General features: G+C 37.1%; 6 protein-coding genes, 1 non-coding gene and 2 pseudogenes across 21 annotated transcripts; 4 read left to right on the top strand and 5 right to left on the bottom strand.

Moving 5' to 3' along the window:
* Positions 1–15054: 15054 nt before the first annotated feature.
* Positions 15055–204931, bottom strand: ADAMTS20 (ADAM metallopeptidase with thrombospondin type 1 motif 20). 3 transcript variants are annotated; one of them, XM_037847952.1, is made up of 39 exons: positions 204753–204931; positions 203836–204185; positions 185115–185277; positions 150942–151198; positions 133588–133671; positions 132899–133023; positions 131466–131506; positions 128051–128156; positions 126059–126205; positions 123489–123630; positions 121121–121225; positions 115549–115694; positions 114153–114334; positions 113915–114051; positions 104664–104781; positions 102226–102321; positions 99478–99644; positions 99196–99325; positions 96107–96233; positions 94782–94992; positions 94474–94638; positions 93790–93954; positions 92837–92956; positions 92108–92215; positions 91143–91307; positions 90743–91033; positions 89836–89997; positions 87913–88089; positions 61526–61693; positions 52754–52927; positions 52508–52678; positions 44175–44372; positions 43353–43482; positions 43035–43129; positions 42559–42653; positions 41891–42024; positions 36262–36353; positions 18904–19008; positions 15055–16581 (listed from the first exon to the last, which is right to left on the bottom strand). In XM_037847952.1, exons 1-39 carry the CDS (start codon positions 204841–204843, stop codon positions 16492–16494), a joined length of 5730 nt encoding a protein of 1909 aa, XP_037703880.1. In that variant the 5' UTR covers positions 204844–204931; the 3' UTR covers positions 15055–16491. The 3 variants fall into 3 exon arrangements, with proteins under 3 accessions (XP_037703880.1, XP_037703881.1, XP_037703882.1); XM_037847953.1 differs by having other exon boundaries at positions 114216–114334; XM_037847954.1 differs by lacking the exon at positions 52754–52927.
* Positions 125488–125594, top strand: LOC119543591. Its single transcript, XR_005218656.1, has one exon. It is a non-coding gene; the product is annotated as a U6 spliceosomal RNA (small nuclear RNA).
* An 88341-nt stretch (positions 204932–293272) lies between the features above and the next one.
* LOC119542987 lies at positions 293273–294086 on the top strand (annotated as a pseudogene).
* Positions 294087–383821: 89735 nt separating this feature from the next.
* On the bottom strand, positions 383822–437065 carry PUS7L (pseudouridine synthase 7 like). Of its 3 annotated transcripts, none has more exons than XM_037846929.1 (9): positions 437038–437065; positions 429422–430347; positions 425932–426091; positions 424096–424288; positions 417069–417167; positions 412292–412373; positions 400967–401247; positions 387770–387823; positions 383823–386754 (listed from the first exon to the last, which is right to left on the bottom strand). In XM_037846929.1, the coding sequence occupies exons 2-9, from the start codon at positions 430335–430337 to the stop codon at positions 386431–386433; spliced, it is 2109 nt and encodes a 702-aa protein (XP_037702857.1). In that variant the 5' UTR covers positions 430338–430347; positions 437038–437065; the 3' UTR covers positions 383823–386430. The 3 variants fall into 3 exon arrangements, with proteins under 3 accessions (XP_037702858.1, XP_037702857.1, XP_037702856.1); XM_037846928.1 differs by lacking the exon at positions 437038–437065 and adding an exon at positions 436914–436934; XM_037846930.1 differs by lacking the exons at positions 387770–387823; positions 437038–437065 and adding an exon at positions 436914–436934 and having other exon boundaries at positions 383822–386754.
* LOC119542304 lies at positions 388354–389773 on the bottom strand (annotated as a pseudogene).
* LOC119542305 (mitochondrial fission factor-like) lies at positions 412698–414147 on the bottom strand. The gene is made up of 3 exons (XM_037846931.1): positions 414077–414147; positions 413483–413962; positions 412698–413273 (listed from the first exon to the last, which is right to left on the bottom strand). The coding sequence occupies exons 2-3, from the start codon at positions 413920–413922 to the stop codon at positions 413258–413260; spliced, it is 456 nt and encodes a 151-aa protein (XP_037702859.1). The 5' UTR covers positions 413923–413962; positions 414077–414147; the 3' UTR covers positions 412698–413257.
* Positions 437066–437131: 66 nt separating the features above from the next.
* On the top strand, positions 437132–470066 carry IRAK4 (interleukin 1 receptor associated kinase 4). 5 transcript variants are annotated; one of them, XM_037847924.1, is made up of 12 exons: positions 437132–437233; positions 445636–445805; positions 455484–455629; positions 456121–456303; positions 456825–456985; positions 457885–457949; positions 460724–460838; positions 461281–461390; positions 465626–465809; positions 466661–466723; positions 468782–468940; positions 469066–470066. In XM_037847924.1, the coding sequence occupies exons 2-12, from the start codon at positions 445645–445647 to the stop codon at positions 469099–469101; spliced, it is 1383 nt and encodes a 460-aa protein (XP_037703852.1). In that variant the 5' UTR covers positions 437132–437233; positions 445636–445644; the 3' UTR covers positions 469102–470066. The 5 variants fall into 5 exon arrangements, with proteins under 5 accessions (XP_037703852.1, XP_037703850.1, XP_037703854.1 ...); XM_037847922.1 differs by having other exon boundaries at positions 437136–437407; XM_037847926.1 differs by lacking the exon at positions 437132–437233 and adding an exon at positions 437442–437978.
* A 4762-nt stretch (positions 470067–474828) lies between these two features.
* TWF1 (twinfilin actin binding protein 1) lies at positions 474829–487823 on the bottom strand. Its single transcript, XM_037847334.1, has 9 exons — positions 487708–487823; positions 486096–486173; positions 483803–483981; positions 482594–482689; positions 481181–481285; positions 479351–479476; positions 478942–479092; positions 478658–478779; positions 474829–476892 (listed from the first exon to the last, which is right to left on the bottom strand). The coding sequence occupies exons 1-9, from the start codon at positions 487730–487732 to the stop codon at positions 476722–476724; spliced, it is 1053 nt and encodes a 350-aa protein (XP_037703262.1). The 5' UTR covers positions 487733–487823; the 3' UTR covers positions 474829–476721.
* Positions 487824–533067: 45244 nt separating this feature from the next.
* Positions 533068–1049547, top strand: TMEM117 (transmembrane protein 117). Of its 7 annotated transcripts, none has more exons than XM_037845386.1 (9): positions 533374–533735; positions 541601–541905; positions 626733–626865; positions 804177–804276; positions 868575–868672; positions 972967–973126; positions 1036154–1036283; positions 1038296–1038339; positions 1039735–1040333. In XM_037845386.1, exons 2-9 carry the CDS (start codon positions 541629–541631, stop codon positions 1039837–1039839), a joined length of 1047 nt encoding a protein of 348 aa, XP_037701314.1. In that variant the 5' UTR covers positions 533374–533735; positions 541601–541628; the 3' UTR covers positions 1039840–1040333. The 7 variants fall into 7 exon arrangements, with proteins under 7 accessions (XP_037701312.1, XP_037701314.1, XP_037701316.1 ...); XM_037845388.1 differs by lacking the exon at positions 1039735–1040333 and adding an exon at positions 1047803–1047989 and having other exon boundaries at positions 533375–533735; XM_037845384.1 differs by lacking the exons at positions 533374–533735; positions 1038296–1038339; positions 1039735–1040333 and adding exons at positions 533068–533152; positions 1047803–1049547.
* Positions 1049548–1153433: the final 103886 nt, after the last annotated feature.

Raw genomic sequence — 1153433 nt, 5'->3', positions numbered from 1 at the left:
CCTAGTGCCCATGAAGGGAGGGGGCAGCAGATCCAGGGAGAGGTATCTGATGGCTTGTGGAAGAGAGGCCACTGCTTCATCTTCCAAAATTATAGGAGAGCTACTCCTTACTACCAAGGGGTTGGCCAGTACTGCAGGGTCAGAAAGTTCAAGGGAGTCTGTGGAGTCAAAATCTTCAGAGCATCAGCTCAGATGATTCCATCCAGGTGTCACAGTCCCTGAGCTTCTTCCCAAATCAGGTCCTAACCTTAGCTTTTTCTCCTTTTCACTTTCTAACTTTACTAATGTCTCTCTCCTTCACCCCTAAAAGGCTGTCCATATGTTAATGTTTGCAAATAATCAGCCTGTTGTTGCCCCTTTTGCTTTGCTTTTGGTTTATTGATTTTTGTTCTTTATCATTTCCTTCTTAATTATTTAGGATCAGTATATTGTTTAATAGTTTGCTTTTATCCCCCTAACTCTAACTTTATAAGCTAACTTATTAGTTTTCAATCTTTTTAATACATGCATTTAAGGCTTTAAATTTCCCTCCAAATAAGATTTTGGTCTGATCCTACAACTTGTGATAGTGTTTTGTTTTTATTCACTTCTCAGTATTTTGTAGTTTTTATTAAAGTCCTCTTCTAACTCACAAATTATTTATAAGCTTTGTTTATTTCCAAATTCTTGGGAGTTCTGCTCATTTTTCAAATTATTGATTTCTAATTTTAATGCACTGAGGTCAGAGAATATAATATATACATTTTTATTTTTTTCAGTATTTTTTGAGACTTCTTTGTGATTAATATGAGGATATATGGTCAATATTGGTTCTATGCTCTATGTGCACCAAGAAAGAATGTGAATTCTAGAATTGTTTGGTACAGAGTCCTTTAGGTTATATTTGCTAATATATGTGCTTAAATTTACTAAAATAATTCTTTCATGACTGCTCTATCAATTTATGAGAAAAATGTGTTAAAACTTCCTGCTCCTATTTTTATTTATACAATTTCTACTTGCAGTCCTGTCAATTTTGGCTCTTCATATTTTGAGGCTATGCATTTGGGTGTCTGGGTGCAGGATTGCTGTATATTCCTGGTAAATATTTTCTCTTATTGTGTGTAATCACTCTTTGTATCTTTTCCATTGTCTTAGCTTTAAATAATATTTTGTCTGATTTCAGTAATGCTATCCAACTTTGGGTTAATATTTGCCTAGTATCTCTTTTTAAACCCTTTATTTTCAACTTTTGCAGTAAATGTATTTTAATTGCATCTTTTTATAGCACATAAACTGGTCTTTTTAAACACCAAATTGAGAGCTCTTTTTATTAAAATTCTAATTTAAAATCTTTAAATTTCTAAAATTACTGCCATATTTTGATTCAGTTCTACCACTATTCATTTTTCTTTACCATGCTTTTTCTTTGCTCCTTTATTTTCCTCTATTTATTCTATTTTTTCCTATTCTCATCGCAATTTAGAACTTTTAGTGTTTACCCTTATAATTTCAAATGTTTATTTTACTAAAGTCTAAATTTTATCTTTCATCTACCTTCTTCCCAAACAAAATGATATTTTCATAAAGCTTTAATTTCAAATCACCCCCACCACTTTCTTTTTTTTGGGGGGCGGGGGAGATTCATGAAATTTTATTGAGCTATAATCACATAACATTCAAAGTGTACAATCAGTTGTTCACAGTATTATCATATAGTTGTGCATTCATCACCACAATCAAACGCTGAACGTTTCATTATCTAAAAAATAAAATAAAGATTAAATAAAAAAGAACATCCAAAATATCCCATTTCCCTTCTCCCCCCCATTGTTCATTTGCTTTTTTTAATACAGTTTAATTGAATATATTCACACACACACTACAGTCATCCACAGTGTAAAATCAGTTATTCACAGTATCATCATACATTTGTGTGTTCTTCACCGGAATCAATTTTTGAATCTTTTCCTTACTCCAAACAAAAGCAAAAAAGAACATCTCAGTGTTTCCATCCCTTCCATCCCACCCTATTTTTCATCTAATTTTTGCCCCCATTTCCACTCATCTGTCCATACACTGGATACAGGGAGTGTGAGCCACAAGGTTTTCACAATCACACAGTCACTCTGTGCAGTCTACATAGTTATAAAATTGTCTTCAAGAGTCAAGGTCACTGGGTTGCAGTTGGACAGTTTCAGGCATTTCCCTCTAGCCACCCCAACACACCAAAAACTAAAAAGTGATATCTATATAGCATATAAGAATACCCTCCAGAGTGACCTGTTGACTCCATTTGAAATCTCTCAGCCACAGGAACCTTATTTTGTTTCATCTCTCTTCCCCTTTTGGTCAAGAAGAGCCTGTCAGTCCCACAGTGCTGGGTCCAGGCTCATCTCCAGGAATCATTTCCCACGTTGCCAGGGGGACTCACACTCCTGGGAGTCACGTCCTACATGGGGGGAGGGTAGTGAGTTCACTTGCCAAGTGGGCTTGGGGGGTGGGGCACATCTGAGCCACGAAAAGGCTCTCTGGGGGGACTCCTAGGCACAATTATAAGTGGGCTTAGCTTCTCCCTTGCAGCAACTAGCCTCACAGGGGAAAGCCTCCAGACCGAGGACTCAGCCCACTAAATTGGCAGTCCTCAATGTTTGCGGGAAAATCAGCAATAACCCAGCCTCCCACCACTTTCAAATTTGTTGTCCAACATATTAATTTTGAAAATAAGATATTGGTTTTTTTGCTAATTTTTTGAAGTCAGGGCTTATTCAGATTTACACAGATATTTACTAAATTCTTTGCTTTTTACATTCGGAGTTCAATATCCTTCTTGCTGAAGTAAATGCTTTAATGATTGTTCAGCCAGGGCCCATGAGTAGGAAATGCAGTCTTCACCTGAAAGTGACTTTATTTCACTTTTCATTATCTTGTATCTGAGCCTACAATATTAGTTTCACCTTTCTTTTCCCTCAGCACTTGGAGCTTAGCTGTGCATTTTGTGGGTTCTGCTGCTCTCTCTCATCCAGCAGCCCTGCATGGCTGTAGTCAGGGGGAAGCCAGGCTGCAGTGGAGCTGTAACCCGAGTCCTTTCTAATGCTTGATCCTTTGAGTTAGCTTTCCTTTTCATTCCAAACAAAAACATCCTAACTTATAAAGTTGGCTTTATTTACTCATGTTTTAAGAATGTGAGCAGGCTTCATGAAGTTTCTCCACAACACAACCCCAAGCCCAAATGGAACAAACTGAAAAAAGTTCTCCTCTTCGTCCCATTGTACTCTGGACCAACTTGAATTATAGCACACCACTCATAAATTTATGTACTTTGTGTATGACTCGTACCCGCACTAGAGTGAAAGCATCCTGAGGGCTTAATTGATGTTTGTATCTCTAGTGCTTCACATAGAACTCAGGGCAAAGTAAGTACGTAAACACTGTTTCTTGAATGAGAAAATGAATGGATGAACAGATTAAATATTTTCAGGTTGGGAAATATTAGACCTACTTCTGAAATTCAGTGGCAATTCAGGTCTTTTTCAGACTTCCCTACTAAGGTAGGTAAAACAGAAAAAAAAATGGAGCTTTTGCCATTGACAACTATATTTAACCCAATAAAGAGAAATTATTTACAAATTTCCTTATAATAATAATAGTTGTAGTAGTAATAGTATAATTGTTCCACTATATGAGGAGCATTTATACTATGCTTGCATTTGGTATGCATCCTTAAATGAAATTGTAGAACAACTCTGCTTGGAAATGACAAGGCTGGAAACAGATATGTCCCACTGGAATATGCATTAGTATATTGTGTTTTTATTTTTCAAACAAGAACTCCATATGTTTTAAACTTTGCTAACACCTCTTGGAAACCAAGATTTTTATTTTGTGTGGTTATGAAATTCACGTCTTTATCCCAAAACTTCACTGAGGAAAGTAGTCTTAAAATGTCAAGGAAACCATATTGACTTGGAAAAGAAAATTATTTATGGAGGAGTATGAGTTGGTCTATGATTAGTGTTAGAAACCACCTACATTTCCATATGATTGAGATAACTACCTCTAGCAACACTGAACACAGATATTAAACAGAGCCTGGGTAGTACTTTTTTTTCCCCTGATCCCTGCTTCAGAAACTGATTCTGATTAATTCAAAACAAAAAATTAGTAAAGGATATCTGTTTGCAGCCAGGAAAAAGGACAAAATCCTTCCATAGAGTTGGCATATGGAAGGTTTCCTGACACTGTGGCTGGGTAGTTGACTCCTCAGCTTGCTCCCGATGGCATGCTGCCATGAGAACTCCCACCACTGCTGTCTCTGGGCTCTAAGTATAGCCCATCACCAATGCCATCATCTGTCACTAGCCTGGATTCTGTGCTGTCTCTACTTCTTGGAGTCACTAACCTCTAAAATCTCAAGGTGGTGCTTCTGATCAATGGAACCAAGGCCATATGCCTGTCTCCTAGCTGCAAGGGAAGTCAGGAAAGCAAGCGTCTGATATTTTCAGCCACTACACTTGGAAAAATGGTCCACCTTGTAAACTGGGGCATTCATGAAACATAAAAAGGAGCCTTTAGTTGCTGGACACAAAAATAAATGCCCTCTAGAGTATATATCCAGCAAGATTTTAAAAGAAATTATCTTTGCTTAGTTTCCATGTAGTTACAGTCTCCCATACCCTTTCTCCCCAAATCTGGGATTTGTCCCTCCTATACTTCAAAGAAGCAATACTTCATGTTTCATTTTCCCTGTCTCATCATAGATTAAAAAAAAAAAAAAACACAAAAAAACTCCACATTTGCTACTTCAGAAGTCTGGAAAACCAAACTACTTCTCTGTGGTGGCAGGGACCATGTCTACTTGCTCAATTGTTATCATAGCACCTGTGCCAGAGTTGGATCCAAAAAACGTATGCTGAATGGCTTTGGGGAACTCCTCTCTCCCTCTCTAATTACGTCAGTACACGAGGCTCTGGGAAACTCAACTCTGCCTGGCCCCATTACACCATTTGTTAATATTAGAGTCTGGTCTAGAAAGCTGAGACTGTCTCCAAGTCCCTGCTCCCATTCCAGGTATACTTTGTTTATAGCAAAAACAAAACAAAACAAAACAAAAACACCTTCTTTATTTGACCCTTCAAGTCAAGGAACACTGTTAAGAATGTTCTAAAACTGAAATAGTAAAAACAATATATGAATGTATGTCTGATATAAAGAAAAATATAGAAATATGGATACGGATACAGATATAGATATGGATATGATATGAATATAGATATCAATGTTAAATTGAGTTAAGGATGAGTCAGAGGTAGTCTGTCCAATGCATTGCAAGCAATTGTGCCTCAAGCTCACCAGAAATATGCAGAGGAAAATTAGTTTGGCAGTTTTTCTTTATCTTACTGACGTATAGTTGTGAGTGGCCAGCAGACACCACTGTTGTCAGTTGTAAATATTTTTTCAAGTTCAAATAGAGAAGATGAATTATAAAAAAAAACAAACACCAAAAGCAAAAAAAAACAAAAACAGGACAAGTAAAATATAACAAAAGTAATTCTGTTATCTTAAAAAAAAAAAGAGTGAAAGCAATGCATCACTGAATCTCATTATTTACTTTTTTTTAAATTTAATTTTATTGAGATTGTTCATACACCATACAATTATCCAAAGATCCAAAGTGCCCAATCAATTGCCCATGGTACCATCATACAGCTGTGCATCCATCACCGAAATTATTTTTTTTTCTATTTTTAGAACATTTTCAAAAAAGAAAACTCAAATCCTCCCATACTCCTAACAACCCACCCTCCATTATTGACTCACTGTATTGGTTTAGTGCATTTGTTACTATTGATAAAAGTATGTTAAAACACTGCTAACTGTAGTACATAGTTTGCAATAGGTATATATTTTTACCTATATATCCCTCTATTATTAACTTCTAGTTATGGTGTCATACATTTGTTCTAGTTCATGAAAGAGATTTCTAATATTTGTACAGTTAATCATGGACATTGCCCACCACAAGATTCATTGTTTTATACATTCCCACTTTTAACCTCCAACTTTCCTTATGGTGACATACATGTCTCTAAGCTTCCCCTTTCCACCACATTCACACACCATTCAGCACTGTTATTTATTCTCACAAAAAGCTATCATTAACCCTGTCCCTTCCAAACACTTAAGTTCAACCTAGTTGAACATTCTGCTCATAATGAGCAACTGCTCCCTATTCTTTAACCTCATTCTATATCCTGGTAACTTCTATTTCATGTCTATGAGTTTACATATTGTAATTAGTTCATATCAGTGAGACCCTGCAATATTTGTCCTTATGTGTCTGACTTACATCACTCAATGTAGTGCCCTCAAGGTTTCTTCATCAATCTGGTTTTCTTAAAGATGGTTTTGTTCACCAACCATACTTTCCATCCTAAGTAAACAATTGATGGTTCCCTGTATAGTCACATATTTATGTATTCACCACTTTCACCACTATCTATATAAGGACGTCTCCAATTCTTCCACAAAGAAGGAGGAAGAGTTAAAGAAGGTAGAGAGACAAAAGAGAAAGAAAAAGAGAGAAAAACATGACAGCTAAAAAGCAAGAAAAGGAAAGATAGAGTTAACCTAAAGTAGATTAAGAGAGAAAGACAACATCACCAATGCCAAGAGTCTCATAGTCCTCACTTATGTCCCTTCTTAAATGCATTTATCTTTGGTATATTGCCTTTGTAACATTAAAGGAAGCATAATAAAATGTTTCTGTTAACTATAGTCTCTAGTTTGCATTGATTGTTTTCTTCCCCCCAATATCACCCTATTTTTAACACCTTGCAAGGTTGACATTCATTTGTTCTCCCTCATGTAAAAACACATTTGTACATTTTATCATAATTGTTGAGCATTCTAGGTTTTACTGAATTATACAGTCCCAGTCTTTATCTTTCCTCTTTTCTCCTGGTGTCCCACATGCTCCTAACCTTCCTCTTTCAACCATACTCACAGTCATCTTTGTTCAGTGTACTTATATTGCTGTGCTACCATCACCCAAACCTCTCACTCCTGTCTTCCTATCTGTCTGTAGTGCTCCCTTTAGTGTTTCCTGTAGAGCAGGTATCTTGTTCACAAAATGTCATTGTCTATTTGTCAGAGAATATTTTAAGCTCTTCCTCATATGTGAAGGACAGTTTTGCCAGATATAAAATTCTTGGTTGGTGGTTTTTCTCTTTTAGTATCTTAAATATATCACACCACTTCCTCTTTCCTCCATGGTTTCTACTGAGAAATCCACACATAGTCTTATCAAGCTTCCTTTGTATGTAATGGATTGCTTTTCTCTTGCTGCTTTCAGGATTCTCTCTTTGTCTTTGATATTTGATAATCTGATTATGAAGTGTCTTGGCATAGGTCTATTCAGATCTATTCTGTTTAGGGTACGCTGCACTTCTTGGATCCATAATTTTGTCTTTCATAAGAGATGGGAAATTTTCATTGATTATTTCCTCTATTATTGCTTCTGCCCCTTTTCCCTTCTCTTCTCCTTCTGGGACATCATGACACATACATTCATGCATTTTATGTTGCCATTCAATTCCCTGAGACATTGCTCGTATTTTTCCATTCTTTTCCCTATCTTTCCTTTTGTGTATAGGATTTCAGATGTCTTGCTCTCCAGTTCCTGAGTGTTTTCTTCTGCCTCTTAAGATCCGCTGTTGTATGTCTCCATTGTGTTTTTCATCTCTTGTGTTGTGCCTTTCATTTCCATAGATTCTGCCTGTTGTTTTTTCAAACTTGATTTCTACCTTATGTTCACCCAGTATTTCCTTTATAGCCTTCATCTCTTTTGTTATATCTTCCCTGAACTCATTGATTTGGTTTTTGATTTGATTTAGCATATTTCTTTGAAAATTTTTAATAGGTTATTTCATTAATAGATTGTTTCATTAAAGTGAAACAATATCTCAACTGTATCTTGATTGAGGTGTAAGTTTGTTCCTTTGACTAGACTGTATCTTCATTTTTCCTAGTATAGATTGTAGTTTTATGTTGCCTAAGCATCTGGTATCCTTGGTTACCCCAGTCAGATTTTCCCAGACCAGAATGGGTTCAGGTCTCAGAATGGGGTTATATTCAGGGTGTATCTTAGAAGAATGACAGGCTTTCCTGTAAGGCCTCCAGCCATTGTGCTTTTCCTAACCTGCCCAGCAGGTGGTGCCTATCAGCCTGTTGCTCCCGACTGATGTAAGGAGATGTGGCCCCTTCAGTTTCTGTTTTGGCTGTTTTCCCCCAGGTTCTGGGGTCTGGTTCTGAAAGGAAAGCAGGGCCTCCCCTCCTTACTTTTAGGGAAGATACACCCCCTAGGAAGTTATCATTTGCATTTGAATTGACTCTGACTCTGTTATCACCAACCCTGTCTGGGTCAGAGCACTGTGAACTGAAAATGGCTGAGTCCCTCTCCACTGAAAATGGCTATAGCTCTCTCCTCTGAGCCCTTCAGGTTGAGAGGGAGAAAAAGGGACAGAAAGCTCCCTTTTAGAGCCAGTACATGGCCCACCAGATTCACTCGTCAGCCAGAGGTAACACCGGGTCTTCTGGGCTCCCCCTCCTGGGACAGATGAGTCTTCTGGTTCTTTAAGGTCAGTCATCACTAAAAGCCTCTGCCTGCCTGTTTGGGGTTTGTAGCTTGTATTCAGCAGTCCACATTTGTTAATTAAAACCCCAGTTGGGGCTCAGTTGAGCTATATTCACTAGCTGGGAGAGTGCTGCTCTCTACCACAGCAAGGTTTTGCAGCTACGCTTGCTGTGGGGTGAGGGGGCTTCCAGCACAGTTCTTCAGTTTTTACTTAAAGATTTTATGCTGCGATCTCAGGCATTCCTCGCAACACAGGTTGGTGCACAATGTGTGGACAGTCATGGTTGTCCCCCAGCAGTTATTCCAAATTATTTATTAGTTGTTCCTGGTTGTTCATTAGTTCTAGGGGACTAATAAATTCCACTCCTCTCTATGCCACCATCTTGCCATCCTCCCTCATCAATTTACTTTAATCTAATTAGATACCTGGCAACTAAAAGATATGAACTAAGTTGTTAGAAAAAAATAACATGGAAAACAGTATTGTTTTATGTTAGAGAATAAAATCATTCAAAAAATTAGATGTTGATGCAATGACAAATGTTGATCGATAGCTATTTTTAATAACCAAAATATATCCTATCCTGATCAGTGACATCAAGGAAGAATAAAATAAAATAAACCAATTGTGTTCCTTTGTTGTTGTTATTATCAGGACATCATAGAACAATTTTTTTATTTATCAAACCTGTATTCAAATGTGAATGAGTTGTTACTGCAATTTATTATTAATGCTATTACTATCTGTTCCCATCAATAAAACATATAAGTTAAATCAGACTTACATAACTGATTCATTGAGAAACAAAATATGCATGATGGTTATTGTCCTCTCCAAGGCCAGTCTCACAAATTGCACAGAGGGACTAATAAGCATAGCTGAACTCTCCAGAGACACCTGTATCTTCCTGAACATACTCCTGGGATGCCTCGGCATTTTAAATCAACAATGTCATCAAATATCCAGAAATTATAGTTCATATAGTTTTCTTATTCATACATTTTCATGTGGTATTGAATTCCTGAGCACCTTAATTTATTCATAATAAAATATTAAATTTATACTGTGTGGCAGGCACTTTAGTAGGTTTTGTGAGGGATTTAGAAAAGTATAAACAGTTTCTACCTTTGAGGGAAGTTCAGTAATCATAACGTACAGTAGCATGGATATAGTAAAACAAGGGGCTTTGTATCTGGACAGATACACACTGAGCTAAATATTTCTATAATTTCACAAACTCATATGAAAGTGGTGATTCCTCATAGGGTTATTGTAAGGATTAAATGAGATAAGGATGTAAAATACCTCTTTCAATGCCTGGCACATAGTAGTAATTGAAAAAATGCTGTTATTCAAACAACTTAGAGTCTTTGAAGAGCAGTTAAGAGGACTGGTCAAAACCCTATTTACACAAAAAGTAGAACAAATAAGTGACATAAGAGAGGAGGAATAAAATAAATAAAATAAAGTAAATGAGAAATTAGAATAAGAGTTTCCAGACAGAATGGTCAAGGAAGGATTTAGGGACGAGGTGGCATTGAGCTGATGTTTGAGAGCATTTCAAGTATTAAAAGTGCAGAATTGTGGGAAAATGTTATTTAATGTGGAGGAAGAGTGGGATATGAGAGCAGAAGAACTAATAAAGCATGACACTCACCCCCATCATCACTCCTTACCACTACCATACCCAAAATAAATTGTGTGTTTCAAACACTATTTAGAAATTAAGTGCTTAAGTAGAGAAATGTGTTCATGGGTTGGAAGACTCAACATAGTAAAGATGTCAATTCTCCCCAAATGTTTAATGCAATTCCTATCAATACCCTAGCAAGAATTTTTGCAGATATGGACAAATAGTTCTTAAATTTGTATGGAAAGTCAATGGTACTAAAATAGCTAAAACTATCTTGAAAAAGAAGAATAAAGGGGGAAGAATCACTCTACCCAATTTCAGCTACAGTAAAAACATTGTGTGGTATTGGGGGAGAGAAAGAAACATAGATCAAAGGAAAACAATAGAGAACACACAAATAGACAAAAACAATATGCCTAATTGACTTTTGACAAAAATGCAAAAGAATGTTACATGAGGAATGATAATCTTTTCAACAATATATACCAGAGAAATTGGACATCCACAGACAAAAACAAGTGAACTTTGACCTAAATCACAACTTATGCAATAATTAATTCAGAATGGATCAGAGACTTAAATGTAAAATACAAAACTAAAAAACTTTCAGAAAACAAGGGGTTAAAGCAATACAAAATTAAAACTAAAAATTTGTATAGGGGTTCAGAAGAGCAATGGACACAAGGAAGCCATGATAAACTGAATTCCAGAGTTAAGTAGCCCATCATACATCACAGGTGGACAGAGAGCTCTGGCAGCCTCAATAAAGGCCTATCACAGGAAAAATGACTTTGACAAGACTAGAGGAACTAGCCAGGCCTTGTATTAGGGTGGGGATTGAGGGATGGCTTGGAGTGTGGATGAGCTACAAATGCAAGGACAGATCGTGCTCCCAGAAATTATTTAACACACCCCCTCCTCAATTTTCCCAAAAAGGTAGCAGTGGAGAAGAGGAGGGCTGATAAGCAAATAGAAAGATCCTTAAAGAGCTGGAAAAATAACTCAGTCAAGCTAGTATACTATGTCTAGCAACCTTATGCTTCAAAAATTGTCAAGAAAATCTTCATGACTTGAGATCTAGATATCAGAAAAAGTAGCACTCAGGTCAAAAAGAATTAAATTCAAACAAGAAGTACATTTTGTTATTCTAAAAGCTACCATTTATAGTGAAGATTTAACAGTTAAAGGTATTCCTTAGACACCAAATAACATAGCAACCATATATATATATAAAGCAGAAAACCACCAGAGACACAAGAAAAAGCAGATCTAAATTTAAAACCACTAATATAGGAGAGTTTAATGCTAATCCCAGTACAAGACAGGTCAAATGGACAAAATACATTAAGAATTTAGAAGACCTGAGTATCATAATCAATAAGACAGATCTTATGGATATATACTGAACACCATACCCTGATAATGAAGAATATATCTTTATCACAAACAGACAGGGAAAATTTACAAGAAGTGATTCTATACTAGGTCACCAATAAAACAATAGCAAATTCCATAGAGTAGAAATATTACAAAAATTCCTGATCACAATGCTGTAAGAAAGAATTTTTTTTTAAAAATTGTAAAAGCCTCTTGTACGTGAAAATGTTTTTAAAAGTCTATTAAGCAACCATTGAGTGAAAGGAGAAACACAAAGAGAAATCACAGAACTTATGAAAAAATGATAATGACAACAGTACATTTCTATAGGATACAGTTATCAGTGGACAATTCCGAACTTCAAACACCTTTACCACTACAAATTAAAGAATTAATATAAATGAAGTAAAATGCCTCTTTCATTTATAGTATCAGTTTTGAGACCAAATTGATAATAAATATTTGAATGAATGAATGAATGAATGAATAGGGAGAAGAGAGGCTCTCTCTATGTTAAACTATTTATAGGAAAGAGCAGACTATTTTACTACAATAAAACATGGAGAGCGGAGTGGAGTTGGAAAATTACCATGATGTAATCAAAACAGTAAATATTCATTTATGCAAGATTTGTCTTTTGATGCTATATCTAAAGAAGAAAGTTTAATTTGGAGTAGAATATGTTCATCTCAAAATACCTTTCACAGATTGCTTATTTGTTGCAAAGGGAAAAATAATTAGAAAGTAGCAAAATCTGATTACTCTTTGGCTAGGTGATCAAAATTAATAACACCAACGAAAATAGGTTGGATGTGATACCTTGGAAAGACACAATATTAAGTAGTTTCCTGGCAAGGGATGCATAACTTGAATATAATTACGAGGAAACATCAGAAAAACCCAAACGGAGAAACATTGTAGAAAATAACAGCCTGTATTCTACAAAAATGTCTGTCAAGAAGCAAAAATAAAAACTGAGAAACTGTTCCAGGGACATGAACAACTAAATGCAATACATGATCCTGGACTGAATCTTGTACTAGAGTAAGAAAAGGGCAATAAAAGCTCTTACTTGGACAATTAATGAAATTTTAGTATAGATTGCAGATTAGATAAATCATTGCATTGATGTTATATTTCTGAAATTGATAACTTTATCATGGTTATATAAGAAAATAGCTTTGTTCTTAAAATATACATACCAAAGTATTAAGGGATAATATGTCATAAGATAATCAACCTATTCTCAAATTATTAAGAAAAAATAAATCATATGTTTATGTGTGTCTGTATATCTGCATCCACAATGTCTACATATAAAGCAGAGAGAGAATGAAAAAGCAAATGTGGCAAAACGTTAAAAATTGGCAAATTTCAGTAGAGGTCATATGGTAGCTATTTGTACTATTTTTGCAATTTTTTTGTAAGTTTGAAATTATGTCAACATATAAATGAAATTTTTAAAAATTAAGATGAATTAAGGACATTCAGATAAGTGAAACCTGGGAGAATTTGTGCCATTAGTTTTACAATTTAAGAGATTCTAGAGAAATTTCTTCAAGCTGAAGGAAAATTAAAACAATAGAAACTCAGATCTAAAGGAAGAAATGAAGAGAAAAAGAAATAATAAATATGTGGATGAATATGAAATATGATTTGATATTTTCTTATTTTCTTTAAAAGATACCTCATTAAAGCAAAAATAATAAGAATGTATATGGGATTTTATAATGTCCAAGGTAAATTGTGATAAGTTAGTGATATATACTATAATCCCTAGAGCAAACAAAAAAATAAAATGAGGTGGTATATATTAAAAGAAAGCATAAAATTGAATACAGAAATAATTAATCCAAAAGAAGGCAGAGAAGGAGGAATGATGAATAATGGAAGAAGGAATATATGAGACAAATAGAATACAAGTAACAAGAAAGTAGACATAAATCCCACCATATTAATAATTACATTAAATGTAAATGGCCTTAAATTCTTCAAGAAAATGACAGATTGCTGTGAAGAAAAAACGAAAGGGAATTTACAACATAGGCCCCAAACTGTGACAGTTCTCATTTTCATTCTAATCATAACTTTTAAAAGCCTTACTTAAAAAAATCCTAGTAAAAAACTGACAAAAGATTATGAATAAGCAATTCTGAGGAAAAGAAACCTGACAGCAAAAATATATGAAAGAATTCCCATCCACTCTAGTAATCAGGTAAATAATCATTTAAACAATGAAAAACCATCAGATCAGCTAAAAATGTCAAGAGTCATTGAGGACGTAGAGAAAATAAAATTTGTATACCCTGTCATTGATTTAAGCACTTTGGAGAATATTTTGGTAAATTCTGGGGAGGTTAAAGATAGCAGGGTAGAACATTACTTTTCTCAAGGGTGTGCTCCCTCTCTTGGAAGAGCTTGTTAAGCCCCCACCCATTTCCATGTATCCCACCATCCTGCCCCTTGGGTGGAGTACATCACCCTGCCCCATTGACTTGGATTTGATTATTATGTGATTTGGTTTGGCTAATGGTGAGCAGACAAGGATACTCCTGTATGAACAGAAGTTTTGAGAGGCACTACAAGATTCTAGCAGCCCTCCCACCCATAGGACTGCTGCCAGGAGAAGAGAAGAGTGTACACTGTAAAGGAGCTGTTTTCATCCTGAGTACTCCCTCACAGCAGTGGAGTCTCAGGTACCAATGTGAAATCCAAGTGAGAAATAAATATTTGTTATTGTAAGCCACTGCATTAGTCAGGGTTCTCTAGGGAAACAGAACCAACAGGAGGTACCCTTAAGTATGAGATTTCATAAAAGTATGTCACGCAACTATGAGGATGCATGAGTCCAAATTCCATAGGGCAGGCTGGAAGCTGGCAACTCTGATGAAGGTCTTTGATAAATTCCCCAGGAGAGGCTGGCTGGCTGAAGTAAAGGGAAATTCTCTCTTCTGACTGCTGAATTTATCATCTCTCTTTTTAAAAACTTCAACTGACTGGATTAAATGTCCTCATTGCAAAAGACACTCACCCTAGTTGATTAGAGATGTAATCAGCCATAGATGCAATCAACTTAACTGATGATTTAAGTCCACGAAACGACCTTGCAGTAAGTTAGGCCAGTGCTTGCTTGACCAGACAACTGGGCACCATCACCTGGCCAAGTTGACACAGGAACCATCACAGCCACTGAGCATTTGAAGTTACTTGTTTTGCAGCTTAAGTCCTCTAATTAGTGGATAACAGTCCACAGATATCAGAATTTTTATATTTTTGTCCTAAGAGAATGGGATTAAATTCAATATTTGAATACAAAATTTCTTAAATTTTCTGAAATGATTTGAAGTTATAGATGCTTACTGGTGAAGGACTTTATATATATATATATATACATAAGGAAAATGAAAACAAAGTGCTAATTTGCACACAAATATGTTTATTATTTAAATGTCTATAATGATAAGATTTTAATTATGAATCAAAACATTTCTTGAAAAATGTTACACATTTCATATTAATGTTTACAACTGGTTTAAGGCACATAGTGCAGAATACTTTTTTTCTGATACAGAGCTCCCCAAATGTTTATCTAACCACATTGGCACAAAATTGCTTTAGCACCTTATATTGTACAATATGTCCCTAATAAATATTTAGGGGAGAAAAAAGTTTGTGGGTAAAATTATACATTACTATATACTGGCAAAATCTGTTAGTAGATTCAGTTATATTTTTTGGTTTATAGAGATGGTACATAGAAAAATATTATTTGTCTGACCGTCTTTTAATATCACATTATTATATAATATACAACTAAATTATCCCCATGGGAAAAAAAAATCTCTTAATACCTGAGAATTTGTCCATAATAGCTAATTTTTATACTATATCTTTTATGTTCTGGTTTGAGAAACCTCAGATATAAAATAACTTGAAAGTTTCTAATAAAAATTTTTTCATATGTAAACATCATGCTATGTTTACCAAAACAGAATATTCAAAATTTCAAAGAATTCACACTTCGCTATTTTATTAATAAAATACAGTACATATTTTGAGTGAATAGAATTTTTAAGAATAGATATATACACATTATACACATACAAGAGTTATAAAGGCATAATAGAATAAACATCATAAAAACAATGTATTGCTCTTAAAATAAGTACAATCAAATTAGAGGTAGGCTTTTAAAACTCAAATTCCAATATATCATATCTTCTTCTGTATTATACCCACAAAATTTTATATTTAGTATTTAACCCAAGCATGGATTTTTAGTATAAAATCTGTACCATATTTTCCACAACTAAAAATAAAGGGAAAAAAAAAAAACACAAGGTATCTAAACTGTATCAGTAGAAAGTATAATGGCTATGTGCTTTTTGATGTGACTGTTAATTTGCTATTCATCTGACAGATACAATAATGTTTATAGTAGTTTTGAATGAGCTTAATTTCCTAATTTGTACTTCCTCCATTTTAACAGGAAATAGCATAAACTTTTTGTTGTGCACTAGGACACCTAGCAAAGATTAACATTTGTGGTTATAGGTATAATATAATTGTGGTCCAGTACAAACTGTTAACAGCAATATTATCTTGGTATAATTCATTCAAAATTCCCTGTATACTCTAATCCTAAATCATTATGTCCTTTGTAAGAGACCCTGGTTGAAGTCATATATATGTTAAAGACCTTGAAAAAAATTTAACAGTGACTTAAATCCCTGATAAGCACCCTGAAAAGAGACATTTTGGACATGGAAATCTTAAGAAGAAGGAGTGAGGGAGAAAAGAGCACCAGTTATCTGTATGTTCTAGTGAATGTCTCCTCCTTGGGGCATACATCCCACTTCTGAGTGTTCATATCACTTGAATTGGAAGACCAGTAGTCATATGTGGAACACACTTTCCACAGAACCCTCCACATCTGCCATAGACTTTGGTTCCATCCTGAAAATGGGAAGAGGCAGAAATAAAGGAGAATCCAACACAAGCTGGTATCTACATGCACAAGATAGAAAAAGCAAATGTTTTGAATCATGTGGCTTAAATCATTAGCCTAGGTTTTCTATAATTGTACTTGAGGTCAAAAAGCATCATTTCAGGATTACTTCAAAATGGTGGTCATGCATAAGTTAAGATTCTCATTAGGTACTTGATATTATATACTACACTAAAACTTAGACAAATTCATCTCAGTCATATTTTTCATCAATGTATCTATTTGTTTCAGTGAGCTTATTAAAACCTCTCCCAATTTGTTGTCCAATATTTACATTATTTTATATAAGATTCTCTTAGAATAAATAAAAGAAAGATGTTACATAAACTTGACCTTAACTGTATACAACTCATATTCTACCCCATTTACTCCAAACATCTCATAGAAACATTAAAAATACACTCAGAGGAAAAGCATAGAAGAAGGTAGTAAATGGGGGAAGATTTTTAAAATAGGCTGAAAGCAGTAATTATAATTGGGAAAGGACTAAAAAGAGAGATTGTTCCCTAAGCAGAGGCCGCGGTGAGGTGAAGTGGGAAGGGCCTGGTGGAGGTTGTCTACAGACTTCCTTCCATCTTTAAGTCCAAACTCAAAAGTCAGTGAAGACATTTTGATAGGATGAGACAAAAATATAGGTTGAACTCCCATTGTTTCTGGAGAAGGTAACGTATATTTGTTTAATCTATGGAGGAAGGGTAGAGAACACTGTGGGTTCCTGTAACATTTTCAGATGGAAGAATGTTCTGAGACCGGGGGCTTTTCAAGTTGCCTTTTCTTTCAGAAGCTCTTTTAACTCTAGAGAATCTTAGTAAAGAGATAAGAAGGGAATGGCAGTAAAAAATGCAACTTTATATAATTCCCTACTCCCACAACTGATTAAGTAAAAACTTAATCTTGGTTAAATTTACTGGTGAATGAAAACATATTTGTATTTCCACAAGTGTATTTTGGTTTCATGGGTCTCAGTTTCATATCTAGTAGCAAATTTCAAGAAGTATTTTCATGTACTATAGTTTTGACTGAGGTAGAATTTCTTAGTTAATTAAATAAACAACTAATATTTAGAATTGAAGCTCAATAGGAGCAAAGCAAATTATTTGGTTAAACATTTACTGGTGACCTCACCCAGAGTTCAGTCTTTACATTTAAGCATAAGATATCTAAAAGCTGTATAAATAAGGTTGATTTATTTTACTGAGTTCTACATTTATACCTGCCCCGAATATATTTTAACAAATTAATTTATTCCCATTCTTCTCCCAAAAAGGACTAGACTTAAATATGTTAATAAATATTTAAAAATAAGTAACCATTCTTTTTGAAAACCTACTAGCTTACTTGTATGAAAAATAATAAAATTTAACAGTATCAATTATTAGTTAAAGCACAAATACATAGCGTTCAGAGACAGAATGTTTTTCATGACTAAATGTCAGAATGTTAAACTGCATTTAAAAATAAAAATCATATAAATAGGAGTAACAGAAGTCCATTTTATCAAAAGAAAGAGAAGGGCAGGGAATGTTGATAGTGCAATATAGGTGACGGCCTAGATCCAGATTTACTATGAGATGAGCCATTCTCTCTAAGACACAATAACTGTAAATAATAGCAGCCATCTCGTAACGTGCACATTTTAGTGCACCGCACCAGAAGAAAATTAAAAATGGATTCTACTGTGGATAATGCATGTGCTATGGCTAAGAGCCAGATAAAAATGTTATCTAGATAAAGACAAACAGAAGAAAATGTGAGAACAACCATAAATAAATCATCCTAATTCTTGAAGAAACTTTAGAGGGTATTTTTGTTAAACAAAAATGGCTCCAGTACCACCACCATCACTAAACTGAAGAAGTAAGGTCAAAAAACCAAAAGTTTACTCCTGACTTTGAATGAGGAGTGTTTATAGATTTATCTATAAACTTTAATAATTAAACTGTAGCTGAAAACATTACCTCTTTCTGAAGTGCCTGCATTTCCAATCAGTAGCCCCTAACTTGACCTAGATAGTTTCTATAGTCCCTGGAATTTGGTACTTCATATTCAGATATTGGTAACCTCTGTATGAATTTGCATGTGTATAAAATCTACCTATGCACATTAATCAAAAGGAAATCAATTTCATAGTTTCATAATAAATTAATGCTCTGCCTCAACACTTAAGCCATGAACTTCACATAACATCAAATTTTAAGGTAGGGAATGTTTACTGTGAGTTCTTAGCACACAAGTATTTCAAACAGACTTTTTGGTCCAGCAGGACTTACTTGTGATCTGTGTATAATGACAGAGGCATAACTCCCCTGAGCAAGCCATTTTGCTGTGCTCGATATCTTCATCCCAGTTCCTGCCAAATTGATGCTGAACTGTCCCTGGATGGTAAACAAAACAAAACAAAAGAGAAGGAATTCATGAAATATTTAAGAATGCTCTTGGCTGAAAACATGTAAATGTGAATTACATAAATAGGCCTCAATTACTTTTCAAGGGTCTTCCTTTTGTAAAATCAAACTATATTGCTATTGCTAAAAAAAATAAACTGGCTAAAACTTTTTTTAAAATTATTACAAGTAAGCCTTTTCAACTATAAGAATCAACTAATGAATTAATACCACACAGAGTTTTTTGTGTAGAAGTGACTGTCCAACCCTGGGACTCTAAGACTCCGCAGCTAGAGGAACAGGGAAGCGTGTGAACAAAAGGGAAGTCATGAAAGAAGGGGTTTTCATAGTGGGGACACTCGCCAGACTATAACATTCCTCCAGTTTTGATTTCTGACATTGGCAAATTCTCTGATAAGTTACACATTGTTTAACATATTTTCAAGAAACTTCTGCTATTGTGGCCTGCTTTTTTGTCCTGACTATTATCTCCTTTTTAAGTACCCAGAATGTGTATGGACTTGTGATATTACATGATTTACACATACTATGGGGTGTGGGCCTCCTAGTGGCTTTATGATTTAATTGTTTTCAAGTACAAGGACCCTTTTATGTCAAAATATTTCAAGACTATCTTTGTATATAATTAAGCTTTAAATGTACATTGATTGAGAAAATGGGCAAAATCTGTATCATATTGAGATCATCTTACAGAAAAGAATTACACATTGAAAAACAAAAGTAAGCCTATTGGCAATGCTCAGTGTGCACACAGATTGAGAGCAGTAGTTAGGCAATCTTGGATCACATCACCATATCCCAATGGTCTAACATTCATAAATATTGAGCAAGACTGTGATGAAATACTGAAGGTTATAGTATATGAATTAAAATGTTATCTTTCTATAAAGCAAAGACAAATAGACTTCAAATGTATTTTTAATATGAATTATTACTGTTGCCAAAATCAGATATCAATTTACTTTATTAACTTTGATTTCTTACATATATTACATGATTGTATTTCTTTTTTAAAAACAAAATAAGTATTCAATCACATTTATAATAATAATAGTGCAATGAAAATATATGGAGAATTTTCCATAGCAGAAATATTTAGTTTTAGATAAATTCCAAAGAAAATTTCTTATAACATCCAACATCATTTGGCTAGAATATGACCTGGCATGTTTGCATCATTGCTGTATTCCCAGAGCCTACAACAGGGCCTAGGTACTCAATAAGTGTTTTTGAATGACTAAAATCAGTGCAGCATTATAAATATTAAACTGTAGTGTTATAAAAGTAAATATATAAATATGCATATAAAGCCCTCAGAATCCATTATAATGAATGGCATTAGCTCTAGAATCACTAGTATCTTATTTTGGTAAATATTTGAATTGAGAACTAATTCTTAGGATATACTCTATTATTTGACACTTAGTTGACGTGATATAGGGTTTTCACTGGAAACCTTCAACCCAAATTCTCACACAAATAGGGTCCTCATCAAATAAAATTCCACAAAAATGGAAATAGATTCTGTGACATACGTTTCTTCTGACCGGCCACTAATTGAATGCTTTCAGTGTTTTCACAACCTAATACTGTTGTTCTATTATTCCATTCATTGCCTACCTCCTTACACAATGTGACTTGGAAGCATTCAAATATATTCACATTGGAAGTGAAAAGGAAAGACTCCGATTAACTACTAAGAGACTATTATTAACACAATTATTTGGGTCTAGAAATATCTATTGCTCCCATTCTCTGGACTAATTGTCATGAGTTTTACTTCTGTTCTTAGCACTCATTTAAAAATGTACAAATACAGTCTCAAAGAAATGCTAAAACAATTTATTGGAAAGTTGGGATGATGTTAGTAAAGGTAAAAATACATTCCACTCACTTGTTCAAAATTAATTGAGTGGCAGACATGGTGTCAAGTACCATGGGAGTTTAGAGACAGATTTCTCTCTAAATTAGGTGAAATAGCTTATGTACATAAAAAACTGTATTGCAATATAGGGAATTACAGGTGCAATAAGAAAGATACTGATAAATTCTTATGAGACTTGAGAAGTAACAAATGAGTACATAAATGCATTAATTAATTACTTTAAACCCAATATTTAATTTAAAATCAAAATGTAAACCTAATCTTTCACTTGAAAAATTAGTTCAATGTAACAGCTGCAAATTTTTTTTAAGTATTATGAAGTGTATCTTCTCTTTTACCCTATTGGCATTTTTTAGAAGCCACTGTAAGTAAAATTCCAACAGCCAAATAACAAATGGAAGGTAAGGTGATTCAAAGTACCTGGGAATTCAACAAACTAGAATGTCTGCCCTTGAGTAACTGGCTGCATCAAAGGAAAAGAGTAACAGATCTCTAATTTGACTGTGGAGTGAAGAGAGTAAAAAATCAAAAAAGAGTCTAATGATATGCTTGAGAGCAGGGCCAGACTTACATATAGACTAAAAAGGGAATTGCTTGTGTAATTAAAAATAATGCAAATTTAATACCTGCTAATGAAATACCAAAACAGCAGAAGAAAGAAAAGTCCAGTGACCTCACTGGTGTAGACAAAAGCAAAATGACAAAGGAACAACCTCTTCATCATTTTGAGAAATAATAACTTTCAACATAGAATTCTAAACCTCATTAAATATCTGTAGATCAAACCAAGCACTGACCATAGTGTAAAAGAATATGAATGACTAACTTGTAGACGTTATAAAACAACATGAAAATAAAATGCTGGGGAAAAAAGTTATATAATATTGGGAGGAGATGAGAATTAAGGCATTTTAAAGTTCTTGTATTTTTTGGGAGAGGATAGAGATATGCACTAACTTTTGATTTAGCTAAGTCAATAAAAAAAACCTTTGTTTGTAGAGCTTTGGATTTTAATGACTCCTCAGATCTAGGAGACAAAGCATTACTTTACACTAACTTTAAGAGAGATATCAGCATACATCCAGGACCCATAAAGGGATACAAAATTACTGAAAGAATAAGGTAGAAAAATGGTTGGAGACACCTGGAAGAAGCAAATCAAAATCTTCTCTGGAAAACATAATCTCAAACTAGATCTCCAAGAATTCTTTCAGAAAAATTCCCTAGGAGTATGAGATTCCAATCAAAAGAAAAAATTAAAAAAAAAAAAAAAAAAGAGGAAACATGAATTATCAGAAATAAAGAAATAACAAAATTAGATAGTGACAGTATTTAGATAGTAGAAATAACTAATACAAAGTTTCAAAAAAATATGTTGTGGTGGTTTGGAACTGTATTTACCCCAGAAAATCAAGTTCTTAAGGCTAATCCATTCCTGTCAGTGTAAACCTATTTTAAGTAGGACATTTTGATGATGTTACTTCAGTTAAGGTATGGCCCCAAGGTGGGTCTTAATCCTCTTACTGGAGTCCTTTGTAAGAGAATGAAATTCAAACAATGAGAGAGAAAGCCACAGAAGCAAGAAGCTGAAATCAACAAAATCCGGGAGAGAAGGGAGAGACAAGCAGCCGCCACCATGTGCCTTGCTGTGTAGCAGACAGCCAAGGATGGCTGGCATCTGGTCTTTGGGAAGAAAGCATTTCTCAATGATGCCTTGATTTGGACACTTTCAAGGCCTCAAAACTGTAAGCTTGTAAGCCAATAAATTCCCATTTTAAAAGCTAACATATTTCATGGTATTTACTTTGAGCAGCCTAGCAAACTAAAACATATGTTTACCTGTCTAAAGAAATAAAAGAACAATTTATTTTTAATGTGGGCTAGAAATAAGAGACCATCAAAAAAAGATCAGGGAGTCAGAAATAAACCCTCACACCTATGGCTAACTGATTTTTGACAAGGGTGCCAAGTTCACTCAATGGGGGAAAAATAGTCTCTTCAACAAATTATGCTGGAAAAACTGGATAGCTATATGCAAAAACAAACAACAACAAATGGACTACTACCTCACACCATATACAAAAATTAACTCCAAATGGATCAAAAACCTAAATATAAGAATCAAAACTATAAAAATACTAGAAGAAAACATAAATAAGTATCTTCGGGACCTTGTTTAGGTAATGGTTTCTTAGACTTCACTCTAAAGGATGAGCCACAAAAGAAAAAATAGAGAAATGGGACCACATCAAAATTAAATACTTTTGTGGATCAAAGGACTTTATCAAGAAAGTAAAAAGAAAACCTACAGAAGGGAAGAAAATATTTGGAAATCATATATCTGAAAAGCATTTAATATCCAGAATATATAACTCAGCAACAAAAAGAAACAACTCAATTGAAAAATGGGCAAAAGACTTGAATAGATATGAAGATATGCAAATGACCAATAAACATGTGAAAAGATGCTCAATATAATTAGCCAACAGGGAAATACAAATCAAAACCACAATGTGGTTCCCATTCATGTAAAATGATATACACCTATGCATCTGAAAATGTGACCATGTGTAAATTCATTCAGAGATTTACTTATGGAAAAAGATGTCTGGGAGGTTTTTGCTAAAATTTCAGTAGCAATTTTCTCTGAGTGTTGGAATTTTTTTAGGATTTTTGCTTTCTTTTTTCTGTGTTCTTGAGTTTTCTATGACAAACATCTTTGGAAATAGAAAAACAAAAGAATTAAGATTTTTAAAAAACCACATTGAGATACCATTTCACATCCACTAGAATGGCTACTATTTAGAAAAAAGGAAAATACAAGTGTTGGAGAGGACATGGAGAAATAAGAACACTTGCTCATTGTTGGGTGGGAATGTAAAAAGGGGCAGCTATTGTGGAAAAACATTTAAGTATAGAATTACCGTATGACCCAGCAATCCCACTTCTAGATATATACCCAAAAGAATTCACACAAATACTTAAAAGAATTGAAAGTGAGGACTCAGATATTTGCACACCGATGTTCATATCAGCATTATTCACAATTGACAAAAGATGGAAGCAAACCAACTGCCCATCAACCAATGAACAGATAAACGAAATGTGATATATACATACAATCGAATATCATTCGCCCATAAAAAGGAATGAAGTTCTGATGCATGCTACAACATGGATGAACCTTGAAAACATCATGTTGAGTGAAATAAACTGGACACTAAAGGACAAATATTGTATGATCTTACTTATATGAAATAAGCAGGATATGAAAATTCATAAGTCAGAAACCAGCGTACAGGTTACCAGTAGATGATGGGAGTGGGGAATGCAGAATTAATGTTTAATTGGTATAGAGTTTTTGGTAGGGTGATGGAAAATTGTTGGTAATGAATGCTGGTGACAGAAGCACAACTTTGTGAATGTAATTAACACCACTGAATTGTACTTTTGAAAGTGGATGAAGTGAGAAATTTTAGGTTGTACATAATTTACCAAGAAAAAAAAAACACCCGTGGAATTTTACAACACGAAGATAAACCCTAATGTAAACTATAGGCTTTGGTTAATAGTATGATTATAATAATATTGTTACATCAATTAAAATGAAGGTATTACACTAGTGCAAAATGTCAACAATAGGGAAAGCTGGGTGTGTGATGTGGGGTTATATGGAAACTGTACTTTTTGCATGATTTTTCTGTAAACCTAAAATTGCTCTAATAATAATAAAACAGATCATGGATATTATTAAAGACCTAAATAGAACCTCCATAAATTAGAATTGTAAATTTGAAATTAAAAGGAAATTTGGTTAAGCAGCAGATTATCTAATAGATAAAGACAGAATTACTGAACTGGAAGATAAAACTGAATAAATTATCTACAATGCAGTACAGGGGGATAACAAAATGAAAAACAGGGTAGATTAAGTACATTTATTGAATAGCTATAACATGTATCTAATCAAAGTTCCAGAAGCAGATAATTGAGCGAAAGAGTGTGAGGCAATTTTCAAAGAAATAACAGCTTATCTAGTAAAATGTATGATCCTCCAATTCCAGAATCAAACTGAATCTCAAGGTCAACAAATAAAAGAAATCAATAATAATGATATTGCAGAATAACAAATAGAAAGAGACACATGAAAAGCCTTCTGAGAGAAAAAAATCAGGTAATCTACAGTTTACAAAGGAATTAGAATTAGATTGATAACACATTTCTTATAAGAAACAATGGAAGCCACAGACAATAGAATAATACCTATAAAATACTGCAAGAAAAATAATATCATGTGGACAAAATGAAGATATTTTCAGGTAAACAAAACAGAGAAAGTGTATGACAAGCAATATTGTTTATTGAAAGACCTAAAAGTAGACCTAAAAACTTCAATTTCAGTTAAAACAGAGTTTTTCATGAAACCTGACAAGCTAAAACTCATTTGTACTAAAAAGGGTTTAAGAGAAAAAAGAGAGACTTTGAAGAACAGGTTGGGGAGGGAGGTGGGGGTAGTATGTCCTACTACATATTAAGAAACTGTAAAGTTGAAGTAATTCCAGTTATGTTATTGGTAAAGGGTTAGAACAATAGGCCAATATAACATTTCTTACAAAGTTCCTATATCCAGAAACTGGAAATATCCCAGATGTCCACCAACAGAAAAACAGATAAATTGATTAAAGTCACACAACAGAAATCCTACTGTCAAACAAAGTACTGAGAAAAAATCCCAGAAGACAACTACTTATGCTATATAATTTTTTAAAATATGAAAACATGCAAAAAAAAGCTATGTAAATATACATTTATTAAGTAATAAAAGTACAAGAAAACAAATAAAGCAATATACATATAGAATAAAATTCAGGATGGCAGCTTCCTCTAGTTGTGGGTATGGATATAAGACAAGAAACACATAGGTAGATGTAAGTCATAATGTTACAGTTTTGGGGTTGAGCAGTTTGTTTATGTCTGTTCATTACATTATTATGTCCTAGAATTTTAAAATATGCTGTACATATTTTATTATGTATGTGATATAAGGATTTAATGCAATTCAATAAAAATACAAGCAAGAACTTTTGTAGATTAGATAGATAAGATGACTGTAAAATTTATATACAAAGGCAAAGGAATTGAAATAGTCAAATCTGGAAAAGAAGAAAAAAGTTGTAGAATTCATATTACCCTATTTTAACACTTATAAAGCTATCATGATCAAAAAGTGCAGTATGGCTAAAAAGAGTGATACATAGATCAATGGAACAGAATAGAGTCCAGAAATAGATCCACACAAATATGATCAATTGACTTTTGGCAAAGATTGGAAGACAATTAAATGGAGAAAAGACTGTCTATTCAAATTATAATGTTGGAACAATTGGATATCTGTATGCAAAAAAATAAGCCTTGACCTATCTCTCATACTTCATATAAAAATTAACTCAGGAAGGGGGCAAGATGGCGGAGCGGTGAGAAGCAGAATTTTGTCTCTCCCCTAGAGCAGCTGGCAATTACCCAAGAACTACATGAAACAGTGTTTTCGGGGTCTCCAGTAACCAGTCACACATTGGACACAAGTTTGGAATTGGAGGAAAAGCTGAGATCGCAGCGAACATTTGTCCTCTTCTGGGTGCTGAGACACAAGCAAGAACTTTTTAACCATTAAAACTCCCAGCAGCTGGCCCAGGGTTAGGGAAGTAAAGGTCCAAACAGAAGAGAAGGACATTTTTCCTTCAAGTTTCCTGACAATGATCTTTCGTCATGAACTTCTATGGGCAGAGGGTTGAAAGAAAAATCCTCTTTATGTCTCTTCCAACTAAAGCTTGGAACACTTCTATGCACTGTGTGCAGGGTAGAGAAGACTTAGTGCTGTTCAGTTACTACTGGATTTTTCTTGTCTGAATCTCCACACTACTCTGGAGTAGCCATTTCATGGTGTTATGAATTGAATCATGCCCCTCACAAAGACATGTTCATTCAGACATGTGAATTCAGTGTGAATTCAGGGTGAATCCAATCTGACTGGAGTCCTTACAAGAAAAGGCAATTTGGACACAGGAAGCAGTAGGAAACAGAAGGAGACAGACAGCCATCTGCCAGAAGCAGAGATGTAGTTATGGATTGCTGGAAAGCCACCACCAGAATGCTACAGAGTTCAGAGAAAGCACGGTCCTGCTGACAGCTTGATTTTAGACCTCTAGCCTCCCAAACTGTGAGACAACAAACGGTATTTGTTATAGCAGCCCTGGCAAACTAAGACACATGGGGAGTAGGGATGCTCTCAACACAATGTGGCTAACAACTGAAATCAGAGCAAAATGCAGGGCCTTACGGACCACCCAGCAATTTAAATAATATAGATCACACAACCGCTTTTTACTTAGTGAGTGGAAGGGCAGTTATCAGGGAGTTAAGTAAATAGTGATTGAATTTTATCACTTCAATAGTTTGGAATTAACTCATTTGTTTTAGGCAAAGTTGCTAAGGGAAGCCCCCAACAATGAGCTATAAATTACATTTGTTCTACAGTTGCCAAGGACAAGGTTCTCAGCTGCTGTGGGCACACTTGCTCTTCCTGTCTAGCCCCTAAAGTCACATTAAATTGACAGAGCTCTGAACACCAGACAATGACTCCAGTTGGTTCGTGAAGGACATTGCTCTCATGTTTATCACCCCCCTGCTGTCCTGACTACTTCAAATAAGCATGGGCTCTTCAATGAAAACTTCTTCCTCTTCTAATGGCTTTTTCCATTTATCTTGTAAATGAAACTATATCAAACAAGTGGCCAAGTGTATCTCAAGAATGTAAGTGTAGTTGAACATATGAAAATCAGTCATAGTAATACATCACATTAATAGAATGAAGGGGAAAAAAAAAATCTCAATTGATGCAGAAAAAGCATTTGACAAAATCCAACACCATTTCATGATAAAATCACTCAACAAACTAGAAATAGAAAGAAACCTCCTCAATATGATAAAGAGTATTTATGAAAAATCCATAGCTAACATCATACCCAATAGTGAAAGACTGAAAGATATCCTCCTAAGATCTGGAACAAAACAAGATTTGCTTTTACTACTTCTATTCAACATTGTTTTGGAAGTTCTAGCCAGAGCAATAGGCCAAGAAAAAAAAAAAGACATCCAAATTGGAAAGGAAGATGTAAAATTACTTTGGTTTGCAGATGACATGATCTTATATATAGAAAATCCTAAAAATTCCACAAGAAAACTGAGAGCTTATAGGCAAATTTAGAAAAATTGCAAATACAAAATCAACACACAGAAATCAAAGATTAATTTTATTCCTCTACACTAGCAAAGAACAATCCAAAAAATAAAATTAAGAAAGCAATTCCATTTATAATAGTATCTAAAATAATAAAATCATTGTGAATAAATTTAACCAAGCATGTGCAATACTGTACACTTAAAACTACAAAATATTGCTGAAAGAAATTAAAGATGACCCAAATAAATGGGAAGAAACCCTGTGGTCATGTTTTGGGAGACTTAATATTATTAAAATGGCAATACTTCCCAAAACTATCTACAGATTCAATGCAATCTCTATGAAAATTCCAAATATATATATTTTTTTTGCAGAATTGAACAAATTCTCTAAAATTCATAGGGAATTTCAAGGGACCAAGAATCCAAAGCAATCTTAAAATGAAGAACAAAATTGGAGGATGCACATGTCCCAATTTCAAAACTTCCTGTAAAACTCCAGTAATTCACATAGATCAATGGAATATAACGGGAAGTCCAAATTAACATACACATCTATGGTGAAATGATTTTCAACAAATGTGTTAAGACCATCCACTGGGGGAAAGAACAGTTTCTACAACAAATGGTGCTGGGACAACTGGAAATCCACATGCAAAAAAATGAAGTTGGATCCCATTGTCTCACACCATATACAAAAATTAACTCTCAAAGTTGATCAAAGACCTAAATGTAGGAGCATCAGCTATAAAACTCTTCGAAAAAAACACGGAATTAAATCTTCATGACCTTGTATATGGCAATAGATTCTTATATATGACACCAAAAGTACAAGCCAAAAAAAAAAAAAAAAAAAAGAAAGAAAGAAAGAAAGAAAAAAATTTAAGTTGGACTCCATCAAAATTAAAAACTTTTGTACATCAAAGGACATTATCAAGAAAGTGAAAAGACCCCACAGAATGGGAGAAAATAATTGCAAGTCATATATCTGAAAAGGGTTTAGTATCCAGAATGTATAAGGAACTCATATATCAACAATAAAAAGACAAATAACTCAACTAAAACATAGGTGAAGATTTAAAAAGACATTTCTCTAAGATACAAATGGCTAACAAGCACATGAAAAGATGCTCAACATAATTAGCCATTAGGGAGATGCAAATCAAAACCACAATGAGATAGTCTTTCATACCTTCAAACATGGCTAAAACAAAACACAAAAAGTAGAAAATAAAAAGTGTTGATGAGGCTGTGGAGAAATTGGAACACTCATACATTACTGGTGGGAATGTAAAATGGTGCAGCCATTGTGGAAAACATTTGGCAGTTCCTCAATAAGTTAAACATAGAATTACCTATGATCCAGCAATTCCACTCCCAGGAATATGCCAAAAAGAATCAAAACTAGGTGTTCAAACAGCAAAACACAAGTGTTCATAGCAGCAGTATTCACAGCAGGAAAAAGGGAAACAACCCAAATGTCCATTAATGGATGAATGGATAAATGGATAAACAAAATATGATATATCCATATAATGGAATACTACTCTACCATAAAAAGGAATGTAGTTCTGATACATGTTACAAGGTGGATGACCCTGAAAACATTAAAGAAGCCAGACACAAAGGTCATATAATGTATGATTCCATTTATTTGAAATATTCAGAATAGGAAAATATATAGAGACAAAGCTGATTAGTGGATGCAAGGGGCTAGGGGCAGGGAGGATGGGAAGTGACCTCTAAATGGATCCTGGGTTTCCTTTTTGGGGTGATGCAAATGTTTTGGAATAAAATAGAGGTGATGGTTGTATAGCATTGTAAATGTACTAAATGCCTCTGAATTGTACACTTTAATACGGTTAATTTTATGTTATGTGAATTTTACGTCAATTAAAAAACAGACAGATGCTAAAAAAAAAAAAAAAAAAAAAAAAAAAAATTAACTCAAAGTGAATCATAGGTCTAAATGTAAAACATAAAACTATAAAGATTTTAGAAGAAAGCATAGGAGAAAATCTTTGTAACTTGGGGTTAGCCAGAGAGTTCTTAGCTATGACACAAAAAGTACAATCTATAAAAGAAGAAACAAATTTTTATTTCATTAAAATTTAAAATTTTTGCTTTGAAAAAGACACTGTTTTAAATAAAAGTCAAGCTATAGATAAGGAAAAAATGTTTGCAAATTCCATATCCAATAAAGGACTTGTATCCAGAGTATATGAAATACACTCACAACAGTAAGAAAACCAACCCAATAAAAAAAATGGGCTATTCATTGAATTGTGCTTTGAAAGCCTTCATCTTTCTGTATATACCCTATATTGCATAATAAGGAAAGAAATGAAACTGTGGAACTGTAACCCATAATAATTTTTGAAATTACCTCTATAACTGCTTGTTGAGCTGTACATTGAAAGTTAACACCTTTCTGAATGTGTTATATTTTACAATAATGGAAATAGCTGAATTTGTGGAACCATAACCCATGATATTCTTTGAAATTTTGCTCTCTAACTACTTGTTGAATTGTGCTTTGAAAGTTATCACCGTTATGTATACATGACAAAGTTCACAATAAAAAATTCATTTAAAAAAACGGGCAAAAGATTTGAATAGATACTTCACCAAAGTGGATATACAAATAGCAAATAAGCACAAAAAAGACACTTAACAGCATTAGCCATTAGGGAAATACAAAGAAAGCCATGGTGCGACACAAGTAAAGATGGGAAAACAAATGAGCACATGAAAAAACTTGACAATGTCAAGTGCCAGGAAGGAAGCAAACCAATTGGAAATTTCATCTTTGCTGATGGGAATTGCAATATGGTGCAGCTGCTTTTTAAAACACTTTGGCAGTTTCTTATAAAGTTAATATACACTTACCATATAACTCTGCAATCCCACTCCTAGGTATTTATTCTAGAGAAATGAAAATTTATGTTCACACAAAAACCTGTACAAAAATGTTTATATGAGATATATTCATAATCTAGATCCTAAAACAAACAGTAGGACAAGTAAGTGCAGGACAGCCATAAGATGAAATACTACTCAGCAATGAAGAGGAACACACTATTGATACATACAACAACATGGATGAATCTTAAAGGCATTAGGTTGAGTGAAAGAAGCCAAACTCAAAGGGTTACATATTGCTTGAATCCCTTTATATGACATTGTAGAAAAGGCAAAACTATAGCAACCAAGAAGAGATCAGGGTTTGCCAGGAGTTAGGTGGGAAGGAGGGACTGACCACAAAGAAGGAATGTAAGGAAGTTTTCGGGGGTATTAGAACTGTTCTGTATTCTGATTGTCGTGTATGTAACAGGAATCTATACATATATTAAAACTCATAGCTCTGTATACTAAAAAAGCATTTTTAATGTATTATTTTTAAAAAATAAAATAATGTGAATGGGTATAACATCTATTTAAAGAAAAAAATTCCAATTTTGCTTGCAAAAAAAAAAAACAAAACAAAACCCCTAACTACATGGTGTACGAAAGAGGCACACTTAAAATGATTCAGAAAGGCTAAAATTAAAGTATGGGCTAATATGTACCAGACAAATGGGCTGAAAAAGAGAGCAAGGGTAGTGATCCTGGTGAGGTATGCTTTAAAATAGAATTGAAATCTCAAAGCATGAAGCGCAACAATGAAGTTCTAAAAACCACAACCACAATGAAGACATAGCACATTAATATTTATGCATCAAATACAATAGCAACAACCTTTATGAAGAAAATAATGGAGACGCAAGAAGACGTAGATACAAAGACCCTAATAAGAGGAAAATTTAACAGACCACTTTTAATAATATGACAAATCAAGTGGACAAAAATAAGTAAGGAGAGAGATCTATACAATATAATCAAAAGGTACACCTTTTAGATATATGTCAAAATCTACATCTTGATAGTAAAGTATGCCATTAAAAACATTTAACAACTGTCTCTGAACACTCAGAATGGATGCTGGCCATAAACCACTGGCATTGGCTGAATGTGATTATTTCTCTTATTCTTACATAATCACATATTAATTGCAATTTAGCCAAAGACTAATTTGTTTTTAATTTTTGTAGCTCTTTGAAAGGAACAAAACATTTTACTTTAACTCTTTTTTGACATATGTATTCTAAAGTCACATCACACTCCTTAACTTCATCTTATATTGCAATGTGGCAAAGTTTATTTTCCTTAAATAGCACCATATGTGTCCATTCCCTTTTTAGCATGCATGTCCTGGGATGCCTTGTCATATGCATACACAGAGGATGTGGTTTTGATGAATCCCAAACAACAGAATAAGTTCTTTCTGTGACATCAAACATCTGGAGAATATTCATGCAAATGCTGTGTAACTTAATGCAGAATTCAGTTTATATATTTGACAGACATCTCTACAGACACATGGCAGTTTGTATTTTTGGTAACAGTAGCCTCTGGCATATGAATACAGACTGAATGTAGAGTAGCATAGCTTCTTTTGACAACAAGTACCTATTCCCAATAACATCTAATTTTTTTTAAATAGAGCTTTGCATTCCAGAAACACCTACAGAACCATGTGAGGTAGTTATCTTATCCTAATGGACAGAGAGAAGCAATTGTCCTAAGGTAATGCAGAAAATGGAAAAACATTTATTCAAGAAATTCTACTCATTGTTGGGAAGAACAGTGAGTCTGTGGCATTTGAGCCACTGAACTTTTTCTTTCTCCCTCTTTAGTGAGATGGTGGTTCTATTTTCACTGTGTGTGGTCAAAAGTATAGGACTTCATCTCCTAGTCTAGGGCTACAGACTCCATCTCCTAGTCTACAGCTACAGTTTCTCCCCAGGAAGAGTAGACTCCAGTATGCCTTGTTCCACCATCTCTGCTTTATACGCAAGATTGGTAGAGAGGTCTGAGGCTTCCTTCTACTCAGTCACCACTAATGGCACAGAAGATTGACCCCAGGCATGACAGGCTAAGAATACTGGGCCCCATAATCCTTATGCCAGATCACTAGAAGGACAGAGGTACCCTGCTGGGGAAGGCAAGTCAAGAAGCCCAGGGGTTAACAGCCACTACTACTAACAAAAAAACATGAGCCACTACCTCAACCCCTAGATGCAGAGATTCTGCCCAGAAGGAGAGACAGTTTGTAAAAACAGAGAGCTGCATAACTTTTCCTAAGGGGACTGATTTTTTCTGTCATAGAGTAACGCAATTAAGAGGAGGGTGGTAGCAGCATGATAGCAACAAGCAAACTGGTAGGTCAGATTAAAATTTAACATACAGAGAAAGAGGATAAGAAAAAACTAAGACGATCTCTCCTGGGTCTGACCAAGTTTCAAAGACTGACCTCAAATACCTACCTGTAATACTATACCTGCCAAGGGGCCAAAATTTAATTGGATCAGACTATGCAACAATTTATGTCTCAGGATGCTGTCAAAAACAGTAGAGAAATTATCTGTTAATTAGGGGAGGCCAAGAACTGAGTATGATACCAATTGTGGCAGGTGAGCCAGAAACCGAGCAGGGTGATCAGGGAAAGAGAAAATTAAAGAGCCCAGCTAAAACCATGGCCAGACCTGGGGGAGGAGAAGATCAGGGTGGCTCTGTGCGTACCCAAGACTTCTCCTGCTGAACAACATCAGAGGCCGCACACTTGCAGTAAACAGGCTCCACTAAAATTGTCCAGTCAAGTAAATAAGTAAGCAAACAACAAAACAGGTCCCGGAGAAGAAGGGGGAATAAGTGCCCAGAGTTGCTATACTGTATTATCTAAACATCCAGTTTTTGACCAAAAACAAAAACAAAAACAACCTGAAACAGGAAAATATGACTCATATACAGTAAAACAAATTACAAATATGGCAACAGAACCTGCCTTTGAGAGGGCCCAGATGTCAGACCTTCAAAGCAGTTGTTATAAATATGTTCAGAGAATTAAAGGAAACCATGCTTAAAAGAGTACAGGAAGCTATGACGAACTTGTCTCATCAATTAGAGAGTATCAATAAAGATATAAAAATTATTCAAAAGGACCAAACAGCAATTCTGTGTTAAAATACAATAACCAAAAGGAAACATTCACTAGAGAGGCCAATAGTAGATTTGAACTGGAAGAAGGAAGAATGAGCAAATTTGGACAAAGATCAGAAGAGATAATACAGTATGAAGAACAGAGATAAAAAAGGATAAAGAACAATGAAAGGCCAAAGATAAAGGAACACGATTAAATGCACCAGCATATGCATAATTGGAGTGCCAGAAGAAGAGAAGAGAGATAAAGAGCAGAGAGTATTTTTGAAGAAATAATGGCTTAAAAATCCCCAAATTTGGCAAAATACATTAATCTACACATCTAAGAAGAATAACATATTCTAAGTTTGGTAAACACAAAGATATCCATATCCAGACACATAAAAGAAAAGAAGGTGAAAGACAAAGACAGAGAGAATATCTGAAAGCAGCCAGAGAAAAATCAAATGCCTCATACATTGGAACCCCAATAAGAGCAACATCTGACTTCTCATCAGAAACAATAAAAGCCAAAGACAATGGAAAGACATAAAGTGTTGAAAGAAAAAAACACCCTATAAACCAAGAATCTAATATTCAGAAATACTGTCTTTCAAAAATGATGACAAAATAAAGATATTCCAGATAAACAAACTGACAGAATTTGTTGCTGGTAGACTTGAATTATAAGACATACTAAAGGAAGTTTCTTCAGGCCAAAAGAAAGTGACATCAGACAGAAATACAAATCCATACACACTCACACACACAAAAGAACCAAAAAACCTAACAACAACTAAACAAAGAGCACTGGTAAAGGTAATTGTGTAGGTAATTGCAAAAGTCACTATAATTGCAGATTTCTTCCTTTCTTTCTCCTCCATATTTCTTCTCTTAACTGGTTTAAAAATAAGTTGTGTAAAATAATATGTATATAATTGTATCACTGGTCTATAACATACAGAATTGTAATATAAATGACAATAACAGCAAAGAAGAGATGGGTGGGAGGAAAGCTGTATTGGAGTAAGGAAGTGACGCCAGATGGCAACTCAAATCCACAGGAAGAAATAAGTGGACCACAAATGATAAATAAGAAAGTTCATCAAACAAAATCTAGATATATAATTGCTCTCATTTCTCCTCTCAGCTTCATTAAAAGACAAACAATTATAAAAAATAATTAAAACAGTATATTGTTGAGTTTTTAACATATATAGACCAAATATGTATAGCATAAAATATTGCCAGATCCTATTTTAGTTTCTGTACCTGTATTAAGATTTCTACATTTATTCATGTTAATTTTTTTCTCATTGATTTTAGTCCATAGTTTTAGTGTCTCTTGAGAGATTCTTTTCATTCTTCTTCCCTAATATAACAAATGTCCTCTACACCTAACATAAGCATAACTTCTATGTCATATGGTGGAAATTATAATTTGGAAATTCCAAGAGAGGTCTGTGGCAAACCATTAGTGACTTTCTTGAATTGATATAAATGTCAATTGGCTAGGAATTTACTTAACTATGCCATATTCATCCTTGCATCTTTGCATCTTATAAAAATGTTCTTCAGAACAATTCCTTGTTAAAAATGAGACAATAAATTTTCTTCTAGGAAGCATACTTGACTGGCAACCATGGAGATGAAACAAAAGGATACACCAGAAAGCTCTGGAAGTAAGGGATAAAAACAAAATAAAGAAATGGATATGCAGTATTTCACAACCAATGTTAGCAGCAGTGTATGAAAGTTACATACATGTGATCCATTCCTTACCCTTGTAATGCATATCAATTCATTTTCATGGACTAAGTGGAAAGATTAAAAATGATAAAGCAAATGAGAGGAGAAATAGGGCCTTAAAAATTCCAATTATTATACCTTCCCAAACAAATGCAAACTTGACCAAGATGCTTTTCCTCCAAATTCACCCATAACCTTTGAAATAAAAAATGTATAGGAAGTTTTTCATTTGCTATTTACTTGTGTTTCTTGTAATATTCTGGCCAAGAAAATGAATGAAGATAAACAGCATCAAGTATTTTTTTGTAGTGAAGGAAGAAAATATCAAATACCTGTGGGCACCTGGCAGCACTATAGCAATCTCCAGCAGTGGCAAATGGAACAGCTTTTCCAAATACTGTCTGGGAAAAAAGAAGATCTGTAGCTAGAAAATAAAAATTGAAACCCTTTAGCATTAGGACAATATTGCAATCTTCATTGCTTCATTGTAAAATACAGTCTTCATATTCTTTTCTTAAATATATTTTTTATATTTAATTCAAATTTTTACATAGAAATTCTGTCACAATATAGTACTTACCACAGACAGGCTCTCAATAAATAAAATTTCTTTGGTAAAATATATTCATCTTATAAATTGCCCGAAGAAGTGACAGACAACATTTGCTAACAGTTTTAGCAAACTTTCCTGGTTGGTAATAGTGCTAGGTATTCTACAAAGTGTATAAAAAATAGAATCATTAAATCAAACAGTTTGGAAGGAAACCTAAAGGTCAGCTGGTCTCCAATCACTTATTCATGCTTGAATCACTAAATAATATCCCAACCAGGTAGTCATCCAGTCAGGGGTTGTCATCTCCATGATGTTGTTTCAAATCACTTTACTTTCCAAGAACACTACAAGATCACCACATGCTACATAATGAAGCCAGTCCCCTGGAAGTAATACCCAAAGTTAGCATTTCTGGAAATATCTATCATACCTCCAAGGGAAGTTTCGAAAAGCAGAAGGTCTTCACTGGTATGCTAGAGCCAGCTTTAACTAGCGCATGAGAGCCTACTGTATGCTTCTCACTACAATCCATGTACAGTGAGAACATGGCGGTGGCTTGAAATTGACCATGGTGGGAATATGTATATCATAGAAATTGGCAAACACCACAAATCAGACTTTAAAATTTTTTTCTGGAGAGCTGGTTGTTCAACATTTGCTCATCAAGACTTATGGATGGCACTTAAGAGTTGGGGCTGGGGCAGAATGGAGACACAACTTTCAAATCATCTTGTGCTGGTATCTTCTTCAAAAGCATGACAACCAGCCAATATTTTCAGTTCCAAGAACAAATTACACAATGGTGACTCCCAAGTATATAGTCAATCCTGCTGTCTCAGATGAGTTCCACAACATAAATCAAACTCCTGTTGGACATCATTACCTGGATGACCCACAAACATCTTAATTTAATATGTCCAAAGCTAAATGCATTACCTTTTTCTCCAAACTTCTTTCCCTTTCTGTATTTCTCATGTCACCAAACAGAATAATACCACCATTCACCTGGTTACTTTGGAAATATTTCTAAATATTCCATATCACTATTCCTCATATTCCAAGTCAGAAAATCCTATAGAATCTACCTTTTTAATATTTCTCAAATACATCATCTCTCTATTCTAACCCATGTCATTAATTCAAGCCCTCATCACTTTCTACCTTCATAGCTAATTGTTTTCATGGATACAAATTTTTTCTCCCTCCAACCAAATCTGTTCTCTCCCCAACTTAAACTTTTATCCCAATGGTTCCCATAACATATAAGATAAACTTCAATTTCTTAGTTTAATATACATTGCCCTCCATGATCTGATTCCTGGGAACTTCTCTTATAGGCTATCATCCCCAGACTCCATTCATTTTATGCTTAGATCTTATTAGAGAGAGCCAAGTAATAAAATAAATATTATATTATGTTAGAGGTGATAATTGCTATGGATGAAAATATAGCAGGAAAGAGGATGAGGAGGAAGGGAATATAGGGATGAAGAGTGGTCTAGGATGACTTCATTGAGTACATGAATTTGAGCAGAGAACCAAAAGAAATGAAGGGGTACACAACAGAGATGACTGTAGGATGACTGTTTCAGGCCGGTGGAAGGGTAAGTAAGGCTTTGAAGCAGGGCATGCTTGGTGTGTTTAAGGAACAGCAGCAAGGTCAGTGAGTCTAGAGAAGGGTGTGAAAAGTGGAGGGGGATGGATGCTCAGAGATGAGACCAGAGAGGTAAATAAGGTGGGGAGTCAGGCTGAACTTTGTTGACCTATGAAAGGACTCTAGACTTGACTCTGAGTTAGATGGAAAATGATTGGAGAGTTTTGAGCAGAAAAATGACACGGCATGATATATGTTTTATGGGATCACTCAGGCTTCTCTGTTGTGAGATTCTAGGTCAGGAGGGTGGAGAGCACTATAATAACTGAGGCAGAAATATTGGTTGGTAGGCATAATAATCTAGGTGAAAAATAATGTGGACTTGGAACAAAGTGACAGCAAATTAGGTAGTGAAAAATAATGAAATTCAGTATGTATTTTGAAGATTGACCTACGGGACTTAATGCTGTGGGTGTGAGAGAAAGGGAAGAATTAAGGATGATGCTAGGTTTCAGCCAGAGTAACAGGAAGAATAGAGTTGCCATGTACGGAGATAGTGAAAATTTGCGGTAGAAGAAGCAAGTTTGGCAGAATATATTGGAAGTTTGGTTTTGGATATGTTGGCTTTGAGATGCCACTTAGATATCCTAAATAAAGTTTCTCATTAGGTTGGATTTTGGAAATCAGGCTAGCAGTCCAAACAGGAGACATACACTTGAGACTGCCATTTAATAGATTTTTTTGAAGCCTATAAATTGAATGGGATCTGTTCTAGTTTGCTAATGCTGCTGGAATGCAAAACACCAGAGATGGATTGGCTTTTATAAAAGGGGGTTTATTTGGTTACACAGTTATAGTCTTAAGGCCATAAAGTGTCCAAGATAATACATCAGCAATTGGGTACCTTCACTGCAGGATGGCCAATGGTGTCTGGAAAACCTCTGTTAGCTGGAAAGGCACATGGCTGGCCTCTGCTCCAAGTTCTGGTTTCAAAATGGTTTTCTCCCAGGACGTTCCTCTCTAGGCTGCAGTTCCTCAAAAATGTCACTCTTAGTTGCACTTGGGATATTTGTCCTCTCTCAGCTTCTCCAGAGCAAGAGTCTGCTTTCAACGTCCGTCTTCAAACTGTCTCTCATCTGCAGCTCCTGTGCTTTCTTCAAAGTGTCCCTTTCGGCTGTAGCTTCTCTTCAGAATGTCACTCACAGCTGCACTGAGTTCCCCTTGTCTGTCAGCTCATTTATATGGCTCCACTGATCAACTTAGACCCACCCCGAATGGGTGGAGCAATACCTTCATGGAAATTATCCAGAGTCACCACCCACAGCTGGGTGGGGCACATTCCAAAGAAACACTCAAAGAACTTCCATCTAAACAACACTGATGACATCTGCTCACACAAGATTACATCAAAGATAATGGCATTTGGGGGACACAATATATTCAAACTGGCACAGGATCTATCTCTGAGAAAATAAACAAGTCCTAAAGCTCTTCAAAATTTAGTGTTGTGGAAGATGAAGAGAAATGAGCAAAGCTGTGAAACAATGAAAAAGGCAGGAGAAAGAGTGGCTAAGACAGGCACTGAATCAAGAGAGGGTGGTGGTCTGGAAACCAAATGCTGCTGATAGGTTAAAGATGAAAACCAAGAATTTTTCATTGGATTTAGGGAAATAGAGGTCACTGATGATTTTGATAAGGTCTGTTTCCTGGGAGTGGAAAGACTGATTAGAGTGAATTCAGCAGAGCATGGGAGAAGAGAAATTGGAGAGTAAGAGCAATGAATCAAATAAACGAAAGTAGTGACTGGAAGGGAAGGAGGTCAAGAGGATTTCTCATTAATTAAAATTAAGATAGAAAAAATAAGAGCATGTTTCTCTATGCAGGATGTAAATGATCCAGCAGAGAGGAAAAATTGATGTAAGACAGAAAGTGGGATAAGCTGAAATGATGTCCTTGAATAGGTATGAGACAATGAGTCTGGGGCAAGGTTGGCCTTAGATGGGATCTTGGATGGTTCATCCACAGTAACAGAACAGAAGACAAAGTATAAGGGTATAGACAAGTGGGTTGGTAGATGTGGCAGTGGGAGCTTGTGGAAATTCTCTTTTGATTGTTCTTATTTTCTCAGTGAAATAGGAAGTAATATCATCAGCAATGATTGAATAGAGTAGAGAAGGTATCAGAAACTTTAGAAATTTGAGGCTAGAAGAGTACTTGAGTTACACATTTAGGAGCGTGGGAGAGTGAACAGACTAGGGAAACGCAATAATACAAGACAGCACTAAGGGTCCATCTAAGCCTGGCAGTCATGTGTTTAAAGTGAGACCAGTCGGATGTCTGAGTATCATTTGTTACATTCAGATTCATGGTGCAGGTACAGAGTGGATGAAAAGTTCAATTTAACCAAGACTGGATTTTGCAATGCAAATTGAGGAAGGAAAAGAAAGGCAAGATACTTGAAAACGTATATAATTGATCATGTACCCTCAGGTCCCAGAACAATGCCTGGCAAATAGCAGAAGAGTTTGATAAATTAATAAAAAATTACAGCCTAATAAGCAGCAAATAAGTACCAATTTTTCATCATATATTTAGCAATTACCTGACATAAAATGGTTATTAAATACTGACCAGTATTTATAGAATATGTGCAACACATTGACTGAACATATTCTAAGTATTATCTCTTAATCTTCACCAAAAAAGAAAGAAAAAGGAAAGGAAGGAAGGGAGAAAGGATGGGAAGGGAAGAAACAAAGGCAGGAAGAAAAGAAAAGAAAACCAAAAAACTAAGAGGCATCTTCTCATTTTACGAATGAAGTAACCTAACCTTAAAGAGACACGCCCAAGTTCACATAACTGGTAAACGGAGGCAAAGAATTTGCACATATACAGCCTGACTCCGGAGTTTGTGCTCTTAAAAATAGCAAAATATTGCTTCCCCACTGTAATAAATGGTGGATTCTCAGTAAATGGTAGTGATTACTACCAATAATTGTTCATAATTGGGTGAAAGTTATTTAGATATTATGCACTCATGCATTCACTCTCAAATATTTGTTCATTTCTTTTATAGTTCAGGAACTGTGGTAGGCATTGGGGATTCAGCAGCAATAAAGACAGACTCTGCTTCTAAAATAAGCTTTGCCTTTTCATGCAGACATTCAACTTGCCAGATGGCAGGCTACATTATTCTCAGTGTATATAGGGTTCTGTAAATATCTTTTGACTTGACTGTATTATAAATAATTACCCAAAAATGCAGCGTGGTCCATAACCTGGGTCTGGGTGGGACTTTATGTCCCCACAATGCCAGTTACCAACTGTATGAGATGGGACAATAACTTCTATATATGCAACTCAGTTTCATCATCTGCAATATTGTGATACAATACCTAACACAGGGTTGCTACAGAGAGCAAATGAGATAATGTATGTAAAATAGTCAGTAAATTATAATTTGAAATTAATGTTAATTTTTACTTTAAACTCTCTCCAAAATCTATGCAAGTATGTTGGAGATCTTAATTTTCTTATTCTTAATGTAACTGGAGCGTTTAAAGTTTTTATCTTCGAAGGGCAGCATATTGTCATTGTCATTACCATTACATTTTTTATTAAGGGTCCCTATGATCCATGTCATTGCACAGAAAGTAAATAGTAAATGACTTAAATATATATATATATATTTTAAACAATTATTGCAAAATGCTAGGCTGTTCTCTATACCCCGATTATCATGTACCAGCATTTTGTGAGGCTTTCATTAACAAATGGAGGATTTTCATATTACAAGTAGAAATTTAGAACTTACTTTTAATTTGCATAGAAGTGAGATCAACTCTTATTTTGCTGAAAATAGTATATCCAGCAGCCAGGTAGTCATTTGTACATTCACAGTCTTGCCTTCTACTTCCATTGAAAGGACATTCATATGGATTTTGTAGTCTGTAATAATATTAGAATATTGTTAATATTAAGCACAGGTATTAGGTCACAATGTATATAAATGGTAAACTTTGGAAGTGGGAAGGTAAAAGACACACTTCTGCTTTTTAACATTATAGCATCAACAATTTAAGTAGGAAAGTAGTAATAAATGACAACGTTAACAGAAAATTCTCAACCTTAAATTCAATAATAGTTTGTGGAAAAATAATTCGGCTATAATTCTCCTAGATTTTGTTACTGGAATTAATTTGACTTATAGGAAAATAAACATAGGTCTTAAATTCGTCCTCTCTCTGTTTTCCCACGGCTCACCCACAGTATTCTTCATATTCAGATGCCATTAGTCAGTCTCTCTATGTGCACAAATTAACACACAAGTCTTTATTATTGAGCAGGTATGGACAATATCAGGCCTTAATATTTCCCTCTGTTCTGAATTGCTTGTTCTATATGTGAATTCTTCAGGCAAGAACTTCTAATTCTCTTCAAGGACAATAAAAATGCACAGAAAGACTGAAACACAGTTTGTACCTAAAGCTGTACACTTCAGAAAAGTTGTCTTCTCCATCTTTGGCCAGTGATAGATATTCTTTGGGGTTCTCCAAGTGCATGCCTGCACAATGAATCTAAAGGAAAAATGCAAACATCTAGAACAGCTTCTCCAAGTCACTGGTCTAACAAAAGGACAAATATTCTATGATTCCACTTATATGAAATATCTCAAATAAGCAAATTCACAGACAGAAAGTAGACTAGAGGTTACTAGGGGCTGAGGGGAGGGAGGAATGGGGCATCGTTGCTTAACAGGTTCAGAGTTTCTATTTGGGGTCATAAAAAGTCTTGGTAATAGATGGTGGTAGTGTTAGCACAACATTGCGAATGCAATGAATACCACTAAAGTGTACATTTAAAAATGGTTAAAATAGAAATGTATGTATTATATATGTTAGCACAATAAAAATGTCAATAATGCGTGTTAAAATCAAATAGGAACAGTTTTTATGTACCTTTATTATTCTTCCGTTAATGTTAAGGTAATATTCACCATCCTTGTTAATGTGGTTTTTCACCTGGATTTCTTTGCAGCTTGTAAATGTTTCACCTTTAAGGCAAGTGAATATAACTTATGAGCACCAAACAGATTTACAAACACAGCATCAAATTAATCATAAAAACATTGCTACACTCTGAAAATCTGTATATTTTACTTGGTGGAATGTATACTCATTTATTTATGGAGTATATGAATATTTATTTTCAAATTTTAATTAGCACATCTTAGGGACACTTAGGTACTAGATAGATTTTTGAAGTGTATTACTTACAGTCATTGGCATAACATTTCTTTTGAGCATCTGGTTTTAAATGCTTTAAACATAAGTCACTGGACCAACCATTTTCAGCCATGCACTGCACTCTTCTCTCCATTAACCCAACTCCACAAGTCACTGAGCACTGTTAACAGAGTAAAATTTGAAGGCAAAAGATATAGTATGATAAGACCAGTAAATCAATGCCTCCTCTCAGACTAGGTCCATGTGAAACTACATGATGTTCAGTAATGGCTAGAAGTAATGCAGATCAAAAATATCCTGGAAAGGGAATCCTAGGCAACAGCCTGACTCTAGTATTTCTCCAAAATGGTTTCCTTTAATTTACTTTGTATAGTTATATCAACAGTACATTGTAAATACTTAATAAACATTAACGAATGATGGTTATTAAGACTGCTTAGTTTGTCCTCATTAATTTGCGTGTTAAAATTGCAGATCAATATTTACTTGCTTTCCATCAAGTAAACTGGGAATGGAATATAGTGCAAATAACTTTCATTACTCATATATTAGGTTTATTTACTTATTGATTAACAAATAAATATTTCTTAATACCTACTCAAAGTGCAAGCCATTGTACAAGGCTCGCACTTTGAATAGAAATAAGTATTAGTTATGGTGTCTGTTTACAAGCAGGTTATAGCAACCATGGGAAGGGAGATAAGGTATTTTTACAAATAACTGAAAAAGTGGTTTTTAGACAATAGGACTAAAAGACAGTTCTGAGGAACTTCTTAGACATGCAGACTGCTGGGCAAATCACACTTAGGAAGTGTCATTTGGAAGGTTTTAATTTCATAATTAAACACTGACCTTGCTCCATTTTCCAACTTTCCAAGTGGCCATGTGCAAACAGCTCCCAAAATTGCATTTGTAAACCTGAGGGGAAGGCAGCACAGGGCATTCTCGATAGGTTATAGGCCAAATTTCATGACGCTTAGTTTTCTTAGATCGTATCCCAATACAGTATGTAATCCTTTGTTGGTAACTAAATCCACAGCTTCCTGAACACTGAAAAATATATAATCACAAGGGGAAGAAAATATGCCATTAAATTTAGCAAGAGCTTAGTACATCCAGGTGCTTAATATACATTAAGTTATGCCATTCCCATAATCCCATCAATCCCATTTTTAGCCTCATTTTGCAAATGAGTAAGCAAAGTTTCAGCTACATTAGGCAACTTTCCCAGAATTGCACTAATAAATGGAAGAACCAAGATACAGCTTAGATTCTCTATCTGTAGAGTCTATGTTTTTATTGAATGAAACTTTATCTTTTGAAAGGTACAACTCTGGAGAAACAAAACACATTAGAGGTTCTTACCTGAAATGAAGGACACTTATTAGACTTAACTTATTAGCAACAGTGTATAATTTTGCATGCATTTATTTTAATACATATAGTGTGACATGTAACCCATCTTGACTAAAATAGGTAAGTGATTTAAATATAAAGTCCCAAGACAAAAATAGGTAAATAGACTTCTGATCCAGCAAATTGGAATAACAAAAAATAGATTTACCTTCCCATATGAAACAACCAAAACAACTGGACAAAACATGACTTTTAAGATACTAGACATCAGGTAATGAAAGACAGTGATCACTGACACATGGAAAACAAACAAAATGGCCATATAATTACCCCAGCCTACTGCTTTGAGAGAATTTGCAGGTCTTGGAACAAGGAGAGGGAACCCAAGGGGAGTGCAGTAGATTCCCTGAGATGAGGAGAGAGAGCTAAGAGTCTCAGGAGACCAAGTGAGCACAGAGCACCAAAGAAGAGGTGACTGAACAGAGAGAGAACTCCAGAGAAATGTAGAGGGTTTCCTGTCCTACCTTAGAATTCAGCAAAGTTCTGACCAGTGCAGTCTGTGAAGAAACCACATGAGGCTTGCAAAAGAACCACCCCAAAGAGAGAAGTTACTGGGTCTGTGTCATAAAGGGCTAACCACAGTGCCTGTTCCCTCCAGCCAGACTGAGAAACTTAGATATACATGAAGCATTGGGTAGAAGACTCAGAAGGGTCTTATTACAGTAGTGCAGAATAATTAAACCTAGATTAAACAATGCACTGGTTTCACCTAACAAATTTTAAAAGAAAGACGAGCAAGGATTAAACTGCTTCCAAATAACATAACTTCCCACATCAAAGCTCAAAATAAATGGATAGGATTAAAGAAAATCCAATAACCAAAAAGGCAAAATTCACAATTTCTAGCATGCAATAAAAAAATTAACTGGCCACACAAAGAAGCAGCCACAACCCCTAATGAGGAGAAAAATCCATCCATCAAAACAGACTCAGAAGGGTGACATGAGTGAAAAAGGCAAGCAAGGACTTCTGAAAATTCTCACCTCCATAAAAGCAATTAGAAAACAGGTAATAATTTCAGAACCAACTTTCTCAGAACTATGGCCATTAACCAAAGGCTTGCCACAATCCAAGAGATGTTTATTTAAGAAACATAGCTGAATCTCAGGAAGAACATTGAGCTTTGTGGCATTTTAACTTGCCCTACTCTTATCCCTCTCTTCACTCCCAGCTCCATGGTAGCCTTTAAAATTAATAATACACAGTCACAGTGAAAACCAGCAGCCGGGAAACCACCAGAAGGGCAGAGGCTCCTTCAAAGCCTCATTCTCAGAGAATTGCCATTATTTGACACATCTTGTGGATCACTGGAAGATCTCAGTTGCAAGGCTGTGTTTATTTGACTTGACTTGGAGCTGAGCCATTGTAACTTTTTACCCAGGGGCATTTGTTGAATACAATTAGAAGCAATTGTTTAACTTTGTGGCTACCTGAGGCAGTAGACAACATTTGGGTCAAACAATAGGCAGACCAAAAACTTAAAAGAAAAAAGCTGGGGAATGCAATGTCCACTGGGGCTCTGAAAAGCTCCAGTGTATTACTTGGATTCATAGGATTGTGAGGGATGTGTGCATGCTCAGGAAAGACCTGAATAGACAATCTCACTTCTGGCTGGAGGTTCTCCACAGGCAGGAAATTAAAACTAAGGCAGAGTTCTTCATTGCTTGACTAACTGTTGAATGTGTGCCCAAACATGCATACAGAGCCCCTCAGCAAAGGCTGGGAAACTTATTGGCTCCAAGTGCTTAAGGAAATCACTGTTCAATAATTAGCTGACCTCTAAATTAACTGAGCAAAGACTTCTGTGATTTCACATGGTCGAGAAGAGAGAATTTACAGAATTATTTCAGAAAAGTTTAAGGGGAGGCAGAAGGAAGAAAGGAAAATATAATTTCTAGAGTTGCCATATTATGTTATTTTAAATGTCCAGTTTTTAACAAAAAATTTTAAGACATGCAAAGAAACAAGAAAGTGTAGCCCATTCACAGGAGAAAAATAAGCAGTAGAAACTGTCTCTAAGAAAGCCAAATATGTATAAAGAAATGAAGGAAACCATGCATAAATAACTAAAGAAAAGTAAGAGAAAAATGTCTCACCACATAGAGAGTATCAATAAAGATATATAAATTATAAAAAAAGAACCAAATAGAAATTCTGGAGTTGAAAAGTAAAATAGATCTAAAAACATTTACTAGAATAGCTAAATAATAGATTCCTTTTATTGGTGAACTTGAAGATATTTTAATTCAGATTATCCATTTTGAGGAACAGAAATAAAGAAAAGATGAAGAAAAATGAACAGAACCTTGGCAACCTGTGGGATACAATCAAGTGAACCAACATACACATAACAAGAGTACCAGAAGCAGAAGAGAGAAAAGAGAAAAATGGACAGAACGAATAGTTGAAAAAATAATGGCCCCAAACTTCCCAACTTTGATGAATATTCATCTATGCATTCCAGAATCTCAGTGAGCTCTAAGGAGGATAAAATCAAATAGATTCATATCAAGACATATCAGGAACAAACTGTCAAAAGCCACAGACAAAGAAAGAATCTTGAAAGTAGCAAGAGAGAAGTGACCCATCAGGTACAGGTGACCCTTAATAAGCTTATCATTAGAAACCATGGAAGCCAGAAGCCAATGGATGATTTAATCAAAGTGATGAAAGAAAAAGACTGTCAAACTATCCTCAAAAATAAAAGAGAAATGAACCCTATCTGAAATACACAAAGAGAGAGAGAATTTGTCACTAGCAAACCAGATCTAAAGGAAACACTAAAGGGAGTCCTTCAGGCTGAAAAGAAAGGACACTAGACAGTAACTAAAATCCATGTGGAGAAATAAGGAACACCAGGAAAGGTAACTACCTGGGTAAATATAAAAGATAGTATAAATGTATTTTGGTTTGTAACTCTTGTTTTCTCCTATCTGATTTAAAGGATAACTGCAACAGGCAATAATTATAAATCTGTGCTGATGGGTAACAATATGTAAAGGCATAATTTGTATAACAGCACAAGGAGAATGGAGGGAACCGAGCTATACAGGAGCAAAGTTCTGGATATTCTTCAAATTAAATGGTTGTTAATCTGAACCATATTGTTATAAGTTAAGAAATTAATGGTAATCCTCATGACAACACTAAGATAATTTTTTTAAAGAAAATAAGAAAACAATGGAATTAAATGGTACATTGGAAAATATTTTAACAGAAAATTATCATTTAGTAATGGAGGAAGAAAGGGACAAAAAAAACATATGATATATAGAGAATAAATACCAAAATGGCATTGTAAATCCTACCTTATCAGCAATTGCATTACATGTAAAAGAATTAAACACTCTAATTAAAAGTTAAAGCTTAGCAAAATGGATAAAATATTTGATCCAAGTATGTGCTGTCTAAAAGAGACACAACTTAGATTCTAAGACATAAACAGGTTGAAAGTAAAATATGGAAAATTTTGGAAATTTGGAAAATTTGGAAAAAACGGAAAAATTAACCCAAACAAACTATAACCAAAAGAGAGCTGAAGTGGCTATACTAATATCAGACAAAACAGACTTCAAGACAAAAATTGGTACTAGAGACAAGGCAAGACATTTTATAATGACAAAAGTGTCAATCCATCAAAAAAGGCATAACAATTATAAACAGATATACACTAACAACAGAGCTTCAAAATACGTGAAGCAAAACCTTAAAGAATTGAAACGTAGAAAGAGACAATTCAGCAATAACTGGAGACTTTAATAGCTCGTTTTCAATAATGTATAAACAACTAGGCAGATTATCAACAAGGATATAGCAGAATTGAACAATATTATAAAACAGCTGGGCCTAACAGACATCTATAGAACACTCCATTGACCAACAAAAGCAGAAGACAAATTCTTTCTCAGCCCACACAGAAAACTTATCAGTATAAACCATATTTTATGCCATAAAAAACTTCAATAAACTTAAAAGGATTGAAATCATAAAGAGTATGTTGTCCAACCACAGTGGACAAAAAGTAGAAATCAATAAAAGAAGAAAATTTGGGAAATTCACAAATATGTTGAAATTAACCATACTCCTAAATAACCAGTGAGTCAAAGGAGAAGTTTTAAAAAATTAGAAAATACTTTGAAATAAATGAAAATGAATACATAACATACCAAATCTTTATGTGAAGCAGCTAAAGTAATACTGAGAGGGAAACTTACAACTGCAAATGCTTAAATTAAAGAAGACTAAAGATCTCAAATCAATAACCTAAACTTCCACCTTAAGAAATTAGAAAAAGAAGAGCAAACTAAATCCAAAGCAAGCACAAGGAAAGAAATGGCAAAGATTAGAGTGGAAATAAATGATAAAACAATAGAGAAAATAAAAGATATCAAAAGTTGATTCATTGGAAAGAACAACAAAATTGGCAAACCTTTCCAGACTGATGAAAAACAGAGAGAGAGAGAGAGAGAAGACTGAAATTTTTAAATCAGAAATAAAAGAGTGGACATCACACACAAATAGTAAGATTTATAAGGAAGTACCATGAATAACTACTGTATTCCAAAAAATTAGATAATTAGATGAAATGGACAAATTCCTAGAAAGACACAAATTACTGAAAGTGACTCAAGAACACTTAGAAAATATGAATAGACTTATAACAAGAGATTAAATTAGTAATCAAAACTCTCTCCACACAAAAAAACAAGAACAATAGCCTTCAATTGGTGAATTTTACTAAATGTTTAAAGAAGAATCAGGCCCTAATCCTTCATAAACTCTTACAAGACACAGAAAAGGATAGAACATTTCTAAATCCATTCAATGAGACTGATATTTCCCTGATACCCAAACCAGACAAAGACATCACAAGAGAAGAAAAGTACAGACCAATAGGTATTATAAATAGTTGCAAAAATCCTCAACAAAATACTAGGCTAATTTTTATTTAACATTATTCTAGAGCCAGGACAATTAAGCAAGAAAAAGAAAAAAATAAAATGCATGCAAATTTAAAGGAAGAAGTAAAAAAAATCTCTATTTGCAAATGGTGTCTTATGTATTTAAAACCCTAAAGAATTCACACAAACCTGAAAAACATTATTAGGGCTAATAAATATGTTCAGAAAAGTTGCAGGAAACAAAATCAATGTACTAAAATCAATTGCATTTCTACACACTAGCAACGAACAATCAGAAAAAATAAAGGAAACAATTCTATTTAAAATAGCAACTTAGAGAATAAAATTCTTAGAAAAAAATTAACAAAGGAAGCACAACATTTGTATAGTGAAGAGGACAAAATATTGTTGAAAGAAATTAAAGAAGTTCTAAATATTGGGAAGACATGGGACCATGGAATGCAAGACAATATAATTAAGATGTCTATATACCTAAATTGATGTACAAAATCAATCAACCCCTAAAAAAATCCCAACTGGATTTTCTGTAGAATTTGACAAGCCAATTCTAAAATTCATATGGAAATAGCTAAAACAATCTTGAAAAAGAACGAAGTTGGTTCACCTTCTCATTTCAAAACTTATTATTTGGTTACAATAATCAAGACAGTGGGGTATTGACATAAGGAGAGGCCTAAAGATCAAGGGAATAAATTGACACTTCAGATATAAACCCATACATTTATGGTCAAATTCTTTTTGACAAGGGTTTCAACAAAATTCAATGAGGAAAGCATAGTCTTTTCAACAAGTTGTGTTGAAACAACTAGATATACACAAAACACAAGAAAACAACCAGACCAACTAAAAATGGGTCAAAAACTTAAAGGTAATAGTTAAAACTATAAAACTCTTAGAAGAAAACATGTAAATCTTTATGACACTGGATTAGGCAATAGTTTCTTGATACAACACCTAAACAAGCAACTCACCCCCATCCCAAAAAAAGATGGATAAATAGACTTCATCAAAATTACTAACTTGTGTGCCTCAAAGGACACCATCAATAAAGTGAAAAGGCAGCCCACAAAATGGTAGAAAATATTTATAAATCACACATCTGATACAAATTAGTAACTATAACATATAAAGAACTCTTTCAACTCAACAATAAAAACACAAATCACCCAATTAAAAATGGGCAAAGGACTTGAATAGACATTTCTCCAAAGAGTATATACAAATGGCTTAAGAGCACATGAAAAGATGTTCAACATCATGAGTCACTGATTTGTGAATCAAAACCACAATGAAATACCAGTTCACACACACTAATATGTCTATATTTTAAAAGATGGACAATAACAAGTGTTGCCAAAGATGTGGAGAAAGTGGAGCTCTCACACATTGCTGGTAAGAATGTAAAATGGTGCCACCTCTTTAGGAAACAGTTTGGCAGTTTCTCAAAACAATTAAACATAAACTATGCATACAACCCAGAGAATCCACCCCTAGGTCTATACTGAAAATAATTAAAAACATACGCCCACATAAAAACTTACACATGAATGTTCATAGTAACATTATTCACAATAGTCAAAATGTGGAAACAACCCAAATGTCCATCAACTGATGAATATACAATCAAAATTTGAAATATCCATATGTTGAAATATTTTCAATCACAAAAAGGAATAAAGTGCTGGTACATGCTACAGCATGGATGAACCTTGAATACATGAAAGAAGCTGTGTGCAAGAGGCCATATATCCTATGATTCCATCTGTATGAAATGTCTAGAATAGGCAAATCCATAGAGACCAAAGGTAGATGAGTGGTTGTCAGGGCTGGTGGATAAAGGGGAATGAGCAGTGACTGCTAATGGCACTGTGCTTCTTTTTGAAGTGATAAAAATGTTTTGGAATCGGATGGCAAAGATGGTTACAAAAACTAGTTAATAAATTAAAAGCCACTAAATTGTAAAAATCAAAACAAAAACTTGCCAAGAATTGACACATGTTAGAATTAACCAAGAAGGCCATTAAGAGAGTTATTAGTCACTATATTCTACATGTTCAAAAAATTAAGTAGAGACATTGAAGATACAAAAAAAAAAAAAAAAAGACTGAAATCAAACTTCTAAAGACAAAGATTACAATGTCTGAGATAAAAAATAGACTGGATGGTGATTTATGGCAGATTAGACATTCCAGAAGACAAGATTAGTGAACATGAAGACATCCATATACTAGAATACTACTCAGCAATAAAAAGGAGTAAACTGTTGGTACAAACAACATGACTGAGTCACAAAATATGGATGTCGAGTCAGGGACAAAAAAGAGCACATACTATATGATTCCATTTAAAAACTCTATAAAATGCAAACTAATCCATAGTGGCATAAATAGACCAGGTGGCCTGTGGACATTGCGGGGAAGGACAGAGAGATAGTGGAGGCCTTATAAAGGGCCACAAGAAAACTTTTGAGGGTGATTAGGATGTTTTTTATTTTGAATATAGTAATGGCTCCACAAGTGTATACATAGGTTAACATTTACTAAGTTGTATACTTTAAATATGTGCAGTTTACTGTATGTAAATTATACCTCAATAACTAGGCAAACTAGTTGCACAAACCTTCTTGATGGCTGATTTTACAGTTGGCACCCATTAGCACTTGAGGATTGCTCTAGAGTTTATTAACACATGTGTTACTATTACTTTATTTGCCATCCAATGCCAGCAGTTTCATTCCTTAGACTGACATGCATCCCATCATCTGACCCATATTCAAATTTCAGACCCAGTTGTGAACGAAGTAAGTTTTGTTCAGGAACAAAAATACTCAGCTTCTTTTTGCCTTACCTGTGATGTGTCTCCCGTTAACACAATATACTTGCAGGGAGGCTCCCTGCACTTTTTAATGGAAAGAGGTCTGGTTGAATGATCACAAAAACTTTCATTCACTTGCACATGTTGTGCATCAATGCATTTCACTTGCCGAAACGTCTCTTTTTTCTTACATGATGATGAACACTGGAAATGCAATAGCAAAATGAATAACACATTCTCATATGTGGTGTCTTTGCAAGTTTATGTGTCAACACTTACATCTTGCCACTCTCCTGCAATCCAATGGTACTGCACGCAGTCCTGCCGCCAACATTGTCTCTGAAAATTAGGCCGGGTGGACTGATCACACATTTCTTCAGTCACCTGACCAACTTCTCTCAGTCTGCAATACACATCCCTTTGCTGAACTCCAGAGCCGCAGGTCACAGAGCACTTCAAAGGAGCCCAAATGAGTTAAGCAAATTAATTTAAACAAATTCAAAATTCTCTTAAAATAACAAGTAGAGTCATAATGTATTTTCTTATTTCTTTTAAACATAGCCTATTATATCACGCATGGAGCTTCTATCCAAATATACAAATAGCTTTCTTTATTTTGCAATGATACCTAAGACCTATTCTAGCCTTACAGAGACTATGACAGACTAATCATGTTATACCAGGCGTTCTATTCTAACCAGTAACTCTTTGTTCTGACTACAATGTATTTAATATCTTTAACAGTTTCATGTAATTAATCTACTATATTGTTTTAAAATGCCATTTAAATTCTTACACTGTATGCAATATTTCTTCCAAAAAAACAATAACTCCCAAGATTGGGTTACATTCATCTTTAGATATGTAGTACTTACTAGAGCTTGCATCTGTTGGGGATCCAGAGATTTGCTAATTTGTTGATTCATTATTATATTTCAATGGACAAGAGCTTTGGGATGCTGAACGGGTAAACATAGACAAAATTGTCTTAACCTCTCTAGCCTCATTTTCTCTTAACTGCACAAAGATTTTGTGTTATTAGCAAAATGTCATAGAACCCCTCCTATGCATTTAATCCTGCCAGCAGTTCTACAGAGAAGGTATCACAGGTGAGAACCCTGAGACTGAGACCTGAGATGCCACCACTAGCTAGTGGAGAAGCAGGGCTGAAGCTCAGGTATTTCTGATTCCCAGACTTTGAGCCCTCCCTGTGTTGTGTACCAGGGACGGAAAAGGACTTAGCAATCTCTTAGGGCGCTTTCAGCTCTAAAAGCTAGGTGTTCCAAAACCAGGTGCAAAACCATGTAACAACAGAACTTGACTACAACCAAGAGTAGTGATGTCAATCCTAATAAAGTATGGAAAATGTCCAGGGATATTTATTCAGTTTGTGAGTTTGATTGTTTATACTACTGGTTATTCCAGAAGAGATCTGGGGTGGTGTGGAGTTACATTGTTTGGAGACCACTGACCTACCAAGTGTTCCTGACTGTGATATTATAAGGATAAAACATCATGTTCATTTCTAGGTTATCTATTTCTGCAGGAGTCCCAGAGTAACTAATTTCCTTTTTCATAACAGAAAAAAAGCTGTATTGGCAAAATTTGGTTTTACCATGAATGAAAAATTTAACTCCAACAAAAGCTAAGAACTTAGTTCACATAGTAGACTCTAATTAATCTAGTAAATGGTTATAGCATATTTACTCTGAAGGCCATTTAAAATTTAGGTTTCTATCTCATATGTATAAGGAACCACCACTGACTTCAAAGAGAATTTTAATATTTTATTACCTATGAAGAATATGATAACTACCTACATTACTTAACATTGACATTCATTTTATGCTCAGGAAAAAAAATGGCAACAAATATTTTGTTTCTGAGTATTTGGTTTCTAGAACTAGTTTCTGGCAAGCAGTTGAACTTTGCCAACTTACTTAACATTTTCACAAAAAACATACAATTCTTCGTATGGATGCAGTAATAATTTAATTTGTGTTTTTTGCAGGGCACACTATTAAGTAGCCTAAAGTGTCAGAATGTAGTTTAGTTTATCTGAAACTTTTGTGAAAATATTTAACCTATAAAATAAGGCTCCAGCAAAGATTTTCCAGGGATAACTTCATAAATACATGTTTGGAAAATATCCTGCCTCCCAACCTAAAATAAAAATCTTGGAAAAAATTAATTCACAAAACATAACCTAGCAAGAAGTTCTATCAAAAAAATATAATTTTCTATAATAAACAAATTAGGTTTATTGGTCCTTTGATCACAGCAAGAGTTTAGAAAATCCACTGAGTTCATGGGTAGCAACTACTTTTTACTGTTAACAACTTCTCTAAAAGGGAAAAAAATATGAAATATCACATGGAAGAAAAAAGCAACTTTGTTTTTCAGAGATAAAAGTACAGAAGAATAATTGATAAGATTTAAAAATATGAACAAAGAATTTATAACTTAAATATTCCTTAGCCTGATGTCATCAACAACCCCCAACTGCCAAATCCAACAGAAAATTTTCATATCTTTTTTTAGTTAATCCCCCTGCCACATTTGACACCACTGACCTCTTTCTCCTTGATACATTCCAGCTCCCATGGTGAAAATCCCTTCTGGTTTTGTTTTCCTCTTACCTCCCGAAATGTTCTGTGGTAGACAATTATGCACCCCAATTTAGACGGGTTCTTAACCTTAATCCACATTCCTGTGGGTGTGATCCCATTGTAAATTGGACCTACTGAAGATGTTGTTTTAGTTAAGGTGGCCCAACTGAATGAGATTGAGTCTAAATCTGGATTACTAGAGGCTTTATAAAAAGAAAGAAACAGGAAGCCAAGTGAGAGAAAGCCATGGAGAAGCCAGAAGCGGTTTGTCAATGGAACCAGAAGAGAAAGGAGAGGACATCCCATGTTACACGAGGTGGGGATATAAGCCGAATAACTCCAAGGACCACCAGCAGCCAGCAACAGAATGTTAAAGGCTTTGGAGAAAGACCATTGCCTTGCTGACACCTCGATTTTGGACTTCTCCAAGCCTCAAAACCCTGAGTCAATAAATTCCTGTTGTTAAGCCAAAACCAGTTTGTGGCATTTATCACAGCAGCCTAGAAAACTAAGATATGCGCCTGCTCGGTGACCCTTCTCTGGTCATCTTTTAATGGTTAGTGTTTCCTAGTGTTCTATATATAATTTGCTTCTCTTTTTACCCTCCAAGTTCTCTCTGAGCACTTTCTTCTCTGTGCCAATATTTTATAAATCTATCTCCAGCTTAGATCATAATTCTGAGTTTCACATTTATATTTTCATGTATTTACAATAATCCCATCTCTACTTAGTTATGTCAAAGGCACCACAAAGTCACTATTTCCAAAGCAGAATTCATTACTTTTGCCCAAAGCTAGTTCTTCCTCTTATAGTCACAGACACAGTAAAGTCACTTATTAACCCCCCAAACACTCACCTTTAAGTTTTATAAATCTACATATTTATAAGCATGTTAAATTTTACCTTTTTAAGGGAATCAAGTAATTAATTTGAAGACAATGTGAGACTATAGCTACAAATACAATGTAAATAATTGGTGGGACTGCACTAATTCACCAACACTGCATAACTCAATTCATCATGAAAACCAGTCAAATATCCTATTTATATATACCATGACACTGCATAGACTGGTGTTTTAAGTCTTGACAGTGGAAGTAGAAAAGGTGAATTTTAGCAAATCCACAGGTACTGTAACCATTTTAACTACTGCTGGAGTAAAGTTAAAGAAATGCTAGAACATATATATTATTTTGCAAAAACAGATTCATCAAGTCTGACTCACTTTGCTGTTTAATAAATAATTCTTTAAAAATGAAAGTAATGAAAACTTCTTTGTGGATACATTATTTATACTTTCTTATTAAGAATTATGGTTTTGATTTCATTTTAGTCAATTATTTCAACTACAGTTTATTTGAAGTGAATAAAAAATGTAGCAGTAGGATTAGCAGTAGTATAGCATTTTGAGTTAGAAGAGACTCTAGGAACATCTCATTCAAGTTTCTCCTCAATTCTGGAATTCCTTCCACAGCAAAAGTGAATGGGTGACCGTCAAACCTATCTGTACTTACACAGCCTTTCTCAGGGTATGTTCATTATAACCTGATATCAGCCATTTACATTTTAGGATGTCTTAATGTTAGCAAGTACTCTCATATTGAGCTGAAATACTCTTCTTCAAACTTTTACCCACTGTCCATAATCTGCCCTCCTTACCAATATAGACAAATATCTAGCAACTTTCATATGAGAAAATAGAAGGTATGGGGTTTGGAACTGTGGCAGCCATTTTGTAATCAGTAGGAGTAGAAAAAAGAATCACAGAAATACCCATCCAGAATCCTGACATTGTGGAGCTTTTGAATCACACTTAGAACCAGTGACCTCCAGGTTTTACTATATAAACAACAAGTGTCTTAGTGGTCTAAGTCACTAATAAAAAGCAATTTTGTTACTTGCAACAGAACATGTCAGAACTGATACAGCATAGATGTTAGCCATTTGATTGCACTTCTTTGGGGACTTGGTAATTTGTCAAGACTTTTCTTATAGTGTGGATCCCAGAATGGACATTGCTCTAAATATCTGACCAGGTTCTATTAGTGACAACGATTTGGACATTATACCTCCATTGCCCTATATGTTGCTAGTGATTTAAATTACTATATCTTATTTAATATGTGGTCAACAAAAGCCCTTAGTTGTTTCCACATGGCCTACAAAACCTATACATATATATATATGATATTCATGCAGTTGACTTTTATTTTCCATAAATAAGCCTGCAATGAATTCAGAACAACCCAGAAATTGTACTTCTGTTGAATACATTATCATATGTAGTGCAGTCACAGCCTGCAATTGCTAACTTGATGTGCCCTTCTTGGCCAAAGGAGCAATGTGTTGCTAAGAAAAAATGAGGATGAGTTAATGCATAAAGAAATAGTGAAGTAATTATGATAGCAAGTACAGTGGAAAGCTCAAATAGACCTGTGTTCAATCCCTGCCCCCACCACTTCCTGGCCTGTGAGCTGCACAAGTTACTTAATCTCTCCAAGCTGCTGTGTCCCCATCTGTACAGTGAATGTAATAATACCTATAGTTGTGAGGAATAAAGAAGTCTCTCATCCAGTATCAGGAAGTCACTGTCCCTTGTTGCTCTCTTCCCCTTCCTTTTTTTTTTTTTTTCCACTTTTCTTACAGAGATACAGTTATTTTTGCCTTGAATTTTTCTTGAACCGTGCCTCAAATCAGAGTGCCAGTCTCCTTAGTCTACCCAAAGAAAGGACATATTACTTATTAAGAAAGATATTAAAGGAAAGGGGTTACTAGACACGATAAAATGCAAAAAAACAGAAATGTCGGAATTAGTGAGAAAAGATTGAGAAGTATGAATCACCCAGCCCTGACACAGAAAGGCACCATCCTTTTCCCTGGGCTTCAGTCTATCTTCATGGGTACAAACATCCTTACTAACCCGGAGATAAGACAGACAAAATTGAAAATGTAGGGATGAAGACGTTCAGGTTCTCAGTTGGGAGCTTTGGGGACTTCAGAGAATACAATTTATTTTTTTCTGATTTTAACATAAATGTAATGTCAGAAATTTTTGAAAGAGTGAAAACATTTATGCATTTATCTATTTTGTATTTTGGAAATATACAAAATATGGAGTATAAAATCACTTAAACATGCTAATGATTAGCAAACAGTTTCAGGCTTTATGTTGTTTTTTGTTTGTTTGTTTTCAAATTAGAGGCTTTGGAGAGGTGCCAGCCAGTAGATTAATAGGATTTTGGAATTTGGTTCACTTTTGGTGCCAGCTTTGATCTTAAAATGCTAGAAAGACAATGGGTCTCAGAGATGAGGTCCAAACAGCTGGCTGATTTCACCTGGATCTAGATGCAACAGGGTTTCTTTCTAAGTTGTCCAATAGCTTTACCATGATCAAGGAGAGGTATGAATTCAGGATTTTTTTTTCTTTTTCTGAGCATAAAGACAACACATTTGGGTGGCACTGAACTAAGTAGATGAAGCATGAGAAAATGAGGAATCTAGCACCACTTACAACTGAAGTTGGTATTACTGTAGAGAGAAAATTAAATGAAAAAAAAATCCTCCTGGTTCCAGGATGGGGGAATGTTTTTTTCTGTTGAAATGATTCAAGTATTTAATTTGCCTCTTAAGATACACCTTTGGACACAGAGGACAAATGGCCCTGCATGGCAATGTTTGTCCCTGTTTAACAGCAGTCATTAAAATACATTACTAAACCCTTTCATAAAAAACAAAATATCAAATACCAGATGAAGAGTGTTATTTCAAAACTCATTTGGGCATTTCCAGGGTCACAATTTACCAAATTAGTCTTTCCATTGGCAGTAAAATGTAAAATAGTAATAAAATGAAATTATTTCATAGCTAATGATTGTTTTAAAGCAATGGCAAAATTTATACAATCGGAACAAAGCAGCGAGCAGTGATTATCTTGTAACTGACTCTGAAATTGCACTTTTGTTGAATACATTATTATATGTAGTGCAGTGACAGCCTACCATTGTTAACTTCATGTGGGTACTTTTTATAGAATAAATCAAAAGCCAACAACTTCACAAGTGGTCATTTGTTTCTGGTAGAGATTTGGGGACTGTGTGGGTGTATGAAGCTAATTTCTATGACAAGGAAAGCCAATTCAGAGAGAAGAAAGCACACTTTGTACAGAAATGCCTATGTTTTTTATAGTCTTTGAATATTCATATCTGTACTATAGAAACCCCTGAACTGCATTCCTTCAGTGGCTCTTATATAATTTCATGTTTGGTGGCAAGCCAAGGTCAATTTGTTAGCACTGATGATTGATTCACTTTTGTGGGGCAGGGGCCAGGGGTCAAAAAGTGTCCCTCATGAATGCCAACCACAGCAGCTGCAGCTGTTGCAGGAGCAAAAGACGCCTTAGGATCAACAAGAACGCTTGTGGCCAAGAGCCAAAAAGTCTGTCCCACTTCCCAACCGCTGGCGGCTCTTGCCTCATGTCAGAATCGGGGGTTATCTCCCGCAGATGGGGTGGCTCTGTATCCGTGTTCAATGCCTTTACAGTGTGGCACTCTCCGGGGGGAAGCTACTTTGCTAATATTTTGGCACATCTTGGTCCAAATAAAGCAGGGGAAAACCACACTTTAAGCAAGACCACAATGATAAATATAAATAATAAAGACAGATTGAGATGGTGAGTCCTTTTGCAAATGAAATCACGGTATTCAAAGTAAGAAGTATTTAGGCAGACACTATGGCAGGTGAACAGTGAACAAGATGTCCATTGTTTCTAAGAGAGAAAAGGACTGTGGCTTGAGATACGGCTGAAGATACAGCATGGGGCTAGTTTTTAGACTAACCCGTTAAAGACAATGTTAAGTGCTAGAAGATATTAAGTAACACCATCATATTTGAGTTCTTCTAAGCTCACACTATACGTAGAGTAAATAATGGCAAAAAAATACTGTAGGAAGATCATCATAGGCCAGGGAACAAGTGATGATAATGAACCTGATAGTGATGGTTGCAATAGAGATTCAGGGGCTGCTTTGATAGAATTGCGAGAATCTGTTGAGCGACTCGGTGGGGGACAAGGGGAAAGACACAAGGATGAATCCAGTGTTTCTTTCTTTAAAATCTTAGTAGATAATAGTGACAGTCAATAAATAAATCAAGTTAACGGGTGAGGTCTTTTAAACTGTGAGCTCTGCTAACGCATTAAATACAATTTTATTTGACCAAAATGAAATGTAGAAGCAGAAGCAAATGCTCAGGAATACATCTTTTGTGGGATGAAAAACGGAGAAGTGTTTATCTCCAGTTTCTGTGAAAGATTAACCACAATTCCCAGCACATTAACCCTGGACAGAAGCTGCTCCTTCTACAAAGAAACCTGCATTTCTTACTCTCAGTTTGGGAGTGTTTTATTCAATATCAGTTGATGCACTGAAATAATGCCATTCAAAAACCTAGTGTCTGCACTGAGGCACTGACTTCCAGAAATGAATGATGATAACATAAGAACCCAGGGGAGATCCACTTCCTCTAACTCCTGTCTGAACTCCTATCTTCCCAATAGGCATAGCTCCAATATCAGACAGAAAGGAAGTTCCTTCGGTAGAAGATAGAGTCATTTTTCTCTTAAGAGGAATAAGCCCTTTAAGAATTCAATAGGTGCCCTAAGTTGGTACTGATGAGAACCACCAGAGGGCTGTGCTAAAAGCCAACCCCACTGAAATCATGCCTTTGGGAATTATTCCAGTGAACGTTTCTGACTTCATTCATGGCTTTTACATCACCTGTATTTTCCAAGCTGATCTTCGCTTGACAACCGCTTTCAAATGCATGCTCCCCCAGTTCAGATCATGAGGTCTCTTCCTTGAGTATGTCCTGGTGGGTATCAATAACCCTGCGCTTATAGACTAAGTTTTCAGCCTGGATGTCATCTTCATTTCTGCTCTGCCTTTGCAAGTGTGTCCACCCTAGTCCTAGCCCTGCCTATTCTACTGAGCTCTGACTCCTGCCAAACTCTCAATCTCCAATTACAACCCTGTCTTGGACTTGCCAGTACCTTCTCCGGGGTGCAATCACAGCTCAAATCCAGGATTTTGGGGTGGAAACAAGACAGTCACTAAATACATCATCATGAGTTTTTACTATTAAACCATCAAGGATAGTGTTGATAGTGTTATAATCATCCCATAGCTTCCCAAGTATCCAAGCAGAATTTCTGATAGTTTACTGCCACAAAAAAAATCAAATGACTAATTTGTTATTTAACAATAGAATTAGCAAATGTGTTAAAACAGTATAGTATTAATTCAGAGCATAGTACAAAAGAGTGTATAACAGAGTAAAGTACATGTTAAGGGACTAAAACTTCCAAAATTATTGAAAGCATACAGAAAAACTAAAATTTTTTTTTTAATGCAAAAATATGTATGTAATTATAAAATACATCACCTACCTCCTTCCATCTACTGACTCTCCATGAAGGACATCTTACAGATCTACAAGCTTTGTAGGTTCGAGGTTTCTGTAGATGACTGCAAGATTTTTCTTCTAATTTCTTTTGAAATTGACCAACACAAAGCACCTCACGGAATTTTATACCTTTGCCACAGGAAGCTGAGCACTAGGAAAGAAATATGAATGTACTTGATTTGTTTTACCTTTATTAATTTAAATTTTTCTTTAAGAAATATAAAATAAAATGATCAAAACTTTCAATCAAACATTGATCAAAATGATAATTCTTTAGCATTTGTATTGATATACCCTGGTATTTCTAGTTCGATAGGATTTGGTATATTCCAATCTGCCCTAAACCAGCAATTGACATTGACACCATAAGACTTCATTCATTCAATAAAAAATGATTGATTGCTTTAAAAATACCAGGCTCTTCTCTGGCACATAAATGCCATACAAGGTAAATGGGTTGCTTTAAATATTTTAAGGCTAAAGACTGTCCTCAGTGAATTCCTGTTTATTATGCATAATCCCATAAAACTTGCTTTCAACTTTATATAGAATCACCAACTATTCTTTATCTCTCCCATATATTTTTCCACATTGCAAAGTATATTTTGGATCTTAAAAATAGTCAGTGATCTCTCAATGCAGGAGAGTGTGATTGAGGAGGCAGAATATCTTTTAAAGTGCAATTTAGTTGAGATTTGTTTATTGTGTCAACCTGAAAGATATTTCTCTCCATCATAAACCCTCCAATATATTTATTAAAAACAAAATAACTAAAATCCCTGAAAATATATGGGTAAAACAATGATTTGGCTCCATTTTTCAGCTACTTGTCATTTTACAAAGAAGGCTAGTGCAATGTGGTAGAAAGAGAGTGGGTTCTGGCATTGAATATCAGCTCTGCCACTAAGTAGGTGGATGATTTTAGGCACATTTCATCTCTATATCCAAGCTTTGGTTTCTTCATCTATAAAATGAGGATGTTAACACCTACCTTACAAATTTGTTAAGAAAATTAACAAAAGATAAAGAATATGAAGTGTCTAATCCAGTCCTATTACATACGATGGATGTTCAATAAATAATAGCTTTCTCTTCTAACTTTTTCCTTCATGTAGTCTCAGGGAGGATGTTAGGAATTGTCAGCATAATACATGTACCAGAAAAAAGTTACACAGAGGAAAAGACATGGATTCCAGACAACCACTCTCATTCCTGTGATAGCTGTTGACATATGGTTTCATTTAGAAATTTATGCTGAGTTCTGCAAACATTGGATGTGTTATGCATTTTATATACATTATTGGTTCATTTTGACTATGTAATATATACCATTAGATTCTTAAAATATTTTAAATTAAAAAATAAATTATTTGGTAACAGTTTACCTTTTATTTTGTCTGCAATATTATATCCCACGTGTGTGGGAAATGAACAATTCAGCTCATGCCTCAATTATTAAGACTTATTATCATATCTGAGATGTTCTCATCTCCTCATTGAAGTTTATAGCAATTTTACATGCCACTTAGAACACATTTCTGTGAAAGTCTCTAATGGATCTTCACTGACTGTATTAAGCATGTATTCTTTCCTCTTACTGATCACTTTTAGATCTATTTATAGGCTCTGTTTTTCCTGCCCACTTACCTTCCCTGTTTCTTTTCTTTAGTGTTTATTTTTCAAAGGGTATAACTTATTTTACACCTCCAAAGACCAAATATTATAGACTATGAAACATTTATCAGGGAGCGTGCTGACTACTTTGGATACATCTACACTTTCACACGTGAGGAATGTTTTTTTCCCAGGTGCATATTGTTTTTTCTATCTTTTAAATTTTGAAATTTTTTTTTTTTTAACAAATGAAGCATTCTTTACTCTCCTCCTTAGCTCCTTTTAAAAAGTAACACTTGTGAATATTCATAATACCAATTCAGTAGTACTTAAGGGAGATGGGGAAATGTTTACTATTTTATTTATCCTATGAATATTATTAAGTGCCAGCCATATTTATCCTCAATGGACTTATAACCTAAATGTCACATACCATCTATAAAATGAATAATGCTATATTAATATTAAATAATATTAAATCCAATAAAGATCAGAAAAAAACTACAAGACACTAAAGGCATTAAAATGATACAACTAAAAAGTTATGATGTTATTAAGAAAATCATTAAATATAGCCATTTCTTTCTGGGATATTTGCTTGTGGAAAAGGTGGTATTTTAAACTCAGTCTTGAGGAAGTAGCTTACTGATGGACAAAGATAGATGATCATATATTTGGTTGAAATTTCTTATCTAGACTTACCCATGTGTCTCTGTTTTGTAAAATTCCTAGAGATCTTTTAGCAGTGCCAAGAATCTAAGAATCAGTCCGTAAATATACAGTGAATTCCTGGTATTTCTGATAAAAACGACCAAATCTTTTACAAAACTATGCAACATAAGAGGAACCAGATTAAAATCAAGATTCTACTTTAGAATTCAGCAATGTAATATTTTTCTATAAGCAATGTCTAAGAATGGAATGTAAACTCAGACATAGTAAACTATCAAAGTTAAGATCATTCTTTGCAAACTGAGCGTGCCACCTACACTAATTATAACTCTAGGTCATCTATGATTCTTTCTCTTCTTCATTATTCTAATCTTTAATCAATACTATTATTAAACTCACCAAATTTCCATCAGCATACTTTTCCAACTCTAGGTTTTTGGTTACTTTCCACTATGCAAACTTTGACCTACTTAGGCCTAATATAATTACCTTCTCTTTACAGTGACATATTCACTCAACAACAGGGTCTAACTCATGTTATTGCTTTTGCCTAGACAAATAAATTCCCCTGGTGCTTTCTAAACCTTACTTATCCTTAAAGCACAAAATCAAACCACACATCTTGGGTAAATACATATCAATCTTTCACTTTTCTGAACTCTTTTGCATGACTCCCACTCTGTTGATTGCACTTCATCATTTTCTACTTGTGTCACATGCTTTATCAACTCAGCTTCCTGGAGGTTGAGAGCCTTTTAGATCACCCACATCATGCACAAAGAGACAGGTACAACAAATATCAGCTAATTGATTGTGATCCTTGGTGCAGGAATTAAAATTTCCTTTATTTTATTTAAATGCTAAAATGATTTAATTAAAAAATTAAATGCCATTGAAATATATTTATTGGTTTATAAACTCACAGTCCTCTAGAAAAGACCCACAAAAAATTAAAACTCAGCAAAGAATTGCAAAATAAATTCTGCTCTGTTTACACTTCTAAAGCAAAGCTCTCTTTCCTCAAGATCCAAACAAGAATAAGTACATCATTTTAACATGCCTGATGAATTCCATGTGGGAATTTCTCTAATGTAAAAGAGAACATGTTATGCAAAGAATTATGTTTTCGTTGGAATGAGGCAGTTGTAGAGTAAACAACTAGTGAAACGCTACCCTCCTGCTCTCAAACCACAATACATTCTGATTTGTAAAGATTCCAAAAAACAGCCCCTCTGGCAAGAGTGCCCAAACATGGAAGTTTTTCTTCTGGTACCCAAGAAACCTTTTCTTTTTCCCTCTATTTTATATCTCTGATACCATCCTATTCTTTTGAAGTTGCATTAACACTGTATAATTCATTTCCAGAATTCCTATCAAAGAATTATTTTTTAAAAATCACCTCCATGGGCTGTGTTGACATAGCCTTAAACTGTCTGAGGGTTTTCTCTGACAATTATGAAACAGTAGATGTATGACACAATTTACTTCAGAAGTGACAAAATGAAATAAACATGCCAATAACTCCAAATTGACAATTCTTATAAATTAGGTTATAAGGTAGAACTCTTTTTAAGAAAAACAGGACACCTGAAATAAATGTAGAATTTGCAAGCTTTAAACATGAAATAGAATAGCCAATTGTTCAGGTTGGCTAGCACTTTTAATTCCAGAATGGAAGATAGGAATTAATTAGTACACACTAATATGGTTAACTTTGGAATAGGTCTATTCCTGTTTTTAGAACAAAGTTGAACATAATTATAAAACCAGATTACTTTGGTATATTTGAGGTGTGGCTTATGTTTTGTTTATATATGAGGATACTACAGAAGAATGAATGTATTCACTTAACTTGTCAGAAAGAGTCATGTTTAATAATTTAATTCTGGAAACTTAAATTACTAACAAAATAAAATGAAATTAAGTTTAACTCCAGTTCTAGGAAATGGAAAGTTTTGTGTTATTTTAGGCATTTTTTTTAATAAAACAAATGAAGTTCCTTCACTGCTAGATAGTAAAATATTTCATAAAACTACCATAATTAAATTCAGTATTGCTGACATAAAATAGACCAACAAACAAATAAAAAAGAATAAAAACCTAAAAAGTGACTCTACTATAAATAAAAATTTTTAATGATTTAGTAGGCACTTTAAATCAGTGGCAGAAAGATGGATTAGTCAAAAAATTGTATTGGTTCCAAAAGTTAGCTAAATATTCAGAAGAAAAGACAAACATCTCACTAGGTAGAGCCTAGGAAATATGTAAATCTTCTAGTTCTGAGTCAGGAGCTAGTGACAAAAGCCACCTACCTGCATCCACAGAGTGTCTTCCTTCTTACATAGACTTCCTATCCATCAGGCTAACTAACAGCAACCTCTCCACCGCTGCACTCTCACCTACTCAAGGTTATTGCTCCAGTAATTCTTCCCCTCTCTCTGGCATCATCTTTTCCCCCTCTCTCCATGGACCTCTAAAACAATTATAAAAACTTGCCTTTCCCCTGCTATATAGACAGAGATCTAGCTTCTGCCACTTTTCTCTTGTCCTCTTACCGCAAGTTACTTAAAATTTTGTCTAATACTTCTTGTGTCCAATTCCTCTGCTACAATTCTCTCTTGAACCCACTTTAATCAGGTGTTAGCCTTCACCATTCCATCAACACTGGTCTTACCAAGTTCACCAATGACCTCCATACTGCTAAACCCAATGGCCAATTCTCAATCCTCATCACTCTTTCCTTTTGGAAACACTTTCTTGACCTGGCTTCCAGGACACTACACTCCAGCCCCTCATTCCCTCTCTGAAAGAAATACCTAGTATTTTCTCCCTCGATCAATCTGCTCCAGGCCCACTGCTTCTTTGCTGTTCCTTGAGCAAGTCAGGCACGCTCCCATGCAGAGCCTTTGCAGTTGCTCCTTCGCCCAGAACTCTCTGTCCCCATTGGCAACATGGCAGGTCATCCTTCCCCTCCTCTCAGGCTTTGCTTAAATGTCATTTTTATCAGTGATGCCTTCTCTGGTGACTTTATTTAAAATTATAACTAAATTCTCCCCATCCCCATTAATCCCTGCTTCTTTCCTATCCACATAAGAGAGCAAATTATGTTTTAAATAGGTTAAAGTGAATATGAAAAATAAAATAAATGAAAAGAATGGGAAGGAAATATGGGTGAATATTTGATCTAGGAATGATCTAGGAATGAGAAAACAAGACTAAAACCATATGGACTGATCAATAAATAAAACACAAAAAACATGTTTATCCTCTGGCATTAAGCTGCTTATAAAATAATTTATACATTTTGTAACTAGTTAAGTTTTAAAAAATATATGGCTATATACATTCAAATATCTATATAGAAAAAAATGCTGCAAGAATATAAACCAAAGTGTTAGCAACGATTTTTTTCTGGGAATTGTCATTAATTCATTTTTATTTTTATTTTCAAAATTTTCTGTATTTTCCCAGAAAATGTTTATTATTTTTGTCTTGGGAAGAAACAAAACACTGATGTAATAATAAAAATACTACTTCCCAAAATTTTGGGAAGGATTATGAGATCAAGGAAGTGCTGTGAAAATTTGAGTATTTATATTTTAATTTTATGCTCTTAAATGCTTTAAGAATATACATCAATTCATAAAGTATTATAGTCACACAGCAGCATTATTATCATTAACCAGCTACTGAGAACAGAGATATTGTAGGAATCATGAAAAATAGAAAGAATCCAGGATTACTAGCTCATAATTTAATGCGCTGTCCATCATCTTACGTTCCTTTTTGTAAAAGGAGGAAATAATTCCAAAGCACCATGAATCATAGGATTTTGCATTCATTTACTGACCATTATTCCCTCCAAATGGTAGATATATCACTGGTGATACGTGAATTGATTCAACGTAGGTGGTATGTTTAAAATTCAATGGTTATTTTACATAATAATGACCATCCTCAGTTTTACTATAAAGCTACCTTAATCCACTATTGGATACAAAAGAATGAGGAGGCGGAGGAGATGGAGGAGGAGGAGGAGAAGGAGGGGGAGAAGAACCTTCTGAATTTGGATTATCCATAGGGCCTGTTCAAGTTTAACTAAAAAGGTAGCGAATTTTCCTTTCTCTTGCATAAGTGTCATTTCTGGATGAAGGTATTTGTTTTTGTTTCTATGTTCATCATGCACACTTCAGCTAAATTTCTCTAAAAGTAAACTTAGTATTAGAAGAGAGCTCTGACATAAACTATAAATTCAACATGAAATATTTTTATGAGTATCAAGATTAGCAGTCTAATAATGGGAGCATGGACTTTAAGGAAAATTCTAGCAATTCATATAAATTCTTGTTTTTTAATTTAAAATTTCCTAAATTCATTCTGCACATAGCTGAAATAGTTGCCAATTCTCTAAATGGACTTTTAGTGCATAAATTTTGCAATGACCTCATTGTTTTCAATGAGTAGAGACTAGAAATAATACCTGATTTTTCATAATCTAGGAGCAACATCACCTCTTTTCAAGGAAAATTTATCAGAACTAGAAGTATCTTGTGACAACTAAACTAGTGCCCCCTTAACATTCCTCCTCATTTGATAGTAAGGAAAATATTTTAAATTTAACAGACTATTTTAAAATTTTATAATCTTATTATAAACACTTTATTCATTATTACGCTTTCTCACAAACCATGTCATTTAGTTTCTCAGCTATCATAAATAAGCAATTTAACAAGACATAAACATAAGAGTCATAATTTTTCTCCCTCGGCCATTTGATTAAATTTTAGTTTTCAAATGCTGTTATTAAACAAAAAATAACTAGCAAGAAAATGGAAAGTAGCTATACAAAACTGAATAAAAATAAATGAGGTCACTATTATTCAGTTTCACTTTGCTTTTCAAAATTTTTGGAATTTTCTAATTTTTTTCAAAAGATAATTAATCCTTAAAAAGTCATCAAATGACTAGAGAGATGAAGAAGCAAATTTTTACTTTATTTCTAGATATCACATCAACTCTCATCTCTTTTTTGATAATGAGATCCATAAATTCATCTGTTGAAAATGTAAAAGCTCAAACCCTATGGCTGGATAGGACATCTATCCTATTGCCCATTGTATTACAGGAATTAGCTAATATCTCCAGGCAGCCAAGGAAATTCTACTACTGAGTGACAAGTGGGTTTACATAACCTTTTGGTTTCATGAGAGCTAAACTCACAGAAATGAAATTACACATTACAAATCCAAATCCAAATACCTCTTCTCATTACTAATCAGAAATCATTTCCATCTATACAAGTGCAAATAAATACGAATCATCAATTTACAATGTATATAAAAAAGAAAAGTTTTGATATCAGACACAAGCATATTATAATAGCTAAAGCATGATCAGGTGTTGGAAAGTCACTCTTGGATTAATGAGATTAGTGTTTTCCATAGTCTTAAGAGGCAATTCCAAAAGGATCCATGAATTTCTCATTATTGAAACATATTTATATTTGTTTTTATCTTTTAAAAACTAAAATATCTTATGCTTCTTTAGTGAAGTTAAATTAAAAATTTTGATTTTAATTATTTTTGCTAGGTAATTTTTCTAATGACATTTAAAAAAATATTTTACGTGTCCTTACAACAGTATTGTAAAACAAGAGTAGTCTATTAGATGACAGTAAACAGGGAAAAGATAAGAGTTTCATGGCAAAATGAACAAGAAATCAGATATTCTGGGGAATAAGACACTATTATGTGTATGTATCTATGAATATATGTGTATTCTTTTTCCTTGTTTTTTCAAGAAGCCTATTATAACATTCTCTAAATATAATAGAGAGGCTATATTACAACAGCAAGTTATTTAAAATCTTCAGTAGGCCAATGATAACTTATATGCATGTAAGAGAAAAGCCTGATTACTGTAAAATCTTAATGATGAGTTTTATACAACCAGTTAATAATTATGGATATTCTTTATAATGGCGAAAAACTATTTTCAACTGAGCTCCTCAATTATCAGTGGAATAAACATTAAAGTAGTTAGGATACAGTAGGCTGTCCCACTTTTTAAAACAAAACAAAAGACAAAAATATGCATATTAAGAGTGTCAACTCTATAAAACAGCACGATTATTATTCTTTTAATTTAATGCATATGTGCACCAAGGAGTAACATACTAAATCCATCAACCAGGACCCCATTCGTGGTGTTTCCTGAAAAAGTACACTAAATATTTAAAAGTTTAATGGGAGTTTGAAGATTTCCTTTTCAGCCTGTTGTAGATGTCCTGTGACTGTGCAGCTTTAATGAACCAAGACAGCATTTGTTTAAAAAAAATATTTAACACTAGAATACTTCATTCTATTGCACTGCATACAATTATATTTAAAACTTGAAAATGATTAATTTGAAAAAATTTTTGAGTCCAAACTAAAGTACAAAGAAATAGATGCTTAACAATAAACATATCCAACAAACTTTCACTGCACTCATATTATTGTAATAATTATAACTTTTTCTTTCAATTTCCTGTTCTTAAATTTTAAGTTTATGTACACACACACACACACATACATAATGGATTTACAGTTCTAAGTTAATCAGTGCAATATGAATGATCTCATGTATAATTCATTTGGCCAATTCAACTGGGAGTGATATTTAAAGATAATTTACTGCAATATAATTATTATTTTCTAAATGATGACTTTGGAAAAGTTTTGTGATTATTTTCATTTTCAAATATAAAAACTGAAACACAGTTGCAATAAATCAAGCACCGTGTCTACAAAAAATTCCATTTATCTCATCATATAGTAATATTTTCCATACATCAAATAGATATTTGAAAATCAGAATGAAAAATCTCCCCAGTACTGGTAATGAAAGGACTCAATTATTGGATTAATTTTATTCTATAATAAGACAGGATAAAGAATCATTCCATACCTATAAACCTACTTATTGAACTTAGAGTTATTTGGCTGGAAGATAATCAACAATAAATGCAATTCTAATTCAAAATCTAAGCACTATTTGTGGCAAACAACACTTTAGAAAGAAAACTGCCATTAGTTTTCTAATTAGTTGTTTGAACTTTCTGTCTGATAATACAGTTTGTACTACAAAGAGATAATGGACTCCTCTATAAAATCTGTTTAGCAAGTGGAACTCATCTAAAGAGTTCCTTTTGGGAGTTTTTATTGACTCATCAAGTAACATGCATCTTTACAACCATTTGGAGACAGGAAAAATGTGTTATGGTCAATAAGAGAATAATGTGAAGCTTGTCTAATTTTAACAATTCTATGGGGGCCAATATTGTGAATTTCTTTTTTGTGGATGTTTTTACACAAATCACAACAACCCAGGACATTGCCTTTGCAACAGTGTATAGAACATTCCATTATGAAAACCACACTCCTTTCTTTCCCCTGGGAGTCTACAACCAGAATTATGAGCATCTGCCTTCCCAGCAAAGCAGAAAACTATTCAGTGTGGGTTGACCATAAGAAGGTAAAGAGATCAGAAGAATAACAAAAGCATACCTTTTTTAAGAAATTTGACTTGTAAGGCATTACTTACTATGCTAACATTTACAAAATTCTTATGATCAGGTGCCAGCAAAATAGTAGGACTTACCATTTCAAGTTTCTACAAATGTTTTAAGTGCTATCTGTGGGAGTTAACAGAAATAAAGCCAAGAAGTTTGCTTTCAAGTAGGGTTATAAAGGTCTAAAAAAGAATATGCAGAGAATGCTTGATGAGAAATTTTTAAAATGAGCTCTACAAATGGTTTGAAAAGCAAAAAGTCAGAGTTAAGATGAAAAGGAAACCACCCATTGCACATATTTATGTCCATTTAGCATATGAAATAAAAATTCTGAGGCAAGAATGTTTTTTTACTAATTTTATATTTGTTATGTATAAATATATATTAATATTTCAGTGATTTTAACCTAACTTAAATTTATTATCTTAATCATATCAAAATAAATTATTTAGATTAAAGTTTAAGGTGAAGTTTCATAATTTTCGATATTGAGGAGAACTGGATGGAATAATAAAAAGGGAATGGAATTTGGGGTTAGAGACCTATATTTGAATCTCCCCATCACTATTTTGGCAACCTTGGGCTAGATGTTTAATGTCTCCCACTCTTGGTTTTCTCATCATTAGATGGCAATAATAATACTTGAACATCAGGGAAGTTGCAAGATTAAAGGAGATAATGCATGAATTGTGCTTGATACAATTAAATGCATATTAAACCTCCATCACTCCTCTTTTCTTCCTTCCTCAAATCCTGAGGAAATATAAAATATAGTGAAAATATAATTTATGACATTGATTTCTTTATTAAATACAAGCATGGAGTATGGTCATTGCTCAAGACTCATACATTTAGAAATCAATCACAAGTGAGTTAAGTAGGGAAATCAACCCAATGGAACTCCAGTAAAAGTCCATCTTGTTCTCCCAGAAAAGAACTCTGTTTACCTAAATGCTGAAAAATCTATTAAATAAACTTCAAACTATTTCCAGAATGGAAATAAGATGGAGACAGTAAAATAAAACATAGAACAAGAGGTTGAATAATCACCCAGCTAAAAAATAACACGTTTCAGTTAAAAACGGTGGAATGACCATATGTATTCATATCCTCTCACTCCCAATTTTTTTCAAAGTTAATGAAATAGATTTCAGTAACTTTGGAAGATGCAAATACGATGAAATTCATAGTGGAAAAGACCAGAGTGAAGCAAGACAAACTTGTAGCTGCAGAACCCTTGAGAAGCTTAGCACCTGAATGCAACAAATCATGCTGCAACTCCTCCAATCCTCCATGACCAGATTGCAGGTTTATTCTCTGGAGAAATTAAACTGCGGGGCACCAGGGTTAGGGAAATTAGGGGAAGATTAAGGGAAATCTACATATTGAACTCTTGCAATCTAAGACTTCGATCCCAAACTACAATCCCTTTCAGGCAATGCATTACAGGATGAAAATGAAGAAACTAAGTATCTAAGAGAAAAGACCTAAAAACATTGATTTACAGGGAAAACCACCAGTCAACAATCTCTATCCAAGTGCAGATCTTCAAATAAATTATTTAGTGTCTTATTCTTAAATAAGAAAGAGCTGCAGAGAATAATCAGCATTTGAGGAAAATCTTCAGCAGGAAAGCCAGAAAATCTATACTCTTCCTACCGTCCGAAGGAAGGATCTGAAGAATAAAAAGACAATAGAAAATATCCCCTCAAAAAAAAAAAAAAAAGCCACAGATGATATACAAAGTGAGTGAATGTTTTATGTATAAAAGCATAAAACAAGAATAGAATATGAAGACCAAAAAAAATCAGAAAACAAGAAAAAGCTTTTGATAATTAAAAATATAACTAAAATAAATAATTCAATAGATGTTTTGGTTATTGATAAAATTTCCTATAAAGCAAAACAGAAAGACAGGTGGAAAATAGAATAAAAAATATATTTAGAGGATCAGTCCAAAAAATACAAAGAAAATGGTTGCATAGACATTATCAAAGAAATAATACAATAAATTTTCTCAGCACAAGTTCCTTAAAGAAAGAGCCTACAAATTTCCTAGAAAACTGAATTTTAAACACACACACATACACACACACACACACACACACACACACAGAACTGTATCACTTAATCATGAAATATCAGAACTACAGGAACCATGAGAAGATACCAAAAGTTTCAGTGGCAGGGGAATGGAAACAAGAGCACACAGAAAAGATCAGGAATCAGAATCACAGCAATCACATCAGACCACTAAATAATAAGCCCAGAATGCTAGAGGATAGTAACATTACACCTTAAAAAGTCTGAGGGGAATTATTTTCAAAGCTAGACTATTACAACCAGGCTAAATTATTAACCATTTATGAGTATTGAACGAAGACCTTTCAGATTTGCATGGATGGAAAAATGTACCTTCCATTTTCCTTTTTTTAGGAAGATACAGGAAGAAGGGTTTTAGTATGAGAGAGTAAATCAAAAAAAGAGAAATACATGTGATGCAAGAAAAAGCAATCAAAATTGAAGAACGAAAAGACCACAGGAAGGATTACAATGATTCTTGCCACATTAGAGGCATCCTTTCCAGGATTCAAGGAAAGAACATGTATCTGAGCATTTAAGAAAATCCTTCATAGAGACTTGCATATTAATTCAAGCACTTGAAGAAAAATAATGATTAGAACTTAAAAAAAATAAGCAAAATATTAAATGAGACAAGAAAAGAGTTGTACATGAAGGGGCAATATTTCAAAATATTCTACTTGCCTCCACCTTGGCATAAGCACAGACTGTTGGTAAAATAAGCATTTATTTGGAAGGTTAGGTTGTCCTATTAGAGGTTTATGTAAGAGAGCTAAATTCTCATCCTCTTTAAAAGTCTGTAAGAAAAATAGGTACTTGTTGATACATCATGCTACATCAAGAAATAGCAAACAAATTTATTACTTTGAAATATGGAAGTAAATAAAACAGACATAGACAAAAAGGATTAAATATTACTTCTGGGGTAGGAAAGAATGTAACAGGAGATAGTTCTTTCTCTTTATCAGAGCCATTTGATTTTTTAAAAATATACACGTTACTTTAGGAAAACTAAATTTATAATTTATAATACATAATATTTGGTTTACTAGGGGAGATCAGTGACAATCTGGAGGGCCGTCTCTTGATGTATGTTCTAGAACTCTGGACCCAGCACTGTTGAAAAGGACACTTTCAATTACTTTAGAATACACAGACAGTATGCTTCCTGATTTACTTATTATATAAAAGTTGGGAGGACTTATTGAAAAGTTGGATATGAGAATTAAAATAAATAAATATAAATCCAGGCTATCAGGAAAAAATTCCAAGTCCTACACACGGGCTTAAAAATTATCTATTGCAAAGGATAAATAAAATCTGATAATAACTTTATCATATACTATACATATAGGTTTTTACTGATGAGAGATCACTATAAGAAAATTGGGTAACTGCTAACAAGTGAAGCGATACAATTGGGTACAGCATCCATAACAAAAGTGGCAGTATTCTCCACAGTTAAATTCTTTAAGACTATTGTCTTTACAGTTAGATCATTTTTGCTGATGAATGAAATTATAGATGTTACATTTTGAGACAGTCATAACAAAGGTGGTTGGATGGTTAACAACTCTTTACATATTTAACCAGGCAATGGATACATTTAACCAGGAAAACAGAGACAAAAAAATACCTGTCTTCAAATATTTGTCCTGTGGAAGAACTTATTCTTACTTCAGGGAGTAGAATGACAACTGGAGATAAAAAGTTTCATATATATGAGTTTCAGCTCAAAAAATAAGGAATCACAATCATTATAGCTTTCCTGAAAATGAAGTGGGCTCTGTTATGTTGTGGTGTGTTCTCCAACCTAAGAAAGATTCAATAAGACATAGAAGCTGTGTGCCCTTCAGTTGAGAAACTTGTTGAAATAATTTATGTTTTGTGTAGACATATAAGAAAGAGGAAGTAGGAAGTCTTTCCCAATTTTAAAAATACGGTCAAAAAAAAACACCTAGAGAAAATTGTATTTTAAAAATATTCCAAGAAGCACAATAATTTAGCTCTTAGATACATAATATTGATGGGTATAATATGCAATTCTGTACACTTGAAGTATGGGACATCCTTTGATAGAAAAGGCATTTTCCATTGTTCAGTTCTTAAAAATTATCAAATAAGTCTCAGTTTCATATTGCCTCTTTTACTACTACATCAGCTATTTGAATGAAATCCTGAAATTGTTCCTAGATATTTAAATTATAAAAGTTTTCCAAAGATTGAATCTTTTTGTTACTATTACAAGCTAAAAACTTTCCAAACAATTTCTCTTTAAAAACATTTTTAGAATTTTCCTTTACATATATATGGAAATATTTCCTAACCTCTAGAAAAGTGAGTTTAAATAGATATTTCAATAGTCTACACTTTATATCTAAATATTCACAAGTAGATACTACAAAACTTTTTTTTACAAAAATCCAATTTTATTATTGCTTTCTATTGCTTTTGACTAGGTGCTAACTTCCAGAAGTAGAATTCTTTATTAAATATCAAATTGATATTTAAACCATCTTAAAAAGCTATCAGTGTTGAAACAACTCTCAGGCAGAATAAAATGCATGGCTGTGTGTGCATGTATAATCAGATATGTATTATTTCATTCATATTTTCATCCTCCACACCAAAGGTTATCTAACACATAGTAACTGCTATGTAAATATCTACTGAATGAATAAACTCAACAGAAATTCTTGAGAAGCAAAAATCTGGGATTTCACAACTTTTTAAAGAACTGGGTCATGGATGCCTAATTGTCTTTCTCCTAATTAAACCAGCAGAATCAAGTGGAAAGTTTTCTCTCCAGCATTTAAACTCTTTTAACTCATTTAAAAGTAAATCTTCCCTACACACATAAGCCATCAGTTTTGCTCTTTTCTCCATATTTGTCCATTTTATTCCTCTCAGAATCTCCCATCTATCTTCTGAATGGGAAGAAATGAAAATTCTTTTCCTGTTACTACTCCTCAGTGGCTATGATTGAGTTAAAATGATATTAAAAGACTGAAATGAAAAGGTGATATTCTTCAAAATATATACTCAAAGTTACTCATATCCAGCATATAGAAACAACTCCGGCAAATCAGTGAGAAAAAGTGGGAAATTCAATGGAAAAATGGGCAAAAGACCCAGTATGCACTTCACAAAAGAGGATATCCCACGGGAATAAACATGAAAAGCCACCCAAATCCATTAAGTCATCAGAGAAATGTAAATTAAAACCCACAAGAATGACTAAAATATAAAGGTCTGATAATATCAGCATTGGCAATGATTTGGAGCAACTGGAATTCTCATACAACCACTTTAGAACACTGTCTGATGGTAGTAACTAAAACTGAACGTAAGAATACACTAAGATCCTTCAATTCAACTGGTTTATACCTCACACATAGGCATACACACGTTCATCAAAAAGCTTGTGGGAGAAATGTTCATAACAGCATTGTTTTTAATTCCCAAATTGGAAACAATCCCTAATGCTGGATAGAGCAGATAACTAAATTGTAGATTATTTATGCCATGAATGCTAAACTGCAATGAGAAACTACAATTATGCACAACATGAATGCTTCTCACAAACAATATTGTGCCTCTCACAGACATAACTTATGTAAATTCCATTTATATAAAGTTCAAAAGCAGGCAAACTAATCTATGATATTTGATGTCAGAACAGTGATTACCTTCTGGGGGAATGGTGACTGCAAGGAGGCTCACAGGGAATTTCTGGTGCTGATGTTCTTGGTCTGGGTGTGGCTACACAGGTGTCATCACTTTGGAAAATTTATTGAACTGTACCTTTATGATTTGGCATTTTTCTGGCTATTTGTTATATTTTCATTAAAGTTTATTAAATAAAACTAAACTCCAGTCCAAATTGGTTTCTTATACTAGCATAAAATTCACTTAAGGGAATCTTGTTTTTAGAATGTTCAGTGTGTTATCCTTATTCGGATTTTTAGGTCCTTGAGGAAAGGGAATATACACTTAATATTGGGTAAATGATAATGAAAAGCAAAATATACTGAGCTTTTATGTACCAGACCCTATACCATCAACTTTACCCAATTGTTCCATTTAATCATACCAAAAATATCCTTTGAGGTAACTACTATTTTTACTCAACTAAAGAAATGAAATCTTAGAAATGCTAAATAATTTGCCAAATGTCACTCAGCTCAAATACCAGCAGCCTAGATTCAAATCTGGACAGTCCAAAACCACAGCTATCTTACTCTTATCCGCAAGCTCTAAGACAGATTTAATATTTCAGTTGGGTGAAGGATGATCTTTTCAAATTAGTATAGTAAACTTTACATTTTCTTTGTGAAGTCAAGATTATAATCTCTTATGCAAGAATAACACAAAATCATATTATGCAACCTCAAAAGGGTCCAACACTGCAATTTATAATCCTACTGCTCTCGAATTGACTTCCAATTCACTGATCTCAAAACTATCCATCATGACTTTTCTCAACTTATTTCTCTTGACACTAAAATTCTGTCCATCTTTTCTTCCCATCTGCAGATGCCATCCCACCTTTTGACCAAGAGCAGTCCCATCAATCTATCTCCACTGGCTTCTTCTACTCTACCCACAAACATGTGAATGCTGTGAATGCATAATCCATAATTATGTGATGAATAACTGCACAAATGATCCCTGAGTCACCACCCTCTAGTCTTTTAGAAGAGATTTCTGTTAGACCTTACTCTCCAGCTGCACACATTTTATGATTAAAATTATCTATAGTCTTCCTGAAACACAGCTCTGATCCCCATTCAGTGATTTCTCTATATTTCTAGAATTTTAAAAAATCTCTTACATATGGTATTCATTGACCCTCTTTGATATGGCTCCAACTTATGCCCATCTCTTGTTTTTCACAAACCATCCATATCAAATTGAACTGCTTTCCCTGATCTCTGTAATATTACTCAGGATGTTCTTTCTCTCTGGTACCTCCTCTCCTACTCAAATCCTACCCATCCTTTAAGGCTTAGACTAATGCCTTCTCCTCCATAAATCCTTCCATGTTTCTCCAATTGAATGCATGTTTTCTCTCTCTGCCTTGTGTTAGTTATTTGTGTGTATATGTTATCTCCCCTGGAGCATGAGTCCTTTGAGGACAGCATGCTATTCTTATTCAACTTTAGTTGTCCAGAATTTTTAACGCACTGCCTGAAATATATGGAGACTCAATAATCTTGAATGTATTGGTTGATGGATAGATGTCTAGATGGATGCATGGATTTTTTTTTTTGGCAATTCAGTAGCCACCATTTCCTCCAAGTTACTTCCAAGGCCCTAAGTTCTCCTGGGTCACAATCACAAAATATGAAAAGCCTACAGAGATTAAAAATAGCTCAGTGCTTTGGATGATTATATGGTATGTGAATATTTCTCAATAAAATTGAATTAAAAAATAGCGCAGTGCACAATTTTCTAAGACACACCCTCAGGGAAACCAGATACTGAATATTTCTTCCCTCTGGGACCTGAGCCTTTTCTGGTCTGGGAAAACCTGATTTGGATAACCAAGGAAACCATGCCTAGACAACAGAAAATTACAACCTACACTAAGAAAAACAAAGTTATGGCCCAGTCAAAGGAACAAACGTACACTTCAACTGAGATACAGGAATTTAAACAACTAATGCTAAATCAATTCAAAAAGTTTAGAGAAGATATTGCAAAAGAGATAGAGGCTGTAAAGGAAGCACTGGACATGTATACGGCAGAAATCAAAAGTTCAAAAAAACAACCAGTAGAATCTATGGAAATGAAAGGCACAACACAAGAGATGAAAGACACAATGGAAACATACAACAGCACATCTCAAGAGGCAGAAGAAAACACTCAGGAACTGGAGAACAAAACACCTGAAAGCCTACACGCAAAGGAGCAGATGGAGGAAAGAATGAAAAAATATGAGCAACGTCTCCAGAAACTCAAGGATGAAACAAAGTACAATAATGTACGTATCATTGGTGTCCCAGAAGGAGAAGAGAAGGGAAAGGGGGCAGAAGCAATAATAGAGGAAATAATTAATGAAAATTTCCCATCTCTTATGAAAGACATAAAATTACAGATCCAAGAAGCGCAGCGCACTCCAAACAGAAGAGATATGAATAGGCCTACGCCAAGACACTTAATAATCAGATTATCAAATGTCAAAGACAAAGAGAGAATCCTGAAAGCAGAAAGAGAAAAGCGATCCATTACATACAAAGGAAACTTAATAAGACTATGTGCAGATCTCTCAGCAGAAACCATGGAGGCAAGAAGGAAGTGGTGTGATATATTTAAGATACTGAAAGAGAAAAACCACCAACCAAGAATCCTGTATCCAGCAAAGCTGTCCTTTAAATATGAGGGAGAGCTCAAAATATTTTCTGATAAACAGACAATGAGAGACTTTGTGAACAAGACACCTGTCCTACAGGAAATACTAAAGGGAGCACTACAGGGTGATAGAAGACAGGAGTGCGTGGTTTGGAACACAATTTTGGGAGATGGTAGCACAACAATGTAAGTACACTGAACAAAGGTAACTATGAATACGGTTGAGAGAGGAAGGTGGGGAGCATGTGAGACACCACAAGAAAGGAGGAAAGATAAAGAGTGGGACTGTGTAACTTGGTGAAATCTAGAGTATTTGACAATTGTGATAAAAGGTACAAATATGTTCTTTTACGAGGGAGAACAAGCAAATGTCAACCTTGCAAGGTGTTAAAAATGTGTTAAAAATGGGGAGGCATTGGGGGAGGGATGCAATCAGCATAAACTAGAGACTATAACTAATAGAATCATTGTATTATGCTTCCTTTAATGTAACAAAGGTGATATACCAAGGTGAATGCAGATAAGAGGGGGGGATGGGGAGGCATGTTAGACACTTGACATTGGTGGTATTGTCTGATTCTTTATTCTACTTTGATTTAAGGTTATTTTTCCTTTTGCTGCTTCCTAGCTGTCTTTTTTTTTTCCCTCTTTTTCCTCTCTACCTTCTTTGACTCTCCCTCCTACCTTGTGGAAGAAATGTAGATGCTCTTATATAGATAATGGTGAAGGTGGTGAACACATAAATGTATGACCATGCAGAAAACCATTGATTATTTACTTGGGATGGAATGTATGGTGAGTGAACAAAACCATCTTAAAAAAAAATGGGTTGATGACAAAACCTCGAGGGCAATATACTGAGTGAAATAAGCCAGACACATTAGGACAATTATTGCAGGGTCTCACTGATAGGAACTAATTATAATATGTAAACTCATAGACATGAAATATAAGGTACCAAGATATAGGATGAGGCTTAAGAATGGGGAGTGGTTGCTTAGTATGAGCAGAATGTTCAATTAGGATGAACTTAAATGTTTGGAAATGAACAGGGGTGTTGGTAGCAAGATGTGAGAATAACTAACAGTGCCGAATGGTGTGTGAATGAGGTGGAAAGGGGAAGCTCAGAGTCATATATGTCACCAGAAGGAAGGTTGGAGGTCAAAAGATGGGAATGTATAAAACTGAATCCTATGGTGGGCAATGTCCATGATCAACTGTACAAATACTAGAAATCACTTCCATGAACCAGAACAAATGTATGACAATACAATTAGAAGTTAATAATAGAGGGGCATATAGGGAAGAACTATATACCTATTACAAACTATATACTACAGTTAGTAGTATTTTAACATTTTTTCATAAACAGTAACAAATGTACTATATCAATACTACGAGTCAACAGTTGAGGGGGGTTGGTTAGGGATAGGGGAGGATTAGAGTTTCCTTTTTTTTTTTTTTCATCTTTCACTTTATTTCTTGTCTGGAGTAATGAAAAGTTTCTAAAAATTGAACAAAAATTAAGTGTGATGGATGCACAGCTGTATGAGGGTACCAAGGGGCAAGTGATTGTACACTTTGGATCTTTGGATAATTGTATGGTATCTGAACAATCTCAATAAAAATGAAAAAAAAAATAGCTCAGTGCAATATAAGAGGATAGCTTTCGAGCTCAGTAAACAACTGGTACATAAGAATTCTGTATATATTAAATAAGGACCTTATTAAGTGGTCTACTAAGTAATTTACCAAGAATTTTGCAATATTTCATTTAATTCTGACAAATATGTGGAGTTGGTATTTATATTTCAATACATTGTTTTATGCATGAAAAACCTGAGACCAGGAACTAGGCATTTTCCCAACTGCAGTTAAATATGGATATTATGGCTTTGCTGGGTACAGCCAGTGATGCTCTTATTCCATTGAGAGCTCAAATTAATTGAACATAGAGCCAGATTTTGGAATACTCACACACACACACACACACACACACACACACACACACACACACACACACACACTACACTGTAAGGAGATGAGGCATGGTAAGACAAGCAGGAAGTGGTAGTAGTGGTTTATTAAGTTTTAGTTTTAGCTTTAAGCAAACAAAGGTTGCTGGTTATCTTCAAACTACCAAATGGGCTTTCAGACTCAGAGATGAATTACTAGTTTGTTTTCGCTGCTATTTTTTTTTTTTTTACAAAAAGATGCTTGTTCCAAATTGGCTGATACATTTCTATGTCAATGATAAAGTGTGACAACTAAGAGATATTTTTAAAAAATAGATTCATAAATAGCCCCTTAAGGTTAAGAAGCCATTTAACAGTGGATGAGAACATAATTGCTTTTTGAAACTCCTGCTAAGGGAAAAACATTTTGAAATGTTTGGAAATGTTTCTGGTATTATGTGATTTTGTTGCAAAAGAATATACCAACTATAAAAACTCTCATAAAGAGATATTTTGAAAACTTGGAGACAAAATTTTCTGTTTAAATCTCCTGCAAATTGTCATTGAGTTTTAAACCTAGTTGTTAAAAGATAAAACTATGAACACCCTCTAGTAGTTTTATATAACTGACTGACATTGTGGAAACTGGAAATGTTTGAGACAAAAATTTCAATTAAAATTTTATGAATAATTGGTAATGAATTTAAAATCAATTACTATTATAAAATGAGTATCTAATGATAAACTTCACTATTGGGAGTTAGGTATTTTTGTGAGGTAAGTTTTTCAGTTATGGAAACTATTGAAACCATATATTGAAATAAACTAAATTTAGAACCAGATTTTTTAATTGCTATCGGATAGTGCTGAACCAAGAGTTTCAAAACTAATGAAGCATATTCAGGGAGATAAACATAACAATAGTTCAGTGAGAGAAAAGTTTTGTTACCACTCATAAACTAAAAATTGTATTTAATATATTCGTCTCCTTTTAAAATCATATTTTATGTTCTATAAATCACATAATATTTTATATATTACTTTATGTTTGCAATGTATAAACATATAAGAAAAATACATGGTTACATGCCCAAAAATTTTTACTGAGAGGGTATGCATGATAGAAAAAATCAGAAATCAAGTATCCAGAAAATGTCAAGCAGTATGATAAACTCTTGAACACTACTGAAAGTTAATACATAAAATCTTTAGAACAAAAATTTGGGTATCTAAGTGCCCTAATATAATCAATGCCTGTATTTCTTTTTTAAACCATCTTATGCAGAACATGTGTACAGAGAAGAAGGATAGTGCAATTAAGCCATTTTTCTAGAGTAGGGACTTAGGACATTGCTCAAATCTTCCAGGTTGTGATGGAATGTATCCCACTAGTTTAGGGTTTCAGAAGGATCAAACTACTAGTAGATTTATTTTGTTCATGTACAGTCCTCATCACTAATTTTTGTATTGTTCTCAAAAATCCCAAATATTCTGGGTCTTCAATATTGTAAATCACATGGCTGTTGCTAAAATGAAATAGGAATCCCACCCTGAATTCTGATCATCTGTTTATTTACTACATTCACCACTAAAACTGAAAATTCCCTGTACGGAGGGATTGTACCTGATTATCTCTGACTAGCAAGCTGCCTGACATGTAGTAGATGCTCATGATTTGGGGGAGAATCAATAGGATATGGTAAGATAATGATAATAAACATAATAAAAAGAAACATTCTATTTCAATACTTATTAATAGTTAAATATTTCTATGATAAATTTAGAATAAAATAGATTCCCAGCCTATTATTGTGCTTACATGTATCTTTTCAAATTTAAAGAAATAACTGATTACTATAAATGTTTCTACTGAACATTTCACCTTACAAAGTCAATATAAAGAATTGACAATTTCTTGAAACCATTTCACACACATTACCTTGTTCCCTTGGCTGTTGCTGGCCTAGGAGACAAGGCAGCAGAAACAAGTTTCTTCCTGAGTGAGTGAATTTCACCTTAAGTGGGAGCTACAGTGTTGTACAGACCCTCAATGTTTTGTTACACAAAGCTGTTAAAGTGACAAGCTCCAGATTTACTGGGTGTGTGCTTCTGCTGCTACCACATGCTCATTTCTGAAAGTGCCTCTGTTTGTTACATTCCATTCTATCATATTAGAGATTTAGTATAGTATGTAGTTTTTCTGCACAATTCTATAGAAGACATTAAAAATTTTTTTTAAATGGGGGGGGACACAAAAATAAGGAGGGTTTAAGTAGCAAGCTTTAGTTCTATAACAACAACTTTCTTTTTTTGTGATTAAAAAAACAATATTTAAAGGAAAAGGAAAATCTTATTGCATTTTTTTATCAGTTGAACCTTCCTAATGCCCAGAATATAACTGGGGTATACGTTATTTGCATTCTTTGCTTACTAAATATGATTTCATTCTACTTATGGAATAAAAACATTCTAGGAGAATGAGTTACTTCTTAAATGAGGTTTAGTGGAAAATACATAGAGAGAAATATAAATTTATTTAAATAGCATTTGCTAGAACAATTCTATGTTAAATAGAAGGTCCCTGACTGTATACTCAAGTAAAAAGAAAAAAACAAAACTTTTACTCACCTTTTTAAAGACTACCTTAGACATAAACACATCTATTTTTAACTTACAAAATAAATTTGTTCACATCATAAATTTTTATTCATTTTTAATAATACAGTAAAGGAAATGTAAAATTTTCTATATTTAGAAATTGATAACTAAACAATAAGTCTTATACTTTCAAATCCCAATGTTAGTTTCAAACAGAAATATTATGTGAAGAATAGCAATAGCATACTAAGCAAAAGTATGAAAACACACTATTTAATCATCAAATGTTTAATAAGAGAAATTAACAATTTGTTATATAAGAAGACTACCCCCGAAAGAAAGGAGGTATTCATTACAATACATGATCTGTTCAGTGACTTAAAACATTTTAGGTACTGATCCAAGGAGTAAAAATATAACATACATATGAATTATGCAAAGCACAGAGCCACAACAAATGTCAAATACACAGGGGTTAAAATACAATTATTTCACAATGATTAATCACAAAAATATAGTCATTAAATTAACAGACATAGGTTAAGATTTATTTAGACCTTTCTCGAATCATGCTTATAAGTTATTACAGAACAAGATTTCCCACAATATTGAGAAAATCTAAATGCATACTTATGACTTTTCTTTCTTCCTATATTTTAAAATGATTTAGGCTTCATATTGGTTTCTGAAATTTCATGTCATTTATATAACTTTTTCTTAATTTTCTAACTTATTGAATAGGATCTGTTGAAATTAAGGCTATTCATGAAGGAATATTAACCGGCTATGGTAATAATAAGAGGTATTCAGAAGTTTAGCTAATATGTAGCAACAGTGAAAGAGGTAAATCTGGTTTTGACAACATAACTTCAGATCCCTTAAACCCTTTTAATATAAAAGGGTAATTTAAGGAACAAACTTTCTTCATATAATGAAAGAAATCCAGGCATTCTAATGATATATATGTACTTTAAACATCTATAAGTAAATAAATGTACTTTATGGATGAATTTTCTGTAAACCTACAACTACTCTAATAAAAAAAATCTGAAGAAAAAAAGTAAATAAATAAGTCTGTAAAAAACTCTGACGTAAAAATTTATTTTGATTTTTTAAGGTTCATCTGCATTAAAAAAAAAAAAAGATATTACAATTCTTCCACTAGTGCAAAGATTGAATTCTTAAATGAACTCCTTTTAGAAGAGATACGTAGTAAATGATGAAGAATTCTTTACTTCTGTCTTACTATTTTGTAATTTGTGATTATTATTGTTTTCTTGGTCATTTGTTTCTGTGAAGTTGAAAAAGTCACCTATGCACAGGACTTCAATGAATATTCAAGTTCTTCACTTACAAAATCATTTATATATAAAAATATAGCATGACATAAATATATTGGAATATAATAATAGATACATTCCAATACAATATATAAAACTGTGTGAATACCATAGTTAATATGTAGAGAAGGCGAATAAATGTTTTAAAATACTAAACAAAGAATCAAGTTCATCTAAATCCGACCCAAAAGTAATATTTGTAATCTTAATATTCTATTTCATGTTAAATTTAAAAGGCATTATAATATTTATTAAATAGAACAAGGATCAGCAATCTTTTTCTGTAAAGGGGCAGATATTAAATATTTTAGACTTTGTGCACCATATAATCTCTACCACAGCTGTAAATTCTGCCATTGTAGTATGAAAGCAAAAAAAAAAAAAAGGATTAACTACTTTTGGTAAACAAACAAGCACGACTATAGTAAATGAATGAGCACAACTATGTTCCAACAAAACTGTTTTACAAAACTAAGCCGTGGGCCATAGTTTGCTGATCCTTGAAATAAAAAATCTGACTCATAAACATTTAAATCTAGGCACTTCAATACCTAGTACAAAGCAGGAGACATAGTAAATGTTTAAAGCTTTGTGAACTAATTAAGTCATGAATGAATAGGGGGAATAAAATCTTTGTGCTGAGACACAAACGACATTGTAATTCAGTCTCTAATTAGCTATTAAGAGGTTGCTTTCTTAACTGGGGCAAGATTCCAAGGAGACAATCCATAGCCTAGGCTTGCAAACTCAGACCAATGAAATGACTGAAAATGTAATAGATAGAGTGGAAAGAAAGTGAATTTCCAATCTAAGACAGTGTTAACAAAAACTTATGGCTTTTTATGGTGAGTTCCTATAGTATTTCAAATCTCCCCAATTTTGACTGTGAACTCCACAGGGGTTAAGAAATATGTCTTAATTATTTCTGTAGCAGAGTGCCTAGGATATAGCAGATGCTCAGTAAACATTTATTAAATAAACGTGAATGTTTTCTATGACAAAATGTTTTTGTGAGTTTCCACAAAGTAATGGCCCTATGAAGCAGCAATTTTATTTTATGATTTTCTATAGAATTAAAATGTTTTGTTGCTTTATATTATCAGTCACACTTTGACTATACAAATGAATTTCAGCCTGAACCAGAATTTGACCTACTCTTCAAATAGCATGACCTGAAATTTGGGTGTAATTCTCATGCTAAGGGTTTGACTTGGACAAAATCAACACAAGTGGAGACAAGAGTTGGTTATGAAAGTGAGTTACAATTATTTTCCAAATAAAGCTATGTTTAACTTTATAAATAAATTATAGACTCAAACCAGTATTTCCCCTGAAAGAAGCAAATTTGTTTGCTCATAATTTAAAAGATCAAAGGGGATCAAAATGCTAATTTCAAGTAATTTACATATTAATTATTTTTCAAAGCCTAGATATTGGAAGAATACTAGAAATAACAAACAATTCATGGACAATATTTATGAATTTTGTCTATGGCTTCAAAAAATAACCAAACAGAAATTAAAATAACCCCAAAACGCAGTTAACTCCACACAGTGGAAGAAATTAATATTTATATAAATTATTATATAAGTCATACTTTTCAATGATATATGTGACAAAGTAAATAATTTACTTTGTGTAAGTAAATTTCTCTATCTTTTCTTTAATATAATATTTTCACATTTCCAAACAAAACACTAAGTTTAACAATAATAAAAACAAAGTTTTAAAGATCATTATTTGGTACTGGATCAGTTATTGGACACTGACAGACAAAAGCCACATAAAATGATATTATGACCAAAACAAGACACAGCCTTAATTTGCCTTTGTTACATGCACAGTATTAACTTTATGTACAGATGCAAATTGTAAAATATTTCTGATTGATTAGAGGGCAAGCCAAAGATAAATGGGAAATAGTATTTCCATTGGAATAGTGCTATGGTTCAAAATTCACATATAAAACAATAAATACATACAGAACTATTATATATATTACAGTACTTGAAATTGAATGGATTCCTTTTCTAAATTATCAAATTTTAAAGCACAGGCCAAGATGGCCAATGGTGTCTTTACAAGATGATCAGAAAAGATGTCATACATACATTCCATAATTTATAAAGAGAGGAAATTGAAGCAAAGGGACATAGTGAAACAAAACAAAACAAAAAGAATAAGGAAAAGAATACTATCGTACCGATTTCCATGGTCCCCGATGCCATGAAACATCATCAGGGCAAGCATGCACATGACACTGTATCACACTGGGAGGCTTGTTTAAGATCTCACAGTTTTGCTCTTGTAACATTTGGCCGTTGGGAAACTGACATATTACAAATCTTGATTTTGTTCCTCCTCCACATGTCTGTGTACACTAAAAACAAAAAGGGGAAAATTCAAAATTACGTAGCTTTAAAGAAAATATCATTTGCTTTATTTAACTAGTTTAATACATAATTAGGAATGCTAGATTTTAAATTTTATCAATTTTACATAATTCTCTACATCTCTCCACAATAAAAAAAAAAATCAAGGCTTTAATTCTATGATTAAAAAAACAAACAAATTTTGAGAATTAATATCATAAGCTTTTTGAACAACATATCAGGGGTCTATAAAATACTGTTGGCAGCTTAAGTAAGAAACAAAATTTATTTAATTAGGTAATAAGTATTAACTATACAAACTCTGGTATCCAATCAGTGGATTACTATGTAGTCAAGAAAGCTAATAAAGTAGATCTAAATTTATACAGGTGTAAAGATATTCAGTATATATTACATGAAACAGCACATGGCAAAACACCATGTTTAATATGAGTCAATTTCTGGAACCCATGCAGAACAAGTCTAGCAGGAAATACATCAAAACATGAGTGTCTGACACTTTAGATTTTTTCATATTATTTAAATTTTCACAATAAGCATGCGTATACTCAGAAATTAGTTACCCGCATTTTGAAAAAACAAAAAGTATGTTTTAAAAATGTTCTTGTTATTTATTAGCACCTAGTAAGAGATGCATATCCTTAAATGATGATTTCTAAGTATCAATGGAGAGAAACATGTGCCGAATTTTTTATAGTTTTTTTCTTAATTAGAGATGTTGTGGGTTTACAGAAAAATCATGCAGAAAATAGAGTTCCCATATATTCCCTAACACTCAGTGTTTTCCCTATTAACACTTTGCATTAGTATGGTAACTTTGTTACAACTGATGAAACAATATTATAATATTAACTATAGTTCATAGATAACATTAGGGTGCAGTGTGTGGTACAGTCCTATGTTTTGTTTTTTTCTTTAAATTTGTATTCTAATAACATACAAACAACCTAAAATTTCCCCTTTTAAGCACATTCAAATACATTGTTTAGTGGTGGTCATTACATTTACAATGTTGTACTACATTACCTCCATGCAAGCAAAAATATTTGACTAACTAAAATAGGTGATTTATTTCATCCATCATCCAAAGCCAATATAAATATTCATTTCTTATTCTTTCTTACAGTTAAAGAAACAAATAATTTTAAGGCTCAAGGTAAAGAAACTAAGGCCCAGAACAGTTAAATAGACTACCAAAAATCAAATGCATACCAAAGATGGGATGGTACTCATAATGACCTTTTTAAAAATTATCTTCATATTCCCTATGCCTGGAAGAGTGCCTGGGTATGCAAAAAGTCATCAATAATTGACAACAACCTTGCTTTAAAAACAAAGCAAGATCTACCGAATGAATGGTTCAGTAATGGAATATAAACAAGGTCTTTTCTAAGAAAATGGAACAATAATATATTAATTTTAGAAAGGTATTAGTAGTTCACAGACATTTGGGCCAACATACCAGGTTCGGTTAAAGCATTTGAAATTTTCATAAAATGAATTTCTCATAAAATGAGTGACATACCAAGACTGATCATTTATGAAAAGAACAATGTTTTAGTCATTTAGTCTCAGTTAAAAAACAAAACAAAACAAAACAAAAAACAAAAATCCTCTTTCTATATAGTATAGTGAAGTAAGATTAACCAAGAGAATGCAACAGCATGAAGTGCTTAACTTTTGGACTTAGCAAAGTAATCATCTCCATAAGTTTAAGAAATATTATGACTTACTTCTCCCCAGCTTCCATAGTTCCACTGTGGACAAGGTCCCGAATCACAGTGCTTTGACTCTGGGGGCTTGGAGGCTGCATTACAGTTACTGGCACTTTGTCCATTTTCATCCTGGCAGACCACAACTCTACGCTGAAGTCCTCCAGCACAACTACTAGAGCACTGGCAAGGATAAAACACAGATTACACACTAACTACATCCACATCGTGAAATGACACAGTGAAAAAAATCAGAACGCCATCAAAATCAAAGTCTACATTAAAATTTCCTTTATTGTGATCACGGTTTGAATCAAGAAAATCTGCCAAAACACTTAGTTTCACTGGGGGCTTCATTAGAATTTGTTGATTAAGAGGTGAGGCTCTGAATCTTGCATTAGGAAAAGAGTCCAGTCCAAAGCATTAAGGGAAAAAGAATTAAAGTTTTAAAGTCTCATCAAGAAGGAATAAAACCCAAAAGATAGCATGAAGTTACTTAACTTTTACATTGGTGTTTGTCTTTATTTTATACCATTAATCTCATGTAAAAAATGAATTACAATTATACCTTTTGTAGTTTATCAGGGTTTTGCAGGCTTACTGCATTGCTATCTTATGATTTGATTTTTTTTTCAAAAACATTTGTAGTCTTACCTCTTAAAAGGTTTTCTTTTGTTTTTATTATAATGATGCTATCAGATTGCTTTAAAGTGCATATTTCTGTAATCATATCACACTAGTGTACAATTCAGTAAGAACTATGGGGATTTGTAATCTAAATGGAAAACTGCTTAATCCTTTAGGATTTAATTATCGATCTTCAGACAAATTTAGCATTGAAAGCATTTGATATCATTCTATACAGGCCTTTTAAGAGGCTATAAAATAACCAAACTACTGAATTAATATAACAATAAAGATGGCTTACTGATCCCCACGGTCCTGTTCTCCACTGGTTTCCTCTGATTGATGGATGGACCCCCTGATTTTGATTATCTTCTGGCTTGTGAGTTAATGGAAAATTCCTGTCTGGAGGATGGCTTGGCTGTTCAGAGGCACTAGGGAAGTGGTTGTACGTGGGTGGGCAGGCTGCCAGGTTACACTCTTGTTCTATCAAAGGGCGAACTTCAGGATCACAGTAATTCTCATTAATTGGGTGATGGTAGCTGATGCATAAAACTTGCCGAATTGTTTTTCCATTGCCACAGGATGCTGAACACTGATCAAAAATTTAGCCACAATTTATAATGAAAAAATACAACATGAATTTTTTTAAAGTATTATATTTAAAATTTTCATTTCCTTTTTTATCTCATAAGAGTACTTACAGGTGACCAGTTCCCTGCTTGCCACTCTCCACAAGGGCTAAAACAGACAGATACTTCAGCAGGTCGGGGCAAATGGGCACAATATGATTCATCTGCTATTCCATCATAAGCATCACGGCAACTTACATAGCGGGCTTGATTACCTCGTCCACAAGACACAGAACACTTAAAAAGAAAATCAGATTATACGAAGGCAGTATACAGTACCTCTCCCACTTCCCTTTGAGCTATACTCAAAGTTCTAAAACATCAAGTTACTTGAAAACACTTAAGTTACAAATGATACCACCAGGCATCAATTCTGACTGAAATAAAACAAGAGTAGTTAATCTCCCAATCAGTTTAGTTATAAATTTCACAAATTAGATATTGGGATTATAAGGACAGAACCCTCAAGATTTTGAAATAACAATTCTCTTCCCAAAGATAGTGAAAAACATTTTATGTAAGAAGATCTTAAGATATAGTTAAGATTACCGTACTTTGAAAAACCTAATAGAGATAGTAGATATGATCCCATAGTTAAAATACAGAATATATAAAGCTTAAAATAATACTCCACATAAGATTAAAGCAAAGTATAAACTCCCAATACATTAAAGTTGTCAGTTTAGAAAAACAAATTGAAAATGTTGGTAGTTTAAATAAAAGCTGATTAAAAGGCTAATATTGCATCTGATTCTTATGTAACTTTGTGACATTAGAATTAGTGTTATACCCATTTTGTAGATTAGAATTAGACCCAGAAAATTTAAATTTTTTGCCCAGAGGCACGGAGCTCTTAAAAGGCAGGGCAGGACTAAGCAATTAAATTACCTGAGTCTAAACCCCATACTCCTTCCACACCATCAAATTACTTGGGAATAAATGCATACATTAATTTTGCAAATCTGTAGCAACCATTTTGCTTATCTCTAAAAGCCTCCATAACAGAAATGCTGCACATCTCTAAGGAATTCACTTACTGGGGTCCAAGATCCATGTCGCCATTGTGCTGTCTTGCCCATGGGAACAGCAGGTAATGAAGTGGCCCCGATTTTAGGGATAATTGGGCAAGGTGTAACTATACAGTCCTGTTCAAAAGAAAAAATGGATCTTGTAAAGCATCAATGAATGAATCACTCTGATATATATTAATTCCTATACTTAATTTCCACTTCCACAGGTCTAATTTAAGAATAGCTGCTTACAAAATTATAAATAGAGGATCTAAAGGTTTTTATTTTTTAAAAGCACAAAGCACTGTCAAGTGCTAGTAGCAAACAATAAGACTCTGACTCCTAAAGTTTGAATCATTCTGTATGATGGTTGAAAAGTAAAAGCAACCATCTTTCTTATGTACCACTAAGCAGAAACATTCTGAATGAACACAGAGCAATACCTTAAAAAGTACAACACATTTAAAGATTCATAATATTCTGAATAATAGATATGACTTTTCTTTTACAGTTCAAAGAATGGAAATATATAAGTTAACTGAGTGATCCAATGGCAGTTAAAGAGTAAAAAAGTTCATTAACCAGAGAGATGGCAAAACCAAGAATGATAAATTATCTGTATATCCCACACTCATGCGTTTTTAAGACATACACGTTTAAGTGAAAAAATACATACGGAAATCATTTTAATGCATCTATAATCCTGCTATATCATAAATCTGTTTTGTTTATAGTCCACAAGGAAGTTTCCTTTACCTGCCTGTCACTTGGGCGACCAGCCCCACTGCACTCTCTATCATCCAGCACTGCAATCAATAGCTCGTTGACACATTTAACAGCACGCATCTGATACCCATGTCCACATGTGGCTGTGCACTGCAAGAAGAATATAAATATATATATCAAAGCCATTATCCACATACATAATTTTCTTAATGAATACCTAGTTAATAGTATACTTCCTTAAATCTTTTTATTAGGACATTATACCACATAAAAGACCTAAAATTAGCTAATTCAGTCAATAGGCATATTTACTCAAATTTATTACACAGCTATTAATAAAATGTTGACATTAACAAAATGCCCCATATTATTGTATCTTTCAAAAGTTATGCAAATCATTAGAGGTCCTGTTTTGGAGGCAGAGTCTATACAATTTAGGGGAACTAAGGACTTTTCAATCTCTACCTGGTTTATAACATACATTGCTCAATATGTTAAAAAAACTTGAAAAAGATAAAGAAGGAAGAGAATAAGGTGCAGTCAAAGATGAGGAGGTTTCCCAACAAATGTGGCATCCTCCTCAGGATAATAAGCTTCTCACCCTCACTGCTCATCCTGTAGTCTCCTAGCTGTCTGCTTTGACAAAACTTCTAAACAATGCCTACTTTAACTAAAGTAAACATATCAATCTAAATGCAGAATACGATAAAGTTTTCAATTGAAACAACCTTGATAAAAGCATAGAATTTGTAGCATTTTGTTTAACAAAAGTAATTAAAAAAACAAAGCTGAAATATTTATCATGGCAAAATTGCAGCACTGACAAAATTTTGCACATAAGGGTTTACATGTCAGGGATATATTTTCTAGTACACCAACTCAAATTTAGCTGCATCCACTAAGGAGGGAGTAAATATGTCACAATCTTTGTGCCATTCTGAAAAGGTGGATTTTATCAGAAATGCCTTATATCTTATACTCACAGATCCCCATGGTCCTACTTGCCAGGTGGCACATTTATTAACCTCACACGGTCTCAGCGATTCAGGTTTGGTACTTGGATTACAGAAGCCATCACTCAAGTGATCTTCATTCAGTTGACACCACACCTGCCGCTGCTTTGTTCCTTTTCCACATGTAACAAGACACTGTAAAAATACAATTGATCATTGTTTATTTTCAGTATTAGTCAACAAAAACGTCTTACAAAATGACACCATAATCAATATGCATATTAAAATACAGACGAAAGACTATTCCTAAGCATATCCTTAAGCATACTTTCCATCACTCCTCTGGAAATATTCACTAGGCAAAAGCAGCCACCCCAAATTTCTGTTACCGATGCTCCAGGACAAGAGTTATTTGCCCTAGAAACCAAGCTGCAAAACTAACCTTAGAATAAGTATGTATCTCAGGCTTCTGTGGACACTTGGACTTTCTCAAGAAAATGTCTATATATTAAACAACATTTAATGTCATTGTTAACTAAATACTGTAAATAGTTTAAGGACAAATCATTTTCAATTTTTTAATGCCTTGACAATAAAATTATTTACAAAATGATAAAACAAATTTAAATATATCTGAATTATATGAACTGTAGATTGCAAAGCTTTCCTATTCAAACATTATGACAGTTCTAAGCCTCATATGATGAATGTTACCTCACTCCACTCACTAGTAGCCCAAATGGGACAGGAAAATTCATTGCAATTCTCTATTGTCACTTGGGGAAGTTCTCGGCATTCTCTGTCAGCAAGATGATGACCAAAGTTATCTATACAATAAGATTCTCGAGACCTTTCCCCTCCTCCACAACTTCTGGAACACTGATTAAAAAAAAAAAAAGTGACACAAAAATTAGCAAATGAAAACTTACCTAATTTTTAACAAAAATGTATGTTTGAGTAACATAAATTTTTTTAATTAGAAAAATGGGCAACTTTTCTTAAGTAATAATTTTTATGTGTACCTGGGACCATTCTGAATAAAGCCATCTGGTTAAGACACAGTCACCACGGCAGGGTTCTCGGGTAGGAGGTTTAAGTTGGTCACCACAGTAGTGGTTATCTACTGGAACAGCCTGTCCTTTATAAATGGAATACTTCATGCAACGGACGTCCAAAGACCTATAACCTTGACCACAATGGGATGAACATTCACTTTTGCCAATGACGTGCCACCTAGAAAATTAAGATGTTAAAAAAGACATAGGAGATGTGCTAATTGGCAAACAGATTCAGAGAAACTCATGCATATGAGTCAATAAAATGATTTGCTGGACAAGCCACCTGCATATATTAGAGATGAAAAGTTATTAGGGATCATATAGCCCAAGCCTTTCAGCTAACAGATGAGAAAATGAGGTCCAGCAGGGTTGTTGACTTTTATTCATCAGAAATCTTTTTTTTCCCCAAATAAAAACCTTACTAGGTCCCAAGGTGTATAAAAATGGAGCTGATCAGGTTATGGATGGAACTAGGGAGGAGCCCCATACCTACTAGCTTTACCCTGGCATTTGGAAGCAGCTTTGGAGGTGCATCCAAGGAACCCCAAACTTCCTCTGAAACCTTTATAAACAACTGTTTTAGTCCAAGATTCCCCAACAACTTAGTGGCATATTTGAGACTATCCCTATGCAATTGTCATCCTTACTGAGTAAAAGAGGTCCTGGCTGTCCCTGGATGATAAATGTCATTTGCTACAATGTGAAAAAAAATCTGAAAGTCAGGATTATTGTCCTTGGTTTCACTCAAAGACTAACCATAAAAAACAAGTAACAAGATATTTAGATTAGAAGTACAAATTCCCTAGTCATGATCTGGGATCGTATTTCTCAAGATTTAATGGATAAAAAATGGGTAAGATATGAGAGAAATAAACCTACTGATTCCCTAATCATCAAAATTTATACATTTATTGGTTCTTGAGTTCAATGGAATTACAGAATCATTCTGCAAAATTTATTGGGTCAGATCTTTAAATCATGGGTTTTCAGATAAGCATTTGCTTATATTTATTTTACAGACAAATTTACTTCCATCTCCTATACAAAATCTTGAGGCCTATATACTGGTATTCAATAAAAACTATGAATAAAAATGCAAACCATTTCCTGAGTTCACCATAAACTAGTGAATCTGAAATTTTCTAATGGCAAGGGCAGTGGACGGGCATTAATGAATGTCTGCTTTGTGCCAGGCACTGTGCTAGATATTTTATGTTATCATAATCATCTCACTTATTTTAATATGGTTATATTATATACTGGTTACATTAAAATTACTTATCCTTTACCTTAGTTCACAGTCTGTATTGCACCTCTCAGTCACAAACAATGGAAGAGGTAAGTGGTCACATCTTTGATCAGACACTACCGTATGATCACTCTTACGTATGCAGGTGATTTTTCTTCTATGAAGACCTTGGCCCAAGACAATTGAAAATTAAAAATAAAATAAGTAGGAGTTCCATAATTATTTAGATCTGCAACAACCTAAAGGACCCAGCTAAGCAAACAAAAAATTCTAACAAGGCATACAGGATATACTAGTCAGGAATGACTTTCCATAAAAAGTAATGTCTAAGCTGAATCCTGAAAAGTTGAGGAGTTTGCTTAGTGAAGAGGCATAAGAAAGTGGAAGAGAAGTGGAAGAGAAACTCATCATAGCTGGACGGAGTGCCAGGGATGATGCTGATGCTATAGGGTAAATACTGTATTATTGTTTCTCATTATTTGTGTACCCTTTCTGGGTAAGCAAATCACACATCCCAACTTGCTACAATTTAACAGTAGGGAGGAACATATATCCCTGCCTGCTGACAGCTGAGGCCAACAGAATGCAAGGGAACGTGACCCACTCCAGTTCCAAGCAGAAGCTTTAAAAGCCTCCACAAGCTTCTGTCAGGTCTCTTTGCTTTATATCTCTGCTATCAGCACAACATTTCCCAGACTGAGTATGATCTTTCAACCTGGAGCGACGAATGAAAAAGACATGGATGCAGATCCAAACTGGAGTAGAGCCATGACCAATTAGCAGCCAATACATGGTAGGAGAGAGAAATGAACTTCGTTGTTCTAAGCCATTATATTCTTAAGCATAATCACAGCAAAAGCAAACTAACAGAAATAGTTACAAAGGACAAAAGTAGCTTTAATTTTGCACTTTCAGCAATAAGGAGACAGGAAAGAGTTTAAGAAGTCGGTGACAAGATCAAATTTGTTTTATCAAACTTCACCTTTGTACTTCCAGTTAGTTAATTATGAACATATATATTTATCTCTACTTCTTCCTAAAAACTCTCTGAAATAACTGGAAGGAATTTTAAAAAGGCATATAAACCAAGAAGAACAAAGAGAATAAGAAAAGAAGCACAGTAGCCAAGAAAAGGATATTCTAAATACGAAAAGTGGATGGAAAAAACTTCTTAACAAAGCCAAAGAAGCTGAAACTTAAGCCCTTGGAGGGGAAAAGTGAATAAGAAACAAACCATTCATGCCACAGAACCCACGAAAAGCCCAGGAATCACCAGGTCCAAGAAAATCACCAGGGTTCAAGAAAGACACTAGGTTCCTTTGAAGGGGTGAATGTGTTGGGGGTAGGCCCGAGAAAATGGAGAACTAGTTGAAAAGTATTTATGAATAGTGGTTAGACCCCTACCCTTCTATTTGAGAGCAGCACTGTTCTATAAGAAGAGAATATGAGCCACTTACGTAATTTTAACTTTTCTAGTAACCATATTTAAAAAGTAAAATGATACAGGTGAAATTAATTTAATAACATTTATCTTTAACCCTAAATTTCAACATGATAGCAATATAGAATTCTTGACATATTTTATATATTTTATATATTTTATGTATTTTCTTTTTTTATTTTGAGTCTTCAAAATCTAATGTGTATTTCACATTTACAGCCCATTTCAGTGGACTAGCCACATGGACTAGTGGCCATCATATTGGACAGCAGATCTCTAGATCTCTAGAGAAGCTGAACTTAAATGTGCAAGGCACAGCTGAGAGAAGTTGGCAAGCACTGTACTGAAATTAGGGTGATTAAGCAAAAGTCTCCATACTGAATGATGAGATCCTAGCCCACTCAGCTCTCTGTCTCCCTCTAACTCCAAGCTAACTTATACTGTGCACCAGTCTCTTCACTGCCCTTCAGCAGATGGAAGGACTCCTCTTGGGGAACTGTTCAGCCCAAGAAAAAAGATCAACTGACAATGACATGTGGGGCATCTTCGCCAAAGATACGTGAAAGAGTTATTTAATGACTCAATTACTCTATAATGAAGACCCCAGTTGACTTGCCTGCCCCACACAGGAGTTTCAATCAGTATTTTGGTACTTCTTAAATACAGACAAACAGCAAAGGATCAGCAGACATTTTAGGAAAGCATCTATTACAAAAGAGGCCAAAATAGACAAAGACAAAACAGAATTCATTTAGATAAAACTCATACAATTCATGGAGCAGAAGAAAACTTAAAGACTGATTAATATCCTCAGAGAAAAAATAGATGATATTACATCCATGAAAGAAAAGCAAGACAGTATAAAAGGAAACATAAGAGATCACTGTAAATTGAGAAAAGAAATTAGAACAGAAAAATTAATGTGAGGAAATTATCAAATAAATAATGTAATTAAATTTCTTAAAACAAAGAATCCAGTTTCTAAATTGGCATGGCATCCAAAGGACCTAGGAAAATCGAGGAAGAAATCACTCACATCAAAGGACATTATCCTGACATTTCAGATCACTAGAAGTAAAGAGAAAATCCACAAAACTTCTAGAATAAAAAATGTTCACAAGCACAAGAGATCATAATTTCTTGCAAGCCAGAAAACAAGGCTTTCAAAATTCTAATGGAAAGTGATTTTCTATTTTAGGATTTTATACCAGCTAAAGTATCAACCAATTATGAGAACATAATGCCATTTTCCCACTACGCTCCCTTCCGTTATTCATGCCATCAGTATAAATACATTAACTTGTGGTCAGGGAAAGAAAGCAAAAGAATGAAAGAATGTTTGATACCTCAACATAGGGTGTGTGGAGGAGAACAGTTATTTCATTGGGAGACAGTATACAAGTTAGAGCAATGATCTGCAACTGCAAGGAAGAGAAGGAAAATATGAAGGAAAAGGAATAGTAATGGAGAATATCTAAAAGGGTGGAGATAAGGCTAAGTATAGGAAACAGAAAGAATGAGTAGGGAGAAAAGCAGGAAGGGCAAAAAGACAGGGAATGTTTGTATGTCTATGTGTGTATATGCGCGGAAAGTGGGAAGGATTCCATACATAGCCAGACTCAAAAATATCTAAATTATAGCAGTACGAACTGTCAAAATGTTGTTTCTTCTATTCAATACCAGGGTACCTTGGCACATTTTGGTACAGTCTTGCCATGGTCCATATGGATCCCATGCAAATGGGTCACTCTTCTCTTCCATAGGGATATTGAAGGAATAACGTACATCAGGGTTGTACAAGTTACCTACACACAAAACCTCAATAAAAATGCAAAAGAGACATACAATTAACTCACAAAAGATATATTTTAAATACATTACTTTTATATTTAATAATAAATGCTATACTTCACCATCACAATTTACCAATATGATTAAAGCTAAGACATCATCAGCTACAGAGAATTTACCTGCAAAACAAGTTCTTCTTCAAGTCGATCAGTACTATTAATTCTTTCAATTGAGTTGTTTGAACCACTGTATTCAAAGATAGCTCCTTGTATGTTGAGTTCTTTTTTTGACATACTTACAACAAAATTGCCATTCAAAAGAAAATTCCCTTGAGTGTCAGATAATGCTGTAAAAGAATAAAGTATTACTTACAAAATATTGAAACCAGTCAACAGTATAGAAAAATAACCCATTAAACTTTTAAAATTGAACTCACTTGAAGGAAGTAAATTTTATTTTACTGTAATGTGATATCTAACTTATAAGTAGGGAAACTTCAGCACATCTAGCGACATTAAAATAAATTCACCCTATACTTTTCTATCTTGGCAGGCTGTCTTCTTTGATGAGGTAAGCATCTTCAGACAGATGGAGAGAGGAGGAGAAGAATGAATTCATGAACTGAGCAGACACATCCGCCAAATCAATCCTGGTCATCAATGGCAGGAAAAGAGAACAGCCAGCCTCTCATAACATTCCATTTATGCTTATCTTTGAAAAACTATACAAACCTTTAAATTTCTAGGGTCAATATTCTAAAATGCCATGCAATGACTTTAATTCTCTATATAAATGTCTAGGTCTTTTTCATGAGGGGCACTCTATTGCTGTTGACACATATGTTACATGATTGTTTTTCAGATTACCTCTCTAGATTTCCCTCTCAGTCCAAGCCCTCTTCTTGTTCTCTCTCTATTCCACTGACAGGTACTATTTACATAAACCTATCAAATATGTATTTGTGAATATATTTATTTATATAGCATATGTATAAATTACAATAATATAGTATGTATTCATTATTTGTTACTTTTAAACACAAAATTTCATGGTGTCCATAGTGTGGTAGTAAAAAGACAACCAAATTTTGTGATAGAACAATGGATTTAAGTTCAAGCTGTTTCAACTAATTGCTGCAGGATCTTGCACAAATATTTTGCTCAGTTTCCTAAACTGTATCACAGAGATAATACAAATTTTGACCTCACAGGCTTTTCATCAGCTCAAATATGGAAAACGTTTGTAAACATGTGTACATTGTAAACAAAGTGCTATTTATTTTTAATTTTCAAGTGGACAAACATAATATTTTAAATTTCCCATGAATAAAAAACCCAAATGAACCAAAACTTTTTTTTGCCTTTACTTACGCTGTACCAGAGAGTTTTTCAATGGATGATGACCTTTGTGGAAAACATTCGCTTGACATTCAAGGCACATAAGCTACCTATGGCTAAACTTCATCAAAAATATTACCCTTTCAAAAAAGGCAATCTTGAAAGTATTATTTCAGAATATCTTTGGTGTTTCTGCAAATGTATGTGTCTTTACATATATTAAACTGAATTTAATGAAGAACCAAAGTTCTATATTTATGCTACAAAATAGAATTTCCTCTACATAAGAATCTGCACATTATTAAATTGAGTGGTTAGGCATATTTAAGGGACTATTGCTTACATTCAAACTAAGGGAAATAAATAGTACCTTAGCGAGAAAAACTATACAGATTTCATGGCTTTTACAGTTAAAAGGAAAGTTCACAAATACAAATGTTTTATGAATTGCTTTTAATGAACTTGAATATTTATTTTGATCATTTCAAGTTAGATCTTGATAATTCCATTTGTAATTCTCTTACATTGACACTTAATTGGTCAGTATTTCTACTTTTTAAACTTGTGCAGAAGAAGTTGGCCATTCCCAGGAAGATACAAATATCTATATTTGGAACTCAATAGAAACATATTAAAATATTTATCTACAATATGGTAGTTTATATGTCTGCACATGTACCTAGTTACATTTATATTTTTAGCAAAAGAGAAATAATTCTAACTAAATGTAAAAGGATAATAAATCAGAATATTTACATTTGATTTAATAATGCTCAATGTGATTCATAAGACATGCTGTTCATTACAGATTTGGAGTCCCAGTTATAAGCACTGATTACTTGGGTCAAAACTTCACATTTTATTAATGTAAAACAGGTACTTTCTCAACATCAACTCTATACCATCACCTATTACAGCTTGGTTAAAAACAGATAAGTAAATATGAAGGTACTTCTGAAAAGAAAGAAAGGATTTGTAAAACATTTTTTTATGTTTTAGCCTAAGTAAAATCTTTAAATCTGAAAGTTAATTTCTAAAAATAAATAACATAAATGAAGCCGATAATGTGGAAATAACTAAACGACAATATACTGCAATTACATTCATTAACATCCAAAAACATGAAATCAGTTCTCTTTCAACATTTCTTTAACATAAGAGATTTTTTTAAGTTGTATTTGAACTCTTCTTGCTAAACTGTAGAAACTTTTAAGAAAACTGTATTAAGACATGGAATCTCCAAGAGGTCTATAATTAATTTCAGATAAAATACAGAAGAGGATTTTGTTCTAAATATACATGCAACTTAAACCGAATGTAACATTTTGTTATCTAAAACACTTATGGGTAAAACTGAAACAAATTTACTTTTCAGAATTTAGTTCAGTTTGGTTTCTTTAATAGGATATGATTTGTACAGCTCAAGAAAAACTCATGTATAAGGAGTCAGATAGGACTGAAGCTTAGTGTGCACTGAAATTGCATATTTGCTCAAACGGCTCTTGATTTACAAGAATTTAGATCAACCGCAGACCTCCATGAAATTGCACATGAACCACATATTGGCTAATGCTTACTAGAAATATTTACCAAGGTAATTGTCATCTTCTGGTTTTCCAGAATAGCTGTGCTGAAGAATGTCAATGTTTGTTGCTCCTGTGGGAATCTTTACTACAATGTTATAACCTGCAATGTAATTTGATACATGTTAAATTTCACAAAAAGCAGATGGCTATTACCGCTGAATGACTGAAAATTTGAATAACACGGTCATGGTTAATTTCATTTTATTTTTAAAAACATACAGCGCTTATGCTGCTTTTGAATCAAGGCAACTATACAACTTACTGAGCATTGAGAAAAAGCGGTTGCTGTCTACAAACGTAGTGAGCTCAGGATTCTTAATTTTTCTTATTTTTAAAATTCTTAACATAGAATGGGTATGAGGCTAGTATTTTAGCTCCTTAAACATAAAGTATACACATTCATTTTAAAATCTGACTAATATTTTTCACATTTTATAATTTCTAATGGGAAAAAAATTGCAGCATTTCATATGTTACTTGCATATCCAGGGAAAACAAAATAATTGATCATTGCTGTGATTAGTGCCCAGGGACTCATGAATAGCAAAATAATGAAAGTTAATGAAAATCATATTTTTTCTTAAGCTTTCAGTTTGCAGCATGAGCGGGAATGTATGCAGCTATCCCCAAAATGTTTACATTATTTTAAGAAGTCTACTAACAAAATTTGTCAGGAGAAACTAGTTTACTTGAGATGAATGGAACTATGTATGTTTTACAAGACCAAATTCAGCAATACTGGCATTGCTCAAAAGGTGAGGAAACACTAAACCAAAGTGCTTATACTTAACATATAAGCAAGAAAGGATGTTTTCCCAGCACTAAAAACACTCATATTCATAACTGTCCAAATGCTTTCAACAATGAATTATGCTTTAGCAATATTATTCTAAGTTTCTTATTTTCATTATTAGGATTTTTTCCCTTCTATTAAATACATATATAAAACAAGTTGCTATTTTTCTTCAATACAAACTTTGATAAAAGTACTCAAGGACAGGAAATTTCAAGAGTTTAAATTGCAACTTGGATTGAGATCACTTTGCATGTCTTTAAAGCAGTATTATTTGCATCTTTAAGGCAACACATTTTAAATAAAAGGTGATACATGTTATGTTATTCTGTTCACACTATATGCATACAAGTTTGGATTATAATTATATGAAAATAATTTTAATTCACCATTTTTTTCCACTATAAAATACTCTCACTACATTCACTATTCATGTCTGTGGTATTTTTTTCAAGAGCGAAAGCCTAAAGCATTGTGAAGATGACACAGTGAAGGCTACCACCAGGGGGCAGAATTGTGACAGAGGCTATTCAGACCCTGAAAATGAATTAAACACCTTTTTACATTTGACAATTGATTAATTCATAATATAATTTTGACAAGGTTAAATATTTGGTCCTAATTCAACTTATGTGGTGTTAGACAGAAAAAGTAATTTTCAATGAATACAGACCACACTTTAAAAAATGTGTGCCACTGGTCATAAAAGGGGAACAAATGTGTGTGCTTCTCATAAAATAATGAATCATAACCACTAGAAAAACAATGTCAAACTTATGTATTACGATTCATAAACATAAAAGTATGAAAAATGTACATATTTTTCATATAAATAAAAATATAAATTTTGTTTTAAATAATACTGCTTTAATTGAAGAAATTCATGCTAGTTTAAACAATTATATTTGAACACGTGAACACAATTTACAATTGAGCAATAAAGCTGTAAAAAACACACTTTCACTTTGTAAGGAAAGTTTTAAAGGTTTGGTTTGATTACCATGAAAAGAAAAAAATGTTTGCCTGGAAAATTTTAGAATGCAAAATATCTGACATTATATTCTCACAACATTTTTAAAAACAAAAAATGCAATTATGGCCAAATACCAATTATATCTGTGATCCAGATACTGCAGGGAAAATTAAGTGCAATAATTCCTAACCAACATTTAATGGTTTTATCTTTCACCTTCAGTTAATATTTTTAATATATCATTAATAAGAAACACTACAGATAAACTAGATTATATATAAGATATGGTTCAAATGATCAAAAATGATTGAAAATAAGTTTCCTAAAATATTCAAAAGTATATACATTTCATATTACAGAAACATCAGTAAAAGCATGTCACTAAGTAGAGGAATTATTTACACATCATTGTCAAATACCATTGGATTTCCTCTAATAAATGCACCTAATAATTTTTCAGAAAACAGATTTGCCTTGGCAGTGAATTCATTAATTCAATGATACATCATTGGCATAAGTTTTAATTTTTTATATTTATGAAATTTTTATTTAACCATCATTTCAGATTTAAGGGTACACAGTAGACAAAACAATAACAACCCATTACTAGGATATCTTCATTATACTCTCCATTATTGTATAAAAATATTTTTTTAAAAAGAAACTCACAGCTTACCATAATGAGCACTGTTGAAAACCCCTGTCATTGTCCTGCATGAAGAGTTATCACCACCACACACACCACATTTGTCTCTCCTGGCTTTGGAGTCTAACACATGATCACAACCAGCTTGCTTCAAAAACAAAATAATTAATAAAAATTATTAATTTTAAGCACGGTGATTTAAAATTTTCTTTCTTTCCAAAATTAGTCTTTCAATTTACGCAAGATTCAATATTACAAGATTTTTAAAAAGAATATTATCTACAGATTTCATCATCAATTTTTCACACATCTTTTCACGTAGTCTAAAGATCAGTGTTTTTCAAAGGCTTATCCACATACCTACTACATCAAAATCACGAGTGGCATTTAAGATTCCCATATTTCCTAAATTGATATCCTTGGAGGTGAAACCTAGGAATCTGCATTGTAACAAACCCTGACAGTGATTCCTATACAATCATTTGAAAACCATTCTTTAAAGAAATGCAATTCAAAGGGGCAAGTATGATGATGTAAGTAACAAATTAGATAGAATGTCTAACTCGAAAAGGATGCCTTTAGATGCCTTTCATGAGTTATTTTTTTAACTCATGACCTTAAAGTTCTGGGAATAAACTAAGCACATTTGAAAGAAAAAAATCTATTTGTACAAAATTAATCTCCAACATAAGTGGCATTTATGAAAACAAAAAGAAAATGAAAAAAATGAATAAAAGAGAAAGTAAATGGTTTATTCCTTTGGCTCCAAGGAACAAGTGCTACTGCTCTCCAGAAGCCATCCTTCTCATCTGTTCAATAACTCTTTCATTCTTTGGAATAAACCTCTAAATTTAAGTGAATAACAAAGTAAAAAAAATGTATAAAGTCTCATGAAATCTTTTATACATAAGGCCAAATATTTCCAAAATCCAGCCAGATATTTTCTGAAAGTATTATCTTTATAAGATTTTTTCATTTTCACGACACTGAATGCTGGGAGAAGAGGCGAGAGGGAGGGAAGGAGAGAAGGCTGGAGGGATGGAGGGGAGGAGGGAAGACAGCAATGCTTTTAACGCAGAGGAAGAACTCGCCACAGAAGGCTGCATTTAAGTAGTAACGGGACTTTACAATCCTTGTTTCCTATTATTTTCTATCCTTTTAGGAAGCTGACCTCATGCCTCCTCTGCTCCTGAGTGCCAAAAGCAAAACAACAACAGCAAACTGATAATAATGCTCACGAGTCACTCCTGACAACAGGGAAAAGCCTACTCAAAAGTCTCCTAAGCGAGGCGGGGCAAGATGGCAGACTGGTGAGCTGTAAGTTTTAGTTACTCCTCCAGGAAAGTAGGTAAAAAGCCAGGAACTGCGTGGACTGGACACCACAGAGCAATCTGTCTTTGGGCATACTTCATACAACACTCATGAAAATGTCAAACTGCTGAGATCAGCGAAATCTGTAAGTTTTTGCGGCCAGGGGACCTGCGCCCCTCCCTGCCAGGCTCAGTCCCGGGGGAGGAGGGGCTGTCAGCTCCGGGAAGGAGAAGGGAGAACTGCAGTGGCTGCTCTTATCGGAAACTCATTCTACTGATTCAAACTCCAACCATAGATAGACTGAGACCAGACACCAGAGACTCTGAGAGCAGCCAGCCCAGCAGAGAGGAGACAGGCATAGAAAAAAAACAACACGAAAAACTCCAAAATAAAAGCAGAGGATTTTTGGAGTTCTGGTGAACACAGAAAGGGGAAGGGCGGAGCTCAGGCCTTGAGGCGCATATGCAAATCCCGAAGAAAAGCTGATCTCTCTGCCCTGTGGACCTTTCCTTAATGGCCCTGGTTGCTTTGTCTCTTAGCATTTCAATAACCCATTAGATCTCTGAGGAGGGCCTTTTTTTTTTTTTTTTTTTTTTAAATCCTTTTTTCTTTTTCTAAAACAATTACTCTAAGAAGCCCAATACAGAAAGCTTCAAAGAATTGAAATTTGGGCACCTCAAGTCAAGAGCACAACTAAGAGAGCTCTGAGACAAAAGGCAATAATCCAGTGGCTGAGAAAATTCACTAAACAACACAACTTCACAAGAAAAGGGGGGTGTCCGCTCACAGCCACCATCCTGGTGGACAGGAAACACTCCTGCCCATCGCCAGCCCCATAGCCCAGAGCTGCCCCAGACAACCCAGTGTGACGGAAGTGCTTCAAATAACAGGCACACACCACAAAACTGGGCGTGGACATTAGCCTTCCCTGCAACCTCAGCTGAATGTCTCAGAGCTGGGAAGGTGGAGCAGTGTGAATTAACAAAGCCCCATTCAGCCATCATTTGAGCAGACTGGGAGCCTCCCTACAAAGCCCAGCAGCCCAGAACTGCCCTGGGGGGATGGCACTCACCTGTGACATAGCACAGTCATCCCTCAACAGAGGACCCGGGGTGCACGGCCTGGAAGAGGGGCCCACTTGCAAGTCTCAGGAGCCATACGCCAATACCAAGGACTTGTGGGTCAGTGGCAGAGACAAACTGTGGCAGGACTGAACTGAAGGATTAGACTATTGCAGCAGCTTTAAAACTCTAGGATCATCAGGGAGATTTGATTGTTAGGGCCACCCCCCCTCCCCGACTGCCCAGAAACACGCCCCACATACAGGGCAGGCAACACCAACTACACACACAAGCTTGGTACACCAATTGGGCCCCACAAGACTCACTCCCCCACTCACCAAAAAGGCTAAGCAGGGGAGAACTAGCTTGTGGAGAACAGGTGGCTCGTGGACGCCACCTGCTGGTTAGTTAGAGAAAGTGTACTCCACGAAGCTGTAGATCTGATAAATTAGAGATAAGGACTTCAATAGGTCTACAAACCCTAAAAGAACCCTATCAAGTTCAGCAAATGCCACGAGGCCAAAAACAACAGAAAATTATAAAGCATATGAAAAAACCAGACGATATGGATAACCCAAGCCCAAGCACCCAAATCAAAAGACCAGAAGAGACACAGCACCTAGAGCAGCTACTCAAAGAACTAAAGATGAACAATGAGACCCTAGTACGGGATATGAAGGAAATCAAGAAGACCCTAGAAGAGCATAAAGAAGACATTGCAAGACTAAATAAAAAAATGGATGATCTTATGGAAATTAAAGAAACTGTTGACCAAATTAAAAAGATTCTGGACACTCATAGTACAAGATTAGAGGAAGTTGAACAACGAATCAGTGACCTGGAAGATGACAGAATGGAAAATGAAAGCATAAAAGAAAGAATGGGGATAAAAACTGAAAAACTCGAAATGGACCTCAGGGATATGATAGATAATATGAAACGTCCAAATATAAGACTCATTGGTGTCCCAGAAGGGGAAGAAAAGGGTAAAGGTCTAGGAAGAGTATTCAAAGAAATTGTTGGGAAAAACTTCCCAAATCTTCTAAACAACATAAATACACAAATCATAAATGCTCAGCAAACTCCAAATAGAATAAATCCAAAAAAACCCACTCCGAGACATATACTGATCACACTGTCAAACGTAGAAGAGAAGGAGCAAGTTCTGAAAGCAGCAAGAGAAAAGCAATTCACCACATACAGAGGAAACAGCATAAGACTAAGTAGTGACTACTCAGCAGCCACCATGGAGGCGAGAAGGCAGTGGCACGATATATTTAAAATTCTGAGTGAGAGGAATTTCCAGCCAAGAATACTTTATCCAGCAAAGCTCTCCTTCAAATTTGAGGGAGAGCTTAAATTTTTCACAGACAAAGAAATGCTGAGAGAATTTGCTAACAAGAGACCTGCCCTACTGGAGATACTAAAGGGAGCCCTACAGACAGAGAAACAAAGACAGGACAGAGAGACTTGGAGAAAGGTTCAGTACTAAAGAGATTCGGTATGGGTACAATAAAGGATATTAATAGAGAGAGGGAAAAATATGGCAAACATAAACCAAAGGATAAGATGGCCGATTCAAGAAATGCCTTCACGGTTTTAACGTTGAATGTAAATGGATTAAACTCCCCAATTAAAAGATATAGATTCGCAGAATGGATCAAAAAAAAATGAACCATCAATATGTTGCATACAAGAGACTCATCTTAGACACAGGGACACAAAGAAACTGAAAGTGAAAGGATGGAAAAAAATATTTCACGCAAGCTACACCCAAAAGAAAGCAGGTGTAGCAATATTAATCTCAGATAAAATAGACTTCAAATGCAGGGATGTTTTGAGAGACAAAGAAGGCCACTACATACTAATAAAAGGGGCAATTCAGCAAGAAGAAATAACAATCGTAAATGTCTATGCACCCAATCAAGGGGCCACAAAATACATGAGAGAAACACTGGCAAAACTAAAGGAAGCAATTGATGTTTCCACAATAATTGTGGGAGACTTCAACACATCACTCTCTCCTATAGATAGATCAACCAGACAGAAGACCAATAAGGAAATTGAAAACCTAAACAATCTGATAAATGAATTAGATTTAACAGACATCTACAGGACATTACATCCCAAATCACCAGGATACACATACTTTTCTAGTGCTCACGGAACTTTCTCCACAATAGATCATATGCTGGGACATAAAACAAGCCTCAATAAATTTAAAAAGATTGAAATTATTCAAAGCACATTCTCTGACCACAATGGAATACAATTAGAAGTCAATAACCATCAGAGACTTAGAAAATTCACAAATACCTGGAGGTTAAACAACACACTACTAAACAATCAGTGGGTTAAAGAAGAAATAGCAAGAGAAATTGCTAAATATATAGAGACGAATGAAAATGAGAACACAACATACCAAAACCTATGGGATGCAGCAAAAGCAGTGCTAAGGGGGAAATTTATAGCACTAAATGCATATATTAAAAAGGAAGAAAGAGCCAAAATCAAAGAACTAATGGATCAACTGAAGAAGCTAGAAAATGAACAGCAAACCAATCCTAAACCAAGTAGAAGAAAAGAAATAACAAGGATTAAAGCAGAAATAAATGACACAGAGAACAAAAAAACAATAGAGAGGATAAATATCACCAAAAGTTGGTTCTTTGAGAAGATCAACAAGATTGACAAGCCCCTAGCTAGACTGACAAAATCAAAAAGAGAGAAGACCCATATAAACAAAATAATGAATGAAAAAGGTGACATAACTGCAGATCCTGAAGAAATTAAAAAAATTATAAGAGGATACTATGAACAACTGTATGGCAACAAACTGGATAATGTAGAGGACATGGACAATTTCCTGGAAACATATGAACAACCTAGACTGACCAGAGAAGAAATAGAAGACCTCAACCAACCCATCACAAGCAAAGAGATCCAATCAGTCATCAAAAATCTTCCCACAAATAAATGCCCAAGGCCAGATGGCTTCACAGGGGAATTCTACCAAACTTTCCAGAAAGAACTGACACCAATCTTACTCAAACTCTTTCAAAACATTGGAAAAAATGGAACACTACCTAACTCATTTTATGAAGCTAACATCAATCTAATACCAAAACCAGGCAAAGATGCTACAAAAAAGGAAAACTACCGGCCAATCTCCCTAATGAATATAGATGCAAAAATCCTCAACAAAATACTTGCAAATCGAATCCAAAGACACATTAAAAAAATCATACACCATGACCAAGTGGGGTTCATTCCAGGCATGCAAGGATGGTTCAACATAAGAAAAACAATCAATGTATTACAACACATTAAAAACTCGAAAGGGAAAAATCAATTGATCATCTCAATAGATGCTGAAAAAGCATTTGACAAAATCCAGCATCCCTTTTGATAAAAACACTTCAAAAGGTAGGAATTGAAGGAAACTTCCTCAACATGATAAAGAGCATATATGAAAAACCCACAGCCAGCATAGTACTCAATGGTGAGAGACTGAAAGCCTTCCCTCTAAGATCAGGAACAAGACAAGGATGCCCGCTGTCACCACTGTTATTCAACATTGTGCTGGAAGTGCTAGCCAGGGCAATCCGGCAAGACAAAGAAATAAAAGGCATCCAAATTGGAAAAGAAGAAGTAAAACTGTCATTGTTTGCAGATGATATGATCTTATATCTAGAAAACCCTGAGAAATCAACGATACACCTACTAGAGCTAATAAACAAATTTAGCAAAGTAGCGGGATACAAGATTAATGCACATAAGTCAGTAATGTTTCTATATGCTAGAAATGAACAAACGGAAGTGACACTCAAGAAAAAGATACCATTTTCAATAGCAACTAAAAAAATCAAGTACCTAGGAATACACTTAACCAAAGATGTAAAAGACCTATACAAAGAAAACTACATAACTCTACTAAAAGAAATAGAAGGGGACCTTAAAAGATGGAAAAATATTCCATGTTCATGGATAGGAAGGCTAAATGTCATTAAGATGTCAATTCTACCCAAACTCATCTACAGATTCAATGCAATCCCAATCAAAATTCCAACAACCTACTTTGCAGACTTGGAAAAGCTAGTTATCAAATTTATTTGGAAAGGGAAGAAGCCTCGAATTGCTAAAGACACTCTAAAAAAGAAAAACGAAGTGGGAGGACTTACACTCCCTGACTTTGAAGCTTATTATAAAGCCACAGTTGCCAAAACAGCATGGTACTGGCACAAAGATAGACATATAGATCAATGGAATCGAATTGAGAATTCAGAGATAGACCCTCAGATCTATGGCCGACTGATCTTTGATAAGGCCCCCAAAGTCACCGAACTGAGCCATAATGGTCTTTTCAACAAATGGGGCTGGGAGAGTTGGATATCCATATCCAAAAGAATGAAAGAGGACCCCTACCTCACCCCCTACACAAAAATTAACTCAAAATGGACCAAAGATCTCAATATAAAAGAAAGTACCATAAAACTCCTAGAAGATAATGTAGGAAAACATCTTCAAGACCTTGTATTAGGAGGCCACTTCCTAGACTTTACACCCAAAGCACAAGCAACAAAAGAGAAAATAGATAAATGGGAACTCCTCAAGCTTAGAAGTTTCTGCACCTCAAAGGAATTTCTCAAAAAGGTAAAGAGGCAGCCAACTCAATGGGAAAAAATTTTTGGAAACCATGTTTCTGACAAAAGACTGATATCTTGCATATACAAAGAAATCCTACAACTCAATGACAATAGTACAGACAGCCCAATTATAAAATGGGCAAAAGATATGAAAAGACAGTTCTCTGAAGAGGAAATACAAATGGCCAAGAAACACGTGAAAAAATGTTCAGCTTCACTAGCTATTAGAGAGATGCAAATTAAGACCACAATGAGATACCATCTAACACCGGTTAGAATGGCTGCCATTAAACAAACAGGAAACTACAAATGCTGGAGGGGATGTGGAGAAATTGGAACACTTATTCATTGTTGGTGGGACTGTATAATGGTTCAGCCACTCTGGAAGTCAGTCTGGCAGTTCCTTAGAAAACTAGATATAGAGCTACCATTCGATCCAGCGATTGCACTTCTCGGTATACGCCCGGAAGATCGGAAAGCAGTGACACGAACAGATATCTGCACGCCAATGTTCATAGCAGCATTATTCACAATTGCCAAGAGATGGAAACAACCCAAATGTCCTTCAACAGATGAGTGGATAAATAAAATGTGGTATATACACACGATGGAATACTACGCGGCAGTAAGAAGGAACGATCTGGTGAAACATATGACAACATGGATGAACCTTGAAGACATAATGCTCAGCGAAATAAGCCAGGCACAAAAAGAGAAATATTATATGCTACCACTAATATGAACTTTGAAAAATGTAAAACAAATGGTTTATAATGTAGAATGTAGGGGAACTAGCAGTAGAGAGCAATTAAGGAAGGGGGAACAATAATCCAAGAAGAACAGATAAGCTATTTAACGTTCTGGGGATGCCCAGAAATGACTATGGTCTGTTAATTTCTGATGGATGTAGTAGGAACAAGTTCACTGAAATGTTGCTATATTATGTAACTTTCCTGGGGTAAAGTAGGAACATGTTGGAAGTTAAGCAGTTATCTTAGGTTAGTTGTCTTTTTCTTACTCCCTTGTTATGGTCTCTTTGAAATGTTCTTTTATTGTATGTTTGTTTTCTTTTTAACTTTTTTTTTCATACAGTTGATTTAAAAAAGAAGGGAAAGTTAAAAAAAAAAAAAAAAGAAAAAAGACAAACAAGGAAAAAAAAAAAAAGATGTAGTGCCCCCTTTAGGAGCCTGTGGAGAATGCAGGGGTATTCGCCTACCCCACCTCCATGGTTGCTAACACGACCACAGACATAGGGGACTGGTGGTTTGATGGGTTGAGCCCTCTACCATAAGTTTTACCCTTGGGAAGATGGTTGCTGCAAAGGAGAGGCTAGGCCTCCCTATATCTGTGCCTAAGTGTCTCCTCCTGAATGCCTCTTTGTTGCTCAGATGTGGCCCTCTCTCTCTGGCTAAGCCAACTTGAAAGGTGAAATCACTGCCCTCCCCCCTACGTGGGACCAGACACCCAGGGGAGTGAATCTCCCTGGCAACGTGGAATATGACTCCCGGAGAGGAATGTAGACCCGGCATCGTGGGATGGACAACATCTTCTTGACGAAAAGGGGGATGTGAAAGGAAATGAAATAAGGTTCAGTGGCAGAGAGATTCCAAAACAAGCCAAGAGATCACTCTGGTGGGCACTCTTACGCACACTTTAGACAACCCTTTCTAAGTTCTAAAGAATTGGGGTAGCTGGTGGTGGATACCTGAAACTATTAAACTACAACCCAGAACCCATGAATCTCGAAGACAGTTGTATAAAAATGTAGCTTATGAGGGGTGACAGTGGGATTGGGAATGCCATAAGGACCAAACTCCACTTTGTCTAGTTTATGGATGGATGTGTAGAAAAGTAGGGGAAGGAAACAAACAGACAAAGGTACCCAGTGTTCTTTTTTACTTCAATTGCTCTTTTTCACTCTAATTATTATTCTTGTTATTTTTGTGTGTGTGCTAATGAAGGTGTCAGGGATTGATTCAGGTGATGAATGTACAACTATGTAATGGTACTGTAAACAATCGAAAGTACAATTTATTTTGTATGACTGCGTGGTATGTGAATATATCTCAATAAAATGATGATTAAAAAAAAAAAAAAAAAAAAAAAGTCTCCTAAGCATGTTCCTACAGAGAGCACGATAGCACCAAAGGTGCAAATCTGGTGGAATTGATAGCGAATATATGAAGGAATATCTGGTTAGAGAACTAGAAGAAAAATATGTTTAAGTAACTTTAAATGTAATAGAAACTTGTAATTGACTTACCCGACATAGCCCTTGAACACAGATGTCATTAGTTTCAGTCCCACAAGGAGTACCATCAGCTACCCTATCCTTCAACTGGTAGAAGTTAGTGGTTCCAGCAACCCGACAATAGAGCTTACAGCGATCTTTCATGGCAACTGTAAAAAAAAAAAGTCAAAATTTTGGTTTACTATAATAAAACTGTGGGTTTCTCTGTCTCAAAAAATGTCTACATCTAAGAAATATTACAATTACTTACTCCCACTGTACTTTGGAAGCCACCTCACATTGGGGGAAAGACCATTGATGTTGAAATGTTTACCATCAAATTCAGAGCACTGCTTCTCTCGAAAGTCTTGCTTGCCTTTTGGACATGAATCAGTATTACATGAGCGAAATTTCATCCTGCGGCCAACACAGTACTTGCCTCCGTTTCTTGGCCTAGTCAAATTCATTACATTTTAAAGCACATCAGTATAATATTATTCCTGCCATTTACTTCTAAAACTGCTCCACTCTCTTCCAGGATCTGGAAAACCACTGATATCCCACTGACACGTTTTCTTTTTTTTTAGTAGAAGCATGTAACAGAGATTTTTTAACCATTCTATCTCTGATAAACTGTAAAAATATCCACCTTAGGGTGGACAGTGCACCCTGGAAAGCAGACATGACAGCTTAATCTTGATTAGATTAACAAAGAACTAAATAATGATGGAAATTAAGTTTAAAACTTCAAAAGAAGATTTGCTCATTTTTTGGATCAGGAAAGACGTAATAAAAGAAGACAATAAAAGAGGACAATATTATGTTAAATAAAAATACATATTTGTCAGGTATAGCCCACTTATTATTCAGGTTAGAGTTTTGTGGCATCAATCTATATTCATAGCTATTTCAATTTATGCTGATAAAAACTTTTTAAAAGAATTTTTGGCATGTAAAGACATCTAGCATAATTTATTCTAAAATTCACATGAAAAAAGTCAGATTTTATTCAGAATGTTACATTTCTGTATTAAAAAGTTTAATAAGATTTTAAAGTATTTGAGGGTGTCATATTTCTTACCAATTTATATATCATACAGAACAGAAACACTATTTAAAAATCTTTATGGAATCTCTAAGTTCTTTTAAATATTTTGATGAGGGGGAGATATGCTTCAGTACTCATTCAGCTAAAGAGAATGATGCATCTATAACATGAGAAGCAGAGAAAGAGAATATGAAATGTCAAATGACCCAAAACTTTAGAAAACTGTTTTGTAAAAGCGAATGCTGAAAGGGAATATTACCTAACCATGTTTTGTTCAGGAGACCAAAAACATTGACAAAAGGAGCCATCAGAAACACAAAAATTCTGAAAATAGTATTACTGTAATTCATATTTATAAGTATTTCTCAAATTTAGACTAAATCAGATAATTAAAAATAAAAAGGCTCCTGTCTCAATTCAGATTCTAAAAATTATTTTAATACATTTTAAGATCTGAATCTACCAAGACATGAAGTAATATAGCTTAAAGTATTCCAGAAGCTTTCTGAATCTCAGAAACTTACAGACTGACCTCCAGTTTTAGAAGTGAATGAAACTGATGTTTACTTTCTGGTGCCTTGAGATTATCTTAATTTACAGTGACATAAAAAAGACATACTCGGGGCGATTACAGAGCCTGGTTGTGCTTTTGATTCCACCTCCACATGTTCTTGAACAAGAACTATAAGGTCCCCATGGTCCCCAATCACCATCTACAGGACGTGATTCCATTTCTTTGTTTACACATAGTCCATGGTGGCAATGCTATAAAGATAACAAACACAAGAAGATTAGAAGAAACGGTTGATGCATATCTAACTAGAACATCACATGAATTACAATAGCAGCATAAAGATCAATATAAGAACTAAGCATATGCAACTCAAAGCAAAAATATTATTAATTCAGAAATGCTATTACATTTGACACCTCTATGAATATTTCCTGAGTATCTACAGAATACAGTAAGATCTGTAGAATGCAAAAAGAATATAATATTTTCCTTGCCTTTGAGATTTAGAGTCATATTGCGGCAGGAAGACCTATAAGGTGGGGAAAAGTTGGAAAGTATAATGAAAAATAATGTTTTAAAAACAGAAACTAATAAATATTAGGTTAAAAGTATATATACACATGCTTCTATTTTTTATTCAAAGATTCATTCTCCACTCCTTTTGATAACTTTCTACTTTACCTCATCCAAAGTCTCAAATGATCACCTTGTGTCATATTTCATCAAGAAAATGGAAGGTTACAGAAGAACATGCCCACGATCTCCCACGATCCCTTATGACCAACTAACAGTGCCTGCATTGTGTACTTAGCCTTTTCGCATCATGTACTTAGCCTTCCTGGATGGTAGAAAATCCATGATCCTATCCAAAGCCAATTCCTCCACTACAATTGATTCTATCCCTTTTTATTACTCAAAACATAACTCCAGTATCCCTCTCCTACATTATCGCTCCTCTTCTCCCTCTCCTACATCATCATTTCATTCTCCTCTACATAACTGCTATTCAAAAGACTGCTCCATGTACTGATGCCAGTCTGTGAACTACTTGTTACCAGTCTGTGAAGAGAGAAGTACAAAAATTGAGAGTAAGCATTTAAAAACTTTTGCAGGCATTTGATGGAGTAATTCTATGTCTAGCAAACTTAATAATTAAAAATTTGGCTTACATTTTTAATTTTTTTTCCATTTCATTTCCTAGTCATTTTTATTATTTTATACAAATGTATCAGCTTTGAAATGATTGGAAATAAAAAGAGAACAAACTGATCCTTGTCTACAAATAGCTTGAGAAGTATTCCACTAGCTCATTCCCATTAACATACAAACATACTGTTATTTCTCCCAACCAAAAAGCACAAACCAAAAACTTTTCTTAAACCTCTTTTCCTTCACCAATTACTCCCCTGTTTCTCATTGAAAGAGTTGTCTTGCTCATTGTCTAACTTCCTCTGCCTATTCTCTCACAAACCCTACCCCAACCAGGCTTTTACAGCCATCTCTCCAGGAATCTGCTCTGGTGGTGGTCACCAACGGCTCCAGAATGTTATAACCCATGGCCAATGCTCAGTCCCTGCCTTCCTTGACTTATCGGCAGCAGGTGACACAGTTGCTCACTCTTCCTCTTTGCTACCTTTTCTTCCCTTTGCTTCTAAGTCTCCACACACTCTTAGTTTTCTCTTTTTCAGTGTCCTTTGTCGGTTCTTCTTCTTCTTCATGACCTCTTAATGTTGAAGTCCACAGGCTCAGATCTTGGTTCTATTATCTTCTCCATCAATACTCACTTCCTCGGTGGTCTCCTCTGCAACTTTAAATACCATCCATAACACCAATAGCTGGCAAATGTGTATCTATTTCCCAGTACATTCTCTCCTGAACTCTAGCCTGGTATATCCAGTTGCTTACTCACCTTTATTTCAAAGTCTAATAGTCATTTCAGACTTGGCATGCCCAAAACCAAACTCCTGCCACTCCCCCCTCAAAACCTGCTCCTCCTAAAGTCTTCTAAATTGATCAGAGCAAAATTGTAGAGACATCCTTTTCTCTTCTTCCTCTAACATTCCACATCTAATATATCAGCAAATGATGTAGTTTCTTCAAAAACTGACTTTTTAAACATCATCCCCACTACTACACGCTGGTTTGAGCCACCATCATCTCACATCTCTATTGCTGCAATAACTTAAGCGGAGCTTCTCTGTTTCTACCCTTGCCTTCCTTCAGTCTAGCCTCAACACCATTGCCAAAACTATGCTTTTAAAACTAAGTCAAATCACATCACTCCTCTGCTCAGTTCCTTCAATTATTTCACTTGGAATAAATGCATAATTGCCACAATGGCCTGCAAGGCCTTACATAATATTCCTCCAGTTACTTCCTGTAAGTTCCTCCCTTTACTCCACTCCAACCTCAGTGTCCTCGTTGCTCCTTCTTGAACGCTACAGGCATACTCCAGGAGCTCATCTTAGAAGCGTAGCTGTTCCCTCTGCCTGGAATGTGCTTCCCCCAGATGTCCTCATAGCTAACTCCCTCACTTCCTTTAAGACTTAGCTCATACAACTTCCCATGAGGTCTGCTCTGATCACCATCTTTTAAATCGCCCCATTCTACCACCAAACTCCCAAACCCTTATCTGCTCTTTTTCTTTTCTTATTCACAACACTAACTAAGTTCATGGTTCTATCATATTAGTTGTCTTTAGTATTCTAGTCTCTCCCTAGAATTTAAGCTCCATGAGGGCAGGGATCTTTTCTGTTGATAACCGATGTGTCCTAAGCACCTAAAATGAATGAATCCCATTACCAAGCTCATCAGTGGAAAAAAAAATACTTTGTTTCCTCAGTTAGAACATAGTATTCAATATGAACAAGCCACACTAGAAATGAACAAAAGAAATTAGAACATAATGCACTATGTGCATATTGTATGCATCAACTAGAAATAATTCAAATAATCCTTGCTCTTTTTTATAATGACCAAGAAATCAGAGCATGAAAAAGATAGAATAGGAAAGTATGAGTATCTGAACACAAATTTGTTATTCTGTTATATTATTTACCATGTAATGAAATTAATTCATCATTAGATGGGTTCACCATGAATCCATCCAAATGGATTTACTACCAAAAGCATTCAGTATAGTCTCACTTGTAAGATCTATCATGATCTCCATGTTGGCTACCCTATATGCCACTTCTCCTTTTAACTTGCACCAGTCTTATAACAGGCCTCATTATCCCATTACATTTATCTTGAATCCCAACAAATCCACTGCTACCATATGGTATCATGGGGAAATACTCAAGTGGTCAACAATCACATGAAAAGATGCTTAAGACTGATCATCAGGGAATTGCAAATTAAAACCAAAATGAGATACCATTATGCACCTACTAGAATGGCTGAAATTTTCTTAAAAGATTAACAATATCAAAAGCTGGCAATGAGTACAGAGCAACTGGAACTTTCATACATTGCTGGGGGAGTCTAAAATGGTGCAAATACTTTGGAAAATTGTTTGGCAGTTTCCTACAAAGTTTAATATACACCTACACTACAATCCAATAATTCCACTCCTACATATTTACCCTAGAGAAATAAAAACAGATGTCCACAAGAAGACTTGTACAGGAATGTTTATAACAGCTTTACTCATAATAACCAAAAGCTGGAAATGACTCAAATGTTCACCAAAAGAGAATGGATAAACTAATTATGGTATATTCATTCAATTGATTTATAGAATAGTAAAAAGAAATGAACTACTGATATTTGCAAAACCATGGATAAATATCTCAAAAACATTTGTTGAACAAAAGAAGCCAAACACACACACACACAGAGAGAGAGAGAGAGAGAGAGGGAGAGAGAGAGAGAGGGAGAGAGAGAGAGAGAGGGAGAGAGAGAGAGAGGGAGAGAGAGAGAGAGAGAGAGGGAGAGAGAGAACACTGTATGGTTTCATTTACATTAATGGCAAGAGCAGGTAAACTAATACATGGAGAAAAAAATCAGAATGGGGTTACCTCTGGGGAGAAGGAGCATGAAGAGATTGTCTAGAGTGATGGAAATGTACTCTTCTTAATTACAGTCTTGGCTACATGAGTATGTACATTTGTTAAAACGTACTGGGCTGCATTAAGATCAATGCATTTTATTCATATACCTCAATTAAAAAATTCATGTTTATACCTCAAGCAGATTAAGATAGCTCAATAAATAAAGTTACATATACTATCTCTCTGATGTTTGCAAACATATCAATCACTATTTTTGCCACATGCAATCAATCCCGGGGGTCCATGATGTAAAGTAACTTGAAAATTTGATAAGGCACAGAGTTAGCCCCAGGACTAGATCTGAATTAGGTGAGCACCTTTGGAGGAAAGATGCATCTTCTAGCTGACAGGCTAATATGAGAACAGCCTTCACACTTAAAAGGCACTACGTTTTTCTCTACTACCCTCAGATAGTCAGTAACTGTCACATGAAAAGGAAAAAAACCTCTCTTCTTTATGAAATGCCACAAATCACAAAGGCAGCTAATAACTAATATTGGTCATAGGAAGTGAGGAAAAAACTCCTTTTGATAATCCTTATCACCAAAATAGAAACTTTAGGTTAAGTAAAGACAAAAATTTAAAAGTCAGGGTTATGAACTGAAAAAAATCCACCAGAATTTTGATCCTGAAATAACAAAAAAGTAATTCAAGTGTTAAGACTATTTTGCTCCTGCAAAAATTGCTGAAATTCTAAATGAAACTTTAATTTCAATTTCATTTGTGATGCACACATGACTTCTGATGGAAAAGTGATTCAAGAGAAAGGCAGTAACTGATAAAAACATTTCAATGAAGCAACAGGTGGTAAAGGCACAAGTTCAGCTACTGAACCAACTTAATTTTAAGATGCTTTTATTTTTGCATAATGTAAAGTTAACAAGAGAGGCAGCATTAGTCTATCCCATTGCTGGAGAAGTGTTTTTTCTGCACTGAGGGAGCTCAGAAGAGAGGGACAGCCTGAATCAGTGTAGACAATACTAGATGCCAAGGTCAAAAGAATTTTCTTCATCCTGGAGCACAGCCTGACTTCTTCCTCACATTTAGTGTATTTTTTAAAATCATGATCAGCCTTATCATCCTTCAACATAGTTTTGGCAGATTTAAGATAAGTTTATGATTAATGTTAAGAATGGTCACAATGTAGCATGGTATGCAGTTTATTTTAGGGGTACAATTTATTTTATCATGTTCAGAACCAACAGATGTATGAAGAAGCCACTTAAATTTTTTTTCAATTAAATTTAACTGAATTTTATGGGAGAAGCTGTGTGCTATGCTGACGTCCAGAAATGTGAGGGATTTGACAAAATATTAGGACCTTTTTTTCTGTACTTATTTTTCATGACAAGGATACAAATATGCTTAGATAACAATACAGCTATGTAATTACATATATGATCATTTATAACTTTCATATTCATCTGCTATATCTTAATAAAAAGGGTAAAATTAAAGTTAACTCATTTAATAATCTACTATGTCAATCAAACTGAGAATGAAATTATTTCAACCAGCTGAACAAAAGTTGATAGTGGATAATGAACAGAGTGCCAAAATGCAGAGTAATCACATCCTTAGATAATCTCTTGCTACAAGACTCACCCTTGGAGAAAACCTACCATCCCAGGACCACAGTTTGTTCCATCTGCCAGGGGCATGTGTTGGGTGCGACAGCCCTTGTGAACTCCTTCTGCACTTGTGCACCAGAGACGCCTGCATTGTTTCTGCAGAGTAACAAAAGGCAAGCAAGAGTAAAACTAAGACACAGCCATGCTGATCAGTTCCCTAGAATGTATCAATTTATAAATTCATACTATTTATTTCCTGATTTAACCATCATAGCTGGAAATAATCTGCAAAAATCATGGCTAAATAATGAAATTCTAGTCATCAATTTTCTCTAAACACATAAAATGGCAACATTCAGTTTTCAAAAAGTTTTATTTATTGGTACACTGAACAATGGGAGAAATGAATTGGAGTGAAAAACTTCAAAATTATGTAAGACATTTTTCTCTCTTTACAGGATACTTTTCTAAAGGACTTTTTTTTATTGTTAACTGATATTCACAAGGAGTTTCCAAAAGCCCGTTTTGATCTAGTGGTGGAATGTATGAATAATGTGCATAAAAATACTGTATAATCTATACCGAAGTTTCCTATTTTATGCATTTAATGCACTCTTCCAACTTTTGAACAAAGGGGTCTTAAGTTTTCACAAGGAAATGAACATCCACAGAGGCACAGATAATTCCTTTCTTCTTCTGAATTTAAATTTAAAGTTTATTTAGTGTCCACTTTAGGTAGGAAAGAAGTACAGTAGGACTTCATTTTGCATGAACTCAACACATGCCAATTCAAATATATGCAATTGGTAATCCAAAAAAATAATGGCAGAGAGAGAATTAAAATTTTAAAGAATTATTTCTATGATTAATTTTGTTTACTTATTGTTACTAGAGTGTTTATTTGCTTTATTTATTTAAAAAATGTGTCACAGGCATGTTTGTTTAGGAAAAACTTATTAAATAATGGGGTTTGCTATTATGCAAGCCCTATACATAGCCTGGGAGCGTGGCAGTAGAGGGAGGGTGCGCAGGGGAAGGGGGCAAAACAATGACCCAGGCAGGGTCTCCAGGCAACACCACCCGAGTCTCGGCTGTCAGGTGCCTTCCTGGCCTTTCCAAGTCTGGGCCAATTTTCTTCCTCTGGGGGTGGAGGCGGAGGCAGAGAGACCTTGGGCAGTGCAGGCTGCTGAGGCACATGTGCGGGAGACAGAATTAAAATTTTTAAAAATTGTTTCTACGATTATTCTGTTTACTTATTGCTATTAGAGTATTTATTTGCCCTATTTTAAAACGTATGATAGGTATGTTGGTATAAGAAATACTTATTAAATATCAGGGTTTGCTATTACAGGCGATTTTCAACTTATGTGAAGGGTCTCCAAACCTATTGGTTACATAAGATGAGGTCCTACGGTATATCTCTTATAATGAAACATTAAAGTAAATATCCCTTCCTCATAGTGGATGCTTACAGGCTTATTAAAATTTGTGATTATATATTTAAGCTTTGGGGAATATTCATTTTGTGGAAAATACTTTGCATGTCTCTGCACTGACTGTCAAGTGGCTGCAATTTTTTCATTCATTCATTTAACTTTCAACAAATATTTTGTGGCACCTACTATGTAATACAAAAAGGAGATACATCTTTATTTAAACAAATGTATAAATCTGCGCTCCCAGCTCCATGATCTTCACAATCTAGTAGCTTGGCAAGAATTTGGCAGAGGTTTGTACAGGAATGCAGAAAACAGAGTGACTACTTTGCCAGGAAGAATAAGACATGGATCCACTGAAGCAGTGGTATTCATTTTTGACTAAATCCTAAATTCACTCCAAAACAAAACAAAATCATGATTACAGATCCAGTGCAAGTGTTAAATCAGCTATTCCAGTGGAAATTACAAGTATTTAATCAACGAAAAATCCTCAAAATAAATTATAAATAATAGTTTAATGAAAACTAAACAATATGCTCCAAATTTCATTCCCTTGGATTCAAATCTAGTGAATGAAAAGGACACCAATTAGATTCCCAGGACCTTTAAAACAATATCAAAATGCCAGCATTCCCCAACCCCTCCCCACCCCTAATACATCATTTGAAAATACATATTTCAATAATTTTAGTTGATTTTCAAATTATATAATCTCTTGGACTCTACTTTATAAATGAAAATACTTCATAGGATTTTGTGAGAATAAAGATAATTTTTTAAGTATCTAACACAGTGCTTGGCACATGAGAAGTACTCAAATTTTAGTTTTAGTCTATTTAGCTTCTTTCAGCCAAACACTAAATTTTTCTAAAGACGTATTTAGTTTACCTTCCTTTCAAGAGAAGAAATGTACATTTTGAAATATATTCTAACTGTAACTTTATGGTAGTTTTCAAACAAAAGGATAAAACTTTTCTTACCAAATAGGGACACACTTGAGATCCAGGACCAAACATAAGTTCACACTGCTTGTTTACATCATACATTAATCCAGGAAGTTGTGAAAACAGATCATATATTCTGCCATTTGGTTTGTCAAGGAGGCATTCCCCATGACCAGCACTGAACAAATGACAGAAAATAAAAATTGTGAATAAAATTATGCATATGTTTTGGTATATTTTTATCACATTTTCTATAGTTCTGCTCTCTCAAAGAGAATATCAGCATTTTTTCATAATTTAAAAACCAACTCATATCAAAGTCAGTACAATAATGTTCCTATACATAATGACAACCTCACAATTTAAAAAGGCCTTTTTATGTATGTAGCTTCATTTCGACTCCTACAACCATTCTTGAAGGTTGCAATTAAAAACAAAAAAGGTAAAAATGACAAATAATAAACATAAATTCATCAGAATATAATTTATGAAACATATATTCATATGTTATCACCCTATATTTTTGGCCTACTTTGCAATGCAATATTAATAAACTTTAATATCCAGATGGTCAAAATGTTGTAAAAATAAAAACAGCTTTTAAAATCATTTGAGAAAGTACATCTCTAATTCTAAAGGACAACAAAAAAGTAATTTCAAAATATTCTATGCCGTCTTTACCTTAAAGAGATTTCCCAAGGAGGGAGCATAAAACAAAGTTAGGGTACAGCTCTGGGAGCTTGAATTCTGGTTCCACCACTTCCCAAGCTGCATGAATGTGGACAAATTATTTAATCTTCCTGAACTGAACTGTTCTCATCAGTAAAATCAGAATGGTAATATCTACCTTATAAGTTGCTATTAGAATACATGATTAATATATTTAAAGGACTTAGAAAAGTGGTAAATAGCAGGGGAAATGTATATATTTTACTCCTACTTTGTCATGCAATAGATCCAGTCCACAGAAAACATTATGAAAAGGTTCAACAATCCCAATGAGGTAAAAGCAACAATTTGTTCCACTGCAGTGATCAAAAGAAATATTTTTGTGAAAAGTTTTTCTGGTTAAAAGGATGTAATTTTTGTCAATAAAATGAACATGTAATTTTTTTTAATTTCCATTAAAGAAAATCCTAACATTCTCCCCGTCTAAAGAAAAAAGAATACCCAACATTATTTTTAATCAACCCTTCAGTTAACCACTAAACAAACCTATAATGCAATCATACACAGATCAGCAACTGTGTGTTGCTCTTAAATTAAGTTCTCATACAAGGATAAATAATCACTGCAGATTACAATTACAGGGTACATTTATGAACACATATTCCAAAGCATGATTTTATTCATTTCCATAGTATTCATAAAGAGAGAGGTAACTACAAACTGCTAATATCGTTAAATTGGTACTTAGAATAGGCAGCAGAGGAGATGATGTGTTATTGCATTTACACAAAAAGATAACCCGAAAGGGCTTGGGCTTGCCTTTTTGCCAAGTTTTAATGACTAGGATAAAATCACCATTTGGATAAAAAGAGGTACTGAAGCCGAGAAACCTGGAGGGAGGTGGAGATAGGTAAGAGGAACCTCGATCTGCCTCCCTCCTCTTTTCAGAGCTGGAAAGGACCTCCAAGAAAGTATGTAAAACTTGCGGTTTTAGAGAGCTATGTGGATAACTCACAGTTTGACTTTATCTCTTCTCTGTCCTTCAGAGGTACCTCAAACCCGAGTCACTCAAACTCCTCACAAAATATTACCCAGTAGCTTCTGAAATTTTCAAAACCACACAAGGAAACTGTAGTTCCCATTAAGACTCCCCTTAAAAGGAGTTTTCATCACAATGAAGGATCCAAATAAAAAAGTGGTAAACTAGGTCTAAACTGCCACACACACAAAAAGATCATTTTATAATAAAAATATGTATATACAACTCTTTCCTTGTTTTTAAACATCAGTTTGTACAGTGAAAGTAAGCTTAAATTTAAACAAATGAAAGACTGATCATAAATTATACCACTTTGAAAACAATCAAGTGCTCGCTTCGGCAGCACATATACTAAAATTGGAGTGATGTAGAGAAGATTAGCAAGTCCCCTGCACAAGGATGACGGGCAAATTCATGAAGCATTCCTTATTTTGCGCACGTTTGCTGGTTACCACTGAGAAAACCGTGGAGTTAAGAGAGTTACCTAGAGCTTTCCCAGACAGTCGCAGATCTCTCCACCCGGTTCTGTAGTTCAAGGGGAGTACCCGCCTCGACTGCCACCCAAGACAAGGTACTAATCAATTATTAATTGTCACCCAGGTAAGCCTGTTATCCCAATTGGAATACATGTTTTCACTGATTAAAATCAGCTTATGGTTTGGCCAATTAATCAAATTTCTTATCACTGAAACTCTCAGATTTAAATTGGCCTTTCTGAGCTCTCTTAGGTCTACAGAACCGGAATGAGAAAGAAGACTGCTACTAACAGTTTTCCTTGGATTCTGGAATTTCAGAATCATCAGCCACCAGCAAAAAAAAAAAAAAAAAAAAGACATTGAATTTTAAAATTTAATAAATGTTCAGTCATTTAATTAAAGTAACATATACTTGAACTTACTCTAGGAATTCAGTGATATATTTCTGACTACATTTTGACCAGGTCCAAGGACTTGTATGGTAATTTAAAGTTGGGGCCATTACATGATACTGATGCTTAATTCCAGCTTCCTTACATTTGAAACTATCATCGTGTGGAACATTAAATCTAAAAATAAAAATAAACACTTTTAAAAAAAGAATGTTAAAATGATTTCAAAGCATACAGCATTAGCAACAGATCCCTTATATTTATACTACATTATAACACAAAGTATAGATAAATCCAGTTATGCTGGACTTTGTACTCTTCCTCTCTCCATAAAGCATTATGAAACCAGTGTTACCTTCATATTTAGGGGCAAATGACTTCTGAGACACATTAGATTATAACTTTTGGTTGGTAACACAGTCTGCCCATGTGACATCTAAGTCTAAACAATCAAAACATTTGGATTCTGGCTTACCATATCACAATGGACATAGTAGTCACAAGAAAATAACTGCAACTTTCAATACACACATCCTAGGAGATGTGTGTAGACATAGATTAGGTAAAGGGGATACTACACTAAATTCTAGATCACTGACTATTGCTACAGTAGCAAAAAGACTTCTTCAATCCCTAATTCCATATCATTCTGGAGCATCCATCTATTTTAAATGAAACAGTCTAAGTACAGTTTCTGGTCTTTAATCAATAAGTGGTTATTGACAGAATTGGAATAATAGAAACAGTCCTAAATGGCAGCCAAATAGTCACAAAAAGAAAAATGATATTAAATAATTAGCTGGTCAATAAAAGACCCATGCATTCTTTCAAGAACCCACATATATATTCAAATTTAGAAGAAACATTGCAACCACCAAGCCCTTGCCTGCTGAAATTTGTATTTAAATCATTCTTTCATTTCAACCACGTACCCACAGAGACACCTGAAGAGCTTCTCAGGAAGTAAATAACCATCTAAACAGGTACTTCTCTGCAAGAACAGGTGGTCTTCTACTAGTTAACAGTCTTGGAAACCAGCAAATAGTGCTTCCAAGATGTTGCTGCAAAGCTTCTATAGTTCTTGGATAGTCTCTTGATACTATGCCCTCACCTCAACAAGCAACTTTAAAAATGGAGTGTGCAGCTTGCTAATGATCATGAGATATAACCATGCTATAAAAGGAAGTAAAGAGGCACTATTTTACTAAAAATCATCTCTACTTCAAATTATTCCACCTATATGTTCCAAGGGTGCTTCAAGGTGTGGCCAGGTAAAGAAAATGTGGTCAAACTAAGAGCAGCAACTCTAGCCTCAATTCCGTTTAGCAGATAACAAAGAAACCCCAGGAGTCCAGGGGGCACAGTGGAATCATTTTTCAGAGGATGAGTTTGAAGCAGATTTCTGGCTTTTCATGGAGCTCTGAGAATATCAGGGAAACCATGGCCTCTATTCTTAGAGCAAAGAATTCCAGCAGAATTTTTAGTAATGTAGGATCAGATACGAGAATCCCAAATTTTTATGAAAAACTATGGAACTGAGGGGAAAACTAGAAAAAAAATTCTGTTAATGAATAAGAAATCCCCATGGGCCACAACCTCTGCTGGGGCTCTGGGCTGTAAGAGCAGGAAATGAGTTGGAATTACAAATATTTGTTGGGAGTTTCCTGGAGCCAAGAGCCCTTATAGGCCTCCGTACCATGTTATGGGAGGACAGCACCTTGTTATCACATGAAGGATAACAAGGGATAGAGGCCAGAAGTGTAATCCAATATAGTAAATGAAATAAAAGAAAGAATTCCCAAGTTCTAGTTCTTTGTTTATTCTGTTGATCTGTGCAGCCTGTCTGACCTAACACAGATCACAAAAGAGTAAGGGTTAGCATTTAAGGGATGAAAGTTTAACTAGAACTTTTTTTTAAATAAAGTAATGAAGGTGCTAGTTACTCAAGTGAAGATGGAATTTTGGGCATTCTGTGCAATGATAAAAAGAAGACACATTATTGAGGTGATAAGAGATACTCACACATGCCCCAGCTCGTGGGCTATAGTAAAGGCAGCACTGAGTCCATTCTCCTCACTAACAGAGCAGCTCCGTAAAGGATCACACAAGGTACCTAATTCTGCTAAACCTGAAAAATTTCACATTTGTATTTCATCACATGGGAAATAATACCAAAACCACAAAGAATTAAATTGTAAAGCATTTATCATTGGCATGACTACTTAGCAATGAAGGCAGAGTTGGCCCTCAATACTGATGAATGTTTAATAAGGCGAGAGAAAAAAGGAATGGAATTATTTGTCTGCGGGTGAACTATTTCTAGCAAATTCTTGAATGCTTTTATTCAAGAAAATAATCCAGAACTCTGGGGTAGGCAAACAATTTAAGGAAAGAGAGGAAATAGGAAAGAATATTTGTCACAGGAAGGATGAAGTGTTAGGACACATTAGCATAGTCAGTAGGAAAGTCAACAAATGTTGTCACTGGTAACAGAAAAACTAATAAGACAAGAAAATAGCTCAGAAGGTTGCATATCTATGATGTTTCTTTAAGTTTTTAAAATTTTGAAGCTGTATAAAAATATTCAGTTATCACATGATAAATAAATGAGTAAATTTATATTAAGTGCTTAGAATATGCCCGAATAGTTCATAAACAGTATGTAAGTTAAATGAAACATGATTGTGATATAAGAATTATTGTGAGTACTTAATAATTTTGTAACTCTTTCAGCAATAGGAAATGTATTATACATCAGGATCTAATCCCTCTTAAAGAAAGAATAGAGTGCAATGTGCTGCCAAAGCTGAAGGTTGTATGAACTGGCTGGAGACAGTAAAAATTACAATTTATAATAGAGTCAATTAAAACTAATACTGAATAAGACATTAAAAATAAATGTTCATTAAAATGATCTATATTCCATCATCAATCAAGTTAGTATTGCTGTCTGTCAATAGTTGGTTGTAAATTTATCTGTTCTTCTGTGAAGAATCCCTTTATAAAAGAGAAGGATATTTTTCATATACAGAATAATCAGTTCCTTGCTCTAAAATTTTTGCATTTAGAAATTTCTTAATATAGCATAAATACACCTGTATTAGCTACTGTGTTTTAGCTCTCTCCCCCAGTATATTCTCTTTATTCATAAAAACATGGATATTTTCCTAATCTTTAAGGTAGATTTCCTAACTGTTAAATGTTTTTGTTGTACTTTAAGAGAAATGAAAGTGAAGTTGAAGAATTGCAAAGGCTGGAAAAAGTTCAAAGCCTACTGAGTTCATTAGCCAACACTTTTTTTTTTTTAAAGGGGAAGATTTGTCTTCCTTCTGGCCCCCATGGCAAAAGGCCTTGATTGGGCAAAGACCCCTGTGCTGGTTTGAATCTCTTATGTACTCCATAAAAGACTATGTTCTTTAAATCCACTCTTGCTGGGCCCATTGTGTGTGGGATGTTTTGATTAGGTTGTTTCCATGGAGATGTGACCCTGCCAATTCAAACTGGGTCTTAATTAGTTTACTGGAGTCCTTAAGAGAGCTCAGAGCCAACACAGAGAGGCTTAGAGAGAAAATGTCCAGAGACACTTTGAAGATAGCTGTTGAAACTAGAACCAGGAGAGAAGCTAAGAGACGAAATCCAGAGTTTGCCACAAAGAAGCTGAGAGAGAACCCCAAGACACTTAGAGAGAAATCCCTGGGTGAAACAAGCGAGGATGCACAGGAGCTAAGAGAGAGGAGCTATTAGAAGCCCAGAGATATTTTGGAGAAAGCAACAGAAACCAGCAGCTAACCCCGGGAGAGGCCAGCAGACTCCGGCCATGTGCCTTCCCATGTGACAGAGGAACCCCAGATGCCATCAGCCTTTTTTTAGAGAAGGTACTGTCCTATTGCTGCCTTAATTGGGACATTGGGACACTTTCATGGCCTCAGAACTGTAAATTTGTGAACTAATAAACCCCCATTTTAAAAGCCAGTCCATTTCTGGTATTTAGTATTCTGGCAAATGTAACAAACCAAAACAACCCCCCAAAAGAGCTTTTTCTTAATTAGAATCAAGCCCAAAAGCAAAAAACAAAACAAAACAAAACACACACACATACAAAGAAAAAACCCTTTAACAGTCCTCTGTAGAAAGCCTGAGGTATTGCTGTTTTCCTCAAGATTCTAAAATTCTTGCTTGTACGTGCATTTTTTAGTCAATTCCCACCTTATTTTATATTTCTCTCCTGTCAGAATAAGTTAAAGCTGAACACAAAGGAGATTGCCCTCAGCAATGTGGGGAGTCTCCTCATCCAATTAGTTGGAGGTCTTAAAAGCCAGAACTGAACATTTCAGAGGTCAGAAAGGAATTCTCACTCAACGTCAGCACTGGCTCTTGCCAGAATTTCCAGCCAAAAACTAACCCCTTGTGAATTCGGTCTAAAGACTTCAGCTTCACCTTTATTGAAGTTTCCAGCTTGTTGCCTGTCTTATGGAGTACAGATTTGCCAACCCCCATGGTCGTGTGAGCTAATTCCTTACAATAAATCTCTTAATGTATAAAATATCATGCTGGTTCTTTTTTTCTGGAGAACACTGACTAATACAGATTTCTGGTGATGATCAGAAAACAATCAAAAGGAATGCTTATGGTCTACTGACAGAAGGGTAAATTGGTATAACGATTTTAGAAAATAATTTGTTATATCTTATAAAGTCTAACATTAGCACTCTTAATGTTGTAGCAATTTTAATCTAGGACTATAGCCTAACTCTTACAGAAAAGTTTATAGTAGGAAAAAAACACACAAAAAACTGGAATCAGCCCAAATATCCACTGATAGAATGTAGATATATAAACTGTGGATGGAATATTATACAGCAGTGAAAATGCATGAACTACAACTACAAGGCTAATAAAGAAGCAAAACCAAACAATTTCTTGTTTAGGAACACATACATAGGTAATAAAACTATTTTTCAAAAGATGGGAGGAAGCAGCAAATACAAAATTCAGGACATTGGCTATCTCTTGGGGAAAAGCAAGGAGATAGAATAAGGACTATGAGCACAGGTCATACAACAATATTGTTAAAGTTTTAGCTCTTTAATCTGGTAGTGGATTCATGGCTATTCATTTTATTATCTTGCTTTAAATCTGCATATAGGTTACACATATATTATTTTGAATGGATCAAGTATTAAATAATAAAACAACTTTTATTAATATGTCAAACTTTGCATAGCACCTGATATTTAATATTGAAAAATAAATATTAGTCCTTATTCTGTAAACTTTACAGAAGCAGACTCAAATAATAGTGACAACTGTAATCATTAATCAAGACAACTAATCAAAAATAATGAAAATGTAAAATAAAAGGCAAGCAGCCTAAAATTATTTTAAATAATTCAATAAATAATGATATGAGCTATATTTAATTTACAAAATAACTTACCTAATGTGTCACATTTCTCTCTGGTTCCACAAATGTCTTCCCTTAAAACAAAAGGTTTATTTTGAAGCATTTTCAAAAAATATTTTTGCAGGATTCCAAAACACAGATGAAGAAGCTTTAACTATGACATGTCTACTACCACAAACCAATTTCCAACATCAATTTCTTTTTAAGATCTCAATAAGTTTAAAGATAGAGTAATACATTATTGATTTATACAAATCAATAAGCAATTGGTGTTATATAGAAGTGATTGTTGTAAATAGTTGAAGCTTTAACCAAGTTCAATGAAAACCTTACTAATTGTATTAGGCACCTCTGCCATTGTTTAAACAATATATGCAATATAATTTATCCTTTTCTTGATGACTCAGTGTCATTATGAGCTTCCACTATTATTTTCTAGTGCAAAATAATGATGGTCTCACATGTTACCAAGTTGTTTAAGTTTGTTTGCTTCTGCATTACCTAGCATTCAAGATGATAGTTCTTATCTCTTTCCTCATGGTCTCCTCTCATGGCCCTTGAACCTCTCTCTTTAACCTCTTATCTCCAATCTTTCCAGCTCGGCTTCTAACTAAAATCCAAGGCAGAACCAAAGAATGATGAAGTACTGTCTATAAAATTAAGTCAACTCCATTTTCATTTTGCAAAAAAATAAAATACATGACCTACAAGTCAGCTATTTTACATGGGCTAAAGGTTTTTGTTTAAGGGTTGTAAAAAGATGAGATTTCTCCAAGTCTGATCCCTAAGTGAAGGATTTATTCCCTTTGGTCAAGCAAAAAAATAAACAACAAACCTAGGATTTAAATAGTCTGACAGTATCAGTGTTGCTGTACAAAGGTTTGAATTAACAATATATAGTAGTTCTTGTCAAATGAATAATCATTTTACTATAGCAGAAGCTGTTTTCATGAAAATAAACAGGGTTGAGAACAATCCTTTTAAAAAGCAGCCTGGAAACCACTACTTGCACTGAGCATCAAAACAAGGAGTAGACAGATTAAAAGTACAGGGAGTCTAAAACGTGGGCAACCAAATAAATTCAAAAGTTCTTCTTTCTTCTTTCCAAAGGATTGAAAGATCTAGAAGGGAATGAACAAGCCTGCTCTTGGTTCCATGCCCATTTCCTTTCCAGGTATTATTCCCGATTCTATCATTCTGTCACTGACATGATAAGGAGATTATTTTGTTTAGGTCAAACCACTGCTTTACAACCTGACCCTGGAAATCTAATAACTAACCAGTATTCTGGTCTGAAAAAATACAAGAAATGTTTTAATTCAGTAGCTTATTTTGCAAATAAAAGTACTCACAGAATAGTTCCATGTATTATTGATAAAGAATTAAGGTAACAAGAAGTATCACTGATCATGCAGGAGAGAAAAGATAAACAATTGCCATTGGAAAGATTCTTTTTAAAACTGTACCTAGTGATAAGAACAGCAGTATCATGGTGGGAAGGATGGGCATCATCAAGAACATTCTGCGTTTGTTGCCATAAACAAAAGTTGTGTAAAGTGGTAGCTGCATTAAAACTGATGACTGGTCCTTCCTACAGGAAAATCAGCAATTCGACATTACGTCAAAACATTCATGGCCTCTTTTCCTTCCAAGCTTATCTGCATCGATACAATTTATCAAACAGCATTTTCACAGACAAATGAAAGGATGGCATCATCTTTCTCATATATATTTACTGAAACATATTTCAGAAATTCTTAAAACATATGATCAAAATTGAACTCTAATTAGATCTTCTCAGTGTAACCATTAAATACCTAAGACCGAAAAACTAACTTTATAAAATTACCATATTTAAATCTTACTTCAACATTAGGTTTGTAAAACTCAATACTTGGGTGTTTCTGACCTTAGATTTTTTAATTGGTTAGTAAATTTTGTTACTTTCAATTAAGCTCCTTTTTTGCCATCCATCTATACACTTCCATTTTATTTCCATCAAAATAGAAAAAGGTAATGTCATTTCTTTTTAAATCAAGGTTTCTAAATTAAATTTTTTAAATCTTATTTTTCTAATAGTATTTCATGGTCTACATACAATCCCCCATAAATACTTACTACAACCAAGACAATTAACTTCAAACCTTTTTCTTACCTGTTCATTGTGAATTATAACTAATTTTACAACTACTATATTTATAAGATTTCCAATACTTGAGTCCTTGTAGATTGTTGCAACCTGCAAGGAAAAAAGATGGGATTAAGTGCCTAAACTTACTATTTCTTTTCAATAGTTAGCTGAAACTGGTCCTAGATAATTGATTCTTCAACTTAGCTAAATACTAGAATCTTCTGGGGAATTTTTGAAAATCCTAGTGCTCAGGTCACATTCCTTACCAATTAAATTAGAATCTCTAGGGCTAGGACCCAGGCATCAATACTTTAAAAAAATTCCCCAGTGTTTTTTTTTTTTTTTCATGATTTCAATGTGAAGTCAAGTTTGAGAATCAGTATCCTCACCCTTGTTACTTCAAGACTGGTCCATGGATCAACAGCCTTTATACCACCTGGAGCTGATAAGAAATATAGACTCTCAGGCCCAACCCACCCCTAGTGAATCAGAAACTGCATTTAAACAAAATCCCTAAGTGACGTGAATATACTCTAGAGTTTGGGGACAACTGTTGTAGAGGATGTAGCAAAAAATTAACTTCATGCCTTCTGTCAAAATCTACAATTTATGTGACCACAATACTTCATAAAAATATGTAAGTTTTACTGATTCTTTTCTAGTAATTTTTATGTAATCTTTTCCACCATGGTTGCATATTTAACATGAATATGATGATAGCTTTTTACTGTTTAGCACCACTGAAATCCATGGAGATAAATTCATCTAGAGTCATATAAAGAGCCATGGAAGAGATCCTTGTTCACAATCCTGTCCTCAACATATCAAAATGTTCCAAAATTGGAGAATGCAATTCTGTGTGGGCTCAGTTTGTGGTTCATGGTTAAGGTGCAATCCAATCCACTAATTCATAACTTCTTTGTGTAGCCATAATAGAGGTTACCACTGCAGTAGGGGCATCTCCATGGCCACTGCCTCTGCCTTGTGCAATGGAAGCGACTTCTGAAGCTTGGATTGCCATCTCCTGGGCCACTGCCCAAACCAAGACAGCAATTGTTTAAAGAGGGCTACATCTCTCAATGACACACAAATAAGGAAGAGGACATGATCCCTGATCTTGTGGAACTTAGATTTCACTAGAAGGACCAGTACCAGAAATACCACTCCATCAGCCAAAGCTACTTCAACACAATGTGTACAACATGACCATTGCCTCCTGCGCCAGAGTACCACCAGAACCAGAGTCAATCGCATCCCTGAAGCTGCTGACACTACAGGGTCAGCAAAGACATAAACACAAATTCCACCACCTATACTACTGTTTTAGCTGTACAGCCACAAATACTTACAGGTTTGTCATCTCTACCTGCAGTGATGCCTTTGGCTCTGGTGAGAGCTTTTTGGCAAGAGTTGGGGTACCCCAATGGAGTTGACAGCAACTTCGGTTATGACAGGGACAATCAGATGACTGGCGATTTTAAGAAGGTTTGTTAGCACTGCAGTATTGCCCCCTTTAAAATCGAAGCTATGGAAATTTATAGTTGAATTTATAAATATCTGTTTTACATGCAGCTTTGGGAAACAAAGAATACCCATACTTGTGACTTTAAAAGTAGATGCTCTTCTAAGACAAATTACAAGGCTCAGTAGACAGTTCATCTCAAAGGTATGTGCTAAGGTTCTAGTCCCCTTAAAAATGAAACACAGTTGGTTATGACTGCTATGTAACAGGAGAACATATTTTCCCAGTACTCCACAGAGAAAAGAGCTCAAACATTATAAGGTGTCTAAATGGCTAATTACTATCTTCAATGCTCCAAATAAATATATTGACTACATAATAACAATCTGAATGGTATAATCTTACCTATAAAATGTACAACCACAAAACTCCAACAAAAAAAATTTGTAGCTTCAGAGGGAAAAGGATACTGTACCTTTGCTGAAAAAAGATGCAACTTACTAGCTGGAATTTGGAAACATATTCCCAGTGTTATGATAGTAATTTTAAAAATATATTATCATACCAAATTTTCTTTAAAAAGTAATGTGAGGGAAAAGACAATTCAAATAATTGGTAAGCAAGATGGGTGTGGTTATGAAGCATAATCTTTTAAGATAATCAGACCCAGGTTCAAACTCCAACTGCTACTTTTTGTTGATACTACCTATATTTCAGGCTTCTATGTGGATTAAATGAGATGGCATATACAAAGCATTTAGAGCAGGACCTAGGTCACAGGTATCAACCCTGGTAGATACTGTTATTACCACTACTTATAAACTTTTTCAGAAGGAAAGGCATATCTTACATAGAATGCTAGTTCTATTACATTTGCTCCAAATTAGTTATCATAGTATGCCCAAATTGAAAGCAAAGTTTCCAAGATCCTTACTGTTTTGTTATTTCTTTCAATATTTAGAGTATCTGCTGCCTATCAAACACTACACTGCTTACTAGATATACAGAAGTGAATAAGGCATGATGATCTCTGCCCTTACAAACTCATAGTCTCTTAGGGGTGAAGGGCACAAAAACAGAGTGCTCATTATAAATAATTCTTCCTCCTACTCCCGCAAAAAAACTTAGCCTCAGAGAAGTCATATGCAATCAGCAAACCGGGTTTTAGTTCTAGCTCTACTACTAGTTACAAGACAGGTGTTGAACCCTGGAAAATGGATTTATCTACCCTTTGTCTCAGTGTCTACAACTGCATTTGGGCGGAGCTCCCTTGGCATAAGGTCTACATGTAATGGATTAGTACTGATCAGGGGCTCTGGGGGCAGTAGGAGGGAGACATTTGTTTTTAAAAAACAAAACATGCCACATTTTGGGAAATGCTGAGTAAAAAAGCATTAAATATGTATTTCCATGGAACACTGAATAGGTATGCATATATATGGTACAAGAATGGAGTATTGAATACAGCATTTCACTCCATTATTTGGCCATGGTACTTTTTTTTTTTTCCCCATGGATGATGTCACAAGTCTAGTATTCCATTTCATAGAATATACCTTAGGAAATGCTGGTCTAGTTTCTAAGGTATCTTCCTGTTTTTTAAGTCCATGTAATATATATATATATTTTTAAGTCCATGGATATACACACACACACACACACACACACACACACACACACACATATTTACAATTGATGATAGCACATTTTTATTATTATACTATTAACTATAGTCCATGGTTTAACTTTGAGTTCATTGTTTGTGTAGTGCAGATTTTTTTTTAAATTTTTATTCTCTTACCATACACACAACCCAACATCTCCCCTTTTAATCACATTCATATATATATTTTAATGCCATTAATTACATTCACAATGTTGTCCATGTAATATTTTTATATGGGACTAGAATCACTACATTTTTAAATGCTCCTTATTAGAACTTATATTGAACTAATTAGAATGTGTTTTATCTTTTAGTCTATAAATATTTGTTTCCTAGGCATAAATATTTAATAAAAGGTAAAATAGAAATGTTATGAGTTATATTGATAAAAACATTTATTTAAAAAAATTTGAGGCAAAATATACTTCATGCAAAGCATGAAACAAATTACTATCCCCATTAACTTACCACCGTTTTGAAAATAATTTCCATATAGAATTTTAAGAAATATTCAGGCATATTTAGAGGCCACCTTCATTAAGGAGGACAAAGTTCTCCTTAAAAAGATTTAACAAGGAAGTGAAGAAATTTTTTGTTTGTTTACAAATATCACTACTCTTGTTTAAAAAGATCTTTTTGTTTTTAAGTTGGAAAACAATAATGTTTGGCATGTACGCACAGTAAACTGAGCAAAGAATTAAGAATAAACAGAACACTGAGTTGAAGCAAGGAAAAGGTAACAAACGATTATATCTAAAGTATGAAAGAACATCATTAAACTTTTTTAAGTATATTTTCATATATCTATTGGCCTTTTGCATTTCCTTTTCTGTGACTGCCTCTTCACTTATTTCTCTGTTTTATATTAGCTTATGTGTCTTTCCTAATAGGGTTGAAGGAACACTTTATAAATATAATATTTATTCTTTATCTATCATATATATTGCAAACACTTTGTATTTCCCAAGTCTGTTATTTATCTGATTTATAAACAGTATCTTTTGCCATAAAAGCATTTTGAAGTTTTATGGAATTACATTAGTTTTTTTAAATGGCCTCTAGGTTCTCTGATTTCCTTAAGAAAACTTTGACAAGGAGTGGACACTTTGAATAGAAGATTTTACATACAAGTTCTCATATTTTTTTCATTTTGAAGAATTTATATTCTATCATTCAGACTTAAAAGGCTTATGTTGTTGACTGACAAAACTTCCAGGCTGGGGAAAGACTTTTAAAAGAAACTCCTTTTTTTTTTTTTTTTCTTTTTTCTTGTTTTTCTTTTCTATTTTTTTTTTTTTTTAAATCTAAAAGTAATATATGTGGTTATTTTCTATCGGAAAGCCCAGGCTGAGGGACTAGGCTGGGCTTGGGGGGAGACAGAGTACCCACAGTGTCTTTGAGTTCCGTATTCACTACTGAAGGCCTCCACCCCCATCTTTAATTGGCAACTCAGGCTGACCAAGGAATCTACCTGGACAGGCCCCAAAGAGGAGAGGGGAGAAGGGAATAGTGCCCCTGAGAGACAACTGGAGTTCTGAGGATTGGGAGAGTGGAGGGAGGTCCAGCTCAACTGGCAGTCCTCCTTTTGGGAACTCAGACCCTAGGGGCTGGAATTCAGATTCCGGCTTCAGTCAGCCACGCCCCCAACAGGATCAGAGTCACCAGAAGAACTAAAGTCTACATACCTCCTTACACTGGTGGGGGAGCTGCGGGCTGACAAGCACCACCTGCTGGACAGGAGAGGAAAAGCACCAATTCTGAAGGCCTCATAGGAAGGTCTCATTCTCAGGAAAACTCCATACCCTCCCAATGAGACCTGGGCCTCACTAGCCTGGGAAAATCTGACTAGGGTCGACCATATCTGAGGAGACCCACTCACAAAAAGGTTACATAGAGGCAGAGCAAGAAACAGAAAAAACAAGAGGGGAAAAATTCTGATCAACTAAATAGAACCTAAGTTAGAGGTCTAGAATAAGTTGAACTGAATAACAGAGACCAGAGAACAAAGCCAACCAACAAGAAAACCACTAGGTAAAAGACAGAAAACAAGTTCCAAAATAAACTAATCAAGAAAATTAGATGCCTAGACAACTTAAGATAACAAGCCATACCAGGAAACACGAAAACATGGACCAGCCAAAGGAACAAACTAATAGCTCAGCTGAGATACAGGAGTGGAGGCAATTAATGCTAAATAAATTCGATGAAATGAAGGAAGATAAAGCAAAACAGCTGAAGGATATAAAGAAGACACTGGATGACCATAAAGAAGAATTCACAAACTTTAAAAAACAAATTGCAGAACTCATGGGAATGAAGGCCACAATGGAGGAGATGAAAAACACAATGGAGGGACACAACAGTAGATTTGAACAGGCAGAAGAAAGGATCAGTGAACTGGAAGACAGGTCATTCGAATTCATACACACAAAAGAACAGATGGTGAAAAAAATGGAAAAATATGAGCAGGGTCTTAGGGAGCTGAGTGACAACATGAAACGCACAAATATACGTGTTAGGGGTATCCCAGAAGGAGAATAGAGGGGCAAAGGGGCAGAAAGAGTAATAGAAGACATATTCACTGAAAATTTCCCAACTCTTATAAAAGACAGAAAATTAGAGATTCAAGAAGTACAACGTACCCCAAATAGAATAGATCCCAATAGACCTACTCCAAGACACTTACTGGTCAGATTGTCCAATGTCAAAGACAAAGAGAGGATTCTGAAAGCAGCAAGAGAAAACCGATCCATCACATACAAGGGAAGGTCGATAAGATTATGTACAGATTTCTCTGCAGAAACCATGGAGGCAAGAAGACAGTGGCATGATATATTTAAGATACTGAAAGAGAAAAACTGCCAACCAAGAATTCTATACCCAGCAAAACTTTCCTTCAAAAATGAGGGAGAGATTAAAACATTTTCAGACAAACAGACACTGAGAGAGTTTGTGAATAAGAGACCGGCACTACAAGAAATACTAAAGGGAGTGCTACAGACTGATAGGGAAAGACAGGAGAGAGAGAGTTGGAGAAGAGTGCAGAAATGAAGATTATCAGGAAAGGTAAAAGGAGAGGAAAAAATAAGATATGACATATAAATTGCAAAAAACAAAATGGTACTAGAAAGTACTGCCCTTACAGTAATAACACTAAACATAAATGGATTAAACTCCCCAATAAAAAGACACAGATGGGCAGAATGCATTAAAAAACAGGACCCATCTATATGCTGTCTACAAGAAACTCACTTTAGACACAAGGACAAAAATAGACTGAAAGTGAAAGGTTGGAAAAAGATATTTCATGCAAACAACCAGAAAAAAGCAGGAGTAGCTATATTAATATCAGACAAGTTAGACTTCAAAAGCAAAACAATTAAAAGAGACAAAGAAGGACACTATATATTAATAAAAGGGTCAATTCATCAAGAAAACATAACAATCATAAACATTTATGCACCAAGCCAGAATGCCCCAAAATTCATGAGGCAAACACTGCTATCACTGAAAGGAGAAATAGATACCTCTACAATAATAGTTGGAGACTTCAATACACCACTCTCATCAATGGATAGAACATCTAGACAGAGGATCACTAAAGAAACAGAGATGTTGAATTGTATGATAAATGAACTAGACTTGACAGACATTTATAGAACACTACATCCAACAACAGCAGGATACACTTTTTTCTCAAGTGCTCATGGAACATTCTCTAGGATAGACCACATGTTGGGTCACAAAGCAAGTCTCAACAAATTTAAAAATATTGATATTATACAAAACACTTTCTCAGACCACAATGGAATGAAATTGGAAATAAATAAAAGGCAGAAGGTCATAAAATTCACAAACATATGGAGGCTAAACAACACCCTCCTAGAAAACCAGTGGGTAAAGGAAGAAATTACAAGATAAATTACTAAATACCTCGAGGCAAATGACAATGAAAACACAACTTATCAAAACTTATGGGATGCAGCAAAGGCGGTGCTGAGAGGGAAATTTATTGCCCTAAATGCCTACATTAAAAGAGAAGAGAGAGCAAAAATTGAAGAGTTAACTGCTCACCTGGAGGAATTAGAGAAAGAACAGCAAGCTAACCCCAAAGCAAGCAGAAGGGAAGAAATAACAAAGATTAGAGCAGAAATAAATGCAATTGAGAACAGGAAAACAATAGAGAGGATCAACAAAACCAGAAGTTGGTTCTTTGAGAAAATCAATAAAATCAATGGACCACTGGCTAGGCTAACAAAAAAAGAGACAGAGAGCAGATGCAAATAAACGCAATCAGAAATGGGAAAGGAAATATAACTACCGACCCTGCAGAAATTAAGGAGATAATGAGAAGATACTATGAGCAACTATATGCTAATAAACTAGACAACTTAGATGAAATGGACAACTTCCTAGAAAAGCATAAACAACCAACATTAACTCAAGAAGAAATAGATGATCTCAACAAACCAATCACAAGTAAAGAGATTGAGTCAGTCATCAAAAAGCTCCCAAAAACGAAAAGCCCAGGACCAGATGGTTTCACATGTGAATTCTACCAAGCATTCAAGAACGAATTAGTACCAATCCTGCTCAAACTCTTCAAAAAAATTGAAGAAGAGGGAAAGCCACTTAACTCTTTCTATGGAGCCAACATCACCCTAATACCAAAACCAGACAAAGATACTACAAAAAAAGAAAATCACAGACCAATTTATTTAATGAATATAAATGCAAAAATCCTCAACAAAATACTCGCAAATCGAATCCAGCAGCACATTAAAAGAATTATACACCACGACCAGGTGGGATTTATTCCAGGTATGCAAGGCTGGTTCAACACAAGAAAATCAATTAATGTAATACACCACACATCAATAAATCAAAGCAGAAGAACCACATGATCATCTCGATTGATGCAGAAAAGGCATTTGACAAAATTCAACATCCTTTCCTGATGAAAACACTTCAAAGGATAGGAATAGAAGGGAACTTTTTCAATATGATAAAGGCAATATATGAAAACCCACAGCTAACATCACACTCAACGGGGAGAGACTGAAAGCTTTTCCTCTAAGATCAGAAACAAGACAGGGATGCCCACTATCACCATTGTTATTCAACATTGTGCTGGAAGTTCTAGATAGAGCAATTAGGCAAGAAAAAGAAATAAAAGGCATCCAAATTGGAGAGGAAGAAGTAAAACTTTCACTATTTGCAGATGACATGATTCTACATGTAGGAAATCCAGAAAAATCTACAGCAAAGCTACTAGAACTAGTCAATGAATACAGCAAAGCAGCAGGCAACAAGATCAACATGCAAAAATCTGTAGTATTCCTATATACAAGTGATGTGCACCAAGAGGAGGAAATCAAGAAAAAAATCCCATTTACAATAGCAACCAAAAGAATCAAGTATTTAGGAATAAACTTAACCAAGGACACAAAAGACCTTTACATAGAAAACTATAAGAAACTGCTAAAAGAAATTGAACAAGACCTAAAAAAATGGAAGAACATACCATGTTCATGGATTGGAAGACTAAATATAGTTAAGATGGCAATTTTACCTAAACTGATTTACAGATTCAATGCAATACCAGTTCAAATCCCAACAACTTACTTTACAGAAATAGAAAAACCAATAACTAAATTTATTTGGAAGAGTAAGGTGCCCCGAATAGCCAAAAATATCTTGAGAAAGAGGAATGAAGTGGGAGGTCTCACACGACCTGACTTTGAAGCATATTACAAAGCTACAGTGCTCAAAACAGCATGGTACTGGCATAAGGACAGATATACTGATCAATGGAATCAAATTGAGTGTTCAGAAGTAGACCCTCGCATCTACGGACAACTGATCTTTGATAAGGCAGTGAAGCCAAAGCAACTGGGAAAGAGCACCCTGTTCAATAAATGGTGTTTGGAGAACTGGATATCCATTTCCAAAAGAATGAAAGAGGATGTCCATCTCACATTTTATACCAAAATTAACTCAAAGTGGATCAAAGACCTAAACATTAGCACCAAGACCATAAAACTCTTAGAAGAAAATGTAGGGCAATATCTTAAAGATCTTGTGATGGAGGTGGTTTCTTAGACCTCACACCCAAGGCGCGAGCAACCAAAGAACAAATAGACAAATGGGATCTCCTCAAAACTAAACACTTTTGTACACCAAAGGACTTTGTCAGAAAAGTAAAAAGGCAACCTACACAATGGGAGATGATATTTGGAAACCACATATCAGATAAGGGTTTAATATCCCAAATATATAAAGGAATCCTGCATCTCAATAACAGAAAGACAAACAATCCAATTAAAAAATGGGCAAAAGACATGAACAGACATTTTTCTGAAGAGGAAATACAAATAGCTCAAAAACATATGAAAAAATGCTCAACTTCACTGGCTATTAAGTAAATGTAAATCAAAACCACAATGAGATATCATCTCACACCTACCAGAATGGCCATTATCCAAAAAACAGAAAATGACAAGTGCTGGAGAGGATGTGGAGAAAGAGGCACACTTATTCATTGTTGGTGGGAATGTAGAATGGTGCAGCCTCTCTGGAAGACAGTGTGGAGGTTCCTCAGGAAGCTAAATATAGATTTGCCATATGACCCAGCTATTCTATTGCTAGGTATATACTCAGAGGAACTGAAACTTAAGACACAAACAGACATTTGTAAACCGACGTTTATTGCAGCATTATTCACAATTGCCAAGAGATGGAAACAGCCCAAATGTCCATCAAAGGACAAGTGGATAAACAAACTGTGGTATATACACATGATGGAATATTATGCAGCTGTAAGACAGAACAAAGACATGGATCAAAGACATGTGGATGAACCTTGAGGACATTATGTTGAGTGAAGTTAGCCAGAAACAAAAGGACAGATTCTGTATGGTCTCACTAATATGAACAGACATTAATGAACAAACTTTGGGAGTTAAAAGCTGACAACACAGGCGACCAGGAGATAGAAAGAGGGCAGAGACCAGCCATTTGATGCTGAAGGACTACAGAATGTTTAGGATTGATTGCATAGATCCAGAAATAGATCGCATAATACTGTGTGATGGTAGCAAAGTATTGTAAGTACACTGAACAAAGATGTCTGTGAGTAAAGCTGAAAGAGGTGGGATAGGAGAATATGACACCAGAGGTAAAGATAGATGATAAAGACTGGGACTGTATAACATGGCAAAAACTGGAGTGGCCAATGACTGTTACTAAATAAACAAATATAAAAATGTTTTTGCATGTGGGAAAGCAAATGAATGTCAACCATGTAGAGAGTTGAAAAGGGGATGGTATTCAGGAAAGAACATAATCAAAGCAAACTGGAGACTGTGGTCAACAGTAACATTCTAATATACCTCCATTAAATGTAACAAAGGCAATATGCCAATGCTAAATGTATATGAGAGGGGGATATAGGGGAGGAATATGGGATTCTTGGTAGTGGTGTTATTTGCTGTCCTTACTAGTATATTGTATTGTATGACATGTTATTTTTCTTTTTATCATTTTTTTCTTACTGCTAAAAAAAAAAACAAAACAATTTTTCTTGTAGTAATCAATATGTTCAAGTGCTGATTGTGGTGACAAATGTACAACTTTATGATGATACCATGAACAACTGATTGTACACTGTGGATAAATGTATGGTATGTGAATATAACTCCATAAAATTGTAGGAAAAAATATATATAGGTGTAAAAGTGTTGGAGAAAACATGGTGAGAGGGATGACGCCTCACCAATATGGACTAACTACAATGTGCGTTCTAGTTTGCTAATGCTGCAGAATGCAAAACACCAGAGATGTTTTATAAAAGGGGGGTTTATTTGGCTACGCAGTTACAGTCTTAAGGCCATAAAGTGTCCAAGGTAACACATCAGTAATCGGGTACCTTCACTGGAGGATGGCCAATGGCGTCCGGAAAACCTCTGTTAGCTGGGAAGGCACGTGGCTGGCTTCTGCTCCAAAGTTCTGGTTTCAAAATGGCTTTCTCCCAGGACGTTCCTCTCTAGCAAGCTTGCTCCTCTTCAAAATGTCACTCACAGCTGCACTGAGTTCCTTCTCTTTGAGTCAGCTCATTTATATGGCTCCACTGATCAAGGCCCACCCTGAATGGGTGGGGCCATGCCTCCATGGGAATATGTCATCAGAGTCATCACCCACAGCTGGGTGGGGCACATTCCAAGCAAATCTAATCAGCACCAAAACGTTGGCCCCACAAGACTACATCAAAGATAATGGTGTTTGGGGGACACAATACATTCAAACTGGCACAATGTGTAAACTCAGAATTGAATCTTAGAACATAGCCTAACATGGACATAATAATTGTAATAGTCCCTAGATTGTAAGCTCTTACGGCAGTTAACTCTATCCCTGAATTGTAATGCCTATCTCTAAACTTTGAGATGCTGATCCCCTAGTGTATAACCTGATTGGTCTCTGGAACAATGCATATCTCTGAGACACCTCAAACTCAGAGCTAGAGCTCGGCAGATATGAATGTCAGTATTAGTGCATACAGCCACTGTCAAAAAAAAAAAAAGCAAAACTGAAAAAGAGCCCAGACTTCAATTAGTGATATGAATGAAGCAGGTCTGGTTAAGACCAGGGCAAGCCAGGCCAAAGGGTAAAGGTTGAAACTGATTGTGTTTTAAAACTTCAACTTCCATATGAGACCAAGGGAAGAGATAACTATTTGGTACAGGATCTTAATTTTCTAAACGGTACAACTCTACAGTTGATTTGTTCAAACACCACAATTGCATGGAACTTTGAATAGGAAGTGAGATACGGTAGGTTAGTATAGGCTGGAGTGAAATAGTGACACATCCCAGAGTAATTTCGGCAGATAATAAAAAATATATTCACAGCCTCCCCCTCCCAAGCCCCGAGGATCTGGGGGAAGGTGCAGATGTGTTGGACATCCTCACCTGGACTGGTGTTGATGTTGTCACAAACATTGGGACTGGCGGTTTGATGTGCTGAGCCCTCGAGCATGAGACTTGCCCTTATGAAGCTCGTTACTGCAAAGGAGAAGCTAAACTTGCATGTAATGGTGCCTAAGAGTCTCCCCCTGAGTACCTCTTTGTTGCTCAGATGTGGCCCTCTCTCTCTCTAACTGAGCCATCTCGACAGGTGAACTCGCTGCCCTCCCCCCTACGTGGGACCCGACTCCCAGGGTTGTAAATCTCCCTGGCAATGCAGAATATGACTCCCAGGGATGAATGTGGACCCAGCATCGTGGGACTGAGAGTATCTTCTTGACCAAAAGGGGGTGCAAAATGAGACGAAATAGTTTCAGTGGCTGAGAGATTCCAAATGGAGTTGAGAGGTCACTCTGGTGGACATTCTTATGCACTATATAGATAATACCTCTTAGGCTTTAATGTATTGGAATAGCTAGAAGTAAATACCTGAAACTACCAAACTCCAACCCAGCAGTCTGGACTCCTAAAGACAATTATATAATAATGTAGATTACAGGGGGTGACAGTGTGATTGTGAAGACCTTGTGGATCACACCCCCTTTATCTAGTGTATGGATGAGTGGAGGAATGGGGATAAACACTAAAGGACAAATGGGGTGGGATGGGGGGATGATTGGGGTGTTCTTTTTTCACTTTTATTTTTTATTCTTGTTCTGGTTCTTTCTGATGTAAGGAAAATGTTCAGAGATAGATTGTGGTGATGAACGCATAACTATGTTATCATAATGTGGACAGTGGATTGTATACCATGGATGATTGTATGGTGTGTGAATGTATTTCAATAAAACTGAATTTAATTAAAAAAAAAAAAATTACAGTCAGTGGTGAAACACATAAGCTCAAGAAATGCAGGGCAACAAAAAAAAAAAAAAAAAAGGCTTACGTTGTATTTTCATTTCACTTGCTAACTTTCTCACAGAGTAGCCTCATCTTTTTAGGAAGCCCTAATGACTCATAACCTCAGATTGGCTGTGGCAGTTAATTTACTGCCTTTTAGTCTAAAATCTACTCATTTTCATACTACTTTGTGATAACAGAGCTAGACCCTATAGACATTTCTCCTTTCCAACTGACCTTTGACCTTTGACATTAAAGGATGCTAGAATGATTCTGCAGGAGTATAATAGGAGGAACTTCCCTTCCTTCTTCCCGTGTGACAGCCAACAGACTGCTGAGTGTGTTGGAGGTGGGTGAGGTTTGAGGTTGGAGGTATGCTCACCTAGCTGCCCTCATGGTTTAGCTGCAGCTCACATCCCTCAGCAAGCTTTTCCTCTACTCAGTATCAGGCTGCTCCCGTGGTTCAGCTGCAGCCTGTACCCTCCAGCAAGCTGATTTCCTACCAGTGAACTAGGTATTTTTGTCAGTCACACCTTTTTCCAGAAGTCTGAATCTCAGCCTGGGGAAATGGCTCCTGTAACTTTCTAAGTTCCTTCCTTTTTAGTTCTCCCTCAGCCCTCACTCAGTCCTCTCACAGCTGCTTCCTACAACTGCTACTTCTGTAAACCTTAGAATCCTCTTTTGACTCAGTTTAGTAGTTAACCACTCTACACTAACAATTTTTCATATTAAAATTTCCCTGTTCATATAACTGTTATAGCTTCTATTTCCTGACTTGACCCTATCTCCATCATTAATTTTTATTTTAGTGTGGTTGGAAATTTATTCCCCTTCCTGAATAACAACAGGTGCTTATTAAAATCAGAATAAGCATCTTAAAGAACTGGTAGCAATGATATGAAGTTAATATAATCCAAGCAAGGGTTTTTAAGTTGATATACAATGTTATTATGTAATTATGTTTTAATAAATAGGACTGGTTACTGAGGATCACACGATGCTCCTTAAATTTACATTATTAAATCTGTAACAAGGTGAATATTATAAAGTCAAACCTTTCTAAAACCAATGGAAACCTGTGACATACAGTAAATATTTCTAAGGTTAATTACAATAACTCATTGCATAGAAAAACAAACATGCTCTACTTTATATATATTTATAATTTAATAATGCATATGTAAATGCCATTTTAACCTGATACTTTTCAAATTCTGTAAGAATGAAAAGCTACTGAATAGCAGAAAATTGAACATCTCTGCTCATTTGACATAAACACTTATTGCATTAGATAAGCTATATATTACAGTTGTGGTTCTCACCCACTGATTCTAAGATTAATTCCAGAAACTTTTTGAATAATAGAGTTCACTAAGCTATTTTTTACAAAATAATTTGAAAATGCTGTAATTACAGCATTTCAAAAGTTGAATTATATCACACACATTATTTCTATATTACTGCACTCACATTTTGTTAAATTTTTGAAAGTAAAACAGTTCAAGAAGACAACATAATTGTTTACTTTGTTCAGGAGGAGTAATGGTAGATAATCTCTCCAAATTGTTTATATAATCCACTTGCTCAATGCTGAAAGTATTCCGCTATTTTCTCCCCTATATCCGAGTTCAGCACGTGAAAACATTTTTTCATCACTTTGAACTTTGCTTTAAACAGTTCACAACCATATTCCAAGTCTGTCACATCTTGACTTTTTCCTAAATTACTATTACCAAGAACATTATCATTTTTGAGAGTTTGTGCTTGAATTTTATGCCTATAATTAAGGCCTACTAAAAAAAATTAGGAAAAAAGGTACAAAACCTGAATGACTCTTTCCATTCCCCATCAACTGGAAACATCTGGGGACACTTACGTGGAGACAGCAGGCCTCTTACCTCTTAGAGCAATTTTGGAAATGGACTTCACAAGTGGAGATAAAACAAGTTGGACTATATTTAATTATCTCTAAGTAGAGTGACCGACTGCCCAGAACGGAGGGGTTTCTAGAGATACGGGACTTTTAATACTAAAACAGGGAAAGTCCCAGGCAAGACAGGAGAATTTGTCACTCTACCTCTAAGTCTCATCTTTAACCTTGTTTATATGCATGGAGATAGCAATGATCATTTTTATTCATCAATAACAATATACATAACCATAAAATCTGCTGGCCTACCTCTATTCTCATCTGACATTCTTTCAATAAGGGAGAACAAAACGAAGAAAACACTAAACACAAGTTATTTAGAAGTCATCTGAAGTTTGACCTCTAAGGGGGAAAAAGCATATACAAAGACCTAAACTACCTAAAAGGAGAGAATTTTCTCTTCTAAATTTTTCCTCCTGTCCCGTCTATATTTGGGATGTTCTCCTCCTCCTCCACTCTGCTGCAGTATCTCTCTCAATGCTTAATTAATGCAAAGCTGACTATATCTCAAATGTCTCTTCAACTAAATATCTGCTCTCCTAGTGGGACTAAAAATCTAGGAAACATGTATTATGTATTAGTCTGTTATTTCAAGCAGTCTCAGAAGCAGATTTGCTTTCCATGAAGTCAAAATGTCTGCTTTGTCCTCATGAAATGCTAATCACTAACTTTGGCTTTAAACTTCCATGGACTTCAGTTATCTCAAGGTATGCCACAATGTCCTCTAAATGGCAATGAAAGCTGTTTTCATTTAAAATAACATAATAAAACTTTTTGAGTGTAAAGATGTTGCCAAAATATGTGCAACTATTCCAAATACCCTGAAAATTACTTTTGTCTTCTTTAACTCCTTCTAGTCAATATTTCCCTTTTAAAGATTTGAGATCAGAGTTATCTGTCATTTACCATTCTTCAAAAACCTGTTGCATTTAAAAAATCTAATATTTTCCTTCAATTTCTCCCCCCACAATTTCTTTAATGAATATCATCTCCTTTAGCCATTTTTAACTGCAAAGTTTATCCAATAGTGTTCCATATTAAATGATATAATTTCCTAGAATCCCAGCTAACGTCCTCCACCTTCACTGTTCTCATTAGAATCCCTTCAAAATGAGCATGTCACATCCACACCTAGATAAATGCCAGTCATTCCTCCTCCAGATTCAGGAGAAATTAAGGAAAAAAAAAGTCATCAGGACGAATTTCTATACAGAGGTTTCTTGTCATTTAAAAGATTCAATTCAAGTAAATAAAATGAGTGCCTGTAATATACAAATTTTAGACAATCTTTTTGGATCGTCTCTGTTTTTTATCTATCACAATATCATGCATTCAAAAAAAAGTATTGCTTTTACTTAACCATTCATTCATTCATTCTCTCAATAAGTATTTAATGAATGCTGACTATGTGCCAGAGACTATGTTCAGAAAACACAAACCATGTAGTCTTTTATAAGAATTTAAAGTAAAATGCAATATATAAATAAGATGACAGGGTTTTACAGGATTTCTGAGTTACAAAGAACTTAACTGGGGATGTCTAGCTAAGGGAAATTTACTAAGGCTTATTAATGTGTCCTGGCCAAGTCTTTTCAACCAAATGGGACTGAAGTTCCTATATGTGAATAGTGGTATTTCCAACATGAGATATTTGGCAAATCCCTGAATCTGTATAAATAAATGATCACATAATCTGTCAACTAAACCGGGATACTTCTGAGTGTGATAAGGAATGCTTTTGGTAATTACTCGAAAACATCAGGCCTAAAGGTGGGACTGCCCTGGGCAGTATGTAGGACGTACAGTAACAACACACGTGAAGGCCTGGGAAAAGCTCTGTGTGCCACTCACACGGAACCAGTGCTCTCACCAGCGCTGAATTCTTTTCCGTGGATACAGCACCATCACTGTTTTAGAGACATGCTAACATCAGATCAAGGACTCACAGCTACTGTGAACTGACATCCTAAGTTTGCCAAGGCAGTGCAATTAGCGATATACTATCCCTTTATTCTCATAAATACATTTCTAACGTAAAAGATCACGTCTCCCAGTCTCTGATTTGGAAAATACAGCAGTGGTAAAAATAGTACCCTGCCTCAGAAATAGGGTAAAGTTTTAAAATTCAGATGCAAAAGGCCAAAGATCAATGTAACTAGACTCTTCCCTGTCACTAGGGGGCAGAAACCATTCATGTGATGAAGTAAAAAAAGAATTCAAACACTCTCTACAAGAGGTTTCAGAGATTAAGTGTTTTAGAAAGTTTTCCAAGCAACAGAATGAGATGCTATACATTTACCCAAACTAAATTTCAATGAAATATTATTTTTGGCTTAAGCCTGGATATAATTTTATTACATCCAGTGTTTGAAAATACATTTTTAAAATTAAATGTGAAAAAAAATTATTGAAGTCAAACATTTTAGGAAATATAAAAGCCACGTTAAGTTTACTTACAATTGACATTAGTGTTAGTATGTAGTGCTGCAAATTCTGTCCATGATGGTGAACCATTTTAGCATCAGCTGTAACCATAACTTCCACATATCTTGGAAACGATAAAAAACGTTTTTTCCTGGAATGTAATAGACGTCTTTCATCTTCCAATGATACATTTTTTGAAGGGTATTGCAAAACTATTTCCTTCTTTATATTATCTTCATTCATGTTGCTGTAGTTATGAAAAGGTAAAATGGTTTTCTTTATTTGACTTTCTAGAGGGAAAAAAGAAAATAATGTGGAACCATTAAACTGATGTAACTAAAAATATTGAAAAAATAAAAGTCAAAAATATTTAATACTTACACATCTGCTTCCAATGTGATAACAATAAAAGGAAAAAGAGAAATTGTTATTTAAAACACTGTGGTGCCTCCCTTTATCCAGTAGATGGACAGATGAGTAGAAAAATGGGGACAAAAATTGGATGAAGAATAGGGTGGGATGCAGGGGATGGAAAGACTTTGGTGTTCTTTTTTGCTTTTATTTTAATTTTTTTTCCTTTCTATGTGTGTTAATTTTTAACGCAATTTTATTGAGATATAGTCACATAACATACAATCCTTCAACGTGTTTTTTAATTTTAATTTTTCCTTTCTATGTGCTTTATTTTTCTAATGCAAATTTAGCTTTTATTTTTAATTTGGAGTAAGGGAAAGGTTCAAAAATTGATTCTGGTGATGAACGTAAAACCATATGATGGTGCTGTGCATAACTGATTGTACACTGAGGATGACTGTAGGGTGTGTGAACATATCTCAATTAAACTGTAGTAAAAAAAGTAAATGAACAATGTGGGGAGGAGGGGAAAGGGATGTTTTGGATATTCTTTTCAATTTTAATTTTCATTTTTGGAAGTAATGAAAATGTTCAAAGTTTGATTGTAGTGATGAAAACAACTATATGACGAAACTGTGAACAACTGATTGTACACTTTGAATGACTGTATGTTATGTGATTATACCTCAATAAAATTGCATAAAAAGAAAAAAACTGGGTACAGCATCATCATGAGCATTACTATTCATAGCAATGAAGTTTGCCCAATGTTCACATAATCAAAGACTATACTAAAAAGCCTGCATCTAAATCTTGTTTTAACCGATAGTACTTTTCAAAAACATTTACTAAGCATTAAGTAGAAAATAAAAATCAATCCAAGGGTCCTTACGCTTTTTTCAGTAGGTTTGAATCCTCAAACCATCAATAGCATTTAATTTCATTACAGAGTAATCACATTTTGTAGAGTGAAACTTCATGAAATATAGAACTAAACTGTCAATATACAACATGTGCAAAGTATGAGCAATAACAGAAATTAATCCATATAACAATGAGTGGTTTTTGAGAACCAGAAAGTAAAAATTTTGTAAATGCATTAAATACATTGTTTATAAAATACCTGATTATTTTTATTATGCTTGCTCATATATAAATACATCATTAAAATAACTGAACATCGGAAATTATTATAGTAACTATTTTAAGTCTTATGTTTTTATAGAAACCATTTTTGAATTATTGATTACTTGTGCTTCCGGGAAAAAATCCATAGACAGAATAGGTGACTATCCAAATTCCTTCTCCTTCACTTTGTTCCTCTTCTCTCTTCTCTTCTCTCCCTTCTTCTCCTTTTCTTTGCTAAAGTTCCTGCCAATTGTTTGGTGGAAGTTATTTCGAATAGAAAAATGGGTCAAAGGAAACAGATGAAAAGAAATAAGAAGTCCTGGATAGCTCATAAACCAAATAATCAATACCAAAACATGAAGACTCAGTTTAACTATAAGGATTAGGCATAAGTATAAGATAATATTTTTTTATTATAAAAATAATTCTTTTCATTTAAAGTAAGCAGTAATCCTATGATTATAAGAAAGGAACTAAAGTCTTCAACACAGAATCTCTACAAATGAAATTCTTTTCCTAATTTCTAAAACTATCCTAGCAGTTAATATTAGTTTGCTCTCAGATTTTAAAATGCATCTCACTGGGGAATTCTGTAAATTTGGCAAACTGATTGTACAGTTGTAAAATGTTTTCCTACCATCTTCCTGCTGGAGTGCCTTAAACACTAAAGTAACCATCACTAAGTACTGGGCCTTGGAGAACATCCTAGATATCTATGACATATCCAAATCCCAGAGCTATCAGAAAGAAGGCAAATATTCATGCATTGATTTGTTTATTCATTCATCTACTTCATTCATTTGATCATCCATTTCATTCATTCAAAATAAACATTTTTGAGCACCTACTATACAACAAGAAATGTTTAGAAAACAATAAGCAAATAGCAATCATAAAGGCTTATACTATAGGGGGAAAAGACAAAAATATAAATTAACAAATATTTAAGATTAAAATATCAGTAACTTTAAGTGCTTCCATAAAAGACAAAACTAACTAGACCTACCAGAAAGGCAAATTTCTTTTAAAAATCTGATAATACCAAGTATTGGAAAGGATGTAGAGTAACTTTGCTCACATATTGCTGGGGGTAGTTTACCCACATGAAAGGAAAATATATGTCCACAAAAAGACATGTGTAAGAATATTCATGGCAGTTGTATTCATAATAGCCAAAAACCAGAAACAAACAAAATTCCTATCCACAGGAGAAAGCAAGGAAGGACTGAGAACCAAGCTTCAGGAAAAGATGATTTCCCTCTGTGGCAGCTGTGTTCACGATATAGCAGCCCTGGAAGTGATTTGCAAGGCTACAGGCAGTCCCTCACCTGAGAGGGAAAAGTCTCCCTCCACACTCCTCAAAAAGATAACTTCCCACTTTTCAAACTGTTTATCACTGGTCTAGAGAAAAACAAGTCCCATCTTATTTTCCACTGCCTGTCAACATCCCACTGGCTGAAAATCTACCAAAGTCTGATCACTCTTATCTTATAGGATATAAGATATCCTATATCTCACTGGCTAACAACAGTAATTTGTAAAAGAACACAACTCTTTTAGGGAAGCAATGTGTATGACTTGAAGAAGTCAAACTGACAGACTAAGCTAGATTAGATGACTTCTGGTCAGGCAAAATTATGAAAGAAACAGACAAGAACTATAATTAAAATGCAATGGTAACAGTTTACATTACAGCATATACAAAAAGAGTTTCCAGAATAAAAAGTATGTAGACTTCAAATTTAAAGATTTGATTTTGGAGGAATTAATCAAGAAAAAAATAGGGGAAGAAAAAGTAACACACATCAGGATCCCATAAACATTAATACGCTTACAAGAACATATTACAAGAAACTTGACAAAAAAAAATTTAGAAGAAATGGGCACTGTGGGGTACTGTTATGTACCCCAGAGAAGGCCATTCTTTTAATCCATTCCTGTGGGTGCAGATCTTTTGGTTAGGTTATTTCAACTGAGATGTGACCTAGCCATTCAAAGTGGGTCTTAATCCTTTTACTGGAGTCCTTTATGAGGATAAAAAACAGAAAAAGCCCAGAGAGCTCAAAGAGAAAAGCCCCCGAGAAGCTAAGAGAGGACATGCAGGACACACAGAGAAAGCTACTGGAACCAGAAGCCGAAACAAATGAAACCCAGGAGAAAAGGACCAGCTGATGCCGGCATGTGGCACAGGTGTCCCAGATGCCAGCAGTCTGTTTTCAGAGTCCCGGCATCATCTTGTCAATGCCTTGAATTGGACAATTATTAATTAATTATTAATTATTAATTAAAAATTATAAGAACTATAATTTTTATGCTAATACCCATTGTAAAAGTCAACCCATCTCTGATATACTGCATTTTGGCAGCTTTAGCAAACCAAAACAGGCACATTCATAGAAAAATGCAACTTTCCAAAACTAACCCAAGAAGAATTACAAAGTCTGAATGGCCCTCTAACTTTTTTAAAAATTGAATACCTAATTAACCCTTCCAAAAAAAAATACAATCTCAAAAAGTCTTCACCAGAGAATACCATGAAACATTTAAAGAAGAAATAGCACCAATCTTACAAATACTCTTCCAGGAATTGAAAAAAAAATGAAAAAAATCCAAAATTTGTTTCATGAGACATTGAGAAAATGATAAAGCAGAACATCTTCATGATTTCAGTAAAAGAAAGATTCCTTAAACAGGACACACACAAAAAAATTAACTCCAAAGACTACTCATTTGACTAAATTAAGACTATGAACTTCTGTTCATTAAAAAACACTATTAAGGAAGTAGGAGAAGATATATAACCAACAAAAGGGCTTATATACAGATTACGTAAATAATTATTACAAATCAATAAGAAAAAAGACAAAAAAAATAATAAAAATAAGGGAGACTTGAATACCTCCAAAGGTAAATAAATAAATAAATGAAAAGGTGCCCAAAAATTATTGGTAATCAGTCAACTGCAAATTAAAATACAATGAAACTTCATTACACGTGCATTGGAATGGCTAAAATGAAAAAGACTGAGAATAACAAGGAGTGGTAATAAAATGGAGCACCTGAACTTCTCATATACTGTTAGAGACAGTGAAAATTGGCACAACCACTTTGGAAAATTTCAGTGGGGAAGGAGGGAGCTTGAATAGGTCACATATTTTAGTGAAAAAGGCACATAGCAACTATTTACTTTTAATACATCGCTCTATCATTATATATATAAGTGTATTTATAAGTGCTAAAAAAAAAGGCACATTACTAAAGAAAAACAGAGATACCTACCAGAACGTTCAACTTAATGGAGGAAATGGGAGAATGACTAAAAAAATTCAGCATATGTAAGAAAATAGGAAATAAAGAAGAAACTTCAGAGTATCATTAATAGGAAATACAAATAATAACATATAACATGTAGTGCTTCTTATAAGCCAGGAACTGTTCTGGTAACTTTACTTGTAGTAATTCATTTAATCCTCCTGAGAACCATATGAGATAGGTACTACTGTCAATCCCATTCTACAGATGAGGAATCTACAATATAGAGTGGTTAAAGAACTCACACACACAGTGATGGTGCTGGCGGTAAAAACAATAAAAGGAACAAAACTAAATAGATCATTTAAAGTAATAAAGGTGAATGGGCTAAATTTGCCTATCAAAAAACAAAAGCTATTACCAAACTGAGTTAATAAATAAAATCCAGCCATAAGTTAACAAATAAGTAGCACAGATGAGATTCAAATCCTAGGGATCTGACTCCAAAAGAAGATGAAAGGAAAAAAAAAAAAAAAGAGACCAATAACTGAACCAAGACACAGCATTAGAATAATTCTATAATTTTATAGTTCATCAACACAACGTGTTGAATGAGTGTAAGCAAACTGCAAGAATATAATACTAAGTGAAAAAAAATGTATTTTAATGTATTTTAAAAACTAAAATAAACATACATACTTTTACAAATACATATGGATGCAATAAGACTACATAAAAAGAAAACAAGGAAATGATGACTATGGAATTTAAAATGATGGTTGCCTCAGGTGAGGTGAGGCAGGTGGACAAAATGGAGGGGTGGGTAATGTGGCTGTCTGTGGATTATTGTCCAAGTCCTATATTTTGATTCATATATTCACAGATATTTATTACATTATTAGCAAATTCTTGGGAAATAGTAATACAGTAATGTAGCAGCCGTTAAAAACATAACATGCCAGTTGCTTTGTTGTTGGTGGTGATTTTGTTTGCTTGTTTGTTTGCAGGCAAAAGATTTTTATAACTAGAAAACCCAAGAACTCAAAAACTATTTAAACTAACAATCCTCTACAGAGGAATAGTAGAATAATGGACTCTTAGGCAGGTATTAGAGAACAAGTTGAGTGGGTGGGTTTTAATATGGAAGGATGTCCATGAGGCATTTTTAAGTAAAAATTTAAGTGGCAGAATAATATGTATAATGTGTATAATAATATGAATAGTATGATCCCAATTCTGTAAAACACAAACTCTCAAAATATGTAATTATATATTTATAAAAATACGTATATAATCAACCAAAAAGTTATGGGAGTGTACATCCCAAACTTAACATTGGCTATCTTGGAGAGGTGTAACTGAAGAGGAGCTTGTTTTATTATTGTGATTTTTAAAACTAAAATATTCTTTAAAAACAGCATAAGTAACTATTTTTTAGGCTAGATATTTAATCTCATTAAATCAAATGAAGCCTATTCTAGAACCATCAGTATTTCTTACCATTTGGTGAATGCTCCACAAAACTCCCAGTTCAAATAATTTACTGTGCCTCGAAACAAAGTGTGCTCATCAGATACATTGTGAAATGTAACTTATGTTTTATCATATTTAAACATTTTTCTGGTTCCTTTATATGCCCTATGTTGCTACACTATTGAGTTTCCTTATTCATACTACTAACAATTATAATAAACACATTTTCTGAGTGCTTATTATGTGCCAGATACATGTTATACTGATTATAATGGTTATACTGGTACATTTCACATGTTATTTTCTTTATTATTAACAGCAAATCTATAAGGTAGGTACTACTATTATCCTTATTTTATATATGAAGAAACTGAGGAACAGGAAGTTAAAGTAAACTGCCCATGGTAAAATAGCTAATAAAATATAATTCTGGAACATACTTAGTTTTTAAAACTTAGCATTCTGTAACATAAAAATGTATGAAAATCTAAGTCCTCTATGAATTTTCAGTATTATTAGAAATCTCAAAAACTATTTACTATAGAATTACGGCTCATAGTGTATAAAATACTTTATAGTGCTTATTTCAAAGAGTTTCACAAATTAATAATTAGGGCCCACACCTACTAGGAATAAATGTCAAAGATTGTGGGCTTGCCTGTGGCCAGCTGAAACTTGAAACATAACAGAATCATAACATCATCAGGCCTAACTGCATGCCTGAATCAGTTACTATTACTGTGCATGGGGGCATGTGACACAGGTTAACCAAAATATCAACAGCCACCAACTGAATAAATGGCATAACAGTGAAATGAATTCAGATTTCCTGAATACCAATTATTACATCTGAATTCCACATCACATGATTCTTCTAAAGGTCTTAAGTGGCAATACACATAGAATGTTGAGAATTTAGTAGTCAGGGTTATAATGGAAAATGCTGCTTCCTGGAAAACTAAAAGAGGAACTAGCTAGCTATAGTCATATGAGGTCTGCTCCTCCTTACATTACATTACAGAATGAAAAGGCTGAACCGAGATCTGAACATAGAGGCATTTTGTTCCATTCAGGATAAAGGTGTGAGACAAATCTATCACTGTCCTTTCATTCTAGTGCCCATGAAAAGAAAAAGAGGAAATGGAAACCCCTGAATTACTCCCATTAATCATACACCCAGCAAGAAATTCTTGTTTCTTCTCCTATATGTGCTGCAAGGACCAAGAAGTACTCAGGTCAAGTATCACAGAGTAAATACCCTTTCTTCCACATTCTCAAAAAAAAAACAAAAAACAAAAAAAAAACAACCCAAGGGGCTTGTTCCAAAGGAATATAAGACAGATTTCACTAATAATCTAGATCAGGGATTCTTACCCAGATACGGAGATGGAAACAGGCATCTATTCATTCATACATTCAAAGATTTTTTTTAAATATAAAGGCACATGTATATACTGTCTCTTTTCAGCTTTTATCATCCCAACATCTACACCTGAAGGGTTAAAAAAGGTGGCACATTTGTGTAACCCTGTACAAAGTGCCCACCCACATCTTCAAATCCTATCCTTTATTAGAAATCCTAAGCAAAGAAATGAGACTAAGAGAAATTCACCTACCAACCCACATGTCAAAAGAATTGATGTATACAGTATATCAATATGATAATCCAAACTCCAACTAATTTCTTGAAAAGATGTTCGAAAATCTTTTATCAATGAATTAAACTCATATTCTAGCATATTAATATATAAATGAAATGTAATATTTCATTCTTTAAAGAAAATTCGGAAATAACATGGAACACTGATACACAGTGAATTTATTTTGCAAATTTGTGTGCCTCCTGAAATTAGAATATATCACAACACTATTAAAATTTACAAGCATATTTAACTCTACCTTATCAATCATATCCTTCTATTTTGAGATGAGCCTTCATGGCAATCTATCACCAAACCAATGTGCACTTACTATGATTTATACCACATAACTCCCCTTTGATTTTGAAAATTTTGCAAGGGTTGATTCTGAACTAGAAAACCTCACTCATTATCTTACAATCTGCCGATGTATGCAGAATCATTCCATAAATACTTGAAGTAATTTTAAGTACTAAACATTCCAAAACACTTCTAAAAAACCCAAAGTTACTTCAAAGCAGGCATTTATGAAAGCAGGCAGTTATAAGTACTATAAATTCTCTAACTGCTCCAACAATTCAATTATTGATGTAATACTACTTTTGAAACTAATATTAAGTAATTTGATGCAGTATTAGTATGAGCACTTCCCATTATGTTATTTACGCTATAATTTCTGCTTTGAATATTTTTGGAAAATAAAGTTATAACTCATAAAACTCGACAATGGAATCTAAATCTACACTTTAACACATTCTTTACTCTAATGCTCTGTAAGTTATTTCTTAAACTACATCTACTCTTCTAGGCTCTGCAATTTCTGAAAGTTTTGCCTGAAAAACAATGGAATTCTCATGTGAAATGATCACCAAATCTTTAATATTTTTTTTTATAGTTCCTAGGTTATTTAACTTTTTTTTTAATCTTCATTTTATTGAGATATATTCATATACCACGCAGTCATACAAAACAAATCGTACTTTCGATTGTTCACAGTACCATTACATAGTTGTACATTCATCACTCAGATCAATCCCTGACACCTTCATTAGCACACACACAAGAATAACAAGAATAATAATTAGAGTGAAAAAGAGCAGTTGAAGTAAACAAGAACACTGGGTACCTTTGTCTGTTTGTTTCCTTCACCTATTTTTCTACTCATCCATCCATAACCTAGACAAAGTGGAGTGTGGTCCTTATGGCTTCCCCAATCCCCTTGTCACCCCTCATAAGCTACATTTTTATACAACTGTCTTCGAGATTCATGGGTTCTGGGTTGTAGTTTGATAGTTTCAGGTATCCACCACCAGCTACCCCAATTCTTTAGAACCTAAAAAGAGTTGTCTAAAGTGTGCGTAAGAGTGCCCACCAGGAGGCGGGGCAAGATGGCAGACTGGTGAGCTGTATGTTTTAGTTACTCCTCCAGGAAAGTAGGTAAAAAGCCAGGAACTGCGTGGACTGGACACCACAGAGCAATCTGTCTTTGGGCATACTTCATACAACACTCATGAAAACGTGGAACTGCTGAGATCAGCGAAATCTGTAAGTTTTTGCGGCCAGGGAACCCGCGCCCCTCCCTGCCAGGCTCAGTCCCGGGGGAGGAGGGGCTGTCAGCTCCAGGAAGGAGAAGGGAGAATTGCAGTGGCTGCTCTCATCGGAAACTCATTCTACTGATTCAAACTCCAACCATAGATAGACTGAGGCCAGACACCAGAGACTCTGAGAGCAGCCAGCCCAGCAGAGAGGAGACGGGCATAGAAGGAAAACAACACGAGAAGCTCCAAAGTAAAAGCAGAGGATTTTTGGAGTTCTGGTGAACACAGAAAGGGGAAGGGCGGAGATCAGGCCTTGAGGCGCATATGCAAATCCCGAAGCAAGGCTGATCTCTCTGCCCAGGGCACCTTTCCTTAATGGCCCTGGTTGCTTTGTCTATTAGCATTTCAATAACCCATTAGATCTCTGAGGAGGGCCGTTTTTTTTTTTTTTTTTTTTTTTAAATCCTTTTTGCTTTTTCTAAAACAATTACTCTAAGAAGCTCAATACAGAAAGCTTCAAAGAATTGAAATTTGGGCACGTCAAGTCAAGAGCAGAACTAAGAGAGCTCTGAGACAAAAGGCAATAATCCAGTGGCTGAGAAAATTCACTAAACAACACAACTTCCCAAGAAAAGGGGGGTGTCCGCTCACAGCCACCATCCTGGTGGACAGGAAACACTCCTGCCCATCGCCAGCCCCATAGCCCAGAGCTGCCCCAGACAACCCAGTGTGACGGAAGTGCTTCAAATAACAGGCACACACCACAAAACTGGGCGTGGACATTAGCCTTCCCTGCAACCTCAGCTGAATGTCCCAGAGCTGGGAAGGGGGAGCAGTGTGAATTAACAGAGCCCCATTCACCCATCATTTGAGCAGACTGGGAGCCTCCCAACACAGCCCAGCAGCCCAGAACTGCCCTGGGGGGACGGCACTCACCTGTGACATAGCACAGTCATCCCTCAACAGAGGACCCGGGGTGCACAGCCTGGAAGAGGGGCCCACTTGCAAGTCTCAGGAGCCATACGCCAATACCAAAGACTTGTGGGTCAGTGGCAGAGACAAACTGTGGCAGGACTGAACTGAAGGATTAGACTATTGCAGTAGCTTTAAAACTCTAGGATCATCAGGGAGATTTGATTGTTAGGGCCACCCCCCCTCCCCGACTGCCCAGAAACACGCCCCACATACAGGGCAGGCAACACCAACTACACACGCAAGCTTGGGACACCAATTGGGCCCCACAAGACTCACTCCCCCACTCACCAAAAAGGCTAAGCAGGGGAGATCTGGCTTGTGGAGAACAGGTGGCTCGTGGACGCCACCTGCTGGTTAGTTAGAGAAAGTGTACTCCACGAAGCTGTAGATCTGATAAATTAGAGATAAGGACTTCAACTGGTCTACAAACCCTAAAAGAACCCTATCAAGGACAGCAAATGCCACGAGGCCAAAAACAACAGAAAATTATAAAGCATATGAAAAAACCAGACGATATGGATAACCCAAGCCCAAGCACCCAAATCAAAAGACCAGAAGAGACACACCTAGAGCAGCTACTCAAAGAACTAAAGATGAACAATGAGACCCTAGTACGGGATATGAAGGAAATCAAGAAGACCCTAGAAGAGCATAAAGAAGACATTGCAAGACTAAATAAAAAAATGGATGATCTTATGGAAATTAAAGAAACTGTTGACCAAATTAAAAAGATTCTGGACACTCATAGTACAAGACTAGAGGAAGTTGAACAACGAATCAGTGACCTGGAAGATGACAGAATGGAAAATGAAAGCATAAAAGAAAGAATGGGTAAAAAAATTGAAAAACTCGAAATGGACCTCAGGGATATGATAGATAATATGAAACGTCCGAATATAAGACTCATTGGTGTCCCAGAAGGGGAAGAAAAGGGTAAAGGTCTAGGAAGAGTATTCAAAGAAATTGTTGGGGAAAACTTCCCAAATCTTCTAAACAACATAAATACACAAATCATAAATGCTCAGCGAACTCCAAATAGAATAAATCCAAAAAAACCCACTCCGAGACATATACTGATCACACTGTCAAACATAGAAGAGAAGGAGCAAGTTCTGAAAGCAGCAAGAGAAAAGCAATTCACCACATACAAAGGAAACAGCATAAGACTAAGTAGTGACTACTCAGCAGCCACCATGGAGGCGAGAAGGCAATGGCACGATATATTTAAAATTCTGAGAGAGAGGAATTTCCAGCCAAGAATACTTTATCCAGCAAAGCTCTCCTTCAAATTTGAGGGAGAGCTTAAATTTTTCACAGACAAAGAAATGCTGAGAGAATTTGCTAACAAGAGACCTGCCCTACTGGAGATACTAAAGGGAGCCCTACAGACAGAGAAACAAAGACAGGACAGAGAGACTTGGAGAAAGGTTCAGTACTAAAGAGATTCGGTATGGGTACAATAAAGGATATTAATAGAGAGAGGGAAAAATATGGCAAACATAATCCAAAGGATAAGATGGCCGATTCAAGAAATGCCTTCACGGTTTTAACGTTGAATGTAAATGGATTAAACTCCCCAATTAAAAGATATAGATTCGCAGAATGGATCAAAAAAAATGAACCATCAATATGTTGCATACAAGAGACTCATCTTAGACACAGGGACACAAAGAAATTGAAAGTGAAAGGATGGAAAAAAATATTTCATGCAAGCTACAGCCAAAAGAAAGCAGGTGTAGCAATATTAATCTCAGATAAAATAGACTTCAAATGCAGGGATGTTTTGAGAGACAAAGAAGGCCACTACATACTAATAAAAGGGGCAATTCAGCAAGAAGAAATAACAATCGTAAATGTCTATGCACCCAATCAAGGTGCCACAAAATACATGAGAGAAACATTGGCAAAACTAAAGGAAGCAATTGATGTTTCCACAATAATTGTGGGAGACTTCAACACATCACTCTCTCCTATAGATAGATCAACCAGACAGAAGACCAATAAGGAAATTGAAAACCTAAACAATCTGATAAATGAATTAGATTTAACAGACATCTACAGGACATTACATCCCAAATCACCAGGATACACATACTTTTCTAGTGCTCACGGAACTTTCTCCAGAATAGATCATATGCTGGGACATAAAACAAGCCTCAATAAATTTAAAAAGATTGAAATTATTCAAAGCACATTCTCTGACCACAATGGAATACAATTAGAAGTCAATAACCATCAGAGACTTAGAAAATTCACAAATACCTGGAGGTTAAACAACACACTCCTAAACAATCAGTGGGTTAAAGAAGAAATAGCAAGAGAAATTGCTAAATATATAGAGACGAATGAAAATGAGAACACAACATACCAAAACCTATGGGATGCAGCAAAAGCAGTGCTAAGGGGGAAATTTATAGCACTAAACGCATATATTAAAAAGGAAGAAAGAGCCAAAATCAAAGAACTAATGGATCAACTGAAGAAGCTAGAAAATGAACAGCAAACCAATCCTAAACCAAGTACAAGAAAAGAAATAACAAGGATTAAAGCAGAAATAAATGACATAGAGAACAAAAAAACAATAGAAAGGATAAATATCACCAAAAGTTGGTTCTTTGAGAAGATCAACAAGATTGACAAGCCCCTAGCTAGACTGACAAAATCAAAAAGAGAGAAGACCCATATAAACAAAATAATGAATGAAAAAGGTGACATAACTGCAGATCCTGAAGAAATTAAAAAAATTATAAGAGGATATTATGAACAACTGTATGGCAACAAACTGGATAATGTAGAAGAAATGGACAATTTCCTGGAAACATATGAACAACCTAGACTGACCAGAGAAGAAATAGAAGACCTCAACCAACCCATCACAAGCAAAGAGATCCAATCAGTCATCAAAAATCTTCCCACAAATAAATGCCCAGGGCCAGATGGCTTCACAGGGGAATTCTACCAAACTTTCCAGAAAGAACTGACACCAATCTTACTCAAACTCTTTCAAAACATTGGAAAAAATGGAACACTACCTAACTCATTTTATGAAGCTAACATCAATCTAATACCAAAACCAGGCAAAGATGCTACAAAAAAGGAAAACTACCGGCCAATCTCCCTAATGAATATAGATGCAAAAATCCTCAACAAAATACTTGCAAATCGAATCCAAAGACACATTAAAAAAATCATACACCATGACCAAGTGGGGTTCATTCCAGGCATGCAAGGATGGTTCAACATCAGAAAAACAATCAATGTATTACAACACATTAAAAACTCGAAAGGGAAAAATCAATTGATCATCTCAATAGATGCTGAAAAAGCATTTGACAAAATCCAACATCCCTTTTTGATAAAAACACTTCAAAAGGTAGGAATTGAAGGAAACTTCCTCAACATGATAAAGAGCATATATGAAAAACCCACAGCCAGCATAGTACTCAATGGTGAGAGACTGAAAGCCTTCCCTCTAAGATCAGGAACAAGACAAGGATGCCCGCTGTCACCACTGTTATTCAACATTGTGCTGGAAGTGCTAGCCAGGGCAATCCGGCAAGACAAAGAAATAAAAGGCATCCAAATTGGAAAAGAAGAAGTAAAACTGTCATTGTTCGCAGATGATATGATCTTATATCTAGAAAACCCTGAGAAATCAACGATACACCTACTAGAGCTAATAAACAAATTTAGCAAAGTAGCGGGATACAAGATTAATGCACATAAGTCAGTAATGTTTCTATATGCTAGAAATGAACAAACTGAAGAGACACTCAAGAAAAAGATACCATTTTCAATAGCAACTAAAAAAATCAAGTACCTAGGAATCAACTTAACCAAAGATGTAAAAGACCTATACAAAGAAAACTACATAACTCTACTAAAAGAAATAGAAGGGGACCTTAAAAGATGGAAAAATATTCCATGTTCATGGATAGGAAGGCTAAATGTCATTAAGATGTCAATTCTACCCAAACTCATCTACAGATTCAATGCAATCCCAATCAAAATTCCAACAACCTACTTTGCAGACTTGGAAAAGCTAGTTATCAAATTTATTTGGAAAGGGAAGATGCCTCGAATTGCTAAAGACACTCTAAAAAAGAAAAACGAAGTGGGAGGACTTACACTCCCTGACTTTGAAGCTTATTATAAAGCCACAGTTGCCAAGACAGCATGGTACTGGCACAAAGATAGACATATAGATCAATGGAATCGAATTGAGAATTCAGAGATAGACCCTCAGATCTATGGCCGACTGATCTTTGATAAGGCCCCCAAAGTCACCGAACTGAGCCATAATGGTCTTTTCAACAAATGGGGCTGGGAGAGTTGGATATCCATATCCAAAAGAATGAAAGAGGACCCCTACCTCACCCCCTACACAAAAATTAACTCAAAATGGACCAAAGATCTTAATATAAAAGAAAGTACCATAAAACTCCTAGAAGATAATGTAGGAAAACATCTTCAAGACCTTGTATTAGGAGGCCACTTCCTAGACTTTACACCCAAAGCACAAGCAACAAAAGAGAAAATAGATAAATGGGAACTCCTCAAGCTTAGAAGTTTCTGCACCTCAAAGGAATTTCTCAAAAAGGTAAAGAGGCAGCCAACTCAATGGGAAAAAATTTTTGGAAACCATGTATCTGACAAAAGACTGATATCTTGCATATACAAAGAAATCCTACAACTCAATGACAATAGTACAGACAGCCCAATTATAAAATGGGCAAAAGATATGAAAAGACAGTTCTCTGAAGAGGAAATACAAATGACCAAGAAACACATGAAAAAATGTTCAGCTTCACTAGCTATTAGAGAGATGCAAATTAAGACCACAATGAGATACCATCTAACACCGGTTAGAATGGCTGCCATTAAACAAACAGGAAACTACAAATGCTGGAGGGGATGTGGAGAAATTGGAACTCTTATTCATTGTTGGTGGGACTGTATAATGGTTCAGCCACTCTGGAAGTCAGTCTGGCAGTTCCTTAGAAAACTAGATATAGAGCTACCATTCGATCCAGCGATTGCACTCCTCGGTATATACCCGGAAGATCGGAAAGCAGTGACACGAACAGATATCTGCACGCCAATGTTCATAGCAGCATTATTCACAATTGCCAAGAGATGGAAACAACCCAAATGTCCTTCAACAGATGAGTGGATAAATAAAATGTGGTATATACACACGATGGAATACTACGCGGCAGTAAGAAGGAACGATCTGGTGAAACATATGACAACATGGATGAACCTTGAAGACATAATGCTGAGCGAAATAAGCCAGGCACAAAAAGAGAAATATTATATGCTACCACTAATGTGAACTTTGAAAAATGTAAAACAAATGGTTTATAATGTAGAATGTAGGGGAACTAGCAGTAGAGAGCAATTAAGGAAGGGGGAACAATAATCCAGGAAGAACAGATAAGCTATTTAACGTTCTGGGGATGCCCAGAAATGACTATGGTCTGTTAATTTCTGATGGTTGTAGTAGGAACAAGTTCACTGAAATGTTGCTATATTATGTAACTTTCTTGGGGTAAAGTAGGAACATGTTGGAAGTTAAGCAGTTATCTTAGGTTAGTTGTCTTTTTCTTACTCCCTTGCTATGGTCTCTTTGAAATGCTCTTTTATTGTATGTTTGTTTTCTTTTTAACTTTTTTTTTCATACAGGTGATTTGAAAAAAGAAGGGAAAGTTAAAAAAAAAAAAAAAAAAAAAAAAAAGATGTAGTGCCCCCTTGAGGAGCCTGTGGAGAATGCAGGGGTATTCGCCTACCCCACCTCCATGGTTGCTAACATGACCACAGACATAGGGGACTGATGGTTTGATGGGTTGAGCCCTCTACCATAAGTTTTACCCTTGGGAAGACGGTTGCTGCAAAGGAGAGGCTAGGCCTCCCTGTATTTGTGCCTAAGAGTCTCCTCCTGAATGCCTCTTTGTTGCTCAGATGTGGCCCTCTCTCTCTGGCTAAGCCAACTTGAAAGGTGAAATCACTGCCCTCCCCCCTACGTGGGATCAGACACCCAGGGAAGTGAATCTCCCTGGCAACGTGGAATATGACTCCCAGGGAGGAATGTAGACCTGGCACCGTGGGACGGAGAACATCTTCTTGACCAAAAGGGGGATGTGAAAGGAAATGAAATAAGCTTCAGTGGCAGAGAGATTCCAAAAGGAGCCGAGAGGTCACTCTGGTGGGCACTCTTATACACACTTTAGACAACCCTTTTTAGGTTCTAAAGAATTGGGGTAGCTGGTGGTGGATACCTGAAACTATCAAACTACAACCCAGAACCCATGAATCTCGAAGACAGTTGTATAAAAATGTAGCTTATGAGGGGTGACAATGGGATTGGGAAAGCCATAAGGACCAAACACCACTTTGTCTAGTTTATGGATGGATGTGTAGAAAAGTAGGGGAAGGAAACAAACAGACAAAGGTACCCAGTGTTCTTTTTTACTTCAATTGCTCTTTTTCATTCTAATTATTATTCTTGTTATTTTTGTGTGTGTGCTAATGAAGGTGTCAGGGATTGATTTAGGTGATGAATGTACAACTATGTAATGGTACTGTAAACAATCGAAAGTACAATTTGTTTTGTATGACTGCGTGGTATGTGAATATATCTCAATAAAATGATGATTAAAAAAAAAAAAAAAAAAAAAAAAAAAAGAGTGCCCACCAGAGTGACCTCTCGGCTCCTTTTGGATTCTCTCTGCCACTGAAGCTTATTTCATTTCCTTTCACATCCCCCTTTTGGTCAAGAAGATGTTCTCCGTCCCACGATGCCAGGTCTACATTCCTCCCCGGGAGTCATATTCCACGTTCCCAGGGAGATTCACTCCCCTGGGTGTCTGATCCCATGTAGGGGGGAGGGCAGTGATTTCACCTTTCAAGTTGGCTTAGCTAGAGAGACAGGGCCACATCTGAGCAACAAAGAGGCATTCGGGAGGAGACTCTTAGGCACAACCATAGGGAGGCCTAGCCTCTCCTTTGCAGCAACCGTCTTCCCAAGGGTAAAACCTGTGGTAGAGGGCTCAACCCATCAAACCACCAGTCCCATATGTCTGTGGTCATGTTAGCAACCATGGAGGTGGGGTAGGCGAATACCCCTGCATTCTCCACAGGCTCCTCAAGGGGGCACTACATCTTTTTTTTTTCCATTTTTTTTTTTTTTAACTTTCCCTTCTTTTTTAAATCAACTGTATGAAAAAAAAGTTAAAAAGAAAACAAACATACAATAAAAGAACATTTCAAAGAGACCATAACAAGGGGAGTAAGAAAAAGACAACTAACCTAAGATAACTGCTTAACTTCCAACATGTTCCTACTTTACCCCAAGAAAGTTACCTAATATAGCAACATTTCTGTGAACTTGCTCCTACTATATCCATCAGAAATTAACAGACCATAGTCATTCCTGGGCATCCCCAGAACGTTAAATAGCTTATCTGTTCTTCTTGGATTATTGTTCCCCCTTCCTTAATTGCTCTCTATTGCTAGTTCCCCTACATTCTACATTAAAAGCCATTTGTTTTACATTTTTCAAAGTTCACATTAGTGGTAGCATATAATATTTCTCTTTTTGTGCCTGGCTTATTTCGCTCAGCATTATGTTTTCAGGGTTCATCCATGTTGTCATATGTTTCACGAGATCGTTCCTTCTTACTGCCACGTAGTATTCCATCGTGTGTATATACCACATTTTATTTATCCACTCATCTGTTGAAGGACATTTGGGTTGTTTCCATCTTTTGGCAATTGTGAATAATGCTGCTATGAACATTGGCGTGCAGATATCTGTTCGTGTCACTGCTTTCCGATCTTCCGGGTATATACCGAGAAGTGCAATCGCTGGATCGAATGGTAACTCTATATCTAGTTTTCTAAGGAACTGCCAGACTGACTTCCAGAGTGGCTGAAACATTATACAGTCCCACCAACAGTGAATAAGAGTTCCAATTTCTCCACATCCCCTCCAGCATTTGTAGTTTCCTGTTTGTTTAATGGCAGCCATTCTAACCGGTGTTAGATGGTATCTCATTGTGGTCTTAAATTGCATCTCTCTAACAGCTAGTGAAGCTGAACATTTTTTCATGTGTTTCTTGGCCATTTGTATTTCCTATTCAGACAACTGTCTTTTCATATCTTTTGCCCATTTTATAATTGGGCCGACTGTACTACTGTCATTGAGTTGTAGGATTTCTTTATATATGCAAGATATCAGTCTTTTGTCAGATACATGGTTTCCAAAAATTTTTTCCCATTGAGTTGGCTGCCTCTTTACCTTTTTGAGAAATTCCTTTCAGGTGCAGAAACTTCTAAGCTTGAGGAGTTCCCATTTATCTATTTTTTTCTTTTGTTGCTTGTGCTTTGGGTGTAAAGTCTAGGAAGTGGCCGCCTAATACAAGGTCTTGAAGATGTTTTCCTACATTATCTTCTAGGAGTTTTATGGTACTTTCTTTTATATTGAGATCTTTGGTCCATTTTGAGTTAATTTTTGTGTAGGGGGTGAGGTAGGGGTCCTCTTTCATTCTTTTGGATATGGATATCCAACTCTCCCAGCCCCATTTGTTGAAAAGACCATTATGGCTCAGTTCAGTGACTTTGGGGGCCTTATCAAAGATCAGTCGGCCATAGATCTGAGGGTCTGTCTCCGAATTCTCAATTCGATTCCATTGATCTATATGTCTATCTTTGTGCCAGTACCATGCTGTTTTGGCAACTGTGGTTTTATAATAAGCTTCAAAGTCAGGGAGTGTAAGTCCTCCCACTTCGTTTTTCTTTTTTAGTGTCTTTAGCAATTCGAGGCATCTTCCCTTTCCAAATAAATTTGATAACTAGCTTTTCCAAGTCTGCAAAGTAGGTTGTTGGAATTTTGATTGGGATTGCATTGAATCTGTAGATGAGTTTGGGTAGAATTGACATCTTAATGACATTTAGTCTTCCTATCCATGAACATGGAATATTTTTCCATCTTTTAAGGTCCCCTTCTATTTCTTTTAGTAGAGTTATGTAGTTTTCTTTCTATAGGTCTTTTACATCTTTGGTTAAGTTGATTCCTAGGTACTTGATTTTTTTAGTTGCTATTGAAAATGGTATCTTTTTCTTGAGTGTCTCTTCAGTTTGTTCATTTCTAGCATATAGAAACATTACTGACTTATATGCATTAATCTTGTATCCCGCTACTTTGCTAAATTTGTTTATTAGCTCTAGTAGCTGTATCGTCGATTTCTCAGGGTTTTCTAGATATAAGATCATATCATCTGCAAACAATGACAGTTTTACTTCTTCTTTTCCAATTTGGATGCCTTTTATTTCTTTGTCTTGCCGGATTGCCCTGGCTAGCACTTCCAGCACAATGTTGAATAACAGTGGTGATAGCGGGCATCCTTGTCTTGCTCCTGATCTTAGAGGGAAGGCTTTCAGTCTCTCACCATTGAGTACTATGCTGGCTGTGGGTTTTTCATATATGCTCTTTATCATGTTGAGGAAGTTTCCTTCAATTCCTACCTTTTGAAGTGTTTTTATCAAAAAGGGATGTTGGATTTTGTCAAATGCTTTTTCAGCATCTATTGAGATGATCAATTGATTTTTCCCTTTTGACTTGTTAATGTGTTGTAATACATTGATTGATTTTCTTATGTTGAACCATCCTTGCATGCCTGGAATAAACTCCACTTGGTCATGGTGTATGATTTTTTTAATGTGTCTTTGGATTCGATTTGCAAGTATTTTGTTGAGGATTTTTGCATCTATATTCATTAGGGAGATTGGCCGGTAGTTTTCCTTTTTTGTAACATCTTTGCCTGGTTTTGGTATTAGATTGATGTTAGCTTCATAAAATGAGTTAGGTAGTGTTCCATTTTCTTCAATGTTTTGAAAGAATCTGAGTAAGATTGGTGTCAGTTCTTTCTGGAAAGTTTGGTAGAATTCCCCTGTGAAGCCATCTGGCCCTGGGCATTTATTTGTGGGAAGATTTTTGATGACTGATTGGATCTCTTTGCTTGTGATGGGTTGGTTGAGGTCTTCTATTTCTTCTCTGGTCAGTCTAGGTTGTTCATATGTTTCCAGGAAATTGTCCATTTCCTCTACATTATCCAGTTTGTTGCCATACAGTTGTTCATAGTATCCTCTTATAATTTTTTTAATTTCCTCAGGATCTGCAGTTACGTCACCTTTTTCATTCATTATTTTGTTTATATGGGTCTTCTCTCTTTTTGATTTTGTCAGTCTAGCTAGGGACTTGTCAATCTTGTTGATCTTCTCAAAGAACCAACTTTTGGTGATATTTATCCTCTCTATTGTTTTTTTGTTCTCTATGTCATTTATTTCTGCTTTAATCCTTGTTATTTCTTTTCTTGTACTTGGTTTAGGATTGGTTTGCTGTTCATTTTCTAGCTTCTTCAGTTGATCCATTAGTTCTTTGATTTTGGCTCTTTCTTCCTTTTTAATATATGCGTTTAGTGCTATAAATTTCCCCCTTAGCACTGCTTTTGCTGCATCCCATAGGTTTTGGTATGTTGTGTTCTCATTTTCATTCGTCTCTATATATTTAGCAATTTCTCTTGCTATTTCTTCTTTAACCCACTGATTGTTTAGGAGTGTGTTGTTTAACCTCCAGGTATTTGTGAATTTTCTAAGTCTCTGATGGTTATTGACTTCTAATTGTATTCCATTGTGGTCAGAGAATGTGCTTTGAATAATTTCAATCTTTTTAAATTTATTGAGGCTTGTTTTATGTCCCAGCATATGATCTATTCTGGAGAAAGTTCCGTGAGCACTAGAAAAGTATGTGTATCCTGGTGATTTGGGATGTAATGTCCTGTAGATGTCTGTTAAATCTAATTCATTTATCAGATTGTTTAGGTTTTCAATTTCCTTATTGGTCTTCTGTCTGGTTGATCTATCTACAGGAGAGAGTGATGTGTTGAAGTCTCCCACAATTATTGTGGAAACATCAATTGCTTCCTTTAGTTTTGCCAGTGTTTCTCTCATGTATTTTGTGGCACCTTGGTTGGGTGCATAGACATTTACAATTGTTATTTCTTCTTGCTGAATTGCCCCTTTTATTAGTACGTAGTGGCCTTCTTTGTCTCTCAAAACATCCCTGCATTTGAAGTCTATTTTATCTGAGATTAATATTGCTACACCTGCTTTCTTTTGGCTGTAGCTTGCATGAAATATTTTTTTCCATCCTTTCACTTTCAGTTTCTTTGTGTCCCTGTGTCTAAGATGAGTCTCTTGTATGCAACATATTGATGGTTCATTATTTTTGATCCATTCTGCGAATCTATATCTTTTAATTGGGGAGTTTAATCCATTTACATTCAACGTTATAACCGTGAAGGCATTTCTTGAATGCGCCATCTTATCCTTTGGTTTATGTTTGTCATATTTTTCCCCTCTGTCTATTAATATCCTTTATTGTACCCATACCGAATCTCTTTAGTACTGAACCTTTCTCCAAGTCTCTCTGTCCTTTCTTTGTTTCTCTGTCTATAGGGCTCCCTTTAGTATCTCCAGTAGGGCAGGTCTCTTGTTAGCAAATTCTCTCAGCATTTCTTTGTCTGTGAAAAATTTAAGCTCTCCCTCAAATTTGAAGGAGAGCTTTGCTGGATAAAGTACTCTTGGCTGGAAATTTTTCTCACTCAGAATTTTAAATATATTGTGCCACTGCCTTCTCGCCTCCATGGTGGCTGCTGAGTAGTCATTACATAGTCTTATGCTGTTTCCTTTGTATGTGGTGAATTGCTTTTCTCTTGCTGCTTTCAGAACTTGCTCCTTCTCTTCTGTGTTTGATAGTGTGATCAGTATATGTCTCGGAGTGGGTTTATTTGGATTTATTCTATTTGGAGTTCGCTGAGCATTTATGATTTGTGTATTTATGTTGTTTAGAAGATTTGGGAAGTTTTCCCCAACAATTTCTTTGAATACTCTTCCTCGACCTTTACCCTTTTCTTCCCCTTCTGGGACACCAATGAGTCTTATATTCGGACGTTTCATATTATCTATCATATCCCTGAGGTCCATTTTGATTTTTTCAATTTTTTTCCCCATTCTTTATTTTATGCTTTCATTTTCCATTCTGTCATCTTCCAGGTCACTGATTCGTTGTTCAACTTCCTCTAGTCTTGTACTATGAGTGTCCAGAATCTTTTTAATTTGGTCAACAGTTTCTTTAATTTCCATAAGATCATCCATTTTTTTATTTAGTCTTGCAATGTCTTCTTTATGCTCTTCTAGGGTCTTCTTGATTTCCTTTATCTCCCGTACTATGGTCTCATTGTTGATCTTTAGTTCTTTGAGTAGCTGCTCTAGGTGCTGTGTCTCTTCTGGTCTTTTGATTTGGGTGCTTGGGCTTGGGTTATCCATATTGTCTGGTTTTTTCATATGCTTTATAATTTTCTGTTGTTTTTGGCCTCGTGGCATTTGCTGAACTTGATAGGGTTCTTTTAGGATTTGTAGACCAATTGAAGTCCTTATCTCTAATTTATCAGATCTACAGCTTCGTGGAGTACACTTTCTCTAACTAACCAGCAGGTGGCGTCCACGAGCCACCTGTTCTCCACAAGCCAGTTCTCCCCTGCTTAGCCATTTTGGTGAGTGGGGGAGTGAGTCTCGTGGGGTCCAATTGGTGTACCAAGCTTGCTTGTGTAGTTGGTGTTGCCTGCCCTGTATATGGGGCGTGTTTCTGGGCAGTCAGGGAGGGGGGGGTGGCTCTAACAATCAAATCTCCCTGGTGATCCTAGAGTTTTAAAGCTGCTGCAATAGTCTAATCCTTCAGTTCAGTCCTGCCACAGTTTGTCTCTGCCACTGACCCACAAGTCCTTGGTATTGGCGTATGGCTCCTGAGACTTGCAAGTGGGCCCCTCTTCCAGGCCGTGCACCCCGGGTCCTCTGTTGAGGGATGACTGTGCTATGTCACAGGTGAGTGCCCCCCCCAGGGCAGTTCTGGGCTGCTGGGCTGTGTAGGGAGGCTCCCAGTCTGCTGAAATGATGGCTGAATGGGACTTTGTTAATTCACACTGCTCTACCTTCCCAACTCTGGGACAATCAGCTGAGGTTGCAGGGAAGGCTAATGTCCAACCCAGTTTTGTGGTGTGTGCCTGTTATTTGAAGCACTTCCGTCACACTGGGTTGTCTGGGGCAGTTCTGGGCTATGGGGCTGGCGATGGGCAGGAGTGTTTCCTGTCCACCAGGATGATGGCTGTGAGCGGACACTCCCCTTTTCTTGGGAAGTTGTGGTGTTTAGTGAATTTTCTCAGCCACTGGATTATTGCGTTTTGTCTCAGAGCTCTCCTACTTCTGCTCTTGACTTGACCTGCCCAAATAGCAAGTCTTTGAAGCTTTCTGTATTGGGCTTCTTAGAGTAATTGTTTTAGAAAAAGAAAAAAGGATTAAAAAAAAAAAAAAAAAAAATGGGCCCTCCTCAGAGATCTAATGGGTTATTGAAATGCTAAGAGACAAAGCAACCAGGGCCATTAAAGAAAGGTCCACAGGGCAGAGAGATCAGCTTTTCTTCGGGATTTGCATATGAGCCTCAGGGCCTGAGCTCTGCCCTTCCCCTTTCTATGTTCACCAGAACTCCAAAAATCCTCCACTTTTATTTTGGAGTTTTTCATGTTGTTTTTTTTCTATGCCTGTCTCCTCTCTGCTGGGCTGGCTGCTCTCAGATTCTCTGGTGTCTGGTCTCAGTCTATCTATGGTTGGAGTTTCGATCAGTAGAATGAGTTTCCGATAAGGGCTGCCACTGCAGTTCTCCCTTCTCCTTCCCGGAGCTGACAGCCCCTCCTCCCCTGGGACTGAGCCTGGCAGGGAGGGGCGCGGGTCCCCTGGCCGCAAAAACTTACAGATTTCGCTGATCTCAGCAGTTCCACGTTTTCATGAGTGTTGTATGAAGTATGCCCAAAGTCAGATTGCTCTGTGGTGTCCAGTCCACGCAGTTCCTGGCTTTCTACCTACTTTCCTGGAGGAGTAACTAAAACATACAGCTCACAAGTCTGCCATCTTGCCCCGCCTCTCACCAAATCTTTAATATTTTAAAAAGTATTTTTAAAATAAGAAATACTAAGGATATTTTCCAAAGTAAATTTAACATTGAAAAGCTTAGGTCTAATTAAAAGTTGGTCACTAAATGGATATAAAATGCTCAACTTAAAATTCTATGTTGTATCTTAATGGTACTTAAGAGATTTATTATAGAATCAGGTTTTTTATTCATATTGCTTGGCTTTTATTACATCCACTATTTCTGGATTTTGACAAAAGTGAGGGGAAATCAAACTTTAAAATTATTGCTAGATCGAGCTCTTATTTTCAAACACGTGTTATTTTATTTTATGCCACATTCCATTTTTTAAAATGAATATTTTTATGAATCTTATTTAACATCAGGAAATTTATTTGGCATCCAGGTACACCTGTACATGTGCAAAAGAAGTTGCAGACTCACAGCTCAGAGTGGGGAGGGAGTTTTCTGGTAGACCAACCAAAGTAAAGTGATCTAAAATTCTAGATAGAACAATCAGTATTTATGCCCTCCACAAATTTATTATTTTCACTTCCCTCCTTTACCTAGTGAGTACATCTAAATAAATATCAACCCTAAAACACAATAAAAATGATGTCCTTCCACAGTTTAAACTCCATGGTCCATCACTTTAATCATTCTCTTCATTATGCCCTCATTTTCCTTGCTCTTTTCCTATGCAAAAACAGAAAATTAGAAACCAACTTCACTCAAAAACACAAAAGCAGAAATTCTAAAGAAACTATTACCAAACCCAGTCTGGCAAGAACACAAAGTAGAATTAACAATTGAGAATCAATTAATCTAATTTATGACATTAACAGAAAAAAGAGAAAAATTATATGATCACCTTGATACATGCACAGAAATTACTGATAAAATTCAACATCCATTCATAATAAAACTTTTAGTAAATCAGGAATTTAAGGGGAACTCCCTTAATCGGATAAAGGGTACCTAAGAAAAACCTACAACAGACAGCAAATGTACTAGAAAAGGTTGATTGGGAATGAGGTAAAGACTTTCATTAATTGCCATTTCTATTCAACATTGTTATGGAGATCCAAATCACCTCAATAAAGCAAGCAAAGAAATAAAAGGTTGAAGGATTAGAAGGAAAGAAATGAAACTGTCTACAGAACTGTTCGTGTATAAAATCCAAAAGAAGCAACAGATACACTATTAGATATGTGAATTTAAGCAAGTTTGCTGAATACAAGGCGAATATAAGAAAAATTACCTGTATTTTATGTACAAATAATTTTAAAAATTGGAAAATGAAATTTTAAATATGATACCATCAAATACCAAGGAAGAAATCTAACAGAAGATGTGTAAGACCTCTAAAAATATATATGTATAAATAATATGTGGGAAATAAAAGAAAAATAAATTGAGGTTATACCATATTGGTGATTTCGAAGGCACAGTATTATAAAGATGTCAATTCTCTACCAAATTAATCTATTGAGCCAAGGAAATGCAATCAAAATCCTTTTTTTCTTTTTGTGGAAATAAGTTGATTATAAAATTTATAAGTAAATGCAAAAGGTCAAAAACAGTCAAGACAATCTTGAAGAAGAACAAAGTTGTGGGCTTCCTTTATCACATATCAAGATACCATATAATAGAGCTATAATATTTAAGAGCATCTGATATTGGCACAAGGATAGACAAATAGAGCAATGGAAGAGAATAAAATGTCCAAAAATAGATCACTATATATGGATTCTTTTCTGAATAAATGTTATACATGGTAAATTTTTTTAAATCCTATGAAAATATGTCAACTTTTATTAGAAAATCAGGTTTCATTCACATTGCTTTTGATAGTTTTATAAAGCCTATTATCTTTTCATTTTAACTAAAGAAATAAATCAAGGTTTGAAATTATTGATAGATTGAGCTCTTATTTTCAAACTGGTATTTAATACTATATCCCAAAACTTAATAAATCATCAGTTTTAAAATGAGGTCTTCATCCCAACAGGATTAGTCTACAACAAGAAAAGCTAGTTCATCTAGCTCTCCTTATGATACCTTAGTTTTAGTTTTATTCATGAATAAATTAGCATAGCACTTGTTAAGGTCGCCAATGACTTCTAGTTTGCAAAATCTAAGATCAGTTCTAAAGTTTCATGTTCCTTGAATTCTCAACACCATTGGGCCAACTAATCAGTCCACCTTTCTGAAAATCTTTTACTTGGCTTCGGTGCACACATTTCTCAGTTCTCTTACTAGTCTCTGGCCCTCTACTCTTCAGTCTTCCCAGATGATTTCTCATCTCCCCAATTTCTGAACTTCTAAGCTCAGTCCTTGGACCTTTTCTCTTCTTCATCGAGTCCCACCCCTAGGCAATTTCATATAGACTTATAACTTTAAATTTCATCTATATTCGAACCACCTCCAATCTCTGTCTACTGACCTTCTGACTCATCTATTCAATTATACTTGATTTCTCCTTTTGGATGCTTAATAGATACCTCAAACTCAAAATATCTAAAACCTAATTCCTAATAATCCTTCCTAAAAGTGTGGCTCCCAAAGACTTCCCCATCTAGTACATGACAACTCCATCCTTCCATTTGCCCAAGACCAAACCTTGGAATAACCCCTGACAACTCTCTTACTCTCAATGCTCCCCTCCCCCACCGACGAGTCATCAAGTCCTGCCAACTTGACCTTCAAAATACAGTATCTGACCATCTCTCACTACCTTCATGGCTTCCACCCTAATTCTAGACTTCGCCATTTCTCAACACAATCACTGCAGTGTCCTAATTGGTCTCCTTGTGTCTGCCTTTGTTCTGCTAGTCTTTGCTCCATATAGTAATCTGAGCGATCCCTTTAACATGTAGTCTGATCATGTCATCCCTCTGCTCAAAATTCTCCAGTGGCTTCCAACATCAGAGTTATAGCCTGAGTTATTAATATAAGCTACAATGTCCTATGTGTAGAGGTGGATTTACCATAAACCTAAAGAAGCTTAAACTTCTGATCTCACTTGCAAGACCCCCTTCCAAGGCCTTGGGAGGAACCCTAGAAATTGCACATCCATAATTCTGTATTATTTTTCTCCAAGAAGACCCACTCAAATTGTATAATCTTCAGTCACCATAAAACCTGGATCTACCTACAAATACACATAAGATCTGGTCTCCTGCTGTCTCTCTGGCTTCATCTCCCACCCTCTCTTTCCCTTACTACACTTGTACTTGCACAGCGTGACCCTGGAAAATGTCATGCAGGTCCCAGGACCTCTGTAATATTAGTCAAAGTTTGTTTCTTCACTTAAGATTGCTTTCCAATGTTACTGTATCAATAATACACACACACACACAAAAAAAAAAACAGATAAAGAATTCAGAAAATACTTTTATTTTCTCTATGCAAAATCAGACTTTGAAAGTCACAACCTGACCATCACCTTGGCTTTTCTATTTGCATTCTTCACCCTGCTCCCTTCCCCCAAAAAATCTGTCATTAGAGAATGCCAATTTGCTAAAATGCATGCAAAATTACAGAAGATCATCCCAGTGGAAAGTGGATTAACTAAAGATTTTGGACAGTTTTGGACTAAGCATAACGCTATTAATCATCTCTTCCTTTTACCACAGCCTGAATTTTATTTACAAATACCACAGTCCCCTACAAATTCTACCTCTCTCTAAATATAAAGAAAGTTTAGTTCTTGACCCATTAATGTCAAAAATATCTCCTTCAACCTGTACCTGTTATCAGTTATTGATATCTCCTTTTGAATTGCTAAAAGGCACCTCAAACAAACATTTTCCAACACCAGTCTCCTCTCCTCCATCTTATGGTTGTACTTGTTTCAGTTTTAACTACCAGCATCCATTCATCTAACTTCTCATAACAGCTCCCAATTTTTCTCTGGGCAACAATCCTTGTCCACTCTTAGTTCATATAGTTCTAGTTACATTAACTTGACTCTACCTGAAGGTAGCGTGAGACACAGGCATGGCCACAGTAATAGCAATTGGTTCAGGCAAAATTAGGTTAAGAGAAGCAGGAAGAATTCATACCGCAACTTTGTTTGAGCTACTGGGAGAGTAAACTCCCATATACACATTGTACTGGTGTTGAGAAAAAGCCCAAAGCCCTTAACAAGGCTTATAAAGATCTTCATGAGCTTGCTCCTATTTCTCTCTCTAATATCATCTCATCATCTCCTTGCATGTCATGTTTTACTTTAATTAACTACTTTTAGTTCCCTAAACGGAACACTGTCTCAATCCAGTATTTGCACATGCTGTTGCCTCTCTGGAATACCTCTTACCTCCCTCCCTTTCCCTAATGCCTACTCTGTCCTCCACCTCTGAGCTAAGTGCTCCTCCGAGGAGTCCCTAAAGCATATTCCGAATGAACTTCATCTTACACACCTGCCTGTGAGCAAAACAGCTTATTTTAATACCAACAATTCCTCAGCTATCTATACAGCAGGTATTATGTGCATAACAGTGCTAATCGCTGTGAAGAATGTGAAAAAAATAAAATGTAACCTTTAGTTTAAGGATCATAAAAACACAATCTTATATCTGATAATTGAGATAACAGAGGCACATGAAAAGTTTTAAAACAATGCAAGTAGTTTTAATTACGTGCAGAATAAATAGTACAGCCCCTAAACTGTGAGATAGTCTGTGGCCAGAAATTCTGAAGCCCACAATCTTAATATCATAAGATAGTGGAAGATACATTAACCACACAGGAAAATGACTAAGATGCTAATTATAAAATAATTGAAGAGCAATTTTCAGTAAAGTAATAAGGCATGATTAGTAAAAGAGCTAAAAATCAATTATTACAGGCACAGTTTTTTCTCTCTAAATGAAGAGTATTTAAATAAATACGTATTAAGAACAATGGAATTTTTCAAGAATTTAATGTCTCACTGTAGGAGGAAAAGATTTGAAACAGAAATTTCTTAAAGTAATTAAGAGTATGAAACAGACCAAACAAAATGCAACATAGCAGACACTGAAAAGTAGTGTTGTAAAGAAGGGTCAAATTCTAACAGTTGAGATATACATTGCTGCTACATAAGAAATCATGGCGACTTTATCTAGTTGCAAAGTGACTAAAAGTCCTATACAGAAATTTCAAAACAGGAAGTGGGCCAATCTAAAGCAAAGACAGACAATTCTTAAAAGAGGTAGAACAGAAAAACAGATGCACAGTATATTTCAAAGAAGGGTCAATAGTCTCAGTCCCTCCTGAATAGCAGATGTGATAAATACATGAATAGAAGAAGTTGACATGGGCCAAAAAAAAGACATCAGAATTCCTAGCAGCAAATGTGAAGTTCTAATTTCACAAAACAGTAGTAAGCAATCAATTTCTATACAGATGTAGAAACTTAAGCTAAGTCTTAAAAACACAATTAACAAGTTCATAGTTCAAAATATTTGCCATGACCATGGCCACATTTATCATCCTCTGTCCCTGGATTAATTAATGGCTCCTCCTTCTCCACCCCTAGATTTATAAAATGTTATAAATGGCAGGCACCTTAGAAATCATTAAGTAAGAGGTTGCAAATTGGTGGCTCACAGTCTAATCCCCATGTTTACAATATAAAAACAATTTTTATTAGATTTTTTAAAATCTAGATTTCAACTTCTCTATAAAATACTAAAAATAGGCAATACTGGCCCCACCTTCATCATGCTGCTCCTTTTGCAAGAGGCATGTACATCCCAGTGCCCTACGCACACCTCAATGTTCTAATGACACTTTGCTTAACTCATTTTTTGTTAACAGCCTGGTCCCTGCAGCTACAGGCATCTAGGTTAGAAACCCCTGAACTTGACTAACACATTCCTTAAAACAGGAAACAGATTAAATTCAATCACTACAACTCTAGGTAAAACCCAGAGAAGTTAAGCTCTCAAAGCCAGTCAGTAGCAGAACCATTAAGTAACCTCCATTCCCTGACTCCCAGCTCACTATGTGAACTGTAACCACTTTGCATGACATTAAAAACATCTGAATTTCCCCCAGAAAAATGCTGATTAAAATATTATCATTAAAGGAAAGGGAAATAATCTGTATTAAATATAACTTTATTCAAAAGGCAGTTCTCATGCATGTACAGAAATATTATCCAAATGGATTGCTCAAAAAAAAAAAAAAATCTTTACATCTCTTCAAAGTTGAGAAAGACACTTTAAGAAAATTATCCTCAATTTACTTCTTTGTGAGTACTTTACTTGTTTGACATTCAAATTCTTTGTTGACAAGATGGGTTTTTTCTTTGAGTCAGTCTCCCTGCCTTCAGTCGCTTCTCATTCAAATCCAAAATTACCTTTCAAAAAAAGGCTGCACGTCAGCTGACTGATGCATTAAAAAAAAAAAAAAGGCAGAGCAGATCTTGTGATGTCTCTGCTTTAAAACATCTTCGTTTCCTCAAAGTCTATGGGATAGCCTACAAAAGCCTTAGCTCAGCCTTTAAAGTCCTTTCACATCTGGGTGCTGTGCTTTCCCAGACACCTCACCCTCCTTTCTTCCCACACACGTGCACCTACTGTCCACACACCTCAGGGCTGAGGATGCAAATGCTATTCCCTCTGTCTACAGCCTGTTTTTGTTTTGCTTTGTTGCCTAGAAAATGTCTACAAATCCTTCATGACGGTTTAAATGGCTTAAATGTCACCTCCTTGTGAACTCTGGGGCACAGGGCGTTGCTCGGGCCCCTGAACTGCACATCCCACTGCTCCTAAAACGGAGCAGTCTTCCCTGAATTTTGCAATTTTGCTTTTCATGTTCTTTTGCACAAACTGGGCTTTAAGAACCTGAATGAACAGACAGACTCATGTCTTCCCCAGTGCAGTCCTTTACATATAATAGGAACTCAAAGAATGTAAGAATAAATAAATCGATAAAAATTGAGGAAAAGCACAGAAAATTTAAAGCTGGTCAACATCATACTAAAACCTTTTCAAAGACACTTCATTTTCACTCATATTGAATCCTGCTTTTTATTACTCTACAAATGCTCTACATTCCTTCCTGGTGACACTGAGATGGCAGGGGCAGAATCAGCAATGGAAGAAACATAGCAAGGCTCACTGGGTCTCCAGCAGAACGCAGAGCAGTTCTGAACTGCCCTTGGAACATACAGAACTATATGTAACAGAAGTCAGAGATTTTTTTCATTTGTCTCAATCTCTTAAGGGTTTCCCTCTCCTAGGGTTTAATTTATTTTGTTTTGTTTTGGTGGTGGTGTTTGTGAGTTGGTTATTTGGTGTTCATTTTGTGAGCCTTTTGTTTGCTTTATCTAAAATTTCCACTGGTTTTTGTTAGAATATATCTGATATCTGAGAGCCTAGCCTTCACAACTGCTAGGTTTGTGGCTCCCAAATTGTAATCTGCATGGCCCCAGGCACATAGTGAGGGATGACCTTGCAAACCATTTAATCTAATTCATCAAGGCTTTTACCACTTTGAATCACAACATTTTAGGGTCATAATGAGTTGAAACCACCAATAGAAATATGAAAAAAAGAAATCATTTTCCTTTTCCTATTAATCATTTTGGTCCATCTGTTAAATCTTTAGGCTACTTATTTGAAGAATTCATCTTTAAAATACATAAGATCCTGCAAGTTTTTCTGATCAACAGTGTGTGAATTGGGGAGGAAAAAGCCTTTGGTAACACTTTACTGATTACATTTACAATTCTCTATTTTTACCAATAAAATGATGAATTAACAGCTAATTATTTAGTTATTAATTGATACACTTTATTAGTGATTAAAAATGTGAATGTTAATTGTACCTAAAATGGAAGTAATTTAAGAATTGAAAAGAATGATGCTATCTTTTACATTCTGTAGATAAATGTTGTAGAAAAGTTTATCGTGATTAAAAAAAAAAAACAAACCCCATAGCATTCTCTTTGCTTTTTATTTGTAGTTTTTATAAGAAACCCTTTAGCATAAAAAAAGTTTTGAACCAAAGTGCCTGGCTTTTCTTGAACCACTTAGTTGCTGATAATGAACAATGATTGTGAATGCAAAACCCTGCATATCATTATCTAAAACACTTATGTATTCAGAATGCCTACTTGGTGGTTTTCTTCTTAAAGAAGCTAAACAATTCATTAAACAAGCTGCTTCTGAATAGTAGATCAGAACAAGCCTAAGCTGCCTTCTGTAGAATTCTATTGTGAAGCTGTACCCATTTGTGTTTTCTTTGAAGCCATAAAAATGAAACCCTTATGCTCATATTAAAAGCATAAGAAAGGCATCTATTATGTCAATAGATTTAAAACACGGCCTCAGACACAGTGAGAACCACTCCAAAATGGCAGTCTTATAATAGCAAAGGTTAAGAAGTGCATTCCCAGGGAGAACCTTCAAAGGCCTACATATCATTATATCCCAAAACAGATGGCATCACAGTGTTTGGAACTATAGTTTATGGACACCTACAATCTCAAATAAATCCTTTCTAATCCCACTCTTTTGTCTAGATTTTATACTTTGATGATGAACTGCAGGTGCCTTTTCTCTACCATGTCATTGCATGTCATTCTATGAAAAGTGAAGATACATGCACACGTTTAGGCACAACTCTTAATAAATACAACTTTTATACAATGTATAAGTAAACTATTTTACTAGTAACAGATTTAAGGCATGATCAAAATATGTGATTCCTAAATTCTGACCTATTATAAATCTTCAGTAGTCTGAACTTTATTGGAAAAAATTATGATGAAAATATACCTCTCTCATATACTGCTGGAGGTATAAATTGGCCAAACCACTTTGTAAAACAATGTGTAATTATCTAGCATCTACACATGTAGCCCAGAGAAACCCTCAGACACAGGCACTGTGAGATGGGACAAGAATATTCACAGCAGCAGTTTATAGGAGCAGAAAACTGCAAACAACCCAAAGTTCATCGACAGGAAAATGGATACATGAATGCAATATTCTCAGACAATGGAAAACTGTACAGAAATGAAAATAAATGAACTGCTGCTACCTGATGGACAAAAAAGAATTTCAGAAACAATGCTGAGCAAAAAGGGCAAGTCATGGAAAACTATATTCAATATGTTTCTGTTATATAGAGTTAAAAGCATGAAAAACTGAGCAATGTGTTATTGTTATTTAGGGATGGATTCTGTTATTTAGTTACACACACACAAACGCATATTTAATATGTTTAAAGCTAGCAAAATCATTAAAAAAAAAAAAAGAATGGAAAAGAAAACACAAAATTTTGAAAATGCTAGGGAAGGAGAAGGACTATAACCAGGGATGGAGACAACAGGGGATCAAAGTTATGGTTCTAATCTTAAAAATTATATTTGCTTCTGTTTGTAAAATATACTTATTGATAAAAAGAATATTTTAAAAGATATACATTTCAGACAACAGGATAAAAAATATTACCTTTTGGCTGAAATATTTTTAAATATCTCACCTACCTATTACTGAAAAGTTTAACTTCAGTTTTTTTTTTTTTAGTTATCTAAAATACTGTTGAGAAAAATTAAATCATACTAGTGTGACTAACAGATTGAAGTGAAAATTTGTTATGATTATTTGCTCTTATAGTGAATACTTTTTGGATTTAAATTGAGTCTACAACAAAATATTGCCTATGGACATTGGATAATCACTAACGAATCTTTACAGGTCAAGATAATTAGATTAAAATATCATATATGCCATTATTAAAGAACATATATAAATTAAACCTACAAAAAGATTTAAATAGTGATATAATTTAATTGAAAAGAGTTTTACTTTATAGAGTATACCTGAAACTTCACAAGTCTTGTGAGATTGCAGAAAACGGTTCCTCTTTAATTCCTGTCTGTATATAAGATGTGGCTTGTTGTGATCATCTTCATGTTCACTCCCATCCATCTTTATAATAGGTTCTAAGAAATATTCACCATCATGTGCTTTAAATGTTCCCATCTGCAAACAAAGAAAATAAAAATTAACTTTTTTTCCCAACAGAATTAAGAAGAAATGGCAATATGTGACACGGGTTAAAATGAGTACCCAGAAGCATATCAGCAAGGAGTCTGTTTACTAAATGTCACCAACAGAACATAAAAAGTTCTCTCTCCTTGGCTCACTTCTCTCTTCACTCTCATGTATGAAGTCATGAAGTTTGGATAGCATTCCAGTAGGTGGAGAAAATAGGCAGTCCAGATATGAAGAATGGCACAGACAAAGGCATCAAAATGGAAAAAAGCTGAGCACATTGTAGTAATAATGAAGCCAGTTTGCCTAAGTCTATGTAAGAGCACAGTGGGAGACAGGACTTAAAAGGTAGGTTGGTGTCAGATAAAAGAGACTTTGAATGTGATGTTATGAATTTAGAATTTATTTGGTAAGCAGTGGAAAAAATTTTTAACAGTCATGTTTTCTAAATTCCAGCATCCACCATCCATTTTGCTATTGAACATCTCCACTTGGATAACTAATAGCATTCTTAACCTTAACATGTCCAAAGCCAAATTCATGCTTCCCTTCCAAAACCTGTTGTTTCTGTGACACTCCTTATTTCAGTAAATGGCAGTCATTCAGGTTGTCAGGCCAAAAATAAATAAATGAATAAACAGATAATCAATCAATCAATCAAGGATGACTCTTTCATATCCCATATCCAATCCATCAGCAAATCTTGATGACTCAACTCCAAAATATAACCAAAATCTAATCACTTCACACAAATTTTTTACCACAACATCCATGATCCATTCTAGCATTCTCTCTTCTCTAAATCCAATCAATAATCTTCTACAGTCTAACCTCTACAAAGAAGTCAGGAGTAATTTTTTTAAAAGTCTGGATCATGATATTCATATGCAAATAAAAAAAAACACTCGAATGACTTTCCATGTCAGTAAGAATAAAATTAAACGTCCTCCCAATAGTCGACAATGTCTTACGTGTCCTATATGATCTTCTCACCCCTCTCCACCACCCCACCCCTGCCAGCACACACACTACCAACAGTTCTTTGACTTGACCTTCTACCATTTCCATCTTGGCTCACTCTACAGCTCCACTCTTGGCATCTTTGCTATTCCTCAAAAGTGACCAGCATACACCCACCTCAGACTTGTGTACTTAACTAAACTTTCTGCTACTAGCACTCCTTCCTGATAGCTTACCCTACCACTTTTGTCAGATCTCCGCTCAATACTCACCACCCTATAGAAAATGGCACCCAGACTCCTGTGTCTATCCCCTTTATCCTGTTTCACGTTTCTTCATAGCTCTTATCATCCCCTGATACATTTTTATTTATTTATTTGTCTGATACTATGTGTGAGATTAGGGCTTTGCCTGTCTGTACTCTTTTCTACATATCCCTCACGCCTGCCACATACCAGATGTTGGGTAAATATGTATTAAATGAATGAATAACTGAGACTGTGAAGTATGAAGTTTAATCTAGTGGCATTGTGTAACACAGATGGGAACAGAAAAAATACTATCAGTTTTAAGAAACAGACTGTGCCCCAGAAGAGAGGCAACAAAATCTGAGCTATGGTGATCACGATGCTGTGACAGCTGGAACAGAAAGGTGACCAGATGTTAACACCCGAGAAAAGCAGAAAAAGAGAGAAGTGAGAAAACTTACAGGTAATTTTCCGGCAAAATATAGTTTATCAAAATGAATACAGAAGTGTTAAAAATACAAATAGATCCTTTTCTACAAAAACAAAATAGAAAAAGATGTCAGTGTTACATTACAAAAGCTCCTGACCTTGATGATTTCAGAGAAGTTCCACCAAACCTTGAAAGAATGAATAATTCTATTATTTGAACTGTTCCAAAATATAAAATAAAAAAACTTCCAAATTATTTTCAGAAAACGAGAGTGAACCTATAACAAAATCTGGTAAAGACAGCACAAAAACAAACAATACAACCACCACCACCACCCACAGGACAATCTCACTGGATATCACAAATATCAAGGAGAAGACCTACACAATGTATTAACAAACAAAACCCAGCAACATATGAAAAGAATAATACATGAGCAGATGGCTTTTATCAGAAGAATATAAGGATGGTTCAATAGAAATAGATTAATATACTTCCTCACTCTCATTTATACAAATAGAAAAAATCACACAATCTGTGTGCAGAAGTAGAAAAGGCTTTTCACAAAATTCAGCATTCTTCATTCTTTAAACAATAAGTAAAATAAAAATAGATGATGCTTCTATAACATGATAAACTATATCTACCACACTACAAAAGAAAGCATCATACATAATGAAGATACAATAAAGGCATTCCTACTATTCAAGGATGCCAAGCACCTGTATTAGCCAAGAAAATTAGACAAGAGATTATAAATATAAAACACTGAAAAGGAGGAGGTAATACTCCTTCTTTGTAGATGGCACATAGATGATATCATTATATACTGTTTTTTAAAAAAATTAACTGAAAAACTACTACACACACTAAGTGAATTCAATGAGATAAAATATGCAGACTACAATCGTTTTCTTATATATATAACAATAATAAAAAAAATTTTTAAGTTTACACAGTCAATAAAAAAGACTAACATCCAAAAAATGGGCATGGGATATTAATATTTCACAAAAAGAGGGAAAATGTTAAACATCACTCAACTTAGGAAAAACATAAATTAATACTAAACTGAGAACCAATTTTCACCTAAAAGATTGATAAAAACCCAAAAGTTTTATAACACACTCCAAATATGTGCCTGTGGAAAAACAGGCACTCATTTATTACTTGGGAATGTAAATCAGTGCAATCTCTTTGCAAAGAAATTTGGCAATATCTATCACACCGTCAAATGCATTTGCCCTGTGACATAATGATCCTGCTCTGAGAATTTATCCTACAAATATGTATATTTGCACATGTGTGAAATAACTGTACACAAAATTATTAACTACAGCATTGTTTGTAAGAGCAAAATACTGGAACCAACTCAAAAATCTATTGCTAGAATCTGTTTAATAAACTATGGTACAACCACATAATGGAATATCATGTGGTTATAAACAAACAAAAATAAGGAAATGTTCTATGCAGTGATATGAAAAGACCTCCAATATAGATATTATTAAACCAAAATATAAAACTGCAAAACAGGGTATGTAGTCCACTACTACTTCTGTAATAAAGGAATTAAAACAAAAATAAATATTTCAATTTACTTGGTAGCTACTAAAGAAACTCTATAACGATTTATTAGAAACTGCACATGCAAGTGGGAGAAATTGAGTGGGTAGCCAGAAGATGGAATGGGCATTGCATGTTTCTTACTTCAGTGCTTCATATGTACTGCTCCCTCTACTTAAACCACCCTCCACCTCCAACCCTCACCCCTCAACATCTTACCCCTGCTTCATCATTGGCTGGCTCCATCTCATTCTTTAAGCCTCAGCTTAAATAGCAACTCCCCAGAAAGTTTCTCCTTGACCAACTACCTAGGTAACCACATCCCCACCCCTACTCCTGAAAATACATTATACCTTGTGTTTCTTAGGGTTCTCTAGGGAAACAGAACCAGCAGGAGATATCTGCAAATGTGAGATTTTATAAACGTGTCTCATACAACTGGGGATGCATGAGTTCAAATTCCATAGGACAGGATGCACGAGTCCAAATAACGTAGGGCAGGATGCACGAGTCCAAATTCTGTAGGGCAGGCAGCGAAATGGCAACTCTGATGAAGATGTTCGATGAACTCCCCAGGAGATGCTGGCTAGCCAAAGAAGTGAAGGCTCTCTCTCTTCCTCCTTAAAAGTCTTCAACTGATTGGATTAAATCCAGCTGATTGAATTCTCTCATTGCGGAAGACACGCACTTCGTTGATATAATCAGTCGCAGATGCAGTCATCTGACTAATGATTTAGTAAACCAGCCGTCTGGTTTATTAAACAGTCACAAATGTCCTTCCGGTAATGGTTAGGCCACTGCTTGCTTGACCAGACACCTAGGCACCATCACCTGGCTAAGTTGACACATGAACCTAACTATCACATACCTGTTTGATTTCTTCAGAGCATTTATCATATGTTGTACTTATATATTTTTACTATTTTCAATTATTCTCCCCATCTCAACAGGACATTTCATAAAGGCAGAGACTTACCCCTGAACTTTTGTTGTCTAACACAGTACCTGAGACACAGCAGTCATGGCACACAGTAAATATATGATGAACCATTAAAGCGTATCATTTCCTACTCTTTGTATGCTCAGCTTATGTTGAGCAGAGGTGGGAGGTGAATTTGAAAATGTAGGGTGCAGACCTTGCATGCTAGGAGTTTTGATCAGAGGAATTTATAAACTTGCATTAGGAAAAAAATTCCATCCTTACTATCATTAACCTCTAACTGAAATTTAGCATTTCCTTCAACTATGATTTAGGAACTTACAGATATTTTTATCACATGCAGGTGTTAGAGATATTCAAAATATTGTTTTTGTGCATCAACACTTCAAACTTAGTTATTAGACCTGCCATTAGATCTTATTATTTTATGTGTTAATAAAGACACAAATATATGTAACTATTTTAATAACTTGATGACTGTATTTCAATGTACTTGGTTTATTTTGTGTTTTATTTTAGGTGTTCTAAAACATTATTCTGAAAAGGGATCATAGGCTTTACCAGAAAACCAAAGGGATCCTGGCACACATGCACACAAATTGAGTTAATAATAAAGGATCTGAACAAAGGTAAGAGGAGGAAGGAAAGTAAAAGCAATAGCTTTGAAAGATTAAACGATGTCACTGTACAGTAAGGGGAAATTGGCTGCAGAGTGACCAGTAAAGAGACTGTTTTAGTGTAAATGTATGAAATAATATGGGCTTGCACTCTACTGGTAATCAAGGGAATGGAGAGAGGCCCTCAAAAGGTCACCTTATGTAGATAGAACCCCCTCTCCAATCAGGAGAGGCTAAATCATTCAGGGTACATGTTCATAATAAGAATAGCTAACATCAATATATAAATCAGGCATCATTCTTCTTTATATCTCACTTCAACCTAACAACTCTTTAAGGTAGGTAATTGTATTATCCCTATTTTACAAATGAGACAAATGAGGAACACAGAGGTTAAATAACTTTCTCAAGTCTCACATTTAGTAAGTGACAGGGCCAAAATTTGAACCCAAATAGCCTGGCTCTACAGTCCACACCTTTACCCTTTACACTAGACTCAATATCATACAGCAATTTTGATCTACTCTACAAAATAATCAACAAATATTTAATGAGCATCTACTATGTACCAGGCATAGTTCTTGGGGAGATGCAGAGTTGAACACAGCAAAATCCCTACCTTCAAAGGATTTGTACTCATGTGGGAAAAGACAGACAATAAATTAAAATGTAACATGCCAGGTGGTAATTAAAATGTAACATGCCAGGAAGTAATAAATGTCAAGAAAAAAATAAAATATGACAAAGGGACAGAATGACAAGGGGTGAGGGATGGGGTGGTGCTCTGGGAGGGGACATCTAGCCTGAGGTAGGGATAATAAGGAGGAGGCAGCCATGGATAATTCTGGGTGAAGGACAGCAACTGACAGGGCCCTGCAATGGGAAAAAGCTTGGCAAATTCAAGTAACAGAGCAGTGAGGCCACGTTGTGCAAATGAGGAGATAGGCCATGGGAGACAAGTCAGATATGCAGGAGCCAGTTGGGCTAATTATGCTTGACCTTGAAAAGCAAATATCACACTTCAGAACACATAAATATACATTTACTTACATGTAAAACTTTGCAATTTTCCACTTAGAGGAGCATTTTTCAGTTAAGAACCAATTCAGAAATTAATGAATCATTGGTACAATGATAAGGAGACTTTTGGTGAATGCGACTTCATTTCCATTTCTTAAATATAAATATCTTAAAATTACTTAGAGATAGTGACTGTTCTGCTTTGCTAGAGCCGCTGTTATGCAAAATACCAGAAATGGTTGGCTTTTAAAAAGGGAATTTATTCAGCTACAAATTTACAATTCTGAGGCCATAAAAGTGTCCAAACTAAGGCATCAACGATAGGATACTTTCACTAAAGAAAGGTCAATGGTGTCCGGAAAACCTCTGTTACCTGGGAAGGCATGTGACTGGCATCTGCCAGTCCTTTGCCCCTGGGGTTCTGGTTTCAACATGGATTTCTCCAAAATGTCTCTGGGCTTCTGTCTCTCTTAGCTTCTCTCTCTGACTCTGTGCCTCCCTGCTCATTCTCCCAGGGCATATTTCTCTTTAAGCGTCTGGAATTCCTTTCTTAGCTTCTCCAGTGCAAGCTCTGGGCTTCATCTCTTAGTTCAGCATCTCCAAACGTCTTTCTGTCTGCATCTCCCAGTGTCTCCAAGCATCAGCGTCTGTGTGGGCTCTTGAGCTCTCTTAAGTACTGCAGCGAACCAATCAATACCCACCCTGAATGGACAGGATCCACACTCTCCATGGAAACGATCTAATCAAAAGGTGTCACCCACAGTTGTGAGTCACCTCTCCATGGAAACACTCAATCAAAAGGTTCCACCTAATGAGATTGGATTAAAAGATCACAGCGCTTTTGGGGTCCATAATAGTTTCAAACCAGCACAATGACTTTGAAATACTTGTTTTAAATTTCATTGAAAATAATAAATAGATAAATAAACACTAATTTAACTGAATAGTCATTGAAAGGTGTTTAAATGATGATGGCAATCTCTTTACACTCAAAATTATAACTAGAACAAAACCTCCTGAAAAGTAAGAGTGTCTTTATTATTTTTAGTCACAGGACCTATAACTTCGCCTGAAACAAAACTGGCACTCAATACATATCTGTAGCAGTGTTTGAAACGAACATTTCTGTAACAAACAGGGTAAGTATCTGCTTTTCTTCCCATATCTCCATTAGTAATCCTTTATTTTTTTTTCTGTAAGATTCTTAAGTTATGGTAGTATGACTATTTGCCTGACATATATTTACTTGATGGTCTACTTTCAATACCGAAGATTAAAATGTTTAGGTACTGCTGGTTATGTTACACCTTTTTAAATGGTTTAAATATTATTGAAATTCCATCAGACATTCTGACTATAAAGCACTGAAATAAAACTATAAAAAAATCAAAGCCATAAATATTAAAAATGCATCTACTTCTTCGCTAGCTTTCTAGTGACCTATATCTTTATTTCATTAATTCTTCCAGGGTCTCTTTTCCAAAAATAACTACAAATCTCTTATTTTCAATACATAACAAAACTCTGAAATTATCTGCCTTCCCAGAAAACTAATTTTGATTGAAGTAACAAAGACACTGTTTTTGAAACCTGAGCAAATGGATCAATGGAAAATCTTTCTCTGCTCTTTTTTAAAAAGTATGCCAAAGATGGGAAATGTGATAGGATCTTGGCAAAACAGAAACAAATAGACATGAGAGTGTTTGTTACTTAACTAAAAGCACCCACAAAACCCGTTTGAATAATGTCACACTTACCTATCCCAAGCAATATTGAGGATATTTATACCTATGGATATTTTTTTGCACTCCTTTTAGATCAAAATCTGACTATGAGTTACTTCTATTTTAAAGTTCCAATAAAACTGCACATGGGTCCAACCTGTTCTTCCATATGAGCAGGAACGAATATAGTTCTATCCAGAATCCATCAACACCTCCTTTTAAGTTGTGCTAGAGCACTCTAGCCTGCTAGGAGTATTGCCTTCATAATTCAAAAGCCTTTTCTTAAAACAAAATCTTTCATGTGTTAAAATAAGTTCAAGAATAAATGGCAAAACCACCCACATTTTGGTTGTGCACCCATTCTTGCAAGATTGTGAATAAATTATTTTCTTCCCCACAAAAAAAAAAAAAGAATAAATGGCAAATAATGTGTCCTCAGAATGAGTTCACTGAACTGTACCTATCAATGAGGGACTTAAACAGTATTTTTACTTCTATCAATTTTCCCATAATCCACTCCATTGTAGGGACTTTCTCTTCAAATAATAAAAATACTAAGGTTTTGTCTAAAGGCTCCTTTGGAACGTAAGCTTTTTTTTTTAACTTGGAAAGAAACTTGCTAAGGAATTGGAGGACTTGACAAAACAGGTGGTTCATAGAATTATATTTAGATCATGTCATATTTTTAGCGACCTGCCTATCTGCAGATGAGCACTGAGATTTGATTCAAGAGAAATGCCAATCAAATTCCGAAAACTTTCTTTTGATGATGATTAAAAGCAGCAAAATTTTCTTATTTCAGCATTGTGGCATTCATCCATATATTTTGTGCAAAAAAGTACTCTCCTGATTTCACTAAAGGGTACCAAAAAAAGTACAAAATGCAATTCCTTTGGATTGTTTTCCCAAATCATTTACAATTATCACATTAACATTGGCAACTAGAGAACAACATTCAATAATAAGGTACTGTTGAAAAAAATTAGTAACAAATTACTCTCAACTATTAATAAAATTGGATTTCCATTTAAGAACTTAATCACTGTTGGTTACCACCATGGAGACTAAAATATTTAGTTTCTCAATCTTTAATCATAAATCATAAAAGACTCAGTATGACATTTGTAAGAAGGGAACTTGGATTAAGTCTTGGGCAAGTTATTTCATATCTCTGATTCTCAGTTACATCATCTGTAAAACAAAATAGAAGTAATTCTACCTATCTAATTACCTGAGAAAGGTAACATGTGACAAAATGATGTTTATAGCAGGAGTCCAATAATTATGTTTTGAAATCAAATTTATTTGGAAATGGAATGAAAAATTCTCTATTAAAAACATAGATGATATAGGCATTCTTTATACCATCGGCAGAGTATAAATGCTTTATGATAAAAGGCCATGAAGATTAACTCTGAGATACATTTTTATTTGCTCAATATAAAAATGTATCTCTCCCTGACAGTTCCTTATTGTAACACCATTTATCATGCCTAGGAAATAGTATATTACACATAAGCACAAACTGAGTGAATGAATGAATGATATGAAGAAAACATGAAAACTAAGTCCAGAGGCATAAAGTGGAAAGCTTACTGTAAAGTATTTGAAAATAGGAGTCTTTCTTCTCTTCTTTAACTTATTTATCCTCCCCATTATACGCAATAATGCCACATCTACAGTCTAAAAGTAGAGGAGACTTGTTGCTGATAACTTCATCAAGTATCCTGGTCCATGAGGATCAAGAAAATAAAACTAAGACGCAGCTCTCATCCACCCAAGATTTACGTAGCCAAAAGGCTCAGGTTTAAACAGTGTGTTCCAGAAACATCAATGAAAAGGAGTAAATTCTATAATATTTCTCTTTCTTGTAGGCACTGAGGTGTTTTGGAAGTCATATGAACTCAATAAAAGTGGAGAGAACTGTCAAAGAAATGGCTGCACTCTTGTGAGGTCTGGGTAGTGGTTTTGGGACAACCTCTCCGTGAAGACATAAAACCTAAAATCATTATGACAATGAGCAACATAAAACAATTATAAGAAATCATTAATATTATTTTGTAGGTGTATAAAGGAAAAATATTCATGATGAACTATCGAAGTGTTATAAAGTAATATTATTTTAAAAAGTCAAAAATACACATACTATCTAGAAAGAGATATGCCATACATCTGCCAGACCATCTGTCATACTGGAGCAAATATTTTCCTGGTTTATCATTTAACTTGTTTACAATTATTTTAACATATTATATTCTTTATTATTTAGGCAAAACCATCAGTTTTTTTCATGTGCTATATCTCCCTTTGCATTTTTCCCTATCTACAGTTTACAATACATAGTAATTTTCTCCATATTCTTAATGCAGCTGAAATTTTATTGGTTTATAGCAAGGTGAGAATCCAATAGTTTCTTTCTCTTTCTAATAGATTCTTGGCATTTGCAAATGTAACATAAATGCCTTGGCAATTGTCATAAGAAACTGACTTGAAGCAATTACCAAAACTTGATCTACCATCAGAAGCCAACTAAGTTTTTGAGGGATTATATTGCCAAAGAACACATAAGCCTCGACTAAAAAAGTCTTTTACCTATAAAACAACCTACAAACCCTCAGAATTACCCTAGCATTCCTGAAGCCCTCGCAGACAGCATCCTCTCCAAGATCTTATTTTAGATTTGGCCATGAAGGAGGACGGACAAGACTCTCCCAGAGGGCAGAACCTGGGATGTTGGAGACTGATGGACCAGAAACACGAATCAAGGAAGGTCTGATCAAGAACTTCTCTCCTTCCAGGGCACTGGATCTCTACGATTCCTCCCCAGGAGTCCAAAATTCCTAAAAATCAGTGCCTATTAGGTGTCTCCTCTTCTTCCTGAAGGAATTTTCTACTGTGGTTAAGGTTAGGGGTACAGACATGCTGATAACTGTACACTGGGTTGGAGAGAGGGACAGACAATTTGTCTTTTTAATTCATAAGTTGCCAAACCACAGAAAGCCACATCCGGACCTTATGAAAAAGACTGTGCATTACCCAGAGAACCTGGACTTGAACCAGGGGCAGTGCCTAGATGGTACTTGAGGCTGTGCCCTTTGACACAAGATGAGTATGTCTGACATGCAGGAAAAAGAGAACAAAGGGATGTTTGCTGATGGAAGGGCAGCCTGTGACAAATACTATTAGTGATCAGCAGTATCTCTGTTCCTCTCTCCTTCCTGGGCATTTCCCAGCCATTCTTCTATCTGGGTAGAGTTATACAATTTTCATTAATAGAACATACACAGAGGTGGTGTGTGTCACCTTTGGGCTGAGGCAGTTAAAAACAGGGATGCTTTCTCCAAGCTCTTACTATGGTAATAAATTGTTTAGCTCATGAATATACTTTTAATTAATAATATCAATGCTGTTCCAATAGGAAGGACATTACTGTATCTCTAATACCTAACAGTGGCTGGCACATAATATATTATTAATGGATAAGTATTTATTGAAAAAAATGAATGATCTGTTTCTTTCTCTGAATATTAGTATGAATCAGTACAGTTTAATTGAATATATTTTATGGATAACAGAAGTTACCATCAGAAAAAACAGGAATAAAGCTACAAATAACAAGGGTGAAATATAAGTTCATATGAATTAAGTAACTAAATGGAGCACAATTAACTTAGGTATTACCTAGAAAGATTTAATTAATGTAATTTTTAAAAATATATCCAAATAAAATTGCTTAAAAATTTTTCCTGCATTGAATTACTGATGTAAAGAATAACTAGCCTGAAGAATTGGCACATATTAATACAAATTAACTGCATTATCTCATTCAATCATATATGTATTTAGCATTTCCATACGCCAAGTACTATATTAGGTGCTAAAATGAAAAGGACTGCAATCCCTACACTCACAGTCTGCAAATGAAATACAGAAATTTGAATAAATAACTTCAATTAAATTTATGATGAGAGCTACATACAAAGTCCAGTGGTGGAACAAAGGAAGTATTCAAGAAGTCACAGACACTTCTTAAGTGGCCATCACCAGGTCCTCACCTACCCCACCATCTCCTTCTCTGAGGAAGTCACAAATACACACTAAGCTGCCACCCTCCAGCCTTAACCTACTCCCACCTCCTTTTCTATTGTGTCCATTCCACAACCCAGGGAAACGTTAAATCTAATGAAAAAGCCCTGTCAGACCTTAAACTGGGAAACCAAGAACAAGCAGCCCCAAAAGCTAATCAAGGCAAGAATTCTCAGTGGCAGGGCCCCTCTCCCAGAGGTGGATAAATAGCACACTAAGTGGGATAGATTTGTCTCTCTTCTCCAGTGCAAAGGGTGATGTGTGGAGCTACCATCCATTGACCACAACCCAGAGCAGTTTTCAACCATCCAGTGAGACAGGACATAATGGGACTTCCTCCCCGGCTCTTTTGGGCTTTTTGTGCTTGTAAGTGACAAGGAGGTTATTTGCCTTTCTGGACTCTACATGCTGTGCAAGTAATAAAGAGGTCATTGGCTGAAAGTTTCTGTTGTATCCATGACCCTGTGTTCCCATGACACGACGTTGTAGCAACTTGCTCCACAAAAGGCCTGGTCAGCTCTGCCTGGAGCAGATCAGGGAAGAGGAAAGACTCAAAATGGATATTGAAGGATGGGTAGAAGTTTAAGGGAAAAGATTGTAAACAGAGAGAAGAACAAATATAAATTCAAACAATTAGGAAGATTAAAGTAAACTTAGGATAGACTCAAACAAATGTTTCTGGAATTATCTCTTTCTCACCAGCTGTTCCTCTATCACTGCCTTTCTTAGTTAATAGCCACAAAAGTCATTAGAACCATTTTGGTCTCATTCTCTCACAGTCTAAAATTCTAATGGGTCTACACAGGGTTTCTCAACCACGGCATTATGGACATTTGGGGCTGGATATATCTTTGTTGGAGAGGGCAGTCCTGTGCATTGTGGATGTTCAGCAGCATCACTGGCCTCTACCCACTAGAGGCCAGTGGCACACACCTCCCCTCTGTTATGAGAACTGAAATGTCTCCAGACATTGCCAAATGTTTCATGGGAACATAACTGCCCCTGGTTGAGAATCACTGGTCTACTGCAGTGCACCTTCCAACCCTCTCTTCTCCATCCCCACAGTGACTAAATTACTTCAAACAGGCCGCTTCTATACTACCTGTGTATGGAGGACTACAACGATGGTTCTCTCGGTCCCTCAGTGCACCTGCACATGTGTAAGGAAAGAGCCCTTCTATCACAGCAAACTAACCCACCATCTACCATTCAAGCCCTCACTCCTTAGCAGTAGCCACCTGATTCCATTCTTACCTTTCACCCTTATCTCCCGATCTACCCTACTTTGCAGTTACACAGATCCACATGAAGTCCTTGCACTTTCATATCTACATGTTTATTCATCCTTCAAAGTCCATTTGGGAAGTCTTTCCTAGCATAGATCTAACAACTTTCTTAATCACTCCTTCCCTAATCACTTCTTCCTCAAAGTTCTCACAACATTTCATATAGACTTCTCTTAACAGCACTTAAATGGCACCTTTATTAAATGTGTGTGCTCCTGCTATCACTATTTGGTGGCTCTGAGATGCTGAGCATAACTGACCTAGGACTCGAGCTTCTGCGCTTTGTTCATGCTCAGCCATACCTCCCATGGTTTCTCCCAGGCAATAACTGAGTGCGGCAGAGATACTAAGGTAGACCCGATCTTGTGAAGCATGGGACTTTTCTCCCCACCAAAAGTTGCTCGAGGAGGGCTTTGCTGAACTGTTCTTAGGCTGCCCAGCAGCCTAGGATGCTTCCATCCAAAGTTTTCTTCCTCTCTCCTTCACCTGTTTCAGACTTACACTGCTATCGTAGCTCTCTATTTTGTCTTGCACAGACACTTCCTTGCACATTTAATCCTATCTTGGCATCTGCTTCTCAGATAATATACACTAAAATGTTAAAAGTAGAAACAGAAAATTCTTAATAATGCTGTTTTAGTACTTGAGTGAGTACATATATAATTAAAACGGGTCCTTTGGGATTTTTCAACAAAGAAAAACATGACAATAGGATAGCAGGTGTAATGATTCGAAGCTATACTAGTGCTCGGCTAATAGGAAGTTGAGAAAATAATATAACTTAAAATTTTGTCAGAAAAGAAAATCCAATAAAGACACTATTAATATTTTCCATATTTTTATTTCCTATCTGATCAAGAAGTCACTAGAACAACCCAATAATCTATCATCACAGAGCATTAACGTCTGTCATGATGCAAAATGGTTTGTAAGAGATGCTACAAAAATATACACACAGCCACTATAAGCTACTCCATGAGAATACTGCATAAGCCAGATGCAAATGTCTTGTTTTATGACATCTGGAAACTGTTTCCTGAAACCAAAAGACTGCATTGCTTCAAATCCTACCAAGAAATAGTGAAGTTAACTGTCTAGGCAGTTGGGTTAGTCCCTGAGGGCCTTTGGTTGAGGGAGCCCACCGGGTAATATAAGAGGGTTACCAGAGGCACAATGGATTGTTGGGAAGAGCCTTTGTAAGATTTATGCATACCATCCTGATAAGTATATACCAATAATATTCCAACTTATTAAATATTGACTTCTAGTTTGGCAAGAGTATTTATCAACATTAAGAGAAGAAGGATAACACGACCATCAAAAAGAAGTTTAGAGTTGCGCATTGGGAATATTAACACCTGATACCTATAAATTCTGTGGATTAATTCTCAATGGATTAAAAACAAAGAATTTGTTTAGCTATTAAACTATTTATAGAAAATTCTATGATTCAGCTCCATTTTCATATCTACCACGGGTTTTGGAAATGTGTAAGTAAACCTGTTTTGAGAAATGTTTGAGTAATGACGTAAGTAAATACTTATACCTATAGAAACAAAATTTACAGAGAAAGAAAGATCAGAAAAGCAAGAGTTATACACATGTTAAACAAAGAAAATTTCTGGCCGACTCTTAGCCCCCTTCTGCTTTTGGGGCCCAAAACACTTAGGAAAGAAAACTAAACAACAATACTAGTCATGGCCCAGTGATTAAGGGAAACAGAAAAACATGTAAATAACAAGACTTCTAAAAATGGAAAAAATAAACATTAAGAAATTAAAAGAAAACATTGGTTCACATAGTTTGGGTTAATCTCGACACTAGAAACTAAATGAAATCAATAAATATGGTGAGGTGTCAATTTTAACTAATGGATATACAAGGATAATATTTTAAAAATATTAATCTGATTTGTTTTTTTATTCCTTTCCTCTAAAACTCACATTCACCAGCAGCCACCAGAGAAGGGAGGAGGGATGCCATCTGATGTGGGAAGACAGAGGGGTATGGGTCAACTAAACGAGATGTGAAAGGAGAACTCAAGGGATTCTGGGAAGCAAAGGGAGATGCAGGCAAGAGAAACAGATGGTAAGAGGTGTGTGCACTAATTTCTCCACTGGGGGCTAAAATCCTGGAGACAAATGACATATTGGATTGTTTAAGGGGACTGCTAAGAGAGGAACTTCAGCATAGTGGCTATGTGTGACTCTGGGAAAGTATTCTGAAGCCCCACACACTGCAATTAGAGATATGGCAGGGTTTGGCAAACGGAGGAGCTGAGTACTGCATGACTCCCTAATGTCAGGGAGGATTTCAGGCCCTTAAAGGCATCTGGAAGATTACTAACAGCATAATCAAACCAGCTTACAAAGGAGGATTGCTGCAGCAAGAGCAGAGTGACCCTGTATCTGAGGGTTGTGCAGTGCATCAGCCAGAAAAGAAACCACACTGGAGTAGTAGCCAGAACTCAGAGGGACATGAAGCACCAGTGAGAGCCTGGGAGAGGATGAGTTAGCAAGCAGCACCACTAAGCCCTAAGTGAACAAAGAGAAGAAGACCACAAGTTCTCAGGCCCAGAATTCAATTGCTACTGCCAGGAAGGTTCAAGGAGACATGGGCACAACGGACATCACTAGAGACTAGAGATGCTGGAGGAGAGTACAATTTCCCTATCCTCCTCCTAAACAACAGGAACACCTCGTAACACTTTAAGACCATGTAAGTGGGTCAATTTTCATTAATGGCAATGAGTGCTTGAATCTAGCAATGTATGAGACAATACACATTAGCAGAAAAAAGGAGGAAATCATATGATCATATCAATAAATTTAGGAAAAGCAATTGATAAAACAGAATATCCATTCATGATTAAAAGCAAAAGCAAAAAAAAAGAAAAAAACTAGAAATCGAAAGAACTTCTCTAAATAAGAATGTTTCCAAAAATCTTTAGCAAACATCAATCTTAATGTTTAACAAATTGACAGATGTCAAAGCCAGATCATCATCATCAAAGTCAAGTGCACAAGATCACAAAGATAAGCCATAAAGCAGACAGGTGCATGGCCAGATTAGCATTGTTGAATTCCCTGGATCTATATCAAGGTTGATCTGCAAACAACCCAGCTATTCCAGGCTGTGAGTACCATAATTTTATCTGGATTTAAAGACTGATCTGAGACTAAAGAGAAGATTCTGGTATAATGATAATGAATTCTAAAACCTGTGAGAAGTTTTATTTTTTAAAGAAACAATCCATCTAAATAAAGTTAATGTTAGATCTAGGGTAGAAATAAAATATGCAAAAAATATACATATGTATATATATTTAAATCATACATATATAAAACATAGATCTATATGTTTTAGAGCTAATATCAGAAATGAGAAAAATAAAAAAAATCATTAATCTCATTAGTAATTTAGATTCATAATTGAGCATTATCAAACTACTGAAAAAAATTTAGATCCTGGTACCTCTAGTTACTTGCTACGTTACTGGGAAAATTTCCATCTCTACAATGACTAATTGTCCCCAACTCAACCTTACACAAATGCAATTAGACTAAGCAAGATAAAACTGAGTTACATAAGTATGAAAGTAAAATTCTAAATGTTAAAACAAAATTAATAAACTGATAATATGAATACATCTTTCAAAAGCAAAAGTGCCAATATAAATCAGATTAATAATGCATGATGAGTATTAGGCAACTGTATCCATGATACAGCGACAGAAAAAGATGAACTCCTACTATGACTCAAAAACATCAACTTTTTTCTGTATTGGAAAGGGGATGTTGAATAATAATTTGAACAATACCAACATTAGGAATCAACATGAACAGAAACATGATTCTTAATAATGCTTCCCATCTGGAATGTTTTTCTGTGCCATAAAACACTAAATCAAAAAAAACATATTGACCATGACAAATTTGTGGTAGTAAATCTAGGATTTACATTTTTAAACGTTCTAGAAAAGAGAACATTTCTCTCTCCTTTGATGTATAAGTACTGTGTAAATATTAGTGTGTTCCTGCCATTCTGATGTTGCCAGCATTTTATGCTATCTACAACAGAAAGGAAGGAAACTGTTCAAGGCATTCCTTGTGAATACAGTTCAAGATAATAGCAAGAAAGAGAGTAAAGAGATTTTCCAAGTTTGCTTAGTAATGACCAATGCTCATCACCCATGAAGGCTTCTTAATCAATTAACCTGAGAAGAAATATTACATTTGGTTTGGAGAGAACCATTAACAATTTTTTACTTAATCAGAAAGTCAGTAGTGATGGTGTTCTGAAAATGCCTTTGAACAACTTTCTAAAGGTATCATTTTTTAAACTGGCTAACAAAAGCTAGGGCACTTAGGAAAAATGCTGGAAACCTGAAACAAATTCCCAGTCCTTGTGTCTTATTCAATATGTATTTATCAGGAGGAGTTACTGATGAAGTGAGCTAGTATCTATTTTAAAACAAGTGTTCTTAACCTGGGGTTCCAAGAACTTGGATGGCAAAAAGTTGCATCTTTATTTTCACTAACCTCTCACTGATACTTAGCAAATCCTTCAATTATGAATTTAGGCAATATTACAGATATTGTGACTATAGTACAATAAAACGATACTTAACATCATATCAGAATTGATGTAACTAGCTAGATTGTTTATACTTGTCATCACTACAAAAGTATGGTAGTAAATAGACCAGCCAATAGATCTTATTATTTAATGCACTACAAAGAAGTAGAAATTATTCTATCACAATTGAGTTTTATAATATTTTTATTACTTTTTAAAAAATTTAATTGGCTTCCTTTATAAAATTATGTATTTTATTTTGCACATTTAAAAGTATTATGCTGAAATGTCCTGGGTTTCACCAGACTGCAGAAGGAGTTCATGGCAGAAAATGGTTAAGAATCTCTGTTTTAGAGTGAGTGAAGCAAATGAAACACATAGAGCTCAATATTTCATTCATTTCCTCTTTCCTAAGTGAACTCTTTACAGAATCTCCTTCTCTTATTCTAGTTACTCTAATGATCATTTCTCATTTCCAGGCATTTGGGTCTTTGAAGACAGACTCTACATTTTTAAGTGCTATGCATTTATTTAAACAGGCAAATTCAAGCTCTTCCCTATTCTGTAATGGGCTATCCCTACACTATCCTCATACTATCAACAAAACATCTGTTTTTCCTTTTGTTTATCCAACCTTCCCAGTGGAAGACCCATTTCACATTATTTATGTTCATTCTCCTTTTCTTCTATCATTCCAAATTCAAGGGACAAAATTAGTAAATTCAGTTGCAGAACTGAGAGGATTCCACTGCAATAAGTGGTTAGGTATGGGCCACACTCCACTTGTAGCAGAGGCCCTAAGAGCCACTCCCTGAAAGTGGCTAACATCTGACACTATCAAGAAAGATTCAGCCTTGCATGGAGCGGTCGATTTTACCCAGCAGGGAATGACATGCTGATCCTTGCATTCGCACCTTCCGCACCGCTCTCCCCACTGCTGGAGGGAGTGGCCTCAATTTGGGTGTCAGCTCCCTGGTGGCTCACCAGGAATTCCTGGATCTCCAATCAGTGGAGGAAATCCGCTTCCCCCCTCTCTGAACGCGGCCACTGACGGATTCCAAGAAAGTGCCAAGAGCCCCTCGCGCACTTACCAGACCTCCACACAGGCTGAACACTGCAGTGTGTTCCTCCCGAGCGTTGACCTGGCCGCGGTAGAAGCAGTGGCGCAGGTCCGGGGGTGCCGCGCTGCGCTCCTCCGCTCTACCCAAATGCACCACTGTGTAGCCCGCAGCCAGGAAGGACGCGTCGGCGCTCAGGTTCAGCTGGAAGAGCTGCCCGTAGGCACTGATGCGGTAATGGGTCCTGAACGGCGTGGGCTCCAGAGCCTCTGAGCTGCGTTTCTTCCGGCTGAAGTAGCGGCTCTGAGGGAACACTTCTCCAAACTCACTGACCCGCGCAGGGGTCACCACTTCGTAGGAGGCCAGTGTCCTCACCAGGGCTTCTGCAACCACAGCGATAAGCCCTGTTAGCCCCCACTCCTTCCCAACTCTTCAACCTCAAACTTCTTCAATCAAACTGTAGCGCCCAAGATCCCAAGTCCCACTACATTCGTGGGGGTGACTGCCACGACAAATGCACACATGTTGACTGGCACGCACACATACGCACGCACACACACGTGCCAACTGTGACTGTGCGTGCTCCGCTTTCTCACATCTCTGCTTGCTCCACCCTCCTCAAGCAGACTGCCACTCCTGACCCTGAGCAGCCCACCTGCTTCCCCAGCCTCTCGTCGCTTCCCTGCCGCCACTAACTCGGTGTTCTCGTAATGCACGCGCCGCGTGGCCCAGAGAGTGAGACTCGTCCCTGCCCGGGGCGCGCGATTCCTCGAAACCCAACACAGCTGCCCTTCTCGGGATGCTACTGGCTAGCTGATCCCGGAGTTCCGAAAGACCCTGCAGAGCCAGGGCCCCCTTAACGGGCTGAGCCGCTCGTCCCCTCTGTCCGAATGTCCCACCCGGGCCTCGCGCCCCACAGTGCCGCTCACGGCGTCCCGCGGTGACCTTACCTTGCCTGGGGTGGAAGTGAACTTCCCAAGACTTGGTGATGAAGAGCGAGAGCTGGTAGAGCAGCCCCGTCAGCCACTTGGCCACCCTCATGGTTCCACTCGGGGGATCTCGAACAGGGAGGCCAACCAGAGCCGCCGGCCTCCCAGCCGACCTCCCCCGCGCTCCGCTGCCTCTCCTCCCTCTCGCCCGAGGGTCTTGGCGCCGGCCGCTGCGGCGCCTCAGCAGCCTGCGGAGCAGCAACCAGGGCCCCGGGCCGGCCCGTCTCGCCACACCGCCAGTCTCCACTCCCTGAGCCGCTGCTTCATCGCACTGCTGCCCCGCAGCGCCCTGCTCGCTCTCAGCAGCTTCGCTCCCCTTCCCGCGCACGCACAGTCCTCGGGAACCCTCTCCTTAGGTCCAGCTGAAGACCAGGAAACTACTCGACCTAGCAGGAACGATGCCAATATAGCCACCCCCGGCGGGGCGAGCCCCGGGAGAGCCCGCCCCTAGAGGCCCAGCCCGGCCAATCAGCACCAGGCGCGGCCCGGGCTTGACCCACCCTTGCGCAGCTCCTCCCGCGACACGCGGAGTGCGGTCCCCGCTGGCTCCGGCTGAGGTGAGCAATGATCTGCGCAGCCCCGAGACCCGTCTGCACACCAATCCGGTACGTATAATGCCTAGAGTTGATACAAACCGCGATGCCAAGGTCTAGATAAGTGATAGGTGCCTAAGGTTTTTAATTCTTAAAATGAGTGACAAGAGTCAGATAGCAAGTTTCTGTTGTTTACGTTTCAAGGTAATTTTAGGCCTCTCAAATGTGATAAAATAAACAACAGGAAGTTCCTGTGGCAAAGAAAGATTTACCGTGATGCTAATAAAGCTTAATTGCCAGGCTTTTTATTTGCAAGGGCCCCTATGTGCGCTGGGCATTGAAGAGTGTTGTACGTGGGCGTGGGCGACGCAGAGGTTGTAATCAGCGAGCACTTCTGTATGATCATTTCTGGCAGTTGCCTAAAGAAAAGGGCCAGGATGAAAAGGACCTGATCTCCAGAACTCCAGCAACTTATTGTGATTTATTTTTCCTTCTAAATATTCAGTTTTGCACTTCATTTTGTATAACAGGCCCACAAAGTTCGGTAAGCATAAAAATCCACAAAGCTTATATATGCTCTTGCTGTGGGTCGTGATTTTTATGAAACTTTCTGCTTGTAGTTGCAGAACGTTCTGTTTCTGTATGTCCTTCCATAATATCCAAAGGACCCCTGTTCTGCCATTATCCTCCTCAACAATTATTCTAGCTCTGAATCCAGTTGTGTTGCCTTTTGTCTGTTGAATTGGATAAACCTCAGTGGCAGCAGAAAGCATTATTTCAGTACTACTTTCTCATTTTCCAAATTCACCTGTTTGATTTTCAGGGTCCATAATTACTTCTCTGTATAATCATATGAAAACAAAGGGGGAGAAAGTAGTCAGATTGTCTTGAAATCCAACCAAGGCAACAAAAGAATATGAGAAAAAAGTAAAGGTGAATCTTCATGAAGACAAAGGAATACATTTTCAACTCAACTCTCTGCCCTTTCTCTTCTGATCTCTCCACAATGGAAATTCTATTCTTTTTGAACTGACTTCTGATGACATACTTCTTCACTTTTATATCAAATACTTGTTCATTTGTTGTTCACTACAAATGTGCAGCAATCTTGTTCAAGTAAGAAAAGTTTAATCTTATATCCTCCAAGGAAATTACCCAGCATGGTGATGGTGATTAGTCCACAATCATTCCCCTTCCTCACAAGTGTCATTTCACACATCAGAGAATTACAGACTTCTGGTGTCTTTTTCTAAGTTAAGCATACTGTTGCTCTGAACAGAAATAAAAATGAACTTTTCCCACACCTTTCTGTTTTGTGATTAGCTTCAGTACATTGTAATTTAAAGGCATTTTAATTACATTGGAGCTCTGAATGTTTCTTTATAGTATGAACCATGCCTTCTCTCATAAAAAATAACAAAATAGAACTACACTTGTTTAATTTAGCTATCTGACTGCTAACTTCAGGCAAAATATGCATTTCATTTCCATCACTGATGTTAATTACTCAAAGCTGTATTTGCAATGGAGAATTTCATTTTCAGTCTGTTCTAATTTTTTTGGAAACGCTATTTAAAAAATAGGGCTATTTCTTTTTTTAAAGAAATGGGACAGTGTGTGGGATGTGTGTTCTATGTCTTTATAATCTTCACAATGTTCATTAAAAAGTATTATTTCTCTCATCTTACAGAAAATAAATGTCACATTACCATATGGCATCTAAATAACTAAATCTGGATTTCTACCAATCCTTTCTGACTACAAATGCCTTTTCATTATACCAGGCTATGAATGTTACCATACTCACATTGTTTGTCTCACTCTCTTTCTCCTTCTCTACTAAAGAAAATATCATGAATAAGCTAATTTATGTCATTTAAAACAATCATTTCCTCTGGCATGCCAGGCACTATATAAGGGACTTTAGAAAGGCTACTTATTTAATTTGCCCATTGCCTCCTTAGGGCTCAAAGAAATTAAGTAATTCACCCAGCAAGTTAGAGTGAAATCTCTTTGGTTTCAAATTCCATATTTTAGAAAATTGAACTCTTCATAACAGCTCAAATCTTATGCACAATTCTAAACAGCAAGAATTAAAAAATTGAAAAGCCATAGTTGTGCCAAATATAACCTTTATTTGATTTGTAATTCAGACAATCACCATTAATATAGAAGCTAAGCTATGATGTTGGCACAGTATGGAGAAAAAAAATTTCTATCTTGCAAAGCAGGAATATTCTTACTACACACAGGGATTAGCTACAACCTTATTCTCCTGCTACCTGCTATATGCAGTTGACAATTTACCTAAACTCCATAAGCATCCTTTTCGTCAATTGTAAAATGGAGGTAAAAATAGTAATTACATGCAGGTGTTAAGATGATTAAAAGCGACAATACAAGTAACATCTTGGCTTAGTACTGGACAGAATATGTGCTCAGTGCTTGTTCACTCAGATCATGATTTTTATCACATATACAGTAGAGAGACTGAATGCTCATATAGAAGGGACCAAATATTTGAAGACAGACTGCTTTCCTAATATTAGTAGATAGGTGATAGAGTGATAAATCTTCACGGTGTACCCAGGACTCAGAGGTGTCCCAGGATGCCGGGCTTTCAGAACGAAAACCAGGGAAGACTTGGGCAAACCAGGATAAGTTGGTCACTGAATTAAAAAGGTTTCTCAACCTAGGCACTATTGACTAGATGGGATGAATAATTCTTTGTTATGGGGGACTGCATATGCACTGTAGGATATTTAGCATCCTTGGCCTTTACCTATTAGATACTACTAGTACCCCACCTATTGTGACTGCCGAAAATGTTTCCAGACATTGCCAGATGTCCACTGAGGCCATAACTGCTCCCAGTTGAGAACAGGTGTCCCAGTAGATGGAGAGAACTGGGAAATGGTAAATGCATAGCAGTGGGTTTGGCAGCAGGTCCAGAGATATTGCTCCATTTTTAACTACAAATAGCCAATTACTTGTTAGTAACTATTTATTGTAGCAGGTGTGAAATGTTATCCATCATTGTAATTAAAACAGTGCAAATTGTGATAATTGTTTACAATTTTTTAAGCATTTGTTTTTTCCAGGTATGCAGAGAAGAATCAAATTCTTCTGCCCAAGTGCTTATAATCCTCTGGTGTAATTGCCTATTTGTCTTCATCAATACTAGATTACAAGGGTCATGTAAGCAGAAACTATGACCAGATCATTAGAGGCAGTATCTACAACAATGCATGCTCACTCTCCACGAAACAGAAATAAGTATTAGCTAAAGTAATAAATACTAAACTATTGAAAATTACATACCCTAGGGATAATGAGGTAAATTACCAGCCACTCTAACCATCTCTGCCTTTTAACTGGAATATTTAGATTGTCTGCATTGAATGTAGTCATTAATATGGTTACATTCGAGGCGGGAAAAGATGGCAGACTGGTGAGCTGTATGTTTTAGTTACTCCTCCAGGAAAGTAGGTAGAAAGCCAGGAACTGCGTGGACTGGACACCACAGAGCAATCTGACTTTGGGCATACTTCATACAACACTCATGAAAATGTGGAACTACTGAGATCAGCGAAATCTGTAAGTGTTTGTGGCCAGGGGACCCGCGCCCCTCCCTCCCAGGCTCAGTCCCGTGGGAGGAGGGGCTGTCAGCTCCAGGAAGGAGAAGGGAGAACTGCAGTGGCAGCCCTTATCAGAAACTCATTCTACTGATCCAGACTCCAACCATAGATAGACTGAGACCAGACACCAGAGAATCTGAGAGCAGCCAGCCCAGCAGAGAGGAGACAGGCATAGAAAAAAAACAACACGAAAAACTCCAAAATAAAAGCAGAGGATTTTTGGAGTTCTGGTGAACATAGAAACGGGAAGGGCAGAGCTCAGGCCCTGAGGCTCATATGCAAATCCCGAAGAAAAGCTGATCTCTCTGCCCTGTGGACCTTTCCTTAATGGCCCTAATTGCTTTGTCCCTTAGCATTTCAATAACCCATTAGATCTCTGAGGACGGCCCTTTTTTTAATCCTTTTTTCTTTTTCTAAAACAATTACTCTAAGAAGCCCAATACAGAAAGCTTCAAAGACTTGCAATTTGGGCAGGTCAAGTCAAGAGCAGAACTAAGAGAGCTCTGAGACAAAACGCAATAATCCAGTGGCTGAGAAAATTCACTAAACACCACAACTTCCCAAGAAAAGGGGGGTGTCCACTCACAGCCATCATCCTGGTAGACAGGAAACACTCCTGGCCATCGCCAGCCCCATAGCCCAGAGCTGCCCCAGACAACCCAGTGTGACGGAAGTGCTTCAAATAACAGGCACACACCACAAAACTGGGCGTGGACCTTAGCCTTCCCTGCAACCTCAGCTGATTGTCCCAGAGTTGGGAAGGTGGAGCAGTGTGAATTAACAAAGCCCCATTCAGCCATCATTTCAGCAGACTGGGAGCCTCCCTACACAGCCCAGCAGCCCAGAACCGCCCTGGGGGGATGGCACTCACCTGTGATATAGCACAGTCATCCCTCAACAGAGGGCCAGGGGGTGCATGGCCTGGAAGAGGGACCCACTTGCAAGTCTCAGGAGCCATACGCGAATACCAAGGACTTGTGGGTCAGTGGCAGAGACAAACTGGCAGGACTGAACTGAAGGATTAGACTATTGCAGCAGCTTTAAAACTCTAGGATCACCAGGGAGATTTGATTGTTAGAGCCACCCCCGCTCCCTGACAGCCCAGAAACACGCCCCATATACAGGGCAGGCAACACCAACTACACACGCAAACTTGGTACACCAATTGGACCCCACAAGACTCACTCCCCCACTCACCAAAAAGGCTAAGCAGGGGAGAACTGGCATGTGGAGAACAGGTGGCACGTGGACGCCACCTGCTGGTTAGTTAGAGAAAGTGTACTCCACGAAGCTGTAGATCTGATAAATTAGAGATAAGGACTTCAATTGGTCTACAGATCCTAAAAGAACCCTATCAAGTTCAGCAAATGCCAAGAGGCCAAAAACAACAGAAAATTATAAAGCATATGAAGAAACCAGACGATATGGATAACCCAAGCCCAAGCACCCAAATCAAAAGACCAGAAGAGACACAGCACCTAGAGCAGCTACTCAAAGAACTAAAGATGAACAATGAGACCATAGTACGGGAGACAAAGGAAATCAAGAAGACCCTAGAAGAGCATAAAGAAGACATTGCAAGACTGAATAAAAAAATGGATGATCTTATGGAAATTAAAGAAACTGTTGACCAAATTAAAAAGATTCTGGACACTCATAGTACAAGACTAGAGGAAGTTGAACAACGAATCAGTGACCTGGAAGAGGACAGAATGGAAAATGAAAGCATAAAAGAAAGAATGAGGAAAAAAATTGAAAAAATCGAAACGGACCTCAGGGATATGATAGATAATATAAAACATCCTAATATAAGACTCATTGGTGTTCCAGAAGGGGAAGAAAAGGGTAAAGGTCTAGGAAGAGTATTCAAAGAAATTGTTGGGGAAAACTTCCCAAATCTCCTAAACAACATAAATACACAAATCATAAATGCTCAGCGAACTCCAAATAGAATAAATCCAAATAAACCCACTCCGAGACATATTCTGATCACACTGTCAAACACAGAAGAGAAGGAGTAAGTTCTGAAAGCAGCAAGAGAAAAGCAATTCACCACATACAAAGGAAACAGCATAAGACTAAGTAGTGACTACTCAGCAGCCACCATGGAGGCGAGAAGGCAGTGGATTAAGGATTTAAAAAAAAGAATTTAAAATTCTGAGTGAGAAAAATTTCCAGCCAAGAATGCTTTATCCAGCAAAGCTCTCCTTCAAATTTGAGGGAGAGCTTAAATTTTTCACAGATAAAGAAATGCTGAGAGAATTTTCTAACAAGAGATCTGCCCTACTGGAGATACTAAAGGGAGCCCTACAGACAGAGAAACAAAGAAAGGACAGAGAGACTTGGAGAAAGGTTCAGTACTAAAGACATTCGGTATGGGTACAATAAAGGATATTAATAGAGAGAGTGGAAAAATATGACAAACATAAACCAAAGGATAAGATGGCTGATTCAAGAAACGCCTTCACGGTTATAACGTTGAATATAAATGGATTAAACTCCCCAATTAAAAGATATAGATTCGCAGAATGGATCAAAAAAAATGAACCATCAATATGTTGCATACAAGAGACTCATCTTAGACACAGGGACACAAAGAAACTGAAAGTGAAAGGATGGAAAAAAATATTTCATGCAAGCTACAGCCAAAAGAAAGCAGGTGTAGCAATATTAATCTCAGATAAAATAGACTTCAAATGCAGGGATGTTTTGAGAGACAAAGAAGGCCACTACATACTAATAAAAGGGGCAATTCAGCAAGAAGAAATAACAATCGTAAATGTCTATGCACCCAATCAAGGTGCCACAAAATACATGAGAGAAACACTGGCAAAACTAAAGGAAGCAATTTATGTTTCCACAATAATTGTGGGAGACTTCAACACACCACTCTCTCCTATAGATAGATCAACCAGACAGAAGACCAATAAGGAAATTTAAAACCTAAACAATCTGATAAATGAATTAGATTTAACAGACATATACAGGACATTACATCCCAAATCACCAGGATACACATACTTTTCTAGTGCTCATGGAACTTTCTCCAGAATAGATCATATGCTGGGACATAAAACAAGCCTCAATAAATTTAAAAAGATTGAAATTATTCAAAGCACATTCTCTGACCACAATGGAATACAATTAGAAGTCAATAACCATCAGAGACTTAGAAAATTCACAAATACCTGGAGGTTAAACAACACACTCCTAAACAATCAGTGGGTTAAAGAAGAAATAGCAAGAGAAATTGCTAAATATATAAAGACGAATGAAAATGAGAACACAACATACCAAAACCTATGGGATGCAGCAAAAGCAGTGCTAAGGGGGAAATTTATAGCACTAAACGCATATATTAAAAAGGAAGAAAGAGCCAAAATCAAAGAAATAACGGATCAACTGAAGAAGCTAGAAAATGAACAGCAAACCAATCCTAAACCAAGTAGAAGAAAAGAAATAACAAGGATTAAAGCAGAAATAAATGACATAGAGAACAAAAAAACAATAGAGAGGATAAATATCACCAAAAGTTGGTTCTTTGAGAAGATCAACAAGATTGACAAGCCCCTAGCTAGACTGACAAAATCAAAAAGAGAGAAGACCCATATAAACAAAATAATGAATGAAAAAGGTGACATAACTGCAGATCCTGAAGAAATTAAAAAAATTATAAGAGGATATTATGAACAACTGTATGGCAACAAACTGGATAATGTAGAAGAAATGGACAATTTCCTGGAAACATATGAACAACCTAGACTGACCAGAGAGGAAATAGAAGACCTCAACCAACCCATCACAAGCAAAGAGATCCAATCAGTCATCAAAAATCTTCCTACAAATAAATGCCCAGGGCCAGATGGCTTCACAGGGGAATTCTACCAAACTTTCCAGAAAGAACTGACACCAATCTTACTCAAACTCTTTCAAAACATTGAAGAAAATGGAACACTACCTAACTCATTTTATGAAGCTAACATCAATCTAATACCCAAACCAGGCAAAGATGCTACAAAAAAGGAAAACTACCGGCCAATCTCCCTAATGAATATAGATGCAAAAATCCTCAACAAAATACTTGCAAATCGAATCCAAAGACACATTAAAAAAATCATACACCATGACCAAGTGGGGTTTATTCCAGGCATGCAAGGATGGTTCAACATAAGAAAATCAATCAATGTATTACAACACATTAAAAACTCGAAAGGGAAAAATCAATTGATCATCTCAATAGATGCTGAAAAAGCATGTGACAAAATCCAACATCCCTTTTTGATAAAAACACTTCAAAAGGTAGGAATTGAAGGAAACTTCCTCAACATGATAAAGAGCATATATGAAAAACCCACAGCCAGCATAGTACTCAATGGTGAGAGACTGAAAACCTTCCCTCTAAGATCAGGAACAAGACAAGGATGCCCGCTGTCACCACTGTTATTCAACATTGTGCTGGAAGTGCTAGCCAGGGCAATCTGGCAAGACAAAGAAATAAAAGGCATCCAAATTGGAAAAGAAGAAGTAAAACTGTCATTGTTTGCAGATGATATGATCTTATATCTGGAAAACCCTGAGAAATCGACGATACAGCTACTAGAGCTAATAAACAAATTTAGCAAAGTACCAGGATACAAGATTAATGCACATAAGTCAGTAATGTTTCTATATGCTAGAAATGAACAAACTGAAGAGACACTCAAGAAAAAGATACCATTTTCAATAGCAACTAAAAAAATCAAGTACCTAGGAATCAACTTAACCAAAGATGTAAAAGACCTATACAAAGAAAACTACATAACTCTACTAAAAGAAATAGAAGGGGACCTTAAAAGATGGAAAAATATCCCATGCTCATGGATAGGAAGACTAAATGTCATTAAGATGTCAATTCTACCCAAACTCATCAACAGATTCAATGCAATCCCAATCAAAATTCCAACAACCTACTTTGCAGACTTGGAAAAGCTAGTTATCAAATTTATTTGGAAAGGGAAGATGCCTCGAATTGCTAAAGACACTCTAAAAAAGAAAAACGAAGTGGGAGGACTTACACTCCCTGACTTTGAAGCTTATTATAAAGCCACAGTTGCCAAAACAGCACGGTACTGGCACAAAGATAGACATATAGATCAATGGAATCGAATTGAGAATTCGGAGATAGACCCTCAGATCTATGGCCGACTGATCTTTGATAAGGCCCCCAAAGTCACTGAACTGAGTCATAATGGTCTTTTCAACAAATGGGGCTGGGAGAGTTGGATATCCATATCCAAAAGAATGAAAGAGGACCCCTACCTCACCCCCTACACAAAAATTAACTCCAAATGGACCAAAGATCTCAATATAAAAGAAAGTACCATAAAACTCCTAGAAGATAATGTAGGAAAACATCTTCAAGACCTTGTATTAGGCGGCCACTTCCTAGACTTTACACCCAAAGCACAAGCAACAAAAGAGAAAATAGATAAATGGGAACTCCTCAAGCTTAGAAGTTTCTGCACCTCAAAGGAATTTCTCAAAAAGGTAAAGAGGCAGCCAACTCAATGGGAAAAAATTTTTGGAAACCATGTATCTGACAAAAGACTGATATCTTGCATATATAAAGAAATCCTACAACTCAATGTCAATAGTACAGACAGCCCAATTATAAAATGGGCAAAAGATATGAAAAGACAGTTCTCTGAAGAGGAAATACAAATGGCCAAGAAACACATGAAAAAATGTTCAGCTTCACTAGCTATTAGAGAGATGCAAATTAAGACCACAATGAGATACCATCTAATACCAGTTAGAATGGCTGCCATTAAACAAACAGGAAACTACAAATGCTGGAGGGGATGTGGAGAAATTGGAACTCTTATTCATTGTTGGTGGGACTGTATAATGGTTCAGCCACTCTGGAAGTCAGTCTGGCAGTTCCTTAGAAAACTAGATATAGAGCTACCATTCGATCCAGCGATTGCACTTCTCGGTATATACCCGGAAGATCGGAAAGCAGTGACACGAACAGATATCTGCACGCCAATGTTCATAGCAGCATTATTCACTATTGCCAAGAGATGGAAACAACCCAAATGTCCTTCAACAGATGAGTGGATAAATAAAATGTGGTATATACACACGATGGAATACTACGCAGCAGTAAGAAGGAATGATCTCGTGAAACATATGACAACATGGATGAACCTTGAAGACATAATGCTGAGCGAAATAAGCCAGGCACAAAAAGAGAAATATTATATGCTACCACTAATGTGAACTTTGAAAAATGTAAAACAAATGGTTTATAATGTAGAATGTAGGGGAACTAGCAATAGAGAGCAATTAAGGAAGGGGGAACAATAATCCAAGAAGAACAGATAAGCTATTTAACGTTCTGGGGATGCCCAGGAATGACTATGGTCTGTTAATTTCTGATGGATATAGTAGGAACAAGTTCACAGAAATGTTGCTATATTAGGTAACTTTCTTGGGGTAAAGTAGGAACATGTTGGAAGTTAAGCAGTTATCTTACGTTAGTTGTCTTTTTCTTATTCCCTTGTTATGGTCTCTTTGAAATGTTCTTTTGTTGTATGTTTGTTTTCTTTTTAACTTTTTTTCATATAGTTGAATTAAAAAAGAAGGGAAAGTTAAAAAAAAAAAAGAAAAACAAGGAAAAAAAGATGTAGTGCCCCCTTGAGGAGCCTGTGGAGAATGCAGGGGTATTGGCCTACCCCACCTCGATGGTTGCTAACATGACCACAGACATAGGGGACTGGTGGTTTGATGGGTTGAGCCCTCTACCATAGGTTTTACCCTTGGGAAGATGGTTGATGCAAAGGAGAGGCTAGGCCTCCCTATAATTGTGCCTAAGAGCCTCCTCCCGAATGCCTCTTTGTTGCTCAGATGTGGCCCTCTCTCTCTGGCTAAGCCAACTTGAAAGGTGAAATCACTGCCCTCCTCCCCCCTACGTGGGATCAGACACCCAGGGGAGTGAATCTCCCTGGCAACGTGGAATATGACTCCAGGGGAGGAATGTAGACCTGGCATCGTGGGACGGAGAACATCTTCTTGACCAAAAGGGGGATGTGAAAGGAAATGAAATAAGCTTCAGTGGCAGAGAGATTCCAAAAGGAGCCGAGAGGTCACTCTGGTGGGCACTCTTACGCACACTTTAGACAACCCTTTTTAGGTTCTAAAGAATTGGGGTAGCTGGTGGTGGATACCTGAAACTATCAAACTACAACCCAGAACCCATGAATCTCGAAGACAGTTGTATAAAAATGTAGCTTATGAGGGGTGACAATGGGATTGGGAAAGCCATAAGGACCACACTCCTCTTTGTCTAGTTTATGGATGGATGAGTAGAAAAATAGGGGAAGGAAAGAAACAGACAAAGGTACCCAGTGTTCTTTTTTACTTCAATTGCTCTTTTTCACTCTAATTATTATTCTTGTTATTTTTGTGTGTGTGCTAATGAAGGTGTCAGGGATTGATTTAGGTGATGAATGTACAACTATGTAATGGTACTGTGAACAATCGAAAGTACGATTTGTTTTGTATGACTGCGTGGTATGTGAATGTATCTCAATAAAATGAAGATTAAAAAAAAAAAAAAAAAAAAAAAAGGAAAGATCCCACTCATGTTACTGATAAAATTGTAAAATTCATGGTAATAAATCTAACAAAAAGGAGATAGCACCTATTGAAGAAAATTATGCAGTTTTATTGAAGGAATTAAAATAACTGTGGTAGAGACATACCGTGTTTCCACATATAAAAACAAAAGTGTGTAAAAATAAAAATAAAATGCAATTGCAAATGGAATTCCAAGGTTATATCTTGGAACTGAATGAATATACTTTAAAAGTAATATGATAAAATAACTGTCTGAGAATAGTCAAAGAACACTTTGTAAAAGAATGTTTTAGGTGGAATGATTTAGCTCATCAGCTATTACAACTCACTAGAAAATTGCTTTAACAAAACAGTATAATATTGGCATAAAAATAATCACATTAATCAATGAAACAAAATGAAGTCCAGAAATATTAACATTTTCTTCTTCTTTGGCTTGTTTCACTTATTGTATTAGGCTGTATTACTTCATGTTTTCAAAAATCTAATAAGGATAATTAAATAAAAATCCAATGATGTATTTTTATTTATGTACATTTTAATGTTTCTTTAGAAAAGCAACAGTATTTTTGTCAATGACTTTCTCTTTTACTGCATGTGTTCTTCTTTTCAAAATTCCAACACTCATTGTCAAGTATCCAATAACACAGAAATGTATTGAGAAAAATATGCAAGTCCCTCTTCAAGATCAAACTCAAGTTCCCTCCCCGGAGGCAATTTAGGGAGTATCCTTCCCATCGATTATTAAGATTGTTTTGCATGGTTTCAGCTTGCACAGTCATTTTTATGTTCCCTCACTTCCATACAAAGCAAGGACTGTCTGTCTATATATTTAAGGTGGTGTACTTTCAAAAGAATCATTCTGTGCTTATTGTTCTTCAACTTCTGATTTTTTAAATATAAACTTTTTAAAAATAATTCAACAGAAGTAAAGATTATTAAATGTCAAAATTCTTCATTCCCAATGCCAATCTTCCCACCTCACCTTCAATTTCATTTTTCTTGCCAGAGTAACACTTAGATGAGACTCATTCTGATTCTTTTCATTGCTAATAACTCACAAAAACGATTCATTAAAAATGTATTATTTTGAGAAAAAAAAATATGGTTACATTCAAGTCTATCATTTCGCTATTTGTTTTTTATTCTATCCGTTCTTTTTTCCCTTTTTCTTTTCCCTATCTTCTTTTGGATTAACTGGATTTTTTGTTATTCCATTTTATCTCCTTTTTTGGCTGATTATAATGCTTTGTTTTATTTTAGGTGGGTTTTTTAGGGTTTATAGTATACACCTTTAATGTATCTCTACCTTCAAATGATATGCCAATTCATTTCTTCTCTCCTAATCTTTGTGCTGTTGTTCTCATACATATAACTTTTGCATATGTTGTAAATCCCATGTTTCATTGCTGTTATTTCCACTTAAACTGTTAATTATATTTTAAGAGATATTTAAACAATAAGAAAAAATCTTATATATTTACACATGTAGTTACCATTTTTGATGCTCTTTGTAATTTTATGTAAGTTCACATCTCCATCTGGTATCATTTTCCTTCTCCCTGAAAGGCTTCCTTTAACATTTCTTAGGAAGCAGGTCTGCCAGTGATGAATTCTTTCAACTTTTGTATATCATAAAAAGTCATTATTTTGTCTTTATTTTTGAAATGCATTTTTTTCTGCATATAGATTTCTAGGTTATACAACACAATCAGTGAAGCTTAATGTAAACCATGGACTATAGTTAGTACAATTATAAAAATATTCTTTCATCAGTTGTAACAAATGCACCACACTAAAGCAAGGTGTTAATGATAGGGGGAGTATACGGAAACTCTGTATTTTATGCGTGATTTTTCTGTAAACCGACAATTTCTCTAAAAAAAAGTATATAAAAAATTCTAGGTTGAGATTTTTGTTGCTCTTTTAGTACTTTAAGGTTGTTACTCTACTCTCTTCTCACTGAATTTTTTTCCAAGAAGAAATCTTCTATCCTTATTTTTGTTCTTCTGTACAGATGGTATTTTTTTGTTGTGGCTGCTTTACAATTTTCTCTTCATTACTGGTTTTGTGAAATTTGATTATGGTGCGTGTTGTAATTTTCTTCATGTTTCTTTTGCTTGTATTTCACTGAGCCTTTTGGAACTATGAGTTATTGTTTTCATCAAATTTGGAAAATTTCTGGCTATTTTTTTTTCAAATACATATATTTTATTACTCAACTATCATCTATTTGAATACTTATATTGGTTATTTTACCGGTTTGTATGTATTATGTCCTCCAGAAAAAGCCATGTTCTTTGAAGCAATCTTGTGGGGCAGACATATTAGTGGGGATTAAGTTGGAATGTTTGGATTAGGTTATTTCCATGGAAATGCGCCCCACCCAACTGTGGGTGATAACTCTGATTGGATAGTTTCCATGGAGGTATAGCCACAACCATTCAGCATGGGCCTTCATTAGTTTACTAGGGCACTATATAAGTTCAGACAGAAGGAGTGAGCTTGCTACAGCCAAGAGGGACACTTTGAAGAATGCACATGAGCTGAGAGAGAAGCTGCAGATGAGAGACAGTTGATGACGGCCATTGAAAGCAGACTCTTGCTCCAGAGAAGCTGAGAGAGGACAAATGTCCCAAGAGCAACCAAGAAAGACATTTTGAAGAGGAGCTGTGGCCTAGAGAGGAACGTCCTGGGAGAAAGCCATTTTGAAACCAGAACTTGGAGCAGATGCCAGTCACGTGCCTTCCCAGCTAACAGAGGTCTTCCAGATGTCATTGACCATCCTCCAGTGAAGGCACCAGATTGTTGGTATGTTACCTTGGACACTTTATGGCCTTAAGACTGTAACTTTGTAACCAAATAAACCCCCTTTATAAAGGCCAGTCCATTTCTGGTGTTTTGCATCCCAGCAGTATTAGCAAACCAGAACAGTTATTAATGTTGTTATGGGAATTATGCTAAGCATTTTTTTTTCTAATATATTTTTGTACTCCTGTCTCTTTCCTCTTCCTCAAAGACTCCAGTTATACATATATTGGGCTGCATGTATTGTTCCACAACTCTCTGAAGCTCTATTAATTTTTTTAAAATTCTTTTCTCTTTGTGTTTCATTTTTTATAATTTCTATTGCTATGTCTTCAAGTTCATTAATATTTTCTTCTACAATGTTTAATCTGCCATTAATATTAGCCAATATATCTTTCATCTCACACATTACAGTTTTTATCTCTATAAAATTTATTTGGTTCTTTTTTTTTTTTTTTTTTTTTTTTTTTGTATTTTCCATGTCTCTGCTTTGCTTTTTTGAACATATGGAATGGAGTTAACAACAATTCTTTTAATATACATTCTAACATCTGGGTCAATTCCAGCTCAGTTTTGATTAATTGTTTTTCCCGCCTCATTTCCCAATCACATTTTCTTGCTTCTTTGAATACTTGACATTTTTTTTTTTATTGAAAGCTAGACATTGTGAGATTACCCTTTTGCATGCTAGATATTTTCATATTACTATAAACATTCTTGAGTTGGGCTATTTGGAAGCAGGTTGACCATTTCCAGTCTTGCTTTTAAGATTTGTTAGGTGGAAGTGAAGCAGTGCTCAACCTTGGACTGATTATTCCCCACTTCTGAGGAAAGACTCTTCAGTTTACTCTACTCATTGGTTCATGAATCAAGAGGTTTTCCAGTCTGGCTAGGGGAACAGGCACTTTTCCTGTCCCTAGGAGAGAGCACCACTATTTCTACTCCTTTGGAGGAACTCTTTCCCCATTCTTGGTTATTTTCCTCACATATATGTGCACTATTTTAAGAACCATAATATTTCATTTTGTTGAAATGAGAAATAATCATTTTAAAATATGAATATTGCTCATGCATCAGGATAGTTTACCTCCTCCAGGAAATTGCTTTTAAAAAGGGAGAGAGAATGAAGAGGGGAAAGCAAAAGTCATTTTCAGTAAAACTATCAGACAATTATAATCTGATAACTCCAAAACTCATATAGTAGTTACCAAAAACAAGTGAGAAAATGTAGAAGCCACGTGGAGAAAGTAACAAAATACTCAGAGAGGAGCAAGGAGGCTCACTCAGCATGTATCAAATAATACTAGAAAAAAATAACTTTCTGAAAGTGAATGCTCACTCCTTTTTTCAAAAGCTGTGTTTCTTGTTTGCAACATTAGAGATTGAGTAAGTGAACAGGGTTCTCATCAGAAGTCCTCCTGTCAAGAGTTGCAGAGAAAGTGGGCTTCACGAGTAATAGTGAAGTGGAGCCAGTGCTGTAGGAAGCAGCTGTGTGTGTGGCAGCAGAGAAGGAGAGAGGCTAGAGGACTACACTGCACCTCTCAGCCCTGACAACAGTCATCCAGGAACATCTGTTCTAATTCATTCAAAGATGAGTTTTTCTCTAAAAGACTGCACATAATAAATGCAAATACACTATAAGAAAGTGGGAAAGAGCATCAAAACTCACCTGCAGATGAAGAAAGTACAGCAGAAAATTTTGCCATGAAACACATAAAAATTGTGACCAAACATTTTGTCATGTATTTAAAAAGGAAAAAATTAATAAAGTGATTACTTTTGAAGGAAGGTGTCAACACAGAAATATAGAAATTCAGGGAAGATATGGAAAGATACAGGAAGAAATAGAATATGCTCTGGAAGAACTCAAGAAAGAAGTAGAGGGAAAAAGAAAACACTTATTATAAAATAAAAATAAAATTGAAAGCAGCATGAGGGAGAATAGAAAATATGAAGGACATGATAAGGAATAGAGAGAACATAGGGAAAGTGCATATACTGAAATGGAAATAAAGAGAAAGAAAAATATGGAGAAAACTATAAGTAAAAAAGATATGCACTGGAGATCTATATACACATGTTTGGAAATCCCTGAAGAAAAAATAAATTAAAAAAAAAAAAAAAGAACAGAACAAATATTCAAAATTATATCACAAGAATGCCTTTGTTGAAATAAAAGAATTGAATCCATACAGTGTGAAAAGACACACTGGTACAAGGGAAATTGACACAAAATGGTCAACTTCAATACATTTCCTAGTAAAATTATTGAACTTTAAAAACAAAGAATACTTTTTTTACATAGCTGGCCCAAATAAATATTATTTAAGAGAAAAAAAGCAGATTATGTTTCTCCACAGTAACATTCAACATCAGGCAGTGAATTAACACTCAACTCAAGGAAAGAAAACATGAGCCAAGTATTCTGTCCAATCAAGCTGTCTTTCAAGTACAGACTCTAGACTAACAGTTTTGGATATACAAGAACAGAGAATGTTGTTCTGGAGGCTAAACTTCAGCCAACTAAGGAATGGAGAAATGATGGCACAATGAGTGATGGAGCTTTCAAGAATTTTAACTGTAGGACTAAGATTGAGACAAATGTTGGGTGACAGAACAGAATATAAATGTTTTAGAGTAAAATACAAAATAAAGCTATAAAGATAAGGCAGTTAAAAATACATAAGTGCCTAACATGACAACCATCTCCACATAGCATAAACTGCAAATATTATGAGCATATATAGAAAAGAACAGATTAGTAGTAGGAGATTTTAATTCAACTCTTTCAGTTCATGACAGAGTAAAAGGACAACGACATAAATGAGAATATAGAAGACTTAATTAATAAAGTAGTTGTATCTTGAAAAAAAACCTTTTATATAAGGGTTTGTAAAACATTCATAGAAGTTGACTATACATCAAGTCACAAAGAAAACCTCCATAAATTTGTAGAAATAGAACTATTTCAGAAAATATTCTCTGATCACAGTCTAATAAAACAAACAAAAAAACTAACATAAGCAGAAAAAATTAAAGGTTCTTTCAAAGGGAGTTTTGAAAAAATGTTTGGATCAAATAGAAAATGCAAACATATTGAAACTGTTTTAGAAAATCAGCAATAATAAAAAAGCTACACATCAGAATATATGAGATAGAAATAATATAGGACTCAGAAGAAAATTAATAACCTTACATTTTAGATCTGTTTAAAACCAGAATGAAAAATTGATTCAAACAACTCAAACACTGGTAAAAAAAAAAAAGTAAAGCAGAATAGAGGAATTAATAAAGATACAAGCAGAAATTAAAGGAGTTTGAAGACAAATTATAGGCCCTCATATTATACTAAAAATAATGTGTTTAAATTTGCTGGGGAAATTGCCACAGAAGAAGGAAAGCTCAGAAGTCTCCTTGGGAGAGGCTAAACCTGCTTATAACCTGCCTAGGAGTCTCCCCTTGAGTGTCTCTTTGTTGCTCAGATGTAGCCCTCTCTTTCTCTCTAGCTGAGCCACCTTGGCGGGTGATTTTGCTGCCCTCTCCGCTACATGGGACCTGACTCCCAGGGGTGTAAATCTCCTGGCAACGCAAGATATGACTCCCGAGGATGAGTCTGGACCCAGCATCATGGGATTGAGAACATCTTCTTGACTAAAAGGGGGATGCAAAATGAAAAAAAAGACTCAGTGGCTGAGAGATTTCAAATGGAGTCGAGAGGTCTCTGGTGGACACTGTTACTCATTATATAGATAACACTTTTTAGGTTTTAATATACTGGAATAGCTAGAAGTAAATACCTGAAACTACCAAACTCCAACCCAGTAGCCTTGACTCTTGAAGATGATTGTATAACACTAGCTTACTGGGGGTGACAGTGTGATTGTGGAAACCCTGTGGATCGCACTCCCTTTATCCAGTGTATGGATGGATGAATAGAAAAATGGGTTCAAAATCTAAATGAAAAATAGGGTGGGATGGGGGAGGGGCAGTGATTTGGGTATTGTTTTTTTATTTTTATTTTTTATTCTTATTCTGATTCTTTCTGGGTTAAGGAAAATGTTCAAAAATAGATTGGGGTGATGAATGCACAACTATAAGATGGTACTGTGAACAGTAGATTGTACACTATGGATGATTGTATGGTATGTGAATATATCTCAATAAAACTGAATTTTTAAAAAAAAGTCTCCTTGTAATATATGAAGCTTAAAATAAGAAGACACATTATCCTAGGGACAAACTATTTTTTGTTTTCATTTTGTTTTATTGTTTTGTTGTGTTGTGATTGTTTTGTTTTGTTTGTCATGAGGTTATAAGGATGAGGTTACAAGAAAAAGAACTAGAAACCTTGTTCTTGATTTACATAGCTGGGAGTAGGAAAAAATAAGTAATGACTTTTACAACAATAGCACTAAGTAGTAAAACTAAAAAAGAATAACAAAAGCAGTGTGTGGATAGATAAATACCACAGTGTCAACAGTGGTATCCTACCGTCATTAGATACCACCAAGGTAACCTCTGCTCTCCACATTTCTCTACAGTGAGCATATATTCCATAGGTAATAATAACTAAGCTGATTTCCTATCTCACAATATACCCCAAATTCGGGTCCAGATGGATTGCAGATATAAATGTGAAAGATAAAGCTATATCACTTTTGAAGAAAACACAGGATAACATATTCGTGATCCTGAAGTAGGCAAACTTTTCATAATACAAAAATTGTCAAAATTTTTAAAAGTATACACACAATTATGTAAAATTAAGAACTTCTGTTCATTAAAAGACACTATTAGGAGAGTGGAGAATTTGGAGAAAATATTGAAATTCATATATGTGACAAAGGACTTATATCGAAATTACACAAAGATAAAAATGATGCATGAGACTATAGTAAAATTAAGAACCTTATCATTCTCTTAAAAGAGTGAAAATGTGGGATAAATTATTTACATTATATTTATCTGACAAAGACTTGTGTCCAGAATATAGTAGAAAAAATTCCTGCAAATTAGGAAAAGACAACCAAATAGAAAAATAGTCAAAAGACTTTTTAAAAAGACTCTTCACAATAAAGGATATGAAAACCAATAAACATAGGAAAATGTGCTCAACATCATTATTCATCAAAGAAATGCAAAAAAAAAAAAAAAAAAAAGAAGATATCTACCAAAATGGATAAAATCAAAAGAAGGAAAATACCAGATGTTAGCAAAGAGCTCTCATACACTGCTGGTGAGAGTACAGATTGCTACCACCACTTTGGAAACTGCCTGGCACCATCTTCTAAAACTGAATATATGTAAGATATATAACTTGTAAATCCTCACAAGAATTGCATTAATAAGTTCAATGAGAGACATTTACAAAAGTGTTCACAGCAGCACTGTTAACTACAAAATATACCAAATCCAATCAACAAATTGTGGCATACACACACAATAGAATACTAAACAGAATGAGAATGTAAAAGCTGCAACTACATGAAACATGGGCAAATCTCACAAAAATAATGTTTAGGGAAAAGTTCACAAAAAAAAAGTATATACTACATGATTCTACCTATTTAATATATAAAACAGACAAAACTAATCTATGTCATTAGAAGTTAGGGTTGTGCCTATTTCTTGGGGTCAGAAGATTAGAGATTGGAAGAAAGATGACAGGCTTATAAGATGCTGGTTAACATTCTGTTTCTTGATCTGGGTTCTATATAGTTGTACCAGTTGGTTCTGTTTGTGAAAGTTCATGGATCTGCACTCTCATGATTTGTTCATTTTTCAGTATGAATTTATACATATGCATGTTTTATACTATAATAAACAGTTTTTAAAAATTAAAATGTTACTATGAAAAACTAAGTTGTTAACTATATGGAAAAGGCTTAAAAGAACTCTGGTAATTAAATGTTAAAAATAATCTTTGGGGGGTAAATACGTTTTTCCAGTTACAATTTAATTCAATAATTGGAGCCCATATCTAGAATCTCACAGCCAAACATAACAAAAAAATTCTGACAAACATGTCTTTCATGGCTATTCATTAGTCATGAAATGACATGTTAAATTCTTTTAAAAAAAGGAAGGAGGAGAACCTAAGATGGCGGCTAGGTGAGACGGCAAAAAAACACCTCCATGAAAAATACTAGATAAAAACCAGAAAGTGACCCAGAACACCAGTTCCAGCATAGCACCAGTCAGACAAGGTCTGCTAAATCCACAGGGACCGTGCATTTGGTGAAACCAGGAGTCTGCATTCTGAAACGAGTGAGTGAGCCAGCTGAAAGTCCGGCGGCCATGCTGCAGTATGGGGAAACTGTGAGCTGGCATTTGGAGACGGACTAGTTCTTTTTAAAAAAAAAAAAAAAAAAACCCAGGAGCAGCTGCAGATATGATGGAGAGAGCCGCACAGTGACGCACAGCAGGAGCAGGCTGGGCTAACACCTCAGTGTCTGGCATGGAGGAGATCCCTTCTCACACCCGCTGTTGATTGTCTCGGGACCAGGAGAGCAGAGGGAGCCAAAAGCAGAAAAAAGCCACACCACTTTCAGCCATCTCCCCAGCAGGCTGGGGACACTCCTGCCCAGGGCCGGACCCACAGCGCAGAGCCGCGCCAAGAAACCCAGTGTGATGGAGTCTTTCCCACAGCACCATGCACACACCACAATATCGGCCGTGGACAGTGGCCTTTAATACACCCATGGCTGATTGTCCTGGAGCTGGGAGGGTGGAGCTGTGTGAAAAGGGGGAAGTTAACACGTCCCATTCAACCATCTTTTAAGCAGGCTGGGAGCGCCCCTGCATGGCCTGGCAACCCAGGGTTTCAGTGGCGGGCCAGCACGTACTTGTGACGTGGTGCGGCCCTCCCTCAGCAGAGGTCCTGGAAGAGCACAGCTGGGAAGGGGGACCCACTCAGAAATCCCAGGGACCCTATGCCAATACCAAGGACTTGGTGGTCAGTGGCAGAGACAATCTGTGGCTAGACTGAAATGAAGTCTTAGACTCTTGCACAGCCTTAAATCTCCAGGAACACCTGGGAGGTTTGATTATTAAAGCTGCCCTGCCTCCCTAACCACCAGACACAAGCCCCACATTCAGGGCGGACAGCACCAACAACACACCCAAATTTAGTGCACCAATTGAGCCCCACAAGAATCAGATCCCTACATACCACAAAGACAAAGTTGGGAAGAACTGACTTGAGGGGAATAGGTGACTCACAGACGCCATCTGCTGGTTAGTTAGAGAAAGTGTATACCACCAAACTGCAGTTCTGTCAAATTAGGGATCAAGTAAAGCAAATGCCAAGAGGCCAAAAACAACAGAAAATCTTAAAGCATACAATAAAACCAGACAATGTGGAGAACCCAATCCCAAACACCCAATCAAAAGATCAGAAGACACACAGTACTTGGCACAATTAAAGAACTACAAACAGGCAACGAGAGCATGGCACAGGATATAAAGGACATGAAGAAGAACATGGCACAGGATATAAAGGACAAAAAGAAGACCCTAGAAGAGCATAAAGAAGAAATCGCAAGAGTAAATTTAAAAAAATAGAAGATCTTATGGAAATAAAAGAAACTGTAGGCCAAATTAAAAAGACTCTGGATACTCATAATACAAGATTAGAGGAAGTTGAAAAACTCAGCGTCCTCGAGGACCACAGAATGGAAAATGAAAGAACGAAAGAATGGGGGAAAAAATGGAAACAATCAAAATGGATCTCAGGGATATGATAGATAAAATAAAATGTCCAAATTTAAGAATCATTGGTGTCCCAGAAGGGGAAGAGAAGGGTAAAGGTTTAGAAAGAGTATTCAAAGAAATTGTTGGGGAAAACTTCCCAAACCTTCTACACAATATAAATACACAAAGCATAAATGCCCAGCAAACTCCAAATAGAATAAATCCAAAAAACCCACTCCAAGACATATTCTGATCAGACTTTCAAATACTGAAGAGAAGGAGCAAGTTCTGAAAGCAACAAGAGAAAAGCAGTTCACCACATACAAAGGAGACAACATAAGACTAAGTAGCGACGACTCAGCGGCCACCATGGAGGTGAGAAGGCAGTGGCATGACATATTTGGGGTTCTGAGAGAGACAAATTTCCAACCAAGAATACTTTATCCAGCAAAACTCTTCTTCAGATTTGAGGGAGAGCTTAAATTTTTCACAGACAAACAAATGCTGAGAGATTTTGCTAATAAAAGACCTGCCCTACTTCAGATACTAAAGGGAGCCCTACTGACAGAGAAACAAAGGAAGGAGAGAGAGAGAGAGAGAGAGAGAGAGAGAATGTTAACAGACATACAGAATATTACATCCCAGGTCACCAGGACACACATTCTTCTCCAGTGATCACAGATCTTCCTCCAGAATGGACAGTATGCTGGGACATAAAAACGAGCCTCAATAAATTAAAAAAAAAAAAAATGAATTTGTTCAAAGCACATTCTCTGACCACAATGGAATACAAATAGAAGTCAATAACCATCAGAGACTTGGAGAATTCACAAACACCTGGAGGGTAAAAATGAGGGGGAGATGAAAACATTCCCGGATAATCAAAAGCTGAGGGACTTCATCACCAGTAGATCAGTCCTATAAGAAACGCTAAAGGGAGTTAAGCAGGCTGAAAGGAAGGGACACTAAACAATTGACTGAAACCACATGAAGAAATAAAGATTTCCAGTAAAGATCACATGGTAAATATAAATACCAATACTACTGTATTTTTGATTTGTAACTACTATTTACTTCCTACAGGATCTAAAATACATAAACTGTAATGATAAATCAGTGGTTTGGGACTCCATGTAAAATATGTAATTTTTGACAAGAATTACATAAAGGTGGGGGAATGATGGAGTATAGGAACATATTTTATGTGTTATATTGAAGTTAAGTTGGTATCAAAGAAAAACAAGATTGTTATAGATTTAAGATGTTAAATTTAAGCCCCATGATTAACACAAAGGAAGTATCAGAGAATATGACCATAGTGATGAAAAGTACAGTAGGGGTTCCGAGAAGTGGGGGAAGGGGCAATGGGGAGTTAAGAAATGAGTGTAGGGTTTCTGTTTGGGATGAAGGGAAACTTCTAGAAATGGATGGTGGGAAGGTGATAGCATTGCAACATTCTAAATGTGATTAATCCCATAATAGAATGTTATGGAGGGGGTGGAATGGGAAGATTTAGGCTGTATATATGTTTCCACAATTGAAAAAAAAAAAAAAGAAGGAAATTTAAAGAATGAGAGATAGTGCTAATATATCTTTCCTTCAAAGAACTTGTTTGTATTTAATGAAAATACATTGCTACCTATATAGTAGTTGACTCATGAATTAAAAAGAAAGAAAAAAATTAAGGAAAAAAAGGAAATCTAATAGCTCTCCTTTGAGTTTAAGGAAATTCATTAATTACTAATGGCTTTTTTTGTTAAATTACATAGTGCTAAATTTACTCAGAATTTAGAATATTGATGAGTCTAAACATCATTTTACATCTCATTTGTAACTTTCTGAACTTTCAAACCCTACTGTAGATTACAGAAAACCTGTTTGTTGTAAAAGTATTGTAGGATTATTTGGTAAAAGTTTGCCATTTCTTGACACCTGGTATTTTTCTAAAACAATGGATTCATACTGAACACATTAATTGACTTTCAATAAAGAGTGATGTAAATAGACTTTGAAAAATGAAATATATTTGGGAGAGTCAACTGCTTTAAAAGGAAATGCTGTAAGTTTCTCCAATTTCATAATTATTTCTGTTTAAATGATTGTTATATTAGAATTCTTCAAAGCAAGATGAACTGATGTGTCTTGCTCCTGAATTGGCCTTTTAGTCAAATGTTCCTGCAAACAAGTTCTTGATAATTTATTATCTAAACTCCATATAAATAAAATGCTTACTCCTAGACAAAATATTTAATAAATGGTATGTTCAATTCTTCACTTTGCTAATGAGACAAAATTCTAGCAATCTATTTTTTAAATTAGGATAGAAAAGATATATAACTGTTAAGAATTATTACCACTAAGATTTTTTTAAAATTCTACACTAAGGGAAAGATACACTTTATTTAGAGAAATCAAAAATAGCTTTCTTTTAAGGTGTTAAATTGAAAATGGACACTATGTGGCATTTAACCAGTAGGTTTTGCCAGGAAAAAAAAAAGCAGGAGATCAGAGAACACAGGAGCCAGTCTTGGAGTTACCCCAGTGACATTACTGAATGCCAAATAAGGTGGGATACCACCAGTACAGGGTGAAAATAAGGCAAGGAGCCTTTAGCAGGCCAATGAAGGAAAAGATGGCATCATTCCAAGGGCAGAAAAAGAAGAAAGGAGCTGCTCTCTCTTCCTATCCAGCTTGAATTACAAAACCCTGGAAGCAATGGGAGGAGCTAATAATACAACTCTGTTCTAGCTGGGGAGTTGCCTGGAAATCCTTCAGGCTAACATGATGATGATCAAATGGTCTAAATATAAGACTCTAATGGTGTTGTTTGAAAAGGGCCAAGTAAATGTCTGCACTCAGGAGAATATGACACCAAGCAAAAATTCACGCAAGCCTTTCATTCTATAAATATTATCACATTTAGAAAAATTATAACCATTTATTCTATAAAACCATGGACTAGTTAGCGTGATGCTCAAGGGCACTGTCACACAAAGGACAAATATATCAAGTCCCTTAGTCTTTTGGAGTCTCAATTTGTTTTTGTTTTTCTATGAAATGAGAAGATTGGACTGGATATGTGACCATTTGAAAGTCTAATATTTTATTTCTCTAAAATGGTATTATTTTGAATAAAATATAAAATACGCAAGATCACTGGGAAATTGAAGACGTCAGAGGCTGTAAAAGGCAATATGAATATTGGATCTTTATTATAAGGTAGATTAGCAAAAATGGGTATTGCACTTTGGGATATAAATAGGAGTTTGAAGAACTTCTTCATTTGTTGGATGAACCAAAATATGGAGGAAACCAAAAGCTGAAATGAATATTTTGACATCCAAAGGAGGTCTATGGAGCTCAAATGAATTATATGCAATCAACCAAGTTTTATGGAAAAGTTAGAGAGAAAAGTCTACATTACATGTTTTTTTGTTTGTTTATTTGAGATGCTCTAATAGAATTTGTGCTCACTGACTTCTTTATTTCCATCCTTTATACCGCACACATGTATAGGAAGAATTCCTTAGGCATACGGGTGATAAAAAGCTGAAATGGACTCTTAATAGAAAGGTAGTCTCCATAATTGCATATTTTTATACATGCACAGACATGCAAACTGAGATAAAAAATAGTTTTTATGCATAGATAGACAGATAGATGGATAGATAGATGGGTTGATAGATGGATTTATAGATGGAATGATAAAGCAAACGTAGCAAAATGTTAACATTCTTGGATCTGGATATCTGAGGGGATAGGGATTTGCTGAAGTTCTCTGTGTGGGGTTTGTATTATTTTTGTAACTGCCCTGTATGTTTGAAATTATTTCAAAATAAAAAGTTTTTTAAAATAGCTTTTATGAAAAGGTGAGCACAACATTAGAATATTAAAATGAGAGGCATTTTATGAAATAAGTATATGCAATATTGTTTTCGAATTGTATTACTTTTGCCTAATTTCATTTGTGAGTGCAGGAAAAATGGGTATGAAAGTGTACCTTTTAGAGCTCAATTAGAAGCAGTGCTGGTCTGGATATATTATGTTCCCCAATATGCCATGTTCTTTGATGCAATCTTGTGTGGGCAGACGTATTAGTATTGATCAGGCTGGAATCTTTGAATTAAGTTGGAGATGTGACCCACCCAACTGTAGGTGATAACTCTGAATTATTTCCATGGAGGTGTGGCCCCACCCATTCAGTGTGGGCCTTGATTTAATCACTGGAGTCCTTTAAAAATGCTGGCACAGACCCAGATGCTAGCTGACTTAACTCAGAGATGGTTGGAGTTGTGGACCACTGACGTTGGCTGCAGCCAAGAGAGACACTTTGAAGAATGCAAGGAGCTGAGAGTGGAGCTGGAATACAACCTGGGACCAGCAGATGCCAGCCACATGCCTTCCCAGCTAACAGAGGTTTTAAACATAACCTGGGAGCAAAGGAAGAAGATGCCAACCACATGCCTTCCCAGACAACAGAGTTGTTCCAGACGCCATTGGCCATTCTTCTGTGAAGGTATCCTATTGTTGACACCTTAGCTTGGACACTTTTATGGCCTTAAAACTTTAACTTCGTAACCAAATAATCCCTTTTATAAAAGCTAATCCATTTCTGGTATTTTGCATAATGGCAGCATTAGCAAACCGAACAGATGCCTGTAAGGAAATCACTTTGCCTATTTTTGCCACATACTTTTTCTTAACCCATTGCCCAGCTTGCACATTTATTTACTAGAAATGCTCCCAGTTGAGTATTGAATGTATCTGGAGCTCAACTATGTCCTCAATTACTCCACTGATAACATTTAAATTTTTTTGGTAATGACTGGGAGCAATTCTAAAAGAAAAATTCAATGTTTAAAGAAAAAGCAGTATATTTGGAATACCTATTTAAAGAGAAGGCTGTTCATTTAGGCTCATTTAACATATTTCTTAAAATATCAATCCATGTCTTATAAAATTTCTCCATACAAAGCTTTTTCATGCTCCTCCAGGTAAAGTTTCTTGTGCAACTTATATCTTGGGTATTTCTTAGCACTTTAGATCGTAGTTATATGTTTAAAATGTGCTAATTTGTTGAATTAATATTACAACTGAAAATATTATTATATTTGGGTCTATGAGCATTATCTTTATGGTATATAATCTGGTTGGCAAATATTATTCAGTCATAGTAAAAATAAGATTATCTCAATCTGAGATAGCTAAATTAAGTGAATTTTCATGAATTCCTTTGAAAGTATAATACATCAGCTTAAAGAATGTCTTACATAGTATTTCTTTACTTACATGGTTTTATAGAAGGAAGTTCTATTCTTAGGTTCATTTCAAGATGCTGTCTTAAAGAATCAGGGTAGAGTGTTGAAATATGAGTCAAAGTTAGATTACTGAAGAACCAAAGTACTTCCAGAAAGAGAGGAGTAGTCAACGAAGAAGAAAGGAGAGGTCAAATAGAATGAAGAATGAAAAATATCTACCAGATTTCACAAAAGGAGATCATTGATGACCTTGGTATAGCCACTGGTGTGGAACTCAGACTGGAGTGGAATGAAAGTGGGCCTGGAGGTGAGGAAGTAGAGGAGGTAAGCATCAACAACACTTTCAAGTAACATAGTTATGAAAAGAGAGTGTCTTCTGGGAGACATAGAGTTGAAAAAGCAGTTATATTTTCTAAACTTTTAAAGACAGAAGTGTCTTGAGCATATTTAAAAACTGATGGGATCCTACCCTGATCAAGATGGTGGAGTGAGAAGCTTCAAGGCTCTGTGTCCCCATGGACACTTTGAAGAACCAGCAAGAACTGGCAGAAACATCTTTCTGAAAGCACACAGAAACACACACATGCAAAGTTAAAAGACTGCAGTAAAAGGCAAGCACTGAATCAAGAAAAAGGCAACTTAAAGGTGGTAGCATCTCATGGTGCCATCCCCTCACCAGCTCAGAGTGGAGCCAGCCCACACTCCCAGTGTGAGTTCCTGGTCCCAGTACCAGAGGGAGCAGAGTAATCTTTCTGTGCCTACCATACTGTGTGTCTGGTGGTGGCCTGAGGGACTGTACCAGGACACTTGTCACAGGCTCACCATCTCATAACTTACCCTGTGTGTGGAAAGCAGATCACAGAGTGAGTTACCCTGTGTGTGGAAAGCAGATCACAGAGTTCTCCTACAGTGTTCTGTAGTCAAGCTGCAGCTGTCTGGGGCAAGGGATTGCTTTCTGTGGGTCATATAGTACAGTGCCCAGACCATGAAGAAACTATTTCCTAGGGAAGAGGTCACATTCATAGACATGTCAATGGTGGAATTCCTAGGGCCACAAGTGCATGCTCAAGACAAGAAGTATGCTCAGAAAGCATCAGGGAGGCCCCTATGCTTTGGCCTATAGCTATTCTCCAGACTCTTTGTGTGAATAAGTCCTGAAGGAAAGCACTCACAAGGTCAGTCTTCAAAGACTGGGAAAGGAGTTTTTTTTTTCCCTTTCATTTTTTAAATTCCAGGCCAGATTTCAAAAAAAGATTACAAAACAGTCAAATAAACAGAAAGTGATGGCCCAGAAAAAGGAGAAAATTCAAACATTAAAAACCGTAAATGAGGTGGATCAGACCTGGGGCATACGAAAGAGTTTTTTTAAATGGTGTTCAGTGTGCTCAAACAGCTAAAGGAAAACGTGGAAACAATAGATGAACACAGAGTATGAATAGAGAGTTAGAAATTGTGAATAGGTTCCAAACAGAGATGAAGACAACAATAACAGAAATTTTAAATTCCATAGAGTGGTTCAACAGCAGATTGGAGCTGGCAAAAGAAAGAATCAGTGAACTTGAAGATAAGAAAACTGAAATAATCCAGTTTGAGGATTAGAAAGAAGAATGAAGAAAAGTGCATAGAGGCTGAGGAACCTGTGGGACACCATAAAGCATTCCAACTAATGCATTTTGAGAATCCCAAAAGGAGAAGAAAGAAAAATGAACAGAGACAATATTCAAAGAAATAATACATTAAAATTGTCAAATGTCAAAAACAGAGAATTATTGTCAAAAATAAATAGAGGCGGCGGGGCAAGATGGCGGCATAGAGAGGAGTGGAAGCTAAGTAGTCCCCCTGGAACAACTACAAAAAACCGGAAACAACTAGTAAATAATCCAGAATAACTGCAGGGGGACAAACGAGACCATCCACTCATCATACACCAACCTGAATTGGGAGGAATGCCCGAGAACACAGCATAAAATCTGTAAGTAAAACCTGCGGATCCAGGTCGTGAGACCCCCTCCCCCATAGCCTGAGCTGCAAAGCCTCGTGGTGCCAGAAAGAAGCTCTCTCCCAGCAAGCGAATACAGCTCAGCTGAGCTCCAACTGGGGTTTTAAGTAGCGAGTATAAACTGCTCACTACAGGTACGCATCCCCAAAAAACAGACAGAGGCTTTGGGTGACGACTGACCTTGGAGAGCCGGAGGGTCACCTTGGACTGGGTCTGAAGGGGACTATCTGTTTCTTTTTCAGCTCAGTGGAGAAAGCCCCAGTCATTTTCAGTTTCCAGGGCTGTGACTTCCGGAAGGGTGGAGACAGCACAAGCAGAGAGTGAGACCATTGAAATGCTAATGACCTCCCCCTGGGGGGTCTGTCTTCTCTAGGAGGAAAGAGGTGGGGCCCTTTCCATTCAGAACCAGACCCCAGAGCCTGGGGGAACACGGCCATACCCCCTCACACCAGTCAAGAATTATAGGCTAACAGGCATCACCTGCTGGGCAGAAAAGCACAGTGACCTGAGGCATCACAGGATGGAGCAATTTTCTAAGACACACCCGCAGGGAAACCAGATACTGAATATTTCTTCCCTCTGGGACCTGAGCCTGTTCTGGTCTGGGAAAACCTGATTTGGATAACCAAGGAAACCATGCCTAGACAACAGAAAATTACAACCTACTATAAGAAAAACAAAGTTACGGCCCAGTCAAAGGAACAAACGTAGACTTCAACTGAGACACAGGAATTTAAACAACTAATGCTAAATCAATTCAAAAAAGTTTAGAGAAGATATTGCAAAAGAGATAGAGGCTGTAAAGGAAGCACTGGGCATGTATACGGCAGAAATCAAAAGTTCAAAAAAACAACTAGTAGAATCTATGGAAATGAAAGGCACAACACAAGAGATGAAAGACACAATGGAAACATACAACAGCAGATCTCAAGAGGCAGAAGAAAACACTCAGGAACTGGAGAACAAAACACCTGAAAGCCTACATGCAAAGGAGCAGATGGAGAAAAGAATGAAAAAATATGAGCAACGTCTCTGGGAACTCAAGGATGAAACAAAGTACAATAATGTACGTATCATTGGTGTCCCAGAAGGAGAAGAGAAGGGAAAGGGGGCAGAAGCAATAATAGAGGAAATAATTAATGAAAATTTCCCATCTCTTATGAAAGACATAAAATTACAGATCCAAGAAGCGCAGCGTACTCCAAACAGAAGAGATATGAATAGGCCTGTGCCAAGACACTTAATAATCAGATTATCAAATGTCAAAGACAAAGAGAGAATCCTGAAAGCAGCAAGAGAAAAGCGATCCATTACATACAAAGGAAGCTTAATAAGACTGTGTGCAGATCTCTCAGCAGAAACCATGGAGGCAAGAAGGAAGTGCTGTGATATATTTAAGATACTGAAAGAGAAAAACCACCAACCAAGAATCCTGTATCCAGCAAAGCTGTCCTTCAAATATGAGGGAGAGCTCAAAATATTTTCTGACAAACAGACAATGAGAGACTTTGTGAACAAGACACCTGCCCTACAGGAAATACTAAAGGGAGCACTACATGGTGATAGAAGACAGGAGTGCATGGTTTGGAACACGATTTTGGGAGATGGTAGCACAACAATGTAAGTACACTGAACAAAGTTAACTATGAATACGGTTGAGAGAGGAAGGTGGGGAGCATGTGAGACACCACAAGAAAGGAGGAAAGATAACGACTGGGACTGTGTAACTTGGTGAAATCTAGAGTATTCAACAATTGTGATAAAATGTACAAATATGTTCTTTTATGAGGGAGAGCAAGCAAATGTCAACCTTGCAAGGTGTTAAAAATGGGGAGGCATTGGGGGAGGGATGCAATCAGCATAAACTAGAGACTGTAACTAATAGAATCATTGTATTATGCTTCCTTTAATGTAACAAAGGTGATATACCAAGGTAAATGCAGATAAGAGGAGGGGATAGGGGAGGCATGTTAGACACTTGACATTGGTGGTATTGTCTGATTCTTTATTCTACTTTGATTTAAGGTTATTTTTCCTTTTGCTGCTTCCTAGCTGTCATTTTTTTTTTCCTCTTTCTTTTGCCTCTCTACCTTCTTTGACTCTCCCTCTGCCTTGTGGAAGAAATGTAGATGCCCTTATATAGATAGTGGTGAAGGTGGTAAACACATAAAGGTATGACCATGCAGAGAACCATCGATTATTTACTTGGGATGGAATGTATGGTGAGTGAACAAAACCATATTAAAAAAAAAATGGGTTGATGACAAAACCTCACGGGCAATATACTGAGTGAAATAAGCCAGACACATTAGGACAATTATTGCAGGGTCTCACTGATAGGAACTAACTATAATATGTAAAATCATAGACATGAAATATAAGGTACCAAGATATAGGACGAGGCTTAAGAATGGGGAGTGGTTGCTTAGTATGAGCAGAATGTTCAATTAGGATGAACTTAAACGTGTGGAAATGAACAGGGGTGTTGGTAGCAAGATGTGAGAATAACTAACAGCGCCAAATGGTGTGTGAATGAGGTGCAAAGGGGAAGCTCAGTCATATATGTACCAGAAGGAAAGTTGGAGGTCAAAAGATGGGAATGTATAAAACTGAATCTATGGTGGGCAATGTCCATGATCAACTGTACAAATACTAGAAATCGCTTCCATGAACCAGAACAAATGTATGGCAATACAATTAGAAGTTAATAATAGAGGGGCATATAGGGAAGAACTATATACCTATTACAAACTATATACTACAGTTAGTAGTATTTCAACATTTTTTCATAAACAGTAACAAATGTACTATACCAATACTACGAGTCAACAATTGAGGGGGGTTGGTTAGGTATAGGGGAGGATTAGAGTTTTCTTTTCTTTTTTTCTTTTTTCATCTTTCACTTATTTCTTATCTGGAGTAATGAAAAGTTTCTAAAAATTGAACAAAAATTAAGTGTGATGGATGCACAGCTGTATGAGGGTACCCAGGGGCAAGTGATTGTATACTTTGGATCTTTGGATAATTGTATGGTATCTGAACAATCTCAATAAAAATGAAAAAAAAAAAATAGAGAATTCTGAAAGCCACACAAGAGAAGCAATGTTTCATATACAAGGTAGCCTCAATAAGACTGTCAATTTCTCATCAGAAACATGGAGTCAAAAAGGAAATGGGATGACATATTTAAAGGGCTGAAAACAAAAAATTACCAACAAAGATTTCTATATCTGGTAAAACTGTCTTTCAAAAATGAGGGTGAGATTAAAACATTCCTAGATAAACAAAAGTTGAGGGTGTTCATCACCACTATGTCAACCCTACAAAGAGATGCTAAAGAGAGTTCTGCAGGTTGAAAGGAAAAGACAATAACATAGACTGAAACCACATGAAGAGATAAAAATCACCAATGAAGATAACAACATGGGTAAATATAAATGTCAACGCTATTGTAGTTTTGGTCTGTAACTCCTTTTTTCACTTCCTGCAGGATCTAAAAGACAAATGCATAAAATGTAATGATAAATCAGTGGTTTTCTACTCATAATTGGTTTGGACCCCACCAATTACATAAAGCTGGGGGGCAGAGGGTTATATGTCTATATTACTGAAATTAAGTTGGTGTGAAAGCAAACAAGATTGTTATAGAATTAGGATGTTAAATTTAAGCCCCATCATAACTGTAAAGAAAATACCAGAGAATTATGCAACTCATAGAAACAGAAAGTAGAGTACAAATTGTCAGGGGCAGAGGGCAGGGGTTATGGGGAGTTAATGCATAATGGGTGTAGGGTTTCTGTCTGGGGAGTTGGGAAAGTTTTAGCAATGGAAGGTGGTGGGGGTACCACAACATTATGAATGAGATTAATCCTACTGAATGGTATGCTAGGGAGTAGTTGAAATGGAAAAGTTTATGTTGTGTGTATGTTCCCACAATTAAAAAAAGAAGAAAGAATAACTACAAAGAAAATGACAATTAAATGCAATATGTGATCCTGGATGGGATCTAGCAAGGGAGGAGAAAAGGCTCACAGGGACATTATTGGGACATATGAGAAAAATTGAGATATATAATGTTAGCTTTATATGTTAATTTTCTTGAACTTGAAAGCTGCACTTAAAGTGGTTGCATAAGTGTATATCCTTGTTTGTAGGAAAGGTACATGGCAGTATTAATTGTTCAAGGAGCATGATGGATACAACCTACACTCAGGTGTTTTAGAAAATAGTCTGTTAAACAGACATACAGAGAGAAAGAGAGGAGGGTGGAGAGAAAGGAAAGGAGGGAGGGAGAAAAAGGAAGAAAGATCGAATGTGACAAAATGTTAATATTGGTGGATTTGTGTATCTGGGAGTGCTGGAGTTTTCTATATGGGGTTTGTATTGTTTTTGTTACTCTCCTGTAAGTTTGAAAACATTAAGAATATTAAAAATTTTAAGAAAAAAGACAACAGCAGCAAGAAGAGCTGATGATACCAATAGAGAGGAAGCAGTTGATGATTCAGGGGAGAGAGGGAAGCAAAGATGAGATCCTGGGAAGTAGCAGATGGATTGGTCTCAGGCAGAGAAAAGCGGTATCTGCTCCATAAAAGGATGGGTTACAGTTCAAATAAAGATGTCAGTGTGGTGGCAGGAAGTTGAGGAAAATGCTGTTTCAGACTTCTGTTTTCTCTGTTATATAGGTAACTAGGTTATCTTCTGAGAAGGAAGGTGAGAATGTAGGGTAGGAGGTGTCAGGCAATTGAAAAGGTTTGAAATAACCCCCATGCAGAGCTACAGAGGGAGATAATTGGAGAAACATAAATGGAGGGCCAGGCAGTATTGACAAAACACCTATTGTTGGAGAACATGAGTTTATAGTGGCACCAGACTCATATTTGAGCCATTTTCTCCAGCAAGACCCACCTGCCTAGAAGAAAAGGTATTGAGGGAAAATAAAATGGCTCCCTAAGGATTCTTAAGATAACACCACTTAATGGAAATTGCATAGCTTTTGCCAGCCTTTAAGGCCAATTTAAATATATGAATACTGAAGCTTCCAGAGGGCACTCAAGGCTTCTCACACTTCTAGATAATATCTCTATTAGTTTATTGGAGGCAAAGATCACATCTTTCTCACATTTTATCCCAAGGACCTAACTGGACCGAACACATAATAAACTTGAGTATATGATTATTGAATCAATGCTAATGGCTGTCTTTCTCCAACCCACTGTAAAAAATAAAGCTCTGTCTCCTTGTCCAAAAGAAATTAGTATAAAGTAAAAGGAAAGTAGATTATTTACTGGCAAATTGCATGTGGAAGGACATAAATGTGCTTTCAACTTGTTACTTTTCCACGAGAAGATGTGTTTGCGAGAGACCCACATATGTTTACCAAAGGACATGATTGCATTTAATTAACATATCAGGTGAACAATAGAAGGCGGCAACCATCAAATGAAGGAGGATTGACCTTAGAAAATACAGTCAGTACAAATACAAATTTCACAGACTTAATTGACAGTCCATGAACTTATTCATAAAAGCAGAAATAGTAGTAATAATAATAAATAATATTCTGATGTCCTTATTATGTTCAGGGCTCAGCACTTAGATGAATTCTCTAATTTAATCTTCTCAACAACACTGTGAGACTGGTACTCTTATCATCCTCTAAAGGGATGAATACTCAGAGAGGTTAAATAACTTGCTCAAGATTACAGATCTCGTAAGTGGCAGAGCTAATACAAAACTAGTTCTGTCTGCTTCCAGAGTACACGCTCATTACCACACTGTCTTCCCTTCCAGCTCCACCCCTTCATTTACCAAATGCAGAAACTGAGGTCCAGGTTTATAAAATGAGTTGTCTATTCATGCACACTGTTAACAATAGAACCATAAATTGAATTTAGATCTCTTCAGCCCCAGTCCAGCAATATCTTACCCATTCTTAAAAGCCGTAAGCCCTGATACACAGATTTCTAGTATTTGAAAGTTTACCCAACTGTTATTTATGTTTCAATGAATGGAATCACCCCATCTTAATTATTTATTATTTATTATTTTCCATCTTAATACCTTTGACTTATTTGTGGGGATGGCATACCCATAAGGAAAGTCATCTGACAATTCACTCCCAAGCTGGATGCTTCCTAAAGTACATAAACTCTTTGACTCATCCTGGACTGATAGAAGAGTGAAGTGTGAGTCCTTGAAAAAACTAAACTAACTCCTGGAGTTTAGGGGCAGCAGAGACCAGATACGTGACTCTCACTGAGAGCATTCTGGAGGTGGGGGGATAGTTGCAGTTGCCCTTGGCTGCTAGGTGAAGAGAGAGAAGGAAGGAAGGAGGGGGAATGGCCAGGCCACAAATCCAGAATTTGGCAGCACCAGGATGCATGAGTTCTGGTGGACTAAATGAATGTCATGGAAGTAAGTCAAGCTCTAGCCTGAGGGAGTCATCTGCCTAACTCCTGCCTAAGAGAGCTTCTGATGGGGAAGGGAGCCAAACAGAGAAATATTACATGGGGTCTGCCTCCAGGACAGAAGTCTGCAAAGCTGAAGACTGCCCCTAAAGGTAAGCTAGGGAATGTATTAACCATGATGGGGAATGGTGCCATGTGGAGATCCTCAGACCTCTGGGCATGGGTCTCCAGAGGCAGCCACATGAGCCTCTGTCATAGGAAGAGCAGCACTTGGGCATGTGCACTACAGGAGGCACCAGAAACCTATTGTTATGAGAAGTAAAACAGCAGCAACTGGGTAACAACCCTTTCCTTCCTCCTGAGCTCCAGATTTATTTCCTGATTGACTCTCTCTGAAGTCAGCCTATTTCATCATCTGGTTTTGTAATCTCAATCTGAGCAGTGCCTTAACTAGTCTCCTTATCTCCAATGTAGCTGTTCATTGCTGTCAATGATGTTTTTCTAAAAAATACTACTTCCTTTCTCAAGCCCTTCCGGTGTCTACATGCTCCCTTCCAATTAAGAACAAATTCTTCAGCGTTCATGGATGAGACTCAAAAATCCTTTCTGACTTTACAACATTAAATGTTTTGAGTAATATTTGTACCCACTATATAGGGGAAAAAAATTAATGGACCTCTAAGAATATAGCTGGTCTCTCAAAATTCTGTGGTCCACAGAGTGCTGCTGACATAAGAAATTAAAGTCATAATCTATGACACTTTCCTTCAATTGTGAATTATCATAGTTACAGAATTTGGCCTTTACCCTGAAAAAAATCAAAATGTTAATGTCATCCTCAAAATAAAAGCATAAACCTTGGAAACTCTTAGTGAATTTTGGGCCCTTGAGAATATATCCATGGACCACAGTTTGAAAAATATTACACATATTTCTGTCACAATAACTGTGCACTTTCATTTCTCCAGACTTGCCATGTATTTCACAATCCTTTGCCTTATACCAGTCTCTCAATCTGAAATGCTTCTGTACCCCCAATCAAAATCCAACCTACCCTTCAAAGCTAAGCTCAAATACCACCTCCTCTTCAAATTGTCACCTGATTCTCCAGTTGCAATCAGTTAGTCCTTTGTTTGTATTCCTTTGACCCTTTCTGTATTCCTTTATTTTATTATCGTATTTCATTCTGTTTCATATTATAGTTAGTCACATAGCAAGGGTGCGAGACAAAGACCCAAAATGTGCATGCACTATAAATTTGTGACATGTCAAGGACTTTGGATATTCTAGTTGCATACAAGCTAAGCTCAAAGAGCCTGCTTGGAAGAACAGGGACTGAGACTCTAGAAAAAGTCTGGGGTCAGACAAACCTCCTGACCACCACTGAGGAGTAAAATCTTGAAATGGACCCAAGAGAGCATTATGGAGGTACTAGGGCTCAATTCTGGGACACCAGCAGAGGTTTGTCAGGGATGGAACTTTAGGGATCAGTAGTGAGCAGTGCCAGCTTCCAACAATTGGGTTTAGGAGGCTCAGTTGAAGACTGTTAAGAAATTGAGCTTAATAAAGTTTGTTGTGTTGTTAATCTCCAGATCATTGTAGGTAAAGGAGCCTGATAAGAATTATTTCTTTGGTAGGAAGAAGGCTATTACTTACCTCTGCAAAAGCAACAGATGAAAACAGAAAAAATATTGATGGGCATGTGAATATGTGCATGGTATTAAGGAGATGCGAAACTCCAAGTCTTGACGAAATAAGTCCATCGGAATGGAGTGTGTGGGGTTAGTGTGTGCATTGAGAAAGTGGAATCAACAGGGCAGCTGTGACCATGATGTTGTGAAGTGTCCATAGGAGGGGCCTCAAATGAAAGTGAGGAATTACAAGAAAAAAATCACTGTGGCTTCAGGGGGACACGCTAAGTCTCAAGAAACGTGTCCGCCACTCTGCCAGGGGAAGGATCTAGATTTGAGTTCCAGCTACATCCCACTCATATATGTCAGGACAGGGGCCGCTACATATAAAGGGTTGTAGTTATCGACTCTTAATAAATGTCTATTGAATAAATAATCAGCGCATTATCATCTCCCGTAGATCTCTTTACCAATTCTTGTGAAACAAATATCTAGCAATTCTCACTATACCTTAATTTCCATGTAGTAGACATCTGTATTTTTGACTGCTGAACATGTCCCTTTCCTGCCGCTTATGATAAATACAACTCCCTTCCTTTGGGAAACTGGCCCTTCCCTGCTCTAACTATTTGACACCAGAGACACTGCTAGGCATTGGCACATGAACCAGCCTCTTCACTCAAAGTGTCCCATTGTTTTAGTAACAGAATTGGGGTGTGAAGGGTGACACCAGATTCAAACTGGATTCAGCAGAATTGCTCCAAAGAAAAGTTATATAGAGAAGCAAGGAGAGAGAAACCTCAGAGTCATGAAGCCATCATACTTACAACCTTGGAGCTGCTACCAGCCATGTTCTTTTGAGTAGAGAGCCTGTTTGAAGGAGGAGAGGATGAAGGCAAGCAGAGAAGCTTAGATGTGTGTGTGTGTGTATGTGTGTGTTTATGTGTATGAGAGAAAGAGAGAGAGAAGGAATCAAAGTTGTATTAGGAGGGTAGTAATTTGCATATTTTTCTGTTCACATTTTTATTAACATTTCATGCTGTTTAAACAAAATTATTTTCTTAAATCAAAAGAAAAAATATATGTATATGCAAACACTTATTGGGAAGATGTGAATTTTATCATCATTTAGCTGGTCCAACATCACTATGCTTGCCTATTTTAGACTGTTTATTTCCACTCTATCACCATGTGAGATACTAATGAAAATTTCAGATTCATAGTTCATATGCTAGAAGCTGTGTTGTTTTATGTAACACTCTGGAGTCCTGCTATAAATATTTAAAACATCTTAAGTTGTTATCTACAAAAGAATTTCCAAGAAAGAATTGAGTTCTAAAGCTCTGGTAGAATATTAGAATGAGGTAAGAGAGTCATTAGAAAATCATAAAACTTTGTAAAATTCAGGCTGACTTTTCCTTATTTTAGAAGTTGTTTTTTATTTTTCTCATATATCTTTCTTTGTATGTCCTGTTTCTGACTAGATAGTCTTGCTTAATATTTCAAAAGCAGCTCACTACAATGATTCTTAAAACAAAAAAATATATATAACAAAAAAGAAAAGTAAAGCAGAGGGGAAAAAGCCTCAGGATGAAAACTAGACAAAGAATAAAATGTTGAAGAAATGTAAATCGAAATGGTTTTGAACCACCAACAGATTTGAAAGTTGAATTATTCAAGGCAGCAAATTTTCTAGATTCCAGTTCTGTGCTGCAAGAATTGGAAACAGATAACAGAGGCATTGTTATATACTTTTCACTGCCAGCCTTCTGCTGCTGCCACAAAGCATCCAGTCTGTCACTATTGCCAGTCGGCAATAACCTAGCTGGAAAATAATGAGCAGAGATTCTGGTTTTGTTTTTTGGTAATAAGATACACCTTTAGACTTCTCAAAGAAGCTAGTCCATTCAAAGCTTTACCTAATTAATTTGCCTAATAATTCTATCAGGTAAGATTTGCTTTAATCATTTTTTTCACCATTTGGCCCAATTGCAAATATAAAGATGGAATATAATAATGTGTATAGTTTTGTGAAAGATGCTTACAATTTCCCTCATTTCTCTCTGACTTATAATCTTTACATTGGCATTGCCCACATTTACGCTGAGCTTGTATAAATGATAGACTCTCTCCAACTCTATTAACTTTATTACAAAGTTTGATGCCTCCTAACACTATATATATATATACATGTATTTCTTAATAAGGGCTTCAACAGAACACCAAATTAACTCTTCTTTCTTTCTCTCCTTTTCAAAGAAACTCCGAATTATTTTTCTTTTTCAAACTTTCTACCCCCAGCCACAGCAGGACTTACTTCTTAAAAGAAGGTAGAACTAGTCTCTGTGTGGCTTGAGGAGCCCTGCCCACAATGCATATTGTTTCTCTCCCTGGACTACTTGGTATCAAGTTCTGCCTCTATAGAAAGCCACGGTCAAGCCGCAGGGAAATAGCTGAAAGAGGAGAGAGGAGGGGAAGAGAAGCTGGAGTGGACCCAAGAAAGGCCCAAAGTGGAGAGTATCGTGGCAGCTCCAAGCAAGTGGCCACTATAGGGGTGTAGAGTCAAAGAGGAGGTGAGTTTTTCTTCTGATTTAAGTGATGTAGCCTATGGGAAAGCCCTGCTACATGGCCTGATACCAAACTTGTACAACTGTTTCCTTCCTTTCCTCCCTCCTTCCTACTTCTCTGCATAACAGAGAACAAGACCGTTGAGGGTCACCACTAAGACCCCGCAAAGGCAAAAATGCCCACTTGTCCAACAAGAAATTGGATGTCAGCATCTCAGTACTATGCTTGCAGCGCACTTGTTCTATACAATGCACGTCTATTGAAGTGAGTTTGCAAGGACTAAAAGTTCCCACTATATCTCTCAGCCAAAATTACATACAGATGCTGCTCAGTGCTTGTATTAACTTGTAACTGTGAACAAATTATAAGGTTTTAAGATCACAGAAAAGTTTTTGAAGTTGAAAATAACCACCATTACAGGCAAAATAACCTGTCACTTCTTTTAGAGTTCAGGGAAATAAAATGTTGGTAAGAAAATAAAACCCTCTGGCTCTGTGCCAGAACATTACACTCTCTCATACACTTCTAAAGTGCTTATCTTAAGTGTCAGCAAGTGGCTGTTTGTTTAAATACATTGTCCTTAAAAATATTTAAGGTGTTTTTGATAGACAATACAGAGTGTTATATAGAAGATTACATGTTAGCTCTACTCTTAAAAAAAAAATAGCACCCAAACCTTTATTTCCTCTAAATCAAACTTAATATTAATTGCAAAACTCATCCACAAATCAAGGAAAGAAAATTTTGGTACATTTACTGAAAGAAGTGATAACAACTGTATGCATTTTAATTCTGCAATGTGCTTATTATTTTCCCAACTTTCGTTATTTGAGAAAAAGCAACACACAGAGCTTAGAATCTATGTATAACTTTAAATTTCTGGTACTTGAATCTATAGTCATATACGTCTTATAAGAATAGGGTTTTTTTTTTTTAAATATGCAAGTTAAGAAAAATGAGACCTAATTATAATTTTATTCTGAAGTCTCAAGAGTAGTGGTTTAATCACAAAGAATAAATAACTGATATGAAATTTTAAATAGAAGTTGCTTTTGTCAATACTCTGATTAATCAGAAAATATGCACCATTAGTTCTCAAAGGGGGGAGGGGAGGTGAAACAGTTCTCTTGAGATTTCTCCTCTGCAGCTGTATACCACAGAGGTCTAAAAACTATTGAAATGTATTGCGCCAAGGTTCAAACCAAGCCTTTTCTTTGAAGGGCACACTGAGGGTAAATTTTTGAGCTTAATTATTTTGCCACTTCAGATATACTCCTTCAGCTGGGTGGGTGGAGCGGAGTCATCCACACACAGCTTCAGCATCTCAAACATCTATCCTTCTAACCCTTCTTAGTTCCTTGTCCCATATGCCAAGGCATTCTGGCTTTTTTTTTTTTTCCTTTTTCAATCTTTCCTACTCTCAGAGATGTGAAAGAAACTGAACCACGGTATAAAGTGCTTGGGCATACAGATAAGCAACTATTTTTAATTTTCAATAGCAGTATGGGGTCAAATATGATATGCCAGAGAGTTCAAAATCTGTGAGTACATTCTAGAGAGTAGAAGAGATACATCACACCATTTATCATGAGAATTATAGTACAATTTTCCCTTTGTGTTAATAGATACTAATGTTTTTGGCTATTTGGGGACTATATTAATTGGTCTAAAGGTCAAGAGACCAGAGATCTAGTCTTTACTCTGCCCTTATAACTCAGTGTAACCTTCAGCAGTTCACTTAAATGACCTCTCCAAATGACTTGTTCCCTCATCTAGTAAAGTAAGGAATTTGGACCAGGTCAGTTTCTAACTTGTGGGTCAAAAACCCATTCAGGGCCATGGAGTTACTGAAAATAGTCAGATAAATCAAATGCACAACTGAATGAATACCACAATCACCAAGATACATGTAATACTAATGTCTTCACATGTATGGAGATACTATTGTTGTTAATAAAATATAAACTCAATTAAAAGGCTTATTGAATTTAGATAACATTTTGTTACTTTGCATTTCCATTCATCATCCAATATTAAGATTATAACTGGTTATTATATGAGAGGTCTGAAAAAAACTTTTATATTAAAAATAGAGCCACACTAAAATATTTGGTGAAATATGAGATTACTGCCAACTGAAATATTCTAGAAATCCTTGAAAAACAAAATCCATTCAAGATTCTGAGGCTGCTCTGTAGAAGAGCTACAGGAACTTTGAAAGACAGCTAATGGGCATCTCTTTGTCCTGTGGCATGTTTTCTGCCCCATTAGCCCAGGGTGGCTTTACTGTGTACATTGGTTTGCTAGGACTGCCATAACAAAGTAACATAAACTGGGTGGCTTAAAACAATGGAATTTTATTCTCTCACAGTTCTGGAGGCTAGAAGTCCAAAATCAAGGTGTTGTCAGTGCCATGCTCCCTCTGAAGGCCCTAGGGGAGAATCCTTCCTTGCCTTCTTCTCCCTTATGGTGGTTGCTGGCAATTCCTTTCCATGCTTTGACATGTAGACAAATCACTCCAATCTCTGGCTCCATCATCACATGGTCTTCTCTGTGTCTCTGTGTCTCTCTCTGTGTCCTCTCTTCTTATAAGGACACCAGTCATTGGCTTAGGGCCCACTCTCAACCCAAGATGATTCATTCTAGAGATTCTTAGTTATATCTGAAAAGACTATTTCCAAATAAGGTCACATTCTCAAGTCCCAGGTGGACATGAATTTTAGGGGGACTGTGTTCAACCCACTACACTGTATATAATTCTAACCAGAATGCTTTCAGACTAAAATTTAAACTAGGAACACTAAAAAGCTCAAAAAAAAACATGTCTATTTCTCATTCTCAAAGTTATCCACTGAAGATAGTTTAGCCTGTAACATCTGAAACATTTGACCTTGAACACAACTTAGGCTATGAAATTCCATATTAGAAAATAGTTATGAGAAATTTGTGATAATTCTGTTAGAATAAAAAACTAGCAAAATTATGTACTTCTATGGAGTTAGTCCCAGGTAGACTAGGAAAAAACTATCTTCTGTATCCATTTTGATGATTTGGGTAAAATAAAATAAGTTTTCTTTATTTGTTAGTCTTATGCTAAAATGTATGTGTCCAGAACCTAAAGTGGGTTCAAGTCCTTACTGGGTTACTGAGGAGACAAATTGATCAATTATCAAGATAATTAAGCTAATCCTTTCTTTGGATGATAATTCCATTGTCTTTACTTCAGTTGTCCTTATCTCTATTGTCTACACAGCCATAGAATCCATTCATTGGAGTTTGCTCATTCTCTCGCACCCTCCAGATCTCAGAGCTCCCCTGTCCCTTCCTCTCAGCTTTCAGGATACTGATGCTAACCTTCCATCTACACTTTCATCAGCAAGAGTTCTTGTTGTCTCAGTGAAACCACCTACTTCCCATCCCTGACTGATTCTAGGTCATTCCCCACTCAAATCCACACCACTCTTCCATAAGTTATTTTTCCAAATAGGTATACTCAGATTAATAACTGCTCCCAAGTTACAAACAAATTTAAATTTTCAATGACTCCTAATTACCTTAAAGAGAAAATCCACCCTACTTGGCATAACCTACAGAGTCTTCACAATCTGGATGTGAACCTACTTTTTTAGCCTCATCTTCAACCAAATAAGTTTCATTATTACTTCAATATACCATGAGTTTTTACAGTTCTTTGCCTTTGCTTCTGCTACCTATTACATCTAGATTATTCTGTCTCCAAAATCCCCCCTGACATATCTTTTCTGAAAGTTTTTCTGAACTAAATATTCCCTCCTTTGTTTAGATTTCTCTTAATCCTTGACTCTTAGTAGAATTAATGGACTCATTCATGTACCATTAACTAAACATCTACTGTGTGTTATATGTTAGATGCTGCCTTAATTTCCTAAGGTTGCCATAAAAATTACCACAAACTGGGAGGCTTAAGACAACAGAAATTTATTTGCTCACTGTTCTAGAGGAGAGAAGTCCAAAATCAAGATGTTGGCAGAGCACTGCTTTCTCTGATGTTTCTAGGAAAGAATCATTCTTGACCCTTCCTACTTCTGGTAGTTGTTGGAAATCTTTGGCATCCCTTAGCTTATAGATGCAATATTCCAATTTACACCTCCTTCTTTGCAGAGCTGTCTTAACCTCTATGTGTGTCTCCCTCTCCTTATACCAGTCATTGGGTTTAGGTCCACCCTAATCCAGTATAACTCATCTTAGCTTGATTACATTAGCAAAGACCCTTTTCCAAATAAAATCACAGTCACAAGTACTAGAGATTGAACTTCACCATATTTTGGGGGTGAATACAATTCAATCCACTACAGATACTGAGTATACAAAGATACCAAGACTCATTTCTTTCCTTTCAAGAGCTTTCAGACTAGTAAATGAGACAATCATGTAAAGAAATAAATGCCACTGAGATGTCAGTTCTATGAAAGAAGTGTTTCCAGTGCAGTTGGACACAAAGATGGGGGTCATTGGTTCTACCAGAGAGGAGGAGGAAGAGAGGAGGAGGAATGCATCGAGAAAGGATCATAGAAGAGATGTAATGTTTGAGCTGAATCTTGAAAGATCAATAGACAGACAAGTGGATAAATAATAATCAAGAGAAAGGGAGAGTCTTTTCATTCATTCATTAAACCATCATTTATTAAGGAACCACAATATGCCATACACTGCACTAGGTGTTGAGGACATAAAGACAAAGCACATTCTTTACCCTGAAAAAATACAAATTAGCAAATAAATGATTGTATTACAATTGATGTGCTAGACAGTCTCTAAAATGGCCCCCTGTAACAAATAGCCTGACCACATTTTTGATGTTTGACCACTGATAGCTTTTATCCTCCTCCTGTCCCCCTTTCCCTTTTGTGCCACATGTGAATAAGTTGATAAGAAAGCCTGGAAGCTCTTTCCCTTGGTGCCAGCAGAGATGTTCAGACCACACAAACCCTATGCCCACAGGAACCCTCATCACAGCCCTACCACCTCACCACAATAAAAACCAAAGCCGTTCACTCTTCTCTTCACTCAAGCTGTTCTAGACTGTCTTGAGCACCTTCTCTGTTCTCCCCAGAAAGTCCCATTATGTGACTAATAAACTTTTTCATATCCTCTTGGTGCATATGTGGTTCTGCCTCTACATCCAAACGAATTTTGGGTGGGGGATACTACTCTGCATGGAGCAACCACAAAACACCCCTAAAGATCCCTGCCTCCTGGTTACTCATGCTTCTGTGTAATCCCTCCACTCAAGTGTGAGCTGGACCTAGAAACTTGCTTCTAATCAATAGAATATAGCAAAAATGATGGGATGTCTCCTTTGAGATTAGATTGAGAAAAGACTGGCTTCCCTCTTGCTTTCCCTCTCTTGCACTCTCAGTTGCTTCCTCCAATGGAAACCATTACCAGATTGTGAGCATCTCTATGAAGAGGCCCACATAACAAGGAACTGAGGGAGATCTATAGTCAACAGCCAGTGAAGAACTGAGGCCTTCAGTCCATCATCCTGTGTGTAACTGAATCCTGCCAACAACCACATCAGTGAGCTTGCAAGCGGATCCTCCCTCGGTTGAGTATTCATATGAGACCACTGCTCTGACAGACATCTTGACTGTAAAGACACCCTGAGACAAAGGACCTGCTAAGGCATGCTCAGATTCCTGACCCACAGAAACTGTGAGATAATAAATATTTATCATTTTAAGCCACTGATTTTTGAGGCAATTTTTTACACAGCAATGGATAGCTAATACAATGGGGTATTGCAGTAGTGAAAATATGCAGAGATATTATGGTACTTTTGACTAGTGATGAGGTATGGACATCTTACCCAATCTGGACAACATGAGTTGGAGACGAGAATGCTGGTGATTTCATCTAATGCCGGTGCTTAAAATAATTCATTATGGCTGGAGTAGGGAGTCTGAAGAGGGTTTATGGAGGAGCAAGTCTGGATAAATTTAGTGAAGCAGCATAGGAGAGTGCCTTATAAGGCCATGCTAAGTGACAGTAAGAAGTCATTGAAGAATTCTAAACAGATAATAATATTATCATATTTGTGTAACTTGAACCTCAGCTGTTTTCTCTCTCGGGTTCAGACATGTCTGGACAGGTTTCGAGGGCTAGTGGCACAGGCCCTCAGTAGCCTATTTGCATGAGTAGTCAAGAAATTTTCTGGGAAATAACTCAATCTAAAAGAAGAAAGTGTTCCAAGGACAATAAGTCAGAGACAGCAAAGAGCAATGGTTCTAAGTTCAGCAATTCAGTATCTACCCCTCTGATTATCCTTCTTCCCAGTCCTCATGGATTGATTGAGCCCCAAGAAGAAAGAATTCCAATAACAAACAAGGAAATTAAAAGGACTATATCATTATCTTCCGTTGAGAATTTCAGATCCCAAGACAATATCATCAAATCGGCAGCAGTAGAGTCAGTAGTTTTGGCAGGAAGCAAGGTACTGGCTGTTTTGCAAAGACATTGGCGCTTAAACATTGGACACCAGCATTGGCAATGGTGCCCTGGCGAGGACCCCAGCTCTTTCAGAAGAAGACATTGTTGTCTTTTTTCTCTGAGAACCAGAAAAAGAGAGCAGAAAAACAGTGGACAACAAAAACACTAAAAAAAACTAAAGCACACATGAAACATCACCAACCTCCTCCCCCTCCCACTGCCCCAGCTCTCATATTTGGAAAAGAATTTGAGATCTAGAAATTCTTCAATAGAAAATGGGGATTAAAAAGAGATGTATTATGTTTTATTAATAGACTTTATTTTTATAACAGTTTTAGATTTACAGAAAAATTGAGCAGACAGTACAGAGTTCTCATATATCCTCTCTGCACACTGTTTTCCCTATTACTAACATCTTATATTAGTAAGTATATTTGTTACAATTAATGAACCAATATTGATATATTATTATTAACGAAAGTATATATAGTTCATCCAGATTTCCTTAGTTTTTACGTAACGTCCTTTTCCTATTCCAGGATCATTTCCAGGATACCAGGTTACAATTAATTGTCATGTCTCCTTAGGCTCGTCTTGTTATGATATTTTCTGTGACTCTCATTGTTTATGGTGATCTTGACAATTTTGAGGAGTATTGGTCAGGCATATTGTAGGATGCCCCTCTATTGGAGTTTGGCTGATGTTTTACTCATGTTTACACTGTGGTTATGAGTTTTGGGGAGGAGAATATTATTTTGATAGTGATGTTGTGCCCAGTTTTTTTTTTTTTTACACCCACAGGCTTTAGCCTGGAAAGTATACATTGTACATTACATTTATATTGTGGAAAGATCACTACTGTAGAGGAAATATATACAATAGGGGCAAGAAACCAAGCACGATGTCCAATTTGAAGATTATTGCAATGATCCAAGTAAGAGATAGTGAGCACCGAGGCTAAGACAACTGCAATATGAATCAAGTGGAAGGAAAGGATTCAAGATATGCTAAGAACTTAGAAATGGCAAAACTCTATAATCAATTGTATAGGATGGGAGGATCTGCAAAAGAAACTGAGAATAAATGGTTGAAAATGTGGAAGAAAAATCAGAAAAGAACAGTGTTCCAAAGCCAAGTGGATAAAAGGCCTCAGGAATTCTATAGTGAGCCAAATAAATAAGGACCAAAATGACCTTTGGAATTGGAAATTATTAAGATTATTAGTCAGGGGCAGCAGCATGATTAGAAAGGGCTGGAAAGTAAATTGGATGTAAGGAAATGAAAATATTGAGTGTAAATATTTCTGAGTATTTTGATGTGCCGGTCTGAATGTATTGTGTCCCCCAAACGCCATTATCTTTGATGTAGTCTTATGGGGCAGACATTTTGGTGCTGATTAGATTTGTTTGGAATTTGCCCCACCCAGCTGTGGGTGATGACTCTGATGAGATATTCCCATGGAGGCATGGCCCCACCCATTCAGGGTGGGACTTGATCAGTGGAGCCATATAAATGACCTGACTCAAAGAGGAGGAACTCAGTGCAGCTGTGAGTGACATTTTGAAGAGGAGCAAGCTTGCTAGAGAGGAATGTCCTGGGAGAAAGCCATTTTGAAACCAGAACTTTGGAGCAGATGCCAGCCACATGCCTTCCCAGCTAACAGAGGTTTTCCGACGCCATTGCCATCCTCCAGTGAAGGTACCCGATTACTGATGTGTTACCTTGGACAATTTATGGCCTTAAGACTGTAACTGTGTAGCCAAATAAACCCCCTTTTTATAAAAGCCAATCCATCTCTGGTGTTTTGCATTCCACAGCATTAACAAACTAGAACATTTGATTTAAAGAAAAGGAGAATGATAAGGTAGTATGCAGCTAGAGGGATAAATTGAATTGAGAACTTTGAATGAAATATAAGACATGAGCATATAATTGTAGATGATATGGATAGAAGAAACCAGTAAAGAAAGATTAAAAATACGGTAAAGTGAAAAACTGAACGTAAAGTAGATGAAAAGAAGGGATCATTTAATAATAATAAAAGTTACACACACCAAGTATTTACCCTGTTCCAGGCCCTTGTGAGGGCATCACATGCATTATTTGAATTAACTTTAAAAACAATCCCAGCAGGTTGGTGCTATGATTATCCACATTTTATGGATGAAGAAACTAAGGCATTCAACAAACACTGAGTCAGGATTCAAACTCAGACACATTAACTCCACATGCTTACTCACTGGTCTGTATTGCTTACTGAAAAGCCTTGGTGGTTAGCCTGAAACAGCGGAAAAGACATCTGTGAGACGGATGGAAAGCAATGAGTGTGGGTGGCACACGGTGATTGCATAGTAAATATTTTTAGGATGTATGGAAGAATAACAGAGTGTAGCTATAGAGATATATAGCCATAAGGGGAGGAAGTTGATGGAGGTCATACTTTACAGTGCTGATTACATCACCATCTATGAATGTTAATATACATAAACAGTATAGCACTTGTTTTATTATATTACAGTTCTATGTTTCACCTCTGTCTTCTCACTTATCATAATCCCACTCCTTCAGAGAGGAGGGAGGTTGGGACTAACTCATCCCTTGGATTTCTTAGTCCAGGATTGGAAAAGGATTTGGGACATGCCAGAGGCAAGGAGGAAGTGAAGCTCAATAAAAAGTTAAAATCCAGTTAGTTGCTTATCAAAGGTCTTCATAATAGAAGGGAGGAGCAGAAGCAAGTTTGGAATCCAAGGATGTGAAACCAGGGATTTGATATCCTGGGAGTCAAAAACTAGAGCAAGAGACCTGGAAAAATGATGTCAACTGATGTCACTCTCTGAGGCTTACTTTAAACTGTCAGTCATGGTGATGAGTGGTCAAACTTGCTAGTTTATAGCGTTGGGAAGGATCAGATACTTGAGGTAGTGAGTATCTTGGGGCCAGGAGCTATGCCTTAGTTATCATTCTATCTCTAGCTCCTGAGAAAACACAGAGATGTGTTAAAAAGATTTAATAGAACAGAATGCTGATCATCTATGGGTGTGAGATAAAAGCTTTTGTTATATTGTATCTGAATTTGAACTTGCCATTATGCTATAATGTCTCTTGCATCTGCATCTCACAGAGTGTCCCTGGCTTATCTTTGCATATTGTTGACATATATATTGTCCTTCTTAAGATAATAAATGATTACCCTTCAAGGGAAAAATAAGCACAATCGTGAATCATAAATTTATTAATCAGTCTTTCTAATTGTGGACAGTAAAAATGTTCCCAAACCTTTTTTCTGGCTACCTATGTCACCCAGATGCCTCTCTCTGGTCTTCAGGTCTCCCCAAGTGTTTCAGTTAGAAATTGATCATGGGAATAGAAGGATCATAAGTGACATGGAATAGGGGATTTATTTTAGGAATTGGGCCTGATGTAATTGTGGGAGCCGATTAAGAAGTTTATGGAAGGCTCTTGTGTTTGCCTCTGATGGTGAACCTGAAGTCACTGTATGTCCAAGGGCTGACAGAAAAGCTAGGCATGAAGTGGGGGAGAGTGAGGACAAACTGGGACCCATGAGTACAGATTAGAACCCACATCTGTCCCTCACTGTCTCCAATCTTGAGATGCAGGTGACCCACAGAAGGAGCTGGTGCCCTTCTCCATGGAGCTGCTGCACACCTGACCAGCCCAGACTACGAGAAGCTGATGGAAGAGAGGCCACCTGCAGCACCACAGCAATAAGTTGAGCCAGCAGATCAGCAACAACATGCAGAAGCTGCAACAGTGCCGGGCACCCTTAACTGGCCTTCAGAGTGTATCGCTGCTGCTTCACTTATGCCTTCCAAATCTCACACAAATTTTTCTTGTGGTCATATCCTGGAATATACAGAGAAGGGGATTCTGGGAAATAAAGTTTTAGTTTAGCCGAGTTGACGCAATACAAAGCCACCAGGCTAAATAATGTTCACATGCTATGCAAATACGTACTTGCCCCTCACTCGGGACTACCTCCACAAGAGCTTTGCTGATTACTTCCTTAGCCTTCCAAATAGCTTGCCAGGTTGTTGCAACTCACATCATCCTGTTTTAATTCAAGGGTAGGCACAGCTAAGTCTCAGCGGAAATGTTTGATACTCTGGCAGAGTGGAAGTATGACATAGCACTAGAAGTGGTTGTGACCAACAGGCGTCTTTTATTTATCCCCACCTATAGTTAGGTGTAGACATCAATCCCAGCTTCACTTCCCAGGTCAATCACCCAGAGTGCTAGAGAAAGGAGGAAGATTTCAAATTCCCAGCTCCATTCCCCAGCTTCCATATGCACCTCTGCTTCTCCCTCCCTCAGGGCCCACCTCCTTACCCAATGGGAACATGCCGTTAGGAATATACATTCCTTCAGGGAGAAAACCCCTCAAGGAACTGTCAGATGTTTTGACCCTGTGGCCCAGACAGGGAAATAGCAATGGTCAACCCAGTACATTTTCCAATGCTGTCTAAATTAGCCTTAAATAACACATCTTGTGGCATGCCAAATGAAATCAAGTTAGTGTTCGGCTAAGTGTAGCCTTTCCTGTAGTAAGATGAGAAATCAAGTCTGTACTTCTCTGCTGTAGTCTAATATCATGACTATCTGATAGCAATGCTTTGACAAAAAGAAAATCTCTCTCTCTCTCTCTCTCTCTCTCACACACACACACACACACACACACATATACACGCACACTTGTCCCAAGAATAATAATGCTTTTAGGCATTTAGCAGCTTAAAACCAGACTTGGTAGGAGGTGGAGATAGAATTCTCTGTCTCTAGCATGCAATGGTCCTGCTAAAAATATACCAAATATTTATTACTAAATGGAAGCTTTAACATCTCACCTGAATCACTGTCTTCCAAGTTTATGCTTACTTCATGGTTTTCTCCAAGAACAATAGTTCAATATTTGTCTTACACTTGTAGAACTAAAGAGCCTCTTGTGGTGATTCCCACAACCTCCACCACCACATGAAACTCTGTTCCACCGGTGAAATGACAGCTCCACCTCTAGAGACTGAATACTCCCAGCAACTTTTAAAGGACACTTCTCTAGTTAAAAAAAATTTAAGTTCAATTAGGCATTCCTTGCCTATCTCATTCACCTCCCCATGGTTTTAAGCCTCAGTTTTTGACATGGAGATAATATATTCCAAGAAATAATGAGATTTGGCATAATATTCTCTCTGCACAAACATGGCATATATTAACCATTCAATAAATACAAGCTATTATTATGAAATATTACCTATAATATGCACTTCCCAGACATGTATGTGTACAAACATATATGTATTTGTGCATGTATGAAGACAGATCCTTATATATCATGTTACATGTATTAGAAATTATAATTAGTTTCCATATTATGCACATAGGTGAATAAGAAAAAAAATGCATCTATATATGGAGTGGGAAGTGAAGTGAAAGTGGAGTGAGAGGCGGGGCAAGATGGCAGACTGGTGAGCTGTAAGTTGTAGTTACTCCTCCAGGAAAGTAGGTAAAAAGCCAGGAACTGCGTGGACTGGACACCACAGAGCAATCTATCTTTGGGCATACTTCATACAACACTCATGAAAATGTTGAACTGCTGAGATCAGCGAAATCTGTAAGTTTTTGCGGCCAGGGGACCCGCGCCCCTCCCTGCCAGGCTCAGTCCTGTGGGAGGAGGGGCTGCCAGCTCCGGGAAGGAGAAGGGAGAACTGCAGTGGTAGCCCTTCTCGGAAACTCATTCTACAGATCCACACTCCAACCATAGATAGACTGAGACCAGACACCAGAGAATCTGAGAGCTGCCAGCCCAGCAGAGAGGAGACAGGCATAGAAAAAAAAAAAAAATAACACGAAAAACTCCAAAATAAAAGCAGAGGATTTTTGGAGTTCTGGTGAACACAGAAAGGGGAAGGGCGGAGCTCAGGCCTTGAGGCGCATATGCAAATCCCGAAGAAAAGCTGATCTCTCTGCCCTGTGGACCTTTCCTTAATGGCCCTGGTTGCTTTGTCTATTAGCATTTCAATAACCCATTAGATATCTGAGGAGGGCCCTGTTTTTTTTTTTTTTTTTTTTAATCCTTTTTTCTTTTTCTAAAACAATTACTCTAAGAAGCCCAATACAGAAAGCTTCAAAGAATTGCAATTTGGGCACGTCAAGTCAAGAGCAGAACTAAGAGAGCTCTGAGACAAAAGGCAATAATCCAGTGGATGAGAAAATTCACTAAACACCACAACTTCCCAAGAAAAGGGGGGTGTCCTCTCACAGCCACCATCCTGGTGGACAGGAAACACTCCCACCCATCGCCAGCCCCATAGCCCAGAGCTGCCCCAGACAACCCAGTGTGACGGAAGCCCTTCAAATAACAGGCACACACCACGAAACTGGGCGTGGACATTAGCCTTCCCTGCAACCTCAGCTGATTGTCCCAGAGCTGGGAAGGTGGAGCAGTGTGAATTAACAAAGCCCCATTCAGCCATCATTTGAGCAGACTGGGAGCCTCCCTACACAGCCCAGCAGCCCAGAACTGCCCTGGGGGGACAGCACTCACCTGTGACATAGCACAGTCATCCCTCAACAGAGGACCCGGGGTGCACAGCCTGGAAGAGGGGCCCACTTGCAAGTCTCAGGAGCCATACGCCAATACCAAAGGCTTGTGGGTCAGTGGCAGAGACAAACTGTGGCAGGAATGAACTGAAGGATTAGACTATTGCAGCAGCTTTAAAACTCTAGGATCATCAGGGAGATTTCATTGTTAGGGCCACCCCCCCTCCCCGACTGCCCAGAAACACGCCCCACATACAGGGCAGGCAACACCAACTACACACGCAAGCTTGGTACACCAATTGGGCCCCACAAGACTCACTCCCCCACTCACCAAAAAGGCTAAGCAGGGGAGAACTGGCTTGTGGAGAACAGGTGGCTCGTGGACGCCACCTGCTGGTTAGTTAGAGAAAGTGTACTCCACGAAGCTGTAGATCTGATAAATTAGAGATAAGGACTTCAATAGGTCTACAAACCCTAAAAGAACCCTATCAAGTTCAGCAAATGTCAAGTGGCCAAAAACAACAGAAAATTATAAAGCATATGAAAAAACCAGACGATATGGATAACCCAAGCCCAAGCACCCAAATCAAAAGACCAGAAGAGACACAGCACCTAGAGCAGCTACTCAAAGAACTAAAGATGAACAATGAGACCATAGTACGGGATATGAAGGAAATCAAGAAGACCCTAGAAGAGCATAAAGAAGACATTGCAAGACTAAATAAAAAAATGGATGATCTTATGGAAATTAAAGAAACTGTTGACCAAATTAAAAAGATTCTGGACACTCATAGTACAAGACTAGAGGAAGTTGAACAATGAATCAGTGATCTGGAAGATGACAGAATGGAAAACGAAAGCATAAAAAAAGAATGGGGAAAAAAAATTGAAGAAATCGAAATGGACCTCAGGGATATGATAGATAATATGAAACGTCCAAATATAAGACTCATTGGTGTCCCAGAAGGGGAAGAAAAGGGTAAAGGTCTAGGAAGAGTATTCAAAGAAATTGTTGGGGAAAACTTCCCAAATCTTCAAAACAACATAAATACACAAATCATAAATGCTCAGCGAACTCCAAATAGAATAAATCCAAATAAACCCACTCTGAGACATATACTGATCACACTGTCAAACACAGAAAAGAAGGAGCAAGTTCTGAAAGCAGCAAGAGAAAAGCAATTCACCACATACAAAGGAAACAGCATAAGACTAAGTAGTGACTACTCAGCAGCCACCATGGAGGCAAGAAGGCAGTGGCATGATATATTTAAAATTCTGAGTGAGAAAAATTTCCAGCCAAGAATACTTTATCCAGCAAAGCTCTCGTTCAAATTTGAGGGAGAGCTTAAATTTTTCACACACAAACAAATGCTGAGAGAATTTGCTAACAAGAGACCTGCCCTACTGGAGATACTAAAGGGAGTCCTACAGACAGAGAAACAAAGACAGGACAGAGAGACTTGGAGAAAGGTTCAGTACTAAAGAGATTCGGTATGGGTACAATAAAGGATATTAATAGAGAGAGGGAAAAATATGGCAAACATAAACCAAAGGATAAGATGGCTGATTCAAGAAATGCCTTCACGGTTTTAACATTGAATGTAAATGGATTAAACTCCCCAATTAAAAGATATAGATTCGCAGAATGGATCAAAAAAAATGAACCATCAATATGTTGCATACAAGAGACTCATCTTAGACACAGGGACACAAAGAAACTGAAAGTGAAAGGATGGAAAAAAATATTTCATGCAAGCTACAGCCAAAAGAAAGCAGGTGTAGCAATATTAATCTCAGATAAAATAGACTTCAAATGCAGGGATGTTTTGAGAGACAAAGAAGGCCACTACATACTAATAAAAGGGGCAATTCAGCAAGAAGAAATAACAATCGTAAATGTCTATGCACCCAATCAAGGTGCCACAAAATACATGAGAGAAACACTGGCAAAACTAAAGGAAGCAATTGATGTTTCCACAATAATTGTGGGAGACTTCAACACATCACTCTCTCCTATAGATAGATCAACCAGACAGAAGACCAATAAGGAAATTGAAAACCTAAACAATCCGATAAATGAATTAGATTTAACAGACATATACAGGACATTACATCCCAAATCACCAGGATACACATACTTTTCTAGTGCTCATGGAACTTTCTCCAGAATAGATCATATGCTGGGACATAAAACAAGCCTCAATAAATTTACAAAGATTGAAATTATTCAAAGCACATTCTCTGACCACAATGGAATACAATTAGAAGTCAATAACCATCAGAGACTTAGAAAATTCACAAATACCTGGAGGTTAAACAACACACTCCTAAACAATCAGTGGGTTAAAGAAGAAATAGCAAGAGAAATTGCTAAATATATAGAGACGAATGAAAATGAGAACACAACATACCAAAACCTATGGGATGCAGCAAAAGCAGTGCTAAGGGGGAAATTTATAGCACTAAACGCATATATTAAAAAGGAAGAAAGAGCCAAAATCAAAGAACTAATGGATCAACTGAAGAAGCTAGAAAATGAACAGCAAACCAATCCTAAACCAAGTAGAAGAAAAGAAATAACAAGGATTAAAGCAGAAATAAATGACATAGAGAACAAAAAAACAATAGAGAGGATAAATATCACCAAAAGTTGGTTCTTTGAGAAGATCAACAAGATTGACAAGCCCCTAGCTAGACTGACAAAATCAAAAAGAGAGAAGACCCATATAAACAAAATAATGAATGAAAAAGGTGACATAACTGCAGATCCTGAAAAAATTAAAAAAATTATAAGAGGATATTATGAACAACTGTATGGCAACAAACTGGATAATGTAGAAGAAATGGACAATTTCCTGGAAACATATGAACAACCTAGACTGACCAGAGAAGAAATAGAAGACCTCAACCAACCCATCACAAGCAAAGAGATCCAGTCAGTCATCAAAAATCTTCCCACAAATAAATGCCCAGGGCCAGATGGCTTCACAGGGGAATTCTACCAAACTTTCCAGAAAGAACTGACACCAATCTTACTCAAACTCTTTCAAAACATTGGAAAAAATGGAACACTACCTAACTCATTTTATGAAGCTAACATCAATCTAATACCAAAACCAGGCAAAGATGCTACAAAAAAGGAAAACTACCGGCCAATCTCCCTAATGAATATAGATGCAAAAATCCTCAACAAAATACTTGCAAATCGAATCCAAGGCACATTAAAAAAATCATACACCATGACCAAGTGGGGTTCATTCCAGGCATGCAAGGATGGTTCAACATAAGAAAAACAATCAATGTATTACAACACATTAAAAACTCGAAAGGGAAAAATCAATTGATCATCTCAATAGATGCTGAAAAAGCATTTGACAAAATCCAACATCCCTTTTTGATAAAAACACTTCAAAAGGTAGGAATTGAAGGAAACTTCCTCAACATGATAAAGAGCATATATGAAAAACCCACAGCCAGCATAGTACTCAATGGTGAGAGACTGAAAGCCTTCCCTCTAAGATCAGGAACAAGACAAGGATGCCCGCTGTCACCACTGTTATTCAACATTGTGCTGGAAGTGCTAGCCAGGGCAATCCGGCAAGACAAAGAAATAAAAGGCATCCAAATTGGAAAAGAAGAAGTAAAACTGTCATTGTTTGCAGATGATATGATCTTATATCTAGAAAACCCTGAGAAATCGACGATACACCTACTAGAGCTAATAAACAAATTTAGCAAAGTAGCGGGATACAAGATTAATGCGCATAAGTCAGTAATGTTTCTATATGCTAGAAATGAACAAACTGAAGAGACACTCAAGAAAAAGATACCATTTTCAATAGCAACTAAAAAAATCAAGTACCTAGGAATAAACTTAACCAAAGATGTAAAAGACCTATACAAAGAAAACTACATAACTCTACTAAAAGAAATAGAAGGGGACCTTAAAAGATGGAAAAATATTCCATGTTCATGGATAGGAAGGCTAAATGTCATTAAGATGTCAATTCTACCCAAACTCATCTACAGATTCAATGCAATCCCAATCAAAATTCCAACAACCTACTTTGCAGACTTGGAAAAGCTAGTTATCAAATTTATTTGGAAAGAGAAGATGCCTCGAATTGCTAAAGACACTCTAAAAAAGAAAAACGAAGTGGGAGGACTTACACTCCCTGACTTTGAAGCTTATTATAAAGCCACAGTTGCCAAAACAGCATGGTACTGGCACAAAGATAGACATATAGATCAATGGAATCGAATTGAGAATTCAGAGATAGACCCTCAGATCTATGGCCGACTGATCTTTGATAAGGCCCCCAAAGTCACTGAACTGAGCCATAATGGTCTTTTCAACAAATGGGGCTGGGAGAGTTGGATATCCATATCCAAAAGAATGAAAGAGGATCCCTACCTCACCCCCTACACAAAAAGTAACTCAAAATGGACCAAAGATCTCAATATAAAAGAAAGTACCATAAAACTCCTAGAAGATAATGTAGGAAAACATCTTCAAGACCTTGTATTAGGCGGCCACTTCCTAGACTTTACACCCAAAGCACAAGCAACAAAAGAGAAAATAGATAAATGGGAACTCCTCAAGCTTAGAAGTTTCTGCACCTCAAAGGAATTTCTCAAAAAGGTAAAGAGGCAGCCAACTCAATGGGAAAAAATTTTTGGAAACCATGTATCTGACAAAAGACTGATATCTTGCATATACAAAGAAATCCTACAACTCAATGACAATAGTACAGACAGCCCAATTATAAAATGGGCAAAAGATATGAAAAGACAGTTCTCTGAAGAGGAAATACAAATGGCCAAGAAACACATGAAAAAATGTTCAGCTTCACTAGCTATTAGAGAGATGCAAATTAAGACCACAATGAGATACCATCTAACACAGGTTAGAATGGCTTCCATTAAACAAACAGGAAACTACAAATGCTGGAGGGATGTGGAGAAATTGGAACTCTTATTCATTGTTGGTGGGACTGTATAATGTTTCAGCCACTCTGGAAGTCAGTCTGGCAGTTCCTTAGAAAACTAGATATAGAGCTACCATTCGATCCAGCGATTGCACTTCTCGGTATATACCCGGAAGATCGGAAAGCAGTGACACGAACAGATATCTGCACGCCAATGTTCATAGCAGCATTATTCACAATTGCCAAGAGATGGAAACAACCCAAATGTCCTTCAACAGATGAGTGGATAAATAAAATGTGGTATATACACACGATGGAATACTACGCGGCAGTAAGAAGGAACGATCTGGTGAAACATATGACAACATGGATGAACCTTGAAGACATAATGCTGAGCGAAATAAGCCAGGCACAAAAAGAGAAATATTATATGCTACCACTAATGTGAACTTTGAAAAATGTAAAACAAATGGTTTATAATGTAGAATGTAGGGGAACTAGCAATAGAGAGCAATTAAGGAAGGGGGAACAATAATCCAAGAAGAACAGATAAGCTATTTAACGTTCTGGGGATGCCCAGAAATGACTATGGTCTGTTAATTTCTGATGGATATAGTAGGAACAAGTTCACAGAAATGTTGCTATATTATGTAACTTTCTTGGGGTAAAGTAGGAACATGTTGGAAGTTAAGCAGTTATCTTAGGTTAGTTGTCTTTTTCTTACTCCCTTGTTATGGTCTCTTTGAAATGTTCTTTTATTGTATGTTTGTTTTCTTTTAACTTTTTTTTTTCATACAGTTGATTTAAAAAAGAAGGGAAAGTTAAAAAAAAAAAAAAAAGAAAAACAAGGGAAAAAAAAAAAAAAGATGTAGTGCCCCCTTGAGGAGCCTGTGGAGAATGCAGGGGTATTTGCCTACCCCACCTCCATGGTTGCTAACATGACCACAGACATAGGGGACTGGTGGTTTGATGGGTTGAGCCCTCTACCATAAGTTTTACCCTTGGGAAGACGGTTGCTGCAAAGGAGAGCCTAGGCCTCCCTATATTTGTGCCTAAGAGTCTCCTCCTGAATGCCTCTTTGTTGCTCAGATGTGGCCCTCTCTCTCTGGCTAAGCCAACTTGAAAGGTGAAATCACTGCCCTCCCCTCTACGTGGGATCAGACACCCAGGGGAGTGAATCTCCCTGGCAACGTGGAATATGACTCCCGGGGAGGAATGTAGACCCGGCATCGTGGGACGGAGAACATCTTCTTGACCAAAAGGGGGATGTGAAAGGAAATGAAATAAGCTTCAGTGGCAGAGAGATTCCAAAAGGAGCCGAGAGATCACTCTGGTGGGCACTCTTACGCACACTTTAGACAACCCTTTTTAAGTTCTAAAGAATTGGGGTAGCTGGTGGTGGATACCTGAAACTATCAAACTACAACCCAGAACCCATGAATCTCGAAGACAGTTGTATAAAAATGTAGCTTATGAGGGGTGACAATGGGATTGGGAAAGCCATAAGGACCAAACTCCACTTTGTCTAGTTTATGGATGGATGTGTAGAAAAGTAGGGGAAGGAAACAAACAGACAAAGGTACCCAGTGTTCTTTTTTACTTCAATTGCTCTTTTTCACTCTAATTATTATTCTTGTTATTTTTGTGTGTGTGCTAATGAAGGTGTCAGGGATTGATTTAGGTGATGAATGTACAACTATGTAATGGTACTGTAAACAATCGAAAGTACAATTTGTTTTGTATGACTGCGTGGTATGTGAATATATCTCAATAAAATGATGATTAAAAAAAATAAAATAAAATAAAACTAACACATCAAAAAAAAAAAAAAAGAATGTGGACCCCTATCTATCACCATATACAAAAATTAATTCAAAATAGATTAACGACCTAAATATAAGAGTTAATACTATAAAACCCTTACAAGAAAATAAAGGGAAATATCTTCAGGACTTTATAGTAAGCAATGAATTTTTAGATTTTATATCAAAAGCATGAACAAAAGAAAAAATAGGTAAAATTGACTTCATCAAAATTAAAAATTTTTGTGCATCAAAGGACACTACCAAGAAAGTGAAAAAGATAACCTACACAATGGGACAAAATATTTGGAAATCCTTATATAAGGATTTGATATCCAGTATATATAAAGAACTCCTACATCTCAACAACAAAAAGATAAACAACCCAATTTAAAAATGGGCCAAGTCACAGTAGGCCATGCCCTTACCAAATTCCTAGGTCCCTCCCTACCTGAGATTCTATAAAAGTTGCACTCACTAAGTTTTATCTTTCAGAAACTTAAATCCACCAGAGTGTTCCTATACCAGACAAGTCCTAAAACCCAGAGGCAACAGCCTCTTTAAGATCAACTATCAGGCACGGCCGCTTTCCCATACTGCCAATACCCCCTTTCAATACAAACAAGTTACAATGCTCACTGCCTAGACATCCCTGAAGATGGAGAAAGATTAAGTGACAGGATGGGGTAACAACAAACAAGATTTAATAAAGGCCTATGAATAATGAAACTTTATATAATTATATATATTGTTTTGGATGCTGGGGTGTTGGAATGGCTGGAAGGAGGTAGATGACATGGTGGAACTGTAGCCTATGGCATCCTTTGGGATTTGCTCTGTAGCTGCTTGTTGAATTGTGCCTTGAGGGTCTTCACCTTTCTGTATATACCTTGTATTGCATAATAAGGAAAGAACTGAAACTGCAGAACTGTAACCCATAACAATTTTTGAAATTGCCTATATGACTGCTTATTGAGCTGTACATCAAGAGATGACACCTTTCTGTATGTATGCTGTATTTTACAATAATGGAAATGGCTGAAGTTGTGGAACTGTGACCCATGACATTCTTTGAAATTTGTTCTCTAACTACTTGTGAAGTCATACTTTTAAAGTTATCACTGTTACATATGTATGTTTAAGTTCACAATAAAAATGTGTATATATATATAAAATTTTTAAAAAATGAAAAAAAAAAAAGAAAGTGGAGTGAATGAAAAAAGTTCAATGAAATAAAACAGACACTCTAATTATAGCAAAATCTCACTCATTTTCCAATTTGGACTCACCAGCAGATATGCCTGAATAGTCTACATGATGTCAAGGCTGAAATTAACTAACCCTGACCTTTATTCTTACTAATTATGGAAACAATACTAAAACTTTGAGGACCGTGAGTTCTGACAATTTTCCAGAGTTTCTCACAAGAACAGATGGTTGTGTACTGTCTAATTTTTCACTTTATTTTAAGCTGCTAAATCATAGCATGTGTTATTTTTTATTATGCTTAAATGTGCAAAGTTAGGACAATGTTAATATTTTCCTAGCATTTCATACTCTTCAAATTTTTATTATTATTATTTCCTAAATAAGGCTATTTATATCATATGGAGGTACTCGTATTCACCACATTTTTCTCATTTAGCAAAATAATGCAAATAATAAATCATTTGACTTGTTGCAATGAATTTTTTCATGTGTCCCATTACTCACTGAATAATTATTGAGCTTCTATTATGTTCCACATATTGTTCTAAACCCTGGAGAAGCAAAAACAAGTCTCAGTTTCTGACTTTAACAGATTTATTAAATCTAATACTGGGGTAGACATACATTTTATCAATCACTACATGAGGGGAGCAGAGACAAAATACTGTGTGGTAAAGATGGAAGGAATAAGTACTCAGGGGGGTGCAGGGGGAAGTTTGAAAGTATAATACCAAGGAGGTGATTTTTGAATTGGGTATTAAAAAGGTAAAGAGGCACAGTTCTGGCAGAAATAGTAGAAGAGGATTCTAAGCAGAGAAAACAGCATGAGCAGGAGCACGGGGAGCTGAAACACCGTGGCTCATCCTGGGAAAGGCAAAGTGGTGCTGCAGGGCCTGAGCAGAGGAGCAGAGGAGAAACACACAAGGCAGGTAAATTTGAAAACACAACCTGGGACCAGGGCACAGAGGACTTTGGGTGCCACATAAAAGAACATGGACTTTGTCCTGTGAACTCAGGAACTTACATGGATTTATTTTCAAAATATTGGCTTAGCTCAAATATTCAAAAACCAAAACCAAATAAAATGATACAGAACTGATACTTTCCTCTGTATTTCCTCTTGAATTTCAATCTGGGCATCATAATATTTCACTAAGTTCCAAAGAATGTGGAATATATATAAAAGGTATGCTAATGGTTACATAACAAAGGTTCAAAGTAAAGAATTGCTGTTAACTATGCAAGTCTATAAGTAAGTGCAGAATAGAACACAGCTTTCAGTTTTCATTTTAAGGTTTGCTCTCTCTCTGTCATCACACTGTGGAATGATTTAGTGGAGAATCTAATAAAAGATTAAGAAGTCTTTTACTTCTAGCTTAACTGTTAGTAACTATGGCCTATCTATGAAGTAATGTTTTTACTGCTGTATTCCTCTAAAACTGCAAAAGGATACTTTAAAATGTTTTAAGAACAATATATTTCTTTGGCAGGAACATCTGCATAAGCAGGATGGAAATAACAGACTTGGGACTTCAGAGTCCTGGGGCTGATTTATCAGATGGGCAGATTTGCATGAGAAGGTTTATACTGATGCAGTCTTTGAATAAATAATAAATAATTCCAGTATTTGAAACAATCCCAGATAGAGAATGCAGGGGTATTGGGCTTCCCCACCTCAATGGTTGCTGATGTGCTCACAGACTTAGGGGACTGGTGGTTTGATGGGCTGAGCCCTCTACCACAGGACTTGCCCTTGGGAAGACTGTTGCTGCAAAGGAGAGGCTCGGCCTCCCTATAATTGTGTCTAAGAGCCTCCTCTCGAATGCCTCTTTGTTGCTCAGATGTGGCCCTCTCTCTCTGGCTAAGCCAACCCGGCAAGTGAAATCACTGCCCTCCCCACTATGTGGGATCTGACACCCAGGGGAGTGAATCCTCCTGGCAACCTGGAATATGACTCCCGGGGAGGAATCTCGACCCGGCATCATGGGATGGAGAACATCTTCTTGACCAAAAGGGGGATGCGAAAGGAAATGAAATAAGCTACACTGGCAGAGAGGTCACTCTGGCGGGCACTCTTATGCACAATATAGACAACCCTTTTTAGTTCCTAGTGAATTGGAGTAGCTAGCAGTAAATACCTGAAACCATCAAACTACAACCCAGAACCCAAGAATCTTGAAGACAATTGTATAAAAATGTAGCTTATGAGGGGTGACTATGTGATTGGGAAAGCCATATGGAGCACACTCCCCTTTGTCTAGTTTATGGATGGATGAGTAGAAAAATGGGTGAAGGAAAACAAACAAACAAAGGCACCCAGTGTTCTTTTTCTTTAATTGCTCTTTTCCACTTTAATTTTTATTCTTGTTATTTTTGTGTGTGTGGTAATGAAGGTGTCAGGGATTGATTTTGGTGATGAATGCACAACTATGTAATGGTACTATGAACAATTGAATGTACGCTTTGTTTTGTATGACTGCATGGTATGTGAATATATCTCGGTAAAATGAATTAAAAAAAAAAAAAATCCCAGAAGCTAACAGTCTCCAAAAAGAGGCAAGAAAATTGCTAGAAGGAATGCAAATCTGACATAGGTTTTTCAGAATGTCACCAAATCAAGGAAGGGAAGGCAAAAGATAAAATTTTTTAAAAATTTTAAACAGATTTTTAAAGCTCCAATGTCAGAATTCCAGAGAGTTAAAATAAGAATTATAAAAAGAATAAGAATGATTTAACTTCAACTTTACAGAAAATATGTATTTGAAATACATTTCAACTTATCATCATTTACAAATTGACATAGGTAAATTCTACATAGTTGTTATTAGGCTATACATTCAATATTGTATTTTTATTCACTATTTCTCCATATAACTATATTCATGCACAGTCATTTTAATTACTAAAATGTATTCTAATTAGGATCTCTTAATGGTCCAATGGTCTAGGTAAGAGTGAAACTCTACCATTTCCAAACCAAAAAATCACTACCATTTATAACTGAGTTGAATTGCATCTGAAAGCTCACTGGACCAGGAATTAAGAGTCCGGGTTTTAGTCCCAGCTGTACCATTAACATCCCATGTAGCTTGCTGCAAACTGAATTACCTTGTTGCAAAATGAATTACCTTGTTCAGACTCCATTTCCACAACAGTAAAATGAAATGGTTGGAAGGATGATCTAAGTATCTTCCAGCTCCCAGATTCTGAAATCCTGAGGAGTAGCCCAGATTCACTCATTTATTTATCCATTCAACAAATATTTACTAAGTTTCTCCTGTTAGTTGCTGTGCTGTCCTCTGGAGGTACAGCAGTGTATAGGACCATCAGATGTCTCTGCTCTCCTGGAGATTACACGTTCACCATGGAAGACAAACAATAAACCAACAAGAAATGAGATGCTTACAGATGGCTATACATGCTGGCAATGTGATTAAGACTATCTGGTGAGGGGTAGGGATTTAGTTTTGACACATTTGTCCAAACTGATTTTCAAAGCAGAATATACTTTGCCTCACCATGCTTCATATTTGGGTAGTTTCCTGCTCTCAAGTTATCCACTGGTACAAGTATTGATATACGCAAAAATAAGTGAAAAGATGAGGACCGTTTGCTTGTTCCTTTTTGAGACACCATGGTGGATCAGAAGATGGGTAATATTTCTCATGTCCGGAAGGGCAATGCAACAGTAAATCAAGGAGACTGTGAATCCGAGGTTTCCTTACATGATTTCCCTGAAACCATGCACATCTATGTTTCAATAATTTTTTCTTTCATTAAGTGACATAACTATTTGTCCCCTTCTATTTCATGGAGAGGCTGTAAAGACAAATTTATAATCTCCCTAAATGTGAGATGCTATTTGCTGCCCCAGGCACATTGAGTTTCCAAAAGGTGACTCCACCACCCAAACAATCTGCATCTGCATAACAGTCAAATAGAGCTTTATTAGGATGGATTTTGAAAGCATGCATAATGTCACTAAAGAGTGATTGTCATTTTTTGAAAAATAGAAATCAGCCTATGTTTAGATTATGAAGTCAGGAAATCCCTAACGTCAATTTCTCTTAGTGCATTTGGTGAACAAATTCTACACCTTTCAAGCATTTATAAAGTACTTTAAATAGTACTATGCAAAAGTTGCTGAATTATAAAACATGGAAAAGTAGTCAAACTATGGATGAACAAGAGATCCACTTCCTTGATATGTTTGTTCACATATGAGCTTCAGAAATAACATTAAATATCTCTCCCATTATCTGTTATCCATGTTCTCTTTTGAATTATTCTATATAAACTTCCCACATGCATCTAATACGAGCTCAGTTATCAGTTTGTCAGTTATGTCAGTTGTTAACACTTCCTAAAAACAGCAAAATTGCTTTTACCTCCTCAGTGTCTCATTAAACTTTTATTTATGTCATTGATAAATAAACGTGACTTAAAAGTGCTATATATCCTTGAAATGTATTTAAGTTTTTGAAGCCAGAGAAGCACCAACGGGAAATGCAAAAAGAAGAGAGAACAAACCCTGTGCTTGGGAGGGGAATGTCAGGTGTGAGAGGTCCACACCCAGCTTGCCACAGCGCTGCTGTGACACCTGCTGCAGAGATCTTATGAAGGTGGACAAGGTAAAAGCCAGTTGCGTGTCACCAATCTGGGGTAAGAGAAAAACTGGGCCCACCCTGTTCAGCCCATTCAACTTTGATGTTTGTTGCTGATGATGTTGCTGCATGCATTTACAGGGTACTTATTGATTAGAATCATTTGGTGCTAATTTAATAGTATCAATTTTAAAAGAAAGTGTGGGGGAGTGGGTAGTACAGATGTACAAATGCAGTTACCAATTCATGATCCAACAGGTAAAATTTCACCTGTGAGACCAAATGTGCATTTTTCTCCATCTATCCCATTAATGTAAGTATTTTCCAGATTTCAGCCTTCAATCCCCATTAATTCTCAGCCTTGCACTTTCCGTGGTGAAGAGCTTCTGCTCACTTGACTTCAGTTACACCCATAGACTTATTGTCCTCACTACTATATGTCCAGCTAGTTCTCTCACTTCAACTCCTGACTTATATACACAACTGCCTGCTGAATCTCCCACACATGCCCTACTTCACATCTCCAAATCTGAATTATACCTCACACTCTACCCACCATGTGTTTTTCCTTCAGTTTCTGTCCAGTGAATGGCATCACCATCCACCCAATATCAAGTCCAAAACTGGAGGTCCTGGGTTCCTCTCCTTTTTCACCACCCCTAATCCCATCATACCTGGTCCTCGCCGTGCTTGTTCTATCTAGATCCATCACACTTGACAACTACTTGAATGTATGCACTAATGTAGCACTCAGTCCTAGAATAGTACTGGGTATACACTCACATTAGGTTTTAAATAAATATTCGTTAACTGCATGATCACTTGGTTCACCAAATACAATGTAATGAATAGATCTAATATGAGTTAACTTATACATCCTATGAGTAGCTAGCTTTCTTTTACAACCATGATTTAAAAGAAATTTTTTATGACACTTGCTATATCATAAAATGACATTGATCTAATCTATAGTAAATATTTCTGCACTATTTACTCTAAGCCAAGGATGTATTTTCTGACTCTCAGGCCAAGGGAAAAATACCAAAGAGCGGAAGGGAATGAAGAGTGATGTATAGAGGAGAGGGTTTGGGGCTTATTTACTTACTTTTTCTGCTTTCTAAAGTTGGATTTATCTATTTTTAGTATAGCTTTAGACATACCAATTGTCATACAGTATTGAGAAAACAGACAAATAAGCAACAAATTTGGTTTCTGTAGCTATTGAACTGTAGCTGGTTAGAATGGTCTCTTTCTGTGCCATCTATGTCTTCAATACTTTAAATGTCAGTGGTGTGCTTCTCTTGTTGGCATTGATGTCATGCCAGAGTCGCCAATTCTTCATTTTTTCCTAACCTTTATTGTCCTCAATACACATGCACAAATCCACTCTAGGTATTGAGACTTTCTCCTTTTTTTCTTTGGACCATCTTTGTCCCTTGCCTTTTTTGGTGATGAGGAGTGTCAGGGGAAAATTTTGTGAAGGAGACTACATCAACTTTACTTTCTTGTTTAGTTCCAAAAGAAAGTGAGATTTACACCTATCTTAAACAGACTGTTGATCTCAATAAATGAGAGTACAAGAAAGGAGGGTAACCTGATTGAAAACATTTACTCATTGGCACTCAAACTGTGGTCTGTGGCCCAGCTGCACTGACATAACCAGGAACTTGTTAGAAATGCAGAATCTGGGGCCCTATCTGAGACTTACTGTGTTAAAATCCATATTTTAATAAGATAACTAGGTGATTAGAATATATATTACAATTTGAGAAGCACTGTATTAAATTATCTCAAGCAAAAAATGTGTTCAAACTGAAGGAAGATTGACCAACCATGAAAGTATTTTAAAAATGACAGTCTCGGAGGCAAATGAGCAGAGTATAAACCAGTATAGTTTCAGGGAGAGGAAGTCAGTCTTACAGTATTCGCATTGACAAAAACATCATTACTGTTAGCTCATCCTACATAAACATTTCTACAAAGGGAATCTATGCCTTATGTTCTAGCTGTCAAAAACCATAAATCCATTTATGGCCAAAGACCCTCATAGACCCAATATGGGCACCTTGCAACAATTGTTAAAGCTTATGAGCTCCTTATGGAGCTCTATATGATTATTCTTATTTTAGAAAATTCCTTATTCCAGTCCCTTTATCTTTTTTATGGGCTCAGCAAAGAACCTCATTTGACGATCTAATGAAACTATGTTCCAATCCTGAGTTCTTTTATTCATTTGGATAAATCTTATGTGGCTCTGTCTGCCCATGGAATTGTCACCTTGGTTATATCCAAGGTAGGAAAAGCTGAAGCCTGTAAAAATTTATGATAATTAGACTTTCAGTGGCTTGGTTTCTTCCCTCTCTTTCTTCCTCTTTACACGCTTTTCATTCTTTCCTTTCAGTCTTTTCACTCTTCCTTCCTTCCTTTTTACTTTTTTCCTCCCTTCCTTCCAACTACTTCTAAACCATTAATATAGTATCCTATAAATATCTCTTTGTTTGAACCACTGTGAAATCTGAGGAAATATAAGATACTGAGGAAACATAAGAAATTTCCTTGTACATTCTTCAAGCTTGACAGCAATATCCTCAGAAAGCATGACTGCAATTTTCCTTGTATCTAATGGGATGAGTTGGCATTAAGGAATGCCAAAGTGTCAGGATCAAGGCATAGAATATCCATGTGCGAAAGTCATTGTAGGAGTTATGAATAGAGCATATCTTTGTGTTGAACCCAGTGTCCATTCATAAGTAACACTTAGCCTTCTCTTTTGATGATCTAATTGTGGAAATTCCCTGCACTCCAGCCAGTAGTGAAGAATTACTGCTGCAGGATTACTGATGCCTTTAAATCATACCACATATGGCTGCTTATGTAAAGATGTAGCTCAAATAACAGAAAAGAGGGGGGGTCATATGTCTTGAGAGCAAGGAGGGTGTGACAGAAAAAGTATTAAACTACAATTGGGGACTCAAACTGCTAGTCCTAGTATCTGCTACTATCTAGCAAAAATGATGAGTTACTTCATGTCTTGGACCCTTATTTCTTCATCTGTAAAATTGGATTAGATGATCTTTCAAGTCCCTTCCAACTCTAATGTCCTTTGTTCTACAGGTCATCATGAAAACAATTTCCAAGAGGAAAACAGAGGGTTTAAACTAAATAAATGAATAGAAAAAAGAGGAATATGAAGAAAGGTAGGGTGAAGTGTGCAATGAAAGCCTTCCAAACTACTTGATTGAATACAGCTATTTCTTTATGAACAAATGAAATCATTTTAATTGACAAACTCCTGCCATGCTTGAGGTCGTGAGTGTACTAATTGAGGCAACTTTTTCCCACTGGTAGACCAGAACCTCTTTTGGTAACTAGCTGAATCTCAGCAGTGGGGTTGGAAGTCCACCGAATATAGCATGTTTGGGGGAGATGATGTGGACTTCTAGGAAGCCATCACTACAGAGGCAAGGTCTCTGTTTTGTTTCACAAGCATTGAACATATTACTTGCATTTTTCCATACTTTCCACATGAATGGTGGGAACTAAGGAAATAGAAATTATCAGCAAGAGCTCTGGTAACCCCAAAATAGATATTTACAATTTGATAAAAAATCAAACTTTTAATTTTATAATCTTATTCTCTGAGTCTCAGAAGATTGAGGGTTGAATGGGAAGACTGGCCTTCCTCCCTTTTTTTCTTTCAATGTAATTATTTTAGGAAAATTATTTTGCAATGCTGATTTTAAAACTTTCCCACTTAACTGCTCTTTCATTTCTGCAGAGCCTGAGCAACTCCCAAAGTTCAAAGATCACAGTTCTTCACAATGCTGTTCAGTATAACATGATTGTGTTCACACAGAGCAATGAACTGTAGTATAACATGCTCTTTCAGAGTGGTAACTGTTGGCAAAGCAAAAACTATTGGTAATCCTTTCCACAGCTGCAGAATAGCTCCTGTGTATCATATCACTAGGTCAAATGGCAATCAACACACACAATACTTAACAAATCTACATTTAATTGCATTATTGAAACTCAGAAATTCAAGATGAACAAAGTTTCACATGCTAACATCAAGTGATCTTATTTGTAGAGGGTGCATATTAAATTTGCTTGCAAAATAGCATGAAATATGCAATAAATTTAACTAATTTCATCTGGCAGTGGTTTATTTGGCTAAGATGCATAGTACTATATGTGTGCCAGGAAGATTGTTGTTTAATAAGCGGGGAAAAAAATGGAGCTCATAAATGTTTGTGGAGGACTGGAATGTTCTACACTGAGATTAAATTTCAGTGATGCATTATTTAAAAATTATAACAACACTTCAGAACTTGAAGTGTCTGTAATAATGTATACCATAAAACTGTATACAAATACACTCTGTTTGGAGACAAATTCAGTAGCTCAGCCTCTCCACTGCCACCTAGAGGAGTTATAGGTCAACAAACAAAAGGGAGAAATTCTCTAAGGAGTCAGATACTGTAAATCAGCATTAGGAGGAAATTATTTTGTCATAGGTCTACTTCTGGAGTTTATATTTGGGGAAAATCAGCCAAAAAAAAAAAAAAAAAAAAAATCAGAAAAAGTTTAAGGAAATATTTCAAGTGACTAACAGTTCCTCAAATGGAATTCCTACTCGGCAAATGTGCTGGGGGTGGGATGTCAGGTAGCAGCATATCATATCTTTGCTCAGTATAGGGCAGGAAATGGAGCATCTTTAAGCATGTCCCATTACTTAAATGCATGAAAATACTGCCTGGAACAGCTGGGTTTTTTCAAAGCTTTTATCCTTCAGTGAGTCTGTATGAAGTAACTCATTCTAAAGCTAATTGTAGGTTACTTTTAAATACAGTGCGAAGGGTCTCCAATTTATGATTCTCCTTTTTGTTTATTGCAAAGATAAAAGTGTGTGTGCTTGTTTCAGTTGAAAGGCTGTTACAAATTCACATCTTGAGAGTATTCTGGTACTTTTTTCAGTGGAGATATGTTTTTGTTCTATTGATATATTTCTGGGTAATTTTCCATTCTTTCTTCACCTTAGTATGTTTTACACATTTTCACCCTTTTCAACAATCTCCAGCAGAGTCTAAACAGAAAACTTGGGATAGCTTGCCCCTACCTTTTTTTATAGTCCAATAAAAGAAGTTTTGATAAAACGGGCATTGAGTCCATTATTGTCCCTGTACAAGGCCAGTGGAAGATAAAGGTTCAAAAGTTATGGCCTTTACCCCCTCCCCCAGGAGGGTTTACTATTTAATGTACACGATAAAAAATATGTATTTATCCCCAAGTACAGAAAAATATCCAAATTGACATTTCAGGAAAGATTTTATGTTCCAAGAGAGAAAACAGATCTAGCCATTTCTTGGTATAGAACTGTAAGAAGATGCCCATCAATATTGTTTTATTCTACAATAATTTATTAAGATAAATTAAGATAAAGTAAATACTTGGAGTCTACAATTTGATCAGTTTTGACATATGCATGCATCAGTGAAACCTTCACCACAACCAAAAAAATATTTTATCACCTCCAGAAGTTTTCACGTGCCCATAAGTAATTTATCCCTCCCTCTACCCTGTTCCCCAGGCAGCCAATGATCTGCTATTCTGTCCCTACAGATTAGTTTGCATTTTCTAGAATTTTATATAAATGCAATCATACAGTAGATGCTCTGTCTTGCCCAGCATTTTTTCATTTTTCATTTAAGTTATTTGTCTTATTATTTACTTGTAAGAGTTCTTTATACATTCTGAATACAAGTCCTCTGTCTGATAAATGTGTTGGAAATATTTATTAACAGTTGGTGGCTTGCCTTTTAGTTTTCTTAATGGTGTGTTTTGAAGAGCAAAAATTCTTAATTTTGATGAAATCCAACTTTGTTTTTTTTTTCCATGGCTCATGCTTTTTGTGCTCTATTTGAGAAATCTTTGGCTATCCCAAGATCCAAGACTCAGTCAATCCAGCACCACTATTGAAAAGACTTTCCTTGCCCTGTTGAATTACCTTGGAATCTTTGTCATAAATCAATTAACTATATATGTATAGCTCTATTTATGAACGTTCTACTTAGTTCTGCTAATCTATATGTCACTCTTACCACCAATACCAACCTGTAGCTTTATAGTAAGTCTTGAAATAGTGTAAAGTCTTCCAACATTTTTTTAATTGCTTTGTTTATTCTAAGGATTATGCCTATGCATGTAAAATTTAGGAAAATCTTGTCAATTTCTACTACAAAACATGCTTGAATTTTGACTGGGTTTGCATTCCATCTGTAGATCAATTTGGGGAGAATTGCCATCTTAAGAATACTGACCCTTCCAATCCATTAACAAAGCATATCTCCCCATTAATGTAGAACTTCTTTTTATTTCTCTTAGCATTATTTTTAATTTTAGTATAGATGTCTTAGACATCATTTGCTAGATTTATAACTAGGGATTTTTTTATGCTTGGAATTGGGATTTTTGGTGCTATTCAAAATGGTATTTTTAAAATTGTTATTCAGTTTTCTGCTGTAAATAATTAAGAACACAATTGACTTTTGTATCTGGACACTGTATCCTGTAATATTGCTAAATTCATTTGTTAATTCTAGTAGCTCTTTTGTGGATTCCCTATGATTTTCTACATAAACAGTCATAGCATCTGCAAACAGGAATGTCTTACTTTTTCCTTTCTGCTCTTTAAGTCTTTTATTTCCTTATTCTGTCTTGTTTCCAATGGCTAGGACCTCAGTCCAATGTTGAATAGAAGTGGTAAAAGCAACAGTGGTTTGCTCCATCTCAGCGGAAACAACTCAGTCTTTCACCATTATATACAATGTTAGCTATAGGCTTTTTTGCTGATCCCATTTACCGTTTTAGAAATTTTCCTACCATTCTTAATTTACTGATATTTTGTATCATGAATATACATTGAATTTTGGCAAAGGCTTTTTCTGCATTTATTGAATTGACCATATGGTTTCTCTATTTTGGTATGGTGAATTATATTGACTGATTTCTGAATTTTAATCAACCTTGCAATCTTGGGATAAATTCTATTTGACCATGATGTTTCATCATTTTCATATATTGTTGATTCAATTTGCCAACATTTTGTTAAGTTTTTTTGTGTCTCTTTTCATGAATGGTATTGGTCTATTAATTTCTCTTTCTTTTCTGGTAATGCCTTTGACAGGTTTCAATATTAAGGTAACGCCAGCCTCACAAAAGGATTTGGTCAGTGATCTTTCTACCCCTATTTTCTGAAAAAGTATGTGCAATATTGGTATTATTTCACCCTTGAATTTTTTAAAAAAATTCACAGTGAAACTGTCTGGGCTTAGAGTTTTCTTTTCAAGATTTTTTTTGATAAATAATTAAATTTATTTTATATTGAGAGAGTTATTGAGATTTTCTATTTCTTTTACTGTTGGTTTTGGTATTTTTAAATAAATTGGTCCATTTCATCTGAATTTTTTATTTGTTTGCATAATTTTGGTCATAATATTCTCTTATTATTCTTTGAATTTCTAAAATGTCTGTACTAATAATATCCTTTTCATTTCTGATATTGATGCCTCTTTTTTTCTTTATTCGTCTAGATAGGCATTTGTCAATTTTGTTGATCTTTATAAAGAACCTCTATTTGACTTTCTTAATTGTCTCTATCACTGTTTTCTTTTCCTTTAATTTATGTTCTTATCTTTATTATTTACTTTTTGCTATTTACTATTGGTCTACCTTGATCTTCTTTTTCTACATTCTTACAGTGACACCTTAGGTGATCGATTCTAGATCTTTCTTCTTTTCTAACATAAGCATTTAAAGCTACACATTTCCCTCAAAGAACTTCTCTAACTTTATTCCACAAATTGTTATATTTTCATTGTCATTCTGTTCTCAAAATGTTTTCTAATTTCTCTCATGATTTTTGTTTTTGACACATGAATTTTTCAGAAGTTTAATTTTTATATATTTGAGGGTTTCTAGATAACTTTTTGTATTGATTTCTACTTTAATTCTGTTGGGATCAGAAAATACACTTTGTATGATTTCGATTCCTTTAAATTTTTCGAGGCTTGTTTTATAGCCTAATTTATAGTCTACTTTGATAAATGTATCCTATGCGCTTGAAAAGACAGTGAATCCTGCAATTATTGAATGTGGTATTTTATAAAGGTCAATTAGGTCAAAGTGGCTGATAGGATTGTTGAGATCTTCTATGGCTTTACAAAGTTTTTTGTTTTTTGTTTTTTTTTGTCTAGTTGCTCTATCAATTACCAAGATAATGGTTTCAAAATCTTTACTATAATTGTGAAATTGTCTGTCCTTTAATTCTGTCACTTTTTGCTTCATGTATTTGTACTCTGTTATTAGAGGCATACACATTTATAATTGTTGTGTCTTACTGATGAATTATAATTTTAATCCCTATGAAATGTTCCTCTTGATCTCTGGTAATACCATTTTCTTGAAGTCTATTTTATCTGATCTTAAAGCTGCCACTTCAGCTGTTCTATGCATACTGCTTGCAAGTTATGTCTGTTTTCATCCGTTTATTGTCAACCTATTAGTGTCTTTATGTTGAATTCTGTTTTTTAGCATATTAGTAAGGCCTTGCTTTTTTATCCACTCTACCAATCTCTGCCTTTAATTGGCATGTGTAGACCACAAACATTTAATATAATTATTGATATGGTTGGATTTAGGTCTACCATGTTATTATTTGTTTACTATATATCCCCACTGTTATTTTTCCCTCTGTACTTTTCCTGCCTTCTTTTGGATTATTTGAATATTTTTAGTGTTTCATTTTAATTTATTCACATTTTGGCTATATCCTTTGGATTATATCCCTTGGATTGTCTACTGGAACACCCGCAGACAATGTTACAGTTTTTGCTTTCAACATTCATACATATTTTAAAGAACTTAAGAGGAAAAAATATTTTATATTTACCCAGATATTTGCTACTTCAGTTGCTACTTCATTCCTGACAGTACAAGATTCCCTTCGATATTTCTCCTCTTCAGCATGAAGAACTTCTTTTAAAATTTCTTATAGAGAATTTTTAATAATGTTTATTGTAAATGTTTGGAAATGGATAGAGGTGATGATAGCACATTACTGTGAGTGTAATTAACAGCGCTGAATTATGGGTGTGATTATGGTTGAAAGGGGAAGTTTAGGGTGTATGTGTCACTAAAAGGAAAGCTAGAGGATAAAACATGGGATGTTTAACATAGTGAACCCTTTGGTGGACAATGACTGTGGTTCATCTTACATGAACTAGAACAAATGTGCGTCACTCTTACAAGGTGTTACTAATAGGGAGATATATGGGAAAAAATATAGCTAATGCAAACTGTGGGCTATAGCTAACAGTAATATTGCAATCTTCTTTCATTAGTTAAAACAAAGAGGTTTTATATCAGTGCTAAGTGTCAATAATAGGGGGTTATAAGGGATATGGGATTTTTCTTTTTGAAGCAATGAGAATGTTTTCAAATTTATTGTGATGATGAATGCACAACTCTGTGATAATACCAAGAGCCATGGATTGTACACTTTGGATGGGTTCTATGGTGTGTGAAAAAAGCTGTTTTTAAAACATTTCTTGTAAAGTATGTCTTCTGGCAGCACATTTTCTTAGTTTATCTTGATTTGAGAATACCTTCATTTTACCATAATTCTTTAAGCATATTTTCACTGGATATAGAATTCTAGGTTGATAGTTCTTTTCTTCCAGCATGTTAAATAGGTTGTTCCACTATCTCCTCACCTCCATGGTTTTTGATAAGAAACTTCAGTTATTCAAATCATTTTTCCAACATATGAAATGTGTCATTTTTCTCTAGTTACTTATATGATTTTTTTTTAAATCTTTGACTTTCAACAGCTCATGTATGATTTTTAAAATGTAATTTTCTTTGAGTTTTCTTATTTATGGGTTTGTTGAGTTTCTTAAATGTGTACATTTATATCTTTCCCCAAATTTGGAAAGCTTCTGCCATTATTTCTTCAATTTTTTGCCCCAGTCTCTTTCTCCTCTCCTTCTGGAATTCCAATCACATGGGCATTAGACCTTTTGATATTGCCATATATGCCCCTGAATCTCTGGGTTTTTTTTTTGTTTGTTTATTTGTTTTTTCTCTCTGTTCTTCAGATTGGATCATTTTTACTGATCTGTCTTCAAATTCCTCTGTCATCTACATTCTTCCATGGAGCCCATTCAGAGAATTTTTTATTTTAGACATTATTTTTTTTTAGTTCTAAACTTGCCATTTAATCTTTTTTTGCAGTTTCTATTTCTTGCTGGCAACTTCTACCTTTCAATTGATTTCAAGTGTGTTTTCCTTTATCTCATGTAACATAGTTTTAATAGCTGCTTTAAAGTCTTTGCCCAATACTTCCAGCACCTGGGCCATCACAGGTAACTGTCTATTGCTTTTCCCTTGAGAATTGGCCACATTTTCCTGGTTGTTTGCCAAATAATTTTGGATTGTACCCTGGAAATTGTGAATGTTATTCTGTATAGAACCCAGGTCATGTTATAATCCTCTAGAGAATACTGATTTTTATTTAGCAAGTAATCAACATAGTTAGGTTCAGACCATAAATTCCACCTCATGTTCTATGAGTAATGGTTCAAATTTCAGTTCAGTTCTCAAAGCACTTGCTCTGCTCATTTGAGCCTGTGTCATGCACCCATAACTGAAACTTAGCCTGAAACTTCTTCAGGTTTATACACAAAATTATGGAATCTCCTTTTATGGCTTCTTTGCTCTGGGATTCTCCTTCACTCTCCAGCCCCCAGAGGCTTCTGTGCTGGTTCCTCCAGTTGTAAACATGGGATTTCTATTGGAGTTTTAGCCCCTCTTGTACTACTGCTGATGTGCTGTAAGTGGGGCAAAGAGAAAAAAGTAGAAAACTCATGTCATGCATTCTCTTCTCCAAATTTTGAATAATTCCTTCCCATTTTTGTTTATTTTTCAGTCAACAGGTAGTTTACTTTTGTTTTTGTTCATGTATTTTAGTAGTAATTAGTGGGAAATATGGTCTATAGTGGGCTTATGCCACCATACCCAACCCAGAATGTTCTTCCTTACTGTTTCAATCTTATTTCTCAAACTGTGAGTCAAGTTCATTTGTGAGTCATTAAGTCAATTTAGCGGACACTTTATTCATATATTTTAAATTAAGTATATTTGAGGACTAGACCAGATTATATCAGATTGTATCACATGTAATGGGTAACTTATTCTGTGAAATTTATACTTCTTTTTATTCAACAAATATTTATTGAACACCTACTAAGTGCCAAAGATTGTTTAAAGTTTTGAGAAATACAGCAATGAACATAATATACAAAACACCATGTTTTTTAATGAACTGGAGGAGATAAATATATTTTTTGAAAGTTATTACAATGTATAGTGTTTTAGATAAATATCCCCATTTAATAGACATGGAAAATTAGGCAGAAAAGTAAAAAAAAAAAAAAAAAAAATTGCCCTAGGTCACACTGCTAGCAAATAGTAGAACAGGTATTCAAACTTGGGCAGACAGTGTCCAAAGTCTAAGCTCTTAAACAGTACGATATGTACATGCACATGCAAGCAGCTGTGTGTGTATGTACTGGGTTTCTAAATGAGACGTAATTCTTACTGTGAGTGTTAGTTTAAAAAAAAGTTTGAATGTCACAGATTTAATGATATAATACAAATGTAACGCATGTATCAGCACTACTCATTTCCCCCACAACTGCTCTCAGGTTTCATGTTACTCCCTACTCCTTTCATCTTCCCACCAGGACATGTTGAGGGGAAAGGAGTCTGTCTTAAGTAAGTCCTGGTAAACAACCCAAACTGCAGCTATCCTTCTGTTTGCTCCTAGCTCTAATTTGCCTCATCACTCACATTGCTGCTGATCACTGCCTGGAAAACTTAGATTTCTGTTCCTTTTGATACGGTGACATTATCACCACATGGAGGTCAGTAGAGTGGTGAATTTGGGGGGTTCATCATTTCCCTTACTATTCATCCCAATATTCCCCTCAAATCCCTCCACACAAGACTAGACAGGTATAGCAAGTTTGTGAGGATGAAGACGGAGTTTACATCACAAGATAGAGTGGAAAGCCAGAATCACTGTTGTTAACTATTCTTCTTCTACCTCACAATCAGGAATTTCCTCCCAACCACATTTTTCTTTAGGTTGTACATCCATAACATGGCATTAGATCTTTCTCTTTCTTCTTTCCCATAGTCTCTTTTTTGCTACCTCTTACCCCCACATTCCTATTTATTTCTTATGCAGGACAGTGTCAATTTCCATTTTGTTTTTCTTGTTTGTTTTTTTTTTAACTTCATGGCTACAAAGGCTATTTTTACCTTTACATTTGGGTCAGGTAATATTTAGAGTCTTGGTGTGCCATTGGGGGGTTCTACTATCACCCCTGCACTTGGGAAAGTTGTGGATCAAGGCCCTATTATCCTCATGTCCAAGTAATCACCAGGAGTAAAGGTAGGAAGTTGGGGAGGGGGGGGACTCACTTCACATGCACCCAACTACTTTCTGAATAGTCAGTATCTAAGTTGATCAGAAAATAATGTACCCATACATAATCCTATTCTAAATTTTGTTGTTACTGACATGCCTATTTTCAGGAGAAAGTCTTCTCATTTATTTCTGATATGGCATTAACATTGACATGGCAGCTACATAGCAGGGACCCCCATTCCATGGATATAGCAGATATTATCAACTATAACCCACTTCCCCCAAACTCCAAAATTCTCAACACAGCCCTAAGACAGCCACTGCCAATGAATCAGGATTGAAAAAGGAGATGAACGGTTTTTGCCCTCTCTACTTCAGCTAATGGCAAAAATTTTCCCAGAAAGTTGTATTTTTGCCAATTTTTATAAATAAATTTTCACAAATAAATTGTTCCATAAGAATAGCCGACTAGAGCACAATAAACCCTGATGCACATGTCAACAGCAATGCCCATTCTAACTCTTTCCAAGTTCTCCAGGCAGCATTATCAGCCATATAGAAAATTAATGGAACATATGTAGCCAAAGAAAATGTTCATTTGGACAAAAACAAAGATTCTTTTTAAAGAACAAATTCTTTCTAGCCTGCCTGCTTTTTTTAAAGAAAAAGTACAGATCTGGAAGTAATTTAGTACATTTACTGCATGTAAATTGTAATCAACTTTGGACAGAAATCATTTGTTTTCCTGAAAAGAGGGAGATAAACTCAAAGACAAGGAGATTGGATTCAAATCTTAATCCCAGAGTTAAGTGAGGCAGAAAGAGACCCAATATGCAACCGACCATAAATATGTTAGGCTGTTTAAATTGTTATGTTACTGTCCAAAACACTGCATTGCTATTTTGCAGTAACAACATCTTACACATTTATGGCTTTGACTGCACAGTGATTTCCTGAACATTATCATTTTAATTCAAACTGCTCAGCATACAAAATTGAGATGAATTAGAATTCATATACTGCAAGCACAAGCCTAAATATGCAACATCAAAATCAGTCAAAGTTTGTTAATATGAAGGCTATGAAATAATATTGTTCACGGAGTAAAATGGATGAATTAAAGCAGAAATTAAAATTCTGCTTTTTTTAAAGGTGTTTTGGAATGTCTACTCTACTTATACTCCCTACCAGGAGGATTTTTGCTGCTTACAATCTTTGCTGAGTGAACAATAGACCCTATTCTTCTACCTTCCCCGTCTATAGATGGCTAGACGGGGGATCAACAATTAATTTTAAGGTAACCCAACATTCAGTAAACCAGAAATCTATACTACCACTTTGCAGGAAACACTCTTTCCAAAAGAGTCAAACCAAGCTAATTAGATTTCTCTTGAAGGCGTCTCAGTTTGCCAGGGCTGCTATAACTAAAATCCCATACTGGTTGGCTTAAACAACAAGAATCCTCTTTACAAATGATCCTCTTTACAAATGAGTTCACTTCCACAAGGCCAGGGATTAGGACTTGAGCATGTCTTTGTAGGGGACATGATTCAACCCATAATAGAAGCTTATGCTAAGAGATATAGAAGGAAATGCCAGTTGGTGGAGAACTGTGAAGTGGCAAGGTCAGTTTGACTCAAGGTTTAGAATAGCCATTTGGACCATGTGTAACATCAGTAACCCAAAGAAATTTTTGAGGGTAGGTGGGGATTGAGCAGAAACAGAGAAAAGCAGAGATGACTTAGCAGCATGTAAAATAGAAATATGGAAAGAGTTAGTTGCATTAGTTCCCATATTTTTAGTAACTGGGTCTAATTTTCATGAAGTCCAACTATATAGTTATTCTAGTCTTGAATCCCTATGAAATTTATAGATCCTCAAGTAAAGGCACTTACTAGAGATGGCTCAAGTGGATCTCTGCTTCTTATTTAGTGTATACTAAAGAATCCTGATCAAAGCAATACCAGCAGCACTATATTGAAAGAGTTCAATTTCCTAGTTCTGATGAGATATTCATCCTAGATATCTTTCTCTACCCCCAAAAAAATCATCTTGCTCAACTGAATCTGTCATATTTTCATAATTATTAATCTCATAACTTTAGAACCTGGTCAGAAGGAGGAATGTATGTCAAAAGTAACTCTCAAAGGCACCCAGTGTTCTTTTTTACTTTGCTCTTTTTCACTTTAATTATCATTCTTGTTATTTTTGTGTGTGTGGTAATGAAGGTGTCAGGGATTGATTTTGGTGATGAATGCACAACTATGTAATGGTACTGTGAACAATCGAATGTACGATTTGTTTTGTATGACTGCGTGGTATGTGAATGTATCTCAATAAAATGAATTTAAAATAAACAAATAAACAAATAAACAAACAAACAAATAAATAAATAAATAAAAGTAACTCTCTCCTGCTGTTCTGGGTCCCAGTCCCCTGGTATCCCGTAGACAGTGCCCTATTAAGTTATGCATCTCCTCCCTCCGCACTCACTCTTTTCCCTCAGCCTAAGTGTGTTATCATATGTCCCCTTCTTGACCTGTAGTTAAGATATTATTTTTTCCTTTCCTTCTCAGTTAAGCTTTGAAAGCCTACACAAGTACATTTTCACACCCTCATTTACCCCTCAGCCAAGCTGACTTCTACCCACATTCCAAAATGCTCCTCTCACTATACTCTTGATCACCGAATTCCCAAGGACAACAATATCTTTTAAAACCTGAACAGAATATTCTCAGTTTCCCCCTTCAGATATACTCTTCACCCTTTCCTCCCTGCTCCATACTCAGGAAAGCTGACCCACATGTACTGTATCACAGTTCTTTTTCCCTCTGGCATCCAGTTGCACCACAGGGGATCAGTGTGGGAGGTGTTCCTCCAGCTCCCTTCCTGCTCTGCAGTGGTTGGGCTGTGACTGCATTTCTCTACTCATGACCACAGCCTGTGTCTTTTAAGTTGAAGCTCTTTTCCCCTCCCCTTTTCCCCTCCCCTCCCCTCCCCTCCCCTCCCCTCTCCTCTCTTCTCTCCTCTTCTCTTCTCTTCTCTCCCTCTCCCTCTCCTTCCCCTTTTCCCCTCCCCTCCCCTTCCCTCTCCTCTTCTCTCTTCTCTCCTCTTCTCTCTTCTCTTCTCTTCTCTCCTTCTCCCTCCCCCCACCTCTCTCAGTGGTAACTTTTGACTGCCCATTCTCAATCTATTTTTTTAGTTCCTCGTTCTCCTTTCATATAACTGTTTCTTGGAGTACTAGCCTCCTAGTGTTGGCCATCTTTTCTTCATGATTTCAGTAGGATATCTAGATCTGGTCTAGCTTTACTCATCACCAAAAGCACTGCGCTTGGTATCTACTAGGTACTCAACAAATGTTTGCTGTATAAATGAATACATATGCATACTGATGACTACCAAATCTTAATCTTTCCCTCAAATCTCTCCCACGATATACTTATACATATTTCTTATCTCTACTGAACATTTCCATTTAGATGCCTCACAGACATCTGAGACTTAAATATGTTCAAAACTGTATTAATTACCTTTGTCCCCAAATCCTGGTTCTTAACTGTATCCTCTATTTTATATAATAGCAACCCTACCTACCCAGCGCTCAATTGAGAAAGCTAGGGATCATAATAGACACCTAATTTCCCACCCATGTTGCTCATCAAATTTTGTCAACTCCACCATGTTAACTTCTCCCTTTTCTGTACCTTGTTCTCCATCTACTACTGTCTTCATTAAGGTCCTCACGGTCTCTTCTGACTACTGCAGAGAGTTACCTGGATGTCCTTGTCTCCTGCTTTATTTTTTTCCAAACCACCCTTGAAATAAATTACAGAGTGATCCTTATATGTCTTTTCTTTACTTAAAATAATTTAATAGTTCTTCTTTGCATGGCCTTCTAGATAGGCTCCATACCTAATTTGGAAAAGTTTGATCATCTTCCAACATGCACATTACACTAAACAAACTTGACATTATTCAAACACACTTTACTGCTCTCCCTGCCAGAATTTGCTTTCCAACTTTATCTTTCAATCTTATTCCCATCATCCAAGACCTAACCTGAAAGTGATCTCCTCACTGATGCCTTCCCTCACATTTTTACCTCCTTTCTTCCCATACATAATACTTTGTAAATATTTACATCTTTGAACACACTGTGTTGTAATTACTTCCTTATTTATCTTTCTCACCCAAGAGACAGTAAGATCTTTGAAGATACATTCTTACTTAATTTGTTATCTTCAGTACCATATGGTGTCTGATATATATACTGCATTCATTAAATATTTGTTAAGTGAATTGATCTTTCAGTCACTGCTATTCTTATCACTGGCATTGCAACTCAGCAATAATACTTTATTCAAGCTTTTAAATTATCCATTTCCATTAAATCTCTGCTATTAAATCCCTCACCTGGACTCTGGGCAATTTGTACTAGTCCTAGTGTTGGCAATCATATCATTCTAAAACCTTTCCAATATAGTAAGTCAGAATACAGCTACCAAGGCACTCTTGTTAGATTTCTCCTCTAAAACTTTCAGTGGATCTTGACAATTCTTCATTAAATTTAAATTCACAACTATGTAACTTGAGACTTATTTTGCATTTACTCTGGCTGTATTATCTTTTCTCTCATGTATTATCTTTCTCTTAGATGTTCTCTCTAATTAAGTTCGTCAATCAATGTACTCTACATAACCTCGTCTCTCTAAACTTTCAAGCGTTACTCATTCATTTATGAGATATTGAGAACCTGTAGGGTTCAACAAACTGTTCCAGGTACTGAGGGTGGTAAAAGGTTGGGGCCACTGAATGCAGTCCCTGACTATAAGAAGCACATAATCTAACATAAGGGATAATTATACTAAGTCTTAAAATTAAGATACATACATTCAAAGATGTTTATATTCCAAATATCAGCATTTAATTCCATCAGTGGCTTTACAGTAACATACAAGCATTGCAGGGTTGTTTTCACAATTACGTAAGATAATGTATCACAGGAGAACAGCACTGTTGCAGTGTGATTTATAGGCTCCATGTGCTTGTCTAGACTTTCTTGCCTGCTCTATGACTCATGGACATATTAGCTTCAACACACTCATTCAAAATGACACCTCAGCAAAATATTCTTGTCATGAATGTTTTAAGTCTCCTTCAAAATCCTCAGATGCCAAGGTTTCCCTATATACACCATTTAAGGAGGAAGGGGAAATCATATCTGCTTGAGTTAAAGGCCATTGGGTTAAAGAAAATTAAATATTTATACAAGAATTTTAGAACTTTAATATGCTCATGTGAATTGTGACCCTTTCAGAAAGGATGTAATACATAGCATTTTTCCATTTTATGTAATTGCAAAGACCTTTTTTCACAGAAGATATCTGATAGGACCCTGCTGCTCATAGAACTCAGCTTGGGAAATTCTACCTTTAAGAATAAATTCCAAACTTCCTAGCACAAAACTTTCACAATATTGCTCAAGTCTACCTTTCTAGCATTCTCTCTCGTCATCCTCCCCTTTAATCTTCATCCTTGGTTCTAGCCCCAACGTGCTCTGTATTTCTATAACTTTACATTCTTATTCACATCTTTCTTGACATGCTCTTCCCTGTTCTTCAACCAGCCCCACACCCCACCCCACCTTCTCCGTCATTCAACAAACCAGACACTGAAGAAATTACACTTTTTTTTCCTCTGAAGTCTTCCTCTAATCCCCAGGCAGAAGTATTCCTTGTTGTTTCCTCCATACCGCAAATGGACTTTGAACTTATCTACAGTCTATCATATTTCACAGGTACAGAGTTATTTGGGCTGTTTTAACTTATAGATTTGACCTCAGGGGCAGTGACGAATCAAATTTCAATACCTAGCTCTGCACAGTTGCTGTTACACATTCTTGATACATGCTAATTGAATGAAAGGACAGCACAATTCAAGTTAAATATATATATATATAGAATTAACCAGCTGGGTTTTGTCTATATTTGACAACTGGAGAGTGGAAACTGTGAGAAGGAAAAGTGTTTCTGGAGATCAAGTAGGCAAGGGGTTTCAGAAAAGTTGCAAAAATCTCAATGAAACAGTTGGTCATGGGAAGCAGGCTGAAAAGAGAAAGAAACAATGAAAGAGATGATGAAATGAAAGAATTGAGGAAAATCAAAGGATTAGTGAATCAATGAGTACATGAAGGAAGTTTATTATGCCCCAGATATAGAAAGATAAAGTTCTTGCAGTCCAAAAAGTTATTTTTAGAGTTTAAGATTTAAAAGTGAAAGTAGGAATATGATAGTCCTGTGTGAAGGTTTAGCAAAAATACGTAATTTAGGATTAATCAATGGGAATTACTGGAGAAGCAAATTCCAGCTCAATACAAGAAAGAATTATTCAGATCGTATGCAACAGAATGGGGAAAATGGGGTGGAGTTGTAAGTCCTTGGATTTGGTGAGATTCAACTATAAAGCGATACACAGGTGTTGATGTCTGTGAGCAGGAGAAAAGAGAATAGAGAGGAGTGGTAAATTGTGACCTGGATGCTGAAATCATTAAGGAAAGTAAGAGAAGTTCCTAGAAATAAGTAGATGATGTCATTGACAATAGGAAGACAGTGATATAAGTAAATGACATGAACTTCAAAAGAGAAGTTGTTTTTTGATGGTGGCAAAGAGACTGCTACTTTCTTATTTGGGCCTGATGAATTAGATGGAATGAGGAAATAATTCAATTCCAGGGCTTATTTAGTCCGAGAGAAAAGAAATTCTTTGAGAAGGTGAGAAGAGAGGCAATGGATAGAATATGTGCAAATACACACAAAATGTTGGCAAGTTCTGTGTGAGTGGCAATGGGTGGATTTTCCTAGAAGAAGATGAGAATACTTCAGTATTCAGTAGCAGAAAAAAAAAAACTCAATGGCTAATAGTGTTACTTACATGTTATTCTAATTTATATCTTGTTTAAAAACTGAAACACTTGAATCCCTTGAACTATCTGATCTTACCCAAAAAAATCAGTTATTTTTAATGTAGAAAAGTCTTAACAGGGGACATAATACACATCTTCATATATCTAAGGGATTTATCTAAAGAGAGGTTACACTTCTGCAGGTTCCCAGAAGGTAGAACAAGAACTGATCAGTGGTAGCATCATTCCTTTAGGCAGATTGTGACTTGAAATGAAGAAAAAATTGTTGGCAAATAGCACTGGATAACAAATGGGCTGTCTTATGAGGTAGCTGGGCTTTATTAAGCAAGAGTTTTCCAACAAAGAATGCCACAATGTGAGCATTACATTATTATATATTACTCCTGCATTGAAAGATATTTAGATTAGATGACTTCTAAAGTCCTTTCAACCTCAAGTTCTAGGATCAGTATTATTGTATTTTTACAAATCTGCTCTACATTTTAAACAAAATTAACCAATTAAGGCAAGGGCTCAAAGGAGTACAGTACATATTTTATGCATTCCATTTAAAGTTAGTGATATATTTAAGCAGGCTGAAGTATAAACAAAAAAGCTTTTGTAAAAGATGCCTGGATCCTAAAAGAAAAACATTCGTGATTGTGGTTTGTTAAATGGATTTGGAAGAAATCGACCCATGACTCATGGAAATGAATTTGAAGGAGGTTGACGAAGGCTTTCCCACATTCTGTCTAGACTAAAAGCTTAAAAAGCACACCTGTGATTCCCCAAGCCTCAGATAAATCGTTCCTGGTAAGACAGTTTTGTATGAAGAATAAAAAACTCATCACCCACAATACCCACAACTATGAATCTGGACACTGGGGGATGCTGAGACTTGTCATTGTGTTGGGCACCCAAGTGCTATTTACATATGACTTCAACAGATCTTCCAAAGAACTTTTCCCCTTTGTGTCAGTTCGGAATATATATTTCAGGAGTAGCCCAGGGAGGGGTCATTGTGGGAAGGAAAAAAGTATAGACCATCTGTTAGTTTCCACTCCATAAAATCTCACCACCCTTCTCCATAAATCAATTCCAGGGCCCCAAGTCTTTCTCCTCTCCCCTGCTGCTCCCATCCTCCCCTCTCCTTGCTCCTACCAACACTGGAGATTCTGTCACTCTTAGTTCAGAGTTTCAAAACGACTGGCATTCAAGCAGGAATACTGAGTTTATTCACTGTGTTAAGAAAAAATGCAATCCAGCTCTTTTAAGTTCTCTCTTTGGGTAATTGATTTAGTCATTTATTAGAAAATTTTTCATTTCAAGCTGTTACAACACAGAAATTAATAAAATAATCTTTCAAGTAATTTAAAGTTTTGGTAGTGATTTTTGAACCCTGATTTTTAGCAGTTTAATTCTTTTATCAAATGAAATTGTATTGGGCCTCCCCAATATATAAAACAAAAACTGAGCACATCTGTGGTTAAAGTAGCAATGAGGGTCCCAAACCCCATCCACTCCATCTCCCCAGAGCCCTGCCTTTGAATCCCCCGTAAGTTCCAGAGGCAGCACTGTGACTTAATAGATGAGATAGAGATGTGAATAGCTAATACAATACAGGGTAGAAGCTGGCAATATAGACAAAGAAAAGACTAAATCCTATAGGGGTATTTGGAGAGACATCACAGAAGAACTGGCATTTACATTGTGCATTTAAAAATAAGCAGGATTTTGACAGAGAATATGGAGAGAAAAAGGGGGTAAGAAATAATGAAGGAAAAATGTGACCAAAATGCACAGAATATTGGACATATACCTGTGTTTTAAGAAGAACAAGTCACAAATTGTGGACTCTTGGTCTTTGTTGCCTAAAACATCTTTATTTCTCCCTGACTCATAAATAAACATTTGGTTGGGAAGATGCAGCACTGTGCAGAGGAGGTTCCCTGGTTGTAAACAGGCTTTACCTCTGTTCTAAATAAGCTTATCATCCAAGGAGGAAAATGAGAACAGTATACTAAACATAGGCAATGTTAATATAAATATACATACCCTTATTACTGAATTGCAAAAGTCACTCAGAGGAAAAAATTAGGTCCTCCAACTTGCTTTGATCATTTCTTTTTTTACCATTCCTACTCTCATAGTCACTGAAATTTTCCCACACTGAAAAGGCCAAGAAAATAAAATATATAGCCAGATCACAAACCACTCTGAAGCTTTTTGCTTCTACTATAAAATGAGGGGGGTTGATTAGGTCATAGACACCCTTTCTAGTTATAACATTGTCTGGTTCTATATAGATAAATGTAGCCAGCACATAATTCTCTCTCTCTCTCATCTTTCTCCTTTGCTCCCTCCTTCGCATCCTCTCTCACACATATGAAATGACATACACATTTTTAACAACAACTAAAAGCCCACTTTATTCTTAGGCTAGTTTGATGTTTTATCCTGAGTCATTTTCTCAATAAGTGAATATTCTTAAGTATATTTATTTATCTATATAATCAACTAATAAATATAAAAATATATGCCATGCGTATAAATGTGTGTTTATCATTGTACACATATGATTTGGTTGTGGGGAATTTATAATAAAAATACTTGTCAAATGTGGATCAATATCACTAATCAATCAGGAAAGAATATCAGAGACTGCCCCACAGAGCATAACGTCTGATAGGTTATTTCAGCAGCCTCCCTAAGGCCCACCAGAACTATAACTTGCCTTCAGGGTTCAGGTTGAGCAAGGTCAAGTCTAGGGACTTCATTCCAATGAACACTGATCACTCCATAACACTCCTTCAGATCTCTCAGGAAAACGATATAAATTTTGACCTCCCTTGAAGTTCAGCTGTGGAGATCCTGGTCCCAGGTTCCATGAGGGGCCCATGAGATTTCCAGGACTTCTTTCCAGGTTTTTGGTGCCTTGTAAGACTAGTATTAACCAAGCCCCAGGCAGACCCCCAAAGCCACTTCCTCTTAGAAAGAGGTCAATCCTAATAACTCATTCTACTAGTAGACAGGACCCCATGCACTCATGAGCTATTCTGTTACATATCTCTTATTAATGCTGTATGTTTGGAAGGAGGGTAAGAGTTGAACTGTGCAGGTGTGGAAATACTGATCCTTCCCATAAAGTAGAGTATAAAAGGGCCTGGAAGGCTGGCAAAGCTCAGGGAATAAGCACCTAAACAAGCCATGCAAACTGAATCTCAAATACTTTCATATTTCATACACATAAGGACATTTATCTCCTCTTAAATGTGTTAATTGTTAACTATTAGAACTATTTGGACAGAGAGGCGGTAGCGGCAGCGGCGGCAGTAATGGCAGCACTGTAAGGGGGTTTTGGAAGATGGTGCAGATTAAGGAATTCCTTGTGGTTTTGCCATGTTCAGGAATATTGGTTGGACAGCTTTATTCTGTGGCTGAAGCTATTAAGAATGAACCTGGTGGTGAAGAAGGAAACGAAGTCTTAAAAAATGAACCTTATGAGAAGGATGGAGAAAAGAGACAGTATACACACAAAATTTATCACCTAAAGAGCAAAGTTCCAGCATTTGTGAGGATGACTGCTCTTGAGGGTTCCTTGGTGTTTCATGAAAAAACCTGGAATGTATACCCCTACTGTCCAACAATTGTAACAAATGAATATATGAAAGATGATGAATTCATTAAAATTGAAACATGGCACAAACCAGACTTGGGAGCATTAGAAAATGTGCACGGTTTAGATCTTAACACATGGAAAACCATCAAAATCGTCCACATAGATACTGCAGATCGAAGTCAAGTTGAACCAGCAGACTGATGAAGACAAAACTGATGAAGACTCAGCATTATTCCAATCAGTCAAGACCAAGAGAGGCCCTTTGGGACCCAATGGAAGAAGCTGCTGGCACACAACCCAGACTACACAAAAATGTGTGACTATAAGCTGGTGAGCATCAAATTCAAGTGGTGGGGACACGTAACAAAGTAGAAAACTTCATTCAGAAGCCAGAAAAAAGGATGTTTATGAACTTTCACTGCCAGCTTTTTTGTTGGATTGACAAGTGGATTGATCTGACAATGGAAGACGTTAGAATGATGGAAGATGAAACTCAAAAAGAATTAGAAACAATGCTAAGAAGGGTTCTGTCCGAGGCATGTCAGCTGCTGATGTCTAGATCATGGTCAGAGACAGTATCAAACCATTTATGTAATCAAGGTCAAGTGAGGGGAACAAGTGCAGCCAGTGATGAGTAAAGAAGAATCTGACCAGTGTCTTGCAGTGTTGACGCTTCCCAGACATGTGCTTACAACTTTGTACACACATGCAGAGGTTCCCAACCATGTGTGTATATATGTATGTGTGTGCATATCTGTAGCTGTGTATAAAATGCATGTAGAGCTACAGATAAAGTACACACCCTTGTGTGTGTATATATATATATATATATATATACACATACATACATACTGAGATGATAAGTACAATAGCTCCAAAGTATGCTACAGCACTGTACCTATCTTTGGCAAGAATGCAGAAGAAAACATCTTCAATGTATGTACCTGGGACAGATTTTAATAATTATCAGAGTAATATCATTAATGGACAAATTGATTGCAACATAATACTAGCTGGCATGTTTCATAAATGTCAAGTTGTGGATATATGTATGTATATATATCCTTTTATTATCTTTCCATTCTTTAAATCAATCTTAAAAAATTTTTATTTTAGACCCATAAGCAAACAGACTCCCACAGAAAAATTCATTCTAAATTTTTTGGTATACTAATGAATCTGGGATGTAAACTTTGAATGTATTGATAACTGGATGGTCATTGTCTTACAGCCAAATTTGACAATATCTGTTAGTAAGGGTAAAGTCACAGGCCAATTTTCACTTATTTGCCCTGAAAGAAAAATCCTTTTTAAAAAAATTCTGGTTTTTATTGAACTTTTGTATTTTAAATTTCAAGTATTTTTCTACATCAAACCTAGCAAAAATGGAGATGACAGTTTCTGATTTATAATAAACACTATACAATTTTCACGTGCCTGATAGAAAAAGAAATTAAGAAATTAATTTTAATACTATTGTAGGCTGTGTAGAAAAAGTGGATGTATAGCGCTTCCGTGGAGACTTGTTTCTGAAAAGACTGTTTTCTGAAATTGTAGCTTGGAAACTATGCAAAGGTCTAGATTCCTCACAGCTTACACAATAGGATACAGTGATGCTTTGCTCTTTTCATGTTGAAACACACTTTAAGGTTGGGGAGGGGATGCTGACTTTGAGATAGGAAGAAAGACCCAGCAAGAGGCTTGCCTGCCTGTGGTTAGGGGGCCCTGCCGAGGGACTGGGGTGCCTCTGCCCTTTCGATGTGCTCTTAAGTACAAGGTCCATGGGAACGGATCCTGGATCGACATTATGAAAATGCCAGAATGCTGGTGAGAAGCTGTTGCTTTTTGGGGGCGGGGGGTTGGGAGTCTTTAAAAAAGGCAACAATAGCTAGGTAAGATTTTTTTTTATCATCTTTCTCTGTCTGAATGCAGCTTTGCTATCAGTCCTGCCAACTCGAGTAGAATATTGTGGAAGCCTTCAGGTCACAAACTGTCTTCTTCAACTTCTTGTGCCTTCTAAAACACGCCAGCCCCTGTAGTCAAATCACATTAGTTAATCTGATTTGCTGACAGCCCAACCATCCCTGTGCCTCGTTTTTCCACATATCCAACGTCCCCACTGCAGCAATTGCAGCGACTCAGGAAGGGTGTTTCGATCCCTCCCATACCTGCAAGGCCCTGTTGTCCTCAGCCACAAATCCCACATCTCACATGTCCTCTGTGTACTCAGGATAGAGACTCATGTTTACTCCCTGGCACTGTTGTAAGATAGGTCCCATCAAAGCTTAATCATTGTCTGCAAAGTGTGTGTTGGGAAAAGGAGTATTGCTAATTTTGTGAAATAAATAGTCTTACTTCGGTTTGCTAATGCTGTCTTTTCGCAAAACACCAGAAATGGATCGGCTTTTATAAAGGGGGGTAATTTGGTTACACAGTTACAGTCTTAAGGCCATAAAGCGTCCAAGGTAATGCATCGACAATCAGGTACCTTCACTGGAGGATGGCGAATGGCATCCAGAAAACCTCTGTTAGCTGGAATGGCACATGGCTGACATCTGCTTGCTCCCAGGTTGCATTTCAAAATGGCATTCTCCAAAATCTCAGTGTCAGCTTCCAACAGCTGTCTTCAGAATGTCTCTGTAAGCTGCACCTGCTCTCTCAGCATTCTTCAAAGTGTCCCTCTTGGCTGTAGCAAGCTCGCTCCTTCTGTCTGAGCTTATATAGTGCTCTAGTAAACTAATCAAGGTCCACGCTGAATGGGTGGGGCCACACCTCCATGGATACTATCCTATCAGAGTTGTCACCCACAGTTGGGTGGGGAACATTTCCATGGAAACACTCAAAGAATTACAATCTAATCAACACCAATACATCTGCCCACATAAGACTGCATCAAAGATAATGGCATTTTGGGGGATATAATACATTCAAACTGGTATAAGTCTAGTCTTCTCCTTTTAATGAACTTAACTCTCACTGGCATCTGTAGCATCATTGGGAGCTTGGGTGCACACGGAAACGAGAGCCCGGAGCATGATTTTAATGTTTTTCTAACAACTGTGGAGATTTGAGGGAATGTGTGGTGAATGTAAAAGACCTAGTTTACTTGGCAGTCTCTTGTATATATTACAGTAAAATAAAGTAAATGAAATTTACTAACAAAACACACACACACACACACACACACACACAACTATTTGGATAATAGCACAATGGGAATAATAAATAATTAACTTGGTCTAAATTAATAGTAGTTGACTATAACATTATACAATAAGCACCTACAAAAAAACACGGAATAATCTGTTTATAGAAAATTTCATGAACTTCAGAAAAGCCTATTTATTAACATTTGTACTGCTGCAGAAAAAAGAAATCATATGCAAGTCTTCTCTCAGTAAATCTCAGTTATCAGAATACTTGTAGATATCTTAAATTTTCTGACTTTCTGAGGGTTTTAACAAATTTTGCCTCATGTTCTCACATCTAGTACTTTGGTAATACAGATACTCCTAGGAGATATTTAAATTGCAACAGAGCAAAATAAAGAGAGCCTTTCTAATGAAATAAACCACACTATCAACATGTTTTTGAAATTAAACTAAATAAATTTTATAAATTTGTTGGATTAAGCTAGCCTTTAATATACTAGAACTATTAGTTCTATGATAATTAAATAATGAGTTGACAGCATTTTCTTTTAGCTCCTTATGTTTAGTAATTAATAACTTGATCATGAAATTTTACTTTCAGCTAACACTAGATATGAAATAGCCATAATTTAATTATGAAAGCAATAATAGCAAGACATAGAGAGCCAAATAGAATTATCTAGGGATTCAGCTTTGATAACTTTTTCAAGGATATGTATTTCAGATTTGTATTCATTAATTTTAGGTTGTTAGTACTTAATATAGATTCTGCGCATGTGTCATTTTTATAAAATCAAGTTTTAAAAAACCTTAAAAATAAGATTTTTATAAATTTCCTTTAACATTTTTGTATACAAAACTTGAAAGTCACAGAGGGATAAAGTACTATATATATATAGTGATTATAGAGAAATATATTACCAATTTGTTATTTCAAAGTCACAACCAATGCACTACTTAATGATGAAATTGGCTTTGAAGCTGCTGTTCTTTAAAAAACAATCGTTTGAAGGAGTCAGCATGGATTTGAAACAGATTACTATAACTCTTAAAGCAGAACCAATTTTTAAACTTTAAATGGCAGCATTCTTTTAAACTACTGTGGCTTTCTAGAAAATATATTTCAATTGCTTGTGAGTATATGAATAAATTATGTATTCTCTCAGGCAACAATTAGAGTGAAGTATTAATTATATGCCTTAAACTGACTTTAATAAGGATTCAGATTGCCTACTGAATGACAAGACTGGAACTATGTCTACAAGCAAGAAAAATTGTCTTTCAACTTTCTCTCCTTTAATACCACCATAATAGAAAACCATCTTACAGTACCATTAAGTACAGCCTTACAGACATATTAACTATGTTACATAATGTTAAATTATCTTACATTGGCAGTAAGATAGTGACTTAAATATCTAAATCTTAATAACTTTTGTGATATTTAAAATATGGCCAGCTAAATTCTGAGACTATATAGTTAATTCAGACAATTGAGTATACTGAACCAAATCATTCATGAAATGATATGGAAATGAGATATACAGTTTATGTCCCCTTCCCAAGACTTGCCTGATGTTTCTTGATCACATAGTTCAATTACTTCGCAATTTGGGGGAGACTAATTAAAGATGGTAAAGAGAAAGTCCTAGGAAGATATTTGTAAAATATACCATGTTAAAAGGATTATGTAGCTCAGGCTTGAAAAATGTGAAGTGACATCTGCTAGGACCTTTTGTAGAAAAAGATAAAGGAACTGGTTCATCAAGAAAAAAAGAATCCTTACCAGGAACCAGTATGAGGAACATAACATCATCTAAAGGAATGAGGCTAAGCAAATGATTCAGACATCTTGCTCATAGGAGATGAAAGGGAATGTTTTTTAATTCATCTTATGTAGACCACAGATAAGGTAATCTTCTAGATCAAAGCTTAGCAACATAAAGGAAACTAGTTGAATATAACTAGATCTAAAAACATCTGTCAGGGGTTTAATGTGTAAAAATGAAATATTTTGGTAGTACTAGATGGTCCTTGAAGACTCAGATCTACCGTTGTATAATATCATATTATGAAATAGGAACTAAAAGGATCTGTATCCCTTCAAAGTCATACTTTCTAATGGGGGAAAAAAAAAGAACACATCAGCCTAGCAATGAAAACCCTCTTAGGCTGTGGCAAATGGATAGAGTATAAAATACTTTATATATGAGGCTGTCAATGCTATATTTTTTAAAACAAGATTTTATAAGGTTTAATACTGAAAAGCACATTGGACTACTTTATTAATTATTGAAGAAAAAAGTTCAATATTTTAATATTAATTGGGTCATTGAGTCTATTAAAGCTTGTATTTCCAGTACTAGGCTTATTTCTTTGTGGTAATATTTTCCTCATTGTATTGCAATGGGCAGTGGGCTCCTGGAGGACAGCTCTAGTCTTATTCATGTCTTTCCTCAGTAACTCCAAGAGTGTCTGGTACCACAGCAGGTGTTTAATAAAATGGCCCTTTACTCACTGACACCACTGAACGGCTAGGGGACTTGCAGAAGAATGCTTAGCAGAAGGCACCCTCTGGTTTCCTAATTTTCAAAGCCCATAGGAGCCTACATTTTGTTTGCTTACCTAAGGTTTAGGACCCTGGTGTAAGACCCCTCTGCCAGCCAAAGTTTACTTCTCACCTCACCTGTGGTAGTTTGAGGCTGTTACGTACTCCAGAAAAGGTCATTTTCTTTTAATCTACTCCCATGGGGGCAGATCTATTGTGGGTGGGACCTTTTGGGTTATTTTAATTGAGATGTGACCTACCTCAAACAAGGTGGGTCTTAATCCCCTTACTGGAGTCCTTTATAAGAGGATAAAACACATACAGAAGCTAAGAGATGAAATTGAGAGAAGCTCATAGAGAAAAGCCCTGGAGAAGCTAAGAGAAGACCCACAGAAGCTCAGAGAGAAAGCCACTGAAGCCAGAAGCTGAAAGCAATGAAAGAAGGAGAGAAGGATGCCACCATATGCCTTTCCATGTGACAGAGGTATCCCAGGTGCCAGCAGCCTGTCTTCAGAGTCCAGGTAATACCTGCTGATGTCTTGAGTTGGGACATTTTCATGGTCTTAGAACTGTAAATGGTAAGTTAGTAAGTCCCCATTGTGAAAACCAACCCATTTCTGATATTTGCAGTCTGGCAGCTTTACCAAACCAAAACACCCGCTCTATCCTTACCTTATCACCTTCATTCACACTCAACCTGCACTTGTGGGAAGTGATGGGCTATGGCATAGACAGATAAACTGGGAAGTCTTAGTGTGGGGGGAGAAGTTCACATGCATTGAGCGAGCCCTTCCTTAGCTTCCATTGGCTTGGAAATTGACTGCCTAGGTAGTCCATGCTTAGAAATTTCGTTATCTGCCTACGACCAGGCAGAGAAATTTAGATGGGAGATTCCTGAAGGACATCTTGCCTGGAGCCTATAAACAATCTCACTCATAAAGTGTTATGCCCAAGTCCAAAGGAAGCAAATCCTGCATGAGTTCCACTTAGGAGAATCTTGTTTACTGGCTCCTGGAAATGGACTCTACCTTTTAATATGTAAGTATCTTGATCAAATTTTCAAACACATTTTCATATTAAATAAAAAAGTAAGAATGTCTTTAAAGACCTGCTGCTGGTTGAAAACTTTGGCTACACTGAGAGTTTTGTGTTAGAATAGAACATATTAAAAGAAAGAAGAAATCTATTGACTCAAGGTCTGGTGATATTTCTTATCATCTCAGGAATGTGTCCTTAGCCTTTTCAGGTTTTTTCACCTATCACACTATGCACTCATGACAACCAAATATTTGAGCCTCTGTCTCACAGAACAAACCACCTACTAGGTCACTTTTTTTTTTTTTTTTTTTTTTTTTTTTTTTTTTTTTATCATCATTTTATTGAGATATATTCACATACCACGCAGTCATACAAAACAAATTGTACTTTCGATTGTTTACAGTACCATTACATAGTTGTACATTCATCACCTAAATCAATCCCTGACACCTTCATTAGCACACACACAAAAATAACAAGAATAATAATTAGAGTGAAAAAGAGCAATTGAAGTAAAAAAGAACACTGGGTACCTTTGTCTGTTTGTTTCCTTCCCCTACTTTTCTACACATCCATCCATAAACTAGACAAAGTGGTGTTTGGTCCTTATGGCTTTCCCAATCCCATTGTCACCCCTCATAAGCTACATTTTTATACAACTGTCTTCGAGATTCATGGGTTCTGGGTTGTAGTTTGATAGTTTCAGGTATCCACCACCAGCTACCCCCAATTCTTTAGAACCTAAAAAGGGTTGTCTAAAGTGTGCATAAGAGTGCCCACCAGAGTGACCTCTCGGCTCCTTTTGGAATCTCTCTGCCACTGAAGCTTATTTCATTTCCTTTCACATCCCCCTTTTGGTCAAGAAGATGTTCTCCGTCCCACGGTGCCAGGTCTACATTCCTCCCTGGGAGTCATATTCCACGTTGCCAGGGAGATTCACTTCCCTGGGTGTCTGATCCCACGTAGGGGGGAGGGCAGTGATTTCACCTTTCAAGTTGGCTTAGCCAGAGAGAGAGGGCCACATCTGAGCAACAAAGAGGCATTCAGGAGGAGACTCTTAGGCACAAATACAGGGAGGCCTAGCCTCTCCTTTGCAGCAACCGTCTTCCCAAGGGTAAAACTTATGGTAGAGGGCTCAACCCATCAAACCATACTAGGTCACTTTTGATTCATTCCTGTTCATTCTTCAGATTGCAGTTTAATCACACTTTCTCTGATCTTCTAAGACTGCTTTGTATACCTTTCCTATGTGCATCTGTTTTATCCTTTATTGCACTCCTATCACAGAACTCATCTCATTCATTTGTTCATTCAATCCATAAATAACAATAAATAATTAATGAATGCTAAGTGCTTGGAATACAAAGATGAGTGAATACAGACAAATTCTGTAATAAGAAGCAGTTTAGTGTAGGAGAAATACAATTAAGCCAGCACCAAAAAATGTAAAATTACAATAATGATAAGTACTACAAAAGAGAAACACATGGTGTCATGAAGGAATAAAATATGGGTATTTAAACTAGTCAGGGCAGTCAAGGAAGGGGACTTGAAGAGGATAAGGATGAGGTAAAAAAAAAAAAAAAAGGGATCCTTGATGTAGAAAACAGTGTGGCTTTCTTTTTGTAAACACCTATTTAATTGTTCATCTCTCTCATTAGTTGAGAAACTCCTCCCCAGTAAGGATATTGCCTTATTTATAATTAAATTGCCAGTGCTTGTAAAAGTGCCTAACACATAGTAGATCCTCAAAAAATATTTGTTAATTCTAGGCCAACATCAGTGTCTAAGTGGGTGCTGGATGATGAGTGAGTTGCACCAACAGAATTCGAAATACTATTCTAGGCCAGTGTTTATAAATTGTAATCTACAGATCTCCAACCCAGATCTACTTAATCAGAACTTCTTTGACATATGAAGACATGTATTTTTTAGAAGCTCCCCAAATGGTGTTTAAGTATACTGTTGTTGTTTTTTAAGTCAAAAAGAAATCTAATGTTTAAGGCACTTTTACACGTACCTCTCTTTTAGATGTTTTAGCTGCAGATACCGTTTTTTTGAGAAGCTGATAACCTTCATCATGCGGCTAAACCTACACTTTGCTCAAGAATTGGAGAAGCCAAAGGAGAATATAGGGGAAGATGCATGTCAGCAGGCTTGGTTGCGACCCACTTTAGCTTCAGTTGAAGATTAACTTTGCTTTCCCTGCCAATGCTTTGACTTTTACCTACGTATATGCTTTGGTTACCTGCTGTCCTACCTTACTGAGGTAACTGAACCTTTCCTCTGGATCCCAGCCATTGGCTACGGTTCTGATTTGTATTAGATGCCTGGCATTGCCATTTGCTTGGCATAATCATTCTCAAATGTCTATTAGGTCAGTTTTGGTAATTGTGTTGTTCAAAATGCTTGGGCCCTTATTTTGTGTGTGTGTGTGTGTCCTTGTTCTTTGAATTACTGAGTGTGTTAAAATCTTCCACTCTCATTATGCATTTACCTGTTCCTCCTTTTAGTTTTATTAAATTTTGATTTATATATTTTGAGGCTATATTACTATGTGCATATAAATTTGAATTTTGCATCTTTCTGGTGGATTGACACTTCTACAATTGTGAAAGTAATATGGGGCATTAATAACAGCTACATCTTCTTCACTGTACTGTGTTGAAGAATGAGATGGTATATATGAAGGTGAAATAAAAGTGAAATAAAAATGATAAACATTTTTCAGATTACAAAACTAAGAGTTAATAGCTGAAAACATACTGTCCAAGGTCACATGACTAGCAAGTAGCAGAATCAGGATGTGAGACTGGATTCATTTTCTTTTATCACACAGCTGCCTTCGTAAAGCTTTCAAAAACTTCCCTTGCATAAGCCAGGATTAGTCCCAGAGTCTGGGACAGGATTAAGCCAAAAAAAAAACAGTAGAAGGAGCAGAGGGAGGATGGGGGGGGGGGGGAGGAGAGGAAGAGGAGCCCCAGTTGCTGGAGTGAAAAGGTCACAGGAGTGAAGAGTTAGGACAGTAACACAATCCTTCTGTTTCTAATCTAGTTCTCCCAGCCTCCTGAAGTCATCTCTGACTTTCCCTTCACTATTTATGACTATATTTCCAAATCCCACCATTTCTTCCTTTAAGACGTTTTCATTATCTACACCTTTCTCCCCATTTTCATTGCTCCCACGCCAGCAGAGCCTCAATTGCTTGATCACTGTAGAGCCTCAGGTTGGTATCTTCTCCTCTGCCCAGTTACCCTCAGCAATACTGATAGATGACTCCTCCAATGCCACTTCTAAGAGCCACAAGGGCTGCGATTATTATCCAGTGATGTGCTGGAGCAAGTGAGAGCAGATTATGCCCATCTCTGCTCAACTCCACATTTAATGACATCATGTTCATGGCTATAATTGGCCATAGTGGGTGTTTTTATACTGTAGAAATGAGCAAATGCTATGAATTGTGGCTTATTTATCCCCAGAGAGCCTGTTGATAACCATTTAGCAGCACATCATTGATTACATCTGACATGTTCTCTCCTAATAGGTACCAGGCACAGTATCTGACATAGTTGTACTCAATCTATATTTGCTAAATTAATTAAATAAAATCACTCTCTTGCTCAAAAATCCATACATGTTGTTCACCACAACATGTCTAACTCTTCTGCTTGGTTTTCTAGACCTTCTTAATTTGGTCCTTTCCTATGCAGTCAATAATGTTATCCACTCTTCTGTAAGGCCAGGTTCTGCTTAAGCCCATACAGCCATCACTGGCACTGACATGCACCACATTCCTGCCTCAGCTCCTGCTCCTCCTCCCACCTGGAAAGCCTTCTCTCTCTCTTCTTCTACTTTTCCAAATCCCAACAGTTCTTTATGGCCCAGATCAAATTTCACTTCTTCCCTGGAAGCCTCCCATTTACTGGCATTTAATTACTTTATAATTGTTTCATTCCTTTTAGTTTTATTTCTATAACTAGATCATAAACTACTGAAAGGCAATGTCTAACTTTTTTACTTATGTATATTTCCACAAATCAGGTTATATACGGGACTCAAGAAGCTCATTTAGTCCAGTGTTTTCCAAACACTTGTCTATGATCTGGTACTATTTCTCTGGTCTAAAACATGCCTCACTGATAAATTCTGGACTGCTCCCTTTGAATGCAGATGGTGGCCCCCAAATTCATAGTCCTCATTGTGAGGAACACCCTTGACCCCCTTCCTACAGCCTTCACTGGCCAGTGACCCAAACTGCAGCCAAAGACTTGGGGCATCATTCTTTGTAGTCTCTCAGTTTTCTCAGAATATTCCAAATAAAATAAAATCACATAATTTTTTCTATTTTTTTATCAACATTCCCATGTGAAGTAGTAGTTTCTATGTTAAACTGTGAAAAACAAAAATAACATAATATAAGGAAAAAGTTGAATGATCAAGCTATACTTTGTGATTCATGATCCCCTATAGATTCCCAAATGGACAGTGTTCAAGGAAATAATTATACATATTGTAATGCCACAAAACAATGTTTCAGTTATAAATTTATGCATTTTAATAATAGATATGTGTTGTGTGTGCATATCGTATCTTATTCATTGTGTCCTTCCTCCTCTTTTATTGATAAAATGCCTTTTGTTTTGTGAAATGATGTTGGTAGTTGAATACAGTTGTTGATCTAATACCTTTACTTGCTGTTCTAGTTTGCTAATGCTGCCAGAATGGAAAACACCAGAGATGGACTGGCTTTTATAAAAGGGGATTTATTTGGTTACACAGTTACAGTCTTAAGGCCATAAAGTGTCCAAGGTAACACATCAGCAATCGAGTACCTTCACTGGAGGATGGCCAATGGTGTCTGGAAAACCTCTGTTAGCTGGGAAGGCACGTGGCTGGCGCCTGCTCCAAGTTCTGGTTTCAAAATGGCTTTCTCCCAGGACGTTCCTCTCTAGGCTGCAGTTCTTCAAAAATGTCACTCTTAGTTGCATTTGGGGCATTTGTCCTCTCTTAGCTTCTCCGGAGAAAGGGTCTGCTTTTAACAGCCGTCTTCAAACTGTCTCTCATCTGCAGCTCCTGTGCATTCTTCAAAGTGTCCCTCTTGACTGTGGCTCCTCTTCAATATGTCACTCACAGCTGCACTGAGTTCCCTCTGCCTGTCAGCTCATTTATATGGCTCCACAGATCAAGGCCCACCCTGAACGGGTGGGGCCACGCCTCCATGGAAATATCTCATCAGAGTTATCAGCCACAGTTGGGTGGGGCACATTTCCATGCACATAACCTAATCCAAACGTCCCAACTTAATCCCCACTAATATGTCTGCCCCACAAGATTGCATCAAAGAATATGGCTTTTTCTGGGTGACATAATACATTCAAACCAGCACACTTGCAAAATTAAAAAGTTGGTAATTCTATAATTTTCCTCTACACTCACCCTCACTAATATCTTAAAATATGTAAACATACACACACCTGCATATATACATCTATACATATATATACACACACATAAATACATACAAATGTATGTGCAGAAAAGGATTAACTCAGCAAGCCTAGTTATCCAAACCCTGCACATTCCAAAGGTCTTCAAGACTGGCCTCTGAATGGCTCCTGCAAGATAACCTCTGTGGCCTTGGAACATCCTGCCTCAGGGTGTCTTTGTACACCTGGGGCCTTGGGCCATGCCAGATAGTTAATGCTAACCATGCAATTTATAGTGATCACATCTGCCCTTTTTTGCCTGGGACCCAGGTCCATACTGTATAAATTTGACCTCAGAGGGGTTGGAGAGAGAACAGGTAAGATCAGTCACATGGGCACACCTCACCTACAAGGCTGACCCTCGATGAAACTCTGGACACCAAGACTCAAGAGCTTCCCTAGTTGGCAACATTTCACACATGTCATCACATGTAGTTTCTGGGAGAAATAAGCATAGGACTCTATCCTATGTGCCTCTTCCCTTTGCTGATTTTAATCTGTATCCTTTTGCTATAATAAACTGTAACTGGGTATAAGAGCTTTTCCAAATTTTGTGAATCCTAGCACATCATCAAACCTGAGGGTGGTCTTGGGGACTCATACACAGTTTACTGGCTGTGAAATTCAAAGCCTGATAAACACTTATCTCAGCTGACCCTCCTCCAATACCCACCTTCACTTCCTCTACTCAACCCTACCTCATCCACCTCTATCTCTGCCTCTTTTTTTCCATTTATAAATGAAGGAATTAAGACTCAGAGAGTTGAAGAGATTTTCAATATAATATAATATTTAATATTATGTAATATAATGGTTGTATTTATAATACTTTTATATATAGCTAACATTTGTTTCATTCATACTAGGGAGCTACTTTTCTTGTTTAAATCATTTAATCTTCACAAAAATCCAGTAGAAACTAAAATATCCATTATAGGTGAGGACTGAAGCTTTGAATGATACACTTGCCAAAGGTAAGCAGCCAGTAAGGGACAGATGCAGTATCTGAGCCCTGGAATTCTGACTCTAGAGACCAACTGCTAACTACTGTGTTACAGTGTCTTAGTGAATGAGAGAAGTACTCACTGTAACTGAGTTCAGTTCCTTGGGAATTGTCCTCAATGAGGCAGTCAATCATAGTTAATGATTTAGGCTAAAAGATGTTAGCTTGTACAGGAGGACAATGCACTTGGCCTCATAGATTATGCCATTTGCCATTTGTGCTATGTGAACGGTACCTTTTGGAGGTGTACAATACAGTGGCTTTGCACTGAATCTAACTGCTGGGCAATTAGACAATCTGAGAAATTAAAGGCCTAATCCAGAGGCAAATGCAAGGTTTCTTACCTTGGACTATTAATCTATCTGCAAATAAGATTCCATTCAAGGCATAAACGGATAAATCCTTACGATATGCTTTGCTTAGAACTGAGAAGATTCAAAGACCAGAAAATGTTTCTGCTCTTATGTTTCTTATAGTCTAACAAAGGAGAAAGACCAGTTTTCTACACACCGATTACAATTCGGAGAATCACAATACACACTAAAATTCACCAGGTCATCATATTTTACTTACAACAATGTAGTAAATCATCATCACTTACCAAGAGGCAGCACATAGATTGGAAAGTTGAATCCCAACTCTTATCACTCACTAGAAGTTTTGTGAACTTGGGCATGTTACTTGGACCTCTCAGTGCTTAAATTTCCTCATATGTAAAATGTGACTAATAGTCATTGTATCTACTTCCTAGGGGTATCAGAAGGCTCAAAAGGAGTTAGCATTTGGAAATGTTTAGCACAGGGTCTGGCACATAGGAAGTGCTAAGTCTCTATTTGTTTAGAGGTAACTTCAAATATATGTATTATTTTATTTACTCTGGTTTATAGTTCTTAACATGACTTACATCCATGGAAGATTTTAGGCAATTTATGTCATTTGGGCTCATTTGGGGATAGTATGAAAGGATAATAGAGAAGGGAAAATCATCTGCACTGATATCATTGCTTTTCTTTGCCTTCAGTGGAATGAAGACTTCTCAGGGTGCAGAGTTGCTGGTTCCAGGGAGAATGTAAAATACACTGGAATTACCTCACTTCCCAGAAACAACCACGTGCAAACCTTTTATTAACTCTTAAACAACAGATGAGGAAATGAAAGTCAAGTTTAAAGTCTTGGTGGGAAAAGTCTCAAATTGCAATCCAAATTCAATTTGCCTTGACAGAATTAGACTACTTCAACAGAAACTGGAAATTTCAGGGGCTCACAAACAATATAAATCCAAAGTATCAGTTTACCTCAATTATATTCTGCTTTCAAAGCAGACTGACAGAATGAATCAAAACGTTAATATCCAGTGACATTTAATTACCTTGCTTAGATGGTTACAAATATTTTTAGAAATTTTCCCAGAATCAACTAGGAAAAAGCATTGCAACAGAAGAAAGACTTCTATATTTGTTGCATTGTCCTTATGCTAAGTTAATATAGAAAATAAGAACCAAGATGCACATAATTACATATCCACTTCTGAAGTATTTAAAGAAGTGGCCTTTTACATACTGATGTAATTATACGTACATTACTCCATTTCTATTTACTTCAGAAATAATATATTGGGTATCTTAACTTCATTTTCCTTACCTTTTTATTGTGTTGATTTGAGACAGACTTTTCCTGTAAACAGAACCTAGATCTTAACAATTCAGTGGTAGCAAACAGTCAAAATTGCCCCTTACCTACAAGATGTATCAAAAGTTAAACCTGTCTATATTACTTCTGTCACGACTCACAACTGTTTTGAAATATCCCTCAGAATTGTGATCTAAATAACAACCTTCACTGATATCACTTGAAGTTACCAGAAAATACTATAATAAGCTGCCCAAAATAACTTTTCAGAAACTATGAGCAAAATAGACAGTATTGTTTTTACAATCTCTATTTAAAAACATAAGGACAAGAAAAATGATTCCAGGAAAGTACAAAGTATACAGTGAATATCATTGATCATATTTTTGCTTCTTACACACTAAGAGAATAAAATGGAATAATAAAAATTACTTGATTAGCACTAAAGAAAGAAGGAAAGGAAATAAAAGGAAATATAAAATACAATAAATAAATAGATTTAAGCTAAATATACCAATAGTTATCTTTATGTACAAGAACCCATATGTTCAAATTAAAGCTCAAAGATTATTAGAATCAATCAAGTAAGACCTATTTGCTTACAAGAAACACAAGATATAAAAAACCAGCAAGCTAGAAAAAAGGGAGGGGCTATATGAAGATATGCCATGTGTGGTGGTTTGAAACTGTGTGTACCCCAGAAAAGCATGTTCTTAAAGTTGATACATTCCTGTGGGTGTGGACCAATGGTAAGTAGGACGTTTTCATGAGGTTACTTCAGTTAAATTGTGACCCACCTCATTCTGGATGAGTCTTAATCTCTTACTGGGGTCCTTTATATAAATGAAATGAATAGAGAGAGAGAAAGCCATGAAAGCCAGAAGCTGAAAGCAGCAAAATCCAGAAGTGACGGGAGAGACCAGCAGATGCTGCCATGTGCCTTGCCATGTGTCAGAGGAGTCAAGGATCACCAGCAATCAGCCTCCAGGAAGAAAGCATCACCTTGATGATTCCTCGATTTGGACATTTTTCTCAGCATCAAAACTGTAAGCTAATAAATTCCTATTGATAAAAGCCAACCTATTATACAGTATCTGCTTTAAGCAGCCTAGCAAATTAAAATACCATGTAAACAGTAAATATAAGAAAGCAAGTATAGCTATAATGATATCAGACAGACCAAATGTTAAGGCAGAGGACTACATGAGACAAAGAGGAAACTTTTATAATTCTAGAAGTGTCAATCCACCAGGAAGATGCAAAATTCAATTTTGTTTGCATGTAGGAATATAGCCTCAAAATATACAGATCAAAATTTAAGAGAACTAAAAAGAAGAACAGGTAAATCCACAATGAGAGTGGAAGATTTTAACACTCCTCTCGATAATTGAAAGAACAAGGGTACACATACAGGTACACAAAATAAGGGCATAAACAATTTGAACAACACAATTACCAAAACTGACCTAATAGACAAATGTAGAACACTGTATCCCCAACTTCAGAAAACACATGATTTTCAAGAGTACATAAAACATTTACCCAAAGTAACCATATGCTAAATAATAAAGCAGTCTCAACAAATTTTAAGATTGAAATCAAAGAAAAGTTCTCTTTTCTAGGATTAAGCTAGAAGTCAATACCGAAGATATCATGAAAAAAAACAGCCAGGTATTTTGAAATTTAGCAATATCCTTCTAAATAACCCATGGATCAAAGAAATAACAATATAAAATTTAAAATATTGATAATGAAAACATGACATGTGAAAACTTGGGCTCATGTTATCAGAAATAAATTAAAAAAACAAAACAAAACAAAACAAAAAAACCATGGAACTGCACAATACAGTGAACCACAGACTATGGTTAATAGTACAATTATAAAAATGTGTTGTCATCAGAAAACCAATGGAAGGTGTTAATAATAGAGTGACATAGGGAATCTTGTATTTTATGCATGATTTTTCTGTAAACCCACAACTTCTCTAATAAAAAATAAAGGCACTAAATAAGATAAGGAATACTGTATAAGGGTACTAAATAAGATAAGGAATACTGTATAAGAATATGGGGAAAACTAAAAAAAAAAAGATTTGATTTCTATAAAATAAATAAGTGCTCTAAATAACATGGCATCCAATTACCTAAAATAAAAATCATTAGAGATGGATGGAGACCTCTCTCATAGTTAGGGAGATTTAATAGATAAAAAATAAAAGCAGAGAACAAACAAACAAAAAACTATAGGATGCAACTAAAGCTATGCTTAGAGGAAAATTTGTGGCTGTAATTGCTTTTATTACCAAAGAATAAATGCTGAAAATATCATCTAAGCATCCATCTCAGGGAGTTATAAAAGGAATAGCAAATTAAATCCAAAGAAAGTAGAGAAAAGAAAATAAAAGAGCAGAAATTAATGAAATGTAAAAAAACCAATAATAGAAAAAATATACAACACCAAACATTGTTTCTTTGGAAATGCTGAAAAAATTGGTAAGTCTCTTAAAAGATTTATCAAGAAAAAAGAGAGGAAAAGTACAAATTACTAATATCAGAAATGATTTCTACAGCTCATACCAATGTTTAAAAGAAAATAAAGGATTATAAAAATACTATGCCAATTAATTTGAAATTTTAGATCAAATAGACAAATTTCTAGAGAAACACAACTTACCAACACTTACAGAAGAAGAAATAGAATCTCCAAATATTCCTGTTTGTTAAATATGTATTTCTAGGTTTATTTTTAAATGAATAGTAATTTTAAAAACTCCCCACAATAAAAAATCTAGTCACAGGTGACTTATCAGTGAATTCTACAAAATATTTAAGGAAGAAAAATATTAATCTTACCCAAACTCTTCTGCAGAATTAGGAAATAGGAAACATTTCCTAATTAAATAAAATTTGGTAAGGAGAAAGAATGTAGGAAGGAGGTTTTTAAATAGTTTAAGCATCATAAGCAAACTTTAAAGACACACATAATTTTGTAATTTTTAAAAATTCCTTTTAGTTTTTTTCTGATTTTGAACTTTAATCAGAGTTCAAAGAATTAATTGCTTCTTGGTATAACTCACTTTTTACTAATAGCATAAAGGAATTCACATATACAATAAATGTTTAATGATCACTTATGCATTATGCTCATATATACATGCTGTAAAATATACTTTAATAGACATCATACAATTGTACATCCAATGTAGAATTCTTGATTTTTCCCCTAAAAATTTCTCCTCTCAACCATGTGTTAATAAAAACCATCTTCATTCTTCCAAGTTCTCAGGCAGAAACCCTGGGATTCATTATGTACTCCTTCTAATACCTTCTAATGCCCCTTCCTCATTCAATCCAACAGCAAATCTTGCTAGCTCTACATTTGAAATGTGTCCAAAATCAGACCACTTCTCAAAACCTTCACTGCTACCACTCTCTCTCCCCTGGACAATTTCAATAGCCACTACATTGGTTTTTATGCTTTCATTTTTGCCTTATGCCATGCTTCCGTGCTTTTCAACATAAGATACATCAGGTCACTCCTATTCTTAAATGCTCAGCAGTTGCCTATATCAATCAGAGTAAATTGCAAACTCCATACAATTGTCTAAAAGGGCCTGAAATGATCTTACTCTTTTCCCAAATCCATCTTTGACCTCATCTCCCATTACTTACTCTCTCTTTTGCTCAGTCTGCTACAACCACACTGGCCTCCTGGCTGTTCCTGCCCCTCTCCAAGTCTTTGTTATTTTTTGCTCTCAATTCACTCTACATGATCACAGCCCCTCTGCCCCTCTATGTTTGCATAGTTCTCTCCTTTGCTTCCTTCAAGTCTGCTCAACACTCCCTTTTTTAGTAAGGCCTTCCCTAGCCATCGATATGAAACAACACTCCCAGGACATGCCATCCCTTTATCTGCTTTATTTTCCACCATAATATTCATCACTATATGACCTACTATATGTTTGATTTTGTTTTCTGTATTACTTCATTTAAATATAACTAAACACACCCTTTAATTCCTTACTTTTTGTTTCGCCAATTTAAAATCTAAACTTTCCATCTAAATTCTTAACACCACACATTCTCAAGGCATCCAAAACCTTGCTCCTTCTCCTCTTTCTTCTATATTTTTAACTTGTCCCCAACATGGGTTATTATTGCCTATGTATACACACGCTCATTTGCCTTCCTTCCTCAAAACTCTCCCTTAGCTCAGCAATTTTCTCTGCCACCCTATATCTCCCTTTCTAAACTCTCGGGACTTGAAAAAACTTAATCTTTAGACTTATTTTTCACTTCCGATTTTCTCTTTCACTCTCAGCAATCTGGTTTCCAACTTTGCCATTCAACTACTTTTGAAAAGGCCACCAATGAATTCTAAATCGCCAAATGCAATGTGAACTTCTTAGTCTTTATTTTACTGGATCTCTCTACTGCATGTAACACTGTTGACATGCACTGCTTCTTGAAACTTTACTCCCTTGACAACCATGACATTAATCTCTTCTGGCTTTCTAATCATTACGTTTCTGCCTCTTTGGATCCTTCCTCCTCTGATTATTTCATGTCTTTTCCTTATAGGTCCAAGATGTGTCCTGACAATATATGAGTACAGTTTCAATAAGTACATAGCCATTCAGAAAAACTTAAAGGAGTGCAAATTCACTGCATATATACATTTAGTAAAATTGCCTGAATATATTTCTAAATAGATGCTCTGTTTAACTTTTTAACATTTGCAATAATGTTAATTAGCAAAATAATTTGCATATTTATACTATCTGTGCTAAAGCTTTTAAAAACATCTTATTATTTAAGTTAGCTAAATATTGCCTCTTTTTCATATTTTTACTGTAAATTTGCTTAGTACCAAAAATTAAACAATATAAAAATAAAATTCAACATAGGCTAGGTGGTTATCAGAAATTATGATTTAATAAATTTTCCTGAATCTGAATTAATTAGGATTACTGTAAATTTACAAAATAAGAGTTATAACAAAAATAGACCTAGGACAATTTAGTATAGAGAATTTCCTTGCCTTAATGTCTTTCCTATCTCCCATTAGCTCTTCAGTCCACTTTTATCCACTTCCCATTGTATTAAAACATTTTAAGCAATTTTAAATTCATCATGATGAATTTCATTACTAATCTAAAAATAAATAACAGATTCAAAAGATAAAATAGCTAGCAGTTTAACCTCTTGTTTTGTTTTCTTTTGAAACTTTAAGGATCACCTTTTTGCTTTCAACATAAATCAGAATTTTCCAAGCTTAGAAGATAAATGACAAGGTTAATAAAATATACATTACTCCCCTTCAAAACATTCAAAGGCAAACTAATCACCAGGGCTTCAAATTCACATGCAACAAGGGGGCTGGAATAGATTCTTCCTAGAAGCACTTCACAATTGACCCTTTTCTACAAGGGAAATAAGAATACAATTGTAATCTCCACCTAACATCCAAAAACCCTTCTCTAGTAGTTACCTTGACCTGAATTAAACTTATCATGAACATAAAGTCAGTAATTAAAAGGACAGTATAGAATATTGGCCCAGAGAGCGTTGAGATTCTAGAAAATTATGACTTTTGTAAGTACAAGAAAGTATTTAAATTAACCTGCCCTATGGAGGGACAAACAGTTCAGGAGCAGTTTTTGCATTTGTCAAACACTTTTCTTGGATCAGGAGACAAATGTTATTTGTCTCACTACAAGCTGTTAGTATACTTTAAAGTCCAAATGTGTCCTCAAATTAAGGTGCAACTGTTTTATGCAAATAACCATGTATAAGCTTAACCTGCATGATCCGGGTAATTCCTTGAAAGTGGTATTTACAGCAAGCTCGGCAAAATTACAATATGGTATAAAATATGTTGAAATCACCTAAACAAATCATTTCAGCTATTTGTCTACAGATTACAATCACACATGATCAGTTATTGACTCATCTCACAAATTATAGATTACTGCTTAATAACTAGTCCACCAAAAACAGCAGAGGAAATCATACATCCAAATTTAGGATTTTTTTTTTTTTTTTTGGCATCTCCCAATCTTTCTAAAGATGTTTTAAAGATATAATCAAGGAGGCGGGGCAAGATGGCAGACTGGTGAGCTGTATGTCTTAGTTACTTCTCCAGGAAACTAGGTAGAAAGCCAGGAACTGCGTGGACTGGACACCACAGAGCAATCTGACTTTGGGCATACTTCATACAACACTCATGAAAATGTGGAACTACTGAGATCAGCGAAATCTGTAAGTTTTTGCGGCCAGGGGACCCGCGCCCCTCCCTCCCAGGCTCAGTCCCGTGGGAGGAGGGACTGTCGGCTCCGGGAAGGAGAAGGGAGAACTGCAGTGGTAGCCCTTATCAGAAACTCATTCTACTGATCCAAACTCCAACCATAGAAAGACTGAGACCAGACACCAGAGAATCTGAGAGCAGCCAGCCCAGCAGAGAGGAGACAGGCATAGAGAAAAAAAAAAACAACACGAAAAACTCCAAAATAAAAGCAGAGGATTTTTGGAGTTCTGGTGAACATAGAAAGGGGAAGGGCCCTGAGGCGCATATGCAAATCCCGAAGAAAAGCTGATCTCTCTGCCCTGTGGACCTTTCCTTAATGGCCCTGGTTGCTTTGTCTCTTAGCATTTCAATAACCCATTAGATCTCTGAGGAGGGCCCTTTTTTTTTTTTTTTTTTTTTTTAATCCTTTTTTCTTTTTCTAAAACAATTACTCTAAGAAGCCCAATACAGAAAGCCTCAAAGACTTGCAATTTGGGCAGGTCAAGTCAAGAGCAGAACTAGGAGAGCTCTGAGACAAAACGCAATAATCCAGTGGCTGAGAAAATTCACTAAACAACACAACTTCCCAAGAAAAGGGGGGGGTCCGCTCACAGCCATCATCCTGGTGGAAAGGAAACACTCCTGCCCATCGCCAGCCCCATAGCCCAGAACTGCCCCAGACAACCCAGTGTGACGGAAGTGCTTCAAATAACAGGCACACACCACAAAACTGGGCGTGGACATTAGCCTTCCCTGCAACCTCAGCTGATTGTCCCAGAGTTGGGAAGGTAGAGCAGTGTGAATTAACAAAGCCCCATTCAGCCATCATTTCAGCAGACTGGGAGCCTCCCTACACAGCCCAGCAGCCCAGAACTGCCCTGGGGGGAGGGCACTCACCTGTGACATAGCACAGTCATCCCTCAACAGAGGACCCAGGGTGCACGGCCTGGAAGAGGGGCGCACTTGCAAGTCTCAGGAGCCATACGCCAATACCAAGGACTTGTGGGTCAGTGGCAGAGACAAACTGTGGCAGGACTGAACTGAAGGATTAGACTATTGCAGCAGCTTTAAAACTCTAGGATCACCAGGGAGATTTGATTGTTAGAGCCACCCCCCCCTCCCTGAATGCCCAGAAACACGCCCCATATACAGGGCAGGCAACACCAACTACACACGCAAGCTTGGTACACCCATTGGACCCCAGAAGACTCACTCCCCCACTCACCAAAAAGGCTAAGCAGGGGAGAACTGGCTTGTGGAGAACAGGTGGCTCGTGGACGCCACCTGCTGGTTAGTTAGAGAAAGTGTACTCCACGAAGCTGTAGATCTGATAAATTAGAGATAAGGACTTCAATTGGTCTACAAATCCTAAAAGAACCCTATCAAGTTCAGCAAATGCCACGAGGCCAAAAACAACAGAAAATTATAAAGCATATGAAAAAACCAGACGATATGGATAACCCAAGCCCAAGCACCCAAATCAAAAGACCAGAAGAGACACAGCACCTAGAGCAGCTACTCAAAGAACTAAAGATGAACAATGAGACCATAGTACGGGAGATAAAGGAAATCAAGAAGACCCTAGAAGAGCATAAAGAAGACATTGCAAGACTAAATAAAAAAATGGATGATCTTATGGAAATTAAAGAAACTGTTGACCAAATTAAAAAGATTCTGGACACTCATAGTACAAGACTAGAGGAAGTTGAACAACAAATCAGTGACCTGGAAGATGACAGAATGGAAAATGAAACCATAAAAGAAAGAATGGGGAAAAAATTGAAAAAATCGAAATGGACCTCAGGGATATGATAGATAATATGAAACGTCCAAATATAAGACTCATTGGTGTCCCAGAAGGGGAAGAAAAGGGTAAAGTTCTAGGAAGAGTATTCAAAGAAATTGTTGGGGAAAACTTCCCAAATCTTCTAAACAACATAAATACACAAATCATAAATGCTCAGCGAACTCCAAATAGAATAAATCCAAATAAACCCACTCTGAGACATATACTGATCACACTGTCAAACACAGAAGAGAAGGAGCAAGTTTTGAAAGCAGCAAGAGAAAAGCAATTCACCACATACAAAGGAAACAGCATAAGACTAATTAGTGATTACTCAGCAGCCACCATGGAGGCGAGAAGGCAGTGGCACGATATATTTAAAATTCTGAGTGAGAAAAATTTCCAGCCAAGAATACTTTATCCAGCAAAGCTCTCCTTCAAATTTGAGGGAGAGCTTAAATTTTTCACAGACAAACAAATGCTGAGAGAATTTGCTGACAAGAGACCTGCCCTACTGGAGATACTCAAGGGACCCCTACAGACAGAGAAACAAAGAAAGGACAGAGAGACTTGGAGAAAGGTTCAGTACTAAAGAGATTCGGTATGGGTACAATAAAGGATACTAATAGAGAGAGGGGAAAAATACGACAAACATAAACCAAAGGATAAGATGGCTGATTCAAGAAATGCCTTCACGGTTATAACTTTGAATGTAAATGGATTAAACTCCCCAATTAAAAGATTTAGATTCGCAGAATGTATCAAAAAAATGAACCATCAATATGTTGCATACAAGAGACTCATCTTAGACACAGGGACACAAAGAAACTGAAAGGGAAAGGATGGAAAAAAATATTTCATGCAAGCTACAGCCAAAAGAAAGCAGGTGTAGCAATATTAATCTCAGATAAAATAGACTTCAAATGCAGGGATGTTTTGAGAGACAAAGAAGGCCACTACGTACTAATAAAAGGGGCAATTCAGCAAGAAGAAATAACAATCGTAAATGTCTATGCACCCAATCAAGGTGCCACAAAATACATGAGAGAAACACTGGCAAAACTAAAGGAAGCAATTGATGTTTCCACAATAATTGTGGGAGACTTCAACACATCACTCTCTCCTATAGATAGATCAACCAGACAGAAGACCAATAAAGAAATTGAAAACCTAGACAATCTGATAAATGAATTAGATTTAACAGACATATACAGGACATTACATCCCAAATCACCAGGATACACATACTTTTCTAGTGCTCACGGAACTTTCTCCAGAATAGATCATATGCTGGGACATAAAACAAGCCTCAATAAATTTAAAAAGATTGAAATTATTCAAAGCACATTCTCTGACCACAATGGAATACAATTAGAAGTCAATAACCATCAGAGACTTAGAAAATTCACAAATACCTGGAGGTTAAACAACACACTCCTAAACAATCAGTGGGTTAAAGAAGAAATAGCAAGAGGAATTGCTAAATATATAGAGACGAATGAAAATGAGAACACAACATACCAAAACCTATGGGATGCAGCAAAAGCAGTGCTAAGGGGGAAATTTATAGCACTAAATGCATATATTAAAACGAAGAAAGAGCCAAAATCAAAGAACTAATGGATCAACTGAAGAAGCTAGAAAATGAACAGCAAACCAATCCTAAACCAAGTACAAGAAAAGAAATAACAAGGATTAAAGCAGAAATAAATGACATAGAGAACAAAAAAACAATAGAGAGGATAAATATCACCAAAAGTTGGTTCTTTGAGAAGATAAACAAGATTGACAAGCCCCTAGCTAGACTGACAAAATCAAAAAGAGAGAAGACCCATATAAACAAAATAATGAACGAAAAAAGGTGACATAACTGCAGATCCTGAAGAAATTAAAAAAATTATAAGAGGATACTATGAACAACTGTATGGCAACAAACTGGATAATGTAGAGGAAATGGACAATTTCCTGGAAACATATGAACAACCTAGACTGACCAGAGAAGAAATAGAAGACCTCAACCAACCCATCACAAGCAAAGAGGTCCAATCAGTCATCAAAAATCTTCCCACAAATAAATGCCCAGGGCCAGATGGCTTCACAGGGGAATCTACCAAACTTTCCAGAAAGAACTGACACCAATCTTACTCAAACTCTTTCAAAACATTGAAGAAAATGGAACACTACCTAACTCATTTTATGAAGCTAACATCAATCTAATACCAAAACCAGGCAAAGATGCTACATAAAAGGAAAACTACCGGCCAATCTCCCTAATGAATATAGATGCAAAAATCCTCAACAAAATACTTGCAAATCGAATCCAAAGACACATTAAAAAAATCATACACCAAGACCAAGTGGGGTTCATTCCAGGCATGCAAGGATGGTTCAACATAAGAAAATCAATCAATGTATTACAACACATTAACAAGTCAAAAGGGAAAAATCAATTGATCATCTCAATAGATGCTGAAAAAGCATTTGACAAAATCCAACATCCCTTTTTGATAAAAACACTTCAAAAGGTAGGAATTGAAGGAAACTTCCTCAACATGATAAAGAACATATATGAAAAACCCACAGCCAGCATACTACTCAATGGTGAGAGACTGAAAGCCTTCCCTCTAAGATCAGGAACAAGACAAGGATGCCCGCTGTCACCACTGTTATTCAACATTGTGCTGGAAGTGCTAGCCAGGGCAATCAGGCAAGACAAAGAAATAAAAGGCATCCAAATTGGAAAAGAAGAAGTAAAACTGTCATTGTTTGCAGATGATATGATCTTATATCTAGAAAACCCTGAGAAATCGACGATACAGCTCCTAGAGCTAATCAACAAATTTAGCAAAGTAGCGGGATACAAGGTTAATGCACCTAAGTCAGTAATGTTTCTATATGCTAGAAATGAACAAACTGAAGAGACACTCAAGAAAAAGATACCATTTTCAATAGCAACTAAAAAAATCAAGTACCTAGGAATCAACTTAACCAAAGATGTAAAAGACCTATACAAAGAAAACTACATAACTCTACTAAAAGAAATAGAAGGGGACATTAAAAGATGGAAAAATATTCCATGTTCATGGATAGGAAGACTAAATGTTATTAAGATGTCAATTCTACCCAAACTCATCTACAGATTCAATGCAATCCCAATCAAAATTCCAACAACCTACTTTGCAGACTTGGAAAAGCTAGTTATCAAATTTATTTGGAAAGGGAAGATGCCTCGAATTGCTAAAGACACTCTAAAAGAGAAAAACGAAGTGGGAGGACTTACACTCCCTGACTTTGAAGCTTATTATAAAGCCACAGTTGCCAAAACAGCATGGTACTGGCACAAAGATAGACATATAGATCAATGGAATCGAATTGAGAATTCAGAGATAGACCCTCAGATCTATGGCCAACTGATCTTTGATAAGGCCCCCAAAGTCACTGAACTGAGTCATAATGGTCTTTTCAACAAATGGGGCTGGGAGAGTTGGATATCCATATCCAAAAGAATGAAAGAGGACCCCTACCTCACCCCCTACACAAAAATTAACTCAAAATGGACCAAAGAACTCAATATAAAAGAAAGTACCATAAAACTCCTAGAAGATAATGTAGGAAAACATCTTCAAGACCTTGTATTAGGCAGCTACTTCCTAGACTTTACACCCAAAGCACAAGCAACAAAAGAGAAAATAGATAAATCGGAACTCCTCAAGCTTAGAAGTTTCTGCACCTCAAAGGAATTTCTCAAAAAGGTAAAGAGGCAGCCAACTCAATGGGAAAAAATTTTTGGAAACCATGTATCTGACAAAAGACTGATATCTTGCATATATAAAGAAATCCTACAACTCAATGACAATAGTACAGTCGGCCCAATTATAAAATGGGCAAAAGATATGAAAAGACAGTTCTCTGAAGAGGAAATACAAATGGCCAAGAAACACATGAAAAAATGTTCAGCTTCACTAGCTATTAGAGAGATGCAAATTAAGACCACAATGAGATACCATCTAACACCGGTTAGAATGGCTGCCATTAAACAAACAGGAAACTACAAATGCTGGAGGGGATGTGGAGAAATTGGAACTCTTATTCATTGTTGGTGGGACTGTATAATGGTTCAGCCACTCTGGAAGTCAGTCTGGCAGTTCCTTAGAAAACTAGATATAGAGTTACCATTCAATCCAGCGATTGCACTTCTCGGTATATACCCGGAAGATCAGAAAGCAGTGACACGAACAGATATCTGCACGCCAATGTTCATAGCAGCATTATTCACAATTGCCAAGAGATGGAAACAACCCAAATGTCCTTCAACAGATGAGTGGATAAATAAAATGTGGTATATACACATGATGGAATACTATGCGGCAGTAAGAAGGAACGATCTCGTGAAACATATGACAACATGGATGAACCTTGAAGACATAATGCTGAGCGAAATAAGCCAGGCACAAAAAGAGAAATATTATATGCTACCACTAATGTGAACTTTGAAAAATGTAAAACAAATGGTTTATAATGTAGAATGTAGGGGAACTAGCAATAGAGAGCAATTAAGGAAGGGGGAACAATAATCCAAGAAGAACAGATAAGCTATTTAACGTTCTGGGGATGCCCAGGAATGACTATGGTCTGTTAATTTCTGATGGATATAGTAGGAGCAAGTTCACAGAAATGTTGCTATATTAGGTAACTTTCTTGGGGTAAAGTAGGAACATGTTGGAAGTTAAGCAGTTATCTTAGGTTAGTTGTCTTTTTCTTACTCCCCTTGTTATGGTCTCTTTGAAGTGTTCTTTTATTGTATGTTTGTTTTCTTTTTAACTTTTTTTTCATACAGTTGATTTAAAAAAGAAGGGAAAGTTAAAAAAAAAAAAAAAGAAAAACAAGGAAAAAAAAAAAAGATGTAGTGCCCCCTTGAGGAGCCTGTGGAGAATGCAGGGGTATTCGCCTACCCCACCTCCATGGTTGCTAACATGACCACAGACATAGGGGACTGGTGGTTTGATGGGTTGAGCCCTCTACCACAGGTTTTACCCTTGGGAAGACGGTTGCTGCAAAGGAGAGGCTAGGCCTCCCTATGGTTGTGCCTAAGAGCCTCCTCCCGAATGCCTCTTTGTTGCTCAGATGTGGCCCTGTCTCTCTAGCTAAGCCAACCTGAAAGGTGAAATCACTGCCCTCCCCCCTACGTGGGATCAGACACCCAGGGGAGTGAATCTCCCTGGCAACGTGGAATATGACTCCCGGAGAGGAATGTAGACCTGGCATCGTGGGACGGAGAACATCTTCTTGACCAAAAGGGGGATGTGAAAGGAAATGAAATAAGCTTCAGTGGCAGAGAGATTCCAAAAGGAGCCGAGAGGTCACTCTGGTGGGCACTCTTATGCACACTTTAGACAACCCTTTTTAGGTTCTAAAGAATTTGGGTAGCTGGTGGTGGATACCTGAAACTATCAAACTACAACCCAGAACCCATGAATCTCGAAGACAGTTGTATAAAATTGTAGCTTATGAGGGGTGACAATGGGATTGGGAAAGCCATAAGGACCACATTCCACTTTGTCTAGTTTATGGATGGATGAGTAGAAAAATAGGGGAAGGAAACAAACTGACAAAGGTACCCAGTGTTCTTTTTTACTTCAATTGCTCTTTTTCACTCTCATTATTATTCTTGTTATTTTTGTGTGTGTGCTAATGAAGATGTCAGGGATTGATTTGGGTGATGAATGTACCACTATGTAATGGTACTGTAAACAATCGAAAGTACGATTTGTTTTGTATGACTGCGTGGTATGTGAATATATCTCAATAAAATGAAGATTAAAAAAAAAAAAAAAAAAAAAAAGAGATTACCAGGGGCAGAGGGTGGGAGGAGTGAGAAGTTATTGCTTAATGGGTAGAGTTTCTGTTTGGGGTGATAAGAAAAAAGTTTGGTAAATGAATCTTGGCAATGGGGGCACAATGTTGTGAATATAATTAATGTTACTGAATTGTACACATGAAAGTGGTTGAGATGGGAAATTGTATATTGTATATTGTATATATGTTGTCACAATAAAATTAAAAAAAAAAAAAAAAAAAAGAAGCAATGGGTGCCACTAAAAGTTTTAAGGTGAGTGAGTGGTAGCTATGTGAATTTAGAAATAGCAATGGAAAGAAGACACTAGAAAGGTCTCAAATAAAATAACAATTCTATCGCTGAAAAGCAGCATGAGCCATTTTTATTATATTTCTGATAGTGTATCTTTTAAAAGTCTGGAAATGTGTTCTTAGTCTCCTTTCTCTGCTGCAAAAGCCTTTAGAGTCTGTGCCGGTTTGGATGTATTATGTCCGCCAAAACGCCATGTTCTTTGGTGCAGATGTATTAGTGTTGATTAGGTTGGAATCCTTTGATTGAGTGTTTCTGTGGAGATGTGACTCAATCAGCTGTGGGTGAGACCTTTGGTTGGATAATTTCCACGGAGGTGTTAACCCACACATTAAGGGTGGATCTTAATTGAATCACTGGAGTCCTATAAAAGTGTTCACAAACAAAAGGCTGTGCTGCAGCCAAGAGACACTTTGAAGAACACACAGGAGCTGAGACTGGAACACAACCTGGGATCAGCAGATGCCAGCCAAGTGCCTTCCCAGCTAACAGAGGTTTTCTGGATGTCATTGGCCTTCCTTCAGTGAAGGTACCCGATTGTTGATGTGTTACCTTGGACACTTTATGGCCTTCAGACTGTACCTGTGTAACCAAATAAACCCCCTTTAAAAAAGCCAAAAAAAAAAAAAAAAAAAAAAAGATATAATCAAACAAAAAATGGTGCTTTATTCTTTAGTTTGACTTTATCTCTAGTTCTCTTATAATCCTGTTCTTATCAAGTGAATACAAATCACTAAAGAAATGGAAATTTTCTAAATAGGGAAGAAATCAATGAATGGGAAAGAACTTGGGTAGAATGGGGATTCTATTAGAAAACTTGTATCTCAGGCTTTTAAATAATGTTTCAAGTTTTAATGGACATGAAGTTACTGAACTGAAACAGAATCTGTAACAACTCTACTGTATTTCAGTGTTAGGTAAAATTTCTTCACCAACACGAGGCTATTCTCGTAAGAATTCTCTCTTCCTACATAAAATGTTCAGTTGCCGTTTGGGTCACTTGAAGAGCGGGTCTATGAAAGGCCAGTGTGTGCATTGGCATGTAACCTGGTCCTAAGAAGGAGCTCACTAATTCCTTCAATTCAGAGTAGACTTCATAGAACTGAAGCCCGTTGTAGAAATTCTGGTGCCTTCTTTGAAAGAATCTGCGTCCTCATATAACATAATGACAGAATAAAGGATCCTATAATGGTGCCTAAAGTATCTGATTGAGATAAATTTGAGCATTTACATGAGGCATTTGGAATGTCTGTTTCCCATTAATGATAGAACAAAGCATCGAGAGGCAGCTCCTGCCCATTCCTCCCCACCTACCTTAGTTTGCCCCTGTCAATCTTAACCGCAACAGATTTTTCTCTTAACTGACATGAACAGACGGCTCCACAGTGTAACACTAGCTTTTGACAATGACTTACTGAAAATCTAGCTGAACCAGGATAAGATGAATGAGGCAGGAAAGAAAACTGAATCCAAGTATAGCTTTGCTAACCTTAGTCTTACCTTACTTCCTTCCATTCCAGGTTTCTTGTCCGGCTCTTAGCACAGTAGAGAGTGAACTAAAAGATTCCTTTTCATACCCTGTTAACTTCCACACTTTTCTCTCTCCCCATCATCCCGATCCCACGGCACCACAACCCCCTTCAAGGCAAATCCCTGTTTCCTATTGAAAGTGCCTTTCTCAGTTCTCAACCACCAACAATATCTAGTTCTTCTAATATGAAGTAAAAAGCTGTAAATGAATTAATCCATTCTAATGGAGATGGAAAGAAAAGCTTGAAATTACCCTTCTTCTCCAAAGAAAATAAGCACAGTTTAGCAATGATTTGTAGTGAAAGATAATAATTCTGACCAAATAAAAAAGAAGGCATTTTGCAATTAGGTGAAATCTGAATATCTTCCCCTCCCTTTCTCTCCTCTTGCAATATAATTTAAATCCCCTCTCCCTACCCTAAGATCGTCATGCTGTCATAGAAAAAATCAGGTACCAGACTTTGAGACCCTCTCTGCAACTCACCGGGTGTGTTTCCTAGGACAAGTCATTTAATTTTCCTGAATCTTAGGTCCATCAATTATAAATGGGATTTATAAAGCAATCGAATGCACAGGGTTGCTGGGTGAATCAGATGGACTCTTTTATAAACCAGAAAACACTACAAAAATGAAAAATAATGTTTTTGCTGTTTAGTTAGTCCCATCACAAACCCCACAAATCCTAATAACTGACTCTAACTTAATAATCATGGTAATTTTTCTAGTTTTAACTGGTGAGCAATCAGATAGTACACTGGCCACATTTTTAAAATGTAATACAGCTTTAACTCCATGCAATTGATAACGTTTTCCTAATGAACTACATGTGATTCATTCTTTATAATAGATAACCAGGCAAGAGTAACTAAAAGCAAGACCTTGGCATGTAGCCAAGCTGTCATCATTGAAGCTGGGTTTAGCCTATGTGAAGAGAAGATGGCTGAATTTCCAGACAGACAGAGAGCAAAAATATATTGTCCATATGCCAGGCAGGCAACAAAGAAATTAAAACTTAGTGACATAACTTCAACCTTTTGGCATTGCTTTGGGAAGCAAGGAAGATGTGGAACAGACCCACCAATTTCCATGGAAGCTATCAGAAAGGAGATTAATAATAAAGGAAGGTTTACGAGTCATGAAGTAGAAAAGTAAAATCACAAATAGTGACCAAATCTCTAAGTAGTCATAATAGTAATTACTATTGACAGATATCTGTTATGAAAAGACTGATGGTCATGAGTTAACCAATACAGCAACATTTACCGGCAAAATATAATCACACATTTTTTTAAAATCTCCAAGAATCTTTTTCTCAATATTTATTAATCTGAATGGTAACTTCTTTGGCAATAAGAAAGTAAAATGACTGACACACAGTTCCAGGATAACCTAAGAACCAGATGTCTTACAACTGTTTTTGAGGAGGCTAAAAAAGATAACTTTATCTCTTCAGAACAGCTCTCTCCGTTGGAACACATTCTCCACACTAATTTAAACATCTGTAGTCATACTGCATGTTGGCTTTCATCTTCAAAAAACAATCTGTTTTTCAGAAAAAAAATGTTATTCCATTCAAATGTCACTATAGATGAAAATTCATTTTTGAAGTAGGATCTTCCACTATTTCTTATTTCCGTGATAAAATCACTCACCTTAAGGGTCATATACTCTTTTATTAGAAAGTAGTTCATGATGACTCATGTCGTCATCTGTGACGCATTATCTTCTTGAAACATGCTGCAAATGGAATAATGTACTGACAACATTGTGTTGATTATGAGAGATGATTTGAAATATTTTTTAAAGGATATAAAATATAGGCTTGAATTAATGAAAAATGTGTGTGTGAATGGGTTTCTTATTGTCTTTTTTTAAAAAAAGAGCTAATTGTTTAATTAACATAATTTTTCTTTTCACGGAATCTTTTATCCAACAATTTCATGTTAAAAATTATTGGTTTGACTTTCTTTTTATTTCAGACTTCCTTTCTAACTGAGGTACAAGGATCTCTTCAGCTATTATTTCTTTTCTTTGAACTATGAATACCATCACATCACAAAAAGGGGTCCTGTTCTTTAATTGCAGAATTTCAGATTAGTGACTTAGCATTCCATTAATAAACTAATGAGTCATCAAAAATAGTGATTTCTTCCCAATAATTAAAAATGCATCTCTTCAAAGAATGAAAAAATATGAGCAACGTCTCCGGGAACTCAAGGATGAAACAAAGTACAATAATGTATGTATCATTCGTGTCCCAGAAGGAGAAGAGAAGGGAAAGGGGGCAGAAGCAATAATAGAGGAAATAATTAATGAAAATTTCCCATCTCTTATGAAAGACATAAAATTACAGATCCAAGAAGCGCAGCGTACTCCAAACAGAAGAGATATGAATAGGCCTGTGCCAAGACACTTAATAATCAGATTATCAAATGTCAAAGACAAAGAGAGAATCCTGAAAGCAGCAAGAGAAAAGCAATCCATTACATACAAAGGAAGCTTAATAAGACTATGTGCAGATCTCTCAGCAGAAACCATGGAGGCAAGAAGGAAGTGCTGTGATATATTTAAGATACTGAAAGAGAAAAACCACCAACCAAGAATCCTGTATCCAGCAAAGCTGTCCTTCAAATATGAGGGAGAGCTCAAAATATTTTCTGACAAACAGACAATGAGAGACTTTGTGAACAAGACACCTGCCCTACAGGAAATACTAAAGGGAGCACTACAGGGTGATAGAAGACAGGAGTGTGTGGTTTGGAACACAATTTTGGGAGATGGTAGCACAACAATGTAAGTACACTGAACAAAGGTAACTATGAATACGGTTGAGAGAGGAAGATGGGGAGCATGTGAGACACCACAAGAAAGGAGGAAAGATAACGACTGGGACTGTGTAACTTGGTGAAATCTAGAGTATTCAACAATTGTGATAAAATGTACAAATATGTTCTTTTACAAGGGAGAACAAGCAAATGTCAACCTTGCAAGGTGTTAAAAATGGGGAGGCATTGGGGGAGGGATGCAATCAGCATAAACTAGAGACTGTAACTAATAGAATCATTGTATTATGCTTCCTTTAATGTAACAAAGGTGATATACCAAGGTGAATGCAGATAAGAGGAGGGGATAGGGGAGGCATGTTAGACACTTGACATTGGTGGTATTGTCTGATTCTTTATTCTACTTTGATTTAAGGTTATTTTTCCTTTTGCTGCTTCCTAGCTGTCATTTTTTTATTTCCTCTTTCTTTTGCCTCTCTACCTTCTTTGACTCTCCCTCCTGCCTTGGGAAGAAATGTAGATGCTCTTGCTTAGTATGAGCAGAATGTTCAATTAGGATGAACTTAAATGTTTGGAAATGAACAGGGGTGTTGGTAGCAAGATGTGAGAATAACTAACAGCACCGAATGGTGTGTGAATGAGGTGGAAAGGGGAAGCTCAGAGTCATATATGTCACCAGAAGGAAAGTTGGAGGTCAAAAGATGGAAATGTATAAAACTGAATCCTATGGTGGGCAATGTCCATGATCAACTGTACAAATACTAGAAATCACTTCATGAACCAGAACAAATGTATGACAATACAATTAGAAGTTAATAATAGAGGGGCATATAGGGAAGAACTATATACCTATTACAAACTATATACTACAGTTAGTAGTATTTCAACATTTTTTCATAAACAGTAACAAACGTACTGTATCAATACTACGAGTCAACAATTGAGGGGGGTTGGTTAGGGATAGGGGAGGTTTAGAGTTTCCTTTTCTTTTTTACTTTTTTCATCTTCCACTTTATTTCTTGTCTGGAGTAATGAAAAGTTTCTAAAAACTGAACAAAAATTAAATATGATGGATGCACAGCTGTATGAGGGTACCCAGGGGCAAGTGATTGTACACTTTGGATCTTTGGATAATTGTATGGTATCTGAACAATCTCAATAAAAATGAAAAAAAAAAAAAAACAACAACAACAACAACAAACAACAAAAAATGCATCTCTTCAAATCTTGAAAATATACAATGAATTTGGAGACATTTCAGGAAGAGAAAGAAGCTGACCAACGGGAAAGGAAAAATGAAGAGCAACTGTGAGACTAAAGATGTTAAGATTAAGAACCAGGATAGATTAATGTAAAATAAATTAAATCAGTAATGTCATCAATAAAGTGAATACATACTATTCAATAATTCACAGAGTATTAGAGCAATGCCCTTGCAACTAAGAAGAGAAAATGTGGCCAGTTAAAACTCTGTTGGTAGACAGTAAGTCTTTTGCCCTTTTATGATGTACAGATTAAAAATATATCAAAGGTAAAGAAAAGATAAATCAAATATTGTAAATACATTATGCATTATTAAAGAAAATGTAGCATATTTGAGGTACATCTTTATTTTTAATGTTGCTATTAAAAAAAAAAAAAAACTACCATTCTTCCCTCACAAAGCCCATAGTTTCACTATTAAGGAAGCATGGATCAGATGCAGAGGTATTTAAAGAGGAATTTATAGTACAGTGAATTTTAACAGTAGTTGTTATATCACAATGATGACATTATGGGTAATCTGTTTCTCTTCTTATTTTTCCAAGTTTTCTCTAAAGTTCTACTATATGATTTCTTCCTAATATATTTTTTTAAGTTTAAGATTATAGAGTTGCCTGAGGCCAAAGTATGGTTGCATATGATTTATTTTTACAAATCAGTGCCTCTCTAAACTTCTTTTGAAATCTAAATTTAGGGGATGACAATAGGACTTTTTGGCAGCCATTAGATATACTGGCTTTAAATTTTGTAAATAAAAGTCAGATATATGGTCAGTAATTATGAAATGTCAGATTTTTACCTAATTGCAAGCGAACAAATTAGCATGCCATAGTTTCCCGGATGCCAGTAGAAGACCTAAGTCTCCTGGGTCAGAGACAATGGACAGTTTATTACTTATAGCAATAGCAGCAGCCCCAATTCCCATAGGCTATTATGCAGTGAGTCCGTGAGATCTGCACACAGAGTGGCTTGTTATTACAGGAGAAGAACCTTGAGCTTAAGAAACTCAAATCTTTTATAAATAAGCAGTAAGTCTGTCAGAACTTTGTCCCAAAAGGAGTTATTATATTTATTATATTGTACAATAAATAATCTGTCCTTTGCTCTGGAGGGAGACTATTTCTATCTTCCAAGTCGATTTGCTATACCAGGGGTTGGCAAACACATTTTGGTAAAAGGCCTGATGGTAAATATGTTAAGCTTTGTGGGTCATATGGTCTCTTCCCAGTTACTTTACTCTGCCTTTGTAGTATAGACAATACGTAAATAAGTGGGCAAAATGGTGTTTCAATAAAACTTTATTTACAAAAACAGGCAGCAAGTCAGAATTGACCATCAGGCCACCTGGAGTACAAACATCCTTAAAAATATGGTTAAAAATAAAGGCACTCAGTGCCTCTTTGCACATAATGTATAGAAACGTGAGCGACCCATGGAGAATTTACATCCAACATCATGAAGCAGTTTTCAGATCTACTTAAAGACTGGATATTTTAACTAAACTACATAGCTATTGATTCACAGTAAATACCAAACTACAAAGGCAGTAATAGATCATAGAAACTATCCTGAAAAATGACTATGTATATGCTGGCCCATTAAAAAATTTATTTATTTAATAAATGTTTATTGAGTGCCTAGCATTTGCCAGGCATTATTCTATGTGCAGGAGATACAAAAGTGAACAAACCAATAGAGCTTATATAATAATATAAGGAAACAGACCTTAAGCAAAAGAGAAAACTAAGTATATACAAGTGCTACGGAGAAAGATAAATAGAATAACTTGATATAAAAATATTTCACAGTACAGAATGAAGACCCAAGAAACAGAGGTATGCATATAAGCTAATGTGGTGTATGAAAGATGGGGTAAATGGGGAGGGCAGTATGTAGGATTCCATAGTGATTGAAAATTGGCTATGAAAATGGAAAAATAATAAAATTATAACTTCATTGCACATAATGCGTACAAATAAAGTCTAGATGGAATAATAATCTGAACAAAAATAGAAATATCTCAGAACATGAAGTGTAGATGTGATTGTGGGTAAAATTTCCTCTTTCATACTCTATTGCAACAGTACCCATCTGTACAGAAAGAAGCCTCTACTAGGATATTGTTTATGATGGCAGCATTGTTTATAACAGCAAAAAATTAGAACTAATTTAAATGTCCCTAAATAGGGGAATGAATAAAATGTGGTACATATTTAAAATGGAATACTGCAATTAAAAGAAATAAAGTATATTTAATTGTATTGGTGTAAATGTCTTAAAAGCATTTTGAGTAAAAAGAAGCCAATTTGTAAAATGAATAATATAGCTTGCTAACATTTCAGTAGCTTAAATTGTACATACACACAAAAACAATGTTATCCGTCTTCTGTGGATATGTACAAACAGAGATAAAGGTTTTTAAAAGGACTAGAAGGATAACAAATGAAACATATGGTAACTGCTGAAGAATGTAGAGAGGACTAGAATTGGGAGCATGGGCCAAATGGGATTTTAGCTTTATCTGCAACATCCTAACTTTTAGTTTTAAAATATGATATATTCATACATGTGGTAGGCTGAAAAATGGTCCCTCCAAAGATATCAGATCCCAATCCATGGAGCCTGGAAATGTTACTTTACATAGCGAAGATTCTGGAGATGTGACTAAGTCAAGGATTTTGAGATAGGAAGATAATCACAGATTATCCAGGTGGACCTGGATAAATGTAATCACAAAAGTCCTGAAAAAGCGATAGGCAGAGGGAAATGTGACACAACATGTAGATGAGAATGCAATGCAAAGACAGGGCAGAAAGAGATTTGAAGATGCTGGCCTTGAAGATGGGAGTGATGTGGCCACAAGCCAAGGAGTGCTGGCAGCCACCAAAAGCCAGAGGAGGCAAGTATAGGGCTCCCCCCCACCCCTCCCAAGGAAGCTCAGTCCTGCTGACATCTTGATTTCAGTCCAGTGAAAGTGATTGTGGACCTCTGGCCTCCAGAATTGTGAGTGAATACATTTCTGTTATTTTAAACCATCAAATTTGTGGTAATTTGATACAGCAGCTGTAGGACACTACAATAATATGTTACTTATGTAATTTTAAAAATAAGATACCCAGAGAAAAGACAAAAAGCAAAAAAGCCAAAATATTAACCTATTAATTCTGGGTCATGGGAATGTGGGTAATTATTAATGTCTTTCTTTCTGAATTTTGCAAATAACGGAAAAGGACAATCATGAAAATCAGGACCTGGAGAACACAAAGAAGAAAATTAGAGCATTTAGACAATTTATCTTTGGAGCTAGATTTCTCAGATTGGGTATCAAATATAGAACACTGATTTAAATATTATATATTATATATATTTCTGTAAAATGGACTACTATCACTAATACAAATGGCTATTACCTTTAGATTAATTTGGTTCATACACAATTCCAAAGCCTTTGGTACACCTTGAGAAAGTCTAGTTTCTCTGGAATATACTTGGGGCCTCTCAATAATTTCTAGGTATCTTGGAATTAGGATTCCACAGACTATGAGCTCATCATGGACAAGGGGCTTCTGAATCAAAGAAGATCCTTAATCCTCTAATGGGAACCTGAGGCTTGGGCTATGCTAAATAGCCAGAAAGGAGCAACCATGCACCAACCATACTAGCAGTTTTCAAAGTAGCTTATGCTTATCTGTGGGTATGTGCAAGGTGACACCAAGACATTCTTATTTTTAAGGAACTCAGTTACCATAATGACTCTAAAAAGTCCCGAGGTTCTGCCTGAGAAGGTACCTTTGATAAAGAAGGTTTTCCTTTCCCACAACTCCTTTCACAAAAGCCTTTTTGCCACCTTCCTTCCCACAAGGAAAGCCATAATTCTCACCCATCCTGAGTCCTTCTATGGTATAATGCCTCAGGAAATACTCGAGCAGTAACTAAACTTGCCTACAGATACATAAACTAATAAAGGAAACATCCCTATGTCTACCTCATTAAGAGATACATTACTAATAAAAGTTTATTTTTATATTTAACACACTTATCAAAATGCATAATATATTCATGCTTTTAATCACTTGTATTCATACAAGTTAATTCAGAAGTGTATTCGTACAATAATTCAGACATTTCTAAACTTACAGTTTTATGATCATAAAAACTTCAATCCCAATTTCAAACATGTTTTTATGGCAAATAAGCATGAGAATGTTAGTGTCTTAATCTGAGTTCCACAGACAAGAACGCTGAGGGACACGCTATCACTTTAATGAGGAGTCCAATCCCAGGGAAGAAGGAGAAAGAGAAAAGGAGAAAGAGGCAGGGATGAAGGGCAAGCAAATAACGAGGCCTAGAGTTGTTAAATGTCCAATGCCAAGGAGACACAAAATGCAGAAGGGAAATTATTGAAGCCCTAAACCTGGGCCATAGCAACACTAAAGTATCTGTGTACTGGCAAAGGGGTTGAATTCTCCTAATGCCAAGAGGCTTTAAACCTGACATTTTAAACATTCAGTTCAATTTTCTATTACTTAAGCCATAAATCTCTGTTATTTTTTCTTATTTAATGTCTTTGTTTTTCTAAAAAAAAAACAAAACTTAAGGAAAGTAAATATAGATCTAGTTTTAGTTTTACTCTTATAAATCAATTTATCCTCCTGATTGTAAAACTTTTTGATACAAAAAACTTCTCTGTATTAAAAGAACAAGCAAATCAAATTTATGGCCTGATAGTTGTTAAATTTAAGGATTTTTGGAATACTTTTTCATTAATCCTAACTTTACATTCAATTATCTAAACATTTTGAATTATGAAGGGCATTTTCAACAGGAAGACAAATAATTATATTTCCTTTATTCTGGACATTTGATCAAGGAATTTCCTGTCACAATTGGGCAGGAATTTCTATTTAGATTATCAGTTAGATAAATGCCCTGTCATCATTAATCAAGTTTACAACTCTTTGGTGAAGTCTACAATACAATCAAAACAAATACACAAACATATATTTTATAAGCAGGAAAGATGCAACTCATACCACATTGCAACTGTTTGCTCTTAGTAAAAAGGCTCTCACTGTTTCTTTACAAAAAAAAAAAAAAAAAAAAAAAACCAGTAAACTTTTAAAAACCATGCTAAAATTCATCTCAGTTATATCTTTCAGTCCGATAGAATGGTGCCTGTCTATAAGTAAATTCCCAGCCTATATATTAGATCATAAAGCACCTTAAATACTATCATGTTTATTAAATGATACCCTGCCCACCTTTCAGGGGCTGCACTGATTATTTTTTTCTGAAGAGCTAAATCCAAATTCATTAGGAAATTTTATGTTCAAAATCCCATTATGTGAGTCAGATCTCTCTAGCAGTTCTTAGTTAGACTACAACTACTTTTGCAGCTCTCTCATTAGCAGACCAAGGCAGTAACTATTATCTTAAAAAGGACTCTTCCACTCATGGAGATAGCCCTAACCCCAACAAAGCTAGACCTTGAACATTAGGCAGGCCTGCCAGGAAGGCAGATAGGGGAATGGAATAAATCCAATTTTAGTGTTGCGCTGAGTGTTTCAAAATTGTAGTATCAAGAGATAAAGCCGAGTCTCTCTTTTCCTACCACTTATAACTTAGCTATGGTTTTTGTGCTAAGAATTCTGTGGGCTGATTTTTATTAAAAGTTTGTTTTAAAATCCAGCAATGAAGTGCTTTCATTTTCTGGATGAAATGCTTTAAATTGTTATTTAAATAAACATTTTTATTTTCTAAGTGAAATAAACATTCAGGTAATTCTTAGCTTTGAAAAGAAATGTAATTATCAAGGACAAAAGCTCCATTTTTTTTTGTTGAAAAGCTGAACAATTTTCTACTGTGTTTCCTTTTAAGTAGAGGTCTTTCAATAATGTTCAACCCTCAATAAGAAAACCCACTCTGGGGTGGACCCATCGGCTCTGGGGACATCATTATTTTTCAGGATGATTGCTGATTAACAAATGCTTTATAGCATCAGCTTGCCATTTATTAAGTGCCCAAATGAACATAATGTATGCTGCATGCTGTATGAGAAAAGTTAAATAGACACAGTCCCTACCCTCTAGGAGGAAATTACTCCTATTTATCAGGAAGCAAGATGATGTAATCCATAGAACATTAAATGAACACAGATTTTATTCATAACAGTATCACTAACTCACAGACTCCCTAGATATTCTCTAGGAAATCAAAATTAACAACTGGGGGACTTATTTCTGGATTTGGCCTAGTGTTATGGATAATGACCCTAATTCTCTGCTTATGTCCCCAAGGGATATTCTGGCCACCAAGGAATAAATTTTAGGGAAATTTCCACTTCATCCAGTCAAGTTGGTTGTAGTCGAGCTTCCCAAAGAACAGTAAACTTATGATTACCTGTACGTGAAATAATTTTAGACAGTACATGAATAAACATATTTAAATTTTAATAGCTCTTTTCATTTAACTGTCTATTAGAAGAGACATGTATTTGCTCCTTAAAACTATGTTGTAAAATGTCCTTTTAAATAAATTTAAGATTAAAATGTAATTAGATAGTGACACATCCTAGAGTAATTTGGGCAGATAATAAAAAAATATTTTTACAGCCTCCCCCTCCCCAGCCCAGAGGATCTGGGAGAAGGTGCGGATGTGTTGGACATCCTCACCTGGACTGGTGTTGATGTTGTCACAAACATTGGGACTAGCGGTTTGATGTGCTGAGCCCTCAAGCATGGGACTTGCCCTTATGAAGCTCATTACCACAAAGGAGAGTCTAAACTTGTATGTAATGGTGCCTAAGAGTCTCCCCCTGAGTACCTCTTTATTGCTCAGATGTGGCCCTCTCTCTCTCTGAGCCATCTCGACAGGTGAACTCGCTGCCCTCCCCCCTACGTGGGACCCGACTCCCAGGGGTGTAAATCTCCCTGGCAACGCAGAGTATGACTCCCGGGGATGAATGTGGACCCGGCATCATGGGACTGAGAGTATCTTCTTGACCAAAAGGGGGATGCAAAATGAGATGAAATAGTTTCAGTGGTTGAGAGATTCCAAATGGAGTCGAGAGGTCACTCTGGTGGACATTCTTATGCACTATATAGATAACACCTCTTAGGCTTTAATGTATTGGAATAGCTAGAAGTAAATACCTGAAACTACCAAACTCCAACCCAGCAGTCTGGACTCCTGAAGACAATTATATAATAATGTAGATTACAAGGGGTGACAGTGTGATTGTGAAGACCTTGTGGATCACACCCCCTTTATCTAGTGTATGGATGAGTAGAAAAATGGGGATAAAAACTAAAGGACAAATGGGGTGGGATGAGGGGATGATTTGGGTGTTCTTTTTTCACTTTTATTTTTTATTCTTGTTCTGGTTCTTTCTGATGTAAGGAAAATGTTCAGAGATAGATTGTGGTGATGAACGCATAACTATGTTATCATACTGTGGACAGTGGATTGTACATCATGGATGATTGTATGGTGTGTGAATGTATTTCAATAAAACTGAATTTAATAAAAAAATGTAATTAGATATTTTTAAATATATTAAGTGGCACGCAGATATGGCAAGTTACGAAGTTGGTTGGAAGTTAACTGAAGTTTGGGAAACATTGGGTTAACATATGGGTTTAGCATGGAAGTAGCAAGAAAATAATGCCAAAATATACTGATTGCTCTGTTTGAAGTTCTGATGTCATCTTTCTTTGAAAGATTCATAATAGTTATATTGTTTGGTTAGAGATTATGAATAAATCAACATAACCTATCAAAACAAATCATCAAATAATTCAAAACTTTTAAACTAATAAAATGAAAAAATCCAATTACAATAGCATAAAAAAGAAGAAAATACTTAGCAATACATTTAACAAAAGAAGTGCAAGACTGCACTGAAAATCATAAAACATCTTTGAAAGAAATTAAAGAGCTAAACAAATGGAAAGTATGCCATGTTCATTGATTAGAAGATGTAATACTGTTAAAATGGCAATATTCCCCAAATTGAGCAACAGATTCAGTGCAATCCTTAACAAAATGCCATCTGGCTCTTTTGCAGAAATGGACAAGCTGATCCTAAAATTCATATGGAAATGCAAGTAACTCAGAATAATCAAAACAATTTGTCTTAATTTACCAGGACTTCCAAAACAAATATCACAGACTGGGTGATTTAAATAGGAATTTAATTTCACACAGTTTTGGAGGCTATAAGTTCAAAATCAAGGTATCGGCATGTCATACTTAAAGTCAGCTGCATTCTGGTGGTGGCTTGCTGGCAATCAATCTCTGCCTCTACCACATGGCGATCTGTCTCTTTAGCTATGTTTTTTCTACCGTGCCCAAATTTCCTTTGCTTCAAGGACTCCAGTCACACAGGATTCAGGCCCATGTTGATTCAATTTGTCCTCATCTTAATATGATCTTTGAAGATCTCATTTACAAACGAGTTCACATCCACAGAATGGGAGGCTAGGACTTGAACATGTCTTTATGGGGGACATAATTCAATCTACCACACATCCTTGAAAAATAACAAAGCTGATGGACTCATACTTCCTGATTTTAAAACTTAACTACAAAGCTAAGGAATCACAATAGTGTGCTAGTTGTGGGCAGCCAATTCAGCACCCGGCAGTCGGGCTAGTGGCACAGTCCCTGGGCCTTTAGTACACGTCGTGGTGACCGTTCCGCAAGGTGGAGCGTCGAGTGGCACCTATGACTCCTGCCTAAAAGGAATTTGTTTCTTATGCTGTTTCTTATATGTTTCTTATATTCATACTGCTTCTTTTTCCCATTTGGTGTCCTTTGGGCTCTGTGGTGGTGGAATGCTCCCACACCTAGCTACATTAATGAGCCAGCAGCTTACCCTGCATTAGCGTCAGCGTAGTGAAAATGCCTGCTCCTTTCTTAGAAGACAATAGGTCACCCTTTCTGCTCAAAATCCCCCTTCCCAAGCTTTGAAAGAGTTAGCTAGAAGAAATAAAAAGGTAATGATTAACAGACTCTAAAACATGAACACAAAAAATAGTTATAGGTTGCTGGGTACTCAATAATAGGAACTGCTATGCCTGTGCCCCAACACTGTGTCTTGCTACGCTTCAAGGAATCCGTCCCTGCAAACCCATTGATCACTGTGTAAGAATAAATAATGTCTGAAATTTAGCCAAACTATTCTAGTATTGTATGCCTAAATGCTAGTGTGTATGTTGTAGAAAATTATAAAAATAAAGCTCTGATGCTCTGCTTGGTCAGAGATTCCATCTTCGTACCCGGACACAACAAGGTGTCTGTCTCGTTTTTTCACCGACTCCAGCCCCCCATCAGGACCCTGCCCGTTGCTGAGGGTTAGGCCAGCCCTCGGCAGCTAGTGACATAAAGACAGACAGACGTATGGATTTAATGACATTGAATTGAGAGTCCAGAAATAGAAAAAATTCAATGGGGAAAGAATATTTTTTTCAATAAATGGTGCTGGGACAACTGGATATCCATAAGCAAAAGAAGGAATTTGGATCCATAACTCTCACCATATTCAAACATTAACTCAAAATACATCAAAGTGCTAAATGTAAGAGTTTCTTCACTCTTAGAAGAAAATATAGGTATAACTCTGTATGACCTTGGATTAAGCAATGGTTTCTTAGATATGACCAAAAACATAAAAGCAAAAGAAAAACATAGATAAATTGGACTTCATCAAAATTAAAACTTGTGTCACAAAGGACACTATCAATAAGAAAAGAAAACTCATGCATGTGAGAAAACGTTTGCAAATCATATGATAATAAGGTACTTTTACAGACTGTATACAAAACAAAACTCAACTACAAAAAGACAGATAATCCAATTTTAAAATGCATAAAGGACTTAAATAGACCTTTCCAAAGAAGACATTCAAATGGTCAATAAGACATGAAGAGCTGTTCAACATTATTTAGTCATTAGAGAAATGCAAATCAAAACCATAATGATATGTCACTTTACGCCTGCTATGATAGGTATAATTAAAAAAAAACAGACAATAGCAAGTTTTGTCAAGGGTGTGGAGAAACTGAATCCTCATACATTGCTGGTGATCATGTAAAATGGTGCAGCCACTTTGGAAAACAGTTTGGCAGTTCCTCAAAAAGCTAAACATAGAGTTACCATATGGTGCAGGATTTCAATTCCTAAGCATATACCCAAGAGAACTGAAAACACAATTCCACACAAAAACTTTGTACAGGAATATTTACAACAGCGTTATTCATAATAGTCAAAAAGTGGATACAACTCAATTTCCCATCAACAGATGAATGGATAAACAAATTGGGTTATAGCCACGCAACAGAATATCATTTAGCCATCAAAGAAGTATTGTACAATGCTACAACATGGATGAAGCTTGAAAACATTATGTTAGGTGAAAAAAGTCAAACACAAAAAGGCCACATATTATATGATTCCACTTATATGGAATGTCCAGTATAAACAAATTCATATGGACAGAAAGAAGATTGGTGGTTGTCACAGGCTTGGAGGAGGTGGGAATAGGGAGTGACTGAGAATGGGTACAGGGTTTCTTTGGAAATGAAAAAAAAATGTTCTAGAATTTGATAGTTGTAGTGGTTGTACAACTTTGTGAATATACTAAAAACCTCTGAATTATACAATTTCACAGGATGAATTTTATGGTGAGTGACTGCTATCTCAATAAATATATATATACACACATATATACTACTTAGTAGTATATAAATAGTATAGATTTATATACTATTTATAGAGTATATATTTATATACTATTTATATACATATGTATTTAAATACTACTAGTTCAGTAGTGTATGTGTGTGTATATATACCTATACATATATACATAAACCCACACATCCACTACTGAAATAGTAGTATTAATTTATTTTAAAAAACATGCTGCCTTAGTTTGCCAGGGCTGCTATGACAAATACCACACACTATTGACTTAACTGGAATTTATAGTCTCACAGTTTTGGATCCTAAAAGTCCAAACACAAGGTCTCAAAAACCATGCTTTCTCCGAGAGTCTGTAGAATTCTGGTGCTGGCTTGCTGCAGACATTGGGATTCCTTGCTTGCATTTCTGCCTTAGTCCCATGGCTATCTGTCTCCTTGATCTCCTCTTGTGGCTTTCTCTGACTGTATCTGAATTTCCTCTGCCTTTAAGAACAGTCTTAAGGAAGAAGGCCCAACCTCATTTAATTTGGCCTCATCTAATTAAATATTTTTAAAGATCTTATTCATGAGTCCACATTTTAATTAATAATAACATCTTCAAAGGTCCTATTTACAAGTGGGTTCACTAACACAACAATGCAGATTAAGACTTGAATATGTCTTTATGGGATCATGAATATGGGAGACATGATTCAATCCCCAATACATGCATGAGCTTTGCTTCTTCTTTCAGTGAAATGTTCAAAACTATGAAAATAAGCTGCATTCCAATTATCATAAATACCTAGCATAACTCATACTATATTTGTTTCCTATGGCCGCTGTAACAAATTACCAAAAACTTGGTGACTTAAAACAACAGAAATTAATTTACTCACAGTCCTGCAGGCCATAAATCTGAAATCAGTATTACTGTGTGAAGTCACAGTATTGTCAGGGCTACCCCGCCCCCCTCCAGACGCTCTAGAGAAGAGTCCATTTCTTGCCTCTTCCAGCTCCGGGGTTGCTGTCATTCCTTGGCTGGTGGCCACATCCCTCCAGGTTTTGCCTCTGTGGTCACATTGCCTTTTCCTCTCCTGTACTATGTCAAATCTCCTTCTGCTTCTTTCTTAAAAGTACACTTCTGATTGCATTTAGGGCCCACCCAGATAATCCAGGGTAATCTCCCATCTCAAGATCTTTAACTTAATCCCATCTGCAAAGACCTGTTTTCCCATATAAACCAACATTTACAGGTTCCAGAAATTATGACCTGATATATTTGGGGGCCATTAGGGGGTTAGCCTACTACAAGTACCGTTGCAGCTTTGATAAATTTTAGTGTGCGAGTATAATATAATATACTTCTTCTTATGCTATATAAAGGCATTGCCACTAAAAAATGAATCTTTTTAAAGAAACATTGCAAAATTTACTTATTTAAGTAAATGCTATCCTTCAAAACAGTCCTCCTGGGAAGCAGTATACTTATTACCATTACACAGTTTTTGCTCAATATATTTTTGAGCAAGAACTCCTCTGTGAAATGTCTTCAGACTCTCTTCATAAATCACCAAGAAAACCAGTCTTACTATTGCATGGTTACATGCAGTATGGCATTATCCTCCTCATCCATCAGACTTAGACTGAGATAACATCCAGCTCTTTTCAGATATTAAATCCATCTGGTATTGCTTAAGCTCTGTTGACTTCATATACAGATTTTAGAAAATAAGTAAGGAAAGAGGGAAACTATCCATTATCTCAGTCAAAAATTATTAACTGTTTTGAATAACTTGGTTTATATCCTTCCAGACATTTTTCTGTGTAGGTATATGTTTATAAAAGTATTAACCAAGCTGCACATACTGTTTTGTATCAAATAAATGCTTTTTAAGGATAAGCTATTATCATTGTTTCCATTCTTACAACATACATTTTCATTTAAAAGTATGTTATGAAAATATTTCCACACTAATAGAAATAGAATAATTTTAGTGACTCCATAGAATTCTACTGTTGGTTTTATCACAACTTATTTAACCAATTCTTTGTTGTCAGAAATTTTTGTGGCTCAGGTTTTGTTTTATTATTCACAGTGATATAACAAGCAACCTAATAGATAAATCTTTTTACACTTGTCCAATTATTTCTTTTAAAAATATTTGTGATAAAAATTACTGAGTTAAAGATGGAGCTTTTGATAAATGTTGCCAAATGCCTTCTAGATTATTTCCCAAAAATTGAGTGCCATGTACTGCCCTAGGTCCTAGAGTTCTGCAAGCTAGACAAGATGCTTATGTGCAAAGAATTTACCCTCAGTTAGGATGGGTCGGCATTGGACAAGTACACTGTGTTTATGAGAGAGGAAGTACAGGGTGTTTTGTTTGCCTAGAAGAGGGGGCTCTCACCTAGTCCAGGATTCAGGAAATGCTTGATGAGAAATATGTTTAAACTGAGATTCTGTAGAGTAGGGATTACACAGGGAAAGTATGTTTTAGAAAGACTGAAACAGTAAAATTGGTAACCCAGGGACAGGATAAAGTATAGCATATTGGAAGAGACAAATGAAATCCAGTATGGCTGCAGCAATATATATGGCTAAATAAGGGGTTGATATCTTTCATATATGAAGAATTCTTATAAATCAATAAGAGGTTGAATATTATCAGTGGAAAAATGGACAAAGGATTAGACAATTCACCAAAATATATATATATATGTATTTATATAATATTTTACAAGTCCAATCTTATTAGTAATTAAAGGATGCGGGTTAAAAAGTAAAAAAACATTAAAAAAAATTTTCCTACTATACCATCTGTCTTAGTTTTTCAGGCTACTGTGACAAATACCACACAACGTGCTGACTTAAGCTATGGGAATTTATTGACTCACAGTTTCAGAGACCAGAAGTCCAAATCAAGATGTTGGCTCGAAGGTTTGCTTTCTCCTGGGATTGACAGCTTCTGGCTGGCCAGCAATCCTTGAGTTCCTCGGCTTTCCTATCACGTGGTGATGTCCTCTCCTTTCTCTTCTGGCTTTCCACTGACTTCCAGTTTCCAGCTCTTCCCTGTGGTTTTCTCCGACTATGTCTGAATTTCTTCTGGTTATAAAGGACTCCATTAATCAAATTAAGGCCCAGCCTCATTCAATTGGGCCACGCCCTAACTAAACAACATCTTCAAAAGATTCCATTTACAGTGGGGTCACAGCCAAGGGAATGTAGACTGAGATCAAGAATATGTGTTGTTTGGTGGTACATAACCAACTTACCATACTGTCAATGTTTTAAAATAATTAGCATCCAAAATTGGCAAGGAACACTCTCGGTAATACTGCATTACAGTTAAAAGCTTGGGCTGGGAGCCAAATTTCCTGCCTTATCACTTATCATCTGTAAGACCTTGAGCAAGTTAATCTCTCTCCATCTTAGTTTCGGCATCTATAAAATAGGACTAACTCAACCTCATAGGATAGTTATGAGGATTAATTAACATGTGTCAAGTGATTAGAGTACTACCTGGCACATAATGACTGTCTAGTAAATGCTGTTAGTGTTATGTGAATTTACTCAATGATTTCATATGCCATTGTATTCATATGCTAAATTATTACAAATATTTGGACTTATTTCTCATTGTCAATTAGTATCGTACTCAAATAAGTATAATACTAATTTAGTTACATAATACATGTTAAATTCTGAAGCGTTAGGTCATTATATTAAAAACATATGCTAATGGGCTAATGATAGGACAAAATTCCCTGATTATTATTCCTTTTTGAAAAACTTCCTGGCTATTTTTGCATGATATTTTTTCCAAATGCACATTAAAATCCCTTTTTTATTGTCAAATTCCAAAGTAAAATGTTCTAAAACAAATCCTGGAATTGCTTTTAATTACAGATTGGTAAAGAGGGAAATAACATCCTTGGAATATTGAGTTCTCCTAACCCTCATTATAGGCTATTTACCCTTTTATTCTCCCACATAAATAAATATGACCACAATAACAGAGTTTTGGAATTTCATTCATATAGGTCATGCAAGGGATAAAACTTTGTGTGTGTGTTTGTATAATGAATTATGCAGGAAATTCAGTAATGCTGGAATAAGTATATCACTTTCAAAAATTACTCCATTAAAGGCAGAAAAGATTTATTTTGATATAATTATGAGTACATTTAGTTAAAAAAATTTCATTACCGTATAGTTAAACTTTGCATATTAGTAACCTACAAATATAAAGCTCCAAGAAATTCATTAAGTAAAAATGCCTGCTAAGCTGATGAAATTATCATTCACAGTCACACACTCAAACATACAAATTTATATTCCCTAGTCTATAAAGTGTTCATAGAAGCTATAGATGGGTATATTCTTTAGATTTCATAGCATTTGGACTTGTCCTTGAAATATTTTGCTTATACTTGATAATCAATATGTAGAGGATGAATGGAGACCATTTAAAATGCTTCTTTACAAGGAGAAAGTTCTTCATTAATCACTCCGCTTGCAGAAAAAGACCTTATGATCTCTTGTTAGAGAGAAAACAAAAGGGCAGCCTCTAGGATCCAGCCCACAGACTAAAAACAGGCTCTGCAGGATGTCAGACGCCTGGGCTGCACTGCCCAACTTTCAGTTCCGAGTTTTAACAAATCAAATCTTAGCCCGAGAAAGTCCACTAGGTCAAAGTGAGGGAGCAGGTGAAATGTAACATGAATCAACAGCAAAAACTCCTCGAAATACATGTGAAACAACCAGAGGGGTTTGTATGAAGCTAATGCATGAGCCACTTCCAAGACCCCAGGAAGGGTCCTATCAATGTAACCACATGGTCACTTCTTTTTAACTTGTAAAGATATTTTGTATTTTTATTTTTAAAGAGGAACCCCTCCCTCTCCCATAAACTTCACAAAACCTGAATCCACCCCCGCTCGTCACCCTTCTAAATTTTTTTTTGTGGGGGGAAACTTTTTCCCACTAAATGCAAAGGGAATGCATTCTCTTGGATTTGTCAGCATTGTGGTTCTTGGATGCCTGCATCCCATCACCCTGGCGAACCAAAGGAAAGAAAAAAAAGAATGAATAACTTCCAAATCATTTCAACTTCTTATTAAAAAAGAGAAAAGGATAGTTTGGGGGATGGAGCCTAATTTTTTTGCACAGAATGTTAATGGTGAACAGATACTACTTGTGTGCTACAAAATATATATCTAAGTTATAAATTCCTGGCTATAGTTGAGAAAGAGCCTAGAAAGCCCTCTTTGTATTATAGTTCCCCTCCCCCATTGTTCTAAAACACAGCTGCTTACAGAGGCAAAGAAAGAGGGTGGGCAGGAGATGCTTCAAACTGTCCCTAAAGTTTTATTTTGGTTACATTTCCATAGCAGGACAGATGAGAAAAATGCTAAGATTAATGGGGAAACATAATTATTTAATCAATGACACCTGTTTGAAAGTAACCTTAGAGAATTCAATCTCTTCAAGTGTAAAAGCACTAACAACACTTTAAGGTTCCCTTCACAAAGTAAAATATAATTGAGCATAAAGTTTTCAAGAGTTAAAAAAAAAAATAGCATGTTTTTTCATAACAAGTACAGGTATGAGAAAAGACTGTCAAAAACAAGTAATACTGTACAAACTTCTTGAGATCATCAAAGTTTAACATTCTTGAATTAATATCCTCTTTAAACTTACATGGAATATAAATTTCTGGACATTTCTTCCTTATTTTTTAAGGTATCCATTCACATTATGCAAATAACAAAAATGCAAGATTTAACATTGTTACAATCAGCATTTATTGCAAAATTTTTGTTCCGTAACACGTTTATGTCTTCCTAATTCTCTTTGATGCTAGCTCAACTAGCCCCCCACTTTCTGTTAAATTATGTCCATCAGGATTTCTAGTTAATTTCATCCTAACCTACTGCCCTATTTTCTTCTTTTCTTCAGTTTCAAAGCAATGATGTAGGAGTATAAAATTACTGAAATGCTACTTTACCAGGGAACTTTCTTTCAATTTCAGATAATTTTGAGAAATTCCTATCCATTATACTTGATTTGGTAAATAACCAATTAGAAGTTGATTGTTTTATTTTTACCATTCATTTTTTTCTATGCCTTATTCCCAGTGTGTTTAATTTGTCAAGTTGACAGAATACATGGTAGGTTATAATATGAAAACACTGCAATTTTTATGTGAAAAAATTACAGTGTCTACCTTGAGGTACTCCCCAATGAATAATCAAAGTAATTAAGTATTTCAATTTTTGTTTTCAGAGCATCTTTAACCCAAAGTAACTTACATATGGTGGTAGAGATTCCTACTTGCTTCCCAATAGTCCTTTTCCCCTTCTTCCATAATTAAAGAACTTATTATTTTTTAGTTTTTTCATGGATGCCAAGAACAAGAATTACATTTTCCAGCCTCCCTCATAGTAAATGAGAATTATGGCTAAATTCTGGCTAACGACATGTAAGCAAAACCTTCCTTGCCTACAACTTTCACTCCTTTCTTGGTCTGTTTTTCTCTTTCTGCACTGTAGAATGTGGGTAGAACAGCCAGTTTGGGCCATGGGGTAGCCTTGGGCATGGAAAGCTATGTATTGTAGAAGAATATAGAAGGAAACTGGTTCCCAAGGACTTTGTGGAACAAATCTCCCCTCTCAATCCTGCAGTGCCCATTTTGGATTTTGACTTGAGATGAAAATAAACTGCTCTCTTATTTAAAATACTGTTATTTGGGGTTTCTGTTATTGGCAACTAAATATATCCATATCTGAAACATGTTATTGCACCAGATTTCCTTGCACATTAGTGCCAAACACTAAGTTTCCACTTTTGTGTGAATGTCCTATGAAAAGTCTCATAAAAGGTACATTTTTTGCACACTATTTATTTTAACTTATAATTAAAGTTTACATCTGATATCTAACCATGCATACTGAAATTTCTACTGCTAAATAAAGGAAAGGCAGCAAACATATCCAAAGGAAAAATTCCTTTGGATCTATTCTAGGAAGTTAAACTTCATATGGCACTGCAATTAGGACTGAGTTTTTAAAATCACATTGATATTAAGTGGTCAATCTCCCTCATAACCTCTGAGAAAGAAATATACATAACAGTAGTCAGGTCTGAAAGCATACTATAAAAAAAGAAATATCATGGTTAGTTGAAACCATTTGTTCATTTATTCAATGAAATTTATCAACTTCTTTGTGTTATTTCCCATGCTAATTTTTTCATACAAATATAAATAAAACAAGTTCCTGTTGGTGTGTGGCATTTTTTTATATTTAGAGAAGAGCAGCTGCTTCATCATTGCAATGGAAGCTATTATAGCATGTTCCTTTATTGGTTATAACCAAAAATAATTCAGCTTCAGCATGATCTCTTGAAAGCCTTAGGTAAAGATGTAATGAGGCTATGTAAACAATTTATATTCATTAGTTGAATGAAAATTTCAATAGTCATGTTAATAAAACATTTCACATATTATTGCATTTAACAAGTGTGTTGATATGTGGACCTTTATCATTCTCTTGGTTTGCTATTTGGTGCTATAAATGATTAATTTACAAAGGCTGTACATTGTAGAATGACTGACTAGAGGGTTTCACCAGAGCTTAGATTGCAACAAGAGAGAATGGAGGCTGAGAGGCAGAACTAGAAATTTGGCTAGAAGACAGTAAATGCTCAGGCTTGTGACTAAAGAAGAGCCAAGCAGGCAAAGAAGCAAGTCAAAAAAACTTCACAAAGGCAGGCTGGAGTTGGCAAATACCTTGGATCCTGATGAGAAATCAGGTAGGTCAGGCATCTGGGACTCAAAGCCATGCTAGATGACTGATACCAAAGATCAGACATTCTGAGTAACAAAAGAACAGCAACTAAAGCCAAAGAGCCTGGCAGCAAGGGCTCAGGTTCCAAGGAGAAGGATGTGAGTAATAGGCATGGGTAATCCATGGTAAAAATGGGGCTTATTATTGAGCTGAAAACTCTGTGAGCCTGGTGCTCCTTACATGTCTAGCCCAAGGCTAGAATTTGTTTCATAGTAAGAGACCAGTTTGAATCTTCAGGTACCCTTGGCTGCGAAGAGAGAGTGAAAGAATGCAGAATAAGGCAATTACTGATATCAGGGATCCAAACTTCAAATATGCCAGGATTTCTGGAGCTAATTTATGAGCATAATAGAGTTTTATTAAATATGTAGCTGCAAATGAAGTTGTCACATTAGGATCCCTTAAAATCAGGAGGTGGACCAATTTAGTGGAGACTCTGACATTGCATTCTCACTCTGCTAGAATTAAGTATTGCTGACTAGTCTTGTGTCTTCCCAAGGATAATGTGTAATCTATGTTATTACTGTGAATTTGAAGTAAGATATTTGATTTCAAATGTGAGAATATGGATTCTTGCTCCATTAAGTTCTAGGGCTGAGGAAAGAAATGCTCCACCCAAGAGGCTGAGTCGCCTTGAGTGGTAACAGCCACTGTGAATTTGTTGCATGACAGAAAAGCATTCAGGATATGCAGTATTATGATCTCCCTACATTAACACATGGAGAGGCTCAAATCTTTTACAGACATAGAACCACTCCTTTATGCCAAAATTTGCTTATCTTGATGTAGGGTTGGAATCCAGCTAGTTTTTTTTTGTAGTTTTTCTATTTTACCCAAATTTTGCCTATTCCTGGAATTCCCTCATCATTTCTAAAACAAGGCCTCATCTTTTGATTTTGATTGATTAAAAAAGGCAGAGGTGGAGGGTTTTTTCCCCCAATCTGCACGTAAATTATAGAATGGACTCTAATCAATGATATATGTGATTATTAACAAGAGATAAACGTCAACTTATTCTGGTAGAGTCAGTATAGCCAAATAGTAAAAGTTTGAAAAAGTGATAGATAAAGAGATAACACTTTAAGAAACCCAGCAAGACAATATTTCTCAAAGGGAAAAAAGAAAGAGAAGAAGAAATCTAAAGCAAAGGGGTAAAATTACAAATGGGCTTTCACATAGGCTTTAAGTATGCCAGGCAATGAAGGATGATTGAAGACTTGAATTAAAAACAGATTCGGCCAACAAGAAACATATTTTATGAGGAAGGACAGATGTAATAGCTTGAGGGAAAGAAAGGAAGTAAGTGATGGAGCAATGAACATAAGAGTGCTTCAGCTATGTAGTCACAGTAAGGTGATCAAGAGATAAGGTTGGAAAGTCCAAAATGAATGAAGAGTCTGACTTTGCAAGTCACGCAGGAAATTTCAAATTAATTTCAAAGTTTGATTAGACATAGGGAGATGGTAGCTGATACAAAATCAAGCCCTCCTCCCCCCTTCTTAAAATTCCGTGAGGTGGGAATAGGGGAGTTTGCAGGAAAAGGAACAAAGAAGCTCAAAGAAATTAATAGCTGTCTACACAAGAGAGTCTGAGTAGGGAAAGATTTCAAGGAAGGGCCAACTCATCAATCATCTAACTTAGTACCTTCAGTATGCAAAACACTGTGAATGGTTGAATGGCCTTGGGCTGAAGCCTTACAATATCAAATCAAGCAAACTCTTTGCTTCTCTGAGTAAAATGGTCTCCATCTATGTCTATGAAGTGGGATAATAGCATATTTAATAGAATATTATCAGGATGAAACTAAATAAATTGTGATAAAGTGCTATGTACATGATACTTATTATTATTGAAAAATAGATATTTTTCAGATATTTCCTTTAGAGTATTTTCAAGTAGACGAGGTTGAGTAATATGCCCAGGGAAATAGTGACAGAGCAGGAATTCACCCCGAGGCAGTCCAGCTATAGAATCTTTGATTCTAAAAATTTGGCTGCCCTAACTCAGACCTTCATTTCAGGGAATTTACAGTCTAGTTGAGGGGGAAATATAAGGAATGCTGAATAATGAGACAACCAAAACATGTCACAAAGGAGCCCATGATCCCAGGTTAGATGAGTGCTAGAGATGGGGAGGTTTCTGCTAGAAAGTTCTTGGAAGATCTCCTGAAGGAGAAAAGACTTGAGTTATCGTTTTGAGGATGGTTAGATTTAGCTAATCAGAATGAGGAGTAAGAACAGAAGAAAACAGCAAAATAATGAGGCTAAAAATACAAAGCATAGCTATTCAGGTTATTTAGTCCTATTATAGTAGAGATACAATTATATTTAAAAAATTAAAACATAACAGACATATAATATGCTACTTACATTTATTCATTTAATTGAAATAGAGGAAAATAGGTGTAAATGAGTATTCACTTACAACATATAGAGTATAGCTTGTTAAACAATTCATTATTTACTATTTGAGGGATGTCTGAAATAAATGATTGTGGAATACACTAACCAGAGACCCAAAATCAATGAAACAAAATGTAAGCCAAAATAAAGACAATGATAATCTTTTTAAGGGAAGTATTTAATTTTTAGACAAAATAATACTATCAGGAAATACCCTTATTTTAAAATTGTACTTCCTAATTTTAATGCTTATTTCAGATTTAAAATTTAATAAAATTATATTTGGTTTCAAAAATGCTTGCTTTCATTGACCTTGAGAGAAGTCATAAAAAGAAATATTTAATCTTTAAGACTATTAAAAAGTCTATTAAAAAAAAAAAGCTGTTAAACTTTACCATAACTTGGGGTTCAACCTCTGGGCTTACAAAAGATAAAAACTACATTTTATAACTCCACTTATATTGCGGGAATTTTGAAAACACTAAGTTGAAACTCAAAGTGCAAACACAAAGACCGGGAATTTGTGCTTAAGTTAAAACTACAAAAAAATTAAAGGTGCTTTTAGGGTGCACAGATCTGGAACAAATTCCTGCTCTCTTTTTCTTGCTGCATCCCTCTCCTTTGCTATTTTGGTTTATACTGAAAGTGTAGGCTATAAATGCTATGCCTGTTGTGCTCAAGGAGTGAGAAATATTGTTTAAGACGGTCCCAAGGAAAGAGTAAGACATTACTACTAAAACATTTCTTTCATTAAAGCATGGGTCCTTCTTATGAAAATGCAAACAATATCTGGCAGAAATAATACATTCTTCTATTAAACCCATGATTAACATTCATTATCCGCTTAACTATTTTCCTATCAGGACTTATTTTTCCAAGAGGACCCATTTGTGGAAATGGTATTTTAGGTTTCCTACCTGCTAACACAAATACAAGTTGGTTTAAACAATGGGAATCAAGGCTCACGGTTTTGAGGCTAGAAGTCCAAAATTGAGGTGTCAGCAAGATAATGCTTTCTCCCTGAAAACCATGGCATTCTGGGGCTGGCTGCTGCTGATCTTGGTCCTTGGATTTTCTTTCACATGGCAACGCACGCTGCCGGGTCTTCTTTTTCTTCCGGTTCCGCCAACTTCTGGCTTCTGGCTGCTCCCTGTGGCTTCTCCATCTGATTCCATTCTGCCTACAAAAGACTCCGGTAATCTGGATTGAAGCCCAACCTGATTCAGTTGGGCCACACCTTAACTGAAGTAACATCTTGAAGAGATCCTATTTACAATGGAGCCACACCCACCAGAATGCAGACCAAAAACCTGTGCAAATGAGAGAACACAATTCATTCTACCACAAATGGAAATTAGGGAAGACCCTGGCAAAGGCTGATGTATTACTTAGGATTTTTTAGTACTAAGCAACGGAAACCAAATCTGGCTAATTTATATCCATAGAGTGAAAGGATATGAACAATTCATAGGACCTAAGGGAAGGTTGACCAAGAAGGTTGAAGAGAGTAGAACCAGACCACCCTAGAATGTCTTCCCAACCCCACCTGTCCATGACTGCTCATATATCAACTCTTTCTTCTCTCTGCATTACTTCTCTCTGGAGCCCGAGGCCGTCAAGCCGTCTGCTCACACCTCTCCCGCCCCCCGGTCTCACGGTGCCCCGGCTACTGCCGCAGGTTAGCTAACGGCCAATAGAAATATAGAGGAAAATGCATAACAACGAAATTATGAAGCCTGTCAGCAAAACTTCTCAGTAAGGTGCTTTAAAAAACATGCATGAGATAGCACACCAACAAATGTCCATGTTACAACTGCAGCTGATACAGATGAATGAGGTGCATGTGGCCAAAATCCAGTGGATAGAGTGAAAATGTGAGATGGCAGAGGAGGAACATAGGATAAAAATGGAAGTTCTCAACATGAAGAAGATGCATTGGGAAAGAAAGCTACCAACTTTTACCAGGGAATGGCCTCTTTCCTCATTCATCCTGAGACTTGGGGAGAGCCCCCTTGTAATTAATCTGTGTTGGCAAAGGAAGTCAAGGACATGGACACAGTCAGTAATCTGTAACAGAGCTACAACTAGGAAAATTAGAGTGGTAGTGGTCATTTATTTAAGAATACATTCTGGTAAACAGCTGCATCCTCTGTACCCCTTAAGTGGCAAAGAAGCTATTAGAGTCCTCTAAAAATTATCAAATTGCTATAATTCTGAATGTAGTGTCTCTTCAATTAGAATTCATACAAGAAAAAAAAGAGTCAATGTCCCGATATTCTAGGGTGACATCAATGATGCTAATGTAAGACATCCCTGGAAAAGTTACCTCTCAAAAACTACTAATATTAGGGCAAATCCCACTTGCTTGGAACTCTGGAAGACTAGAGACTGGAGAAAGACTCCACAAATGATGAATCAAAGACAGAGAAAAAGAAAACAGACCCACAAAAAAGACGGTAGGAGATCTATGACTCAGACATATTAGTCCTGACCCACCAGTCCGGATCCCTCCCCCTCACTCAGTACAGTGCAGATTAAGAGTCACAAAGCAGCAGCACTCCAGCTGGGGCACCCTCCTGCCATGTCACAGACCATGGAGCCACTCATGACAGCAAGTTAGAACTCCATGCACATCCAGGCACAGGGACTCAAGGTCACATGGACCCAGGCGCCGGGATGGAACCAAAGTAGTTGTTGTGCCTATACAAAGGGCCCCCAGGGAACAAACGAAACCCAGGTAGAATTTGGCAAGGGATCAGAAAGAGTCAGAAACTAGATTACAGGTCCCCCAGGTCTTGGGAGAGTAGGGAAGAGTTAATGCTTAAATTGTACAGTTTCTATTTGATTTGCTGGAAAAGTTTTGATAATGGATGGTGGTGATGATAGTACAACTTTGTGAATGTAATTAACACCATTGAATTATATATATATATATATATATATATATATATGAATGTGGTTAAAGGGGAAAATTTAGGTTGTATTTATGCTACTAAATTAAAATTTTAAAAAAATGCAATACTGTGAACTCTAATATAAACCATGGACTATAGTTAACAGTGCAATTATAAATATTTTCTTTCATCAACCACACTAATGCAAGGTATTAATAATGGTGGTGGTGGGGTTATATGAGAACTCTGTATTTTCTGCATGACTTTTCTGTAAACCTACAACTTCTCTTGAAGCATACCCACAGAAATGCAGATCAAGATTAAGAGCATGTTTAAATCATGGTACATATTTCGATCTACCACACTTACATATCCTTTAGCATCAGACCAATAGCTTAAAAAAATTAAATTCTATTGAATGTTTTTATTGGGATTGTAGTGAAGGTATACATTAATTTAGGGAAAATAGAAATAGTCTATCTTACCATTAGTTTAAGTTGTCTTCTGAATCTTTCAGATTTAAAGTTTTCTTCAGTTAAGTCTAGCACATTTTTCAATATTTTTTCTAATTTTTTATAGTTTTTGGTTGCCATTTTAAATAGGATCTTTTCTTCCATTGTATCTTCTAAATGGTTGTTATTTGCATATATGTATATAAATTCTTGAGTCTTGTATATTATATAACCCTCAATCCTATTATATATGCAGCAGTTTTTCAGTTGATTCTATTGGGTTTTCAGATATACAGTCATATCATCCTCAAAGAGTGATAGTTTTGTCTCTTCATTTTAATATGTCTGATTGCATTGGCTAAGATCCCGAGTCCAATTGTGAATAATAGTAGCGATAATGAGAACCCTTATTTTCTTAATGACTTCAGTAAGAATGTCTATAATGTTTCCCCATTGGAATTAGACTGCCTTTTAGAATGGGACATATTTTTTCATGTTAAAGTATCCATCTCCATCTAGTCTTTCTTTGTTAGTTTAAAAATCAAGAGCAGATGTTGAGTTTATCCAAGTTCCTTCTCTATACGTGTGGAAGTCCACCTACTATTTTTCTCAAGTCAACTAGTATGATGAAATATGGTAATGGATTTATGTATATAAATCATTTTTTCATTCCCAGAATAAAAATAATTTGTTCATAATGTTATTTTTTAATATTTCTGCATAGTTATTCTTAAGTAATATTGATCTGTAGTTTTATTTTTGTTCATTTTTTTCATTTTTTGATACTGTATTAGAGTGGAGGCAAAACACAGTACTGAATATACAATGAGCAACTTGTGTTTCTCACATGACAATTCTGAGGCAAGTGTTTCAAGTCCATTGGGACACTCTATTTGACTTGGTTATTTATGGACATAGGTTCATTCCAACCTGTTGCTCACTAGCCCCTAAAATGTTGCTCTTGTCGGTGTGGTTGAATCTGCATGGGATGCCACATTCCAGCACATGGAAAGGGGAAAAGGAAAAGAATGTTGAGGAATAACAATTCAATGTTTTAAGGCCCAAGCCTGGCAGTGGCATACATCCTCTTACTTGCATTTCATTAGTAAGAGACTAGTCATATGGCCACATGTAACTAAAAGGGAATCTCTAGCTGAGCATCCATGTGGCCATGTACAAGTATATTTCTATGAATGAAGGGACAAAGAGATTTTGGAAAGCAATTAGCAACTTCCATCACATCTTTCATTATTATCTTGATTTGTTGAAAGAATCTGGAAGTGTTTTTTTTCTTTTTTTTTTTTTTTTTACATTCTGAAATAAATTAAATAGCATTAAATTTTCTGTATTTTTAAGGTTTGTTTTAATTCCCTTTAAAACCAAGTGACCCCAGTACTACTGGGGATCTCTGACAATTTTATTTCTTTTTTATGGAAATGCTGTTTAGATTTATTATTCCTTCTAGAGCCAGATTTGATATATTTATATTTTCCTAGTAAGTTGCACGTATCATCCAAGATTTCAAATTTATATGCTTAAAACTGAGCAAAATAGTACATTATATGATTGTTTCCATTTCTTCTCATTTCTAATTCTGTGTTTTCACTGTGTTGTTAATTTTTAGCTTTATTGAATTGTGATTAGAAAATATATTTACTCTTTGAAAGTTTGGGGATTTATTGATTTGTGTGTGTGTGTGTGTGTGTGTGCGTGTGTGCACTCGCGCGCGTGAGCATGAGACTTAGTATATTGTCAATTTTCATAAAATGCTACAATGGCAATGAAAAGGAAGTTTTGTTCTCTATTTTCTCTGTATATAGCTGATATTATATGATATAATGTATCTGTTGTTGAGGAAATATAATTAAAAACAAAATCTCCCAACCCAGAAAATCTATCCACAAAGGTAGACGAGAAAGAAAAACAGTTTTGTTATTGAACAAGCATTGAGCCAAAATGTGATGCATCACAGGCAATCCACAAAGAGACTGCAGAAACAGACAGAGAGCTCTCCTTTTTTATGCGGTTAAGCGAGTACAACCCATTACATACAGATGCTCAAGATGTTTTGGAGATAGGTTTACAATTTGGGGCCAGTAGCCTCCTGGAAGTTATGCTAATCTCTCCCCAGGAAATGGTGAGATATCTTCCTCGATTACACTACAAAGAAATGAATTCCTTCCTTCAGTGGAGAAATTTGCAAGAGCCTTATTCAACTTTTCACATCTTAAATTTACATACATTTTTAAAGGACAAAGAAGAAGAGAATTTAAAATTACACGTTTTCTAAAGAGAGAGAGGAGGAAAGAGGGATTCTCTTCCCCTATGTTCAACAGTGAGAATTAAGCCCTTTATTATTATTTTAAATTTGTATTTGCCATTATACTGTCATATTAATTAACATAATTCTTCTATATCCACACAGATAGTTTTGTCCACTTACCCTATTTCTTCTATTCCATTAACGTGTCATGGATGAAGAGAGATACAGTTAAGTGTCCTAAAAGTAGTATGTTTCTATTTCTCTTTGTATCTCTAAAGCTTCTGCCTTTTAATTGTTGCTGCTACATTTTTTGGGGCATAAATGTTCAAGTTTGATTTTTATTCCCATAGTTTATTTTGCCTACTTTGAACTTTACATTAATGAAGTCATAGCATACATTCTCTTTTGCTTTTGGATTCTCTCATGCAATACAATGTTTTTGATATTCATTCATGTTATTTCATGTATCAGTAGTTTTAACAATTTTATTCCATTATATGAATATACCACCAATCGTTATCCATTCTCCTTTTATAGACATTTGGGTTGTCTTCAAGTTTTAGTTACTAAGGTTACTGCAAATACTTTTGTGGACATATGATTTTGTGGACATATGTTTTCAGTAATCTTTGGTAAATATCTAGGAATGGAATTGCTGAGTCATAGAAGTGTACCTTTAAATTTATGAAATATTCCTAGTTTTCTGAATTGTTTGTACCATTTCATATAAATAGCCATGAATTGAAGCTCCATTTGCTTGCAAACAGTTTGTATTGTCAGATATTTTCATTTTAACCATTAATTTAGCCATTCTCGTGAGAAGTGGCATCTCATTGTAGTTTTAATTGCATCTCCCTGGCAAGGAACAATGATGACCACTTTAACAAAAGTATTTGTTTTTTATTCCTATACCTTCTTTTCTGGTATCTTCTAGTCTTTTGCCTATTTTTAGTGACTCATTTATCTTTTAATTGTTGAAGTTCACCTTTATATATTCTAGTCATAAATCTTTTGCCAGAGACACATATTGCAATGTATCAATATTTTTTCTTTTTTGTCTAGAGCTTTATGTGAACTCTCTATGAAATATTTGGCTAACCCAAGGTTGCAAAGATCTACTCCTCTATTTCCTTCTAGATTTTTTTTTAGCTTTTACATGATATTAAAGTTTGTGTATTTTGTGAAATAGGGTACAAATGTTTTTGTTGTGATGGTAGTTGTTTTCCATATGGTTATATGGTTGTTCCACCACTTGTTGTTAAAAAGACCTTCCTTTCTCTTTTGCTTTGCCATCTTTGTCAAAGTTCAGTTGGTTTTTGTGTGTGAATCTATATCTGGATTCTCTATTCTATTCCATTAATTTCTCTGTCCTTATGTCTTGATTACTGTAGCTTAATAGTTAAGTCTTGAAACAAAGTATTATAAGCGCTCCAATATTGTTCTTTATTGAAGTGTTTCACTACTCTAGATCTTTGACATTTCCAATTAATTTTAGAATAAATTTGTTGATGTCTACAAAAAAGCCAACTGTGCTTTGGTTGGGATTTAATTGAAACTACATATCAATTTGTAGTGAACTAACATCTTAATAATACTGAGTCTTCCAATCATTGAACATTATATAGTTCTCTATTTATTTTAGGTCTTCTTTATTTTCTCTGAGAAGTGTTTTGCTGTTAATAGTGTAGAAGCCTTGTAATCCTTTGTTAAATATATTCCTAAGTATTATGTGTTTAACTTTATTGTAAATGGTATTGTATTTAAGATTTCATTGTTAAACTATTCATTGCTATTACATAGAAATGAAATTGATTTTTGTACATTGACATTGTAGTGTAATCTGGCTAAAATAATTTATTAATTCTAGCTGTTCCTTTGTTTTGTTTGTAGGTTCCTTTGGATTTTCTATGTACACTATAATGTTATCTGTGAAATATAAAATTTTATTTCTTTCTTTACAAACTTAATCCTTGTAATCTTTTTCTCCTTTATTACACTGGCTAGGACCTCTAATACAATACAAGTGGTGAGAGCAGACATAATTGCTTTGTTTCTGATTTTAGAGAAACTGCTCAATATTTCACTGTTAAGTATTAGGTGAGCTATAATTTTAAAAATAAATTTCCTTTATTAAATTGGTGAAGTTTCCATTTATCTCCAGTTGCTCAAATTTTTTCTTTTAAATCATAAATGGATGTTGAATTTCAACAAATGATTTTTCTGCATTTATTGACATATTATATGGTGTTTCTTCTTTATTTTATAAGATACAATGATTATATTGATTGATTTTCAATGTTATTGCAACCTCAAATTCTGGGGATAAACTCATTTGGTCATGATTATTATCCTTTCCATGCATTGCTGCATTCAATTGATAGCATTTTCTTAAAAATGTTTCACTGTGTCCATGAAAATATCATTCTATATTATTTTTTTCTTATAATGTCTTCTTCAGGTTTTGGTACTAGAGCTGTGCTGGTTTCATAAAAAGAGCGGGAAAGTGCTTTATACTATTTAATTTTTCTGAAAGTTTGTCTAAGATTGGCATTAATCATTCCTTTAGTATTTGATAGAATTCACCAATGACATTATTTGGGCCTGAAATTTTCTATGTGGAAAGATTTAAAATTCTGAATTTGAATTTTAAAACAGATATAGGGGTGTTCAGTTTTTCCTTTTCTTCTTGTATCAATTGTGGTAATATGTCTCTTTCAACAAATTTATCTACTCATCTAAGTTGTGAAATTGACTGGCAAAAAATCATTCATATATTCTATTATTATCCTTTTAATATCTGGGATCCACCAATGTCTTCCTATTAATTGAAATATTTAGTGTATTTACATTTAATGTAACTTTTTAAGGATTGGTTTAAGTCTACCATGTTATTTATTTTCCATTTGTCTTTTCTAGTCTTTGTTCCTTCTTTTATTCTTCCTTTCCTGCCTTTTTCTGGATAAATCAATTGTTTTTACTATTCCAATATATATCCTTTTTTTTTTTTTTATTTTAACTCATGTCTTAGAAAACTTGTTTTGTATTCTGTCTTGGATTATATTCATTATAAACACAGTAATCAAGGATGGAAAAATTTGTCTTATCAAAGAACACACTGGAATATTTCCCAATATTTCCTATAAAAGAAATTCTATTCAACTGAAATTACTAGAAATATTCAGCTGATTACCAAAATACTTAACTTGGTTTGTCATCTAGAAAGTGACTGCATGATAAAATAAGCATTCTAAAATGCCAGAAATAGGTAGAGAAAATTATAGCTTAGTTCCTAGTTTTTTTTAGAGCATTGAGATATGAAGAAGAATACCTGTAGAGTTAGATGAGCTATGAGGGGGTTATAAGTGCAAGGATATATTTCACTGTGAAATTAGAGTAGGCATTAAAGTTGAAGAGTGGTTCCTAGTGAGTTTTCTTTTGGGAATACTAAGTAATCATGAGTACAAAGATCACAGATGTATCTCATGAAGTCAACCACTTGTTATGACATTTTGTGGCTGTGGAACTGATCTGTTGAATGAAAACTGAGAGTATGGGGCATGGACCAAAAAGAATGAGAAAAGAAAATGTGAAGCAGGCAAGGATATAAATGTGTATAGTCATATATACATGAATACCATCTTTTCTAATTTTTTTTAATATAGCCTGAAAATGCAGAATGATTAAGGATAATAAGGGATTTTCCTTTACATTCTCTCCCCACTCTATCTGGCTTTGTAAAATGTAGTGCTTCTCAACTTTTTTTGCTCGCACATAGAAAATGATGTTTGTATCACACTGAAGTATACTGGAGAGGATGTAGGGATATGAGTGAAAAAATGTTTATCACCTTTATTTATATAATTGTGATTAGGAAAAGTAAATGCAAGTACTAAGTAAAAATTAAATGCAAGTACATTGGCTTTGTATAAAGCTTCAAAATAAAGTATTTTCAAAATTTTAATGAGAAATTTAAGCTTGCTTCTCTGAATATAATGTTTTAATAACAGATTTTGTGTGAGAAATGGCTATGCACATTTCCTGATCAAAACTTAAGATTGAAAGGATAATAAGCAAAATAATAAGAGGAATATGACAGCGTCTTGCAAATAGTAAATGTTATATAACTGCCACCTGAGTAAAACAAACAAAGTTTGAAAAGGTAACTTCATAAATTCTTATAGTCACCATGCATGCGAAACTTTGTGGAACAAAATTTTAAATCTTTTTTTTTCACAATCATTCAAAGTTGACAACAGTTAAAATTATGTTTGAAGAAACCAACAGCTCTTCCTCTTCCTGAAAAGTTAAAAGTTAAAACTTTTTCATGATAATAGAAATGATTTTTGTATTTAGTAAAACTTTCTCACATCAAGTATATCAAACTGATCATGAAGCTCTAACTTAAAAAACATTGTTAGAACAATCACTCTGAAGTGCTAAAAAGCACATAAGCCACACTCAGAAAAAATCTCACATATGTGATGACAGAGATCAGAGCTTCCATCTGGAACTGTACCTGCTCCAACCCTTTACCTGCTAGACTGTGAGCTTTTCCTATTGGCCCACATGCTCCTGGACAGCTTCCTGCTGAAACAGATAGCCAAGTGTTAGAGCAAGCCCTTGCCTGTGCTCAGAAAATAGAGGAAAAGCAGCAAGTGACATATGCCACTCATCATAATTGCCACCTTTGGTGAGTTCAGGATACATCATCACACCTTTCCTAGATGGTGTGTACACAGAGTCCTAAGTGAGGCTGTTTAAAAGGCTGAAGGGATCAGTATCTTGTTGCTTACCAGTATATTCTAGCACACCAGTTGGGGAATTGTAAAATAATATATTGCCCTCTTAGGCAATATATTTTCAATTGAACTGAGGCCTTTAATTCCTTAACACAATGTAATGAGTAATTATAGCAGCTTCTAATACAAGACAAAAGAGTTACTTTTGGTTATATTGGCAAGAAATTTGAAGTTGTTTTAGAGAATGCAGGCAATTGGAGGCAATTATAAGCTTAGTTTCAAAATTTGGAGTCACCTTTGGTTCTAAATCCTAGTGGCAAAATGACCAAATGTTTTTAATTTTGTGCCTCAATTCCCTACCCATATTAACATTTTATGTGTACCACAAATTTAAAATGTGCTTTTTTTTGTGTACCAGTGATTTTCAAACTTTTCTTCTCAGGGTGAATCTTAAAAATTACTGAGGACCTCAAAGAGCTTTCGTTTGTGTGAAACATATCCAGCAATATTTATTGTATCAAATTAAAACTGAGAAATGTTTAAAATATTTAAGATGACAATAATAAATCCAATGGCTGTGAAAATAAAGTATATTTTTAGGAAAGTAAAAGTGCCCAGACAAAAATAGTGAGAAGTGTGGCATTGCTTCACTTTTTTGTAAATTTCTTTAATGTTAGGAATATCTTTTATTAAGACAGTTGGATTCCAAATCTGTTTCTGCATTGATTCTGTAGTGATATTATACATCATGTAGTCTTTGGAAAACACATTAAAAACTGAGAGTGAAAAGGCAAGCAATATCTAAGTATCAATAAGAAAATAGTTTTGACCTCACACAGAGATGCAAAAAACTTAAGCAAAATACTAGAAAATAATATGAATGATCTCAGAAACAGTGTTGAGTGAAAGAAGCAAGACATAGCACAGATATGTATGATTCCATTCACATAAAGTCAAAAACAGGCAAAACATACTATATTGTTTAGGGATGCATGCATGGGTGGTAAAGCTATAAAGAAATGAAAGGATCTATAGAAGTTTAGATAATGGTAACCTCAAGGATGAGGAATTTGTGATCAGGAGGTGTTCACAGAGAGTTGAAGGCAATACTCTATCTTTTGGGCCTGTGACTTCATAAAATAAATTGGGGACTATTGCCACTTTTCTAATCTCTTGAAGAGTTTCTGTAGACTTGAATTATTACTTTCTTAATCATCTTGTAGAACTGGTCATTGAAGCCTTCTGAGCCTGGACTTTTCTATAAGGGAAGATTTTAGGCTACTGGTTCAAATCATTTAATGTTGATAGGATTATTCAGGTATACTATATCAACTTTGTTAAATTATATTTTTTCCAGAAATTTTCCATTTTATCTAAAGGTTAAATTTTATTAGCATAAAATTGTTCACAATATCCTGTTATCTTTTAATTATAGTGAGTTTCCTCTCCCATTTCTGATATTGGTTATTTTATTATTATTATTTTAATTCATTTTGTTGAGATATATTCACATACCATGCAGTCAGACAAAACAAAGCGCACATTCAATTGCTCACAGTACCATTATATAGTTGTGAATTCATCACCAAAATTAATTTTTGACATTTTCATTACCACACACACAAAAATAATATGAATAAAAATTAAAGTGAAAAAGAACAATTAAAGTAAAAAAGAACACTGGGTGCCTTTTTTTGTTTGTTTGTTTTTTGGTTGGGGTTTTTTTTGTTTTGTTTTTCCTTCCCCCGTTTTTCTGCTCATCCATCCATAAACTAGACAAAGGGGTGTGTGGTCCATATGGCTTTCCCAATCACATTGTCACCCCTCATAAGCTACATTTTTATACAATCATCTTCAAGATTCATGGGTTCTGGGTTGTAGTTTGATAGTTTCAGGTATTTACTGCTAGCTATTCCAATTCTTTAGAACCTAAAAAGGGTTGTCTATATTGTGTGTAAGAGTGCCCACCAGAGTGACTTCTCGGCTCCTTTTGGAATCTCTCTGCCACTGAAGCTTTTTTCATTTCCTTTCACATCTCCCTTTTGGTCAAGAAGATGTTCTCCATCCCATGATGCAGGTTCTAGATTCCTCTCTGGGAGTCATATTTCACGTTGCCAGGGAGATTCACTCCCCTGGGTGTCAGCTCCCACATAGTGGGGAGGGCAGTGATTTCACCTGCCAAGTTGGCTTAGCTAGAGATAGAGTGCCACATCTGAGCAACAAAGAGGCATTCGGGAGGAGGCTCTTAGGCACAATTATAGGGAGGCCTAGCTTCTCCTTTGCAGCAACAGTATTCCCAAGGGCAAGTCCCGTGGTAGAGGGCTCAGCCCATCAAACCACCAGTCCCCTATGTCTGTGAGCACATCAGCAACCATCGAGGTGGGGAAGCCCAACACCCCTGCATTCTCCACCAGCTCCTCAAGGGGGCTCTCCACACTTCCCTCACTGTTCTTTCCCTTTTTTCCAATTAACTCCCCCTTTTTGTTTAAATTAACTATATATAAGAAAAAAAAAATTTTTTTTTGATGTTTGGAGTTTGGATCAGCCGTCTGAGGTTTCAAGAAGAGTCGCAACTATAGTTCTCCCTCCTTGTTCCCAGCACCGACGGCCCCGCCTCCCATGAGACTGAGCCTGGCAGGGAGGAGCATGGGTCTCCTGGCTGCAAGAACTTACAGATTTCGCTGATCTCAGCTGTTCCACACATTCATGTATGTTGTATGAAGTATGCCCAAAGTCAAATTGCTCTCTGGTGTCTGGTCCACGCAGTTCCTGGCTTTCTACCTACTGCCCTGGAGGAGTAACTAAAACCTACACCTCACCGCTCTGCCATCTTGCCCCACCTCCAGCTGATATTGGTTATTTTTGTCCATACTTTTTACATCAATCTCACCAGAAATATGTCAGTTTTATTCGTATTTTTGATGAACCAACTCTTGGATATGCAGATCCTCTCTATTCTATTCTCTATGTTTTTATTTCATTATTTCTATTTTAAGTCATTATTCCCTTCTTTCTACTTTCATTGAGTTTATTTTGATGTTATTTTCTTACATTCGTTAAATTGTTGCTTAACTGAAGTGTTTTAGTTTCCTAGGCTGCTCAAGCAAATACCATGAAATGCATAGGGTTTAAACAAAGGGAATTTATTCACTCTCAGTTTGAAGCTGGAAAAAAGTCCAAATCAAGGTGTCATCAAGGCAATGCTTTCCTCCCAAAGACTGTGGCGTTCTGGGGCTGGCTGCTAGTTGTTAGAAACAAGCATTATACCTAAAAAAAATGCTCACCCGGTTCCGGAGGAGAAAATAATTTATTTACAATCTTGCAAGATAGGGCGCACAGCCAGAAACGTGGTGGGCTGCTGCGTGGGAGGAAGAACATGGCAATCTTTTAATCTCCTATTCCTAATGCCCAAGTCCCTCCCCTGTTTCCCCATTGGCTGGGTACTACAGAGGTTACAGCCTATTCCAGAGAGCCAACTAGCCCATCTTTGAGATTTTGAATTGTACAGCCTATCCAAGAGAGTTCATTCAGTTTAAATTTCCTACTGGGAGTTCCTGCCTCTGATTTTACCCCATATTTCTCTACATTCCAGTAACCATGGTTACTTTTCCATATAAGGAGCTGGCGCAGATGATCTCTCTCTTCCCTTTACCACAGGGCCTGTTTAAGCTGGTTCTGCCGCCATTTTCCTTATTCCATGCTGTCTCTATGTGAATCCTAAACTTAACCCTTTCTTACACTGGTGATCTTTGGTTCTTAGATCATCACATGGCCAGGCAAATGGCAGTGTCTCCTGTCCTCTCCCTTCTCTTCCGGGTTCCATTGAATTTCACCTTCTTGCTTCCATGGCTTCCTCTCTCTCTCTCTCTCTCTCTCTCTGAATTTCACTCTGCTTATAAAGGACTCCAGTAATAGGATTAAGACCCTTCCTGACTGAGGTGGGTCACACCTTCTGAACTGAGTAACTTCATCAAAAGGTTCTACTCACCATGGGTTCCCACAGGAATGGATTAAATTTAAGAATATATTTTTCTGGAGTACATATAGCTTCAAACCACTACAACTAGTTAATTTTCAGCCTTAATTCTTTGCTACTGTAAGTTTTATGGGTATAAACTTCCTCTATATGATGCTTTAAGTGCTTCTCACCAGTTTTGATGAGTAGTATATTTTACATTATTCAGTTAAAATGTTTTCTAATTTCACTGTTTTATCTCTTTGATCCATGGGTTATTTAGAAGTCTATTTCTTAATTTCTAAAGATAGAGGGATTCTCTAGTTATCTTTTTGTTGATGACTTCTACTTCTAGCATAATTTTATTTTGGCAAGAGAATATACTCCATATGGTTTCAGTCATTTGAAAATTTATTACATATGCTTATGGCTCAGGGTATAGTCAATTTCTGTAAATGTTCCATATAATGCTTTAAAAGAATCTGGGATTTGCAGTTGTTGAGTGTATTGTTCTGTATATGTCTACCAAGTCAAGTTGATGTGTTGTTCAAATCTTGTGCATCCTCATTGACCTTTGTCTGCTTTTATTAAGTGAGTCATGTAAAAAATCTATTTTTCCTTTGTATATTTTGTGGCAATGTTATGAGGTACATTAAAACATACAGCTGTTATAGCCTCCTGGTGAATGGAAACTAATCATTATGAAGTGCTTCTCTTAATCTCTAGTAATGCTTCTTGACTTAATGTTTTTCTTTGATTTTTTTTGTTCAGTTATTAATACAGCTATATCAGCATATTTTTTTTTCATTAGTAGTTGCATGGTATATCTTTGTTCTTCCTTTTACTTTGACTCTTTATGTTGTCTTATGTTTGAAAGGTAGCCATAGTAAAGAACTATAACTAAACTTTTAAAATACAGCCTGATCCTTTTTTAACTAGAGGATTTAATCCAGCTATATGCAATGCAATTACTGAAATTTCTGAATTTAAATCTACCACCTTCTTTTGTGCTAGTTTTTCTCTGTATTATAGTTTGTCTTCTCTCTCCTTTCTTGCTTTCATGCAGATTTTTAAAATTTTTATTTTGACTTAATTTCAAACTTGCAAGACAGTTGGAAAAAGAATACAAATCCCATACAGATATCCACATATCTCCCTCAGATACCCAGATAAACCAATTTTAACATTTTCCCCCTTTGCTGTATCACTCTATTTTCCTTCCTTCCTTCCTTCCTTCTTTCTTTCCTTCCTTTTTTTGCTTTCTACCTACCTACCTACCTACCTATCCATCTATATTTTTCTGAACATTTGAGAGCAGGTTGCACACATGATATTCCTTGAACACATAATACTTCCATGTATATTTCCTATGAACAAGCACATTAACTTATGTAATCACCTTATGTACAGTTATCAAGGCTGAGAAATTTAATGTTGATGTAAAGTTTACATTCCATATTCCAATTTTTTTTCTTTCCCAATAGTGTCCTTTTGAGCCTTTTCTCCTCCACTCTTAGATCCTATCCAATATTATGTATTGCATTTAATTGTCATTATCTCTTTAGTTGCTCATTTTTGTTTTCTTTTAATTGTGGAAACATATATACAACACAAATCTTCCCACCCAGCTCCTCCCAAGCATACCATTCAGTGAGATTAATCACATTCACAATGTTACTGTACCCTTACAACCATCAAAGACTATTACTTTCTCCTCACCCCAAACAGAAGTTAATTTTGCATGATCTCCCCATTTCCTCTGCCTCCCTACCCCCAATTCTTAGTAACCTGAATTCTACTTTCTGTGTCTGAGTTTGCATATTCTCTGGTGTTTTCTTGGTGGTTACCATGAGGCTTAGATTTAACATCCTAAGTCTAGACAATCTCATTTGCTTTGATAGTATTTTTATGTCAATAGAATACACAATCAATATTCCTATACCCCTTCATCCCACACCTTTACATTGTTTCCATGTCACAAATTACATATTTATGCATTGTGTCCCAAAACATTGACATATCATGACATTTTATCCATTTGCCTTTTAGATCCTGTAGGAAGTAGAAATTGGATTTACAAATAAAAAATACAAGAGTACTGGTATTTATAAAATTTACCCATGCCGTCATCTAATTTTCTATTTCCTTTCAACCTGCAGAACTCCCCTTAGCATTTCTGGTAGGGCAGGTCTACTGGTGACAAAAACCCTCCATTTTGTTCATCTGAAATGTCTTGATCCTGTCCTTATTTTTTAAATGCAATTTTATTGAGATATACTCACAAACAATATGTTCCAGTTTGCTAATACTGCCATTTTGCAAAATACCGGAAATAGATTGGCTTTTCTAAAGGGGGTTTATTTGGTTACAAATTTATAGTCCTAAGGCCATAAAAGTGTCCAAACTAAGACATCAACAAGAGGATACATTCACTGAAGAATGCTGATGCTGTTCAGAACAACTCTGTTAGCTTGGAAGGCACAAGGCTGGCATCTGCTGGTCCTTTGCTCCCGGGTTGTGTTTCAAAATGGCTTTCTCCAAAATGTCTGTGGGCTTCTGTCTGCATCTCCAAGCATCTCCAAACATCAGCATCAGCAAGGATCTGGGACTGAGCTCTCTCTTAAGTAGTCCACTGAACTAATCAAGACCAACCCTGAATAGATGGGTTCAAATTTCCATGGAAACATCCAAGCAAAAGTTCACACCCTAATCAAAAAGATGAATAAGTCTGCCCCCACAAGATTGCATTAAAGAATATAGCTTTTTCTGGGGGATATAATGTATATAAATCAGCACACCATATAATCTATCTAAAGCATAAAATCAATGGCTCACAGTTTCATTATACAGTTGTGCATACAGGGCCACAATAAATTTTCAAACATTTTCATTACTCCAAAATAAAAAAAATATATAAAAAATAAAAAAGAGATAAAAAAGAACACCCAAACCATCCCATGCCCCTTTGCCACCCCGTATTATTTGGATATTTTTGTCATTATTTTATTTCTCATCTGCCCTCCACTGGTTAAAGGTAGTGTCATTCACCAGCTTTTCACTATCATAACATCACACTTTAAAAGCAATACAGCTCTACAGTTATCATCAAGAATCAAGTCTTTCAGATTACCATTCAACAGATTCAGTCATTTCCTTGTAGCTATTCTTATACACTAGAAACAAAAAAGGAATATCCATATAACGTATAAGAATAACTTCTAGATTGATCTCACAATGCTATTTGAGATCTCTCAGCCACTGAAGCTTTATTTTGTTTCATTTCTTCCTCTTGCCTCCTTTTGGTCAAGATGTCATTCTTAATCCCATGATGCCAGGGGTAGGCTCATCCCCAGGAGTTCTATCCCTAATTGCCAGGGAGACTTATTCCCCTGGGAGCCATGTCCACGTTAGGGGGAGGGTAGTGAGTGTATTTGCAGAGTTGGCTGACAGAGAGAAGCCACATCTGAGGAACAAAAGAGGTTCTCTGGAGGTGACTCTTAGGCATAATTATTGGGAGGCTTAGCTTCTTTTCTTTTTTTTTAAATTCAATTTTATTAAGATATATTCACCAACCATGCAATCATCCAAATTGTACAATGAATTGTTCACAGTACCATTATATAGTTTTGCATTCATCACCACAATGAATTTTTGAACATTTTCATTACTGCATAAAAAAGGAATGAGTAAAAATTAAAGTATAAAAGAACATCCAAAACAACCCATTCCCCCATCCCTCCCTATTATTCATTTACTTTTTATCCCCATTTTTCTACTCATCTATCCATACACAAGATAAAGGGAGTGTGAGCCACAAGGTTTTCACAATCACACAGTTACACAGTGTAAGCTACATAGTTACATAATCTTCTTCAGGAATCAAGTCTACTGGGTTGCAGTTCAACAGTTTCAAGTATCTCCTTCTAGTCACTCCAATGCAATAAAAACTAAAAAGGGATATCTATATAACACATAAGAATAACCTCCAGAATGTCCTCTTGACTCCATCTGAAATCTCTCAGCCACTGAAACTTTGCTTTGTTTCATTTCTCTTCACCAATTTGGTCAAGAAGGCTTTTAGTCCAACAATGCTGGGTCCAGCTTCATCCCTGGCAGTCATGTATCACATTGCCAGTGAGATGTACACCCCTGGGAGTCATGTCCCTTGTAGGAGGGGAGGGCCATGAGTTTACCTGCCAAGTTGGCTTAGAGAGAGAGGCCACATCTGAGCAACAGAAGAGGTTCTCAGGGGGTGATTTTCAGGCACAACCACAAGTAGGCTTAAGCCTCTCCTTTGTAGTAACAAGCTTCAAAAGGGCAAGCCCCAAGATTGAGGGCTCAGCCTTCTAAACTGGTAGTCCCCAATGCTTGTGAGAATATCAGGAATTCCCCAGGTGGGGAAGTTTAATATTTGAACATTTTCCCCCAGTACCTCAAGGGGGTTCCATAAATACACTTTTATTCTCTGCCCAAATTACTCCAGGGTGTATCATGGCTTCATACTAACCTGTACAAAGCAACCAGATTTCAGTCCCTATTCAAAGTTTGATGCAATTATGGTGTTTGAATAAACTGATCATCTTTTCTTTTGATCTCACACAGAAGCTGAAGTGCCAAAACACCATCAATATTGTCCTTTACAGTTTAGTCTGATTTGCCTTAGCCTAACCAAGTCCAATTCATTCATATTTCTAATTGAAGTCTGACATCCCCCTCAGCCTCTTTAACATTTACTGCATGGGGTGATGCTGACATTCACAGCTGCTGAACTCTGGCTCTGAGTTTCAGGTGTCAAACAGATACCCAAAGTTCTAGGGACCGAACAAGTTATACATAAAGAGCTCAGCATCTCAGAATTTAGAAATAGGCAATACACCTTCAGAATAGATGTAATTGCTGTAGGATCTTACAATCTAGGAACCTTTAGAATAAGGTTTCCTCTGATAACCTACGCTCTCAGGTTCAATTCTCAGAGGTTGCTCATTGTACTTGGTCCATAGCAGTGAGGCATTATAATGTTTTTCTTTTCATTTTTGGTTTGTTTCACTCAACATACTGTCCTCAATGTCCATTCATCTAGTTGCATACCTCATGTTTTCATTCCTTCTTGTAACAGCTCAATATTCCATTGTACTTATACACCACAGTTCACCACTCCATTCATCAGTCAGTGTACCCTTAAACCACCTCCAACCATTGCAAATTGTGAATACTGCCACCATAAACTCCAATATGCAAATTTCATTCATGTCCATGTTCTCAGTTCTCCCAAGTACATACCCAATAACAGGGTTGCAGGATTGCAACCCCATACTTAGCTCCCTGTGAAACCACTGCACTGTCCTCAGATGGACTGTACCATTTCAATTCCCCACCAACAGTGATTAGTACATCCTTCTCTCCACATTCTCTCCAGCACTTGTATCCCTGTTTATTTTTTTAATTCAATTTTATTGAGATATGTTCACATACCATGCAGCCATACAAAGCATACAATCAGTTGTTCACAGTACCATTATATAGTTGTGTGTTCAACACCAAAATTAATTTTTGACTTCTGTTTATTTTTTAAACAGCTTTATTCACACTCCATACATTCCCAACTAAGTAAACAATTAATAGGTCCTGGTATTATCACATAGCTATGAACTCACCACCACATTCTATATGACATTTCCATTTCTTCCACAAAGAAAGAGTAAGAAGAGAAAAAAAGAAAAAGAAAAAAAGGAGAAAAAAAGGAAAAAATAATATAAAAACAAAATAAAATACAATAAAAAGGTCAGACAACACCAATGCCAAGAATCCCATACCCCTCCCCTATCTCCCCCTCTTATAGACATTTAGCTTTAGAATATTGCTTTTGTTACAATTAATGGAAGCATATTATAATGCTACTGTTACCTTTAGACTCTAGTTTGCATTGATTGTATTTTTTCCCCAATACCATCCTATTTTCAATGCCTTGCAAAGTTGACATTCATTGGTTCTCCATCATGTAAAAATATTCTTATATTTGTACATTTAATCAAAATCATTGGCCATTCTAGGTTTCACTAAGTTATACAGTCCCAGTCTTTATCTTCTATCTTTCTTTCTGGTGTCCTACATGCCCCTAACCCTCTTTCTTCAACTGTACTCACAATCGTTGTTCAGTGTACTTACAGTATTGTGCTACTATCACCCAGTATTGTGCTGTCTGTTTCTGGATCTATACATTCAATTCTATTGAACAGTCTGTACTCCTTCAGCACCAAATGCCCAATATCTCCCCTCTTTCTATCTCCTGATATTTTCATTTCTACACTCTTCTCCAAATCTCTTTCTCCTGTCTTTTCCTATCTGTCTGTAGCACTCCATTTAGTATTTCTTGTAGAGGAGGTCTCCTGTTAATGAAATCTCTCAGTGTCTGTTTATACGTAAATATTTTAAACTCTCCCTCTTTTTTGAAAGACAGTTTTGCCAGATAAAGGATTCTCAGTTGACAGTTTTTCTCTTTCAGTATCTTGAATATATCATACCACTGCCTTGTCACATCCATGGTTTCTACTGAGAAATCTGCACTTAGTCTAATCAAGCTTCCCTTGCATGTGGTGGACTGCTTTTCTCTTGCTGCTTTCAGAATTCTCTCTTTGTCTTTGACATTTGACAATCTGATTAGTAAGTATCTTGGAGTTGGTCTATTTGGATCAATTCTCTTGGGGTATGCTGTTCTTCTTGGACCTGTAATTTTATGTCTTTCATAAGAGTTAGGGGACTTTCATTGTTTATTTCCTCTATTATTTGTTCTGCCCCTTTTCCCTTCTCTTCTCCTTCTGGGACACCTATAACACGTATATTCATTCACTTCATGCTGTCATTCTGTTCCCTAAGCCTCTGCTCATATTTTTCAAGTTTTTTTCCCTGTCTATTCTTTCATGTGTAGGATTTCAGATGTCCTGTCCCCTAGTTCCCTAACTGTTCCAGTTTGCTAATACTTCCTGGAATGCAAAACACCAGAGATGTATTGGCTTTTACAAAAGGGGGTTTATTTGGTTACATGGTTACAGTCTTAAGGCCATAAAGTGTCCAAGGTAACCCATCAGCAACCTGGTACCTTCACTGGAGGATGGCCAATGGTGTCTGGAAAACCTGTTAGCGGGGAAGGCAACTGGCTGGCATCTGCTCCAAAGTTCTGGTTTCAAAATGGCTTGCTTTCTCCCAGAATGTTCCTCTCTAGGCTGCAGATCCTCAAAAATGTCACTCTTAGTTGCACTTGGGGTATTTGTCCTCTCTCAGCTTCTCTGGAGCAAAAGTCTGCTTTCTACGGCCATCTTCAAAATGTCTCTCACCTGCAGCTCCTGTGCTTTCTTCAAAGTGTCCCTCTTGGCTGTAGCAGCTTGCTCCTTCTGTCTGATCTTATACAGTGCTCCAGTAATTTAATTCAGACCCACCCAATGAGCAGGCCAAGACACCATGGAAATTATCCAATCAGAGTCATCACCCACAGTTGAGTGGGATGCATCTCCATGGAAACACTCAAAGAATTACAATCTAACTAACACTGATAGGTCTGTCCACACAAGATTACATCAAAGATAATGGTGTTTGGGGGGACGTAATACATTCAAACCAGCACATTCCACCCCCTGGATCCCAAAATGACATTATCTTTCCATATACAAAATACATTCATCCCACAATATCACAGAAACTTAAATCATTTCAGTAACAACAGTTAAGCACAAAATTCCATCAAAATCAAATATAGGCGTCATCAGTCCTAAGGCATAATTTTCCTTTAGCTGTGGATCTGTGAACATAGAACAAGTTATGTGCTCCCAATATACAAAGGAAGGACTTTCACAGGCTAAACATTCCCACTGCCATAAGGAGAAAGTGAAAGGAAAACAGGGTTCACAGGACCAAAACAGTTCCTAAAACCTGCAGGACAAACTCCATTAGATTTCAAAGTCTGAGAGTCATTTACAGAACGATGTTGCATCCTTGGGGCTTGAGAGAGTGGGAGTCTAACCGGTCCTAAGGGCCTTTTTGGCAGCCCTTTCCTCCCCAAACGCTGGGGTGAGTTCTCCAACATATCCACACATTGGGGAGACCACCTTCTCGGCCCCACACTCCTCAAACTTCAGAAGATTCCCTTCCATCTTTGGGGCACACACTCAACCCCTTCAGAATAGTGGCGTGGCAGCCAGGCTCTCCCCATTCCCCTGGGAATGTGCTCCACCCTCTTTGGGGCTTGGGGTGGTAAAACTCTTTCAGAGCATTGAGGCAGAAGGCCCACTGCCAACCTCTGGGGCAAACTCACCCTTTCCATGCATGTGGGCCACTCCGCTCTCCCAGTCCAAGGCCTCTTGACTCCAGACCTCAACCTCCACTGTCTTTGAAGAAATTTTTCCTTCACTTTGTTCCTTGTCTGTCCCCTCCAGTTCAGACCAGCAGCAGCTCTGTCTATAAAGATCTCACAAAAATTCTGTTCGCTTCACATGAAGCACAGAGGGGTCAAAACTGTCAGACAATAGGACTTTCCACAAATCCTTTCTGCTTAACTCCGTCTCCAATCTTGGCTTGTACTGAAATGGTGGCTGGGTTTCATGTTTGGTTAAATCCTCATGTTGGGCTGTAGCTTCTGGTGATCCACCCCCTGGAAGCCTGGAGTTTTCCAAACCATCAGTTTTTGGTTTCTTTGGATCCAAGAGTTCAGTTCTAAGTTTATCTCTGTCCTGTTGCATTTTACTATAAGTTGCAAGGAGAAGCCAGGATACATCCTCCACACATAGTCTGGAGATCTCCTCAGCTAAGTATTCCAGGTTGTCGCTTTCAAATTCTTCCTTCCTTCTGACACCAAGACTCAATTTTGCCAAATTCTCTGCCACTTTAAAACAAGGATCGCCTTTCTTCCAGTTTGCAACAACACATTCATCATTTCTATTCAAGGCCTTGTCAGAAGTATCTTTAGAGTCCATATTTCCACAAACAGTCTCTTCAAAGCAGTTTAGGCCTTTTCTATTAAGCTCCTCACAATTCTTTCACAATCTTCCCCACATCCATTTAAAAAGCCATTCCAACATGTTTGGTATTTGCAAACTCAGCAGCAAAAGCACCCCACTTCTCTGGTACCAAAATCTGTTCCAGTTTGCTAATGTTGCTGGAATGCAAAACACTAGAGATGGATTGGCTTTTACTAAAGGGGGTTTATTTGGTTACACAGTTACAGTCTTAAGGCCATAAAGTGTCCAAGGTAACACATCAGCAACCTGGTACCTTCACTGGAGGATGGCCAATGGTATCTGGAAAACCTCTCTTAGCTGGGAAGGCATCTGGCTGGCATCTGCTCCAAAGTTCTGGTTTCAAAATGGCTTGCTTTCTCCCAGGATGTTCCTCTCTAGGCTGCAGATCCTCAAAAATGTCACTCTTAGTTGCTCTTGGGGCATTTGTCCTCTCTTAGCTTCTCTGGAGCAAGAGTTTGCTTTCAACGGCCATCTTCAAAATGTCTCTCATTTGCAGCTCCTGTGCTTTCTTCAAAATGTCCCTCTTGACTATAGCAGCTTGCTCCTTCTGTCTGATCTTATATAGTGCTCTAGTAATTTAATTCAGACCCACTCAATCGGTGGGCCAAGACCCCCATGGAAATTATCCAATCAGAGTCATCACCCACAGTTGGCTCCATGGGAACACTCAAAGAATTACAATCTAATTAACACTGATAGGTGTGTCCACACAAGATTACATCAAAGATAATGGTGTTTGGAGGGACATAATACATTCAAACCGGCACACTAACCCTTTCTTTTTCTCTCCAAATCTTCTGTTGTATGTCTTTGTTCTAGTTTGCTAATGCTGCGGAATGCAAAACACCAGAGATGGATTGGCTTTTATAAAAAGGGGGTTTATTTGGCTATACAGTTACAGTCTTAAGGCCATAAAGTGTCCAAGGTAACACATCAGTAATCAGGTACCTTCACTGGAGGATGGCAAATGGTGTCCGGAAAATCTCTGTTAGCTGGGAAGGCACGTGGCTGGCATCTGCTCCAAAGTTCTGGTTTCAAAATGGCTTTCTCCCAGGACGTTCCTCTCTAGCAAGCTTGCTCCTCTTCAAAACGTCACTCACAGCTGCACTGAGTTCCATCTCCTTGAGCCAGCTCATTTATATGGCTCCACTGATCAAGGCCCACCCTGAATGGGTGGGGCCATGCCTCCGTGGGAGTATATCACCAGAGTCACCACCCACAGCTGGGTGGGGCACATCTCCATGCAAACAACCTAATCCAAATGGTCCAACTTAATCCCCACTATTATGCTTGTCCCACAAGTTTGCATCAAAGAATGTGGCTTTTTCTGGGGGACATAATACATTCAAACCGGCACATTCCACCCCCTGGACCCCAGAAAAACATATTCTTTCCAAATACAAAATACATTCATCCCACAATACCACAGAAACTTAAATCATTTCAGTAACAAAAGTTAAGTACAAGATCCTATCAAAATCAATTACAGGCGTGGTGGGTCCTAAGGCATAATTCTCCTTTAGCTGTGGATCTGTGAACGCAGAACAAGTTTGTGCTTCCAATATACAAAGGAGGGACATTCATAGGATAAACATTCCCATTGCCATAAGGAAAAACAGTAAGGAAAACAGGGTTAACAGGAGCAAAACAGTTCCTAAAACCTGCAGGACAAACTCCATTAGATTTCAAAGTCTGAGAGTCATTTGCAGAACAACGTTGCATCCTTGGGGCTTGAGAGAGTGGGAGCCCAACCCTTCCCAAGGGCCTTTTTGGCAGCTGTTTCCTCTCCAAATGCTTGGGTGAGTGCTCCAACATATCCACACATTGGGGAGACCACCCTCTTGGCCCCACCCTCGTCAAACATCAGGGCAGCTCCCGGATTCCCTTCCATCTCTGGGGCACACGCTCAACCCCTTCAGAACAGTGTGGTGGCAGCCAGGCTCTCCTCAATTCCCTGGGAATGTACTCTGCCCTCTTTGGGACCTCAGATGGCAAAACTCTTCCAGAGCATCGAGGCGAAAAGCCCGCCCTCGACCTCCAGGGCAAACTCACCCTTTCCATGCATGTGGGCTGCTCCGCTCTCCCAGCCCGAGACCTCCTGACTCCAGACTTCAACCTCCATGGCTCTGTCTTTGAAGAGATTTTTCCTTTAATTTTTTCCTTGTCTGTCTCCTCCAGTCCAGACTGGCAATGGCTCTGTCTATAAAGATCTCACAAAAATTCTGTTGGCTTTGCATGAAGCACACAGGGGTCAAAGCCATTAGACAATAGGACTTTCCACAAATCCTTTCTGGATAATTCCATCTCCAATCTTGGCTTGTACTGAAATGGCAGCTGGGTTCCATGTTTGGTTACATCCTCACATTGGGCTGTAGCTTCTGGGATTCCACCCCCTGGAAGCTCATAATTTTCCAAGCCATCAGCTTCTGGTTTCTTTGAACCCAAGAGTTCAGTTCTAAGTTTATCTCTCTCTGCTCGCATTTTACTATAAGCTGCAAGAAGAAGCCAAGGTACCTCTTCCACATGTAGTCTGGAGATCTCCTCAGCTAAGTATTCCAGGTTGTCGCTTTCAAATTCTTCCTTCCATCTGACACCAGGACTCAATTTTGCCAAATTCTCTGCCACTTTAAAACAAGGATCGCCTTTCTTCCAGTTTACAACAACATATTCATCATTTCTGCTCAAGTCCTCATCAGAAGTATCTTTAGAGTCCATATTTCCATAAACAGTCTCTTTAAAGCAGTTTTGGCCTTTTCTATCAAGCTCCTCACAATTCTTCCAGAATCTTCCCCTTATCCATTTGAAAAGCCGTTCCAACATGTTTGGTATTTGCAAACTCAGCAGCAAAAGCACCCCACTTCTCTGGTACCAAAATCTGCTCTAGTTTGCTGATGCTGCGGAATGCAAAACACCAGAGATGGATGGGCTTTTATAAAAAGGGGGTTTATTTGGCTATACAGTTACAGTCTTAAGGCCATAAAGTGTCCAAGGTAACACATCAGTAATTGGGTACCTTCACTGGAGGATGGCAAATGGTGTCCGGAAAATCTCTGTTAGCTGGGAAGGCACGTGGCTGGCATCTGCTCCAAAGTTCTGGTTTCAAAATGGCTTTCTCCCAGGACGTTCCTCTCTAGCAAGCTTGCTCCTCTTCAAAACGTCACTCACAGCTGCACTGAGTTCCATCTCCTTGAGCCAGCTCATTTATATGGCTCCACTGATCAAGGCCCACCCTGAATGGGTGGGGCCATGCCTCCGTGGGAGTATATCACCAGAGTCACCACCCACAGCTGGGTGGGGCACATCTCCATGCAAACAACCTAATCCAAACGGTCCAACTTAATCCCCACTATTATGCTTGCCCCACAAGATTGCATCAAAGAATGTGGCTTTTTCTGGGGGACATAATACATTCAAACCGGCACAGTCTTCATTGTGTTTTTCATCTCTTCTGTTGTGCCTGTCATTCCTATAAATCCTGCCATTTGTTTTTTCAAGCTTATGAATCTTCCTTATGGTCACCCAGTGTCTTCTTTATATCCTTCACATTTTGTTTCAACTCATTGATTCGATTTAGAAGATTTGTTTGAACATATTTAATTAGTGGTTTGAACTCTTGAATCTCAGTTGAGGTGTTAGTTTCTTCATTTGACTGGGCCATATCTTTATGTTTCCTGGTGTAGCTCATGATTTTTTGCTGCCTAGGCATCTGATTTTCTTGATTAGTTTATTCTGCAGGTTGTTTTCTCTCTTTTGCCTGCAGTTTTCTTGTTGGTTTTCTTTGATCTCTTTCTTTTCTTTGTTTCTCTCACTGACCAGTTGCAGATTGGCTCTGCTCTCCAGTCTTCCCCCTCAAATCAGGCACCCACCGTGGCCTGCCACAGGGATGGGAATAGGTGCTGGGAACCCCAGCAATTTCACTGTGTGTGGTAATACAAATCTGCTTGCTTGCAGTAGTGCTGTTTTCTGTCAGCCAGCAAGACCTGGGTTTGTTTTAGAGCCCTGCTTTAACAATTGGGTTGTCCATATTTCTCAGCCAAAATGGAGCTGGGTTTCTCTACAAGGTATGTAGACCAGCTCCTGTGGTCCTAAGGGTCTGGGGCATCTTTTTAAAAGTGTTTCAATTCTCTTGCACCTTCCAGACTGTCTAGCAATTGGTGCTGTTCAGTAACTTAATCATCCTTAGAAGCTGCTTTGCATCCAAGCACAGACTGTGTGTACACAGGTGTACTGCAACTGTGGGATTCCTATGCCCTCACTTTGCCAGCCACCATCTGGCTCGATGTGGGACCACACCTTGGGCAGAGTCCCAGTACTCCAGCCATCTCTAAGGCAAGGAAATGGCCACCGGCTGCTGCTTCCCTCAAGGGTGGGGGAAGGGCTTTCAGACCCAGGGCTGTAAACCCAATCTCTGTCCATTTTTTCTCAATCCCTTTGTCCCTCACTGACCTGGGCCTTCAAAAGTCTTCCCCTGCCCCCCCAGGTCTTCAAACAGTGGGGGTATGCTTCACTGCTGATAGATTTTAAAGTCTGTGTCCCAGTGGGAGGGGTCCCCTCTGCTGACTCTGTGCCTTTCCCAAATTGAGACCAAGTGCACGGGAGAGGAGAGGATCAGCTGGTCCAGCATGGAAGATTCCTACCTGATACGTCTTCTCTTTCTTCAGTTCAGCATTTGCAGGGATCTTCTCCAGTCTATATCCTCCTCCAGAGTTTCAAACAATTCACAATTATCCTTTTTTTTCATTGACTCTCTGGAGGGAAGTTTTCAGTAGCTCTTTACATCACCATTTTTATGACATCAGTCCTCTCCCTCAGTTTTGAAAGACAGTTTTTTCAGATCCAGAATTCTTGGTTGGCAATTTTTTGGTTTCATCACTTTAAATATGTTAATACATTGCCTTTTTGCCTCCATGGTTTCAAATGAGAAATCAGCACTTAATTTTATTGAAACTCCCTTGTATGCAACACATTGCTTCTCTCTTGCAGTTTTCAGAATTCTCTCTTTATCTTTGGCGTTTGACAGTTTGATTATAATATGACATGTTGCGGGTATATTTGGGTTTATCCTGTTTGGAGTTTGTTGAGTATCTTGGATGTGTATATTCATGTCTTTCATTAAATTTGGGAAGCTTTCAGCCATTACTTCTCTCTGCGCTTTCTTTCTTCTCCTTTTGGGACTCCCACAATGCATTTATTGGTAAGCTTGATGGTATCACCCAGGTTCCTCAGGCTCTGTTCACTTATCTTCATTCTGTCTTCTTTCTGTTCCTCAGACTGAATGCTTTCAATTGCCTTATCTTCAAGCTCATTGGTTCTTTCTTTTGCTAGGTCCAAAATGCTGTTGAACCCCTCTAGGAATTTTAAATTTCTGTTACAGTGGTCTTCACCTCTGTTTGGTTCTTTTTCCTAATTTCCATCTCTCTATTGATATTTCCTTAATCATCATTTTTCTGATTTCTTTTAGTTCTTTGTCCATATTTTCCTTTATCTCTGTGAACATATTTAGAACCATTTTTTAAAAGTCTTTTCTAGAAAGTCCCAGGTCTGATCCTCCTCACTGATGGTTTCTAATGCTTTAATCTTCTTCTTTTCCTGGACCATCGTTTCCTGCTTCTTTATATATTTTGTTATCTTTTGTTAAAACCTGGATAGTTTGATATTTTAGTGTGTTACTATTGGAATTTAGAACCTGATGGAGCTAAAAAATGAAAAAAGAAAGAAAAGAAAAAGAAAGAGGGAAAAAAGTAAACACTTCTCCCAATCTTTGCAGATTGACCTGTGTGAGTGCTCTTCCTCAGGATTTAACCATACAATGAGTTTGAAGAATAGCTCCATGACAAAGTGTAGGGGCCTCCCTGATCCTTTCTGCACATGCCTCTTGTCTTGGGCACATATATGTGACCATGGGACCATGGGAATTCCCCCATTTATACAGATACAAATGTCATCTCTTCCCTAGGAAAGTTTCTTCAGAGTCCTGGGCACTGTACTCTATGTCCTATAGACAGCAATTCCCTGCCACAGGCAGCATGACTTGACTGTTCCCTCACAGCTTTTTGTAGGAGAGCTCTCTGAGCTGCCTTCTACATGTAGGGCAAGTTCTGGAACAACAAGTCCCTTAGGCCACCACCAGACAAACAGGGTCCGACATACATGCTCCCATTACATGTATGAGGGTTACTTTGCTCCCTTGGGAACTGGGACCTGAGGAGCATGGGCTAGTTCTGCACTGAGCTGATGGGGGATAGGGAGAATGGCCAGCCTGAGTGCCATGGTCTTTTTCTTGAGTCAGCACTTGTCCTATTACTGCAATTGTTTACCTATTTTCTGGAGCTTTTAATAAGATGTTTCTGCTGGTTCTTGCTGGTAGTTCAAAGCTTCTGTAGGGTGACAGAGCCCTGAAGTGTTTCACTCTGCCATCTTGATCAGGGTGGGGTTGGACTTATTTTTTTATTATTATTATTATTTCTCTTCTAATGTGTTTGTTATTACTGTTTTTATTCTTTTACTGGTCATTATAGTGATTACAGTACACATTTTTATCATATCAAAGACTAAAGCTAATCAATAATGTGGTAGATTGGATTATGAACACCAATTTTGACATGTACTTAATCTTAATTCACATTCCTGTGGGTGTGAACCCATTGTAAATAGGAACTTTTAAAGATGTTAATTGTAGTTAAGGGATGGCTCAACTGAATGAGGGTTGGCCTTAATACATGTTACTGTAGTCCTTTATAAACATAAGAAATTCATAGTATGAGAAAGTCATAGGGAAGAGCTGGAAGACAAAAACTGGAAATCAATGGATCCTGGAAGAGAAAGGAGAGGACATCAGCATAGGATGGGAAAGCCAAGGAAGCCAAGGATTTTGCCAGTGAGCCAGAATGCTGCCAACTCCAGGAGGAAACAAGACTGTGAGACAATTAACTCCCATTGTTTAAACCAGCCCATTGTGTGGTTTTTGTCATAGCAGCCTGGTAAACTAAGACAAGCACATTTGCTCTTTTATAAAATATATAGGGAAATTAGATCATTAGTTCTATTCAGTTCTCTTCCAGGCCCTGTGCAACTATCTTATAATTTTTATTCTTTTTTAAATCTTAAAAGGAATTATAAAAATTGTCATTATAGTTTTATAAAGTCAGTTTTTTTATATTTAACTATGTATTTACCAATTTCCCTATTCTTCACTATTCTTCCACCTTAGACTTTTCATCTGGGATCTTAAACTTTCTGCAATTTCCTCTAGTAAGAGTTGCTTCATTGCAAACTCTCTCAGCTATTTTAATATACTCCATCACTGTTCTGTGAGTTAGCTATCATTCTAGTCATTCCTTGGAGTACAATTCTTTATGTAGCTGCTTTTAAATTTTTTTCTTTTTTGATTATGTTCTGCATATTCATTATGATGTGCCTCATTGTGGTTTTCTTTTTATCTACACAGCTTGGGATAATGGACTTTTGAATCTGTATTTTAGTGTCTTATTAGTTCCAGGTAATTCTCAGCTATTATCTATTTAAATGTTGCCTTTACCTTTTTCTTTCTCCTCTCCTTCAAGGATTCCAATTAAATGTATTTTGAAGCTTTTTACTCTATTCATCTCACTTTGTTTTCTTTTCTTTTCTTTCTTTCTTTTTTTTAATCTCATTGTTGCAATCTGGATAATTTCTCCTAACCTATCTTTTAGTGTACTAGTTTGTTTTTTGACTTTGTCTAATATGCAATTAAAGCCATCCAATGAGTTTTAATTTTTGATCAAAATTTTCATTTCTAGAAATTCTACTGGTTCTTTTTATATATTCTAGCTTGTGTTTTAGTTTCTTGCTCCTGCATTTTTTCAAGTTTGTCTCTCACTTCCTTAAAAATAGTAAATATCATATCCATGTCTAGAATTCTAACATCTGAAGTCTTTGCAGGTATATATATATACTGTCTATTGTTTCTGTTGGCTCTCATCATGAAGACTTGTTTTCTTCTGTGCTGCTTATAGACTCTGAAAACCTATTTGAAACCTCGAATGAAGGTGACTTCCTTTAGAGAACATTTGTGTTGGTTTCTGCCATGTGACTGGTGTCACTATCATTTCATTTCAACCCAAATTCATGGATTAAGTTCCCTGAACTCTAGAAATAAGAATCAGGTTTGAACTCTGGCTCCATGGTTTATATTTCTCAAGTTCTTAATCACACGCTATCTGTGTGTCTTCATTTATAAAATGGAATTAATAATAGTACTTGTAGATTAGTACTTGTTGATAAAATGTGAAATGCTTAGCAAATAGTAAATGTTCAATGATCAACAGCTATCAACATTGTCACTGAAAGTGAATCTTCCCCCAATTTTCTTTGATGTCATAAAATATAAGAAATAAATAGGTAGAGTCATATACAAGCAGAGATTAAATAATCACTTTGTTTTGCTTCACTACCAAAGTAGGGAATTCAAACACTTTGCATTAGGAATCAGCAGAACATAGTATCACCAGGGCCTTGAAGCCAAAAAGAACAAGGTTTAACTCTTTTTGCATCTTAGAGCAAGCTACTTAAATCTCTTCAAGCCTTCGAGTCTTCATATCTTAAATGGAGCTGTGAGTGGCAGCTGACACTAGAAAGATAAATTAGGACAGTGTACATCAATGTGTGCTATATTGAGGAATTTGGACTTTTATTCCATATGTACTGGGAAGCCACTAAAATGCTACATAGCTTGAAAAACAATGACAGGATCAAATTTCTATCTTTAGAAGGATAAGCAACATTAGTACGTAAGATGTCCATAAGATGGACGGTGAAGAATGGAGACTACCCAGTTAGAAAATTACTACAACAATCAAAATGAGAGAAGATAATGAACATAAAAACACAATCATCAAATGCTTCACTATGAAGTTTAATATTTTCTTTTTCAGTCATTGAGTGAATGCTCTTTGAACCTAGAATAACTGCTTCCTAGGTTTGCTATTGGCTCCTAAATGTGAAAACTGTATTATTTTTATTTATATAGCATACAAATATATTAAATTCCCTTAAGATATTTCATGGAAAATGCAATCTACTTTCCTTTTGAAAGCAATATGCAAAAATTCAATTTTATTTTAACCTAAGGGTATGATAATAGTTACTTAAAGAAAGACTCTTCCACTTCCCTTTCAGAAAAGAACACCAGCCCTTTAGGGCCACAGGGTCGGGAGTGTAAACAATAATCAGCCAAGATTAAGACCTTATTGTTGGTGAAAAATTCAGAATCCTGACTTAACCAGTCTAAGAAAATGCCAGTAAGGCTTATCGGGAAAGGGTGACTTGGAATAAAGCATAAAGAATTGAGTCCCTACCCCCTCCACTACTCACCCTATCCTGCTGCCCAAACACCTTAAGTTAAGGAGTGACCAGCTCTTTGATCTCTTCCCTTTAAAAACAAACAGATCTTGTTTTGACTGCACGACTAAATTTTCTTCTTGTAACAGAGGCTTTAATTCTACATTGTTAGTTGGGTTGGGTGTTTATTATGGAAACTTAAAAAGGAAAAAAAAATTAATATATCTTACATTTTGTAATATTTTCCAATATATCTAAATTTAGATAATGGTGATCCTGACCTCATCCCCAAAGTAAAGTTTTCTTTAATAAGAGATGGTCTATGTACACAGGTGGAGTAAATTAGCTCCTGCCTCAAAGTTGCTGAGAAAATGAATTGCTTAAGAAGATTAGAGTCATTTTCTTTACTCAGAGGTATTCTTGACAACCCACACTGAAATTACACAAGATTAACTCCATTAACACCATTTCCCATTCTTTAAACTAGTAGCTTTCTAGAAAGCAGCATTTAGTCTGAATAGTTCAAAGCATATTTTAAAAGGAGATCTCAAATTGCTTAGAAATGCTAAGTATCATTTAAGGATTCAGAATGGGGTGCTGAGAGGTCGAGTAACATATTCATGGTCATATATGAGTGAACCATAAGTGACAGTGACATGGAAAGACACTACCGATTTTCTTTTTGACCAACTAGTCTGCATATTCTTCTTGCAGGTGGCATTTCAAATCAAATTACATCTTAAAAGATATAACATTGTGGCCTATCAAAAATATGTAAAGCAGAAAGGCTTAGAAAAAGCAGATTTAAACAGTACCGTAAGACATCGAGCTACCTGGAAGACAGAATTTCTTTCTGAAATTTTAAGGTAAAAATCCATAGCACAGGCACTAAGATTCAAACTACTTACATTAACTGCTATTGGTGGTATTAAACATATATTTAACATATTTATATATAAACTTATACTGATGCTTTTAAAATGCACAATGCGTAAGTTTCTTTCTCTTAAAATCCTATATTCCTCACTCCACATATCTTTCCCCAACCTCTTTCCTACCCTTACATTAATGCAAGAAACCTTTGCATTAAGTTACACAGGACTTCATTTTCTTTTTGATGTCTTAATGGTAGTCCCCGCGTAGACAATATTGAACACTGATCTAGTCTAGATAGTTCTAAAAGATCTTAATTTGAACAAACTGCTGAATCTCCAGATTTAAAAATTGCTATTTCTACCTTCTAAAAAAAACAAAATCTAAAGGTGTGCCGAATTATATTCTTTTATGTTAAGAAAGAGTTACATCAGATCTCAAAGAAAAATCCTTAACCCTTCAATTGTAAAACTTTTACCAGAGGGCATGAAAATGTAATATTAACTATAATAACACTAGGTGACATGTCTTGAAGATTTACTAGGTGCCATACACTGTTCTGAGTGTTTCATAAATTTTTCTAAAAGTCAGTGGAATTTTAAGATAAGGCATGTGATCACCAGTACTTCTGTTCATAATATCTTGAATGTGTATATTTTTCATTATTTTATTTGATATAATACTGTTCAATTACTAACATTACTTCAAACCTGAGAATACCACCTTCAAACCTGAGAATTTCTGAGCCTGAAGCCTGGGCATTTTCTGTTAAAAAAGGTAAACCAGCAAGTGTTACTGATACATATAATAATTGATCACATAGCTTTCTCTTAACAAATGATTGATAAGAAGATTAAAGAGAATTGAAAAGGAACTTTCTAACTATGCTTTTTCAATGGTATTTAACATTTTGCTATGTACAGTCTAAAATAACCTTCTATGATCTTTATTGATTTTGCATATACAAATCCCAAAATATTTTGGGAAATACCCCAAAATGATTTCCTGAAGGATTTCTTTTATTCTATTTGGTCTCAGAATCTGAAATGAATCTTGTTTCTCTTAAGACATGCCCCAGTATGCCCATTAATCAATGGCAATAATATCAGGTTGATAGAAATGGTAGTAATTAACTGAAAAACTTGTTCTTAGAAGGCAAAAATTAGGTACATGAAAATAGTACCATCTAGGGAGAATAACCAAGTTCAACCACAAACTATACATTTGACCTTGGATAGGACAGTAAATTTTTCTGGTATTTTTCTCATCTGCAAAAAAGGGGAAAATACTACCTACCTACAAGGTGTGTGTGTGTATTAAAATGAGAGAAGTGGAAGTGACAATAAGTGGTAGCTGGATCAAGAATTACACATGACTTTCAGTTTATTACAAATCACAAAAAACTCCAGGTGTTTTTATCTTAATAAAAATGCTTATTAATTAATTAATAGTGCCTGATCCTGAGGCACTATTGCTCAGTTTCAAATGCAAACTTGACTATTAACACTATTCTAAAGATCACACTTCTGAACCCTTGACATGCCCCAGAAAAACTGCAAAAAACTGCAGTGACTGGCCCTCAGCTGGTACAAAGCATATTCAAGTCCATAAACTTAAAAAAAAAATTATTGGTAAATAAAATAATTTTCCACATGAACAATATCTGAATATATTATATTGTGACTTGAAAGACTTCAACGATCCTTTCTTTATACATGGTCAAAGTATTTACTAAACATATAAATGTGTATGTATGAATGATATCTGGAACTATGGTGCCATCTGCAGGCAATGAAAAATATCAATGATAACACATTTTAATGTTTCCATATTTTCTAACTGCTACTCAACATTAACAAGAAAGCCAGTTTTTAGTACTTCATGTAACATTTCCTAATTACATTTACAGGATATGATTTATCATAAAAAAGTTAAAACTTTTTCTAAAAATTTTTATTATTTCATACAGTATCTAATTATCAATAAACATTAAATCTATGAAAATAATTTTTAAAAATCGGTAATACCACAAGCTCTGATTTTTGTGTCTTGAGATTTATTTATTGTTAAAATGTATAATGACAGGAAAGAAACTTTTTAATATTTAAAAAAATCTTAATTCTCTATCACCTTAACAAATGACATTTTTCATTTTTTTCTGTTCCCTTCCAAACTTGCTATCTGCAAACACTATTTACAAAAACTGTCAGGCACTTTTCTAATGCTTTACATACATTAACTCATCAAATCCTCATGATAATTCTGTGATTTAGGTAATATTAAGATCCCCATTTTATGGATGTTTAATCTGAGACACACAAAACTTAAATAAGTTATCTAAGACCACAGAGTTGTAAGTGGCAGAGCCAGGATTCAAACTGAGGGAGTTTATATTTAATATCTATGCTTTTAAACATTATGCTGAGTTGCCTCTCATTTGAAAAAGCTGCACTCACTGTATATATTGCAGTCATAATATATACATTTTCTGCTTTTGGAGTTGGGGGCAATATTTTCTTACATAACTAATAAAATCTTCATCACCATTTTTAATAACTACATGCTTTGCTATCAAGTTGATAAATCACAATTTACTTACTTCAGTTATCTAATACTGGACTTTGAAATTATTTATAATTTCTTGAACTATATATTTTAAAATGCTACAGTAAGTAAAATTTGCATATCATATCACTTTTTCCTTCTTTTAAATTTTATTTCTTTATGCTAATTGTCCCTAGAAGGATTTGAGTGACTTAAATATATAAAAATCCCAGGTTACTGATATGCAATACTCTACATTGCTTTTGTTTCATCATTAAATAATGCTACCAGCAGTGAAAGAATACTCAGATTTTCCCAATTAATAACATTTCCCCCCAAATTCAACCAATATAAAACAGTTAAGGGTGCTTTATAATGTGGGATAGTTAAGCCAAATCAAATTCAAATTTTCAAATAGGAAGAATGTTTTCTTCCTCTAGCAACATTAAAGGTTAAAAATCCTATTATTTGTTGCTATAAGGTTGGTATTTTCTTGATTCTACAAATGAGCCTCAGAAAGAAATCAGTAATATACCAGTCACAAGTAAGTATCAGAGCTAAGAGTCTGATCCTAGATCTGTCTGACTCTAAAATCTGTCTTTTAGACAATAGAGAAAAATAAAGGTCAAGATGGCCAGCCAATGTATTTCAAGATACAGAAATTAAATGAAAAATTTGATTTCAATCTTCATTGAAGATTATTTGTCTCTTAAGGGAGCTACCCCTGGGGTAGCTATCATTAATAGGAGGAGGTATTTCCCTTGTATATTGTTCTGACTGAAAATATGAAAATAGCAAAGAATGACAATATCAATAGCAAGATACTTCACACCTCTCTTACTCTCCAATCAATCAAACATTTTCACTGCAACCTAATTTCACCTATATTCTAAGCAAGAAGTCAGAGGACATAAATATTACTTCATAATTCTTTTTTGTAAATGTTATCTTGGATATTATAAGTTTCTAATAGTTGAAAAAGACTGTAACTTTTATAATACAGAGTTAAAAGCCACTGGAGCATGATATAATAGAATATAGACTTTGAAGTTAGACCAGTCTGAGTTTAAATTCAGACCCTGCGACTTACTAGCTGTATGTCCTCTGGAACATTACAGCATCAAATTCCTCCTTCTTCAGGATGCTGTGAGAATTAAAGGAGATAACAATTTCAAGGTTCCTAGTACATGGAACTAGTAATAGCTCAAGAAATTTTAGCTCCCTTTCCTTCAAAGAGTGACATATATACAATTATATAAAGGGTATCAGTTTCAAACATCGTGCTTCATTATTTCCCTCAGACAAACTGTAGCATAACATGAAGTATCAAGATCAAAAGAGATCAAAAGAGATAAAGTTTCACCAATATGGGAACCTTCTGTTTTGACATCAATATCACGTTCTTCCATTAGTTGGTATGAGAAATTATGGGGATATTTCAAAATCTGTCTATAGCATCCTGGAACATTCAGTTTCAGAGTGGGTACTTTAAACCTACATGTCTGTAGTCCATCTCTGCTAAGTATTTCACGGTACCAGTGTCCTACTTTGTTCTTTGGGTACTGAATATTGTACCCAAGTACTGGAAGAACCACCTATGAAAGAGAGGGAAAAATAAAAACATACATAAAACAGCCTTCAGAAAGATACATGATCATATTCTACATTTACTTTTATGACTGGAACCTAGAAAACAGTGTCAGGATCTAAACATTACAATCAACTTAAAACATGCTATTGAATACACTATGTGGGATATTTTTAATGCTGCCAGGCAATGAAAAGGTGTGAACTAAATTGAGAAGAATTTTTACAATAACCAAGGGTACATAATAAAATCAGATATTAGTAGTCAAATTGCTGTTAATATATAAGAGATGGAACAAGTAGTTTAGGTACACTTAATTAGCCAACAAAGATGTAATCCCCATGTAATGATTCCATACTAAAAGCATTTTTTTTCTTTGTAACACAAAAACTGAAAACATTCTTTGTGCAAATCATAACTTGATGCTCAATTACATAACTGGTATTTTGGTTGACAATTTTAAATTCTTACTTGAAAACAAGCAAGCAAACAAGTAGCAGCAATTATATGTATTTTCTCATCTGCTTATGAATAAATACTGCAGTTTGTGGGGTTTTCCTCCTTTGCTGCTAATTTCTAGACTTTCTCTTGGCCAGTACCAAAAAAGTAGTCAGAAAAAGGAACAAGGTAAAATCTCAAATATACTCGACATGGGTGTTAAGTGAAAGAAGTGTGATACAAAAGGCTTCATACTGTTTGATTCCGTTTATATGGCATTCTTTCAAAGGCAAGAGTAAAGGGACATAAAATAGATCAGTGCTTGCCAGGAGCTGGGGATGGCAGTTGACTACAGAGGACAACTACAAAGGGGAAATATGTGGGAGAGATGGAATTGTGGGGGTGGGTGGGTGGGTGGGAGATGGAAGTTTGCAGAAGAAAGGAAATTGTCCTATTAATTAATTTTAAAATATGGTTAAAAAGAGGGGTGGTGGTGTTAGTGGAGGAACTGGTCAACATTTTGTCTTTTGGGGGCAAATGTCTATATTTAGATATAAGAGGTTCTAATTTTTAAGCAAATTTACCTGATGTATTACATATGCATTAGTTGATTCCTCTTCTTCAGTTACTAGGTGAACCTATTTTTAAAAATGAAGAAAACATGGGTGATTCCAAAATGTTCCAAATTCCTTCAATTGTCTCTGTGTTACATATAATTCAACTCCTCTACTGAATATACATAAATGCAAATAAGATCTTCTCACAATTTGCTTCTGGAGGAGGGGTCTGGATGAAAAGTAGAATGATTCTTCCTGCTTTGCTGATGACTGATGTTAGAATGCAGAGAAAATGGGGGCAACTTACATCTCTGAAGCAATACTTTCACCTCAGCCACCAACAATCTTTTTCTAAATTACAAAGTTGTTCTTTATTATTATGAGTGTGCTGGTTTGAATCGATTATGTACCCCAGAAAAGCTTATGGTTCTTTTAATCCAATCTTGCGAGAGCAGACCTATTGTGGGTGGACCTTTTGATTAGGTTGTTTCCATGGAGATGTGTCCCCCTCCCCCATTCAAAGGTGAGTCTTTTTCTTTTTTTTTTTTTTAACTCCAAAAACATTATTTCATTTAAAAAAAGTATTTAGAACACATAAAACAAGGCAACATTTACTCTTTTTTCTCCTCTTCTGGTATGGGATCTTTTCGTGGCTCCTCCACTGCTGCACTGTTGATCTCTGAGCCAGTGTTGCTATCAGTGGTTCCTTCCTCTGCCATACTGTTGATCCCCTCCTGCCCACTCTCCTTGTCCTCAGTAGACGTGCCTTCTTCACCATTCTGTTGGCCTTCTGTTGTTTCTTCAAGATGCGCCTCCTCTATCTCCACTGGAATGCTCTCATCTTCCTTCTTTTCTTCAGTTTTATTAGATGCTTGCTCTTCCTCGGGAACAATACTGCTCTGGCTGTGCTCAGCTTGTTCTGCTGCCTCTTTCTCCCTTTCCTCCTGCCTTTTGCGGGCCTGTTCCTCAGCCTGTACAATTTCAGCTGCAATTTTCCCCATATCCACTTCTACCTTCAAACCACACAACCTTTTAAGTTCATTGTTAAATGAATCTGCTTTCCAGGAATTTCCTCTTCTTTTCCTGGTGTCGTTCCTCTATTTCAAGTTTTCAAGTTTTCGATGATGAACCATTAAGGACTGGATCTGTCATTTGAGGACCTGCATTCTAGCTGTTGTGACAATGGACCAAACATCTGGCACCACATTCTCACTAAGGATTTCACTGATGAGGCGGGGGTTTCTCTGGAAACGGGCAGTGGCTGTACGCTTTATTGAAAAGCCACCAACATGGTTCTTTCTCCATGCGAGCCTATCTCTGTCGACTTTCTTCCTCTAAAGCAGCTTCTGCACAACTTTCTGCAAGGTATGCAAGGGAATTATGATAGGCCTTCATAGATTCCTTGTACTCTATATTTTCTGCTTCATATTCATTTAAATATTCTTGTTTTTCTTCATCAGTGAGATTTTACCAAATGCCACCAATAATCTTGCCAATTTCCCACAAATTTAGGTCAGAGTTGGAAGCCTGTACTTGGTCCCAGAACTTTCTGCTGTTTTTCATGCAGGGCATCAGCGGCTTATCTGGTTTTGGAATCGTTAATACCACAGGATACCGTGACCCAGCCGTTGGTGCTCAGGTTCCCTCCCAACCTATAGTTGTAGGCAGGATGACTGTATGGATTGTATCCCACGAATCCTGGTGTGCTGGCCATTTGTGTTGCAGGAGCTGGGGTGGGAGGTGATGCATAAGATGGTCTTTTTGACATTTTGGAAGATTAAGTTCTCAGTTCCTTAAGAATGAATACGAGACACCACGGGCAGAAAGAGTGCCTGCAGCTTCAACTATGCTCCCCTTTGTCCTACACGCGTCCCACTCCTCGTGTCTGGACACAAAGTGGGTCTTAGTCACCTTGCAGAGTACTCTATGAGAGGATAAAAGGCAGAGACATTTTGGAGAAGCTAAGAAATGCTTAGAGAGAAAATACCCAGAGACATTTTGCAGAGAGAAAGCCATTTTGAAACCAGAAGCCAGGAGAGAAGGACCAGCAGAGTTTGCCATGTGCCTTCCCATGTGACACAGGAACCCCAGATGACATTGGCCTTGCCTCAGAGAAGGTTATCTACCTTTTGATGCCTTACTTTGGACATTTTTGTGGACTTAGAATCATAAATTTGCAACCTAATAAATCCCCATTGAAAAAGCCATCCCATTTTTGGCATATTGCATTCTGGCAGCTTTAGCAAACCGAAACAATGAGTTAAGAATCTGCTTCTGTGAAACCACATCTCCCACCTCTGCCCTCAACCAATATCATAATACTCTATGCGTAAATAGTGTTTCTCAAGATATTCCACAGAATACTGATCGGCGTCATGTAAGAGAAAAAGAGATGCATGACAGACTAAGTTTGAGAAATACTGCTCTTGGATATCACAGAATGATTCTGATTTCTCTTCCACATAAAGCTCAACTATAAAGGAAACTATCATCTTTCCACCAGGACTAACATATAATGCTTTCATATTCCTAAAGCATCCATTATATAATATGTGCTGATATTCTCTGCCTGCTTGCTTTCCCCTCAATTCTCCCTTCTCTTATTATTATTTTTTATTGTTTTTCATTTTGTGTTTGTTAATTAGTTGACAACTTATGTTTTAACTGTTGCATTAAGAATTGGATGTAAAACTCCAAATGTGGTCTGACCAGGACAAAATACTTGGGACTATAATCTCTCATGCATCATCACTTCCAGCTTTTTTATCTTATATAAATTCATAAGCATAATAGTATACAGTAATGTAAGTAATTTATGAAAATACTGAACAAAACATGGTGAAGTATAGAACACCAGAATTTGTCTGTAGAGAACTCCCTCAAGGCTGATATCAATCAATGAACAAACATGCTTTGGCTCCATGGATGCTCCTCAACTATAAATTCACCTAACTTTTTAACTGTCTAACTCACATTTCTCTGTCATGCCCCCCCCCAAAAAAAAATTATACGATTCTACCAAGTGACTAGAATTAAGATACACCTATCAGTGTAGTAATCCTATCAAAAGAGGAAATATTAGTTTCCTCATTTATTTTATTTGTAGATGCATATTTCATGCCCCATATATCATTTCTTAAACATGTTCCTTTCTATATTTTAAGTTTTGAGTCTCTAAGTCTTGCCTTTTCTTTTCATAGTGTTAACTAAGAGAATACAAATGATTGGTCTTGAAATATATAGATACTTTTTACTGCTAGTAGAAGGAAACTCTGCAAGATAGGAAGGAGAAAATGTTCTCTCTTTGCTTTGTTATTTTGAACAAAGAAGTCTTATAAAAGACAAATGCATTTCAGAGACTGTTGTTACAGCTTATGAAAGTAACCTTTAGCCTCTAAAAATCTGAATCAGAAATGGCTGACTTACTAAATAATGTGTTGCCCAGGAAATAATATTTATATTGACAGGTCTTTTCTCAAGGTATAGAACCCTAAGATTTTTCATTATTTATCAAAAGAGGAATCCTGACATAGCTCTGCTTCCAATCACATAAGGTAAAATAAAAATCTATGACGCTGCTGAAGTTTTCAGTCTGTGTTTCAATTAAATTACCATTTTTAGTATTTTATGCTACCTACTAGTGATCACTTTCTTATCTAAAAATTCATAAACATGTAATGAAATGGTAAAGCAGATCTCTATTGTTTTGGCTTGCTCAGCCTTTGCTCCCTATTTCCTAGTAGTACCACTCTCATCTCCCATGGGAACTTTCCCTGCTGGTTCTCAGATGTGGTTTGGGTGAGATGGTTCCAGAAAGGTGCCTTTTCACCAATCACCCACTCCAGTCCACAATTATAGTTTGGGTCTGACCATATGACCCAAACCAGGCCATTCAAAGACACCGACACTGAAATCCTCGGCTTTTGTTGAAACTGTTGGGAAAGAAAAAGCTCTCTTTCCTCCAGGAATTGTGAAAAGTAAGTCTAGAGCTGTTAATAGCCATCTTGCCACCAAAGGAAAAAGCCAGCCTGAGAATGAACCTAACAAAGAGGAAAGCAGAGGTTTAAGGTGAAGAAAAGTAGCTCCTGGATACAGCTATGCCTGAATCAATCTGGACTTTCAGTTATGTGGTATAATAAAATCCTGTTTGTTTTTCCTTAGTTAGTTTGAGGTGGGCTTCTATTACTTGAAACCAAAAGAAATTTAACATTCATACACCTAGAACTCTATTAATTTATACATTTTTAAAAAACTGGGACATGTTCCTTCACTAGATGCTGATACCTTTCCTATGCCCTATGATATCTCTAGCAGAGGAGAAAAGAGGGTCTCTAAAATCCTTTTCTGCTGTAAAAGCAAGTATTTCATGATGTTACGTATGAAAGCACTACTCAAACACTTTCACTTTCCAATTTTTAAAACTTATTTGTGAGACTGACTTAAGATAATGTTGGAGAGTAATAATTTGTTCTTTTTGCATTAAAATATTATAAAATGGACAGTTGAGACCCTGTTCAATCAAGACAGCAAAGAGATGACAGAGCTTTGAACAACCAATAACCAGCATAAACATCTTTCTCAAAGCTCTAGAAACAGTCAAAGGACTGTAGCAACAGGACAAGCACCAAATCAAGAAAAAGGCTATTTAGAAGCAGAATGATCTCTTCTTCCCCACTGCTTACCAGCTTGGCCAGCCCTCACAACCTGTACAGATCCCTGGTCCCCGTTTTGGAGGGAGCAGAATAACCCATGTGCACATATTGGGAGCACATATGTCTGGTGCAATGTACATCCCTTGTATAGTGTCCTGAGAGACCCGACATCCCAGAACTTGCTCTGTATATATAGACAGTTCACAGAGCTCTCCTGTGGGAGAGCAGTCAAGTCGTGCTGCCCGGAGCAAGGGATTGCTGCTGAAGGAGGTAAGGTGCAGTGTGAGGGACTGTGAGGAAACTGTTTTCTAGGTAAGAGAGGACATTTGGAACCTCCTAATGTAAACAGGGGAATTCCTAGGACCACATGCACATGCCCAACACAAGATGCATGCACAGAAAGGCTCAGGATGGCCCCTACACTTTGGCCTTGAGCTATACTCTAAACGCATTTATAGAAAAGCTCTGAAGGTGAACACTGCACAAGTTGAGTCAGCAAAACTGGGAAAGGAGTTTTCTTTTCCTTTTTTATAATTTTTGTTGTTACTGTTATTGTTAGCTCCTAGCATTCATGGAAAGCTCTGTCATTACACTAGCTGGAAATAAGCTTAAAGAACAGATGCCTCAGAGTCTAAACTCCAGCACGAACACATTAAAATACCAAAATGTCCAGGTTTCAACAAAGACTACAAAACACAAAGAAACAAGAAGTGATGGCCCAGGCAAAGGAGAAAATTAAAGCCTTAGAAATCATCAATGAGGAGGACTAGACCTGGGAAATACCATTTAAAGACTTTTTAAAAGGTAGTCCTAAATATTCTCAAAATGCTAAAGAAAAACATGAACAAAGAACAAACGGAAATCAGGAAAATGATAAATGAACCCAAAGAGAATATCAATAGAGAGATGGAAATTGGAAAAGGAACCAAACAGAGCTGAAGACCACAGTAACAGAAATTAAAAATTCCCTAGAGAGGTTCAAGAGCAGTTGGAGCTGGCAGAAGAAAGAATCAGAGAACTTGGAGATAAAACAATTGATATAATCCAGTTGGATGGGCACAAAGAACAAAGAATGAAGAAAAGTGAACAGAACCTGAGGAACCTGGGGGACACCATCAAGCTTATCATTATACACATTTTAGGAATCTCAGGAGGAGAAAAAGAGAAAGGAGCAGAAAGAATAGTCAAAGAAACAGAGGCTGTAAACTTCCCAAATTTAATGAACGACATGAATACACACATCAAAGATATTCACGAATTCCTAACAGGTTAAAACCAAATAGACCCACGCCACGTATTATACTCAAACTGTTGAATGTCAAAGATAAAGAGATAATTCTGCAAGTTGCAAGAGAGAAGCAACATGTTCCAGTTTGCTAATGCTACCATTATTTAAAATACCAGAAATGGATTGGCTTTTATAAAGGGGGTTTATTTGGCTACAAAGTTACAGTCTTAAGGCCAGAAAGTGTCCAAGGTAAGGCATCATCAATATGGTACCTTCACTGAAGGATAGCCAATGGTGTCCAAAAACCTGTTACCTGGGAAGGCACATGACTGGCATCTGCTGATTCTGGATTGTGTTCCAGTTTCTCTCTCAGCTCCTGTGCATTCTTCAAAATGTTGTTCTTGGGGGGTTTTGTCCTCTCTTAGCTTTTCCAGAGCAAAAGTCTGCTTTCAATGGCCATCTTCAAAATGTCTTTCTAAGTTGCAGCTCTAAAATGTCACTCAGAGCTGCTCTGAGGTCCTTCTGTTTCTCAGCTCTTTTATAAGGCTCCAGTGATTTAATTAAGACCCACCCTGAATGGGTGGGGCAACACCTCCATGGAAATTATCCAATCAAAGGTCTTGCCCATAGCTGATTGAGTCACATCTCCATGGAAACACTCAATCAATAGGTTCCAACCTAATCAACACTAAGATGTCCACCCCCACAAGACTGCATTAAAAAACATGGTGTTGATAGACTCGGGCAAGATGGCGGCATAGAGAGGAGTGGAAGCTAAGTAGTCCCCCTGGAACAACTACAAAAAACCAGAAACAACTACTAAATAATCCAGAATAACTGCGGGGGGACAAACGAGACCATCCACTCATCATACACCAACCTGAATTGGGAGGAATGCCTGAGAACACAGCATAAAATCTGTAAGTAAAACCTGTGGAACCAAGTCGTGAAACCCCCTCCCGCACAGCCCGAGCTGCAAAGCCTCGTAGTGCTGGAGAGAAGCTCTCTCCCAGCAAGCAAATACAGCTCAGCTGAGCTCCAACTGGGGTTGTAAGTAGCGAGTGTGAACTGCTCACTACAGGTATGCATCCCCAGAAAACAGACAGAGGCTTTGGGTGACGACTGACCTGGGAGAGCTGGAGGGTCACCTTGGACTGGGTCTGAAGGGGACTATCTGTTTCTTTTTTGGCTCAGTGGAGAAAGCCCCAGTCATTTTCAGTTTCCAGGGCTGTGACTCTGGGAAGGGTGGAGACAGCACAAGCAGAGAGCGAGACCATTGAAATGCTAATGACTTCCACCTGAGGGGTCTGTCTTCTCTAGGAGGAAAGGGGTGGGGCCCTTTCCATTCAGAACCAGACCCCAGAGCCTGGGGGAACACGGCCACACCTCCTCACACCAGTCAAGAATTATAGGCTGACAGGCATCACCTGCTGGGCAGAAAAGCACAGTGACCCGAGGCATCAAAGGGTGGAGCAATTTTCTAAGACACACCCACAGGGAAACCAGATACTGAATATTTCTTCCCTCTGGGACCTGAGCCTGTTCTGCTCTGGGAAAACCTGATTTGGATAACCAAGGAAACCATGCCTAGACAACAGAAAATTACAACCTACAATAAGAAAAACAAAGTTATGGCCCAGTCAAAGGAACAAACGTACACTTCAACTGAGATACAGGAATTTAAACAACTAATGCTAAATCAATTCAAAAAGTTTAGAGAAGATATTGCAAAAGAGATAGAGGCTGTAAAGGAAACACTGGGCATGTATACGGCAGAAATCAAAAGTTCAAAAAAACAACTAGTAGAATCTATGGAAATGAAAGGCACAACACAAGAGATGAAAGACACAATGGAAACATACAACAGCAGATCTCAAGAGGCAGAAGAAAACACTCAGGAACTGGAGAACAAAACACCTGAAAGCCTACAAGCAAAGGAGCAGATGAAGAAAAGAATGAAAAAATATGAGCAACGTCTCCGGGAACTCAAGGATGAAACAAAGTACAATAATGTATGTATCATTGGTGTCCCAGAAGGAGAAGAGAAGGGAAAGGGGGCAGAAGCAATAATAGAGGAAATAATTAATGAAAATTTCCCATCTCTTATGAAAGACATAAAATTACAGATCCAAGAAGCGCAGCGTACTCCAAACAGAAGAGATATGAATAGGCCTATGCCAAGACACTTAATAATCAGATTATCAAATGTCAAAGACAAAGAGAGAATCCTGAAAGCAGCAAGAGAAAAGCAATCCATTACATACAAAGGAAGCTTCATAAGACTATGTGCGGATCTCTCAGCAGAAACCATGGAGGCAAAAAGGAAGTGGTGTGATATATTTAAGATACTGAAAGAGAAAAACTGCGAACCAAGAATCCTGTATCCAGCAAAGCTGTCCTTCAAATATGAGGGAGAGCTTGAAATATTTTCTGACAAACAGACAATGAGAGACTTTGTGAACAAGACACCTGCCCTACAGGAAATACTAAAGGGAGCACTACAGGGTGATAGAAGACAGGAGTGCGTGGTTTGGAACACAATTTTGGGAGATGGTAGCACAACAATATAAGTACACTGAACAAAGGTAACTATGAATACAGTTGAAAGAGGAAGGTGGGGAGCATGTGAGACACCACAAGAAAGGAGGAAAGATAATGACTGGGACTGTGTAACTTGGTGAAATCTAGAGTATTCAACAATTGTGATAAAATGTACAAATATGTTCTTTTACGAGGGAGAAAGCAAATGTCAACCTTGCAAGGTGTTAAAAATGGGGAGGCATTGGGGGAGGGATGCAATCAGCATAAACTAGAGACTGTAACTAATCATTGTATTATGCTTCCTTTAATGTAACAAAGGTGATATACCAAGGTGAATGCAGATAAGAGGGGGGGATAGGGGAGGCATGTTAGACACTTGACATTGGTGGTATTGTCTGATTCTTTATTCTACTTTGATTTAAGGTTATTTTTCCTTTTGCTGCTTCCTAGCTGTCATTTTTTTTTTCCTCTTTCTTTTGCCTCTCTACCTTCTTTGACTCTCCCTCCTGCCTTGTGGAAGAAATGTAGATGCTCTTATATAGATAGTGGTGAAGGTGGTGAACACAAAAACGTATGACCATGCAGAAAACCATCGATTATTTACTTGGGATGGAATGTATGGTGAGTGAACAAAACCATAAAAAAAAAAATGGGTTGATGACAAAACCTCGAGGGCAATATACTGAGTGAAATAAGCCAGACACATTAGGACAATTATTGCAGGGTCTCACTAATAGGAACTAATTATAATATGTAAACTCATAGACATGAAATATAAGGTACCAAGATATAGGACAAGGCTTAAGAATGGGGAGTGGTTGCTTAGTATGAGCAGAATGTTCAATTAGGATGAACTTAAATGTTTGGAAATGAACAGGTTTGTTGGTAGCAAGACATGAGAATAACTAACAGCGCCGAATGGTGTGTGAATGAGGTGGAAAGGGGAAGCTCAGAGTCATATATGTCACCAGAAGGAAAGTTGGAGGTCAAAAGATGGGAGTGTATAAAACTGAATCCTATGGTGGGCAATGTCCATGATCAACTGTACAAATACTAGAAATCACTTCCATGAACCAGAAAAAATGTATGATAATACAATTAGAAGTTAATAATAGAGGGGCATATAGGAAAGAACTATATACCTTTTACAAACTATATACTACAGTTAGTAGTATTTCAACATTTTTTCATAGACAGTAACAAATGTACTATACCAACACTACGAGTCAACAATTGAGGGGGGTTGGTTAGGGATAGGGGAGGATTAGAGTTTCCTTTTTTTCTTTTTTCATCTTTCACTTTATTTCTTGTCTGGAGTAATGAAAAGTTTCTAAAAATTGAACAAAAATTAAGTGTGATGGATGCACAGCTGTATGAGGGTACCCAGGGGCAAGTGATTGTACACTTTGGATCTTTGGATAATTGTATGGTATCTGAACAATCTCAATAAAAATGAAAAAAAAAAAATAAAAATAAAAAAATAAATAAAATAAAAAAAAAAGATGGGAATGTATAAAACAGTGAATCTTTTGGTGGACAATGTCTATGATTAACTACACAAATATTAGAAATCTCTCTCATGAACTAGAACAAATGTATGTCACTATAACTAGAGGTTAATAATAGAGAGGCATATAGGGAAAAAATGTATACCTATTGCAAACTATATACTACGGTTAGTAGTATTTTAACATTCTTTCATCAACAGTAACAAATGTACTATACCAAAACTATGAATCAATAATGGAGGGGAGGGCGTGGTTAGGGGTATGGGAGGATGTGAGTTTCCTTTTTTTGTCTTTCCTTCTTTTCTGGAGTAGTGAAAATGTTCTAAAAATTGAAAAAAAAAAACAATTGTGTGGATGGATGCACAGCTGTATGGTGGTGCCATGGGCAACTGGTTGTATACTTTAGATCTTTGAATGGTTGTATGGTATCTGAACAATCTCAATAAAAAAAGAAAATACATTTGGAAGATAAAAAAAAAAAAACAAAAAAAAACATGGTGTTTTGGGGGACATAATACATCCAAACTGGCACACGTGTCACATACAAGGGAGCCTCAATACGATTAAGTGCTGATTTCTCAGCAGAAACCACGGAGGCAAGAAGACAGTGGGATGACATATTTAAAGTGCTGAAAGCAAAAAATTGCCAACCAAGAACTCTATATCTGCAAAACTGTCTTTCAAAAATGAGGGAGGGATTAAGGCTTTCTCAGTTTTAAAAAAAGCTGTTGGACTTTGTCACCACTGGGCTGGACCTACAAGAGATGCAAAAGAGAGTTTTGCAGGTTGAAAGGAAAGGACAACAGACAATAGATAGAAGCTGCATGAAGAAATAATGATCTCTGGCACGGGTAATAACACGGGTAAACATAAACACCAGTACTATTGTATTTTTGGTTTGTAACTCTACTTTTTAATTCCTACAGGATCTAAACAGCAAATGCAGGTTTGAGCTCATAAGGTATAAACATGCAATTTATGACCAGAACTACAAAAAGGTGGGGAGTCAGTGGGGTATAGGAATATAGTTTGTGTATTATATATACCACTGAAGTTAAGTTGGGATCCAAGCAAATGAAAGAGTTACAGATTTAGGGTGTTAAATTTAAGCCCCATGGTAACTATAAAGAAAATATCAGAGAATATATACACTCATAGAGACAGAAATTAGAGAACAATTTGCTAGGGGTATGGTAGGGGGCAGAAGGAATGGGGAGTTAATGCGTAATGGGCATAGGGTTTCTGTTTGTGAAAATGTGAAAATTTTAGGAACGGAATGTGGTGAGGGTACCACAACATTGTGAATGTGATTTATCCCACTGAATGGCATGTTTAGGAATGGGTGAATTGGGAAAGTTTATGTTGTATATATGTTCCAGAATTTTTAAAAAGAGAGTGAGCAACTAAAGAGGCAATTACAATTAAGCGCAAAGTGATGCTGGATGGGAACTAAGAGTGGAGGAGAAAAGGCACAAAAGGACATTTTTAAAACATGAAAAACTTGAAATACAGAGTGTAAGCTTTATATCAATGTTAAATTTCTTGAACTTGACAACTGCACTTAAGATGGTTACATAAGTGAACATCCTTGTTCTTAGGCAATGTACACTGCAGTATTAAGTGTTCACGGAGCATGATGTATACAAGCTACATTCAAGTGTTCAGAAAATGGTTAGGTAGGTAGGTAGGTAGGAAGGAAGGAAGGAAGGAAGGAAAAGAAAGAAAAGCAAGAATGGAATGAAGGAAGGGAGGGAGGAAAATGACAAATGTGGCAAAATGTTAAAATTGGTGGATATGGGTATCTGGTGCGGGTAGGGGTATGTTGGAATTCTCTGTATGGGTTTGTATTATTGTTTCAACTGTCCTGTAAGTTTTAAAGTATTTCAAAAATGAAAGTCAAAAATATATATTATAAAATGAATATCCATGATTTAAAGAATTCAGTTTCATTTAGTCCAAACACACAAAGATAAAAATACTAGTTGGACAGGAAAGAAATGGATTAAACTCTTTTTTTGGAATATAATACCACAAATAAATCCCAAAGCATTCTTACATATACATTAAGCCAATAATGAAAACTCTCTCTTTTCATTTCTATAAAGATAATATCATACCTTCCCAGAGGACCCAGATGTTCACTCTTATGTTAGGTGGTTTCTTCAGTCTTATCATTAATGTATACTATATAATAACTATTTTTCTTACCTATTCCAAAAGTCTTCTTAAATATCTAGACCCAAGATGTCTGGGAAAATGGAAAAGGCCAGGTACTTTTCCTCAACTTTCTCCTATATAATCTAAGTCCTGTAAACTTTAGACATGCATCCAAGAAGAAAGAAAAGAAGCTATGGGCTCAATAAAACTTGATACACTTATATCAAAAACTACACAACAGTTCAAAGGAACAAGCTGGATTTATATATTATACTATGATAGATCTTGAAGACATTGTTGAGAGGGAAAAAGAAAGTTATGGAATTACTTTTATATAAAAGAACCACATGAAATATCCTTTCTGTGAATATTTACATACAAACAGCAAAAGGTCTAGATGGACACATGCCAAACAGCAAAGGTAGGTTCTCTGGAAGCAGGGGAGGGAATCATAATAGGTTAGTGGTAAGGATGTCAACCTTATCAATAATATTTTGATTTTTTGAAGGGAACTTTTTGGTGCATTATTTGTATAATTAAAAAAAAATGTTCTTTAAAGAAAGCTGTACTACCTTTGGGATATGTACTTCATACTACTGACAATTTTTATTTTTCCATTTGCTAACTTATGTTGAGCCCCAGCTGACAGTAAATAGGAGATGAGAAAATATAAGTGAAACACAAAGCATATCTTTAGTTTTAAATTGTTTCTAAAATAAGGTACAGAGTTTCTATCTGGTACAATGGAAAAGTTTTGGTAATGGATGGTGGTGATGGTAGCACAACATTGTGAATGTGTAATTAATAGCACTGAGTTATATTCTTAAATGTGGTTAAAAGGGGAAATTTTAGGTTGTATATATGTTATTAGAATAAAAAAAAAAATCAATGGAACTGCACAACACAGTGAACCCAAAGTTAAACCATGGATTATAGTTAATAATACAATTATAAAAATGTGCTTTCATCAATTGTAACAAATATACCACACCAATGCAGGGTTTTAATAACAGGGTGGTATATGGGAATTCTGTATCTTATGCATGTTTAATCTAATAGAGAAAAATAAGGACTCCTGGAAACTAATACTTTTGGTATGGTAACTACTTTTGGAAAACTTTGATGAAATGATACTTACTTTACTATTTGGTAAAAGCTCATCATCAATATCTTCATCCAAACAGACCAAATCACCCTCCACTACTCTTGATCCATAGGTTGCAAGTCTATAAGACACTGCCTCATTCCAAATTTTGCTGCTATATGCATGAACGTAGAATATGCGCATAGAATGGGGAAATGAGAACCACGCCCGGATGCAACCTTCCTCGGTCATGCCAAAGCGATGCAATGACTCCAACAATGCTTTTTCTCGAACTTTGAATTCAGGCATCATTGAAAGTGTGACTTTAGCATCCTCTGAAATAAAAAGAAAATATCACTTTTATTTAAAGGCAAGTTATAAAGACCTTTGTTATGCGCTCTAAATGAGAGACAAATGAACTGTGCTAACTCATAAGCCTGGACATAAAGACGATGCTAGGCACCAATTATCTGTTAAACCTTGCTACACCTGAGGAGTTTGTTCATTTGTTTTTAAATACCAGAGATCATTAAGCTTATGGCCTTCCTTTTACTTCCTCTGATTTAAAAAAAAAAAAAGTAAAAAAGTATATTAGCAATGGCTTCCCAAGTTCCTTACTCTACAATAGAGATAAGCTAAATTGCAGTTATTCAGATGACTTTCAAAAAAAAAAACACAAGGATTAAATAAACTGCTGAGATTGTAAGGACTAGAGACTTTTCAAGAGCTATTATGGACATTTACAGATGGAATTTTTTTGAAAACGAAAAGAGCTGTGATCTGGATCCTTCAACTATAGTATTAGGCCTCACTAATGGGATGCTTTTAAAAATGCAGATTACTGGATTCCACCACAAAGAGGTTTATTCAGGTAAGGTCTTGGAATTGGCATTTTGTGAATGTACCAGGTGTTTCTTATGCATGCAAGAGTTTAAGAATCATTGCCATGAGGAAATTATCTTTTTGCGACTCTACAATAGATAAAAACAAATAAGTCATTTTGAATTTTCTTTAGTGTTGTTTAGATTATTCATAACAATTAGAAAAAATATAATTCTCCTGTGAATAATTACATATGTGTAATATATACATTAAAAACAGATGCCTTATTCCTCTCAGTCCCAAGCCTAGCATTCCCATGTGGGAACCTGGGAGCCAATAGACTCTATCTATACACTGAGACCCTGCTGCGGGGCCCAGTACCTACCCCCCATCTCTGAGGTAGGCCACTGCAGGCGCCTGGACTTCGGGGAGTCTGGGAAGCCCTCTCCTCGGGAAGAGAGGGGACACAGAGAGAGCCAATCTGACAAATGGTTGGAAAGAGAGACAGTCTGGGTCCCACTGCCTCGATCCTTTATACACAGGGGCTCAGAGCACTCACTGCATACACTGACTCCAGAAAAAATAGAAGACAGCAACAAGTCAATTACAAATAAAGGGATTCAATCAGTCATCAAAAACCTCCCCCAAAAGAAAATCCCAAGACTAGATTGCCTTACAGGGGAATTGTGCCAATCATTCCAAGAAGAATTAATACCAATCCTGCTCAAACTCTTCCAAAAAACTGAAGAAAAGGTAACAACCTCACTCATTCTATGAAGCTAATATCACTCTAATACCAAAACCTGATAAAGATACTACAAGAAAGGAAAGCTAAAGGCCAATCTCCTAATGAATATAGATGCAAATATTCTCAACAAATATTTGCAAATCGAATCCAACGGCACATTAAAAGAACCACACATCATCATCATGTAGGATTTATCCCAGGTATGCAAGGGTAGTTCAACACAAGAAAATCAATTAATGTAACACACCACATTAACAAATCAAAAGGGAAAACCACATGATCATCTCAATTGACACAGAAAAGACATTTGATAAAATCCAGCATCCTTTCTTGATAAAATAGTTCAAAAAACAGGAATAGAAGGAAACTTCCTCAACAAGATAAATGGCATATATAAAAAACTCACAGCTAACATCGTACTCAATGGTGAGAGACTGAAAGCTTTCCCTCTAAGATTGGGAAGGATGCCCACTGTCACCAATGTTATTCAAAATTGTGCTAGACAGGATTGATTGTATAGATCCAGAAATAGATAGCATAAAACTGTGTGATGGTAACACAGTATTGTAAATACACTGAACAAAGATGTCAGTGAGTAAAAGCTGAAAGAGGTGGGATAGGGGCATGTATGACACCAGAGGTAGAGATAGATGATAAAGACTGGGATTGCATAACTTGGCAAAAACTGGAGTGGCCAATGACTGTTACTAAATGTACAAATATAAAAATGTTTTTACATGTGGGAGAACAAATGAATGTCAACTATGCTGCGTGTTGAAAAAGGGATGACACTGGGGAAAAAACATAATCAAAGCAAAATGGAGTCTATGATCATCAGTAACATTGTAATATGCTTCTATTAAAAGTAACAAAGGCAACATACCAAAGCTACATGTGTATGAAAGGGGGGATATAGGGAGGGATATGGGATTCTTGGTAGTGGTGGTGGTGTCTGATCTTACTATTATATTGTATTGTATGACATTTTATTTTTCTTTATATTATCTTTTTTATTATTTGCTAAAAAAAACCTTTTTTTTTTCATAGTAATCAATATGTTCAAGTGCTGACTGTGGTGATAAATGCACAACTATATGATAATACCGAGAACAACTGATTGTACACTGTGGATAATTGTATGGTATGTGATTATATCTCTATAAAATTTTAGGAAAAAATAGAAATAGGGATAAAAGTGCTGGAGAAAACATGGATAGAAGATGTACCAATTTACTGTTGATGAGAAGGCAGATTAGTGTAGCCTTTCTGGAGGTCAGTGTGGTGGTTCCACAAGAAGCTAAGTATGTGGGTGCCATAAGGTCCTGCAGCCTCACTATGGGGTAGGTACTTAGAAGATCTGAGAGCAGAGACATGAATGGACATTTGCGCACTGGTGTTTATGGAGGCAGTATTCATGATTTGAAGTGGGTGGAGGTGGCCTAAGGGTACATAGACGGAGGAACAGAATGGTGAACTGTGGTGTGCGCATACAATGGAATATTGACCAACTACTAGAAGGAGTGAAGCTGTCAGACACCCAATGAGGTGAATGGATCCTGTAGACAACATTTTGAGTGAAGTATTCCAGAAACAAAGGCAAACACTATAATGCCTCACCAATGTGGACCAATTGCAATGTATAAACTCAGAATTGAATCTTAGAGCACAGCCTATCAGGGGAACAATTATTGTAATGGTCCCTAGATTGTAAGCTCTTACAGCAGCGAAATCTATTCCTGAATTGTAATGGCTGCCTCCAAACTCTGAGATGCTGATCCCTTTGTGTATAACCTGATCAGTCTCTGGAACACTGGGTACCTGTGAGACACCTGAAACTCAGAGCTAGAGCTTGGCAGATATGAATGTCAGTATTAGCGCATACAGCAACTGCTAAAAGAACAGATGAAAAAGAACCCAGACTTCAATTAGAGATATGAATGAAGTAGATCTGGTTAAGACTAGGGTAAATCGGGCCAAAGGGTAAAGTTAAAAACTGACTGGTTTTTCTTTGTTTGTTTGTTTTAGTTTTTAATTTTTATTGAGATTGTTCACATACCAATAGCCAAAGATTCAAAGTGGACAATCAGTTGCCCCTGGTACCCTCATACAGCTGTGCATCCATCACCACACTTAATTTTTGTTCAATTTTTAGAACCTTTTCATTACTCCAGACAAGAAATAGAGAGAAAGAAGGAAAAAAAAGAAAGAAAAGGAAACTCGAATCCTCCCATATCCCTAACCAACCCCCCTCCATTGTTGACTCATAGTACTGGTATAGTACATTTGTTATTGCTTATGAATGAACGTTGAAATATGACTAACTGTAGAATATAGTTTGCAATAGGGATATATTTTTTCCCTATATGCCTCTCTATTATTAACTTCTAGTTACAGTGTCATACATTTGTTCTGGTTCATGAAAGAGATTTCTAATGTTTGTACAGTTAATCATGGACATTGCCCACCACAGGATTCAGTTTTACACATTCCTGTCTTTTGACCTCCAACTTTCCTTCTGGTGACATATGTGACTCTGAGCTTACCCTTTCCACCACCTTCACACACCTTTCAGCACTGTTAGTTATTCTTACATCTTGCTACCGACACCTCTGTTCATTTCCAAACATTTAAGTTCATCCTAGTTGAACATTCTGCTCGTACTGAGCAACTGCTCCCCATTCTTTAGCCTCATCCTATATCTTGGTACCTTATATTTCATGTCTATGAGTTTACATATTATAATTAGTTCTTAACAGTGAGACCCTGCAATATTTGTCCTTATGTGTCTGGCTTATTTCACTCAATATATTGCCCTCAAGGTTTCATCTTCAACCGATTTTTTTTTTAAGATGGTTTTGTTCACATGCCATACATTCCAACCTAAGTAAACAATTGATGGTTTCCTGTATAGTCATATATTTATGTGTTCATCACCCTCACCACTATCTATATAAGGGCATCTACATTTCTTCCACAAGGCAGGAGGAAGAGTCAAAGAAGGTAGAGAGGCAAAAGAAAAAGAAAAAAGAAAGAGGAAGAAAAAAAATGACAGCTAGGAAGCAGCAAAAGGAAAGATAACCTTAAATCAAAGTAGAATAAAGAGTCAGACAACACCACCAATATCAAGTGTCTCACACCCCTCTCCTATCCCCCCCTCTTATCTGCATTTACCTTGGTATATTGCCTTTGTTACATTAAAGGGAACATAATACAATGATTCTGTTATTTATAGTCTCTAGTTTATGTTGATTGCATCTCTCCCCCAATGCCTCCTCATTTTTAACATCTTGCAAGGTTGACATTCGCTTGTTCTCCCTTGTGAAAGAACATATTTGTACATTTTATCACAATTGTTGAACACTCTAGATTTCACTGAGTTACACAGTCCCAGTCTTTATCTTTCCTTCTTTTTTCTGGTGTCCCACATGCTCCGCACCTTCCTCTCTCAACTGTATTCATAGTTATCTTTGTTCAGTGTACATACCTTGCTGTGCTACCATCTCCCAAACCTCTCACTCCTGTCTTCTATCACTCTGTAGTGCTCCCTTTAGTATTTGCTGTAGGGTGGGTGTCTTGTCCACAAAGTCTCTCATTGTCTGTTTGTTGGAAAATATTTTGAGCTCTCCCTCATATTTGAAGGACAGTTTTGCTGGATATAGGATTCTTGGTTGGCGGTTTTTCTCTTTCAGTATCTTAAATACATCACACCACTTCCTTCTTGCCTCCATGGTTTCTGCTGAGAGATCTGCACATAGTCTTATTAAGCTTCCTTTGTATGTGATGGATCATTTTTCTCTTGCTGCTTTCAGGATTCTCTCTTTGTGTTTGATGTCTGATAATCTGATTATTAAGTGTCTTGGCGTAGGCCTATTCAGATCTATTCTGTTTGGAGAACGCTGCGCTTCTTGGATCTGTAATTTCATGTCTTTCATAAGAGATGGGAAATTTTCATCAATTATTTCCTCTATTATTGCTTCTGCCCCTTTCCCCTTCTCTTCTCCTTCTGGGACACCAATGATATGTACATTCTTGTATTTCATTTCTTCCTTAAGTTCCCGGAGATGTTGCTCATATTTTTTATTCTTTTCTTCATCTATTCCTTTGAGTGTAGGCTTTCAGGTGTTTTGTTCCCCAGTGTCTGAGTGTTTTCTTTTGCCTCTTGAGATCTGCTGTTGTATGTTTCCATTATGTCTTTTGTCTCTTGTGTTGTGCCTTTCATTTCCGTAGATTCTGCTGGTTGTTTCTTTGAGCTTTCGATTTCTGCCTTATGTATGCCCAATGTTTTCTTTATAGCCTTTATCTCTCTTGCCATATCTTCTCTAAACTTTTTGAATTGATTTAGCATTAGTTGTTTAAATTCCTGTATCTCAGTTGAAGTGTAAGTTTGTTCCTTTGACTGGGCCATAACTTCGTATTTCCTAGTGTAGGTTGTAGTTTTTTGTTGTCTAGGCATCTGACCTCCTAGGCCGCCCCAATCAGGTTTTCCCAGAGGAGGGCAGGCTCAGGTCACAGGAGGAGGAAATATTCAGTGTCCAGTTTCCTTGATGGTTTTTCTTAGACGATTGACACACCCTGTGTTTTTCTGCCCAGCAGGTGTGCCTGTCAACCTGTCATGGGTTGGTGTAAGGGAGTGTGGCCCACGGCTCTCCTCCCCCCAGGCTTTGGGGTCTGGTTCTGGTAAGGCAGGTAGTAGAGCTGGGCCCCTCCCTTTCCTCTTGGGAAGCTATGCCCCCTCCAGAGGGGTCATTTGCATATAAATAGATTCTTTGTTTCTCTGACCCAGAGTGCTGAGATTTTAAAATGGCTGAGGCTTTCTCTACTGCGAAGAGCTGCAAGCTGAAAATGGCTGAGGCTTTCTCCTCTGAGTTGCCCAGGTTGAGAGAGAGAGAAAGGGACAGAAAGCTCCCAGATTCACCAGTCGGCCAGAGATAGCACCTGATCCTCTGGGCTCCCCGCCCTGAGACAGATATGTCCCCTGACTCTCCCAAGTCAGTTGTCACCAAAAGCCTCTGCTGCTTATTGGGGATTTGCTGTCTGTATTGAGCAGTTAACATTAAAACCCCAGTTGGAGCTGGTCTGAGAGAGTGCTGCTCTCTAGCACCGTGAGGCTTCCGTGAGGGAGGGGCTCTCGGCTCTCAGCTTGGGTCCGCAGTTTTTACTTACTTATTTTACGCTGCGATCTCCAGCATTCCTCCCAATTCAGGTTGGTGTATGTTGAGTGGACAGTCATGTTTGTCTCCCCACAGTTATTCCAGGTTATTTACTAGTTTTTCAGTAGTTTATGAATTGTTCCAGGGGGACTAACTGGCTTCCACTCCTCTCTATGCCGCCATCTTAGCTCCTCTCAAAACTGACTGTGTTTTAAAACTTCAACTTCCATATGAGACCAAGGGAAGAGATGTTTATTTGGGGCAGGGTCTATATATTTTAAACAATATAACTTCTACAGTCAGTTTGTTCAAACACCATAATTACATGGAACTTTGAATAGGAAGTGAGATCTAATAGCGACAGATCCCAAAGTAATTTAGGCAGAGAATAAAAATATATATGCAGGACCCCCCTGAGGAGCTTGGGGAAAATGTGGAAGTGTTGGACTTCCTCACCTGGATTGTTGCTGATGTTGTCACAAACATTGAGGACTGATGACTTGCTATGCTGAGCCCTCTGTCTTGGGGCTTGCCCTTATGAAGCTTGTTACTGCAAAGGAGAGGCTAAACCTGCTTATAATTGTTCCTAAGAGTCTCCTCCTGAGTGCCTCTTTGTTGCTCAGATGTGGCCCTCTCTCTCTCTAACTAAGCCACCTTGGTGGGTGATCTCGCTGCCCTCCCCCCTACATGGGACCTGACTCCCAGGGGTGTAAATCTCCCTGGCAATGCAGGATATGACTCCTGGGTATAAATCTGGATCTGGAATTGTGGGAATGAGAACATCTTCTTGACCAAAAGGGGGATGCGAAATGAAACGAAATAAAGTTTCACTGGCTTAGAAATTTCAAATGGAGTTGAGAGGTCACTCTGGTGGACATTCTTAGGCACTACAGAGATAACCCTTTTGATGTTTTAATGTATTGGAATAGCTAGAAGTAAATACCTGAAACTATCAAACTACAACCCAGTAGCCTTGACTCTTGAAGATGACTGCATAACAATGTCACTTACAAGGGGTGACAGTGTGTCTGTGGAAACCTTGTGGATTGCACTCCCTTTATCCAGTGTAAGTAGAAAAATGGGGACAAAAACTAAATGAAAAATAGGATGGGATGGGGGAATGATTTGGGTGTTCCTTTTTACTTTTATTTCTTATTCTTATTCTTTCCGGTATAAGGAAATTTTCAAAAATAGATTGGGGTTATGAATGCATAACTATACAATGGACTATGAACAGTTGATTATACAGCATGGATGATGTATGATATGTGAATATATCTCAACAAAACTGGATTTAATTAAAAAAAGAAAAAAATCACACACACAAAGAAAATTGGGCTAAAGGTTCTAGTAGAGAAGTTAGGCAAAAAAAAAAAAAAAAAAAAAAAAAAAAAAAAAAAAAAAGAAATGAAAAAGCATCCACATTGGAAAGGAAGAAGAAAACTTCCACTATTTGCAGATGACATGATCTGATTTATAGAAAATCCCAAAAAATGACCACAAAGCTACAAGAGCTAATAAATGAGTTTGGCAAAGAGGTGGGATACAAGATCAGCACATAAAAATCAGTAGTGTGTCTATAGACTAATAATGAGCAAGCTGAGGAGGAAATCAGAAATAAAAGTCCATTTACAACAGCCAATAAAGAATCAAATATCTAGAAATAAATTTAACCAAGGATGTAAAGGATCTGTACAAAGAAAACTACAAAACATTGCTAAAAGAAATCAAAGAAGACCTAAATAAATGGACAGACATTCTGTGCTCATGGACTAGAAGACTAAATACTGTTAAGACATCAATTCTACCCAAATTGATTTACAGATTCAACACAATCGCAATCAAAATTCCAACAGCCTACTTTGCAGAAGTATAAAAGCCAATTATCAAATTTATTTGGAAGGTTAAAGGGCCCCAAATAGCAAAAATCATCCTGAAAAAGAAGAAAGAAATTGGAGGACTCACATTTCCTGACTTTAAAGCATATTACCAAAGCTATAGTGGTCAAACAGCATGGCAATGGCGTAAAGATAGATATACTGACCAATGAAATTGAATTGCGAGTTCAGAAACAGACCCTCACATACCCTCACATCTATAGTCAATTGATTTTTGACAAGGCTGCCAAGTCCAGTCAATTGGGACAGAATAGTCTCTTCAACAAATAGTGCTGAAAAAACTGGATATCCATATCTATAAGCATGAAACAGGACCCCATCTAACACCTTATACAAAAATTAACTCAAAATGGATCAAAGACCTACATATAAGGGCCAAAACTATCAAATTCCTAGAAGAAAATGTAAGGAAGCATCTTCAAGATCCTGTGGTAGAAAATGGTTTCTTAAACTGTATACCCAAAACACAAGCAACAAAAGAAAAAATAGATAAATGGGACTGCCTCAAAATTAATACTTTTGTGCTTCAATGGAATTTGTCAAGAAAGTGTAAATGGAAACCACATACCAATAAGGGTTTAATATCCAGAACATTTAAAGAAATCCTACAACAACAATCAAAAGACAAACAACCCAATTTAAAAATGGGTAAAAGACTTGAATAGACATTTTCCCAAAGAGGATATATAATTGGCTAAAAAGCACATGAAAAGATGCTCAACATCATTAGTTATAAGGGAAATGCAAATCAAAACCACAGTGAGATATCATTTCATACCTACTAGAATGGCCACTAAAAAAAACCGACAAATGTTAGAGAGGATGTAGAGAAATAAGAACACTCATTCATTGCTGGTAGGAATATAACATGGTGCAGCCTCTGTGGAAAACAGTTTGCCATATGATCTGGCAATCCTGCTACTAAGTATATTTATACGCAGGAACTGATAGCAGGGACGTACACAGACATTTGCACACCGATGTTCATAGTGGCATTATTCACAATTTCCAAAAAGATGGAAACAACCTAACTGTCCATCAATTGATGAAAGGATAAACAAAATGTGGTATATATATACAATGTAATATTATTCAGCTGTTTTAGGAATGAAGTCCTGGTTCATGTGACAACATGGATGAACCTTGAGGACATTATGTTAAGTAAAATAAGCTAGACACAAAAGGACAAATATTGTATGATCTCACTAATATGATCTAATTACAGTAAGCAAACTCAAAGAGTTCAAATCTAGATGATAGGTTACCAGGTGACAGAATGAGCGTAGGGAATGGGGAGCTGATGCTTAATTTGTGCAGAATTTTTAATTAGATTGTAAACATTTGGAGGTAGATAGCACATAGTGATGGTAGCACATTACTGTGATTGCAATTAACAGTGCTGAATTATGAGTGTAATTGTGGTTGAAAGGGGAAGTTTAGGGTTATGTATGTCACTAGAAGGAAAGCTAGAGGATAAAACATGGGACTGTATAACATTATGAACCTTTTTCTGGATGATGACTGTGATTAAAAGTACAAACATAAGAAAGTTCTTTCATAAACTAGAACAAATGTACTTCATTATTACAAGGTGTTAACAATATGGTGGTATATCAGAAAAAATACACCTAATGCAAAGTATGGACTAAATTAGTAATATTTTAATATTTTTGTCATCAATTGTAACAAAGGTACCACACCAATGCCAACTGTAATAAGGGGATATTTGAGATATGCATTTTTCCTTTTGGAGTAATGAAAATGTACTAAAATTAATTGTGGCGATGAATACACAACTATGTAAATATACTGTGAGCCATGAGTTGTACACTTTGGATGGATTGCATGGTGTGTGAATATATCTCAATAAAACTGCTTAAAAAAAAACAAAAACATAACAGATGCCCTTTATTTCAATGTTAATGGATTTCATTATGTACACATATGTAGATTAGATATTTGAATGTCTTGAATGAACCCAAAGTATGATTGCTATTACTATTATTTAAATACAAATAATGCTTACCCAGCATTTGCTATGCGCTGGGCATGATATTAAGAGAATTATATTATTATCTAATTTAATTATCATAACAGTCTTTTAGAGACCATTATTAGCCTCAATTTACAGATGACGAAACTAATACAATGAGGTTAAATCACTTGCACAAGACTGTTCAGTTGGAAGTATTAAAGCTGAGAGTTAATCATAGACAATCTGACTCGACCCACACTCATAACCACCTTTCTTTAATGTCTCCCATTAAGCGTTCTACATAAATATCATCATATTGATGTAAAGTTTTCAAAATTGACAGTCATGACTAAACGGCAACTAGATAGAAAACAATGCACCAAGTATTAAATATCACAGATTAATTAACTTTTAGTTTATTTTTGAGTCTCATCTAGTTGTAGTGAACCACCCTGCCATCAATACCAATTTAGAATTTGGAACTCCCATCTGCTCAGAGGATTTAGGCCAAGAAAAACCAAGAAACAAATGATATCTCCCCTCATCCCTATTCCCAAGCTATTGCTATATGACACAAATCACTTGAGCTAGAATTAGACCAGGCACAAGTCCTGAGATTTGGCAAAAAATGAAGTGCCTTGAACATGTAATAAAATGATTAAATGTTCTAATATCTTACAATATATTTCTTACTACATTTATATTACAATGAATGCTCTCCTGCTGACATAATGTTTACATTATATATCTGCATGGCCAGTATGAGGTAAAGAAACCTTTAAATACCAGTTTGAAGAAAATATTTCTTTGCTCTATTTACAGGATCATCCAAGTCTTCTGGTGTAAGAAATAATTTTACAGCCCTCACCTTTAAAAATCAAGCAAACAAGCATATGTTAATGAAAATGACAAATTACTTTTTTTTTTTTTTTTTTTTTTTTTGTAGAGAAAGCAAGAGTTTAATAATTACTCTATCAGAGGTAAAATATAGCTATATTGTATTAATAATTTCTTCCTTTCCACAATGACAACAATGAATATATAATATGCTCATCAAACAAAATTTCTAAATTAAATGGAAATAGTTGATTCTTAAAAAAATATATGGTTAAATAATGCAAGCATTTCACTGTGAAAATGTACATTAAATTTCCTGTTATTTTAACTACTAATATTAAAATCCTCACAACTTAACAATACATGAGATTTTCAATTTTGTCAAACATCCAGAAAATGCCATTAATATAAGTTAAAATAAAAGAAAAAAGAAGTATTAGCTACACTGTTAATCTTTTCTGTTATGAGGAACTTATCAGGTAACTGCAAAAACATCTGCTAGTCATCTACTCTAAATCATATGTCACTGGGGTGGCTTTCATACATAACAGAGCTGCTTCCTTTCTGTTTGGCTTAACTCGGTTATCAATAACATAATTTGTGAGAAAAAAACAAAGTGATGCTCTACTAAATTAGTCTTTTTTTTTTCCATTATCATGAAATGTCAAAATAATAACAGACCTAAATAAGGCGGCACATCTTTATATAGTAGAAAAATTTATTAGAAACCTTTGCTGCTTTAAAAAATACTGTTAAGTAGGAAAAAACTAAAGTCCTTAGGTGTATATTTAAGTATTTTGATAGGGTACTAAATATCATGACACTACCTTATCCATAAACTTTGTAGCCTTTTCACTATTTGTATGACATATACAGAAAAATCCTAGAAAAATGGATTCCGTAGGTCTACTGACATCACTGCAGACGGCACCTTCAGGGAAACATACAATTAAAATCACAAAAACAAAAGCAACTATTTCAATATGGTTGAATCTTTCAGGAAAACTCTTTCCTGAAGGAGATACATATGAATTTTAACTTATTATCTTTCTATATAACTCTTCACAATAACTATAGCTACTTGAGGAGACGTTTCAAGATTCTCCAAGAAATCAGAAGTGTTATATTCCTCCTTTGTACATGGAATCATTTCTGACCAGTTGTCCATTTTGGCGAACAGCATTTTCACTCATAGAACGCTCTCTTTTTAGCCTGCCAACTGCACGGATTTCTTCATTTTGAGGGGTTGAAGGAGGTCTTTCTAAATCCAGAAAATCTAGTGGTCTTTCACTTAGTGTAAGTACACGAGGTGGTGTTTTTAATGCCAAAGGTTTAAAGGGAGTTGACTGAATAAGGTCAAGATCTGCTGGTCTTGAAAATGGAATGTCTTCATTATTTCCTGCCACAACAATCCTCTCTGGAACCTGCATTGTTACACTAGCATTTGGAACTCCATCTTGGAATCCTTGTTCCACGTCAGCATTTGGTGGTGCCACCTTTAATTTTTCTGGGACCCTCATTCGCTGACTAATACCTTCGGTGTATTCCATTTCATACTGAATTCGACTAATTTCCGCCATCTCAGCAGCAGTGGGAGAAGGAAATGCTGCCTCACTTACCAAATGTGTACCAACTACTGCTTGCTATTTGGCATTATTTGCTTCTGTGCTTCATATTAAATCCTTTAACTTGCGTCAACGTGTATGTGTGATGGATTTAGAGCCACTTTTGTCCCCCTGGGCCCGCTGGAGGGTTCCCGGCGAGGGCCGCCGCCCACCGGCTCCCGGGGCGCCCGGGTGGGTGCTCTCAGAGGCCGTTAACAGGGCGCACGAAGGCGCCCGGGCAAGCACCGGCCGGACCGGCCTGCAGCGGGCCGGGAGAGCATGACAAATTACTTTTTAAAAATGCAAATAGGCATTTTAAGAGAATAGGCATTTAACAAATGATATTTGATGCTGCAATTCTCTTTTTAAGCTTTCAAAAATTAAAGTCTATGTTACATTTAGAAACAAAACTTTTGTACAAATCAACTTTATATACAGATTTAAAATATTATGGACTGAAAAAAGTCTCCACCCCATCTCATAACTTCCATGGTTCTACTTCCATCATTCTTTACCTGTATCATTGAGCTATGAACACAAGAGTAAAGTAATGACACATATACTCACTTGACCAACACACACAACAAAAGGGGAAGAGATAAGCACAGAGGAATGTCAAGCCATTAAAATTTCATTCATGTTCACAACTCCCTGAATTCTTTGATCACAAAATTAATTGCCAACATCATTAAAAAAAATGATTGCCAACTTTAATATTATCGTCTGGACCCTAAACAGATTAAAAGACTTTCCTTTTTATTTTTTTAATGATGTCTACCTGGGTCCTATATTTTATCACTGTCTCTAGTACTAAGATTTAATTCTAAGTGTTTGTCTTAGAGTAGGAAAGGATCTTAAAATAGGTCCTTCAATCCAATATCCCACTCAATCTTCTCTTATAATATTCATTCAAACAAGTATTTGTTAAGAAGCTAATTAATTCAAATAAACATTATTAAGCATCTCTCATGTGCTAAGCAACATGTAGAGTGCTAGCAATAGACACTTGAGCAAGAGAAACATGCTGCCCTAAACAGGTTCACTGTCTACTGGAAAAAATTGAATAAATAATAACAATAAAAATGTAATACAACCTAAACTGGGAAGCCCAGGATGCTATGGGATCACAAGATAAGCAAAATTCACTTTGTCTTGGGAAGTGGGATGAGAATGATATTCAAATTAGGACATAAAGAATATAAAGGCTGGGAGTGATGCTTCAAGGGAAGGAAAGAAAGCTTGGTGCTTTACCTATAGGAGCCATCCTTAAAGATGGCTGCCAGTGATCCCCACCTCCTGATACTCGGTGCAAATCCCTCCTACACTGTATCAGAGCTGGTCTGTGTGACAGGAATAATACACCAAAGTAAAGGTGTGTATTACTTCTGAGATTAGGTCATAAAAGGCATTGGGACTTCTGTTTTGGTCTCTCTCTCACTTCTTTGCCCTCTTGGACTCCTTAGTCTGGTGGAAGCCATGTTGTGAGTAGCTCTATGGCAAGAAACTGAAGCCTTCTGCCAATAGCCACATAAGTGTGCTTGGAGGCTGCTCAGAAACAGCCCTGACTGCGGCTCCAGACAATAGTGTGACTATAACCTTACAAGAGACCCTGAGCCAGAACCACCAAATTAAGCCACTTACAGATTCCTGACTCTCAGAAATTGTGTGAAATAATACATGTTTGTTGTTTTAAGCCTCTAAGATTTAGCCTAATTGTGTTATGCAGCAAGAGATAACCAATACCCTAGCAGAGTGGAGAAAAAAAATTCAAGCGGGTGGAATTTGAAGTTTGAAGAGGTAGTAGTACGGCCACTACACCCAGCCTTTGCTTAACTGCTGTGAGAAACAGAAAACTCCAGTTCTGGGGGAAAGGAAGCCCATCTTTTTAGATGATTGTTAGAAAAGTCTTTTTTACACTAAGCTAAAACCTGGCCCTTTGAACGTTTACCATTGTAAAAGCTCACAAAATTAAGTCTAATAGTCTAATTTTTGCTATTTGCCTGGAACTGCATGAGATGCTTTCACAAAAATTATTTCATTTAATCCTAATAAAAGTCCTATGAAATTCATGTTATCTCTATTTTACAGATGAGAAAACAGAGGTTTGGAAAAGTTAAGTAACCCACATATAGTAACATATTTAACAAACAATGGAACTCAAGTAGAACCCATGCTGCCTCCCAAAGACCCCGAACTAATAAATTCTTCTTCTGAATGATAAGATTTCTAATATATTATCAGCTAATTTCCTCTTCAGACTGAAGAAACACTGTTCAGTTAATCATTTTTCACCAACTTGATTTATAGACATTTTATCATCTCAGTTATTTTGCATTTGTTAAAATACCTCTTTAAATATGAGGTTCAGAACTACCTATAAATTTCCAGCTACAGATTAAAATAGCAGCTGCCCATCTTTATTCCATGTCAGCTGATGTTGACATGCACAATGCTTCTCACAAGTTCTTTTACTCTATACCTTTCTCTTCCACTTAAGAAACCAAACTACAACATGACACTATCATATGAATAAACTTACATTTGTTTGAATGTGTATATTTTTATAGTTTTGTAGTCTTCTCCCACTATGTGCACTGCATTCCACTGTCATGGAGTAATTTAACAAATGGGAAAATCTGACTTCTTTTGCATTTTCAGTTTCAGTTGAGACTAGTCAGATTTTATGATCCTGAATTTGTTGTTCCTCTTGGGCTACACTCCCTTTTGGTCTCTGGCCTTGGGAGAATTCCTATCTTTTATATCATCTGATACCTGATTTCTCAAATTGCAAAGTATAAACTTCGTTATACATAGCTCTACATCCACTATTCTGTTCACTGAGAATTTGGTGAGTGTTATTCAATTCTCTGTCAAGTCTCAAGTAAGCATTAAACACTAGGATATTTCATACAGTTTGCTTTCTCATAATATGGTACCAAGAATATAGTAACTTCAATAAATCCTCAATGGCAAAATATATGTTGCATATGTGTGTGTGCACGTGTGTATACATGCATTTACATGCTGTGGTCAGGAAAGCAAGGGGTTGGCTGCAATAAGTGAAACAGGTAATAAATACAATTGACAAGAATAGATAAGATCATATTTTTAAAAACCCATACCATTTCACTCTTCAGCAAAGCCAATCCAATTTGGTCTGTGTGTACTTTTGTTCCCTTCCCAAATCTCTGCGGTCCATAGTAATTCACAAAGCCTTTATCCTATTAACACAAAATACCAAATTAATTAAAAGTACATAAATACAATTATTGTGTCAAAGTATGCAATCAGGACTTTCTTATTTATTTAATAAAAGATTACTGCAGCAGCAATATTGAATAAAATTTAGAAAATAAGATGAGTAAAGAGGGTTGAAAAAATAAGTCACATATCCATTCACCTTACTGAGAATTTTCTGGAGATGCAGGAATTTCAGTACTACACCCAGGAAAAATTCCAGGCAAACTGAAAAGCTGAACCCCATGATACCAGGATTTGATCTAAGCCCTGAAGCCTTTGTTTATTTTGAGAATGTTATGATATCTGGAGATGCAGGGAATGAGAAACAGATTTATTTTCAAACTCGGAAAATCCTGGATCCTTTATTTTTAACAGTCAGTTCTTCAGTTTGCCTCTCTCCTATCACATTTTATCAAAAGCAGTGCAATGAAGTCAGGTTATACTTTCCAGAGCCAGTTCACCAAGTTCATTATGCACACTTCCTATTTACCACATCACTTCAGGTAACAGTGTTGCCAAACTTTGTGCCACAAAAATTAAGATCTTTTCTCCAGCTTTCAATATTTTCCTTAGAATTCTTTAAGCCCTCAATGACAGCCTCTTCAAGGCCCATATGCTTATGCTAACATTCTCCTGAAGGCGCGTCAGGCTTTCACTAGCACTCTTCTTGAGCCCCTTTAAACTTTCATTAAGACTTTTCTCAAAGCCTTTTGGTTCTGTCCACTGCCTAGTCCAAAGCCAAGTGCATATATTTCAGGGTTTTGAAACAGCAACATCCCATTTTCAGGTAACAAAATCTGTTTCAATTATCTATTGCTGCATAACAAACCACCTAAAACTTTGTGGCTTAAAATAACAACAATCAGTTATTTAGCTCGAGAATCTAAGATCTAAGCAGTACTCAATGGGGGCAGTTTGTCTCTACTCCACGCAGCATCCATTGGTATGAGACTTGACCAGGGCTGGAGGATCCACTTCCAAAATGGGTCATTCACATGGATGGCAAGTTTGTTCTATCTGTCAATTCCATCCCAGGGGTGGCTTGGGCTTCTTCGCAGCTTAGCAGCTGGTTTCCAAGAGTCAGCAACCCCGAGAGAAGTGAAGGCTGCCAGTACCTTAAAGCCTGGACCCACACAATGGCATGGCGTGGCTTCAGCTGTACTCTATTGGTGAAGCAGTCACAGTGCCTAGATTCAAGGGGAGGGGCCAAAAATCTCACCTCTTTTTTGTGGTTGTTATAACAATTTTTTTAAATTTGAAATAATTTGAAACTTACAGTGGAGTTGAAAAATAATACTAACTCCATACAGAGAACTCCAACATATCCCCACATCCCCAGATACACAGAACCCACCAATTTTAACATTTTTGTCACCTTTACCATATCACTTTTGTCTGCTTGTCTATATCTATCTACCTATCTATCTATCTTTCTTCTGAACATCTGACAGTAGTTTGGACATATCATACTCTTTGAATGCATAATTAATTTCATGTACATTTCCTACAAACTAGGATATACTATGTAACCACCTTAAGTGCAGTTATCAAGTTCAAGAAATTTAACATTGATACAAAGCTTACATTCTACATCCAGTGTATTAGTTAGGGTTCTCCTTGGAAACAGAATCAATGAGAGATGTCTCTTATTATCAAATTGTAAAAGTGACTCACACAACTGCGGGAGCGCACGAGTCCAAATTCTGCAGAGCCGTCAACAAGCTGTCAATTCCAAGGAAGACGTCCGACGAACTCCTCGGGAAACGAACCGACAACTTTGACGAACTCCTCAGGAAACGAACCGACAACTTTGAAGAACTCAGGAAACGAACCGACAACTTTGACGAACTCCTCAGGAAACGAACTGGCAACTTCGACGAGCTCCCCAGGAAAAGCTTCACTGAGCAGCTGAAGAAGAAGTGAAGGTTCTCTAACCGTCCGGCTTATAAGCCTCCAACTGATCACCCGGACCAAATCCAGCCAATTGCATTCTCTCACTGTGGAAGCACGCCCCTTGATGAATCATCAGTCAGCTGCAGTCAATTGACTGATGATCCGACAAACCAACCAGCCTCAAATAGCCTCACAGGAATCGTCAGGCCAGTGCCCGCTTGACCAGACAGCTAGGCCACCTAGCCAAGTTGACACATGAACCCAACCATCACATCCAGTATCAGATAATAACTATTTGTCATTATCTCTTTAGTTTATCTTTCTTTTTTTAATTAAGGAAACATACATACAACATAAATCTTCCCATTCCAATCCCTCCCAAGCATACCATTTAGTAGGATTACTTATATTCACAATGTTGCAGTACTCTCACCACTGTTACTGTAACTTCCCCTTCTCTCCTAACAGAAACCCTACACTCATTTTGCATGAACTCCTTCATTGCCCCTGCCCCTGCCCTGCCCCACCCCTGTGAACCTGCATTCTATTGTCTGTGTCTATGGGTTTGCATATTCTCTGTTATTTTCTTGGTGGTTACCGTGGGACTTAAATTTAACTTCCTAAATCTATAACAATTTTGTTTGCTTTGATATTAACTTCAATAGTACACATAACCTATGTCACTATGTCCCTCCATCCCCCTACCTTTATGTAATTCTGTCACAAATTATTTATTTATACATTATGAGTCCAAAAACATTGATTTATCATTACATTTTATGCATTTGTCATATAGATCCTGTAGGCATTAGAAAGTGGAGTTACAAATCAAAAATATAAGAGTATTTTTATCCATTTTTTTTTTTAAACCAGAGACCTTTATTTCTTCATGTGGTTTCAGTCAATTGTTTAGTGTCCTTCCCTTTAGCATTTCTTATAAGGTTGAATTAGTGGTGATGAACTCCCGCAGCTTTTGTTTATCTGTGAATGTCTTAATCCCTCCCTCATTTTCGAAAGACAGTTTTGTCAGATACAGAATTCTTGGTTGGCAAATTTTTAATTTCAGCACTTTAAATATGTCATCCCACTGCCTTCTTGCCTCCATGGTTTCTGTTGAAAAAATCAACACTTAACCTCATTGAGGTTCCCTTGTATGTGACATATTGCTTCTCTCTTGCAGCTTTCAGATTCTTTCTTTATCTTTAGCATTCAACAGTTTAATTATAACAGCATGGTGTAGGTCTATTATGGGTTTATCATGTTTGGAGTTCACTGAGCAAAGACCTCACCTCTTGATGGGAGGTGAATTTTGAGGCCATGTTTTAAAAGTGCCACAATATGCAGAAGAAATAGAAAATTGTAATTTTCTATTGCAATTATTAAATAAATTGGTCAGTTGTTAAACATCTTCTCGTGAAGAAAACACCAGGCCCAGATGATTTCTTGAAAGAAAAGAGTCCTCAATACTCACTTTATGAGGGTAGTATATTTTTATTCAGTCAATAATCATTATTGAGCACCAACTGTGCCTTAGGTACTATTCTAGGCACTGGAGTTGTATCAGTGAACCAAATAGCCAAATATCCATACTTTCATCACATTCTAGTGAAGAGAGATTGATAGTAAATAACCAAACATGTGATTGAGTAAGAGATCAGAAATGTAATAGGAGCCTGAATGTATGAAGTCATTTAAAGCCATTATCATGATTTTAGCTTCCACTCTGAGTAACTGGGAAACCATTGGAGAATTCTGAGATAACACAACACAATTTATGTTTTAAAATGATCATTCTGGCTATTGCATTGAGGATAGACTGTATGGAGGTCAAGTGCTAAAGCTGGAAAACAGTTGACTACTACAATAATATAGCATACCATTTTAGATATATATAATAATATTCTATATACAAGATATATGTTGTATATGTTACATGTATATACACATTGTATATACAGAATTATACATATTCTATTTTTACTATATTAATATATATAATACAATAAAATCCATATAATACAGTAATTATATAATGTTATACCGTATGATATACAATATATTGAATATTGTGATTTTATATATGCTATGTGTGTATATATATATTTAAAGCATAAACTTAATATAAGATCAGACAAGAACAGTATAAAAAAGTAAAATTACAGGCAAGTCTCACTCATGAACAAAGATGCAGAATCCTAAACAAAATATTAACAAACTGAATCCAACAATGCATTAAACACATACATACACACACACACACATATCATGACCAAGATAGGTTTATCCCAGGAATGCAATTGTGACTGAAGATTAGAAAATTAATTAATATTATTCACTGCATTAACAGATTAAAGGAAAAAAATTACATGATCAATAGGGGCAGAAAAAATCATTTGACAAAATCCAGCAACCATTTGGGATAAAAATTCAGTAAACCAAAGAAAGGAATGTCCTTAATATGATTAAGAGTAACAACTAAAGTCCTACAAGAAGGCTCATACCAAATGGTAAAATATTGGAAGCATCCCCTTTAAAATCAGGAAAAAGACAAGGAGACCCATTATCACCATTTCTTTTCTACACTATATTACAGAGTCAGAAAAAACAAAACTATTTCAGATGATAACACTAAAGAAAAGATCAAACTATCTATAAAAAACAATATTAGATTTTAAATTAAAACAAATTTAATAAGATTGCTGGTTGCAAAAATCATAAACAAAGTCAACTGCACTTCACAGACAACAAAGATAAAATAGTTTAAAATTTACAGTTGTAAAAAAATCTAAGCTAGCCAAAAATAACTGAAACAAAAGATAAAAAAAGCCTTTTAGAGAATTATAAAACCCTACTGAATGATATTAAAGAAAGCATAAATGAATAGAGATATATCATATTTGTGGATGGGGAAATTCAATTTCCTAAAGATGCCAATTTTCTCCAGTTTATTCAATAGATTCAGTGTGATATCAAATGAAATCCCATCAGAATTTTTCATGGAAACTGATAAAAGGATTATAAAATGCATATGGAAAAATTAAGGGTCAAGAACACCTAAATTACTCTGGAAGAAGAATAGGGAGTGAATGAGCAGGCCATGCCTACTGGATATCAAGGCTTATTATAAAGCTATAAGAAATAATATAAGGTGATACTGGCACAGGGATGAACCAACAGAACAGAAGAGTCCAGAAATTTATGCATGCAAATCTAGAAACTCAATAAGTGACAGAGCTATCATTGCTTTTCAGTGGGAGAAATGATGAACTATTTAAAAAAGATGTTGAGACCATTTATTATTGGCATGGTACAAAAGTCACTATATTTTTACCTCATGCCATTCACAAAAAACAATTCCAGATAGAACTGCAGTTAAACATATTTAGTTAATTCCAATTTAGAAAAATAACATCAGAGAGTATCCTAGAATAGTTGGAAAATTTTAACTACCCCTTTAGATTTAGAGTTAGATATAACCGAAGGTTTATGACCATCAAAGTTATAGTCCCCAAAAACAAAACTTTAAAAGACTCCTTGTTTTCAGAGCTTCTCAACTCCATTCCTTTACCATGAGAAGAAAATCTGGCCAAAGCTGAGAATATTCCTAATGTTTTTTTTTAAAATGCAATTTTATTGTGATATATTCACATAACATACAGTCCTTCAAAATGTACAATCAGATGTTCATCCTAATATGGTTTATGACAGGGCAGTTGTATATCCATCAGTGCCAAATGAGATACAAGCAATAGATGTCAAGAGTTCAGAGCAACATCCTCTCCCTTTTTAAAGGAAATCATTTAAATAAGAATTTTTTTTAGAAAACAAAATGTAGAATTTTAGGTGGGTCAAGAAAAAAAGAAAGAAGACACCAAACATGAAGAGCATACAATCAGGATACTCCTATACATGAGCAAGCAATGTTAGATTCAAAAGATCTGTACTTATAAGATACTTTCCTGCCTGTAAGACACAATATTGATTAAAAACCAGTTTTTTTGTGTATTTGCTTTCCTGCTAGAGAGGCATAAAATTGTGTAAAATGGTTTCATGGTCAAAATTTTAGGTCAGTGTTTCTCAATATTGGCTGCATACTAGAAACATTTAGGGAGTTTTAAAAAAATACTGATACCTATGCCCCAACCCTAACAGATTTTTATTTAATTGGTTTGGGAGTAGGCGCCAACCACTGAATTTTTTTTAAAAGTTCCCCAGGATTGAGAATTACTGGTCTTGACCAGGGGCTGGCAAACTAAAGCCTACTGGCTAAATCTGGCCACCATTTTTGTTTTCATAAATAAAGTTTTATTGGAATAGATCCACTCTAATTCATTTATATATTATCTAGGGTTGCTTCTGTGCTACAATGGCAACTGAGTAGTTATATAAGAGAACTTCTGTCAGCAAAGCAAAAAATATTTATTATCTGGCTTTTTATAGAAAAAGTGTTTTGATTCCTGGTCTAGATGATGGTGGTTTTGTGTGCATATTTTAGATGTTTGACAAATGTCATTTTAAAACTTAAATAATTTTTTACTGTAAGAGATAATGAAATGTATATGATTCATCACTGTACACAATGAAAAATTGTCAAAATTAGATTGAAAAGAAAAAACATTGATATAATTATGAAAAGTAATTTAATTATTTACTGAAAGTTTCTGAAAAGAATTACTGAAAAATTTTTCAAAAATAAATCCTTATGCTTAAAATGCTACACTGTATGGCAGATGTTAAAAGAAAGTCTCTTTTCCTATAAAGATAGTTTTTTTTTCCTCTCTGGGGAACTACATATACTGTATTTTTAAAAATTATATCACCCTTTGTTTTAACATAAAAATTTATTAAGAATATTAAAAATAAGCCAAATGGCTTTAACATTAAAAAAAATTATATGTTCACACAAAAGGAAAAGGTACAAAAGAAAAAGAAAAACCTTACTTCTGTCTCAAAGGAGATAAGACGAACTATGAAGATTTTCCTATAATATTTTATTTTGAAACTGGATTTTCTTACCTTAACATTTTGTATTGCCTCTGAAATCCTCTCTTTCAGATCTGCAGAATCATTTATTTGTTTTTTTAAATTTCTGATGATGATATCAAAGTGATTTCCTTTGAGCTGACCAAGTCTAAGGGAATCATCTACAGAACGAATATTAAACACATTCATTCTTTTCTTTTCAATTTCTTTTCCAATATTTTTCAACCTATAAATGATAAATCATATAGACTCAGTTAAATCTTACATTATAAAAATAGCTTTAACATAGGTTTTAAATGACAGTTACCAGGCAATCATTTATATTAGAATACTAATACAAAATTTTCTTTTGGAATGTTCAAAAGTTAATTTGCTATTTTAACAAATGTACACTAAAAACCCATTATTATAGGGTTATAGTAACAGAGCTATTTTAAGAACCTGAACATACTTTCCTAAAGCCAAGCCCTATCAGTGTAGACCTTCTGACTTCTCCTTAGTTCAAGCGATAGAACCTCCTGTTCTCCTGCCCTTCCTATTTCCAGAGTTTGCTCCTTTCCTCCTCAATCCCTCTTCCCCTAGCATTACCACAGAAAACCACCAGCACCAGAGGATTTTACTAAAATTCTGCTCTGAACACTTTCTCACTCAAACTTCAATTCTTTCCCAACATCTACAGAGTAGATTCCAATGATCCTAACATAACCTTTAAGATCCTGCAAGATCTGATGTTAATTTTTCTTTACATTCATATTTTCTGTAGTCCTTATAGGAACTATCTGTTTTATTAGGCAGATAGTTTAGCTTACTGCCCCTCCAAATAAATCTACAAATTTTCTACATCTGCTAAAATCCTATTACTCAAAGGTAATTAAACTCCCATACCTATAAGGTTAAATAAAAGTACACTTCCATCCCAGGAACTAATAACATTTATTGTTCTTGGTTGTGAAAAACTAACTTTTGCCTTAAATACCTTTTAACATCTAAAGGCCCTCTCTCTTTACCTATACTGAACTTCTTGAACACAAAGACAAAATCATATACATTTCTTTGTCCCTCATATAAGAGCTTTGAAGAGCTTAAAAGTGTCCACTTGCAAACAGATATTTGAATAATAACAGAGGATTAATATATCAATATTACATCAAATTAGACTGAATTTTGACTCAACAATTCATTAAATTTTTGAAGTTTATCTTAAAGTAATTATCCAAAAGGCACAGATTTAAGTATAAGAATATTAATTACAGCATTATCCATAGTGAAAAATTGGGAAGAATTTCTATGTCCAAAAGAAGGGAATGTTAAACAAAGTAGTGTATATTATGAACTATCAAAAACTATGATTTTTAAATATTTCATGACAAATTTTCATAAAACAATATCAATTATTTGCTTTAAAAGTAAACACTTTAAAAACCTGAGTTGAAAGTAGGCTAAAAATTTGAATACTTTACATTCTACTTAATAAGGATTTATTTCAAAATGTAAGGAACCAGGATAATAAAAGTATCAAAATATTGTAGTGATTAGAAAAAAAGAAAGATTTGTAAGATACTGTCCTGAATATAACTGCATATTTGAATATAATCAGGGTATTTAAAAACAACTTAGATAATTTTAAATCTGGCACTTGTGAAGGTTTCTATCCTGAAATTGCCTATATTTTCAATGTAAATTTAACACTTTATTTAGGAGATAACTGTATTAACACAGAATGTGCTGCTTAGTAAGCCTATAATCAATTAATTAATATTGATAATAGGTTAACATGCTTCCAGTCTTATTCTGGTTTCTTAATCTTATATTTATCTAGTTGATGCAATAAAAAAGTAAAGTTCTATCTTGTAAAGCAATGCCTATTACCTCTCTGGAGTCACTTTTCTAACAACCATTGTTTGATAGGTGATGGCTTTCTTGTCTTTAAGGCCTGCATAACTAAAATCCGAAGGAATCACACCAAGTTTATTAGCTAAAAACCCAACTGCTTCATACATTTCCAAATTTTCCTTTTGTAGGGTAAAAGCTGAAAGAAAAATAATTTTATATTACAAAAAAAACCTGGCATTTATCATACATCAGACAGATTAGTATAATGAATCAAATCATTAATTTCAATAAAGAATATTTTTGAATCAAAATAGAAAAACACCTTCAAAGATTTCAGCTAATGTTATTATACAGTGCTAGTTGGCTCATTAACAGCATTAATTGGGCATTCAAATGCCCTCACTATCTGGCTCCAATCTACCTTCCAGTCTCCACTGTGACACTTGCATTCCTGAGTTTTATAAACCTGACAGAGAGAACTTCTCACAATGTCTGGAAGGACTAGAACTTTCCACAGCCTTGGACCTTTACACCTTTTAGCTCTTCTGTCTGAAACATGTGCTTACTCCATTTATTACTTGCCATACTTCTATTCATTCTTCAAGACCCAACAGCAGCAGCACTTCTCCCTCAAATTATTTTCACGCTCCTAAGACTGAATGCTCCCAAAGCAGGGATCACTTTTGTTTTCTTCACCATTATATCCCCAGCCTAGCACATAGTAAATATCCAAATATTTGCTGAACTAAATGAATAAATGAACTCCACAAGGAGTTGATTACTTAATCCTCTGCACCTCCAGAATTAGTCATTATCTCCAGTATGACACTTGACACCTTGTATTATAATATCTCTCTTTATGTTTGTCCAACCCATAGACTAGGAGTTCCAGGTTAGCTATCTAGTATTTAAAACAGTGCTTGCTTCAGGGTAGATATTTAAATAAATGCCTATTATATGAGGGGTTGGGGATAGAATTGTGGAATTGGGGAGGAGGAACTAATACAATAACAGTAAGGACAAAATCCCCAAATGTGTTGGCCTATATAACCTGAAGGCACTGACCACAACAAATATCCCAATCCTCAATGCACCATGTTTACTTGTGTGATCCTTTGAAATACTGCCCTCTCCCCTCCAATTGTGAAAAGGAAATTCAATTTTTTTTTTTTTTTTTGCTAAATAATATATACTTTGTTCAACTGCTGTAAACTTCAGCAGCAGTTATAAGTGCCTCTCTGAAGAGTACTCTAAGAAAATGAACATTAAACATAAGCATATTCTGTGACCCAGCAAGTAGAAAGATGCCTGTATTTCACATCCTTCTATTACACATATATATGAAATGGCTAAACAAGAATCAATAATATCCATACCTTAGAATAACATGTAGTAGTTAAAAAGAATGGGGAAAATAAATATGTTTTGATACAAAATAATCTCTAAATATGTATGATATAGAAAGTTTCAGCATCATGCATATTGTATATCATATATGTGACAATTTTAAAAACCAGTAATGTATATTTTCAATGTTTTAATTTATATAAGAAAAATACACTCATGTTTTTTACTTACATGTTTAAGAATTAAGTGTAAACAAATACAATTTCTGAAGCAAATATAATTTCTGAATCAGAGGTTTCTGAACCTCTGATTCCAAGGCAACGTTATATAAACTCTTTGACTATTAAATGAAATGAAAATCCACATTTAAAATGTAAAGATATTATAACCTCAAGTATTTCAGCTATTGTCATGATAGGATTAATTACACAGTTTAAGTAAAATGATTTTGAAAGATGTGACAAGTAGTAAAATCAATGAGAAAGATAAAAATATCAAATATCTTAATATCCACAAGATTTGTTAAGTCTTTCATTTCAGGGGTCCACAGTGTGATTCTCACAAAAGGTTGGCTTTTGCAAAATCTGGGATAGGCAAAACGTATATTTGTCATTTTATCTGTTCTTGGACTTCCAGGTATCCCAGTATGTTCATGCTGCTCTCTGGTGGACCATCAATTTGTCCTTTTAACATATCCCTCCAGCTGGTCAAACTCTTAGCAAAACTAAAGTTAATCTAATAAAAAGTATCCACAATTTTTTGCTCCTTAATCCAAATTAACACTGCTAGAATCTGAAGTAGTAAAAAAATATATATAAGAATTCCTAGATCTACTAAAATCACATATCAGCAATTCCCTTCCTGTAATGCTAGTTTCATTTATCCCTCAAAATAGCTTTATTATTTGTTACTGTTTATTTCATGCCTAATGTGTCATGTCATATAGTAGGAGCTTTCACATAGAGAAGGCAGGTCACATAACCAGACAGAAATTTCTAAGAGGGAATAAGAAGTTAACTTTTGAGAATTTTTTATGTGCTAAAATTTTCATTGATTATTTTACCTAATCCTTAAAATATTTCTATGAATTAGGCATTATTATTAGCCCATTTTAAAAGTATAACCCAAAAGTTAATGAATTATTAAGTAACTTGCCCATGCTAATAGTCTTCCCATTTTTAGATTTGTGGAAACTTAAGTCTTATATGTATGAGTAAGGTCATAAATACTTTTATGAGCTAAAACCAAAATATAAAAGCATATCCACATAACTCCAAAGTCCAGGCTCCTTTCATTTACACCACAGACTCTCTACCTAGTGCAATCTTGTTTCTATACCACATATAGCTGCCCAAATTTTGGGTCACTTGTTTTATCTTACATGTTGTGCAGTATAAATGTATAAAACACAACCATTTGAAACACTAAGTCATCCTTCAAGTAGGATTTAAGACTAAGAATAAATTTGGTCAGACTTATAGAGTAAGATTTCATCAGTTCTATCCCATCCTAGGAAATGAATATATCCCCTTAAATAGTGGTTCAAAATGTGGGCCCAAGACCAGCAGAAAAAAGCATCAACTGGGAATTTGTTAAAGCCCCACCCAAAATCTTCTAAATCAGAAACTCTGGGAATGAGGCTCAGACATCTGTGTTTTAATACATCCTTTGGGTGATTATCATGCATGCTAAAGTTTCACAAACTCTTCTCTAAAAGATGGACAGAACCAAAGGAAGGTGTTCTCTGTAAAAATTTTCAGGTTCATACCTTATTTTGGGTAGGAAAGTTTGTTCGGGATTACAAGGTGTTCTCTTCACTTTCCCAACCATAGTATACATATTCTGTTTATCTCCAAATACTTAATTTTAATTAAGATGACTTTCAAACTATGAAATTAAGATTCAACTCCAATAAAGGTTATGAAAAACAAAATAACTGCTTTAACTTTATACATTTGTGATTATGTTAACTATACTTGTCTGTGTTAACCATACTATCATCAGTTAAGGCTAATTTTTACATTTGGTATAATTTGAAAGGCTTTATCTTCAATCAAGTAACATATTTTTCCAAATATTCCTCTGGCAAATTCTATTCAACCATTTGAAATTATTCACCTTTCACACAATTTTAAATTTAACGAAGCTTATCCAAGAAAATGAAGATTTACTAAATTACCTGTATATATTACTTTCCTTTCCTGGCATTCAAGAAGAGACCTTTTCCTGTGCTTATGTGCTTTATCCCGAAATCTTACTGTTATCACTACATTTGGATTACCAGCATTGTAATTCAGCTCAGAAAAGGATTTAGTTTCCACAAGGTTTCCAAACTTTTTGTTAACAAAATGGTGGACAGCTTTTCTGTGGTCTTTATTTGTATCAGGTTTAAAGGTAAATTTGGAATTTTCTTTCTTTGCATCTAAATATTTAAAAAATTCACATGCTTCTTCTTCAGATACCAGGTGACAGAGTTCTTTATACTCAAGATTTGGTTTTACAACAATTTCACTATTTTTTCCTATAGTTATTAAGAAAGGAAATTTCTGCCTAACAGCACTATGTAAAATAGCCCTCTGGTTTTTCTCTAGGATTCTGCCTAATGACAGTTCAGGAGATGATGGTCCAATTAGCTCATTTTCAGAATTCCACTTATCTTTTATTTCACAAGCAAATAGATTCAATAATTCATTAGTTTCTTCATCTAACAAGGAACCCAATACATCAGCTTTTTCTTTTTCACATTTGGAAGGTCTTTCATTGATAGTCTCTTCATTTTCTGTACCAGAATGATGGTTTTGGTCATCATTGGAGAATCTAATCAAAGGATTAAGTTCTTGGTTACTTCCATCTTCAAAGGGAAAATTCTGAAGATCTATTTTTACGTTTTTGGCAAGATTATTTGATTCAGGTAGTATTTTACTAATTTTGTAAATAGGCTCATCAATGGCTTTATTAACTAACTGTCCTTGTTCATCAATCTCAATAACCACAAAGTCACTTGGTGAGCTTTTTATAGTGCCACAAAATCCAATATGATCATTAATGTAACACAAAGAACTAAACCTGATTCTATAATCTGTATCTTCTTCCATTTTTAAATGTCTGCAAAAGAAACAAAGAGGTAGGTAGTTACCAGAAAGAGAAATTGTGGATAACAAAAAAGGAATAGGTGCGCAGGATTTATTTAATTTTGAGCCCCCTTAAATTATATAAGTAATTTATGATGTGCATATTGACTCTTCCATACCAAGATGAATAAACAGGAAAACTATTTCTCTGGTATAGTTGGTGAACTTGTGTCTTCATCCACCCCATACTTACATCTATCATCCCGGCTTAAATGGGTCAGTGTCAGACTTACCTTAAAAATACTATTTGTAGGCCCCAAAAGAAGAAACTAGATGGCAGGAATTTTTCCAATGATTTCTTCAAACTCTATCCCTAGAACCTAAAATTTCTAACTAATTCCAGAGAATCTGTCGCTACATTTTTTGAAAATCAGAGGGGGTGGGAGTTAGAGAAGAGACAAGGAAAAGACAGGAAGAAATAGCCTAAATTGATAAGTAAATACAGTTCTAAATACCAACTTATAATTTGATTATGCTTTAAGGTAGCCTTAATTTAGTCCTGGACCTTAAGCCTTCTCTAAAGCCCTCATTGGGACAGGTACAAACTTTTGAGGGTGGCCCAGAGGACATTTCCAACTACAGTAACATTGCCTTTAGAGAGAAGAGACCCTTATAGAGCTTACTCGAAGTAGTAGACAAAACTATGACCTCTGAGGAAACCTTCATTCACTCTTCACACAACCCAAGGCAACCTTATCACACGTTACTGTGGGAAAGAGCAGTTGCCCAAGGGCCCTCTATCATTTGGCTACCATCAGAAACCCACATGTTCCAGGTAATTTGTCATCATTTGGATCTCCCCCATTTCTACAACATATTCTACTAATCTGAACTAATTAATCAACACCCCTGCCTTCTGCCCCCTTCTCAATCCCTTCTATTGTGCCATGTAGAAATCACAGCAAATTCTCCATATCCTAATTTCCTAGTGAACACATAAGGGTATATTTAATTGCCTTAACTTCTTGCACATTCCCTTCAATTTCTTGTCCTAATTGAAACCCGGCTATTTTTTTTTTTTTTTTTCATTTTTATTGAGATTGTTCAGATACCATACAATTACCCAAAGATCCAAAGTGTACAATCACTTGCCCCTGGGTACCCTCATACAGCTGTGCATCCATCACACTTAATTTTTGTTCAATTTTTAGAAACTTTTCATTACTCCAGACAAGAAATAAAGTGAAAGATGAAAAAAGAAAAAAAGAAAAGGAAACTCTAATCCTCCCCTATCCCTAACCAACCCCCTTCAATTGTTGACTCGCAGTATTGATACAGTACATTTGTTACTGTTTATGAAAAAATGTTGAAATACTACTAACTGTAGTATATAGTTTGCAATAGGTATATAGTTCTTCCCTATATGCCCCTCTATTATTAACTTCTAATTGTATTGTCATACATTTGTTCTGGTTCATGGAAGTGATTTCTAGTATTTGTACAGTTGATCATGGACATTGCCCACCATAGGATTCAGTTTTATACATTCCCATCTTTTGACCTCCAACTTTCCTTCTGGTGACATATATGACTCTGAGCTTCCCCTTTCCACCTCATTCACACACCATTCGGCGCTGTTAGTTATTCTCACGTCTTGCTACCAACACCCCTGTTCATTTCCAAACATTTAAGTTCATCCTAATTGAACATTCTGCTCATACTAAGCAACCACTCCCCATTCTTAAGCCTCGTCCTATATCTTGGTACCTTATATTTCATGTCCATGAGTTTACATACTGTAATTAGTTCCTATCAGTGAGACCCTGTAATAATTGTCCTAATGTGTCTGGCTTATTTCACTCAGTATATTGCCCTCGAGGTTTTGTCATCAACCCATTTTTTTTTAATATGGTTTTGTTCACTCACCATACATTCCATTCCAAGTAAATAATCGATGGTTTTCTGCATGGTCATACATTTATGTGTTCACCACCTTCACCACTATCTACATAAGAGCATCTACATTACTTCCACAAGGCAGGAGGGAGAGTCAAAGAAGGTAGAGAGGCAAAAGAAAGAGGAAAAAAAAATGACAGCTAGGAAGCAGCAAAAGGAAAAATAACCTTAAATCAAAGTAGAATAAAGAATCAGACAATACCACCAATGTCAAGTGTCTAACATGCCTCCCCTATCCCCCCCTCTTATCTGCATTCACCTTGGTATATCACCTTTGTTACATTAAAGGAAGCATAATACAATGATTCTATTAGTTACAGTCTCTAGTTTATGCTGATTGCATCCCTCCCCCAATGCCTCCCCATTTATAACACCTTGCAAGGTTGACATTTGCTTGTTCTCCCTCGTAAAAGAACATATTTGTACATTTTATCACAATTGTTGAATACTCTAGATTTCACCAAGTTACACAGTCCCAGTCGTTATCTTTCCTCCTTTCTTGTGGTGTCTCACATGCTCCCCATCTTCCTCTCTCAACCGTATTCATAGTTACCTTTGTTCAGTGTACTTACATTGTTGTGCTACCATCTCCCAAAACTGTGTTCCAAACCACGCACTCCTGTCTTCTATCACCCTGTAGTGCTCCCTTTAGTATTTTCTGTAGGGCAGGTGTCTTGTTCACAAAGTCTCTCATTGTCTGTTTGTCAAAAAATATTTTGAGGTCTCCCTCATATTTGAAGGACAGCTTTGCTGGATACAGGATTCTTGGTTAGTGGTTTTTCTCTTTCAGTATCTTAAATATATCACACCACTTCCTTCTTGCCTCCATGGTTTCTGCTGAGAGATCTGCACATAGTCTTATTAAGCTTCCTTTGTATGTAATGGATTGCTTTTCTCTTGCTGCTTTCAGGATTCTCTCTTTGTCTTTGACATTTGATAATCTGATTATTAAGTGTCTTGGCGTAGGCCTCTTCATATCTCTTCTGTTTGGAGTACGCTGCGCTTCTTGGATCTGTAATTTTATGTCTTTCATAAAAGATGGGAAATTTTCATTAATTATTTCCTCTATTATTGCTTCTGCCCCCTTTCCCTTCTCTTCTCCTTCTGGGACACCAATGATACGTACATTATTGTACTTTGTTTCATCCTTGAGTTCCCGGAGACGTTGCTCATATTTTTTCATTCTTTTCTCCATCTGCTCCTTTGCGTGTAGGCTTTCAGGTGTTTTGTTCTCCAGTTCCTGAGTGTTTTCTTCTGCCTCTTGAGATCTGCTGTTGTATGTTTCCATTGTGTCTTTCATTTCTTGTGTTGTGCCTTTCATTTCCATAGATTCTACTAGTTGTTTTTTTCAACTTTTGATTTCTGCCGTATACATGCCCAGTGCTTCCTTTACAGCCTCTATCTCTTTTGCAATATCTTCTCTAAACTTTTTGAATTGATTTAGCATTAGTTGTTTAAATTCCTGTATCTCAGTTGAAGTGTACGTTTGTTCCTTTGACTGGGCCGTAACTTTGTTTTTCTTAGTGTAGGTTGTAATTTTCTGTTGTCTAGGCATGGTTTCCTTGGTTATCCAAATCAGGTTTTCCCAGACCAGAACAGGCTCAGGTCCCAGAGGGAAGAAATATTCAGTATCTGGTTTCCCTGTGGGTGTGTCTTAGAAAACTGCTCCACCCTTTGATGCCTCAGGTCACTGTGCTTTTCTGCCCAGCAGGTGATGCCTGTTAGCCTGTAATTCTTGACTGGTGTGAGGAGGTGTGGCCGTGTTCCCCCAGGCTCTGGGGTCTGGTTCTGAATGGAAAGGGCCCCACCCCTTTCCTCCTAGAGAAGAGAGACCCCTCAGGTGGAGGTCATTAGCATTTCAATGGTCTCATTCTCTGCTTGTGGTGTCTCCACCCTTCTCAGAGTCACAGCCCTGGAAACTGAAAATGACTGGGGCTTTCTCCACTGAGCCAAAAAAAGAAACAGATAGTCCCCTTCAGACCCAGTCCAAGGCGACCCTCCGGCTCTCCCAGGTCAGTTGTCACCCAAAGCCTCTGTCTGTTTTTTGGGGATGCATACCTGTAGTGAGCAGTTCACACTCGCTACTTAAAACCCCAGTTGGAGCTCAGCTGAGCTGTATTTGCTTGCTGGGAGAGAGCTTCTCTGTGGTACCACGTGGCTCCACAGCTCGGGCTATGGGGGAGGGGGTCTCCCGACCTGGTTCCGCAGGTTTTACTTACAGATTTTATGCTGTGTTCTCGGGCATTCCTCCCAATTCAGGTTGGTGTATGATGAGTGGATGGTCTCGTTTGTCCCCCCACAGTTATTCTGGATTATTTACTAGTTGTTTCTGGTTTTTTGTAGTTGTTCCAGGGGGACTACTTAGCTTCCACTCCTCTCTATGCCGCCATCTTGCCCAAGTCCTCCTGGCTATTTTTCCAAACTAGTTCTTCCATGTCCTCCCAAGTGAAGACTATTTTTCATTTGACACACTACATACCTTAGGACCTGGAGGATGTAGATATCTTCTATGTTTCTCATTGCTCCTTCCAAACCATTTATTTCCTCCTCTACCTTCAAAAATCCCAGTTCTTTTAAAGTTCATGCCACTGGCCTTTACCAAATGCTTTAACTCTCACTCTGACATTCTGAGGACTCCTCTTCATTCACTGATGACTTAACACCTGGCTCACTATCTTTGCATCCAACATGACTACCATGTTCATCCACCTGGATATTCCATTTAACATCATGGTCCCTCAGTTCCTCAACTTCCCATCTCCACTTCATCTAAGTCATCCACTCCCTTGGTAATACCAACAACTTTCTCATCACGAAACCATCCTTCAAAACATCAACTTTAAGCATCTAGTTCTCTGATCAACCCCACCATCCTTTCATCACCCCTACTTTAATACTTCCATTCCTGAAATTCTTCGACATCATGAAGCCCTCTAATCTCTGCTTCTGTAGCTCACTATTGTCCACTCTCCATATAGTTCCCAGAATGTTTTTAAAAATAAATCATATCACAACACTATTTAAAACCCTCTAACTACACTTTTAATAAATTCCAAATCCCTTACATTGGTTTTGAAAGACTTCTGATTCTAGATTCTGTTCATTCCCCAAATTCATCTTATATCCTTTCCCCATTACCCATTATACTCCAGCTACAATGGCCTTCTTCAGTTCCTTTGTATTAACTGTTTCTGCTGCTTAAATTATTCTTTCCCTAATCACATAGCTGCATCTTTGGGAATCACATCTTCAGAGAGGCCTTCCCTGACCAGTGTCTAAAAGTACCAACAATTCATTTTTTTTCACAAAACCCTATTTTATTTCATTTTTCACAAAGTATTTCGAAAATTTTTCTTCATTATTTATTCTCTATCGCCCCCAATTACTATGTTAGCCCCATGAGCAGGAATCTTGTCTCTCTCATTTATCACTGATTATCCCAAATTTGGAACAATGCCAAGTACATAGTAGGCATCCAATAATATTCACTTTTGAATGAATAAAACAACCAGAACAAAATAAGAGCTGTAAGAGCAAAAAGGAAGAAAGGAATCAGGAAAAGCCTAATGCATGAGGCAGCCATCTAAGTGTGGCCTCAAAAGGGCTCAAGAGATAGAAATGAGGCAGAGAGAATATCATAAGTAATATATAAACAAAATATGCAATGTGTTACAGAAAAATATAAATAGCCCAGATGCAGCAGTAGGGGAAAGAGTTTTCTAGTACAGTTTTGCAAACAGCTGGATTAGAACCAGGCTATGGAAGGCTGAATGCCTTGTCAAGGATTTAGAATTCATTAGGTGGTCAATGGGTGGTCACTGGATGTGCTTGAGTAGAAAAGTGACACAAATCATTAAGATGCTTTAGTATGATGATCCTGATGACACTGAGCCAAATGCATCTGATGGAATAAGACAGGAGTTGGGAAGTGAAATAATCAAGCACGTTGCTGCAGAGATTGGCCTTGGAAAGAAGAATGGTCATCTCTTTCTCCCGAAAAAGTAAGAAGATATGAAGGCATTCCAAGCTAGTGTATTAGGCAGAATAGGGGAAGAAAGTAACAATAAAGGGATTACAACCAACATTTTAGTAAAAGAGTGGGCAAATGCAGAGACCTGAGGCGGTTAATCAAGTAAGAAAGATTGCAAGTGGGAATTTGGAAAGTGCTAAAAGGGTCTAGATCCAAACTGGAAGGCAGCCCAGGAGCCCACGTGGAGTTAAGCTTTAATGGACAGGATTCCTAAACCACAGTTTGGTGATTAGAGGGCGGGACAGCGAATCGCAGTTGGAGAATTACAGGTTGGGGAAGCATCCTGGGAAGGTGGTAGAAATGGAGGGAGTTATTTTCTTCTTCACCATGCTCTTCCTCCACTAGCCGCCCAAGCTCTGCCGAATTCGTTCCCACAGAAGCTGCCAAGCCACAGAAATAAAGCCTCTCGCGACGCTGCCATATCACTTGTCCATAAAGTGCCCCCCAGACACTGCCAGCAGCTCCACTTGCCTCTCCCTCCGCACTCCCCGCCTACCCACGGCGCGACAAGCCCACGTCACCCTCCTGGGAGCAAAGGATCGAGGTCCCCAATGCCAACCTTGTCATACCCCCATACACAAGCCCCACACCGCCCAAGTAGCAATCCAGCCTACCTCCCTTCCAGGTGAAGGCGCGCCTCGGCCCAAAGCTCTGCGCATGCCCGGAAGTCTTAAATATTCAGCCTCCGACAAAGGCATATTTAAAGGGGCAGGCTCGCACGTAAAAGAGGCGCCTTACCCAAGACGGGAATTTCTCACTGAGTAGCGCCTAGGGACGCAGGGAGGAAGAAGCGGGGCAGGCGGGGCAGGCGGGGCAGGCGAGACGGGGGCGGGAACTGGAGACTTGCGCCTGCAGAATTGCTTCTCAGTGAGCTGGTTTTTAGGCCGCTTGCTCCGGGAAGTGGCGCTCAGCTGGCGCCCCGCACCCGGGGCAGGTAAGGGGTTCCCGCCGTCCACACCTCCTCCCCGGAGACTATCCTTCTGCTCTCGAGTTGTTGCGTGACCACTTCGGAACGCAAATCGTCTTAAGTCGTCTCTTCAAAGTGAGAAGAGTTAAGGAGGAAATAGGTTGCGTGGGCAGAAGGTGCTCCAGGATCGTGACCTGGGTGGTGAGTCCCTTGGGATCGGAAAGTTAGTCCAGCGTGAGGAGGAACCTGAGGCGCGGAAAAGTGTCACCCAGCTCTTCTGTGGCTCGGTCAGACCTCGCCTCTTTTCTCAGTTTCTAGGCTGTTTTTTCTCTGAACTCGTTCGCAAAATGAAATCTCGTTTCCCAATAGCCAGGAAGTAAGCCCAGCCCTCGGCAGAAATGCTGGTAGCATAGGAAGCATACTGAACCTACCCGCGATTCGACTAAGCTTTTTTCTCCGGTTTCCAAGCTTCCAGGAAATTAGAAAGTGGAGAGGAAATGTGAAGTTCGTATAACTACATCATCAGATGGGAAAGTGTACTTAAGCCTGGAGACGAGAGTGGAGACCAAGGGATTTAAATTAAAAAAAAAAAAGAAAAGAAAAGCAGAGCTCGGGAAACCAAGAAAGCAAGCACATCAGCCATTTAGAATGAGAACGAATAGCACTGTTAGTGCCTCAAAAACCTATCCATCCAAGGCGCCCTAAGAGCACAGGATATTAAAATCTGCCTTTCCCTTTTCTGGGGATAGTCCTTGGAAACGCCTGTCAGAAGGTGTCTTTTATTCTTCTTTGTTTTATTGTTCTGTTTCATGCTAAATATTCATTTGAATTTTGCTTTCTACTTTTCCCAGTGAAAGTGATCTTCTCCAAATTTGCGCCGCCCACAGTTTTCTCTATTTTGGTAAATTTCGGGAAACACTAGTTCAGGCCAAAAACCCCCTCAACATCCTTTCACTCCACATCAGCACATAGGTTCTGTTGGCTCTGTCTCAGAATATATCCAGCATCCAAGGACTTTGCATTTTCTCTGACTCCACTCTGGTCCAAGCCATCAGTGTCTCCCAGGTGAATTGTTAGTGTCTCTCTGCTTCTCTGCCTTTTCTCCAATGAAGTTTATTCTCAGCAGTACCCCAGTGTCCTTTTAAGGCATGGCCTTGGAAAGAACAATGGTCATCTCTTTCCCTGAATGAGGACATAAATATAGAGCATACATCTATTTTCTCAAAACCTCCACTATTTTCTCATCTCACTGAGAGGATAAACTAGCAACACAAAGGCTGTCAAGCGCTAGGAGACCTGCCCCCTTGCCTCTCTGACCTCATCTGCTACTTTCCCGCTTCTCCTCTCCAGCTTCATTGTCTCCTTGCTGTTTCTCGATGGCCCACTTCAGGTCTTGCATTTACTATTTCTGCACAGGCAAGTTTTCCCTCAAATATCCTAATAGTTGACTTCCTAACTTTCTTTCAGACCGTTTTTGAAATGACATCTTCTTATTCTTATTTGGGATGGTGTGTGAATGTATGCTTCAAGTAAGATTTTAAATTTTGAGATATAGAACTTCTAGGTATATAAGCGTGGAGGAGTTGTCGGATGTCCTCCTTTCCTGGCATTCCTACACTGTCACCTCTGCTAGACATACGGGTGCAGGAAAGCTACAGAATTTATCTCACTGGCCTTAAGGTAAACTGTTCTTATTCTCAGTCCCCTATATTTTAGTGCTAGCCTTTAAGATTTGTAACCAGTTCTACCTCTGCTAGCTTTGTCTATGATACCATGCTTTTTACAATGAAAAGAAATGTGGATAAGAAAAAGTAACTTGAAGGGAGCAATTGCAGAGTCTGTAGGCAGATAGAAATAGTAATAAAAACATTCAGTCTTAATTCAACACAAATGTTGAGCAGCTGGTAATGGTGAATTGGGTTAGGTCTCTGCCCAGGAAATCATACAGTCTGGCAGAGAAGGCTAACACATAAGCAATAGATTCTGAAAGTAGAATGGCCAGGTAACATTTAGGATCAAAAGGGATGACTATCAAGGAAAGCCATGGAGTGCTTTTTGAATTGAAATAGGTATTTACCAGGTGTCCTTCAAAGCACTTGGACAGTTCTTCTACCTAACCCTAGATGACCTCACCTATGTCACAGAGAAAATAACATTGCATGAAAACTCTCTCCCTTCGAATATTTCTGTATTCAAGCCTCTGCTTCCCTTTTTCTATATTCAGAGGAGGAAGAGGCTTCCTCTTGTTCAAGGTTCATCCCTCCACCTATATTCTATTCACTATTGCTTTTATATCTTCAACTAGCTTAAGTCTTGAAACAAACCCTTACACCAGCAGTTCTCAAAGCGTGGTTGGGATCTCTGAAACCCTTTCAGGAGACTGGTAAGGTCAAAATCATGTGTAGGTAGAAGATCCATTCAGAATGCAATAGATTTAATGTGACAAGGTTCATTGATATGGTTTCAGATTGCTCATTGCAGCTAACCGTTAGGAAGTTACTCCTTGTCAAGTTTTGGTGGCTCGCAAAGAAAATATCTATTGCTTTCTGAAATAGCTATTAAAATACTGCTCCCTTTTCCAACTATATGCCTTTATAAAGCTAGATTTTCTTCATATATGTCAACCAAAAAACATATTGTAGCCCATTAAATGCAGACTAGATATAAGAATCCGCCTGTTTTCTGTTAACTTGGACATTAAAAAGATTTGCAAAACTGTAAAACAATGTCACTTCATTTTTGTTTTGGTAAATATATTTTTCATTAAAATAGATTATGTATGCTAACGTAGTTTATTGCTGTCATCTTAAAATTAATTAATGAGTAAATAATTTCTGAATTTCTCTTATTTGTAATATATATATAAACCACAAACAAAACCTCTTTGAGATCCGCAAGTTCTGAAACCAAGTTTGAGAATCACTGCCTTCTTCCTCTGTTTCCCCTCTCTGTTCTCTTACTCCTCCTCCTCCTCTTCCTACTCTTTTTTTTTTTTAATCAGAGGAGTTGTAGGTTTACAGAAAAATCATGTGGAAAATAAAGTTCCCAAATGTCACCCTTATTATTAACACCTTGCATTAGTGTGGAATATTTGTTACAATTGATGAAAGAATATTATTATAATTGTACTCGTAACTATAGTCCATGGTGTACATTAGGGGTCCCTGTTTGTATTGTACAGTCCTGTTTATTTTTTTTATTTTGTTCTAGTAACATATATACAACCTAAAATTTCTCCTTTTAACCACATTCAAATATATTACTCAGCTCTGTTAAATTACATTCACAATGTTGCACTATTACCACCACTATCCATTACTAAAACTCTTCCATCATTCCAAATAGAAACTCTACAGTTTAAGCATTAACTTCCCATTCCCTACCACCACTTGACCCCTGGTAACCTATATTCTAGTTTCTGACTCTATGAATTTGCTCATTCTCATTAGTTTGTATTGGTGAGATCATACAATATTTGTCATTAGATGTCTGGCTTATTTCACTCAACATGTTTTCAGGGTTCATCCATGTTGTAGCATGTATCAGAACTTCATTCATTTTTATGGCTGAATAATCTTCCATTGTATGTATTATCACATTTTGTTCATCTATACACTGGTTGATGGGCACTTGGGTTGCTTCCATCTTTTGGCAATTGTGACTAAGGCCACTATGAACATCAGTGTACAAATATCTGTTTGAGTCTCACTTTTAATTTTGGGGGGTATATACCTAGAAGAGAAATTGCCAGGTCATATGGTAATCCTGTACTTAACTTTTTGAAGAACAACCAAACTGTCTTCCACAGTAGCTGATCCATTTTACATTCCCACCAACAATGAATGAGTGTGCTTATTTTTTTCACATCCTCTCCAACACTTACAATTTTCCATTTTTTTTAATAAGTAGCCATTCTAGTGGGTGCAAAATGGTATCTCATTTGATTTGCATTTCACTAATGGCTAGTGATGTTGAGCATCTTTTCTTGTGCTTTGTGGCCATCTGTATATCTTCTTTGGAGAAATGTCTGGTCAGATTGTTGACCTGCTTTTTAATTGGATTATTTGTCTTTTTGTTTGGGGTGGAGGATTTCTTTATATATTCTGAATATTAAACCTTTATCAGATATGGGAATACTTTCTCCCATTATCTAGGTTGAGTTTTTACTTTCATGATGAAGTCCTCTTTGAGGCACGAAAGTTTTTCATTTGATGAGGACCCATGTATCTATTTTATCTTTTGTTGTTTGTGCTTTGGGTATAAAGTCTGAGAAATCATTGCTTAATACAAGGTCCTGAAGATGCTTCCCTACATTTTCTTCTAGGATTTTTATAGTTCTGGTTCTTATATTTAGGTCTTTGATCCATTTTGAATTGATTTTTGTATATGGTGTGAAGTAGATGCCCCCCTTCATTCTGTTGCATATGGACATCTAGTTTTTGCAGCACCATGTGTTTAAAAGTCTATTCCTTACCAATAGAGTGGACTTGACACTCTTTTCAAAAATCAATTGACTGTGTATGTGAAGGCTTATTTCTGAACTCTCAATTCGATACCATTGGTCCATATATCTGTCCTTGTCGTGGTTACATGCTGTTTTGATTACTGTGGCTCTGTAGTAAGTTTTAAGATCAGGATATACGAGTCCTCCAACTTTGTTCTTCTTATTCCAGGTGGTGTTGGCTATTCGGGGCCACTTACTCTTCCATTTAAATTTAATGATTGTCTTTTCCATTTCTGTAAAGAAGTGCTGTTGGACTTCTGACTGGGATTGCACTGAATATGTAAATTGCTCTGGGTAGAACTGACATCTTGACTATATTTAGTCTTCCAATCCATGAGCATGGAATGTCTTTCCATATATTTAGGTATTCTTTGATTTCTTTTAGCATTGTTTTGTAGTTTTCAGTGTGTAAATCCTTTACATCCATGGTAAAATTTACCTCTAGATAATCGATTCTTTTAGTTGCTATTGTAAATAGAATTTTTCCTTCATTTCCTTTTCGGAGCATTCATTACTGGTGTATAGAAACACTACTGATTTTTGCTTGTTGATCTTGAACCCTGCCACATTGCTAAATTTGTTTATTAGCTCTAGTATCTTTGTTGTAGGTTTTTCAGGATTTTCTATATTTATAAATCTTGTCATCTGCAAATAGGGAAAGTTTTACTTCTTCCTTTCCAATTTGGATACCTTTTACTTATTTTTCTTCCCAAATTGCTCTGGTAAGTCCTTCCAATACAATGTTGAATAACAGTGATGACAGTGGGCATTCTTGTCTTTTTGGCAATCTTAGAGGGAATTTTTCAGTCATTCATCATTGAGTATGATGTTTGCTATGTGTTTTTCATATATATTCTTTGTCATGTTGTGGAAGTTCCCTTCTATTTCTAGTTTTCTAAGTATTTTTATCAAGAAGGGATGCTGGGTTTTGTCAAATGCCTCTTGTGTGCTGATTGAGATGATCATGTGGTTTTTTCTTTTCTTCCCTTTATGTGTATTACATTAATTGATTTTCTTATATTGAATCATCCTTGCATGCCTGGGATAAATCCCACTTGATCATGGTGTATAATACTTTTAATGTGTTTTTGTAGTTGAGGAAGATGACTCTGTCAGTTTTTGCTTAGTTGTTCAAACATTCTGTGAGGGGATGTCACCTGGGAGCATCTTACACCACCATCTTTGTCAGCTGGAAGTCCCCTTCTTCTCTTCATAGCCAGTCTTCCTAGAAAAATCCACTTCTTCCATTTACTCACTGCTCTGCCCAAACTGTTCTTAAGTCACCAGTGGGCTTCTGCTTTCCAAGTCTAACAGACACCATGAGTGCTTATTTGACCTCTCTGAGTCATTTATACCAGTTTGTCCCCCATTCTAGAAATTCTCTGGTATGTACTGTCTTGGTTTCCTTCTTACCTCCGTGACTCTGCCCTATCAATATTTTTAAAACTTCTTTCTCTTCATTCATTCCCATTTTATATATTCCTAACAGGTAACCTTATCTTTTCTTGTTGCTTCAACCAAGTCTTTTATTTATTGAGCATTCTTTGCCTAAGCTTCCTTCCGAAGCCACAGACCATGGATCTAGTTACCTGCTGCCACTGCCCCAGATAGTTCCAGAGATAGATATTTCACATGTAACATGACCAGAACTGAATGCTTTATTTCTTCCTTCTGTCATCTACCTAATTGCCCAAGCCAAAAACCTGGGAATCACCTCCCTTGTTCCCCTCACTCTCCATCCCTCCAATATCTGATCTCTCATGAAATTCTTTTGATTTAGCCTCCTGAATCTCTTGAATCTTTTCCTTCTTCTCCATTCCCCCACCCAATACTTTTTCTGGGCTCTTGTTTCTGCTCACCTAGATTATTGCATAATCATTCAGACTGGTCTCCCTGCCTCAATGCACAACCCTTCAATTTTTTATACAGAGGAATCCACTTAACTGAATAAGATCATATAATGCCCCTTATTAAATCTTGAAATGTCTCCCCTGTAACTGCATATGATGAATTGTCCCAGCCTCATCTCTTAGAACTTAATCACATGCAGCAGATTCCTTGCCTGAGACCAACACATGCCCTCACACGTTTTCCTGTGTTATTCCCTCTGCCTGGAACCTTTTAAAATTTATCTTCATTTCCTTTCACTCATCTTTCCAACCTCCCACCCTAACCAGATCTATCTTGATATACCTACTTCAGGCTGCCTTTGCTTTATGCTCCTTCTCTGGTTCTCTTAGCACTCTGCACATACCTCTTCTAGTATTCACCACTCACTGAATTGTTTGTGTCCCCTGCTAGACTGAGAAGCTTGAGAACAAATATTTCTCTTTTCTGTGCTCCCATTACTTGGTACAAATCATAACACATAGAAGATACATTTATTGAATGTATGAATAATGAGAGGAAATGAATGTTCTTTCCAGCAAAGAGGATGACATGAACAATACATCAAAATTATAGAAGGAGGCCATGTGACATGAATTTTGGAATCAGACATGGGTTCAACTCCTAGCTCTTTCACTGCCTTTCTGAAATAGAGATGATAAAGCTAGCTTACTCAATGTGAGGGTTAAATGAAAAATTACATGTAAATCACCTAACTTAGTACAGGGCAATAAATTCACACATTCCTAAAATTAACATTACCAACAATGTGCTGTTCACTAGGTATATATTAGTGAGTAAAGAGAAATTTCCTGAATTCATGGAGTTTATAGTCTACTAGGAGAGACAGATAGTAAACATGCAAGCAAATAAACATATGCTTACAAATACATTGTTCAGAGATAAAGGATAATTAGGTGGGGGGCAAATAGATATGGTGGTCAAGGAAGGCCAGAGAGAACAACAGAACACAAATACAGAAACCTAGGACATAGGGAGACTTCTCACTTCTTACTCTATTATAGCTTTTGAATTTTTTACTATATGAATATATTACTTATTCCAAAAATTAATTATATTTTATTTAAAAATGAAACTGTAGGGGAGCAGGAATAATTGGGAGAGGAATACCCAATCTAAGTCCGTGTTGACTAATTAGAAGGAAAGGTCATCATCTGCTGAGAATGAGGGACATGGAGATGAAATAAAAACCACATGGAGAGTAGTAACGGTTTGAGGTACTCTCTGAAGACAATGAAAAGACAAGTAAAAGGATTGATATCAATGTTGAAGGCCTAAAGGGATGGGGATTCCCATAAATTTCTACTTACACCAGTCTTCTCTACACTATATTCATTGAGCAGCTCTTGCAATTTTTCCCTGCTGCAGCTCTCCAGGATGAAGTGTCAGAAGAAAAAGGGACTAAGGAAGCAAGGTTCTAGCTAGAGAGTAACTGAAGTGGAAGGGAATGAATTGTGGTCACAAAGATATGATGGACTAAAAAAATGAGGAGAGATCAAGAAAGAGCATGCAATGTGAAAAATAAGTGAATGGACTATATGTTTTAACACTATACAAATGATTTTACTACATATTTGTTTTATGTCTACCAAAGTGTTGCATAAAATTGTGAACAGTAAATAAATACTGACTGAGATAAATATTTGATCTTTAGAAATAAATCTCTTTTATTAAAAGATTTGATTCCTGAATATGGTCACAGGAATTTTTCTGAAAAAACTAAGCTTTTTGCTACTTTGTGTAAATTTCACTTGGAAAATAGTGTAAAAAAAAGTGTTCATTTTTTTAATTGATGTGTGTAGGTGGGAGAAGAATGTAAACCCAGAGGACAATTATACAAATAACTTAGAATTTTAATTTCTTCTTAGAATACCAACTAGTTGGCTTTGGAGTATTTCTTTATTATGGTGTTAAGTTGCCAACATTTCATATGATATAGCAAAGTGTAATATATAAACTTACAGGTATCTTTCCTAAAACTACTGTAAAATTTTAATAAGAATTTTTCATATTTTAGGAATAGAAGATGAACAAATCCATAACCCCATCAACATATGTGCGCTGCCTCAATGTTGGACTAATTAGGAAGCTGTCAGATTTTATTGATCCTCAAGAGGGATGGAAGAAGTTAGCTGTGGCTATTAAAAAACCATCTGGTGAAGATAGATACAATCAGTTTCACATAAGGTAACATGAAATTCCTTTAAAAAAATTCTTATATCACAATCTAGAACAATTAATAGGTATAAATAAATTCTGCCCAGTGCTGCAGTTTAGGGAGTGGGCCTCCTCAGTGGAGATGAGGTTAATAAGTAATTGCTTTTTTGTTTGTTTACTGCAATTTTTGCTTCATTCGCTGGTATTTTGGCTGGGCTGATATTATGGTCTTGCAAATTAAGTTCTCCAGCAAGCTAAGTGCAATTCACTTTGCCTCGCACAACTCATTTCCAGATTAAGGTAATATAAGGATTTTGGAAAAATCTCTAGTGAAACTCTGTAACTTAAGCTTCTGAGGGCATGACTCTAATGCACTTTATTATTATTTTTTTTTAATCTTCATTTTATTGAGATATATTCACATACCACGCAGTCATACAAAACAAATCGTACTTTCGATTGTTTACAGTACCATTACATAGTTGTACATTCATCACCTAAATCAATCCCTGACACCTTACTTAGCACACACACAAAAATAACAAGAATAATAGTTAGAGTGAAAAAGAGCAATTGAAGTAAAAAAGAACACTGGGTACCTTTGTCTGTTTGTTTCCTTCCTCTATTTTTCTACTCATCCATCCATAAACTAGACAAAGTGGAGTGTGGTCCTTATGGCTTTCCCAATCCCATTGTCACCCCTCATAAGCTACATTTTTATACAACTGTCTTCAAGATTCATGGGTTCTGGGTTGTAGTTTGATAGTTTCAGGTATCCACCACCAGCTACCCCAATTCTTTAGAACCTAAAAAGGGTTGTCTAAAGTGTGCGTAAGAGTGCCCACCAGAGTGACCTCTCGGCTCCTTTTGGAATCTCTCTGCCACTGAAGCTTATTTCATTTCCTTTCACATCCCCCTTTTGGTCAAGAAGATGTTCTCTGTCCCACGATGCCAGGTCTACATTCCTCCCCGGGAGTCATATTCTACGTTGCCAGGGAGATTCACTCCCCTGGGTGTCTGATCCCACGTAGGGGGGAGGGCAGTGATTTCAACTTTCAAGTTGGCTTAGGTAGAGAGAGAGGGCCACATCTGAGCAACAAAGAGGCATTCGGGAGGAGGCTCTTAGGCACAACCATAGGGAGGCCTAGCATCTCCTTTGCAGCAACCGTCTTCCCAAGGGTAAAACCTATGGTAGAGGGCTCAACCCATCAAAACACCAGTCCCCTATGTCTGTGGTCATGTTAGCAACCATGGAGGTGGGGTAGGCCAATACCCCTGCATTCTCCACAGGCTCCTCAAGGGGGCACTACATATTTTTTTCCTTGTTTTCCTTTTTTTTTTTTTTTTAACTTTCCCTTCTTTTTTAAATCAACTGTATGAAAAAAAAGTTAAAAAGAAAACAAACATACAGTAAAAGAACATTTCAAAGAGACCACAACAAGGGAGTAAGAAAAAGACAACTAACCTAAGATAACTGCTTAACTTCCAACATGTTCCTACTTTACCCCAAGAGAGTTACATAATATAGCAACCTTTCTGTGAACTTGTTCCTACTATATCCATCAGAAATTAACAGACCATAGTCATTCCTGGGCATCCCCAGAACGTTAACTAGCTTATCTGTTCTTCTTGGATTATTGTTCCCCCTTCCTTAATTGCTCTCTATTGCTAGTTCCCCTACATTCTACATTATAAACCATTTGTTTTACATTTTTCAAAGTTCACATTAGTGGTAGCATATAATATTTCTCTTTTTGTGCCTGGCTTATTTCGCTCAGCATTATGTCTTCAAGGTTCATCCATGTTGTCATATGTTTCACGAGATCGTTCCTTCTTACTGCCACGTAGTATTCCATCGTGTGTATATACCACATTTTATTTATCCACTCATCTGTTGAAGGACATTTGGGTTGTTTCCATCTCTTGGCAATTGTGAATAATGCTGCTATGAACATTGGCGTGCAGATATCTGTTCGTGTCACTGCTTTCCGATCTTCCGGGTATATACCGAGAAGTGCAATCGCTGGATCGAATGGTAGCTCTATATCTAGTTTTCTAAGGAACTGCCAGACTGACTTCCAGAGTGGCTGAACCATTATACAGTTCCACCGACAATGAATAAGAGTTCCAATTTCTCCACATCCCCTCCAGCATTTGTAGTTTCCTGTTTGTTTAATGGCAGCCATTCTAACCGGTGTTAGATGGTATCTCATTGTGGTCTTAATTTGCATCTCTCTAATAGCTAGTGAAGCTGAACATTTTTTCATGTATTTCTTGGCCATTTGTATTTCCTCCTCAGAGAACTGTCTTTTCATATCTTTTGCCCATTTTATAATTGGGCTGTCTGTACTGTTGCCATTGAGTTGTAGGATTTCTTTATATATGCAAGATATCAGTCTTTTGTCAGATACATGGTTTCCAAAAATTTTTTCCCATTAAGTTGGCTGCCTCTTTACCTTTTTGAGAAATTTCTTTGAGGTGCAGAAACTTCTAAGCTTGAGGAGTTCCCATTTATCTATTTCCTCTTTTGTTGCTTGTGCTTTGGGTGTAAAGTCTAGGAAGTGGCCGCCTAATACAAGGTCTTGAAGATGTTTTCCTACATTATCTTCTAGGAGTTTTATGGTACTTTCTTTTATATTGAGATCTTTGGTCCATTTTGAGTTAATTTTTGTGTAGGGGGTGAGGTAGGGGTCCTCTTTCATTCTTTTGGATATGGATATCCAACTCTCCCAGCCCCATTTGTTGAAAAGACCATTATGACTCAGTTCAGTGACTTCGGGGGCCTTATCAAAGATCAGTCGGCCATAGATCTGAGGGTCTATCTCTGAATTCTCAATTCGATTCCATTGATCTATATGTCTTTCTTTGTGCCAGTACCATGCTGTTTTGGCAACTGTGGCTTTATAATAAGCTTCAAAGTCAGGGAGTGTAAGTCCTCCCACTTCGTTTTTCTTTTTTAGAGTGTCTTTAGCAATTCGAGGCATCTTCCCTTTCCAAATAAATTTGATAACTAGCTTTTCCAAGTCTGCAAAGTAGGTTGTTGGAATTTTGATTGGGATTGCATTGAATCTGTAGATGAGTTTGGGTAGAATTGACATCTTAATGACATTTAGTCTTCCTATCCATGAACATGGAATATTTTTCCATCTTTTAAGGTCCCCTTCTATTTCTTTTAGTAGAGTTATGTAGTTTTCTTTGTATAGGTCTTTTACATCTTTGGTTAAGTTTATTCCTAGGTACTTGATTTTTTAGTTGCTATTGAAAATGGTATCTTTTTCTTGAGTGTCTCTTCAGTTTGTTCATTTCTAGCATATAGAAACATTACTGATTTATGTGCATTAATCTTGTATCCCGCTACTTTGCTAAATTTGTTTATTAGCTCTAGTAGCTGTATCGTCGATTTCTCAGGGTTTTCCAGATATAAGATCATATCATCTGCAAACAATGACAGTTTTACTTCTTCTTTTCCAATTTGGATGCCTTTTATTTCTTTGTCTTGCCGGATTGCCCTGGCTAGCACTTCCAGCACAATGTTGAATAACAGTGGTGACAGCGGGCATCCTTGTCTTGTTCCTGATCTTAGAGGGAAGGCTTTCAGTCTCTCACCATTGGGTACTATGCTGGCTGTGCATATATGCTCTTTATCATGTTGAGGAAGTTTCCTTCAATTCCTACCTTTTGAAGTGTTTTTATCAAAAAGGGATGTTGGATTTTGTCAAATGCTTTTTCAGCATCTATGGAGATGATCATTTGATTTTTCCCTTTTGACTTGTTAATGTGTTGTAATACATTGATTGATTTTCTTATGTTGAACCATCCTTGCATGCCTGGAATGAACCCCACTTGGTCATGGTGTATGATTTTTTTAATGTGTCTTTGGATTCGATTTGCAAGTATTTTGTTGAGGATTTTTGCATCTATATTCATTAGGGAGATTGGCCGGTAGTTTTCCTTTTTTGTAGCATCTTTGCCTGGTTTTGGTATTAGATTGATGTTAGCTTCATAAAATGAGTTAGGTAGTGTTCCATTTTCTTCAATGTTTTGAAAGAGTTTGAGTAAGATTGGTGTCAGTTCTTTCTGGAAAGTTTGGTAGAATTCCCCTGTGAAGCCATCTGGCCCTGGGCATTTATTTGTGGGAAGATTTTTGATGACTGATTGGATCTCTTTGCTTGTGATGGGTTGGTTGAGGTCTTCTGTTTCTTCTCTGGTCAGTCTAGGTTGTTCATATGTTTCCAGGAAATTGTCCATTTCCTCTACATTATCCAGTTTGTTGCCATACAGTTGTTCATAATATCCTCTTATAATTTTTTTAATTTCTTCAGGATCTGCAGTTATGTCACCTTTTTCATTCATTATTTTGTTTATATGGGTCTTCTCTCTTTTTGATTTTGTCAGTCTAGCTAGGGGCTTGTCAATCTTGTTGATCTTCTCAAAGAACCAACTTTTGGTGATATTTATCCTCTCGATTGTTTTTTTGTTCTCTATGTCATTTATTTCTGCTTTAATCCTTGTTATTTCTTTTCTTGTACTTGGTTTAGGATTGGTTTGCTGTTCATTTTCTAGCTTCTTCAGTTGATCCATTAGTTCTTTGATTTTGGCTCTTTCTTCCTTTTTAATATATGCGTTTAGTGCTATAAATTTCCCCCTTAGCACTGCTTTTGCTGCATCCCATAGGTTTTGGTATGTTGTGTTCTCATTTTCATTCGTCTCTATATATTTAGCAATTTCTCTTGCTATTTCTTCTTTAACCCACTGATTGTTTAGGAGTGTGTTGTTTAACCTCCAGGTATTTGTGAATTTTCTAAGTCTCTGATGGTTATTGACTTCTAATTGTATTCCATTGTGGTCAGAGAATGTGCTTTGAATAATTTCAATCTTTTTAAATTTGTTGAGGCTTGTTTTATGTCCCAGCATATGATCTATTGTGGAGAAAGTTCCGTGAGCACTAGAAAAGTATGTGTATCCTGGTGATTTGGGATGTAATGTCCTGTAGATGTCTGTTAAATCTAATTCATTTATCAGATTGTTTAGGTTTTCAATTTCTTTATTGGTCTTCTGTCTGGTTGATCTATCTATAGGAGAGAGTGATGTGTTGAAGTCTCCCACAATTATTGTGGAAACATCAATTGCTTCCTTTAGTTTTGCCAGTGTTTCTCTCATGTATTTTGTGGCACCTTGATTGGGTGCATAGACATTTACGATTGTTATTTCTTCTTGCTGAATTGCCCCTTTTATTAGTATGTAGTGGCCCTCTTTGTGTCTCAAAACATCCCTACATTTGAAGTCTATTTTATCTGAGATTAATATTGCTACACCTGCTTTCTTTTGTCTGTGGCTTGCATGAAATATTTTTTTCCATCCTTTCCCTTTCAGTTTCTTTGTGTCCCTGTGTCTAAGATGAGTCTCTTGTATGCAACATATTGATGGTTCATTTTTTTTGATCCATTCTGCGAATCTATATCTTTTAATTGGGGAGTTTAATCCATTTACATTCAACGTTATAACCGTGAAGGCATTTCTTGAATCAGCCATCTTATCCTTTGGTTTATGTTTGTCATATTTTTCCCCTCTGTCTATTAATATCCTTTATTGTACCCATACCGAATCTCTTTAGTACTGAACCTTTCTCCAAGTCTCTCTGTCCTTGCTTTGTTTCTCTGTCTGTAGGGCTCCCTTTAGTATCTCCAGTAGGGCAGGTCTCTTGTTAGCAAATTCTCTCAGCATTTGTTTGTCTGTGAAAAATTTAAGCTCTCCCTCAAATTTGAAGGAGAGCTTTGCTGGATAAAGTATTCTTGGCTGGAAGTTTTTCTCACTCAGAATTTTAAATATATCGTGCCACTGCCTTCTCACCTCCATGGTGGCTGCTGAGTAGTCACTACTTAGTCTTATGCTGTTTCCTTTGTATGTGGTGAGTTGCTTTTCTCTTGCTGCTTTCAGAACTTGCTCCTTCTCTTCTGTGTTTGACAGTTTGATCAGTATATGTCTCGGAGTGGGTTTATTTGGATTTATTCTATTTGGAGTTCGCTGAGCATTTATGATTTGTGTATTTATGTTGTTTAGAAGATTTGGGAAGTTTTCCCCAACAATTTCTTTGAATACTCTTCCTAGACCTTTACCCTTTTCTTCCCCTTCTGGGACACCAATGACTCTTATATTCGGACATTTCATATTATCTATCATATCCCTGAGGTCCATTTCGAGTTTTTCAATTTTTTTCCCCATTCTTTCTTTTATGCTTTCATTTTCCATTCTGTCATCTTCCAGGTCACTGATTTGTTGTTCAACTTCCTCTAGTCTTGTACTATGAGTGTCCAGAATGTTTTTAATTTGGTCAACAGTTTCTTTAATTTCCATAGGATCATCCATTTTTTTATTTAGTCTTGCAATGTCTTCTTTATGCTCTTCTAGGGTCTTCTTGATTTCCCTTGTATCCCGAACTATGGTCTCATTGTTCATCTTTAGTTCTTTGAGTAGCTGCTCTAGGTGCTGTGTCTCTTCTGGTCTTTTGATTTGGGTGCTTGGGCTTGGGTTATCCATATTGTCTGGTTTTTTCATATGCTTTATAATTTTCTGTTGTTTTTGGCCTCGTGGCATTTGCTGAACTTGATAGGGTTCTTTTAGGATCTGTAGACCAGTTGAAGTCCTTATCTGTAATTTATCAGATCTACAGCTTCGTGGAGTACACTTTCTCTAACTAACCAGCAGGTGGCGTCCACGAGCCACCTGTTCTCCACAAGCCAGTTCTCCCCTGCTTAGCCTTTTTGGTGAGTGGGGGAGTGAGTCTTGTGGGGTCCAGTTGGTGTACGAAGCTTGCATGTGTAGTTGGTGTTGCCTGCCCTGTATATGGGGCATGTTTCTGGGCAGTCAGGGAGGGGGGTGGCCCTAACAATCAAATCTCCCTGGTGATCCTAGAGTTTTAAAGCTGCTGCAATAGTCTAATCCTTCAATTCAGTCCTGCCACAGTTTGTCTCTGCCACTGACCCACAAGTCCTTGGTATTGGCATATGGCTCCTGAGACTTGCAAGTGGGCCCCTCTTCCAGGCTGTGCACCCCGGGTCCTCTGTTGAGGGATGACTGTGCTATGTCACAGGTGAGTGCCGTCCCCCCAGGGCAGTTCTGGGCTGCTGGGCTGTGTAGGGAGGCTCCCAGTCTGCTGAAATGATGGCTGAATGGGGCTTTGTTAGTTCACACTGCTCCACCTTCCCAATTCTGGGACAATCAGCTGAGGTTGCAGGGAAGGCTAATGTCCACGCCCAGTTTTGTGGAGTGTGCCTGTTATTTGAAGCACTTCTGTCACACTGGGTTGTCTGGGGCAGGTCTGGGCTATGGGGCTGGCGATGGGCAGGAGTGTTTCCTGTCCACCAGGATGATGTCTGTGAGCGGACACCCCCCTTTTCTTGGGAAGTTGTGGTGTTTAGTGAATTTTCTCAGCCACTGGATTATTGCCTTTTGTCTCAGAGCTCTCTTAGTTCTGCTCTTGACTTGACCTGCCCAAATTGCAAGTCTTTGAAGCTTTCTGTATTGGGCTTCTTAGAGTAATTGTTTTAGAAAAAGAAAAAAGGATTAAAAAAAAAAAAAAAAGGGCCCTCCTCAGAGATCTAATGGGTTATTGAAATGCTAAGAGACAAAGCAACCAGGGCCATTAAGGAAAGGTCCACAGGACAGAGAGATCAGCTTTTCTTCGGGATTTGCATATGCGCCTCAGGGCCTGAGCTCTGCCCTTCCCCTTTCTATGTTCACCAGAACTCCGAAAATCCTCCGCTTTTATTTTGGAGTTTTTCGTGTTGTTTTTTTTCTATGCCTGTCTCCTCTCTGCTGGGCTGGCTGCTCTCAGATTCTCTGGTGTCTGGTCTCAGTCTATCTATGGTTGGAGTTTGGATCAGTAGAATGAGTTTCCGATAAGGGCTGCCACTGCAGTTCTCCCTTCTCCTTCCCGGAGCTGACAGCCCCTCCTCCCATGGGACTGAGCCTGGCAGGGAGGGGCGCGGGTCCCCAGGCCGCAAAAACTTAGAGATTTCGCTGATCTCAGCAGTTCCATGTTTTCATGAGTGTTGTATGAAGTATGCCCAAAGTCAGATTGCTCTGTGGTGTCCAGTCCACGCAGTTCCTGGCTTTCTACCTAGTTTCCTGGAGGAGTAACTAAAACATACAGCTCACCAGTCCGCCATCTTGCCCCACCTCCTGTAATGCACTTTAACAGTGTATTTTGGAAATCCTTCAAATTGACATTTTAAAGTTGTTGCTTGTAAGTGTACACATCTATGATCAGAATTCTTAGTGCTTTGCCAGGAGTTTTCAACACTTGGTTCAGATAATTTCCAGTCTTCCTCTCTGCTCATCTCTGATTGATTTAATGTAAAATATATATGCAGATTTTATTTTTTGTCAGTCATTGCTGCTGAAATCTGTGTCAAAATCTGTCCTTAGTAGCATGAGGAAAAAAAATTAACCTTCAATTTTCAGCATTAACCTGCTAAAGAACCTTTTAAAGTTTTGGTTCCTTTATTAATCCTTCCAAGAAATGTTTCCTTATTTGAAGGGTAAACGTCTTAAATTTCTTGAAAGAAGCTTACTTTAAACCTTGAGAGCCAATTTTTAAAGATAGTATGTTGAGATTATTATTAAAAACTTATGGAGGATAATTGAGACAGTGGTGAGAGGGAGGAAAAGTGTTTTACAGAAGAATGCCAGCCATTAATTGTTGACAGAGTGGTAGAGTTAGAAAATACTGGTTTATAATCACCAATGAATAAGGAACGCTTATGAGTGCTAAAACTGCCTTTGGAAGGACATATTATCACCTATGTAGTGTTCTTACCAAAAATTTTAACCAGAATTTAATCTTGAGAAAACAGACAAATCTAGATTGTGAGACATTCTATAAAATATCTGCCCTAGACTCTGAAATACGCATCGCTAGCTTCCACACAGGGCAAGAGTGCAAATGTAGCCAATTGTCATCAGTTGGTCAATTTAGTTGGTGAATCTAAGTGAATGGTAAATGGTTATTCACTGTAGTCTTCTTTCAATTTTTCTGTAGTTTTTGAAAATTTTCAAAATAAAATATTTGGAAGGAAAACAGAAAAAGCTATGTTAGTTAAGTTTTTAAATGTTACTTTTCAAAACCAGTTTTTAAAGAAATGGGTGAAAAAACTTGATTTGCCTTTTTCCTTCAATTTAATTGAAATATAGTTAAGCTCAAAGGAGTAATTTCCTATGGATATTCTATTTCTTTAATTTATTAGGCTTATTTATTAAAAATTGTATATCTAGAAGAATTAGTAAGTCATGAAGGAAAGTACTATAGCTTAGTAATTGTGAGTACACCCTTATGTCAAGTGAGATCTGAATTTGAGTCTCGGCTTGAATACAGCTTATTGGCTGGCTGACCGTGGGCTTGGTCACTTTACTTCTCCATGCCTGCTTTCTCATTATTAATATAGAGATGATAATCATAGCATCTTTGAGAATTAAATGAGTTCATGTTTGTGCATGCCTTAGCCCACTAATTAAATACTTAATAAGAATCATCTATGACGTCTTTTTTTCTTCTGTCATCTTTCTTGTCTCAACTTTTTGCAGGTTCTGTTACCATTTTCATTTACTATTATAGGAGGTGGGTTGTGAGGTACAGGGACTGGGGGAGTAATTCCTATTTTCATATTAATTCTATTGCTATATTAATTTTGTTTATTTGTTATTTTTAAGGAGATTTGAAGCATTACTTCAAACTGGAAAAAGCCCCACTTGTGAATTACTGTTTGACTGGGGTACCACAAATTGCACAGTTGGAGATCTTGTGGATATTTTGGTCCAAAATGAGTTTCTTGCCCCTGCAAGTCTTTTGCTACCAGGTAAACTAAGTTTGACCAGGGTGTCAATAGAGTGGAAAGACAAGTGGCAGAATAGGAACATTTCTTCTTATTCTTGCTTTTTTCTCATAATAGAGGAACTTTACCAGAGAGTCTTTTTCATTCGTTCAGCTCTCCTCAACTCTTTAACAAGCACCCCAGACACAGGACTGCAGACTTTGCTGCTGAGGTGGTGGAGGCTTCATGACGGAGTAAGATCTCACCATTAAAGCCGGGTAGTTTTGTACCAGTAGGAAGTTTTGAAGAATATCTACTTCAGAAACCTAGTTTAGGCTATATGAAATTAATTATTCTTATTTGCTCTTGCTTTTTTTCCATCCTAAGTGTTTACCCTGATGAGACCCTGTGATCCTGATTTCCTTAGATTATATTTTGCTCTATTGGAATATTTACTTGCTTTCCTCATGGACTTACTTTTTTCACAAACACTTTTCTTTATGGAAGGATAACTTGTATCTTATTTCATTTGGCAGATGCTATTCCCAAAACTGTTAATACACTACCTTCAAAGGAAGCTATAACAGTTCAGCAGAAACAAATGCCTCTCTATGGCAAGGACAAGACATCTGTAGTACCTTTGCAGAATCTTGAGCAGAACTGTATGTCACCTGACTCCTCCAGTCTAGAAAATAAAAATTTAGAAGTGAGCGATACACGTAAGTAACATTTTAGTGCTTTCTACTACTGGGCTTGTTGTTATCACTGCTTTAAAGTAAATATTTCTCTGTTTTGTTTGTACAATAGTCAAAGACACAGTGGTAATAACCCTTTGGTTTGTTTTTTTTTTCTCCTCCTGATTTACTAAATACTCTTCACTGTATTCATCAGTATGTTATCTGTGAGTAGAGGCAATAGGACATGCAAGCCACCATAGATGCTATGAAAAAATAAGTAAATATTTAATAACTTCAAAGGGTCATTTATTTTTTTAAAGAAAATATATAAATAGTTTTGGGTGGATGATGACATTTTTTCTTTCTACTGAACTCAACAAAGAACTAAACACAATCCTTAAGATAGAGTTGACCATTTATATTTAAAAAATGGTTTTATCATCTCCCACCATGCCTAATAAAAAACTGTAAAGAAGTTGCCTATATTTGAAATCTTTAAATTGAGAAAATCTTGATTATTACTAAAAACAGTTTCATTTTTCCTTATTTTATTGACATTATAGGTTTTCACAGCTTCTCATTTTACGAACTGAAGAATGTCACAAATAACTTTGACGAACGACCCCTTTCTGCTGGTGGTAATAAAATGGGAGAGGGAGGATTTGGAATTGTATATAAAGGCTACGTGAACAACAAAACTGTGGCAGTGAAGAAGCTTGCAGCCGTAAGTTATGCTTTCAGGGATAAAAAGAAAGGGAGAGCTGCTTCCTGCTGTGTTAAATGTTAAGTTTTCAATGAATCTTTAGGAAACATTATGTCATTGTGTATTTGTTTTCTTTAAGAGAACGTTATTCTAAGCTGATGGTTCTTACCATTTAAAAATCTGATCTAAAGCTATGGATCCCATCTCTAGGAAAATGTAGTTACACCTCCATACATGCTAATATACATATAATTTTGGAGGATCCACAAAATAAAGTTTAGAAGCCCAGCTGTAGATTGTACTTCATGCATAATCAAGATTAAAATGGTGAAATATTAAGAAAATTTTCTAAAAAGAATAACTTACTTTGCATTACTTTTCTCATTTAAAAATAAAGTTTAAAAAATATTAAAAAAAGAAAATTTTTCATTTGTGTCTGTTGGCCCTGTTTCTCTTAAGTTGTTTACCATTTACTTACTGATTTGTTGTCTTCTAAATCTGTTATATTCTAAAAATATTAATATAATAGATATTAAAATGATAAAAAATAGTCAAGCCTTTGTCATATGTGATGCAAATACTTTTGCAGAGTCTTTTTCCCTTCAAATTTGCTTATGTTTTCTTCTACAGAGAATTTTTTTTCTAAATGCTTAGGAGTAAAGTCTCAAATATTAGTTCATTTTTATCCCTACAACAACTCAGAGAGGTTTATTTGGTTCTTTCCTTTTTTCAACCAGTTGTGATACCTTGAGCAAATCAGTAATCTTCCTACATCTCAATTGTTCTATAAAATGGGGACAATAATGCCTTACTGTTTTAAAGAAAAGGACATCAGCCAAGCAATCTCTTGAGTTCCTTTCTAGCTTAGGAGCCATGGGGTTATAGTATTATATTTTGTTGTATATTATTTTATTTTTCAGATGGTTGACATTAGTACTGAAGAACTGAAACAACAGTTTGATCAAGAAATAAGAGTAATGGCAAAGTAAGTGTTAATCTGGCAGTATGGAAAGAACAAGGCAAGGAGTAAGGGACCTAGTTTCTTACCAAGAATATGCGATAAGATAGTTGTGTTTTCAAATATATAAAATGAAAATAAACAGTTTAGAATGAAGTAGCTGAAAGTACTTCTTGACTCTGCAATTCTGTGGCTACATGGGCTCATATATCTATAGATTAAGCAGCAGTCATTATTTTAAATCACAGCACAGTTAGGTAACATTCAAACTGTCTTATACTTTTCAATAATCATGTTTTCTGCTCCCAGAATTCATAAGAGATAAACTTTGGAGATACATTAAAAAACAGCAACAATAGCTTAATTTTAGAATAATAGGGCCTTCAATTTAAGTTAACACCATAAAGGAACCAGGGAAGTCTTTTATGCAAGTTACTTAGAAGGCATTGACCCAGTGTGAGGAAAGTTGTTGAGCATCATCAAATCAGAAAATTTATTCAAATAATGATAGTGATTGATATTTGAATGTGTACAATATGCCAGACACAGTACTATGTATTTTATGTGCCTTGTCTCATTTAGTCCTCACAATTGTTACGAGTCTTTCCCCTCTTCACTTTTTAAATTAGATTTAGAAACAGTAAGTAATGTGCCCAAAGTTACATAGCCTGTAAATGTTCGAGCTGGGATTCAGCCCCAGATGTGTCTATTCCAGAGTCTGCGCTTTCTATCTGAATCCTAATGCATCTAAGTCTGTAAAACTAATTTACAATCATTAGACCCATTTCCTGTAAATTACCCATTTTAGTTGCTAAACTTCAAGAAAGAAATAGACAGGTATTGATTCAGTCACCGTGAAATAATACACACTACAAAAAGACCAAAACTCCTTTTTTTTTCAGGATTTGTTTTCCCCACCCCTGCTTCCCACTCTCCAATCCTAGAAGTAACATGTTCAAAGAAGATAATATGGATAATACAGAAAAATGTTTTTAAAATAATAAATACTGTCTAAATTATTTCCCCCAGATATAACCATTGCTAGTATTTTTATGTACTTGCTTCATGATGCGTGTATAGCATTTCCCCCATATCATTAAAAATAATTTGAAAACCTTTAATATTATTATATAACTTTCTAGCATATATTGGTATCAGATTTTATTTAATCATTACTCTATTAGGTTTGTTTTCTCAGGTTTGCAACTCTGTTTCATCAGGATAGAGCCCTAGAAGTAGAATTACTGGGTCAGTCATGAACATTTTAAAAACTTTTGAAGTACAGTAGGACCTTGTTTTATGACCAATATGTTCCAAGACCCTTCGCATAAGTTGAGAATTGCACATAATAGTAAACCCCATTATTTAATAAGTATTTCTAATATGAAAATAACTATCACACTTTTTTATAAATTAGGGAAATAAGCTCTCTAGTAACAATAAGTAAACAATTAATCAAAGAAATAATTTTTTAAAATTTTCATTCTCTCTGTGCCTTTATTTTTGTCAACTGCTAATCATGTATACCTGAATTTGTGTGTGTTGAGTTCGTGTAAAATGAGGTACTACTGTATATGTCTAAATGGCTTTATGGATAAGTTATGGTAATTTATATTCCTACCAACAGTGTATGACAGTGACACATTTCACTACTATCTTACCCCCATTGAATTTTATTTCTGTTTTTAATAAAATTGCCAATCTCTGGACCTTACTAGCAGAATGACCTTGGCCAAATTTCCTAACTCTATTCTAAATACAACAAAGCAAGTAAATCATTTACTACATTGCCTTGTATATAGTATATACTCAGCAAATGTTAACTACTAATTTTAAAAATGTACCAATTTGGTAAATAAGTGAAATACTTAGTGTTTTAATTTATACTTCTTAAAATACTTTTGCAAGTAGAAGTCCAATTTGATATAATGAAAAGCCAAAATTGTAGATTATTTTGAATGAACAAAATGAATAAGCACTTGAATAAGCACTTATGTACCAGGTTTATTTCTAAGCTCTCGTGTATATTTGCTCATTTAATTCTCACAGCATCCATGTATCATAATAGGTATTATTATCCCCTTTTAGAAAGAAGCTGAGGCTAAGTGATGTAGTTGACTTGCCATGGGTCACACATCCAGGAGGCAGAGCTGTACTTTAAACTGAGGACTTTGTACTCTGAGTCCAGTTTTCTTTCTACTGTACATCGGATGCCTGCACTTTTGTTATACCACAGATCTCTTTAGTTTATTATTCTAAAGTATATAAAGAAACTCTAAGTTGGTTATACATGATCAGATATGATTAGTGAGCAGAAATTTGTGTAAATTATATGTGATTAAATATCAGATGTCTGTAAATCAGTGCTTTAGACATATTGGAGGATTTTTTTTTTAATGTTTTCATAAAAGTCTTAACAGACTTCTTGAAATCTTGTTTATAATATCATTGAGAATGTGCTAAACAAAGGTAAACATCACCCTAGTCCTTAACCAAACTATCACAAGTTCCAATGATCTGAATTTTTGAGCTTTTCTGTAAAATAGAAAGAGATTTTGTTTCTATTGTTGAATCGGTATTGACTGAAAAGAGAACTTTACAGCAAATTTTAAACAGTTTTATAATAAACACATGTAAACATTATAAAATATATTATAAATTGTATGTCACATATTATTTTCTTGCTCTTTTTTTCTATTAAAGCTCTAAAGTGAATAATTTCTAATCTGTAGCTGAGCATATAAGTATGTATTATAATAACTTTGAGGTATAAGTTTAATTATGAAAATTATTTGTCACAGGTGTCATCATGAAAACTTAGTAGAACTGCTTGGTTTTTCTAGTGATGGTGATGACCTCTGCTTAGTGTATGTTTACATGCCCAACGGATCATTGCTTGACAGACTGTCTTGCTTGGTAAGATGTTTCTCCATCAAATTGTTCGGCTTTCCATTTCTGTGTTGGGATACTAAGATTCAGTTTGTGATGGGATCATTTAAACCATGTTAAACTTAATAATTTCTCTTCTCTATAAAAAATATACAGTTATTATATAAAAACAGGGGTTTTCCATTCTCTTAGGTGATGATCTAAAAATATAAAATTATCAGTAAGGCTAGACTTTGAAGATGCTCTTACCTATTTTTATTTGCAAATAAGAAATGCTAATCCCCTATTTGACCTTATCTAGAGATTATTTTTTAACAACCTAAAAAATTGTGGTCCTGAGTTCTTAATTAGTGATATAGTATCATTTTTAATTGTTGCCTAGACAAATATTCTGTTATATATTTTCCATAGATTTTTTTTTTTAATCCTCTTTTTTTTTTTTTTTTTGGTTGGTTTGTTTCTTCACAAGGATGGTACTCCACCACTTTCATGGCACATGAGATGCAAGATTGCTCAGGGTGCAGCTAATGGCATCAGTTTTTTACATGAAAACAATCATATTCATAGAGATATTAAAAGGTAAATGCTTCTGTTAAAAAGCTTTTGGAATTCTAGCTTTAAAAATAATTTGTCCTTATTATTTCTATTCATTGTTCACATACATGTCTTAACCTAGAGTAGCTGGACTTTTTTTGCCATCACTTCATGAAAGCTTTTCTCTCTAAGGATATCCAGAATCTCCTTTATTACAAACCCTGTGACCTATCTTCAGTACTCATCCTGTTTGACCTTTTTTTTTTTTTTGTAATAGCACATTGTTCAGTTCTTGACCACTTTTCCTATCAAAATTATTTTTCTTTTAGTTTCTGAATCACCACTCTTTTCTGAATCATCTTTATCCTCCATGGGTACTTTTCAGTTATCTTCCTTCTTATTTATTTATTTATATTTATTGAGTGCCTACTATATGCTAGGCACTATGGATGCTATAGATAGCAAAAGTAGCATTTATGGAATTTGACATCAATTAAATAGTTACAAAATAATGTAGAATAATAAAACAATAATAATAAATGTCATAAAGAAAAAGTGACCAGTGCTTAAAAGATCATAATGGGGGTAACTGTTAGTCCTTGGGGGTCAAGGAGGTTTCCCTGAGAAAGTGATACTTCAGCTGAGATGTAGAGAATGAACTAGAAGTAAGTACAATTTGAGAAGTACAATTAGAAGATGCGGAGAAGAGCATTCCAGGCAGAGGAAACTGCATTTGTAAAACTAGTGTTGAGAGGAACATGGGTGCATGGTGAATTACAGAAGTGAAATAAGTTCAGTATGACTGAAATGCAGCAATTGATGGGATGATTAATTATTAATTGATGGGAGATAAAATTAAGGAGATAGGCAGAGAACTAGACCGTTCAGGGCCTTACAGATCAAGGTAAGGATTTTAGTCTTACAATAAGTGTAATGGGATGCTGTTGAAAATTCTGAATGTAAGAATGTGGCATCATATTTAAGTTTGGGGAAGATTACTTTGACTCAAGTGTAGAAAACAGTTTGTAAGAAGGGGTAGTTGGAGGCTATCACAAGGAGTCTCCGTGATGGTGGTGCATATGATGAGAAATGAGCAGATTCAAGAGATTAGGATGGCAGGACTTGCTGATATCTTTCCTGTGGAGGAGCCAGGGAGAGGGAAGTGTCAGGAATGATGCCTGGGTTTCTGGCTTCTAGACTTGCATTCTGAAATGATGATAGCATGATTCACTTATATAGAAAGCACTGTAAGAGGACCAGGTTGAGGTGGAGTTGGGAAGGGAAAAAACATGAGTTCTCTTTTGTACATTTGAATTTGAAGTGCTTTTAAGCTACAGAACTAGAGATGTTAAACAGGCAGTGTGATACAGGTTTGGAGCTTGAGGAAGTCTGAGCTGAGGATATGTTTGTGTATTACTTGCATACAGGTGAAAATGAAGAATTATCATATGATGCATCACTTAAGGAGAGATATAAACTAAGAAAAGGTCCTAAGATTAACTTCTGAGGAACCCTAGAATTTAATGACCAAGTAGAAGAGAATAGCCTCTTAGCCTAAAAAGGAATCTAAGAAAGTACATATAGAAAGGCAAGATGAAAACCAGGAAAGTGTCTTTTTCCCTGAAAACAAGGAAAAAGAGTGTCTGTTAAAAGGAAGTAGCCAGAAGTCAAGTACTTTTTAGAGGTCAAGATGACAGCTGAAAAATAACTGTATGATTAGCGCCATAAAAGTCCTTAGTGACTTTATAGAGACCTATTTCCATGTAGTGATTGGGTCAGAAGTTATCTTATATTGAAGAAAGACAGTGGGAGCTGGGGAACTGAGATATGAGTATAGACAAGTCTTTTAAGATGTTTACTTTGAAGGGTGATAGCTGGAAATAGATGTCTCATTTAGGAAACTTTTTTTTGAGTTGGCAGAAACTAAAACATGCTTATATGCCTCTGAGAAGGATCCAATAGATAAAAGGGAGAGTGTACAATAGAAAAGAGAAATGGAGTAATTTACAGGATAACTTTCCTGAAAATGTAGGAGGGAGCCCATGTCTAGAGGGACTGGCTTTAGATAAGAAGAGAGACACCATCTCCCATCCCTTAAATATTAGTATTCCCTCATACTCTTACCTCCTTCTATCTTCTATTCATTCTACATGTTCTTGTTGAGTGATATTATACTGACTTCAACTGCCTTCTCTATGTTAATGACTCCCAAATCTGTATCACCAGCTTCTAATCTTGTACTTTCACTATCTCCATATAAACACCTCTACCTGGATGTCCCTTAGGAGCCTGTCAGTCAACTTGTTAAAAATCAGACTTATTATTTCTTCCAGCCCAAACCCTCCCTCCTGCATTTCCCTTCTGATTCACTGAAGTCACTATTCATCCAGTTTCCCAAGCTAAAGGTTTATCATTCCTCTTATCCTACTATATACAAGGTCCTATTGAGTGTGCCTCAAAAGGCACTTTCTGTTTATCCCCCATGCTCTGCCTTTGTTTAGACCCTTGTTGTCTCTCATTTGTTTTCTTACGAAACTTCCTAACTGGTCCATCCTATAAGCAGTCTGTTCCAGTTCTTGTCAAGTTACCATACCACTGCCAGGGTTATGGACCTAAAAGTCAAGTCTTATGACATCAAGCACCTACAATGAAAACTTTAGTTGGCGTATGTTACTTCCAAAATCAAGTTCAAGTTCCCTCCATGTTCCATGCACACCAGTTTCTTGATGTTGATCATAGACTATTTGCTTTCATGTTTGCATCACTTTGTATATGTAGTTCCCCTTGCCTAAAAGGCCTTTGTTTCCCTCATTTACCCATCAACTCCTAAGTACCCTTAAAGACTAAACACACTTGTTAACTTCTCTTTGGAATTTTCCCCATTTTTTCCAGGCACATGGTTGTTCTCTCAGCACTTTATACCTAATATCTCCATTATTTAATACTTATTAATAAATTATTAAAATTATTTATTCATGTGCCTTTGTCACAGACAAGAGTCTAAGATTCCTCCCATGCCCGGTTCCAAGCTTAAATACTAAAACTAATAGGGATTCCTCAATGAAGTTAAGTTGCATGTAAGTATAAATGAATACATATAGTGAATGAATAAATAAATTTTTTTTAGCTATATTCTGTTCTTTTCAAAATAATCTGGATAATACTGAAAAAAGGAATAGCCTAAAGACATAAATAACTGAAATACTTTGGTTGGAAATTTATTTTTAAATGAATTAAGAAATGTTAGGAAAGGAATTTAAAATGCTGCTTTAGAAAACTGAGAGAGTTACCCTATAATAAATTATTCGTGGAGTAATGAAAGTATTTCTCACTAACATCAGATTTCATTTTTATTCTCCTAAATTTTTTTGTTGAGATACTAAAAGGAAAAGAAGACAGTCATTTCTCTTCAGCTGTAATCTGAATTCTAGATTTATTTACACAAATTATAGGCTTTTATGATATATACTATAAAGTAGTATATTCCATAAGTAAATAAATCTATATACAGACACACACATATATTCATTTATATACACATACATCTATCTAAGAAACTGTTCCGGTTTGCTAAAGCTGCCATTATGCAAAATACCAGAAATGGATTGGCTTTTATAAAGGGGGTTTATTAGCTTCCAAAATTACAGTTCTAAGGCATAGAAGTGTCCAGACTAAGGCATCAACAAGAGGATACCTTCACTGAAGAACAGCTGATGGCATCTGAAACACCTCTGTCAGCTGGGAAGGCACATGGTTGGCATTTGCTGGTCCTTTGCTCCTGGATTGTGTTTCAAAATGACTTTCTACATGTCTCTGGGCTTCTGTCTTCACTCCTCTCTTTCAGCCCCTGTGCGTCCTTGCTTCCTCCCGGGGTGTTTCTCTAAGAATCTGGGGGTCCTCTCTTAGCTTCTCCCAGGCAAACTCTGGACTTCATCTCTTAGCTTAGCATCTCTGAATGTTCTTCTGTCCACAACTCCAAGCATCTCCAAGCATCAGCATCTGTGTCAGCTCTTGAGTTCTTTTAAGTACGCCAGTGAACTAATCAAGATCCACCCTGAATGGGCAGAGTCCACACCTCCATGAAAATAATTTAATCAAAGGTCTCACCCACAGTTGGGTGAGTCACATCTCCATGGAAACACTCAATCAAAAGGTTCCACCCAACAAGATTGGGTTAAAAGATCATGCTCTTCTGGGGTCCATAACAGTTTCAAACCAGCACAGAAACTATTTCACTTCTTAGAAAGAAATTTTTTTTCTACTACTTTTTTTTTTTTCAGTGCAAATATCTTACTAGATGAAGCCTTTGTAGCCAAAATATCTGACTTTGGCCTTGCACGGGCTTCTGAGAAGTTTGCTCAGACAGTCATGACTAGCAGAATTGTGGGAACAACAGCTTACATGGCACCTGAAGCTCTACGAGGGGAAATAACACCCAAATCTGACATCTACAGTTTTGGTGTGGTAAGTTTCATATAGATAATTAGTAATGATATTTATTTTGGCTATCATTGTAAAATTGAAGTAGAATATTTTTAAATACATTTGTCTTGCTTAGCTCTCATCTGTAAAGATGTAGATTGTTCATTTTAACCATTAGTTAGATCAGGAAGTTAGAAAAACTCTTCCTAATGTGGAAAACTTTTGTCTGATTTCTGAAATTACTGCAAGAAATGGTATCCTTACCTCATGAATTAGCATAAAGCTTAAATTAAATCAGTGGATAAAGTAAATCATGTCATACAATATCTCTTTAGTTTCACTTTTTAAAAATGAAATTTTTAAAAGAGAATAAGCTTTGGCATTTTCTGATCTTCCAGTCTGTTCCTCATAACTTTTAAGATGAAGTGAGAAGTTCGTGGTGGTGGTTGGAGAAATCAGTGCTTTTTCTTCATTTTATTTTCCCATATGCTTTTCAAGTAGGACTGTTAGATTTAGGCATTAGGTTATAGGATACCCCTAATATTTAGAAAATAATATTCTCCTAAGAGCCAGAGAAAATTATTCTTGTGAAGAATCCCCTGCAAGGCGGAAAAAGAATTGAGAGTTCCCAGAATACATGCTGAGTGGAGCTGAACCTTCAGTAAGTTGCCAAAAGAAAAGAAGTGCTTATGGAGATCAGGGGGATCCAAGGTCTGTGAAGGAAGAGTGGTGAGAAATGCCCTCAGCTCATGTTCTTTCCACTTTAATACCCTAAAGACATAATGCTTTGTATGGAAATGATTCATCAGATTTCATTATCAAGGTTTATATTCCTTCTAGTTTCTGTATCTTGTCTTGATGCTATATTAATGGATTTTTTTTTGTCTTCATAGGTTTTACTAGAAATAATAACTGGGCTTCCAGCTGTGGACGAACACCGTGAACCTCAGTTATTAGTAATTCAGATTTTTTTTTCCCATCTTTTCCTTTTTGAATTTATATGGGTAAATTTGACATCTAGAAATGTTATTTTTCTAATGGCTTTCTTTCCATTGGCAATTACATGATGTCATCTGGAAAGAGCATAAATACTTCTGATCACCGCTCTGCCATGAAATATTTGTGAAACTTAGAAAAGTCACTTATTCGTTCTGTGTTCTGGTTTCTTTGTTGGGAAAATGAGAATAGAACTATATGATTTCTGGGTCCTACCCAGTTTATTTTGTTCCATTTGGGGTGGTTTCTAGTAGCATTTTCTGCTCAGAGAGGAGAAACAACATCACTGCCATTCACTTTTGTATCAGAATAGAATTGCTCTCTACATATTTCTATTATGGAGTATTTTATTTATAAAGTATCATTAACAATATCACCTAATTTGTTATATTAGACGTTCATTGAAAATTAAAGTGATTAGCTGTATACTAAAATGGGAAAATTATGCCATGCCATTTTTTTCCTGTATAGTAAATTTAAGAATTTAGAGGATCTTTTTGTAAAATTAAAGAATTACAGAAATAACTACTGTCATGTATAAGTTTTTCTTAAAATTAAATAACTACACTGACTTTATTCTAATTTCTGTATTTTCATGGGACAAACCAGTGTAACAATTCAGGTAATATCAGATTATATCCCTAGAACATGGATTAGAAAGTCAAAAGGTATATCTATCCACTCAGGGGTTTTGGTTCATACTCTTTTGAGAAAAGTTGTAAATACATCTGTATGTTATAATATTATGTACAGATATCTATTATAAAACTATACATTACAAAGCTTTCCATAATATACAGGAAATGTAATAATGCAATAGAATAATCACACTGAAGTATATTTATAGAACATAATTTTAAAGTTAATATAAAAAGTTATTGTTTTCATAATATTTAGATTTTTATAGTGGCACATAAAAAGTAAAAATTTGTCTTCATCCAAGAAATAAAATTCTCTGTCTCATTGTTTGTTGAAAGTCAGGAGAGAAGCCTAGAGTAGCAATAGTTTTTGAGCCATTAGTATACAGGCATACTGTAGATTTAAGAGTGGGTTGGATTATGCAGAAGTGGTGTGTAGATTAAATGTACAGAAGGGCATAGGGAAAAAGGTAGAGGAGAACTAAAAGATACAACCCAATATTTCAGTAACGTGCAACTTGTACTTTTTTAAGGCCTTCCTGTCTAGAGGCCAGAATTTTCCATCCTTTTGCCTGAGATATTTTTTCCCCCTTCAGAATGCATAAAAGGCTCAAAACTTTGGCTTGAGTAAGGATGGAATACAGAAAATTACAAAATCCATCTCAGTCATAAGTTTTACAGTTCAGCTTGTATTGGTGAAAATTATATAACTAGGGAAGATTATTATACTCTTCCCCTTATTCTTAAGGTTGAATGTGGTATGCCTATAAAGTAATAAGATTTTATTAAAAGTACAGGTAAAGAGAGTGGTCATTTTAAAGAGCCTTTATATCACTAAATTCTGCCATTGCGCAAACACTTTCAAAATCATCTTTTTGGTTTTACAGTCTCCTTCAATTAAGCAATATTTTCCATCCCAGTCTTTTACCTCTCTTTCCATTATTTTTTCATCTTGGCCTTCCTGCCCTTTCCCCTCTCTTTTTTTCCTTTGCTTCAACAATCTGAGCACTGCCAGAAAGAAGTTTGCTAGATGCAGGGAGTGTGAGACTGAGTCTGGAAGCTGGAAACACCTTATTAGAAGCACAGCAAGCAGCAGACAACTGTGTCTTTCTAATGAGAACATGGGAGCAATTGGTTCAGCAATATAAATAAAAATGAGAAGACAAATAGCTGAAGGTATCTAGGAGGCATAAACAAATAAGCAAGTATTTAGGGTTTCTATTGTATGTCTTCAATTCTTAATAAGGTTATAAAAGTGGCTAGTAAAATGAAAATACATATTACTATAAAGTAGATTAATTAAAATAATTTAAATTTATATTCTAATTTCTTTCACTTTTATTTGAAGCTCTTAACAAAGTTTTGACACTCATTTTAAAGTTAGATATCAAAGAAGAAATTGAAGATGAAGAAAAGACAATTGAAGATTATATTGATGTGAAGATGAATGATGCTGATTCCACTTCAGTTGAAATTATGTACTCTGTTGCTAGTCAATGTCTACATGAAAAGAAAAATAAGAGACCAGACATTAAGAAGGTATTAATTTTTTACACTTATATAAAAAAGTGAAGGAGGGGTGTGGTTAGTGACTTTTTCCTAAATGTGCATTTCAAACCAACTATTTAATGTGGTTCTGTTTTCTTTTTCTTTCTTTTCATAAGGTTCAACAGCTGCTGCTAGAGATGACAGATTCATGATTTCTTAAAACTTTATTGGAATAGACTTTCAACTTTTTAAATACAGCTATCAAAACCATTTGCTATAAAACTAAAATTTTTTGTAAACACAATTCCTTACCTTTAACAATGCATCATGGTGCAGTTCAGTGGTTTTTCGAAGCTCATATTGAACCCCAGACATATAGAATAGATATAAGTAGAGCCATGTAGTGCTTGGCCTCACCCTCTTAGTGTCACCCTCACTTCCTACAGTTATCCCTAATACTTCTCCTGGGAACTTTAGTGCTTCATTAAACACAATTTGAAAACAGGATTAACAAAAAGAGCACTGGGCTGGTTAGGGCCAAAATCTTTGGTCTGAAGCCAGACTCCACTACTTATTCGCTGTGAAGCTTTGGACAATCTCTTAGCTGCTTGAACCTTTTTTTTTTTTTTTTTCCTTATAATAGGACTAATATCTGCTTACGCTCTCTGACAGGTAGTCATGAGACTCAAGTGATGCAGAATAGCTAAAGCACTTTGTAAAATGTAAAGTGTTATAAAATTTAAAGTTTAGAAAGCCAGTTATAAAATCTATTATGGCCATATTTTTATGGGATCATGTTCACAGTTTCTATTTTAAGCAGTCACTCACCACAAACCAAATTTCCCCTTATGATACTCCCAGAATGATTTGCCTGTGATTAGATTGTTATGTGGCAAAGGTGAAGGAATTTTGCAGATTCAATTAAGTCCCCAAAACAGCTGTCTTTGAGTTAATCAAAAGGGGTATTATCCTAGCTGGGCCTGACCTACTCAGGTACACCTTCAGAAGAAGTCAGATTCTCCTGCTGGGCTTGAAGTAGTAAGCTGCCATGTTGTGAGAGGGCCATATTGGCCAGGGCCTTAGAGAACAACTACTCCCAGCCATCGGCAAGTAATAAAAAAAAAAAAACAATGGGGGCTTCATTTGCACAGCCACAAGGAACTGCATTCTACCAACAGCCTGAATTAACTGAGAAGAATACTCCAAGCTTCGGATACCACAGACCCAACTGACACCTTGATTTCAGCCTTATGAGACCCCAAATAGTGCATCTAGCTGAGCTGTGCCTGAGATTCTGACATACAGAACTGTGATATAATAAATGGGTTGTTTTAAACCAATAAGTTTGTGGTAATTTATTATGCAGTAATAGAAAACAAATGCAATACTCCCATGATGATACACAGTGTTGACATCTCATCACATTCACAGGTTCTCCTAACACTCAAAGGATGGAGATTATACACAGTGCATACACCAGGGGGTTGTAGTGAACTGATTTTCACCAAATTTTTCTTTTCTTCAGTCCTTACTCTTGTAATTTGTTTTTTTTTTGATTTACCACAGAGAGTTAAAGACCTCCAGATAGTACTGGGGAGTTGAGTTTGTTAAATGCTTTTAACTTTTTTTCTAAGTTTTAAACTCTCAGTTGTTTTATATCATTTGAAAATTCATTTTGCTGCTTTGGGCAAGAGGAAGTAATTTACTTAAGTGTAAGAACTGGTTGAAGAAAAATTAATATGTATAAAAGGAATACCTAGTGTCTGAATTATTCATTCATTCAATAACCTTTATGTAATTAGTTCTTTTATTAGCACACCCAGAACAAGAGTATGTAAAATATGCTATAGCAGAAGATGACCATAATCTTTACTGTATTGTTTAAACCTTCCTGTGATGATTTGAAGCTATGTTCCCCAGAAAAACAAGTTCTTAAATTTATTCCTGTAGGTGTGAACCCATTGTAAGTAGGACATTTTCATGAGGCTACTTCAGTTAAGGTGTGGCCCGCCTAAATCAGGATGGGTCTTAATTCTATCACTGCAGTCCTTTATAAGAGAATGAAATTCAAACACAGAGAGAGAGAGCCACAGAAGCAAGAAGCTGAAATCAACGAAACCTGGAAGAGAAGGGAGAGACCAGCAGATGCTGCAATGCGCCTTGCTGTGTGACAGAGAAGCCTAGGATCGCCAGCAACCAGTATTCAGGAAGAAAACATCGCCCTGATGACGCCTTGATTTGGACGTTTTCCCAGCCTCAAAACTGTGAGCAAAGGCTTATCTATTACATTAACCTTTCGAAAAACCAGTTTTGTCTTTGTTGATGTACTCTATTTAATGTTTATTTTTTGTTTCATTAATTTCTGCTATTCTTTGTTTTTTTATTCTTTCTACTTTCTTTAGGTTTTATTTTGCTGTTCTTTTTCTATAAATTCTTGAAGTTGGATTTCTAGCTCATTAATTTTTAGGCTTAATTCATTTCTAAAAATTTGTGTAGATATAGATGGACACAGATACATATTGATTTAGATACAGATAAGGCATTAAGTTCCTATAAATATGACATTAGCTACATACCCCAAGTTTGGATATACAGAATTATTTTCTCTGTCATTCAGTTCAAAGTATTTTCTCATTTCCATTGTGATTTCTTCTTTAATACATGGTATATTTACAAGCGTAATTCTTGATTTCCAAATATATCAAGTTTTCTAGTAGACTTTGTTATTCATTTCTAGTTCAGTTGCACTATAGTCAAAGACCATAGGATTTCATGGCCCAGTATATATTCAATTTTGTTAATGTTCCATGTTTGCTTGAAAAGGGGATATCTTCCCATATACATACTCGTTAGGTCAAATTGTTATTTGTACTGTCCGAATATTCTGTACCCTTACTGATTTTTCCCTTCTTTTTCTAAGTTACCAAGAGAGGCTTTTAAAATAGCATGTTACTGAATGGTGTGTGAAGGTGGTGGAAAGGGTAAGCTCCGAGTCACGTATGTCACCAGAAGGAAAGTTGGAGGTTAAAAGATGGGAAAGTATAAAACATTGAATCTTGTGGTGGACAATGTCCATGATTAACTGTACAAATATTAGAAATCTCTCTCATGAACTAGAACAAATGTATAACACTATAACTAGAAGTTAATAATAGAGGGGTATAAAGGAAAAATATATATATGCCTATTGCAAACTATATACTGCAGTTAGTAGTATTTTAACTTTCCTCCATCAGCAGTAACAAATGTACTATACCAAAACTGTGAATCAATAATGGAGGGGGTGGTGGTTAGGGGTATGGGAGGATTTGAGTTTCCTTTTTTCGTCTTTCTTTTCTGGAGTAATGAAAATGTTATAAAAATTGAAAACAAATTTAATTGCAGTGACGGATGCACAGCTGTATGATGGTACATGGGCAATTGATTGTGCACTTTGGATCTTTGTATAATTGTATGGCATGTGAACACTCTCAATAAAAAAAAATAGCATGATGTATTGCTGTCTTTCTACCTGCCATACTCCTATGTCTTAAATATGTCTCATAAATAGCATGTAGTTGTTTTTTGTAATTCAATCTGACAATCTGTTTTGCATTATTTTACATCCTGTTCACTACTATTTTTAGCAGATCTCTCTTCATGATGCCAGGTCAAAATGTGTGGGATTTACCAGAACTCATCCTTGGTTGGCCCTGGACTATAACTTTCGCTCCCAGCCATATGAAGTTGTTAAAGGGTCTTTTCAGTTTCTTGGTTGCTTCTTCCAGAACTGGCAAATGTTCCCAGGGAAATAGTGGTCCCCTAATGCTGAGTTTCACCTCAATAGATTTATATCTTCTCCCAGATCTTTACCCTGTATTTGTTTTCTCTTGTAAGCTTTCTGATGTCTTTAAGATTTTGCTCCCCAGTTTTCTTCAGGGGAAGGTTTGATCTCAATTGCCTGTTCTGCTGTTAGTGAAAGTAGAAGTCCCCTGGTTTCTTTTTCAATCTGGAAAGAATCCCACCCCCTCTTTCTTGAGGTTTTCTCCTTTCTTGACTTTTGGTTTTCCTTGTTCCTCTCTTTTTCTCAGTTTCTTTTGAATGTATCTCTTCCTCAGCCTGCTCTGTTAATGTAGATGATTTTATCCTGGGTGATCTTCTCTTTCTAGACATCTCTGTCGTATTACTTATAGAGTTTAAAATATCATCCATATTCTTATGACTGATTTTTCTAGTTCACATATTTAGCCACCTGGCCTAAAATATGCTATTCTCCACCAAACTGAAATTCTTGAAGTTTCTTGAACATGACATGGCTGTTCCAACATTTGTACACTCTCATCCTTCTGTTTTTCTGCTTGGAATACCCTTACGTCCCTCGTCAACTTGGGAAATTCTCATCAATTATTTAAGATTCAGTGCAAGTATCCACAGTCTTTTCTCACTCCCAAGGTAGAAATAGAAGACTTTCCGCTGTATTCCCACAGTAATCCCTATAATGATGATGACATTTTTAAAATTTGTAAACATTTATGATGCACTGTTTTTATTCAACATTTATTAGCACTGTTCAAATTGCTTTCCATATATTAACTTATTTAATCCTCACAACAAACCTATGAAGTTGGTAATATTATTATCCCCATTTTACAGATGAGGAAATGGAAGTGAACTAACTTGCCCAAGATTATACAGCTAATAAGTTGCAAAGCTGGTATTTGTAACTCAGGTATCTGGTATCAATCTGTGCCCTTAACCACTCCACTATGTCCTTGTCATATTAATCATTATGTCATTTGTTGAGGGCTAACTGTTGTGCCAAGCATTGTGTTAAGTGCTTTACATGTGTGATCTGATTATTAATAATAAGTAGGTTCTATTCTTTCCCTTATTTTATGTATGAAGAAATTGAGGCCCCAAAAGGTTAAGTTACTTCTCCCCCACATTGTGTTAGAGTGCAAAATAATTTTACTTCCCCACTCTTCCTTACATCCAGACCCTTTACAATATGACTGTAATTCTTCCCATCAAGAGACAGAATGGAGTCTGTGTCCCCAACCCTTAAAATTTTGACTGGTGGTATAACTTGCTTTGATTGATAGAACACAACAAAAGTGGTTTTAGTTCTAAGCCTAGGCCTCAAGAGCGCTTGTGCACTGCTTCTCTCTCTTGGTGGTCCCACCTGGAGAACAGCACTTTCAGTGTTCCTGAGGCAGTAATGTGCTTGGTCCATTACAGGAACATAAGCAGACCAATGATACAAAGCCCCAGAATCAGTATTTTTTTAAAAGAACCTCCCAGCCTTACAATCTATGGCTCTATATGCAAAGAAAATGTGTGAAAGGGTATACACTAAACTAGTGTTTACTTGAAGTATATTATTTTATTTTTGAGTAGAAATGTCTCAGCTTTTTAAACTCTCATCTCCTTCAATTTTTAAAATCAGCCCTCTTAAGGACATTTCTCCATCTTTTGTAAAACTGCTACCAAAGATCCATTTTATAACATAAAAGGGTCCATTTGTTACTGAATTGCACTCTCGCATTTATTTGTTGAATGAATGATAGAAAGTCTTAAGGGTTTAGTGTAAAGTAAGTTGGTCACCCCTATTGTACTGGGGAGCTTCTATCAAAGTAGGTACTATATAACTCAAGGTATTTTTATTATTCTTACAGCAGTGGGAAAACGCTCATCTAAATGAGGCACTCAATTGTTACAAATACTCTTGGCTCAGGTTTCTGGCATAATTACCTCAGGTATATTATCAAATATATTTATGTAATAGGTATATGTATATACATTATAAACTAATACTTTACAAATGACTGTAAATCCTTTTTGGACTTAGGTAGGCTAATTAACAAATTGTAACTTGTCACTAAGTGTTAATTATGTGTAATTATTCAAACTTTTTTTTTAAAAAAGGTTATAGTAGAAAACCAACTTGGGACATACAAAACTCAAAGAGAAAAATCTTTATTGTAATATAAAATGCACTTATAAAATGTCCACAGAAGGCATGTAATTCTTTACTGCTATCTAAATTTATCTGGAATACTTTATTCACCATCTAGATTTAGATGATGCCACCTAAAACATTCTGTAAACAATCAGTTATAATCTATAACAAATGCATCACTGATTTTCAGCAATCATTGGCTTAATAATAATTAGTTTAAGACTGTATGATCACATCTATATTCTGGAATGTCCATTTACCTTCTTGTAGTGTAGTGGAATTTAAAAGTGTAATTGCACATGGATGGTGCAGAACATTCACTACTGAATTATTTTATACCCTCATGACAGGTAACATTCTTCCTGACTGCAAATAACAGCTGCAGCTATGGTCTGCAACATAGCTTCAGGCTTCTCAATGCAATAATTTGTGCATATGTCACGTCTAATGAGTGTACCCATGGAACAACTTAAAGTGTTTATCTTGAGTAAAAAAGTGCAACATTACTGTGGATTATTTTGCATGTTTAAATATTATAGTCTGATTATTTGTAAACAAACAAAACCCCACACAAGTAGTTATTTCTACTTTTAAAAAAATCTGTCAACCCATAATTATTCTAATACGCTTTTTTACTTGAACACACATTGAATGTCAGAAAGGTGCATAAACCTTAGATAATAAGGTTTAGAAATGAGTGCTTCATATTTTATACTATGAAATGTACATGTCTGATATTCATTTTATGCAGCATAAGGTTTAGATAAAGAATTTCCAAATCCTGGATCCCTCAGTTCATTTAGAAAACAACTCTTCAAAATTATGGCTCTTGGAGCAGGTTTAGCAGATTAAACATGAAGTGTCTTAGTTCCCTCTATTTCAAGTATCAAAGAAAAATGAGGCTCAACATGTCTCTAGAGTTAAAACTGAAAATGCAATGATATTAAAAAAAACAGTTGTGTGTTTTGAAATAAGATCTAAATTGAATTAAAACAAAATTCTTAAACCAAATTTATAATCTTTGTTAGGATGATAAGTACTTAAACCTTAAAATGATTCTATTAAATCTGAATATTTGTTCTAAAGTGATAAAGAACACATTGTGCCTATAAATATATGGTTTCAGAGGAAAAAGTCAATCTTGATATTTAAAACTTTTTCAACATTTTTGGCTTTAGTTTTGTTTGCTTTAAATATTAAATTTCTATCTGAACATAAATATTTGGTCTCATGGTACTTAAAATTAAGTGACTTTAGATATGGAAAATTTTTAATGCACTATAAAGAGAATTTACTAAGGCTGTTTAAACGTTGTCTTTCAATATCAGAAAATCTGCAGTATAGAAAATATATGGGACCCTTAAGGTTTCAGAGTGAGCTGATCTGACATTTCAACGCCATTTAAAAAAATGTCAAATAGAAAAGACAGCTGCAATAGAGCACTATGTTTTTAAAAACTGCAGACATGATCCCACAATCTGAAAGTTAGCACTGCTCCTCAGAATAAGCAACTTTCCACCTTTTCCTAGGCACAGGAAATTCTGAGCTTAGAAAATAATCTAATCTGGTCCTTAACATATTCACTAAATAGTATGAATATTTTAAGGTATTTCTCGTTTAAGAATTACATGAATCATGTGAAAGTGTTGAATCATCACTCTATGAAAAGTGTGCCAAAATTAAATACTACTATGTTGAACCATTTTCTGGCTTTAACTCAAAAATAGAAATCATTGAATCTTCTATAACATTAATTTTAAAAACACAGAAGTGAAAAGTGCTATTTTTTAAAAATTACAATTTTTCCCTACTTTATATCAACGTGGAATGATTTCAGGTATCCTGTACTAAAAGCTAGACTTTTATAAAACTAGTAATGTTTAATATAATGATTTCAATCAGTAGTTGCTTCAGTTTCAGCTGGACCGCGAATTAGTCTTCGAATTCCTCTTTTTCCTGCAGGACCTTTTGGTTTCGCAAAACTTTGCTTATGAGCATGTTGCTTGGGGTGTACTTCTTCATAAAGGAAGTCTGCAGTCAATTCATCCCCATTATCTATCTCAATCTGTAAAAGAAGAGATTAATAATATAATGTAATATGAAAAAGCACAACATTCAGTTATTTCCTCATGATTAGATTTGGGTGATAAATCTTTGAACAGAGTATCACAGAAATGATGCTGCATTCTTCTCATTGCATCCTATCACAGATAGTACATGATTTCAATTTTTTCCATTACTCATGATGTGCCCTTTAATCATTTGATAAGGGTGGCATTTTTTTCTACTATGAAGCTACTCTTTTTCCATTTGTTTAATAAGTATTGTGGGAGAAACGTCTCTGAAATTATATAAACATCCCCTTCTTCATTAAACTTGTAATTTATTCATTGAAGTATACCTGTGTGATCTCATGGTTTCCTTTTTTATTCAAAGAGTTAGAATCTATTACTCTCATTATTTATTTTCATGCTCAAATTATCCCTGATTTGGCCAGTAAGTGCTTTTGTGTCCTTTTGATTTATGTTCCAGTAAATCTTTCAGCATTTTCTTACTTTTGGGTGTAGATATCCTGGGCTCGTCTTTTACCTCCTTTGACATATACCTAGAATTAGCCATTTATCTGAGGATACCTAGTTCCTTTTAGAGGAAAATGGTATTTGGAAATCAAGATATGGGCTCTAGATCAGCTAATGGCTATTGGGGTATTGCTGCTCCATGGCCCTCTCAGTGGGCAGAGCTGGGAAATATATGTATGTATAGATATTTACATCTACATTTATTTCTACATTAAAAAAAAATACAAACCCTAAAACAAGCAAAACACCAGGTTTGAAGTATGAAATGAAAATGAATGTTCACAAATAAATGCCTAATATCCATTTCACCAAGAAAGAATCAAGCACCATAGTAAGTAGTTTCACTTTCATCTTTTGTGGGGAAGTGGGGCTAAATGAATGGCTTGAATATTTAGCTAAAATCACCTCCTATTTCATTCCCTCTCATTGCTTCAGGTTGAATATATTTAAGAAACATTACTTGTGTCTCCTTTATCACTTGAGCCACTTGAAACCACTCTAGAGCAGGGATTGTCAAACTACAGCCTGTAGGCTGAATCCAGTCCAGGCAAACAATGCTTTTTTACATTTTTAAAGTGTTGTAAAAAATAATAATAATAAAACAAGGACAAACAAATATGCAACAGAGGCCATATGTGACAAAGCCTAAAATATTTACTGTCTGTCCCCTTTGTAGAAAAAGTCAGCTGACTCCCACTGTAAGATATCACGCTAAAGTTATTCTTTGTAACTTAAAATATTTGAAGGGTTCAGTACCTAAAACACTTGACAGTTTTAGAAATGCTCAAGAATAAACCATAGCTTTCTGCATGCCTCATCTGCATTTATGAAAGTGAATTTAAGAAAACTGGTACCTTACTACCAAAATTCAAATGTTTACACATTTTCTTCATTCCCCAACTACTATAAAGATCCTCAACCATTCTATGATTCAGTTATAAATGGAGGCTGTGGTCCTTTATTAATACAAGAGTCTACAAATAATCACAAGTATGTAGTTCTAGTAGCACTTTCCAACAGAACTTTCTGCAATGATAGAAATGTTCTATAAACTCTTGCAATGTCTGTATCTGTAGGAGGAAGGGGTCATGGTAGGCCATCCCTAGGCACCTAGAATACAGGAGATCCTAAGGATTTATGACTTGAACAAAATTTTTTTTCATTTATAAATCACAATACATCACACGCTTCATGGAAAAGACAAGAAAAATCTAGCAAAAACAAAATTTTCAAATATACAGATAAATCTACCTTTCTAATTACATCCATTTGTAGTTGTCGTTCTACAATTTCTAGCAGAGGGCTCTTGCAGCTAGAATACAACATCCGTTCTCTTATACTGCATGTATATCCAGGCATTGAATAAATAAAAACTGTAAGTTAAAATAATAATGAATAAAATTAGAAGCATATCAATTAAAGCAAGTACTAAATATTATAAAACTAAGCCCACTGGACAACAAGTCACTAGGGATATAGTGCTGAAATACTAATAAGCAAACAGAGTAATATGTTACAAACATTACATCATATACCTATGGACTCCAAATAGTCTCCTTCATGGGAATGTTTATACAGAAAGAAGTGATAACGTGCTGAATCTCTGGGAATCCTCTTTGGCAAATCTTTTAGTTCTGTATTTGTTGTGTTGGCCAAAATTATAATTTCATTTTTTATATCTATTTCCTGTCAATAAGAAACAAAATATATTCATTAGAACACATACACAGAATACATAGAAAAATAATAACAAAAAAACTAGGAGACAAGGGACATTACAGTTTTATATTATTTGACTTTTCACAATGAACATAAATCTCTTTTGTAACTTAAAAAAATGAATAAAAAATAATCAGCAAATAAAAAAGCATTCAAAATCCATTAAATATACAAGCCATAAGCTACCAAAAAGAGCGGCCATTTCATAATCATCATGACTCTTACCAACTGCACATAGTTGAGCTGTCTGTTATTCAATTTTTCCAAAGCCTGAAAAGCTTCCTGAGAAATAGGAAATGCTACCCCTTGTAGTGTTTGATGCTTAGTGTCCACACTCACATCAGTTTGTACCTAAATATGATAGGAGATTTAATTTATTGCTAAGGTTTTAGCATTCAGTAATGTCATTTGGCAAAAATAAGAAAATCAAACCCCTATAAAGTGAATATCATTCAACATTTGTCCAATCTAATATTAAAATAAACACTTAAAACACTATGAACTTAAAAAGCAAATTATTTTTCACATTTGTTCATGGTCCTGCTAGCACTTTGTCAACATGCAGAGTGCATGACACACCTTTGTGAAAATGTTGGTAGTTAAGGTTTGAGTGTACAGTGAGGCAGGGAAGGTTGGGCGTTTTGTTTATATGTTTTAGTTTAGCAAAATTTCAGTGAGCCATGTAAGTTCTTTTAAATGTTATCAGGTTTGACTTTTAATCACAAAATTTTACTTGATAAGTATTTATGAACAGGGAGATAAACATACAATACTGTACATAACTTTACTTTGTTCTGCTGGACATAAAATGAAACAAACACCATGCATTGAGTTGAAAGGAAATACGGACACTAAACAAAGACATGACATAGCTCAACAAGTTATACAGCTGCAGAAGTTCCAGAGGTAGAGCTTTCTTTACTAAGAACATGGGTGTGCATGAACTGGAAGGGGGGATGGATACTTGAAGAAAGCTTTCAGTGTATGTGTTTAAAATTTTTAGACTTACTAAATGTTAGCTAATACAAGGTCTCACTGGCAGTGCTGCAACAGATAGTCAAATAGAAATTTTGCTTTAAAAAAATGAATGGAGATTCTACAGCATAAATGTATTGGCTAATGAAAACATCATATGAATGTATGCAAATGCATACCCCAATATGATCCTCTGGGTTCTGATTGCAAGGAATAAAACAAACTATCAAATTTGTAAAAAAAAAAAAAAAAAATTACATAAAAAACCCTACCTACATAACCTGAATTTAAATAATGATAGATCCTTGCTACCATGTTAATATTAAGTAATAGTCAACCACTTTCCTTACTGTTTCCACTATTAGTCTGCTTCTTAGGCTAGTAACTAGCAGTTTCTGCTACTTGTTCTGTAAAATCTCAGTAGAAATATAGCAGCATCGCAACTCATAACTAGAATGGCTACAGAAAAAAAAATTTTTTAATATGATAAACTTTAATATGGCTGACATTTATTGACTAACATGTTAAACAAGTACTCAGATAATCATCTCCATATACATATATCTCCGTCCAATTAGTGTTTCTAGAAGTTAATTTCTAGAGCTTCTAGAAATCTTAAACATCCTACAGCATTTATATTTTATACTCATTAGTCATTACTACTCTCTGAAATAACATAACAAAACTAAAACCAAAACCAAAAACCTGCTTTGGTCAACCTTATTAGAAATAATATGCTTTGTATTTCTACTTTTCCCATTTATTTAGCTTCAAAGTACAAAGTTAAAAACAATTTGTACTCCCAACAGGAAAATTTACTATTCTGACATACATTATGAAGAGAGGATAAACCTATTTAGGAAACTGATATGAAGTTTAATACTCATTTTTAACTTTTTTTTTTCTGAAAACACTTTAACACATAGTCTTGTTAAGTCTCTGTCTCACTAAATCTTGAAATTAAACAGAATAAACCTAAACAATCTCACTTCTTATTCTCTACTTACCTATCAACAGCTATTAAGTATATGTATTTTCAAACACTGAAAATCTTACAAGGGTTTCAAAGCTGTAATTTACCTCATTAATTTTAATTTGTCGTAATTCTTCCTCTGCTGCAGTCAACGGGGCAGGGGAAGATTGTGATAGCAAATATTTTTTATATCCATGTAATGATACATCTTCCTGTAAGCACAGAAATGGACTGTTATCAGTTATTTTCTAGAAGTAAAACTTCAGTAAGGTTACTTTAGGAAAAACAAAGCTATTAATTTAATAGAAAAATATTTTTAGGTGCAAATGAATAGCTTTAAAATTTTACTATCCTTTCTTATTTTCCTTTAATCCTCTATTTTATAAGTTTTAAAACTTTTAAAGGGGATTATCTACTCTTTGTTTCCTAAAGTTTAATAATTACTAAATCTTTTGTAAGTTTGGTGGTGGTGGTGCCAGTGACATGAATACACATGGTCATGCTTCAAGTCTACAGGACAATTATAATTAATTTCCTGGGAAGCCTGCCTATAGTTATTCAATTATCAATATATTCAGATTCTGAATGTAATATTATAATGATTTATGTAATTTAGCTACAATTATTTATAGAAAATGATTATAGTTTTTTATTAAGAGAAAAAAAGACACTGCAAAAGTGGTCTATTTGTCATCATAATTTTGTGGTTTGGAAGACAGACTCCTATATTGAGAAACCAGCCCATCTGGCAATTAATGGTGAACAAGCAATGTATTCCCAGCTGGTCTTGTTTGCTATCCACTGCCTTACCTTACTTTCTGAATCAGAATAAAACCTCTAAAGAAAACACAAAACCTGTTCAAAATATATATTTCAATTATCTTAATTCATGTGTGTAAATGTATGTTGCATATATTTACTATATAAGTTTTGTCACAAAATAAAAGTTCTTTAGTTTAATTTAATAAAATGTATCTTAATCAGCTAATTATCTCAATTAATTAATTGATATTAATTCATCAACCAATTTACCTGCATCAATGTTCTGATTTAAATAGCATAGTTAATGCTTCTACAACATGGGTATAAATGTCCAAGATACCTCAAAATTACCCTTTTTCAAGCAGACTAATTTTTCTGAGCCTATTTCCTCATTCCTAAAATTAAAAAGTTGAGCTAGATGAAGGGGTTGAATTAGGTGATCTTCAAGGTATGTTCCAGTTTATGAAGTCTATGATCTATGGATTAACAAAGGAGATTTCCAATAAATTTTTAAAGAATAAGTATAATGTTTCAATATCACATATTATATATGTCAAATAAGTACAAATGAATGAATTCAAAGTTACATATACATGAGTGTTAACTTATTAAATGTTAACAATATTTCTCTTTTATTCTTATGTATATAGATTTATCAATCAGAATTCATATTATATATTACTTACTCATTACTTAGGAATTCTTTAATCACTTTAATTGGAACATATAGAATACACATAAAAATATAAGTTTTGTACCTTTACTGTTCCAAATACTTCATCTTTAATGTGGCCACCTCCAAACTCCTTCTTTAGAGTTGCTCTTGTTGCTGCATACAACATTTTCTGACGAACCTATTCAGTTTTCAAAGTTTACGTAGTTTACAGATGAAAACATAGCATTACCAAAGAAAGCACCTTTTGAATTTATTAAAATCTCTAAGCACATTAAAAATAAATTGTGATAAAGCTGAATGTAAAATGCTACAATATGTGTATATAAATAACCATGCTTAATCATAAGATGAGCATCTAAGTAGTTATATCAACAGCTATTAAGGTAAGATTTCAATCTATAGCATGTCATTTTTCAAAAAGTTGAAAAATCTAAATTTTAACAAATTCCTCACTTGTCCAAGTCAAAAGTTAAAAAAAAACCTACTACTACTTGATATTTTATTCAAAGCAAACCTAGCTCAGATATTACTAATTAAGCTGTTTAAGAATATTCATGATGTATATAGGGCATATACCATTCTATGAGGGACACAAAGATGAAAAGAAATACAATATATGCTAATATTAAAGACACTACTAGCACCTCCATAAAACTACTAAAGATAACTACCCACCAAGAGAAACAATTTCATAAACTTGCATGGCTGAATCCAATTATTTTTTTCAGATAGGATGTGTGGAATTACAGAGAAAGATGTTCTTTTTAATTATTTTGTTATTTTTTCTACAAGAAACACAGGAATTAATCTTTAAAATACTGGGCAGTGTTCATGTATTAATTTTATCTTTTGTCCTATTTAGCTCATCTACTGACCAAGTTTTCTTAAGAAATAGATGTTTGTATGGTATGTTCATCACTTGAATGGTAGCTATTAGTAATATATTATGAATACTAACAATGTTTAATATGTCCAATTAGTTCTCAGAATTATTACAGTCATCAATCTCAAAGCAGTTGGCTTTTTTCTTAAGAAGCCCATAGTCGCTTATACTTGCCACAGATTTTTAAATTTAAAATCAGTTAACTGTTCTTTTGTTTTCAAGGGTAAGACTTCAAATCTAAACACATTACTGGTGATTGCACATAATTAATCCAAGGACTTTCTCTATGATTGTCCCCTTCTGTGGGAAATGACTATTGCTTCTTAACCTTCGTTTAGTCTAGGAACATTTCAGGAAATAAATTCTTTCTAGCATTTAATGTCAAATGAATTACAAAAAATTACTCACATGAGAATGATCTGGAGACCATGCAATGAATATCCATTCATATCCCTGGGCATTCTGGGAATCTAATCTGAATAATATATAGCATGGTTGTTTGTCCTCCAGGAGGGGTAGAACAAAGGAATCATAATCCTTATCCCAGGAATCTGAAGGTTGACTACATGACCCAATCACAAGTTGCTCTATGGAGAATAATTTTTAAACAGACAGATGAATAGCTTGAAATCCCAAATGGTAGTGTGATTAAAGCATACAACTCTAAACTAATAGATGGTTATTTGCTAATGACCATTATTCACATCAAAAAGTTGAAAGAAAAAAGGTGCAACAGAAAATAATTATGATATAAAGTTAAAAACAGGTAAGAGATTTCATGAATAGTATGGTTACAGTAATGTATAAAAGCACAAGAAAAGAACATACAGAAATGATCAAAATAGTTGAGTTGGATTGTCAAATAATGGATGATTATATTTCTATTTTTCAAAATGTCTACGTTGTTAATTATCAAAAAGATATTTAAATAAATTTACTAACACTCAAAAGTGTAATTTCTGAAATTAACATTGAGTTGTATAGTAAGAAATAGTAAATAAAACCAGGTTTAGCTCCTATTTAGTTGTAATACTACAAGTTAAAAAATTTTCATTGAATCACAAATTGGTACAGCCTCTTTGAGGAGCTATTCTGCAGAATCAAGTTACATTGAAAACATACTGTACATAGAGAATCTCTTGTACATATACAATAACAATAAGCCTGTATGTTCATCAGTAAAGGAATGGATAAATATGTGGCACAGTCATATAAAATTCTATTCATATTTTTAAAAAATTAATGAGCTCCCTAGATATCAAAACTAATTTCAAAAATATTTCTAGAAAAAGGAAAGATGCAGAATAAAATGGTCTCTTGCAGTTTATGTGAATTTTAAAACTCAAAATAGCACTATATATTATTTAGGGATAGATATAAAACACAGATTGCACAAATATAAAAACTAAATATAGCTGCCTCAGGGGAAGGAGGTCAGGAAATGAAACTGGTTAAAAGGGATTTTCTTATATCAGAAAAACACTAATTTTTTTATAAGGCTTGAGCAAATATAAAAAGTGTTAACAGTTATTAATTTCAAGAGAGATTAGGTATTATTATTTATTCTTTGTAATTTCCTTATTTAAAAACTTTTCTCAAAGCAAAAATAAAGTAAAAACAGAAAAAGCAGTGTTTTCCTTCCATAAAGGTGCTAATTAGATAAAAATAAAATAGAAATTAGAACTTATCTTTAATTGGATATCCATTACGTTTCATTTTTTTTAGGTTTCTGTACAATACATTTTTAAAATGCATGGTATTTATAAGAGGAATAAACTTTAACTTTTCCATTTTAAAGAACTGATAGCATTTAAAATTTTTTAATATTTCTAAAATATGCTGCTTTACAGATGTTTATTCCTACTGAATGTAAAAGTTGTAATTCATGTAGAACAACTGCATATTCTACAATCTATTCTGGTATTCCTAATACCTAAGCAGAAATGGAAATCTAATTAGATTTACTTTCAGATTATGAAAGTTATTTTTCCAAAGCAAAATATTTCAAGGTATTTAAGGAAACAAAGCCAACGGAATATTTTAGCACATTCATGTGAAATCAAGTAGTTAAAATATTAATTGTTCAATTTCAAATCTACCACAAGTTTATGGTGTTAAAAGATCCTCCCACCCAACCAGTTTCACTACTTACAGAATTATTTTAAAAGAATCAATTTCTACTTTGTTACAGTCTAAGAACTTTCCCAAAATAACAAGAAAGAGTAATCATTTCTGTAGCTTATGCTGCAATCAGGTGGAGGAAATGGAAGATACTGAAATCCTTTGTTCCTACTTCAAAACAAACTTCACTGAATAATGAGTAACAAGTATTTATTTTTTGGATAATCACCATTTTACTGATTTCATTCCAGAGATGGGAGCACCGACAGTAGAAACAGATTGTGGTCCAAAAACTAAGACACAAAAGTAAAAGACGAAAATAACATGCTGAAAAACAACATCTTTCTGTTTCCCTGATAGTCAGATACTCAATTCAGAAGGAAAGCAGCGGCCAGTAGGGACAGTCCAAAGTCTGGCATCAGGATCCAAGTTACCTAAAGGCTGATAAGTTTACAAATAGCAAGCTTTGAACTTGAATCACATTAATTAATGGTTCAAATGTCTGACAAAGACTTAGAAGTTTAAAAATATGGCACCTAATAATTTAAGGAAAAACAATATTTTAAAATGTTTAACCAACCATTTTCAATAGATATTTTCAGAAGTCTGTATTTTCCATTTCTTGCTCTGGCAAAGATATCTTTAACATCTTCACTAGCTGTGGAAAAAGATATAAAAAAGTAAACCTAATTTTGAACATATATATTTTCTTTTGCTACCTAAATGATGGAATGAATTACAAAACAAAGTAAAAAATCTTTGAGTATGTAGCATCCTCTTATTACCAGTAATTTAAGTTAAAACTTGAAAACATAACATAGTAAAGAAAAAGAAAAACAAGTATATTTTAAAGTATATTAATATTAATTCTAATCTGGTTTAGCTAAGTAATTCCATAGCAGAAATGACACTGGAGTGAATTTATTTAAGTTTCTCGAACCCAAAAATAAACAAATTACAAGTTTCACTTGTTTGAAAATGTTAGAAATTTACTTTCATTCACTTTGTTCAATTCAACTGCTTTCATTAAATTTATGATACACAGACACCTCCTGTATTACTTCATTTTCTCAATTTTCCCACTGAAAACAGTAAATACCAGATATCCTAACCTGATCAAAGATAGTCAATAAAATGCATTTACTTCTATACTTCTGGTTATATTTTTCTAACGTGTATTTCTCAAAAAGCTGGAGTAAACTCACAGATCAAATATATGTTTGATAACCTAATCCTTGTGTTCCTATTAAAGCTTCAATTTCATCTTTCGCTAACTATTGACTATTATTTAAGTAGTGCTTGTTATAAAGTTTAAGCTTGCAAGTTCACTAATTACATATTTAAATGTCGAAATCAACCAAATAACAATGCTTTTAGGCTTGAGATACTTATTTTGCTGTGGGATGTTGGGAGTAGGGGCGGTTATCAAAGACCCTTTAGGAACAAAATACGCAATTTAAAGTGTTAACCTGGAGGAAGACTCATTTTGTATTAATCGGAACAGTTTAGGTTTATATTAGAACGCGTTAAGTGACTGCGAGTAACCCGTAATACACTTTTTGATTCTAACGAGGTGACCGCGTCCAGACTGCCCATTTTCAAACCAGGAAATATAATTGCACATTCAGCTGCTTGCACGGGATGATTAAACGCAGCCACATAGATCAGACTTTTCGGTTTCCTTGGGGAGTACACTGGTAGGATTTCTCAGAACATAATTCTGTTTCCATTTACGGAGAGGATGCGGAAGAGTTTGGGAAGCAACCTGACTGATATGGAAAAGGTTCTGGTACCTCCTTTGGACCGTGAAAACGAGAACACCCCAAAAGAAGCCCCTGTGGTCTCCAATGATCCAGCTCTTCCCTGACTAAAAGGGGGAAAGTTGGGCTAATATCAGGAACCGTGAAGGGCACGCCCCCTTCACCCAGTCCGCCTGGAAGACAAATTTCCTTCACTCCTCTGAATTTCGTGTCCGTCGGCTACGTGGCGGCGATCGGGCCGGGACTGGGAGGGACACAGGCCGGGAGCGCCCGGGAAACTGGAGTGCTGAGAGGTGCAGAGGCCCCGCTAGCCCCACGTCCCCGAATCCCCGCGCTCTGGCTCGACTCCAGCTCTACCCTTCCCTCAGCCCTCCCGGATCGCCCGGGGCCTCCGGGAGCCCTTTACCCACGTGCCGCGCTGAACGCCGTTACCTTGGATGCCGGTCTGGTGGGACATGGCGGCAGCCGCGGGCTCCGGGATCCGCCACTGACTGCAGCCAGCGGCCCCGGCCGGCGGTTCCAGGAAGTGGAGGCTCCTCTGCCGGCCTCCGCGCGTCATCTACCCGCGACCGGCGTCCGCCCTGCCCCGCCCATCTGTTGACGCCATTCTCCAGCGCCCCCGCCGCCCCTGCTTCTACTGTCAGTCTCCCGGCGTGGGGGGCGGTGAGGCGCAGTTTTCTGCCCCGACGTTTGAACCACTTTTCCCTCTCCACCAGACGGAAACGCAACGGATAGCGTAGGACACTTAATGCTCTGGTGTTTGCCTCCATCGACCCTGCCAGCACCGCCATTCGCTGCTTTAGCAAAAGGATGCTGGAAAACAGAAATGACAGTGTTGTCGAGCACACATTTTCAGCTTAAAATAAAAAGTTCACAACATCCTTCTTGGTTTACTCTTCCCGAAACGAATTCAATTTAACGTAAAGGGACGAGAAGAGCAACTGACTTGAGTGATTCATTCTTCTCTGGTTAATTCAACCATTTCGAACTATGATATTCCTCCGCTTTAGGGTTGCTTTTTATTTTTTAATCAAGTAATTATTCGAAATTCACTCGAGTGCATTTGTAAGTCAGATAGCAGATATTATTAAAAATTATATTCCCTACATTTAGAAACATGTGTTCACTTCCTGCAAGTAATTTTAGTAGTTATTTTTGTGCTTCATTTTCTATCACTCCTAGATTAGAATTTCCTGGATGGAAAACTGAGTCTTTTGTTTTTAGGACCTTGAATGATAATAAGAATTACAATCTGCTAATCAGCAATTACTCTGTCCTGTCTAATAAAATAAGTGCAAGTTAACAAAGTCACCCTTCAATATGAAGTATTTTTAGTCAATAACCAGCAGACCTGCAATTGTTTTTCTTTACAGGGATGACAAAAAAACAAGGTTGTTATGTTCTGTTCCTTGCTGTCTAAAGACAATTTCTCAAACAAGTCCTGATATTCAGGAATAAGCAAATTTTAATCTAGGTGTTATGACTCGTTTGGATTTAATAAATGTAGGGAGGAGTTCCTCCTGACATACAGTTCACCTTGATTTACCAGTTTTGATTGCGTTGTTGAACACAGAAAATCTCAGAGCTCATCTGCAGATTTTTTTTGACCAATTCACGTCCCGGTGACTAGCGATAATCGCTTAAGGAGGTTGGCATTCCGAAAGTTCCTAAGCAAAAGGGAATCTGAGAAGGAAAAAAAAATATTTAAGCTGTAGTGTGATCAAAGTAAACTTTTTGTTGTCCATTAACATTTATTCATATAATTAAATCGTTTCCTCTATTTTGTTATTGTCCAGGTATGTGCAAAAAGTGGATTTTTGATGCTTTCATAGGAACTATTGTTTTATGATACTGTTTCTGGCTGATACTGACATTATGCTTAAATCTCATTAATTTATTACATAACGATGTTTATTCTAGATAGGGTTTAAGATTGGCATTGTACTAACTTTAGAGAAATGGTTTGTTGAGCATATAAAGTGCATTTATTTTATCTAAGTGAACAAATTGTAGTAGAAAACCTGCTCCTTTGATTAATCCCTCTTGCTTTCATCTTCAATTTGACCCCAGTGACATGACTTACTCCTTTCAAACTTACAGGACAGTTACAAAAATAATAGAAACTCCATACTGAGAACTCCAATATATCTCTATACACACTGCTCCCTCCCAGTTATCCAGATCCACCAATTTTTAAATTTTGCCACATTTGCCGTATTATTCTTCCTCTCTCTCTCCTTCAATCCATTTTCTGAACACTTGAATATAGGTCCTACACTTCGCGTTCCTTGAACATTTAATACTGCCATGTACGTTTTCTAAGATCAAGACTATTCACTTAGGTAACCGTCTGAAGTGCAGTTGAGTTCAAAAGATTTAACATTTACAGTCTGTATCCCAATTTTTTCTTTTGTCCCAATAATGCCCTTTGAACCTTTTCTCTTCCCTTGCTTGAGTCCATCTAGGGTCAAGTGTTGCATTTAATTGTCATTCTCCTTTAGTTGTGCTCTCTCTCTTTTTTTTTTTTATTATTGTGGAAACATACATTCAACATAAACTTTCCCATCTAATCCATTCCCAATAATACCATTCAGTGGGAGTAATCATTTTCACAATGTTGTGGTACCCTCACCACCTTCTGTTACTAAAATTTCCCCATCTCCCCAAATGGAAGCCTTACACTTATTTTGCATAAACTCCCTATCCCTCCTGCACCCCACCCCTGGCAAACTATACTCTAATTGCTGTCTCTCTGAGCATGTATATTCTCTGATGTTTTGTAGTCACCATGGGGCTTAATTTTAACATCCTAAATCTTTAACAATCTCATTTGATTTGATACCAATTTAACTTAAATTGTATGCACAAGCTGTCTTCCTATACCCCTCCATCCCCCTACCTTCAGGTAGTTCTTGTCACAAATTACATGTTTATACATTGTGAGTCCAAAACCACTGATATATCATTTTATTTTAGGCATTTGTCTTTTAGCTCCTGTAGGAATTTAAAAGTATAAACCAAAAATTCAATACTGCTGGCATTTCTATTTACCCATGTTGTTACCTCACCAGAGATCTTTATTTCTTCATGTGGTTTCACTCTCTATTTGCCCTTTCCTTTTAACCTGCAGAACTCTCTTCAGCATCTCTTGCAAGGCCGGTCTAGTGGTGATGAACTCCTTCAGCTTCTGTTTAAGTGGGAATATCGTAATTCTCCCTCATTTTTGAAAGACAGTTTTGCCAGATATAGAATTCTTAGCAATTTTTTGCTTTCAGCACTTTACATCATCTCATTGCCTTCTTGCCTCCGTGATTTCCAATGAGAAATCAGTAGTTAAACTTGTTAAGCCTTCCTTGTTTGTGACATGTTGCTTCTTTCTTGTGGTTTTCAGAATTTCCCCTTTACCTTTGGCATTTGACTGTTTGTTTGTAATATGAAACAGAGTGGGTCTACCCTGTTTGGAGTTCGTTGAGCAATTTGGATGTGTATATTCATGTCTTTTTTTTAAAATTTGGAGGAGTTTTTAGCTATTATTTCTTTGAATATTCTCTCAGCCCCTTTCTCTCTTTCTTTTCCTTCTGGGACTCCCACAATGCATATGTTGGTATGCTTGATGGTGTCACCTAAGTTCCTCAGGCTCTGTTGAATTCTCTTCATTCTCTCTTCCTTTTGTTCCTCAGGCTGAATGATTTCAGTGTTTTATGGAGCTTTGAGAGAGATGTTTCTGTCAGTTCTTGTTGGTGGTGGGGGGATGGAGCCCTGATGTGTCTCATCCTGCCCTGGTAAGGGCTTCCCTTTAACTTTTTAATTATATCCTTGCTAATGGTTTCCTTCCCTGTGTTTTATGAAACTTCTTATAAATATCATCCATACTTTCTACATACACGTTCTCCCTCTGACATTGCACCAACTATTATCTTGAGATAGTTCACAGTTTCAAATTAGATCCTTTTCATTCCCATTTTCAGTGGTTGCTGTGATAAAAAACAAGTACTGGGTCAAAATTGATGTGGAACCGAAAATGACAATAGCTGTTTCCAATCAAATTTCAAGGTTTGAGAACTTGTATAGTTCCTCACATGTGCACCTATCCCACTAGTAAGTGATTGTGCTTACTTAAAAATAAAATCAAATATGATTTTTTTTCTATCAACTTATATGTGTTACTTTTACAAATAGCTGCTAAGTTGCTGGACATAAGTACTGATTAAGTTATTTGGAACTGTCTACTTAATAAATTGCGTTGTTAAGTATTTCTTTTGGCCTAGGGGCACTATGAGAAAATTACTGAGATACAAAAGGCACTGTTAACTGAGAAAGTTTGGTAACCTTTGTCTTAAATCCTTTGCGTATGGCTTTTCATAGACCACCCTGTTGAAACTATTTTCTTGAATGTCACCAATGTCTTCCTTCTTGATACAAAAATCAATTGTACTTCCTCTCAGATGTTGTATTAATGGCTGCTGTAAGAAATTACCACAAATTGAATGGCTTAGCAAAAAAAAATTTATTTTCTTACAGTTCTGGAGGCCAGAAGTCTGAAATGAAGGTGTTAACTGGGCTGTACTCTCTCTGAAGGCTTTAAGAGGGAATCCATTCTTTGCTCTTCCAGCCTCTGGTGGTTGTCAGCATTCCTTGACATGTAGCTGCATCACTCCAGTCTCTGCCGCCTGGTCACATTGCCTCCTCTTCTGTCTGCATTTGTCTTATAAGGACACTTGTCATTGGATTTAGGAATCACTCAAATCATTTGGGATGATCTCCTCACCTCAAGATTCTTAATTATACCTGCAAGGACTTTTTCCAAATAAGATAACATTCACAGGTTCTAGGGATTAGGAAGTGGTCATATCTTTTTTGGGGCCACCATTCAACTCACTACAGATGTCTCTAAGGCTTTCAATACTGTTGATTGTTACCTCTTATTGACAAACTCCTTTTTCTCTTTCAGATCTTCCTCTTAACCCTTGAACTTTCTGTCTCAGATCTTCCTCTTAACCCTTGAACTTTCTGTCTTCTTTACCTCACTTTGTCAACTCAATGTATGTAAAAAAATGAACTCACGATGCCTTTGGCAGTCCATCCCTATTCTGGATTTCTCTTAAGATATCATCACTTAAAGCAGACCCTTCTAATCCACTACACAGCAGCCTTGGGACCTGGGAGGAATCGCTTATACTACCCACATCACTAGTACCAGGTGTAAAAGTGACATAGACCATAATTAAAATATACAAATTTGGTACTGTAAAGTCTGATATTTCCATATTCAATCTATATTCAGTAAATCATTCTTGCCTATTATTTAGCAAAGGGCATTACAGTGTTGAATATAGAAAGCAATTAATGTTTGTTAAATAAAATAAACTATTCTGTTTATTCAGTCAATCCTTTCTAATCCTCACACCCAATTTTCTAAATCTTATAGATTCAACTGGTTTTGTTTCTGAAAGCAAAACAAACCCCTTTTGGTTTCTTCTTACCCTACTGTTATTACTTTACCCTATATTATTCTTCTATTTTTGTCCCACACTGACAAATCTACACTCAGTTGTTATGTTCATTTCCTAAAATGCTATTTTGACTGGTCATTGCTCTGTATGCTGATCTTCATTGCCTCCCTGCCTACTAAGCTCCTCAGCTTGGCACCCAATGCTCTTCGCATTGTCTTCTGTAAGTGTGCCCTTTGCTCCAGTCAAACTGAATATAGCTGTCCCTAAAAAATATACTGCATTTTCCTTATCATGCTGTTCTTCCGATCTGTGAGACAATGCTTCACTTCCCTAGCTGTACCTCCAACTCTTTTTCTGCTATACCCCCAACTCTTTTTTCTGCTGTTTTTCAATATTAACTCATCCTTTGGAGACATATCAACTTCCATGAAGCCTTTACACAATGTCAATCATATATGAAGTCTTGTTTCTTCAAATGCTTATAGTATTTTCTGTGCCTATTCTAGGACCTCTCTTTTTCCTGTATTCACAGATGTACGTGAGTTTATTCCTGTCTTCCTGTGAAACTGTGTAGTCCTTGATACCAGGGACTTATTGTGCCCCTTTTTGCATCTCATATTTAGTACTCACTCACTCATTCATTCATTTAATACATTAAGTGTTTTCAAATTGTGGGTATATCAAGATCACAGTACTCTAAACATTCCTGAAATTTAAAAGATTGTGATGAGGACAGTAAGATGGTGGCATAGATAGGAGTGGAATTTAGTTAGTCCCCTGGAACAACTAATGAACAACCAGGAACAGCTAGTAAATAATTTGGAATAACTGCTGGAGGACAACCATGACTGTCCACACATCGTACACCAACCTGTATTGGGAGGAATGCCCGAGATCACAGCATAAAATCTGTAAGTAAAAACTGCAGAAATGTGCTGGGATCCCCCTCCTCCCATTGTAGGCTTAGATGCAAAACCTCACTGTGGTAGAGAGCAGCACTGTCCCAGCAAGTGAATATAGCCCAACTGAGCTCCAACTGGGATTAACAAATGTGAACTGTTGAATACACGCTACAAACCCCTAACAAGCAGACAGAGGCTTTTAGTGACGACTGACCTTAAAGAACCAGAAGACTCATCTGTCCCAGGAGGGGGAGCCCAGAAGACCAGGTGTTACCTCTGGCTGACGAGAGAAACTGGGGGTGGTGGTGGTGGTGGTGGTGGTGTGTGAGTGTGCTGTGCACTGGCTCCAAAAGGGGTTTCTGTCCCTTTTTCTCTCTCTCAACCTGAGGGGCTCAGAGGAGAGAGCCACAGCCATTTTCAGTTTTCAGCACTCAGACCCAGAGAGGGGTAGAGATAACAGAGTCAGAGAGACAATTCAAATGCAGATGATAACTCCCTAGGGGGTGTATCTTCCATAAGAGTAAAGAGGTGGGGCCCAGCTTTCCCTTCAGAACCAGATCCCAGAACCTGGGTGAAAACAGCCAAAACAGCAACTAAGGAGGCCACACCTCCTTATAGCAGTCGGGAGCAACAGGCTGATAGGCGCCACCTGCTGGGCATGTTAGGAAAAGCACAGCAACTGGAAACCTCACAGGAAAGTCTGTCATACTTCCAAGATACACCCCGAATATAACCCCATTCTGAGACCTGAACCTGTTCTGGTCTGGGAAAATCTGACTGAGATAACCAAGGAAACCAGATGCCTAGACAACAGACAACTACAATGTATACTAGGAAAAATGAAGATATGGTCCAGTCAAAGGAACAAACTTACACCTCAATCAAGATACAGTTGAGATTTTTTTTCACTTTAATGAAGCAATCTATTGAAGATTTTCAAAGAAATATGCTAAATCAAATAAAAAAAACAAATCAACAAGTTCAGGGAAGATATGGCAAAAGAGATGAAGGCTATAAAGAAAACACTGGGTGAACATAAGGTAGCAATCAAAAGTTTGAAAAAAACAACTTACAGAATCTACGGAAATGAAAGGCACAACGCAAGAGATGAAGGACACAATGGAAATATACAACAGCAGATCTCAGGAGGCAGAAGAAAATGCTCTGGAACTGGAGAACAAGACACCTGAAATCCTACACACAGAAGAACAGATAAGGAAAAGAATGGAAAAATATGAGCAATGTCTCAGGGAATTAAATGACAACATGAAGGGCATGAATGTACATGTCATGGATGTCCAAGGAAGAGAAGAGAAGGGAAAAGGGGCAGAAGCAATAATAGAGGAAATAATCAATGAAAATTTCCCATCTCTTATGAAAGACATAAAATTACAGATCCAAGAAGTGCAACGTACCCCAAACAGGATATGAACAGGCCTATGCCAAGACACTTAATAATCAGATTATCAAATGTCAAAGACAAAGAGAGAATCCTGAAAGCAGCAAGAGAAAAGCGATCCATAACGTACAAAGGAAGCTTGATAAGACTATGTGAGGATTTCTCAGTAGAAACCATGGAGGCAAGAAGGAAGTGATGTGATATATTTAAGACACTGAAAGAGAAAAACCACCAATGAAGAATCCTATATCTGGCAAAACTGTCCTTCAAATAAGAGGGAGAGTTTAAAATATTCTCTGACAAATAGACAGAGAGTTTATGAAAAAGATACCTATGCTACAGGAAATACTAAAGGGAGCACTACAGAAAGAAAGGAAAAGACAGAAGTGAGAAGCTTGGAACCCAATTTTGGGTGATGGTAGCACAGCAATGGAAGTACACTGAACAAAGATGCCTGTGAGTATGGTTGAAAGAGGAAGGTTAGGAGCATGTGGGACACCAGAAGGAATGAGGAAAGATAAAGACTGGGACTGTATAACTCAATGAAACCTAGAGTGCTCAACAATTGTGATAAAGTGTGAAAATATGTTTTTACATGAGAGAGAACAAATGAATGTCAACTTTGCAAGGTGTTAAAAATAGGGTGGTATTGGGGAAAAATACAATCAATGCAAACTAGAGCCTATAGTTAACAGAAACATTGTATTATGCTTCCTTTAATATATCAAAGGCAATATACCAAAGCTAAAAAGCCTTTAAGAGGAGGACATAAGGGAGGGGTATGGGGCTCTTGGCATTGGTGATGTTGCCTGACTCTTTCATTCTATTATAGGTTAGCTGTATATTTCCTTTTGTTGCTTTTTAGTTGTCATGTTTTTTTTTTTTCCTCTTTCTTTTTCTTTTCCTTTTGTCTCTCTACATTCTTTGACTCTTCCTCCTTCTTTGTGGAATAAATGGAGATGTCCTTCTATAGACAGTGGTGATGGCAGTAAATACATAAACATATGACTATACAGGGAACCACTGATTGTTTACTTAGGACAGAAAGTATGGTGGGTGAACAAAACCATCTTAAAAAAGAAAACGGATAGATGAAGAAATCTTGAGGGCACTACACTGAGTGAAACAAGTCAGACACATAAGGACAAATATTGCATGGTATCACTGATATGAACTAATTATAATATGTAAACTCATAGACATGAGATATAAGTTACCAGGATATAGAATGAGGTTAAAGAATGGGGAGTGGTTGCTTATTATGAGCAGAATGTTCATCTAGGTTGAACTTAAGTGTTTGGAAATGGAAAAAGGTGATGGTAGCACATTATTGTGAGAATAACTAACAGTGCTGAATGGTATGTGAATGTGGTGGAAAGGAGAAGCATAGAGTCACATATGTCACCAGAGGGAAAGTTGGAGGTTAAAAGATGGGAATGTATAAAACAGTGAATCTTTTGGTGGACAATCTCCATTACTGTATTAGTTAGGGTTCTCTAGGGAAACAGAATCAACAAGAGATATCTATAAATATAAGATTTTATAAAAGTGTCTCACGCAACTGTGGGTATGCACAAATCCAAGTTCCACAGGGCAGGTAGCAAACTGGCAACTCCAATGAAGATGTTCAATGAACTCCTCAGGAATGAACTGGCAACTTCAATGAACTCCTCAGGAAATGCTTCGCTGGTTAGCCAAAGAAGTGAAGGTCCTCTGTCTGTCTTGCTTAAAAGTCCTGATTGCATTAAATCCAGCTGATTACATTCTCTCGTTGTAGAAGACATACCCTTCATTGACGTAATCAGTCACAGCTGCAGCTAATTGACTGATGATTTAATAAAACAGTCTTCTGGTTTATTAACCAGCCGCAAATGCCCTTGCAATATCTTTTAGGCCAGTGCTTGCTTGACCTGGGTACCATCACCTGGCCAAGTTGACACATGAACCTAAACATCACAGTGATTAACTGTACAAATATTAGAAATCTCTTTCATGAACTAGAACAAATGTATGACACTATAACTAGAAGTTAATAATAGAGGGACATATAGGGAAAAAAATATACCTATTGCAAATCATGTACTACAGTAAGTAGTATTTTTAACATGCTTTCATCAATAGTAACAAATATAGTATACCAATGTATGAGTCAATAATGGAGATGGTTAGGGGTATGGGAGAATTTGAGTTTTCTTTTTTTTTTGTCTTTATTTCTTTTCTGGAGTCATGAAAATGTTATAAAAATTGAAAAAAATAATTATGGTGATGGCTGCACAGCTATATGATGGTACTGTGGGCAATTGATTGTGCACTTTGGATCTTAGGATAATTGTATGGTATGTGAAGAATCTCAATAAAATTAAATTAAAAAAATGATCGTTGTGATTTCAGTTTTGCATGTGGAAATAGATGTTGCTGAGACACTTGTCTTCTATGAAACTATGAAAGGAGGATTGTGAACTATTTTCCAAGAATATTTTTTTCAGTTTTCAAATTCTATGATTCTTTGGTAGTTAAAATGATTTACATTCTCTTAGTAAAACAACTGCTTGGAAATAGTTTCAATTAGTTTATACAATCAAACTAAATTTCTTTGGCAAAATCTGCCTTGTGAGAGTTTTCTTACAAACAAAAATATTTACTAATGTATTTAATGTTAATTATGTTTTTAGCAGTGTCTGCTCAGATGGTTATAAAAGTTGCATCCTCAAATCCTAACATCTTTTTTTTTTTAAACTAACTGATGTATCAGTGGCACTTTACTGTTTGCCTATCCCAGCTACATACTCTTACTTCCTATTATTTGTATGTATGAATCCTCTATTCAACTGTGAAAGTTTTCTTTCCCTAATCTGTTATGTCTCCAGTTGCTGAACATTTTGCCAGAGCTGTCATAAAGTACCTTAGGTTTGTATAATGGTTCACAGTTTATATGTATATAAATGCTTTCATCAATAGTAACAAATATAGCATACGAATATATGAGTCAATAATGGAGGTGGTTAGGGATATGGGAGAATTTGAGATATATATATATATATATATAAAATCTCATTTGAACTTCAACATAATCTCATCTGACAGGCTGAATGAATTATTATCAGGTTTTATTTTTGAAATTTAAGAGAATTGAGGCACAAGGGAAATCAACAGGTTTCAAGGCTGGAACACATGTTTATAATATTTACTATGAGGAGACAGGGAAATCTCATAGAGCCAATGGTAGATTGAGTTACATATTCCAGGAAAAAAACTTTGTTCATAATCTTAAACCCATTCCTGTGGGTGTGAACCCGCTGTAAATGGAACATTTGGAAGACGTTATTTTTAGTTAAGGTATGGCCCATCCAAATCACAATGGCTTTTAATCCTGTTAGTGGAAGCCCTAGAAAGAGAAAGAGCCATGGGGAGGAGCCAGAAGCCAGAAGTTAAGGGAAAACTGAAGAGAGAGGAGACAGCATTGCTATGTGACAAGAACCTACCCAGAGAGCCTAAGGGTCGCCAACCTGCCAGGATGCTACCAACCCTGGAAGGAAGCAAACCCTTCCAGCTTCTGAAATAGTAAGCCAATAAATTCCTATCAAAGCCATAAACATAGCAGCCAGGAAACCAAGACATATCACAAGGGCCTGGCTTCATCTCTGCTTTTCTTTTTTCTCTCTTTCCAAATGGGATTTCTCTGCTTGTCCAGTCAAAATGGCAGAATATGACCAACCTACATTTTCCAAATTTACAATCACACTTGCAGAGTTAAATAATTTTTACTAAATCCAAGTTCTGAATTCCTAGGAGAGAGCATATGACTGATCCTGCTTGGCTCAGGTGTCAAATCATCTTTGGCCAGGTTGATTGGTGTACCCAGTGAACACTGCCCTGTGAACGAAAAGCAATTACCACTGGAAGAGGAGTGGATCTTCAGTTTGGAAAAGAGGCTTAAAATGCCTATGTTTTACAATTTGGTGGTGATACATACAGAAAGCAGTCAAGTAACATGAATGAATGAAGCGGCTGGATGGAGGTTACACACCCAGACCGGCGCACAAACAAGCTCTGTCTAAAGGGAGCTACTGTTACTCACCACCAGTAGACACGTGCTTGTCCGGCGCTGCCCCGCTCGGTCCCCGGTTCCCGGCCGGCGAGGGGAAACAGGGAAGGAGAGAGAGAGATGCAGACTGCGCGAACTAACCTGGTCATGAATCACGACTCGAACCACACGGCAGTTGTGAAAGCAAGCCCTTTACTACAGCTAGATGAACATTCTGTGTTACTGGTTCCCACACGGGGCACGGCGCCTCGTGGGAGAGCAGCCTCGATGTGGCCGTCAGGCACGGCTCCTTGTGGGCTGTCTCACCCTACCCCGTCCGGGTAAGACCTTTTATACACAATTAACAACCAATAAGCTTCTAGGCTAGTATCGCGTATACAGGATTTCGATTGGTAGGAGCGGGTGGCGGATACATGCGTCACTATGCGGAAACAGGATGCAGGCGCCATCTTGGCTCACTCGATGGGCGGGGGTAACTCTAGAGCAGGCTGCAGCGCATACGCTAGGCCCGATTCGGGAGGCGGCTTTCCACATCTCCCCCTTTCTTATTTATTTTTGACCCAGTGTCTCCAGTGATGAGCGTGCTCCCGTGAACCCAAATGGTTCACAACCTCTTTGGTGCTTTGGGGAGTCTGGACTAGGCCTCAGCCATCCAGCGGCAGAGCCTCTAGCACCAACCAGAATGCTCACGTCATATGGAGACCGGAGAGTCCGTAAGCTGGAAGCAACGTGACTCTCCCTGCAGTGCTTTGCCTGGCAACTGGGGAACAACGACGGGGGCAGGAACAGCAGTAACCAGAGTCGGGGGTGTCACTAGGTGTCTCTGTGCAATGGCTAGGGTCCAGTCTGGCCACAACTAGGACTCTGCCCTAGAGACCCACCTGAGACAAAATTATGACTACTGGTGTCGCCTTTTACACCCGAGAAACAGCCATGCGATTCGCTACAAATTTTGCTCCAAAGCGCCCCACCTGAGGCGACCAGGAAGGGGTATGGTTAATAAATCGGTCACTATCGGGGGTAACAGAGGTGGGAGTCATAGCCATCATAGTGGTAACACGCAATTGCTGCTGCGCTTGAAACAGGCGTTCTAGCAAACATTTAACAACGACTAATCCCACCAATAATCCCACTGCAATGAGGATCCAATTAGTTAAATTGGGCCAAGAGAACCAGGAAGAAACACTGTGCAATAGTTTCTGTAGAACCTCGCCTAACCCGGAGAGATCGACTTTAACGGGTTTTAACTTGATCCCCCCAATTGTGTCTAAACTAGATTCCACCTGTTGGGAGAGATTAACAAATTCAGGAAAATATGACCTTTTCAGCCAATCAGAGACTCTGGAAATGCTTCCGGTCACGTTGGCCCTGACAGGAGTGACACAGAGTTTAACCGTAAGCCACCGGGTGTCACATGTTTGCTGAAGCACTCTCCAGAGTCCATCTATTTCCAGTCCAAGTTCATCTATCTCCGCTTGGAGTTTCTGAATGGCCTGGAAATTTAAGTTCAGCATCTGATTGTGGCGGCGTAGCACGTCTCGGGTAAGGTTGACCAAGCCATTTACCGTTTCCATCGTTATGGCGAGCTGCCGATCTGTCCATGCTTGTAGCACAGCCTGCCCGATCGTTGGGACAAACAAAGAGGAAGCTACACTGGCAGCATTCGATAGCCATTCTTTTATGCCTCTTGGACGCCTAGACTTAGAGAAGGGGATATTGTTAAGTGAAACAACTTGAGAAACAGGGCCAACCCAGTCGGTTGCCTTGACGGGGAGCCAGACATAACTTGGGCGATACACTAGGATAGCGGGGCGGCGAGGCATCCGGGTCTTTGGAACGGTTGCAGACTGTAGGAGCAAGCCCTGGAAGGAAAAGGCACCTTTGAGTCTCCTTTTTACTCAAGATCCCTTCACAAGACTGGCGGCTCTTCCCTGTAACGTTAAGAAATTCAAGCAAGACTCCCTTACTTAACTCGCCATTACCAGTTTCACAAGTAGCATTCGCCGCAACTGTGGTGTTGACAACCTTGACAGAGAGGTTAGCAAAAGAGAGGATCAGTGTGTCATTGGTGAGGGGGAAGGACTCGTTGAAGCTTGTGGAGGAAATATAGTTCCACTAAAAAGAAAAAGGCAGATTAGAAGGATTGCTATAGGAGAGCAAAGAACAGAGTTACCGATCCTCTTTTTGGGCAACCGCGGGGTGGTCAGTCCTACTATTATCGTCTTGTCGGTCGTCGCCATCATCAGCAGGGTCGGAGGCTTGGTCTAATGGTTCAGGTTGTATATTCGTTGGCGTTTCTGACAGCTGTTCCTTGGCTTCTTCAGGTGATGTCACGGTTCTCACCAGTCTTTCCGGAACCCACACTGGTTGACGTCCTGGTTCCTGGGGAAAAACACAAACAGAGCCTCTGGCCCAGCTGAGCACCGGGTCAGGGCCTTTCCACTGCCCCGACAGGACATCCTTCCAACGGACTAGACCTCTATGCGGAGGACTCGGGGTGGTGTGTTGCAGGGCAGGTGTCATTCCTTGTGAATTTTCGTTTAAAAAATTATATGTGAGCAAGGCTACAGACAGTCGAGCTTTTGGGGACAGGCCGTGGCCTATACCCTCTTTCTGTTTTTTAAGCAAGTCTTTGAGAGATCTGTGCGCTCTTTCAATGATTCCTTGCCCCTGAGGGTTATAGGGGATGCCATGTTTTAATTGGACATCCATGTTGTCACAAAATTTTTGGAAGGATTTACTAGTGTAGGCAGGCCCGTTATCCGTCTTTAACGTCTTTGGCTTACCCCAAGCTGCCCATGCAGCAAGGCAGTGTGCAATGACGTGGGAGACTCTTTCTCCTGGTTCAGCAGAGGCAAATAAAACTTGGGAGCATGTGTCCACCGACACATGTAAGTACTTGATCTTACCATACTCTGAATGATGAGTGACATCCATCTGCCAAGTATCCCCTGGGGTGAGACCCCTAGGGTTGACCCCAACCGAGGGGACTGCTCTCTGCTCTGCACAATTGTTGCAGGCTCGGACAATATCTCGAGCAGCTGCACGTGGTATGCTGAACCGCTTAGCTAGGGTACCTGCATTGATGTGAAACTTGGCATGGAATTCTCGGGCTTGTTGATACGGTACCAGCGTCGGAAAGATGTGCAGCTGTCGAGTGGCTACATCTGCGCTATGGTTCCCCTGGGCCATAGGGCCAGGCAAACCTGTGTGGGCTCTAATATGGGTTATGTAAAAAGGGTGTTGCCTGGTCCATATAACCTCCTGTAGTTTGGCAAAGAACGTCCTTACTGTAGAGGAATGTTTAACAATGCCCACCGTTTCTAAAATTTGTACAGAGTTCACAACATAAGCAGAATCCGAGACGACATTTAAGGGCTCGGAAAGGCTTTCCAGGACTGCAATGATCAAATTTTTTGCTCTGTTTTGTGCCAGGATAACTTTGCACTCCTTGTTGCACTGCTCAAAAATCATTTGCTTAACCACAGTCTCTGCTACTCCTGGATCTGAGAAGATTCTCTCAGCTGCGGTTTGCATCCTGGCTACAAAATCCGCAAATGGTTCTGTGGGGCCTTGGTGTATTTTCCAGGCACCCACAAAACAGCGGAAGATCTGGGCATAGACCTCTTGTGGAAAACCCGTTTGGTTCTGGGCATGGGCGCCTCTCCCCAACAGCATGTCAGCATTCCACCCGCCACGTCTCCCCGCCGCATTCCTTGCGGCCTGCTCTTCAGCTAACTCCTCAAACCATGCTTTCCAATCTATGAATCGGCCTGACGGCAAGCAAGCACGGGCTAGCTGAAAAATATCTGCGGGTGTATGATTTAGAGCAGAGAGGTTCTCGACCATGTTCAAGGTATAAGGGGCATTGGGGCCATACTGATGGACGGCCTGCCTCAATTCCCTCAATAGTTTGTAATCATATGATTCGTGCCGATTGCCACCTTGGGGATTGATAATAACCGGGTACATTTCTGAGACTGGCTGCGGCTCAAGTGGCTGGTAGCCACCCAGCATGCCAAAAGGTCTAAATGTTGTGAAAGGGTTCCATCTCCAGAAATGTCTCCCACCACTACCTAATGGCAAAGGGTCCTGAGGGCCTGTATACTCGGGCGGGGGGTACGGCAAAGGTTGCCCCTCCCCTGACCGACCCATCGGGGTTTCCGGGTCTGGCAGCAAAGGATAATTACATTTACTGGGCATGGCCACTAGAGGGAGCTCTCGGCAAGGTCCTTTGGTGGGACCGCCCAAGGCGTCAGTTGGGAGCTGGGGTGTCCCTGGGGGTGCAGCGGTAGACATTGGCGGGGCGGAAGGCCGCACGGGTGTGGCGGGAGGCTCCTCCCACTCAATTAGCGGGGATGCTTCCGCCTTCTCGTCAGTATCGCTATCTGACTCTGAGTCAGAGTCACTGGACTCCGGCGGTTTGCCCTTACAGGAGCCGTCCGCTGACGAAACTGACTGGGTTTCTTGGAGCGCGCACCGTGCTTCTTGCAAGACAGAGGACGGGCTTAGGCCGGTAGCCGACTCCAGTCCAAGGACCGCACGGACGGTCTCCCATATGGGTACTAGAATCGGGTCCATACACACGCCCGTCTGGCGCGCTCGGTCTATGTCGCGACCGAGCTTCATCCAAGAGGGTAGGCTAAGGCTGCCGGTGCAGGCAAACCAAGGGGCAAAAGTATCAACATCATCAAGAAAACGCTGAAGGGAGCTTTTCCTGACCGAGATACCCCGTTGTTTCAAAAGGTTCTTTAAGGGAGCTAAGAGAGGTGAACTTCCGGACTGCCCCATGATTGCAGTCGGCACTATACTTCAGTCACTCGGAGAGCTCTTCCGAGTCCCCCGGGGTCACCTGAAAACCCACGGGCCCTAACTATCATGTAATAAGACGCACTCACCTTCTCGCGTTGATCAGGCGCGGGAAGTCCGCCGTAAGCTCGACGCGCAGCGCTGCTCTCCTCACAGAGGGACCGTCGAGAGCGAGGCAGGAGGAGGAGCGTCCCCGTACGGGCCACCACTTGTCCGGCGCTGCCCCGCTCGGTCCCCGGTTCCCGGCCGGCGAGGGGAAACAGGGAAGGAGAGAGAGAGATGCAGACTGCGCGAACTAACCTGGTCATGAATCACGACTCGAACCACACGGCAGTTGTGAAAGCAAGCCCTTTACTACAGCTAGATGAACATTCTGTGTTACTGGTTCCCACACGGGGCACGGCGCCTCGTGGGAGAGCAGCCTCGATGTGGCCGTCAGGCACGGCTCCTTGTGGGCTGTCTCACCCTACCCCGTCCGGGTAAGACCTTTTATACACAATTAACAACCAATAAGCTTCTAGGCTAGTATCGCGTATACAGGATTTCGATTGGTAGGAGCGGGTGGCGGATACATGCGTCACTATGCGGAAACAGGATGCAGGCGCCATCTTGGCTCACTCGATGGGCGGGGGTAACTCTAGAGCAGGCTGCAGCGCATACGCTAGGCCCGATTCGGGAGGCGGCTTTCCACACGTGCTCAGTGGAAATTTGGGCCCAGTGAAGCAGATCTTCTGATTTTCAAGTGCAGTCAGAAATTGGGATTTTATGTGAACTCTCTATGGGCAAATATTTCAATTAAAAAAAAAAAAAACTGCATGGAAAGCAAAACAAAACAACAAAAACAAACAAAAAGAACAATGCCTCAGGCCAGTTTGACCTTTGAACTGGTAGTTGGGGACTTCTGACTTAGATCTGTCTGGTCAATTATCAAATAACGATCTTTGAATCTTTTAAAATACACTTAACGCACAGCCTCCATAAAATCTTTATAAATTGTAAGAAAATATGATGTATGAAATATTAATCTTTCTGAGCCTCAATTTTCTCTTCTGTTATATGGCAATACCAATGTCTCAGGGTTGTGATGGAAATCAAGTGAGATATGACACAAGACTTTTGACATGGATTAGATACTCAACTTATGTTAGGCTTCATAACTGCTAGTTTAAAATTAGTCCAATACAATATATTATAATGCAGGATGTTTCAAAATGTGTTCTTAAAACAGATCAAATATAGCTAGACTGAATTGCCAAACATCAAAAGCAATGTTCCAAGAATGGTTTTTTATACCGATCTATAAAACCACAATATTACTATTGTAGTTAACTGCTGTTCTGATATAACATTTCCTCCAACTTATAAAGCATCAAATAAGAAAAATAACTCTTTTGGCCATAAAAAATGAGTATCAAACATTAAGCAACAAACCTTGACTGAAATGAACTTTTATTATATGTATGTAATTACAACTCCCAACAATCCCCAAAAAACATCTGTAAAGGTTGTTAAAACTTTGAGCAAAATAGCATACATCACAGAATAGTCTTCATTCAAGTCAGGCTCTGTGGTGCTCAAGTGAAGTCACTGGGGAAACAGATCAAAGAGTTTGGGTTAAATATCAGTTCAAGCAAATAATATCTCTTTCTTACTCTTGCCTGAGTGAAATACGGGCCAAAATAATAAGTGATATGTACTTTCTAAGGAAAGAAGCAGGAAGCTACTTTGGATCAAAAGAGTCGTTAATGATAAGGATGCATATTGGAATCAAAGTCCAGGAAAGCACAAAGCACCCTGCTTTTTAATGTATTATTTACAGAGAGATTTTCATCTTAGCAATAGCATCTTGAACCTCATTATCACCAGTTTCTTCTCTCCTGTTTCTCTGTCTTTTCTAGTGATGCTAATTAACATCTTAAAAAGCTCCTTTCCTTTAAAGTTTAAACAGCGTTTATTCAAATAACATCTCTAATATTGAATACATATGGTGGAAAATCTTTTATGCCCTTTAAGTATTTTTACAACTGTAACAAAGGCAACTCCAGCATTTCCATGTTAGAAAACTTAAGGTAGGAATCAGCAATCTAATTGGGAGGTGGTGACGAGGGACTGTGAAGTTGAGTTTGGGTAATATTTTGGTTTGCTTCATTTTTAAAAATAAATTTAAGAAAATCATTCATAGCAAATAATTGGGGGAGGGGGTTACTGAGGGAGATTGTGGGAGATTTAAAGCCCTTTCACCCTCTTCCTAAACTTTGGAAGGGCCTCAAAACTGTAGCCACAGGGTTGGGATCCAAAATGGATTAACTTTTTACTAAGTACTGTTCCATAATATAGACTTCATAATTAAGATTCAAAGTAACTATTCTGTTTTGTAGGGGCAGTCTGGATCAGTGCAGTGACCTTTATTCAGAAATGTGCCAATGAATATTTTATTGTTAAAATATACGTTAGTAATGGGAAGCATAGTGCAATGAATCCCAGACAAAGGATTTCCCAAGAGTCATTAAAATAATTATACATGTATTTTCATGCTTTAATAATAGCTTTTGGTGAAACTGATAGCTACCTATGCAATATTCTTATTCCTTAACAGCAGAACTCAGATTCTATTTTGTGTGGCAAGATGCCCAGATAAAAATTTGGATTTTTACCCCCTTTGCAGCTAGATGTGTGCATGTAATTAAGTTCCAGCCAATGAGATCTTTTATTGGCTTTTTTATTTCTCTGCCCCACATCCTCCTGTTTCCAACTAGAATGAAGATGTGATGGCTGGAGTTACAGCAACTATTTTGGACCATGAGGCAACCTTGGTGATAAAAGCCAAATTAGGATGGTGGCAAAGAAAATTCTATTTCCTTGGAATTTATGATATAATCTTGCAATGCTGGTTTGTGCTTCACTTGTTGTTACCTACAGCCTTAGATTTGACATTTCTTATCTGTTCTCTCTTAAATGAGTTCTCAGACAGCTCCTAAAAGAGAAACTCCTGGGAACAATTTCTTCCTGGGGTTTCATTTCAGTTATGTCTGACCTGTTGCCATTGGAGAATCAAAGCTTGTTGAAGGATTGAGAGAGATGAGACCATGGAGTTCCCAGGGTCATGATTCATCCCACCTTTTCTTTCTTTTCTTCCTCTTTATTCACTTTAGTGTAGCCCATTTTACTATAGTTAATATGCACCTCTTTACGCGCACTATCCTAAGAGGAAAATGAAGGCTCTATGTATATACTAATGAGACAAATGGGAAATACGTGCTTTTGTGCTGTTCAGTTATTAGGTTGGCAAAGGTTTCAAATGTTAGCCAGATTCTTCAAGGTATTTCTTGTTTCTGCCTCCCAGACCCTTGCACTCGGCAATTCTGATCAGTTTTATTAAATCAAAACAAGCGAGTCTGGGATCTCTCTTCAAGAAGAAGCTGAGTCTGTCAGTCTGGTTCCCAGGTCCAATGCCATCTGACCTCACTTGAGAGCTGTTCCGCTCAGCCTCCTCTGATGCTGATATGGCAAGTCCATTCCAGTTGTCCTCATAGTAATATTCTGACCAGCTTCCTGGTGATGTTGGTACTTCGTGTTTCCTTTAGGCTTTGTGAAATGATTTTCCTTCTTATTCTCACATCCTAGACCCTGCCTTCCTTTGTCTGAAATCACACCACAATGCATTTCTTCACACTGTGGCCCTTTGGGATGGCCAGTCCCCGTGGGTATCATCAGTCCATTTCTCTTGTGAGGTTCATTACACTCCCTTTTAGAAAAGCTTATTTCCAGTTCCTTACTCATTGACTATTGTTTCTTCCTAGTCTGTTCTTGCACAGAACAGTACCTCAGTTACAATAAAATCACTTTTCATGGCTCTAACCATGATAACGTCTAATCCACTATAACTTTGCTTTTGTTTTTTAAGATCTCCCTTGTTCCCACTCTCCTTCCCTCCCTCCCTTCCTTCTTTCCTCCCTCCCTCCCTACCTTTCTTCCTTTTATATTCCCTTTCTTCCTTTTATCTATATCAATGTTATTGTCCTGGCATTTTCCTTTTGACTGTTACGGCTTATGAAGAGTGGAATAAAGGGCAGAGATCCCCTGGTGGATTCTCAGTAATATCATTATTGCTACAGTACATTTTAGACATTTTAAATGGAGATGGAATAAAGTGCTCAAAGGGATACAGACCTTTCTGTTCTACAGCTCAGGTCTAGATTAGAAATACATTTGAAATAATGGGTAATATTTGTGAGAAAAAGACAGCTTAAAGTGAGATAAATTGCACTTTAAGACTTTAAAGCTTAAATGTGCACACAGAAGGCAGTATTTACTGCCAGTGGGAAATGCACTCGATTCTGACCTCACTTCCATGACTGCCTAGGTGTGTGATGCAAATGTGAGATGGTATGACGGAGAGACGGGATGACAACAGCAAGGTCATCCCGGAGCAAGAATACTAGCCCAGGATCGTTTTTGGTACTTCTTTGTCTTTGCTGGGCTGTTTCTTTCTATTCCATGTCAGTTCTTCTGCACACTTTCATATTGTTGTGGTTGTTCCCTGGTCTCTCTGGAGCCCGCTAATGCTGAACCTCTGCACCAGCCTGCACCTTGCCTTCCTTCTACCACAGCTAACTTGTCCAGGGTCTCACTTGTTCAGAATACCTGCCAGGTAACTGGAAGCCAATCTGGTAAACTAATTCACAGCAAGGTGCTCATTCACTGATTCATCAAACATTTATGGAGCACTCCAGCTCCTGCGGAAGGTGTGAATGACTGCCGAGGCCACTGTGCTACATCATCAATATACAATGTAGCCACCTCGGCTTCGGGTCAGACAGTCCTGGGTTTGAATCTCACAATGTGACTTTGCTAAATATGTTATCCCGGAACAATTACTTAACCCTGTTGGCAGTCTGGATTTCCTCATCTGTCAAACAGGAGTAATAATAACTTCTTGCAGGAGTTTTTGGGTCTTAAGGACGATTAGATACAGTGGCTAACTCAGTAGATGTTGAATATGTGCTATTACTATATTATCAGTTACCCTTTCCATAGAACATTCATGGGGATCTTTAAAGTTTTAACTGTGGATGTAAATTGTCAGTGCCTTAACAATCAACAGAGGTTTTAAGTCGTGTGGCAAGTTGGTGAGAGACATGTAGGAGGTCAGGGAGGTCTTCTCCTGCCTCTCACCCCCACGGGCTCTCTCAGTTCTGACAACAGAATCCAAGGACCAGCTGTCTGAGGAACCAAAGCAGAGCAAATTGCTGAAGACACAGGCGAGGCCTAATGAGGATACACAGAGGAACCTTTTGAAAGGAGGCTGCCCAGCTATAAAACGCCTGGAAACAGCAACTGCAGCTCACCAAGTGAAAATTAGGTCACTTGTTTGTAGTCAAGGTGTCAGGCAGCATACAGGGTGAAGAGCTCAAAGCCATAAACAGTAACAGGCTGTGAAAATTGCTTCAACAGCCATAAAAACACTGGCTGCCTTCCCCGCATATGCCGTATGAAAAGAACTGCTGGTTGTGCAGCCATCTTTTTGCCACACTTGCATACTTGGAAAACAACACAGTCAGCCATCAACATCATCGGTTTGAACATAGAGGACAATGATAAATAGACCAGACACCTGATTATGCACAAGGCAGGGGTAGAAAGAGCAAGAGAAAGTGGGAATAAAGCTCTCCATTTATTTTGTTTGCTACCTAATTTTTTTGGTTGCACTTTTTTTTTAGAAGTTTATGGCTTCTAATTTCAATGCATCAAATTTTAGACTGTCTGAATGAAACATCTGCTTGTTTGCATATTCTTGCACATTGAGTAGGCCTTCTACTATTGTGGGATGTTTTTGTGCTGTGAGAATTTTTGACATACTTATTTTGTGTGTAAGTTGTAATGTAGCTATCACCTCAACTGGCATTTGAGCAATACAAGTTACATCTAGGGTTGTCACCTTTGGAGGAAGGGAAGAGGTAGAGACTGGTGTCCTGTGCTGTTCCATTACATTCTATGTCACTCTACTCCACAATTCTCTCTCCCTACTTACACTCACCTCCTCTCTATTACCCTCTGGAGAGATGGCCAAGAAGAAAAGACAGCTTAGAGAAGAGAGGTTTTGGTAAATCCTGGATTTAGAAACTAATTGCAAAAAAAGAAAAGGCTCTTAGCCATCATATACTAGTGTTTCATTTTGATGATTTGATTCAAGCAGAATTCTCCAAATTTCTCAGGCTTCTAAAATTAACTGCACTATGTTTATTAACCTTTTAAAAATGACATCAATCATAAGATAAAGGTTCTGTAAAGTGAAATATTCATGGTGTTCAAGGCCCAATCTGATGTGAAGCTAGCATGAATTTCTCTGATGACTCGTGTATTTTATGCAAATTGATACAATTAAGACTTTACACAACCTTAAGTCCATTAAGAGTTTAGAAAAAAGTGAAGTTATTTGGAAACTGAAAGTTGTGAAAAAACACAGAAATATCCTAGATGGTCTTAGCCATTTTAGACATAAAAGAGCACGCTGAATTCAGGCAGAATTCTAACCGGATAGCTGGCTTTCAAAAAGCCCATAATTTAAATAAATATAAATACTGGTTCTTATATGTTCTTCTTAAAATAAGAATAAGTGATGGCATTGAATAAAAATTCATATGGTTTTATATAGTTAGGAAGAGCAATTTGAGGACAAAATGTGCCCGTTAATAAGTACTTGGAATAATAATCTTTATGGCTTTCTGCCAAAGGCACTGACCTTACCTGAAAGGATAACACACTGATTAGGGAAATGTATTCCTGAGAGCAAGAGTTATGTTTTAAAACATTGAATTTAAAAAGTGTGTTTCTTGGGAGAAGAATGAGAAAGAGTTAAAAGATACTCCCTGTGCTGTATGATTGAGAAGAACACACATATTTGTTTACTGCCATTTGGAATCCTGATTCAACAAAAGTAAAATTCGAATTTATGGCCTTAAATGACTGGAATGGACTTAGAATTTTATAAATTTAGACAGCAACTAAAAACTCTTCTATTACATTTGAAGACAGTAGAAACAATTCAAATATTTTAAAGCTGACTAACAAGAAACAGTATTAATCCCCGAGTTTTTAAAAAATCATCTTTTTATTTTCAGACTATAAATTATGTTAGTGTTTGAACACAATTGCCCCCAAGCATTTTTGGAGGGGCACTAGGTTGGATTGATTACTTCCATTTAACATCAACACAGACTAAATAAAATCACAATTTTTTTTCTAAGCCCAGACTTAGAAAAATTTTCATTATTCCTCACTTGCATAAAATTTACTTATATCAGCCATATTAAACAAGCTTAAGAGCTTTATTCTTCAGAAGTTAGCTTCACAAACTAAATTTAGAGCCACTTCTCAGTTTATCTCATGAGTGATGGTGCTATTTGAAAAAACACGTGGAAGCAAAAAGGCTTTATGCCAATTTTTTACTTACCTCACTTGAAAATGTGTACTTAGTTATAGCACAGGTATATGCTTGCATTTACCTAACACGTCTAAAATATGGGGCAAAAGGTTTCCCTTTTCAGGGATGCCTTTCTGATGAGTTTGTAGAATCTTAAGTGCATAGTCAGTTGAAAGAAAGGATTTTGGTTTTTTCTTACATGCACTTTAAAATCTGCAGATAAAGTTATACAAATAGATTCTCACTTCTACTCATTTATGTGTGATTAGTTCTAGTGTTTGAGTGAATCAAGTTTCCTTTGGGGAATAGAAAGCACATGAAAGTAAGTGCTGGCATTTTTTTTTTTTTTTCCATTCCATTTACTGGAGAATAAAATCAACTTAAAAAAAAGTTTATTTATTAGCAACCTTCCCTGCACCCCCTCTCCCAGCCACCTTAGCCTACTTCTCTTATGCTTTTAATTTGTATTTGTTCCCTTACTCTTAACATTTTAATATTCTTCTCCTGGTCTTGTTTCAGATTTAGATATATTTTTTAATGGAGTTAAAAATAGAGATTAGAGGACATGTATGTCCATAATATTTCAAAGGAACTACAATACCTTCATAAAACCTCTCTCCACTTTGCCTTTCTTTCCACCACTTTCCTCTTCCTTTCTTTCCATTTGTTCCTTCAATTTAAAATACCTCTCAGCATCACATCACTCTAGTACAAACAGTGGGGTTCCCATAATTTTCCATGATGGGCTGCAAGAGTTGAGAACTTGGTGTTTACATGAAGCTGAAGACAGAATTATAGGGGGAGAGGCTATATTATACCACAGCTACTGAATGGGTCACTAAAGACATGAGGAGGAGTGGATTTGTTTAACCAGTTGTTTGATTGTTGACAAATAATTAACTTCCTATGGAGTGGTATAGTTTATTCCAAGCTTTTACTGGCCTTCTTGCTTCTTAGCGCTGAAGGAAAAAACAAAGAGTAGGGACCTCTACACAGTTCCGAGTCTTCTTATTTATTGCAGGTTTTCTGATTTTAGATTTGAAAACTTGATTGTTGGCAGACTCCACTGTAAGACGAACTTCATTATCTTGTTCAGAACAGTATTACATTTCCCCTTATGATTCAGAAGGGATGTTGGGTCCCAAAGCATTGATTTTCTTTATTATCATAGTCCTGACTTGGTGAGTAAGTTGAAAAATGCATTATTACAGCATGTAACTCTGAGGGCTGATGCTGAATTGTAGAAAAGAGTTGCAATTTGCATGCTAATTTATTTTGTGGCCCTTTTCAAGATAAAGGTAGTAGAAAAAACATAGTAAAATAAAATCTGAAAAAAGAGAAAACCTCTGTTTTTCCATTGCATATATTTTCAGGTATTCCAGCTCTCTACTTCTTACCAACATAAAATCACAGGTATATTTTGCAAACAGAATCATATTCTGCTGTAGAAAAATATGCAGCAAGCATTCTTTATTCTGCAGATGCACAATTTCATGTGTCTTGACTACATTATTGCCCTTAAAATCAGAAGACAGCAGGGGAAGAACACTGCTCATACATAAATATAAGACAAATTAGTCTCAAAAACACACAGACAAATAAGTTCACCAAATCTGTTCATCTTTCTACCAAAGATATAAAAATGAATAAAATTTGCATTCATTGCTACTTGATATAAATTCTCTAGAACCATAGAATTTTAGGGATTAAATAGAAATAATTTTTAACTTTTTGTCCAATGCCCTTAATTTCCACATGTAGAAACTGAAGCCACAGAGATTAATTAATTAATCAAAGGTGATACAGATTGGCAGTGGCAGAGTTGACTAAAACCCAGGATTCCGGATTCCCACTTAAATTTTGTTTTCATTATACTTCAAATGTGATTATTTGCAAGGCTACCAAATGATTAAATCATTGCTTCTGTAGTGGGGCAGGTGAGGATTTTGACCCCTTCAACAGAGATAAACTTTTATTTTATTCTATCTAATTTTGCACATTTCCAGGGTGTTAGTCGAGAGGGCATAGAGCATCACTTTGAATTAGATGTGGGTGTTGGTATATGAACTTGTTTGTATCTCTACCTGCAGATGATCACAAAGTAATAAAAGATAACCAACCACTGTGCGTTTTTATAAACTTAGGTGATCCAGGCATTTTGGGGTATGTAATTAATATTCAATGTTTCATTCCATGTGCTTATATATGTTTTTACTAAGGCACAAATATGACCTCTATAAAAGACTGACTTCAGGAGGACTGCCACTCAGATCTTGGGTAAGCCTAGAGAACTGCCAACACCAATATCAAAACAAGATTTTTCTTTTTTTGCTGTGGACTCTTGCAGAGTAATTCCCAAGAAATAATAAAAGTTAGGTTTGTACATTTAGGTAAAGTCATGATTAATGCTTTGCTAGTAATGATTTATTGTAACAGTGCAGTTTAATGACAATTTTAATAATTTTATAAATGGTTATAGTTTAGTATTTATAAAATCTTTAATAATATTCAGAGTCATTTAACTTTCACCATTATGTCTTCCAAATTATTTTTGGAAAAATGATACATTATTGTGAAATTTGGATTTTTTTTGTTTTTTTGTTTTTCTTTGTTAGAGAAGAAATTATGCATAAAATACAGGATTGCCATACTCCACTCCATCATCAACACCTTGCATTGGGTATTTTGGAATTGAAGAAATCTTTTTGAAGTTCTCAGGGTACATCTCTCTTGCATGCAGTAAATCTTCTGTAGGTTAAGATATTCACACACAAAACAACCTATGGGCTTACAGAGCAGAACATACATTATATACAAGTTAATATACAAGTAAAATTCTATTAAAAGAAGTTCAAATTGCGATGGTACAAATTATTTTCATAGTAATTTTGTAATATCACATGCTACTTCTCTGTGAACCTTGTCACATCTTTAGGCAAAGCTGGTGGTTCAGTACCCTGTTCTCATAGGACACTTATTCCTCAGTTTTTATATTACAGTGTGACAATGCGTTTATCTGCCTGATTTTCTTTCTTTAAGATGAGCAGAGCTGATATCCTCTTAGTCATTTCTGTAGTAGACAGTAAATATTTGCCTAAAGGATGAATAAAATATTGTTTGAAATAAGTGGTCATTCATGAAATTTGAAAATCCTTTTCTCTACAGAGAATATTATTTAATAGTGGCAATTACGACAATATTAGACGTATCGTACAAATTGTACCCACATATGTACATTGGGAGATACTGAATAAAAGTCATGAACTCAAAGGGTATATGATGTTTTCCCATTAAAATTTTGGTGAAGTATCCATATAGGAACTTTATTATAAAAATGTGAGAACTTTCATTAGACCTGTTTTCCATGGAATGAAACTTAAAGATTGATTAAAAGGCAATAGAAGATGTGCCAGGATGTGTCAGGTGTTTTACTTATACTACCTCATTTAATTCTTATTTCAATCTATAAATTATATATCATTAGCCAAAAATTTTAGACAAGGATCTGTTTCAGAGAGGTTAAAAACTTGGCCAAGATCACTGATATAGCATGTCACAAAGTTGGATTTTACCTAGATCTGTCTAATTCCAAAAATGTACCTCCTTTCCATTACACTACATCTTTACACTTTCCACAATCAAGGAAAGGATAGCCACAATCTTTTGGGTAAGGATGAAAACCATTTCAAAATATAGGGAACAAAATTGTGTATGTGTGTGTTTAAATTTTTGTGTATTGATAGTCAATTAATTGAATGCTTTCCACATCAGTTCAAATGCAACTTTTCAGTTGCTTTCCTATTATTGCAGAAAAGAAATACTCTGTGCCCATTTGGAAGTTTTAAGTGACAAATTACTTATATTACTGTACAATTTTCACAGTAAAATTTACACGTAAATGTACAGCATTGATATTTTCAAAAATAAGGATCATTTCATTCATTAGCTAATGTTTGAGGATGTAAGGGAAACAGAAGAGTGAGGGCAAACTTCCCCAATTCCTCTCACCACTTCTGTCCATCTAATTCATGCATAGAATCCAGTCCTTCCCAGACCTAGGGAAGTTCTTTGGCTGAATAAGCCAGTGCTGCTCTCTTCCAAAGAAGAGTGATTTCATCGTGGTATGTAGTGTCAGAGAGCATGCTGAGGACCTGGGTGTCCAGCTAATTTGTGGTTTGTGGGAGTCTGTCCTGCTGGTAGAACACAAAGGTTTGAGGGTTAGTGTCACAGGTCACCTTGGCCTGGAGCGAGAGCTGCTTCCAGGGCACATGCTCCAGTTCTCTACTCGGGACCTCAGACTCTGGCAACTGCAGCTCCAAGAAATAGGCTCTAGAAGCAGAGATTAAAACCAGCAGATAAAGTGGGGACAGTTTCATGTGGTGTTCCCAAGTGACATGCCATGCTTAGAAGGATTTGGGAGTCTGCTAGGATGGAGCTGGCTTGGGGCCTTGGCTGCTGGGTGGGGGAAGCTGAGGTGATAAAAGCCCATGAGAGTGTACATTACAGGCCTCAAATGCCTTCAGAGGCCCAGACAACAACTAAACGAGTGCAGAAGACCATTTGCCATTAAAGAATATAGGCCCAGTGAGGCCAGTTCTTCCAGTTTTTAAGAGAAGCCAGAAATGTAGATTTTTATGTGAAATATGGTTTTTTAAGTCTTTGCAACTAAATCAAAGTTTTAAGGATGTGTGAGGGCCAAAGAACATAACCCATGGCCAAATTGCCATATGTGCAAGTTTTGGTGTGGGACAACTACTGGGGATTCTGGAGTGAAAGGACCCACCCAGCCCTCTCTGAGGGATCTCACTGGTCTGTGATGGGCCCCAGGCATCAGAATATCCTGAAGTGCGGTGGAAGCTGGGAGCTTATTAAAATGCAGATTACTGTGACCCACCTCAAGAAATTCTGATTCAGTTAGTGGGGTTCTAGGGTCTGCTTTTTTAAAATTATTACTTTTTATTTATTTGCATTTAGATCCTATGGGAAGTAAAAAGGGAAGTTACAAACTGAAAATACAGTTTTGATTACTATGGCTTTGTAGTATGTTTTGTGTGTGTGTGTGAGAACAGTTGGTGGTTTATGGAAAAATCATGCAGATAGTACAGTTTCCATATTACCCCCCACCCCACCCAGTTTTCCCTGTTATTAACATTTTGCATTAGTATACTACTTTTGTTACAATTGATGAAACTAGTATTATAATTATACTATTGAATATAGTCCATAGTTTACATTAGAGTTCACTCTTTGTGTTGTATAGTTCAATGTTTATTTGTTTTATATTCCAGTAACATATATACAAACTAATTTTTCCCAATTTATCTATTTTCAACTAGACAATACAATTGTGTTAATTACATTCACAATAATGTGACATGCCATCACCACCATCCATTAGCAAATCTTTTCCATTACCCCAAACAAACTCCATACCAATTGAACATTAATTCCTCATTCTCCAGCCCTTGGTAAACTGTATTCTCATTTCCGACTTTGGAATTTGCATATTCTAATTATTTCATATCAGAGAGATCATACAATATTTTTCCATTTGTGTCTGGCTTATTTCAGTCAACATGATGTCTTCAAAGTTTATCAATATTGTCTCATGAATCAGAACTTCATTACTTTTTACAGCCAAATAATATTCTGTTGTATGTATGCACCACATTTTGTTTGTCCATTCATTAGTTGATGGACACTTGGATTGTTTCCATCTTTTGGCAATTGTGAATAATGTCACTATGAAGACGGTTGTGCAAATATCTGTTCCAGCCCTGCTTTCAATTCTTTTGGGTATATACCTACAAGTGAGATTGCCGAGTCATATGGTAATTCTATACTTAACTTTCTGAGGAACCACCAAACTGTCTTCCACAGCGGCTGCACCATTTTACATTCCCACCAACAATGAATGAATTATATTCCTCTCCAACACTTACTATTTTGCAATCTGTGTTTTAGCACCCGTCTTAGTTTATTATAGTGCAGGTGGTCTGGAGACCACACTTTGGGAAGCAGTGACTTACAACTGATGCTGATTGATGGCACATCTATTATTTCAGCCCTAGTTTCTTGCACAAGTTACAGTGACATACTGGAAAGCTCTGCCATCTCTGCTTGGACATCTTGAACTTATCATTGCCTGAAACCAAATTTATTATTTTTTTCCAAGCCTGCACGCAGGCCTATATTCTTTATTTAATGGAAATGTATGGATTATCATCTACTCAATTGTCCGAGCCCAAAATTTGCATTTACACCTCTGGCGGGTGGAGCCTAGCAGTCAGGGCGCACAGAGTGTCTGGAGGCACTAGTGTGCCCATCAAGTGGCTACTTTCCCTTTCCAAGTCTTGTCGTATCAGTTATTCTACTTTGGCTTTCTAAGTATAATCTAGTTCTTCTGGGACAAGCCAATAATAATAACAGCTTTATTTATTGAGGTTTGCTCTGTGCCAGGCACTCTTCAAAGTGTTTCACATGCATTAATTCAGTCTCTTCTTGAAGCCACTCTCTAGTTTTTGGCAGCTCCATACCCTCTGAGGCTGAGTCTGTTCCCCATGCTTCCAACTGCCAGGTGGGAACTCTGTTTCAGAATAGATAATGTCATCTTCTCCCCCTCCATCTAACTACCAACCTCAGGGTCTGTGATCCCTGCTACTGTTTTCTCCCCATGATTCCATGAATTGCTGAATAGAAATCATATTTACCACATCTCCTTAGCTATTGTAAATCAGATTGCTGCATACTCTAAAACAATAGAGTGCTAGAGCCAGAAGGGAATTCAGAGTCCAATGTCCTTACTTCATAGATTGGAAACTGAGGTCTAAACCATAAGTGATTTGCTAAGGGTAAGAAAGAAGTGTGAGTTAGAATGAGGATCAAACCTCCATTTTCTGTCTTCAAGTCTAATACTGAATGCAAGCCCCATTTGAGAGGAGTTACATAGTATCAGAGATTTTTTTCTGAGCTGATCATTTCTTTATCTGCCTGCACCTAGAATAGTGCCTAGAATTCAGACATTGTGAATGGATAAACTGGAGATATGTCAGCCTGTTGTGGATTGGCAATGCAAATGACCAGACTACGTCTCTGACATAAAGGAACGTGATTATATTATTAAGCATTATTTGAGTCATATTCAAAAATAAGAATGATTGTGTTTAATGCATATATATGGACTGTTTTTGCCAACTCTGGTAAGAATGCAATGCAGGAAATAGAAATAAAATTGTAACAGCAAAGAGCTCTAGCTCTTGGAGAAGCCTATCCTGACCACCCTTTCTAAAATACCAACCTGTATCTTTCTCAGTTCTCTGATTCTACCTATTTTGGTAGTTTGAAGTGTATGTGCCCCAGAAAAACACATTTTTAAATTTAATCCATTCCTGTGGGGGTGAACCCACTGTAATTAGCACCTTTTGATGAGGTTACTTCAGTTAAGTTGTGGCCCAACTCAATCAGGATGCATCTTAATCCTACTTCTGGAGTCCTTTACAAAGCCAAATGAAATTGAGACACAGAGAGAAAGCCACAGGGAGCACCCAGGATCTGAAATACAACAGAACTCAGAATGGAACAGAGAGGCCAGGAGAGGCCGCCATGTGCATTGCCATATGACAGAGAAGCTAAGGATCACGGATTCCTGGCACCAAGCCCCAGAACTCCACAGTCTTTGGGAAGAAAGCATTGCCTTGATGATGTTTTGATTTGGACTTTTTCCAGCCTCAAACTGTGAGTGAATAAATTCCATTGTTTAAGCTGCCCATTTCATGGCATTTGCTTGAGCAGCCTAGGAATCTAGAACACTACTTTTCTTAATAGTATGTCTCCCTGTCTGAAATTATACGATTATGCATTTTATGTTGAGTGCCCACTCATTAGAATAAGAGCTGCATGAGGGCATTGACTTAGTCTTTTTTGCTACTGTATAAGCTAGGGTTCTCTAGGGAAACAGAACCAACAAGAGATATCTATAAAATAAGGTTTTATAAAAGTGTCTCATGCAGCTGTGGGGATGCACAAGTCCAAACTCTGTAGGGCAGGCAGAGAACTGGCAACTCTGATGAAGGTGTTTAATGAACTCCTCAGGAGATGCTGGCTAGCTGAAGAAGAAGTGATGGTTTTCTCTCTTTCTTCCTTAAAAGTCATCAGCTGATTAGATTAAATCCAGATGATTGAATTCTCTTATTGCGGAAGAATTCCCTTCATTGATGTAATCAGTCACAGGTGCAGTCAATTGAGTGATGATTTAATAAACCGGCTTTCTGGTTTATTAACCAGCCACAAATGTCCTTGCAGTAATGGTTAGACCAGTACTTGCTTGACCAGACAGCTAGACACCATCACCTGGCCAAGCTGACACGTGAATCTAACCATCACAGTCCACCCCTTGTCAACTTGGCAGTTAAACACATCACCTTAAACCATACTTAATCTCTAAATAGAGCACAGTAACAGGCATATATTTTGCCTAACAATACTCAACTGTCCTGCATACAACTGGAAATGCACTAAATCACTCCAGAATAGGGTTCAAGCCCTTGGGTGACATTGACTCTTAAACTTGATTCCCTATAACCCAAATACTGCAAAATGAACAATACACCTTATGTCATATGATAAGGGGATAAGATAGAGAAGAAAACAGATATTTGCTTTATGGACAAATACAAACATAATCGTAACAAAACAAGGAGGAAATATTCATGCCATCATGGTCCTCATTTTTGTAACTGGTCACATGGTCATAGTTCATATTTATCACTACCTTCTTCCACTACCCATTCCATGTTCCCCTTACCCTCAGCAAGCACTTCAGCTGGCCTTGGTTCTTTGCCTGGTGGGGTGACCCAAACCTTCATTCCAGAAGTTTCTGAGCCATTGGTAGTAGTGCCTGGATTGGGTTGTTGCAGTTTTCCATTGACTTTAATCACGGGGCATGGTAGTACTAAGAGACACCCTAGGGGATCTCCTATATTCCAGGAAAACTCTTCTTTACCTCCATTGTGTAGTTGCAGTGCTATTTCCCCTTGATAGTCCGGATCAATCACCCCAGCCAGTACAGTAATCCCCTTCCTTGCCTGTTGATTCAGAGACATGAGAAGCCCAAAGTGGCCAGGAGGCAGTTTTAATTGCCAGTTCAATGGCATTACTGTTATGTCTCCTGGTGGAAGCACTCTTCCTTTTGGAACAAAGACTTGTAGACCAGCCGAGTTTAAGGTTGCAGGGACAGGAAGCAAAAGTTTCCCTAGTGGATCACTTGGAGTGATAGTGAGGGGTGCCCTTCCTGTTTCCACCCTTGATTCCTGGACCCATGAATCCCGGCTATGGGAGAAATAGCACCATAGAGTGGATGCTGATTCAGAGCATATACAGCCTCGTGGAGAACACTGCCCCAGACCTACAACATATTGCCACCTAGTTGGCACCTGTGCCAGTTTGAATGTATTATGTCCCCCAAAACGCCATTATCTTTGACGTAATCTTGTGTGGGCAGACATATCAGTGTTGATTAGATTGTAATTCTTTGAGTGTTTCCATGGAGACATGCCCCACCCAACTGTGGGTGATGACACCGATTGGATAATTTCCATGGAAGTGTTACTCCACCCATTCAGGGTGGGTCTAAATTAAATCACTGGAGCCATATAAATGAGCTGACAAACAGAAGGAACTCAGTGCAGTTGTGAGTGACATTTTGAAGAGGAGCTACAGCCAAGAGGGACACTTTGAAGAATGCACTGGAACTGAGAGAGGTGCTTCAGCTTACAGAGACATTTTGGAGACGGCCTTTGAAAGCAGACTTTTGCTCCAGAGAAGCTAAGAGAGGACAAATGCCCCAAGAGCAACTAAGAGTGACATTCATGAGGAGCTGAAGCCTAGAGAGGAACGTTCTGGGAGAAAGCCATTTTGAAACAAGAACTTGGAGCAGATGCCAGCCATGTGCCTTCTGAGCTAACAGAGATTTTCTGGATGCTGTTGGCCATCCTCCAGTGAAGGCACCTGATTATTGATGCATTACTTTGGACACTTTATGGTCTTAAGACTGTAACTGTGTAACCAAATAATCCCCCTTTTATAAGAGCCAATCCATTTCTAGTGTTTTGCATTCTGGCAGCATTAGCAAACTAGAATAGTGCTGTAACTGAGTCTTCAAAAGGCCATTCCACCATTCTATCAACCCATCTGCCTCTGCATAATGGGGAACATGGAAAGACCAGAGAATTCCATAAGCAAGTGCCCATTCCCTCACTTCATTTGCTGTGAAGTGGGTTCCTTGGTCAGAAGCAATGCTGTTTGGAATACCGTGATGGTGGATAAGGCATTCTGTAAGTCCATGGATGGTAATTTTGGCAGAAGCATTGAGTGCAGGGAAGGCAAACCCATATCCAGAATATGTGTCTATTCCAGTGAGAACAAATTGCTTCCCCTTCTATGATGGAAGTGACCCAATGTAATCAGCTTGCCACCAGGTAGCATGCTGATCACTTTGGGGAATGAGTGTGTGTCTCTGCTGCTGGCACACTGGGCACTCAGCAGTGGCTGTGGTCAGGTCAACCTTGGTGAGTGGAAGTCCATGTTGCTGAGCCCATGCATAACCTCCATCCCTATCACCATGACCACTTTGTTCATGAGCCCATTGGGCAATGACAGGAGTGGCTGGGGAAGAGGCTTACTGATATCCACTGAACAGGTCATCTTATCCACTTGATTATTAAAGTCTTCCTCTGCTGAAGTCACCCTCTGGTGAGTGTTCACATAGGACACAAATATCTTCATGTTTTTTACCCACTCAGAAAGGTCTGTTCACATACTTCTCCCCCAGATTTCTTTGTCACCAATCTTCCAATCATGTTCCTTCCAAGTCCCTGACCATCCAGCCAAACGATTAGCAACAACCCATGAATCAGTAGGCAAACACACCTCTGGTCAGTTCTCCTTCCAAACAAAATGAATAACCAGGTGCACTGTTCAAAGTTCTGCCCACTGAGAGGATTTCCCCTCATCACTGTCCTTCAGGGACATCCCAGAAAGGGACTGCCATGCTGCAGCTGTCCATTTTTGGGTGGTGCCTGCATATTGTGCAGAACCATCTGTAAACCAGGCCAGAGTTTTCTCTTTCTCAGTCAACTGATTGTAAGGAACTCCCCAAGAGGCCATAGCTGTGGGCTTGGAAAGAGAAGGTAATGTGGCAGAAGTGGGGTCCATGGGCATTTGGGCCACTTCCTTATGTAACTTACTTGTGCCTTCAGGATGTGCTTGAGCTCTATCTTGTATATACCATTTCCATTTTATGATGGAGTGCTGTTGTGCATGCCCAGCTTTATGGCTTGGCAGGTCAGATAACACCCAGCTCATGATAGGTAACTCAGGTCTCATGGTAACTTGGTGGCCCATGGTTAAGCATTCTGTCTCTACTAAGGCCCAATAGCAGGCCAAAAGCTGTTTCTCAAAAGAAGAGTGATTATCTCTAGAGTATGGTAAGGCTTTACTCCAAAATCCTAAGGGCCTGCATTGTTATTTTCCTGTAGGAGCCTGCCAAAGGCTCTAAACAGCATCTCTAAATGCCACTGACACTCCCAGCACCATTGGATCAGCTGAATCATAGGTTCAAGTGGTAGAGCAGTTTGCACAGCAGCCTGAACCTGTTGCAGAGCCTCATCTTGTTCTGGTCCCCCCTCAAAACTAGAAGCTTTTCTGGTCACTCAGTAAATGGGCCAGAGTAGCACACCCAAATGAGGAATATGTTGTCTCCAAAATCCAAAGAGATAAACCAGGTGTTGTGCCTCTTTTTTGGTCCCAGGAGGGGCCAGATCCAACAGCTTATTCTTCACCTTAGAAGGGATATCTCAACATACCCCACACCACTGGACATCTAGAAATTTTACTGAGGTGGGAGGCCCCTGTATTTTTGTTGGATTTTTCTCCCATCCTCTAACACACAAATGCCTTACCAACAAGTCTAGAGTAGTTGCTACTTCTTGCTCACTAAGTCCAATCAACATGATATCATCAATGTAATGGACCAGTGTGATATCTTGGGGGGAGGAGGTGGGGAGTAATGATCAAGATCCCTGAAGACAATATTATGACATAGGCCTGGAGAGTTGATATACCCCTGAGGTAGGATAGTAAGGTATACTGCTGGCCTTTCAAGCTGAATGCAAACTGTTTCTGGTGGTCCTTACTAACAGCTATTGAGAAAAATCATTTGCCAGATCAATAGCTGCATACCAGGTACCAGGGGCTGTGTTGATTTTCTCAAGCAATGATACCACTTCTGGAACAGCAGCTACCATTGGAGTTACCACCTGGTTAAGCTTACAAGAATCCACTGTCATCCTCCAAGACCCATCTGTTTTCTGCACAGGCCAAATGGGAGAGTTGATTGGGGATGTGGTGGGAATCACCACCCCTGCATCCTTCAAGTCCTTAAGAGTGGCATTAATCTCTGCAACCCCTCCAGGAATCTGGTGTTGCTTCTGGTTTACTATTTTGTTAGGCAGGGGCAGTTCTAGTGGCTTCCACTAGGCCTTTCCTACCATAATAGCCTACACTCTATGAGTCAGGGAACCAATGTAGGGATTCTGCCAGTTCCTGAGTATGTCTGTTCCAATTATGCATTCTGGAACTGGGGAAATAACCACAGAATGGGTCCAGGGACCCACCGGATCCACTGTGAGACAGACCTGAGCTAAAACTCTGGTGATCACCTGACCTCCATAACCCCTTACTCTGACTAGTGGACCAGAGTGATGTGGGTCTCCTGGAATTAATGTCACTTCTGATCCAGTGTCTAATAATCCCCAAAATATCTGACCATTTGCTTTTCCCCAATGCACAGTTACCCTGCTGAAAGTCTGTAGGTTCCCTTGGGGAAGGCTGGGAGGAAGAGTAACAGTATAAATTTTTGGTAGTGTAACAGGGTCCTTCCCCAAGGGTACCCAGGCTTCCCCTCATTCAAGGGGCTCTGGATCTGTAAACTGTCTCAAGTCTGGGAATTTATTAAGGGGCCATGACTCTGTTTTTGTAATTTTGTAATTTTGTTCACTTGACCTATAATTCTTCTGCTTATACAGATCAAAAAAGAATTTAGTAGACTTCCCATCTATTTTACTTCTAGGTACTCCATGATCTACTCGCCAAGGCCATAAGTCTCTGTGAGTCATATTATTTTGATTGCTGCTTTGAGCCTGTTTTCCATTATGGTAGCCACGCCCACATTGTCTTTGGTGATTGACTGCTGCCACATGGCTTCTGCCAACTAGGGATCCAATTATCCCCATTGTGTTTAAGGATTCCAGCTTAGTGATAGCAGTTCTCACAGTAATATCTGACTTACAGAGAAGGGTGACTACAGAGCTCTTCAGGGCTGATGGAGCTAGTCTTACAAATTTATTCCTCACAGTCCTGGTAAAAACTGTGTCCTCTGGACATCCTAGGGGTGTGTGAGCAGGTCTTGCATGATAAATCCACTCTTAACATTCCAATCTCTCTAAGGCTTTGAATCCCCTCCTCTACATTATACCAGGGCAGTTTTGACATTTTTACCTCAGGTAATGTTGGCCAACTTTTGATCCATGGTTTAGCCAACCACCCAACCAAACTGTTAATGCCCTTGAGCTTTAACATTGAATGCAGAATCTCTGCTTAGTGGGCTTATATCAATAAATTCAGCCTGATCCAACTTTATATTACTTCCACAATTATCCCACACCCTTAATATCCATTCCCACACATATTCCCCTGATTTCTGTCTATATAAATCAGAAAACTCAGTTCTTTTGAAGTACAGCATACTTCCTCATGGGTCACACTTTGTACCTCACCCTTTGGGGCCTGTTGGGACTTTAGTCTAGTTATAGTTCTTGAAGAAAAGAGTGGTGGTGGAGGTAGGTCATGGAAAGAATTTGAAATATCCCTGAAGCCAATTACCTCAGGGCATTCCATTGTAGTTTCATTTCCTGAAACAGGCGTAACCTTTCCATAAAGAGGAGTGAGGCTGCTACCTCATGGGAGGCGATTACAGGTTTAGCAGGCACTGAAGGGTTAATCTCTTTAGGTGGGGGTTGGAAGGGAGGCTCCTCAGGGCAGACTGGAAGTGGGAAGCTATTTCCTCAAAGCAGGCTGGAGGTTGGGTAGCTGTCTCCTCAGGCAGACTGGAAGTGGAGGGGCTGTTTCTTCAGGGCAGACCATTACAGGTATATCTAGCAAAGACTCAGCAGAATCCAATATCCTCACTGCCATTATTATCAATCCTTATGTCCCTTTCCCGAGTTTCAGGATCCCATTCTTTTCCAATCAATGCCTTTACTTTAACAGCAGGCACCCTGAGAGGTTGAGATTTTAGTTTACATTGTAAATCTGCTACTTGCACAAAGAGACTCTGGGTCTGGTTTTCAAAAATCTCAAGTCTGCGGCCACAGGAAATAAATAAGATATTTTTTCAAGGCACATGTAGAAACCTTTACATCTGTCATATGGCGTTTAAATTTCAACTGTGAAGCCTTTAGCTTGTTCCTTTCTCTTATAACTTTATCCAGAGTATCTAAGAGCAACAGCCAACATTATACCTCTTAACTCCACAAAACTCTGTTAAGGTATCAAAAACACTGTCACCCAGAGCCTTGTTTCACACAAGAGTATAATTAGGAGAATCAAATGGTGATATTTTGCTTATCTCCACTGACACCTCATGCCATGGACTGTCAGTGCCATCTTGATTATTGGAAATGGAGCCATTACTGCCTTTGAATCTAGTCAGAGTAGAAAACAAATTGCAAAATCCCACTTTAAGATTCTGTTTCTCAAGAACCACTCCTGGTACCAAGCTGTATTAGTTGGAGCTCTTTAGGGAAACAGACTCAACAAGAGATATCTGTAAATATAAGATTTTATAAAAGTGTCTCACACAACTGTGGGGATGCATGAGTCCAGATTCCGTAGGGCAGGATACATGAGTCCAAATTCTGTAGGGCAGGCAGTGAACTGGCAACTCCGATGAAGGTGTTTGATGAACTCCTCAGGAGATGCTGGCTAGCTGAAGAAGTGAAGGTTCTCTCTTTTTCTCCCTTAAAAGTCATTAACTGATAGGATTAAATCCAGATGATTGAATTCTCTTATTGCAGAAGAACACCCTTCGTTGATGTAATCAGGCATAGGTGCACTCGATTGTCTGATGATTTAATAAACCAGCCTTCTGGTGTATTAACCAGCCACAAATGTCCTTGCAGTAATGGTTAGGCCAGTACTTGCTTAACCAGACAGCTGGACACCATCACCTGGCCAAGTAGACACATGAACCTAACTGTCACAGCCACCTTATCTTCAGAACCTGGAACTGTGTCTCACACAAAGAAGAGCTTCCTGAAAATGAAAGTTTTACATTTTGGAATTAATCCTTAAACAACACAATAGTTTGGCATTCAGAGACTTAATATATCTAGAGAAATAGAAGCAAAATTGAAAGCCAATGCTGACAATATTGGAGTATTAAAATATAAGAGATGTGGATAACATTTGGGAAGATATTTACAAAAAATAAGTTCTCTTTATCATTAAGTAAATGATGTCACCTATGTTTTTTACCTGATGTTAGGAGAAGAACCAAGCAATGTAAGCAGATATGACATTTAGACCAGGGATACTTGCTTATTCATAAATGTGATAATAGGGAATATTTGTTTACTTATAAATAGGAGGACAGTGCATTGTGCCACAGATAAATTAGTACACAATATTTTGAAGTTAAGTATTATTATAATATCTAACACTTACTAAATACTCCTTGTGAGCAGATAATGCTCTCTATGAGACTCATCTTTTTAATGACATCCTAAAACTCAAAGGAGTAGACCAGCCTGGCCTCTGGGCTTAGCAGCTATAATGGAGGAGGAACCCCAAAAAACTCCTAAGGCAGCTTACTGCAAGAAGGTAGTAGATGAAAATTGCTTTTGTTCATTTCATTGGCTACATGTAAACATGACCATTCGTCTTCAAAATACAGAAGAAAAAATTTTTGCTTCTTATTTAAAATTCCCGTGTCAATTATTTCTCTTATCTTCTGTTTCACCCTCCCCTATCCTTTCTGCCTTCTCCCACCCCCTTACTGCCAAAATGGCTGGAACTGAGAAGTCCATTCTCAACAAGGTAGTTTTCCCTACTTGTCCAAATGATATAATTCATTATCCCCCACAAACCCCAGCTTTTATGAACGGACTACAAAATTTCTATTCCTCCTTGCTCCTTTTCTTCATCCCACCCTCCTTTCTTTCCTATACTTCCCCTACTCCCTTCTCGCTGTCTTCCTTCCCTGCTTGAGCACGTTTTGTTGAGAACCTTCTGGGCAATGGGCCGTGTTCTGTGCTACTCCCCTTTGCCTGGGATTCCTTTCCCTCCTTCTTTTCTCCTTATCTAAATTCTCCTTATCCTTCAATGTTTGTCTCAAGCTTCTTCCTTCATCTGGCCTTCTCTAGCAACTCCCAAGGATGGTTTTATTTCTCCATTTCAAATTTCTATAACCCTATGGTCAGTAAAATTCAGTCTGCTCCAATTCTAAGTCACCTTGTATTGCTATTTGTGGTGATTATAAACCATCACTTGTCTTCTCATTTATATCCTGAGATCCTTAAAGATGGAACATGCTTTATCTGTCTTTGAAACCTCAGCACCTTACAGTGCTTTGAGAGACTAGTTGCTTTATGTTTATTGATTGAGTGGTGTATTTGGTACTTCAAATCAAGAGCCCTTGAAGGTCAGTTTATTTTTGTTTTCCCCTAGTCAAGCTCCTCACCTCCACCACGGACTAAGTCTATAAGCTAAGTGGGGCCTGCTGGAAATAGTTTTGAAGAAGGGTTAAAAGAAAACAACCAAAAGCATTAGCTTTAGGAAAAACCAAACCGGAAAGAAAGGGAAGGTCAGCCAGTAACCGTCTAAAGGCAAATTTGCCTTTTAAAACCAGCAGTCGCGTTACTGTGGATGAGGTCGTCACCAGTCCTGACCAAGCACTGCCTTCTGGAAGTGAGGCACCCCTCAGTTCTCGGAGCCTTCGGAGATGCTGGAGTGGGGTGGGGCAGAGTAGGAAGCCAGAAGAGGAGGTGAAAGGAACTGAAGGGCGTAGGCAGCGTAAAATAATTGTCCCTTTCAGTCATCATATGAGGTAGGGCCTTTTGAAAGTACTGCTGCCTTTAATGCAGCACAGTCCCATGTAGAATCGGGGTCGATGCTGGCCACCAAGTCGGGAGACAGTTCTACTCCCACATAACTATTAATGTGCCCTCTGTTTGCGGGACTCCTCTGCTTTTTAAGAAACTGCAGAAAAGTCCCTTTGCCCAGCCATTTAGAGGCTTGGGGACAGTAAATCTGTCCCTTAGTAAAAGAAACTCTGTGGGACATGCAGACTATAAGCAGAGCAGAGGTGAGATGAATAATAATTACAAGAGCCAATATTTATGGAGAATTTATTATGTACCAGCCCAAACGTTGAAAGTGTAACATAGATTACTTAATTCTTCTAATAACCTGCCAGTACTACTAATGTAAGGAGCTCAGAGAGGTTGAGTAATTCACTTAATATCACATTGTTACTGTTTGACAAAACCAAGATTCATGCCAAGCTTTGTCAGATTCCAGAACTCAGGCTCTTGTATTACAAGCAGTAGACATTTTTTCCTACCCCTAATTCAGGGCATATAATCTAAATTCTATCGCTGTAGATTGAGTTTGAAATGTGCATTTGAATTTGACTGTTGAGGAAAATCCTGACAGCAGAGTCAATGCCCTTTAAACATCAGAAGAAAATTATGGCTCATGTTCAAATTTTTATTCTTGCCTCTTTGGCAATATGGAAATTATGCTGTTTATGTGTGGAGTGTGCAAATAATATACTGATTGACCTATCAGAAGTTAAAAATAGTTTTGCTTGGAGTTCCTCAAATCACTGACCTAAGTGTTACCTGACTGACTTCCAGCTATAATTTCCTCTTGCTTTAAAAGGACCATTTGGAGAGGATGCAGTTTGGTCATGATCAAAGTTTTCACCAATTTTTGAAAAGTACATTGAACTTTTCTTTTTCTTTTTAAAGCACAGAGTAAACCCTATTATTAATTTATTGGGATAGGTGAAATGAATAGAAAAGCATCATATCTCATGTGTTTAATTCTGATTTTTGAACTCTTGGGTGAGGTTTTACAAAGGAATTATATGCATACAAGTCACATTTTAAACTGTTTGAGGATTGATTGACTTTATAGGCAGAAGTGGAGTAGGCAAATGATTGGATAAGTGTGATTTGAGTCTGGACTATTTAAGCTATTGCTGACATAGCCCTTGTGCTGGTTTGAATCTATTGTGTTCCCCGAGAAAGCCCTGTTCTTTTAATCCAATCTTGTGCGGGCAGACCTTTTGTGGGTGGGACTTTTGATCAGATTGTTTCCATGGAGATGTGACTCCACCCATTCAAGGTGGGTCTTAATCATCTTTACTGGAGTCCTCTATGAGAGGATAAAGGGCAGAAACATTTTGAAGAAAGCAGAAGGACTCAGAGACACTTAGAAAATGTCCAGAGACATTTTGGAGACAGCTGTTGAAACCAGAACCAGGAGAGAAGCTAAGTGATGAAATCCAGAGTTTGCCCCAGAGAAGCTAAGAGAGGACCCCCAGACACTTAGAGAGAAGTGCGCAGGGAGAACAAGCAAGGATGCACAGGAGCTGAGAGAGAGAGAAACTAAGCAGGAGCTAACCCCAGGAGAGGCCCAGGAGGCTCTGGCCATGTGCCTTCCCAGGTGTCAGAGGAACCCCAGATGCTATTGGACTTTCTTCAGAGAAGGTATTGTCCTATTGATGCCTTAATTGGGACATTTTCATAGCCTTAGAACTAATAAACCCCCATTGTGAAAGGCAATCCATTTCTGGTATTTTGCATTCTGGCAGCCTTAGCAAACTGGAATAGCATTGATACTCTGAAATTGGCCAATTTGTTGAAACCCAAATATATGAAAGAAATGGAGCAGTTTGTACTAAAATATGGATGGGGTGAGTGGGAGATCTGAAGCCCTGCCATCTTCATTTCATCCTGGGGTTTCTAGCTATACTGTTTGAAAACCACTGCTGGCCAATACTGGAGAAATGGCTAATTCCTGTGATTAAGCAATTGTCACCTGTGTACTGGACTAATAGATTTGGGCCCTGAGGTAAGATTTCATAGAATAGTAAGGTTTGATAGGAAAGGAAGAAGGGCCTTTACTGAGTACCTGTTAAATACCTGACCCTGTGTAGGTTGTTTTATACATGTCACATCATTTAAAACTCCTAACAGGTCTGTGTGTAGTGACTGAAGTGGAAAGAGACTAGATGATAGGTAGAACAGTAGCCTAAATTCAGAGCAGGATCTATTCTTGATCAGACTAAATGACCTATTTTGAACCCCTAACTCTCCATATCCAGATCTAATATCTTGCCACTTCCATGGTGATGAAAGGCAGATCCAGGGATTCCTACTGTAATTCTATAGTACCAATTTTCCTAAAATTGTAGCTATTAGGTGGTGGAACCAGAATTCACACTAATATCCCCTACTCTAGGTCTGCTAACTGTAAACCCCACAGGTCTTTCCTGGTACATAGGGAGGAAGTGTAAGAGGAGAGGTTAAAATGTGGGCTTGTGAGTCACATTACTCTACCATTCTGACTAGTGTGGGGTCTTGCATGAGTTAGACTTTCTGTGCCTCTTTCTTCAAATATAAATGTGGAGGTGATATTCATAGCAGCTACCTCAGAGGTCTGCTGTGAAGATTAAATGTCTTCATACATGTAAAGGGCCTGATATACAATAAGCTCTCAGTAAGTTGAGCTTTATCACTACACACTATTGTGACATATATCAAAGTGTAGAAGCTGTTCCTCTGCCTGGTCCTGAGTTAAGGCTGAACTGGAGGTCCTGGGTGGCTGCAGAAGCAAAGCGCACAAGCTTCTTGATCAGTGGTAAAAAGGGAACATTGATATTAGAGACAAATCTTGCCCATTGCTTCATTTTGCCTTGAGCTGATCCTGGAGAGCTATAGTCTCTAACCTTAGACTTCACAAATAAGAGCAAATAGTAAGCATTGGTTGAGTTTGTACTTAAGATTATTATTAAAGGAAGAGAGACCATATATTAAAAAGACAGGGATCTAAAGGAAGAGTGATAAACTCCATGTAACTGAGGCCAGAAATTTTAGTTCTGATTAATTCTAGTAGATACCTGTGTAATTCAACTGATCGTGGAGTGATTTTTTTCTCTCAAGTAGACAGAAGAGAAGCTGATAAATGATTTTTACCCCACTATCCTTTGAAATATGTGTTTTTTAGTCTATCTGTCAATGATAGGGAAAGTGCCTTCTGTTTTTGTTTGTTTTGATCCACAGACCTCAGCATTATACTATGTAGTTTGTTAAGCTTTAATATTTTCCAAGTTTAACTAATTGAAGAGCCCTTGTTTTAAATGGAGAGCCAAGGAAAGTAACATGAAACCCATGTTAAATAGTTATACAGTTTACTAATTCTTTGGAAAATAGACCTAATTATAATTATAAAAGCACAATAGAATCTAACATTAATCATGAGCTATAGTAATGGCTCTTTATTGAGCCATTACTATAGCTCACTATGTGGTGCTGGTGTTAAGGATGCAAAGATGAGTAAGATTTAGTCTCTGCCTTTGAAGAGATCATAGTGTAGTGAGGGAGAAAAAAGTTGTAAAAAAGCACAACAAAATGTAAGAAGTTTTATGGTAAAATGTGCAGAGTGCTAGATGATGCAGCCAAGGAAAAAACTGAGAAAACTAGTGAAAACCTCACAAAAGGGACTTCTGCTAAGCTAAGAGTTCCACAAGAAGATCACAAACTATAGTTACAACACAGACAGATATATGCAGTCATTCTTAGAGGCTAGAAAAGATGTCAAACTAGTGGGAAGTATGCCAGTGAACTCCCAGTTATCCCTGGGCAGATTAGCGGCGCTGCAGGATTTGGGAATGGCGCTCTCAATCCCACCTCAAAATCTGCTGGCATCTTTTCAGCTCTCCCTCCTGCTACATGGCCCCTTCTTGAACCATATCATCAGTCCAGGAGAGGAGTTCATTCTCCCCTCATAAGTTTGCTACTGTGGACAAATATGAATGATCCCATTTTCCACTTGACTATGCAAATTAATGATCACTTCCATCAGCATGGAAAATCAGCATGCTGGATAGTAGCTTTCAACACATCATAAGCATCTGATAAGCTGTGGTAACAATTGCTGTTGGAAGTGGAAGGAAACAAAAGCCTCATGTATTTTTGATGGAAAGGAGGTTATATGAGGGGAAAATGAATTGGTCAAGTGTGGTCCAAAGGTCTTCCTGCCCCATTCTGCAGATGAATCATTTAAGCACTACATAATGATAGGCTCCTGAAAGCCTCAGTCTGCAAAATGGTTCAAAATTGCACGTGTGTATGTATGTATGTGTATATGTTGTATGTATTGCATGTATGCATGTGTGTTCTTACGCATGTATGTGTATGAATGTGTGTATAAATGTGTGTGCATATGAGTGTATCGGTACTTCTATGTGTGTATTTGTGTGTCTGTATATTTATGTGTGCGTACTGAGTATGTGTAAGTATCTGTGTGTGTGTGAACATATTTCCAGACCGGCTGGAAAGTAAGTATGAAACTTCTCATACTCCTCGTGGGCTCTGTCTCCTCCCCCCATCAATCAGCAATAGACAAAAGCAGAAAGGATACTCTGTGACTAAGCCTGCATTAGAAGTTTGCGGCTCTTCGAGGATATTCCACATTGGAACCTTATTGGTTCTCTGAAGGATGGTGGGTTTTATATGAGCTCTGACAATTCCCCTAGGAAGAAGGCACTGCTACAGACAAGCTAGACTGAAGCCCGGTATCCCGCTCCCCACCCCCTCCGGTTCCTAAGTCGTCCCCGCCAGCAGCTGCGGGCTCTGCAGAGGCGGACCGGGCCCGGCCCGGGCAGGCTGAGCCACGGAGCGCGAGGCCCGCCGGCTGGAGTCGGCCGGAGGCGCCGGAGGGAGGGGAGGGAGCGAGAGGGCGGGGGCGGCGGGAAGCCATGCCTCCAGCTGTGGAGACTGCCGCACAGCTGGAGCGGTCGCCGTCACCTGCGCGGCGCCGTCACCCTTGCTCCCGCTGCTCGGCCCACGGCGGGCGGACTTTGCGGTGGGATTGCGGCGCAGTGAGCAGCGGGCGCCCGGGGCGCCCGGCGTAGGCGGCGGCAGCTGTGGGCCGAGCTGGTATTTATAGCTCGGTGACAGCGCCGCCGGGGCAACGCCGCGGGTCGGTCTAGCCGCGCTTCCCAGCGAGGCCGCCAGCGCGGCGAAGGGCTGTGTTCGACCCCGTCTCGCCTGTGCTGGCGCCCGGAGCCCCGCGGCCCTATCGGGTGAGTACGCGGACCCGGGCCGGGCGCGCCACCCCGGCTACTAGGACTCGCGGCAGCGGAGCCTCCGCGTCCGATCTTCCGCAGCCGGGCTGCCGGCTCGCCAGTGCCCGCGATAAGGAGGCGGCCGCAGAACCCGGCCGCGGGTCCTTGGTGACTTTTATCCTCCCTTCCAGAGGATGGTATCCAAAGAGCAAGGGTAAAGTGTCAGGGAGGGCGACGCACGCACCAACCCCTCTGGGTAAGAGCAGAGAAGGCTTCTAGGCGAATGCCTCGAGATGGGGAATCTTCAAACTCCCGGCCCCGGGGTAAGGGACACCACCCGAACAGAACTAGAACTTCTCTCGCTTCAGTGATTCCTGGGAGAGGTTTTGAGAACAAGCCCCGTCTATTGTTAATTAAATTAACAGGTTGCAGTTCGTGTGTATTCTCTAAACCAATAACAAAACAAAAGCAACCAACCAAACAAAAAAAAGAAGAGTCTTTGGGTGTTTACTAACTTCCTCGTGAACTAAAACTATCTTTCCATTCCTGTTTTTGAAAATGCCACAGGCCCACAAGTGTGTTTGACTCATGTGGTAACACTTTGGCTGCCATTATTCATTCTACTCACTCTAAAACAATAAACTCTGTGTGTGTGTGTGTGTATGATTGCAGTAAACATGACATGCTATTTTATTATTTATCTGTGCATATAAGTCTCCTGAATCAAAAAACAATTGAGTAAAAATGTGTTAAATATAAGGAAATGTATTTTCTCCCTAATTAAAAGATCTGTTGTCTGAAATCCAAGGTAGGACTTCTAAGGAATCTTTCAAGGTTTCATTTTGTCTTTAGAAAAAAAGTGTTTCTGATTTTTTAATTACAAAAAGTAGTAGAAAATTTAACGTTTTTTCCCTCAGATTTTGTAGGTTGGAGATAATTATGGATTTTGATATTTTGACTCAGGTATTCATCTCCCCTCAACCCACTCCTTATATGGTCCCTGTGTTCGGAGAAAGGGACTTGTCAGCTTTATTTAATTTGCTTCTTTGAACTGCCAATCATTTAAAAAATAATTTCAGAAGTGAGAATTATTATTTTGCTTATTGACTATTATTTTCTTTGGCATGTTGTGTTTATAGTATGCTCACAGAGATCCATTCTTTATCATAAACTGATATATCTGAAAACGACAACCACACATTTTAAGAGAATTCATTGGTGATTATATTTTTAACTTTATAACATGAAAGGGCTCATAAATATTTTGCCTTTCAATGAAAAGTTTAATAATGTCTTTGTTTTTGCTTTTGGATTCTCTATTTTGAAAACTTGCCCTGCTTCAGTGCTTGTTATCCCAAAGATTGGAAGACAAGAACAAGGGAAGAAAACCACTTAAAGGTTGAAACGATGTGTTGAGGAAGTCCAGGAAGTGATGTATGGATGTGATCTTCTAATGAGAGAGGGGACCACAGATACCATCCTGATATCTATGCAAAAACGCTTTTGGTGGTTTCATTGATTGACTTAAAAGGTTGCTTTTTATGTGAAAGGCTCTGTGGTCTCTTGTATTGGACTAAAAGAAGTTCCCAGTTTACTTCTGTTCTTATTGCTATTTGTATTTTTTAAAACTTGTGTTAAGCACTTGCATTATGTAAAATGCTATGTATAAGCTCCGCATACTTGTTTTTTGAGCAACAATTTAAAACAATATATTAAGACCTATTACCTCAGAGTAGGTCCAGATATGTTTTTTTTTTCCATCTTTCTACCATTTCTATTTTTTACAGACTTGGTTGTCCCATTATTTATAGTCTAAACTTTCTCGGAATGGAACCCTCAGTGTTCCCCTGTGCCACCCCTTGCCCAAGGCTGGTCTGTTACCCATCCATCATCCATCCATCTGCTTATTTATTGATCCATCTGCAAGTATTTATTGACTGCCTGCTAGGTGCAAGTCATTACAATGTACTTACTCTTACTTCCTTTCCCATATGAAATTTTTTCTGTTTTTTTTTTTTTTTTTTTTTTTTTTTTTTTTATACTAGTCAGTGTAGGGAGCACTGTAGTAATTAAGAATATTGACTTTGGGCTCCTAAAGAGGTAGATCTGCCCATTTCTGCCAGTTACTAGCTGTATGACCTTGTGCCAGTTATAACCTCTTTGAACTTCCATTTCTCCACTGGTAAAATCCAAAGGGTTGAAATAAAGAATAATCAAGATAATGTGTGAAAAGTGCTTTCCAACAGCCTGACATGTAAAAAGCATTCAAAAATGTTAATTATTGTGTTGTTTATGTCTGCTCCAACCTATTCATCTTCACATTCTCCATCTTGGAAAATGGTAAATCCATCCTGGGTTTTATCCAGACCACATCCAATTGATCAGCAAATCTTGTCAGCTCATCCTTTTAAATGCATACAGAATCTGAGTTTTAGTTCTACCAGCCCGGTCCAAGTTACTGCATTTCACCTGGATTATCACAACAGCTCCCTCAATAGCCTCCCTGCTTCTGTTCCTTGACCTCCTACAAAGTATTTTCAACCAGCAGAGAGAGTGGCCCTTCTAAACTGTAAGTCATATCATGTTACTCCTCTGCTTCCCATCTTATTGAAGATGGAAAGCCCATGTACACAGGATGTCCTCAAGGCTTCCATTATATGATTGCATACTACCCCTGGAATCTCATCCCCTTTCACAGTCCTCTTCACCCATGCCCCTTCACTTGCACCAGCCTCCTTGCTGCTCCTTAAATGCACTAAGCATGCACCTGCTTCAGGGCTTTGCAATTTGTGTTCTGCCAGTGTGGATCATTCTTTTCCCACATATCTCCTTGCTTCCTTCCCTTCTTTCATGTCTCTGTTCAAATGTCACTTTAGAAAGAGGCCTTCTTCAACTTCCCTCACTCCTGATACTCCCTATTAATTTTCCCCTACTTTAATTTTATCCATCAACTTACAACTTTATAAAATACTGTGAATTTAATTTTTGTCTGTTTAATGTCTGTTTCCCTCAACTAGACTATGAAATCTATGGCAATAGGGGCTTTCTCTGTAACCCCAGCACTTAGTCATTTAGTAAATGTTGAACAAATGAATGAATGGAAGTTATTATGGAATTAACAGATCTGGACTTGACCACTTTCTATGTATGATTTTGGACAGGTAACAATGTTTTTGACCCTCAAAACATCTGTAAAATAAAGATAATATTCAGGCTTTCCTCATTGAGTTGTTGTATTAAAATCTTTTAATGCTGAGTGTAGCTTATAAAAAACACTCAGAAAATGTAATATAAAGTTGGTATTATTTCATGCCCATTTTTAATGGGAGAGGAACAAAAGTCACTTGGATTTTCACAGTGGTCTTCAGAGTAAAGAAACACCTGGAAATGACCAGGCAACTTTATAGATGTAGTCTTCTGTAATCTCCACATCAACCCTACTTTCATTAGGATTTTACTAATGAAGAAATGGAGGTCCTCAAAGAGGTTAGGGATTTGCCCAAGGTCATCCACTATGATGGATCATATAGATTTTACTACATTATGCTGCCTTCTGAAAACAAATGTTCTTGATTGCCTCAGTCATTTTTATGTTATGCTGAGGGTGTGATTTTACCGATTAAAAATCATAAGAGGTAAAAAATGATATAAATATAGGCTATTATCATCAGTTATCTTTTTAGGAAATAATATCAAATAATTTAAACCTTTGCCCTTTGACCTGCAAATTTAAAAATGATGTTATCTTAAGGATTAAATGAAATGATTGTGAAGTATATCCTCATAGCTTTAAATAACTTTGCATGTAGTAGAATAACATTATTGCTAGCTTATTTAAGAAAATAACTTTTAACTTTGCCTGGTACTAATAAGGCCAAGATCTGTCCAAAACATAGCAGTGTACTTCACAAAGTGCATATCACACTTGAAATTGGATTCAAGATGCTGAAATAAAGTTCACAGAATACATCTTGGCAGAGCAGCAGGCACAGTCATCACTAGTTGGTCCTTTAATGGGAGGTAAGAGGGGTTATAGGTGAAAATACCAGCCATTTACAGCCAGGGACCTTCCAGAAATCCTAGAATAGTGCTTCACAAGAAAAATGACCAGTTCAGTAATCTAGTTAGGTATAACTTGCTGCTAAGACCTACATTAGTAGAGCTGTGCTTTGGGTCCTGCTTACTTGGCTAGTTAAAATGTCTTTTTTTTAAAAGCATGTCATTTCATCATGGACATGCCAACTTTTGGCAACCTTGTGTATAAAGTCATGAAGTGGGTAAAAGCAGAGGTTTTATCTAAGTTATTAGGTAGGTTTTTCAAATTTAGGACCCTTAAAATACATCATTTCAGCTTCTGGATTTTATGAGGCAAGAATAAATATCAACTGTATTTGGCATAACATAAATATGGAATCCTGTAGCTGTTTCATTCTGCTAGTATCTAAGTCACAGAAATTGTCAGTGGAAATAAAGAATAAGCTGTAAATATGACAGGAAATATCTTCTCGGAAGAAGTACTGTCATCTTTATGGTGTACTAGAAAGACCAAGAGCTATGAATGGATCTAGATTCAAATGCTGGATCTTCCATTTACTGAGTGTGTGAATTAAACAGGTAACTGCACCGAGCCTCCTGTAACATGAAAATGAAAGTACCATTCATGACGTAACTGTGGGAATTAAAAATAAGATCAGGAATTAAAACTAAGTTTCCTGGGCTGCTCAAGCAAATATCATGAAATAGGTTGGGTTAAACAATGGGAATTTATAAGCTCATCGTTTTGAGGCTTAGATAGAAGTCCAAATTCAGGCATCATCAGGGTGATGCTTTCTCTCTGAAGACTGTGGCATCCTGAGGCTGGCTGCTGGCAATCCTTGGTCCTTAGCTTGTCACATGACAAGGCACAGGGCAGTGTCTCCTGGTCTCTCCCTTTGCTTCCAGGTTCTGTTGATGTTCAGCTTCTGGACACAGAAAGCTCTGTGGCTTTCTCTCTCTCTGTCTGTATTTCATTCTACTTATAAAGGACTCCAGTAATAGCTTTAAGATTATCTTGATTGAGATGGGCCATACCTTAACAGAAGTAACCTCATCAAAAGGTCCTACTTATAATTGGTTCATGTCCACAGGAATGGATTAAATTTAAGAACATGCTTTTCTGGGGACATATGTCTCTAAAGCACCACAAAGTATTAGTGCAAGACTGTTGCTCAGTACTACATATAGCTCTCTCCTTTAAAACAATATTAATGCTGGAAAAGATCAGCCAGCTCCAATTTTTAAAAATGTTCTAATTCAGTTTGGGTATATGAACATTACATAGCCCACACAGCAAGAATTATGAAGTTAAAAACAAAACAGAACAACAACAACAAAAAACAAGCACATGCTAGTTCTTCACAAAGGATTTATTAATAAAATAATCAAGGTCATATATATTCATTGTTCTAAATCCTGCTGCGTTGACTCTGTGTGTGTGTACTTGTGTGTGTGCAGTATTAGCAACTACACCAGAATTTCTCAGTGGTAAGAGAAGCAACATAGTAACATGTTATGCATCTTCTTAAATGATACCACTGACCAGTTCTGATGGCATGTAGAAGCTATTTCTGCTTTAAGACAAGATATTTCCTGTTTATTTCTCTTGTGGTGGTAGGCTTTGTACATTTCCAGAGATAGTGCATGAAACTGAATTGGCAACCTACCCATTCTGGCATCCTTGCACATTGAATATCATGAAAATGCATGATGTTCATTTTTGTTCTTCACAACTTGCTCTGCTTTCTTTGGTGTGAGAACCACATAGGTAGATCTCTGCTGCTGCAGTTGGTGATGAGCCTCACTTTTAAAAAAAGAATCTTGCGAGAGTAACTGTTCCTAAGTGATCTGAGTGGCACTCCTGGGAACCCAGATATCAGAGTGTTCACGAACATCATAAGGGATTTGAAATTGCTTAGAAGGCTTTTGAATCTGTGGCACAGTGACTATTTGTTTTGTCAAATTTTATTGCCAGTCCTTTTGCATGTTTACATTGCTTTTCTAAAATAGTTTAGACAAATATTCACTAATTTAGATAATGGGTTTAATTGGCATTCAGTCAGCCCAGAATATTGAACTGGGACTTGGGAGCCTTGGAGCCCATTCTCAGATCTTCCATTGACTTAAAGTTACTTCATGCTCATGGCTTGATCTTTGTACTTTTAGCCATGTGTAAAAACGAGAGTGTTTATTGTTGGATAGTTTTCTCCTGCGGTGTTCATGGTTCATGAACTTACACGAATTTTCCTGGGCCATAAAAGCATAAATTACAGAGTTGATATAATTGTCTCTAGAGATGAATGTGTCTTCAGAAGGCATTCAAGGGATGAGTCCCTGGGGCTGGGCTCTATGATAGGGAAAATGCCTGCAGCCGATTTGCCTGCAGGGGACGATGATCAGACTGCTTGACCTCAGACGGGTGACTTTGGGCAAGTTATATAATCTCAGTGAGCCTCAGTGCACTCCCTTGGAAAATGAAATGATGGGAATGATAATAAGTGTTTCAGAAGATCGTTAAAACAATAATGAAATAAAGCTGCATGCAGATGGCAAGAACAGAATGTGTGAAGTATTGTAGGCTTTTAAGGGCGCTATGAATAATCACACCTCTTCTCTCACTGAGTTCTAAATATGTTGTGAGAGAAGACAAAAACAAATGAATAAACAAAACAAAATGGCAGATTACAATCAGTTGGTTGCCTTTATGATTATTTTTTATTACAGAATTTTCAGTGTATTTGCTGAAAAATGAGATGCAGCTTAGTTTGAGAGCCAGATGGCTTCACTAAAATTGAGCACTAGGAATACACAGACTTACCCATTCAGAAGCCCTGATGTGGCAAGCCTCCCCATATGTGGGATACAGCTTGTATTGTTTATGGGCAGGTAGGTTCCCAAAGAGGAAAGAGGGTAGAGCTGAGCAACACTTTTGGAGGTTGGGCCTGGACATCTGCATTTTAACAAATGTGCTTCCAATGCACGTTCAGGTTAGGACCCACTGCTACATATTTTACAGCTTCCTCTAATACCTCTTTGCTGTTGCATATGCCTTTTCCACTGCTTGGATTGAGCAGCTTTACCTTATTCACCTGGATGGGGCAGGGGGTCCTAACTAATCCTTCAACATCTGACTTGGGCCTGTCTTCTGTGAGATTTTCCCTGCTCCTTTCCTTTTCTTCCTCACTCGCCACAAGCCACCAAGTCCGTCCTGGGTACCACCACTCCACCATGGACTCAGTTCTTTCCTAAAACTTATTCTGTGTTAAAGTTAGTTGATAACTAGACTGTGAATATTTTTGTAAAAGTTTATGCACATGCACACATTTGTAAATGTGGAGAAAGATATGTGAAAGGATATCCACCAGATTGTTAAGTGATCTTAACTCCGAGGAAATGGATTTTGTCAGAGTTTATTTTTTGTTAATATGTACTCAGTTTACTTCTATATTGTTTTAATTTGTAAATGACTCTGTATCATGATTATAAGATAAAAATAACAATGTAAAAGAGGAAAAGCATTTTATTGGCTTTGTATTCTGCATTTCCTCCTGAGAGGACTTCTGAGAGGAGCCCAAGAGGACTTCCAATTTTGTTCTGACCTCTCATGTCCCTTCTGCTTCCCACACTCTTTTATTCTACTTGTTTCTTTAATCACCAAATGATCAGAGAGGTATGGTTAGAAATGGGGAGAGGACAATATTAACTTCCCCCAATCTCAGACTTGTCTTGGTACTTTAAGAAGGAACAAGTATCATCTTTATAATTAAGCTGTTATAAATTTGAAAGGATAGCAGGAGGAGAGAGACGACTTGAGTTTTGGTCTAATCATATGTTCTTTTCTCATACAGGTAAACTACAGAATTGAAGTTTTGAAGGATGGGTAAAGACTTTCGTTATTATTTCCAGCATCCCTGGTCGCGCATGATTGTGGCTTATCTGGTGATCTTCTTCAATTTCTTAATATTTGCGGAGGACCCGGTTTCTCATAGCCAAACAGAAGCCAATGTTATTGTTGTTGGAAACTGCTTTTCATTTGTAATGAATAAATACCCTAGAGAAATTGGCTGGAGGCTTTTGAAGGTGCTTCTATGGCTACTTGCCATTCTCATAGGACTAATAGCTGGCAAATTTCTGTTCCATCAGCGTTTGTTTGGTAAGTACCATAACCCTTGAATGTAAAGTTGCTAATTATTTAATTTCTATTCTCCAAGATAGAGCTTTTTTTCCTTTTTAAATTCCAATTTAGGATGCATTTTCGTTTGTCCTCCACCCTTAATTTGTAAAGCAGTGTTGGAACTGGGTTCTTCAATTATTTTGTTTAATGTTGTACTTTTTCTACTGCCGAAGGAAAATTAGTAGGAGGTAAAGTTAGAACCAAATTGCATTTCAAAAAATGGCTTTAGAGCTAAAATGAAATTTTGAGTGCATGTATTCTTATTTAGAGAAGGCATGAAAATAACCTTTTTCCCAGAAATAGTACCCAATTATGGTATAATAAAGAATTTATAAATCATAAAGAGAATGGCTCCATATCACATCACATTTTCATTAAAATAAGTTAACCATTGTCCATATTTTTACATATATTGTTCATTTAGGGAATTAGAATTGGAACTTTACTTTTTTACCCTCATTAACTTTTTGGGGAACATTTACTTTAGGATGTTTATTTGGAGCTTATTCAACCACAGAATAATATATTAGTAAGGAATCTTTCAGTAGTAAGCAACAGAAATTAAGACCAACCAAATTTGCTCAAGTTGAAAAGGTAACATGTAAGGATTTTGGGATATTTCACAGAGACCAGGGATAGAATTTAGAACCAGTGGCTTGAATTCTTTCAGGATGCTCTTTGTCTTGACCTCTTATTCATTCTCTTTTCACACTGAAGATGAGTTTACATCCTCTGGAGAGACTGGCTAGTTTAAACTCCCAGGGGCAGGACTGTTCCCATCTCTGGTCTAATTTGTTTTGACCAGGAGATGGGTGACGTTCATTCAACAAAAATTCATTTACCACTTACTACCCGCCAGGCACTATTCTGGATAGTGAATCAAACAGGTGAAGTCTCTGCCCTCATAAGAACTTACATCCCACTGGAGGGAGAAAGATACTAAACAAACAAGTACATAATAAATGAAGAAGTGATAAGAGCTATGGGGGAAAAGAAAGTAGTTTTAAAAAAGTTGCTGCTGGGTCTATTAGGAAGAGAATTTAATAATAGAGCTTTGGTTTTAGCAGTTATAAGATCAAAGGTGATATTATAGAGTTCAGGTTACAAACAGATGGCCAGAGATGAAGGCCTAAACAAATAAATATTCATATGTATATATAAGTATATCCATATATATTTTAAAAATATATTGTTTCTATTACATAAAATGTAAAATTAATGAATTTTATATTATATGTTTATATTTATGGATAATATACAAATGCATGTATATATGTACGTAGTTTCAAGAAGTTTGTAGAAGAAATGAAAAAAGGAGTTGGTACAGTAGCCTACAAATGGAAATAGGACCAAGCAAAGATTTTTGATGTTGTTGTTGTTTTTGGGATGGTGGTGGTGGTTTTATTTGGGGAGTGAGATTAATAGACCCCCTTGTTGTTGTAGGGAAAAGAGCCAGATTGAAGTGAAAATAAATTACAGACATAGAAGAATGCCAGTATCTCTGAAGGCTTCTGGGATCTGGGAATTAGGACACAGGTAGAAATGGTGGTCTTAAAGAGGACAGGAAGAGAGACCTTGATTCTTCAGAAATAGGCATGAGTGATATAAAGCTCAGTGCTCTAAAAGGTATGTATAAGTTGGAGGCTAGTGTGTGTCCTTCTAATGATCTCTGTTTCCCTATGTGAAGGAAGAGCTAAACAGAAAGATGGAGAAGTTGGAAGAGGCAAGAGATTTAAGAGAGTGGTCAGGCTTTGGAATAGCGATCCTAGGGATTGTGGAAGGGAACTTACTAAGGTCAAGTGAAAGGATTGCTGATTGTCAGAGAGCCATTGTGGTTAGCCACTGTATTAGTCTCGAGTTGTTTCTACTTCCTGCTCACTAGGTCCAGTCAGCATAATGTCATCAGTGTAATGGACCAGTGTGATGTCTTGTGCAGGGGAAAGGTGACCAGGGTCCCTGTGGGCTAGATTATGACATAAAGCTGAAGGGTAGATATGCCCCTGAGGTAGGACAGTGAAGTTGTATTGCTGGCCTTGCCAGTTGAAAGAAAACTGTTTCTGGTGGTCTTTACTAGCACATATCAAGATAAAAGCAATTACTGGATCAATAGTTGCATGTCAGCTACCAGGGAATGTGTTGATTTGTTCAAACAATGATACCACATCTGGAACAGCAGCTGCAATTGAAGTTACCACCTGGTTACGTTTACAGTAATCCACTGTCATCCTCCAAGATCTGTTTTCTGCATGGGCCGGATAGGAGAGTTGAATGGGGATGTGGTGGGAATCACCACCCCTGCATTCATCAAGTCCTTTATGGTGCCACTACTATCTGAAATCCCTCTAGGAATGCGGTATTGCTTTTGATTTACTATTTTGCTAGGTAGTCACCACCTCTGCATCCTTCAAGTCTTTACAGCGGCACTAATTTCTGTAATCCTTCCAGGAATGCAATATTGCTTTTGGTTATTATTTTCATAGGTAAAGGCAGATCAGTGGCTTCCACTTGGTCTTTTCTACCTCACTCCACAAGTCAGAGAACCAATATGGGGATTCTGCCATTTGCTAGTATGTCTATTCCAATTTTGCATTCCGGAACTGGGGAAATAACCATATATCCAGAACTGGGAACCCACTGTGAGATAAAACTATATTGGTCGTCCCACCTCTGTAAGCTCCTACTCTGACTGGTAGACTGCAGTGATGTTTTGGGTCTCCTGGCATTAATGTCAGTTCTGAGCTAGTGTCTAATAATCCCCCAAATGTCTGATCATTTCCTTTTCCCCAGTGCACAGTCATCTTGGTAAAAGTCTGTAGGTCCCTTTGGGGGAAGGTTGGGAGAAAAATTAGCAATATAAACTTTTGGCAGTATAGCAGGGTCCTTCCCCAAGGAGACTCAGTCTTCCCTTCATTCAAGGGGTTCTGGGTCTTTAAACTGTCTCAAGCCTGGGAATTGATTGAGAGTCTGTGACTCCATTTTTGTGATTCAAGTTAGACTTTTGCTTATACAGATCAAGTTAAGAATTTAGTAGACTGCCCATTTATTTCACTTCTAGGTACCCCATGATCAACTAGCCAGTGCCATAGGTCTGTGAGTCAGACTATCCTGATTACTGCTTTGACTCTGCTGCAATTACATTAACTATGCCCATCATGTCTTTGGTGATTAAGTGCTGCCACTTGGCTTCTGCAAATCTGGGATCTAGTCATCCCCATTGTGTTTAAGAATCTAAGTTCAGTGGCAGCAGTTCCCACAGTAATATCTGACCAACAGAGATGAGCAACCACAGAACTCTTCAGGGATGATGGAGCTGCTCTTGCAAATTTATTCCTCACAGTCCTGGTGGGAGGTGTGTTCTCTGGATATTCCTGGGGTGGATGAGCAGGTCTTACATGATAAATCCACTCTAGCATGCCAATCTCTCTAAGCCTTTAGATCCTCTCATCTACGTTATATCAGGGCAGTTCTGGCATTTCAACTTCAGGTAATATTGGCTGCCTTCTTGTCTATGCTTCAGCTAACTATCCAAATAGTTACAGCCCTTTCTAACCCCTCCAGCTACAACAGAATCTCTGCTTAGTGGGCTCATATCAATAAATTCAGCTTCATCCAACTTTATGTTTCTTCCACCATTATCCCACACCCTTAATATCTATTCCCACACATTTTCCTTTGATTTTTGTCTATATAAATTGGAAAAATCATGAAGTTGTTTTGGAGGGTAGTGTACCTCCTCGTAGGTCACACTTTGTGCATCACCTTTCAGGGCCTGTTAGGATTTCAGTCTAGTTATAGGTCTGAAATATAGGTACACACACACATATATATGTGTGTAAATATTATGAGATTTATTATAGGAATTGACTTGCCCAACTGTGGGGATTGGCAAGGCCAAATTCCATAGGGCAGGGCAAGCCAGGGCACAAGTTGGGAACTCCATTGAAGGTTTCAGTGAATTCTCCAGGAGAAGCTGGCTGGCTGAAATGGAGATAGAAATTCTTCTTCTTGACTGCTGAAATTGTTTCTCCCTTTAAGGCATTTAATTGGATGGGAGTTTTCTCATTACTGAAGGCAGTCTCCTTTGTTGATTGTAGAAGTAATCAGCCACAGATACAGTTGACTGACTAATGACTTAAATCCATGGCTTACCCTCACAGTAACAATCAGGCCAGTGCTTTCTTGACCAAACAACTGTACACCATACCCTAGCCAAGTTGACTTATGAACTCAACCATCGCAGTCATTATAAATTTGTGTGAAAACATTCTGCACTGTTAAGCAGTTTTCCCTGTGAGAGCTTAGTCACCTGGAACAGAATTTGAGAGTGATTCATCTAAGTGGAGACTGCTCAGTCTTGCTCTGTTGGTTAGTTAAGTGATTAGCAGACCATTCTGGCTGGAAGTGGAACGGAGGTAAGGGAGATGGTCTGGGAGGGGTTGGTAAGGGCCTGAAGATTTGAATGAAACTGAACAGGTGAAATGGAAGTAAGAGAAGGGAAGGATTGGAAGTGTTGATGCCATATTGCAATGGAAGTATAGCTGTTCTTTAGTCATGATTCCCAACTAGGGTGTGGTCTCAGAGAGTAGGTGCCAAAGCATAGTGGAGAGACAGGTTATTGACACAGAGGTTATCTAGGAACTGGGTGTGAGTTGAGACAGTCATCAAATTTTGAACAAGCACGGGGTCATGCATAGTAATCATATAGATGGAAGTTGAGAGAGTAGGGGTGGTGGATGGGAGTCAATTTCCAAAAGTGGGTAGTGGGTGCTAGGCAGACAGAACCATAGGTAACCATTACAAGCAATGGCTGGATATGTTTGTACCCATTCAGGAAATATGCTCAATGTTGGAAGCTAAGACAAACTTAGACCAAAATATTCACTCTGGAGAACATTTCTCTACCTATGTTAAAGATTTATTGAAAGCCTTAGAGTCAAGGTAATGGTATTAATAATAAGGGCATGTCATTTGGTTTTGTAATTGTTATATTTTGTTATTCTGTTGCAGGCTCTTATCTCTTACGTGAAACTCACATTTATAAGTCTCCTGTTGTTATAAGTAATTTAGCTTTGAAAAATCACTCTAGATTTCAGAGTACAAATTACTGTAAAATAATACAAAAGTGTATCCTAACTTTTTAATTTTTATTTTTGCTTGCAAGAAGGAAAAATTCTGTATTTATCATCTCTGTTTGGCAACTTCTTTCTTCTTTCTTTTCTTAGATAAAAGTAAGATTTTTTTCATAAAAATCTATGAAATTATGTGGGGTATTAGAGAAGGAATCATAGCCTTCTAACCTTCTGGAAATCTTGGTAAGATGATTAGACTTCTGATTGAATTTTCTAGTTAACTCCATACTTGTCTTCTATAGCCCTTCATTTCCCTTCATGGCCTTTGCTTCTTCCTTTGTTCAAGAACTCTTAATCATTTCTCTCTCTTTCTCCAATTCATTCTGGATTTTGCGACTGGAACAATTTCTCTAAATGGCTAAATGGCTCCTTTTGCCTACAGAGTAAAACCTAAACTCCTTCAGTTGACATCCAAAGCTCTTTATGATTTGTATCTGCCTGACTTCAAAACCTGATTTCTTGATATTCCACAATGTTCAAAATTATTTGCTGGTTTGCAAACATGCTATGTACTCTCATGTCTCTGTGCCTTTGCATATATGCCTTCCCATGCCCATAATGCTCATCCCCTCTTCGTCAACTTGGCTAATTAGTTTTGTCCTTCAAATCCAAGCATTATTTCCTCTGTGAAACTTTCTCTGAATCCCTCTTGTCAGACTTCAGTTGTCTTCCCTCCAGCTCCCACTGTGTCTGCTAACACCAGAGGGGATAGCAAGCTGCTTTGGAACTGACAGCCATGCAGTGTCAGGGAAAAGGATCCGACATTTAAGGTATAAGCATTCTTATTGGCGTGGTATGTGGTGAATATCTCCATCCTTCTTCCTAAATAACTAGCATTTATACATAATTAATTTTTAAAGGCCATATTTAAGCCTTTCAGTTTGTAGATGCAAGCTTGTGGTAGGTGGTGGTAATGGTTGTGATGATCTCTAAGTGTGGGGAAGGGGGTTTTTAATTACAAGCACAGAAATTTTTGCTGGTGAAATATTGGAATGGTTTACCAAATGATCAGAACCATTTTGTGAGATCACCTAAACAGTTTTGTCCTTTTTGTAATTCTCTTATTAAATGCCAAATAAAAATATTAAATAGAATACCATTACATCTTTTATTGCCCCTTTCAGTTCGCTGTCTTGTGAGTCTTCCTTCACTTATTCTTGTATGGAACATCTCTTCTTAATTTACTCCAAAAGGCAACACAATATTGCCAACATACAGCATGTATGAGGAAGAGTGAATGCCTCTGTGAACACATGATTTAATCCAGTTCATTTGTTTTCTATTTTATTTTTTGTGAGACATAATTATTACAATTTTGTGGCTATTTAGTTAGCAACACAAACCCTCTCCTGATCATAATTAGTTGTGGGAATTGTCTCAAATAAAAATGGTGACTATGTAATTGGAAATTACATATTATCAGAATCATAAATGATTAAATGTATTTCAAGTTACCTCTCTCTCACTTCACTGTAGGGTTGAAATAGCTGGAAAGAGTTTATTTTTTTACATATTTGTGCTAAATCTTTAAAAGTACTGACTGGTCACTAATCCCAAATTTCCAAAATGTGGAAAATAATTTAGGAGCACAAGAGAAATCAGAATTGGTACAATCAAAATAATTTCTCTAAGTTTCACACTGAATCTTGTGAGTGGAGCAGCATATTAGAAATTATGAAAATTAGATTCCTTTAAAAGGTCAATTTATACTCTTCCAGTGCCCCTCCTTACCATTTGTTTGGATGATTCTATTTTTTAAAAATAAACACTCCTTCAAATAATACATCAAAACGTTTTTTTGGGGGTGGAGGGAATTATACTTTAGAGATATATTCACGAATAGAGAAATCCAAAATTTCCATGCTGCTAGAAAAGAAATACGAAGGAGAATTTAAACTATGCTAATAGTAAAGAAATACAAAGGAGAATTTAATTTCTTGAGTTTATTCAATAGATCATCTTTATTCCAAAAAGGAGTTGGAATGATTAACAACAACAGATATGCTTAATAGAATAGGACTAGAAAATAAGAACCATGGAAAAGAGGAAGAATCAAATCTGCTTTGCTTTCGTGAGTTTCCTCACCTTGTTTGGTGTTGAGCTTCCTTGGAGCCTGGGCAAAAGGGGAAATATGTTACATTACATAGCTCTGATTATCAGAAATGATGAAAATTGTAAGTTCCACAGGGGATTTTTTCTTTGCACTAAATTCTAGGATTTTCTTTGCCCTAAATTCTTAAATTCTGGTCAAGAACTTTTTCCTTATACTTTGTACAGGAGACACTGAACAGTGAGTTGGCAAATGCAGAAATGGGTTTCATATTCTTGAGTCTTAAAACAAATTTTCATGAAGTTTAGAGTGTAACTTTTAAGCATAAAAGCAGTACTTGATGTTTTATTCCATGAAAGCAGTTCTATAAAGGGCAAAGCAATTGGGTCCACGTAATGCATTCTGATCAAATAAATTTAGCCAAGGATGTATCTTATTATTAAATATATTTCTCAAACAAACTTCTCCTGCTATTTGTCTTCCCTTTTTTCCTTTTTGTTTTTTAGCATGTGCAGAGAGCCTCTGTTAGTTGCAATTCTCTTTCTAACATGGCCTTTCAAAATGCTTTGTCAGATGATCTCCATCTGAGGCGGACTGTCACTCTCTCCCAAAAAGAAAGATGCTCTTTGTATCCAGAGGAGCAGGGCCTGGCTGAAACTAGAGCAGATGGATGGGAGGCAGATTCAGAATGAGTTGACAGATGTAACATTTGAAAATGATTCGTAACCTGTTAATATATCTGTTCCTTTTTAAAAAACATATATATTTGTGTACATAGTTATTTATATAATTGTTTCATTAATGTCCAATTCCCTGCCATACCATAGTCCCATGAGGGCAGGGATGATCCTGGTGTTGCTTACCATTTGATTCTTCATGCCTAAAACAATGCCTGGAATTGTAATATTTAGTAAATTTAAATGAATTAATAAGTTAATATTCCTTTGTCTATTATATGTTGTCTTTGCCAGTGTTGCCTTATTGTACACCACAGAAGGGTATTCATTTGTTCATTCATAAAATATGAGACATGGTCTCTGCTCTTAGAGAATTTAAAATCTGGTTAAAGTAACAAGATACATATGCCTGAAAAATTAAATACTCTGATAATACAAGGGAGTTCATATCAAGTATCAAATAAATAGTAAAGACTGTGAGTACTGTGGGAATTCAAGAAGGAGGATCATGATGGTTCAGGAAGGTGAAAGAAAGCTTTGCTGCTGACGTGGGATCTAAAATGAATCTGAAGAATGGGAGGGATTAAAGTAGTCAGATATGATGCAAAGAGTTCATTACAAATTTCAGGTTATGGGGAAGATGGTGTGATCAAAGGAGATGAGAGCAACTCAGCTTTTTTGAGTGGGGGAAATACTGAGGAGGACATTCTCATCTTGACTGGAGTGAAAGGTTTGTGTTATGAAAGAGCAGGAGATGCAGTGGGTAGGTTGTTACAAATTCTTATGTTTAAAACACCTGTCTTGTAACTGATACTGATTAAAAGTGGTGGGTTCTCTGCCTGATGTGCTCAAATTCTTGAGATATCAGGGCTTCAAAGAGAGAGAGTTTATTGCTAGATGTGAAGCAGATCAGATGGCCTATTGGCCTAAAAATCTGTCTCCTTGAACTGCTGTAATTCTGTTTTATGGTATCAAAAGATGGGCAGGTTTTAGGATAATGGGCACAGTGGCTCTAGATGATGTAATTAGTGGTGATCTAGTTATTGAGCATATTCAGATTGATTGCATGCTAAGTCACAGAATGTATAAAATGGCAGCTTTAATATGATAATGGGCATGATTTTTAGTATTATAATGAGGTATAGGTCAGTTATACGTTAAAGTTTAAGCTACTGTGCATGTCAGGAGGGCCCAGTTTGGTTAGCTCCACCTTCGTATATCAAGATAGCTTTGGAATTGGGGTGGGTTAGTTCTGGGCTGACCCAAGGCCCTTCATTAATAAACATTAGGTGCTGTCGTTAGTGATCATCAGACTCTAAAGTTGAAAAACCAGATAAAAGGAGGGCAAGTGAGGGTCGGTCACAAGGTTTTTACAATCACAAGGGCACAAGATAAAAGCTACACAATCATTATCAGAGATCAAGGCAGTTGAATTACAGTTCAGAGATTTCCGGTATTTCCCTCTGTCTACTCTAATACACCAGAAAGTAAAAAGGAATATCTATATAATGATTCAGTAATCATAATCAGCCCCTAACTCTTAACTTCTCTATTACATTATCTCTGACTTCATCTCTTCTATTGTGGTATTTCAGTGAAGGAAGGTATTTGAGCAAGGTGTGAGATGAAGACAAGGTTAACCTCGAAGCAGAAGATTGGGTAAATTGGAGAGAGAGAGAGAGAGATTGGGGGAGTAGAAAGGAAGTAGGGAGGTATTTTAGGAACCTCTTGCAGTAATTCAGGTTTGAGATTGGTCAGACTAGTCTGCAATAGGGGTGGGACAATGAGGTAGTAGAGCAGTTTGTGGATATGTGAGAGCTTGTGAAGAAAGACTAAATAAGCTTCAGCAACTGACAGCTTATGATGAGGTGAGAGTAAGGATGAAATTAAAGATTGGTAGGAAGATTGGGCTTGGTGACTCAGGAAGTGATTATCCTATTGAAAAAAAAAGAGAAACTCATCAGGAGAATACAGTTAAAGAAGAAGATAATGAGTTCATTAAATGATGGGTTCAGGTAGTAAAAACATAGGTGAGGGCTATTTACCTGGAATAGTGCTCTGAACAGAGCAGTATGTGTTTACTAAACTTAATTTCAGGCCCAACATTTCTTATCCCAAACCCTAAGGAAAGATGTGTTTCAGAATTCAGTACATATGCATATATTTAGTAGTTTGTGCTGTGGGACTTGAGGAAATAACCCATAATCAAACACATTCCTATTTCTGTGGTTGAATGTGTGCATACTCACATAAAGTGGGATAAAGAAAGACTACAGACCACCTCAAATTGGTTTGGACTAGTTTTGTTGCTAAATGAGTTCAGGTTTGGTCAGGTCTTGCCAGTATATCAAATACAAAGATCAGAGTCTTTGGATTTCATAATCAAGGAGACTGGATTGTGGGTCTGTACTTGACAACAAGAACATTTCATATGTATCCTTGGTTCCCCCAAGATATTCCAGATGCATGAGGATCATGATTCTTTTCTAAAAGGCTGTGATAGAAAAAAGAATGGTTTGACTGATAACTAGAAAGAAGAATAATGTGTTTATGTGATGCAAAATATGAAGGGGTTTGCTGTTTTCTGTGTACTTATGTCTGCTTTAGTTTTAAAGTTCTGAGTAAAAGAAGCATTCTCAATATAACTGGAGATATGAGAAGACACATTCTAGTTTATTCTTCTTTCATTTTATAAAATACCAAGTAACTAAAAAATGTTTTATCTTTTAATGGGTTGAGTAAAGCTAAATGCCTGTTTATTTTGTAAATTAGCTTAGCTTTAAACCTACTTTGAAATTTTCTTCCTTATGTTTTGAGCTATACATATAATTTTATCATTTCAAAATAGAAAAGATTCAGACATTCTGGAAAGTGTGGGCAAGATAGTCATGGTGATACAGGAATATAAATAAATGAAGAAAAGATTTCATCAAATATTTAGGAACTAGAAACCATTATTTTAATGCAAGGATATGGGCATAATCTGACCTCTTTTGTTTCAGTTTGAGATTTGAGTAGCTAAAGTTATACCTCAAATTTATTCTGGTTGTTAATAGTACATTAAAATGTATATTTATTACAGTTCAGGTGATTGTTGGTAATTGGTTATTATATGTATTTTATTATCAAGTTAATAATGGCCTCATTTGGGACAATTATTTAAACAAATCCTATAAACACAAATGCTACTCAGAATATAATTTTAAGCAGTGTCCTCTTATATTATGGAATTTGATACTTATGAAAGATATTATTTAAATGTTGTTACCACATTCATACTCAACCAATTTATACTGCATGCCAGATCTTTGTTTTTCTGGGCACTCAAACTGTCAACACATAATTCCTTTTCATAGAGTTAGAAGTGACCACAGAAATAAATTTAGAGAAAAATGTTATTCCAAAGGTTGGAGTGGCCTTCTAGCATAAGAAAGAAAAAAAGCAAAGTTTTGGATAGGGTATAGGTGAGGAAAGGTAAACTGGAAAGTTATTGATATTTAGCATTAAAAAAAAAATCTCTAGGGAACAGCCTTCTTATATAGGGAAATTTGGTGTGTGAGAATTATTGAATTTTGTAGCCCTTTACAAAAACTTACCTTATTACTGTAATGTTCTTTCTTTTAGAGCAGGAAAGGAAGATGAGGCTGGAAATTCCAAGTATTCAGCCATTTCTTCCCAGGCTGGCCTACATTAGCACTTAAGGGCAATCAGGGGCAGCTCTCAGTGTGCTAGGATCTTCTGGCTGCTCTATTTGCCATTGGAAAGAGGATACAAATTCTGCTGAAGGACACCTCAAGGACTTAATAACACGAATTCAATTCAGAGCATTATAGTTAAACAATTATTAACCAGGGTACATTTCTAGTTACTTTTTACTGTACTTCTGCAGATGAGTCAGTCAGGGGCCAAGGATCCATTCCCTACCAGGTCCAATCACTGCCTCCACCCCCTCTTCTCATTTCCTACTGGGGGAGGTAATGGTAGAAGTTTCTTATGAAGGCGACTCTCAAATCGAATTGCAGCAGGCAGTTAGTCCCACGCACATGGTGAGAGGGAAACCACTTCACTAATTAGTGAAAGGTAGCCAGCCAGAGTGGAACTTAAAAGCTGGTTAAACAATGTCATGTAAAATGGGAAGTGAAAGGTGCTTGGTAACTTGATTTACTTAAAGCCCTGTTGATAGAGGGCTTCTTGTTCAGATAATAGGGTAAAGAGTCCTGGCTAGGGGAGGAGTATGATTGAGAGGTCTCTGACTAATAAAAAATTTCCCTGGTTTGTTTTCCCTTTTATTAATTCCCATAACTAGAATCATTTCTTGAATATGTTTTCACTGGATTAAAGTATTATGCTGTTTGGGAGGTGTGATGAGCTAAAAGTATGTCAACAATTGGCGTCGTCGAGAGATGGATCCAAAGGGACTGGCACCCAGGTGAATAAGTGTTATTAGGTGAGAAGACCTGGAAGAATGTTCTCATATGGTAGGTAGCATGTTGCTGTGCAAGGGGTCTGGATAGAAGGGGGGAACTAGGGGTCATTAGAGGACCTTGCAGTACATACGCAGGAGAACAGACTGAAATAAGGGTCAAAGGGTTTTTACAAAGACAACCTGAAGCTGTGTATCTGATTTTGAGTGTTTGGGTAGTGGAGGCAGGTCCGTTGTCTCTGATTTTTCTTCTTCTCATGGCTGTGACCCAGTATTTATTGTTGATAGGTAAACAGAAATGTACAGTTAATTTGTCTCGCTCCAAGGTTCACTGCAATAGCCAGCAGTAAAATTGGAACATAAACTGAAGTCTCCTGATTCCCAGACGGGCGCCTTGTCAAGGCATCCCAGATGGCAAACAGGCAGCCTGCGAGCCTCCTCTGCCTTAGGACTGGATTGTGCTAGGCCACTCCCTGGACTTTGCTCCACATTGTCTGTGTTCAGGAATCTTTTCTGGCACTGCTCCATGCCTGACCAGCCCACTCTTTTGGGTTAAAAGAAAAAAAAAATATATATATATATGTATGTATGTATGTATGTATGTATATATGTATGTGTGTGTGTGTGTGTGTATATATAATTTGTGTGTATATATATATATATATATATATAATTTGGTTGACCCAGCAAAAAGTTGTATGTTTTCAGGCCAGTCTGTCATTGCTGCTGAGCCCAGAGAAACTCAGCAGCCCTTGTGGTCATCAGTAACCTGACAGTTTCTGCTGGACTCTGCTGCTTCATTTTAAGAAATGTGATTGCACAACAGGATTTTCCTAGGTTAGTAGCTGCTCGTTAAAATATTTTGTGTGTCCTTGAGGACATGCCCATTGAAATGGACAGACCAGCTAAGAGTTGACAAGTGAATACATATATAAACCTGACTTAGCACGTTTGAACTTACTCCCCAGCAACCCAGGAAAGTTAATGTTTCCTGCTGCTTCATCACTTCTTCCCTTGTTCTTTTATATACTTCCTTTGCAGATTGTTGAAGGAGATTAGACACAGACGTATGAAAATATAACTGCAATATAGCTGTATAACAGCATATGATAATTGCCATATGAGTGATATCACCAGTCCATTCTGAAATGGGTAAGAGGTCATTCCCAGTGGTAATGGCCAAATAAGGCTTCACAGTAGAAATAGGAGCTGAAGGGAAACACAGAATCCCAGGGTGAATGGATTTGTTGAGAGCTTCCTTCTTGGATTTTCAGCAAGTCTTTGAGCACCCCCATTAGCAGGGAACTCAGAATCTCCTAAGAAGTCTCTAAGTCTGATCACTGTTTCTGCAACATTTTTTGGGTTTGAATCTGAGCTAACCCTTGAAGTTCAAGTAGGATTTGGTTGGAGGGAGAGACAGGGCATTCCAAGCTGGAGAAATGGCAAGTACAAAATTGTGGGGAGGGAAAGGACAAAATGGCTTTGGGGTGGAGGGTGAATGGGGCAGTTTGGCTGGATCATCAGATCTGGATAGACAGAAGGCACCAGAGGGAAGCTTTGAGGGAAATTGTGAAGGGTCTTGAATTCCAAACTCAGGTGTTTAAACTTCATTCTGGAAACAATAGGAAGCCATTGAGCATTTCCTTTCCTTTTTAATTTTAAATTACAAAATTAGTAAAGCTTGTTGTAAAAATGAAACAAAACAAGAGTATATGAAATAAAAGAAAAAAATTAAAAGTATTTGATTCAAAAGGATGACAAGATCAACATAGTATTAAAGGAAAATGAATGCAGGATCAGCTGGCCTTGAGGCGAGGAGGAGGTGTGCCTGATGTCGGGGTGCACCTCACCTGAAGTGATAATGGCTCCATTTTGAAGTGATGGCAATGGAGATGATGTGAAGGGAGAGGGGAAGGAAGGAAGAGAGAGTGTGAAGGAGGATCTGAGAGTGCAAGTACACTTTTTTTTTTCCTTTAATAACATCTTCATTTTAAGAACTGTTCTCTGAGTTCATTCCCATCATGTATCGAACATAAGGCATATTATCAATCTATTTCTAAAATTGGACACTTAATTATCATTAGATCATCCAGCTTTCTTTTACATGTTTGCCAAAAGAAATGACATGTGTATTTGTGTTATTTGTAACACCAGTGGAGAATTTTTTAAAAAAGCATATTTATGTTACAGAGGCATGTATTTAAACTGTGAAGTTTATTTTAATAAACTGTCACTGTTTATTTTTTTTTGAGATTTACTGTTCGGCTGAACTTGTTCATTCTTTTGGATCATGCTCATTGATTTGTCTCAATTCTTTTTACAAAGTGTAGAGCCTTAATAATATGGTACTTGATTTTATTCGTTCAAGAATATTGATTGAGCATTTTCTTGGCTCTGGGTGAACTGCAAATTCCCTGCCCTGATGGAGCATACATTCTAGTGGGAAGAGGCAGAAACTAAACAAATAAATGAGTAATTATAATGTCAGAGAACAATGATGGCTGTGGTGACTAATAAAGTAGGGGGAATGGAGAGGAGTAAGTGGGGAATGGTTCAATTCCCTCTCTAATAAAATGACATTTGAGCAAAGACTTGAAGAAGGCAAAGGAGCCACCCCTGCAGCTTTCTGGGGGAAAACATCCCAGGAGGAGGGTGCAGCAAGTTTAAACAGCCCTGTGGCAGGAGTATGTTTACAGTATTTGATGAATGGCAAAGAGGCCAGTGTGGCTGAGCTGAGGAAACAGAAAAGCAAGTAGAAGGAAAAGTGGGGGTAAGGTGGGGTAGCAAGATCGTAGGCATTTTGTTTTAAAAAGTGCTTTCCCTTTAAGTAAAAGGGGGAAATTAATAAATAAATACATCTGTATAAATTCAATTTCTAATTTAAATATAGTATCTCTAAAATTGGTGTTTTAATGAATCCTTGAGCCTTTTTTTTAGTTTACTCTGAAGTAATGCACACAGACTTTTATTTCAGCAGTTTCTTCTCACATCCCCAGTAAGGCTTTTGTATGGGGTGCCCACCCCACCTTAGTCTCTTTAGTGGGGTGTAGAAGTGAAGAAAGTTGCTCTTTATGGTAGGCGAGTTATTTAATATTTAAAGTAATGTCTCTGCCCTGTCCTGTCAGTTACTACCTCCGTCCCTGCCAGCAGTGGAATTAGTGGTAACTCTGTACTGGTATTTTTAGCACTGGGGTTGGGAAGATGGTTCTGGAGCAGCAGGTGTGGGGACAGTCACACTTGTCTGTCTAAAGTTCTGACTTTCCCATCCCCACCCCCATATGGTAAGTAAAGCACCTTGCTTTCTCTAGGGATGACTAAATGTTCTCTCTGTATGAGGGGGTTTGTAGAGATGCAGTTCAAAGCCATTCCTTCCCAATTATTATCCCAGCAATGACTCTGTTTATCAACATGAAAAATAACTATCCATTTATTTCAGGCTGTTCTTGGGCTTCTATTTAGAGCCTCAACAGATTACTCATCTAGATCCCCTTCACTGAATTTTGTAAACACAGTTCTTAACAATCCATGTTTAAACCAAGATAGAGAATTTACTTAACAGCTGAATTCTATGTGGCAGACCAAACTAAATATGAAAAAAGAACATTTTTACTCTTCCTCAGAAAACTGTCAGTAGTGGGTGGAGGAAAATCTTTACTTTGAGAAAGTCTAGATGTATTTTAGCCTTAAATATGCAAGAAAGATTGCTAAAGATGTTATCCATCCATTTAAGTATTTCTGCAGCACTTGTTATGAGGCAGGCTCAGTTTTAGGTACTCAGAATAAACCAACAAAAACACTCAAGGTTCTTGTTCTCACAGGTCTTTCATTTTGGTGTGGGAAATATAGACAGTTGTGGTCATTCATGCAATTCACCAAACATGTTTCTGTCTCCACATCTCTGGCATGTGGTAGGATTGGAATTCCTGGTTTTGTGATTAACTCTGGCTGCTTAAATGTTAGCAAGGGTGATGTGTGTAATTTCTAAGCTCATGCATTTGATTGCACATGCAATCCCGGCTTTCCTTTTTCCTTGGCAACCAGCACTATTACAGAGAATGGCTGTTCTGCCTGGACCCCGGAGTAAGGGCAGTGTGGAGGAGAGCCTTTAGCTGGTACTCATTGGACGTGAGTATTAGGAAGGAATTAGCTATTATTGTTTTAAGCCACTGAGATTTTGGAGTTGTTTGTTATTGTGGTATAAAAAGAATTCTCCAAGGAAATTAGAAAATGTTTCAAACTGAATGATGATAAAGATTCAGTGTCAAAATTTGTGGGATTTAGCATAAGAGTGCTTAGAGATAATTTTATGTTTTAAATGCTAATTTTTAGAAAGAAGAAACATTAAAATTGTTGCTCTAAGTTTCCACCTACAGGAGTTAAAGAAAGAAAAGCAAATTTAGCCAAAAGTAAGTAGAAGAAAAGAAATAGATAAGAGCAGAAATAGATAAAAAAGAAAAAGACAAACCATAGAGAAAATTAACAAATCCAAAAGTTGATTTTTTGAAAAGGTTTATCTGATCAAGAAGCAAAAAGAGAAAACACAAATTACCAGTATAAAGAACTAAAGAGGAGATATCACTACAGACCTTAACAAGTAAAAAGTATGAAGAATGATGATTCATGTCAATCAAATCTCAAAAAAAAGGAAATAGAAAAATATTTGATAGACACAATTTAACAAAACTGACCCAAGAAAAAAAATATATAGTCTATATAGCTCTATATCTACTAATGAAATTGAATTCATTATCAATAACCTCTCCACAAAACAATTCCAGGCCTAAATGATTCCATTTCTTGTGGTCTTGAGGGCTGTTTTACTTCAGTAAACAAAAGGAAGATTCAAAGATTCATTTGTTATTTAATTTATTTATCACTTGTATAGTACTTTTTGTGAACCAAGGATTGTTCTAAGTGCTTTGCAAATAATTACTTATTTGTCAGAAATGTGTAGAGTGGTAAGGACATGAAGAGATGAAAGAAAATTCAGGAATAATTATTTCCTGCAATATATTAAAAATAATGTATACTCACCAGAACTGAGCACTTCTGGTTGTTTTCTCCACACTGGTGACAAATTTGTAGGCAAGATGGAGCCATGTTTTCAAATGTGTACTCTGATGGTGTGATCAACAGTGTCTCATTCTCATTTCCTCCCTGCCTGCAGAATAGAATGCAATTGTTAACACCTGAAATATGAGGTCCAATTGGATTGCTTTTGTTTCCTATTTTGCATCATCATTTTCCACCATTCAAACTCATGCTGTCTGTTTCCTTGCATTTTTACAGGTCAAATCTTATTTGTTCTTCAAAATTTATTGCAAATGTTATCCCTTATGTGATTTATAAAAACGCTTATCATCTTGCATATAGCAGGAGGTTAATAAACATTTCTTGAATGAATTGGATGAATAGATGGATGAACAAAGGCAGCTGTATATTATGTTATATAATTCAAAGAACTGGCATCCTCTTTGCAGCTTCATATTCACTGGTATTTGACTAGAAATTAACTCTCTATAAAATGTCAATATTTGGCTGCCTGCACAACAGTGACTGGTGTTTAATACAGCTATGTAAGCTATTACAAAGCAATTTTGCAGCACTTGAGAAGTGGACTGACTTGTTATCAATTTGATTTGCTAATTGATATACACCAACAGGAAGCTAATGTTTCATAAAGGATAAATGGTAGGTAATTTATAAGCATTCATTTATGAATCTTTTTTCCTGTGTTCAGAGCACAGTACTAGGTGCTATTGGGTTTTCAGCAATTCAACCAAGTATTGTTCTGACAAAAAAAAATATCATTTGATGAGCTTTCTGGTTCTATCTTAATTCCTTCATTTCTTGATCAATGTATTTGTTAGTTATTAACATATCATTGATTTTAATTTTAAAGGATAGTTGATCAAAGGTTTCTGATATAAAGGGATGTGGCAAACCCTGCTCTTTTAAGTTAAAAAAAGGTATTTCAAAACTCCCTTTCTTCATAACCACCTGCCACCCATCTAAAATGCAGGTTCATCATTTTCCATTTTTGGCTCATATCCTGTAATAATCAAGGATTGACTTGAAAACAGTATTGACACAGACCATCATTATAAGCACAAACACTATTCTAAAAATAAATTTAAAAAAAGTGTCTGCACCTCTAATCATAGAAAACCTATGACTAAGGCTTTGTACATATTTGGCCAACATCGAGCTCAATGACACGGCAGGTATTGAGAAGTAAGGAACTTCTGCTTCGCAAAATACTTTCTTTTAGGTGTCTTACTTGCTAACTTTTAGTTAAAAATTTCAAAATACTTTTTGTTACAGAGGTTTCATATGTACATTCTAATGTTAACAGAGAATTAGTCAGCTCAAGAAATGAGAAATCATAAATCATTACATGACATGCTATTTAGGAAGATGAACAATAATGTGTTGATAACCCTGAGTTACAGAGGTAATTTTTATTAACTTTTTATTGTGAACTACTTTAAATGCAAGACACTTACAAAAAATAATACAAATCCCACACAGAAAACGCTAACATAATCCTAGCCCTCCCCTCCAGATACCTAGACACACCGATTTTAACATTTTGCCACATTTGCCATATCATTCCTTTATCATCCATCCAACTATCTATCTATCTACCTATCTTTCTATCATTTATCCATCTGTTGGTCTATTTATCAATCCATTTTCTGAACACTGAGTGTAGGCTGTATACATCATGCTCCTTGAACATTTAATACTGCCATGTACATTTCCTAAAGACAAGGATATTCATTTATTTAATTGCCTTAAGCACAATTATCAAGTTCAAGCAATTTAACACTGATATAAACCTTACAGTCTGTTCTTTCATATGTCCCGATACTGTCCCTTTGAGCCTTTTCTTCTCCCTTTCTAGATCCCATCCAGGATCACGTATTGCCTTTAATTGTCAATGTCTCTGTAGTTACCCTTTTATTAAAAAAAACAAAACAAAAGAACCCCAAACAACTAAGGGAATATACATACAATATAAACTTCCCTATCTCAACCATCCCATGCATACTATTCATTTTCGTATTGCAGTACCTTCACCACCTTCCAACACCAAAATTTTCCTATCCTCCCCAACAGAAATGCTATAGTCTTTATTAATTAATTCTCAATTCTCACTGCCCTCTGCCCCTGGCAATCTATTCTAGTTTTGGCCTCTGTGAGTGTGCATATTCTCTGATTCTTTCTGGTTACCATGGGGCTGAACTTAACGTTCTAAATCTATAACAATCTTGTTTGCTTTGATATCAATTTAACTTCAATAGTGTAGACAAACTTTATGTTCCTCTCCGCCTCATCCTCCCACGTTTATATTCGTGACACAAATTACATGTTTATACATTATGCAAAACCACTGACTTATCATTACAGTTTATGCATTTGCCTTTTAGATCCTGTAGAATATAAAAAGTGGAATTACAAACCAAAAATACAATAGTACTGGCCCTTATATTTACCAAAGTCATTACCCTCACTGGAGGTCTTTATTTCTTTATGCAGCTTTGATCTATTTTCTAGTGTCCTTTCCTATCACCTTCAGAATTCTCTTTAGCATCTCCTTCTGGGCCAATCTATTGAGAGAGTTCATTTTGTTTATCTGGGAGTGTCTTAATTCTCCCTCAGTTTTGAAAGACAGTTTTGCCAGATATAGAATTCTTGGTTGATAATTTTTTGCTTTTAGCACCGTAAATATCTCATCGTCTGCCTCCATGGCTTCTAATGAGAAACTGGAACTTAATCTTATTGAGGTTTCCTTCTATGTGAAATGTTGCTTCCCTCTTGCGACTTTCAGAATTCTCTCTTTGTCTTTGACATTTGACATTTTTGTTAAAATAAGCCATAGCATGGGTCAATTTGTATTTACCCTGTTTGGAATTCCCTGAGTATCTTGGATGTGTATATTCCTGTCTTTAAATTTGGGATGTTAAATTTGGGATGTTTTCAGCCATTATTTCTTTGAATATTCTCTCTGCTTCTCTTTCTTTTCCTTTAAAACTCCCTCCCACAGTGCATGTATTGGTATGCTTGATGGCGGCCCACAGGTTTCTCAGGCTCTGTTCACTTTTCTTCATTCTTTCTTCCTTTTGCTCCTTAGACTGAACGATTTCAGATGTCTCATATTTGGGTTCTCTGATTCTTTCTTCTGCCAGCTCCAATCTGCTATTGAACCTCTTTAGGCAATTTCAGATTTTTTTACTGTGGTCTTAAAACTTTGTTTGGTTCCTTTTCATAATTTCCACCTCTCTATTGATATCTTTTTGTGTCCATCTGTTATTTTCCTGATTTCCTTTATTTCTTTGTCCATGTTTTCCTCTTTGAGCATACTTAGGACCATTCTTTTAAAGTTTGATATGGAATGCACCATGTCTGGTCCTTTTCACTGATGGTTTCTAAGGCTTTAATCTACTCTTTTGCCTAGGCCATTGCTTCTTACTTCTTTGTATGTTTTGTACCCTTTTGTTGAAACCTGGAAATTTTGATATTTTAATGTGTACTGCTGGAATTTAGACTCTGAGGCATCTCTTCCTTAAGTTTGTATCCAGCTAGAATTATGACAGAACTATCCTTGATTGTCATGAGCTAACAAAAAAGAAGAAGAAGGAGGAGGAGAAAGGGGAGGGGGTGGAGGAGGAGGAGAAAGAGGAAAAAAAGAAAACACCTTTCCCAGTCTTTGCAGATTGACCTGAGCCAGTGCTCTCTTTCAGGGCTTATCTATGCAATGAGTTTAGAAAATAGCTCCAGGCCAAAGCATAGGGGCATTCCTTCTCCTTTCTGTGCTTGAGTCTTGTCTTAGACATGTGTGTATGGCCCTAGGAATTCCCCCTTTTACACGGTTCCTAATATCTCCTCTTTCCTGGGAAACAGTTTTCTCACAGTCCCAGGCACTGCACTGTATATCCTACAGCCTGCAGTTTCTTGCCATTTCATTGGAGACCTCTGTGAAATGCAGGGTTTGGGAAGGCAAGTCCATCAGATCACCACCAGGCAGATTGGGCCAGGAATACATGCTCAGAATGTGTGTGAGGGTTACTTTTCTCCCTCTGGGACCAAGAATCCACACTGGAAGTATGAGCCTACTCTGCGCCTTGCCTGTGAGGGGTGAGGAAGGGGCCAGCCAGGGTGTCACGAGATTCTCCCTCTGTTAAGTAGCTTTTTCCTTGATTCATCACTGCAGTCTTTTAATGTTTTTATGAAGCCTTGAGAGATGTTGCTGTGAGTTCTTGCTGGTTGTTCAGAACTTCTCTGGGGGGACAGAGCTGTGAAGCATCTTCACTCTGCCATTTTGAAGGGGGCAGGCATGGAAGTGCAAAGGTAATTTCGAGTCTTCTCATCTTCCATTTATGACATTTAAGATAATACTGTGCTTCCTCATTCCACCATTAAGTAGTATATCTTGCTTCATAATGCAGAGATACTGTGTCATGAAATAAAATTTAGCCAGTCCTTCAGTTCTTAATACTCTTAATAGTATTATGCAATTTCTGTAATATCCACAGATTATAACTTTCTTTTTTCTCTTGATTCTGTTTTTGCAAAGAGAGAAAGAATAAATTACTATGCAAATGAGATGTTTTCCTGCACTGGAAAATATCTCAAAAGAAAAGTAAGTCAGAGTCTAAAATATAGGGGCAATGGTCAACGAGGATGGAGGAAGATTTGTAGAGAATCACATCACAGATGCCATGAGAAATATTTTAGAAGGTGGTGCTCAGTGGTGATAAATGTTGTAGGAAAGACAGAGTATGTTGTGAACTGAGAAAATCATTAAATGTGGTGATAATGATAATAGAGGAAACAGTTTCTAATCAAAGCTGTTTTCTTTCTGTCTTTTTATGGAATGATATTACTTCATGTGTTTGAATTCTCCAAGTATTATCCTACAGTTTAAATGTGACTGAAAACCTTATTTTTCTTCTTAATAGGCTTAGTACAGTATAAGCATGCACATTAACAAGTGCTGTGCAGGATAAGGATTATTTAAAAAGTTAATTAATTTTTGAGAATTCACTTTAATCAAGACCTTTTATTACATGAGAGTATATTTACATTTTACAAATGTATCTGAAATTCTTTTAACTCTAATTATGTTAGGAAGGAATCAAGCCCGTCAAACATTCAGATGTTCAGAGCTCTTGTTTAACAATTAACTTCGAACTGAAATGTAATAAAAACATATTGAATTTGTTATTTTCTTGCTTGCCATGGATATTAACCAGAATCTGAGGCTCATGCTGAGGCAAGAAAATATTTTATGTTAGTAAAAATGAAAAAATATTGCTTGCTTCTATTTTAATTTTTTCCCTTCTGTACTGTTTCTACCTATATTTACTATATCCTTTTCTCCAGTTAGTTTTTATTTTATTTCTTTCCTTTTATTTTCATTTTGTTCTTTCCTCCAAGAGGATATTTCTTGCCTTTTACCAGCATCAAAATTAAAGCTTTTGCTATTTTATTTTTGTTTCTTGCATTGTTTTTCTTGTACCTTAAAGTTATCTGCATTTAATTGCTTCCTCTGCCATTTCTTTTTTTTTTTTAATCATCATTTTATTGAGATATATTCACATACCACACAGTCATACAAAACAAATCGTACTTTCGATTGTTTACAGTACCATTACATAGTTGTACATTCATCACCTAAATCAATCCCTGACACCTTCATTAGCACACACACAAAAATAACAAGAATAATAATTAGAGTGAAAAAGAGCAATTGAAGTAAAAAAGAACACTGGGTACCTTTGTCTGTTTGTTTCCTTCCCCTATTTTTCTACTCATCCATCCATAAACTAGACAAAGTGGAGTGTGGTCCTTAGGCTTTCCCAATCCCATTGTCACCCCTCATAAGCTACATTTTTATACAATTGTCTTCGAGATTCATGGGTTCTGGGTTGTAGTTTGATAGTTTCAGGTATCCACCACCAGCTACCCCAATTCTTTAGAACCTAAAAAGGGTTGTCTAAAGTGTGCGTAAGAGTGCCCACCAGAGTGACCTCTCGGCTCCTTTTGGATTCTCTCTGCCACTGAAGCTTATTTCATTTCCTTTCACATCCCCCTTTTGGTCAAGAAGATGTTCTCCATCCCACGATGCCGGGTCTGCATTCCTCCCCGGGAGTCATATTCTACGTTGGCTAGGGAGATTCACTCCCCTGGGTGTCTGATCCCACGTAGGGGGGAGGGCAGTGATTTCACCTTTCAAGTTGGCTTAGCCAGAGAGAGAGGGCCACATCTGAGCAACAAAGAGTCATTCAGGAGGAGACTCTTAGGCACAAATACAGGGAGGCCTAGCCTCTCCTTTGCAGCAACCGTCTTCCCAAGGGTAAAACTTATGGTAGAGTCTGCCATTTCTTTTTATTCTCTTTATCATCTTTATTTAAAAATTTGTTGTGGTAAAAATTATATAACAAAATTTGTCATTGTAACCATTTTTAAGTGTACATTTCATTGACATTAATTACATTCACAATGTTGTGCTACCATTTCCACTATCTATTTCCAAAACTTTTAATCACCCAAGTCAGAAACTCTGTACCCATTAAACAATAACTCCCCATTCTCCCCTCCCCGGGACCCTGGTAACTGCTAATCTACTATCTGTCTCTATGAGTTTGCCTATTCTAGATATTTCATATAAGTGGAATCATACTGTATTTGTCATTTTGTGTCTGCCTTGTTTCACTTATAGTATTTTCAGGATTTATCTTTGTTGTAGCATGTATCAGTACTTCATTCCTTTTTATGGCTCAGTAGTATTCCATTATATGTATATACCATGACTGTTTATCCATTCATCTGTTGATGGACACTTGCATTGTTTCCAACCTTTTGGCTGTTGTGAATAATGCTTCTAAGTAAATTGGTTCATGAGTATCTGTTTGAGTCCCTGTTTTCAGTTTTTTTGGGGGAAATTATATAGGAGTGGAATTGCTGGTTCATATGTAATTTTATTTAACATTTTGAAGATTCACCAAACTGTTTTCCATGGTGGCTGCCCCATTTTACATTCCCACCAGCAATGCATGAGGGTTCCTGTTTTTCCATATCCTCATCAACAATTGCTATTTTCCATTTTTTTTTTTTTTTGGTAATAGTAATCCTAACGAGTGTGAAGTGTCTCACTCCGGTTTTGATTTGCATTACCCTAAAGACTAATGATATTGAGCATCTTTTCATGTTCTTACTGGCCATTTGTCTATCTACTTTACTTAAATTTTTATTCAGGTCCTTTTGCCCACTTTTAAATTGGATTGTTTTTCTTTTTGTTGTTGAGATATTGGTATTCTTTATATGTTCTGGATATTAAACCCATATCAGATATGTAATTTGCAAATATTTCTCCAATTCTTTGGGTTTTCTTTTCACTTTCTTTGATAATGACTTTTTTGCACCTAAATTTTAAATTTTTAAATGAAACCCAATTTATTTTTTCATTTTGTTGCTCATGCTTTTGTTGTCATAGCTAAGAATCCATTGCCAAATCCAAGGTCATGAAAATTTACTCCTTTGTTTTCCTCTGAGAATTCTTCTGAGAATTTTATGGTTTTAGCTTATATTTAGGTCCTTGACCTGTTTTGAGTTAATTTTTGAACACGGTATGAGGTAAGGGACCACGTTCAGTCTCTTGCATGTGGATAACCAGTTGTCCCATCCCCATTTGTTGAAGAACTGGTTCTTTCCCCATTGAATGAACTTGAAATCCTTGTTGAAAATTGGTTAGCCATAGAAGTAGAACTTTATTTCTGTTTTCTCAATTGTATTTCATTGGTCTTTATGTCTGTCTTTATGGCAGTACCACTCTGTTTTTATTACTATAGCTTTGTAGTAAGTTTTGAATTGGGAAACATGAGTCATCCACGTTTGTTCTTTTTCAAGATTATTTTGGCTATTTGGCATCCCTTATAATTCCACATGAATTTTACTACCAGCTTTTCCAATATGCAGAAACAGTTGTTGGGATTTTGATAGGGATTGTGTAGAATCTGTAAATTGCTCTGGTGGTATTGACATCTTAACAATATGGTCTCCCAGTCCATGAACATGGATGTCTTTCCATTTATTTAGACCTTCCTCAATTTCTTTCTGCAATATTTTGTGGTTTTCAGTGCATATGTCTTTCACCTTCTGGGTTAAATTTATTCCTAGGTATTTTATTAATTTAAATGCTGTTGTAAATGGAATTGTTTTCTTAATTTCCTTTTTGGATTGTTCATTGCTGGTGGGTAGGAGCACAACTATTTTTGTGTTTTATCTTGTATCCTGTAAATTTGCTGAATTCATTGGTTTGCTCTAGTTGCTTCTTGTGGATTCCTTGGGACATAGTATTTGTAGGATTATGCCATCTATGAATAGAGATAATTTTACTTTTTCCTTTGCAATTTTGATGACTTTTATTTTTTTATTGTCTTATTGCTCTGATTAGAACTTCCAGTACAATATTGAAAAGCAGTGCTTCTAACCATCTTTTACATATATACATACTTGTGTGTATGGACACACACACACACACACACACACACGCACACACACACAATAGATAATCCCAGCCAGTTATTTCAGCTAGTGAATTATAAGTATTTTTGTTACAGCTTGCTTTTAATCTGAAATGAAAAATCCATGTATTTTTTCACTTGCTGTATTCTGGTCTTCTATTTAACTTCCTTCTTCTCATTTCTTATTCTCTTTTTGTTTTCCTCTCCTAGTTTTCTTTTTTTCTACTTTGGTGATTATATTTTCACTTTGGACTAGTAAAACTGAATTTACTTCATAACATTGTAGGAAGAATGAAAATGATGAAGACAGGACATTCTGGTTTTCCATCACAAGAAATAGGAACAGATTATGGAACTTTGTTTTGTCTTTTCTTTGCAAGAATAAGAGGTCAAAAAGGCTTAGAAACCATAATAAATCCTGGAAGATAGCCTCATATAGTCTGTCTGTTTTCCCTAACTGTTATTCCCTCTTTCTGTTTTTAATCTACACAGGTTTTTTTTTTTTTTTTTTTTTTTTTTATCATTGATCCTGCATTTTTAGTGTTCTTTCTATTTTGACTTGTTCTTCAGTTTGAGTCCCTTTTAGTACTCAACATGCAGTAAACACTCTGTAAATAAAGGTTGAGTTAATTTGAACAATTATCTAATATACTAACTTTTCACTCATTTAAATCCCTTGTTTCTGGAAAGGTAATGGTGATATCAAATTGGACCCTGTGGGAAGGAGTGAAGCCAGGGTGAGCTAAATCCCTCAGGGACCTAGGTGGGAATTAAATTTTCTTACTAGTAAATAACATTTGATCTTTGATAAGTTCCTTCTTGTAGTTTCTCAAGTAATAAGAGATCCCCAGGGGGACTGAACTGGTTAATATAAACTGTATTAATTCTCCCTCTGTAGGAACCAGTGAGACTCAATCATTTTGAGTTTCAAGTAATAGATACAAGTTGATCTCAATTATTTTGTAAATGATGCGTTTTTAAAAAGTGATATACAAGTAGTTCCTTTGCAGCATTAAGATTTGTTTAAACCTAGGACAGTGTGCTGAAAAGGATGGCAGGGAAGTGTGTGCTTGAGTAAAATGAGTCTAAGTCAGATGGGGTAAGAGGAGAAGCAGAAAAAACTGAGCCCAAGGTTTCCTAGGAGCTGGCTTAATTCTACAGGAGATCCTGCAGCTGTGTCTCCTACTGTCAATACTCTTGGGTGTTCAGAACCCAGGATCAGATTTACTTGAATTTTGAGATACCTGGAAATCTGCCTGTGAGCTTTTGGAATATATTATTGCTTTATACATTCAATAGCTCAAGCAACTCAACTTGGCTTATATATTTATTATTTTTGTTCTAAGGAATCATGCCCAGTAGAATTTCTTTCATGATTTATTTCTCAATCCCTTGATTATTTTCTTTGCCCTTTACTCCTGACTGCAGTTTTCTCTAAATTGTTCATTTCACTGCTGAAAATTCAAAGAATCCAATTCGAGACAGCCTAGAACAAAAACATGTTGGACTGCTTTATTTATTGTTGAAAGGAGGAATGACAAATTATCACACTATTATTGGGTTTGGCTAACAATGAGCAAGGCAAAACATCTGGGGCCATTTTACCTTGCATCTTCATCCTACTCTAAGAGAATTATATATTACTTAGTTTTCCAGAATGGGATGGATCTACAAGGTAAAGTGCTCATTATCTCAGATTTCCTCTCCCTCTCTCTGCCCTTCTCTGAGATGTTGTCTGGGGATATGGGACAAGAGTGTGCCTTCCATAGTCTGCATGGTGTCCATTAGCTTATTCTGTTTCCATGGCATTGTCTCTTTCTTTCTGTTTGTTGTTCATCTTGCTAGTGTTTATTATTAAGATCAGCAGCTGGGATAACTCACGAATTGGTTTCTCCTGGCTTGGTCAGTGGTGATGTTTCCTGGCTGGTTTTTTTTAAGTGATTTTGGACAGACAAATTCAGGCTTCTTTTTTGCCTAATCACCCTGCTTTAAGTTTATTTGATGCTCCCCTCACCCCCAGATTGGTGCAATGTACTTGCAAGCCACTTTCTTTTTTTTTCTTTAAATCTTCATTTTATTGAGATACATTCACACACCACGCAGTCACACAAAACAAATCGTACATTCGATTGTTCACAGTACCATCACATAGCCGTACATTCATCACCCAAATCAATCCCTGACACCTTCATTAGCACACACACAAAAATAACAATAATAATTAAAGTGAAAAAGAGCAATTGAAGTAAAAAAGAACACTGGGTACCTTTGTCTGTTTGTTTGTTTGCTTGTTTGTTTCCTTCCCCTATTTTTCTACTCATCCATCCATAAACTAGACAAAGGGGAGTGTGGTCCCCATGGCCCCCCCAATCCCACTGCCACCCCTCATAAGCCACACTCCCATACAATCATCCCCAAGATTCATGGGTTCTGGGTTGTAGTTTGATAGCTCCAGGCATCCACCACCAGCTACCCCAATTCTTCAGAACCCAAAAAGGGTCGTCTAAATTGTGCACAAGAGTGCCCACCAGAGTGACCTTCCAGCTCCCCCCAGAATCCCTCCGCCACTGAAGCTTATCCCATCCCCCTTCACATCCCCCTCCCGGCCAAGAAGACGCCCTCCATCCCACGATACGGGGTCCACACTCCTCCCTGGGAGTCACACTTCACGTTGCCAGGGAGACTCACCCCCCCAGGTGCCCGATCCCACGCAGGGGGGAGGGCAGCGACCCCACCCCTCAAGCTGGCCCATGCAAGCCACTTTCATTCCTGAATTCCAAACATGGACAGGTGTGGCCACCACCACCCCCACCCCATCCCAGCCCCCTGGTTCTAACCAAATCAGAATGGAAAAATCAGGATTCCAGTGTTTCACATCTTGTCTCCCCTGCCTTATTCTCTTTCTACTTTCCATAATCATTTGAGACCAGAAGCATTCGTCTTTGGGACTTTCACTTTCTCTAAACATATCCTTCTGCCACAGGGCAATAAATTTCACAGCCATTTATGGAGCAAAAAGGGAATCTGCTCCAGAGTGTGGAAAAAATTCTGTGATTTGAATCAGCTAGGCTGCTTCCTGATATGGTAAAGGAGGAGATAATGAAATTTAGAAGAATTCCTTTTTTGGGCAAACTGACTTATAAGCCTCTGTCCAGCTGTAGACTTGAAATAATATATTTATTTTACCTTGAATTTGTGATATAATTAATCTTACCTTCCAGTCCTACCACAAAACCACAAAAGATGGAGAGCTTAGGCTGATAGGAAGTGGCAGTTTACCTGGAAATGCAGGAGGAAAGCACATTAATATTTGGGAAATATACTATTGCTATTACATACATACATAGTAATTTCCAAAGTTCTTTCATTTGCAGGTTCCTATTTAATCTCATAATAGCCCTGAGGGAGAAAATTATCTAACTTCCCATTTTATAGATTAAAATCTGGAGAGATAGAAGCTGCTCACCCCAGGTCACATACCTGATAAGTGGCAAACACAGAGCTCACCTCACGTCTTCTGACAGTATGCCATAAGGCTACATACCATACCAGATACCCATCCATCGGGGTGTAGTGATCCTTCTGTTTAAACACACGTTTGCAGTACTCTATATTAGTTAGGGTAATGCTGGCTGCTTTAAGAATTAACCCCCAAATGGAGTGGCTTATCAAAATTGTGATTTATTTCTCCCTCATGTAACCATCCAATGTGGTATTCTGAAAGAGGTTAGTAGGGAGCAGAGGGCAGGGAGGGGCTCTGCTTTCCACAGTTGAGGAACTTAGGCTGTTCTTCAAGAAGTGGTTTTCAAGGGCAGCCAGCTCACAGATGGGGGAAGAGGGGCTGGAGAAGGCCTATTTGCTTTTTAACCACCTCTGCTTGGAAGTGGCATACATTACTTACTTCTGCTTTTATTCTTTTGGTTTGAATATAGGAATCTTAAGATGTGAGTCTTTATTGTCTATCACTTCTTTGATCAGTAATCTTAGACAATTTATGTAACTCACAGTTAAATGGTCTTGTTAGAAGGTTTACATGATACAACTTAAAGTGTTTTTCTGAGACTTTGACCTGCCCTCTCCACCTCATTAAAGCCCCTTGACTTTTTCTGAGCCCCTATTCTCCTCCTGCTCCCCGCCCGACCCCGGTAGAATAATTTTCATTAAGGCGCTTTGCTCACAATGCCTAATATGAAGTGAAAAATCAGCCTTAACCTTACTACCCAGAAATAACTACAATTAGCATTTTGTTATATACTTTCCCTCAGCCTTTCTTTCTTGGAAATTTATTTTGCAAAAGTAAAATGAGATTATGTGTTTTTTTTTCTTTTTATATTTAGAAATATTTTATATACATCTTTCCTTGTCAGTGAATATATATTTTAATATTTTAATGCATACCATAAATCCAGTTTTAATGCTTGTTTAGTGTTATACTGGGTTTTCCCAGTATAATTTAATATTTTTGTTGAATTTTTGGATGCTTTCTAGTTTCTTCTCTTGTAAACAGAACTTATAAGAAAATCCATGTACACACATTAAAAAAATTCTATGTTTTCATTTGCTTGATTATTTCTTTAGGAAAAATTCCTATAATTGGTAGGAGAATAGGGGCTCTGAGTCAAAGGATATGCACATTTTCACTTGATGTATGCTGCCAAATTGTTCTATGAACATTGATTTTCAATTTGAAGGAATATCCATTTGTTAAAAGGTGGCCTTAATCTTTGAGCCATTAATTTGGGCAATCTATCTTACAGAAGTAAAAGTGTTCTATATAAATTTATATATGTAAACATGCATGGGGCTTGTGGCAGCAAATAGGTGAAATCAACCTGAAGGACCACAAATAAGAAAATTTGTTGAATAAAATCTGGACCATATGTGCTATATAATACCATGTAGTCATTGATCATATCTCTGTTGACCCAAGTACAATTTTGTTTTTGTAAAAACAAATAACAAATGCTTATATATGTGGGTACGTATGTGTGTGTGGTTTTGTTTTGTTTGTTTGAACATGGAGACAATTGCAAAAGGATATTCCCAGGTTATTAAAACTATCTTTGGCGCTGTGTATGAAAGCTTCTTTGTATTGTTTCACATGTTACAGTGAGAAAGTTTTAATTTTAGCATTAAAAATAAGTAACAAAAAATAAAGAAAAAAAAGATCGCATTCCTAACAAACTACCTAATTTCTTGCAAGCTGTATTATCTAACTGGAGAGCTTCAGCAACTCCCAGAGGAAATTTCAGGGCTTTCAAGAGCGTGCCTTTAAGTCAGGATGACTTTTATAGTTCACTTGGTTGGTATTGTTACAAGGTAACAGCTGAAGTATTGGGATTGCTTTAGTTACTGATGTTCTCAGAGGTAATCATCCTCAGAAAGGCTGCTGAAAATACGATCAGCTCACATCCTGGCCTGGTTCATGTCAAACAACCAATTTTTCACAAGAGGAAATAGAGGGTAAACTTGCAAATTGTATCAATTTAGAAAATTATTTTCAGCAAAAGTCTATAATTTTCTACAGATAAGAGGAAGAAACTTTTTTTTTAGCACCTAAAAATGTAGAATCAAATGGGTAGAAACAATAGGTTGTAGTTCAATGTGTGCTTTTGATCATTCACTAGGTTTTATGGTGATTTTGATTGAAATTTCACTTTTGGAAGAGAGAGCAGTATGTTTTAAAAGAAACCTTTGTATGTCAGAAATTTTAAAGTCTGGTGGCACTATATAAAATTCACTTTAAGAAGAGAAATTTTTGTGATTTAAAGAGCAAATTAAAAGAAGTAATTTCTTTGAAGAGTCAAGTTGGTTATTCCTTATGGATAGGATTTTGTTAATTGAATGCCCCGAACAGAAATGGCGACAGTGACTTAAATATAGTGGGTGATTAATTTATAAATGTGTACCAATGATATTTTGAAAATATCTAGTGAAAAGAGTTCCTGAGCAGCTGTGCTTATTTTATTATTCAACACACTAAACATATTTGCATTAAGTTATAAATGCTAATAAGTTTGTCAAACATTAATATATCTGGACTCTGAAAATTCTTTAATTTTAATATTTTAACAGATATATTTTAGATGCATATATAAATAGTTCTATCCAAAGTATGTGCTGTAATTATTCTATCCCCTTAAGAGTCTCACAATTTAACGTCTACTAAAATTTCAACCTAGGTCTGTTTAATATTTTCTAAAACTTTACAAACAAAAATTTAAAGCATTTTATTCAGTGTCAATGAAATTGAATGCCAAAATAGAAACAAAGACATCTCCCTGATGGTTATTGGTGACCACATCATATTTCAGTATATAATGCTGTATATGATTCCATTGTTCACCTTTGGTGAGGTCAATGGGAGTATGATGTGATTCTAAGCAGGTCCCAAACTAAGGCTGTTCTCATGTGGTTCTGGTGAAGGGCCTCTGTAAGTGTTAAAGCAGTAAACAAATACTGTTTTGTGTTGGGTGAGAAAAATGTATCTGTGTATGGAGCTAACAGGCAGAGAGATGTGGTTCCTGGCTCCTCTGATATGGAATGTGGCTTTTCCATAGAGAGTTTGGATTCTAAATTGTCACATTGTACTCATTTGCTATATTTGAAAAACAGCTCTGACTTCCTCTGCAGATTTCATTTGTGTATATTTTATCAATATGCACAGTGGAAAACATTCACTTATTGAAGTTTATCTAACTCAACTAGCTGCTCATTTGTTTCTGCTGCATTTAGGGTAATCTATCCCCATGCCTTTCTATGTTATTTTGAATAATTGAGAGCTTGCTAGTACACAGAGCCACAAGGCTACAGGAGCTGCTGCTTAGACTCCAAGAGGCTCCCTTCACTTGAGGATGATTGAAAATGATTCCAGCTGGCTAGGAAAAAAAAAAAAATACTTGAAGGCTGTAATAGACCCTTAGGAAGGAAATCTGTTTCCACCAAGAAAGAAGAATGATTCAAATGTGAGGAATAAAAATTAAGGCCTCCTTTTAGTAACTGGGTTATCTAATATTTTCTGGGTGGCATTTTCCACACTTCCTTATTTCATCAACTTTTAGTAGATCTTGTGAGCCTCAGTTTTCTCATTTATTAAATGAAGTAACAATACCTGCCCTCAATTCTACAATTTGGTGAAAATCAAATTTAGGGGAATGTGAAGAGCTCTGTAAATTATAAATTTGTACGCCACTCTAACGCACAGTGTTCTGTCTCAGTGTTATTAATTTTCAGAACTTCTTGAACTATACATTATACTTGAATACAACAGCATATAGCCAACCATGTTAAATGGTTAGAGGAGATTTTTGAATTTAATTTCCAACTAATATGAATTTTTATCCCTTTTATTTTTCCTATGCAGATAGAAAATCAGCCAGTCACTCGTGTCCAATTTCAAAATTATACTGCAGGATTAAGAAGTTGAGGGTTTGCAGAAGAATGGGGGAGCATAGTGAATTGCAGATGAATGGCAGCACCTTCCAGGTGCATAATTCCTAAAGAAAAAATTATTTTTTGCTTGTTTCAGTTAGTGGTGCCTAGGAACTGGTTGCAGGACTTCAGAATCATTCACAGACCCAGAGACAGTGCCTTCCTTTACCCATTCTTCCAGCAGAGCCTGAGCTGTGTGACCTGGCGCTGCTGCCGCTTCTCAGAGTGATTGTATTTCACTGCACTTATAAACACATCTTGTGAAAGAAACAAAGTTGTCTTTTAAACTTGTGAAAAAATAAACCCAATCTACTTTAAGGACTTTATGGCCTAATGAGAAGTCAACCCTTTGCATTTTTATTATGAGTGCTTTTATATCAACTTTCTATTCTTCATGTAGAAGTACAATATATGATGAGGGAAGAGATTTGGGATTGATAAATAAGCCATTTATGCTTTTGTTATCTGTGATTCAGAAAATTCTAGCTAGCTGATCTGGTTAAATAGAGAATTCCAAAACCCCATAATGAGGAGATACTTACTAAATCTACTTTTTAATGCTTGTTTGTTTTATAATACATGTACTATATTCAACTTAGAATTTGCCACTTTCGGTCTCTTATATCTTCTTATATATTTTATGCTAGACTACGTCAGTATCATAGATATTATTAACAAAGGTCTGGGTTTCTTTTATTTTGTCTCTTTAGACTGTTCTGCAGTCCAAAGATTATCAAGATATTATTAGTTAGTTTCACATGATATATAGTAAGAAAGCATTTGTGTGTTCCTTTTTGTCAATAGTAGGCATGAGGAAGAATCTATTTGCATTCTTACTTGTATGTGTTATGTGGTCTAAAACTAGACTGAATGTTTTGTTTTTAAATCAAAATTAAGTTTGATGCTAAGGGAAATAGGGGAAATCTCTAGACTTGTTCTGTCCAATATGGTAGCCATTAGCCATATGTGACTATAAAGCACTTGAAATGTGGCTAGTCTAATTTGAGATGTGCTATACGTATAAACTGCACACCAGATTTTGAAAACGTAGTACCAAGGGAAAAATAGAAAATGTTTTAGTAATAATTTTTATATTGATTGCATGTTGAAATGATATTTTGGATATATTTGGTGGAATAAAATATATTATTAAAATTAATTTCACTTGTTTTAATTTTCATCTTTTTAATAGTTAATGTTCTAGTGGCTACTAGAAAAATTTGAATTACAAGTGGCTCACATTATATTCTTTTGGACAGTGCTGCACTAGACCATCTTGAAATAGCCATATTATGTTTAAGTCCTCTTTACCAAGTTACCTCATTTTATCCCTGATTTTAGGACAAGTTTAAAAGGTCTGCACTTTCTGGAAGCATTAATTTTCATTGTCTCACATCATGAATTGCATTAGAATTATTTCAAACATTTCGCTTGTCTCTTAAATGTGTAATTTATAAATAGCCAACTTTAAATTCACCTGAGGTCAGTGAGCATAAATGGTGTGCAGTTTAGCTGTGCATGTAAAGCTTTCTCCTTAGGGAAAGGGCGCCTTCCTGTGGATTGTACTGAGTATAGCAACTTATTCAGTGAACAGTTGTAGATTTTAAGATCCAGAGTAGGCAAATAATTTATCAGATTATTTGGAGAAAAAAATTAAGACTAATGGTAGAGATTTTCACTTCCCTGCAGCATCTTCTTTCATAACTGGAGTTCCTATCCACTCTGTTACTTATTTTTCTTAGTCATGCAATGCTGAAGTTCAGACAATGTAATAAGAGCATTCTGGTTTGGAGTACTTTTTAAAAATGCAAAGCTCTCATTCCAGTCTTTAGATTATTATTTTTCCTCTCAAATTTCTAGTTGAGGTTCTTGTATGTTAATATAAAATGAAGCAGAGGTCTATATTTTTGCCATTTTTCTAAATAAAACCTGATGATGTTTTAATTAATCCATACAAGCAAGCTTCATTAGATAAATGAGGAAGAGGTATATGAGCAAGTCATATTACATTTTCTCAAGAATTGATTTTAGTTACTTTGGCAACATGCATTTTAAAAGGGAAGCATTGTCAAAAGGCTCTGGATCATATACTTCTTGTTCCTTGTGTTTCTTCTTGATATACTGTATGCATATATAAAGATTAATTATTTAATTCACATCTCTTCACCACCATGTTTCGTAATCAAAGCTAGCCAAAGATCATTACGAAAGCATTGAGAATGGAATAGATTTCTCATGATTTGCAATTACATTAACCAGGTCCCAACAAAACTAGATACTAACATCCAACTGATCAGCTAGACGAAATTCTCCACAGCATTTATTGCCTTTTTAGGCTGATGTAAGAGAGAGTAGTTACAAGAGTGGAAGGGAATGGATCAGTTGACTTTCACTTTCATGTGGAGATCCTGTCAGCCCATTTCTAAAATTGTACTTATTTTCAGACATATTACCTTCTCCTTTGGAACTCACTGATAATGTGAAAAACCATTCTGATTGTGAACCATAATGCAAATACCAGAACAAGACAAACAAAACCAAGGAGCTAGTCAACTAAATTTATCCTAAGGAAGTAAAATAATGGGTGGCCTACTCCATTAGCAAAAGGAACCAAAATTTACTCTTATTGACAGCAAGGAGCTGAAATAAATTATTCATTCTTGTGAAAATATGTTTTTTCAGTATTGCTTATTAATTAAAATGCTTTCATGAGTTTCTAGGAGGTAATAGATTTTTAGAGCTCTCTATTTAATATTACATAGTGTTACTTTTTATTATTTATTCGATAAATAAATTCTTGATGGAATAAAAAAATTCACTCCAACCCACTTTCCCAAAATCCAATAAAAAAATTATAGTATTAATTTTAGTGATAGAAATCATTCAGTTCTCTCTAGCATTTCCAAAAATCTATGCTTGTTCCATGGTCTCTAGCAAAGGCTTCTGTTGATGAGGGGTCTTGATCCAATGTCCTTTCAGGAATACAACTATTTACTTTGCAGGCAAGTATCAACTCCACTGGAAACTTCCAAGCAACTGCCTCTGCCGTCTCCCTTATTCCCATCTTACTGTTTTCGTTTTCCTCTTTCATTCCATTTATGAAAGCAAGGCAGTGAGCCAACAGACACCTCATGGATTTGTAGCAATCACAGTCATTTGAGAGCCAGGTGGCCATCTGGCCTCTTTTGGTGAGAACAATTCAGCTTTGTGTGGATGGGTCCTAGTCTAGGCGGACTCTGTAAGGACACTGTTTGAAATCAAGGTGCCCCAGGCCCGTGTCGACTTGTTGTCAACACGTGAGCGTTTTAAAGAGAACAGAATGCTGCTTCCCTTCTTGCTGTTCTCTTGCTTTCCATAGAGATTTAAGGGCCTCACCTATTTTCAATGAGGGGTCGAAGGCTGCACCTGCTGTCATTCTCTCCCAAAACAAGGAGTCAGAACTACCGCTTGGGACAGAGCTAGAATCTGGTACTCAAGAGGAAGTTTCCTAGCAGCAACTAGGGAAATAATTTGAAATAATCCTAATGAAATTCATGATGTGAGGTCATTATCCATGACACCTTCCATAATATGTAAATCAGAAAAATGAGGAAGGTAATATTTAATGTAAGAATATAGATTTATTTTCAGTGTTCTGTTCTTGAAGCACCTATAAAACTGTTTGGAGCTTAATTTTCAATATTTTCCTTTCAAATGTCAACAACTCCCCTTGCTCCTTCTATACTAGGTTGACTGTTTCAGTACTTTGGTTGGATTCTAAGACCATTATTGAAAATCTGTTGATAAATCTCACTGCATTCACTGTCATAGTACTTTTTCCCCTCCTAGTTCAAATGAAGGTCATTTATATGCAGTCATTCTGGATGGATTTAAGTTTAAAATGGTATATTTTGTTGTTGTATATTTTGTTGTTATATATTTTTGTTGTTTACAGGTAAGAAATTTGTCTAAGGGCAGTTTTCTTAAGAATACTATTAAAGGCATCGTTCAGTTCAGTTCATTTAGGTATCAGGGTTCTACGTATCCTAAAAGTATTTAAAACATTCATTTGGCTTTTTTTAATCTAAAGAGGAAATCTGGGTAGAAAGATAGTGCTTTATTTTTGTTACTCTGTTATTGATTTCTTAATCATTTATCCAGGGAGGTTGTCATGGGCATTTTTCTGTTCCCTTCAAGAACATCTTCCTCCACACCCACTAGCTTCTTGCTTTACTGAAAAGTCTGAGATAATCATATTTGATGTCTATTTCCTGCTTCTAGCCTTCAAGATGTGTCTATTTTTTTATATGACCCCTCTTCTTCCCTTACCGTTTGATGAGTATTTGTTGAGTGCCTGCCATCTGCTAGGCACTCTCTTAGGTGCTTGCATGTTTCAGTGAATAAAACACACACAGAGCCCTGTCCTCACTGAGCTTACAGTCTAATTTACATTTATGTTCTTGAGCGCATTTCTGTTCTTGAGCCCATCTCCTAACTTCCCTTTGGGAAATATCTTTTGACTCATCGAATTTTCCACCTGTTTTTTTTTTTTTTTTTTCTAAAAAAAAAAAACCTAGTATCTGTCTCTCTGGCATTATCTTCTCATAGTAAGCCAACCATATAACGATCATAATCCTCTTAATTTTTTCCTCCATTGTTTAAGAGTAGTCTGTATTTACTATCTGAGCTTTTTAGTTCCCTGTCATTCTTTAACCTCTTGTAATCCAGTGTCTTCCTTCAAAAATTTGCAAAATTGGCATCTAGAAAATATACATACAAATTACAAATTTATCTCTTTTTGCTTGCATTGCAACCATCCTTACCTCTGTCCTGGATCACTGCAGTAATCTCTTTCCTAATTGGCCTCTTTGACAATAATTACTCCAGTCTTCCTATAAGCTACTGGCGTAATACTCTTCTTATTGGGAGGTCCCTGGGACCACAGCCAGGTTTGATGATTCTCTAGGAGGACTCAAGACTCAGCATACAGCCATAGCCAGGATTTACTACAGCAAAAGGGTACAAAGCAAAATCAGTAAAGGGAAAATAATGCACAGGGTGAAGTCCAGGGGAACCAGGTTCAAGTTTCCAGAGTCCTCTTGCAGTGGAGTCACGCAGGATGTGCTTGATTTCCCTAGTAAAGACTTGTGACAGCACATATGAAATGTTGCCAGCCAGTGAAGCTTGTTAGAGACTTGGTGGCCAGTGTTTTTGTTGGGGGCTGGTCATGTAGACATCCACTCCCTAACAGACACCCAAACTCCATACTCCCAAAAGGAAAGAAGGTATTCACCATAAACCATATTGTTTGTAGTTGAGGCACAGTGAGCCATTCTTATCAGTTAGAACCATCCCCAAATCCAAGTTTCCAAATGCCAGGCAAGGCCCAACCTTGCAAACAGGCATTTCCAAGGATAGTAGTTCAGGCCTGCTACACAAACTGTTTTCTGTACTCTCTCTTCCTGAAGTGCAACTCTGATACTCATTTGTTCATTCATTCATTCATTGACTTAGAAATATTTACTGAACATCTATCATGTATCAGGCACTGTTTTGCAAACTGGGGATAAATGGCGAACAAAGCATACACGATCTATTTCCTTGTGTGGTTTTGATCTAGAAGGGGAGACAGACTATAAAATGATAAATTAAAATTTTGTAATATAAAGTATATTGTAATTTAATATGATGGTTAAGACTATGAAATCAAGCAGTTTAATTGGATAAAGAGCAATGGGATGCGGTGGTGACTATTTAAGATGGGTCCATCAGGGAAGGCTTATCTGAAGAGGTGAGATTTTAGCAGAGACTTGGAAGAGCATCCAGGCAGAGGGAACAGCACGTGAAAGGCCCCGAGATAAAACGAATCTGGTGTGTTCGAGAAACAACAAGAAGGCCAGTGTAGCTGGAGTGGAATGTGGAAGGTAGAGACTGGAAGGAAATGAGTTTGGAGAAATAGACAGCAATTAGATTATGTGGGGTCTTTTAGGAGGCCAGGGTAAGGAGTTAGGATTTTCTTCTAAGTATGATAGAAATCTCAGAGTGTTTTGAACAGGGAGGCACATAATCTAATTTATATTTTAAAATGACCATATTGGTTGCTATATGGAGAACTAAATGTAACAGGGCAAGAGTGGAAGCACAAAGACAAATCACAAGCTGTTCTAGAAGCCTTAGTTCTGAGATGGTAGTGGCTTGGACTACAGTGGTAGTAGTGGATGAGTGAAAAGACATGATTCTCAACTGCTTAAAAACTTTAATCAATCCAATTGGCTGCAGAATGTGGTCCAGATACCTGACTCTGATCTTCAAGGCTGTTTTTAATCTTGAACCAATCTTCTTCCTGCTTGTAATTTCTCAAAATTTTGTCTTATACACTCTATATTTAAATCAACCTAAATCTCTGGCTATTACCTAAACAATGCTGGGTTTTCTCACCTCTATGATTGATTTTATACTCATGCTTCCTTGTGAAAAATTATAAACCCCTATAGTCATTCTTTTGCATCTAAATGTTATAAATTATTCAAAAACTTTTCATAAACTCTTCCCTATTCTTCACTCTGTAATTAATTTTTCTCCCGTGGTTCCTTATATTTCGGTTTTCTATTGCTGCATAACGAACTATACCCAGTGTCTTAAAATGCCAGTTTTACTTTGCTTATGGTTTTGTGAGTCAGAAATTCAGGAAAGGCTCAGTTGTATGGTTTATCTGACGTGTCATCAGCTGGGACTGGAGGATCCATTTCAAAGGTGGCTTCCCCATGTACAAGTTCAGCAGCTCAGTGCTTCTTGGCCTCTCTCCATCACCACATGACATCTCATCCTGCAGGGCTGTGGTTTCTCACAGCACGACAGCCTCTTTTTCTTTTTAATGCAATTTTTTTGAGATAAATTCATATAACATACAATCATTCAAAGTGTGCAATCAGTTCACAGTATTGTCAACTAGTTGTGCTTTCATTACCACAGACTTTGAACACTTTTGTTATTCCACAAAATAAAATCAAAATTAAAACAAAAAAGAACATCCAAAACATCCCATTTCCCTCCTCCCCTATTGTTCATTTAGTTTTTTTATTACAGTTTAATTGAGATATATTCAAACACCCTACAGTCATCCACAGTGTACAATAACAGTGGGTTTTTTTGTGGATGCTTTTTATCAAGTTGAGGAAGTTTCTCTCTGTTCCTGTTTTTCTGAGAGGTGTTTTTGTTGTTGTTGTTGTTGTTTTTCATTCAGTTTTACTAAGACATATTCACAGACTATACAGTCGTCTATGGTGTACAATCAACTGTTCACAGTACCATCATATAGTTGTGCCTTCATCACCCCAATCCAGTTTTGAACATTTTGTTTACACCAGAAAGAATAAAAATAAGAATAAAAATAAGAATAAAAGAAAAAAGTAAAAAAGAACAGAATACCATCACTTCCATCACACTGTGTTGGTCATGGAAATCACAGGCCAGCCCAGAATCAAGGGAGTGGAGGAAAAGACTTCATTTTTTTTTTTTTTATGGATATACAGTGGAGGAAGGAATTAAAGGCTTTGGTCTTGGAGACAGTTATCACACCACAGTGTTTTATTTGAATCTCTACTTTCATACTGCTGCTTAGTATTATATATATTTGCACAGATGTCTCCTCTCCCTTATTACATTGTAAATTCTTTGAGGTAGGGGACATGACTGGCTTGTCTTTGTAGCCTTAGACACTAATATGTTGTCTTACATGTCACATTGCCAATTTCTTGAATAGTATTTATATGGTAATATTCTTAGAAAATATACTGGGATGAAAAAAATTCAGTTCAACAAATTGTTATTGTAAATGTACTAAGTTCCAGAGTTGATTAATTGTAGGAGTTAAAAATACCCTATATTTGAATAGTTTTTCGGTTTACAGATAACATTAATTAAAGTCTTGAAACACTTAACAGTGCAAAGTTCTGTGATGGGTGCTGTGGGGGATGCAAATGTGAATGACATCATCTTCAATATACATTATTTAATTTGATTCTCACAACAACCATCTCAGGTATGTGGGGAGAATTTGCTAGTTTCGTATTACAGGTGAGGAATAGTCAAAGGATTTGGCAGACCCTATAATTTAGTCTGTTTTCAGAACAGTGATATTTTCTACGTGATGCTGAAGGTCTAATTCCCTTAGTATTATATTCAAGGCCTTCCATAATCTGGCCATAAACTTACCTTTCCATTTCTATGTCTTGCTACTCTTCGAGTACTGGATATTCTTATTGTGTTCTGAACAGGTCCAAAACTTTCTCACAATTCTCCCCTTATTTATTTTCACAATTAGTATTAATTGAAGCCCTACTTGGTGGCAGATACTATACCAGGCACTAGGGATACTGTCCTCCAGGGGCTCTCAGCCGAGCAGTAGACACAGTGTCTCCTAGTCTGAGCCTTCTCCTTCTCCCTTTCCCCATCTCTTATTAAAATCCTGCTCATTCCTCAGAGCCAAGAAAAATATTACCTCCTCTATGAGGTCATTCCTGTGCCCTCTGGTCATCTTATCACTTTCATTTGGGGGTTATGTTGTTCATAACTTGTAATTGTACAGGTGTCCTCAACTTTGAATCTCCTACTCTATTCACTTTCAGGAAGAAACAAAATTTGGATTCAGCCTATAGTACCTTGTATATTGTAGGCACCCCCATGATTTTAACCACTGAGTAAATTGTATTAGTTACTTTCAGATTGTCTGAAACAGACAAAGGTGTGGTCCGCCTTTTCCATGCAGCCTTCTTGGATTCTGCCTCAGCCCATGGCCTCTGCTGAAGACCTGGGTGGCCATGATTCTACCAGGTGACTTGCCCCCCTGCAGGTGATTGGACTAGGAATGTTTGCATGACCCAAGGCTGGTGCACTCAGTGGTGACCCTCAGCTTATCAGCTTATCACATTCTCTAGTGAATTCGCACCAAGGCAGGAAAGCTTCTGTTTGTGTATGTACATTTCTGTATGTGTGTGTGTGTGTGTGTGTGTGTGTGTGTGTGTGTGTGAACTATGTCACAGTGTTAGCTGTTTCCTACTGTTGGTTATGGTCCAAACTCTTTGAAAGTCATACATTTCTGAGTGAGGCAACCATTTTGGCTGTGCACAAGCACTCAGGAGAAAAAAGGGAAAAGTTGAGACTCATCATTAGGCCCAACGAAGGTGGCCTTGGTCCCTAGTTGTTTCCCAGTCAAGTTCCTATAAAACTGTGGTGTACTTTAGGTTCTTTACCTATGAGATTGCCTCTCAGATCATTAAATAAATCTTCCTTTGCTTGAACTGCATTGAGTGTTCCTTTGTAACCAAAAGTGCTTTGATCAAAACATTGCCAGATTCAGTCTTCTGTTCTCAGCCCACATCTTCCTTGATCTCTCACAGCATTCTGAAACTGCTGTCCAGACCAACTTTCTCAAAATGTTTTCCTTGGTTTTTATGATACTGAATTATTCCTACTCCTCTCTCACTTAATAGCTCCTTCTGTGTTTGTCTTTTGTGGCATTTTATTTTTATCTTATTAAATATAGGTACTCTTTGCTTTTAGCCTTCATTTCCTCCATCCCTTACCATCTCTCTTGTTGTTGTTGTCTATTACAATGGTATCAGCTGTCCTCTCCATCAGTGTGGCTATTAAATATACTTCACACACACACACATCATAGTTTTGACTTATTTCCTGAATTCTACTGTTTGCTTATTAGCATCTGAAACTCAACAGGTCAAAACAGAATTCATTGTCTTTCCCTTCAGATGAGTTTGTATGGACATTGGATGATTTTTGAAGTACTGTCTACCTCGTAATCTTATGAATCTGAGTTTTCATGATGTTTTCTTTTCTGTTAATGGTACAATTTTTCTCTTAGTAATCTAGGCTGTACATTTTTCATACCCTCCTGAGAATTTCAGTGCCAAGCTAGACTTTCAGCTGGTATTTATTGATAATAGACCATATTTGAGTAATGCCTAAGAATAGTAAATCCTACTTGAACCCCATATTTCTAGACCTGACCTAGATCTACCTGTGACAGAGGAAGCTATCTGTTTTCATCTCATCTGTAATCCATTTTAGATATCTAGGATGCAGAGCTTTAAAAAAGTGCCTACAGAGTTAACAGGAGTGAGTCAGTCCCATTGACCTAGTATAGTGTCCCCTAAACGGTTTTCCATGTGTGAGAGGACCATGTGATGTTGGTGTTGAATAACACACTTCACAATGTCCAGCACAGTAGTTAGTTGTGCTCTAAGAGACTGCTTCACTTACATAACACTTCCCTTGAAATTCAACCCTGAACTGATTTGTTAACATTTGCAATAGAATCAGAGTCTAAGAAGATCTACAGAAAGTAGGATTGGCTCCAAGATGAAAGTAGCCTTACATGCAGTTGGAAAATTTGCCTATGTGTCTGATTTGAGAACTTCGAGATTCTTATTCCAGCCAAGAAAGGTAGCAGCCATCTTCCGGTTGGCATGGAACAGCTCTTCGTCAATCTATATCTATCAAGAATATGTTATATGCAAATATTATGTTATGTATGTTAACCTAACATATGATATATGTTATAACCAAGCCTTATGGCAAGATCAAAAGCATCTTTAAAACTCAAGCTCCTGCCCTCACACAATAACCTTCCAGACTATTGAGAATTCAATACAAGTACTAATCTAACTACATGAGAGCACCTGATGACTATGCTGTTTTGTTTAGACTCAAATTACTTGAAGTCTGATCTGAAATATGTTTAATTAGGAAATCCAAAATATTTTCCTTAGCTTCAATTGAAGGCATCCTGATATTAATGAGCTTTGAAAGGCACAAAGTAAAGGTTGGTTTATCTAGGGCTCAATTAACTGATGAGTCCTGTGTCTAGACCACAGTGGCAATTTATCTTCATAATTTGTGTGCCATTCATAACTGACTTCTGCACCATCCCAAAGGTAAATTTATTTTAAGTATATGTTAGGGGATTTTACTGTGTACATTGTAAAACATCGGTGGTCCATGTATGGAAATTCCAAGTAGCAATAATAACCAGCCTTATTTCTTGATCATTCTGAATAAGAAGGAATTTACTCTACTGAAAATTCTACATAAAAAGAGTCTTTTGGGAAATTGTGCTTTGTTCTCTTAACAAGCCAATTCGATTAACAGAGACCTTTCAAATACATTTTATGTGAGTTTCCCCCACATTTTAATTCTTTTTGAAGTGAGAATGTACAAAGGTCACTGACTTCTTGCAATTATAAAAATGGCTCCCATTTGTTGAGCACCTGCTCATTGCCCAGCTCTTTAATTGTCCTATCCTGAATTAGCAGAATCATTAGTCCTAAGCGGTGTATTAGAAAGAAAATGAATTTGGGAGTTAGGCAGAGATTTATTTGCCATTACTGAGGTATGAGACCTCTGAAGAGGTTTGTCTTGAGGATTCATGTATACTCATACATATATTAACGTAGGGCTGGTAAAATTGATAAGGCTCAGTAAGCATTAATGCTATCCATGGTCCTTTCCTGTTCAGCTGGTTGGTTTAGATTTGAAGGTGAGTTTTCAGTTTGATATTTGCACAGCTTTGGAACCCACTGACAACTATTTTCTCAATCTTTCTCAAACTCTCTGGTTCTCCTAATTGCAGTTAAATCTACTGGTGGGATTGAACAGCTGAAATTTGCCACAGAATATAGCATTTGAATAGGTGCCTAGATTCATTTTTTGTGTGTGTTAGTTTTTGTTTGTTTGCTTGTTTGCTTGATTGCTTTTTCCTAAAGATCCACCTTAGAGATCTACTGGGGCCATGTTCTGAGTTTAGGAGCAACCACCACAAAGAGGTAGACTAGGAAGTTATAGAAGCAAGCACAGCTCTTTTGAGAAATCAGCCCTGTTAATTTCTTTAGTGAATTAAAAGAGAAATCAATTAAATTACTTTATTATACTTGAAGTAACTCTCACATCCTTAAATTATTATACTTTCTCTCGAATCTTTTTTTCTGATTATAAAACCAATCCATGCTTAGTATAGAACATTTGGAAACTACAGAAAAGCAACAACAATGAAAAAATAAGTAATGAAAATTAAAGGAAAATTAAAATCCCCTGCCATTCAACTACTCTGGACCAAGCAGAATACAATTTTGTTTCTTGATTTTTTCCCCTATCATTAAGTATTATCAAAGGAAAGATGCCTAGAAAGGGCTTTATTGGGTCAAAATGAATCGACTTTGTAAAACTCTGGAAACAAATTATGCAATGGCTTTCTAAAGGAATGAAACGAATTACATTCTCTACAGTAGCATATGAGAGTCCCTTGTCTTCAAATATTTCTTTTTTCAACAACCGTTGCATATCCTAAGGTCTCTCCTAATATTCAACCGTTGCATATCCTAAGGTCTCTTTTTGAGTGTATGTGTGTGTGCTGTTCTCTACCGCCAACCCGGATCTTTGGTCCTTACAAGCTCACAAGTAGCAGAGAATGTTTGAAATGATAGCTTCAGCTGAAAGGCATTAGATGAGTTTCTTAGGCAATGCTCAAGCTAGAAAACTTGAGGATTCCTTATTCATTCTATTATCCCCATTACATATATATTTGAGTTTTTAGATATGTGATGGAAGGGTGGTGGGCAATCCTGATAGGAAATGAGAAGATAATCTCCCTCTTCTTCTTGGCAAACCCTGTGTGTCAAGGTTTTCTCCATTACATTTGCGTTAACTGTTAATTCACATGTACTTTGTAAAACAACAGGAAATTCTTTAATTCTTTTTTATTGTGTATGTGTGTGTGTGTGTGTGTGTGTGTGTGTGTGCCTGTAAGGGACTATGACACATGACAGTACTTCTGGGCTCATTGATCTGTGGCATAAGTGTATTAGAAATAACCTGATATGTTCAGAACAGAGGATAGAAACTAATTTACTCATTTAGTTTAAGAAAGTGACTTGGGCTGGAACAAGAACTTCCCTTTCCATGAACTTCTGGACCTGGAGTGTCCTTATACTTTATAGAGAAGGGATCAAAGTCAACCCCAGCCTGATGAAATCCTTATTTTCCATTGCCTCTATGATTTGTTATGATTTGGCACTCCCAAATCCCCAAAATATTTCTGTAGCTTTTTACTTCGGGTAGGTGAGTGAATATAGTTTAACAATATATTTTCTGAGACTTCTCAACCATATATTATCATTACTGGTTACTTATTTCCTTGTTTTGGTTACCATGATTCTGTTCACTTTTACCAAATATTTTTACCATCATGAATTGAATTGTTAAATGAAGATGGCAGAATGGAAGCTCCATGAGGGCAGGGTTTTTGTCTGTCTTATTAACTATGATATCCTCAGTGCCTACAGGAGAGCCTGGCATGTGTTAGACACAATAAATATTTGCTCATTGAATTAAAACAAATAAAACGTAATTCTCCCCCATTGGTTAATGTTGTCCTTAGGGCCTGATGTTTTTAGGGGTGCTATTCTATGTAATTTTAAATTAATATATAGCCTTTAATCTATTTTATGCCCCCAAGTAAATTATTTGCATTATTTTATATTTACATTTATTTTAACCAAAAATAAACTATGTAGTTTAAACATCTACCTGTCGTATCTCTGGAAAACTTGTCATCACTGAAATTATTCACAAAAGGTGACCTGGGCTTTGAAACATTCCAAAGGAAAAGATAAAAAGATGTTTTGAGCAATTGGAAATGTTTTGAGAAATGGAATATTTTGTATAAGCTCCAAGGCAGTGGTTCCTAAACATCTGCCCCTGTCAAATATACATACGAATATTTATTTAACATTTTGCATTTAATTTAAGGAGTTTGATAGAACTCTGGGAGCCCCTCCATAACTGTGTATGGGGCCTCCCCATAGCAAAGTGCCTTATGTTTAATAAATATTGATTGAGTGAATCAATATCTAGTAACAAAAAGTCATATTATTTAATGATCATATTTTAAACTTCTTACTATCCACATATTCATATAGAGTAATAAAACTTGTGTTAGGTGTCTGTTCTGTTACATTGTGGTATAAGAGAGGGACTTTTGCCTGGTAGATGCTGGGACTTTTTGAATGGCATCTGCAGAGGAACTGGACACAAGGGGGAAAGGAGCAGCAGAGGTTAGAGGTAATTCTGACTGTCCAACTGTTACTCTATTTAAATCTAATATCCTAATTTATTCTCTAGGTTTATGAGTCATTCCCATTTTAGCCAAAATATGACAAGTTGCCATTATAGTCTGCCCCATATTATCTCTAGAAAATAATACAAATTGGATTTATGCAAGGCACAAAATCATACAATACACTTTAATAAAAGAATAAAGAAACATATTGACATCTCCATTTAATTAAGTTCTTTGTTCACTTCATGGCAAAGAAAAATAACTATTTTTTATTTATGTTTACAGAAATATAGTTGAGAACAGCAATATTACAAGTGACCAAATATTAAATACATCTTGTCAAACAGGACAAAAGATCTCATGGAATCTTCCACTTTTACAGAGAGCATTTCTATAAATTTGATTCTCCCATTTTGGGAATGTTAAATATAAATGTCCAGATGTGAAAGGTAGAAATGCTTTATCCTTTCTGTATTCTCTCTGGGCATCCCAAGGTAGGCAAGGGATCACAGAGGATGCTTTGGCAGAATCCAGTCAATTTAGTAACAAGCCCTGGTCTTGCAGCCTTATGTGTGAGGGAAGTAGAAATCATGAAGGGGCTTGGAGAAGGGGCAGTCTTGGAGGGCTTGCTGCTAGGAACATTTCTCCACAGTGGAAACACTGAATTAGTAAACTGGCTGTGCTTCTGCTTTTATTCTGCTCCTCTTCCTCTCCATCATTACTTATTTCCCTCCTTGGACCTGAAGGTCTCCTATGAATCTCAGTGCTAATGAATACACTACTCATTCTTCCTCTAGATTTGATGTGCTCAGAAGCTGAGATCACAGTTTATTCTTCCTTGTCCTTGCTCCAAATCTGATATTGTGACATTTACCCAACGTACTCCACACTTACATTGCCCTTCAGTTAATAGTCCATTGTCACTCATTGGGCTCTAGGCTCCAAGCACTGTGCCAGGTGACTGGAAATGGAGAGTGGACCAAAATCAGCCCTCTTCCATAGACCCTGGACTTCTTATCTTAAGCCTGGTTCATCAAACATAGTTCTCCTTGCCCCAGATAATTTTTTTCATAAAGCCTATTACCCTTCCTTGCCACTTGACCTTGTCTGAGCCATCCAGGTCCAACCCCATAAATCTCCCTAACTTCAAATCTCAGTGCTCTTTATTGAAATTGATCTACATACCCCTTACCCCTCAGTGACCAGCTTTGCATGGTGAAACACCTTTGCTTGGTCAAAGATGAGTTTATTGCACCTTAGTCCCAAGACAATGGTTGTCTACTAGCCATTGAATTGCCTAATTTAGAAGACTATTCAGGTGAGGCCATGGCACACAGAAGTTTGTTTCTATTTTTATAAAAAAAAGAAAAAGCAAAACATTCCAGAAGTGTTTGCAATGTTCTAGAGATAGAGGAGGACATAAGGTTAAGGAAAGACTTTTTTTTTTTAAGATGGGAGAGACAATGACCACATTTCACTGTTGCCATTGAAGATGTTGCCTTTCTCTCAGACATTCCTCTAGCAGCTCTCTTGTTTGATTCAGAAAAAGACAAACTATGGCAATTTTTGGTAAATAGCAGCTTGGAGAGGGTGAGGGTGAATATGATAAAAGGTGAGGATAAATGCGTAGCCACTACAAACTCTCCTCGCCCTAGACATATTTTGAGCCAACCTGTGAATGTTGGATGCTAGCTATCAGAAGGAGGAAAGCATGGAGGGAGAAAGACAGAAGGGGGAATGGAATAGAGAGAGGGAAAGGGATAGATGGAGGAGAGGAGGGTTTCCTGTTATAACTGTTTGCTTCTCATTGTTAAATATTTTCAATGACTTTATGCCAATCATGTTGACCTCTTTCTTTTCTTAAAAAAATATTGCTTAAATTATTAAGCTAAAACAAGAACAGTGTAGAATTTAGAAAATGTAGCAAGATTCAAAAAAGAAAAAAAAGCTTCTGTAATCCTGCCATCTAGAGACTGTTCTTAGCATTTTGACATTTCCTTATTGATAGGTATTTACAAAAAATGAGCTTCCACTGTGTATTCAATTTTTATCCCACCTACCCTCTCCCAGTCATTAAATATCATTTATAAGTACATTTTAATGCCTGCATGATTTTGTCACTTTATTGTAGTATGATTTTTATTTGACTATATAGCATGTTCATAGGATGTTGCCTTTATTATACTATTTAAATCCCTCTATTTTGAACATCTTAGTCCATAAATCTTTGTAACACTGTCAAAAAGATAACACAGTGAAGGGTCATTGCTGCCAGAATAAGCAATTGCTGGGTACTGATGGTGCTCCCTCTTCAGCTCCTGGAACTAAAAATATCAAAGGGTATCTGTTGAGCCTTCCTACTCCATCGCAGGACTTTGAACTTCTTCAATCCCTAGGGCTGAAGGGGCAAAACCATAAGCCAGGTAGATATATTTTTCAGAACCTCTGGCTCTGTCCAATTTCCTGTTGCCCTGAAGAAGATTTAGGCTTCTGCTCTGAAGCTACAGTCTCAATATTAGAACCTACACAACCCTCTTCTACTGCCCCAGTGATACATCCTTCCTTTTTCTGCTATAATCAGATCCATGTTCAAGTTACAGCCCCCTAGGGCATATTCATATTATCTGTAGCCATTTAATTATGACCTACCTAGGCCCAATTGTAGATGTGCTGAATTACATGCAAAGATCAAATCTGATTTGTTGACATATTGTTAACATAATAATAATTATGATAGTAGTGTTAATAATAACCACTTGCCTTGAATGTATGCCAGGTGTGGTGGTTTGGAGTTGGGTACTCCAGAAAAACAAGTTCTTAATCCACTCCTGTGGGTGTGAACTCATTATAAATAAGACCTTTTGATGAAGTAGCCTCAGTTAAGGTGTGGTTCCACTGAATCAACATGGATCTCAATCCTATTACTGGAGGTCTTACAGAGAAGGCCACAGAAAGAGAAGTCATGGGGAGCAATCAGAAGCTAGAAGTCAAAGGAACCTGGAAGAAAAAGGAGAAGATACTGCCATGTGCATTGTCATATGACGGAAAAGTCAAGGAACCCTGAAGATTGCCAGCCAGCTAGATGATGCTGACCCGTGAGGAAGAAAGCCTTCTAACCACTGAAATCGTGAGCCAATAAATTCCTGTTATTAAGCCAATCCATTGTGTGATATTTGCCTCAGCAGCCAGGAAACTAAAACACCACGTAAGTGGCACTTTGGTAAGTGATTTACATTAATCACTACAGAATCCTCACAAGAACCCTATAAAGTGGTTGTTATCCTCATTTGACTTGACAAGGAACCAGAGGCAGGGAGAGGTTATGTAACTGGTTCTAAGTCACCCAATGGGCAGTGGCCAAACCATAATGAAAGCCTTGGTAGTCTGTCTCGTGAGCCCTCACCCTTACCCATTATGTGTATCATAAACATAGGTGTATCATTTGTAGTTTTTAGAAACTAACTTACTTTCTTTTTTAATTTCATGGAAAAAAATAAAACCAGGAAGTTTCATAATTCTTGCTTGAATTTTCAAATCAATTCTTATATTTATGTTTACTTTTAGGTTTCTCTTAGATTTTTATCAGGCAAGACCAAACCACATAGGATTTATAAACTCATAGAACGTTGGAGCTGGAGTGAGTGATCTCAGGGATCTCCTTAGCCTAACATCTAGTTTTATAGACTTATGTTGTAATTTAACCTTGGCTGGTTGAGGTTGATTTAGAGTTCTGTAGAAAGAGCGATCTCTATTCCAGTCACTTGGTCTGTGGTGTTGAGTCATCCACACCAGTTTGTCAGATGGATATCTTAGAGTTATTCTCTAGTGCATAGAGAAATCCTTCAGTTTCTGTTTCTGTTCCACCAGAACACTCTTATCATCAAGGACACAGCCTGTGATAGAACATCACTGTCAGACACACTAACATTATTTGACAAAAATATTGCTTACATGGTGCTGTAGAATTGCCTGCAGAGTTCTGTGATTATGGACATTATGTGGGAACATCATTCTCTTTGCCCAGAATATGTCTTTCTTTCTTTTGTTTTAAAAATAATTAGCATCGTTCCCTTTTTGTGTTTACAGGCTGCATCTGGTTTGGTCTGATTAAAATTAGTCATTATTTTTATGTCAACAATCTAAATTTTTTGTTTCATTTTTAGAACCTGACTTGCAGAGATATTTGAATACTTTTTTTTATTTTTCTTTTTTAACTTGTCACCAAATTATTACCAAGATTAACAACAAAATTTTTCAGTGCCAGCCTCACCTGAGGATCAACCACTGCCTAAACAGGTCATTTTACCATGCCAATCCTTTTGGGAAGCTTTGTATAGCTACGGAAATAGTTAATTTGTTCAATAGAAGCTACTTCTGATTTTATTTTTCATGATAAACATTTAATTGGCTCTGAACCTTTTTTCTTTGAATTTCTTTTCCTTTTTATTTTAACTAGCCCTTAGCTCTATGCCTGCCTCCTGGATCCTGGGCATTATTCTATGTTATTCTGAGTTTCACAGCTGCCTGCCATAACCAACGCTAAAAACCACTTTATTATTCTCATCATGGTTCTGAAAATGCTTTCTCTGAAATCTCAGTTGACCATCTAAACACCAAATCCTTGTAGCCTTTTCTTAATCTTCATTCTTTTTAACCTCTGTACAGTTTGATACTGTGAACTATAATCTTCTTGAAACTTTTCTTATTTGTTTTCTGTAGTGGCAAATATAATATCTATTATATTACTTGTTTGTCTCTTTAATCCAGTTTATTACAAGTATTAGCCTGGACATCATGACATAGCTATTTATATAGTCCAGAAGTTCCAGTGTTGTGTTCTAGCCGTCCACAGTTCTCTTTTGTTGAATTAAACCAGTGAGCTGAATGTATTGCACAAACTGTGGTTTCTCTCAACATCTGTTGTGCTGATTTTAACTTGTTATGTACCCCATAAAAAGCCATTTTCTTTAATGCAATCTTATGGGGGCAGACATATTGTAGGTAGACCTTTTGATTAGGTTGTTTCCATGGAGATGTGACCCCACCCATTCAGAGTGGGTCTTGATTAGTTTGCTGGAGTCATTAAGAGAGCTAAGAGCCAACACAGACCCAGAGCTTGGAGAAGCTTGGAGATGCAGACAGAAAGGCATTTGTAGATGCTAATCCAAGAGATGAAATCCAGGGTTTGCTCTGGAGAAGGCTAAGAGAAGACCCCCAGATGCTTAAAGAGAAATGCCCTGGGAGAAATAAGCAAAGATGCACAAGAACTAAGAGAGAGAAGCTAAGACAGGAGCCTGGAGAAAGCAATGAAAACCAGAAGCTAACCCCAGGAGAGGCCCAGCAGACTCCAGCCATGTGCCTTCTCATGTAACAGAGGAACCCCAGATGCCATTGACCTTTCTTCAGAGGAGGTATCCTCTTGTTGATGTCTTAGTTTGGGCACTCTTATGGGCTTAGAACTGTAAATTTGTAATCTAATAAATCCCCTTTATGAAAGCCAATCCATTTCTGGTATTTTGCAATTTGGCAGCTTTAGCAAACTGGAAAACCTGTCCGGTCTCTTAATTTCTTTGTATTAGAACTGGGTGAACATGCAATGGGTTCCCTTAATTAGAAGAGATACAAAGTTAGAGATTGGAGCAGTAACTTAACTTTCTGTAGAGACTGATCATGAGTTCTAATTTGCTTTATTGTTTAAATTTAAGGGCATTTTAGAAAATAAGGCATCTCCAATGACTTCCTGATAATGAAAGAAAACACAGGATTTCATAATTGTGACATTGATCCCCAGTGTGCTCCTGCAATAGAAATTACTGTTTTTATTTTGTGTTAATAATAAGCCACAGTAGCATCTAGCCTGTTATAATATCAATATGCTTTACCACTAGCTCATCATAACTTGTTACTTCCCTTAGGCAATGACAAATAACTATTTCTAAAACTGTACAAGAAGCTAATTCAAATGAGAATATATTTGGAAAGATTTTCCTACTAATCTCTCTGAAGTTGCTGGTTTGCATAGTTGATTAAGTACAAATCTATAAGATATTTTTTTCTGTTATAATTTCAAGTTGGTGTTCTATAAAAATAGTCAGTTACATTTTGAATAATTATGTAACTGCATCAAGGACAGAGTGTTCTTTGAATTGAAAGTATTGAGAAATACACCAATATTCTAACCACAGATTTTTCATGCCCTCACATACAAAAAAATAAATATCAGTAATATTCTATAGTGATTAATTCATAGACAGAATATATTAAGTTGTAGATAGGAAAACCATTTTCATTATATAAATATGGAGTATTAAGTTATATCCATGGAAGTTTAGAATAGTGGTTGAGTAAGTTACTCTTTAATAAAACACTTATATCAAAGCCTGAAACACCATAGCACAATACAATATCTTAAATAAGAACTAAATGAAATAGTGGTTTAGGAGTGATATTTTTAAGCAAAAGTGGTACTGTGGATCTTAATAGCTTTCATAATTTTATCTTTTTGTTGGCTATTCAAAGAGAGGGGTGTTGCTCTTCATTTGTTTTGATTTATTCATTCTGTATTGAGACAAGTTACAAATGTCAGTAGATTAAAACTTGGAGGCAATATTGCCTGAATGCTTACTTAAAGATGAAACAACCTAAATGTCTAAGTTATAATGCTTTATTATTCCTTTAGTTTGTGTAGACACTGATCCTGTAAAATATGCCTATTATTTTATTGTAGTAAATTCTGACTAAAAAGATATAAAATGTGATAAAAATATGATACATTATGTAAATCTCTAGGGTTCAAAAGAAACTGTCTTTAATGACATTTACTACACAAAGTCTACCCTTTGAAATTATTTAATTATTTCAAGGCTTTCATGCTATAAAGGTTATTTTCACAAAGGTTCTTTTTTTTTTTTTTTTAATTCAGTTTTATTGAAATATATTCACAAACCATACAGTCATCCATGGTATACAATCAACTGTTCACAGTATGATCATATAGTTATGCGTTCATCACCACAATCTATTTCTGAACATTTTCCTTACATCAGAAAGAATCAGAATGAGAATAAAAAATAAAAATGAAAAGAGAATACCCAAACCATCCCCCCATCCCACCCTATTTGTCATTTAGTTTTTACTCCCATTTTTCTACTGATTTTTTTTCAATTTTTTAACTTTGTTTATCAAAAAATTAAAAACAAACAGGCAAACAACAACCAAAAAAACCCCACAACATTTCAAACAAAGCAATGGATTAAGGAAAACAAATAACCTAAAATAACTACTTTGCTTCCAATATGTTCCTACCATACCCCAAGAAAATTAATAAACCATGTCCAAACAGAGGAGTAAGAAAAACAAATAATCTAAAATAACTACATTGCTTGCAACATGTTCCTACCATACCCCAAGAAAATTAACAACCCCTAAGAAAACAAAGGAATAAGAGAAAAAAAAAAACCTAAAATAACTCTATTGCTTCCAACATGATCTTACTATATCCAAGAAAGTTTACAAACCATAATCATTCCTGAGCATTCCCATAACCTTGAGATTACCCTCCATAGTTTATCTGTTCTTATTAGATTATCATTCCCCCTCCACTAATTGGTATCTCTAGGTCCCCTACATTCTACAGTATAAAACATTGTACATTTTTCACAGAATTCACATTAGTGGTATCATACAATATCTTTCTTTTTGTGCCTGGCTTATTTTGCTCAGCATTATGTCTTTTTTTTTTTTTTTTTTAATCTTCATTTTATTGAGATATATTCATATACCACGCAGTCATACAAAACAAATCGTACTTTCGATTGTTCACAGTACCATTACATAGTTGTACATTCATCACTCAAATCAATCCCTGACACCTTCATTAACACACACACAAGAATAACAAGAATAATAATTAGAGTGAAAAAGAGCAATTGAAGTAAAAAAGAACACTGGGTACCTTTGTCTGTTTGTTTCCTTCCCCTATTTTTCTACTCATCCATCCATAAACTAGACAAAGTGGAGTGTGGTCCTTATGGCTTTCCCAATCCCCTTGTCACCCCTCATAAGCTACATTTTTATACAACTGTCTTCGAGATTCATGGGTTCTGGGTTGTAGTTTGATAGTTTCAGGTATCCACCACCAGCTACCCCAATTCTTTAGAACCTAAAAAGGGTTGTCTAAAGTGTGCGTAAGAGTGCCCACCAGAGTGACCTCTCGGCTCCTTTTGGATTCTCTCTGCCACTGAAGCTTATTTCATTTCCTTTCACATCCCCCTTTTGGTCAAGAAGATGTTCTCTGTCCCACGATGCCAGGTCTACATTCCTCCCCGGGAGTCATATTCTACGTTGCCAGGGAGATTCACTCCCCTGGGTGTCTGATCCCACGTAGGGGGGGAGGGCAGTGATTTCAACAAAGGTTCTTTTACTCTACATCATAATATCAAACATTTATTAAGGTAAAATGTACATTTACACTATGAGAACTTTACTTTTAATTCTATTGTGTGGTGTCAGACATCTTTTTGTAAAATCATTTATCATGTTAGATTTTGATCATGTTATTTCTGTGCTTCAAATTCTCAAGTGGCTTCTATTTGCTTTCTGAATAATTATAGAGAATAAAGTTACCTATTGCTGTATACCAAATTTCCCAAAACTCTGTGACTTAAGACCATCATAAACATTTATTATCTCACATGGCATATCTGGGTGAAAAATTTGGGAGTAGCTTGGCTGGGCATTTCTGGCTTGGGATCTCTCTTAAAGTTGCAGTCAATGTATCAGCCAGGGATAAAGACATCTGGAGGCTTGACTGGAGAATTCCCTTCCAAGATGGCTCCGTCAAATTGATGGCAAGCTGGTATTAGCTGTTTCCTGGAGCCCTGAGTTCCTCACCATGTGGATTTTTTCATAGAGCTCCTTGATTGTCCTCATGACGTAATAACTGATTTCTGCCAGAGCCAGTAATTCAAGGAGACCAAGTTGGGAGCTGTAAGCCTCAGAATGCATGGTTATTTCAACCATATTCTGAATTGAACCATATTCTGTATGGGCCAGTCATAATGCAGTGTAGGAGGTAACTATGCAAGGGGAAAATAGCAAGAGGTTAAGCTCCTTGGGGATCATCTTGGAGACTAGCTACCACACTTTACAAAAGTTTGTTTTAATTAAAGTATTGATTTGGGTTAGAGGGTCACAACCCAATTTCATTGACCCAACCTCTCATTTCCAGCTGTCTTTAAAATCACAAACACTTTTATCTTGCAGTTCCCAGGGTTGTATGATGTGAACTGATGAAGTTGTCTGTGATATTCTGTTCTGGTGCCTTCTGTTGATGTCTGTTGCCCAGTGAGCCATTTGAAGCTGGTGTCTCATCACAGCTACTGCTTTAGGGTTTCACCTAGCCATTGCTGAGATCCCTGCGGTTTCCCAATGCTCTCAATTTATAAGCCCTCAAGCTGCTAAAAAGGAGATGAATTTAGAAGAATACTTCCTATTTCAAATCTTTTACTGATTTCCACCCAAAAGCAGAAAAAGTATCCCTTTCTCAGGCTCCGAATTATATATGTTATTCCCAAGTACTAGAAGGGTGCACTCATGTGTCTCATAAGGTCAGACATTCATCTATGCACTGATCTTCATCTTCATGTGAATCATCATGTGGTGCTTCAGATGCAGTGTTGTCTTGCCTGTTCCATTTTACATCCAGCCAGAATCCCTCAACCAAATAAATTATTGACATTACTGAAATTTTTTTCTCATCAATGCCCCAGACCTGTCTGAATCCAGCTTTAGACTCAAACCAGCCACCTACTACATCCACATAACACAGAACATATTAGTCTCTAACACTGTAGTAGATGCATTAAAAATATTTGCTGAAAAGATACTGAAGTTAAAAAATTGTAAATCTGTATACTCATTGGTGGAGATTTGGAGCTGTGTACCCCAGAAAAGTGTTTTAAAACTTAACCCATTCCTGTGGGTGTGAACTCTTGTAAATAGCACCTTTTGATAAATTGGCTTCAGTTAAGGCGTGGCCCACCTGAATCAGGATGGCTCTTAATCCTATTACTGAAAGCATTTTTGGGAAGATGGCAGAGAGAGAAAAAGTGAGAAGGAGTAGTCAGAAGCTGGAAGTCAATAGAACTCGGAAGAAAAATGGTAAGTCAGGGAAGTTGTCATATGCATTGCCACTGTGACACAAAAGCCAAGGATCAAAGATCGCTGGCTTCTGGGAGAAATCACCACCCTGATGACACCTTGATTTTGGACTTCTAGCCACAAAATCATGAGCCAATAAATTCTCATTGTATAAGCTAACCTACTGCTTGGTATTTCCTTTGGCAGCTAGGAAACTAAAACATCATTAAATATATGGTTGGAAAAATCCACTATGTCTAAGATTTGGTTTCATATATTTTGAAGTTATTCATTGCACACATCTATCAAGGAAACTACCATTTTGATGGGGGTAATTCAATGCAAAGTTGGCCATGTGAAACTCTTACTTAAGCTCAATGGAAGTACCCTGGGGGCTTCAATCATTAAACATTGGATAGCATGTTCCTCCCATTTATTGGCAATTGATTCCCCCTTATTTTATTATGTACAGTGCCATGCAAGAGTAGATTCAACACACGTCCCCACCTCAAATCAGGGTGCTGCTCCGAAGCTTCTCCCTTTTGGAAATTAAGGAACTTTTGTGCTTATGCTCTTCTGAGAAATGTTTTCATAAACTATGGACTACAGTCTGAGGAAAAAAGGGCAACATCTGGATTTCAGATATAAATTAGTATTGGCTGCCCTCATAAATACTACTGTTTTAAATAGTTCTTTAAAAAAAAAGAGCTATAAAATCATAGAGATGAGTTTGTTAAAGATTGGAATTATTACTTGAATGTTTGAAAGAACTCCTACAAAACCCTTTGGATGTGGTATTCTCTTCATAAAAAAGCATTTTAACTACTAAGAATATAAATATATATATTTTTTCCATTTTTATTGAGATTGTTCAGATACCATACAATTATCCAAAGATCCAAAGTGTACAATCACTTGCCCCTGGGTACCCTCATACAGCTGTGCATCCATCACACTTAATTTTTGTTCAATTTTTAGAAACTTTTCGTTACTCCAGACAAGAAATAGAGTGAAAGATGAAAAAAGAAAAAAAGAAAAGGAAACTCTAATCCTCCCCTATCCCTAACCAACCCCCCTCAATTGTTGACTCCTAGTATTGATATAGTACATTTGTTACTGTTTATGAAAAAATGTTGAAATACTACTAACTGTAGTATATAGTTTGTAATAGGTATATAGTTCTTCCCTATATGCCCCTCTATTATTAACTTCTAATTGTATTGTCATACATTTGTTCTGGTTCATGGAAGTGATTTCTAGTATTTGTACAGTTGATCATGGACATTGCCCACCACAGGATTCAGTTTTATACATTCCCATCTTTTGACCTCCAACTTTCCTTCTGGTGACATATATGACTCTGAGCTTCCCCTTTCCACCTCATTCACACACCATTTGGCGCTGTTAGTTATTCTCACATCTTGCTACCAACACCCCTGTTCATTTCCAAACATTTAAGTTCATCCTAATTGAACATTCTGCTCATAGTAAGCAACCACTCCCCATTCTTAAGCCTCGTCCTATATCTTGGTACCTTATATTTCATGTCTATGATTTTACATATTATAGTTAGTTCCTATCAGTGAGACCCTGCAATAATTGTCCTTATGTGTCTGGCTTATTTCACTCAGTATATTGCCCTCGAGGTTTTGTCATCAACCCATTTTTTTTTAATATGGTTTTGTTCACTCACCATACATTCCATCCCAAGTAAATAATCGATGGTTTTCTGCATGGTCATACATTTATGTGTTTACCACCTTCACCACTATCTATATAAGAGCATCTACATTTCTTCCACAAGGCAGGAGGGAGAGTCAAAGAAGGTAGAGAGGCAAAAGAAAGAGGAAAAAAAATGACAGCTAGGGAGCAGCAAAAGGAAAAATAACCTTAAATCAAAGTAGAATAAAGAATCAGATAATACCACCAATGTCAAGTGTCTAACATGCCTCCCCTATCCCCCCCTCTTATCTGCATTCACCTTGGTATATCACCTTTGTTACATTAAAGGAAGCATAATACAATGATTCTATTAGTTACAGTCTCTAGTTTATGCTGATTGCATCCCTCCCCCAATGCCTCCCCATTTTTAACACCTTGCAAGGTTCGCATTTGCTTGTTCTCCCTCGTAAAAGAACGTATTTGTACATTTTATCACAATTGTTGAATACTCTAGATTTCACCAAGTTACACAGTCCCACTCTTTATCTTTCCTCCTTTCTTGTGGTGTCTCACATGCTCCCCATCTTCCTCTCTCAGCCGTATTCATAGTTACCTTTGTTCAGTGTACTTACATTGTTGTGCTACCATCTCCCAAAACTGTGTTCCAAACCACGCACTCCTGTCTTCTATCACCCTGTAGTGCTCCCTTTAGTATTTCCTGTAGGACAGTTGTCTTGCTCACAAAGTCTCTCATTGTCTGTTTGTCAGAAAATATTTTGAGCTCTCTCTCATATTTGAAGGACAGCTTTGCTGGATATAGGATTCTTGGTTGGCGGTTTTTCTCTTTCAGTATCTTAAATATATCACACCACTTCCTTCTTGCCTCCATGGTTTCTGCTGAGAGATCCACACATAGTCTTATTAAGCTTCCTTTGTATGTAATGGATCGCTTTTCTCTTGCTGCTTTTAGGATTCTCTCTTTGTCTTTGACATTTGATAATCTGATTATTAAGTGTCTTGGCGTAGGCCTATTCATATCTCTTCTGTTTGGAGTGCGCTGCGCTTCTTGGATCTGTAATTTTATGTCTTTCATAAGAGATGGGAAATTTTCATTAATTATTTCCTCTATTATTGCTTCTGCCCCCTTTCCCTTCTCTTCTCCTTCTGGGACACCAATGATACGTACATTATTGTACTTTGTTTCATCCTTGAGTTCCTGGAGACGTTGCTCATATTTTTTCATTCTTTTCTCCATCTGCTCCTTTGCGTGTAGGCTTTCAGGTGTTTTGTTCTCCAGTTCCTGAGTGTTTTCTTCTGCCTCTTGAGATCTGCTGTTGTATGTTTCCATTGTGTCTTTCATCTCTTGTGTTGTGCCTTTCATTTCCATAGATTCTACTAGTTGTTTTTTTCAACTTTTGATTTCTGCCGTATACATGCCCAGTGCTTCCTTTACAGCCTCTATCTCTTTTGCAATATCTTCTCTAAACTTTTTGAATTGATTTAGCATTAGTTGTTTAAATTCCTGTATCTCAGTTGAAGTGTACGTTTGTTCCTTCGACTGGGCCGTAACTTTGTTTTTCTTAGTGTAGGTTGTAATTTTCTGTTGTCTAGGCATGGTTTCCTTGGTTATCCAAATCAGGTTTTCCCAGAGCAGAACCGGCTCAGGTCCCAGAGGGAAGAAATATTCAGTATCTGGTTTCCCTGTGGGTGTGTCTTAGAAAATTGCTCCACCCTTTGATGCCTCAGGTCACTGTGCTTTTCTGCCCAGCAGGTGATGCCTGTTAGCCTATAATTCTTGACTGGTGTGAGGGGTATGGCCGTGTTCCCCCAGGCTCTGGGGTCTGGTTCTGAATGGAGAGGGCCCCACCCCTTTCCTCCTAGAGAAGACAGACCCCTCAGGTGGAGGTCATTAGCATTTCAATGGTCTCTCTCTCTGCTTGTGGTGTCTCCACCCTTCCCAGAGTCACAGCCCTGGAAACTGAAAATGACTGGGGCTTTCTCCCCTGAGCCAAAAAAGAAACAGATAGTCCCCTTCAGACCCAGTCCAAGGCGACCCTCTGGCTCTCCCAGATCAGTCGTCACCCAAAGACTCTGTCTGTTTTTTGGGGATGCGTACTTGTAGTGAGCAGTTCACACTCTCTACTTAAAACCCCAGTTGGAGCTCAGCTGAGCTATATTCGCTTGCTGGGAGAGAGCTTCTGTCTGGCACCACGAGGCTTTGCAGCTCGGGCTATGAGGGAGGGGGTCTCACGACTTGGTTCCGCAGGTTTTACTTACAGATTTTATGCTGTGTTCTCGGGCATTCCTCCCAATTCAGGTTGGTGTATGATGAGTGGATGGTGTCGTTTGTCCCCCCGCAGTTATTCTGGGTTATTTAGTAGTTGTTTCTGTTTTTTTGTAGTTGTTCCAGGGGGACTACTTAGCTTCCACTCCTCTCTATGCTGCCATCTTGCCCGAGTCCCTAAAAATATATTTTTAGTAGATGTAGAGTAATTCAGGCTTTCTTTAATAAGTTTTGGCAAGTTACATTTTTCAAGAACGTGTCCATGTTTTATCCTTGCTGTGTTTGTAGTTATGTCTTCTTTTCCTTTCTAATGTTTTTTGATGCCTTCTCTTTTTCCCTCATCAGTCTAGTCAGAGGTTTTTTGTTTTGTTTTGTTTTGTTTTATAAAACTTAAAAAAAAAACAATTTTTGCCTTTATTGGTCATCTGTATTTTATTTTTGCCTTCAATTTAATTAATTTTTCTTCTTATTTTTAATATCTCCTTTCTTCTGCTTTCTATGAATTAATTCTATTTATTTCTTAAGTTGGACATTTAGATTATTGAGATTCATCCTTTTTTTTGGTAATATAAGCAATTTAAGACTAATTTTCCCACGTTGTACTGCTTTTGCTGTACATATTATGCATATTTGATATGTAGCATTTTGATAATCATTCAATTATAAGCATTCCTTAATTTCTATTATGATTTTGTTTTATGCATGAAATATGTTGAAGTGTGTTTTAAAATTTCTGAATTGTAAGATATAAGAATTATTTAACCTTTTGTTATTAATTTCTAACTTGACTGCGTTTGTTTGGAAATGTGGTCTATGTGATATCTTATCTTTGAAATTTGATGACTCTCTTTTTGTAGCATAGTACCTGATCAATTTTTTTTTTTTAGCTTCATCATATATTTTCTTTACTATCTATTTAAAATCCCTTTTTAAATTAAAAACAACAAGCATTAAAACAAACCATGGCATTAAAAGTAAAGTTTTTTAAAAAGGAAGAACACATAACACCCTCCTCTAACTTTATAAATATCTAATTTTGTATATTTTCTCATGTTTACTAGCATACGTTTTATGTCATCGCAGTCAGAGTTTACAGTAAATATTATAATCTGTTTTCAACTTAGTGTCCTTAATGTTTTTCTGTTTCCATATTCTCATTAGTAAAGATTGAAGATTAGTTCACCAAAATGATGTATTATACTTCAGTAAATCATTCAGTTATTGCTGAATCTTTTCTTAAATTATTGTAAACAACACTGCAGGGGACATTCTTCCTTTTTTATAACTTTTAGAATGCTCTCTGTTAAAGAGTATGAGCCAATTCTTATGGACCTTAATACATTGCCCAATTGCATTTCCAAAAGTTGTTCATCAATTTTGGGTTTTCAATCCCAAATCTGCATTACTAAAATGGTAATGTTGACACTTTTTACATGTTTTGTCAGAAAAATATATTTTTACCATTTTAAAATCACAAATTAATTCATGCTTAGTAGAGAAAAATTATTAAACATAAGAAAGTACAGAGAGAAACTGAAACAAAATTACCTTGACTTCAGGGCCCAGAATATCCGTTAATAATTAGGAATATATTGTTCTAACCTTTAATAGGAAAATCTTAAAACCACATTTTAATGTTGGTATTTTGGAACTATTAACATTACCCACTTTGTAATCTTGTCATCCCAATTACAATCCAAGTTTTTTCAGGGAGTAAGCAGCATTCCCTGTATATATTTTGAATCTGTACAGAGCAAATTATAGTTTTGTCATATGAAATTATGCAAATTCTTGAAAATTGTTAGGTCAGTTGTTTTTCTGGAAACAGTCATGCACATTTTTTCAAAATCCAATTCATTGGGACTGTAAAATATTAAGTATTAAATTTAATATTTTAAATTATGTTTTCCCCTAAATACAGTTTATTTATATATTTCTTCATTCATTCCAAGGACATTTATTAAGTGCTAATCAAAACAAAATGAGGACATGATCATTCTAATAAGGTGTGCCACAGGCTAATCAGAAAAAGCTTCATTGAAGGAGCGAAACTTGATCTGAAAACTGAAAGATAAAAATGTGTTCTCCAGGCTCAGGCAGAGAAGAGAAGGAATATTTCAGGAACAAGATGCAATATAACCAAGGCTCAACCGTATGACAGGATCATAACAGTGACAATAGCTTTGATGGGAGAAAGAGGTGTTAAGAAATGAGCCTGGAGAAGTCAGCAGGAGTCGTTTTAGAGGACATGGCAATCATGCTAAAGATAGTTATAAAAGCCTTCGCAGTGCAGGTGTTGACTTAGTAACAGGAAAATACCTAACTATATTCAATTAAGTAAGTTAGATATTTATTATGTGAAAATCCAAATCTCCAAAATTCCAAGACATGTTTCACCTAACTAGTCAGTATAAACAAGTGTCAGTGGAAATCACTTCTGAAATACTGAATTAGTCGTTGTTTCACATGTGTGCTCACAATTCAAGCAAATGAAAACTATCAGCTTCATGAACAGCTCCCTATAATGGTGAATATATGAAAAGGCAGTTTTATGTTTCATAAGAGTTTAACCCTCAAATCTCTACAAAGTTAGAACTATCATGGATGGTCAGAGACCAAAATATACCCCATGCTTTTCAACAATTTTAAGTGAAGTAATTCTATCAGACCAAAGGATGTGGCTCAGAGCATGCATCAGAATATACAGAGGTGATGTCATTTGTCTCTCCATGTGCATCAATGCTGAGTACAAATGTGCAAGAGCAAGATAATGGAATTCAATGTATCCTATTTGTAGTTAAACATTTCATGAGTAGTATAAATAGCATGTCTGAAGCCTTTGTAGGGTCCCTCAATCAAGAGTTGACTTCATCTGCCAGGGGATGAGTTGTTTCAGGCACTAGAAGGTGACACTGTGACTTTCTCATCTCTCAGACCACTGGGAATGAGGGTCAAAATGCCTTTCAGGGGATCATCTTGGAATAAGGAAAGAGGCTCATTGTTGTGCTGCCATCTCCCAAAATTGTGTTCCAAACCATGCACTCCTGTCTTCTATCACCCTGTAGTGCTCCCTTTAGTATTTTCTGTAGGGCAGGTGTCTTGTTCACAAAGTCTCTCATTGTCTGTTTGTCAGAAAATATTTTGAGCTCTCCCTCATATTTGAAGGACAGCTTTGCTGGTATAGGATTCTTGGTTGGCGGTTTTTCTCTTTCAGTATCTTAAATATATCACACCACTTCCTTCTTGCCTCCATGGTTTCTGCTGAGAGAGCCGTACATAGTCTTATTAAGCTTCCTTTGTATGTAATGGATCACTTTTCTCTTGCTGCTTTTAGGATTCTCTCTTTGTCTTTGACATTTGATAATCTGATTATTAAGTGTCTTGGCGTAGGCCTATTCATATCTCTTCTGTTTGGAGTACGCTGTGCTTCTTGGATCTGTAATTTTATGTCTTTCATAAGAGATGGGAAATTTTCATCAATTATTTCCTCTATTGTTGCTTCTGCCCCCTTTCCCTTCTCTTCTCCTTCTGGGACACCAATGATATGTACATTATTGTACTTTGTTTCATCCTTGAGTTCCTGGAGACATTGCTCATATTTTTTCATTCTTTTCTCCATCTGCTCCTTTGCGTGTAGGCTTTCAGGTGTTTTGTTCTCCAGTTCCTGAGTGTTTTCTTCTGCCTCTTGAGATCTTCTGTTGTATGTTTCCATTGTGTCTTTCCTCTCCTGTGTTGCGCCCATCATTTCCATAGATTCTACTAGTTGTTTTTTTGAACTTTTGATTTCTGCTGTATATATGCCCAGTGTTTCCTTTACAGCCTCTATCTCTTTTGCAATATCTTCTCTAAACTTTTTGATTTGATTTAGCATTAGTTGTTTAAATTCCTGTAACTCAGTTGAAGTGTACGTTTGTTCCTTTGACTGGGCCATAACTTTGTTTTTCTTAGTGTAGGTTGTAATTTTCTGTTGTCTAGGCATGGTTTCCTTGGTTATCCAAATCAGGTTTTCCCAGAGCAGAACAGGCTCAGGTCCCAGAGGGAAGAAATATTCATTATCTGGTTTCCCTGCGGGTGTGTCTTAGAAAATTGCTCCACCCTTTGATGCCTCGGGTCACTGTGCTTTTCTGCCCAGCAGGTGATGCCTGTTAGCCTGTAATTCTTGACTGGTGTGAGGAGGTATGGCCGTGTTCCCCCAGGCTCTGGGGTCTGGTTCTGAATGGAAAGGGCCCCACCCATTTCCTCCTAGAGAAGACAGAGCTCCCAAGTGGAGGTCATTAGCATTTCAATGGTCTTGCTCTCTGCTTGTGCTGTCTCCACTCTTCCCCAAGTCACAGCCCTGGAAACTGGAAATGACTGGGGCTTTCTCCACTGAGCCAAAAAAAAACAGATAGTCCCCTTCAGACCCAGTCCAAGGCGACCCTCCGGTTCTCCAAGGTCAGTCGTCACTCAAAGCCTCCGTCTGTTTTTTGGGGATGCGTACCTGTAGTGGTCGGTTCACACTCTCTACTTACAACCCCAGTTGGAGCTCAGCTGAGCTATATTCGCTTGCTGAGAGAGAGCTTCTCTCTGGAACCACAAGGCTTTGCAGCTCGGGCTATGGGGGAGGGGGTCTTACGACTTGGTTCCGCAGGTTTTACTTACAGATTTTATGGTGTGTTCTCGGGCATTCCTCCCAATTCAGGTTGGTGTATGATGAATGGATGGTCTCGTTTGTCCCCCCGCAGTTATTCTGGATTATTTAGTAGTTGTTTCTGTTTTTTTGTAGTTGTTCCAGGGGGACTACTTAGCTTCCACTCCTCTCTATGCCGCCATCTTCATCATGTATCTGATCAATTTTTAGAGTGTCCAATGTATGATGGAAGAGAATATATATTAGTATTGGCTGATGCATGGTTCAATTAAATCCATTAAATCAGAAATTTTGATAGTATTGTTCAAATCTTCTATTTCTTTGGTAAATGTTTTTGTCTTCATGACCCATCAATAAGTGAGAGAGGGATGTTAAAAATCTCATATTGTAGGTGGGGCAAGATGGCAGCATAGAGTAATGTGGAATTTAGTTAATCCTCCAGAGCAGCTAGTAAATAGTCAGAAACAACTAGTAAATAGTCTGGAACAACTGTTGGAGGACATCCATGACTGGATACACATCATACACCAGTCTGTAATGGGTGAAAAGGCTGAAATTTCAGGATAACTGTAAGTAAAGCCCCCAGACTGTAGAGCTCGCACCCCTCCCCCACCAGCATGGCAGGCTGAGTTGGAAAACTTCACTGTTTGAAAAAGAAGCAGGGTACCTGGAGCAAGGGACAGTAACTCAACCAATCTCCAATTGCAGTTTTAATTTACAAATTTGGACTACTGAATACAAGCTAGGAGCCCAGATAAACCCGAAGCAAGCAGGAAAGTACCCTGAGGTTGCTCCCAGCAGAGAGGAGGTGGGACTGATGCAAAAAATATATAAAAACAGAGGATTTTAGAGATGGCTGAGCTCAGAATATTGGCAATTGGCTGTGTCCCAAGAAAAGGGGCACAGAGAACCAGGTACCAACACTGGTTGATTGGTGAAACTGGGGAGCTGGGGACTGGCTCTGAAAAGGGATTTTCTCTTTTTCCTTTTTTTTTTTTTCTCCCATTCCAAGTAGCTCATTAGAGAAACCCTCAGGTATTTTCAGTTGTCAGCACTGAACTAGGCAAGGGTGGAGTTAAGAGAGTCACAGAGACAAAGGAGGAAGTTAAGTGTATGAGATAACTCCCTAGAGGGTGCATCTTCCCTAAAAAAAGAGGGGTGGGGCCCAGCTCAAGTGGCTGCCCTCCCTCAGAGAATTCAGACCCCAGGGCCTGGGTGTGGGGGTGGGAGACCAGAAACAGCTCAAGCTTGGCTTCTGACACCCTCGGCCCCTGGCCAGGTCAGGGTTTGCTGAGAATTAAAGGGGCTGCACCTCTTTATACCAGTGAGGAGCTGCAGGTTGACAAGTGCCACCTGCTGGGCAGGATAGGAAAAGCACAGTGTCTGGAGCTGTCACAGGAAAGTCTGACAAGCTTCTGGATCTCACCATCAGGGAAACCTGATACTGAATACAACCTCCTCCTGAGTCCTGGGCCCATCTGGTCTGGGAAAATGTGATTGGGGTAATCAATGAAACCAGATGCCCAGAGAACAAAAAATTATGAGTCACATTAGGAAAAATGAAGATATGGCCCAGTCAAAAGAACAAACTTACACTTCAACTGAGATACAGTAATTGAAACAACTAATTATTAATCAAATAAATCTAAACCAATTAAAAATCAAATCAATGAGTTGAGGGAAGATATGGGAAAAGAGATGAAGGATATAAAGAAGACATGGGGCAAACATAAGAAAGAACTAGAGAGTTTGAAAAAAGAATTGGCGGAGCTTATGGGAATGAAAGGCACAATACAAGAGATGAGACACACAATGGAAACATACAATAGCAGATTTGAAGAGGCAGAAGAAAGGATTCATGAACTAGAGGACAGACCATCTGAAATCCTATACACAAAAGAATAGATAGGGAAAAGAATGGAAAAATATGAGCAGGGTCTCAGGGAACTGAATGACAACATGAAGCACATAAATGTACATGTCATGGGTGTCCCAGAAGGAGAAGAGAAGGGAAAAGGCAGAAAGAATAATGGAGGAAATAATCACTGAAAATTTCCCATCTCTTATGAAAGACATAAAATTGCAGATCCAAGAAGTGTAGGATACCCTAGACAGAATAGATCCAAATAGACTTATGCCAAGACACTTAATAATAAGATTATCAAAGGGCAAATACAAAGAGAGAATTCTGAAAACAGCAAGAGAAAAGCCATCCATCACATACATGGGAAGCTCGATAAGACTACATATGGATATCTCAGAAGAAACCATGGAGGTGAGATTACAGTGATATGATATATTTAAGATACTGAAAGAGAAAAACTGCCAACCAAGAATTCTATCCCTGGCAAAACTGTCCTTCAAAAATAAGGGAGAGTTAAAATAGTCCCAGACAAACAGACACTGAGGGAGTTTGTGAACAAGATACCTGCTCTACAGAAAGTACTAAAGGGAGCACTGCAGGCAGATAGGAAAAGACGGGAAAGAGAGGTTTGGAGCATGATATTGCATGATGGTAGCAAAATATTGTAAGTACACCAAACAAAGATGACTGTGAGTACGGTTGAAAGAGGAAGGTTAGGGGCTTGTAAGACATCAGAAGTAAAGATAGAAGATAAAGACTGGGACTGTACAACTTAGTGAAACTTAAAGTGGTCAATGATTGTGATTAAATTTACAAGTATAAGAATGTTTTTACATGAGGGAAAACAAATGAATGTCAACTTTGCAAGGTGTTAAAATGGGGCAGTATTGGGGAAAAATGCAATCAATGCAAACTAAAGTCTGCAGTTAACATAACATTGTTACATGCTGCCATTAATTTTAACAGAGGTAATATACCAAAGCTAAATGTCTATAAGAAGGGAATATGGGGGGGGGGTATGGGATTCTTGGCATTGGTGGTGTTGTCTGACTTTTTTATTGCAGTTTTTTCATTCTTTATTTTTTTGTTTGTTTTTTACTATTTAGAAAGTTTATGTTTAGACTTGTTACGTATCTCAAACTTTCAATTCTGTATGCATTTTTCAGATAGTTTAAATTTCTTTTTTTCTTCTTTTTTTCTCTTGCAATTTTATTGAGATATAATCACATGCCATACAATCATCAAAAGTGTGCAATCACTTGTTCAGAGTATCATCATATAGTTGTGCATACATCACCACAGTCAATTTTTGAACATTTTCATTACTCCAAAAAAAAAAAATAAAGTAAAAATAAAAGTAAGAAAGAAGACTCAAAACAACCCTTCCCCTCCATGTCCCCTATTATTCATTTACTTTTTTGTCCCTGTTTTTCTACTCATTTGTCCATATACTGTAAAAGGGAGGGTGAGCCACAAGGTTTTCTACAATCACATGGTCATACCATATAAGCCATATAGTTATATACTCATCTTCGAAAAAACAAGGCTACTGGGTTGCAGTTCAACAGTTTTAGGTTATTTCCTTCTAGCTATTCTATTGCACTAAAAACTAAAAAGGGATATCTATGTAATGCATAAGGATAACTTCCAGAATGACCTCTTGACTCAATTTGATATCTCTCAGCCCCTGAAACTTTACTTTGTTTAATTTCTCTTCCCCCTTTTGGTCGAGAAGGTTTTCTCAATACCATGATGCCAGGTCCAGACTCATGCCTGGAATCATGTCCTGTATTGCCAGGGAGATTTACACCCCTGGGAGTCATGTCCCACCTAGGATGGAGGGCAGCAAGTCAACCTGTCAAGTTGTGTTAGAGAGAGAGGCCACATCTGAGCAACCAAAGAGTTTCTCTGGGGGTGATTCTTAGGCACAGTTATAATTAGGCTTAGCCTCTCCTTTGCAGTAACAGGCTTTGTAAGGGCAAGCCCCAAGATTGAGGACTTGGCCTACTAAATTGGTAGTCCCCAATGTTTGTGAAAATATAAGGAATTCCCCAGGTGGGCAGATTTAATATTTCCACATTTTTCTCCAGTCTCTCAAGGGGGCTTTTCGAATACTTTTTTATCCTCTGCCCAAATTACTCTGAGATGTATTAGGGCTTCACACTGTAAAAACAAAACAGATATCAGCCCCTATTCAAAATTCCATGTAATTATGGTGTTTGAATAAACTGACTGACCATACAAGTTAAATTATATAGAGTGCTACAGAAAATATTTTCTACCAATACATCTCTACCTTTGGTCTCACTCAAGTTAAAGTTTTAAAACACAATATCATTCTCTGCCCTATAGTCTGATTTACCTTAGTCCTATTCTAGGCCATTTTATGCATATATCTAATTGAAGTCTGATTTCTTTTTCAGCTTCTTTAACATTTGCTGTATGAGGTAATGTTGACATTCATAGCTACCAAAATCTAGCTCTGAGTCTCAGATGTCACACAGATATCTGAATTTCCAGGGACTGCCCAGGTTATACACAAGAGCTCAGCATCTCTGAATCTAGAAATAACCATTACAACTCAGGAATGAAGTTGTGTTGAATTGTAAGAGCTTACAATTTAGGAACCATTAGAATAAGCCTTCCCCTGATAACCTATGCTATCAGATTCAATTCTTAGAGTTTGCACATTATAGTTAGTCCATCCTAGTGAGGCCTTATAATATTTGTCTTTTTATTTCTGGCTTATTTCATGCAACACACTGTCCCTGAGGTCCATTCACCTACTTGCATATTTCACAACTTCATTTTTCTTGCAGCTGCTCAATATTCCATTGTATGTATACACCACAGTTCACCGTTCTGTTCATCAGTTGATGTACCCTTAGACTACCTCCATCCATTGTGAATTTGAATACTACTGCCATAAACACCAGTGTACAAATGTCCACTCGTGTCCCTGCTCTCTGTTCTTCCAAGTGAATACCCAATAATGGGGTTGCAGGACCATATGGCAACCCCATACTTAGCTTTCTGTAGAACCACCACACTGCCCTCCAGATGGGCTGCACCATTCTGCTTCCACACCAGCAGTGATTAGGTACATCTCACTCTCCACATTTTCTCCTGCACTTGTAGCCCTCTGTTTATTTTTTAAACATTCAATCCTAAGTAAACAATCAGTGGTTCCCGGTATAATCACATAGTTACACATTCACTACCACAAACTATAAGTGGACATTTTCATTTCTTCTGCAAAAAGAGAAGAAGAAAAAAGACAAAGGGAAAAAATGAAAAAAAAAAGATGAATAAAAAATAAAAATAAAATAAAATAAAATACATTAAAAAGTTCAGACAACATCACCACCACCAAGAATCCCATACCCCTCCCTTATATCACCCTCATAGATATTTAGCTTTGGTATATTACCTTTGTTACAATTAATGGAAGCATATTACAGTGTTACTGTTAACTATAGAATCTAGTAGGCATTGATTGTTTTTTCTCCAATACCATCCCATTCTCAACACCTTGCAAAGTTGACATTCATTCATTCTCTCTCATGTAAAAATATTCTAGTATTTGCACATTTCATCGCCATCATTGACCACTCTAGTTTTCACTAAGTTATACAGTCCCAGTCTTTATCTTCTATCTTTCCTTCTGGTATCCTACAGGCTCCTAGCCTTCCTCTTTCAACCATACTTGCACTCATTTTTGTTCAGTGTATTTACAATATTGTGCTACCATCACACAGTATCTTGCTATTTCTGGATCAATACAGTCTATGCTGTGGAACATTCTACACTCCTTCAGCATCAAATGCCCAATCTGTACCCTCTTTCTATCTCTTGATAAGCTGTGTTTTCAACTTTAACTCTCAAAGTTTGCTCAATAATGTTAGTTCACATTGGTGAGACCATATAGTATTTATCCTTTGTTTCTGGCTAATTTTGCTCAACAACATCCTTATGGTTCATCCACATTGTTATATGCTTCATGACTTTATTCTGTCTTATAGCTGCATAATATTCTATCAGATGTATATTCCACAGTTTGTTTATCCACTCATCCATTGATTGACATTTGGGCTATTTCCATCTCTTGACAATCATGAACAATGCCACTATAAACATTGGTGTGCAAATGTCTGCTTGTGTCCCTACCTTCAGTTCCTCTGAATATATACCTAATAATGGGATTGCTGGATCAAAAGGCAATTCTGTGCTTAGCTTCCTGAGGAACAGCCACACTGCCTTCCAGAGTGGCTGCACCATTCGACATTCCCACCAACAGTGAGTAAGTGTGCCTCTTACTCCACATCTTATCCAGCACTTGTAATTTTCTGTTTTTTTCTGATAATGGCCATTCTAGTAGGTGTGAGATGGTATCTTATTGTGCTTTTGATTTGCATTTCCCTAATAGCCAATGAAGTTGAGAGTTTTTTCATGTTTTTGAGCCATTTGTATTTCCTCTTCGGAAACTGTCCATATCCTTTGCCCATTTTTTAATTGGGTTGTCTTTTTGTTGTTGAGTTGTAGGATCTCTTTATATATTCTGGATATTAGATCCTTATCTGATATGTGGTTTCCAAATATTGTCTCCCATTGCATAGGCTGCCTTTTTACTTTTTTGGCAAAGTCCTTCGATGCATGAAAGTGTTCAGTTTAGAGGAGATCCCATTTATCTTTTTCTTCATTTGCTGCTTGTGATTTGGGTGTAAGGTCTAGGAAACCACCTTCTATCACAAGATCTTTAAGATATTTCTCTACATTTTCTTCTAAAAGTTTTATGGTCTTAGCTCTAATGTTTAGGTCTTTGATCCATTTTGAGTTAATTTTTGTAAAAGGTGTGAGAGAGTAGCCCTCTTTCATTCTTTTGGATATGGCTATCCAGTTCTCCAAACACCATTAGTTGAAGAGGCCACTCTGTAGCAGTTGCATTGGCTTGACTGCCTTAGCAAAGATCAATTGCCTGTAGATTAGAGGTTCTATTTCTGAACATTCAATTCAATTCCATTGGTCAGTATATCTATCTTTATGCCTGTACAATGCTGTTTTTACTGCTGTAGCTTTGTAATATGCTTCAAAGTCAGGTAGTGTGAGACCTCCCACTTCAATCCTCTTTCTCAAGATATTTTTGGCTATTCATGGCACCCTGCCTTCCCAGATAAATTTGTTTATTTGTTTTCCTTTTTCTGCAAAGTAAGTTGTTGGGATTTTACTTGGTTTTGCCTTGAATCCGTAAATCAATTTAGGTAGAACTGACATCTTAACTATACTTAGTCTTCCAATTCATGAACATGATATGTCCCTCCATTTGTTTAGGTCCTCTGTGATTTCTTTTAGCAATTTCTTGTAGTTTTCTGTGTGTAGGTCTTTTGTGTCCTTGGTTAAATTTATTTATAAATATTTGATTCTTTCAGTTGCTATGGTAAATGGAATTTTTTTCTTGATTTCCTCCTCAGATTGCTCCTTACTAATGTATATGTTTACTTCTTAATTACTTTATTTCAATTGATAGACTAAGACAAATACAGTCAGCAAAATAATTAAACATACTTCTACATTTTCTTTTGGATATGGGAAAAAATGAATGCTTAATGTTTTAAAAAGTTGTTTTAAAATTCTGAATTAATCACTTACTAGCTATTTAGTTATGCAGTTTGGGATAATTTATATAGTTTCTTGGAGCTTCAGTTTCCTCATCTTTGATTGCGACATCTTCAGAAAGACAGCTGCCGTCCATGTTTATTATCCTCATTGACGTTGCTGTTCTTTTCCTTTAGCTTCATTAACCATATTCCATGACATTTGCTATTTTCTATGTTTTTTTTCTGGAGTATTTCTTGACTAATACCTCTCTTTTCAAGATGGCCTTCACTTGATCTTCTTTCTTGTCCCCAATGACCAGCCACCAGCAAGCTTGGGCTCCTCTGTCAGACAGCAAAGCACATGGCAATGTCTGCTGGTCCTTCTCTCTGGGGTTTCATTGCTTCCAGCTTCTAGCTTCAGTGGCTTACCTATTGTATTTTATTTTAATTTTATTTTTTGTTTTGTTGCTTTTTAGTTGTCTTTCTTTCTCTCTCTCTTCTCTTCTCTCTCTCTCTCTCTTTCTTTCTTTCTTTCTTTCTTTCTTTCTTTCTTTCTTTCTTTCTTTCTTTCTTTCTTTCTTTCTTTCTTTCTTTCTTTCTTTCTTTCTTTCTTTCTTTCTTTCATCTCCCACCTCTTTCTCTTTCTTCATGGAAGAAATGGAAATGTCCCCATAGAGATAGTGGTGGTAAAGGCATAACTATGTGATTATACATAGTACCACTGATTGTTTAATTAGGATGGAATGTATTGTGTGTGTGGATAAAACTGTCTAAAAATAAAAAGAGGGATACATGTGCTGGAGAAAGTGTGGAGAAGAGTATGTGCCTAATCACTGTTGGTGGGGAAGTAGAATGGTGCAACCCATCTGGAGGGCAGTGTGGTGGTTTCACAGGAAGCTAAGCATGGGGTTGTCATATGGTCCTGCAACTCAGTTATTGGATATGTACTTGGAAGAACTGAAAAGAAGGACATGAATGGGCATTTTCACAGTGGGGTTTATGGTGTCAGTATTCATGATTTGCAGTGGATGGAGGTGGTCTAAGGGTAAATTGACTTTTGAACAGAATGGCAAACTGTTTTACGTACAATAGAATATTGAGCTGCTACAAAAAGGAGTGAACTTGTGAGGTGAATGGATGTTGAGGACAGTATGCTGAGTGAAATAAACCAGAAATGAAAAGAAAAACACTATAATGCCTCACTAATAAGAACTAACCATAATGTGCAAACTCTGAGAATTGAGTCTGAGAGCATAGGTTATCAAGGGAAGGCTTATTGTGATGGTTCCTAGATTGTAAGCTCTTACAGCAGTCACATCTATTCTTAAGTTGTAATGACTATTTCTAAATTCTGAGATGCTGAGCTCTTTGTGCATAACCTGAAACTTTGGGTATCTGCGTGACACCTGAGACTCAGAGCTACAGTCTGGCAGCTGTGAATATCAAAGTTACCCCATACAGCAAATGTTAAGGAGTCTGAAAAAAAGAGATCAGACTTCAATCAGAGATACAAACAAGATGGACTTGGTTAGGACTAAGTTAAATCAGACTAAAGGGTAAAGAAATGATATTGATGGAATTTTTAAAACTTCAACTTCTGTATTAGACCAAATGAAGAGATGCTTATTGGTTCAAAATCTAGATTTTTTGTAACACACTATATAATTTAACTTGGATGGTCAGTTTATTCCAACACCATAATTACATGGAATGTTGAATAGGGAGTGAAATCTGGTTGGTTCGTACAGGTTAGTATGAAGCTCTAATACATCCATAGTAACTTGCGCAGAGAATAAAAATGCATTTGCAAAGCCCTTTTGAGGGACTGGGGGAAAATGTGGGAATATGAAATTTCCCCAGCTGGGGAAGTAATGATATTTTCATAAGCATTGGGGGATACCAACTTAGATGGCCAAGCCCTCAATCTTGGAGCTTGTCCTCATGAAATTTGTTACTGCAAAGGAGAGCTAAGTCTACTTAAAATTGTGCCTAAGAGTCACCCCCAGTGAATCTCTTTTGTTGCTCAGATGTGGCCTTTCTCTCTAAGCCAACACTGCAGGTAAACTCACTACCCTCCCCCATCATGGGGCATGACTCCCAAGGATATAAATCTCTCTGGCAACATGGGACATGACTCCCAGGGATGAGCCTGGATCCTGCATCATGTGATTGAGAAAGCCTTCTCAGACCAACAGCGGGAACAGAAATGAAACAAAATAAAGTTTCAGTGACAGAGATTTCAAATGGAATTGAGAGGTCATTCTATGCATTAAATAGGTTTCCCTTTTTAGTTTTTAGTGTATTGGAATAGCTAGAAGGAAATACCTGAAACCATTGAACTGCAACCCAGTAGCCTTTATTCTTGAAGATGATTATATAATTATGTAGCTTACATGGTTTGACTGTGTGATTGTGAAAACTTTGTGGCTCCCACTCCTTCTATCCAGTGTATGAATAGATGAATAGAAAAATGAGGACAAAAAGTAAATGAATAAAAGAGAGGGATGGGGACAGTGTGGGATGTTTTGGGTGTTCTTTTTTACTTTAACTTTAATTCTAATTCATTTTTGTGTGTGGTAATGAAAATGTTCAAAAATTGATTGTGGTGATGAATGCACAACTATATAATGGTACTGTGAAAAATGAATTGTATACGGTGGTTGATTGTATGGTATGTAAGTATATCTCAAAAATAGAATTTAAAAAAATTTAACATCCTAAATATATAACAATTATGTTTGGTTTGATACCAACTTATCTTCAATAGCATGCACATAGATTTTGCTATACCCCTCTGTCCCTCCACTATTTGTTTTTGGTACTTGTTACCACTTATATCTTAGTACACTGTATTTCCAAAAATCTAGATTTATCATTCCTATTTATGCCTTTGCATTTTAACACCTGTAGAAAGTAAAGTGGAGTTACATACCAAACAATGCAATATAGTAACACTGGCATTTATAAAATGGTTACCTTTACCACAGGTCTTTATTTCTTTGTTGATTGGAACCACTATCTAGTTTCCTTTTGTTTCAGTCTGAATAATTCCCTTTAGCATTGCTTGTAGGAATTGTCTGGTGGTGATGAAATCCCTCAGCTTTTGTTTATTTGAGGATGTCTTAATCTATTCCTCTTTTTTGATAGTCTCACCCAATATAAAATTCTCTGCTGGCAGTTGTTTTCCTTCAACACTTTATGTATTTCAACACACTGCCTTCCTGCCTCCAGGGTTTCTGATGAGATATTGACAATCTTATTGAGATTCTCTTGTATGTAACACATTGCTTTTCTCTTGCAGCTTTAAGAACTTTCTCCCTGTCTTTTGCATTTGATAGTGTAAACAATATATGGCCGGGTGTATTTTTCTTCTTATTTATGTTGTTTGGTGTTCTCTGAGCTTCTTAGATATGCATATTCACATATTTTTGCTAAGGGGAAAGTTCCTTAGTCATTATTTCTTTGACTCTTCCTTCTGCCCCTTTCTTCTCCTTCTGGGACCCCCATAATGTGTGTATTCATGTGCTTGATGGTGTCCCATAGCTGTCTTAGGCTATTTTCTTTTTTAATATCTCTTTTTTCTTTCTGCTCTTCAGCCTGACTCATTTCAAGTGTCTTCTCTTCAAGTTCACTTATTCTTTCTTCTACCAGCTCCATTCTGCTCTTGAAACCCTCCTGGGCATTTTTCATTTCAGTTGTTGTGGTCTTCTACTATAGTAGTTCTTTTGGTCCTTTCTAAAATTTCTACCTCTTTACTTACACTCTCATATTGTTCTTTCATTGTTTTCCTGATACCCTGTAATTTGTTCTCTCTACTTTCCTTCATCTCCTTAAGCCTTTTTAAGATAATTTACTTAGAGGTTATGTTTGGTATGCCTACACTCTCATCTTCTTCTGTATCTTTATCCTTTTCCTTTGCATGGACCATCATTTTTTGTTTCTTTGTTTGTCTTGTACTCTTTTGTTGCACACTGCAGTATTTAATATTTTAAAATGTTAACTCTGAGATTTACTCCCTGGGATGTCTGTTTCCTGGTTTTATAACCAGCTGTGATGAGATAGAGGTTTTCTTGAACTTCAGGCCTCCTATAAGGAAGGTCTGCCCAAGGTGAATGAATTGTGCAGGGTTTTCCCTATCTTTCAGGGTCTCTGTTTTGTCCTGGGCTTTTGCTTGTTAGTTGTTTTGGAGTTTCCCTGTTTACAGGGGAGTTTGGTTGTCTCCTCTGTTTCCCAGGGGACAGACCTCCCTCTCCCAGGTTTCTGAAGCCAGCAAGACTTTGTCCCAGACTGTCTCCCTCTATAGTTTTACACTCCTTTCATTTTCTCATGCTGCTTTTGCCTGGAGGATAAATTCTGGGAGGAGGGCTATCCTGTTGAGGACTTTCCCAATTCAGAATTTCTCAGTCCAAACAGGGCCAGGGACTCATGAAGGGATTCAGAGCAGCTCCAAAGTGTCCTGGAAAGAGGTTCAGGAATGGCACGAAAACCTTCTCTGACAGCTTCCCACAGCTGATCTTTCTTGCCCTGCCCAGCAAATGCAGCCCTTCAGCTAAGTTTGCCCCACAGCCCTGAGGAAGCACTGTGTCTTTAAATCTCTACCGCTTCTGCCCCTGTCTGGGGAGGGTTGAAACACTGGCTGCTGCTGCCTTTTTTTGGGGGTGGGGTTGAAACAATGGTTGTCATTGCCATTGCTTTCTCTGGGGCGGATTGAAACAATGGCTGCCCTTAGAGACAGGACCCTGCGATCCAAATTCACTAATCAAAAGCTGTGATCATTGATTGGCTGTGCATATCCGTGTTCTTGGGGAAGAGGATTTTTATGTTCCTTTCTGTCAGCAGCAGCTAGCCAGGGACTGGACCCAAACATGGCCTGCCATGAGAGTGGGGGATTGGCAACAGTGGCCGCTATGCGGAGAGAGCAACTTAGAGTTTTTACTGTAATTTATCAGTTTCTTCCTCCCTCTCCTCTCTGGATGCTGTACAGTGTTCTTCAGGCCTCTGGAGTTTCAAAATAGTTGCTTCAGACAGTTCCTGCCTGCCTAATAGTTGTTTTGGTGGAAAGACTGAGTCCTGGGGCTCCCTACTCCACCATCTTCCCTGGAAGTCTTCCCTAGAACCTCTTTTGAGTTGCATGTCGTAATAAATATATTTAGTATTTTATGGAATTATATTTCTGTCCTCAATGATTATCACATTCAGTGAATAACAAACATTTTATGAGTAAGCTTCTGCTCCTAATAAGGGATGATAACCATCTGTTCAATGTTTTTAATTCTCTTTGTACACTGAAATAATGAGATTTGATCTGAATATTAATAGAATATGCCTTTGGGGTTCTAAAGTTTATCATCGTATATTTGTCTACCTGGAATATCCTTTCTCCCTAATGATATTCTGGTGTGTTTTGTTAGACAATTTTCTCTTTTGATGGCCTACCCATGAAATAACTCTCTTTTGAAATTTTTTTTGGTTATTTTCATTTTTTGCTTAGAAAACCTTAAATAAGAAAATCACATTCTGTTCTTACGAACTAGAAATTTACACAAATCTGTCATGAATATTTCATATACTTATTTTAGTCTGATTGGAAGTGAAATTCAGTTGACTTTCAATTACTGTGATCCAGTTTCATTTTATCCTTTATTCTTTTATCCCAGCCATAAGAAATAGGGCTTACATTCATTTTCAAGCATTCTAATATTTTAAATATTAAATATTAACTTGACCTTTAAAGAATATTATCAGTATATTGCTTTAGGTTCATTTTATATATTAGAAGGCACACAGTGACAGATAAAAGATAAGGAGTGACACCACTTTTTCTCTTAATGGGTAAAGATAGTACTTTTTAAAAAAACTAACATAAGAGTCTTTTGATTTAGCAGATTTTGAATTAATCCTTCACTGACAAAACAAATAACAGAATCCTAGGGTTAGACTGGATCCTAAAAGTCATGAAATCCAGCCCTTTAACTCATACCTGGCAAATGGCCAGCTGTTCCCCCTTGTCTGCCCTGAACAGAGCTTACTACCTCTCGAGAGAGTCCTTCCCATAAGCTATTTTTGATTACCACTCCAATTTATAAAATATGTAACAATGGAGACAACTTCCTGGAGGAGCTCATCTGTGACCTGCACTGAAGTAGGATATATATGGGTTAGTTGAGTGATGGGGAAGGAAGGATGAGCATTCCAGGCAGAGGGCTCAACACGAGAGTAGAAATCTACAACCTCTTTAGTGTAGATGGAACTAGTGAAAGGTAGGGAGCGGTGAGAGGGGAGAGGTAAACATGGGTCAAGTCAAGTGAAGCTATATATACCAAGTTAAGGAACTTAGATTTTAAACCATTGGAGATGGGGATCTTGAAAGATTTTAAGTGAAGGGGTAACATGGCCACATTTGTATCTTAGTTAGGGATGGATTTGAGTTGGAAAAGGTTGGAGTAGGAAAGATTAGTTATAAGGATGTTGGAATATTCCCATAAAGAGATGATGAGACCCTAATTATGAGAGAAAAATGTGGATATAAGGATGTAAAAGTGATAGGACTATTGATTGAAATGGAAGGTGTGCAGGAAGAAAAAAATCAAAAATTAATTCTACCTTAAGCTATTTTTAAAATGATGAGATAGAAGCTTCAGACGAACGTGTGAATTTTGGAGCGGGAAGGTCAGGGTGTTGGGGCAAGGAGTGAGGATTCTGAATTCAGTATTTGAGTACTGAGTTTGTCTTGCCAGTAGGACATGCAGGAGGATAGTGAGCAGGTGACTATCTCCTTCTGAAACTCAGGAGGAAGTGTCTATGCTGGAGATAAACCTTAAACCTTGAGAGTGGATGAGATCATGCAGTGATATGATGAAGACAAAGACTGAGGACAGACCAAGGATAATAATTATCATTTCAGGGGTAAGTAGAAGAGAGATGTCCAAGAAAGGAACTCAAAACAATCAGGAAAGTATAAAAATAAGAAGAAGTAGTTTCTTTAAATTGAATCCACATTATTTTCTGAACATGTATTTTAAGCAGAAAATTAATTACTTTTTGTTTAGAAAAGGGCATGAGAAAAAAGATAGAAAATGTGGGAAGTCAATAATAATAAAGAATATTGTTCTTTAAATATTATAATTTAAGCTGGTTTAGTTTTTTTGTCTTGTTCTACAGTTTTGTTTTTGTTACAGCAGAAGTCATTCTTACTGATATGTGGAATGCCTGCTATGCTGATTTTAATGATCTTTTGATCCCAACAAACTAAATACACTCCTTCAAATAACTGGAGATCACATTTGTTCGTGTATGTGTGTGTGTGTGTGTGTGTGTGTGTGTGTGTATGTGTATATATGTATATAGTGAGCAAACCATAGACAAGAGGGTTTGGATAGTCCTGTTAATTTCAGTTTGGAGTCCTCTTCAGTAAAGTACCAGATTTATTTGTCCCTTTATAGTTCCATATCAGGTTCTACCAAAGTGGGCAGATAGTACAATATTAGTAATTTTATTCAGATCATCCATTTTTTCTCTAAAATCTAACAGAAGTCTTAGGGCTTAAAAGGGGCTTAAAAATAAATCCCCCAGGGTGTGCTTAGCAGGCCTCCCCTTCTCCTCCTGTGCGGTCACCCACTGCTGCTTAGGTGATGGGCCTCCATCACTTCTTTGGCACTGTGGCTCTGAATAAGGTGGCTGGGACCCTATCCAAGCCGTCGTGCTTCAAATGGAGGTAAGCAGTGCCCCATTTCCTTGGGGCTGGCCCAGTCTCATTACCTAGACTTCCGTGGCCTTAATACTGGGTGTGCGCCAGCACCCATGCAGTCATCCCCAGGGGAGGTGCTGTCACCTTCAGGCCTTCCTCTTTGTATTCCACAGGAACCTGGACACCCTCTCTTTATCCAGTCCTCTGCTTTTATAACCTCCCGGGGTAGAGCTAAACCCATCTCATCCCTGGAAGTACAAACATTTTCACCCTCTCTCCTCTGAGATTCTTTAGTTTATTTCTTCCCCAAGGCCTGAAACATGAAAATTTATTAACCACTTCTGAAGAAAGGAGTCTAGAACTCGGGTCACAGAGGTCTGACTGTGAGGGAGAAGGGAAATGTTCCTTTCCGTTCTTTTGCTGATGAGTACACAGCAGGAAAAATCCCCAAGAGACTAAGTAGTTTCTCCATAATTTTGCCTCTCATACTTGTCTCTATTTCCAAAACATATGTGGGCTCAACATGTACTTTTAAATATGCTTCTAGATCAATAACATTGTTAGAATTGCATGATATCTAAGTGGTCTTAAACCTACTGTTTTCCAGGAAAGATTCTGAGATTCTAGGCCATTTTGGTTGGTATAAGCACAGTCAGTCTCTGTGCCTTCCAACCCTACCTGCAACCCAAATACAGGCTTATGTATCACTTTAATGCTTCTGATTGTTCTAAGATATATTTCCAATTACCTTGACCATAATCTTGTATAGAACATCCATACAAGACAGGAAAGACTATTAATAGCATAAATACACACTCTGATTTACAAATATATCTGTGATTAAAATAAAGGTCATTTATGATCATGTCAGAAATGTACCCCTTTTAGTGCTGACTTTTATTTCTGTTGACTTACAAGGCTTATTTTCACCCAGTCATCTCCTAAAATTCTTGTAAAGGAAAATGTTAGAAAATTTGGAATTCTGTGACTTATAGGTGAGGTGACATAATTTGTTATCCAAACTAGAAAGCAAGGGGACCCTGCTAATAATTGTGCCAGGACAACAGTAATACATCATTACTATTCTAGAGAAACCAGGATGTATGGTCACCCTACAGGGCAGACTGTATTTTCATATGACATCCTCAGGTTGCTCTGAGATTCTTAGTTTGATTTGATTGCATGGGAAGAGTCATTCATGAAGACCAGTCAATTGATGGCCCAGATGATGCATACATGTTTTTAGGATGGTCACTCAGGGAGTTAATCGTGTAGTAATTTATGGGAAATTTTTATAATGTGATTTAATTGAACATGTGGATGGCACCAATTCTAGCCTTATATATTGCAGCACTTTTATTGTGCTTTATATGTGAATTTCAAGCAGTGTTAACCTGCCATTTTGTTCTAATGACCATAATGGCTCAAAATTAGTGCCAGACAACGAGTGTGGCAATGACAACATAAGTGGTACTGTTACATTTTTTTTTTTTTTTTACTAATTTTGCATTACTTCAGCCAGTTTACAGTTAATCCACAATGTTTTACTTGCTAAGCACTCTTAAATCACCATTATTATTTGATTTTTAAAGAACATCCATTCCTGAATTTTTTGACATATGCAAATTTTAAGAAAAATTCACATTTAAACCTCAAAGGAATGCTAATTGCTGGTCTTTGCAGTTCTTCAATATAATGTACTGAGTTAAATAAATGGGTCTTGGTTTGAAGCTTAAAGAACTTGCAGCAAAGGGACTCCTGAACAAATAGAGCCCATGAATCTAAAATAAGGTCACATTTCCATTAAATAACCAAATGTTGATTGACTTTAAGCACCCTCCTACATTGCTCACAGTTGAATCCCTAGGACCTACAACCGTGCCTGGCATGTAATAGGCACACATTAAATATTTGTTCAATGAATGAATAATATTCTTTGCAGTTTGCTTTGTGATATTTATGACATGTTTTTGACTCCCAAGCATTCTGTGTTTAATAACTATTTATTACATTCCTGTCAATATGTTGTGTGGAGGCTTGCAAATTCCTGGCTTTCCGTAATTGTTGATTTAGTTAATCAACAAGTTCTGTAGGTTTGTAATTTGCTGTGCTAGTATCACTCACTTCACTGGGGAGTTTTTCACATTATTGCTTTAGACATTCACACCCCCACTGACTTGCAGATTTGCCCTTTGCTTCTCTTGTGCAGGCCAAGAAACCAGATGATATAACCAAATCTCTATTTTTTTTCTCCATCTCAAGTTTTAGCTAGGGTAATGTTTCAATTAGCCTGGTTTCCAAATGAAATATAAAGTGAGGTACAAGGGAATCTTAGTAGATAGCTCTTAAAAGATTATTTTTTCTTATGCTCAGTAAGCTGTGTAAGAGGTACCTGTCTACCCCTAGGGAGATAATTTCCAGATGGAAATATATATATGTATATTTGGCATATCACTGAAAAGGGGATATTTTCCCTTGTGAGAAATTCTATTGAAAAATTCCAGGCCTAACCTATTTTAATTGTAGTACCTATAAATATTTCATCTTCCTATCTTTATTTAGATACACTCTCTTAGGAATGGAAATAACAGACAAGTTATCTTGGGAGAAGCCAGGGTAACCTTTGTTCACTTTTTTCTCATTCCCATGGTTTTTCATCTTCCTTGTTTTTCAGGGTTCTAGTGCCCTCATTTGTCTTCTCTACCATGAGTCAAACTGTCTTCTCTGGACTAATTCTAATATCAGAAATTTTCGCCCTAAAAATTAGTAACTTTTACTTTAATGTTTTAGTAGTTTTCACTTTACTTTAGTGTTTCTTTAAAAACATTTTTGCTTTGGTGTATATCACGTTTTTCCTCCTGCAGTATTTGCATTTCTTCCTTACAGTGCTTGCATTTTACACATTCTTTCTAATTTTAGCATTTATATTTCTAAATGGAAGGTATGTTTTTCTGGGAGCCACATTGAGCTCCGTAACACACACATGCCCCATCCCTTTCCCTCACCACACGCACACTCATATGCCTTGCACATGCCTGTACATGGACATGGATTATTGCAGCCAGGAGTTGCCTTTTATGATAGAAACTTCACTTTTTCCCTTTCAAGTTTTCACGTACCTTAAACAATTGGATCTTCTTATAGGTGAGGTCAGCTTTGTTTTTTTTGGGAATGGCTCTATGGAAGCAAAAAGGGAAATAAATCAATTTTTGGAACTTCATCATTTGCCTTAGTTTTAGTATGAATCAAAAAACATATTTGTGAAATAAAAAGTAGTGAGGATTGTGTTGTAATTTATCCTGTTTCCATGTTAGCATTATAAATGATCTTTACCTACTAGATTCTTATATTAATACTACTTGTGGTAAGATGAAACATGATATCAGAGTTGTCTTGGACTTCATCCATGAGCGTTTATTTACAAAAGAACAAAAGAGACGTTATTTTGTTGTTTTACCCGTAAGACACCGCAATGGCAAAGGCTTCAGAATATGGTAAGATAATGAGATAATCAGGAGTCACTAAAATAGAGCAAAGGGGTATGAACTTTGAGTTACCATGTAAATTGATTTCTAATAATTTTTATATTTCAGGTCAGTTGCTTCGGTTAAAAATGTTTCGAGAGGATCATGGGTCATGGATGACAATGTTCTTCAGCACGATTCTCTTTCTCTTCATATTTTCTCACATATACAACATGATTCTTCTAATGGATGGGAACATGGGGTAGGTTACCTTTCCCCTTTCTACTGTGGTGATTGTTATGTTTGAAACTCATAAGACTTGAAGGAGCATTTTATAGTTTGAAGTAGTCTAAATTTCCTTTACAAATATCATTCCCTAAATAGGGATAATCTGTACATTTTTCTTATTTGAGACATTTAGAATACTTTTTCCAAGAAGCTTATAGCATTTTGCAATACTTGTATTGTGTCCCTTATTCTTTAGAACTTCTCTGTGGGATAGTTTAGGGCAGGTGATAGAGAATATAGAATCAGAAAATCTTATTGACTAACTTATATTCACTCCATTAGTTGAGCAGGGATAAGATGAAGTCTCCAGGTTTGCACTTCCGTTGTTCTATAATGCCTGGCTAAATAAAAGTATTTGATACTGGTGGCATTTTTTTCTCTCTCTTGACATGCACCACAGAGATGCCTTTGTTAAAATTGGGTCATTTTAAAAGTGGGCCACCCTGTATTAAATCCAGGGTTGTGATTTATACTTATCAAATCACTAGTCAAATCACCATGGTAAGAAGATATGCTAACAGGGAGATTGTAGATTTTTAAAAAACTTTCTCTAGCTCTTTCATTGTATAATGAAACACTAGGATTGATCCTTCAGTATACTTTCCTCTTGGCTTGCTCTCAGAAGTGCTAAGGGCAGAATATAAGTAGATTGGTTTAGCCACCAGCATCAAGATTTAGATTAGTGAAAACAATAAACCAGCTTAGATATTTGATGTGCTCTGAAGAACTTATTAAGGAAGGGTTTGATCTATCCTCCCCAGTAGATCTGAAAGCTAGGTAATATCCTTTTCAAAATGTAGACTAGGCAAGATTGTTGTCCAGTTATATAATGTGCAATTGTTTTGACATTACATATAGATTTTGGCTACCACTGTTCAACGCAATAACTTAACTAAAATTTTATTGTTCTTTTCTCCGACCGTTAAAGGAGATGAACAGTACAGAGAAAGGAGATATTTCACAAGGTTTATAATTTAGTCCGTACTAACCAGTGGTAAATCCAAGAATGTGATTTTAGATCAAATGTGCAGGCTTTAGGAAGTTATTAAAATGCTCTGTCTGTAATTGTTTCTTGGTCTAGAATGACGCTGTAAATAGTAGGTCTATTTTTAAATGGTGGAGTTACAGACTCTAACCTGTGACTACTCAGGATATTCCTCAGCCTTAAAGCAGTGCCTGTGCCGATGGAATGGATGATGACACGCTTGGAATCACCAAACACAACAAAGAGCTCTCCGGAAGGTTTTGCACACACTCAGCACTGGGGCCAGAAGGAGAAGACACTCATCTAAAAATTACATCTTTTTGAATTGTCGCTGGCAATAATACATTAAATAGTATATAAAATATACTCATTTCTTCAGAGGTTGACTTTTCATTTAATTCTATATATTTTTTTTACATCAACTATGCCAGTCAACTACACTAACCAGAAGTGTTTACTCTGAGGAAAAACCACAAATCTAAAAGCAGGAAATTAAATGAGATGCCTGGTACATTTTAAAGGTCTTAATAGCTAAAATGAAAATAATATTACTGATAATTAAAGGTTATTTAGCACTTAGCAAGTACCAGATATGAATTGTCTCAAACTTCACAGCCCTAGGCCATAGGTGTTTTTATCATCTCCATTTTCCAGGTCAAGAACTGAGGCACACAGGGGTTAAGTCACTTGTCCATGGTAACATTATAATTAAATCTCCATTTTAAATAACAATAAAGAAAAGGTTGAGCTATTAAGTAGTGAATTCTGGTAATACACTCCGCTGAAATACTAGCACAGAACTGTTTGATGGTTGCTCCTGTTGCTCATTCACCATATGCCTCACTGGCCTTTCTCTGCATTTTTATCATTCAAGCTGAACTTGAAAATTGAAAGAAGGAAGAGGTATGTGCAGGAAGTAGGAGAATAGTTTAGAATTCGTGTGTATGAATCTTAATTAAAATTAAAAGAGATTCTGTTTTATTCTCAGAATAAATGCAGTATTACATGTGCCTGTGTAATTCAAACTCATTGATATGCCTGAGCTTTGTGGGAAAAGGATCTTTTACTGAGGGGAAGTCTTAATGGTGCCACTTTTTTTTTCTTTTTTTTTTTTTAATTCCAAAGCAAGGGACAAATGGTTTAGTGTTACAGAGAAAAAAAGTTAAATCATCATTTCTGAAAGATGTATTGCTAACTTTCATAACACGCATCATTTGAAGTAGTACACACTTCAAAGTAGGAATGTAAACGTGAAAAAAAATCATTTCTTGGAGCAAATAGATGCAGCTGTGCTTTTGGGGTCCTTAGGGAGCTACCATGCTATCTGAGGCCTCACCTCATCCTCTGTAGGTCAGGGAACAGTGGAACCTGAGGCTGCAGGAAGGACAACGGACACACAGATGTGGATTGCCTTGCTTTATACCTGAAGATTGCTGGTTGTAGAGAGGAATTCAGGATTATTGCACTGAATGTGAATTGCATAGGGCGTCCCAGTGTGTTCTGGTTTGTGGATCTCTCTAGAAATACTGGTCCAGAACCATTCCCAAAAGGCTTTCAGGTATTTCCAATGATGGCTAGACTTGTGTTCAGGTATTTTAGGTCTTTCTTTTGCAGTTTTACACAAAGCCTTCAGGCCTAGAATGGGAGGAAGAAAGGAGTTTCCCTAGACTAGTCTGCTTCTTTTCCCTTCTTCCCTCCCTCTCTCCCTCCTTCTCTCCCTTCCTCCCTCCATCTTCCCTCCCTCTCTCCTTCCCTCCCTCCTTCTCTCCCTTCCTTCCTCCCTTCCTTTTTGACAGTTTCAAGATTGGGTATAAATTTAAGCAAGCTGGGATACCTTGAACTTATAAATAGAATCTCTAGGTTTATCCAGACCAGAATCTCTAGATTTTAGCCAGAATTGACTTGATAAGAATCAAGTTGCCTGGCTTCTGTCTTTTTGCAGTGAATTCCTTGAAGTTTCGTCAGCTCTTACCTCTGGGAGCCAAGCTGAGAGGCAGTCAGATGGAGAAGGAAAGAGGTACTTAGCTGGCCTGAATAAAAGGAACCAAGTTTCAGACCATCCTTATTTCTTAACCACTACAGGGAAAAGTCTCTTCCCACCTTCCATTATCTTTTGGTCCCTCTACACCTCAAACCACAAAAATGCTGCTCTTTGTACCTTCTTATATTCTTTGTCACCAAGATGAACTAAATTCATCTTTATATAAATGTTGGAGGTTGTAGATATGGGTTCTGTTGCAGGAAGTTCCTGATCATGGGGCTGAATTTTGTGTCTCCCAACTTTATGCACAACTTCTGTTTCACAAGTTGGCAGACTAAAAACCTGAAGCTGCTTTCATTACAAAAGACCTAGAATGCTGGAAAATCTGATATTGCCTGATAAACCCTTTATAAATGCATAGCTGAGCTTACCCAAAGGTAAGGAAAACCCCAGAGGCCAAAAATGAAGAAGGATCTGAAAACCAAGCAGTAAGCCTATGAGCTGACACTGCACTTACTGAGCTTTGACAAAGGCAGTGACTCAGAGATGTGAGTGTTAACTCCTATGTGGGGACCAGAGACAAGGCTTTGGGACCAGATTAAGTGAGAAATCGAAAATATAAATCCCCGTATTGGATGGTTGTATTGAGTGCTATAGAGGAAATGTGGACCAGAAGACATTTAACCACTAGCACAGGCAGGCATCAGGGAAGTTCGTCTTACTTACACTTAGCATTGGGTGGAAAAAAATCTCTGGGGAACTCATAGCAAGTATGCCCTCACAAGGTTTTGTGGTTTTAATATGCATTCTCCATTGGATTTTAGAACCCCAAAATATCCCTGATCAGGTTAACATTTCATTTACGTAATTGCAAGCTGCATTCAGTTCTTTCAATATAAATCCCCACCGGTAATGATAATTGTCAGCAGACATAATAAATGGTAGGATTAGTACCTTAAGACCTTGATAAATAGACTTTGGGATTGAGAATTAGAAAATAAAAATGTTTAAAGTAATTAAAACCCTTAAAAAGAATTCAAAAAGTGATAAAAAATTAAGACATTTTGGAAATAGAACAAGCAAATGTGAGAAAGGACCAAATGGAACTTCTAAATCTTAAAAAGCAAACAAACAATGAAGGAATGGTTAATACATATACCATCATTGATGAATCCCAAAATCATTATGCTGCCTGACAGAAATCAGAGTACGTACTATATGAGTCCATTTATAAGAAATTCAAAAAAGGCAAAACTACTTGGGACAAGGTGGGGAGAGAGAAGGGGGAAGGGCAAAAAAGGAAGTGATTAATGACAAAGGGTCAAGTAGGAATTTTTTGAGAGATGAGAAAGTTCTGTATCTTCCTGGGATGGTGGTTTTAAAAAAATCTCTCACTCACCTCTGGGAAGAGAGAGAGAGAGAAAGAGAGAGAGAGAGAGTCAGAACTCATCCATCTGTGCACCTGAGAAAGGTATAGTTGATTGTATGTAAATTTAAAAACAGAACCATTAAAATTAAATTTCAAATATTCAATAGATGGGTACAGAGCAGATTAAATATAATTGAGAGAATTAATATACTGGAAGATTAGCTCTCCAAATGACCAAAATATGGCACAGAGATAAAGTGGTTGAAAATATCAAAGAGGAAATAAGAGACATGGAGGATTAAATGAAAAGTTCAATATATGACTCATGCTGCAATGAGAGAATAGAGGAAATGTGGAAAATGCAATAGTCACAGAAATAACTTCTGAGATTTTCCAGAATTGATGAAAGATGTAAATCTTCAGCTTTAACAATGACTCCCAGGTAGGATAAGTAAAAGTACAACTGAGTGAGAAACATCCTAGTGAAATGCAGACAACAAAGACAAAGGGGAGATCTTGAAAGAATCCAGTTAGAAAAGCTTGATCTAGAAATGGAAACAATAATGCATAAATTGATCAAGTACTGGGCAATGAATTAAGTTTCAACAAAAGAATTGATATCTCACAGGCTACATTCTCTGTGTACATTTTCTGACCACAATGTATTCAAGCTACAAATGAGTAAGGGATAAATTTTACAATGGCATACATTTGGACACTTCTAAATAACTTATGGAAATTGGAAAAGTCTTAGACTTAGAAATAATGAAAAAATATGTATAAAAACTTGTAGGATATAGCTAAAGTCTATTTAAAGAGAAATGTATAGTTTTAACTTATTTTTTTACAAGAAAGTTTAAGAAACAATGAATTGTCTAATCAAGAATTTAGAAAAAGGAACTAATGGGCACTAGTAATATAGATAATATATCACTGTTTCTTCTTCACTGCTTTTTAAAGACCATGTATGGTTTGTAGAAGGCACATCAAAAGACAAAGAAATCAATAGATTTGGTTTCTAATATATTATGGTAGCTATGGTTCAACTAAATGACTAAATTATAAACTCGTTATCAGGCACCATGTCTTACTCATTATTTTTCTCCAGTGTCCAGCATTTAGTACCTGGTTAGTAAAAATTTGTTGAATGAATAAATAATAATATTTATTTGTCTTCTCAGGGATACATTTTCCACCTTAGCTTAATAAAGGAGTTAGCTTAGATACTTCTTGGGTGACTTCTCAATGGGTAATTGTGAACTTTTCTGATATCCATATAAGTCCTCTGAGATGATATTCTGAGAAGATGATGGTGCCTTTCATTGAGATGAAGACCATTTAAAATATAGTTGAAGTAATAACCATTAGATGAAAATTAGGGCTTGGAAGTAGATGTGTTTGCATAAAATGAATCTAGGCCAGAATTGTGAAGCATCCAACAATGAAAGATGAGGTGGAGGAAGTGGAAAAGGAATGATTATCAAGGTCTGAGAAAAACTGCAGTAGCAATACAATTAGAACTTGCAGTACTATCCATCATTGAGTGTTCTAGGTACATTTCATGTTATTATCTCATTTAATCCTTAACACACGTCAGTGAAGTAGAGGCACAGCATGCCAGTACGATATTATGCAGTAAGGGCTGAGGGAGAAGAGTGTTTCGAGATGATAGTAATTGACAAGATCACATGAAAGTAAGATAAAATTTGTGGAGAGTTTTTATTGGGTCTAGCAAATGGATATTCACTAGAGTCTTTGTAGAAGTAGCTTCACCAGGGCAGGGTGGGTAGCAGCTTGATGGCAGGAGTTTGAGGAGAGAGTGAGAAGTGAGAAAATGTACACCAAAAGTGCACAAAAGTTCTTTTAAAGCAATTTGTTTGTGAATGGGAACTGGTAGGGTACGGTGAGTTGAGGGAGGATGATTTTGTGTGATGTTTGAGCTTCCTGATAACATGTAAATAAAGATGAGGAAGACCCCATAAACAGTGAGATTTTGCTAGTGTATATGAAGTCACAATTTTGTTCAATTTCCAAAGAAAATTGCTTGATCCCATCCATGCAACTGTGGGAACCACCCAATATTTTTGAAAGTTCCTGGTGAGGGAGAGTGTTGATTTTCTCTCACCACTTTTCTAAATTTCTGCACCTGGTTCAATTTTCAATTTCCTCACAATATTTTCCTCTGTTACTACCATCTTTTCTTCAAAGCATTTCAACCCATGTGTAGATGAATTCCTACCCATTCTACTCTCTGAAGTACCACCCATACAATGTCATTGTGGATTTTAGATTTTTATTAAACATTTAGTGATGAAGGCAGAGCATTACAAAACAGCATAATGAAATTTGATTATCCAGCATCAGTGGTCTTAAAGTTCCTTCTTCATCCCCTCCCAAAGGCATTTCTCTTTAAAGCTTGATTCGCCATTATTTTTGGATGCCTCTTGAAACCTTCTTGTCCAAGACTGTTGTTCTAATTCTTTTCTTTTTCTCCCCAGTTTCAAGTTCTTCCTTCTCTCTGGAGCTCCCACTAACCTCCAGAATTCCTCTGTTTTGTTATAGAGAGCAGTTTAATTTGCTTTTGTCTCAACTTATCTTCTGCTTTCTTCAGAACCAAAACCACATTAATGCATTTTTCCAATCAAAAGAACCAAATACCCTGAGATGAATGCTGTTGTTTTCTTAGAATATGAAGGATATGCCACCATGGTGCTTTGCTTTTGTTCTGTTTACTTTAAAAATAGCAATTGTCCTTTTTCCCTTTCACTCTACTATCTGTTTAACTAGTTGTCTCTCAGGAGAAAATAGGTTGATACGTGAATTTACTAAAGGGAAAAGGGACAAAGCACTCAAGTAAATTTAAATCAGGGTTATATACTAATCGTAGTTGTACTTTTGCTGTGTCAATACAATATGTTGCATAAATTATATACAGGACTGAAACCTTGAGAGAATGAGAAATTAATAGGAAAGAAACATGAAACTATTTTCTTCTACAGCGATGGTGGTTAACTTGATGCAAAATGATTAAAAATATGAACCCCTCACAAAATATTTCTTTTTATTCCCTCTGTATTTGACTAGGTATCTTAAAACTAATCTATTTAGAAATTCTCTAAATGGACTGAAGAGAAAGAGCTCCAAAGTCTAAGCTGAGGTCTTTACTGACTAGAAACTGAGCTAGTCACATAGCGTTAGAAAGGATTTTTACGTTTTGGACACTTCAGACCCTTTTTTGAAGTTGTCTTTCTGAAGAACTTCTTAGTAATGTAATTTTTATAGCATCAGTGGTAAAAAGCCCTACTAAAAAAGGCTTGCTGGGTCGTTTGAAATATCCCTAGTCTCCAAAGGATAACACATGTATAATGTGCAAGGAATGAAAATGGTGGGAAAGCAAGATGAGCAGGGAGGTTGCTGTTCATAAAAATATTCTGAAAAGAACCACTTGATGGCAGCAAAAGGCATGTTTTCAGCATGGATTGTTTCATTTACATATTGTAGGTTTTCTCTTAGAAAAGAATCTTCTCTCAGATGAATCTCCAAAATTTGGTATTGAAATATTTGCCTTCCTTTTTGTTAATTGACTTTTTGAAGAAATCTATGTAGTGAACTCCATAATGAGCATTTATTGTTTTGTGACATGTTTTGCCTCTTTTCAATTTATGTTTTAAAGCAGGTTTAAATAATATATATAAAAACTTACATATATACATAGACATCTATATGTTAATATACTTATTCCAGTATAATAATCATAAATTTTGTGTTTAGCACTGAAGAAATTAGACATTTGACTCACTGGTAAAAATGCCCCCATCTGCTGGAATAAGGGATCTGTTTAGCAGGCCCCAAAGAGTGCACACTCCTTATGGCAGACTATGAGGAAGCTGATGTTTTCTAGTAGTAATCACAAGGAGAAGCTATATTTTTCCTGATATAAAGTCTTTTCCAGAGAAGTTTTACAAATATTAATTATCAATTCGTGTTAAGTTTTGGTTGGAGAGAAACTGAGAACTAAGACAAAGTGAATCAGACACTTTGCAAATAAGTGTTGGTATTCATATTCAGGACCTGAACAGATGAAGGTTAAGAACTAGATAGTGGGTTTAAATGAAGTGGAATATACTCTGTCTCTCTCTTCCATTTCTTCACTAAGTTTCAGTAAGAAATTAGGTGGAGAGCTCACCTGGCCACCTGTGTAGGGTGATTGTTCTCAGTCAGTGTGACCTGACAAGGGTGGATCAGGGGAAGTAATAGGGGGAATATTTGAAATGGACACTTTCATAAAATCTAAAATGCATTGTTTCTGTGTACAGAGGTGACAACAAAAGCAAGCCAGGATGAATAGGAAAGGCGAACGAGTCAGAGAGCAGTATGGACTTGGAGTGTTGGAGGAAATTGTTCAAGTTCTTATGCTTTTTTAAAAAAAAATTAATTTTATTGAGATTGCCCACATACCATACAATTATCCAAAGATCCAAAGTGCACAATCAGTTGCCCATAGTACCGTCATACAGCTGTGCATCCATCACCACAATTAATTTTTTTTCCAATTTTTAGAACATTTTCATTACTCCAGAAAAGAAATAAAGACAAAAAAAAAAAAAAGGAAACTCAGATCCTCCCCTAACCCTAACCACTCCCCCCTCCATTGTTGACTCATAGTTTTGGTATAGTACATTTGTTAGTGTTGATGAGAGAATGTTAATATACCGTTAACTGTTAGTAATAGTTTGCAATTGGTATATTTTCCCCCTCCATCCCCCTCTATTATTAGCTTCTAGTTATAGTGTCATACATTTGTTCTAGTTCATGAAAGAGATTTCTAATATTTGTACAGTTAATCACAGACATTGTCCACCACAAGATTTACTGTTTTATACATTCCCATCTTTTAACTTCCAACTTTCCTTCTGGTGACATATGTGACTCTAAGCTTCCCTTTTCCACCACATTCACACACCATTCAGCACTGTTATTCTCACAATAACGTGCTACCGTCACGTCTGTCAACTTCCAAACACTTAGTTTCAACCTAGTTGAACATTCTGCTCATGATAAGCAACCACTCCCCATTCTTTAGCCTTGTTCTATATCCTGGTAACTTATATTTCATGTCTATGTGTTTACATATTATAATTAGTTCATATCACTGAGATCATGCAATATTTGTCCTTATGTGTCTGACTTATTTCACTCAATGTAGTGCTCCCAAGCTTTCTTCATCAACTTGTTTTTTTTTAAAAGATGGTTTTGTTCACCCACCATACTTTCCATCCTAAGTAAACAGTCAATGGTTCCATGTATAGTCGCATATTTATGTATTCACCACCATCACCACTATCTATATAAGGACATCTCTATTTCTTCAACAAAGGAGGAAGAGTCAAAGAAGGTAGGAAGACAAAAGAAAAAGAAAGAAAGTAAAAAAATGACAGCTAAAAAGCAATGAAAGGAAAGATAGAATTAAACTAAAGTAGAGTAAGAGTCAGACAACATCACCAATGCTAAGAGTCCCATACCCCTCCCTTATGTCCCCCTCTTACAGGCAGTTAGCTTTGGTATATTGCCTTTGTTACGTTAAAGGAAGCATAACACAATGTTTCTGTTAATTATAGCCTCTAGTTTGTATTAATTATAATTTTCCCCCAATACCACCCCATTTTTAACACTTTGCAAAGTTGACATTCATTTGTTCTCCCTCATGCAAAAACATATTTGTATATTTTATCACAATTGTCGAGCACTCTAGCTTTCATTGAGTTATAAAGTCCCAGTCTTTATCTTTTCTCTTTCCTTCTGGTGTCCCACATGCTCCTAACTTTCCTCTTTCAACCATACTCACAGTCATCTTTGTTCAGTGTCCTTACATTGCTGTGTTACCATCACCCAAATTGTTTTCCAAACCTCTCACTCCTGTCTTTTCCTTTCTGTCTGCAGTGCTTCCTTTAGTGTTTCTTGTAGAGCAGATATCTTGTTCACAGACTCTGTCATTGTCTGTTTGTCAGAGCATATTTTAAACTTTCCCTCATATTTGAAGGACAGTTTTGCTGGATATAGGATTCTTGGTTGGCAGTTTTTCTCTTTCAGTATCTTAAATATATCACCCCACTTCCTTCTTGCCTCTGTGGTTTCTACTGAGAAATCTGCACAGTCTTATCAAGCTTCCTTTGTATATGATGGATTGCTTTTCTCTTGCTGCGTTCGGGATTCTCTCTTTGTCTTTAATGTTTGATAATCTGATTATTAAGTGTCTTGGCATACATCTATTCAGATCTATTCTGTTTGGGGTACACTGTGCTTCTTGGATCTGTAATTTTATGTCTCTCATAAAAGATGGGAAATTTTCATTGATTATTTACTCTGTTATTGCTTCTGCCCCTTTCCCCTTCTCTTCTTTTTTGTGGGACACCAATGACATGTACATTCATGCATTTCACATTGTCATTCAATTCCCTGAGACGTGGCCCATATTTTTCCATTCTTTTCCGTAGCTGTTCTTTTGTGTGTAGGATTTCAGGTGTCTTATTCTCCAGTTCCTGAGTGTTTTCTTCTGCCTCTTGAGATCTGCTGCTGTATGTTTCCATTGTGTTTTTCATCTCTTGTGTTGTGCCTTTCATTTCCAAAGATTCTGCCAGTTGTTTTTTCAAACTTTTGATTTCTATCTTATGTTCACGCAGTGTTTTCTTTATAGCCTTCATCTCTTTTGTTGTATCTTATCTGAACTTGTTGATTTGGTTTTTTATTTCATTTAGCATATTTCTTTGAAAATCTTTAATGGATTGTTTCATTAAAGTGAAACAATATCTCAACTGTATCTTGATTATGTTGTAAGTTTGTTCCTTTGACTGGGCCATATCTTCATTTTTCCTAGTGTAGATTGTAGTTTTCTGTTGTCTAGGCATCTGATTTCTTTGGTTACCCCAGTCAGATTTTCCTAGACCAGAATGGGTTCAGGTCGCAGAATGGGGTTATATTCAGCGTGTATCTTAGAGGAATGAAAGAGTTTCCTGTGAGGTCTCCAGTCGCTGTGCATTTCCTAACCTGCTCAGCAGGTGGCACCTGTTAGCCTGTCACTCCCAACTGGTATAAGGAGGTGTGGCCTCCTTAGTTTCTGTTTTGGCTGCTTTCCCCCGAGCCTCTGGGGTCTGGTTCTGAAGGAAAAGCTGAGCCCCACCTCCATACTCTTAGGGAAGATACACCCCTTTGGGAGTTTTCATCTGCATTTGGATTGTTGTCTCTCTGACTCTATTATTTCCTTCCCTGTCTGGGTCAGAGAGCTGGGAACTGAAAATGGCTGAGGCTTTCTCCTCTGAGCCCCTCCGGTTGAGAGAGAGAAAAAGGGACAGAAAGCCCTCTTTTGGAGCCAGTACACAGCCCCCCAGATTCATTCATCAGCCAGAGGTAACACCTGGTCTTCTGGGCTCTGGGACAGATGAGTCTTCTGGTTCTCTAAGGTCAGTCATTACTAAAAGCCTCTGTCTGCTTGTTGGGGGTTTGTAGCTTGTATTCAGCAGTCCACATTTGTTAATTAAAACCCCAGTTGGCGCTCAGCTGAGCTATATTCACTCACTCTGCTTGGAGAGTGCTGCTAGTTTCTACCACAGTGAGGTTTTGCAGCTTGGATCCTGGCTTGGATCCACAGCTTTTACTTACAGATTTATGCTGCAATCTCAGACATTCCTCCCAATCCAGGTTGGTGTACGATGTGTGGACAGTCATGGTTGTCTCCCAGCAGTTATTCCAAATTATTTACTAGTTGTTCCTGGTTGTTTATTAGTTGCTCCAGGGGGACTAACTAAATTCCACTCCTCTCTGTGCTGCCATCTTGCCAAGTTCTTATGCTTTTAAAAGTTCTTGTGCACAGCTGACCTAGGCCTTGTGTCTGATACACTGCATACTTTCATCTGTATTTTTTTAAAGAATGGCTAATACTCTGGTCCACACGTGTGTCCACACATTCTATCATAAAAGATTCTCTCTGGCACTTCAGTTTCTGTTGCCAGAAATGTAGTTTTCTGCATGCTGTTTTTTCTCAAGACTGAATTACTGTTTAATGGAAAATAATTCGGGGTAAAATCTCACTACAGGCAATACTTTTTTCTTTACTAAGTTCTCTATTTTTAAAACCTTCAATAATGTTTTCAAGTTTTGTAACTTTTTTTTTTTTCTCTTTCTTGTCACCACTGATCTAGAACCAGGAGTTCTGGCTTGTTTGTACTGTAAAGAACTGTGATTTTGGCTTGCAGTTGCTCTTCAAATAGAATGCAGGGAGCTCTGCTACCTCTGTTTTCTGTGCTAGCTTGGTTCTAAGGAAGGATATTCAAGTGTTTGTTTCTTTTTTTATTTTTAAATGTGCTAAATTAATTTGGGAAATGGCAAGAAACATTTTAAATGTTCGTTAATAAACTTAAAGTATAAAACTTTTTGTATGACCTAAACTGACAAAATTAGTGAAGTACAAAGCTATTAATTTGAGTTGTAACAAATAGAAAAAGCAATACAATGTTATTTTCAAAAGTCTATAATAAAGCATTGCATTTAGGGTTAGGTAAAGGATGGAGGACTGGGGCAGGATTGGGGGGTTGGGGTAGAGGGAGAACTTAGCTCTGGGCTTTAAGGAAGGTTAGAAGTACTGGAGTCAATAGCTGAAAAGCTTGATTGGCTATAAATTCAAGGCTGAATGCAAATTCTGCTGGAGTCGTGCTTTAAATAATTTGTTGGCTTCACTCTTAATTAGGCTAAACATTAACTTTCTTGTATTATTAATTCACAGTAATAGCACAATTAATTACCAAGGCTGGGAGTAAGGGGCATTGCTGGTTGCTGACAATGGGTTGGAGAAAAGAAAAGCAGGAAATGAATGGTGGATCTGGTTAGGAGGGCTGTCCCACTGGGGCACGAGTAGAGAGAGGGGGTAGACTGTGGGGGGAGAGGGGAGAGAGAGAGAGAGACTTATTTAGCCAGAGGCAGCAATAGAGCAAAATCTACTGCTTTTAAATACTGTTGGTTTTGTACTTTGGTTTTGATAGTACAAAGGTGAAACTGTACAGTGTATCCAAATTATCACAAGTTCACAAGTGTTGTCTGAATTGATAAAGTTTTACAACATTAATGAAACAAATAATAAATGTTGCATCTTTATTGCTTTGCGGGAGTGCACATTGTCTCTCTCCAGAATTGACATTGATTTGCCACACTTAAGAGGTGCTCTATGATCATCGTTCATAGTTGTTTGCTTTAACTCTACCATTAAATATTTTATAAACTTCTTGCAGGAAAAAATTTTGATCTAGGAAGTAGAATAGCTGGATTTTAAACCCGTCTTAACTACTAACTGGTAAAAATAACTTGGGAAAAGCCGAACAATTTCTTTTTGTGGTTTGGCTAGAAAAGGGGATAAATAATACTTCCCCTGCCTACCGCGCAGGGTTGTTGTAGGGTCAAAAGAAAAAAAAAAAACACATGTGAACGTGCTTTGCACAGGGGAAAAGAGAGTTGCACATGTTACTAATTATTCATGTTATTTGCATCAACATTTCCTCATCATTATTAATCTAGGGAAGCACAGGCTTCTTGGGGAAAAACTAAACTTCAGGTCATAAAAAATATCATTTGCCTTTAATTTTGCTTTGTGTAAAGGGCAGTGTGGTGTAGTAGGAACAGCTTTCATCCTGATACACTTTGGCAATGTGACCCAGGAAACATTTTACTTTCTGAGCCCCAGTTTCCTTATGGGTAAAATGGAGATATTAATACCTATCTCTGAGGGCTGTTGTGACCATCAGAGAAAACAGGGTATGCAAAGCAATTGGTAGAGTGCCCACCACATAATGAACTGCTAATAAATCTTAGTTGCTATTATCATAACAGAAAATATATAGTTTATTTTTTCAAGTACTTTGGCGCTCGATAAATATTAGTTACTATAATAATAATATGTACTTTGGTCAATATAATGGGATGATGCAATTTATGACAATATTCTTATTACATTTTTATTGTGCAATTATAGTAATCATTTTTAGTTTCATGCAAAATGCCCAAACAAATGCCTGACACCAGTAGGTCTTCAACAGATTTTAATTTCCTATGCCATAATATATAATCTTAAATATGCTTGACTTATAGAGTGAAATTAGCACATGGAATACTTGGCAGTGGACTCAAATGCTATTGGAATGCATCCCGATGAGTGCACATAAGCTGTTCCTCATTTCATCTTCTATCAGTGAAAAGTCAGTATAGAAATCTAATAGAATATTACATTAGGGTTTGCAAGAAAATTCAAACAGATTAAGTTAGTAAACAATTATTTGCTAATTTTGACCTTTTAAAAAAGAAAGGGGAAATTTGATGGGGTTATGAATGATATCATGGGAATTAATGACAATGATCCATGTGTTTCTACACGTGTGTGTAGCCATTTTCTAGAGATCATAGAATAATGAATACCTTTAAGTTCCATTTCAATTTCCTCTTCCAGTGCTGAACAGGCAGGAGATAAGTTCTTTCTGTTCATGGAAAATTGATGTATATGATAGCTCAAAGACTCAAGGTATATTAAAAGTTACATAGTTTAATCCAGTAAATTAATGAGAGATGGCCCATTACCCTCTGAGAAAATGAAATTTCTGTGACAGGTTGACCCATTTGTCATCTGTTGACCCAATAGTTATTCTTGAGGGATTGATGAAAAACAGTACACAGTTCTATTAATGAAATATTTCATCATTCAAATATTTCCCTGTTAAGTTTATAACAGGTTGCAGCATTATAGTATACACTGTTCTTGCCACTTAGGTGTGAATACCTAGAACCTCTTTGACCCTTTTTTGCACCAGGTCGGGAGGGTAATGCCTTTTCCTGGTGGAGGTAAGTGAGCCTGCTAGTGCTTTCTTCCAGGAGACGATCACTTTGGAACTGGTTAACTTTTCTCTATCCTGACACTCTACTTCTTTTATCCGTGCCCCTCCCCTGGAGAAGCAAATGTGCATAGCATAACTGATTTAAGCTAGTGTCAAAAGACATGAAATTGTAGGAGTTAGAAGAGCATACTAATATTTGCAATATTGAAATTCCTTAGAAATGGGAAATTCAGAGACCAATGCTGATTTAAGTAACATGTTAAATGAATACGTTTTTCTAACTGGAAAAATAATCTATTTTAGGTTCTTACAATAAAAAAAAATCAATGAAATAAAAATAAAATATGAAGCAAGAACGGGGGTATTGGATTTTGATGTGTACTTTTTAGCCTACATAATCTAATCCTTTCTCCCTAAAATACATATTTTAAAAGACTAGGAGGATGTTTCTAAAATTTATGCTAAGCATAAATTGTTCGGTACCCTGTACAGTATCAGGAATAAGTATGTATATATGTGATGTATATAAGTATGTTTATATATATATTATATATTACATATATGTGTTATCACATACACATATTTTATGTATTATATGTATTATAATACATATAAAGTGCTTACGTTCTTTTAGCAAAAAATTAATTGGTTTGGTTGTTTCAAAATTGTCCATATGCTATTATTTAGACAGGTATATTCTATTATTATATAATATGTATATTATAAATATATTATAAAATACAGTTTATATATAGATATTATATACACTCATATATGTCCATTGTCAGGTAGTAAAATCTATTTATTAATTAAGGCATTTTACTTTTATTATAGTATTGAGGTATAAACTTAAAATGCAGTATCCAAAATAAATCATTGATGGTAAAAAGTAATGAGTGGCTACACAGAGATAAGAAGTTGCGATAGTATGTATTTACTGAAACTTACTGGGGCATCTTAATTGGATAATGTGGATATACATAAAACAGAGAATTAAAAAAGATTTCATAAAGTCTTAAAGGAGCAACAGATGTGATATTTCTCTTGGGATCAGCAAAAAGAGGAGAAATAAGCTAGGAGATTTCAGCTTCTTAAACAATTTAAGTGTTTGGCAAAGGCAGCCTTGATTATCACTTCACTGCAGGAGCTAAGGGGGAGTCAGCTGAGGGTGAGTTTATGTAAATTCAATGACCTAAGCTATTAAAGAAGCTAGGTTTTCACACCCATTTGCTGAACTGCTTCCAGAGAATTCGGTTATTACTTAGACCTTTCAGGCTTTGGAGGGATTCCTAATTGAAATTCCCAATAACTATTTCTCCTTATGTTTCTTAGGAATAAGAGCAGCTCAGGCTCAGAGAGAGCCAGAGCTTTTGACACTGTGATCTCTCTGAACTTGGCCTCAATGATTAAAAAACATTTTCTGAGTACCTACTTTGGATACCAATCACCAGATATAGTTTAAAGGCTGAAGGTCTCCTTTAGATCAAACAAGTGTCCATAGCTGGTTCAGTAAGCAGATGATGGACCCATTTTGTCAAAGCAAGACAGTGGGAGATGATGAATTACAGAGATGAGGTAAGAATACAGGACTAGGGAATCCAAGGCACGACTGGCCACTAAAGATTACCTGTCATGGTTGTAGATCACTCTCATGGAACACTTAGGAATCAGCAACAAGGTAGAGCTAAGGTCAGAAGCTGTGGAGAATGTAATGAACACTATGGACTCCCTTCCTCCAACCCCCTAAATTTTGTGTATAATATGAGGGAGTTTATGAACTCCATGCTAAGAACCACAGAAGTAGGTGTTTCAGAATTAGGATATTAAGCAGAAGGCCCCAATAAGTAGGTCTCAAATTAAGATGTATCAGTTAGGATAGGCTAGATTATTGTCTCTGTAACAGACATAATCTTAGTAGCTTAAAACAAAGTCTGTTTCTTGCTCATGGTACATTTCCATTGTGAGTCAGCTGGAGGGCTCTGCTTCAAGACATCTTCCTCTGGGATCAAGACTGAAATAGCCTCTGTGTTGTAGGGTGTTGGTTATTGCTCCTGGGACTCTCAGAGCAGTAATTAAACATTCTGCTCACAGTTCTTTGACTAGAACTAATTAGTTGGCCCCACGCAAGCCCAAGGGGGCCAGAAAGTGTAATCATACTGTGCACCTGGAAGAGGCAGAATCAGAAATATTTTGGGAACAACACTAATGGCTACCCACAAAGGAGTACTCCTACCTCAACCTGGAAGCCCTTATATAGTTTCTGATACCGTCCTCCTCCTTCCCCCACACAGTGTCTTTAACATCCTCCTCCATCTTTCTATATATGTATCCTTCTTGGTTGTCCAGGCATCAGAGCCCTGTCCCATGCTGGTGATATAATGGTGTGAGTGAAGTGATAATAGAGGGCAGAGAAGGATGTATTAAAGTCAACTCCCACTTCTGGGACAGTTGGGGAAGGAGTTTGCTAAAGGCAAAGGATGAGGTCATGAGAGGAAGAATTTGAGAAGGAAGAGGAGGAAGAAGAGGAAGAAGAGGAGAAAGATGGAGAGGAAGAAAAAGAATGGGGATAGGGAGAGAGGAAAAGGAGAATGAGAAGGAGAAGAAAAATTGAGCCTGAGCTTAAAAGCTTTTGGACATAGTACTGCAGGCATCAATGTTTCTTCCCTGGCTTTGGTTGAAGTTGGAGTAGATAGTAAGCCAGGTTGTTGCATATCTACCTTATCTCTTCTATCACATTTTGGAGAAAGCACTCAATTAGTAAATTGTGATATGTGTAAACAGGATTGGAATGGTACAGCCTACTATGTGTATCATCTGCCTGGAGAGGTCAATAGAGAGTCAAAACAAGCTTGCCATATTTTTCTGTGGACTTAGTTTACTTTGTTTGAAATGTTGTCCTTAGGTGTATTTTACCCTTGCTGAAGATAACCAGTTTGAATTATGCTTCATGACCTGAGCCTTATCTACTTTTATTAAATGTGCAGCACTGCTGGTGAACTGAGAGAATGGGAAGAGTCAGCAATGAGCACTCTGCTCTTTTGATATCTATTTTCTCCTTTTCTGATCCTTTTCCAGTAGAAAGAGAAGAGGAGAAGGGGTGCTACCTCCATTCTACTCTCTATAGCTCCCAAAACAAAGCCCAGTAAAAAATAGAACAGAAATAAAGGGAAAAAACATACAATATTACTTAAAAATAGGATAACTCTGTAATTTATTATGCAAACCAAGATGCTTTTGAAAGTGAAGGTGAATGCTATTAATAATAATGTAGGATAAAAGGTAAAAAAACTGGAATGTCCAGGCAAAATTGGAACATATGGTCACCCAGTCTAATATCAGTGGGAGGGAATAAGGAGACTAGGAGAGAAAGAGGATGATCTGGGGATTCTCTAGAAGGAAATCTTGGCCCTGATGTAGACTTGCGTATTCATGGGCAGGTGTAGGTTATTTGTAGCCAAGTTCAGTTTCTAATAGGGACCATGAGATTATTTTAAGATAAAAGTTCCCATTGTTCTTTTCCAGGAAAAACCTGCATCAAGTTGAATATGTAATATAAAGGCGTTACTAGGAAAAAAAAAATCATAAGAATCCATAGTGAACCTCAGAGAAGGCTTTAGTGGTTGACCCAAGAATTGTCAAGGTGAAGTATTGACTGATCAGTGTGATTCCACCTTCTGTGACTGACTCTAGTTTAAGAAGATTCATGCCCTTTTGTGATTCCCTCCCCTTGAATATGGGCTGGACCAGGTGGCTCCCTTCTAATGAACAGAATATGATAAAAGCAATAGGATGTTATTTCTGAGATTAGGTTATGAAAAACTCTGGCTTCTTTCTTGCTCCTCTTCTTGCTCTGTCTGGAGCTGTTTCTCAGGGGGAAGCCAGCTGCCATGCTGTGAGTCATCCTATGGAGAAGCCCACAGGGCTAGAAACAGTCTCCAGACAACAGCCAGCAAGGACTGGAGGCTTGCCGACAGCCTCATGAGTGAGCTTGGAAGTAGATTCTCCCATAGTCGAGCCTGAAATTACTGTAGCCTTGACCGATCATTCTAGCCCTGTGAGAGACCCTGAGCCAGGGGCCCAGCTAGGCTGAATTCAGATTCCTGACCCACTGAAGCTGTGAGATAATCAAGGTTTGCTGTTTTAAGCTGCTGCTACATTTTGGGATAATTTGTTTTGCAGCAGTAGCTAACTAATACACTGTTTAAAATAGTGCATTCTATAGCTAGAAGTAAATACCTGAAACTACCAAACTCCAACCCAGCAGTCTGGACTCCTGAAGACAATTATATAATAATGTAGATTACAAGGGGTGACAGTGTGATTGTGAAGACCTTGTGGATCACACCCCCTTTATCTAGTGTATGGATGAGTGGAGGAATGGGGATAAAAACTAAAGGACAAATGGCATGGGATGGGGGGATGATTTGGGTGTTTTTTTTCACTTTTATTTTTTATTCTTGTTCAGGTTCTTTCTGATGTAAGGAAAATGTTCGGAGATAGATTGTGGTGATGAATGATATTAACTATGTTATACTGTGGACAGTGGATTGTATATCATGGATGATTGTATGGTGTGTGAATGTATTTCAATAAAACTGAATTTAATAAAAAAAATAGTGCATTCTATATGCTAAAATGTTCAGAAAGAAAAAAATAAATGTTTTTAAACACTTTTACACACACACACACATCCAGAGTGTCCTCAGAATCTATAAACCTGCTGGGCAGGAGTTTTTTTCTATGCTCTTTTCCATCCTCTGCATTAATTTCCTTCCTTATTTTCTTCTGGTTATCTTCTTCCGTGTTGATGGCAAGGAGACTTTAAAACAGTCCCATAGAATATAAACAATAAAGAACCCAATCTCAGACAGAGGCTATATATTATATTATATTTTATTATATTATTCAGTGTATATTTGGGAGAAGCACTACTGATCTTTCTTACTGAGACCAGAGAGAACATTTTCTTGTATTTTCAGAAAGAGGACCCTCTAAAATGCAGAGAACAACATCCTCAATGATATTCCTAACATCATCCTTACAATAAATAGAGCAATGAGTTTTAGTGAGCTGTTTCTTTTCAAGTCTGTCAGTATGGGCTTGATCTTTATTGTCAGTCTTAAGGATTAGCATAAATGTAGGTATAGTACCCAAGTGGAGCTTACTTGTCTTCAGGGAGAACGTTTTGCCTTTTTGACTTTTTTCAACAATATCAAACATCACGACAAAGGAGTTTGGAAAATTTCTTCTGCAGATGGATGGCTGTCGTTTGGAGAGAATGTAAAGTTCTACTTGTGATCAAGGAAAAAGCAGTTGGCATGTATCATCTTAAATGTATTACTAGCCACATAATTATGTGATTTTTTTTTTGTCTAAAACCTGTTTTTTTGTAGTATTTGTTACAAAAAATGTAACTGTTCTGTATGAAAAATAATGCTGAAGGAAGTTTAAGTCCAGGCTACTTCTCATACTATTCTGACTATAGGGGTAGCTAAAACTCTTTGCAGGAATTTTCTCTCTCTTTAGTAAAATACGGATTCTTAGAGTCATCAGATTATAGGTGCCATATACCACTTTAATTTAGGAATAATGGCGTAGTGCTCTTTCAGTTAGGCATGAGAAAGTACCTGTATTTAAAACTATTTCCAGACTTGGCAGCTTTTACTATAGCCTGCACATGGGCAAATAATTCTTACTAAAACCGCTTAACACTTACTTGTGAGCTTTGTGTGACACACAGATTTATATGTATATCCTTTTAGGAGGAAATGAGTTTGAATTTTACTTCAGGAAGCAAGAATTATATTGCAAGCTTAAATATAAAAAGATATGATAAAACCCTTTCAGCTAGTAATGTCACAGCATCCCAAGAAAGCACAACAGAGCCATAGGAATATCTTTTTACATTGCAGAATAAAGCAGAAAATTCTCTTTAATTTTTCAAGAAAAGACAGGAATAAAATTTTCTTTGTGATAGCTCTGCATGTGCAGTATAGATTTTTTTTATAGCATTGATTTTTTTTTATTAAATTCAGTTTTATTGAAATACATTCACACACCATACAATCATCCATGATGTACAATCCACTGTCCACAGTATGATAACATAGTTATGCGTTCATCACCACAATCTATCTCCAAACATTTTCCTTACATCAGAAAGAACCAGAACAAGAATAAAAAATAAAAGTGAAAAAAAACACCCAAATCATCCCCCCATCCCACCCCATTTGTCCTTTAGTTTTTATCCCCATTCCTCCACTCATCCATACACTAGATAAAGGGGGTGTGATCCACAAGGTCTCCACAATCACACTGTCACCCCTTGTAATCTACATTATTATATAATTGTCTTCAGGAGTCCAGACTGCTGGGTTGGAGTTTGGTAGTTTCAGGTATTTACTTCTAGCTATTCCAATACATTAAAGCCTAAGAGGTGTCATCTATATAGTGCATAAGAATGTCCACCAGAGTGACCTCGACTCCATTTGGAATCTCTCAGCCACTGAAACTATTTCGTCTCATTTTTCATCCCCATTTTGGTCAGGAAGATACTCTCAGTCCCACGATGCCAGGTCCACATTCATCCCCGGGAGTCATACTCTGCATTGCCAGGGAGATTTACACCCCTGGGAGTCGGGTCCCATGTAGGGGGGAGGGCAGCAAGTTCACCTGTCGAGATGGCTCAGTTAGAGAGAGAGAGGGCCACATCTGAGCAACAAAGAGGTACTCAGGGGGAGACTCTTAGGCACCATTACATACAACTTTAGAGTCTCCTTTGTGGTAATGAGCTTCATAAGGGCAAGTCCCATGCTCGAGGGCTCAGCATATCAAACCGCCAGTCCCAATGTTTGTGACAACATACGCTAGGGGATCAGCATCTCAAAGTTTGGAGATAGGCCTTACAATTCAGGGATAGAGTTAACTGCTGTAGGAGCTTACAATCTAAGGACTATTACAATTATTATGTCCACGTTAGGCTATGTTCTAAGATTCAATTCTGAGTTTACACATTGTAGTTAGTCCATATTGGTGAGGCATCATCCCTCTCACCATGTTTTCTCCAACACTTTTATTCCTATATATATATTTTCCTACAATTTTATAGAGTTATATTCACATACCATACATTTATCCACAGTGTACAATCAGTTGTTCATGGTATCATCATAAAGTTGTACATTTATCACCACAATCAGCATTTGAGCATACTGATTACTACAAGAAAAATTGTTTTTTCTTTTTTTAGCAATAAGAAAAAATGATAGAAAAATAACATGTCATGCAATACAATATACTACTAAGGACAGCAAATAACACCACTACCAAGAATCCCATATTACTCCCCTATATCCCCTTCTCATATACATTTAGCATTGGCGTATTGCCTTTGTTACATTTGATGGAGGTATATTACAATGTTACTGTTGACCATAGACTCGAGTTTGCTTTGATTATGTTTTTTCCTGAATACCATCCCTTTTTCAAATTTCTACGTGGTTGACATTCATTTGCTTTCCCACATGCAAAAACATTTTTATATTTGTATATTTAGTAACAGTCATTGGCCACTCCAGTTTTTGCCACGTTATACAGTCCCAGTCTTTATCATCTATCTTTACCTCTGGTGTCATACATTCTCCTATCCCACCTCTTTCAGCTTTACTCACAGACATCTTTCTTCAGTGTACTTACAATACTGTGCTACCATCACACAGTATTATGCTATCTATTTCTGGATCTATGCAATCGATCCTAAACATTCTGTAGTCCTTCAGCATCAAATGGCTGATCTCTGCCTTCTTTCTATCTCCTGGTCGCCTGTGTTGTCAGCTTTTAACTCCCAAAGTTTGTTCATTAATGTCTGTTCATATTAGTGAGACCATACAGAATCTGTCCTTTTGTTTCTGGCTAACTTCACTCAACATAATGTCCTCAAGGTTCATCCACATTATTACATGATCCGTGTCTTTGTTCTGTCTTACAGCTGCATAATATTCCATCATGTGTATATACCACGGTTTGTTTATCCACTCGTCCCTTGATGGACATTTGGGCTGTTTCCATCTCTTGGCAATTGTGAATAATGCTGCAATAAACATTGGTTTACAAATGTCCATTTGTGTCTTAAGTTTCAGTTCCTCTGAGTATATACCCAGCAATGGAATAGCTGGGTCATATGGCAAATCTATATTTAGCTTCCTGAGGAACCTCCATACTGTCTTCCAGAGTGGTTGCACCATTCTGCATTCCCACCAACAATGAATAAGTGTGCCTCTTTCTCCACATCCTCTCCAGCACTTGTCATTTTCTGTTTTTTGGATAATGGCCATTCTGGTAGGTGTGAGATGATATCTCATTGTGGTTTTGATTTGCATTTCCTTAATAGCCGGTGAAGTTGAGCATTTTTTCATATGCTTTTGAGCCATTTGTATTTCCTCTTCAGAAAAATGTCTGTTCATGTCTTTTGCCCATTTTTTAATTGGATTGTTTGTCTTTCTGTTATTGAGATGCAGGATTCCTTTATATATTTGGGATATTAAACCCTTTTCTGATATGTGGTTTCCAAACATCATCTCCCATTGTGTAGGTTGCTTTTTGACTTTTCTGACAAAGTCCTTTGGTGTACAAAAGTGTTTAATTTTGAGGAGATCCCATTTGTCTATTTGTTCTTTGGTTGCTCGTGCCTTGGGTGTGAGGTCTAAGAAACCACCTCCTTTCACAAGATCTTTAAGATATTGCCCTACATTTTCTTCTAAGAGTTTTATGGTCTTGGTGCTAATGTTTAGGTCTTTGATCCACTTTGAGTTAATTTTGGTATAAGGTGTGAGATGGACATCTTCTTTCATTCTTTTGGAAATGGATATCCAGTTCTCCAAACACCATTTATTGGACAGGCTGCTCTTTCCCAGTTGCTTCGGCTTCACTGCCTTATCAAAGATCAGTTGTCCATAGATGTGAGGGTCTACTTCTGAACACTCAATTCGATTCCATTGATCAGTATATCTGTCCTTATGCCAGTACCATGCTGTTTTGAGTACTGTAGCTTTGTAATATGCTTCAAAGTCAGGTAGTATGAGACCTCCCACTTCACTCCTCTTTCTCAAGACATTTTTGGCTATTCGGGGCACCTTACCCTTCCAAATAAATTTCGTTATTGGTTTTTCTATTTCTGTAAAGTAAGTTGTTGGGATTTGAATTGGTATTGCATTGAATCTGTAGATCAGTTTAGGTAAAATTGCCATCGTAACTATATTTATTTATTTATTTATTTATTTATTTATTTTTATCTTCATTTTATTGAGATATATTCATATACCACGCAGTCATACAAAACAAATCGTACTTTCGATTGTTCACAGTACCATTACATAGTTGTACATTCATCACCCAAATCAATCCCTGACACCTTCATTAGCACACACACAAGAATAACAAGAATAATAATTAGAGTGAAAAAGAGCAATTGAAGTAAAAAAGAACACTGGGTACCTTTGTCTGTTTGTTTCCTTCCCCTATTTTTCTACTCATCCATCCATAAACTAGACAAAGTGGAGTGTGGTCCTTATGGCTTTCCCAATCCCCTTGTCACCCCTCATAAGCTACATTTTTATACAACTGTCTTCGAGATTCATGGGTTCTGGGTTGTAGTTTGATAGTTTCAGGTATCCACCACCAGCTACCCCAATTCTTTAGAACCTAAAAAGAGTTGTCTAAAGTGTGCGTAAGAGTGCCCACCAGAGTGACCTCTCGGCTCCTTTTGGATTCTCTCTGCCACTGAAGCTTATTTCATTTCCTTTCACATCCCCCTTTTGGTCAAGAAGATGTTCTCCGTCCCACGATGCCAGGTCTACATTCCTCCCCGGGAGTCATATTCCACGATCGTAACTATATTTAATCTTCCAATCCATGAACATGGTATGTTCTTCCATTTTTTCAGGTCTTGTTCAATTTCTTTTAGCAGTTTCTTATAGTTTTCTATGTAAAGGTCTTTTGTGTCCTTGGTTAAGTTTATTCCTAAATACTTGATTCTTTTGGTTGCTATTGTAAATGGGATTTTTTTCTTGATTTCCTCCTCTTGTTGCACATTACTTGTGTATAGGAACACTACAGATTTTTGCGTGTTGATCTTGTAGCCTGCTACTTTGCTGTATTCATTGACTAGTTCTAGTAGCTTTGCTGTAGATTTTTCTGGATTTCCTACATATAGAATCATGTCATCTGCAAATAGTGAAAGTTTTACTTCTTCCTCTCCAATTTGGATGCCTTTTATTTCTTTTTCTTGCCTAATTGCTCTAGCTAGAACTTCCAGCACAATGTTGAATAGCAATGGTGATAGTGGGCATCCCTGTCTTGTTCCTGATCTTAGAGGAAAAGCTTTCAGTCTCTCCCCATTGAGTGTGATGTTAGCTGTGGGTTTTTCATATATTGCCTTTATCATATTGAAAACGTTCCCTTCTATTCCTATCCTTTGAAGTGTTTTCATCAGGAAAGGATGTTGAATTTTGTCAAATGCCTTTTCTGCATCAATCAAGATGATCATGTGGTTCTTTTGCTTTGATTTATTGATGTGGTGTATTGCATTAATTGATTTTCTTGTGTTGAACCAGCCTTGCATACCTGGAATAAATCCCACCGGTCGTGGTGTATAATTCTTTTAATGTGCTGCTGGATTCGATTCGCGAGTATTTTGTTGAGGATTTTTGCATCTCTATTCATTAAAGAAATTGGTCTATAATTTTCTTTTTTTGTAGTATCTTTGCCTGGTTTTGGTATTAGGGTGATGATGGCTTCATAGAAAGAGTTAGGTAGCTTTCCCTCTTCTTCAATTTTTTTGAAGAGATTGAGCAGGATTGGTACTAATTCGTTCTTGAATGCTTGGTAGAATTCACATGTGAAACCATCTGGTCCTGGGCTTTTCTTTTTTGGGAGCTTTTTGATGACTGACTCAATCTCTTTACTTGTGATTGGTTTGTTGAGGTCATCTATTTCTTCTTGAGTTAATGTTGGTTGTTTATGCTTTTCTAGGAAGTTGTCCATTTCATCTACGTTGTCTAGTTTATTAGCATATAGTTGCTCATAGTATCTTCTCATTATCTCCTTAATTTCTGCAGGGTCAGTAGTTATATTTCCTTTCCCATTTCTGATTGCATTTATTTGCATCTGCGCTCTCTTTTTTTTTTGTTAGCCTAGCCAGTGGTCCATTGATTTTATTGATTTTCTCAAAGAACCAACTTCTGGTTTTGTTGATCCTCTCTATTGTTTTCCTGTTCTCAATTGCATTTATTTCTGCTCTAATCTTTGTTATTTCTTCTCTTCTGCTTGCTTTGGGGTTAGTTTTCTGTTCTTTCTCTAATTCCTCCAGGTGAGCAGTTAACTCTTCAATTTTTGCTCTCTCTTCTCTTTTAATATAGGCATTTAGGGCAATAAATTTCTCTCTCAGCACCGCCTTTGCTGCATCCCATAAGTTTTGATAAGTTGTGTTTTCATTGTCATTTGCCTCGAGGTATTTACTAATTTCTCTTGTAATTTCTTCCTTTACCCACTGGTTTTCTAAGAGGGTGTTGTTTAGCCTCCATATGTTTGTGAATTTTATGACCTTCTGCCTTTTATTTATTTCCAACTTCATTCCATTGTGGTCTGAGAAAGTGTTTTGTATAATATCAATATTTTTTAATTTGTTGAGACTTGCTTTGTGACCCAACATGTGGTCTATCCTAGAGAATGTTCCATGAGCACTTGAGAAAAAAGTGTATCCTGCTGTTGTTGGATGTAGTGTTCTATAAATGTCTGTCAAGTCTTGTTCATTTATCATACAATTCAACATCTCTGTTTCTTTAGTGATCCTCTGTCTAGATGTTCTTTCCATTGATGAGAGTGGTGTATTGAAGTCTCCAACTATTATTGTAGAGGTATCTATTTCTCCTTTCAGTGATCGCAGTGTTTGCCTCATGAATTTTGGGGCATTCTGGTTTGGTGCAGAAATATTTATGGCTGTTATGTTTTCTTGATGAATTGACCCTTTTATTAATATATAGTGTCCTTCTTTGTCTCTTTTAATTGTTTTGCTTTTGAAGTCTAACTTGTCTGATATTAATGTAGCTACTCCCACTTTTTTCTGGTTGTTGTTTGCATGAAATATCTTTTTCCAACCTTTCGCTTTCAGTCTATGTTTGTCCTTGTATCTAAAGTGAGTTTCTTGTAGACAGCATGTAGATGGGTCCTGTTTTTTAATCCATTCTGCCAGTCTGTGTCTTTTTATTGGGGAGTTTAATCCATTTACATTTAGTGTTATTACTGTAAGGGCAGTACTTTCTACTACCATTTTGTTTTTTGGAGTTTGTATGTCATAGCTTATTTTTTCCTCTTCTTTTACCTTTCCTGATAATCTTCATTTCTGCACTCTTCTCCAACTCTCTCTCTCCTGTCTTTTCCTATCAGCCTGTAGCACTCCCTTTAGTATTTCTTGCAGTGCTGGTCTCTTATTCACAAACTCTCTCAGTGTCTGTTTGTCTGAAAATGTTTTAATCTCTCCCTCATTTTTGAAGGAAAGTTTTGCTGGATATAGAATTCTTGGTTGGCAGTTTTTCTCTTTCAGTATCTTAAATATATCATGCCACTGTCTTCTTACCTCCATGGTTTCTGCAGAGAAATCTGTACATAGTCTTATTGACTTTCCCTTGTATGTGATGGATTGCTTTTCTCTTGCTGCTTTCAGAATCCTCTCTTTGTCTTTGACATTGGACAATCTGACCAGTAAGTGTCTTGGAGTAGGTCTATTGGGATCTATTCTATTTGGGGTACGTTGTACTTCTTGAATCTCTAATTTTCTGTCTTTTATAAGAGTTGGGAAATTTTCAGTGAATATGTCTTCTATTACTCTTTCTGCCCCTTTTCCCCTCTCTTCTCCTTCTGGGATACCCATAACACGTATATTTGTGCGTTTCATGTTGTCACTCAGCTCCCTAAGACCCTGCTCATATTTTTCCATTTTTTTCACCATCTGTTCTTTTGTGTGTATGAATTCAAATGACCTGTCTTCCAGTTCACTGATCCTTTCTTCTGCCTGTTCAAATCTACTGTTGTGTCCCTCCATTGTGTTTTTCATCTCCTCCATTGTGGCCTTCATTCCCATGAGTTCTGCTATTTGTTTTTTTAAGTTTATGAATTCTTCTTTATGGTCATCCAGTGTCTTCTTTATATCCTTCAGCTCTTTTGCTATATCTTCCTTCATTTCATCAAATTTATTTAGCATTAGTTGCCTCCACTCCTGTGTCTCAGCTGAGCTATTAGTTTGTTCCTTTGGCTGGTCCATGTTTTCGTGTTTCCTGGTATGGCTTGTTATCTTAAGTTGTCTAGGCATCTAATTTTCTTGATTAGTTTATTTTGTAGCTTGTTTTCTGTCTTTTACCTAGTGGTTTTCTTGCTGGTTGGCTTTGTTTTCTGGCCTCTGTTATTCAGTTCAGCTTATTCTAGACCTCTAACTTAGGTTCTATTTAGTTGATCAGAATTTTTCCCCTTTTTTTTTCTGTTTCTTGCTCTGCCTCTGTGTAACCTTTTTGTGAGTGGGTCTCCTCAGATATGGTTGACCCTAGTCAGATTTTCCCAGTCTAGTGAGGCCCAGGTCTCATTGGGAGGGTATGGAGTTTTCCAGAGAATGAGACTCTCCTATGAGGCCTTTAGAATTGGTGCTTTTCCTCTCCTGTCCAGCAGGTGGCGCTGGCCAGCCCGCAGCTCCCCCACCAGTGTAAGGAGGTATGGAGCCCTCAGTTCTCCTGGTGACTCTGATCCTGTCAGGGGCGTGGCTGACTGAAGCTGGAATCTGAATTCCAGCCCCTGGGGTCTGAATTCCCAGAAGGAGGACTGCCAGTTGAGCTGGGCCTCCGTCCACTCTCCCAATCCTCAGAATTCAAGTTGTCTCTCAGGGGCACTATTCCCTTCTCCTCTCTCCTCTTTGGGGCCTCTCCAGGTAGATTCCTTGGTCAGCCTGAGTTGCCAATTAAAGACGGGGGTGGAGGCCTTCAGTAGTCAATACAGAATTCAAAGACACTGTGGGTACTCTGTCTCCCCTCAAGCCCAGCCTAGTCCCTCAACCTGGGCTTTCCGATAGAAAATAACCACATATATTACTTTTAGATTTAAAAAAAAAAAAAAAAAGTAGAAAAGAAATCAAGAAAAAGAAAAAAGGGGAAAAAAAAAAAAAAAAAAGAGTCTCTTTTAAATGTCTTTCCCCAGCCTGGAAGTTTTGTCAGTGTCAGAATAGAGCATTTAAAGATATGCTTTGGGCTATTGTCTGATAATTACTCTCCAACGGCTTCAGTTCCACCCCTGCCGGGGGCTATTGAAATGCAAAAAGATAAGGGATCTGTGAGAAGCCAGAAGGGACAAAATGTAAGGGAAAAAAAAAATGGCTTTTTTGGAGTCTGGGAATGGGTGCCTGCTTTTACGTGCCCCCACTTCTTGGAGCCCAGCCCTTCTTTAGCACCCCAGCTCCCAAAGTTAGTTAATTAATTTGTTAATTAATTCTGCAGTTGAGGCTGGTTTGAGCCTCCCTTCTTGCCCTCAGCAGATTGCTGTTTTTTGTTTTTTGTTTTTTTCCCCCCTTTCAGGGAGCCAGCAGCAAGACAGTCTGTGAGGTCTGGGTGGGGAGGGGCGCCAGACCCCTGGTCCGGGGAACTTACAATGTTCGCTGCGATCTCAGCTTTTCCTCCAATTCCAAACTTGTGTCCAATGTGTGGCTGGTTACTGGAGACCCCGAAAACAGTGTTTCATATAGTTCTTGGGTAATTGCCAGCTGCTCTAGGGGAGAGACGAAATTCTGCTCCTCACCACTCCGCCATCTTGCCCCGCCTCTCTATAGCATTGATTTTAAGATTCTGATATGGCTTCCAAATTCTGTAGGATATTTCACAGCTCTTCTTAGGCACTTATGGCTCCCCTGGATCTTTCAGTGCAGTCTGTAGGCCTGCTCCAAACCTGTTTTCCTCCGCAGCAGCAGCCGTTGGGGTCCCGGATGCGAGGGTCAAGAAACCCTCTCATCCAGCTCTAGGAGGAAAGTCTCTCCATCAGCCACGGAGCTGAGACTCGCGAATGTCCCATCTTGGGGGTCCAGGAACCCACACAGCAGCACCTTGTTCAGACTTTGTGTCCCAGGGTCGGCGCCAAAACTGCAGTATAGATTTTTATCCTCTCTTTAAAAATTATTTAAAAATTACATCCCACCCTTATATAAAGAAACCCTGGAGGCTTCTGGCATTCACCTCCTGCTTCTTCTTCCTTTCTGTCATCTAGCTACTTGCTGATTTTTCCCTCTTGCTCACTAGAGGGTTTAGTACATGTCTCAGAGTCTTGCTCTTTGGGGCAAGCTCTGCTATCATCCTGGTTGTACCAAAACCCAAATGGTCACCTATGACTTCTTTGTCAATCTATCAAGTGGATACTTTTTATGTCTTTATTTTACTTGACCTTTCCCTTCAGCACTAGACAGATCATCATTTCTGCTTCCTTGAAATGCCCTATTTTCTTCATTTCTATGACCATATTCTCTCATCCTCTCTTTATTCTCTATTCTCAGTGAGCTGATTTTTAGTTTTCCTTGCAGGCTGTTATCACTCAGGGTTCTAGTTTCCTTTTCTTACACTATCCAGCCTCCCAGTATTGTACACACCTTCCTGGCTTGATTGATTATCTTTTTGTGGGTGATTGAAAAATATATATGTATATTCCAGTGTCTTCTTTGGAGCTGCCATATCATACTAACTAGGGGAAATGTCCCTTTGAATATCTCAAAGATATATCAATCTTGATAAACCCAAAATTGAATGCATCGCATACCCACCCCTCTCCTTAAGCCTCCTCTGCTACATACCAGTGAATGACTCTCACATCTACCCAGTTGAGCAGCTAGACACTTAGGTTTTGTTCATTATTTCTTGTCATCCCTTATCCCACACATACAGTAAATCACAAAACCTTATTGGTTCCACCTACTAAATATCTCTCAAATCCATCTACTTTGGTCTATCCTCATTGTTAAGAGCCTTATTTCTTCCTTGGATTACTGCAAAAGCTGCCTCTTCCTATTCTCCATATTTTGTTGATTTCCTTAAAGCACATAAATCCCCGCTTGCAACTATTCAACAGGTTTTATCATCTTCATAAAAAAGTCTAAATTCTTCCTATGGCCTGTATAGCTCTAAATAATATGACTCTTGCTTACCGTATTTTTTGCTCCTTTGCTACTTTTCACCTAAGACTGAGTTCCACCCAAAGTGAATTTCTTTTAGTTCTATGAATATAACACCTTTTCCCCCACTTTTAGATCTTCAAATAAGTCCTTCCAACATTACCACTGCTTATCCGATGGCTAATGCATACTCATCATTCAGATCCCTTTATAGACATCACTTTCTGGGAAAACTTTGCAAACACTTTAAGGTATGGTAAACTGTTCTTCTACAAATTCCCATATTAGCGTTCACCATCTACATCATAACATTTATGACATTATGTTCTAATTGCCTTAAAATTTTTTTTATTAGAGAAGTTGTACATTTACAGAAAAATCATGTATGAAATGCAGAGTTCCTATATACCATCCTATTAATAACACCTTGCATTAGTGTAGTACATTTGTTAAATTCATGAAAGAACTTTTTTTATAATTGTACTATTAGCTATAGTTCATCATTTATAATAGTGTTCACTGTTTGTTTTGTACAGTCCTATGTTTGTTCATTTTTAAAATTTTTATTCTAGTAACATTTATATAGCCTAAAATTCCCCCTTTTAAACGCATTCTAATATATAATTCAGTAGAGTTAATTACATTCACAATGTTGTGCTACCATCACCATTATCCATTCCAAAACTTTTCTATCATCCCAACAGAATCTCTGTACCAATTGAGAATTAATTACCCGTTCCCTACTCCTACCCCAACCCAAGCCCCTGGTAACCTGTATTCTAGTTTCTGACTCTATGAATTTGCATATTTTAATTATTTCAATTCACTGAGATCATGTAATATTTTTCCTTTTTACTCAACAGCATATCTTTAAGGTACATCCATGTTGTCACATGCATCAGAGCTCCATTCCTTTTCATGACTGAATAATATTCTGTTGCATGTGTATAGCACATTATGTTTATCCATTCATTGGTTGATGGACATTTGGGTTTTTGCTTCCGTCTTTGGGTAATTGTGAATAATGCTACCAGGAACATCAGTGTGCAAATACCTGTTTGAGTCCCTGTTTTTAATTCTTTTGGGTATATACCTAAAGGTGGGAAAGCCAGGACAAATGGTAATTCTATACTTAACTTTCTGAGGAACTGCCAAATGGTTTTCTATAGTGGCTGCACCATTTTACATTCCCACCAACAATGTATGAGTGTTCCTATTTCTCAAAGTCCTCTCCAACACTTGTTTTCCATTTTTTTTAAATAGTAGCCATTCTAGTGGATGTGAAATGGTATTTCATTGTGGTTTTGATTCATATTTCTCTAATGGCTAATTATGTTGAGCATCTTTTCATATGCTTTTTGGCCATTTGTGTATCTTCTTTGGAGAAATGTCTATTCCAGTCATTTGCCCATTTTTAAAATTGGGTTGTCTTTGTTTGCTATTGATTTGCAGAATTTCTTTATGTATTTTGCAAATTAATCTTTTATTGGATATGTGGTTTCCAAATATTTTCTTCCATTCTGTAGATCATGTTTTTACTTTCATGATGAAGTACATTGATGAAAAAAAGTTTTGTTTTTTTTTTTTCAATGATGTCCCATTTATCTATTTTTCCCTTTGGTGCTTGTGCTTTTGGTGTAAAGTCTAAGAAGATCTTTGATCCATTTTGAGTTAATTTCTGTTTATGGTGTGAGGTGGGACCCATCTTCATTCTTTTAGTGTTGAATATCCAGTTTTCCCAGCATCATTTGTTACAGAGACTATTCTTTCTCCATTGAGTATACTTGGTACCCTTGTCAAAATTCAATTGGCCATAGATGTGAGGGTTTATTTCTGAACTGTCAATTTGATTCCATTGATCTCTATGTCAGTCCTTGTTCTAGTTTTCAAATCCTTGCTGTTTTGATTACTGTAGCTTTGTAATAAGCTTTAAAGTAGGGAAATGTGAGTCCTCCAACTTCATTCTTATTTTTTAAGATGGATAAGGCTATCTGATAAATTTGATGATTGGCTTTTCTATTTCTGAAAAGAAGACTGTGGGGATTTTGACTGGGATTGTGTTGAATCTGTAAATCTCTTTGAGTAGAATTGACATCTTAATATTTAGTTTTCCAATCCATGATTGTGGAATATTGTCCCATTTATTCAGGTCCTCTTTTATTACTTTCAGCAATGTTTTGTAGTTTTCCATGTATAAGACCTTGGTTAATTCCTAGATATTTAATTCTTTTAATTACTATTGTAGATAGAATTTTTTTAATTGATTTCTTCTTTCAAGAAACACTACTGATTTTGGGGTGTTGATCTTAAACCCTGTCACTTTGATGAATTTGTTAGTTCTAGTAGCTTTGTTGTGGATTTTTCAGGATTTACTATATATTTGATCATGTCATCTGCAAATAGGGAAAGATTAGCTTTTTCCTTTCCAATTTGAATGCCTTTTATTTATTTGTCTTGCTGAATTGAGCTGGCTAGAACTTCCAATATGATGTTGAATAACTGGTGACAGTGGGCATCCTTGTCTTGTTCCTGATCTTGGGGAAAGCTTTCATTCTTTCACCACTGAGTATGATGTTAAGTATATTTTCATTTACTCCCTTTGTCATATTAAGGAAGTTTCATCCTATTTCTACTTTTATAAGTGTTTTTATCAAGAAGCGGTGCTGGATTTTGTTAAATGCCTTTTCTGCATCAATTGAGATAATCATGTTTTTTTTTTTTTTTTCCCTTTTCTTCTATTAACATGGTGTTTTGCATTAATTGATTTTCTTATGTTGTACCACCCTTGCATAGCTGGGATAATAATTCCACTTCATCATGGTGTGGTGTATAATTCTTTTAATGTGCTGCTGGATTTGGTTTGAATTTATATTCACAAAGGGTATTTGTGTGCAATTTTTTTTTGTGATATCTTTATCTGGCTTTGATATCAGGCCTCATAGAATGATTTAGGTTATGTTTGTTCCTTTTTAATATTTTTGGAAGAATTTGAGCAGTATTAATGTTAATTCTTCTTGGAATGTTTGGTAAATTTCACCAGTGAAGACATCTGGACCTGTGTTTATTTTTTGTTTGTTTGTTTTTGTTTTGTTTTTGTTTTGGGGAAGTTTTTGATTGTTGATTCAATCTCTTTACTTCATTATTGGTCTGTTGAGATCTTCAGTTTTTTTCTTGAGTCAGTGTGAGTAGTTTGTGTGTTGCTAGAAATTCGTCTGTTTCATCTAGGTTCTCTAATTTGTTGGCATACAGTCGTTCATAGTATCATCTTATGATCTTTTTTATTCCTGTGGGTTTGGGAGGAAAGTTCACCTTTCATTTCAGATTTTAGTTATTTGTGTCCTCTCTCTTCTTCCTTTGTCATTCTAGCTAAAGTTTTGCTGATTTTATTGATGTTTTCAAAGAACCAATTTTTGGTTTTGTTGATTCTATTGTTTTTCTATTCTTCATTTCATTTTCCTCCACTCTAATCTTTGTCATTTCTTCCTTCTGCTTGCTTTGGGTTTAGTTTGTTCTTCTTTTTCTAGATCCTCCAGTTGTGAAGTTAGGGTTTTGATTTGAGATCTTTCTTCTTTTCTAATGTAAACATTTGGAGCTGTAAGTTTCCCTCTCAGCACTGTTTTTGCTGTGTCACATGTGTAGTGTTTTCATTTTCATTTCTCTCAAGATATTTCCCAAGTTCCCTTGTGATTTCTTCTTTGACCCCTTGGTTGTTTAAGAATATGTTCTTTAATTTCCACATATGTGTGAATTGTTCATTTCTCCGTTATTGATTTCTAACTTCACTCCATTGTGGTGAGAAGATACATTGTATGATTTCAATATTTTTAAATCTATTGAGAACTTGTTTGGTTTCCTAACATATGGTCTATCCTGAAGAATGACCTGATTGCCCTAATGTGAATCTGCTACTGTTGAGAGAAGCATTCTACTTATATCTGTCAGGTCTAGTTGGTTTATAGTATTGTTCAAATCTGTTTTTTTTTAATTGATCTTCTGTCTAGATGTTCCAGTGATTATTGAAAGTGGTGTGTTGAAGCCATCTACTAATAATGTGGAACAATATATTTCTCCCTTCAAACCTGTCCTCCCTTGAAATTTGTCACTATTTACTCATATATTTTGAGATTCTGCTGATAGGTTCATGCATATTTACAATTGTTATAAATTGTTGAATTGACTCTTTTATCAGTATATAGAGACTTTCTTTGTCCCTTGAAACAGTTTTTTATTTAATGTCTATTTTATGTGATAGTAGTGTAACTACCTCATATTTCTTTTGTTTACTGTTTGCATGGTAAATTTTATTTCCATCCTTTTATCTTCAGTCTGCTTGTGTCTTTGAATTAAGGTGAGTATCTCGTAAAGAGCATTTAATTGGGTCATGCTTTTTAATCCATTCTGCCAATCTCTGCCTTTTAGTAGAGAGTTTAATCAGTTTATATTAACAGTAACTACTGATAATGCAGGATTTTCTTCTGACATATTATTATTTGGTCTTTGTGAGTCTTATACATTTTTTGTCCTTCATTTCTCCTATTGGTGCCTACTTTCATATTTATTTGATTTTCTTTGAAGTGTACAATTTTGAGTCACTTCTCATTTCTTTATGTGTATTTTTTGATATTTTCTTTGTGGTTATCATTGCAGTTAAATTTAGCATATCTATAGCAATCAATTTTGATTTGCTACCAACTTAACTTCAATAACATACACATACACTGTTCCTGTGCCCTTCTATTCCTCCACTTTTTTTGTACTTGTTACAAATTATATCTTTATATGTTGTGTATTCCAAACTGTAGATTTATCATAACCTTTTAAGTATTTGCATTTTAGGGCATGTAAGAAGTAAAAAGTGCAGTTACATACCAAAAATACAATAATATTGGAATTTATAATTACCCACATGGTTACCTTTCCTGGAGATCTTTATTTCTTTATGCTGTTTCAATCCACTGTTTAGTGTCCTTTCCTTTCAGTCTGAAGTACTCCCTTTAGCATCACTTCTAGGGCTGACAAACCCCCTCAACTTTGGTTTACCTTGGAATATCTTAATCTCTCCCTCATTTTGAAAAGACAGTCTCATTGAAATAAAATTTTTGGCTGGTGGTTTTTCTTTGCAGAACTTTAACTATTTTGTCCCATTGCTTTCTTGCCTCCATGGTTTTGGATGAGATATAGACACTTAATTTGGATTTCCTTGTAAATAACATGTTGCTTTTCTCTTGCATCTCTCAGAACGTTCTCCTTGTCCATGGCATTTGACCATTTGACTACTATGTGTTGGCATGGTTCTCTTTGAGTTTATCCTGTCTGTGGTTCATTGGACTTCTTGGATATGTATATTCATTTCTTTCATTAAATTTGGAAAGTTTTGTGCCCTTATTTCCTTGAATATTCCTTATTCCCCTTTCTCTCTTTCTTTTCTTTCTGGGACTCCTATAATGCATATATTGGTATCCTTGATGGTGTCCCACACGTGTCTTGGGCTTGGTTCACTATTTTTTTTTTTTTTTTCTTTCTGCTACTCAGCCTTAATCATTTCAATTGTCTTCTCCTTGAGTTTACTGGTTTTTTGTTCAGCCAGCTCCAATCTGCTCTTGAAATACTTTAGGGAATTTTTCTTTTCTGTTATTGTGGACTTCAGCTCCAGTATTTCTGTTTGTTTCCTTTTTAAAATTCCTTTCTCTTTATTGAGAGTCTCACATTTTTCATGCATCAGTTTCCTGATATACTTTAGATGTTTCTCCATGTGTTCTTTTATCAACTTGAGAATATTGAGGATCATTTTTTAAAAGGCTTTGTCCAATATGTCCAAAATCTGGTTTTCTTTATTAATGTTTTCTGGATTTTTATCTTGTTCCTTTGGGTAAGCCATCATTTCCTATTTCTTGTTTGTCTTGTAAGCTTTTGTTGCATACTGTATATTTTAATATTTTAAAGTGTTAATGCTGGGATTTAGTTCCTAAATTTGTTACCAGGTAGTGATATAGAGATTTCCTTGAGTGCCAGGAGCATTTTTAAAGCTATGTTTTCTTGATTTATTACTCACCCAGTTACTGCAAGTCTTTAACTGTTTTCCAGAGCTTTGAGGAAGACGACTGCTGCTTTTGCTAGTTGGTCAAAGACTTTGTAAGGGAGTGACACCGTGGAGCATCTTACACTGCTATCTTGGTCTATTAGAATGATAATACCCCTAATATTCTTTTCATTATTGAATATTTCTCATCAAATTATGAGTTTTATGGGGGCAGCATTACCAGTGCTCACCTCTTTTGATTCTCTTCCCCTTCGTGAATACAGAGAAGATTTTATTTCTATAGTTCTGAGTCTGCTTGCCTTTAGGTAGAGCATATGAACATAACCAGAAGTAATGTGCAATATTCATTAGTTCAAGCCCTTTCTCAACATGTGGTTCCTCATGCTCTCTTCCTCTGCAATGGCAATGGAAAACAAGATGTAGGTACAATGAAGCCTCCATCAGCCCAGGGGCTTGAGTAAACAGAGGCCCCAACAGACCAGCATAAGTGAGAAACAAACTTTTGTTGTGGTAAGTTGGTGAAGTTTCTGGTGACTTGTAATCACAATATTATTATAGCCTCTTTTGGTCAATGCAGACTGGACCTGTATCCTCCTTCTTTACTGCAGTACTATCAGCACCTATTTTAGTGCCTACGTGACACATAATACTACTCAATAAATAATAGTTGACTAAATGGATTTCTTTTTTTCTAACAGATGTATTGTTTAGCATGTTACAGAGGTGACATTTAAAATGGTACTACAATGTGCTGAAAAGATTAACATAACTCTCAATTGCCTGTGTTGCTACCAGAGATGAGTGACTAACACATTTAGAAAAATCTTATAAAGGCTTCAGTGGTCTAGTGCCATGGTGATGACACATTGCTTAGATATGTAATTTGAATTATTTTTCTGGGAGTAATGTGTCTATAGAATCTTAGAGTTTAGTCTGATAGTTTATTTGTTAGCTGGATTCAGCCTTTCAAAAACTTTTCAGCCCACTCATATTTTGCCAGCCCTTCTCTATGACAGGGACTGTGCAGATAGAAAGAAAACATAAAGCTGCTTTACATTCAGAAGTTGTTTCTCTGAGTTAAGGGTTGGATGCATGCTTTTAAAAAAATAAGTTCTGTTTTTATCGACATTCCTTGAATATCAATAGTCTGAGGTACCTCTTGCGGTCTTGGCTGGGTGGAATGGGTTTTCCATTTGATTCCTGTGTTTCTTTAGCTCATCTTGTCTGGCATGGTATAATGTGGGCATGGCAAAGGTTCAAACCTCTAGGTGTTAAGTAGCCACAGCTGGCATCCCTCATTGCAGTGGTGTAAAAGAATGGCTGTCTGTGGCCATTTTGACCACAGCAAGCATGAATAGGGCATGCATTCTGAGATCTTTTCCTGTAGTCAATCTTCATTTATTAGGATCTTCCTGTGCTTTCTTGTGTTTTATCCTCATGGGGAAATAGTACAATTTCTATTATAAATAAAGATGAGTCAGGGAAGTGCTACCTTTTCTCCATGTATTTCTTGTTCTTCTTAAAAAAGGGAAAGAATACTTAGAGGAACAAAGAAAATAAGTCTTTGGGTTTGGGACAACGGGCAGTCCTTGTTGCTTTAGGGCCTTTGGAGAGACCAACTGTGATTGGGAGAATGTTAATTTTTTAGTAAGTAAGCTGAGTTTGGAGCTTGTCTCTGTTTATTAAATGTTGAATCTTTGGCAAGTTGTTTATGTCTTTAAGCCTCAATTTCTGTATTTGTAAATTGGAAGAAATGCCTTTCAGGTTGTTTTGAGAAGCACATGAAATAATGAATATGGGAGTGTTCTGTGCATTAAGTGATAAAACCCTTTCAAATATGTTGTTATTATTATTATTAATTAGTTTTTCTTCAGAGAGGTGCTACTTAATGCATTGAAAAGTCACTGTTACTTTGGAGTGTATTTAGATGAAAGTCTGAAACAAGACCAGCCACTTTTTCTAAGGGTATATACTATGAGACTGCCATGCTTTGCAGGGCCTGGTGTTCAGCGCTGCTCCGGCAACCCTGAATTCTTGGTTTTGGGGTTCTTTTCCAAGGTGGTATCATTTAGATGCTTACAGTTTAAAGGCAGTTGCAGATAAACTCCTTTGGCTATTCCTAAATCAAGATTATGACCTATTTTTACATGCCAAATTTCTTATTTTTAAAGAAGTGAAGTAGCTTGACTATTGAGATATTTGAGAAGCTAAAAAGGACAGTTTTACATATTTTTTGTCCATTTAGGTATATTAAACAAGAATTCTTAAGGATTATACCACAACTGTATGCAACTTAGTCTTTTCCACAGAACTATTCTAGCTGTCAAGCAGGAGAAAGAAGAAATTAAGTTGAATAAAGTAAATTTTTTTATACACTTCAGTGATTTGATTTTAAGCCACAATTGGAAAGAAGGGCTTCCTACCTTTCTTATGCTCTGAAAAGATCTGTCTGTTATTCTGCCTGGTTATTTACCTGATGCAGAGCCGTGACACTTCACTGTCTTTTCTCATTGATCTGAGCATCTCGAAAAGCCCAGATTCTACCTCTCTAGCTGAGCCCCAGAGTTAGAGGCTTTTAAATAAATTTCAGTATTTTGAAATCTCATTTTATTCAGAAAATCTTTCATTTTATAGAAGAATATTGATGTTATTGCTTGTTTAAAGAACATGTAGCTGGGAATAATTCTTTGGAAAGTATGTTTTATGAAGCTCTTGCTCTATTTCTGAGTTCTTGTGTCTTTGACATATTTCTAATGGGTGCTGACAGAGTAACTACAGTTTAGACTAATCAATACCTGATGGTGAGAAGGATGTTCTGTGGAATTTTTGTTTTTATTTCTCTTGAAGCTTCTAATCTAATAACTAAGATAGACAAAATTTATGATCTGTCCCTCTATCTTACCTTACTTAGTTCCAGATGTACATTTGTGTTGTCTTTTATTCCAGTTATCATGTATTTATCATAACCTACTCAACTTGCTTCAATATGGGAAATAGATTTTTTTCTACCAAGAAAAAAAACCCATAAAGTAGACAATTGTGTGTTCTCTTATGTTTATATCCTTAATAATACGGTTGTGTATATTGTTGTTAATTATGTGTACAGTTAGTGAATAGTTTAGCTTCCTGAGTTTTTAGTTATTTTCCTATTTTTTTTTTTTTTTTTTTTTTACCTATGAAAATGTAAGGGTCAGTCTAAGGCCCAGGAAGGTCAGGGAGGTATTAAGATCTGGGATGAGGTGTGTAACTCATCACAATCAAAATGCACCTGGCATTTGCCTTCAAATCCTTAACAGCAGATGAATTCATTGCTGCCTCACAGATGCCCTGCTTGATCAACCTCTTGTTTGCCTTGTAACTCATCTTTCCTGTGACCTCGTTCTTAGCTTGGTTTTTGTCAAGTTGTCACTATAAAAAAATTTCTAACTGGGCCATGTCTTTGTTTGCATTGTTCCTTTTATTACTTTCAAAATCCTGTGTTTTTTTTTTTTTTATTGTGTTAAATTGTATTTGCTAGATGAAAAATAAAATTAGTTCTCTATGTCCTTGATATACATAATTGTAGTGGCTTTGGGGTCAGATAAATTCTGCTTCAAATCCTGGCTCTTCCACTTATCTAACCCTCTTATCTTGGGCTATATTAATTATAGATAATACTTAACAAGACCTTACTATTTTCCAGGTACTATGTTACATGATTTATGTGCGTCACTTCATTTAATACTCTTGACAATCTTATGAGGAGGGATCACTGACAGAGGTTTAGTTGTTTGCCCACAGCTCTTATTGGGCAGAGTCAGAATTCCATCACAGGCCTTCAGACTCCAGAGCCTCTGCAGGTTTAGTTATACTGCGTTTTCCCAGGTATAAGGTGCAAATGATTATATCTATCTCATAAGATTGGTTTGATGGTTAAGTCAAGTAATGTCTGGAAAATACATTATTTTCTGTTTATAACAAAAGTTAGCAGACTATCAGTATATATTCCTTTTTCTATTAAAGCAAGATGTTCTTTGACAGAAATTCAATGCCTTTGTGATAGCAATTCATAGTTTTATGCCAAAAAACCAAAACCAAAACCAAAAACAAAAACAGAAAGCTGTATGGTTTTAGGATAAAGTGGAGAAGTACATCAACAGTCTCTAAAGATGGATCACTGAGCTCTGAATCTATCCTTCCCTGGTTCAGCCTACAGTGGATTAGATGATGGTAAACTTGAGAGTAGCTAAAAGAATCAGCACAAAAAAAAAAAAAAAAACAAAAACAGACACAAGAAACCCTCCATAGACTAGCATGAAGAGTTAGAAGTAACAAGATTAAAATTAGAGCTAACTTTAAACCTTACATATGAATTAAAAGGTCTGCTAGATAAGCCTACTTATAATTATGCTTAGTCACGCCCAGAGAACCTCTTTTGTTGCTCAGATGTGGTGTCCCTCTCTAAGCAAACAATGCAGGTAACTTTACTGCCCTCTCCACTCCATGGGACATGACTCCAGGGGTATAAATCTCCCTGGCAACATGGGACATGACTCCCAGGTATGAGCTTGGCCCTGACACCGTGGGATTGAGAAAGCCTTCTTGAACCAAAAAGGGGAAGGGAAATGAAACAAAATGGATTTTCAGTGTCTGAGAGAATTGAAATAGAGTTGAGAGGTCATTCTGGAGGTTATTCTTATGCGTTATATAGATATCTCTTTTTAGTTTTTAGTGTATTGGAATAGCTAGAAAGAAATACCTGAAACTGTTGAACTGTAATCCAGTAGCTTTGATTCTTGAAGATGATCATGTAAGTATATAGCTCTTAAGGTGTGACTGTGTAATTGTGAAAACCTTGTGATTGACACTCCTTTTATCCAGTGTTTGGAAAGATGAGTAAGAAAATAAAGACAATAAATAAATTAATAATAGTGGGGGAGGGAGATAAGTGGTATGGGATGTTTTAGGTGTTCTGTTTTTTATTTTTATTTTTATTCTTATTTTTATTTCTTTTGGAGTAATGAAAATGTTCAGAAATTGTGATTGCACAACTATATGATACTGTGAATCATTGTACACTTTGGATGATTATCTGGTTTGTGACTATATCTCAATAGAATTACATTTAAAAAATTGAAAAAAAGATGTGATAGAAAAATAGAGTTTGTACTTTTTTTTAAATAGGTTGTATTCTTAATAGGAGTTTATTCAGTAAAGGTCTTGATGTTTTAGCTGACTGGAGACTGAATAGGAATCACTACTGTGTAATTTACTATTAAAAAAGTTAATGCAGGAATAGATAGTATTATTTTCTGAAATAAGGAAATTAATAGTTCTCTGCAGTATCAGATCATATCTAGCACATTTTGATCAGTTCTCTGTTCTGTATTCTAAAAGGTTCATTGGCCATCTTATTGCATTGGGAGGCTAGACCATGTTAAAAAAGGGTTTTCTATTTTATTTGAGAAACTGCTAAATTTGGGTTTTAGCCTGGGGAATATTATCACTATCTTGAAATGCTTGGAAAGCTGTCATGTACAATTGGAAGTAGGTTTAATCTGTGAAAGAGAAAGGATGAATGGATCACACTTATAGGGAATCAGTTTGGGCTCAAAATAAGCAAGAGCTTTCTAACTGTTAGAGCCCTCTGAAACTGAAATGACTGTTTTGTTGGTCTAGTGAGTTCCCTGTCATAGACATGTTCAGGCAGCTATAGATAAACCACCTGTCAGGGAGATGTAGACAAGATTTCTGCTTTAAGTGATTGGTTAAAACAGATGATCTCTAATTTCTATTCCAAGTTCAAAATTCTCTCATATTAAGAAAAAAAGGATAAACAGATATTTGGCAACAGCAAAATATAGCTTCATGAAATTAAATCTAAATGAGAAAAATGGATTCTACTATGGAAATTACATTTTCAAGAGATATTAACTTTTTTATTGTCTCAGTAAACAAAATATACTTTTCATATATAAGTAAGAACGTGAGTTTCTTATTTCATGACGAGGTTAAAAATGTTAGATAAACTGGATATTTAGGTCAGGTTAAGCAGTTTCCCCAAGGAAAACAAAATTGAAAGTCAAACAATCAGAGAGTTCCTGGGTAAGTGTGAATCTGAGTAAAGGGAAGTAGGTGTATTATTGCAGTTTAATGACATCAGGTAATGTGTTCATCTCTACAAAAGGGATATGTCTGCTAATCAAACAAAATATACACGTTGGCTTGACAAGACACCCTCTTTACTAGGTATCAGAAAAGATGGCCCAGTCAAGAATCTCACACTTTCTTGTGTTCTTACCATATGGTAGGTCTTGTAACTACCTTATTTATTTTAAGGTACTTTATTTTTGCTTGGATCCTATATGTGTATTTTCTTCAGATTCCTTGTGAATTACCTCATTATGATTCATAATTTTAAAAATTGCTTACTTTTATTAGGTTTCTATAAGGTAAAGAATCCAGGAAGGTCAGCAATGAAGACTCTTTTTAAATAGATGACGAACTTACTATGATTTAACTTTTCTACATAACCATACAATATTTTATCTACTTACCTATATATGCTTGACAAAGTGTTTGAGCTGTCACCTTAATATTTTCTCTTTAGGTTATACTGGGAAAGCCTCCCTTTTCCTTTTAAAAATCATCTTGTCTACCTTTTCCTCCAGGAAAAAAAAAACACACCCCAACTTTCTCAGTCACAATCTCTTTCTGGGAAGTAATCTGGGAATAAAATGTTCTTTCTTTGACTTGTCCTATGATATCACCAATAAGAAAAGAGAGTGTTCATGTATTACAAATTTTGCTTAGGAAGTTAGCCATAAAGGACTCGGGCTACATGAATTTCCTAGAAAAAGTCCTTTGACTCCTTCCATATACTGCCCCATTTTCCCTGGTCAAAGTTAATTAACAAATCTTATATTAAAATTCTCAATACAGAGTTGAAAATAACTACGCAGTTGAAATAGTATAATATAAACCACCCCAAAATTTAGTGGCTTAAAGCCACACTATTTTTTTTGCTCATTTATCTGTGCTTTAGCAAGTCAGGCTGGGTTTAGCTGGGTATTTTTTTGTTCTTCCTATGCAGGTGTAGCCTGAGATGGATGGCCTCACTCAAGTATTTGTCAGTTGGTGCCGGCTGTTGGCTGAACTACAAGTCTCCAGCAGACTTGTTCAGGCTTGTTCACATGGTGGCAGATTCCAAGTGAGAGATCCCAGCAGCAGGAGAACAAGTTCCAATGCACAACCAATTTTCAAGCTTCTACCTGGGTTGCCTTTGCCAATATCCCATTGGTCAAAGCAAGTCACATGACCAGGCCCACAGTCCTTGTGGAAAGAGACTACGTGGGGTCTTGTAGAGAGGCAGGTGTGCTACATTGGGGGCCATTAGTATAGTCATCTATCACAGTTTGTGTGTGAGTTTATTATTCTGTTTTTGATGCATTTAATTTCTTTTTGTCAACGTAACATGAGCACAGACTTTATATGAAATAAGGAGAATGGTGTGACCATGAGGGAACTAACATATATTGAGAGCTCACAATGTGCAAGGAACTTTACATATGTTATTCCATTTAATCTCCTAAACTTGGAGTGAAAAAGCTGAGATGTAGAGAGGGTACATAACTTGTCCAGATTCACAGTTAGCAATTCATATTCTAGTCTATGGGTCTCAACAGACATTAAAAAAAGAAAAAGAATAGAGTAGAAAATATCAGTATTGATACATATTATGCATAGGTACTGTTCCATAAACTTTGTATGTTTGTGTGTGTGCAATATAGAATTCTTAGCATTGGTTTTTTTCTTTTTTTTAAGCTTCAAAGTCACTCTGTAACCCCATGAGAATGGGAAACCAGAATGATCATAACCAGGGGCCATTAAAAATATACCACTACTTTCTCACTCCTGATTTATCTGAAAGGTGCACCATGACTACTATATTATAGTGACATAGTGTTTTAATCATATGATGAACATCTGACCTTTTCCACTGCAGTTAATCTCTTTTTTATCAGCATCTGCTAACATTTCTTTGTAACTTGAAGAAAATCATGACCTTAGAAAAGATTTGGTATTCTGGGGTGGAAGAGATTAGAACATAAATTTCCCTTATTGATAGACCTTTTTAGAAACCACTAAAAAGCAAAAGAGGCACTGAAATAGTTTGGATGCAATGCTAGTGGGTTTGAACTGAAGCGTTTGTGTCGTAGATTTTGTGTCTGAAGGAGGGAAGCATTCTGTCACAATCTATTACTATTTCTTTGTTAATCTCATTTTTCTTCAATAATGCAAAATGGAATGTGCATTTTTAAATCAGCCTACATACTGAAATGTCTTCTTTTATTTGTAGAATGGAACCATTCCATTAGGTGTTGGAGGAAAAATAGTCTTTTGAAGATTTTAAGGAAATATGAACAAGATAGGAGCAGTTCCAATGGAAGTTTCTTTGAGATGAATGAAGTTCCTGCATGATGACTTGATTTGAAGCTTTTCCCTTTGAGATTATTTTTTTCATACTTACCCAATATGAATAAAGATTGCAGATTAATAAACTGGGAATCATTTGATAGAAAACAATGGGAGGAAAATATCCATAAATTCCTACAAATCTTTGCATGCAAAGAATTCAGTTACTTGAAATTCTCAAGAGTCCTTTCTAGATTGATTAGAGATTTTTCAAAGCTGTCATCTGTGCTCAACAAGTAAAGTGTGGGCTGGAAAGTTATTTTAAAATCATTTTCTTGCAAGGAAAACAGCAGGATTCTGCCAGAGCCCAAATGCTGGTAAAATTGCAATGAAACACTGAAAATTACAAAGTGTAAGTTTTATATTTGTATGCAAGAAATATTAGGACAAAAAAGGTGATATGATTTTTCTAAGATATGCCATATTCCAAAGAAATACTGAAAGACAAAATGGGGGATTTGTTTTTTATCATGACATATACTGATAACTATCCCAAATTAAGAAATTACAATGAATTTGAATTAAGATAATGAAGAACATAACTTTTTAGACTTTATGATGTTAAAACTATGATGATTTTGTTTAAATAGTTTTCCTTTAAATATTAATTCTTAAATATTAAAATATTAAATCTTAAAGGCAACATTGATTCATTACAGAAATTTTGGAAAATGCAGAAAAGTAGGAAGAAGAAATAAAAATCATCTATATTATAATTAATATTCCCAGAAATAATCGTGATTAATATTTTAGTGTAAATAAATCTATTATTAATATTTTGGTATAAATAAATCTATTTTTCCTGAAATCTCTTTATTTTGCCTTCTTTTTTGAAAGATGTAGCTGGATATAGATTTAAATATTTAGATATTTAGATATTTGAGCACTTTGAAGATAGTGTTCTATTGTCCTATAGCATCTATTGCTCCTGATGTCATAATGTTTATTCTATTGTAGACAAACATTTTTTCCCCTCCATTACTACATTTAATATCTCTTTGCACAACATAGTCGGTGAACTCTAAGTTAAACCATGGACTAAAGTTAATAGTACAATTATAAAAATGTGCTTTCATCAATTGTAACAAATATACCACACCGATGCAAGGTGTAAATAATAGAGTGGTATATGGAAATCCTGTATTTTATGTATGGTTGTTCTGTAACCCATAACTTCTCTAATAAAAAAAAAAGTAAGAGTTGTTAAAAAAAAAGTGAACCTGCATACAAAAGGACAAATATTGTATGATTCCACTTGTATGAAATATCTAGAATAGGAAAATTCATAGAGACAGAAAGTTGACTAAAGATTACTAGGGATTGGGAAGGGGAGAGTGGGGGAGTTTTTGCTTAATGGGTACAGTTTGTCTATTTTGGGTGATAAAAAAGTTTTTGAAATAGACAGTGGTGATTGTTGCACAACATTGTGAATGTAATTAATGCCACTGGATTGTCCACTTAAAAATGCTTCAAATGACAAATTTTGTGTTACACATATTTTACCACAATAAATTTTTAAAAATACAAAAAAAAAAAGAATAAAAAAATCTTTGTCTTCAGAGTTCTGCATTTTACTACAATATGTTTAGCTGTGGATTTACTTTCATTTGTCTTGCTTAGGATCTCTTGGGTTTCCTAAATTTTAGAATTAATGTCATTATGAATTTTAGAAAATTTTCAGCCTTTCTTTCTTTAGATAAGTGCCTTTCATGTCTGTAATATTCTTTCTGGAATTTCAGTAAGACATAAACTGGACCATATCATATGTACATATATTCAGTATGATTTCTATTCATTCTTTAATCACTTGAATTATTTTGTAACATTCTTGAATCTTTTTGCCAATTCTTTATTTCTGTTGACTTGTCCCCATGGTGTTTTCATTGCCTTGTATGGACTGTATATTTTATGTGAGATGTTTGGTTACTTTCTTTGTTTCTTAGGAGTCTTGTGTGGCCTCTATTGATATAAAAATATAATGAGTAAGCTGATTGACAAAAATTTGAATTTTCTTTTAGTTCGTATTATTTTAGGTACTGATAGGCCATAACATTTTCATATGCTTATCAGCTATATGCATGTCTTCTTTTGTAACAATATGATCAGTGAACATTCTCATCTCTTCAAAAAAAAAAAAAAATGAACACATTAGTCAGCCTGCATTTTGTTCTGGTGATTCAGTGCTCTCCATTTCTTAGCTCTATGATTTTTGTAAGTTATAAGTCTTTTTTGGACCTTTTCCAGGAAATTGAAAATTAATATTCATTTATATTTTGTCAGGAAAACACATGAGTGTTTGAAAGTGGGGTGGAATCTTATTTTCAACTCTAGTTGATACCTGTAGTTAATTATAGAAAACCAGCAATTTCAATTTGTCAGGGTATTGTTATCTTATTCTAATTTTTTATCAACTAAAATATTATATTCCTTTTTGGTGGACAAACCTTTAGAATCTTAGAGCAAGCCTTAGGAAAGACACTCATGCTTACAGAAAACAAAATTAAGACTTAAAATATTGTGATAGAAAGGTTTCAATTAAAAATCTTCTTATAACAGGATAAAATGAGATACTGTGTGGCCTTCACCAGGCATATCAGACACACCTATAAATAAAAAAAAATATGTTAGGTGCCTGGTAGCATCTGCAAAAGTGGGGCCTAAAGGTATGTGTGCTTGTGTCATTCAACCTTTGGTTCAAAACTACTGCCTTCAAGAGACAGAAAATTGAGTTAGAAGATTTTGCTTATGCAAAAAACATATATATATATATATATAAAACACACAGTTTTCAAATTTTAATGACAATTTGGCAATGTCTTATAATTCGTGACTTCATTAATATAGTAGTATTTCCTTTTTTTTCCTCTTCAGAAAAGTTAAATTGCTACAAAATACAATGAAAACATTTAGACTTGAGGAAATATGATGGATATTAGTGCATTGGAAAATTCTAGAAAAACTTGCACGGAATATTTAACAATGGTTACAATGGGAATTGTGTGGGACTAAAGAGAGGGGCAATGAGGAGCTGTTTTACTTTCCTGCAAATGAGAGTTGGTATTTTTCAAAACTTTTTAAAGTATTTATTTAAGAGTTACTTTTGCTAAATGTAACATGTAACAGAAAAAAGTTTTCTAAATATAAGCAGCTTCTCCTCATGAATTTCTAAGTGGAGGATAGCAAATAGATGCTATCTCAGATCCCAATCCAGTTGATTGGTACTAACTATGCAGAGAGTGTGTTTTACAAGTATTCTCAGGCTCTCTGCAAGCTCAGTGAGAAACAGTGACATCTACCCTGGGGAAGGGAGAGGAAGTTGTTGACACCAATGTGCGGTATTTGCTGACCCTTTTCCAAGTGCTAATAAGATAGCTCATTTCACATTCAACTTATTATTTGGTCAAGATAAAACATTAAAAAAAATAGGTTTACAAATGGGCACAACTTTATACTTCCCAACTTCATTTTCATGTATCTCGAACTAGTTTTCAGAATTTGTTACTTTTGGGCATATGTTTATGTTATGTTATTCATTGCTTTCTAGTCATTGCAGTTGATTCAGACCCTACCGGGATGGGAAATAGGCTGACATGCAGTTTTACAATTATGCTTTCCTGTTAACTCATTTGTATTGAAATTTAGTTTTGGTTTCCCAGATATTGTAAGGCCTAGAACGTCTCTATTTATACATTTTCTTTAACCACAATGTACAGCTTATTCTACTTACTGCTGGTTTCTCTATCCCATTTCGAAGACTGGTTGATACCTGTGAAAGTAGCTTAATATTTGGGTATTAGAAATTTCAGCTCTAACTTACAAGATTCCAGTCAGATTGATGGCCTCCTTTAATTTGAAAATACTTATTTTTCTGGACAATTCTCCTCTTTGTTAGGGCACTACGCACCTCATTGTTTAAGCCTTCTAGAATGTAAAAGTTCTGGTTAGGGAATTCTAGCTCCATGGAATCTACCCTTCAATCCCCAATATTATTATTATTGTTGTTATTATTTCAGTTTCTACCTGAGATTTCATCCTCAAACCAAAATCTGGAATAATTAAGCTTCATTTAGGAGCTTAGATCTTAAAATTTCTTTTTATCATGATCAATGCCATTTCCTGATTCCTAAAGAAACAGATTTTTATTTCTGTTCTATTTCTGCATATCTCAACTGCAAAGCGTTTGAATGAGACAATGACTATATTACATACTAGCTCTCAGCATTTCAGGCTATATCTCCAAGATAGGAAACACAACCTGTGGTAAGAGTTAAACAAGTACATAAATCAAGGCCAACATTTCCTAATGGGAAAGCTGATCTGCCTTAGGAAATATTAGTTATAAGAAAAATGATTCTAAAAAATCTTAAAGGCAGTTCTTGGAATGGAAGATTTTAGAGCAATGGATAATCATTACTCACCCTAGAACTCTGTCAGTCTTGGCAACTGGTTAATCTCCTGCTTGCTTTAAACCTTTGTGAGAAATGGGGATGAACCAGGTTTCGAGGGTCAAGTGAATCTGAGGTCTCTTCTCTTGCACTTTCAGAAATTAGACTTTAAGCCATTTTATTATCCAGAAATCACTTCTGGGTAATTCCACAATTCCTTTTAAAATACCATCATGAGACATTTCACTATTCTCTGGAGTTTTAGATGAAAATGAAATTTAGCACTTCTGGCTTTTAATCATTTTAGGTGAGCATATTTGGAAAAATGATCTCGTATTTAAATGTTTTCATACCTCTCTCAATTAAGTTTTTATATGGTTTATAATATCATAGTCAATTCCTCTGAAATGTACATATTTAACAGGGTTTCTGTGAATTTTAATTCATTAAAATTAATTAGGATTTAACGTGCTGAATCTTTCATCCAAAGATCTTAAAGCATCTTGCCTGCCTATGTTAGCTCATTATTTTTTCAGTATGTCCCTGTGAGATAGTTGGTAAGTATTATTCCTTATTTTACAAATGAGGTACAAATGAAGTTGAGAGAGCTTAAGAGACTTGTTGAAAATCCCAGAGCAATAAAGGCACAATCCCCTGACTTGAGAGATTTTCAACCTTTCCTCAGAATATATCCCTAATTCCACTCCAAAATACTATATTGTCCACAAAAATTGGCATATTATTACGTGTCCAGTGCTTTGTTACATGCCCAGTGCTTTAGGAAATTAAAATGGACCTAAGAGGGATTCAATAAAACATCTTTTTCTTTCTATTACTCTTTGATTAGGTTTCCAAGGAAATATGTGTGATTGAAGTGACCCTATGGCACATAAGTAGGTATTTCCTTTTGTCCAGTCATATGGGGAGCATTGAAAGACGGCTTCAGAAAAAAGATTTTTCTGTTAATCAGCAAGGTTGCACTAAAAGTTGTGCATCCTTCAAATTCACTGAATCATAAAGTCATAGAATGTTACATTATTAGGGGCCTTTGGATTTTCTGTGTTTAACTTCCACAAAATGTAACATTTTACTTCAAAGTATTCTTGACAGATCATCAAGCTGTCTCTGCTTGAGCACTTTGGAAAATGAAAAGTTTTCACTTTCCAAGAAACTTTGGTCCACTGGTCAATAATTGCAATAACCAATCTACAAATATTTATTGAGCATCTTCTATAGGAATATTTTTCAGGGAAAATTTTCATGTTAGGATGAAAGAAACATAAGATAATATCTCTGACCTTAAGAACCTTGGGCAAGTTTCTTAATTTCTGAACCTCAGTTTCCTCATCTATATAATGAGAAAATGATAGTACTTACCTTGTTGGCTTGTGAGGATTGCATGAATTAAAAGTAAAGCACTGAGAAAAGAGCCTGCTACATAGTAAGTGCTCAGTAAATGTTAGTTCTTATTATCTATGCACAAGACCCAAAAGGAAAATAGAGAGACTACCTATCATTCCACCTCCTTATTTTATTCTCTATCCCACTGCCTTAGATCAGACCCTCATCATTTCTCATTTTAAATACTGCAGAGGCCTCTAAGATGGGCTCCACCTCCAGTCTCAGCCACTGCAATCCATTTTTCCCTGCTAAAGCGAAAAGAGAACTTAATAAAATGCAAGTATGAGTATGTTAATCACATCTTAAAATTCATTGTTCTTTATGTATTTTAGTAAGAACTCAGTTATATGGATTGACACAGCTTTATGATCCATCCCCTGACTGCTTCATTGCCTTCTTTATACCACACCTGTCCTCAGACTATACTCTAAGAGTTCCCAAATGTGCACAATGTGCCATGGTCTCCTGCTGTCTCAGGTCTGCAGCTCTCCAAGTCTGGTCTGAGTCCACAGTACTCTTCCTGCATCAGCTGGGGCACGTTGCGCATCATCCGACTCTGTGACTTCCCTTCCACGGGCTATTTCCACCCATCTCTCAAGGATTAGTTTATTCATCTCCTCCAAGAAGTCTTCCCTGACCCTTTGGGTGTTCTCAAAGGCTTTCCTTCCTGCCTTCCTCCCTACTTACCGCATTCCGTTACAATAACATTTTTGTCCTCTCCACTTCTAAACTCACGGGTCTTGAGATCAGGGGCTGTGTCTTGTTCTCCAGGGTCCGATTCCTGGCACATGGTAGATACTCAATAAATATGTGTTGAATGAATAACAATGCTTGGCAGGTTGGAATAACTGTTAAATAATTGTTTCTGGCAAAAAGTGTTATAAAAATTACAGGAAGGAGAGTCCATTCCTGATGATGTAAGCAGAGAAAGGAAAACAGAGATGGTACTTGAGCTAGAGTCTTTTCTTTGGTGTTTCAAATTAAAAGCATTAAAGTAAATCTCTAGGGCATCAGTTAGCACATATGTGTCGGAATATAATCCCAATGCAGGCACTTCCTAGCTGTAAGGTATACATCAGTAAAATGGACAATACCTACTTAGAGGTCATGTTAAAAGAATTTTATATAACCTATCTAAAGGACCTGGCTCAGTGCCTGGCTTATAATGGATATTCAACAATTGGTGTTTGTTATAATTATCACTTGTACTATATAACAGCTTAATACATCAAATTCTTAACTCTTTCAAAGGTAGACTAAGTGGATATAAACTGTCTTTCTAAGCATTACGTTTGGGAATACATATATCATTGGTGTAAGTACTACACCCTGGTGTTAGAATTTGGGATGCAGCGAGCCCTTGAGAATATGGAGGGGAAGGAAGACATGAGGAAAAAATGGGAGAGAAGTGAAAAAAAGAATCACTTTATATCTGTCTCGGGCAGCAGATATAGAATTGTCTGTATGAAATGCTTTCTAAAATACCTATAGTTCAGCTATTTTTTTCTATCAAAACTCGTTATATCATGAAAAAGTTGATGGAGATGTTCATCTAGAGTATTTAGATATTCTTATTCCCACTAAGGCAGGGAGGCCTATAAATATCTTTCAGATAGGGTCAACCCCTTGAAATGGAAAATACAAAATTTTGTAAGTGCATTCGTTTTTCTTTGAGGAGAGGGGGCATTGTTTTCTCAAAAGACTCCATTGGTATTTGGTACCAATGAGAAGACAAATCATTGGTATTTTTGTGCTGTCTCCAATCAGAACTAAAGTGATCAGCTGAATTTATGAAGAGTGGAGGTGTACTTGGTTAACAATAGACCCCTCAAAATATTTAGTTACAGTAGAATATCATGATTTTAACAAGACTTGATAAGTCTTCATCTTCTTACATTCCTATTCCTCATTGTTACAAAAGAAAGCTTACTAAGTCAATTTAAAGAGCATTTTTAACGACATGCAAACTTCTTCTCATAGAATAACTTTTGTATAATCTTTAACCTTTATTATTTTGGAGGATCAGAGGTAGAAAAGCAAAAGAAAGAAAGAAACACACAACAAAACAGTAGTAAAGTCCAGGATTTTGGACATTAGCAATAGCTACATGATTCCAACATTTCATGTATTTATATTTAATTTAGTAATGCATTTTACATCTTCTTTTCTTTTTCAATGAATTGAAAGGCTTCTAATTATCTCTTTCTCGTTGTGAACACATATGCTCAAGGGAAATCACGCTTTGCATTTACTTATCTGACATATGTTTGAAAGGAAAGGTCTTTGTTGGGGTGGTGAGAGGAGGGAAGAAGAGGAGCTGGGATGGGGATTGAAGGACAAAATGAACTTTTGATGAGTGCGTGCTGTGTGCAGGCCCATCACTGGTACATCACATTCACATGTGTCATCTTAATTTATTCCATACAGCAACCCTGTTGTATGTTATAAGCAGTATTCTTATACATGTGAGAAAAATGAGGCTTCAGAAATTAAGGAATTTGTTGAAGTCCCACAGCTTGCAACACTGGCATTTGAACTTAATTCTGACTTGGAAGTCTGTGGTTTTTCTCTTTTCTTTTTCTCCTCTCTAGATGCCTTTTGCAGAACTTGTATTTTCTAAAGACTATTTTAGATGCTTTAATGTTTACACAGGGATTGACATTACTGTTACCAGATAAATTGGAATTATCGGTGCTCTCTGAAGAGCTGGAATAATCGAAGGATGAAGGCATCACCGATAGTCAGCTGTCTTGTTATTAACTAACACTAGCTTGCAATCTGGACCTCCTAAGATATGTGGAATAAATCAGAAGTCACAGGCTATTAGAAAATACAATATTAACAACACACACATCACTGAAATAATATTGGTAACACGATAAACAACCAGAATATAAAATTAACAGCCTATTTGATTTTAATTGAGTCATTTCTGAAAACTTGTGGCTCTATCTCTAAAATAAGTACTTGTGTTCTCCGATTTTCACAATTCCTGTAAAAGTCACAGAAAGCTTATAGAGGTTTTGTCTCAATCCCTGGGGTTGTTACTAGCATTATAAACTGAGCTAGGTATGAACCTGAGTCCTAGGTATTGCAGGATTTAATCTGAAACAAATTTAGATAATATTAAAACAACAATCACAACAGAAAACTTGAATTGTTTTCTTCCAAATTATAAAAGTAATAAGGCTTATTTTAGAAAAAAATAAAAAATAAAAATATACAGTACCATAAACACATTTATGAGAAAATGAATTCTGTTACCCAAGATGAACATTATAAATATTTTAGTGCATTTTATCCAGTGGTTTTGGTATATATTATACTTTCTAAAGTTGAGATTGTACTCTGTGAACTGCTTTATCTTCGTTTTCACTTAAATTTAATGCATTAGTTTTTCACTTAAACATATCATTAATATGTTTAATAAACTTTATTTTCAATGGTTTAAAAAAATACCAGTTTAGTGAATATTAAGGGATTTTCTACATGGTTACTATAAGAACATCCATATTCTTATATAACCTTATCCCATTGGCTGTATTTAGTGGATCAAAGGTGGGCATTTGACCCAAACTTAGCTACTTGGAATTCTTCCTCAGAAAAATTTTTTTGACTTGGGACATCTTTGGTAGCTAAAGCCCTAGGAGCTGGCATGGGTCATATTTGTTGATCTTAGTGAGAGAAAATTAAATTGACAATGCAAAGAGAGGATACAAGAGTCGGGAAAAAGTCTCTTGCCAGAGTTTGTGTTTCCAGTTGTTCCTGAGGCTCAACTTTATCTCTGGCCTTCCCATGCCTCATTTGTTCAACCTCTCCCTGGATTCCTTGAGCCATAAAATTCTTTTTCTGTTGAAGTTAGTTTGAGTTGGGTTGCTCTTGCTCTCTGACTAATATTTTAAACTTGGTGGTTATAGATGAGAAAACAGGCCTGGAGAGGTTTGATAAGCTGGAAAATGGTAGAACCCAGATCTGTTTGACTCCAAAGCCTGCATACCTAACCATTAAGATTTACAAAAACAGCAAAAACAGGACACGCTGCATAGGTGCATGTTTATTTTAGTTTTAGTTTAGTTTTTGGTGTAGGGACAGGGGACTGAATAGGAAGCAGAAGATCCTCTTTCTGCCTTTGTGTTTCCACTTGAAGATTCCCCACTTTCTACTCTCAAGATAAACCCAGTCATAAAATTCAGGACTGTTTCTCATGTATTTGAGACTACTTCTCAACTCCTTCCTGGCTTTTCCTTGCTTCTCCCTTTTCATTCCCATTTCCCCCATTCCCTTCAAGTTTTAAAAAGAAAAGCACCTACAGGGAACCTGTAATATCTCATTATCATTATCATCATCATCATCATCCATTGTTGTTAATAGCGATTGAGTGTTAGCCATGGGCCTGGCATGAGTTAGGCATTTACATGTATTATCTCATTTATTTTTTTTTTTTTACAAGCCCTTGTACGTACTACTACAACTACTGCTACCCTTATTGTTGCTATTGCTGTTATTGTTATTTCCATTCTACATCTGAGGAAATTGAGTCTTAGAGATGTTGAATAACTTGTCTACGATCAAGTCGTAGAGCCCAGATTTGAATCCAATTCTATTTGTTTCCTGAATTCCTTCCTCGTACCCACTCTAATGATGCTACTTTAACAGATTCTGTGATAAACATGGTTCCCTGAGCTGCATGGAGCAAGAGGGAGAAATAAGGAGACTGTATTCTTATTAATGATGGGGTTGGCTGCTGGGCTAGCAGTGTAGGTCATGTTCAAAGTATTGTGGAATCTGCTAGGTCAGGTAACACCTAAAACAAGAATCCATCTCAACTGGTGCAGTATCTAGATCATTTTGCAGGTAGAATTGAGGTGTAGGACTTAAATTATTACTTGGGAATTGGAGAGACAAGGTCATCCAGATATTGGCAGAAGGAAAGGCAGGGACTGGCAAGGTTGCCGGGGCTCCAGCCAAGAGTATAGCATTCAAAGCAGATCTCTATATTCAAAGAACTGAAATGCAAACCAGAAAACAAAAGCTGAAGTCTGATTGTGTAAATTGGCTGATCACAAGCAGGGTTGACTGGAAAGTTGTGTTAGAGTGTATGTGGGTGTGTAGGCAGATGAATTAACATGTAGGTATGCCAAGCACCAGGCATTAGAAAGATTAATTTCAGAGTCTATCAGATTTGGAGATCACCCAATATCTACTTAACCACTTGCTTGCTGAATGATATTTAGCAAATTATTTCACCTCTCTAAGCTTGAGTTTCCTTGTCTGCAAAAATGGGGATAATAATACCTATGTTATAGAGTGATTATGAAGACTGAATCAACTAATACCTTATATGTAATCGGATAATATTTTGACATAAATATTAAGATAAAAATTCTTTGGCTTAAGGAGGGACAGAGAGTAGGAAGGAAGTACACTTGTTGGGGTCAGTACGTGAGAAAAGGTTTTGTAACAATGAGCCTCACACAGGAGTGGTGTAAGGGGAACAATAGAAATAGATAGGCTTGGGGAGCTTTGATTAGGGAAGTTCTGTGTCTTGCTCACTGTGTGAAGCCTGGGGAGGTGTCTCTGCCTTCCCTCCCTCCAGCATCGAGACAGTAGAGTGAATATGGTTACAGGTGGGTGGGCGAAGGCAGGCTGAGGCACCCAGGCAGGCAGTTGTGCCAACTGAACAACACAGAGTCTCAGTCCACCCCTTTGTGGTGCACAGAATAACAGAATCATTTCACCCATTGCCTCTGAGAGCCTTTGGATCACGTTCCTTTGGCATATCTGAAGAGGTCTTGTGCTTAAGATGAGAGGGAGGAGAAGATGAGAAAGATAAAGCAGCAGATGGCCAGATGACTAGAGACCTGGTACCACTGAGGAACTGGATTTCTTAAGACTAAAATGAAGTTTCTGCTTCCAGGCAGAATATGAGATAGTGGCAGAAATTTCTGTTTCCGATAAACTGAAGGGATGACTGTTGGAAACTTGATTTTGTAGACTAAGAATTGCAGTCACCCTACAGGCAAAGTACTTGACACAGTCAGTGCCTGTCATAATGAGCAGCCAATCAAACAACAGTAGCAATAGGACTAATAGAAGTACCAGTGAATAATAGAAGTACTTAGTAGAAAGGGCTTAAGTGGTGATTTTGAAGATGGTGGTTGTGAGGTAATAGTAATGGGACTTGGGCTACCAGATCCAGGTTTGGCTCAAAGCTATGGCTAAAAGTTCTGAGTGCCTATGGCAGTGGTGTTGAAAAACGGCAGTGACATTACAGCCCACATTGGCTTCTAGGAGATATCAGAGTTTTCTGTAGAAAATTTTCCAGTAGAACCCCACCCATAGCCTCATGGAATATTCTATTGAACTTCTGATACTGAAGGAAACATATCATTTCCCTCAAGTTTACAGATGCCAACAGAAAGTTGGACTCTACTCAATCTACAGCCTTATTTTATAGTTGTGGCAACTGGCCTTAAAGATTCAGGGCAAATCAATTGCTGAGACAACACAAATCCGCTGATAACCAGTGGTATTTCTACCATACCCCTTTGCATCTTCTAAAAAGAAAGACATGGTCAGTTACCTCATGTAAAGAACATATTGGTTTATGCATAGTAGGAAATAAAAATAATAAAAACAAACTTAGAAATATATTATTGAAAGGCTTCAGTACCATTGAAAGGCTCCATTTCTAAAGCTTGGCTCCATAAAACAAATATAAAATGTGAACTTTTCATACTGATGTCCATATTTGTCTAACAATACCTTGCGGTTCGTCCTGAATATTTAAAAAAGAGAAGTTTTATAAGAAAGTGAATTTGGGGGAAAGCTAATTTTCAGGAAAGGAGGATAATCTGGTGGTAACTATAAGTTGCATTCCAGGGAATCAGATGACTAGGACAATAGTCACAGTGAAGTATGAGCCAACGTTTCTATTTTTGTTTCACAGCATATGGTATTTAATATTTTGATATTTGGGAAATGTATGCTTGTTCCTGATTCTTATTCTTTGGACTGTTAGAAAAATTGGTAGAAATGATTTTTAGCATTAAATCTCCAAATTTTCTTGAGATAGAGCTTGGGAGGGAAAATAGTTGGAAGTGTTGGTTGTGGTCAAGACCAACCCCTCACATGGATTCCCTTCACACAGTACGTAGAAGAGGGGTGGATTGGGACAAAGGGTGATGGTGGGCCCAGAGTCAGAGTGGACACCAAAGGCCGTCTGCTGATGCTCGAGTCTCCTCTGTAACATCTGTTATAGATTCCTACAGGTCTTAAAGTGTCACCTGTCCACTGAGACCGGCTCTGTCCACCCCATTCGAATCGCATCCCAAACCTGTCCTCCAGCACTCCCAGACCCTTAGACTCTTTTTTTCCTTTAGCACGATGTATCATCTAGCATACTATGTGATTTATTTGTTTAATATGCTTATTACTTAAGGTGTGTCTTACTCCACTCAAATTATAAGCTCCAGGAGAGCAAGGATTTTTGACTGTTTTGTTCTGTTTGGTTGGTTGATAGATGTCCCGGCCCGCGGGACGTTCAACGGAGGCTCCGAGTCCTGTGAGGGAAGAATGGTATGGGACAAGAGACACGAGGAATGACAGCAAGACAGGTTTCTGATCAAGCTGCAAAATTTTATTGAAGAGGCAGGGTATATATGCTCTAAGGTAGAGGGAGTGGCTAGTAAAAACAGGTGGCGGCCTAGGATTGGTGGCTGCAAAGGCGGGTGGCGGTCTAGGATTGGTGATTGCTGTTGCTAGGGCGGGCGGTAGAAGTACAGTTAGAGCTTTTGGCGCGAACTACCATTACTTCCTTGAAGAAGGCTAATTATAGCTTAGGCTGTTCTTGCATCAGCCCTGGCGGCCATGTTGTGTGCTTCCGGCATCGCTGAAGGTGAATATTATATGTGCTACCTTAGTTGTCCCCAACAGATAGATATTTAAAACTGTCCTCTGCACATAAGAAGTGCTCAACAAGTGTTTGAAACATGAATAATTAACCTTAAACACAGGTGGTATTAGGGCACACACTACCTTTATCAGGTGGGTTTTATTGTCTTCATTTCAAAGATGAGGAAACTGAGACCAAAGACCAGGCTGTTCAGAATCATACAAAATTTGAACTCAGGTTTTCTGATTTCTGCTACTAATTAAGGTCAGTGTTTGTGCTACCAGACCAGTGGATCTCACACTTTAGTGTGCCTCAGAATCACTTGATTCTGATTCAGAAATTTGCTGATGCTGCTGGCTCTGGGACTATTCTTTAAAAACCACCGTACTTTGTCTTCGCCAACTTCCTAGTCTTATATATTTAGTAAGTATAAGTAACTGTATGCATGATCAAAAGATACACTGCACAATTCCCCAGGTTGTGTACTTTTCCATACTTTATGGTTAATCATTAGATGCAGCAAGGAAAATGGACACTTGTATTTCCATCTCTTGTGTACTTCTGTATTTTTGTTTCTTTAATGTTGTTCTTTTATCTTGGCACTTTCCTTTCTTTCCTAATTTTCTTTGCTCTCCTTATTCTGATCTTTCCTTACAATCTCTATTTGTTGTATTGTTTATCCATGTTCTGTGAAATACTGTGACAACTATGTAAAAATAGTATAATTTAATTAAGCTTCAGGTAAATTACCTTGCATCTAGCTGAGAACAGCACAAAGCCTGCTATAATTCCTATTATTAGCTTCACTGTAGAGGTTTTATTTGTTGAGGGACATCTGAAAAACCTTAGCAAATAAGTTTAGAAAACAACTGGGTGACTTCAGTAATATTGTATAAGTCAGAGATTTGAGATTTTAGAGACAGATGATGAAGTGATCATGGAAAAATCTTTCTGGCTATTATTAATAATGTTATTAGCTACTAAAATCTTTCTGGCTGTTATTAATAATGTTACTCATTACTAGATCTGTCTAGGAATAATATATCATCTAAAAGAGGAAAATGGGACTAAAAAAAAAAGAATGAAAAGGAGAGTTCAAATCAGAAAAAAGTCTATCTAAAAGCATTCATTATTGTATTCATACTAATGTCCTTAATTTTAAAAGAACAAAAACCAGGAAGGCCTCAATCCATTGATTCTTCAAGAAGCTTACTTCTTTTGTGTCATAATCAAGAGAAGAGTGATTAATTTTTGACTGTATTATAAGCTCAAATAATATTTCTTAGTACTTTACAGATTTAAAATTCTTGGATTGTATGGTTCCAGACTTAAATACATGTGTTCATCTCACAATACAGAAAGACTTGCTCAGAGTACTTTTATTTAAACTGTATTGAAATGATAATTAAACCGCTAGAGGGCAATGTGGATAAACATTTGTGCCAAAGATATCTATCTGGTGACAAGTAACTTGCCAGAATTTAGTTGTACAAGAAGTCCTCAATTGCCCACGCGTACTGATCCAAAATTTTGTTTATAAATTACTTCTTGGAAACTCAGAATGCATTTTATCATAGAAACCATGAAACATATACTGGTTATATTCTGCAGTTAACCCCCAATTGTCTGGTAAATATATTTTGTAGCTGAGATTTATTTACCTTATACAAGTAAACAACAAAAACAACAACAACAAAAATAGCTCAATAAAACTATACAATTTGTTTGGGTATAATAGAGTTTTTAAAAAATCTGATTACCATTACCTCTCACCACCTCTGCTTCTCCAACTGATACTGCTCAATAGCAATTCTTGCTTCTTTCTATTACCCTAAAGGCAGCCAGCTCCTGGGTGAAGCCATTTCTCCTGGTCCCAAGATAGTAAGGGTAATTTCTTTTTGCATCAGTTTCTCCAGCTCAGCTTTGGGAATTTACTCCACTCACTTCCCAGGTGGAACAGGACCATCCCCGTGGCCACAGCAGAGTTGCCCTTGTTTCCTTCTGCTCTCCTGCCCTAGGAATGTTTCTGTTTTTCTCCTCTTTTCAACTCTCTTACCCCTAACCGAATTACCCTTTCTCTGGGCCTGCAGATTTTGATCACCCATTTTATTTTTTTCTCTAGGGCTTCTACTGTACTAGTCTACATTTTAATCAATTAGTATTTTAAACTAGATTTGAAATGAAAATTTGTTATTCTCGTATTTAAACATTTATGATGGTCAGCTAAATCACCCTGATTTCTTGCCACCCTTTGCTTTCTTCTTTAGCTGAAGTTGAAAACCCTGATTTTCTCCCTTCTCCTCAGTGGTTGTGGGGATGCAGGTAGGGGAGAAACGTTAGCAGCCTGTGGAGGTCTGTGGACGAGAGTGTGTCCACCAGGACTCTGTCTCCCTGGGTGGCAACAAGTGGTGGGTGAGCCCCAGGAGCTGCACACGCAGCTCTTCTAACTTAGGTTCCATCAGTGTCGCCTGGAGGTTATTGTCAAAAACGCAGATTCCTACGGTTGTGCACGGTGTCCCAGGGAAGTGCATTTTAAATAAGCATCTTGGATGATTTTGATGAAGGAGTAATTCTGGCCACATTTGGTGTCCTCCACCCTCAAGCCTCCTTTCAGGTGAGTGTGTTGTTAACTTAAGTGTTATCTTTTGTTTATTGAACTTTGTTTTAAGGCAGCAAGAATGTTATTATCACCAAGGAGATAGGAAAGGGCTGTATTTGGTTTGTTTGGTGAGGTTATGAAAAATGAATATGTAGTCAAGATGGACATCGATCTGCCCATTTAGGCATATATATGTAGCATTTCCAGCTACAGTCTTCACAAAAGGAGAAAATATAATTCATAGAGCCTGTGTGTATTCTTTTTTTTTTTTGTTTTGGATGATAAATAATTGAAAGCAAAGGTTGGCGTTGGTATACCACGCCAAACTTTTCTTTCTTTTAATGTTAATGAGGAGACAGATGGCATTTTTTTCTTTGGATGCCAAAAAAGAAAAAAAAATGCTTGCATATCTCACAGTTGTGGAAGCAAATCTTATACAATTTCTAAAAAGCAGAGCTTGAATCCTAGTGGCTGCTCTCCTCATCTCCTCTACCCATGTTGACTCACATAGGGAGTGGATTTGCATATTCTGAATGTTTGTCATTGGATTGGCAAAGTAGAGGTGTTTTTTGTTTGTGTGTGTGTGTGATTAAAACCATGGCTTTCTAAGTGTGCAGTCAATAAACATGAAAGAGGTGAGAACCAAATGTGTCCAGCTGATCTGTAGTGGATAAATTTCAAATATGCGGGTGCTTAGATGGATAATAGGAACTACCCCCATCCCTACCCATGCTTTAACAATTGTCAAAATATTATATACCATTTTACCATTTTAGGGTTTATAGCCTTTCCTGACATCAAAAGTACCATCAAAGTTTACCTAAATAGAATAAGGACATCATTTTTAGAAGGATAAAACAAGTTCTTACAGATGTGTTTTGGCTAGACAAATGATAGCAATAAAAAAAAATCTTTCTGATGCATCATTTTTTAAATAGACCATTGACATGACAATGCTTTGATTTTTTCAATGTTCTTTTTAACATCTGACAAGCATAAATGTTTCTAGCTACATAAGTCACATACTAATTAGTAGTTAACCACTGTTATTTAATTAGACTATCTAGTTGGTGGATCATGCATTAATCACTCCCAATTTGGTATGTGCTGACTGCTTGCGATGACCAGGCCACTCTGATGGGTTCATTTCATGCTGTGTGCTGCAGCTGTGCTCAGATGCAACCTCTTTCTGGCTTTGTCTTGTATTCAGAGAAGAATCATAAAATATAGGGAACCATACCAATCTTAGTCAACTAGACTTTAGAAATGGTTACAAAAGGCAAAAATGATTCTTTGCTGATTGAATAAAGAAAGGACTCTTATTTCGAGCGTCATTATATTCTCTTCTTCTTTCCTAAGCTTTGGACTTTCTCTCAGATCATTTGATGATGATTTTTATGCTATTAAGAAAGGTCACAATTGTATTTTAGACCTACTGAATTTATAGAAACTCCAGGCATGAGATAAAAACTCATAGACTCTCAACACTTTTCTAAAGCTTTTGGTAAATAGGATATATTAGCTGAAACATTTGAAAGATTTTAATTAGAAATGACTACAGTAAATTAGAGACAGTTTTTAAATTAAAAAGTTACATTTAATAAATTATGAACCTGACCCTTTGTACTTTCTATTCTGTTAGGTTGTTACATAAATGGAGATTTCTGCTATTGTGAATTCTTCAAACTGCATAATGTGTCTTGAATAACGACAGCATGTAGGACCTTATCAATTAATTTATTCAGAAAGTACTCTAAATAATTAACTGCACTCTTTTAGCTGCACTTAACCATAAGTAGACTCCATCTCGGTCACTGGTTCCTAGCTCTGGGCAGAGTTCAGGGAAAGAGGTGAGTTATGTATCTAAATCACATATGGAGTTTCTTGCTTGTTTGTATAACTGTCTTTTTGTATGAAAGACCTACTAAATCAGAATCCCCAAGTGGCTGAAATCAGGTTTGTGTCTGTTTAAAAACTTCCTGAGTAACTACTGTGTTTCCTGCTTAAGAATCAGGAGGTAGTTCTTAAATCTTGTCTACGGCTGGCATGGTGTGGTGGGGCTTTATGAGAAAGGCAGCCCTTTTTTGAACACTTTTGGGGCAAGCTCATCTGGTGTGACCAGACTCCTCATTTCCCTAGAATGTGAAACATGCAGAACCTGAGGCCAAGATCCTCTCAGGTGAATGCCATATGACATGCTTCCCGGAATGACTGGACGAATGCAGTTCCCTCTGCCTGGAAGACCCATTGGGGTGTCCTCAGCACCTCATCTACAGGAGCCCTGAGAGAATGGCAGAGGGGGGAACTGCTGCTCAGAGAGGGTCCTGGCCCACTCAGGTTTGCACAGTGATTAAGCACTGGAATTAGGACCAGAACTCGGAACTTCTACTTGGTCTAGGGCTCTTTTTGCTACACATTTCTCCTTCTTCTCCTTCCCTTCTTTCTTTTCCTTCTCTTCTTTTTCCTTCTTCTGGTTCAAGGCATTTACAAAAAGTATGAATATGTGTAGATTACAGATTAGGTAAGTAGTGGCTTTTGTACCACTTACCTTGTGAAAAGTATGTCCTTTGCATTCCTAATTGTCAAAGAGGGTAGTTTATCTTTGGAAAGTTTTGAAAGTGTTTTAATAGAGGCTTTATGAATATGTGTAACTAATGAATCCTCCCAAACCTCTTTGATTTTTCTCATCCATGTATGGTAATCCCTAATTTCAGTAAAAAGCTCCTTTGAACAGAATGAAGGTTCTTATAGTTGACATTTTGTGATAGAATGTTTGGTACTAATACTCAGCAAATAGAAATCTTTCCTCCTGCTACCATCTGTGGCAAAGGGAATGTTTAGTCAGTAATGGCATTTTCTGCAAAATTTCCAATTACTAACTGTATGTATTAACAATAAATTAAGAATTAAAATCAAATTGGGTTTGAAGAATTCCAGCTCTTTTGGTCAGATCCAATGATTAGATCTATGCTATCTTTGATAAGACAAATGGTTTAACTATTTCAATGAAAAGAGAGTCTGTGCTAGCAGTGTTCTGCTATTGTTATCGGTGAGTCCTCACTTTCTCACAGTGTTATTTTACTTCTTTGCATTACTTGGAGTCCTATCTGACAAGAATCAACATTCTAGGGTGAGATACCTCATACTGTCCACTTCTTTGTATACTTTTCTTCATCAAAGACTAACTGTGAAAGATTTATGAAGTGGTAGCATGGCAAAGTTGAAAGGGTCCTCCTCCGAACTCAAGAAGCCTTGCCTCTAGTCCTTTACAGGCTGCCATCCAGCTTTGTTATTTTGAGACATGATTTACTCCCATCTATAAATTGAGGTAATTGCCCTAATGCTGTCATTGATGTCTTTCAAGCCCTAAAGTTACATGTGGCTCTTTAAGCAAATACACCAGAAACTCAGGGCATACACCCAGGCTATGAATGCTGACTTAAACTTGGGGCTAGGAAGTCTTTATGTAAAGTTTAGTGATGATACAAATATTCTTGAACTCTCAATGATCAGGGTATTTAAAAAATATGTTAAGAACTCAGCAGTTTGCCTAAATTAACTAGCAGCCAGATCTCAACCCACTATCTCTGCTCCATTTGGGGAGAATGCTGAAGACACAATAGAAGCCCTAATACATTAGACATTATAAAATCCAAGATTGTTTTTTCAGTTTATGCATCAGTTTGTGAAACAAACATCATGCGCTGTGATTTCTGGTGCTAGCTGAATTCGGTGATGGAAAATATGATGGGGCTTGTGAAACCCAGACTTTCATTGCTTTTGGTTCATCATCAGAAATCAAGGCAAAACTTATCAGCTTCTTTTTTAAAAGTATAAACAGGAGGGGAACTCATGTATTAAACTATTATTCTTTGCCATTGCACAAATTAACTGATATTCAATCTTTAGGTGTAAGATTTATATGTCTAATCTATATCTATGAATATATTATTTAAAAATAATAGATCAAGTAGGCTTGCTTCTGACTGGGCTTGAAGAAAACTCACTTACATAAATGATGTGTTAATTGTTCCTTAATGGTGTGAAGTAGTGATTTGCTTGGTGTTTGTATGTCAGCATTAGAGGCAATATGATACAGTGAAACAGCAAAGGAGTTAAAATCAGAAGACGAGTTGGAGCCTTAACTCCATTACTTATTAGCTGTGTGACCTAGGACAAGTTCAGTTTCAAAGCTGTAAGAAAAGTGATGATACTAGTTATCATTACTTGTATTGCCCTAACTACAATCTGAAGGTGGCAGGGTGTAAGAGCACTTGGTGAACTCTAAAGCACAGTGTAATTATGAGGGTGGGCTCCATCTTCAAATGCTGGTCTCAACCAGATAAGTGATCTGGAGGAACCCCTCTGAGTGTTATTTTATTTATCAAATGGGGATAACAACAATACCTCCTTCATGGGGCAGCTCTGAAGATCAAAAGAAGTCTCCGTCAAATGTTTCCAATGCCCAGCTGTAAGCATGTATATTATATATGAGCTCCAATGGTGAAATGAAACAAAGTAGAAGGATCAAATAAGGCATCTACGGGGACCATGTGGAATGTGTGTGTATTAAAGAAACAAGATGTTTAAGCGTGGGTGATACTCAGTTCTAAAAAACCACCAAGATTTTAAGGCAATAATTGTGCATATGTGTGAAAAACAGCTCTAAATGTCAAAAGTTTATGTCCAGGAATAAAAGTGCCCCCAAATAAAAATATTTCTATGTTCCTTTCTCATGATTTGCATATATGTATAGTCTACATATGTATTATACTTAAACACAAAAATATTGCTCAAGGCCAGAGGTGGATAAAAAAACAAGGAGGCATCTTTTAAAATTTAATCTAATTTAATTTCTGGGGCAATGAATTACATTAGTGGGATCCGGCATCTAATCAAGCACTGCAAATAAAGGAAGCAGATTAATTCTCAGTTCAGTGGCTTCAACCTGATGAAAAATGCTTTTGCTCATGTTGGACTGACTGAACACAGTCCTCTTAGTAGAAAAAAGTCAAAGACTGAGCTTTAACAAGCACACCAAGGTGACTTGGTCTTTCTAAAACTGTTCGCAGGAGGACAGGAAGCCCTTTTCAGAAGACATAGCATGGCAAAGGAGGATCAGAATAGACATGAATTATTGGCATTCTCTCTTTGTCTATAGAGCTTCAAAGTGCAGCTATAAGGAGATTTATACAATTGGACAGGTGTATGGCATTAAGGAGGTTATGACAAAGACAATGCAGCTAAAATGAAGTCAGTTGATACATTTACTAAGAGCATATGCTGAGGAACAGACTTGCCTTTGTGGGAAATGAATTCAAATAAAAATAAGGTGACCTAGACAATATACAGAATAAAAATATTATTACTGGATGGGCAGATGTGAAGGTGAGCACTCCTCAGCCTTCCAGTGCCCATTTCTGTGATGAGTGGTCTAGAGAGTATGGAGTGACCACATGGACAGAGGAGAAGTTATTAAGAAACAGTAGCAAGGAGGTTATTTTATGTCTCCCTGTATGACTCTGATGACTGTGTTGTAAATCCTTGGGGAAGATAGCAGGTTGTAGGTGAATAAATGAAAGGAAGGAAGGAAAGGAAGCAGGAAGGGAGGTTGGAAAATAAAGCCAAGTGATTATGGTGATTGAGAAGCAAATTTAGCCAAACACTTTATATTAGATTTTCTTAACGTAAGGAAACAATTATTTCAACCATTAGTCAGTATAGGTAAAATATTACAACTTTGAGTTTTTATGGTGGTTTCCTTTATCCATTCCTAAGTATAGACAGATTGGATTAGTTGGATTAGGGGCTAGATTTCCAGATAAAACCAAAAGGTGACTGGGTTGCTCTGCCACATACATAATAGGGCTCACTAAATAGCAACTGAGTGCCTTAGTCAAATAACTTGACTTTTCTAGGCTTTAGTTTCCTCTTCTGTGGAGATTTTAATGCTCAGTAGATGAAGCAATGCCTATAAAATGCCTGACATACATTAAAGGCTCATTAAATTTTAAATAATAATAATAAAACAACAATGAGAAAAGAAGGCAAGTTTAACAGATATAATCTAGGAGCACTTGGCCACCATAATCTGTGAATGGTGTGGGTTCATGCAATGCTGATTTTCATTTAAGAGGGAATTAGATAAACACTCAATTGCCCTAACTTTTCATAAATATTTACAATAAGCAGGCTTCTCCTTCTCTTAATATGGGCATGGGCAGAGTTGAAATTTTAATATATGTGGAAATTTAGAAAAGTAAATCATTTGAGAAAATGAAACATATGGAGAAATGGGTGAATGTTAAAATTGATTTCATTCTATTTAAAGGAGGAACACAAGCATGCGGAGAGAAATTCCTCTTTTTTCATTGCTATCTTGATTGGTGTTGAAAGGACTTTTCATGAATTTAGGAACATCTAGTAATGAAATGCTGGAACAATTTGTGAATTCAGAAGTTGTATTTTAGAAAAAAAATATTGCTGGCAGTCTGTTAGCACATCTTATTTTTTATTCTACTAAACTTGTATTAAAGAATCTTCCTCCTTGAGAAAAAAGGAAAATTTCTAGAGAAGATTTCTGAAATTTAAATATGGTAACAGATGGCATTTCAAATTTTCTGTCAATTACATATGTGATGGAACTCCAAATTTAGATTTATTACACAGCTACAATTCTTGACAAAGAATTTACGAAATTCTGGTAAAAGGATTATCCATCCCCTCATGGAGACATTTATGTATCTCTTTGGAGAAAATTCCAGAAGGTCCAGGTCACTGACTTTTCCTTTCAAAGATGACTCCAGAAGTAGTTGCTCTTTAGTTGTCCACACAGATTAGTGTGGAACCAAGAATCTTTTCCACCCTCTGCAGGGTAAAGTGGACTGACTGGTTTGAGACTGCAGCGTCTGACTCTTTTAATATGCAAATCATCACCTTAGTCTTGTGATAATTCTAACTCATTGGCTCAAATGAGAAACTCCATTTCAAAGTATTGGCTTGCTCATTGCTGCGGTTGTTTTCGAGCAGTCTACAGCAGTATTATGTTGTCTGAAGCATGTCCACATATCCAAAGTAAATTTCATAGGCTGTTCTGATTTTGTATTCCTGCTGCTCTGGGACCCTGCTGCCATTTTTTTCTCTGTCTTTTCTTATGAATTTAGACGGTGACTAAAAACCTGAGGCCCCACTTCATAACCTCAGCACATGCTGTCCCTTATGCCTTCGTTGCTTTTCCCTAGGTTTCCGCCTGCCTCTGCTTATAAGTCACCTTCTCAGAGAGACATTCCTTGACCTTTACATCAGTGGTTCCCACTGAAACCTTTCCACCCACTACCATTATTTTTTACTTAAGCATTGTGCTTTTTTTTTCATAGCACTTACTACAATTTACTATTTATTGTATGTTTTACTTATTTTCTTACCTGCAGGAAACATGTCTGGAACACCTTCATATTCTTGGATCCCTGACTACAAGTACATAGTCAATTATTTTTAAGACTATGGAGGAATGTTGCAAAAAGAGTACAACTCCACCCTCTCCAGATTAACCAATTATTAATATTCTGTCATATTTGTAGTATTATTTTCTCTTTGCATATACATATAATGTAAATCCCCTAAACACTTTTATTGTATTTTCTAAAAACAAGGACATTCTCATTCATAAACGCAGGATAATTATAATTTAGCATTGATACAATATTAATGGTTAATCTACAGCCTACTGTCCCATTCATATCCATCATGGCAATTTTTTTCCTGCTCCAGGATTGTATCTAGATTTGCCTGTTGCATTTAGCTATCACATGTCTTTAGTCTCTTCTAACTTCAAACAGTTTCTTAGCCTTTTATAACGTTGGCATTTTAAAAAGAGGACTGGCTAATTATATTGTAGAATGTCCCTGAATTCAGGCTCATCTGATGTTTCCTAATGCACTGCATTTTTGTCAGGAATATCACATGAGAAAATGTTTTCTTTTCATTAGATCACATATGGAGGCAAGTGATTTTGAATTGCCACATTTCATCCAAATTTCTTAACAGTGGCTGAATCTGAGGGTTATGTTGAGCTTCAGACCTTTTGGTTGGTGGTCGGTATGACTTACAAGTGATATTAATGACCCTGTTCAACTATACAGATATGACTCGTGTGTTGAGTCTAGGCCCCCAGAGACCTTTCGTTGGGGCTGAGCTAGATGTTACACACTCCTGTGTTCTATATTAAAGTATATACTTGTTATTTACTGTCAATAAGCAGTTTGACTTGGTATAGGTATTTTTGTTTTAAAGGTAATATAACATGTTTATCATTCCAGTGTCTGGAACATAGGCATGAGGTGAATGAAAGGATGAATGAGTGAAAGAAAGAACATGTTCATGTTTAGCATTATTCAGTAACAATATGCCACTTCTGACAATTGATCAGTTGATTATCTTCATATTCCTTTATAGAGCCATAATTAATCAAAGCTGTAAAGCTAACTCTCTCAGTTAACAGATGAAATAACTAAGGCCTTGGGGTATGGAGTGACTTGCCAAATTTCACATAGATGGTGTGAGTTAGATCCAAATATTTCCTCGGTGATGTTCTACAGAATTTTGGATAATTCTCTTAATCTCTTTGGTTGAAAGAATTTTCTAAGTGCAGGAGCATATTCTGATATCAACTTCTAGGTTTCTTCTATCTCCTTCAAGGATAACTGAGTAGAATCTAATAAAAATGCTTTTAATGTAACTCTTCTTGATTGGGTGATGGATAATGGACCTAGACAGGGTTCTGTCAACTGCATGTTACTCATCTCACCTTCAACTTAAGGATGTTGGTGGTTTCCTCAAGGCAGAAGCAAAGACTATTTTTTTTTAAATTTTATTTTGAAATAAATTCAAACTTACAGGAATAGTTGCAAAAACAATACAAAACCCACACACAGAACTCCAGCATACCCTGACCCACCTTCCCCGATACCACAATCCACCAACTTTAACATCCTGTCACACCACCATTTCTTTCTCTCCCTCCCTCCCTATCTATTCATCCATCATCTATTGCTCTGTCCTCTGAACATATGAGAGCAAGCTACACACATCTTTGAACAAACAATATAATTCACATACACCTTTCCCATGAACAAGAACATTCTTTTGTGCATTCCCATTAAGCACAGCTAAGAAGTTCAAGAAATTCAACATTGATACAAAGCTTATATTCTATATTCCTTTTTTTTTCTCCCTTGTGTCTCAACTGTGTCCCTTTGAGCCTCCTCTCCTCCATCCTCAGATCCCATCCAGGGGCATCCTTGGCATTCAATTGTTATCTATTTAGACTGTCTTTTTTTTTTTTTTTTCTCAATTGTGGAAACATATATACAGCCTAAATCTTCTCATTCCACCCCCTACCTAGCATTGTATTAGTGGGATAAATCACATTTAGAATGTTGCAATGCTATCACCTTCCCACCATCCATTACTAGAAATTTCCCTTCACCCCAAACAGAAACCCTACACTCCTTTCTTAACTCCCCATTGCCCCTTCCCCCACTTCTCGTAACCCATACTCTACTTTTCATCTCTATGGTCATATTCTCTGATACTTTCTTTGTGTTTACTATGGGGCTTAAATTTAACCTCTTAATTCTATAACAATCTTGTTTTTCTTTGATACCAACTTAACTTCAATAGGATACATAAACCATGTTCCTATACTCTACCTGTATGTAGTTCTTCTCAAAAATTACATGTTTTACGTTGAGTCCAAAACCACTGATTTGTCATTACAGTTTATGTATTTTAGATCCTGTAGGAAGTAAATAATGGAGTTACAAATAAAAAATACACTAGTATTGGTATTTATATTTACCATGTGATCTTTACTGGAAATCTTTATTTCTTCATGTGGTTTCAGTCAATTGTTAGTGCCCCTTCCTTTAAGCCTGCTCAATTCCCTTTAGCCTTTCTCATAGGACTGATCTACTGGTGATGAAGTCCCTAAGCTTTTGATTATCTGGGAATGTTTTCCTCTTCCCCTCATTTTTACCCCCAAGGTGTTTGTGAATTTTCTAAGTCTCTGATGGTTATTGACTTCTATTTGTATTCCATTGAGGTCAGGGAATGTGCTTTGAATAAATTCAATTTTTTTTTTTTTTTAATTTATTGAGGCTTGTTGTATGTCCCAGCCTATGGTCTATTCTGGAGAAAGATCCGTGATTGCTAGAGAAGAATGTGTGTCCTGGTAATTTGGGATGTAAGGTTCTATATATGTCTGTTAAAATTCTCTATATTTCTCTCTTCTTTCTTTGTTTCTCTGTTGGTAGGGCTCTGTTTAGTATCTGAAGTAGGGCAGGTCTTTTATTGGCAAAGTCTCTCAGCATTATTGGCAAAGTCTCTCAGCATTTGTTTGTCTGTGAAAAATTTAAGCTCTCCCTCAAATTTGAAGGAGAGCCTTGCTGGATAAAGTATCCTTGGTTGGAAATTCTTCTCTCTCAGAATTTTAAATATGTCATGCCACTGCCTTCCTGCCTCCATGGTGGCCGCTGAGTAGTCACTACTCAGTCTTATGTTGTTTCCTTTGTATGTGGTGAATTGCTTTTCTCTTGCTGCTTTCAGAACTTGCTCCTTCTCTTCAGTATTTGACAGTCTGATCAGAATATGTCTTGGAGTGGTTTTATTTGGATTTATTCTATTTGGAGTTCGCTGGGCATTTATGCTTTGTGTATTTATATTGTGTATAAGGTTTGGGAAGTTTTCCCCAACAATTTCTTTGAATACTCTTTCTAGACCTTTACCCTTCTCTTCCCCTTCTGGGACACCAATGAGTCTTAAATTTGGATGTTTTATTTTATCTATAGTATCCCTGAGATCCAATTCAATTTTTTCAATTTTTTCCCCCATTCTTTCCTTTGTTCTTTCATTTTCCATTCTATGGTCCTCAAGGACACTGAGTCGTCGTTCACCTTCCTCTAATCTTGTATTATGAGTATCCAGAATCTTTTTAATTTGGCCAACAATTTCTTTTATTTCCATAAGATCTTCCATTTTTTTATTTAGTCTTGCAATTTCTTCTTTATGCTTCTAAGGTCTTCTTTATGTCCTTTATATCCTGTGCCATGTTCTTCTTCATGTCCTTTATATCCTGTGCCATGCTCTCGTTCTTTGATTGTAGTCCTTTGATTAATTGCGCCAAGTACTGTGTCTCTTCTGATCTTTTGATTTGGGTGTTTGGGTTTGAGTTCTCCATATCGTCTCGTTTCATCATATGCTTTAAGATTTTCTGTTGTTTTTGGCCTCTTGGCATTTGCTTTACTTATAGGGTTCTTTCAGGATATAAAGAATACCGATCTCTAGTTTGTCACATCTGCAGCTTGGTGGCGTACACTTTCTCTAACTACCCAGCAGATGGCGTCCGCGAGTCACCTATTCCCCTCAAGTCAGTTCTCCCCAACTTTGTCTTTGTGGTGTGTGGGGATCTGATTCTTGTGGGCTCTAATTGGTGCACTAAGTTTGGGTGTGTTGTTGGTGCTGTCCGCCCTGAATGTGGGGCTTGTGTCTGGGTGATTAGGGAGGCAGGGAAGCTTTAATAATCCCAGGTGTTCCTGGAGGTTTAAGGCTGTTGCAAGAGTCTGAGCCTTCATTTCAATGTCACCCCTGATTGTCTCTGCCACTGACCCACAAGTCCCCGTCATTGATGTAGCATCCCTGGGTTTTCCAACCGGCCTACCTTTTCAGCTGTGATCTTCCAGGACCTCTGCTGAGGGAAGGCTGTGCTACATCACAAGTGTGTGCCATCCCTTAAGGGAAGCTCCAGGCCACCGGGCTGTGCAGGGGTGCTCCCAGCCTGATGCAAAGATGGCTGAATGGGGTGTCTCAACCCCTCCCCTTTTCGCACAGCTCTGCTTTCCCATCTCTGGGACAACTAGCTGTGTATGTACCGAAGGCCACTGTCCACGGCCAATATTGTGGCGTGTGCACGGTGCCGTGGGATACACTCCCTGTCAGACTGGGTTTCCTGGTGCCTCTCTGGGCTGTGGATATGGCCCCGAGCAGGAGTGTCTCCAGCCTGCCGGGGAGCCGGCTACAAGCAGCACAGTTTCTTTCTCTTTTTGGCTCTCCCCTCTGCCCCCCTGGTCCTAAGGCAATCAGCAGCAGTCTGTTCTCCATGCCAGACACTGAGAGGTTGGCACAGCCTGGTCCTGCTGTGCTTCACTGCGTGGTTCTCACCTTTGTAACTGCGGCCCCTCCTGGGTATTTTTTTTTTTAAAAGAACTAGTCTGTCTCCAAATGCCAACTCCCAGTTTCCCCACACCACAGCTGTGAGACTTTCAGCTGGCTTACTCGTTTCAGAATGCAGACTCCCGGTTTCAAAAAGTGCACAGTCCCTGTGGTTTTAGTAGACCTTGTCCAGCTGGTACATCGCTGAAACTGGTATTCCAGGTCACTTTCTGGTTTTTACCTAGCATTTTTCACGGAGGTGTTTTTTTGCCGTGTCTCACCTAGCCGCCATCTTAGGTTCTGCCCATGAACTCTAGTCCTGAATTTCCGCTTATTACACTGTGACAGACTTTATATCTGAAAAATTCCCCTGCTACAAACACCTAGAAAAACACTGGTTTACATTAATAACTGAGACCATAGAAATAAGAGAAGTTCACAGAAGCCTCACAATGAAGAGAGAGAAACAGGAACAGGGAAATCAATAACATTTGCCCTTGCATGTTATAGTATTGGTATTAGATATATTTCATGGATATAAACAATGTAAAAAAATAGTTGTTGAATTAGCCCAAACTGATTAAAACATATTGTGTGAAATTTAATGCAGTTGAGTCCATGGCAGTTCCTCCTAAGTCATGTTGGAATTCTAAAGATGCAGGATTTGTACTTCTCTGTAGTTACGAGTGGACTGTGGTATTGGACTCAGGATTATTAGTTGTATAGAAAGCTTGTCTCATATTTTAATGACTGAGAACCTACCAGAGGTATTCACTCAGATAAGTCAAACTGAAATGAAATTAAAATTCAAAAAATTAAAAATGGGAATTGGTTATTATTTTACATTTTGAAAACCTATTCTCTGTAGGAAGGCAATAATATATGGTATAAGAATGTAAGGATGCAGGCAAAAGAACTCCTTAGGCATTTTGAGAAGTCTGGCTGGTCTCTGTTTTCTCACCTATAAAAAACAAGAGTTGAGCAGGTGATTGCTCATGTGTTCTATGATTGTGACTTGATTCATTTAATATTTATAAATATTATTTATATATTACGTATATTGTATTATATGTAATATATTGTATGCCCTATGTTGGGCATTTGAAGATTAATAAAAATATAGTTCCTGCCCTCTAGAAACTTATAGTCTAGTGAGGGAAACAGTAATAAGCAAATGGTTAAGATACAGTGTCATATTTAGCTAGAAATATATGTAGGATGATCTGAGTAAAGAAATTTGAGTCAGAGAAACCAATTAGGAGGCTACTGTATTAGTCTAAGATTATCATTGAGTGTTGATTCTTCCTATTCATTGCTGTTTACCTTAATTTAGTGTGTTGAGTGTACTCTTTCTGAAGCCCATGATCTTCTTCAGTGTAGTCAGTGTGGCTTGGATTCTAGAAGGCTTTTTTGCTGACAGTACTAAAGCACTGAGACCTTGCAATTAGATAAGGAGGCTGTGCTTGGTAGCACATAGTTGAGTGGTTATAGCAGGGTGAGAGCGGAACCAGGCCCTATGCGTGATTGTCATTTGACTCCACATGTAAATGACTGAACTTGCACTGAAGGGAAAGGCAGGTGACTGGGGGGAATGTGGAGTGCCCCTTAGTTTTTTTTTTTTGTTTATTTGATTTGTTTGTTTTTGAGAGTGTTCTTATTTCTTTTGAAAAACAAAACACATAAAAACAAACAAAAATCCCATACCTCTTGTCTCCCCCTATTATTGACATTTAGCTTTGTTGTTGTGGCTTTGTTACAATTAATGAAAGAATATTACAGTATTACTGTTAACTATAGCCCTTAGTTTGCATTAATTGTATTTTTTCCCATATACTACTCTATTATTAACAAGTTGTAATAGTGACGTGTTTATTCTAGTTCATGTAAGAACTTTCTTGTATTTGTACAATTAACCACCATCATCATCATTCCTTCTAAATTTCACTAAGTTATATACAGTCCCAGTGTTTTTTACCAAATGAAAGATATGGTAGGTGTTTTATGACATAACGGGAGGACCATTCCCATTTTCTTCCACTGAATATTTTTGAGCCCTTTGCTCTTTGCTGTTTAGGGTGCTGACAGTACAGTAGAAACATATCAGACCAGATAGAAATTATCGTCTCACATTGCAGTGAAAAAATTTCTTCTATCGAAGTTGTTATACAGATTACCCTTTTTATTGGTAAAATACACAGAAGATTTACTATTTTAACCGTTTAGAAGTGTTTTTTACAATTGTAAATTTACATTTAAGATTCAGTGGTATTTAGTAAACTTACAATAGTGTGCAACCATCACCACTATCTAGTTGCAGAACATTTTTAACAATATTCAGTCTTCCAGTCCATGAGCATGGGATGTCTTTCCCTTTATTTAGGTCATCTTTAATTTCTTTCACCAGTGTTTTGTAGTATTTAGGATATAAGTCTTGTACTTTCTTGGCTAAATTTGTTTTTAAGTATTTTATTGTTTTTGATGTTGTTGCAATTGGAATTATTATCTTAATTTCCTTTTTGGGTTGTTCATTGCTAGTATATAGAAATAGAACTGACTTTTTGCATGCTGATCTTGTATTCTGCAGCTTTGCTGATTTAATTTATTAGCTCTAATGGATTTTTTAATGGATTTTTTAGAGTTTTTAAAGATTGCCCTTGTTTAAAAGCAATATATGTATTATGAAATATATATTAAAGGAGAATATTAAACGTTTATGCATTCATAGAATAATGAAACATTGAATAATGAAACATTACTCCCTCTGAGCTTAAGCAATAGAACCTTATATATATCCTAAAGCCCTTCATGGGTGTCTCTCCAATCTTCTCCCCCTACCTTCCCCCAGAGGAAACTCCTATAATGGATTTTGTGTTTATTGTACTTTTGCTTTTCTTTATGGTTTTACCACATATAAATGTATGTTAATTATTATTTTACTTATATTTGCATTTCTAGGACTTAATATAAATAGAATCATATGTACATAATGAATATTTCTAAGATTTACTTTATTTTTACTCAACCTTATTTTTCAGAGATTTATCCATGTTGTGTTTGGCCAAAGTTTATTCATTTTTGTTGATGTATTACATTGAAGGAAAATACCACAAATTATTTTCCTTTCTATTTTCTGTGGAAATTTTGGTTGTCTGCATTTTTATGCTATTTTAAACATATAAACAACATTCTTATACATATGTCTTTGTGTATATATGCAAATGGAATAGGAGTCGAACTCTAGAGTTATACATTATATGTATCTTCAGCTTTCTTCAATAATGTCATATTGTTCTCCAAATTGGTTATACCAATATACACTCCTCCTTCCTGCAGATAAATCCATATTTATCCACATTTTTATCAACATTTAGTTATTGTCAAACTTTTGCCAATCTGGTAGATGTAATATACGTTATTTCACTTTTAATTTTAATTTCCCTGCTTACAGTGAGGTTGAACATCTTTTCATATTTTTATTGGCCTTTCATATCCCTCTTCAGTGGAATACATATTCATGTCCATTGCACATTTTTGTTGAGTTCTATATTTCTTATTAATTTTAGGACTCTTTTAAATGCTTTAGATATTAATCCCTTTTTGAAGTATATATGCTGCAAATACTTTCTCCAAATTTGTGACTTTTTTAAACCTTTTACTATGATACATTCCAAATACATACAAAAATAGAGAGAATAGTGCACTGAGCCCCCAAGTACCCATCATCCTGCTACAGCTGTCAGCAAATTCATCAATTCATGGTTACTCTTATCTCACCTGTACCTCTACCCACAATTCACTGCCTCTCCCCAAGGAAATCCAAGACATCATTTAATTTATTATTGTGACTTTTTTTCCATTTCATTTGTAGTTTGTTTGTTTGTGTTTTTTTTTTTTTTGATGAATGAAGTTCTTAATTTTAATGTACTGGAATTTATCAACTTTTTCCTCCATAGATTGTGTTTATGTCTCTTGTTTAAGAAACTCTATTTTAAACTGAGATCATGAAGATAGTGTCCTGTTTTAAAAATTTTATAGCTTTGGTTTTTCACAAGTAAGTTCTTAATCCATTTGAGAATGACTTTTACATAAATGTGAAATACAGATCCAGACTCTTCTTTTTTAAATTAAGATCACCTTTTGTCTAGTCACTACTTACGATAGTTTTTTCCCCCACTGATCTTTAATGCTATCTCTGAAACATATCCGTTTTCTATATTTCTGCGGGTTCTGGGCTGTCTAGTCTATCCCTCTGCTAATACCACATCATTTTAATTACTGTAACTTTATAACTAATCATACTGACAGGGCAGGAACTCCAGCCTTGCTCTTCCTCAGTAGTCAACTATTCCTACATCTTTGCTTTTTCATATACATTTCAGAATTAGATTATCAAGCTCTGTGCAAAACTCTTGGGATTTTGATTGGCACCACTAACATTATATGTGTATATAAAGAGAGAGAGATGTATAAATAAAATTTTGGATATTATATCTTTCCAATTTTGAGGTTTCAATCTGTGAATGTGTTACATAAATACATGGGAATTTATTTAGTTTTTTTTTTTTCCTTTCTTTATTCAGGTCTTTAATCAAAGACCTTCTCAATGAGATCTCTCCTATCCCACCTATTTAAAACCACAGTCCTTAAACCCTTCTGGAGCACTTTTATTTTACTTTCAGAGTTCTTAATCCCGTGTTACATGTTATTTCCTCCCTGATGTAAGATAAGTGAGAACAAGGATTTTCATGTTTGACACTGCTTGGAATAGTACCTGGTATATAGTAGGTACTCAATAAATTAATTTTTATGGTTTTTCCATAAAGGTCTTTTACATCTTTTGTTATATTTATTCCTATCTTTAGTACTATGCCGGTAAATGTTTAACAACAGACTCTCTAAGGAGAGAAGGAGGGGGAAAGATTAGTAAAGTTTGCTGATTTCCGTGGTATAAATTCTCCTACCATGTCTGATTTTAAGCTACTAACCTGATACCACTGAATGTGGATTTGGGAAGACATGTGCAGTAACACACCATTATATTGTATTTCAACCAAATAGAAAAAACATTAATAATTGTAAAATATAACAACATAATTTAGTATTTAATTGTAAGTTTATATAATTAATTTTTGATAATGGTGTGTTAACAACTGGCTTGCAAAATGTTTGAAAATATAGCAATCAGCTCTTGCAAGCCATAAAGCCAGCTCCAGAACAACACTAGGTTTTTATGTTTTGTGTGACTGCTGTTTAAGTATCTTTTTTTTTCTAATTTTTATTTACAGATACTCTGTATCCACCAGGCAAAATCTCCATCTTCCCTCCTTTCTCCTTTTCCTTGGTAACCTATAATTTTTCTGTTTCTGCAAATGTAGTAATTCTAGATATATAAGTGACATCAAACAATATTGTCCTTATGTGCCTTTCTTACTTCACGACTGATAAATGTTTTTCAAGGTTCATCATGTGCAGCCTGTCTCAGAACTTTGTTGCTTCTTTTGGCTGATTATATTCCATTGTTTGTACGACCATATTTTGTTCTTTTTGTTCCCGTCCATTCATTTGTTGTATGCTTGGGATGTTTCCATCTTTTGGCTATTGTGAATAATGCTACTATGAATATCGGTGTACAAATATCTGTTTATAACCCTGTTTTCACTTTTTAAAGGTATATTGCTAGGAGTGGAATTGCCTGGTCATGTGGTAATTCCATATGAAACTTTTTCTGGAACTGCCATGTTGCTTTCCACAGAGTCTACCATTTTACATCCTCACCAACAAAGTACAAGAGTTCCATTTCTCCACATTCTCTCCAACACTCCTTTTTTTTTTTTAAATAATAGCCATTTTCATTGTGGTTTTGATTTGCATTTCCCTAATGGTGATGATGTTGAGCATCTTTTCATATGCTTATTGGCCATTTGTATGATATCTTTGGAAAAATGTCTGTTCAAGTCTTTTGCCCATTTTTAAATTGTGTTCCTTGTCTTTTTATTGTTGCGCTGTAGAAGTTTTTAAAATATTCTGTGTATTAAACCATTATCAGATTTATTGTTTGCAGCTTTGTTTGCAAATATGTTCTCCTATTATTGAGGTTGTCTCTTCACTTTCTTTTTTTTTTCCTATTAAATTCAGTTTTACTGAAATACATTCACACACCATACAATCATCTGTGGTATACAATCCACTGTCCACAGTATGATAACATAGTTATGCGTTCATCACCACAATCTATCTCTGAACATTTTCCTTACATCAGAAAGAACCAGAACAAGAATAAAAAATAAAAGTGAAAAAAGAACACCCAAATCATCCCCCATCCCACCCCATTTGTCCTTTAGTTTTTATCCCCATTTTTCTACTCATCCATACACCAGATAAAGGGGGTGTGATCCACAAGGTCTTCACAATCACACTGTCACCCCTTGTAATCTACATTATTATATAATTGTCTTCAGGAGTCCAGACTGCTGGGTTGGAGTTTGGCAGTTTCAGGTATTTACTTCTAGCTATTCCAATACATTAAAACCTAAGAGATGTTATCTACATAGTGCATAAGAATGTCCACCAGAGTGACCTCTCGACTCCATTTGGAATCTCTCAGCCACTGAAACTATTTCGTCTCATTTTGCACCCCCTTTTGGTCAAGAGGATACTCTCAGTCCCACGATGCCGGGTCCACATTCATCCCCGGGAGTCATACTCTGTGTTGCCAGGGAGATTTACACCCCTGGGAGTCGGGTCCCACGTAGGGGGGAGGGCAGCAAGTTCACCTGTCGAGATGGCTCAGTTAGAGAGAGAGAGGGCCACATCTGAGCAACAGAGAGGTACTCAGGGGGAGACTCTTAGGCACCATTACATGCAAGTTTAGAGTCTCCTTTGCAGTAATGAGCTTCATAGTCTCTTCACTTTCTTGATAATGTCCTTTGAAGCACAAAAGCTTTTAATTTTGATGAGGTTGAATTTATCTGTTGTTTGTTTTGTTGCTCATACTTTGTGTGTCAAATCTGAGAATCCATTGCTGAATTCCAGGTCATGAATATTTCCCCCTATGTTATCTTCTAAGAATTTTATGATTTTAGCTTTTATATGTAAGTTCTTGATCCATTTTGAGTTAATTTTTGTATATGGTGTGCAGTATGGGTCTGACTTCATTCTTTTGCATGTGGATATCCTGTTTTTCCAATACCATTTGTTAGAGATACTATTTTTTATCCATTGCATATACTTGGTACCCTTGTTGAAAAATCAGTTGGCCATAGACGTGTGGGCCTATTTCTGGACTTTCAATTCTATTCCATTGGTTTATTTGTTTATCCTTATGCCAGTACTACACTGTTTTGATTACTGCAGCTTTGTAATATTTTGAAATTGGAAAGTGTGAGCCCTCCAACTTTGTTATTCTTTTTAAAAAGTGTTTTGGCTATTTGGGTCACTTATATTTCCCTATGAATTTGAATTTTTTTTAATTGCAAGTTTCATTTCTTTAGAGAGTTATGGGATGATTGAATATATATATTTTGTTTCTTGTGTCAGTTTTGTATTATAGTAGAAATTTATCAAATTTATTTACGTTTTCAAAATCATTATCATAATTGTTTTATGATGGTCTTATTTTAATCCTTACAGATTATGTAGTAATGTCTTCTTTTCATTACTTACATTATTATTTTTACTCTTTTCATTTTTCTTTTTGATTGGCTTAGTCAAGAGATTATCAATTTTATTAGTCATTCCAAAGACTCAACTTTTGGCTTCTTGATTCTAATTTTTGTTTGTTTTCTGTATCTTTAATTTCTGTTCCTGTCATAAATATTCCTCTTTTTCTACTTTCTTTGCATTTATCTTATTCTTATTTTTATAACTTCTTGAGAGGGATGTTTAGCTCATTAATTTTCAGCCTTTCTTCCTTTCTATTATATACATTCAAGGCTATACATTTTCCTATACATTTAGACAAAAACTTTAGCTGAATCTTACAAATTTTGGTATGTATGTCTCTTGCAAGTCTTCTTTCAAGTATGATGGTTCAAAAATCATTTTGGTGCACAAAATAAAGAGCAGAAATAGAGGCCACAGCCAAATTCAATGGTATATGTTTCAGAACATATTGAACTCATAGCCAGGTAGTATACTCATTGGCTGAGAGCATTTTTAGCATGGTAGCGTAATAGCAGTTAGCTAAGACTGTGTGGAGTGTATCTGTTACACTGGCTGTCAGAACATAGGAAATACAAACACACAGTGTACAGGGTATTTATTTCAGGAAAAAGAAAACTTTTGAGGAACATATAAACATACAGCGTTATAACAAGTCAGTAGTTCATGGGAATGCCATTTAATGCTGTAATCATAATAGTTAAATAGTGTATGGCTCTTAGCACATCTCTGATATTCACATGGCAGATATTAGAAAATATTTATTAAGCACGGGATTATTCCATCTTAGCTTAATGGTGGTTGGGGAACCTTTGGGTTAGCCTATATCTGTGTGTTTATTTCGTGGCGTGTGGTGAGTATGTGAGAGCACCAGTAGATAAATTTATGTGTGTTCTTGAGTAAGATAATAACAACTTTTCATCACTTTACAAAATCATTCATCTAACATAACAGTGTCTGTAAAACTGTTTTACCCATGAGACATATTCATGGTGCAATTTGAAGAATTAGACAAAAATAAATGACTATAATTCTACAGATTGTTATTGGGGGTTCAGATTAAGAGAAGGGTATAAATACCTACTATTTTTGATATTTTAAAGGATTCATCAAAACTTTGTGTTCAAACTTACAAAATATATAATAAAATCTTATTAAGGCAATGGAAAATATAAAGAAAACTAAAACAAAATTTATCTTCAGTATAGTCAAACTATGTAAAAAATGTACATTAAACATTATTGTTTTTGCCCTTAATGGTTAATAGGTTTTCAATTGGAAAGAAAGGCCTGAGGGATTTAGATTTTGCCACTTTGCATGATTTCCCAGAACAAATAATGCTCAATGCCCAGTGAGTAATAAAGTTTTATTTTATTTGACAGACTTTACAGAAAAGTTAACTACAATCAATATTTGATCAGTCTGGGGAATGGAGGGACAGATAAGGTGAAACAATCAGTACTTTGCAGTTCTATTGCAGAATGAAGGCAAGTGAAGGTGTGGGGTCAGGGAACTATGGTGGGGCCACCAGGTGGTGGGAATCCAAATCACAGGCTTTATTTGTTGGGTGGCATTTTCAGAATAGCAGTGCTCCCTAAGAAGGTCAGAACTTCCAGCCTCTGAGAAACTGATATGCAGATCAATCTTTCTGGATTACCCCCACCCCTCCAGCCCTCTGTCTCTGTCTCTGTCTCTCTCTCCCTCTCCCTGCACCCCCATCTGTTCTGTCTCTCCTCTTTTTTTAAATCAAATATCAATGAAACCAGCATTTTTTGAGGCATTGTCCTTCTTAGAGATATGATCTCAAGGAACTTTCAATCTGGAAAGAGAACCATTAGGAGACCTATTGCTAATACAGTTCTAAAGAGTGAATTCTTAAACCATTTTTATCTGTCACCTTTTGTTTCACAAAGAATGTCTTATATTCCCTTGAGATAAGAATTTACATCAGTGAAGACTGAAGATTTCATCTTTCTGACAGCCCTGAGGACATTCAAGGGCAATATCACCCATATCCTAGGAAGTTTAGCAGTGAGAGTGATGGCATGTATTAAGGATATTCAGATTGCAACTCCTTCTAAATGAAAATTTATTATTTCATTATTCCTGAGACTCCATTTATTACGATCCTTGGGATTTGAGATAACTGAAGACAACAATAATAATTCCTTTCTGTGTTATATACTGTGGAGTCATTCATTTTTGAAGGATTCCCGAGTGTGTCACACACTGCATGCCGAGTTCAGGATGAGGAGCGCAGGAACGGTGAAGGACATGTACATAGAAATACAGACAGATGCCCTTGCTGTCTTGAGGGGGTCTTGCAACCTCAAAATATGATTAACCCTGTGGAATGTCAGTGTTGTAAATCACCCCCCACCTCATAGTAGCCATAGCAATTTTCTGCTTGTTGGGAAATAATAATAATGATGATGATGATAATGATAGATAATATCCACATCTGTTCTCATGAACAGCCATAGCAAAAACTATGCCATGAGTATATGCAAGAAATGTCTGACTTCTCTTCATTTCTCAAGAATAAATGAATAATAAAACATACTTGCAGATCGGAGGTATATAATTAAAAATTATTGTAAAACTAGGCTCTGGCAGGACAGTGTTGTAAGAGTAAAATTGTACGTTATGCATTCTTTCACTAAATATTTCCCCTCTTAGTCCAGTGGTAAATCAGGTAATTGTTTAGAGGCATCTATTTAGATTTGCCACATTCAAGTTGTATTACGAATGTAAATCATATCTTAATATAAAGAAGTCGAAATGCATAAAGCAGTAATCAAGAAGCTGTATGAATGGAAGACAGTGATGAGACAGAGGTGGGGACAATGTGGGGACATTAGTCCTCTGAATGGCAGTGTCCCACCTGTGCTTTACTAATTATTCAAAATTACTGGAAATGTGAATGAACCTGATCACACAGTAGCAACTTTAAAGGGAATCATATGGACTCAATCATCATTATCCAATTTGTCACTATGTTTTAAAAAGCAAATTCAATTGACAAGCCAACATGATGCAGTAATTAGGAATTAATTCCCGTTTCTAGCTGTGCAGTATTGGTAAGAGAAATTACAATTCTCTGAGCTTTAAAGTTTCCTTATCAAATACAACAGTGATAATAATTTTACCTATAGCTCATAGGGTTATCATGTAGATTAAACATATGTAGCACATAATAAAAATCAATAAATATTAGTAATGCTGGCAGAGATATTTATCCCACTGAGCAGTTAGATGTCTTACAAAATTCTAGCTATTTTTAGCAACAGTTCAATAGTTTATTTACTTCTTCCCACCCTCTTTGATAAAATAGAAGCCCCATCTGACTTTTCTGGCATCTCTTAGGTAAAAATTAATTAATTTGATTAGCTCTATCCCCCATAGCAGTTTCAGTCCAGTCCAGAGCAATAATCATACTTCCCGATGCACTTAGTTATAGCCCCTTGCCTTCCGTCTCAGGCTACTTCAGGCTGGCCATGGGAAAGAAGGCAATGGTTGGCCTCTTTATTTCATCAGCTAGCACTTCTATTTCTTTTCCCAACTTCCTAGGCTGCCTCTAGCTTCTCCTGCAAAGGAAGGGTGAGGCAGTAAGGGGCATAAAGAGTCCTAATTGACTGTAACTGTCATGGTCAGCCCTGCTGAGACCCTCCAGGCACTTGCGGGTGCTTTTGTGGGCTCTTTGGAGACCCTCTCCCAGCGTCCTTGGGAATTGTTTCCCTGAGACTCCCTTGATATGGGCAAATGGATCTTCACTAAAACGGGAGTCATCCCATTTCCTTTCAGCTGAGGCATCTGGACAACAGGTGCCAATGCTCCCTAGTTCCAAGGTGAAGGAGCAGCAGACCACCCAACTGACCTTACAAGGGAGGTGATCCAGAACCTCTTCTGCAAACCTGACCTGGACTCTCACCTCCAATCTATGAAAGAGGTTGGGAATTATAAAAGCTCTTGGTATGCCCTGGGACAGGGAATGATTTCCTAGCACCTCAAGCTCAGGGAAATTCAGATACCACTTGAGAGACTGATATTCTAGATTGTCTTCTAGAACTACAGCAATGCATTAGGCTGGCATGTGGCCCACGCCCAAGAAATCTAAAACAGACTGTGCCTGGACAGTGTTGTCAAGAGGGGCCCTGGCCCCAGGGATAGGCCACAATTACAGAATATGTTGGGGCAAAAGGATATGTGACTGTTTTCCCTGAGTCAGATGTGGGCCATGCTTGAGAAAGCCCTTGGAACAGGGTGGAGACACTAGCAATGCCTGGGGAATGGGGGTGAAACAGTAATTGACCAGTGAATGTGCCCCATAACTATTTCTACATAAATGTTAGTTCTGATTGGTCAAGTGTGGACTTTAGATTTGGATGTGATAGCTTTAAATGTTCTTGGAAGTTTTTTCAACAAGGTGGATAATTATAAGGGAAAGAAAATGATGCACATCAAAGAACTTGTTTAAAAATTGCATCCCTGATAACTAGTGACACTTTTTTAACGTTTGCTGTAAACACCGTGAAGGGCTTGCCTTTGGTGAAATGATTTAAATGGAGATCCCTGGAGTGCCAAAGCCTTGAGAGCAGTGACATATATTGAGAAAGATATTTTCCTATTTTGAAAGGTTTATAGTTAGAGAGGATCTATGTGCCTATAAATCTTAATCGAGGATTGGAAAGGAATAATTCATCTAGTAATTTGTAAATTTTCAAAGATGTTTGAGGGAACTAAAAGGCTTTGAATTTGAAGAACACCTTGGGGTCATATTGAAGCCTCTCAAAAGGCTGCTCTTTTCCACAAACTGGAAATTGATTTTGTTGCAAATCTCCCTGAATATTTGAACAATCAGTTTTGAATTTCAGCTGAACAGTGTCAAAGCGTTGGCCACGATAATTGTGAAAGCTGCATGGAGAGGTTATCTTAAAAACCACATGGCGTATTTCAAAAAAGATATCTATAAATAAAATTTGAAGATTTTGGAATTCTTTGAAAAATGTCAGAAGTAGTACATTGTTATCATTGGGGACACAATTTCCTTTAGCTTTTGTGCTTATGAGACAGGAGAATTTATATAAGAAAAATGGTATTAAATAAAAATTTTGTGTTTGTCTAATGACTCTTTAAATTTGGGGTTTTTAAAAATGAAAATAAATATATGCTTGGCAAAGAATAAACGTTGAGTTGTTTATCCAGTTATCCAACTTAGAAAATGCTGTTTAAATATCTCCTACCACACATTTAAAATCACTTCAATTATAACAAAAATAATATGAGTTCATTGTACAAAATTTGAAAATAAGGATAGGAAAAAATAAACCTTAGGAAAAAAAATAATGGAGAAGAGCTCTGAATCTGGAGCCAGAACACCTGAGTTCAAATCCTGATATCTCCATTTCCTAGCTGTGTGGCATTGGGCAGATTTGCTTTCCTCTCTGTGCCTCAGTTTTCTCATTTGTGTAGTTGTAATAATAATGGCACCTTCCTTATTGAATTAATATGAGGATTAAACTATTTAATATTTGTAAAGCGCTTAGACTAGAATCTGGAATATATTGAGTACTATATAAATGTATTTTAAATAAGATGTACACACCATCTTTAAGCAAAAAATTTAGCTTATTGTGCATCTTATACCTGTTTTATTCACTTAATGTTTTTATTTTCCACATTACATTTATACAGTTTAATTATTGATAACTTAGAGCATTTTATTGTTTATTTGTGCCATAAATTACACAAACTGTAATTAGACTTTTGGTTTGTTTCTAGTTTTTTATTCTTTTAAACAAAGTCATAATTTAATTTTATATCTGTATTTGCAGCAGTCATGATTTTAGGATTAATTGTGAGATGTAGAATTATAAGATATATACATTTATATGCAGTTGTAAACATTTTGTTATATATTAATGGATTTCTTTTTGTAAAGTTCCAGTAAATTTCCTCCTAGAATCAGTGATTGAGTTTATTGCTAATCTTTTCAACCTCTGTTCTCAAACCACTCATTTATATTATGTTGGGAAAAGTGTTCCCAACAAAACCTTGCTCATTTGTTGAGTTACTGTGTTAGCTTAAATGTTAATCTCTTTTCTAGAGATCAAGTATTTTAAAGTCTTAATTATACTTACTTGCAGAGTGTTGGAAGGAATTTTGGAAAGTTAATAGCAGTTGGGGGTGTTAGAATACAGCTTTGAAAAAGTGTGTGTCAATTTTAGCAGATAGCAGGGACTTGAGTTTGACTTTCTCTTTTGTATTTTAACATAAATTATACTTAAAGAACATCTGGGGAACAGTGAATGACTTAGGAGGAAAACTGAATTATAGGTCGTTTATCTGGGGAAAAGTGGATGACTTAGGAGGAAAACAGAATTATTCAGCCAGACAGTAACAACAACTAATACTGTGTGACAGACATTATTCTAAGTAATCCCTCTCTCTCTCTCTCTATTTATATATCTATCTCTATCTTAATCTCTATGTCTCTCCTATCTTTGTCTCTCTTTGTATCTATTAAAATTTCCAATCTTCATAGTAACCTTATGGGGCAGATTATATCATATCCCCATTTACAGATGAAGAATGAGAGATTTTATAACTTGCTCTGGATCCCATAGCTAGTGTGGAGCCTCTATTTAAATCCAAGCAGTCTGGCGTCAAATCTATGATCAACACATACTGCCTTCCCAAATTCTTAATTCCAGAATCAAGGAAGAGAAGGAAGCCATCTATTTTGGGGTTGGGGAGAATTGCCTTCAGGAAGTAAAGATACAGATGCAGCTTGTGACATTGCATCAAGGAATGAGAAATAGCCTCATTTAGATCACCTGAGGGCTCAGTGAGCCAAGCGTGAAGCAGGCCTTTGGTTCCACTTAGGTTTGGCATCTGCCATTATGCACAGCAGACGTGAACAGGCCTTCATGAAAGATGGAGAGATGAATATCCAAGCTCTGACACTGGCAAGTCTCACATCTATGAGTTACCACTGATTCTCTGGGAGATAACTAGAGAGGTAAACCTTATTTGAACCTAAATCTTCTTGAAAAAGATTATTTGAAGTTGTGCCGGTTTGAATGTATTGTGTCCCCCAAATGCCATTATCTTTGTGGTCTTGTGGGACAGACGTTTTGGTGCTGGTTAGATTTGCTTGGAATGTGCCCCACCCAGCTGTGAGTGGTGACTTTGGTGGGATACTCCCATGGAGGTGTGACCCCACCCATTCAGGGTGGGCCTTGATCAGTGGAGCCATATAAAACATGCTGACTCAAAGAGACTGAACAGAGTGCAGCTGTGAGTGATGTTTTGGGAGTGCAGCTGTGAGTGGCGTTTTGAAGAGGAGCAAGCTTGCTAGAGAGGAACGTCCTGGGAGAAAGCCATTTTGAGGCCAGAGCTTTGGAGCAGATGCCAGCTGACTTCCTAGCTAGCAGAGGTTTTCCGGATGCCATTGGCCATTCTCCGGTGAAGGTACCCAATTGCTGGGGTGTTACCTTGGATGCTTTGTGGCCTTAAGACTGTAACTGTGTAGTGAAATAAACCCCCATTTTATAAAAGCCAATCCATCTCTGGCGTTTTGCATTCTGCAGCATTAGCAAACTAGGACAGAAGTGATAAATTTAAATCTTAAATTTATGTAGCTTGAAGCATATATTTTACATTGAAGGTTGAATCTGCTTGTGATGGTGGCTGAGTTTTCTGAACCTCTGTCCTCATTAGAAAAGCAAGCCTGTATGTTTATGTTACCGAGTTGGTAGGAATGTCTTCTAAAATGAATCATTTATGCAACAAAAATTTCTTGAGTACTCACTATTTGCCAGTCATGGCTCTATGCTGGGTTCTGAACAGGACAGACCTGCCCTTAAGGAACCCCAGTCTAGTAAGAGACAAATAATGTACAAATATACAAAATAGTGACTGAATGTGAATAAATGCTAGGGGGGGAGATACGATGGAATAACTATTACGTGATTCCCAACAAACTGCAAACATTCCCTCTAAGTTAACACAAGTGACAATGTCACAGAGGTCCTCAGAGAAAATTCACCAAAAACACAAACAAAATTAAAGTGTTATGTGCCAGCTGGTAGATTAGTACACTGAGGCTCAGTTAAAAAAAAAAAAAAAAAAAAAAAAAAAAAAAAATATATATATATATATATATATATATATATATATATATATATATAATGTCAATTTCAGTCTAAATTATTGAAGGCAACCCAAAGAACACAGTTCAGAGTGTCTGGAGATCTGTATTCTGGCCCTAATTCTGCCACTGATAAGCTGAGTGACTCTGGGGAAACTATATTTACATCTCTGTTCCTTGATTTATCTAGAAATAGAAATTTAAAATGTAATAAAATTAGATAGCACAGCTTGTGTTAAACTTATTAGTTTCACATTAAATGGTGTATGTGTATTAAGCATTGGTGATTGGATCTGGTATACCAAATTCTTGTACAGGTTTCAATTCACAAAATAAGGATTTCACTGGTTTTTCCAATTTTATTTAAATGAGGTTATTCTATGTAAAAGTAAATTATTGCCGAAGCATTTCTTTTATTCCAATTATGTTGATAAGAAGCCATTTGAGAGCAGCTGTGTTTCATTATTTTTATTCAATATTTAATTTAGGGAAAATCAACAATATAGAGATGTAGGAAATAGAGATGCTGTTTTTTGGAACAGTCATCATATGTATTATTGACATCAGATACTGGGCAATTTAACCGGCACAAAATACTATATTCACTAAGAATCTCAGCAGCCTCTAGTTAAAAATGAAAGCTCTCTTGTACAACAAGAGATAGTCAAATCAGTTTGACAGATTCTGAAACCTATATTTTCTTGCTGAACATGATCTTCTATAATTACAGTAGAAAGCTATTTCACCAGGTATTCCCCAGGAAGGCATTGGTAAGTAATATTATCAGGATCAGTTTTTCTATGCTATGAATACCAATGTAATCATTTCCTCAGGATTTGGTATTTTTCTGCAGTATCAGCTTAAAGATGAATCAAACACTGCTTCTTATTTTCATGATACTTCTTCCTCATCATTGTTTCAAACAGTTAACAAATTCCAAATACTGAGGAAGTAAAAGATGTCAAGGTGATTAAAAACTATCCATATAGACACATTCATTCTGAAAAGTTTTTCATCTTTGGGAGAGAAGTGATTTCTATAATAAACATATCATTATTGTAGCAAACTGTGTTGTGGATATGAAGCAAATGAAATCTGTGCTCTGTAGACTCATAAGGATTCTATTATTAATCATTTTTTCTCAGCTTTTTTTTTTTGCCACAGCATTTAGGCAGATTCTCTTCTGTAAACTTTGAAGATAAGAGAAATCAGCTATATGAACCAAAGAAGGAAAAATTATTTTAGTTTATTCAGTGTCTATAGTTTAGAAATAAACTATAATAGCAGATAGATTTATAAGAGAATGGCCTGTAAGTATCCACTTTCTTGTCACTATGTCGAAATTCCTTTAAGATAAAGAGAAAATGTACAAATGAATAACTGTGAAAGAATTATATGTCACTTATCCTTTGCAGAATATCCCGAGTTATAAAAAGAGAGGCTCAGCTTTTGAGAGAATTCTGCCAGCATTTGTGCTAGCAAATGTATTCCAATAGTTTAAAAACATGTGTTAACCTCACTCTTTCCTTTTGGGGAGGTTCTTACTAAAAAAAAAAAAAGTATCCATTTTGTAAGTCATTTACAAAAGTTTGCACCATTTTACCTCTTGTCACATTGAAGAAATAAGGCATAATTTTCATTTGTCAGCAAATCACTCTATGACATACGTAGTGTATATGGCAAAATTCTCTAATGGATTGCAGGTTCCACATGAGAACTTGCAGTGTGCTCATTAAAATTACAGCAATGGAAAAACCAGAATAAATTGCCACTGAGTATTTGACTATGGCACTTACATGTATTTCTTCTTGACATGCCTATGGGCATGTCACTATAAATTGTCCATGATGATCTTTGTGACAGCTTTATGGACTAAAGTTAGAGACCCAGACTCTCACTTGGCTAAATAGTGACAGCCTACATAAGAGGAACATAGTGAAAATGGCTTATGAATAGCTGTATAATTGTTATGACAAATTTTAGGCACACACTATCCGAAGTACCGCAGGTATCTGAAACAAAAAATGAGAAGCTGAGGATTATCAAATAACTTCCAAATATGAAAAGTATAAAAGCTTCTAACACTGGAACAATTAAACATGCAGCTATATCTCAGGGATACTGTGAGGATTAAGTGAAAGCTCCCAGCCCAGTGACTCAGATACATGGAAGGCTTCATGGATACTTATTTTTCTCTTCCCATATGGTCTTTTTTTCCTTTGCTAAACCATGTAAGGAAACTAACATGAAGTGGACAATGTGGGATATCAACAATAACCACTGCAGACATCCAGGGGAAAAGGTTGGGGCAACTGAGGAAGAACTGAGGGAGAGGTGGAACTATATGGTGACTCTACAAGTTTTAATGCACTGTATTCTTACAGCAGCCCTATGAAGTAGACAGCGCTATCACCAAATTACAGAGCAGAAAAGGAGACTTCAGTTATTTAAATAGGATCATGTAATTTATAAGCAGAAAAGTTGGATTTGAACAAAGGCTTATCTGACTTCAAAAGCTGTGCTCTTACGATTACATCCCAAGGCAAGAGTTCAAAAAGGAGGGTTTAAAATGGTTCACAGAAGACAAAGAAAAAGAAAAAGACAAACTCATTAATTTTGGTAATTAGGAGATCTTTGTTGAAATTTCAAAAAAAATAATTTCAACTGAGAGTTGACAAGATTAGTTGCCAGGAGAAAAAGAAGAGTGAATGGTTAGAAAACAAGCGGAGCACAAATGTTCTCTTTGGAGAAATTGGGCAGTGCAAAAGTTTATGGTAGTAGGTAGCTTTGTGGTTTCTGGGATTAGAGAGGGGTGTTTGGATAATGAAAATGGAGAACATTTTGTCCTTAGCAATTCATATGAGGATTTCTTTCTAGGGTGAGAAGAACTTTTCTGAAAAGGTAGTAAGAGGGAACTGCTGGGACTTGGTCAGCCAGTATTCTATATTTAAGGAAAAAAATTAATCTTCGAGAGAAATGAGGGAGAAAAAGGAAGGGCTGGTTTCATTATTTTCAAGTGGGAGTCTGGGGAAACAAATTAGTGACTAGGAGTCAAGGAGAAAGTCTGCAAAAGAGATGTGTTTAATGGAGATTTTTCAAGTGAAAAAACTATGCTTTGTGTTATGTCACATCCTGTTACACTCAAAGATGTCAGTAAAACTACAAAATCTAGGACATACATGGTATGATTCAGGTTGTTTCCCCCTCCCCCCATGAAAGCCTGTAAAGGAGATGGGATTTATATCAAATGTTGGTGATGTAACTCATAAGGAACTGGGCCATATTCATCAGTTTTTAATTTATTATTGTTTTATTCTGTTAAATATATTACTTTAAGATTAGAATATTTGGGTTAGTAAATTTATGGGCTGGGGAGGAAGGAGCAGTGGAGGGAGAGAGATTAAAGGTACAGAAATGAGATTAGATGTCATAAAAAAATTGGTTTCTGGTTTATGAATAGTAGAGGGTCATCTTTTCCCCAGAGGTAGAGGAGAAGAGGAAATCTTGGGAAAGGCAGAGGAATATTTTAAAGTGAATGGTGGTTATACCTAAAAGAATTTGGGGAGAGGCACTCAAGATGAGAGGTTATGCCCAAGATGACTTTCATCTTTCTTCTCCTTAAAAAAGGAAGCAAAATCATTTGCTGGGATGAGGAAGCAGGGTTGAGTATAGGATTTAAGGAAGGCAAAAAATTTTGAATCTGCTGACCGAACAAATGAAAAAATTAATTGCCAAGCAACAGAGAAAGATAGTTATGAACTCCATTAAATTAGTTTTATAAATTTATCCAGCAATATTTCAATTTGGAGAAGTGACTGAAGTTTAGGGATACATTTAGGTAGGCAGGACAACATACAAGGCCTCAAATTATATCAGGATCGTTGTTGCCAACTTTGAAAGAACTGGTTTGGGTATATGCCAGTTTTCTTAAAAGAGAGAGCCCAGCTAACTAAATTATCTACATAAAGGTTTGTACTGTATTTTCTATGAAAGATCTCCATTTTTTTTGACTCCTAGACTATAGCTTTGGTGAAATAATCCAAACATGTTTGATCCTCCCATTAATTATTCCAGTATTTTGTTCATGATGAGATGTATTAGATAAATTTCATAGCATCTCTTTACCCTTCATCTCTTCCAAGAGGGATTTCCATGCTTATAGCTCCCACTAAAGGGATAGAGCTGGGAGCCATGATTTTAACCAAATAATCCTAGTCTGTCCTAGGCCACGGTTGATTGGAATAAGGACTGCTAAGCCATAGTTAGTTAGTGACATGATCTGTGGCCTGAGCTGAAAAAGATAAGCTAGGCCAATATGATTCTCCCTCTTGGGATGTGATTTGAGGAATGCTGAGACAAGAAACTAGGAATGATTTCTGAAGAGGGGAAGGATGCCTTGAAGTCTAGTGGACATCAGGGGGGAATAGTCATGATTCCATGTTCAGTTTCTAAAACTACCTTAAGATCTAAAATTAAAATACATAATTTTAAAAGTTTGTGGCTAAAGAATAACCAACAGCAACAGGCTCATGGATAAAATGATGTAGTACCACTGCTCTAAGAACCAGACAATGTTTCCTTAGTTGGAAAAGTTGGAACATTTAGCTGAAACTGAAACACCATCCATCCTCCTGTAGAAGTCACTGCTTAGGGAACTTATAAAGAGATGCTGAGACTGAAAATCCTGTCTCCCAAGAATCTTTCATCTTCTTATATACTAAAACATGAGAACTGTATGCTAGAATTTCTTCAGTATAGAATTGTTTCTATTCAGAAGCAAGAAGAAATGTTTGAAGAGTAGAAAAGAATGCTGCAGAACCATTAAATCCCTCACTGACAGTTTGTTTTTTCTGCATAACCTTGAATATTGTATTAGCAATGCCAGTTTGTTTTTCAAAATGCAATCTTACTGTTCAAGGTAACCTCCTGTAATCTTGCCGGTTGGAAAAAATAAACTTCTACGTGGTTAAATAGGATGCATATTTGCCAATCCTGGTTTTGTTTTCTTTTTCACGCTGTACATTGTTATTCCTCCATTTCGTCTTTGGAGTATGTGATACAGGCAATTAAAATTGCATGCAGTTTTCCGATGTTATAAAGGATGCATGACTCTTAGGGAGGGAAATGGCTAAAGGTGGTTGCTAGGGGCAACACGCAAAGAGGCTGTAAATTAATTGGCTTACTACTTGTTTGCATATGTGGTATTAATCACATGGAAGGAGGGACATTTAAAATCACTTGTTAGAGGGGAAGTATTTTAGTTTTAGGGAGATTCTAAACATGTTTGCATGCCAAGGTATACTTATGGGCCTCTTGGGCATCTCCTTGAAAGGATTACTGAAAAGCAATACTAAAGAGAGACCCGTGTCTTGATGTCTCCAAACAGAAAACCACAGAGCATGAGATGATTCCCTAAAGAAAGATGAAGGCAAAGTCTTGGAGTTATGCCAAAATTAAGTAGGTCGTGGAGGGGAAGGTTCATCACGAATTTTTTTTTCTCTAAATTGCAAGCCCTAAAATTTATGGAAATAATAAATCAAGTTTCCAAATCCTTTCTAATGAGAAAATATATACATGTTATGCAAATAGAGTTTAAATTAATTTAAAATAAAAATCAACATTTAAACAGAAACTCTCTAAACTTTTTGAAAACAAAATACAATGTCAAGTGATCCAGACTGTTCTGATAGCTTTAAGGTGCTAAGTTGTAGGCATATTTTATCAAGTGGTTCTTTGAAGAAAGAGTGGGCATTTTCTGTCAGTCCATGTTCTAGTTTGCCAATGCTGCTGGAATGCAAAACACCAGAAATGGATCGGCCTTTATAAAGGGGGTTTATTTGTTTACAAAGTTACAGTCTTAAGGCTGTAAAGTGTCCAAAGTAAGTCTTCAACAGTCAGGTACCTTCACTGGAGGATGGCCAGTGGTGTCCGGAAAACCTCTGTTAGCTGGGAAGGCATGTGGCTGACATCAGCTCCAAAGTTCTGGGTTCAAAATGGCTTTCTCCCAGGACATTCCTCTCTAGGCTGCAGTTCCTCAAAAATGTCACTCTTAGTTGCTTTTGGGGCATTTGTCCTCTCTTAGCTTCTCCGGAGCAAGAGCCTGCTTTCAACGGCCGTCTCTGAAATGTCTCTGTAAGCTGCAGCTCCTCTCTCAGCTCTGTGTATTCTTCAAAGTGTCCCTTTTGGCTGTAGCTTGTCTTCAAAATGTCACTCACAGCTGCACCGGGTCCACCAGCTCATTTATATGGCTCCAGTGATTTAACTCAGACCCACCCAGAATGGGTGGGGTAACACCTCCACGGAAATTATCCCATCAGAGTCAACACCCACAGTTGGGTGGGGCGCATCTCCACAGAAACACTCAAAGGATTCCAATCTAATTAGCACTGATACATCTGCCCCACAAGATTGCATCAAAGAATATGGCTTTTTCTGGGGGACATGATACATTCAAGCCAGCACAGTCCATGGTTGAACACTTCTATGAAATGTACTTCAATGTCACTATCATAATGACTCAAGTGATAAATTCCTTTACAATTCATTTTTATAACAACAAATTTTCTCTCCTAAATGCTATAATTACTTTTATCAAGCAATGGGATATGATAAGCTACTTTTTTTTCTCTTTATTTTGGGCACTAGGGAACTTACGCTTAATTTTAGTGTTCAATTACAGTAGCCCTTTTAGTTTAGCCTTAGTAATAGGATCTGATAAAATAAAAATCAAATTATTACATAAGAATAATAGCAAACTATCAAACTTCAAGAAAAGAGGCTTTGTTACTAATCATTGCTATCTCAGTACTTAGAACAGATCCTGGAACATATTTCTTGAAAAAAAAAAAAAAAGGATTAATAGTTCATAATTGCTGCCAAAAATAAAATTCTATCAATTACAAATTTTATTTGGTAAAAATCTATTTAAAGAAATTAGGATAGAGGACTTTATAAAATTATCCTGAATGGGTAATAAAGGAAGAATGAATTTATATGGGAGCAACAGAAATGAATAAAAGAAGAAATCCCACTCATGTTTGCAATTAAAAACAGTTGAAAATCAGCAGTGGAGCAGGACTTTACCTTATAAGTTACCCTTGCATTGTGTCCCTTTCTCCAGGTTAATGATGTAAAAGGAGAACATCAGAAGCAAAGGAAGTAAACAGTAAATAAGCTTGGAGTAGTGTAAGATCCGGTTAGTACTTCTTTGGGAAAGATCAGGTGAGGGGCAGGTAAGGGTTTAACGGATAACTAGTGATATCATGGGGAAGTGAAAGTGCACTGAACATTTTCTGGAACTGCTTGTAGACTTGAATTTCCTGCTGCCATGGTGAGCCAGAGTAAACAAGCTAAATCTTTTGGGGCACCTATGTCACCTGTTCCATTTTAAAGCCATTGCTTCATTGGAAGAAACTCCAGGCCTGGGTGAATGTAGAATTTATTTACTGGGTGTAGGCACTTTTGTGAATTGGCATGGGTCTCTAGCAGTGATGGCAGATGGTTGCCACAGTTAATTATTTTGAAGTTTGAATCCACCTAAAGGGCTTAGGGTAAGTAGAAAGGAAAGGGAAATCGCCTTTAAAATCTTTTCTCTTTATGGCTTTAATTATGTTTGTTTATGTAATTTATGCAATGGTTTTCTATGTGGTGGCTTGTTTATAAGGTACCTCAAATCCCTTTTGGGAGCTATCATGGCAGAAATAGTAATATGTTTTTCAAATGTTATTGATCATTTTATGGTTTGTGTGCTAGTTTTAATATATTATGTCCCCCAAAACGCCATTATCTTTGATGCAATCTTGTGTGGGCAGACATATTAGTGTTGATTAGATTGTAATTCTTTGAGTGTTTCCATGGAGATGCGCCCCACCCAACTGTATGTGATAACTCTGTTTAGATAATTTCCATGGAGATGTGGCCCCACCCATTCAGCCTGGGCCTTGATTAGTTTACTAAAGCACTATAAACGCTCAGACAGAAGGAGACAGCTTGCTGCAGCCAAGAGGTACACTTTGAAGAAAGTGCAGAAGCTGAGAGAGGAGCTGCAGCTTACAGAGTCATTTTGGAGATGGCCTTTGAAAGCAGTCTTTTGCTCGGGAGAAGCTAAGAGAGTACAAATGCCCCAGGAGCAACTGAGAGTGACATTTTGAAGAGGAGCTGCAGCCTAGAGAGGAATGTCCTGGGAGAAAGCCATTTTGAAACCAGGACTCCAGAGCAGATGCTAGCCACGTGCTTCTCAGCTAACAGGTTTTTTGGATGCCACTGGCCATCCTCCAGTGAAGGTACCCTATTGTTGATGTGTTACCTTAGACACTTTATGGCCTTAAGACTGTAACTGTGTAACCAAATAAACCCCTTATAAAAGCTAATCCATTTCTGGTATTTTGCCTAATAGCAGCATTGGCAAACTGGAACAGTTTGGAAAAAAGAAAACCTGAAGAATTAAATCAGATTTCTGAGTAAGCCTATAGTTTACAGGAGATAAAGGGGATCTATATTCATTTTAAAAGTTATGTACAAGTAAAACAGTGCTGGTTTGGAGGCAGATAGAGGTCCTGCAATTTGATATATAAGGTGGAGGTGTCACTGAAAGATGATGTTTCAGTAAAGGCCTGGTGGAGGTGAGGGGTCAAGCCAGGCAGATATCTAGGGAAGTGTTCCAGGCAGAGGGAACAGTAAATAGAAACCTGAGGCAGGACTGTGCATGATGGGTTCAGTTAAGACCAGTGATCTTAATGTGGCTGGAGTGGACCAAGTCAGGGGAAGATATCTAGAGATGAGGTCAGAGAGTTCTCAGGAGGCAGACTGTATGGGGCTTTTGGGGCCATTGTGAAGACCATCTGTTCCAGTTTGCTAATACTGCCAGAATGCAAAACACCAAAAATGGATTGGCTTTTATAAAAGGGGGTTTATTTGGTTACACAGTTACAGTCTGAAGGCCATAAGTGTCCAAGGTAACGCGTCAACAATCAGGTACCGTCACTGGAGTATGGCCAATGGTGTCTGGAAAACCTCTGTTAGTTGGGAAGGCACATGGCTGGTGTCTGCTCCAAGTTCTGGTTTCAAAATGGCTTTCTCCCAGGACATTCCTCTCTAGGCTTCAGCTCCTCAAAAGTGTCATTCTTAGTTGCTCTTGGGGCATTTGTCCTCTCTTAGCTTCTCTGGAGCAAGAGTCTGCTTTCAACGGCCATCTTCAAGATGTCTCTCATCTGCAGCTACTCTCTCAGCTCCTGTACATTCTTCAAGGTGTCCCTCTTGGCTGTAGCAAGCTCACTCCTTCTGTCTGAGCTTTTGTAGGGCTCCAGTGAGCTAATCAATGCCCATGCTGAATGGGTGGGGCTACACCTCCATGGAAATTATCCAATCAGAGTTATCACCCACAGTTGGGTGGGACACATCTCCGTGGAAACAAAAATCAAAGAATTATAATCTAATCAGCACTAATATGTCTGCCCACACAAGATTACATCAAAGATAATGGCTTTTTTGGGGACATAATACATTCAAACTGGCACATCATCCTTGCCTTAAGTGAGGTGGGAAGTCATTGGAGTGTTTAGAAGCAGAGGAGTGACATGATCTGACTTACAATTTTAAAAGGATTATTCTTGCTTCTATCATCTCAGGAATATATTTGACTGTATGAAACAGAATATTTGATTAATAGTAGCTTAACCAAATATGTGGTTATTTTTCACATTTTCTCTTTGATGTGGAAGGTTCATGGAGCTGGTGTATCCCTTCCATGATGACTTCAAAAGCCCAGGCTCTTTTTATCTTTCTTCTTCACTATTCTCAGTTGACTTTCCTTCTTGCGCTTTTTGCCTCATGGCTATAGGATGGCTGCTGCAACTCCAGGCCTCACATTTCTGTTCAGGGCAGAAAGATGGAGGGAAGGCAGCACTAGCCATATCCAATTGGAAAGCAGTAGCTTTATCACTGTGTTACAGACTATTTGTAACCATAAGGGAGGATGAGAGAGTTAAAGTATTTGCTTTTTCAGTCCCAACAGAAGAGGCAGGAAAGGGATATGGGAGTTGGGGATATGTTCTGGGTCAGTCATCCTACACTGTCTGATAGTCATAATCCATTATATCTCTGTGTTGGTTTCTCAGTTTACCAGGCTCTTTCATGTATATTCTCTCACTTGGTGCCTGTAATGACTCTCTGAGTGAGGGCAGTGCAGGGACGGTAAGCTTCATTTTAGAATTGAGAAAACCAAGGTTCAGAATGGACCTTGTATATGATAGAGCAGGGATTAGAACTGGTGTTGCTGACTTTCATCCATTATATCATGGTGCCTAACTTTAGAATCATCCAAAAAGTTTTGGCAAATGAGTTACCATTTGTACCCAGCCTCCTCCATTAAATCAGAGGGCACTAAGGGGCTCCTTTTCTCCCTAAGGGCTTGAGAACTGTGATTCTTCAGTGGCTTCATTCTGGTTCCTCAAAACTGAGCTCCCTGAGGCAATGCAGAAATCAAGGAGCAAAGAAAGGCTTTACCCTCTGTGGGGAAGAAGCAGCCTCATCCCTCTGGTGTATGGCACAGGGGAAGTCTCCTGAAAATTCATGGATAGAGTATGTTTCTTGGAGACACGTTTAAAACACACAGAAGAGTTCTCTCTTTAAAGGAAGTGTATTTTCATTTTTTTTGAAATGCATAATTATTAAAAAGATAATTGCCCTTTGTCTTTTGACTGCATCTGTGGTTTGCTATCTACAGTTTGCACAAAGCTGTGTCTCCAAGTAACTCTGAGAAGAACAGCTGTGCACCATGGCAGTCGAGTGTTTTTACACCATCGCAGAGTGATTCAGCTGGGTTATGATCGGTTTGTCTTCAGATCCAACTTCCATCCAGGTGTACTTTCATGTGCTCCTTTCACATGACTGATGTTGTTCTATCCAGGAGACTATGGGACTGAAATAATTAATGACCCAAAGCTCAAACTTGGCTAAGAAGGAATACAGCGAGGGCCTAAGTTTAGGCATAAAGAATAGAAATGTATTATAATTGTGAGGAATGGGAATTTTAACTTATTTTTGATGCTGGAAACATTAACTACCTTATCACATTTAATCCTTACAACGATATATGTGAGATGTTACTATGTTTGTTTTTCAGATAAAGAAACTGAGAGTTATAGAGATGTTAAATTACTTAAACTTACAGCCAGTAATCAGACAAAAACTGGGACTCAGACCCAGGCATGTTCTCTTATCCAGACACTCTTGCAAAACCCTAGGGAAGAAATTGTGGATGGTTATGAAATTCTCTGAAGTCTCAGGAACTGAATTCAGAGACAGGTAATACTAGATGTAGCCTATAAATGATATTTATTATGACTTGGCTCCATCCAGGTGAGTGGCAATTAAATTTCTGTGCACTTAAAAATCACCTAAGGAGTTTCTTTAAAAATGATAATTCCTGGACTCCAACCCAGAGGTTCTGGTTAAGTAGAGATGGGGCAGGATTCTGGAATCTGTATTTTAATAAGCATCCAGACCACTGTGATACAGGTTTTCTGCAAATGACATTTACAGATATATTGTACAAGATAGGAATTCAATAGCCAGAACCGCACAAAGCATTCTGGAGGCTTTTGACTTCACATCTAGGAGTTGGTATAAAATGGATAGATGTACTCCTCACAAATGAGGATAAACAGGTTTTCTCCAATGGAGTCGTCCCCAATTTATTACAGTTTGGCACTGAGAACTTAGAACGTTAGAAGAAGCAGAGTAGCCCCTACTCTAGGTAAAAAAAATATATTTTAAAAAATTAAAAATATGAAAAGGGAAATGACCAGCATGCTTTACTTACTCTTTTTCTCTTTCTTTGGTTCAATTTTTTTTATTTCCCTCACACAGTCAGACACACTAGAAGAGATTCTCAGAGGATGCTAAAAATATTGCTTTTGTCACTACAGACCTCACATCCCCTTGCTTGCTTTCTTCCTGCATCCTCAGTAGAGAAGGTATCTTTTGTCTTTTGCTTCCTTCTAACAAGAATTAGATTCCTGGGTTCTGAGTTACTTTTGTAATAGGTTCTTACAGCTCCGGCAGATTTCACCAAATCCACACAGAGGTCAAGTGTTTATGTCTCTTGGACGTCACTCAGACCTTGTACTAGGTTGGGCCAAGCAGGGGTTTTATTTTATACAGGAAGCTCAACATGGAAATGAAAAGAACAAAACAAAACAACCAATGCTATAATCATTCTGCATGTGTTTGTTCCTTCATTCAACAAATGTTTACTGAGTGGCTGCTATTTGTCATATGCTCTGCCAGGGTTTGAGCAGATAAATAATTTATGATTAAAAAATTTGGTTTCCTGTTGAAAAATCTTTAAAATTTGCTTCCACTTTTAATATTATAAGCTTATTTAAATCCATTAATAAATAAAACATTTTTGAAAATTCACTATGTCTGGTGCCCAGAGAATTCTATATATTTTGGGCATCAAAGCAGAAAGCAGAGTCCTACGAGCATGAGTTAGGAGTCAAACCATGTGGTTCCCATCTTAGTCCTGCTTCCTGTTAGTTGGGTGAACTCCGTCAAGTTACTTCTCTCTGCTGAGCCTTGTGTTTTGATATGTATCTGTAAAATATACCTTACAGGACCTTTCCAAGGGTTAAATAACTAAAGAATGAAAAGCATTTGGCACATATTTAATGTTTAATAAATTGCAATTAATATTATTTTTTTTCAACTGCCCTCAAGAAGCCTACAGTACAGCAGTGGAGACAAGTATGTCCTTCTTTAAGAATATAATGGAAGGCAGTGTGATGGGTACTAGATCAGTCAGAGCAATAAGAAGTGCTATTGGAGGTCAGAGAAAGGAGAGGTGTTGGAAGGAGCTTCTCAGAAGCTAGTAGACTTGGTGTAGATGGTTTGAAGCCACTCTCTGATTATATTTGCAAATTGATATTCAGCATTTGTTCCTCTATTTTTGAGTTCCACAAATCAAGAAATGTCGAAATGTATGTTTCAGAAGAAAAAGGGTAGACAATTATTTCCCTAAGGAAAGATTAAAGGATGTGTTATTATTTGATCCAGGAACATGGTTCTTAAATGTTTCTAGTCCATGGGCCATTTTGGAAAAATGGATAGCAAGAAAGCTAATGAGAGGGCCTTCACTTTTTAAATTTTTGTTGACTTCATACACTTAACAGAGGGGATACATAAGGTACGTATTGATTAAATAGTTTTTGGTGAATGATTGTAATTTACCTGTTTTGTAGTTGACATTGCAAGGGCCCAAACAGAAACAATTTTTCAAAAAAAGAAAAAAAATCAACTTTTCAGGAATGACAGGACTGACGACTTTTGAAGTTATACCAGTTGCATTATAGCTAGGGTGATCATAAAATCTATCATGGGACATTTTTGAGAATACAAGGTGACACTTTATTAAAAATTAAGCTGAGACAACAAGTGTCAACCTGGATTGTCCTGGGTAAATGAGGAATGAACACCCTAATTATAGTTTTTGTTCATCAAATACCTTATTATTAGTTATTTATTAATTAATACCAGAAATAAAAGCATAGCTCCTGTGAAAAAAAGTAGGCCTACAAAGTCTCAGACATGCAAATGCTATGAGAAAAGTTAAGGGATAAATTAAAAGGAAGAAATGAAAATTAATTTATTGAATGTTTATTTGCTGGGCATTATATCTCTTGATCACAAATACAAAGCTTAGAGAGATATGTCATTTTCTCAAGGTTTCATATAAATGATGCTTTAATTCCAGATCTGACTGACTTGGAACTTTATCAGAATTTACATTGAGGATTCTTGTTTAAAGAGACAATGTATTTTATAATTGTGTTTAAGTAAAAATTGAGATCCTTAGAAAAATGCATACTCTCTTAGAGCAAAATAATTTCAGAGAGGAAGAAGTAGACCAGAACTGGGACTACCCGTAAGAATTTTAAAAATATTGGAGTATCCCTCATTTTGAGGTAACTTAAACAAATTGGGAGATACAAACTGCTATCCATGCACATTATTGCATTATTTTCCCTAGTCTTTCTCTTTTTCACTCCGAAGACTTACTCAATTTTCTCAAAAGTTGAATGTTTTCTACTTGTTTTTGCCTTTGCTTTTTTTTGTATGGTCTTTTATATTTACTTTTAAAAGAAAAAAACATTTTATTCACACACCATACAATCCATCCAAAGTGTACAATCAGTGGCTCTCAGTATAATCATAGAGTTGTGCATTAATCACCACAATCAATGTGAGAACATTTTCATTGCTCCTAAAAGAAAAATCCCATAGCCCTTATAACCCCTTTTATTGAACTTAGCATTGTTATGGTACCCTTGTTACAATTGATGAAAGAATATCACAATATTATTGTTAATTATAGTCCAGAGATTGCATTAGTTGTGGTTTTCTCCATATACCACCCTATTCTTTTTTTTTTTTTTTTATTAAATTCAGTTTTATTGAAATACGTTCACACACCATACAACCATCCATGGTATACAATCCACTGTCCACAGTATGATAACATAGTTATGCGTTCATCACCACAATCTATCTCTGAACATTTTCCTTACATCAGAAAGAACCAGAACAAGAATAAAAAATAAAAGTGAAAAAAGAACACCCAAATCATCCCCCCATCCCACCCCATTTGTCCTTTAGTTTTTATCCCCATTCCTCCACTCATCCATACACTAGATAAAAGGGGTGTGATCCACAAGGTCTTCACAATCACACTGTCACCCCTTGTAATCTACATTATTATATAATTGTCTTCAGGAGTCCAGACTGCTGGGTTGGAGTTCGGTAGCTTCAGGTATTTACTTCTAGCTATTCCAATACATTAAAGCCTAAGAGGTGTTATCTATACAGTGCATAAGAATGTCCACCAGAGTGACCTCTCGACTCCATTTGGAATCTCTCAGCCACTGAAACTATTTCGTCTCATTTTGCATCCCCCTTTTGGTCAAGAAGATACTCTCAGTCCTACGATGCCGGGTCCACATTCATCCCTGGGAGTCATACTCTGCGTTGCCAGGGAGATTTACACCCCTGGGGGTCAGGTCCCACGTGGGGGGAGGGCAGTGAGTTCACCTGCCGAGGTGGCTCAGTTAGAGAGAGAGAGGGCCACATCTGAGCAACAAAGAGGTACTCAGGGGGAGACTCTTAGGCACCATTACATACAACTTTAGACTCTCCTTTGTACCACCCTATTCTTAACACCTTGTAATAGTGATACAGATTTTTTCTCATTCATGGAAGAATATTCTTGTATTTGTGCTGTTAACCGCAGTCATCATCCACAACAAGGGTTCACTAAGTTATACAGTCTCATATTTTATCCTCTAGCTTTCCTTCTAGAGACACACATGACCCCAAACTTCCTGTTTCAACCACAATCATGCCTATAATTCAGCTCTGTTAATTACACTCACAATAATGTGCTACCATCACCTCTATCTATTCCCAAACATTTACAATCACCCTTATTAAAAGTTCTATACAAATTAAACATCAACTCCCCATTCTCTACCCACATTCTATCTCTTGGTAACCTAAACTCTAGATTTTAACTCTATGAGTTTGCTCATTATCATTGGTTCATTTTAGTGAGACCATATAATATTTGTTCTCTTACCAGCTTATTTCACTCAACATAATGTCCTCAAGGTTCATCCATGTTGTCACATGCATCAGGACTTCATTCCTCTTTACAGTTCAATAATGTTCTATTGATTGTAAATACCATGTTTTCTTTCTTTCTTTTTTTTCTTTAAATTTTATTTTGAAATAAATTCAAACTTACAGGAACAGTTGCAAAAACAATACAAAACCCATACACAGAACTCCAGCATACCCCAACCCCCTCCCCCGATACCCGTATCCACCAACTTTAACATGCTGTCACACCACCATTTCTCTTTCCCTCCCTCCCTCCCTCCCTCCCTATCATCCATCATCTATTGCTCTGTCTTCTGAACATATGAGAGCAAGCTGCACACATCCTTGAAAAACAATATAATTCACATATACATTTCCCATGAATAAGAACGTTCTTTTATGCAATCCCATTAAGTGCAGCTAAGAAGTTCAAGAAATTCAACATTGATACAAAGCTTACATTTTATATTTCCTTTTTTTTTCTTATGTCCCAACTGTGTCCCTTTGAGCCTCCTCTCCTCCATCCTCAGATCCCATCCAGGATCACCTTGGCATTTAATTGTCATTGTCTATTTAGACTGTCTTTTTTTTTTTTTTTTTTTCACTTGTGGAAACATACATACAGCCTAAATATTCCCATCCCAACCCCTCTCTAGCATTCCATTAGTGGGATTAACCATATTTAGAATGTTGTAATGCTATCACCTTCCCACCATCCATTGCTAGAAATTTCCCTTCATCCCAAACAGAAACTCTACACTCATTTCTTAACTCCCCATTGCCCCTTCCCCTACTTCTTGTAACCCATACTCCACTTTTCATCTCTACGGTCATCTTCTCTGATACTTTCTTTGTGTTTACTGTGGGGCTTAAATTTAACCTCTTAAATCTATAACAATCTTGTTTTTCTTTGATACCAACTTAACTTCAATATGACACATAAACTATGTTCCTATACTCCTCCATTCTCCCACCTTTATGTAGTTCTTGTCAAAAATTACATATTTTACATTGAGTCCAAAACCACTGATTTATCATTACAGTTTATGTATTTTAGATTCTGTAGGAAGTAAATAGTGGAGTTACAAATCAAAAATACACTAACATTGGTCTTTATATTTATCATGTGATCTTTACTGAAAATCTTTATTTCTTCATGTGGTTTCAGTCAATTGTTTAGTGTCCCTTCCTTTCAGCCTGCTCAGTTCCCTTTAGCATTTCTTATAGGACTGATCTACTAGTGATGAAGTCCCTAAGCTTTTGATTATCTGGGAATGTTTTCATCTCCCCCTCATTTTTACCCTTCAGGTGTTTGTGAATTTTCTAAGTCTCTGATGGTTATTGACTTCTATTTGTATTCCATCGTGGTCAGAGAATGTGCTTTGAATAAATTCAAATTTTTTTTTTTTAATTTATTGAGGTTTTTTTTTATGTCTCAGCATATGGTCTATTCTGGAGAAAGATCTGTGATCACTAGAGAAGAATGTGTGTCCTGGTGATATGGGTTGTAATGTTCCATACATGTCTGTTAAATTTCTCTATATCTCTCTCTCCTTTCTTTGTTTCTCTGTTGGTAGGGCTCTGTTTAGTATCTGAAGTAGGGCAGGTCTTTTATTAGTAAATCTCTCAGCATTTGTTTGTCTGTGAAAAATTTAAGCTCTCCCTCAAATTTGAAGGAGAGCTTAGCTAGATAAAGTATCCTTGATTGGAAATTTTTCTCTCTCAGAATTTTAAATATGTCATGCCACTGCCTTCTCACCTTCATAGTGGTCATTGAGTAGTCACTACTTAGTGTTATGTTGTTTCCTTTGTATGCAGTGAATTGCTTTTCTCTTGCTGCTTCAGAACTTGCTCCTTCTCTTCAGTATTTGACCGTCTGATCAGAATATGTCTTGGAGTGGTTTTATTTGGATTTATTCTATTTGGAGTTCGCTGGGCATTTATGCTTTGTGTATTTATATTGTGTAGAAGGTTTGGGAAAATTTGCCCAACAATTTCTTTGAATACTCTTTCTAGACCTTTACCCTTCTCTTCCCCTTCTGGGACACCAATGAGTCTTAAATTTGGACATTTTATTTTATCTATCATATCCCTGAAATCCATTTTGATTTTTTTGATTTTTTCCCCATTCTTTCTTTTGTTCTTTCATTTTCTGTTCTGTGGTCCTCTAGGACACTGAGTCGTTGTTCGACTTCCTCTTATCTTGTATTATGAGTATCCAGAATCTTTTTAATTTGACAAACAGTTTCTTTCGTTTCTGTAAGATTTTCTATTTTTTTATTTACTCTTGCAATTTCTTCTTTATGCTTTTCTGGGGTCTTGTTTATGTCCTTTATATCCTGGGCCATGCTCTTCTTCATGTCCTTTATATCCTGTGCTGTGCTCTCATTGTTTGTCTTTAGTTCTTTGATTAATTGCACCAAGTACTGTGTCTCATTTGATCTTTTGATTTGGGTGTTTGGGTTTGAGTTCTCCATATTGTCTGGTTTTATCATATGCTTTAAGATTTTCTGTTGTTTTTGGCCTCTTGGCATTTGCTTTACTTGATAGCATTCTTTTGGGGTCTATAAAATACCACTCTCTAATTTGTCAGATCTACAGCTTGGTGGCGTACACTTTCTCTAACTAACCAGCAGATGGCATCTGCAAGTCACCTGTTCCCCTCAAGTCAGTTCTCCCCAACTTTGTCTTTGTGGTGTGTGGGGGTCTGATTCTTGTGGGTTTCAATTGGTGCACCAAGTTTGGGTCTGTTGTTGGTGCTGTCCGCCCTGAATGTGGGGTGTGTGTCTGAGCTGTTAGGGAGGCAGGGCAGCTTTAATAATCAAACCTAGGTGTTCGCAGAGATTTAAGGCTGCTGCAAAAGTTCAAACTTTCACCTCAGTCCCTCCACAGATAGTCTCTGCTGCTGACCCACAAGTCCCTGGCACTGGTGTAGGATCCCTGGGATTTCTGAGCGGGTCCCCCTTCTCAGCCATGCTCTTCCAGGACCTCTGCCGAGGGAAGGCTGCGTTATGTCACAAGTGTGCACCAGCCCTCCAGGGAAGACCTGGGCCACCGAGCCGTGCAGGGGCATTCCCAGCCTGCTGTAAAGATGGTTGAATGGGGTGTGTTCATTTCCCTCTCTTCACACAGATCCACCTTCCCAGCTCTGGCACAATTAGCTGTGGGTGCCCTAAAGGCCACTGTCCATAGCCGATACTGTGGTGTGTGTGTGGTGCTGCCAGAAACACTCCCTGTCACACTGGGTTTCTTGGCGCGGCTCTGGGCTGTGGGCCAGGGAGATGGTTGTAAGGGGCGCTGTTTCTTTCTCCTTTTGGTTCCCCTCTGCCCCCCTGGCCCCGAGACAATCAGCAGCGGGTATGGGAAGGTCTATCCTCCATGCCAGACACTGAGGTGTTGGGAGAGCACGCTCCTGCCATGCCTCACTGCGCAGTTCTCACCGTTGTATCTGCAGTCCGTCTCAGGTTTTTTTTTTTTTTAAAGAACTAGTCCGTCTCCACATGACAACCCATGGTTTCCCCACACTGCAGTGCAGCCGCCGGACTTTCATCCAGCTCACTCACTCGTTTCAGAATGCAGACTCCCAGTTTCACCAAATGCATGGTCCCTGTGGATTTAGCAGACCTTGTCTGGTTGGTGCATCATTGGAACTAGTGTTTTGGGTCACTTTCTGGCTTTTATCTAGTATTTTTCACGGAGGTGTTTTTGTTCCCTGTCTTACCTAGCTGCCGTCTTGGGTTCTCACCATGTTTTCTTTATCCATTCATTGGTTGATGGACACTTGGGTTTGTTCCATCTTTTGGCAATTGTGAATAATACTGCTGTGAACATTGGTGTGCGAATGTCTGTTTGCATCCCTGCTGTCAGATGTTCTGTGTATGTACCAGGTAGCAGGATTGCCGGATTATATGGCTATTACGTACTTAGCTTTCTGAGGAACTGCCAAACTGTCTTCCACAGCTTACCTTTCCTTTTTCCATGATGATAAATGCTGATTTCCTGGACTGGTTCAATGGTGACCTTGTTTATGTTTAAGAGATTGGACAGGGATATTTTGTGATTCCTAACTTGAACCCAAGCTGTGCTCCTCTCCCCTTAGGTTTTGGCCAAGACTGGGAATATCTAAAGGATGGTGGGGAAGTTGCCTGAGAAATGGGAGCAGATGACCTGGATCCTAGGAGCACAGTGCTGACTGGAGTCAGACCTCTGTGCTCATATCAGGCTCTGGCACACAGGAACTGGGTGGCCTGTACTCAGAAGGGCCCTGCATTTGGTTTAATGTTCTGCTGTCCCTGTCTTGAAATTCTTAATAATTTTAGAAAAAGGGGCCCTGCATTTTCATTTTAAATGGGATCCCACAAATTATGTGTTGGTCCTGTTTCTAAGCCTTGGTTTCCTTCCTTGTCAAGCAGTGATAGTAATATTTCCTTCAATCTCAAGTATGTAGGATCCTCCTAGGAAAGTTCATGTTAATGGGGAGGTAGAGCAAGAAATGAAGTTGATCCAAACGGCTTAATTGATTTAAAAGGATGCGTGAATATGGCTGTAGCATGGTGTATGTCTTTCACCTTGTGTTTTGGTTTAGCTTTCTAAGGACTTTTGCCATTGGGAGGGAAGTGGGGGAGATTTAAGTGTTCTTTTAAATGGGAATATCCAGGAAACATTAGATGCACAGGGCAGTACTGTTTAGGAACAGTGGCTGCATAGTATGCTATGAAGATTTGGAAACAGGTTTCTCCTTACTTCAGCAAAACTGGGCATTGGCATCATGGTGTTGGTGTGGCACCAGCGTAGAGCCAGAACAGCTGAGACAGGCACGGTGTGATCCTTGCCTACGCCAGGGCAGTGGCATTCGTGGTGCTAAGGTTCTCTCTTGGGTTTTCAAGGACCTCAAAGGTCCCAGCAGATACGACCTCTGAAAGGAATTGGCATTATTGTGAGCAGAAGAGGAGGAAAATGGCAATTACCAAATGGTTCCTTAGAGCACTTTATTAAAAACACAAATGAGAAATTTCCTGCATTATCTGAGATATATTTGTAAGAAATTTTGTATGGGGCTAGAGGTACTTTAAAAGTTAGTGGAGAAAGAGCGTCAGAGAAATGTAGATTGTTGAAAAAATTAAGACTCTTCTTGTATTCTGAGTTTGTGTGGCCTGTGACATATGAGTTGCCTTGATATATGAACCTATTTTTCTTCTGTTAATTAATGATAGGAGGCATTGGATTTCAATTATATTTAAAGCAATAGAACATTTAAGCAAATCATAACTTGAAAAACAAAGGCAAGGAAATAATGATCCTTAATACAAATGTTACTAATTCATCCCTTCTTTATAAAAATTAATAATGGATTATTCCTGTGGTGTTAGGTTTTCTTCTCTTGCTCACATCTCTCAGCTTGGGAAGTTGAAGGCTATTTAATATGTAAATGAGATATTCTGTTCTTGATCTTACATTTATACTGTAGATTAAAATACAGATAACAAATCAGTGCTTATCTCCAGTTAGCCAATGCTGTTATAGATTTGAGTAATCAGGGTCCACAACAATATGTTAATATTTGATTATGCATGGATAAAAATAGTTGTCCCCTTCATAGTTGAAATTTGGTATAATAAATATAGCCTTTTGAAAGAAGGGATGGATAAAGAAGTAATGGATTTGTTACAGTAGGTTGTCAAATGATTAGCCCATAGGAAGAAAGAAAGAAAGACAAAAAAACACTGTCACCCATTTCTGGGAGTGGTGGAGATAAAGACAAGGCTTAAATTATTAATTTGACACTTTGGACACTATAAAAAATAGGCCAAACTAAGATGCAGTTCTTGTACCTGCCACAGAGAAGAAATATGCCATTTAACAAGTACGTTGCCCAGGTGTTTTGCTCCTACCAGCTGGCAACTACAGAATGTAGTAACATCTTATATTCTCCAGGAGATATTACGACAAGTTCCTGGGGAGTTAACAAATAGAAAATATCCAGGCGTACTCAGCAGGGTTGAAGCTTTAATATTCTTAACCTGCTGAAGGCTGTGAAAAGTGTTCATTAGAACAGTTGTTCAAATGAGTCACATTAATAGTGCCTTCCTAACCCGTGTGCCTTTACTAGATGCTACTCCGAGCCCGCATTTCCACCGGCAAAATTTGCTGCAAACATGTCAAGAACTCTGCTCTGAAATTTTTCAGACTTCAGAGAGATTTATCATTTAATGTTCGAACCATTTTAATTTGCAGCTATGTGAGAATATTTACCAAAAAAGTTTGTGTGTGTGTTTTGTTTTGCTTACTGTTTGAATGGTCAGAGATAAATTTATGACTTAGAAACATAATCAATGCCTTGAACTGATAAATTTTCCAGCCCCTTAAGTGACCAGACAGATTATATGTCACATGTAAGTTTGGTTAATTCATGCACCTTTATGTTGATCTGAATAGAATGACTCTTAGAAAATCTTGCTCTCATTTTGAAATACCGTCTGCCGAACTGTCAAATTATGTGCTAAGCGAGGGTTACTATCTACTAAGAACAAGTTAGAAGCATTATGGTAATTTCACTTGCAGTTGTAACCTTGAGAAAGTTGTAAATGTTCCCACCTCATGATTTTGGCAGAGTCCTCCAAACCAAACAAATGATTCCAGCAGCATAATTTTATTATTCTGTTTGCTGTCAGTTAGTTCTAGATTCTCGGTTCATATCTTGTATTTTTTTTCATAAAAAACTTTTCCTCTCAATGATACAACTTTAGAAATTTTCTGATACTGAAGTAGGTTGTTGTACTTATATTACACAAGCTTGAAGAGAAACTTGGAGAAAAAACACAATATTTCCTTGACGTTCCCTGCAAGCAAACATCTCAAAGGAAATGCAAAACCAAGAGACAGGGTTCAGAAAGGAAAATTATAGGTGTTAAAATAGCCACAACTTCTGTGTTAATGACAAAAACTCAGAAAAGTGAAATATTATAATTATCCAAAATTTTCAATATTGAGAAATGAAACAGCACGAAATGTTTAAAAGACATGTTTGTATTAGTCACACTTTTTTTCCCTTAAACTAATGTTTTGCAGCATGATGCCTTTGAAGTGGAGAGAAAAGTTTCTGGAAATATCCAGAAATATTTAAAATCCCATAGAATTATCTGCTTTCTTGTCAGAGTTAACACTAAAAGCATTTCAAATCATTTAAATTGGATGAGTTGGCTGAGAATACATGTCACACAGCACACATGACAGAGCTATTTAACATTCTACAGAAAGTTACTCTGTTCAGCTGGATACTCCATTTAGACAACTGCTTGCGCAGACACAGCCGGTCCATCACTAGTGGGCCATTTGCAGCAGAAATTGTGTTCTGTGGGAAACTCAGGGGCACACATATGATTGGATGAACCACAGGGAAGGCATTTTGCCCTCAACTTTCAATGTATTTTGCTATGCTTGTTTAAATTCCAGTGTTTAAAGATATATCAGGATATTTTGGATAAGGCAGATCAGATGAACTCAATCCAAGATTTTATGAGATTGAGGGGAAACATACTACAAATTTCTCTGTCCTCAGAGAGGTACTTTAAAAATAAAATGTATCCAAATTAAATGCAACAGGGACTCTTTCTCTACCTATATTGAGATTCAGCAGTACTGTCCAAAGTGCCATCTTAGAACTTTTAAAGCCTGTGGGAGAAACACAAAATTGTTTTTCTTGTCATATATAAAGATAACACTTTTTAGAAAGTGACTTTTCTAAGGGAGAAAAATATTTGTATTCTAAGTCAAGGATCGTCAAACTATATATAGCCCATAGGCCAAATCCTGCTTCCTGCTGGTTTGGGTATGGTCCATGAGCTGAGAATGATTTTCACATGTTTACCTGGTTGGAAAAAAATCAACAGAAGAATAAGATTTCATAACATGAAAATTATCTGAAATTTAAATCTCAGTGTCTAAATAAAGTTCTATTGGAGCACAGTCATGCTCATTCATTTATGTATTTTTACAAATTGTTACATACAGCTGCTTTTGTGCTATAATAGCAGAGTAGAGTAGTGGCAACAGAGGCCGTATAGGCTTCAAAGCCTAAATTATTATCTGACATTTTGTAGTAAAATGACTATATAGTTAATAGTTTGCTGAGTCCTGTTCTAAATTATTAAATGTCTGATTTTGATATGTGATTGCATAATGAAAAAGTGAATAGCTTTTATAGTTAGTTAATCTGGACTTTTTGCCATGATTATTTCTGGACTAACATTATGAACACATAATCGTAACAGGTTTAATTGGATCTTAGTATTATTTTGCATTAGTATTTGCATTGCGTGGCATGTGGTACGGTCTAATAAATATCTTTTGATGGAATGGATGACTAAGTTGACACGTGAAGCTGAAAAATAGTTGTAAAAGAACAATCCTTTATAACCATGTATTTTTTCTTCTGATTCAGTTTAAGCTGTAGTTTGAAGACTTGTTTAATTTAGTAATATTTGTCATGTCCCTGAAGTAATGAATTGCCATAAATTTGAAAACAATACTTTTCTGGAATAAAAACTATCTGTGTTTGATTTAACTCAACTAAATGTAATCCTAATTAAATGCTTGGTATTCTGGCTTTTCGTGTTCCCAACTCATTTTTATGGTTCCTCTGTGCTAAAAACATATGCAAATCCCTATGATTATTCACACCAAGAGACAGAAACTTCTGTGATCTGTAATCATGCATTAATACATAAACTGATTTTCCGAGAATCAATAACTAGATGGTCTTGGAATATAAATCTGAAATGTCTGCTGTAGAACAGCTTTCTTCTATGTGACTATTCTTTAGGTTCTGAGTTTGACAATTCCAGGATTATTGATTCTAATTATTTTAAAAGTGAATGACTCCTTTGGGACTTCTTTTGAGTCTGGTATGCAAAAGTTCTGACTGAGTTAGTAAAAAAATAAATTCTAATCTCATTAGGCATGTTCTTTACTGGAAGCCTTTTAGATTTAGGAACATGTTGTCTCACAATTCCATTAATAAAATCTCACCAGCATAATTTAATGTCACCTATTCAATATTAGGGTTTTAGAGCCAGAATCACCATGAAAGGGAATGTTATATAAATCTTAATGTGGGACATTTTTAAGACATTTTATAGCAGAGAGGTATACTAGAGAAACTTTCCTAGGTAATGAATATTAAAATATTATTTAATTTCTTTTTATGAACTTTTAAGCTGTGTATTGAGATGTAAGAGCATTTGAATGAAAAGGACTATAATTATTTCCTCATCTAAAATAAACAGAATAATTCTGTTAGAATGACATTGATACCATATTGATCTTTATTTACACTGCTTGATATAAAAGCAGAATTGCATGCATGTTATATTTAAAAATGGGGCTGTAGTAGTATAGATAACAGTTTTTAAGGGTCTCTTAACAGTCCAGATTTAACAGTTTTTAACGCTAATGACCATTTTAGATCTCTAATTGTGTATGAAGGCAGTATTTTCTATAGGTTCTGTAGCTACTGTTTTCTATAGGTTTTATATTCCACCTCCATCTATTTATAGAGATATACACATAGATACAGATATTCTTAACTATTTTTCTTAAATACAAAATAGTAAATCTGTTACCTTTTCTTCCTGTGGTTTTTAAAACCATGTATAAATTGAGTAAATAAAATATACTTGAGGAAAATAAGTTACATGTAAGTACTTTCCAGGAAATAAAGGAGAAAATAAAAATAACTACAACCATGAGGGAATAATTATGTAACATGGTTTTATATATATGCTTTAAAGATATTTAGGTATATCAATCTATAGATGCAAAATAATGCATTCAACATGCAGATGTTTTATAGCACGACAACCACCCGACTCAGGAATAAGAACACTATTAGTAGCATCAGCCTGCATGCAATCAGAGGTATTTTGAGTTTATATTTTTACCATTCCCATGCCTTTGTTTTAAAAATGTTTTTATAATTATATATGTATGCCCCAAATATATGTTGCTTAGTTTTGCTTATTTTTGAACTTCTTTTTGTAACTTACTTCTTTCATCTCTGATATTGTATCTGGCTGAACTTCCTTCAAACCTTTCAGAAATGCTTCTGTCAATTTACACTAGCACTAGCAACATTCTATTTGATCCACATCCTCACTAGCATTTGGGATGGTTAGACTTCTTATTTTGTGCCAATGTATTGGGTATAAAATGCTCTTATTGACACTGTAATTTTTGTTTCCCTAATTACTAATGAGGATGAATGTCTTTTTATGTTTTCTATTATTTATATATTTCATCTTTTGTGAGGCTCCTATTCATGTCTTTTGCCCATGTTTATCCCCCTTCTGGGTTGTCTTTTTCTTATTGATTTGTATTAAAACCCATTTTCCTAAATAAAATTATTCTCAAATATAACAAACACCAACAAAATACTTTGGAATCCCATTGGGCTTCATAATGTCATGTAACTTCTCTAAAGCAGTGATAAGTTTGATCTATTTAAAATGATCTTCAACAAGAGAATGTCCAACTCTAGTTAAATGTGTTCAAAGTCATGACAGATTAAACCATATAGACTGGTATCCAAAACTATGCTTATGCTTTTTAAATCTGGAACTAAGAGTGATCATTCATCTTAAAGCCATTAGATTGTAACATATCTATGAGTGGGACAAGCTGAGTACTAAACTTGACTCTTGACAGTTTTATTTTGCTTTATTTAATCACCATTTATGTTACATTTTGCACTTTGAAAAGTCTTCCATCATCAATGAAATAAAAAGTTTAGCATGATAACTATTTAAACCATTGCTACTACATCTGTAGGTTTTTTTTTTAAAAGCCCTTACAGTAGTATATCATTACGCCATTTTCAGTGTAACGTAATATCAATATAAATATAAAAGGTACTTAAACATCATTATGCTAATTATTGTAATTATTTAAAATACAAATTTAAAATCCAGTTGTGCCAGAATTTGATATTTCAACTATAAGAGAAGGGTGGATTATTTGAAGCATGAACTTCATTCTTTTCTTCATCTGTATCAGGAAAGGTCACTATCTGGGGATAATTATTCACTTCACCTTTTCTCCCTGGTGAGATGGTTTGAATTCATAAGACTGTCTTTTTCAGTGCTCCTCACTGGAGCTCAGGCCCCCATGCTAAGCCTAATTTACTCTTTGACTTCATATGTTTACAGTGGCATAACAATGACCACGTTGGAGTCTGTGCTGAATATATTCTCATGCTGTTGCTTGCTATATAAAATAACACTCTACCCTGCTGGCATCATCAGCCATTTAAACTAGCACTCCCCGGGCAGGGTGAAAGTTCGTCTTAAATCCAGTTTAAGAGTAAGAAGAGTAAGAAGTTTATATGAGAGGAGTTCCCTGAGAGCCTTGCTTTCCTGCAGCACTGAATATAAACAGAATTCCTAAAAATTACATTCTGTTAGGATTGCTGTGAGGATTAAATAACGGTGCCAGATATATAGTATGTTTTCATTATATGTTACCAATGAAGAAGAAGATGCTACTTTTATATTTATATCTATGGTTATAAATCTTTACAAATTTGGCATAAATCATGTTTTCCTATTGATTCATAAGGCTGCCTTAATAACTCTTTATTTTGTTCTTCAGGGCAGCTTTTATTTTATGTTTTCATGGGGGACTATTTTAATACTTGTTTTATTTCCCATAATCAGCTGGATAAAGCTATTTTGACAGAAACTGTGTCTCGTTTATCTATCATGGGGTCTAGGAAAGTGCTTTATATTCAAAAAGTACTCAATAAATACTGTTTTGAATTAGTAAATGATCCAGGGCATAATTATAACCTCGGATTTAAGAAATATAGCTGGCTAGTAGGAGTATAATGTGTTCATTTGAACCATTAAATAAAAATCAGAATTATAAAGCCATCATAATTTCAAGGTGGCTAGTGGATATGCAGGTTCTGGTATCAGCACTTTGTCTATGTCCCTGTCCCCCTGTTATCAGTGGGGAGCTTGAACTGAGTACACCTTCAAGAGCAGCTCACCTTCAGCTCCCGCCTCCTGGGATTCAAGAGTCCATTTTAAGCAACTCAGAAAGTAGACTGAGAAAAATATATTTTTGGGAAAGCAAAATGTTGCTTTTATAAATCTGTGACAGGCAGCTGCTAATACTAAATTTTCGCCCTTGTAAGTATCTCATCAAATCACTACTACCTTGAAATTATATAACATATTTTCTTCCTAGAAAAGAGAAATGTTCTGCTTTATCCCCATGCCTATTCATTCCTGAATATAACAATTGTAAAATGTACAAAAATGCCGCCCCTTTGGTTCCCTTTCTGTAGCTTTCTTTTCCAGAGAAGAGAAAGAGGAAATAAAGTAAAGCTCCTTCCAATATTGGAACTTCTTCTGGAGTCACACTTTCTGGGGAAAAAGAGAGAGATGTTAAATGCTCCCAAAAGCTCTTGTAGCATGCCTTAATTCTTGTCTGTCTTTTTCCTGGTCCAATCTATGTCAGATCTAATTTCCTTAGTGAAACATTAGTGTTTTCTGTGGATCCTAAGATAGTCTCCAAAATTATTCTGCATTATGGAAGTTTAATGAATTTTTCTCCTTTACAGAAGTTTCCTACTGTAAGTCATCTAAGGGCAATTTGCTCCCAACAATCAGGTTTAACAAAGAGTGATCTGGAAATGGAAAAATGATGCTAGTCTCCACCATGGGTTTTTTTCAGTAAGATATTGAATATTTAAGATGCTTTGGCTCAGGGCATCATGGATGTTGCTGCCAGCTCTTGATTCTTGCTTTCATCCTGCTTTGGTCCTGTTTTCCATTTTGGAGCTAGGTTTGTTCTCCATGTTGGCTTTAAACTAGGATTCTATTCAGAGCCAGATCTGCTTGACTCTCTTTGCTTCTGGCCCAAATCCCAAACAAAAATCTGCATGGATAGATCAGAGATTCAGATGGTTGAGGGACATTGGCAAACAATTGTACTGTGTATTTAGGATTTTGGTGAATTCTTACAATATCAAACAAAATACTAAAGTCTGATTTTTAAAAATAGTTTTCATTTTCAGCAATGTAATATGTGAATATAGTTTGTAGGATCAGACAGTACTAATAGGTTTTATTATGACAATTAGAACAACTCCCTGAGTCCTATTTCCCAAAGACAACAATTTTTATCCTATTTTAATTAAACCAATATTCAGTATTTATATAATTTATGACTTTATAAATGATGTTGACTACAGAACCAAGTAGAAAATTATGCCCTTTTTCTTATACAAACTAGCTGACATAGATCTATTACAACACTAATTCTTTTTATTTTTTGTCTGTGCTACACAATCAGAATATTTAGTTCCAAATTATGTCCAATCATGTTATCAAATTTTATGAAAACACTTAGCACAGTAAGAATTTTAATCAACGCATCATACAGCTTGTTCCGGTTTGCTAGAGATGCCATTTTGCAAAATACCAGAAATGGATTGGCTTTTATAAAGAGGGTTTATTTGGTTACAGATTTACAGTCCTAAGGCTGTAGAAATGTCCAAACTGAGGCATCAGCAAGAGGATACTTTCACTTAAGAATAGTCAGTGGCATCAGGAACACCTCTGTCAGCTGGAAAGGCGTGTGGCTGGTGTCTTCTGGTCCTTTGTTCCTGGGTTGCATTGCTTTCAGCTTCTGATTTTAGTGGCTTTCTCCTTAAGTGTCTATGGGTTCTCACTTAGCATCTCTGGGGCAAACTCTGGGCTTCATCTCTTAGCTTAGCATCTCCAAATATCCTTCTGTCTGCTTCTCCAAGTATCTCGAAGCATCAGCATCTATGTCAGCTCTCAAGCCCTCTTAAGTATTCCAGGGAACTAATCAAGACCCACCCTGAATGAGCAGGTCTACACCTCCATGGAAAGAATTTAATCAAAGGTCGCACCCACAGTTGGGTGAGTCACATCTCCATGGAAAAACCTAATCCAAAAGTCACAACATAATAAAAAAGATTAATAAATCTGCCCCCACAAGATTGCATTAAAGAACATGGCTTTTCTGGGGGTACATAATAGTTCCAAACAAGCGTATTCTACCCTCTTGGCCCCCAAAAGACATGGTCTTTCCAAATGCAAAAACACATTTATTCTATAACAACTGAATAGCCAGGAACAACTAGTAAATAGTAGAAACAACTGTTTGGGGGACATCCATGACTAGATATACACCATACACCAGCCTGGAATGAGTGAAAGTGCTGAGACCACAGTGTAGAACTGTAAATAAAGCTCCCAAAACTGTGGAGGCAGTGCCCCTCCCCCACTGGCATGGCAGGCTGAGTTGGAACACTTCTCTGTGGGATTAAGAAGCAGTCTCTGCTGGGAGCAAGGGACGGTAACTCAACCAAGCTCCGACTGCAGTTTCAATTAACAAATTTGGACTACTGAATATAAGCTATGAGCACAGATAAGTGCAAAGCAAATAAGAAAGAAACTCTGAGGTCTCAGAATACTGGGAAATGGCTCTGTCTCAAGAATAGAGGCCCCTAAGTTCCAAGTACCAACTCCAGCTCCTGACTAGAGAAACTGGCAGGCTGAGGACTGGCTCTGAAAATGGGGTTTCTTCCTTTCTCTTTTTTTTCCCCTCTCATTCTAAGTAGCTCATTAGAGAAAGCCTCAGGCATTTTCAATTATCAGGGCTGACCCAGGCAAGGGTGGAGTTAAGATAATCAGAGAGACAAAAGAAGTCATCAAGTGTAGGGGATAATTCCTTAAAGAGCATATCTTCCCTAAGAAAAGGGTGTGGGGCCAAGTTCAAGTTGCTGCCCTCAGGCAGAGAATTCTGACCAGGGACAGGGTCTGCTGAAAATTAAAGACACCACACCTCCTTACACCAGTGGGGAGCTGTGAGCTGACAAGTGCCACCTGCTGGGCAGGAAAGGAAAGGCACAGAGTCTAGAGGCCTCACAGGAAAGTCTGACAATCTTCTGGGTCTCATCCTCAGGGAAACTTGATATTCATCACACCTTCTTCCTGAGACCTGGGCCCGTCTGATCTGGGAAAGTCTGATTGGGGTAATCAAGGAAACCAGATGCCTAGACAACAAAAAATTATGATTCACACTAGAAAACATGAAGATATGGCCCAGTCAAAGGAACAAACTTACACTTCAAATGAAATACAGGCGGTGAAACAACTAATTAAAGATGTCCAAATAAATATGCTAAATCAAATCAATGAGCTGAAGGAAAATGTTGCAAAAGAGATGAAGGATATACAGAAGACACAGGTGAACATAAAGAAAAATTCGTAAGCTTGAGAAAACAAATGAATGAAAGGTACAATAGAAGAGATGAAAAACAAAATGGAGACATGTAACAGCAGATTTGAAGAGACAGAAGAAAGGATTCATGAACTAGAGGACAGGACATCTGAAATCCTACACACAAAAGAACAGTTAGGGAAAAGAATGGAAAAATCTGAGCAGCATCTCAGGGAATTGAATGACAAAATGAAGTGCATGAATATATGTGTGATAAGTGTTCCAGAAAGAGAAGAGAAGGGAAAAGGGGCAGAAATAATACTGGAGGAAATAATCACCCAAAATTTCCAATCTCTTATGAAAGACATAAAATTACAGATCCAGGAAGCACAGCATACCCCAAACAGAACAGATCTGAATAGACATACTCTAAGACACTTAATGATCAGATTACCCAATGTCAAAGACAGAATTCTGAAAGCAGCAAGAGAAAATTAATCCATGACATACAAAGGAAGTGTGATAAGACATCTTGTGGATTTCTCAGTAGAAACCATGGAGGTGAGAAGGCAATGGTATGACATGTTCAAGTTACTAAAAGAGAAAAACTGCCAACCAAGAATTCTATATCTGGTAAACTGTCCTTCAAAAATCACGGAAAGTTTAAACTATTTTCAGACAGACACTGAGAGAGTTTGTGAACAAGATATCTGCTCTGCAAGAAATGCTAAAGGGAGCACTACACGCAGATAGGAAAAGACAGGATAGAGAGGTTTGGAAGGGTAGCGGCAAGTATGACACCAGAAGGAAAGATAGAAGATAAAGACTGGGACTGTACAACTTAGTGAAGCCTAGAGTGGTCAACGAAGTTGATGAAATGTACTAATATAAGAATGTTTTTACACGCAGGAGAACAAATAAATGTCAACATTGCAAAGTGTTGAAAATTAGATAGTATAGGGGAAAAATACAATCAATGCAAACTAGAGTCTATAGTTAACAGTAATATTGTAATATGCTTCCATTAATTGTAACAAAGGCAATATACCAAAGCTAAATGTCTATAAGAGGGAGAGATAAGGGAGGGGTATAGGATTCTTAGTATTGTTGTATGACCTTTTCATTGTATTTTATTTTAATTTAATTTTTCCTTCTTTTTTTATTTTTTTTTCTCCTCTTCCTCTTTCTTTGTGGTTGAAATGGAGATGTCCTCATATAGATTGTGGTGGTAAATGAATAACTATGTGATTATACCAGAAATCATTGATTGTATACTAGGATGGAGTATATAATATGTGACTAAAACTGTTTAAAAAATTAAAAGAGGGATACATGTGCTGGAGAAAATGTGGAGAGAGAGATGTACCTATTCACCGCTGATAAGGAAGTAGAATGGAGCAGCCCATCTGGAGGGCAGTGTGGTGGTTCCACAGGAAGCTAAGCATGGGGTTGCCATATGGTCCTGCAACCCTGTTATTGGCTGTAATATTTGGAGAAACTGAGAATGGGGACATGAGTGGACATTTGCACACTGGTGTTTGTGGCATCAGTATTCACGATTTGCAATGGATGGAGGTGGCCTAAGGGTATATAGACTGATAAACAGAATGGTGAACTGTGGTGTATACATACAAAGGAATATTGAGCAGTGGCAAGAAGGACTGAACTTGTGAGGCATGCAACTAGGTGAATGGACCTTGAGGACAGTATGTTGAGAAACAAAAAGACAAACATTATAATACCTCACTAATATGGACTAACAATAATGTGCAAACTCTGAGAATTGAATCTGAGAGCAAGGGTTATCAGGGAAAGGGTTATTGTAAAGTTTCCTAGATTATAAGCTCTTACAGCAGTCACATCTATTCATGAGTTGTAATGGTGGTTCCTAAATTGTGAGATGCTAAGCTGTTTGTTTGTGAACTGGTCTGTCCCTGGAGCTTTGGGTGTCTATCTGGCACCTGGGACTTGGAGCCAGAGTTCAGCTGCTGTCAGTGTTGGCATTGCCTCATGAAGCAAGTGATAAAGAGGCTGAAAAGGAGATCAGACTTAGATTGGAGATATGAATGAAATAGACTTGGTTGAGACTGGGGCAGATCAGGCTAAAGGGTTGAGGATGATATTGACGGTGTTTTAAAACTTTGGCTTCTATGTGGGACCAAAAGAAGGTATTTTTTTTGGTGCTAAATCTGTTTTCTGTAGCACAGTATATAATTTAACTTTGTGATTAGTTTACTCAAATATTATAATTACATGGAACCCTGAATAGGGAGTCAGATTGGGTTGGTTTCTTTAGGTTAGTGTGAAGCCCTGATACATTCCAGAGTAATTTGAGTAGAGAATAAAAATATTTGCAAAGCCCCCTTGAGGGACTTGGGAAAAATATGGAAAAATTAAATGTCCTCACCTGGGGAGTTCCTGATATTCTCACAGGCATTGGGGACTTCCAGTTTATTAGGCTGAGTCCTTGATCCTGGGGCTTACCCTTATTAATCTTGTTACTGCAAAGGAGAGGCTAAGCCTACTTAAGTAGGCTAAGTCACCCCCAGAGAACCTCTTTTGTTGCTCAGATGTGGCCTGTCTCTCTAAGCCAACTTAGCAGGTGAAGTTGCTGCTCTGCCCCCTACATGGGACATGACTCCCAGGGGTGTAGATCTCCCTAGCTACATGGGAATGAGCCTGGATCCAAGTCATAGGATTGAGAAAGTCATCTGGACCAAAAGGGGAAGAGAAATGAGACAACATAAAGTTTCAGTGGCTGAGAGATTTCAAATGGACTTGAGAGGGCATTCTGGAGGTTACTCTTATGCATTATATAGATATCCCTTTTTAGTTTTTAGTTTATTAGAATAGATAGAAGGAAATATCTGGATCTGTTGAACTGCAATCCAGTATCCTTGATTCTTGAAGGTGAGTGTATAACCATATAGCTTATACAGTGTGACTGTATGACTGTAAAAACATGAGGGTTCACACTCCCATTATCCAGTGTATGGACTGATGAGTAGAAAAATGGGGGAAAAGTAAATGAATAACAGTTGTGGAGGAGGGGTATGGGATGTTTGGTGGGATGTTTTAGATGTACTTTTTACCTTTTATTTTTATTGTTACTTTTACTTTTATTTTTTGGAGTAATGAAGATGTTCAAAAATTGTGGTGATGAATGCACAACTATATGATGATACTGTGAACAACTGTACACTTTGGATGATTGTATGATATGTGAATGTATTTCACTAAAATTGTATTAAAATGCATTCATTGCATCACAATATAGATGAGGACAAAGTCCTAACATTCTCCTCTGGCTGTGAACCTGTGAAACTCAGAACAAGTTATCTGCTGCCAATATATAAAGAAGAGACAGTCATAGGGTAATCATCCCCATTGCCATAGGGAGATGTTGGGAGGAAAATAGGGTTCAGGGGACCAAAACAGTTCCTAAAACCCACAGGGCAAACTTCATTAGATTTCAAAGTCTGAGAGTCATTTATAGAATGATGTTTTATCCTTGGGGCTTGAGAGAGCAGGAGTCCAATCCTTTCCAAGGGCCTTTGTGTCAGCCCTTTTCTTTCCAAATGCTGGGGTAAGTGCTCCAACATAGCCATATATTGAGGAGAACCACCTGCTTCTGGGCCCCACCCTCCTCAAACATCAGAGCAGCACCCAGACTCTCTTCCCTCTCTGGGACACATGCTCAACACCTTCAGAACAGTGGGGTGGTGGCCAAGCTCTCCCCAGTTTCCAGGGAATGTGCTCCACCCTCTCAGGCCTGGAGTGGCAGCACTCTTCCTGAGCATGGAGGCTGAAGGCCTTCCCTCTGTCTCCAGGGTAAACTCACCCTTTCCACATGCATGGGAAACTCCACTTTCCTGGCCTGAGATTTCTTGGATCCAGAACTTAGCTTCCATGATCTGCCTTTGAAGTCATCCTTCTCTCAATTTGTCCCTCCTCTGCACCTTCCAGTCCAGACTGGAAGTGGTTCCATTTATATAGATCTTGCAGAAACTGTTGGCTTGGCATGCAGCTTACAGGGATCAAAACCATCAGACAATAGGATTTTCCAAAATCCTATGTATTGCATCTCCAACCCTGGCTTGTTCTGAAGTGGCTGACTGGTTCCAGGTTTTGTTAAATCCTCACATGGGGCTGTACCCTCTGGGGTTTCACTTTCTGGAAGCTCAGAGTTTTCCAGACCATCAATTTCTGGTTTCTTTGTATCCAAGAATTGAGTTCTCAGCTTATCTCTATCTTCTCGCATTTTACTGTAAGCTGCAAGGAAAAACCTGGCTGCATTTTCCACATTTTGTTTGGAGATCTCTTCAGCTAAGTATCCCAACTCATCACTTTCAAATTCTGCCTTCCATCTGACACCAGGACTCAATTTTGCCAAATTCTCTGCCACTTTAAAACAAGAATCACCTTTCTTCCAGTTTGAAATGACACATTCATCATTTGTCTAAGTCCTCGTCACAGTATTTTTAGAGTGCGTATTTTTACCAAAAGTCTCTTTGAAGCACTCTAGGTTTTTTCTATCAAGCGCCTCACAATGCTTCCAGAACCTTCCCTTTATCCATTTAAAAAGCCAACATATTTGGTATTTGCAAACTCAGCAGCACCCCACTCTTGGTAACAAAATCCTTTCTGGTTTGCTAATGCTGCCCTTATGCAAAATACCAAATGAATTGGCTTTTATAAAAGGGGTTTATTTGGTTACAAATTTGCAGTCCTAAGGCCATAAAAGTGTCCAAACTAAGGCATCAACAAGAGGATACTTTCACTGAAGAACGGCCAATGGTGTCTGGAACACCTCTGTCAGCTGGGAAGGCACACAGCTGGCATCTGCTCATCCTTTGTTCCCAGGTTGTGTTTCAAAATGGCTTTCTCCAAAACGTCTCTGGGCTTCTGTCTTCGCTCCCCTCTCTTAGTTCTTGTGTGCTCTTGCTTCTCTGGGGTAATCTCTGGGCTTCATCTCTTAGCTTAGCATCTTCAAATATCCTTCTGTCTGCATCTCCAAGTGTTGGCTCTTGAGCTCCCTTAAATACTCCAGTGAGCTAATCAAGACCCACCCTGAATGGGTAGGGTCCACACCTCCTTGGAAATAATTTAATCAAAGGTCTCACCCACAGTTGGGTGAGTCACATCTCCATGGAAACAACCTAATCCAAAAGTCACACCCTAATCAAAAAGATTAATAAATCTGACCCTACAAGATTGCATTAAAGAACATGAATTTTGTCGGGGACATAGTCGATTCAAACCGGCACAATGCTCTATAAAACATGCTTTTGTTCACCAATTGTTTCAGATAAATGTCTTGTCTTATCATTTAAAGGCATAGTTTTTTGAGCAGGAACTGTGTTGAGCTTTTCTTGTGCGTGCCTTAAAACAACATGCTAAACCTATAAACAGGACTTAATAAACATCCTAGTTAATATAACAGAACTTGCAATGTTTTTCTTTTCCATCTTAGTATTTTTAAACTGATAAGCTCATAAACGTATAATATTTAAAGATATTTCTCTCTGCCTATCTAACTTTTACCTCAAGTAAATGTATTCATTTACCACAGGAGCACACAATGTATGTTTTGTTTACTTACAAAGCGAACTTAAGGTGATCTAAACTTATATTATAACATAGAGGTTCTCAAACTTTTTGGTCTCAGAACTCCTTGGCCCTTTTAAAAGAACCACTTTACCCTCTTAAAAATTATTGAGGGCCTAGAGTTTACATTAGAAAATACTGGAAAATTACAATCATACAAAAGCACAGTACTCCATCAGCTAATTGAGTGGTGATGTCATCACACTTCATTTGCCTCTGGAAAACTTCCCTGTCACTGGAGATAATCAGAGTGAAAAAGGCAAATCACAGCTTAGTTTTATTATGAAAATAGATTTTCCCTTGCAGATCCTTTGAATGGGTCTTGGGACATGCAGCCCCCTACCCCCACCCCCACCAATAACACCTTGATAACTGTTGTATAAAACAAAGTGGCAATAATGAGAAATACTTGTAAAATAGATCAAAGTTTGCAATGTGGTTTCACAAATGTTTTCTTGTTTGATTCTCCCAATAACATCATGAGATTATGACTATACTGTTTTACAGGTAAGAAAACTAGGTTTAGGGAAGTTTGCGCACTTGGTTCAAGGGCGCTCAACTAGGAAAATTAAACTCAGATCTAATTCCAGAGCCTGTGACATTTCCAATATACATATTTCCTGTCACATGCATGCAACCTAAATCTAAAAATTCTTTATGTAACTAGGTTAGTTGAATTAAATCTAGTTCCATCATGCCTCCAGAGCATGAGCCTAATCTGAATCAGAACTGAAGTCACCATTTAATTTTCAAGTGATCCTGTGACATCTGATCTGGTTCTGGGTGGCATCTGAAAGGTGACTTTAGTTCAAGAGTAACCTGAAGATTTAGGGGGTTGTGGTACCTGGGCAGTCCTGGGATTATACTTACCACAAACCTGTAAATTCCAAATGTACATGGACTCTTAGGAGAGGTGACTTACCAAGCCTTTCCTAGCCTGAACCACTGCCCCCAGCATCAGCTAAAATAGCCGACAGTCAGGAACAAAAACATCAAATGCCCTTTGCCTGAGAGCTGGCTCCAGTGTCGTTACCTCTTATGGAGGATCATATTTCTGTACTGTCTTTAAGTTTTAACCTTTTGGCAAATCAAAATGACAGCACCTGTACAACCTGTAAATCAAAAGGGACAGGGTCAAAGACCATTCTTTATCTCTGTGGCTGATCAGGGCTTTGATTCTTCAAGTTTTAAACATGAAGAAAACATGCATCACAGGTGTAAGGGACAAAAATATGTGCTGGGTAAGAAGCTATAAATAACAATGTTAAATTTCTTTGAAATGAATGCAAAGGATGAATTTATAGAGGTGGTATAAAGGCTTTTTGACTAATTTCTTTGCTCTGCAGTAAACTGACCTAGTTAGAAGAAATAAGGTGACTGCTTCATTGAAATAAAAAATGGCATTATTTTCTAAACTATTCCTTGCACTGTTTTACCTATGTGCTAAAAACAAAATAAATAAACTAAACAACCACCACCACAAGAACAGAGGTCTCCTCTATCAACTGTTAAGAGAAAATCCATATTCCTTTAGTTAGCATTTAAGTGCTTTTTCGGTCTTGTGCCAAACTCTCTGCCACTTTTTCAACTTTAATGGCCTCTTCTCCAACAGTCTCCCCACCACCTTAAACCAGGTTTTCCTGCTTATTGTCCAGCCACAGATTCCCAACTCCATACCTTTGCTCACACGGTTCTTCACTGATTGCTACCCATCTTTGAGCCTTCCTTTATTAGTCCAGTGCAAAGAAATGTCATTTTCCTGTAGCCTTCTATAGTAGGGGTTAGCAAACTTTTTATGTTGTAGTGCAAAAGCAGCCACAGATGAAACTTAAACAAGTGAGCATGGCCATGTTTCAATAAAATTGTTTACAAATAACTTGTAATAATTATTTATGAAGGGGCCATAGTTTGCCAACCCTTGCTCTAGAGCACCTGCTGTGATTCACATTCACTTGCCATGTAACCCCTACTTTTCTTATTGTTTCATGTGTTTATCCCAATGCTTACCAACTATAGTAGAAGCTCCATGAAAACATCCTTATCTTTCTTATATTGCACACATCTGTCCCAATCCGATACATTACACGTGGTAAGGATTCAGACATTCAGAGAGTTGTGATTGACTTAAACACTTTTTAAAGACAACAAAAACACTTGATCCTTCTTTAAGTCCAGTTGGCTGCCTTTGCGTTTATATACTAATTCTCAAGCTGTGTATCTGTGCTGGTTCTTTCCCGAGTACAGGCGTCAGCACATGCTGAGATGGAGTGTCTTACCTCTCTATGGTAAGACATAAATTAAAACAGGTCAGGATAAACGCTTTAAAGTGTATCCCAGGAAGAGGGTTTTATGACTTATTTACTGACAGAATGGTCATGAGGAGACCTTTTGCTTAGTCTGCCAACATAGCACTCATTCTTAGGAGAAAAAGCACTATAAGGTGGCCTCTGATAGAAAGCCTGCCGCATTTGCCATTTAATAAAATAGAGTACACAATGTAATTTGTACAATGTCAAACTTCAAAGAACAATTTATAACAATAACGTTTCTATTTACAGCATGCTGCTAAGGAAGGAACAATAAAATGTCAAGCTTGACAATGTCCACTGATTGGTATTAAGGTCAGAAAGGGAAATATTTCTGTTTTTAGCATTACACAGTCAGTTGGTACTATAGAGGGCAGAATACAATCAACTTTGCATTCTTTTCAAAAGTCAAGGCTTTGGAAAGGACAGCAGTCTAGATGTTATATTTACCCAAGAGAAGCTGGAGTATAAAAACAGATACAACTGAAAATTGCGTGTTTCCAGTTTTTTTCTTTTCTGTTAGTCTGGAAAAAATAGTGTTAAATGTGGTCCATTCATCAGTTTTTGATTCACATTGTGTTGTAAACTTCTATTTGAATATGCTAGCTTTTCTTTGCAAATACTAGATTCACATTTTCTGGTAACAGATAGGGTCTCTAGAAAATCAGTAATAAGCCATGAGAGTTTGTAGAACTGACAAGGGGGTAAAGAAAGTGTACTTGTCTCAGGTGACACAGGGAGATATTAATTTAGATGCCTCATCTTGGAATATGAATTAGCTTGGTTCACTGGTCACAAGGGTGTGTATCTGACCGTAGTGGAGAATCTGATATATATATCGCTACCTCTCTTTGTAATGTAATAACAAGAGCTAAGTATAGGTATTAGTGATCTTCTCACCAGGGTGTGGGATCAAATGCTCAACTTTATGTTGACCTGTATTGCATTTTAGATTTTTCACATGTTGATATTGGCATAGAATTTCTGAAGTATATTTCTCACTCACCCCCTCTGACATGATTTAGAAAGTTGCTTTCACAAGGCAAACCAGTGGGTAGATGAGTTCAGCACAGCAGGCCAGAGACCAACAGGGCTTGAAACCTAGGATGAGGGTTTTTCCTGATGCATGTGAAGTGAGGTCAACTTGCCTTGGAGGTGGAAGATGAAGTGCTTTAATGTTGCCTTATGTAAATGACATTACCTTTATCATCACCCAGGGAACATTCAGAGACACTGAGATATATCACCTCTTGCCTCACACATGGGGGTGTGCCACTGCCAACATAGTAACCATTGTCAGAAGCCAATTGGCAGGAACAAGAATATTGAAACAAGTCAAAAGTAGCCACACACTACAGAAAACCAGTCACTTACCCAGAGAACCAAAGCTGCATGACTGGGCTTCAAGAGTCTTCATATAGAGACGGAAAGGCTTCTGCTTATTATTTGATCTTCCACAAGTAGTCATTGAGCTCCAGTGCTATGCCAGTGAATAGACATGGACAGACAGACATAATCTCTACTCACTCAGAGTTTCCATTACAGCCAAATAATGACTTGATTTTTCTTTGGCACTTAGAAGTGCTTTAAAAGTTTGTAATGAGGGGAATTGACCTGATCTAATCTGGAGTGAGTTTTTGACCAGAAAAGATCCCTTGAAGCAGTGACATTTATGTTGCAATCTGAAGGATGATTAGAAGTTAGACTGAGATGGGAGTGAGGGGAGAGGGCAAGTGTTCCAGGGAGAGGGAAAGAGTCTGTGGAAACTGAGATGAGCTGTGTGGTTCTCCATCTTCAAGAAAGCTGCTATGGGCTGGAGCTGGACTTGGCTAAATTTATTTTTTTCCAAAAAAATAATAATGCAACAATTTCTCACATTATTTAAATTAAATTATATATCCCCAGCTCTCCACGCAATAAAGCCAGAGGACTCTTTTCTCTTTAGCTTTGGTATTTCTAATTATTATCACTTTCATCAATCCCATTTTATAATTATTGCTGTAACTGTTTAGTGTTCTTAAGTTTATGAGGTGTTTTTTACATTTATCATCTCATTTGATTCTCAAAATTAATATGAACAAGAATCTCAGAGGTAGAATCCTTCTCAATGGGGATGGAAGGATGTTGGCACAAGCCTTACAGTTTTGTTTTAGACCAGTTCCAATATTTACAGTGAAAATTAGATAGAAGTTGACAAAACTCATGTTTGGCTTCTCAATTCAACTATTGGAGGTCCCTAATTTTTTATGTTTTTGTAGGAAGTTATAAATCAATCATATGTCTTCATTGAATATTATTACTTTGATCTCTTGTGAAACGTCATCAGTAATTACTTTCTTTGGGGGAGTGTTACACACAGACAGAACCATTTAAGGGAGAAAGAGGAGGAACATGGATGAGAAAATTGATTCTTCTTAGAGCAAGTCACCTGGACTGGATGCCCACTTACAGCTCCTGTCAGCAATTGATTTCTGTGGTCTGCGAATACCACAGTGTGAGACGTGTGAACTGGTTTGCGTATCACGGGGATATTGCCATTAGTATAGGGATGATTTAGCAAGTTTATTTTACTAACAGATTATATCAGTATAGTATCAGCAGTAATTAAAAAGCTTGTGGATAAAAAAACAAGCAAAATAAAAAGCAAAGCACAAAAGGATCTACTTTAGTGGTGTCACTTTCGATGACTTATGTCCTTGTTTGATACATGACTGTAATAAAGCATTGCTATTCAATTAGAGTAAGTTAACTTTAAAAAAATATATTGTGCCAATGCTTGATTCCATTTAAAGGGCTGGAGAAAGGAAAGAGGATTTTGAGCCATGCAGTATGCATTAGCTTCAATGACAGAATATAAATCATAGTAAGTCATGGGCCTCTGCCCAGTTTTGATCTCTATGTGGTGCATGTCAATGTCAAATTTTTAAAATGTGCACCTCGGTTAGAGCGGCATGCATTTGGTAATTGGACAGAACTGAGTGGAATAAATTGGAGGTTAAAACCTGGCCCTTTGGAAATGTTTTGACACTTTACCCAGGAGCCTGCATTTATTAATAGTAATGGCTCCTAAATTTTTATCTTGGCTGGCTTAGTGATTGTATAGAAAGCCTGAGAAAGAGTGATGAAGAAAACGCATTAGCAAAAAGTATTAAAAAATGATCTCTGCCATCTCTAGTACAAGGAGCAAGTCCAGAGGGTTGATAAAAGAGCATAAATCAATAAGTAAGGACATTCTCCTTAATCTTTTCTTTCATGTCCACTATTTCATTCTTTCCATTCCTGTTATGAAGATACAACAGGAATTGTATTACTAAGATAATCCATCCTGTGGGTCTCCATGTCAATCTTTCTTAAAATTGACTCATAACTAAATAATGAACAGAATGAATTAGGGAAATGATGAATGTACATGTGTGCATACATATATTTATATGGGGGGATCTCTACTAAGGAGAAAGGGGTGAAAAAAAGAATCAAAACTTTGTAATTTGTAAAGTCCCTGTGTGCCAGGCACTTTGTTAGGCACTTCACCTAATCTATAAACAACTAATAAATATTGTTTGCCTGAAAATATGCAATACTGTTTTATATCTACATACCATCATATTCTGATATAAGTAGTGTGATATTACCAAGACTAATCAATTAGTTATATTGCCATGCTGATCAACCTTTTTTTGTGGGGGAGTCAGGTAAAAATATTTATTGCTTGGAAATTAAAGGGATTCACTACATCACTATAACTTGTTATTACTGCTTCTACAGTGTAATAAGCAGTGTAAAGGAAAGAGGAGCATTTATCTGTGCTATACACACACGTGTCCCACGTAAAACAAATATTGCACAAACACTTGAAAGCATTTTAGGGAGAGTCTGATCCTGAAGGATTAGCATTGTTACTTGCTTTATTCAGTTTAATACTCAAACATTAAAAAAATTTTTGCACGTCGAATCCTCAAAACATATTTCCTTGGCAAAACATTGAGAAAAATAACTTATTCAGTGGCTAGGATTGGGAAGTCAACTTGGATGGCTAAGGGATGGTTTTGAATGAGGAGGTTGGTGGTTTGCCCATAGTAATTTAATGGGACCACTTGGAAATGAATAAGAAAAATGGGGGAAGAGATAGAAATTATTTATTAGGTGTAGATGTAATGGGGGCAGGAAGGTAAGTGTGAGTCTGTACTGAAAAGGAAAGGAGAAATGACAGTGGGTCTTTAGATTCAAAAGAAAGTTGAGGAGAAAAAGCACTGGATAAAAAGAGAGGAGAAAGAAGGAAAGACTATTCACAGTTGTCATTTCCGGTTTAGGTATTAATTTCCATGACTCAGAGAAGTCTTCTGTATTTCCACCAGTGGCCAAATCAGAGTTACACTAACCAGAAATAAAATAATCTGGAGTAGATCAAAATGAGTGTTGCTGGTTCTTGGGGACAGTTCAGATACACATCCATAATGGACTTTTTTAAATATGCAATTTTATTGTGATATATTCATACACATGTAATCCATCCAAAGTATAAAATCAGTGGCTCATTGTATCATCATATAGTTGTGAATTCATCATCACAATTTTAGAACATTTTCATTACTCCAGAATAAGGAATAAAAATAAAAAAGAACACCCAAAACATTCCATACCCTTTATTCCCCTCTATATTTATATATATTTTTGTCTTTATTTATTACTCATCTGCCCATACCCTGGGCAAAGAGAGTGTTTGTCACAAGGTTTTCACAATCACATGGTCATGTGATAAAAGCTAAATAGTTACACAGTCATCATCAAGAATCAAGTCTACTGGATTACCATTCAACATATTCAGGTATTTCCTTCTAGTTATTCTAATACACTAGAAACTAAAAAGGAATATCTATATAATGCATGAGAATAACCTCCATAATGACTTCTCGACTCTATTTGAAATCTCTTAGTTACTGAAACTTTATTTTGTTTCATTTCTTGTACCCCTTTCGGTCAGGAAGGTTTTCTCAATCCCATGATGCCAGGGCCAGGCTCATCCCCGGGAGTCATGTTCCATGTTGCCAGGGAAACTTACACCTCTGGGAATCATGTCCCACATAGCGGGGAGGATAGTGAGTTTATTTGCAGAGTTGGCTGAGAGAAAGAGGCCACATCTGAGCAACAAGAAAGGTTCTCTGGGAATAACTCTTAGGCATAATTATAGGTAGGCTTACCTTCTCCTTTTCAGGAATTAGTTTCATAAGGAGAAGCACCAAGATAGAGGGCTTGACTCATCAAACTGGGAGTCCCCTATGCCTGTGAGAATACCAGGAATTCCCCAGGTGAGGAAGTTTAATAGTTCTACATTTTTTCCCCAGTCCCTCAAGGAGACTTTGAAAATACTTTTTTATTTTCTGCCCAAAATTCTCTGGGATGTATCAGGATATTTTTTTTTTTTTCATTTTTATTGAGATTGTCAGATACCATACAATTATCCAAAGATCCAAAGTGTACAATCACTTGCCCCTGGGTACCCTCATACAGCTGTGCATCCATCACACTTAATTTTTGTTCAATTTTTAGAAACTTTTCATTACTCCAGACAAGAAATAAACTGAAAGATGAAAAAAGAAAAAAAGAAAAGGAAACTCTAATCCTCCACTATCCCTAACCAACCCCCCTCAATTGTTGACTCCTAGTATTGATATAGTACGTTTGTTACTGTTTATGAAAAAATGTTGAAATACTACTAACTGTAGTATATAGTTTGTAATAGGTATATAGTTCTTCCCTATATGCCCCTCTATTATTAACTTCTAATTGTATTGTCATACATTTGTTCTGGTTCATGAAGTGATTTCTAGTATTTGTACAGTTGATCATGGACATTGCCCACCATAGGATTCAATTTTATATATTTCCATCTTTTGACCTCCAACTTTCCTTCTGGTGACATATATGACTCTGAGCTTCCCCTTTCCACCTCATTCATACACCATTCGGCGCTGTTAGTTATTCTCACATCTTGCTACCAACACCCCTGTTCATTTCCAAACATTTAAGTTCATCCTAATTGAACATTCTGCTCATACTAAGCAACCACTCCCCATTCTTAAGCCTCATCCTATATCTTGGTACCTTGTATTTCATGTCTATGAGTTTACATATTGTAATTAGTTCCTATCAGTGAGACCCTGCAATAATTGTCCTAATGTGTCTGGCTTATTTCACTCAGTATATTGCCCTCGAGGTTTTGTCATCAACCCATTTTTTTTTAATATGGTTTTGTTCACTCACCATACATTCCATCCCAAGTAAATAATCGATGGTTTTCTGCATGGTCGTACATTTATGTGTTCACCACCTTCACCACTATCTATATAAGAGCATCTACATTTCTTCCACGAGGCAGGAGGGAGAGTCAAAGAAGGTAGAGAGGCAAAAGAAAGAGGAAAAAAAAAATGACAGCTAGGGAGCAGCAAAAGGAAAAGTAACCTTAAATCAAAGTAGAATAAAGAATCAGACAATACCACCAATGTCAAGTGTCTAACATGCCTCCCCTATCCCCTCCTCTTACCTGCAGTCACCTTGGTATATCACCTTTGTTACATTAAAGGAAGCATAATACAATGATTCTATTAGTTACAGTCTCTAGTTTATGCTGATTGCATCCCTCCCCCAATGCCTCCCCATTTTAACACCTTGCAAGGTTGACATTTGCTTGCTCTCCCTCGTAAAAGAACATATTTGTACATTTTATCACAATTGCTGAATACTCTAGATTTCACCAAGTTTCACAGTCCCAGTCGTTATCTTTCCTCCTTTCTTATGGTGTGTCACATGCTCCCCATCTTCCTCTCTCAACCGTATTCATAGTTACCTTTGTTCAATGTATTTACATTGTTGTGCTACCATCTCCCAAAATTGTGTCCCAAACCACACACTCCTGTCTTCTATCACCGTGTAGTGCTCCCTTTAATATTTCCTGTAGGGCAGGTGTCTTGTTCACAAAGTCTCTCATTGTCTGTTTGTCAGAAAATATTTTGAGCTCTCCCTCATATTTGAAGGACAGCTTTGCTGGATACAGGATTCTTGGTTGGTGGTTTTTCTCTTTCAGTATCTTAAATATATCACACCACTTCCTTCTTGCCTCCATTGTTTCTGCTGAGAGATCCGCACATAGTCTTATTAAGCTTCCTTTCTATGTAATGGATTGCTTTTCTCTTGCTGCTTTCAGGATTCTCTCTTTGTCTTTGACATTTGATAATCTGATTATTAAGTGTCTTGGCGTAGGCCTATTCATATCTCTTCTGTTTGGTGTATGCTGCGCTTCTTGGATCTGTAATTTTATGTCTTTCATAAGAGATGGGAAATTTTCATTAATTATTTCTTCTATTATTGCTTCTGCCCCCTTTCCCTTCTCTTCTTCTTCTGGGACACCAGTGATACATACATTATTGTACTTTGTTTCATCCTTGAGTTCCCAGAGACGTTGCTCATATTTTTTCATTCTTTTCTCCATCTGCTCCTTTGCGTGTAGGCTTTCAGGTGTTTTGTTCTCCAGTTCCTGAGTGTTTTCTTCTGCCTCTTGAGATCTGCTGTTGTATGTTTCCATTGTGTCTTTCATCTCTTGTTTTGTGCCTTTCATTTCCATAGATTCTACTAGTTGTTTTTTTGAACTTTTGATTTCTGCCGTATACATGTCCAGTGCTTCCTTTACAGCCTCTATCTCTTTTGCAATATCTTCTCTAAACTTTTTGAATTGATTTAGCATTAGTTGTTTAAATTCCTGTATCTCAGTTGAAGTGTACGTTTGTTCCTTTGATTGGGCCATAACTTTGTTTTTCTGAGTGTAGGTTGTAATTTTCTGTTGTCTAGGCATGGTTTCCTTGGTTATCCAAATCAGGTTTTCCCAGAGCAGAACAGGCTCAGGTCCCAGAGGGAAGAAATATTCAGTATCTGGTTTCCCTGCGGGTGTGTCTTAGAAAATTGCTCCACCCTTTGATGCCTCGGGTCACTGTGCTTTTCTGCCCAGCAGGTGATGCCTGTTAGCCTATAATTCTTGACTGGTGTGAGGGGGTATGGCCGTGTTCCCCCAGGCTCTGGGGTCTGGATCTGAATGGAAAGGGCCCCACCCCTTTCCTCCTAGAGAAGACAGACCCCTCAGGGGGAGGTCATTAGCATTTCAATGGTCTCTCTCTCTGCTTGTGGTGTCTCCACCCTTCCCAGAGTCACAGCCCTGGAAACTGAAAATGACTGGGGCTTTCTCCACTGAGCCAAAAAACAAACAGATAGTCCCCTTCAGACTCAGTCCAAGGTGACCCTCCGGCTCTCCCAGGTCAGTCGTCACCCAAAGCCTCTGTCTTCTTTTTGGGGCTGCGTACCTGTAGTGAGCAGTTCACACTTGCTACTTAAAACCCCAGTTGGAGCTCAACTGAGCTGTATTCGCTTGCTGGGAGAGAGCTTCTCTGTGGCACCACGAGGCTCCACAGCTCAGGCTATGGGAGGGGGTCTCCCAACCTGGTTCCACAGGTTTTACTTACAGATTTTATGCTGTGTTCTCGGGCATTCCTCCCAATTCAGGTTGGTGTATGATGAGTGGATGGTCTTGTTTTTCCCCCCGCAGTTATTCTGGATTATTTACTAGTTGTTTCTGGTTTTTTGTAGTTGTTCCAGGGGGACTACTTAGCTTCCACTCCTCTCTATGCCGCCATCTTGCCCGAGTCTCTGTATCAGGATATTAATTAACCTGTACAGAATAACAAGATTTCACTCTCTATTCTAGGTTCCGTGCAATTATGTTGCTTGAATAAACTGACCGTACTGGTTAAATTAGATAGTGTGCTACAGAGAATATAAATTTAGTACCAAATGAACATCTCTTAAATAACAGTTAAAACTAAGAAATAGATGTAACTGCTGTAAAAGCTTACAATCTATGGACCTTTACAATAAACCTTATTGAACACTCCACACTCCTGCATCATTGATTGCCCTATCTCTGCCTACATGCTATCCTCTGATAACCTATGTTCTGAAGTTCAATTCTCAGCATTTGCTCATTATGGTTAGTTTACATTAGTCCTTACTATATTTGTCCTTTTGTTTCTGGCTTATTTCACTCAACATGAAGTCCTCCAGATTCATTCACCTAGTTGCATGCCTCTCAACTTCATTCCTCCTTGTAGCCATTCAGTAATCTGCTGTATGTATACACCACAGTTTGCTCTTCCATTCACCCATGATGTACCCTTAGGCCACATCCATCCATTGCAAATCATAAATACTGCCGCCATAAACACCAGTGTGCAAATGCTAATTTGTGTCCCTGCTTTCAGTTCTTCCAGGTATATACCAAACAATGGGGTTGCAGGATCATATGGCAACCCTATACTGTGGAGCCACCACACTGCCCTCCAGAGGGGCTGCATCATTTTACTTCCCCACCAACAGTGATTAAGTTTATCTCCCTCTTCACATCTTCTCCAGCACTTGTATCTTTCTGTTTATTTTTTTAAACAGTTTTATTCACACACCATACAGTCCATCCCAGGTGAACAGTCAATAGCTACTGGTATAATCACATAGTTATGCATTTACCACGACAATGTGAGAACATTTCCATTTCTTCCATTTCTTCTGCAAAAAAAGAAGACGAGAAAAAAATAAAATAAAAAAGGAGAAACAATAACAGAAAGAATCCCATAACCCTCCCTTAAATCCCCCTCTGTTGTCATTTAGCTTTGGTATATTGCCTTTGTTACAATTAATGGAAGAATTTTACAATGTTATTGTTAACTATAGACCCTAGTTTGCATTGATTGTATTTTTCTCATATACCATCCCATTTTCAACACCTTGCAATGTTGACATTTCACTTGTTCTCCCTCATGTAAAAGCTTTCTTGTATTTCTACATTCGATCACCATCATTGTCCACTCTAGTTTTTGCTGAGTTATACAGCCCCAGTTTTTATCCTCTACCTTTCCTTCTGGTGTCATACATGCCCCTAGCCTTCCTCTTTCAACTACACTCACACTAAACTTTGTTCATTATACTGACAGTATTGTGCTACCATCAGATACTATTGTGCTACCCATTTCTGGATGTTTACACTCAATCCTGTTGAACATTCTGTACTACTTCAGCATCAAATGCCCAATTTCTATCCTCTTTCTACTTCCTGATAACCTGTGTTCTTAACTTTAACTCTCAGAGTTTGCTCATTATAGTTCGTTCATATTGTGAGACAATAGAGTATTTGCGCTTTTGATTCTGACTAATTTTGCTCAATGAAATGTCCTCAAGTTTCATTCACATTGTTGCATGCATCATGACTTTATTCTGTCTCACAGCTGCGTAATATTCCATTGTATGTTGTGCCAGTTTGAATGTATTATGTCCCCCAAATGCCATTATCTTTGGTATAATCTTGTATGGGCAGATGTTATCAGGGTTGATCAGATTGTAATTCTTTGAGTGTTTCTTTGGAATGCACCCCACCCAGCTGTGGTTGATGACTCTGACTGGATAATTTCCATGGAGGTGTTGCTCCACCCATCCAGGGTGGGTTTAAGTTGATCAGTGGAGCCGTATAAATGAGCTGACATAACAGAAGGAACTTAGTGCAGCTGTGAGTGACATTTTGAAGAGGAGCAAGCTTGCTGGAGAGGAATGTCCTGGGAGAAATCCATTTTGAAACCAGAACTTTGGAGCAGACACCAGCCACGTGCCTTTCCAGCTAACAGAGGTTTTCTGGACGCCATTGGCCATCCTCCAGTGAAGGTACCCAATTACTGATGTGATACCTTGGACACTTTATGGCCTTAAGACTGTAACTGTGTAGCCAAATAAACCCCCTTTTTATAAAAGCCAATCCATCTCTGGTGTTTTGTATTCCGCAGCATTAGCAAACTAGAACATATGTATATACTACAGTTTAGTTATCCACTTATCCGTTGATGGACATTTGGGCTGTTTCCATCTCTTGGCAATCATGAATAATGCCTCTGTAAACATCAGTTTGAAAATGTCCATTTGTTTCTTAGCCTTCAGTTCCTCTGAGTATATACCTAGTAATGGGATTGCTGGATCATATTTGCCATATACTTAGCTTCCTGAGGAAACACCACACTGTCTTGCAGAGTGGTTGCACCATTCTGCATTCCCACCAGCAGTGAATAAGTGTGCCTCTTTCTCCACATCCTCTCTAGCACTTGTAGTTTTCTGTTTTTTGGAAAATGGCCTTCTAGTAGGTGTGACATGATATCTCATTGTGGTTTTGATTTGCGTTTCCCTAATAGCTATGAAGTTGAGCATCTTTTCATATGTTTTTGAGCCATTTATATTTCCTCTTCAGAAAAGTGTCTGTCCATGTCTTTTGCCCATTTTAAAAATTGAGTTGTCTTTTTGTTGTTGAATTGTAGGATTTCTTTATATATTCTGAATATTAAATACATATCTGATATGTGGCTACCAAATATTGTCTCCCACTGCGTAGGCTGCCTTTTTACTTTCCTGACCAATTCCTTTGATGCACAAAAGTATTCAATTTTGAGGACATCCTATTTATTTATTTCTTCTATCATTGCTTGAGATTTGGGTGTAAGGTCTAGGAAACCACCTCTTATCACAAAATCTTTAAGATATTTCCCTACATTTTCTTCTGAAATTTTTATGGTCTTAGCTCTAATGTTTAGGTCTTTAATCCATTTCAAGTTAATTTTTGTATAAGGTGTGAGATAGGGGTCCTTTTTTATTCTTCTGGATATGGATAGCCAGTTCTCCAAGTACCATTTATTGAAGAGGTTGCTCTGTCCCAGTTGAGTTGACTTGACTGTCTTATCAAAGATCAATTGTCCATAGATGAGAGGGTCTATTTCTGAACACTCAATTTGATTCCATTGGTCAGTATACCTGTCTTTATGCCAGTACCATGCTATTTTGACCATTGTAGCTTTGTAATATGCTAAAGTCAAGTAGTGTGAGAATTCCCACTTCATTTTCTTTTTCAAGATATTTTTAGCTATTTGGGGCACCCTGCCCTTCCAAATAAATTTGATGATTGGTTTTTCTATTTCTGCAAAGTGAATTGTTGGGATTTTAATTGGTATTGCATTGACTCTATAAATCAATTTGGGTAGAGTTGACATCTTAACTATATATAGTCTCCCAATCCATGAACACGGTATGTCTTTCCATTTATTTAGGTCTTTTTTGATTTCTTTTAGTAATTTTTTGTAGTATTCTCTGTATAGGTCTTTAATGTCCTGTGTTAAATTTATTCCTAAATATTTTAATCACTTGGTCATAATGGATTTTGAATAAGGAATATGGGATGCCTGCTGGAGATTTCACATTTCATGAATTAGAGCAGAGATGGATAAAGTCAATTTTAGGAAATAAAATGGCCCCTGGGCCAGCAAGGTTTTATAGTAATCTGACCAAATATTAACATATTTGAAAACAGAATGTGTATTGGTCAGCATTGCAAACAGAAAAAGATAAGTTGACCTTCATTCATTCAACCAGCAAATATATATTGAATGCCTACCAATTACCAGACAGTGTGTATAGTTAAGAACAAGACAAAGGCCTTGACCTCTCAGAAGTCATACAATTATTCAGCATAGGCATGATGTAGCCAAGTGCTGTCCAGGAGAGAGGGTCTCAGCCATGCCATTCTCCGCTGCCAAGAGAATGTCTGGCAATAGATGCATCAAAGCATTTTTGTTTGCTAATATTAAAGAATTGAATCATCTAACGTCTCTTTTTCTGATTCCATGTTAACCAATCAAACTTCTGATCATAATTTGGATTCCCAGATGTGTCTGCCTATTGGAAAAGGATACTCTAGTCAAGCAAATGTGAGAACTTTGGCCCCAGTGATGTTCATATTTCTCTTTCTAAATATGACCATGAGCATTCTGGGATTTACATTGGTCTAATATGAGCCCATCCCTAAGGGATGGATCCCGTCTCAGAGTGTTACCAAAATCAGGTTTTTGAGTCTTTAAGGTTGAAGGCCAGATCCTATACTTTAATCACTGTCCAAGCCTCTTGAGAAACAGCCAGTTGATCTTGTTGGTGACACCCCAATATTTTTGTTAGCTGTTTTTGTTCTGTTTTAATAATTCTACAAGGAATAGGTCTTATTTAATTCCTCCAAATAACATTGAACATGGATCTGAGAGTTATTGCTTTTCAGGCAGTGATGCAATCAATAGGCTCTTCTTTTCTTGTTTCCTCATAGGAAATTCTTTGATTTCATCTTATCCCAGATATCTCCTGCTTCAGTATGGCTGGCAAAGGGCCAACCCATCATCTTCTGGATGTCTTTCAACTGTTCAGGGAATGAAACAATCTCATGGTGTATTAATTTGCTTTTGACATCTGGTTCATGTTCATCTGTGTAGCAGTCTGCTATTATTATTTGGTTACTGGTAAAGCCAATATCAAGATATCTTTAAAGAAAGTTAGCCTGAAGTTTCTTCCACTTTTCTGAAAAAAATATATCTTACGTAGAGCAGCAGTTAATTATCCTTCAACAAAATCCCAGGTATCAGCGTTTTTCATGTCTTCTTATTTTTTTAAGCCTTCAGCACAAAATACTTACACAGATTTCTGGCTGGTGATTAATAATCTATTTTTACCACTGTCCTATGCAGAGCTCAGTGATTTTTTTTTCTTTTCATGGCCAAATGGAGTATTATAGTTCACAGTGGACTTGGTTGAAGAGATTAGAACAAGCACTATGTATTTTTTTCATCCACAGTTGAAATAGGAAAGTCAGATAGTGAACGGTTTTCTTTAGAATGGTGAAAAGTACTGGGGTATGTGGTTGTTTAACTATTCTGCCATTACTTAAGTTTTAGAAAACAGTGACACAGTAGGGTCTCTAAAACTTTAATATACTGTTATTGTTGTTTTCAAACTTTTGGTTTAGCAGTATGATCCTATTTTCAGATAAAGTTCTATGAGGGACTCTGCTATAGTAGATTGATAAAATGAGAGATGCTCTAGTTAAAGCCTGGATGGGCAATGAGGTGAGCGAAGTCTTGACTTAGAATGCCACAAAACACATTTCAAAATTTAGCAGTAAGGATTCCGATGCCAAATGTTATTGGTGCAGAAGAGAAGGAGAAAGAAACAGAGTACTAATTTTTCCTGTCTGTGTGGAAGAGAACTTTGAAGAGTCCAGCAAGACAAACTGGATGTTAGTAAAAAGGCTAAAATGAGCCTAGAGACCATTGCACATTATGAGCTAATAAACAAGCCATGTGGTACTGGGGAGGTTAAAGAATGATGACCTGATTCATTAATGAGAATGCCAGTTAGATTGTAGAAGAACATAAAAAACAGAATGCAAATGTTTCATGGAGTGATTAAAATCTTATTAAAAATTGAACAATTCTTTTTGAGCAAAGGCATCAGACAGATTGAGACTCTAGAGTGGCAAATTTAATTCAATTCATTTATCCTCTGTAATGAGCCAGACAGAGTGCTAGATACTTTTATATAATGTTGTATATTGAAAATAATGCTGAAGCTACAAACTTAAAACACCTTTTTTTATGCTCCACAAACATGTCAGATAGGAATCATTCTCATATGCAAAAAAATGATATATAGTGGCTGATTGTGTTAGAATTCTTTGTTTGAAGTAGTGGTCATTTTTTTTCTGTGATCAGTGTTAGAGAGTTTGAAATGTATATGTGTGTGTGTGTGTGTGTGTGTGTGTGTGTGTGTGTGTATGCAGAGACCAATACATTCCATTTAAACATCCTAATTTTCTGTTAGATTTACTGCACACATTAATGCTTAGATACTGCATATCATAGGAATATTTAATGCCAGGTTCATTCTATTTTTAGCTAAGGCTTACTCATTGCCAAGTGATGATGTGTTTTCATCCATAAAAATATAATGCTTGAAGATAGTTTGTATGCTCATATTCTGCTTATTTTCTTCCATCTATAAACCACCCCCAAGCAAAACTCCATTTCTGCCTCTTAAATTTCCCTCAAGTTACTGCCTTATCTCATTCCTCATCATCACCATAAAACTCCTAGAAAGACTAGTTTTTATCTTGAAGTATTTACTCCTCAACTCACTGCAGTTTGTCTTCTGCTCCCTCTGCTTAGTAAGAGCAGCCTCAGGGAGGTCATTGGGGTGAGCCCCCAAAATACCCATCCTGTGGTTTCTTTGCTGTGCTGCAGCCTGACTTCCCTTGTGCTTTTGGTGCTGTTTGCCGTGGGTGCCTTTCTCCCTGTCTGCTCTTCATGACTCCTGGGCTACTTTCTTTTCCATCTCTTTCACTGGCTTTCCTTCCTTGGTCCATTAATGTCTCCTGAATGTAGATCCATGTCTTCAGTTTCTCTAGCATTTGTCTTAGTTTGGGACTCGTCATCTGCCATCTAGTCCATTTCATGAGACTCCCAATATCTTTCACAGATTAGTTGGGCATAAACCTCTCCCACCACCTCCAGATCATACTACATCCTGTGGCTAGAGTGGCCACCCACCAAAACAAGCCTCATCCTGCACTTCATTGCTAAGAACATCCATTGCCCAAATGGATAAAATTAAAAGGCCTTGCCATGGCACCCAAGCCACCTCTCTAGTCTGGCTCCTGTTTTCCTTTCCTGCCTCACCTCCCTGCACTCTTCTTGCTTTACCAGAGACTGGCTGCCTCAGAACTTGTGTTCCTGTCCATGTGTCTGTCCTCTCCCCCTTGCCCATGTGTCTGTCTTCTGCCTCTCTGTCTGGCAGTCTCTAAAGCATGTAATCTCTCTGTGCCTTTTCCCTGTGGATACAATAAGCATAACTGTAATGTCTTTATTAAGGGAAGGTTGTGTTAGTGGAAGGAAATAAGGCCTGTGTGTAGCTGTTTTATTTCCTACAAGCACCCTAAGGTGATCTGTACATGTTTGTTGTGGTTCCTGTTATTAGATCACTCTGAGGTGAGTTTAGGGGGATTTGCAGGGGATGCTCAGGAAACTGATAAAGACAATTAAAAGTTTTGAAGAATAGAATCATGAAGAACAGGTACAGGAAAGATTATTCAACTAAGAGAAGAAAAAGCCTGAAGGGAGATGTAAGAAAGAAAAATTACTTCCTAGAAGATACACTCAGAGTGTCCTCCATTAATCCTGAGAAGAGAAAGCAGCAAAGCATGTGGGATTTATATTTGCCTTAAAGGAACATTTCCAAGGTAAGGGATTGGCTACCTAACATGGTTTATTCATGAAACACCCAAAATTTGTTTAGCTATAGATCTAAAAAGATATATTTTCTTCCCTCTAGCACAATTTAGGATGAAGCAGCCTGAATGTAGGAAAGTAAATTAGACGATTTCTTACAGGACTTTTTTTTTTTTTCTTGGTAAGTCTATTTGTCTTTCTCTGTCTGTCTTTGCCTCTTTCAGTCTCTCTGAATGTATCTCTTAGGCTTTCTGTCTCTTTATCTCTCTATTTCTATTTCTTTAATTTCTCCCTCTTTGTTCTCTTCTCTTTCTTCCACCATTGATCACTACTTCTTCATTCCCACCCCTATCCTCTCAGCCCCCAAATACAGTATAAGCAAAAGGTTTCCAGAAATGCTGCAAACACCTCTAGTCTACTTTTCTAGTCTCTAGTTCATTGTATTTTTTGGTTGACATTACACATATATTGGGTTAGAGGGAAGTTTCAATTCCTGTAATGTGTTGAGTACCGACACATTTTTATGATCACTTACTTTATATTATTTTCTGGGATCTTCTTCTGCAATACACTTTCCTCAGCACAACTCTGTATACTTTCCTTTTGAAGAGTATCTTTTGTGTAGCTTGTTGATAGCACATTTCCCAGGGAACTGCCCAGCGCCTCCATTTCACCATATCAGGATCCCCAGGTGGGAAACAGTCCGCGGAGGAGCAAGAGGCGCCACCGAGTGCCCTCCTTGCCTCTCAGCTGTGGCTTTGTAGGGTCCATTTTTTTAACCATTGACTTTAGTTGACTGTAATTGTTCCTTGTATTATCTTTCCACTTCTGCGAGTATTTCCCCCTTTTGTTTTATTGATGCTGGTTGCAGTCTTCTTGGTCTGTCGTTCAGTAACTTGTTTCATATTTCTCTTCTTTGTTTGTTTCCCCCCATTTTCTTTTCATTCCTTTCTAATTTCCAACCTCTTTGGAATATTTTGTCTTGTGTTTTTCTGAGATTGGCGCTCATGGATACAACCTTCTAAAGCATCCTGTAACTTGGCATGCTGATGGATCCTGGCACCTGCTGCTGGCATCCACTTGGCAATGAGGTGACAGATGTCAAAGCTCGGATTGTTTGTGGGAGAGTCATATGGCTGAATCCATACAACTGTTTTTCTTTCCTCCTGAGCAGGTATAAATCTCATCCTTGATTCTTTTATATGTATATATTTTTTTAAATTAGATTTTCCCCTAAAGCCGTTTAGAAGATTTGGGTAGTTTGATTCTGTTCCTGTTCTTTTCACTATCTCTCATGTCATAGTTGAAGAGAATGGTCTGGTGCCCATTATCACAAGTTCATTGTGACCCAATAAACCCCAGAAGTAAAACTTGACCATCTAAACTAGAGAACTAGGAGTGGAATTGGCACTTCTTTTGGAGGGTGTGATGGAGGAAATCAAGAGAAGAGAAAGAGCAGTGGTTGCTATAAGTAAGATATGAGTTACCAGTTTATAAATGGCCACTCATTACTGCCATTTCAATAACCGTTGTTGGTGGAATCTGCCCTGAAGAGCTAACTTGCTTTGAGGTTGAATTATTTGTTAGCGTATTGAGTATAAAAGCAAAATAAGTTCACAAAGTCTAGTTTTGGTTGTCTCCCTCCCTCCCTCTCTCTTCCTCCCATACTCCTTCCTTCCTTCTCTCTCTTCATTTTCTTTTAACAAATACCTTTGAAGACACACAGTCAATTCAATCATAATTATATCAGGTTTAAACCTTTTCAATTACGTAAGATTTAGTTTTTTTCTATCACAAATATTTACTGAGTACCTACCATTTGCTAGGTAAATTAAAAAATGACCTTATATATTTACAAAAGCCCCTAAAAGCTCTGTGAATGGTATTATTTCCATTTCAAATATATGAAGGCAGGTTGATTTTTTTAAGAGGCTAAATAACTTGCTTGAGATCAAACACAGCTATAAGTGACAATACCTAAAATTTTAAAAATTAAACTCCAATTTTTTTCTATTATACCTTAGCTGTTCCAATTGGCCTGTTACTTTGGATGACAATTACGTATTGTTATTGCTTCAGGTAACAATTATGTACCTGGGAAAATATATTTGGAATTTTCCAACATGGAAAAATTCTATCAATTATGCAATCCAAGTTAATAATTACCACCAAAAGGTAACAGATATTGAGTATTTCACATGTGGAATTAAAGATGGATCCTAATTACAGTGAACACTGAATATTTTCTATCTCAATTTTTGAGGCTGCATAGTCCCTTTCATTGAAATATAGGCATTCCTACATAAACAGAATTCATAGAGTGCTTCGTGTATTCTTAAATCCATTTTCTATTTGTGGTATTTTACTATAACATTGTCCTCAGAATCTAAAGGGTCTTCCTTCAGTTGGCAATGGGGATGAATGATTATTTGGCTACCTGTCAGTAAAGTTGATGATAGTGTAATAAAAATAATAATAGTGATAGCAATTCCAACTAACATTTTTTGAGCACTTACTAGGGAACAGGCACAGGGCTAATGCTTTGGAAGAATTTATCTCATTTAGTATTCAAAATAACCTTAAGTAGAAACTGTCAACAATGTCCACTACAAAAAACAAACAAACAAAAAGTTAAATAAACTGTTCTCAATTCCCCAAGACTGGTAAGCTGTGGCATGAGGATTTGAACCCAGGTCTGCTAAACTTTAGGGCTAATAGAGTAAACAGTTACACTTTATAAAAATTCAAAAAACTTTATGAACATTTGACTAATTAACAGAGTCCCTTTAAAGAAACCATGATTTGTGGTCAGCATGAAAAGGAGGAAAAGAATATAGAAGGAAAATAAAAATTTGCTTAAAGCCTAGACTCCTCTTACTCTATTGCACAGTGGTTTGAGAACATTGTCTCATTCAATTAAAGACTTATGAACTTTTCTAAAAATGTGAGCTGACACAGATAATGGAAACAGATAATTTCATTATTAAAAAAATTCGCAGACAGTGTTGAAGGATAAACATGAGTGCAGACTGTTTAAAGTTTTAATTTTCCTAATACTGTTAATGAAGAATGTCTAAAATACTGCAATCATATTTAATCACCCCCCAAATTTGAATTTACATAATATTTCCTCCATAAGAAATAGTCAATGTTTTACCCCTTTCCTGGTCACTTTAAGACTTAACAATCCTCAAATCAACCCCGCACCCCCCACCACCAACAATCTTGTTTCCTTTGGGATAAATGGCCAGAATTATAGGCATAAAACATTTTTTTTCATATTTTGGGAAAGTGTGCAATCACTGCTTCCAAACCTTATTCATATCCTTCACTGCACCAATTTAATAATTTGACAAGAGGCGTCAGTGTCTGACCTGGCCTCTACAGACCAAACTGACCCTTTTAGTGTTTATTTGGGTATATAGCTTGCTTGCTTATTTTCTATGCTGATGTTTTATATAGAAAAATATAAAATCTCAACAGTTTTCAATAGACTAAACCTTCTTTTGCACATCTGTTGATCTTTGATTGCCATTTTCACCAAATCAAATTTAAAAAGGACAGTTTATGTTATCTTTTGCATTATTTGTTCCTCTAATCAATCATTTGGGCCAAAAGGGAAGATTTAGTTATATTTTCTGTTTTAAAGAAAAATGGCAGCTTTTCACTTCTCCGTTCTTGTGTCTATTCAGAATGGCAGGCAGGAATGAGGTAGCAGCTGTGCCTGTGAGTGAGCAGCTATGGAAACTGTGCTACTTTAAATCCAGATACAAGAATGAAGTGCAGAAGCCCACCTCTGCATTTAGGATGCATTATAGCTTAGTGTTAGGATGAAGGGTACACTCAGGGCTACTGATCCCAGACCTCACGGGGACCCTTCTCTGTCCCACGCTGGCATAGCTGAACTAATACCTAAATCTGGCCCTCTCTGCTTGACCAGATAAACCATTCCCACATCCACCGCTGCTGTGCTAGCCTCTGAATAGTAATTTATTCTCTCTGTATTTTGTTCCCCGCTCTGGTCAGTGAAGCTAATTATTCTTACCACAAGCCACCATCATCATAGTCTTTTTGAGATTAATATCAATGTCCTTTGTGCATCGTGGATGCTGAAAAGTTTTACCACATAAGCCTGGGTATTAGTAGAAGTGCTGGATAGGAGCACACACTGTTTCTTTCTGTGTATTTAGAAAATAAAACGACCACTACAATTTCTCTAAAAATGCTTCTCCTAGATTTCTTACATGTGCACTCTATCTTCCAGAAAAGCCAGTTTGGTTTCTATAAAAAATCTGAGTCAGAGCATGGATAAAACATCTCTCTAGTGTTAAATCCAATTCACTGTAGAATTTTCTTTAAAACTTTAAACTGTTCTGAATGAATTTTTGGAAAAATATCATAAATCATATGTTTTTTTTATCTTTAAAAGCTGTATACATGAACTATTTCAGGGTTTGCAAAAAAGTAGCATAAAGTAGCATATGTGTCACTCATTCTTCCTTCTGCTCACATTGCTGATCCATTAAAATTCTTTCCTCCTGTGTAAAGGCAAATCTTCGTAAGTCTCCACAACAGAGTTTCAGGCAGCTACAACCGATCTATCAGAGTTGGCAGATGAGCCTCTTTGCCATTTCTGATTAACAGTGACTTCCTTATTTACAGATACAGGATTTAAGATGCAAATACTTTAAGGTTTTTACTAGAGTCATGCAACCTATTATTTTTGGAATCGTATGAACCAAAACCCAGATGTAACTACAACTTCAATTCGGTTTTATTCTGTGACACCAGGCCGTTTCTACAATTTTCAAGTTTGGTTTTGGTCATCATTTTCTTCAAAGGTTGATTTCTGATTGATTGACTCAGTCATTCACTCATTTATTGAATAACATTTATTGAGCAATTACTATATGCCCTGCACAAGCAATAGTGTTCCTACACTCAAGCAACTTAGAGTTAAAGTGAGTCATACAAAAGTAGCCATAGTACAAAATAAAGTGCATTTTGCTGCAATTCCCCCATCTAGAAACATGATCATGTCTTTCTCAGTACTTACCCCATGTGATTTTCTAATTATTGGTATATCTTTCTCTCCCTTCACAGCCAAGCATTTGGAATTAAAACAAATGACTACACTACTACTTCATTTCTTTTCTTCTTATACATGATCCAACTCACTGCACTCTAATACTTGCCTCTACTCAACAACAAAAACGGTTCTTGTTGACATCAACAGTGACCCCAAAGTTAAATTTAACAGATATATTTCAATTCTTAGTTGTTTCACTTCACAAGCATTTCACACTGTCAAATGAATTTCTTAAATTTCTTTTCTCCTTGATATGCCATTACAATACTCTCCTGATTTTTTTCTTCTGCCTCTGGCACAGCCCTCCTTTTAACCTACGTGGATTCCTTTTCCTCTTCTGATTTCCTTGAGGTTGGTGTTCCTGGGATATTGACTTCAATTCTCTTCTCTTTTCCTTCTGGAATTTCACTGATTCTATGACTGCAAACTCCATCCCTAGCCTGAGAGTTTTTGCGTCTTTCTCTCCAGCTCCTCTCTGGAAATACAAACTACCATATTCGTCTACTTACTCAGTGTGTCTCTGATGTTCCATAGACATATAAAATACACCTTTTCCAGAACTTAATGTATTACCTCTCTTCGAAGTTGTTCCTCTTCCTATATTTCCTAATTTGGTGAATGGGATCACCACCCATTCAGTTACTGAAGCAGAAATAAAGAAGTAACTCTTGATTCTATACTTTTTCTTACCACCCTCATCCTATGAGTGATGAAGTTCTGTTGGTTCTTATTCCTTAATATATTTTAGATGTGTCTCTACCTCTTTATCTCCACTCCCATTTTCCATAGTTGGGCCCTTGTCTTTCACCTGACTCACCACAACAGCCTTCCAACTGGTCTAATTTCATCTCATTGTAACCCTATCAATTATCCATACTGCTGTCAGCTTAGTCTTAACAAGACACGAACTGTAACATCTGACATCCAAGCCATAGAGTTGTTAAAAGTGCCTCTTTTCATTCAGGATTAAATTTAAACACTTTTCGTTGGTACACAAGGCCCTTCAGGATCTGTCCTCTGCCTGCATTTCCAGTTTTGTCACTCTCCATCAATTAATCCCCTAGTTTAATTGACTTTAGTTTCAGAATATTTTGAACTCCTTGAATGAATTATGGTCTTTCTTGCCTCATTATTTTTGCTTATATTGTTTCCTCTAGCTGAAATTTCTCCCACCACTCTTACCTTGACTAATTTGAACTCATCCTTTAAATTTCAACTCTGATGCATTTCCATATGGAAGCCTTCCCTGATCTGTAACATACTGTTTTCTTTATCGTAGTATTTTCTGCATGGCATTGCAATTGTCCTCTCTTGTCCTTAGCTCTCTATCCTCAGTGCCTTTCACTATTCATAGCACATATTGGTTGAATCATTTGCACCATGATTGGTCCTGCCCCAAAAGTCTACATCTCTTAGGTGTGCCCTTGGTGCATTTCCTCTGTAGGGTATGTCGATGCATTGGCTATGGTGAACAATATGCAGTCTTTTGATCTGAAGTTATCAAGAGCTTTGAGACAAAACTAGGATATATATTTTGCTTTTCTCTAGTGAGGGAGGGAGACGAGAATTTTGGAATTATTTCCCATTTATTTTTGAGTATCATTTTAATATCATCTATATTGGGCATGCAAACTGTCCATATTTTTATTTTGTGGTTCCGTTACTATTGATCTCACCATGAGATAAGTCAGATTATTACTACTTTGTTCTCTCTCAGTTACCACCTGTTCCTTTGAGTCAAAAGATTTTATTACTAAAACTCCTTAATGTACCTTTGTTTTAGAGATTTATTTGTATGTATAGATGATCTTTAGCCTAGTTTGAAGGCCATTTTATAATTCATTTTTGTAAATCATTATGTATCTATCAAATCAATCATCTCTAATCTTATGCCACATTTTAACCCTCACATATCTTGATTTCTTTATTTGAAAAAATGAACAGAAAGTAGATTAGTATGAAATTACAGCACTTGTTCTGAGTGATGGAATGTCAGTTTACATTTTTCTTCCAATATTTAATGCTATTTATATTTTAATAATGAACTTTTTATACTTTTATGAGTAAAACAATTTTTTATAAGAAGAAAAACAAAGGGAAAACATGAACAACAATTTTATGCTGAGACTGGTCTCTTTCTCCCTGAATAATGTCAATTATTAATTTATTTACCCAACAAAAGTTTATTAAGTGCCTACGTTAACCAGGAAAAAAAATACTGTGATGCAGAAGAGAGAGAACCCAACCTGCCTTTGAAAGAAGGGAAAGAGGAAAAGGAAGAGAACAGAATGTGTTATTGGAGCTGTATTTCAAAAGATAACAGAACAAGATGATGGAAGGTATCTTAGGCATAAGAAACAGGACTGTACAAAACCACAGAGAAATAGGAATGCCATGGAGGGGAGGGGGGGAAGATCCGAATTGCTGGAGAGTACAATGTGTATGAGACAGAGATTGTATACCATATTATGGTGTTGATCCACAAACTTTGGTAGGAATTAGTAAAAGCCAAAAAAGTGCTTTTGTTTTGAGTTCTTCAAGCATTATGTGATATCTGGATTTTATTAAAATTAATGCACACTGTCTTTTTCCTTCAGCCTCTATTCTCTAGGTAGAGGTATTTTTTTTACTTCTTTAAATTTATCACAGCTTATTTGTGTAAATCTCTTGGACAAGTCTTGTTATTCTTTTATTTGGCCATAAATTGGTTTATCTTCACCTATATTTTAAAACAGTCACTGCAATTCTTTCATTTCACTTTCCAGTTCTCAGGCATCGTTTGAGAATATAATGTGGCCATTAACAAGAGTCCCACCCCAAATTCCTAAATAGCTTAAAGTAATATTAAACTGAGAGCTCACCTTTACTCACTGATCGTATTTTTCTGGATAACTGACTTCAAAATTAATGAGCAGTTGTGTTGGGATTGTTTTCTTATTCTGCTTCACTTTGAATGCAGTATGTGCTGTGGGTTGCCAGACACATCACCTTATGATTGCAGTTCATTTCCACTAAAAGGTCTTTAATTTAAATAAAATCTGGTTTTGTTAATCACCAAAGATATAACTCTGTCATAATATACTGTGTGCTTCGAAATCAATGACTCTGAAGCAGACTGTTCTTTGACATTTACATCATTTTTTCATGAACTTGCAGAGGAAATTTGGGTAGTTAAAAGCTGAACACCCTGAGCAGACTCTAGATTCCTCCTTGATGGTAGGATGTTCAGCATTTTTCTGAATGAGATTGACTATTAATCTGGTGAACACCTCCTCTAAAGAATACATGAGGGCCTGTTGTTAGAGAAGTCAGAAGATCTAAATGTTTCCTTTTCACAAACTGCAGCTTTGATCATTCCTGACCTATCCAAATATATTTAATTGTGTCATTTTGGCAGGATCTTCTACTTCATGATTCTTATGGTATATTCTACTGTTCGTTAGTCCTTTGCAATGACTTCAGGGGCCCTTTGTGGCTGAATGTGGCAACTCTGGCCCCAAATTACCTTCTAGACCCCAGGGGCAGTGTGGGGAAGCTTTTGCTATAGCATTGATTTAAAAAAAACAATACAGATGCCCACACCACACACCAACTCAATTAATGTCTGGGGGAGACACCCAGACAATGATGTTTCTTAAACATTCCTAGGTGAATTGAGAAGGAGTAGAGGGTGGGTTAGGTGGGCAGGGCACATTCACCTGTGGGCAGTGGTGAGGGAGCTGAGGAGTCTGGAAAGCAGTGTCTTTGGGAAGTGACATATGAAAAACCAGATAGGCTCTTGAAGGCAGTAGAAGTCTGGGCAGAGAGGAAGAGTCAGGCATAAAGTCAACAAAATGTAGACTGGAGGACTTAAAGAAAGAGTAAACTCAGAGCAGAGGGTAGGATGGGGTCTGAAACAGCTCCTCTGCTGTTATCGGCTGGTACAGGATATATTGTAAAGCAGAAAAGGGCAGGAAAAAAAAAAGACAAATTCGTTAAATGGACAACAAATATTTTAGATTAGTAGAAATGACAGTTGTCCTGTTTGCTGCCTTCTGTCCTCATTTTTGAGTGCTGCTAATTTGCATGTGGATTGTTAGGCAAACTAAGTCCACGGAAAATTGTATCAAAGCAATGTTAAGTAAAAGGTGCTATCTGGTTTTGCCTGTGCTGTGTGCTTGTATCTTGACTGTAACAATCAGAAAAGGTTCACCAGGTTCAGACATTAACATGTATTTGGAGCGCCTCTTAGGCCTGTTCTGCTGCTATTTTAAGCACTCCTCATACCTCCAGGAGTGGATATAAAGCTAACAATATATGTAACCAGTGGCCCTGCTTTTCAACTGGGAGTTTCTCCAAGCTTCCCTTGCACCTGCCTATGGACACTGATTTTATACTCTGTGTTTCTTTTAAATCACCTCTCTGAATTTGTTTATTTGACTTTTCTTTCAATGGGCTGAGTAGCTCTAATTTGCCATCAATTATCTTCTAACCCTTGGTTAGGGATCCCAGTTCAGACTCTGATTGCTCAGGACCCTTCCTGGTTTCTGGTTGTTGGGACACACACATGGCAATTAACTGGCCAATGTGTTGTCCCTCTCCTCTAGTCCTGTAAGCTGTGCATTTGCAAGTAATAGGTAGCTTCAACTAAGGATGTTATGAAGGTGTCTAAAAACCTTTTTTTTTTTTTTTTTTGAGTATGAATGAACCTAGAATTTGGAATAATGGATGCTTTTCTATCAATAAACTGAGCATAAACATGCACAACTATAAGTGATACTCAGTTTCATTTGATACCAACTTCCAGGTCTTCCTCACCCATCTAACTAAGAAAGTTGTAGCTTTTTTCTTTCTCTTCAGATTTAACAGGTATCCATTGAATATCTACCACATCAGGCACCAGGTCAGATACTTCCACTTGTGTGCACATCATGCCCCGAAATTATCAGGGTTTTAGAAATGGTCTCTAATCTTTGTGGTTTGGGCTGCTGATGATTTCGTGTGTTATTAAACATTGCATACAGTACTTCTCACAAGCTGAAGACAGCTTAGTACACTGTTCTACTCGTGGCATATGGTTCAAGAGACATCTATGTTAGTGAAAAAAATTAGGTAATTTGATCAAAATATCCAACTTAAATACAACCTTTGTGTTCAATAGGAACTAAAAGAGAATATCCTTGGGTGAATACCCATGGGTTTCAAAGGAAAGCTCTTTAGGTTGGACATGAATGTAACTCACCCCTTAGCCTACAGCTGTTATAGCAGCAGGAAGTAGATACTTGACAGCAAAAATAATTCCAGTGTAAGTAAGGACTTCAGAAAAGTGCCAGAAGATACCCAGACAAGATGATGGCACTGAAGCCAGGGTTTGGGTTTTTACTCATTTTGCATTAGTACCATGGAGTGGTTGGAGAAAAAGTGATGTTTTAGTTTCTTTTGGGAAAATGGAAACATAAAAAGAAAAAAATGACCTTATTCTCTTGTTTTATAAATATAATTTGCCTTTGCCTCTAAACTCTAAGGTCATTTTGAGGACAAAGACTGCTTCTTATTCATCTTTGAGTCTGGCTTCACAGTGGGTGTGGAATTTTTTTTTAATGTAGATGTATTAAAAAAAAGAAAGATATAAAAGGACCTGTGCTGGAGGGTAGAGTCAGTAGTGCAGCTAGTCCAGTTCTGCTGACTCTTAAATAAAGGTCAAATGGATGGTTGGTGGTGGTAGCACAGCATTTTGAACGTAATTAACACAACTGAACTGTTTACTTGAAAGTGGTTAAAATGAGAAAATGTGTCGTATATGTTACCACAACAAAAATAATAATTTAAATTAAAAAAAGAAAAAGGTGCCAGAAGAAAAAAAAGTTTACAAAGTCTTGTGTTGAAACAAAACAAAACGATACTCATTATAGATTAAGGCACAGTTATGGATTCATGATAGTTGAATTAAAATTTCAGAAATACTGTAGAATTCCACAGTTTGAATGATAAAATATTAAGGTTTAACTAAATCAGTGTTGACTCCTCAATTAAAGTTACTGAAGAGAAGATTCATCTCTATTTGATGAAATACCATTTGTGTATGTGTGTGTGAAGGCAAGTGGAGGCAATGTTTCAAAATTTCAGTGTTAAATTCTAAAATTAGGATCCTAGGAATTTTTTTTAATGTATCAGATGTTGATGTAGGTTGTATGTTGGAATGTAAAAACAAATGTATCTTTAAATGTAAATTGTAGTATGGCTTACCAAGTGAAAAGCATTTTAAACATATTTAAAGTAGATAATATCCACATGGATGCTGGGATAGGGAAGTGGGTTTGTAGTTCAAATGTTCCACTTTCAATGAATGCTTTGAAAAGTACACTTGGCTAAGGCTGTGAAAAGCCTTGGTGATGTAGCCACTGCCTCCCTTTGAGCCTCCCTTTTCTCTCTCTCTTTTTTTTAAATTCAATTTTGTTGAGATATATTCACATACAATGCAGTCATACAAAGCGTACATTCAGTTGTTCACAGTACCATTATATAGTTGTGCATTCATCACCAAAATTAATTTTTCATTACTACACACACAAAAATAATAAGAATAAAAATTAAAGTGAAGAAGAACAATTAAAGTAAAAAAGAACACTGGGTGCCTTTTTTTTTTTTTTTTTTTTGCCCCCATTTTTCTACTCATCCATCCATACACTGGACAAAGTGGAGTGTGGTCTGTATGGCTTTCCCAATTACGTTGTCACCCCTCATAGGCTACATTTTTATATAATTGTCTTCAAGATTCAAGGGTTCTGGGTTGTAGTTGAGCCTCCCTTCTTGTTGCACTGTGCATTCCAGCAGCAGCAAGCTGCCCTTGCTGCTCCTTCTAACATGCCGTATTGTTTTCAGCCCACTTTGTCTTGGTACATGTATGCCCTTCTACTTCACATGTTTGCTCTCCTCCATGAATCTTTCTCTTTGCCTTGCCTCTCCCCTTCACACCAGGAGACTTAGATGCCTCTCCCCTCTGTCTCTTCTCTTAAGCCTTTTCCACATAGGGCAGTGTTGATTTGTTTGCATGACTTTTTTCATTTGCTAGATGGGAAAGTAATAATCATGTCTTATTTATCTTTGTATTCCTAGCACCTAGTGCAGTTCCAGGCATATAGGAGGTGTTCAATCAATATTGTTGTAAGAATGAATAAATAGCTCACCCTCTCCTTCAGGGACAAGCAGCTGCCTTTAGGTTAAGTTCCAGATGACTGGGAGGCATCTTGTATGGGTATTCTTTCAGGGCTGGGTATGCTCCCAGGCTCCTCACTCCTGAGATGCCTGAAGAGAAATCCCCAGGTAAACAGACATTTAGATATTACCAAAGGCCAATGCTTTCAGTTCTTGTACAGGATTATGTGTCTGCAAAGCAGATTTAAGCTGATAGTACAAAAATTGCTGGCAACATATATTTGATGGCATGAATGCTTCACAAACTCGAGTACAAATTTGAGCTGACTTATTTTAACATTTCTAAGAAATGACTGGCAAGAAGTGCAAGTTCCCTTTTGAGGTTTTACCCACCTGATTGACCCTAAAACTTGGTGGCTTTCTTAGTCCTAAATGGGGTCACTGGGGTTGGTCCTTTTTCAGATACCAGCCATAGAGCAAGTTGAGCCATCTCATTATTCTTCACATGTGTTTTGCTGCCATGTGGTGCCACTGTTGAAGCTTGGTCCTACATAACTGCATGGACTCTGTTTACCTGACATCGGTGCCCTGGCTGGGTTCAGAGAGGGGCTGAAAACAGCTCTCCCACCCTTGCCCCTTAGTGGGTGGGTCCACATCAGCACCTTGTAGACCCTCTTCCCCTCTTCCATACCACTGGGCCTTAGGTCCTCCTCAACAAGTCTTCTGTACATCATGTCCTGAGAAGCATTTTGACTCCTTTCCTCCCCAGTGACCAGCTCTGCGTGACAGACTCTTAGAGAGTTGTGCTAGAGACACAGGAGCTTATTATACACTTTCCAGTTCCCCTTCCCTAGTAACTTTCTTACCACAACCCAGGGAACTACTGGCAAGTTACCCAATTGATTCTTCATGGGACCTAGGGAACATCTACTTTGAGGTGACTTCCTACTTCACCCCTTGAAATAAATGAAGCAGATAGAAGTTTTAATGGGTCCTTCCAGGGGCACTTGATTTATCTTGACCTTAGCAGGCATTATATGTATAAAAATGGAAGCCCTTGCATGCAGCTATACCATCACTTTTCCTTTAAGAGATACCTAGAAGCGTGGCTAGTTGAAAAGAAGAAACATGACTAAAATGCAGTGCCTCGGGAAGAAACTCAGATGATCTAAACCCTGAATGTGAATTGTCCATAGGCTTTAAAATAGGGGCCAGATTACACTGTGGGTTCTCAGTGCCCTTCACTATATCATTAATTTTCAATGTCATCTTTTTGTTATTTCTTTGCATTGCCCTTGTTCCAGCCAGTGTATTTCACCAAGTGCACTGCTCCCAACACTCACAGGCTTGATCACACTTCAGGAATCTTCAGGTTGTTCTCCTCTCTCTTGGTGGCAGTCTCCAATGCATTATAAAAATAGTTTTCTCCCAAAAGCTGTGTTGTTGTTTTGCTATCCCAGTGTTTCTCCAATGAAATGATAATAATAGCTACCATTTTCTTGAGCCTCTCCTATAATAATAGGTACTTTATTTTTTGTAATTTGTTTAATATTTGGAAATAACATATATATAAATGCATAAATACATATATACAGCTTATTATAAAATAATTGCTATAAAATATTATGGATTGACAATTGACACCCATGTTACCCATGTTATCACCATTCATGTTGACCAAAAGGACATTGCGAGCACCCCAGAAGCCCTTGGGTGTCTTTTCCTAATAATACACCACTCTTTCCCTCCAGTGACCATTAACTTACTTTTATGCTCTTCATTTTCTTGCATTTCTTTATACTTGACCACTTTTAATACTTCTCTAAACACTTCTGCTGGTTTAGATGTATTATGTCCCCCCAAACCCCATTACCTTTGATGCAGTCTTGTGTGGGCAGGAAACGTATTGGTGTTGCTCTCACTGTGGGTGAGATCTTTCATTGGATAATTTCTATGGAGGTGTGGCCCCGCCCATTCAGCATGGGCCTTGTTTAGTTCACTGGAGCCCTTTGTAAGCTCAGACAGAAGGAGCGAGCTTGCTACAGCCAAGAGGGACACTTGAAGAATGCACAGGAGCTGAGAAAGTAGCTGCAGCTTACAGAGACATTTGGAGACAGCCTTTGAAAGCAGACCTTTGCTCCGGAGAAGCTAAGAGAGGAAAAATGCCCCAAGAGCAACTGAAAGTGATGTTTTGGAGAGAAACTGAAGCCTAGAGAGGAATGTCCTGAGAGAAAGCCATTTTGAAACCAGAACTCCAGAGCAGATGCCAGCCACAAGCCTTCCCAGCTAACAGAGGTTTTCTGGACACCACTGGCCATCCTGCAGTGAAGGTACCCTGTTGTTGATGCATTACCTTGGATACTTTATGGCCTTAAGACTTTAACTGTGTAACCAAATAAACCCCCTTTTATAAAAGCCAATCCATTTCTGGTGTTTTGCATTCTGGCAGCATTGGCAAACTAGAACATCACTATAGTTTGGTTTCACTTGTTTCTGAATTTTGTATACACATAGCCATGCGATATGTTCTTTTTTTTCGGTCTGGCTTCTTTAGTATAACAGTTTCTGAGATTCGTCCAGGTTTTGTAGTCTCCAGTGAATGACTATACCATAATATATTCATCCATTTTTCTGTTGATAGACATTTGGGTTGCTTCCAGTTTGGGGCTATTATAAATGATGCTGCTATAAACATCCCAGCACATTCTCTTGGTGCTCATGTGCACATCTGTGCCTGGTGTTTTCTTGTGGGAAAGTTTCTAATTATAGAATCATTTTGTGAATAGTTATAAGTCTCTTCAGATTTTTTCTTTATTCCTATGTAAATTTTGGTACTTTGTAAATGTTTTTCTAGAAATTTGCTGATTTCATCTTTTTTTTCATTTTTACTGATGTGCAGTTTCTTAAAATGCACTCTTGTTACCCGCTTAATTTTTACAGGATCTATATAGCGATGCCCCCTTTTCCTTCCTGACATTGGTTATCTGTGCCTTCTCTCTTTATCTTTGATCAGTCTTGCTAGGGGATTATAAATTCTATAAATCTTTTCACAGAACCAACTTTTTTCATGCTTTTTAAATTTTATTATTTCTTTCTTTGACTTAACCTTGCTATTTCTTTCTTAATTCATTAATTTTAGATTCTGAATTCATTAAATTTTAGCATTTCTTCTTTTCTAAAATATTTATTTAAAATTAAATATGTAAGCATGGTCTCAGTTGTATCACACAGTATTTTAATTGTCATCTCGTTCAAAATATTTTCTATCCTCACTGAGATTTCCACTTTGAATTAGATATTATTTAAAAGTATATATCTTAGTTTTCAAGATCTGGGGATTGTCTAGTTATCTTTTTATTACTACTGATTTATAGGTAAGTTACATTATGGTCAGAGAAATAACCTTTGTAAGATTGAGTCATTTAAGATTTTTAAAGATTTGCTTTATGGCCTTGTTTGTGGCCAATATTTCTAAATGTTCTCTATTGTTTTAAAAGAATGTGTATTCTGTAGTTGTGGGGTGAGTTTTCTATATGTATCTATTAGGTGGAGGTTATTAATCCTCTTATTCAAATTCTTTATTTCCTGACTGATATTTTTGTCTGCTTGTTCCATTAGTTTTTGAGAGAAATATGTTGATAACTTCATTATCTTTGTGAATTTGTCTATTTTTTCTTACCACTTTGTCAATTTATTTCAATTAATATATTTTGAGGCACATTATATCCACCTGATGAGTGGAACCTTTTGCCATATCAGGTTCCCTCCTTAATCTATAATAATACCTTTTGCCTTTAAAAAATGATATTAACACAGTGACACCAGCTAGCTTTCCTTTGTTTATTGTTTGCATGCCATCTTTTTCCGTTATTTCACTTTTGACCTTTATATAGCTTTGGTTTTAGAATGCTTTTTAAAAGATAGCATGTAATTTAAATATGACTTTGCAGGGCTGAAAAATGTCTTATTTTGCTCTCATACTTTTTCTCTTTTCTCTGCATTGTCATTTCCTCTGAGTTTCTCATTTTTCTTGGAGGCTGGCCTAAAATATAAGGTAATTCCTGAGGTCTGTTCGTATTTATGAATGGGGAATAAAAAAGATGATTGGAAAGCCTCTGCATGGACAGGCTTGACTGATGAGACTTGGGGATGGGGGTTTGTGGTGGATGGGAATTTGTCCATTTCACTGGGGAACTCTCAGTTTTAGTTAAGTCTTTTGGGAGGGACATTGGTTAGTTTTCTTTGAACTGAAATCTATGCCTCCAACCCAGGCAAACAACGTTGTGGATAATGGGACACTTAGAGTTTAATATAAAAATTTTTTGTATTTAAAGCCCTTGTTTTCACTAAGGTGTCTCATTCCCTGATTGAATTTCTCCAGATAGCAGATGTCCCATGTCTTTCCTCTATGAGGTGGGGGTAATTTCCTGGTTTGTTGGTTTGAGGAGGGTTCCTGGTGGTCTAGCTACTCATTTACAGTCTTTCCACTCATCTTCTTGTTTTCAGTTCCATCCTTCCTCTCTCACCTTTGGAGATACTGAGCCTTGTTGGGGTTCAGAGGCACAGTTTAGCTCCTTTCTTCATGCCCGTCACAGAAGGACTTAATACTACAGAGAAAGCAAAAATCCAAGTCAGACACCATTCCTCAATTTCCCTTGCAAAATTTTATTGAAATTTCTCATCTTCTGTCATCTCTTCTGCTCTGCAGATTTGTTTTTATTTAATTATTGATGTACTCCTATGCTGTCATTTTAGTAGATTTTGGAGAGAAGGAAACGTAAGTGGTCACTCCACCATGTTTAACTGTAATCCTGCCTCTAGGATGAAGTTTACATGTGACGCCAAAGAGCCTCCTGGGATAAAACATTTAAGAAAGAGTTGAAGCAAAGTGTGAAGGGCAATGGGCACATGCTAAAAAGGAGATATTCTGAATAGAGCACGACATATTTTACTCCTTGCCCATGGACTCACACCAGAGGCTGTTATTCAAGAGCAAACGGGAGATGAAAGGGGGCATTTCTCCATAATTTCTGCAGGCATCAGCAGCACTATTTTAGTTGGCTTGCAGTGGCACAGGTGTGGTGTAGGAGTGCGGGTGTTTTGGTTACTGATCTCAGAATCTGTGGGTGTAGCATTGGTTAAAACAATAGACCCTTCAAGGTTATCTTCATTGCCCTGGGCCCAGTCATTAGGGCCTTTGGGCCTTGGCACACAGAGTGACAATGTGGATAGCAGTAGCAGGGACTTTGGTGGGCATCAATAGAAGAGATGGCAACTTTGGAGCCACTTTTAGCCTCAGTTTCAATTGGACTTCATCATGGTAAGTGGAAGAAGAGGAAAACAGCTGAAAGTATTATTTCTAACAGCACAAATAAAATTCTCAGGAAACTCACTGAATTATTTGGGAGGAACTATTCCTGAAATGCTCACAAGATGAGTGGAACCTTTTTTCTTACTGTAGAATGGTGTGGTGCAGCAATGTTATACACATTGCAAAAGCTGCACATGAAATCCTTTGCTGTTAAATCAAATAAAACTATATAATTAATAAAATTGAAGAACAAATTTACAGAGCAATAAAAACCATCTCATTTCTAATTTGAAAGGCATTTGATAATAATCAGGCATTGTTAGGCTAAAGAGATACGCTTGGACTCTAGAGTTCTTGGCAAGGAGGGTAAATTCAGGGATGACCAATGCAGAGTGTAGGCTATTTAACATCACAATAGCATTTTATACCTGCGAGGTGCTCCAGAGTCCTGTATCTGCAACCCCAAGTCACTCTGGCATCATTGGCAAACTCAGTTCTAGGGCTCCCATTCCCAAGTTCCTGAGGACCTCTTTCCATCTCTTGTTCTATGCTACTAAGTAATGTTTGCTTAATCCAGTCTTCTTGATACCTTCTCTTGACACTTTGTAACAGACCTATAATAATTTCTGATCTGTCAGAAAGCAGTCTCCACTTTCTCCAACCTCCACTTTATCTGCCTTTATTTTTTCATGAGTACTCTTTTTATTTCAAAACCAGGCTCCCATTAGACTAACTAGCTGAGAGATTTAGCCTCGTTTGCTACCTTTTTATCTATTCAATGCACAGATACTCCCTTGCTTATTGTCACTCATTTGACTCACTCTCATAGTTGGCTCCACTTCTCCCAAAATTGAGATGCATTCTAACAGATTGGTTGTAACTAGAACATGTACATGCATTTTTTTTTAATTGGAGAAAGCTGTGCTATTCCAAACTTTAGCACACTTACGAAATTTATATATGTAAACAGCACCTTAAGATTTAAATAAAAGCCTCCCCCTTGCCTTGGGTAGTGATATAAAGAGTGGGCACACATAACTTTATCCTTGTTCTTACTAGGAGTAACTCAAAAACTAATGTCAGTCTATCAGCCACACTGGTGACTCTTTTCTTGCCATTTAGTGCCATTCCTTTCTACAAGGATTAAAGGATTCTTGTATTGTTGAAATTGTGCAAATTATTCAAAACTACATTTTTAGGCTCGAACATCATTGCAACTAACAGAAGCTCCATCAAGTTATCTTGAGAAGAAAACAGGGTGTTATTATTAGGAAGTGACAGGGGTGTTTCATGGACCCAAAGAGCAGGAATGCAGGTCTCAGAAGGCATTGGCGTTAGAGACTCCTACACCACCAATGTTCTCTCCTACCTTTGTTCTCTCTTCTTTTGCATGAATCAGCCTGTTTCCACCTCCCTCTCCCCATCTTTCCTTCTCTCTTGCTGCAGAATTTGTTCCCCATTGTTCACTTTGCATAGATTATGGTCACCAATAACCCCTGGTTCTTTCTCATCAATGCTTCTGGAAAGAGATTTCCTTCTTTCTGTCTTTGATTCTTGGTTCTAAATTATCAGAAAAGGAAATCATAGGGTAGCATCAGGATTAGGTATCTTTAGACTTATGGTCTTCATGAGCTTGTCCTTGGGACTCTGTGGATTGGGGGGAGATGGGGCAGGAGGAGGGAATTACTAGATAAGAGATGCTGGATATTAATGCAGAAAGTGACCAATATATCTGCGGTGCTGTTTCCTTTTCCTTGGAAACGTAGGAGATTACAGGTACCTGGCCCATGGTCTAGGATATAGTGAGAGATCAGTAAATATTTGTTTGATGAATAAATAAATATAAAATAAGGTGGACACTTAGTTTCATATAAATTTACATGCTGCAGGAAGGGTTCCTGGTTGAAAAAAAATGGCTGTCTTCCCCTTCCCCACATCACTGGAGACTAAAATTTCTTCAGCAATTTGAGAGAGGATTTAAAATTCAGATTGCCTCCTGACAGAAGTAACATAATCACACTAATGCATAAATGACTAATACTACAAGCTTTCCAAGAGGAGATTTAGAGGTTCTGAGTATCTGATAGTTATAAAAAAAAATTTAAAGTGAAAGATGGAATGCAGAATTGGGAAACAATATTGAGTAGTCCTGGAAAAGAGAATAGGAGGTGGTTGAGTTCAATCTAAATGAAGATGGAGAAGGAAGAGGAGGACAAGGAGGACAAGGAAGGGAAGGAGTATAGAAGAAAAAGAATAATTTTCAGAAGTGCTTTGGATGTGAAAAATTTATAGGGAGTAGAAAGGCAGTTTTATTTTTGAGGTTACTTCATTTTATTATACTCCATTAACAAATTATAGTTTCTGGAAAAAGTTAATTATTGTACTTGGGTCTCAATGTTTTCTTTCTGTTTTTATCTGTTTTGATCTTCTGACTGCCAGTCATGAATACTTACCCTCACTGACACACATCCAACAAATCAGAGTTGCTTTTTGTCCTACATTGAGCAGCATCAGAATTATATCAGAATCTATAAGTTTTTATGCCTTTCTAATTATTTTAGAAGGAAGCATCATTATATAGGTATTAATAAGTTAATGTAGGGTAAATTAATTAATGTCTTTCTGGCTAAGCTTGCATTTCACTTTTACGATAACACAAATTGAGAGCAGTTCATTGTATACACTTTATCTGCAGAGTTGTAAACACATTGAATGTTATTTAACATTAAAATTTGATTAGAGAATGGAATTTCTTTTAGGTAATTTATGACTCTGTTGATTCATTTGGAGGTTTATTGGGTTTCTCTTAGTAAAAAGCTAAGGAATTTAAAACTTTGTCCTGTCTGTTATTTTGCAGTGACTTTAGTAAAGACACATGAAATGTCTTGGTTGTGTTTGTTTTATTCATTAGCAGTAGAAGACAAGGCTGTTTTGGCATCGAATCATATTGCATATGACTGGAGTATTTGTGAAACTGAGAAAAAAACTTGAATTAAGAAAGAAACTGGGGTATAACCACAAAAATCCTATAACTTTAAGATTAGTATTGAGGCTCTATTATTTTTTTTAACTGTGTAAACTTCTAAAGTTTAACTTTAAAGGAATGAAAAAACATGTACTTTGGAAGTGTCCATATGAAGGACAGGGAATTAAATTTTCTTTCTTTATTCACATGGATAAAATAAATGTATTTTGCTATATGGGTCTTGTATTGTTTATGTCAGCAAATTGATGCACTACATTATGTATTGATAGCTAGTCTCATTAAAAAGGATTCTTTTGCAAACGGGAATAAGATTCAGTGAAGACCACAGAAAGAGTCTATCGTGTTTTACATTTTTCATTATTAGTCAACTCAGTTATATTCAAAGTAAATAAACTTGCATGGCAGAAAGCCGAGGATGTTTCTTCATTTTGATTGGATTGTATTTTGGCCTCTAGCTTTTTATTGTAGAAGAGGTATTAAAAATGATACAAGGATATTCTGTTTGTTAGGACATCATAATTACGTGGTCTACACTTATCTCTGATGTTTTCTTTTAATTTCTTATACTGCAAATCCTTGTTTTTACCTTTTATTCTTTTATCATCTTCTTGGTTTGGCCTTGGTGTGAGATAATTTAAGTAATCTTCTTACTTTAATTGATTGACTACTCAATTAATTTAAATATTTGTTGCAGTCCTAAAACATACTATGCACTGGCAAAAAGTTTCACCTACCAGGGCAAATGAAATATGTTCCCCACCCTTGGTGAACTCAGTATGGTGGGAGATAACACACCTTTTTATCTCTGCCTACAATGCTGTCTTTGTCCAGAATGCCACCCCATTTCTTCTGGCCTGAGATTTTTAACTCAGTGAGTCTGCTGAGAAGTCTCCTGCTGCTGCTCCCAAATGTCATCCTTTCCTGGTGCTGCCATAATATTTTTCATGTATATCTAGGTTAAATACTTTCCCCAATGTACTTTAATGATTGATTATATTGATTATAATGATTAATAAAAAAATTTTATCCAGACCTAACAATGCTTACTGAGCAAATACCAACCCAATTTCTCAATTCTAGCCATTCAATCCCTCTAATCTCTATAAATAAAACAAGTGCAAGATATTGTAGAGTTTTAACAGGTCACACCCACCCTGACTGTGAACACATCCATCACACATCAACTCTTGCCTCAGCCCATTCACTGAGAATTTCTGTGGAATTGCCAACTTGTCTTCCACAGTGGTGGCACCATTTTACATTCCCACCAACAATGAATGAGGAGGGTTCCATTTTTGTTATTTTCTAGTTTAAAAATTTTTATATATAGTAGCCATTCTAGTGGGTGTGAAATGGTATTTTATTTTATTTTTATTTATTTATTTTTTTTACTAAATAAAATATTTTCAATGAAAATGAATGTCTGCATCCACATTTACATGTATTATTTGGGGAATAAACCATGAAATGTTTTGTTTTTTTTTTAATTTTATTTTGAAATAAATTCATACTTACAGGAACAGTTGCAAAAACAATACAAACCCCAAACACAGAACCCCAGCATACCCTGACCACCCTCCCCCAATACCCCGATCCACCAACTTTAACATGCTGTCACACCTGCTATTTCTTTCCCTCCCTCCCTCCCTCCCTATCATCCATCATCTATTTTTTTTTCTTGATTAAGTCTTGCTTTTATTAATACAATCATCCATGATATACAATCCACTGTCCACAGTATGATAACATAGTTATGCGTTCATCACCACAATCTTTCTCTGAACATTTTCCTTACATCAGAAAGAACCAGAACAAGAATAAAAAATAAAAGTGAAAAAAAACACCCAAATCATCCCCCCTTCCCACCCCATTTGTCCTTTAGTTTTTATCCCCATTCCTCCACTCATCCATACACTAGATAAAGGGGGTGTGATCCACAAGGTCTTCACAATCACACTGTCACCCCTTGTAATCTACATTATTATATAATTGTCTTCAGGAGTCCAGACTGCTGGGTTGGAGTTTGGTAGCTTCAGGTATTTACTTCTAGCTATTCCAATACATTAAAGCCTAAGAGGTGTTATCTATATAGTGCATAAGAATGTCCACCAGAGTGACCTCTCGACTCCATTTGGAATCTCTCAGCCACTGAAACCATTTTGTCTCATTTTGCATTCTCCTTTTGGTCAAGAAGATACTCTCAGTCCCACGATGCCGGGTCCACATTCATCCCTGGGAGTCATACTCTGCGTTGCCAGGGAGATTTACACCCCTGGGAGTCGGGTCCCATGTAGGGGGGAGGGCAGCAAGTTCACCTGTCGAGATGGCTCAGTTAGAGAGAGAGAGGGCCACATCTGAGCAACAAAGAGGTACTCAGGGGGAGACTCTTAGGCACCATTACATACAAGTTCAGACTCTCCTTTGTGGTAATGAGCTTCATAAGGGCAAGTCCCATGCTCGAGGGCTCAGCACATCAAACCGCCAGTCCCAATGTTTGTGACAAGATCAACACCAGTCCAGGTGAGGATGTCCAACACATCCACACCTTCCGCCAGATCCTCGGGGCTGGGGAGGGGGAGGCTGTAAATATATTTTTTATTGTCTGCCCAAATTACTCTGGGATGTGTCACTATTTCACATTAACCTATACAAACCTACCAGGTCTCACTTCCTAGTCAAAGTTCTATGTAATTATATCCATCATCTATTGCTCTGTCTTCTGAACATATGAGAGCAAGCTGCACACATCCTTGAACAAACACTATAATTCACGTATACAGTTCCCATGAACAAGAACATTCTTTTATGCAATCCCATTAAGCGCAGCTAAGAAGTTCAAGAAATTCAACATTGATACAAAGCTTACATTCTATATTTCCTTTTTTTTCCCCTTATGTCCCAACTGTGTCCCTTTGAGCCTCCTATCATCCATCCTAGATCCCATCCAGGATCATCCTTGGCATTCAATTGTCATCTATTTAGACTGTCTTTTTTTTTTTTTCAGTTGTGGAAACATATATGCAACCTAAATCTTCCCATTCCACCCCCTCCTTAGCATTCCATTACTGGGATTAATCACATTTAGAATGTTGTAGTGCTATCACCTTCCCACCATCCATTACTAGAAATTTCCCTTCACCTCAAACAGCAACCCTACACTCATTTCTTAACTCCCCATTGCCCCTTCCCCCACTTCTTGTAACCCATACTCAACTTTTCATCTCTATGGTCATATTCTCTGATAATTTCTTTGTGTTTACTGTGGGGCTTAAAATTAACCTCTTAAATCCATAACAATCTTGTTTTTCTTTGATACCAACTTAACTTCAATAGCACATGTAAACTATGTTCCTATACTCCTCCATTCCCCCACCTTTAAATAGTTCTTGTCAAAAATTACATATTTTACATTGAGTCCCAAAACACTGATTTGTCATTAGAGTTTGTGTATTTTATATCATGTAGGAAGTAAATAGTGAAGTTACGAATCAAACATTATTGACTGCTATTTATATTCCATTGTGGCCAGAGAATGTGCTTTGAATATATTCATTTTTTTTTAATTTATTGAGGCTTGTTTTATGTCCCAGCATATGGTCAATTCTGGAGAAAGATCCATGATCACTAGAGAAAAATGTGTGTACTGGTGATTTGGGATGTAAGGTTCTATATATGTCTGATAAAATTCTCTATATATCTCTCTCTCCTTTCTTTGTTTCTCTGTTGGTAGGGCTCCCTTTAGTATCTGAAGTAGGGTAGGTCTTTTATTGGCAAAATCTCTCAGCATTTGTTTGTCTGTGAAAAATTTAAGCTCTCCCTCAAATTTGAAGGAGAGTTTTGCTGGATAAAGTATTCTTGGTTGGAAATTTTTCTCTCTCAGAATTTTAAATATTTCATGCCACTGCCTTCTTGCCTCCATGGTGGCCGCTGAGTAGTCACTACTTAGTCTTATGTTGTTTCCTGTGTATGTGGTGAATTGCTTTTCTCTTGCTGCTTTCAGAACTTGCTCCTTCTCTTCAGTATTTGACAGTCTGATCAGAATATGTCTTGGAGTGGTTTTATTTGGATTTATTCTATTTGGAGTTTGCTGGGCATTTATGCTTTGTGTATTTATATTGTGTATAAGGTTTGGGAAGTTTTCCCCAGCAATTTCTTTGAATACTCTTTCTAGACCTTTACCCTTCTCTTCCCCTTCTGGGATGCCAGTGAGTCTTAAATTTGGACGTTTTAATTTATCTATTGTATCCTTGAGATCCATTTCAATTTTTTTTTATTTTTTTCTCCATTCTTTCTTTTGTTCTTTCATTTTATGTTCTGTGGTCCTCTAGGACACTGAGTCATTGTTCAGCTTCCTCTAATCTTGTATTATGAGTATCCAGAGTCTTTTTAATTTGGCCAACAGTTTCTTTCATTTCCATAAGGTCTTCTATTTTTTTATTTAATCTTGCAATTTCTTCTTTATGCTCTTCTAGTGTCTTCATGTCCTTTATATCCTGTGTCATGTTCTTCATGTCCTTTATATTCTGTGCCATTCTCTCATTCTTTGATTGTAGTCCTTTGATTAATTGTGCCAAGTACTGTGTCTCTTCTGATATTTCGATTTGGGTGTTTGGGCTTGGGTTCTCCATATTGTCTGGTTTTATCATATGCTTTAAGATTTTCTGTTGTTTTTGGCTTCTTGGCATTTGCTTTGCTTGGTAGGGTTCTTTCAAGTTGTAAAAAATGCCAGTCTAATTTTTCAGAGCTACAACTTGGTGGCATACACTTTCTCTAACTAACCAGCAGATGGCATCTGCAAGTCACCTATTCCCCTCAAGTCAGTTCTCCTCAACTTTGTCTTTGTGGTGTGTGGGGAAATGATTCTTGTGGGGTTCAATTGATGAACTCAGTTTGGGTGTGTTGGTGCTGTCCACCCTAAATGTGGGGCATGTGTCTGGGTGGTCAGGGAGGCAGGGCAGCTTTAACATTCAAACCTCCCAGGTTTTCCCGGAGATTCAGGGCTGTTGCAAGAGTTTAAGCCTTCATTTCAGTTTTGCCCCAGATTTTCTCTGCCTCTGACCCACAAGTCGCCGGTATTGATGTAGTGTCCCTGGGTTTTCCAAGCAGTCCTCCCTTCTCAGCTGTGATCTTCCAGGACCTCTGCTGAGGGAAGGCTGTGCTACGTCACAAGTGCATGCCATCCCTCAACGGAAGCCCCGGGTCACCAGGCTGTGCAGGGGCGCTCCCAGCCTGATGCAAAGATGGCTGAATGAGGCATCTCAACCCCCCCCCCCCCCACTTTTTGCACAGCTCTGCCTTCCCAGCTCTGGGACAACTAGCTGTGTATGCACCCAAGGCCACTGTCCACAGCCAATATTGTGGCGTGTGTGTGGTGCCATGGGATACACTCTCCATCACACTAGGTTTCCTGACACTGCTCTGGGCTGTGGGTACAGCCCCCGGCAGGAGTATCTCCAGCCTGCCGTGGAGCCGGCTGCAAGCAGTGCGGTTTCTTTCTCCTTTTGGCTTTCCCTCTGCCCCCCTGGCCTGAGGGAATCAGCAGTGGTCTATCCTCCATGCCAGACACCGAGAGGTTAGCACAGCCCACTCCTGCTGTGCTTCACTGTGTGGTTCTCACTGTGGTAACTGCAGCCACTCCAGGGTTTTTTTTTTTTTTTTCAAAAAGAACTAGTCCATCTCCAAACGCCAACCCTCAGTTTCCCCACACTGCAGCACGGCCACAGGACTTTCAGCCAGCTTACTCACTCGTTTCAGAATGCAGACTCCTGGTTTCACCAAGTGCATGGTCCCTGTGGTTTTAGCAGACCTTGTCCAGCTGGTGCATCGCTGGAACTGGTATTCTGGTCACTTTCTGGTTTTTATCTAGCATTTTTCACAGAGTGTTTTTTTGCCCTGTCTCACCTAGCCGCCATCTTAGGTTCTCTGTGAAATGGTATTTTATGGTGGTTTAGATTTGCATTTTCCTAATAGGTAGTGTTGTTGAGTATATTTTCCTATCATTTTTGGTTTCTGCTTTGGAGAAATGTTTATTCAAGTCTTTTGTCCATTTAAAAAAATGGGTTGTTTGTCTTTTTATTGTTAAGTTGTAGGATTTCTTTTTATATTCTAGATATTAAACTCTTATTGGATATGTGGTTACCAAATATTTTCTCCCATTGAGTAGGTTGTCTTTTTTTTTTTTTTTTTTGGCTTTCATGATAAAGTCCTTTAATGCTCAAAAGGTTTTAATTTTGATGAGGTTCCATTCATCTATTGTTTTCTTTTGCTGCTTGTGCTTTATGAAGAGTCTAAGAAACTGTTGCCTAAAACAAGCTCCTAAAGATGCTTCCTTACATTTTCTTCTAGAAGTTTTATAGTCCTGATTCTTATATTTAGGTCCATGATACACTGTAAGTTGATTTTTTTATATGTAGTATGGGTTGGGGTCCACCTTCATTCTTTTGCATGTGGACATCCAGTTTTCCCAGCACCATTTGTTGAAGAGACTATTCTTTCCCCTATTCTTTTGCCAAAAATCAGTTGGCTGTAAATGTGAGGGTTGATTTCTAAACTCTCAGTTCGATTCCATGGATCTATATGTCTGTCCTTATGCCAATAACATGCTGTTCTGATTACTATGGCTTTGTAATAAGTTTTAAGATCAGGAAGTGTGAGTCCTCCAATTTCATTCTTTTTCAAGATAGAATTGGTTATTTGGGGCCTTTTACCCTTCCATATAAATTTGATGATTGGCTTTCCATTTCTGCAAAGCAGGCAGCTGATTTGATTAAGATTAAGATTGCATTGAATCTGTAAATCACTTCGGGTAGAATTGACACCTTAATATTTAGTCTGCTAACAGAATGCAATTTTAATCATTCCAAGCTAGTTTGAACAATTGTCTGAAGCATTTTTGACACTCAAATGGATCCTGTCCCATTCATAGCTTCATGTATTCAGCTTCAGCAGAGTCTTTCAGTTGTCAAGAACTAGGAATTTTGAGCAAAATCAGTAAATGTGACTATTTGGTAATAGTTAACTAAGGGAGTGGATTAAAAACTGTTAATCATTTCATTATAGATACAGAGAGATTGAGTAAAGATTAATAAAGTGAATGTAGGTGTAATTCCTGGCCTTTTTTAGTGACAATTTTTCACCCCAATGCCCTAATACTGAGATTTCTCACTTTAGTTTAATGCATGCTGGTACTCAGGTAAGTCAGCTCCTTATCCATGATTTACTTGAGTATGAAACCCCCAATCTTGTTTACGTTGCCATTCATGACTGGGAGAGACAGCTGTGACATTATGAAACCAGCTGGCCACAGATGGATCTTCAGTGAAGCATGACACCATATTGGCTTGGCGATCTATGTTTACTGCCTCCTGTTTCAACTTTTGGAGGGACTATACCCCTAAATCACCTGGCTTTGGCTGCATCCAATTAAGTACGCGTAATAGACGAAAGTGAACTGGAACTTTCGTTGGTAGTGACCAAGACACTCACCTGAAGACTGATTCATTGTATTATAGTTTCATTGACTATGTAGCCCATGTTAGAGTCTGTTTTGGTTATGGCTATTTGGTTATGGCTAGATCTCACCAGGTATAATATAATAGTCTTGGTAGCTCATGTTTTCAGGTTATTGTGATAATTACGAACCTTTTCCAGTTCTTATATGTTGACGTTTCTACACATTTGCTATCGACTTAACAGTAAATTTGAAATATCAAGAAGAAATAAAAACTGAAGTTATAGTCTGAAAAGTCATTCATTTAGGATTGTTAAAGGCAGAGCAATAGTATCAATGATCTATATTTACCTTAAAGACTGGTAGAAATACAAGATTTTCTAGATCTATGCACAGGGGAAATAAAAAACTGAAGCACAAAACAAAAGAAACAGATGATCTATGAATAGTTGAAAAAAATCAGCTAAAACATCAAACAAAGCTAAAACTTGAATGGTGCTGCCTAGAAAATAAAATTGAATTCTAAATCACTCCCCCAAACCTTTAGGTATGAAGCACCACTGTTTTACACTTTTAGAGTCCAATGTGATATTCAATGTGGTTGAAATTGCTGATTGGAATATATGCATACTCTGTCCTTTACAATATGAGCATGAAACATTGTTAAATGTGAATGGATATGCAAATCGATGAACTAGTAGATGAGAATTTTTATTGGCAGGTCTGGGTATTTGTAATTCTGCCTCCCATTGATCCAAAGCAGCAAAAATAACAATGACTACTAACCTTTATATATCATTCTTCACTTGACAAACCCATTTAAAATATATTAATTATTTAATAAATTATCTATGCTATCTCATCTGCATTGTTATCATAACATCTAGTACACACCATATGTCCACAGCCACAAGGGAGGGGACTTCCTTATTTTGTACTGAGATATAATTCTAGGTGAATAAAGGACAGTTGTTCTGCAGTCAGGGAGATAAAGATCTGGTTGGAGAAACAATGTGAACACACAAAGCAATTAAGAAACAATTTTATTATCTTTCTCGTGACAAAGTTCTCAGTGATTCAATCTCATTTTACTGATGTTTCTAGGGTTTGACATACATATGGAAATGGATATGAATAATTTGTGTCACTTCATTCATTCATAAATTAAACAAATGCTTATTGACCACTTATTATATGCAGGCCATGTTCTAGGTACCAGGGATTCAACAGTGAGTGCCCTTATGAAGATTATTCTCTAGTTTTAAATTTTGTGTTTTCTCTTGGCTTTTAATGACATAGCCCAGTCTCTTAATATGCTAGTAAGTTTTTAATGAATGGCAGATGTTATATATTAAAAAACATAGAGGATACACTGTTATTGTATTCTTCCAAAAAAGGTTCACCCTTTCTTCTGATATGCAGAGTGAAAGCTGATCATCTTAATCTAGTCATGGAATGGACTGGGTAAAGGCTGATTGACAGTTTTGTCAAGGCTCCGTTCATCTCTGGTTTGCTCTACTCCTAAGGTACAGCCTTCGGTAGTCCCATGTATCCTCTTGGGCTGCACCCATTGGCAGTTTCTGAACTATACTAGTCTTCTTAGAATAGCTGAAGCTGCCAAACCTTCACTCTGCTTTTCAGAGACTCTCTGCTTAGTCTTTTAGCCTCCCTCCTGCACAACTTCAGAATTTGGCATATGTCTAGATGGGAAAGTCAGCAGTGTCTTGCTCAATTCTAGGCCCCTCCTTTTGCAATAGGATCTTGGCTTCTTAAGTCTCTAATGTTGTCTCTCCTGTCACCTGACATTGCTCTCTGTCCAGAGAAAGCCCGGATTCTCCCCTCTTGCCTTATCTGCAGAATCAGCATATGTCCCCAGAGAAAAAGCAGCTAACCTTTCTACAATTCTCTTCTGTCTGGTATCTTGGCCTCTGAAGTCCTCATTGCTTCATCAGTTTTCTGATGCCTTTAAAAAGAGGGTTTTTTTTGTTTTTGTTTTTGTCATTTTTGTATTTTATATAGCTTTTTAGTTGCTCCTGGCTGGATTCTCAGTCTGTTGCAAGTTTATCCATCCCACCTCTATTTTTAGATACTGGAATAAAAGAATGATACCTTCTCTTATACATGTATATTCAACCATACAGAATGTACCAGAAATTTCCTTACTAACCCACTATATTCTAGATTTAATTGGGGAAATGGGCAAGTAGGACTGTGTTATTGAGCAAGTTCTCCCAAATAGGTATCATTGAAAGAGCTGGACAATTACCACAGGTAACTCCCTGAATTCGTTGCCCAAGAGTTGTTCAGTGATAGTAGTATTGAACTGAGTAACACAAACTATCTATCAAGTTAATCTGGGAACTTTCAAGTAGGCTGCTGCTTGAAAGTTTGATTGGTAAGCGTTGATGTGAGTGAGAGTACAAATCTTGGGGGTAGCTCTGAGGAGTTGCAGCTTCTGGATGCTACTGTTGACTTTTTATGAATTATCCTCAAAGGAAATAGGTCTTGGGGTTTGTTGTTTACTAAAATACAGGTGAGAAAGTAGACATTGTTTTTATTTTTTTTTATATCTTCACTAGCATTTATAGGAAAAAGGTATAGCATGGTGGTTAATTGCTTGGGTTTGAGAACAATTGAATTTATAATGAAATCCTGTCTATCTACTAGGTGCTTGATTTTGAGGAAGTTGCTTGAACTCTCTGAAGCCTCAATTCCATATATGAAAGAAGAAGAATGTATTTCATTGTGTTTATGTTAGAGTAGATGAGGATACTGTATTTAAAGTGCTAATTATAATTTCTGACCCACTGTAAGCATGCAATACATGGTACTTATAAATTTTTTTGCTATTTTGGAAACCCATGGTATTGGAGATCCAGAATTTTGGAGTGAGATCTTGAGGCATTTGCAGAGATCCTCCCAAGTAGGTGAATGAATTTAGCATGTGGAGAAAGAGTTGCTTAAGAGTTCATAAGTTTGATTTTGTTGTTAAGTAGAAATTATTTTGTGGATAACAAAACGACCTGCAGTAACTCCAGATGAAAACTGCTTTAGAGGTGGTTTACCTCTCCGTGACTTAATAAATATGCCTTTTCATGGTTTTAACAGGTAAATGCGAAAATATCCTTCTCTATATTTTTTTGAAGTTAATCTAAAAGAAGCAAGTTTAGCTAATATTCTGAATGTTATAAGCATGATCATATTTAAGAAAGGGAACAAAATTTAAAGTAAAAAATATATGAGTGAAAACTTAAAATGAAAATTAAGAGAGGGAGAATTTGATTTCTAACTACCATTTGTTGGTTGTGTGTTGTTGGACAATTTAGGTGACCTCTCTGAGGACCAGTTTTCTCAGAGAAATTGCAAAGTGGAAAAAATAATACTTAAGTTTTTCTTGAATATCAGATGAGAAACTGGGAATGCAATTGCTTAGTAAACAATAAGCATAATCTTATTACTGGTATTTAATAGTCAGCTGTATCTCCCTCAATTGAAGTTCTAAAACCCTGAGCTGTGAAGAATATGCATTTGCATTATAGCAAGAAAACAAGAATTAGCTATGCATAAAGAAAGTGATAAGATTAAATCCTCTGGTTATTTTTACTTAAGTAATAATTTAAACATATATATTTGAATCAAATTTTGCATCGCTTCATTGTGGGAAATTTCTCTCAAATCTTGACACAATTCTGAACATGATTCAAGTATGATATATCCAAAGTCTGGTCCCAATACTTTTTCAATAGTTCTTACTTGACAGAACTGAAGGGATGTTAGCTCTTTTCTTCCCTTTCAAGTTACTCTAATTCAGGAATGTTTCCACTCTGCTTATCCTTGAGTGAGCATGAAATGAAGCCTTTGCTGAGTATTTCTGTTTGATTTTCTAAAAGCTGTTGTCAGTCTTACGGCTCAAAAGTGAAACACACATGGTAATTGGTATAGCCACATCCAGTCTTCAAATCTAATTGGAACTGACTCAGACACCCTCAGAGTTCTTCTTAGCCTTTCAGATTTGTAAGCACATATGAAGACACAAAGTCAGGAAAGCTTGTTGAGAGGGGGAACGTCCTTTTGTGTGTTGCTGAAGCAGAAGACTTTGACTATATGGCTCTCTGAGTCCGGACAATGTCTTGTGTGTTTGTTTCCACAGAGCATATATCATTACACACTATATGGGCATCCGAAATGAAAGTTTCATGAAATTAGCTGCAGTAGGGACCTGGATGGGGGACTTTGTCACAGCTTGGATGGTAAGAAAATTTTAACTTCACCCATTTTGAACAAACATCAGAGAGAAGACACGTTCATAATGTTGGACAGACACTGCTTTTGATGATTGAGTAAAATAATTACCTCTATTCCAGTGCAACAGATTTATGAGTAAAGAGAAATCTACAGATTATATGCAATATCAGTTAACCTTAGGGAAAAAAATAAATGCAATTAGAATATTAATAATGGTTCTCCACAGAGATATATTTATTTATGAATATACACATATGTATTGATGTCTGTGTGCAAATATGGGTGTATGTGTACATACAAGTGAATACACATTCAGACAATTACTAGGAAACTCTTCCTATGATGATCTGAATAATTCTAAGAACATTGTGTTTTGACATGTTCAATTTTCAGGTAAGGAATGTGGTCTGGCTCCTCTCAGAAGACCATATGAAACTTCTTTAAGGACTTTTAAAATAGTTTTCTAAATTTGTCTTCCTCACTGAACCTACTAACTTAATGGTAATTAAAGTTCTAAGAGTTGTCTGTTTTAATCTCATTTGTGCATTATTAGTAATTATTATTATAAGCCTGCAACAAATAGACCATGTCTTATACTGAGCTCATTTGTCAAGGGTAACTTCTGTTTTTAACAATTGGGTTAATTAAACTAAAATTCAGTTTGCCACCAAAAGTCTCTAGATCCTATCAATGTATGAGAGCTCCTCAGAGTGTGAAGAACCTAATTTCCATAAAGGCTAAAAACTTTAACCTTCATTGACACCTTTCATTAAGTGCAGCTCATCCTCATTAACTTTGTCATTCCATTTGCTTGCAAATGAGGTTACAGTCATTCCAGAGATCTAGCAAAGGAAAGCTGGTGCCTAACCAAGACTTGACAGGCTCATGTTCCTACAGATGTATCCCGGATACTGTGGGTAGTTGTCACAACACAGTTACTGCTATTTCTATTGCTAACTTTGCTTCTTATCTGAAACAGGTGTTTTCAGGGAATAGGAAGCAGTTATATCTTGATTGTTTATTCTGTCATTCTGGAAGAGTATCAACTAATCATAAAAGGGCTTTGTACAGCCTGCCTTTGAGCCTCCTCCCACCTCTGTTCATTATTAGAATGTTAACAGAACAAATTACCAGATGTATCTACCCCATTAACTTTAAAATCTGAACTTGAAAAATGATTTATTTTACTTGTAATCACTGGAAATGAGAACAGGACCAGACATTAAGACCAGGCTACCTCATGTCAAAAATTTCCATTTCCAGTGAGGAAAAAAAATGTTTAGAATGGAAAACTTTGAAAAATGTAGTTTCCTTGAAATTTGAGGAGCTCCCTTTAGACAATTTCTGTATTAATTATGGATTGTGATTTTGACTGTACTCTCTGGTGAATCTCCTTAATAAAATGGAAAAGAGAACTAGATCAAAAGTTCAGAAATCTGGATTCTCTTGGTGACTTTACCACTTATGATTTGGCCTTCTGCAAATGATATACAGCTCTTCAGCCTCAGTTTGCATATTTCCTGAATGAGTTGAATAGCTCCTACCTGTGTTACAGATTCTATGTAAGTGTCTTGACCTATACAGATTGTATTAGTTAGGGTTCTCTAGGGAAACAGAATCAATGAGAGGTGTCTCTGATTATCAAATTGTAAAAGTGACTCACGCAACTGTGGGTATGCACGAGTCCAAATTCTGTAGAGCTGTCAACAAACTGTCAACTCCAAGGAAGATGTCCGATGAACTCCTCAGGAAACGAACCAGCAACTTCGATGAACTCCTCAGGCAATGAACTGGGATCTTCGACAAACATGTTCGATGAACTCCTCAGGAAACGAACCAGCAACTTCGACGAACTCCTCAGGAAATGCTTCACTGGGCAGCCGAAGAAGTGAAGGTCCTCTATCTGTCTTGCTTGTAAGTCTTCAACTGATTAATTGGATCAAATCCAGCCAATTGCATTCTCTCATTGTGGAAGGCACAGCCTTTGATGAGTCATCAGTCACAGCTGCAGTCAATTGACTGATGATCCCATAAACCAGCCTGTTGTTTTATCAGCCAGCCTCAAATGTCCTCACAGCAATTGTTAGGCCAGTGTTTGCTTGACCAGACAGCTTGGTCACCTGGCCAAGTTGAAACATGAACCTAACCATCACACAGATTAAGTCAAGATTAAGTGTCTTGACCTATGACAGGACTTCATAATATGGTAAAGTGTAGGAGAGAAATAAGTGCTCTATCTTTCACATTTTTGGATCTCTCATCTTCTTGGCTGAGCCCAGTCCCTTGGGGTGATGGCAAGAGTAGGTTCCACCCAAGACTCAGGCTGCCTGGAGTGCCACGAGCATCCCACCTATCCCAGACCTGGGTACCCTGTGTCTGGAACTTTCTTCCAATCATAATATCAGGATAGATTAAGAGGATATGGGTACATTCCTTCCTGACTTTTATCTAACCCTGACCCTGATGAAAGTCAGGGAGAAGCAATAGGTCAGCAGGACCTAGGAACTCACTCTGGAGTAAGGCTCAAGTCAACCATTTTATACGTAAATCATTTTCTTTCCCATTACAACATGATTATTTATTTGTGACTCAATTCCATTTTACTCCTCAAAATTTCCCTCAAGATAGCCATATACAGCTCTGGCCCATTTACTTTTTACATTATTTGTTTTTTCTTATTAGGCATTTTTTTTTCCTTCCTTTCTTTTTAACCATAAAGTGGGGCCCACTTGCTAGGGTCACCTTGAAGGGCAAATGCTAGATGCAGCTTTGACCAAAGGCCTTTAACCCTTTCTGGCTGGATTCCCACCGTGCTCTTGTCTGTCACACTCTGTGGTTAAAGGGATGCAAATGATTTCATGGTTCAGCCTGTGTCTTTCTCTAGCTCCAAGGTCTGGCTGACCTTCAGAGTTTCTCCTAAACGTACTGTTTTACTGCCTTCAATTCCTACTAAATTACCTGATAAAGTTTTACCTTTTGCTTACCATAAATTATTGATCTGATCAATCCTGCTCAAATGACAGAAATAGGACTGGATTGAGAGTCAAGAGAACTGTGTTCTAGGCTAACCCAGCAATGGAATCTTAGGTCACTTAACCTTCTGGGCCCTCTCTCATCTTTTCCTTTCTGTAAACTGAATGAGAATCCAAAGTCCCTTTCTGCTAATGTTATATGAAATGTTGACATTTCCCCATTAGACACAGGGATGGAAATAGCAAAGAAAACATTGCTCTCCTGATTTGAAAGTATAGTCACACGGGGAGGATTCCCAGAGCACATCATTTCTATTCCCATTTCTATTCACTGACTAGGCAGCGACTTTCCGTATAAATATTTATATGCCTACATATGTGTGCATTGATAGCGTTTTAAAAATAATAGTTTTTCTCATGAGAGGAGTCTAAGGTAGCTTTGACCTTCATTTGTCTTTAGTATTTTCATCATGAAGTGAATATCAATGATGAAGGTGACTGTCATGGAAAAGCAAGTGACTAGTTGCATTTCCAAGAAAAGTGTGCCTTTTAATAAATTTATGAAATGGAGGATGCTTTTCGGGAAATAATTCAGAAAGTTTCCATGGTTTTAAAAGGTGCATTAAGGACTGACATGATCCAAAGGCAAGGCTGATATCAACCAATCTGACAAAGATCTTTGGCCACTCACTGCTTGGCATCAGATTCTGCTAGGTCAGATTCCTTCGGTGGTCCTGACTGCCTGGCTTTGCATCACACACCATGCAGAGAAAAAGCGATATCTAAGGCAGGGTTAAGGTTTCCAATTTTTTTGTCAAATGGGTTATTATTTTTTTTTTTTTAATTATAAAAGAAATGCATGAAGTCAAAATGACACAGTGCAGCACTGAGCTGGCATTTGCAGCGACAGGAGCAGGGAGGAGCTACTTCGTGAGGACATGCGTAAAACAAAAGTACTGGGCGTCACATGTGACACCATTTTCATGCATCCACACATTTTTCCAGAATCTGAGCCATTCAGCAAGGAGCTGGAGGCGCAACTGCCAGGCCCACAGCACATTGCTCCAGTTTTACCATTCCCCATTCGGAAGGCAGAGGTCACAGTCTCTGCTGCGGTCTAAAGTAGCAGAAGATTCTGAGGACTTTGTGACAGCATTTGCTCCTGCTCCTGATTGAACACCAGTGGGAAAATGTGATTCCTGTTTGTCTGTACCCAACTGTTCCCTTTTCCCAGACCTTGCTTCCTCCTGTTCTAGTTGCTTTGTTTTTACAGCTATAAAAGTTATGGCTCATGATAGTGATAGGGATATCAGATTCAGGTTTGAGGATCATTGTTACGGATGGCGGAGGTGGGAGGGCACTAGAAGTTGAGCTAGGACCTAAGGGGGAGACAACTCTGAGGTTGAATACCAAAGTCATCATGAAGGTGTCCTTCATCATAGGAATGTACGGTATAGTCAACATCTACCCTGTGCATCAGCTCCCAGTTGATACTGGGCATTGCCTGGCATTGACATCCTATTCCCGGGATTGTCAGTGGTTTTTATATACACGTGTCACTACAAACAAAGGTTCTACCGGGGAGCAATGGCATAGACACCACATAAAACAATTTAGTTGTTCACCCAGGTGATTTTGCTTTTATTTCAGGTTGTTATAATGACCATCTGTTTTTTAAATTGTGTGATTTTCTCAGGCTCTTTTTTTCCTTGAAACTTGGAGTTCCATTACAAACAGACAAGCTTAGTCAATGCCTCTCTGTGGAATTGCCTTTGGAATAATAAAACCTAGCCTTTGTAGTTGAATTATGACAAGAAAGAAAATTTTAATATTTGTATTATCGTTTTTCCCTATTGAGGATCCAGCAAGCATATGATTTTTACAAAGGTGTTTTTAAAAGATATGTTTTACCCTTCTATTTTAACTATGACTGTTTTATGTATGAATACTACATTATCTCTCCAGATATTTGAGTGACAAATTTTGGGTTAGTTTCACACATTTTCTGTTTCTTCAGAGTGATATTTTACTTGATATATATACATATTTATTCATATTTATGTTGCTATTATCTTTGTTTCAAAATACGGTGTTTATTGAAGATCCAAAGCTAAAACCATAATTCTTCCTTAATTCTATAAGCTTTTGGAGGGGAGTTACAACGTCAATCATCTTCACAATTCCGCATACCTTATACAGAATCTGGCATAGAATAGGAGCTCCATAAATATTAATGAAAGATTTCCCCTTCTTTGACTATAAACTTGTTGAGGGGAGTTACAGTGTCAATGATATCCACAATTTTATTCTGAGCACACAACACTACCAGGCACAGAGTTGGTACTCAATAAGTATTTATTGAAAAAATAAAAAGACAGATCAGAATTGCTCAAAAGCACAGCATGGACACTGCTTAGGGCTCTGGGGACTGAAGGAAGCTGGGCTATGTCTCTTCAGTTGTTTGAATAAAAAATGATTACTACTTAAGACAGAAAATTGGTTAAATTTCAGTGGAGAAGCAGAAAGAATTAAAGAATGGTGTACTCTTGAGAGTAATTTATACCCCTTCTGGGTTAGTATTTATATACAAATCTAAAACAGAACAGAGGGATGAAATACTTCCACAGTGTTTGAGAGTTAAGTATTCCCTCTATTTTAAATATAGAAAATATGAAATAAATTTTATAATTATAGATATCTGCAAAGCTAAAACATGAGAAGTTTTTAATTGCCATTTTTCACTTATTGTACACTTATTAAGAAGGAGGTATGCTTATTTACATCTTTTTTATTTCATTAAATTAAAAGTAATGTTGCTGTTTTGCAGAAATCTGTCAATGAACAATTCCTGGAGTATAACTGACATAACATCTAGCTTGTTATTCTGTCTGGAATTGGGTTTGACAATTCATATTATGATCAATGCCATTTTTCTAATTATTTCTCTTCCACTGATATTTCAAAATGTCAGAATAAAAAGCATAATTGAATTTGATGTAGTATCTGAAATAAAGTAGCAATAATAACTTTACTGAACTTTATAACGGAAAAGAGTTTGAACTGTGAAACAGGAAGTAGAAGGATCAGAGTTAGCAAACTCATTGAACAAGTGTATATGACAAATGGGTGGGATACAAAGCAGGCACTTCACCACTAGAGCTGGATCCAGGAGCCCAGCACCACTCTGAGTTTCTCTCTTTTGCTTTCTTTCTCTGCCTTTTCATTGAAGCTAGTTCATGACTTCAGTCTGCTTTCTAATTAGTTAACCACGATGTTGGTACATTTGTATGTTGCATTTCATTATTTTCTACAATGAAAGGAAAACTGGAACAAGAGTTGAATTAAGTAAAATACTATCGTTCTGTAAAAATGCCATCTTAAGTCACATTTCCCAGAAAAACAGCATGCATTAGGGATTTGGGGGGCGGATGATTTATTGAGGAAGTGCTCTCCAGGGAAACCTGTAAGGAGCTGAGAGAAGCAGGAGAGGGAAGGGGAAGGTGCCGAGCAATTGCGTGTACATAGAGTCTCAGGGAAAGACTACCCTCGGACTGAGCCACCAGGCTGGTGTTATGTTTTTGGGAGATGGAACACACCAGCAGGTGAAGAACATGTGGGCAGGGCACCAATAGTGCCTCCCACTCAGACAAAATCCAGAAAAAAGATTGCCAGGCTATTTGCTCATTTGATTGAAGCGAAGAGCATAAGAGAAGAATTATATTTTACATTTCCTCCTTATTTATTAGGAAATTCATAGGAAACAAATATGGTCTTTGCCTTCACAAGTATAAATATTTTAATATATCCATAAATATTTTAGCTTTGTGTTTTCATGTCCCTTTGAAATAATAAGTTCTCACTAAAATATTAATAAGACAGGAGAGTCTAAACTTCAATCTTCAGATAGCATCATATATGGTGATCAAGAGTCTTAATTTTCAGGATTCTTGGATTTTAAAGGTAGTAATAGAATATGACATGGTATACAAAAGGATTTCTGAGTAAAATGTTGTAGTATAACATATAGATATTTAAGAATAGAAACCCCAATTTTGACTTTTATTATAAGTTACTAACTTCAATGTCTATCAAAAATGTCTGTCTGTAATTTATATACATTTATTAAAAATTTATGTATTGAATTGAACTATTGTAAGGTATAAAAGGCGCTTAGGAAATCTCTTATGGAAAGACATTACATTCCCAGCTCAGTGTTAGCTTCTCTCAACTCTATTATACTTTATTTCTATTACTTGGTTTATATATCCTCAAGACAGGTTTTTCCCTTTGTCCACATATTCTTTATGATTTTCTCAACACAATGCTACCACTGTTTCACATCTTTTAGAGCATGATTTATCAATCATTTGCCTGAAGAAGTTTGAATTAAGGCCAGGAGACATTGATGTTTGATTTTTTTTTTCTCTTAAAGTCAACAATATAAAATGACTGCTGGTTTTTAATTTTAGATTAGTCTAGATTGGTTTATATTAGAATTTGATAAATGAAGCTATGTGCATTGTAGTACTTTTAAAAGTAGTTGAGTTACTCCCCTTATACATTTTTTACCTTTTATTTAGTGCCTACTGTGGGCAGAGCACTATTCCAATATGTATATTTAGAACACATATATGGTTGTATCTGTATGTGTGTGTGTGTGTGTGTGTGTATAGAGAGAGAGAGAGAGACAGAGAGAGAGAGAAGCTTGTTTCATTTTCATAATAACCCTAAAAATTAAGTATTATTACAACCTAAATTTTACAGGTAGGGATGCTGAAGTTTAGAGAAGTTGAATTGCCTTTCCCAAGGGCACACAGTTATTCAGTTGCAGAACTAAGATTTAAACCCAGGCAACCTGGCTCCAAAGTCTATGCTTTCAACTACTATATCATCCTGTAAGGCTAAATAAAGTTCTTGGGAATATTTCATCAAAACTTACTGAGACATGTAATATAGTCATAGAATTCGGTTAGATACTTTTTCCCACAAATGTGTCAATAAATCTATTAAATTCCGTCATCATCAGCCAGATAGAGGACAGTTCATATCTTCTTAGTCACAAGTGACACCACATCGCATCCCACCTTTACTTTTCAACTTCAGAAAATTCAGCTGTTTATTCCTAATCGCTTTTGACAAACATAGGTGAATGAAAGCATTTTATTGCTAGGACTGGAAGAAAGTAAAAGAATAGCTTTATATTATACTATCAGTGCTTAAGATAGAGACTGCAATTCCTGGTTACTTAACTGCTAATTTGTTTATAGGAAATTGCTATCCTTTAGCAGTTGTTTGCCCCAAGGATTTTTAGAAAACTAAAGATCTTTATTTTCATAGTGTATGTCACAGTTGTAGTTAAATGTTCTATAAACGTCAAAAAGAAATTCATAGCAATGAAGTACCCTGTACTTATGTTCTATTGCTGTTGCTTTATAAAAGCCATTTTGTCATGTTTTAGGATATTGAAGTATTTGAATGAACAGGGGGAATATTTTGACGATGAATGGTTAAGAAAGATTTTTCTTAAAACCCATACGTTTGGCATTTATCTTTCTCTGTTCTTATATATCTGATGGCTAATTAGGAAATAAAGAATTTCCTTTTCCCTGGCTGACAAAATGTATTGAAGTTTATTCCAGATCGGGGCCTGACCGTGCATCTTTCACCATTTTATCTAGTTGCTCAATGAAAAATCCTGAAGTAGCTTTGTGAAAATGATACCAAAGAAGGAAGTCAGTTAATCAAACGGTAGTAATTGAACTTCCTAGTTAAGCATAAAATGAAATGAATAACTTTGCCACTTCCCCAAACAAAAATTAAAATGGAAGGTAAAGTCCACATCAATAGATCTTTTAATCCTGTAGAACAGAGTTCACAGAGTTAGAACACCACAAGTGCCAATTTAAAAATCCCAAATTGCTCTTGACTGCTAACCAGAGGGATATACAAGAAGTAATGCCTAAATGAAAGTCAAGTGCTTGAGATGAAACAGGAAACCTGGAGAGAAGCCATCTGCTTTAATTGAAAAGAGTAGTAGCTCTCATAAAGGTTTCAAAATACATCACAAACGATACTAGCAACCTGTAGCTTTTGAAGAGAAATGAAAGCTAGTAATTTTCCAGATCTGAGTACCTTTTTCTTTACCTATAAATACCCTAATTTCAGTTTAGCATTTTCAGTTTTAAAAAAAAGGGCTGATAGAATCAGTTTAAGAGTTTTTGTAAATCTAAGTGCTGATTTTAAAAACAATACATTTTATATTGCTCATATAAGAAATTAGCAAAATGAAACAATTTTCTGCCCAATAGATGCTGGATATCTAAACTCATTCATTCATTGAATAAATATTTATGTATATAGTGACTTCAGAATTTATCATACAAACTGAAACACTTTTTGGTGTTAATTGAGGACTAAGAAGAATTAAAATAATGTAATTGTTGAAATATTTATTTATTGACCGACAGATGGTTTTACTGTATTGGTAGAGCTGTAAAATATCTTTGCAAAGAAGATTTTAAAATTAATTTTGTTCTAAAATCTAAAAATAACTATATTCATGTTCAATAAAGCAAATATTTTTTAAAACCTTTATTTTGATTATCTGAATACTTTAAAAAATGAGCAGAATAATTATTCTTGGTACATGTTCTGAAACTTCAATTACTTCCTTAGCCTAGACCTAAAGTCTAATGCAGAACCATTAGTATCTTTCTGAAGTTGTTGTCCCCCACCTCCAACTGACTAGCTCTACAGACCATAATATTTTTGAGAAAATGCCTTCTTTAGTGCTAAGGGATCTGTTAAGAGAAAATTCTATTAAATTGAGGATACTCCAAATTTATTTTTATCCCCAGCATTTCCTCCAATGTCCTCTTTTCCTTCAAAACTACCTTTTGTTTTCCTACAAATATTTTTACCAAAGTCATTAAATAAGTTGTTTCTAGGTTTAATTATTGACTACTTTACCAAAGTTTGATGCTGTTTCAATTACAGGCTAACTAATTATTAATTAGTTAGTTCCCCCACTATTATTATTATTTATTATTATTATTATTTTCTGGTCAGGATAAATTTCAATGTTTTTCTCTTTGTAAGATGCTTTCCTCTGATAGTTTTAATTTGCTAAAAAATTTCAAAAGCTGAAGATTTTGGTTCACTATTTGTTGACTAATATTATTAAACATTTCCAATTGATTTTGAAGAAAATGCAAGCAAATTCAGAAAACTGCTTTTTTTAGAAAAGCTCATTGTTAATGCAGGATACTTAAGCTAATGTACAAAGTAATTCTCCAAAGTCTCAAACATTTCAAAAATCTGAATATGTTTCAAGGAAAGAAAATACGCACTGCATACCCAAGTATTTTGTGTATTCAGTGTCAGCTTTGTCACAAAAATTTATATTTCATCTAATCTAACTGGGTGTATATAAAATATTTGAGAATTTTGACAACTATAACATCTACCAATTATACAGCTACAGTAGAATTTCACAGCTTATTTGTTGCAATTATGAGATAAATGTGTACCACAATCAATTCCAACTATATTCTCCTCCATAGATCCATTAATTTGCGAGAACATTATTTCTTCCGTTATGCTGCGTCTTATCAAATTATGTATTTGTATAATCACTCCAAAAGCAAGTAATTTATTTTTAATATCAAACTCTACAAGTGAATTTACAATAGAATTTACAATAATGCAGACCTGTCACCTTTGGCAAATGAACCACCAAGAGCTTTAATTTGATTCCAGAAATTAGATAAAAATATTGAGCAATTATTGAGAATGAGCTGATTTTGTATTTTAAGTATCTGACACTGATATAAAATAGGTATTATTGAAATATTTAGTGGAGTTTTTCATCTGCTAGTGGTGCCAAATACTAGAGGGAAAGTTTCAATTTTTCTACCTGCTTAAGAAAATCTGGAATCAAAAAATGAAGAACTCAGTCTTTTGATTTAAAAGAAAAGTCATGCTTTACAGGATGATTTGCAAATACACCTACAGCCACTCGTGAAAAATCATAGACTTCAGGACAGTGCTTTTAAAATACCCAGTAGGTAGCATATTTGTGTCTTCTGGTTTATATGTGTTCAGTAATATCACTCTGACACTCAGTTGATGTTAAATGTCAATAAATATTGTCTGCAAATTCCAAATTCACTATCAACTTTCTGAAAAAACAAATTCAGAATTTTGCTTTCATTAAACTTGCACTTGTTTTTTTGTTTGAGTTCATTGCTTTTTAAAGGCGTTATTAGAAAATAAAACATTGTCAAATAATCAGGTAAATTAATAGTTGTGGATTTATACCACCATTAATGAAAAAATCCTCTAACAAGAACATTTAGACTACTTTCTACATGATCCAAAGCAGAAATGCACACACTATTTCCTAAAAATATTTTATAATACCCTAATAAGTGGTTTTGAGTTTCCCACTGATTTTGCCAATTTGTGGTCTGGCAGCTTCATGTACCTTGTGGCCAAGGCACAATTGGTTGATTCACCAAGTGGCTGGCAGTGCATTTCTCTCCACACCTCCTGACACCTGACTGCTAAGGTGTTAGATGTACCTGCCAGTTTGTAACTAACTATACCTCACTGTGTCATCAAACTGTCCTTGAAAAGAAGATGCTATTGAAATTGTGTCTTGAAAGGGACAGGAAAAGAATATTTGTGTATTCAGTATCAGCTTTGTCACAAAAATTTATAGTTCAGCTACTCTAACTGGGTGTGTATAAAATATTTGAGAAGTTTGACAACTATAACATCTACCAATTATATAGCTGTTTGTCTTTCAGATCTAAACATGTTAATATGGAAACACTGTTTTCTGTCCATATCTCACACATTATGAGATGAGAACATGAAGGATGCTGGAAGAACAAAATGGATGATCATCAAACACATCCTGGCTTGTTTTAAGGAAACTAATAATAGTAATACTTCATTAGAAATGAAAAGCCAGATAACAGGTGTGCCAGTTTGAATGTATTATGACCCCCAAAACACCATTGTCTTTGATGTAATCTTGTGTGGGCAGATGTATCAGTATTGATTTGACTGTAATTCTTTGAGTGTTTCCGTGGAGATGCACCCCACCCAACTGTGGGTGATGTCTCTGATTGGATAGTTTCCATGGAGGTGCTACCCCACCCATTCAGGGTCTAAATTAAATCACTGGAGCCATATAAATGAGCTGACAAACAGAAGAAACTCAGTGCAGGTGAGAGTGACATTTTGAAGAGGAGCTACAGCCAAGAGGGACATCACCATTGTCTATGTAAGGACATCTCCATTTCTTCCACAAAGAAGGAGGAAGAGTCAAAGAAGGTAGAGAGACAAAAGAAAAAGGCAAAAAAGAGAAAAAACAAACAAACAAACATGACAGCTAGGAAACAACAAAAGGAAAGATAGCATTAAACTAAAGTAGAATAAAGAGTCAGACAACATAACCAATGCCAAGAGTCCCAACCCCCCCATTCCCTCCCCCCATATGCATTTAGCTTTGGTGTATTGCCTTTATACATTAGAGGAAGCATAATACAATGTTTCTGTTAATTATTGCCTCTAGTTTACATTGATTGTATTTTCCCCCAATCCCACCCTATTTTTAACACCTTGCAATGTTGACATTCATTTGTTTTCCCTCATTTAAAAACATATTTGTACCTTTTATCATAATCGTTGAGAACCCTAGGTTTTACTGAGTTATACAGTCCCAGTCTTTATCTTTCCTCTTTCCTTCTGGTGTCCCACATGCTCCTAACCTTCCTCTTTCAGCCATACTCACCGTCATCTTTATTCAGTGTACTTACATTGTTGTGCTACCATCACCCAAAATTGTATTCCAGACCTCTCACTCCTGTCTTTTCCTTTCTGTCTGTAGTGCTCCCTTTAGTGTTTCCTATAGAGCAGGTATCTTTTTCACAAACTCTGTCATTGTCTGTTTGTCAGAGAATATTTTAAGCTCTCCCTCATATTTGAAGGACTGTTTTGCCAGATATAGGATTCTTGGTGGTTTTTCTCTTTCAATATCTTAAATATATCACTCCACTTCCTTCTTGCCTCCATGGTTTCTATTGAGAAATCCGCACATAGTCTTATCAAGCTTCCTTTGTATGTGATGGATCGCTTTTCTCTTGCTACTTTCAGGATTCTCTTTTTATCTTTGAAGTTTGATAATCTGATTATTAAGTGCCTTGGCATAGGACTATTCAGATCTGTTCTGTTTGGGGTATGCTGCACTTCTTGGATCTGTAATTTTATGTCTTTCTTAAGAGATGGGAATTTTTCATTGATTATTTCCTCTATTATTGCTTCTGCCCCTTTTCCCTTCTCCTCTCCTCTGGGACACCCATGACACATATATTCCTGCATTTCATGTTGTAATTCAATTCCTGGAGCTATTGCTCATATTTTTCCATTTTTTTCTTTATCTGTTCTTTTGTGTGTAGGCTTTCAGATGTCTTGCTCTCCAGTTTCTGAGTGTTTTCTTCTGCCTCTTGAGATCTGCTGTTGTATGTCTCCATTGTGTCTTTCTTCTCTTGTGTTGTGCCTTCATTTCCATAGATTCTGCCAGTTTTTTTTTTAACTTTTGATTTCTACCTTATGTAAGCCCAGTGTTTTCATTATACTCTTCATCTCTTTTGCCATATGCCCCCTAAACTTTTTGAAATGATGTAGCATTAGTTGTTTCAATTCCTGTATCTTGGTTGAAGTGTAAGTTTGTTCCTTTGACTGGGCCATAACTTTGTTTTTCTGAGTGTAGATTGTAGTTTTCTGTTGTCTAGGCATCTGGTTTCCTTGGTTACCCCAATCAGGTTTTCCCAGACCAGAACGAGCTCAGGTCTCAGAAGAAGGTAATAGTGTCAGGTTTCCCTGATGATGTGTCTTAGGAGACTGACACACCCTGTGAGGCCTCAAGCCACTGTGCTTTTCTGCCCAGCAGGTGGCACCTGTCAGTCTGTCACTCCATAGTGGTGGAAGGAGATGTGGCCCATGGCTGTTTTCCTTCAGGTTCTGGGGTCTGGTTCTGAATGGAAGGTGGGTAGTAGAGCTTGGCACCACCTCTTTAGTCTTAGGGAAGATACACCCTCTGGGGAGAGGTCATTTGCATTTGAATAGTCTCTCTGACTCTGTAATCTCCACCCTTGTCTGGATCAGAGCATTGGGAACTGAAAATGGCTGAGGTTTCTCCACTGAGCTGAAAAAGGGACAGAAATCCCCCCCTTCAGGGCCAGTCTGTGGCCACCCTCAGTTTCACCCATTGGCCAGAGATAGCACCCAGGCCTATGGGCTCCTCCTCCCTCCCAGAGAGGTCCTCCACCTGTCCAAGGTCAGTTGTCACCGAAAGCCTCTGTCTGCTTGTTGGGGATTTGTAGCTTATATTGGGCAATCCACGTTTGTTAATTAAAACCTCAGTTGGAGCTGGCCTGAGATATGTTCACTTGTTAAAAGAGTGCTGCTCTCTATCACAGCAAGGCTTTGCAGTTTGGGCTGCCATGTGGGAGGGTCTCTTGGCTTGGGTCCACAGTTTTTACTTAGATTTTATGCTGTGATCTCAGGCATTCCTCCCAATTCAGGTTGGTGTATGATGAGTGGACTGTTATGTTTGTCCTCCAACAGTTATTCCAGATTATTTACTAGTTGTTCGTGGTTGTTTATTAGTTGTTCCAGTGGGGCTAACTAGCTTCCACTCGTCTCTATGCTGCCATCTTCTGCCTCCTCCTGTATGTATCAGTTTTAAGGTACCTATTTGATGCCTAGTGGAAGACTCCAGAATCAATTTATCATTATGAGGAATCCTGGATGTGACAATAAACCCATAAGAGTGTATGCATTTTAGGAAGAGTAGAGGACTGAAAATAGAAAGTTGAAGAACAGAGATATTTAGGGAATAAATTGGCAAGAGTGCATTAAGGAAGGTGGGAAAGTTGCAGCATCATGGAAAACAAAAGGAAATAGGCAAATATTATATAATTGCTGAGGCAGAATAATCTAATTTCATTTACATTTCTATAACATCAAAACTCAGTTCAATAAAACCCTGACCTCACAGCTGAAGCCCTCCATGGACTGATATTTTTGAATTTCACTCTAATTTCAAAAGGAATTGGCAAATCAAGATCCCTTAAGCTTGCATCAGATAATTATTTAAAACAACAAAAAGAACAAACACTAACTCCCAAGAAATTCTGTGGGATCAGAACATATTCAACTTAATCTCCTCCACCTTTTACTTTTACTTCTATGACATGGACAATGGGAATTGATAATCCAAGGAAAGACTCTGAGTCATGGCAAGATTCTGAATTGCCAGAGGAATACAATATTTTACTCAAAAGTAATAAAGAAAGTGAAATGAAGTTGTAAAGGTTTTTGAAAAGTTCATTCATTCAGCTGAGCTTCAATGAACATTTACTGTGCACTTCTGTATTCCAGGTGCAATGCCAGGTGCTATAAATACAGTAAGGAAAAATGACCTTGCTTATGACTTATTTAAGACAAATGCAAACTTGCTTGGTAACATTTCTTTAGAAAATTTTCTGTTTTCATGAAGGTAACAGGAAGAATTTTTTTTTTCTTAATTTACAAAAATTGACACCAAATGTTTTCTAGTTTACTCTGAGTTAGACACCAGTGCTTTCTAAGCATTTCAATTTCAATTTATATTTAAAAATGAAAGGTATTTCATTTACCAGGCTTAAAATAGCTCACCTCTAAGCTTTGCAGCTAATTCATGTATGTCAGATATTATGCTTATGTAATTTGTTGGTAACGACCACAAAATCTAGTTTAGAACCATTTAGGGTTTCAATGTTTTGGGGGATTTTTTTTTCTAAGTCTATAGCCTATTTCTTTAAAGTGACCAAATTTCTTAAATTTTAGTTTTATTGTCCCCTGTTAGTGTATATGGCTGAATTACACTTGGCTGAATTATAGATAAGGGAATTTCCAAGTTCTGGATGAGGTTAAGCCACACTGATAGCCTTATTATTACCGATCAAGCTATTGTTTCCAGTAAAATTAAATCACTGTTGGCTGCTACCAGGTACTGGGATCCTGACTTCTGGAAGAGACTTAGTGTAGAGCAAGAAAAACAACCTGCCTAGGACTTGAAATAAATATAAATTTGCTCAATGACATTCAGTCTTAACCAAAAAGAGCCATAATTGGACAACAAAGTCAGTGAGCGGGATTTGCTCTGGAATAGAAGGGGTAAGCCAAAACCCAATAATGTTTTAGAATTTGATCTTATGGGGAAGAAAGGAAGTCACTAGACTTTTAAAAATGGCACAAATCATTCAGCAAAATAGGTGTCTGTCAGTGATTACCAAACAGCTCCTTCTTAGAATCCTAAGGCACTCCTCTGGGTGTCTGAGTAGGAAAGAAAATGTACAAACATGGCCATTAAGCTTTGAAACCTTGGAAGAATTTTTGACTACTGAAGTTAGAACAGTTAAGTTGCTCTTTTATGTTTCATAGGGACCTTATAATTTTAAAAAACAGTGTTTAGAGACAGTTTCTATTTTAGCTAGAATCTACTTCTAAAATTACTTTTAAGAATATCTTCCACAATTTAAAATTGCTTAGAGAATAAAGACAAACCTTCTGTAACTCTTGCTTATAAAGTAGTAATAATGTGAAGTTTACCAATAATTCACCAATGTATTTCATTATATCATTTCAATATCTCAGAAATATTAGAGTAATCTTACAGATCTAATTTCAGTAGTCCAGACCTCTTCTGAGGGTCTCACTCACTTACTTGTTAATCTATTCATGTAACAATGTATACTAAACATGTATAGATTATTAACAAGTGAATGAAGACGTAAACATTAGAACGTATTAAATGTGGTAAAAATGGAGTTATAATATTGCATTTAAAGTTAACTTTCTTTTATTAAATGAATCTCCTTAAGGCCCTTGTCCCAGTCGCTCTTCAAGACTTGCTGAGTCTGCTAATGTACATACTGTGTGGTAGGAATTGCCCTCCTACAACTTCTTTGGTCTATTCAAATCTTTCCAACCTTCCTTCAGTAGCCTAGGTCATCATTTTAGGGTATTTATGGTGAGGTTTTAATGAGTGACAGTGGCTCTCTGTATTAAATTTGCATTAAAAAAAATGCCAGAGTTGCAAATTCAAATGCCCTTCAGGCCAGGCCAGTCTAGTAAAATGTGAAACATCTGGCATGAGATTAAAGGGTGTTTGGGGGATGGGGGTGGGTGTGGGGCTGTTGCTTGAGCCGTGTTGAACACTCTTCTCTGCAAAGAGGCATTGAAATTCAGTTTAATACACAACACCATGGATGTGAAGTAGGCTATAATTCAGTGCATATTCTTTCTACTGGTCACCTGCGACTCCTTGTTTTATACTTTTTAAACGGTAAATTAACTAGAAACTGATGCTTGACATGAATGTTGAAAGATCAGCATGGGGACTGAATTTTGGGCAGATGCCATTTTGGAACTTCTCTATCATGCCACCTAAATTTATCCATCCTCTAAAGGGTTGGCCCTTTCTGTTTTTGTTATGACCACTATAATTTAGGGGACATAAAAACTCCCTGCACTCTAATATAGCCGATAAGAACAATCAGAGTCCTTGTAGCACTTAGCACTTATTCCACCCAAACATTTAATGCTCAAGTGGTAAAAACATTTTCATAACAACACTGTTTCTGAAGTGTTAATGAAGTGCTTATTACTGCGGTCAGATTAGCCATTACCAGCATGAGTGAACAGAGACGTAAGGCTCATGCTGCACCTGTGGACAAACTGACTGGCTTTGGTTTATAATAGGGAAAAGGTCTATAGATGCGTATTCAATGAATACGCATTGTGGAAATGTTAAATGAATACAACTATTGTTAAGGTGTCAGTATTTAGAAAGCTCTTAGGCTGCTTCTAAACAGGTGCAGTGAACCAAGCTTATTGTTTGGTTGGTTGCCTCAAACATTTTTAACTAAATTCCCTAGGGCAGTGGTTCCTGAAGTTTTCTGCACTTTGGAATCACCTAGGAATCCTCAAAACTACTGATGCTTATATCCAACTCTCATGGATAGTGATTTATTTTGTCTTTGTGTAGCATGGGTATTGGAATATTTGAAAGATCCTGAGAAATTCTGATATGCAGAAAAGTTTGGGAACCGTTCTCCAATATGATTTCAGGATATTTGGCATGGGAGCATTTTGACATGTGCTGTGGGGTTATAACCTTCAGATAAGGCTGATTGGAAGCCAAATGGAGAATCTTCTGGTGGTGGGAGACTATACAGGAGAAAAGCAGGCATGAAGGAAATGGTGGCTGCAAGGAGGCCTGACTTGCTTTTTGAGTTGCAACACTCCAAGGACTCACACATTGCCATGAGAGTAATATAAGTGCTCAATAAATGTTACCTCACCACCTATGCTAAGTCTAAAATTTGACTTGGGCTTCTTACAGAGCAACTTTGACTGTGGGTTCCTTCTGATACTCCCAGCTATTTCCCCTACATTTGATTCTTTACCTCTCGTTAAACGTTAGTAAGTATTGTTTCCATTTCTCTGGGGTGGCTTACTTTTAGTAATTATTACTTAGAAAATATGGCTGTGCAATGCTGTGAGAAAAAAGATCAAGCATGTGGAATTATGACTGTTAATATTGTTAGTGTTAATTAATTTTAAAAAGTTACAGTGTTTTATAAATAAGAACATCTTAAAATATAGTTCACAATTTGCATTTTCTGAATGAAGACTTTTTACTAACTTTAACATCTTTTTATTTTTGCTATACTGTCATTCCCACAGCTGAGCCAAACACAAAATGATATCAAGATTGTATTTTCACTATCTTACATGGCAAGTTATTAATGAGGGTCTTTTATGTACAGATGAGGTCAGCTTTAAGTAGGTCACTCTGAAGTATAAATATACTTGATGTTAATGTTCTGTCATTTGCCAGAATTTTCCCAGCTCACAGGAATTAAGTTATGAGTTTTGTGAGTTACGTTTAGTGATGAAAACTCACAATGAAAAGCTTATGTTCTCTAAGGAATAGCTACAAGGTATACTTTTCAAAATAAGACAAGATAGATTTGAGGGGTAAATGATAGTCCCTACTTACTAAAGTGACTAAAATTAGTGCTGAGAAATGCTGAATTTTAAAAATAAAATCTTGACACAAAGTAGATAATTTGAATTTTTAACTTTTAGCTGCTTGAAAGCTTTCTCATAATCTTCTCTCCTGATTGGCTCTGAGTTCTAAATAAATTCTATGAATATTTGATGCAAAAGTAATACATTTGTTTAAATTTTCTTGCCACACACTTTTTAAAACAAAATGTGGTAATATACGTACAACTCAGAATTTTCCAGTTTATCCTACTTTCAAGTGTACAATTTAGTGGTATTAATTACATTTACAATGTTTTGCTACCATCTTAACACTATGTTGCGTAACTTTTTTAGTCCTGTTTATTTTAGCAGAGTCCTTGTTGCATATTTTATTATTAAAATACTAATTATATATTCTCTAAAGTGGATTTCATGCAGAAAAATATGGAAGGGAGAGTTTGGGCCAGATATGACATTCAGATTGCATACGTGAGAAGCAGATGAGTAAGGCTGACATTTTAGCAGTCAATGACAATTAACAGGAGCCTCTCATCTGATCTTCCTGCTGCGTTATGTTTCCACAACAGTTCGTTAACTTGTCTATAAAAGTAAAGCTCTGTGATAATTAAGGTGTGACAACAAAGGAATTCAATAGCAAACCCAGGGGAATCATAAGGTAAGGCAAGTGTAGTTTTTAATTCGGAAGTTTTGAGAAAACAGCTGCACAAGAACAATAACTTTTGATGCAAAGTGGACCTTGACAGAAGTTCAGATCCCTGATATTTCAGTCCTGTTCATTTGTCAACATAAAGGCAAGATAGAGTCTTATGGGATTAAGCAAACTCCGTGGCTAAGAATACAGTTTGACATTTCTTGAATGCACTTGACAAGATTCCACATAAAATTATATTAGTATTCTTTCCAGCTAAGAGAAGATTTTTAAGGGAAGCTGAGTTCTTTTATTCATATTCAAATTTAATCTTTGGTTGCCATGGCATCTTAAAAATTAATCATATTGTTAGATTTTAAATGTTGGGTGTAGGGTGCTTTAGTATAGATGGAAAATAATAAATTTTAGAAATGGTATTGTAAAAATTAAATTGCATTTGGGAACTTGGAAAAAAAAAAAAAATTAGCAAGCCCTGAAAGTCAATTACAGAGATTCTATACAAAGGGAAAAGTGATTATTGACCGTGCTGTCAATAGCTGTCTGTGTCTGCCCTGTTCTTTGGCATCCTTGCTGTTGTGCAGCTGGCTGGCAGATTGTGGCTAATGTGCCAGTGAAGAAGAAAGGTGGCAAGGAGGAGCAAGGGTTGCATAATATAAGATGCCAACAGACTGAGAGATGAGGGCAATGCATGTGTGAGGCTAGAGCTGATGAAAGAAGGGACCTGCAGGGAAATTCTATAGTAATTGAGATGGTTGCACAGAAGGTGGTTTGGAAAATATTTAATGTAGAAGGAATTGGAGGGGATTGCGTAGTTCCTGGAATAACATTTCAGCAGCGGAGGCAGTAAGTGGTAATCATTGCTAATCTCCAACTATTGTAATGATGGTAAATGGAAGGCTGGTGCCTGTAGAGCTTCAAAATGTTAAGTCCTTCTCTTCAGTTGCAATGTCTGTACTGCCTTAAAATCCCTGCCTTTTTCTTCAGTTTTCCTTTCTTTTGAAAATGTTATTTGCCAGCTTGTTGGACTCTAGCTCTTGTTGTGTTTACCTGCAGGAACAAGAGGGTGCGATGTCCAATCACACTATTTACTCTTTAAAAACCTTTTCTTTTTTAAACCAAAAAACTGCAGATGGTTTCATTTTCTAAAAAAATGCAAAGGTGTGAATTGTTAATCATGCTGAAACAATTGCAGAGCTGTGCTTTTGAAAGCTTACAAACTGCCAGCCTCTCTTTTGATGTTAGATTTTTTTTTTTCCTAAACAGTGGGTCCATAATTTCCGATGAAGGCTTTACCCATTCATGCTTGAAATTCATGAGTATAATGCGCAGCCAGATAATCACAAGATTTGGTGTCAAACTGTGAGGCATGTAATTTCTGCATGCCTATGAATTGGTACTTGAGACCCTAAAACATAAGTATATTTACTATTCTCCCTCAACATGGTATTAAAAGTATAAATGCATAAAAAAACTGATCTTCATTAATTTGTGACTTTGTTGAAACATCAACTGAGTAAACCTAATTGAAATGGTTCTTGAGGATTCTAAAAAGTAACTTAAACCAGAAAAATCCAAGCCACCAGACGCCTGGTGAGAAACAAAGCGCTGGTGTGGAAATGACAGAGAAGGCTCAGAAACAAATGCTGGCAATTTGGTATAATGCTCATTTCCACCCAGGTTTCTAGTTTCAAATCAGAGAGCGGATGAAAGCACAAAAGCCCGAGCCAAAGGAACGCTGAGAGAGAAGTGGCAGATTGTAAATTAGCAGGACCCTGCCACTAACCTGGAAAGCAACATGACACTTCCTGAAGGTGTTCCAAGGATAAAAATAAGTTACATGAGAATGTGGAGGTGTCCAAGCCACTCCCTGGTATAAATCTCATGGATTTGGAAACAGCATTGTCTTTTAGTTAGCATTTTACTGAGCATCTAAATTACTTTGGTAGTGTATTAAGTGCCTTTTTTTTAAGATTTAAATTATGGAATAGGAGAGTGAAGTACTCTCTAGTCACGGATGTATTTATACAAATTTATATACATTGTAGAAAGTTAATGTATAAAGATCCAGGTTTCTCCACTTTTCCTTTACCTTTTTAAAAGTTTATTTTAAAAATAAATGATAAAAGGAAATGATTGGTTACTGTGCAATGAAGTAATATTAAAAAAACTTCTTTTAAGAAAGAATGCTATTTACTTTATTAAAATTTTGATTTGTACATATTTTTTTAGGAAACAACCATTGAATAAGGTTGGATTTCATTATACTGTTTAAGAAATTTCCTGCCAATGCCCTGAGTCACATTGATGTCTCCAAGGGAATTATAGTTGCCGTAGCAATGACAATAACATACAAAATGTATTGAACACTTACATGTGCCAGGTCCTTTTCCAAATGTTTCAAATTTATTAACTTATTTAGACCCAGTGCTATAGGTAAATATATTATTATTCCCATTTTACAGATGAAGAAATGGAGGCACTATGTGCCAAAGTTTGCACTAAGTGGCTATAATCAAGAGGATTCATGAGCACAGGGCAATGAGGTTGTTATGGATATAGCAATATTTCAGTATTGTTGTATTTCAGTATTTAAAATAAATGCAACTTAATTCCTGGAAGTTTGTGATTACAATTTTAATTGTATTTTGATAAAAATCTTTCTGATGTGTGTTGCATATATCCTTGTTTTAATAAACAGAAAACAATAAAAGAAACTTAATCGTTTTTCTATTTTTAGTGGAAAGAATGTGAAATTTGCCTAGAACAGTGTTCAAATCTCAATCCAGTTACTTGCCAATTATATCCCACAGCATTAGTTTTCTTCTCTTCATCCTTGTAAAGCACATAGCACAGGACTGGACCTCAGAATGCTAGCCACTGTTATATTTTTATGGCTCCCAGTTCCTTAAAAGGAAAGTGAAAATGCCACCTTATAGGGGTTTTGTGATAACCAAACAAATGAGAGTATATATATATGTATACTCTAATTCATGAAAGCATTATACATCCTAATGCAGTGTTTAATACTTAGCATTCAATAAAATGGTTTAAATGAGTTAATGAAGGCAGATCCCCTAGAAAAGTGCCTACCACACTCATTGTAGCTTAGCTATTGTTATTATATTATCATTTAGTTTCCATCTTTCAGTTTGTTGTCTTATTGTGGTTGACTTGTGGTTATGGTAGATTAATTCATTCAGAAGTTTGTATTAATGCTAGATAATGATTTTGTAGGCCTTGATCACCAAGGTCCATAATTCAGGAAGTTGAGAATTGTGTGGTAAGGGAGATGATGAGATCAGCTATCCGTGCTGGTTTGGGGCATCTACTCAGAGTAGATGAGTCCAGTTGAATATAGAATTTGGGCTCTAGATATTCATTTGAAGAGAATAGGAAAGGAAGTGGACTGGATTGGAGCTCCAGAGGACATGAACACTCTAGAGACCTACGCAGAAATAAAACAGAATGAATGGTCAGAGATGTAAGAACAGAACCAAGGAACTTTGGGTATTTTATGTAGACAGAGCATTCATGAGCCACCCTAGCCTTACTATTTGCATTCACTTGCACAACAAATGCCACAGTGTCCCTTGTCTGGGCCCTCAAACAAACTTTGGGGTGGGTGCTGCTTCTTGCTCCCACTCGCCTAGCTTCCTCAAGACTCCTCTGAGTGCGGGGTTCTGGGTTCTTTCCAGGAGTAGCGGTTGGAATCTTGTGCTCAGGGTATATTTTCCCTCCCTCACCAGAGCTGAAAAGTATTGGGCAAAAGGACTGTCTCTTATCTTTTCCACTAGAACCACTCTCCCACCTGTCACTGAGTCTTTGTCTCATGCTCTGACCTAATGCATATCCATTAACAGGCTGACTGGGCTGCCCTGGTTGAGAAGCTTATGCCACCCCAACTTTACTGCTTTCACAAGGAGCTATTGTATTTTGTCATTTTACTGGACAAAATATCTGTTTACTGGAGCATTAAGAATGAATGAATGAATACATGAATAAGGTTATGATATTTCCCAGACTGAATGGATACTGATCACAGCAGTAGCCTTTGCACTTGTTTCATTGGAAATGTCCCTGGTGTCATCTTATAAAGGTGAACTAAGGTACATTTAGATGCATGACTTTCTTGGTAGATATACCATGATTGCCTTTCTCAAAATTAATTATTGAATCAAAGGTAAAACACAGCCTCTTCCAAGGGATTTTGCACCCTAAAAAAATCTCACTGTTGCTATCAGTGCATTTTGATGGGTCAGCAGCATGGGGCGTATCCGTTATTCCTGCAACTCCAGCTGGTGGACCAGACATACCTCGTGGTCAAACTCAGCCCTCCCTTCTGGCTCACTTATGTGTCTGAAGAGTCTTAAAGAAGGAATCTCTAACTGAAGAAGTCTGTCTGGAAAACTTGCTTGCTTTAAAACTCACGCATTCTTCTTCAGAAGGAGAACATGTTATTTAGCAAATCAGTAATGTTTGATATTTAACAGAAATGTAGGTACCAGTCACATTTAAGAAATAAGATTAAAATTCTTCAGTAGTGAATGAATCATTTTAAAATTGCTCACCCAGGCTTTTCAAGCATTCTTAATACATTCTGTCCACAAGATGATTCCTTGACTTCACATTTAAGGACATGGAGAGCTTAAAATGCTCTGAAACATTTTTTTTTTTTTTTTCAGGATGAGCTGAATGTTTATCTAGCAATAATATAGAATTTCTATCTTTAGCTAAGTCTGTCTTTCTGAAATGATCTTTCACTGAAGGTACAAAAAGATAATAGAATCAGCCAGTAAATAAATTCTTATCTTTTCATGCTTTGCCTGAAAAGCAATAGGTAAGTTTGTGACACTTTGAAAGCTCTATGATGATGATAAAGTTTTATTTATGGGAATTTATAACATTAGGACACGAACAGAGAAAAACTGGACTTATTTTAAGTCAGAATGATGATTGGGAAAATTATTTCACTGAATTCTGCCAGAATAAAATAGTGAACATCACCAAAATATTCCAATTTCAATAGCATTGATGCGTTACCTATTGATTAATCAGTATTTAGAAATGTGATCTCTAAAATGTAACATTCTCAGTAACACCCTTATTACTTTTTATATTTTAAGACACTTAATTTTCTAATGGCATTTGGAATTATTAAATTTACTTGTTAGATTGTGTCCAGGCAACTGGGTTTTTCTCAAGCATTTTCTTTTTTAAAAATTTAATTTTATTGAGAGATTTTCACAAACCAATCATACAATCCATCCAAAGTATATAATCAGTGGTTTACAGTATCATCAAATAGTTGTGCATTCATCACCATGATCATTTTTAGAGCATTTGCATTACTCCAGAAAAAGAAATGAAAAGAAAAAAGAAGACTCCAAACATCCCATATCCCTTAACCCTCCCTCTTATTGACCACTAGTATTGCACTTTACCCAATTTTAAGACTTATAATAGAGGTAGGTTAACTAAGACAATGTAGTATTGTTAGAGATAGATATATAGATCGGTGGAACATAACAAAACATCCAGAAGTAGATCCATACCAATATGGGCAACTGAATTTTTTTTTTTTTTTTTTGCTATATAGTTATATAATCATTATCATCAAAGATCAGGGATACTGAATTACAGTTCAACAACTGCAGGTATTTCCTTCTGACTATCCTAAAACACTAGACACTAAAAAGAAATATCTGTATAATGAGTCAGTAGTCACAGTCATTTGTTAAATCCTAAATTGTCAGTTACACCTCCTCCCTCTTGTTTGATCTTTCTGTCAATCTTCACGGATATCTGGGCAATGACCATTTTAACTTCTATCATGCTGGAAAGGGGTATTGACCTTATGGGGTAGAGGAATGAAACTGGCTGACGTTCTTGGAGAGACTGGTACCTCTAGGTTTCAGGGATTATCTGGCATAGGATCAATCTAGAAACCTTAAATGTCTGAAAAAATAATCTGACTAAGAAAGACTTTTATTGAGACTCAGATAAAAGCCAGGGCACTTCCTAGGATTTTCAGGAATACTGTTGGTTGGGCTTGGCACACTGTGGTAGTTTTTAAATATTTTCTTGCTTTATACTTAGCAATTAGCCTGGAGAAACAACCTCTCATTGTTTCTCCCTTCCCAGATGGGAGGGATCACAAGATAATTGTACTAGCTTCCAGCCAACCTGGGTTCATGGGACACATGTTAGGGTGGGATTGGGTATAATGCCTCCCCCGTCTCCAACAGTCCTGTAATGAGAAGAATATACAAAGGAATATGAGAGACTGAGAGAGAGAGCACCCTGGGGTCAACCCATCAACGAAAACCAGAGAACTATACCGCTCTGAGGAGCCGGACAAAGACCCTGGTAAAAGATGACATGATGGAAATATAGAAGCAAGGGTTTTTAAATGGAAAGAATAGCCTTGGGAGGTTCAAACTCTGGGGCATAATGAGGGTTTCTGAATTAGGTGGGAGGTTGAGGCCGGCGCTATGAACACCGTGAGCCTGTCAATAATCTGAGCATCAGTTAAACTATGGTCTGATGTTATCAAGTGCTAACACCGTCAGTTGAGTAAAAAAAAAAATAATGATCTATAAAATGAAACGTTTTTTGGTATTACCGATAATTATTGTGGAAGAAATGAAGTTTCACAATACGTCTAGATCGAATATGCTAGAGGCAGTTTGAATTTCTTTAATATGAACAGCCTTAGGGGACAGCCAGCCAAAGCACTGAAAATGCTTGCAATTCAGAAATGAATTCACAGTCTTTATGGGGTGAATTCTAGTCTGTTTCTAAGTGGACAAATAAAATTTTCTAAAATAAACATGTTTTACAACTTAAGTGGTCATGCCACTACAAGCCTTGCAGTTAAAAGACTATATTTATTAGTCCTGTAGTCAGACTCTTATGGTCACACAAATTTAAACATTCTGCAAAGTCTTCTTCCTTATTGTATGAATAAGGGCAATTTCAGCCCAGAATTTAAAATTCTCCAGATACTGCTGTCTTTGAAATTAACCCGCCTTCCTGATTTTACAAGGCTTCTTATGGAAATAACTTAAATATTATAACCAAAATCTGAGAAAATTTAAAGCCCATATGTTTGGTTCTGTACTAGTATTGTGTCTAGCCCACTGGAGATGTTTAATAAATACTTATGGCATGAATGAACTGATTTTGCAGCAATTTGTCAAAATGTGCTCTTTTTGTAAAGATAGTCACAATCTCTTTTAAAATTATTACACCTTTCTTCTACTTGAGTTTCTTAGGCATTTGGAATCTGTGCAATAGGATGGCTCCAAGAGTATCAAAATGTATTTTTTCTGAAATTATATGCAGGAAATTGTACTTTATTGTTCTAGAGATTAATATGTTGTAGTCCGTAGTGGATGTCTGTGAAATCCTTGAGCATAACAATATTGTAGACCTGTTGAACATATAGAGTTTGCATTATATTAAATGCCACCAGAGACTATGAAAAGTCCTCAGATGCCTGGGCACACTCTTCTTTTCCCAAGTGGAATAGTAATGGAGACTTAAGAGTGTAGAAAGAAAATAAGCTATGGAATCAGATGATCAGGTTTCTGATTTCACCTCTTCTACTCTGAATCAGTGAGATACTGTTTTAGTTTCCTAGTTGCTAAAATAAATACCATGCAGTGGGTTGACTTAAACAATGGACATTTGTTGGCTCATGGTTTTGATGCTAGGAGAAGCCCAAAATTGAGGCATCAGCAAAGTAATGCTTTCTCCTCAAAGACTGTGGCATTCTGGGGCTGGCTGCTGGTGATCCTTGGGATTCCTTCACATTTCTGTCACATGGCAATGTCCTCTCCTTTCTCTTCTGGCTTCTAGATTGTGATGGCTTCTCTCTCTGTCTGACTTTCACTCTACTTATAAAGTATCCCAGAAATCTGAATTAAAGCCCAACCTGATTTACAGGGGCCACACCTTAAGTAAAGTAATATCTTGAAGAAATCATATTTACTATGGGTCCACATCCACCCATTGAATGCAGACCAAGACCAAGACCATGTCTAAACTGGGGTACACAATTAAATCCACATCAGACACTGAGTAAGTTACTTACCTTTTTTGAGTCTTGGATTCTTCTTCTGAAGAGTAAAGAAAATGATGTGTACATGCATACAGTTCTGCAGTTCATGTTACATAATACATGTCAAGTGCTTTGTTCAATGCCCAGCAGAGTCAGAACTGAAAGAAAGGTTGTTTGCTCTCCTCTTGAAAGTCCCAGACTGTCCTTTTACTTCCTAAGTGCCTATATTCAGTTAGTCCAGTTAGAAAAATTCTGGATCTGGTGATCTTTTTCAGAATTGATGGCTTGACTTGGACAACCTACTGCTGAGACTATTCTCCCCCAAAGATTTTATTTGCACAAGAATTATATGTGCATTATTAAAACAATGTAAAAAAATTTTAAAAAGTCACTTACATTCTTACCACCCTGAGAAAAACATGGCTAACATCTTGATTTATTTTCTTTTTAAATGTTATGTGCTTATACTTTATTGTAATTATATTTCAATGCCATATTCTAAATCTTATCACCTAGCATAATAATATGAACATTTACTCATTGTTATTAAAATCTTTTTAATGACTGCATCATAACTCTGTGCAGTCATAACATAGTTCAGTTAAAAATTCTTTCATTGTTGGACACTTAGGCTCTTCGTAGTGTTGTGCTATTATAAATATTGATGCATGTTGTGAATGATGCTATTCAAGTTATTTCCTTGATAAAGATTCTCAAAGTTGGAACTATGGAACCAAATAATGTGCATTTTTTTTAACCTGCAAATTCCATATAATGAGCTGCACATTCATTTTAGACCACAGAACCAAGTCAGTTTCTCTCTACCCTCTAAGGAGAGAATCAGTGAATTTGACAACCTGATGGATCAATGGTTTCTCTTCCCCGTGAATTTTATTTAGTTTTATATTTTTAAAACATTTTATTTTGAAATAATTGTAGACTAAAATGTTGCAAAAATAATACAGAGTTCCTGTGTAACTGTCACGTAGATCCCCCTATTGTTAATATCTTAAATAACCATAATTCAATTATCTGAACCTGGAAATTGATATTGGTACAATACTATTAACTAAACTACAAACCTTATTTGATTTTCACCATTTTTTCCAATAATATCCTTTTCCTGTTCCAGGATTCAATCCAGGATCCCATATTGCATTTAGTTGTCTTCTCAGTCTCCTCCAATCTGAGACAGTTTTTGGTCTTTATGTTTCATGACTCTATCACTTTTGATAAATACTGGTCAATCATTTTGTAAAATGCCATTCAGTTTGGGCTTGTTAGATATTTTCTCATAATTGCTTTGTGGTTAAGCATTTTTTTGGCAAGAAAAGCACAGAAGTGATGCTGTACCCTCCTCAGTGCACACAGCAAGGGACACATGGTTTCAAAATGTCTTTATTACCATAGATGCTAAACTTGATCATTTGGTAAGGTGGTGCATACTGGGTTTCTCCACTGATTATATTTTCTCTTTTTATTAATAAGTGTCTTGGGGGAGATAAGTTTGAGACGGCACAAACACCCTGTTTATCCACAAACTTTTGCCTACTGATTTCTGCATCCGTTGGTGGATCTTGTCTGTAACAATGATTACTGTGGCTAAATGGCATTTTGAATTCCCCTCATTCCTTCTACATTCATTGATCAGAATTCCTTTGAAAGGAAGAACTGCTCCTTCTTCCCCATTTATTTATTTATTTAGGACATGTTTTTAAGTCTTCTTAGTACATTCAGCCAAATTGATTCCTGAAAGATTTCTCCCAAAATCTAGCAATAATTAATATCATAATAAAAGTGGTTTTACTTAGTGGGCCAACACATCACCTTCTCAAGAAGCTGTCTTTGACTCCCATGTCTAGGTTAGACTCCCCCATCTCTGATTTTCTCTATTGTACAAATCAAGCATCATAATAGAGAATATCAGGGTTGGGAGAGGGATGCTAAGTTAGTGGGAATGGCCAGAGACAGACTTTTGAGAAGGTAACATTTTTGCTGAGACCAGAAGTATGAGAAGGAACCAGGCAGAGGGAAGAGCAAGTGAAAGCCCTGAGACAGGTAAGAGATTGGTATACTTGAGGCACTCAAAGAAGGCCAGAGTGGCTAAAACATGGTGGATGAGGCAGAATTGCTTGGAAGATGAGGTTGAGTGGTAAGGTAAGCAGTGGCCATGTCAGGCAGAGTCTTGAAGGCTTGTTGGGAAGGATGGATTCTACATGAGGGACAGTGAGAAGCCACTGGAGGACCATTTTCAGAAGTTCTTTTGGCATTATAAATTCTGCTATATTTAACCTCTACTGTGATTTTTATTTTGATCAGGGGCCATTCGTCCTCATGTCTAGTTTGGCCACCTTCTTTTGACTTAGAATGTGCATTTTCCCAAACATTTGTCAGATGTGTGTAATCATGAATTGTCTCTGACATTTATCCTTTGATCCCTTAGAGAACAGAATTTTTCTTTCTATTCCCTGCAAGTTCTTAATATAGAAAATATATTAATGTTTCAATTGTCAGATTTTCCATGTAAAACTTCCCAGTTTGTTTTTGGCTCTTTAAGGGTTTACTTTCATAAAATATCCTATTTGGGTGTTGTTATGTATTTCAGTTTCTTTTCAAAATATCTTTCATAAGTTTTAATTGTACAAGGTCCTTCTTGATCAATGTTCTCTCTATATTTTCTACTAGTTATTGTGAATGGATTTTCTTTCCACTTAAATATGGTTAATGTTTTTTAACTAAATATTAACATTATCATTCTGCATTTATTTCTAAATGCAATAGAAATGGCCAGTGTTTAAGAAAATTCAGAAAAGCTCAAAGAGAAAATGATTTTCCATACATTTATGACTCAGTAGTAATTGCTTCTAACATTTGGTTTTATTTTCAGTTTTTTTCCAAAAAATGTTTTATCCATATTCACTTAACTCTGTGTACAAATTGCAGAACCTCATTTTTTCTACATTATGATCTAAACTTATTGTTTTAGATGCAATTTTATTGAGATATATTCATATACCATACAGTCATCCAAAGGGTACTACCAGTTGTTCACTGTATCATCATATAGTTGTGCATTCATCACCACAATCAATTTTTTGAACATTTTCATTTCTCCTAAAAATAAAAATAAGAATAAAAATAAAAGTAAAAAGGAATACTCCAAACATCTCATACCTCCCCCCCGTTATTCATTTACTTTTTGTCCCCCTTTTTTTCTACTCATCTGTCCATACACTGGATAAAGGAAGTGGGAGCTACAAGGTTTTTACAATCACACAGGCACACCATATAAGCTATGTAGTTATATGACCATCTTCAAGAATAAAGGATACTGGATTACAGCTCAACAGTTTTGGGTATTTCCTTCTCACTATTCTAATACCCTAAAAACCAAAAAGGGATATCTATATAATGCATAATAATAACCTTCAGAATGACCTCTTGACTCCATTTGAGATCTTTCAGCTACTGAAACTTTATTTGTCTCATTTCTCTTCCCCCTTTTGGTCGGGAAGGCTTTCTCAATCCCACAATGCCAGGTCCAAGTTCATCCCTGGGATTCAAGTCCTATGTTGCCAGGGAGATTTATGCCCCTGGGAGTCATGTCCCATGTAGTGGGGAAGGCAGTGAGTTTACCTGCAGAGCTGGCTTAGGGAGACAGGCCACATCTGAGCAACAAAAGAGGTTCTCTGGGGGTGACTCTTAGGGACAATTTTCAGTAGGCTTAGCCTTTCCTTTGCAGTAACAAGCTTCATAAGGGCAAGCCCCAGGATCAAAGGCTTGGCCTACTACAATAGTTGTCCCCAGTGCTTGCAAGAATATCAGGAATTCCCCAGGTGAGAAAGTTTAATATTTTCACATTTTCCCCCAGCCCCTCAAGAGGGCTTTGCAAATACTTTTTATTCTCTGCCCAAATTACCCTGGAAGTACTGTGGTTTCACACTAACTCGTACAAACCAAGTAGATCTCACTCCCTATTCAAGGTTCCATATAATTATGGTGTTTGAATAAACTGACTATACAATTTAAATTGTATAGTGTGCTACAGAAAATGGAGATTTTTGCACCAAATAAATATCTCTCCCTTTGGTCTCACATAGAAGCTGAGGTTTTAGAACTCAGTCAATGTCATCCTTTTCCCTTTGGTTTGGTTTACCTTAGTTCTAATCAAGTCCATTTCATTCATATGTCTAATTGAAGTCTGATCTCTTTTTTACCCTCTTTAACATTTGCTGCATGGAGTAATATTGACATTCATAGCTGCCGAACTCTGCCTCTGAGTCTCAGGTATCACACAAATACCTGAAGTACCAGGGACAGACCAGGTTATACTCAAATAGCTCAGCATCTCAGAATTTAGAAATAGCCATTAAAACTTAGGAATAGATGTGACTTCTGTAAGAGCTTACAATCTAGGAACCTTTACAATAAGCCTTCCCCTGATAACCTATGCTGTCAGATTTAATTCTGAGATTGCACATTATAGTTAGTCCATATTAGTGAAGCCTTATAATGTTTGTCTTTTCATTTCTGGTTTATTTCATTCCACACATTGTCCTCAGTGTTTATTTACTAGTTGCATACCGCACAATTTCATTCCTTCTTGTAGCAGCTCAATATTCCATTGTATGTGTACACCACATCAGTCATTGTACCCCTTAGGCCACCTCCATCCATTGTGAATTTTGAATATGCTGTCATAAACTCCAGTGTGCAAATATTCATTTACATCCCTTCTCTCTGTTCTTTCAAGTTTATACCCAATAACAGGGTTGCAGGAGCATATGGCAACCCCATGCTTAGCTTCCTTTGGAATCACCACACCGATCTCCAGCTGGGATGTGCCATTCTACTTCCCTACCCACAGGGAATAGGTACATCCCTCTCTCCACATTTTCTCCAGCACTTGTATACCTCTGTTTATTTTTTAGATGGTTTTATTCACATACCATACAATCCATCCTAAGTAAACAATCACTGATTTCCAGTATAATCGCATAATTATGCATTCACCACCACATTCTATATGAGGACATTTCCATTTCTTCTGTGAAGCAAGAGGAAAAGGAGAAAACAAAATGAAGAATAAAAATATAGAAGATAGAAGAAAAATAAAAATAAAATAAAATGCAATAAAAAGGTCAAACAACAACACCACCATCAAGAATTCCATATCAGTCCCTTATATCCCACTCTTATAGATATTTAGCTTTTGTATATTGCTTTTGTTACAATTAGTGGCAGCATATAACAATGTTACTGTTAACTGTAGACTTTAGTTTGCATTGATTGTATTTTTCCCCAATACTTCACCATTTTTAACACGTTGCAAAGTTGACATTCATTTTTTCTTCCTCATGTAAAAACATTCTTATATTTGTAAGTTTAATCACCATCATAGACCATACTAGGTTTTGCTAAGTTATGCGATCCCAGTTTTTATCTCCTATCTTTCCTTCTGGTGTCATACATGCCCCTAGCCTTCCTCTTTCAACTGTATTCACATTCATCTTTGTTCAGAGTACTTACAGTACGTTGCTACCATTACACACTACATTATGCTTTCCATTCCATTCTGTCTCTACACAGTCAATCCTGTTGAACCTTCTATACTCCTTCAGCATCAAATGCCCGAACTCTAACCTCTTTCTGTCTCTTGATAACCTCAAATTTTGCTCATCAATATTAGTTTGTATTAGTGAGACCATACAGTATTCATCCTTTTCTTTTTGGCTAATTTCACTCAACATAATGTCTACTGTCTACCATTTTATCGTTTGGATTTTATATGTCATATCTTATTTTATTTTTATTTTTTTTCCTCTTTCTCTTTTTACCCTTACTGATGACTTCATTTCTACACTCTTCACCAAACCTCTCTCTCCTGTCTTTTCTCTCTTTTCCTATCTGCCTGTAGTGCTCCCTTTTGTATTTCTTGTAGAGCAGGTATCTTGTTCAAAAACATGCTCAATGTCTGTTTGTCTGAAAATATTTTAAACTCTCCCTCATTTTTGAAGGACAGTTTTCTGGATATAAAATTCTTGGTAGGCAGTTTTTCTGTTTCAGCATCTTAAATATCTCATACCACTGCCTTCTTGCCTCCATGTTTTCTACTGAGCAATCCACACATAATCTTATCAAGCTTCCTTTGTATGTGATGGGTTGCTTTTCTTTTGCTGCTTTCAGAATTCTCTCTTTGTATTTGGCATTTGATAATCTGATTATTAAGTGTATGGGGTCAGTCTCTTGGATCTATTCTGTTTGGGGTATGCTGTGCTTCTTGGATCTGTAATTTTATGTCTTTCATAAGAGATGGGAAATTTTCAGTGATTATTTCCTCCATTATTCTTTCTGCCCATTTTCCCTTCTATTTTCCTTCTGGGACACCCATGACATGTATACTCATGTGCTTTATGTTGTCATTCATTTCCCTGAGACCCTGTTTATAGTTTTCAGTTCTTTTCCTTATCTGTTCTTCTTTGTGTAGGATTTCAGATGTTCCATCCTGTAGTTCATGAATCCTTTCTTCTGCCTCTTCAAATCTGCTGTTGTATGTCCCCATTGTGTTTTTCATCTCTTCTATTGTGCCTTTCATTCTCATAAGTTCTGCATATTGTTTTTTCAAACTTTCAAGTTCTTCCTTATGTTTGCCCAATATCTTCTTTACATCCTTCATCACTTTTTCCATATCTTCCTTCAATTCATTGATTTGATTTTTGAATTGATTTAGCATGTTTGTTTGAAGATCTTTAATTAGTTTTAACAACTGCATCTCATTTGAAGTGTAACTTTGTTCTTTTGACTGGACCATATCTTCATTTTTCCTAGTGTGATTTGTCATTTTCTGTTGTCTAGGCATATGGTTTTCTTGATTACCCCAACCATATTATCTCAGCCCAGACAGTCTCTGGTCTCAGGAGGGTGTAATTTGTATCAGGTTTCCCTGAGGATGAGACCCATAAAGTTGTCGGATTTCCTGTGAGTCCTCTAGACTCTCTGCTTTTCCTATCCTGCCCTGGAGGTAGCACTTGTCAGCCCACAGCTCCCCACTTGTGTAAAGAAGTGCATGCCTTTAATTCTCAGTGGACCCTGTCCTGGCCAGGGCCCAAGGATGTCAGAAGCCAAGCTTAAACTGTTTCTGGTCCCCCTCTCCCCCCAGGCCCTGGGGTCTGAGTTTTCTGAGGAAAAGCTGGCACTTCAGCTGGGCCCCACCTCCCCCTTTTCTTAGGGAAAATATTCCCGTTAGGGAATTATCTCCTACAGTTGAGGTTTTCCTTTGACTCTCTGACTGTCTTAACTCTACCCTTGCCTGGGTCAGTGCTGAGAATTGAAAATGCCTGAGGCTTTCTCTAATGAGCTACTTAGAATGAGAGAAAAGAAGGAAAAAAGAAAGAAAAAAGTCCCCTTTTCAGAGCCAGACCTCAGCCCTCCAGTTCACCAGGCAAGAACTGGAGTTGGTACCTAGTTCTTTGTTCCCCTTTTCTTGGGACACAGTCCTTCTCCAGTCCTCTAAGCTCAGCTGACTCCAAAAGCCTCTGTTTTTATTCCTTCAACCCCCTCCTGTGCTCATAGGTTGTATTTAGTAGTTCAAAGTAGTTAATTAAAACCACAATTGGAGCCTGGTTGAGCTGCATTTCTGTACTCCTGGCAGGGACTGCTTCTTTTTCCCACATGTTCCAAATCAGCCTGCCATGCCAATGGAAGAGGGATGCCAGCTCCACAGTTCGGGGAGCTTTACTTACAGTTCTATGCTGTGATCTCAGCTGTTTCACCCATTCTAGACTGGTGTATGATGTTGTCTGGTCCCAGAAGTCCCCTCAACATTTGTTCCAGATTATTTACTAGTTGTCCCTAACTATTTGATAGTTGTTCTAGGGGACTAACTAAATTCCACACCTCCCTATGCCACCATCTTGCCCCACCTCCATCATCGGTTTTTGTAAAGAAAATGTTTTATTGGAAAATGCCACACTCATTTGTTTACATATTTTCTGTGGCTGCTTTTGTGCTACAGTGGCAGAGTTGAGAAATTCTGACAGAGACTGTTTGGCCTGAAAAGCCTAAACTATCTACCATCTGAACATTTACAGAAAATGTTTGCTACCCACTGTTCTAATACACTTAACTATTTCATGACTTATGTGCTTTTATTTTATTTCTTTTCTTTAATATAAAGCATGGCAATGAAATTCTGTCATTAAATTTCTTTCTCTAGTTTGGATTTTCTTAGTCCAGAATTTTAATACCCTTAATGTAGTCATTCATTTATCTATTCTTTCTATCACTTAACAGAAAATTATTGAATACCTATTTGTAACTTGCACTGTGTTAGTTTCTGGGATACACTTATAATGATACACATGGTTCTTGATTATATGGAGTTTACAATTTAGCAAGAAAAACAAAGTGTGTTTAATGTTTTGATAAGCATCTTACAAAAGTTTGTCTGATGGGAACACATGCCAAAAAATCCTGGCCTAAAATGAGGAGGTCAGGTAAGGCATCTGTGGTGGTTTGAAGATGTCTGTGCCCTAGAAAAGCATGTTCTTAAAGTTAATCCATTCCTGATGTGGGCCCATTGTAAGTAGGATATTTGGGTAAAGCTACTTAAGTTGGGACCTACCCCATTCAGGTGGGTCTTCATCCACTTACTGGAATCCTTAATAAAAAAATGAAATTCAGACAGAGAGGAAGCAAGGAAACCCAGAAGCGAAGGGAGAGACCAGCAGACACCACCATGTGCCTTGCCATGTGGTGGAGGGGTCCAGGAGTGCAGGCAGCCAGTCTGTGCTGGTTTGGATATATTATGTCCCCCAAAACACCATGTTCTTTGATGCAACCTTGTGGGGGGGCAGATGTATGAGTGTTGATTAGGTTGGAATCCTTTGATTGAGTGTTTCCATGGAGGAGTGACTCAATCAACTGTGAGTGAAACATTTGATTGGATAATTTCCATGGAGATATTGACCCTGCCCATTCAAGGTAGATCTTGATTTAATCACTGGAATCCCATAAAAGAGCTCACAAACAGAAGGACCTCAGAACAGTTGTGAGTGACATTTTGGAGAACAACTGAGAGAGACATCTTGGAGACGGCCATTGAAAGCAGACTTACACCAGCCCAGAGTTTGCTCCAGAGAAGCTAAGAGAGGACAAAATGCCCCAAGAGAAACAATTTGAAGCACACACAGGAGCTGAGAGAGGAGCTGGAACACAACCCGGGATCAGCAGACACCAGCCACGGGCCTTCCAGCTAACAGAGGTTTTCCAGACGCCGTTGGCCTTCCTTCAGTGAAGGTACACTTGTGTTGATGCCTTAATTTGGACATTTTCATGGCCTTCAGAGTGTAGCTTTGTAACCAAATAAACCACCTTTATAAAAGCCAATCCATTTCTGGTATTTTGCATAACGGCAACATTAGCAAACCAGAACACAGTCTTAGGAAGAAAACGTCATCTTGATGATGCATAGATTTGAACATTTTCATGTTTAAAAACTGTATGCTTGTAAGCTAATAAATTCCCGTAGCTAAGATCAATGCATTTCATGGTATTTGCTTTGAGCAGCTTAGCAAACTAAAACAGCACCTCTGAAAAAAGCAGTAGCACATGAAGAATGAAAATATGCCAACAGATTGAAGAGGGGGCAATATCAGCAGGGGCATGCAGTTTCAGGGAGAAGGAACAAGTTATTTGATGATTAAAGAGAGATTCAAAGAAGTACAAGGACCTTGAAGTCGCACAGTTCTGGATGAAGCAGCAGGAGTGAGGTGATCTTTTTCTCTCATCGAGCCTACTTATCTCTGCCAGCTTCCTGCCACCTGCAGGTTTGATGCACAGAACCTGAGTATCTGAGTATCTTCATCTAATTTATTGATTGTTATATTAAACTTCAGCATTCCCTCTAGGTAGGCATCATTTCATTAATCAAACTCTTTGGATAAGGTCATTCAACCAATTTCAAACCTGGAAAGATCACATTGTAGTAAGAGCATGGTTTGAAAAGTCAAAGATCGTAGTCATTATCGTAAAACCTACCACATAAAAAGTTTAGCATTTATTGCCTTTGATAAATTACTTAATCCTTCCAAATTATAGTTTTCTTACCTCTAAAGGAGGATACATACCTACCTCTCCGGGTCTGGGATACACTTTAAATGGGACAGCGTACGTGAATAGCTTGGTATAAAGCCTGACACAGAGTAAGTATAATTAATGCTAGCTATCTTCATCATTGTGTTATTTTGGGAAATACTAGCTGCAATAACAACCCCCAGATGTCTTTGCTGTGTAACAAAGTGAGGCCTGTCCTCGTTTGCAGGCAGCATTCCTCCAAATTGTGATTCAGGATTTTTTAATCTGGTGGTTCAGCCATCCCTTAAGGCCTCAGTGTTGTCTTTATCTAGAAAGAAGTTAAAAAAAAAGGAGGGGGGGGACAAGGCTCACCCACTTCATAACCACCACTGCCTAGAAGTGAAATAAATCATTTCAACTCAGATTCCATTGGTGAGAACTAATCACATGGCCTCCCTAGATGCAAGGAGGGCACGTAAATGTGGCTCCTGGCTGAGCAGCCACTTCCCAGTGTTAACTCAATACTTGGTAAAGGAGAGCACAAAGTTTTGTTGGATAGCTTGCCATCTCTGCCACACTCACACCACCATCATCATCACCACCATCATTATTTTTTCATTGTACCACATGAAACTCATGTTCCTCTATCTTGTCCAGTAAGTTTAATAAGTGATATGATATGGTTCAGATGTTCTTGTTCTGTGCTGCCATAGTAGCATGCACATACCGCTGTCATTGAACATTTCACATTGATAGTCATTGACTTACCTGTCTGTCACACTCCTTACCTATAAATTCTTTTTTATAAGGTTTCATGTCTTGGGATCTTCAGTGATAGTACGGTATCTGGCACTGTTAGTCATGTAAAACATGATTGTTGAAACAATGATTGAATGAACAATGGCTCTCAGGTTAAGGTCAACAAGATGCACTACAATGTTCAATCACCAAAATTAGGCAATGACTTTTTTTGCCAATTTACAGAAAAAACTACAGTCATTTAAAACTCCTGATTTTAAGATTTATCTTATAAATTACTTTTCATACTGTTGCCACCTGCTAGTGCTTGTCTTCTGGGAAGAGCCAGTTCATAAAACAACAAGAGAAAAACAAGTTATTTACAATTTCAGAAACTCAGGAAAAGACATTGTTGCTAAGAAGCAAAAACCTTTGTTTTCACGAACTCATGTTTATGTTTGTGAATTTATATTGCCTATCTACAATTTAATCATGTTTTATCCATAAGTAAAATTATTACTTGTTCATATAACAAACATCCCAGTAATTTCACTATGTGCTGTGAACAGCACAGCCTTCCTGGTGCTCTATGCCCTGAATCAGTAGAGGGTCTCTGCTCTGTGGAATCATGGATTTAGGGTCATGTTTAATGATTTTCCCACTTCTGTTTAACATGATGAAATAACCCTGCTGATGTCTGAGGCAAAGCAGTTTATATAGATCTCCTGCTCCTTCTCAGACCAACCTAATATGTATAAAAGCAGATTTTTTTACATTCATTTTTATTGAGATATATTCACATACGATGCAGTCATACAAAGCATATATTCAGTTGTTCACAGTACCATTATATAGTTGTGTGTTCATCACCAAAGTTAATTTTTGAACATTTTCATTACCACACACACAAAAATAATAAGAATAAAAATTAAAGTGAAAAGGAACAATTAAAGTAAAAAAGAACACTGGGTGCCTTTTTTTGCCCCCATTTTTCTACTCATCCATCTGGACAAAGGGGAGTATGGTCCATATGGCTTTTCCAATCACATTGTTACCCCTCGTGAGCTACATTTTTATACAACCATCTTCAAGATTCATGGGTTCTGCGTTGTAGTTTGATAGTTTCAGGTATTTGCTGCTAGCTATTCGAATTCATTAGAACCTAAAAATGGTTGTCTATATTGTCTGTAAGAGTGCCCACCAGAGTGACCCCTCGGCTCCTTTTGGAATCTCTCTGCCACTGAAGCTTATTTCATTTCCTTTCACATCCCCCTTTTGGTCAAGAAGATGTCCTCCATCCCATGATGCTGGGTCTAGAGTCCTCCCCGGGAGTCATATTCCATGTTGCCAGGGAGATTTGCTCCCTTGGGTGTAAGATCCCACGTAGTGGGGAGGGCAGTGATTTCACCTGGCAAGTTGGCTTAGCTAGAGAGAGAGGGTCACAACAGTTACTTTCTTATAGGGTTATCATTAGTGCCTTTTCTCACATGCTACACACTCTGACACAAAGCAGCACGTTTAAAACAGGTCACCAGAATGTTCTGCAGCAGTCTGAGGCAGAAAGTGATATATATCCATTAGGAATCCCTAAGGCTCTTTCAACAGATGGAATGCAGGATGATCAGCAGATGATTTGGCTAGACCCTCTGCCAAAACCTCCACTTTTGTGAAAAGGGCCTTTGGGTGTCCTGATAATGAGGTGTTGTTAGGCTTTTGACATCTGCACTTAAAGATATGAAGTGCAGCCCTTTCAGGACCAGCACTGACAGCTGAGTCAAGGAACCCCTGTTGACTTGCCTATCCCGATGAACCTTATGCCTCAATGAAAGTAATCAGAACATTTTATCCTCTAGGAACCTAGGGTTGGCAAACCAAGAAAGGTTAGTCTAGTGAGAACGGTATTCTTCATTTAACAACTTGTTTGTTTAATTGATTGTCAACTTTGCAAATTTTCTCTGAGTTGTTAAATGCACAAGGAAAGAGGGAGGCTGGCATGTATGAATTACTTATCACCAAACATCTCCATATGTGGTGTCTAATTTAACCAGTTTTCCTATGGAAAGGGGTAGGTGAAAATGAGAATGATTTGCTATCACAATAAACTATTTTTGTAAGAAGCACATGTTTAAAAAAATCTTGTAATTTAAAATTTAAACCTAATTTTGAGCTGCTGCATTGCATATCCAGAAAGACTACATTTACCATACCTAATAGAAAGTCTACTTTAGCAACCTTTGCTTCATACTAACCCTGCAAAAGAAAATATAAAGGGACAAAAGTTAGGAATTTGTAAAAGATATTAGATAATAGTGGTACTGAAAAAGCAAAATGAATTTTATCTCCAATCTCCCAAAGCATTGTTGTTTGGAGGGTATGCTCGATGCTTTGGAAATACATTAAAATTTCAGTTCACTAGAGTACTTCTTGGTAGTGGTTCCCGTGGGACTGAAGGAGTTACCTTGTCTTTAAGTATGCCTAACTGACTCCTCGGGAGTGATCTGAACAATGGGAGAAACTGGGAGTATGTATAAAATAATCTTTTGCTAAATGAGGAGTAATTTTAGAATTAGGCATCCTTATTTAATTCTCAAAGCAAACAAGTTTTCTAGGTTATATTAGTTTCTTGCACAGACGAGCTCTCACTAGGGTGGCTTCTTAAAAGTATTTAACGTATATTTGCTTTTTAGTTGTATCCAGAATTATATATTTGCATATTTATTTCCCCCCATTTCAGTCTAATCAAGACGGACAAAAGTAAATGGGAAAAAATCAAGACCATCAATCTTTAATATTTTCATCTGTTCTTTATCTATACATTTGTTAAGGCAGAATTATCATTTTCAACTTTTAAAAATGTATTTATGTTATGTCCTGTAAGAGTAGTTTTAGGTGGAGTTGCTTATTTTATATCCTTCCAGGCTAATGCTATTAGCCTAATTTTCATTTGTTCATTCAATCATTTATCAAATATTTGAGAGTCCCTGAAGGGCAAGGGCCACATAGTTTTAATGCTGGGCACTCAATAATATCTTTTCAAGTAATGTTTTTTGCCAAGGAGGAGTGGGGAATTAAGGTTGAATAAGATGGAACCTCTGTCTGGAAGAGCTCGTAGTCTAATGGGGGCAACAGATATGTTGCATTTGTGCCAGGTCTTGAGGCATAAATAAAATTCATCAAACAAAGGAGCAGATGGCTTCTCAGGTAGAGCAATTCATCCTGATGTTTGTGGATCAATCATCTACTGCCCTTATCTAATCCTCTTTGACCATCAGTATTTTTTAAGATGGCTATTTCATGTAAGAGTACAGTAAACAAGAGTGTTGAGTAGGAAACCCTCCGTGCTATCCTAACCGACTTCACATACAGAGCTCTAACCAATGGTTTAGTCAGCATTAATCCGTCTACCCACTAAGTCTAAAATATCTGGTCCAAAGGAAAATAGAGATGACTAACTTTCTATTTCAAAGAAGCTGATGAAATTAAATCCTTTTTCAGATGGATCCAAGAATGGGATTAAGAAAGTTTGGAGAAGGTGCATACAGAAGCCTCTGCTATAACATCAGAAAGGTGGCTATTACTGTAAAATAATTAGGAAGGCCTTAATGAGGCAGGAAGGCATATACCCATGCCTTAAAGATCACATTAATAAGCTGGCCAATGTTTGCTACTTTCATCTCTTTATCTAATTTTACATGTTCCTAATTTGGTCTCCTCCTGTAGGCCTGCAGTTCTGTTTTCTATTCCAGTGACTTCGGTCATCTTCCATTTGAACATCCAATAAATGACTTTGGCTTTACTTTTCTGCTTAACATTTGCCACTAATCCTGTTTCAATTTTTCCTTATGTTCTTCTGGTACTGGTTTCAGTCTTGCTACATCTTATTCCTTAACTGATTCAAGGACGCTTTATGTTGCTAAAGAGACAGAATCTGAGAGTGTTGACAAATTATCTTTGTATCTAGGGCAACTCAGCCCAAACTCTGCATTCCTGGGGGCAAGAAGGCCAAGAAGCTGCTCATCCAGCACCAGCTGCTTCTTGACTCTTGTCTTCAGAGGTCAGTGGATGAATAGAGAGTACCAACAGACTTTAATGACAAGTTCCTTTCCCCTGCTGCTCTGCATTTTGTACGTAGTATCTCCTACCTGCTGTCCAATTTTGCTCAAATGTCACATCCTCAATGAAATCTACCCTAACCTCCCCACCTGCCACTGGCACTCCCAATCTGCTTTACCATTGTCAAGTTTATCTTTTTACCATGTTCACTTATCACCTTCTATCATACTATGTAATTTATTTATTATGGTGATTGTTTATTTTTTGTCTCCCCCACTCTAATGTAAACTCAGCAATTTATGTGTGTGTGTGTTTCCTGTTTTCATTGATATAGCTCAAGAATCTAGGATAGTGCTTTAGCATATAGGAAATTCTTAATAAATGTTTATTAATAAATGAATAAACAACTCCCATGTCCACATAATTGCGGTAATGAGGAATGGATTGAATACTTATTTCAAATATCTATTTGCTTGGAATCTTTTTTTCAATCAAATATTATTTCAGAAAATCTCTCTGCAGTATGACAGGATTAGCTATTGCAGTGAAAAAAAATATGGAGAGATTTGTGAGAATGGCTTTGATAAGCTATAGACACTAAAAGAATGTTAGATTTGTTTCTTTACAGTAGGATACTCTGGTAAATAAAGGTATTTTACCTTATGTTCATGTTACCATGCTTGTTTGTAACATGCAAAAGGAGATGATGGCATGCTATACCTGAAAGAAAAAAATAAAACACTGCCTTACTCTTCCTCCAGAATAAAACAACATTCTTAGTGATCTGCAATGTTTAAAGGTCTTTTGTGTAATTGTAAAAGGAAAAAGCTTCAGAAACTTTAAATAGGCAAAGAAAAGCAGCAACATATTAAAGGAAAAAAAACTTAGAAGTGCTGTCAAAATTGACTTGTCTGCATCACTATAATGGGATTTAGAAATTTTTTTTTTTAGCAAAATTAGATTTAATTTATAAATAAAAATCTAGACTTTATATAATACTTTCTAAATTCTTGGATATTATATGCTAGATAAGATGACTAACAATTGTATAAAATGCTAGGTTTATCTGTTTTTAAGCAACAACCATGATTTTTTGACAGAAGGTTCACAGTTCTGTGACAAAAGCTGATTAAATTTCTCTGTTAAATGCTCAGAAATGACAAACAGGACCAACTGTAGACCAAAAGATTGCCCTACATCATCTATGCACACAGTATGGATTCAGACTCTGGAAGTGTCCAACTAAGCAAAGTAATAATAATTAAAACAGCAATTCAAAATAAAGAGTTTAATAAAATGTACAACCCATTTTCATCATCTCCTAAAATTTTAAAAATGCAGCATCTAAACTCTGAAGCTTTGGAAAAAACAACTTTGGATTTGGGGGATTAATAATTTATTATTAATATTTTATTGTTTCTTGATTATCTTATGCTTTTAGACAACATAGATATGAAGCAAACATATGTTAGTATAGTATCTCTTCAAACCATGGCTCTCAGTGAGAGGTATTGTTATGGATTGAATCAGGTCCCCCACAAAGACATGTGCAAGTCCTAACATCTGACCTTGTGGAAGTGAATTCATTTGTAAATAGGATCTTTGAAGAGCTTATTAGTTAAGGTGAGGCCAAAGTGAATCAGGGTAGGCCTTAATCCAATATGACTGGAGCCCTTAAAAGCCAAAGACAATAACAGAGTCAGTAAAGACAGAAGGAGACACACAGCCACACAACAGGCAGAGACTGAGTTATGGGCTGCTGGCAGGCCGCCAACAGCCTGCTGCAGACTTCAGAGGAGGCATGACCTGACCAACAACTCGGATTCTGGACTTCTAGCCTCCAAAACTGTGAGAAAATAAATTACTATTGTTTAAGCCAACTAGCCTGTGGTATTTGTTTTAGCAGTCCTGGCATACTAAGACGGGTGTGTAGCAAGTCACTTGTTGGACATTGGGGAAAATACAGAATCCTGGATTCTACTTCAGACAAATAGATCGGAATCCCTTGGGCAATGGCTTCGAATTACTATGGAAAGAGAACTTATTTAACTTCATATTTAGAAAAATGTAAGAAATATGTGGAGTAGGAGAGAGAGCAAAATTAGTTGCTGTCAATTATCCACAATTCAGAAAGCACAAAAGCTTTGAAAAACAAAATACTGATTTCATAACTCACTCTCTGAAAAAACCTGCCCTGCCTTAATACAGTTGGTAATAAAACCAGATCTGAACCGACATGAGGCTATTAATTCTCTTTCCTTATGCTGACTAGTGTGAATAGTTATGTTTTATTCCAGAAACATGAATATGTTTTGTTATGGAAGTATTACCTGATTTATTGTGTATATACTATGTTCCACTTACAGAATTAGAACAATTGTAAATTCTAAAATGTATTTGGCCCTAATAAGTATGGACAAGAGATGGTAGACCTGTAGTAATGCCTACAGTTGACATTTTTTTCTTTCACCAAAATGATTAGAGTATACTCCATTGCCTGACTCTGAATTCCTTCAGGGCAGGGACTCTGTGTTGCAGCCCAAGAGGGCCATGCCAGTCCAGAGGCCAAAGAAGACAACAAGCATTTTCTGATACATGAACATTTATTCAGGGCTTACTTACAGGGTGAGAAGTCGTGGAGAGATCATGACAGCTCTCTCAGGCCAGGCAGGCATAGCATTTGCAGGGAAGATGACTGAGCCGATGCAAAAATGGCAGAAAGCCTTTTGTAAGGGTTTAAGACAAAGGCCCTCCTAAGGGTGGGGGGAGCATAGATGCAGGAATAGGTCATTCTGACCTGGGGGGTGGTGAGGGAAGGACTAGAATAACACTTGAACAATTACGTTTTGCTCTTTTTGTGAGACTGAGCCTCTCACTTCCTGCCTGCTTGCATAAAGTTACATTTTAAGGTCAATTTACCCTTTTTTTTCTTTACTGTCTTAGAAAGACAATAGGTTAAACATTTTGCTGCCTAGGTCATGCAGACTGCTGTGCACCAATGATCTGCAGGGCTGTTTTGCTTAGGCCACGGGTTGCTACACTCTGTTACACTCACCTTATACAATAATAACCTTACCTATTGGATCATTTAAAATAGTATCACCTCCAGGCTCCGCGATGATCTTGTGGGGGACGCAGGGCTCACCAATCCCATTAAAGGGACAAGCAATCTGAAGGGAGTCATTGAACCATTACAGTGCTTGGTAGATGGTCACAGAGCTAGTGATCAGAGAGTATTTAGTAAATTGGACATTGCTGAAGTGGGGCTCAACCAGCACCTTTATTCCTTCCTATAAATAAAGGAATACATCAGTGTATGGTGACAAAAAACCATAAAAAGGAAAATGATGACTAAATACTATAAAACAATCATTTTCCAAATCCTGTGGCCAAACATAAAAGAGTAAAGGAATACAAATATTAATTATGTATTTATGATCAGAGTCAGCTTTAAACATAAAAATTAATGTATAAGGGTAAGATTGACTCTAAACTGTGTCTCTGAGATGTTTCTTCATAGTTTTTACATCCTTAACATAGAAATCACACTAATTTTTATGAACATTTCCTCAAATAAGATATACCAATCTTAGAGGAGAATGCCAGTAATGTGGGGAGTGGGTTTGGGAGGAGAGGGAGTAGAATGATTGCCTGCCAGCCTCATTCCCTCCCTCTCAGTGGCATCTTCAGTAGCAGACTGGGGGCCACATACGGTCTCCCAGGCCCTCCGCACCTGGGCGTGGCCCCATTCCTCCTGCTCTGTTTATGCTATTTTAGGACATACTGGACACCCAGTGTTATTGGTGCTTTCATATGGAAAGTATCATTTTCCAAATTCAAGTATAAGTGTGCAAGTCATGAAACTTCTCTGTGTCTGCTTCACCATTTGTTAAATGAAGATTGTCAAAACTGCCCCACCCTGAATGGCTATGAGTATAAATGAACTGGTATTCTGAGTGCTTTGAAAATTGTTGAATATCTAGTGAGTGTGAAGTATTGGCTGAATGCATTGAGTGAACAAAAAAATTCTGAAAGTAGAAATTAAATTTTTAGTTTGAGTAAAACACTGTAACTACATATGAAGTAAACACACAGTTCATTGGCTAAGAACTTGAACTTTGAAGTGCAGCATGCCTGCATTTCATTTGCATCCTGGCTCTGACAGGTTGTTACCTTGAGCAAGTTATCAAGCTTCTCCAAACTGCAGATTACTGTTGTATAAAACTGAGAACATAGTAATGCCTAGATCAAGGAGAAAATACAGATTCATTGGTTACTGATAAACATATGTTAGGCCTCAAGGGTACAAAGTGAAACCTCAATTAGACTTTTCCCTTCTTCAGAAAAGTAAGTGTAGAAATGAGGTGTGTGTGGGGAAGGGACGGTATTTTTCAAGTGTAGGCAGGCGCTAAACTTGTAGATACAATAACAAACAAATTTATAGGGCTTATTTTGTTGTAGACCTTTTGAAAATTATTGAGTATCTTTATTCTTTCTAGAATTAATTCTCTCTAGGTAGTAATCATGTCTTTCTAGGATTAATGATGAAAACTTGAATTCTTTGTTAAAGCATCTTGCCTTATATAATGCTCAAGTGGTTGTAACGGAGTGTGGAAAATTTTAGCTCTTTACTCTGTATTGGAAATAAGGGACTAGATAATTAGGAAAAAGCAAAACACAACAGCAACAACCTCTCAATACAAAACATGTGAATATTCTGGCTATGAAATATTTTCAAAATCAAACATATTTAAAAATAGCAATCTTTTCAAATCCATGGTTTTGCTTAGGAAAGGGAAGGATTCCCTTAGAGAGCAAAAAGAAAGTGCGAATCAAATCCAGTGAGGCAGTGACTGGCCTGAGGGCATCTGGCAATTATTAATGACTTAGATAGAGCCCTTGATTTTACTTTCAGGTGGAGGACAGGTAAAAACAAAAGTAGGCCCAGCAAGATATGCTGTCAAATAGAAACAGCCAAATAAAGCCAGGAACCCGAAAGGTTACACTCTTAGTGAAAGGATTGACTTTTAAAAAAATGCCCTAATTGGGGGAGGGGGGGCCTTGAAAACTTGATTGTCTTTCCATAGTTCTAGAGTGGAGAAAATGAAATTTATAACTACAAGAGGCTCTTCTAGTAGGTGTATGGCCCAAATTCTCACTATCGCATGTTTTGAAAAGCTCCACACTAAGAATTAATTTAACATGATCCCCGGTTGGAGGTATCTTTAGGTCCTTCACAGCACCAAGCAAATATTCTCTTTGGAGGAAACAATGCACAAATCAGTCTTTAAAATATCTCCATAGATACTTTGTAACAATAAAGTGGCTACATAGCAATAAAGTACCAATAAACATGCCTACATAATTGAAAATCACTATTCACAAAGGAAATAAGCATCATGAAAAACAGCAGAAAATACAGCTAGCAGAATCAGACCCTACAGACTTCAGTTATTAGAATTTTCAATATAGAACATAAAATAACATTTAAATAAAGAGGGAATTGAAAATGCAAATAAGGAATGAGAGACTAGGTTATTTGAAAAATGACTAAAACAGAACCTGAAGAACTAAAAATATATAATAATTGAAATAAGAAGTACAGTTGTTGGGTTAAAGAGCATCTTAGATGAAGTGAGATAATTAGTATAAAATACATCTGGATAAATATTTCTTCCATAATGAAGCACAAATAAAGAAATGGAAAATATCTAAACGAAAGTAAGAGACATGAAATGAGAAGCTCTAATATGCATCTGATCAGAGTTCCAGAAGGAGAAAATAGAGCGGAAGAAGCAATAGTTGAAGAAAAAAACATATATGTGTCCCTAATTAAATTTATGAATCCTCAGATTTAGGAATCACCATGAATTAAAACAGGAAAAAGTCTCTAATTAGGCATGTGAGAGTGAAGCTATTTAATATCAAAGGAGAAAAGAAACAACACTTAAAGTAGCAAGAGAACAAAACAAGTTACCTGTAAAGAATTGACAGATAACTGATTTCTAGTTAGTAGCAACGAAGGCTGGGAGAAGAGTTTCTATATGCTAAGGGAACATTATCTTAGAATAGGACACCCCATAAAAACTCTCTTGGGACTGGAGCCAAGTGGACATTTTCAGAAAAAGCAAAAAATAAAGTTGATCACTAATAACTAAGTCTCGAGGTAAAGTTACAAGTAAGAAAAAAAAGGCTCTTAAAAAGGCAAGCTGACACGCAAGGAGAAATTTAAGAACAAATAATTTTTTAATATGTTTTTTTTTTATTTTGAAATGAATTCAAAGTTACAGGAATAGTTGCAAAAACAATACTAGTCCCATAGACAGAATTCCATCGTACCCTGACCCCCCTCCCCCGATAGCTCAATCCACCAACTTTAACATGCTGTCACACCTGCTATTTCTTTCCCTCCCTCCCTCCCTCCCTATCATCCATCATCTATTGCTCTGTCTTCTGAACATATGAGAGTTAGCTGCACACATCCTTGAACATACACTGTAATTCACATATGTACTTCCCATGAACAAGAACATTCTTTTATGTAATTCCATTAAGCGCAGTTAAGAAGTATAAGAGATCCAACAATGATACAATGCTTACATTCTATAGTTCCTTTTCCTTATGTCTCAACTGTGTCCCTTCGAGGCACCTGTCCTCCACCCTCCAATCCCATCCAAGTTCATCCTTAGCATTCAATTGTCGTCTAGTTAGACTGTCTTTTTTTTTTTTTTTTTCTTTTTTCAGTTGTGGAAACATATATACAGCCTAAATATTCCCATTCCACCCCCTCCCTAGCCTTCCATTAGTGGGATTAATCACATTTAGAACGATGTAATGCTCTTTCCCACCATCCATTACTAGAAATTTCCCTTCACCTCAAACAGCAACCCTACACTCATTTCTTAACTCCCCATTGCCCCTTCCCCCATTTCTCTTAACCCAGACTCTACTTTTCATCCCTATGGTCATATTCTCTGATAATTTCTTTGTGTTTACTGTGGGGCTTAAAATTAACCTCTTAAATCTATAACAATCTTGTTTTTCTTTGATACGACCTTCACTTCAATAGGACATGTAAACTATGTTCCTATACTCCTTTATTCCTCCAACTTTATATAGTTGTCTAAAATTACATATTTTACATTGAGTTCAAAACCACTGATTTGTCCTTAGAGTTTGTGTATTTTTTAATCATGTAGGAAGTAAATAGTGGAGTTACAGTTCAACAATTTTTGACTTCTATTTGTATTCCATTGTGGTTGGAGAATGTTCTTTGAGTATATTCAATTTTTTTTTTTTTTTTTTTAAATTTCTTGAGGCTTGTTTTATGTCCCAGCTTATGGTCCCTTCTGGAGAAAGATCTGTGATCACTAGAGAAAAATGAGTGTCCTGGTGCTTTGGGATGTAAGGTACTATATATGTTTGTTAAAATTCTCTATATCTCTTTCTCCTTTCTTTGTCTCTCTGTTGGTAGGGCTTCCTTTAGAATCTGAAGTAGGGCAGGTCTTTTATTGGCAAAGTCTCTCAGCATTTGTTTGTCTGTGAAGAATTTAAGCTCTCCCTCAAATTTGAAGGAGAGTTTTGCTGGATAAAGTATTCTTGGTTGGAAATTTTTCTCTCTCAGAATTTTAAATATGTCATGCCACTGCCTTCTCACCTCCGTAGTGGCCGCTGAGTAGTCACTACTTAGTCTTATGTTGTTTCCTGTGTATGTGGTGAATTGCTTTTCTCTTGCTGCTTTCAGAACTTGCTCCTTCTCTTCAGTATTTGAGAGTCTGATCAGAATATGTCTTGGAGTGGGTTTATTTGGATTTATTCTATTTGGAGTTCGCTGGGCATTTATGCTTTGTGTATTTATATTGTGTAGAAGGTTTGGGAATTTTTCCCCAACAATTTCTTTGAATACTCTTTCTAGACCTTCCCCTTCTGGGACACCAATGAGTCTTAAGTTTGGACATTTTATTTTATCTATCGTATCCCTGAGATCCATTTCGATTTTTTCGATTTTTTTCTCCATTCTTTCTTTTGTTCTTTCATTTTCTGTTCTGTGGATTTCTAGGATACTGAGATGTTGTTCAGATTCCTCTAGTCTTGTATTGTGAATATCCAGAATCTTTTTAATTTGGCCAACAGTTTCTTTTATTTCCATAAGATCTTCCATTTTTTTATTTACTCTTGCAATGTCTTCTTTATGCTCTTCTAGGGTCTTCTTTATGACACTTATATCCTGGGCCATGGTCCTCTTGATGTCCTTTAAATCCTTTGCCATGTTTTCGTTCTTTGATTGTAGTTCTTTGATTAATTGTGTGAGGTACAGTGTTTCTTCCGAAATCTTGTTTTGGGTGTTTGGAGCTGGATTCTCCATATTGTCTGGTTTTATCATATGCATTAAGATTTTCTGTTGTTTTTGGCCTCTTGGCATTTGTTTTGCTTGATAGAGTTCTTTCAAGTTGTAACAAAAAAAAGGATATTGGTCTAATTTTTCAGAGACACAGTTTGGTGATGTACACTTTCTCTAACTAACCAGCAGATGACATCTGTGAGTCACCTATATCCCTCAAGTCAGTTCTCAACCTTTTTTCTGTGGTATGTGGGGAAATGATTGTTGTGGGTTCAGTTGGAGAACTCAGTTTGGGTGTGTTGCCGTCCACCCTGAATGTGGGGCATGTGTATGGGTGGCCAGGGAGGAAGGGCAGTTCTACTGTTCAAATCTCCCAGGTTCCAGGAGATTAAAGGCCGCCGTGAGAGTCTAAGCCTTCATTTCAGTTCAGCCCCAGACCCTCTCTCTCGCTGTCCCACAAACCACCAGACTTGGCGTAGCGTCCCTGGGTTCTCCAAGCAGGTCCCCCCTCCCAGCCATGATCCTCCAGGAGCTCAGCCGAGGGAATGCTGTGCTACGTCACCAGTGTGCGCCATCCCTCAAGGGAAGCCCTGGGCCACTGGGCTGTGCCGTGGGGCTCTCAGCTCATTTCAGAATGCAGAATGTCTGAGGCTGTCTTTACTGCAATGCCTTGCGGGCTGAGAACAGCTGAGGTTTTCTCCACAGAAAGCAAGCGAGGGACAGAAAAACTCCCAGGTTCACCCGTCAGTCAGAGATAGCACCCGCTTCTCTGGGCTCCCTATCCTGAGACAGATATGCCCCCCGATTCTCCCAAGGTCAGCTGTCACCAAAAGCCTCTGTCTGCTTGTTGAGGATTCGCTGTCTGTATTGAGCAGTTATTATTAAAACCTCACTTGGAGCTGGGCTGAGAGAGTGCACAGCACGGCTTCCGTGAGGGAGGGGCTCTCAGCTCTAGGTTCTCGGCTCTCAGCGCGGGTCCGCAGTTTTACTAACAGATTTTATGCTGTGATCTCGGGCATTCCTCCCAATTCAGGTTGGTGGATGTTGAGTGTACAGTCACGTTTGTCTCCCCGCTGTTATTCCAGGTTATTTACTGGTTTTTTGTTCATTTATGAATTGTTCTGGGAGAGACTAAGTCTTCCACTTCTTTCTATGCTGCCATCTTCCCAGAATCCCCCTAATATATATATATATATGTTTTTAAATATGAGCAAACTGATTATACTAAAACAACAGAAATAATGATTTATTTGTTAAAAATAAGCAAGGGTTAATAAAAGCCAGCTGGAAGCAAACCTTGGGGGAAATTTTGCATATAAATTGGGAAGAGGGAATCAGAGTTCATTCATTACAAGTTCTTTGAATTGGGAGAAACAAAAATAAAGACTCAGTCCATCCAAAACAAGGCAGTGTTGAAGGGAAAAAGGAAAAGTATGAGCAATAGAGGTTATAAAATGAAGTGATAGAAATGAATTACATTAGTAAGCGTGATTTGTGTAACTTCATGTTAAAGTACAAAGATTGTCAGTTTAGTTTTAAACAATTCCAGCTGTATGCTGTGTATTAGTTTCTATTGCTGTTTAATAAATTACAACAAATTTAGTAGCTGAAGACAACAACCATTTATAAGTTTATGGTTCTGTAGATCAGACGTGTTGTGGCCTCCACTGGGTTTTCTGCTTAAGATCTCACAAAGCCTGAAATCACAGTGTTGGCCAGGTTGGATTTACCTGTGGGGCGTGGGGAAGAATCTGCTCATTCAGGTTGTGGGTGCAGCTAAGGTCCACGTGGCTGTAGGCCTGAGGTCTCCGTTGCTTTTCTGGCTGGGAGTCTGGGGACTCTCTCAGATCTGGCCTTTCAGGTCCTTCTAAATGGCTCCCTCCATCTCAGCAATGGAGAGCCTCCCTCATGTCTGATCCCCCTCAAGCTTCAGATCCCTCTGACTTGTTCTGCTTTTTAAGAGTTCCCATGATTAAATTAGGCCCACCTGATAATTTTCCTTTTTCATGTAACCTGACATAATCATGGGAGTGGCAGCTCATCGTATTCATAGGTTCCACCCCACATTTGAAGGGTTTGGGATTATACAAAGGAAAGAGTCATCAGGGGTCATTCCTAGAATTCTGCCTAGAATTCTGGGTTCAGGTGCCATACCCCAAACCTAAGGAAACAGAAAATTTCAAAGTAAAGGAACAGAAAAACATAGTATCAGAGAAATACTATTCAAAACAAAGTTGATGCAGCTACATTGATATCAAGCAAAACAGATTTTTTTTGGGGGGAGGGGCAATTTTAGGGTTAAAGAGGGTTACCAAATAATGATGAAAAATGCAGTTCAGCAGAAAGATGCAACAATTTTAAACTTGTAGGCACCCTATAACATAGCTTCAGAATTTATAAAGGACAAATTGACATAATTTGATAAATGATAAATCCATAATAATAGTGCTTTTATTAGAAAAGAAGCAGCACTGAAAATGAATGAGGTAAGCATTCAACATTAAGTCCCCAGAAAAGGAACAGTAGAACCAGTCCAAAAAAATAGAAGAAAGGAGATAATAAAGATATGAACAAAAGTAGTATAATAAAACAAAGATACTATAGAGAAGGTTAAAAAAACAAAATTTTCTTTTTGAATACACTAACAAATTAGGCAAGTCTTTTACAAGATTAGTCAAGGTGAAAGAAAAAAGTACAAATAAAATATGAAAAATGAAAAAATAACTTATTAACAGAGATGTGGCAGAGATAAAAGCCCTAACTATATGCTTCAATATGGATACATCTTGGAAAAATAATAGTGAGTGAAAAAAGCCAGAAGCAGAAAAATCATACTGTGATTCTGTTTAATTATAAACACACAAAATATATAAAACTAAGCAGTATTTGATTTCATTTATGCATTCCTCCAGATGAGATAAAATCACAAAGTAATAAAATGAGAAGAAGAATGAAAAATACATGATTTAGGATAAATACATGATTTAGGATAGTAGTCACCTGTGGTGGAGGTAGGCAGGGCAGTTTGACTGGAGAAGAGTATGTGGGCTTCAGTGGCTTTGGTTTTGTTCTGTTTTTCCAAAGTTGGGTAGTGGTAACATGCTCTACTGTTTTATTCTTTATGCCTTACATATACATTATATGCCCTTTGATATATATGTATATAATTTTTTTAATAATTATAATGAAAAATATTTAATATATAGTTACATCTGATAGTAACAAAACAACAGAAAACAGTGTGATGCCTTTTACAAGGTATAATTTAAAAATATATACCCTAAGACCAGTATTTCACTTTATTTGAAATGAAAATATTTGATTTCTTTTCAGAGCTTGAATGCCGATAAGCAGGATTTCTTGTTGCAAGGGTGCACATTCAGGTCATTGCTTTTGATCTTCAAAGTTTGCCATCATGGGTATCACCTATACACTCAGTGCACAGCATTATAATTACATGTATCTTCAGGCAACAATAGAACACAAATAATGCTTCCTTAAACTTATCTATGATGTTACTCAATAATTGCCTTACTTTGTAAACCCTCAAATTTTGAAGATGAAACAAAGGTAGTTATGACAAATGGCTAACTTAAACTTTTCCCAGACTTGCCAGTTTTTAACTAACATTAAGAAAATTAAACAATTGAGTTTCTTTTCCCTTCAATGGCCTACAGCTGTGGATTTGCTACCTTATAGAGTTGGCTGAAACATATTGATAAATCATACAAGCAATATGGCAGGCCATATAGCAAGTAGTGCTGGGCCTGGGAGGCAGAGGCCATCTTTGGCTCTATGATTAAGGTTATCCTGTGTTAGCATTTTATTTAGAAAATCAGAATGCTGGGATACCTTAAAATCAGAATGATTTTCCCTTTGAGGAGAAGTTTGCTCATTCTGTGTTCCAAGAGCTCCTTGGTGTGAATAATGGTTCTTATGATCACATTTCTAGAAACATCCTTTATTTCTCCTCTTATTTGCTCTCCATTTATATATGCAGTCACAATATTATCATATTATGATAGATTTTCTATAATTACATTCTCTAGTACAGATAATATCTATGTTAAAACAGAGAAATTATGCATACTGAGAGCTATTCATTCTTTCAAGCAAAAAACAAAAATAAATGGTCAGCCAGATGATATTGGGCTACTGCAGCTTGATAACTGAGCCACCAATAAGAAATAACAAGTCAAAAGACGGCATAAATATTTATCTGTTGGCTACTTGCTCAGCAACACCAATAATCATTCTCATTCTTTCCATTTATTCTAAATTATAATTCAATGTTGTGGAAAGCAAATTGTACTGAGGCACATCGTGTTTGTTTTGCATTTGTTAGCACACTCTTTGAAAGTCTGTAGAATTTGCCTGGGAAAGTACTTCTTGATTGCACGTATTTCTGTATTCAGGAGTCTTTCTCTACATGCTTCTATATTCTGAGACATGCCCAATTTCCTTATTTAATAATGAAACAGTCCATGACTCATTGTAAATCAGTAGAGATCCAGCAATAAGGAGCAATACATCACGAAAGCAGGGCAGGCTATCATTGGCGATAATAAGCAGGTGCATTAATAATCATGCTTTATGAAATCCTGGTCGTACTTCTAAAAAGCTGTGGAATACATTCCAGGTTTAATGTTCACCAGTAGATGTTTGCCAGTGATTTTCAGATATTTCTTGTAGCAATTCATTCAAGGCGTCACTAGTAATTTAGGAACCTTTTATCCGTGGTTTCCACTTACTTAATTGTACACTTGGCTAATGTTCCTCGGTGGGTATGCACAATCCATTCTGGTTGGACTTTTGGTCTTTCTTTGTCTCAGCCAGATGTGCTGCTGTGTAAGACTGATTGTATACGAGTGTCTGTGTATGTGGTGTGGTGTGTGTAGTAGGGGCGGTGGAGCACCAAAGGGAGAAAAAGCTACATATATTGTCCTACACAGTTGAATATTTTCCCAGTGTTAAAGAAATGCAACTTAGACTTTGTTCCCATATAAAATCATCTAAGATGGGTGGGGGACAAAAATAATGCAATGCACAATGAATGCAAAAGTACCCCAAAAGACAGGGCCACCACATAAGGATGCACAAGCTGGACATTGTCCAAATCCAGGGGACATCATGCACAATCCCCCCTCCTGTGTGGCTTGAACTTCCCACTGGCACCAAAGAAGGGAGCACCCAGGCTTTCTGGACATGTTGCCCAGATGTGGGGCAGAAGGGGAAGAGGTAAAGGTGAAGCTTAAAAGCCATCAGTAATCACACATCAGAAGCTGCAGACAGACTTTTTATTAGAGTTATGGTGATTTGGGAGAAAATTTGGGATACATGGATGCAGTCTGAATAAGAACTTTATATCAATTGCTTAGAAACAAAGGAAAAATTTAAAGAAATATTGGGGCCTTGCACCCCACCTTCTTCTCTTCACTTTCATTACTGACATTTCCTGGGTTTGTGACCAGTGACTTGTCTCAAAAGTCAGTGCTCATTATTATTCATAATAATAAGCAGTGTCTCTTCTTGGCATGGGTATGTGAGGATGCCCATGCTCTGTTGTTGACTTCAGCTATTGGTAAATCAGTATATCCTGAACCAAAATTTTTGGGCAGCAACAGTCTCTAAACATAAAGCTGACTTTTACAAATTAAAGGAACTTCAGTAATTTTTATTCTGTTCCTCAATGAACCGCTATAGGGGATTTCAAAGTAAATGCCGAAATATGTGATCTCTTGGTATTGAAAGTTTAGCATTAATTACCTCTTTGTCCTTGGTGAGTGTGCCAACTATTGGCTTGCAATTCCATCTAAAGAATTTCTTTACAATTAATGTGTACCTGTATATAAATATAGCCTCAATGAAATCATAATAAACATGGCATCAACAAAGTGAGGAAAAAATATTTCACAAAAAAATATTTCTCAATTAACTATCTTAAGTGAACAAAGAATTGAAAAAAGAAGAAGAAAAAAAAAAACTTGACCATGATACAATTATACCAGGACATTTCTTCAAGTGTGTAGAAGTAATTACAGGAACCCATGAAAATCATCCTTTGCTGATGGTATATTTTGTTGCAAATTTCATGAAATGGTAGACACTACCAAATTGGGACACCATTATCACTATTATCTTTAAGAGAAGAGATAGAAAATCTACTACTAAATGCTTTTATGGAATGCTCAGCATTCTCTTCACTAAATACTTTTCATGTTTCACTTATACATAAATGTGGGTGGTTGGATAAACTAAGTAAAATTTTTATTATCATATATGGTAGATTGAATTTTATGTACTCCAATTTAGACACACTCTTAACCTGCATTCCTGTGGGTGTGAACCCATTGTATGTAGGATCTCTTGAAGATGTTATTTTAAATTAAGGTAGGGCCCCACTGAATGAGGTTGACTCTTAATCTGGATTACCGGAGGCCTTATAAAGAGAAAGAAACAGGAAGCAAGAGTCACAGAACATCACAGGGAGGAGACAGAAGTTGGAAATCAGTGGGAGACCCAGAGGAGAAAGGAGAGGACATGGCCATGTGACAGGAAAGCCAAGGAACCCCAAAGATTGCCAGCAAGCCAGCAGCATAATGCCAGTCTTTGGGATAAAAGCAAGCCTTGCTGATATCTTGATATTAGATCTCTGGACACTGAAACCGTGAGCCAATAAATGCTTGTTGTTTAAGCCAGTTCATCGTCTTAGCAGTTCAGGAAAAACAAGACATATGCTGAATATAAAGCAAAGGTTTTCTTCAAAATATCTCTCAGAAAAGCAGAAACTGCCTTATGTTCAAATACTTACAAAATCTCATATTTCATTTATCTTATTTTGAACAAAGTTGTGTTCAAAAACATTAATCTAAAACAGTGTTAATTAAAAGCTAGTTTCAAATGTCATTTAGGTCATCTGATGATGTCATTTCTTAAAAAAGGGAGATAAATTTATCATGGATGTAAATGGTAGTATGGTCTCAAAGTTGCAAATAACATGTCATTGTAAATAAACCTTTTAATGACCTCTTTAAATATAAATACTGAGTTTTTGTTTAAAATAGGGAGGCTTTGGTAACCAACCAAAAGATCATGGGGAATAAGAATCAAGATCCTAACTTTATCTTAAATAATATGAAATAATGTGTCTAACCCTGAAGCACAGTCTCTGATGGAGTGTTGCCAAATGCAGTCCCAGTCAACTGTGTTTCAAGACAATACCAGGAGGAGACATGGTGGCTACTGATCTCAGGCAAAGGACAATTGTCCAAGGTAGGTGGCTGTATTAGTCAGGGCTCTCTAGGGAAACAGATCCAACAGGAGATATCTATAAATATGAGATTTTATAAAAGTGTCTCACACAACAATGGGATTGCATGGGTCTGTATTCTGTAGGGCAGGCTGTGAGCTGGCAACTCCAGTGAAGGTCTTTGATGAACTCCCCAAGAGAGGCTGTCTGGCTGAAGAAGAAGTGAAAGTTCTCTCTCTTCTCCCTTAAACGTCTTCAACTGATTGGATTACATCCAACTGATTGGATTCTCTCATTGCAGAAGACACTCCCTTCATTGATATAATCAGCCACAGATGCAGTCAATTGACTGATGATTTAATAAACCAGCCTTCTGGTTTGTTAACCAGCCATGAAATGTCCTTGCAGTAATGGTTAGGCCAGCGCTTGCTTGACCAGACAACAGAGCACCATCAACTGGCCAAGTTGGCACATGAACCCAGCCATCACAATGGCACATCTGAGAGTCTGGAGCAATGGGGATGGGACATACTTGCTGGGAGTGGGCCCTGCCAGCTTCAACAAGAGTGGCCTGCAGAGAGCTAGTCAAAGAAGAATTCACATCATTCAGATGGCAATCAATTCCAAAGGAACCAGCATGAGAATTGTGTTATTAAGAATAAAAGAGAAAGAAATAGTAAAATCCAAAGCAGGTGAAGAGACATCCATGAAACAGGAAAATTGTGATGAAAAATATTCTAGGGTTCAAAAATATAAGGGTTCAAAGCAAAGATACAAAAATTCAGAGAAGATAGATTAAGACATAAGAGATGAAACAAGAGATGGAAGAGCTCAGGAAAGAAACATGGAAGAGAGAAAATTACAGAATTGAAGGTCAAATTGGAAATTCTACAAACATTAATACCCCAAATCATAGTAAGGGACATGTCTGAGATAACAGAATGAAAAGTTAAAAAGGAGTGTAGACACAGAAGACAGATAAAACCAGCGTATGCATAATTGTTGTCCCTAAGGAACAGAACTGAAACAATGGAAAATAAAAATAATAAAGGATATAATTCCAAAAAGATTTAAAGAAATAAAAGAAGGCTTGAATCATTACAGTGAAAGGAGAAATGGGCCTAAAAATGACAGATAACAATCAATAAACTTAGCTAAATTGTTACACTCAAAATTAAAAGGAATACATTAGACATCCAAGCAATAAAAGCAATTCACCTGTAATGATGAAAAAAACATCTCAGATTGCAGTTTTCTCAGATTTCTCCTTGTCATCACTCAACAGTATCAAGACAGTGAAGCAATGTCTTCAGTTCCCAAAGGAAAAAAAAAATGTGACCCAATAATTTTACACTCAGCTTAATTATTGTTCAAGTATAAAGAAAATAATATTTTGGTTGTGGACTATATAGTTCTCATGAACCTTCCTGAAAGAAAGAAGTGATTATGGAACAAAGTTCAAGCACTAGAAGTAATAGACAAAGTCTAGCAGAAGGTATTGGAAATAAAGTACTGGAAATAAAGTGGAAAGAAATGTGTGGTTTGTGATTATAGAGTAGAATGTAGAAATTTTTTTCAACCTCCAACAACATAGAAATGATTGTGTGAGGCAGTAGAATATTTTGATTTCCTCATCTTTTATTGATAAAGGAAGAAGATATCATTTAATATAATAAATAAAATAGTAGAGGTATAAGGTAATCCAAGTCAAAGAGTTATAAGAAAAGTAATATAATAAGTAAAATAGGGCAGTGGAGGGGAAGAAGGCATAAGAAGCAGAAATAAAGTAATTTTGTCAATTACTTTAGTAAATAAAATTTTTAAAATAGTAAGTATGTATATTAAATGAGGTTTTAACTATAAAGGTAATTAGAACAAATAGAGTTTATATTTTAGAGAAGGGTATAAAAAGGAGATGGTGAAACACTAAAAAAGAAGAAACAACATACATAGCTTTATATGCATGATATAGAATGATGTTCAATATATATTGTTAAATAGAACTTGCAAATAGCATGCTATCATTTAAATAAAATTAATGTGCTGTTCATTAAAATAACTAATGTATATGCTTGTTTATTCATGGAATAGCAAATTTTTTTCTTATAAGATACTTCACTAAATTGTGGTTGCCTCAAGAGGAACACTGCAGACATAGTAATAAGTATTACTATTTACTTATATTAAGACCTCCTATCCTGAATCCATCAATATTTGTACATTATAACACCTGCCTCTATGTAGCCTTCTCAGATTATTTCAATCTTCAGTGACCTCCATTCCCTTTGATTTTAAATAATTTTAGACTATAACATATTTTAACATTAAATAATGTCATTTTCTAATAGTTTAGTATATAAAATAGTTTTTTCTTTATGGAGGGAGGATATGAGAATGATTCTAAAGTCCTTTGACTCTAGACCCAGTTATTTAAAGTGTTACTGACTTGAAACAAAATGCATGGGTAGAAGTTGCAGATATCAACAACCCTGAGTCAATAATTATACGTGCTAATATGTATTGGGTGTCCATAGATGTTGAATAAGAAAATGAGGCACAGAGAGGTTAATTACTTTGCCCCAAAACAAAAGCTATTAAGAGATAAAACTAGGATTTGAACCCAGGCAGGCTGACTCCAGAGCTGGTGCACATAAAAATATGTTAGGTATGTGACCCTGGCCAGTTATTTAGCTTCGATGACTTCTCTTTATCCACTGATGAAAGATGGAAAGTAATTTATTTTATAACGTTGTTATGACAATCAGTAAGAAAAGTACATCTAAGGATTTTGCGATTGTGTAACTCTAAAGCAAATGTAAAGTATTGTTGTTATCGCTACTCTCATGCTCTCGTAATAAATACAGCATCATATAGGCTCAGCTCAGAGAAGCAGTGCACATACTTGCTCAAATTCCCCAATATCCATATCCTGAAATAGCTTATAGTCTACTGAGGAAGACTATATGATGTAAATGTCATAATGATGTTCAGAGTTCTGTGCAGAGACCTAGTGGAGAGAAAAGGGGAGTGGAAGGATTATGAGACTCAAACTATTAAACCAACTTCTCCCTCCTTAAAAGGAATGCCTTGAGATTTCAAATTCCGATAATCTTCCTGGGACAGAAGCATCAACATGTTTTGAATTGTATTTATGCTACAGAAGCAACCTTGTTTTGCCTCATCTTGAGTCCTCCCTTTCATGCACCTTTTCCCACAAAGACAGTCTTTGACCAACACCAGAAATGAACTTGATTTCTCTAATGTGCAGAAGGTAATTGGATTTTTTTTTTTTTTAACTGAATGCATCTCTTTAATGACTGTCTCTGCTCCTGCCAATTTAGCTGCAAGTGACCTGACACTCGTCTGATGATATGACTTAAAATAAAGATTTGGAGCTACGGGTGAAAACGACCAGCTGTCTGACATCCGAATGAATGTTTCTTGCCTCATCTTGCCATTTTTCTGAGAAAATCCTTTATCCTTGAATGTCATTTGTACAAAACATGCTGCTGTAATAATTGGCCATACTGCAGCAGACTGCCTCCTTCTAGAAAATGTAATAAGTATTTCCCAGAAAGTGCCCTGGAGAAAACATTGGGTATTGAATAAAACCTACCTAGTAATCATTTTGTTCCTTGAAAATATTTATTACCATGTAGACTCTCTGGAACAGGGATAAATATTGCCGAACAGAATTAATTAAATTTTTTAAAAAGCTAGTTAAACATGAAATATTTATTTAAGTATTTATTTACTTAACCCTGAGGTTTGGCTAAATTGAAATTTGACTCAAAAATTGTTATTCAAGAAGATTACAAAGGAGCAGTGGCTGAAATTATTATATTTGGAAGACTAGCAATTCTTTCCTCTGGGGAGTAGTGATATAAAACTCTTTTTATGCCCAAGAATATTTGGTATTTTAATTTTTTTACTCTCATTTTTCTTCATCTTTTGGTAAAAATGTAATTCACTTGTTTCATGGTTAACTTCTTTTCCATCATCTTCCTTTTTCTCATTCATGATAAAGATCATGAATCTTTTTTGATTGAAAATGCAATCCAGGGACATTAGTCTGAATGAGGAGATAAAATCCCGTAGTTTTAAAGTATCAAGAAAAAAAATAGATGATAAAATCATCAATGAATGTTTCTTTTTGAAAATAAATAAAATAAGTATTTTTCCTTTAGGAAGTCTCAATATCAGTTCCATTCACATTTTTTTTTTCCATTCACATTTATCATAATTAACACTTTAAAAGAAATGAAAGGAAATGAAGTTTTATACTAAAACTATTTGTTTTCTTTTCAAACTGAACAATGAATCATTTATGCCAATTTTATTCCTCAGGAGATGTGGTAGAGGATGCATAGTACTTTTTTTCTGAAACATCTATAGTAAGTCATTGGGTACCAGTTTCTAGATACAGCACATAAAATTACTACAGACCGTAAGTTATACAGAGCTGGCATAAATCCCCTGTTACTCAATGAAGGTCAGTGAACTAGCTCTGGTTCTCATAAACTAGGTGAAGCTTGGAACTCTATTCCAGAAATGATGTCAAGGAAGAATATAAAGAATTGAGATTGAATCTTGCCTAGAGACAGGGTTCCTTATCCACTGCTTTGATTGCATTTTTGGTGAGCATGTGAAGCATTGACATGCCAGGGAGTATTTTCAGAGATCATTTCTTGGACTCTGTGTGGCACAACATGGTGGGCTTGCTTAAGAATTGATGTCTCCCCACTCAGAATTTTTTAAATTATTTAATCTCATCCATTAAAAGTTAAGACATTGCTGGAAGTTATGCTTAAATGCAATATTACAGCTTTTTAAGGACAAGGAAAAATATAATATTGTCTTCATTTAAAAGGAGGGTGCATTTTCTGGGAGAAAGGAAAAAAGTGTGTCTTTATGTTTGTGTGAGTGTATGTGTGCACAAATATGTTTTCATTTCTTAGAAGAAAGAAGGAAATTCTGTCTCCACCCCATCATATTTTTTTAAAATTTAGTTTTATTGAGATATGTTCACATACCCCCATCATGTTTTTAAAATACTTTTTGTAATAGGTTAGCTATTTATGATACTTCAGATATTTGTTGAAACCATTGATAAGCGATGTGTTCAATGAGCAATTTACTTTTTAACTGATCTTTAAAAAATTTTGTATCATAATTCTTTTTGCCATTTCGACTTTAAACAAATATTTTAAAGTCATTTACATAAAAGATCCTTAGATGATAGAAGGGATACAAAGATAAATCTTTACATTCAAGGATTTTAAAGACTAGTAGAGAGAAAAAAATGTACAGAAGTAAGTACAATATAAGGAGGGAAGCAATATGTGGTATGAGAAGAATGGATCAAGAACTACCACTGGAAAACAGAGAAGACATCACAATGGCAGCATAACTTCATCTAGACCTCACAAGATTGGTAGAATCTGTGCATGTAGAAAGGATGGGAAGAACACTTTAGGAAGAAGGTGAAGAATTGCTAATGGTGGGGGGGTGTTAGATACTTAGAATAAATATGCCATAAAACTTGGTATAAGTACTGTACCTTGCACATGGTTGAATGAATAAAGGGAGAGAAAGGAAGATAATATGTTGCCTAATGACATGGCTAAACATCCAGACATTTCAGGAAATATTTAGGTGTTGGGGTTTTTGATTTAGACAAATTTAAAAAGAATATGGTCTTTTATTTGGCTTATGTTTTGTGTCTATGGCGATATTAATATTATCTCAAAGGTACTCCTTTTTCATATAGGATAATCTTGATTGAGATTTAAAACATCTTAGTATTTTAAATATGGTGGAATGACCTTAAATATACTCATTCAGTATGTAAAGTCAAATAAACTATTGAAGTTTTTAATTGAATTAAGTGTATTCTGCTAATTTTTATCTCTGCAAATATTCTAACGTTAAAATAGATGCATTTTATCCTCAATAAAATGTAAATTATAAGCTTGAATTTAGATTGGATTTAAGATTTTGGACAGCACTAAATAAGTTCCTTTCATTGCTTTAGGTCACTGATATGATGCTTCAGGACAAACCCTATCCTGATTGGGGAAAATCTGCAAGAGCTTTCTGGAAGAAAGGAAATGTTAGGATCATTTTATTCTGGTAGGAGTTTCGTTTATTCATTTATACCTTGTCTCATTCATTAAAAGACTTGCTGTCCGGCGCTGCCCCGCTCGGTCCCCGGTTCCCGGCCGGCGAGGGGAAACAGGGAAGGAGAGAGAGAGATGCAGACTGCGCGAACTAACCTGGTCATGAATCACGACTCGAACCACACGGCAGTTGTGAAAGCAAGCCCTTTACTACAGCTAGATGAACATTCTGTGTTACTGGTTCCCACACGGGGCATGGCGCCTCGTGGGAGAGCAGCCTCGATGTGGCCGTCAGGCACGGCTCCTTGTGGGCTGTCTCACCCTACCCCGTCCGGGTAAGACCTTTTATACACAATTAACAACCAATAAGCTTCTAGGCTAGTATCGCGTATACAGGATTTCGATTGGTAGGAGCGGGTGGCGGATACATGCGTCACTATGCGGAAACAGGATGCAGGCGCCATCTTGGCTCACTCGATGGGCGGGGGTAACTCTAGAGCAGGCTGCAGCGCATACGCTAGGCCCGATTCGGGAGGCGGCTTTCCACATCTCCCCCTTTCTTATTTATTTTTGACCCAGTGTCTCCAGTGATGAGCGTGCTCCCGTGAACCCAAATGGTTCACAACCTCTTTGGTGCTTTGGGGAGTCTGGACTAGGCCTCAGCCATCCAGCGGCGGAGCCTCTAGCACCAACCAGAATGCTCACGTCATATGGAGACCGGAGAGTCCGTAAGCTGGAAACAACGTGACTCTCCCTGCAGTGCTTTGCCTGGCAACTGGGGAACAACGACGGGGGCAGGAACAGCAGTAACCAGAGTCGGGGGTGTCACTAGGTGTCTCTGTGCAATGGCTAGGGTCCAGTCTGGCCACAACTAGGACTCTGCCCTAGAGACCCACCTGAGACAAAATTATGACTACTGGTGTCGCCTTTTACACCCGAGAAACAGCCATGCGATTCGCTACAAATTTTGCTCCAAAGCGCCCCACCTGAGGCGACCAGGAAGGGGTATGGTTAATAAATCGGTCACTATCGGGGGTAACAGAGGTGGGAGTCATAGCCATCATAGTGGTAACACGCAATTGCTGCTGCGCTTGAAACAGGCGTTCTAGCAAACATTTAACAACGACTAATCCCACCAATAATCCCACTGCAATGAGGATCCAATTAGTTAAATTGGGCCAAGAGAACCAGGAAGAAACACTGTGCAATAGTTTCTGTAGAACCTCGCCTAACCCGGAGAGATCGACTTTAACGGGTTTTAACTTGATCCCCCCAATTGTGTCTAAACTAGATTCCACCTGTTGGGAGAGATTAACAAATTCAGGAAAATATGACCTTTTCAGCCAATCAGAGACTCTGGAAATGCTTCCGGTCACGTTGGCCCTGACAGGAGTGACACAGAGTTTAACCGTAAGCCACCGGGTGTCACATGTTTGCTGAAGCACTCTCCAGAGTCCATCTATTTCCAGTCCAAGTTCATCTATCTCCGCTTGGAGTTTCTGAATGGCCTGGAAATTTAAGTTCAGCATCTGATTGTGGCGGCGTAGCACGTCTCGGGTAAGGTTGACCAAGCCATTTACCGTTTCCATCGTTATGGCGAGCTGCCGATCTGTCCATGCTTGTAGCACAGCCTGCCCGATCGTTGGGACAAACAAAGAGGAAGCTACACTGGCAGCATTCGATAGCCATTTTTTTATGCCTCTTGGACGCCTAGACTTAGAGAAGGGGATATTGTTAAGTGAAACAACTTGAGAAACAGGGCCAACCCAGTCGGTTGCCTTGACGGGGAGCCAGACATAACTTGGGCGATACACTAGGATAGCGGGGCGGCGAGGCATCCGGGTCTTTGGAACGGTTGCAGACTGTAGGAGCAAGCCCTGGAAGGAAAAGGCACCTTTGAGTCTCCTTTTTACTCAAGATCCCTTCACAAGACTGGCGGCTCTTCCCTGTAACGTTAAGAAATTCAAGCAAGACTCCCTTACTTAACTCGCCATTACCAGTTTCACAAGTAGCATTCGCCGCAACTGTGGTGTTGACAACCTTGACAGAGAGGTTAGCAAAAGAGAGGATCAGTGTGTCATTGGTGAGGGGGAAGGACTCGTTGAAGCTTGTGGAGGAAATATAGTTCCACTAAAAAGAAAAAGGCAGATTAGAAGGATTGCTATAGGAGAGCAAAGAACAGAGTTACCGATCCTCTTTTTGGGCAACCGCGGGGTGGTCAGTCCTACTATTATCGTCTTGTCGGTCGTCGCCATCATCAGCAGGGTCGGAGGCTTGGTCTAATGGTTCAGGTTGTATATTCGTTGGCGTTTCTGACAGCTGTTCCTTGGCTTCTTCAGGTGATGTCACGGTTCTCACCAGTCTTTCCGGAACCCACACTGGTTGACGTCCTGGTTCCTGGGGAAAAACACAAACAGAGCCTCTGGCCCAGCTGAGCACCGGGTCAGGGCCTTTCCACTGCCCCGACAGGACATCCTTCCAACGGACTAGACCTCTATGCGGAGGACTCGGGGTGGTGTGTTGCAGGGCAGGTGTCATTCCTTGTGAATTTTCGTTTAAAAAATTATATGTGAGCAAGGCTACAGACAGTCGAGCTTTTGGGGACAGGCCGTGGCCTATACCCTCTTTCTGTTTTTTAAGCAAGTCTTTGAGAGATCTGTGCGCTCTTTCAATGATTCCTTGCCCCTGAGGGTTATAGGGGATGCCATGTTTTAATTGGACATCCATGTTATCACAAAATTTTTGGAAGGATTTACTAGTGTAGGCAGGCCCGTTATCCGTCTTTAACGTCTTTGGCTTACCCCAAGCTGCCCATGCAGCAAGGCAGTGTGCAATGACGTGGGAGACTCTTTCTCCTGGTTCAGCAGAGGCAAATAAAACTTGGGAGCATGTGTCCACCGACACATGTAAGTACTTGATCTTACCATACTCTGAATGATGAGTGACATCCATCTGCCAAGTATCCCCTGGGGTGAGACCCCTAGGGTTGACCCCAACCGAGGGGACTGCTCTCTGCTCTGCACAATTGTTGCAGGCTCGGACAATATCTCGAGCAGCTGCACGTGGTATGCTGAACCGCTTAGCTAGGGTACCTGCGTTGATGTGAAACTTGGCATGGAATTCTCGGGCTTGTTGATACGGTACCAGCGTCGGAAAGATGTGCAGCTGTCGAGTGGCTACATCTGCGCTATGGTTCCCCTGGGCCATAGGGCCAGGCAAACCTGTGTGGGCTCTAATATGGGTTATGTAAAAAGGGTGTTGCCTGGTCCATATAACCTCCTGTAGTTTGGCAAAGAACGTCCTTACTGTAGAGGAATGTTTAACAATGCCCACCGTTTCTAAAATTTGTACAGAGTTCACAACATAAGCAGAATCCGAGACGACATTTAAGGGCTCGGAAAGGCTTTCCAGGACTGCAATGATAACCTGCAGTTCTACCCATTGAGGCTTTTGTGGTTGGAAGAGCACTGTTTTAGGAGTGTCCCCCTCCACACAATACGCCCCTGTTCCAGAGCTGGAGCCGTCCGTGTATACGGTGGGGGCGCCTGCTAGTGGCCTAGGAGAGGTTACTTTGGGAAAAATCACTGGGTGCCGGGTGACAAACTGCAAGAGAGGAGCCTTAGGGAACTGATTGTTAATGGGACCAAGAAATGTACACCGGAGAATGGCCCATTGATCTATGCATCCGGTGAGTATCTCAAGCTGCTGGGAAGAATAAGGCACCCTGAGATTTTTGGGCTGCTGACCGAAATGCTGCACAGCCCTTTTAATGCATTCTAGGGCCAAGTCTGCAACCGCTGTAGGATAGTGCTCTAGGACTTTTTTGGGGGAAACTCCAGGGTGGACCCAGAGCAGCGGCCCCCGCTGCCACAGTACCGCAGTGGGCTGTAATTCTGTCGGCAGCACGCAGGCTTCAAAAGGCTCATCAGGGTCTATTCTCTTCAATGCAGCGCCACTGAGCGCCTGTTCCACCTGGCATAGTGCTCGCCTTGCCTCTGGAGTGAAGCTTCGAGGTGAGTTTATATTAGAATCCCCCTTCAACAGGTCGAACAAAGGTGTTAGTTTGACATTGGGTATTTTTAGGTATGGACGGATCCAATTGATATCCCCCATGAGTTTTTGTAGATCATTGAGAGTGTGTATATTGTCTAGCCTGAGAGACACCTTTTGGGGGGAAACATGAGTGGGTGCGACTTTCGCCCCCAGGAAAGTGGTAATGTCAGTCATTTGGATTTTTTCAGGGGCAATCTCTAGGTTAGCTTCTCTAAGACTAAGGACTAAATGTGACAAAACTGTTTTAAGAAGATCTGTGTCTCTATGGGCTAAGAGAATGTCATCCATATAATGGATGATTTTCACTTGAGGGAACTGCTGCCGAGTGCTAGCTAGCTTCGCAGCGACATACAGCTGGCACATGGTAGGACTATTAGCCATGCCTTGGGGCAGGACTGTCCATTCAAAGCGTTGACAGGGCTCCTCTTGATTACTAGAGGGCACAGTAAAGGCAAACTTAGGGGTGTCTTCAGGGTGGAGCGGAATAGAAAAGAAGCAATCTTTCAGATCTATGATGAAAATCGACCAGTGCTCCGGTAATGCTGAGAGGAGGGGCAGTCCCATCTGAACGGGCCCTAAAGGCTCCATGCAATCGTTAATAGCTCTTAGATCATGTAGCAGTCTCCATTTACCAGATTTCTTTTTTATTACGAATATAGGGGTGTTCCACGGTGACGTGGAAGGGGCGATATGGCCCTTTTCTAGTTGTTCTGATACTAGGGCGTGCAACGCTGCAAGTTTTTCCTGTGGCAAGGGCCACTGAGGCACCCACACCGGAGCCTCGGTTTTCCATTTTAGTTTTATAGGTGTGGGTGGGAATCTCTCCTCAGTGGCCCCTATGAAAAACCCAAGCCTCGTCTGTCAGACTTGGGGGCAGCTTGTATAGGCTCCGCACGTCCGTGCAGTGAAGCTCCTAAACCCTTGCCGGGGGTATACCCCATTTCTTTTAGCAGTCGCTTAGAGGTTGGGGAGTAGCCGCTAATTAAAGTAACGTCCATTTGGGTCAGAATGTCTCTTCCCCACAAAGACACAGGCAGGGCTAATACATAAGGCTGGAAACTGCCTTGGTGTCCTTCTTCATCGGCCCAATGAAGGGCAGCTGCACTGAGCATGGGCGCTGAAATTTGGCCTATTCCTCTAATGGGCTCTTCCGCCCTGCTCGTTGGCCAGGTGGGGGGCCATTCTTGTTGTCTTATGATAGACCGATCGGCCCCTGTATCGAGCAGGCCCAAGAAAGATCTGCCTTGCACCTTAATGGTTAGCATAGGTCGAGACTCCAGGGACATATGGAGTCCCTCAAAAATCGCTCCACTGGATCCGAACCCTTTTTCCCCTCTCTGTCTGATTCTGCTTGGAAAGACTGCATGTAAGCTGGGTAAGAGCAGGAGCTGCGCCAGCTTATCACCTTCTGCAATGACTAAGGTGCCCCGCTGAGATTGAACCATAACTTGGGCACGGCCTGTGAAATCTGAATCTACAAGTCCTGGTATAACTGTTAATCCTTTCAGGGCCGTGGATGCTCTTCCCAATATGAGCCCTACAGTACCAGCCGGTAAGGGCCCCTTGAAGGAGGTCCCTACTAACTGGACACCCATGGAGGGGGTTAGTACGAGTCTGGAGGTGGCACAGAGGTCCAGTCCTGCTGAGCCGGGGGACGCACAAATTTGATCGGATCCTGTGTTGTCGAATGGCATGCAAGGGGGTCCGTCGAAAGGGCGGACCCCCTCTTCCCGTTTTTTGGAATCTGCTCGGGGCGGCCAGAGAGGCGTCTACCCTGCGCATCGAAAACCGATTTACAGTCTTCTGCGCGGTGGGGGCCTTTGTGGCAACGGCCACACGGCCTGGTTGCTGCACCTGGTTCGCCAAACCGTTGAGTGGCAGGGGGTTGACGTCTATTGGGACAATCTCTCTTAAAGTGCCCTGATTGGCCACAGCCATAGCACCCGTTAGACTTTGCCCCTAAGGTTCTCGGGCTTTTTGTAGCCACCTGTAGGGGGCTGGCTAGCATGGCAGCTAGACCTGCATTAGTTAAAGGGCTGCCAGCATCTCTACAGAGCCTGACCCACTCTGTCAAATTTTTTGCTCTGTTTTGTGCCAGGATAACTTTGCACTCCTTGTTGCACTGCTCAAAAATCATTTGCTTAACCACAGTCTCTGCTACTCCTGGATCTGAGAAGATTCTCTCAGCTGCGGTTTGCATCCTGGCTACAAAATCCGCAAATGGTTCTGTGGGGCCTTGGTGTATATTGCTGAGTGAGGCCTGAGCCTCTCCCTCACCTGTTAGCTTTTTCCAGGCACCCACAAAACAGCGGAAGATCTGGGCATAGACCTCTTGTGGGAAACCCGTTTGGTTCTGGGCATGGGCGCCTCTCCCCAACAGCATGTCAGCATTCCACCCGCCACGTCTCCCCGCCGCATTCCTTGCGGCCTGCTCTTCAGCTAACTCCTCAAACCATGCTTTCCAATCTATGAATCGGCCTGACGGCAAGCAAGCACGGGCTAGCTGAAAAATATCTGCGGGTGTATGATTTAGAGCAGAGAGGTTCTCGATCATGTTCAAGGTATAAGGGGCATTGGGGCCATACTGATGGACGGCCTGCCTCAATTCCCTCAATAGTTTGTAATCATATGATTCGTGCCGATTGCCACCTTGGGGATTGATAATAACCGGGTACATTTCTGAGACTGGCTGCGGCTCAAGTGGCTGGTAGCCACCCAGCATGCCAAAAGGTCTAAATGTTGTGAAAGGGTTCCATCTCCAGAAATGTCTCCCACCACTACCTAATGGCAAAGGGTCCTGAGGGCCTGTATACTCGGGCGGGGGGTACGGCAAAGGTTGCCCCTCCCCTGACCGACCCATCGGGGTTTCCGGGTCTGGCAGCAAAGGATAATTACATTTACTGGGCATGGCCACTAGAGGGAGCTCTCGGCAAGGTCCTTTGGTGGGACCGCCCAAGGCGTCAGTTGGGAGCTGGGGTGTCCCTGAGGGTGCAGCGGTAGACATTGGCGGGGCGGAAGGCCGCACGGGTGTGGCGGGAGGCTCCTCCCACTCAATTAGCGGGGATGCTTCCGCCTTCTCGTCAGTATCGCTATCTGACTCTGAGTCAGAGTCACTGGACTCCGGCGGTTTGCCCTTACAGGAGCCGTCCGCTGACGAAACTGACTGGGTTTCTTGGAGCGCGCACCGTGCTTCTTGCAAGACAGAGGACGGGCTTAGGCCGGTAGCCGATTCTAGTTCAAGGACCGCACGGACGGTCTCCCATATGGGTACTAGAATCGGGTCCATACACACGCCCGTCTGGCGCGCTCGGTCTATGTCGCGACCGAGCTTCATCCAAGAGGGTAGGCTAAGGCTGCCGGTGCAGGCAAACCAAGGGGCAAAAGTATCAACATCATCAAGAAAACGCTGAAGGGAGCTTTTCCTGACCGAGATACCCCGTTGTTTCAAAAGGTTCTTTAAGGGAGCTAAGAGAGGTGAACTTCCGGACTGCCCCATGATTGCAGTCGGCACTATACTTCAGTCACTCGGAGAGCTCTTCCGAGTCCCCCGGGGTCACCTGAAAACCCACGGGCCCTAACTATCATGTAATAAGACGCACTCACCTTCTCGCGTTGATCAGGCGCGGGAAGTCCGCCGTAAGCTCGACGCGCAGCGCTGCTCTCCTCACAGAGGGACCGTCGAGAGCGAGGCAGGAGGAGGAGCTTCCCCGTACGGGCCACCACTTGTCCGGCGCTGCCCCGCTCGGTCCCCGGTTCCCGGCCGGCGAGGGGAAACAGGGAAGGAGAGAGAGAGATGCAGACTGCGCGAACTAACCTGGTCATGAATCACGACTCGAACCACACGGCAGTTGTGAAAGCAAGCCCTTTACTACAGCTAGATGAACATTCTGTGTTACTGGTTCCCACACGGGGCACGGCGCCTCGTGGGAGAGCAGCCTCGATGTGGCCGTCAGGCACGGCTCCTTGTGGGCTGTCTCACCCTACCCCGTCCGGGTAAGACCTTTTATACACAATTAACAACCAATAAGCTTCTAGGCTAGTATCACGTATACAGGATTTCGATTGGTAGGAGCGGGTGGCGGATACATGCGTCACTATGCGGAAACAGGATGCAGGCGCCATCTTGGCTCACTCGATGGGCGGGGGTAACTCTAGAGCAGGCTGCAGCGCATACGCTAGGCCCGATTCGGGAGGCGGCTTTCCACAACTTGCATTAGATGCAATTTTCCTTAGATATGGAATTCTATGTAGAGAGGGATTTTCAGCTGATATGATGCTCCATTAAAATGATTAAAACCATTACCCTAATTATTATATGAATTAATTTCTGCTCATATATTTTTGCATATACGCATTTATAAGAGTTAAGTTTTGTTAATATAGTGATGAAATACAAGATTTTACCAGAGATAAGTAGGTTTCTGACTCATCAAAAGAAGCTGTAATTTTCATCAATGAAATTTGTTGTAAAAGTCTGTCTCCGGTCAATATTAAATTTCCATTATATTTGATAGGATATGATTTTGTCTGAAGAAGTTACACAGAGAAGGAACCTCTTCACAAATGCCATCCGGAGTATTAGCATTTCTACTTTATGTAGCTTCCTTTAACTCTCCATCTCTATCATTGCAATTAAAAAACAACCTATGTTTTATGGAACTTTTGGATTTTGTGGAGTCACCATTGTTTATGTGTATTTGAACAAGTTTAAACAGAAAAGATGGAATGTAGAGGCAGCTAGAAGGGATCTTTAATCCATGGCCCCTCTCAGGGATTCATTCTGACACATGATAATTTATGTACACTAGTACTTAGAAGCACTGTGATTGATGGGAGCTTGTGTCTGGTAAATCCCATCCTGTTCATCTGCCTTTTGAAACGAAGGAAAAAAGTCTGTTTATTCTTGGAGTCAATTCTGGGGGTTTATTTTTTTTTCATGACAAAGTTACAAAAATCACAATAACTCAGTACTTGGGGCAAATATACAATCTAAACTATCTTCACACTATTACTAAATGTTGCTAGAGATATATGACATTTTGAACTCAATTCTTAGCAGGTAAACAAAAGTGGATTTTGCAATAATGTTGTAAAAAAAGAATATGATTCTTATAGATGTTTTATTCATACCTTGTCTCCATGAGTTGTGTGGCTATTTTTTCCCGTTTCTAAGCTCCCAAATAGCTTGTCTGAATAATATACAATACAATAAAGATAGCCTATATTTATTGAGAGTATGCTTTGCTCCCAGCACTGTCCTAAGCACTTTGCACTCTATATTTTACTCATTTAATTCTGATAACCCTGTAAGATACGTACTCTTATTATCCACATAGGGCTCTGACTCCCTCACGCCTTCCACCCCACACCCATTCTTAATCACTACATTCAGCTGCCTCTAGGAGAACAAAGAATACATAAAGGTGCAAATTTGCAAATGATTATTTTTAATCATTCTTTAGTTAGTGGTACTAAATAAGAACAATGAGATTCAGAGGAGCCTCTCATCCCTTACCCTACGCTACCCCAAAAGAATTCTCTAGAGGGGTTTTAAAAATCATTATTTAAAAGAGGTAAATTCTAATATTAAAAGTTTTTATGGAATATCTCTCTTAAAACAATATCCATTTACTATTTTTACACAAGTTTTGAATTCTTTAAAATGCAGCCCATTGATGATTTCTCACTGCGGGTTACCACATATATTATTTGCAATGGTAAGCCATGCACATAGTAATCTGCAGGCCTCTATAATTACTGTCATTAGTTACTATTAATCACAATTGATGTTTTGGAGGAGAGGAATTCATACTAAATGTTTCCTGGAGCATCTTAGCACATTTTTTCCTTTACATAAATAGGTTCGTTTTGGGCATATATGATAATGTAGGCACAATGGGTAATCCTAAATGATTTAAAATGAATAATTTAATTGTCCATTAACAAATAGATACTATTCTTGAATGGAGGATAAGCTAAAATTTACACTTATTGCAGACATTAAATTGTTTCTATAGAAGTATTGATAATTAGGTAATGTATTTGAGAAATGACTTTTCATTGTTATATTTCAAAAGTATTATTTCTAATTATGGGGAGCATAAAGAGAGCAAAGAGAAGACTAAATGCTTCTTTAAAATATTTTTGTCCTATTTTATCCCTTTCTATACAGTTAGATTATCTTAACAAGAGTATTCATGGTTTTAAAAAAGGGAAATCTGATGCGAAAATTGACTATGGAGATGGTGGGAAGCAAGTTCTTGCTTTTAAGACAAAAGGGATTTAGCAAATATAAAGGGCATTTGTTTTTCAGTGCTAGGAGATAAAATACAAAACTCATTGGCAAGGTTTTAGACAAAATAAAAGACAATATTTACATACTATGTGTCATTTACACAAAAAGAGGTGTTTTTCTTTTGCCTTAGTTAAAGAAAAAGAGACTAGTATGAAAAAAGTCTGTGGTGGAGAAGGATTTTGCAAAGGAATGCTCTCCTAAGTTGAGATGTTATTATTTGCAGCAGTTTAAATGTACAATATGCAATTTTGTGCTAGTAAAATTTTATGCTATCTCTTACCTACTTGTAGCAACTTTAAATCACAAATGCTTAACAAAATGCCACAATGTGACTGAGTTTTGTGCATTGACTTCTAGTGTTAGGTATCTGTAAGTTGAAGAAAATGATTCCTATTTCTTTCCGTAATTGTACAAAGATGAGGCCACTGTAGGATATGGGCTTTTACATCAGTGAGGTGACTACAACATGAGTGTGCTTGAAAATACTAAATGGGAAAGTGTTTTAATATCCTGGGTTTCTCAAGGAAATACCGTGAAATGGATCAGCTTAAACAGTGGGAGTTTATTCGCTCATGGTTTGAGGCTGGAAAAAAGTCCAAATTAAGGCATCATCAACCTGATGCTTTCTTCCCAAGACTGTGATGTTCTGGGGCTGGCTGCCGGCAATTCTTTTTTTTTTTTTTTTTTTTTTTTTTCCAGATCTGAAAGCAAGTTTATTAGCAAAGGAATAAGACTTCCCCAACCCCTACATTCCCAAATTTTCTGAAGCCCATGGGAGTCAGCCCACAAGGCACTGACTGTGACCATTATTCTCATATCCCATGAAAGCAGGTCAGTTTAATCTCACCCTGATCTGACCCTGTGTGCTGGCAATTCTTGATCCTTTCTTGTCACATGGCAAGGTCCATGGCGTGGCTCCTGGTCTCTCCCTTCACTTCTGGATTCCATTGACGTCCAGCTTCTTGCTCTCTGTGTTTTTCTCTCCCTCTGAGTTTCATTCTGCTTAGGAATTATTCCAGTAATAGGATAAAAGACACATCCTGGGCCACACCTTAACTGTTGTAACCTCAACCAAAGCTCCTACTTACAATGGGTTCATACCCACAGGAATGGATTGGGTTTGTACATACAGCTTCAAACCACCACAGAAAGGGTGAAATATGTCATATATCTTCTCTTCCAAAGCCTTTTTTTAATTAAAAGGAATAAAGATCTAAGAATTGAAATCATAGCTGAATGCCCTACTCTGCTGTATTTTTCAGAGGGGCTACCAAAAGCCATTTTCATTCACTTGTGTCTGAAGTAAATGGACAAATACATTAAAAACAAGTAATATAATGATATTTGTTTTACCTCCTACCTCTCTCTTTTATTTACTCTTTGAAGACCAAATTTGCATGCTTTTGATAGGAAGCATCTTGAGTTGACATTTACCCAAAGGCTTAGCTTACTGTAAATAAGGGGGAGACATTCTTCTGTGATTGGTAGAGAAATTGCAGAGGAAGGTATTGGGAGATCTAGTGGTCCTTAGGGCTTCACAGATATTCCAGTTTGTCACCTTCCAGACATGAGAGAATTGCATATTCTGCCCCCTGTGAGGGGAGGAGAGATCACATGACTTGCCTTGACCAATGAAATGTGAGTGAAAGTGATATGTGTCATCTCTAGGTTGAAGCGTTTAGTTGTCAGCGAGAAGCATGGCAGGGAATTCCTTTCTCAGCAGCAGTTGTGGAAGCTTGTGTCTAACTGGGGCCTAAGCCAAGTCTCCTTGTCAGTACACAGGGGACATGCAGTGTGAGTGAGAAACAATGCTTTGTGATGTTAAGCCACTGAGATTTGAGGATTGTTTGATACTGCAACAGACACTAGTCCACACTGATTTATACAGAAATCGATCACTAGAATTGGGGTGCTGCCATATTAGAAAACTGAAATTTGTGACTTAAGGGCTGGACAGAAAACAGCAAGGAAATTGATGGAAGCTGGAAGTATGGTAATTCAAGTGTTAAGAGTGGCAAAACATTTGGTAAAAACTGTGGTCTATGATTACTTGGAAGCTGCAGGAGAAGTTGGTAAACAAAATGTTAGTAATGTATATGTGGACATCTCTTGATCATAATCATTTTACCTTAATTTTTAATTGGGAAACAATTGTGTCTGCTGGTGTTTTCCTTTTTGGAATGTGATGGTTAATAAAGTCTGATAAGAGAAACTTAGTTGTTTAACTTTGACCAGAGAAGAACTAATCAAGAAATTATTATCTTAATATACACTAAGTATAGTGTGGAAGAGTAATATTATAATAATAAAAAAATAATAAAGTAATAAAAATCATCTAAGAGGCAGAGGGAAAGCCAGGCTAAAGGGTTATAGTAACTGCTCTGCCAATATCTAACTGTGCAAACTATATGACTACTTTGAGTTTTCATTTTCTTTTCTGCAAATGGAACATATTTTGTTATTCTGTGAGATCCCCTGGCTCTATAATACTATTTTCTATTGTAAGGCTAAAATGTTGAAGAGAGAGTAATTCTGTTCTGCTTTGCTCCAGCAGGCATAATATGGAACAATGAGTATAAGTTACATGGAATCAGACTTTAGCTTCATAAATGAAAGAATTTCCTAACAATGCAGGCCTCTCAATGTTGAATAAGCCTGCTTGGTGAGGTCCTGAATTACCCATTAGTTGAAGTATTCCTGCAAAGGATAGATAGCCATCTCGCTGGGATGCTATAGAAGAAATTTTTACATTGAATGAAAAAAAATCACTTCTATATTTTCATCAAACTTGAAATTCTAAGACTAAATTTTTAACTAGAAAAAGTATTTCATATTTTCTGCTTTATAATGGAGAGGATACTAATTATAATTTAATGTGCTCTGCATGATTATGTCATCATCATAAACAAATTTTTACACTAGACAATAATTCAGTGAAGGTTTCAGGGACAAGTTCATATGTAAAGCTCCTTCCCTCACCTCCCAAATAATATATTAGCCCATACCTTTCTTCTTGAATTTTGTCTTCTGGCCATCAGCCTTCCTTACCATCTTAACATGTCCCTTTCAGTGGTTGTCCATCTTTGATTAAAAGCTGTCTCTGTAACTGAGGAAAAAGAATTTTTTTTAAGTGCAAGTCAGCTAACTGTACCTATTAAACACAGCACTAACTTAACTGGCTCCAGTTTAAATTGGCTTCATCTATGCCTTCTATACAGAAAGGTCCAGGGATATGTTTCAACTGGTTTTCTTACTGGATGTATGTTTTCTACCTCTGGATAAACAGGTACCTGCTGTTGCATTATTGTGGTTTCATATTACATGGAGATTTTCATTTTAAAACTAAATTCCATATTTACGTCTGAGAGATTTAACTCTCGGGCATGTATTTTTGCCTGAGAATTAACATAATCCTATAAACTTCTAGACTTAATTTTGCTGAATTAAAAACAAGTCATTTTTTTTTCTCCTCTCCCTCCCTCCCTCCCTATCTATCATCCATCATCTATTGCTCTGTCTTCTGAACATATGAGGGTTAGCTGCACATCCTTGAACATATACTATATTCACATATACACTTCCCATGAACAAGAACATTCTTTTATGCAATTCCATTAAGCGCAGCTAAGAAGTACAAGAGATTCAACAATAATACAAAGCTTATATTCTATATTTCCTTTTTCTTATGTCTCTTCTGTGTCCCTTTGAGCCACCTGTCCTCTATCCTTCAACACCATCCAAGTTCATCCTTAGCATTCAATTGTCATCTATTTAGACTGTCTTTTTTTTTCAGTTGTGGAAACATATATACAGCCTTAATCTTCCCACTCCACCCCTTCACTAGCCTTCCATTAGTGGGATTAGTCACATTTAGAATGTTGTAATGCTCTTTCCCACCATCCATTACTAGAAATTTCCCTTCACCTCAAACAGCAACCCTACACTCATTTCTTAACTCCCCATTGCCCCTTCCCCCATTTCTCTTAACCCAAACTACTTTTCATCTCTATGGTCATATTCTCTGATAATTTCTTTGTGTTTACTGTGGGGCTTAAAATTAACCTCTTAATTCCATATCAGTCTTGTTTTTCTTTGATACCACCTTCACTTCAATAGGACACATAAACTATGTTCCTATACTCCTTCATTCCCCCACCTTTATATAGTTGTCTAAAATTACATATTTTACGTTGAGTTCAAAACCACTAATTTGTCATTAGAGTTTGTGTATTTTTATCATGTAGGGAGTAAATAGTGGAGTTACAGTTCAAAAATTATTGACTTCTATTTGTATTCCATTGTGTTTGGAGAATGTGCTTTGAATATATTCAAATTTTTTTTTTTTTTTTAATTTCTTGAGGCTTGTTTTATGTCCCAGCTTATGGTCCCTTCTGGAGAAAGATCTGTGATCACTAGAGAAAAATGAGTGTCCTGGTGATTTCGGATGTGAGGTACTATATATATGTCTGTTAAAATTCTCTATATCTCTTTCTCCTTTCTTTGTCTCTCTGTTGAATCTGAAGTTTCCCTTTAGAATCTGAAGTAGGGCATGTCTTTAATTGGCAAAATATCTCAGCATTTGTTTGTCTGTGAAGAATTTAAGCTCTCCCTCAAATTTGAAGGAGAGTTTTGCTGGATAAAGTATTCTTGGTTGGAAATTTTTCTCTCTCAGAATTTTAAATATGTCATGCCACTGCCTTCTCACCTCCATGGTGGCCGCTGAGTAGTCACTACTTAGTCTTATGTTGTTTCCTTTGTTTGTGGTGAATTGCTTTTCTCTTGCTGCTTTCAGAACTTGCTCCTTCTCTTCAGTATTTGACAGTCTGATCAGAATATGTCTTGGAGTGGGTTTATTTGGATTTATTCTATTTGGAGTTTGCTGGGCATTTATGCTTTGTGTATTTATATTATGTATAAGGTTGGGGAAGTTTTCCCCAACAATTTCTTTGAATACTCTTTCTAGACCTTTATTCTTCTCTTCCCCTTCTGGGACACCAATGAGTCTTAAGTTTGGATGTTTTATTTTATCTATCGTATCCCTGAGATCCATTTCGATTTTTTTGATTTTTTTCTCCATTCTTTCTTTTGTTCTTTCATTTTCTGTTCTGTGGACCTCTAGGACACTGAGATGTTGTTCAGCTTCCTCTAGTCTTGTATTGTGAATATCCAGAGTCTTTTTAATTTGACCAACAGGTTCTTTTATTTCCATAAGATCTTCTATTTTTTTATTTACTCTTGCAATGTCTTCTTTATGCTCTTCTAGGGTCTTCTTTATGTTGCTTATGTCCTGGGCCATGGTCTTCTTGATGTCCTTTAAATCCTTTGCCATGTTTTTGTTCCTCGATTGTAGTTCTTTGATTAATTGTGCGAGGTACAGTGTGTCTTCCTATATCGTGATTTGTGTGTTTGGAGTTGGATTCTCCATATCATCTCATTTTATCATATGCATTAAGATTTTCTGTTGTTTTTGGCCTCTTGGCATTTGTTTTGCTTGATAGGGTTCTTTCAAGTTGTAAAAAAAAAAGATATCGATCTAATTTTTCGGAAATACAGTTTGGTGATGTACACTTTCTCTAACTAACCAGCAGATGACGTCTGTGAGTCACCTATATCCCTCAAGTCAGTTCTCAACCTTGTTCCCACAGTGTGTGGGGAAATGATTCTTGTGGGGCTCAGTTGGAGAACTCAGTTTGGGTGTGTTGCTGGAATCATCCACCCTGAATGTGGGGTGTGTGTACAGGTGGCCAGGGAGGAAGGGCAGTTTTAATGTTTAAATCCCCCCGGTTCCCTGAGATTCAAGGCCGCTGCAAGAGTCTAAGCCTTCATTTCACTTCAGCCCCAGACCCTCTCTCTCACTGACCCACAAACCACCAGACTTGGCATAGTGTCCCTGGGTTCTCCAAGCGGGTCCCCCCTCCCAGCTGCACTCCTCCAGGGGCTCAGCCAAGGGAATGCCATGCTACGTCACCAGTGCCAACAAGTCATTTTTTTATTAACTTATTTAAGCAAGTACTTAAGTGCTGAGTACATGAACCAGCTGCCTGGCTTCCAATCCTGACTTCGCTACTTACAGTTGTGTATTAGTTATTACTATTTTGTTATAACTGGTATTATTGTGGTCTCCTAGGTGCTGAGAACAGAACTTTGAAAAGAGGAAACAAGAACTCTGACAGCATAATTTTCAGTTCAGTGAGAAATAAAGAGGCAGAGGGGGTGCATTTGTAAAGAGACAGTACCAGCCATGGGTGTGGGTACTGTGATGTGGTGCTAAGTGAACACTGGGGATGATAAAGCTGAAGTGCAGTCTCAGGGTAAGCAGGAGCCAGAGGGCTGAGACATGGTGATTGGTTAGTGTTCCGGTTTGCTAAAAGCTGCTGGAATGCAACATACCAGAAATGGATTGGCTTTAACAATGGGGGTTTATTAATTCACAAATTTACAGTTCTAAGGCCATGAAAATGTCCCAATTAAGGCATCAACAGGACGATACCTTCCCTGAAGAAAGACCAGTGGCATCTGGGGTTCCTCTGTCACACAGGAAGGTGTATGGCCCAAGTCTGCTGGTCCGCTCCTGGGTTTAGCTCCTCATTTCGGTGGCTTTTTCCAAAATGTCTTTGGGCTTCTGTCTTAGCTTCTCTTGTGAGTCCTTCTTGTTTCTCCTGGGGCATTTTTTTTTTTCTAAGCATCTCTACTCCCTCCAAACTGTCTCTGCCTTTTATCCTCTCATAAAGGACTCCAGCAAGGGGATTAAGACCCACCTTGAATGGGTGGGGGTCACATCTCCATGGAAACAACCTAATCAGACAATAGGTCTGCCCCCATGAGATTGGATTAAAGAACATAGGCTTTTCTGGGGTACGTAACAGATCTAAACCAGCACAGTTAGCTATGTGGAAATGAGGTGGATGGAGAAGTTGAGGGCAGCACTGGGTGTTTAGGCTCGAGCAACTGAACATATGACTTATCTATTCATTGAGATGGAGATACAGGTGGAGGAACAAGTCTCAGGAGGGGGCATAATGAGTCCAGCCTTGAACATGTTGAGTTTGATGTGTTATAGAGATGCCTGATCAATAGCTTGTTATTGAATCTGGAGCTTAGCAATGAGCTCTGAACTAGAGATATAAACTAAATTTTGTATTTCAGTTTATATTTCTAGTCACATATAGATGATGTTATCTACATGTAGATGGTGTTGGAAGGGATATGAATGGGTAAAGGGTAAGAATAAAAGATCTTCTAGTATAGAACCTGTGGAGCTCTTTTGTTAAGAAACAGGCAGGAGAGGGTTCTACAAAGGAAACAGAGAAGAGGTGGATAGAAAGAGTGCAAAACCAGAAAAACCCATGTCATAGATGCCAAAAAGAGAGTATATCCAAGAGATGGCAAGGTCAACAGTCAAATGCTGGCAATGGATCAAATAAGATCAAATGCAGCATCCATGAGCTTTAACTCAAGGAAGACAATCAGTGGTGATATTAGCAAGAGTGGTTTTCTGGAATGGTGCTGAGATTAGCCAGACTTGTACTGGCTCAAGGCATGATTAGAGAAGCGGGAGTGGGAGTAACGAATATATCCAGCTTTTTCAGAAACTTTTACTGTGATGAGAAAGTGAGAGAGAATATTGGAGGGTGTTCTTGTTTGTTAATGCTGTCGTTATGCAAAATACCAGAAATGGATTGGTTTTTATAAAGGGGTTTATTTGGTTACAAATTTACAGTCTGAAGGCCATGAAAATGTCCAAATTAAAGCATTAACATAAGTATACTTTCACTGAAGAAAGGCCGTTGGTGTCCAGAAAACCTCTGTTAGCTGTGAAGGCACATGGCCGGCGTCTGCTGATACCCAGGTTGTGTTCCAGCTTCTCTCTCAGCTCCTATGCCTTCTTGGTTCTTTCTCCCAGGATGTTTCTCTCTAAGCACCTGGGGGTCCTGTCTTAGCATATCCGGGGGCAAACTCTGGGCTTCATCTCTTAGCTAAATGTCCTTCTGTCTGCATCTCCAAGCATGTTTAAGCATCAGCATCAGCAGCGTCAGGGCCTGTGTGGCTTTTTTTAAAGGACTCCAGTAAACTAATCAAGACCCACGCTGAATTGGTGGGGCCTCACTTCCATGGAAATAATTCAAAGTTATCGCCTACAGTTGGGTGAGTCACATCTCTGTGGAAACATTCAATCAAGAGGTCACACCCTAATCAAAAAGATTAATAAATCTGCCTCCACAAGATTGCATTAAAGAATATGACTTTTTCTGGGGACATAATATATACAAACCAGCACAGAAGGATATATATATAAAAATGCTGTCGTTATGCAAAATACCAGAAATGGATTGGTTTTTATAAAGGGGGTTTATTTGGTTACAAATTTACAGTCTATTCTGATCATATTCGTAATTTACCTAGGCTAATTCATATTAGCCTAGGTAAAGCTAACTAAGTAAAGTTAAATGTATTTACTGCTTTGGCTATTTATTGATTTGTCTTGTCCGGAGCATATCTGTTCTTGTTCAAAATAAGGAACTCATTGAGAATGACTGGCTGCATAAGAATTGAATTTAAAGCATCTTTAAATTCATTGGTGAAATTTTACTGTGTGTGTAATTCTGGTTTTTTAGTATGAAGATAGAGAGTAAATAATGTATAAAGTTTTAAAATAAAATATCATTAAAAGTTTAAAGAAAATTATTAAAGCTTGAAAATGGTGATCAAATCCTCTACATATTTTCTGCCTAGCTCACATTACTTGAGAGCAAGAACAGTCTTAGTTACTATGTTCCTAGGATTTAGCACAGTGCTTGACACACAGTAACCATTAAATGCATTCTTATTGAATTAATTACTTTGGTGAGGACTTTCAAATCTACTATACTCTATAATATTTGTTTCTGAAAATTTCTCCAGTAGAGGACTTCACTGAAAATGATAAAAGGGTGATTAAAAATATTTTGACCTTGAGATTGATTGATGCTTTATAAGAAGATTTATAATCCTTATGAGTCATTTTGTTTCTGAAAATATTTTATAAATGTTTATTTTCAATTCTTTATTTTAAAAAAACCTCTTTGCTCTACCTAAAGTGAGAAAATCCATTAGAATATTGTGGAATGTGTACCTGCAGTGACGCAACATCATCCCCTGACTGACCTCAATGTTTTTATCTTAGAGATCTTTTCCTCATTTCTTAAAGGTCAGTGAAGTTTAGGGGAAAAAAATAAATAAGCTGGTCTTAAATGGCTTAAATAGTACCTCTTTATTAGAGGCCTTCATTCCAATTGCTGAAGTCTGGAATAGTAACAATCCTTGAATTTATGAATCTTTGGGGTAAATGCCCTTTAATAAGGGCTGGGAAATACTGCCTAGTTTTTCTATATGGAAGTTAGTGGTAGAATACAGTTATTCCTATTCAATTTTCAATTTGCTGGTTAAATGGAGCGTTCCCTGGTGCCATGAGGCCTAAATCATACTTGGTAAGTTTCTAAAGTATGAGTTATGTTTTCAAAGGTCCTCGTGTTCACATATGATGTTGGAAGTGCACAAATTAAAAGAGAAAATAGTAAATTCTAGAAGAGAGAAGGCAACACTTAACCAAGGTTAGTGGCTTAATCCATTTTAGCAGTGTGGGAGATCTCTGCCAATCTTTTCATTCCTTCCTTAAATTCATTTCCCGCTAGCCCACCATCTCTAGTAGACCCACAATGCAGAGCTATCACATTAACAACAATCCAAATATTACTATGACTTGAGCAGTTAGAAATCCCAGTTATTTTTCACCCATGCTATTTCCCCACATCTTCCAGTAACCATTCATGAAATACTTTGAGGTATTTACCTTCATTCTACAAAAATTTACAAGGTGACCAGTATACAAGTGCCTAAATGAGTAAAAAAATCTACAATAATACCTTTTGCTAGCATGAAAGTCTTCCTTTAAAAAGTGTGTAATTTTGTGTGTTTTGACCAAAATCCTTCTTTAGAAGTAAGGTTTTATATTCAGCTGAAATGATCAGATCTGGATTCTTTTTTATAAATCACTCATCATAATTGTCCATAAGCTTTTTGCAGCTTGAATGGGAACACAAGGAGACATCAGTGTCACCCAGGTATGGTGGGTTGTATAAAGTCCATGGTTCACTATTGTTCAGATCTGGTTCTGGGATAAATTGTCCACAAACTCAATTTTGTGGAACATTAGTCACTGTTGGAAACTCACAGCTGATTGATTTTTCAACCAGAATTGCCAGCCATACTTCTCAGTAACTAATGCTCAGATGTTCTCTACAGGGCAACTCATTTGCCATTATCAAGTGTAGTTATTTGGTGAGGAACAAATGAAAACTGAGAGAGGTGGAGAGCCTAACCAAGACAAGTTGAGCCCTGTTGACAGTGCCTGTCAAGGAGCTGTCTTCTTAAGGGATCAGACCACTACCATCACCCAGATACAGTGTGAATTCCCTTCGGCAGTGCAGGTTACATAGTGCCTTCTCTTATTCTAAGAATAGCCTTTTTCTAAGCCTATCCTGCTGGCCAGAGCTAACTTAGTGAATGCCTTCTCTCCTTAGAAGGTATGTGCTTATCTGCTAACCACATTGAAGATTGAAATGCTCTGATGTTTGTTTTTGTAGCTAGGATGCTTTCTGACAAACTGATGGGAGAGCATATAGATAGGTCACAGATGGTGGCTGAGCATATGAGTGACCACATTCCAGACACCGATGAGAACTAATGTCTCCATTTGTAATCTGGACAAAGCTTTGCTGTTGAATCAGACCAAAATGCAAGCTTGTGTCATTTATACGTTCATTCAAATTTATAACTTGGCTGTTATCTTAGTTTGCCAGGCTACTATGACAAACACCGCACAATAGGTTGGCTTAAATGATGGGAATTTATTGGTGTGTGGTTTTGAGGCTAGAAACAATTCCAAATCAAGATATTGTCAAGGCTTGCTTTCTCCCCAAAACTGTGGGGTTCCTTGGCTTGTATTTCTGCCTCCGTCACATGGTGGTGTCCTCTCCTTTCTGGCTGCGGTGACTCCCAGAAGGCCTCTAGTAATCAGATTAAGAGACCACCCTCATTCACTTCACTATGTCTTAACTAAAAATAACATCTTCAAAAAAAATCCTGTTTACAGTGGGTTCACACCCACAGGAATGAGGATTAAAATGAAGACCATGTATTTGTTGGGGTGCTTTATTCAACCTACTACAACTGTGTTAGGCATTCTATTGGGAATGTAACAGTGAACAAGAAATGTGCAGAGTTCTTGCCCTCATGCAAGACTCACTATCTTTCTTACCAACTCGACTATTGGTAAGACAGATAATAAAGAAACAATGAAGCAAATAAAAGAATTATAATGATAAATTCTAGAAAGGAAACGAGTATCAGTGATTGTATACTTTTTAGTGCTCTTCCTCTTCAGGTCACACTAGTTGTAAGGGTGGGCCACACTGACTCTCCTCTTCGTGCCTCCCAGTTACAGCCTCACATCTGCTTCTATTCCACTCCATGGACTCTTGGTAATTTCTTGCCATTGAATCTCCTAAGTTTCAGCTTTTGTGAGACTTTCAACAACGTGCTTTACATGCACAAACCAGTATTGATTTGGGGGTTTATCTTGACCTTTTCCTTTGACATTCTTTAAGTCAAACAATGTGGTGCAAGTTTTTCAAATGAGTATTAGGCATTGAATTTTTTATTTTTATTTTTATTTTTTTTATTAAATCATCATTTATTCCCTCATTCATGCCACCAACACTGTAAACACTGAGCATCCATCATGGGAGGGACTGTATTGCCAGGTCTTGTAGGTGCAGAGATGCCCGAAGAGCTCAGGGTTTCATGGAAAAGGCAGATATTTACAACAAAAGGGGATGAGCGTAGGATTTGAAACAAGCATAGGTGTTTGGGATTAGAGAGGAAAAGCACACCGATATGTAAAACACAGGAACCAGTGCCTTTTCTGAGAAGAGGCAACATAATGGAGGGGGAAGTCTAGAGAGCAGAGGAAGGCCCGTGGGCAGAGTTTTCGGCGGTCCCGGCAGCCGTGCCCTCTTCTTCCTGTGAGCAGAGCCCTCAACCCTGATTCGGCTGAACCAGTTTTGGTGATCCATTCCCTTGCCAGTATTTGGTTTAGTAACGACATGTGACACAATCCTGCCAATGAGATTTAAAGGGAAGTCTGCTGTGGGGCTATCAAGGATTTCCCTGCTGATAAAATGAGACTTCAGGAATGGCAGCCTCTTCTTCCACAGGACCTTGTTTTAACTACATGCATTGCCTGGAACTGCAACAGTCATCTTGCAACCAGGAGGAAAGCTAAACAGGGACAAGGCCAACATGGCAGAAAAGAACCCCATATCCTTGATGGCACTGGTGGATCACCCCAGAAATGCCCTACCTCTGGATTCCTTATTAGTGAAATTAAAATTTTTTGTTATTGTTCAAGAAATTTGAAGTTGAGTTTTGTGCTACTTGCAGCCAAAAGCATCCTAACTGATACAATCTGCTTCACAATTTTAGTCCCCCCCACCTTTATCAGGCATCTGTTAATTAGAAAAGCTGAATTCCCCAGAGGCATCCACAGAGCCTCCTTGTTATTTATTTCCCAGCTCAATTCATGAAAAGAAATTTAATTTTCTAGTGAATTATTTTTTAATAAAAAATTGTCAATTAGTACTAGTATACAGACTGACTATTAAGCATTTATTTAGAATCATAATGAATTTAGCAAGGTATTTTCTCTCTTTTTTTTGAATTAAAAAAATGTGTTGTATGACCACTTAGTTTGTACAGGGCCCTTGCATTTTAATACAAAGCTCTGGTTTTGGAAATGCAATGAGGAGTTTACATTTCAAGTGGAACTGGGATGTGGAAGGAAGGATTTGACATGACTAAGACACATGTCAAATTATGTAATACAGGTATTGAGAGATAAAGTTGGAATGTTATGGGAATTTAGAGGTAGGGGAAATAATGTGAAGAAGCATGTCTAACATAATGCTTCTCAAATTTCAGTAGTTTGAATTACAAATCTAATGTTTATTTTAAGTTCTTTTATTTTGGAAAGTTTTCAAACTTACAGAAAAGTTGTAAGAATAGCACAAAGAATTTCTGTATTCTTGTTATACATATTCCCCAACTGTCAACATTTTACCACATTTGCTTTATCATACCTTCTCTCTCTCTCACTTTATAATTACATAATGGTATTTTATCAATGTTAATTTCCTAACTTTGATAATTGGGCTGTGGTTATGTCCTTCTTTTAGAAAAGAATAAATGCCTCACTGTATTTCCTAAAACCCTTTTCTTTTAGGAAAGTGTAAATACTTCACCATATTTCCTTTATAAAGGACTTTCTCTTATATAAATGCAGTTCAATTATCAAAATCAGGATATTAGCACCTTCAGTACCTTATTCAGAGCTTGCCAATGTTGGAATAGTATCCTTAATAGCAAATAAATAAATAATAAAAATAAAAAGATTGTTTTGTTTTCTTCTTATCCAGTTCTCAGTATAGAAACATGCATTGCATTTAGTTTTCAAGTCTCCTTAAACACCTCTAATCTAGAAGAGGAAAACGTGTCTTTTATAAAATTGGTTTTTTTTAGATGATTATTATCTTACGGGTGCTGAAATGAAATATTTTCATTCATTAAGGAAGATTTCTTAAGTCTTTCAAGATTTGATGAGCTTAGACAAAACATAATATAGTATGATTTTTTTCTTATACTAAAAGCATTTAGGAACTGAAAATATTCTTAGTATAACACGTTTTCAATTTGACTCAGTGAACTTTTTTTTAAAAAAGTAAATGTTACTCTCTGCCAATCTTCTTTAAACATCCTTGTATTTGTTTTTTGTAGTTTAGAATCAATACCTTAAGCAATATCCAATAAGCTCCTAAAATAGACTCCATGTTGGGCTAGAACTGTGGAGAATAGAGAAAATATGAATCATGATCCCAGTTCCCAAGAATCATGCAGATGATATGGCCAAATCAAAACTCACATAAATGTAGCAGATGGCAGATAACATGAGATGGTTGTAATCAAGAACTAAATGATCTCATACTGACCGTGAGTGTTATGTGAATTTCAAAAGGAAAATTACCGAACAGGACTGGAGTAATCATGGAAGTAATCATGGTGGAAGTTGGATTTAATTAGGCCCTAGGATAAGGCACAGGACAAAAAGAAGCACAGAGGAGTAGAACTTTCAGATGAGGGATGGTATAACAAGAAGTAAGGTAGAGTACTCTGATAGGCAGATTGAAGCAGTTAGTATTCTCAAGTTCAAATTGGTACCTGACAACATGAAAGCATTTTTTACTAGAATTAAGAACCTTGTCACAGGGTGGAGGTTTCAAAGCCAGTACTGTCCATTGTTCTTAGGTAGGTGGATTACAACACTAGGACTTGGCCCCTGATAGACTACAAGACTGCTTCCCAGGATTTGCCAAACACCCATTTACTGTAACAAGGCTCCAAACTCAGAACTAGACAAGCAACAGTGTTGGCCCAACGCTGAGTCACCCAGAATTGAACTAAAGATGCTTAAAACCCTCTAATCTCCCATGAGAGAAAAGAATTTATAGGCTTTTGTTTCCAACTATGCCATGAAAGTCTGCATTTCTATGGTTTTCTTACCAGGGTTTTCCCACTGAAAGTTGAGGGAAGAGGCCATGCTTTGTTTTACTGAGTATTCTCAGGGCCTAATGGCTATGCAATGAATATTTTTTAAATAACTGATGTTAGAATAAATGAGTACTACTAGGTCAGCCAACAATCTTCCTTGTTAAATGAAACTAGAATCTTCTAATATATTAGTAGAACATTGTTTGGAAAGAGATTGTCCTCGTAGGGAGGGTTTAGTTGAATGGTTAGCCCTAGTTTTGCTCCTTGGGTTTCACTCTCCTCTTGGGGGTGACTCATTTACATTACTGCTGCCATCACCACAACCTGGGCCAAGCATGGTAAGAAGCACCCTTCTTCAATTCCCTTTAGCATAGAGTCCAAAGTCTCCTTAAAGGTGAGGTAAGTAGCAAACACTAAAAGAGAACAAATAGAGATATTTTCAGAATGCACTGACATCATAAGAACAGCCTGGTATCTTAAATAAAGGTCCTTGATTGTCTGCTAACTACCGCCTTACCTTGGGCACCTGACGGTTTCAGAGACATTTTTGCCTGGTTCATATCCTATCCATTTGCATCTCTACCTATTTCCTTGTGGTTTGACCCATCATATTTCTGGATACAATGGATTCCTTCCTGAATAAGTCTGCTACGATACTACAATCACATCCTCATTTTCAGGTCTGATCCTGCTGTCTAAGTAGCTAATACTCTACCCAGAGTATCATATATGAACTATACAGGAGCCCAAACCTACATATAAGAATCAGCACTGGCTTTGAGTTATTTTTATATAATTTTCAACCATATTAACCTTATCAGTCATTGCTTCTCTATTGTAATAGCCTTGTAATCCCATTCCATAGCAACCATCATTTATTGAGCATTTCCTATATCCCAATGGCTGGGCTCTTCACAGTCATTGTCTCATTTAATCTGCACCACCATGTTCAAGGTAATCATTATTTGCTGAATTTTAATGATGAAAACCCAAGGCTTACAGAGGTTACATAGGTAGTAAGCAACAAAACTGGGATATGAGTTCAGACAGGCTGATTTCTGAGCCTGAACAATACTTAACCAAAATGGCCTCACTTATTCCTAGACCTTAAGACATTTAACCATTTTAGACATTTTTTTGAACAAATGCATTTGCTATAACCCTTTCTCCTAGCAAATGGATTTGGGTTGTCTAAAGAAAGATAAAATCCAAGAACCCTTTTAGTTTACTTACTTTTGTTCCAATACCCTTACAGTTTTTTACTTTAAGAAAAAAAAAAAAACTTGGAACAAAAAAGTTGAGTGACTTGTTTGTCCAAGTTCACGAAATTAATTAACATCTCTATGGCAATGAACATTCAGGGCTGCTGATTCTTGGTATAGTATTCTTTTTGCTGCATCATATTGCCTTCCTATATTCCTGTTTTGTCTTTAAAAAGTCCATAAAATTCAAACTAAATGAATTTGATGGTGATTTTATATATTGAGGTAACAACTCATGTAAGCCAGTACTAATAATCAGAACATTCTGTGCGGGTTTACCTTGCTGTAACTGCATATCATTTTCCCTTGATTATGGGAATTAGGCAAGAAGAAGATGTACAATTTATAGTTTGCCAATAAAACATGATATATTAACAGAAGCTTCACTTAAGTTCTCATATGAAAAGCCACTTGCTGTTATTCTTGTTTGGTTTGCCATTAGGGTTTTTCAAGGACTTAATTTCCTAAAACTTATTTACAAGGGTAAAAATAAAGATTACAGTTGATATCCTAAATGGTGGCAATAACAACGATAACAAAAACCCTGCATTTTCCTGGGGGACTCTAGAAATGAGAAAATGTTAAACATTACAGACTATCAAAGAAAGACTCTAGTCCTTGAGAAACAGTAAGTTCAACATTTCTGCAGAAAATTTCTTTCAGAAAGAATATTCCAGTATTGATTGTAAGAATAGACTAGGTGATCCCCTCAATTTTTTTGAATTCTAAAATTCTTTGATTCTGAATAGATTATTTCCTTATTTCTGGATGGACATGAAGTATTTAGAATAATGATTAAAGCAATTCAAAGTAACAATGTAAGGAAATTTTACATTAGGTTTAGCATTCTCATTCTATGGAATGCTACCCAGCCATTGCCTTTAGAAGCTATGCTTTGAAAGAATATTTAATGACATGGGAAGTCAAACACAATAAGATAATTATGGGGAAAATAAAAATTCAAAGGGGTCTATAAAATATTATCCTGGTTAATAAAAAGTGATTGGTTTTGGCACAGACACTAAAATTGAACTGTCTGCATTTAAATCTGAGCTCTGCCACTTGAGCAATTATTAAATATATGTGTGTCTGTTTCTTCTTCTGTAAAATGAGGATATGAACAATATCTACCTTAAAGAGTTGGTTTCAGGAATTTAAAAGATATTATTGCAAAATCTTAGTACAATATATGGCACTCAGCATTCAATAAACTTTAGCTATCAGTGTTATTATTTTGTATGTTGTATGTGCCTACTTACATGCATCTATGAAGGTAGTTCCAACTACACCTAGGTAGGACATTGGTCATATGAAGACTTTGACTCTAAGACACATCTGTTTGCAAAGTTAAAGCACAAAGGCTCTTATTTCCTGATTAAAGAGAGAAAGTTTTCTGAGGAAGAGTCTGAACCCAGTCAGTGATGGAAGAGACAAAAAAATAGAGGACAAAGGACTTTTCCAAGCTTCAATCCCAGGAACTAAGACTGACCCCTATGGATAGACGGGTTCTACAACCAAAGTGTCTATCAACAGATGAATGGATAAACAAAAATGTGGTATATACATAAAATGGAATATTATTCAGCCAGAAAAGGCATGAAGTTCTGATACATACTACAACTTGGATGAATCTTGAAAACATTATGCTAAGTGAAATAAGCCAGACACAAAAGGACAGATATTGTATGATTTAACGTATACGAAATATGTAGAATAAACAGATTCATAGAAACAGAAAGTAGATTAGAGTTTGCCAGGGACGGGGGTGATGGGGGTGGTGGTAGTGGTGGTGAATGGGGCGTTATTGCTTAATGGGTATAGTTTCTATTTGGTGTGATGAAAAATTTTGGTAATTGCTGGTAGTGAGGGTAGCACAACAATGTAAATGTAATTAATACCACTGAATTGTATACTTTAAAAATAGTTGGCAAATTTCATGATATATATATATATATATAAAATCATAATTAAATAATTAATTATTTAGTGTTAAAAAGTTGAAGGAACCATTTCACAAGATGTTCTTGAACTAGGGGATTAAACAGTGCTGCTTTAGAGCCCATACATCAAAGGGCAGCACAAAGTGGATGAGGTCATTTTCTCTTTTTCTGCACTGAATACAGCAAGGCCTTGCGTGGTAGAGGATTGAAGGGAAGCAGTACTGTTGGGCCCATGCAGGATTGCAGAATGCCAGGAGACAGCAGAGATTTCTCAGAGCAGAGCTGGGCTAGTGCTGAGGTAATTTCCTCAAGTGGCTTGGGGGGAATAAACAGACTGAAGAGGAAGAGCTGGGATCAGCTTATTCCTAAACAGTGAGGAGAACTTTCTGAAAGCTTCTAGAAATAACTGGAGGAATTTGGGGGAAGTGTAGGTACAAAATTATGCAAGGCACACTACACCCCTATAAAAATGGCTAAAATTTAAAAAACAATATCAAATCTTGGTGAGGATGCAGAGCAACATAGCAGGTGGAAATGCAAAATGGCATAGCTATTTGGAAGATAGTTTTCCAGTTCTTATGAAGTTAAATTAAAAAAAAAGTTTGTTAGAGAAGTTGGAGATTTACAGAAAGATCATGCACAAAATACAGAGCTCCCATATAACCACCCGTTTTTAACATTTTGCATTTTTGTGGTACCTTTGTTACAATTGATAAGAATATTATTATTATGTATTATTAGCTAAAGTCCATAGTTTACATTAGGGTTCACTATTTGTGTTGTAAAGTCCTATGGTTGGTTTTTTTTTTTTAATTTTGTTCTAGAAACATATATACCACCTAAAATTTACCCCCTTTTAACCACACTCAAGTGTGTAATTCAGTGGTGTTCATTGCGTTAACCATGTTGTATTACCGTCACCAGTATACATTACCAAACTTTTCCATCACCACAAACAGAAACTCTGCACCAATTAAGAATTAACTCCCTATTCCCTATCCACACCCCAGCCCCTGGTAACCCATATTCTAGTTTCTGACTCTGAGTTTGCTTATTGTAATTATTTCATATCCACGAGATATTATAATATTTGACCTTTTGTCTGATCTATTTCACAAAACATGATGTCTTCAAGGTACACCCAGATTGTTGCATGTATCAAAACTCCATTCCTTTTCACAGCTAAATAGTATTCCACTGTGTATACGTATACTACACATTGTTTCTCCATTCGTCTCTTGCTTGAACATTAGGGTTGCTTCCGTCTCTCAGCAATTGTGAATAATGCCACCATGAACATTAGCGTGCAAATATCTTTTCAAGTCCCTGCTTTCAATATTTGCGGGTATATACTTAAAAGTAGGATTACCAGGTCAGATGATTATACTTAACTTTCTGAGGAACTGCCAAACTGTTTTCCACAGTGGCTGCAATATTTACATTCCCACCAACAATGAACAAGTGTTCCTATTTCTCTGTATCCTTTCTAACACTTGTTATTTTCTGTTTTTTTAATAGTAGCCATTCTAGTGGGTGCAAAATGGTATCTCACTGTGGGTTTCATTTGTATTTCACTAATGGCTAATGATGTTGAGAATCTTTTCATGTGCTTTTTGATTTTTTTGTTTTTGAGAAACATCTATTCAAATCTTTTGCCTATTTTTTTTTTTTTTTTTTTGGTTTGGGCCTGTGTGGCTCTTTTTTTTTTCTTTAAATTAAATTCAGTTTTATTGAGATATATTCACATACCATACAATCATCCATGGTGTACAATCAGCTGTTCACAGTACCATCATATAGTTATACATTCATCATCCCAATCTATTTTTGAACATTTTCCTTACACCAGAAAGAATCAGAATAAGAATAAAAAATAAAAGTAAGAAAGAACCCCCAAATCATCCCCCCATCCCACCCTATTTTTCATTTAGTTTTTGTCCCCATTTTTCTACTCATCCATCCATACCCTGGATAAGGGGAGTGTGATCCACAGGTTTTCACAATCACACTGTCACCCCTTGTAAGCTACATTGTTATACACTCGTCTTCAAGAGTCGAGGCTACTGGGTTGGAGTTTGGTAGTTTCAGGTATTTACTTCTTGCTAGTCCAATACATTAAAACCTAAAATGTGTTATCTGTATAGTGCATAGGAATGTCTACCAGACTGACCTCTCAACTCCATTTGAAGTCTCTCAGCCTCCAAAGCTTCACTTCGTTTCATTTCACATCCCCATTTTGGTCAAGAAGGTATTCTCAGTCCCACAATGCGAGGTTCAGACTCATCCTCAGGAGTCATATCCTGTGTTGCCAGGGAGATTCACAACCCTGGGAGTCGGATCCCATGTAGGGTGGAGGGCAGCGAGTTCACCTGTTGAGATGGCTCAGTTAGAGAGAGAGAGGGCCACATCTGAGCAACAAAGAAGCACTCAGGGGGAGACTCTTAGGTATAATTATAAGCAGGTTTAGCCTCTCCTTTGCAGTAACAAGCTTCATAAGGGCAAGTCCCAAGATAGAGGGCTCAGCATACAAGCCATCAGTCTTCAATGTTTGTGAGAACATCAGCAACAATCCAGGTGAGGACGTTCAACACTTCCTCATTTTCCCCCAGCTCCTCAGGGGGGCCCTGCATATATATTTTTATTCTCTGCCCAAATTACTTTGGGATGTGTTGCTATTTCACTCTAATCTATACAAACCTCCCACATCTCACTTCCTATTCAAAGTTCCATGTAATTGTGGTGTTTGAACAAACTGTAGAGTTATACTGTTTAGAAAATACAGATCCTACACCAAATAGACATCTCTTCCCTTGGTCTCACATGGAAGTTGAAGTTTTAAACAGTCAGTTTTGACCTTCACCCTTTGCTTTGGCCTGGTTTGCCCTAATCTTAACCAGATCTGCTTCACTGATATCACTAACTGGAGTCTGGGCTCTTTTTCAGCTTTCTTTCTTTCTTTTTTTTTTTTTTTTTGGTAACAGTTGCTGTATGCGCAGATATTGACCTTCATATCTGCTGAGCTCTAGCTCTGAGTTTCAGGTGTCACACAGTTACCCAATGTCCAGAGACCAATCAGGCTACACACTAAGGGATCAGCATCTCAAAGTTTGGAGATAGCCATCACAATTCAGGAATAGATTTGGCTGCTGTAAGAGCTTACAATCTAGGGACCATTCCAATAATTGTTCTCCTTTAGTCTGTGCTCTAAGATTCAATTCTGAGTTTACACATGGTAGTTAGTCCATATTGGTGAGGCATTATAGCGTTTGCCTTTGTTTCTGGCATACTTCACTCAAAATGCTTTCTACAGCATCCATTCACCTCGTCGCACGTCTCACAGCTTCACTCCTTCTCTTAGCTGCTCACTATTCCATTGTATGCATACACCACAGTTTACCATTCTGTTCCTCAGTCTGTGTACCCTTAGGCCACCTCTACCCATTGTAAATCATGAAGCCTCCATGAACACCAGTGTGAAAATGTCCATTCATGTCTCTGCTTTCAGATCTTCCAATTACACACCTCATAATGAGGTTGCAGGACCTTATGGCCCCCATATACTTAGCTTTTTGTGCAATCACCACACTGACCTCCAGAAAGGCTACACCATTCTGCCTCCTCATCAACAGTAGACAGGTACATCCCTCTCTCCATGTTTTCTCCAACACTTTTACTCCTATTTATATTTTTTCCTACAATTTTATAGAGTTATATTCATATACCATGTATTTATCCACAGTGTACAGTCAGTTTTTCATGATATCATCATAAAGTTGTACATTTATCACCACAATTAGCATGTGAACATACTGATTACTACAAAAAAAGTTTTTTTTAGCAAATAATAAAAAGGATAATAGAAAGAAAAATAAAATGTCATGAATACAATATAATAGTAAGGGCAGAAAACAATACCACTTCCAAGAATCCCATATCCCTCCCTTATATCCCCTTCTCATACACACCTAGCTTTGGTATATTGCCTTTGCTACATTTAATAGAAGCATATTACAGTGTTACTGTTGACCATAGACTCCAGTTTGCTTTGATTATTTTTTTTTCCCAAATACCATCCCTTTTTCAACACTCTGCATGGATGACATTCATTTGTTCTTCCACATGTAAAAACATTTTTATATTTGTGCATTTAGTAACAGTCATGGGCCACTCCAGTTTTTGCCAAGTTATACAGTCCCAGTCTTTATCATCTATCTTTACCTCCGGTGTTGTACATTTCCCTAGCCCACCTCACCTCTTTCAGCTTTACTCCCAGATATCTTTGTTCAGTGTACTTACAATATTGTGCTACCACCACACAGTATTATGCTATCTATTTCTGGATCTATACAATCAATCCTGCTGAACATTCTGTAGTCCTTCAGCATCAAATGTCTGATCTCCATCCTCTTTCTATCTCCTGGTAGCCTGTGTTATCAGCTTTTAACTCTCAAAGTTTGCTCATTAATATTAGCTCATATTAGTGAGAACATATAGTATTTGTCCTTTTGTTTCTGGCTAACTTTACTCAACATAATGTCCTCAAGGTTCATCCATATTATTATATATTCCATGTCTTTGTGTTATACAGTTCTTTGTGTTTTTATAAATGCATAATGTGATGTTTCCACCATTACAGTATCATACAAAATAGTTTCATGCTCTAAAAATATTGTGTTCACCTATTCATCATGTGCTTTCTCCCTGCCCCTGAACTCCTGTCAACCACTGATTTTTTTACTGTCTCTATAGTTTTGCCTTTTTCAGAATGTCATAGAGTTGAAATTACACAGTATGTAGCCTTTCAGTTGGCTTTAAGTTTCCTCCATGTCTTTTCATGGCTTGAGAGTTCATTTTTATCGCTGAGTAATATTCCATTGTATGGATGTGCCACATTTTGCTTATCATTTCTTCTATTGAAGGACAATTTAACTGCATCCAATTTGAGGCAATTGTGAATAAAGATGCTGTAAATATTTGTCTGCATGTTTTTTTTGCCTGGGCATAAGTTTTCAACTTATTTGGGTAAATACCTAGAAGAGTGATTGCTGGATTGTATGATAATCCTATGTTTAGCTTTGTAATAAATTACCAAATGTTTTCCAGAGTGCTTGATATTTTGCATTTCCAATGGCAATAAGTGAGCATTCCAGTTGCTCCACATCCTAACCAACATTTTGGATTTTAGCCATTCTAATAGATGTGAATTGGTATCTCATTGGCATTTTAATTTGCAATTCCCTAACAACACATGATGTTCAGCATATTTTCACATGCTTATTTGCCATCTGTGTATCTTCTTTGGTGACTTGTCTGTTTAGATCTTTTGCCCATTTTTAAACTGGTTTGTTTGTTTACTCATGCTTGAGTTTTAAGATTTCTTTGCTTATTTTGGATATAAGTCCTATATCAAATGAGTTTTGCAAATATATTCTCCAAATATGTGGATTGTCTTTTTACACTTTTAATAGTACCTTTTGCAGAGCAGAAGTTTTTAATTTTAATGAAGTTCAACTTCTCGATTTTTTTCTTTCAGAAACCACGATTTTGGTGTTGCATCTAAAAGTTCACCAGACCCAAGGTCACCTAGATTTTCTCCTAGCTTATCTTCTAGAAGTTTTGCATTTTACATTTAGGCCCATGATCCATTTTTAGTTAATTTTTGTGAAAGTGAAAGGTCTGTATCTAGATTTATTTTTTTGCCCATGGCTATCTAGTTGTTCTGGCCCCATTTGTTGATTGTCCTTTTTCCATTAAATTGCCTTTGCTCCTTTGTCAAAAATCAGTTTACTATATTGGTAGGGATCTATTTCTGGATTCTCTACTCTGTTCTGTTGATCTATTTGTCTATTCTTCTACCAGTGCCATACTGTCTTGATTGTTGTGGCTTTATAGTAAATCTTGAAATCAGTAGTGTCAGTCCTCCAACTCTGTTTTTCTTTAGTATTGTGTTGGCTATTCTGGGTCTTTGCCTTTCCATATGAACTTTAGAATCAGCTTGTCAACATCCACAAAATAACTTTCTGGGACATTTATTGGGATTGTGTTGAATCAGTAGACCAAGTTGGAAGAATTGACGTCTCAAAATATTGAGTCTTCCTACCCATGAACCCGGAATATTTCTCCATTTATTTAGAACTTTTTCTATTTCTTTCATCAGAATTTTGTATTTTTTCTCAAATGAATCTTGTACATATTTTTTAGATTTATACCTAATTATTTCTTTTTTTTTGATGCTGATGTTAATGATGTGTTTTTAATTTCAAATTCCAGTTGTTCATTGCTGATATATAGGAAAGCATTGAATATTGCATGTGAGCCTCATATTTTGCAACCTTGCTATAATCACTTAGTTCCAGGAGCTTTTTTTGTTGTTGTTGTTGATTTGGGGAGATTTTTCACATAGATAATTAAAAAATTCCAAGAGAAGCTCCTGAAAAGTAATGGTCTGCCTCACCCTGCCATTTGGGTTGGTCCTTCCAGAAGATGACAACTTCCTGGGTTTTGATCCATCGCCCTGGCTGTCAATCCACAGTTCTCTCTCATCTTTGTGCTGAGTGTTCACTGGTTTCTCATTTTTTGGCTAAACAATCTTTCCTCCCATCCCCTAACCCTTATAGCTTCCCTTCTTACTCAAAGAAAAGACTGTCAACTTCATTTCTACTCCATGATGCCTTGATTCCCCTGTGTGTTTATGCATGTGTGTGTACATGTGTATAAGAGGGTTAAGTGGAGACTGGTTTCTTCACTTATCCATTTGAATTATTGAACTTGCCATAGGACCTCACAAGTCAGCCTACACAGTCTGTAGTTCTCTGTCTTTGTGTGCAGTTAAAATTTGAGCTAAAGAAGGGAATAAAAATTACATGTCAAAGGAAAAATACTTCATATATTTTAACCAGCTGAGAGAGAGCACACCACTTTTAGGTTTCCCTTCACACTTCTTTTAAAATATAGTTGGCTGAGGTTCTCTTGTTATATAGCATGAAGTAATCTAGTACTTAATGAAATGAAATTTGAGTATCACAGAGAGGAAATGATGGGCCAAAAAACTGCCATGAAACTAGATTAAATTGTACTTGGCATATATTAAAATTATCCCCATTGCATTGCAAAAATAGTGCAGTGATAGAGTTGCTGGAATTAAAAGAACAGAATGTTTCTAAGGTTGAAGCTATCAAAGGCAATTTAGCATGTTTTTTTCCTTTGAATAAATGAGCTGATTTTCTTTCCTTTTAGCACGAAACGATTGTGTGTGTGTGGGTTTTATATAATCTTCAACTGAATTCTAATTTTACGCCTACATTCTATGAAGATGTTTCACTATTTGTTTCTATTAAAGCAATTTTAATCTAGAAATATCTTCATCAGTGACTTCAAAACAGTATAGCTTTTCCATGCCAAGTATAGTGCAAACTGCAGATCTCTGAGGTTAAATGAAATGGATATTTAGCACCACTGCTCATTGTAAATCCATCCCAGCTGTGATAGATTCCAGTTAAACTACTCATAATTTTCTGCACTGTGGTAATATTCTTTAGTAAATTTGTGCCCATGGTTGGTTAAAGTTACTGGACTGGATTGGGGGAAGAAGGACGAGTTCTAATATCTCTAAGATTCTCTGCTAAGGTTGGTGCTCTAAATATATTGTTACACAACTTTAATAACAACTCTATGAGGCTGATATTATTACTGGACACAGGAAGAAACCTGGGTTTATCGAACTAAAAACAGTTTTAAACTCCTATTCTCATGTTCATTTTACCGCACTATACTGGTTATAAACTGTGCATTTCCGTAGCACTCTAAATGTTTAGGTACAAGAAATGGGCAAAAAATAATGTCGTTTCCTGAGAGAAGCACTTTCTCCTTTGCTGGAAGCACTACCATTATCTAAAGTCAGGTAGAAGAATTACTACTACTGCTTATTAAAGTTTTCCTTATCACATGTATTCCACAATCTGCTCAGGTGCCATGGCCATGTGCTCCATAAAAGGTGGCCTTGGACTGAGAAGTGGTCTCTCTTTTTGGATAAGAATGGTTTGAGTGGGTAAAGATAAAGGTTCATAGGTAATGTCTTTAAAATAGCATAGTGAGATAGAGTTAATTATGTTTTTCTAAATAAGTATAACATGCAACCTGGTTTCAGCAACATGGATTCTCCTCTATCCTGGAGTAAGGATCATTTACCTCACTGGTACCTCAGTGAATTCTCCCTCTCTCTCTCTCTCTACATATATATGTGTTTATATATATATATATGAGTCAAACGATACAAAACAACCCTAATATCATGGATTTTTACAGAGGCAATTTCTAGGTCCTATATGCCTTTAACTCATTATGCCCATTGACATGTTATCCTCAGTCTTCCACATATTCAGTATTTGCATTGCAGGGTCACAGCAATAGTTGATTTGCAGAAAGGTGACCCTGGAGCACTTTGTTATTTGCAGTCATGAAAGAAAAGATTTAATCATGTTTAATCTATTACACTTACAAAAGCAAGAAAATGGATGATTAGATTTTAGAAATATTTGTGAGTCAAACTGAGTGGGTTTTCAAGATAGCTAGAAATTCAGTTTTCTCAGGCAGCTCTTTCTGTCTAATCATGTGTTAAGGAAGAAAAGACTGTGCTGAAAACACATCTCATACTTACTTCTATATTCTAACAATAATACTATTTTATGTATTTTGCATTTTCACAGGCCTTTACAATATATAAAGGGCCCTTGTGAGAATTGTCTCCTCCTCTGTGAAGTCTTCCGGGGTTCCACGAGTAGATCTAGTGTCATTTGATCTCACATTACTCAGTTGTCCCTCTCTTATAGCTTTCACTACACCATTATGTTTTTTTCACTTACATGTTGAGGGCAGCCATTAAGTCTTATCAGATTTCTATTCCCAAGGCCCACCATATTCCTGTCACATGTTTGTGTAGCATATTATGCCCTCTCAGAAACACAGATTATTATTGCAGCTGAAGAATTTGAGGTCCAGAGAGTTTAATTGACCAAAAGGGTCAGGGAGGGTCCTAGAACCCAGAAGTTGGGGAACAGGATGTGAGAGTTGGCAGGTAGTCAGAGGCTAGATCATTTTAGGAGCTGAGAATTTCTTCTAAGGAAAATTGAAAGCCATGGACAGTTTTAAACAGAAGCAGGGTATGATTTCATTTACATTTTTAAGCATCACTCTGGCTGCTGCATGGAAGCAGGGAGACCAGTTAAGAGGATGCTGCAGTCACCCCATGAGAGATCGTGGTGGCTTGGACCATAGGAGCAGTGGTTGAAACGAAAAGAAATAGAGAAATTCTAAATTTATTCTGGAAGGAAAACTGATGGGATTTGTTGACATTTTGGATATGAAGGAGGTATTTATACTTTGACAAATAGTTATTTATTACCTATTATGCTAGTCATTGTTTTAGACATGTAGACATGGAACATACATGAGAAAACTCAGATATGGTACCTGCTGTTGTGATCTGCAGTGTACATTCTGGTGGGTTATACAGTCAGTCCATGAATGAATGAAAAACCAATCAATCAGTAAAAATACAAAGTAAAGTATACCCTAATGGTTTTTGAAATAAAAAAAGATAAAGTAGGGGGTGACCCAAGAGACCACTTCAGACTGGATAGCCAGGGAAATTCCCATGGATACCTAATCAGAGAACTGAATGACAAGAAGCAACCAGCCACGGGAAGATCTAGGAGAAAGAAGCCCAAGCACAGGAAATTGTTAATGCAAAGGGCCTGAGACGGGAACAAGCTTGACATATTCCAGGAATAGACAAAAGGTCCATGTGGCTTGCAATTGAAAAAGTCATTTGAGGTAAGTTCCAAGAGGTAGAAGGAGACAAGGCGAGGAGTATAACAGGAAGCCATTGTGGAATTTTAGGAAAGGAACTGATATAATATAAGGTTTTTAAATTATCACTCTGGTTGCTATGGTGAGGTTGGATTGTAGGAAGGAAAGAATGAAAGCGGTGATCTTGTAAGGTGTAATGTTGGTTTGGACTGAATTAGTAGTGGTGGAGATGCAGAGATATACATAGATTTAGAACATGTCCAGGAAGGAAAATAGCCATGAGGAGTAACAGAAAGAGATGGTTCAAAGATGACTCTTAACTTGTTACCCTGAGCACTTGGGTGGATGATGATGCCATGTAGAGTTGGAGAGATTGTGGGAGGAGCAGGTTTGGGGAGGAGAATTAATATTTTTCTTTGGACAGATACCTATTAGACAAGCAGTTATGATGTCAGAGAGGCTGATTCTCAAAGAAAGAAAGGGGAAAAAAGGATCTGTCTTCCAAAATTTCTGGCTTAAAGAATAAAATATTAAATGTTAAGCTGAGATGCCTAAACATCATATTGGAGATTCTAATGAAGCATCCTAGGATTAAGGCCACTTTATCTTACTAAAAACACCACCAAACAAAACGAAAACCCCCAAGCCCCATATTTATGAGTAAGTGGAGTCACACTGCCATGACGTCCCAATGGTTGAGATGGGGTCACAGTTCCTAGTACATTGCAGCCAGAGAGGGGCACATGTTCATGGAATCCAGAGGGCTGTACCTGCTGGGGGAAAGGGCACATAGCACAGCTCGTGTACTTCACACAAGGATTCTGGAGCAACTCACTTCCACATTCTCTTTCTCCTCTTTACTCAGTTTTCTAGAAACCATTTCTTGGTTCCCCCTGATTCCTGAGAGTCTTTCCCTCACATTTGTCCCCTTGCTTTGTAAAGAGGGTGGAGACAATGGGTATGAGTGTGTTTCCACCAATTCCACTCTTTGAGATACCCTTCGGGAGCCATAATTAAGTCCAAACATTGAACAAGTGCTAGCTTTAACTATTGGAAGAAAATTTATTAGAGATTATATGTGTGGGTTTGTGGAAAAAATGTTACTCTTCATGCCAATATTTTAATATAAAACCACATTTCCACACATAAATCTATGGAAATATCTACTTATAAAAATAACATAAACCAAACTAATTTTATATTTAAAAAAATCCTCCTTTATTCAATTTTGTGGGTGACTGTAACTCTGAAGTCAGTTCTTGACATGTAGGCTAATAGTGTGCTTTCCCATACTTTATCTAAATCACCCTGTAAGTCCTCATTTCATATTCAGATTCCTGTATGAAGCTCCTACTGCAGCCTGAACAAGGTGTTTTCATACTGTCATTAAATCATTACGCCAACTCTGTGAAATAGTACTGTACCCCAGTTTTGTCAATGTAGAAACAGAGGTTGGAGTGGTTCGTGACTTACTTGAGATCAGGTAGTCAGTAGGTGAAGGAGCTAACCCCAATATTTTCCATTTCCTATTTTTGAATGGTGATCAAGTTAGCTTATCTTAAAAAAATAATTATGCCCCCTGCTCTACTATGCCTGTTAATGTCTTTTCTTTTAGTGTACTGTTTATTCAATTTACTGAATCACATGTTATGATTTTATAGAAATATTTACTTTTTGTTTTTAACCAATAATTTCATATGCCTACAATATAAAATGTAAAGCAAATGATGGCTCCCAATTCTATGTCTCCACCCCAGATTTTATCTGAGTTTCAGATATGTGGAGGATTCTAAGGGCAGGGGCTCATTGTTTCTCCCTTATGTTTCAGTGTCCAGAGCAGTAGCCACTCAAATATAACAAACCATTACAAACCATAACAAACCAAGTAGTGCTTATAGAGTGTCTTAGTTTCCTGACTGTGGTCACAAATACCACAAAATGTGTTGGTTTAAACAATGGGAATTTATTGGCTCATGGTTTTGAGGCTAGAAGTCAAAATCAAGGTAAGGCAGTGTTTTCTCCCTGAAGACTGTTGTGTTCGTGCTAGCTGCTGGCGATCCTTGGGTCCTTGGCTTTTCTGTCATATGACAATGCACATGGTGAAGTCCTTTCCTTTCACCTTTGGGTTCCATTGACTTCTGCCTTCTTCTCCTCCCTGTGGCTTTTTCCACGTATCCTTCTCTATAAGGCCTCCACTAATAGGATTAAGATCCATTCTGATTCAGTTGGTGTAATGGTTAATTTTGCGTGACAACTTAGCTAGGTTACAGTGTCCAGTTGTTTGGTCAACCAAGCACTGAACTGATTGTTACTGGGAGGGTATTCTGTGGATTTGAATCATTAGTTAGTTGACTGCAACAAAGGAGATTGCCTTCAGTAATGAGAAAAGTCTCCTCATCCAATCAGTTGAAGGCTTTAAAGGGAGAACTGGTGATTTCAGCAGTCAGAAAGAACTCCTGGGGAGTTCATTGAAACCTTTACTTGTGTTCCCAATCTGTAGCATGCCCTACTGAATTCAGTTTCACCAGTCTCAACAGTTGCATGAGCAAATTCCTATAATAAATCTCTTAATATTTACACACACACACACACACACACACACACACACACAACCTTAACTAAAAAATAACATCTTCAAAAGATCCTGTTTACATTGGGTTCACACCCACAATATTGAATTAAGATTTAGAGCATGTTTTTTTCTGGGTACATAATTCAAGCTCAGGATTTCTCATCTTGAATGTTCTGGAGACTCCCAAAACTCAAAAAGTCCCAAAGAGGACAAATGATTTTCCCCCAAACCTGCTCTTTCTCTGTTTGTAAGTTGTGTATGTATGTGTGTTCAATCTTAGTGAAAGGCACTATCATCCAGTTAGTTTCCAAGCCAAGAATCCTGGGCATTTTTATTCATCAACTGTACATCCAGTAATTCACCAAGTCCTGAAAATTCCTCTTTTTCATAACTGTGGAATCAGACCATTATTTGCCATCTTCACTGACATTTCCTTCATTCAGGTCATCGCCTCTTTCCTCTGCAGACAACAGCCACCTAACCTGCCTTCCTGCCTGCTTCCTTGCATCCTCTTACCTCGTTCTTTACTCATCAGCCAGAATAAAATGTCTCAAACACAGATCTTATTCTGACACTACCTTGTTTAAAGTTGTCCCTTGTTCTTATAACTTCCAAATATATTAATAGCATTTCAAAGCTATTATGATGAGACTCCTGTATGGGTGTTTAGCATCATCCCTTGTCACTCCCCACCTGGAAATCCCTGTGACACTAAATGAAAGTCTTTATTTCCTACATGTCTTGACACTATCATTTGCCTCCAGGTCTTTAGACATTTTATTCCCTTTGCTGGGAACACTTAAAAATAAATTTTTTAAAATCATGAAATAAAATATTCATACAGAAAAAGACTTAAAACATATTGTACTATATAAAGATAATATAAATATAAAGATAATTATAAACTGAACACTTGTTATCATCTACTAAGTAAAGAAATAAACATTATCACAATCCCAGAGACTTCCCAGTGTTTCTCCTGCATTATACCCTCCTCACCACCACCCCATCTAGATTTAACCACTATCCAGACTTTATGATGATCATTTCCTTGTTTTTATTTATAGTTTTACCACCTGCACATCAATTCCTAAACAGTATGGTCTAGTTCTTCCTGTTTTTAAAATTCACATAATCATGCTGTACATGTCCCTTCTTTAAACTCAAAATTATGTTTGTAAGTTTTATACATGCTATTGTGTATATATCTCAGTTTCTCTATCTTTGCTGTTGGATTGCATTACAATGTATGAATCTAACAATTTTTATCAATTCTTCTCTTGATTGACATTTGGGATGTTTCCCATTTTTAGTTATTATAAATAATGCTTTTATGATCTTTCCTGTATGTATTTCTCTTGGAGTGTATGTAGACATAATTCTAGAGTATATTCCAGAGTATATACTGAGGAATAGAGGAGAGAAATGGCATGTGTATTTTCAACTTCACTAAATAATGTCTATAGTTTTCTGAAGTGTTGACACCAGTTTACATACCCAGTACAGTGCATGAAAGTTGTCTTTGGTCCACTCCTTTGCTAATATTTAATATTTATAGACTTTTTAACTTTAGCAAATCTGGTGGTATATGTATAGGAATATGTCATTATGGTTTTCAATTTTCATTACCCTAATTACTGTAGTGCCCATTTAAACATCCTCATTTGTGATGTTCCTGTTCAAATCTCTAGCCCACTTTTCTATTGGCTTATCTATCATTTCATAATTGAAGAATTTGTTATATATTCTGGATGCCAAATCCTTGTCAGTTGTAGGTGTTGCAAATATTGTTTCCCATTCTGTGCCTTGCCTTTTCACTCTTCTTAAGGCTTACAGAATGAACTTTGATGCCAAACTACCTGGTTCAAATACTGGATCTATCTCATAGTAACTATTTGGCCTTAGATAAGTTTCTTAATTTCTCTGTACCTCCATCTACAAAATGGGAATAATAATAGTCCTACCTTACATGACTGTTGATTAACATATATAAACACTGCAAAGAATGACTGTACTTAGGAAGAATTATATAACTAAGCATTTGCTATTATTCTTTGTATGTTAGAATATGATTTCCAAGTTTTAATGTAGTGAAATTCATCCGTCTTTTATTTTGTGTTCAGTGTTTTTTCTTTAAGAAGTACATTGATTGATTTTCTTATTTTCATTTCTTCTTCATTGTCGTCAATGTCTTTTTTTTTTTAACCTCAGTCACACAGAATTAGATTAATCATAGTCCTTGATTCAGGACACTCTCTCATTTCTAGTTCATTCGTGCTTACACTTCGTTTTCATTAAATTGTTCAGTTAACACTTTTTAATAATTCATTAAGCATGTGTAGCTCTACGATGCAAAGTAATAGCTCTGTCAGGGACAACAAGTGACATTTTTCTGCATGGCCTGCTTCCATCTCATTTCCCGCCTACTTCCACTCAAGCAAAAATAATATTGAAATTGTTTATTTTACTTCTGATATATTTTATTTGTTTTTAACCTTATTAAAAGGGTATCAAGTTGGCACTTACTTTTTAAGTATTGTATTGCTAAGTTTCATCCATATTATTGCATATGTATGTCTATAACTCATCTGTTCTGACTACTCAATAAATTCTACTGTGGGACTATAACACAGTTTATTTGTTCATTCTCATTTTGAAGAACATTTGGGGGTGTTTACAAGGTTTTGAACTTATAACAGTGCTTTTATAAATATTATTGTATATTGATTAATTTTCTTATGTTAAAATAACCAGAGTAATCTGGGATAAATACAGTTTAGCAATTTTGTGTTTTACTTTTCATAAATTGCTGGGTTCAATTGCTAGTACTTCTATAGAGTTTCAGCATCTAGGTTAAATGTGATATTTGTCTATAATTTTCCTTTTTTATACTGTGTGTGTGTGTGTGTTTTGCAACGCAAGTTGTATTAGTTAGGGTTCTCTACGGAAACAGAATCAACAAGAGATATCTAAATTAAAGATTTTATAAAAGTGTCTCACGCAACTGTGGGGATGCACAAGTCCAAATTCTGTAGGGCAAGCAGCAAACTGGCAACTCCAATGAATGCGTTTGATGAACTCCTCAGGCAGCAAACTGGCTAGCCGAAGAAGAAGTGAAGGTCCTCTATCTGTCTCGGTTTAAAGTCTTCAACCGATTGGATTAAATCCAGCTGACTGAATTCTCTCATTGTGGAAGACATGCCTTTTGTTGATGTAATCAGTCACAGCTGCAGCCAATTGACTGATGATTTAATAAACCCACCTTCTGGTTTATTAACCAGCCTCGAATGTCCTTGCAGTAACGGTTAGGACAGTGCTTGCTTGACCAGACACCTGGGCACCATCACCTGGCCAAGTTGACACATGAACCTAGCCATCACAGTATCTATGAGAAAACATGCAAGAAGCTGAGCCTAGACAAGTGGGTGAAGCATTATTTAAGGGGCCAATTCCATGTGAAGCATTATTATAAAGATTGTAAGTACATAAGTAAAGGGGCTTCTAAATTGATTTTTGCATCTTAAATGCCAATATAGTTGTATGCCGTAGTAAACATTCATTGAACTTTTATAAGAAAAGGAAAGGAAGGGGAAGTGGGGAATCAAGCAAACAGTATGCTTCATTTTTACTAGATCTAGACTTTTTATACATATTTGGCTTAAAAACTCAACCCAGTCTCCATCCTATTTTCAATAATAATTCTTAAAGACAAATGCTGTTTTCCTAGTTATCTGAAGTGTATAGGACTGGTTCAATCCTGAATCCTACTGACATATTCAACTGTTTTCAACTGTATTAAAATATTCTATCAATGTATCTTTTAGAACAGAGTGCACACATTTGGTCTTGGTACTCTACATATGATCTTATTATCAAGACCATTTCTTTCTCTCCTAGATACTGTACGTCTCTGAATTCTGCCTCAAGTTATTTTGATAGTCATGACTATAATTTTCAGTTTGTCATAATCTTTTTGAATCATGATTTTGTGTATCAAGGTGTTATAGTTCTCAACTGTGTATTAGTCACAGATTTTATAAGGATCATTCCTACCTGCTTATCTAAATAGTTGATGAAAATGTTGTAAAGGACAAGGTTGAACTCAGACTCCCCAACTTAACACTGGTGCTCTCCCCGAGCCCCAGGTAGGATCATAACTCTTGCTATTTAGCACTTTTGGGGAATGGTAATTCAACAAACTACACCACTACCTGCAGCATTTTCTGATTGTCCTATCAGAAAATTTTACCCAAAACACTGTAAATATTAAGATGCCCTCTTGCAGAACATTATTCAATTATCAAGATTAACCCCCCTCACCAGGAAATTATGCTAATTTTGTATGACTTGCTCTTCTTGAATCCATGTTGGCTTCTAGTGATTTCTATTATCTGTTCAATAATCTATTATAGAGGTTTTCAATGTATGGCATCAAACTCAAAGCAAATTATTTCCAGATGTATAAAATATGATTTTGAAAATTGGGATATTTGATGTTCTTCAGCTTGAAGCCTTGTTGCTGTTCTCGATAAGTCCATCAAAGCTTGTCACCAGTACCAGTATGACAATATATGCCAAGTGCTTGGGAAATAGTCACACACACACACACATACACACACACACACACACACACACACACACACACCTGAAACTAAAGACATAGTTGCTATTTTACTATCTCTTAAACTGTCTGAGATTGTCTGCCAGTATTACCTCAGATGTATTTTCATATTTTCAGTTTTAGAGATTATTATTGATAAGACAAAAGAAGTAAGCCAAACTGATACTGATAATTTCTGATTTCCTTCTGATAAAATATCCTCTTCTTTCTATTATTTTATTTAAAATAAGAACTCATTAAATTTATAATATTTCATTTATATTATTTGAAAATGAAATACATGCGACATGAAACAAAATTCAAATGAAATAGATATTGAGGCAAAAGCAAATCTCCCTCTGTGTTTAGTTAGGATCATGTTTAACTGAGAGTTACAGAAACTTAAAACCAACTGTGGCTTAAAAATGTCCAGAAAGGGGCAGTGTAGGGCCAGTAGCTTAGCTGCATGATTTTCAGAGATCCCCCCTCATTATATTTTGTTACACTGTTATTCCTGGCATTCTAACTCATAGCCAAAATGGATGCTTGAAATTCTAAGCTTGAACTTCCACATTCCAGCTTGTGGAAAAGTGAGTAAACAAGAGCACACATTTCTTGCTTCTTTCAAGGGGACTTCCAGAAAGTTGTACACGTGACTTACATTTACATCCCAATGGTCTAAATCTAGTCACATGGCTACCCTTGGTTAGGCTGCCAAGTCTCTAATGAATAACCAAGTGTTCTATCCCTAAGGAAGAGGGGAGAACAATAATGCAACAACTGGTGGGCTTTGCCATCCTCTCCTGCTTATCTCCCAATAGCCCAGTTCTCGTCCTCAGAAACTGTTGCTAATTCCTTGTGTCTAATTCCAGCAATGGCGTGTGACTACGTGTGTGTATGTGGGTGCATTTATGTATTCATATATACATAATTGATTGATTTTTTTTGTTTATTGCCTACAAATGTTTTGGGAGTATCATTTTAGACAATGTTATATACAATGGTCTTTTCATTTTAAAATATATTTTTGAGATCTTTCCACCTTGCATGAATGAACCATATTTTATTTAACCACTCCCCTATGATACACATTTAGGTTGTTTTCATATGTTTGCAGTGAATATCCTTTTGCCCATATTATTTCACATTTATATGAGTAAAGTTGTAGTATATCTTGCTACAAATGTAATTTTTGGGTCAAAGGGAATATGTGTTTTTAATTTTGATAGCATTTTTGACAGATTGCTTTTCTTAGAAGCTATACTAAATTGCACACTCACTAGTAGTACATGAGATTATCTGATAATTCATGCAGTGTTATCAATTTTTTTATCCTTACCTTTGATAGATGAAAAATGGTGATTCTTTTCAGTTTTAATTTGTATTTCTCTTATTTTGAACGAGATTGATCCTTTTATTTTTTTGCAATGAAAAATATTTTATTTTTATGTGGTCTAATTAGAAGCCTTGCCCTGCTTTGAGAAAATTCTCTGTGTCTTCTAGTAGCTTTATAAATCCATTTTTTTGTGTTTAAATCTTAGATCTATCTGAAACTTCTTTTGCTTTAAAGTATGAAGTAGGGAATCTTTTTTTCTTTTTTAGCTGACTATCCAGTAGTCCTACCAGTTGAATGACCCATCATTTACCCACAGATTTGAAACACCATCTTTATTATATACCAATCGCTGGACTGTCTAGTTTTTCCTAGGGATTAATTTTTTTCATCCTTCTATCAGTACTAAACTGTTTTAATTAGTGTAACTTTATATTTTAATATCGGAGGATCAGCCCCCATTCATTTTTTTTTTCTTCTTTTTCAAAACTTCCTTGGCTATTTTTCTTTTAACTATTTGAAATTTAAGTGAGTTCGTTACTTAAAATACCCTGTTGACTTTTCTGTCTTCTTTTACCAGAGCTTCTGTACCTTCCTTGCTTTTCTTGCTCTAAATGCAATACAGAAATCCTTTTTTAAAATAAAATATCTCTAATGTTTTCATCATTTCATCTAATTATGTTTTTCCAATCCCTCTAGATAATTTTAGAAATTAAAAGTCGTTCATATTCTTGTGCTGATCTTTGATTTTGAATACTGTCTTCTATCTTTTTATACAATAGCTTTTCAAATATGATATCCCAGATTTAGCTCAGAATAGTGCTAATGTCTTCACAGAATATGTGGAAATGGGCCACTAGGTCATTATCTTTCATAATTTAAGGCCAGGCTTAATAAAACAGAAAGCTATACCTGAGAAACCCTGGAGGATTCCTCTGTTCATTATTACAATCTAAGAGTTTAGATGTTTCCACGTTGTATTTTTTAATTAAATTCAGTTTTATTGAGACATATTCACACACCATATAGTCATCCATGGTGTACAATCAACCATTCACAGCACCATCATATAGTTGTGCATTCATCATCCCAATCCATTGTTGAACATTTTCCTTATCTGAGATTTTTAAGTATGAATGAATTCAAACAATTTATTCTTTAAATTTAATTATTTGAGGAAAACAATTAAGGGACAATTAAGAAAGTGCTGTTGAGAACACTGGATGGTGTAGTAAGAGGACCAAAGAGGGTGTTTTTGGTGGATATGAGAATGTTTATTAGATAAAAAAAGGAGAAAGGGTCAGGAAAACCAAACTCACTATAATTGAAAATTAGCTTATATTCTTAGGTGGGAAATGGCCATTTTTAAGAAATATATTACATATACAATGCATTAACATTTACATAACTCCACATGTGCAGAGTCAAAAGAGCTTTTCTATGTATCATTTCATAGAATCTCCTTTTACTCATTCTGAATTAGTGGTTTAAGAATTTTAATTTGATCAAAGTTATAAGGTAACAAATAGGTGAAATATGTGAGGATTATCGGCTCAATTTCTCAAGCTGAGTCACATTAAGTTAACATTACTTAGTTATATTTTATCTTAATGACCTGTGTATGAAGGTAGAGATTTCATTTTGCAAGTAGAGTAATGTATTTATCAGTTTTAGGTCTGTTTGTGGAAGATCTTAAGAATCATTTACCTTTCCTTCCTGAGTAGAGCTAAATAAGACATTTTGGAATTTAACTTTGTGTAATAGAATACAAGAAATCTATATGTTTTCTTATAATAAATATATTTACAAGAAGTAAAACTGGAAGCTGCCAAAATATGATATTATTATGTCCACAAATGTTTATTCTCTTTTTAGAGAACATCTGCTCTTGCATTGAAAAATCTATCTCCAGCTGTTTTTTTTTCCAGCTATTGTAACTTGGTTTGCTGCACACCGTGTTTTAAAAAGCCACTTCAGATAAGACTTTTAGTGTCATCATTTAGACACACCATTTTCTCCTGCCACAAGGAATTTAAGTGGCAGCAATATATTTTGAACAGTTTCTGCATGCACACTTTTCTTTTAATCGATACACAAACTCAATTAGTGTTCAGGTCAGTAAGTGGGAGGGCATTTATAGAATCAATCATTTTGGGTTAAGGAGTAGACACCCTGCAAGCTTACTAATGGAATGGAAATAATGCCTGGACCCTCTCCAAACAGTAACAGTCTCAATGGTACAATTAAATATGTATGAAGAATGTTTGCTGAGAAGTTCAAACACATCAACCTGGGGTTTATATTTTTGGTTTAATTTATTCAGCACTTTCCAGTGAGCTGCTGCTTGATGGTCTAAAAACATTTCTGGGCCCTGCATATATCACATTCCTGCACATACTTTGACTGACAGTCACTCAGAAACACTAGTTATTTTTAATAATCTCAAGAAGTAGAGGCAGCGGAGGGAGAATGGGAGTTTGGGATTAGCATTCAGGTACCCAGCACTGTCTCATCAATAAATTGGGCACTATTAGAGTATGTCAGACAATCTTCAGCCCATTTAAGAAAAGTATCAGCATTAGCTAAACTCCCATTTCTGCTCACAGCAGTAGTGTTTAGACCTTCAAATTACAATTCATTTATGTTATTGCTATAATTTGTATCTTCAGATCATTACTTTTTCCTCTTCACAAAGAGAAATCTGGGTGATAGCTACAGACTGCACTTTATACCATTAGTGAATAATGGAGCTATTATAATATTACTGGTTAAATTAAATATAAAGTAGTTTCAGGGGTTAAAAAGCACAACATGGTGAGAAGGCAACATTTTCTTCCATGTACTAGTGTGGTTTTTAAATTTTGTTTTGCTTTTTAAATGACAAAGAAAGTGAACATACTTAACACTGGGAAAGACTTTCTGCTTTTATTTTTTATTCTGGGGTTTTTATTCAAAAGTGTGTGGGCTACTACTACTAACATCTCATTGGACAAATATGCTCATTTATTATTCTAGGCTGAAGCCAGCAGGAAATTGAATGATCAAACAACTAGAATCCATATAATGGGAAAAATATCCAAATACGATCAAGATTTTGAGAGGGTTTCCGGTGACATGATTGCTTTGGTGGATGTTCTGACACTTTCCACATTACATGTCATCTCATCATAGGAAGCAGTGGTGTTAAGGGATGAGAGCCTGCACTCCAGAAGTGAATGGCATCGCTGATGGATGCACTCCAAAGCCCAGGCTTTCATTCCTTGAAATAGATTTACAGCATTATTAAAGGAAAAAGCTGAAGTATCACAATAACTTAACTGGATGTAAAATGAAAACAGGTCTTCTAAAATGGAAACCTGCAATCCCAAGGAGACATTTAAAAGATGGTTACTTACAGAACTGCCATGGCCAATTTATGAGCTGTGAAAGCTCAGGGCTTTCAAAGCTTCTTGCAGGACACCAGCATTTAGGGCCTGTAAGGCCACCGGTGGGATGCGTTTCTTATACTAAGGAAATCCTAAGGGGTGGTCATAAGATGATAGCTACAGCTCCTCTGAGACCCAGAATTTAATTGTCAACTTGAGGCCAAGTGTAGTTTGACCACTGTCCCAGATGACTGAGGACATATTTTATAGCCAATTCCCTTTATATATGAGGTGAAATTTTTAGCTATACATTGAATTAACTTATAATCTTAGTCACAGAATAATTGGAAATACTGAATGATCTTAATAGTTGGCATTGAATTTAACAGTAGTCCCAACATGAATCTTTTGGTTAGTTATGCCATACCCTAGGTGGCCAGAAAAAATGGTCATTTTTACATCACTGACCTCTGGATAAGTCAAGCACAAATTTCAGAGTCATGAGCAAGTAGATAACAAAGTATTACATCGAGGACTAGCATCTTAAAATGCTGATTGGATCAGCTCACTCTCAGAAACATTTATTCTCCCACCTGGAAATCACATCCCACCCCCCCACCCCCGCTTCTCTCTGCCTCCTGCCTCATTATTTATAGAAAAAAAAATTGCAGACTTCTGAGCATGTTTAAAGCTTTGCAGCATCTGATTCATCCCCCACTTCCAACTTTATTTCCATCTCTTGACACATCTTTGCCCCAGTTGATCCACTGTCTACTCACAGTTTCAGGAGCTTGCCATGTGCTTCCAGTCTGGGACTTTTGCCCTTGCTGTATCCTTGCCTGGAAGGCCATTCTGCCCTTTTCCTATTAGATCTCTATTCATATGCAAAGACTCAACTTACATGCCATTTTTCCCCAAGCCCACGGGTCTTCCCCAAACCCATGCTATCTCTCATATATATTTTGGTCACCTTCTTCATTTTCACATCCATTGTTTTTTTCTTACATTTTATAATTGTTCCCTAGTATTTGAATTTGATTTTTACATGGGCTTGATTTACATGAGGATAGAATCCACTTTCTAACCCAGTGACCTGGAGGGCTTTACTTAACCTTCAGAGCCTCAGGTTTTCCCACAGGGTTGTGGGGTGTTCAACACATGGCAGACATTAAGGAAATGTTAGTCCCACCCACATCCAGGGAAAAATTTTGTTTCCCATCAAAAGGAAGAAAATAGCTTCTCTTATTGAGCTTCTAATTTAAAAAAATAATTTACTCATGTGTGAAACACAAATGTCTATGAACCAATGCATTTTTTTAAAACTATAGTTTAAAAGGGTATGTGTCTAACGTCATCTTCCCACTTTTTAGAAAATTATCTGTCAAAACACGGGAAAGGAATAAATAAGTGTGAATATTCTTTAATTGGAAACAAAAGAATACTGAATAAGGTAAGTGTTGTGATCAGTAGAGTATTTGACTTAATTATTAAGTAAAAAATTAAAACATTGTGGAATTAGTCCAAGAATCAAAAGACAGATGAAAGCATAAGGCTAAGTAGTGTGGAATTTTCACCGTATTTGGAGGGGATATTCAGGATGATCAATTTAAAATGTGGGCTCCTGGGATTTGAGCAAAGCTCACTCTGCTGTAAGGGGATACCTAAAGATGAGAATCTTGATTCTCAAGATGCTGAAGCTGAGGTATGACAGAAGGCTTCAAGGGACCAACATACGCCTCCCCAGATTGAAAGCCTAAAGGGAAGAGATGCTGAATTTCAGGTGTTTGTCATAAGGAGCTGTTTTCACGCAGGCAAATCTAAACTGTGGGCTCCAGGAGATTAGAAACTGTGGCTGCTTGATTGGATTCATTGATTTAGCCAGTGAATTTTTATAGGCTTTATGTGCTATTTCATGCAATTCTTAGAACATCTCTATTAAGTTGACATTGTTGACATTTTATATTTAGAAAATTTTAGAATGAAGACACTACTGATAGCTATGGGATGGTTGTCTCTCTTTTGGTCAGTAGCAAAGTGAAGTGAGTCATTAGTCACTTGATTCAGAGAGCCAATTCAGACAATACATCGGATCCCTAAGGGCATTTCATATTGAGTTATTCATGCCAACATTTATAACTCAACTTATATTACTGGAAACACTAGCTACGGACATCATTTGTGATTTGTAAAAACTTTAAATTATAAATATATATATGCACAGATATACACATTATGCACATTCACTGTGTACACATTCATATGCACATATATTCAGGTATATATAATTTATATAAACCTAAATTTATATATAAATTATATATTTGTAGTTGTACATATATAACAAATCTACATTTACATTTTGAAAGGAACCGGGCATCTGCTTTTTTTTAATTGCATTACATCCAGCTTACAGTATTTAAAGCTCTGTTGTCAGATATATGGAATCTCATTATTGTACTTAAACTACTTACTATTGAATGGGGACCAAAATGTCACGTTTTAACCTTTTAAATATGAAAAATGGGAGAAATATGCAATCACATATTTCAATAAAACTAAATTCCGTTTGGGGCCTTCTCATTATTTATGATTTGATCAGAAGCACAAGATAAAATTACTCATAAATAATATATGGTTTTTCATGTGGATTTTGATGTAGATTTATACAGTATGAAATTTTACTGCCTTAGATTACTATGCATTCTTGGATTTTATACCAAAAAATTATGACCACTAATAATATAATCCATTAGAATTTAGTATGATTTCATAAACCCAAAAAAGAATTTACAGATGCAATTAAAATATACAAAATGACATGGGCTTTTATTTTACTTGATTTCTGTTTCTGAGAATAGCAATATTTGGGGTAATAAAAGAAATATTTCTATTGAAAAAAGTGCCTTTAAACATCATCTTAAAAATGCACAATTGTTTCTACAGGTTACTGATTTTTACCAAGCCCAATATCTGATGATAATTTGTTCAGTTTCAAGGTTTTTTTCAGATTTATAAGTTGGACATTATTTAGACATATGACCAAGATCTAAGCTTAGTCCTCTCCCTTTTCCCAGGTCTATGAGTGTGTGTGTACCCACGACTCCCAACAAACGACCTCCATCCATCCATTCCTCACATAAAGGAAGAAAGGATTTATTAACTATCTATTGTATATCAGCATAGCAATTCCTATGCTACTTCAACGAATACTCAAATAGTCCACAAACTAGGCCATTTGAGAGACCACAGTGCTTGGGCAGAGGAGAGAGAGGCAGGGAAAAGTGGAGTCGCACATTAGTGAGAAAACTTTTCTACTTTCCTGTGACTGTGAGAAGACATACACTCAGTGTCTAGCACCCTAGCCAAAAGCAAGTATTAGCTGCTGTTAAGTGTAGTGAAATTTCTTTACTGGAAAAGATGGAGTAGATTCTCTTCTGAAAGCTCTGTCCACATGTCATTGAAATAAAATTATTTGAGGAGGGAAATTTTGTCTCTGCTATATTACTCAGCTTTAACCAATGATTCTTCCACTTATAGCTTCTTCCTGTGAGGTTCTGGAGCAAGTGCTAACAAAGACAGATGGTTTATTAGCAGCTTCAGATCCATCAGTTTGCGGTGGACTAGAAATAGTCCCCAATGCCGTGGGCACAATATCATGTGCTCGGCTGAACCCTGGGCATTAGCACATTAATCTGTTTGCTGAGTCATCCTACCCTCTTGCCATGTTAACCCAGACTATATGCCATTTGCCATTTGATTTTTTCCATTCTGTTCTGGGCTTGGAGCTCTGTTTTCAATCCGCTTATGAACTAGGCCTTGAAACAATGCTTAGTCCTTTTGGTCATCTCCAATAGAGACTGGACCCTGACTGCTATATCCCCAACTGCTGTCTTGGACTGCAAATCACTAATTACTTGGAACCATATTTGCTACTGCCTATCTGATTTTGAGTTTCTCCTCTATATGGAACCTTCTCTCCTGCTTAGAATTTCCATTGATTTTAAAACACATATTATTTTATAGATTCCAGCATTGACTATTTTATTGGGCATCTTAAAGCCAAATCAGTTACTACAAGCTAGATCCTACTCGATTCCCTGATCTCTTATTCTACACCCTGAAATATAACACACTGTTCAGAAGAAACTTTTTGGCTTACATTTTCTTCTCAGAACACTTAGATATATAATATGCAAGAAGGAGAAAATCCATGAGAAAATATGGTGTTTCTATTTTAAATAAGGTATACATTATACACATATATTTTTGGTTTGAACCAAAATTATCTCTACCATAATCTTTCTCAACTTTGTGATTGCTGTCCAGTCATAACATTGTTAGTTTTCATACTCTTCTTTAGAATAATTTAAATGCAGTACCTTCAAAATAAATATTCAAAAATCCTGGAGATTATTCATACTAATTATCTTTATGGAAAGATAAAACATTGTTTGAATATACTTTTTTTCATGATAGAAACCTAATTACCTTTTTCCTAGGTACTTTTAGTCTTGGCTTAACTTGAAATTAAATTCAGTGGATACCAAAGTGTTAGGTAGGCATCTATGAACAAAATGCAACTATGGCATAATTTTTAACACTAGCGGGTACAAACCTGTCCAAAGCATAAAGGAACCTCCATATTCATTTCATTATTTTTTAAAATTGTACTTATATTTTTGCTTTGACAATAGTGCTTCTTACCATAGACAATTACTGTCTATAATATATGAACAGACATGGCCTGGTTGAAAATGGACAGTTCTGTTTCTTTCAATAGCTTGAAAGACTTGTAGCTCATATGGCTGATTATGAAGTTTCATTCACTTATGAAAAAAATTTTCCTTCTTCCCTGATGACATATGGTGTGTATTCTAGGGAAATATTTTTAACATTAAAGCATCACTAGGGATAAAAAGATTAGAGTATTTTGACATTTCTTTTATTTAAATTCTTACAGTAGAAAAATCAACCTTGTTAGATGAAAGAATCTATATTTATTCAAACTCTTTTGAAGAAATATTAAAGATGGGTTCAAAAAATTTGTAATTACATTTTACCTTGGAAAGCTTTTCACATTTCAATAGTCAATATTTCTTTTAAGACATTTCAATAGAGAAGATACATTTCCTTGAGAATCACGTATAAAACTCACAGAATTAGTAAATGTATAGTTGTGGCTGTGCCCACAGGCTGTTGCAACACTGAGATGAGCATTGATAAATTCAGCCCACATATCCAGCCATCTCCTCTATCTGTACTTTTTAATATGGGAGCCACTAGCCACCTATGGCTACTGAGCATTTGAAATATGGCTAGTCCGAATTGAGATGGGCTCTAAGTATAAATTACATACTGGATGTCAAGAATTTAGCATGCAAAAATTTCATAATTTTATATTGGTTATATATTTTAATAATAACATTTTGGCTGTATTAGATTAAATGTAAATGCATTATTGAAATTAAAGTCACATTTTTCCTTTTACTTTTTTAATGCAGCTACTAGAAAACTGAATTTTACTTATGTGGCTTACATTTATGACTTGTGTCATATTTTTGTCTTTGTGTGCAATATGTTTAAATAAACATATCCTTCACTTTTCATGTTAGCATTCTGCTTTGTTCATAGCAATTGCCACATCATTGTTTCTTAGTAAAGTAAGTGTGAGTTGAGACGGCTCTCCTAATGAGCTGAACTATGCCTTCTATGAGGAGTCCAGCCTTATCCTAAATTTAGCAACTTACAGGGTCAGCCCCTACAGCCCATATACACGTTGTATATGGGTTACAATTATTTTATATATTTTGAATTTTATGTATTTTGAATTTTATATAGTTTGAATATTAATTGTATATGGGCTACATAAATTATTTCATTTACTCTTCACAACAGTTCCATGACGTGGTTATTAAAATCCTTTTTAGGATGAGAAAACTGAAGCTCAAATGGTTCAATTACTTGTCTAATATTACAAAGCTACTAAGTGGCTGACTCAAAACAATGTTTGTAAGTCTTTACAGCTTGTTCCGGTTTGCTAATGCTGCCATCATGCAAAATACCGGAAATGGATTGGCTTTTATAAAGGGGGTTTATTTGGTGACAAATTTACAGTCTGAAGGCCATGCAAATGTCCAAATTAAGGCATCAACACAAGTATACCTTCACTGAAGGAAGGCCAATAGTGTCCAGAAAACCTCTGTTAGCTGGGAAGGCACGTTGCTGGTATCTGCTGATCCTGGGTTGTGTTCCAGCTCCACGCTCAGCTCCTGTTCTTTCTTCAAAATGTTGCTCTTGGGGTGTTTCGTCCTCTCTTAGCTTCTCCAGAGCAAACACTGGGCTAGCATCCCCAAAGTGTCAGCAAAAGTCTGCTTTCAGTGGCCATCTCCAAAATGTCTCTCAGGGCTGCTCTCCAGAATGTCACTCTCAACTGCTCTGAGGTCCTTCTGCTTGTGAGCTTTTTATATGGAACTCCAGTGATTAAATCAAGACCCATGCAGAATAGGTGGGGTCCATATTTCCATGGAAATAATCTAACCAAAGGTATTACCCACAGTTGGATGGGTCACATTTCCATGGAAACAACCCAATCCAAAGATTCCAACTTAATCAACACTAATACCTCTGCCCCCACAAGGTTGCATTAAAGAACATGGCATTTGGGGGAGATAATACATCCAAACCAGCACATAGTCCTTGCATTTTTCATTAGGCAACTAACTTTCTTTCTTATATTGCAAGGTATTTCAGGAAGTCTCTTAAGATCACTCAAGGAGTGATGCCAAAGTGTATTGATCTTTGGGGGTGATAATAGTGATTAGGATGATTGTGGGTAACATTATACAAAACTGCCCCAAACTTAGGCATTGTGATATTAGTATATAATTAATAGGGTCCTCAAGGAATGGTTAATTGTGACATTCACTGAAATGGGCACTTTAAATATTGCTGTGTACTTTATCAGTACAGTGATTTAAAGAATAAAAGTGGCCATGTTAAAAATATCATTGCCTTTTTTGAACTAAAATCTGAATAAGAGGAAAAAAACCACTAGACACTAAATATATATTAAACATCATTATTAAATTGTTTACAATCTGTCCCACATGTACACGTACTGATATTTGACGAATTGAAGAATGAAGCCCATCAGTTTATGCAGTAATTTTTAGTTAGAAATCAATAGTTTCTTCATTTAAAAAACACTATGAAAATTATTAAAGAAGTATGTGACATTTGAGAACATTCAGAACATTGTGTTGAAACCTACCTAGGCTAGGTGATGCTGGGTTGTTTCACAGGCCAGAATCTGCCGTGGACATCTTCCCCACTGCTCCCAGGTCTGGGTGGGGACTGGTGACAGCAGTAGTGTCCTTCCACGGCACATAACTCTTCTTTCCAGAAAACCCTCCTAGACCACAAGAATGATTATTTCCACCAATGTCTGCAGGTTATAGAAAGGTGAGAAGGCACCCTTTTAAGCAATTTGTAATTACCACTGCAGTTACAGTGGCAATTTTTATGAGATTCTGCCTAACAGATTCACCTGTAATTTTCTAACTCATCTCCTACGCGAGGTCTAAACCTTTCCTTAGATCCTGCCTCAGTCATCGGGTGCCCAGGTGTAAAGACTGCTTTACTGTTAGAGGAAGACTGTGTGATTTCAAAAGAATTTATACCTAAAGGATGCCTTAATTCACATTTACCAAAATGAAATTCTCAATTTAAAGAACTTTCCATTTTTCTAGGCATTTTCTGATATTATTTATGTTAATCCATCAGTAATATCATCTATTAGTAACTCTTATGGAAAATACAAAAACAAAAAATACATACAGTATTTATTACCTGGTGTTGGAAAAATTACTACTTAGAAGTGAAATTGTTTTAAACTGGCTGATGTGGTAAGAATTATTTGCCAAGACAACATGTACTTCAGGGTTGTGAGTTTAAAAAGGAGAAAAAGACAGATATCTATTCATAGATACGGATTAGCTGTTTTTTTTTTTTAAGCCATCCTCCATCCCTCCCAACTCCCTGCTAGTTTTACAGTGAGAAACATATGTGCGAATCAAGGATTCTGGCAGCAGGAGGAGAGGCAGATGGGCAAAATCTTGAGGTTAAGTATTTCAGTCAGACTCTGCCAGTGAAAAGAAGGAGACTTTTTTTAACAAGCCACTTTTAAAATATGCTAGCTTGTAATTAGGAGTGGCTCAATGGACATTTTATGGCACATCCCTTCTTTTACCAGTATCTCTATTAATTGACAAAATGACTTCACAGTTTATATTGGACTTTTTATATATTTTTGAATATTAAGTGTATATGGGTTACAGAGACACACTGGGTATTTGGTCCCTCTTAAGATATAATTTTAAAAAATCTCAATAATGGTAGCAAATATATCAACAAAATAATGATCCTTTATATGGAGCACCTCCTATGTTGTAGGCACTTTGCATGAATAATGACAATTACTCAGTAAACAACTTGATGGAAGGTGTAGGTATTATCTCCATCTCTTAGATAAAGAAGCTAAGGCTCAAAGAAGGCAGACAACTTGTTTATTATCACATAATTAGTAAATACCAGAGTTAAGATTCTAACACAGGTCTGCCTGACTCAAAATCTAGTCTTCCTACACACTATTTGATCCAAAATGTCAAACTATAATGTGAAAAATGCAAAAGAAACATGAAATTTGTGACACTCATGGCACAAAAAGTCTGGATTTGGGGCATAATAGGTTTAAAAAAAAACATTTGGTATCACTGAGAATTTGGCCTATTTTGGGTACAGCATTTACTTAGAGGTTTACATTCAAAAGAGGCTTAGTAACACCCCCCCCCCCCATTTTATGGTGTAGGATCCTTATGAATAGTATGCTATAGGGAGAAGTCATAAAAAGAAAATAAATATTAAGGAAACAGTTCAATTTAAATAACAGGAACACAGATGGAAGGTACTGTGATGGTCAATGAATCCTATCATATACTTATGATAGTTAACTAGTAAAAAGAAAACCAGTGTAATTTTTCCCAGTTGAATGGTAAAATGAGAAGTAGGAGTTTTAAAAAGCCATTAAATGTGCCTGCATTTTGAGTGGTGTTTGGAACAAAGCACTGGAGTGAAATTCGATTAAAAGCAAGTCAGGTAGGATTGTGGGAAGATGGCAGAGTAGAAAACTCAAGGAATCATGCCCTCTACCGAAACAACTATTGAACTAGCAGGGGCTGTCTCAATCAACTATTTTGAAACTCTGGAGTCTTGTGAGACACTGTGTAGCATCCAGGAAGGAGCAAGAGGAAGAGGCTGGGAAATTGCAGTGAGGGTAAATACACCCTCTCTGCAGTGGCGACCATATCCTAGGCCTGTAGTAAGCAGCAGTGGGGACTGTAACTTAGGCTCCTGGTGCAACTTCTTGGTGCCAGGGTGAGACATAAAGACCTAGCCCCAAACTGTAGGAATGTGTGGTGCGATCATTGCTTTTGATCAGTTACCTCAGATTGCTGGGGGCTGGTGCTGAGGGCAGCCATTGTTCCAGCCTTCCTTGGGCAAAGGTGGAATAGGAATCTTAAAGACATAATCTTCTTCAAAACTATGGAAAACAATTAAAGGCTGCATTAACTGGGGAGGAGCTGAATCAAGAAAACACATCTTCAGAAGCCATAAGAGAAAGTCCTGGTGCCCTTGCTGACCAGCCACCCCCTCCATAATGTGGGATGGAGCCAGTTTGTGTTCCCATTGTGGTCCCTGACACTGTTCCAAAGGAAGCAGGGTAGCCGTGTGCACATACTGAGGTGCATGTATGTCATTGCCAGTCTATCTCATGGAAGTCTGAGGGATTGAGTCAGGAAACTTGCCTCAGGCTCACCCTCCCAGAGTTTATCCTGAGAACAGAGAAGTGACTTTCAGAGAGCTGGGACAGTGTGAGAAACAATTGAGTTGGAGCAGGCTGGGGTAAAGGACTACCTGTATTAAGTCATACAAGAGAGTATCCGGAAGGGGGTGAAAGTCTATTTCAAAGGGCATAGAAGTTGTGTTCACTAAAGTTCTTATAAAATGTAAATGGGGAAATTCCTGAGGACCACAAATATAAGCCTAGGAAAAGAATCAGGCTGCTTAGCACCACACAGACTCAGATAATACAAAGAGGACACTGTACTTTATTTGCCTCAGGCTGTCCTTGATAGGGGGGCTAAGCTCTGATGGAGACCACCAGCCAAACCAGAACCAATTTGCAAAGACAGTGAAAGGTGCTTTTTGCTGTGATTTGTTTATTTGAGTTAGCTCTTGGCATTTAAGAAGAATCTCTGTCATATCATTAGCTGGATACAAACTTCAGGAATAGACAGCTCAGGAACTAAATTACAGAGTTAATACTTTAAAATATTAAAATGCACAGTATGCAAGGAAAGATTAAAAGACAAACAAAGAAACAGGAAATGATATCCCATCCAAAGGAAGAAGGTAAAAATCCAGAAACCATCAATTGAGAGAAACATACTTTGGACATAACAGAAAAAGATTTTAAAAAATTAATCTTCAGTAGGCTCAGGGAGATAAAGGAAAAAATGAATAAAGAACTAAAGGATATGAGAAAACAATGAATGAACAATATAGGGATCCCATGGAGATTCTCAATAGGAACCAGAGTTGAAGAACACAATAACTGAAATGAAAAATCCCTAGATGTTTCCAACAGTAGATTGGAAATAGAAGAAGAAAGAATCAGTGTACTTGAAAAGAGAAAAACTGAAATGTTTCAGGCTGAGGAGCAGAAAGAGAATTGAATAAAAAAGAATGAACACAAAACCTGTGGGACACCAACAAGCATACCAATATATGCATTACAGGAGTCCCAGGGGAGAAGAAGAGAGAAAGGGGCAGAAGGAATATTCAAATAAATAATGGCAGAAAACTTCCCCAAATTAATGAAAGACATGAATATGCACAGTCAAGACCAGTGAACCCCAAACAGAATATACTCAAAGAAAACCAAGCCCAGATGCATAGTATTCATACTGCCCAATACCAAGGACAAAGAGAGAGTTCTGAATGCTGCAAGAGAAAAGCAATGAGTTATATACAAGGAAACCCCAATAAGATTAAGAAGTAATTTCTCATCAGAAACCATGGAGGCAAGTAGGCAGTGGGACAAAATATTTAAAGTGCTGAAAGAAAACAATTGCCAATGAAGAATTTTATATTTGATGAGACTGTCTTTCAAAAATGAGGGAGATTAAGACATTTTAAGATAAACAAAAACTGAGGGAGTTTATCACCACTAGACCTGCCCTACAAGCAATGCTAAAGGGAGTTCTTCAGACTGAAAGGAAAAAACACTAGATAGTGGATTAGAGCAGCATAAAGAAATAAAGACCTTTGATAAATGTAACCACATGAGTAATTGTAAATTCCAGTACAATTGTATTGTAATTTTTCTTTTTATTTTTGGTATGTAACTCCACTTCTTACTTCTACAGATGCTAAAAAGCAAATGCATAAAAAGTAATAATAAACTTATGGGTTTGGTCATACAATATGCAAAGATATAATTTTTAGCAACTACCCCCCCCCCCCCCAAAAAAAACGTGGAGGGATGGAGGGATATAAGAACAGTGTATGTGTGTGCTATTGAAGTCAAGTTAGTATCAAATCAAATATGATTGTTATAGATTTAGGATATTAAATTTTAACCCCATGGTAAACACAATGAAAATATATGAAAAATAAATTCAGAAAGAAATGAGAAGGCAGTCAAAATGGCACAAAACAAAAAAAATCAAATAAATATTAAAGTAGACATTAATGGAAGAATTTGAGGGTCAAAGAAAAGTATAAGACTTAGAAAGGCAAAATAGCAAAATGGCAGAAGAAAGACCTGCATTACCAATAGTTATTTTAAATGTAAATAGATTCAAATTTCCAGTCAAAACTCAGAGATTAGCAGAATGGATTAAAAAGCATGACCCAACTATACACTGTATATAAGAGACCTTAATTTCAAAGATATAAGTAGATTAAAAGTACAAGGATGGAAGAAATATACCATGCTAGTAGTAACCAAAGAGAGCTTGGCTACCTTTACTAATATCAGATAAAATAGACTTTAAGTCAAAAACTGTTTTGCAGGACAAAGATCTTTACATACTGATAAAGGGGTCAATTTAGCAAGAGAACATCCCAATTATAAATATATACACACCTAACAGCAGAGCCCCAAAATATATGTAGCAAGTATTTAAAGATTTGAAGGGAGAAATAGACAGTTCTATATTAATAGTAGGAGACTTCAGTATACCACATTCGATAATGGATAGAACATGTAGACAGAATATTAACAAAGAAATAGATTTGAACAATACTGTACACCAACTAGATCTAGCAGACATATATAGAACACTTCACCCAACAACAACAGAATACACATTTTCTCGAGTACACGTACATGGTCATTCTCCAGGGTAAACCATCTATTAGTCTCAAAACAAATCTCAATAAATCCAAAAATGTTGAAATCATACAATTATCTTGTCTGACCACTGTGGCATGAAGCTAGAAATCAATAACAGAGGGAGAAATGGAAAATTCATAAATATGTCAAAATTCAACAAAATATCCCAGCAATCAGTGGATCAAAGAAGAAAACAAAAGGAAAATTAGGAGATATCTATGGTGAATGAAAATTAAAATGCAACTACTATAACTTATAGGATGCAGCTAAGGAAGTGGTACAAGGGAAATCTGTAGCTCTAAATGCTTACATTAAAAATTAAGAAAGATATCAAATCAGAAACCTAACTTTAAAATTAGAGGATCTAGAAAAAGAAGAGCAAACTAAACCCAAAGCACATTATAGGAAGGAAATAACAGAGATTAGAGTGGAGAAAAATGAAATAGGTAATTTAAATACCATTAGAGAGAATCAACAAAACCAGGAGTTGGTTCCTGGAAAAGATCAATAAAATTGACAAAACCTTAGCTAGACTGATGAGGGAAAAAGAGAGATGTCACAAATAACTAAAATCAGAAATGAAAAGGGAGATATTATCAGTGACCCCACAAATATAAAAAGGACTATAAAAGACCATGATCAACTATATGCCAAGAAATTAGATAACCTAGATGAAATGGCAAATTCCTAGAAAACACATAAACTACTTATGATGACTGAAGAAGGTATAGAAGATCTTAGTAAAACAATAACTAGTAAAGAAATTGAATCAGTCATCAAAACCCACCCAACAAAATAGAGTGCAGGACCGGATGGCTTCACAGGTGAATTTTCCAAACATTCCAAGAAGAATTAATACCAATCCTGTTTAATTTTTTTCCAAAAAACTTAAGAGGAAGGGATACTCCCTAACTCTTGCTATGAGTCCAACATCACCCTCGTAACAAAGCCAGATAAAGATATCACAAGGGAAGAAAATTTCAGACCAATACCCTTTATGAATTTAGATGCAAATATTCAACAAAATACTAGTAAACTGAATACCACAGCACATTAAAAGAATTATATATTATGATCAAATGGGATTTATCCCTAGGTTCAAGGGTGGCTCAACTTAAGAAAATAAATTGATGTAATATATCACATTAATAGAATGAAGGAAAAAAAATACATGATCATCTCAATTGATGCAGAAAAAACATTTAACAAAATCCATCACCTCTTTTTGATAAGAACACATAGAAAACTAAGTATAGAAGGAAACTTCCTCCACATTCTAAAGGTCATATATGAAAAAACCCACTGCTAATATCATACACAATGGTGAGAGATTGACAGCTTTTCCCCTAAGGAACAAGACAAGGATGCCAGCTGTCACCACTGTTATCCAAAATTGTACTGGAAGTTCTAGATAGAACAGTTAGGCCAGAGAAAGAAATAAAAGGCATCCAGATTGTCAAGGAAGAAGTGAAACTTTCCCTATTTGCAGATGACTTAATAATATATACAGAAAATCCTGAAATATCCACAACAAATCTACTGGAAATGATAAATGAATTCAGCAAAATAGCAGGGTAAAAGATCAACACCCCAATGCTAGTAGTGTTTCTATACACTATTGATGAACAAACAGAAGAAGAAATTAAGAAAAAAATTATTTACAATAGCAATTAAAATAATCAAATATCTAAGAATAAACCTAACCAAGGATGTAAGGGACATGTACACAGAAAACTACAAAACAATGCTTAAAGAAATCAAATTAGAACTTTGGGGAAGGATACTCTGTGTTCATGGATTGGAAACCTAAATATTGTTAAGATGGTAATTCTTACTCAAACTGATTTACAGATTCAATGCAATCCCAATTAAAATTCCAACAGCCTTCTTTGCAGAATTGGAAAAGTCAATCATCAAAAGGGTAAGGGGCCCCAAATAGTCAAAGCCATCTTGAAAAAGAACCGAGTTGGAGGACTTACCCTTCCCAGTCTTAAAACTTATTAAAAAGCTAAAGTAATCAAAACAGTATGGTACTGTCACAAGGATAGACATATCGACTAATGGACTCAAATTGGGAGTTCAGAAATTAACTCTCACATTTATGGCCAACTGATTTTTAACAAAGATGCCAAGTCCACTCAATGAGGAAAGAATAGTCTCCTCAACAAATGGTTTTGGGAAAACTGGATGCAAAAGAATGAAAGTGGACCCCTACCTCATACCATATACAAAAGTAACTCAACATGGATCAAACACCTAAAAATAAGAGCCAGAGATATAAAACTTCTAGAAAAAATCATAGGGAAGCATCTTCAGTACCTATAAAACTTCTAGAAAAAATCATAGGGAAGCATTTTCAGTACCTTGTGTTTGGCACTGATTTCACAGACTTCACCAAAAGCACAGCTAACAAAAGAAAAAATAGATAAATGGGACCTCATCAAAATTAAAACTTTTGTGCATCAAAGGTCTTTATTATGAAAGTAAAACTACAGTATACACAATTGGAGAAATTATTTGGAAACCATTTATCTGATAAGGTTTCAGTATCCAGAATATATAAAGGAATCCTACAACTCAACAGTTAAGACAAACACCCAATGAAAACTGGCAAAAGAACTTGAATACACATTTCCCCAAAGAAGATATACAAATTCCCAAGAAGCACATTAAAGGATGCCAAACATCATTAGCCATTAGAGAAACACAAATAAAAATCACAAGAGATACTATTTCACACCTGCTAGAACAGCTACTATTTTTTTTTAAATGGAGAAGTATAAGTATTGGAGAGGATGTGGAGAAATAAGAACCCTCACTCATTGTTGGTGGATATGGAAAATGGTGCAGCTGCTGTGGAAGACTGTTCGGCAATTCCTTAGAAAGTTAATACAGAATTACCACATGACCTGGCAATCCCACTTATAGGTATGTACCCCAGAGAGACTAGAACAGATATTTGCACACTGATGTTCATAGTGGAATTATTCACAATTACCAAGAGATGGAAACAAGTCTAGTATCCATGAACAGATGAATGTATAAACAATACATGGTATAAACAAACAACAGAATATTATTCAGATGTAAAAAGAAATGCAGTTCTGTTATGTACAGCAACATAGATGAATGATGAATACATCATTGTGGTTAAAATGGGAAATTTTAGGTTGAGTGTATTTTACTAGAATAATTTTTTTTTTTAAAAAAAGAACCATTAGGCTGTTCAGCATAGTGAATCCTAATGTAAACCATGGACTATAGATATTAGCATAGCTGTAACAATGTTCTTTCATCAATTGTGATAAATGCACTACACCAATGCAAGGTGTTAATAATAAGGTTGTATCTGGGAAATCTGTATTTTATGCATTATTTTTCTATAAACCTACAACTTTTCTAATATTTTTTAAAAATCAAGTCAGGAAGTCCCTCCAAATGAAATTCTGAACCAACATTTTCTTTTCTTTCAAGAAAAATTTGTAAAATTCATTTTATTGTGGTTCTCTATTGATTTGGGTATGAATTACAAGATAATGAACTTTGTTCAAAGTCAAACAAAGTCAAAACAATGACCTTTGTTTCAAAGAAAAACTAACTTGTTTAATGAAATGGAATGAAAACAGCCAATGTTTTTGCTGGTAAAAGGAAATCCATGTGGGCTTTTTGTAAAAGAAAAATCTGTAAGGATTAATATCGGTGTGAACATCTCTAGAGCTTTTCTTGAGCATTTTTTACACAAAGAAAAAGTTGTGTCCTTAAAATTAGAAAAAAAGGTTATACTGACTACATTCAGCATTCTAAAAACTGAATTTTACCACAAGTTATACACTGTGTGAATATGTATGTGTATTCCAGTCTCTAAATTTACCTATGTATATAATATATATGTAATGTGTATACATTCATACACAAAGAGTTTACTTTATGTATATGTGCATGCATATATGCATGTATTTCTTTCAGAAAATTGTAATTTAGAGATAAAGAGGAAACTTGCTTTTCCTTTTCATGAAGTAGAAAAATGAAGCAGAGAATTATGATATGACCAAGGATCCTTTGTTCACTCAGTGGTAGAACCAGGTAGAGAAGCCCGCTTATTTATATTGCTTCCACAAATCTAAATGAGGTAGGAAAGTAATTGTTAGAGAGTTATGAATACCTTCATACAAAGCTAGCAGAAGAGTAAAAATGTCACATGATTTGCTTTACATATTATATAATTTTGTATCAGTCAAACTAATGATTGTTTTAGTTTCCTGGGTTCCTCAAGCAAGTACCATGAAATGGAATGGGTTAAACAATGGGAATTTATTCATTCATGGTTTGAGCCTAGGAAAAAGTCCAAATCAAGGTGTCATCAAAGCATACTTTCTTCCTGAAAGAAGGAATCACTGACTGCCAGTGATACTTGGTCCTTAGCTTGTCACTTGGCAAGACACATGGCAGCTTCTCCTGGTCTTTCCCTCTTCTTCCAGATTCCTTTGTTGTTCAATTCCTTCCTTCCCTGTGGCTTTCTCTTGGTCTGTCTGAATTTCATTCCACTTATAAAGGACTCCAGTAATAGGATTAAGACCCAACCCAATTGCTCTAGGTCATACCTTAACTGAAGTAACCTCATCAAACGGTCCTACTTACAATGGGTTCATATCTACAGGAATGGATTAGATTTAAGAACATACTTTTTCTGAGGCACATACAGCTTCAAAACACTACAATGATTTACTACCATTTTCCTTGAATGAGATTCATTTTTAATATTGCTGTCCTATTAAATCAAGCTGTTAACCCTTTAAGAATGGAAGCTAGGGAGAAAGAAACCTTATGAACAGAAATTGTATTAATCCCTGCTCTGATTTTTATGTAGTACTTTTCAATTGAAATTGAGTTTTTATAAGGCCATGTACTTTTCTTTTGGTGTGCCACAGACAGTTAATGGCATTTATAACTTAACACAAATTTAATGTAAATAAGCTGGTGTTCAAAATAGATAACACTTTCATTTTTGGAAGTTAATGATATAGTAAAACAAACAGAGCTACTTTTACCTATAACAAAAATTTTTAGAAACCTAATGTTTTCCTCTTTGTTGATTTAATCTGATTCCTTATGTTGTTTAGAAAAACATTAGACCAGTTCTACATTTATTTTTTAAGCATTTATTGGGTGATATGGGACCTTTAACTCAAGATAGTGCCATCCAGAAAAGTGTTTTGCTGTTCATAGAGATAATTAGCCATTTGCTTGACTTGCCATCAATGATTTTACATCTTCTTCTAGTCACCTTTGGAGTTATTTGTCATTATGCATCTCATAAGGAAAAATAGTGGAAAAAGATATTACTGTACATAAAAGTAAAATTATAAAATGTGCATATCCTTCATCTGCTAGAACAAAATATAGTGATCAAGCCATATTCTTTTAGTTCATAATTTATTACACTGGTGTTACATTTGTGCCCTGGAGGATCATATTAATATTTCTAGAGTAATGGAATTGTTTAATGTTTTACAACAATTTCACTCAATAATCAGAATCCCTGCTGTAGGCTGTCAAATGTTGCTAATTCAGTTCCATGGTATTCTAAAAAAATTAGAGTTCTTAGTATACCTATAGGCTGACACTGACTCTTATACATAAAAATCCAATTAATAGGTTATATTTCTGGGCTCTTAATTCTTTTCCATTGATCTGTATGTCTGTCCTTATGCCAGTCTCACACTGCAATGATTATTGTAGGTTTGTAGTAAGTTTTGAAATTGGGAAATGTGAGTCCTCCAACTTTGTTCTTTTCCAAGAATATTTTTGGTTATTCTGGATCCCTTGCATTTCCATATGAATTTTAGGATTAGCTTGTCAATTTCTACCAAAAAAGCACCTGGGGTTTAATAGGGATTGCATACAGCAATAATAGAAGCTTCAACAACCCACTTTCAATTTTTGATAGAACAACTAGATACATCAGCAAGGAAATAAAAGACTGAACAATACTATAAACCAAGTAAACCTAACAGACATCAAATTAACTGTAGATTAATTTGAGTGTATTGTCATTTTAACAATAGTAAGTCTTCTAGTCCGTGAACATGGAATGTCTGCATTTGTTTTATTCTTTTTGATGCTATTGAAAATAAAATTGTTTTCTTAATATCCTTTTCAGATTGTTCATTGTTGATGTACAGAAACACAATTGACTTTTGCATTTTGATCTTGTATCCTGCAACCTTATTGAATTTGTTCGTTGGTTCTGATAATTTGTGTGTGTATGTGTGTGTGTGTGTGTGTGTGTGTGTGTGTGTGTGTATTCCTTAGGATTTTCTATATAGAATATTTAACATTCCCAAATAGAATTTTACTACTTTCTTTCTAATCTTGGTACTCTGTTTCTTTTTTTTTAACCTACTTGCCCTGACGAGAATCTCCAGTACAACACTGAATAGTAGTGGTAAAAGTTGGCATCCTTATCTTTTTCCTGTCTGAGGGGGAAAACTTTCAGTTTTTCATAACTATGTTGTCATGGGTTTTTCCTAGAAGGCGTTTGTTACGCTGAGGAAGTTCTTACCTATTCCTAATTTTTTGAATGTTTTTATAATGAAAGGGTGTTAGATTTTTTTCAAATGCTTTTTTTGCATCTGTTGAGATGATCATGTGGTCTTTACCTTTCATTCTATTAATGTAGTGTATTACATTGATTGATTTTTTTATGTTGACCCTCCATTGCATTACTGGGATAATTTCCATTTGGTCATGGTATAATCCTTTCAATGTGCTATTGGGTATGGTTTTGTAGTATTGTGCTGAGGTGTTTTGCATCTATATTCATAACAGATATTGTTCAATAATTTTCTTTTTTTATGATGCCTCTGGTTTTCATATCAGGGTTAATCAGCCTCATAGAATGAGTTGGAAAGTATTCCCATCTTTTCTACTTTTTGGAATGGCTTTTGAAGGATTGGTATTAATTCTTTAAACATTTGGTCGAATTTATCAGTGACACCATCTGGGTGTAGGCTTTTATTTGTGGAAAGTTACTAAATTACTAATCCAATGTCTTAACTTGTAAATCAGCTGGATTTTAAAATTTATTCTTGAGTCAGATTCAGTACTTTTTGTCTTTCTTGGAAATGTCCTTTTCATCTAGGTTATCTGATTTGTTGGCATATGGTTGTTCAGAGTACTTCTTTATTGTTATTTATTATTTTGATAAGATTGGTAGTGTTGTCCCCTCTCACATTCCTAATTTCATTAATTTGGATTTTCTGTTCTTTTACATTGGTCCATCTAGATAAAGGTTGTCAATTTTTCTTTTTATCTTTTCAAATAATTATATTTTGGTTTCATTGATTTTCTCTATTGTATTTTTTTCACTATTTCATTTATTTCTCCTCTAATCTTTATTATTGCCTGTCTTCTGATTGCTTTGAGTTTAGCTTGCTCTACATTTTATAATTTCTTAAGGTGCCATGTTGAGTGATTTATTTGAAATATCTCTTGTTTTTTTAATATAAACATGTACAGCTCTAAATTTCCCACTAATCATGTTATTGCATCACGTAAGTTTTGAATTATTTTATTTTATGGCTCTAACTATGGTCTATTCTCAAGAATATTTCATGTGTACTTGAAAAGTATGTTTATTCTGATGTTTTATGGAGTATTCTGTAGATGTCTGTTAGGTTTACTTGGTTTATAGTATTGTTCAGTCTTTTATTTCCTTGCTGATGTATCTAGTTGTTCTGTCAAAAATTGAAAATGGGTTGTTGAAGCTTCTATTATTGTTGTATTGTCTATTTTCCCTTAATTTATATCAATTTTTGCTTCTTGTATTTTGGGTTCCTGTTGTTAGGTATATTTAGGTTTATAATTTGTGTATCTTTTTGATTGATTGACTTTTTATCATTGTATAATCTCTTTTATCTCTAGTAACAATTTTTTTGTTTTAAAGTCTATTTTGTCTGACATTAGTGAAGCCACTGCAATCTCTTCTGGTTACTGTTCACATGGTGTATCTTTTTCCATACTTGTACTCACAAAGTATTTACATATTGGAATCTAAAGTATATCTCTTGTAGACAGCATGAAGTTAGATCATATTTTTGTTTTTATTTTTTGTTTTGGATTCCACTAATTTCTGTGTGCTGATAAAAGTGATTAATCTACTTCCATTTAATTACTGATATGGAAGAATTTATGTCTCTCATTTTGTTACTTATTTTCTGTATGTCTTATATCTTTTTGTTCTTCTCTTCTTCCATTTCTTCCATATGTACTTCAACACATACTAGACACTATCTGGTGTACCATTTTAATTCCCCTATTATTTCTTTTACTATATATATTTTTTCAACTTATTTTTCCTAGTGACTGCCCTAGGGATTAGAATTAACATCTTATCTCAAAACAATCTGATTTAGATTAATGCCAACATAATTTCAGTGGTTTACAAAAGTTTTCTTCAATATAGCTCCTTTCTGCTCTCCCTCCTTTATGCTATTATCAGCATACAAATTACCTCTTTATTCAATATAAATCCATTAACAAGTTTTATTATTATTGTTTTATGCAGTTGTCTTTCAAATCAGATAGGAGAAGAAAGAGTTACATTCAAAACACATTATTTGGAAGAAGATGGCAGCATAGAGAAGAGTGGAAGCTAGTTTGTCCCCTTGAAACAATAAACAACCAGGAAAAACTAGTAAATAATCTGGAATAACTGTGAGGGGACAAACGTGCCTGGCCACTCCTCTTACACCAACCTGAATTGGGAGGAATGCCCAAGATGGCAGCATAAAATCTGTAAGTAAAAACTCTGGCTCCAAGCCAGGAGCCTCCTCCCCCCACAGCCTGAGCTGCAAAGCCTCATGATGCTAGAGAGCAGCACTCTCCTAGCAAGTGAATATAGCTCAGTTGAACTTCAGCTGGGGGTTTAGTTAACAAATGTGGACTGCTCAATAAAAGCTATGAGTCCCCAACAAGCAGACAGAAGCTTTTGGTGGTGACTGACCTTGGAGAGCCGGAGGGTGGCTATGGACTGCCCTGAAGGGGGTTTTCTGTCCCTGTTTTGGCTCAGTGGAGAAAGCCTTGGCCACTTTCAGTTCCCAGCACTCTGACTCAGACAAGGGTTGAGATAGCACAGACAGAGAGACTATTCAAATGTAAATGACCTCTCCCTAAGGGGTGTATTTTCCCTAAGAGGAACAAGGTGGTGCCAAGCTTTACTACCCGCCTTCCATTCCATTCAGAACCAGACCCCAGAGCCTGAGGGAAAACAGCCATGGGCCACACCTCCTTACACCAGTCTGGATTTACAGGCTGACAGGCACCACCTGCTGGATGGAAAAGCACAGTGACTTGAGGCTTCACAGGGTGTACCAGTCTTCTAAGACACACCCTCCAGGAGACTGATACTGTTAGCTCCTTCTGAGACCTGAGCCTGTTCTGGTCTGGGAAAACCTGTTTGGGGTAACCAAGAAAATCAGATGCCTAGACAACAGAAAACTACAACCTACACTAAGAAAAATGAAGTTATGGTCCAGTCAAAGGAACAAACTTACACTTCAACTGAGATACAGGAATTCAAACAACTAATACTAAGTCAATTCAAAAAGTTTAGGGAAGATATGGCAAAAGAGTTGAAGTGTATAATGAAACACTGGGTGTACATAAGATAGAAATTGAAAGTTCAAAAAAACAACTGCCAGAATCTATGGAAATGAAAGGCACAACACCAAGAGATGAAAGACACAGTGGAAACATACAACAGCAGATCTCAAGAGGCAGAAGAAAACACTCAGGAACTGAAGAACAATACACCTGAAAGCCTACACACAAAAGAACAGATACAGAAAAGAATGGAAAAATATTAGCAATGTCTCTGGGAACTTAAGGACAAAACAAAATGCAGGAATGTACATGTCATTGGTATCCCAGAAGGAGAAGAGAAGGGAAAAGGGGCAGAAGCAATAATAGAGGAAATAATGAATGACAATTTCCCCTCTTTTGTGAAAGACATAAAATTACAGCATACCCAAAAAAGAATAGATCTGAATAAGCCTATGCCAAGACACTTAATAATCAGATTATCAAATGTCAAAGATAAAGAGAGAATCCTGAAAGCAGCAAGACGAAAGTGATCCATCACATACAAAAGAAGCTTGATAAGACTATGTGCAGATTTCTCAATAGAAACCATGGAGGCAAGAAGGAAGTGGAGTGATATATTTAAGATACTGAAAGAGAAAAACCACCAACCAAGAATCCTATATCTGGCAGGACTGTCCTTCAAATATGAGGGAGAGTTTAAAATATTCTCTGACAAACAGACAATGACAGAGTTTGTGAACAAGATACTGCTCTACAGGAAATGTTAAAGGAAGCACTGCAGACAGAAAGGAAAAGACAGGAGTGAGAGGTTTGGAAAACAATATTGGGAGATAGTAGCACAGCAATGTAAGTACACTGAACAAAGATGACTGTGAACATGGTTGAAAGAGGAAGGTTAGGACCATGTGGGACACCAGAATGAAAGAGGAAAGATAAAGACTGGGACTGTATAACTCAGTGAAACCTAGGGTGCGCAATGATTGTAATAAAAGGTACAAATATGTTTTTACATGAGGTAGAACAAATGAATGTCAACATTGCAAGGTGTTAAAAATAGGGTGGGATTGGGGGGGAAATACAATCAATGCAAACTAGAGGCTATAATTAACATGAACATTGTATTATGCTTCCTTTAATATAACAAAGGCAATAAACCAAAGCTAAATGCATATGGCGGGTGGCATAGGGGAAGGGTATGGGACTTCTGGCATTGGTGATATTGTTGGACTCTTTATTCTACTTTAGTATAATGCTATCTTTCCTTTTGTTGCTTTGTAGCTGTCATGTTTTTTTTTCTCTTTCTCTTTCTTTTTTCTTTTCTTTCATCTCTCTACCTTCTTTGACTCTTCCTCCTTCTTTGTGGAAGAAATGGAGATGTCCTTATATAGATAGTGGCAATGGTGCTGAATACATAAATATGTGACTATGCAGGGAACCAACGATTGTTTATGTAGGATGGAATGTATGGTGTGTGAACAAAACCATCTTAAAAATATGGGTTGATGAAGAAACCTTGAGGGCACTATATTGAGTGAAATAAGACAGACACATAAGGACAAATATTGCAGGGTCTCACTGATATGAACTAATTATAATATGTAAACTCATAGACATGAAATATAAGTTACTAAGATATAGAACAAGGCTAAGGATTGGGGAGCGGTTGCTTATTATGAGCAGAATGTTCAAGTAGGGTGAACTTAAACATTTGGAAATGGACAGAGGTGATGGTAGCACTTTGTGAGAATAACTAATAGTGCTGAATGGTATGTGAAGTTGGTGGAAAGGGTAAGCTCAGAGTCATGTATGTCACCAGAAGGAAAGTTGGAGGTTAAAAGATGGGAATGTATTAAACAGTGAATCTTGTGGTGGACAATGTCCATGATTAACTGTATGAATATTAGAAATCCCTCTCATGAACTAGAATAAATATATGACACTATAACTAGAAGTTAATAAAAGAGGGGCATATAGGAAAAAATATACCTACTGCAAACTATATACTACAGTTAGTAGCATTTTAACATTTTTTCATCAACAGTAACAACTGTACTATACCAAAACTATGAGTCAATAATGGAGGGGGGCGTGGTTAGGGGTATGGGAGGATTTGAGTTTCCTTTTTTTGTCCTTATTTCTTTTCTGGAGTAATGAAAATGTTCTAAAAATTGAAAGAAAAAAAAAAACCTAACTGTGGTGATGGATGCACAGCTGTATGATGGTACCATGGGCAATTCATTGAACACTTTGGATCTTTGAATAGTTGTATGGTATGTGAACAATCTCGGTAAAAAAAAAACACATTCATACACTGTTCTGTTTATCTAGGTAATTACAATTACTGGTGCTCCTTATTTCTTCATGTGGTTTTGCATTACTGTCTAATGTTCTTTCACTTCAACCTGAATATGCCCTTGAGTATTTCTTGCAAGTCAGGCCTGATAACAAAAAATTCTCTCAATTTTTGTTTGGAATGTCTTTATTTTGTCTTCATTTTTGAAGAACAGTTTTGCTGGGTATGGAATTGTTGGTTGATGTGCTTTTTCCATCAGAACTTTGAATATGTCATTTTAATACCTTCCAGCCTCCATGATTTCTAATGGGAAGACAACTACTAACACTATGAGGATTCCTTGTATATAATGAGTCATTTTTCTCTTGCTGCTTTCAAGATTCTGTCTTTTGCCCTGACTTTTTAACTGTGTCTGTCTAGATGCTGATATCTTTGAGTTTGTCCTACTTGGAGGTCTATGTGTTCTTGGATGGTTGATTAATGTTTTTCATCAAAATTGGTCAATTATGTCTTATTATTTCTGAGATATTTCTTTCTGTCCCTTTCTATCTCTTCTCTTATTCTGGGATTCCCACTATGCTTATGTTGGCACAAGTCTCTGAGGCTCTGTTAATTTTTCTTTTTCTTCTTTTTTATTCTATTCTACATACTGTATGATCTTGATTCATCTGTCATTGATTCTTCTGCCAGCTCAAATCTGTTGTGGAACCTCCCAAGTGGATTTTTCACTTCAGTTATTTTACTTTTCAATTCCAGAATGTCTATTTAGTTCTTCTTTATAATTTCTAAATCTTTATTGATATTCTCTATTTGGTGAGGCATCATTCTTATACTTTCCTTTAATTCTATAGACATGGTTTCCTGTAGTCATTTGAGCATATTTACAATAGCCTATCAAAATCTTTGTCTAGGAAGTCCAAGAAATTCCCCAGTAACTATCTCTATTGAGTTTTCTCCCATGTGTGGGCCACAATTTTCTATTTCTTTGTATGTCTTGTAATTTTTTGATGAAAACTAGGCATTTTAATAATGTAATATGAGAGCTTTGGAAATCAGATTCTTCCCCTTCCCAGGATTTGTTGTTGTTGCCATGGCTCTGTGTGTGTGTTGTGGTACACATTCAATGCTCTTACACTTTATGACTTTTCATTAGCCTTCACTTGCTGCTTGTACAGAGCCTCAGGGTCATCAAGATTTGAGAAAATGAGGATCTTCCTGAGTCTTCCCTGGGCATGCCCACAAGCATACACATGTGCATGTTTTTCAATATGCCAAGGAATATGTGCACACTTTTTAAAGGCTCCTATGGACATCTCACCCCCGGATTTTCCTTTTAAGTTTTTTTTTTCTTTTAGCCAGTCTCTTGTTTGCTCCACCTCGTATCACCACCCCAGACAGCTACCATATTAAACAATTGCTACTGGCTGTTTTTATTTTTTCCCCCTACAATTTTATTGAGATATATTCACGTACCATACAATAATCCACAGTGTACAATCAGTTGTTCATAGTATCATCATATGGTTGTGCATTCATCACCACAATCAGCCCTTGAACATATTCAATACTCAAAAATAAAAGTAAAAATAGAAGTAAAACAGAACATCCAAAATATCCCATAACCCACATCCTGCCTATTATTCATTTACTTTTTGTCCCCATTTTTCTACTCTTCTCTCCATACACTGGCTAAAGGGAGTGTGAGCCACAAGATTTTCCCAATCACATGGTCACACCATATAAGCCATATAGTTATACAATTGTCTTTAAGAATTAAGGCTACTGGATTGCAGTTCAGCAGTTTCAGGTATTTCCTTCTGGCTGTTCTAATACACTGAAGATTAAAAAGGGATATATATGTTCCATTTGAAATCTCTCAGCCACTGAAACTTCATTTTGTTTCATTTCTCTTCCCCCTTTTGGTCCAAGAAGGCTTTCTCAATCCCACAATGCTGGATCCAGGCTCATCCCTGGGAGTTAAGTCCCACATTGCCATGGAGATTTACACTCCTGGGAGTCATGTCCCACGTGGTGGGGAGGGCAGTGAGTCCACCTGCTGAGGTGACTTACAGAGAGAGGCCACATTTGAGCCATGAAAGAGGTTCTCTGGGGGTGACTCTCAGGCACAATTATAAGTAGGCTTAGCCTCCCCTTTGCAGCAACAAGCTTCACATGGGCAAGCCTTCTAAGTTGGTAGTCCCCAATGCTTAAGAGAATATCAGTAATTCCCCAGGTGGGGAAGTTTAATATTTCCACATTTTTTTCCCAGTCCGTCAAGGGGACTTTGCAAATACTTTTTTATTCTCTTCCCAAATTACTTCGGGATGTATCAGAGCTTCACACTAACCTATAGAAACAAAACTACTGGTTATTTTTAACAGACACCCTCAAGATAGGATTTTAATTTCTGAGTGAGCCCTGAGTCAAGTTAAAGAGAAGCTCCATGTTTTGGATTGAATTGTGTCCCATTCCCCCCCCCCCAAAAGATATGTTCAAGTCTTAACCTCTGGTGCTGTGAATGTGATCCTATTTGGAAACAAGATCAATTAAAATGTTATTAGCTGAGGTCAAATTGGATCACGGTAGGTCCTAATCCAGTATGATTGGTGTCCTTATAAGGAGAGGAAATGTGGATACAGGGAGTATGAGACAGATAGCTGTTGGCCATGTGATGGAGGCGGAGATTGAATTATGCCATAGATTGCTGACAAACCACTGCCAGAACTAGACTTCCAAGGAAGCATGGTCTTGCCAACACCTTGATTCTGATTTCTAGCCTCCAGAACTGTGAGACTTTAAATTTCTGTTGTTTCAAAGCATCCAGTTTATGGTACTTTGTTCTGGCTACCCTGGAAAATAAGATGCCCTATAAATGGGGCTATTCTAGGAAACTGCCAGATAGGAGGTCAATTAGTGACAGTTCTCTAGGGATGGGACTTTGGCATGGAGTGGGAGGGACGTCAAACCTGTTCTGCTGCCTCCAGTGGCTTCTAGGCTGTTGGCATTCACAGCTACCATGTTTTGAGGCTGCTGGGTTTCAAAGGCTACTGTGCAACTGGGAAGCAGGGAGTGGGAATAGAGCAAGTTAAAGTACCACAAAGCTCACTGTTCTTATAGAGATTCAGCTCTTTTTCTTGAATAAACTTTTGGTAAATTTCCAGAGTTCTGAAAAAAGTTGATCTTGACAATTTTTGCAAGTGCTCTCAATGCTATTATGGAAGAATGGATTTTTAAAAGTCCTTACTCTAGCATTCTGGAAGCACTTCCTGAGATAGACTTTTGCGGGGGGGGGAGTGGAATCAAGAATTCACTTTTGGCTATATTTGTTTTAGGTGCTTTTAAACATATAGGTATAGAGTTAAGCCTAAAGTTGGCTATAGGAGTCTAGAATTCCTGGGAGGAATAAAGGTCTGAAAAGATACAGATTTAGGAACTATTAGCATGGAGAAGGTGTTTAAAACCATGAAATTAAATGAGGTTTTCATGGAGAATGGGTAGATAAAGGAAAGACAGGGACACTGCACAGAACTCTGGGGTCTCTGATATTTAAAGTATGGATAGAAACAAGGAGTCAGACAAGAATATTAAGGAGTGGCTTGTGAGATAGGAGGAGTAGCAGGAATGTGAGGTATCATGGAAACTAAAAGAAGGCTGTGTTTCCAAAGAAGGAAGTGAATTAGTTGTATCCAATGCTACTCAGTGGTCAAGGAAAATTAAAATAGAAAAGTAACCATGTTGAATTTAGGAGAGCAGGGAAAGTGAGAAGTAGAGAAAACCTCTAAAGTCATTTCATTTGGGAGGGTTTTCTGTGAAGTGGAACAGACAAAAAGTGGCTTGAAGGGAAATGGAGCCAAAATAGGGCTTTTGTTTTTAGGGAACAGCAAATACTAGGACATGTTTGTGTCCTGATGAGAATGAGCCAGTAGAGGATCATTAATGGGGAAGTTAATGATACATGAGACAGAAGACTGGAGTGTTTGAAGTTTGGTAGGAGCAAGTACTATTTTACCTATAGAAAGGAGGAAGGTAGCAGGGAGATGCAAGAGAATCTTCAGCGTTCTGTTAGGGGAGTTCCTGTTGGAAAGTTTCTATTGGCCCAAAGAAGAAAGAGACAAGTCTCTCAGCTGCATGTATGCATGATGGGGGTAGCTGGGGTGGCTGAGCATTTTGAGGCAAGAGGAGAAATTTCTAAATAATAACTTTAAAGGGAGAGATACTGGAAATAATAGAGAAGTACAGTAGAATTTCAAGATAACCTTGAGTGCACATTTGAGATTTGTGGCCATTTACTCAAAGTGAGAAGACTCATAGTGAATATTGGTTTATCTCTTGCAATATTTACCTGTTGTACAACCATGCATATTTCATGTACAGGAAGTTTATTAATATAATGAATCCTTTTTTGAGTAATCTGTGGTTTGTTGCTTATGGAACATCATTGAATATTCACAAGTTAAAACAGTTTAATATGAATACTGCACATTATATTCCACCAAGAGTTGAATTTGAAACTTCATGCTCTGGTTTAGTTTTTAGCAAAGTCATTTGATTACTTTAGGTCAGCACATACTATATGATACAGAGACTTGAACAGTGCTTTTCTAAATAAGGCAGAGCCAATGGAAGTCTCAAATCTCTAAATTATTCTTTTCTTTACTGATATCAATTTATCTTTGAATGATTTACATGCTTGCCACATTCACCTCAAGTCCTTTTTGAACATATATAATCCCTGCCATTACTAGCTGGATGATCTTGGAAAAATCTGTTTCTTCACTTTTTAAAATGAAGGTAATCTGTGATTAAAATTCAGAAGATAATTAAACAAGCTCATACACTATAAAGTCCTGAGGTTCTAACATAAAGAAATATTCATTATATATTAGCTATTATTTTTGTAATTATAATTTTTTTTTTACTATCAACATCATTTTTTAATTAAATTCAGTTTTATTGAGATATATTCACATACCATACAATCATCCATGGTACAATCAACTTTTCACAGTACCAGCATATAGTTATGCATTGATCACCCCAATCTATTTTTGAACATCTTCCTTACTCCAGAAAGAATCAGAATAAGAATAAAAAATAAAAGTAAAAAAGAACACCCAAATCATCCCCCAATCCCACCCTATTTTTCATTCAGTTTTTGCCCCCATTTTTCTACTCATCCATCCACACACTGGATAAAGGGAGTGTGATCCACAAGGTTTTCACAATCACAGTGTCCCCCCTTGTAAGCTACATTGTTATACAATCATCTTCAAGAGTCAAGACCACTGGGGTAGAGTTTGATAGTTTCAGGTATTTACTTCTAGCTATTCCAATACATTAAAACCTAAAAAGTGATATCTATATAGTGCATAAGAATGTCCACCAGAGTGACCTCTCAACTCCATTAGAAATCTCTCAGCCACTGAAACTTTATTTTGTTTCATTTCGCATCCCCGTTTTGGTCAAGATGTTCTCAATCCCATGATTCCAGGTCCAGATTCATCCCTGGGAGTCATATCCTGTGTTGTGAGGGAGATTTACACCCCTAGGAGTCAGGTCCCATGTAGGGAGGAGGGCAGTGAGTTCACCTGCCAAGTTGGCTTAGCTAGAGAGAGGGCCACATCTGAGCAACAAAGAGGCACTCAAGGGGAGACTCTTAGGCATAATTATCAGCAGGTTTAGCCTCTCCTTTGCAGTAACAAGCTTCATTAGGGCATACCCCAAGATAGAGGGCTCAGCATACCAAGCCGTCAGTCCTCAATGTTATTTAAACATTTTTAAAAGGAAACAGGGTTTTCTTCTGGAGTTAGGATTGGGAAGAACAAATAAATATTTGTAAACGGTGTATCCTTAAGGAATATGATACAATCCCCCAAATGAGGTATTTTGAAACTGCCTTTATGTCTCATTAGTAAGTCATGAAGTCAGTATATGGATCTTTCATTATGGTTTTTAATGAAAGAGAAGAGCATAGTTCAGAATGGAAAATATCAAGGCATCTCATGGTTAGCAAGGGTAAGTATTGTTTTGTGAACCTTTTGTTTTAGTTATGTATGTGTTCAAATGGGGGGTGTATAAGTTTATATATACTGATGGTTATGTAAAATTAAACTCTTTTCATGGATCACCTTCAAAAAATTTTGAAAGTGACTTCCCTAAATAATAGGATCTCAGTCTGCCAGTGACCCTAGGTAGTAGACGTTGCAGGTCTCCACAAAAGGCTTTATCTGAAACTTTGTCAGGGGAGAGGGAGTGTGGTTATTAAGTCCCATCTCTCCTGATTGAAGAACCATTTCTAAAACTAGTTGAATTCACAAATTATTAAGAAACCTGTATAGTATTTTCATCATAAACTGTAGATTGCCTATCTATAGATGATTGAACAACCATGCTTAAACATGAAGGCATCTTAGGCTGTTGCTTTTCAACCATGAATAGCCTCAGTCCTTTAATGTGCTTTCTCATATCCCTACCAGTCAACAATTTTTCACGTTTTATTTTCAACAGTTAAGAAAAGAATTTGCTTTTTCGCAAACACTGACCTCCAGGAGATTGTGATGTCTCTCTTCTGAACCCCAGGCCCTCGCCTTCAAAATTATTGCATTGGTTTATGAACAAATGTTGATTGTTGTGTCTTCCCCAAACGGTAAGGGAATCTGCCTCCATCCAGAGCCCCCGATGTTCCTTTTTACTATGTGGTCCTCCATGCCACATCTGAACTAAGGAGAATAATCTGTAGGTTGGCTCTTTGATCATTTAAATTATGTCTTTAGGAAATATTATACCAAGACAAACAGATACATGTGGATATTTGAATCAAAAGATCACTGTAGGGAAGTCCAGTGCCAGTTGTATAGAACACCCTGAGTAAGCAGAGAAAGCCAGTTCTCGGGAAGCTGCAGGAGATGAGCGCAGATGACAAGAGAACTAGGAAGTCCCATGAGAGAGAGGGGTGGAGGTGTTGCCTTGGTTCCTCAATTTTCAGTCCCAGTGAAGTTCAGAGTCAGTCCATTTATTACTCTTGGATGACTATGAAATTGTTTGTTGTAGCCATCCAATCATATGGTAAACTTTTCTTAGCTAGTTTGAGTGGGCTGCTGTCCCTGGCAATCAAATTATCTCTAAGACATCCAAAAGTGTTCAGACTAAATAACATCAAAATAAACAACCCCCAGACCTACAATAAATAAACTTATTTTGGATGCTTTTTACAGTTTTCAAAGTTACAAAAGAAAGGCATTCAATATCAAAGGATTTCAGTATATGTTTTTGTCAGTTACTTTAATTGGATTATTTTCATTTTTTTTGGATCTTTAGGTATAATAAGTTATTTGTATTGATAGTGGTAGTTTTTATTGTATATTGAAACATTGGTTGATTTTTAATGGCCCAGTTGAGTAGGGATCACATGTCCATATGAAAAGATGTCTTATTCTGGATATATGCATAATGAGCAGTATAAAAAATACAGAGAAAATAGACTTAACACTGTAACCTGCTTTTTAAACTTTATCTATCATGAACAATTTACCAGGACCATAAGTATTCTTTAAAACCACTAACAATGATAAATTTGTTTTCTCCACTCCAATATTTGAATTCACTTCATTTGTCTTCTGCCTTAACTAAAAACCAGAGCAATATTAAATAGTTGTGGTTGGAGTGTTCATTTTTACTTCACTTCTGTCATCAATTAGAAGATTATTATTAAATAAGATTTTGTAGATATTTTATCATATTCAAAATAGTCTTCTATTTGATATTTACTAAGAGTTTAATCAGAGATGGATGTTAAATTGCATCAAATGTTCTTTCTTTGTTTTTCTGTGATTTTTTTGGGGGGAGGGGAGTTCATGAAGATACTCTTTATCCTTTGACTTATTTATGAGAGTCCCAGAAAAGACTCCGACTGTATCTTGGTCTTTTTTCCAGGGCAGTAATAAACATTCCCTGTAAATTGTGAGAAATAGCATATATATGGAAGGTTGCTTAATATATATGAAATGTTTAAATAATTGTCAAGAAATAGACAGCTATTGGCGCTCCAGAAAATTATTTCACTCCAAGATCACATTTCCTTTCTCCCTTGAAAGAAGAATCAGACTTTGTTTTGTAATAATCATTTAGTTGTTGTCTTTAAACTTTTGCCAAGTATACATGTATCCTTCAAGATTATAGCTTGGCTTACTCATTTTAAAATTTTTTGTAAATATGTATATATACATTCTTTTAGTTCTATTTCTTTCTCTTTTTTCACTCAGCATTTTGTTTGTAAGATTCATCTATGTTATTGGGTATACCTGTGGGCTCTTCATTTTATTACTGTAAATAAATATTTCTTTGACTTAATATAAGACAATTAATACATTCATTGTATTAGTATTATGTCCAGTTTTTTTGTTATTATGATCAATACTACTGGAAATAACCTGGTGCACATGTACAAGAATATCTCTAGAGCCTATATCTATAAATGTCTTTTAGCATATGTGCATCCACAAATTTGCTATATAATTCCAAACAGTTTTCCAAAGTGGTTGTACTATGTAAACACCCATTGTTTCAGTTCACACTGCTACACATCCTCATCAATGCTTGGTATTGTCAAACTTTTATATTTTTGCTAGTGTGCTTTTAGCTTGAATTTCCTTGAAATCCAATGAGTATGAACACCATTTCAAATTGAGTTTGGCCATAGTTTCTTCTTCTCAATATCTTTATCAGTTTTGTTAAATTAATTGGGAGGGTCTCCTGTGTTATATAATGATATTAACTTTTATGGAGGTCTGATATCTAAGGCAAGTTTTCTCCTTTCTCAGTTGTCTGACATTTAAAAAAGGATGGCTCTGGGGGTTTGGGGGGGGTGATACTTTTATTATTATTATTCTATAAGGAATGTATGCACATAATATAAAAGAGAAAGGAAGGAAAGGAGGGAGGGAGGGGGGAAGGAAGCAAGGGAGGAAGAAAGGAAAAAAAACAAGTAGCACCAAAAAGCTTAAAATGAAAAGTAAAACTCCCACCCTACAACTAACATCACTTCAGAGTGAACCACTCAAAACACATTCTATATTTGGTTCTTCTAGTTGTTATAATCCCAAGTAATGTTATTTCTCTATTTTCTATTTTATTAATTTTAAACCATAACTATTAAAACAAACTACCAAAGATAAGAAATTTACTCACTTATACTATCTTGCAATGACCCTCCAGAATACTCTTTCCAATCTTTCTTCTTATTTTCTTAGTTTTGTTTCTTCTATTTCTTACCTTTAAATAATGACCCCATACCTCCTTCTACCTCTTCTCTCTTCCTCACTGTTTTAGTGTCCTGGGCTGTTCAAGCAAAATACCATGAAATAGGTCAAGTTAAACAATGAGAATTCATTTGCTCACAGTTTTGAGGCTAAAAGAAAGTCAAAATCAAGGCATCATCAAGGCGATGCTTTCTCCCTGAAGACTGGCATGCTGGGGCTGGTGACTGGCGATCCTTGGTTCTCAGCTCCTTTGTCGCTTGGCGGTGTACAAGGTGGCCTCTCCTCGACTCTCCTTTCTCTTCCAGGTTCCATTGAATTTCAGCTTCTTGCTTCCTGTGGCTTTCTCTCCCTCTGTCTGAATTTCATTCTACTTATAAAGAACTCCAGTAATAGGATTAAGAACCATCCTGATTGAGGTGGGTCCCCCCTCAACTGAAGTAACACCTACAGGAATGGATTAAATTTAAGAACACGTTTTTCTGGGGTGCATACAGCTTCATACAGCACATTTACCCTCCAAAATTCTATATGCTGTATTATTTTTATATCACTAAGTTTAATTACATATTCTGTCATTGGAGCTATAATTGCCTTCAATGTTTTATCTGTTGATTCTGTTCCAAATTTGTGAATCCATTAATGGTTATTAAATTATGTATTATATTTCTTAATTTGATTTACTGAAGAATCAAATTATGGTATTGACAATATAATTAAAGTGATGGTATTAAATCTGTTGAAGTCAAAGAATCATGTAACCAGTGCCGAGGTCAGATAGGGTCTCTGTTCTCATACCTAATTTGTTGTCCAAAATCATGGATAGTGAGTAAGGGAAGAGAATGAAGGGAGGTCTGTCAATCTTATTTCCACCCTACTTTCTGCTTTCTGCACATGCCACCTCCTCACCACATTCCTCTCTGGAATGTGGCTGTAATGAAGGCTTCTCTGCCACAGCCTTTGTTCGTGCCTCAGCTCCTGCTTCCTTTGCTCTGTGTCACATAGATCCAAGTCCAGTATCTTTTTTTTTCCGGAAATTCATAAAAATCTCTGTTATCACTCATGCTCACACTTATGTCTCACTTATGTTTTCATTGCTATTATGGATTTATTACTTTTTATAGATTGTCATTAAAACATCAGTGGGATTGGGGGTGGTTAACAAAAGCACTCAGTTAAGCATCTTGAAGTAAGAGTTTGTCTGAGTATCCAAGACCAGCATGTAAACTTTATTGGGGTTTAACTTTGCTAAGTTAACAAAGTTAGAGTTAGAAAAGGTGAACATTATATACTTCCCTAGTAGGCATATAAATTTTTGGCACAGGCACTCATAGACATATCATCATAGCTTTTTTTGCATAAAAAAGCTTGGATTAAGGCCATTGGAAAAAAGAGTAAAATACTACTCAGGATCAAGAGTCCATACCATTAAATACTGCAAAGTACTTTGTAAGTACTACACAGAAAGGATTTTAGAAATTATCTTTTTAACATTGTCATTTTCCTGTCTATATATCTCATGGTTCTGCAGTTAAGCTTCAAACTTGTCTGATGTGGTGTTACCACCGCTGTCAACATCCCCATCTTCCCTTGACCTACCTCTCCACATATCACTCTCCTTAGAGTGGCCCTGCTGGGATTCTGTTGGGGGAATCATGTAAGAATAAACAGCCTTCACCAACCACTAGTAGCCTTACAACACCCCATATTCCCTAATGAACAGTTAAAACTGTTGTCACAAGTAATTTCAAAATCATGGAGATTCTGAAATTTCTTTTGGGGGATTTTCACCCAGTATGCTGTAACTTCTTTAACTGAACCATACAGTCACAAGATTTTGTTACCAAACATACACATGACTTTAACATGTGTCCTCACCACTTTCAAAGTATACATGCAACAGTTTATAAAATTTATTTATATAAACTTTACAATAAAAAATGGTAAAATTTATTTATACAAATCTTGCAATGAAAATGGGGAAAAAGTAGAGGAGCCAGTCTTTGATCATCTAAAATCCCTACACTGGGAAGAAAGGTAGAATGTCACCAGATGATCCTATTCTTAGATAAGGAAATGAAGGATGTTAGAGAGCTAAGTACCTAAACTGTAGGTCTGAGGAATGAAGCCAGCAGATCAAGTAAAATTCAGCCTTAAACTAGGTGACTATAATTCATCCAAATTTTATATTAAAAAACTCCCTTTTAAAAACTACCTAACAGATCCTTTAAAATGTTTTCAAAATTAAATACTAATATGATCATAATTTTTATCTCATTTTATCAACTCAATGGGTGATACCTTCCCAGGCCCCTAACAGGCAAGATAAAGATGTTTCTGTTTGTACCAGCACATGCCCAGTTCCAGAGTAGAGGCCCCTTTATAACATAATGCTACAAACAAATCAGAGAAAATGATTATAAATGAGAAATCTGACTTTGTATATTAAAGACATCATCTCTAATAAAAATGTAACAGTCTTATAATCTGAAAGAACATTTCCCCAACTACTTGTGAGTGAGATAATTTGTAGTAGCTTTAGCTTTGAATACCTGTTGAATAATTTGGAGAAGACAAAAGAGTAACTGGATTTGTTTTTTTTTTTAATATAGTAACATCACCTTTACTTTTCAATATTATTTCAATATTATTCTATTCATCATCACAATAAAATCACAAATAGATAAGTCAGAATATCATAGTGGCTAAGAACCTAGCTGTTGGTGTTGGAGAGATATGGGTTCAAAACTAAGCTCCATATTTAATAGCTTTGTGATCTTGGACAGGTTAATATCTCTAAGTCTAGTTTTCCTTATGCAAAATGAGTTTACCAATTGTATTTTCTTCATAGGTTTGGTGTAAGAATTAAGTGAAGACATGGATATAATAATATAATTATGTCTAAGACATACATTTTAGCTGTCACATCATCATAATCATCATCATTTCAGACCGTTAAGAAACTGAGTTTAAGAGAATAATCAAGTACAAATAAATAATTGGCATGAGTCAGGACCAGAAACCAGTTCCTCTGTTTATTTTATAAGGCTAATGTGATTAGGTTAGGCCCAATCCAGATAGTCCCTGTGATTAACCCAAGGTCAGCTGATTAGTAATCTTAATTAAATTTCCAAAACTATCTTTGGACATATAAGATAGCATAATCATAGGAATGATTATTACATCATATTCATAGGTTCTACCCATAATGAAAAGGATATTTTACAAGGGCAAGGATCGGTGGGGATCATCTTAGTTTTCTGCCTGCTACAATGGCCTGTAGGATATTAGACAAGCACATGTAGGTTTCTGGAGTTATCTGGATCTATCTTATCATCATTCATTCTCAAACCAGCTTTCTTCCCAACTTCTCTAGTTCCCTAAGTGTCATCTCAGTTAAGTTATCAAGTTCTGTTAGCTTTCTTTTCAAATGTATTTTGTATTTTTCCTCGTTTCATTATAATTTATTTCCACCCACATCATGCGTGTGTTACTACAGTAGTCTGCTTTCTGTTCTTTCCCAATGTGAGCTCTACCCTCTTTCCAGCCTGAATCCAACCTACAAAAGTGATTTTGAAGGATATTATTCTTCTTAACAAATCAGTATCTCTTTTCTACAGCATCAAATTAAGCCTTCATTTGGGGCACTAAAGGCCATCAGTGTTATGGTCTCACCCAAAAATAGCAACCTTATTTTGCTTCTCTACCCAATCCATGTATGGTCTGGTGTATCTAGACAGCTTTATCCACTGCTTCAAAACCTTATGATTCCTACCAGTTTTATTCCTTTGTCTGAGATGATCCTTTGTCTTGAATTCTTTTTCTTTTCTCTCAAGGAGAATTCTAGTGCTTCCTTGGAGACTTTTTTTTATTCCTGATTATGGTTTGATACATGTTAGTCTTTTCTCCCTAAGTAAAGTTTCTTTCTCTAATTGTGTTATAAACTACTCAAGGATAGTTATATTTATATCTTAAATTCTGGGCTAACAACATGCTAGTATACATGCTAACAACTTTCTCTTAATAAATCGTCAAGTCAAAGTCACGATCTGTTCCTGAGAAATACACTTCTACAAAACAGAATGACTTGAAGTGATTGCCTGCTGGTGATAAAACATACCAGAAAATTGAAACATTAAATATCTCTGAATCAAATATTTGGGTAAAAAACGATGACACATGGCTTTCAAAATCATTTTAAATTGAATTATCTAAGTAATTTAATCAGTTTCCTCTTCATCCTTACCGTTAGAGATCCTAGGAGGAGAATACAAATTAGTCCCATATCTGAGCTCACAGATAAAGTATTTGAAACTACATATACATCCAATTTTTTAGTTTTCAAAGAAGCCCTGTTTTAAATGAGGAAGTATCCTCAGCAGGGCTCTGTCTTCAATTTTTATTCCATAAAATCTCTATGTAGTATTTGGAGTTGTTGACCACCAATTTGTTCTTGAAATTCTCTTCTCTGGCTTCTAGAATACTTCTTTCTCCTGGATCTCTGTATGTATCTCTGACCACACCTAATCAGTCTTCATCCTTCTCTGAATAACGCATAAAAAGAGATGCTCTTCAATATTCAACTCTGATTCTTCCTACTCTTTTTATCATTTTTATTTTTTTTTACCTGAAAAATGTTATCACCATGGATTTAATAATTACTTGTATATGAATGACTCAAAATTCTAGGCCAGACCTTTCCTTGGCCCAGACTCTTATCTCCAGCTGACTATTGGTCATTCTTGTGTAATTTCCTTCCAACCTCTTAAACTCAACAATGAGTCCGGAACAGAATTCCTAATATTTCATTCCTGCTTCCTTTCATGTTTCCTTCTTCAGTTAATAACTTCACAATGATTTTTGACATGCTATCTAGAAACTTTGGAGAAACCTCCCAATCTTCCCTCATTCTTCACTGACCATCCACTGCCGTTACCATTATTTTCTTTCAAGCTTATCTAACTGACTGCAATATCCTTTCCACTGTAAAAATCTATTCATCTTTCAGATCTCTAATTACATTAAACCTGCCAATCACCTTTCATAACTGAATAAAAATTGATCATATATTCCTGGACACTTTCACAGAATCATGGTTTTCACTTAACTTTGGGTGTGATTGTTTATGTATACATTGGCATCCTTTACCTGGTTGCAAGTTCCTTAAGGGAAGAGATCAATCCTGTGTCTCTATAATTTAGCTCTGTGCCTTGGTTATGGTAGATGCTCAATAAGTTTCTTGAACTCCTTGTGCCCTTGCATGCATGACAATATGACTTTCTCAGTCAAAAAGCAATCCTATTTTCCAATCTTGTGCATGATCTAAAATGACATTTTCTATCAAGAGGCTTTCTAAATTCTTGATGAAATTATACTTTTTTGTATAGTTGGAAAATTCTGTATTGGGTCTTCCGTGAAAAGTTGATGATTTTCCTGTAAAATGTCAACAATCAATTCTGAATTAAATCAAACTTATGAGTTGGTCCCCTGATCACTAGTGCTAGCATGTTCTTCCCTATTTTTAAGTGAAGTAATTTTTTCCATTTTGTCTTGAAGTATTTTTAACTAAATCAAAGAATCTTCAAAAGTTCCCAAGAGAAACTAAATATATATCTGCAGTAAAAGGCTTTAGCTCCTTTTTAAAAAATCTTCTCCCTCATAATTAAGGAATGAAATGTGTCTTTTATGAATCCTAATATTGATTCTTTAATCCTCCATTGTGACATGATGTTACCTCCTTTAAACATTTTTGGGCAACTTTAGGGATATTTTTTTGTCCCTGTTGTCTATTTTATAGTATTCTTTCATAATAGAGGATATTTTATTTTCACAATATCTATTTCTTAACCATTATATCATGTGACCATGGCAATTGGAAAGGATTTTACCTTCCTGGTACTTATGGGAAGTTCTACAAACATTTCCCTGGTGGACAGTCTTCTGATAATAGATCCTCTTCAAGAGATTTTTGAGATTGTGCCACTGTTGGCCTTGACTTTGAGTTATGTAAATGTCTTAATTTCAACAAAGTCACAAAATTCTTTCGGCAGCTTTATTTTTGCCCAGTTTATAAATTCATCCTAATTTCAAAATAAAATAAAACATAATTTTGTCTTGCTTGTTCTCTCTACCTACAACCCCACCTGACAAGATCCTTTTTTTCCCCTGTTGAAGCAAATTGGTATGCTTAGTTTAAAATTTTCACTTTGCTTTTTTAATTGCAAGAGTATGTTTTGGAGTATCTTACCTATCATTTGATTTTTGTAAAAGAAACAGTAATTTCTTTTGTTTGTGCTGGCATTAGCTGTAATTAATGGGCGTTTATCTATATCCTGCTTTCATTTTTATTACTGCTTTCATTACTGAGTTTGTGTTAATATTTTATATCTGGGGTAAATATTGGTAGAATATGTCTCATAAGTTTACCTCTTTTGAATTGATGAATTACTACGTATGTCCAAGCTAATTTATTAGGAGTAAACATTGGGCTGGTGAATTTGTTAAGAGACACATAGGATTAACATTTCCATTAGGTGCATTTGACCTAATTGTGCCCTGCACAGACCTCTTTGCTCTGTAAACAATGGAGGAAATTCCATCAATGGGAAGAGCATCCAGCTTGGTTGAGGGTTAAGGATGAGCATTTTCTACCCCAGGGTGAATAGATTCACTTATTCATTCAACCATTTATTGAGTACTTATAATGTGCATTGGGGCTCCATAATGAGTGATGCATATCCTAAGGACCTTACATACTGCTACATATTATTTCTCCTAACACATAGGCTTTATTCTACACTTAAGAACTGGGAAACAGGCAAACTACTACAATGTTTTTTCCTGTCCAGGACTAACTTTTATGACATATACCAATAAGCTACTTTTTTTTTTTCCTTGTTTTTCTTTTTTTTTTTTTTAACTTTCCCTTCTTTTTTTAAATCAACTGTATGAAAAAAAAGTTAAAAAGAAAACAAACATACAATAAAAGAACATTTCAAAGAGACCATAACAAGGGAGTAAGAAAAAGACAACTAACCTAAGATAACTGCTTAACTTCCAACATGTTCCTACTTTACCCCAAGAAAGTTACCTAATATAGCAACATTTCAGTGAACTTGCTCCTACTATATCCATCAGAAATTAACAGACCATAGTCATTCCTGGGCATCCCCAGAACGTTAAATAGCTTATCTGTTCTTCTTGGATTATTGTTTCCCCTTCCTTAATTGCTCTCTATTGCTAGTTCCCCTACATTCTACATTATAAACCATTTGTTTTACATTTTTCAAAGTTCACATTAGTGGTAGCATATAATATTTCTCTTTTTGTGCCTGGCTTATTTTGCTCAGCATTATGTCTTCAAGGTTCATCCATGTTGTCATATGTTTCACGAGATCGTTCCTTCTTACTGCCGCGTAGTATTCCATCGTGTGTATATACCACATTTTATTTATCCACTCATCTGTTGAAGGACATTTGGGTTGTTTCCATCTCTTGGCAATTGTGAATAATGCTGCTATGAACATTGGCGTGCAGATATCTGTTCGTGTCACTGCTTTCCGACCTTCTGGGTATATACCGAGAAGTGCAATCTCTGGATCGAATGGTAACTCTATATCTAGTTTTCTAAGGAACTGCCAGACTGACTTCCAGAGTGGCTGAACCATTATACAGTCTCACCAACAATGAATAAGAGTTCCACTTTCTCCACATCCCCTCCAGCATTTGTAGTTTCCTGTTTGTTTAATGGCAGCCATTCTAACCGGTGTTAGATGGTATCTCATTGTGGTCTTAATTTGCATCTCTCTAATAGCTAGTGAAGCTGAACATTTTTTCATGTGTTTCTTGGCCATTTGTATTTCCTCTTCAGAGAACTGTCTTTTCATATCTTTTGCCCATTTTATAATTGGGCCGACTGTACTATTGTCATTGAGTTGTAGGATTTCTTTATATATGCAAGATATCAGTCTTTTGTCAGATACATGGTTTCCAAAAATTTTTTCCCATTGAGTTGGCTGCCTCTTTACCTTTTTGAGAAATTCCTTTGAGGTGCAGAAACTTCTAAGCTTGAGGAGTTCCCATTTATCTATTTTCTCTTTTGTTGTTTGTGCTTTGGGTGTAAAGTCTAGGAAGTGGCCGCCTAATACAAGGTCTTCAAGATGTTTTCCTACATTATCTTCTAGGAGTTTTATGGTACTTTCTTTTATATTGAGATCTTTGGTCCATTTGGAGTTAATTTTTGTGTAGGGGGTGAGGTAGGGGTCCTCTTTCATTCTTTTGGATATGGATATCCAACTCTCCCAGCCCCATTTGTTAAACAGACCATTATGACTCAGTTCAGTGACTTTGGGGGCCTTATCAAAGATCAGTCAGCCATAGATCTGGGGATCTATCTCCGAATTCTCAATTCGATTCCATTGATCTATATGTCTATCTTTGTGCCAGTACCATGCTGTCTTGGCAACTGTGGCTTTATAATAAGCTTCAAAGTCAGGGAGTGTAAGTCCTCCCACTTCGTTTTTCTTTTTTAGAGTGTCTTTAGCAATTCGAGGCATCTTCCCTTTCCAAATAAATTTGATAACTAGCTTTTCCAAGTCTGCAAAGTAGGTTGTTGGAATTTTGATTGGGGTTGCATTGAATCTGTAGATGAGTTTGGGTAGAATTGACATCTTAATGACATTTAGTCTTCCTATCCATGAACATGGAATATTCTTCCATCTTTTAAGGTCCCCTTCTATTTCTTTTAGTAGAGTTATGTAGTTTTCTTTGTATAGGTCTTTTACATCTTTGGTTAAGTTTATTCCTAGGTACTTGATTTTTTTAGTTGCTATTGAAAATGGTATCTTTTTCTTGAGTGTCTCTTCAGTTTGTTCATTTCTAGCATATAGAAACATTACTGACTTATGTGCATTAACCTTGTATCCCGCTACTTTGCTAAATTTGTTTATTAGCTCTAGTAGGTGTATCGTCGATTTCTCGGGGTTTTCCAGATATAAGATCATATCATCTGCAAACAATGACAGTTTTACTTCTTCTTTTCCAATTTGGATGCCTTTTATTTCTTTGTCTTGCCGGATTGCGCTGGCTAGCACTTCCAGCACAATGTTGAATAACAGTGGTGACAGCGGGCATCCTTGCCTTGTTCCTGATCTTAGAGGGAAGGCTTTCAGTCTCTCACCATTGAGTACTATGCTGGCTGTGGGTTTTTCATATATGCTCTTTATCATGTTGCGGAAGTTTCCTTCAATTCCTACCTTTTGAAGTGTTTTTATCAAGAAGGGATGTTGGATTTTGTCAAATGCTTTTTCAGCATCTATTGAGATGATCAATTGATTTTTCCCTTTTGACTTGTTAATGTGTTGTAATACATTGATTGATTTTCTTATGTTGAACCATCCTTGCATGCCTGGAATAAACCCCACTTGGTCATGGTGTATGATTTTTTTAATGTGTCTTTGGATTCGATTTGCAAGTATTTTGTTGAGGATTTTTGCATCTATATTCATTAGGGAGATTGGCCGGTAGTTTTCCTTTTTTGTAGCATCTTTGCCTGGTTTTGGTATTAGATTGATGTTAGCTTCATAAAATGAGTTAGGTAGTGTTCCATTTTCTTCAATGTTTTGAAAGAGTTTGAGTAAGATTGGTGTCAGTTCTTTCTGGAAAGTTTGGTAGAATTCCCCTGTGAAGCCATCTGGCCCTGGGCATTTATTTGTGGGAAGATTTTTGATGACTGATTGGATCTCTTTGCTTGTGATGGGTTGGTTGAGGTCTTCTATTTCTTCTCTGGTCAGTCTAGGTTGTTCATATGTTTCCAGGAAATTGTCCATTTCCTCTACATTCTCCAGTTTGTTGCCATACACTTGTTCATAGTATCCTCTTATAATTTTTTTAATTTCTTCAGGATCTGCAGTTATGTCACCTTTTTCATTCATTATTTTGTTTATATGGGTCTTCTCTTTTTTTGATTTTGTCAGTCTAGCTAGGGGCTTGTCAATCTTGTTGATCTTCTCAAAGAACCAACTTTTGGTGATATTTATCCTCTCTATTGTTTTTTTTGTTCTCTATGTCATTTATTTCTGCTTTAATCCTTGTTATTTCTTTTCTTCTACTTGGTTTAGGATTGGTTTGCTGTTCATTTTCTAGCTTCTTCAGTTGATCCATTAGTTCTTTGATTTTGGCTCTTTCTTCCTTTTTAATATATGCGTTTAGTGCTATAAATTTCCCCCTTAGCACTGCTTTTGCTGCATCCCATAGGTTTTGGTATGTTGTGTTCTCATTTTCGTTTGTCTCTATATATTTAGCAATTTCTCTTGCTATTTCGTCTTTAACCCACTGTTTGTTTAGGAGTGTGTTGTTTAACCTCCAGGTATTTGTGAATTTTCTAAGTCTCTGATGGTTATTGACTTCTAATTGTATTCCATTGTGGTCAGAGAATGTGCTTTGAATAATTTCAATCTTTTTAAATTTATTGAGGCTTGTTTTATGTCCCAGCATATGATCTATTCTGGAGAAAGTTCCATGAGCACTAGAAAAGTATGTGTATCCCGGTGATTTGGGATGTAATGTCCTGTATATGTCTGTTAAATCTAATTCATTTATCAGATTGTTTAGGTTTTCAGTTTCCTTATTGGTCTTCTGTCTGGTTGATCTAACTATAGGAGAGAGTGATGTGTTGAAGTCTCCCACAATTATTGTGGAAACATCAATTGCTTCCTTTAGTTTTGCCAGTGTTTCTCTCATGTATTTTGTGGCACCTTGATTGGGTGCATAGACATTTACGATTGTTATTTCTTCTTGCTGAATTGCCCCTTTTATTAGTATGTAGTGGCCTTCTTTGTCTCTCAAAACATCCCTGCATTTGAAGTCTATTTTATCTGAGATTAATATTGCTACACCTGCTTTCTTTTGGCTGTGGCTTGCATGAAATATTTTTTTCCATCCTTTCACTTTCCATTTCTTTGTGTCCCTGTGTCTAAGATGAGTCCCTTGTATGCAACATATTGATGGTTCATTTTTTTTGATCCATTCTGCTAATCTATATCTTTTAATTGGGGAGTTTAATCCATTTACATTCAACGTTATAACTGTGAAGGCATTTCTTGAATCAGCCATCTTATCCTTTGGTTTATGTTTGTCATATTTTTCCCTCTGTCTATTAATATCCTTTATTGTAACCATACCGAATCTCTTTAGTACTGAACCTTTCTCCAAGTCTCTCTGTCCTTTCTTTGTTTCTCTGTCTGTAGGGCTCCCTTTAGTATCTCCAGTAGGGCAGGTCTCTTGTTAGCAAATTCTCTCAGCATTTGTTTGTCTGTGAAAAATTTAAGCTCTCCCTCAAATTTGAAGGAGAGCTTTGCTGGATAAAGTATTCTTGGCTGGAAATTTTTCTCACTCAGAATTTTAAATATATCATGCCACTGCCTTCTCGCCTCCATGGTGGCTGCTGAGTAGTCACTACTTAGTCTTATGCTGTTTCCTTTGTATGTGGTGAATTGCTTTTCTCTTGCTGCTTTCAGAACTTGCTCCTTCTCTTCTGTGTTTGACAGTGTGATCAGTATGTCTCGGAGTGGGTTTATTTGGATTTATTCTATTTGGGGTTCGCTGAGCATTTATGATTTGTGTATTTATGTTGGTTAGAAGATTTGGGAAGTTTTCCCCAACAATCTCTTTGAATACTCTTTCTAGACCTTTACCCTTTTCTTCCCCTTCTGGGACACCAATGAGTCTTATATTTGGACGTTTCATATTATCTATCATATCCCTGAGGTCCATTTCGATTTTTTCAATTTTTTTCCCCATTCTTTCTTTTATGCTTTCATTTTCCATTCTGTCATCTTCGAGGTCGCTGATTCGTTGTTCAACTTCCTCTAGTCTTGTACTATGAGTGTCCAGAATCTTTTTAATTTGGTCAACAGTTTCTTTAATTTCCATAAGATCATCCATTTTTTTATTTAGTCTTGCAATGTCTTCTTTATGCTCTTCTAGGGTCTTCTTGATTTCCTTTGTCTCCCGTACTATGGTCTCATTGTTCATCTTTAGTTCTTTGAGTAGCTGCTCTAAGTGCTGTGTCTCTTCTGATCTTTTGATTTGGGTGCTTGGGCTTGGGTTATCCATATCGTCTGGTTTTTCCATATGCTTTATAATTTTCTGTTGTTTTTGGCCTTGTGGCATTTGCTGAACTTGATAGGGTTCTTTTAGGATTTGTAGACCAGTTGAAGTCCTTATCTCTAATTTATCAGATCTACAGCTTCGTGGAGTACACTTTCTCTAACTAACCAGCAGGTGGCGTCCAGGAGCCACCTGTTCTCCACAAGCCAGTTCTCCCTTGCTTAGCCTTTTTGGTGAGTGGGGGAGTGAGTCTTGTGGGGTTCAATTGGTGTACCAAGCTTCCGTGTGTAGTTGGTGTTGCCTGCCCTGTATGTGGGGCGTGTTTCTGGGCAGTTGGGGAGGGGGGATGGCCCTAACAATCAAATCTCCCTGGTGATCCTAGAGTTTTAAAGCTGTTGCAATAGTCTAATCCTTCAGTTCAATCCTGCCACAGTTTGTCTCTGCCACTGACCCACAAGTCCTTGGTTTTGGCGTATGGCTCCTGTGACTTGCAAGTGGACCCCTCTTCCAGGCCGTGCACCCCGAGTCCTCTGTTGAGGGATGACTGTGCTATGTCACAGGTGAGTGCCGTCCCCCCAGGGCAGGTCTGGGCTGCTGGGCTGTGTAGGGAGGCTCCCAGTCTGCTGAAATGATGGCTGAATGGGGCTTTGTTAATTCACACTGCTCTACCTTCCCAACTCTGGGACAATCAGTTGAGGTTGCAGGGAAGGCTAATGTCCACGCCCAGTTTTGTGGTGTGCACCTGTTATTTGAAGCACTTCCATCACACTGGGTTGTCTGGGGCAGTTCTGGGCTATGGGGCTGGCGATGGGCAGGAGTGTTTCCTGTCCACCAGGATGATGGCTATGAGCGGACACCCCCCTTTTCTTGGGAAGTTGTGGTGTTTAGTGAATTTTCTCAGCCACTGGATTATTGCCTTTTGTCTCAGAGCTCTCCTAGTTCTGCTCTTGACTTGACCTGCCCAAATTGCAAGTCTTTGAAGCTTTCTGTATTGGGCTTCTTAGAGTAATTGTTTTAGAAAAAGAAAAAAGGATTAAAAAAAAAAAAAAAAGAAAAGGGCCCTCCTCAGAGATCTAATGGGTTATTGAAATGCTAAGAGACAAAGCAACCAGGGCCATTAAGGAAAGGTCCACAGGGCAGAGAGATCAGCTTTTCTTTGGGATTTGGATATGTGCCTCAGGGCCTGAGCTCGGGCCTGAGCTCTGCCCTTCTCCTTTCTATGTTCACCAGAACTCCAAAAATCCTCCGCTTTTATTTTGGAGTTTTTCGTGTTGTTATTTTTTCTATGCCTGTCTCCTCTCATCTGGGCTGGCTGCTCTCAGATTCTCTGGTGTCTGGTCTCCGTCTATCTGTGGTTGGAGTTTGGATCAGTAGAATGAGTTTCCGAAAGGGCTGCCACTGCAGTTCTCCCTTCTCCTTCCCAGAGCTGACAGCCCCTCCTGCCATGGGACTGAGCCTGGCAGGGAGGGGCGCGGGTCCCCTGGCCTCAAAAACTTACAGATTTCGCTGATCTCAGCAGTTCCACGTTTTCATGAGTGTTGTATGAAGTATGCCCAAAGTCAGATTGCTCTGTGGTGTCCAGTCCATGCAGTTCCTGGCTTTCTACCTACTTTCCTGGAGGAGTAACTAAAACATACAGCTCACCAGTCTGCCATCTTGCCCCGCCTCCCATAAGCTACTTTTAAGTGCCTTTGAGTAAACTAACATTACTTAGACATAAGTGGAAGAATTCAAGCCAGTAAAAGAAGCATGGTCTTTGGGCCCTACGTAAGGTTGCAGTGGTTGGGCATTTCATAACTGCAGAAACTCTCCTTTACATAGATTACTATCTCAGGGACACTGTTCACATAGATTTACAATCTGTGAGGCCAAATGCCCAACCCATCCAGAAGTACCTTTCTCAGCCACCTATTTTATGGCCTTTCAGGAACAAGAGTTATCAAGCTATTTCTTCATTTCAATATGTTCAGTGCTTTTGAAACTCCTGCTGTGTTGAGGGCACTTCTCTTCATGGAGTAATAGAGAGATATAAAGATAAATAACACAAAAATGTGTAGTTTAATAGACAATATTAGAGTGGAAAATTTCCTTTGAAGACTCCAGATCCCAACAGAGCCACAAACAAGAGTTAATAACTTCATTTCCTTTCTCAGGGATCCTATCTTAAGGAATGTGTTTATGTTGGCCAAAAACTGACAGTGGCATTTATTTAACAAAAGCCAAATGGAGAAGCTGTGTACTCTTTCACTAGGTCACTCAGCAAACAATACCTTTGTGGTCCCTTGGTACTTCTTGATCTCAAACTAGGAGACCGGAAGAGAAACAAGCCATTTCCTTCTCTGCTTTCTAAGAAGAAGCCTGGACTTCAGTCGGACCATGGGGCTGTGAGAACTAGCATATTTCAGAATGAACTGGCTTGAGGACTTGAGTGATGATTGTTTTGCTCACATATTTGCAATGGCAACATTGATAATTAAAACAAGCAAAATGTAGAGTGTTGACATTCTCTCTTGGCTATCTGTGACTTCAGTATGCTGGTGCTTAGTGTTTAAGGGGGAACATTAGGTTTGAACTTGCTCTCGATTTTGCAAGGAAAATCAAAGGAAAACATTATTCTGCTGAAGCCTGCTTGTTTTGTTTTTCCCCCTAAACACCATATTTAAAAATTATAATATTAAGCCATTTTAAATTCCACTGATGTGCTATGTTTCATTTCATGTATTTAGTAATTGGAAGTCTAAGACAGTATCATAACTTAATTGTAAAATTAAATTTGCACCCTCAATTCATGCATTATTTTATTGTAGTTATAAACTTAAACCTTGTTTTAAAGAGGATTCACAGATTTTTATTTTTCTATGAAAGATGACTTGTTTTGGTCTACTTCCAACATTTTAACAAGAGAATTGTATAGGAAGAAATAAAAGTGATTTTTCACTTGCTTTAAAACCTTACAATAATTGTGCAGCATGATCAGAAAGAAAAATGATATTCATGACTGGAATAGAATATTCTGAACATTTTCGAAACATGAATAATAGGCAATATATTAAAAACATAAAACCATATTTATTATGTTGAATTACATGAAATTGCTACTTTAGGTAGGTCAATAAATGGTAACATTTAGGCCTTTTTTTTTTTTTTTTTTTTGGTTCAACCAGTGTGGGGATTCTTGTTACCTTTCTGCTACCCAATTTAATCAAAATCAAAATGAAATTATGTGACAGTTAATCCTAAATGTTAGGTATTTGTAGATTATCCAAACTTAATTCCAATTCTTCTTTTTCCTAATTTATTATCTGCTTTCAGGCTGATTACTCAGTAAGTCAATCTTAAAGGGGTCATGAATGGAAGAAGGGGGAAGACAATATCAACAAAGTTAGTTACTTCAATAGACGTTCAGTATTTTAAAAATCCAGAAGTTGGAATGAAGGAACAGCTAAAACAACTTGGGGACTTTCTGGATTTATTTACATGTGCAATTCTGTCACTATTCACCATATATAATAGATTTTTGACCAGGCTGTAATGAATTAGATCAAGATGATTGTTTAGTTTCCTAGGACTGCCATAACAAAGTACCACAAACTGGATGACTTAAAAGACAAACAGAAATGTATGGTCTCAGAGTTCTAGGCTAGAAGTCTGAAATCAAGGTGTCATCCAGGTCATGCTTTCTCCGAAGCTTGTAAGGTTCTAACGGTGGCTCGCCAGCAATCCATGGTGTTCTCTATCTCTTTCACGTGGCCGTCTTCTCTCCCTCAGTTTCTCTGTCTGTTGAAATTTCCTCTTCTTATCAAGGATGCCAGTCATATTGGATTAAGAGCCCACCCTACTCCAGTATGACCTCATCTGAACTTGCCTAATTCCCTCTGTAATGACACTATTTCCAAATAAAGTCAAATTCTGAGGTACTGAGGAATTAGGATTTCAACATATCTTTGAGGGTGGGGGAGACAAAATTCAATCCATAACAATGGCATTAAATTTGAAAATTTCTGCAGATTTTTGGCTGAGAAAGAAAGTGGTTTGCTATGAGGTGAGTTTTTACTCAAAATCACTAGCTGTGAGTTCTCATGGTAGTTCTGTTAGTGGCAGGCTGTGTAATATGATCAAATTCCCTAACTTCTGTGGAAACATTTTTTTCAGTTTTCTAACAACTCTTGGTGCACATGTGAATTTACATTTCCTTAGCAACAACTCTGTGGTTTCTAGGAGCTAATCCAGAGGATTAGAAATGCTCTTTAATCCTTCTTGGTCTAATGCTGATTCTCATCTTCCTATTCCCATTAATCTAAGAGGAATTATCAGTAATTGAGGAAAAGGGGGGGGCAGAATCTACTAGAAATTAGAAAACATGAAAGTGAAGAGACTAACCACTCAAGCTGATATTTGTGTAGCATTCTTTCCATGTGATGGTGGCCAGAAACCTGGGAGCAGAACTGATGAACAATTATGTCCTGCTGGCATTGGTTGCATCCTGAAAGGAAATAATCCAGATAATTGTTTACTTAGATACCACTTAAAAAGAGGAGCTGGAACTCCCAAATAATTGTGGTCCAGAGTAAACGTCTTTTCAACCCTATTGGTTAAATAAAAACCGAAGGCTGTTGGATCAATGGCCAGCACCCCGAGAGTCCGTGTTCACCGCCATGAAAGCTTCCTAAACTATTCCCTGTCAATCCCTGTCAGTTTTACTTTTCAAAGTAAAGTACTTCTGGGTGGTAACTTTCCAATACTATACTTATAATGAAAAATGAAAATAGTGAAATCTTCCTACAATCACAGTGACAGGATTGTCAAGGGAGGTATTGTAGTGCAATGGTTATAATACAGACTGTCACGACTCTGCCTGGGTTTGAGTCATCTCTCTGTCACTTGTAAAATCTGTGAGCCAGTGTAGGTTATTAACCTTTCTGTGCCTCAGTTTCTTCACTCCAAATTGGGGGTGGTGATAATAGGGTTTTGTAAGGTTTATATGAGTTAATTTGTGTAAAACAATTATACCAGTGCCATATAGCTATGGTAGTTAATGTTCTATTACTATTATTTCCTCCATAGCAGTTTCACATGCAAGTGACAGTTTTTATATATATAACCCAACAAACAGAATCGTGGCTCTTTTAAACCGGTGTTTTGAACTGAATTATCCTACCATAGTAAAGTCTATCAATTTTGCAAGAAGTGACTCAGAAAAACAAACAAACACAAATGCAATATATTTGCTTCTGCAGCTATATCTAGACAAAGCACTGCACATAATTTTGAGGTGATATGACCAATTAATGCATTTTTACCCCCTTTTTCCTTTTTTTCTTTTCTCTTGAGACTTTAGGTTTTGTTGAGCTGTATGCATTCATATTTAATGATTGCCATTATTAATGTTTTTGTACTATTAAATATTAAATATCAGGCAGGATACATCCTTTAATTTCCCTTTGGAGTAATAAAATGTGACCAATAACCTTTTTCTTGAGATCTGCAGAAATACTCTTTGTCAAAACAGAAGTACATAATAAAGCTAGGAAATCACCTATGAGGAACTCTTAGAAAGAGCATCATGTATTAGGTAAGCAAAATATGTCAAATATAATAAATATCCAAGACGTGAATTGGTGCAGGCTTGGTTTCAGGAAGCCTTCACACAGTAAAAGTTTTGATAAATTCTAATTACCAAGTTACACAGCAAATTATAAAAAAATTTTAAAGGTTAATTTTAGTGACTTTATACACAATTCAAATATTAACATGAGTAAGACTACCTCCTTAATAACTCTTGTGATAGATGAGGTTTTTGATTATTCAGCAGATACTTATTCCAGATTCCCAGTGTTTTGGCACCTAAAAATGTACCTCTGAATGAATGTTTGATTCCAAGTGTCAGTTTATATATTTGTATCAGTGAGGTAACATTGGAGTATTAAATTCTGTATATCAATTATTGTACAAAGGGAAACTCCAGGTATCTTTTGGGGAAAGTGCAGGGGCGATATTAAAACTATTAACCTGTAGATCTCAGAATAGACTTTGTCCACAGAGCTAGAGCAAGGTGCTGGGGTACTCCTGCTGCACCCAGAGTTCACCCTGTAGTGCTGGATAATAGTGGGAGGGGTGGGGGGTGGTCACTCTGTGGAGGAGGAGGCTGAGGATGCAAAGAAGGGGGAATTTTTTGACCCATATAGCCATACCATGCATCCAGCTGAATATCAACCTAAGGAAGCATATATACATTTATAGCACCCTTGTAGAAACATTTGAAAATCCAAGATGATGAAATATCCTGAGTACCAAAAGGAGTTGTGAAGAATAGTTAACCTTTTATCTGTTCTTCGTGAGGTTGTTATATTCCTTGTTGACAAAAGAAATTATAGTAATTTCATTCAGATTTGTTTGAACTTTCTCAAACTCAAAAACAAGAACAAAAACAAATTTACAACCTGAAGAAAAATTTGTTTAAAATCCCACTATTCTTACATTTGATCATAAAATATTTGAAATTTCTTTCTGTTGAATTGTAATAATTACTTAGGATTTCTCCCATACTTATTTAATTCAGTTGAATTTCTTTAAAAGATTGAAGGTATTCTAAAGGGTAGTAGGAGATATTCCACAATTATTACTTAGAAGATTATGAGTTAAATACTTTTGAGAAGTTTGCAATTTTAATAAAGCGAATGAGTTTTAATAGAGATGTTTGTTTTCCAAAAATTTTTAAATAATATTTCTTGCCTAGTCATGGGGGGAAAACATCTAAGTATTTATTATACCCATTGTATCAAAGTATAACTTGTTCCAGATAAGAAATTATAAAAAAGAAACCCAAAATTTTTATTTAGAAATTTGTACTCTGTACAATTGAAAAGAGAATTTTAGCATGATTCATATTATTCTTTTTTGAGTGCCAATTATGATGACACTTGAGGTCAAAATCAGTTTGTTAATTTCCAAAATGGGTCTTGCATTCTTCTAAGGTGTTATTCTACCTCTAAATTTTATTTTCTTCTGCAACTAAGAAGTTAGGATTTAAGGAATAATTATGATTACTGAATTATTATATAGATATTCCTTTTTACTTCCTGATATGTTAGAGTGGACAGAGGGAAATACCTGAAATCCTGAACTGTAGTTCAGCTGCCTTGATCTCTGATAATGATTGTATAGCCTTTATCTTGTGCCCTTGTGATTATAAAACCTTGTGACTTTCACTTATACCCATTTATCCAGTTTTTCCACTTTAGAGTTTTATGAACACAAAAGAAAGTCCCTAATGTTTATTAATGAAGGGTCTTAGGTCAACCCAGAACTAACTCACCCCAAGTCCAAAGTTATCTTGATAACCCAAATGGGCCTGCCTGACATGCATAGTAGCTTAGAATTTAACCTACAAGTTACCTATACCTCATTATAATACTAAAACTCATGCCCATCATCATATTAAGGCTGCCATTTTCTTACATACTTTCTGTGACTAAGCATGTCATCTATCTGCACATGCTCAATAATTAAATCACCTCTAATTCTATCATCTGGAGCCATTGTGCGCATTATCCTAAAACCTGCCTGTCTTTTGATACTATAAAACTATCAGAGTTACTGCAGTTCAGGGAGACAGATTTTGGGCCTATAGGCCATCTGCTCTTCTGCTTTGCACCTAGCAATAAACTATTTCTCTCTTTGAAACCTCTGTGTCTCAGTAATTGGTCATTGGAGAACCTTGGGCAGAGAATTCACTCACTGTCTTTGTCCAGTGTCACTTCCTTTTTTCCTTCCTTTTCTCTTTTTCTTTATTTTTTCTTTCTTTTCTTTATTCCTTTCTGGTTAACTTTATTTCAAAATAATTGTTTTATTTTTTTCCTTCTTACAATTCAAAACAATTTCTAGATATCAATCTAGCCCTGAAATCACAAGGCTTAATTAACTATTTAAGGACAATTCTCTGGCAGATCAAACTTCCACTGCCCACGCTTCAGATCTACTTTTAAACATTAATATTAAAGACTAATTTAAGTATTTTCTTGATTTTTATAAAAATCTTAACTGATAATTATGTTATAATTTCAAAAATACTCAATAAAATCCATCTGTATATAATTATGCAAGGCTTCATGCAAGCTACAAAAATATATAGGAGAAAATCTCAGGACCCTAGTGTCCTATAACAAGATATAGAAGATCAGACATGGAGAGAGGTCATTAGGACACAAGGCATCTATGTGTCCTATGAGGAGAAGAGGAGACACTGTTGATGTTTAGAGGTGGTTCCTCTGCAGAGCTCATCAGGCTGTGGAGATTGTGATGAGATTTCTCTAACTATCCCTTTCTTCTGAAGGTGGAAAAGAACCCAAGGACTTCTTCACCCACTCACCATCTGTCTTATGTTCTTACGTATGCAAGTCCAGAACCCTCAGTAAAACAATGTGCATGTAACGAGAGCTATACTCCAGCACTCTATTTGGGCACTCTATTTCCCAAAACAAGGTCCTTTGTAATATTTTTGTTGTTAATTATTTGTTTCATAATCACTATCGTGATGTTCTTTAGGGAACATTTTGGAAGTGATGCTGTCATACTTTTTTTTGATTGCTTTGGAAAGAAATCACTTAATTTACTTATTTTTTCATCTTCTATTTGGTGACTATGCCTTGGTATGGGTGTTTGGCAAGGGGTAGACCTTCAATACAGCACAGATAATGTTCTTAAATGTGTGTCTTGTTCCTTGCAGGACAGTCCTTTTTACTCTGACTTCTGTAGTTGTACTTGTCATCACAACTGACTGGATCAGCTGGGACAAACTGAATCGGGGATTTTTGCCAAGTGATGAAGTTTCCAGAGCCTTCCTGGCTTCTTTCATTTTGGTCTTTGACCTCCTTATTGTGATGCAGGTGAGTGTCTTTGTGTTTCCTTCCTCTTACTGGAAATGCTCACAGAAAAGCATACAGAAGCTTTCTTATGCTTTGTTCTCATAACAGACAGGATACAGAGACAGGTTCCATAAAGCTAGAGAAGTACATAGTTTCCAGTTGCTATTGATGGGCACTTCTCATATCATATTTTCAGCAATGTTACTGGGGGAAAAGTCAATTGGACTCTTAGGATAGAAGCACCAAAAATTCATTTTATGAACTTTGCAAGATGCACCCCTGAAAACTGTAATACATAGTAGTGTTTTCTGCCAAGGATTCAGGGGAAAACAACAACAACAAGCAAAACAAACAAAACACCCTGTCATTTACTAAATGGAAAGCTGCAGGGATGAGGATGAAATAAAGCCAGAAAGCAGGAAAACACCATTTGCCAAAACAACTCAGGGTTTTAAAGCAGTTGAAATGGAGTGATGTAAAAATGCTTTTTCTGGTTAGGGAAATTATCACTTTCTTTCAGTATTCACCAGAGATCATTCCACTTTCATGTAAACAGTATTTCTTCCCTGCTTAGCAACATATTGTGTGTACAATAGCATCGCACTAAACAGTGTTACTCATGTAATTTTCTGGTGTGAATGCTTTTGGGTCTTAGATGTGTGCCTTTGAATGGGACAGAAAGAGACATTAGCTGTTTCTTGGCACTTTATCTTGCTCATTAAATGTCCATCCATTTGCTAGACGTTTTCTTATTACTTTCATAAGGCAATTTTGTTTTTTCCCCTCCTGAGGTATTGTAAGTCATTAGAACAAAGGTGACCATTGCTAAAAGGAAAGAAGCACCACTGTATTCTGAATTTATGTGAAATTTCACAGATAGATGATTGCTTTTCTCATTTCCAGAGTCAAAGAAAGACATTTATAAAAGATATTCTGTGGTTCTGTGGTGTCTCAGAAGAGAATAATCGTTTTTTTGTGCTTTTTTTTTTTTTTTTTTGGTATATAATATATACTGGTATCATTAGGTTCAACATGTGTTAGTATCTTGATGCGTGATAATTTAAAATACATTGTGTCTTTTAAAAAAAACCATTTGATGATGTAAAATTGAATTTTATTTTGTAACATCTAAAAGTTGTGTGTCTTTTTTATTTCCAGTATATATTTTGGCATAGTAGAGAAAGCACGGAACTTAGAGTCAGGAAGCATTGACAGATTCTAGATCTGCTTCTTACCAGCTGTAAGACCTCCTCTAGATATTTATAAAATTGAATTTAGAGCATCTCTGCAATACTGTGTCATGCATTATCTTGCATATGGGCCAGTTTTATCTTCTTCCATTTAATATTCCTAACTAATATACATCCTAATGTAAAAATATCTGCTTCTGCCAAGTAGCCTACTCGTTTTTTCTGTGCCCACATTACAGTTGAAGCTATTAGTAGTCTAGCAAATCATTGCATCTTTGAATGTACTCATTGCCCACTACCATCCTTTGCCTTCTACTCTGTTTATATGTTTTAATTATTTGTGCAATAAGTTCACTAAAATCAGGGAGTTCAGGTAGAGAAATGTAATATTGCAATTTGCAGATATTATGGATTCAAAAAGTACTTAATAAAAAAGGGAAATGGAAATAACAAGTGTTGGCAAGGATGAGGGAGAAATAGGAACCTTAGTGCATGGTTAATGGGAATGTAAAATGGTGCAACCACTGTGGAAAGCAGTTTGGTGGCTTCTCAAAAAGTTAAACATAGAACTACCATATGACTCAGCAATCTCACTTCTAGGTATGACACCAAAAGAATCAAAAGCAGGGACCAGGACAGATATTTGTATACCAATGCTCATAGCAGCATTATTTACAGTAGCCAAAAGGCAGAAGCAACCCAAATGCCCATCAACAATGAGTTGGATAAACAAAAAGTAGTATGTACATACAATGGGAAATTACTCAGCTGTAAAAGGGAATGAAGTTCTGATCCATGATACAAGGAAGAACCTTGAAGACATCATGTTGAGTTGAAATTAATCAGATACAAAGGGACAGATAGTCTCCTAAAGAACCTTCTGCTTCCAGAGTTCCCTTGTATCATACTTCCCATGCAGCTCACCCTTATATCCCTCCAATCTGAAATGCCTTGTTTTATAGGTCACTTCCCAGCCCAAAATATTGTCAGTGACCCCTCATTGTCCGAGAATTAAAGTCCAGACTCCTGGAGCTCTCTAAGTGCCCTCTATGAATCGTACTACGTACTAGTTCCGCCCCAGACTAAAGGGTTTGTTGCTTAGTCCTTGACTCTGATATACTTATTCCCAGGAGGTCTTTAAGCCCTTTTTCCTCCCCAGATTCCCTTGCATTCTTTTGCTCTACAGACCTAGACTCCACATTCTCCATTTTAACTCCCCCTTTCATTAAAGCCGCGTGATTACTTCCTCCTTGGATCCCCTGTAGCACCATTTATCTGAACTGCAAACCAGCATTTCACTTTTAAATCTTCATATCCCTGGAATGTCCCTAGCACAGTACCTTATACAGGCAGGAGAAGGCCCAGAATAACAGTATATTTGATGAGATAAAGAAGTGGCAGGTCAGCACCGAGTCTCTCAGGCAAACTATGCCCCTCCTTTGGGAGCATCATGATGAATTTCCTGGAACTAGCACATGTGACAAGAGAGTTATTTTAAGGAAACAGATCCCCAAAAGTCATGCATATTCAAGACATTCAAAAATGTATACTACAAATGTCCTAACAAATCCATCCCATATTTACATATTTTAGATGAAAGAAAAATAGAAAAGTAGCAAAATTAATGAAAATGGAGGAAGTAGTTTCATTTAAAAGGTCTGTCCTCATTAGAATGATTTAAGTGATTTAAAAACAATTAACCCTAGGCTTTTCTAATGGTAAGAAAGTTCCACCTGTACTTTGGAAAGGTATTTTAATGTTTGGTTAGAAAATAAAAGAAACAATTAAAATTGTGTAATATTTATGAAAAGATTTTCTTTTAACAAAATCAGTAGGGCAATTCTGAATACTTTTAGAGAAAATATAATTATTTTTATGAATAGTCACAAAATAGGACTTTCACATTTATTTTTAAAACTGTTGTGTCACATTTTTTGTGCTTTTAGTAAAGTTATTAGAACTAAAATATAAATAGCTGCAAACAAAAAATAGCATGACTCATATAAATCATAAATCACTCATTATCTAGAGGGTAGGAGAAGTAAATTATAAAGAAAACTTCCACAGCAAATCCTTTCTCAAATTGCATTTAATATTTCAAGTCATGTCATTTAATTTTTATATATACTCTTGATTCATTGCATAAGTATTTGATTTGAAGCTATGTCTATCCATTTACCTCCCTGCTAGGTTCAGGGAAAGGTATATCTAATATTTATAAATGTTAAAATATGAAGTGTTGCATAGCAAGCAAAAAAAAAATGTGTTGTAGGAATTTACAAAAGACAGAAATCAAGGTAGACCAGAGTAGTAAGGTAAAATTTCAAGAGCTGGAGATGACACCAGAAAGACACCTAGAATTTGAAAAGGCAAGACACTGAATGAGAACATTTTGTTTTTCCAGCTGGGGGTAGCATCATAAAAATCAAGGTAAGAACTCAATTTTGTCCCATTAAATTCAAGAAACATTTATCAATTCATTCCTAGCATCAGGTGCTGGAGACAGAAGGCAGAAAGAAGGGAGTTCAAAGTTCAGTAAGACACAGTCCACAAGGAGGTTGTAGTTGCATACAGAAATTTATAATTTAATAGAATAAGTATGGGTAGAAAACTAAATAGATTTTAGGAAGACTGTCTATTGAGAATAATTCTTCAGATAGAAATTGAGCCTCCCTACTTTTCCCACTTTTTATACTCACCTACCCCATCCCCCATCCTGCTAGAATCTGGAGTGTCTGATATGAAGGCTTTAGAAGAGAGGAAGTTTCTCCTTGTAAGATTAAGAATATTTTGTGCTTTATACTAGACAGGAAGGGAAAAAGAAAAAGAAAGAAGAGAGATGAGGAATAGTAGGAGGCAAAAGCAAAAAAAAAAAAAAAAAAAAAAAGGAATAAGTAGGGTGTGGAGGCCAAAGATGGATATAAGCCAGGATAGTAGAGGAACAGTAAATGAGTGTGTGGATGTGGGAGGGGTTGGGGGGAGGGAGGAATTAGCCGTGGGTGAAGGCTAAAAAGACCAATGAAGTTATGTCAGTTGTTGAGTTGCAATCAATTCTTCATCTCTCATGGGTGCTTTATGTAACCAAACACCAGGGAGTTGGCCTTGGGGAAGATTAAAAAAAAGTGTTGAGTTTCACAGCTAGATCAATACCTACAAAGACATCATCTGATGAACAAGATACCCAGGAGGCAGAAGAAGCCATGAGAAAGTAAATTGCTGGGAACTTATGGGCAAATATGGGTATGTTTCTCATTTCCACAAGCTGTGCAATTACTGGAGTCCCAAGCCAATATTGCTTGGTTATCTAGCTGTTATCTGGGTTTTAAAGTGGGGTGGTTTAGAGTACGGACTCTGGAGTCAGATTTCCGGAGTTCAAACTAGCTCTTCCACTTACTAGCTGTGTGCTTTAAGACTAGGTGCTTAACTAACTTGAACTAATAATAGCATGTACTTCATAGGGTTGGGGTAAGGTTTAAAATTGCTTAGAATTGTTCCTGGCACATGGTAAGTACTACAAAAATATTAGCTATATGCAACAATGAGTGTGGATGCTAACATGGTTGCATGTGACTTGAATACTATGTAGGCTGCAGAAACAGACTGAAGCCACATTACTGAAGGGCTTGAAAAGCTCTCAAGTACTTGGATTTTTACCTAAGGGTAATGATGAGCCAATTCAGGTGATAAGCCACAAGTGTTAAAAAGTCATGGTTATTTTAGGAAAGTTTACTGCAAAAGTTGAAGAATGAAGGAAAGAAAGGAAGAAAGAAGGAAACTAGAAGTAGGAGTCAAGTTTTCATGGTTAGTATGGTATTTCATGCATGTAATGTTAAGTACCTATGATCATGGCAATAAGAATAACACAAGAAGTGTGTTGTTTGAAAATGAAAATAACAGGACATGTTGATGTGTATGTTCGAGTGAAGGAAGGGAATTGGTCAAAATAGCATAATAGCATCATTAGCCATCATTCTTTATCCTGTTACTTTTTGAGCTCCTTGAAGTAGAAGTCATGTCTTATTCACTTTTAAATACTCAGTGTTTTGGTTGACAAAATGAACTACTGCAAGATTTCAAGCCATGGAATGAAATAATGGTGGGGTTATTGACTAAAACCAGGAAATGTGTTGTTTGAGAGAAAATGTGAGGAGTTGGGATTTAGGCATGTTGAACTGAGGTAATGGCAGGATCTCCAAGTGGAAATGTCCAGTAGATATTTAGAGTAAAGGATTGGAAAGTAGAAGATTATATATGTAAATATATAGAGAGATGATAGATATACATGTAGATATAACATGTGCATAGATGTGAAGAAAGAAGCCTTCTGCAAGAAAGGCTATTAAAGAAAGCTTTGGCAGATTCTCAAGCTGCTGATGTGTCTTTTCAATATTTCTCTTTATTGTAATTATCTACCTACTTGCCTGCTACCTCCTGTAACATGTGAGCTCCTCAAGAAGAGGAAATGTGTTTTATCAATTTTTAATCCCCACAACTATCTCATGTCTGATGTATTATAGTTTTACCATAAATATTTTGCAGAATAAAAGGATGAACAAAGGAATAAATATAACATTATTCACAAAAGCCAAAGCACATGAGCTTTTTCAAGATATGGAGTGTTTAACAACAGCAGGAGAATGAACCAATAATAATATTAGATTAGGCCATTTCCGCTGAAGTGTGATCTTACAGTAATTAAATAGCCAAATAAAAATCTGAGTAAATTGCACAGTTAAGTGTTAAAAAGGACTCTTTCGTCCAGTTGAGAAGCACTTACAGAGAAGTGATATTTCCTGAAAAGAAGTTCTTAATGCATTGAAAACAAATTATGAAAATTGCATTCTACTAACATTTCATTGTGTACTATATTTAGTATGTTTGTTTTTGGTTTGTACATGGTTCTCTAAAGTAGGAATACTTATAGAGTAGTTTTAGAGTAGACATTATAGCATTATGACATTATGACTCCTGTTAGATTTTATTTTTAAATCCCATTTACCTGACTTTATTAGGGAATTTCTTTTGAGGTCAGTTGTTGAAAGTGGAATCCATCACTTCAGAACATAGGGCTGGCAATGTGCATAAACTTATTTTAATTAAATAGCCATTGTGATTTGACCAATTCACATATATTTTCAGGATAAATTATTCCAACTAATTTTGTTTACATGCTACTTAGAAAGAAAGAGTTGTTTAAATGCCCATCCTCCAGATTTAGCATATTCTTGAACTTGGGGAGTGTTTTATAACTTTCAAAGTATTTTTAGTTCCTCTTCTTCCTTGTTTTACATCTTCATTTTTCTTACTCGAGGCTTACACTCTTATGTAGAAACAAAGTGATGGTGACTTCTGTTATAGTTCCCAAGTGATGACATGGAATAAAGGTCTTATGGCTTAAGTAACACCTGAAATAACCATAATACCTACTCTCTTCAAAGTACATGCTTTAGAGGTTGAATCTCAACTTTGCGTATTGTCACCATTCCATGCTTCTGACATCACTGCTGGTCCAGTTGGAAGCTGACTGTTCAAGGAGAATTATGGAGGGGAACCCCAATGTATTTATTAGCAGTGTTGGCAACCAGTCTCCAAATCGTAGACAGACTTAGAACAGAGCATCATGTCCATGCAGCATGAGGGAGTCCAGCCACGTGTGCCGTCTGCAGGAGATGCCGGAGAGGGCATCAGGGCAGGTGACCCATGCTATCAGGGGAATCTGGCAGAAGGTAATTGGTAAGCTGGAAGCATCAGGGTTCTCAGAAAACAAATTTTAGCATCCAATTATGGGTGTTAGGGTGACACACACACTTTCTTGATAAAATAATAGCCTGGTTAGCATATAATTAGATCAAAATATTAAAACAGGCAGAGAGTTCTATGAGGGATTATTGTGAGCAGGAAGGATCGTTCAAGTCTTGTATAGATAATGTGGGAGGAATGTAGCTTGAAGAAATTATAAGATTTAGTTAAGCAAGTGGAAAAATAGAGACATTCCAGTTTTATCCTAATTTAAAGTAAAAAACTTTAGTCTCTGAGGTATAATTTTAAAAGAGAGCTAAAACATGATTTAAAACTGGGAAGATATAAATTCTATACTATTGCACATGGGCAATAATTTTACAAAGTCACACTGAGGCAGCAAGATATAACTGCTTTGAACTTGTGTTTCTCCCAATGGATTGGGTAAGTTCCAAGTGCCATGGAATGATCAGTGCCTGATCATTACCCTGAGAGAGTGTGCCAGTCCTAGCCCTTGCTCCTGTCTTTGGTTTATGTGTAGCATGGTTGGCCCCAAAGTCATGTTTAACAGTTGCCATTTGTCATGGCAACACACGTATATGATAAAAAAAAAGTGCAGTGTTGAAGACTGACACCTTCAGTCATTTATTCAGACCCTCAATTCCTTTGTGACAGGTTTCAAACTCAGGTCAGAATTTTGTGGGTGTTGTTTGCTATATGCAAGCCCTAGCGACAGACAGGAATTATTGCTTCAGCTTGATTGCTCATCTCAAATATCTTCTCCCCAGACTGGATGGGCCAATCCTTGGTAACTACTCTTAATGAGCCATGTCAGGAATATGAGGTATTTCTATGGGCTCCTCTATTGAATTTTTAAGATATAATGATAAAGCTAAGGAATAAGATAAAAAAAGAAATTTTGTAGACAATTAGAAATCATAGCAGTCTCCAGTAGTTGAGAGCATTCATTTTAAGCTCATGCCTAAAATAAGAAATGAAGAAGAATCATGGTTAGACAAACAAGTTTAGTATTATCATAAAATCATGGAATTTTAGAGGAAGAAGAATATTTGAGATCATTTGGTCACATCCTGCATTTTACAGCTGAGGACCAGAGAGGTTCTATAACTTGTCTAAGGTCATCAGTTAGTCAATGGCAGGGCCCATTTAGAGCCTGGGTCTTCTGAATCCCAACCCACTATTTTAACAGGTAGTTTCTAAGTCAGAGGTAAGTGTCCATTAGCTCTGGAGTTGGACATGCATGAGGGGCTTTGGGGAATGTTGTGCAACAGGTAAAGTCCAAGTGAGTAATTAGACTGGAGATGGGGCCCAACAGAAGGAAAACATAGTGCAAGAACCCTTCATAGTGCAAATAAGGACAAGCCATTAAGAAGGGAAGAATGGTGCAATGAAAGCACCGCTGAACTAAAATGAAGATGCAGGCAGAGGGAGAGAGGAAGGAAGAAAGCGGGGAGGGAGACAGGGAGGCAGAAAGAAAAAATAAAAAGGCTAGCATTCATGGAGCACTTCATATATGCTGGGCCTGTCCTGAATGCTTAGACCCACTTTATTTTATTTATCCTCTAAAACTACTCTACAAGGTTGGTATTCTTATTATCTATAATTTTACAAATGAGAAAAATGATATTTTCTCAAGGCACAGAGGTAGTATCTGGATATACCAGAACTAGGATTGAAAAATAGAATGGGACTCTTGGGGATTTACCCTGTTTGCCCACGTGGAGAGAGAGGAAGAGGCTCAGGTTGGAGGGAATGCCTAACTAGTCATGATGCAGAAGGAAAAAGCAGAATTTGGGCAGCTGCCTCTGACAATCCAGACAAAAGAGTGTTCCCAGATCAGGTGAACCAGTGGAGCCTCTGGAGAACTAAAATCCCTGGAAACCTGGAAATGAGGAATTCCTCAGGTGAGAGCATAAAACAAAAATGTGGGAGAGACAGAAGAAGGTGGTGGCACAGAGAGGAGTGGAGGCTGGTTTGTCCCCCTGGAACAGCTAATAAACAACCAGGAACAACAAGTAAATAATCTGGAATAACTGTGGGGGGACAAGCATGGCTGTCCACTCATCATACACTGGCCTGAATTGGGAGGAATGCTTGAGACAGCAGCATAAAATCTGTATGTAAAAACTGCAGGTCCAAGCCAGGAGCCCCCTCCCCCCATGGCCCAAACTGCAAAGCCTTGTGGTGCTAGAGAGCAGCACTCTCTGAATGGAGCCAGTGAATATAGCTCAGCTGAGCTCCATCTGGAGTTTTAATTAACAAATGTGGACTGTCCAATACAAGATACGAATCCCCAACAAGCAGACAGGCTTCTGGTAATGACGGACCTTGGAGAGCTGAAGGGTGGCTGCAGACTGGCCCTGAAGGGGGCTTTCTGTCCCTTATTCTACTCAGTGGAGAAAGCTTCAGCCATTTTCATTTCCCAGTGCTCTGACCCAGACAAAGGTGGAGAAAGCACAGGTAGAGAGACTATTCAAATGTAAATGACCTCTCCTTAGGGGGTATATCTTCCCTAAGAGGAATAAGGTGGTGCCAAGCTCTACTACCCACCTTCCATTCAGAACCAGACCCTAGAGCCTGGGGGAAAACAGCCATGGGCCCCACCTCCTTACACCAGTCTGGAGCTACAGGCTGACAGGCACCACCTGCTGGACAGAAAAGCACAGTGATTTGAGGCCTCACAGGGTGTATCAATCTTCTAAGACTCACCATTAGGGAGACATGATACTATTGCCTCCTTCTGAGACCTGAGCCGATTCTGTCTGGGAAAACCTGATTGGGGTAACCAAGGTAACCAGATGCCTGGACAGCAGAAAACTACAACCTACACTAAGAAAAATGAAATTATGGCACAGTCAAAGGAACAAGCTTACACTTCAACTGAGATACAGGAGTTTAAACAACTAATACTAAATCAATTCAAAAAGTTTGGGGAAGATATAGTGAAAGAGATGAAGTGTATAATGAAAACACTGGGCATACATAAGGTAGGAATCAAAAGTTTTAAAAAACAACTGTCAGAATCTATGGAAATGGAAGGCACAACACAAGAGATGAAAGACACAATGGAAACATACAATAAGAGATCTCAAGTGGCAGAAGAAAACACTCAGGAACTGGAGAACAAGGCACCTAAAAGCCTACACACAAAAAAACAGATAGAGAAAAGAATGGAAAAATATGAGCAAAGTCTCAGGGAACTTAAGGACAAAATGAAATGCAGGAATTTATGTGTCTTGGGTGTCCCAGAGGAGGAGATAATGGAAAAGGGACAGAAGCAATAATAAGAGGAAATAATCAATGAAAACTTCCCATCTCTTATGAAAGACATAAAATTAAGATCCAAGAAGTGCAGTGTACTCCAAACAGAACAGCTCTGAATAGGCCTACGCCAAGACACTTAATAATCAGATTATCAAACGTCAAAGATAGAAAGAGAATCCTGAAAGCAGGAAGAGAAAAACAATTCATCACATACAAAGGAAGCTTAATAAGACCATGTGCGGATTTCTCAATGGAAACCATAGAGGCAAGAAGGAAGTGGGGTAATATATTTAAGATACTGAAAGAGAAAAACCACCAACCAAGGATCCTATATCCAGCAGGACTGTCCTTCAAATATGAGGGAGAGCTCAAAATATTCTCTGACAAACAATGACAGAGTTTGTGAACAAGATACCTGCTCTGCAGGAAACACTAAAGGAAGCACTGCAGACAGAAAGGAAAAGACAGGAGTGAGAGGTTTGGAAAACAATATTGGGAGATAGTAGCACAGCAATGTAAGTACACTGAACAAAGATGACTGTGAGCATGGTTGAAAGAGGAAGGTTAGGACCATGTGGGACACCAGAGCAAAAGACGAAAGAGAAAGACTGGAACTGTATAACTCAGTGAAACCTAGGGTAATAAAAGGTATAAATGTGTTTTTACATGAGGTAGAACAAATGAATGTCAACATTGCAAGGTGTTAAAAATAGGGTGGGATTGGGGGGAAAATGCAATCAGTGCAAACTAGGGAATATAATTAACAGAAACATTATATTATGCTTCCTTTAATGTAACAAAGGCAATATACCAAAGCTAAATACATATAGCGGGGGGGCATCAGGGAAGGTTATGGGACTCCTGGCATTGGTGATGTTGTCTGACCATTCTACTTTAGTTTAATGCTGTCTTTCCTTTTGTTGCTTTCTAGTTGTCATGTTTTTTTTTCTCTTTCTCTTTTTTCTTTTCTTTTGTCTCTCTACCTTCTTTGACTCTTCCTCCTCCTTTGTGAAAGAAATGGAGATGTCCTTATATAGATAGTGGTGATGGTGCTGAATACATAAATATGTGACTATACAGGGAACCAACAACTGTTTACTTAGGATGGAATGTATGGTGTGTGAACAATTTCATCTTAAAAAAATGAGTTGAAGAAGAAATCTTGAAGGCACTATATTGAGTGAAATAAGACAGACACATAAGGACAAATGTTGCAGGGTCTCACTGATATGAACTAATTATAATATGTAAACACATAGACATGAAATATAAGTTACCAGGATATAGAATGAGGCTAAATAATGGGGAGCGGTTTCTTATTATGAGCAGAATGTTCAACTAGGTTGAACCTAAGTGTTTGAAAGTGGACAGAGGTGATGGTAGCACATTATTGTGAGAATAACTAACAGTGCTAAAACGTGTGTGAAGTTGGTGGAAAGGGTAAGCTCAGAATCATGTATGGCACCAGAAGGAACAGTGGAGGTTAAAAGATGGGAATGTATAAAACAGTGAATCTTGTGGTGGACAATGTCCATGATTAACTGTACAAATATTAGATATCTCTCTCATGAACTAGAACAAATGTATGACACTATAACTAGAAGTTAACAATAAAGGGGCATATAGGAAGAAATATATACCTATTGCAAACTATATACTACAGTTAGTAGTATTTTAACATTCTTTCATCAATAGTAACAAATGTGCTATACCAAAACTATGAATCAATAATGGAGGTGGAGTGGTTAGGGGTATGGGAGGATTTAAGTTTCCTTTTTTTGTCTTTATTTCTCTTCTGGAGTGATGAAAATGTTCTAAAAATTGAAAAAAAATTAATTGTGCTGATGCATGCCCAGCTGTATGATGGTACCTTGGGCAATTGTACACTTTCGATCTTTGGATAATTGTATGGTATTTGCACAATCTCAATAAAAAAAAATAGAACGAGTATTAAAAAACCAAACAAGGATTAAAAAACAGGACTCCAAAGCCCATACTCTTTGTTTTCCTTGCAGTATTGTTGTGCATATTAAAGGAAATAACCTTGCAATGTCCACAGCAAAACACTTGACAGGTGGCAGAAAGCTTAGCGAATGAGGGACATCCCGGAATAGACTAGATCTGTTCTTGTTGCACTTCTTATTGCATTTCATATGAAATGCACCTCATATTGGTAGTGTGACCCTGATTAAGTCACATAATGTCTAGGAGCCTGTGCTGGTTTCAATGTATTATGTCCTCCAGAAAAAGCCATATCCTTTGATGCAATCTTGTGGGGCAGACATTTTAGTGCTGATTGGATTGGAATCCTTTGGGTGTTTCTGTGGAAATGTGCCCCACCCAACTGTAGGTGATAACTCTGATGAGATAATTTCCACTGAGGCATGGCCCTACCCATTCAGGGTGGGCCTTGATCAGTGGAGCCATATAAATGAGCTGACAAGCAGAAGGAATGGAATGCAGCTGCAGCTGTGAGTGACATTTTGAAGAGGAGCTACAGCCAAGAGGGACACTTTGAAGAAAGCACAGGAGCTGCAGATGAGAGACAGTTTGAAGGCAGCTATTGAAAGCAGACTCTTGCTCCAGAGAAGCTGAGAGAGGACAAATATCCCAAGTGCAACTAAGAGTGACATTTTTGAGGATCTGCAGCCTAGAGAGGAATGTCCTGGGAGAAAGCCATTTTGAAACCAGAACTTTGGAGCAGATGCCAGCCACGTGCCTTCCCAGCTAACAGAGGTTTTCTGGACACCATTGGCCATCCTCCAGTGAAGGTACCCGATTGCTGATGTGTTACCTTGGACACTTCGTGGCCTTAACACTCTAACTGTGTAACCAAATAAACCGCCCTTTTTAAAGGCCAGTCCATCTCTGGTGTTTTGCATTCTGGCAGCATTAGCAAACTAAAACAGAACCCATTTCATGAGGAGAGTTTTTTCCTGACCCAGATTACAGGGTTTTTGTGATAGTCAAATAAAAAAAGGCACTCGTAATATGTTATTTTTGCATATTACATTATTTGGGTAGAAGAACCTAAATTATATTAGCTGAAAATAAGTCTTAGGGTTATGCTTTTAGTTACAATTGATCAGGCCTCTTTTGATTTTAACTTAGGAAAAGTATAATAGTATGATGATATACAAGAGGTTGGAGTTCTTGAGGAACAACGAACTACTGGTACTACCTGCTAATAGAGATGTCCTCTAAGGGAGTGGTTCTCACCCTTACATGATCATAAGAACCACCTGAATCCTTACAAAAATATGGATTCTCTGGCTATTGCAAGATCTCTGAAAGTTTCTGCTTTAATAGGTGTGCAGTGGTGCCTGGGAATCTGTTCATTAATTAAATATTGGAGGTGATTTTTGTGACCATTATCAACTGCAGTAGAATCTGGGTACTGGTTAAAGATGCAGATTCTTGGGTCTTCCTTAGACAGAAGTATCAGAATCACTAGGGGATTTGATCTGGAAATATGAGTTTTTAATTAGCCCATTCATGATTTCTCTGAAACTCCCTGCTCTAAGGTAATATATTGATAATAAGTGAATGTTGTTGTTTTGAATCAGATGGCTATACATAATTGAGCCCCAAGAAAACTAAACTACCAGATGGTTCTCTGAATTTATTGCATTTGATGAAGTTTAGGGAATATTTCTCCTATAAAGTTTTGCGTTTCTCCTATAAAATTACATTATTTCTGTGGCACATATTGTGAAAGCTAAAGAAATAAAACTAATTCCACACCATGTGCATTTTTCTCTGATTTTTTGATGAAAATACAATGTATAAATATCCCTTTGCTGTGAACTATGTTTATGTCTAAGATGCTTACCATTTATTTAATCTTTATTTGGTTTCAATAGCTGATTATATTTATTGACATATTGAATAAGATGTAAAGTAATGGAATAGCATGAAACCAAAAAGGCATATATTTTTCAGTTTTATAAAAACAAACTTTACACGCAAAAATATGAGTCTAGGAAAAAAATGGTAATTAGTTGTTTGCAATCCTTTTTATCCTTTGCTTCTTTATTCCTCTTTTCTAAAGAGAGTGAGTGCCAAGGGAGATCCTTTGTTTTAATGAATAGGCTGACAGATGCAAAGTGGAGATCCTCAGAGGCAGTTATACTGCTCTACATTAGAAAGGGGATGGGTTGACCCAGAGGGGTATCCCTGACTCTGCAGTAGGACAGTAGGAGCAGATGGTTGGAAGGAGTTGTGGTGGGGGAAAGAAAGAACAAATAAAAAGAAAGAAGAAATAGAGTGACAGCTGCCACAGCTAATAGAAATTGGGAGAGAGGGTTTTCACAAAGTTTTTGCTTTATCATATGCAATGTTATATCCTACATCCAGCTCCCATAGAACATTTCAGTTAAGACAATGTGTTCTCCAATTCTTCATCATTATTTTACACTAGCCCCATCCTCCTCCAGAATGTCGAGATGACATTTTGGGCAACAGTCAGTGGAAGGAGAAGGTCAGGGCGGCCAAGATACTTTCTGATTATACAAATTTGAAAATTTGTAAGGCCCTACAGGTATTGAGTATGTGCAGAAATAAAATCTGGTGGATACATTCAGTTTATCTTAATTCAATATTTGAAAATTCTTTCCTCTTTTGGTTGTATTTGCTGGTTATATGTCTTTTTCTTTCAAATCCAATTTATCGAATCCCCTTACTTCAACTCCCCTTAAATATCAGGACCCCCTGAGGTTTTGTCCTAGGACCCCTTATCTTCTCATCCCAGCTGTTTTCCCCAGGCAGTTTCATCCACTATCATGACTTCAAATTCTCCCTGTAGGTGGATCTTTCTCAAGTCCAAAGGCTCTGTTGAATTTCAGAACTAGATAGCCAACTGGCCATATCTACCTAGAGGTTCTGTTGTTATCTCTGGTTGTTCATGTCTAAAACCAACACATCATCACCCCTCAGATTGTTATCTGCCTGGTCACTAAGCTAAAAAACCTGGGAAATAGCCAAGTTTATTCTTTCTCAATAATCTTACAGTTGGTTTTCATATCTACACATTCTTCTTGCTAAATACCTCTTGAATCTGTTCCTTCTTTAATCCCCCATACCCTTTACCGTTGTTACCATCAAAATTTGCTTGTACTAATGCAATATCCTTTCTCTTCTTTTAGTCTTACCTCATTTCTCCAAAGCAATCTTTTTAACACAAATATATGATACTCAAAATTCTTCAAATAGAAATCTCTTTGCATGCCATGTAAAGCCTTTATCACCTAGTTCATGTCTAGCTGCCAGCCTTCTCTTCCTTTCCACCTCCCACTATTTATATTTTATGCTCCATTAATTCTGAAATACCTCTTCGTTACCCAAGTCAATATGTTTTTTTTTTGTGGTGCAGACCTTTGCACATGCAATAAAAGGGCCTCTCCTTAACTTGTACATGGGCAGCTCTAAGTCATTTTTTCAAGCCTTACCTTAAATGCTATCCCCTCTGTGAAGCCTCCTCTACCTCTAACTGATAAACTTAAGTACCTTTTTTCTTAAGCATCCATGGTGATTTGCTTGTATTTCAATGGTTGTTACTCCCCTATTGCATCACATTTGTTTCTTTGTATGTATATAACTACCTCACTGAAAAAACCTGAGAATTTACATGGCATACTGCAGTTCAGAGAACATTCACCAGATGTTGGTTAAGTTTAGACCAGTAACTAGCAGATCACTAAGACTCAATATTCATATTTAAAATGAAAGATTTTATAATATTCACAAATGGGAGCAATTTTATTATTTTAAAGGCTACTTTTTAATTAGTTTTCTATGTTTGAATCATACTTGGATTGATCATAAATGTAAAAGTTTGTTTTTCAAAGCCTTATTTAAGGCTATTTCTGAATTAAATTTAGGAGAGGCTTTAAAAGTATTTTCTTCATATTTTGTAACACACAACCATCATAAACCCAGAGTGGAGTCTGTGCTCTGATTCTACCATATATTTTCCTGGGCCCAGCTTGTGCTCAAGCAAACTCTTCTAGTTGAAGTTGGTATCCACTGTGAGTGCCTTTAGAGTAATTATTATAAAGAGCTGCAAAAGGGGTTAAAAGAGTGGCAAGATTGGGGACCATGTTGCTTCCCTCTGTATTAATGAAACAGGCTCAGAAAATTCTGAACAGCAGAGTCATCAGGAAGAAATTCGGAGCATGGCATAGCCTGTCATGTATTTCCTGATCCTTCGAAAATGAAAAAAAAGGGAAAAACATTGTAAGTGAGACTTGACTCGACTTTGTCCCTGTCTACTGGAATACATCTGATGAGTCCACCCAGATGTGCTTCCATTGTGAATACAGTGATGAAGAATTTCAATCACTGACTTCCATATTAGGAACAAAAACTTCTGTTATTATGAGTAGCAAAACTAAATCAAATGAATTAAAACTTTGAACGTCCATACATCTTAAGTTCAGCCATAGAAAATTTATGGTGCTTTATTAATTTGCAAAAAGAACAATCATCAGCTTTCACCTGCACACTATTAGATATTAGTAATAGCATTCAGTTGTGTTATATAAGTTGATGCAGAATCACTCAAGGGGTTCAAGCTTAGTGGCAAATACACCTTTAAATATATATATTTACCACATTTTCCATAATAAAATAAAAAGTTGTGGTTTATTTTGATGAATAGAGGAAGCAAGTTTGTAGGTTTTAACAATGCAAATGGGAGAACTTGAAATAGGGGTTCTCATAAAATGAAATTTTCTAACTGGAAAAATCTCTAGGTATAATGACCTGGAAGAGAACTATAAAAAGGGCATAATTTGATAAGAATTTTGTAAGAATAGAATGAGTTGGTGATTTATGTCAGACAACTCTTTTCTTGGAGAATACACTAGAGCTGCTACTCTTTAACATGGTTCAGAGTATTATTTCTTTCTGCCTTTGCATTTTTAATGCTCTGAAACGTTTTCTATTTGACTTATAGGATTCTCCAGATGATATAATATGTATTTTCTGAGATTTACCCGATGAGACAAATATTTAAATGAATAATGGAAGATCTCAAAAAAAAAAAAAAAGAACTTTTAAAAATAATGATTTCCAGACATCTAGTATGTTTAGGTATCCTCCTTGCTTCAGTTCTAAGTCACAAGCTTTGGTTCAGTATTGAAATGGTTTTCCTATTCTCTCACCTCTCAGTAAGAATAAATATGAATTTTAAAAAAAGTTTTTAGGCAGTTATTCCAGTCTCTGAGTAGACTGTAACTTGTTTGAGACCATCATGAAGACTAGGTCATAAACTCTGATTTTGAGGGAGGAGAGCTTGCATAAATATTTCAACACTTCTTTTGAGATATGTTTTAAAGCAATGATCTAAAAAAGGAACTTGCAAATCTAATTAATGTATAACCATAGGCCCATGATGCATAGTAACCTACATGGACATTTTAATGCCAAACTGCCAGAAAGGTTGTTAAAAATGCATATATATATGTATAGATAGATATATATAGATACAGATATAGATATAGATATAGATATATATCCAAGATGGATTTGGAATACCTTGTATGGTGTTCCCCCAAAGATATCCATGTCCTAAACCCTGAAACCTGGGAATATGTTAGTTTACATGGCAAAGGGAATTAAAGTTGCATAATGGAATTAAGGTTGCTAATCAACTGATTTTGAGATAGGGAAATTATCTTGCAGTATCCAGGTGGGCCCAGTGTAATCACAAGCATTCTTAAAAGTGGAAAAGGGAGGCAGAGAGAAGTCAGAGGCGGACATGTGACTACAGATGAAGAGGCAGAGAGCTGCAGTGTTGCTGGCTTTGAGATGGAGAAAGAAGGTCATGAGCTAAAGAAACCTGGGAAAGGCAAAGAAACAGATTCTCTCCCAGAGCCTCCAAAGGAAGGCAGCCCTGCTGATATCTTGATTTTAGCCCATTTTGAATTTTGATCTCCAGAATTGTAAGAAAGTAAATTTTTGTTGTCTTAAGCCACTGAAATAACTAATTTGTTAAAGCAACAATAGGAAACCAATACAGTGGGTTTTCTCTGCGTCTTTGCTAACACATATGAGTATTAAATAATCTATTAACTCTGTTCTACTCCAAAGGTAAAAAATATCTTATCAATCTTTAATTTTTTTAATTGGCTTATTTCCTTGTGCTCTATGCTTGATGGATATTAATATTGTATTATCAAAGTCCAGGTCATGTGCTGAGCCTATTCTACTATTGAGGTTTTAATTTTTAGTTTTTCTTATCCATTTGTTTGAGCATTAGGTATCATTTTTTTTGTTGGTTTCCACCAATATATTAAGAAAGTTGTAGAACTTTTTATCAGGAATTTATGCTTAATTTTATGAAGCAGCTCTTCACTTTCTTTTAGTATATTAGTATGTCTAATATGCTTTCCACTTCAAAGTTATTAATGTAATAAAGTATGAGTAATAGATTTCTTTCCTTGACCCATCCTTATATAATTAGAATATAGCCCATTTGGTAGTAGTACATTATTCTTTTAATATACTGCTGAATTCAGTTTTGCATCTGTATTTATAAGTGATTTGTCTGTATACTTTAACTGCTCATTTTTATCACAGTTATGCTAGTAATCTAAATGAATTTTAAAATTGTCCAACTTTTGCCATGTTCTGAAGAATTTAAATACATTGAAACTATTTGTAGGACACTCAGTGTCTTTCCCCTGCCCTGTTACAGATCCTCCTACCACCCCATTTTTGTATTGTTTCAATAGTACTGTGATATTTAGAGAGAAAGAGAAGTAAATATATCTCAAACTGTTTTTTTAAGAAAGAACAACACAGTTTTTAAAGTTTTTTTTTGAAAATTTTTTTGAATTTTTGTATCTTTATGTCATTCCAGCAGAATTATGAAAGGAAAAGGGGGTGAAATATGAGAATATCTCCCTGGAGAGTTATTGGCAGCATAGCTTCTCATTGCCTGTAATTTCATTGGAATTTTTCTTTTCTTAGGTGATTGTCATTGCTTTTGTTGTTATATGGTAGATTATAACATATTAAAGCCTATTTACACTATACCAGTTATAAATAAATTAATTCATTTTTTGTAATGCTAGTTTGGGATGTATTATTAGAAATGTCCAAGATGAGAAACCCAAGGGTACTTTGTGACGGTCAGAATATTTCTACAGATTGTGTTGAGTTTGGGTTATTACATTAAAAATGTATTGACTTTTTAAATTAAAAAACTGTTGCAGTTTCTCTGAAAAAATTTTGGAAAGGACAAAACAGAATAAGAGGAAATAAAAACATTCATAAGACAACCTTCCAGATAAATCCATCGTTACCATTTTGTTATAAATATGTCTAGATTTCAATCTGAGCACAAAATTGCTTATGTAATTTTACAAAACTGGAATCATCCTCTATATTATTGTTGTGCAACCTGCCTTTTCACTTCACAATATATTATTAACATTTTCCATGCCATTAAATATTCATTCACATCATTTTAATGAATGTACTGTCATTTTATCTGATATATGATTGATAGTATCCATCAATTCCCTATTACAAAACATCTGTTTCTATTTTATTACAATTTTTGATGCTGCAAAAACATGATGCAATGATTATTTTCTTGGTATAAATTCTCAGAAGTTGAATGATTAAGTCAAAAAGAGTGACACATTATAATGACCTCTTATTTGCTTAGCCAAATTTTTCCCTAGAAGTTGTTCCATGTATAATTCCATGCTAAATATAGGAAAGTGGCTATTCTTCTCACCAACAAAGAATACTATATTTTTATTAATAGTTTCCAATGCTTTAAGCAACAAGAGTATTTCATTTCAATATACATTTCTTTAATTAAACACGTTCACGATCCCTAATTTAAAAGCTCTCTCAAAATTCAGATTTCTTTTTTATTTTTAGCGAGGTAATGCAGAAAAATATATTACACAACTACCTTAGGGGTCTGGGTAGCAAACTGTAAACAAAGGCCTTCATTCTTCTGGAGGGAAACATGAATATCCACACTAAGCAGGAAAGACAGAGACCATAAATATCCTTCCTTCACGTCAGGTTTTACCACCAAATGAGCTCAGTTAGGTTAGGATTTGGTTAGGTTAGGCTTTGCTGCTGAATAAAGATGAAAAACCTTTGTTTTCAGGGCTCTTCTATTTCAAAATTGAGAACAAGGGATGTTAGATGTGTAGTAAAAGTGGTCATTTTCTTGTCTATTGGCTATTTATATTTATTCTTTTGTGAATTGTTCATATCCTTTGATCTGTTGATCAGTTTTCTATGAGGATGCTTAATATTTTCCTCATTGGCTTGTAAAAGCTCTCAGTGCATTAAAGATTATCCTGTTAATTCTTTATCCTGTTAAGAGTTACATATATTTGCTCTGAGTTTGATTTGTATAAAAATTATTTACAACAGTTGTTTTCAAGCTTGAGTCTGCCTAAGAATCACCTGTGTGTTTGTAGTATGTGTGAGTGTGCATGCACTTGCCATGCAAATTCCTGAATGCTGCCCAGAACAACTTTGATGTAATAGGTAAGGCAATCTGAATTCTTAGAAAGCCCTGATGTGATTTTGTTGCAGGTAATCAGAGATCCACATTTTGACAAACCGTTTATGGTAGTTTCAATACATAATTGTTTGCAGTATAGATTTGTTGAAATCTATTGATCTTTTTCATTATGATTTCTGCCTTTTATGTGAAGCTATGGTAACTGGGTTTCAAAAGTGACATTGACAAACTGAGAGCATGTCCAAAGGCCAACAACCAGGATGTTGAAAGGCCAAGAAAGAATTACATTTGGAAAATGATGGAAAGAAAGGGAGATGTTGAGCCTGAAGCAAAGACTTTGTGGGGGACCATACCAGCTATCTTCAGGCATTTGAGAGAGAGAATGTAGCTATTCTATATTGGAACAGAAGGCTGTGCTAAGAACAGTGTGCCAAAATTCAGGGCATCAAATCCGTCTTCCATTGGGAATTTTCACTAGTCAAACAGCTCTGATCATGTCACTTCACTGTTTGGAAACTTTCTGTGTCTTCCTGTTGTCTTTAGGAGAACATTCAGTGTCCCGTGAGGTCCTTCACAATCCAAGCTTCGTTTGGTAGACTTATCTCTTTGCACTTTCACACTATTCACCCAAAATATGTTGCCTGAATGAATGACTTGATATTCTCAAAATCCTAGAGGTTCATACATCATTTTCCCCTTCGCAGATCTCAGGCTTCGCAAGTTTTTTTAGTCTACTAAAGTACCTTTCCCTGTAGCCTGACCCATATCTTGGACTCATGCCAGGACAGGGTCCTGAGGAGACTGTTTTTCTCTCATGGTCCCCTCTCTGGAATGTCACCAATGTGACCTTATTCAGAAAATAAGTTATTTGAAAGCTTAATGATTTTCTTCACCCAACAATTATTAAATATGTGTGAGATGTTGGGACTACAAAGATGAATATAATACCTATGCTGTAGTTCTCAGTAGCTCAGAAAAGGGAATTAATGAAAATTAAAATGAGAAAGTTTACTGAATATTTAAAAATAGAAGGAGCCACAACTATATAATTCATATGTCAGCAGTTATCAAAATTTGAGTGAATTTATAATATACTCATGCATAAAACTATCCTCAGTAATACAGTGTTCAGGAGGATAAATGAAAGGAAAATAAACTTGCTTGAGTTGTACAGAGGAACAACAGCATTGTGTTCTGAAACCAAATGTATAATTTTTGCCAAGATGATGAGGTGGAAGATGTTTATGCTTCCTTTGAAAATTTGACTGGTGACTGAAAGACAAGCCCATTTTTACTTGCTTAGGAATCCTTTAATGTTCAATAAAGCACTTGCATGTTTTTGCATAACAAAAGGGTATGTACATAGTGAATCACTGAGTGTCTTAGGATAATGAACATGTTATGTATTTTAACATCTGTTATATTTATATTTCATTGTGACCATTAATGGATAATTTTCTCTTCCACTGTATAAGGGAAGATGTTGTTCTTATTGTTGCACAGCAATTTGAAGTAGGAGTTTTTTTTCTAGCAGCAAATTACTCAAGTGAATTGTATTTGGAATCAGCCCTTTTGGATAATGTGTACTGTGCAAATGAAGTTCCAAACCAGTAAGAACTCCAGAATTGCCAAGGTCAGAAGCCCCAATACTTTAAATCCATGTCTCCACACTTACAGGGCTGGCTAGTGAGCTGTCATAAAATGCCCATTAAGGAAAATGCATTCCTCGACAGTATACATAGATCCAGGCCCAAACCTCTGTGACAGATTACAAATGTGTTTTTCTCTGTAGAGCAGTGAGCCAGTTAAGTAATTTCTGAATAGTAGACTTGTCATCCAAATGTGGTTTGACGTTATCTCTAGTTGATCAAAAACCTTAGCTTTTTCTCAAGGTGGCTAATAACCCTTTTATTCTCTCACTACAGAACATCTTGATAGTTGATGCTAATCGTATTAGTTATGGCTGATTTCCTTTGGAAGTTTCAAAAGAGTGTGTAGCCCACTAGTCTGTGAGTTCCCGAAGGCGTGAACCATCACATTTATCTTAGTATCGCCACCAATTGGCCAGCTTGTTGCAGTGAGAGTTTCCATAAATGACCTAAACTGAGTTGAATTAACTTCATTTGACATGGATGATGAAAACTAGCAGCAATTTGAGCATTGTTAACACTCTTAATTCTGTTTAGGATTTGAAGCTTTACAGAAACAGTGCATTTTATTCTGCCAGTAAGTAAACAACTCCACAAGATAACTGTTAGCATTTATACTTCACTCAGCTACTTGTGGAAAATTAGTGTCACAGACCAGATACTGCAGCAGATTCTAGCTTGGCGAGGCAGATGTTACAATCAAAGTTATAATTTACAACTAAAAGATGTCTTTTATTGGAATCTGGGCCAATATTTCTTAAGGTACACTTTAAATTTTTGCTACCATTCTACTTGATTGTTTCTGGAACATTCTAGAATCTCCCACAGCAGAGTGATCTCATTACCAGGGAGGGCAGATACCTCTAAAACACCCAAAATAATGAGGTAAAGGAAAAGTCAGAAATAGTTGTTAAAGGGTAAAGTCTCCCATTATATAAATGACATCTTGTCTCAGTGATTCTTGATATCAGAGTGAGGCGCTTAAGGAATTTAGAGACCTAATATGATTTCAGAAATAAGAACACTTCTTGATTGCTCAAGACACAAAGTGCATTTTCTGAACCCTAGGTTCCACAGATGGCAGGGGGTCACAGGGGGGACCAACAGGAGCAATAACAGCGATGGTTGAGAAAGGGACTAACCCACCTCAATCAGAGCACCTTCAACTTTATAGCAGATTCCTATGAAAATTCTTCCCACATTGCATTGTGGAAAATATTTTTGGACACCATAGCTCTAGAATAGTGGCACGAATATAATATGAGTTTACATAGGAAGAAGTGCAAGGGTTCTGAAGAGTCGAATTACAAACATACAGAATGGAAGAATCAAGGCTTAGCAGCAAGAGGTAGGAAAAACGTTGTTGCCTGGTATGAATGAATACCATGCTACGGCTGTCACAAAACTAACGAGAACGTGGGCTTTTTTTAAAGAAAGAAACAGAATTTAAAATACTGGAGGTGATAATTCAGCTCTAGTTTAAACTGGTCAACCCATGATCATTCAGAATTTAGCTCTATTGTAGGCACAGTGCTTTCAGAAATACACACACAAACTGGAACATTTTTGAAAGAAATTGACTAAAATAGCGAGGAGTGATACAAAAACTGAAAAGAAAGCTCTCGAGGGAGAGAAGATAATTTCCTTAAAATACCGGAAAGCTGGCTTGAGAATGAAACTGGTCCTTAACCTTGTCAGAGGATGGGAAAAAAATTCAAATTTGGTTCATGAGAAAAAGAGGAGAAAAAGTTCTTATACCTTGTCTAACTTACTTTTATTTAGTTATGATTTTTAATATCCATTAAAGGAAAACCTTTATTTCTAACCAAGGTATTTTGAACTCTGCCTCCTTCTTGCCTATGTCCCTATAATCTCCTTAAACTCCTGTACACTTAGAAAATTCTGTCCAGTGGAAATACAATGCTAGCCATATATGTAATTTTAAATTTTCTAGTAGGTAAATTTAAGAAGAAATAAAAATAATCATGTAATATTAATTTTAATGATATATTTCATTTAATCCAAGAGTTCCAAAGTATTATCATTTTAACATGTAAATCAATTAACATGTAAATCAATATAAAAACATGTAAATCATTTAACATGTAAATCAATATAAAAAATTGTCAGTGAGATAGTTCACATTCTCGTTTCATACAAAGTCTCTAGTGTGCATTTTACACTTATAGTCCCTCTCAGCATCGACTAGCCACATATCAAATGGCCAGTGGCTATTTTTTTGAACAGGTTTCATATCTTGATTCCAATGAAATACTCATTAATGGTAAAGAAATTCTAAGGCATGGTACTAATTATGAGTATGTGATTTGCAAAATCCTGTGTACTTGGGCAGCTTGTGCACGGATGACATCATGTTGCTGCCTCACCACTATCCCCACATGGGGCACACATGTGTACACATAATCACACATGGGAGGAAACCTCCTTTTGAACAGCAGCAGCAACATGGTGTCACAATTTATTACTGTAAGGTTACATTATTATAACATTACATTTTTACTGTAGGGTTATTATTTTACACCAAAAGCCACAATAGTTCAGCTAAACTATGTTTTTCAACATAGTTTGGTTAAGTCTGGGAACCTAATCACAAATACTCTAATTCCCCAGTAACCAATATAAATATAGTTTGGAATCACACCATTTTGTGACTTGGTCAGTTTCTATATAGAGGTGTCCACTTGAGCATTTGATTTAAAGCTCAAATAAAGGCTTTTAAATAGAATTCTAACATTTCTCCCAGTGGGATGCTCTTTTACCTTTAAAAAAAGCTTGTTGTTGTTTTTTTTTTTTTTTTTTCCCAGCAGCAGGAGAGTCACACAAATGGTAACATATGAGCTCTTTTCTCATCTACATGTATTTCTAATCTCTGCTGAAGCTTAGGCACTATAATGTAAATCACCCTGGGTGCCAAATGAGAAATTGTTAAGATCTTCTGAGATCACTGTCAACTTTAATAAGAATAATGTTTCACAAGCAGAGAGCCATGTTTCGAGGCAAGACCATCACTAGCAACCTTTGAGTTCAAGCCCATTTCAATTCTCCTTGGGGTTGCATACTTGTTTCATCTGTGCGTAGCCTCCAATCCAAAGAGTTAAAGAACTTTAAGCAATTAAGAGGGGACCTCTTGTCAGTTTAGGTTTAAATGTTGACACTTCAGATCGTAGGGTAATTGTTCATGAACTAATGATGCAGTGACGTTCATTGAAATGTAATGGACAATACTATCTTTCTAGGCTTCCTTTAGAAGTTAGCACTGTCCAGAGTGTCTGATACCTGCTCGTACACTGGATTTTCCCCTCATGGCCAACCAGGGACTGGATCTATGTGTCTGCTACTACTATTCAGTCCTCCAGAGCACCCAGCTCTACCTCAGTGCTCAGTGACACCTGCTAATCCATTCACTGATGAAGAAAATTTTTATCCCTGTCACCTTGTGTGGTAGTTTGAAGCTGTATGTACCCCAGAAAAACATATTCATAAATCTAACCCATTTCTGTAGATGTAAACTCATTGGAAGTAGGATCTTTTGATGAGTTTACTTTAGCTAAAGGCATGGTTCAGGGTGGGTCTTAATCCTTTTACTGGAGTCCTTTATGAGAGGAATGAATACAGAGAAAAAGCTATGGAAGCAAGAAGCTGAAATCAGTGATACCTGGAAGAGAAGGGAGAGACCAGCGGATGCCTCCATGTGCCTTGCCATGTGGCAGAGGAGCCAAGGATCACTGGCAGCTGGTCTTTGGGAAGAAAGCATCGCCCTGATGATGCCTTGATTTGGACCTTCTCACGGCTTCAAACTGTGAGCTAATAAATTCTCCTGCTTAAAGCCAGCCCATTTCATGGTATCTGCTTTAAGCAGCCTAGGAAACTAAAACACCTTGGATGCATGGGCTTTACCTATGTTGCAAAATAAATTCAGTTAATTAAAAATAATAAATAGTTATGCAATAATTTTATGTGACTGCCTACCAAGCACCAACTCTGTGCTTAAGGCATCACACTTACTAAAAAATTTATCATATAATTCAGACACATTTTGATTAAGCAGCTACTTTTCTGCTATATGTGTGTAAACTAAGGCACACAGAAGACTCATTGTGACTGTATCACCTACCAACCCAGCTCTGGCATAACTGGAATACGTTATTTAACCTCTCTCAGCTTTAGCTCTCCTCATCTATAAATTGGAGCGATGTTACTGCCTCTAAGTTTTACTGTAAGGAATAAATGACATAATGTTTCCTTCTAGTTCCTTTCCTTCTTGATAGCATTTGTACGCAGCAGTTCACTTCTGGTTAGAAAGTGAAAAAATATTTCGTTACTTAGAAAAAGGAAGCCAGTCTTTCATTGGGTTACATCAGATGGCTCTAAGACAAAGAACTAGGTAGAATAAAAAGAAAGCTAAATGAACTTATTTAAGGCCCTCTTTGAGTATTTTGCAATAATATGACCACTGATTAAATTATTCTTTACATCCCTATTGTAATCTAAGTTAAAAGATATAACATGGGCATAGTTTATTTCTAAATTCTCAAGCACTGGGAGCAAAACCTTATGAAATTTTTGAGGCAAAACTAGCTTCCAGCTAGGGGACTAGAATAATAAAATTAAACTACACACATCACCACACACACACGTCATATATATTTATAAAATATAAGAATTGTACCTGCTATGGAAATACTGATATTAAGTTTAGGACATTTTATTTCCAATCAGTTATTTGTGTGTGCACACACACAGTTTTAACTAATACCAGAGGATTTAAAATAACTTTAACTTTATAAAAGGATATAAAATATCTAACTTTATATAAAAATTATACCTATTGGTTGTAACAGGACATTTAAATTACCTGTGTTTGTCCATTGACAGTTTCTTATCACATTACATATAGTATTACTACTTGGGAAGATGTAAACGATTGCTGGGGAGTGTTTCTTAGTATTTCAAAACTTGTAAACAGCAATTGTGTTGTCAAAAGCACCCAAATAACCTAGGCATCTCTCACCTCACTGAGAATGTGTTGTTCTTACAGTGTGACTTTGCTTCAGACTCTGTGATGTGTGTGTCATTTATTTGATAAGTGCTTATTAAATGACAACAATATTCTAGGCCCTGTGCAATATATATATATATATATATATATATATATATATATATATATATGTATATGTTGAATGAAAGGTCACTGTCCTTTTGGAGCCTGGAGTCTAGTAGAAGAGGCAGGAATTAATCTATTAATCAATGAATTATAGAAATAAATGTGTAAATACAAGCTGTGTAAATACTATGGAAAAATACAGAGAGTTATAAGTACATTGAAAAGGGGAGACCTGGCACAGAGATCACTTTTCTGACCAAATGTCTGAAAAATGAGGTATCAACTAGGTGAAGAAGTTGACGGAGGTAAAGAACGTGAGCTTTGGGTAGATATAAGTCTGAATTTCACAACTTTCTGTGCTGTGTACTGAATTACAGTGCCTTACCACTCTGAAATCTTGGTTTTCTCTTTTATAAAAGGATATTATTGAATTCACCCCCATTGCGTTCCTGAGGGCTGTAAAATGGATTTGTTGGTGGCTGGCAGATAGTGTGCATTTAATAAACAATAGTGCCCTTTCTCTTCTTAGTCCTTTGCTCCTCTGATAAACTTTTCTTAAACTCTTCTTCTTAAGTCTCGAATCCTATCCAGGTCAAAGACTGTTAAGACAAGTAATTATAATATAGCATTATACCTGATGAGGAAATGCTGGTATTTGCTTTAGGGCATTTTATTTTTAGTCGTGTTTGACAGGTAATGTAATTAAGGGAATAGATGCATTGATTTAAGGAAAATAGCATGCATCATACATATCATTAGCTTGGCTGAGTAAAGCCATGTGACTGAATGAAAACTCTGCCAAAATTGAGAGGTAGGGGAATAAGACTGTAATTTAAGCTTGGCTCAACTGGACCTCAAGTGAACCCTAAAGTCCCTTGCAGCTCAATTATCTTGAGAAACTTCAGAGTGAGGTTGATGCCTGTTTCATGTGGTTGATTCTCATTTTTCTGAGATTCTTAGATTAAGAGTCACCTCTTCTGAGAAACCTACTTTGACTTCCTAAGGCTTAGACTGTGTGTCACTGCTCTGTGCACTGCTCTGTTTTAGTTTCCTAGGCTGCTCAAAGCAAATACCATGAAATGGGCTGGCTTAAATGATGGGAATGTATTAGCTTACTGTTTTGATACCAGGAAAATGTCCAAATCAAGGCATTATCAAGGTGATACTTTCTCCTCAAGTCTGTGGCATTCTGAGATTGGCTGCTGGCCATCCTTGGTCCTTAGCTTGTCACATGGCAAGGCACATGGTGGCATTTGCTTGTCTTTCCCTTCTCTTCCAGGTTGTGTTGATTTCAGCTTCTCCCTTTTGTGACTTTCTCTCTCTCTTCCTATGTGTGTGTGTGTGTGTGGTGTATCTCTTCATTCTGTTTATAAAGGACTCCAGTAAGAGGATTAAGTCCTATCCTAATTGAGGTGGGTCACACCTTAACTAGGTAGCCTCATCAGAAGGTCCTACGTACAATGGGTTCATAAGAAATGGATTACATTTAAGAACTTGTGTTTTTAGAGTACATACAGCTTCAAATTACCACAAACTCTAAGAAAGGACTCTAAAGCTCCACAATGAATGTCTGTGCATGGGCCTGAATCCCCCACCACACTGTGTGTGTGGGGGGGGGTAGGGGGTGGACTCCACTCCTTGAGGAGTGCATTAGTGCCCACCTTGTTCACCAGCTCTTGGCACAGCACCGGATACTTAATAGGCTCAATGTAGTGACTATCCCATGAATGATCTATACAGAAAAATTCACAGTGTGTGCTCAACACTGTAAAAATGTTTTGAAAAAGTATATAGGATGGGCTTTCATGCTATGGAACTTATAATTTGGTGAAGAGAGCAAAACTATGACACAAGCAAAGGTGTCCAGCAATTAAGAGGAACATCGCAAAATGAGGTGTATTCTATAAATTCTTCAGGGGTTCCAGAGGTGGTCATGGAAAATTTTGGATTTTGAAGACTGGAAGAGAATGCACCAAGTAGAAAAGGGAACAGACACTGTTGTGCATCCTGAGTGAGATGTGGAACACTGTGACCATGGGCTTAAAACGAGCAGCAGTGAGTCCGTGGTTCACAGCAGGAACTAATTACTGGGGTATTAGGGTAGGCAGCCTGAGGCTGAGCCTCTTAGAGGAGTGTACACTTGATGGGGTCAGAAATGTGGAGCCATTGTTGGTTTTGAGCTCAGAATAATATTTCTAGAAGTTTAGAACAGATTTTAGCAAATGAACCAATCTAAAAGAAATGAGTCCCTAAATAAAATTATTTTAAAATAATAATTTGTATTTAAATTGTATTTTTAAATTTCTAACTCACTCCCATTTCTTTGTATTTCATTGATTATCATAGCAGTTCAAGCATATTAGGTCATATTTATTTCTATTTAACAGAAGAAGTAGATGTTCAGAGAGGTTAAATGACATGTTCAGGGTCATCTTGCTAATTAATGTCAAAGCCAGAAATAGAGGGAAAGATTCCTGAATTTCAAATCTGTGTCATCAAAGATAAAATTAAAATCTATTGAATGATAGCAACTATATAGTTCACACTTTTGTGCATGTTGTCTAATTAAAAGCATTATTACCACAATCCTGCAAAAGGTATAGAGAATATTGTTTGTGAGGATTTTTTTGCTTTCATGTTAAAACTTTATGTGTGGTTGTAAATACACAGGCAACATTGAAGAGAGTTGGGCAGATTTTGTTAGATAAACATAGGTTTATAATACTCGTGTCATAATACTCAAACAATAATATATGATAATTTAGCTTATATATTAGAAATTGGAAACCATTCTTATAAATAAAACTACATAGACTTTACAGACAAAAAGGGGAAACATTTTAAATATGAGAAATAAAACAAGAAATTGGGATTTATTGCATGGGTCAGTTTTTCTGCAGAATAGGTGTGACATATATTCCATAATTAAAGCAAATTTAGGACATGAGATTCAAAATGTTTAACTTTTAATGTCTTGATTGCTGTTATTTGATTCATAAATCTTTGACCACAGAATACTTTTGATTATTTATTGGTTAATGCTTTGGCAAGGGGAGGCTGTATAGAACTGTGTTTAAGAGCACAGATTCTAGAGTCTGATTTGCTGGGTACAAGCCCTTGTCCTTCCATTTACTACTTGTGTGATTTTATGCAAGTTTCTTAACCTCTGTAAGCCTTATTGTCCTTCTCTGTAAATGTGGATAATAATAATTCAGTAAATTTTATCTATGATTCTTTTAAAAATAGAGGAGGGATCAAGAAATATTTGATGTTAAAGAATAAAAAGTTCCTGTGCCAGTAAAACCACTGCTATGCATATATTTCTGATATTGATAGATACATATATTTCTTAATTGCTATGAACCACTGAATCATATTCTAGAATGTGTCTAATCCATTCAATTTTCTAACTCTTCACTGCAAATGTTGGCATTAGGTTTATAGGAAATTGAAAGGCAAGATTTTATAACATTTTATTCATTTTTTTGTGATCTGTGGTGATTAATGAACCTTTATGGGAAACCAAAAGCAAAAAAATTCCTGGATTCCTGGTTTTATGTTTAAAAGCAGTCCATTAGACATTGGAAAAATGCCTGAAGGCTGCATTTTAACAGGTTTTTTTTTCCCCCAAATATACTTACTATGTATGTAAAGCATGGTTTCAGTCACAGAGTAAGCACTTTATAAATGTCTAAATCTATGCTTTTCTTCCTTGACCTTCCTTCTCTCTTCTGCTGCTCTGTCACAGAATTATTCATTCAAAACAATGTGATTAAACTTCAGCAGGACCCACTGTTAGCTAGAGTAGTTCTTGGAAAAAAAGAAAAGAAGCTGCTGACAGGAATAATATTATGGCATTAAACATGTAAGAAGTGAGACAACTTTTAAAATATTGTTTGCAGCTCAGAGGTTCAGTATACCGTCTTCCTTTCTGCTGTGCCATAATATTTCTTTGCAGCTGTGGAAGTGAAGCTTGTGGAAAATACCTGTAGTCGCCTAGTTGGGTAAGAATTGAGCAAAACTGCTGTGAGAGCTGATAAAGATATACAAAGCTGATTGGGTGATCTCTCTTTCAAGGAATGGTGTCCTTCATCCTTCAGGAACATCCTCTGCTAAAGACAGAGAACCTAGCTTCATACTTCCAAAGGGTCAAATCATACAGGTGTTTAAAAAGAAAAATAAACAACTTTTCTTCTGATTGAGATTCTAAGGTGCATGTTTTCACATTTTAATCTTTCTGAAATCAAAATGCATCTCATAATTAGTGAATACATTTAATGCATTAGTTCTATTTCATTTTTGTACAAAAAAATGGTTATTAAATGAATTAATAGTGTGTCTTATAATTAATAGTGTTTTAGACTTGACAAAATATGGCATTTTTCTTCCCAAGAGGGGTTGAGATTTTATTGATTCCATGGCAACTTCTCCTACTGTATGAATTTGTGTGTATATGTATATATATATTAAAATATCTTGGTTTTAATTGAATTGAATACAGAATACTCTGTGTAAAAATGTACAAATCAGGTGCTGATGAGGATAAGTATAGCCTAACAGTGTTTCTTTCCTTTGCAAACCACAGAAAAGATGAAGCAGCAGTGACTCATTAAAAATCCTAACTTATGGTGGGAAATGCCAACTGAATATTTATAGTAGAAGGAAAAGCAGTATCAATTTCTAATTTTAAGTGATATGATAGGCTTTATAGTTGAATTGATGTTTGCCGAACCTTGTTTTAAAATATTTTATTAGAAGTATTTTTTTAAGTTTATTAAAGCAGAATTATTTTTAAAAACAGTTCTTGAGCCCCTAGGCAATTGATGAGATATTTAAGAAGTCTAACACAATGTCATAACTGAAGTAAAGAAAGAAATGTGGGAAAAGTGTGAGTTTAATTTGGTGGATTAGGAACTGATTGAAAGATCATACTTTTAAAATGCTGATCAGTAAATCAATGTCAGTCTATAAAGTGATTTCTAAAGGTTTTTAGCAGGCTTTTATTTTTAGTCCTGTTTTTTTTTTTAAGTAAATCATATAAATTGTATGCTGGTCAAATTTACCAGCATTTAGATGAAACAAAGCCGAGAGGAATAGGTAATATATTGGGTTAAAAAACTCTGGGCCAAATATATGAAGGTGAATTTTAACAGAAATAAAATGTGGTCCTATTCTTTAAAAACATAAACATGCATACACACACAAAGGATGGTAGAAAAAGTAATGGATGTCCATTGATTGTAAGTTTGCTATCAAAGCAGAAAACTAAGGAAACCAAGAGAGAAAAAAGCATAAAATTAGAAATGATATGAGCAAATAAGCATGGATATGGAGTAATTTAAAGTAAAGGAATAATTTCTAAAGTATTGTAAAGGTATTATGAAAATATATTTGCACAACATACACATAAAGCCAGCATCATATTTAATGGTGACATATTAGAGTTCTCAATGCATTTCCTTTAAATTTAGGAGCAAGATAAGAATGCTCTATAAGTTAGTGTTGGTTGCAGATAACAGAAACCATTCTAGCTAGTTTAATTAGAAAGGGCCATAATACCAGAATTGATTATGAGATTGTTTGAAGGGCTGGTGGAACAAGCTCTAGACTAATCTTCCTGTACGTCTCCCAGAACACCAGCCCACAATGAGCCTGCCAAGACCTGCTACCTCTGCTGTGATTGTGAAGCTGGAGAATCTGGAAGCCCCTATCCTAACTGTTGCCTCCAGGACTACACCCTCTCAACCTTGACCTTTGGTAGCAAAATGAATTTACTGCCCACTGCCTCTTAACACCTACAAAACTCGGCATTAGGCACCTCCATCTCCACTACGGTTGAGAAAACCCCAAAAGCTCCATGACCACTCTCCTGGTTTGCAGAATCAACAGACCAGAAGCACAGCCCAATTTGCCTCACTCCCACAAATCTCGAGGGGACATCAGCTTGGTGTAAACAAAATTACAGGTAGAATCCAAGCTTGAGGGGATCCTGGGAATTGTAGTCTTTGGTTTTCCAGCCTCAGGCAAGCAATAAATCATTCTAAAAGAAGAGGAAATGGCCATGACTGAAATAATCTACATCCACAATGTCATTACTCCCGAATTTGACATTTCTCTGAAAGTAGTAGCCAATTAAATTAAACAAGTGAAAGAAGAGGTATAAAGCAGAAGACAAAATTATCACATTTGCTGCTGATATGATCACATACTCAGAAAATCAAAAGAATTTAGCAGAAATACTACAATTAGGATTCAGGAAAGTAATTGGTTACAAAATTAATACCAACCAATCAATAGCCTTTCTAAAATCGTAACCCATTAGAAATACAGTGAAAGAAGTTTCCCCATTAGCAAGAGAAGCAAAAAAGGTATACTAGCTGGCATAAAATTAATAAAAGTGTCTAAGTTTTATATGAAGAAAACCTTAAGAATTTCTGCTGTTGTATGTAAGAGAAAAACAAATGCAAAGACTTACTTTGCTTTAAAGAGGAAGATTCAGTCTTACCGATATTTTAATTATCCCTAAATTAATCATATATGTAATCCTCAATCAACCAGTCTGTTTTTGAACCTGACAGTTCTACAATTAAAATGAAAAAAATATACAGACACAATTAGCCATGAAAAGTCTGCAAATGTGGTGTAAAATAGACACCCTGCCAGATATTAAAATATATCATGAAACCACAACTAAAAAATATATTAAATTAAGAAGAAATAGACAGAAGTTAACTGGGTTAGGATAAAGATTTAGAACACACCTAAAATATACATAGAAATAATTTAATGTACAATGAAGGTAGCCTTTCACAACAGTGGGGGAAAGAAATATTATTCAACAGCTGTTAAGACCACTAGCTAGATATTTGGAAAAAATTAAAGTTGTATTACAACCTAATTCCTGACATCAAAAGCAATTCTAGATGGAGTAAATGCATGAAAGCTACAAGATGAGTAAATACAAAGGGAGAGTTGAAATGGTCAATCAATTTATCAAAGGAGTTTCAATCTCATAATTTAAGGAAAGCCAGTCAAAATAAAGGTTACTAATTTTCACCAATCAAGTCTAAAGGCCATAGGGCCACTTTTATAAACATTGTGATCTGGCTGTTTTCTGTTTTTCTGGAAAAAGTTAGCCAGCATTACCATTGCTCAGTTGTCAGTAAAACTGGGAGTCAGCTGGCTCTATCTTGAGCCAGCCGGCAACAGAAGTTCCCTTCCTGTTACAATTATCTGAGGCTTGGGAAGAAACAGCGCCGCCTCTCATGCCAAGCATCTAACTCCTGAGCTATGAGTAAAGGATTTGTTTTCTGAAAGGACACCTAGCAGTGACGTTTGGAAGAAGGTGGGGCTGGAGGTGGTGGAGGAGGAGAGAGACCTGGTTTTGCATTATAGACATCTCTGAACTGTTTGCGTTTCTGATCACGGGCAGGTTTTCACTGTTTAAGAGGTATGGTGTCTAGAACAGAGCTGTCATTAGTCTTGCTCTGCCCCGAGTTGGTCAGTTCAGGCCTGGAATTGGGTTTAGATGTGGGCGCTGCCTTCTAAGAGAGACCCACAAACCTATTAGAACCTGTTAAGAGAAATGCAAGCATAGCCTGAGGGGATTTGAAATCAAGCCATGTGAAGGAAGATGGGAGCATCTGGATGGATTATTTATCTGGATAATGAAGAACCGGTCTAGAAATTTTTGCAGTGTTCATGGAAAGAGTCTGGAAAGGCATTAAACATATTCACTATGGACTCAAGGGATAGGCCTGCATCAGGGGGGTTGTTAAAGGAAGTAAATTTTAGAGCCCTAAGCATGGGGCTTTCCAAATGAGGCTGCAATGGCAAGTAGTGGGGTCACTCATCATGGGAGCCGTTGGGTGGAATGGGGACATTCAAGGGACCGAGCTCAAACTCAAGGACTCTTAGAGGCTACCGTAATTCTTACTTATACTCACTGTTAGTAGGGGTCTCCAGATATGTTAAAAGACAAAAAGGAATAGTTCTCTATAATAAAACAAACAAAATAGATGGTAAAACTACAAGTCAGCCACCTCATTTCTCAGGAACTGTTCCGCTGTACCAGCTATTTAAAGCAAGACCACAGCAAATAGTTTGTCATGTCTAAAGGCCACAGGACCACTTTTATTACCTTTTCGATTTGGCTTTGCTCTCTGCTTTTTTCTAAAGGTTAGCTGGCTTCACCACATCACGGTTTCCAGTAAAATCTAGGGAATCAGCCCACCCTTTTACAGCCAGCTTCCTGCTGAATTCCAGGCAAATGCTCACAGACAGCAAGAGTAGACCTGACCTTGGGGTAAGGGTGGTAAAGAGACTTTGTTCTGACCTTTCCTTCCTCATGGACCATCGAGGCTGGGAAGTGAATGTTTAATACCCCTGGGAATGGTCTGGCCTCTGTTTCAAACAATTATTGAACTAATCTAAATTACACAAACAGACCATTTATCAAGGTCAGCTTGCCACATTTGCATATCTAGGCAAAGTGTTCCCAATACAAAGGGTGAACTGAAGATCCGTAAAGCAGAAGTGAATTTCTGTTAGTCTTGCCCATGCACACATGCACACATTGCACGATTCAATAAATATCTAATGATGAGGGAGTTTGCAGGTTGGGTCACCCAAACAATTATTGTTTTATTAATGTGAGACAAAAAGGCATTTTTCTTCTTGAGTAATAACCTGTTACCAAGTTTAGACTGAGACATTTGATTTCAAAGGATTTTAACATTCTTGTTGACAAGTAAGGAGGAGAAGAAGGAAATGAGATGTTCGAGTGGGAAACGTGATGGAGGGAATATTTCCAATGCAAGCACCAGAGCCAATTCTCCCTTTCAAGCCTTATTTCCTACAGCAGTAAGCAAATTTTCTAAAACTTGGCATCTGTCTAATTAGTTGTGCCTAAAGGGACTCTCCTCTAGTTCTACACCCTCACCTGAAAAGTTGACCTCAAAAGTTACCATCAATAAATTTTATTCACAGGCAAAGAGATGTTACAGTGACTGAATTTTTTAAAACTCCACAGTGTTGCATCCTCAGCATAACACTCTTCTTGAGTGGGAGAAGCTTGCCACTATGCTGGGCATCTGTAAGTGTATTTGGCTGGCACTAAAGTGGGCCATGAAGCCAGAGCTATGCCTGGGTAAGGTCAGGCAGGTGAGAACAGCTCATACTGATAGCTTGCCTGGCTGGTTCAAGCTGGGCTCAAGGGTGATGGTGAGTAAATATAAAAGTAGGTCTTATAATCATTGAGAAATAAATGCAGAAAAACAGGCTTGCACTAAAAACCCCAGTTACAACACCAGGGAACCCTGGGTAACTTATTCATACCACCTGAGCTCTCTAAGGCATGATGAAAAACAAATGTCTGCTGCTTTCCATATATTTGCTAATAGACGCATTATATATATTGTTAGAGAAAAACCAACTAGCATTATGGTTTTCATAAAGTAAAGACTGAACAGGCACCCAGGCCCAGCTTCATGGACTTGCAACCTACGCAATCCACCAGGGCCCTGTGCTCAGAGGGACCCGCGCTTGGTTTAATGCTTTGCTTTGCTGTCTTGAAATTCTTAGTAATTTTTCTATAAGGGGCCCCACATTTTCATTATCATCTGAGCTCTGCAAATTATGTAGCTGGTCCTGCAGGCATCAACTAGGCCATCAAATCACTGCCGAGGTGACAATATCAAGGCAGTGCAAGGAGGTGGCTGTACTAGCCTAATTTGGGCATATCAGGAGACAGTGTGACAGAACAGGCCTGGGGTTGGTATAGACCACCAAAATGGAAATGATGGTTGGAATCTAGGTGGTGACCATGAAGGAACATAGACAGAAGGAACTGTAGTGTTAAATAAACATGTGCCTCTAAGCACGTCTGTTAGTAAGCTGCTGGGGCAGAGCCTTGTGGTCAGTCTGCATAATTATAAGTCACCTAGGTGCATAGCTGCATTGCTTCCCCTTTTCTGTTTACGCTGCCATTGAGCATGAAGGAGATCCTGGATGAGGATCTCTGTTCCCTGGGATTGCAGGGTCTCCTAGTGACCCGTTGGAGCAGGTCACTGCTTCCATCACTCCCCCTGCCCCTTCTGTCATCTTCCATCTTTATCCCTCCAGCAGGCAGACCAGCCCAGAGAGGAGAGAATTAAACTTGAATCCAAGAGTTAGACCAGTTATTTCTATCAACCGGGGACTTGAAAGGTAAATGACACTTCCAAGCTGCAGGCTGGGACTTGGGGGCTGATGGAGGGGCAGCGATTTGCCCAGAGGGAAAGAGTAGGGCCTTTGGTAGGATGGGATATGAAAAGGGATACAGATACAGGCAGGGCTCAGTCACTGAGCTCAGAGAATCTTAGGGGGGTATTGTATTAGCTCGAATTTCTGTTCATTTCACCGGCTCCTCTCTCTCCGAGCTCTTTAAGTCTTCATTTCTTCAGCACATAAGCCCCTCAGTGGAAAGTGCAACACCTTGTTTTCAGTGTGACCTGATCTCAATTCCTGGACTTGTCACTAAGTAGGTGGGAGACCTTGAGCAAGTTCCTTCACCTCTCTGAGCTGAGTTTATGTTTCCTGTCCATGAAACAGATAAAACATACATCCATACTAGCACTGTGAAGATTAAATAAGATAAACTATGTCAAGTGCTCAGCATAAAATAGATCCTTAATGACATATCTATTATTAATGTCATCAGAATTATAATTATCATTCAAGTAGTAAAGGACTAAAGTTGTATCAAACAGACTAGTACAAAAGGTCTGGGGATTCTGGTGAATAGAAAGCTAATTGCTATTCATTTATAGAGGCAACATATCACTATTATTTACTTTCTGATTATTACTATTATTTTATACATATTAGGTATAATTAAAGTTGTATGTTTTAAAGTTGAAAATATACCTGTATAGTAAGTCCTGGTATTAGATTCTCTTATCTGAAAATAAGATTACAATTATTGATAGTGCTCTATCTTATCCTCCACTAAAGTCAAAGTGATGAAAGCTATTTATTTCACTTATCTAGAAACAGAATATTTGAGAGCTGAAAGAGACCTTATATATCGCCTAATAAAGTTTTCTCTTCTAACAAATGAAAAAATTGAGGTCCATGAAATTATGTATTTTTAAGTAATGGATTATTTCTCCCTGAAATTCTATCAGTTCACTAAATACAAAATAGTTTTATTTGTTTAATTTGTTATCTTTAAGTAAGTTAACTCAAATCATTTAAATCTTAAATCTTAGATGGGAGACAAGACTTCTGTTATTTGTATCCACTGCTCTCTTTTTATTATGCTCTTGAAATGATTGTTTTGGACAAATGCTCAACAGCATATTGAATTTTTAAATGGCATGGTGCTTTAGTAATGGTGTATACCACTTGCAATATTCTGAAAAGGTGGATCTAAATTAAATTACCTGCCCAACTTTCAGTTTCTGCATAATGATACTTATTCTATGCCAGTCATTCATAAAACAGATAAATGTGACTGTCTTTCATCCTGCTTCAAAATACACAGCGTCGTTGTCCATAATGTGTCCTTCAAAATACACAGGCAACATGCAGCACACTACACACACAACAAAGAGTCCCTCCCTGCTCCCTACCCCCCTCTCTCTCTTTTTCCTTTTCCTAATAGGAAAAGCATTCAGTAGGCCTATTTGTCTCTTATACTCTCGCACACTCTGTGCAATAGCTGCGGTCTGTGGCATCAGGGCACGTTCTGCTCCTTGTTTACCGACTGTCTCCCTTCACATATATTATGGAGTTCTTCCTCATTGTGTCAAATGTGGCCTGACCAACTCCCTTCAGAGCAAAATGTGAATCAGCGGAGTGATTTCAGAGATGAGTGCTTACTCTGTAGTTGATAACCAATATGGATTTTAACTGATGAGTTTTCCAACACAAGGGAAAAGATGCCACAGGCAAAAATGTAAGTAAAATCTCCAGCCCACTGAAGTGGTACAATGGCTATCCCTTTGTAAATGGTTGTATTAAATAAGCATATCATTGAAAACAATGGCCCTCTAAGTGATGTCGTGGGAGATGAGATTATTTTTCTGGGCCAGTGAATTAGTTGTAATTGCTGTTTTTTCTGATAAGGGCATTGATTTGCCATATGTTTAGATAATTGAATATAATTTTTTTCTAAATCTTCTCCATCATGATTTTTATACCAGCTGTCTTTTTAAATAAATACATATATATGTATATAGATAGATAGAGATACATAAAACAGTGTATACACACACACACACACACACACATACATATATAAAATAATATCAGCAAATCAGTTCAAGGGAACCTTTTTCCATTGTCTAATCTTCCAGTTCAATCAATTCTACCTATGCCATGACCTTTTATTCTATAGCAAATAGTTTTCTATGTTCAAATTTTTGGTATTTTCCCACAGGTAACAAGCTCTGGAAGGATTTCAAGTCTCATGCATTTTAAATCTCTACTTAGGCTACAAAGACGAGGAAATAAACTTGAGCTTCAGAAAGTTCACAGCCTGTAATAGAATCATAAAAATCTCCAGGGTATTCCCAATAATACTCTATGGTTGAAGGGCACTGAAGGTTTAAGTAGTCACAGAGGAGAAACGCATTGGTTCCTGAAGCTTCGTATCTTTCCCTGAAGCCTAGAGTATCACCTCATAGTTTCAATCTTATATAGACATACATGCATTTGTACCTTTGGTGTATGGCAGGAAAGACCACACTGCGGAAAAACCAAAATAGGTAGAGACCAAGGGTAATGAGTTGGGACCATTAGGATGGGCCTCTCTTCTCTCCAGAATTATTTCTCTCTATAGAGTTCATGTTCTAAACCCTAAATCCTCCATAGATGAGCATTAATTTTCTGGAAATAGAGTCATCAAGATACTTAATTAATTTTCTTATAGCTGGTACTGTTCCCAAAAGAATTTAAGGGAGTAGCAATCTTAGGTAAGATCTCCACTTCCCTCTTGGGGAATTTTGCAGTTTGCTAACAGAAGTGATTTACTTACAAGAGTTGGCTGTCAGGTGCTCAAAGTGGGAGAACATCGAGAGGGCATTTTTTACAACTCAGAGAACCCTATCATCAGAATTTTTCCTGTAAAGTTTTATTTACCCCACTCTTAGAGCAGTATTTTTCAAAACTTGCTGCATATTAGAATTTCCTGAGCTTTTAAAAAATACCTACGTTTCAGCCTCACCGTGGATCAACTGAAGTGATTTACTTAGAACGGAACTAAGTGAGCCAGGATTGAGCACTGACCGCAGAGGGTTTTGTTTATGTTTAATTAAGTGGATTAATCACAAACAAACAGTGATCAATGGAGTAAAAGAAACTATTTGACTCCATTTCTACTTAGACTCCTAACTAGGCACTGGCATAAAAAAGCAGAGGGACTTTGGGGAGTAGATTGTGTTTCATTTTCAGGAGGAAGAAAAACAGTTATCACAGAGATAATCTTAATACAGCAATGTTATTTAACACTAAGAACATCTCAGAAATGACAAAGGCAGACTTTAAAATAGAACATATGATAAATTCTTAGTGCCTAGGAGGTGATGGCATTAACTACTGTAGTTTTGGAAACATTTTTGTATTTTCTGTGTTTATGTCTCTTGAATTTTCTTAAAATTTCTTTTAAGAAATTAAGAAAATTACTTCTAGACCTACTTATATTAAAAAGAACAAAGGGAAAAGCATTTTCTTTCACTTACTTTTGCCTTTGATCTATAAGGAAAGGGCCATTTGTACCTTTGGTGTATGGCAGGAAAGACCACACTGCGGAAAACCCAAAATAGGTAGAGACCAAGGGTAATGAGTTGGAACCATTAGGATGGGCCTCTCTTCTCTCCAGAATTATTTTTCTCTACAGAGTTCATTCTTTCCTCATTGTTAAAGGATGCCGCTTTTATTACAGAGGTGATTTCTTTATATCCATGTTTAAGGCCCTTTGCCAAGGAAGTAATTAAAACAATATTCTTTGGTTGCATGCTTTTCCCAATCACAGTAAGTACAGAAAATATATTATTGTATAATAAATACTGGTACTGGAGATCAAACAAATTGCATTTTTGCTCCTCTTGAAACACTACAGACTGGCATCAGTGATGCATTTCCTTGTCATTTTGAAAGGCTTCAATTATAAAGTATGATGGAATCTGTATCTTCAACTTTTGCAAATCTAGATTTAGGTTTTTCTGTGAAAGTTAATAGATAATTGACAGTTCAATTTAATTCATTCTCTAGGGACTCTGTTATACACATTATTTTTCCATGAACTCAACAAACAAAACTGAAAACTACAAGAAAGCCACCCATTCAGTAAAATATGAATGAAGCAGGTATTTTAACAGCTCTACAAACTTGAATCAAGTCTGGGTGCTTTAGCAGAATTCATAAAGGAAGAAGTTAGGCTGGTTCAGCAGGTATGGGTTTAAGCAATGAAAATTGCTCCTTTCCAAGTTCATGTACTATCCTTCTTTTATTAACCACAACATAGCAATTGAAATTCTTGCCAGACCCACTTCAGAGGGCAGGTTGCTGGTCTGCTGTCACTCCATATGAGAATATGTTCTGGAACCTTCATTTTATGTTCCCTGAGACATGCTGAGCACTCTTTTGGAACTAGCATCCTTTTCGTCCTGAGGGCTTAATTTGCCAACTTTTTCTAATTTAGGAAAACGCTGCTGCCTTTTGGGATAGAGGTTCCCTCACTCACTCACTCATCCATTCTTTTGACAATTGTTTATACTCTCATTCCATTCCTGACACTGCACCAGGCACTAAGGCCTTAAAAGATGAATGAGACACTGGTTCCATTCTAAGTGAATCACTTCAGTTGCTCCACAGGGAGGCCCCATAGGGCTGGTAACTTGAAGCCTCACAGTCTAGCTGAGGACAACAGAACCAGCCAACTTGGCACACACAGTGTCCATCTTATTCAGCTGGGAAACAGTGGCACCATCCCAAGAAGGGTTTGACCAGCTCAGCTTCAAGAGGGCAATTTAAGGAAATGAAATGCAGGATGGATAATCAGAGAAGTAGCCAGTTGATAGTTTGTGCTTTCAACTGACTCAGTTCTTATCCATGGCTAATGAAACATTGAGATTTTCTTAAAAATACTCAGAATTACTTTCTGTCCCCTCTAGAACTAGTTCTTTGCTAGGAATAGCCTATCTTCATTAGGAACATCTTGCCTGACATTACTTTTCATTCATTCAAGGCCTACAAATAAATTCTGTTACTGAAACAGAAATTTGATTTGTGTTACACAGGGAAAAATTAACCACACTTAACTTGTGGATTTTTAATAAAAATAAATTCAAACCAAACAATTGCATTTGTCAAAATCTAAATGAGTCATTGCAATTAGAATGCAGTTCAGAGTATTTTGGACAACTCATCCCGAGTGATTTCTGAAAACTGAAATGCTTTTAGGTTGAAGTTCCTGTTTTCTATACAGCATTGGCATTGGTAGACATATTGCCATGGCATAAAAAGCTGAAATTGCATTTCCCAGCAAACACCCTCAGTAAGGCCGTTTCTGCATAGAGGTTAGACAAGAGGCTGGTGAACAGATGTATCTTCCTTTCATTTTTATTCACTTTTTTTGCCTTTCTTCCCTTTTGTTTCTTCTTTAAGACAGAAATATATGCACATTAACTAAAAGTTGTAAAATGAACATTGCATTAAAAGAAAGTGAAGTGCTTTTAATGTGGGAAACAATTTTTAGAGTTATTAAGCTGTAAAGAGAATTAGTCATAGGAAGAAATTTGATGTCTTCTCAATTCTTTTGAAAATTCTGTGTAGGACCATAATCACCAGGAAATGCAGGCAGTTAGTAGTAACTTGACCAGAATGCTTATAATGTATAGCTTTTGATTAGTATTAAAATTAATAAAATCAGCAGACCCTAAGTAAATGGACATTTGGTACTGTGTTTTTATTATTATTTCCAAAGGCTGAGGTGACTAAACTTTCCTGCATGATGTTGTAAAAATTAAATGATGCACAGTAATTTGAAAAATGAATTTTTCTCATGCAACTTGGCCTTTTCAGCTCTCTGTATTTGTTTAGGAACCTTTCCATTTGCTAATTGATGTTGCTTTAGAATGATCAAATTTTTGTTTGAATTTAGTAATGAACTAGTGCTTGAAGTTGCTCAAAATGAAACTATGAGAGATAAAGAGATTAGTTCTGTTTGATAAGACACCACCTTTCCATTGGCTGTTTGGAGGTTCCAAAGGTTCTATCCTGGTTATGCCACTTGAAATGTGTGACAGTACACATAATAACCCAAGATGTATTTACCATCAATCAGATCAGATCCAATATATCTGGAAGGCCCCCTGGCCTGCCAAGCATCCATTTGCATGATGGACTGAGGAGTCTTTTGGGAAATAGTTCAACCTAGGGGAATACAGAGTTGAAACAGAGAAGCTTGGTATAAATCCAGAGTTTGGGGAGTAGAAGTTACTGAGCATGGAGGTCACACAGTCCATTCTGCAGGACTCAAAAATGTATACTTGATTCCTAGGGAGAGTATGTTGATGATGGAAACCTAGCCTCCTTTCCAAAATTTCTATAAAATTTCAGATACATTGCAGATGACTGCTTTGTAGCCTAGATATAGCCACAGAAGCAGAGAGTGCACAGAGCACAAAATGTGAATTGGGCAGGAGGCTAGGTTGGTCTAACTCCTGAACCGGAGAAGAAGCAGGACAGACAAACCAGCTGTTGTAGCACCCGACAGAGAAAGATTCACAAAGGCTCATTTGAATTTTCCCAGTGGTTTCATGGACGTTGGCTTCTCTGGCAGATATCAGAAGATATCTGTTGTGAGTCAGAGGAAAAAGAAATAAAAGGAAAGAAAACAATAGGTTCTTACCTGTTTAAAAGAATGAGAGAGAGAGAGAGAGAAAGGTTTATGTACAACTGTGAGATCTGTTGGTAACTCTCCAGAAATGTGTGTTTGGGGGTGGGGGGTGATTTTTTAAGAATAAGATGTCCTGAAATACCTTGTTACTTTTACTCCTGAAAGTTGACTTGTGGGGCATAGGTTAGTGTGACGTGATAAGAAGAGAATGACAAATTTCGAGATTAAGTGTAAAATACATAGATGGGATGGGTTGTAGATCCATATTTCCAGTTGTCTTCTGGAGCAACATCTGAATATCCAAAAGAAGCTTAACCATTCAAAACTCATTTTATTACCTTAACCATTCTCCTCAAAGTTGTCCCGCATCCTTTATTTTCTTGTTGCTATTGTTAATGACGTCACCATCCATTCAGTCTCTCAAGGAAGGAAAATAGATTCACCTTTTGCTTCTCCCACTCCTTTGGCTCCCATGTTCAGTTAAGTTCACACTCAGTGCCATAATTAATTTCTGAAATCTCACCCCTGCCTTAATGCCACTGGATTACGGGCTTCATCATGTCTTGCCCAGACTTTTGCAACAGTTTCCTAACATAAGACTCTCCTCACACTAGTCAAGGCTCTACCTACATCATCACTAAAGTAATCTTCCTAAGGACAAAACTGGTCATAGCACACGCCCCTCCAGAATCTGTCAGCTCCATTGCCTGCGGCATAAAGTCCAGTTGGTAAACACTGAACATAAAGCCCTTCGCACACTGCCCATCTCTTCAGCCTCATCCCTGCCACTCAGATTCAGCCACATGGACCTTCTCACCTTCCCTGCATAAATCTTACCCATTTGCATGTCTTTTACAATTTCTCCAAATGGCAAAATCTTAGCCATCTTTTCAACAGAGGACAAATCACACCCTGTGGGACCTGTCTTAGATTTCCTTCAGGCAAAATTAGTTTCTCCCTCCTCTCTGCCTCTTGGCACTTTGTTTCCTACCTGCAACTTAGTACCTACCACCCTTTATGATACTGTACCTATTCTTGTGTATTTGTCACTACCAGACTATGAGATTTGCTTGGACATAGAAGTGTCATGATCCTTTGTGTCCCAGAGCCTAGCAAGGTGTCTCTACAGTAACTACAATAAGTGTTGATCGAATTGAAGTGACTAAGTCAGAGGAGGGAGACACAGTGTGGCTTCAGAAAGCAGCACAGCAAGTGGACAAGGTCTGGTTAAATGTAGAGTAGAACATTCTAAGTGTCAGAGCTTGCTTTGAGAATAACAAGTTTCCCTTCACTAGAAATGTTCAGAGAGTGGTTGACACTTGTGAGAAGCTGGAAAGGGGATTCATGCATTAGACAGGAGTTGGGCATACTAAATGACCATGAATTGAACGAAAGAATTGTATTATTCTTCATGAGTCCCTCGGGTCATATGACAATTTCCATTAGTCAGCGATATCCACCTTTCAACCTTGGCTCTACAAATTTAACTCCCATAAATAAACTGGAAATGTATTCAGTTGGCAGTAAGCACAGAGAGAGAGAACTAGAGAGAGAATATGTCAAAAAACATAAAAGGCATATTATGATCTTTAAAAGGATCTTAACAGATCTTTTAGTATATCCTTTTTTTAGCATTTAGAGGAAATGGGGATTAGCATTTTTGGCATTATCCTAAGTCAGGGAGGGAGAAGCAGCAGCACTTCCTCCCACTCCCGGAATTATTCTTTCTAGTTTGGCATTAAGGAGCATTGCCCAGCCTGCAGTTGAAGTTAGTCCAACCGTGTCTACTTCTGCTAACTTGTAGCTCTCATATCTCTGTGGGTTTTATAATAACATAAATAATTGTAATGCATTGTTTTTATATAACACCTTTCTCCAAGGTGCATAAAGTGCTGTGTGGACTTTATCTCATTAAATCTCACAGCACCCTGGAGACACTGAGAGAAGGCAGGTGATATTATATCCCCTTTGAACCCAGAGCTGAAAAGGAATTGCTTCGACTAAAAGTAAATAAAAGCAAGATTTATAAGAGGATATAAGGTTAAACTTTAAAGGAAGAAATTGACTATGTTAGCATTAAAGAGAGATTTAAAACCAAAAGAAAAAGGAATTGCCCTGAGAAATGGGAAAATGTGTAGAGTGTGTATATAAATATGTGTGTGTATAAAGTTGACGTAATATACAGACACTTTAGAAATCTGAAAAACAGGGGCTTTTTAAAACCATTCATGATTTCTCTAAAATAACAAAGTTAATTTTGTGTTTTACCTAGATGTATTTTGCTAGTGTTTTTGTTTTGCTTTTAATGTGCATTTATGAGTTTAGAATTATAGTGTGCATTTAATTCTGTGTTATGTATTTTTAATTTAACAATATATCATAAAGTTTGCATAATTCTAATTCTATGTAGCTGAATATAAGTTTCCATGGAATGATATATCATAATTTGTTCCACTCTACTTCTAGAAAAAGGTTGCTTCTACTTTTTTCACATAATAAATAATATATTAAAAATCTATCTTTATGCATAAGAATTTTCTATTTCAAAAATTATTTCCTTGGCAGAGAAGATTTCTAGAAGTAGAATTATATGATTAAAATTGATGGGTAAGAATATTAAAACATAACTGCATGTAAGATACTTCCAAATTAATGTATAAATGAGAAAATAAAAACTTCACTGTGTCTAAAGACCAACTATGTTTGCAAGCTGGCAAAGCAGATTAACTTAAAAATGAAAAAGTAGTATTTGTTGGTCTATTCAATATCAAACAAATGGCTTGATTTTATTTTTCATCACATTTTCATTGAATTACTCAGTTAACTTTGATAGCAAAAATCCAGGAAAAAAAGAGAAAGTTGAATATCACAGAAAACGTAAATTTGAACCTGATGTAGAAAAGTAGATTTACTTAGATGGAACAGGTAATTTCTCTGCCCTCTTAATTTCAATTTACATGGTTGAATGTTCTATGGAATAATTAGGAAAGTGTGTGTGTGTGTGTGTGTGTGTGTGTGTATGTATGTATACCAGTACATGAGATCCCATTTCAAGAAGATTGTACAATCTTCTTATTAATGTAGGGGCAATTGGGAAAAAGATGTGTGCATAGCTGTTTTCAGTGATGGGTTGTTAGATGGTTATCTGATTTATGCCATAATCATTTACCAAAGTAATTACTTCAAATCAACAATTAAAAACAAATATTGACTTTGGTTAAGGTAAACATTAAAAAATATTGATGTGTGATGTAAATACCAACCAAGGAAACTGCCAGGCCAATGTTTTTCCAAATGGCGTTCGATCTTGATGATGACTAGAGCATGAAGTCAATACGAGCTGAAATATGAATAAGGAATGCAGCCTTGACCATAGACTTGGGAATCCTGACGTTTTAATCATTGTTCTCAATAATATTCTCAGTGATCTTAAGTCATATGTCTGTCTTTATCTGTTAATGGTCAGAAGCAGCACTGCAAGTTGTTCAGATTAATGTGAGATACCAAAACATTTCAACTAGCTCACAGAAATTTTGCAAACCATTGTCATTTTTATTACCTTGGCAATGGTCTTCAAATGGTATGCATTAAGCTTTGCAGCAGTTGTATAGATTGTATTTTCTATTTTATAACATATTCTAGCAAGCAGGGTCTATCTTGAGAAAAACAGGACTTATATCAAAATGTGATAAGTAAAGAGGGTCTTCAGATAACCTAAAGTTATGTAAGTCAAAGTTACCCACTGAGAAAAATTCATTTGGTCTGTGTTTAAAACCAGCAACTCCACCTAATATAACCAAGATGAGCAATTTGTACCACTACATCCTCCTACAGCAGGGTCTACATACTTTCACTCTGTGGTCACTCTGAAAGGAGAAGCCAGAGAATGATTGGTTCGTTTACTCATTCTCTCACAGCCTGAATGAAGGACTCCTTCCCCAGTGGTCCAGTAGGGAACTGGCTCCATGGGGAACCAGTTCCATGCCTCTGTTATGGTGTTTCCACATAATCTTTTATTGTTTAACTTGTCTCTTCTAATAGAAGAGGAGCTTCTTGGAAGCAGGAATTTTGCTTTATATCTTGGTTTCTCAGATCCTTGTATAATTTCTGGCACATAATAAGCACTCAGTAAATATTGGTGAATAGTCAAAAGATGAATGGTTATTTCCTTCTATGTATTTAGCATTGTGCTAAGGACTGAGAGAGATATGAAAGTTTAATAGCCTGTACCTTCAAGGAGAATATAATCAACACACAAACATGTAAAGTTAATGAACACTGTGGTAGTTTACCATGGAGCTGTAACAGAAGATTTTTGGTTCATGCAATGAGGAAAAATAGCCAAAAAGTATTGCATATACCAAAAGTGATGACATCACGATGGCTGGGTGACTGGATAGGTATGGCTATACAAATTAACCTCGCAAGTACCAAGATCTAGTTCCATCATTATTTGATTTGTATCCAACTCCCCCACTAGCTGGAAGCTCCAAGATGTTAGAGTGCACAATAGGTTTTGCTCATCATTGTGTTCCTCGGAGCCAGTAGAATACCTGGCATAAAGGCATAAAAAATGACAATTGAGCACTTACTTTGCTCAATAGTCACTGCTCTTTGTATGGCTAGAACCTTCTTATCCTCAAGTTCTCAGCTCAGTTGTTGCCTCTTCCAAGATGCCTCCCTGAGAGCCTTCTTTGTTACTCTCTCGGTCCTTAGTGTATTTCCTCCTCAGCACTCATTTAGTTGACTCTTTGCTAGGTCTCCCACTAGACTTAAGCTACTTACAGTAGAGCTCTGTCGGTCCATGTTGGACCCTGTGGTATCTGTGACAACAATCCCAGCACCTGGCACCTTGCACACACAGGCTATCCTGAAAGAAATCTCTAACCCTATCTAAAATAGCTCCTGTCAACCCATCATCCTGTTTTATTTTCTTTCTAGAACTTAGCACTTCCCTAAATTATTTTGTTTATGTGTTTATGCCACCTTCAAATTGTAAACCCCAGGAAGGCAGGGGTCCTGTCTGCCTGGCTCTTTGCTGCATCGTCAATGCTTAGAAGAGTGACCGACAAAAAAATAATTATTGGGTCTGCAAATATCTGGCAAATAAAAGGCTATGGCTTGAAAGGAAAAGACGATGAGAAATAAAAGACTATGGCATGAAAGGAAAAGATGATGAGAAAATTGTTTCTTGAAAAAAATAAAATAGATTAGCTTTCAACAAATGTTAGCTTAGAAATGGTGGTAGTGGTAAAAAGATCTACTTTCAGTGGAAAATAATGACTGTGGAAATCAACAAGATGGGAGTAGGGACAAGAAACAAACAATAAAACAGAAGAGCAGCCTGAAGGCTTTACACATATGGACAAACAAGTCTACACAACTCAATAACTTGCTGGGGCTCACTAAGAGACAAAAGAAGCACCTGTTAGACCACAACAGGAATCTAAGGTCAGTCAGAGCCAGGACATGCTCAATTCCTACTCAGCTTCATGAGTGAAGAATAAAGAACACTGTGTATGGGGTTGGACAAACCTAGGTTTGGATCTTCCTCTTCCATTTATTAACCGTATGGTGATGGGTAAGTCAGGTAACCTCTCTGAATCTCGGTTTCCACCATTGCACAAAATGAAACAAATAATAACAACCTCATAGGATTGTTTTAAAGGTAAAATTAAATGGTGTATGTAAAGAGTTGTACCTGGTGCAGAGCTTGTGTCATATAAGAGCTCTTTAAAGGGTGGCTATTGTTATGACAGCACACCAATTACAATACCTTGCTGAAAGTGTGTCAAGAAGAATATTTAATAAAATTAATGAAGGGAAATCTACTTCCTTTCATTTAAGTAAATTTAGAGGGCATCTCTTTATTTTGGATCATAGTATGAATAACCTATTAATCATACTATATAAGTGTTAGCAAAGGCATGCTAATTCATAAGCTCTTGATCTGAATAGGAAAATAGAAAAATTATTAACTTTGATAATAATATTTATTCTGTTGCATTGTATGTAATTGAGGCTCAGGATTTGCAACTGAAGAAATGTTTCACAGAGTCTTTGTTAATTCTCATACCCTGCAGGTGCTTGAATTAAAACACCTAAACGTTTTTCATAAGTATTTTCAAGGAAGAGATTTAAAGAAGTCTCCATTTCTGGTTAAAGCTAGTTGAAAGGCAAATGATACAAGATTAATTGAAGTTTTTGAATTGTGTATAGTTGTTAAAGCATGAATTTACCATTTCAAAGAGAAATATAGTATTCTGGATATCTGTATATCTCTAGTTTGGCAAATTATATATTTGTAAAACATTTTGGAATCTTTTTCAGAGAACTAATTTCTGAATATAATCTATTGCCTGAACAGTTTCATTACAACATTGATTTGCCAACTTCTCCTCTAGTGAGAGGCAATGAAACAAGTGCCCCTGGGTTTATATAGGAAAAAATAACATGTTGATTGATACGTATAGTGTTGCGTATATCCATAAAGCAAAGCTTTTTGCAAGTGGCAAATGTAATAATTTCATATTTATCTGTGACTCACCAAGTTGCTTGAAGGCAAACTTTTATGTTTTATGTTTAGTTTTTATGATTGCTTCCATATAGCTTTTCTGTGTATTAAAAGCAATTATCAGAGCCATAGGCTTACCAATTTTTATGAATAAAAATTTTATGAGATATTATCCTGAGGTAGCTTAAAATCATTTTCTGATCATTTTTACCACCTTACCAAAGTTCATGATTACTTTGTTTCCAAATATGCTTAAGGATATTGTTTGTAATATTTCTAAATATGACAGATTTCATTAGAAATCTGATATATTGTACAGAGATACCATATGAAGTTTTGACTTTAATATTTATTAAGTTACACTGATAATTCTGTTTAAAATTACATGTAAAGAATGGCTTTGAATAAAATTTTTAATAATTTTATACTTATGGACGTTGTCATCCTCTCTTGATCATAATTACGAGCAAAAAGAAGTTTAATAGCTGAGGTGGGGAGGGGGGCTCCCAATAACACATGTAAACATGTGTTATTTTAAATTGCTGTGAAAAATAAACATTATTATTACCCTTATAGATTCTTTCTTGTGCCTTTTACTCTACCTCAAGTCACCTACATAACATGATAGGTTATCACCTGATATGGACAGCCACAAAATGTTTGGGGCACAAATCCTACTGACATACAAGTTCCAAACAAACATAAAAGTTGCTTCTTTTTAGACAGTTACAAAGTTTGACAGTCATTACTAGTGGACACTAAATCATCCTGAAATCCACCCGTTTTTTCCATGCAAAGATATCAGAGTCTGCCATCAGAGTATTAAGCATGATGACAAATATCCTCAGGTGAGAAAACTGAAGTGGAAGGAAGTTAAGGAGATAATATTCATTACTAGAAATATTCTGAGTTTAGAGCCATCTCTATGCATTGGCAGTAAACATTCTAAGATGGCCGTAAAGCACGTAAAGTGAAATGTGCATCTCAACCCGAATATCTTACAGGCTTTGTCAGTGACTTGCAGGATAAACCTAGTCCACTGCCATTCTCTCCCCATGTACCGCAGGTAAAAAGTAATTCTGAGAAAATGTTATTTCAAGATGAGCCACAATATACCAATAAAAGGAAACCTGTCATTACAGATATAATTTAGCTACCAACAGAAACGCATATTGGCATAACAATTGGCTTTTAAGGTGGGTAGATAATTGCAACACTAGAGCATGATTTGAAAAAGATTTAAAAAAAAAAGTGAAGGAAAAGCTTGGTATGGTGAAAAAAAAAGTCTTTGGGGTCAGACTGACCTGGCTACAAATCCTTTTTTTACCAATTGTGCAGCACTGGGCTAGTTACTTGACTGATCTCTTAGCTTCAGTTTATACCTATAGAAAATGAGAAGACTCCTACCTACTATATATGGTTGCATGTAGTTTACAGTAGAGTAAGTCTATCAAATGTCTAGTCCAGAGCAAGCTCATGACATCCTTTGTGTGAATAAAATATGAAAATATAGACAATCTCCTAAACAGGAATTTCTTGAGGAGTTTTCAGTAACATGAAGAGGGCTGTAGTGGAATATAGTCCAGTGGCTACTGACTGATTTCATCTGATCTTTTCTCTACCAGTAGAGAAGATGAGATAGGAAGAGGACTGTAACCTCACAGAGACTTATTGTCTACATCTATAAAAGGGTATAGATGGCTTATTTCCTCATTTATTATTTCCATTTTATATTCTTTGTGAAAAGATGCTTTGTGTATTGAATAACTGTTGAGTTAGTTGAATAATAATGTGGTGCAATCCTATGGAGAACTTAAATGTACTATTGGGAAATTCCGTAAAAAATACAGACTTCACATTAACTCTAATAGTGTTGTGTGGAATCTGCAAGTCAAGCCTGCAGTAGCCACCTCAGGCTTTTCTGAATGGATTGTTTCAGCATCAAGGCAGGCAACTGCTAAGGTGATAGGCTTCTTTACCCTGCATGTAGATTTGCTTTCCAAAAGAACCCTGAGGTGGTAGAATATCTCTCCCATAGATGCCTGACTGGGAAAGCAATGGCGTTTTAGGTTTTTCTTGGCCATTGACATCTGGACTAACAATAGTTTCAGAAAAATTTTCAATTCACTGAGGGTATAATTCTCAAACAACAAAGTGTATTTTATTCTTTCCGTCTCTCTATTGTTCCCCTATGTATCTTATTTTCCTAGTCTTGACTCTCTTACTTGAGGGTGGATAATTTTTCTCTAGAACTCAGAGGATGAAAAATCTTGACCTAAAACTCATTGAAGTTACTTGTGGAGAGTCTGGCAGTTCAAATCCATTGCTCTAAAGGTTTTGCTTCTTGTTACATGTAATCACTAGGAGGTCCATGGGGGTCAAGGGCTGGGGCTCAGTGAGTTTTCCAGAATTTGAAGCCTTTACTAGGAAAGATGAAAACAGAAGGAAACCCCACTGAGTAAAAACCAGTGAGAATCAAGTCTATTGTTTCTAAATATTTGCTGTATTCAAGACACAGTAAATTTAGCCCTGATTTTCAGAAGAGAAGCTATCTTGACTTCACAAAGACAGAATGTTTAACTACTGATACAGCAGAGGTACTAACCAAGTAGAATGGACACTGGCACAATCAGAACAGCTGTCTGGTGTAAACAGCACGTACATGCTGGTACACACCAGTGTTTCACATCAGTCACAGCAGAAACTACTGAAAACCTAAAGAGAGACTCTCGTGTCCGAATGTCTCCTGTTCTAAGAAAATACGATTTATTTTACACTAACAAAATTCCGTGAACTTAACATGGTCATAGTCTTTCTCCAGCTACTGCCTCAGTTCCCTGTTCCCACCAATAGCAAAGCTGCTCGTAATAGTTCTATACTTATTACTTCTGCCATTTTCTCTTTAGCCAACTCTGATCAGGCTTTTGTCCCCAAGATCAGTTTCCCCTGGAGCTCAGAGGTCTTATCAAGATCAGCAACCTCCATATTGTCAAATCCTAAAGTTAATTTTCAATCCTTTTCTTACTCATACATTCAGCAGCATTTAACATGGTTGAAAACTCCTGCCTTCTCAAAACACTTTTTCACCTTGCTTCTAAGACACCATTTTTCTCCTGTTCTTTTTCTAATTCATACCAGTCCTCCTCAGTTTTCTTTACTGATCCTCCTCTTCTGATCTGTAAATCTTGGAGTACCTCAGTGTTCAGTCTCTGTCCCTCTCCTCTTGGCTTTCTACACTTCCATTCTAGATGATTTTATCCAGTTTGATGGCTTTAAATCAGTAGGTAACACCAGTGACTCCCACATCTGTATCTCCAGACCTGGCCTCTCCTCTAAGCTTCCCAAATGCCTACACAATATCTCCACTTGGATGTCTGATAGGCTTTTCCATATTAGCAAGCTCTGAACAGATCTTTACTTCTTCCCCACTTCCTTACCTTCTGCAAGTATATTGGTTCCCCAGTTTCACCCTTCTTAGTAAAAGCTGCTACCACTTACCAATTACTCTAGTACTCTAGTAAAAAATTCTAGAAATCATGATTGATTACACTCTGTTCTTCACATCCCACATTCAATCTAGTCATCAGTTCAGTTGGTGACAACTTCAAAATACTTCTGGACCTGATCATCTGACCATCTTGTTTTAAAACCAATAGCATCTCACAACCAAACTACTACAAAATCTCCTGACTGGTCTTTATTCCTCCTGCTGCCAGCCCACCACTCTCCAAATCACTCACACTCCTATACCACTTGAAATTTGCTGTTTTTTGGAACACACTCTTCTAATTTTCTCCTCAAGGTCTTTGTACTAGCTCCTCTCTCTAGCTGATATTCTCCTCTAGAGCTCTGCATGACTTGCTTTTTCATATCATTCAGTACTCCACATAAAGCTGGCCTCAGTTTTCTTTCAGCTAACATAGCACCCACACCCAATTCAGTACTCTCCATCCCCCTGCCCTACTTTACTTTCTTCATAGCACTTATCACTATTTGATATCACATTATATTATTTGCTGACTGACTGATCTGACTCCTGATCTAGAACATATGCTCCATGAGACATTCCTTAAAAAAAAAGGAAAAAACCATAGAAATGAAACCATTGCAGGGGACCCTATAGGTCAATGAGCTCTACCACTCATCTGATATTTAAATCTATTTTACACTTTTTCTATTGTTTCCAAAGTGGATGTTTTTATACTACATCACATTTTCCCATGATTTCCACTATTATAATATTTTCATGAAGAAAAATGACTTCAATATTAGATAAAAATTTTACCAAGGAGAACAATATTTACTCTTTTGACAGGGTGCAATTAATTTTCCTATATAGTCCATAGAAGAAATTATTCATTCAGACAATTGAATGTGACTGTTGCTGGCAAAAACATGGTAAGCCAGAACAGATACTGGAGCAGTGACATTTTTACCAAATGTGCAAATACAACAAAGCACAGAAAAAGCAGGGGCTTTGTGCTATTAAACTGCAGCCAGTGTCTGAAAAATGTGTAGCTCAATAACTTCCTTCTACTAGACTTTATTCTTTCCTTTTTAAAGGTGTTCCCATTTGAGTAAAGAAAAGCATACCAATTTGTTAAATACTTAACATTCATTCTCCTTGAGAAATGCTAGGTAGGTCAAGTTATTGTTTGAGAACTAATGGGAGACTCTATCCAAAATGAGCTACTACTGAGTCATAACAATGTGTTTATTTAGTCTTCCCACTAACATGATTTATCAACAACTGGACCTGCCTAGTGGTTTGGGTTTTTCCCACCTTTACTGGAAGCTGTAAGATGTCAAGCACTCTTTCCTTGCGGACTGGTGAAGTATACTGGCCCAGTGAGGGGTATTGATTTCCCATTATTCCTAGATCTCACAAGGTGCATTTCTATTGGTTGTAAACACTTAAAAGACTTACTTTTATGTTGCCCTCTGTCACTTCAGTCTGCCAGGGCAGGGCCCAAAGCTTTTCATCAGACACTCTTCCACCATGGTACATTAAAAGAATGATGTTTTCAAGGTGCCCAGATGTAATAAAGCTTGTTTTTAAAAACCCACAGCTATCTTGCCAGAGCCTCAAAGCAAGGTCTCCTGAAAGTGACAGACCATACTTACTTTTCAGATCTGCTCTGGGCTTGACTTATTTGCTTTTTCCATAGGCACTAAACCATTACTTACATCTCGTTGATGTATGTTGGCTTCAGAATGAAACAGGAGAATTCACATTGGCCTTTGCAAGTAAGACAGAGTTTATTGATGAAGATGGTACACAACACTACAAAATAGATCCCTAGGATAAATTGGATTGTTTGAGCAGCAATAATTTTGAGAGTTCATTGATACACAAAAACACTTAAGCATCAAGGCCTTTAAAACATTGTAAGAAAGGGCTCAGAGTTTGACTCGTATTTGTTTCCATGATGAATGAGCTCTGCCATCTCTGCTACTTGTTGGCAAAAGCGTACTTCAACCAGAAAGCTAAGATTTTTCTCCAAACATTTAAAATGCTTTAAATAGCCAATCTGCCTTTTGAGAGAAAGCTCCAAAAGTTATAGAATTCATTTGCCCTTGAGGGGAAAAAACAATGCTGAATATTGAAAGAAAATGAGAGTACAACAAATGGGGAAAAAAGGTATTTGTCAAAGGACATCTAAGAAGTAACCTCCTGCTCTCTCTCTTGTATACATCCTTCACACTTTATTACCGGGCATCTCATATCTCTTATATTCAACCTTGCCTTCACACCCTGTGCTGTCATCCACTGTGGGAAATGCCCCCCCCCACCCTTTTTATCATACATTGGTTTATCTTCTCTTTCCTTGTTTTCTGACTTGGTTGAACAAGTCTCATAAGCTTCTTAACATTTACATGGTGACCAAAAATGTGTCTTGGATCATCTCAAAAGCATTTCTACTAACTCTCCAAACATTAACTGCCTGGTCTTACAGTATTTACATTTGACTTCTGCTTCCTGATTACCTGCTGTCCACATTCCTCTGGGATCTATGGCAGATGGCTTGATGTTTGTGTTACTTTCTGTATGATTCCAGCATACCTAGATTATAAAGAAAAATTAAAACAATTTGTTTTCATAAATTTAAGTCTAAGGCTGATGTGTGATATTTATTTACAAAAACAAGAATTTATTGTGTTATCTCTCTTTTTTTTTAAATCCAGCCTATGTTTCCATTTACATGAAACCAAAAAGGGTTTCATGTTGTGTATCTTTAACTTTCTGAGAGCTCCATTCATCAATTTAACAAACAATTGATTTCTTATTATGTGCTGTACACTGTTTCAGATGTGGGGAATACAGCAGTGAAAAAAACAAAATTTCTGTAAGCTCCTTGGAGTCTACATTCCATTGGGGGAGACAGGCAAGAAACAAATAAGCAAAATCTACTATACATCAAGGGTTCTAAGGATTTCTTTGGCAAAGCAATACTACAGCAACTTTGGCAATTAGAAGCAAACAGTTGCTGAAAGAAATCAGGCATTCGAGATTCTTAATAAGAAACATAAATATCACACAAAGCACAAGTACAATTCTTCAGACTACCACTGCTCACTATCATCTAAATACTGTTGCTAGGACACTGCTAGGTATAGAAAAGCTAAGGACACTTTACAAGATGGGGAAGATTTTGGATAGAATGAAGTTCTGACTTACATGAATTTAAATACAGTTCTGAAATATGGAGGAATAGAAAGTAACAAAAAAAGAAATACTTCTGTAAAGTTGGCTTTTAAGAAAATTTAAAGCACAAAAATTGAATGCCTCAAAGAGGACATACACAAATTATTACATTGATAATGGTTGATAATTTACATTAACATTTTAGAGTCTCTTGTCAATTCCATTCTAAGTTGTTAACAATACTTCTTGGTAAAGTCTAATCTAATCTTTCTCTTAATTTCCTCAGAAAACCAGGTGGCTAATCTTTAGCCCAGAAAATACGACTTGTTCTGATACCATGCCTATACTTTTGCAGGGTAAAGTAATCAGTGTTATTACATTTGTATCCTCTAATGCTTGTCTAAATAGAAATGAGTTCTCTTCATTTCATTTGGCAAATTGAATGCCAGTCAGGGAAATCAAGACTGTTTGGCTTCAAGCCTGAGTTCCTCTGCATAGTACCAAGTTCTTTTCCTTGACCCTGAGGTTTCAGTGAGAAAACAGGGAAATGATGAATACAGGATATCCGGAAACTGTTGTTCCATCTTGCCTATGTGCTTAACATTGTCCTGAATTCTGTCCAAATGTGGCCCATGAATAATAGGGATCGGTAACTGATTTTTATTACAATGGGCAGAAATAAACCATCATATGCAAGAAGTAAATTTAGATATACATCATGGAATTGCTCACTTATTTTTATATGGGAAATTCCTTCTGAATGAAAATTAGCTGTGTCTCATATAGGAAGCAAGATGCAAAGTTAAAAGTCTGTCGTACTGTGTACATCACCATGAACTGATGAGAACTACAATAGCATGATGTGATGGATTTAAATGATTCTCACATCACTGAACTGCGAATCTGATAGACTTCTGCAGTCATTGTTATTCCTAATAGCAGAGAGCAGTAAGGAAGCTTTGAATTACTAAGCACTGTTAATATTTTGAGGAACAAAATAAATGAACATTTAGTGATATGCAATTCCTGGACAGGATTAGCCTGTTTCTACCCTGGGACTGAGCAGCCAATCATACCTTGCTCATCATTCTCTTAATTCAACATGTTCACCTTGTATTCAAAATATCTATTTTACATTTGTGCAGAAGGAAAGACAGATATGACTCTCAACGTTTATTTATAATCTGTGATGAAATCGGTTATAAAGCCATAGTTCTCATGCCAGGAGAATCTCATTTTTCTCTGATCAGTCACCCATTAGCCAGACCTTCCCAGTCATTCTAGACTGATTAGAATCCAACTCTCCCAAGTACAGTTGCTGAGTGGAGAAAGAGTTAAAGATGATCTTTTTTATCTTGGTCAAAATAGTATTAGATAAATAAGCATTAGGTTTCTGGGGTGGGAGGAACAGTAGTTTAGACCCTTTCTTGGAACTGGTTTTTGTTGAGAGATGAGCAGGCAATGATGCTACCGGTGATTCTCAATTAGAATAGATACAGCAGGTAAGAATAATTCCAGTTCTGAATAGAAAACAGTAAGTGAGGTCAATTTTCACAGTTAAAGACAGTGTGGCCTAGCAGAAAGTAAGTAGTCATTAGAGCTGGATAAAACCTGGGCTCTGTCACATGGCTGGTATAGCACCTTGAACAAGCCATGACCTCTCTGGGGTCAAATGTTTTCATCTGTAAAATGGATTAACAATAGCAAGCTTTCAGGTTGTTTTGTGTGCAAGTATAATTATACAGCCTAAGATGATGCTAGAACATTGTAAATGCTCAATAATTTATAGCTCAAAGGTCCACGGATTTCCCCAGCCATTGGTTACACATACTGCTGACTCAGCAGCTCCTACTCACATAAGGAACCATTCCTCTTTCCCCTACCCTGAAATCTCCCACAGTTATTTCTGGAGGTCACCACAGTGAGACCCACATTGCACAAGAAACACATTGGCTTCTACTCTTCCAATCTCCTCATGAAGCCACTGCCACATGCCTCTGTGAGGGAGGCACCCGTCCCTCCGGCCCTGCCCTCAGTGCCCTCTGGGAGACATCTGCTCTGACAGCAATCCCAGAGCTGTGCAGTGGTTGATGGCAGAAAGAAGACAGCCTTCTTGTTTTTGCACCTGGGCCTTGAAGCAGCGCTATGTGCGATCCTCCTGCAAACAGACCTATCAGCATCTTCTGCTTCACTCTCAGGGTAAACCTAACCTGGAATCATGCTGGGAAACTGACAGTGCTGTTGGTCATTTCCCCAGCCTCTTCCCTCTGTCTCTAGCAATGTGCTAATTGCTGTCCAGGTGTTATCTCACACTCCCATGAAGCCTGTGAGGTTGATATATTTAACCTCAATTTCTAGCTGAAGAGACTGAAAACTCGGGAGATTCAGATTATCACCCTCACTCCTTGTCCTGCCTCCTTTAAATACCAGGGGCTCACCAGCCTCAGATAGCCATTCTATTAAGGTTAGCCCAAAATACCCTGCTAAAAAAAAAAGTAGCATTACTATGATTATTATTCCACTCCAAGTCCAGTTAGGCCAGAGTATTCAAGAACAATGCATCTGGTAGAAGTATGCAGAGAAGGAAATGAGATGCAGAAATTGGAATAGTAGGGAAAGAATGAAGGCAGGGAATTATGAGACTAAGTAAAAAAGTTGTGGAAAACAAAATGTGGTGATTATGAAAAATAAATTAGAAAGGATGGATCTGAGAAACTTTATGAGACATCTCATTTTTTTTTTTTTAATGTCCTTTCATGGTACCAGTTCTCTCACACTTTTCCCTAACTCCCTGCCCTGATCGCTTCTTTATCAAAGAAAAAAAGGAAGATCATCTTCCGTATAAAGAGTAAGACTTTCCCTTCCCCTTTTCCTACACTCCCCACTTCCTTAAGTCATCTTTCTGTCTCTAAGTACAAGTGGGAAATAATTGAGAAATTATTTCCTCAATTATGAATTTTTGATTAGAGTCTACAAGAAATCTCTAGAGATTACTTACAAGCCAAAGCCAATTTCATACCCAGCAGAAAAATTTCGTTTCATAGAGGGAAAAGCTAAATGGGAGCAGTCCAAGAACATCTTTCCAAAAAGAAGATGATTTTTAAGTATGCTTGCCCAATTACTACCAGAATTATTCTCTTCCTTAAATCAAGAAATAAAAAGAGAATTGCTCTTTTGGTAATGTTTTGTGTCATTTATCCAGGCAAATAAAAGATACTCTGGTTATCAGGTCATTTTTTGCCAAGCATGATTTTTCATCAGTTGCAAAAGACTAAATTCAATTTCAGATCTCTTTGCAAGAGTCTTCCAAGTAACAAAGAAATAACAAAGATGGCATTAGTAAAATAAATAAGCAAATACACCTTTAAACTCAGAAATGGTTCTTGGGTATTATTACCAATCCCACTTGTATTAATATTTAAATTAAAGTATCCCAAGTTCTCCCTGGCAACATGGGACATGACTCCCTGGGGATGAGGCTAGACCCAGCATCATGGGATTGAGGATGCCTTCTTGACCAAAAGGAGGAACAGAAGTGAAACAAAATAAAGTTTTAGTGGCTGAGAGATTTCAAATAGAGTCGAGAGGTCATTCTGGAGGTTATTCTTATGGATTATACAGATATCCCTTTTTAGTTTTTAGTGTATTAAAATAGCTAGAAGGAAATACCTGAAACTGTTGAACTGCAATCCAGTAGCCTTGATTCTGGAAGATGATCATTTAACTATACAGCTTTTACGGTATGACTGTGTAATTGTGAAAACTTTACGACTGACCCTCCCTTTATTCAGTTTATGGACAGATGAGTAATAAAATAAAGACAACAAATAAGTAAATAATAGGTGGGATAAGGGTTATGGGATGTTTTGAGTTTTCTTTTCTATTTTTATTCTAAGTTGTATTTTTTGAAGTAATAAAAATGTTCAAAATTGATTGTGGTGATGAATACGTAACTAACTATATGATACCATGAACCATTGATTGTACACTTTGGATGATTATCTGGTATGTCACTATATCTCAATAAAATTGCATTTTTAAAATTGTCCCAAATTCACTCATCTCTAATGCTTCAGGTTTTCTGAATTTCCAAAATTTCATGCCTATTTACTGTTGATGTCTGAAAATCCAGGGTTGGTAAGACCAACAAAAGATTTGCATTCACACAGCTAGAAAGGGATAGTTTACATCATTTCAATTTTCTTCTTGTATTTTTATTTCTTATTAGCAGTTTGAAGTGATCCATAGGTCAAGAAACCAATATACCTTGAAGGCTTATGTGGTTAGCACCACTGACATATTCTCCTTTCTACCAGGGCCCATTCTCCCATAACCAGAATTCTCAGCAGAGAAGAATGGAGTGGACATGGAAACCCCTAAAATGTTCAGGCACTATATTAGCACAACTCTGTCCACTGCATATATAGGTCTTGGGAAGATGTAACTTTTTTGTAATGAGATAATGTACTGAAATCTCAAACTAATATTTTGTTCATTAATTTTTTTATTCATGTTCTTTTAAAAATATATTCACTAAATTCACTAAATAGCATTAGAGATCTTTTAACTTCTAAAAGTAGAAGGGTTTATATTAATGACAATGGATCCGTCTCCAGTGTTTCTTCAAATTGAGTGTAGTCTCTCTTCTCATGGTAGTTATAAACTCCATTGTGTGTATATACCACATTTTGTTTATCCATTCATCTGCTGATGGACACTCAGGTTGCTTTCATCTTTTGGCAATTATGAATAATGCCGCTATGAACATCAGTATAAAAACCAAGAGCAGGTGAGACACCTAAAAAATATCCTTATTTGCTTCTTTGGTTATGATTCTTACAAGAGAGAGGGTCATCCCACCAGATTTTCCCTAAACAACCAAGAAATGGCAACGTGGGAATTAATTTACTGTCATTCTTTCTTGCTACTACTCCAGATCCTCTGTCACTGGATTCGGATTGATGCTGAATTGCAAGAGAGCAGGATGAGAGTCTGGCATTTTACATTCCATATAGTAGCACGTGGAAATGATTGATAACAGTACTTTGATTTTAATTGTAGAATTTGGATAAGAGAATCAAATCCTCTTTGCTTTGTCCTCTTACACAAAATATGCTATTATAGGATTCATATTTTTTAAGTAGTGAAACAAAATGTTGCAAAAATACTCCATATTTACAAAATGTAGTGCACTTTCTTCCTATAAAAAGTTAAGATCAATTTTCCAGAAAGAAAGGGAAACATGTATAGAGGCAAATCAATTCTATATTGGTTTCTTATTACCCCTGTAAAGAGAAAATCTGAGGATGTAAGTTATGACTTAATTTTAATTTTGAATGCTTACTGCTACCTAATGTACATAAAATAACCATCACAGAACTAAACTGATACATCCAACAGCTGGCTGCATTTAAATGATTTTAAAATATGGGCTTATAAAAAGTCAACTTTTGGTGTTTTGCTTCTTAGGAATGAAACAAATCACAAATAAGTTTTTCTGTTGATTTTCTCTGACAGGATTGGGAATTCCCACATTTCATGGGAGACGTTGATGTAAATCTCCCTGGGTTACACACTGCTCACATGCAGTTCAAGATTCCTTTCTTCCCGAATATCTTAAAGGAGGAATATCGGATTCACATAACAGGTATATTATAACTTTGAGCATAATTTTCTCAGAGGCACACACCAGTATGATTTTATTTCTCTCTCACTTAACAGTGCAAGGTGGTTCCAGGTCTGCTGAGGTCTCTATTCCATGCAGTCATGTTGGGTACTGGGCTACTAGTGGATCTGCCAACCTCAACGTCAGCATCCATCAGGCAGATAATTATAAAGAGGATTGGGGAAATGGTCGAGATGGGTTACATGTTTCTTAACCACTTTGGCCTGGAAAAGAAACATGTCACTCTGTTCATGTTCCATTGGTAATAACTAGTCAAATAGACCCACTTAGATTCAAGGATAGCAGAGAAATATAGTCCCCAGCTGGGCAGTCACTTGTGGTGTCAGGTCTACAATTCTAGAGCAGTATTCCTAAAGGGGAAGGAGAAGTCTTTTGTGTGGATAGTTAGTTCTCATTGGATACTGCATGTACCACTGTACCTTGACTTTGTTCATTGGATGGGCTTCTTTTTCACAACAGCATATCTTTTTCAACATTAATACTCTTTATGCTTTCCTTCTTCATTTGCTGCTGAGATCCTAAAACAATGAGTTCCAATCAGTCCACCTGCCTCTAGGGAGTTAGGCCATTACTCATTTGATTAAGTAAAACCTACTTCTGAGACAGAGCTTACGTTCCTCTAAAGTGAGTCTCCTGTGGAACCCAGATTATTTCATTTTCAGATAGGTCCTGCTTTGAAATGCCTCTGATATGATTTATTGTAACATTCTTTCATGACATCTCAGTCATTCTCATTTAAAAAAGGCTTCCTTGAATTACATTTTATGCCTTTTTTTTTTTTAAACAAGAAGCAGACAGCTGAATGATCACAAATAAAGAATGGCATTAGTTCCCAAGCTGTTCAAACGTAGGTAGTGAATGTGTGTGTGTGTGTGTGTTTTAAGGACAATGGCCTAGGATCCCACACCTGCTATAATAAAAACTGCTGAAGAAATCTGTGCTTACACTACCGTCTGTGCTGCTGAATAAAAATAGCCTGAGCACAGAAAATGTTAACATCTGCGTAATGCAAAAAACCTTTGCTTCCCAACTAGGAGGTTGTTTTTTGCTTTGGCCATGAGACAACATTCCTAAATTGGAGAATGAGCTCATGAATAGGGAAGATACAGCAGGTTTCTTTTCCTATTCAAAATGAGTAAGGCCCATCCATTAAATTCACTGAGTAAATCAATCAATTTGAGTGCAGGTCACATAGTGTGGTTTCAGAGTCCCAACTTAATCTCTGCAGCATGCTACCCTCTCGGACTTCTAAAACAACTATCACATGGCATCATCATCATATCCCTTTGGGCACCTTTTGCCTGGACCATCTGTTCTTGCTATCAGCTCTTATCCCAAGCCATCATTGCACTAATATTGTCTCTGACTATTAGAATGCCTGTCAAAATTATACCATATAGGTACAGAACATCAGCTAAAAAAAAAAAAAAAAAAAAAAAAATAGAATTGGAGACCTCATTGGTAAGAGAATAAGTATGCTGCTAAGAATATGTAATTCAGGGCTATTTTCTGTGTCTTTGTCATATACATGGTCATTTATAGGCAGGGGCAGATTCAGGTTTTATGGTGTCCTAAGTTTATACAATTTGGAATACCTATTTAAGAAAATGAGTACCAAGTTACATCTAAAAATTATATTCAGTGCCTTGGAAGGGCCATGTATACAGACCTCTCTGAAGCTTCAATGCCATTAGCTTTGAGATAAATCTTCCTGTGCATTTGGAAAGAAGATACATGACTTCCATTTATTTTACTATTATTAGAGAAGTTGTGAGTTTACAGAATAATCATGCATAAAATACAGGATTCCCATATTCCACCCTATTATTAACACCTTGCATTGATGTGGTACATTTGTTACAATTGATGAAAGCACATTTTTATTGTACTATTAAGTATAGTCCGTGGTTTAATTTAGGGTTTACTCTTTGTATTGTGCAGTTCCATGGATTTTTTAAAAATTTTTATTCTAGTACCATACACGGACTCTAACATTTCCCCTTTTGACCAAGTTCAGGTATGTATTTCAGTGCTGTTAATTACATTCACAATGTTTTGCTACCATCACCACCATCCATTACTAAAACATCCATTGTTCCAAATAGAAATGCTATAATTTTAAGCCTTATCTCCCTATTCCTTATACCACATTCCCTGGTAACCTATATGCTCAATTCTGACTCTCTAAGCTTGCTTATTCTAATTACTTCATATCAGGAATATTTTATAATATTTGTCCTTTTGTCTCAGGCTTATTTCACTCAACCTGATGTCTTCAGGATTCATCCGTGTTTTCGCATGTATCAGAATCTCATTCCTTTTTAAGGCTGAATAATATTCCATTGTGTGTATATACCACATTTTGTTTATCCATTCATCTGCTGATGTACACACAAGTTGCTTCCATCTTTTGGCAACTGTGAATAATGCTGCTATGAACATCAGTATGAAAATACCTGCTGAAGTCCCTGCTTTCAGTTCTTTTGGGTGTATACCTAGAGGTGTGATTGCAGGGTCATATGGTAATTCTATACTTAACTTTCTGAGGAACCACCAAACTGTCTTCCAAAGCAGTTGCACCATTTTATATTCTTATCAGCAATGAATTAGTATTCATATTTTTCTGCATCCTCTCCAACACTTGTAATTTTCTGTTTTTTTAAATAGTAGACATTCTAGTGGGTGTGAAACGGTGTCTCACTATGGTTTTGATTTGTATTTTCCTGATAGTTAATGATTATATTTTTTCATGTGATTTTTGGCCACTTTACTATCTTCTTTGGAGAAATGTCTATTCATGTCTTTTGTCCATTTTTTTATTGTTTGTCTTTTTGTTATTGAGCTGAAGGATTTCTTTATAAATTCTTGATATTAAACCCTTATCATATATGTAGTTTCCAAATATTTTCTCCAATTGTGTGGGTTGTCATTTTACTTTCATTATAAAATATTTTGAGGCTCAAAAGTTTTTAATTTTGATGAGGTCCCATTTATCTATTTTTTTTGTCTTTTATTGCTTGTGCTTTGGGTATAGAGTCTAAGGAACCATTACCTAACACAAGGTCCTGAAGATGCTTCCCTGTGTTTTCTTCTAAGAGTTTGATAGTTCTGGCTCTTATTTTAGGTCCTTTCTCCTACCAAGTATTGTTTTCCAAATACTTAAAAGGAAGAGAGACTAGCTAAGTTTTTGTCATGAGGACTGCATGCTAATAAGATTTGCCCAAAGGTGGGAATATATTTCAATTTAGCCTTTGGAGTGGTGTTTGCCAAATTATGTTGAACTTTATAAATATACAGTGTGTTAGACCCTATCCCTAATGGTTTTGACAGGGATGGGGAATGGGTGCTTTTTAAAGGCTCCCCAGTTGATGCTGATAATTGGAAACTGTTCTTTTCTGATTGAAAACCACAGATGAAGTCAGACTGTCTTCCTGAGACTGGGCAGCAAATGATTGGGTTCCTGAACCTGCCGGAAAGGCTTCTGAAGATTTTGTGGTTTTATTTCAAAGTAAGGTAGAGATCGCGTGGTCTTTGACATGATAGACTCCAACCTAAACAATTTAAATCCAGTTTGGGATACGATGTTCCCGTGTATTCCCAAAACCACAATAACACTTGCCAGGAAAATGGCTATAGGCTTGGAGGTTGTAGAAAATCAGAAATTCCCACTTTTTGATTTTGATCTGAAACTCTATTTGTTCTGCTAATCTGCTATAGAGATTGCCAGGACACTCTGGAGTAGCATCTAAAGACATTTTACGTTATCTGACTTTGTAAGGCAATTACTTCTGAGAAAACATAGGTAAAATTACCAAAACACTCTGTGCTGCAAGTTGCATTTAAATACTCTCTATAGTTAACAGCCTATACATTTCCATGTGAACTGAGATGCTTACTTATTGATCAGCTACTCCAAGTTTTGCTTCTTCTTATGTGAAGACTTCCCTGCTTTCCTTGATAAGCAAATATTTTATCATCAGTGAGGTTATAAGGCGTGAAACCCTCTCTATCCATCAGTGGTTCTCAAACTTCAGTGTGTGTTGTAATCACCTAAGGAGCTTGTTAACAAGACAGATCCTTGAGCCATGGACCCAGAGTCTGATGCCTGAGGTATGGGGCAGAGCCTGGAATCTGCTATCCTGTGAAGCACTGCAAATGATGTCTATGCTGGCAGCAGAAGTCCGCTGTTATAGAAACTCTGCAGCTGAGAAACATGTTGTATAGTCAGAACTCCTCTCATCTCAGTTTTTATTTATTTTCATATGCAACTCTTAAAAGAAAAGGTTGAGGAGCAGTATAGGAATTCAGTAGAAAGCAGGCCAATGAGGAAGACATGTGGTAGAGTCGTGCCAAGAACTGGAATATTTGGAGCTGGGGCCAACAGAGGAGAAACCAAAGCAAAGTGCCACTGGGGAAAAGTGCTGGGTCCTAGCAACCACAGTGGGAAGGTGGAGCCAGGGGCAAGAAAGGGACCCTGCAGGCTCCAAGTCTGCTCCTTCTGTTATTCTCTCTGCCTGTGCTTGTTCTACACCAAAAAGGCCTGGGCAAGGACAGTGAGGATTTTCCCGGAATTGGGCATGGCTGGACCCTGCCCCATCTCTTGTTTCCCTGTGATCTGGAAAAGATCTGTGCAAGCATGCAGCAACAGAGCTTAAGAATTTGATGCATTGGCTCTGGCTTCATCACTGTTGACTTCCTTAACCTCAATTTTCCCATCTGTTAAATGGGGATAGTAATGGTACTTATCTCATGAGGTTATTGTGAGAATTAAATAAATTATGATGCACAAGGCTCTTAAAACACTGACTGCTATATAATAAGCACTCAATAAATTTTCTTTATTTCTGCGCAAAGCTTTTCCTCTCATCCATCCAGTTTGTGTTTCCTAATTAACTCAAGAATACTAAGTAGCCTGAAAGACAGCATTCTGATCATTTATACATGCTCTACTACTCTGAGTTCCAGAAAAGGAGAAAGCTAAGAATGGAAAAATTCACTCTTTCAATAAATCCTTAGTATGTAGTAGGTTATCTGACACTGATGCATTCCAACTGACATTTTTAAAGCTTTTTGGATTTGGGTATTTTTTAATCCTGATTCCAAGCTAGTTTTATTTATGCATGATAACTTGAATTGTTGCATCTGTTTACCTCATCTGGCTCCCCCTTGACAGATGGTTTGCTGCAGTATGTATGAGCTTTCATTTTATAAGCTGTAGCCAAGCTTATAAAAATATATCATCTCTAGCCAAGGGTGTGTTACAATATTTTTTTTCTGGAAATTTTGAATTCAATAAGAAAGGGGATTAATGGCTAGTGATTAAGTCACATTGATACTTTTAGTCCAGGCCCATTGTTCTTTTCCTAAAAGTAAATGCTAAATGCAACTATATAATAATCTCCTCTTCCTTCTTCCCTTTTACCTATAAGGTGAGTGCAAAGATGGATTCAAAATGTGATACATTAAGTCTCTGGAGGCAAGAGAAGAACGGCCCCTCGATTCAGTCTCAGAAGCTCCTCTGAGTCCTATTAATGCCAGTCCCACCCAGTGGAAGCACTGCCATCTGTCATCCCAGTCAGACAAAGGAAGTGTCCCATCGGTGGCCATCATCTGAGTAAATTAGGAGGGGACTGGGGGAATGGCCAGAAGGAAAGCCTGTGCAGTCGCAAGGAGAGAATTCACACTGTTGGCACTATGATGCCCATGGGAACTCTTTGGGCAAAAATGGAAAATGTGGAAGTAAACAAGCCTCTGTAGTGCCTGTGTTCTATTTCAGTTTCCTGAGCAGTGTGAGGGCACAGGTGCTTTACCATGGTGAGACTGTGGAAAATAATGAAGAAAATCCCTTTGTTTTATTTCCATAGGTGCATGCATGCTGGTAAATGAGTTCCCAGAGATTGCTTTTTAAAGAGCTCTCCTTTGTCAGTGAGATCTTGAGAAGTGCTGGGGAGGGGCAGGCCAGTAATCCATCAAGCAAAACACTCTGTCTCTGACAAAATTAGCAAGGGACTTGTTATAGGGAAATATGATGTCTCTTGTTTCCATGACAGTCCCCAAAGATCATGAATATATCCCAAATACACAAAGATCCCTTGGTTATTCTCTTTGTCATGACTTTTTCTAAACCTCTTCTGAAGCAATCTCTAATTTCAACACATTTGTACAACTCTTGAGTGCACATTAGCTATGTTTACTTCCACATAAAAAGTCAATTCTCTTTATTTGTCCAAACTGACTTTCTTCAAGGCCACGGTTGCTTTGCCAAAGCCTGTCCATCCTTGCCTGCCCCTGAGCCTGTCTGCTCTGCCCAAACTGAGGCCTCCTGGCTTCATTTATGCATAGATGATGATTTTTGCAATAAATCTCACATGTTACTCAGGAATTGTCTTCACAGCCAGAGAAAGGACTTGAAATGTATAATTAACCATAACTCTTGAGACATGAATATTTTGCTTTTTCCAGTTTTCCAGATTATAACCAATTTTAGCAGTCTCCTAGAATTCATGAGATAGTTGTAACAAATGTATTTAATTTGAAATACTAGAATTTCATATCTTTGGGCACCTTATTTCAGAGTTGACCTGTTGGTTAACAAGCATTTTCTGAAACAGACCCAGGGAATATAGAAATGAACATGACACAGTTCCCGGTCTCTAGAAAGTCGTGGTCTAATGGTCATCTAATTCAGTACAACTGCAGGACCTCCTCTTTCTCTTTTTATCATTACAAAGTTCCCATCCCTACCTGCCATACTGGATTATGTCCTGAATAAATATGCTCCTGTTTTGAAAGTAGTGATGACGAGAGAGGCACTGTGAGAAGCTTTATTCCCTTGCTTTTAAGTCTTTAAGAAGGTACTTTACTAAATCAAATGATTATTAATTCATAAACTATTTAGTAAATTTCTTCGATTTCCTAAATGCCCTCCTCATGGACCAAGCACTGAATATGGTTTCTAGATATCCCTAAATGCCTAGGGAGAGACAACTAGTTGCAAACTCAGTGCACCTTGTGTCACTGCTCAAGTCATTGAGAAGATATTGAAGATGGCCAAGAAGCTTGATACAACAAACTTTTTTTTTAATCCAAAACTCACTCATAGCTGCTTACTGCCCCTTGATGGATGCTAAATGGCCTAGTGGAGCATGACTATCTCATGCAGCTGTGCCCGCCCACAGCACTGCTCAACCACAATGCTAACTGGGGATTCTACTGAGTAAAAGATATCTAAAAATACTATAATTGTATATCTGAATTATGAAAGGTTCATTATCTGGTGGAAATATCAGCACTTTATAGTATGTTTCCTTAGTTGGAAAAATAACACTTTCTCCTTAATTGTCATTTGCTCTGCCAAGTAGGGGTGAAATTTAATGAAGAGTCCTTTTTAAATTAACTAGCCCAGGATTCTACAAACTCCCACAAAGTATAAAGATAAAATTACCATTATAACATCATTTTGGACAATCAGTAAGATTCATTAAAAGCACAAAATACAAGGAAGAGGTAATCCCACCAACACCATGCAGTGATTTCTCATTAAAGGAGACAGTTGGGTATATCAGTGAGGAGATTAATAGAAATAAAGTATGGATGCTTACCCTCCTTGCTGATTTACATTATGCTGTGTAGTTGAAACAACAGGGAGAAAGCAAAAGCTCTCAGATGATTAATGCTGAAATACCAAACCTGTTGTTACAGTTGGTTGTACATTTCACACCACACTTGGGGAAGTGGCTATAGCAGCCCTTTCTAGTCTTTTCCTTTTTATGTCTTATATCCATACCATGTAGTTCATTTCAGTGATATAAATTAACTTTATGATAAACAGTGCTTCTCATAATATGCACTTTTTTTTTAAGGAAAACTTTCTGCCTTTGAAAATTGTGTTTTCCATGTTTTTTGTTCTAATGGTGAGATTTCCAGGCCAATCATAAAACATTATGGTTTAGGCAATATTTTATTTCACAGACTTATTAAAGAGACTTTTAGTGAAAAAGCCTTAGGGATTATGTGGCTCAATTGCCTCACTTTATAGACAAGAATACTGAGGTTGAGTTGTCCCCAAGATCTTAAAATCACTGGGCTGCAGAAGCAGAGGAAAGACATTACAGAATACTACCCTACATTGTTGGCAACCTTCACACGTATCAGGAAATTTTCAAATAAACCTTTCATTTTATCCTCACAATAATCCTTTGAGGCAATTACCTTGGTATTAGTCTCCATTTCACAGAATAAAAAATTTCACAGCTAATAGGTAGAAGAATTTGGGGGGAAGAGCACAGAATCATAGAACTGGAAAGCATCTAACTTACTTTGCTTGATTTGAAAATAAACTAATCGAGGTCTAAAGAAGTTAAGCAGTTTGCCCAAGGTTGAATTATTCTAGTCTGGGGTTAGGATGAGATCTCCAGCTGCTGCTTCTCTGCCTGCATCTTTTGTCACTATACAACTCCTCTTTTCTCACAAATCTGTAAAGAGTATTTAGAGCAGGGTGATGATATTCATTAACTGATGTCAGGCTATACATTTTTATGGTTTGCCTCTCCCCACCCCCCAACTTCAATAGACTCCTGGTCACACAAGAAATAACATAAAGTGATTCTTTAGTTTGAGAATTTAGTGATCAAACTGACCAGGCACTATTCAACTTTGGTGGGAGACAAATTGAAAGTATAGAAAAAATCCTCCCCTATCCTCAGTGCTCCTTTTGAGTTTGATCAGGGTCCATTCACTTCACTTTTATTCCCTGCTTTTATTATCTTTGTCTGTTTACTCACTGAGCGTCCTTCCCCCCACCAGAGAAGCACCTTCTCCATGCTCCACAGGCATTCTGCTTTCTCTTCCCTGATGCCGTGATGATGCTTGTCTTCAGTTTCTGATCTCCTTTACCATAGAAACAATAATCCTTTATGAGGGACTGCCTTTTTCACGAGCTTATTTTTTAAAAAAGTCATAAAGAAGGTTACATACTTTCCCCAAAGGACCTTTGTGAGTCAAGAAGTTGGTGGTCCATCCTACAAGCTAAAGGACCTCTTCCTCTCCCCATTGAGCCTGGCTTTTTAATACATATGGTTTTCAGCAAGAGAATAAATATGAATGTCCTACAATATAGAAGCTCCCAAAGCTCCTCTTTCAACTTGCTTTCTGTTATGGACTCTAAAAACTAGTGACTCCTTGATGCTGGATGAGAATCTCTGAACATTTTCATTCAGCCTGTCTCTCCTGCTTTTCTTTTTCTGCAATATCCTCCATTTTTTACCTTCACTCTTCTCTCAATCCCTCTCTTCCACATCACCTGATCTTTTTCTGTATGTTGTTCTATCTGCAGCGTAAGCTAAAATAAACACAAAATTTTCAAAACACAGAGTTTTCAAGACCACATGAATTGTTACTTCCTCCAAAATATTTTCTGCAGAAATTCAGCCCTCAGTTTTTATTCCATTTCCTCAGCAACTACAGCATTTATGGTTTGTGTTACTCATTTGGCACCTCTCAAATGTGACCTCATATTATTATTTTTCTTTTGATGTTTCTGTCCTCTTTCCCAAAAAGATGATATATTCCTCCCTAGAAAGCAGAAACTTATGTCCTTGTCATCTATGAAGGTATCCTACACAGAGTCTTTCATGATCACAGTCAATATTTGGTATTAATGCTCACCTTTGTATTTGATTAAATTTCTCTGGCTTGAGTTACCGTATTTTGTTTTATGGTTGCATTTTAGTGCCAAACTCTTCAGTTTTGAAGATGTGGGAGGGCAGAAGTGATTTGACCTAACAGTGCCAGGCATTATAAATATTTCATTATATCTGCAAACAATGTTCTGAATGTTCCAAGTTACTTTCTAGTTTGGATGTGAAAATAAATCATTCAGGCAAGAGCTTCCATTACAAATATTATTAACCCTGTATAGTTGAACAATTATAGTATAGGCAGAGTTATAATTTCCCTTCATATCATTTGTATAAGTTATCTTCATACAGAAGAAGCTGCACTTTCCCATGACAATGAAGAAATCTTCATGACTTAGGCATGGTTTTGATGATATAATAATAGTAACAATTACTGAGCCCCTATTATGTATAAGATATTGTGGCTGGCATCTAATATTCTCATGTAATGCTAACAACCTTAATAAGTACTATTATTTTCTGCGTGTAAAGAAATTGGAGTTAGAGAATTTAAACAACTAGCCTAGGATCACACAGCTAGAATATTAATTAAGGAGCCAGGATTAAAACTCTACAACCTTGCACACAATAGGAACTTGAAAATGTGTAATAATGGTGACAAAATACCCTCCTAAACACCTCACAATGTTATATTATTATATTTCTATACAGTTAAAGATTGCAAAATATATTTTTACCATTCTTGGTTTATAAGGGTGCCCAAAATCCTGTCTCATTCCTGTCCCAAGATTCTATAATCAAGTGAAGGAACAGCAATATCTTCAAATACAAAAGAAAATAATTTTTGCAAAATACATGTAATAATTAAACCTGAAGCTTTTATAACCTGTTATTTATATACTTTAATTTGCTTTTATAACCTGTTACATCTATCACTTAAGTTGCTACAACATACTTAGAAAGTAGGTATTACTATAGAATTATGATATTATACTTGCTACTGTAAAACATAATAAATTATGGTTAGAGTAAAAATTATAATCTAGTATCCCTTGTAAATAAAGTTTCCATACTGTTACTATTTGCAGACATAAGGATATCACTGGATAATATATCACTAAATAATATCATATCTATATAAGATCTTAAACACTACAAATAAATTGTAGTAGTTACAATCTCTCCAATACATGTCTTGTAAATCAGTTCATTAGATTTGGCTTTATTTATATGTCTGAGAAGTGCATTTTGTGCAATGAGAATTTAATGCAATAATTTTTAAAGTCTTGAAATGAATGCTCAAGGATTATTGATCTGAATCCCATCAACTAATGGTTTAATCAACAGGTCACCTACAATCAGTACAGAGAATTCAATTGATATACTGCTGTGCTTGCATTGCAAAATGATTTATTCTTTATCCAAACATAATTATAAAACTGTAGGAGATATTCAGTCATACATTGGATTTTCTGAGAATTTCATTAGAACTTTGATTTTCAACATGAATTGAAATGTTCTAAAGGGTAACCTACATGGCACCAAATTTGAGTACGATTGTGGTGCCTTTAAAACAAGGAGATCTAATCTTGTTAGTGTAAGTACCATACATTACTGGCTCTGGGGACCTACAGTTACATTTTCATATGCCTGGAGTACATTTAGTAAATTCCCTTTACCAATTCACTTAATGGAGGCATAGCAGTCTCCAAAAATTAATTGTTAACAAGTCTAAAACATTAACAATTTACACCATTACACCACTGTCTCCATCTCTTTAGAGAAATCCCTGTTGCAATTCGATTGGTCTTTGATTAACGCAGTATTTCTTTTCTAATGCAGGTAAATGGTTTAACTATGGAATTATCTTTCTCGTCTTGATTTTGGATCTTAATATGTGGAAGAACCAGATATTTTATAAACCTCATGAATATGGACAGTATATTGGTCCAGGGCAGAAGATTTATACAGTGAAAGATTCAGAAAGTTTAAAGGATTTGAACAGAACCAAGCTATCCTGGGAATGGAGGTCCAGTCACATTAACCCGCAGACTAATAAAACATATGTTGAGGGAGACTTGTTCTTACACAGCAGGTTCATAGGGGCTAGCCTTGATATCAAGTGTCTGGCCTTTGTTCCAAGTTTAATAGCTTTTGTGTGGTTTGGATTCTTCATCTGGTTCTTTGGACGATTTTTGAAAAATGAGCAAGGCATGGAGAACCAAGACAAAACTTACACTCGCATGAAAAGAAAATCTCCGTCAGAACATAGCAAAGACATGGGAATCACTCGAGAAAACACTCAGGCCTCAGTGGAAGAACCTTTGAATGGCCCTCCGTTGGTTTGCATCAGGTCCGACTTGAATGAGATTGTCTACAAGTCTGCCCACCTAACATCGGAAAACTTGAGCTCACACTTGAATGAATCTACCAGCACAGCAGAAGCTGATCCAGACCCAACCATTTCTAAAAGTATACCCACGAACTAGATTCACTTGGATAGCACAAAAAGCAACCTTGAGTGTAACTTTCCAGCTAGTCTTTCCTTTTGTGAATGTAAGGTTTACGTAGTGTTAGGTACAGAAACACAAACAACGCCACAACGGTGCTCAACATGCTTTTTCTAGGACTCATTGTTTTCTATTTGTACTATAATACACGTGCCTACTGTATATCTAACAGTTCTCTAGAGATTGCTTTTCACAATTGCACAAGCTATTTACTGACTTTACAGTGTAGTAGATTAGCTGATTACTTGTGTCTCTGATGTTCAACCATAGTCGTGCCTTCAGACATTAAACTGTTTTTAGCTGTACCAGAAATGAAGTGTGGAACAGTTCTCTAACTTATTTCACGTGGGTTTTTTTTTTTGTATACAACTATTTTGATCTACACTTGATGTCTGAGCAGGAAACAGATATAACCAAGACACGGCTCAGGAAGTATCTCTTGGTTTCTTATTCAGCAGCAGAGTTGGTGACTTTGACAGCTGTACTGCAGAGAAGCATGGTGGTTACCTTTAAATTTTAATTGGTTGTCTGCCAAAAACAAATACAGTTGCAAAATCCAGTAACAGGAGAACGATTATCCATTATGGGTCACTACTTGTGAAATGTGACTTTCTCTAACCAGTAATTGCAATTAAGTGATAATACCTAATTATGTTTTCCTAATTAAAGATATATTGCTACTTGATTAAAAATCCTGCCCTTCACCTTTGGGAACAAAGGTTAAGAGGCACAGTTGGATGAACTCTCAAACTTATTGGCATTTACACAAAGCCCTTCAAAACTAAGGAACTGAAGTTTTAATCATGTGAAGGTTGCACAGCCCACCGTCTACAATATTTGTACATCTTTCTGTAAATATAGTTCTGGACAGTGAAAATTGAAAAACATATGCCAACCCTGAACAAGTGAACTCCTCTAAAATTCATGCAGTGGAACACTTTAAGGCAGAAAATGGAGTGCATGAAAGAATCTGTTTAGTGGCTTGTTTGTGTGTGCATTGTTGTTTGTTTGTTTTTTTAAGAATTAAACATCGCACATTAATAAATCAGAATTATCCAAATGTGATACAGCTTTTTTGGTTTATTTATGGTGGAGGGATTTCATAACATCTTAGTTAACAAGAGTTCATTTAAATGAGATTTTTAAGCTTGATGCCAGGCAAGTTAAGAAATGGAACATTTCCAACTTGCTTTTAATTTTGTATCATAAATTGTGGTTACCTGTTCCTTGAGGAGGGGGTGGGGGGTAAGGTGGTCCTTGTAAGGCAAAATTATTTTCCTGTCACATACTGACATAGCTGTGCTTTGTCTTTATGATTTTTAAAATCTATCTTGTTTTGATCTTTCTGCTTTTAAGCCTGCAGGATGCTGAATTTAGCATTCAGCATAGAACTATGCATTTATCTGTCACTTGAGAGCCAGCTTTCATAAACTTATTTCTACAGTTGTTTACTAAGCAGTTGGAACCATGACCCTGCTGTTTCTTTTACCTTTAATAGCCATATGTGATGCTGCCTATAATCCTGAATATCTCTGATGCTGAAAATGCAGACATCAAACTCACTCTAGTAGCCTGTGACCATACTTCCCATGTTATTCCTGATGTGTGGCAATGTTGGCTATTTCCAAATTTGCATAGCATAGAACATTCAACTTTGATTCTCCAGAACAAGTAAATAATTCCACCTGGGACCATATTTTTATTTATTCTGAAAGTTACTGTCTTTTAGAATAAAGAAAGAAATTGATTAAGAATGGAGTGCTTATTATCAATATATATTTCTTATGAAAGTATTATTTGAGAATCTTTAGGTGGGTATCAAGGGAAAAGTGTTTCAAATGACAAAACCTAATTACAGAAATATTAACATAAGGAAAAAAAAAACCTGGAGCACCAGGCTTATGTGTTTCTAGGGATTGACTAGAGAAACTATCAATTGTTATGAAAGCATATCTATAAAGTTTTCAAAAGTTTCAGTACCAAACGGAATAATTTCCATTTGCTATCTCTTTTGAATATTACACTGCCCATTTGCATTTACACCAATTAAAGAATAGAAAAAGGAAATTAAATCAAAGTCAAAATCAAATCTGTTTAGGTTAAGTCTTAAATCCTGAGTCATAATACATTATGATTCTATAGAGCTTTTAAAACACCAAGCTTTTTGGACTATAAAGGACATCTATGGGGGAAAAAAGATGTATACCAAACTCAGAAAATGAGGTGTAAAAATAAAGTTTTAAAGGATTAAAAAAATCACTAACAACAGAGTACAAAGAAAGCTTAACAATTACTTAATTGCAGTAATGCTTAGGGACTATCAACAATTATATTTCTGCTGTTCAGTAATTATAGTATTTTCTTCCATGCAGTGCAGAATTTGTGTTAATTTGACACATTTTCAGCATCCTGCATTTATAGAGTATTTCATTAGTGGTTTAAATGGAAAATTAAATAAACACTGAATTTATGCCCGATAATTTACACTTAAGACAAATCTCATCACTGCAGTCACCATTTGCATTATATAACCGCAGTTAGTCATCTCATCTTCTCCCTATGGTGCCTACTATCTTGTTCCCTTTTCCTTTAAGACATTTAAGATCACAAGTGAATCCTTTTAGAAACCCTAAGAGTTATTTCTTCTCCATTTGCCCTCATAACCAATCAGGCACAAAATCTCCTTTTATTTTATAACATTAGGTTTCTCAGCAAGTAGTATTCCAAAGCACTACTGGCTGACAGTGCAATGGAGAGAAGTCATCCAAAACAAACACCCAGATTTGAAGGTGGGAGCCAGTACCACCATTGTCTCCCTACTAGATGCCATTAGCAATTCTGTTACATTATTTGGCTGCCCTGTGGCTCGCCAACACAACCTGATATGTAGCATGAGTAAGGCAATGCTAATAAATCACTCTTAGCTGTTGCTATAACTGATGGCTCATGATGCCAACTGGATTATCTGACAGTTAGCCAAGATCTTCACACCCTACCGTTGCTTCTCACCTATCTGTCCTCATTCCTGTTAAGTAGGAACACCTGATTATACAACCCCAACCTGGGTGTTATGTTTCTGTGGGCTTCCCCCTTCTCAGACCATTTCTGGACTCACTTCATCTCACCCTAATACCCTCTAGCTTTGTTCCTCAAGAGTTCAACACTGACCTATTAGCCACCTCTACATTTAAGAGGAAGAGAGCAGCTTGACTTGGTTTTGTAGCAGATAAACTGGCACTTTTATCATTTAGCCTGTCAAAAATAGACAGACACTTTTTAAATCTTGTTGAAGTTTTTTGACAACAAATGATTCACAAATCAAGCAGCCTGAAACCCAGTGGCAAGGAGCTCCACTGAGGGAGTGGAAAAGGGAAGCTTATATAGGGCAAATGTGGAAGCAAGTGAGGAGATGTTCTGATTAGCTGACATTAGGTTTCCATGTCACGGAGTGGGAGTCTTACCACGTGGAGACCAGATATACATTGATTAGTATGGTATGCCCATTCTGAGATCTCCTGGATCCTTGAAACTGGTTTATCACCTCCAAACTTGAGTCCACTTAAGACAATTCTAGTAGAGTTGCACTACTAGAATTATAGAAATGTATTATAATCTGAACAACAAGAGAAGTTTAGATGTAGTTTTTTTTTTTTAACTCACTCTTGTTGAAGATAATTGGAAAAAGAGGTGGATATTTATAATGGAAAGAGGTTACGCAGATGACAGAGAATGAGTAAACGTAGCTGAAATGAAGTCTTGGAAATATAATGGAAGTTTTAGTGTGAACAGATTTTAAAACTGTAGAGAGGGGAGTGGGGCCTTTGAAAAAGGAACTTTTAACATAAAATTATACCAACTCCAATATTCCTGTATGTTGGGCAGGGAATGCAAAAGGATATGTTTAACATAACTGAGGGGATTACACGAGAAGTTTGTTTGTTTCTTAAACATCCTACCATCCAAGTTATTCTGTGTCTGCCCAAGGAGACCCAGGAGAGAAGACACAAGACTATGAAGAGGTAGAGGTGAGAGAAGAGAAAGACAAATCAGCACAGTTCCGAGTGACTTGGAACATCCTCAGTGGAAGAACAAACATGGGGCAAATTCTGTTTGTAAGCAGCATATTAAAGCTGATATCTTACAGTAAAGAAAACACCTTCTAGATATTTTATGACAGAGATTCTGAAAATTTTTCGTAAGGAACAAACTGTACTATTACTAATTTAGTATGTATAATTTAGTGTGATATATCAGTTATTTTACTTTAATGAATATAAAACACATATAATGTGTTTTGCTGGTCTATTTCATATCTCTATCCTCCAACATGATTTTTATAATCTTAAGTTCCTTATTACAAAAAAGTCTAGTATTGGGGCTTTTAAGGTTTATGATTGAGAAGGACCACTATAATTTATAATTGAGAACTACAGTAAAAACTACCAATTTATAAATGCTTCGCATCCTAACCATTTTTTCACACTATCCAGATACTGAGCATCCATTCTTTGCTCAATCCTTACATTAATAACACTACCACTTTTGGTGTATTTTATGCTCAGATAAATTATATCACTCAATCTCACATTAACTATTCAAGGTAAGTATGGTTAATTTCATTTTACAGATTGTGCAGGCTTGGATGTATTGTGTCCCCCAAAACGCCATGTTCTTTTAGGCAATCTTGTGGGGGCAGGTGTATTAGTGTTGATTAGGTTGGAAACTTTTGATTGTTCCCACGGAGTTGTGACTAGTAACACCTTTGATTAGGATGTGACCTGTTGATGGATTGTTTTCATGGAGGTGTGGCCCTGCCCATTCAGCTTGGGTCTTGATTTCATTACTGGGACCTTATAAAAGCTCAGAAACAGAAGGACTTTCAGACAACTGTAGCTGAGAGACATTTTGAAGACAGCCAGCCCTTGGAAGCTGATATTTTGGAGAATGCCTGGGAGCAACCTGGGAGCAAGCCAGCCACATGCCTTCCCAGCTAACAGGTTTTCTGGATGCCAATGGCTTTTCTCCAGGGAAGGTACCCTATTGCTGATGCCTTCCCTTGGAAACTTTATGGCCTTACAACTGTAACTTTGTAACCAAATAAACCCCCTTTATAAAAGCCAATCCATTTCTGGTATTTTGCAAAACAACAGTGCTAGCAAACCAGAACACAGATGATGACAGAAGCTTAGAGAGGTTCATTAACTTGCCCAAGGTCACACAGCTGCCAAAAGGCAGAGTTAAGAACCAGGTTTGTGTGACTCAAAGGCCCCTTTGTTTTCAATACATTGCTTCACAAATATCCTTCTTCTTTCAAATAAGGTCTTTGGTGAGGATGGCCTGTCCGGCGCTGCCCCGCTCGGTCCCCAGTTCCCGGCCGGCGAGGGGAAACAGGGAAGGAGAGAGAGAGATGCAGACTGCGCGAACTAACCTGGTCATGAATCACGACTCGAACCACACGGCAGTTGTGAAAGCAAGCCCTTTACTACAGCTAGATGAACATTCTGTGTTACTGGTTCCCACACGGGGCACGGCGCCTCGTGGGAGAGCAGCCTCGATGTGGCCGTCAGGCACGGCTCCTTGTGGGCTGTCTCACCCTACCCCGTCCGGGTAAGACCTTTTATACACAATTAACAACCAATAAGCTTCTAGGCTAGTACAGGATTTCGATTGGTAGGAGCGGGTGGCGGATACATGCGTCACTATGCAGAAACAGGATGCAGGCGCCATCTTGGCTCACTCGATGGGCGGGGGTAACTCTAGAGCAGGCTGCAGCGCATACGCTAGGCCCGATTCGGGAGGCGGCTTTCCACATCTCCCCCTTTCTTATTTATTTTTGACCCAGTGTCTCCAGTGATGAGCGTGCTCCCGTGAACCCAAATGGTTCACAACCTCTTTGGTGCTTTGGGGAGTCTGGACTAGGCCTCAGCCATCCAGCGGCGGAGCCTCTAGCACCAACCAGAATGCTCACGTCATATGGAGACCGGAGAGTCCGTAAGCTGGAAGCAACGTGACTCTCCCTGCAGTGCTTTGCCTGGCAACTGGGGAACAACGACGGGGGCAGGAACAGCAGTAACCAGAGTCGGGGGTGTCACTAGGTGTCTCTGTGCAATGGCTAGGGTCCAGTCTGGCCACAACTAGGACTCTGCCCTAGAGACCCACCTGAGACAAAATTATGACTACTGGTGTCGCCTTTTACACCCGAGAAACAGCCATGCGATTCGCTACAAATTTTGCTCCAAAGCGCCCCACCTGAGGCGACCAGGAAGGGGTATGGTTAATAAATCGGTCACTATCGGGGGTAACAGAGGTGGGAGTCATAGCCATCATAGTGGTAACACGCAATTGCTGCTGCGCTTGAAACAGGCGTTCTAGCAAACATTTAACAACGACTAATCCCACCAATAATCCCACTGCAATGAGGATCCAATTAGTTAAATTGGGCCAAGAGAACCAGGAAGAAACACTGTGCAATAGTTTCTGTAGAACCTCGCCTAACCCGGAGAGATCGACTTTAACGGGTTTTAACTTGATCCCCCCAATTGTGTCTAAACTAGATTCCACCTGTTGGGAGAGATTAACAAATTCAGGAAAATATGACCTTTTCAGCCAATCAGAGACTCTGGAAATGCTTCCGGTCACGTTGGCCCTGACAGGAGTGACACAGAGTTTAACCGTAAGCCACCGGGTGTCACATGTTTGCTGAAGCACTCTCCAGAGTCCATCTGTTTCCAGTCCAAGTTCATCTATCTCCGCTTGGAGTTTCTGAATGGCCTGGAAATTTAAGTTCAGCATCTGATTGTGGCGGCGTAGCACGTCTCGGGTAAGGTTGACCAAGCCATTTACCGTTTCCATCGTTATGGCGAGCTGCCGATCTGTCCATGCTTGTAGCACAGCCTGCCCGATCGTTGGGACAAACAAAGAGGAAGCTACACTGGCAGCATTCGATAGCCATTCTTTTATGCCTCTTGGACGCCTAGACTTAGAGAAGGGGATATTGTTAAGTGAAACAACTTGAGAAACAGGGCCAACCCAGTCGGTTGCCTTGACGGGGAGCCAGACATAACTTGGGCGATACACTAGGATAGCGGGGCGGCGAGGCATCCGGGTCTTTGGAACGGTTGCAGACTGTAGGAGCAAACCCCGGAAGGAAAAGGCACCTTTGAGTCTCCTTTTTACTCAAGATCCCTTCACAAGACTGGCGGCTCTTCCCTGTAACGTTAAGAAATTCAAGCAAGACTCCCTTACTTAACTCGCCATTACCAGTTTCACAAGTAGCATTCGCCGCAACTGTGGTGTTGACAACCTTGACAGAGAGGTTAGCAAAAGAGAGGATCAGTGTGTCATTGGTGAGGGGGAAGGACTCGTTGAAGCTTGTGGAGGGTCAGAAGGCAGGTGGTGGAGACCTAGAGACAGGGTACGAGTGAAAAACACAGGAGAGGCGGGAGACCCAGCAGAGAATGGGGCCAGGGTCGGGGGATGATGCCACAGGCCCCAAAGACCACTCTCCTGCGCTACCACAGTTCCACTAAAAAGAAAAAGGCAGATTAGAAGGATTGCTATAGGAGAGCAAAGAACAGAGTTACCGATCCTCTTTTTGGGCAACCGCGGGGTGGTCAGTCCTACTATTATCGTCTTGTCGGTCGTTGCCATCATCAGCAGGGTCGGAGGCTTGGTCTAATGGTTCAGGTTGTATATTCGTTGGCGTTTCTGACAGCTGTTCCTTGGCTTCTTCAGGTGATGTCACGGTTCTCACCAGTCTTTCCGGAACCCACACTGGTTGACGTCCTGGTTCCTGGGGAAAAACACAAACAGAGCCTCTGGCCCAGCTGAGCACCGGGTCAGGGCCTTTCCACTGCCCCGACAGGACATCCTTCCAACGGACTAGACCTCTATGCGGAGGACTCGGGGTGGTGTGTTGCAGGGCAGGTGTCATTCCTTGTGAATTTTCGTTTAAAAAATTATATGTGAGCAAGGCTACAGACAGTCGAGCTTTTGGGGACAGGCCGTGGCCTATACCCTCCCTCTGTTTTTCAAGCAAGTCTTTGAGAGATCTGTGCGCTCTTTCAATGATTCCTTGCCCCTGAGGGTTATAGGGGATGCCATGTTTTAATTGGACATCCATGTTGTCACAAAATTTTTGGAAGGATTTACTAGTGTAGGCAGGCCCGTTATCCGTCTTTAACGTCTTTGGCTTACCCCAAGCTGCCCATGCAGCAAGGCAGTGTGCAATGACGTGGGAGACTCTTTCTCCTGGTTCAGCAGAGGCAAATAAAACTTGGAAGCATGTGTCCACCGACACATGTAAGTACTTGATCTTACCATACTCTGAATGATGAGTGACATCCATCTGCCAAGTATCCCCTGGGGTGAGACCCCTAGGGTTGACCCCAACCGAGGGGACTGCTCTCTGCTCTGCACAATTGTTGCAGGCTCGGACAATATCTCGAGCAGCTGCACGTGGTATGCTGAACCGCTTAGCTAGGGTACCTGCGTTGATGTGAAACTTGGCATGGAATTCTCGGGCTTGTTGATACGGTACCAGCGTCGGAAAGATGTGCAGCTGTCGAGTGGCTACATCTGCGCTATGGTTCCCCTGGGCCATAGGGCCAGGCAAACCTGTGTGGGCTCTAATATGGGTTATGTAAAAAGGGTGTTGCCTGGTCCATATAACCTCCTGTAGTTTGGCAAAGAACGTCCTTACTGTAGAGGAATGTTTAACAATGCCCACCGTTTCTAAAATTTGTACAGAGTTCACAACATAAGCAGAATCCGAGACGACATTTAAGGGCTCGGAAAGGCTTTCCAGGACTGCAATGATAACCTGCAGTTCTACCCATTGAGGCTTTTGTGGTTGGAAGAGCACTGTTTTAGGAGTGTCCCCCTCCACACAATACGCCCCTGTTCCAGAGCTGGAGCCATCCGTGTATACGGTGGGGGCGCCTGCTAGTGGCCTAGGAGAGGTTACTTTGGGAAAAATCACTGGGTGCCGGGTGACAAACTGCAAGAGAGGAGCCTTAGGGAACTGATTGTTAATGGGACCAAGAAATGTACACCGGAGAATGGCCCATTGATCTATGCATCCGGTGAGTATCTCAAGCTGCTGGGAAGAATAAGGCACCCTGAGATTTTTGGGCTGCTGACCGAAATGCTGCACAGCCCTTTTAATGCATTCTAGGGCCAAGTCTGCAACCGCTGTAGGATAGTGCTCTAGGACTTTTTTGGGGGAAACTCCAGGGTGGACCCAGAGCAGCGGCCCCCGCTGCCACAGTACCGCAGTGGGCTGTAATTCTGTCGGCAGCACGCAGGCTTCAAAAGGCTCATCAGGGTCTATTCTCTTCAATGCAGCGCCACTGAGCGCCTGTTCCACCTGGCATAGTGCTCGCCTTGCCTCTGGAGTGAAGCTTCGAGGTGAGTTTATATTAGAATCCCCCTTCAACAGGTCGAACAAAGGTGTTAGTTTGACATTGGGTATTTTTAGGTATGGACGGATCCAATTGATATCCCCCATGAGTTTTTGTAGATCATTGAGAGTGTGTATATTGTCTAGCCTGAGAGACACCTTTTGGGGGGAAACATGAGTGGGTGCGACTTTCGCCCCCAGGAAAGTGGTAATGTCAGTCATTTGGATTTTTTCAGGGGCAATCTCTAGGTTAGCTTCTCTAAGACTAAGGACTAAATGTGACAAAACTGTTTTAAGAAGATCTGTGTCTCTATGGGCTAAGAGAATGTCATCCATATAATGGATGATTTTCGCTTGAGGGAACTGCTGCCGAGTGCTAGCTAGCTTCGCAGCGACATACAGCTGGCACATGGTAGGACTATTAGCCATGCCTTGGGGCAGGACTGTCCATTCAAAGCGTTGACAGGGCTCCTCTTGATTACTAGAGGGCACAGTAAAGGCAAACTTAGGGGTGTCTTCAGGGTGGAGCGGAATAGAAAAGAAGCAATCTTTCAGATCTATGATGAAAATCGACCAGTGCTCCGGTAATGCCGAGAGGAGGGGCAGTCCCATCTGAACGGGCCCTAAAGGCTCCATGCAATCGTTAATAGCTCTTAGATCATGTAGCAGTCTCCATTTACCAGATTTCTTTTTTATTACGAATATAGGGGTGTTCCACGGTGACGTGGAAGGGGCGATATGGCCCTTTTCTAGTTGTTCTGATACTAGGGCGTGCAACGCTGCAAGTTTTTCCTGTGGCAAGGGCCACTGAGGCACCCACACCGGAGCCTCGGTTTTCCATTTTAGTTTTATAGGTGTGGGTGGGAGTCTCTCCTCAGTGGCCCCTATGAAAAACCCAAGCCTCGTCTGTCAGACTTGGGGGCAGCTTGTATAGGCTCCGCACGTCCGTGCAGTGAAGCTCCTAAACCCTTGCCGGGGGTATACCCCATTTCTTTTAGCAGTCGCTTAGAGGTTGGGGAGTAGCCGCTAATTAAAGTAACGTCCATTTGGGTCAGAATGTCTCTTCCCCACAAAGACACAGGCAGGGCTAATACATAAGGCTGGAAACTGCCTTGGTGTCCTTCTTCATCGGCCCAATGAAGGGCAGCTGCACTGAGCATGGGCGCTGAAATTTGGCCTATTCCTCTAATGGGCTCTTCCGCCCTGCTCGTTGGCCAGGTGGGGGGCCATTCTTGTTGTCTTATGATAGACCGATCGGCCCCTGTATCGAGCAGGCCCAAGAAAGATCTGCCTTGCACCTTAATGGTTAGCATAGGTCGAGACTCCAGGGACATATGGAGTCCCTCAAAAATCGCTCCACTGGATCCGAACCCTTTTTCCCCTCTCTGTCTGATTCTGCTTGGAAAGACTGCATGTAAGCTGGGTAAGAGCAGGAGCTGCGCCAGCTTATCACCTTCTGCAATGACTAAGGTGCCCCGCTGAGATTGAACCATAACTTGGGCACGGCCTGTGAAATCTGAATCTACAAGTCCTGGTATAACTGTTAATCCTTTCAGGGCCGTGGATGCTCTTCCCAATATGAGCCCTACAGTACCAGCCGGTAAGGGCCCCTTGAAGGAGGTCCCTACTAACTGGACACCCATGGAGGGGGTTAGTACGAGTCTGGAGGTGGCACAGAGGTCCAGTCCTGCTGAGCCGGGGGACGCACGAATTTGATCGGATCCTGTGTTGTCGAATGGCATGCAAGGGGGTCCGTCGAAAGGGCGGACCCCCTCTTCCCGTTTTTTGGAATCTGCTCGGGGCGGCCAGAGAGGCGTCTACCCTGCGCATCGAAAACCGATTTACAGTCTTCTGCGCGGTGGGGGCCTTTGTGGCAACGGCCACACGGACTGGTTGCTGCACCTGGTTCGCCAAACCGTTGAGTGGCAGGGGGTTGACGTCTATTGGGACAATCTCTCTTAAAGTGCCCTGATTGGCCACAGCCATAGCACCCGTTAGACTTTGCCCCTAAGGTTCTCGGGCTTTTTGTAGCCACCTGTAGGGAGCTGGCTAGCATGGCAGCTAGACCTGCATTAGTTAAAGGGCTGCCAGCATCTCTACAGAGCCTGACCCACTCTGTCAAATTTTTTGCTCTGTTTTGTGCCAGGATAACTTTGCACTCCTTGTTGCACTGCTCAAAAATCATTTGCTTAACCACAGTCTCTGCTACTCCTGGATCTGAGAAGATTCTCTCAGCTGCGGTTTGCATCCTGGCTACAAAATCCGCAAATGGTTCTGTGGGGCCTTGGTGTATATTGCTGAGTGAGGCCTGAGCCTCTCCCTCACCTGTTAGCTTTTTCCAGGCACCCACAAAACAGCGGAAGATCTGGGCATAGACCTCTTGTGGGAAACCCGTTTGGTTCTGGGCATGGGCGCCTCTCCCCAACAGCATGTCAGCATTCCACCCGCCACGTCTCCCCGCCGCATTCCTTGCGGCCTGCTCTTCAGCTAACTCCTCAAACCATGCTTTCCAATCTATGAATCGGCCTGACGGCAAGCAAGCACGGGCTAGCTGAAAAATATCTGCGGGTGTATGATTTAGAGCAGAGAGGTTCTCGATCATGTTCAAGGTATAAGGGGCATTGGGGCCATACTGATGGACGGCCTGCCTCAATTCCCTCAATAGTTTGTAATCATATGATTCGTGCCGATTGCCACCTTGGGGATTGATAATAACCGGGTACATTTCTGAGACTGGCTGCGGCTCAAGTGGCTGGTAGCCACCCAGCATGCCAAAAGGTCTAAATGTTGTGAAAGGGTTCCATCTCCAGAAATGTCTCCCACCACTACCTAATGGCAAAGGGTCCTGAGGGCCTGTATACTCGGGCGGGGGGTACGGCAAAGGTTGCCCCTCCCCTGACCGACCCATCGGGGTTTCCGGGTCTGGCAGCAAAGGATAATTACATTTACTGGGCATGGCCACTAGAGGGAGCTCTCGGCAAGGTCCTTTGGTGGGACCGCCCAAGGCGTCAGTTGGGAGCTGGGGTGTCCCTGGGGGTGCAGCGGTAGACATTGGCGGGGCGGAAGGCCGCACGGGTGTGGCGGGAGGCTCCTCCCACTCAATTAGCGGGGATGCTTCCGCCTTCTCCTCAGTATCGCTATCTGACTCTGAGTCAGAGTCACTGGACTCCGGCGGTTTGCCCTTACAGGAGCCGTCCGCTGACGAAACTGACTGGGTTTCTTGGAGCGCGCACCGTGCTTCTTGCAAGACAGAGGACGGGCTTAGGCCGGTAGCCGATTCTAGTTCAAGGACCGCACGGACGGTCTCCCATATGGGTACTAGAATCGGGTCCATACACACGCCCGTCTGGCGCGCTCGGTCTATGTCGCGACCGAGCTTCATCCAAGAGGGTAGGCTAAGGCTGCCGGTGCAGGCAAACCAAGGGGCAAAAGTATCAACATCATCAAGAAAACGCTGAAGGGAGCTTTTCCTGACCGAGATACCCCGTTGTTTCAAAAGGTTCTTTAAGGGAGCTAAGAGAGGTGAACTTCCGGACTGCCCCATGATTGCAGTCGGCACTATACTTCAGTCACTCGGAGAGCTCTTCCGAGTCCCCCGGGGTCACCTGAAAACCCACGGGCCCTAACTATCATGTAATAAGACGCACTCACCTTCTCGCGTTGATCAGGCGCGGGAAGTCCGCCGTAAGCTCGACGCGCAGCGCTGCTCTCCTCACAGAGGGACCGTCGAGAGCGAGGCAGGAGGAGGAGCTTCCCCGTACGGGCCACCACTTGTCCGGCGCTGCCCCGCTCGGTCCCCGGTTCCCGGCCGGCGAGGGGAAACAGGGAAGGAGAGAGAGAGATGCAGACTGCGCGAACTAACCTGGTCATGAATCACGACTCGAACCACACGGCAGTTGTGAAAGCAAGCCCTTTACTACAGCTAGATGAACATTCTGTGTTACTGGTTCCCACACGGGGCACGGCGCCTCGTGGGAGAGCAGCCTCGATGTGGCCGTCAGGCACGGCTCCTTGTGGGCTGTCTCACCCTACCCCGTCCGGGTAAGACCTTTTATACACAATTAACAACCAATAAGCTTCTAGGCTAGTACAGGATTTCGATTGGTAGGAGCGGGTGGCGGATACATGCGTCACTATGCGGAAACAGGATGCAGGCGCCATCTTGGCTCACTCGATGGGCGGGGGTAACTCTAGAGCAGGCTGCAGCGCATACGCTAGGCCCGATTCGGGAGGCGGCTTTCCACAATGGCCTGTGGAACAGTTGCACAAACGTAAAATGCTAGATTTCTAGCAAGTCTTATCTCTCAAGCAACTCAGTTAATTTCTAATAGCTGTCTGGATGCAACTTAACATATTAAGTCATATGATTAAAACAGAGAAGTTTGAATTAAATGGCAGAAGCATTCAATTCTTTACCAAGTGTTTTGATTTATGCTACTTTCACTAAACCAAACACAGATTTTTCCTAATACAATCTCCAGCATTGGAATTGTTTCCTTCATGATTTCACTTTCCTTAGGGGAGAGGGGATGGAGCTCTGCATGTTCTGAACACATCCTCAGGCAAATGTCAGGGGAGAAATAAGTACTTATGAATATCCAAACAAGAAAAAAATTATTGGCTAATGGCCAGTTTTAGGAAGCATTATTTGAAGATGGGCTCTAGAAATAACTGTATTTTTAAGCCCCCATCTGTAGTTTAATGAAAAACTTCGTTCGTTTTTGTCTCCAGTTCCAGGGAAGGAAACCTCTGAATCTTTGGAATTCCCCAGGAAAGGAGAGTCTTTTGTTATTCCTAGTGGGTCCAAGGCCACACCTGATAGGTTTTTAGCATCCCAAACCAGATGATTAGGGAGTTGGGGCTTTGAGCTTTTGAGCTAAGTGTTACCGGCCCCAACCACGAGGTTGAACACACACTGACGTGGACATTGATTCTATCAATCACTGCTTATATAGTGAGACCCTGTATAAACTCATGGCACTGGAAGCTCCCAAGATCTTCCACAATCGATAAGATACTTTATGTGCCTGGAGGGCACATTCTGACTCCCTGTGGAGAGAACTAGGAAGCTTGTGTTTGAGTTCCTCCCAGGCCTCTATATGTCTCTTCTTTTGGAGGCTTCTTATTTGTATTTTTTTCGTATAACAAGTAAGTATAAGACTTTCAGTGAGTTCTTTGAGTCATTCTAGTGAGGTTGTGGAAGTTGTAGAAGTTTATGTGATACCTTAATGCCATCCAAAATTTATTAATTATTTCTTAAAATCTTCATCAAGGTAAGCAAGCCGTATTGTGGTAGGAACTGCACTGACCCTGAAAACCTGTTCCTTGAGCAGTGTGAGTCTTAGTTTCTCATCTACCAAATGGGGTAACAAAATGGTGATACTTCCTAGGGTTTTGAGAGGATTGAATAAGATTGTGTATATGAAACTTTCTGTAAGCTGTAGCGAGCCATACACATGTAATGTCACATATGTAGGCTCTGGTTCCCTCAGTGCCCAGTCTTCTACTGAGTCAACTCTGTTTGCCTTCGCCAGTAGCTCCTAGGTTGATGCTGTCATTGAATATGGTTAGGCCATTTGTTCCCAATTGTCTGTTTCTCTGAGGTTGTTTTGAACTCTAAAGTTGCAATGTAATCCATTTTTCACCTTTTACAAAGTTCAGATCCCATAGTTTGAAGTAAGAAGCTAAATTGTCTGAAATCAATGGCTGTAATCCCTTGAGGCTGCTGGGCCAAACTTTTTCCTCAAGGTTTGCTTTGCTTTAGAGTTCTAACTTATTTCCTTCCTTTTATGTTTGCTTTACCAGCTTCTCTTATCAGGACTCTCTCATCATGCCAGTAATCCACTACCTTTCATAAATCCTGAAGTGAAAGTGCTTGTGTCTTCAAGATCTTCACTTCAGGATCTTCTCAGCTGTACTTGGATGCCTCAAGGTAGATCAGAAAGTTATGCTAAGGATAGAGATAGAGAAATAAAGAGGCAAGACATTTCTGAATCAGACTGTCAACCAAGTCTTGCCTTTTAGGAAGAGCCCGCTTTCATATCTGATGATATCAAAGCAACACCTCAGCCAAATCACGTATTTGAAGCTCTGAAAAAATCTATGATTGAGTGGAAACCATGATAAATTTTAAAACAGTATCATGGTTTTCCATTCAGTTTATAAATTTAATTAGTTTAAATCCATTGTTTTATCTAGATCATCCAGTTGACCTCAACCTGATTTACTAAAAGAATCTGAATTTTTAGTTATTCTTGACCGAATGAAAATGTGTAAGATTAAAGAACATTGGCCAAATCAGGGAAGACATATCTAGCAGTTACTACTCATGATAACCATGAAATTTCTCTGAACAAATTACAATGTTCTTGAATTTGAGGGGCAATATTTGGAGTGTCAAATATGCCAGAAAACTGGAAGTCTCTGTCATTTTACACATCCAAATAGTCTCATAAGTGAATAGACATGATTTGCTTTGTCTCACATAACTGCCTCCTACTGTCTATCATTACCACTCCCGCCATGACCAACATCCCGTCATCACTTCCTAGGGTGACTGTCAATTGATCATAACTGGTCTTTCTGATTCTCAGCTTGTCCAGGGCAATCCATTCTCTCACGATACCAAATTGGTCTTTCTATTCTGTAAATCTGATAAATCACTTCACTCTTTCAGTGACCACTTATTGCCCAACAGTGGTTTTTAATAATATTGTTTACAACTCTAAAACTGCAGTAGATCAACACAATAACAATTTCATTGCTTGCTCATGTGGCAGTCGCATTGGGTGTCCAGTGGGTGACCTTCCATTCAGTGACCCAGGGATTCAGGCATATTCCATCAAGTGGTTCCTTGACTCCCTAGGGTTTAGATTCTTGAAATAGATCCTATATTATCCAGCTGGCTGCTGAAGGAAGAGCAAAAGAGAGGAGGATCCTGTAAGAAGTTTCAGGAACAGACCTAGAAGTGGAAGGAACATACATCACTTCTTGCATTTCACTGGCCAAAACAAGGTTACAGACCTAACTGCAAGGAAGACTGGAAAATGTCCTTCAGTTGTGTGCCCATGAATGGCAGGGAAAAAGTTTGGGGAGCATTTACAAAATATGCCCAGCCAGTTCCCACTAGGACACATGTGAGAGACTGTTAAAACAAAGAGCAGCAAATTAAAGGGGGCTACATCCTCACCTGATTATTCAGTTACTCTTACCACAGATTTGCATGGATGAGTTGACTATGATTGATTTGGTAGCTGTTTACCTGAAGACTGTGTATTCTGAGATGTCAGCCTTTTAGAAGAAGGAAATGTACTACCTCCATTCTTCATAACTATGTGAGCAGTTCATAGCTGGATGAGTTTAGATCTAAAGCATTCAGTGAGTCACGGGCAGGATAAGATACAGCAAAGTTGAGATGATGAAACAGGTTTGCAGGTTTGTTCTCTGAAAGTCAAAATTGGAAAATAAACACAAATCAGAAGCTCTAAAACTCAAATAAACTGAGATTATAGCTGTGTTCTTATAAATGCTATCTCTGACTTCCTTAGAAGCCTATTTACATGTTGAAAACATCAATTATTTCTCCAATTTGAAATGTGTGGTTCATGTAATCAATTGCTTTGAGTCAGCATTTAGAATTATTCATGAAAGAGTTATGTTTTAATGGCACTTGATGAGAACCACCAGCAGCATCCATTAATTTGATTAGTTTTGTATGGGCTGAAAGAAAAACCTGGCACACAGCCATAAGTGAATCAATAGTACGCGGTCTCAGTATGAGTAGCCAAGCCAGCCTTGCCAGCCTGGGATTCAGCCCAGAGTGAGGACTGATGGGAGAGCAAAACATTAGGGAAGAAACGCCTCATGTCTTCTTTTTCTGCCTCCTTGGCATTTTAAAATCAGTCACCTCTTAACTCAAGGGGAGAATGTAAGTTGTTTTCCTCTTCCACCCACACCCTGGCCTACTCCATACTGTCCTTTGTAAAGGACAGAGCAGAAATGATGTCTTTTTTAAATAAAATAAGGGTTTAAAATGTATCATAGCTTAGTCAGGATCCTGCTTCATGGCACAATGGAATGTCAACCACAAGCATGAAAGGCAGGGTAATTAATATGAACACTGAGGGAAACAGGAGCCAAAGCCAAGTTTCGAATTTACCTACAAGGTCCATCCATTTTAAAGGGGAGAAGTGATGGGAGAAGGAGACAGCAAAAGCCCTTTATCCTAAGAGACCCAATATGCGGGGTTGGGTGTGGTTAGTAGGAGGAATCGCTGACACTGCTGGGGCAGTCGAAGTGTTGTCATGATTCCAAACATGTCTAGTTCAAAGCAAGAAGCATTCTTGAGAGGCCAAAAAAAAAAAAAAGAAGCTCAGGGAGAGCCCAAAGTTGGAAAATTTTCTGCTTGCATTTGTGGGTTATTTGGCCTCCGATAAAGTAGTCTGAGGCTCAGGGCTGGGCCCCGGTCCCAGGATAGAACTGGATTGCAGACGAGACCCCAGGCAGTATACTAGCCCTACATACAAGACACAATATGGGGGAATGTAATCCCTCAGTGGTCCCCTCAAACATGAGGTCCTGGCTTATGATCGAACAGACCTCACTGGCGGAGGGTAGGCACTGCTAGATTTTGGCAGGAGTCACACAGTGATACAACAAAACTGAATCCACAGATGTAAGAGTATTCTTGTCTGCAAAGAGGAATTGCAATAATAAAGGAAGAAAGAGAGATTGCTAAAGGAGGGAAGAGTTCATTTGTTTTCACAATAAGCTATCTTTAAAAAAAGAGAGAAGTAATGGTAGTATTTCTTATAACTATAATTAATTATTTGTATAATCATTTGTTTAAAGTATATCTAGTTCCTTACAATAGCTACATTTTCAGAAACTGTATGTGCCTCACTCTCTCTCTGGTGCCTCTTTCCAAGTGCTCTGAGATGGGCGAGGTGGGCAGGGGTTGGATCATGCTTGGGCCTCATTGGCCATGTTGAGAATTTTGTACTTTCTTCTAAGGATAATGGGAAACTGTTAAAGAATTTTAAGTGGCAAATGGTATTAGTACATTTAGCATATCGAAACATCACTGTGGCAAAGAATGTATGGAAAGACTCATCAATACAATAAGAGGATTAAATCAGTTTAGCCTTCGCTTTGGTGACCCCCCTGCCTCTATGATTGACCAAAATTACTCACCACCTGCTTGCATGAGGGTGACACAACCTAACTGATCCCATTTTAACTGGGATTCTTATTTAGTGTTCACTGTAGGCAGCAGGGAAATGACAAATGTGGATTGGTTCATCCAGTTAAAGGACCCCAGAAAAGGGTCTTGTCACGCAGGTTTCTATACGGACTAAATAAATTATTCCAATTCATACCATGAGTTGAGCATAAAGCAAAGATTTCAGCTCATTAAATGAAGTGAAATGTGTACCATTCATCAAAAACTTAACCTAAGCATAGAAAGAGAAATAAAGAGGCAGACATGTCTGGATTTACATCTACATATGACATGCAAAAGTAGGAAGGTGATCACAGTGTCTCATTTTGGCTATAGGCCTCTTTTTTAAAAATTTCATTTCTGCAAATGGTGCTCACAAAACAGCAACGATACCACTAAAAATCTTCTTAGTGACTTGTGGTGGACATGGATGTGTGCTGCCCAGGTCTCCCCACAAAAGAGAACTACTGCCCAGCTTTGGGGATGTGGTCAACACAAAGCCGCCAGCTGGCAGCTCCTTCCGGCTCTGCTGCAGGGACCCATGTCACCCAAGCACGCATATGCATGGGTGACGACATAAGGCATGAAGAGCCACTGGATGCTTAAGTGCCAGAGGAAGGCCCAGAAGGCACACCACTTACCAAGAGCAAAGGAATGTGCTGGTGAGAGGGGCACCAGCATTACAGAAGTAGATGACCACAAGACCAACTAATAGTAGCTCCCATCACAGGGGCTGTACCAGACGCAGTATCCCTGCTACAGCAGTGGTGGCTGACCTCTGTAGGCCACAGCTGATGCTGATGGTGCTTTAAGTAACAGAACCCAGGGAGTCACAATTATTGTAATGCCTGGAAAGGTGAGAGTGGCAGCCAATGGGCTTGATCCACAGAAAGTAAGGGAGATGTGTCCTTAGGGGCAGAATAAATGTGCAGCCAGCTAGAGTTCTACTCATCTGTCCCAGCAAAAGAAATTAAGGATGGAGGACTAGGAGGCTGAAAGTAGTCACCCTAACAAAAAGTCATGATCCTTGGCTGAATTTCCATGCCTGAGATTTTGTGTGTGTGTGTGTGTGTGTGTGTGTGTGTGTGCATATGGTCTTTAATTATAAGGAAATACAATAAAGTACTATTAAGCATCCAGACAGGATTTTGTACCTACATTGTAAGTGAAGGAACAGATTTTGTTAGTTTCAGACTGCCCAACAATGCCAAATATTAAAAAAAAATTAAAAAAAAAAAGCAAAAAAAAGAAAACACGTTCAAAACATTTTGATGGAAGGATTTTGGAATTTTACTCTCAGACAAATTGTTTGTGATATGTGGGGACAGCTTAAAGATTTTCTTAAATATGGGCACAGAAAATATAACTTTCATGGAAAAAATTACATGAACATATGTTTCATTAAACCGAGATAAATTTAGAACACAAGGCTAGTGAAATCATATATAGAAGTATTTGTGTGTCTTTTCTTGCTTGATTTGGAATGTAATCTTAGTGATCCAGTCAGATTAGATGTGTACCTAGAGCAAAACTTGACCAGGCAGAATTCCTTCATCCCTGCTTCTGCTCTTTTTCCAGTACCAAAAGGTATGTATGTTTTTATTTTTAACTGTTTATTTTGAAATTCTTTCAAACCTATGGACAGTTACAAAAATTATACAAACCTCACACATACCTCTACCTGCCAGATGCCCAGATCCACCAATTTTAACATTTTACCACACTTGCCGTATCATTCTATCTATCCATCTCTCCCTCTCTCTCCCTTTCCCTCTCTTTCTCTCTCGCTTGCTTTCTCTCTCTCTCCATCTCTCCAATTATCAATCCATTTTCTGAACACTTGGGAGTAGGTTGTATACATAAACCTCCGTGAACACTTAATACTGCCATGTATATTTCCTAAGAACAAAAATATTCACTTATGTGACCAGTTATCAAACTTAAAAAATTAAATATTGATATAAAGCTTACAGTCTATATTCCAATTTTTTTTCATGTGTCCCAATAATTTCCCTTTAAGCCTTTTCTCTTCCTGTGCTAAATCTGATCCAGGATTATGTATTACATTTAATTAGCATTGTCTTGTTAGTACCTTTATTTTTCTATTTTTAATTGTGGGAATACATTTACAACATAAACTTTCCTAATTCAACCACTTCCAAGCATATCATTCAGTGGGATTAATCACATTCACAATATTACAGTGCCCTCACCACCTTCCATTACTGAAACTTTCCCATCTCTTCAAACAGAAACCCTACACTTATTTTGCATAAACTCCCCATTCTTCTTGCACCTCACCCCTGGCAAACTATACTATAATTTCCATCTCTAAAATTGCATATCCTCTGTTATTTTCTTTGTAATTACCACTGGACTTAAATTTAACATCCTAAATCTGTAACAATTTCACTTGCTTTGATACCAACTTAATTTCAATAGTATACACAAACCATATTCCTACACCCCTCTGACCCCCCATCTTTATATGGTTCTTATCACAAATTACATATTTATACATTATGAGTCTTAAAGCACTGATTTATCATAATATTTTATGCTTTTGCCTTTTAGATCCTGTAAGATGAAATAGCAGAGTCACAAACCAAAAATACAATAGTACTGGCATTTATGTTTACCCATGTTGTTACCCTTAGAGGAGATGACTGTTTCTTCATGAAGATTCAATCTGTTGTCTGTTGTTTCCCTTTCAACCTGCAGAACTCTCTTTAGCATCTCTTGTAGAGCTGGTCTGGTGGCAATGAACTCCCTTAGCTTTTGATTATCTGGGAATGTCATAATCCCTCCCCGATTTTTGAAAGATAGTTTTGCTGCATATAGATTTCATGGTTGGCAATATTTTGCTTTCAGCACTTTAAATATGTCATCCCACTGCCTTCTTGCCTCCATGGTGTCCAATGAAAAATCAGCACTTAATTTTATTGAGGCTCCTTGGTACATGGTATGTTGCTTCTCTCTTGTGGCTTTCAGAATTCTCTTTATCTTTGACATACAACAGTTTGATTATAACATGGTGCAGTCTGGCTTTATTTGGCTTTACCCTGTTTGGATTTTGTGGAGCATCTTGGATGTGTACAGTCATGTCTTTCATCAAATTTGGGAAGTTTTCAGCCATATTTCTTTGTATTCTTTCTGCCTCTTTCTCTCTTTCTTTTCCTTCTGGACTCCCAGATGATTGAGATGCTTGATGCTATTTCACAGGTTCTTCAGGTCCTGTCCATTTTTCTTCCTCCTTCTTTCTTTTTTCTTCTCTTTTGACTGGATAATTTCAATTGTCTTCTCTTAAAATTCACTGATTCTTTCTTCTGCCAGCTCCAATCTGCTGCTGAACCCCTCTGGGAATTTTTTTTATTTTTATTACTGTTGTCTTCAGCTCTGTTTCCTTTTCATAATTTTCACCTCTCCATTGCTATTCTCTTTGTGCTTGTTTATTGTCTTCTTGATTTCCTTTACTTCTTTGTTCATGTTTTCCATTAACTCTTTAAGCATATTTAGGACCATAATTTTTTAAAGTCTTTGGTGGATCCCAGGTCTGGTCCTCCTCATTTATGGTTTCTAATGCTTTAATCTTCTCCTTTGCCTGGGCCATGGCTTCCTGATTCTTTGTATGTTTTGTGCCTTTTGTTGTTGAAACCTTTACATTTTGATATTTTAGTGTGCTATCACTGGAATTTAGACTGAAATGTCTGTTACTTATGCTTATACCTAGTTAGTGTTATGACAGAGCTTTCCTTGATTGCTTGGAGCTAACAAAAAAAGAAAGAAAGAAAGAAAGAAAGAAAGAAAGAAAGAAAGAAAGAAAGAAAGAAAGAAAGAAAAGAAAGAAAAGAAAAGAAGGAAGGAAGAAAACACCTTTCCCAGTCTTTGCAGATTGAGCTGTGCAAGTGCTCTCCCTCAAGACTTATCCATAAATGAGCTTAGAGAATAGCTCTAGAGCAAAGTGTAGGGGCCTCCTTGATCCTTTCTGTGCATGGATCTTGTCTTAGGTATGTGTGAGTTGCCCTAGGAATTCTCCTGTATAAAGGGTCCCCCCTTCCCCAGGAAACCATTTCCTCACAGTCCTGGGCAATGTACCTTATGTCCTACAGACCCAGTTTGGGTTTCTGGAGCAGAACCAGGCCATTTGAAATAGAGAATCAGGTCTTTTGAAAACTACTACTAACATAGTGCTGGGTTGTGGTAGAGATGGGAAACCGTACCATGCACGTGATTATATAGCACAGTTGCTCATCATGGGCTGAGTCCTTTCAGGCCAAATCATATTGCTGGGCAGGCCCAGCAACAGTTCCTCAGGAGATGGAAGTGGTCCATCCATCATCAAGCACAAGCAGGACTGGAGAGCACAAGCAAGCAGCATAAGCAGATAGGCCAGACCCCCATTGCACTACCTCTATTAATAGTTTCCTTAACTCAACTCACACCTATGGACATAGGGGAGACCCAAAATTGCCAACCAATAGAGAGGAAAAACCCAAGTTTGGATTATGGATGCTGTGGCTTGATATGTGGGTACCAGCTGAAAATGGACAGTAGATCTACTAAGCTTCTCTCGGGGATGGCCTTGAAAGACACTGGAAAGGTCAATTCTTTACAATGGGCAGTGCTTTCATTGGTTTACGTGGTCATACATTTTGCATAGAAAGAAAAGTATCCAAAGGTCAGAATATTTATGGACTCATGAGTTGTGGCAAGAGGCCTGGCCTGCACTCAGGAGTTGCAGAGGCACATAAACTGACTTAGGCGAATGATCACAAAGTGTGAATATCTATGTATCACATATTAATATCCACCAGAAAGTGTTCTCCATGAAAGATGAATAAACCAAGTGAATAAAATGACCTAGCATTTGATATCAGTCTTTGTCTTCAGTCACCCCAGGTGAATAAAAATATATGACATATTCTGCTTTGTTTTCTAAGCTCTTGTGTTGGTGTTTTCAGAAAGATGCTAAGTCTGAGTCATCACGGCAAAAAGTTAGCTAGGAATAGACTAGAGCATCTGAGCTGGACTGGCAACATCTACGTGAAGAAACCAGAACCACTCACTGAAAACATATCACATCATTATGGAAGATGTTTTGTCTGTCATAATCCAGAGAGATTTTTTTTTTTTATTTTCCACAAAATCAGTTAATTTGGGCTCATAAAGACAGCAAAACCAATCTGTCAACCTGACCCACTCCACTATCTTTCTGTGAGCCTTGGGGCTGTCCAGAAGCTATGGGGAGGCCTGCCTGCCTGACAGCTGATTAGAATACTGCAGTGAGATGCTGCTAATGAATAGAAATTTTTAAATAGGTGCATTGAGCTCCTTATTCATTCTGTCCAGGTGCTCATAGACCTTCTAAGGATATTGGAATGCTTTTATAAAGATTACATTAATTAAGGATATTGAATCAGATGTCTTCTTGTATATAAAGAACATGCTTAGTCTAGCATCTTGGGACCAAAAGGCAAAATACAGATTAGCAAAGGAACAAAGCAGATCCACAGATACAGCCCTGGTTTCACTGCACTGTTATTGATATTACCCTTGTTGAACAGATGCAGAAATATCTGATAATCCATGGCAGCTGGGAATTCATTTATTTTAGAATCCTAAGGGCTAAAGCAGCATTACGTATTCATTACTTGTGATTAGGAAAGCTGTCTTCATCAGCACCTCTCCCAGTGCAGTCAGTTTTTCTTTGTCATCAGAAGAAAAGGCAAGTGTTGACATTGAATTGTCTCCATAGGTATGTGAGGGAAATCCCACCAGTGTGTGCTTTCTGAGGTTTTCTTCTTCAGGTCGTGTGTTATGAAGTTTTTTCTATTATAATTATTTTGTTTCCCAAAACAAACTTCCACACCAACATAGCAGTCACCACTCCAAAACTGAGCAAGGCTTGGCTTAAGTGCCTTCTCATTTCAAGAATCTGTAAACACACATGCTTATGTATACACACAGAGAGTGAAATATTTCAGCCAATATGGTAAAGTGATGGTTTGACAATTTTCATGGGCAGATAGTAGCAAATTAAATGTGATGGTATTTCTTCATGAACTGTCCCATGAAATATGTCTGGTCGATGTAATTATTGGCCCCTTGGTGGGAAAACCATGTTTTATACAATTCTCTATCTTAAACAGAACCTTCAATAAAAGCATTTTGAATGGATGAATAAATGGATAAATGAATAAATGGATGGGAATGGGTGGAAGAATGGAAGTGTGGATGGATGGATGAATTAATGAATACAAAGTAAGTGGTATGACAGCTTACATCACTTTTTAATATAATTTTATCACTTTTATTTTCCTAACTAATCTCTTGACATTTTCCTGTTCAAATTATCCAGAAATCTGGCAACTCTTCCCTAAGGTGTTATCATTTTAAATTTTAACTTTAGGAGCAGCTCAACTACATCTTCATTTAGTAGAAATGGAAAGCCTGTTTAGTTTGTTATCACTATTGATTCCTTTACTTCCATAGGTGGTTGCTGGTGTAAGTTGGGCCCCCTTAATTAAATGTGTTTTTTCCTACTGCTGAGATGACATCTTTAAGAATTTTTGACTCTCATAAGGGAGAGTTCCACCCTTGATTTCCCAAAGTGAAACTATTTTAGTATAAAACATAATGCAATAGAGAAGGTGTTGGCCATGGCCTCATACTGGACTGAAACCTGCCCTGCCCCACAATCATATAACCTTGGTGTTGAGCCTAGACTCTCCCTTTCCATATAACGTGTGCCTCTTTGGGGCTCTTGCTTTCTTTCCTACCAAATGACCAATCTGAAATCCCGGGAGTCCGTCACAGTTTCTTTCAACGTTGAGCATGAAAAGAGGTGGTGGAAGTCTCTCTTCCTCCAAGGAGGCTTCTTGGGCCCATATGAACATTTACTTTCCTCTCCATACCAAGGGATGTTGAGAGGAACTTCCCTTGTCAGGATACAAAATGTCCCAGTACTTCTTCCTCAAGGGAAACCAGCCTTACCTTTACATAACCAAGAACGATTCAATGGATTCTTACCTGAACACAAAAGATCTGCTGCAAATTAAATTGATGAGTCTACCCAATGAAGATAATTCAAAAGATTGCCAAAACAATTTTAAATTTACTCTAATCCAACACTGCCCTGCAATGATAACAGGTAACACATACTGAGTATTTACTGTGTGGCAGGCCCTTTGTTAAGCACTTCAAATGCATTCTCTTGTTTAATCCCAATATAATCCCTGTGAGGGACACAATTATTAAATCCTTTTTTCAGATTAAGAAACTGAGGCAAAGAGTTCAGGAGCTTGGACAAGTTTGCAGAACCATTAGAGGTAAGGCCAGATTCAAACGGAGGTACATCTAACTGTTGTACAGCACAGCTCTGTGCTATACACCTACACTTCAAGCAAGCAACAGGTTGGGCAGACAGCAGGAGGCATAAAGAGAGAGATTAGAGAGAGAGGGTACTTGTGCAGGTTGGTTAATTTTGTCTTTTTTCTGTCACTGTGTTCCTCTTCCATGGGCTTACAACTTATGTTTAATGCCCCCTTGATAGCACCTCATAGAATTTAAGGTGAGGACATATCAGTCTCCTACGAATCAAATTTAATTATGTATATAGCATATATTTTCTGCAGCACTCCTTGAGCATTAGCACATTTAAAATTCATACATGCTGGAATAGGTTGTTTCTTTGGCCAGTCATTTTTTATTATGACTCGCCTTTTTGCTCCTCTGGAAAACAAATCTCAAATAAAGAACCTAGAAAAAAATGCTGATGGAAAAAATGCTTTTAGCTTTTACTATGTTCTTCTATTGGCAGAGGATTTTACATGGTGTCAAAGATAAGCAAGGAACTAGTAAATTTGAAAAGAGATTGTTTAATGGCCAAACATTCTCTTATATTCAGCTATACATTTTTGTCAAATGTCAGAATTTACATAAGCAAATTATTCTTCCTTCCTCAAAACCATGCCTCTCTTGCATTTCAGATCGTGGCATTATATAATGTATAAATTTTACTTCAAAATATTTCACCATGGATCAAGTGATGTAAATGTTTGTGTTTCGGTTTGCTAAAGCTGCCTGAATGCAATATACCAGAAATAGGTTGGCTTTTACCATGGGGATTTAGTAGCTTACAAATTTACCTTTCTAAGGCCGTGAAAATGTCCAAATTAAGGCATCGACAGGATGACAGAAGGCTGCTGGCATCCGGGACACCTCTGTCACATGGGAAGGCACATGGCTGGCATCTGCTGGTCCTTCTCTCCCAGGTTTTGTTGCTTTCAGCTTTTGTTGCTTTCAGCTTCTGACTTCAGTGGCTCGCTCAGCTTCTGTGATGTGTCTTTTGTCTCTCGGCTTCTCTGGGGCTTCTCTCTTGAACTCTGTCTGGGCTTTTTCTGTCTTTCATCCTCTCATAAAGGACTCCAGAAAAAGGATTAAGACCAACCTTGAATGGAGTGGGTCACATGTCAATTGAAATAATGTAACAAAAGGTCCCACCTACAGCAGGTCTGTACCCACAGGAATGGATTAAAAGAACATGGCCTTTTCTGGGGTGCATAACAGCTTCAAACTACCACGGCGAGCATGTGTATTCAAGCTACACTCTAGAGTGGTCCATCGTCCTATTAGGAACTCTCACTTCTAGGGTGGTCAACTAGCAAGCTAACCTTAGATCAGGAAGGCCACATTCCTAAATACCTTCCACAGTTTTTCAGATATGTTTTCCTCTGATCTGATGTTGCTAATTACTATAATGCCTGCTAGAAATTAGCTCTTCTTGGGAAAATTAATGGTATTCAACATATGGGGATATTTTAAAGATATTTCTCATCCTCATATGAACCTAGACTATGAATCTAGCAATCCCTGTAGCCTATTCTCCTAGCAAAGGTACTCAAGACTAGATCCCCAAAGGGCTCTCTGGGTCTAGCCATTGGACAATACGACTCTGGTTTCTTGATGGTTATTATCAAGGTGACCACAACTTTCCCCTAAAATACTGTTCAATCTTCCTCAAGGGAACATTTTTATGCAAGTTGTGGTTGGTCACCTAAAACAACAGAGAACAGGGATATCAAATTGTATGCACTGTTTCATGCTTACTTGTTAGATAATATTTAATAAATGTCAAAATGTGTGGCAAATTTGGTCTGAGCCCTTCATTCATTATAATGTACTATCCTTTCTGCAAAATAGCTAGCCTTCATCACATTTATCTACAAAAAGAGCCTAAGAGGAGTAAACTGTCCAAATGGCTTGGGTCCCTTTGCGCTTGGTTGTTGGTACCAGTTGTCCACTTACACAACCTGGAAACCTGATCCAGCTTTGATGATATCCTAACATTTTTTAGAAAATTGAACCAGGCAGCAAATCCAAATCTAAGATACCTGCTCCTGTTGTGACACACCCAGGCTAGTTCTTTATTATCTACCACACAGATTATTGCCAAAACCTCCCTACTCCCTGAAACTTTTTCACCTTAGTGTTTCCTTTTATAGTTCTGTCATAATATTTCCAGAGTAATTTGGGCAGAGAATAAAAATGTATTTGCAAAGTCCCTTGAGGGACTGGGGGAAAATGTAGAAATATTAAATTTCCCCACCTGGACAATTATTAGTTTCACAAACCAATTTAGAAGGTTGAGCCCTTGATCATGGGGCTTGCCCTTATGAAGTTTGTTACTGCAAAGGAGAGGCTAAGCCTACTTATAATTGTGCCTGAGAATCACCTTCAGAGAACCTCTTTATTGCTCAGATGTGGCCTCTCTCTCTAAGCCAACTCTGCAGGTAAAGTCACTGCCCTCCCCACTACGTGGAACATGACTCCCAGGGGTGTAAATCTCCTAGGCAACGTGGGACATGACTCCCAGGGATGAGCTTGGACCTAGCATCATAGGATTGAGAAAGCCTTGTTGGACCAGAAAGGGAAAGAAAAATGAAACCAAATAAAGTTTCAGTGGCTGAGAGATCTCAAATAGAGTTGAGAGGTCATTCTGGAGGTTATTCTTATGCATTATATAGATATCTTTTTTTAATTTTTAGTGAATCAGAATAGCTAGAAGGAAATACCTAAAACTGTTGAACTGCAACCCAGCAGCCTTGATTCTTGAAGATGATTGTCTAACTGTATAGCTTACACTGTGTGACCATGTGATTGGGGAAACTTTGTGTCTCCCACTCCCGTTATCCACTGTATGGACAGATGAATAGAAAAATGAGGACAAAAACTAAATGAATAATAGGGAGGGATGGGGGGTATGATGTTTTGGGTGTTCCTTTTTTCTTTAACTTTTATTCTTATTCTTTTTGTGTGTGGCAATGAAAATGTTCAAAAATTGATTGTGGTGATGAGTGCACAATTATATAGTGGTAACATGAACAATTGATTGCAAACTGTGGATGATTGTATGGGTTGTGACTCTATCTCGATAAAATTGAATTTAAAAAAAAAAAAGATAAGTGAAAGACTTCCAGAGATAGCCCCCAACATGTAAAGAGCTTGGAAGTTGTCACTCCTGTCCTCACTGAAAGAATAACTCAACCCAACTGAACAGAACATGCTGAAAACCATCAAGATTTTTGGACCCATTGGAGAATGAAGTCACAGGGAAAACCACCACTCCCAAATCTGGAGAGAGAGAGAGTCAAGAGGACAAAAAGAATCACATAGAATACAGAGAATAACAGCCCAAATCAGCTTATCTAGAGCAGAAACTGCTAGAGCCAGATAATGGTGGGGACATCTAAATGGTAATTTTGATGAATTGTTGGGGGCTGGGGGTACACTAGCTTGAGAGTGGGGGCTGGAGGACAGGGCACATCTTCGTGGGTTTTACCTCCAGGAATTAAACCAGGTTCTCATGTTAAAGAGCCAAGAAAAACGCTCTTGTTTCTGGCAGAGGGAGAGGAAAAATAACCATTTTTAAATGGCTATTTGCCATAACAGAAGACTGTTAAGGCAAAACACTATCAGAGTCTTATCTGATCTAGAGGAATGGCAATTATCCAGCCCCCTCAATCCATAAGTTATTACTCACATAAATAAATGACCCAATAAATCAATAAATGGAGAAGAGTCAAATCTCCAGGTGAAAGAATTCCAAATAATTTATGTAGCTACCCTGACTTAAAAAGGGGGAGTGTGTGTAACTTCCTACTTCTTTAGTGTGGGTTGCACAAAGAGAATTCCTTCCAAAGAGAACAGTATGGAAAGGGGGAAAAAGAGCGACTTTATGATGGCACAAACCTGACAAATACCACCTCAGCCAGTTGCAAGGTTAAGATCAACAATCATAAATCATGTTGATAATATGTACCTGTGATATGATATGATGAAAATGGCACTTTACTTCTTTGATCATCCTCTCCAAAACCCATAATCCCAGATGAATCATGAGAAAAACATCAGACAAAATCCAATACAGGACATTCTACAATATACATGACCAGTATTTCTCAAAATTGTTACGGTCTTCAATAACAAGGAAAAGCCCAAGAAACTGTCCCAGCCAAGAGAAGCTTAAGGAGACATGACAATTTAATGTAATCTTGGATGGGATCCTGTAACCATCAGGTAAAAATAAGGAAATCTGAATGATGTATGGACTTTAGTTAATAATAATGTACCACTATTGGTTCATTAATTATGACAAATGTGCCACACTAATGTGGAATGTTAATAATAAAGGAAACTGTACAGAGAAGTGCTATATTCTCGATTCTCTGTAAATTCAAAACTGCTTTAAAAAATAAAGTCTGTTAAACAAAATTTGAAAAAAAACATGCTCAGCTCGCTCCATGTGCAACATGAAATGGGTCCCAGTCTGATGACAATCACCATGATGAATGCACTGCCTTTCAGAAATAATCAAAAGCCCTGACCACTTCCATTTCCTGAGGCTTCTGGATATTAAAAAATAAAGATGGACCAAAACATGTATTTTCTTGTATTTCTCAAATGAAAGCTTCAAATAGAAAAACACACAAACACAACAGTATACTGCAATATAACAGTCCTGGTTATAAGATAATGAAATTGATACAAGATATTAATTCATAGCTTAGTGTAGGCAGGTGGGTCATAAATGTGAAGCTATATTATGAATATCTTATTTCATTCTCAGTTTTTCTCTGGCTGTATACCATAATAAATAGCAGTGAACACTATGTTAAAATAGCCTCAATAGCCATCAGGTAGATGTTACTATAATCCTTACTTCACGGATGAGGAAATTAAGGCATGAGGAGGTGAAGTGACTTGCCAAGATGTCACAGCTAGAAGGGAAAGTTGGCATCTGAACACTGCAGGACCTGTGTAAAACCCCACATTCCACAGCCTCTGCCTCTAGTCATGTGCATAATTGTCCGGCGCTGCCCCGCTCGGTCCCCGGTTCCCGGCCGGCGAGGGGAAACAGGGAAGGAGAGAGAGAGATGCAGACTGCGCGAACTAACCTGGTCATGAATCACGACTCGAACCACACGGCAGTTGTGAAAGCAAGCCCTTTACTACAGCTAGATGAACATTCTGTGTTACTGGTTCCCACACGGGGCACGGCGCCTCGTGGGAGAGCAGCCTCGATGTGGCCGTCAGGCACGGCTCCTTGTGGGCTGTCTCACCCTACCCCGTCCGGGTAAGACCTTTTATACACAATTAACAACCAATAAGCTTCTAGGCTAGTATCGCGTATACAGGATTTCGATTGGTAGGAGCGGGTGGCGGATACATGCGTCACTATGCGGAAACAGGATGCAGGCGCCATCTTGGCTCACTCGATGGGCGGGGGTAACTCTAGAGCAGGCTGCAGCGCATACGCTAGGCCCGATTCGGGAGGCGGCTTTCCACATCTCCCCCTTTCTTATTTATTTTTGACCCAGTGTCTCCAGTGATGAGCGTGCTCCCGTGAACCCAAATGGTTCACAACCTCTTTGGTGCTTTGGGGAGTCTGGACTAGGCCTCAGCCATCCAGCGGCGGAGCCTCTAGCACCAACCAGAATGCTCACGTCATATGGAGACCGGAGAGTCCGTAAGCTGGAAACAACGTGACTCTCCCTGCAGTGCTTTGCCTGGCAACTGGGGAACAACGACGGGGGCAGGAACAGCAGTAACCAGAGTCGGGGGTGTCACTAGGTGTCTCTGTGCAATGGCTAGGGTCCAGTCTGGCCACAACTAGGACTCTGCCCTAGAGACCCACCTGAGACAAAATTATGACTACTGGTGTCGCCTTTTACACCCGAGAAACAGCCATGCGATTCGCTACAAATTTTGCTCCAAAGCGCCCCACCTGAGGCGACCAGGAAGGGGTATGGTTAATAAATCGGTCACTATCGGGGGTAACAGAGGTGGGAGTCATAGCCATCATAGTGGTAACACGCAATTGCTGCTGCGCTTGAAACAGGCGTTCTAGCAAACATTTAACAACGACTAATCCCACCAATAATCCCACTGCAATGAGGATCCAATTAGTTAAATTGGGCCAAGAGAACCAGGAAGAAACACTGTGCAATAGTTTCTGTAGAACCTCGCCTAACCCGGAGAGATCGACTTTAACGGGTTTTAACTTGATCCCCCCAATTGTGTCTAAACTAGATTCCACCTGTTGGGAGAGATTAACAAATTCAGGAAAATATGACCTTTTCAGCCAATCAGAGACTCTGGAAATGCTTCCGGTCACGTTGGCCCTGACAGGAGTGACACAGAGTTTAACCGTAAGCCACCGGGTGTCACATGTTTGCTGAAGCACTCTCCAGAGTCCATCTATTTCCAGTCCAAGTTCATCTATCTCCGCTTGGAGTTTCTGAATGGCCTGGAAATTTAAGTTCAGCATCTGATTGTGGCGGCGTAGCACGTCTCGGGTAAGGTTGACCAAGCCATTTACCGTTTCCATCGTTATGGCGAGCTGCCGATCTGTCCATGCTTGTAGCACAGCCTGCCCGATCGTTGGGACAAACAAAGAGGAAGCTACACTGGCAGCATTCGATAGCCATTCTTTTATGCCTCTTGGACGCCTAGACTTAGAGAAGGGGATATTGTTAAGTGAAACAACTTGAGAAACAGGGCCAACCCAGTCGGTTGCCTTGACGGGGAGCCAGACATAACTTGGGCGATACACTAGGATAGCGGGGCGGCGAGGCATCCGGGTCTTTGGAACGGTTGCAGACTGTAGGAGCAAACCCCGGAAGGAAAAGGCACCTTTGAGTCTCCTTTTTACTCAAGATCCCTTCACAAGACTGGCGGCTCTTCCCTGTAACGTTAAGAAATTCAAGCAAGACTCCCTTACTTAACTCGCCATTACCAGTTTCACAAGTAGCATTCGCCGCAACTGTGGTGTTGACAACCTTGACAGAGAGGTTAGCAAAAGAGAGGATCAGTGTGTCATTGGTGAGGGGGAAGGACTCGTTGAAGCTTGTGGAGGGTCAGAAGGCAGGTGGTGGAGACCTAGAGACAGGGTACGAGTTTCCACTAAAAAGAAAAAGGCAGATTAGAAGGATTGCTATAGGAGAGCAAAGAACAGAGTTACCGATCCTCTTTTTGGGCAACCGCGGGGTGGTCAGTCCTACTATTATCGTCTTGTCGGTCGTCGCCATCATCAGCAGGGTCGGAGGCTTGGTCTAATGGTTCAGGTTGTATATTCGTTGGCGTTTCTGACAGCTGTTCCTTGGCTTCTTCAGGTGATGTCACGGTTCTCACCAGTCTTTCCGGAACCCACACTGGTTGACGTCCTGGTTCCTGGGGAAAAACACAAACAGAGCCTCTGGCCCAGCTGAGCACCGGGTCAGGGCCTTTCCACTGCCCCGACAGGACATCCTTCCAACGGACTAGACCTCTATGCGGAGGACTCGGGGTGGTGTGTTGCAGGGCAGGTGTCATTCCTTGTGAATTTTCGTTTAAAAAATTATATGTGAGCAAGGCTACAGACAGTCGAGCTTTTGGGGACAGGCCGTGGCCTATACCCTCTTTCTGTTTTTTAAGCAAGTCTTTGAGAGATCTGTGCGCTCTTTCAATGATTCCTTGCCCCTGAGGGTTATAGGGGATGCCATGTTTTAATTGGACATCCATGTTGTCACAAAATTTTTGGAAGGATTTACTAGTGTAGGCAGGCCCGTTATCCGTCTTTAACGTCTTTGGCTTACCCCAAGCTGCCCATGCAGCAAGGCAGTGTGCAATGACGTGGGAGACTCTTTCTCCTGGTTCAGCAGAGGCAAATAAAACTTGGGAGCATGTGTCCACCGACACATGTAAGTACTTGATCTTACCATACTCTGAATGATGAGTGACATCCATCTGCCAAGTATCCCCTGGGGTGAGACCCCTAGGGTTGACCCCAACCGAGGGGACTGCTCTCTGCTCTGCACAATTGTTGCAGGCTCGGACAATATCTCGAGCAGCTGCACGTGGTATGCTGAACCGCTTAGCTAGGGTACCTGCATTGATGTGAAACTTGGCATGGAATTCTCGGGCTTGTTGATACGGTACCAGCGTCGGAAAGATGTGCAGCTGTCGAGTGGCTACATCTGCGCTATGGTTCCCCTGGGCCATAGGGCCAGGCAAACCTGTGTGGGCTCTAATATGGGTTATGTAAAAAGGGTGTTGCCTGGTCCATATAACCTCCTGTAGTTTGGCAAAGAACGTCCTTACTGTAGAGGAATGTTTAACAATGCCCACCGTTTCTAAAATTTGTACAGAGTTCACAACATAAGCAGAATCCGAGACGACATTTAAGGGCTCGGAAAGGCTTTCCAGGACTGCAATGATAACCTGCAGTTCTACCCATTGAGGCTTTTGTGGTTGGAAGAGCACTGTTTTAGGAGTGTCCCCCTCCACACAATACGCCCCTGTTCCAGAGCTGGAGCCGTCCGTGTATACGGTGGGGGCGCCTGCTAGTGGCCTAGGAGAGGTTACTTTGGGAAAAATCACTGGGTGCCGGGTGACAAACTGCAAGAGAGGAGCCTTAGGGAACTGATTGTTAATGGGACCAAGAAATGTACACCGGAGAATGGCCCATTGATCTATGCATCCGGTGAGTATCTCAAGCTGCTGGGAAGAATAAGGCACCCTGAGATTTTTGGGCTGCTGACCGAAATGCTGCACAGCCCTTTTAATGCATTCTAGGGCCAAGTCTGCAACCGCTGTAGGATAGTGCTCTAGGACTTTTTTGGGGGAAACTCCAGGGTGGACCCAGAGCAGCGGCCCCCGCTGCCACAGTACCGCAGTGGGCTGTAATTCTGTCGGCAGCACGCAGGCTTCAAAAGGCTCATCAGGGTCTATTCTCTTCAATGCAGCGCCACTGAGCGCCTGTTCCACCTGGCATAGTGCTCGCCTTGCCTCTGGAGTGAAGCTTCGAGGTGAGTTTATATTAGAATCCCCCTTCAACAGGTCGAACAAAGGTGTTAGTTTGACATTGGGTATTTTTAGGTATGGACGGATCCAATTTATGTCTCCCATGAGCTTTTGTAGGTCATTGAGGGTGTTCAGGTTATCTAACCTGAGAGACACCTTTTGGGGGGAGACTTGAGTAGACGTAAGTTTCGCTCCCAGGAAGGTGACAATCTCGGTCATCTGGATCTTCTCCGGGGCTATTTCGAGATTGACCTCTCTAAGTGTAAGAACCAAATGTGATAGTGCAGCGTTAAGGAGATCTGGGCTTTCATGAGTCAGCAAGATATCATCCATGTAGTGAAGGATCCTTACTTTGGGGAATTGCTGCCGGGTATCGGCCAACTGTGCAGCGACATACAACTGACACATGGTAGGGCTGTTGGTCATGCCCTGGGGCAGGACTGTCCACTCAAAGCGGTGACAGGGCCCCTCTTGGTTTAGAGAGGGCACAGTAAAAGCAAATTTTTGGGTATCCTCTGTGTGAAGTGGGATAGAGAAGAAACAGTCTTTGATATCTAAGATGATAACAGGCCAACGCTCTGGCAGGGCCGAAAGGAGGGGCAACCCCATCTGAACGGGCCCTAAAGGCTCCATGCAATTATTGATGGCTCTTAAATCGTGCAGCAACCTCCACTTGTCTGATTTTTTCTTTATAACAAAAATAGGGGTGTTCCAAGGTGATGTGGAGGGAATGAGGTGGCCCTCTCTTAGCTGATCTGACACCAGAGTGTGTAATGCAGAGAGCTTTTCCCGTGATAAGGGCCACTGAGGCACCCAAACCGGAGATTTGGTCTTCCATTTTAGCTTTATGGGTGTGGGTGGGAACATTCCCTCAGTGGCCCCCAGGAAAAACCCAGGCCTTGCTTGGCAATGTTGGAGGTAGCTTGTATGGGCTCTACACGTCCCTGTAACGAGGCTCCTAAGCCTTTGCCAGGGACATATCCCATTCCTTTTAACAATCGCTTAGAAGTTGGGGAACAACCACTGGTCAAGGTAACGTCCATCTGGGTAAGAATGTCTCTTCCCCAAAGGGAAACAGGCAGGGCCAATACATATGGCTGAAAACTACCTTGGTGTCCTTCTTCGTCTGCCCAATGAAGGGCAGCGGCACTCAGCATGGGTGCCGAAACCTGGCCTATTCCTCTGATGGTATCTTCCGCCTTGCACGTCGGCCAGGTGGAGGGCCAGTCCTGTTGTCTTATAATTGACCGATCGGCCCCGGTATCTAGCAAGCCTAGGAAAGATCTGCCTTGTACCTTGATAGTCAGCATGGGTCGAGACTCCAGAGACATATGGAGGCCCTCAAAAACTTCCCCTGAAGACCCAAATCCCTTATCTCCTCTCTGTCTGGGTCTACTCTGAAAGAGTGTATGCAAGCTGGGTAGGAGCAAGAGCTGTGCCAGCTTGTCACCTTTTGCAATGACCAGCGTACCTTGCTGAGATTGTACCATAATCTGGACGTAACCTGTGAAATCTGAATCCACAACACCTGGTATGACACTTAGTCCTTTCAGGGCTGTGGATGCTCTCCCAATTATGAGCCCAACAGTCTTTGCTGGCAAGGGCCCTTTAAAGGAGGTCCCTACCAACTGGACACCCATGGAGGGGGTCAGTACGAGTCTGGAGGTGGCACAGAGGTCCAGTCCCGCTGACCCAGGGGATGCGCGAATTTGGGCGGACTTCGTGTCGCCGGATGGCATGCAGGGGGGCCCACCGAAAGGGTGGACCCCCCCTGCCCGTTTTTTGGGTCCTGTTCAGGACGGCCAGAAAGGCGCACACCTTGCGCATCGAAGGCTGACCTACAGTCTTCTGCGCGATGAGGTCCCTTGTGGCAACGGCCACACGGCCTGGTTGCTGCACCTGGTTCGCCAAACCGTTGAGTGGCAGGGGGCTGACGTCTATTGGGACAATCTCTCTTAAAGTGCCCTGATTGGCCACAGCCATAGCACCCGTTAGACTTTGCCCCTAAGGTTCTCGGGCTTTTTGTAGCCACCTGTAGGGAGCTGGCTAGCATGGCAGCTAGACCTGCATTAGTTAAAGGGCTGCCAGCATCTCTACAGAGCCTGACCCACTCTGTCAAATTTTTTGCTCTGTTTTGTGCCAGGATAACTTTGCACTCCTTGTTGCACTGCTCAAAAATCATTTGCTTAACCACAGTCTCTGCTACTCCTGGATCTGAGAAGATTCTCTCAGCTGCGGTTTGCATCCTGGCTACAAAATCCGCAAATGGTTCTGTGGGGCCTTGGTGTATATTGCTGAGTGAGGCCTGAGCCTCTCCCTCACCTGTTAGCTTTTTCCAGGCACCCACAAAACAGCGGAAGATCTGGGCATAGACCTCTTGTGGGAAACCCGTTTGGTTCTGGGCATGGGCGCCTCTCCCCAACAGCATGTCAGCATTCCACCCGCCACGTCTCCCCGCCGCATTCCTTGCGGCCTGCTCTTCAGCTAACTCCTCAAACCATGCTTTCCAATCTATGAATCGGCCTGACGGCAAGCAAGCACGGGCTAGCTGAAAAATATCTGCGGGTGTATGATTTAGAGCAGAGAGGTTCTCGATCATGTTCAAGGTATAAGGGGCATTGGGGCCATACTGATGGACGGCCTGCCTCAATTCCCTCAATAGTTTGTAATCATATGATTCGTGCCGATTGCCACCTTGGGGATTGATAATAACCGGGTACATTTCTGAGACTGGCTGCGGCTCAAGTGGCTGGTAGCCACCCAGCATGCCAAAAGGTCTAAATGTTGTGAAAGGGTTCCATCTCCAGAAATGTCTCCCACCACTACCTAATGGCAAAGGGTCCTGAGGGCCTGTATACTCGGGCGGGGGGTACGGCAAAGGTTGCCCCTCCCCTGACCGACCCATCGGGGTTTCCGGGTCTGGCAGCAAAGGATAATTACATTTACTGGGCATGGCCACTAGAGGGAGCTCTCGGCAAGGTCCTTTGGTGGGACCGCCCAAGGCGTCAGTTGGGAGCTGGGGTGTCCCTGGGGGTGCAGCGGTAGACATTGGCGGGGCGGAAGGCCGCACGGGTGTGGCGGGAGGCTCCTCCCACTCAATTAGCGGGGATGCTTCCGCCTTCTCGTCAGTATCGCTATCTGACTCTGAGTCAGAGTCACTGGACTCCGGCGGTTTGCCCTTACAGGAGCCGTCCGCTGACGAAACTGACTGGGTTTCTTGGAGCGCGCACCGTGCTTCTTGCAAGACAGAGGACGGGCTTAGGCCGGTAGCCGATTCTAGTTCAAGGACCGCACGGACGGTCTCCCATATGGGTACTAGAATCGGGTCCATACACACGCCCGTCTGGCGCGCTCGGTCTATGTCGCGACCGAGCTTCATCCAAGAGGGTAGGCTAAGGCTGCCGGTGCAGGCAAACCAAGGGGCAAAAGTATCAACATCATCAAGAAAACGCTGAAGGGAGCTTTTCCTGACCGAGATACCCCGTTGTTTCAAAAGGTTCTTTAAGGGAGCTAAGAGAGGTGAACTTCCGGACTGCCCCATGATTGCAGTCGGCACTATACTTCAGTCACTCGGAGAGCTCTTCCGAGTCCCCCGGGGTCACCTGAAAACCCACGGGCCCTAACTATCATGTAATAAGACGCACTCACCTTCTCGCGTTTATCAGGCGCGGGAAGTCCGCCGTAAGCTCGACGCGCAGCGCTGCTCTCCTCACAGAGGGACCGTCGAGAGCGAGGCAGGAGGAGGAGCTTCCCCGTACGGGCCACCACTTGTCCGGCGCTGCCCCGCTCGGTCCCCGGTTCCCGGCCGGCGAGGGGAAACAGGGAAGGAGAGAGAGAGATGCAGACTGCGCGAACTAACCTGGTCATGAATCACGACTCGAACCACACGGCAGTTGTGAAAGCAAGCCCTTTACTACAGCTAGATGAACATTCTGTGTTACTGGTTCCCACACGGGGCACGGCGCCTCGTGGGAGAGCAGCCTCGATGTGGCCGTCAGGCACGGCTCCTTGTGGGCTGTCTCACCCTACCCCGTCCGGGTAAGACCTTTTATACACAATTAACAACCAATAAGCTTCTAGGCTAGTATCGCGTATACAGGATTTCGATTGGTAGGAGCGGGTGGCGGATACATGCGTCACTATGCGGAAACAGGATGCAGGCGCCATCTTGGCTCACTCGATGGGCGGGGGTAACTCTAGAGCAGGCTGCAGCGCATACGCTAGGCCCGATTCGGGAGGCGGCTTTCCACACATAATGATCTAAAATTGAGACTCTTCGTGCATGTGAGACAGCCAATGCCACCCCCTCTGGCACCATGGCAGTCCCTGGAGGAGTGGTTCCATCCCCTGGAACCACCTTAAGAAGGAGAGGTGCCACACAGCCTCTTCAGCCCTTTTCTGTCACCAGGGAAGACGCCATTTGAATTTTCTCTTGGTGGCCCCACCAATAATTCAGCAGCCTCTGACCCAGGGCTGCTGCTGATGTGAGGCTATTGCTCTCTACCAGGTGGGCCCCAGGAGACCTCTAAATTCAGTTCAAGACCTTGCCTGGCAGGGGGAAGAAGACACACAGCCCTCCAGAGAGGTGCAATCAGTAAAGACATTTGACCTGCAGCCAGATGAAGGGAGAGTTATGCAAATATTTTTCCTCCCTGGTGCTTGACCCCCCTGATGAGCCAAATATCTAACTCCTTTCACAGGGAGAGAGGCCGGCCGCACCATTTCCTGAGAGCCCTGCCTCTGGTGACTGCCACAGTCTGCCCTCCCCTCCAACCTGCCACTTAGAAATGCTGCTTCCCAATTACACTGTGTTTAATTAAGAAGCATCATTAAGAAGCATCATTAGAAACTAATATTGAGTTGGGCCTTACAGGAAGAAACAGTATTTCAACAGCTTTTATTTAGACAGAGTAACCTGATTTTTTCAGGATTTTTTAAAGAAATGAATAAAAGAAAATCTCTGAGTTTCACTCACCTAGTAAAATAAACTGCTCTTTTTTTGGTCTAAGCCCTTTGTATTGATGATGCCTAATTCTACTTTTCCCAAGAACTCTCTCTTGAACTTTAAAATTAAATGATGTTAAACATATACCCTTGGACCCCAAAGGCATTTTATATTTAATGTATCTAAAACTGACCCACAGACCTTCCTATTTTGGTAATTTACTTTAAAATATTTCTTTATAGCTATTGTGAAATATGTTTAAATTTTAAATGTGTGTACTAGTTAATTTGAATCTATACCCTAGGTAGGGTTATTTAGTATTGAAGCACTCCGTCAGAAATCAAAGCTCCAAAGGTGGTTAATAAGCATTTGAATTATCATTATCGAAACCCAAGACCCTAAAGTTTGTAATTAGCCTAGGGGATATTAGACTTTTTTTTTTTTTAATTATTAAGGAAGAAAGGAACATATTCAAGAAAGGTGACTGGCTAGGAATGTTCTGCAGGCTCCACTACTCTTGCACAAACATGGAGTAAGAACTTAACAAGCCTAGAAGACTAATACCTCAGGTGCATAGCCTGAGGCTAAAGCCCCATGGTTCTGTGGTCCCTTGACAGGGAACTAAGAGGGTGGCCACCCATTTGCTCAAAATGTCCTGAGTCACCTCCCGTGACCTTTGCTGCAAGGTGATGATCAGGCTCCTGATGCAGAGTGTGGCACTAGTTTTGTGCCTTCATACCATTCATTTGGTAGAATATGGACTAAGTCTTGCTTTCAGGGTAGCACGCCACCTGGCAGCAGTTATGGGTAAAGGAAGCCTAGACAGTATCTACTTCTGCCACATCATAGGCTACCACATTTACAAGTAATCTTGCATCTGCCAAATTGGCTTTAGGAGTTTGCCTCAGTTTCCTATCTGATGACCAGTCAGCTCTACAGTTCACCCAGATGCTCAAGTCAGAAATCTAGCAATTATCCTAGAAGATCTGCTTTCACTGACCTCACCTCTTCAACCAGGCCACTTAATTACAGTCTATCCAATGCATTTCCTCTACTATCTCTTCACCCTTTCCATTCTTCTTTATGGAACACTAGAAAAGCTTTTTAATTGCCCCTCCTCCTCATCTTGCCGTATCTTCTAATATTCTCCACATTGCAGTCAGAGCAATATATACACAAACATACTCTTATTCCTTATTCCACTGCCTAAAAGTTTTTAAAGGCTCACATTATCAACATGGTAAAGTTGAAACACCTTGCTTACATCTATCATTTTATCTTCTACCTTGAGTAGTATCTGTCCCTGGTCAAAATGTGCTGATACTTTCTAGATTTGGAGAATCTCATGGTAATTTGCTCTCATTCTTCTCTGTATCATCACCACCCCAGAAAGTAGCAGGTACTCAGTGTTCATTTGCTGGAAGAAGGAGAATTTACAGTGGTTGCTTGAGCAACTACTTAGAATAGAATACAACACAACAGTGAACACTTTTTCAGTAATTACTGTGTACCAGATACTGTTCATAAGCCCTTTACATGAATTAATTCATTCAAGTCTCATAAGGAACAATATAAGGTGGTATAGTAATCATCCTATTTTTAAATATGAAAAATGAAGCACAGAGAGAGGTTAAATAACTAGCCCAATGTCACACAGCTTGTAGTTTGCAGAACCAAGATTCAAACTCTGGCAGCCAAGTCCCAGGGGCCACATTTCTAACCATTACACTCTGCAGTCTTTTGCAGCCTTTGGGGTGGATTGAACTAGCGGTTTCCAGAATTTTGAATCGGGCTCTTTACAATTTGGAACCTCATTCTCATCAGTAAAATGAGGTAATTGTGCCTGCCTCATAGAGTCATGAGGACTAAATGAGATAATTCTGTAAAGCAATTTGCTCTGTGCTTTGCCCAATATGTTATCATGCTATCGCCTACTTCCTTCCCACTTACGCACGCGGCTTCAGTCACTGGCCCTCCTTGCTTTTCTTCAAACATGCATTGTGTGCACTGGAACACTTTAGGACATTTGAGCAGCTGTTCCCTCTGCTTGGAATGCTCTTTGTTCAGATGTCCACATTGCTAGCTTCCTCATCACCTTTAAGTCTTTGCTCAAATGCACTTCTCAGTGAGGCCAAACCTGAGTATCCTATTTAAAATGGCAACTCTACCCTCACTTCCTACTCTCCTGATTCCTATTCCCCTACCTTGCTTTGTTTGTCTTTCCCTATCACTTATCATCTTCGAATATGCCGTATAATTTACTTTTGTATTGTGATTGATGGGTATTGTCTGTCTCCCCCAGCTGGAATGTAGGATACACAGAGGCAGGGATTTTTACATAGTTTGTTCAGAGGCTTAGCCCAAGTGCCCAGAATAGTGCCTGCCATGTAAAGGCTCTCAGCAAATATTTGTTGAATCAATGAAAGCTCTTCTCCTTCCCCTTCTCCACTTTCAATCTCAGTTCATGCTTCACTTTCTCAAGGAAACCTTCTGTGACAGCTCTTCTCTACCCCCAGCCCAAGATGTTAGTCCCCTTGTACTTTTTCTCCCTAACACTAAATACGAATTATCACTGTTCAGGTCTGTGAGGACTTGACTACTATGTCTTTCTGCAGCAGGTGATAATGTCCATGAAGAGAGACCCTGTTTTACTCACCATTTTATCCCAGGCCTTGTACATGTTAGGCCTAGTATAAGATTAAATAATAAATGACTGGATAAAGATTGAGTATCCCCTTTTTTTTCCAGCCTGAAGTGGATGGGTAAGGACAATGTGAACTCTTCATATGCATATCTTACCATCAGATGCCACTTTAACTTACTTAGCAAGTTCACTTTCTTTGATTTGATCCTCACCGTGACCTTGGAATACTAATAGGACAGATAGTTTTATATAATGTCACATAGCAGCTCTGTGGCCAAACCAGGATTGGACTCAAGTCTTACAACTGTAAGAAGTCCTGAGAGTGAGACTAGATTCTTGGATGACCTTTATAATGGCGCTGGAATCTTCTGATGTGCTTCAGCCTAGAGATTTCCTTGGAATGCGACCGAGGAGCTCCAAACCAGCTCCTCCAGCCCTGCCTCTGCCTTGCTTCCATTTATCTCTTTACCCCCAACTGCAGGGAGAAGGGCAACTACTCAACCAACTGCTCCCTAGTCATTGCTGCCTCCTGCTAGGTGCTAGCAATTAAAAATGTAAATATGTAGAACTTGAATTTCATGCTAAATAAAGATGCAAAATATATTTCAAGAGCCACTGCAGGCAGAAATGGAAAAAAAGAAGTAATGTTTGTGCAACTGCAGAATTCAACTTTGACATTGAAAATATGAAACATATAGTCGACTTTAAAGTAAAATCTGGTGAGCACCAAATTACCCGTGAGATCAATAAAAATCTCACTTCCTATATGAAGTCTTCTCACCCTACTCCCCAAGAGAAGCCATTTCCTTTGCTTCTCTTTCCTTTCCTCCGTGGAATGATGCAACAATTATCTTATACCAATTAGCATACACTACTGCAGTTATTTCTTTACATGTCCTTCTCTCCCTAGACTGAAGACTGAGGTTTTGGCTTTTTTTTTTTTTTTTTTTTGGAGGGTGGATATGATATTTTGAAGCTGTCATGTATGCCAGAAAAGGCCATGTTCTTTTAATCAATTCCTGTGGGTACAGACATATTGTGGGTGAGATCTTTTGATTAGGTTGTTTCAATTGAGATGTGACCCACACCATTCAAGGTGGGTCTTAATCCACTTACTGGAGCCCTTTATGAGAAGACAAAGCACAAACAGAAGCTAAGAGATGAAATTGAGAGAAGCTCAGAGAGACAGAAGCAAAAAAAGAGAAACACGCAGCCAGAAGCAGAAAGCAACAAAACCCGGTAGAGAAGGACCAGTGGATGTTACCATGTGACTTGCTATCAGACAGAGGAGCCCAAGCTCACTGGTAACCAGTCTTCAGAGAAGGTATCATCCCATTGATTCCTTAATTGGAACTTTTTCATGGCTTTACAACTGTAAATTTGTAAGTTAATAAATCCCCATTGTTAAAAGCCAGTCCATTTCTGGTATGTTGCATTCCGGCAGCTTTAGAAAGCTGAAACAGTGGGAGAATTGTCATTTTGTAGCTCAAGCCCTGAGCACATTGCCAACCATATTCCAGTTCTCTGTAAAGTCTTGTGTGTACTCCCCAGGCTTGCCTGACCAAATCACAGTGGTTCCTTTTTAAGGAATATCTGGGAGATGGAGGAAGAAGATATCCATTAGCCAGAACATTTTCTGACATCAAACTGAAACCACTTTAACCAAAAATTACTAGACATTTGTCACTTTTCTGGTTCCCTTGATGACACCAGTAGTGAAGGGGGTACAGCGCTTCACAGCTCTTCAGACCTTGCCTTGGGTGACCAAGAGGAGGAAATTGCTTACTGGGGCACCACAACCCAAGCATATGCTAAAAACCTCAGCCAATGTCGTTCAGGAAGAGAAGGTTTCTGATGAATTCCTGCTGCCCAATTCATGGTTGGAGAGAAAAAGAACAGCAGCCAGTGTAATTAGCAAGCAGCTCTTTCAGCAACAAGATTTACACCTGGACATAAACATGTTCACTGAGGTTGGGAGGAATATTTGCTAAGGCAGCTTTTTGAAAAATTGTAAAGCTAATGATCTTGCACTGACAGCATAACCTTGAGCTTATTGCCAAATAGAATGCCGAGTGTAAACACTTAACAGAAGAAAACAAGCATTGAAAATGGTCCTCCTTGTGACCCCCAGATCAGAGACTCTTTGAGTGCTTTCGAGGTCAGTGGAAACACTTTCCTACTTGCTGGTAATTTTTTATGCAGTTTTATGTATTTTATTATCTGACTTGCTACGGATGAGAAGCACTTCATCAGTCAGTGCAGGATGCAATAATAGCTTCTCTTCCTCCGATTTCTTATCCCCAGAAGTAGAAATAATTAGCCCTGAAATGTAGTAAGGGACAGTTCTATTTCAAAATATTGTTGAAGGCAGTAGGTAAAATCTTTAAGCTCATTTTGTGGGTTTGGGACATTTGTGGGCTTTATCATGAATGGGAGTTGGGAACTGAAGCTGTGTGAAGATAGATGAATACACAATAAACGTTCTATAATTTAGGATCCAGTGACCCTCTCTATTAACTAGAAGAACAGTGTTATAGTTTGCTAATGCTGCCAGAATGCAAAACACCAGAAACGGATTGGCTTTTATAAAAAGGGGGTTTATTTGGCTACACAGTTACAGTCTTAAGGCCACAGAGTGTCTAAGGTAACACATCAGCAATCGGATACCTTCACTGGAGGATGGCCAATAGTGTCCGGAAAACCTCTGTTAGCTGGGAAGGTACGTGGCTGGCATCTGCTCCAAGTTCTGGTTTCAGAATGGCTTTCTCCCAGGATGTTCCTCTCTAGGCTGCAGTTCCTCAAAAATGTCACTCTTAGTTGCACCTGGGTATTTGTCCTCTCTCAGCTTCTCCAGAACAAGAGTGCTTTCAACGGCCATCTTCAAACTTTCTCTCATTTGCAGCTCCTGTGCGTTCTTCAAAGTGTCCCTCTTGTCTGTAGCTCCTCTTCAAAACATCACTCACAGCTGCACTGAGTTCCCTTTGCCCATCAGCTCATTTATATGGCTCCACTGATCAAGGCCCACCCTGAATGGGTGGGGCCACGCCTCCATGGAAATATCCAATCAGAGTCATCACCCACAGCTGGGTGGGGCGCATCTCCAAAGAAACACTCAAGGAAATCTAATCAAAACTGATAACATCTCCTCACACAAGATTACATCAAAGATAATGGTGTTTGAGGGACACAATACATTCAAACTAGCACAAATGGCATAGTGGAAAATACACAGGACATGGAAAGAAAGAAAGTGGATGTGAATCCTGTTCAATAACCTCAAAAAAACAAGTGAAATAATCACCCTGAACTTCCAATTGCCTCAAAAAAAAAAAAAAAAAAAAAAAAAAAGAGAAAAGGTGGATAGTAATTCAAGCTTGTAGGATTGTTATAAGGATAAAATGAGGTAATTTATATGAAACTGAATTGTATAGTGCCTGGAACAGAGTTCCATAAATATTATTGGATAAACATAGGAATACTTAGGATAAACAGAAGAGTAAATAAAAGTGGGAAATATTCATCCATGCTTTAAATTAAACATTATCTAAATTGGAATTACATTTTTCTTTCTTTCTTTTTGCCTTCCCCAAAGTCAATTCCTTTCCCACATTGGGGGAGCTTCAACTGTGTGTATATGATGAAGTGCTCCTTTTGATTATTATTCAAGTGAAGAGCACAGATTCACCCTCCACTTACCTCCTGGAAACCAGGACAGGCACATCATCATATTGTATATCTCACTTATTTATCACACTTATTGTCTATTATTTGTCTTCTCTTCAATACCATAAGCTACAGAAGGACAAGGGCAAGTGTTTTATTTGTTTTGTTCATTACTATAACCCCAGCATCTAGAACAGTGCCCTATCTAGGGACTCGAACAGATACAAGCACACCTATGTACATGGCCAAAAGACAGAAGCAACCCAAGTGTCCGTCAACCGATGAATGGATAAACAAAATGTGGTATACACATACAATGGAGTACTGTTAAGCTGTAAAAAGGAATGAGGTTCTGATATATGTGACAGCATAGATGAATCTTGAAGATATCATGTTGAGTGAAATAAGTCAGGCACAAAAGGACAAATATTATATGATCTCACTGACATGAAATAATTAGAATAATCAAACTCATTGAGTAAGAACTGACAATATAGCTTACCAGGGGAGGATGTAGGATGGTGAATAGGGAATTAAGTCTTAAAATATACAGAGTTTCTATTTGGGATGATAGAAATGTTTTGGTAATGGACACTGGTGATGGTAGCACATCGTGAACATAATTTTCAGCACTGAATTTTATATTTGAATGTGGTTAAAAAGGGAAATTTTAGGTTGTATATATGTTACTAGAATAAATGTTTAAAAAAATCCATGGGACTGCAAAACACCAACAGTGAACCCTAAGTTAAACCATGGGCTATAGTTAATGGTACAACTACAAAAATGTACCATTTGTTATCATCAATTGTAACAAATGTACCACACCAATGCAAGGTGCTAATAATAGGGTGGTAAATGTGAACCCTGTATTTTATGCATGATTGTTCTATAAACACCCAATTTCTCTAACGTAAAAATCAAGTAATATATCTTGAAAGAATGTGATACTTTTGCCCACAATATTAAATCTTGAACAAATGGTGTAAAAATCAAAGCACAGTTAAAATTCACTCCAGCTGGTGGGCAACAGCAGTTGAGAAGTTCGCTGGTGAGACTCAACAGGGGTACATGTCAGCAAAGAGAGGGGGTACTAGCAGAGGAAGCAACATCCCCAGAATCCTCCTGCCTTTCAGTCTTCAGAACCCTCTTGGTTCCTACGTGTTTTCCGTCACTGCCTTTGCAGAGTCCCCCAAATATTGTGAGCTACCCAATGCCCTTCCTTTACTGCTTAAAATAGGTCTAGATTCTATGGCTTGCAACCATGTGACTGACACTGAATTGACATTTATTTGATACCTGTCGAACAATTACTGCTAAAATCCGAGTAAGTGGGAGCACATGAGGGCAGATACAAACCCATTTTGGATGGTTGTCACATACAACTTGAGCTAACCACCCATATGCTTAATCTTCAGCTAAACAACTGTGACAAAAATTAGCTGCGTGAGATCCATGCCTTTCCAGCCCTAATAACTATAAGTTCAACAATCACATAGACATCATCATTGAATACCTGTAAGCAGTGTCTTGAACAGAATTCTTGCCTTCAAAATGGTAGCATGTAGCAGGCAAAGGTGTTTTAGACCATAAAAGGCACTAAACATAAAAAGAAATAATGATTTAAACCTCTGCTATTTAAAACATAACTTTAAGAAAATGAAAACTTAAGCAAGAATGGGAGAAAATATTTTCAATACAAATTCCTAAGAAAGGACTTGTATCCAGAATAAAGAACACTTACCACTCAGTAATAAGACAAACAAGTTAGTTTTTAAAAGGAGCAGAAACCTGAATAGCCACTTCATGAAAGATATAGGAATGGCCAATAAGCACATGAAGAGGTGCTCAAAATCATTAGTAGGGCAATGCAAATTAAAACTCACTATGAGATACTTTTCCAGTTTGCTAGAGCTGCCATAATGCAAAACACCAGAAATGGATCGGCATTATTTATTAAGTTACAAATTTACAATTCTAAGGCCATAAAAGTGTCAAAACTAAGGCATCAACAAGAAGATACCTTCACTGAAGAACTGCCGATGGCATCCAGAACACCTCTGTCAGCTGGGAAGGCAGGAGGCTGGCATCTGCTGTTCTTTGCTCACGGGTTGTGTTCCAAAATGGCTTTCTCCAAAATGTCTCTGGGTTTGTCTCTCTTAGCTTCTCCAGAGCAAACCCTGGGCTAGCATCTCTTAACTAAGCATCTCCAAATGTCCTTCTGTCTGCATCTCTAAGCATCTCTAGGTGAGTCAGCAGCATATGGGTCTCCTGGCTTAGCATATCCCAGGCATCTTCATCTCTTAGTTTCTCTGGAGCAAACTCTGGACTAGCGTCTCAAAGTGTCAGTAAGATTCTGGGCCTGGAGCTCTTTTAAAAGGACTCCACTAAACTAATTAAGACCTACCCTGAATGGGTGGGGTGAAATCTCCATGGAAACATTCAATCAAGAGGCTACACCCTAATAAAAATGAATCAATCTGCCTCCATAATATTGTATTAAAGAATATGGCTTTTTCTGGGGGATATAATATATACAAACTGGCACACATACCATTTCACAGCCATTAGGATGACTGAAATTAAAAGGATAATACCAGGTGTTGGTGAGGATGTAGCACCAGGAACTCTCTTAGGTTGCTGGTGGGAGTATTAAATCTGATAACCACTTTAGGAAACATGTATCAATTTTTTAAAAGATAACTAAATACTTATAAAGTCCACCTATTCTATTCCTGGGTATTTACACAAAATAAATGAAAGCATATTTCCACAAAAGACATGCACAAAAATGTTCATTGCTGCTTTATTCATAATAGCCCAAAGTGGAAACAACCAAATTGTCTATCAGCAGGTAAGGAGAAAAACAAATTAGAGCATATCTATATGACAGGACTACTACATGGCAATAAAATAGAACTACTGATGACTACAACAACATGGATGAATCTCAAATACATGATGCTGAGTAAAATAAGCCCAGCTTGAAACAATTTGTACTATATGATTCATTCTAGTTTTACATTTGGCAAAACTAATTTCTTGTGATAGAAATCAGATTAGTGGTTACCTGTGCAGGAGTTGACAGCAAAGGACATGATGGAAATCTCTGGGGTAATGGAAATAGTCTGTATCTTGATTAGTTTGTTGGCATTTCAGTGCATATACCTTGTCAAACACATCAAACTGGACACTTACATTGAGTGCGTTTTATTATATGTAAATTATACCTCAATAAAGTTGACCAAGAAGACACTATCTGAAAGAGAGATAATTTGAATAAACAAAGCATGAGGTAGAATTTGGTAAATGCTACCACTATAAGAGTGATAAAATGTTAGATGAGAATGGAGGGAAGAGAAATTATTTTCATCTGGGGAAGTTAGAAAAGGCCTTGTAGAAGAAAAGATATTTGAGCTGAGGCTTCAGGTCTGGACAGTAATTCAACAGAAGAAGGAAGAAGGAGCACAGATGGGGATGGCAAACAATTGAGTGTGGCCAGGATGCATATTGCATTCATTTATTAATTCAGTGAACATTTTATTGATGGCCTGCTAGAACAAGGCACTCCCTTAGTGAACAAAATAAAATACATGCTTGCATACATTCTAGTTCAGGGAAATACATGACAAACAAATACATCAGGTGGTGCAAAATAAAACTAGAAAAGGAGTAGAGGGAGTTCAGAGATGGAGGGTGGGAGTTGCTCCTTTAGATACGTTAGTCAGCAAAGGTTTCTTTGAGCAGAAACATGAATAAAGAGGGAGCAAGTGTTGCAGGTACCTAAGGGAAGCACATTTCAGACAGAAGGAACAGTTAACTAAGGCCTTGAAGGGGGGGCATGACTGGTATATTCAGGAAACAGCAGTGAACAAAGATTGGAGTGTCTCTAGAGCAGGAACAAGGGAGAACATGGAAGGAATATGGAAAGAAATGGGGATAGTGAGGACCTGGCAGAATTCATAGGGTCTTACAAAGCACCTAGGGACTTAAACTACAAGTTCTGATTTAGTAGGTCTAGGAGTGGGGCCTGAGCTTTTGCATTTCTAACAAGCTCATGAGCAATGCAGTGCTGCTCATGGACCACTTTTTAAGTAGAAAGAAGCAGAGCCTTGGAGGCTAATCTGAGGAGGAGTGGGACCTGCCAGCCGTGTCTAGGGGATCAAAAGTAGAGTCATGGAAAAGAGGAGGCTACTAAAATACATTTGAGAAATGATGTATCTTGCACTAAGGTGACCATGAAAGAGGCAATAAATGGATGAATTTTTTTATATATTTTAAAAATATAACTGAAAGGCTTTTTACTGACAAATTAAATTTGCCATGTAAGAGCGAGAGAGAAAGATCAAGGATAACTCCACAGATTTGGTCCTAGCAAGTGAATATATGAGTCTGTAGTTCAGAGGTGAGATCCAAGGTTGGGATATAAATTTGGGAGCAGTGAAGGTGTATAGGGTACTTCATGCGTTGAGATGGAATGAGATCACCAAGTGAGTGTGGAGAGGACAAGGTGTCCTGGACTGAAGTTGGGTATACTCTGAAATTTAGAAATCAGGAGATGAGGTGGAAACAGAAAAGGAGATTCAGCATAAGCGGTCAGGAAGGTGTGAGAACAAAGAGCAAGGAGTGAGAATCAAGAGAGAGTGCTGTCCCAGAAGCCAAGTCATGACAGTTTTTCAAGGAGTGAGGAATCAATGTGTCCTATCGGCTGATAGGTTGAGTGAAAGGGAGACTGAAAATGGTCATTGGATTTGGTATAGTTGGGGCCTTGGGTGACCTGGACAAGAGCTATTTAGGTGGGATGGTGGACATGAATGTCTGATTAGAGTGGGACTAGAAAGGAAGAGAAGGGAAGAAATGGGGACATTAAGTTTCTACAACTTTTTGGTGGATCTTTGAAATAAAGGATAAGAGAAACACAATATAAGTGGAAGGAAAAGTAGGGCCCCAAGAAGAATATCTTTGTGATGGGAATTGTACTGTATGCCATACATTAATGGGAATGATTCAGAAGAGGGAGAAAAATAAGGCATAATTACCAGAATGAGGTCCTTGAAAAGGGACCTTTGGAAGAAGGAGAAAATCCAGTCACTGGAAACTGACACAATCCAAAGGCCCAGTTGTAGGACTGGTTCCTGGGAAAGGATTCTTAGGCTCAGAGATTTGCATACAGGAGGTGTATTGGAGAGAGCACTCCAGATATAAAACTGTTATGGGAGAGGGAGAAGTTAAACTGTGATACAGTTGCAACAAAACTTGCACCCAATCCTACAGGGAGTTGTGAAGTTGGGAGGGCCCTTCAGAGTTGCCCCAGATTGGGAAAGGGACTTGAACCTTGCAGGGCGGGGGACACAAACTTGGGGGATAAGGAATAAGATTACTAATAAATTCAATAAAGAACATCCATACTCTTTTTGTTTTCTTATCCTTGACTCTCCTTTTCCAATAGCATTTGCCATAACACTGCAGACATTTTTTTTTTCACTGCAGAAAATAAGAAATGCCATACAAGGTGAATGCCAACTTTTCTTAAACCTCAATGCCACAAATGGAAAACTTCTCAAAAGTGACCAAAGCCAGAGCAGAGCATTAGTCAAGAACCATGTCGCCCGTATTAGTAGGAACATCATTCAGTCTAAGAGTAGCAACCAAATAACACATTCTCTTGACCCACCACACAGGCTTTTGAATTTATTACCCCTGCTTTCTCTAATTAGAAACTTTGGGGACCTAAATACACAGCACAATCAATTGGAACTTGGAGTGGAAACTAGCTCTCAAAGGGCAATATTGTGTTTTCTGTCAAGGTTTGCTGCTTACTACTAATGGAAGCATCTACTGTCCATTTGAGATATCTGCATTGGCATAGACCACAGAAATGAGCATTATTGAAGCATAAGTATTTTACCAACAGCATATCTAACATGGATTCACTTTAAGGAGCAGACTTACTCATTTCCGGTAATGGTACTTTATATTTAAATTGCAAAATGTTTTCAAATCTGGGACTCACTATTTGACCTTGGACAAATCTCTAGCCCTCTCTTTGTCTCATTTTCTGTATCTTTAAGGGGCACTGGGGGAAAAGGAGGGGCTGGAGAATAAAACCTGCCCTATGTAACAACAGGCTTGCTTTTCGGATGAACTGTGTTAAAAGAACAAACATAAAATAATTCAAAATTCTAAAGTACAATGAAATGAAAATCATTATATGATTTCCTCAAAGAAGGCATATGACACAGGGATTCTCAAACTAAGTATGCATTGGAATTACCTGTGGCATTTATCTAAAATGAGACAACTGGGCACTATTGCAAAGGGTTCTGATTTTGTAGCTCTGGAATGGAGCCCAGAAATCAGCATTTATAACATGTAACCAGGCAAATGAGATACACATGGTTTGGACCCACATATTCAGAAATACTTAGAGCAGCTCAGTTGTAGTAACCATGGTTCCTTCCATATTCTGCTGGTCATTGGCATATGGCCATGGGGTAATTGCACTCAATGGTCCTGAGCCTCAGTTTCATCACATATATGCACCTGGGATTATATATATATATATATATGAGATATATTAGCTATATATTATGCATATATATGTATATGTGTGTGTATATATGTATATGAACTTTATATAATAATATGAAATAATATACTTACAAACTTAAGGAGTGCATTAAGCAGTGAAAAAGATGTTCCATATAAAATGCAAACCACTATAAAAATGATGGTTAGAATTGTATGCTTCTACTCTAAGAAAAAGTAGTTAAGCAGGAAAGGGTGGGGAAATGGTTCAGGTGAAACAGTTCTGGAAAATTTAGGTGAGAAAAAGGCATTGAGAAGATATGGCTGACATTTCTCTTGAAAAGGTGAGGGTGAGTAGTGGAACAAAGAAATAAAGTTTGATTCTTCTCAAATCTGCTTCCTCCTAGCAGTGTTCATTTCAGTGGCATTACAGATTATGACTACTGTTACTATTTCTATGTAGGAGTCATGATTTTTGATAAAGATGCAGCCTACCATGATAAGCAGTATAAAAAATACAGAGTTTTTGCTCCCAGGTAATTTTCCGCTAGTGTGTTCTACCTTAAGTTTAAGCACTAGTAATAGTCATGTATCCACTAGAATATACGTATGAATTAATTATGCTCAAGTGCACAAAAATGGTTTCTAGCCCTGATTAAATCAACTTCCCATCATTCCTTTCTCAAACAATCAACAAATTTAAGTAGGTTATAATTCATGCTACATTTGACAGGCATTTAAAATGAAAAACAAAAACACACTGATCTTGCTCCTTTGACACATAGAAAGTTCTCTGACTTCCTGTTGTTCAATCACCACTGCCTGGCTTTGCAGGTGACTAACAGCTTTCTTGCAGTTACCTAGCCAGCCTTAACATTTATTGAGCATATTCAAGGATATGCAATTTTTATGGAATTGAACTTGGCAGGAAAGGGTGGTTATAGATACACTCAGAACACTCAGCGAGACCTTAAAGAGCCACTGTGATAGATCTAACCTTGGGGAGTTCTGCAAAATTGTCAATTGCCGCTTGTAAACTGGGCACCTTGAAATAGGAAAAACGTATTTCCTTGTCAGGAGGATGCAAGACTTGGCTGAAACTCTTCCTGGGCCTATCCATCTGACTGATGTTAAAAATGAGCTACTGATTTTCCTCACACCATATAATATGTTGAGGAAAACAAGCAGGGGTACATTCCCAATGAGAAGCAGGCAAAGGTTGTTATGCCATAAAAAAGAGATGTTGAAAAACTTTGACATGTAGAACTAATTAGCAGGCACTGTTCAGACCTTAAAGCAAGTCACCCTTATATGAAACATTTAAAGGTTTGTGTCCCAAATCTCAGCTCAAGTTATTGTATCATTAAGCGCAATGCTGGACCAGCATGCTAACTATTTATAGTGTCACTTTCTCAGCAAGTAGATGACATCTTTGGAAACATGTTCTTCCAGAACATCCCTAAAGACAGGTGGATCTTTTCAAGAGCACAAATATGTTGCTCGTTAGAGAAAAAAAGCATCACAATACAGAAAAAACATGTTGTGAATATGAAATAACTTTTGGGTCTAAAACTGTCACATTAAAAATCCAGCCATTATCTTTTTTCTCTGTACCTATATCAGAAAACTAAGTCTTGTGTTCATTAAGAAACAATTAAAATTGTGGGAGGTCCCAAGGCCTAGGGTAGATGGCACATGGTGGGAAGTTAATAAATACTTCTGTACTGAAGAGATAATTTTTTTTTGCTTTTGATTTTTCAGATCACAATATTTATTAGAAATAGATCTGTTGACAGCTTCCACAACAGGTAAATTGTATTAATTGGGCATTAACTTATAGCTTATAGTTGTGAAATGGACCAAACAACTTCTAGAGGACAGAGATGACAGTATTCAAATTCCAGAAAAAAATCTGTAGTAAAAATTCTGAATATAGAGACTAGGTTTCTTTATTAACTAGCTGAAAAGGTCCTTATTGTGTCAATGAAGACCTTACAATACTTGAAAGCTGTGCTTTACTTGGGTCTACCTGGTACATAAAAGTATCTCTGGAAATATCTTTTTCTAAAATCATTTGTCTTACAAATGAATGTATTTAACCCATTAAAACTACATTGCTCTAACCTCTTTAGCCTTCTTAACCATGACTGAGAAAACACTATGTTGAAGTGGTCGAAAGCAGGAGCACTGATTTCAGACTACTGGGTTTGGTTCCTGGCTTTTCCCACCTACTGTCACACTTCATGATGATTATGTCAGCAATTGTGCCTCAAATTCACCATCTGTAAAATGGACCCAATAATATTGATGTTATAATAATTAAGTTAGCTAACTAAATTAGTTATACAAATATTAATTATTATGATTACTCATGATTTATTTTAATATGGAAAATTTGTTTCTTAAAAGCATAGTTGTAAAAGCAAAATAAATAGGGGGAAGGCAAATCAGAATGTAATGTGTTACTTCATGCTCTTAACTTGATTTTTATCAGTTCCATTTATATATCTGTGTTACTAGCCTTGAAGCCTCTGAGACTTCTCTTGGGTAAGAACTCACTTTGAAGATAGCTTTGTTAAATTACAGAATTATCAACCCAGAGCTAGAGGGCCATTTTGTGAGGTCGTTTGGGACAATGGTTTACAAATTTTCTGAGTTTACCAAGAGTTGTTTTTGCTGTCCTGGATTATAAGCCTAGAACTCCATTCTGAGTAAATGCCACATCTAATTGTACAGGAATTACCTCAGTTCCTCTTTTCCTTCATTTCTACATCATCCATATCTAATCCATGAGTAAGACCTGACAGTTCTGTTTCGTATCCATCTATTTCCCCCATCTCCAGTGCAATCATCCTAGTTCAAGATAATATCATCACTCCCTCTGTTATCTCTAGCCACACCTGCCTTCTAAGCTCTTTAGACATACAGCAATTTGTATTTTCTATTCCTTCTGTCTGGTGTAATTTCTACCTGAGCTTCTCACAGAATTGGCACTTTCTCAAGTCTCAGCTCAAATACCACCTCCCCAGAAAGTCCTTTCTTCCCATCTATCTACTCCATCTCCCTACTCATCACCTGATTGATTTCCTATATGGCGTCCAGCAAAATATGTATTTATCTTGTTTCTTTATTCATTTAGCTCCATAAGAACCAGAACTTTGTCATCATATTCACGGCTGTCACCTTCGCACTGAGAAAATTTTCTGACACACCATAATAGATCCTGAACAGCAACTGTTGAGCAATGATACACAGGTGACATACTTTTTCAATATGTGATACTTTTCCTTCAAGGAACATTACTAGAGTGGTGAAATGCTATGTTTTAGTGGGAATTCAGCAGAATCCACAGGTAACTCCCAATGCTTTATGGGCAGGACATTACAGCATGGAGACCCAATTTATGGCCAGGATATTATAGCAGAGAGACCCAATTTGGAAACGTAAGCTCTTTGGTTCACTCTGGAATTCAGACGTGATTTAATAGTTTTGGAATATAACAAGAATGTTAGCAGTTTATTTGCTTTAGGAATTAAGAGTAAACTCCTCAGAGAACTGTTATCCTACAGGAAGAGAGGAATAAGATTTATATACTAATATTTGTGGAGACAGAGGGGGCACAAAACAGTTCTCTGTAGCCTGTGAGGAGTATAGCCCACAGGGCAGCGTAGAGTTGATTTCCCATTTGTAGTTGCTGTTGGAGCAGAGTTGGACCCAGCAGCTTGAGCAGCAAGCCAGAACAATGAGCATCTTGGAACGCAGACGCCACGGGAGAGGACATTCTGTCTTGGTGACTTCACTCTTCTCTGGCTTCCATGGCAGCAATCCTCAGGTCAATGACAAATAGGACACAGCAGCCAAGAGATATTCCCCCAAAGACTCCTGGAATGGTATGGGTTTAATTAAGCTGACCTGTTAATAATGGGGAATTGACTCTGTTGTTGTCCTTTTATTTTTAGTTTCAAACTGCTGTATTAGGGTCATATGCATCGTATTTCTAATGCCTAATGTCTGATTTACAAGGACTTTTGTCCTCAGTCTTAGCAGTGAATGGCTGATTGATGTATCATGTCTGATATTCTACCTTATGTGATGACTACAGCAATAATAGTCACTTAGTGCTTTAGAGTGTTCAAAGCCAAATCCTCCCAGCAACTCAATAAGGAGAGTAAAATTCAGCTTCTAGGGAAAGATCCCAGTTAGCTTTGATGGAAGAGTCAGACACTTCTACTTTAATCCCTGATTCTTCTTAATCAGACTGATAAATTCTGTGTTTAAAGACAAAGATTCTGTCAATGCTCAGCATACACAAATAATTTCACTCTTAACTTTTATCTCCACTGTACCAGGGTGACCTTCAGGGCTCTAAGGGAAGGGAGAAAATAATTCAATGTAATACAATCAGTATTGATGGTACCCCTTTTTGCCCCACTCTATTCAGGATGGCCTCCCCCTGATCAGCCTTGAAACCACTGTTTTGAGGAACCTGCCAAAAGAAAACTGCAAATAAGTTGGGAGGACTCATGCCAAAAGAGCTTCTGTCCATGCTGATTTTGTAGAAGTGACATGATTGTAAAATATCGAAATAACCTGCTCTTGTTGTTCATACATTACAAAGAGCCTTCTAGGAAGATATAAAAATTCTCACATTAAAAAAGGAAAGAAAAAAACAAATGTTTTCACCCATTGAGAGGCAGAGGAATAAAAAATCATTACATGGTTTCTTGTCCAAGGAGGAGTGTGGCACTTAACTCTATGATTTTCTCCATATTCTCTCAAGACCTACTAATTTACAAATGAAAAAATTAGAGATGTGAGAAGTTTAATGACCAACAAGTGTTAAAACCAGGTCTCCACCCCCAGAGTTATTTCCCTGAATTTATTGTCCATTTTGGAACTGCAAGCTTACTCTTCATTACATAGTTTTCATTCAACTTCATTTCTCCAAATGAATATGACTATTAAACATTGAGTTGCCCTCCTCTGAAATTATCATTACTTTTTTCATTTTTTTGAATTAAATATTAGAGTATCAACTTGCCTATCAGTTATGCTAGTCCATCAATATGATCTTATTTCTGCAACAAGGATTTCATCTTTATTCCAATATATGTCTAGTGCTGACATACTGATATGTCTAGAAAACTTGAGTATGGCCCTGACATGCTTATTTTCACAGGTTCCTGGAAAAGAGTACATCTAAAAGGAAGAAGGAATCATGCATAATACATTAATAACAAAGCCCTTGTAATTAAGAGGGAATGAGAAGTTTGAGTACAGCATAGTGACTTCACTAAACTCCAGTTTGGGCCTGGAAGCATGTTCAGAAAGAGAGAAGACTCTAACTAAAAACTGAAAAGGCTGTCTCACACAGAAAGCTCTGAAAATACTGGTTACTAGGCTGTGCTGGCTGGATACCACTCTGATAAATTATGACACATGGAGAAGAGAGGCTTTCTGTTCTCTGCCCATTTCACTACTTTGAACACTTGAGTCCTTTGGCAATGATGCCTGGGGAGCAGTGGTGGAGACTACTGGAGGATTATGGCACCCCAAGGGACCTTTGGAACCTAATGGAGCAGTTGCAGAGTCCCAAGGAGGGCATAACTGTTCAGGAGAACACAAGACACCACTTTGGTTTTCCTAGAAATTCTTGGTGGTGAATATGGCATAGGCTGGGGAACATGAATTTGAATTTGGGAGAAAGAATGAAATTGAGTTATTGTATAGATAGATATAGATATAGATATAGATATAGATAAATATAGATATATAGATACAGATATATAAACACATCTCTACCCACAAACTGTAGATGCCTTGGAAACTCAGATTAGATTTTACTCTGCTTTAGCCTCCGTCAGTTAAGTGTGTAGGACTATGGAGGATGAAATGCAGATGAGCAAGGAACTCTAAGTAGGTAATACATTCCTATGCCTCAGTGTTCTAAGATTATTTAATTACAATGTAATTGGTGTGATTATAATATATGCAGCTGGCTGCACTCACTAATTACCAATGCAATTCCAGGATTATGGCACATCTGCCAGTTCCCGTGCCCATTTCTTCTACTAGGGCTTTAGCCAATTGTAGAATTGAGAACAAAATGTAAATATAACAGGAAAGCAATGAGAAGGAGACCGTGATAGTCCCAAAGCATTCTATCTTCTGCTAATCTATTACCTCATAAATCAGCAAACATATTGATTTTTATTGCTTATCTGAGGGAAAATGAGATAAGGATACCTAGTTATGACTATGTGTGTGTGTGTGCATACACAATATAGATGTCTATATCAGACACACACAACTATATACTTTAGCTTACATGCATGCGTCTAAATGTTGCTTATTTATATGTACATGCCTTTATATTTTTAATGCATGTTTTGGGGTAATTATGCCCCATACTCTATATAAGTTCCCCAATATTGAACTGCATTCGATTCTTCAAAAATATTTCCATGGAATATTTTTGCTGACATACTGTTGGTTTTAGGGTTTTTGCTTTGTTTTTTTTTTTTTTTGCTTTTAATGGATGAGCCACTTTAGACCCAGATTAATTGGGGACATGTTGTCCTACTGATCATTTTTTCTTTCATAAATTATCAAGTTGGGAAATTTGAGCATTTTCACAAAGATTAGAGGAAGAGGTGCAGAGATCATGCACTTGTTAAAGAAAATTGCTTTAGACATTTTTAAAACAAAAAAAAAAAAGCTTAGTTCTGGGCATTTACACAAGCAAAAGGGTAAAGTTGTAGTGGGAGAACTGACACTGGTTCAACGTAGGTACATTAGCCAAAAGGACAAGTCAAAATTACATCCAGATTGTGTGACCCTTTGTCTAGTTTCTGAGGAAAAAAAAACATTAGGGAAGGGCCCACGTCTTATACTATAGGAGACATAAAAAGTAGTCTCGACCCAGGGCCAAAAAATGAAGATTTTCCAAGAAGATTATTGACAGAGAAGACCATTTAAAATATTCTGATGTTTTCAGATGGGTTTCTGAGGATTCTTTCCGTATTTTGGAAAGGACAGTTGATGAAATTCTAAGTTTATTTAACATAGAGAGATGCTGATTTTCTCTTAGGATCTGAAAGTGGGAAAACAGTAATGAAGGGAGGGGCAAGGAGAATATTTGCAGGTAGGCCAGATTTTGCCATATGTCTCTGTGGCATAACCATGAAACATTTCATAGATATTTTACTCCTCTGGGATTTCATGGCACATAAAATTGGTTAATATTGGTGACTGTGATGTAATAGTAGCAATTCCATTAGTTAATAATTGTTGATCTTGAGTCTGATATTTTGCTTTTCTGAGATTTAGTGTTCCTATCTGTAAATGGGAAAAATACTTGCCTCTAAATATCTTAAGAGAATTGTGAAGACTCAAGGAGAAAATGTCTACTTAAGTTCTATATGAATGTAAAGTATTGTTGATGAAAACTATGTTTGATAAACATTTAATCGGTGCATCCTCACCCACGAGCCATCATGAAGTTCTAGGAAGCTTCCTGCAAAGTACAATAAGGAGTGAAGTGGGGAAAAGAAGGAGGGGAGGCAGAGCAGGAATGGAAGAGAAGGGAAAGAATAAATCAGTCAATCAAGTTTTTGACACATTTCCTCTAAAAAACAAATATACTTGATTAAAATTGAATTTAGTCAAAATGGTTCTTATGAATAAACAATACTATCCACTGATAGGTTCCTATTTGAAAGCCCAAACCAAATAAAATGTAAGAAAACTACTAATTTGCTTGCCATAAACTTAGAATTTGTAAAAAGAAAAACAAAACAAAAGTGGGAAAGCTGCTTTAAGGTTTTGTTTTACTCCCTGGGGATAAATATCATGTTAAGAAAATTAATAATATATAAAAATAAGGTTACAAAGAGGAAGGAAGTTTAAACCCCTTGAAAATAAACTTTTCAATGTACCCTCAGGCTCTTTAGGAATACAATTTACATATAAATAATTGACACCTAATTATAAATCATTTTCATCTATTCATCAAAGCTGATCTCAAAGGGCTGCTAGTAAGCAATACTTTGTTTGACAAGCTCCAATTATTATATTAATTAAAATTTTATTGGACAACCAATCTCAGTTTCTATTAATTAATTAATTAACATAATAGAGCTCTAACAGTAAAAACAGTGCAATTTTACAATTAAGACTGCAATCTTCAGATTAGCTTCCCTAGGAAAAGTGAATTATTGTAATGTTACTACACATAATTGCAAGCTGTCTTTCTGGAATTGGTGGAGAGAAGAGCAGTTGCATTTACTTTTCCCAGTTTGGCCATTTAATTGTGAAATCTTTCACAGACTTCCTATTCCCTAAATTTGCCAAATCACAATATTGACATACTTGTCTTTAGCTTCCAAAACCAAGCTCAAGGCAGGTTGATTCAAATGGCTTATTCATAAATATTTAAACTTCACCACAATGTATTCGTCGGGTCGAATGATTTATAGTGGAGAGAGAGCTAAAGAGACAAGAGAGGCATTGTGACTTACTATCATAGATCTTGCTTTAAGACGTAAGTAAAACTAGTATGAGGAGCTTGATTAATTTCAACAGCCTTTTGTTAGTTAATTTAACTTTCTCCTTTTTGGTACTTAGAGTATGTGCTTGGCCCAGCAGTTGCTTCCTTCCTTTCTTATGGAGTGTTAAGAATTCCTGGGGTCTAGGAAGTCAGCCAAAGATTATTGAGTTTGACAAATTCCAGGTCTCTCTCAGCCTTTAAATAAACTACTAATCTAAAAAATGGGGGGACCAGAGCCGTGGGCTCAATGCAGGTAGTCAGTCACTCATCTGCACAAAATTCTCACTATGAAATTTTGCTTTGGTCATGGAGAGATGAGAGGTGTGGTGGTTTCAATTACATACTCCAATTTAGGCATGTTCTCTGTCATGACCCGCATTGCTATTGGTGTGAACACATTGTAAATAGTATCTCTTGAAGACGTTATTTTAGTTAAGGTGTGGCCCAACTGAGTAAGGGTGGGCCTCAATCTGGATTATTGCAGTCCTTTAGAAACAAGAAATTCAGACATATAGAAACCACAGGGAGGAGCCAGAAGCTGGAAATCAGCAGGAACCCAGGAGAGAAAGGAGAGGTCATCCACTCCTTGGGAAGAGGATATGCAAGCCATGGAACCCCAAGGATTGGTGCGGACCAGTCTCCCAAATAAATCCTTACTGTTAAGCCAACCCATTGTATGGCATTTGTCATAGCAACCTGGCAAAATGAGACAAGAGGTGAAGTAGGAGAAAGAGATTCTCAACCAGGGAGTAGAAATGTAACACAAAGAGGAGAACACTGAAGTGGAATCTGGGGGTCAGGGTGTGCACAACAGCTTCCTTGCCCACCTCTGTCCCACTGAGCCTCGTGGCAGCCTCCCCTTCCACCGTGCCAGCTCCTTTTACCTCTTACTCCCTTAGCCTACTCACTTTGCTCCCATTAAATGGTCAACTCTTGTTGCCATGAACCTCCAATTTCTGGACCCAATACAAATTTATTTAGGCACTAGAACAAATGAACACTCACTCTGATTGTGTTTGGAGAGAAAGAGGAACTGACCCGGTGGGGCAATAGCATAACAAATGGTTGCTGGATGTGGACACTGAGGCTGGGAGGACAGGAATCATGCATTTCCTTGGACACTGTTTGCTTCTGAACCCACCTGGCACACAGCAGGGATGTAATAAATGTTTGATGAAATAAAGGATAAATAATCTTAAAGTTGCCACAGAAAGCAGTCTTGTCTCTGGGGCCTGATTTGCTGCTTCATTGTTCTGTTTCTCTCTCTCTCTGTCTCTTTTTGTTTTTTGCCTTTTCACCAGTCCTGTTGTTTTGATAAATGGACTCTCTGCGGAAACAATTTAAGTCACCACAATGTTAATTCTTACTCACATTTTATCTTAACCAAGAAGAAAACAGATTCATAGGGGATTAAGACTGACTCACTTGAAAGTTGAAATGCATTCTTTATCAGCCTGAAATTGAGGAGGCACTGGGCTGAACTCTGAAGACATAGAATCTGATATGTCATTAACATTTCCTGGTAGCTTTCAAAATGTTACCCCAGCACTCAGGCAACAATCCAGGATTCCTGTTATGGCTAATTTAAAATCTGCCAAAGTCAACGGTCGTTCTTTTAAAGTTAGAAAGCAAGAATTAAAAAAGCACAACTTTGTGGTTTCCAGGACTTCAGCTTCCAGTAATGATGGACTAGATAATTTGGACCAGCCCTGTCACTGAAGACAAATAGGAAGACTGTATGAAATATAAAAATCATCTGCCTGAAGGCATCAGAGAGATAACAGAACCATAAGGAATATCAAGTCAAGTTTGGAAAGAAAAAGGGACTCCAACTAGGTTAGTCCAGCAGTGGGGCTGGTTTTGCCCTGTGGACTCTGCTGATCTGGATGAGGTAGCTGAGGACTAGGCAGAATTTTCTAACTTAACGGGCTAGGGAGCTGACTACCAAGTTTGATAGACCCGGGCTGCATCTAGCAATGGGATTGAAACTATACCTTAGGAATAGAGTGACCCAGAAGTAAACTAGCCCTCTCCCTAATTGGCTTCCTGCCATCTGGACCTCACAAAAAAATCTCACTGTGAAATTGGGTTAAGATGATCCCCAAATGCTAATGCCCCCAGGTACCTGCAGAAGCAAATAAAAACTCCCATGGAGGAATATATTATTTCTATGCCTCAAATTACTTTTATTTATTTATTTATTTATTTATTTATTTATTTATTTTTAATTTTTATTCTAGGAACATATATACAACCTAAAATTTCCCCTTTTAACTGCATTCAAATATATAATTCAGTGGTATTACCTTCACAATGTTGTACTACCATCACCACCATCCATTACCAGAAGTTTTCCATCATCCCAAACAGAAACTCTGTACCAATTAAGCATTAACTCCTCATTCTCTACCCTCACCCCAGTCCCTGGTAACCTGTCTTCTAGTTTCTGTCTCTATAAATTTGCTTATTCTAATTATTTGATATCAGTGAGATCATATGGTATTTGTCCTTTTGTGTCTGTCCTATTTCACTTAACATGATGTCTTCAAGGTTCATCCAGGTTGTCACAAGTAACAGAACTTCATTCCATTTTACGGCTGAATAATATACCATTGTTTTGTTTATCCATTCATTAATTGGTGGACACTTGACTTGTTTCCATCTTTTGGCATTATCTTGTGAATAATGCTGCTATAAACATCAGTGTGCAAATATCTGTTCGAGTCCCTGCTTTCAATTCTTTTGAGTGTATATCTAAAGATGAGATTGTGTGTTCATATGATAATTCCATACTTAACTCTTTGAGGAATTGCCAAACTGTCTTCCTACACCATTTTACATTCCCTCCAACAATGAACAAATGTTCCTATTTCTCTGTGTCCTCTCCATCAGTTTTTTTTTTTTACCTTTTATTTTGAAATAAATTCAAAGTGATAGGAACAGTTGCAAAAACAATACAAACCCCATACACAGAACTCCAGCATTCCCTGACCCCCCCGATACCCCGATCCACTAACTTCAACATGTTGTCACACCACTACTTCTTTCCCTCCCTCCCTCCCTCCCTGCCTCCTTCTCTCCCTATCTATCATCCATCATCTATTGCTCTGTCTTCTGAACATATGAGAGTTAGCTGCACACATCCTTGAACAAGCACTATATTTCACATATACAATTCCCATGAACAAGAACATTCCTTTATGCAATCCCATTAAGTGCAGCTAAGAAGTACAAGAGATTCAACAATGATACAAAGCTTACATTCTATATTTCCTTTTCCTTATGTCTCAACTGTGTCCCTTTGAGCCTCCTGTCCTCCATCCTCCAATCCCATCCAGGGTCATCCTTGGCATTGAATTGTCATCTATTTAGACTGTCTTTTTTTTCCCTCAATTGTGGAAACATATATACAGCCTAAATCTTCCCATTCCACCCCCTCCCTAGCATTCCATTAGTGGGATTAATCACATTTAGAATGTTGTAATGCTATCACTTTCCCACCATCCATTACTAGAAATTTCTCTTCACCTCAAACAGCAACCCTACATTCATTTCTTAACTCCCCATTGCCCCTTCCCCCATTTCTCTTAACCCAAATTCTACTTTTCATCTCTATGGTCATATTCTCTGATAATTTCTTTGTGTTTACTGTGGGGCTTAAAATTAAACTCTTAAATCCATAACAATCTTGTTCTTCTTTGATACCAACTTAATTTCAATAGGACACATAAATCATGTACCTATACTCCTCCATTCCCCCACCTTTATATAGTTCTTGTCAACATTACATGTTTTACATTGAGTTCAAAACCACTGATTTTTCATTAGAGTTTGTGTATTTTATATCATGTAGGAAGTAAATAGTGGAGTTACAGTTCAAAAATTATTGACTTTTATTTGTATTCCATTGTGGCCAGAGATTGTGCTTTGAATATGTTCAATTGTTGTTGTTGTTGTTTTTTAATTTATTGAGGCTTGTTTTATGTCCCAGCATATGGTCCATTCTGGAGGAAGATCTGTGATCACTAGAGAAAAATGAGTGCCATGGTGATTTGGGATGTGAGGTTCTATATATGTCTGTTAAAATTCTCTATATCTCTTTCTCCTTTCTTTGTTTCTCTGTCAGTAGGGCTCCCTTTAGTATCTGAAGTAGGACAGGTCTTTTATTGGAAAACCCTCTCAGCATTTGTTTGTCTGTGAAAAATTGAAGCTCTCCCTCAAATTTGAAGAAGAGTTTTGCTGGATAAAGTATTCTTGGTTTGAAATTTTTCTCTGTCAGAATTTTAAATATGTCATGCCACTGCCTTCTCACCTCCATGGTGGCCGCTGAGTAGTCACTACTTAGTCTTATGTTGTTTCCTTTGTATGTGGTGAATTGCTTTTCTCTTGCTGATTTCAGAACTTGCTCCTTCTCTTCAGTATTTGAGAGTCTGATCAGAATATGTCTTGGAGTGGGTTTATTTGGATTTATTCTATTTGGAGTTCGCTGGGCATTTATGCTTTGTGTATTTATATTGTGTAGAAGGTTTGGGAAGTTTTCCCCAACAATTTCTTTGAATACTCTTTCTAGACCTTTACCCTTCTCTTCCCCTTCTGGGACACCAATGAGTCTTAAATTTGGACATTTTATTTTATCTATCATATCCCTGAGATCCTTTTCAATTTTTTTCCATTTTTTTCTCCATTCTTTCTTTTGTTCCTTCATTTTCTGTTCTGTGGACCTCTAGGACACTGAGTCGTTGTTCAACTTCCTCTAATCTTGTATTATGAGTATCCAGAATCTTTTTAATTTGGCCAACAATTTATTTCCATAAGATCTTCAATTTTTTTATTTAGTCTTGCAATTTCTTCTTTATGCTCTTCTAGGGTCTTCTTTATGTCCCTTTTATCCTGCTCCATGGTCTTCTTCATGTATTTTATATCCTGTGCCATGTTTTCTTTCCTCGATTGTAATTGTTTGATTAATTGTGCCAAGTACTGTGTCTCTTCTGATATTTTGATTTGGGTGTTTGGGATCAGGTTCTCCATATCGTCTGGTTTTATCATATGCATTAAGATTTTCTGTTTTTTTTTTTGGCCTCTTGGCATTTGCTTTGCTTGATAAGTTTCTTTCAAGTTGTAAAAAAAAAAATACCAATCTAATTTTTCAGAAATACAAGTTGGTGGTATACACTTTCTCCAATTTACCAGCAGATGGCATCTGCAAGTCACCTATACTCAAGTCAGTTCTCCCAAACTCTGTCTCTGTGGTGTGTGGGGAAATGATTTTTGTGGGGTTCAGTTGGTGAACTCAGTTTGGGTTTGTTGTTGGAGCTGTCTACCCTGAAAGTGGTGCGTGTGTCTAAGTGGTCAGGGAGGCAAGGCCACTTTAATATTCAAACCTCCCAGGTGTTCCCAGAGATTCAAGGCTGTTGCAAGTGTCTAAGCTTTCATTTCAGTTTTGCCCCAGATTTTCTCTGTTGCTGACCCACAAACTGCCGGCATTGACATATCATCCCTGGGTTTTCCGAGTGGGCCCCCTTCTCAGCTGTGATCTTCCAGGACCTCTGCTGAAGAAAGGCTGTGCTATGTCACTAGTGCACGTCGTCCCTCAAGGGAAGCACTGGGCTGCCGGGCCGTGCAGGGGCGCTCTCTGCCTGATGCAAAGATTAGCCTATAATTCTTGACTGGTGTAAGTTCTGAATGAAAGGTAGTAGAGCTGGGCCCCACCCCTTTCCTCTTAGAGAAGATAGACGCCCTAGGGGGAGGTCATTAGTATTTCAATGGTCTCTCTCTGCCTGTGCCACACCCCTGTCTGGGTCACAGAACTGGGAACTGAAAATGGCTGAGGATTTCTCCACTGAGTCAAAAAAGGAACAGAGCTAGTCCAAGGTGACCCTCCAGCTCTCCAAGATCAGTCATCACCCAAAGCCTCTGTCTACTTGTTGGGGATTCATACCTTGTAGTGAGCAGTTCACAAGCACTAATTAAAACCCCAGTTGGAGCTCAGCTGAGCTATATTCACTTGCTGGGAGAAAGCTTCTCTCTGGCACCATGAGGCTTTGTAGCTCGGGCTGTTGGGGAGGGGTCTCCCGATTTGGATCCACAGTTCTTACTTACAGGTTTTTCACTGTGATCTCAGGCAATCCTCCCAATTCAGGTTAGTGTATGATGAGTAGACGGTCATGTTTGTCCCCTTGCAGTTATTCCGGATTATTTACTAGTTGTTTCTGGTTTTTTTTCAGTTGTTCCAGGGGGACTACTTAGCTTCCACTCCTCTCTATGCCGCCATCTTGGGTCCTCTCTCAAATTACTTTTAGAAACAATAATTTCAAACCAAAGACCCACACTTTGTCAATGGTGTGACAATGCCCATGAGGAGATTAAAAATATGCACAAGAACCAGCAGAAAAGAATAGACACAGAAGCATCCAGAGGCTTTGGGAATCGTATGGGAATTATCAGACATGGTGGATTCCAAAATCACTAAGAGTAATTTTAAATTAATTTTATTTCAACAAAGAGTTAGTGGGCACTATTCTAGATACATTCAGGGATTAAATACTCATAGGGCACAGTCTGTACTTGCAGAAATTTTACAATGTAGCCATAGAAAAAATATTACACATTTTTTTTTTATTCTTGTATTTAGTAAGTATTTTTACAGGGCAGTGCTAGCCCTAAAGATAAAGTGGCAAAAAAGAAAAATAAAAGGTAATTGTGGTTTCCATCCCCATTAAATTTCCATGCAAACGTGGGAGAGAGGTATTAATCACAGAATATCAATAATAAATGTAAAATCATACCTGTAATTCTGTGAAAGAGAGGCAAATACTGCTTTGTGAGTGGTTGCTAGAAATAGGGAGAATTGAACTAGTAGAGGAAGTGCTCTACTTGCCTGAGAAAGTAATGATTGGACTATGAACAAAGTGTAGGATTTTACTGGGGTTAGCTTCTGAAAGAAAATCTTGAATACGTGTCTTTTTGACCTAAACTCTGCATTGTCCATAAGATAATGTCTGTGTAACATGTTTATAAGAGGACTGAATGGATGTTATACAACCCATTTGCATCTTAGACGTAAAAACAATTCCTCCTCAGTCTGAGTTAAAATTTCAGTTTTGCATCCAATTCAAAAGGGGTCCTGAAGCAGGGAAGGGCCAGACATAATTTATTCTCTTCTTTTCCTGTGACTTCCTCTCTCATTCTGTTGCTTCTAGCTCTAGGATTGGGGCTAGTAAAAAGGAACTAATAAAAAACAGGAGGAAGGGTCATTTTTTCAGATGGTACTATGTCTAATTCTCTCTTAACCACCAGAGCCCTCCCAGTGACTGACTCCCACATGGAGCAAATCTGTGGGCTCTTGGGAGGGATCTCCACATCACGCACTGCATGCAGTGGGAAAAGCTTTCCCTGGAGAGCCTGTTTGGGCTGCTCGTCCTCCAACAGCTCCTGCCCAGTAATGATCCACTGCCTCTTCCCACTGAGGCACTGCACCCTGGGAGGCAGCCTCTCCTGTAGAGTGATTGTCTTTGAAGCACACATGACCACAATAATGCTGGGAGAGGAAACCACTGTACTGCTACCTTTGTTTCCAGCTTTCTACCTTCAGGACTCTCTGGTCAAGAAATGTATAGGCTCTAGATCCATGTATGCTTCTCAAGGATTCTCTCACCGCCCTCCATCGGCAGCCCTCCTGTAGTTGAACAAGCATGAGCGCAGTGGGGAAATGTTAGCCTCTCCCCTTCACAGGCATCCTCAGCCTCTCTGAATTTCTCTCTCCCTCCCTCTTTCTCTTTCTCTTGGACCCCTCCATTAGCTTGGGAAGGTGGGGAGAAGGGAAGAGAAAATGCAAAGTACTTTCTCCTTTAGCATAAAATTCACTGTTTCCATTAATCCCCTCTTCAACAAACTGAATTCTCATATAATCTGGAAGAAGGGATGAAAGAAGAGGACAAAGACTGCTTTGGATTGTTCTTAGGCATCTGTGCCCCTCTTAACAGTAGTTGGGCCTTAGTCAGATTTGGAGATAACAAGAACACTCAGCCACATCTGATTCCTTAATTATGACTCAAAAGACATTCACGAAATGAGTTCTGATTACAGTCCACCACATGTCCTCAGACTCCCACACTTCAGGTGTTCCAGACGACTTGCAATATCCCAAACGTGATTTCTTCCCCCAAACTATTGCCACCTCTGCTTGAATGCTCTGTTGTTTCCCACTTGGTCTGCCAAATTCCTATACATCTTTCCAGAAAAAGCAAGCATTTCTGTGAAAACATTCTTTGTTGTCCCATGCTTCTTTATATGTGCCTATTATGGATGGCAGATATTAAATTGAAGAGTAATTATTGAATTCAACAAAAATTTATTGACTATCTACCAAGAGACAGAAATCTCTGCCCTCTTGGAGTTTACATTCTTATCTACCCTAGTGTAGGAACTCAGTGAGGACATGGGGCATATTTTATTTAACTCTTGTTCCTAGGTACAAAGTGAACTGCAGTAAATAAAATTGCTTGACAAAAATAAGCACCCTTAAGTATTGAATGGTAAATGAATGAATTAGTAAATAAATATTGCAAAAAGAAGGATACAGAAAGAAAGCAAGCATGACAGGAACACAGAAGAGGAATTTCTACTAACAGCATCAAGGAAAGGGTTTTGGAGAAGGTTGATTGATATTTGCTCTCAACTCTGTAGGAAGGCTAAGATTTCGTCAGGTAAATACAGAGAAGGACAATACATCTTGAGTGGTGGCCCAGAGTTCGAACAACGCTGAATGTATCTTGGGAACCCTCTGTAGTCCTCAGGGTTGGAACTGCCTTTGCATGGGCAAGGGGGCAAAAATATGACAGAAGTTAGGATTGTATGGGAAGTTTGGAGTCTGACTGTAGAAGACCTCAAATACCATGCTGAGGAGCTTGAACTTTTTTTTCTTTTTAATGTAATAGAGACATTTCACACATTGTTAAGTTGGGGAAAATCTGAGTAGTCATGATTCAATCATTCATTTAATCAAAAAGTACTTATTGAATGACTTCTACACTGTTCTAGACATTGAAGATGCACTAGAGGGAGAGATACAATAAAATAAAATATAAAACAAACAAATAAATAATTTTTTTGTTTAATTATTTGAAATAATTGTTAAGGAAAAAAGTCAGAGTGAGAAGCAGTGGGAGATATATAAATAAATATTTGTTGAAAAATTATATTAATTGAAGAACAATAGAGCCCTGTGAGGAAATAGTTTGCTGGAGAGGAAGGTAGGCAGGGAGGGGTGCATTATTTGAGGTTGATCAGGGGAAACATCTCTGATAAGTGACATCTGAGATCAGCAGGAAGTAGGGAGCAAGCCATGCAGTATTTGGCAGATGAGCAGTCCTGGCCCTAAGAGAGGTGAATGCTTCTTATGTATTGTTTGTGGGAACCAGACGAAGGCGTTATGGTAGACCATGCAGTATGTGTAGGGGAGAGTTTTAGGAGATGGAAGCCAGAAAAGTTGGGGAGCATGTGATAACTAATTTCATACGTCTACTTGGCTAAATTATGGTGCCTGGTTGTTTTGTCAAGCACTGTTTTGTCAAATATCCATGAAGGCATTTCATAGATGAGATTAGCGTCTACAATCAGTTGACCTTAAATAAAGGAGATGACCCTCCATAATGTTGGGGGACCTTATCTAATCAGTTGGAAGTCATAAAAGCAAGAACTGAGGGTTCCAGAGGTCAGGAGATATTCTGCCTCAAAACTTCATCTAGAAAACAATTGGTTCTGGTTCTCTGGAGAACCCTCACTAGCACACAGGTTATAACAGTGAGAATTAATGCGAACTTTCTACTGCTTGGTTCTTTTCTTTTGAGATTGCATGTAGGAAGTTATGACCATCCTAAGCTGATCACTACGAATTCGATCAAGACACAAGTGTACAGTTCTGGCCCTAGAAGAGCGGAAGAGTGTGGCTACCATACACGCTATTACATAGTTGTTAGCACAGCCAAATACCCAATTAAATGGAGGATCCAATGACACATCCAGCTCTCCTTGTGAACAAAAGCAATTTCAACATTGTTGGGTGCACGTATAGTGCTTCTAAATGTAAGTGCTGGATTTGTCACCTCAAAAGAATGATGAATTATTGAAAAGTATTCAACTTGATTCTTTTTCCCCTGCAACACATTTTTTTTTTCTCATGGGGTTTAATGCATAGGAGCCAGGAAACTTCACCAAATATTATGTATAGAAAATGTTCTCAATGTCTTAAGAGTTAACTCAGCAAGAGGTGACTGAATATTTACATAATTAGAAAGCATGGTCAGAATTTTAATAAATCATTACAGGTACTGTCTCCACTGAAAGCCCTAAAGCTCCCACCTAGCTCCAAATTAATGCAAAGGGAGGAATGGCACCAAATTACAAACCAAACTCTAGCTGTAGTAATTGCTCAGACCTCGGTCAATAACCTGGTCAATTTTAAATTAGAGAAAAACCGTATTTTGCAGGTATCCATGCCTACCATTTGATTAACATTTAATATGCAAAAATGAAGTCCCACAGCTCTCTAGTGAGGCATGAAATATTTTATTTTTCTCTACTTAGAGGCAAAAGAAATTCACAATAGTCATTTTAAAGTTTGTGTGTGTTTTGTTTTTTTTTTTTTAAATGATTGAACAAAAAACCGGGGATAAAGCAGAAAATTGAACTTGGTCCTATGCTCTGGTTGAGAGGACAATACTCGTTTCCAACTTCCCGGAGGTTTGAATTGCAGCCATTGTGGGAAGACTGACAAACCTTATCTAAATTGCCATTTTTCAAAAGCTTGCTGCCAATGCGGTAGGGAAAAATCATTCCCTTCACAACTCTCAACTTTATATAAATAGAACATACCCTCATTAGGATTTCATTTTAGATTCATTGTAAAGGACTCAAGTCTCACTTCTGAAGTTTCTCTCTAACCAGGTAAAAAAGAATACCCGTGAGGAATTAGGAAACATTTTTGCAAAAAAGAAACAAAATAAAGCTTCAGTCTGGATGTTGTTAAAATAAGCTGTTACTTCTATTTTATTTTCATTTTTTAAATGTAGTCCCTTGAACAGAGAAAGCAAATGATTTTAAACTCTTCATAATCATCACTGTCTTCTAGATAGAAGGCAGATTTCATTGGTTTGAATTAGAAAGGTGGTACAATTGGAAAGGAACTTAGAATTTTTCTACTTTAACCCCTGTAAGAACCAATGCCCAAGAGACAAAATAACTTGCCCCAGGTGTCATATATAAAAGGTTGCCTTGAAATTAAATGTGAGTTTGAGACAACGATTTGAAATTTTATTTTCAAAATGAAATATTTAAGCTCTTAGGAACTGAACTAGATTTCCAAACTCCCAGTGCTGACTTGCTGCAGTCTCTTCCTCTCCATGATGTTGGATAAGAATGCCAACAACACATCATGTACGAAAGGTGTTTGACATGTGAATACTTAGTAAATGTTAGCTATCATTTGTAAGCATTAGTGTTCCACTGCCTTCAAGCTTTAGGCAGCTGTCACATGCCTGTAATTTTATGATATAAAGACTCTCCAAAGCAGGACCTCGACAAGAACAATTGCTGATCTCTATAGCCACACAGAGATTTAAGGACACAGAGAAATGTGAGGTAAATATGAAACCCCTCATCCTTCACTGACATTAAAACAAGAGCCTCAGCCATCTCAGGCATTCTTCTCTGGCCTATTTAAAGGATACCTGAGATTCTGGCTCAGAGTATGTTTTCAGGAGCTTCCCCTGGGAGTGAGGCAATCTCAAAGTGTCTGACCACTTGCACACTCAAGAGGAGACCTGGGTTGGACTCTAAAAGTTTTCAGGGAGGGTATGGTCTGCATTTGACCTGGAGTCAAGGAACGACTTGATTTACACAAATGTTAACTATACCACACCCTGTTCTCCAAGTATGTCAGGTGTAGGATCCCTAGGTGAGGAAGATGGAAGAAGAAAGAAAAAAGGATATATTTCTGGGTTTGGAGTTGCCTTTCATTCCATTCTTTCGATTCTGGGTGACCATCCCCTTTATCTTCATGGCATACACTATGAAGGTTGTTATTGTTTAAATAAACAATAGTTCAAGACTATGAGCTCTGTAAGAACAGGGACCATAGCTGGTTGGCTTATTGCTGTTTCCACATTGTCTAGCATGGTGCCTGGCACATAGCAGCCATCCAGGAAATGCTGCTGAATAAATGAATGCATGCGTAAATTCTTTCTGCTGATGACAAAGGGAAAAGCAGTAGCTCCTATCTTTGCAGACAGGGGATAGGAGTAGGTTGGAGGAAGAAAGTGGACTAATATTTATCAAGTATCTCCTTTGTTCTATGCATTTCTACATGTTACTTCAGGAAAGTACTACCGTGTATAGGGCAGGCAAGAAAATGTAGGCCAGCTGCTTGTTTAACAGCCACGTAAATTCCACACCAAGTACATTAAATTTGTTTCCTGCTTTCTTTTCCTACTGTTCATCTGGGAGTGCTCAAATTTGGAGTCATTTTACTTAAGCACTAATTAACTAATTAGCAACTGTCAACTTTTTTTCCTTTCTTTTTAAGCTCTCAAGGATTCATTGATTTCTTTCTATATTAAATTGATGTCTAGGATTTGGCTCGTGTACTTGGAAATCCTAGCCTTGTAAATGAAACATAATTGGAAAATTTCTCCTATTTCTTTCTACTTTCTAAAATCTTAGAGCCTAATGATGTCCTTAAGGCCCTGTCCATCCGGTAGATGATAATATTTGTTCTTCTCAAAGCCCTCTTTATCTCACCAAGAAAAAAAATAATAAAGGTCTTGATAAATTTTATAGGAAAATTGATATAGATGGAGGAAGAGAATTTTATGTCTAGAATAAGATCAGCAAACAAAATTGGTTCTTTTAAACATAATTCTTTAATTCTACACATGGCTTCTTATTTACTCACCCAGGGAGAATAGAGATTTGGATGAGAAAATCAAAAAAGACTGTTGAGGTTGTTCATTGCATACTTGAGGATTTACAGAGAGATGAGGGAGCATACTTGAGGATTTACAGAGAGATAAGAGATTAAATAATTAGCTCAGTTACCTGAGCAGGGTATTTTTTAAACAGATTCTGATTTTTTTTTCTTTTCTTTCTTTTTATTCAATTTATTTTATTTTGGTCCTTTGACAAATATTAATTAAGCACCTACTCTGTGCCAGACATGATAAGTACAAGAGATGCAACAAACAAAACAAAGTCCCTGACCTCAAAGAATTTAACTTCTAGTTGAAAGAGACAATCAATGGTTAAATTGACAATGTATATGTTGGCAGATGATCAGTGCTATAAGAAAGAATAAAGCTGGGAATGGAGATAATGGAATGTCAGAGAGTGAAGGAATTACCATTTTATGTAAATGGTCAGAGGGCACCATTAGCAAGTTGATATTCAAGCAGAGACAGGATATTTGGAAGAATAATATTCCAGGCTCAGGACACAGTAAGTGCAAATGAGGTAGGAGTATCTGGCATGTTTAAGAAATAGCAAGGGAGCCATAGTGGCTAGCCAGAGTAAACTGATAAAGGAGAAGAGTGGTAGGAGAGGATGTCGGGAAGGCAGTAGGAAGGGCAGACCATGAAAACCTTCTGGTCCATGGTGAGTACTCTGGCTTCTATTTGGAGTGAAATGATAAGCTCTTGGAGGACTTCGAATGGAAGAGTGACCTAACTTCCCTTTAGAATGATCACCCTGATTGCCCTATGGAAAATAGACAAAAGAGGGGCAAAGGCTAAAAAAAAATAGGTTATTGCAATAATCTAGGCAAGTAGTGATGGTAGCTTCAGTCAGGGCGATCATATGTTGTAGACATCCTCAGAAGCAGATGGGCCCCCACCCCACATTTGATTCAGATATTGAGACTGATAATGCCCCATCCACTGTGTCAAAAGGCTATGAAAGATTTATTCTGCTCACATAATGAGGCTTTTTTGGATAGAACAGAACAGGCCTCCCAAGCTGGTTCACAAATGGATTGAGAGCAGCAAAAGAAGTCCGATTTAGGGATTTGTGGTGGTTAGGAGCTGGGACTTAAGTGAAGGTTTCCATCCATGGTTTGAACTTTCCACTGGTGTTAAAGGAGGGAGCACCTGGCTTTTTTTTTTTTTTTTTTTTTTTTTTTAATTAGCTTGCCCAGATGGCAGGCAGAAGGGGAAGGGGAGGAGGGAGGCTTGAAAGCTGTAAACACTCAAACATCAAAAATGCTCTATAATGGTGGAGGTGGTAAGAGGTGAACAGATTCTGGAACTTTTTTAAGACCGAGGTTAGAGTATTTATACCTGGAATGGGATATGGAATAAGAGAAAAAGAGAAGTCAAGGATGGTGCCTGTTCTCACTAAGTCATAACAAATCAAAATTTAAAAGACATAAAAATCAATAAGAAATTTGTTTTATTTGCCTATTGTTTTCTACTTCTAGAATGAAGTTTTAATTGAAATATAAAGACCATGTCCTTTATATCTCCTTAATCCTCTCCACCCTCCTTGGCCATTTTCCCAGGGAACTAGGACTGTTAAATAAATAAATAAGAATATTTGGGAAATGCTGATTGATTGAAAGGATTTAAAGTAATGTATTTTTAGAATCTCATGTTGACTCAAAGCTACATGCTCTCTTGCTTATCACTCAAGTCAAACATTGACCATAAGTGAGATTTTCTTAAATGTCCTAAATAATAAAACTGAGATTTCATGCCAGTATTTATCACCAATATATTTAAATATCTGGGGTACAATAAAGAATCTTTTACTTACAACTTTTATTTTGGAAGTGACCTTTTATCATGTTATAGCTAATTAAGGAGGCAACTGTGTTATAATAAAAGTGTTTTAATATGGGAATGTAGAATTCTGTTTCCACTCCCATTTCTGCCACAATCTAAGAAGATGTGTGTCCCTGAGTACATTGATTCTTTTCTGAGTCTCATCAGTAAAATACAGGCACTGGATTTCAACATTCCCAGGATTCCTCTTTCAGTGAGACTGTGCAAGTGCTGAGAGCAAATGTGAAAGTTTCAAGAACACTCTGATGTGAATTCACACAATTGCTTGTAATAAGACCCTTGATCTTTCTCTACCTTGTAACGTACAGGTAAAAAGGTTGTACAGTTAGAGGTATCCAGAGAAAAAAGTAGCCCCCAAGTTAGGAAATTTCGTTTTAAATTATGATTTTTTAAAAAGTAAAATCATATATGCCCATTGTAGAAAATAAGGAAACTACTAACCAGTACATGAGAATATGGAATGAATACTAATAGATTTGTCTGTGTTCTGAAATTTTGATCTCTGGAGATTTAGAAAGGTCAATAGTATCCATATTGTCATTAAAATTAAACTTTCAAATAATTTACATATTTATTGTCAGATAGGTTTCTTTACAGTAATCAAAGGGATTTTAGAAACTGAAAACAAATGTAAACTATCTGAAACCACTTTGATCCTGGACTATTAATCTTAGATAGAAAATTATTATTCTATATACAACTGCTAATATTTTGACTATATATATGTGCATCCTGTTGAAAAAAAGTATACATAATTTTTTTTAAGTTAGTAAATGAAAGTTTAAAAAAATGAAAGTTAAAAATGATATAAACTATAACCCTAGTCTTGTTTTATTGGCAACTAAAGAAGCACTTTCAGAATTGATGTAATAGAAAAAAGTTTTATCTCACAGACTGTATAGCCCTCCAAATGAAATTACTCTCTTAAAAATCTCCAAAGGTGATTTGCTGTAGCCAGTGAGAAGAACCTCTACTTTCATCTTGCTCAGTGCGTGTCAGATTTGACACTGTTGATTCTTTGATGCCTGAGACACTGCTCCATCCTGGTACTTCTCTTCCTCTCTGATGATTTCTTCTCCAGCTCATTCTCCTCTGTTGGTCCCCTATAGGTTGGCATCTCCACATTTGTTTATTCATTTCCATGGTTTCAATATCTTCAGAGATGATAAATAGCAAATCTCTTTCTCTAACAAGATTGCTCAGGACCAGTCTCAAGAGCCAAACCTGTACTTCCAACTGGCCTGCTGCACATGGATGTTCTAGTAGCACCTCGGATTTGAGTCTCTCGTGGAACTCCCTATCACCTCCACGTAAGATAAAGCATTCCACCCATCATGTTCCCCATATGAGATAATATTACCACTCAACCGCCTTAGTTTTCCAGGACTGCTGCAACAAAGTATGGGTGGTTTGAAAAGCAGAAATGTGTTTTCTCACAGTTCTGGAGGCTAGAAAAGTCAGAAGTCTGTAGGGAAATATCTGACCCATGCCTCTCCCTCGGCTTCTGGCAGTGGCTTGCTGGTTTCCACGGCGTTCTCTGTCTCAGTCACCACATCGTTCTCCCCTCTGTCTGCCTGTGTTCAAATTCCCTCTTCTTAAAAGGACATTAGTCATCCTGGGTTAAGGGCTCACCCTACTCCAGTATGATATCATTTTAACTTGCCTAATTCCATCTGTAATGAACTATTTCCAAGTAAGGTCATGTTCTGAGGTACTGGGGACTGGGGCTTCAACGTATCTTTTTTTGGGGGAACACAATTCAATTCATAACATCAACAAATAAGCAAGGACAAGGAATCATCTTTGAATCTTCATTTATCCCAGTTCTCACTTTCAGTGGGTATTTTAGTTTCCTAGGCTGCTCAAAGCAAATTCCATGAAATGGGTCAAACAATGGGAATTTATTTGCTCACAGTTCTGAAGCCAAGGAAATGTCCAAATCAAAGTATCATCAAGGCAGTGCTGCTGCTGTCAGTGATCCTTGGCTCCTCTGTCACAAGGCAAGGCACATGGTGGTGTCTCCTGATCTCCCCCTTTTCTTCCAGGTTTCCTTGATTTCAGCTTCTTCCTTCCTGTGCTTTTTCTCTGTGTCTGACCTTCATTCTCTTAAAAAGGACTTCAGTAATAGAATTAAGACCCATCCTGATTGAAGTGGGCCACACCTTAACTGAAGTAGCTTCATCAAAAGGTCTTACTTACAATGGGTTCACACCCGCAGGAATGGATTGACTTTAAGAACATGTTTTCTGAGGTACCTGCAGCTTCAAACCACCACAGTGGGTCACCAAATTCTGTCAGTTCTGTGTCTACAGGCCTCTCAGAAGTGTCCCCTCCTTTTTATTCCCACATCCCTTGTTCATTCTTTTACTATTTCCTGAGTAGACTATTCTGTTTTTCTCATGTTTTCTCTGCCTGACTCTAGCACGTACCTCGAATCCAACCACATCCCTTCTTCCAGAGTGTCCTTTCTGAAACATTATCTGATTACGTTACATGCATACTTTGTCACAAGCTCCTCATTGCTCAAAAGATGAAAACCAATTTATTGAAATTTCCTTTGTCAATATGGTTCCAAATTTTCCTCCTAGACTTATCTCTCACTGTGTCTCTCATTCTCCAGTCTTCCAGAACATTCCACTCTCTTTTAACCACACCCCACAATCTCACCTCTATGCGTTTGCTCATGCTCATTACTTAAACTGGTTTTCTCTTTCACCTAATCTTCACCTGTTCAAATTCCACTCAACCTCCAGCTCAAATAACCTTTATTAAATCTTCCCAAACATCCCAGACATGGCAACTTGTCCCCATTGTACTCTGCTGATATTCACCTTTGAAATTGATCATATCATCCCTTATATTCTAGTTGCTTTATAAGCCTGTCCATCGTCACATAGACAGCTTTTGGAAGGGAAAAGCAGTGCAGTGGCTGCTCATCTTTGAATGCATAGAACCTTGCACAGTTCTTGGTGCATGAAAGGGTTTTAATAAATGTCTGACAAATTAAATAGATGGATTCTGCATGAAGTTCAAACAGCAATTGGAAACTGTGAATCATCAAAGTAAAATCTAGTATTTAGTTTGGATCTGGGCTGTGATTTAGAGATTTAGAAACACTAATTGGGTGTGGGGAGGGCAACTTCAATTACACTAGAATGGAAGATAATTTTGCCTGATTAATTAGAAGTTTGGGAAATTCATCAGCTCCTCTGAGGCCAGTGATAGGATGGAAATAGGCAAGGAACAAAGAGGGCTAGAAGTCAGTCTTGAGGCAGGTAAAAATGTACCTGGACTTTGTGGCAGCCAGAAGTTTTTACAGTAAAATTTAAATTTTATCCACTTTAGAATCATTAGTAATTTATTTATTTATTTTTTAATCTTCATTTTATTGAGATATATTCACATACCACGCAGTCATACAAAACAAATCGTACTTTCGATTGTTTACAGTACCATTACATAGTGGTACATTCATCACCCAAATCAATCCCTGACACCTTCATTAGCACACACACAAAAATAACAAGAATAATAATTAGAGTGAAAAAGAGCAATTGAAGTAAAAAAGAACACTGGGTACCTTTGTCTATTTGTTTCCTTCCCCTATTTTTCTACTCATCCATCCATAAACTAGACAAAGTGGAGTGTGGTCCTTATGGCTTTCCCAATCCCATTGTCACCCCTCATAAGCTACATTTTTATACAACTGTCTTCGAGATTCATGGGTTCTGGGTTGTAGTTTGATAGTTTCAGGTATCTACCACCAGCTACCCCAATTCTTTGGAACCTAAAAAGGGTTGTCTGAAGTGTGCGTAAGAGTGCCCACCAGAGTGACCTCTCGGCTCCTTTTGGAATCTCTCTGCCACTGAAGCTTATTTCATTTCCTTTCACATCCCCCTTTTGGTCAAGAAGATGTTCTCCGTCCCACGATGCCAGGTCTACATTCCTCCCCAGGAGTCATATTCCACGTTGCCAGGCAGATTCACTGCCCTGGGTGTCTGATCCCATGTAGGGGGGAGGGCAGTGATTTCACCTTTCAAGTTGGCTTAGCCAGAGAGAGAGGGCCACATCTGAGCAACAAAGAGGCATTCGGGAGGAGGCTCTTAGGCACAACCATAGGGAGGCCTAGCCTCTCCTTTGCAGCAACCGTCTTCCCAAGGGTAAAACCTGTGGTAGAGGGCTCAACCCATCAAACCACCAGTCCCCTATGTCTGTGGTCATGTTAGCAACCATGGAGGTGGGGTAGGCCAATACCCCTGCATTCTCCACAGGCTCCTCAAGGGGGCACTACATCTTTATTTTTTCCTTGTTTTTCTTTTCTTTTTTTTTTTTTAACTTTCCCTTCTTTTTTAAATCAACTGTATGAAAAAAAAGTTAAAAAGAAAACAAACATACAATAAAAGAACATTTCAAAGAGACCATAACAAGGGAGTAAGAAAAAGACAACTAACCTAAGATAACTGCTTAACTTCCAACATGTTCCTACTATACCCCAAGAAAGTTACCTAATATAGCAACATTTCTGTGAACTTGCTCCTACTATATCCATCAGAAATCAACAGACCATAGTCATTCCTGGGCATCCCCAGAACGTTAAATAGCTTATCTGTTCTTCTTGGATTATTGTTCCCCCTTCCTTAATTGCTCTCTACTGCTAGTTCCCCTACATTCTACATTATAAACCATTTGTTTTACATTTTTCAAAGTTCACATTAGTGGTAGCATATAATATTTCTCTTTTTGTGCCTGGCTTATTTCGCTCAGCATTATGTCTTCAAGGTTCATCCATGTTGTCATATGTTTCACGAGATCGTTCCTTCTTACTGCCGCGTAGTATTCCATCGTGTGTATATACCACATTTTATTTATCCACTCATCTGTTGAAGGACATTTGGGTTGTTTCCATCTCTTGGCAATTGTGAATAATGCTGCTATGAACATAGGCGTGCAGATATCTGTTCGTGTCACTGCTTTCCGATCTTCCGGGTATATACCGAGAAGTGCAATCGCTGGATCGAATGGTAACTCTATATCTAGTTTTCTAAGGAACTGCCAGGCTGACTTCCAGAGTGGCTGAACCATTATACAGTTCCACCAACAATGAATAAGAGTTCCAATTTCTCCACATCCCCTCCAGCATTTGTAGTTTCCTGTTTGTTTAATGGCAGCCATTCTAACCGGTGTTAGATGGTATCTCATTGTGGTCTTAATTTGCATCTCTCTAATAGCTAGTGAAGCTGAACATTTTTTCATGTGTTTCTTGGCCATTTGTATTTCCTCTTCAGAGAACTGTCTTTTCATATCTTTTGCCCATTTTATAATTGGGCCGACTGTACTATTCTCATTGAGTTGTAGGATTTCTTTATATATGCAAGATATCAGTCTTTTGTCAGATACATGGTTTCCAAAAATTTTTTCCCATTGAGTTGGTTGGCTGCCTCCTTACCTTTTTGAGAAATTCCTTTGAGGTGCAGAAACTTCTAAGCTTGAGGAGTTCCCATTTATCTATTTTCTCTTTTGTTGCTTGTGCTTTGGGTGTAAAGTCTAGGAAGTGGCCGCCTAATACAAGGTCTTGAAGATGTTTTCCTACATTATCTTCTAGGAGTTTTATGGTACTTTCTTTTATATTGAGATCTTTGGTCCATTTTGAGTTAATTTTTGTGTAGGGGGTGAGGTAGGGGTCCTCTTTCATTCTTTTGGATATGGATATCCAACTCTCCCAGCCCCATTTGTTGAAAAGACCATTATGACTCAGTTCAGTGACTTTGGAGGCCTTATCAAAGATCAGTCGGCCATAGATCTGAGGGTCTATGTCTGAATTCTCAATTCGATTCCATTGATCTATATGTCTATCTTTGTGCCAGTACCATGCTGTTTTGGCAACTGTGGCTTTATAATAAGCTTCAAAGTCAGGGAGTGTAAGTCCTCCCACTTCGTTTTTCTTTTTTAGAGTGTCTTTAGCAATTCGAGGCATCTTCCCTTTCCAAATAAATTTGATAACTAGCTTTTCCAAGTCTGCAAAGTAGGTTGTTGGAATTTTGATTGGGATTGCATTGAATCTGTAGATGAGTTTGGGTAGAATTGACATCTTAATGACATTTAGCCTTCCTATCCATGAACATGGAATATTTTTCCATCTTTTAAGGTCCCCTTCTGTTTCTTTTAGTAGAGTTATGTAGTTTTCTTTGTATAGGTCTTTTACATCTTTGGTTAAGTTTATTCCTAGGTACTTGAGTTTTTTAGTTGCTATTGAAAATGGTATCTTTTTCTTGAGTGTCTCTTCAGTTTGTTCATTTCTAGCATATAGAAACATTACTGACTTATGTGCATTAATCTTGTATCCCGCTACTTTGCTAAATTTGTTTATTAGCTCTAGTAGCTGTATCGTCGATTTCTCAGGCTTTTCCAGATATCAGATCATATCATCTGCAAACAATGACAGTTTTACTTCTTCTTTTCCAATTTGGATGCCTTTTATTTCCTTGTCTTGCTGGATTGCCCTGGCTAGCACTTCCAGTACAATGTTGAATAACAGTGGTGACAGTGGGCATCCTTGTCTTGTTCCTGATCTTAGAGGGAAGGCTTTCACTCTCACCATTGAGTACTATGCTGGCTGTGGGTTTTTCATATATGCTCTTTATCATGTTGAGGAAGTTTCCTTCAATTCCTACCTTTTGAAGTGTTTTTATCAAAAACGGATGTTGGATTTTGTCAAATGCTTTTTCAGCATCTATTGAGATGATCAATTGATTTTTCCCTTTTGACTTGTTAATGTGTTGTGATACATTGATTGATTTTCTTATGTTGAACCATCCTTGCATGCCTTGAATAAACCCCACTTGGTCATGGTGTATGATTTTTTTAATGTGTCTTTGGATTCGATTTGCAAGTATTTTGTTGAGGATTTTTGCATCTATATTCATTAGGGAGATTGGGCGGTAGTTTTCCTTTTTTGTAGCATCTTTGCCTGGTTTTGGTATTAGATTGATGTTAGCTTCATAAAATGAGTTAGGTAGTGTTCCATTTTCTTCAATGTTTTGAAAGAGTTTGAGTAAGATTGGTGTCAGTTCTTTCTGGAAAGTTTGGTAGAATTCCCCTGTGAAGCCATCTGGCCCTGGGCATTTATTTGTGGGAAGATTTTTGATGACTGATTGGATCTCTTTGCTTGTGATGGGTTGGTTGAGGTCTTCTATTTCTTCTCTGGTCAGTCTAGGTTGTTCATATGTTTCCAGGAAATTGTCCATTTCCTCTACATTCTCCAGTTTGTTGCCATACAGTTGTTCATAGTATCCTCTTATAATTTTTTAAATTTCTTCAGGATCTGCAGTTATGTCACCTTTTTCATTCATTATTTTGTTTATATGGGTCTTCTCTCTTTTTGATTTTGTCAGTCTAGCTAGGGGCTTGTCAATCTTGTTGATCTTCTCAAAGAACCAACTTTTGGTGATATTTATCCTCTCTATTGTTTTTTTTGTTCTCTATGTCATTTATTTCTGCTTTAATCCTTGTTATTTCTTTTCTTGTACTTGGTTTAGGATTGGTTTGCTGTTCATTTTCTAGCTTCTTCAGTTGATCCATTAGTTCTTTGATTTTGGCTCTTTCTTCCTTTTTAATATATGCGTTTAGTGCTATAAATTTCCCCCTTAGCACTGCTTTTGCTGCATCCCATAGGTTTTGGTATGTTGTGTTCTCATTTTCATTCGTCTCTATATATTTAGCAATTTCTCTTGCTATTTCTTCTTTAACCCACTGATTGTTTAGGAGTGTGTTGTTTAACCTCCAGGTATTTGTGAATTTTCTAAGTCTCTGATGGTTATTGACTTCTAATTGTATTCCATTGTGGTCAGAGAATGTGCTTTGAATAATTTCAATCTTTTTAAATTTATTGAGGCTTGTTTTATGTCCCAGCATATGATCTATTCTGGAGAAAGTTCCGTGAGCACTAGAAAAGTATGTGTATCCTGGTGATTTGGGATGTAATGTCCTGTATATGTCTGTTAAATCTAATTCATTTATCAGATTGTTTAGGTTTTCAATTTCCTTATTGGTCTTCTGTCTGGTTGATCTCTCTATAGGAGAGAGTGATGTGTTGAAGTCTCCGACAATTATTGTGGAAACATCAATTGCGTCCTTTAGTTTTGCCAGTGTTTCTCTCATGTATTTTGTGGCACCTTGATTGGGTGCATAGACATTTATGATTGTTATTTCTTCTTGCTGAATTGCCCCTTTTATTAGTATGTAGTGGCCTTCTTTGTCTCTCAAAACATCTCTGCATTTGAAGTCTATTTTATCTGAGATTAATATTGCTACACCTGCTTTCTTTTGGCTGTAGCTTGCATGAAATATTTTTTTCCATCCTTTCACTTTCAGTTTCTTTGTGTCCCTGTGTCTAAGATGAGTCTCTTGTATGCAACATATTGATGGTTCATTTTTTTTGATCCATTCTGCGAATCTATATCTTTTAATTGGGGAGTTTAATCCATTTACATTCAACGTTAAAACCGTGAAGGCATTTCTTGAATCGGCCATCTTATCCTTTGGATTATGTTTGCCATATTTTTCCCTCTCTCTATTAATATCCTTTATTGTACCCATACCGAATCTCTTTAGTACTGAACCTTTCTCCAAGTCTCTCTGTCCTGTCTTTGTTTCTCTGTCTGTAGGGCTCCCTTTAGTATCTCCAGTAGGGCAGGTCTCTTGTTAGCAAATTCTCTCAGCATTTGTTTGTCTGTGAAAAATTTAAGCTCTCCCTCAAATTTTAAGGAGAGCTTTGCTGGATAAAGTATTCTTGGCTGGAAATTTTTCTCACTCAGAATTTTAAATATATCGTGCCACTGCCTTCTTGCCTCCATGGTGGCTGCTGAGTAGTCACTACTTAGTCTTATGCTGTTTCCTTTGTATGTGGTGAGTTGCTTTTCTCTTGCTGCTTTCAGAACTTGCTCCTTCTCTTCTGTGTTTGACAGTGTGATCAGTATATGTCTCGGAGTGGGTTTATTTGGATTTATTCTATTTGGGGTTCGCTGAGCATTTATGATTTGTGTATTTATGTTGTTTAGAAGATTTGGGAAGTTTTCCCCAACAATTTCTTTGAATACTCTTCCTAGACCTTTACCCTTTTCTTCCCCTTCTGGGACACCAATGAGTCTTATATTTGGACGTTTCATATTATCTATCATATCCCTGAGGTCCATTTCAATTTTTTCATTTTTTTTCCCCATTCTTTCTTTTATGCTTTCATTTTCCATTCTGTCATCTTCGAGGTCACTGATTTGTTGTTTAACTTCCTCTAGTCTTGTACTATGAGTGTCCAGAATCTTTTTAATTTGGTCAACAGTTTCTTTAATTTCCATAAGATCATCCATTTTTTTATTTAGTCTTGCAATGTCTTCTTTATGCTCTTCTAGGGTCTTCTTGATTTCCTTTATCTCCCGTACTATGGTCTCATTGTTCATCTTTAGTTCTTTGAGTAGCTGCTCTAGGTGCTGTGTCTCTTCTGGTCTTTTGATTTGGGTGCTTGGGCTTGGGTTATCCATATCGTCTGGTTTTTTCATATGCTTTATAATTTTCTGTTGTTTTTGGCCTCATGGCATTTGCTGAACTTGATAGGGTTCTTTTAGGATTTGTAGACCAATTGAAGTCCTTATCTCTAATTTATCAGATCTACAGCTTCGTGGAGTACACTTTCTCTAACTAACCAGCAGGTGGCGTCCACGAGCCACCTGTTCTCCACAAGCCAGTTCTCCCCTGCTTAGCCTTTTTGGTGAGTGGGGGAGTGAGTCTTGTGGGGTCCAATTGGTGTACCAAGCTTGTGTGTGTAGTTGGTGTTGCCTGCCCTGTATATGGGGCGTGTTTCTGGGCAGTCAGAGAGAGGGGGGTGGGTCTAACAATCAAATCTCCCTGGTGATCCTAGAGTTTTAAAGCTGCTGCAATAGTCTAATCCTTCAGTTCAGTCCTGCCACAGTTTGTCTCTGCCACTGACCCACAAGTCCTTGGTATTGGCGTATGGCCCCTGAGACTTGCAAGTGGGCCCCTCTTCCAAGCCGTGCACCCCGGGTCCTCTGTTGAGGGATGACTGTGCTATGTCACAGGTTAGTGCCGTCCCCCCAGGGCAGTTCTGGGCTGCTGAGCTGTGTCGGGAGGCTCCCAGTCTGCTGAAATGATGGCTGAATGGGGCTTTGTTAATTCACACTGCTCTACCTTCCCAACTCTGGGACAATCAGTTGAGGTTGCAGGGAAGGCTAATGTCCATGCCCAGTTTTGTGGTGTGTGCCTGTTATTTGAAGCTCTTCCGTCACACTGGGTTGTCTGGGGCAGTTCTGGGCTATGGGGCTGGCGATGGGCAGGAGTGTTTCCTGTCCGCCAGGATGATGGCTGTGAGCGGACACACCCCTTTTCTTGGGAAGTTGTGGTGTTTAGTGAATTTTCTCAGCCACTGGATTATTGCATTTTGTCTCAGAGGTCTCCTAGTTCTGCTCTTGACTTGACCTGCCCAAATTGTAAGTCTTTGAAGCTTTCTGTATTGGGCTTCTTAGAGTAATTGTTTTAGAAAAAGAAAAAAGGATTAAAAAAAAAAAAAAAAAAAAAAGGGCCCTCTTCAGAGATCTAATGGGTTATTGAAATGCTAAGAGACAAAGCAACCAGGGCCATTAAGGAAAGGTCCACAGGGCAGAGAGATCAGCTTTTCTTCGGGATTTGCATATGCGCCTCAGGGCCTGAGCTCAGGCCTGAGCTCTGCCCTTCCCCTTTCTATGTTCACCAGAACTCCAAAAATCCTCCGCTTTTATTTTGGAGTTTTTCGTGTTGTTTTTTTTTCTATGCCTGTCTCCTCTCTGCTGGTCTGGCTGGTCTCAGATTCTCTGGTGTCTGGTCTCCGTCTATCTATGGTTGGAGTTTGGATCAGCAGAATGAGTTTCCGATAAGGGCTGCCACTGCAGTTTTCCCTTCTCCTTCCCGGAGCTGAAAGCCCCTCCTCCCCCGGGACTGAGCCTGGCAGGGAGGGGCGCGGGTCCCCTGGCCGCAAAAACTTACAGATTTCGCTGATCTCAGCAGTTCCACGTTTTCATGAGTGTTGTATGAAGTATGCCCAAAGTCAGATTGCTCTGTGGTGTCCAGTCCACGCAGTTCCTGGCTTTCTACCTACTTTCCTGGAGGAGTAACTAAAACATACAGCTCACCAGTCTGCCATGTTGCCCTGCCTCTCCTCATTAGTAATTTAAAAAATGCCAACATAACTCAGTTGCCCATGATTGGACCAGCGTTTTAAGAAAGAATAGTGGCAGTGATAATGGAAATGAGGTTACCCTAGCAGAAAGATACAAGTGATGGAGTTAAATAAAAATACTGCTTGGAGATTCTTGTCCCAGAATGCATATCTGTTCAAATCTTGGGGATTCCATGCTAAGTTATGAGGATCAGCAAATTGGGCTGATACAAATGAACAAAACAAAATTTTCCTCAGCAGAGCTTATATCAATCTCTGAAATCTGTCTCTTCTCATAGTTCTTGCATCTCAATGCCCACCACTATTCAGCAGCTTCACCCAATTTTGACATCAAGTAAGAGGGTGTATATACTGCTAGCCCAGTTTCCATGGCAAAACTTGACAGATTGGCAGCTGAGAAATAGCTCAGAACAACATCTAAGAATACAAAACAGGCAGAGAGGTGAGACTCATGGTACTCAAAGATGTAGGTTGGTTGGCAAAATCTCAAACTTCTTAGATTTTATGCTTGTACATAGACTCTGGAAACACATTTTCTTAGCTCTAATATCCCATTATAATCCTGAAGCAACACAAGGCTCTTGAAGTTTTATCTTGATAAGAAGCAATAACCCCTTTAGACTATCCTAGACTAACTTGTCATTCAACAAATATTCACTGACTATTTTTTAAATTATATAATTGATTGTCAGGCACTCTTCTGGTGCTGGAATTACAGCATTGAAAAAATAAACAAGCAAAAATCTCTGACCTCATGAAATTTATGATCTAATGGCTGTCTTCTACCTCCCTTTCCCTCCCTTTTCCACCCCCTCCCCTCCCCTTCCCTTCTCATATGTTTTCAACCCTTCCAGGAAGAATCTGTGGTCCCAGCCCAAGGCTCGTCTCCACCTAGAGAAGCAGTGGTTAAAGCTCACTGTGATCCCTGGTGCTTTGATTTGTGTCTGTTGGGGGAGGGGTGGGGTGGGTGGGTGGAGGAGGTGTAGGGCAGCAATGGGCTTGCTTTTCAAATGTCAACTGAGGAAATTCAATGGTATCCTGATGCCATTGATGAATTATTCTCACAAACACATTTCTATATTTTGAGACTTTTCTAAGGTCTCTTTTGCATAGCTTTCTAAGAGGTACAAAAGATGGTGCTTCTCTAGAACCCACTGCTGTATGATTTTAACATTGATTTCGTATTATTATTCAAAGTTTCATTCAGGAAACAGAAACCACTCTGGGTATTTTAAGTAGGAACTGATACCATACAGGGAACTGGGTGCTTACAAAATTGTTGGAAATTATTTGAAAAGGCTGTTTCTACTCTTGGTTTCCAACAACAGTTCTAGAACAATAAGTCAACACTGAGTTATGCAAAAAAGGGACATCACTGCTACCTCTAAAGCTGTTACTGTTCAAGACACGGAAAGCTGTATAATGGACACTGAAACATTACCTGAGAGAATCCATGACAACCATTCCTGAGAGCAGAAACAGCCAAAAAAAGGCCTTAAATAAGGCTTACATCTTGCCTTTGCCTTCCAAATTTTTTGCAAGTACTTCTAATTAGTGGAATTAAATTGCATCCAGGATCCTAGCTGCAAGAGAGTCTAGAGATGCAGTGTGGTGGCTGAGTAAACTAAGCCATAATATCCAGCACACGTTTTAACCTCCCAGGTGAATCTGTGAAAGAGCAAACTTTGTGGCCCCTCCAATAGTCCTAATGAATCAGTTTCTGGAGAAATGAGAAACTGCATGTTAACAAACATCTCCTTATCCTAAATGAGTCTCATGCTTAGTAGCATTTGGGGACCATTGATTACAATGATCAGGATAAGATCTGTGATACACAGTCATTTGTATATGCAGGAAATCTTTTTTAAAATATGTGATTTAAAAAAAATAAGATTGAAGCTATACTGAAGTAATTTAATTCCATGGACCTGATTGTAATCTGAATCAGAAAATAAAATGCTTATCACCTCAGGTAATGTTCCCTTCCAATGTCAAATGGAGGAGAATTTCTTTCCTCAGTGTTTTCCTCTCTCTAGTTCCTCACACAATTGTACACATATTGGCAATTTGATGACTGCATTTTATTACCAGAGTTTGCCTAGTTCTCTCTCTGGGGATATTTCAAAGTAATGTCCCATTCAGACTTCAAAATTTATTCTTTTCTGGCTTGCAAGCTGGGGAAATGTTTCAGTATCATTCCAAAAGGAAGAGAAACTCCTCATATAGAAATAACAAAAATGCATGTTCTTTCTTTATCTAAGCAAAGACTTTCATTGAACAAATGATTGCAAGTGACTTCTGGTGATTTACTGATTTAAATACATTCAACTGTTCAATACAGAATTAAGTGAGAATTTATCATTTCAAATGGAAACATCAAATCAGCCTTGCATTCTACCTTCCTCACAGTGCCTTGAATAAATGTTTGCTGAATTAAAGAAAAATGAATTCCCTGTGCTGATTCACTTTGCTAAAATAAGACTTCTGTAGCCATTATCTAAAGTGACTGTAGTTTTTCCTGGAAATACTTGTGGTTTCTGTGGTTTCCACTAATGTGAATTTCTATCATGTAATTAAGAGATTATTTTAGTCATTGTAAGTAACACTGGCTGCTATAACAAACAACCCAGAGATCTTAGTAGCTTACCACCATAAAGCTTAATTTTTTAATTTGTCATGGTCCTATTGGGAGTTCAGTATGCAGCTTTCCACATAGTGATTAGGAATCCAGATTACTTGCAGCCAGTGGATCTATGATCTTCTAGGATAGGGTCAGAAAATATTTTCTGTAAAGGCCCAGGTAGTAAATATTTTAGACTTTGCTGGCTCAGAGCAAGATGAAAGAAATTATCTAGATACATACATAACAAGAGAGAAAACAAATTCCTGCAAGTATTCTTTTGATGAAATTCAAATTATAGTAATAACTTATATAATTTTTTTTTAATAATACAAGCCTATGAATGAGAAGAATGGAATTCTTTTTATAGGGGGAGGGTTATGATTTTGCTTAATTAGTGTTCAAAGTTAAGTTTTCCTATCATGAAAATTGATTGCAAATGCTCACTGGTTAAAACTACCATGTAATGCGACTTTTAAAGATTTCATCTTTATAAAATATCTTTTCACACAGATAGATTCCTTGGTGCATGGCCTGTGGCTAGCAATCACTTCACTCCAATCTCTGCTTTTGTGCCTGTTTCCTATTCTGAGTCTGACTTTCCTGCCTCCCTGTTAAAAGACCCATGAGATTACTTTGGGGCCACCATCTCAAGATCCTTAACTTAATCACATCTGCAAAATCCTTTTTGTCATGTAAGGCAACATGCTCACAAATTCCAGGGGTTAAGACATGAACATTTTTGAGGGGCACTATATTGCCTCCCATAGCATTAAAAACCTCCAGTGCTTTGCCACCAAATTTGATAACAAAATAATCTGCATTCTAATTTGCCTCAAAAATGCACCATTTAAAATTCTCATTTCTCTTCTTGTCTTATTTTTGCCTAATGAGCATGCACAGATAATGAAAAATAAAATAAAATAAAATGAAATAAAATGAAATAAAAAGTCACAGAACAATGATATGTGTGGCTCTCAAAATGCTATGAAGTTATAACCACATTACTGCAATTTGTGGCCTGCTGAATCAATAGATTGTAGCTAGGAGAACACCATTTACGGTTGCAACTATTCAACTCTGACATTGTAGTGTAGAAGCATACACAGACAATATATAAATGAATGAACAAGGATATATTCCAATAAACTATTTATGGACACTGAAATTTAAATTTCATGAAATGTTTGTTATGAATATTATAGTTCTTTTAATCTTTTTTTTTTTTTTTTGAGAAATTGTGGGTTTACAGAAAAGTCATGCAAATATACAGGGCTGTCATATACCACCAATGGAAGTTTCCTTTCATTCCTAATTTATAAGTATTTTTTATCAAGAAGTGCTGTTAGATTTTGTCAAATGCCCTTTCTGCATCAACTGAGATGATCATGTGATTTTTTTCTTTCATTCCATTAAGGTGGTATATTATATTTATTGTTTTTCATGTATTGAACCACCCTTGCATACCTGGGATAAATCCCACTTGATCATGGTATATAATTCTTTATAATTGTTATGAATTTTATTTTTCCTTTTATCTTTTAAAAACAATTTGAAAATATAAAATCACTTTAGTTGTAGGCTGAACAAAAACAGGCAGATTTGGCCTGTGGACTGCAGCTTGCTGATCCCTCTTTTAGGGTCTTACAGTCCTCCACTGCAGGAGGTTTTGTGGGCAATACCTTGAATTCATCTCTGCTCACACACCATTGGCTAGAACCCAATCACATGACCATAGCTAATTGCAAGTGAGGCTGGGAAATGTAGTTTTTCTATGTGTCCAAGAAAGGGGAACATGAATCTTGGTAATTGCATCTCTATCATAATTGTAACTGAGAGTTAGAGTTTAAGGAGAGATTATGATTAGTGAATCATTGTATAGATATTCATTTTTTTCCTTTCTGGTATATTAAAGTAGAGAGAGAAAAATACCCAAAATCTCTGAACTGTAATCCAGCTGCCTTGATCTCTGATAATGATTGTATAGCCTTTATCTTCTGCCATTGTGATAATAAAAACCTTGTGACTGACCCTCAGTTGTGCCCATTTTTTCCAGTTTTTCAACTTTGGAGTCTGGGGATCCACTAAAGACATCCTCTAATGTTTATTAATGAAGGGTTGCGTCAACCCAGAACTAACCCATCCCAATTCCAAATTATCTTGATAACCAAAACTGGATCTAATCAAAATGGGCCTGCCTGACATGTGCAGTAGCTTAGACTTTAACCTATAAGTGACCTATACCTCATTATAATACTAAAAATCATACCTATCATATTAAGGCTGCCATTTTCTTACATATGCTCTGTGACTAAGCATATAATCAATCTGCACATGCTCAATAATTAGCTCACTTCTATTTACATCATCTGGAGCCATTGTACTCATTATCCTAAAACCTGCCCATCTTTTGATATTATGAAACTATCAGAATTATTGCCATTTAGGGAGACAGTTTTTTGGGCTGATAGGCCATCTGCTCTCCTGTTTCATGCTTAGCAATAAAACTTTTTCTCTCTTTGAAACTCCGGTGTTGCAGGAATTGGTCGTTTGAGTGCATCAGGCAGGGAATCCACCGCCTTTGTCCGGTGTCATAATCTGCTGTTTCTGGAAACCACATTTTCATTTTCTCCTTTTTTTCTGCACATAGATTACACTCACCTCTAAAGTTCAGGGTCTCAGAGTAATCCATGTCCTCTCCATCAGATCAGATATAATCCTGATACTCTTGTGTCCTATGGACTTGGCATCTGTCCCTTCCATATATCATAGCAAATAGTCCTATTTGGAAAGGATAGAGGTGGGAGACACAGCAGTCACTGGTCAGGGATTATCCAGCTGGCAAACATTGTGAAGTCTTCCAACCCTGAGAGAAGGAGGAGATCCCTGATTCTTCTTTGTATCTGCTCTCTATAAGGAACCCCTCTATCTCCTGGGAGGTCTTTCCTTATCAGTTACCTTCTTAGCACATCTGAAGTGTGGTATGCCTTCTTTTGGGCTGCAGATCTTTGATAGACCACTTTCTGCCTGAATTTTAATGATCTTTAAGTAGTTACAAGCTCCTTTAGACCATCTTCATGGCTTTATTTGCAATGTATTTCCTCATAAACAAAACCTCTGTTTGCCTGTAGTTAGACCATGTACCTGAAACCATACCCAACGTTATTTTTGAGACAATTGTCTCAAATCAGCTTGATTTGAGCTCGTTTTCCTGCTTGTCTTTTTCTTAACTTTACTGTGGCTAACAAGGACTACTATTAATGTGATTTTTGCTGAAAGACTCAGTCACCTTGATCAATAGAGGTTTGGTAGGGCCTTTGTTACTCAAAGCCTTTCTCATTCACATCATTGTGATCTGGAAGCCATAAACATTTCCAATCCTCTGATGTCCCCAATTTTTATACTCTCTCTATCCCTTCTCATTGGCTTGCAAACTGGCTGGATCTTTCCTGAGCTCATCCATTTCTAGTAATACCCTGTCAAATGCAGTCAGCATTAGCAAGCACTCCTATTAACATGTTTTCTGACTTCTTCCCCCACAGTTACAATTCAATATGCACATGGTCTGCCTAACAAATTATTGCTGACCAGAGATTTTTTTTTTTTAAATTCAGTTTTATTGAAATACATTCACACACCATACAATCATCCATGGTATACAATCCACTGTCCACAGTATGATCACATAGTTATGCGTTCATCACCACAATCTATCTCCGAACATTTTCCTTACATCAGAAAGAATCAGACCAAGAATAAAAATAAAAGTGAAAAAAGAACACCAAAACCATCCCCCCCATCCCACCCCATTTGTCCTTTAGTTTTTATCCCCATTTTTCTACTCATCCATACACTAGATAAAATGGGTGTGATCCACAAGGTCTTCACAATCACACTGTCACCCCTTGTAACCTACATTATTATATAATCGTCTTCAGGAGTCCAGACTGCTGGGTTGGAGTTTGGTAGTTTCAGGTATTTACTTCTAGCTATTCCAATACATTAAAACCTAAGAGGTGTTATCTATATAGTGCATAAGAATGTCCACCAGAGTGACCTCTCGACTCCATTTGAAATCTCTCAGCCACTGAAACTATTTCATCTCATTTTGCATCCCCCTTTTTGACCACAGATTTTTATAAGTCTTTTCCACAGCCTAACCACACTCCTGTTTTTCAGCTTGCTGCTCACCTTCCTACTGATAAGCCAGTTTTTCCAAATTCTACTGGAAAATTTAGGCATTAGTTAGGCTAAGTGCTGTAGCAAACAACATTTAAATGTCCATATCTTAACAATACTTATTACTCATTCATGTCATGGTCCAATTTGCTGTTCATTGGTCAGCTTTCTATTAGTGTTTCAGACTCTTGTCCTTGGGAAGGAATTTGAAAGAGAAAATTCAAACCTAAAAATTCTGGGAAGATACAACAGGGAATGAAACAGGAATTTAGGCATTAGAGAGGCATTAGAACAACTTATGAAGATTAAACCAAAAATTAGATTAGGAACAAAAGTGACTAGATTTGAAGTCCAAGGGACCTGGGATAAAGTTGTTAAATACCCCCTGGGATTCTCCTATGGCTAGGATTGGTCAAGGAAATCCAGTCAACAGATGGGCTTATACTGGCCCATGCTGGTGACAGAGAAATGAAACCAGGAGATGTTACAATCTCCCTCCAAAGGGCACCCCAGCATGGGATGTGAGATGACCAGGATGTAGTGAGAGCTCTTACTGTTATAGAACTCCCTACAGAACTCATACATATGTATTTACATCAGGGTTAGTTGGACAACTTTATCTGGTAGATATTATTGTCAATAAAAATAAACTTTTAAGATATACATATATATTCATTATTTAAAAAAAAAAAAAAGACTCACCAAGATTAAGTTAGTAGATGACAGAGTAGGGATATGAACTCAGGTCCAACACATTCTATATTTTAACCACCTTCAAATCTTTCAGAATATTCAGGGGAATTTTGGATAACTAACCTTGCTGCCACTCCAATAACTAGACGACAGTATATTTGAGGTCTTGGGTTAAAAAAGAGGTGTTCATAAATGCTGGTATTTCCTTGAGTTGAAAGAAAGATTTAGAATCCAATATTGACACATTTAGCTGTAGCATGGGCCACTCCAGGTGGATAATGAATAGGGGGTGCTAAGTAGGCAATTTTTTTCTTAGAGTGTGTTTTAGGGTTATCTCTTTTTCTCTCTGACATATAATTTACCTATATCATCCATCAATCTGCATATCTATCTATCTATCCTTCATTTATTTATCTATTTACTCATCTTCATTTGCTCTAAATGGAGGAAAATCCCAATACTATGTCTATAGATTCACAAAATCTATTATTCTCTTAAGTATTAGTGGTAGATGTCAGGTTGTTTTTCAATCTTTCCCAATCCTTTATGAACTTATTCCTCGTGTCTCTCTGCAGGGCACTTGCTAAAGAAGTCCTCATGAGATAGCCGTAGTGGATCTAGAGGCTCCAGGACAAGACTGACTTTCCAGAGCCAGGGTGAACTGAATTCTGAGGCTGCCTCTAGACCCAGAAGAGTTCTGAGTTTGAAGAATGATGTATGTAATAGGCTCAGGAGGAGAAATGTGGAGAGTAGACCCATATTTGCTATTAAGGGAAAGATAGACTCTGTTTTGGGGGATCTGATTAAATGAGTTTCTCTTGGGAAGAAAATTCAACAGATGAATTAGTAGCAAACCAGCGGCTTTAGTCTATGATTGGTGCCTTTTTGTAAAGGAATGTTCTGATTAGGGGTAAGGTTTTCTTCCAGTGTCTTTGACACCTGAGAATAAAGACAATAATAGCAGTAAGTATTAATAATAATAATAGGTAATATTTTTGAATATTACATTATGTCAAGCACCTAAAATATGTCATGTTAAGTACTTGTGAAAAATCTTATTAAATCCTCACAATATCTCTATGTAGGTTAGCACACATAGGTTCCCTGGCTGGTAGAAGACATATGAGCCTGCCTTCCTGGGTTCAGAAGTGGCAACTTCTCCCAGCCCCAGGGATAAGGGAAAGTGTACATCCCTGCCTTTACAGGCCAGACAAGGAAAGAAAATCCTGGATCTTGGGCTTAGTTGACTTTGTCTCTTTAGGCCTGGTAAATCTTGAGCATCAGTTTCTGGAACCTTTAGGTCTTATCACATGTAGCAGTAAGAAATTCATAGTTCTTTGGGAAAGCAGAGGCCATCTTTGAGCATTCTGTGGACATTATCCTAAGGTTTAATTGGTTCAGGGTAAGGAGGCAGAGAGTTTGGGGTTAAGGGAAGAGGGAGGCAAGTTTTATTGAGGTGGACAGCATGGGTGTGCTTGGATTCAGTGTTCCACAAATGTGGTCTCCTTCACTTTGGACTTCCTAAAATAATTTCAGAATTTTGATCATGAATTTATTTGGTGTTTATATATAAGAAATAGAAAAAGAAGTTTGTTTGGGACAACAAATTCCTGAATACCCGTTACGCTATATAAATGGCTGGTGTAGGTTCCCCCAGGTATGTATAGCTTAGAGCAGGTGTTGACAAACTGTGGCCCATGGGTCAAATAGGGCCTGTCATCTGTTTCTGTAAATTAAGTTTTATGGGAACCCAGCCATGCTCATTTGTTTATATATTGTCTACGGCTGTTTTATCACTACAGTGTCACAGCTGAGTAGTTGTAACGAGAATGTGTGGCCTTCAAGGCCTAAAATATTTACTCTCTGGTCCTTTATAGGAAAGGTTTGAAGACTTCTGGTGCGGAGTAGATGCCAGGTAAATGTACACTGTGCACCTAGTTAAGGCTTTGGCCTCCCATCCACTTGTAGTCATTTCCTCGGACCCCATGTAATCTGGAAGTTCTTTTCCCCTTTAGCTTAAGGCTGAGTTAGAAGCCTGTTGGGAGAACTCTGCGGCCGCCATTGCTTCCTTCTTCATATCTTTCCCTATGATCTTTGTCCTGCCGTCAAACAAACAGTGTTCAAAGAGACACTCCAAGGACTGGAGCAGACCTGCCTAAACAGTCTTTCTTTTCAGAATAAAGTTAAACTGATGGTTTTCAGGTAGCGAGAGTAACAGGACAGAGAGTAACTATGAAAAACAGTGATTTAAAAAAATACCTAAAGTAACACATAAACAAATAATACATGCTTGATAAAAGCCAATGTAGAAGTAGCTTTCAGCAAAGGAAAAAAAAAACAAAAAACTAAAAGAAAACAAATCTCTGGAAGGTTTAATACATGTCACATACAGAATAATAAAAACTAACATTCAGAAAACATGGTTCAAATGTATCAATACAACTGCTCTTGTCTTTATCTTAATCCTCACTTGGTGAAGTATTTTACTAGTGTCCTGCTCTGTGTAGAGTGAGAATTTAATCAAAGTGGTACGATTCTGTTTCTCTTGGTTTTTCTTTGCTGTTAAAATTATTCAGTTTACTCAAGAAAAATCAAGCTGTTTTATTTGTAGCAAGGCAAGGTTATCTTCCTTTGCAATATTTTTTAGAGATGAGGAAATGATTCACAAAGACCTGCACTGAGAAATGTATTGACTATAGATGAAAATCCCAGATTACTAGAAAAATTCAATTTGAAGTAAAAAATACATGCTACTAGATTCTTTATGGAATAGTAATATACCACCAAATAGAATATGATTTTACACAGCACTGAATGTGCTCTTAGAAAGATGATTTCATAAACACACTTGGGAGAATATAATTTGAATATAAATGTTCTCTTATTTAACATTTTAGAAGTTTTTATGAATTTCAAATATATCAGAAGAAATCACTTGGTGAATTGGGAGGAAAATATTTTTTTCTTCTTCTGTAAGATAGAGAAGTCCAGTAAAGGAGGCCCAATTTATAGTCTCAGCTTCTAAACCAAATATGTCCTTGGTGAAGGGATTTCTCCTGGAATATGGTGTTTGGTTGTGGGCACAGTGCATACTCAGGTGCACGGACATCCGAAGAACATCGAGAAGAGAGCAACTGAGACTTTTTGAGGATAGAGTGAAGGAATTGGAGAAATTTAATACTTGAAGAAGAAAGTTCTGGAAGGATATGTGCAGAGGAGTGTGTCACTATGATCCAGTAAGAAGAGCTAGGACCAACATGATATAAATTAAGTTGAAAATTTAAGGAAAATAAATTTCAGCTGAATGTTCAGACAAACTCAGAGGGAGGATTCCAGAAATGGAATGTATGGCTTCTAGAGGTGCTGAGTTTCCCATTCCTAGAGTGTGCTCAAGCTGCTATTTGGAGAGAGAATAATCTGTGAATTTTGCAGAAATATGATATATATTATATTATATATCATATATAATATATATAAAGAATATATTATATTCTTTATAATATAAAAGAAATCATAAATAATATATATTAACACTATTTATAATAAAAATTACACAAAAATTTAATATATTGAGGAAAGCATTGGCAAAAATGTCAGAGGATTTCAAACAATTACACATGAGAATCTCATTCTGACTTAAAAGAAAAACATCAAACACAAGTAGATATATGTTCAAAGGACATAAGTAGACAACTCATACCTGATGAAATAAAAAACTAGAAATGTTTAACCTCAAAGTTATTTAAAGAAATTCAAATTAAAACACTAATGTGCCATTTTATACCTATAAAAGAAATACAATAGAGGGCTATAATTAAATTGATAATATTCAATGATGCCAAGGTTGTTTTGAAAGTAATTTCATACATTGCCAGTGGCATTCTACATTGGCACAGCCTTTGGGCAAGCAATAAAAAAAGCTAAACCACATCACAAAGCATTGTTCATAACTTGCTTCATTAAATCTACTCTTGATAATAGTCTAAAGAATTAACTTTCACAATATGAATTGCAGCATGTTCCAGTATGCTAATGCTGCTGGAATGCAAAACACCAGAGAAGGATTGGCTTTTGTAAAAGGGGGCTTATTTGGTTACACAGTTATAGTCTTAAGGACATAAACTGTCCAAGGTAACACATCAACAATTAGGTAGCTTCACTGGAGAATGGCCCTTGACGTCTGGAAAACCTCTGTTAGCTGGGAAGTCATGGGTTGGCATCTGCTCCGGAGTTCTGGTTTCAAAATGGCTTTCTCCCAGGACATTCCTCTCTAGGCTGCAGCTTTTCTCCAAATTGTCACTCTCAGTTGCTCTTGGGGCATTTGTCCTCCCTTAGCTTCTTTGGAGCAAAAGCCTGCTTTCAAAGGCTGCCTTCAAAATGTCTCTGAAAGCTGCAGCTTCTCTCTCAGCTCCTGTGTGTTCTTCAAAGTGTCCCTCTTGGCTGTAGCAAGCTCACTGCTTCTGTCTGAGCTTATATAGTGCTCCAGTAAACTAATCAAGGCCCATGCTGAATGGGCAGAGTCACACTTCCATGGAAATTATCCAATCAGAGTTATCCCCCACAGTTGGGTGAGGCACATTTCCATGGAAACACTCAAAGAATTACAATCTAATCAACAATAATACATCTGCCTACACAAGATTGCATCAAAGATAATGGCATTTTTGGGGACATAATATATCCAAACTGGCACACAGACTCATCACACATAAAATGGAAAAAGTTAGAAGAAAATAAACTGTATTTCCAACAAATCAGTGAAATATTTGCTAGTTGTTAAAATTTTGTGAATATCTAATAGAATAAACATTGTTTATAATAAAATTCTATGCAAAAAGTTGGAAATATAAATGATACATACTAGGATTACAACAATGTAAAATATGTAGGCATATGAGCAAAAAGTAAAGAAAAATGAAAACAGTAGCAGCGGTGATAAGATTATGGTGAATTTTTTTCTTTTGCAATTTCTCTTTAAAGGATCAATAGGGTATTTATTTAAATGAATAAATAGGAATGGAAACATTTTAGGCACTGACATGTATAATCCTTTTTAAGCCTTGCTTCAACAAATCTTGTGACATTCATAACATGCATGTGAAAAGCTGCCTTGCTTAGATTTGGAAATAGAAATATAAAATAAAAACACATTTAATCAATGTGTAAATTCATTTTCCTGAATGTTAGTAATAGCCTGTATTATTTTGAAACATTTCAAATATACAGAATAATATGATAAACGATTATGACCAACAAGTTAAGCACCTTTAGAGGTAACAACTCAGAAATAACCACAAACTAATTTGGTGGGTTTCAATCCCATGCACTTTTTAAAAAAATGCATTTTATTGAGAATATTCACATACCATACAATCATACAAAGTGTACAATCAATTGTTCACAGTGTCATCATAGAGTCATTCATTCATCACCACAATCAATTTTTTGAACACTTTCATTACTCTGAGAAATAAAAATGAAAATAAGAATAAAAATAAAAGTCTGAAAGAACACCCAAAACATCTCCTACTCCATTTACCCCCCTATTATTCTTTTACTTTTTGTCCCCCTTTTTTCTACCTATCTGTCCATACACTGGAGTGTGAGCCACAGTGTTTTCACAATCACATAGCCACACCATATAAGCTATACAGTTATACAAGTGTCTTCAAGAATCAAGGCTACTGGATTGTGATTCAGGTTTTAGGTATTTCCTTCTAGTTATTCTAAAACACTAATAACTAAAAAGGGATATTTATAAAATGCATGACAATAGCTTCCATAATGATCTCTCAACTCAATTTGAAATCTCTCAGCCACTGAAACTTTATTTTGTTTCATTTGTCCTCCCCCTTTTGGTCAAGAAAATGTCCTCAAGCCCATGGTGATGGGTCTAGGCTCATCTCTGGGAGTCATGTCCCATGTTGCCAGGGAAATTAACACCACTGGGAGTCATGTCCCACATAGAGGGGAGAGAAGTGAGTTGCCTGCCGTGTTGGTTAGCTGAGAGAGGCCATATCTGATCAATGAAAGAGGTTCTCTGGGGGTGACTCTTAGGCACAACTGTAAGTAGGTTTAGCCTCTCCTTTGCAGTAACAAACTTCATAAGGCAAGCCCCAAGATCGAGGGCATGGCTTACTACAATGGTAGTCCCCAGTGCTTGTGAAATTATCAGGAATTCCCCAGTTGGGGAAGTTTAATATTTCCAATTATTCCCCCAGTCCCTCAAGTGGGCTTTGCAAATACTGTTTTATTCTCTGCCCAAATTACTCTGGGATGTATCAGGCTTCATGCTAACCTGTACTAACCTACCAGATCTCACCCCTTATTCAACGTTCCATGTAATTATGTTGTTTGAATAAACTGGCCATGCAAGTTAAATTATATAGCATGCTCCAAAAATATAGATTTTTAAACCAAATAAACATCTCTTCCTTTGGTCTCAGATAGATGTTGAAATTTTAAAACACAGTCAATACCATCCTTTTCCCTTTAGTCTGGTTTACCTTAGTCCTAACCAAGTCCATTTTGTTATATCTCTAATTAAAGTCTGATCTCTTTTTCAGCTTCTTTAACAATTGCTGTATGAGGTAATGCTGACATTCATAGCTGCTGAACTCTGGCCCTGAGTCTCAGATGTCACACAGATAACTGAAGTTCCAGGGACTGACCAGGTTATACACAAACAGCTCATTATCTCAGAATTTAGAAATAGCCATTACAATTCATGAAAAGATGTGACTGCTGTAAGAGCTTACAATCTAGGAACCTTTACCATAAGCCTTCCCCTCATAACCTGTGCTCCCAAATTCAATTCTCAGAGTTTGCACATTATAGTTCATATTAGTAAGGCATTATAATGTTTATCTTTTTGATTCTGTCTTATTTCACTCAACATACTGTCCTCAAGGTCAATTCATGTACTTGCATATCTCACAACTTCATTTCTTGCTGCCGCTGCTCAATATTCCATTGAATGTATACACCACAGTTCACCATTCTGTTTATCAGTCAATGTACCCTTAGGTTGCCTCCATCCATTGCAAATCGTGAATGCTGCCGCCATAAACACCAGTGTGTAATGTCCATTCATGTCCCTGCTCTCAGTCCTTCTAAGTATATACTCAATAACAGGGTTGCAGAACCATATGGCAACCTCATGCTTAGCTTCCTGTGGAACCAACACACTGCCTTCCAGATGCACCATTTTACTTCCCTACCAACAGTGAATAGGTACATCCCTCTCTCCACATTTCCCCCAGCACTTGAATCCCTCTGCTAATTTTTTAAAGAGTTTTATTCACACACCATCCAATCCATTCTAAGTAAGCAATCAGTGATTCCTGGTATAGTCACATAATTATGCATTCACCTCCACAACCTATATAAGGACATTTCCATTTCTTCCACAAAGAAAGGGGAAAAGGAGGGAAAAAATGAAGAATAAAAATATAAAAGATAGAAGAAAGATAAAAATAAAGTAAAATACAATGAAAAGTCACACAACACCACCACCAAGAATCCCACATCACTGCCCCCAAATCCCCTCTTACAGACATTCAGCTTGGTATACTGCCCTTGCCACAATCAATAGAAGCATCCTACAATGTCACCATGAACCACAGACTGTAGTTTGCATTGACCGTATTTTTTTCCTCTGTACCATCCAATCCTCAACACCCTGCAATGCTGACATTGATCTGGTCTCCCTCTTTTAAAAACATTCTTATATTTGTACATTCAATCACCATCTTTGACTACTCTAGGCTTCAGCAAGCCACACAATCCCAGTCTCTATCCTCCACCCCTCCCTCTGGTGTCACTCATGCCCCCTACCCTCCCCCTTCAACTGTACCCACACCCATCCTCATTCAGAGTACCCACGACACTGTGCTACCATCACATAGTACTATGACTTCTACCTCTGGATCCACACAATCAATCCCATTTACCTTTATGTACTCCCCCAGCATCAAATGTCCAGCCTCCAACCTCCCTCCACCTCCCGACAATCTGTGCTCTCACCTTCAACTCCTAAACTTTGCCCACCAATGTTAGTTCATTCTAGCGAGTCCACAGAGTACCCGTTCCTTTGTCTTTGGCTAATCTCAATGCAATGTTCACTGTCCACCACATCTCTTCTATTGTGACTTTTGGAATTCATATGTCATGTCTTACTCTATTTTATTTCATTTCCCGCTGTCTCTTTTTACCCCCACCAAGAGTCTCTGCCTCCACTCTCCTCCCCAAACCTCTCCCCCTGCCACCCCATCTGCCCACACAGTGCTTTCATTACCACCTCCTGTAGAGTAGGTCTCCTGTTCACAAACTCTTCCAGTGTCTGCCTGTCTGAAAACATTCCAAACTCTCCCCCATTTCTGAAGGACAGCCCTGCAGACATAGAATTCTTGGTTGGCAGTCCCTCTCCCTCAGGATCTCAGATACATCATGCCACTGCTCTTTTGCCTCCGCTGAGAAATCTGCACACAGTCCCATCGAGCCTCCCCTGCATGTGATGGATTGCTTCCCCCAACCCTGCCACTCCCAGATCTCTCTCCCTGTCCCTGACACTTGACAACCTGATCACCAGTGTCGTGGAATAGGTCTGTTCAGATCTACTCTATCAGGGGCATGCTGTGCCTCCTGAACCTGCAATTTCATGTCTTTCATAAGAGATAGGAAATTTTCAGTGATTATTTCCTCCATTATTCTTTCTGCCTCTTTTCCCTTCTCTCCTCCTTCTGGAACACTCATGACATGTATATTCATGCATTTCATGTTGTCATTCAATTCCCTGAGATGCTGCTTATATTTTTCCATTCTTTTCCTTTTTTTTGTGTGTGTGTGTAGGATTTCAGATGTCCTGTCCTCCAATTCATGAATCCTTTCCTCTACCTTTTCACATCTGCTGTTGTATGTTTCCACTGTGTTTTTCATCTCTTCTATTGTGTCTTTCATTCCCATAAGTTCCATCAATTGTTTTTACAAACTTTCAAGTTCTTCCATATGCTCACTCAATGTCTTCTTTATAACCTTCATCTCTTCTGCCATATCTCCCCTCAACTCATTGATTTGATTTTTGAATTGATTTAGCATATTGGTTTGAAGATCTTTAATTATTTGTTTCAACTCATGTAACTCATTTGAAGTGTAAGTTTATTCCTTTGACTGGGCCATATCTTTGTTTTTCCTAACGTGACTCATAATTTTTTGTTGTCTGGGCATCTGGTTTCCCTGATTACCCTGATCAGATTTTCCCAGCCAGACGGGCCCAGGTCTCAGGAGGAACATGTAATCAGTATCAAGTTTCCATTTAGATGAGGCCCACAAGGTTGTTAGATTTTCCTATGAGGCCTCTGTGTTATATCTATCCTGTCCAGCAGGTGGTGCTTGCCAGCCTGCTGCTCCCCACTGGTGTAAAGCGGTGCAGTTCCTTTAATTCTCAGCAGACCCTGTCATGGCCAGGGGCCAAAAAACGATGTCAGAAGCCAAGCTTAAGTTGTTTCTGTTCACCCCTCACCCCAGGCCCTGGGGTTGAATTCTTTGAGGGGGGGCAGCCACTTGAGCTAGGCCCTGCCTCCCTTTTCTTAGGAAAGATAAGCCCTTTAGGGAATTATCCCCTACACTTGAATTCCTCCTTTGTCTCTCTGACTCTCTTAACTCCACCCTTGCCTGGGTCAACACTGACAATTGAAAATGCCTGAGACTTTCTCTAATGAGCTGCTTAGAACGGGAGAAAAAAAAAACGAAAAAGAAAGAAATCCCTTTTTCAGAACCAGTCCCTTGTCCCCCAGGTGCCAGTCAAGTACTAGAGTTGGTGCCCAGTTCTGTGTGCCCCTTTTCTTGGCACATTGCCTTTTTCAGTATTTTGAGGTCAGCTAACTCCAAAAGCCACTGTTTTTATGTACTTATGTATTTTTTTTTTCCATCAGCCCCACCTCCTCTCTGCCAGGAGAAACCTCTGCTTCCTTTCCTGGTTGCTCTGGGTTTATCTGTTCTCATAGCTTGTTTTTGGAAATCCTAATTCATTAACTAAAACCACAGTTGGAGCTTGGTTGAGCTACCTTCCCTTCCTCCTAGTAGACTGCTTCTTTTCCCACAGGGAAGTGTTTCAGCTCAGCCTGCTGTGCCAG

This window comes from Choloepus didactylus, chromosome 8, assembly GCF_015220235.1.
Source record: "Choloepus didactylus isolate mChoDid1 chromosome 8, mChoDid1.pri, whole genome shotgun sequence".
Taxonomy (NCBI): domain Eukaryota; kingdom Metazoa; phylum Chordata; class Mammalia; order Pilosa; family Megalonychidae; genus Choloepus; species Choloepus didactylus.
This window is presented reverse-complemented; position numbering and strand designations above follow the sequence as displayed.

Excerpts from the sequence above, each read along its gene's own strand:
- ADAMTS20 (XM_037847952.1), bottom strand. The coding sequence starts at position 204,843 with ATGAGGGTGGCCAAGTGGCTGACGGGGCTGCTCTACCAGCTCTCGCTC. Across the intron at positions 128,157-131,465 it reads AGAGAAATGTGACACATTAG|GTTTAGCAGAATTAGGTACC; the intron begins GTAAGTTATTTT and ends GAAATTTTTCAG. Across the intron at positions 123,631-126,058 it reads TATATCACTGAATTCCTAGA|TGCTGGTCATGGGGAATGCC; the intron begins GTAAGTTCAAGT and ends TCATTTGTTCAG.
- LOC119542305 (XM_037846931.1), bottom strand. The coding sequence starts at position 413,922 with ATGGCGGAAATTAGTCGAATTCAGTATGAAATGGAATACACCGAAGGT.
- PUS7L (XM_037846929.1), bottom strand. The coding sequence starts at position 430,337 with ATGGAAGAAGATACAGATTATAGAATCAGGTTTAGTTCTTTGTGTTAC. Across the intron at positions 426,092-429,421 it reads AAGGAAAGTAATATATACAG|CTTTTACCCTACAAAAGGAA; the intron begins GTAATTTAGTAA and ends TTTTTCTTTCAG. Across the intron at positions 401,248-412,291 it reads GAAATATTTTCTTCAAACTG|AGGATGCTAAAGTCACACTT; the intron begins GTATTTAAAGGT and ends TTTTTATTTCAG.
- IRAK4 (XM_037847924.1), top strand. The coding sequence starts at position 445,645 with ATGAACAAATCCATAACCCCATCAACATATGTGCGCTGCCTCAATGTT. Across the intron at positions 456,304-456,824 it reads TTTAGAAGTGAGCGATACAC|GTTTTCACAGCTTCTCATTT; the intron begins GTAAGTAACATT and ends TTGACATTATAG. Across the intron at positions 466,724-468,781 it reads ACCGTGAACCTCAGTTATTA|TTAGATATCAAAGAAGAAAT; the intron begins GTAATTCAGATT and ends CTCATTTTAAAG.
- TWF1 (XM_037847334.1), bottom strand. The coding sequence starts at position 487,732 with ATGTCCCACCAGACCGGCATCCAAG. Across the intron at positions 486,174-487,707 it reads CCACCAGACCGGCATCCAAG|CTAGTGAAGATGTTAAAGAT; the intron begins GTAACGGCGTTC and ends CTTTTTCCACAG. Across the intron at positions 482,690-483,802 it reads GGTCTCCAGATCATTCTCAT|GTTCGTCAGAAAATGTTGTA; the intron begins GTGAGTAATTTT and ends AAAACTGAATAG.
- TMEM117 (XM_037845384.1), top strand. The coding sequence starts at position 541,629 with ATGGGTAAAGACTTTCGTTATTATTTCCAGCATCCCTGGTCGCGCATG. Across the intron at positions 626,866-804,176 it reads CTAATGGATGGGAACATGGG|AGCATATATCATTACACACT; the intron begins GTAGGTTACCTT and ends TTGTTTCCACAG. Across the intron at positions 973,127-1,036,153 it reads ACCTCCTTATTGTGATGCAG|GATTGGGAATTCCCACATTT; the intron begins GTGAGTGTCTTT and ends TTTCTCTGACAG.